The sequence below is a fragment of the Ictidomys tridecemlineatus genome, chromosome 4 (assembly GCF_052094955.1).
Source record: "Ictidomys tridecemlineatus isolate mIctTri1 chromosome 4, mIctTri1.hap1, whole genome shotgun sequence".
NCBI lineage: Eukaryota > Metazoa > Chordata > Mammalia > Rodentia > Sciuridae > Ictidomys > Ictidomys tridecemlineatus.
The window spans coordinates 109,774,689-110,928,121 of record NC_135480.1 but is presented as its reverse complement, the minus strand read 5'-3'; the positions used below and the strand labels follow the sequence as shown (position 1 = coordinate 110,928,121).

General features: G+C 42.3%; 2 protein-coding genes, 5 long non-coding RNA genes and 1 other non-coding gene across 28 annotated transcripts; 4 read left to right on the top strand and 4 right to left on the bottom strand.

The window, feature by feature from the left end:
* The first annotated feature begins 284,803 nt into the window (after positions 1 to 284,803).
* On the top strand, positions 284,804 to 295,068 carry LOC120890021 (uncharacterized). The gene is made up of 3 exons (XR_005734285.2): positions 284,804 to 285,087; positions 289,831 to 289,866; positions 294,161 to 295,068. It is a non-coding gene; the product is annotated as an uncharacterized LOC120890021 (long non-coding RNA).
* A 236,731-nt stretch (positions 295,069 to 531,799) lies between these two features.
* Positions 531,800 to 1,092,122, top strand: Kirrel3 (kirre like nephrin family adhesion molecule 3). 5 transcript variants are annotated; one of them, XM_078047301.1, is made up of 18 exons: positions 531,800 to 532,152; positions 534,634 to 535,057; positions 966,182 to 966,259; positions 996,584 to 996,733; positions 1,002,417 to 1,002,566; positions 1,049,342 to 1,049,499; positions 1,057,871 to 1,058,021; positions 1,064,355 to 1,064,460; positions 1,069,574 to 1,069,722; positions 1,070,568 to 1,070,695; positions 1,071,662 to 1,071,788; positions 1,075,607 to 1,075,707; positions 1,078,167 to 1,078,365; positions 1,079,629 to 1,079,664; positions 1,083,033 to 1,083,215; positions 1,084,556 to 1,084,665; positions 1,089,871 to 1,089,957; positions 1,090,637 to 1,092,122. In XM_078047301.1, exons 2-18 carry the CDS (start codon positions 535,003 to 535,005, stop codon positions 1,091,078 to 1,091,080), a joined length of 2,412 nt encoding a protein of 803 aa, XP_077903427.1. In that variant the 5' UTR covers positions 531,800 to 532,152; positions 534,634 to 535,002; the 3' UTR covers positions 1,091,081 to 1,092,122. The 5 variants fall into 5 exon arrangements, with proteins under 5 accessions (XP_077903427.1, XP_077903426.1, XP_077903428.1 ...); XM_078047300.1 differs by having other exon boundaries at positions 531,800 to 532,237; XM_078047303.1 differs by having other exon boundaries at positions 531,803 to 532,237; positions 1,083,033 to 1,083,140.
* Positions 635,197 to 635,270, top strand: Trnaa-agc (transfer RNA alanine (anticodon AGC)). Its single transcript has one exon. It is a non-coding gene; the product is annotated as a tRNA-Ala (tRNA).
* LOC144376868 (uncharacterized) lies at positions 948,013 to 950,742 on the bottom strand. The gene is made up of 2 exons (XR_013437238.1): positions 950,034 to 950,742; positions 948,013 to 949,266 (listed from the first exon to the last, which is right to left on the bottom strand). It is a non-coding gene; the product is annotated as an uncharacterized LOC144376868 (long non-coding RNA).
* On the bottom strand, positions 991,483 to 994,533 carry LOC120889750 (uncharacterized). The gene is made up of 2 exons (XR_013437992.1): positions 993,145 to 994,533; positions 991,483 to 992,821 (listed from the first exon to the last, which is right to left on the bottom strand). It is a non-coding gene; the product is annotated as an uncharacterized LOC120889750 (long non-coding RNA).
* LOC120889749 (uncharacterized) lies at positions 994,732 to 1,078,189 on the bottom strand. 5 transcript variants are annotated; one of them, XR_013437988.1, is made up of 6 exons: positions 1,075,846 to 1,078,189; positions 1,005,763 to 1,006,018; positions 1,000,502 to 1,000,683; positions 1,000,204 to 1,000,310; positions 996,488 to 999,424; positions 994,732 to 996,104 (listed from the first exon to the last, which is right to left on the bottom strand). It is a non-coding gene; the product is annotated as an uncharacterized LOC120889749 (long non-coding RNA). The 5 variants fall into 5 exon arrangements; XR_013437990.1 differs by having other exon boundaries at positions 994,732 to 995,845; XR_013437986.1 differs by lacking the exon at positions 994,732 to 996,104 and adding an exon at positions 1,002,113 to 1,002,194 and having other exon boundaries at positions 998,855 to 999,424.
* A 9,507-nt stretch (positions 1,092,123 to 1,101,629) lies between the features above and the next one.
* St3gal4 (ST3 beta-galactoside alpha-2,3-sialyltransferase 4) lies at positions 1,101,630 to 1,146,169 on the bottom strand. 12 transcript variants are annotated; one of them, XM_078047307.1, is made up of 12 exons: positions 1,146,030 to 1,146,169; positions 1,138,070 to 1,138,157; positions 1,109,252 to 1,109,327; positions 1,108,869 to 1,108,977; positions 1,108,573 to 1,108,689; positions 1,108,258 to 1,108,355; positions 1,107,978 to 1,108,038; positions 1,107,355 to 1,107,450; positions 1,107,049 to 1,107,238; positions 1,106,160 to 1,106,303; positions 1,102,600 to 1,102,743; positions 1,101,630 to 1,102,310 (listed from the first exon to the last, which is right to left on the bottom strand). In XM_078047307.1, exons 3-12 carry the CDS (start codon positions 1,109,265 to 1,109,267, stop codon positions 1,102,224 to 1,102,226), a joined length of 1,062 nt encoding a protein of 353 aa, XP_077903433.1. In that variant the 5' UTR covers positions 1,109,268 to 1,109,327; positions 1,138,070 to 1,138,157; positions 1,146,030 to 1,146,169; the 3' UTR covers positions 1,101,630 to 1,102,223. The 12 variants fall into 12 exon arrangements, with proteins under 12 accessions (XP_077903433.1, XP_077903438.1, XP_077903434.1 ...); XM_078047312.1 differs by having other exon boundaries at positions 1,108,869 to 1,108,953; XM_078047308.1 differs by lacking the exon at positions 1,138,070 to 1,138,157 and having other exon boundaries at positions 1,146,030 to 1,146,165.
* LOC120889748 (uncharacterized) lies at positions 1,145,323 to 1,152,691 on the top strand. Of its 2 annotated transcripts, none has more exons than XR_005733844.2 (2): positions 1,145,323 to 1,145,703; positions 1,146,874 to 1,152,691. It is a non-coding gene; the product is annotated as an uncharacterized LOC120889748 (long non-coding RNA). The 2 variants fall into 2 exon arrangements; XR_013437991.1 differs by lacking the exon at positions 1,145,323 to 1,145,703 and adding an exon at positions 1,146,242 to 1,146,687.
* The last annotated feature ends 742 nt before the right edge of the window (positions 1,152,692 to 1,153,433 follow it).

Genomic DNA, 1,153,433 nt, shown 5'->3' with positions numbered 1-1,153,433 from the left:
TGGCATGATTTTTGAAATAACAAGGGAGAGCAGGTGGGATAAGTGTTCCATAGACTTACAAATTGTAAATCACTTATTTGAAGGGCATGAGGAATCTATGAATTGTGTATCAATGATGAGATTTTTAATGATGGCATTTTTTAGATGCATAAAGTTAGGCAGTGTAGGCAGTGTGATAGAAATGAGAGTCTGAAACACTGAATGCTGTTTCTTGTCTCCTTACTTCCAATAACACATAAATGAAGTATGTGGTTTCTCTCTTTCACTTTAGCTTTTGTTTTATAACCATCATTTATATTATGATAAGCACTCTAATCAACTCAGTTCAGGGTCCAAAGGGAGTCCAGAGTGGTCAAATTCAATAATCACTGAATCAAGTTCATGAGGGAGATCAACTGTACAAGGGCTTCATAGGACAAAGGAAACAGCATTGTCAGAAACAAGGTGAAATAGATCCCAGGGAGGTAGGAGTGGTTGGTATAGACAAGAGTGATAGACAAGGGTTAGCTGGTAAGGAACCTTCTCCACCATGCAAAGGAGATGTCAATAAATGAAGTGGCAAAAATCTATGAATGACCTAAATATCCATCAATGAATGAGCACTAGAGAGACAGGAAAGAGAAGAATATTCTTTCCTCCATTTCCACAATGTCAAATAATTTTCTGATTGGGGGAAATGTATGGTAAATATATATTCATAAACACACATATAAAAGCAAGAGAATAAAAAAAATAGTAAAGTGATTATAGATAAGGAAGGATGGAAATGGCTGGAAACCAGGGGGTAGAAGAGTTTGAGAAGCATTGGTATTTTAGGCCAAATGGTAGGTATCATAATGTAAATGCTCTTTAAATACAATATTCTGTACATTATATAATATTTTCTTGTACCTATTGAAAATTTCTAAGAACAATAGAAATATATCTATCTGAAAGTTAATTATTCCACCCAAATAAGGGAAAAATGACTTATTATGAGTTCTAATTTTAATTATAATGAATATTTTAAATATTAAAACTTTTTTGATGCACAGAAAGTTAATCTGAAGGTTTAAGAGACTGTTGGAAATCTTTTTTTTAAGTTGAAATAAAGAAAGTAGAGTAAAAAATACTCAGGTGTCAAAGATAGCAAAGACTGGTTGGCTGAGAACTCTAAAGCTCTTGATTGTATTGTGGGTTCATAGCTTTGGCCACAGAGCAGACTTCACCTTTCCATTTAGTGGACAAAGCAAATGTAAATTTGTTCTTGATCACAATATACCCAGTATTAAATTTAGTAAGAGAAAATTGCACTAAGAGCTGAATTTGAGGCTTAACTCTGTGACACTCTCCTTTTTGTATGGAATTGATCAGCTCAAACCGAGAGCTCATAACTGGGAAAATGACACAGTCTGCTGTTGCCTTGTTTTAAATTTTAATGGTGCCAGGGCCCACTCTGACACTAATTTTATAGTCAATGTTCCTTCTGATTGTCTAGTGGGAACCAGCATTCTTCTATTGCTTCCCTGTGAGCAAGGCAGCTGTAAGACGGAGTCCATTTAGTACTTCTCATTTCAGTTTTCCAGCAGGCCTTGTGCATATGAAATAGACTATCCTCAGAATGAAAATTTTGAAAAAAAATAAAGAAAAGGATTTTGATGAAAATGTGAAACTTGGTCTTGATTTATCAGCTTTGGCAGATGCCTTTTTTGATGTTGGTGGCATATCTCCATCCCCTTCCTCTCTTCCTTGTCATGTTTTTAATATTACTATGCAAATAGGATAATGTGGATGGTCTTTTCCATTTCTCTAATCACTATATTTATCTTTCTCTTTTTGTTAAATGGTGTTTAAAAAATATATTTTCAATAGCAAAGTGAATACGATATGTTGAATCTTAAATTGATTCTTGGACTGAAATCAAGTTCATAATATGTGGTTATAAGAGTACTTAATTGTACTCACTGTATCATGGCTTGTATCATTGGCATGGAACTACCACTATCCAGCTTCTTCAATAATTTTCCCCTTAAAAATCTGTCATCAGATGGAAGCTGGCATATGCTAGACCCCTGGCAGCTACAGAGAACAAAGATGGCCATCTGAACTAGCATGGGCTGACTCCTCCCTTTGGCTCAGTTTGGAGTTATAGGGCAAAACCCACCAGTTTCCATTTCCTCTATGGAATGGAAAAGAGCTGGATCATGTATCTAGTGTCCTAAGATTTCTGAGTGCTGCTCGAGGGACTAGCTTTGGTATTGCCTAACCCAGAGCACTAACAGGACCTGGCATATGCTAGAGCCTTGGAGGTTATAGGGAACAAACTTGATAATTTGAACTAATGCATGGGTACTCATTGCAGCATCTTGACTCACCACAAAACAAGCAAGGTGAGGGGAATCACCTCTCTGGAATGGGGAAGGAAAGGTTGGATAATATATTGCACATAGCAGTTTTTCCAGGGCTGGTCAAGGGACTGTCTTCACTCTCACCTGAGTTCTGGTGAACCAAGCATTCACTAGTCTCTAGGGGGCCTTTAAGAGCAAATATATTGGTTTAGACTAGCATGTAGTTTTGAAAGGCTCACAGAATCTCTGGACAACTTAAGAGTAAGAGTCCACCCCTCACCCGACCCCACCCACATAAGGCCAATTCATGAAGACTGGGAGATATTTTTTGGTTTGTTTTGTTGTTTTCCAAATTAATAGACACCAATACAAAAAGTCAAGGAAGATGAAGGAAGAGGGAAATCTGAGCCAAACAAAGGAACAAGATAAAACTCCAGAAATCAAACCTTATGAGGTATGTTAATTACCTTCCAGAATATTCAAAATATCCATCATAAAAATGCTAAATGAGCTAGGAAAACAATGAATGAACAAAGTGAGAATTTCAGCATAGAGAAAAAATTAAGAACCATTTGGAAAACTTGCAACTGAAAAAAATATAATACCTAAACTGAATAACTCAAAAGAGAAATCAAACAATATCCTGCATCCGACAGAAGAAAGAATCAGCTCACTCAAAGGTACACATTTGAAATTTTTCAGTTATGGAGCAAAAAGAGAAAAGAATGAAAAAGAAAGAAAAAAGCTTAAGCATTTATGAGACATCATAAGGTAGACCAAAGATTGCAGTATGGGAATTCCAGAAAGAAAAGGGAGCAAGCGATTAAGCATTTTTCTTACAGAAACAATGTTGAAAACTTCCCAAATCTGGATAATAACATGGACATTCAGATTTAAGAACTCTCCCCAACACACACACACACACACACACACACACACACACACACACACACATTGCAAATAAGACAATTCCAGAGAAATCTATGCTGAGACAAGTTGTAATCAATAGAAAAAACTCAATATAATCAAAGAGTGAAAACTCAAACAGAGAGTTTTAAAAGAAGAAAAAGAAAAGTGACTTGTTACATACAAGGAAATATTCATAAGACTATCTGTAAATTTTTTATCAGAAGACTTGCAGGTCAAATAAAAGTGGGGTGATATATTCAAAGTACATAAAACAAAATCTTGACAATCCAGAATACAACACACCAAAAGAGTGTCCTTTAAAATAGGAGAGAAACATTCCATGAAATACGATATTAAGGTTGTTTATCACCATAAAACCTATCTTAAAAGAAATTCTAGATGGACTTCTTTAAGTTAGAACAAAAGGATACTGAAAAACAACATTATAGCCTATATAAATATACATTTTTTGGTATGGTGAGACCCAACCAAAAAAAGAAATCAAAGACCTCATTCCCAGGCCAGAACGTACAGATGGAGACTCTAGACCTTCCTTCGTGTCAGGTGGAGACTTGCATGTTAGTTACACAGACTTGAATTTTAGCCTGTGTCAGTGCCAGCTTTGGAATGGGCCAGTCTTCACCACTCACTTCCCATACCCCCCAACTTCAGGCAGTGCAACTTTCCTGAGACCAGTGCTCACAGATGGAATTTGCAGACATACCTTGGCATGAAGCAGACACCTGTGCCCTGGTGGGAAGGATTCATGTTTTAGCCTGAATCATTGCCAACTGTGGTGTGGCTCTGGGTACACACATGAGATTTTGCAGGCCCTTGTGGGTTAGATTCAAATGACCCCACTTGCATCAACCTTGGTGGCTAAGAGACTAGCCACCAGCCAACACTCTCAACTTCGACCATCTAAGTGTAGACTAAAACTCCATTTATTGGGGATGAGATAGGGTAGCTAGCACAGGACCTTGCATCAGAACACAGTGCCAAGCTGGTGAAATTTGATACCAGACAGATCCTAAAGATGTTCCTTCTCAGCCTAGAGCCCTGGGCTGCTTGCAAAGAGCTCCAGTGCCAAGGGAAGACATGGACCCATTTTGTGTCTGAGATATCAGCCTTCTCTTTTCCAACCTCTATCTGATTGTGGCAATCTTGGTCTATAAGTCCACTTCACAAACAGGTAGCCCATAGAAAGATAAGCCTTAGTCCTACCCTAATGTTGTGCTGTTCTTGGCAGACTGTCCACTCAGAGTATTCAGAGCATTAAACAGTTATGTTGCATCAGTGGACACAAATATGACATAGGAACTTGGGGTTGATCCCTTCACAGTGGTTTTGCTCAGAGCCAGAGAGAATCCCAGAATGTCTGACCATGGGTCAATGACTGTGCATGAAGCAACTGGGCTGAACCTCCACCCCAGGGAGAAACTTTGGGGTATGGATTGCCCCTTTTAGGTTTTCTCCCATTGCAAGCTGAACAGCACACCACCTGCAGATTTGGGACAAAACTGAGTTGAATTACACTCTAATACTAAAACAGTGACAATACACAAAAAGGAGACTCATGACAAACCTGGCCTCACGGTACCAGTTATTGCTGAAATAGAAGTGATTATAGACTCAAGAAAATAAGCAGCTTGCTTAGAATTTCTGCAAATATAGGCACAAAAGGCCAGATAATGAAGGCTAGAATAAATAGCTAATACTTTAATGTACAGGCAATGTCACACCAAGTATCAAGAGCTTTCAAAAAACCATAACATCACCTAATGGTAAAATAAGGTGCAAGAAACCAAAATGACAACAACGACACAGGTTAACTCTTGGGTGGAGAATTTAGAATGTATACTTTAGGAAAATAAAAAATTAAATTAGAGAAAACAAAGAATTGAATCCATATTCTAACAAACAACAGAAAGATGGAAGCAATTTTTAGAAAAATCAAACAGATTGATTTTAGTGTCAGATGGAGACTTGCATGCTAGTTACACAGACTTGAATTTTAGCCTTTTTTCATCCTTGAAATGAAAAAAAAAATATATATATATATATATAATGGAAGTCAACACTGTCAGGGTAAATCAAACAGGAAAAAAAGAATTAGTGAGCTCTAAGGCAGGTTATTTGAAAATATACAAAGGAAGGAGGAAAAGGAAAATAAATGAATAGGAAGGAAAAAAAGCCTACAGGAAGTTTGAAACAACATTAAAATAACAAATATTTGGTTTATTGGGGCTTAAGTGGGGCTCAAGGATGCCAAAAGGGTAGAAAAACTTATTCAAAGTGATAACAGAAAACTTCCAAACCTAGGAAAGTTAACTCACAATATATTATAATATCTCAATGACGTAAAAGAAGATTTTCAAGGCAATAAGAGAAAAGAAAAACTAATAAATAAGTGTATCTGAATTTTTCCAATATCAAACTTCTTAGGAAAACCTGTATAGCCCACAAGAGAGTCACATGACATTTTTGCAGTATTGAAGGAAACATTTCTGTCAACCAATAATACTCTACCCAGCAAAACTCCTTTAGAAATGAAAGAGAGAAAAAGACATTCTCAGACAAACAAAAGCTGAGAGAATATAGCTCCACAAGACGTTTCTTACAAGGAATGCTAAAGGGAGCTTCTTTCAACTGAAACAAAGAGATGTTAATTTGTAAAGAAGCAAACATCAGAAGTTATAAAGCTCAATGTTAAGTGTACAAATTCAGAATACTCTAATATTATAAATATGGTACATGAAACATTCATATCTTCATTATGAAAACTAAAAGCCAAAACAATTTAAAATGACTACATGTTTTAGTCAGCTTTTTTACTGCTGTGACTGAAGGACCCAACCATCACGATTGTACAGGTGGAAAAGCTTCTTTGGGGGCTCATCGTTTCAGAGGTCTAAGTCCACAGACAGCAGACTCCATTCATCGGGGGCGGGAGGTATGGCTGAACATCATGGTGGAAGAGTATGGCAGAGGGAAGCAGCTCACAAGATAATCAGAAAGCACAGACAGACTCTACTCAGCAGATACAAAATATATACCCTATAAGCACACCCCCATGAACAATTTTCTCCAGCCACACCCCACCTGCCTCCATTACCACTCAATCCCATTAGCGATCTACACACTGATTAGGTTCATCATCTCACGTGAGCTTTTGGGGGCCACCACAGCTAAACCATAAAACTACACTAAGAGATTTGCCAAACAAAAAGATGTAAAATGTGATATTAAAAATTCAAAATATGAGGAGAATGGAGACAAGTGTAGAGGGTTTTTAAAAACAATTTTTAGTGGAGCTTTTCCTTTCTTGCTTCTTTATGATCAGATTATGGTTCTATCTTTTAAAAATAGCTTACTACAATCAAAATAAGAGTTTTGTTTTGGTTTTTTTTTTTGAGCTCCATAATAACCACAGAACAAAAATCTGTAACAGAAAAATAAAAAATAATAAGCAAGGAATTAAAACACACTTCTATATTAAATCACTTAATCAAAATGGGAGATTATAAGAGAGTGAGAGAAAACCAAAAGAACTAAAATAAAATTAAAATATGTTATGAGATGGCTATTATAGGACCTTGCCTATTGATAATTACCTTAAGGTAAATGTAGATAAATTAATTTCCCTAATTAAAAGAAATAGAGTTACTAAATGGGTAAAAAATTAAAACCCACATATATGATGCTTACAAGAAACTCATTTTTTCTGTAAGGACATACCTTGATTGAAAGTGGAAATGTGATAAAAAAAAGATATTCTATTAAAATGGGATTCAAGAAAAGAAGGGACACCCATACTTAGATTAAAAAAATAAATAAAATAAAAGTAGTACAAATAAACAAGAAGGTCATCATATAATAATAGAGTGGCCAATTTGATAAGAGGAAATAATGTTTTAAATATATATGTACCCAATATTGGAGCACTCAAATATATAAAGCAAATACTAATAGATGTAAAGAGAGAGAGAGAGAGACTCTGTTAAACTAATAGTTGGGGACTTTAATACTTTACTTTCAACAATGGTAATTACAAATGGAAAGAAAATAAACAAGAAACGTCAAAGTTAAATTATGTATTAGATCAAATAAACCAAATAGACATCAGTAGAACATTCCTTCCAAAAATTAGAGAAAACACATTATTCTCAACAACATGGAAAATTCTCCAGGATAGACCATATGATAGATCACAGAACAAGTCTCAATACATTTTTAAAAACTGAAATCACATCAAATATCTTTTCTGATCAAAGTAAGTGAAAAGTGTAAATCAATAATATATAAAAAATAAAAATAAGAAGAAAAACTTTAAAATAGTTCTAAGATGGAAGTTTATAGCAATCTATCGATCTCGCCATCATAACTGCAGAAAGATCTCAAACAACCCATTGCTGCATCTCCAGGAGCTAGAGAAACTAGAAAAACAAACAAAAAAATCCTAAATTAGGTAAGGAAAAAAAATAAAGATTTGAACAGAAATAAATAAGATAAAGACTAAAAAAGTACAAAAGATCAATGAAATAAAAAACTGCGCCTTCAAAAAGAAAAAGTTGGCAAATCCTTAGCCAGACTAAGAAGAGAAAGAAGCTTCAAATAAATAAAATCAGAGATGAAAAGGGGGACATTACAAATTACACTACAGAAATAAAATTTTAAAAACTTAAGAGATTATTATGAAAAACTATATGCAAATAAATTTGGTAACCTAGGAAAATGCACAAATTTCTGGACACATACACCTTACCAATACAGAATCATGAAGACATAAACATCTGGACCAGCCAAATTGGTTCAGTGATAAGCTGGAATCAGTAATAAAAATTTTCCCATCAAAGAAAAGCCTGGGGCCAGAGGCCTTCACTACTGAGTTCTACCAAGCATTTAAAGAAAAAATAATACCAATTATTCTTAAATTATTCAAAAAAATGAAGAGGAAGAAATTATGTCAAGCACATTCAATGAGGCCATCAATATTCTGATATCAAGTTAAAAATGTACACAACTCAAAAACAATACTATGCCAATACCTTCGATGAACATAGCAAAAACTGTCCACTAAATACTAGCAAACAAACCCCAACAGCACATTTATTCTTCACCATCAGTCAATATGTACCCCAGGGATGCAAGGATGGGTCAACATATGCAAATCTCTATATGTGATGTGCAATATCGACAGATTGAAAGATAAAAATAATACATCCTCTCATACTTGGCAAAAAAAGTTTGATAAAAGTCAATATACATTTCATGAAAACAACAAAAACAAAATAAGTACAGAAGGGTCATACCTAAATGTAGTAAAGGCCATATATAATAAGTCAACAGCTAACATTACACTGAATGGAGGTAACTGATAGAGGACTCTAATTTCTGGAGCAAGAAAAGAATGCCAACTTTTTCAAATTGATGTAGCATTGGAAGTCCCAGTCAGAGAAAGAAATAAAGGATATCCAAACTGTAAACATGGAAGTCAAATTGACACTGTTTGCAGATAACATAATTTTATGCACTTCATATATAGGGGGGAAATTCCAAGAACTCCTGTAGGAATTCTGTGTTTGGGATTGGGTCTCTGATTCTCTTTGTAATTGTGGCTTGCTTGGTGGCTTAGGTAAGGAAAAAAAATAAAGATTTGAACAGAAATAAATAAGATAAAGACTAAAAAAGTACAAAAGATCAATGAAATAAAAAACTGTGCAAAGGTACCGAATTCCTGGCTGCTGGAAAGTTTCTGTGCAATTGTGCTGAATGCCTGGCTACTGGGAAACTCTCATGTCAAAGACATGGATGCCTGTCCACTGTAGCAATGCTCTTCACAAGGGTTTCAACCTTGATCTTAGGCACATAGCTTCTGGGAATAGAAGAACTTGTTTGATAGATAACTACAATGTTTCTTCAAGCTCCAGAGCTCCTGGAGCTGCCCACCTAATAGGAACTTCAGACAATGGACTTTCTTGAGAACTAGACAGAGCTCCTAACATTATGTATTGTAACTGTGAAATTTAACTGCAGCATAAGCAACTTTACTGATGCTCTAAGCAATATTGTGGTTATGGTACTAGTGACCTAATGTAACTACTGGTATTAATAAAGGTGGCCCTTTGGACAAAGAGCCACTCTGCCACCTTCCTTCCTCCTGCACATTGTCTGTGACTCCTCTTTATTATAATTCTTTACAGACTCCATAAAAAATTAAAATAAATGAATAAAATCTGTAAAGTTGTAGGATACAAAATCAGTATACAAAACTCAGTAGCTTTGCTATACACCAGTAGTGAATTATCTAAATTAAAACTCAAGAAGCCAACTCTATTTATAATAGTTACAAAAAAATAATACATACCTAAGAAGCAATTTAACAAAGAGGTGATCTTTACACTGAAAACAATAATAATAGAATAATGAAAGAAATTAAGAAGATTAAAAAAGAAGTAAAGAAAATTTCTGTGCTTTTGCACTAGAAGAATCAATACTGTGAAAATGTCCATACTATACAAAGCAATTTACAGATGCAAGGGAATCTCTATCAAAATATCAATGGCATTCTGCACAGACCTAGAAAAAAGAATCCTAAAATGTGTATGAATCCACAAAACCTCTAAGGACTCAAAGTAATGGCAAACAAAAGGTGTGTGTGTGTGGAGAGAGAGAGAGAGAGAGAGAGAGAGAGAGAGAGAGAGAGAGAAAGAGAGGAGTGGGGGAGGGAGGAAAGAAAGAAGGAAGAAAGGGAAAGAAGAGAAAGCAGGAGGTATTACATTGCCTGATTCAAAAGAGAATACAAAAAGATATTAATCAAAAAAGCATGGTATTAGAATAACACAAGAATGGAGAGAATGGAATGGACTAAAGGTTCTAAAAGCAAACCTACACCTACAGCCTTTTGATTTCCTGAGGACATGATAAAGAAAGAACATTCTTTTCATGAATAGTGCTGAGAACATAGGATATACACAGGCAGAAGAATGAAATTGGGCATATATCTCTCACCAATGACAAAAATCAACTCAAAATGAATTAAGGACTTAAGTGTAAGATATGAAGCTATGAGACTACTAGTAGAAAACATAGGTGAAATGCTTTAGGATATTGGAATAGGCAATGATTTATTTTTTGGACAAGATCCCCAAAGCAAAAATATATAAATGGGATTTAAACAAACTAAAAACTTCTACACAGTAAAGACAATGATTATCAGAATAAAGAGACAATTCACAGAATGGGAAAAAATATTTTCAAAGTATACATTTGACAAGGGATAAATATTGAGAATGTGTAAGGAATACAAAAAACTCAATTGTAAAATAATAATAACAATAACAACAAGTGTTTGGGCAATTTACCTAATAGACACTTTTAAAAAGAAGACAAACAGATGACCAACAAGATTAGGAAAAGATTCTCATAATCAGTAATTGCCAGGAAAATGTAAATCCAAATAACAATGAGATATCACTTAACCATATTAAGAATAGCTATTAATCAATAATAATAATAATAATAATAAAAGATATAGATATATCTGGTGAAGATATGGAAAACAAACACTTGTAACTCAATCGGTAGAAATGTAAATTAGCACAACTATTATGGAAAACTGAGTGACATTTCCTTAGAAAATTAAAAATAGGAATCCCCTATGATCCAACAAGCCCTCTGTGGATATACATCATGTTGATTGCTACACTATTCATAATAACAAGAAATGCAAACAATCTAAGTGCCCATCAGTTGGTGAATGGATAAAGAAAACGTGCTACCAGCCGGTGAGATGGTGCTTACCTATAATCCCAGTGGCTGGGTGCTGAGGGCCATTGTCAAGTAGGAATGACGCATCGAAATTTCCTTGCCAAGCGTACCCCATGCTGCTTAGAGGACATTCGATGGGACATTGCATGCATGCTTTAATAAGGTGACCTTGCTCAAGGACCAAGGCGGATCCGGGTTTAGAGCTGATCAGGTTTGAGGAAGTAACCGGCTCCTTGAGTTTAAGGCGTTGCCAGTTTAAGACAATGGGTTTTAGGGAAGTTGGAAGTTGAAGATTATTGCTGGGATTAGGGTGTTCCTGCTGCTTGTTCCCGTTGAGTTCTCGTGAGATTAAAATGGGATTTGGAGATAGCCTCGTGGAGTAGGTGAATTGTGCAGGCAGACGGCAGAACGCGATTGCCCCTGGACCTGTGTGGAGGCGGTGTGAGAGCGGGAATAAAGAATTGCTGTTTGAACCTACAAAGCTGTGTGGTGGCTCGTGATTCTGGTGCCAAGCCGAGACCTTGGCAGCTGGGAAGGCTGAGGCAGGAGAATCACAAGTTCAAAGCCAGCTTCAGCTACTTAGCAAGGCCCTAAGCAACTCAGCAAGACCCTGACTCTAAGTAAAATATGAAAAGGGCCGGGGATGTGGCTCAATGTTTAAATACCCCTGGGTTCAATCCTTAGTACTGAAGGAGGAGGAGGAGGAGGAGGAGGAGAAAGAAAGAAAACCTAAAACCTATACACAAGATAAAATTCTGTCATTTGCAACAATATGAATGGAACCGGGGGTCATTATGTTAAATGAAATAATCTAGACACAGAAAAACAAATGCCACATGATCTTATTATGTGGAGGATTTAGGGAACAGTTGATCAATTGGTACTAAGATACGGTTAAATAAGGAGTAATAAGTTCTGGTGTGCACAGTGTGTACAGTGTATAGAGTACAGTTAACAGCTTTGTACTACATACTTCAAACAGCAGTTTTCACCTTAAAGAAATGATAACCATTTGAGGAGGTAGATACATTTAACTTGATTAAAAATTGTAAAGGTTTCTTAGTACTATTTCTCTGTTCCATATACACTATAAATGCTAAGAAGGAGTATGATATGCCTTCCTCTCCTCTCATGAAGTACTTATCCAATTCCAGATTGTTAAGTTGAAGAGCTGACTAAAAACTAGGGAGGTAGCTTTTTAACAATCCCATGATATGAGCAGACTAGCATTTTGTACACAAATACCTCAGTGTCTTTTTAGGAGAAAACCATCCTTGTGGAAATTTGTGTTAGCATTTTAGAAGTATTCTCTCTGTGTTTTTTCCCCCTAAAATGGTTATCAGTTCATCAGGAAGTTTTCTTATATATATACACATATGCAAAATTGTCAAATCATAGTGCTCAAATTAGTTTCTGGATAGCTGTTAATTCACACAGACGTAGGAGTCAGGTTTCCTACAGCATATGTAATTGAGTTCAGTTCATCACTAGACCTCAAAGGTTACTTCAATATTTAACCCCCAAGCAACACTTTTCAGTGAAATCAACTTATATTGATTTACAAAAATCTAGAATGTCAAAGTTCTTGTTGAGTACTTTGAATCTGATTCTGTCTGGTATTTGATACCTGACATATTCTATAAAGATTGCTAGAAAGGTGATACAAAGTAAGTCTCCAGTGCAGCCTTTTCTTTAATAATGTTTTAGAGCTAGGTGGTTCAATGCACTTCTTATAACATGCTTATGTACATAATTTCACTAGATCCTTTAAAAATACCTTTGAGAATATAAGACAGTTTTTATTTTTCTCATTTATCAAATAGAAAATAGAGGCTCATAGGTATTAATTGACTTGTCCCATTATATCTGTTAAATATTTATTGAGCACATACTATGGGAAGACTATGAGTTAATACAGAGTTAATTACAGTCCCCCAGATGAAAGAGTTTGCCACTTCCTAGTAATGATATGATCATTATGCATATAGCTCCATTAGATGGCAGAAGAGGGGTAAATTTTATGAGAAGTTTAAGTGTCCCAAAATATTAATAGAAATGGACGACCTGAGGTTAAAAATCATAAAATTAATTTGTAAAAGTATTTTACATCTCCAAACCTCGCTTTCTTTATCTGTAAAATGGAACTCTGATGGGATGTCAATAAAATAAGTCTCAGAGTTTGAAAATCTTTGCAAACTGCCACAACCATCACAAGCTCTATAAATTTGTCCTTGTCACTGAATCTTTCTTTACTTTGGTTTTCTTTCTCAGCAAAAGGAATAGTAGTGTCATTTCACAGATATTTTATGGATATTAATAAGTTGAAGCTGCACAGTTCCCGTTACCTAGTAAATGTGCCATGTACATTAGATTAGTTACCTTCATTATTATAATACTATTAATAGTATGTTTGGAAGCTCAAAATAATCTTGATTGACAATGTGACATTGAATAGGTTTGAACAGTAGTTTGGATTATGACTGGTAGAGAGTGAAAAAAAATGGGCATAGCTTGCAATGAAGATATGCTTGAAGAGCACCAAGCTATTCCCTACACCGATATGTTCATATCAGGAGGGCAGTAGAGGGCTCTTGAATTGATATAGAGGCAAACACTTTTGAATTGTAGTTTAGAAGAGTGTAGTAAATTTGGTAGGCACTTAAAGACCCCTGGCAAATTCTCACCAACAGTTGATGTTATCAGACTTTTAAGTATTGGACAATCTAATTAATGTAAGATCATATCCTGTAGTTTTAATTTGGGTATTCTCAATTACAAATGGAACTAGGAATCTTTTAATATATGGATTGCTATATATGGATTGCTAGCACCTCTAAAACTTACCATAGTTCTTATGTCTATAATGGCCTAATAAGATTTATTGAATGAGCAAGTAAATAAATAAATGCATCAAGTGATCACTTGGTACCTTTCTTTTTCTACAAACACTACAGGCACTTTAAGAGACATGTACAGAGACAATGTCCTTGCTGTCTCAGTCAAAGTTTTAACCATCAAGATGACCCTCCCAGCCTTAGGGAGATGTTGTTATATAAGGTCTCCATCTCTTAAACTTTCAGTCACACTATGTTGGTGTGCATTTCTACTAGATAGGTGAAGCTTTGGCCCTTTCCAGAAATGAGCATTATGATCCTGGAAGCAATCATCCCATGATTGACAGAGAAGATTATTACTTAACTAACTCTTTCAGTGTGATATGACCATAGACTAGTGATGGCAGTCCTTGCTAAGACTTTGGCCTTGCAAATCAATTCCTCAGCTTTTTCTTTCCTTAGTGCCTACAATCAGGAGGCAATGTTGCATTGACTGTAAGCACCTTAGATGATGGAATCTATTTTCAAATATAGGATTTATTAGTATTCAAATATGGGGAGTCCAACAGATTAGGAAATGACTGCTATTGAACACATAGTTTTCCATACTCACAGATCCTTAGAGAGCACGCCGTGATCCTCATGGCCTAACAGGGAAACACTAAGGTTAGTAAGGAGGCAGGGAAGGAGAGGAAATGGGAGGCAAGAATCTTTATTGTGCTTTCTACAAGAAGCAATGGATGAGGCAGGGTTAGAGGTTTCAGATTGGCCAATTTGCTTAACTTCACTAGACCTGGGGGCATGGGGGTTGGTCCTAGTTTTCTGGCACTTCGTCTTAGGGAGTTGTCTTACTGGCAGAAAGACAAGTGGCCCCTGACCATGGAGGGTGAGAGCCCAACAGACAAGGTGATCTAGGATGTTTGCATTTCCGAATCATGCTCACAAGGGAGCTGTTCATTTTCTCTAGAAATTGGCTAAACCTGAGAGACACAGCTGGTGTAGTTGGTGAGGCCACAGGTGTCAAAGCATCAGAATATTAAAAATAAAAGACATAATTAGTACAGAACCTAACACAATTTTCCATCTCATAACCCTATTTACCCTTTTATATTAAAGGAAGACAGCAGAATAAAAATAGTTACTATTTGTGAAAATCTAATGCCCACAAGATTTTGAACTGGTTGCTAAAAATATTTTTTTTTCTAGAACCTAGATATTAGTATCATGAACAAATGGCCTAGATTGCCTCAAACATCTGCAATAGTGAGAGACAATAGAGCTAGCCTCTGACATTCAAAGGCAGAGCAAGTACCAATGGGTAAAAATTATGATGAGGCAGAACCCAGCCATACATATAAAACCATCATAACAAGTAGAATTTTCCAAAATTGGTAGCATGTCTTGTGTCATAAAGCAATTTTCTTCAGGGTATGTGCTAATTCCCTTGCCTGGCACTCACTTCAGAAAACTGATGCTTGAATGGAATTTTCAACCTAGTAACCTCTAGGGTCTCATATCCAAGACTTTTAGTTTCCCAACCAATTGCATGCTCATAATAGCTTTACAGATTAGAGGCAATCTGAATATAAAATTCGGCTGAATGTTGAATGGCCTAGAAGACTTAAGATCAACTTTTGGCATAAGTTTGTAACTGATGAACTTCTGAGCTGTTGGGGAAACTTGGTAATTCTATTCTTCTTTCCCCTCCCCAAAATGGATGATTCTAGGAAGAAATCCTGAAATTCAATACTGACAAAGCAATCTTCTCAAAATGGAGGAAAGCCTATGCCAGTTTAACTTTAAAATTTAAAGGGAAAATTTAGAGTTAGAATTATATTCAAGATTTAAGTGACAGCTAATGCTTCTGTAAACATTAAACATAATGATATACTCGTCTCATCCATTTTATCCAATGATTTTTTTTCCTGTTTTACAAGTTTGATTGACTGACTGCTGGAAAACATAGTGTGTTAGAAAGAAATATTCAATGATCAAATAAGTACAGGCATACTCTTGCTTGCATAAAACCCAAACCAAAGAAATGTCAAACTGTACAAAATGTTTTAATGATTCTAGAAACAGTTGCCAAACTAGCATTTTTATTTCTTGTTGCATTATTTTTAATTAAAGCACAAATTCATTTTCTTTCACAAATGTCCATACCTTAATAAGTTATTCAACTTCACCCCCAATTTATCTCAAAATCATAGTGAAAATGATGTTGTTTCTTTGCCCTGTATGCCTCAAACATTTCCATCAGACACAGCAAACTCCTAGCTTAACCCCCAAAGGAAAAGATGTTTCCTTAACCACCATCATTTTGCCTCAAAATCAGCTGTACGTGTACATTATATATGATATTCCATCACCTACACTTATGACCTTAATGTTCTGTATTGCCTAGCGAAATGTCTGATCCTTAGAAGATGTTCAATAAATATTTAATAAATGCCAGATAGCCACAATCTCTGTCTCCTTTGGCAGATTTCAAAGGCCAGTAAGATGGGGGAGAAAGAGCTTAAACCCAAAAGATATGGAAGTTTACTCTATTCATTTATTTCACTCTGTTCCCTGGCAGTAACATGTCCACATCATCAAACCACACAGGTCAAGAAAAGAGGCACTCAGGCAGAATTAAGGGATATGTCTGAGTCTTGGGCTAGCAGCAAACATCAGAAGGCAAGCCAGAATGCCGACAGGGACAGAAGCAACCTGGGGCCTCAGAACCCTCGGTGAGCTCTTACCCATGCAGAGTTTCCTCTACCTCTTTCAAGAGTTAGGTTAAATTAAACCAGGAAAAGACCAATATGCTATAAACACTGATGTGGCTGTGTCCCTGTAGTATGCTTTTTTAAAGTCCTTTGGGTATAGGCCAAGGAGAGGGATAGCTGGGTCAAATGGTCTTCCATTCCCAGATTTCCAAGGAATCTCCATACTGCTGTCCATATTGGCTGCACCAATTTGTAGTCCCACCAGCAATGTATGAGTGTGCCTTTTTCCCCACATCCTCACCAACACTTATTGTTATTTGTCTTCATAATAGCTGCCATTCTGACTGGAGTGAGATGGTATCTTAGAGTAGTTTTGATTTACATTTTTCTAATTACTAGCGATGATGAACATTTTTTCATATATCCGTTAACTGATTATGTATCCTCTTCTGAGAAATGTCTGTTCATGTCCTTAGCCCATTTATTGATTGGGTTATTCGTTTTTGTTTGTTTGTTTGTTTGTTTGTTTTTGGTGTTTAGCTTTTGAGTTCTTTATATACCCTAGAGATTAGTGCTCTATCTGATGTGTGAGGGGTAAAAATTTGCTCCCAGGGTGTAGGCTGTCTATTCACCTCACAGATTGTTTCTTTTGCTGAGAAGAAACTTTTTAGTTTGAGTCCATCCCATTTATTGATTCTTGGTTTAATTCTTGTGCTCTAGGAGCCTTATTAAGAAAGTTGGGGCCTAATTCCATATGATGGAGATTAGGGTCTACTTTTTCTTCTATTAGACGCAGGGTCTCTGGTTGTATTCCTAAGTCCTTGATCCATTTTGAATTGAGTTTTGTGCAAGGTGAAAGATAGGGCTTTAATTTCATTTTTTTTTTGCATATGAATTTCCAGTTTTCCCAGCACCATTTGTTGAAGAGGCTATCTTTTCTCCAATGCATTTTTTTGGCTCCTTTGTCTAATATAAGATAATTATAATTTTGTGTGTCCTCTATTCTGTATCATTGGTCTTCCAGTCTGTTTTGGAGCCAATACCACACTCACAATAGCTAAACTATGGAATGAACCTAAATGCCCTTCAGTAGATGAATGGCTTAAAAAAATGTGGCATATATACAAAATGGAATATTACTCAGCAATAAAAGAGAATAAAATCATGGCATTTGCAGGTAAATGATTCAGTTGGAGAAGATAATGTTAAGTGAAGTTAGCCAATCCCCCCCCCAAACAAATGGCAAATGTATTCTCTAATATAAGGTGAGTGACTCATAGTTGGATAGGGAGAGGGAGCATGGGAGGAATTGACAAACTCTAGATAGGGTAGAGGGGTGGGAGGGGATGGGAGGGCAAAGGGGATTTAGCAATGATGGAGGAATATGATGGACATCATTATCCAAAGTACATGTTTGAAGACATGAATTGGTGTGAACATACTTTATATACAGAGATATGAAAAATTGTTCTATATGTGTAATAAGAATTGTGATGCATTCTGCTGTCATGTATTTAAAAAAATAAAATCAATCAAAAAAAGACCAATCTGTCTTAAATAAGATGAACTTTTGTTTTTTCATATTATCTTCTCTGCCCATTTTGGAAATTCAGGTCAATGGATTTCTTCAACCTAAGCCTAAAATAAGAATTCTGAGTATGGCATATAATAATAAATTATTTCTACCATAATGTTTTATAATCACTTTCTAGTTCCCATTTTCAACATCATAATAGCCACATTATGTACTGAAGTAGAAACTCCCTTGATTAAGGAAGATAAGAATTTTTATTTTAAAGTCAGAAATGTTTATCTTCAAGTTTCCCAGCTGTCATCACCCTGTTGACTCTTAGAATCTGTGACTTTAAACCAGAAATACCGAAGTCATCAGGATATCAGTTCAGGATATCATTTCACTGGTGCTGTGGTTTGGGATCTCCATTAGATTAGTATAATTAATATACTACGCACATATTAAAATTACTTAAAATATTCAGAAGAACATTGAAGAGGAAATATTTTTACTAGGAAAATATCCTTGGATTAAACCTATAGAGAACTTTTGGTAATATTGCCATTTTGATGATGTTAGTTCTGCCTATCCATGAACAGGGTATATTTTTCCATCTTCTAAGATCTTCCTCTATTTCTCTCTTTAGGGTTCTGTAGTTTTCATTGTATAAGTCTTTCACCTCTTTTGTTAGGTTGATTCCCAAGTATTTTATTTTTTTGAGGATATTGTGAATGGAGTGGTTGTCCTCATTTCCATTTCAGAGGATTTGTTGCTGATATACAAAAATGCCTTTGATTTATGTGTGTTGATTTTATATCCTGCCACTTTGCTGAATTCATTTATTAGCTCTAATAGTTTCTTTGTAGACCCTTTTGGGTCTGCTAGGTATAGAATCATGTCATCTGCAAATAGTGATAATTTAAGTTCTTCTTTTCCTATTTTTATGCCTTTAATTTCTTTCATCTGTCTAATTGCTCTGGCCAGTGTTTCGAGAACTATGTTGAACAGAAATGGTGAGAGAAGGCATCCCTGTCTTGTTCCAGATTTTAGAGGGAATGCCTTCAATTTTTCTCCATTCAGAATGATGCTAGCCTGAGGCTTAGCATAGATTGCTTTTACAATATTGAGGTATGTTCCTGTTATCCCTAGTTTTTCTAGAGTCTCTATAGGTTTAATGTAATGCCAATCAAAATCCCAACGGCATTTCTTGTAGAAATAGATAAAGCAATTATGAAATTCATATGGAAAAATAAAAGACCCAGAATAGCAAAAACCACTCTAAGCAGGAAGTGTGAATCAGGCAGTATAGCGATACCAGATTTCAAACTATACTATAGAGCAATAGTAACAAAAACAGCATGGTACTGGTACCAAAACAGGCGGGTGAACCAATGGTACAGAATAGAGGACACAGAAACCAATCCACAAAACTACAACTATCTTATATTTGATAAAGGGGCTAAAAGCATGAAATGGAGGAAGGATAGCATCTTCAACAAATGGTGCTGGGAAAACTGGAAATCCATATGCAACAAAATGAAACTGAATCCCTTTCTCTCGCCATGCACAAAAGTTAACTCAAAATGGATCAAGGAGCTTGATATCAAATCAGGGACATGGCGTCTGATAGAAGAAAAAGTTGGCTACGATCTACATACTGTGGGGTCGGGCTCCAAATTCCTCAATAGGACACCCATAGCACAAGAGTTAATAACTAGAATCAACAAATGGGACTTACTCAAACTAAAAAGTTTTTTCTCAGCAAAAGAAACAATAAGAGAGGTAAATAGGGAGCCTACATCCTGGGAACAAATCTTTATTCCTCACACTTCAGATAGAGCCCTAATATCCAGAGTATACAAAGAAATCAAAAAAATAAACAATAAGAAAACGAATAACCCAATCAACAAATGGGCACCTGAACAGACACTTCTCAGAGGAGGACATACAATCAATCAATAAGTACAAGAAAAAATGCTCACCATATCTAGCAGTCAGAGAAATGCAAATCAAAACCACCCTAAGATACCATCTCACTCCAGTAAGATTGGCAGCTATTATAAAGTCAAACAACAACAAGTGCTGGCGAGGATGTGGGGAAAAGGGTACACTTGTACATTGCTGGTGGGACTGCAAATTGGTGCAGCTAATTTGGAAAGCAGTATGGAGATTTCTTGGAAAGCTGAGAATGGAACCACCATTTGACCCAGCTATTCCCCTTCTCGGTCTGTTCCCTAAAGACCTAAAAAGAGCATGCTACAGGGACATTGCTACATCGATGTTCATAGCAGCACAATTCACAATAGCAAGACTGTGGAACCAACCTAGCTGCCCTTCAATAGACGAATGGATAAAAAAATGTGGCATTTATACACAATGGATTATTACTCTGCATTAAAAAATGACAAAATCATAGAATTTTCAGGGAAATGGATGGCATTAGAGCATATTATGCTAAGTGAAGCTAGCCAATCCCTAAAAAACAAATGCCAAATGTTTTCTTTGATATAAGGAGAGTAACTAAGAACAGAGTTGGGAGGAAGAGCATGAGAAGAAGATTAACATTAAACAGGGGTGAGAGGTGGGAGGGAAAAGGAAAGAGAAGGGAAATTGCATGGAAATGGAAGGAGACCCTCATGGTTATACAAAATTACATACAAGAGGAAGTGAGGGGAAAGGGGAAAAAAACAAGGGGGAGAAATAAATTACAGTAGATGGGGTAGAGAGAGACAATGGGAGGGGAGGGGATGGGGGGATAGTAGAGATAGGAAAGGCAGCACAATATAGCAGACACTAGTATAGCAATATGTAAAACAGTGGATGTGTAACTGATGTGATGCTGCAATCTGTATACAGGGTAAAAATAGGAGTTCATAACCCACTTGAATCAAAGTGTGAAATATGATATGTCAAGAACTATGTAATGTTTTGAACAACCAACAATAAAAATTAAAGAAAAAATATGGCAAGATAAAAAAGAAAGAAAATATCCTTGGGATAGCTTTTGTTTATTTGATAAATAAATGCTAGAGTGTTGGGTAATATTTTCAAAGAAATAGTAACAAGAACATGTTTTTACTCCACACACCTGTTTTATAATTAAGAATCCTGTATTAGATCCTAAATGAAGTTCTAGAGAAGCATAATCAAATAAAAAGAAGGGAAAAAAAACAGGGTGAAAGAATTCTTAATGGTGAAAGCCAAAAGTATATAGTAGTTTATAGCAAGAGCTGCACATGATGAGGAGCCAAGAAGCAAGAAAACTGCCTTGAAATAGAAGATAGAACTTAAGTAGCAAAAGAACAGAAGGTGTTACCATGTGAACTACTTCTGTTTACAGGGACTTTCTTTTTTTATTATTATTATTACTTTACTTTCAGCACTTCCTCAATGTTAATGGGACCCTGACAGGTCAGTGTCCAGTCATCAAATATTTGATGGTAGAATGGATGATGATTATGATGATTATGATGATGATGAATATTAAAACAATGATGACCACTTTACAATATATGTTAATCACTGTAATGAACCATAATTTCCCTAGGCTTTCTGATCATGAGCTGAAAATTCTCCTCAAGGACAGCAGGGTTTCCCAGTTCTCTTGGTTGTATCTGATACCAGAGAACACAGTGCAGACTTCCAAATACACTCACTCACTCATAAAATACACTTGAATATCCATATATATGAACTGCGAGTATAAAAAATAAATATTGTCTACGTGTTCTGTCATCTAAGCTTAGGGAGACAAGGCAAGGCAATTTTAATCAACATTTTATGTGCAAAGAAACAAAGGCTCAGGGAGTGTTGTCCGATTTCCAAAAGGTGTAGAGGTAGCCAAGAGTAACAACAGAATCAAAACCAGTGTGTCTGGCTGCAAGTCCTCCTCCACCCGAAGGAAGAAGAAAGGGAGAATTGTATAGTTTGATTAAATGGGAAACTATTGTTGCCATCAGATTGCTTCAAAGAGGTCCTAGGGGAGGGGAACCTCCACTCAGGATGGTTCCTTCCCAAATATCATCAAAAACAGTTTCAAGATATATCAGATAGAGATACAGGAAGGGATTTATTTAGGAAAGCAAAGACAGTCAAGGGGAAACACAAGCTATTTCAAAACTGAGATATGCTCTTGGAGTCTCACGATCTTCTTTTAAAAACTACTTGGTGAGGGGAGAATACAGGAAGGTATGAGAGTGACATCAGTCTGGTTATCACAAGATGGTTTATAGGGCTTGGCAATTCTCAGGGTCCTTCTCCGTTATCTGATCAATAGATAATATTAGGAAGGCATCCTATATGTAATTATCATATCTCCCTTTGCTCAATCTATGCTAAAAAGAAAAAAAGTTTGTTGGGTAATTATTAGTGCACAGGACGATTTTTTATTAGTGATTGAATCTCCAGAAACTTTTAGATTGTGAGAGAAGATTTGTAAATTTTCTGGAAATTTGGGAGTGACAGGCCTGGGAAAAACTGTTTTTCAGAGGTGATAGGTCTGGGAGGAATATTGGCTTTGGGAGTGATTTTATGAAAAATTTTAGCCCAAGGCTTTCAGGTTCAGATTATAGTCTTCTTTCTACCTATCTGTTTTATTTTCTTCTATCTTTCTTCATGATCACTATTTGCTTCTCCCAGTTACACGGTCAATTTATAGCACTAGTTAAGAAATTATATCCATGTAGAGTTCTTGCAAGTACTTAGATCAGAGCTGAAACTAACCTGTCATTGTAAATCAACACTGTAACTTAGATAAGTGTCCCTCAAAGGTCCATGCGTTAAAGGCTTGGCTCTCTCTATGTGGTGGAAGCTTAAAGAGAAGTGGGGCCAAGTGAGAAGAAGCTGGGTCATTGAACTCTCAAAAGGATTGTGAGACTCTGGTTTCTTTTTTCCCCTGTCTTTTGCTTTCCACCTGCCATGAGGTGAACAGCTTGATCTACACATGCTCCTTGTCATGATACACTGTCTCCCACAGGCCATAAAACAACAGGGCTATCTGATCATGGAGTAAAGCCCCCAAATCTATGAGCCAAAATAAAGTGATTTTTCTCTGGTATTTGTTACAGTAAAGGAAAGCTGACTGACACAGCAAACACTGATTAAATGTGTGATCAAGTTAAGTCTCTTAATCTTAGTAAGGGTCAGTTTTCTCTTCTTTTCAGATAACACTGCCCTCCTAATAAATTCATAGTGAGAACAATATATACAATGACTGATATGATGATGTGGAATACAGCCAGCCCAGTATCGTACATGGCAAATAATTGTTAGCATTCAACTGCCATTGCTTTTATTATTGTTGGTGATATTTAAAGAATACATCTCATACGAACTCTGAAAAGAATTTGTGAATATTCCAGATTGGAAGAAAAATATATTTTTAATCTCTTAGTTTTAATATAGATGATAGGGAAAGAAAGTGGACACTAATTCTCAACTTGAGTGGCTATATGTCCAATAAGACAAGACATTGCAGTATGTGTTATAAGATTAGACATAATTCCAGATAGAAAAGTAGCACAGACCAAAAAAATAGAGACTGATTTAAAAAAAAAAAAAAAACAGGCAGGATAGAGGATCTAGAAGTAAAGAGAAATTGACACATTTATGGATGCTCTGTGACACAGGCTGTATTTAGCCCCTCTGCTGCCTTGTGCCAGTTGATTAAGACTGGGAACATTTTCCCAAGTTGTGTGAGAGAAGCACAGCTGTCGTGTTCAGGAACTTGAGCAAGAAACGTATGCTTCCTGCCAAGCTTTCACTGGGTACAAGCTCAAAGCTTCACAAAAACAGAACGGTTTGAAAAATGATTGGAAAGATTCATTCTCACTGACAGATGGAAAGTATCAGAGATTAGGGAAGAGTGTCTGTGTGTGCACGCACATATGTGTATGTGTGTGTGCACACCCACACTCACACACATGCATTTGGTGAGGAGGCTGTCAATAAAACTTGTAAACTTTATTAAGAGCATTGGGCTTCTCCATTACCAGGTTGTGATTGCTCACAAAACAATTCTCTTTAATGAATAATAATCACAATCACTTTCCTATTGACCAAAATGGTTTAGAAAAGGGGTTTCCCTGGCTGCTTTGCATATATATGTATGTATATATACATACTATATATACACACACACATATATAATATGTATATATGTATATATTATATGTACATATATATACATATCTATAAATACCTTTACATATGTAGATATATGCATATCTATATCTATATATATATAGATATCAATATAAAGGCATGTTTACATAGATAAATATAGATATTTTAGAATTCATTTCAAAACCTCCAATGCCCCCACGACAAAAATTTCACCATCCTGCCATAATAAACTCATAAAATAGTAAACCCACTCAGCTATTACCCCCCCCCAAAAAAAAATGGGCCTAGTTTTTAGTTCAAAGTGGTAGTAGGGAAATTCTCAGCAAAAAAAAAGTAGGAATGATTTTTTCCCAGATTTGCCTATTCTTTGGATAATTTCATCTTACCTTTCACATGGGAGAATTGGACCACTCGAGGTAACTATGGCAACAATCCCAGAGTTGATATGCTGCCTGAACTCCATTCAATAGCTGACTATATCATTGCCTCTTTGCCTATCAGCAACCATAGGAGCAATTGACAGAGGTTTCATGTTTGACTTGGCCAATGTGATTAATGACCATTTTGAGGGACAGTTTTCATTTCTCTGTAAACTTAAAACTAACGCAGAAAGTGAACTGTCAGTGTTACTAAAATAGAAAATTATAAATATGTGTGATTTCATCATCAGAAGGTCATTTTTGGAATAGTATTTCCTGGCCACCTGAGTAATATCAGGTTATTAGTGACTGTGTGCAATAAAAACATGAACTACTTTTTATTAGTCACAAAAATGTTGACAAAACTGGAATCCACGCTCAGTGATACTTAGAAGCATTTCTGCCATGACAACCATCCTGTTGCATATAAAGTAATAAATATCACTAGTGTAAGTGGAATTAGATTTGTCACTTTGGCTTTCAGAAAAACTAATGTGAGGAAGAGTAATTTATATAGCCTAGGGAAGAAGAAATATTTCAGATTCTAAAACTTGGACTTAGTACCATAACCTTAGGGCAAAGATACAAGCAAAGAGTCATAAGTAATTTATTGCCATCAAAAGAAGGAATATTCCTCTGTCTCTCTAAACAGTGCAATTGAAAGCTTTGGAAGGCTCAGGAGCAAAGTCTATCTTAAGTAGACAAAATATTGGTAAAGCTCAAATCAGCCTTGTGCAAGATTAGTCCCTCATTAAATGAAGATGCTCATCTTCTACATCTGTATGCCTAGCAGAGGAAAGTGAACTATCTATGCATGAAAGTAATATCTTTGGAGTCTCTACATTTTTAAGACAACAGATCCAACATTAAAATGAATGTATTAACCATATGGATAAATAAGACCAAATAATTGATAAATGAGAAAGAATAAAATGAGAAAATGAAGCTGGTTCACAAATAGCTAGATATTGAAGTTAGCAAAAAAAGATATTCCAGTAACTTTGAATAATCTTATTTAAGAAAATTAAAAAATGGTAGAATGAGTAGATGAACAGATAAATAATTTAGAATATTGGAACATATTAAAAAATTAAAACTTATTTAAAATTTAAAAATAAAACTAATATTAAAGTCAAGAGAACAATTCCTTTTTTATTTTGGTTCTGTGTGAGAGGATAGTAATTGTGTGAGGGTTACTAAAGTGTTGTCAAGGATGATATCATATATTTCCTTTGATGTGTCCCAGACATTAGATATGGTGGTGCTGTGAAAATACATTGAGCTTTACTCTTATTTTTTCTGTATATACAAAACAAAGCTATGATGATTAAGAAATAAAATAAATATAAATTTTAAAATGATATATAAAATATGTGAAAAGTGGGAGACAATTACACAGGAAATATGAATGTATTGCCAAATGATGATCAGCATTGTTCAGTGACTATCTAGCTGTAATATACCCTGTGTTTCTACAAAATTTCTAACTGTTGGATTACTAAATAACAGTAGTAACTGTTTTGTGAACGACTGATTAACATCAAGAAGTTAAAATTTAAAAAAAAGGAAAATCACTCCCCAAGAAACCACAGAAATTAGAAAATAAAATAAAGGTTAAGGAGAAATTAATAATACACAAAGAAAACACAAAAACAGAGGCTAAAATTTGTTCATCAAAAAAAAACTCATTAAATTGAAAACTTTCTTGCAAAATTATTCAGGAAAAAATAGAAAAGACACACAATAATATTAGAAATTAAAATAGAAGGCTAGGGCTGGGGTTTGGGTCAGTTTTAGAGTACTCGCCTAGCATGTATGAGGCACTGGGTTCAATCCTCAGCACCACATAAAAATATAAAATTAAATATATGCACATTATATTCATTAAACAACAGTATACTAAATATTACTAGAAATCTTTATATTTAAATATTTGGAAGTTGAAAAAATTCCTAGAAAAAAGATAATTTACCAAAAGTGATTTAAGAAGGAATATAAAATGTAAATAGTTTTGTGAACATTTTGGAAATTTAATCTACATGTAAATTTTCACTATAAAGATTTTCAGGCTCAAATACCTTTATCTCTGAGTTATAACCAATATTAAAAATAAGAAAAACTCCAAATTTCTATGAAATGTAAAATATCCCAAAGACTAGGAAAAGACAGAATAGTTTCTAATAGAAGGGTAGCATTATTCTTTCTGATGCCAAAACCCAATAAGCACAGTTAACAAAGAAAATAAAATATAGGTCAATCTTACTCATGAATACAGATGCAAAAATTCTAATGAAATAAATGTTAAATCAAATCCTGCTAGTACACCCTCTCTCTTTTGCCTCTTTCCCTCTTATTCTCTAAGAATATATAATTCCAAAACTTGATTTATTTCAGTAAAGTAAGTGTACTATATCACTGTGTGCTTAGAAAATACAATCCACAATTTGAATAAATCAATAGCCATCCAAGTTTTGTTCAAAGGGCTGTTATAATAAAAATTTGAGCTTTTGGAGACGACAGAGTCTCTGCCACAACTGCTCAGCTCTGCCACAGCAGCACGAAAGCAGTCATAGACCATGAATAGGTGAGTGGATACCCTGGTGCTCCAATAAAGCATTCTTTACAAAAGCAAGCAGTGGACCAGATTTGGCTTTTGCACTGTAATTTGTCAACTTCTAAAATAAGATAAAGAATATAAACCAAACCCTGACTGCTAAGAGCCATAGCCAAGTAGTAATGATGCATGGCATTTTGGGTTGAAAGGTGATGCCAGCAAGCCATTGGGATGATATGATTATGTTAAGATCTGCATTCAAATGGATATTAGACCCCTACTCTCCACCTGGGCCTGCTATTTGTTCCCATTAGTTGGGGAAGTGCGGTAGGAGGGAATTCCGGAGGAGGGATTTCCTGTTGGTGTGTGTGTCCGGGAGAAGCCGTGTGTGTGTGTGGGGGGGGGGGGAGCATATTTCCAGGGAGCATACAGGGCATTGGCGGGAGTTTCAAAAATAAAGTTTGTTCCTGTTTGAGTGGCTCGTGATTTTGTACCCAGCCAGACTGCAGCAATTGGTGGCCCATGTGGGGGATGCCTGAAGCTCAGAGGTAAATAAAATTGCTCGCCCCTGAGGGAAGGGGACAGAATGGGTGACCATTTCAAAAAACAATGTGTTCTTGTTTTGATTTATTTTGTTTTTGTTTCAAGCTGCCTATCCCTAGAACTTTCTCAGGCAAACTGGGGAAAATGGTTGGCTCAAGGTTTGAAGTTGTTCGGCCCTGAGAAAGAGAAAATTGATAACAACGATTATTTGTTCCATTTTTGTTTCATTCTGTTTCGGTTTTGTTTTATGTTATCTTATTGGGTTGCATTACCTTTATAGTAGATTAGAAATTAGTAAAAAACAAACCGAAAGACTGTTAATTGTTAGAGGTCCAGACTATGGTAGAAAACATGTTAGGTCAAGCAAAAGAGAAGGTCTCTCGATCTAGTCAGATAGAGGAAGAAAATTTAAAGGAAGAAAGCTTAGAGGAAAAACAACTATGGGGGGGGGAAGCTACAACAGGAGGCTGCTACTAACTCCATTCTATCACCAGAGGGTATAATTCAACCAACAGCTCCATCTATAGAGACAGCTGAGTGGCCCTCAACCCCAGGAGTTGATATCTTAATAGACACAAATAAGACATCTGGTAAAACTCAAGGGAAAACCCATTGGCAAGGGGCAAGAATTCCAGAACAGTAGTGCTAGAAATTCAACAGACCATCTTTGCAAGGGACAAAATTAGAAAATTATTGAACAATAAAAAAATGCAGATCAATTATTTAAAATCTCTACGATTTTACTAACAGTAGTATGTAGTGTTTAGAGGATACTTGTATATTTAGGAAATCTACTAACTCACTTCTCAAATAATCAGTTTGTTACAACTGAGTACCTGGTAGAACATGTGGCCAAAACAAAACAAAGCAAAGAAAGAAAGAAAAAAAAAGAAACTTCTTAAACTGTGAAAGCAGCCTATAAGTTACTAACACACGCATTCAGTGGTAGAAGGCAAACTCTCACACGCTGAGGAAGCTTGAACACACATTTTGAACAATAAGTGAAGCAGAGACAACCCCTTGGTAGTCAGACTAAAAGATTGAACAAAGGGGGAAAATCTGACTAAGGATCAGAAGCCGTATACTCTGGGTTGAATTAGAAGGGAATTAGAATTAAAAGACAAAGTTTAACTAAAGAGAAAAAGAAATGACCATAGGACCCAACAATAACTTATCCAAGGAGGCGGTGAGAGTTAGTACGGATATTTGTCACAATATGTTACAGCAACACAAGAAACACGCTAAGAAACCAGAATGTATGATGCATGCACAGGAAAAAGAGAGCAAGAAATAGAAACTACATCAGAATGACACATGATGAATTTCAGAGATAGATTTTAAACCAGCCATCATAAATGTGCTCAAAGAAATGAAGAAACTTATACACAGAATTAAGATGCATGGCAATAACAAATCATCAAATAAAGAATATCAACAAAAATGCAAAAATTATTTAAAAGATTCAAATGGAAATCCTGCAAATATATATATAAATAAAGGGAAGCAATTCCCTAGAGAGGTTCAAGAACAGATTACAGCTGATAGAAAAAAAGAATCAGTGGACTTAAAGATCGATCAATAGATGCTCTGCAGTTCGAAAAACCAGAAATGGAAAAGAATAAAGTAAAATGAACAGAGTTCTGTAAAAGAAATCAAATAATTGAATACTTGGAGTGAAAATCCATGTTTATTGATAGGAAGACATAGAATTGTCTATGCATCAGTTCTTTGCAACTTGATCTATATATTCAATACAATTCAGATAAAAAACCCCATCAAGTTATCACATGGACACTGACAAACTGATTTTAAAATATAGAGAGAGGCAAAAAACCAATGACCAACACACTGTTGAAAGAAGAGCAAAGTTGAGAGACTTAACTGTACCTGATTTCAAGACTGCTAAAATATTCAGTATGTATATTATTATTATTATTACTGCTAAAATATTCAGAATGTATGGTACTAGTGAAAGATTAGACAAATAGGCCAATAGAACAAAATAGAGCATTCAAAATAAACCTACACAAATACACTCACCTAATCCTTGATAATAGAGTAGAGGCAATTCCATGAATAGAGAATATTCTCAACAATCATTCTGAAATGACAGAACATCCGCATGCTCAGTCAATCATCCTATCAATCAATCTAGAAACAGATTTTATACCCTTCACAAAAATAACTAAAATAGATCATAGACTTAAATGTTAAGTTGAAATTATGTAACTACTAGAAGACAATATAGGAGAAAATCTAGGTGACCGCTGGTAAGTCAATCACCTACTTAGGCAGGATCCATGAAAGAAATAATGGATAAACTGGATTTCATTGTAAATAAAGATTGTCTGCTCTGCAAAAGACCCTGGCAAAAGGAGACAAGCCACAGACAAGGAGGAAATGTTGCCAAAGACCTATCTCATAAAGGACAGTCATCCAAAATATACAGTGAACTCTTAAAACTCAACAATAAGAAAACAAAAAACCCGACTTAAAAATGGGTAAAATGCCTGGACTTACTTCAAATATAACATATACACACCATGACAAATAAGTAAATGGAAAGATGCTTAACATAATGTGTCATTAAGAAATTACAAATTAAAATAACAATGAGAACCACTCCAAATCTTGCAAAGTGGCCCAAATCCAGAACACTGACAACACTAAATGTTGGAAAGAATGTGGAATAAGAGAAATTCTCATTCATTGCTAGTAAGAATGTAAAGTGAAACTGCCACTTAAGAAGTGAGTTTGACTTCTTGCAAAATTAAGCACATTGTTATCATGTGTCCCAGCAATTGTGCTCCCTAGAATCTACCAAAAGGAATTGAAGACTTGTATCCACACAAAAACCTACAGTTGGATATTTATAATAGCTTTAGACATTATTGCCCAAACTTGAAAGTAACCAAGATGTCTTCTGTATAAAGAAAATGTGGTGTATATATACACAATGGAATATTATTCAGTCATAAAGAATGAATTTATGGCATTTTCCAATAAATGGAATGTTCTGGAGATAATCATGCTAATCGAAATAAGTCAGTCTCCCAAATCCAAAAGTTGAATGTTCTCTCTGATATGTGGATGCTAACATACAACAAGAAAGAGGGGAAGAACAGAAGTTCAGTGGATTAGGAAAAAAAAAGAACAAAGAAAAGGAAGTGGGGTTGGGAATAGGAAAGACAGTAGAATGAATCTGACATAACTTTCCTAGGTATTTATATGAATGCACCTCAGTGACCCTTACCATTGTGTACATCCACAAAACTGGAATCAAAGATAGGATGTACTCCATGGCGGTATAAATATGTCAAAAAAGACTATACTGAAAAGATAAGACTTTTAAGACTTTACTAAAAAGAACAACAACAACAACAAAATTGGGAATCCAGAATGTGGACTCTTATTCAATACTGAGAAGTGAGCTATCAGACAATGGAAAGAGATGTAAGAAACTAACTGCATATTGCTAAATGAAAGAAGCTGATCAGAAAATATCACATATTGCTACATGAGGTCTTGAAAACACAAAAGAATGAAGATGTCAGAAAGATCAGTTGTTGCCAGATGTTAGTAGGGAATGAGAGATAGATCAATGGAACATGGAGTATTTTTAGGGCAGCAGAATTATTTTGTAAAACGTCATAACAGTAGATACATGCCATCATACCTTTGTTGAAACCCATAAAATGTGTGTCCTAATGTAAACTATGGACATTGTTGGTATTGATATGGCAAAGCTGGTTGATTCATATTATAACAAATGTACCATTCTGGTGCATGATACTGATGATGGGGGAGGATTTGAGTGGGGTGAGGGAGGAGCATGTGGAAAACTGCACTTTCTGAAGAATTTTAATATGAACTCAAAATTTCTCCAAAAAAATAAAGTTCATGTTTTATAGAGACGAAAAAGCCTTTATTGAAATGTGGGACAAAAGCACATCAACAAATATATAATAGAAGTGTCAGTAGTAAATGAGAAAAGGGAACAGAAAAAAAAATATTTGAAGAAATAATGGATCACAAACTACCCAGATTTGATGAAAAACATTAATCTACACATACAAGAAAATAAAAATATTCCTAGAAGGGATAGTTGCAAGAGATTCACACACCCACACACACATTATAGTCAAACTGATGAAAGCCAACGATAAAGATAACATCTTGAAAGCTGTAAAGAAAAAAAATGACTCATTGTATACAAGTGACACCAACAAGATTAACAGTTAACTTCTCACCGGAATTAAATAAATAAATAAATAAAAGTCAGGTCAGAAGGTATAGAGTTGACATATTCAAAATACTGAAAGTAAAAACCTGTCAACAAAGGATCTTATATTTGGCAGAACTATCTTTTTAAAATGAAGACAATTAATATAGACATTATGAAAAACAGCATGGAAATTTCTAAAACAATTAGAGGTAGAACTACCATACGTGAACCATCCAATCTCACTACTATGTATATGTCCAAAGAAAATTAAATGAATGTAATTAAGAGTCATCTGCACATCCATGCTCATTACCACACTATTCACAATAGCTAAGAAATGAAAAAAACCTAGATGCCCATCCACTGATAAATAGATAAAGAAATATGGGACAAATATACAAAAAATGGAACACGGGCACATCCATGAAAAGGATATAATCCTGTCATTTGCAATGATATAGATGGAGATAGAGACCATTATGTTAAATGAAATAAACCAGGCACAGAAAGACAATACCACATAATCTCACCTTGTTAAATATACAAAATTTGATCTCATAGAATGGTGGTTCCCAGAAGGTGGGGAGAATTGGGCAGAAGGCTGGATGAGGAGAGGTTGGTTGAGAGGTACTGGATTACAGTCAGATAAAACAATTTCTGGTCTTCTATTTTACACTAGAATGACTACAGATAAGGATATTATCCTATATATATCAAAAATCAATAAGAAAGGATATTTAAAGTTTTCACCATAGAGAAATAATCAATGATTGAGGGGACAAATACCAACCTGATTTAAACGTCACATAGTATATACATGTATTGAAATGTCGCATGATATAATCAAGATGTAAACTTTTTATGTCAACTTAAATATTGAATAAAAATCAAGATGCTCCCAGAGACATCAAAATTAAGCTAACTCCTTGATACCAGACCTACCTTACAAGAAACATGAAAGGAAGTTCTTCGTGTTGAAAGCAAAATGATGTCAGATAGTCATTCAAATGCACATAGTAAAACAAAAAGTTCCAATAAGTGTAATTATGCAGATAATTACTGGCAACAATATAATTGCTCTTTTCTTCTCCTCTCTACCATTGACTGATTTAAAAAGCAATTTATCATTCTGTATTTCCTGGCCTAGAATGCCTGGATTTGCAGTGTGAGTACCAACAGCACGGAGGTGAAAAGGAGCCACGTTGTGCTGGAGAAAGAAGAACACAGGAGAAACTGAAAAGGATCAGAAGAGATTCACAAAATAAAAGTTGATAGAACAAACTATATTAAAATTGTTCTCTTTCTTTTGTTCAACCTTTTTAAAAGGCATAAGATCATACAAAGTTATAATTATAGTAAAGTATTCTATTTAATAATATATATAATAGAACAAAAATGGAGCTATATAGAAGTATGATTTCTATATATTCCTGGAACTAAGTATAAATTTAAAATCAATTATGGTAATTTAAGATGCATGCTATATATATGAGATGAATCACTAACAAAATGACTCAAAATAATTTAAAAATCATTAAAAGAACTAAAGTGTTGCGCTAGAAAATATCCAATTAACAGAAAAGATGGTTACATGGATGATGAGAGGAACAAAAGAACATAAGACCTACAGAAATCAAAAAGTAAAATGGCAGATATATATCAGACTGTATAATTGGCTAAGTTAAATTGAAAAGACTAAACAAGTTATTCAAGAGACTTAAATTGTCTAATTATATTTAGAAAAAAAACAAGATTCAACTATATACAAGAGGCACACTTTGGATTCATAGACACAGAGTGAAAGTACAAGAATTGCAAAAAATACATCATGTCAAACACAGAAGATGCAGCACAATGACTAATAGGTGGAGTGTCTCATGTCAGGTAAAATAAACTGTGGACTAAAGGAGTTCAGACACAAATTGAACATTTTTATGATATAAGAGTCAATTCATCAGTGCTATCAATTTTATAAATATTAGCACTTACCAACAAAGCCCCCAAATGAATGAAGCAAAGACAGGTGCAATAGAAGGGAGAAACAGACAACATGGCATTATTAATTGAATATTTCAGTACTTCAGGCTCAATATAGAATAGATTCACCAGGCATGAGATGAGCAAGGAATTGGAAAAAGTGAACAACACAAGAAATAAGCTTTACTGAAGATACCTGCATATCACTTCATTTAGTACTAACAGAACAAACAATATTTTGAAATGCACATGGAACATTATCCAGTTTATACCATATTCTTGCTAAAAATAAATAAATAGATAAATAAATAGATGTAAAAAACTTAAAAGGTTTGAAACTTTGAAGTATTTCTCTGATCATAATGGAATGAAATGTTAAATTAGGAATGAGTACTTGATATCTGAAAAACACAAATATGTGGAAATAAACACACATTCTTAAATAACCAGTGGGTCAAGAATATTTCACAAATAAAATTATAAGAACTTTGAATTAAAGAAATCACAACATACCAAAAATGCATAGAATGAGTAGTGCTCACCAGCAAATGGAGAGCTGTAAATATCCGTTAAAGAAAAGATTTCAGTTGCCAGTAACATAAATTTATACCATCAGAAAGCAGAAGAAGAAGAGCAAATAAAACCAAAGTACAAACTAGGAAGGTAAAATCAAGATGAGAGTTGGAATAAATAAAATAAACAACAGAAAAACAACAAGGAAAATCAATGAAAGCCAAAGTTAATTTTTTTTGAAAGAAAAATTAAAAAGACAAATCTATTTAGACTGATCAAAAAAAGAGGGAAAAGAATTATTGTTAAGAATGGAAGATGGGGGCTGAGATATGGCTCAAATGGTAGTGCGCTTGCCTGGCATCCGTGCGGCCCGGGTTCGATCCTCAGCACCACATACAAATAAAGTTTGCGGAAGATGCAATAGGGAGCAAATTCCAAAATGTCTCTTGAGATCTATACTATCCTGATAGAGAAATCAAAGTCATCACAAGAATATTGCAAAATGATATTCCTTATGTGCATGACCAAGAAAATATTCAACAAAATATTTCTTGATCAAGAAAAAAAATATCAAGTCAAACTCAGCCACATATAAAAAGAAGTATGTATCTTATGTAAGTGATATTTTTCCCAGAATTGCAAGGTTGTTTTAACATCCAAACATCAGTATGGTATACCATAGTAATTAAACAATGAATGAAAACTCTGTAGTCATCTCAACAGATGCAGAAAAACACTTGAGAAATCCAACACTTATTATTAATTAAAATATCCAACAAATTAGGAATGGAAAATATTTTCTTCAAGTTGCTTGAGGGCATATCGGACTTTTCAAAGTTATTACCATACATAATGTTGAAAATATGTGTGTTTGCTGATTAAAATAAGCTAGTCTCAAAATTAGAAAAAAAATCATGTTATGTTTGCCATCTCTAATCAGAATCATACCAAAAGTTCTAACCAAGGCAATCATGCTAGAAAAACAAACAACATTCAGTTTCTATAAGAGAAAAATAAAAACATTTTTTAAATGATGTGATCTTACATAGAGAAATATATAAATAGATTCAGTGAAAAAATCTCTCAAAACTAAAAATGTGAATTATCTAAACTTAAGGAATCAGTATTAATAGACAAAAATAAACTATGTTGCTTGAAACTAGAAGTAAACATTCTGAAATTAAATTTAAAAAATAATCCATTTAAATAATGTCAAGCATTAAAATACATAAGTAAAACAAAAGAAGTGAAAACCATATACACTGAAAACAACAAATCATTGTTGAAAGAGTTTAAAGAACAGCTAATGAAATAGACATCCCATGTTCATAGATTAGAAGACACAATACTGTTAAAATGATGAAGACACAATACTGTTAAAATGATGAAGACACAATACTGTTAAAATGATGATAATCTCCATATTGATCAACAGATGCAACATGATCCCTATTAAATCCCAGCTGGTTTCTTTGCAGGAATAGTCAAACTGTTCCTAAAATATACATAAAATTGCAAAGAGCTCAAAACAATCTTGGAAAAGATACAAGTAAAAGATTCATACTTCTCAATTTCAGAATTTTGATAAAGTTGCAGTAATCAATGTAGCAACAACTAGCATGAGATTATACATACAGCTCAATGAAACAGAATGGAGAAAACAGAACTCTACCCTTACTTGTGTGGTCAATTGATTTTACACAATGGTGAAAAATAATTCGGTGGAGAAAGAATGGTCTCTTCAGTTATTGGTGCTGGAAAACTGGACATTCACACATACAAAATGAAGATGGACCCTTATTTCATAATATACATAAATATACACAAAAATTAACTCAAATGGATTTAAAAAAATAACCTTAGGACTTATTATATACTGAAAAGACCACTCAGAATTAGAGAAAATATTTGTAAGTTATATATCTAATAAGGGATTATATCCAAAATATGTAAATACTGGTTATAACTCAACAATACAAAGCCCAAATGGTCTAATTTTAAATTATGCAAATGATTTGCAAGCCATTTCTCAAAAAAAGATAAGCAAATGGACAAAAAGCACCTGAAACAAGGCTTAAAATGCAAATCAAAACCTCAAAGAGATTTCACTTCACACCCTTTTGGAGTGCTTATATAAAAAGGTAGGCAAAAAAGAAGGTTTGTAAGGAATATGGAAATATTAGAATCGTCATATATTGCTGGTGGGCGTGTAAAATGGCACAGTCATTTTGAAAACTTGTTTAGCATTTTTTCAAAATATTAAACATGGTAGAGTTACATTATGATCCAGATATTTCACTCCTAAGTACAAACTCAAGAAAAATAAAAGTACACATACCAAAAAAATATGCATGCAAATGTTTTCAGCTTAATTTTTTTCATAATTACCAAAAGTAGGGAAAATACATATGCTCATCAACCCATGAAATATATAACCCTAACATAATATATCAATACAACTGGGTAGTATTCAGTGAAAACAAAAGAAGTACTCTTACATTCTACAACATGGATGGACCTTGAAAACATTATGCTAATTGAAATAAGCAAGTCACAAAACACCACATACTCTATGATTCTATTTAGATAAGTCTTCATAGGCAAAGTTATAGAAGCAGAAAGCAGATTAGGGCTAGTCTAAGACTGAGGGCAGGTGGCAAAACATGTGCACTTACAAATGTTGGGGACAGGGTTTCTTTTGGAGGGGATGAAAATGTTCTATAATTAGATTGTAGTGATGGTTGCAAACTTTGTCAATATACTGAAATCATTGAAGTGTGCAGTTTAAAAAAATATGAACTGCATGCTATGTATATCATATCTCAATAAAGAGCAAAGGAGACTCACAATCATTTGTGTCCTAATTGTAGAACATGTATTCCATCAAATTTGCTTAATTATATTGGTTAGAAACAGGTCACTAGGTCCTGGCTACACTAAATGCCAGGAGGTTATATAAGGTCAGAATTCCAGGAGGTAGGGATCACTGCAATCATCTTAGAAATCTGCCATTACAAAAGCTTTCCCTTTGATGTCAGAAAAAGTTAATAATGATCACTATCACTATTTCTACTGGAGGTTTTACCATTCACAAATAAAGCTTGGCATCAAAATCATATAAGCACAGAGGAGAAAGAACACATCTCTTGTTTGTTGCAAATGAAATAAACGTACACATAGAAAACACATAAGCATCTTGGATCCAGAATTATAAGAAAACAAAAAAAAACCCTTCTAAATATAAATTCAGTGTGAAGAAATCCATTGCATTCTTACAAAAGAGTGAATTTGAAAATGAAATTTAAACATGCAATTTAAAAATACATTTTTACATATGATTTGAAGTAGGTAAGAATCTATGTGAATGAAATTATTGGAAAGTACCATGAACAAAAATATAAAACTTTATTAAGAAATTTTTAAGAAGGCACAAATAAATGGAAAATATTCCTTGTTCATAATTCAATAATTGAAAGAGGCCCGTGTTTTCACCCCTTTGGGTATCAATCCCTTTCTTTCTCCTGATATAGAACACATAGCTCTACCAGATATCAATGTTTATGTTAGTCATTGTAATTAAGATAGCTTGGTACTGGTGCAAAAGTCCACAAATGGACCAAAGGAACAAAACAGAATGCCCAGAATGTGACCTGGGTGTTTAAAGACAGCTACTTGCTAACATTACGGCATCTCTGGCATTTTAGATCAGTAGGAAAGGATACACTTATTAATCAATACTTGTAAAACAACTGGATATCCTCACAGTTGGAAGGAAAGAAGGAAAGAAGGAAGGGCAGAGAAGGAAATTAAAGTATTACCTCAAGAAATAGGCAAAAATTATTTGCAGGTAGATTCAAGAACTTCATTCAAAATTTAAGATTATTAAAATTTTAAATTATAGGAGAAATTCTTCATTATCTCAAGATGAGAAAGAATTTATTGATTAAAAAGATATAGCATCAATGAGAAATTACATTATATTAAAAACTACTCATCAAAAATAAAGGAAGTGAAAAAAGCAACGTAATGTATGAAATAGAATAATTTGTTTGTGACTTATACAACTGATATAGCACATACACAAAATAAGAAAAAGAAACAAAATATGAATTGAAATATACAAAAGATGCCCATTGGCACTTCCCAAAAGCAGGAATCCAGATGATTAATAAGATGAAAAAGGCTTAGTCTCATTAATCAGTGGGAAAATGCAAATTAAAACCATAATAAAATACCATTAAACCACACAATAAGATACCACCAGAATGCCACATGCACATACACACACACAATCTTAGAATACCATGAACTTCATAAAAGAAGCCAGGCTGAAAATAATACATATAAACATGCACATATTCCAATTATGTGATGTACAAAAGGAAGCCATTTATATATATATATATATATATATATATATATATATATATAGATATAGATATATAGATATATAGATATATAGATATATTTGTAAGGGGTGCATACATAGTTGAAAAAAGATTCTAAAAGAGAAGCAAGACAAACATCACTTAATTCAGGAGAATGGGGTTATGCTCATGGAGAAGCACAGAGGAAATACAGTAGCAATGTTCCATTTTTATTTATTTCTCTATCCAAGAAATAAATATAGAAATTTGTTTTATAAATATGTATTAAACTATATGAGCTTTATTTTTGCATGCATGTTATATTATATTATAAAAGAAACAAAATCACTTCAAAAAATAAAACTCCATCTTTCTGGAGAGAACACAACATGGAGAGAAGACCAGTGGCCACAAAAGCTTTTTTTAAACCCATTTTTGGTAACACATTTGTTCAGTTTAATATTGCAAGTCACATCTTTCATATACATTAAGTAGGTACTTTTATATGTAGGATTTATTTTATAATTAGTTTTCAATATTATAATCTAGAAAATATCAAATATGCAGCATGTTCTATGCTATATAAGAGCCACTCAAAAAATGAACTTTTATTATAATTTGGAAGCTAAAAATGATTTGAGCTAAAATAGAGGTCAAGTATGAATTTTATAGTTAAAATAGTTACAGAAAATTTTAAAAAATGATAATTCATTACAGATAAAAAATTTATACAACATCTACAAATAGTTTTATTCTAACATAGCCAAACCTATTCTCTCTAAAATGGGAGACTTGAGTGATCGTGAAAAAGACAGTATAGCCTACAAAGTTGAAAATATTTACTACCTGGTCTTGTACAGAAAACATGGGCCAACCCTGCACTTAAATACTTTACCTTCCCTCCTCAAGGCATGCTGCCTTCTGCATTCTGAAGCCAGCTGGGATGGTGGCTCCCTACAAGTCAGCTCTCTGAGGAAGAAGCCCTCAGAAGTTGGACAGCTCCTATGGAAATGAGCCATTATCATCTGCAGCAGAGGCTGTTCTGAGAATATTCTGCAGCCTGCATCTGTCTGTACCACTCTCTACTCACAGTCAGCACGTGAGCTTACAGGGAGCCGAGCCCTCTCTCTGAGAGTTCAGTGAACTTTAATTTCTTCTGTGGGCACTACTTTATGGAGTTGAAACTGAGGGAAGGGCAGAACTTCTAGGTTTGCATTCTCTGCAGCTTATCAGATATGCAATTATAGGGCATTTGTATTAATATTTATGGGGTTTGGTTTCTTTGTCCACAAAATGGGACTAATAAGACCTGCTTGAGAGAATTTTTATGAGAATTAGGATTACTATATGCAAAATTTCTGCAAATAATAGGCATTCAATTAAAATAAGCTATTAGTATTCATAACTACCAAGTCAGATTGTATCAGGGCAAAGGAAAAATCTTCCAAGCAGCTTCTGTGGTATTACTAGATTTCAGCTCTTAAAGACCTTAGGAGCCAAGAAGTAACACACGAGTATAATTAATTAATTCAGAAACACAGGGCCAGGAAGTCCCTGGTCAGCTCTTCTATCTTCCTAAGTGATTTTACAACCCCATATCCTTACTGGTCTGAATTCAGTTTTATAGAGAACCTCATAAGCATTAGGCACCTGTTACTCAAATACCTGGATTCACTTACAGTTTCAGAGGCTCCTCATTTTTTTTTTCAGGGCACAAAGGTCTAGAGCCACGGCCTCAGCAAATTACCAAGAAAATTAAAGATCTTATTTTTAAAAAATCACTGTGAAAAGGATTCCTCAGGCAGTCATTCACCTGTTAAGACCATTCAAGAAGAAAGTCCATTTCAACAGGAGGTGTGAAAGAACAGGAGAGTCCCTGGTATTACCTATTTATTCATAATAAAATTCTTGATTATTAGGATAAAACAGGAATATCTCAGAGTTAGAATTACTATAATTAAGGTGAAACTGAATTCAGTGTGCTCTCAATTTAACTAGGTATAAAATTAGATTATTAATGTATTGAAACATGACATAGCAAATTAGCCCTATTGCTAATTCTTGGTGTCTTACATTAGGAGCCCTGTTTGAAAAGAGTAGAAGTAAGTGAGGAAATCATTTTAACATTATGTCAAATAAACTAGGACATCGTGTAAGGAAAATGTAACGGTCCTCATTCCTGTGGAAGTGGTGGTGAGAAAGGTGGTGACTTTGAAGAGCTGGAAGAACCTTGCATTTCCTCCTCACCCATGTGGTTAAGCGTCTCCCATAGAATTACATTGGGGTCTGGCTGGCCTGTGCTAGGCACCTAGGAACTGAGTCTGGGGGCAAAGTCTGTGGAGATGTTTCTACATCTGATTTTCCTTGGAGAAACTTAGAAGAAACACAGGCTCTCATTGAACTTCACTAATCTCCATGAAGAGCTGATGGGCTTTACAGAACTTTCAAAGGTTTGTATCAGTGTCCATGCTGTTTGTCCCTGCATTATCCTATGCCCTCAGACTCTCCTCCTCCACTTCCCTGGCACACACTCACCTTCACTCTTATTGTACATCATGATTTTATTTGATAAATGCATCTCTTAACTCACAGTTGGATATCTTGAATTCAGGCTTGTTTTGTCTTGTTTCCATCCTCTGTATAATCTGTACCCACCAGTGTCTATACACTGACTATTTCTGAGTGAAGACAATAGAAGGTGTTTTTGGAACTTTCCTTCTATGTTATTTAGCATCATGTCACACACTAAGAGATTAATCAAAAATTTTTCTGTCCAGAAGGATGTGTCTGTGCTCCATTTAATACTCCCTCCACATTTTGGGGAGAAGAGAAGGATGGAGAATCTTCTCCTTGTCTAAGTGACATAGAGTGCCTGCCTCTTCTCCTGCTATTCCTCTGAGCTTGTAGAAACCAGATGGCTTTTAACTCACTGGGGAGATCTTCTGTACCAGAAATACCCATCCAAGTCACAGGAGCAGTTCGGGACTAGGACTTGGTTGTATAACCTTGATCAAGTTACCTAACCCACCCTAGTTTTGGCATGCTAATTTGTGAAACAATCCTCCTATTGGTGATTTCATGGTATGTTTTCCTGGTTCAGCCCAGACACGTTAGACCTCTCTTGTTGAGGAGGCCAATTTCTCTTCCTAGTGCTGATGGACCCATTTAGCCCTCGTCATAAGTTTTATCTTGTCTGAAGTTTAAGTCAAACACCCCAAATGAAGTGAAATGGAGAAAGAGGTGATTTCTGTGTCATGTCTGCCTCTTCAGAGGTGGCTCTCACCTCACCATTCCCAAAAATCCCAAAGGCAGAATGGCTGGAGGGGAACATGGTATATGTTTGGGAGGGGAAGGAGGATAAGTGTTAGTAGCATAAATTAAATATTTTAAAAATATTACTTCATTATATATTTTTTAAATTTAATAATCATAGTAATGCAATGAGATAAGTATTATCTTCCTTTCATAAAGAAACTAAAGCCCAAGGAGAAAATGTCTCTCGTCCAGCTGACACAGTAGTTAACCTCTGTTTTGTCTGACTACAATAACCTTTCTTCTTCCACTCCACGTCACCATCTCACACCACTGAAAATATTCAAGCAGAGGCCAAACACCCCTTATATGCCTTTTATTTAGGTGATTGAACCATGAGTTAGAAATTTGGAACTGGTGACCTCTGAAACCTTCCTAGGGCTCAAATTTAATGATTCTATATTTCTGCTTCTCTGTTATGTGGGTTTGCAGATTCTGGCAACCCTTTTTCCTTTTCCATCTCCCTTCAAAGATTGTCTGAAAAGCATTCAATACGTGAATTGAACCCCCTTTAAAACTCTCTGAAGGACCCTACAATTGCATCATAGCAGCCACAAAACAGTCCTAAGAGGAGTTTTTCTCCATAATTCACTCAGTGTGCTGGAGCTGGACAAGAGATACATAATTTATACAGGCAATTACACATCAATTGGTTATTAAAAGTGCCCTCATTGAGATGTACTGTATTGAGGACACAGAGATAAATCTGGTTCCCCAGGTAACCGCTCTAGCTCACAGACAGAAGGCAGATTTTCTGATTTTGGATCAGCCTAACTTCTTTTGACCCTGCTTTTCTCTTTGCCTATAGTGCAGTACTCTGCCCACGCATGGGTGGGTGAAGACAGGAGCAGTCCTGAGAAAGCTCCAATGTGACTTCCAGTCCTTTACTTTTCTTGAGCTCTTTCCTCCTGGGGAAAACAATTATTTTCCTAATTAATTAAACATTCACACAAGAACTCATTCATTCATCAGTCCTTCCACTTAAATAATAAGTATTGATCCTAACTAGCATGCTAGATGCTAGAGGTGACGTAAAAATGAAAATGATGCCGTCTCTCCCTCTGAAGAATAGTTTAGTGAAGAAAAACACAGGCAAACAAATAATTGCAAATATTTTGAAAAGTATATAAATGGTGAGAAATACCGTTGAAAATGTGGCAGAGAGAGTCATTTGTTCTCTCCAGGTCACTGGGAAGGGCTTCACATAAGAGATTAGAATCGAGCACAGATCTATGACAATAATGTGAGTTCTCCAGCTAGACTGTAAAAAGACATTCTGCACAGAGGGATAGAATGTGCACAGACACACAGTTTCCATCTGATTAAGGACATAACGTCCATCTGGAGGAAACAGATCTATGGGACACTCTGGTGCTTTAACAACCCTAGTTAACAATGGGTAGAGAACAAGTGAATGACTATTGTTAATGAACAGGATTGGCCAAATGGAAATATTTGGGGGATATTGTTGTTGTTTTGTTTTATTTTGGTTTTAATTGTTACATAATAATTGTACATACTGTGTTGTTTTTATCCATGTGTACATTGTGTAACAATCAAATGAGGGTGTTTAGCGTGTACAGTACCTCAAACAGCTATCATTTATTTTTGGTGAGAATATACCCACTATTTTCTTCTAGCATTTTTGAAATGTATTTTGAAATTGTTTTGTTTCATTTACAGAAATTTGATTCCAGAGCTGGATCTGTAAATCTGCATTTAAAGAGCTCTCTGGGTGATTCTTTTGAAAAAGGGACTCAAACAACACCCAGGAAAAACTGGGTTACAGTGAGGCTCTTCCCTTCCTGAGTTCTCTTTTTATGCCTGCACTGGATCCTTGAGGCCTCATTTAGTCATCAACTCCCAAGCAGTTTGCTTAATGTCATGTAGTCAATTGTATCCCCAGAAGAGCCTATGTTTTTCCAGTTGTGTTTAAGATTTGGGAAGATGCCCAGATAAACTGACAGTCCTTTGGCACCAGCTCCCACTGAGCTTCTCTAGAAATATGGCATCAGTAAGTCCAGAGAACAGGCATTGCAGAGGTGCAGAATAGCAGTCTCCCTCTGTACTTTGTAAAATGAACCCAGAATCCCCATGAAGGGGCCGGATATGAGGCTGATGGGCTGAATGACTTGAGATGAGATCTACCCTTTGTAGATCAGTGCATGAAAAGTTCAGCAAAAGGATAAAGAGTGTTCAATAAGCAACCCGTGAACAAAACACATTCAACATTGCTATGTGATACACACACAAAAAAGCTATGGAGATACAGGTAGCTTTTATAATCTAGTTGAAGGAAGGGATTCCATACACGATGCAAATAATTATCATAATCAAATAATTTTTAGTTGTTTCTGATAAGATAGGTTAATGGCCCGAAAAGTAATTCTTAGTGATAATATCATTTCCTAAGTATTCAGAAAAAAGAAACTGTCAGGAAATCACAAAAGAAATAATACTTATCCCCTAGGAGCTGTTGCTAAGAAAACACATTACTTTACAGCTTGTTCGCCCCTTGGTTTTATCGCTCATCAAAGTAAGAAGTGAGGAATTAACATTTGTTGAATTCTTATTTTGAGACAAACAGCAATCTTAGATGTTTGTTGCATATATTATTTTGTTTTAGTTTTTCAAAGACTCGGTGAAGCTAGTATTATTATGATGATTCATTAATGATGTAGAAACTTGAGTTTCTGGGGATATGTGCTCCTTTCCCAGGGGTACCACCCAGCTAATCAGGCAAAGAGCTGGCTCTTTCCCTGGTGTTCTATTGTGGCTGTTAGTCTCCTTGGACAGTTTCATCCAGAAGAGTTAATCTAGGTAAATAGAGGGACTTGAAGAATCCCTAAAATTCCATCTGTCCACTCTGCGATGACAGTAAGGTGTGGAAAAAGAGAAGGAGTTCTCAATATGAATAACCCATTCCCTCATCATTTTAATAATAAATAATTGCATTCCCCACCCTGTTCCAGAGGTGTGGGTGACAAGACTGAAGAAAATATTTTAAAATCCCCTGTCTTCATGGAGTTTTCAATCTATATTGAGGAGACCAACAGAATACTGTAAACACCATAAATAAGTAAATGCTATAATATGTTAGAAGCTCAAAGTGCTACAGAAAAGACAGTGACATCAAAGCCAATCACAACTCTCAATCAGCTTTGGATACCAGAATAGCCACATCAGCCTGATTTAATTCCAAGAGCAAGAAATGACATCTCCGTTAACCTGTTACTTTCATTCCCAAATATATTTTTCTGCTTAGAAATAGTAGATGTAGCTCACGGATTTATAATTATCTTTATGAATCTCAGATCTGGAAATCATTTGCCCGAAGGTTTCCTTTTCCTCTACCCAATTAGTCATCAAAACTTAGGTGAAAGAGAATCATAGATGGAAACACAAAAAAACAAATTATAACAATAAAAAAAAGGGAAAATACAGGAGTAGGTGTGGCTCAAATTCCTACACACACACACACACACACACACACACACACACACAAACAAAACAAAACAAAACAAAACAAAAAAAACCTCTACCCACTATTATTTCCTTGAACAACATGGGAAAATGAATAAGCTCTTACCCCATGTGCAAAAGATGGAAGGAGCCTATCATATCAGCACACACTCACCAATCCACGATATACATATAAGGTTGTCCATTTTCCAGAAATAGTTACCCCAGTAACCTCTGGTATTACAAAATCCCCACCCTTGAAAGCAAAGTTAGTTTAGTTACAGCATTATCACCAAAACACAGGAACAGGCTTAAAATTTCCCCCAATCCCCTCAGACAGGTTTTGCATAGAGTGTCTTTGTGGATGTACAGACCAGCAGCAACCCTCTTGGTAGAGAGAGAGACTCAGAAAAAGGATCAAGAAGAGAAAATGAATCTGCTGAGCCTTCTGAACCCGGGTTTTTTTCATAGGAGCCAGGGGTAAAAAGAAAAAAGAAAAAAAAAAAAAGACGAGATGTGTTTCTTTGTCAGGTCAGGAAAGAATTTGCTCCTTCATCTACCCCAGTACCTGGAGAACGCTGAGCCTCACCCCTTCCCGAAACGGCTCATATCTCTAGAGTATTTCTTTAAGGATACACAAGGAATAGAGAATGAGATCTCAAAGACTACACTCTGTCTGAAAGGCGAGAAAGAAGCTGATTTTTTTTTTTTCCCTCTGAAAGTCTCCTGTGGTTGCGAAGGAACCCGATTAACAGGAGAAGGTAGATCAGAATAATTCAGTCCTCTCTGTATTTCCCTGTGGCCATCCTCCTAAGACTGTTTGTCGCTAGATGTTTTTGAAGAGCAGGCTCCCCTTGGACTCAGATTCCTTTCATCCCTGCCCTTGCTAGGCTGGGTATGCTAAATGAATTGGGGAGATGACAGACACATGTCACAGGTGCTGTTAATGCAGGAGTTGCAAGGCACCTGCAGAGCTGGGCAGCAGGATTCACCATGGTCTCTATATCTCAGAACCATGGCTCTCTTTCTCATGATGCTTTTCACTTCAGCAATATTGATGGCACTTAATACAGCCATATTTTAAAAAAAGAGGGAAAAATGCTTTCTACATCTGAAATTGCTAGCCATTTCCTTTCCTGTCCTCCATGACTTTCATATTTTTCTTAGAGATCCTCTTCTTAATAGACCTGCCGGCCCACCTGACCCTGATCCTTCTTCTTACACTTTTCTTTTAATCTTGTATATGCATTTCCAATTCACTCCTTCCTGGTTTTTAATGAGCCCTAAACAGATGAGCAGCCTACATAAACAAAGGGAGATTGCTAAGAGCAGTAATTCAGGCATCACTGTTAAAATGTAAAGCACACGGAATTTTCTGCACAGAGAGGATGTGCATTATGGTTTAGATATGAAGTGTCCCCCAAAAGCTCAAGTGTGAGACAATATAAGGAGTTTCAGAGGTGAAATTATTGGGTGATGAAAATCTTGTCTTAAATAGTGCAATAATTTGGATTAACTGGGTTGCAACTGTAGGCAGATAGGGTGTGGCTGAAGGAAGTGTGTCATTGGGGGCATGCCTTTACAGATATGTATATATATAAATGTCCTTGGAGAGTGGAATTTTCTTTCAGCTTCCTGGTGCCTTGTCCTGAGCTACTTTCCCACATCACACTCTCATACCATGATGTCCTGCCTTACCTCTGGCCCTGAAGAGTGGACTGAGACTTCTGAAACTATGAGCTCCAAATAAACTTTTCCTCCTCTAAAATTGTTTCTGTTCATTTCTTTGTCACAGTAGGAAATATGCTGAGTAAAATAATGTGCATAATGGTTACTCTGTATGTATATGTAGGGGGCAGAATAATCATAAAAATTAAATGGTTCTCGCAAATGATCACGATTCAGAACATAGTTTTCAAACAAAACTTATAATATCTTTCTTTTCCTTATCACTGGTTTAATGTCAATCATCAGCATTGATGATAACAAATTCCCCTGATACCCTGTTTGGTAAAGTCTTCACTTCATTCTGACTGCCCTGCTGGTACTGAAATCTACAAGTAGAAGCTCTGCTTTGTCTTTCTGAAATAGACCTCTATCATTCATACCCCCTTTCCCATCGCAGTGCACACCTTATCTGAGCCGTTACACATTCTACCACCCACAGTGCCCAAGAGGCTGGCCTACAGTCTCCAGCATCATTGCTGTCCTATGAGGCTTCTCAGCCCAAGTACTCCTAATTGCTCATTCTCGCTTCTGAGCCATGGGACCCTACTGTTGTAGGAAAAGGAAAAAGAAAGAAGAGCCCCAAATATTCAAAATTAGCTTATTCACCTTCATCCTTTTCTGTCAAAGGCTACCTCTAACTCAAAATATGCTTGGGTAAATAAAAGCTATAGCCAGAGGTTTTGCTTTTTTGACCTTCATGCCTGAGCACCTAGCAGAAAAACTGCTATTAACTGCTGCCCTTAAATCACTCTGAATGTGGCCTTCTGCTGAAACCCTCACCCCTAAGTGTAATTATTTCTCAACATCTTAAAATTTCTTCTGACCATCACTGTCTTCTCTTACTCCTTTCCCCTTGAGAGCTGCATTTCTTGTAGGAAAAACAACCCTATATTTGGGGGTTCAGAGGTTCTGTATACGACAGCACAGAGTTAAATCAGGGATGACAGCACCTTGAGCAAAAGCATAAAAAAAAGCCCCATAAATTTCCAGGAAAAATACATGGACTATATTGCTATGTAAGATCCACTGTAGCTCAGGAAAGCCAATTCTTGTACCCTATATGTACACAGAATTTTGTACAAAGTGTTCCCTATGAATTACCCCTGCTTAATTATTCCATCTTGTATAAGCATAGTTATTTTTCATTGTACAGATGAAGAAAACTGAGACTTGGAAAGGTTGAATGATGTGCTTATGATTCCATCTTGATAGATGGGACTGGCTTCACGTTTCACAGGGTGGCCTGGAAATTAAAATTTCAAGGTCTCTGGTTACAAACGAAAAAAAAAAAAAAAAACAAAGAACAAACTAAAATTTTCAAGATGACAACAGCCAACATTGAACCAAGCGTGGAACTCTGAGCATGGAGCCCACGTTGTACTTGTGGAGCTGACTTTGCTGATAGATGAAAATGGAGCCTGGGTGCAATTCAGATGTGTGAAGTTCAAGTTCACTTTTCTATGACCCTCTGGCTGGGTTAGGATTCCATTCCCTGACCTTCCTGTAACATGGCATGTACACTGCTTAACCACAATGCACCTTAGTTTCTCCTACTATAAACCAAGATACTAGAGCAAATAATCAGTGTGGTTTCTTCAAAGTTTTATGACCTTTTCTTCTTAGATCCTTGAACTCTGGTGGACAATGATTCTGAGAACAAAGCGGGGGAAAAAAATCTGGATTAATTTCTCCATATTTTCAAATGTCAATGTGTCTTCCATTCTTTCAAAATCCCTTATCTTATACCCAGCTCTCTCTTTTACCCAAATTTAATCTGTTATTTATGTCAGATCATTTAAGAAGGTGGGGTAAGAATGGAAAAAAAAATTTTTAAGGGAGAAAGGAAGGAAGGAAAGGAAGGAAGGAAGGAAAGAAGGAAGGAAGGAAGGAAGGAAAGAAGGAAGGAAGGAAGGAAGGAAAGAAGGAAGGAAGGAAGGAATCCCTACCAGGCCCTTGCTGTGCAGATGGCTGCAGATCTCCACTTCTAGGCTATTATCAGCAGACTTCACTCCGGGGATGTTACACTCTGTAATTTGTATGGCAAAGACACATTTTTGAAACCAAACTGGTTATTATTGCAGAGGCTCCTGCCTCAAGCAACCGTCTGAATGTTTTTCTCCCTGAAATCTGAACATATTCATCAAACTGCGTTGCGCTCCTGGACTTGCAATTAATCACAGCTCGTTTCAAGCTTTGTTAATTAATACCAAGGCCAGGGACCCAGTGGAGGCCCTAAATTTAATCTACAGTGCTTTAAAATTATTATAATCTGTGAGAGGAAGAGCCATTGGATTTTAAGTGATTTTTTTTTAATTCCAACAGTGCATTGCCAAGAATTAAAAGAAATAATATGATATTCTTGGTGAGGGAGATACCCTGAAGTAGCCTCATTTTGTTGTGGTGAGGTGACATCTGGCCAGCAGAGGGAGCAGAACTGAACTACTGGAAGCACTGTGTTTTCAGAGAGAAACAGACTTAATAATTGAAAGAGGGAGAAAGAAAACCAAATGGATACCATCCGACAGCTTTGGAAAATAACAGAATCAATATATGAGAGGGGTTGATTCCCAGTACAGTCTGGTCTGGCAGAACTGGGGAAAAGAAGAAACATTATACATTTCTATTCCTCACCTTTAAGGTGCTAAAAGGGGAGAATTCCTGAGCATGATCTCCACCCAGAATGAGAGAAGGCATTGTTAAAGACAAAATGACTTCAGAGGAATAAGAAAATGGTTCATCCGAAATCATTCCTGTGCTTAGTGGTGAATCTCTCTGGACTGAAACTGCTATTGGCTTTCATGGTTTGTTTTCTGGGATTGCACTTCTCTCTAAACTGAAGCAAGGTAGGCACCTCTCTCTGTCTGATGATTATTTATTTTTCACATCTCAAACACTTACAGCATCACTACACAGCCATAATTTATATATACGTTGCTTCCTACCAGCACCTCACCTGTTAGCTCAATTGTTGAAAACTTTTGATTTTAAAACGAACCACAGGAGGATAAATGGTCTCAGGTTATTAATAGAACAACACCGAAATATTCCAGAGAAATAGAATAATGTGTGCATAAATAAATGTGGAAGTATAAAGACTTCTGAAGGGATGATTTTCTAAAGTGTTATGTGTGGTATACACAGTTCTATAACTCCTGTCCTCCGTGGAATCTGAAGTCCTGTTTTCCTACACCACCTGCACCACCTGAGCCATTCCAAACTTCTTTTGTCCCCAGACACCTTGTTGTGTGTGCCCCTGGGGCTTCACACATGATAGCTGAGACTTTGTACTTTAAGACCCACACAAGAATCACCTCTACTCTGAAGGTTTTCAGCTGTCTGTGAGTGTTCTTACTCAATGATTGTGAATATTTTTTGTGCTTATATATATGTGCCCTTACCACACTGATTTGTAAATAATGTGTATATATTTTTCATGATAATACATGTATAGCTACTTTGCAGCCATATTTCACATGATGAATGGGACAAGTTCTGAGATTAGGCGATTCCATCATTTTGTGAGCATCATAGTGTGCTCTCACACACACCTAGTAGTAAAAGTCAATCACTCCCATGTGGTCTCTTGACACAATCAAGGGATGAATTAAATATGACATGTATGAGGCTGCTGCTGGCATTAAATGGCATACGGTTTTACAGTAATTTATTTTTTTTATAAATAGGAGTATACTCTAAAGTAACAATTAAAAGTATAGCATCGTAAATACATAAGCCAGTAAAGTAGTTGTTTATCATTTTCAAGTATTATGTAAAGTATATAATTGCATGCACTATACTTTTATACCCTTGGGGTGCAGTTTGTTTCCTCCAGCCTCACCACAAACATGTGAGAGATGCCTTGTCCTACTATGTTGCAATGGCTAAAATGTCACTAGGTGGTAGAAATCCAATGTAATCTTGTGGGACTATTGTGGTATACAGAATCCATCTCAACTAAACATGATTATGTGGTGCATGACTGTATTAAATTATGATAGATAATAAACAGATAAATAGATACAAACATGTAAGTCTCTACCTCCAGACTTTAAGAGGCCCAAGAGTGGTGCTGTTGTCTCTCCATCTTTTATATAGTCAGCTCCTAGGGCAGTGTCGGTGACATGGTATGTTCCTGATACTTATTGCTTGAATGAATCACTTGAACGAATAAGTAGAGGTCACTCTGGGTCTAGTCTTATTTTATAAAAGGGAACTGAAGCACTAGCAGGGCAAATTACTTGTCTAAAGTCACACAATTAATTGTCAAACACATTTGGCAGAAGTCCAAGCCACAGAGTGCTCATTTCCTTAGGTAGACATCCCTTTAGAGCTTCAGAATTTGCATGAAACCACATAGATAAAAATGAGGCAAGAAATAAAGCCGGGACAGAGCATGACAAATTCTTAAGTCAGCTAGGAGTGAACAATACATAGAGCCACCAGTAGACCCCAAAGTCAATCAATATGAGGGGTGCTGGAAGATGCACATAGGTTGAAAGCTCCAGGTTATATGGTTCATGAATCCTATCTCTTCACTGCACTCCCATTTCTTACACTGAAGGAGAGCAATGTACAGATTTAGACAAAAGAAATCCTAAAGAAAAGTATTAAAGGGAGATATTATTTTCACAAGCAAATGCCCACAGAGATTTTACAGATGGTGAGATGGACCAGCCCATGTGGCCCATGACTATGCACTCTAATCCAATTCATGAAAGCAACATTTGCTGGAGGGCCAAAGGCAGATGCTCCTGCTCTATTACAAAATCACAATGTTTCCACGACCTTGAAGGTAATATGAAAAGGAAGATCTGAATGGGAGTCAGGAGAATAAAGATGTGCAGAGCATCATTCCAGTGGTAGTCGGCCCTCAGCACCACCTCTGTGTCAACAACGCAGTGAAGACTAAATGGGGCCCTGGAGGGCTGTCAGGTTGCAAGGGAGCGGCGTCTCATGATGTGGCTCTGTGTTGCCACATCTTCCTATTACACAGACAAAGCCAAACATGCAGAATGTATGTGTCCTTTTTTCTATTTTTTTAGTAGTCAACAACTATTTCTCTGCATGCAACCAACTCAGAAAGAAACATATTTGCAGGCTGTGAATCACAGAACTGCGACCCTTGCCTGAAATCTACATATCCCTGAAGGAATGCACTTTGCTATTGGGGGTGGGAGAAGAAAATCTCATTTACAAGCAATTTTTTGGGTAGCAGATGCTGTGGAGGATGGAATGGAAAATATGTGCATTTTCCCTTGAGCAGTTTAGGATTTTATACGATTTCTTCTTTATCCTGTTCTCAAATAACCTTTGCCTCAAGACAATAGGTCAAACCATAAATACTAGGTTTTTGAGAAGATTTTAATTTAAAATTTCCTTTATTGTAGTCAAATAAGGGAGCTCCCTTGAGGCTTCCGGTGCCTTTGTATATTGCAAGGTGGGTATTTCCCAGGTGGAGTAAATGACCAGGGATCAAGACAAGTCTCATAATGCAATCAGCAGCTGGATACTCACTGGGAGAGTCTCTGGTTACTGTTGATGGAAGTCTTCCCTTATCCTGGCAGGTGCTAAGAGGAGGTGGTGGCCAGCAGTGGTTCTGGGGCTGAGTAGTGTCTCTTCCTGCCTGTCTGATGGTCTTCAAACAATGACTCAACTCCTACCAGCCTCTGGACATTCAATTGACCCTGGATCCAGCTCAATGCTCTCCTCCTGGTCTCTCCTGAACTTTGCCATCTTTTATTCTATGTCTCTCTTCCCACCCACTACTCTAGGGATCTTTGTTTGTGGTATTGAGGAGATGCAGAAGGAACTCCTTCCTCTCTTAAATGATTCTTGATATTTCCCTCAGAGACATTCACTCAAAGGTAATATTTGTGTTTTCCAGGCACACATAATCTTCTTAAGTGCCTGGACATTTGAACACACCAAAGTCCAGTGATCACTGTTCCCTGCATCCACCTTGTCAAAATCTTCCAGAGGCATATCCATGCCTGATTATATGCCTAAAATTATCTGTTTCCATGGGAGGCAGGTATAAAGGAAAGAAAAGGATAAATGGAAAATAAAAATATGTATAATTGTACTTTTTAAATGTCAATCTGCTACACTACTTCTTGGAAGAAAAAAAAATACCCAATTTTCCTCTTAAAATAAAATAGACCCACACTTTGGGGCTGGAGCTGCAACAACGGATGCATAGATTCTAACCGGAAACCACAGTTCATCTGTCCCCTGGATCAAAGGTAAAATCCTATGTGCCCATGGACCCTGAGAGCCATCTGAGAGTTCCCCATTCTATTTCCTATCAGGCAAAGCCAAGCACTGCACCCATCATGCAAATAAAATAGGTCCCAAGGCTTCCAGAAATAACCTTTACAAACCTCCAAATAAAGCTTTGATTGGGTCTGTCCTGAATGACCAAAAAGAAGACTTGTTCAAAGCAGTGGGATGAAGGAGGTGAGGCGGGGGCAGGAGTGGGAGAAAGGCTGCTGTAAGCCCAGGTCCAGGCAAAGGGCCTCAACAGGGACAGCTGAGGAGGGTGGCCGTTTTCTCATCCTAACTGGCTCCCTCCTGATGTAAAGGCCTTGTACAAATCCCACCTCTCTTCTAAGCTCCTTTATTCCTGCAGCCTCATGCAGTGTCAGGAGAAAAAGCAACTGCTGCGTCAAGAAAGCAGCAAGTCAGAAGGGAAGAGAGCACAGGGCAGCAGGCTTTTGAGGATGTATTAAAGATTTCAGCAAACGCAGGGATGCAGCATCACTGGTCCAGCCCTTCTCAACGCCTCCATCCTCCCCACCTAAAGGGAAGGACAGACATGTGCTAGGTAAAGAGGCCTGAGGGTTCCAACATGCAGCGTGGTGGATAAATGAAGGGCCCCTCTCCTCATTGTAGTTGTCCTATTGTCCACCAGAGAGTATGACCCTCACAAGGGCATCATTCTGGGATGAGGTTTTTGTCTCTATGGATCTCACATTGCTGAGGGACAGACAGCCATCCAGGAGAGCCGCATAAACACACACACACACACGCTCACACATAAACATGCTCACACATACTATACATACACACACACATGCACTTACAAGTGTGTTGTGATAAGAAAAAAAAAAGAAGACAGACATTGCTTTTGCCTTCTAGGAGCCTGAAATCTTACTTAGAAGCAAAGTGCATTTTCATAAGTGATATGTATTTGTATTTATAAAGTACAGTCATTGTACTATAAGATCTTATTCATAGCATGCTAAAAAGAGGTCTGGGTTTAGAATTAAAAGACTCAAGTCTACATATCCATTTTGCCATTTAGTAATAGCTGGACAAACTTGGATAACTCTCTTAATCTTCCTGAACCTCTTAGAAGAGTCCCTTGCAGAGAGTAAGACTGTATGTTAGTTACTCTTGTTGTTTAATATTATTACTATAACTATTTTTTAAATTTATCCATTTTTATAATTAGCTTATGGTCACATTTAAAAGTCAATTTTGTTGTGTCTCTTTGTAAATTATTTAGTGTATGTTTCAGGTTTTACTCCCCACCCCTGATCATCTTATTTTTTTTCTTTTTTAAATAGAAATAGTGGCATGGTTCACACACAGCTGTGCCATTCCTCAGAGAATCCCACCACCTCTTGCTTCTCCTGGCATTTGCTAATTTGCACCACATGGGAATAGCTCCATGACTGGGTTCTGTTTCCAGTCTCTTCCTTCTTGTGTTGCACACTCGCTTCAAAGTTATAGTTACTAAATAGAGCTCTATTCAGAATGTCAATCCTCTCCTCAAAATCCTCCCAAACTCCCTTACACCTATAAAAGACATTCTAACCTCTGCAGAGGACTTTTTACTAAATACTTATGTAATCTTCAAGTGGGAGGAGGAGTAGAGGGAAGATAGAGTCTAAATTTAGTTTTTCACTTTTAAAAGTTTGAACTTTCATCATTAATACTCTGGAATAAAAGAAGACAATGAACTAATTATGCTCAAGAATATTTCCATTCAATTCCTTCAATGGTTGTTTAGGAAGTACCCAACTATGTGACAAATACTGGTGATACAACAATGAGAGTGGGGAAAGGTGTGCTCTCTTTATGGAACTTACTGAAAGGGAGACATCAACAGGAAAGTGAATTGCTAAGGGGATAGATAGTAAATGATCACAATCCAAAGTGAGGACTCAGAATCCTTCTGAAGGCAGGAGCCCAGGCTCTGCCAATGCATCTAGGCATTGATCTAAGTAGACACAAGCAATGGAATGCAATGGTATCTTGTCATCTTTTGTGTTCCTTCATCCTATGGATCAGTTCTAAGGTGCCCAAGTCGAATCTGATTTCCTTAGAACTGTACATTTGTGTGTGTGTGTGTGTGTGTGTGTGTGTGTTGGTGGAAATTTCTGAAAATGCAAACATTAGCTAAACCAGGCTCCCTAGGTCCTTAAGGGAGGGTCCTATGGAGACACCTGATCCCTGACTTTCTTTTTTTTTTTTTTTTAATTGTCAAAATGGTTTAGATTTATTCAAGCAGAGGCAATACAGTGGGGAACTACCCACCTTCCCATGGTGTGGCTGTGCCCTGGGCCTAGTACTTTTGGAAAACACCTAAACACACTCTTAATAAAAACATCACAATTGATCCCTGACTTTTTGAGCTAGAAAAATCTCTCTCCCCTTCTCTGTAAATGCCCTGGAGTTTCTGCTTCTAGTTATAGTTTTTTAAATCTGCCCTTCATCCAATTGTTCTAAAAACTCTTCTCAGCCTTCAGTAATGATTTTTATAACATCAAAGATTTTCAGTAATTCCTGCTTGCAAGGAGAATACTAGCAGCACTACACTAGCTTGGGTATGCAATTAATCCTGTCAACATAAACACTGGATTTATCATAATTTGAGTGTGCAGTGGCTGCATTTTACAAATTCTTTCCCCAGTCTTTTTCCTGGCCCTTTGCCCATTGAATGGGGTCATTAGTCTATACCATTAAACTGTTATCACTGAGTTCTGTGCCTGCATCTCTCCTTGTACACTGGGCAGGTGAGCTGATATAAAAGCAGCTAGGTTTTCCTGCATATACTCCTCCCTCAGGCCTGGACACAGCATTGCCTTCTTTGACTATTACCCAGTGACTTGTTGCAGCATTGCCATGAACTCACTAATTAACTGTGATCAAGTTGCAAGATTTGGGTATTTTTTACCACCTGGAATCTCAAAGTCATTTCTCATCTTACTTTTTGAATATTTATCTTGCTAGGCATTCTACACATATCATCAGTGTTAATATGCAAACTACCCCTACAAATTAACAACTATTACCATATCATAGATGGAGACACTGAGGCTCCATACAGTCTAATAATTCTTCCAAAAAGTCTCAAGCCAGTTATGTTGAGAAGACTGACATGACATAACCATGATGTCAGAGCTTTTGCTATTGAAAACTGCATATTTCAATGGTAGAAGATGGGATCTTCTCTCAATCTGCCTGGCTTTAGATCCCTTCTCTTCCACTTTCCTGTTGAATGAACTTGCAATTAATAAATGTAATTATTAAATAACCACTGTTACTTGACCACTTCAAATCTTGTTTTCTTTATCTTTAAAACAAAGTTAACACTACTACTTCATAAAGTTGACTTAAGAGGTTGTACAAAGTAACCCTAAGTAAAACACCTAGCACAGTGACTGGAACACAGCAAACAATACATCTTAAGTCTTCATAATGCCATGTTGGGTGTTATTTCTGTCATTCTAATTCTTCAAGTTATATTTTACTAAAAAAATGAGACCCCTTTTATGTTAATGTATCCTGACCCAAGTTTTGCTGAGGACCCAGCAGATCTCACTGAAGACTGGGAGAGCATGGCAACCTACACTGGCCTCAACTGAACATGCATATGACTTACCCAGACTTTAAAAAAGGCTCAACTAGAAAACTCTGTCCTTGCTCTCGTATCTTTCCAATTTGCTTATCACTACTTATTGTTGTATTTCTTCAAATCAGATCATAGCTAGCTCCTTCTTTAAAAAATTAAAATACCACAATTGCCTAAAATAAAAATTAATGCAAAATTCCACATCCTGCTATTTACATTTTCAAATTTTATTTCATATTCTCTATTTCATATTCTCAATTCATCTTTCTAGCTTTTTTCTTACTACTATATGCACACACCTATGTACAGATCCATTATTAACTATTTTGTGAATATGTTGGGAACCTTTCCAACCAATCATTTATTTTTAAATTTTTTTATTAGTGCATTATAGTTATATATAATATTGAGATTCATTTTGACATAATCATACATGCATATAATACAATTTGCTCCATTTTAGTCCCCATTATATTCTCTTTCTCTCTCTCCTTCTCCTGCTCCCTGTTCCTCTTCCTCTACTCTACTGGTCTTCCTTCATTATTTTGTTAATTGGTTCTTTAAAGATATATATAAAAGTAGAATTAACTGTGACATATTCATATATGTGCATGGCATATAATTTGGTCAATTTTATTCTGAAGTTCCTCCTTTTTACAATCCCTCTTCTCTCTTTCTCTGTCCCCTTTCTCTACTTCACTGATCATCCAGTCCTTTCCTGAAACTACCTTTCTCTGAATACCCTAAGTTACCTCTTTCCCGTATCTACCTGTCTACATCCACATCCACCTCCTTTAAGACCTCTTTAAATTTAAGTTCTTCTAAAAGAGCTAGTTCTTCCTATCAAGAGACATTATGTGAAGAGCATTATATGCAGAGAATGTGTCCTGAATCTGGGTCCAGACAACAAAGTTACCGTGACTCAGTTGAGTTACCTGGACTAAAGAGCATTACAGACTAGCAAGTACTTAATCTTTTGTTTCTTCCACTGCTTCCAGGTATTTCCAGGTGTATAACTTATATAATGAGCCAGGCTTATATTAGACACAGAAGTTGGAAGGAGTTACAGTTAAAAAGTCACTTAATGAAATGTGTTTCATTTTATAATACAAGAGGATATAAACCAAGAAAAAAAATAAACTTTGAGCAAATTCTTTCCACATTAAAGAACATTGGCACATACGTGTTTCATTAAGCTGGCAACTGGCATCTCCACATGCAATTCTGTCCTGTATAATCCTGAGAAAGACATTTGCAATGACATAGCCTAGATTTTCCTATGAATGAATACCACTGTGTGTGGTTTTTCTTGTCTCACCATTTATGCTGAACTTATCATGACCTTTATTTATTGCAGGCTTCTTACTCATGCCTAATTTTTTATATTTGATTTTAAGTTCATGAAAGTCAGGGCCCATGTCTTACTTATATTTATCAAATGTCAAAGGCCCACTAAAAGTCCTACACAAATTAGACATGCAGGCAATGTTTTTGAAAGACTGCTGTGAATTAAATGAATGTATCATGGATTTTGAAGTCAACGTACCTTAGGTTTGGCTTGACTATTATCTCTCCCAGTAAATAACTCTGCAATCCAATAATAGACACTGAATAGAATAGTTGAGAAGGCAAATAAGATGAGATTTGTAAAATACAATTTGGTGTATGCCACATAGTGGATGAACCATTGTAACAATGTACTTTTTAAAATTTTATGTGACAGAAAAAAACAAATTTACCATATTGCTGACATTTCCCTCCACTCTCCTCTAAAGAGAATTCTGGAATTGCCTCTCAATTCTTTTATTTCTCAGTCTTTCAAAAAGAGTTATGCTTTGTCACAATAACTCTTTGGGGCTCCTTCTAGTGAACAGGAGGAAAGGAGAAATGGAAGAAAAACAAATAGCACTTAAGAAAGACTGGGGGAAAGTTTAGATGTGGCAACAGGGATTGATGGAAGTTGGGAGGGAAGGAAAGGTAATGTGGGAATTATTTCTGTGGTCCTTGTTTCCCCTGGTACTTATAATTCTGGCCATGGGCTATATATTTTCTTCTAAAGGCCTTGAGTTATTTTGAAATGACTTCTTTGACTAGTTGGAGACTAGAACCTATAAGTCACAAATTTTTAAACAGTAACACATATGACTAAATGATAAATTCTACTAAATTTTTCAATATCTACAAAGTGATCAAGCATACACTTGGAATTGTATATAACTTTATTTTTCTTCAGGGTTGGGGATCAAACCCAGGCTATCTCACATGTGGTGTAAGCATCTACCATTTAGCTACATCCTCAGCCCCAAAAATGTACTTGAAAAGAAACAAACACAAGCAATGTTTATTCTCAGAAGATGAGTATTTTTCTGTGGGTATACATATCCACACAATTATGGGCAATGACCCTACCCATAGTTTCAAGGACTGATTTGTGGTCTTGATGACTTCCTGATGACTAGCATATAGGAAAAGTAGACATATACTAAAGGTCCCAGCATGTTGCAAGAGTTCTTCATTGGTCAGTTTTGATTTATATTTTGGCTCCAACATTTTAATCTTTAAAAGTGAAGCCTACTGACTCCTGGATTATCTAGTGTGGTCTTCAGGAGATAAAATATATATGTATATATAATAAGGAAGGAAAAGACAGACAACAAGATATGAAAAGTATATTTCCATTTTTTGAGAATGCAGGAGTTATTTATTTTTATTTCCAAAAATCAAAGGTATGCAAAAATCCCTGGACCCAATGTTATGTTTGTATCTCTGTTCATTAATTTAAAAAACATTACTGAAATCATTCTCTTAAAAGTTGGTAAATGAAGTGCTTTAGGTACATTGTTATGCTGTATTCTGCAAAGATGTACAATAAATTATCTGACCATCCTCATACTAAAGAGTAAGAAACTGAGGCTTCCAACAAATTAGGAATTCACCTTAAGTCAAGCAATTATTAAGTAATATGAGTGCGTGATTGTAGGGTTGGAATGCACACTGAATATAACCACAAATATTCTAAAGATTTCCTATTGGATTTCTTGCAGGAATGAGTATTTAATTTGCAGAACTGAGTGCAAAATGAAAATTCAGGGTCCTTTGTTTCCAAATTAAGAATTTCAAGATGGCAACAACAGAACATTAAACAAAGCACTGGCCCTTCCAAGAGAAGGGACCTGTGTAACAAAAGGGGTCACCTGTGCACTCAGCCAGCACTAGTTTTCTGATTCAGCCATCCAAAATTTTTCTTCTGTTCACTCCCTCAAGGACAAGTTCTTCCTGTTATTTGGTAAATCTCCCAAAGGCTCACATGGTAAGGCTTGGTTTCCAGCTTGGTGCTATTGGGAGGTGGTAGAAACTTTCAGTGCTGACAGCCTTCAGTTACTCTCCCATTCATTAGGGGAATTCCCTTGAAAAGGATTGTAGAACTTTGGTCTGTTCCTCATTCTCTTCCTGTCTTTTTGCTACTGCCTATAGGAGAGTGGTTTTGTTCTATCACACACTTTTTTCCAAGATGTGCTGCCTCACTACAGGCCCCCAGAAATGATACCAATCAATCATGGACTGGAACCTCTATAACTGTGACCCAAAATAAGGCTTTCTCTTTATAGATTGATTATATTGGGTACTTGATGGAAAGCTGATAACACAATTTCTACAAAATGAGTGGATTTTTTTAATTCAATCTCCTTATTTTTTTTTACTGACTTTATTTTATCCTTAAATTAGAGGAAGTATTATAAATGAGTTCAGCAAAGTAGCGGGATACAAGATCAATACCCATAAATAAATAGCTTTCCTATACTACCATAGTGATTCAAGGAAGAAATCAAGAAAACAATCCCATTCACAGTAACCTTAAAAAAATACAAAAAAAAAAGTCCTTGGGTATCAATCTGAACAAGGAGGTAAAAATAACTCTACAATAAAAACTATAAAACACTGAAGAAAGAAATGGAAGAAGAAGAAGAAGAAGAAGAAGAAGAAGAAGAAGAAGAACAACAACAACAACAACAACAACAACAACAACAACAACTTAGAAGGGGGAAAGACATCCCATGTTCTTGGATAGACAGAATCAATATTATCATGGTGGCTATACAGATTTAATGCAATCTCCATCAAAATACCAATGACATTTTTCACAGAATTAGAAAAAAATTTAAAATTTATTTGGAAGAATAAAAAACCCAGAATAGCCAAAGCAATACTAGGCAAGAAAAGCAAAGCAGGAGGAATCACACTACTTGATCTAAATTTATACTGTAGAGTTGTAGTAACAAAAACAGCATGGTATTGGCATCAAATTGAACATAAACACCAATGGAACAGAATAGAAAAAATTGAGACAAATCCACCTACCTATAGCCATCTTATATTTGAGAAAAGTGAGAAAAATATATCTTAGAGAAAAGACAACCTACTTAAAAAATGGCGCTGGGGAGACTGAATAGCTATATGTAGAAAAATGAAACTAAACCCTATCTCTTACCCTGCAGAAAGCTCAAATTGAAGTGGATGGAAGAGTTAGGAATTAGTCCAGAAACCTTTCAACTGCTAGAAGAAGTCAACACATCATTTTAGAGGTGCAAGTACCAATGTCCTTAACAAGACCCCCAAAGCACAAGAAATAAAACCAAGTACCAATAAGTTGGATACTATTAAATTTAAAAGCTTTTGCACAGATAAGGGAACTAGAGCATGAAGAGAGAGCCTACAAAATGGAATAAAATCTTGGCCAACTATCTCTCTGATAGGGGATTAATGTCCAGAATATACAAAGAACTCAAAAAACTGAATATCAAAATCAATCAATCAATCAATCCAACCAATAAATGGTCAGTGGTAAGAATACAAACAATTTGAGTTTTCTCCATCTTTCTTTTCACTAGAGTGGCTACAGGTTTGTCAATTTTATATATTTTTTCAAAAATCTAGCTTTTTGTTTTGTTAGTCAATTTTTTTGAATTTTGTTCCTTTAGTTTTAATTTCATTAAGTTCTGCCCTAATTTTAATTATTTCCTGTCTTCTACTACTTTTGGTGTTGGTTTCCTCTTCTTTTTCTAGGGCTTTGAACTGTAATGTCAGGTTGTTTATTTGGTGATATTTTTCTTCTTTTAACGAATGAACTCAGTGCAATGAGCTGTCCTTTTTTGCACTGCCTTCATAGTGTTCCAGAGATTTTGGTAAGTTGTATCAGAGTTCTCATTTACTTCTAAGAATTTCTTTTAGTCTCCTCCCTGATATCTTCTGTTATCCATGCATCATTCAATAGTGTATTGTTTTGTCTCCAGATGTTGGAGAATCTTCTCTTTTAAATTTTACCATTGATTTCTAATTTCATTCCATTATGATATGATAAAATGCAGAGTACTATCTCTATTTTTTGTATTTTCTAAGACTTGCTTTCTGGCATAACACATGGTCTATTTTAGAGAAGGATCCATGTGCTACTGTGAAGAAAGTGTATTCACTCATTGATGGATAGAATATACTATATGTGTCAGTTATACTTAGAGGATCCAAAAAACACCACCAGAAAACTCCTAGAATTAGTTAATGAATTCAGCAAAGTAGCAAGCTATAAAATCAATACCTATAAATCAAATGCATTTCTATACATCAGTGATAAATCCTCTGAAAAAAAGAAATTAGGAAAACTACCCCATTCACAATAGCCTCAAAAAAAAAAAATACTCGGTAATCAACTTAACAAAGGAGATGAAAGACTCTACAATAAAAACTACAGAACACTAAAGAAGAAAATTGAAGAAGACCTTAGAAGATGGAAAGATCTCCCATGATCTTAAATAGATCTAATATTGTCAAAATGGTCATACTACCCAAAGTGCTATACAGATTCCAAGCTATTCCAATTAAAATCCAAATGTCATTCTTTATACAAATGGAAAAAGTAATTGTGAAATTCATTTGGGAAAATAAGAGATTTAGAATAGCTAAAGCAATCCTTAACAAGAAGAGTTAAGCAGGAAGCATCACAGTACCAGACCTTAAAAAATACTACAAAGCTACAGTAACAAAAATGGCATGGTATTGGCACCAAAATACACATGTAGACCAATGGTACAGAATAGAAGACCCAAAGAAAAATCCACATAAATACAGTTATCTCATACTAGACAAGGGCACCAAAAACATACAATACAGAAAAGACAGCCTCTTCAACAAATGGTGCTGGGAAAACCAGAAATCAATATGTAGCAAAATAAAAATAAACCTCTTATCTCACACCATGCCCAAAACACAACTCAAAGTGGATCAAGAACCAAGGAATTAGTCCAGAGACCCTGTGCCTAATAGAGGAAAATGTAGTCCCAAATCTTCATCACATTGGATCAGGCCCCAACATCTTTAACAAGACTCCAAAAGCACAATAAATAAAATCAATAATTAATAAATGGGATGGACTCAAACTAAAAAGCTTCTTCTCAGCAAAAAAGCAATCAATGAGGTGAACAGAGAGCCTACATTTTGGGAGTAAATTTTTGCCACATACACATCAGAGCACTAATCTCCAGGGTTATAAAGAACTCAAAAAACTTAACAAAAAACCAAACAACCCAATCAATAAATGGGCTAAGGAGTTGAACAGACAATTCTCAGAAGAAGATATACATTCAATCAACAAATATATGAAAACTTGTTCGTTTGGCATATCTAGTAATTAGAGAAATACAAATCAAAACTACTTTAATATTTCATCTCATGCCAGTCAGAATGGCAGACAACAATAAGAGTTGGTAGGGATGTGAACAAAAAGGCACAGTCATACATTGCTGGTGGGACTGCAAATTCTTGCAACCAATCTGAAAAGCAGTATTGATTCCTTAGAATTGATTCCTACTATTGATTCCTTAGAAAACTGGGAATAGAACAACCATTTGCCCCAGCTGTTCCACTCCTCAGCCTATACCCAAAGGACTTAAAATCAGTATACTATATTAATGCAGCCACATCATTATTCATAGCAGCTCAATTCGCCATAGCTAAATTGTGGAAGCAACCTAGATGCCCTTCAATAGATTAATGGATAAAGAAACTGTGGTATATATATATGTACATATATATATGTACATATATATACACACACTCAATGAAGTATTACTCAGTGTTAAAGGCAAATAAAATTATGGCATTTTCAGGTAAATGCATGGAGTTGGAGAATATCATGCTAAACGAAGTAAACCAATCCCCAAAAACAAAGGCTGAATGTTCTCTCTGATAAGTGGATGCTGATCCATAACAGAGAGGGGGAGGCATGGGAAAATGGAGACATTTTGATTGGGCAAAAGGGAGGGTGCATGGGGGCAGAAAGATGGTGGAATGAGATGGACATCATTACTCATATGTATGACTGCACATATGGTGTGACACTACATTGTGTACAACCATAGAAATGTAAAGTTGTGCTGCAGTTATGCACAATGAATCAAAATGCTTTCTTCTGTCATATAAACCTAAACAGATAAATTTTAACAAATAATAATTTAAAAAAGAATATGAGCAACAATAAATGCTGGCAAGTTTGTTGGGAGAAAGGATCACTTGTACATTGTCTACTAGACTATAGACTAGTACAACCACTCTGGAAAGCAGTTCAGAGATTTCCTAATAACTAGGGGTAGAACCACCATATGACCCTGCTATCTCACTCATGAGTATTTTCACATACTACAACAACACAGTCACATCAGTGTTTATAGCAGCACTATTCATAGTAGCTAAATTATGGAATTATCCAAGATGCCTGTCATTAGAGTAATGGATTAAGAAATTGTGGTATACAATGGAGTTCAACTCAGTCACATAAAAGAATGAAATTATGGCATTTGCCAGTAAATGGATGGAAATGAATAAATTATGGTAAATGAAATTATCCAAATCAGAAACTTAAAGGTAGAATGTTTTCTCTCTAAAAATGTTTTCCCCCTTTCCTTTGTTTAATGGAGTTAAACAAAGGAAAAGGGGAAATAAGCATAGGATTACATAAAGAACCAATCAAATACAAACTAATAGCCAAGTGAAAGGAAGTCTAGTAGAGGAAAGACAGGACAGAAGGGAAAAGGGGGAGGGAAAGAGAGTACCATTAACCAAAATTGATTTCCACACATGTATGCATTTATTGAGAAGAACCCAACCACTGTGTATACCATAAAGCTCCTACAAAACAATATAGAGGAAGCAGTTTTTCCCAAATGGTAGGTAGAAAAAAAATTGGACTTGATCCTGTCAGACAGAGAAAGCCAGGCTTCCCAAGTAATGACAGTTACTTGAACTTTAGTATAACATTTCCTTTAACAAGCTTTTACTTAGGACTCTCAAAATGTAAAATAACAAAAACACAACAATACAAAAGACACTGAGATGGGGGGAAATACCACTCCTAACAAGGAGGATCAGCCACAGTGACCTGTGCAGAATTACAATCATGCTCTTGACTATCTGAGCTGGCCTGTGGCCTGTGCAATGGACAAGCACAGACATCTCACATCACACACTCCCTGCTGCTGACAGTCATTACCTTTGCTGAGATTTGAGCTTTAAGGATGCTGTGCATTATTACATAAGTAATATCTTTGATGCACAATAGTGCTATATTTCGAGCAGACCCATCCAGGCTGATAGAATATTGTGCCAATACTACACATTCTCTCCATTGTGTTTATTCATTTATTTTCCAGGATACATTCCCCGAGTGCCTCCTGCTGTGGCAGCTAGAAGCTTTTACAAAATTTAAGGGACACATATTTTATCTATAGCTGCCCACTGCTATTGGCATTAAAACTCTAGTTACTGCCACATCACCAGGCTTTTCTCCTACTGGATTTATCAGAAGTCAGATTATTTACTGAATCATTTCCTCCTGGCCTCCACTTTCCCAGAGCATTCCAGAGGCTGAGAATCTAGCCAGCCCTAGAAGTCCAAAGGAGCCATTAGGGCATAAATCTTAATATAGAAAGCATCACTAAAATCAATAGGTTTTGGCAGGTTCTATCATATATCAAAGAATGCAGAAAACAGAAAAGAAGTAACCATCACCCTCTGTGACTTTATACCATAGTTCATTCACTTGTCACTCAAGCTAGTGTAAGAGTCAGGAAATATTCTTGCCTTATTCCTGAAGTGACCATATATTATAGATTTTTCTGAACAGTCTCAATTTCAAATATTCTGTCCTGTTCTCCCTATACGTGTACTTAGAGTTTTCAAAATTGTGTCCTGATTTGGGGGTTGAGGAAATAATTTCTTTCTGATTTTTTTCCTCATCATATGCATAGTGAAATTGAGTTGTGTAAGTTTACATGACTTTCTTAAACTTACTAGGCCCTCAAAATGTCTTATTTGAAAAACATTGGAAATGCCAAGGATATGACTAAATCTGTTATACCTTTTAGTTTTCTTTTAGCAATAGAACTTATTTTTTAGATTTATTTTTTTATTTTTAATATTGTTTTTGAGTAAAAACTATAGTTGTATACATTTATGGGCTAAAATTTGATATGATATATGTGATGATTAAATCAAATAATTAACATTTCCATCATCTCATTTGCAATCCATTTTTTCTTGGTGAGACATTTAAAATTTATTCTATTAGTTAGTTTTAAATAGAGAATACATTATTATTGACTGCAGCCATACTACTTTGATCTTAAAACCTATTCCTTCTATCTAAAACTTCATATCTTTTGATCAACAATTCCCACTTCCCTTCCTCCCTCTCTGTCCCCAGCCTCAGGTAACCAACACTCTATTCTCTACTTCTATGAACTCAACTTCATTAGATTTCACACATAATTAATATCGTGTGCTGTCTTTCTGCACCCAGCTTATTTCATTTAGTGAAAGATCCTCCAGATTCATCCATGTGGTTGCAAATGAAAAGATACCCACCTCCTTTTAAAGGCTGAATTGTATTTCATTGTGTATATGATGTATACATTTTTCTTATCCATTCATCCATTGATGGACACTTTAGGTTTTCCATATTTTAGCTGTAGTGAATTACGTGACAATGAGCATTACAGCAGAGGTATCCCTTTGACATACTGATTTCAGTTCAGGAGTAAGAACACTGGGTCATTCAGTAGTTCTATCCTTAATTTTTTGAGGAATCTACATATTGTTTTCCATAATGTCTATACCGATCTACATCTCTACCAACTATTTACTTTTCATGTGCATCCTCTCCAATGCTTTCCTTTCATCTCTTGGTAAAAAGATGCATTTTATGCATTACACTTATGCATTTTAAAATAGAATCTTATATGTAGCCACAATTTGTAATACCAGCTAAAGTAAAGATGTTCTAGTTAAATTGTGTGAGTCACCCACTCAAGGACCTTAGTTAGATGTCTTCTAAAGCATTTCCTTTGAAATCTTAAATTCTGAAACATGCAGCTTGAAAACATTTGGACTGATGATTTCTGAGTCCCCTTCCAACTCTAACAATGCCGTAGGACTCTGAAAGGTGTACCAAATTCAAAGGAGTTGGGATTTCAGGTGTGGGCACAGTCAGAGGAAATACTGAGGGTAGCAGGTTAGCTTCTCTAAAGTGCCGTTGTACATATTTACCAATGATTCTAATATATAACTATTTCTGGTCCATTTCCTGGTGTGTTGGATAACTAAGAAAATGCCTTGTGATTTACTTGGAAATGAAAAAGCAACGTGAACTAGCGAGAAGTTCTTTGGGTATAAGGTCTGAGTTCTAGGCTTCGTTCTGCCATAAATTGTCTTGGCAAGTCATTTAATCTGTCTGGATTTCCACTTTTACAACTATAAAAATGTTCTTTTGTAATATATGATAGGAGTGGTCTCTTCTAACTCCAGCAAATTGTATGATTTCAGTAAGAGATGTACAAAATCTTATTAGGAGTTCAACCTCATTTCTAAACCTAAGGACAGGGAAAAAAACAATATGTGTGTTTCCTTTTTCTCATTTTCATCCCAACACAACTCTGAGCTCTGTTTCATTACTTTTTACATTCTGATCGCCCTTGCCCGAGGTTCAAGAGCTATAAACAGCAGTTTCACAGGGGAAAATAAGTAATTCTCTCACATTTGGTAGGAAGGTCAAGAGGAGAGAGAGCAGGTTTGTAGTCAGGTAAGCTGGAGGCTCACATATTCATCTGCCACGTGGCAAGCGGGACTTGGGTGGTACTGACATTCTCCAAGAACCATTCCTAATCCGTAATCCTATTTAAAATGTTCACATCTAAAAAAAACATAATTTAGTAATATAAAGACAATCTTCAAAAAGATTCAGTAGCATCACAGGTTCACAGTGAACACATCAGTGGAAAAGCTCCAGATATTTCAGTTTTAATTACCCTTTGCTTTAGTCAGACAATAGCAACAACAAAAAATCCACACCCTGCCCTACAATGCAGTCATCTCCCATCCATGCTCTTATTTTCTGTGGTTTCAGTTGTGGACAGTCAACCAAGGTCCAAAAACATTAAATGGAAAATCTCAGAAAAAAAAAACAATTCATAAGTTTTAAATAATTTTATTAGAGCATATTGGTATCATTGATATTTTACTATTAGTTATTATTATTTATCTCTAACTGTGCTTTATTTATAAATTAAAGTTTATCATAGGTATGTATGTGTAGTATGAAACAGTCCAGTCCTCTGAAGATTCAGGCATCCACTGAGGGGTCCTAGAATGTAGCTCCCATGGATAAGATGGGACAATTGTAGCTGTGGACAGACATGACTCTGTTCCCTCTTCCTTTTTAATACTATGAAGTACGTGTGCTTTTGGCATATATTCTTGGATAACAAACACTGTTGTTAGCGACATTCCTCAGGGATTCTCATTCTTGCTTATAAATGATAAAGTCCAAGGAACAAAAACGGAAACTCACAATTTGTGTAACTGAAGGCTATTTTCCCACACGGCCATCTGCTGACATGAGGTACTTTAGGTTCATTCATAAAATTGCTCATGCAGAAGTCTAACATTTTTAACACAAGAAACACAGCACTCATGTATGTATGGAACTTTTTTTTTAAAAAAGTCCTCCATATACTCCTGGGCCCTATGACATCTTCATGCAACTATGAGCTTGCACAGCTGAAGCAGACATAAAGCAGTGTTTCTCAAAAATCAATGTTCACATGAGTCATTTGGGAGACCTGGTAAAATGGAGATTATAGCTTGGTACGTCTGGGGAAAGATGGAGATGCTGTGTTTCTAACAAACTCTCAGGTGATACATATAGACATTGTGTTCTATAAACTACACTTGGAGGAGCAAGGCCTCAAAATTCAGCTGATTTTGAGACTGTGATTGTGTGGTTCATTCTAAGATATTTTGATTAGGTAGGCTCTGTACATAGACTGCCTTGGGTTCAAATCTACCATCTCTCACTTACAATGGAGATGACCTTGGGAAAGCTATGTGCTTCTCTGGGTCTTGCGTGTGTGTGTGTGTGTGTGTGTGTGTGTGTGTGTGTGTGTGTGTGTATGAAGCACCTTTAAATGTTAGTTGCTGGGACTAGGGCTGTAGCTCAGTGGCAGAGCACTTGTGTAGCATGCATGAGGCACTGGGTTTGATATTCAGCATCACATAAAAATAAACAAATAAAATACAGGCATTCTGTCCATCTACAACTAAAAAAAAAATAATAATGTTAGTTGCTACTATTCCAAGCATCGATTTTTTTTAAAGTAACATTGAGATAGAGTGAGGTATACGAGGTATCTGAAAACCCCAGTTGAGGAATGCATGCTTATTTATGCTGCTGTATTCAGGAAATGATTTAAGGCAGCTGGTTGCTAATTGCTTTTCTCAAGTATCCATATCCATAACAGCTGTCATGAATATAAATATATAAATAGACAGCAAAAGTAACGAGAGACATGTATATTCAGAAAGTTGGGTATACCCCAGGTAAAGATTGAACTGTTAATATTGTTGACTGGCTAATCTCTGAGTCAGATGGAATTGATTAAAGTGTAAACTTATTGTATTTAGCTCATTTTCTGAAATGTTTCATTCTTTGGATTCCAATTAGGGTTAGGATTTGAGATTGAGTTTCATTTCAGGATAAAGAGAGAAACACTGCATGTGTTTTTTTCTGTTCTAGTCACTTAATTTTCTTGTTATTGAGATTAGATGAGGGATGTTGGCAAGACTCCACCACACACTGAATTACAAAGAACCCCTATGGGGTAAAATTCCAAACAAAAGATCCAAAGGACTCTGAAAGTTACCACATTTGGGGACTGAAGAGGTGGGTGGCACAATCTAGGTTGTCTTTGGGAAGTTTGGGCTATGATCAACATTTCTATGTAAGTAAAATGTGGTGAATGTGGTTATCCCTGAACAAATATATAAGTTTATTTGAAGCAGCCTGGCCTGGAGGGGAAAGCATAAGTCTTAGAAGCACTAAATCCCTTTACCAGTCCTGAACACTGATCTAAGACATGGTTACTTTTAAATCATTTCACCTCTCCAGTTCCTCCTGTGAAAAGCAAGGATTAAAGACGCCCATCTCACCTCAGCAAAGCTCTGGTACAAATTAATTGTGGCTTATAAATGGCTGCAGAGGACTATCTCCCAGAAATGTATATGACAAAGGGATGTTTACATAACATGCATGCCCTGGTTGGAACACAAGTAAATGCCAGAGAAAATTGATGACAAACATCACAAGGCAAAGTATTTACTTTAGTACTGAGGGAGAGAAAGATGGCTATCCTATAGGCAAAGGATAGTTTAGCACACAGTTAATATAAATGTCTGATTTTAAAAAGTGGTATGTAGGTTCCAGGCGCAGGAGGGAGGGCTGTTGAGTAGGGTCTGTCATCTAAATTGACATAATTATATATAGTTGCCAAACATTTGTTCATTAATTCAGTTTCTCTGAAAAACATTATTGAGAAACAGCAATGGGCCAAGCAGTGTTCTGTATGCTAGAAACACCTCAAATGAGACATTTATTATCTTTTATTTCAAGAAAATCACATTCCAGGGGTGGAGACAAATATGTGAAATACTGATCCCGTTTGGGTATCCTAAGTGTTATGGCAGAATTATACACACAGGTGCTATAAGAACAAGGGAGATAGATACCTGCATCAATCTGACTCAGCTGAGAGCAAGGTTCTGGAGATGATGCTTCAGTATGAACCACAGTCTCCCTGATTGAGTGAGTTCAAGGTATGAAAATGCTGTCAGCCAGCCAAGTTCAGTGATAAAAAGGCTCCACCTCCATATGCATATAAACTCATGTGAGTTCTCTCTCCTGTAAGAGAGGTTGAGGTATGACTGGAAACTATTTGATACGGAACAGGGAAAGAGGTAACAGAGCATCAAGAGATCCTGGAGGTTTTTCAGTTTATGAATTATGCATGCAGACTATGCTCCCTTTGGGATTCCTGTACGGACATCCCTATTCTTCCCCAAATAGAGGGGATTCAACTTTTCCTTTTTTGCATATTGGTCATCTCTGTAAGAGTTCAATTCAAAAAGAATTGTGACTAAAGAAGGCTTAAGAACCACTGCCCAGTGAAAACTACTTTCCCTAACAAAGAAGGGGACCATCTGAGCAAAAATGCTCCTATTCTCCATTTCTGTGAGGTCCAGAGCCCTCCTGATTCTGCTAGACTGCCCAAGACCCTAAAGGTATATTACAGTGTTACCAAATGAGAACAATTTCATGCTTTATCCTCCAGGAGAGCACATGCTCTTTATTTTGCTGATTGTCAATTTTGCCTCAAAGAAGTAAAAACCTGACATTCTAACATATGGGAAGATTTGTTAGGAGGATGTTTTAAATGATGTTTGAAAGTAGCCATCTCCTCTGTCTATAAGAGGTGAGACCAGCTGTGGCTCCAAAGGCAGAGTGTTCTGATGCTTCTTTCCAGCTGTAGGTGCAAAACATGCTGGTCCTAAGGTAAGGAGCCCTTAGGTCCTCCAGGATACAGCTCCCAGTGAGGCTTTTGAGTCTTGAGTATCTGTCGGATCAGGAACTCATGTGCCATTCAGGGAGAAAGAGGAAAGGTTAGGTGGGGAGAGAGATGGAGAGAAAGCAAGAAACTCACCAAAAGAGGAACCACACCAGAGAAGAGAGACACTAAGGGAAGTTTTGAAGTTGTCTCAATACCTAGAAAGGTAAACTGAAACTACTATTTGTAATGCTAGAAAATGAATCCCTCTGGAATAATAGCTGTGATCGACAAGAGAAAGGGAGAGAGCAAAGAGGAAGAAAGGGAGGTGGCAAGAGAGAACGAGATAGAGAGGGGAGAAAGAGAGCGCGTGATTTCCCCCACCAAATTGCTTTTACTTAACAGTTTAGGTCAGTTTCAACTAGGTCACAAGGATGTGTGTATCTTCAGAATAAAGTCTTTAATCGGCTGATGGATATGAAAAAATAAATTACTGTGGCAAAATGTAATAAACGTTAAAGGGAAAATGATGAGAGTAATATAACTACATTGATTTAACTAGGATGATATAGAGGAATTGTCTGTTTTATAGGTTTCTAGATGTCTATTAGTGGCTCTGTATTAAGGAATGGGGCTGTTCTCTTGATATACTTAAGAGCTGTCAGTAATTCCTATTTCACAGTCCACTGCTTCAATTCAGAAAGTGTGTCCCAGCCCTTGGTGACCCCATCCGGGAGGCAGTGGAGGGTGACCAGCTGCCAAAGGTTTGCGTTCAGGCAGCTATGCGGTAAGCAGCTGTATTATTCAAAATTGGACTGTGTTTAAGAGGAGCCAATCACTTCAGCCACCTCCTTGCTGCCCTGCCACCTTGCTGGACTGCAGTGTCATTTGTTTTAATCACTTGGTGTTGGGCTCATTATGTCCTGATCTTTTCTGGAGAGAGTAGACTTCTTGGTGGGTGGAAATGGTAGTTGAGGACATTTAGGAAGCAGGCGCCATGCCAATCCCTGGGGGTATATGTCCCCCAGAGATAGGGCACCTTCCCCCGAGAAAGCAAGAGACATGAGCTTTAGGCAGAATGTCATTTTTCCACTATGATAATGTCACTGACCTATAAAAAGTATCCTACAGTTCCCCAATGGGCTACTGAATTATGCCCAAATTATTATCAGAAAAAGAAGGAGAAAACTCATTTCTGGTCACTTTCAAGGCACCGCACACTGTGCTGAACACTCTCCAGTGTCAACTCATTTAATACTCACATTAGTGCTTTTTAAACAGAATGTCATCTGTGACTCTCCTTATCAGAGCCCCAGCCTCGTGATATATCGTGCTTCTTCACACTAAGTCTCTTTAATAATCTGTTGCTTCCTCTTTCTGCTTCCTGTAGAGCCCACCTGGCTTCTTTTCCACTATTTAAGGGAAAATGCTACAAGGTCTAGGCCTCATTCAGCAGTAGCCGGCTGTTGTCCTGGGTCCAGAGACATGCTCACCTGAGCTCCAGGAATACTCTCAGCAAGAAATATTGTTGGACTAAGGCAGTGGTTCTCAACCAACAGTGATTTCCCCCTCTAGGGAGATATTTAGCATTGTCTGGTTAAATTTTTTTTCCTGTTATGACTGGTGAGGGATGGGTACAAGTGGCATCAGCTAGGTACAATACAGGATGCTGCTAAACATCAAACAATGCCCAGAACAGTTCCCCACAATGATGATTATTTAGCCTCAATTTTTGTAGCGTTGAGCTAAAGAAAACAAGACTCAGGTCATCACAAAAGGCTTTTCTTGATTTCTCCCGTGGTATCATCTATTTTCTCCTTATTTTCCATGCTCTAGCCAGTCTGAACTAATTTCTGGCCCTGATTCCATCCCCAAAGATGTGATCCTTTCCCACTACCCATCTCACTCCACTGCTGAGATCCTGGCCATTCTCCAAGCCCTGCCTCAAACAGGGCTTCCTCTACTGCTTATGAATTGGGTTCCTAGTGCCTCAGAGTCACAGCAAGTGAAACAAAGGTCTTTGTCCTTAAAAAAAGCCAGTTTTTCAATTTCTATCTGTTGTCTAAGTTCTTCTTTTACTATTAATGAGGGCTATCCTTTATTCAGTTCCCATTACTTCATGGCACTGTGTTTTGTGAGATTTTTTTTTAAAGTTTATCATTTAATCTTTACACAGCCCTGCAAGATAAGTACTATCTCCAGTGTAAAATCTCAGAACTGCTGCTCAGAGACACAGCATCACTTGTGTGGGGCAGCCTTTCACTCCTCGGATGAATTATTTAATCTTCAGGGGTAATAACTGGACAATCCCGGATTCAAAAAGATATGTCTGATTCCAAACCTACAAACCTTCTTTCTACTATGCAGCAGAAATTCGTAGTACCTGTATTTTAACAATGGATACTGCCTCTTTAAGCTGCTTAAAATAAGCCAAAATCCAAAGTGATCACTAGTGGCAATTTAGGGAAGCTCATTAGATAAGTAATCTGGGTATCTTATGCCAATCACCCCAATAGTTACAGGCCTGCAATGTGGATTTAGGGGCAGGGAAACCTCTCTTTTTTTTTTACCTCTTTCCTTGAGGGGAAGGTCATAAAACATTCTTCCATGATTACAACAAAGTGATCATAGGGATTGCCAGAGAGTTTCTAGTAAGAAAATAGTTGATGGTAGAGAATTCTCTCTGTATATTAGTCGCCTATTGCTCATAAATAATGACTTTAAGAATTGTGTGTCACAGTTTCTGAGCCTCAGGGAATAGGAAGCTGCTTGCCCAGGAGGCTGCAGTCACCCTTACTCTTCACTGGGGCCTCAGGGATTGTTTTCAAGGAGCTTCATCTGCTGGAGTGGCAAGTTGGTGCAAGGTATTGGATAGAGGTCTCAATTCCTCTGTTTCACGGGACCCCCCCAGGGCTGCTCTAGTGCCTTCATGACAGAGCAACAGACTGGCTCCAGAGTGAGTGATCCAAGAGAAAGCAAGGGAGAGCCAGCTATGTATATTATGTCCTCCTCTCCAAAGTTGCTCACACTAGTCTCCATGCTACACTACTGGGCAAAGAGGCCAGCTGTACTCAATGTGGGAGCAGAACACAAAAGGGCATAAATCCCAAGAAGCAAGCGTCATTGTGACCCCATGACAAAAAAACAGTTTTAAAACAGTGTATGACGAAGTTCACCCACAGGAAAAATCGCCTATGCTGCCGTGCCCACACCTGGACTTGAAGGTACACTGCTATGTGAGACTGATATAGGGGGAGTTCATACCTAGAGTATCTGAGTAAGATTCAGAGTAAGATACAAAGTTTAAATTCTATATATCACCAGTGTAACCCCATATCATGTTCAACCACAAAAATTGAAGTTATAGGCCATGTATATGTGATATGTCAAAATACATTCTATTGTCATATATAACTAAAAAGAACAAAATTTTTAAAAAAAATTAAACAGGTTTACAAATTCTACATCATTCTGGAATGTGGGGGTCTTGTTTCAAGAGGTTGAAAGATGGAGTAGTCATAAAGATCCCTGAAGCCCTCAAGATAAATGAGCAAGTAAAGGGATTACAAATAGGACACAGAAAATGGGATCTACCAGCAGCAGCAGAAAAAAATATATTGTTGTTTTTCTTCCAGAGACATCCAAGAGGATTTAGATAGTATGTGTGTCTCAACACAGAGACTACCTTGAACCCCAATACAAAGCAAGAGGATTATGGCCTGAGAAAGCAGAATAGAAAGGCAAATCCCAGCAGAGCATAGTGGTCCCATTGGATAGAGGAGGGGGGATCGCCCATTGAAATATTTAATCTACTTTGTGAGATCCCCCAAAAGTTGAGAAACCAAGGTCAAAAGTAACTGTGTCATCAGTTCCACATGTCCACTATGGAAAGGGAAGGAAGAGTGTCTCATCTCTGCATGAAGGGACCAAGAACCCAGCCGTCATCTGAGCAATAGGCACCAATATCCTGTAAACCCAGTATAAATATTTAACACATGGTTGTATTGTATTTTCTGTTAATTAATCTCGTTAAAATAACTTTGAATCCCAAGAATCTTTCCACATTTAAAATGTTCCAAGGATTCTTATAAAAGAATAAGATGATGCTTGAAAATCTTTTTAAATTTTTTTTAAATAAATGACACCAAAATGCATCACAATTCTTATTACACTGTAGAGCACAGTTTTTCATATATCTGTATATAAAGTATGTTCACACCAATTCATGTCTTTATACATGTACTTTGAATAATGATGTCCATCATATTCCACCATCATTGCTAACCCCCTGCTCCCTCCTTTCGTCTCCCACCCCTCTACCCAATCTAGAGTTCTTCAATTCCTCCCATGCTCCCCTTCCCTACCCCATTATGGGTCAGTCACCTTGTATCAGAGAAAACATTCACCATTTGATTTTGGGGATTGGCTAACTTCACTTAGCATTATTTTCTCCAATACCATCCATTTATCTGCTAATGCCAAGATTTTATTCTCTTTTATTGCTGAGTAATATTCCACTGTGTGTATATGTCACATTTTTTAACCCATTCATCTACTGAGGGGCATCTAGGTTGGATCCACACTTTAGCTATTGTGAATTGTGCCAGAATTTTATTGAGAATTTTTGCATCTATGTTTATTAAAGATATTGGTTTAAAGGTTTTTTTTTTTTTTTGTCCTTTGATGTGTCTTTGCCTGGTTTTGGGATCAGAGTGATATTGGCATCAGAGAATGAGTTTGGAAGTGCTGCCTCTTTTTCTATTTCCTGAAATAAATTGAAGAGCATTGGTATTAGTTCTTCTTTAAAGGTCTGGTGGAACTCAGCTGTGTATCCATCCGGTCCTGGGCTTTTCTTGTTTGGTAGACTTTTGATGGCATCTTCTATTTCATCACTTGATACTTGATATTGGTGTGTTTAAATTGTGTATATCTTCCTGATTCAATCTGGGTAAATTGTATGACTTTTTCAAAATAATTTCTAATTATCCTCTGTATTTCTGTAGTGTCTATTGTGATAATAACTTTTTCATCATGTATGCTGGTAACTTCAGTTTTCTCCCTGCTTCTCTTCATTAGCATAGCTAAGGGTCTGTCAATTTTATTTATTTTTTCAAAGAACCAACTTTTTGTTTTATCAATTTTTTTGAGTTGTTTCTTTTGTTTCAATTTCATTGATTTCAGCTCTAATTTTACTTATTTCTTGCCTGCTACTCCTTTTGCTGTTGATTTGTTTTTCTTTATCTAGGGCTTTGAGATGTAATGTGAGGTCATTTATTGTTGACTATTCTTTTAAGGAATAAACTCCATGCAATGAACTTTCCTCTTAGAACTGCTTTCATAGTGTCCCAGAGATTTTGATATGTTGTGTCTATGCTCTCTAAGAATTTTTTAATCTCCTCCTTATGTCTTCTGCAACCCATTGTTCATTTAGTAGCATATTGTTTAGTCTCCAGGTGTTGAAGTAATTTTTATTTTTTATTTTGTCGTTGATTTCCAATTTAATTCTATTATTATCTGATAAAATGCATGGTAGTATCTTTACTTTTTTGTATTTGCTAAGAATTGCTTTGTGGCATATTATATGGTCTATTTTAGAGAAGGATCCATGTGCTGCTGAGAAGCAAGTGTATCTGCTTGATGCAGGCTGAAATATTCTATATATGTGAGTTAAGTCTAAGTAATTGTATTATTAAGTTCTATAGTTTCTTCATTCAACTTTTGTTTGGAAGATGTATCCAGTGCTAAGAGAGATGTTTTAAAGTCGCACAAGATTATTATATTGTGGTCAATTTGACTCTTGAACTTGAGAATTTGTTTGATGAACATAGCTCTACCATTGTTTGAGGCATATCTATTTATGATTGTTATGTCTTGTTGGTGTATTTTTCCCTTGAGCAGAAGATAATGTCCATCTTTATCCCTTTTGATTAACTTTGGCTTGAAGTCTACTTTATTTGATACGAGAACAGAAATCCTTGCTTGCTTCCACAGTCCATGTGAGTGGTATGATTTGTCCTTTCACCTTCAGTCTGTGTAGGTCTTTTCCTATCAGATGAGTCTCCTGGAGGCAGCATATTGTTAGGTCTTTTTTTTTTATCCAATCTCCTAGCCTATGTCTTTTGATTGGTGAGTTTAAGCAATTAACATTCAGGGTTATTATTGATACTTGGTTTGTATTCCCAGCAATAATTGTTTATTTTTGTTATTTAACTTGACTTGATTTTCTTCTTTGATTAGTTTTTTCTTTAGGTTACTACCTCCCTCTGCTGATTTTTATTGTTGTTTTTTGTTTCCTCTTCATGAAATATTTTTCCAAGGATGTTTTTTGTGCCGGTTTTTTAGCTATAAATTCTTTTACCTCTTGTTTGTCATGGAAGATTTTTATTTCGTCTTCATATCTAAAGCTTAATTTTGCTGGATACAAGATTCTTGGTTTGCACCTCTTTTCTTTCAGAGCTTGATATAAGTTGTTCCATAATCTTATAGCTTTCAGTGTCTATATTGAAAAATCTGCCATTATCCTAATTGGCTTTCCCCTATATGTAATTTGATTTCTTTCTCTTGTGGCTTTTAAAATTCTCTCCTTATATTGTATGTTGGGCATTTTTATTATAATGTGCCTTGGTGTGGATCTGTTGTGATTTTGCACATTTGACGTCCTGTAGGCATCTTGAATTTGGATTTCCAATTAATTCTTCATGTTTGGAAATTTTTCTGATATTATTTCATTGAATAGATTGCTCATTCCTTTGGTTTGGATCTCTATGCCTTCCTCTATCCCAATAACTCTTAAATTTGGCCTTTATATGCTATCCCATATTTCTTGAATGTTCTGCTCATGGTTTCTTACCATTATCACTGTGTGGTCTATGTTCTTTTCAAGATTATATATTTTATCTTTGTTGTCTGATGTCCTATCTTCCAAATGGTCTACTCTGTTGGTGATGTTTTCATTTGAGCTTTTAATTTCATTTATTGTTTCTTTCATTTCAAGAATTTCTGTTTGTTTTTTTAGAGCCTCTATCTACCTGTTGAGGTGATCTTTCACTTCCTGTATTTATTTCTGTAGCTCTTTGTTGAAGTGATCTTTCACTGCCTGCATTTGCTCTCTTATATTTTCCTTGAGTTCACAGAACATTTTAACCATGTACATTCTGAACTTTTCTCTATAATTTCTTCTGTTGTGACTGCCAATGATTCTAATGATGTGGTGTGTTGATTTGTTTGGGGCAGTTTCTTCCCTTGTCTTTTAATGCTGCTCATGTGTCTGCCTTTCAAGCTCTGGGGGTCTGGAGTGTTATTGTTTTTTATCCTATATCTCAGGAAAAATATACTTCAGGTACTAGTTTGGACCACATTGAAGGTACCCACTCCCACTCCCTGTTAGCTGCATGGCTAAATTGCAGCTAACTGAAAGGGAAATAATCTTTGAGGTTGAAACTGAAAAAATAACCATAGGACAAGTCCTCTATATGAGTCTAAGTGGCCAATATCCAACCTGTAGGATTCTATGTGAAACAGAAAAATCAGAAGCATGATTTTCTAGGTTCTTTTAATGATAAAAAGAGATTGGAATTGAGCTTGTCAAATATTTTGATTGGCTTAGCTCATCTGTGTTCAGATCTATCTGGCTGTGCCTGCTGGAGCTCATCATCCAAAGCCTTTTCCAAAATAAACCAGTCTTCTATATCTGTCATTAACAGGGTTTTGGTGTCACTTGAAACATATCAAGAGAAGAGCTTTCCTAGTTTCTTTGCAATGTTTTTAGCAGATTGGGTTTCAATACTGAGAAAACAGAGCTATAATACCTCACTCACACAGTTTGTGATTATAGCCAGTCACAGGCCTCGATATTAATAGATTTTTCTACTCCAAGTGTTCTTACTTGAGTGACTGAACGTTAAACTGATGAAAGGAAAGTAGCAATTACTACTCACACATGTTCTTTTGGACAGCTATTGCTCTTCCATGCCATTTTTTTAGACTCTTAGTTATCTGTTATCTCTGTCTTGCTGTAGAGTGAGTACTGAATTAAGATGTTGACAACAAAAGGAAGAGCTCCTGAGGTCTGTAAAATTTCTTCCTCCATTGCCCAACTCACACCAAAACTCCATTCTTGAATGTACTCCTTTGACTAGCTCAGGACTACTTTTAAACCCTGAACCTGCTTTCCCAACCCAGGAAGCTGCAGCACCCAAATTTTACTTGACACCATCCAAACAGATAAACACAAGATATCCAGATTCAATTGTGATTATATAATGCTTTTGTTCACCCTGCTCTCCAAGGCAATGTTTTATAGACAATACGCAGATCAAAGTCACCTGAAATTTTGCAAATTCAGCATGCCTGAGACTCTGCTCCCCTCTCTCCAGAAACATACAAACTGAAATTCTAAGGGTGTGGCCCAGAATATGCATCTTATTAAAAGTCTCTAAGGTATTCTGATGTACAACCCTACCAACCATCTTGCTCTAGGCAAAATCTTTGTTTTCAGAGGATTGGAGCAGGCAGCATGGTTTTTCTGCTCCCCTCATGTGCCTATGCACAGTGCTGCGTACAGTTCTTCCTCAAAGAAGATGCAACCATACTTAATCCTTTCTCAGGCATTTCCTTGTTCCAATCATTCTTTTCATTCCCTACCAAGTCAATGTACTAGTCAGGCTATACTTATAAGACTGGGCCAGAATAGAACATCAGATAAATGTGTTAAAAATAAAAGACATAAATCAGGGGCTGGGATTATGGCTCAATGGCAGAGTATTTGCCTTGCATGTGTGAGGCACTGGGATCGATCCTCAGCACCCCATAGAAAAAGAAAACTAAGTAAATAAAATAAAGGTATTTAAAAAATATAAAAGATTCAGCAGTCAGCATCTTGAACAGCTGATATATCCACCGCCATTCTCCGACAGATCTCAACAACAAAACAGGTGTGTGGCACTCAGCCCATCCCCCATACATCGGGAACTCGCATAAATTCTCTCCTAGGCTTGCCGGGGGAGGGAGAATCAGAGTGAGCCTGCATAAAGACTAGGGGGGAACTAGAGGCACCTGACCTGCAACCCCCCCTACCCATCTGCAGCCAAAACGAAACCTGTCTAGCTAGAGCTGGGGGAGGGGCAAGCAGGAAAAATCCAAAGGACAGAGTGCCTGGGATCCCAATCGCCAACTGTGGGACCCCGGAGATCCAGGTCCACTGATTCGTGTGGCCTGCCCTGCGGCTACAGAAGGCTAGCAGGAGAAACCAGGAGGCTAGAGGCAAGGCCCTCGAGACTGGGCAGCTGGAAATTGCAGGCCCGCCGGCCACAGTTCACCCACTGCCCGCATAGCTGGGCGGTAGGAGAACACCCGGCCGCAGGTGACCGATCACCCGCCCTCGGCCTGTGATACTGGGCGGCTAGAGACCGCCTGCCTGCCGCGACTGGGAGCTGAAATCAAACAGAGACAGTCCAGTCACACCACCTCATCAGGATACCCAGGCAAGGAACTGGGGCTGGTCATAGCAAAGTAGTGTCGTCACTGGAGCTTGGACTTCGGATCTTCCTTCACAGTGGAATCCACGTCAGCAGGCATAGTTTAACAACACTAAGGAGAGGCATCAGAGTAATACAGAACCAAAACAAATCTATAGAAGAGAGTAGAAACACGACAATCAAATAGAGCTGGACAGCAACGGGGACAACATGAGAAAACAGGGGAAAAAAGGAGTACAAACAATGCAAGACAACTTAATTCTACAAGAGGACATAGAAACATCAGAAGCAGGGATAGGGAAAGAACTCAAGGCATACCTAACTCAAATGGAAAGGAATATTAGAGAAGACATGAGACAGCAAGTCCAAGCAATAAAAATATATTTTGAAAATGAATTAAACAAACAAATTCAAATGGCAAAGAACGAGCTCTACCAGGAGATAGAGATCTTAAAAAAGAATCAAAATATAATCCTAGAATTGCAGGAGACTATAAACCAAATTAAAAACTCAAACGAGAATATTACAAATAGACTTGATCAAGTAGAAGTCAGAACATCAGATAATGAAGACAAGGTTTATCAACTTGAAAAGAGTATAGTCAACACAGAAAAGATGCTTAAATCCCATGAGCAATCTATTCAAGAGATATGGGATGTCATTAAAAAACCAAATTTGAGAGTCATCGGGATAGAAGAAGGCACAGAGATTCAAACCAAAGGAATGGACAGCATATTAAATGAAATAATTGTAGAAAACTTCCCAGAGATGAAAGATGGAATGGATTGCCAAATCCTGGAAGCCTACAGGACCCCAAACATTCAAAACTATAATAGACCAACTCCAAGACACATAATTATGAAGATAGCCAACATACAGGACAAGGAGAGAATATTAAAAGCTACCAGAGAAAAGAGACAGATTACATTCAGGGGTAAACCAATTAGGTTAACGACTGATTTCTCAGCACAGACTTTGAAAGCGAGAAGATCCTGGAACAATGTATTTCAAACGCTGAAAAATAATGGATTTCAACCAAGAATACTGTATCCAGCAAAATTGAGCTTCAGATTTGACAACGAAATTAAAATCTTTCACGATAAACAAAAGCTAAAAGAATTTGCAGCAAGAAAACCAGCACTGCAAAGCATTCTGAGCAATATACTACAAGAAGAGGAATTGAAAAATAGTGCCCAAAACTAACAACAAGAGGTATCTCAGTAAAGGAGGAGGAAAATAACCAAAAAAGTAAAACTAGCCAAACTAAAATAAATAAATAAAGAAGCATGACTGGAAGTACAAATCATATCTCAATTGTAACTTTAAATGTTAATGGCCTAAACTCACCAATCAAGAGACATAGGCTAGCAACCTGGATCAAAAAAACAAATCCAACAATATGCTGCCTTCAGGAGACTCATATGATAGGAAAAGACATACACAGGCTGAAGGTAAAAGGTTGGGAAAAATCATACCACTCACATGGCCCTCGGAAGCAAGCAGGAGTGGCCATACTCATATCAAATAAAATCAACTTCAAACCTAAGTTAATTAAGAAGGATAAAGAAGGACACTATATACTGTTAAAAGGGACCATCCACCAACAAGACATAACAATTATCAATTTGTATGCACCAAACAATGGAGCTGCAATCTACATAAAACAAACGCTCCTCAAGTTCAAGAGTCAAATAGACCATAACACAATAATTACGGGTGACTTCAACACACCGCTCTCGCCATTAGACAGATCCTCTAGACAAAAGCTGAATAAAGAAACTATAGAACTCAACAGCACAATCAATAACCTAGACCTAACTGACATATATAGAATATACCAACCATCATCAAGTGGATACACGTTCTTCTCAGCAGCACATGGATCCTACTCAAAAATAGACCATATATTATGCCATAAGGCAAATCTTAGTAAATATAAAAGTGTGGAGATAATACCATGCACCATATCTGACCATAATGGAATGAAATTGGAAATCAATGATAAAAAAAGGAAGGAAAAATCCTACACCACATGGAAAATGAACAATATGTTATTGAATGATCAATGGGTTACAGAAGACATAAAGGAAGAGATAAAAAAATTCTTAGAGTCAAATGATAATACAGACACAACATACCGGAATCTATGGGACACAATGAAAGCAGTTTTAAGAGGGAAATTCATATCCTGGAGTTCTTTCATCAAAAAAAGAAAAAACCAACAAATAAATGAACTCACACTACACCTCAAAAACCTAGAAAAGGAAGAACAAAACAACAGCAATTGTAGTAGAAGACAAGAAATAATTAAAATTAGAGCAGAAATAAACGAAATTGAAACAAAAAAAACCATTGAAAAAATTGATAAAACTAAAAGTTGGTTCTTTGAAAAAATAAATAAGATAGACAAGCCCTTAGCTATGCTAACAAAAAGAAGAAGAGAGAGAACTCAAATTACTAATATACGGGATGAAAAAGGCAATATCACAACAGACACTACAGAAATACAGAAGATAATTAGAAAGTATTTTGAAACCCTATATTCTAATAAAATAGAAGATAGCGAGGATATCGATAAATTTCTTAAGGCATATGATTTGCCCAGATTGAGACAGGAAGACACACACAATTTAAACAGACCAATAACAAAGGAAGAAATAGAAGAAGCCATCCAAAGTCTACCAACCAAGAAAAGCCCTGGACCTGATGGGTATACAGCGGAGTTCTACAAAACCTTCAAAGAAGAACTAATACCAATACTTTTCAAACTATTTCAAGAAATAGAAAAAGAAGGAGCTCTTCCAAATTCATTCTATGAGGCCAACATCACCCTGATCCCAAAACCAGACAAAGACACTTCAAAGAAAGAAAACTACAGACCAATATCTCTAATGAACTTGGATGCAAAAATTCTCAATAAAATTCTGGCGAATCGAATACAAAAACATATCCGAAAACTTGTGCACCATGATCAAGTAGGATTCATCCCTGGGATGCAAGGCTGGTTCAATATACGGAAATCAATACATGCTATTCACCACATCAATAGGCTTAAAGACAAGAACCATATGATCATCTCGATAGATGCAGAAAAAGCATTTGACAAAATACAACATCCCTTTATGTTCAAAACATTAGAAAAACTAGGGATATCAGGAACTTACCTCAACATTGTAAAAGCTATATATGCTAAACCTCAGGCTAGCATCATCCTAAACGGAGAAAAACTGAAGGCATTCCCTCTAAAATCTGGAACAAGACAGGGATGTCCTCTATCACCACTTCTATTCAATTTAGTTCTCGAAGTACTAGCCAGAGCAATTAGACAGACAAAAGAAATTAAAGGCATAAAAATAGGAAAAGAAGAAATTAAATTATCGCTATTTGCAGATGACATGATAATTTACTTAACAGACCCAAAAGGATCTACAAAGAAGCTGCTAGAGTTAATAAATGAATTCAGCAAAGTGGCAGGATATAAAATCAACACGCACAAATCAAAGGCATTCCTGTATATCAGCAACAAAACCTCTGAAATGGAAATAAGGAAAACCACTCCATTCACAATATCCTCAAAGAAAATAAGATATTTGGGAATCAACCTAACAAAAGAGGTGAAAGATTTATACAATGAAAACTACAGAACCTTAAAGAGAGAGATAGAAGAAGATCTCAGAAGATGGAAAAATGTACCCTGTTCATGGATAGGCAGAACTAACATCATCAAAATGGCGATATTACCCAAAGTTCTCTACAGGTTTAATGCGATGCCAATCAGAATCCCAAAGACATTTCTTGTAGAAATAGATAAAGCAATCATGAAATTCATATGGAAAAACAAAAGACCCAGAATAGCAAAAGCAATTCTAAGCAGGAAGTGTGAATCTGGAGGTATAGCGATACCAGAGCTCAAACTGTACTACAAAGCAATAGTAACAAAAACAGCATGGTACTGGTACCAAAACAGGCAGGTGGACCAATGGTACAGAATAGAGGACACAGAGACTAATCCACAAAGTTACAACTATCTTATATTTGATAAAGGGGCTAAAAACATGCAATGGAGGAAGGATAGCATCTTCAACAAATGGTGCTGGGAAAATTGGAAATCCATATGCAACAAAATGAAATTGAATCCCTTTCTCTCGCCAGCCACAAAAGTTAACTCAAAATGGATCAAGGAGCTAGATATAAAAACAGAGACACTGCGTCTGATAGAAGGAAAAGTTGGCTACGATCTACATATTGTGGGGTCGGGCTCCAAATTCCTTAATAGAACGCCCGTAGCCCAAGAGTTAATGACAAGAATAAACAAATGGGACCTACTTAAACTAAAAAGTTTTTTCTCAGCAAGAGAAACAGTAAAAGAGGTAAATAGAGAGCCTACATCCTGGGAACAAATTTTTACCCCTCACACCTCAGACAGAGCCCTAATATCCAGAATGTACAAAGAACTCAAAAAATTAAACAATAAGATAACAAATAATCCAATCAACAAATGGGCCAAGGACCTGAACAGACACTTCTCAGAGGAGGACATACAATCAATCCACAAGCACATGAGAAAATGCTCAACATCTCTAGCAATCAGAGAAATGCAAATCAAAACCACCCTAAGATACCATTTCACTCCTGTAAGATTGGCAGCCATTATGAAGTCAAACAACAATAAGTGTTGGCGAGGATGTGGGGAAAAGGGCACACTTGTTCACTGCTGGTGGGACTGCAAAATGGTGAGGCCAATTTGGAAAGCAGTATGGAGATTCCTGGGAAAGCTGGGAATGGATCCACCATTTGACCCAGCTATTGCCCTTCTTGGACTATTCCCTGAGGACCTTAAAAGAGCACACTATACGGATACGGCCACATCAATGATTATAGCAGCACAATTCACAATAGCTAGACTGTGGAACCAACCTAGATGCCCTTCAATAGATGAGTGGATAAAAAAATTGTGGCAGCTATACACAATGGAGTATTATGCAGCACTAAGAAACGACAAAATCATAGAATTTGCAGGGAAATGGATGGCATTAGAGCAGATTATGCTAAGTGAAGCTAGCCAAGCCCTAAAAAACAAATGTCAAATGTCTTCTTTGATATAAAGAGAGCCACTAAGAATAGAACAGGAAGGAAGAACATGAGGAAAAGACTAACAGTAAACTAAGACGAATGGGGGGAGAGAAAGGAAGAGAGAAGGGAAAACATATGGAAATGGTAGGAGACCTTCAGTGATACACAAAATAATAAGAGGTTATGAGGGGCAAGGGGGTGGGGGGAAAAAAAGGGGAGAGAATTGAACAACAGCAGAGGAGGTAGAGAGGGATGTTGGGAGGGGAGGGGAGGGGAGGGGGGATAGTAGGGGATAGGAAAGGTAGCAGAATACAACAGTCACTAATATGCCATTATGTAAAAATGTGAGTATGTAACAGAAGTGAGTCTGTATTATGTATCTGGGGAGTTCAAAACCCAATTGAGTCGAATGTATGAAAGATGATATGTCTTGAGCTCTGTAATGTTTTGAACAACCAATAAAAAATAAATAAATAAATAAATAAATAGATAAATAAAAATAAAAAATATAAAAGACATAAATCAGAGATTAAAAAGAGAAACACTACAATGGATACTGCAGAAATATAAAAGATCATTAGAGATTATTATGAACAGCTATTTGCCCACATATTTGATAATCTAGAAGAAATTCCTAGACACATAATCTTACCAAGACTGAATTATGAAGAAATAGAAAACTTGAAAAGACCAATAATAAGTAATGAGATTGAATCAATAGCAACAAAACAAAACAAAAAACATCCATCAAGAAAAGCTCAGGACCAAATGATTTCACTGCTGGATTCTATCATACATTTAAAGAATCCATACCAATTCTCCTTAAGTCATTCCAAAACATAGAAAGGAAATAATTCTTCCTAACACATTCTATGAGGACAGTATTACTCTGATACCAGATAATGACTGAATAAAAAAAAACACAGGAAAATATCCTTTATGACCATATATGCCAAAATCCTCAACAAAATATTAGCAAACTGAATCCAATAGCACATTAAAAGATTATTCACCACAATCAAGTGGGATTCATCCCAGGTATTCAAGGATGGTTCAAAATACATAAATCAATAGACATAATATAGTACATCAATAGAATGAAGGGCAAAACTACATTGTCATCTCAATTGGCATTTAATAAAATTCAACATCTCTTCACGAATAAAATGCTGAATGAATTAGGAATACAAGGAATGTAACTTAACATAATAAAACCCATTTATAATAAGCCAAATAGCTTATAGTATATTGAATGAAGAAAAAGTGAAAGTTTTCTAGATCTGGATAATACAAGGAAGTCCACTTTCACCACTTTTATTCCATATGGTACTAGAAATCTTAGAACAATTGGGAAAGAGAAAGAAATAAAGGCATCTAAATTACAAAGCTGGAGATAGTATGTCACTTGACTTCAAAGCATCTTACAGAGCTGTGTAAAAATACTGCATTGGCATTAAAACAAAGATATACACAAGTGGAACGGAGCAGAGAGCACAGAGTAAACCAACACAACTGATTTTTGACAAAAGTGCTAAGAAGACACATTGAATAAAGGAAAGTTTATTCAATTAATGGTGTTGGGAAAACTGGGTATTCACATGCAAAAGAATGAAGTTAGATCCTATCTCCCCAGCTCAAAAGATCCCCTGGAAGTAGATTAAGGACTTAAGCATAAGATCTGAAACTATGCAACTACTAGAGGAAAACAGAGGAAATGCTTCAGGACATGGGAATGGACAAGGATTTTTTGAACAAGATTCCAAAAGCATAGAAAACAAAAGAAAAAATAGACAAATGGACTACATCAAACTAAAATGCTTCTGCACAGTAAAGATTCTCCACAGAATGAAGGGACAGCCTACAAATGAGAGAAAGGGTTTGTAGTGTATACACATCTGACAAGGGGTTTATATTCCAGAATATGTAAGGAACTCCAAAACCCCAACAATGGACTTCTGATTTGAAAATGGACTATAGCTATAAATAAACATTTCTCAAAAGAACACATACAAATACCCAACAGGTATGTAAAAAAAAATGTTCAATATCACTAATATCAGAGAAATGGAAATCAAAACCTTGAGACATTACTTCATCCCAGGAAGAATGGCTAATATAAAAAGAACCAAAAATAAGTGCTAGTGAAGATGGGCAGGAAAAGGAATCCTTAGACACTGTTGGAAGTGTGAATTAGTGCAGCTATATGGAGAAAAGTAGGGAGGTTCCTCAGAAAATTAAAAATAGAACTCCCATATGCTCCAGCAACTTCACTACTAGGTATATATCTAAAGGAAATAAAATAAGTATGTCAAAGAGACATCTGCTCTCCCATGTTCATTGCCACACTATGCACAAAAGCAAAGAAATGGAAACAACCTAAGTATCCATTAACTGATGAGTAGATACAGAGAAGATGACACATGCACACAATGAAACACTATTCAGTTATAAAAAGAAGGGAATTCTGGTTTTTGCAATAACATAGATGGAACTAAAGAGCATTATATAAAACAATATAGGGAAGTAGTACATGATGTCACTCATTTGTGGAGTCTATAAAAGTTGATCTCATAGTATTGAGACTAGGGAATATAAAGGGTGAGATTGGATCAAGAGGTATTAACTTATAGTTAGGAGTAAAAAGCTCTGGGGTACTATTATAACATATGGAGACTATAGATAACATTTACTGTATATTTCAAATACCTACAAGAAAGATTTTGGAAGTTTTCACAACAAAGAATTGATAAATGACAAGATAAACATATTTAACATGATTTAAACATTATGTAATATATACTTGTATCAAACATAACATGGAACCTCATTAATATTGCAACTTTTATGTTTCTTTGTATAATTTTTTAAAAAAATAAAATATTATATAAAACATGAATAAATTAAAATTACACAATGAGGTGATATATCTCTAGAATTATAGAGTAATTAGGTGAGACATTTGTTAAAATTACCTAATTGAAGTTTTCCAAGCCGAATTATACTATAGTAGCAATTCTCAAAATGTGATCCACAGAACCTGAGGGTCCCTGAGATTTTCATAAAACTGCTTAGATATTATTTGCCCCATTCATTGTGTTGACATTTACATCAATAGGTCAAAAGCAAGTTGGTGTGTTAACAAGAATTATGGCCTTGGTCTAAACTGCACCAGGAGTCCCTGATTCTTCAATACTATACTCTTTCAGAAAAACATGAAAAGCCGGTTTCACATAAGACTAAATTTAAAAGAAAGTAGAATTTATTAATTTTATTAAACATTTATCATTATTATATAAATGTCTTTTAAAAAAGCATTATATTTAAGAAAATGGGCAATATACACAAAGTACTTTCTTAGCATAACCAAAGTGTAATTTTTTTCCTCAAAGAAACATTTGGGCAACTGCTTGTGGTAAGGACTGAGCAAGGATATTTTTTCATAAAAACACCATTTTTCTTGAAAGAATGATGAATGGACAAACTATGGTTGTTCAAACTTGAATATTTGACCTTTAAAAAAAACAAAAACAAAAACAAATGGAGCAAGTCTGTCATCTCAAGGAAAATTGACAATATTTGCTACCAATGACAAAAGTATAGCATTCAAAAGAAAACAGAATTTTAGAAAAGTTTAATAGTTCACCAGTATCTTACTATACCCCAAATACGAATGAATCTGTCTATTGGATGTTTCACAATGAAATGTGGCAACATTTAGAATATCTAAATAAGTCAACAAATTGGTATTTAAATAAACAAGGTACAATGTCATAATATCATGCATGGGTAATATATTTCTTCAAAGTACAAAGTATATGACAGACCTATCAATTTTTTTAAAATTTTTAATTGACATGTAATATTTGGCATATATACGGGGAAAGCGTGTGATGTTTCCATACTTATATACAATGTGTAATAATCAAATATAAGTAATTAGCATATTCATCATCTCAAATATTTCCCATTTTTGTGGTGAGAACTTTCTGTTTTAAAATATGCAATATACTTTTGTTAGAGGCACCATAATGGACAAAGGAAATGTGATACCCATCACAATGGAATAATTCAGACACACACACACACACACACACACACACAAAAGAAATGCTGTCATTTGCAGCAACATGGATAAGCCTGGTGTTATGTTAACTAAAATAATCCAGGCTCAGAATGACAAACACTGCATGATCTTAACTCACATATGGAATCTAACAATGTTGATCTGATAGAAGAGAAGTAGAACTGTGATTACCAGAGTCTGGAGAGTATGTAGAGAAGAGGGAGATAAGGAGAGATTGGGTAATAACAATGGAGTTACAAAGAGTAGGGACAAAACCCATGGATTTTAATGTAACAGATTAAGGTAGATTCATTCATGGACAAGATTTGAGATTCTATATCTTAACTAACTTTTAAAAAACTATTTTTTTTGAAAATCTACAATTTCTAAAGCTATAAAAAATGTTTCATTTTTAACTACAGAGCTTGTGATTGAATGTAAAAGAAAATATGACTGTTGTCTTCTACAAAAAGTAGTATTAAAGAGATTTGCAAAAGAAAAAATGTGGTTTACTCTCTAAATGTCCTCTATTTACTGATGTATCATTTAAAACATGACCATCCAAAAGCAAACACGATGTTTCAGATATGATTTATCAACATGAAAGAGGATTGTCATCTTCTTTGTTTCTAAGATTCCTTTAAGTTGTGTTAGTTCCATCTAGAAATATGTTTCTGTTCATATTTCCCTTGTGACATCAGAGATCAACACCTTTCTGGGTGCTGCTCTTTTGAATTTATTCTTTTTAGTTACACATGATAATAGGGTATATTTTGACATATTTATACAAACATGGAATATATTTTATTCTAATTAGGATCGCCCCCCTGTCTTGTGGTTATACACGATATAGATATTCAACATGATGTATTCACATATGAACAAAGAAAAGTTATTTCAGATTCAGTCTACTGTCTTTCCTATTCCTATATCCCCTCCTTTCCCTTCATTTCCTTTGTCTAATCCACTGAACTTCTATTCTTCCCCTCTTCCCACCCCTTGTTGTGAGTTAGCATTCACATATCAGAGAGAATATTTAACCTTTGTTTGTTTGTTTGTTTTTTGGATTGGCTTATTTCAGTTAGCATGATAGTCTTCAGATCCATCCATGTCATAAAGTCATTCAATGACTAAGTAATATTTCATTATGTTTGCTTTATGTGTTTATCTATTGAAGGGCAACTAGGTTGTACTTATAGCTTAGCTATTAGGAAGTTGATGGACTAGAGGAGGTTGCTTTCTAAGATACTCCATGTGTGAGACCAGGACAGCAGACAAACAGCTTCTCTTAGAGGTAGGTGAAAAGAGGAGCCTTTATGGTGCTAGTCTTTTGGGTTTTTTTCCCCCCACAGGTCCCTAATTAAGCCTTATCTCACTAAGTGATGTTATATTTTTGTACTGTAAGGAACCTTAAGTTCACATCTGTTAAACCTTATCTTACTACAATTGACATGCTGATATCACTAATTTAAATCTCTTTGGATCTCAGTTCTATTTATGCACTGCATCTTCTAACTTTCTAATGTGTAGTAGCCACTAATTCAATGTTTATCCAAGTCACGAATAAAAATATTTCACAGGATAAAAATCTTTAATGCTCTATAAAAACCTATCTTCTATATGAGTTGAATTAAACCATGCAACAATTTCTGGATTTACTAAAAAAATTTCTTAGTTTGGAAAAATTAAATATACACACACTTATTGCCTGTGTTCCAGCATTTCCTACTGCTCTCCAGAATTCCTTAAAGATTTCTGATCATGTTTACTGAATTTGTGATCTCCTTTTCATAAATCACTGTTTTGCCTAAGATTCAAGGCAGCCAGGCACTCTTACAAATCTCTTTGTGGCTTTTGTTTCCCTCTTAAAATTAGTGAGTCTGCCACTTTCAGCATAGAGATCATTTTTGTTTTTAGAAAACAGGTAATCTGAGAATGAAGAGTTGTGAAGTTCTGCCTCTGTTGGATATGACAGCATTCTACTATGAGACCAAATGGGTCTGTTCCAAGAGATGCCACTGACGCCAGTTCATTTTGCAATTCAGCCTTTCTACATTTACGGATGCCAACTTTTTCTGCTCATCCCCAGTTATTTTCTTTATTTCCATGTTTGTTTGGAGAGCTCTCTGAGCAACAACACTGATTCCGAGGGCCTCTTTTTTTTTTTTTCCTTTTTGTCTTAACAGAATCCCTTGCAATTTTGCCTTGTGTATTCTGATATAAAATCATGTCTACTTTTAATGTGAATGCTTTGGTAGCTTCCTTCTACAAACTTAGAATTCTTCTCTGACTCACCCTAACTTTCTATTCTCTGGACATTAGGGATGCCAGAATGACATGCATTGTCACTTTCAACCAAATTCCTATCAATTCCATGTCACCAACAAATTATTGTAGGTCTGTGCTATACAGTAGCCATATCATGTGTTGGTATTTGTATTTTACAGAGAATTACCAGAACTGTAAATGGTTGTCTACATTTTCTATTGTCAGGAAGTCATGTTTGTTAGTTTAGTTCCTGGATTAAAAAAAAAAATGCTATCCACTGCGTGTGTCTGGCCAGGCAATTTATATTCTATTCTCAAAAATATATCCCTCGATTACTTTCTCTTCTTATTGTTCTTCTTAGAACTCACAGTCATGAAGTTTCCATCCTCAACTTCTTGCATTTCCAGGCGAGTGTATCTTCTTGGCATAAATAATCACCTCTGACATCCCCACACCCTGTGCCTTATGGGATTTTCTTTTTTCGTCATGGTTCTTCAGTCTTGCATCCCATATCACTACAATCTTTGGAAACATTTGATAACCTTGTATTTTGTCACCAAATACTGTCTATTCTCCTTGTTACTTACCCAATTCTCCACATCCATGTCTAGGTCCCTGAGGCCATGGGCAGTATTCTCAACCCCTCTTTTTCAAATGAAATGCTCCTTCCCCAGCACTGGCCCTCACTTATCTCTACCCTTCATGTCAACTGTTTGGTTTGGGAATATCTGTTAGTACTGGAAGTTTAAACATTCGGTCAGAAAGCAAGGGCCCTTTTCCAGTCTTATTATGACTTTCATCAGATTTGAGGATCTTTTACCAGAATTTCTAGTTTAGAAATGAGAGCTAGCATGGAGGTCGGGAGGACAGGCAGTATCTACATAAATGGCACAGGGGCTCCCAGGGGATGGGTAGACCCATGAGGGCTTTTGCTAATCATCACAAATGTGTCTTTAAATATTGAGATCTAGGTGGCTCTGTTGAAATAGCCCTCCTATCATTAGTGCTGCAATGTCAGTGCCAGAAGAGAACATTTCTTAGCATTTCATTAACATGAATCGGGCCTCTGTGGCTGGGAATTGTAGGTGAACAACCCAGCATATGAAACCCTTTCTCTAAAATGACCCATTCTTCCAGGACTGTAGAGGGGCACAGCTGGCCCGTTATTGCAGCACTCTTATTACTGTTGTCATCACCATCAGCATCTCAAATTGACTAATTATTCGCAGGGTGTGAGGCATAAGTGATGTTCCTGTCTGGAAGATTGTGATAAAACAGTGTCACCAGCAAGAGCATGTTTTCAGGGCTGCCGTTGCTGGATGATAGAAATATCTCATGAAGTCCTGCGAGTGTGCTGTAATTATTAAGTGGGTTCCTAGTAATTTATCTCCCAATGGCCCCCAGTGACTTGTGAGCCCCTGATATTTTTGCAGATCAGCAGCTGTGGCCTTTTCTGACAAGCACCCAGCATGGTTTCCATACAGTCAGGATGCGGTGCATTTGCCACATGGATCAACACTACAGATTCCATGAAGCGGTGCTTGCCATCCTCTTTTCTACCTATGTTTGGTGTCCTCCTTTCCCTGTTTTCATTTTCAGACTTCTCCAGGCATTTTGCAAGGAACCTACTAAGTGGCCCAAAGTAGGGAGGATTTATGCAAGTCTTTGGCCTCTCTCCCTACTGTGAGCTTGGAAGTCAGAGTAAATAACCCTGTGGGCTCAGAGAAACATGTACACATAAGGTATTATTCTCTTTAATAAGGAGAACCAGTTAAGGATAGTAATTTGATCGTATAGTTCAGGGACTGATTTCAAACTAGACCCCTTCATAATTCATTCTTGGTGACAAATTTGTACCTCTGTCACTTTCTCTTTTCTCCTGGAAAAATAGTTCCTAGTCTTCCTTTCCTTTTTGCTTCCCTCCTTCTTTCCTTCTTCATTTACTACCTTCTTTCCTTTCTTCTTTCTTTTCCACTCTAGTTCTTGCCATTCTATACAGTAAGGGTAATTTTTGATCCTCCACTTAGAACCATGAGACACTTTCCCAGAAAAATTTATTTTTATGCCTATGCAAACATTTTCATGAAAGAATGCTTCATTTAAAATTCCCTCCTTTCTGTTCAGGGACTCCCTTAGGATTCAATGGGCCAGGTATTCTAAGGACACCTCTGTGGATCCTCAACATCTGACACGGAGGGAAAGTCATATATTTCTAGATGAAAGGAAAGAGGAAAAAAAAAAACCAGATACTTGCCAATTTTTTTTAACAAAAATCATGTTTATTGAGGTATAATTTACATACAGAAAATCCACCCCTTTAAGTGTGCATTCAAAGTGTAACTGGTATCACAAAGAAGATACAATTTCCAAACCTGTGTGCCCTTTGTTGGCTGGTTCCCTCTCCTTACACCCTATTCCTCACAGCTATTGATCTCAGTTTTTGTCTCCAAAGTTTTGTCTTTTCTAGAATGTCATGTAAATTAATCCATCAAGTACATAGCCTTCTGTGGTGGGTTTAATTCATTTCAACTCACTAATCATGATCCTTTTATATCTTTTCCTTTAGAAGAGGAAAAGCTGATTATTATAAAGAATGACACCCTTTGCCTGTTCTCTTATGGATTAATAGTTCATTTCTTTTAACTACTGAGAAGCATTCCTTTGTCAGGATGTTTCACAATGAGTTAACTTTTTAACTTAAGAATGCACTTAATGTTTATACCTATTATTCCTTTTTGCATCTAAATACAGGCACAAATAGAAGTAGGAAGTCCTTTAGCATTCTTCAGAAAGACTTCCTCACCTCCCCTGAACAGATGGAGTATAACTGGCTTTGATTCAAATAACATTTATCAGGAACCTATTATGTGCTGGAAGTAACACTAAGCTTCTTTTTAGTTAGCCTTGGAAACTTCCTATGGAGTAGAAATTATCTTCCCCATTTTATTAGTTGAGGAAACAGAGAGATTAGCTAAAGCTTAAGGCACAAACAAGTGGAAGAACCCAAGTTCTCCAACTCAGTCCAATTTATTTTTTCTGAAATATTCAGAATCCCTCAACCAACTCTGACCATTGTCTTAAGATGGGCAAGAGATGGAAGGGACAAAATCAGAAGCATAATAAGATAGACACAGTGAGTGACCTATAGTCCATGTACAGTCCCTCTCCAATCCATCCACACCACCCAACTCCCTACCCCACCAGCCAGCACTTAACCATAGCCTGAGCTGGATAAGGTGAGCGATCCCTAGACACCACCAGAAACAAGTTCAGATATTTCACAGAAAGCCAGGAAGAGAAGAAAAAAAAAAAGTCTTTTCCTTTAAATTTCGTGGGGAGCATCTTCTTGGGCCTTCTCTAGTTCAAACAGGATAATCTTGAGTCAATTATTCAGCTCATTTAAGTCCTCGATGGGGCACAATAGATTCCCACTCTTCCTATTTCCCAAAACAGTCAGAGGTGTTGGGATGCAGGCAGGATTATGTGTCTGAGAAGCAGTGGAGCTCAGGATAAAATATACTCCTTCCCCCCTCACTCCTATGGCCTGAAGGTTAACATTCAACAATCCCAGGGTCTAAGAAATTGCCTCCTTTGCCTGAATTAAATGAAATCTAATGAAACAGAAATCCAGGTCAGTGTAGTTCACCATCAAACCTTCAGCCCCTGCATTGCTGGCAGCTCTCCTTGTAATAATTAAACAGAAAGTCGTAGGCAGGCAACAGTGAAATCCATTGCTAATCTTGCCCCTCATCAGCCTATCTTCCTAAATGTTCCTTAATTAAGGTTTCTAAATGCTCTGCATTCCCTCAGCACCCAGGGTACCAGAATGAAGCCGACTGCTTCAGGGATGCCTGGCAACCAGAGGTGGAAGGTCTTCTAGGAGTATTTCTCATCCAGGACATTTAAAATCAAAGATGAAATTCAATAAGTGGAAACGCATGTGAGGAATGAGCAGGGATGTAGGGACAGAGAAGGTTGGGAGGAGAATTTATTTATTTCTTTTCCTGTGGTATTTCACTTTAAGGATTCTGAAGGCATATCGCTGGCTTTATCACGGCTTCTCCAACACACCAGGGAGTGAATGAAACAGCTGTCACATTTAAACACACACAGCGGTAATCCTCCACTGAGCACCATGCCAGGACAGAACAGAAAATCTATCAACACTTACAATGCATTCTATTTATTTAGCAACTCGTCCCCTTTTACCAAAAGTTCCATCTGCGAGGTTGAATCTGGGGCCACATGCCACTGGTGGCTTTTGATGGTTTGGCAGCTACTGAGGGAGGGAACGTGGGAAGTGGTCAGATTCCACTAAGGAGGAGGCGAAGATGTTAAAAGCACAGGGTTTGGATTTTAGGTGTACAGCGGAGTACAGCTACAAATCTTTCGCATCCAGAGGCAAAAGGCAGGTGACAAAATTTCCCGAGAGCCCCTATTTCCACTTCCTTCTCTTGCCCAGTGGAGATCAAGAGCTCCATTTCTCTGTCCGTTGGCCCATTTTGGTGATGCATGCCCATCAGCAGGGGCCTATGAGGAAAAGAAAGTCGCTCCCATGGGACATAAAGCAAATGCCTGGCCAGATAATATTTTGGTAGAACATTCTGGTGAGAACCTCTGAAATGCTTCTATGTCAAATAGTATCTACATTTTAACTTACTAAAGCAAGTCAGTGTTTACTTATTGATCATGGCACATTAAACAATGAGGGATTTTTGAAATCATGTATGTTGTTCTCTAAGGAAATCAAGGCCCAGAGATGTTGTGATTGTTCAAAAGAACCCCCTGCCTCCAAGGGCTCTGCTCATGTCCCATGAATAAACTCTGGGCACTGAAATGGCTGTCCATAAGGGAATCTCAAGTTGTAAAATGAGACAGGTAGGGAGAATATCAAGAAAAAGTTAAAAGATGCAGGTAATGGAATCTGCCATCATTGGTCTTGAAAATCCTCTCCATCTGGCACAATGCTGGGTCCTGGGAGTATGCATGGAAGCCAGGAGAGACACAAAAGGATTATTAAAGGGCCACCAAACAGAGCCTGCAGATTGAAATCTACCCAGGAGGCTACTGAAAGATCAGTTAATTAATACCCGTATAAAAGCATGCTCAACTTAATTCAATTATATTCAAAGAAATTTATTTCACATAGTATTTTAACAACTAGTTTACATGAAGTTTCATGGCAGCCACTGGAGGGGCACAAAGATGAACAGACACAGGTTTCTTCCAGCCACTGCCCGTGTGAAATCGGGGATTGGATTCACAATCAGCCCTGGGTTCTGGGAGAAAGAGCATTATATTTGGAACCAGAGAGATAAGATCCAAATTTTGGTTCTGGCACATCCTAGCACCTCATAGAAGGCAATCAGTGTCCCCTCACCTCACACACCATAGCATTGTTAAGAAATCTGTAGAGGAGAGAGTAAAGTGGTGCAAAGTGCTGACTATTAGTAAAACTCAATCAATACTAGCTTCCTTCCTTCCAAAATATCACCCTATGGGCAAAAAAAAAAAAAAAAAAATAGGGCAGGGTGTATAGGGAGAGTCATTCTGACTGGAATGGGGTCAACAGAGTAGAGGGAGATTAGACATCAAGAAATAGACTAAGATAATACATGTCGGGCCAGGCTAAGAGGTTGCAACTTGACCATGTGGGCAATGGGGAGGCTGTAAGACTTTGCTGTGGTCAGTGATGCTATCAGAGTTTCAGATGGGGAAGGGAAATCTCAGTAGAGACCATTGTCAGTTCAAGTTAGATTGGTGAGCTCCTTAGTAACTGATTCCCCTTACCCTGCTCTACGTTTCCCCTTTTCCTTGGTATTTAGTACCTTCTACCATGTTCTCTTATTTACACATTCATGAAATTAAGCTCTATGGGGTAAGAATCTTTGTTTCAACTACTAATATAATCCAAGACATAGAATAATGCTAGGCCTGTGGTAGGCACACGTTAACAAATACTCCTTGGAATAGGAAAAATACTGGCCAATCCAGTAAGGCAGGCCTATGATTCTAAGCCTGTGGAGCTAGGAGAATGGTGTTTGCAGAGAATTACAGAGGGAAGTCAGGTGAATGAGTTTGGACAGAAAGCTGACCAGCTTGTTTTCTGTTCCCTCTGAACAAAAGTGGACTTAAATGCTACTTATGGTAGATTGGGGTCAAAAATTTTCCAGATAGACTTTGGTTTCTGTTGTTTGTTGGAATGGAGGGACCACAGCCAGAGCCTTTCTATTGTTCAGATCTCTGACGCCTGAAACCTAGAGGCTTTTTGACATGTCTGGGGAAACAGAAGGACAACATGATTGAGCTTCGGTCCAGGTGCATCCCTCCAATGTCCAACTCCCCTGTTGAGCATCTCTGCTTGCCTTCCCTTCCCTCAGGTGCTCCACACTGAGAACAGCTAGACTCAGGACTTGTGCGCAGGAGTGATGTGCCAGTCTTTGTCCCTGTATCTTAGGCTCTTCTCAGCACCACCTCCATGAGCAGCTTTGGAAACGTGGAACACATTGTAAACCTAACTCTCCTGTTTTGAAATGTCCCTTCAATGGCTATAATAATCATCTTACAAACAACCTAGAACAAGCTCTAATTGCTTCTAATGTTGTATTATGGCTGGGATGTGGGGAGAGCAGAGACAGGCTCACTGTCACATCCCTGCTCTGATTATACAGTACCTTCCAGAGTGTTTTTAAAAGGGAACATGAGCAAAAGGGAACATGCCTTTCCCACCCTGCTTCTTTTCTGTGAGCCTGGCTTGGTGGAGCCCTCCCCACACCCAGACAGTTACACAGAGAGCATCCTGAGCCAGCAGAGGAACATGAAACTTTCAGTACTCGGTGAGCAATAAAGAATCATTTGATATACAGTCCAAGGTGCTGTAATGTATTCCCACTTCTCTCATCTGCTGCCGGTGATGATGTTTATAAGCCAACTCTTTTTACCACTGAAAAAGCCCTTAACTGGTAATGACTCCTGGGTGAAGGCATCAACCCAAGACTGGGAGACGTTCAGAATCACTGAGGGAATAAATGAATGAATAAGTGGATCACTGCTGGAGCCAACCACTACTGAAAGCCTAAAGTGCAGGAGGGTTTCACACAAACCTTGGTAGACGTTCTTTCCTACAACTCCAACAGGCAGGTCCTAAAATCACCCTTATTCTACAGATAAGGAAGCTAGTGCTCAGTAAAGTAAGTGAACCTACCCAAGGAAAACCAAAAAAATTAATTTCACAAGCCAGAGAATCAGGACTTGGACATTAAACTGTGTGTTGTTTCTGGTATCCCACAACCTTTCCTTAAACCTCTGGTTTGGGGAGATTGGTTCAGATTTGGCCATCACTGGTCCAGTCATGAGATTGGCACTCAACTTGACTTCCCAAGTCTCTTCTGCCTCCTCAGATCCTAATGTTGCCATCTACACTTCTGCCCTTTGGTCCCCTGACTCCTCTATGGGACACCCTCTCATCCCATTGATGCTGTGGCAAGTGAGCATCCATCCTTACCTTCAGATCCTCTCAGATTTGTCTCACCAGTTCTTCTCATGATTATCCAAAGTCACAGAATCACAGCTCTTAGAAACTGCATGTTCTATCTGCATCTTGTTCACACATTTCAGAGAGCTTTCATGATTATTATTTCATTTCATTTTCACAATGGGTGACCCCTGTGTGGGTCAGAAAGGCAGCTGTCGGCATTCATCACTTTATGGCCAAGCAAAGCGAGGCCTAAGAAGAATCTCCCGTGGGAGTCACAAAGTAAGGTGGTGGCAGCCTCAGGGCCTGCATGCATCTGCATGCCTATGGGGACCAAGGCACTCTCACAAGAGCACAGAACCAACCTGGATCAAACCCAACCCCAATCTCAGCCCCAGTATAGAAGGCTATTTGAGCAAGAGAGCTTGAACATGGCCTCACTTGGAGAAGTTAGAAACAAAAGTAAGAGAACCCAGCAGACCAGGCTGTATATATTGGTTAGATTCTAGATGCTCCCATATATTCCTACACTAGGCATTTGCTTATTCCTGGAAAAAATAAAATCACAAATCTAGAACCATATGTATACCTCCTATGCAAAGAAATGTTTACTGAAGTTCTTTGCCCATTTTTAAATTGTATTCTTTTATTGTTATTGAGTTGTAAGTTCCCTTATATATTTTAGATATTAACCTCTTATTAGAAATACGGGTTGCAAATATCTTCTCCCATTCCATAGGTGAATCATTCATCTTGTTGACTTTTTCCCATTTGCTGCACAAAAAAAATTTAGTGTGATACAATTCCACTTTTTGTTTTCATGTTGATTGTCCATCCTTTTTGTGTCATATTCAAAAAATCATTGCTAAGACAAACATCAAGTAGGTTTTTCTCTAGGCTTTCTTCTAGAAGTTTTATATTTTCAGACCTTATATTTAAGTATTTAGTCATTTTGAATTTATTATTAACATGGTATACAAAAAGGGTCCAATTTTAATTTTTGCAGTTTTCTCAAACCATTTCTTGAAGAGATTGCCCTTTTTCCATTGTATATCCTCGACACCGCTGTCAAGGTTTAGTTAACCATATATTCATGGATTCATTATGGGCTCTCTCTTCTGTTCTACTGGTCTATTTTATGCCATTACCATATTATACATTACCATATATTCCAAATTGTATAATATAGTGTGAAATCAGGAAATGCAGTGCCTCAATGGGTATGTGAAAATGTACTCAACATTATCATTAGGAAAAAATGTAAATCAAAACCAGAATGATACATCACTTCAGAGCTGTTCAGATGGTTATTATTATTAGGGGAAAAAAAGAGATAATAAATGTTGGCAAGGATGTAGAGAAAAAGGAAAACCTTGTATACTGTTGGTAAAAATGTAAAATGGTATAGCCACTTTGAAAACTGTATGCAGGTTCCTCAAATAATTAAAAATAGAACTACCATCTGATTTAAAAATCCCAACTTCTTGGTATGCATCCAAAAAAAAAAAATAAAATCAGTATCTTGAAGTTATATCTGCACTTCGTGGTCCTTGTAGCATTATTCACAATAACAAAGATAATGAAATGATCTAATTGCACACCCATGAATGAATGATAAAGAAAATGTGGTACATATACACAATTGAATACAACTCAATCTTTAAAAAGAAAGAGATCTTGCTATTTTTCACCACATGGATGAATTTGGAGAGCATCATGGCTATGTGAAATAATACCATACACAAAGAAAGATGATCACTGCATGATCTCACTTATAAAAGTTCAAATTCAAAGAAGCAGAGAGTAGAATGTTGGGAACCATGGGTCAAGGGTAGAAGAAATAGGAACACATTGATCAAAGGCTATAAACTCTCAACTATAAACTGAATATGTTGTCGGGAGCTAACATGCAGCATGGTAATTATCATTAATGAAACTACATTGTTTGTTTGAAATTTGCAAAGAGTAGATTCTAAGAGTCCTCATTACACACACACACACACACACACACACACATACACACACAAATGGTAACTAATTGGGGTGATGGATGTGTTAATTAATTTGATTGTGGTAATCATTTCAGAATATACATCGAATCATCATGTCATACATACTGAATATATATGATCTTAGTTTGTCAATCATACCTCAATAAAGTTGGAAAACATCCAAAAAGTTCTAAAGATAAAAACCAGAGCACCAGAGTCTTGCCTCCTGCTTGTATGTATAAGTGTGTGAGCATAAACTTTGTGGGCAGGTAAAAGAATTTAGCTCTCACAGTTTCCAATCCAGGTTACCTCTGCAGAGCCATTTCTCCAGCTGTACCTGGGTCCTCTGGGACATGGTCCTGCATGTGTGCCACGAGGCCATGTCATGGGCTGCTGCCACCTGCCCAAGGAACAATTCCTTAGCCCTCAGTGACTGCACCAAGCTCCTTCTCCCTCTTATGTCCAAAAACAAAGCAGTTATTCTTCACCCTGCCATCCCCACAATATTAGCCATTTACCTCTATTCTCCAAGAACTCTACAGACATTAACCCTTTCAGGTCCTGATGCAAAACAAGGTGGTGAAGCACTGGTTAAACCCACATTCCATTGAAAGTGTCACCATGTCTGCCTCGAAGACTGACAATCTGGTGCACTGAAGTATAAAAGTAACTTTACTGTAACAGTTTTGATAGGTTGGGGGAACCACAAGAGTACATGAAAGATACCTGGTTCCAGACACACGTTTCATTCATTTATTCAATAAATTCATTGTCTGCCTCCTATGTGCTAGGCTCATGTTTATTTAAGGTTTGAATAAGGGTTGACTCCCAAGTAAGACAGACTACTACAATTTCCTCATATAATTTACTATCTACCTATTAGAATCTTGAAAGTCAGTGGAAAGCCCAGAAAAAAGGTTGGAAATCAGATTGATAAAACAAACACAACATTTGGAAGAAAGACCTTGTCTATAGCTGACATGCAAAATCTCAGCCTTGCTGCAAAAACATGTCTAAATAAATAAATAAAAATAAGAACAAACAGTAACAAAAAAATTCTAACACACCCGTATCAGTTGACACTTCCCACAGTGCACTGCAAAGTCAATTTGTGTAGACACGCACAAAGGAGCTGGCTTCCTTCACCATGGCGGATAGCAGCAAACCCGGCATTTCATTCATGTTCATCAAGCTCACGTGTCAAAACAATCACATCCTATAGACAGTGACTTGCAATGTACTTATTTCCTTTTTTAAGTTTCCTTTGAGCAGAGAGAGCAAGAAAGTTGTCTGCAGAATGTGGGGATCTCATTTCAATTCCTCTTTCCCTGTGAAAGGCCACCACCCCACTCCACACCTGGGGACCTCAATATCTGCAGTCCTGCCCCACTGATAAGGCGTGAGGTGAGGACTGGTGTCAGGGATGTGTGTGATGCCAGGTGTATGAGCTAGAGGAGGGCAATTTGGCAAACAATTCAGGGTAGCATAAGCAAAAGCCCTTTTGTAAATGAATATATGCTGTTGGTGGATGGAACGTGAAGGCATCTTGTGAGAGTACTCAAACTCAAAGAGCTGCCAAGTCAGGCTGAGGCGTTTTGACACTGAGCTATGAATGCTACAACAATCTATTACCATAGGAAGCATCCTCCACTTTGGGTGTGTATTTGTTATAAATCACTCCACCTCCTTTCTTTTCCCCTGCAGTTAATATATTTTCCTTCAGCAAATATTATTTGCTGCACATTACCAGCTATGTTCAGCTGTTAACATTTGTGTCTATAGTTAGCATTTTTATTCAGCTAATATTTTCATTCAGTAACACTCACCAAGCATCAGTTTCATTCTCATCATATTTGCTAGGAATATTTTCTTCGGTTAACATTTGTTTCTCCCTTTAAGATGTTTTATTTGCTAGGTATTTTTATTCTGCAAGGACTGTCAGTTTCAGCTAGCATTTCAGGAAATTCTGATCATGTATTGAAAAGTGTTCTGGGTTACTGGCTGCTTCCTGGAAGAAATATCTATCCAGGCCTCAGTATTTGGCATCTTTAAAATGGGAATAATTAAAGTATTTACTATGAAAGTAGGTGAGCCAAATACAGAATTTACCTGCAGCAGTTGGATTAAAGTATAAGTATTTAAATTATTCAAATAAAAAAGGAGGGATGAACTAGGAACAATAGGGTGGAAATCCCAGAGAGGCAGATGTCATTTAGCATGTTACAAGGAGAAAAAATATATATTCCAAAGAGCTATCCAAAGATAAAAAAAATCTGTTACCATTACAAATGGTGAGCTTATGTTCACCAGCAGCATTAGAGAAGCCATTCCCCAACTTTGTGGTAGGCCCTAACCCAGAAGTGTAGGCTCATGTACCAGGGCCAAGCCTGAAAATGTGCATTTCTCTCAAATTCTCAGGTGAGCTGCTGGTGTGAGGCCCTGCTTGGGAATAACTGATTTGAGGTATAAAATGGATGGGCAAAGAGATGTCTCTCCTCTCTTCCTGCCTTCCTTGTTTTTTTTTTTTTTTTTTTTTTTGCTCCTCCCTTTGATGGCTTTTGTCTTTTCAATACCCCACTCTAAAACTAGAGTCCCAAGCAGTTGACCTTGACATCCATTCCAGAATTGGGTGGGAAGAGAATTAGTCTGACTGAAATCCTCAGTAAAGTAAAAAGGGTGGTCAGGATACAGGAGAAAAGTTTGCAGCAATACGCAAGTAGAGAGATAGTTCCAGTTTCCTTATATGCTCTGCAATCCCAACATTTTAAAAAATATGACCACCTAAGATTTATAAACAAATGACAATGCCTGCTCCTTATCTCTAATATCTAAGTCATATCTCCATATTTTTAAAATTTTTTATTGACACATATGAGTGTACTTATTTTTGGTTTACAGTGTGAGAGCTTGATACCTGTATATAGTGTATACTGATCAAATCAGGGTAATTAGTACTTCATCTCTTTAAATGTTGATCATTTCTTTGTGTTGGCAAGCTTCAAAATCCTCCCTTCTGTTTCTCTATAAAATATGCAGTAATCATTGTAAATTGTACTCAGCCTATTGTGCTGTAGAACACTAGAATTTATTCACCCTACCTGTAATCTGGTACTCATTATCCAACCTCTGTCCTCCACCCCTACTATTCCTATCTTCTAGTGCCCATTACTCTATTCTCCTTTTCTATGAGATCAACTGTTTTAGCTTCTGCCTAGGAGTGAATAAAAAGCTGGAAGCAGCTCTTGCCCTGCTGCTGGTGCTGTCTTTATCATGACGCTGTCCAGCATTGCTCGAGACCTCTTATATTACAGACATTCCTGCTCAAGATGGACATTTTATTGTGAGCTTTGTAGAAGGGTTTCTTGGATTAGATGAGAGGTAGTTTCTTAGGGCCTTTCCATTTTGAAGATCATTTACTTCCATGCCAGGAAAAAAAAAAGTAGAGTATCCTGTAGACTTTCAGTGGGAACCCAGTAAGGTGACTAATATATCCACACACATTTATAGAGTGGCCACGGCAGCCACATTGGATTGACACAGTCAGAATCTTCAAAATAACTTCTAATATTAAAGAGTTCACATCCAGTCCCACTCTGCAGTTTGTATTGTGCATAGTTGCTTTTTGGAGTGTGGTCCTGGGACTACTGGAACAAGAAGTGATCCCCAAAGCCAAGCTGGGATTCTGCCAAACCCAATCCATGGAAAGCAACATGGTACCAGATGGGAGTAGAGAAAAGTGCAGCTATTCTCCAAACATAAGGCCTGAGAGAGGCCCTTGTGCTGAATCCAGAGAGAGAGAGAGATTGAGAGAGAGAGACAGAGAGAGAGAAGAAGAAGAACACAACTAGTGGCCGGCTGCCTTTCTGAAGGGCGCATTCTGGCATTCTGGCAAGTACAATTACAGAGTTGACCCTGGGCTCAAGATGACATTCGAAAGCTGTCAGCTTCCAATTAGGTTCTGGCAGACACTGCTTGGGTTTGGACTTGTCAGGAGAAAGTCCACACTCCGCATCCCCACTTGCTTATCAGTGTCTACAGTCTCCAACTCCATCCCCCCCACCAACCTCAGCAGCATGCATCCATTGCAGTTCTGCAGCTCTCTAGCTAAAAGTCCCCCAAATGGGACTTAAGGGCGCTTTATCTTCTTTTTACTCCTGAGCATCTATTGTCCAGAAGAGAATGGTGATGGGCCATGTGGGAGGAGCACCAAGAGTTACTTGGATATAGGCCCCATGCCCATCATCCTGAAAACTTGCTGTGTTTAATAAAACCCGTGTGAAGCTTCAGGCACAGCATCCCTTGGGTGTTTTCTCTGTGTTCTATTTTGCATTTCGCAGTTGGTTGACATCACTCAGCTGTCAAAATCATTTCCTTGAGACTGTTAGGAAATCTGAGCAGGAAGCCTCCAAGTATGTGAATTTTGTTTGTCAGGAAGGAGTGTATGCTGCAGCAGGTATCAGGGAAAGAGTAGTTTCCAGCAAGAACTTGGAGGGAGGAGGAAGAATAGAAAAATGGTTCTGAAAACAGCAATACTAGCTGAGAAAAACTTGCTTCTGCTAAGGCTGTTGCAGATCCACAACTTTATAAAATTTATTGGGGAAAGGTGACTGTCCCATGTGTGCTGGAGATGAGAGAGTCCTCTCGTTTCTCCCTTCTGACAGAGGTAGTCACTCAGGTTCAGACCTATCAATGATCCCATTCATTCACCTCTGTTAGATTCAGGCATTTATTCTGATGCAGTAGGAGAAGCATGTTTTGTTCACAGGCTTTAACATCACTTAATTCTTAATTCTGCTTCTGCCTATATCACTTACTAGTTGTGTGATTCTAAGCAAGTTTTACAGCCTCACTTTCCTCATGTGTAGAAGGGAGAAAATTATACCTAACATCACAGGGTTGTTGAGGAATAAATGAACCCACAATGGTAAAATGACTATATGTCTACCCAACACTTAAAAACTTGGATTCCTCCTGCCCATCCTCTGCCTGTTCATTTACAAAAAGGAATTCAGCCTCAATACGTATTTTCCCAACTCACTGACTCCACTCCTGAGAAATGTATCATCTATGTCTGCATCCATTAGGAGTGCATTCGGCTGCAGATAACAGAAACTCTGACTTAGTGTTTTTAAGCAAATAGAAATGTGGAATTCTCACATAATAATCCAGATGTATTGGTTTAAAAGCTTCAACAGCCTGTTTGTTGTCTCTGTTTCCCTTGTTCTTTTCCCTAAGGATCAAGACATTTGTATCTTCAAAAACAGTATCTGCAATCAGAGGAAAACAGAGGGGTGGCAGCTGTGCCCCTCCCATTAATCAGGAGAACAACAACAACAAAAAAAAACTTTCTACTATCCCCAGGAACCTGACTTGTACCTCATTAGAACCAGGTTCAAGGACTAAACCACCTCTAGGTGCAAAATAGTCAGAGGAATATTTTATTTCATCTCTTCTATCTCTGTGGGGAGGACAAAAGGGAAAGGTGGTTAGAAATGTAGTATCAACCAATAACCAGAGTCTGTCACAATAACAGCAAAAATGAAGGAAAGTTAGGAAAAGGAGGGAAAGAGAGGCACAAAGGAATTAAATTGACCAAATTATGTTATGTGCATGTATGAAAATGTAACAACACATTCTGCTATTATGTATAATTATGATGAATTATGATGAACTAATAAAAATAATAAAATAAAAGTAAAAACCAAAGTTAAAAAGAAATAAAGAAAGGCTATTTACCTTTTTCTGGTACAGTTTTGTATACTAGTTGCTATTATTTGAATATATCTCCCTCAAAATTCAAGTGTTGAAAATTTAATCCCAAAAGTCATGTTGATGGTATCTGGAGGTTGTTTTAGTCAGATTTTTTTTTTTTTTTTTTTTTTGCTTTGCCGCTGTGACCAAAGGATCTGATCAGAACAATTTTAGGGAAGAAAAATTTATTTGAGAGCTTACAGTTTCAGAAGTCTCCACCAGTAGACAGCAGGCTCCATTGCTCAGGGCAAGAGGTGAGGCTGAATATGACAACTGAAGAGTATGGCGGAGGGAAGCAGCTCACATGGCGATCAGGAAGCAGCAAGAGAAGGAGAGAGAGACTCCACTCACCATATACAAAACATATACCCCATAATCACATCCCCAATGAACCATTCATTTAGGCATACCCCACCTGCCTCCAGTTACCACTCAGTTAATCCCATTAAGGATTAATCCACTGATCAGGATAAGGCTATAACCCAATAATTTCTCCTCTAAACCTTCTTGCATTGTCTCACACGTGAGCTTTTGGGGGACATTTCATATCCAAACCATAACAGAGGAGAAGCTTTAGGAGACAATTAGGACTAGATGAAGTCTGGAGGATGATTTTATAAGGAGCAGAAGGGAGACTTGGACTGGTCCACCTCCTCTTTCACCATGTGATCCCTTCCACCATGGGAGGATGTAGGGAGAAGGGCATCACCAGAGGTAGTCCCTCAGCTATGGACTTCCCAACCTCTAGAAATATAAGAAATCAATTTATTTTTTTTTTATAAATTTCCTTGTCTGTTGTATTCTGTGATAGCAACAACATCAAAAAAAGTGGACAAAGACCCTAGTATAGCATAGTGTAGCCACTTAGTGTAGCTCAGTAAGTAGCCACAATATAGGAGACTATGTAGCTTTTGGGATCTAAATGTAATGAATATGATTATTGGTCATGGAAGGACCTGGTATTTCCCTCCCACTAGAGGGTCACTTCAATTGCAACAGTGGTATAGGGTAAATGTTTATGTCCTCCCCCATTCATATGTTGAAATCCTAGCTTCACAGGGATGGAATTAGGAGGTCCCTTTGGCAGGTAATTCAGGTTATGAGGCTAGAGCCCATATGAATGGGATGAGTATCTACACAAAAGAAACCCCAATTGGTTCTCCATCATTCTTTCTGCCTTGTGAGAACACAAGAAAAAGATGCCATTTGTGGATCAGGAATGCATTCAGCTGCAAATAACAGACATCATTATTTAGTGTCTGAAATCATCCACCAAAAAATTTGCTGGCTTCTGACCTTGAATTGTGAAAATTAAATTTCCTTTCCTTCAGCCATCCACTCTATAGTATTTGGTTATAGCTAACTGTCTTAGTTCATTTTCTGATGCTATAACCATATATGAGGCTGGATATCTTAAAAATAGATTAATTTAGCTAACAATTCTGGGTTCTAGAGCATTTTGCTGGCCTTTAATTGACTTATGGTGAGAACTCTATGGTGCATCAGCATAGCAGAGGAGCATAAGTACAAGTGGATACATGCAAGAGGAACACTGCATGAGAAAGGAAGCAAAAGAGTGAGCTGAAGAAGCCAAACTCACTTCATAGAGGTTAGAGTTACACCAAAAGTGTCATCTGTCAACTCATTCTCATGGCAGCCAATCTAATCCTGCAGAAGCTACATTGATCCCTTCATGAGAATGGGGCCCCCATGACCTAATTACCTCTTTTTTTAACTTAATTTAATTCTTTTTTATTTATATATGACAGCAGAATTCATTACAATTCTTATTACACATATAGAACACACGTTTTCATGTCTCTGGTTGTATACACAGTATATTCACACCAATTCATGTCTTAATGGTCCTGCCTCCTCTCAATAGCATTACATGAGGGACTATTACAGTTTGGTCATGAGTTGTCTCCAAAAAGACATACTAGACACTGATCATATATGAGTTTATGCAGAATTGTTCAGAGGTGATATGATCAGATTACGAAAGCTACAAACCTAATCAGTGGATAGACCCATTTGATGGATTAATAATTTAAATAATTATGGTACTGGGAGGGATGGGTTGGGGCTGGAGAAAATAGGTCACTGGAAAAACAAACTCTTCCTGCCCTCAGTTATTCTTCTTAGGTATATTGGTCACAGTGACACAAAGCTAACTGCATAGGGACAAGGCTTCTAACCCACAAAATTTGGGAGGGCAAACAAAATCGAAATCATAGCACAGAGTAAGCTGACTAAAACAAATAGCCATTAATTTTGCATTTGGCTATATGCAGATACTGTGCTTAGTTTTTAAATATAAAATTTGACTTATTTCCTCAAAACTAGGCATAGGCATCCACCTGAAGGAATTAAAACACAGCCTTGCAGAGCAGAAATTTAAGAGAAAACCCAGAGCATATATTAGAAAGACAGGCAGAGCATATTAAAGCAAACAAGTCTTGTAAATAATTAAGTGATAAAGAGTTGGGGTGGGGAAGGGGGAGGGACAACAGAGAACAACAAGGGAGTAGGAACATGTATTGAATTTGGAGCCAGACAGATCTGGGTTGTAATTTAAAATCTGTCATGTTTGTGGGCAAGGCACTTATTACTTATCCTCTCTGAGCTTCCATGCCCTCATCAATAGAACAGGAATAATTACTCCACCTATGTCATAGGCTTCAAGAAACATAAGTAATAATAGCAAATATTTGTATAGTACATCTTACAGGTTAGACACTATTCTAAACCTCTTTTTTTTTCCCTCTGTGTGTCTCTTTCTTGCCTCCATTTTACAAACAAGAAGGCTGGTAAAGATTTTAATATCTAAAGAGTTGAGATCCATGTCTTATTATATGCAACTATTACACTTACACTGATAATATAAAATTGCATCTTGAGAAAAGTTACATATAAAACACTGGCCTACACAGTGCTCTATCAGTTTTAGAATACTCTTGCTTAATGTCACCCATTTTCATTCCCTTTGAGTGATCTTTGTGTAAATATATTTAATCAGTCGTTCTCAAACAGGGACAATGCCCTCTTCCCCAAGGAGTATTTGCAAGTGCATAGAGACTTGTTTTATGTCAAAACTGGGAAGAGAAAGAAGAACATGTTCCTGACATTTAGCAAGAAGAGACCAAGATTTATAGGATACTGCCTAACATCCTACGATGGTACAAGAAAGTCCCCACAGCAAAGAATTATCCCATCCAAAATATCAGTAGTGGTGAGGCTAAGAAACTGCCATAAACTAAGAATAATCTGCAGTTAGTGAGAGGGGATGGAAGTAGTACAAGAAGTCTGTATGAATGATCTCAAAGAAACCAACTCCAGAGGGACTAAACAAAAATTTTTATAAAACCCTCTGAGAAACCTATGCTTTATGGTATAGGGTTATATCTAAATCAAAAATATTATAGAATGTGCATTGTTCTGAGGCTCAGTGCTGATTCACATAGTCTTATAAAATGCCTGCGTTTATATTTAGAAGGGTCTAGGCAGTTTTAATGGTAATCCTGTGAAATGGGTTGATTTGATCTGACTCTTAATTTTTTTTTTTTTTTTGGTCTAGACAGGACAAACCAGGTGAATGGCACTATAGAGCCTGCATTAGTAAAGTGTTTTCAGGGTTTTCTATGTATACATATAAGACTCAGAGTATTCTCAATCAAACAGGTAGTGATTGTGGCAGGTATGCTCAGAACTAGTGCAGGGTACCAGCATCCCACCAGGGTAGATTCTGCGCAGGTAGTCCATGCCACCGGAGAAATACGAAGTCTGAAATAATTAGTAAGAAATACAGACAGAGCCAGAAATTAGACAAAAGAAAGTGGAGCATCTGATAGGTCTTCCAGTCCTGATAGGAGTGGGAACTGGACAACTAAAAAATGTCTCTGTTCTTTATTTAAGGGAAGTATACCCAAGGCAGGAATAAGATTTCAGCGGGAGGAATCTTGGTTGGTGCTTGCTCCTCAGTGTGTCAGGGGTCTTGCAGTTGACAGGATGATTGGCATTTTGGCAAGCCACACCCATCTCCAAGAGTTTTGTCTGGCTGTGTGTCTCCAGAGGGTCACCCACTCTCCAATGCAATGCTGAACTTAGATGGAGCTAGGTAGGAAATCACATGTATTGGGCATCTCAAACCAGCAGGTTGTTGCTGGGAGTTCCTAATACCAGATTCTTCTACCTAATGGCTTCCGCATTATTTGGGTTCATGCACAGTTTATGGATGTTTCCCAGCAGGGAACTTTTTTTGGAGGTGAGTATCACTGAATATCTTTGTCTCTAGCCTCACCCTGACTTCTAGCACCTGAACCCATTTAAATTATAACAAGCACAATAACATCAACTGACAACATTACTGGAATGCTCATTTACAAACTAGAAACTGTGACAGACTTTGCATGAGATAGTTCATTTACTCTTCATAACAAATCTCTATGATAAGTATTATTGTTTTCCTTGTTCTACATTTTTGGAAACTGAAGCAGAAAGGTCAGACAACTGGTCCAAGATAATGCTTATAATCAGAGTCAGAGCCTTGATAGGAACTAAGCAATCAGATTCTAGAATCCATATTCTTATGTATGATTCTAGTGACCTCCTTCTGAGAATATATAGTGACAGTCCCAGGTATCATGTAGGAATTTGTGGGGATGCGCACCCCTCCAAGACTGGACCTGGATCAGCCCTGGGAGCCACTGTCTGTGTTCCATCTTGCAGGTGCTGCATTGCATGATTAAAATAAACCCTTTAAACCTCATTTGCCTCCAAACCAATCAGTGAGTATCTGTCATCATTGCTGAACTTCCAACGTTTTAACATGTTCCACCTTTCCCGGGAATGAATTCTACAAATTTGCTTCCCACTGTGCACTAAATTTCCTTTGTACTACTAAATTGCCTCTTCATTGCTTTAGAGGGGGCCCTGGTACTTCTACAGGAAAGAAGCTCTGTCAACAGTTCCCATATACCTGTTTCTGTGCTCTTCGTGTGTAACAAGTTTCTTCTCATTGTTAATCTTTCTACCTCCTTGATCACTCAAGTGGCCCTTCCCTGATTGTACTCAGTTCTGTTGTAGAAAATGCCTGAAGACCCAGAGGAAATATGGAGCACTCAGTCAGCGAGTGAGCGCCCTAAGCATCGGCTGCCTCTATTTAATCAAACCCACCCCTCTTCAGAATGCTTTTACTAACACCTGGCATGGCAAGCATGGAATCAGAAGCACTTGGAAAAAAATTGCATTCACTCTGATATCTATTTCTATAATAATTAAATAAAAGAAGGAGGCAGACGATTGCCTATACGCGGGCGCTTTACCATTAGTCCTACATACTTAATGTGACTGTTACAACTCCTAAAATAGGCAAAATTAATCTCACTTGATAGAGAAAAAAAAAAGACGATTCAGAAAGATGAGCTGATGCTTGAAAGGATACACAGTTAGTGTTGGTTTAGGGCTTAAACTGGGCCCTGACTTACTCTTCTAATCCCCATCGGCCCAGTCGTGACCACTGAGGAACAGAAAGGGGGGAAATACATTTATACTTCTGTCCTGTGTTAACCAACATTGAGAGTGGTTGGAGGGGATAGAATTACACTTGCAGAATCAGAAGCTTGGGTTACCCACAGAGGTCTACCCATTTTCTACCCATCCTCTACCCATTTTCCATGTTTTTGTGTTCAGCCTCCTTCAAAGAAGCAGGATGTTATCTGCCTGAAAATGTAACATAGTATGGTCAAGTTTGCCTGATTAAGAAAAATTGTGAGAAGCAGAAAACCACCTAAAGGAAGTAAAGAGAATCCAGGGAAGAGAGACTGTTGAAGAGGTCAGTGGTTAATATAGAATGTTTGCAAACAATCACCCTCATTTTCATCAAAGCCTCCTTGAAGAGCTTTGCATTTGTACTGTAAACATCCTCAAACAGAAAACTCTGATGATTAATGATGTTGAGTCCTTTTTCATATGTACCTGGTGGCCATTTGTGTGTCTGCTATTGAGAAATGTCTGTTCAGGTTACATTTTGCCGCATCCCATAAGTATGTACAATTATTATGTGCCAATGTGAAATAAAATTAAACTTGACACCAAAAACAATCGCTCTTCCTCTTTTGTCATATTTGTTAGGTAACACATTTCACAGGCTTTAACTATGTTAAACCATTTAATACTCAAACAAATAAAGCATAAGCCACATTATTATGCCTATTTCACAAATGGCATAATAATGAATGGGCTAGAGAGGTTGAGTAGCTTCCTGAAGCAACCTAGAGTGAATTGCAGAGTTGCAAGCCAAGCCCCAAACCCTGAACCCAGAGTCTGACCTCAACCACTACAGAATATTGTCAAACCACCCAGATGTGTGGGACTCAGGCCTTGGTGAAGGCTCTTCACATGTCTCATGACCAGTCCTGGAGCTGAGATAGGGGGAGTGAAGCTTGGGGAAACACATGGATGTCAGTGGTTGGTTCTGGACAAATGGGATTGTACCTCATTTTCAAACCCAAAGCCGTCCACCCTGACACTGCAACTTGCATGTAAGATAAAGGCTGTTACCTTTTGGACACTGTACCTGCTTCAGTAGTATCATAACCTCCCTAATTCCTTTCTCTCTGGTGTGTGACTCCTTCCTCACCTTCTGTTATTTCCATATCCTTTTGAGGGGAACTGAATTCTTCCTCCAAACCACTGACAAAGATTTTCTGGTTGGCCACACTTCAGTCAGTTTCCTGGACCTTTTTGCTAGGCTCACATGTGCACTTCTTAATAAAATCCAGTTTCAGCAAAGAACCCTGCTGAGGCAGTTTGGCAAGAACACCTGTCTCAACATCTGAGGACCCTCAGTCTCTGCTCAGATTCCTCATCCTCCACCATCCTCCAAGTGATGTCTGCTCTGCCTCAATTGCCTTTCACAACAAGCCTGTTAGGCTGATTTAGTCAGAATCCCTGTCTTACCTGATGCTTCTGTCCTCTTAGCAATTTCAGATTGACTCTGACCCTGCTTCTTTGTTACAAATTCCCCCTTGCCCATGCTGTATTTGGAATTGGGCCCAATCTCTCTATCCATTGCAAAATCCCACTGCAGTGATCCTTATACCTTCAGTGATGGTCCTGGATAAAGTCTTCCTTACTGTGCTTTAACAACTCTTATTTTTTTTTTCTCTCAATACCAGGTGCAGCTGCTGAAGAGACAGAGTAGGTTGCACCTGATAATGGCTATTGATGGCCTTGTTTCTGAGTGCTGCCCAGCCCAGGATTTTTGTTTTGTTGGTTGAGGCACACCGTTAATCAGCCCTGAGCCTGTGCTGGGCTTGTCACTGTGACTTGGGCCAGAACACTGCTCTGCTCTGGTCTTACCTTAGGGTGGTCTGTTGAGCCAACCTTCTTCCCACAACAGATGTCTCACCAAGTGGGCAGATTTGGCCTTAGGTCTCCAAACATCTGCTAACTGTTCCCCAAATGAGATGAATTTCCGTCATGTCCTAAGATTAGGTAAAAATAAAGGAACTAGAAATTCTTTAGTAGCAAGAGGGGTAAAGATAATTTTGGAGGTTTTAAAGAGCCCTTGGATTCTGTTAGGGGTTTTCGGCTACCTTTTTTAGCCTGTGATTTAAAGGCTTCTGTCAAATCTACTTTTATTTTTTGTGTCTGTAGCTGAATTCTTTCAGCTTCAGAAGTAACTTTATTTTTAGTCTAGAAGGCCCAGGATTGGGCATAGAAGATAAAAAGTGAAGCCTAGGATGTTCAAAGGATCCACCCTAGATTCAAGGGTGATTCATTATTAGTATGATAGTTATTCAGTGTATTTGTTATTACTGTTTAAATCTTGAAGAAAGGCAAAACTTTGGAGCCATCTCACTCTATTCTCCAACAATTTTATTAGAAAGTTCACTTTGAATTATTTGACATTAGCTTTTATATCATTTCTGCTCATTGCTCTTAGGTTTCTGGTTGAAATAACACAGAACAAGAATACGACTGAGTCTCCATGACAAGTCTTCAAGTACTGGAAGATAAATTTCTGATATCCTTAACGTGACCCCCCCCCCCATTTTTGAAAGAGTATTTTTTCCTTGCCATATTCTAGTCATTAACACCATACAATTAAAACCTCAGGGGTGAATATGAAATGGTATCCATTGTCTTGTGGGAAAACATCCCCTCGATTTTTTTTTTTCCATGCTGTGAGCTGACATAATGAGGCCAGCAGAATAGACGAAGATGCTGAATGTAGGTAGAGAACAGCTTCTGAGGATGAAGGGAAATGCCAGGTGGCCCTTCCGTAGATGACAAGCTCAAGCCCTCTGTACAATGCTGCAATAGGAATGAAACTGGAGAGCAGCCATATTTAATGTCCAATATGGCAGGAAGGCTACCTAATGGACAGGCAGTTCCAACTGGCATTGGATGGAGGGAGTTTGGGAGGCAATGAGTCATACACACACACTTACACACACACACACACACACACACACACACACACACGCACACGCACACAGATCTGGTTTCCAGGATCTGATCAACCCCAGAGAAAGACATCTGGCAGAATCTAGGGTTAATAACAATAATAACAATGAAGACAAGAAAATGTTGTTTTGGGTCGTTAGGATGCTGTGAGCACTAAACCAGGTTGTTTACATGCCTTCACTCCTCTACGACTCAGAGCCCTATGATGATTCATATTTTATGAAAAAAATGAAATGAACACTAGATTAGTAAATGGAATGAGTGGGATTCCGTCCTAAATTGCATGACTTTCAAAACCTTTAATGATAACATCTGCACCATAACAGTTTAGTCACTTTCTGGAAGTTAGGATATAAACCTGATTATAAAAAGACTGAAGTATTAGCTCAGCCAACCAGACATATTTTAAAAGAAGGAAATCAAGGCAGAAACTCAATTCAAAAGAGCAGGCAAGCTCAGGCAAAAGTGAGGCATGGATCTATCTACATTTGCGACCTCTGCAGGTGCCCAGTGCTCACCTGTGGCACTTCAGACTTCAGGATTATGAACAGCACAGAAACTGGAAGCAGTACCTAGAAGACTGGCAGTGGTGGCAAGCCCTCTCACCTACCCACCCAGGCACAGCATGCTTTTGGTTTAAGACTGAGAAATCTTGGGAGTGTAATTTGCATCTCCACCCAGATCAGAATTGAATCAGGAGCCCAAACAGAAAGTCAGCAGCTAGAGCACATCAACAAGTTGAGCTGCAGGAGCTGGCCAAGAGCAAGCACGACGGAACAGAGCAGGGGCTGATGTGCACTGGAATATAGACATCCAGGGCCAGAGCATCTTGATCTGCTGCCCTCTTATTTTCTCTGGAAAATAACACAAGAGAGGCTGCCTCATGATGGCTTCTCTCTGTGTCATTGTTATCCTCAGGGGCATCCAGTTTGGCAGTTTTATCTGGGCATTTTTTACTTTCTTCCACAAATTTCATTTTTAAAATCTTTGGTCACGTCAGCAACTCTCCTCCCACATTCCCTATGATATGAACGCCATCTCCTGCCAGGAACTCTTTGTTCTGGAAAGCCTTGAACCAGGAAAACAAATCCTGTGCTAACACCATCTATATAGCCAGCTATTGCCCAGTCATATATGACTTTTTCTGCCAAACTTACAGCCTCCAGTTGGAAACAGAGTTGAAAAGAAACATTTATTATTCCTGATTTCCTTTTAAAAATAATCTTACATTCAGAACTTCAAAATCATTAAAGATGCACATAATCAGTTTTTCTTTGATTACCTCTATTAAATGATGTAATGTTAACAAGGAGAAAAATTAAAATTGGTGGGTTTGATATGTTTTGGAAAACTTTTTATGTCTGTTACCTGTTGGATATTGTTTTGGTCAGCTTTTTCACTGCTGCAACTAAAGGATCCAACCAGAACAACTTTAGAGGAGGGAAGTTTTATTTGAGGGCTCACAGTTTCAGAGATCTCAATCCACAGACAGCAGCTCCATTCCTCAGGGCATCATGGTGGAGGGAGGTGGCAGAGGGAAGCCGCTCATGTAAAGATCAGGAAGCAGAGATAGAGCCTGCACTCTCCAGATACAAATATATACAATAAACCCACACCCTAACTCTCACCTGCTCTAGCCACACCCCACCACTTCAGTTACTACTCAGTTAATATCGATCAGGGCATCAATTTACTGATTGGGTTAAGACTCTTAAAACCCAACCATTTCTTTTCTGAATCTTCTTGCATTGTTTCACTTGTGAGCTTTTGCGGGAAACCTCACATCCAAATTATAACATTCCACCCCTGGCCCCCAAAAGGGCCATAATCATCTCACAATGCAAAATACATTTTGTCCATTTCCAAGAGTCCCCATAGTCAACAGTTCCAAGATTACTCAAAGTTCAAATTCAGAGTCTTCTCTGTGGCTCAAGGCAATCTCATATCGTGAGCTCCTAAAAAATCAAAAGTAATTTACAAATAACCAACATAATAAGGAACCCAGTTAACATTTCCATTTACAAAAATAGGGGCACAGAAATAAGGGATGAAAACAAAGCAAGACCGAAATCCAGTTGCGCAAATAGGTCTTGTAGCTCCATGTCCAGCATCTGGGGCACTTGGCATTGTGATGCTTTCTCCAAAAGGCTTGTTTAGCTCTGCCCATGTGGACTGTTGGTTGTAGTCCAAGTGGCCTTTCTGTTGCCTGTCTCTGTTAGATTCCTGTAGCTTTCCTGGAATGATGTTCCACATTATTGGCAATTTTTTTCATGTTGGGGATCTCCACAGCAGCTTCAGCTTCCTCCTCACATCTCTATAGTTTGACTTTTAAGGTGGTGCCCACAGGGAATCCCATTCTGCTGCACATTGCCTGGCCTCCCAGGCCTTTCTTTGAAATCTTGGCAGAAGTATTCATGAACCCCTAACTCCAGCATCCTACATTCCTTAGAATCAGTACCACATGGTTGATGCCCAGTTTTGCCTCCATCTTGAGAAGTAGCCAAGTCCCAAGGGACCCTTATTATAGTAGACTCTGAGTATCTGGGAGTCTGAGAACATTGAAAAAACCTTCCTAGGACCCATTGTGCAAGAAGGGTGCCCCACTGTTCCCAAGAGGATTTTCACCTTACTGTCTTGAACTTGAGATGAGTATGCTCATGCCAGCTCCTGAGATGCCCTCAAGTCATCTTTCTTATTGTCCTATGCAAAGTCTTTAGCATTTCTGTAATGGCTATACTGTCTTTACCAACTGCAACTTCCCTAGCCCTATGCCCAACCTTTCAAGTTCAATTTTTTCAAAAATTTCTGCTCTGCTTTCTGATCCTGATTGTCACAATAAATTGGCTAAAAGCTACCAGCAACATCCATGCCACCACCTGAAGGCTATGTTGCCTAGACATTGCTTCCACCAAATTAAGATCTCCATCCCTTCTAAAATCAACCTCACAGGAAGTTTCTAGACACAGGTAAAATGCAGACATCTTCTCAGTCAGAACATTTCATGAATGGCTTCTACTCCAATTTCTAATACAGTCATCCTCTGAACCCTCTTGAGCCCTGTATTCATTGACTCTAGTCCTGTTGGCATACTGGTCTTCTGACCTTCTATCAGAATCAGCTTCACTTACAACAATCTAAAGCATTTCTAGCTTGCAACGCTAAACATCTCAAAATTCCTCTCACCAATTCCAAAAAGCTCAAAAACCTTCTGAACTATATAGTTAGGTTGGGCAAAGCAATGACCCCACTATCATTACCAATTTCTGTTTTAGTCAGCTTTTTCACTGCTGCTACTAAAGGACTCAACCAGAACAACTATAGAGAAGGGAAGTTTTATGAGGGCTCATGGTTTTGGAGATCTCAATCCTAGGCATCAGGCTCCATTCCTCAAGGCTCAAAATGAGACAGAACACCATGGTGAGGCAAGCAGTAAAGGGAAGTAGCTCATATCATAATAAGAAAGCAGATATACTCCGCTTTCCAGATACAAATACATATAACAATGCCACACCCTAACTCTCACCCCTCCAGCCATACCCTACCACTTCACTTACCCCTCAGTTAATACCTATTGGGGGATTCATTCACTGATTGGGTTAAGACTCTTACTACCCATATATTTCTCTTCTGAACCTTCTTGAATTGTCTTACATGTGAGTTTTGGGGGATACCCAACATCCAAACCATAACAGATATTTACTCCTGAAATCATGCAAAGCCTTCCACACCATAATTACTTCTAGTCATCAATATTTTCTGAAGGATTAAGCAATTGACTGTTTTAGTTCTTCTTTTCCTTTTGGTTGGTAACAAAGAATACCATCTTGTGCTAGTATTTGTATATAAATTATCCTTAGAAGCACAGGACATTTCTTCCCAAAGACCTTACATTACCAACTTTGAAAATATCATCATTCGTGCTATTAGAAATGAGACATGGCTTGGTGTAGCTCAGATGTACAGTGCTTGCCTGTCATGTACAAGGGCCTGGAACTGATCCTCAGCACTGCATAAAAAATAAAATGAGAGAGATCCAAGGTCTATTTCTTATTATGAGAACCAAGCTGGATGGAAAGACAGGACAGGAGAAGGGAGTCTAATTTCATAATCCTAAATAATAGATAAAATATTAAAATATAAAATAATGACTACTAATTATGTATAATTGCATACTTTTGTATGTGTGGAAAGAGAGAGACACAGAGTAACAGTCTGGTATGCTTGGGAGGCAATTGAAAAATATAGCCTTATCTGAAAACTTTACCTTAAATAATGATCAGAAGTGATATTGGTTTTAATGTATGTTCATAGATTATTTTTTTCAAGCTTGTATGGTTAAATAAATTTTTTTTCAAGTTTGTATGTCAGTTGGTGTGTCTAAACTTTGCAAATAACTGAAGAATGGTTGCTTAATAGCTTATGAATAGTAGGAGACTTGCTTCTTTGAAGTGATATTTCTGAAAGACTTTCTCAGAGATTATCTTAGTCCATTCAAGCAAATATAACAAAATATCATAGACTTTGTAGCTGATACTTGTTTCTTACAAATCTGGGAGCAACCTATATCCATCTTTGCATGTCAGCCCACCTTACAATGAAAGTTGGCTCTAAACCATCCTATCTGATGAGAATGATCTACCATCTTCCTGGTGTGCTAAGGGATGATTACAAGATCTCAGAAAGTGTGGTGTCTATTGAGGGCTTGCTTCTCAATGTAACCTCACATGGTGCAGGGTGGAAGGATCTCTCTGGTGTGTCTTTCAGAAGGGCATTAATCCCACTCAGAATGGCTCCAAACTCATGACCTAATTACTTCCCAAGAATCCACTTCCTAACACAATCACCACCTATAGGGGTTGGGGTAGAGCTTCAACCTCCAAATTTGTGTGGAGGGACATAAACATTCAGACCATTGTGATGATCAAATAGAGGTAAGGTACAATTCTGATAAATAAACAGAGAGAAAAGAAAGGAGAAAAATTATTGCCTCAGTATAATTTTGCAGCTAGAACAGAACATACATCATAAAAAATATGAGCTGATAAAGGTGGATTTGTGGCCACTATCTTTCAGAACTCAAATGAAGACAGACAAAGGGTGTAGGAGGTGCTTCTGTTTTTACCTTGGAGCATTCCCTCCATTTTCTCATTGGGAACACAAAGACACATTGAGAATAGTTTTTGTAGACTCTAAGATGATAAGAATATCATCTGCTTCTTGAGGCTGTGTTAATCACAGGCTATAGTCAAACAAACCCTTTACAAATATTTTATGGCAATGAAAAGTTGTAATCATTCTGGAGTGAGCCTCCAGTCAGTGTTCCACTGATATGGTGACTCAGGAGAGCTTCAGGTGCTTTGTGCTTCCCCAGAAAAGAGGCATCCTGAGCACACAGTTGTGTCTGACCACTGTACAATGGGTGTTTGCTGTAAGTCGTCATATCTGATGGGAGTGATCCAGCATCTTAGTGGGATGTTTAATTCCCAAAAGATGATTCCAAGTACTGACTTCCCACTCTGGTTTATTAGTCCACACCACATCAGAGCTAAACAAATGGACCAAAATCTTCCAGGGTTTAGTAGGATTTATAAGCAATTACCAGAGTTTCGAAGACAGACCACGCTATTACAGAGCATCTTACTGAAGAACCCAGAGCTGTTGTAGGAGTTCCTGGATGACTGTGCTCTTCCTGCACGGGTCCTCAAAGTTCATGGGAGAGGGACAAAAAGAAGCATCATTCACCTGATCATTCTCTCACTTCTGGCTTCTCCAAACCATAGTCTAAAAATTGGATATTTATTGTGTAACTTTTTGACACTTCAGCATACACCAGAAGATTCCTGGAAAGTACAAAATAAAATTGCTTAGAAATTGATTTCTTTCCTACAGGCTGAACGGTATGTTTTGTTTTTGTTTTGTTTGTAAGTAGGAAGTAGCCCTTTCCTGAGGAAAGAAGTGGTGCAAATGGTTAAAGGCACAAGTTTTATAATCAGTTCAATCCAAGTCTCAATCCTCTCTTGGTAAATTTTCTAACTGGGAATCACTGGGCAAACAAATAAGCAGCTTAATCTCAAGATGCTCATCTGTCCAATGGGGACAATTACTCAGAAACTTTTCAAGCATTAAATGAAGTGATGTATGTAAATCACCTTGTGCATTTGAACATAAAATTTGTCAGATTCACCCTCATAAAATTTTTCCAGCTGCTGGAAAATTTGGGGCTTCTTTAGTTAAGAAGACACCCTTGAAAAACTTTTAGAAGTAGGAAAAAAAAACAGAATGTGGGTTCTCTGAGCCAAAAAGATGTGAAAATAGAAAGATGGAAGAACTTGAGTGTGCGAACTCATCCATCTGTCAAATCTCTCATTTTAAGGAGTGGAATGCAGAAGAGAGAAGACAATGGCCAGAAGTGACATTAGCAGAGGTGTTTCTCATTTCCCACCAGGAAGAAAATGCACCAGTGAAGAATAAATGCCTACCCCAAACAATAACGCATAAGTTGTCAGATGATTTTTCACTTAGCATCCTCCATATTTTTCAAGTCATTATGCCTCTTGTAAACACTATTTCTAATGGATTTGAACATTCCAAATTGTGCATGATTGATTTTCCCATTCCCCTACTATTGGACATTTCATTTATTTTCAGCGTTTTGCTATGATAAATAGCACTTTGGTAAATATCTTTACATATAAATCTTTGTCTGAATATCTGATAATTTCCTTAGGATAAATGTATATGAGTGAAAATACTAGATCAAAAAATGATTTTAGGATGCTCATTACATTTTGCCACATGTGGAGAAAAAGAAAGCACAAGTTATGTTCTTAACAGCAGTAAATATAGCTGATAGTCTTCCAAGCTCCTTCCTGAAATAAAATATTATTTTTAAAGAAGTCCTATGATTTTATTTGAAATAAGAAGGTGACTTATTGCCATTTAAATCTTTATTTGATTCAATAATTTTTTTATGTTTACTAGCTGTTGAGTAATTTATCTTATATGAATGTCTGTTCATGTCCTTTGCCCAAATATTTGAGTGCTAGGGATTTGTTTGTTTCTTAACACATTGCAAGAATTCTGAATCTATTAACTAAGATTTTGACAAGTAGGGAAATCAGGATAGGGCAGTGATATCAGGCATAGTATAATTGCAAACTTTAGATAATGGAAATATTATGAGCAGAAATGTGCTTCTAGGAAATCTCACCTAATGTGTGAGTTGAGCAGGTAACTATCCATGTGAGCATGTACTGAGAATTAACATTTTAAGTGTTTGAAACCATAGTATGGGGCTTCTGAAATACCAGATGAAGAAATTGGGTCTTTATTCACCGACTGGTGAGAAACATCACAGCTTCTCATGTGGGATAAATCAGGATTTTTAAAACTCTAGCTGCATATTAAAGTTGAAAATACCAAGACTCACGTGAGTCTGGACTGATTAAATCAGAAACATAGAGACGGAGACTTGCATTGGTAAACAATGACTGAGAACAAACCCTTTGAGAGATATTGTAACCTAACAAGAATGACTAGAAAGGGAGAAAAAGGAAGGAGAAAGAAAGGAAAGAAGATTAAAGAAGAAGAAGAAGCTATTAGAACATTGCTGTAGTTAAGGGATGTAATACCAAGGGCCTGATTTAGGACTATATGGAGGATGAATGCAATAAATAATGTACACAATGTACACATTTAGCCATAAACTCCCAAGAGATGAAGGTAGGAGTAAAGGTTTGAGGGAGAGTAAACATAACAATGAACAGTTAGAAGGACCTTCCTGGAGGAAGTTAACAAGAAATTAATATAATGTTTCTTTTTACGAAAATTAAAATTTAGAGGCAAAGAAGGAAAATCTAAGCTGACACATAGTGCCCTATATACAAAGTACCTAGCACAGTGTCAAATACACAGAAGGTGCTTAATACTACTTGTTTAAGAATAAAGAAAAGAGCAGCTGAGGACAGAATTTCTCCCAGACTTCACTTTCAGAGGGTAGAAGGAAGAAGGTATTGAACTAGGGATGGAAATGGAATGATCAGAAGATAAAAATATATCATTTTAAGTTTCATAAAGACTGTGGGGTATAGAGTATCCAATAAAGGAGGTTGAAGAGACAGATTTATATTTTGCCAGGATAGTAATTCCACTACAAAAGTAGGCTAAAAGTTGGCCAATTATGAAGGAACAGTGAGGAAACTGAAAGAAAAAAAAAGTTTAGACTATTCCTGGAAAAGAATGAAAGAAGAACTTTTGGAAATGTTGTGTTTTTTCAAGAGTCTTTTCCTCAAGGGCTGCTGGTCAAAAGTCCTCTATCCTTCTCTGGATGCTGCTCAGTTCCTTATCCTGTGGGTTTTGCTAGCATGACAGCTTGATTCATCAAAGTGTACAATCCAAAAAGACAATAGAGTCAGTGGGCTGGCAATACAAGTTGATAGCCTTTTGCTACTTAACTATGGAGGTGACAATCCATCAAATGTACCTTATTTTCTTGGTTTGGAGTCACTAGGTCCAGCCTACACTGAAAGGCAGGGGATTGCACAAGGCTCTTAATGCCAGGAGCAAGGATCACAGGGGACATTCTTAGTGGCTGCCTATTAGACTAGAATTATATGAGATATAAGATAATGTGTATCCTAAAAAAGTGTCTGAGTTTATTTCTTTAAAAATCTTTCTCATTTTTTTTTTCAAATTGTGTTCTACTTAAAAATCTTTTAAAAGGTGAACTCTGGGTACTAAAAATAAGTTATTTATCTTAGAAAGCAGGATGATACAGGTATAAATATCAGGAAGAAAGGAACATGGATAAATAAAAAGGAAAGAATAAAAGGAAGAAAGGAAAAAAAGGAAGGGGAAAGAAAAGAAAGAGTTTAACTAACCTGCCCAACGTCTCAAAGCCAGGAAGAGGCAGAGTAAAGATAGTAATCTGGATCTTGTTTTTTTTTTTTTTAATGAAACCCATTCATGCTTACAATAACCTTGCTGTTTTTCCCCAGTTGTTGGGATGAGGTAGGAAGCCTAAAACGAGTAAACAAGCAAGGGTGTGTGCCTAGAAGTCAGAGTATAAATTGAGAGGATAGGGAGAAATTAGCTCATTGTGGAAGGTAAAGAGAGAAAAATCTCAGGTGGTATGATGAAAGATGGTTTTAAAAAGAAAGGGAAGAAAAGAAAAAGTGAATATATTTAACTCAGTGTTAGCAGGTTAGGAAAGATTAGGAAATACAAGTTTTTGGCTGGGCACAGAGGTGCATGCCTGTAATCTCAGAGACTGAAGCAGGAGAATCATGAGTTCAAAGCCAGCCTCAGCAAAAGCAAAGCACTAAGCAACTCAGTGAGATCTTGTCTCTAAAGAAAATACAAAAATAGAGCTGCGGATGTGCCTCAGTGGAAGAGTATCCATGAGTTCAATCCCTGGTACCTCTTCTCAAAGAAAAGGAAACACAAGTTTCCATAGGAAGAGAGGAAAAGAAATCTCATATGTTACAATAAAATAGAGATGGAGATACAGTGTTATAATGTTCTAGAAGGATTCTTTTTAGGTTTTTGATAGTAATAATTTATTTATAGGTTAATGAAATAATTAAGAGTAATTTCTTCTGGAACTTGAGATACATCGGAATAATTAAAGAAAAAAAACTTTAGCTATGCTGCTCTCATGATACTTATAATGTAAAGGGAAGGGAGGACTGTAATTTATTGTCCAAATTTGAACATTTTAAGAGTGAAAGGAAGCACCATTAATAATCTGCTGAAACAGCCGGCATAGACTAAGACTGTTCCCAGCAAACTAAAATTTATGCTCATCCTCCTAATGGACAATAAGTAAATAAATGCATATGCAATAGGCAATAAATAAGTAAATGGACAAATACATATACAATTATAAGTTTATGAGTTCTTTAAATGAAACAAATTTATTCAAATAAGATAATCAGGGAGGGACCCTATGCAAAGGTGACATTAAACCAATTTCTAAAAAATAAAAAGAAAAGATTCATGTGAAGAGGGAATAAAAGGGCAGTGTAAAAATATCTACACTACTAGGTAGCAGGAGTATAGTATAATAACCCAATCCAAGGAACAGAATGAAGCATAGTTTAGCTGGGGCACCCCAAGGAAGGAGAATAGCAAGAGAGGAGGCTGGGAAAAGGAATATGTGAGGATTCCACATAGGATTTTGTTCTAAGTGCAAAAGGAAGTCATTGAATGTGTTTAAGTTGCTTACAAAAATATCCCTAGTTGTTAAAAATGTGGAGCTGTATGGCTGCTGTATGTAAAATATTTTTCAGGAGATAAGAATATTGGTGAAGATTGAGGCTGAGGAATGGAGTCTATATGTAATCTGGAGGCAAAGTGAACAGACCTGCTGATAGCTAAAGGTAGGAGTGGATGGAGAAAAGAATGGCTTCTAGCTTTCCAATGTGAGTCAGTGGGTGGATTGAGGTAGCAATTTCTGAATCAGAGAAGACTTCAGGCAGAAACTCATCCAAGCAGCAAAGAGGAGAGCACTGATTTCCAGTTGTAGGTCTTAACTTTGTTTAATTTGAAAGTAGGAGTTAAATCACTCCATTATCAGAGTTCTTTCTTTGGTTGAAGGTAACAGAAATGTACTCAGGCTTGCTTAGGCAAAGGGGCTGTCAGGAAAAACTCTTGGGAAGTCAGAGAATCAAAGGTAAGTTGGAAGCCCAGGCATGGAAACAGACAGAAACCAAGACACTCCTAAAGGCAAGAACTACACGTAAGTGACTAGAGCCAATTTCTGGAACAAAGCAGAGTAAAAATCACTTTTTGATCTTTTTATTCATTCACTCATTTATTTTAAGTTAAATTTACTTTAATTGATACATAAAAGCATAAAATCATGTGATGTTTCAATGTATAATGTCTAAATCAGGACTGATATATATATATATATATAAATGAAATAATTTATAATTTATATATATATATCAAACATTTATTATTTCTTTATGGTGAACATATCCAAAATCCTTTCTTCTAGCATTTTGGAATATAACATACATTATCATTACCTGTAGCATAATTTAATAACTGGTTCATCATCCCCCATATTCAGAGTTTTAAAATCTATGCTCAGGAGATTGCATTTGGGGAAAGGAATATCTGACCAGCTTAGTTTGTGTTATGTGTCCATCCCTTCACCAGACTATAGCCAAGGAAGAAAAGTGAATTTCTTCTAACAAGTGTGGACAATGCCATTGGGCAGCCAAAATCAACATCTGACTTGTGCACAAGGAGCTCAGAAAGCAGAAAAACTGAAAAATCTGGAAATGACTGTGCACCAATAACCATGGATCCACCTTGCCACTTGGGACTGAGAGGGGGTGGGAGAGGAGGGATATGACTCTCCTGAGTTGTACTCTAGAGGGTAAGGCACACAAGGACAAGCTCCTGCTTTCCTGGAAGCAGGGAAAACACTAGTTTTCCACAATTCATCTTATTCCATCCTGATATAAAAATAGCATTTTTATCAGACAGATTTCATTTTCTTTTTGGTCTGCATTTGGTGATAATTCACAGGAATTATTGAACTTGGGTCCTCTTCACTACACTGGGCTGATTTAGCTAATGATCTGTTAATGAGTTGTTAATCACTTATTCAAATTGGGAGGGTTGGGTGACAGAGCAGGTGCTGAACCTGGAGGAAGAATCTGCTGCAATAAAACCTCCCAATTTCCATTTCTCTTCAAGCAGGCTCTTCCTGCTCATTCTTCACTGATTTTACCCTTTCACTTTTTAGCAGGATTTTGAACAAACTTGGCTGCTGATGTCACCTAAGTGCTGACAAGCCTGGTCAACCAGACTTGAATATTTTGTCTTAGTTTCCAATACAGACAGGAATCACAATATAGCAGCACTTTGGCTATTGCAATTGGAAAACCATCATACTTCAGAAAAGTAATGATGAATCCATCAATAAGTCTGGCAACAAGAGTAAAATTCGAAGTAACTGTATTCTAAACAACTGTGTATAGTATACAAAAATATTTTGACAGGCACTATCTCATTTGATCTGATCCAGCAACCAAATGAGATAGAAAGATGAATTATTTCCCTGATGATGTGATAGGGGCTAGAAAGTTTAAGAAACTTTCTCAAGGCCACTTAATGTGAAAGTCACATAGTAGATTTCAATCCCAGTATGACTGACTCCAAATTCTACATATTTTTCCTGGCTCACGTGGCCTCTCCTGGAATCTAAAGTAAACATTTTAAAAGATAGGGAATTGCTGTCATCAAACCTCATGAACAAAGCATGTATTTTGTTTCTAGATGAGTGAAGAAACCTCCTTTAGAAATACAAGGGATGTTGGTGAAAATGCACATTGCTGAGCTGCATTCCAGACCTACCAAATCCAAATCTCTGACAGTGCAGCCCATGAATTTGCATTTTATACACTCCTCAAGTCATGTTTATCTACACTAAAGTTTGGGAATTTCAGTATGTTGCTGCTTTGCTCTACTATTTCTATGGCCAACACATTTAATAAGATTAATGACCTAGTCTCTCTGCCTAGAGTACATTAGAAGCATAACATTAGAAGATGAAATGGGAAAGAAAAAGAAAGGCTCTTTGAGGCTAGCTCGTGCATCAGAAGTGAGATCTAGTAACAGGAAATAAACACTGAAAAGTAGATAGAAGCTTATGTTTATTATAGAAAAATACAACAATAGAAATTAATTATGTCTATCCTGACTCAGAGGAAAAGGAGTTTATGTGATATTCAATATTTTTTATTCTGTGAATTCCTAGAAAGACATAATAAATGTTTAAAATATATTTGTAAAACAACCTTAAACTAATACTAATTTTGGCACTTGTACCAATCATTTTTATCTTTAATACTGCTTTTGAACATTCCATCATAAGTTAAAACGTTAAAACGCCAAGGTCCAAGTCCTCCCCCAAATGACAAAAAATTCTGTAAATATGGGCAAGTGTATTAAGGTTAATTTTCTTATAGTTGTGCAATGACCTAGGTTGTGAGAATGAAATGAAATAATGGAGATGAGAGTCTGATGCAGATGGAAAAACATCATATGAGTGCCGGGGATTAGGATTATTTGGAAAAATCCTTTATGGCATTTTATCTCCAGAACCACTGGGGATAACTAGCACAGAGATGCAGGAATTACCTATTAAATATAATTATGAATCCACTGAAACAATTGACCTGAATAGTCATGTCTCTGGACACTGCTCCAAGCCAAAATGAGTGACCTTGAACCAAAATCCCTTCACATATTTTAAATTTTTTCTTACCTTTAGAAAGGCCTGAAGTTCCTATCAAACATCTATCAGAGGCATGTCAGAATAATGGAGATTGTCTTGGAAAACAGAATTCTTTATGTATTCCTGCTTTCTAGATAGAAAATAGTATTATAAGGCATAGGAAATTAATGTCATGTGAGTGGCTGATCATCAGAGTTGGCAAGTGACCTCAGAGTACTCATATAATTACTTTTTTAAAAATTGAGTATCATAATTGTGAAATAATCATTCCATTAACAAGTTTCATGGAAGACTTTGAGAGTGGGGTTAACTTGGGGAAGCTATAAGGCTATGTACTTGTTGTTTGCTTTATTTCTTTGTGGGGTATCTCTTTATATTGACTCAATTATTCTTCAACTCATCTGCCTGAAAGGAATCTAACAAAGGCAGAATTTTTAAGAAAGAAACAATATTTTTAAAACCTATTTTTCTTTTGATTCCTGATTTTTCTCATTTTCTACAGGAAGAAGCATGAGTTTTGTTAAAAACTACAAAAATTAAAATTTCAGAATCAAAGAAAAAAATGAGGAAGCCTTTCAGTTTTAACAATATGTGCTGGTTTGTTCTTTTCTTAACATCTTGTTGACAAAGGAAATTTAAGGGAACCAGAGATCTACATTCTCTAATACAAAATTTGGCTTCACAAATGCTTGTCTGACACATTTGCCAGATTTATTTACCATATAGTTTTAAGATACCAACTGGCTACACTTTGTTTTTTTCTGCAGAACCAAAGGGAAAAATTTATTTCATTCTTTAATTATATCATCCATTAACACTCACATGAAATCATCTTGATAGATACTTGAATACCACAAGTACAAACATTTTTATCCCAGTCAAGGAGTTAAAATTGGCTTTAATTTTTCTTTTCAGGATCATTGATTCTTATTAGATAAATAAGAAACCCAATTCTAAGTGGTTAACCAAAATTTCCAAACAAATGACATTCATAAATATGTGAAGGGACTTGGTTATGGGGATTGTTTTCATCTGTGTCAGAAAATGTTACTAACCCCTATTCTTCAAAGATAAATGCATTTATTACATCAGTTGGAGAAGGAGATGCAAAAATAAATCAAAGGTATTAAAGAAAGGAAGATAGTGAACTGAGGATATAGCTCAGTGGCAGAGTGCTTGCCTAGCATGCATGAGGCCCATGGTTCAATACCCAGCACCGTAACAAGTTTAAAAAGATAAAGGGTGATTTGAGGCAACTATTTGTTTTTGCCACCACCAAATTCATTTCCAGAGAAAAGCTCTATCGATTTCTAGGGAATGGTTTGTTCTGCCATGGTAGATGCAGTGTTAATGTTCTTTATGGCTCTCTGGGATCTGGTGCAGTGACACCAATCTAAATAAGGGAGAAGGGAACGCTCAATCACACCCGTCACTGACCAGTTATTAACACTTTCCAACAAGGGCATTAGAGGAGAAATTCTGAGAGGTCAATTTGTATTTCAAGATTGGAGCCAAAGGACAGAAAACTTACTTGAAAACAATGTGCTTATGGCAAGAGCAGGTGTGCAAAGTCCACTTACTTGGCAAGCCTTTATTAAGCACAGCATATGTTAGAGACCTTTCTAGGTCCTCAGTCATTCAAGGAGTTCAATGTCTAATGGGAAAAATTGTTCAGGAAGAAAATGTATGCAACAAACATTTATCAAAGGAATTTCAATGGACCTACATACAAGATACAAAAGAGGTTTTAATTGATTCTTCCTGGAAAACTTAAAACAAGAAAGGGTTTGAGTCAGCTACTTGATTGTCGGTAAAACTGTCTGACAGAAGAGGTGGAAGGGAAGCTTCAGGCATACAACATGCCTGGGAAAAAGCTGGGATGTGTAAAATAGCACAAAAAATTCTGCAATGCATGGTCCTATATTAATGAAGCATAACACTCTTGAGGAAGGAAAGAAGAGATTTGAAAACAAGCAGCATCTCTATGAAGCAGAATGTAAGGTTGAGAAGCTACTAATAGGTATTTTGATTATATGGTCAAACTACATTATAAAAAGATTGTTCAGAAAGCTTTGGAACAAAGGGATTGAAAGGGATCAGAAGTGAAGACATGAGGTGGTTAGGAGAAGATGTTAAGATAAAAAAGTGAGATAGTGATGTTCTAAATTAAGATAGTAGAGATAAAAGCAAAGATAGAAGTGATGATAAAAGTTGGAAATTATTTGAATTTCTAGGTTTTGTTATTGTTTTAATATAGGATAGGTGACTTATTGGATATAGGTCCAATTTCAAAGTGACCACTGGGTCCACATCTCCTATGCTGCCTAATCCTGTGTAATTCCTTACTACTTATGCAATCTGCCATTTATAGAACAACATTCTGCTTTACCCTGTAGAACTGTCAGTGCTGTGATACATGTGACATATTTATATATTTACCACGTCCTGTCTTGGTTGTCATACCATCTCCCTTGAGGCCATTTTAAGCAATAAATAATTGTTTTCTCTCATCTCTAGATAAAGAAGTATGAGTTCTGTCTTTCTGGGTCCCTGTGGCTTCTTACTGTTGTTCCTGATAAAATTAAATTGTTTTCTTTGAAGTTCTGCCCTTCAACTAGACAACCCTCTAAATGCTATTATCTATTGACCTCCAATTTATTCCTTTTCATTCATCAAGTAGCCTGTTCCATGAATTTTCAGTCACTAAATATCCCATTCTACTCTCTTTACAACCAACACAAACTTTGCCAAGATTCAGGCATCAACTCACGTTCCCTCAAATTATCCCCAGGATGATTTATTGAACACATTGCTTCACTTCCTTAGCCTCTTCATCTATGACTGACCCTTTCTAACCCACTCAAGTGTTCAAGTATAATCTTTGAACCGCAGGTGGAAGATTCCACCTTCCAAAATCCTTAAACATGCACTTCTTTGAACAAAACGTTCTCATTTCCATCTTTCTTATTAATTACTCCTACTTTAACCTCACTGTTACCATCAAATTTCTTGCCCCTTTTTTTATCTTAGGGATCCAGAATGAATAGCATTGCCTATAAAACACAAACTTGTTTTTTATTCCCCTAATGCTTAGCCTCATCTCTATTTCAAACCTCAACACTTAGTGAACCCCCAGGAAGGATTTTCTCCATACCTACACCTGGGTTGCCGAGCACAGAGAGAAAGAGACAGTCACGGTAGAGACAGAAGATGGGAGGGGAGGGGAGGGGGGATAGTAGAGGATAGGAAAAGTAGCAGAATACAACAGTTACTAATAGGGCATTGTGTAAAAATGTGGATGTGTAACCAATGTGATTCTGCAATCTGTATTTGGGGTAAAATTGGGAGTTCATAACCCACTTGAACCTAATGTATGAAATATGATATGTCATATTTCATACATTAGAAACATTGGTTGTTCAAAAAATTTGCAATGTTTTGAACAACCAATAAAAAAAAACACATTATAACCACATGTTCTCCAAATTATGAAGAGTTCTCAATACGAACTGGCAATACTGTTTCTCCATTCAGTTCCTGCTCTTATGCTCCAGCTTTCTGTTTCTAAGAGAACATAGACACATTTAGACAGGAACTCTTTCATATTCCCCTTCGTAGACACAGAGAGCTTCCGTCCTCTACATCCTCCCTCCCTTCCTCATCTGTTATAGTAGAGGGCTTGTCCAGGCTCCTGCCACATGTGCTTTTAATCCCATCCCTTCTAATCTTCTGAAAAGGTCAGCACTATTTTTAACCCTTTTCTCAGTAACAGTTGACATCTCCTTTATTAGATTCTGATACCAACAAACAATGAATCTAAATGTATTCCAGTCAAAACAACAAACTAGAACTAAAACAAAGCACAGCAAATCCTGGCATGACCCCCCACTTTCATTTCCAACTGAAGCACTATCTTTGTGCTCCTCTTGACAAACAGGTCAAAGTGTGTATGGCTTGTACATGACTCATTCAGTTCTCAGGCCCTTCCACCCTACAAGAATTCTAACACTTCTCCACTGGAACAGCTTTCATGAAGAAAACCAGTGATCTTCAAGGTGCCAAACCCAAAAAAGAGTTCAAGATTAAAATTTACATCTCTCTTGTAACATCTGTGAGGTCCATGCTGGTTTTTCCTTTACTTTTGTGGCTGCTTGATTTCTTTTTCCTGTGCACACTCAGCTTACTGTTCCTGAGGCAGTAAGTCATCAATATCCATCAGTATCCATCCATGACCTCTCTCCTAAGATCCAAGCTGATATTTGGCATTTCTGTTGCAATAATTAATAGAAACCTAAAATTCAGCAAAGGTTTTGATGACTACAACTGAAGTCCTCACAATATCCCACAAGTTAGAAGGGCTCACAAGGCCCTCTATGGTATGCACACCCCCTCATTAACTTCAGACAGGATTCTACTATCTCCTCTAACCTCCACTGTCTATTCTATTCACTCAGCTTCCTTTCTGCTCCATAGACATAAACATCCCAAGCAGGGCTTTTGCTTAGGCTTTTTCCTCTACCTCAATTCTCTGCTTCCATATAACTACATAACTAGCTAATTCATCTCTTCAAGTTGTTGCCCAAATGTTACTGTGTCCATGAAAAATACTGAAACTACTTTATTTAATATTGTATTCTCTGTATCTTGACAGGCTCATCACCTTATCTATCTCTATTCCTGTTCCAAGGACTTTACTCTTTTACTTTAATAAATAACTATGATTTACTTATTTATTGTACTTAATTTTTATTACCTATCTCTTTCCACAAGAATATAAGTTCCAAGAGAGCAATGATGGTTTCTCTATTTTATTTTTGGATATATACCAAGAGCCTAGATATCCCAATTGCCTGACACTTGATCTGACTCAATAAATATAAAGAGAATGTATGAAAAAAAAGCCAAATTCCTAATGCTCCCTCTTTCTGTCTCCCTTGTAACAAATAAAAACAAAAACAAAACAAAGCAACAAAAAAATCTAGTCTTCTTCCATGTTACTCCATCCTCTCCTTCATACCTCACAACCAGTCTTTTCTAATATCTTTTCTATTTTATACAAACATTTCTTGGAACTCATTTACATCTTTTTCTTATTTTCTGAATTTGCATTGTCCACTCTAAGTAGCCATCACTTGTTGCCTGAACAACAAAACAGACTTTTAACTGGTCCTCACATTTACATTAATCCTCCAAAACCTTTATCCATTCAACATACAAATGTTTAATTAGCATACTCTCTTCATATCACTCTTACTAAAAACTTGCCCTTAGGAAAAGAGCAAAATCCTAACTTCTCCTCATGGTTCTAGTTGCTTCTAGAACTCTCCCTATTCTTGCTACAATTGACCATTTTATTCAGCTCCTGGGCTGTGCTGTGCTCCCTTGATCCCTAAGGCCTTTATATATACTTGGAAAGACATTCTGTTTACCTAGCTATCTCCCCTCTCTTTGGTCCAAATCAATCATCAGTTTTTTAACAAAACCTTCCTTGACTTTTCTAAGGCAGTTATCAACATTAAATGTTTTTACAGTACACATTTATCTTTGTGATTTCTATAGATCTGTATGTTTTCTCCACAGCAGCCACAAACTCCATGAAAACAAAAATGAAACCCTTTCTTGCTCTCTTTCCCATACACACCAATTTAATCTGAGCAATCGACATAGTGGTTGGCATATATTGGGCATTCATAATATGAGGAAAGGAGGAGAGGAAAAAAATATTCCTGTTTTGCTCTTGAATAAGATGATTGGTGTTATCTTCAATCACAATAAAAGAAAATAGACATGATAAAGAGAAGATAGCACTTATGAGTTTTAATTTGTCAAGTTAGAGATGCTCAGATATGCAATGGTTATTTAGCTGTACAGGTGTGGCACTTGGGGGAGGTCAAGGCCATGACTGGAGGTTTTAGAATCCTCATGACATTGGATAAGATTCCCTACAAAGAGTGGAGTGCATAATAGCAATGTCACAAGGTAGGATTCTGATGAGCCCTTTATTTTGGGCTGGCAGAAATGGATTCCTTTAGTCAAAAGGAAGTGGGAAGAAGTGGTTAGAAAAAAAGGAGAAGTGTCAGAGAATGTTAGCAACGGGAGACCATAAAAGGAAATGATATTAGGTTAAAGAATGTGGGCAATATTGTCAAATGCTACAAGAGAAATTTTATAAAGCCATAAAAAGTGTAGAAGACATTATGTTAAAGTGTAAGATTAGAAGCCAGAATGCAATAGGAAGCAAAGTGAATAGAGAAGGAAAGAGGGGGTGCTACCTACACTAACATTGTATGGGGCTTGACTGAAATAAAAACAAGGAGAGACTGGGAATGTAACATAGTGGTAGAATAAGTGCTTAGCTCATGCAAAGCCCTGGGTTCCAAATGTTGCACCCCCAACCCCCATACACACAAAGATAGGGGAGTTGGAATTGTTTAATTTATTTTACTGTCCTTCCTAAAAGTATTTATATTTTTTTAAAATGGTAAAACTAAAAATGACTATGTTCATCAGTTTTTTCATCATTGTGACCAAATTACCTGACAAGTACAACTTAGAGAAAGAAAGATCCATTTGGTCTTATGGTTTCTTAGGTCTCAGTCCACAAATGGCTGACTCTATTGCAAAAACATCATGGCACAAGGACGTGGCAGAGGAAATCTGATCAGGTCATACCAGCTGAGAAACAAAGAGACGGAAAGACAGTGAGGAGAGGGGAAGTGCAGAAGAGGCAGGAGAGAACATAAACCTTGCAGGGCATGTCCAATGACCGACTTCCTCTATGTTCCACCTGCCAGTAGTTGAATCAGCTACCAATATATTAACCCAGCAAATGGATTAATCCACTAATGGATTAAGCATTGCCTAAATGCCTCACCTCTGAACCTTGCTGTATTGGGGAACCATACTTGAAAGACATGAGATTTAGGGGAAATTCCATATCCAAGCCATAACACTGTTCATTTATTGGAATGTTATCATGTATCATGTACTAAGCATGTTGTCCTCACTCTTGTGAGGAAGGTATTGTTACCTCAACTTTTGGATGAGGATAAGAAGAGATTGAAAGATTAGGTTACTGCCACCAAAATCACACAGCTAATCATTAGTGTGCCAAGAGTTCAAATTCAGATTTGCTCAACACCAACAGGTACATTCTAAACCCTTAAAGCAGGTTTTTCCAAAATATTAGTTATCTTCATATCCTCTTCACTATTTTGGCCTTAAATTCTTAATCACCTGCTATATCATTATTTAAAATAAGTTTTAAAGATCTATTATTTTCACTGTCGATTAGGTTCAAGGAATTTATTTTACATAATGAAAAACATAATAGCAATTGTACTTTGTTAAACCTTCAGTCTATTATATACATACTAATAATTTAATAAACCTTAAAAAAGTTTAATTAGACATAGATGGACATTTATCATTAGCAAAAGTTTATTTGAAAAGTTGAAGCCATATTTACAAATTTAAAATGGTTGATTCTTTAAAATCCTTCCAGTACCTTAAGTGGCAGGTAAAATATACAGAAATACAGTTATTATCTAAACCATTTAGAAAATTGCTATGCTCCTTTTAAAACCTGTTCTAAATTATAGGTACTATTGGATTCATCCATTGTTTCACTATCTATGCACTTGTTTTTACGCTTAGCTATAGTTATACTTATTGTGATACCTTTCTTAGATTGTTCTTAAAATTCATTTAGATATGTCTCCAATGTTCTGGCAATGTTACCAGGTAAAATGAAAAAAAAAATGATACGATTTCAAGAAGAGTACCTGAGTTATTAATTAAGAGATTCTTGAACAAGTTGATCTTTTCAAATATGACTCAACTTTGAGCCACATAACATCACACAGAGCTTCCTTTCCATGTCTTAACTTTACAACTTGCAACAAGAAAGCTTTTGGAATTTAGTTAGATGTATTTTGCCACTTGGGACCTTTTCCCAGAGTATTCTATTTCAGTCTTGCTTACCTGGGCTTGTCTTGCTGTTCTGCCATTAGATTATGTTTATTTGGTGTTTCTTTGATATAATTATATTCACTCATTTTACCATATTAAAGTGTTTTCCTTACTAGCATCTCATTCTAATTATAGGTGTCAATTAAAGATGGTAGGTCACAGATGATGTGGAATCTATTATTCTTCTTTCTAGGACACAGGGCATTTGACATATGTGTTATCTTGAAACAAACTAAACTTTGGTAGAAAGTGATAATGTGTGCTGATTAACCAGCAGACCCTTTTCTAACTGATGATCTACCAACACATGTCGATCAGTTTTACAGATGAGTTCTTTAATAAGTCCTTGGTACAGTTCCCAATTTGTCTAGGACTATCTGACTTACTCCAAGTTTTCTGTCTTTATCAGTATCTATTTACAGAGATGAAAGTTAGCATATAAACATACTTTGCAATTATATACTTAAGAGAATAAATAAAATACTCTCATGTAACATGTATATACTAATAAAACAAAAATTAAACTTATTGTATTTTTATACTTCTTTTGTATGACAATATTTTAGTTTTTCAAAACTTTGATAATGGGGGCTGAGGATGTGGCTCAAGCAGTAGCGCACTCACCTGGCATGTGCGGGGCACTGGGTTCGTTCCTGAGCACCACATAAAAATAAAATAAAGATGTTGTGTCCACCAAAAACTAAAAAAATAAATATTAAAAAATTCTCTCTCTCTCTTTAAAAAAAAACTTTGATAATAAACCATAACTATTATCCCCTTTAATATTCAAGTGATCATAACTTTCCCAATAGACCTCTACTAAATCAGCTTTTTTTAAATTAACGCCCAGGATACTCTTAAAAATCTTCTCGTTTTCTGTCAATAATAGTCTTTTTTCATAATGTTATAGTTTGGATTTTGAATGATCCCCAAAGACCCGTATGTTTAAAAGCTTGGTCCCAGGGTGCAGCTATTGAAAGGTGATAGAACCTTTAGAAGGTGGGACCTTATGGGAGGTCCTTAGGTTACTGACACTGAAAAAGGATTGTGAGATCCTGCTTTCTCAGTCTCTATCTATTCTAGTTTAAGGTGTGAGTTTTCTATACAACACCTGCTTCCAAGCCTTCCATGCTATGAAATGATATAGTGAAGGGGCAGCCCTCACCAAGCCTGCACTACATATTTGGATTTTGAATCTTTAAAACTGTAAGCTAAATAAAGCTCTTTTGTTTGTAATAATAATTTCCCCAGATATCCATTATAGTAATGTGTAACTGACTGATACATACACCTATAATGCTTTTTTGTTTTCTTGCTTCAAATTGCTTTCCTATGAATTCTGGTGATTTTGTTGTTGTTGTTGTTGTTGTTGTCATTTCTTTGTTTAGTGGGGAACTTTAGAGATATTTTGGAAGTGGGCATGAATGTTAGTTGTGATCAAAAGAGCTATGACTGCTATTAGTTCATGTTTACATTCAGAGATGAAAAGATATTTCCTTTTAGGGTCATTTGTTTACTTTCCTTTTTTTTCTCCCCAATTTAACATGGTTCATGTTCTCTGCTTTGGTTAAGGCTATGATTTTCATTATACTAAACCTATTTCATATACATATACTCTAAATTAATTTATCTGAAAAGGAAACTTTAAGCCAGTACTGTAAATTACCACCAGTATCATTTACCATTTACCATAAATTAAACAATACTATAAAAATAAATATAGAGTCTAATAGTGTGCCCTGCGATACATAAGCTTGTGCGCGTGTATATAGCTTGTGCACGTGTATATGTGCGCGCATGCGCACACGTGTACACACACACACACACACACACACACACACACACACAATCCAAAATATAATGTCTAGAATATGCTGAAAGAAGCTTTGTAGGACCCCTCCCCGTAAATGACCATAATTGCTAAAAATTATTTTTCAAATGACCATTTAAAATCTCTGGAAGTTATCAAAGGTCATACAGCAGATGAAGAAACACTTATTCAAGACTATGGACTAATTCTCATACACCAGTGGGAAGGGTGGGACTTGAGCAGCGACATGTTCACTCTTTCCTCCTGGTTTATTGCCTCAAATCTGCTTAGCCTATCTGATAACTCTTTAAGACTGAGGCAAGATTTGTAGCATCTATTTTCAAACCCCTGGAGTGGAATTTAGATATCCTCAGTCCTTGCCTTACACCTTTCAGGGACACTGGGAGACAAGCACATCACTCCAGGATGGCACTGACACCCTGGACAGAAGCAATCATCTTCCCTCTTCAGGATCACAGGTCTGATAGATAAGCACCCTGCACCCTACCAAACAAATGGAATTGCCCCCTCAAGCAATAAGAACTTCTCAGGAGCCACCTCACAGGATCAGAACTGAAGGAAACATCAACCAAGCCACACTGTGACCAAGACTGCTTAATCATGCATAACTCTCACCCATTACCCCAACTCTTTCTCTATTTAAACTTAAAGCTCCTATCCGCATCCTGAAGACAAGGCTGAGAAGCTGGATCTCACTTTGCCTTTCCATATGGCCACACTGATTAAAGTTCTTTTCCAGCTTTTCATCATTGCCTTTTCTATTTGTTTTTTGGAGAAAGTACCCAGACTTTATTGGGATCCATGGAGTCAGATTTCTGACCTAGAATATTGGTAATAGCTCTGACTCACAGAAAAGAGGCTATGACCAGGCAAGAATACTAGACCTGATTGTCCACCCCTCCCTTGCTTGCAGGGAAGAGGTTCAATGCAAGGGGAGAAAGGCTAGAAAGACAAGAGGCAACATCTGCACCCAGAACCCTAACTACAAAGCAAGGTATCACTTGGGGACAGGCAGGGCCCTGTGACTATCCCCAGCTGCAGTGGCTTAAAGACTTTTCGTAGAGGAAGAGAAGGATCATAAAAAGAACTCCTCTGAAACTCTTCCCAAAGGAAAAAGCTTTATTTGAAGAATGAAGGAAAGTTCAAGCCTTGAACACAATGGTAATTTTGTTGGTAAAGCGATTAAGAAGAGGTTGGTAGCTCCAAGGGGACAATAAGATCAACTATGGTACCCATATTTTACCAGAGAGAGCCTCGGGAAGAAAACAACTAAGAGCTTTCTCAGATCAAGACTATCCTCAAAGCTTGACTTCACAGACTATCCCTGGACAGGATCTCAGATTAATTGGGTACAACTGTGATGCCCCAGCATGGTTGATTTATGCCCTTGAGTGTTGTCAAAAACAATAGAACAATTAACCAGCAATTAGTGGAGCCAGAGGCAGATACTTGAATGTGAATCGAGAGATGGTTGAAGGGAGCCTGGATGAAACCACCCTGGTCCTAGAGACACTGCTTTTCTCAGGAAGTCACAGTAGAGGCTTGGCTTTGCATGTGGGAAAAACAGAGTTCCAGAAAACAGGTCAGCCAAACACTAAGAAGATAAACAGGCAGAGGAAAACAACTGGAAGCCCTGGAAAGGGACAGAAGTATATGGAATTGGTAGATTACCTAAAATGCCCAGTTTTCAGCAAAATAACTATGAGATGAGACATGCAAACAAAGAGCAAATTATGACTCATAGGATACATTTCTAAAAAGCAAGCAATAAAATAGCCTTTGAAGATGCTCATATGTTAGCAAAGACTTACAAACAGGACACATACATACACACACACACACACACATACACACACACACACACACAGTACAAAGAGCTAAAGAAAATAATGCTTAAAGACCAAAAAAGGAAATATGGTGATAATAAATCATCAAATAGTATAAATAAAGTGATAGAAATTATTTTAAAAGAATCAAGTGGAGCTAGGCATGGTGGCGCATGCTTGCAATCCCAGTGGCTCTGGAGACTGGGGCGGGCAATTGACCTCGAGTTCAAAGCCAGCCTAAGCAAAAGCAAGGTGCTAAGCAACTCAGTGAGATCTTGTCTCTAAATAAAATACAAAATAGGGTTGAGTATGTGGCTCAGTGGCGGCCAAGTGCCCTGAGTTCATTCCCTGATATCCCCGCCCCGCCCCCACTCCCCCCCAAATCAAATGGAAATTCTGGATTTAAAATTATAAATTCTGAAATGAAAAATTCACTAGTGAGGTTCAAAATTATATTTGAACTAATAGAATAATCAGAAAATATGAAGATAAATACATAACATTGTCTGAAAAAACAGAAGAGGAAAAAATGAAGAAAAAAATTAAAAAGAACCTCAGAGAAATGCACGTTGCTACTAAATGAACTAAGATATTTAGAAGGAGATGGGCAAAAGTGGACAAGAAAACATGGAACAGAAAAAATATGCCAAAAACCATTGAAAACATCCCAAATTTGACTCAAAACATTATCTGTACACCCAGGAAGTCCAAGAAACTCCAAGTAAATTAAGTGTAAAGAGACCTTTCCCCAAATGCAGAATAGTGAAAATGCCATTCATCAGAAAAGATGGAAGCCAGGAGGCAGCAGATGACATATTCTAACTGCTGAAAGAAAAGAACTGTCAACAAGAATTTTATCTTTAGAAAAACAATATGAAAAAAAATTAACTGCTACAGACTCACCTTAAGATAAATACTAAAGGAAGTTGTTCAAATTAAAGTCACATTTTTTTCCATTAAAGTCCAACTCCAGTAGGTAATTTGAACCCACATGAAAAAACAAAGTTAATCATGTAATTATAAAAGATGAGATAGATACATTTTCTTCTGCTTTTTCCTCATCTTATAACTGTAAACATCTCTATTTCATAAGAATAAAAATACCTCAAACCAACAAACGTAATTTTGAAATATTTCCATATTTTTCTGGAACAAGAAGAGCGAGCAAAACCAAAAGGAGAGGAATGAAATAATAAATGTTAATAATGAAATAAAACAGTGAAAATCAACAAAATAAGTTTATTCTCTGAAATCTCAATAAAATTGGCAAACTTTAACTAGCCTGACAATAATAATAATAATAATAATATAAAATGATATATATTCAAATTAATGTAAACAAGAATGTGAGATACACTAGCTATCTTACAGAAATAACAACAAGCATTTATGAGAGAATAATACAAACTGTATAGGAAAATATTAGATAATCTAGATAAAATGGACAAATTTCTAGAAAAATGCAAACTACCATAACTGATTGAAAATAAAAAAGAAAATCTAAATGGTTCAATATCAAGATTCTTTAGAGAAGTCAGGGAATGTAGCCTAAGAAACAATTATTGGAAGTAATGATTTAAAATTCTTTCTCATGTAGATTCTACAGGTGAAAATAAATTAATATTATATCTCATATCAATAGAAAGAGGGAGAACCACCATGTAAAAATTGAAAACAAGATCATTTGACAAAATTCAAAATGTCTTCATTATAAAAGCACTTAACAAACTGATTAGAAGGAAATTTCCTCAAACTGATAAAGGATATTTACAAAAAAATTAAAACAATTTAAAAATTTTTTAAAAAACATAGTTAACATCATATTTAATGATGAAAAGACAGAATACGTTCACCATTTCAGGAATAAGATAAGGATGCCTGCCATTGCTATTTCTGTTCAACACTGTATTGGGGGTTCTAGCCAAGACAATTAAGCAAGAGAAAAAATATATATATATATCCATATTTTAAAGGAAAACATAGGATCTCTTTATATGCATATGACATTATTTTCTGTATAGAAAAAAATTCTATGGAGTCCACTTAAAAAATGGAACTAGTAAACAAGCACAATGCTGATATAAGATAAAAGATCAATATGCAAAAATCAATTGAATTTCTAAACTTTCAATGAACAAGTAAAATTCAGAAAAGAATGCTATTTACAAAAGTATCAAAAATAACAAAACATTTAAAAATTAATTTTATAAAGGAAGTGAAAAAATATATAATCTGAAACCATAAAGTTTTGAAATAATTAAAAAATAATTAAAAAGTTTTGAAATAATTAAAAATGTAAAGATATTCCATTTTTTAATGTATGGGAAGACTTAATTGTGAAGATTGCAATACTTCCAAAATTCATCTGCAAATTTAATGCCTTTAACAAAATTTCAAAGGAGTCTTTACAGATATTGATAAGATAACTTTAAAATTTTTATAGAATTGCAAGGTACTCAGAATAACCAAAATAATTTTTAAAAAGAACAAAGTTGGAGTGATCCACTTTCCAAATTTAAAACTTACATCAAAGCCATAATTATCAAAACAATGTAGTACTAACATATGGATTAATATAAAGATCAATGAAAAGAACTGAACACTCTAGAAATAAAATCTCACATTCAAAATCAATTAATTTTCAATGAAGTTGTCAAAACATTTTAGGGGAGAGAAAATAGTCATCTTTCTAATCAATGATGCTGGGCAACTCATTTATCCCCTTATGAAGCAATTAAATTGAAACTCTGCTTGAGACATTACATAAAATTGAAATTGAAATGGATAGAAAGAAGTCCTAATTTTAGGATACAAGATTATAAAGTTCTTAAAATGGACATTTGGATGAATGTTTGTGATCATAGATTAGGCAATGGTTTCTTAGATATGACACCAAAAGCACAGCAACAGAAGAAATCCAATTAGATAAATTGGACTTCATCCCAATTAAAAGGAACTCTAAAAGATGCCATCAAAAGTGGAAAAGTCAAATCACAGAAAGAGACAAAGTATTTGCAAATCCTAAGTTTAAAAGGAGTCTATAATTAAGAATAAATAATTCTTACAATTCAACATTAAGAAGACAAATGCAATGAAATACAGGCAGGAGAAATAGATGAATTCTAGATAGGGCAAAAGGGAGGGAGAGTAAGAGAGGGGGCCTTGGGGGTAGGAAAGGCAGTGGAATGAGATGGACATCAATACTCTAAGTACATATATGAAGACATGAATGGTGTGACTCTACGTTTTGAACAACCAGAGACATGAAAAATTATGCTACATATGTGCAATATGAATTGAAATGCATTCTGAAATCATATATAATAACTAGGAATAAATTTTTAAATTTTTTTAAAAACGGGCAAAGATATTTCTACAAAACCACATACAAATAGTTAATAAGTACATGAAAAGATGAGCAACATTATTAGACATCAGGGAAATGCAAGTCAAAACCACATGGGATACTACTTTATCACTTTTTTATAATAAAAATGACAGATAATAAGAAGTGATGTCAGAGGGTGGAAAATTTGGAATTTACATACACTGCTGGTGAGAATGTCAGATGGTGCAGATGCTTTAGAAACTTGCCTGGAAATTCCAAAAAGATCAAACATAAATTGCCATAGAATCTGCTAATTCTACTTTTATGTATATTCCTTAGGAGAAGTAAAACTATGCCCACATAGAAACTTGTATGCCAGTGCTCCCAGAAGTATTATTCATAGCCAAAATTAAAAACAACCTAAATAGCCATCAACTAATGACTAGATAAATCAACTATGACATCCATTCAGTGTAATAGTATTTTAAATGATACTTGGTTAATAGAAATGGGAAAATGACATGGGACAGCATGACTAAACCTTGAAAACCTTATGCTTAGAAACAGAAGTCAGTCATGAAAGACCATGTGACCCCATGTATAGAACAAGTCCAGAACAGTTCAATTCATTCATACAGGAAGTAGAATAACAAGAAGTTATCTAGAAAAGGAGGCCTTATGGGAAATGGAAGTGACCCTCAATGTTAAAGGGTTTCTTTTTGGGCTAATGAAAAATGTTCTAAAATTGATTGTGGTGATGGTTGTACAACTCTGTATAAATAAGAATTTTCAAATAGCATCCTTTGAATAGGTGGATTATATGGTATGAACTGATTCTCAATGAAGCAGGTTTGTTAAAACAATGTGAGGGGAACAACTTCTATGAGAATGTAATTTTATGAGAGCATAAATAAGGAATCTCCACTCAGTCTGGAGATATGGGGAATCAGGCAACCATTCTTGAATTTTAAGTGTGTGTGTGTAGGGGGTGTGAGAGAGAGAATTAAGGAGACGGAGAGATACAATGTCATAGTGTAGCACTGCATAGAAAAATGACATATAATTCAAACAGTAGCAAAAATCAAATGAAGCTGGAAACATAAGCCAGAGCCATAATACAGAGGGCATTCAAATGCCAAGTTAAGGTTTTCAGACTTAATCCTGTGCCCACAGTAACTGGTGATGGCATTTTGGTAAAAGACAAATTCACTCTTATGTCTGAGTCGTGATGGATGGATTCTTTGGCAAGAGGAAAAGCAGAGTGAGAAGGGTAAGCTAAAAGGCAGTGAAACCTACAAAGAGATCTTCACAATAATATAGGTAAGAAATCTGAAGGATTTAAAATAGACCAAGAGTGTTGAGGTGAACAATGGAAGAGGAGCCAATCCAAGAAATAAGGAAATGGCTAACAGAAGGTGTTTGCAGACAGCTGGTTGGCTTGCAATTTTGCAAAGGGAGGGTGAGGAGAGAGAGGAAGAAAGATCAGGCCTAGATTTCCAGCAGAACAAGTCGATAGTATCTGAACCAACAAGTGAACGAAAGATTGAAGGAAGAAGGCAGAGTTTAGGAAAAACTGCAAAATTTTTGTTCTTGAAGATCAGGTATACATCTTTTGCATCCAGTAGTTCTAACGCAATAGTACAGTGCAAATCAAATAGGTAACTAGACAAGTTAACAAAAGTGTAAGACTCAGATCCAATATTCAGAGGCTCTGCAGAGCCAATTCCCCAAAAGCAAAAAAAAAAAAAAAAAAAATTCAGTTTTGGGGGGAAATATGGGAAGTAATAGCCAAGCATTTTACTAGTTTCTAGGCCTGCCTGTTATTCTATAAAATGAGATGCTTGCCAAAGTTCCCAGTGACACAATTGTAGAGGAGAGAAAGATGCTATTGGAGTGGAAAAACAGGAATGCTTTGCAGAATTTTGATTTAGAGCCTCCCCTGTAAATGCCAGTTGTTCCACTAACTTCATTTTGCTAATGCAAGAACAGCTTTTGCAGTAATAACATATTTCAGTGTGAATGTCTTTTTAATAATCCTTAATTTGAATCCTAATTCCCTTGATAGCCACTTTGAGGAGACAACTGCATTCTAAAAGTAACACTGCATGAGCACATTTGAGAAAGACCAATCGTACACACACACACTCATACACACATACACACACACACACACACACACAGAGAGAACAGAAAAGTGGAGAAAGATGTTTCAAATATTTTAACACATTATCATATTTCTTAAATCCAGTGTCATCAAAGGAATGCTCTGAACCTTTTAATAAGCAATCACTCCAAATTTTATAGACATTAGCGATTAACAGCACATTCCTTATCCTCAGTCACGATCTGAGCAAGAAGAGATGGAAGATGAAGAGGTAGTGATAACAAGAGCAGAAACAGAAAAAAGACAAAAGAGATAAATAGAGACAAAAGCACAACTCATAACCACCGAAACCAGGGAAAGCTCACAGCAATGAGGATAACTGAGTCTATTTTATCATGGGATCCAATATAATTTAGCTACATTTTTTTTTATCCAGTGAAAAGAGCCAACAAGGTAAGTTGGGATCAATGATGTGACATTGATGGGTCCAAAGTAACAAAGCTGCCAAGAAAACATAAATGCCAGCCAAGAAATATGTGTGTGCCCTCACCCTTCCCCTCCTGAGCCCTTGGCAGAACAAATTTATTTTTGTGCTATAGAAAATTGCTCACACTAGCACCCCTGCACTTTTCATCCAATCCCAACTGTCCTGCAATCTTCGCACCTGCGGTAATTCTTAACTCTTGCCTTGAAAATAGTTTCATGAGACCAACCTTGCAATTTGGGTCAGGAGGTGCAGAGAGGCTCGGGGACCATAAGAGAAGCATCAGCAACACCATGTGTTTTCACAACAGACTTTACCTGGCCTCTCAAAGTGAGAAAGGAAGCCCATGGGTTAATAAACAGCAGTCAGAGGATACATATGTCAGTCTGTGTTCATTGTTCTTTCACCTTTTACCTTCCTGGCCTGTCGGATCTCTCTGTTTTTAGGTTTTTTTGTTCTGTTTTGTTTTGCTTTGCTTATTATCCTGGAATAGGGACCGTGTTTGTTGTAATTCACTGACCTCTTCCCAGAATCTCAGAACATGTCACAAATATGTTTTTAAGTGTGGAAAAAGAAAAATAAGAATAAAAGGAAAGACAAAGGAATAAGAAAGAAAGGAAATAAGGGGAAGGAAAGAGGCAAATTAGAGTTACTATTGTGATTGCGTGGTTGACATTTCTCAGGAATTTAGATTCTATAAATTTCACACACACCCTGCAGAGTTTTTACTCATATATAAAATAAATTACAATGTATTATCTTGACTTCACTTGCCAGTTCTGCATTATGGTGGCCAAATGAAGAAAATCAGCTCTATGTTCTATGGGGTTTCATGCTCAAGGATCAACAAGAGAACATTAAACAAAAAGAAAAGCACCTCAGAAGCTATCTGAAAAGATTGTAGTATTACAGTCTTATTTGGCCACTGTTCTCTACCCCATTCATTCACTTATGTTATTTATACACTAGTTTGAAAGTTGTCCCATTCACAAGAAGATATTCAAACATCATGAAAAATCTTCCAGCACAAATTGTAAAGCAATTATTTTTCCAGGATTGCTACAGATGCTAGATGGTGGTCTCCTGAAGGTAGCCTTTGTTTCAAATTTTCCAAGTATATAAGTTCTACAGCACTCGCCAATAGCACTTCCTACAGGGATGGAAATTAATTTGACCTGTGTTTTGTCCAGTATGGTAGCCACAAGTACACAGGGTCATTTAGTACTTGATATATGAACTGACAAATGTAATTTTTCATTTTATTTAATTTTATTCATTTATATTTAAATCACCACATATGGCTAGTGGTACTAGGTTAGATAGTTAATGATAACACTGGAACAACTTGATTAATGAGAAAGACTGGCCTCTGCTTCATGTTCTTTGACTTTCAGATTTAAAAAAAAATAGCAGGTATACCTGGCAATATCTGACAATACTTCAATTAATAAACCAATAACTGCAGATATATTAAACAAGTACAAGTAAACCTTAATGCCTTTTATCACTACCTGGATTGACAAGGGCATCTGTAGAGTTGTTTCTTGGGTTTTACCAAGTAAAGAATAGAAACATTTTCTCTAAAGTATTACTTTTAGAATTCACAAGTCTTATGTGGAAGAAGATATATAAGTATATGCCTTGGAGATCACACTGGTGCCAAATGAAAAGATGGTTCTTGAGAAGGATGAATCAACAGAAATTTGGGAAGTTCAATTAAGAGAACTGTGGTAGTTAGTATATACATTGTGAACCTTGCAAAATCAGGAGAGGAAAGTTTATATATAATATATACCAGATTTCCACCAATCAAAGTCTGAATGAATGAAACTCTAGGCTATTGACTGTTATCTTTGATTATTGGGTGTATAGGCATAAATTTGTACCAGATAACTTGTTACAATAATGCAAAGAGTGATGCATGCCTGTTATCCCAGAGCCTTGGGAGGCTGAGTTAAGAGGATGGCAGGTTCCAAGCCAGCCTCAGCAACTTAGAGAGGCCTCAAAAAACTCAGTGAGATTCTGTCTCAAAATGAAAAACAATGATAATAATAGTGGGCTGAGGATGTGGCTCAGTGGTAAAGTATGTGTGGGTTCAATTCCCAGTACAAAAAAAAAAAAAGAATGCAATAAAACTTCAGGAAATATTAGAAGATTTTAGTTATTAATATTTCCTTTCTCTTTGTCTCTCTTTTCTTTTGCTTTCTTTTACATTATCAATAAGCATTTTTTGGCTCTCTGTCATACCCAAGAGACTATATGGAGCATTATTCCTATATAGTCCTAGACCTTAGTCTTAAGAAAGTCATTGGGGGGCTGGGAATGTGGCTCAAGCAGTAGCGCGCTTGCCTGGCATGCGTGCGGCCCGGGTTCGATCCTCAGCACCACATACCAACAAAGATGTTGTGTCCGCCGAGAAGTAAAAAATAAATATTAAAAAAATAAAAAATAAGGACATTATCTTAAAAAAAAAAAAAAAGAAAGAAAGAAAGTCATTGGGCTGGGGATGTGGCTCAAGCGGTAGCGCGCTCGCCTGGCATGCGTGCAGCCTGGGTTCGATCCTCAGCACCACATACAAACAAAGATGTTGTGTCCGCCGAAAAAACTAAAAAATAAATATTAAAAAACTCTCTCTAAAAAAAGTCATATTTTGTTGAGAAAGCAGTATTAAATTGCTACATGAAAATCAGTTAAAAACTAATTTTCAAAAATCATAATTATTTTTCTAAATAAGAAATTGAATAAACACATGGTATTGATGCACACTGTCCCAGAGGTCACTGCTACCAAGCTCACTGTCCCTCCTTCTAATATGCTCCCAAAGGTAGCCCCACACACAAACATGCACACACTCATGCCACAATAGCTTTTCTGTGCTCTAGTGAAAAAGAACAAGAAAAAAATACACAGTAGGTTTCTTTATGTTTCTTTGGTCTAATTTTATCCACATGATTATTTCCCCTACCTTCTTAATTTACCATACCACTCTTCACAATTTTTAGGGCTCTTTATTAATTCATTTTGGGTTTGCTTCAGATTTTACATTACCAAGGATCCTAGCATTAGTCAACAGGAGGAAATGGTGCCATTGAGGCTGGCAAGCTGTGCAGCCACACACATTTGATAAAAGCATGAGCTTGGGCATTGGTACTGGATTGTTGACACTAATTTGGAGAAGGGGGACGTGGTCCTGACACACTTCTATTGCAGAGAGGTCTGTTGATTTTATAATTGAGTTGAGTTTAAAATGTGAAACAGATTGGCTTTGCTGGCAAGCTAAGAGCACAGGTGTGTTGAGTTCTTCATGAAACAATGGTATCCTATACAAAGCCCCAGGACCCCAGATGGATCCCCTATGTCTCTCCACACAGCCCTTTCACCTGAATCACAGATGGGAACCATTTAACTCACTCCTTACTCCTCCTACTCCTCTCTGAGATTCGCCTAATTACCCTTGAATATATCTGAGTTATTTTTCAAGGACATATTTTTTATAACACCTCTTAGTTTGCAAAAGGGCATACAGGCTTTGTTTTTTTGTTTTTATAATTTGAAGCCAAATGTGGATGAATAGTCCCCCTCCAGTAGTGGAAGTCCCACCAGTTCCTAAGAATTTCACTTTATTGAAAATACTAACTTTAATTTGGCTAACCTTGATTTTGAACACCACATTATTCTTACCTAATATTCCTTTCCAATACAGCATCCTAGTACCCAACAAAATCATTTCACTTTGTCCAATTTTCCAATCCTAAAATAAACAACCAGAGTTTAGAGTTGTCTCCTACTTGTGACTCAGGACCCAGTACCTGATTCCTGTCATAAAGAAGAATATTACAAAGAATGCACTATATATTTTAAAAATGCACTAGAAATAGAGCTAACACTTAAATAATTATGATGCATAGTGGTACATGTAATAATATAAACATAATAACAAAACTGGTATACAGATCTGACTCAGTTAGGAATCCCAAGGAAATTTCATACATCTTTCTTTGTAGGGCCAGATAGATATATAGCCCTAATCATAAACAAAAACAAAAGGAATTATTAGATGTTGAAAAAAATACAAAATTTCATGCTTAGAGGAAACTAAATATTTACAAACTAACTACTATGTAATAAACATTGTACCAATTTTTATACATTATTTTATTTATTCTTATTGCAATGTAATACAGAAGAAAATGTTTTTTTCATTCTACCTGGTAGAGATCTGAGCCTTGGAAAGTGTCAGTCATTTACCTAAAGCTACACAATAAGAAGTAGGATCAGAATTTGAAACCATGTCCAAAGTCTATCCATCTAATCTTCCTTTGTCATTTATTTTGTAGGGTTTTCTTGGCTGGTCCTGCTTGGTGGAAGAATGATTTCATAGGCAAATATTTTCCTTTGCTTCCCGTGCCTCTCACAACACATACACACACACACACACACACACACACACACACACACACTCACACACACACACACACACACACACACACACACACACTTCTTTCCTTGACATCAGATCAGAGAACACTACATCCAATTTCATTTAAGGAGTGATTACTCTGGAGCACCATAGATCACCTTTGGGTGTTCAGAATGCCTAAACTCCTTTCTGGTGGGATGTCATCTCCCATGGAGGTCTTCATGCCCTTGACCACTACCCTTAACCTTTAGGGAAACTGCTAGCAAAGTTATGCTGAGGATAAAGTTAAACTCTGCCTGACTTTCTTCAGACTCTAGGCTCTGGAAGTCAGTCCAAAGTCAAGGAAGCCAATGATGCTTTTCCTGGTCATTAGGTTTATCAACTCTCTGCATATGGTACACGCTCCATTAAGGGAGCTGTGTGATATCTATAAGAGAAACAAAACAACACTCAGGATGATGGTAGCAGCAGCTCTGGAAATAATAGAACCACTTCCTTAGGGGGAAATAATACAAAAGTCTTAAAAGTTAGGTCACTTTCTCATTTTGTTCTCTCCACTCATTATTCATACCAAAGTACGCTTAGCAAGGGGAACACAAGACAGCCTTTCATTGTGGTAGATGGATTCTAACTTGACACGTGATGCCAATTATCTGTCCTCTGTGGTGTTGTTCTTGGAGCCTAGATTTTTTGCAGGCTGGGAATTAGACTGATGCCTTTTGGCTGTGGAAGCTTAGCTCTGACAAAAAGGCCAGGCTGGTGGATTTTATGCCAGTGATGCCCTTTCCATTCATTCTATGGTTATATATTGAATATATACTAGGTGCCAGATCAAGTGTAAGGAAGTAAAAAAAAAAAAAAAAGATAAGGGACCTGTTCTTACTGTGAAGGGAGACACAGCAAAGAAAAGAGCAACAGAGACAGAATGAGGCATCAGTAGATGAACAATCAAAGTTGTGTGGGACAGGCTCACCCAGGAGCACTCGCAAAGCCTTTGCTGCATTGGGAATGGGAACATCCTCAGAGAATGAATTAACTGTGTAGCAAAGACATGACAAGCCTCACCAACCTGCTGGATGCTCTGAATTTATGCACATTTACACAGAGATACATGTTGTTGAATATGATGTTGTCTTGTGAGAGTACTACACACATCCTAAAGAGCTGTGGCAAATACCCCGACCCCTCAAGGTTACAGCCAGGGATTCTCACTAAAATTAATCCCAAGTAAGTATGTTGCAGCATCTTGAGTAAAAAATCCTGAGATAGACTGCAGCCTGTGCCCCCAACTCCTTTCCTAAAGAGCCATTAGGGTTAGTGAGGACCCTGAAGACCACAGAATGAGACAGTCAGCATCTGTCTGCCAATGTCTGTGAAATGAGCCAGTGTGAACGGATCAATGCAAATCGACCACTCCTGCAAAAAAGCCACTCAAACACTCTCTCTCTCTCTCTTTCTCTCTCTCTCTCTCTCTCTCTCTGCTCACTCATATTGTATATCATACTAATATTAGATACACAGTGCTCTGCAATAATATGGCATTAATCTAACTATAATGCTTTGGCCAAATTACCCTGCTAAATTAATATTTGGAATAAGGGTGTTCTTCACATTTAACTAGTAAGGGCACTGAGTCATGCAGCATAGAAATATTCTATAAGGCAGGCTCTGTTACAGTTCAGAAGTAAAGGCAGAAATATTTCCAGTGGCCCCAAAGAAAGGAAACACGGTTCTGTCCTTAGCAGTTGGTGATCTCTTTGGAATGGGAGGGTGGGGAATCCTGGAATCTGGATCTAAGACTAGCTCTGCCACTTGACTGTGCAACTTAATTCAAGTTTACTAAATGTCATGGCTTGCCATGGCTCTTTATTTGGAAAATAATTACTAATTCTATAACCCCAGGATGATTATGAGGGTTAAAAAAGAGACTGGTTATGAATAAGTATCCCATATGGCACAGAAAAATAAGAATATACCATCAGTCTTCCCTCATTTCATTTTCACCTAAAAATATGTAAATATTTATTCTTCAGATCTGTAAAGATTTGGGGTCTTGCATGCTAGGGCTTCTAGAAATCTAACACAATCATTTGGACCCTCATTTCTGGTATTTGGAAGATCTCTTTAGGGCAGCCCCCAACAGATGATGTGGAATATCATTAAAGACTTGGATTGCCTTAGTCTTTTTTATCGGGGGCGGGGGAGGGCGCATACCAGGGATTGAACTCAGAAGCACTCCACCACTGAGCCACATTCCCAGCCCTATTTTGTATTTATTTAGAGTCAGGATCTCACTGAGCTGCTTAGTGTCTTGCTTTTGCTGAGGCTGGCTTTGGACTCAAAATCCTCCTGCCTCAGCCTCCCCAGCTGTTGGGATTACAGGCCTGCATCACCACACCTGTCTGAATTGCCTTACTCTTGCTAACCTCCAGGACTTCAAAATCCAGGTTGGTCAAGAGAACTGATATAGGATCCTTTATACAGACAGGCAATTCACATGCAGGCTGAAGATTAAACTAAACCTGCCTATGGCTAAGCCTTGTTTACAACCCTGCATGTTAACTTTGCCATTCAGCAAGCCTGGTGCTGTAATTATTACCTGAAGCAAATAATATAGTTAGCACTTTATAAGAAATGCAAACGCCTCACCCATTTTTTTGGTTCTCAGAGCAATACCATTAATTATGATAAATTCTTCTGATATTTGTGTGACTGTAGTAGGTAATTTCTTAGGTATTCCTATGCAATTTGACATCAATCATTGTCCATTTAGCATAAATTAGGGCTAAGCCTCCATGGCTGAATTTCACCATTTATTGTGCTTCATTCAGGGAAACTAATTTCTTTCTAAAATATATATTAAATTGTTTTTAAGAGATTTTCTTTTTAGAAGTGGATATTTTCAGGGCTTTAGTTCTGTTGCTCTCAATACTAGGAACTCTTGTGGAGATTTTTAGCCATTCTTTATTTTAGCACCATTTGAAGGATAAACTTCCTGGAAGATCCCTGGAATTTTTATGCAATGCTCAACAGACATATCCCACAACTTGGTCTAAGTATCTATATCCTTTTTCTTATTCACAACTCATTTGATAAACAATACATTATTTATTCTCATTATAGTGGCCCTTATCTGTGGCTTGGCTTCCTCAGTTTCAATTACTCAAAGTAAACTCTGGTCCAAAAATATTAAATGACATTTTGAGAAATAAATTCATAAGTTTTAAGTTGTGTACCATTCTGAGCAATGTAGTGAATTCTCATGTGTCCTGCTTCACCCTGCCCAGGGCATATGTGATTATGCCTTTTTTAGCACATGTGTACTATACATACTACCTACCTGTTGTCACACTTATTAGCTCTCTTGATTTTCATATCACCCATTGTGGTAGTTTTTATTTTATTTTTTATTTGGAGACGGTGGCTAGGCAGGCAGTGGACATGCCGTCCTCCTATTTCAGCCTCCTGATTCACCGGGATTGCGGGTGTGCGTCACTACACTCGGCTTCACCTGTTATGGTATTGCAGTGTCTGTGTTCAAGCAAGAAGATCAATAGTAGCCTATTGTTACAACACAATACCGACATCATTCACCTCACTTCATCTCATCACATAGCCATTGTCACAAGAAAGAGGCGAGCACAGCACTATAAGACATTTTGATAGAGAGAGACCACATTCACAAAAGTTTTATTCAAGCAACTGCTATATCTGTTCTTTTATTAGTTATTTTAACCTCTAACTTTGCCTAATTTAGTTTCTAAATTAAATTTTATCCTGGGCATATGCAAACAATATAAACATAGTATATGCAACATAAGCATTGGTACCATCTATGATTTAGGTATTCAGAGGGGGAATTTAAACATATCCCCTGTAAATAAGAGGGGACTGCTGAATTGAAAATCTGCAGAGGTTCTCAAATGTTGGTTGCTTCTTTTGGGTGGACTGATATTATTAGGACAGGTGCATTTCAAGAAGGAGCAGAGTGGTAGCCTTGCCAGACAGCTGTCACATGACCTGAGGACACCAGGAAGAACATGCTGAGGAAATGTGTCTGGTCCCTTCTTTTCGTCTTCCTCTCCTGGTGATTAATTTGTGTGTGTGTGTGTGAGTGTGTGTGTGTGTGTGTGTGTGTGTGTGTGTGTGTGTATTCAAATGGTCCCTGGAAAAATGGCTGACAGCCCTCCAGAGTAACATGACCATGTATAGGGATCTTCTTCATATCCTAATTTGAACTTAGAGTTGAGCATATGTGTACTATACAAACTACCTCCCTGTTGTCACACTTATTAGCCCTCTTGATTTTCATATCACCCATTGTGGTAGTTTTTATTTTAGCACATGTGTACTATACATAGTACCTACCTATTGTCACACTTATTAGCCCTCTTGATTTTCATATCACCCATTGTGGTAGTTTTTATTTTAGCATATGTGTACTATACATGGTACCTACCTATTGTCACACTTATTAGCCCTCTTGATTTTCATAGCATTGTTTCATATGATACAATGGTGTATCAGCTAACAGTCATACAGCAACATTCCAGTTCTAAATAAGGTGCCGCTGACACTGAGCAAGTGTGGCCTGTGACCCTTGAAGGGGCCTGCAGATTGTTGTGCTGTTGAGATTTGCACTCCTGAAAGAAAATACAAATGACAATCTCCACAAGCCATAAGTCTGTAGTTGAAAATAGGTTTTTTACTTGATCAGAGATGGAAAATATCATGAATCTAGAGAAATAAGTAATGAGTCATAAAGAAGACGAAATATGACCTGTAGCTTGAAGAATGTTCATCAAAGAAGGTGCAGGAAACAGTGGCCCTGGAAACACTTCATGGACCCCTGAGGTTGGCCCACATTCTGGAACACCCTCTTTCTGGAGAGCTTCATTCCAGATGGTTTTGCTGAAGGCAGCTTAGAGTGATCACGTTCCTTTGAATCAAGGACCTTAAAAGAAGACAAATGGTAGAATTTGAAGAAGTGATCCCACTATTAATAAGTGTGAAAAATGACAAAGTAAAACCCTTTAATTTTTATAATTAATATGTTAATAATTATAATAATAATGATTTAAAAATATATTACAAATAAAAAAACCCACAAAGATACCTGCTTAATAAGAGAAAGGAAAAAGATCATTAGACTTTAGGTTATGCTACACAACATTTCCATTTCATAGACGAATCTGGGCCCTACACCTTCCTTGGCTTATTAAGTTCACATAGTCTGCTGGTGGCTGAGAACTGTTCCCTAATTCTCTGTATGAGGCTCTTTATTTTTTCTCTGCTCCTTACCCTATACTCACTCCAAACTACTTTTCTTTGCTTTAAGAAGGACATCCTTCCTAAATGTCATTTACCAAGGCTGTCCCTTGTCCTAAGTCTCTTCCCTTTCAGTTTGAGATCTGACCATGCCCTAAGCTCTAGGGACAGTGTTCCCTCCTTTCACAGGCTTTGCCACTTCTGGGAACCAGTTGTGAGTCTCCCCTCTTTTAAGCCACAGAGCCACTATCTGCAGCTCTGTGGCTATTGTAGCTGAGTGTTCTCAGTTATTTGGGGGCCCTTATCTCAACTTCTTGCTTATACACCTCTCCAAGATAAAAACCCTGTGTTGTTCATGCTGGTGATGTTCAGCATCACTTCTCTGCTCAGTTCAATGTCCTCACATAATAGGGTTCCTAAGTACCTAATGAATTTGTTGAAGCATTTTTCCAAGTGTACCAATATCTATTAAGCCCAAGGTGCCTGAGCCACAAGTCAAAAGGAAAAATGTAAAACAGAGCTCAGGATGACGGCTCTGAAATGCATTTTGGAGCATTTCTTCGGACAGGGAGCCCCCAAATATAGCAAAACTATGGTCACTGTTATCATCTACAGTGTGCTAGGCCTTCATTGTGACTGAACCTTACAGACGTGTGGGTATTCTACCTAGAAAGAACTGACCAGTTGAGACAAGATATCCTCCCCCCTAAACTCACTCTGTGAAATGCTGGCAGGTCTGATAGATTTGCCAAGCTAAGCTGGCTTTGGTGGGAACTGAAACAATTTGTCAAACGCCAAGGGGTTGTGAGCAGGAACATGTCTGGGAAAGGAAGTTTAATGCTGCCTGGAATGTGAGTCCAGGTCTTTTAGCCAAAACCAGACTAACCAGAAAGGAAATAGCCCGAGGACACTGAAGTGGGCAACACAAATCCCTGTGCAGTTGGCTCTGGTTAAAGGTTGATAGCAGGGAAGATTGACATCCTTGATTCATAAGCAGTGAGAGAGCCAGGTTCCCATAGAAATGGGCCCCAGCCTCAATTAAAACAGCTCTTTGTAAGAATGAAAGAGGATTGAATCCTCAAACCACCATTCTAGCCCTCGGCCTCTCTTCTGAAGCTGAAAGTGTTTTTGGAGAAATGTTTGCTGAGTCAACAAGGATAGTGAGCAGAATTACATGCAATAGCAACATACCTACCGGGAAACACTCATGTTCCTAGAGTCACTGTCTTCAAAGAGACTATTCTCTAAAACAGGGACTGAGTCCAGGAATAGGATAAAATCCAAACAAGTGTAGACATTCCCCAGGAGTTAAGAGCAAACTGGAATCAATCTATATTGAAATGGAGAAGGACTTGAGGGCAAAGGCAGGCTGAGAGTAACACAGGAGGTGGGGAGGTGGGGTGGCCTGGAATAGCTACGGCCACTGTCTGCCTATTCTAAGCACCTGGGCTATTCCAAGACTGAAGTCTAATACCCCAGAATAGTGATGCTCATTCATCAATATTTCTACCTAATTCTGCTTAGGTTATTACTGCGGTTATTACTGTGGTTATTACTGTGCTAGGATGGCTTATTAATTAACATGCCTCCCATTTCACTAATGAGAAAACTGAAGCACAGAGAGGTTAGATAACCTGGTTGAGGCCACAGAGCAGTGAAGGGAGAAGCTAGTGTCTTAATCTAGGTGATGTATTCCATGGCCTAAGCTCTTAATATACAGTAAGAACCAGGACTATTGCCAAAGGCTGCCATGTTCCCTGAGAAGGATGTGTCTGGGAACAGAGACTGGTCCACTTATTCTGAGATATATAACCCAGTATGGCAGCCAGCACTTTAATCTGCATGTACACGTCAGAGTCCTCTCTTCTCCTCCCACTGTCTGTGGCAGGTGACCTTCCTGCTATCTGGGAAGGAAGGATAACCCACTGCTTCTGTGCTTTGGCTCCTAGCCCCACTCACTACTATTGTTTTTGACTCAGTGTGGGATCAGGAAGGGAACAGGGAGAAGAGAAAAGTTAACTAGAAAACCTGGAAAAGTCTTTCTCACACTGAACAGTCGTAAGGTGGCAGAGGGGTCAACTTACTGAATCATCTGTGGATGTTGTCCTGGGTTCTGAGGGTTTCCCCTGCTAGGCCCTTCCATGCAATTCCCATGAGGTGAGCCAGGTATCCTACTCCTCCCTACCCCAAGTATATTCATCAGTCCAGTCCCCCATGACTTTCTTTATTGGAATCTAAACTCCTTCAGGAACTACCAGGAAAGGATTTTCAATGATTCCAGGCTGACTATTTGTGGAGCCTAAAGTCAGGTTGGTGATCTCAATGTAGCAGCTGTAGCTCTTCTTAATCAAAGCAACTCACTTGTACCCTTCCCTTGCCCACTGATTTTCTTACTGTCAATTGTTTTATAGTCTAACACATCCCCGTAGCTGCAAATGATATACTAGAACTTTCTGCAGCAGGCCTCTAAATAGGCCTCCCATAGCTCTCTCAGTAATTCTTTATGCAAAAATCTTCCCAGTATTTGGTTCCTTTCTAATAGTTCTGTAGGTTTGGGAAATTCAAGAATTTTCAAATGCCATAGGATGAACTAGCATCTCACTTTAAAATTTCATTATTGATTGTATCTTGGTGCTTTGGTCAAAAGTTCTAATTCAACATTTCAAATTTATTGAGCACATATTATGGGCCAGACACAATTATAAATGTTCTACCTATATTATTTAAAGTAAGCCTCAAGATAACTCTATGAAGTAGATAAACACTGATATTCAGATTAAAAGACAAGGAGATGAGATCTCCATTCACTACAAAGTTGAACGCATAGCCATTTCAAGGAAAGGACCTGGGCATCTACCTACATATGTTATCTACATTGTTATTGGCACCATTTTACTCTGAAATCCCTTCTATCTTGCTTTATGCTTCTCAACTCCACTGAAATAACTTTAAAAGTCATCCAATGGCTCCTTGTCACTAGTCTATGACCCAGTTGAGCACTCCCGTCTTTTGAACCACCTTCCTCTCTTGAAGTCCATGATAATACATTCATGCTAGTTGGCTTTCCATATCTCTGGCTGCACCTTCCAATTGCCCTTTTGCTACTTCTCCAAGTGGCCTCTAAACAAAATGTCCCAGAGCTCAGTCTTGGACCCTGTTCCTTTTTTTATTTCTCTTCTCTCCCAAAGCACTTTTATTCAATGTGATGCCTTTTAAAAGCATCTCTATGATGATGATTCCCACATCTAAATCTCCCTCCCTGACTCTGCTAAGGATAAGACTTGCACATTTTCACTTGGAAACCTTAATACATATATCAAACAGAATCTGTCCAATGTGGAGCTTTTGATCATCTTCCGCTCTCCAAATAGCCTTTTCTGCCCTCTCGTAATTTTATAAGTTTGTTTAAAAAATGGCCTCGTAGCAACATCAAGCCAAATACCATTGGTACACCACTTATAAACAAACTCCCATTCTCCGATTCTCCTCCATCATTAAATCTCATCAGTTTTGGTTTTAATTTAAAATACACAAATGTACCTTTATAAACTATATCTCAGCCAGTCCTCTCCAACTTCATGGTCATCACGCTAGTTCAAACCACCATCTTTTGTTCTTGCAATTCCTATGACCAACTCTAAGGAATCTCCCTGTGCTGGTCTTGGGTTATTTCATTTATTCACTTGCAGCTAAAGTGATCTTATTTAAGTGCAAATCAGATTGTACCACTACCCACAATAATGCTTCTCAACACTCTCCTATCACACTAGGAATAAAATCTACACTGGGCTCCACAGACTACTTCTTCTTTCTCATCTCGAATTTCTTCTCTTCACTACCTGTGCTTCGAGTCCATTGCCTTGTCTTTATTTCTGAGTATTTCTGGAAATTTATTTTTGCTGCACATTGTTCTCAAACACACTTCTTCTAGCTTTATGCAGCGTTAGTAACTTTTTCAAATATTGATTCCAGATAGAACCCTCTCCAAAAGGCCATTGATGCCCATTTTATTTGAAATGGTTTTATCCAGTTATACTCTATCTCACTGGTCTCTTTATAGCCTTCGTGATATCATTTCTCATACACACCCACCACACACACACCTATTGATTCATGTGTTTATTTAATCATTGGTCTCCCCATCACCTTAGGGAAATAGAAATCTTGTCTATCTTTTCCATTATTATATTCACATAACTTCTCATACAGTAAGTACTCAGTACTTTTTATTGAGTAGTCAGATGGATAATGATATTGAAAGAGACAGAACCCACGATAAACTAGGCTACGTATTAAATCCCCCAAGAGAATCTATAAAAATTAACATATTACAAAATATTAAATGGGAAGGTTAACTCTGCTTTCAACTGACTCTCAAGATTTCTACAGATAGCTGAGCATCTTTTGGCAGCCAAAACCGAAATATTCTCTTCCTAGCTAGAGTTCAGGATAGAGGCACAGAGCAAGGGCCCCAGGCTGGATGGGGTTGAGGCAGCTGTCCACTGGGGGAAAGATCTCCTTCAATCGGAACACAAGTCTCCGGTAAGCTTCCAGGATCCTGAGCGATCACAGCATTGAAGGCTGCACTTGGAAGATTTTAATCCAAGAAAAATGGTTTTAATACATAACATGCTGTGGGGATATTTGTTTTGGAGCAGATCGAGCTTAAGTCAAATACTCTGCATTTACAATCCAAGTGATTAATAAACAGCCACAGAATTTTGTTCTTTCTCTACAATACACTCAGGAAAATGGATGGATTTTATTATTCTACTTATTATTTTTTATCAGCAGAAGTAAAAAAAAAAAGTGATTTCTTCCATCCCTACCAAGCTCTAAAATGAGAGAGGCAGTATGATTATATATTGCTGGAAAGAGATGCAATTGTAGAGAATTATAAATCATATTCTTTTGTTTGGTTGGCATTTTTTGTTTATTTGTTTCTAATGCAAAGAGCAGGAGATTTACCATAATTTGCGTTCTACAACCTACAATACCTGTGACAGGAGGGAAAAAAAAATCTATTAGCAAAAATGTGTTTTGCCTTTCTGGGCTGAAAGCAAAATAGCACCAGGTTGAAATATTCATCTGTTTTTCCTGCCAAGGTTTATTTCTTTTAATGACAGTCCTTCACCTTTATAAAACAAACAAACAACTCTTAGGGATTTTCTCAAAAAGGAATTGGTCAAAATACAAAGCTTTTCTTCTGGCCTATTACTTGCAAATCATTAATAACTGTAGTGATATACTTCTTTCTAAGGAGGAAAAAGATTATTTGTCTTAGGTTTGGTTTGCAAAACAAAACAGAAAATAAGTGAATTTGTGGAGATTCTGAGACTGGAAAGATATGACTGAAAAATATATCTGCCATGTTATCTGCACCCGAGGTAGGAGCACTGCCTAAGAGAGGATTCTTTGAATCGGTTTACGTACACGCTGCATTCCAATGCCATATTTTATGGCAATATTCAAACATATAAAGGGATAATGCATGAGCGGGTAAGCAGGTTTGTGATCATTTCCTCTGTATCTACTCAGGCAAGTCAAGAGGATGTATTTTTAAGTTTTAGTGTAAAACCTTTAAGCTAGACAATTGGAAAGTCTTCTAAACTCTAAGCATTATAAGATTTAGACTGTCTTACTAAGAGAGTCGGGATATTCTAATCCACTACAAAGAATTTTAGTTTTGTATTATGCACCCAATGCAATATTCAAAGGCAAGTCAAGCCACATGTCTCTGTGTGTGACTTATACATCTGCACACATTCAAAGAGGCTCTGAGATATAAACACACAAGCGACCTTAAAAATTATTCTTAATAAAAGAATGATCAAAATGGGATACAGAACTTGAATCTTTTTGGAAGAATGTGTTTCAGTCATGTGTAATAGAATACAGAAATATGACAGGAAAAAAGTCAGGGAAACAGGAGGTGTTTGCTAACCTCTTGGTTAACTGTAGTTAAGCATGATGTCTAATGTGAGATGTAAGATCAGTGGTGGAGAGGAGATAGTAGGAAAGGAAGCAATTACTGAGAGATCCCAGGAAATTACATCAATAGATTAGAAGATCTTTGGATGCAAAAAGAAGCTAAGGGAAAATTACTAGGAAAGTCCAAAAAGGCACAGCAGAGATGACTTGTCCTATAGAGGGACAGGAAATGATTCTTTGGAGCAGTCCAACATTATCTGCCCGAATTGGATTATCCATCCCAGAGTTGTGCGCATCTTGGTATTGTCAAGGCATCACCCACACCTTGAAAGTTTTGAAGGGCAGGTTGATATGAGTTTGGTTATACCAGGAGGGTGTTAGTGAACACATTCACACACACTTACAAAAAAAATTAACTCTAATAATTTTATTGCTGCGTTGTTCTTCAGGCAATCTTTGGCTGTATCACAAACCCATTGAATGTTGCTTTTTATTACACTAATAGAATCTATACATGAGGACTTTGGACAGGACACAGCAGAGATGACTTGTCCTGGCAGAGGCTGAGAACAACCTAGAGATGCCTTCAATCAAAGGTCTGGCAGCCGATGCTGCCTACTAGCTGGGGCATCAGTTGAACTATCAGCAAGGATACCTACACATGACCCCGTGTGTGGTCCCTTCACATGGGCTAGTTTGGGCTCCCTCAGAGCTTGGAGGCTGGTTTTAAAAGCAAATATTTTAATAGAACAAGGGAAAAGTGCACAGCATTTTTTTTTTGATCCAACTTAAAAAAATAATAGTGTGACTCCTCATGGATTCTATTGGTTGTGGCAGTCAGAAAGGTGTGCTAAGCTTCAGAGGAAGAGAAAGAGAAACCACCATCTAATGGTAGGAACAAACATCAAGTTCTTACTACAAAATAAGCTATGAGATAGGAGAAGCTTTGACCATCCTGGAAAGTATAAACTGCCTTATCAGTTAATTCGTAGGAAAAAATATGAACAATTCCTTAAGAGTACAGTGGTATAAGAGAATCTTGAATTATTAATTAATGGTCAGTAGTAAGTGAATAATGATGCAGATTTACAGAACAGTTCAGTTAATTAGCATGAGCACCTCTCTGTCTCCTTACGCTGTGAAGCTCAACCTTACTATATTGATGGGCCATGGTTAAGAGCCAAATTGTTCAAAAACAAGGGTGGTTCTAAAGCCGGTTGCTTAAAAACACTTAAACATTCCTATGTATACTGGGGAGATCATGGAAGCAAAAAGATGGGGTTTGCAGCATTCAAAGTGTTTGGAGCTGTGAGGAAGCTGGATGGAGAAAGTTTTAGGTAATCAGATCTCTCAAAGAGAAACTAGGTACATTACTACAGGGTGCACTTGCTAGTCATCCTTCACTCAAAGTTATTAAAGTGTTAAACACCTTCCTAACAGTCTCCATATCTACTTAGGGTGCTCCCAGTATCCTGCTAGACATCAATGTCCATTTGGCCCTTCTTCAGTTAACAGGGCCTGTCAGTCTCCTAAACTCCTTGTTTCCAGTGACACTTTCCACCTCATCAAGGCTACCCCTCCCATAGCTCCAATCCTGTCTCCATTACTCAGGTCTCCTCCACCTGAAAGCCTCCTGGTTCTCTCTTACTATTCATATTCCTCAGACTTTCAGTCTATCAACCATCTATTTTTTACCAAACCCACCATCCTTCTCTCTCTCTCTTTTTTTGTGTGTGCATTCTTATTATCTATCTCAGATTACATTGCTTAAAAAAGTCCATAAACTCTCTTGTCCCCTCTTGTGACCATTCACTCTCTAATAGTCTTTTGGAAACCCATACCAGGAAGACTCTTTATGTCTACTGCCATATGCTTCCTGAAACAGTGCTTAAATGAAGAAAAGAAAGAAATCTGCCTACACAGGAAAAAATAATTTGGCTACTATTTTTTGGGGAAAAAAATCTGGTCACATCAACTATCTCAACCAATATTAAGAAAATACATTTGCTAATCATTGGAAAGGAGAAGTTCCATGTGCTATCAAAGCAGGCGACACTGATCCTGACTCTTTCCTCAACAAAAGCACAAAGAATTGACCAAGGGCTTCTAGTGGCACATACAATGATTATGTCCACCCCTCTTCTTGACATCTACGCTTCAGGTTGGGAAACCTGACCCCCATCACCAAGAGAATACAGATGACTCAGCAGTCACACCTTGTATAAACTTTGGCTATGGCTGACTTTCACTTTGAGGACTTCCTTAGCTTGTTGTTTATCTTTCTTTAAATTTGTATGAAAAGGAATGACAGGATTTGTGCACTTGTGAGGATGAGATAAAGTGTGAGAGAGAAACAGAAAATTTCCTCAAACCCAGCCTCCCCTTAGGATGAACACTGGCCCTGCATTCCCACTCTGGTACCTCCCCGCAGCCACAGCCACAGCCATTAGAAATGACCATGATGCAAGTGATGGTGCTGAATAAACCTGACACTCATTCTTTGTTGGGCTTTAAGGAAGAACATGAATTTCCAAGTATAAGTAGGCTTCTCTGGAAGTTTATAAAAGACAATTATTGTCTCCCAAGATGGAAAAAGAAATGACAGCAAAATCCCAAATTACCATTAAGAATCAGCAGCAAATCCCAAGTCCTGATTTCAAATCCCCTTTTGCTTTTCTACCAGATGAGGTAATCCACGCCTACTTGCTGATCACAAGTTGCAATCACCTGTTGCAAAGTTAATATACACCAGAACCTTGTTCCCTCATCTCAGCACTTCAGGAAAATCTACAACCTCCCCGCTTTCAAAATCTGCTCTCTTCCTCATTTATCTCCCTGCACCAAATCTGCCAGTTTCCAGGGGCTGGGAGGAGCAAGATAACTACAAGTCCCCATCATTGTGTACGGTCTGTCAGTTGCCAACACAGGCCGGCCATGGTGACTGGCCCTTCTATCTGTATTAGAAATCATAGCGATTCATTTAGGCACGGCAGTTGCTTCCAGGCGAATGTGAGATAACGCAGTTGGCCCATTAACATTGCAGCTGCATAGCCATTAGACACATTGTGCTGTGCCGCCTGGGTAAAGCATCCACAAGCCACTTATGGAATTAGAGGCTGGCATTGCTGCAATGAGCTAGTGTACTATTTACAATCATTCCCCCACACAGACAACACAATCTTGAGTTTCTGTGTAGTCTGGGTGGCTGAAAATATCTCCTGCTGTGTTGGAAGATATTCAGCTATTCTATATAGTTCTAGAATTTAAAAATAAATAAATAAAGCCTAGATGTAGGAAGCTTCTCCTTTGAATTAAAAAGTGATGGCCTTCATCAACCCTCCTAAGTGGGGAAAAAAAAAAAAAACAGTAACTTTCTCATGTAAAGTATGCAGAGTTTTTGCTTGGTTACAGTGTATCATGAAATCACAGGAGAATCTCACAAAGTTCTTCATTCTTTAAATTTATTTATTTTATGCAGTGCATAAAAATAAATAAATAAATTTAGAGAATGAAGAACTTTGTGAGATTCTCCTGTGTAGCATTTAATATCCTCATATGTTATTAGGCTGTTTGATTTTAATTGATCCTCCCTTTATGCAAATATCTCATACATATCTATGTATAAGTGTCTTAATTTTAGGATAAGTAAAAGCTACTTGCATTTTTACTGCACATCTTAAATGTGAAAAAAAAATGCTCTTGGGCTAGAGGTGCAGCTCAGTGTTAGCGTGCTTGCCTAGCACATGTGAGGCACTGGAATTGACCCTCAGCACTGCATAAAAATAAATAAATAAAATAAAGGTATATTAAAAAAGACTATTAATAAAAAGAAACGCTCTTGTCACAAAGAGCATGTTTCCGAGCCCTCACCAGGGTTGGAGTCTTTGGTCCACTCTTGGATGTGCAAGGCCTGAAATGGAGAAGCTTCAAGTGCAAACACAAGTAATAGTATCTGAGTTAGGATGAAGATGTCAAGTGCTTTGTCCCAGGTTTGAGGCTGAAAGTTAATCACACTTATCATGTTCCTAAGTTTTGAACAGAATGCAATATAGCATCAGAGTCAGTGAGATGGAGAGAAAAAGGCAGCTTTATTACCGGTAAAAACACATTTAAAAACTCTTCTCAAAGGTGTCACTACACTTGGGTTTGTTAATCCTTCCACAAAATGACATACTTATTCATCCATCTTGTCTCAGAACCTCACAGACTGCTACTATGGGGTGTGGGGAGGGAGTATCACCCTGGGGACAGGTTAGCTCCTGGATCCTCATTACTGACTGCAAACTAGAACCAGTCAGGGAACTTTCAAAGCAATCTCTGCTCAGAGCTCCTTGCCTGATGAGGAGAGGCCCAAATTTGAGCATCATTTAAAAGCTCACTAGGCAATGATGGTATATGTTCAGAACTGACCTCATGAGATTCACCCAGAGGAGACAGAAAGGAAGTTGCTTAGGGGTTCAACCACAGTGCCTCCCCCAGGATCACCAATCCCAGGAGCTGCTACTCTTCTCTAGGGGTTGAATGAGTAGAGGGAGAGATCTGCCACTTTGGATCACATAGACTAGCTCAGCAGAAACACATCCACCATACCTGGTTGGTGCTGAAGCACCTGTCTCCTCAAGTACTCTTGACATCTGGAAGGGAGTACATGGATAGCAGCTGGACTCCAACAATCAGCATCTCAGGATACAGGCACAAACTTCTCAAACCTTCATTTCACACCATCTCACTGGGGAGGCAGGTTGTCCTACCCTGTCTCTGCACAAACATTTATGGGCCACAGAGAGCTGAGATTGAATTATTCATTCTCTACACTCCCCCCACCCCCCAGCAAGTGCCTCTCAATTCTGGGCGGCTGGTCAACACTTCAGGAATCCACGAAAGAGAATTGTGTTGCTTCTCCATAGCAGGATGACCAGTAACCAACAAGAGTTCATTTCTGGTCTAGTTTGTTTAGACTCACCAGGAACAGAGAGTACTGTGAACTATTTGGAGATACCTCTTTTCCCATAAATTAATTTCAAACTATGCTTCAAATCAATAGGCCAGCTACAAGAGTTGCCTTTTCCTTCTTTCTTCTTCTTCTTTGTATAAGTAGATATAAAAGCAGATGTGCTTTTAAAGAGCATTGCCAGTTGGAAGCAAAATGCTGAAGATAATTTTTTAATTTAGGTAAGTCAAATCCCATTTTACATTTTTGAACTTATTTACAAAGCTATTCAACATCCCTTCTGTTTAACTTCCAGTGAACAATGTCATCTATCTTTTTGCCTTTAAACATGTTGATCCTCCTTTTGGGATCTATGGATTATTTATAATCTGTAAGGAGACACTTGACTAATCAAAGAAAATGACTAAAGGAGTTTGCAGGAAGCATTTAAGAATTCAAGGAAAATCACTTTTTCAAGTATTAACATAGTGACAATGTTGACTGTCCTGTTTCCTTTTGTCCTGTGCACATTAATCAAGTAGTATCTATGCAAGTTCATTTAGCATTGAGTTCAAGCAATAATATCACAATGATGCCTGACCCTGCACCCAAACACAAACCCAAACCAAGTTTAATATGTTGGCACAGGAGGGAGACTAAGGGAACTGAAAATTGAGAAAATGAAGAATTGCATTATTCATTCAAGGGGAGACTTCTGAAAGAACAGGAATTACAAATCAGTATGTTTCTATATCTTCTTAGTGGAAGCAATAAATAATAAAATGTTCAGCTATGTCCTGCAGACCAGAAAAGTTTAAGGAGGCTCTAGAAACAAATTGACAGTTTGATGAATTGATAGAAACTTAGCTGAAATCTCAGTGCAAATGATGAAAATAGAGATGTAACAAAAGCTTTCTGCTGAATGATGACCTTGTTACATGATCAGCTGCACAAGTCAGAGGTGAGAAGGGGCTAATCAATGGAGATAAAAGCAGGAGATTTTTTTTATCTTTCTTTCTCTTTCTTGCTCATAAAGTTTTAATTCTAGTCCTGTTCCTATGATTCTCTAATTTTAATTAGAATGATTTTAATCTTTCCACTTTGCTTCTAAACCTTGAAAATATTCCTCATGACAAAAAGGACACTCTAAAATGTCCTCACTTATCTAACACACTATTTCTACTGGACTGACTATGCCCCTGAACATGACTCTAGGACCACAGGGATTTGCAGTGATAAATGGATTTTTCTTTCCAATCATTTCCCTGCTTCTTGAAATGAAAGTAAACTTACTATTTACATCAAAATGCAGTTGTAACAGATCAGATATTTTAAAATATCCACTCAACAAATGGCTACTGTAGCTACTGAATTTCAATAATTGTGTGTTCACTAGGTGCCACTTCCACCCCTAAAACACCCATGGCACAAAGACAATATTAAGTCAATGTGTTCCATTGTGAATTAGTCCTTTCAGGAGCAACTGATATTGTATTAATCTCTTCATCCCTTATGCAGGGACTGGCACACAATATCTGCTTAGTAAATAAGTACATACCTTAGCTATATAGTTCTAGGACTGCAGGAAACTGGGTTTCAACACCACTATTTATGTGAAATTTGGAAAAGCCATTGTATAGTAAGGATTATCCAGAAAATGAGATCCAATCGGTAGGTAGGCAGGAAAGTAGATAGATGATAGCTAGGTAGGTAGGTAGATAGGCAGGCAGGTAGGCAGGCAGAGATTTAATAGAGGAATAACCTACATAATTATGGAGTCTGAGAAATCCTATGATATGCCATCTGCAAGATGGAGAAGTCTGGAAGCCAGTGATGTGGCTCAATCCAATCCAAGGGCATGAGAACCTGGGGACCAAGACTGCAAGTCTTAAAGTTCAAAGATGAGAGAACCCAGAGTTGCAATGTATAAGGACAGGAAAAAGAGGTAACCCAGTTCCAGGACAGAGAAAATTTTCCTTTCCTCTTTCTATCTGAGCTGAGTGAGTTGGATGGTGCTCGCCCACATATGCACAATGGATCTTTCTTATTCAGTCCACTGATTCAAATGCCAATTTCTTCCAGATACACCCTTACAGACGCCAAGAATTAATGCTTTACCATAGATCTAGGTTTCCCTTAATCTGCCAAGTTGACACCTAAAGTCATTCTAAAAGGATAGAAATATTAAACAGGGCATAAGGTATAGAAATTGCTACATGAATGATGGCAAAGAAGACAGAAAACAGATACCAAATGTTTTTCATTCAATCTAATTAATTAAAGTGTCACGGATCACATCCAATTGGCCAGAGAATGTGTTCCCACACAAAGATAAGATACAAAGATAACCCAAGACCCTGCCAGGAAGAAGTTCCCTGTTAAACACAGACTTTGATCAGCAAGCATTCACAATCCAGAAATTAAGGATACTTGCAAATGGTAGCAGTTATAAGGATGTCATTGTTAATTTCTTTAAAAGAACCAACTATTAGGGTGCTGACTTTATGTACTTAGCTTTTTCTTTGGGAGGGGGGTAGAATTTAATAACCACTCTTTTCCCCAGAGACAATACAACCAGCAACAAAGGTAAAAAAGTAAAACAGAAGCCCAATCTAAACAAACAGTATCAATATTTAATCACAGCACGCGAAGGATTGCTGGAGCTGGGGGTATTAAATGTAATTGAAACAAAATATCCTGATTCCCAGTGTGAGGTGAGAGGTGGAAGAAAGGTCTGTTCTCCAGGGGTCTGCATTCCACAACTGCTGGAATAGTCCCTAAATGGATAGTGCCCATTACAAATAGCAAATCAGCATCCTAGAGAGGAAGGTCTGATATGTGCAGGGTAGAAAGATACCTTAGGTAATTTCACTTCAAGTAACAAATCAGTCTCTTGGTCATATAGTACAGAAGCATTTTCTTTCTACAAAATGGATTGCACAGAAGAATAATCTAGCCAGCATACTAATAAAGAGAACTAAAAGTGTCTGGGAAAACTCTCTGAAACCCTCAATGGCTAATTTGGGAATTCCAGACTTTGTGTACTAGAGACATGGTAAAGATATTATTAAACAACTCTAATACATGAGATGTATTACATTGAGGGTGAACTCTTATTTTTATAATTGCTACTTATCTCAGACCTTTTATTCATGATCTCAGAGGACGTTCCCAAAAGCTTATACTGTCGCTATGTTTTGAATAGTGTTAATGGGAGGCTTTCCTGTTCTTATGGAAGAATTACCTTCATGATGCCCTTTCCCCAACACCCCAGCTTAATAACCATGCCTATTCTGGATGTTGTTATTAAGCTGGGGTTTATGTTCCTCTTTCCTGAACATCAAATTAATAATTCTGCCTACCTTATGAGCTGGGGAAAATGGCATCTACATTCTTTATTATTTCCCTTTCTGGGTGCCAACCTTGCTTATAGCCCTAACTATGTTTGTATATGTATGCATAGGTAATAGAAGACGGATGGATGGACGGATGGATGGACGGATGGATGGATGGATGGATGGATGGATGGATGGATGGATGGATGGATACATGCATAGATACAAAGATAGATACATGAAATAGGGGAAGGATGGACAGACAGCCAGAATAATGTCTGAAATTTATAATGGTCGGTTTTCTACACTAGTGTTTAAAGGTCAACAGCCATGATCATGTTCTTGGCACATAATCAGAAGCTGACCTCACCAGGTACAAACTGTTTATGCATCTGCAAGCCACAGTCTCTACTTTCTCAAGACCTAACACAGAACCAATGGACACATACCATTCACAAGCACAACTGGTGGCAGATGGCCCCTTCATGAGACTCAGATACTGTCAAACAGAGACAATGACACTTGTAGGCGATCACAAGATCCCCTGACAACTCAAGTCATGTCAAGTGAATTAAGAGCAGAATTTTATTTCCCCATAACTTTTCCCTGTTCCAGAATTGTTCTTCAGTATGATACTCAAATTTTGTGGCCAAAAACATGTTTTGCAATCTGCTGGACCAAAGTTATTTAAGGATTGTTTTTCCTGAGCAAAAAAAAAAAAAAAAAAACTAAGGAAAGAATACATGCCCATTAACACAGTTCACTTCAATAAATTGCAATGCTCTTATTTCCTTCATAACAAACACTGAGACACTTGGCAAGACATAAAACTTTTTCTGTTTCGCTGTTTCCCCATCTGTAAAAACTTTCCCCATCTGTAAAAATCAAGGGAAAGGTGATCTATGTATCATCCACATTACATATAGAGGCAAACAAATTGAGTATTGAGTTGAGAATATGTTGTTTTTAAAAAGTATTTTTAAGTAAAAAATTGAACATTTCAAAATATGAAGTTCCATATTTCCCTTCTTTTAACTATGTAAGGGAATCAAATCTTGTTGCAATATCCACAAGGATCCTCTGAGGAATTAACAAATAAGATTCTCCTGGCAGAGAGGGAGAGAGAGAGATGGAGAGAAAGAATGGGAGTCTTCAAGTGTTCATACTGAGAACCAGCTATCTCCAGAGCATTCAGAGTATTGATACTGACTGCAGATCATAGATCTCATGTCCACACCTTCTGGGGCCCCTACTGTTTCAGGGCATCACAGGACAGGTGCTGTCTTCTCCACCAATAAACAGCTTACTTGGAACCCAGAGATGTCTAGGACACATTGGCCAAGTGGAGAGAAAAGTACTCTGGGGTTGTCAGAAAAGATATAAGCAATGTCTTCGAAGGTAAGGCGATGCAAAACTCTGTAGTTTGAAGAAAAGATTGAAGTAGAAATTTACAGAAGATAACTGGCAGTTTCTGGACAAATAATTCAATCATCTGATTTTATTGAGACTTTGAGTATGATGTAATCCAACCTTATACTTTTAAGGCACAGAAAACTCATTTATCAAGTCACATTGTGAATAAATGAAAAAGTAAGAAATTTTATTTATTTATTTGTTTGTTTGTTTATTTACTTATTTATTGGTTGAGACAGAGTGGCACTATGTGGCCCAGGTTAGCCCTGATCTCAAGCAATCCTCCTACCTCAGACTCCCAAGTATCTGGGGCTACAGATGTGGGCCACCATGCCTGCCTCCTATTTAGACCTGGCTCAAAACTCCATATCTTTCCTCCCCATATTATGCAGTCTGTTAGGGACACTGATTCTCTGCCTGGGTCATCCCAGCTATAGAGCTCTCTACTCAGTCAGCTGCAGCCTCTCAAGGTACTGATTGCAAAAGCATCCCAAAGAAAGTATACACATATCCTCCCACTGCATCATTACATCAGATTCCAGATGGAATTGAAAGCTATTTAATCAGATGAATCACCATGAAAGAGAGGAAGTCAGTCTCAGAAGTGCCCTCAAGGATTCCAGCAGGCCTGCTAGGAACATGACAACTGGTAGAGGAGACTGAGACAGAGCAACCAGAGAAAGGAGGAATGTAAGGACACTGTAGTGTCACAGGAGGTAAGAAAAAGACAGGGGCTAGTCTTAAGTCTGTGCAAGAGTCTCATGAGATGAGAGCTGACCACTTCCATTGGCTCTTTCAGTATGGAGCATATGGGCAGTGTTAAACAGGGCACTTTGGATGCTGTAGTGGAGGCCAAATTGCAGGGGGCAGAAGAGTGAATGGGGAGTTGCTTCTTTTTGAATACATTGGATGTTGGCATGAAATAACCTACAAGCTACACTCCACCCCACAGTCATAGAAATTATGAAATGATGTATTTAAAAATATTTATTTTTAAAAAGTACAATAGTACTGGAAAAATGACAAGGGGTATACTATCAATGTACCAGAAATTATGAATAGTTTCTCAAAAGTGGAATACAGATGGGATTAGACCAAGCAAGACCACCAAGACCAGCTCACACCAGAGAGGGCTGATATGTGCAGTGAGAGTGGACCCAGAGTAGCGCCATGCTCCACGAGGGTGGATGTGAAAAGCAGAGGCAAGGAGACTAGAGGGCGTCTGGATACTCAGCTTGGCCTCTCCTACCTCCCCTACTGCCCACCAAGATACCACCGAGGGCTGGTTCTGAAGGAAAGAAGCAGTACCCTGTGTCTGGTGATACAAAACAGAAAGGAACATTAACTCTCCACAGAGTAGCTGCTAGAACATCTTCCCAGCAACACTAGCTTCCCATCTTCATCTGAAAACAGGCAATAAATTTGTAATCAAACATTAGTATCTGAGGGAGAGCAACACCAAAAAGACAGACATTTCAACAGAAATCAGCAGATGGAGATATGTTTAAAATATCAACAGGAAAAGACAAGATTTGCAGTGCAAGGTAGTAGTACTGATAAGATCACTCAAATATAAAGTCAGCACTAAAGAAGTAAACAGAGAGAACACACCTATGGAGCCAAGGAGTGATCTGGGACTTCCAGCTGAGGAATATATCCCAAATGCAGGAACAATTAGGAGACATGGGGGATAGATTCAGAGATTTTAACACATATTTAATAGCAAATTCAGATGAAGAAAACCAAAACAAACAAAAAAAAAAAAAGAAGAAAAGAACACCAAGGGATAAAGAAAAGCATAATAGCTTACAGAGATTTTTTAAAAGATTACCTACAAAGGAATGAGAAAGAAATAAAATTCATCACTAGTCCCTCTTATTTCAAGGAAAGAATGGAGATTATCTCTAAAGTAATAAGAAAAATAATTTTTGAACAAAAAATGCTATTTTCTGTCATATTATTATTCAAGTATGAGAACTGAGCAGAGATAGCTTTGAAATAAAGGCTCTAAAATTTTGCTGCTCTGAGTGTGTATTACTAATTCAAGTGAATAAAAGCAAAGAGGATTACTTAAAGATGGCAGATTGGACACCTACAGCTACTTGTGTTTCCTCCTAAAATCTCACTAAAAGAATAATAAAGGTACTTTAAGAGCAAAACCCTCCAGAGATAGAGGAGAGGAGAGAGGAATAAACAATAACTAAAGTTTGAATGGTGCAAATCTGAGGGTCAACAAGTAAAATATTGTTCAAGCTTGAGAAAATTGAATTCCAAACAAGCAGGAAGCAAATCCAACAGCAAACACAAACGACTCAATAATTGGGGAAATCACGCATGCTAGGAGCCAGTGTGAAGGGAAAGATCTAAATTAATGGAAATTAGTTGAAAATCTATTTAAGAAGTCATCAGATCCTCTCACCAATTTTCAGGTTAGCTCTGTCTTTCCTGCTTCCTAGTAAAGAACTAGAGATCTGCATTTTGAGAAAATGTAATGGCAGCTCTCTGCACTGGTGGATACCAGGTGCAGTTAGGAGAGGAGTCAGTATGCTTAAAGTGGGGACTTGAGCTCATGCATGGGCATTGAATACTGGTATGTGTTATATTCCATGCAGAGCTACTGACATTTATTTTAATTGTACAAATCTATGACTACTGTGCAATAATTTGATTCATAGATACAATGTATAAGAATCAAATTAGGGTAAGTAGCACATACCTGTACTTACACATTTTAAATGTTTTGATTAACACATAGTAATTGTACATATTTGTGGAGTGAAGTGTGATATCACAGTATATGTATACAATATGCATTGAGTAATCAAACATTTTCATATCCTTAAACACTTTACAAAATGTTTTGATACACAGTTATTGCATATACTTATGGGATCAGGGTTTATAGTTTAGATATAAGGTGTCCTCCAAAAGCTCATGTATGGGACAATGAAAGAAAATGTAGAAGTGAAATGATTGGGTTATGAGAGCTTTAACCTAATCAGTGTATTCATCCACTTGAATGGGTTAATTGGATTGTAACTGTAGGCAAATAGGGTATTGGCTGGAGGAGGTACTTCACTGGGGGTGTGCCTTTGGGGTATATATTTTGTCCCAGGTGAACAGAGCTCTTTTTGTTTCCTGATTGCTATGTCCTGAGCTGGATTTCTCCACACCTTTCCACCATGGTTTTCAACCTCATCTCAAATCCAGAGCAATGGAGTCAGCCATTTATGGACTGAGACCTCTGAAACTATGAGCAATAAATAATTTTTTTCTTCCTCTAAAATTGTTCTTATTAGGTCTTTTGGTCACAGCAGAGAAAATGCTGATCATAGCAAGTGCAGTATTGCAATAGGTATATGTAATACATAATGAACAAATCAGAGTAATTAATATTTCTATCTTCATAACATCAGTTTGTAGTCTTCAAGATCCTCTCTTCTAGTGATTCATAAAATAAATAACAGGTTATTGTGAACTATAGTCCCCCAGTGTGCTGTAGAACACTAGGACTTATTCCTTCTATCTCTGAGAACCAATCATGTAAGCTCCCACCATCCTCCTCCACACTCTTCCAGTCCCTAATATACCACACATCCTAATTGACTTTTGACAGCCACACGTGAGAGAAAATATGCAGAATTTTTCTTTCTGCATCTGACTTATTTCACTGAACATAATGGCCTCCTGTTCCATTCATTCTCCATAAAGATAGGATATCATTCTTTATTCTGGGCTGGATGCTATCCTGTTGTATACATACACTATCCCATTTTCTTTATTCATTAATCTTCTGATGGGCATCTAAGTTGATTATATAACTTAGCTATTGTGAACAGTGCAGCAACAAATATGTCTGCAGGTGTTTATATTTGTAATGTGTTAATATCATTTCCTTTGGATACACACCCAGAAGTGGAATAACTTGATCTATTTTTAGATTTTCAAGGAAATGCCATGCTATTTTCCATAGTGTCTTTACTAATTTATGTTCCCACAATAGTATATGAGAATTCTCCACATCCTCACCAGAATTTGTTATTTTTTATCTTTTTGATAAATGATATTCTAACCAATAATGAGAACATAGCTGATTATCATCTTACTTAACCATATGGGATGGATGTTCCTTATGGTTGTAACTTGAATCTCCCCTGTAGATTATGAAGTTAAGCAATTTTTCATAAATTGTTAGTCATATGAATTTCTTCTTTTGAGAAGTGTCTACTCATATTCTTTGTCCATTTTTTTAGAGTAGAACAATTTGTTTGAAAATTTTAGGTAAAAAAAAAGTGGACTTTTCCTGAAGCATATTTGGCAAGCAATTCTTTAAACTTTCAATTTCTTCAGAATTCACAAAAAATTCTAAATATAAGATGCAGTGAATTATCTTAACCAGAATATTTGTGTAACCAATATTCTACTTACCTAAATTCTTATATTATTTGAGAATTCTTTTGACAAATTATGAAAAACTGATGATATAAATAAATAATCAAATGTTTTGAAACACTCCACCATACTTAGATGGTCTTGATTATGAGTTGTAGCTTCCTTTATTCAGTGTTAGATAAGTAAGTGGTAATGTCTGGAAAAACACTTCATCCAATCAATACTTTTGAAGGTCCCAAATTTTCTAATCACCAAACTATCATGAAGCTTTTAAAAACTAAAAATTCATGTACCCCCATAATCAAATTTATAATTAAAAAGTTTGGCATGGGCTAAATCTAAACCTTTGACTTTTTCTAAATTCACTCAGCTTATTATCTTATTCAATAAGCTCAGGAATTACAACTGTCTCTTGATATGTAGACTTAGAGTTATGATGATTTCATATGCTATGTGTCACCAATAGCCTGAAAAGAGACTGATATTTTAGATAACATCTTTCTCTTGAATGACTATATACATTGGAACTTCATTTACCCCAATTTTCCCTGTTTTCCAGATGTATTAACATGAGTTATATGGGGGAGAATAGGAAATTTTTTTTTTTTTAGTTTTCTATAATTACATTAAGCAAAAACTTTAGGCTCATCTGAAAGTATGGAAGTGATCCATTCCCTGCCATGTACATCTCATGATGGTTCTCGACATTGTTTCACTGTTTCTACTGGCATTATCCCTCTGGCTCACCTTTGCCAGTGGCTCCTGCTCCTTTGATAAATTTTTAAGATCAACCCTCATGGTCATTTTCACTAGCATCTCCTTAAGAAAGGATACTCTTTGACCATTTTAATTGTATTATTTGTTTTTTGTTATTGAGCATTTTAAGTTTTTATGTATTCTAGATATTAACGTTATGTCAGATGAACAACTTACAAAAAGATTTCCCATTATGTAGGCTGTCTCTTCACTCTGTTGATTGCTTTTGCCATGCAGAAGCTTTTTAGTTTGATCCAACCTCTTTTGCAAGTGGATATCTAACTATCCCAGCACCATTTTTTGAAGACACTATCTTTCTCCAATGTATGTTTTTGATATCTTTGTTGAGAATCAGTTGCCATTAAATGGATGATGTTACTTCTGGACACTATTCTATTCCATTGTCTGTGTGTCTCTACTGCTATGCCAACACCATGCTGTTTAAATGACTGTGGCTTTGTATTATATTTTGAAGCCAGGTAATGTGATACCTCCAGCTCTGTTCTTTTTGATCAAGATTGTTTTGATTTGGGGGAGTCTTCAGTGCTTCCATATGAATTTTAAAATTGTTTTTCTAGTTCTGTGAAGAATGATATCTGCATTTTTATGGGAGTTGCATTGAATCCGAAAATAACTTTGAGTTTCCAATTCAGCTCCAAGATTGATGACAATCATCTCTTCACTCACAAATTAACAAAAGGTTCAAGGCTTCTCAGGATAATCTCACTGTGCCACGAAGAATTATCTAAAGAAATCAATGAAAGCCTGGTGCTGTGGTACATGCCTACAGTCCCAGCGATGCTGGAGGCTGAGTCAGGAGGAGCCAAGTTTGAGGCCAGCCTTAACAACTTAGTGAGTCCTTGTCTCAAAACAAAAAGTAAAAAGGGCTGAGAATGTAGTACACTGAAAGAGTGTCTCCTGAGTTTCATAAAAATGGAAAAAAAAAGAAAGAAATAAAGAGGATAAATGAAAAGAAAACAAAACAGATTTTCCAACTAACTGGTTTATCCAGACTCCCAAAGTCTGTACCTACAGCAACACACTCAGAACATCCAATAAATTTTTTAACAGCAACTCTAAAGTCAGAGCTAAAAATCAAGGACTTTCAAATATCTGAGGATAGTTTATAATATGAAAAATGGAGACCAAAACAAACATAAATAGACACAGTTTAGGGGAAACAGTGATTCTGCAGATAGAAAAGAAATTTATCTCTGCTTTCTAATAAAACATTGTAACTATGACACTGGAACAAGATGCTAAGTAAAGAAATACTTAGAACTCCAAAAGAAGGTCCTAGGAATTATAAAATAAATATATCAGGAAAAAAAATGAGGAGTTCAGAAGAAAGTATTGAGAAACTCTGCCAAAACATGTAGCAAAATGCAAAAAAGAGGTGGAAAACAGGAAAGCAGAAATAAGGGAATAAAAAGACCAGTCAGAAGATACAAAGATAGATGAACACAGTCAGGTTACTGGATTGGAGATGTTTGTGAAGTCCAAGAGTTGTAGTGTGTTGGGGTGTGGGGGGGAGTATGTCTACTTGAACAAAGGAGTCAAAAAGAGTGTGAAAGAAAAAACTAGCCAAAAGTGGCACCAGAAAAGTAAGCAAAGAGAAGAACTTCACTTTTATGGTCTTGGATGCAGCAGTGAGGATTTACACAATAAAGATGGGGAAGCAATCAGTGTTAGCAACTAATAGGTCATTGTTCATTAGGACCTTGGCAAGCAAACTTCCATAGTAGTTAGAAGGGCAGAATCCAGATGGTGCTGGGCTGAGCAGAGGTCACTAAATTAGAAAGTGAGAAAGGGACTGTTGGCTCCTTTCTAGACTTTTCACTAGTAGTGAACAGCAGTATGCAGTGCAGATGATGATCCCAGGTGACTTCATTGTCCTTGTCCCTCATAATGCATTGTCTACCAGGAAGGGTTAGCAGTCGGGAAAGTCACTTCCCATGCAATATGCCTAAGGTGAACCAAACTTTTATTAAAACCAAATAATGGTGATGATGATGATGATAAGTAACTAGACAAGGATACAGGCAGCCATATTCCTTTGGGAGTCTTGGTCACATCAGCAATGCCTCAGTCTTCCTCCTCATAGAAACCAGAAATACTCCTGTACTCTGAGTATGCTTGGCTTTTGGAATATTTCAAGAATCCTCCCAGTAAAATTCCTGTTGAGCTCTCTCTTCAATTGAATATCGCATTCTTTTAGCCTTCAGCCTGGATCTTCTTCTCAGTCACCTTGTCATTTCACAGCGCCCCCTGGCATCTTGGCTCACCTTCATTCACCAGCATGGTCCGTCCTCAGCAGCCTGTGTTTCAGTGCCTACCTCCCTGAAAGCCACCTCCACACACAACTCTGGCACAGAGAAACCAGACTTAGAGAAAAGTTCTGACCCTCATAGTATCTAGGAAAGGAGGGCAGTGATAAGAATGGGGACAGAGGGAGCTAATAGAAAGGGTAGATTGCCTAAGAGGAGGGCTGCTGTGACACCCCACACCAGGCATCCTGGGAGACGAGCAGAACATGAGAAGGCGATGCAATTTGTGCTTGATGCCTGGCATACATTAAGCATACGAGAAAAGTCAGTGTTGTTTGGGTGGTTTATGATGCTGTTCTTCATACAGAACGAAAAGCTCACCTAACATCAATAACAGTAAAATGATGGATTATGAAGAGTTGAGGACAGGGGTCTGAGTCCCACCCCCACCATGCCAGTCTCTTTGCCTGCACTTATTATATCACCTGATCTTCATAATAGGTCTATGAAGATTATTTTCTTCATAATAATGTTGCAAAGCACCTCTTCCCCCAAATTTTATGGCTGATGAAGCTCAGGAAAGGAAGAAAGTTACACAATCAGGTACAGGGCACACCAGGTGGAAGCATTTTGCAATTCATACAGCACCTCATTCTTAAGGCCTTGGTTTTTCCCAGAATGGAACCTTCCAGAACCAGAGGCACCAGGCACAATAGGAAATAAAACAAGCTCACTAAATCTCAGGAGCTGAGTGAGCAAAAGGTATTTCAGGGGCTTTTTGTTCTCTGCTGCCTCCTACTAAGGGACTATCAGATTACAGATTTGGGCCCGGAGGCATTGGTACACCTCCCCTTTTCCATTTCTCCCTAAATTCGTTTTCATTTCCCTAACAGTCATTAGCTGAGCTCTGGGAACGAAGTGTAAAAATTTCCCTTCACCTCGGAGCCCTCACTAGCAGCAGTTCCTTGAAACTCCTGCAATCAGCGCTCCATTTAAGCATCAAAACCTCATCAATTAGGCCTCAATGTACAGCGATCACGTGGCCGGCTGGTCACGCTGAGCCGGCTGCCCGAGGACCAGAGGCCTCATTACCAGCCTTGAGCTTTTGTAAAATTCCTGAATAAGCAGCCCATGGAGTGTCTGCAGAAGGGCTGCATTAAAAAAAAAAAAAAAAAAAAAAAATCCCCCTGGCTTTAACAACTGCTTTTAGGGACAATTTAACACTGTGGGTTGCCAGCTGTGTTAATGCCTGACCCCCTTCCTTCATGATGTCGCGCCTTGTGAAATGGCCGTCAGATGTCAAGTCCAGCCCCCACTGCTCCCCAGAAAACTATGCCTTTCTTAACACCCGGGTCCCAGGGTTTCCAAGCCAAGGACAAAGAGGCTGGGAGCACACACGCCCACGCACGTACTGCTACCTGCTAATTCTGGGGTTGTAGCAACTAAGTGAATGAAGTCTGTATTCTCAGCCCTGGAAAAATAGTTAGAAAGAGAAGTGGGCGGGGGGCGGGGTGATGCGTGGAGTCTAGCTGCTCTGGTGGTGGAGGAAACAGGAGCCCAGTTTGGGTTGCTAATTCTGCCTGGATCTACTGCACTGCAGGGGCTGTTTCAGCATATTTTGCTCTTGGGTCCTTGCCTTGTATATTGTCTGCTGCTCAGAATGAGCCTCATGTAACCAGATCAATTCAGATCCAAGACTTGCTTTTTCTGGTTGAAGATTCAGGAACTGACTTTGATCAATTTGCTCAGTGTCTAATTAGGTTCTAGGAGCACCTAATACACTGACCAAGTTCTTGTTGCGCTTACTGATAAACCAGACTGTCTGTTTGCAATTTTACAGTGGAAAAAATTAGTCACGTACCACAGTCTCTTTTGACTTCTCCATACTCTCCCTCCAAATAAAATATCAGGGAAGCGAGGGGGGAGGGAGGGAAAAAACAAGGAGGATTAAAATCTATTTAAAAGTCATTAGAATACTCAGAAAATTTGAAACTGAAATTCTTCTAAAGAAAGTGGAACTAAGGAATCAGTAGAATGTTATACAAGCATTTAGTCATAGAAGGATTGTTTATATATATATATATATATATATATATATAATTATTTATATATATATATAAATTTTAAGGGGGAGAAAGAACTAAACTTTATAAGCAGAGGACTGTCTTTAAAAATTGTGAATTAGTAATGCACATGCATCTTAATCATTAAATTAATATTCTAGCTGCAGAAATATAGTATGGCCCTCCAGTGAGGCAGTAAGCAATAGACTATTTTTCTGCAATAATGTAATAGATATAATATTCTGGATAATCCTTCTGCAGAAAATAAGTTTTGGACATATTAAATATCTTGTGAAGGCCTGTAAACAATGAGTGATCAAATAAAATGAGCATCGATGTTGCTTAGACCTTGGTTTTTAACTTCCCATTAAAGAAAAACAGGATTTGTGGGGTAGGACCTACACAAAAGGAACCTGGAGCTTCTGAAGTCCTTTGGAAGGAGCTTTGGGGACAAGTTGAAAAGAAGCTTGAAGACCAAAGATGGAGCCATTTTTTATTCAGTAAGGGTAATATTTCCAATCAATTTCAATGTACCAAATACATTTACCACTATATATTTCCTTAATATACACACTGTTTTGTGCATTTGTATGTGTATTTATTTGTGTGCGTATACACCAATCACCTTCAATGACTATGACAATTCATTACAGCAAAACCTAGTGTGTAAACAAACAAGAGTTTGTTATCCATCTCCTGTGTGAACTGTTTCACTAGATAACCCTTTAATTGATGAGGAGAAACATTGCTTTATAAAACTGTTGCAAGTAACACATGCAAAGACATAAGAAAATAAAAATATTACTATTTATAACCCCCAGTCAATGAAAGGATCAATGCATTGAGCATAAACAGAAGCTCGGTTCACTTGAAGACAGACAAACAAACCTTCTGTGGTCCATGATGAAAGTACTCATCACTCTCTGCAGACCTACCAAAGAATGAAGCCTGCAACCTCTGGGCCAGCCAACAACCTGCAGGGCACATAGAACAAAGTCATGCTGCTCATCACCATGAACAGGCAATCAGTAAAATCCATTCTGTAGATTTTTGTTTTCAATAGATAAATGTAAGTAAAAGGAAAAGTTGAGGGGGGTCTATAAATGTTTAGTCTTTACTAAAAAGACAATCAAATTACAAAATGGACACAACTAAATTTTAACAACTCTAAACATACCTGTACTTGATGAAACTACACAGAAAACTAAGATAGTGATTAGTGTAAGGATGGATATAATGGTTATTGATAGAAGGGAAAGAAAGATCTGTGGCTGATACAAAGCAGATGGATGTGGTGGTAAGGTACTATTGCTTATCCTAAGTGTTTGTATAAGTGACTGTATGTTAAGCTATATTTTTTTGTGTGGTACTTGGTATCTTTTTTCACTTTACAATGGAAGATTAAAATATATTAAATGCATCATTGAGTTGGCAATAAGGCAAAGAAAATACCAAAAGTCCAAAATTGGAGTTAAAAGGAGACTACATAGCAGTGGCTGAGGACTGATGCCCACTTCCAGCCTGGGAGCTAATGCCAAATCTTGATGTCTTTAAGCCTCTCTCTTTTGAGGGCAATTGTGGGCTCTGTGTCTTGGAGGAAAAAATGGGTGGGTTAGGTGGTCTCCCAGAGTCCCCCTTAGAAGCAATTAAAATCCTCTCTGAAAGAGAACAATTTTAACTTGAGCATCAAAAAGTTCCCACAGATAAAGTTCCAGAGAGCATGAGCTGATAGTAAAAATGCAAAACTCACAAGAAAAAGAGAACCCTGAGGAGGACAGCAGAAGCAGGCCTGTAAAGGATTCAGACACCGGAGTTCAAAGAACATCACAGATAATAAGTACGCTTAGTATGGTTAAAGAAAAAGAAATATTGAAAATCTGACAAGTACATTTTTAAAAGAATCTAATATGATTTCAGAAATGAAAAATAAATAAAACCAAAATTTGTGACATGATAAAGGAACATATAGTTTATTGCAAGCACGATGAAACAGCTCGAGGCAGAGCAATGACCATGCTGAAAACAATTGGAAAACTGGAATAAAATATGTACTAAAGGTAATCATCCAGCAGTAGTGACGCACACCTGTAGTCCCAGCAGCTGGGGAGGCTGAAGTAGGAAGATCACTAGTTCAAAGTCAGTCTCAGCAAAAGCGAGACACTAAGCAACTCAGTGAGACCCTGTCTCTAAAAAAAAATACAAAATAGGGTTGGAGATTGAACTCAGGGCAGAGTGCCCCTGAGTTCAGTCCCTGGTACCCAAAGAATTAAGGTAATAGTGTTTTAAGAGGAAGAGTTTTCGGAAAAGGGCAAATTTCAGGAAGAGTTGAACCAGCAACATTCTGTAACAGATTTTTACCTGACTGCATTGTATTAAATTTGATGTCCGCCAACGAGCTTAGGCAGAGGGAAACTACCAGTAGGTGGAGAAGACAGGGCTTTTGACACTCTGGAAAGCTACAGAAAGAAACATTTCAGGCCTGAGGGGCCTGATGCTTAAATGAGAAGGAAGAGGTGAAGATCTGTACCTAATCCTCCCATCTTTTCCTCCATGACATAACAAACTCTGAAACTGCTTGGGGCAGAGGGCTAAGAGGCCAAGCAAAAAGCCACTGTCAACGCAGAGAGCATTTTTGGTTCTCTTACATTGCTGAAGGGTAAAGGGTTAGATTTTTAGGACTTGACAGTGGGGAGAGTCCCTGGTGGACATCCCAGGCTATCATTTAAAAGGCTGGAGCAGGGAGAAGTCAGAGTTAAGTGGAGTTGATGGTACAAAACAATAACAAAGCATTTTTTTGAGCAGTTTAAACATACATACAGATTTAAAACACTAAGTAATAATAATAATAATAAAAGACAGAAGGGGTTTAATGGAGCTCAAGTATTGTAGGTTTTATGCACTGCTAAATGATTTTTAAATTCTGTTAAACTGCAGGGAAGCTGGTTGCAGTCTCTGTATTTAACATTGAAAATAAAATCAAATATATACATAATCAAACAGAGGAAAACATAAAGTAAATAAAATATCAAATTAATCAAAAGCAGAGAAAACAAAAGTAACATGTAGCAAAAATAAAATAATAGTAAAATGGTGGATATTCACTAAACTATGTTAGCAGTTTCATTAAATATAAATTAGACTAAATCTTATTAAAAGCCTAAGATATACTTAGAATATCCATTCTTTCCAATATCATGAAAAATTTTCCCTTAAATTGTCTAAATACTGGATTATAATATGTCTCAATAAATTTCAAAACAATTAAGTATCATTTCAAATTCATTGTCTGACTGCAGGGAATTTACACTAAATGTAGCTAAAGAAACATAGTTGGAAAATTTCTATTATGATATTACACAGTATACTTTTTAATAAACTATAGGTCAAAGTAAAATTACAAAGTAAATTAAAACTGTTACGAACTGAATGACAATAAAAATATTACATCTCCAAACTTATGAGATGACCTAAAGCTATTCTTGGTAGGATATTTATATCTGAAAATCAATTCTGTAAAAGCCTATCTCAAGATTTTAGAAAAAGAATGCTAAGTTAAACCCAGGGAAAATAATAAGAATAAATATATAAATTAATGAAATTTTAAAGGACACAAAGAAAATAAAATTAAAAGTTGATACTTTGAAAAGAATAATAAAATTGATATACCTCTTGCAGAGAGAAAAGGAAAAAAGGAGGGGAAACAATTGATCTTAAATAGCTAATAATATATGTAATGATAATAAACATGATATTTTTGATGAAATAATTTCTTGGTTGTAAGTAGTTAATTCCCTTCCCACTCTTGACATCATTTATCCCCTTATGTGTGCATCCAACACTTGAATTTTGGCCTTGGTTTTGTGCCTTGATTTGGCCACAAGACATGATACGTCCAAAGAGCAGAAGTGCTCAGTGTATTTGCAGGTCTGGCTCTGCTGCTGATCTTTTCCCCATCCAGCAGAAGGAGGACAGGCTCTCTGCAGACTTGGAATGAGGCTCATGGAGCTGACCTGAACTTAAACCACAACCCAAAGCCAAGCCCAACTGAGTTCAGCAGAGTCATATCTGGCCTACAGAACTGTGCAAAACAACCAGGAAATGGCTTGCAAGCAAGGCACTCTGTATTAGGGTTATTTAACATTAGTGCAGCAATAATGGTCTACCCTTGGAGGTGAGAATAATTCACCACATTGAAGCAAAAAGAAATAGAAAATTTAAATATCCTTCCATCTAGTAAAGAGGTGTGTGATTTAAGTATAAAATAATTACTTAAATATGAATTTCCTCTGACCTTGTTGACTTCATCAGTAACTTCTAAATTATGCAAGGAAAAAACATCAATATTGCAAAATTTCTTCCAGCGAGCAAAGAAAGTGACTATGCCATAACTCATTTCAGAGTCATCATTTCCTGGATTGCAAATCCTGAAAGAGGCATTAAAAGAGAAATCAAGGCTAATCTCTCTCATAGATGAAAAATTGTTTAAATATATTTAATACTGATATATTAAAAAGATAATAAATTATGGACCACATACACTTTATTGTAAGTATACAGGGTTTGGTAAATTTCAAAATAAAACATTATAATTCACCACTTGGATTAAAAGCAAAATTATAATATTAATAAAATTATAACTATAATAGAGGGAAAAGGGTACTTGACAAAACTTAATGCCCCTTTATGATTTAAAAAACAGCAAATTAATAAAAGAAAATTTCCACATTCTGGTAAATGGTATTTTTTTAAATGCTAAAGAAAAATATAATTTGATTTGTGAATATGGAAAGCATCCAACCCTGAATGTGAGAGGAAATGACTGTGCTTACTACTCCCAGTTCTATTCAGGACTGATCTACTTAGTGCATGCAATAGCAAGGAAAAGAAACAAAAAAAGTACAGAAATTAGAATAAAGAGATGAAATTGTAATGATTCAGTTATGCTCTGGCTATATGTGTGTGTATATATATATATATATATATATATATATATATATACACATACACACACACACCGCAGTCTGCTGGCTGGGCACAATTCAGGAGCCACTTGTCAAAAGAAACGAACTTTATTTTTAGCACACACACACCAAACCACACAGCTCCTCAGGAAAAACCTTTAGAGCCCAACTGCCACCACCAGCTTCCCACAAGCCTCTCAACCTCCCCCACTCCTCCTGCTCTTGAGGCTGATTGGCTGGGTCACATGGGCAGAGCCAAAAAAAGTCCCCCAATGAGCAGCTCCTTGGTCTGAAAGGGTGGGGAACAGCCCAATGAGCATCACTGCAGAGGAGCCAATCAGTTGGCAGCTAGAGGTTTGCTGAGGCTGCTGTGAGCCAATCATCAGCTGGCAGCTGGAAGTTTGCTGGGGCCCCTTCGGCTGTGGCTCTCAACATCATATATATATATATATATATATATATATATATATATATATATATATATATCTGTATAAAATCAACAAGCAAAAATCAATTTCCCAGGACAAGTACAAACAAATGTAAATGAAAATGTAAAATAGACTAAACAATTTATAATGACATAAAAATTCAAACATGTCTAATGAAAGATGGGCAAGGCTGTATAATAAAAACTGCTAAACATTACTGAGAACGAAACCTTGAATAATACATACAATCACCAACCAGAAAGAGTATAATTGGCACAATATATTACATTACAACTAGGAAATTTTACTCATCAAGAGCATGCAAAAGTAAGCCATAGAATGGGAGAAGGCATTTTTAATGTTCAATGAAGGATTTTTATCCATGATATTTAAAATAATTCTACATGTCATTATGAAAATGTAGATAATTCAAAAGAAGATGGGCTCAAGTATTAAATAGATTTTTCCCTAAAGAAGATATCCAGATAGCCAATGAAAATATGAAAATGGGTTTAAGGTCATTGGTCAAATAAACTCAAATTAAAAGCACAATATGACTACCTAATTTTCACAATAGCTAAAATATAAAATGCCAGTGTTGGAGGATGTGAAACAACTAGAACACTGGAATCTGATGATCAAAGTACAAATTGGTCGATGTTTTAGTCAGCTTTGCATCACTGTGACCAATATATCTGACCAGAGCAACTTATAGAAGGGAAAGTGTATTTGGGCCTTACAGTTTTCAGGATCTCAGTTTGTAGATGGCCAAATCTGTTGCTTGAGACCCAAGTGAGGTGAAGCCTCATGGCAGAAGGATCCAGCAGAGCAAAGCTGCTCAGCTAATGGTGGGGTAGGGAACAGAGGGGGGCGGGGGAGCCTCAGGGAAGATGAACTCTTCCAGAGTTTGCCCCCAGTGACCCACCTCCTCCAGCCATGCCTCCTCTGCCTACAGTTACCACCCAGTCAATTCATCCAAGGTAGGATGAATAGATTATTACTCTCATAATCTAACCATTTCACATCTGAACATTCTTGCATTAACAAGAGTTTTGGGGGGACATCATATATCCAAAGCAATAACAGCACAAATACTTTGGGAAAATGTTTGCAGTGTCTAGTAAAGCTGAATACATGAATATCTATGATCAGCCAGCAATAAATTATGTTTGATTGCAATTAAGCACATACATATGTACATTAAAGGCACATACACGAATGTTCAATAGCAATGATATTCATAATAAACAAATGCTGAAATCAATTAAAATGTCCATTGAGTGTCAAATAGACAAAAATAATGGAATATTCCACCCCCATGAAAATAAAAACAAATTAAATTTACATACAACAACATGATGATATCACAAACATATATATTTAGATTAAAGAAGTCAGACATAAAAATATTATGTGCTATAGAGTTTTATTGTATGAAGTTCTGAAAAAGGCAAAGCTAGTCTGTGGTTTTATGAAAGTGGTTAACTTTGAGAGGGGTTAGTTTAGATGAGGGGAGTTCTAGGGTGCTGTAATGTCCTACTTTATTGATTTAGGTTACATAGGTGTGGTCCCTATGTAAATTTTTTCAAAGTTGGCATTTCTGATTTCTGCATTTTCATGTGCATATGGTATACTACAGTAAAAAAATGAAAAATAACTTTAAAGTGAAAGTATTTTCATATAAACCAAACAGAGAACATTACACTGACAGACAACCTATAAAGGGTGTTGATTTGGAATACATAAAATTTATTTTATTTATTTAATAAAATTTTTATTTAATAAAATTCAAAGAGAAGATTGAAATATTATCAAAGGAATTAGAAAATAGGTACTTAAAACTAATATTGATTACATTAAATTAATATTGATTAAATTAAAACAAACATTGATTAAATGAGAAAGTATTAATAAGGACTAATGAATTTTGGACTTAAAAACATTGAGAGAATAAATTATTGGATTAAAATGTCAGCTTAAATAAGAGTAATCAAAGAATATTCAAAGTTCTTTATATTGATCAGAGAGTTGTATAGTAAATTTTTATATTTCAACTATTATATGTGATATGATTTTTTGAATAAGGATGAAAAGAGCAGCAATGATTTATATAGTTTCTGAATAGTAGATAATGGGGTTAAAAAAACTTGAAATAAAAAGAAAAAATATATTTGTATTTTTACATACCTACATATACCCACTGTATGGGTTATCTATTTTATAACAAATTTCCCCCAACACTCAGCTAAAAACAAACAATATTTAGCATCTTACACTTTCTGTGGGTCAGGAATTCATGAGTGGTTTTGTTGTGTGGTTCTCACTCAGCATATCTAGGTGACTGCAGTTAACAAGTGTTTTAGGATTATAGTCATCTGACAGCTAATTCTCACTGATGAACAGGGACCTTAATTCCTTGCCACATGGGCCTGGCCATGGGACTGCTCACAACATGGCTGCTGGCATCCCAGAGCAGAAGTGTTGAAGGAGATGGAATAATTTTTTACATGAGTCAAGTATCCAAATTAGGAAAAAAAATACCTTAACAAAAAAAGTAAATAAAGAATAAAGAAAAGAAACTGATAAAGTAGGGAAAAAAACTATAAAGGCCCAAAATGAGCTTATTTAAAAGACTGAAAAAAGTAAGCAATAACTAGACTGATGAAACACACACACAAATAAAAACATTAATACTAATAAAGGGAAACAAACAACTGTCAGACACAGTGAAAGTTGAAAATAGAATATGTAATCACCATCTTTATGTTAAAAAATTTGAAAATTGAGATGAAATGGATGATTACTTTGAAAAGAAAGTCTGTATAATTCGCTCAATAAAAAGACAACTCTGAATGATTCTCAAATGATTTATTGCATCATTAGAAATCCTCACCTTAAAAAATATCAAGTCTACCTGGTTTTACAAGTGCATTCTATCAAAATGTCAGAAACTAGTGATTTTGATTCAATTTAATGTGTTCCAGAGACAAGAAAAATGAACAGCCAGATGTGGTGGTACATGACTCTAATCCTATTGATTCTAGAGGCTGAAGCAGGAGGATTCCAAGTTCAAAGTCAGCCTCAGTAATTTATTGAGGCCCTAAGCAGCTTAGCAAGACCCTGTTTCAAAAATAAAAAATAAGGGGGGCAAGGGTTGGGGGATGTGGCTCAATGATTAAGCGTAACTGTATTAGATAAATAAATAAATAAATAAAACTAAAGTGGACAGCACCTCAAATGGTTTTCTGACAACATCTGTAATATGGCATTAAAAAGGGACAAAGAAAATTATCTGGCAATTTCACAATTGAAATTGTGAAAAGAAACACAGAACCAAAAAACCCTAATTAAAAACATAGGCAATCCAAAAAAGTTGTTTAATGAAGGTTAATGACTTTATTGGCTTTTCACAGAAATTCAAGGATAGTTTATAATCAGAAAGCCAATTATGTCATTTGTAACATTAATGAACAAGGGTAGAAAAATCATATGATCCCCTTAATACAGGAAAAAAATAATTCAATAAAATAACCAGCATCTTGGTAGACATTAGGTAAAGAGAAATACCTTTTAGTCTTTCTGGTACCATTGACAATAACAACATAAAAACAAAAACAAAAACAAATACCATGTTCAGTGGTATAACTTGGAAATCATGTACTTTAAAATCAAATCCCCCCTCTATCTTTTTTTTTTTTTTTTTTTTTTTTTTGCTTGTTAGCACTGAAGGTTCAGGAAAAATAAGAGATAAACATTGTGAAGAAGGCAATCAAACTGCCACCAGTGATGGCTTTGTAGTCAAAGAAATCTCCAAGTAATATAAAAAAAAATTTTCAGAAAAACCAATGCAATTTTAAATAATGTGGTTTTACAAGATTTCTGCTTCTCATTCACAGCTCAATTACAGTTAATATGCTGATCTAAGATGCCAGGTGTGGTGATGTAGGCCTATAATCACAGCCACTCAGGAAGCTGAGGTAGGAGAATCACAATATAAAATAAAAAGGAGACAAAGCATACATTGGGGGAAAGGCTAGCCTCTTCAACAAATGGTGCTGGGAAAACTGGAAATCCATATGTAGCAAAATGAAATTAAACTTCTCTCTCTCACTATGCACAAAACTCAACTCGTAGTGGATCAAGGACCTAGGAATTAGAGCAGAGACCCTGCTCCTAATAGAAGAAAAAGTAGGCCCAAGTCTTCATCATGTCAGATTAGGCCCCTACTTCCTTAACAAGATACCTAAAGCCCAAGAAATAAAATCAAGAATCAATAAATGGGATGGATTAAAACTAAAAAGCTTCTACTCAGCAAAAGAATCAATAAGGTGAAGAGAGAACCTACAGAATGGGAGCAAATTTTTACCACATGCACGTCAGATAGAGCACTAAACTCCATGATATATAAAGAACTCAAAAAACTTAATACCAAAAAAAAAAAACACAACCCAATCAATAAATGGGCTAAGGAACTGAACAAACACTTCTCAGAAGATGATATACATACGATCAACAAATATATGAAAAAACGTTCACCATCTTTAGTAATTATAGAAATGCAAACCAAAACTACCCAGTCAGAATGACAGCCATCAAGAATATAAGCAATAATAAGTGTTGAAAAGGAAATGGGGAAAAAGTACACTCATACATTTCTGGCAGGACTGCAAATTGGTGCAACCATTCTGGAAAGCAATATGGAGATTGATCAGAAAACTTTGAATGGAACCACCATTTGACCCAGCTATTCAACTCCTCAGTTTATACTCAAAGGACTTAAAGGCAGCAAACTACAGTGACACAACCACATCACTGTTTATAGCAGCTGAATTCACAAAGGCTAAATTGTGGAACTAAGCTAGATGCCCATCAATAGACAAATGGTTAAAGAGAAACTGTGGTATATATACACAATGGAATGTTACTCAGCATTAAAAGAGAATAAAATTGTGGCATTTGCAGGTACATGGATGGAGTTGGAGAATATTATGCTAAGCCAAGTAAGCCAATCCCAAAAAACTAAAGGCTGAATGTTTTCTCTAATTACTGAATGCTGATCTTTGATAGGGTATGGAGGGTGCATGGGAAGAATGAAAGATCTTTGGATTGGACAAAGGGGTTATGAGGGTAGGAAAGATCATAGAATGAGATGGACATCATTACCCTAGGTACACATTTGATGACTGCACGAATGTTACAACTCTACACTGTATACAACCAGAGAATCGAAATGTTGTGCTTCATTTGTGTACGATGAATTAAGTGCCATTCTACTGTCATTTACAACTAAGAACAAATAAAAATAAATAAACATAGTAAAAAATAAAATTAAAAGAGTTGGGGATTTAGCTCAGTGGTAAAGAACTTACCTAGCATGTGTGAGGCCTTGAGTTCAAAGCCCCAGTACCACCAAAAAAAAAAAAAAGTCATAACTGAAACACACAAAATTACTCCTGACATAAAATTAATGAAATATATATAAATATTTTCAGAGAATATCATACATACAGATTGAAAGAGATTAAATAAAGCTTAAATAAATGTAAGGATAGTCTTACATATTTATTTATTTTTGTAGAATAGCAAACTTACTATTGCAAACTGTCAGTTCTTCCTACATTAACCTATGGAACAATTTAATTCAGATCAAAATATCATTAGATTTTTTCTTTTTGACTAAAGTTGCTTCTATTTTTTTTTTCTTTTCTGGTAGAGCAAAGGATAAAAAAGACACTATTCAGTTAATCAAACAATGTAAGAGGACTTTTCCTGGATATCATATTTGTAAACTATGATAACGCGGCACAGTGATGGATCAGAAAAAGAGCCCAGATAGTCAACTACATATAATTGGAAAATTGATATATTCCAGAACTGGCATTGCTAATTAATAAAGAAAGGACAGATCTTTAAATCAATAATTTTAGAACAATTAAGTTTTCATTTGAGGGAAATGAAATTGATTCCTTGTGTCTCATGGTACACAAATTTTTAACCTAATTAGATTAAATGTACTATTTTAGAAACATATTTCTATAAAGAAAATGAATACATATGCTAGAAATGAGGAGATATTTGCAGATGTTTTCAATATTAAAAATTAGGGAAGAGAATATGTTTTTAAAAGACTATAAATCAATGAAAAAAGGACAAACAAATTAGAACTACCAAAGGACTTAAATTAGCATTTTACAGAATAGAAAAAGTATTGGCCACAAACATAAGAAAACATGTTCAACATTGTTAAAAAGAAAGTTAAAATGCAAGTTAAGGCCACAGTGTAATGTCATCTTGCAATCACCAAATAGGCAAAAGTTAGAAAAGGACAATTTTAAATGCTTAGGAAATTATTAGGTTTGGATCTTGAATATCCCCCCTCCCAAAAGCTCATGTGCTAGACAATGCAACAATGTTCAGAGGTGAAATGATTGGATCATGAGGATTCTGATCTCATCAGTGGATCAATCCACTTGATGGATTAACAATTCAAATGGGCTTACTGATACGTAGTGAAAGCTATAGAAGAGTAGCCCATGGTTGGAGGAAGTAAGTCACTAGGGACATGGCCTTGTGGACGATTATGTTTCTCTGTCCCTTCTCCCAACACACTGCTTCCTAGCTGCAACTAGGAAGAAAATCTCCTCTGTTCTGTCTTTCCACCATGATGCTCTACTTCACCTCAGGCCCAAAACAATGGAACCAGTTGACCATGAACTGTTTCTTCTGAAACTGTAAGTCAAAATAACCTTTTTCTCCTCTAAGTTATTCTTGTCAGGTGTTTTGGTGACAGTGATAAAAAGCTGAATAGCAAAAAAATAATAATACACTGCTGACTTGATAAGTTGATCATTTTGGAAAACAATTTGACTTTGTCTAGGATCCAGGAATTCCTAATTCTAGGCATATTCTGGTATGTGAGTACCAAAATACAGCTGATGATAGAAATCTTTAAGGAACTTTATAAATGAAGGCAGTACATTCATATAATTGAATCCTTTATAAAAATATAAGTATGAATAAAGTACAATTATATATCAAATCTCAGCTACAAAAACCAACATTTAATTTTTTAAAAGTCAGTTAAAAATACATTTAGTATAATCTCACTTTTATAAAGGTCAAATGCACGAAAATATAGTGAATCATAAAGAAAATCAAAGAAATATAAAGCAAATTCCAGGATTGTAATATTGTAATTGGTTGGTAAAAGGAGAATGCAAATGAATAAAGAAATACATTCAGATCTTCAAAGTCTTGGTACTTGATTTTTATATATGGATAGTTATTTTATTTCATTATTGCTTTTTAACTCGAATATATATCAAAAGTATTTTTGTATAATTATTTCAGAAAGTTATGTTTAAAATCAAGTTATAAAAGTGAAATATGATTATATAAAAATACAAGTAAAGGAAGAAAAGGAGGAAAGGAACAGCCAGGGAAGGAGGGAGGAAGTAAATTTTGAGGATTATAAAAAACAAAAAAAAATGAATATATTAACAAACATTTATTGAGTAACATGTGCCTTAAAAAACAACTTACTATTAGTTAATGAGTATGCCTGTGTTATATTTAATAAATTTGAGGCTCAGAGAGATGATTTTCCTTGGTTTGCTTAATTGCTAAATGGTAAACCAATATTTTAAACTAACTTATTTGATTTATGATTTTGTTCTTTATTTGGTATTATTCTGAAATAATATTTTAGAAAAATGAAATTTCAAAATTTAAAAAGTTTTGGAAGTCTCTAATGTAAATATTCTTCATTTAAATATGTCTCAAATCAGGGGTAGGCTTTTCAAAATTATTAGGTGATTTATGGGCATTATAAATTTTTTCATTTTACAACTTAACATCCTATAGGGATCTATGGAACAACAAAATTATTTTCTAAGAATAATATAAAACACAAAGATTGTAATTTAAAATTTTGATTGTAAAACTATCTTTCTAGCTTTTAAATTTCTATGTTTAAAAAAAATCACCTGAGATAGATTTGAACTGGAAAATGGAAGTTTGAAATACAAAATGGTTATGCTAAACAAAAATGTTAGACTCCCGATTTTTTTTTTTTTTTTTTTTTTTTTTTTTTGCTGAGAGGGAAAAAAAAAAAGACAACAGGAAATAAACTCTCTTCAAACACACAAAAAAGAAACAGAAGATACAAAGGTGCAACATATCAGATAATACATGCTATTAAGCCAAAAACATGAGTCAATCAAAGAAACACAGATAAGGAGGAGTTGTTTTTTCCCCAATCTGTCAGTTTGCCAAAGATAGAAAAGATTTTGAGTATTATGCTTTTAATTATTAGGGGTTGGCTGTACACCAATTTCTGTGTTCCATTTTTAATAAGGTAACTTGATTTAACTTTTTAAGAACATATTTGACATTTGACAAACACATTCAAAGTCAAAAGGGTGCATATAATTTGACTAAGAAAGTATACTTCTACCAATGTTTCCTTTAAAAAAAATCAATAAATAAGAGACACCTTTCAAAAGCACATATGTTGTAGGGACAAATGAGGCAAGGCAACAAAGATAGCAGGATACAGTTTTATTTGGCTGCAGCCAGGTTCAGAGGGCACAGCTTTTGCTGTAATCAATTAATTCTCTGCACCCTGAATTCAGATAGTTTCAGAGTTTTATACCCAGCATGTAAGGAGAGGGGCTCAGAAGTTCACAGTCCACAGAAATTCACATAAAAGCAGCTTTTTCTTTCACTATTTTGGGCAAGTTAAATCCTTCAAGGACAACACCTGTGAAGGGGAGAGCTTCTCCCCTTTCTTTTCTCCCCCTGCCAGCTGTTACCATGGAGCCCAATTGGTAACTTATCTTAAAAATATAGACATCAAAGCACAGCTCAAGGCCAGAGGCCTTGTTTGCACATTTTTACAAACTACTATACTGGATATGTTTGTGAAAAACTAGTAAGGGGTGCCCAGCACCTGGAGTGCTGGTATCTTCTCGGCCAGTGGCCAAGTAAAACAGGGCGACGGGAAAATAGGAAGTTTATCTACATTAAACTCTTTTTCAGAAACTCTTTTGCTGACAGTCCTAAAATCAATTATGGTGAAGATTTCTGGAGAAGCCCAGTTTAAGACTTTTCTGTGGAGAAAGGGGGGTGCCACTTCATATATACTAAGTGGTTTATCACAGCATCACTTAAAATAACTAAAATATGAAAACAACACATATCAGTATGAGACTGGTTTCATAAATTATAGAATTATTTAAATAGAACATTATATGAACAGTTAAATGATAGAAACCAATATTATTGATGCAGAAAATAGCTGTTGATAGGAAACAGATTAGACAACATGCACTGGTTTCCTTCTGGATAGTATTTTGAACCTATGAATTCACCAATCTATGCTATTGCATAAAACATAGCCTCTTACCTCCAAGCATATACCAGAAAAAAAATAGACAAGTTTCAAAGAATCTGGGAACCTGGTGAAATTGCAAGCAAAATTCCACTTATATGTGAATTCTTCTGGATAAGCATCTATACTTTTTATTGTAACATTCTTTCATTCAGTCCAACAAGATTAAGGACTCCCAACATGAAGTGAATAAGTATTCACAGACAACCATAAACCCCGCTCTGTGTTCACTGCTTGCCATCTATAGAAGATGATATATTTCTCCCACTTCTGGTTGTCTTCTCCTGCCATGCCCAGCCCCTTGCCTTCATGAGTTTTGGGAAATTTGTTTGGGAATGAATGGAAATCTTCCTTGTGAATTGAGTTTTCCTGACCTGTGCTGGCCTGCAACTTCCTGTGTATATAGGAGAGGGCAGGCTTGGCTACTTCAGAGTACTTCAATATATACCTATGTGAGCAGAGGCTCATCCTTGGTGGGGGACACCAAATAATGCCAACATTACCTTCTTACTATTGCTCTGATACTAAGTGGCCACCCACTTCTGTACTATAATTCAATTTTAGCACTAAACACCTAAAACTGGTACAGATACCGCAAGTTAAGGGGCACTATTCCTAATGTGACTACTATTGTTTCAGATGCCAGCTATACTTTTTGAGGTTCTCTGCCCACCTACCGTTCTGAACAAATGGATTCACAGGCCAGGGTTCCCATTACCTCCTCAGGTAGTTTGGTAGAATAACTCAAACAACTCAAGAGAGTGCTAAACTTAAAATCACATCATTATTACAAAGGATGCAACTCAAAACTACCTCATGAAGAAACACAAAAGGCAATGTCTGGGCAGGTCCCAGATACAGAATTTCCATGTTTTCTCCTAGTGGAATCAAGATGAACCACCTACTTATCACATCAGTGTGTTCACATAGTCAGAAAGTTCCACTGTGCTTCAGTGTCCATAGTTTTTATTGGAGTTTCACTATATAGGTATGATTTATTAAGTCACTGGCCATAATATTAACCTAATCCTAATCCTGCTCTTTTCCTGTAGGTTAATCTAGTTCAAAGCCTGAACCCTCAATCAACTGCCGCCTGCACCGCTACCACCATCACTGCTGCCTCTGATTCTGCTGCTGCAAGCCTGAGATTTCCTGAAGGTCTTATTTCTGGGGGCTGCTGCCACAGAAGTAGCCATTGCCCCTGATGCAACTGAAGCCAACACTGCTGCTGACCCCCAGAGATCCCCTAGTGACACTGCCCTCACAGCTGGAGTTGCAGCTTCTGCTGCAGCCACCACTGCCACAGTCTGGCTGGGCAAACTAACTGGGGGATGACGAGCAACTTGTGAAGGTTGATACAGCAGGAGTGGGAGCCACTTTATTAAGGGACAGAGAGGTATATATAGATAACTGAATACACAGCTTAACTTAATTAACATAAACCAGATACAGCAGTCAACCAATAGGGAATCATCATCTTAATGATTACACACAGCTTAACCCAATTGACATAATCTAGACACAGCAGTCAGTCATTAAGGAATCTCTAACATCTTAATGGCTCGCTGGCATTACTTCTCAAACCACTCCTCTTGGCAAAGTGCCAGGCGCCATCTTGACTTGTCTGTGGCTCTCAACACACCACTACTGCTGAACCTCTGTCTCCTGCAAACAACCACTGCCAGTACTGCTGCTACCACAACGTACAGGACTGCATCAGGGTAGACGCCAGGTTTGATTGCATGTGGCTGAACCCATTTGGGGACACCAGTCAGGGCCTGGTGACAGCAGGTTTACCTCCACAAAAGCCTCTGTCTGGAGACCCCAACTAGGACCTGCAGGTCCAGTGTGGAGGTGCCTGTGGGTTTGGAGGAGCCTCAGATCTTCCTGCTGAGAAGATCTGAAGGCCCTCATATTGCTGTTGCATCTCAGGGTTGCTCCTTTGTATGAGTGTATCCCCTGATGCTCTCTCTGCAAGTAGGAGAAGCATTGAGATCTCGGGACTGCAGCGTAGCCAAGTCTAAGGTACCTGAAGCTCAGATCAGTGGGATAGAGACTGGATTTGTGAGGGTTGACCTGGTTTTGGTGATCCCAGGAGACGTCAGAGACAGGGCTGAGAACTGTTGAACACTGATGGAGCCAGTTTGTTCGGCTTTCCAGCAAGATTTATTTTATTTTATTTTATTTTATTTTTTGATTCACTAATCTCTCTACCATATTTGGAACAGGATGTTTTTTTTATGCATCAGTGTGTACAGGACAATGATATATGAATGGTGTTTTGCATTTTTGTTGTATTTTTATGTTTTAATTTTTTCTCTTTGTTTTAATTCTTTCTCTCTCATCTATTTTCTTGGATTTTCTTTCCAACTTTTCTCTAGCCAACAGCTAATCTCTACTGGCTCTTCTACTCTTCCTGTGAGTTATTACTTCTAGATTCTTTCTTCCTCCCTCTTGAATATTGCGTACTGCACTACCTCTGTTCTCTCATCCACCATTTGAAATTGCAAATTGTTTTAACAAATATTCTGTTTGTACTATTCATAGTTACTGAACTCATCATTTTGGTTTAATGTGAGAAAGCAATAAAAACTTTAGTGAGAACTATTAGGTTTAAGGCTATATATTGTGTACACTAGGTGCTGTTGATATTGGTCTCACCAGCAAAGGTAAAACACTGGAGACCTTCAGGGACACTATAGATCTACAGGGTAGAATTTATCCTGCCTTAGATCCATACTTTTAGATGAGAAAACACACTAATAACATGAAAACACAAGGGTATAAAGCATCCCAAACAATCCAAGATGCTTCAATAACAGAAGCCACTGATAACACAGTAGAAGAAATGTCCAAGAAGGAGTTCAGATTGTATATAGTTAAATTAATATGTGAAGTAAAGGATATTATAAGGAGTGAAATCAAAGAAAAAAATACAGGAAGTGAAAGACCACTTCAATAAAGAGTTTGAGATCATGAGGAAAAAAAACAACCAGAAATCCTCAAAATGAAGGAATCATTAACCAAATTATTAATTCAATAGAAAGCATCACCAACAGACTAGACCACCTGGAATACAGAACCTCAGACAATGAAGACAAAATATATAATCTTGAAAGTAGAGTTGAACACGTGGAGAAGATGGTAAGAAACCATAAGCAGAACATTCAAGAATTATGAGATAACATGAAAAGACTAAATTTAAAAGTTATAGGAATAGATGAAGGAGCATACATACAAACCAAAGGAAAGCACAATCTTTTCAATTATATAATAGCAGAAAATTTCCCAAATCTAAAGAATGGAATGGAAAATCAAAATACAAGAGGCTTACAGGACCCCAAATGTACAAAATTATAGGAGACCCACACCAAGGCACATTATAAAGAGAATGACTAACACAGAGAATAAAGATAAAATCTTAAAGGCTGTGAGGGAAAAAAAATCAAATTACATATAGGGAGAAATCAATTTGGATCTCAACTGATTTCTCAACCCAGACCCTCAAAGCTAAGAGGTCCTGGAATAATATATTTCAGGCTCTGAAAGAAAATGGATGACAACCAAGAATTTTATATCTAGCAAAATTAAATTTCAGATTTGAACATGAAATTAAGTTATTCCATGACAAACAAAAATTAAAAGCACAACTAGAAAACATACACTACCAAGCATTCTCAATAAAATATTCCATGAAGATGAAATGAAAAAAAAAAAGTGAAATCCAGCAAAAGGGGCATCTACACTAAAGAGAAACTAAGATAAATCAAAAACCAGAAATAAATCAAAATGACAAGGAATACAAATCATATCTCAATAATAACCTTGAATGTTAATGGCCTAAACTCATCAACCAAAAGACATAGACTTGCAGACTGGATTAAAAAGCCACACCCAACAATAGGCTCTCCTCAAGAGACTCACCTCATGGTCAAAAACAACCACAGGCTGAAGGTGAAAGGATGAGAAAAAATGTATCACTCCTATGCTTTGTGTAAACAAGCAGGGGTTTTCATTCTCATTTCAGATAAAGTAGACTACAACCCAAAGTTAACCCAAAGAGACAAAGAAGGACATTTCATACTTCTCAAGAGAACTATATATAAGCATGACATAAAAATTGTAAATATATATGCCCCAAACAATGCAGCATCTATGAACATCAAACAAACCCTTCTCAATTTCAAGAGTCAAATAGACCAGAGTACAATAATACTGGGTGACTTTAATACACCTCTTTCACTGCTGAACGTATCTTCCAAACAAAAACAAAACAAGGAAATTATAGAACTAAATAATACAATCAATAGTTTAGACTTAACAGACATATAAAGAATATTTTATCCGTCAACAAAGAAATATACTTTCTTCTCAGCAGTACATGGCTCTTTCTCTAAAATAGACTGTATCTTTATATCTTGTGCCACACAGCAACTCTTAGTAAATACAAAAAAAAAAAAAAAAGACTAGCATCTGACTTCCTTAACAAGACTCCTAAAGCCCAAGAATAAAATCAACAATCAATAAATGAGATTGTTTCAGATTAAAAAGGTTCTTCTCAGCAAAGGAAAAATTAATAACGTGAGGAGAGAGCCTAGAGACTGGGAGAAAATCTTTACCACATGCACCTCCAATAAGTCATTAATCTCTAGGATACATGAAAAATTCAAAAAACCTAACAGCAAAAATCCAAATAACCCAATCAATAAATTGGCTAAGGAACTGAACAGACACTCACAGAGGAAGAAATAAAATTGATTAATAAATATATGGAAAAGTGTTCAACAACTCTAGCAATTAGAGAAATGCAAATCAAAACTATTCTAAGATTTCATGTCAATCCTGTCAGAATGGTAATCATCAAGAATACAGGCAACAATAAATGTTGGCCAGGATGTTTTGAAAAAGATATACATTGCTGGTGGGACTTCAAACTGGTAGAACCACTATGAAAAGCAGTATGGAGATTTCTCAGAAAACCGGGAATGGAAACACCATTTGACTTAGCTGTCCCATTCCTTGGTTTATACCCAAAGGACTTAAAATCAGCATACTATAGTGATGGAGCCACATCAGTGTTTATAGCAGCTCAATTCACAAGAGCTAGATTATGGAACCAACCTAAGTGTCCCTCAATAGATGGATAAAGAAAATGTGGTATATATACTCAATGGAATATTACTCACCTTTAAAGAAGAATGAAATTATGGCACTTGCCATTAAATTTTTGGAGTTTGAGAATATCACTTTAGTGAAATAAACTAATTCCACAAAACCAAAGGCCGAATGTTTTCTCTAATATGCGGATGCTAATTCACAATAAGGCAGGAGGCACTAGGGAAGAATAGCATTACCTTAGAGGGTAGAGGGAAGTAATGGAAGGGGAGGGGATGGGAAGGGGATGTGGGGATAGGAAGACAGTAGAATGAAACAGACTTTATTACTGTATGTATATGTGTGACTAAATGGCCAATATGATTCTGCAACATGTACACTCAGAAAAATGAGAAATTATATCCCATCTATGTATGATATATCAAAGTGCATAAATGCATTCTACTGTCATGTATAACTAATTAAAACAACAGCAACAAAAAACCCCTGAACCCTCTAATCACATGATTGATCTTTGGGTTATCAGACTCTATTCCAAATTTATCACTGGATACATCTTTATCATAAACTCAGGTGTGATCCAACTGGTTCATGAATAACAAAGACGCTCTCATTATTCAGGAAATTCCAGAATAATCAGAACCCAAGGAACCCAAGATAAAGACCAGACAAGTTCTTTATTATAAAATAACCTTTACCTTTCAGGATTTTTTTAATGTCCTGTTTTGCTTTCTTTCATTAATTCCCTCTCATATTTTCCATTAGTTCTCAGTTCAACTACTCCTCTGCTTCATTCTCTTACTTGAATTTTGAACTGCACATGTTGCCAGCTTTTTGTCTCATGAAAGAGAAACATGTAAGAGGACCACATACGCTTGTCAGATACTCATTCACAAAACAACAATTGAGATTATCTGCAAAGAGAATTGGCTGCAGTATGGATTGTCCACCAAAAGCCCATGTGGTTAAAGACTTATTCCCAGATAGGTGCCACTTGAAGGTGGTGGAAACTTTAAGAGTCAGAACTTAGGAGGAGTTCTTCTGGCCTTTTGGGACATGTCATTTAAGAGGACTATGGGACCCTGGCCCTGCCTTTCACCTCCCAACCATAAGGCAAACAGCTTTGCTTCACATATAAACCCCACCCTGATGTGCTTTCCACCACCAGAGGCCTAAGTTGCAGGTGGAATTTTTCAAAATTATAAGCCAAACTAAAGTTTTTCTTTTATTAAACTGATTTGTCTCGGGTTTTTGTTTCAGTAACACAGTCATGAAAATAAACCCTCTGCTAATTCAAAAGCAGGAACAATGAATGATGAAACATGTGCATAAAACATATGATGTAAGAAAAAAACAAGCTGCTTATTAAAATTTCTTTATGGTAGAAAATGTTTCTTAAATTTGAGAGAACACATGAATCCCCTGAGAATCTTGTTAACGTGTAGATTCTCATCCAATAGCTCTAGGGTGAAAGCCAAGAGTCTACACAGTAACAACTATATGAGGTATGAAATCTAGTGCAAAATGAAGCTTTAGACATCCTTGTTCAAAAATTAGGAATTTCTACATGGCAGCGACTGTGCACTCAAACAAGCACAGTCCTTCTGAGAATAGAAATCCATGTGACTGATTCACCTCACATTGATGGTGCCTCACAGTGAACCTGTAACAAGCACTCAGGTGAGGTTGATGCCAGTGAGCCCTAGGTTATAATTTGAGTAGAAAGGGTCTAAAAATATTTTAAGTCACCTGCCCTTCATGTTGGATTTATACTTTAGTTTGTTCATTCATTTAATTTTCCTTTAAATAAGATATTTATTTGAGAAACTAACAAAGACAGTTGGGCACTACAATTGTCCCAGTGACCAATATTCATTTTTGTTGTTGCTCTATAATTCTCAATAAATATGTGTCAAGTTAATAAATAATATGGTATTTGAATACAGGAGTTTTGTTCTTAATTTCTGTCTTTCCTTCACTCTTCCTTCCCATCATATCCTTTTTATCCCAAATTCTGTATTTTGAATCTCTGAATAAAAATCATATTCTTTCCCTTTTTTCCTTTATATTTACATTAATTTATACCAAGAGGTTCCTACCATTATCGGATATCTTTGCATGCTTATATGTAATTATGGCTCTTAAGCAGATTGTTTCTGATACCAGAAATGTGTGAGTGATATGCCTCATTTCTAGAGAGCACAGGGTTTAACTTTTAAGTGTAATTAATATTTTCAACCATTTTGTTATAGAACTATTTTAAAAATACATCACACACATTCATTGCCTTTCAAACGAAGGTGAACTTGATCTGATCATGGAATTCACTTAATATTTTATGGAATACTATGACATAGTACAATTAGAGTCTTTGTGATTTGTGAGACTATTTACTCCTATGCAAAATAATACAAGCTACTACAGTTCTGACTTCTTGATTTCATTATTTTAAAAATGTTTTTAAAAATTCTCCCAAAATTATTATGTATATATATCTTATTGTTGTTTGTTTGCCCATGGAACTTTGTATTTTTAATGTAGTTTTGAAAAATCAGTTGGTCAAGCTTAATAAGATAGATCCATAGGAAATTAATAGTCATTTATATAGACTGACAGTAGATATAAGAAATTTGCTTATGAATAAAGAACCAAACCTTAAGTTTTATACATCAATTTTGGATAGCCAGGGAACTTAAACACACACACACACACACACACACATAAATGTATACATATATGTGCTACACACACACACACACACACACACGTATATGTACTTCTGATTCTTAGTGAAACTGTAATGAGAGATCCAGCTAATTATAGACTTTTCATGATTTTCCTGATAATGAAGTCCCCAATTTTAATTTACACTTGGGTTCCATTAGTTCCCTGAATGTTTTTGAATTGACTGGTCTGCAATTTCCAAGTTTTTAGATACCTTGTTCCTAAAATATAATATAGCTTTAGTCTCTGTCCAAAAATGTGTCAAAATAAATCACTGTGATACACAACTGTTCAGGAGTTGGTCATTTGGCATATAGATATTTGGTCCCATTTTACCTTCACTCTATCTTTCCTGTTGTCTCATAATCTGTCTTGTTTTATTTCTTACAGAGAAATGGCTGCTGCATTAATTCTTAAAACAATACACTGATTTTTAAGCACCTAGATGATTTTTAAGACAATTCTCAAATTGGCTTAACTTGGACAACAATCATGAGACATACAATGAGAGGAGAAAGCGAAGCAGGGATGCCCACACTTTTGCTACCAAATCTTCACATTCTGTAGTAAACACCTTTTCTAATGACTTTCTGCCTGAAGGAGACACAGTGGGGAGGTATAGTTAAACATCTTTAAGGAACAGTCACTCTGAAGACAAATAGACTTTTTCTCCTTATTTATCCAGGAATTTAATTTTAATAAAGACAATGTAAAATACACCTATAGGTGTATTATATACAGAAATACACCCACATGTAGATGTACCTATATACGTATTGTATTAAAGAGAGATTGGAAAAGAGAAAAGGAGCTCTTAAGGTGAGCAATTTGAGAAAGAGAGGCGAGATGCCAACAGTGGTGAAATAAAAACACAGCACAGATCTGTGTTCCTCACAAGCTTATGTTCCCATCAGGATTACTGAAACAGCTAGTGCTCATTTTGACATTTTCAACTAGAATACTAAAAATTCCAGAGAACAGAAAAACTCTTCATATTTGTTTAGTGGGGGGAAATAACCCATGAAACAACAAGAATACGGTTAGGAGCCAAGGCAAGAGAAGGGAGGGAAGTAAAGGGTTGGGCAGGAAGGAGTTTGACTTGGAAGTCATTCTCTTTCAATGACCCCAAAACATGGAATTATCAAAGAAAAAAAAATATGTTACTTGTACCAAGGAGACTAAAAGCTCTAAAAATTACCCAAGCAGAGGAAGACATGATATAGCCATATTCAGATCAGATGCATCTCAGTAGTACCATTTTCTTTACAATTCTTAGAGTTTCTTATCAGAATCCCTGTTGCTTTCCAAATCTTTCTGCTTTTTTTTTTTTTTCTTGACCTCAGATACCTTGGGGCATGTACATCCAGGAAGACCGAAACAGTTTTGGCAGAGACCTGAAATGGTGCACAAATTTGTCATAAGTTCATCCTAAATCAACTGAAAGCAGCAGAAGAAATGGCTTACAAAAAAAACTAGAAAAGAGGGAGTCTTTTTTGTGTGTTTTTGGTTTTTTTCTCATGTATGTGGTTCTGGAGCCACCAGATGGCGATGTTGCAGACCAGCTCTCAGAGCCTCAGGGTGCAGAGGAAGTGTGAGAATAGAAGTACTCAAGTGAACCCTGCAGAGTGTTGTCAAGAGTCCCTGGCTGAAATGCAGTGGGAGGAACAACAGCAACTAAAAGGCAGGGATGACTTTCCTTCCAAAGTTCATTCTGAAACAGCAGGAAGCTACAAAGCATGTTTCATGGAGTTACCTCAGTTTAAACTCACCAGTCAGATCACCAATGAAAGGAAAGATGTTTTCAGAAAGCCAGAATTTATAGAAGGACTGAAGCAAGAGACAGAAGCCAAAGAAAGCAGGAAAATCAGTCAAAAAAAAAAAAAAATCCTCTGTCATCCCTCTGTTATTTTTTTTTTCCTTCTCTCCATTGGTTTGTTTCCCTGGGTGCCTCTTATTACAACCCAACACCCATAATAGCAACATGCCCTAGCATTTTAAGATGCAAATGTTACAGAATTACCAATAACCATACTGGCCAACCAAAGAAAGCCTCCGTTGATTTCCTGTGTTGTAAATTGATCCAAATAATTTCTGTGGCTTCAGGTATCTGTGGCTCATTAACTCACTAATTTGAAATAATCTGAACATAAAGCAAGTTAAAGTTTTCTCTTGCCCTATGTCTAGACTCATTTAGCTCAATTTCTTAGACTACAGTGCTAAGGAATCCGAAGCTCAATGTTTAATACCCACTGATTTGACCCTGTTCCACTGGCAAACTTCTTGGTCACAACCCTGGCTAAAGGTTTAGGATTAAGATCAGAAAAGGAACCCAAGGATAAGCAATGGGAAAATACGAATATACCTCAATCACCAAGGGATAAGAAACCCAAATTCCAGTCTCTGGTTTTGGTTTACTGTAACACATTTAAGCAAAATCCACATTGACTTTCTTATTGAGTGTAGTTATAACAACTACACAGAAAATACAGAGACCCATAGAGCATCTCTTTGAAGAGTTTAAATAGCACATAAATAACAGAAGTGTTGAAGAAGAAAGTACCAGCAAGTTGACAGAGCTCCACGTTGTTCCTCCTCTCTCTCCCCCATTATAGACACTCCGAAGAATCAAACCAGCAACTGAGCAGTGACCTTGGGTAGAGAGCACATGAAGAGAAAAGGGGAAATAAATAAAACCACCCCTAAGAGGAGTAAAGGAAAAGGATCAGGAAAAGGAAGGGGGGAAAGGGAAAGCAGAAGCACCATCACATACAGTCACAGACCAATAAAAACATAAAAACTCCATTCCTATCCACAAAGGGCGTGATCCACAGGGAGAAGAGAATCCGAACAAATCTATAAATGTGCTCTTAGAAGTCAGGACATTTAGCAAAGTCAACACACAAAAATTAATCCTATTTCTATATAATGGCAAAGAATAATTTGAAACAATTTTTTTTAAAAAACTATGTAAAATAGATTTTTAAAACCCACAAAATACTATATATGAAACAATATCTGTGCTGTATCTCTACGCTGAAAACCATAAAACACTGGTAATAAACAAAGAGCTAAATAAATGGAGAGACATGCAGTGCTAATAAATTAGAAGGCTAAATATGGTAAGGATGTTAATTCTCAAATTGATATATAGGTAACACAATTTCAACAGTAAAAAATGGACATTCCAATTTAAAATGGGTTAAAATTTTTGAACAGGCACTTCACATAAGAGGTGGTTTGTACAGTAATAGAGAAATAAATAGACACATGAAAAGATGATGAACCTCACCAGCCACTGGGAAAATGCAAAGTAAAACCATGAGACAACTTTACGTACCTAAAAGAATGGTCAAAATAAAATGTTATGATAATGTCAAGTGCCAATAAGGACACAGGGCAGCTGGAACCCTGCTACCTTACTAGTGGGAATGCAAAATAATACAGCCATGCTATGTGTCAGTTTTTATAAAGCTAACCATCTCTTTGCCTTATGACTCAGAAATCCTCAATCTTGATACCTTACCTTAGAGATATGAGAATTTGTATTCACACAAAACCCATGCATCAAATGTTTATCACAGATTTGTTTATTGTCCGCACATCTGGAAGTAAGCCAATGTCTTTCAATGAATAAATGGATAAATAGTGAGGCATTTGCACAATAAGATGTCATTCAACAATAGAAAGGAAGAAACTATTGATGCAGCTTGGAACAATCTCAAAGGTGTTATGTGGAGTGAAAGAGGCTGGTCTCAAGTTCATATAGTGCAAATCCATTTACATGACATTGTCAGAAACTTGAACCCACAGTGATAGAGAATATATGACTATTTGGCAAGAATCAGGGGCAAGGGGGAATACAAAGAAATGGTGCAGGGCTTTTTGGGGGGAGATGTAATTGTTCTGCATCCCATGACTATGCAAATCTACAAAAGCAGCAATATTCATAGCTATGAACTCCAAAAAGATTCAGTCTTACTGTATGTTAATTTAAAAATGAAATTTTAAAAACCCAATTTCTGCTGACAAGAGATCAATAATATTCACTTGACAAGTCTGAAGCAAAACACATTCTGTCTTGTAGGGGAAAAGTGCAAAGAAAATGAATTGTACACACCCTTATGGGACAGACATTTTACGTGCATTATCTCATTTAATCTGTACACCTCTCCAGTTCATTGGATCTTACTGTTCTCAGCTTAAAGAAGAGAAATGGGCATTTAGAACATCTAAGTAAAATGTTCAAAATTAGATATCTAGTAAATCCTGGACTATACATGTGAAAAGACATCCATCTGCTTTCAAAGCCTACATGCCAACCTGCTAACCCTATAGCTTCCCCAAAACTTACTTAAAGGAGGCATGAAAAAGATACTTAGAATGTAAACATTCTAATGACTATTAAAACTATGTTTATAACATAAAACTTATCTACTAATTAAACTTGCCCCTGTAAGGCTTCTACTTGGAAATCTTATTAGCAATGTGTTCATTTTCCTATTCAGTTCTATCAGAAATGTCCTTCCTAAAATCCTATAATTCACATGTCAGTCCAATTCTGATTGATGTTACCTTTGCTCAGCACTCATGGGTAACACTTTACTTTATGACATACCTTTCAGAGATGAAAGGATCCATTTCAGAGCTTGTTCTGTCTCAAAGCTGAAGTCTTACTCAGTCCCTAATTAAATATGGCATTGCTATTTAAACTCTGTGATTTAAGAACAAGATGTAAAAGTGGTTTGACCCCTTAAACAAAGCACTACTCTATATGCATAAAATAGAAAGTAGATCATCTGTGTCTATGTGTTGGACCCAGGGACACAACTCAGGAACGACTGTCCTCATACTTTCCTCTATGGGAAAGGAATGGTACATACTAAATTTCACCATCACCCTGTCAGATATAATTTATTACCACCACCACCACCACCCCCCAAAAAAACCCCTAAAATACAGACCCTAATGCAAGTAACTTTAGCATCTTCTCCAACAGGCATGCTCATTTTGCCATTCATCACACTTACCAAGCCCTGGATCTGCATCCCACATCTAGAAATGGAAGTGTCTAAAGACAGAAGGCATCCAGCTTCTGGCCAGGAAATCCCAGATGCTGCCCTAGCTGTCAAAGGCTTAGTGCAGCTGTAATTCACCTGTAAGGTGAGAGAGCCATAAACAAGCACATGAGAATACTGGCACATTTCTGACAGAGGCATCTAGGTCAAAGGATTGTTTAAAATGTGGAAATTGTTCCAGACACACAATTCAAGTAGAAAAACAGGTACCAGGGCTGCGTGAGATGAGCTTCCAAATATTTTAGTTTTCTTTGTGGTAGGGGACATAAATGGATATCTGTAATGGCAGCAGTTTGATATGTACTATCCCTTTCCTATGCATTTAATTCCTTTCTCTCTACAACTTTCCCTGTGTTTAAACATGTGTGAACAAAGTCAACTGCAGTTGACTCTTATAAGCCCTAAGTCTAGATCATAGGCCAAGTGGCTCCTTTGCTGCCCTTCTCATGGAGACACAGAGAAGATATCTGTTATCTAATCATCTGTTCCCCAGTACCTGCTGTGATTCAAGTCTTGACCACTCTTGCTTAAACTGTTAACAGCATTATAAACTAGTTTTCCCATCTCTAATTTCTCCTCACAGCCAAAATGCCCAGGACATGTTTCTAAATCATTTATACCTACATGACTTCACTACTTAAAATTTTCAATGAAAAATAGAGGCCAGATGTTTAGGTCTTTATTCAAGACCCTTAAAAATCAAAACTCAATCTATATTTCCAACTTCACATCCTAGTCTTCCTTCTGTATGCCCCATGATTTAACAAACCTATTTCTTGTTCTCTGAGCCAGCTCTCTTTCACCCCGTCTTTGCTTATACTATTACTTCTACCAACAAGGACCTTTCTTCATTCCACCATTTGGTGAAACACATCTTGGTCTGCAACACCTGCCTCAAATACAATCATGTGCTCCTTAACAATGGGAATGCTTTCTGAGAAATATGTTGCTAGTTTATTTTGTTGCTGTGCAAATATGGTAGAGGTGCTTACACAAACCCAGATAGTCTATGTCAATCACTCTATGTGGCCTCCTGATGAATCCAAAGACTCAGGAAATGTGAGTGTATGAGGTTGGTGTTGGCATAACACCACATACTCTTTAAATGGTGAACATTTTTTATAAATAGAAGTACACTCTAAAGTAGCAATAAAAATAGAGTAGCATGTAGTAATATATATGTATATTAAATAAATATACATCTGCATCCCAGAATTATTTATACTTATAAATCAATTTATTTATATATTAAATTAATTAAAGGTATATTACTATATATACTAATATAGTAAGTCCATAAACCAGTAGCATAGTCATGTATTATCACTATCAGTACTAGGTACTATACATACTTGTATATGCTCTAATTTTTTACAGCTGGCTGCACAGTAGGATTGTTTACACCCGGCATCAGCAAACCACGCATGTATGAGCACTGTGCTGTGATGTGATATTCTTTTGATGGCTCTGACATCACTAGACAAAGGGATTTTTTTCAGCTCCATTAAAATCTTATGTGATCACTGTTGTATCTGCAGCCTGCCCATCATTGACCAAAACATTGTTATGAGGCACATAATTGTATTACTCCCTTGGCGAGACTTGCCCATCGCCTACTGTTTGAATCAATTAAATAACATGAATAGATAAAGTACCATCCCAGTGTGTAGCTATTATAGGTGCTCGATATGTATTTCTCATCATCTAACCTCCTCTCATTCTCTCATGGTGTTTCCTCCCATTCTCTCACAGATCACATCCCGTACAAGCTCATACATGTATCTGTTTCCTTTCTATAAAGAGATATTTTTAAGAGCAGAAATTAAGCATTATTCATTTTGCTACTACTGATTGTAGAGCTTAGCAAAGAGTAAACTCTCAATAAATATTAAGGGAAGAAAAAGTAAGAGAAGAAGGACAAGAAGGAAAGAAGAAGGGACGAAAGACTGATGGCCAGGAGGTGAGCTGATTCTCATCTATTCAGAACAATCGAGCCCCAAAGATACAAAAGATACTGCCAGTGTCTATAAGTGACTCTTCATCTTTTCACTTTACCAAATGTCAGGGAACACATCAAGGGAATCCTCTGAGATCACAAGGAGTTATGAGGCACTGATCGAGATTTCAGCTCCTATTCTCTAGCAGGAATCTAAGTAAAACTTAATCTGTGTCCACTGCACAGCCTCTCTTCTTTCTTGGTCAGCTCTGAAAGCCACTTGTTGAATTAGAGAACCCCTATGGAAACTTTCACCATTTCCTTTTCCTTATGCCAAACATTACTAATGATAATAATAACATTTAGGACTAATGATGGTATTAATATTGTAATAGCACTAACCACAGACTAGCAAGTGGTAGGTGTTTTCCCCCAGTTTTATCAGACACCATGGAAACCCGGACACAAATTTCTGTTATGTGAATAAGGGGCCATTTGTTTTTTTTTTTCACTAGTGAGCAAAAATATACAAATAACTTCAAGGTTCAAGAGAGGCAGTGTTTGGAGGAAGAGTGGTGTTTGAGGGAAAAGTGGAGTAAAAGGTTCTGATTTATTATTATATGGCATGAATCAATAATTCTCCAGATCAGAGTCATGGTTTTCAAAATACACAATAAGGGATTTGAGCTAGAATAGTGTTTCTCAAACTTCAGTGCACTAAATCACTCCTGGATCCTGTTAAAAAGGCATGATTAGATTCAGCAGGTCTGGGCTGGAGAGACCACATTACTAACCAGTCCCCCGGGAGATGGATGGCAAGGTGCCCATTCCTTGAGCCACATTTTTAAAAGCATGGATCTAGAAAATCTATAAAGTTCTAAACTAAGGAAGAGATTGTCTGGAGGTCATATGAAGGTCCCTGGATTCCAATTTCATAAACTCTCCACACATGAAGAGCTTCTGGGATCCATGAGCCAATGGGTAATAGATCTGCCCTCATCCAACCCTTAAGAAAAGCCATCAGGGAGAAAGCAGGCATGTGAATGTCATGGGACCTGCACTGGTTCCAGAGATTTCCAATGACACATTCCGTGTCATGAAAATTCGAAATCAATTTCAAAAGTCTTATTTTATTCTAAAATCCTCCTTTTCCTCCCTGCCTCCCACCCATGTTGCCACACACCCAATTTCTTTAAAACATCCCTGGGAGGCAAAATGGAGCTCAGAGCAGAGGTGGGGGTAGGGGACTGTCAAGATGTGAATAGCTGAAGCTCATTTTTACCCCAAGCCTGCAAATCTTAACCTGCTTTAACACTTTATAGACTGTAGCTCATTAAGAAAAAAAAAGAAGAGTTCTACCCTCTTGCAGTTCTGAAAGCAGGCCTTCCAGAAAGCAACTACTCAGGTTGCATAATACCAACTCCACAAGAAGTAGGGACCTGAGTGATAAAATAACAACAGCAACAAAACTGGCTTAAAAAAGATTCCTGAATTATAAAACCAGTCATGCTAGCTTATTATACATCCTAGGAAGTAATTAGAAACCAGTAATCTCTAATCTAAGAAAATAATATAGCATATCTTCTTTTAATATGTTTGAGCTCTGACTGACATTTCATTTGTTCAGGAAGATTTTTTTTCTCTCTCTCTTTCCTGTCAAGAGATGTTGGCAAAGCTGTGTGTAATCAACTTTTTCGTTCTGTCTGGCAAGGACTATTAGGTATTAAGACGGGAGAGGTACAGAGCATCTGTCATGGATTTGGATACGTGTACCATACGCCGTATGGATATACAGCAGTAAAACAGAAAGTTTTAATGAGACACCTCAGCCCCGAAATGTGACCTGTTTGAGTAGTATTCAAACTCTGTCTAACTCATCCAGAGCTTGCTGATGGCGTTGGCAAAAGAAGGGAATTAAGCAAGGGCCAATTGTCTTCCAGAGTGGGAAACGCACGCGCATGCGCAGTGCCTCCATGTCCCCTTGGAACATGGCCCTGGAAATGGCCTGCCTTGCTTAATCAGTGTTTATAACACTTGATTAGCCCCTCAGGCGAAAGCCACTAGGTGTAGCTAAGAATGGAAAGCTTTCTATGTGGGGCTTCCACCTCCCCAGCTTCTGGGCGAGAGATGCAATGTGCTCCTGCGCAGCTGGCAATGGTAAATTGACTTTCACTCCCACCCAACCTGAGCGCATGGAAAATCCTGAGTATGAGAGGGAGTTTAAAATGAACCACCGTTCAGCTGACCTCCCAGGAGAGTGTAAAATGGAAAATGGGCCAAACAAAATAATGTATATTTTTAACTCACAAATAGGCCAGCAAAATTATATTCAGTCTTTATAAAGTGTTCTGGTACAAATCCGGCCACTAATAGCCTCCTTTGCCTGGCTATCCCTACATTTCTTAATGCATCTTATTTTACTATATAAGGAACATAATAGGAGGCTTTGTTGGCAATAACTCTACATTCTAAAGGAATTGAATTTCCTAAGTAATTATTCTGATTGTTTAAATCATTACAGACCTCTAATGCTAATCACACCAGCATTTCAGGGCATGTTTTATGTACCACTTTGCCTTATTCCCTAATAAAAAAATTGTCTGGGTAACTATTGCTAGAGCCCTAAACACTTGGTTCTAGAGATAAATTGAGTCCTCAGCTTCCTCCCTTGGAAATCAAGTATTAAATCTTTGAAGCATTTAGATCTGTGCAGCTGAATTGATACCATCAGCTACTGGTTACCTTGAGCGTCCTGCGCTTAAGTGTAACACCAGAGAAGCACATGGAGCAAGCCTAGAGTAGAAAGTAAGAAGCTTTATTGAAAAGATAGTAGAACAGACTTCTCCCCAAGGGCTGAATCCGTGGGATGAGGAAGTCCCACCCCTTTTATACATCTAAAGTTTTCTTTGTTCTTTTACATTCTTTCCCCTTATCTTGCTCATCTCCCCTCAACCCCTATATGTGATTGGGCAAAGCCAAAAGGTGGGAAACAGGTGGCTGGAGGGGCCAAGGTTGAGTTATCCAGCCAGGAAAGGGGCTCAGGGCGGAATTAATTAGCCATGCCTTGTCTGCTCAGCACTTGCTTCATTAACAATTCTTTAGGAAGGGCAGTACCCACTGGGCTCTTGGGGACATTAACATTTCAATCTCCCAAGGAGGTTGGGTCTGTTTTTCTCAATCTGGCCCGATTTATCTATCTATGCTGACTACCTATTTTTAATTCTGGCTTCAGAATCATAAATCACAACATTTGCCTTTAGAAATTTACAATTCAAAAATTCATTCCTTCATTCACTTTTTTAAGATATATTTTTGAGCCTTAATTATTTTCCAGGCATTGTACTATAAATAGGACACACAAGGGTGACCAACACAAAGTAGCTCCCGGTCCTAGAATTTATGCTCTGGTGGGCAAAACAAAGTTAAATAATCATAAAAATAAATCCTAATTAGAAACTGTATTAAGAACCAGTTCCATAAGAGTTTAAATTTGAAGCTCTTAATCCATTTTGTGAAAGTAATAACTGATCTGAGAACTGAAGAAGCAACCAGGTGAAGGGTATAGAGGGATATTGTAAGGAACAGAAAGTTCAAATACCCTGTGGTCTGAGATTATTATAAAAAGCATAAACAGACAAGAATTTATTAGCATATAGCACTAACTTGTGCAAACAAGTACTATAGAACTTTAGAGAAGTATCTCCATTCAGGAGACGTAGTTGGGGAATACTTTCTCATAAAAATAAGATTTTGGAGCTCAACTTTAAAGAAAGCAAAGATTTTAGAAAGTAAAGTATTAAGTTCTAAGTGCTAAGTATTTCTAATACCTTATATAACAAACAGACGAAGAAGTAAAAAATTATAAAATATGTTCTTATTTTTACCTTTATGTACATATGAACTTTTAATTTGAAAATCAAAGATATATGTTGATATGTTTTCAAACTGAATTTAGAGAGAGACCTTAAATTGAAAAGAATAGTACTTCTCTCATTTAAAAAATATAATTCAAAATGTGACTTAAATGTTACATATAAAACCATAAAATTTTAGAGAAAAAAACCATGGAGGAAAATCATAATGATCTGGAGCTAGACAAAGAGTTTTCTGTCTTGTCACCAAAAGCACAATTTGTAAATAGAAAAAAAAAATGTATTGAAACTTATAAAAATTAACACTTTTGTTTTGCAAAAGCCCAAGTGAAAAGTACAAAAAAAAATAGATATTGGGAGAAATGTCTTCAATTCAAATATCAAAGGAGTAATATTTAGAATATACAAAGAATTCTTGGCTAGGCATGGTTGCACATCTAAAATCACAGATACTTGGGAGACTGAGGCAGGAATTTGGTGAGTTCAAAGCTAATGTAGGTAAAAATAGCAAGACTTAGTCTCAAAAATATATAAGAAAGAAAGAACTAAGGAAAAAAAAAAAAAGCTCTAATGAGACAGTAGATGAAAGAAGACACTTTTGGTCCAGGAGGCTATAGAGAGGGCAAATGAACAGGTGATCTACATCTTAGTCACTGTGGAGACAAATTGAAACCACAATGAGTTATTACTACACACCTATCAGAGTGGCTAAAAGAAAAAAGTGACAACACCAAGTGCTGACAAGGATATGGAGAAACAAAATCATTCATGCATTGCTAGTGAGAATATAAAATATTCTCCTCTAGAGCCATTCTAGAAAAAACAGTTGGGTGGCTTCTTATGAAATTAAACATTTAATTACTATAAGATTCAACAATTGCCATCTGCTTACAGAATTTATCCCAGAGAAATTAGAAAAAAATTTACACAAAAACCTGTTTATACCAGCTTTATTTATAATAGGCAAAAACTGGAAATACCCCAGATGTCCTTCAGTGACTGAGTGGTTAAACAAACTGTGACATATACCCACCAGAGAATACTCTTTTATAAAATAAAAAGTTAACAACTATTGATACACATTACAATTTAGAGGTCTTAGAGAATTATATTAATGTAAAAAAAATCCAATTTCTGTTATATATGATTCCATTTAAATGGTATTTTTAAAATAAAATTTTATTATTTATTTGGGTGTGTGTGCATGTGTGTGTGCATGAGTGCATGGCTGGGGATTAACCCAGAACTTTGGACATGTTATTAGAACTCTACTCTGAGCTGTATCCCAAGATAAATAGAATTTAGACATAGAAAATAAATTAGTGGTTGCCCAAAGTGAGGGATACAGATGGGAATGGTTATAAAAGAGTGATTAGAAAGTTCCTTTTGTTAATAGAGAAGTTTTGTATCTTGACTGTTGTTATGGACTGCGTATTTTGTCCCTCCAAAACTCAGCATGTTGAAACCCTAACACTCAAAGTGGTCATTGGAGGTAAAGCCTGTGTTATGTGCATGTGTGTCTGCATGTGTGCATTGTTGGGGATTAAACCCAGAGCTCTGCACATGCTATTAGAACTCTACTACTGAGCTATATCCCAAGATAAATAGAATTTAAACTTAGATGAGGTGTTGGTGCTGGAACCACCATGATGTGATTAGTGGCCTTATAAGAAGAGTTAGAGACCAGAGCTCAGCTCACTGCTTTTACTATGTGAGGATACAGCAAGAAGATGGCCACTTACAAATCAGGGAGATGCTCCTCACCAGACACTGAATCTGCTGGCACCTTGATCTTTGGCTTCCTAGCCTTCAAAACTGTGAGAAGTAGATGTTAACTATTTAAGGCACTCAGGTTTATGGCTGACCGTGTGCTAGATGACCCTACATATGTGATAAAATTGTATTGAATTAAGTGTACACACAAAAATGAGTGAAAGAAAAGTGAGAAATCTGAAATAAGATCAATGAGGTGTGTCATGTGTCACTGTCAATATCATGGCTATGATACTAAAATATGGTTTCTCAGGATGTTCTTATTAGGAGAAACTGGACAATGGGGACATGGATTTCTCTGTATTATTTTTTACAACTATAAGTGAATCTACAGTTACATTAATACAAATTTCAAAAGAAAGATATTACCTTTAAAAAAGTGAAGCTTTCTCTTTGGTCAAAAAAAAAAATGAAAACTAAAGATAAAAACATCAGAATACCATGGGCTTACCCTGCTCTCAGTGCCAGGTGGGCCATTGAAACATTTAAAAAACCCAACACAGAATGACCAGTACTCTGGGGGAGAACACTATTGAAGAAGCAAATACAGGTGCACCCTGAACCCCCTGAGAGAACAGTGGGTCTGGACCTCAACTTGAAATCCAATGCATTTTTTCAGAGCACTGAAATAGCAGGAGAAAACTGCTTCCAGGAACCATAATTTTAATAATGATTTCAAATCTCATAGAAACCTCTTCAATAAGTATCTGACGTAAAGATTCAGTCCATCCATGAGATCATCAGTCTCCATGGACATGGACGGACTACCTTTGTTTTCCAAATTAAAAACATGTGTGTTTCATTAAAAAAAAAAAAAGAAGAAAAACAAAAACAAATTTCTCTATTGTTATGAAATATTCCTATTTATCTCTAGAGATATTTTTGCCTTAAATGATATCCTGTCTTCTTGTTATGTTTTACGCCAAGTTTTACTGGTTACTGTTGGATATGACATATCTGTTTTTACATCTTTTACTTTCAATGTTTCTGTGCCCTTATAGTTTAGTTATATCTCTTGCAATGGTTGATGTTGTTTAAATTCTTAATCCAATATAACAGTTAATTCTGATAAGTATTACTTGGTGTTTTTAAATCAAGTGTAATAATCACCTTCTTTTAATTGAAGAAAATTTTCTCTTTATTCTTGATGTAAATAACATGTGGGAGCTTAAATATGCCATGGTATTGGGTATTTGAAAAATTTGCCTCCCTGTTCTGTTCTACTTCCTCTTCTTTATTTTTATACATTATTTCTTTTTAAGATATATTACCTATGTTTGTAAAGTATTAAGATTATTTCTTTTCTAGATTAATTATTTTTCAGTGTTTCATTTTCTTCCTTCACATCATTTTAGTATTCTTTCCGTGACTATATTAGAGAATACAACAAGTGACCATAATATCAAAGCACTAATATGAATTAATAATTTTACCTATTCCTGTATAGTTTAAATTTCTTAGAGCACCTAACAACCTCCTAAATCCCTCCTAACATTTGTTTTATGACTTGTCATTATAAATGTTTGTGACTTGGTTATAAATTAATGTATTACATATTATTGTTTTCATCAATAAAGATTTATTTGGATGTACATTTACCCATTTAAATTTCCAATATCGTTATCTTCCCAACAGACACAAATATTGAGAACTTTAAAGCATATTAGATACAGTTGAAGAAATAATGAGTAAACTAGAAGACAGATCCCAACTAAATATCAAAACTAAAACACATGAGGGGAAAAGATAAAAAATACAGACAAGAAAGTAAGAGATACAAGGCTATGATTAAAAGAAAAAAAAAAAAGCCTATTATGCATGCAGTTGGAGTGCCAGAAAAAGGAAATTCAGAGCATGGGACAGACTAAGAAAATTTAGTTGAATTAAATGTACTTCAAAATTTACATCCATTGAGTTTCAGTTATTGATTATTCAGTTCTGGGGCTTTGATTTAATTCATTTTTATATATTTCACTCTTCAGACTGGAATTTCAATTTCACATTTCACTTCCTTTAACATATTAAATCTTCGTATTTTCAAGTCTGTGTCTGATAATTCCATGATCTTAATTCATTGTGTGATTCTTTCTATTGTTCATTGTTTCCCTTGGTTTTCAATTATGTCCTTAAATTCCTGGTTATATATGATGACCTACTGAACATTGTATATGAGAGTTCAAGGAGGTGTTTTCATTCTAGATTCATATTCATTTCCCTCAAAACATTTTCTTCTGTCAGATAACTAGGGAAATTACAATTCCAAATCACCTTACTCCAATATAGGGTTTAGATTAAAAGGGAGACATCATACCATGCCAGAGTTCGTTCAATTAGATTCACCCTTAAAAACTATCACGTCACCCTCTATTTTTCAGCCCAAAGCCTAAGAGTTCAACAAGACCTAGTACTTGTGGGCTGTGAACACCAATATTTGCTCCCAAGTCTGCCCAGCTAGGCTTCTTCAATCGTAGATGTTTCTGTGGTTAAAAGCTTATCACTGAATTTTCTTCTTAGGAAGTTTTGGTCCATATTTTGTGGCTGTCTTGTTAACTCTCAATGCTTCAAGCAGGTTTTTCTCCCCAGATTTTCTGGTGTATCTCAGCCAGGGGGTTGGTCTAAGTAACCAGCCTGCATAAGCAAAAGGGAAAGTCTCAGTTGCCTTTTTATGCTGCTGTTTATATAATTTTCCCATTTTTCCTCTGGAGACTTTTGCCCAGAGACATCAATCCTTCTATTCCAGTCTGAAATGTTTGTTTCTTAAACCTGCCCTTGTGGAAAATAAAACAATCTCGCTCCGCTCCCCAAATATCTAAAAGAAAAATAGTTTGTCCCCTTTCATTTGAACTTTTTTATTAGTGTATTTTAACTATAGGAAATACTGGGCTTTGTTATGTCACGCTTATGCATGTATATGGCATATTGATCATCATCGCCTCTATCATCCATGCTTACCCTCCTCTCCTTCCTCCCCCAATTTACCTTCTTATTAACAATCTTCCCTTCTTTTTTCACCTGGATTTCATATATGAGAGGAAAGATGCAATAACTGTCTTTCTGAGTTTGGCTTATTTGTTTAACATGATGATCTTTAGTTCCAACAATTTTCCTGCAAATGACATGATTCATTCTACTTAATTGCTGAATAATACTTCATTGTGTACATACACCATTATCCACTCATCTGTTGACAGGCACCTAGACTGATTCAAGAAACTGGCCATTGTGCATTGTGTCTGGATACACACAGGCATGCAGGCATCTCTGTAGCAAACCAATTTAATTCTTTAAGATATACTAAGGAGTGGTAGAGCTAAATCGTACAATAGTTCTATTTTTCATCTTTTGAGGAGCTTTATCTGGTTAGCATAGTTTTGTTTGGCTCTGGTTTTGACTGGGATTTTGGAAGTTATTTGTCATATGATTCTCTGGTACTCAGGCTTGCTGATGAGAACTGGCTTCTTTAGATCTGGGAAATTCCTTATCTCCCTTTACTTCTTCTGCTTCTCCTTTTCTGGCTTTTATGATCTTATTCCCCCCTTTCACTCCTTCTGCTCCATTTCCTTTTCTTGGTTGATAACTCATATTTTCTCTTTTTTTTACGTTACATTTCCTATTAGTGGATGTTGGCTCTTCACTATTGATTCCATTCTTATTCTTTGCTTTCCACATTTTCATCTTTATTGATTTTCATAATAAATTCTGGGAAACTTTCCCAATTTTGTTTTATCTTTTCTATTAGATTTGTGAGTATATATTTCAGCAATCATATTAATGATTTTCCCCTTCATTTTAAGAGTTTTTTCTTGTTTTATGACTATTTCATTCCTATAATATTCTATGCTTATTTTAGAAATGAAGCATCTTCTTTTACATAAGCATATTGATTTCTGTAAATATCTGTATGCAGTGGTTTTAAGATACATCCACATTTTTTAAATATTCTTCCCTTTAAAAGATGGAGACTAAGTCCCCTCCTCTGGAGTGTGGGCTGAATTTAATGACTCACTTTTAATGAATAGAATATGGCAGAGTTGTTACCAATAAAATTGCAAATTAAACAGTTTAAAATAAAGAAGTACCAAGTTATGTGGGCTCAAATCTCATCTATCTGCACTCCTAAGTTTGCAGAATAACTTATCTGTGACAATGCCTAAGGAAGTGCTCAATTTAAATACAAATTTGAATATTCTAGATAGATAATGTGGCATTTAAAAATGGAGAAACAGTCTGTCTTCAGAGTGAGTTTGAATTCCACAAGCTATGAAAGGGAGTTTTTATACAATTAGGTAAATCAAACATTTATTTACCAGTGAAGAAAGGATTGTCATAAAGGCCAAGGCAAATAAATTAATAAATAAAAAGATAACATATTCAATTAGTGAGAATAGGTGATTCCATATAGAACAAATAGCTAGATGGATGGCTGAAACTGGAACAACCCAGACATAATGGCAAAAGCATGCCAGTGAGAATAAAAGGAACCGATTCCTAATCCATCACGAAGCTTGATACATAATGGGATTTCTTGCTAATGTCATGGCATGGATTGTGTATATATATACACACACACACACAATTTTATTTTAGTACTTGCATGTGTCAGGAGCTAGGCACTTGAGATACAAAGAGTAAGCGAGCAACAGGCATGGTCCCTGTTTGGAAACCTCTTTTCTTAAGAGAGATGGAAATATTATTCCAATAGGCACACAAATAATGATTTGATGAAGTCAGCATTCCCCAAACTTTCTAACACAGAATTTATTAAAAATTAAAATGTATTGATGTAACTCCAGCAAGACATCATAAGATAAAATGTACAAATGAATGAAAGTAGACATTAAGAGAGGGTATCACAGATTACTTGATTATTGCAAGGAGTGATAAAAATTTGATTCATGTTGGTTTTTTATTCTATGGCACAAAAACCCAAATCAAAGAGAGAAAAAAATTATTAAAAAGAAGAATAAACAAGATAATAAAATATCACAATATATGTTAAAAAACAAGACAAGATATATAAGATAGACCATCAAAGACAAAATAGACCACATACATCAATATGATAGTTAGTTTGTAAATGCTGCCTATGCATCAATGCACAAACTGAATGTCATTTATTCACACATCAGGTGATCGATCATGCAACATCTTGACATTATTCATGATAGCACTTCATTTCTTAAAAAGGCAGACTATTGCACAGTAAAACAAATAAGGATCTAAACATTATTAATATTTTAACACATTAGGCATGTATTTTGTGTATATATATGTGTACACACACACACACATATAATGCACTTTGTAAGAAACTTACACATTCATCACTTTTTCATTTCATGGACATTCCTCCTTCTCCAAGAATATCTTCAAACACTTAGTATAAGCACCAATGAGGGACTCACTGGGGGAACATATTTTTAACTCTTTTAACAAGCTAGGAGAATGTTAATAGAACTATTCTTTTAGGGGTCCTTTCAGATAAAAATCATAATATCATAAAGGAAATACAAAATGTTTAGAAAATTTTAATACTTGAGAGATGAAAAATTCTTTAAAGAATGTCTAACTAGCCCTCCCAGTTGAAATCATGGCACTGCATAAAATTCTTACCAGGCAATATGTAACATCTGTCTGGAAGTGAATGAATTTCTCTAATAATTTATTTAGTAAATATCAATGGACTGCTTTTGTTATGCCAGAGAATTTGAGGATACCAAACTTCACAAAGCATGGTCTTTTAAGTCCTCAAACAGTGTACAATTTAAAAGTGAATCATAATATTAGCAGTGAAATAAAGGTCATATTTGACATGTGCTTAAAAGAAAAAATAAAATAGTATGGAACTTCAACTAAATTAAAAACGACAGTTTCAACATTTGATCTCAACATGGTAAAAATAGCTTTCCATGTATAATGACTGGGTACAGATGGCAATCATTCTAGGTAAAAGAACTAGCATTAACAGTAGCATATAAACATAGGACTAAGGAGCATAGTCACAACTATTGTGTTGCTCAGTTTGGCTGATGCTGGTATGTAATATCTTCGTTACTAAATTTTATAGCTCTTCATTCAACCTAGATAATAAGTATATTCATCAATTCCAAACATTTTCTCATGTAATTCTTCCCTCTCCTCCCACCTTTCCACCAATCCTATACAGTGATCTATTTTCAGTCACCATCTTAGTTTTCTGAAAGTTTATGTAAATGGAAGAATATACCATGTAATTTTGTCTTGGCTTGATTCTTTCACTCAGGATAACTGTTTTCAGATTTATTCACACAGTTTCATAATCACCAGTTCATTCCTTTTTATTGCTCAGTAGCATTCCATTGCATGATATACTATAATTTATTTATCTATTCACCTATTGATAGGCATTTAGATTGTTTTCAGTTTGAATCAATTACAAAAAAAGACTGCTATGAGCATTTGTGCTCCAGTTTTTGTTCATTTAAGATTTGTGTTTTTATTTTTGTTGCATATCTCAATAGTAGGAGTAGAAAGACTGGATTGAATGATAGGTGTATGGTTACCTTTATAAAAATGCTGTCAAGTGCTTTTACAAAGTATTAATGTACATAATACTCCTGCTAACTGTGTTTTAGTATTCTGGTTGTTTCATATGCTTGCCAGTATTTGATGTTGGCAATATTTAATTTTAGATATTTTAATAGATGTGTAATGTTATCTTAAAGTTTTAATTTGCATTTTTCTAATGAATAATGATTTAATCATATTTTCATGTGCTTATTTGCCATTTGTATATCTTTTATCTATTCTATTACTGAATTTTTCTTTAGTTTTCTTATTATTGAATTTGAGAGCTCTTTGCAAATTATGGTTGTAATCTCTACCAAATACACAGTTTGCCCCAGTTTGTGGTTTGTCTACTCATTACCCTACCTGTATCATTTAAAGAGCATAATTTCTTAATTAATTCAAGTTATCAGATTGCTTTTTTAAATTAACTTGGCTTTATTTGTCAAGGGCTGGTCTATGACCTAGAGAAGAGGTCAATAAACTTCTATAAAAGTTCAGGTATCCTCTGTTACAAAATTTCAACTCTGTGATGATGGCACAAAAGCATCCATAGACAATACAGAACAAATGGGCATAACTTTATTTACTTTATTTATTTCCTTATAAAACTTGATTCACAAAAATAGATAGCAAGCCAGCATCAGCCTCTAAAAGCCTTACTTTGCTAACTCCCATCCTGGAAGAATAAACCTATCTCAGTAAATGCTCTGGGTCTAAAAGGATGAATATTCTTTCTTTCTTTCTTTCTTTCTTTTTTTATTTTTGGTAACCAGGGATTGAACTCAGGCACTTGACCCCTGAGCTATATCCTCAGCCCTATTTTGTATGTTGTTTAGAGACAAGATCTCACTGAGTTGCTTAGCACCTCCCTGTTGCTGAGGTTGACTTTGAACTCCCAACCCTCCTGTCTCAGCCTCCAAGCCACTGGGATTGCAGGTGTGCACCACCAAGCCCAGCTGAACATTCTTTCTTGAGAAGCTCTATTCTATAAACATCAATCAAGCCAAGCCGGTAGTGTGGTTAAAGCCTTCCCTAAGCAGGCATTCTCTCTTTCTTATTTGCTTGCTCATTCTGTCAGTCATTGAGAGAGGAGTGTTAAAATCCCTAAGTATAACAGTTGATTTTTCTATTTCTCTTATTAGTTTTGATTAACCTACTTCATAGTTATTATTAAGTAAAAAATATTTAGTATTATCTTTGATAAATTATAGTTGCATTAAACAATTATCTTTTAAAGAGTCTTAAATAGTAAGAAACATGGCTTTATATTTAATCACATAATTAATTTTCAGTATCATTTTTTTTCTTTTTTATGTAGCTTTCTGTGTCCACCCAATATCATTTTTTCTTTCCTTTAACATATATTATTGTTGTATTTGTTTGTTTCTGCCTTTTGTACAAGGAATTGAACTCAGGGGTGCTTAACCACTGAACAACATCCCCACCCCTTTTTCATTTTTATTTTGAGACAGAGTCTCACTAAGTTGCTTAGGACCTTGGTAAGTTGCTAAGGCTGGCTTTGAGCTTGCAATCCTCCTGCTACAGCCTCCTAAACTGCTGGAATTACAGGTGTGTGCCACCATGCCAAGCATCCTCTAACATTTATCATAATACAGGTTCAATGGTGATGACTATAATGCAGGTCTATTTCTTTAAGCTTTTACATGTTTGAAAATAAGTTTATTTCATTATAATTCTTGAAAGATGATGCCACTGTGCAAAGAACTCTAATTGACCAGGCTTTGTTTGTGGTTTGCTTAGTTGGTTGGCTTTGGTTTTATTTCTCATACTTAAGGATGTTCTTCCACTGTCTGGCTTGAATTGCTTCATGAGAAATGTGCAGTTTTCCTCTTTGTTCTTCTTTATATAATGTGTACTTTTTTTTCCCTCTTGCTACTTTTAAAGTTTTCTCTTTATCAGTGATTTTAAGTATACTGATTTCTGCATACCTTGCTTGGTACTTCTTATGGTTGGGATTCATTGACCTTCTTGGATCTGTGCATATACAGTTTTCATCAAATTGGGATGAATGCAAGCTTCCTTGGCCTCTCTGGACTTCTAAATCTATCTCTTCAGCTCACAAAGACTCTTATATCCCATTCTGAAAACTCATTTCAGAGAGTGGTTTGGACAGTCATGGAACTCACATCAAATGTTTTCCATCTCTGAAGGATTGTCCTTTGTCATTTGATATTTAATGTATTGAGAAGCATCTGCTAAATATCTTGACTATTTCCAGTTATTTCAGGTGGAAGAGTAAGTTTAATTCCTGATACTATAGTTTACCTAGAAAGGGAAGTCCAAACTAATGGCTTTTAAAGCTCCTTCTTACTTTTAATTTTATTGCCTTCTTGTTGGAGATGATACTCACTGTGCATTAGGAGCATTTAGAATTCCCAGGACTTCTTTAAAGCTTCCTTCATAATCTATTTTTATGAATATTATATATGTATTTGAAAAAAAATATCCTTCTGTTCATCAGGTATAAGAGTCCATATATAGCTGCTTGAGAATTAGTAAATTTATTGGTTTTGTGTGTAAAGTACCGCCTATGTTTTGTCTATTTGTTCTAAGAGTTTTTGAAAGGGATATGTTCAAAAATTTTAATTCATCTATTTATCACTCAGTTACAGTAGCTATTTATTTTTTAATACACACAGGGTTTATGTGAAAAGGTCCAAATGTGTTTATGATTAACATTTTTTTTACCTTCCCATAATTAGATTAACACATATGTGATGAAATGCTGGGCTTTCAATGATATATTACCCTTAAATTTAAGTTTTTAAAGATTTGGGTCCTCTGGCTATTTTTTTCTCATATTAATTTGCTATATCTTTTCAATTCCATTTATTTTTAATATTTATTAGTTTATATATTGTAATGTTCTTTTAACAGATAATACAGTACCATAGCATGAGAAAACATAGCAATGCATACAACAAAATATATTCAATACTCCCCTTCAAAGAAAAATATAAAATTTTATAGAAAAAAATTAAAAGTACATAAATACAGATATATATATATATATACATAGATGTGTTAAAAATCCATGTATTTATAATATTTATATAAAAATACATAACTACACACACACACACACACACACACACACACACACACACACACATATATATATATAGAGAGAGAGACAGAGTTTTGATAGACTCAATATTGTAAAGATATTATTTATGATCTATGCATCAAACTCAATCTAATGAAAATCTTCAGAGGTTAACTGGTAAAAATTCTTAAGCCAATTTTACACTTTTGGAATTTCAAAGCAGTAAAAATCACTGTTAATCACTGTTAATCTTTTTTTTTTTTTTTTTTTTTTTTAGTTGTAGATGGACACAATATCTTGATTTATTTATTTATTTATTTTACTGAGGATCAAACCCAGAGTCTCACACCTGTGAGGCAGGGCTCTACCACTAAACTACTGCCCAAGCTCTACTAAGTTAATCTTGAATCCAAAAAAGGAGCAACATTTACTCTACCAGATATTAAGACCACGGTAATTTTAAAATTATGATGTTGGCTAAGGTTTAAAATTTTAGATAAACATAAAGTGTCTAACTTCAGACTCTCACCTAATTCATGACAAAGTTATACCATTGGAAAGGATCTGACTCTTTAGGAAAAGGTGTTCTTCTGTCAGGTATCTACATGTAAAACATAAAAATTGACTCTAAATTCCATTTTATTTGCAAAAATAAATTCCAAATGGATTATAAGTACATGCTTTCAATAAATTAATATAGAACTTAACAGAATTTTTAGTACACAAAATCACTAGTCACAAATGAAAAGTTCATAAATAATAATTATCTAATTATAGCACACTAATTAGAACTAATGTCACCAGCTTAGTGGGTCCGTTAGCTCTTGCAGGATAAAGATCAAACACAGCTTAAAAAGAGAGAGTTAGTAAGAACTAATTATTGCAGAGATTCACATAGCAAAGTGTCTATCACATGGGTACAGTAGGAAAGAATACAAGTGGCTATCCCATCGGCAGAGTAGCAAGGATAGGTGGCTACCACATAAGGCAGAGTAACAAGGAAATCAAGGTTTGCACAACATACATTTGGGGGCTAGAAATTAATATATTCATAAGCTATTTTCGAGCTCTTATTGTACCCTCATGAATCTGAAAACTGTCAAAAAAATGTGCGTAAAACTGTTAAGTTTTCCCACTGGGTGTATCTTTTAAGCATATAGATGCATTTGAATGAGAATCTTTGGTTACTTTAGGGCAAGCAACTGTAGTCAGATCTGTCTGCACCAATTGCATTTTCTCCTGTTATTTGAACAATGAATGCAGCTGAGGGAAGTCCACCTGCCATTTATCTCAAGCATAGAGTGCTCAGCTCTTTTCTTCCAACTTAAACTTCATCCTATATTTCTGCCTCACTAAGAAGTTCTGTTTTTGCAAAAACAGCATTGAATGAGTGGATAATAATAAAGTCAAAGACTATATTCACAATAGCTCATCTTCTGTAAATAAAAACTCATATATATCATCAACAAAAAGAAAAAAATATATACAATAGAAAAAGGTGAAGGATAATTCACAGAACAGATAATCGAACTGACCAATATAAATATGTAAAAGTGTGTGGCTTCTTTAAAAATCAGAGTAATGTGAATTAAAGCAATCAGATGTTACTAACAGAATCCTGGTAAAGAATAAAATTAGAAAAAAACACAATGTATTACCAGTACCAAGCCATAAGAACTCCCATCTCCCTGATAGGAATATAAATTGGCATGATTACTTTTAGCACCAATTTAATATTATCTGCTACTATGGTGTAAACTGAGTATTATGTTCTCCTCAATTTAGATTTTGAAAATTTATCCCAAATGTGACAATACTTGGAGGTGGGGCTCTTGGAAAGTGATTAAGTCATTAGGGTTGATATGGTTTAGGTATGAGATGTCCCCCAAAAGTCATGTGTGAGATAATGCAAGATAGTTTAGAGGTGAAATAACTGGGATATGAGAGCCTGAAACTAATCAGCATGTTAATCCAGTTGAATGGATTAACTGAGTGGTAACCACAGGCAGATAGAGTGTCGCTAGAGGAGGTAGGTCATTGGGATGTACCTTTGGGGTATATATTTTGTCCTTGTTGAGAATTCTTTTTCTCTCTGATTCCTGGTGCCATGTCTCCAGTTGCTCTCCTCAGCTTCTCTCTTCCACCAAGATATTCTGCCTCACTTCTAGCCCCAAGGAATAGAATTTGCTATCTATCAATCAGCTGAGATCTCTGAAACAGTGTGCTCCCAAATAAACTTTTCCTTCTCTAAATTTGTTCTTATCAGGCCTTTGGATCACAATGACAAAAAAGTGGACTAACACAAGGGTATAGCCCTTAGGTACAGGATTAGTGCCCTTATAAAAGATAGCCCAGAGAATTCCCTCACTCCTTCCACCATGTGAGGTTACTTGATAAGATGGTTATCTGCAAACCAGGAAGTGGACACTCTCTAGACACTGAATTTTCTAATATGCCTAGGTTAGATACCATATGATTCTATTTACACAAAATTTTACAATTATGTGTGTGTGTGTATAAACAGGGCTAAATATATTATATTTACATAATATCTTAAAATATAAACAGGGCTAAAATATAAGACTTAGGAATGCATTCTCTGATGGTAAACCTATAAACAATGTAATTGTTGGAAATCACAACAATTCTTTCTGGGAGAAAAGAAAGAACCAATGATTGGAGGGGGATATGGGATTTCTCAGTGCTAGCAGGCTTTATTGCTGGATCTGGGTGGATAATTACAAGTATGCTTTCATTTTTCACAAAGCATAGCCTTGGTCTTTGTATATTTTTCTTAATTTATATCATATTTTTGTCAAAAATTTTCAAATAGAATTATCTCTATTTATGCAAAGATAAGACAAAGCATTTGGCACAAGGAGTATTGACATAATAAAAGATGTTTCTTAAGAAGATGAGTCTGAAAGAAAGTTCAGGTTAGAGTGGAAAGGGTAGAGAGAACTCTGAATGAATCCAGATAAATTAATTTTTTAAAATGAGACCCAATGCATCCGTACTCTAAGCACAGATGTGGATTGGCACATTGTGATATTGAAGGGAATGATTGTATGCTAACTACGTTTTGAGAAAAGTCATTTCATTTGTGGTACTCTTAAGTTATACATAAAATTATGAGGAAAAAAAAACCAATAAGATTTTCTAGATAATGAACTAAAATGTGTTCTCCTGGAGTTCCAGTAAATTCTGCTTCTATCCTTTTGTCTACATAACATAAACTTTACTCTCAATTTACAAAATGTCCCGTGAAGTGTTTAAATAAACATAATCCATGTACATAGCTATTTAAGTAAGAGAATAGCAGTGTTGAATGTGACACTGGGGTTTGTTCTGTTCAACTGTCCATCCATACCATGAATCGGTTTCAAAATGTCTCCTCCAGAGTCATCCACCAAAAACATGGATGCTTCAAAAAGCGAGAAACTCATACATTTCTCAAACAATGACAACACTATGGCAGAGAAAAAACTAGAGTCTTGTGATAATAGTAATATGATATTTTCAATTACAGTCATGGCTCTCTCACTACACCACACTTGGTAACGGTCTGTACTGCTCCATAGATACTAGCAATTATGATTAATTCACTGACTTCCAACAGTCTTCTTTGGAAAAGTGCATCTTTAGAAAAAGTTTGGTTTAAGTTTATTAAGAAGACACTACAGGAAACATATTTCATGGAGCATCTTTCCAACCACAAATTTCAACCTCTCAATTTACTTGTGTTAGCTTCTTGTTGCTGCCACTGAAATACCCAACAAAAACTACTTAGAGGAGGACAAGTTTATTTTGGCCCACAATTCCAGAGGTTTAGTTCATAGTCAGTTGACTCCATTGTTCTGGACCAAAGGTGAGGTAGAACATCATTGCAGGAAGTCATGACAGAGGAATGCTGTTCCATTGATGACAGCCAGAAAGTAGAAGGAGTGGGGGGAAAGCGGCCACAGAGAACATAAACCCTTCCAGGTTCACACCCCCCGTGACCCATCTCCTCTAGCCATGCCCCACCTGCCTATAATTACACCCAGTTAGTCCATTCAAACGAGGAGGTACTGATTAGGTCACAGCTCTCTCAGACCAATATTCCTGCATTACACGGGAGCTTCTGGAAGACACCTTGTACTCAAACCATAACACCTCCCAAGTAATACTTTTTTATAGTGAGAATTTTTTTTTCCAGTGACTTAAATACAAGGTATGGTTATTTGGGTGTGAAAGCATCAGTGGATATCTTCCAAAATAGAGAAGGAACAGGGTTGAACATCCTTTAATTAAGTAAGTCTTGTATTATAATTAATCAATTGGGGTATCCTAGTCAAAACCTTTTTTCTTATTATGCTTTCTGCCTATTGCTACAGAGAATAATTTAGAAGTTTTTCTGAGTATTTACAAAAATAAGGTCATTCATGACTCATTATTACCAATTTAAGGACCTAAATTCTTGGTTTGAGTCTCCAGATAATTCCACTCAATTACTTAAGTGAGAAAAGCTACAGTTCCTCATACATTTTGCAATTTGATATGTTAGTATTTTGTTACATACCACTTGTTTTGTAAGCAGCTAGAATACTTCCAGCTTGGAAGGTAATTGCTTTCAAGACCTTTTTAAAGGGTGGCATGCTAAAAGGAAAATTGTGAGGCAGTATGCAGAAAGGAAATGGTAAATTGAGTCTTGGAAAATGCACCAAGTCATCTGGTATCAGGGGGATATTTCCAGTCCTTCCTTATACCTCTATTCAGAAGGCATCATCCAGATTAACTTTTCACAGCTCTGTTAAGCTAACTAAATTCTTCTGAGGAAATATAAATGTTTAGTCTTTTCCAAGATGTCTCCAATCAACACTCCAGAAAATTTACTTCTTTCTCTTTTGCTTGCTTTTTTTAAAAATTTAAGTCAATTCATTTATGAGATTTGGGGATGGGTTGTTTGCTTATAAACTGGTCTACAGGTGTACTAAATATCTAGCTCTGATGAAATGTTCAGCCCTATCCACAGTATGTTCATACATGTCTAAGCTACTTTATAGATGAGTCCCAGTTTTGGTGAATAGAGAGCAGACACACCCCATCCTCTCTCTTCCACTATATGCAACTTGAATTCCTAGATAGAATAACGATCTAAAGATTCTGAAAAGTTAATGACAGTACACGTATTAGAAGACAAAGAAACCAGAACTTGAAGTCCAATTGATTTGGCAGTGAGTTTTCAGGTCTGTCTCTCCCAACCTAGATTCAAAGGCATCACAAACTCCAGAGTTGTGTACTATGTATGGTCAGAATAAAGCACTATAGGTTATCACAAAAGTATGCATCCCAAAATTCCATAATAGTGTTTATATATTGAATTTATATAATCAAATAAATTTACATGAGTTGTGCACCATGTGTGGTTAGAAAACTCACTAAGACTACTCATTCTGATCCTTGTAGGGGGAAGCCACCCTATAGAGGAAGTAGGATAAATACCCTGTGATTTTCTTATCTTTTTCCTCCATACCTTCCTTCAGGCAACTTCATTCCCTAAGCTGCCAGCATTCTGTGGCCATGAAACTCTTTGGCCTAATATGTCCCTGAAACTGTAAAGGAAGAGAATCATTCTCTGGGGCCAGAGGAATTAAAATCCAAAGACTGTATAGGAAATTCATGTTTCTCCTTTTTCCACTCACTATCATCCTGCCATGTAACCCTGGAGTGTGACCCAGGGAAAGTGGCCAGTAAAGTACAGAGATTTAAGTCTCATTTTGTGGTATCTCTTGGTACCAGTGTCAGTGAGAGAGCGAGGAGAACAGAGTTGGAGGAAGAGAACCTCTCAGACTCATCTCAACTTGCTCATGCTCATGCTTCATGTGCCCTTAACGTGCTGAATAGAGTCTCAAGAAAGCTCAGCTGCCCCGCTTGCCAATTTCTCACGGAAGACACTGATGCTGAGCAAATGCAAGAGAGCTCCAAGGCCTTTCAAGAGAGAACTGACACTGGAACCATAGTTCATGGAATATGAGTCAGAATTGTGATCTGAACCTAACCAGACTGACAGATGAAAAAATAAATAAATAAAAACTAAAACCCCAATTCTCTATAAAATTTAAAAGACTCAGAGTTTCATTTGCAAATACCTAGTATCCAATAAAAAATACACAACATATAAAGAAACAGAAAAAAATCTGACAATTCACAAGAGAAAAAAAAATGACAAAAAGCAACCCTGAGGTGACCCAGATGTTGTGATTACCAGTCACGTTTCAGATCAGTTATGATAATGATGACAAATTAAAGATGAATACTCTGATAACTTTTCTATGTTCATATATGAATACTCAACCAGTGAAACTCCACATCATGTACAACCATAAGACTGGAATCCTAATTAGAATAAGTAATACTCCATGAATGTATAATATGTCAAAATACTCTCTACTGTCATGTATACATAAAAACAACAAATAAAAAAGATGAATATTCTGGAAATAAATTAAAACTACTTTAATAAGTATGTTTATTGAGTCATTACCTATGCTAGTCAGAGAAAGTACCAGTTCCTAGGACAAGTGTTCATAACTGCTAACAGCAAAGCTAGAGAAAAGTAGGAAAGATGTACACTAGACCTAGGGCTAGGAATTTTTTTTATAATGAAAGTTTGGGGAAGAAAAACAAATTGTTTATATTAAACCTCCATTGGCTATAGATAAGGGTGTGATTGTGCAAAGAGAGGAAAGCTTTGGGACAGGAGGGCCATCCATTGGAGTAACTGCTACTTCTTGACTGGTTGAGGTTAACAGTCCAGGATGCTTATATGTTAACAAGGCAAAGTGGGCCTGATTATTGGCCTTGATGGGATTTAAGTCAAGGATTCACCATGCTTTTACGAATGTGAAAAGTTCTGTTATTGATGAACCTTTCTTATTTCTTTCTCACTCTATTCTCTAACTCATCCAATTAAATGTAAGAATATATATAATTATAAAGAGATTTTTTTTCTTTTATCTCACAGAAGTCAGAAAATAATAGAACAACATTTCTAAGTGCTAAAAATGAAGAACTGTTAATACAGGATTCTATATTCAGTATCCTGTATTCTATGGTTTTATGGGAAAAAAAATCAGTTTCTTCTACTATACACTCACAACATGCTTGTAAGCCCAAAACGTGTGGGAGTGTTCCACATACCCCAATAAATTAATTATTCAGTGGATACCGGTTGGATGTCCTCTAATTCAATTTGATTCTGACATTATATGGAAGCATGTCAAATCCGACAGGCGGAGGGCTCAGTTCCTGAAGACTAATCCCCAGTCAAGGTCTGGGCCTCTGGAACTTCTGACCTACTGGCTCTAAATTAGAGTTCCCACGCCTTCATTCTTGGGTTTGATTAATTTGTTAAAACAAATTAACAACCAGGGAAACACATTTACCAGCTTACATAAAAAATTTAGGAAAGGTACAGATGTAGAGAGGCACTAGGAAAGGCATAAATGAAGGGTATAAAGGTTACATGCCCTCTCCATGTGCTTCAACCTCCAGAATCCTCCATGTGCTCAGCTATCCAGAAATTCATCTGAATTCTGCCTTACTGGGGCTTTAGAGAGGCTTCATCATATAGGCATGTTTGAATAAATTGATGACCACTGATGATAAATTTAACCTCCCAGAAAGTTGGTGGTAGAGATGGAAAGTCCCTCAAATCTTGCTTTGATCTTTGCTGTGACCAGCCCACATTCTGAAGCTACTCAAGAGCTATCAGACATTGGTCAACTCATTAGCATACAAAAAGATACTTGACTAGAGATGCCAAGGATTTTAGGAATTTATATGCCAGGAAAGAAGAGGGAAACCAAATGCATATTGCACAATATCACATATATCTATTTAGAAATAAGGGGGAAGTCAAGGAATTCCAATATGAAAGGCATCCAAGGGTGTTCATTGTCAATTGACAAGCTTTGAAGAAAATGCCAAAGAAAATTCAGTAGAAGGCAAATGCTATCAGAGAACTCTTGGCACTTCAGGAGTAGGAAAGAACAATTAGAATTTGAAATATTTAAATTTGTAAAACAGACTATCTCCTTTTGCATCTTTAAAATATATGTTAGAGTTAATATAATAGCCAAAAATGAATAAAGGGTTTTGATCAGTGATAAAAGTCTCCTTTCAAAGAATAGCATAGGATCTGAGGGCTTCATTGCTGACTTCTATCAAACATTTAAAAAAAACCTATTATAAGTCCTTCTTAAACTCTTCCAAAAACTGAAGGACAGGAAACCTTTAACACCCATTTCATGAAGCTGGTATTACCCAGATACCAAAGTCAGACAAGGACTCTACCAAAAAGAAAGAAAGAAATAAAAAAAGAAAATTATAGGCTAATAACCCTGATGAACATAGACGCAAACATCTTTTTGACAAAATATTTAAAAAGCTGAATTTACCATGAGTTTGAAAGGATCATTCACCATGACAAAGAGGGATTTATCCCAAGAATGAAAGGTGGTTCAACACTTGCAAATCTAACAGTGATACCAACAGAATGAAAGAAAAATTCATATGATCAACTCAATAGATACAGAAAAAGCATTTGACAAAATTGAACCTCCTTTCAGAATAAAAATTTAACAAAATTAGATATAGGAGGAATATACCTCAACACAATAAAGGTCGTATACAATAAACTCAAACATGGCAAAGTACTTTATGATAAAAAGCTGAGAATTTTTACTATGATATCAGGAACCATTTCTATTTAATATAATGCTGAAAGTCCTAGCCAGAGCAAACAGTCAAAAGAAAGAAATTAAAGACATCCAAAATAAAAGGAAGAAGTTAAAATGCCTCTTATTATACATGACATTGTCTTTTACATAAAAAAACCCTAAAGACTCCACCATAAAACTACTAAAGTAGATGAATTCAACAAAGTTGCAGTATATCATATCAATAGTCAAGAATCAGTAGCAGTATCATTTCTAAATACTACTAATGAACTATATGAGAAAACAAATGAAGAATATCCCATGTATAATAGCTACAAAAATACTTAGGAATAATTTAATCAAGGAAGTAAAAAAACCTGTAGACTAAAAAGTATAAAATATTGAAAAAAAGAAATTGAAAAGACAAATAAATAGAAAGATATCCTATGTTTATAGGCTACAATAATTAATATTGTTTAAATGTTCACATTACCTGTTTTAGTCAGCTTTTTGTCACTGTGATAACAATTCCTGACAAGAAAAATTTAGAGAGGAAAAAGCTTATTTTGGATCACGGTTCAGAGGGTCAGTCTATGGTTGGCCAACTCCATTACGCTGGCGCCAAGATAAGGCACAACATTATGGCAGAAGATTGTAGGGGAGGAAAATAGTTCAGAACATGGCAACCTGGAAGCAGAGAGAGTTCCAAATACCAGGGACAAAATATAAATCCAAAAGTCACATACCGCATGACCTACATCCTCTAGCCACAACTTACCTGCCCATAGTTAACACCAAGTTAATCCATAAATGGTTTAAGCCAGAGGTTACAACTAACATACTCTAATCATTTCATCTCTGAAAAAATTTTCTTTGTCTCACACATCAGCTTTTTGGAGACACCTCTTATCTAAACCATAATACTACCCAAAGTAATATCCATATTTAATAAATAGCTATGAAGATTCCAATGTCATTTTTCAAAAAAAAGAAGAAAGAAATTCTAAATTTCATATTGAATCATAAAAGATCCAGAACAATCAAAGCACTCTCAAGCAAAAATCACAATGCTAAAGATATAATGATATTTGACTTCAAATATACCACAAAGTTATAGAAATCAATATAGCATGGTACTGACATAAAAGCACACACATAGATCAATGGAACAGAAGAAAGAGCTCAGAAATAAATGCACTCACTTATGGTCAACAAATTTTCAATAACAGTACCAAGCACACACAATGGGGAAAGAACAGTTTCTTCAATCAATTATACTGGAACAACTGAATATTCATACACTGCAGGGTAAAATTAAACTTTTATCACATAACAATACAAAAACTAACTCAAGTTGAGTTAAATACTTCAATGTAAGATCTGACACTATCAAATACTAAAAGAAAACACAGTGGGAGAGTGCCATAAAATTGTCTGTACAATGATTGCTTTTTTTTCTTTGGATATGAACCTAAAAAGCCAGGCAGCAAAACCCAAAGTAGACCAGGGAAATTTTATCAAACTAAAAATCTTCTGTACAGCCAGAGAAAAAACAATACAGTCAAGAGACAACCTATGAAATGAAACTAAATATTTACAAACCCTATATCTTAAAAGGAGTTAAAAATAAGAAATGTATAAGAAACACTAAATACTCAATAGCAAGAAAACAAATAATTTGATTTAAAAATGGGCCAATGATTTTAATAGACTTGTTGCCAAAGAAGACATACAAATGGCAAATTAGTATATGAAAAAATTCTCAACACCTCTAATTATCAGAAAAATGCTAATTAAAACCGCAATGGAATGTCATCTCACATCTGTTACAACGGGTATCAGCAGAAAGGCAAAAGTATTGGAAAAGATGTGGAGAAGGGGGAACCCATCCGAATTGTTGGTGGAAATGTAAATATGTGTAGACATTATGGAAAAGAGAATGAAGGGGCCTCCCTCAGCAACTCCATTACTAGGTATACAATCAAAGGAAGAGAAAAATTAATGTGGCAGAGATATTTGCATTCCCGTATTCATTGTAACATGACTCACTATAGTCAACATATGGAATCAACCTAAATATCAATCAAAGGCTGAATGGATAAATAAAATGATATACACATTGAACACTATTCTGCAATAAAAACATGAAGGAAATCTCATTTGCAACAAAATGGATGAACCTGGAAGACAGTAAGCTAAGTGAAATAAGCCAGGGACAGAAAATATCACATGACCTCACTTATAGTTATAATCTAAAAATGTTCAAATCATAAAATTATAGAGTAGAATGGTGGTTACCAGGGGCAGGTAGAAGGGAGTGAGGCGGGTTAGAACGTTGTTGGTCAAAAGATACAAAGCTTCTGATAGACAAGAGGAATATATTAAAGAGATCTATTGTACATTCTATGGAGTATATTAAAGAGACCTCTTTGTGCCTCCTGGTTGCCATGTTCTGAACTGTTTTCCTCTCCCATATATACACAGTGACTAGAATTCATAGCAATGTACTGAGTTCCTAAAACTAAGAAATCAGTTTCATTTTTAAAACTAAAACTAAAATTGCTAAGAAAGTACATTTTAAGTGTTATCACCACACACACAAAAATGGTAAGTATGTGAGATAATACATACATGAATTAGCTGTATTTAGCTTTTCCACCACATACACATATTTCTAAACAATATGTGCATATTGTTTACATATGCATATATATGTAATTTTGTCAAATAAAAATAAAATAAAATAGCTATATGTATTCACATTATAATTTAAAACAAAAATTATAACATTTTCTGGCAGAATTTTTTATTTATATTGACAACTAAAACATAAAAAAGGAGAAAGTGAAGAGAACAATGTGGTGGCAAGATTTCTATGTTCCATTTAAAGTGGTCAAATATTAATTCTAAGAAGGATGTGAAAAGATAAATATGAACATTGTGCCCCTGGAGCAATCCCTGGGAAAAAATGTAGAGATAATGTCAAAAACTCAGTGAATGAAAGAGGTAAACAAATGGTAAGTCCTACAATATTCACTGATCAGAAAACTCAATATAGTAAGGATGTCTGGTCTACCCACACTGACATATAGATTACAATCAAAACATTACCATATTTGTGTTCTGTGGAGAAAAATATGCCTTAAGTTCACATAAAATGGCAAATAAACAAATAGCCAATTTTTTTTTCAAAAAGAATGAAGGGAAAAATAGTACTGATCTTTACGACTAATTATAAAGCTGCAGTCATCAAGACTGTTAGAATTGGTGAAAGGATAGAGACAGACAAATGTCAATTGAATAGACTGGTAAGTCCAGATATATACTAATATGGAAATTACAAACTAATATTTGAGAATGGTACAAAGACAATTCACTGGGGGAAAAGGAGAGTCAATTCATCAAATGTTGTTCAATTAGAAATCCATGTCTTTATTTAAAAAGATATTTAAATCCAGACTTTATAACCCTTCTCAAAATTAACTTAAATGGATCATAGTTGATTTTAAAATAATGAACTATAAAATTTTAAAACAAAGAGAGAATCTTTATGTTATTCTTTATTAGGCCAAGAATTCTAAAATGTACTATCAAATACACAATTCATAAATGAAAAAATAGTATGGCTCAAACTTTAGGAAGATAAAAATGTTAACTCAACAAAAGACACTATATTTTATTTTTTTATATTGAAAATTTAATTGAGGGGCTGGGGATGTGGCTCAAGCGGTAGCCCGCTCGCCTGGCAGCCCGGGTTCCATCCTCAGCACCACATACAAACAAAGATGTTGTGTCCGCCGAAAACTAAAAAAAATAAATATTAAAAAATTCTCTCTCTCTCTCTCTCTCTCTCTCTCTCTCTCTCTCTCTCTCTCTCCCTCTCTCTCTTAAAAAAAGAAAATTTAATTGAGGGGCACTTTACTTTTGAACTTTCTGGGGTTGTTTGTTTGTTTGTTGTTTGTTGTTTGGAGACAGGGTCTTACTAAGTTGCTGAGATTGGTTGTGAACATTCGATCCTCCTGTCTTAGCCCCCTGAGCTATTAGAATTACAGGTATGTGCCACTGCACCCAGCAAAAGACACTATTAAGAAAATAAAATGATAAGAATTATTTGAAAATCACATATTTGACAAAGTACTTTTATCCAAAATATATAAAGAATTCTTGAGCTGCAACAGTAAGGAAACAACCAAGTTAAAAAAAAAAAATGGGCAAAACATTTGATTCACACTTCACCAAAGAAGATATATGAATGTGTGGATAGTCTATAAAAGGGGCATGAATAGTGCTCAACACTATCACACTTTAGAGAAATTCAAATTAAAACTATCATGAGAAACTAATGTATATTTATTAGAAGAGATACAAGTGCATAATATTAATAAATGCATTACAAGTATTTGTGACGATGCAGAGCAAGTAGAATTTCACTCTGAAAAACAAGTTTAACAGTTTCTTACAGAGTTCAATGTACAATTACCATATGACCTGGTAATCAAATTCCTAAAAATTAAAATATATGTTGACACATGAAATCTACATATGAGTGTTTACAGCAGCTTACTTATGAATGCTGGAAACTAGAAAAACTTAAATGTCTTCAATGGGTAAATAAACATGCTGAAATCCATTTATAATACTACTGAGAAATGAAAAGGAAATGAGCAATACACACACAATTTGACCAATTGATGTGAGAGAGTCCACACTCAACGTTGGATACTTCATGGTTTTATTAGAGGGCACTCTGGTACAAGTAAAATTCCTGGAACTGAATACAGACACATGCTTTCCAAGGGTAAAAGGTGGGAGAAAGATTTAACTCCAAAAAAGCAGTACAATGACCTGATTGTTGAGGTAGCTATTTAAATATATATATGTGTTAAAATTCATAGAACTGCCCCCCCCAAAATTAACAGTACAGTACATTTTTTAAAGAATATTACAATCTTTAATTATTGCACTGCTTATTTATTATACCTCTGATAAAACCAACAATAGTGAAGATCATGCTAAGCAAATTTCATGTTTCTTCTTAAGTTCTGAGTAGACTATTATGTGAAAATTAAGACAACTAAATACACATAAATATTTTAGCATTGTAATCAAGAAAGTCATATCAAGTAAAATTTACAACAAAGTTAATCTAATATGCATTAATTTTATGAATCATTTCTATTGGATTCCATGGTATTCTGTCCATTTAAATGACTGTAATTAGTATTGCTTTATAGTTAACACATTTAAAAATTTTTCTCCTATATCTGTAATCACTATCAATGTTCTTAACACTGATGCATATTGTGCACAAATATCTAATACTTAAAGTTGTCTTGAAACATATATATGTGTGTATCTATCTATATAGATAGATACACACACACATATACATATACATTTGGCTCATAAAAGTTAGACATATCTCATAGTCTGGGCATGAATAATCAAAAAAAATTTTTTTTGGAATTGGTATAAATAATTGAAGCATAGAACTATAGGGAAGAAATGTAGAATTCTGTAGGAAAAAAATTAAAACTTAAGACATCTATTTATCCACAGTAATTTATCATATATCTACCTCATACCTGGTAGGATGTTAAAAACTTTAGGGAATACAATTGTAAATGATCCAATATCTCTGACCCTCAAAGAGATGCACAGAAAAGTGAGAACAACAGAGTTCATGAAATAGCAGATGGAAAAATTTTAAAATTCTAAAGTGCTATGTGAAATAAAAAATAATTTATAGAGTAGGTTGTGTTGTTTCTGTCACTGTGACAAAATACCTGAGAAAATCAGCTTAAAGGAGGAATGATTTATTTTGGCTCATGATTTCAGAGGTTTAAGTCCAAGGTCAGCTGGCTCCATTGTTTTGGGTCCATTGTTTTGGGTGAGCCAAACATCATGGCACCAGGAGAATGTGGTGGAGAAGATCACTAACCTTAGGCAGACAGGAACCAGGAAGAGAGATATAGGGAGAAAGAGAGGAATGGACAAGATAAACTCTTCAAGGATATGCCCCTAGTGACCCACTTGCTCCAACCAGGTCATACTTCCCAATAGTACCACCAGCTGGACACCAGTCCTTAAATACATGAGCCTTTGAGGAACACCCTAGATCCAAACTGTAACACAGGTTTTGATATAATTTCAAAACTTTAGAGGTTTTTATAGAAAGAAGAGATTACTTCTGTCTGAAAAGTTCTAGGGACTTTTTTCGGAATATAGTTATCCAGTTGAAAAACAATTAAGAGACAAGGGCAGGGGACTTTAGGCAGAGACAACAGCAAAGAAGTTCAGAAAGACAGAATATGTTTGTGAAGAAGTAAATAGTCTAAGATAGCTGCAGGCAAAGAATGAGGTGAAAGTCATCAGTGCAGGTCTGATGTGAATGACAGGCAATGAGAAGTTTGATGTTTCATATGTGTGTAGCTACGAGACAGCAAAGGCTTAGCATAGGCAAATAACATGCTTAGAACATCATTTTCCCAGTGAATTGTATGGCAGTGTTGACAACTCATGAGACCAGAGGACTAAGATTAAAATAGAGACCTGTTGGAAATTATCTAAAGAGTTTAGATGAGACTGAGTAAATCCTAATTAGGCAAGCATCTTTGAGAGTGGATGGAAGGGCATGTTTTAGCATTTTGAAGGTGGAATTGTGAGACTTTGTTTTTTTTTTTGTTTTTGTTTGTTTATTTTGGAGGGGGGGTAACCAGGAATTGAAGTCGGGGGCACTCTACCATTGAGCCACACTCACCAGCCCTATTTTGTATTTTATTTGAGACAGGGTCTCACTGAGTTGATTAGCGCCTAGCTTTTTACAGAGGCTGGCTTTGGACTCACAATCCTCCTGCCTCAGCCTCCTAAGCTGCTAATATTATAGGCATGCGCCACTGCACCCTGCAGAATTGACATACTTTGTGTCTTTTTATTGCTTGATGAGAAGAGGAAGGGTGTAAGATATTTTTAGGATATTAAGGCTGAGCAATGGAGACTTGTGATGTCACCAACTGCTCGGTGACATTAGAAGAGACATTGAAACAAGATGAGTTTGGTTGGGACAGATTGAGTTTAAGGCTTGGATTAGAAGGAAATGCCACTCAGAAGCCCAAAACCGATGAGAGGGGGGAAAGACCAAATGTTTAAAGCTAAACATAAAAAGGAAATAAATGAGATCATCTGTTGAGAGCCACAGCCCAAGGGGCCCTAGCAAACTTCCAGCTGCCAGCTGATGATTGGCTCACAGCGGCCCCAGCAAACTTCTAGCTGCCAACTGATTAGCTCCTCTGAGGTGATGCTCATTGGGCTGTTTCCCCACCCTTTCAGACCATAGAGCTGCTTGCTCATTGGGGGACTTTTTTTGGCTCTGCCCACAGGACCCAGCCAATCAAGAGCAGGAGGGGTGGGGGAGGTTGAGAGGCTTGTGGGAAGCCAGTGGTGGCAGTTGGGCTCTGAGGGGATTCCTGAAGAGCTGTGTGGTGCCGGGTGTGTGTGTTCCAAAAATAAAGTTCGGTTCTTTTGACAAGTGGCTCCTGAATTATGCCCAGCACAACAAAATGGATAGAATAAGAAAAATGATGTGGAACAAAGACCTAAATCATTTGGGTTTTAACAGAAGGGACAGGTTGGGCAATGGTTAGAGGAGTAAGGTGAGCCTGGTGAATTCAACAGAAAGCTAAGGGAGAAAACCATATTGAAACCTGCGGCAAGCTGGTGACTCAGTTTGCACAGGTTGGTCTCAATAGAAACCAAATTCATGGTAGATGAAGACAGAATGAGAGACAGAAAAAGCAAAAACAGAGTTCAGGAGCTTTAAACATAAAGTGTGAAAACACAGATTTAAACATAAAGTGTGAAAAGCCTTACTCGGTCTCAGAAGGATAACATGACCTCTACTGACAGCTGAATTACATGAGGAATTGCCCCATTTCTTCTTAAAACAGAATATCTGTCCATGATTTTCCACCAGTGCCAAACCATTAAACTTATGCCAATAGATGCAGTTATACCACATCAGGGCCTAGGAAGTCATTGAAAGAGCTCCTGTTTATCTGATGATCTGCAATCTTGTAGGAAGAAGTAATGGAAAGAGAAGTGTAAATAGGAGTTGAGTTCAGTTTAACCAATTTCTCTCACACTGCATTAAGGTAAATCAGCTTTGGGACCAGTAAACTGAGATTTGAGCTCCCAATATATCTCATCATCCAGCTGTGAAGAAATAAACAAGTATCACCTCTTTCTCAGGTGATGATTTTCCTTTTGTCCTTTGAGAAACATTATCACACCATCCATCACTAGTTCCTTGGAATGCATGTCAACAAAATTATGTGGAGCATTCTCAAAGTCCTGTATGATGGACATAGGATTGGGGTACTTCTTATCTGCTATGACCTCTCTCTTTCTACTGGATTTAGAGTGCCATTTCTCAGTGAAACACATGTGCGCAATATAGACTGAAGAAATTGGAATAGAAATCAATGGAGGCTTTTGTTTCTGTTTTTTCAGTGGTTATACATGATGGTGGCTCCATGGGTACAGAGAGACATTTCAGAGAGAGAGAGAGAGAGAGGGAGGGAGAGGGAGAGGGAGAGGGAGAGGGAGAGGGAGAGGGAGAGGGAGAGGGAGAGGGAGAGGGAGAGAGGGAGAGAGGGAGAGAGGGAGAGGGGGAGGGGGAGAGGGAGAGGGAGAGGGAGAGGGAGAGAGAGAGAAGAGAGAAGAGAGAAGAGAGAGAGAGAGAGAGAGAGAGAGAGAGAGAGAGAGAGAGAGAGAATAACAACAACAAAAAAAATGGTGCCTCTCTTGTGCTGTGACAGCCTTCTCCTCCAGGATTTGAGGATTCCAAGACAATAAAATATCCTCGTGGAAACAGGCTAAGTGGGTTGTTCAGATCTGTGTTTTTGTTTCATTTTAGTGCAGTTTTATTCCACTGCTGTACAGATCTGGCTTGAGGGTATTGGATAAATGCTAAATAATAATCAGGCTGAGAAAAAGAAATGGATTTCCCAGCATAGTAGGTATAAAGAGAACAGGCTTAATTATTGATTCTCACTCCTGCCTTGTTCACACCTCGGCTCACATTCAAATAACTTAAGGGAGAAAAGAGTTCAGAATCTAGAAAAGCAGAAACTATTCTAAAGCTGTTAGGGTGTCAGTTCCACCTTTCCATTAATTTGGAAATGTAGTTCTATGCTGTTATACTAGATCAATAAAGAAAATACAGGAAGCAAGTTTACCAATATATGGCCTAGCTGCTGATGTTGGAGGTAGCCAAACGGAAGCAGGGAGGAATCAGAGGGTCTGACCCATGGGAAGCTCTAAAGCCACTTTTTTATTGGATTTTACCTGATTTCAGTTCAGAAATTGCTTTAACTACCAATAAGAAGCCTCAAGAAATCGTTTGGGGTAGTAGCATGGATCTTGCTTTGGCTTTTTGTAAAGTGAGTTTTGAATCACTCTAGCTCTTCACTAATGGTACCATATTAAAAATTAAAGTATTTCCAATTTATGAAACTAGTGGCAAACAATCTCATGGTGTGCAAGGGTCAAATCCAATGACTTGATTTGGATAGACTGGCACATATTACCTTCTCTACTTTCAACAGAAAATAGGGGCTATGGGATTTTCAGTAAAAAAGAAAGAAAATAAATAAAAAAAGTCTGAGTGAGCCATCAGAATAATGGAGACATGTTTGTAATTGTTCCACAAACTTGACTTTCAAGATGTTTCTACAGAAGCATAGTGAAAAAGAGATTTGAAGCAATTATATATTCAATCTAGATGTCAGCTGAAGTCATCCTGTCCTTTGAGACTTACATAAAATTAACTTCATCCACTACTCTCATTTTTAATAAGAAGTCCAATATCCTCTTCAAGATTTTTTCACACATCTGAAATGCACCTCCTCGTGATTATCTGTATTTTTTAATTAACTATTGACATTGAACATGCATCTCCTCTTCCATGACTATTCTCACTTCTTGCCCAGTGACAACTCACTCAACAGCACAGCCCCTAGCCCTTTCATTCCTAAAAGTGTTCTCATAAGTCAGTCCTGTAGCACAAATAACTATTACCCTGCAGCAAAATAAAGAAATAATTCTAAAAGAGCATTAGACATATATGTTCCTAACATTCCTTCCATCAAACCATCAAAACTTCTCCTGTCTGACAGTTCCTCATGGAATGCTTCCCATATATACTTAAAGTTCTATTAAGTTTTATAACTAGTCTTCCCTACTCTTTACCTTGTTTTCTTGAATATTACCTTTTATGCAAAGCAGCTTTATGTCTCTTCATTTCATCATCTTGAAGATGCAGAGGGTGATCAAGGTATTTTGGTAAACAAAAAGTGATCCAATCCTCTTAGGAAAGAATTATGCCATACCCCTAGGAGGTGAAATGACAGTTGCCTATTATTGTGGCTGGCAATAAGATGTCCCCACAAAGCTCCTGTTTTAATACAGAAATATTGAAAGGCAAACTATTAGATTACAAAAACTATAACGTTAGTAGTCCATCCTAGATTGAGCAGACTAACTGGGTGGTCACTGTGGTCAGGAAGGACATAATGAAGAGGTGGGTAATTGGGGGCATGTCCTGGAAGGATGCATCTTACCTGTGGCCCCTATGCTCCCTGGGCTTTCCTGCTGCTATTAGCTGAGCTACTTTCCTCCACCATGCCTTTCCCCCATGATGTTCTACTTCACTTTGGGCCCAAAGCCATAGAGTTGGCCATCCATGCCATGAACCTCTGAAAATGTGCCAAAATGAACTTTTCCTCCTATAAGTTGCTCTTGATGGTATTTTGGTTGTAGTGTTGAAAAGCTAACACAACTAAGGAGATTTTTTTAAAAAAATCTTTTTGTTTTTTTCCTGTTATACATAAATAAAGCAGACCATAAACTCAAGGATACTTCATTGTCTGGATATTTTAGTCCACAGATTAAGATAGTCTGAATAAACAGAAGATGCTCAGAGTCTTAATTGCTTATTTCATGTTATACACAGTCCCAAGCATTTAACTGTGGTGGTAACTTAGCCCATAAGAAAGATAGTTAAGTTAATGTGAGCTCCTTTTAAACACTAAATGTGATCCTTTCTCAAAAGATAAGCAGATAAATTTTTATTTACATAATATATAATAGGGTGCATTGCTTCCATTTGCTACTGAAAAGAATATATTTCATTCCAGTTTGTTCTTTATGATTATGGTCATATTGTTTAAGAAGACTTGAAAGATATTCCAGCGCATGCCCCAGCATCATTCCCTAATGTATCACTGCCAGCTAACACATCATAAACTCTTAGTATTTGAGGAGTCATCGAGAATATCAAATCTTATCTTCCATGGAATTCTTACAAAATATGTTATAGGATTTCTATCAAATCTTATCTTCCATGGAATTTCTTACAAAATATGGTATAGGATTTAATATAATGACAAGAGTGTATTCAGAGAACATGAACTACTAGAAATTAAAGTGTACATGAATATTCAGACAATACAATGTCTTGCATATATTAAAAACTCAACCAACATCAATTCCTTCCTACCCTTCCCCTAATCTCTTAACTGAGATAAATATTTATCTTCTGAACTTCCATTTACTGGGCATGATCTTACCTTCTGAAGTGAGGGGACATATCTATTTTCTCTTCCACATGAAATTATTTCAGATACATGAAGATAACTATGTTTCTTTTTCTTTAAGATTTCCTTCCTTTTATAGTTACTAGAGTTCCTTATTTTCTGAGTTTAACTCTTCTCTAACTCTGGTTGTTTTCCTGATTCCTTAAAACTTACCATAAAAAAGCTCTAAATTTTGTCTAGAACACACATAATACAATGCAGATCATTTGTACTTTGATTCCACAACTGAACAATTGGTGTTGACCTTTTCAGTAGCCACATCACACTATCAGCCTCATCCCACAACTGAAGTCAGCCAAATGCTTAGACTTGTGTTTGTGTCCCTGATGCCTTATTGTCAGGCCACATTTTCCCTCGGTCTGCATTTTATGCTGTATTTTGTTTGTTTAGGTACAGAATTGTTTTTAGTCCCTTTTTTGTTTGCTGTGACATAATTCCTGAGGAAAAAAAATGATTTATACAAGTAAGAGATTTATTTTGTCTTGTGGTTCTGAAAATGGAAAAGTCCAAGATCAGGCAGCAGCATCCGCTGAGGGTCATGTGTTGCTACCACTTACAGCAGAAGACGGTGGGGCAAGCAGGAAGCTGCGGAGGGAACAAAACACCAGGACAGCTTCCCTCTGTCACAAACCTCTCCTACCATGGTTAATTCAGTCCCGCAAGAAAGAGAACTTACTTCTTCCAAAAAGGCATAATCCCTTTAATAACTGAGTCAGTAACCTCATAGAGACCCCACCTGAATACCACCATAATCAAATTTTAGCGTGAATTTTACGGGGAACAAATCATAGCAAGAAAATCACATAGCTTTTAATTATCTTCTCCAGAACTTGATTATTCTAGCTCTGATTTATTTAAATCTGTGAGTTTATTTAAAACATTTTATGATTTTTAATAATAATAGTGACTAAGATAGGCAGAATATTTGACCAGACACTAAGATGTTCCAAGTTGAGAACTGAAAACAGCCACTCAGTAGTTTCTGTGAGTTCATTGTGAGCTTCACTATTTTCATGGAAAATAACTATCCCCAGTGACAAAGGAGAAGACTGAAGTTTGGTTGCAACACTTTTACTTGTCCAAGGTCCACATGGTAAATCAGGCCCAGGGGATCCCCAAACTACAATTTCTTTTGCACTCACTCCATCATGCATAACCTGCTTCAGATACAGTTTCTCAGCAAACACAAACCCTATAATCCCTAGCCCACCAAAAGAATATCCAAAATATTGTTTTATATAATATTACATATTAGTATATTTTATGTGTTACGTATTATTATCTTGATATCTAAAAGAATCAAAAGTAATTTTTCTAAAATAGTCACAAATGAAAAAGCACTAAATCTACAGCATTACTTTATCAACTACCCTGTTAATCCTATATATTTTTTAAAAAATATTACTTAAATTGAATATAACTCAATTTCTTGAACTAAAAACTCATAAATCTTTTAAAATTAAAATTCAACTCATATCATTTATGCTAGGTACACAGATCACTAATCATTAAATTTCTGGAGACTATTGTCAGTAATTCTAACCTGTAGTTTGAAAATCATTCTCTCTCCCGTGTGACATAGTATGACAGCATTTATTTACCTCAAGCAGCCTCTGGCATGGCTCAGTTCCTCAAAGGACATCATGATTTGTTCTCCAATTGATTCTGTTATTTTTTCCCCACACCCTAGAATGTATTAGTTTATGCTAAGTACCTTGGATATAGTTTAAACTGTGATTCTTTTGAAAGCTGTATTGGTATTACTATTTTCTCTCTTTGCTTCTCTTCCCTCCTCTTTATTTCATTTCTGATTATAAAAAAGTTTTAAAATAAGCACTAAAGACAGTAGACCTGAGTCTTTTTTCCGTGGGCTCCTCTAGTATTTTACCATTAAGTAGGCTAGATGTTGATTTCCAATTGTTCCTTTCACAATTGAAGACTTGAGCATCTACGCCTAGTTTCCTCAATGTACTTGTGCTCTTATGAAAGAGAAAGAGAGAAATTAGAAAACATATTGATTGTTATCAAACATTTTACAGCATCTTTTCAGATTATGATTTTTTTTTATTAGACTTAGCTATAGATATGGCATATTATAATGATACGTCCCCTGACAATGAATCAGCTTTTAATCTTAGCACAAATCCATCTTGGTCATGGTGGCTGATTATTTGAAGATAGCATTGAATTTGATTTGCTAATAGTTTAAAGAGATTTGCATCAATATTTCTCAGAGAACTCATTTTTACCCCCCTACCCCTCGCCTGTTAGGTAGGGTCTTTTTTGTTGAATTCAAGCTTACAACAATGAAGTGGATAGCAGTCTGTCATTTTCAATGCTTTAGAAAAGTTTGTGGAGAATGAGAATTATCTGCTCTTTGAAATTCTAAGAGTAAAATGATTTGATCACAGACCTGTTATTGAAGATTTTTTTGATCCTGTATTTTCTATTATTGGCCAAATCAAATTTTCTGCCTTTTCTTAACTTAATTTCAGGCATTGATTTTTTTTTCTCCTTGGAAAATCATCTATTAAATGTAGTTTTTTTAGCATAATAGGTGAGTCATATTTCTTGACTTAAAAAGTCTGCTATTATGTACTCATTTAAAAAAATATTTTTGTTTCCTTTCTTTTATCTTGATTGGATCTGCCTTTTGCCCTTTTCACTGGTATTTCTTTATTGTATTTAAAGAAATAGCTCTTGAATTTACTGAGAAGTTTCATTCTTTTGTTTCTGAATTCATTTACAAAAATCTCTCTGACTTATCACATGATCTCTTCTGTTTCTGTAGGTTTATTCTGTGGTTGCTTTTCCAGCTTATTCGGTTGATTGCTGTTTTCCTTCATTTTATTATTATTTTAATAATGAAAGCATTTAAGATTATTGCCTCTGAGAATAACTTTGGCTGCTTCACACTATAATAATAAGTAATGTTTTTTTAAATTTCTATTATTTTCTAAATAGCCTATCATTATAATTTTGATTTCTTTCTTTCTTTTTTGTCCTAATAGAAATTTTAAATTACCAAATTGCTGGGTTTTACTTCTGTTTGTTATATGATCTTTGGTTATTAATTTACAGTTAATTATATTGTGACTGGACAACATTTTCCTGCTCAATTTCTGATTTAAGAATTTTGTGAGCTAGAATATAATCAATTTTTATAATTATTCATTGAAATTTGAAAATAAGATCTGTGCTCTGGGTATAGCGTACAATGATCAATATACCCATGACTTAAAACTTATTATATTAAGATTGTCAGTGTCTCTAAGTTGTAGTTTTAATGTGGTTCTGTAATAATTCTGTCTCATTTTCTTCTTTATCTCCTTTGATATTAAGCACCTTGTCTGTGCCAGGCTCATTTCTGGGTGTCTGGGACAGAGTAGTGAACTTGACGTGGAGGATACTGAAGATAGGGAAGGAGACCTAAGAAACTTTTCCAAGCTCACCGTCAGAGGTAGCTAGGTTGGGTATAAACACCTTTAAATTTCTTCCTCTTTTAAGTGTAAATGAAAGACCTTCTATAAATAGTGTGTCTTCTGTACACACTGTTTCAGATTTTGCTGGTTATCAATTTTCTTTTAATTTTAGTTTTTAGTGACTTGTGCTCTTTTGCCTACATGAGGATTCCAGTGAAAGAAGTTGGCATCACTAGCCAGATGTTTTTAAATGGGCACATTTCTCCCTAAATCATGGCTTACCCATTACCATAGAAGCTATCCTTGAGCTCTTTGGCTTTCCCTCTGTTCTTTCAGTAGAAGTTACAAAACCCTCAAGCAGGAACTGCTCTTCTTTATCACGTGGCTCTTGGAACAAACTTCAGGTCCTCTAGCCAGTTCCAAGGAAGCTTCAGCCAACCTATACCATCTCACCCCTATGTCATGTCCCCCTCCTTTCTGCCCAACATCTGCTCTGACAGGATAGCCGTCTTGCTTCTCACCCAGGCACAATCATGAAAGGCAGGTGAGTGACAATGAGACACCATGCCCGGCCACTGAAGAATGGGAATGAATAGATGAAACAACCAGCTTTCATTTCTAGGTTAGCCAGACATGGCACTCCCCTCCAAAGGCTCTTCAGAAGGTACCATAGGGTCTCTCTTCCCAATGACCAAATCTATAATACATCCTCCTGTGGCTTTCCCTCCTTCCCCTTTTCACTCTTGGTCTGGTGCCTGCTTCTTGGGATGACTTTCAGATATGTCATCTTCAAGCAAGACTTTTCTCAGACTCTATTTTCTGAGATACCAAGCTAAGACATCTCTCTTGCTTAACATCTTGCTCTGTATCTAGCTTTCCAATGTCTTTATGTTTGTTTTTTTTTTAATCATCTTTCTCAAGTCCCTATCTTAACATTTAGGCTACTGAACATTATTCCTACAGCCTGGTGCTGCTCTTATATATTTCGTCTTGATGTTTATTCTTCACCTTCAACATTTAATATATGTCCTTTAAAAACAGAAACTCAACTTTCAGCTTCACAGTTCATTAAGATTTACATCTCTTTTCATGATCATAATTTCTGATTATTCATCATTTCCCCCTGAGCTTTCTTGCCATTCTCTCTCTCTCTTAAGTTTCATAATCTTTTATATCTGTTTCCTTAAGGTTATACATCCACATGCTCATTCTGATTAATTTTAATTGTTGCTGTTCTGGAATCAGCTCTGTGTCTCTCCAGGCTCCCAGGAACATCACAAGACTACTTTCTCCAAGGTCCCTGCTGCTCTCGTGACAATGACCAGTTCTGCCTCGACAAAATTAAATTAGTACCACAATTTCCTCCTTGTGATTCTTTTCCATTTAAAATACAAAATAAGGGCAAGTCATGGCATGGCTTTAACAAGATGCTCCACTTTTAGAAGATTCAGACTCTCAGGTGCTGCCCAGGCAGTAAAAATATCCCCCATGTTATATTATCTTTCTCCTAAAAGTTTTGTGCTATGTTTCAGGTACATCTCTAAACTCAGTTTAGAGGATCAGTAATATCCTCCACCGTTATTACACTTCTGTTCATTCCTGCTGTGCCATCAAGCTCCAACTGTATACCAACAGATTTCTACTGGTACAGGTAGCTAATACATGGTGATATCCATTTGCCCTTTCTATTACTTACTTTTACTTAAACCGGGCATTTGTTCCGTCTAGTACTATATTGCAAACATGTTCAAAACCCATCAAATTTCAGTGATAGTTTAATAAGATTATATACTTATGTGTTTATGTGTATGTGTGTTTATATTTTGTTTATTGAGAATGCTTAGTGTCTGGCATGTAGGAATCTTGAGCCCTATTAATGTTGTTTCTATTATAGCCATTATTTGCTTATTACTTATTTTACCCACAAGGCACACATTTTGCTTTCCATTGTGTTAATCTTGCCATTTTATCTGACCCCTCCTTCATCTTTTCTTAAAATGCTTGTTTATTCTGATCACATTGGTGAGTGTGCTTCTATATTCTTCCAGGTGTTTGAATGATATCTTTCCCATTTCTCAGAGATCATCATTCTTTTATAATGAGCCATGATCCAGAAAACCAATTTTTTTCCTTATTATCAGTGTAGTCAACAGATTATTTCTCATATCCTCCTCCTAGTAATAATAAAAATAACAATAGTTGGAAGTAATTGAGTTTCTTCTATGCATCAGCCATAACATCTTTTACATACAAACATCCAATCCTCAGGCATCCATGATAGATGAGGACTCCTGGGTCCTTTCTCTGGTTAAGAAGACCAAATTCTCATAATTATAAGTGGTGAATCCACCATTCACCTTAAATTTGTCAAATTCCAATTCTTTTTTTTTTCATTGCTGCAACATATTTGCTGACTATGCTTCAAAACTTGTTTTACTGTCCCTCTGTTGTCATTATCCTAGGGAAGATAGGAAAGAAATACAGTTTTTAAAAACTTAGCCAAGTTGCTTGTCAGGTATTCAGATGCAGTGAAGGCATTTGCACACTGTCTTTTGACTAGACTTTTTCCTCATGAAGTAAGTAATGTTCTGAGTGTTTGGTGACATAGGTACACAAGGAAGGCAGCATGCTGTGCAGTCTGCCATGGTATGTGTGCATTGGCCATTTCTATGTTGTTCACCAGTGGCAGTATGTTGTGGATTCATATTGTCCTCTTGAGCCCATGTGGGATCCCTTACACTTGCATTATTGCTCTATGTATTATGGGTTGCTACTTCTTCTGCAAATATCCTGGCTTGGTCATCTATTTGATGACAACCAATCTCTTGGGTAGCCCTTTTGTAACTATTATATTTACAGAGATACACGTATAAACAGAAATATGCACCACTAGAGTTAATTGATGTTAAAATAGTTGAGCATTGTAACGTGATGTCCAAATAGACCTTGGAGTTAGAGCCCTCCTTGCCATTTGCAAGTACTTGAAAAGATAATTAATAATTACATTCTCTCCTTAAATGAATGCCATTATTACTTAAAAATTCACTTAACTCATTCTCCCAGGGGTTCAGAGTCTGAAACTAATGTCCACTCTGTCAAACTGAGACTTTGCAGAGCCAAATCAATACCCAAAGGCAAACAACCCTGACATTTTTCCTGGGGGTAATTCATATCAAAGAGATCTGCACATGATTCAAGGCTTCAGTCCTTTCGAGTTATCTGTTCTTCAGAAACTTACTTAGCCTCTTTGTAAGTCAAGTCCTCATCTTCTACAGAGCTGTTCCTTAATGTTTCTAACTGCCATCTAAACCCATAGTCCCTGGGATCTCAAATGCCAATGAATTGTGCAGCTTGAAAAATTGGAGAGGATTCCTACAGATGCTCTAAAAGATTCCATAAACTTCCTGTCTCATTGCAAGGGACCTGATGACCCAGTGATTAACCTACCAGTTTGCTCAATGTAGCAATTACTCTTTTGGAAAAGTACCCGTATGGCCTCGCGGCTCAGTTTCTTTGCCTCTGAATGGTTTCTTATTTTCTCTCACAGGACCTGCCTTCTTGTTCTTGGCAGAACACATTCTTAATAGCCTGTAAACAAGTCATTGGTTTACTTTCCTTTCCAAAGAAAAGTGAGGCTATACTTTTGTTTTCTATAGGAAATGAAAAGAAATCTAAAAGGGACTGAATAAACTTCCTCAAATCACTGGGCCAACAGGAAAGAAAGTCAGAACCTACATGTCTTCTGGACACTAAATCCTGATTTTTTTAATCTCCACACTATTTTACCTGTGGGAAACCCCTTTGAAGGTATATTAACTGGAAAACATTTCAATGCAACCACAAGGCAGACAGACTTTAAGAGACAAGTTAGGGGTTAGGACACTGCTGGACTAAGGTGTGGTGCTTTCCACATGGAATTGTACATGGATGAGTGAGGAATGTGATGTGGATACTGAGAACACTGGGAAGAAGAAAGTCACAACAGCTGAGCAGCAGCAGCAAAGGGGTAGACCCTTTTGAGAACAAGACTAATCAACCTTCCAAATTTGTCTTAGGGTGATGGTATATACTCTTGAGGTTGTTCTTGGGTCAATATCCAAAACATTATCCAGGAGAGACTTCCCTCTGTTGCTTATATAATTAAGCTATAATCTTCCTTCGTAGAAAACAAAATATGTGAGGTACCCAGCAACTGCAATTCTTAATAAATATTAATGGATGAGGAGGAGAGAGAGAAATAGAGATAGCAATGGTGTTTGGCCTTGGGACATCATGCAGAACCTACCTCTTTAGTTTCAATATCCCCAGTGGACTAGATACTAGTTTTGCTGCATTGATTGCTGTTTCATAATATAAAATTTAATTATCTCTATTATTTTACAATAAGCTTTTCTGCCTTGGGGCCTCTGGCACAGGGTACAGTTAGTAACAAATCTAATAAATAAAGAAATAAAACACTTCATTTCCTTTTCAGAAGGAAGTTGTGTTTTGCTCTGTATGCTTTGAGCTTAGGGGAATTCACTGTAGTTTTCCTGAATACACTTGTTCTTTGGCTCAGATAACGCAAAGGCATCTTCCAGAAGGAGGATTTCAGAAAAGCGACCATCCTGGGCTCTGGGACTTTAAGCCACAGGAACCATTGTGTTTCTTCTTAGCAGGGGCATAAGGAAGTGCCAGTGCATCTCCACACACTCTCAAGGGCTGTTTCTCACTCTCCATGCTTTTATTACTGGATTCCCCCTCAATACATTTGTTCAGTCCAAGCCGCATAGAATTAAGGGCCCTGACTCTGATTAATTCTTCACCCATTTGCACTTTATTTACCCAATTGTTTTCTTCTGAGCAAAGATTTCAGCATTAGACATTTACAGGTTAGCAGATACAAAACATAGCTGTTGAGTGATGAAAAAAGCTATTGAGAGTGTAATTGAAGTCAAATGCTAAGCCGATCTTTCACAATGGCCTAGTGAGATGAGAAATAGATGAGATGTATTTATTATTGAGCCATCTAGACTTTGGGGAATGTATAATAAAGGGTCACTATCCAAATATATACTGTAATTCTCAAGATTATGCATTTAATAAACATTTTATAAGCATAAATTATGCATAATCTCTCTGTCTGGTGTTTCTGAAGACAAAGAGATCTGAGAAAAACACCCTGTCTTTAAAGCATCAATAAGCCAGGAATTCATATAAGTGAACATGCAAAATTATATTACAAGGTGGAATGTAGAAATCTCTGGAAAATAAGGAAAAATAAAATGTTCTGTCAATGAGCACATGAGATCTGGTAGAGAAATGAGGAAGACATCTTAAGATAGGAGGCTTAAAGTTGACCTGAAAAATCAATGATCTATAAATACATGTATCAACAGAAATCCATAGAGAATACCATTGGGCAAAGAAGAGATTTCAAAGAATAACTCTTTTTCTGTAAATTTTAAAGTTTTAAAAGTTAAAATATGCTGTTTGGAAAATATACAGAATTAGAAAAGTAAAGTGATAATTATTACACAAATCAAGAAAAGCTATTTTAACTCTGGAGAGGCAATAGTATGTCACTGGGTTTAGGTACACAGAAGTGGCCTCCAGGGAACTGGCAATGGTATATTCTTAACCAGATTGGTGGTTAATGAGTTTTGCTTTATATATACTCCTCAAGTTATATATAACTGTATAATTATGTGCTTATGTATGTTCTTCTGTATGTATTATGTATTCAAAATAAAACATTTAAAATATACATTTACTATAACTGAATTTTTAAAATAATATGGTAAAAAGGAAAATAGTTGGTCATTGTGAAGATCAAGCTATTTGGAACAAGGAGATTATATTTATAATCCTATTAGGCTTTATATGACTAAAATAAGATTGAATTGGAAATAATAAGTAAACTATTGTATTTCATAATGGGGGGACCATTAAAACCTGAACTAATTTCATATCAATAGAGATTTAAAAATAATAATGGGAGGATGATTCTAAGGCGTTGAGGATAGGCCAAGAATGTTGGTTAAACTTTTTTAAGCCACTAAATATCAATTATCCTAATAAAAACATATACTATAAAGTTAGAAGGATGTATCATGGAGTAAAAACTATAAATACAGTCAGTTCTTAAAAGATGACCTACACAATATTTTTTCACTATTGTAGCTTTTCTCTGAATGTCTTCTTTATTATACTCTCTTTTGCTGAATCTCAGAATCTACAGTGAGATTGAAGTTGTCTTGGTCAAAGCTCTAAATCTTTGGGAATAGTTTCTTGATATGTGTGTGTATGTGTTTTTCATATTCTGACCCATAAATGATGTTATAAATATGGTATACTAATGTTACTTCCACTTATGAAATTCATATTGCCCATTTCTCATAAATCCTAATTTCTCAGCTACTCCACTTTGTCCTTTTGAGTGATTTTCATCTCTACTCTGCTTCAACTCTCCACAGCATGATCACCTACTGCCTTTATCACTTTAAGTTATTAAACTTCAATATTTCGAATTTAATGGATTCCTTCTTAAAACTAAATCTTCTATATTTCCATTTCTCCCAAAGCTTCTTCATCAGTTGTCTGCTGCTATGTGACTGAATACTATCATATAACACTGAATAATTTTGCATGTTCTCGTGTATTTACTCTTGGCTTATTGGTCCTTTAAAGGCAAAGCCTTTGTCTCAGAATTCTTTATTTTCAGACCTAGAGAATATGCATACTCTATGCTTACAAAATGTTTATTAAATGCATAATAATGAGAACTACAATGTATGTATGAGTAGTTTATTAAAAGGTACAATTTCTTTAGCTCTCTTGAGCTAAAGAAATTGTACCTTTATATAAACTATGATATTAGTTCAATATCATGGATCTGGCTTATGGTGAGGGCCTTCTTCCTGCTCCATAATAGGGGAGAAGACATCAAATACTGAGATTGCGCAAGAATGCAAGTTCTGGTCTCTCTTCCCCTTATAAAGCCATTGGTAAAACATCTACAAAACTCTTGTGGATCTCCCATGTATGTAATGGAGCTGCACGCCATTAGACAAAAACAGGCTTCACAGATGTTTGTATAACCCCTATCTCTATTCCTTGGTTTTGTTGATATGGTTGAGTAGACCTTTCTGTTACACACCTAATCTCTTCAGTAAATATTGTTAGCTATAACTTTAACCTTCTCTCATACTTTTCTAATAGTGAATCTCTACTTTTAGAACGTATTTCAATCTAGATAAGATTGGAATTTTTGCAAATTATCAAGGTCTTATTCTTTTTGTTTAACATTTCTTTCCTCAAGTCATTTCTCTCTCTCTTCTCATATTTTACTGTAGGCAACAAAAAGAAATCAGGCCACACCTTCAAAATTTTGGTTGGAATGTCCTCAGCTAAATAGCAAAGTTCTCCACATATGATTTCTGCTTTTCTCACAACTACAACATGTAATTCAACCATATTTTCTGTTGCTGTTTACCGAGGATCACCTTTCTTTCAATTTCAAATCCTGTGTTCTTCATTTCCTTCTAATGCCTCATCAGAATGCTTTTAATGTTCACATTTATTCCAACATTACACACACACACACACACACACACACACACACACATACACACACACACTTTAAGATTGTGGAAACTTTTTCTACATTCTTCCTAACTTTTTTTTGAACTCTTACCTAAGATAACCATATTTCTACCAATAGTCTCTTCAGGGAAAACTAGGCTTTATTTATTATACATTGTAATATTCTTTCAACCTTTCATTATTATCTAATTCTAGAGTTACTTTGACATTCATTAGCATTTTTTACATCAGCACCCCACTTCCTAGTACCAAAATTTGTATTAGATTTATAGAGCTGCTATAGAAAATTCTTACTAAGTGGATAGCTTAAAACAGAAATTGATGTCTATTTTAGAGTTCTGGGGGGGCAAAAGTCTGAATTGAGGTGTTGAGCCACACTTCTTCCAGATGTCCTGGAGGAGAATCTGTTCCATGCGTCTTTCCTAGCATTTGGTAGTTGCCAGCAATCTTGATATTCCTAGGCAGGTGGCTCCATCAACTCAAATCTCTGTCTGCACTTTGCATTCTCTTATCCTCTGTGTATGCATGTGCATGTTTTTCTCCATCTGTGTGTTTATCTAAATACTCACTTTATTCTCTATTATAAGGATTAATGTGGTTGCATTTAGGCCCTACTCAAATAACTCAAGTCAAGTCCTCCTCTCATAATTACCAACTAAATCACAACTTATGCTATATGAGGTAATAGTATAGTTTAAGACATAGGATATAGACATATATTTTGGGACACCATTATTCAGCCCACTACAGACAGATGTTAAACATTTTTGAAGACAGTAATACATCCATGCATATCATTTCCCTTTATATATTTGCATATTTTAAAATCAAACTTTAACCCTTAACGATAGTAATATTTGTTATTTCCTCTTGGAGGATTCCCTACCTACTTTCTCAGAGATAGTTTCTACATCTTTTAAAATATGAATTCCTCAACCATCTTCTTTACTTTCAATAGATAAATTTGCCTTATATTTTACCAGGATATTAAATTCACCAAGTACAAGTGCCCTGGGATTCTCTATCATCCACTCATCTAATTCATTCAACGAGATAGCTAAACTCTTCTGTTTGAGATATATCTGTAAATTAAAATTTTTGAAATGACAAAGTTGCATACCCAGAAGGTACTTACATTCTGACAAGGGAATAAAAATTAGATATAATAAATTATGAACATATAATATGCTATATGATGATAAATACTGAGGTAGAGAATAAAGGGAACAGGGAGTTCCTGGGGGCAGGAAAGAGCAGATATTAAAATGAGCATTAGGATGAGCTTTATACACAAGATGAAACTTAAGGAGATTATAGAATTAGCCAAGTAAATATCTAAGGTAAGAGCATTCATATAAAGCAAAGGCCCTGCTATTGAAGTTTGCCTGCTGTCTTTAAGAATCAACATGGAAGTGTGACTGGAGCACAGTGTAAGAAAAGCAGAGAGTGGTAGTAGATGAAGTCAGAAAGACAAAGGGGGTACGGAGAAGGCGGATTAGTGTAGAGTCTGTCAGCAATTAGAGGACTTGAGTTTTTACTCTGAAAGAAATCAGAAGTCATTCCAGAGTTTTGAGCAGAGGAGTGACATGATTTGACATTGATTTTTAAGGCTTCACTCTGGTTGTTGAGTTAGAGTAGACTTTGGGGAATGGGGAGCAGGTAAATGTAGAAGCAGGGAGACTGGTTGGGAGCCAATCACACTGAATCAGACGAGAAAGATGCTGGCTCAGGCAGTAGCTATAAAGTGTTAAGGAAGTAGCTGGATTCCAGATCTATTTTCAAAGTGGAATCAATAGGAGTTGTTGGTAAGGTGTTAGAAAATAGAAGAATTAAGGATGCCTTGAGCAACTGGGAAGGTGGATAAGGAAGACTGAGGGTAAAGCAAATATCAGGGTGGGTGGAGAAGGTCAGTACTTCAGTTCTGACACAATGAGTTTGAGAAGTGTATTATACAATCAAGTGGATATGTTGAGGAGGCAATTATATATAAATCTAGATAGATAAGTCCCAAAGTTGAAGAAGAATTCTGGACTATAGATACAACTTCCACATTTCTGTAAATTTCCATGACTTGAGTCCTTTTTTCCTTTGGGAACCAAGAGAAGTGGTGCCTTTCACAAATCTTACATCTAATCTAAGGCGATTCCATCTTTTGTTCTAATTTGTTCCTTTATCTTTTTTTTTTTATCACAAAGTCTCTGATTCTAGCTTGGCTTTGTTCCCTTTTGCCCAAAGTCAACTGTAGAGCCTTTTATATCCAAATTGACACCTGTCAACCTATGTTAAGTAGCAAGTCTTAAATCTCTCCTCTCCCTGATTCATCTTTAGCCCTCGCTGTGTCTGGCTTCCATCTTGCAGTTTCAAAATTGTGAAAGAGCTCTCTACGTTTGTGTCTCTAATTTCCACGATTGAATAGCAAAACAGTGCACCCCTGAAGGGCTTCCAGTAGTCCAAGATCTCAACTTCTTACTAATTTTTTGACTAACACCAAATTATCAATAATAAAAATCCTCCTACATTAGGATGAAGTCTAGGCACAGTGAAAAGGTTAAAAGCTACCATTTGATGCTTTAGAATCATCCAGAACAATCTAATACCTATTGGCTCGCTGTGCTCTGGGCACATTCCCCAAGATTAGCCTCAGTGCCTATGAATGTGCTGTCCATTGGATCTGGTGCTCACCTTCCCACATTCACATAGTTTACTCCCTCACTATGCTCAGATCTCATTGCTCACATCCGAGAGGCCCATCAACTATTCTGTCTACACCAGCAAATTTATCACTTCTCATTCCCTTACCTCCTTCCCCTCTTCATTGCCATTTCTAATACCTGACATTTTATACATTCGTTTGTTTTGTTATCTGACTCCACACACTAAAATGCAAACTCCATGCAAGAAGGGACATTGTTTCCTCTGTTTGCTGCTCTGTCCCTAGCATTTGAAATGAGGCTTGGCATACAACAGGCCTTTATAATTATTTGCTACATGAATGTGTTTATGGTTGAGGGATCTTGATAGATTCAACAGCTCTTGTGCCCAAAGAGCTGGCAGCAAACCTGGCAACCAAATGCCATGAATTTCCTCCTTCCTTGCTCCCCATTAGGACAATATATTGGATGTGAACTTGAATAAAAAATTGAAGAGAATATCAGAGTTAAAAAAAAAATCTTCCTTTTCACTTCAAGTAAATCTTACAAAGGATCCAGAATTCCTAGAGTGTCTGAGAACAGCACCAAAGTTAAGAGGGCCCATCCTTCCTTTGAGGCCCAAAGAAACAATAAAAAAAAGGGCAGGGGGGGGCTTGCAAAGCAGACACAGTTTCAGGATTAGTTCCTTCCCAGCCACCTTCCTGCTCTGTCTCCCTTCCAGCCACAAGATTATCTCTCCAATAGAGAAATAATGCAGGAGCTACCACCATGGAAAATATAAGTAAGGGTCATTTTCATTCTGTTGAGCATAGGGAAGCAGTTTCAGGGCTCCCATATAATGGAAAGGAGCTCAAGGGGAGAGGTGGAGAGGTTCTACTGAATTTCACTAGAAGAAAGGGAATTGGCAAGGGTGGAGTGAAGATGAAGGGGATAAGAAGAGGGAAGGAGGAAAATTCAAGGGGTGTCTAAGAACCAAGATTATGAGGAGTGCGTGAAGAAGTCTCCTATTTATGAATGCTGTTTTCAATCTTCAGCTCTATATAGAATAAAGACTCTCTAGGAGGCTGCCCCCGTGCCCCCATGCCAATCTGCTACTTCATTTCCTACCAGCATCATATACGAGCAACTGATGCATGTAGCTCATTTTCTTTGAGCTTTTATGAGTTTTTTTGTTGGTGAGACCATCCCACTGTGTTCACATTCTGTTTACCTACAATACCACTATATGGTATTCACTGGAAGCACATTTGAAAAGTGGGATGAAAGGAAACGAAAGCTCATACTCACCTTGCATCACATATCAGGAGCTGAAATTAGATCCCACCTACTGGGAAAGGAGAGAGCCTGTGTCACCCAACAAAGCTCAGCTCCCTCGGCACATCCAAAGTCTCATGTCCCTACCCCCTGGGCTTTGGCACCAGGGGTTCCATGGCTGTGCCCAGGATAAAAGCACTGTCCCCAGCTTGCTCTGAGGCATAGACAGACTGCTTTTAATTAGGTGCAGAAACCGTTGTTAGATTTGTATTTTTCTATCATTTTTTTTTAAATGCTTGATGGCATGATGTGTGTTACATATTTAATTAAAGAGGATCTAATGAGTACTTCTAACAGCCCTGGGGTCAGAAGAGCCACTGCAGAGATTCATGCAAATGAGCTGGGCTTTATTGCTTCCCTAGTGAGCAGAAGTGATGTTGTCCAAAATGGCAGAGTCGGTGGGAGCCCATCAGTCTTCCAACTTCTACAGCAAAAACCCAAAGGGAGGCAAACAAAGAGATAGGGAGTACAATTTTCAGGCCTTGTGTCTGGGCCCAGAAATAAGTTTAAATTGAGTAAGCCTAAACTTTATGAAATAAACTGAGCAAACAAGCCAAGAGAGCACCCAAGAGAACCAAGACTCGAGACCCAAGAACACAATTTATAGCCAAAGAAGATGAATCAGAAAAACAGAGTGAAGGAAAGAGAGATGAAACAAAATGTGCTAACATACTTGGATTTTATTTTATGGGAAATGGGTCATTAAATATTTTTATATGTGCTTTTTTCACCATGCTCTATTCTTACACCTGGCATTTATTGCTTTATAGAGCATAACCTGTGATTTGCCTACAGACATATCTATATCCCCATTAGACTCTGAACTGAACCCTCAAGATTGAGGACCTGTGTCTCTGCTCCCATCACTATTATTAAGCTTCCTCTTTTATATCAGGTATTTCACTATTTTGTAATTGGCTTTTGAGTTTGAGTTTCTGTCTACCCAGACTGATTGAGAATTGATTGACTATAAGGATTTTGTTTCTTTGATTTTTGTTTTGTTTTTTTCATCAATTTTTTTCTTATTTATGTTTATATGCCTAGTGCCTAGCAAAATTTCTGGAATATAATATTCTGTCAGGAATTTATTATTGAGTGGATGGATAACCCAAATGTAATCTGTCTTATTTGAGGCTAGTCTTGGTATACTCCTTGCTCCAAAATAAAGACAGACTGGAAAATTGTCCCTGAAAGCCATAAAATGTTGTTCTGTTTTTTACTGCAAGTCAGCTAGTTAGGAAAATGGAGAATGTCGTTATATTGCATATTATACCACAAAATGTATTTAAAACATTCCCTAAACTAAGAGATAGAGTAAGATATTTAATGCATTTTCCTTGACAGAAATATATCTTTGAAAATAAATTCAACTATTAAGGACGTGTTTTAACATAATGGGGAAATTAATGGTATTGGGTTATATTTAAAAATTATTTTTGTTGATATAATAGCATTGTGTTATATAGGATATTGCCTGTATTGTGCTTTTTTTAAAAAGTAGCTACAAATTACTTGACACTTGTCACATGGAGAGGAAGAGATCTCTTCCTTTTCCCACGAATATTTGTGGGTTTTCCTCTGCATTGGTCAATTGAGTTCAGTGCATCTGAAACCAAAAGGATTCTAAGACTAAAACAGAAAAGTCAGATTACACCTTGATCTTTTGCACCATCAATCTCTGAAAGCTCCTTTCTTGAGATGCTTCTTCTCAGAACCCAAATGCCAAGCTAAGTGCTTCCTCTCAGAACCCAAATGTCCAACCCACAAGGATGGGCCAATATGTGGATGCTCCAAGCCACAGGCACAAATAAAACTTGACTTTGAATAATTTTTTATCTTATTTGCAGAAGCCTCCAGATAATTCTAGCTCCTAGCTATTTGAATATTCCCAGCTGAAACCCCAGCTATTGTGGAGCAGGGGCAAGTCATCTCTGTACATTCCTGACAGATGGAATCTGTGAGTGAAATTACACAACAGTTGCTATTTTGTGCCACTAAGTTTGGAGTGGTTTATTAAATAAACAAACAAAAAGTATATTGAAATTGTCCTGGATAATTTTTGGAGAGGCATGCTAAGGAAGTTAGGGATGATGTACTACCTTTTAAATGATTGAAATAAATACAGACAAACAAAGCCAGATAGAAAGATTGAACAAATTCTGAAAATCACTGTCAATTGTCAAATCTAAATGGTGAATATGTTGTTATTCATTAAACTATTTTTCAACCTTCCTTTGTAGTCTTTAAATTTTTATAACAATTTTTAAACAGTGCTTTTAAATCTCTCCTTTCCTACAGTTCTGTTTGTCAGGGAAACCTAATTTATCACTCACACATGATGGGGTCACTCATAAATCCCTCTGTAGAACCACCTCTGAGTGGATCCTGAGCCTTTTCCTTGGTTGGGTATTTCTCTCCCATTGAATAGCAGGCAAACCATGTCTCTTCTTTGTGATATGTTATTTTACAAAGCAGAGGAAACATTTGGATTATAACTAACACTTTCATATGTTTTCCTTCAAATTATTGACTTTTTAAAAAAGGCTTAGCAACGACTAAGGTTAGTGAAACAGAACAAAAGACCCACATTAAATTTAATATTTATTGGTAAAACTTGGACAAAAGACTCTTGCATTCAAATCTTAAAATTTTCCAAAGCAAATTTATGGATTATAATTTTCATTAAAAAGCTTTTTATTTTTTAGTTTAGATAGATACAATACCTTTATTTTATTTATTTATTTTTATGTGGTACTGAGTATCAAACCCAGGGCCTCACACGTGCTAGGCAAGTGCTCTACCACTAACCTACAACCACAGCCCTCAAGAAAAAGCCTTTTCTAGAATTCAACCAAGTGAGAAACTAAGACAAATCAAAAATCAGAAATAAATCAAAATGACAGGGAATACAAATTATATCTCAATTATAATCTTGAATGTTAACAGCCTAAACTCATTAATCAAAAGACATAGACTTGCAGGTTGGATTAAAAAGCAAGACCCAACAATAGGCTCTCCTCAAGAGACTCATCTCATGGGCAAAGACATCCACAGGCTGAAGGTGAAAGTATGGGAAAAAACTTATCACCCATATGGATTGTGTAAACAAGCAGGGATTTCCATTCTCATTTCAGATAAAGTAGACTTCAAACTAAAGTTAATCAGAAGAGACAAAGAGGGACATTTCATCTTCTTAAGGGAAGTATATATAACCAGGACATAACAAAATTATAAATATTTATGTCCCAAACAATGGAGCATCTATGTACATCAAACAAATGCTTCTTAATTTCAAGAGACAAATAGACAAATAATAATACTGGATGACTTTTACACACCTCTCTCACCACTGGACACATCTTCCAAATAAAAACGAAATAAGGAAACTATAGAACTAATAACAGAGTCAATAATTTAGACTTAACAGACATATATAGGGTATTTCATCCATCAGCAAGCAAATATACTCTTCTCAGTAGCACATGACTTCTTCTTTAAAAGAGGCCATATCTTATGCTACAAAGCCACTCTTAGTAAATACAAAAAAACAGAGATAATACCCTGCATTCTATCAGACCACAGTGGAATGAAATTAGAAATCAACAAGAAAATAAAAAATGGAAGCTACTATAACAAATGGAGAACAATTGAATGATAAGTGGATAATAAAAGAAATCAAAGATGAAATTAAAAAAAATCTTAGAGGTAAATGAGAACATTGATACAACATATCAAAATTTCTGGGACACTCTGAAGGCAGCACTAAGAGGAAAGTTTATTGCATTGAGTGCATTCATTGAAAGAACAAAAAGTCAACAAATAAATTACCTAACACTACATCTCAAAACCCTAGAAAAAAAGAACAATCAACACAAAAGCTGTATAACACAGGAAATAATTAAAATCACAGCTGAAATTAATGAAATAGAAACAAAAGAAATTGTAAGAATTCATTGGACAAAAAGTTGGTTCTTTGTTAAAATAGGTAAAATTATGGCCATGCTAAAGAAGAGAAAAAAATTCAAATTACTAAAATGCAAGATGAAGAAGAAAATATCACAACAGACACATCTGAAATACAGAAGATAATTAGAAACTATTTTGAAAGTTTATACTCTAATAAAACAGAAAATATTGAAGACATCAACAAATCTCTAGAGACATATGACCTACCCAAACTGAATGAGGAGGTCATACATGATTTAAACAAATCAATTTCAAGTAATAGAAAACACCAGCAAAAGCCTATCAACCAAGAAAAGCCCAGGACCAAATGGATTCTTAGCCGAAATCTACAAGACTTTCAAAGAAGAATTAACGCCAATACTCCTCAAAGTATTCCATGAAATAGAAAAGGAGAGTTCCCTCCTTTCAAACATATTCTATGAGACTAATATCACCCTGATACTAAAACCAGACAAAGACACATCAAGGAAAGAAAGCTTCAGACCCTGATAAACATGATGCAAAACTTCTCAATAAGACTCTGGCAAATCACACATAAAAACATATTAAAAAGATAGTGCACCATAATTAAGTGGGATTCCTCCCAGGGATGCAGGGTTAGTTCAACATATAGAAATTAATAAACATAATTCATCATATTAATATACTTAAAAGCAAGAACCATATGATCATCTGAAGAGATACAGAAAAAGCATTTGACAAAATACAGTACAACTTCATGTTCAAAACATTAGAAAAACTAGAGAAAGTAGGAATATACCTCAACATTGTAAAAGCTATATATGCTAAACCCAAGGCCAGCATCATTCTAAATGGAGAAAAATAGAAAGCATTCCCGCTAAAAACTGGAACAAGACAAAGATGTCCTCTTCCACTACTTCTATTCAACGTCATCCTTGAAACTAGCCAGAGTAATTAGACAAATGAAGGAAATTAAAAGTATACAAATATGTAAAGAAGAACTCAAACTATCACAATAGTTTGAATTCAATCATATGATGATATGATTCTATATCTAAAAGATCCAAAAAATTCCACCAGAAAACTTCTAGAATTCATAAATGAATTCATCAAAATATAAGGATATAAAATCAATACCCATAAATCAAACACATTGTTCTACATCAGCGATGAATCCACTGAAAGAGAAATTTAAAAAATTACTCCACTCATAATAGCCTCAAAAAAAAAATACCTGGGAATCTAACAAAAGAGATGAAAGATTTGTACAATGAAAACTACAGAACACTAAAGAAAGAAATTGAAGAAAAACCTCAGAAGATGGAAAAACCTCCCATGCTCCTGGATAGATAAAATTAATATTGTCACAAAAGCCATGCTACCAAAACTGTTATATAGATTTAATGCAATTTCTATTAAAAGCCCAATGACATAAATCATAGAAATAGAAAAAAGCAACCATGAAATTTACTTGGAAAAATAAGGGACCCAGAAGAGCTAAATCTATCCTTAGCAAGAAAAGTAAAGCAGGAGTCATCACAATACCAGACCTTAAACTAAACTAAAGAGCTACAGTAACAAAATCGGCATAGTATTGGCACCAAAATTGACTTGTAGACCAACGGCACACAATAGAGGACACAGAGACAAACCCCACATAAATACAGTTATCTCATACTAGAAAAGGGCACCAAAAACATTCACTGGAGAAAAGATAGCCTATTCAACAAATGGTGCTGACAAAACTGGAAATCCATATGTAGCAAAACGAAATTAAACCCTTGTCTCTCACCCTGCACAAAATTCAACTCAAAGTGGATCAAAGACTTAAGCACTAGAACGGAGACCCTGCACCTAATAGAAAAAAAAGTAGGCCCAAATCTTCACCACATTGGCCTAGGATCTGAGTTACTTAACAAGACTCCTAAAGCCCAAGAGGTAAAATCAAGAATCTATAAATGAGATTGCTTCAAATTAAAAAGCTTCTTCTTAGCAAAGGAAACAATAACGTGAGGAGAAAGCCTACAGATTGGAAGAAAATCTTTACCACATACACTTCTGATCAAGCATTAATGTCTAGGCTATATAGAGAACTCAAAAAACTTAACACCAAAAAAACAAATAATTCAATCAATAAATGGCTAAGGAACTGAACAGATGCTTCACAGAAGAAAAATACAATTGATCAACAAATATATGAAAAAGTGTTTGACATCTCTAACAATTAGATAAACAGATAAACGCAAATCAAAATTAGTCTAACATTTCATTTCGATCCTTTCAGAATGGCAATCATCAAGAATACAGGCAACAACAAATGTTGGCCAGGATGTGGGGGAAAAGGTACACTCATGCATTGCTGGTGGTACTGCAAATTGGTGTGACCACTATGGAAAGAAGTATGGAGATTCCTCAGAAAACCACCATTTTAAACAGCTATCCTATACCTTGGTTTATACCCCAAAGACTTAAAATCAACACACTATAGTGATGCAGTCCCATCAATGTTTATAGCAGCTCAATTTATAATAGCTACACTATGGAACCAACCTAAGTGTCCCTCAATAGATGAATGGATAAGGAAAATGTGATATATACAAATGTTCAATGGGATGTTACTCAGCTTTAAAGAAGAGTGAAATTATGGCACTTGCCATTAAATGGTTGGAGTTGGAGAATATCATGCTAAGCAAAATAAGCCAATCCCACAAAACTGAAGACCAAATGCTTTCTCTAATATGCAGATGCAAATTCACAATAAGGTGGAGGGCAAATGCTTTCTCTAATATGCAGATGCCAATTCACAATAAGGTGGAGGGCACTCGGGAAGAATAGCATTACCTTAGATTAGGTAGAGGGAAGTGTTGGGAGTGGAGTGGAGGGGATGTGGGGACAGGAAAGATAGTAGAATGAAACACACATCATTACTGGATGTATATGTGTGACTGCATGACCAATATGATTCTGCAACAGGTACACTCAGAAAAATAAGAAGTTATATCCATCTATATATGATATATCAAAGTGCATAAATTCATTCTACTGTCATTTATAACTAATTAAAGCAAATAAAAATAATTTTAAGGTTTTTCTAACTCATTGTATGGCAAATCAAGCAAAAAAGTAGGGGAAGGGTTCTCCTGGTGAGTTGTCTCTTCCTCCGTCCTCTCAATCTCAGACTTCCTTTAATAGCCCAACATGAACCCCTTCCTCCTTTCCCAGTCTGTGGTTATCTCCTCACTCAGTGCTCCTCTGTTCCTGAAGGGCCCAGCTTCTCCGAAGAGAACCAGGAAGCACTTTGTAAACCAACTCTCTTGTAGATACAATCCACATTTTTGATCCTTTATTTTGTTTGTTTGGTTTGGTATGGGAATTGAGCCCAATGGCCCTAAACCACTGAGCCACATCCGCAGCCATTTTTATTTTTTTAAATTTGAGACAGGGTCTTGCTCAGTTGCTTATGACTTTGCTAAATTGAGACTGACTTTGAATTTGCATCTTCCTGCCTCATCCTCTTGGGCTGATGGGATTACAGGCATGTGATACTGCCCTTGGTGATACTTTCTTTAAGTACTCCTTCTCATGTGGTCATAGGAATTGAAACCTAGTTTTAAAATTTCTTTCCTGATAATACCACTACTTTTATACACTTTCAGTAACAGTAACCATAATAATAATGAAGGAGGAGAAGAGTAATTTTTATTGTTTTCTATAGGGTGGGTTTCATGCTACTCACGTTTATTAATTATTGCAATTAATCCTCATAGCAATTGTGTGTAGTTATCATCATCATCAAAGTGTTGAGAAGGCCAAGTCCTAGGGTGATTAAGTAACTCATTCAAGACCACCCACCTAGAAAATGATAGATAGAAATCAGGTAGTCTCTGGACTATGTTGTTTTTAGGTCCTTTGGGTATAGTCCGAGAAGAGGAATAGCTGGGTCAAATGATGGTTCCATTCCCAGCTTACCAAGGAATCTCCATACTGCTTTCCAAATTGGCTGCACTAATTTGCAGTCCCACCAGCAGTATATGAGTGTACATTTTTCTCTGCATCCTCACCAACACCTGTTGTTGTTTGTCTTCATAATGGTTGCCATTCTTACTGGGGTGAGATGGTATCTTAGAGTAGTTTTGATTTGCATTTTTCTAATTGCTAGTGATGAGCTTTTTCTCGTATATTTGATGATTGCTTGTATATCCTCTTCTGAGAAGTGTCTGTTCAGATCCTTGGCCCATTTTTGATTGGATTATTTGGATTTTTTTGATGTTATCTTGTTGAGCTCTGTATATACCCTAGAGATTAGAGCTCTATCATCAATGTTTATAGCATTTCACAATAGCTAAACTGTAGAGCCAACATAGACGTCCTTCAGTGGATGAATGGATTAAAAAAATGTGGTGTTTATACACAACGGAATATAAATGCCGAATGTTTTATTTGATATAAGGGGGGTGACTCAAAGTGGAGTAGGGAGGGAGATCATTGGTGGAAAATTACCTTTAGATAGGGAATAGGGGTGGGAGGGAAAAGGAGGGAGAAGGGGAATAGCAAGGATAGTGGAAGGAGATGGTCATCATTATACAAAATTCATGTATGGAGATGTGAATTTGGTGTCAACATACCGTATATACAAACAGAGAGTTGATAAATTGTGGTACAAAGGTATATTAAGAATTGTAATGTAAAAAAATTATGAATTTAATGCACTCCACTATTGTAATATATGTAAGAAATAATAATAATAAAAAAAGAAATCAGGTAGTCTGACCAAGAACCTGTGATTGCAACCAAATGCATTATTCTCTTCCCCAGAAACTTCTCAACAAATGTTATTTATATATCCCACAACCAATTCTTGACACCCAGAACTGAAAGAAAGGGTCACCTGTGCACCCTGCAGCTCCAAAACTGTGTGCCTCAACATCCTCAGGCTTCTGCTAATCTTTGAAGCCCATACCATCCTGTCCTCATTATCTGCTAGCTCCAGGACACTGCTGAATTTTTCCTTCACAGCAACCTTTGAATGCCATTATACCTCTGCGATGGGTTCCTAATCCCACATGCCAATATTGATGCTAATGCTGCTATAACTCTCTGACACCTTCAGAGAATAACTAACCTGTTTACTATATGTTTACTACATCACTACCACTTAGAAAGGACTCTCTAACTCCAAGGCCTTGAACTTGCAATAGTTCTTTTCTGATTTTACCCTTCTTATGCTGTCCTCCCTTTTGTCTTCACATCTATTGAATTGCTTCTTTGTTCCAACCTCAGTCCCAGTAATTGTGCCATTCCTTATTCTCTTTTACTCAATACCTCTATTCTTAGCTTACTCCCCTCCCTACTCACCTGAAGGTATGCTGACTCATTTCTCCACCTTCACATGCCTCACTTTTCTTGCCAATTTTTTCCTTGATTGTTCTCAAATTGGGAAAACTACCCTTTGCTTTTTCTATTCACCCTCCAAGGCTATAAAACACAGGCTAGGGGCGTGGCTCAGGGGTAGAACACATGCTTGGCATGTGTGTGGCCCTCGATTCAATCTCCAACTCCAAAAAAAAAAAAGAAAAAAAAAAGAAAAGAAAGAAAAGAAAAAGAAAAAGAAAGAAAAGTGTTTAGAATATCATCACGTACAAATGCAATTGCAGAATTTCACAAAAGCACATTGAATTTTTCTTAACCATTTTATTTTAATTGAACTCAGATGGCATTTTCATTTGACCAAAAAAGTCTTTTTGTCCACATTAACACATTTCATTTCCCATGGAAGTTGCTTGAACTCTTATTTCCTCACCCATCCAACCTATCCATGTTCTAGCAGATGATCCTGAGAATGTGTGTGTAATCTTTCCTGAGCTGAGAAGCCTTTCTTTGGTCAATTTCAAATCTCCCAAACAGAAGCAACATGTTTCTTCTTAAGACCACAGTACCACCGGTGTCACTGAGCTTTTTGTCACTGTGATCCAAACACCTGACAAGAACAACCTAGAGGAGGAAAAGTTTATTTTGTGCTCACAGTTTCAGAGGTTCAGTCCATGGGCAGCCAGCTCCATTGCTCCAGTGAGGCAGAGCATGATGGCAGAAGGGCATGGCCGAGGAAAGGATCTTAGTTCACGGCAGCCAGGAAATAGAGCAAGAACCAGAGACAGAAATAGAAATCCAAAGGTGTGCCCCAGTTATCCAGCCACACTCCACCTGCCTACTGTTACCACCCAGTACAGTAAGACCTTGAAAATACTCATCCATCCAGCGGATAAACCCACGGATCAGGTCACAGCTCTCAATCTAATCGTGAGCTTTTAGGGGACACCTCACATCCAAGCCATAGCACCATGTAGGTTCTTTGCCCCACTCCTTTCTCCTTTGTCAAAGATCTTGTTTTACCTACAGTTCTCCCACCTGTTGTCTTATAGCTTCAATCCTTTCTCTGATTGTTTTTGCTCCCCTCACATACATATTTCTGTCTCTCCTCACCTATAGAATAAAATGTCCTCCGCTCTCTTGCTAACCTACCTCTTGCTATCCTTGAGCTGTGTACTGCCCCCTCAACAGTGCTGTGTCCTGCCTTCAGGGAACAGAACTGCATTCGTAGTTCATGTCCTCACCATCCACTAGCTCACTAGCCCCCTGTAGGATGGCTGCCCCACACCATTCTCAGAATGGTTCTAAGATGACAGTGATCTCCAAATCACTAAATCCAACAATTGTTTCTTTGTCCTCAAATCTCTGACTTTTCCAAAGGATCTGAAACCTTTGATTATCCTCTTTTTCAAGAAATTCTATGAATCTTTTTTTTTTACTTTCCTCTCTCTTTTCAATTCCTCCTTCTCTGAAGTAGAACCCCACTATTATGTCTTTTATCCCCTGGTTCCATAAGATTCTTACTCCTTCCTAGGTTCCTTTAAATAGTCACGTCTATGTAAATGTACATAAAAATGCATATTTTTGTTGCCTACCTATTTTCTCCTGATCTCTAGTCTGGAACTGTCAGAGATTCCTACAAATAGTTTATATTAATGACCCAGTATTTAAACCTGAACCTCCAAAACAAGCCACTTACAATAAATCCTGTTTATAGTACTACTTGCTACTCAATGCAGTAAGTCATACATCCACCATCTTTGTCTAAGCGTGCCCACTCTGAGTAATTTCACTAGCCCTCTAGTTGGACATCAATAGCACACACAATGCAGGCTCATCATAATGCCCTCTGCTCAAGAGCCTTCAGACCAAACCCAACCTCTTTGAACTGGTAGCCAAGATCTACCAGGCTTTATAGATTTTAATTTTTCAGCATTACCTCTTCTATCACATGTTTATTCACTTATCCAACAAGCTAATGTTTGAGGAGTATAGTTGTTTTGAAAATGGTGTGCCATCAGTACATTTATAAGACAACGGTGCCTATCTCAAGGTGCTTCCAAATACTCAACCGAAGACTATGGTGATTAGTGCCACAACCCAATGATCAAGTTGGAGCAACTTGGAATCCCAGTCCTGCCCATTTGGGAGTTTTAAACCCTGAGGAAATTGCATAATCATCTCTAAGTTTCATTTATACAATGGATGTTTTAAAAATCAATTGAGATGATGCAAGCTAAGGGCTGCCACAGTCGTTAGCACCATTAAACATTTTGAATATTTACAGATTGTACCTTGTCAAAATGTTTTATAATTGCAGGTATTTGCTACTTTAACATGGACTACACCCAAAGAATCTTTATTCCAAGGTGAATTAATAAGCAAACAATAGATTTCTACCATAAAGAACTAGGACCAAAAATCACTGGGCAGCCTTTGGATGTCCTGGGTTTAGAAGAACCCTGTGACTTATAGAATCTCACTTTCCTCAAGGTCACTTATTTTGATAAGTAAAACTGTCCAAATTCAGCTAAATCTAAACCGTAGTACAGGATTAGGCCAAGGAAGGGACTTGTATCTGTTTCTAGAATCAGAAAATGTGGGTTTTGTATTTATTTTACCATTTAATTTTAATTTAATTTTACTTTTGCAGTACTGCACATGGAATCCAAGGGCACTCTACAAATGAGCCATACCCTTTTGCCTTTTTTGAATTTTATTTTGAAACAGGATCTCCTGAGTTACCCAGGCTGGCCTTGAACTTGTGATCTTCCTGCTTCAGCCTCCTGAGTCCCTGGAATTACAGGTGTGCACCACCAGGCTTGGCTACACCTGGGTTTTCTTAGTGTTCAATTAGAAGTCCACTGTAGCTCACTTATTCATTGCAGGTTTCTCTTTATTTTCTCGAATCTGACCCTGACTCACAGCCAACCAATCAGTTTCCTTCTGAATGTGGAATCGGGAATCAGAATTCCAATTCTACCAGGAGATTCTTAATGTGACTCTTTCCAGAGTCCTACTCCAGAAACCTGACACTTGGAAATTGAACTGAGCAGGTTCAGCCACTCAACCTCAAAACCAAATGGAAAAAGTAATAGTGAAAATGAGGAAAGGAACCTTAATTGATATAGACATATTGGAAATGCCAAGTGAGATCAAGGGTCTCAGTTCTGTCTTTTGAGTACTGACATGAGCTTTATACAGAGGTTTATATAGAAGAAGAACATGGGCAAGGGGTGAGAGGTATGCATAACTAAGTAGTCCTGGTCAAACTGTGGACGGGTGGATCATTACCTCAATTCTAGTTTTATACTGTGGTTCTGGAGGGGTCCTTATTGCTTGAGGGGGCAATCTCCTTTTGCTGCTCAGGATGTTGGCCTATCAGACCTGTAATCCTTGAAGGGGGCAATCCAGTTCCCAACAAAGGATAGCTCCTGCTTAGGGGGACAGTCTCACCATGAAGTGATATGCCTGCCAGGCTCCCTTGTTCCTGGAAGGTGTGGCAATGACTGGGGACCTCTAGGTGCTACACCAGGAGTCTGAAACAGGATGCAAATCTTGCCTCAATCTTGAAGAGGAATGAGTTAAGTTCAATAAATTTCGAGCTAATAAACCCTGCATAACCAGTTTTTAGATGAAAAGTCCGTAAATGATTAACCTGCCTATGTGCAGAGTTGAGCAGGGATGTGACCCAAGGTTTAAAATAATAAAAGGAGACAGATGTGAAGGCAATAATGCCATGCTTTATCCTGTTTTTAGTTACCCATCAGGCATCTGTAGGCCCAAATAAACAGTCAGTGCTTTTAGCAAAGGCAGCTTCTAGTTCTATTATGTGACCAGGAAGAAGCAAATACGTTTTCTGGGCTTCATTTTCTCATCTATAATATAAAGAAAGTAAGAATTTCCTCTACTCTCACCTAAAAGCCCAGGGAACAGCACATATTAGGTGCTCAACGAATAATGTGCTAAGTGGAGAAATAAGTGCTGTGCAGCCAAATGAGCGATTAGGAGCAATCACACTTTGAAAAATGCAGCAATAATTTAAATTTACACAACGCATTTTTAAATAGAGGATGGCAAGTACAACAGCTCCCTAGGTTCAAAGGATTAAAACATCTCACCGGTATTCCTCTGCTTCCCAAAGACTTTAACCTCTTGTAAAAATGCTCCTGAAACACTTTGTACTGGTGGTGTGCAGAAGAAAGAGGATGGCAGCCATCCTACTGAACAGCTCTCTGTGTATTGCCAGCTCTCAGGAATCTAACTAAATATCAATAATTTCTCCAGGATGCCTGTTACCACTTCCTTTTAGCATTAGATGAGGCCAGAGAGTTAGGGAGGCTCGTGGGTGCAGTACTAGCTCCTGGCTCCTGTCACCTGGTCTGTCTGCTCTTCATGTGACCCCAGCCTGCAAGCAGCCCCCAGAGGTGCCTCCCTTGCACGCGAGCCCCTGAGCTCACTCTGATTGGCTCCCAGAGTCTCGGCCTCTCGGCTGGGAGGCAATGACTGAGGTAAACCTTGGCACCACAAACCCCACAGCCATAAATTTCACTTACATCTAGTAAAACACAGGCATCCAATTAAACCCATAATCCTATAAACTTGCCAGCAATCAAGCTCTTGGTTTAAAATGAAGACGGACAGGTGCACTCAATCAATACCATTGAGGTTACAGCCTGTGTTTTGTAGGCTGTTCCTACATTGAATCTTCTGTTGTTCTTGCTGCTGTTTGTTTTCTGCCTGGGTAGAAATAACAAATGCTCTTGCTTACTCTTCCATCACATTGTCCTGTGCAGTGGCTTGTGGCTGAACCTGGAGTCCGGTCGGATGGAAGCCATGCAGGACAGTTCCTTCCTGCAGCTCACCCATACCCCCAGTTTGATGGTCATTGTCCAGCAACACTACAAATTTAGATTCTGGTGCCTCTGGTATACTGGTGACTTTTTCATCCCAGGGTGGGGACCTCTGCCTTAAGTTTCTCATCTGAATTTTCCATTGATTTCTTTGGCCCTTGGATACCACCAGGAGCTGCAGCCCACCCAAAATGATTTTCATTGGGAGCTGTGGTTATCTAACTTACAGATGACATTATTTAAGGATTAATGAACTTGAAGATTATTTTTAAAAATAGCTCATCTGTTAACATTTTGACAGGCAATATCCCTCTGAAACTACAACTGTGTAGGACTTCTACAATCTTCCTCAAATTCTAGGGTCTCTGGGCATCTTCTTCCTCTCTTTAGAAAGGTCATGCTACCTCTTTTTATTCCTCTTCTCTTCCTTCCCTGGATCCATGATTTTTCCTCCAACCCTCTACCTATTTGACCAACACCTAGCCAAGGTCTATTATGCGTAAGACTTGATTTTCATGTTCCTTTCCTTTTCTCAAAACTGCCCCCAAATAAACCAACTTACCATATCATTATATGAAAGTAAAGTTGTAGTTTTGTCTTCTCCATACTCTAATTTTTCCAAGAATAAAATGTCTATATATGCCTCTCAGTAAACTTCCTTGACTATGACTTAGTATCTCCCAGAGCTTTTCTCACTTCCCTTACTAACTGAAATAAATATTCTCGATGGGAAATTCAAATACATCTGAGAAACACATCTGTCATTTGCTAGAATCAAAAGAGATTTCAGTAGCTAATGACTTGTTTTTGCAAATTATAAATGGAATTTCAAGTTGGGCCTTTTGAGGATATTGGCTTCCCTAATGTGAATGTCCTCTGTTGGCTCAGGGATCAGGGCACGGCATTTGCCAAGACTTGTTCATTATCCTGGGAGCATGAATCATTGCAACATATAGAAGAAATGTTCCTGGCAGCATGCAAGTTTCATCCCTGCAAATAACAACATCAGAGATCTAAGAAGGCTGTGGAAGACATTCATGCCTATTTTCCATATAAGCAATCTGTATTTCTCTTGTCCAGGGATGCAGGCTTGAAGTTGAGGGAAGGAAATGTGTAGGTGACAACAAGAGAAGCTTGAAAAATATCCAACCACATAATGTTACCAAGATCCTGGTCAGAAACCTGATTCTAGATTTCCCCATGTGACCAGGTCTGGCTACCGGCCCCCAAACAACAAGCAGAAATGGTCACAGGAAAAAGCAGGAAAGAAAAGTTTAATCAATTGGTCATATTGGGAAGGCAAAGGGACACCAAGCATCTTAGCCCCTGTCTTTGGGGTGCTGGCAGGAGGTTTGGATTTAAAAAGAGGAAGAATTGGGGCCAGGAGAGAGAGAGAGAGAGAGAGAGAGAGAGAGAGAGAGAGAGAGAGAGAGAGATATGCATAATTTAATCATTCTTGGTCAAACTGTTATCTGAAGGCTAATTCTCTCAGTTCTGGTTTAGTGAGATGACTCCAGAGAATTCCTTATCACTTGAGGAGGCAATTTTCACTTTGGGCTCATGACGTTTGTCTATCGCACCTGTGATCCTGAAAGTATGTGCTACTCCAGGGATCTGAAAGAGGATGCTGCAAATCCTGTCTCAGACTTGAAGGGGTATGAGATGAGTTAGGTAAATTTAAGGCAAATAAAACTTGTATTGCTGTTTTTAAAGATGAACACTCCTTCAATGTCTAACATGCTTACGTGTAGAAATGAGCAGGAACATGACCGAAAGTTGAAGGTAATAAAGGAGACAGGTACAAAATTAAAGAAGAGAGAACAAGCTCTACCCTGCTTTCAATTACCCAAAAGGTACCCATGGGTCTAGGTAGAGAGTCACTGCTTTTGGCAAAGGCAGCATCTCAAAGTTCCTGTTACAATAGCAATATTCTTTCCTTAAAAATCACACAACTCATTTCCACACAAAAATATATGTGTATTCGCATACAAACATGGTAATGCTGAACAGTAGATTCGCTCCACGATCTTTATTGGCTGGATACCTAAGTTGGAAGACAACACAAGAGCAAATTTGCTTTTATACCGTCCACGGCTCAGAAAGCTGCACGTGGACCAGGAAATAAACCCCACCTGATTCCAGTCAAGCACTGACTTGACAAAAACGGCTATCAAACAGGCATCCAGACTAGCACCAATAGCATTCAGAACCGATAGTCAGGCTTTAAGTAGTCTTGTTTAATTTTCAAGACAACCTCACAATGTGAACATTATTTGTTCTCCTTATTAGTGAAATGTTAAGAAAAATAGCTGGAATCAAGACACAAACTTGCATCTTCTGACTCTGTGGTTTGACTCTGGCCACTGCACTGTCCTGCCCCCACAGGCCTAGATGCCAAAGAGAACTCGTTTACACACCACAAAAGTGGGCAAATGAGGACATTACCTGGAAGCCTCAGCTCTGGAATAGTAGCTAAGCAGCTATTTTCCCTCCTGCTTCTCCAAACCTGGCGACAGGGATAAGTCCCAGAAAGAGGGTAGACTTCAGCTAGTGTGGATAATCTCCTTCAGACGCCAGTGGATGGGAAATATATAGATATATATACTCTGTCATTAAAATAACCCCATTTTTCTAAGCTGCTAATAGGATTATTCAAAATGTTTAAAGCAAAATCCCAAAGCCTGTTATTGGTTTGCCAAAGAACTAAGTCCTTTTTTTTATTTTAATCTTTCTATGAATGTCATTCTGAGACAGGCAAACAAATGGGCACCAGTTTCTCAGTTCTGCTGGTCATTCAGCATCCAATGATTTCCAGATTCTAGTATGTTTCACTTGCACCAAGTCCCTGGATATGGGTGCTTCCCTTAGTCATCCCCCTCTGGCTCTTCCTCTATCACGTTGCTCCTTCCTTGCTCTATGAGGAAAACACTGAATGCATCTAAAGGTAGCTCAGGGAGCTTTCCTAAGGGGCTCTGCAGGTACAGATTGCCATTTTATCCATCCTCTTAGCACTTAGCTTGGGTAGGAGGAACTGTTTTTCAGTTACTTCAGGTTAGTGTGTTTCCCCCAATTGATCAGATTTTAAGGACTTTGAAGACTGAGACAGATTTCTGCTTCTTTGTTCTGGATTATTGTAGCCCTCTTTCTCAGATTCTCCCTCCCCACCACACCTCACAAAGCACCTATGAGTTGGCATATGCACACTGCATAGTGCTGATTCCTCAGGAGAGGAGTGTCAGGCCCAGAGGTAGGCTTTGGCAGGGAAAACTGCCCTGCAACGTGTAACCTTAAGTCCAATTAAACATTATGGGGCATCCTTTTGGAAGAATATGCCCAAGCAGAGTGAGAAGAGTGAGATGCTTAAAGATATAGTGAAACGTTTGCAAATGGGGGTTTACACACTGGTTACAGAAGGCATTTATGAAAATTGAAGCAAAGAACCTGTCCAGATCCATAAATCACTTTTGCATGTTTCTTCTGCTTCATCTTCATTAATAGTTTCTTTCTTCCCATTCTCCTTCCTCTTCCTCACCTGTGTCACCTTTCATGGGGCCACATAACATCACTGAGATTATGGTTTAAAGATCACTTCCTCTGTGAATGCCTCCCCTGGTCATCACCTGTACTGCCCACTCTTCCTGCAGGCCCCTGGCAGCTGGACAGCTGTCCTTTCCAAGTCCCAGTTCCCACCACACTTTGAGTTTAGCTCTACTTACTCTTCTGCTATAATTAGTTTCTAGTCATTTAAAAATTTTCCAGTTCTAAGAACCTGAGAGAGGTGATTGAGTACATTCTAAATGCTCATCGAGTGTTTAGGCTATACAAGAATTGATGAGTGATGGAAGGATGAAGCAGGGTAAATCTTGTTGCTCCTCAACCAGATTATGTCTCCATGTCTCATTCTTTCATGTTTCTACTCTGAACACAAACTTCTAAAACTGGAGTTCCACCATCCTTTTACCTGATAGGGCTCAGAATTTATAAATACGAGCATGAAATTACAGGGGGATAATATATTTGTTTTTTTAGACTATTAACATCTTTCCATAGCTTTTTAACATAGCACAAACCCTAGCATGATACAGAGACCATCCACCTGGGTGCATGTTGAAGCCCTTCCAGACTGTTTGGAAGGTTAGGTCATTTGTCTGACATATGAGAGGAAGAGTTGATAATCATGGTGAAAGAGGTGATTAGTATAATAGGGCCATTCAATTGGCAATGGAAGGAAGAACTGTTCCATGTTCCCCCAGAGCAATCAGGGTGCCATGAAGTGGGAGACAAGTAGAGATACTAAAAGAATAGAAGATACTCTACCTTATTTTATAGTGCCTTTGGGTTTGGCTTTCTGTAGAATCTGTACCTGGGGAGAACTTTGAGTATATGTGCCACACTCAGATGTCTGCTTTCTTGGAGCAAAGTAACACAAAGTGTGGGAAGAGATGGCACAAGTGCTGAGAGGGGAAGCAGAGAGGTAAAAATACTAAGAGGAGAACATTGGGAAACTGGCTACTCAATGACAATTTGCAAGTCAAAAAATATTGGGGGGAGGGAGTTTGAGAAGAAGCTAATGATTTTTTTTAAAGATTTTTTTAACAATAAAACATTTGATCAGAGATTTCATCTTTTATTGAAAAAACAAACCATCACACATCACGTTCCTCTTCCTCTGAATATCAAATAATCGAACTTGTTTCCCCTATTCTGTCTTTTTCCCTCCCTTCACAGTGGGCATTCCATCCTCACTTCTACTCAAGTGAAAATAAATAGTTATCTTCGATTCCACTTGTTCTTTCATCACATCAGCTGATAGAAGAACAGATTCAAACACCCCTGAATCTGTTCCCTACATGCCCCTTCTCCAAGGTCATTGCCTTCTCCAGATCAACCCTGTTCTCATGACTGGCAAAAATGCAGCTAATCCTTGAGCATCCCTAAGCCTTCCCTGGCCACTGTATCTAATACAGAGCGCTCCAGGATTCTCTGCCTTACTGTTGCCTTAGCATCTTTTAAAGCTTGCAATTATTTAATTTACATGTTTTATTTTTCTTTTACCTGCTCTTGGATCATCCACTAAAATGTAAGCTCCCTGTGGGCACATGCCATATGGAACTATTTTGCTCCCTGTGTTATCTCCAGAGATCACTGCTCTACCTTGAACATAATAGGCTTTTGTTTAGTTGAGTAAATTTCCGCAATTCAGGTGAATTTAGAAATAAAATGCAAAAGTGATGTAATTATAAAGAAATTCAGGACATATAACATATTCCTGACAAGACCTAATTTATTGAACGGATACAACTCATTTATAGCTGGCAGCATCTATTTGTACCCATCTGCATCCCAGTAATTAAAGCCAAGTTCTTAGAAGCAGCTTGCTCCCTTAAGAAGGCAGAATCTGTGTTTAAATTTAATAGACGTGGACTGGATAATAGGAAGACTTGACTGTATTTTTTTAATAGTTCTCTAGTTTTCTCACATGTGAAAGTCTTTGCAAACCAACTATAGGATCCTCAATAGAGAGGATCCTATAGTTTCTCTTTATTAAAACTCTAAAAGCTGAAAGCTTTTCTTTCAGCTAATTCTAAACAAAGAGCATGCCCTTCACATATGAGATAAAGGTTTTATGAGTGTGTATGGGCTTTTGTGTGTTTGTGTGTGACACCCCATCATTGTTCCAGTTATGCCTATGAATAATGTGTTAGAATCTCATATCTGTTAATCCAGGCAAAGGTTCCACTTCTTCTGTGCCTCCCTGGTGTTTCCTGTTGCTATTCAGAATGTAGCTGAAAAGAAAATGTGGTTTAATTTCATATAAATAGAATAAAGCATTAATTCCATGACAGCAGGAGACAATGTCTGTTTGGTTCATTGTTGATTTACCTGTCAGCACAGGGCACAATGTTTGGTGCATTGTAGGTGCTCTGTGATAACTAAGTTTGCACAATTTCCACGAGATGTTGCCTCTTCTTTCCGGTCCAGTCCCACTGGGACTCTCAGGAGGTGTTTGCAAAACAAGCACCTGTTGGTTTTCCTGGACAGCTTAGGATCTGTAATTAGTATTTTTCTAGGAGTTCTGTTCCTTCAGGTAAGCTCTTTCTGGGAAATAACAACTTCCAGCAGTTTGAGTGTCTCCATGCTTTATCAGTAGGCAGTTCTCCAGAATAGCCCAAACAAACAAGGGTCCCAAGGACCTCAAAGGATCATTTGGTAACTCTCCAGCTCACAGGAGCATCTCACAGGTCTGAAGTCTTCAGTGACCTCAAGGAAGGAAACTTCCCATCTGGACTTCTTCTGGCACTTACAGAGTTAACACTTTAAGCATTTATCCCTGTACCTTTTCTGCTCTCGGATAACTCAGAAATGGTTGGATTAAGAATGTCAGACTTGGCCTTTAGGTAATCCTCAGTGCAGAAGGCAGCAGAGTTAAATTTGAAGGGAAAATGGTTAAAAGATAAAGAGGTTCTGAAGCAGGATGAGGAGCTGGCATTCCTCCTTGCAGGGGAACATGCACACATTTTCAAAATCCTTTTCAATTAGGTGGCTTGGTATTTTCTGCACATTTGTCATGGCCCCTCTGGTGTGGGCTGCAGGATGAGGAATGCACAGGGAAACCTGGAAGATTCTCCCCATTTGGAATCTTGCAGCTGGGGAAACATTCCATATTTTCCGCTCTGGCTCTTTGTCCGGCTCAGATTGTGTTCCTGCCACTTACAAACTGTGGGATCACGGACAAATCACTTAACCTCTTGGAATTCATTTCTCCCTTCAAAGAGGAGCTGCTAACAGTATCTATCTTACAGAGCTGTTGCCACCAGTTTACATGGAGTGATACTTCCACGGAGTGATACTTCCTGCAGGGGTTGGTGCATAGCAACTGCTTGGTGAACGCTATGCACACTGTCATCATCATCATCAGTCTTAACAGTCCTCATCCCTTTCCTCTCCTTCTCCCAGCACTACAGTGTGGCAAATTAGCACCATAAGATGGGTACTTACTGCCATTGCTCCTTGCTCCCCACCTTGGGCAGACTCTTGCCAGCTACTCCCTAGATGAGCACTTGCTGGAGGCTAGCCCTTGGCTTCCAGACCAGCCCACCCCAAACTCCTCATATTCATACTTTCACTTCCTCCCTCACTTAGTCTTCTACTACTTTAGTAAAGGAGAATCCTTACTGTGTGGCCAGTGTGGACATCCTGCTGTCCACTTAACACCATCCTTGTGTCCTTGCCTAGCCAATTCACTCATCCTCCCTCAGATTTGGGGTCCTTCTTTAATGGCATTTTCTGCATGAAGTTGACTCTTCTAGTTCACATGTTCAACTCTAAATTTCTCTAACCCATATATAGCCCATTTCTTTGTCAGTGATTCAGTTATCAGACACCACCTTATTCATGACTAATATAGAATGTGTTGTGTGTGACTGTGTGGAAGTTATTTAACCCTCTGGGATCTGATGTACCATATACAAAGTGGAACTAATTACATACACTTTGATATGAATGAACGAATATAAGAAAAGTCATATAGCACAGGGGCCAGGTTCATTTAGGGATTTAATAAACCATGGTTTGATGTTCCTATGTTTACGTATGTCCTCAAGAGCAAGGTTTTTAGCCAGACTTGCTATGTGCCCTTACTTTATGGTGAATATCTATTTGTGGAACAAATGCAAGGATAAGCCATTCTTCTACAAACAAACCTTTTCTTGTCTCAAATAGAGTTCTTACTGCTATTCTGCTGTTTTCTCCATATGTATGTGAGTGCATGTGTATGTGTTTGTGTGTGTGTGCGTGCATGTGTGTGCGTGCATGTGTGTGCGTGGGATTGTTTAGCAGTTCATCTAATAGACTTATCCCTATATGTAAAATAATTAGAACTCTCTAGGGATATTAAAATTGACTTCTAATGTCACAATGACAGAAATTCTATCATTAGAGATACTCTTATGTGGGTTAACATTGGACTCACCCAGCACTCTTTTTTAAATGCCAAAACCTTGAATAGAGGTCACTTATGTCTTAATGTGAATTCAGTTTTCAGATACCTTTTCCTTCCTGTAAAGAGACAGTAGGTTGGTACAGAGTAGGTTTTTCTATGTGGGGAAATGACAGGCTGGGTACTGCAGACAAACTTCCCCTAGGGCCTCTTGAGTACAAATTCCTCATTGCGAAAGCATTGTCCTTGTCCAAAGGTATCGTGCTATCACTATAAATTTGCCAGAGCAGCTCATGCCCCCACCCTCAGAGCTGTGGGAAGGGAGGCTGGGTGTGGGCCTTTCACATTTATTCTTATGACCCCGGTACTTCCATTAAACCTTGGCCTTCCCGCCACTGCTGGGAGATACAGGTCACTTCTCTAGAACTAAAGCAGCATAATTATTTGCATGCAACTGTCTTTATCCTCAATGGGACAATGTAAAGATCTAAAGCCACAAGGCCTACCATCTGCTCCAAATGCAGCACAGAGATCTCTGAAAGGAAAAGAATATTCACAAGGAAGGAAAACAGAGGTGAGTATCCAAATCTCAGTCTGTGTGAGCATTTGCAGGTCATTGCTAGCCCAATGTTGCTGTGCCCTTGCAGCTATAAATTGTTATTGTTTGTTTTCCGGATACTTTGGGGGGTAATTACTGGGGATTGAACCCAGGGATGCTTTACCACCAAGCTATATCTGCAGGTCTTTTTGTTTTTTATTTTGAGACAGGGTCTTGCTAAGTTGCTTAGGGTCTCACTAAGTTGCTGAGGCTGGCCTTGAAAATGTGATCTTCCTGCCTCAGCCTTTCAAGTTACTGGGATTGCAGATATGTATCTCTGTGCCCAGATCTCTATAAAGGCTTTTAAACTGCAGTTCTCCCACCACCCTTGTGTGTGTTGTTTTTTCATTGTAAGGGTGATTTGAAGGGCCTCAGTGAATGGTTCTGTAGAAAGTTCCTTGTTGCAGTTTCCTATTGTTGCAAAACAAATCACCCCAAACTTATCAGTTTAAAATAGCACCATGTCTTATGTCCCAGTTCCAAGGTTTTAGTTGTCTGGGTCCCAGTCCACTGGGTCCTCCTCTCAGGGTTTCACAAGGCTGAAATCAAGGTGTCAGTAGGGGCTGCCTTGTCATTTGAGGCTCAGGCCCTCTTCCCAGCCCATTGGTTGCTAGAACTTACTTCCTTGCAGCTATAGGTCTGAGGTCCTCACTTTTAAAAGTCACCCACTATTCCATGCCACTTGGCCCTCTCCATGACAGAGCAGTTTGCTCCTTCATAGCTAATAGTAGAATATCTGCAGCTGCTTCTTCTCCCAGGGAAAGGGCTAAGCCTTTATCTAAGGTCTGCCTGCTAACTGAGGCAGATTCTCCCAGGAGAATCTCCCTTCCAACTAATTATACCATAATCTGATTGGAGATTTTACTTACATCCACAAAACCCTCTCACTTTTGTCATATATTCTAGGACACTCAGAACAGACTGTCCCATCAATCTCAGACTCTGCCACCCCCAAGGGAAGAGGATTACACAGGGACCTCAGAGTTTATGTAGTCTACCTATCGCATCCTCCATTCTCGATTTGTCTGATTGACTTCATCTATTTCCTTAGGATCAAATTAAACCTTTTTGATAAGGCTGCTAATGAGGTGTTTCAAGCAGCTTTTCTTGTTTCCAACATTTCTTGTTTTCCTCCACCCACTTCTATTCACAAACATGTTCTACTCATTCTTTCAGAGCCCCCAGGGTCCCATCCCGCTCCCCCTAAGAACAATACAAGAGAGGGGATTTCCCATGGAAGCTGCTTCTCATTTTTTCAGTGGTTCAAATCCCTTCCCAGTATTCACTGAATTGAATGGATGTCTCCTCGAGTGATTCTCCGCCTTTGTCCATTTGGGTTACTATAAAAAGATACCTCACATCTGATAATATGCAAACAACAAAAACGTATTGCTTGTAGTCCAGGGGCTGCGGAGCCCAAGAGCACAGCACCAGCAGATTTAGTGACTAGTGCAGTCTGCTCTCTGCTTCTAGGATGGCACCATCTTACTGTGCTCTCAGATGATGGAAGAAGTGGACATGAGGGTGGAGCCCTTGTGACTTAATCACTTCTCAAAAGAGCCCCTTTAACTCTATCCCAATGGGTGTTATGCTCCAAAATGTGAATTTGGGGGATTCCAATATTTAAATCATAGCCACACAATAAGAGGAAGTATCAGGAACTGGTTGAGAACATAGAACCCAGAATAGGACTTCCTGAATTTGATTTCTGACTTAGACATTTACCCATAAGTGACTAAACCCTTCATATTCCCATGTGTGAAATGTAGATATTAGTATTTCCACATCAAATCTACCTTGAGCATGTTTAGGGCCTAGAAGTACTGAAAAGAGTAAAAGTGGCAGCCTCTGTGTAACCATAAAAGTTAAGCAAACAAAGCATTAAGGGGGGAAAATGTTCTACCCTCTCACCATGACAAATGTGGTTTTATGACCTGGAAGCACAAGGCTTTAGAATTCTTGGACTCCAGGGAGTTATCTCCAAATGGGGTGGTACATGGGAAGCATGTTCCAGACTTTGGTTCATGGCTCACTCTCCTCCCTTTTTTTTCCACTCATGGCTCTGTCCTTGCTTGCATGCTCACAGCCAAGACCACATGAAACTCTGTGTCCACAGCCAAAGGGTGGCCACCTGTGGCCTGGAGATCTAAGATCATGCTACACACATGCCATGTGGACAGACCTGGCAAGAGGCCCACTCAGAATCTGGATTGTGCTTAGAGATGTTGAGAAAGGGACCCCCAGGATCCCAGGTGATGGCTGGTGTGTCTTCTTCACCTCGTGAAGAAGCTTCTTACTGTCTAGTTGGGAGCAACACGAGTAAAGAGGGCCAGAATAGGCCACTCAAACAGAGTCCAAATAGAGGCCTCTGTTGTCTAAGGACAACTGACCCATTTCACAAGGTGGCAGTGAGAAGTAATTCAGAAACTATGTGTTGAGTACATAAACCAGGGTTTGGTACGTGACAAGATTTTAATACAGGTTAAAATTCTTTTATTTTCTGATCTCTTATGAATTGAAAGATGGAGACATGGATGGGAATATTCCCAGTTCCATCAGCCTCTGGCACTGAATCCTTCTTTTGCACTCCTGCGTTTCTAGCATCCTCTCAAACCTGAAATCAAACAGTGAAGGAAATCTACAGGCAAGTTGTTGTTTCAAATCATCTTCTGCAGGCAGGGATGACGTATTCTAAACCATGCAAGTCAAATTAAAATCCCTACATATTCCCTTACTTCAAATAGAGCCTGCCTGATCAAACCGCTGATCACAGATAGGGACAAAACACACATCTCACTGTGTTTGACATCCAGATTCCTTCTTCATTTGGCCTGCATTTATTCTGTCTCTCTGAATCCCTCATTCTGTTTGTGAGTTACCGTTAATTACAGAATAAATCAAGAGTACATGCTAATCTGAGGGATCTTGTCTTTGAAATGCGTCTTTCTGCCTTCCCAGTTTGTGGAGAGCTGTGTTGGGAAGGCAAACGCATCCTCGGCTGGCAGACTTTGTCTTCCTTAGAATTTAGGTGTGATCTATATTCAAATGACAGTTTAATGAGCCTTTTCCTATTTCCAGAAACCTTATCACATCATTAAAGCGTAGAAATGAATAATACATCTAGCAGTTGGATTAAGCTGAACTTGAGACCTGATGCATCTTCAAAGGGGGGAAAATGGAGCAGGGGCAAAATTGAGGGATGTTGAGCTAAAGAGAAGGGGTTAAATGAGGAGGGCAGGAGGGGCTATTTTTATTCCTATGTATCAACATAGGTAAATGTCATCAGTGTTTTTCAAAATCTTAAAGTGGTATTCCTATTTCTCTGGGCTCAAGCTGGAAGAGAATTTTGGAAAATCATCTGCTGCCAGGCATCAGGCTGAGAATAAAGAGTTTGCCTGACATGACTTCATCAGGAGAAGGCCCCAAGCTGCCCACCTCAGTGCCCCTACCAATTCCAACTGCTTTCTCAGGATAGAGGAGTCTCACTGACTAGTGCCTGGGACCTAGTGTCAGAATCTCTGATCTGTTTCTATCTCCTAGGAGCTGTGTCCTTGGGTTAATTAGCTAGGCTGCTTTGAGTCTCTGTTTTTCCATCTATAAAATGAAGATAATAAGTGTTCTGGCCTTGCTGGATTGTGGGCAAGATCCAAGGAGTAAGCCTGACTTAGTCCTTAGCAAATGCTTGGCACACGGTATGAACAATGCCTGTTGCCTATTATCTTGCATCCCTTGGTATCTACGAGTGCTGTTTCTTCTGCTGGGAATGAACTTCCTCCTTCCTTGCCTTCACCTACAGTCACTCTCCAGGCTCAATTCCCCAGGCCTTTCTCCTTCTAAGAACTTCTGCTCATCCTTCAAAACCCAGCTAAAATGTTCTCCACCATCATCTTCCCTGACACCCCAGCACTTTGATCAAGTGTTTCCTTCTCCCAACCTCCCTATTTCCCTTGACGTGTGTCATTAATCAAATTAACAACTTGCTGAGACTTTGTGGGTTAATAAACATTTTTATTAAATACTGAATGAGTTCAGATTCAATTTTCTCTTCTTTTTTTACATTTAAGAATACAGTGATGAAAACACATTTGTAGGTGGCTTCAGGAGTCTGTTCAATGCAGCCAGAGGCACATGTTCATAACACAGAGCTACCCATTGCCCCACAATGAAAGTCTTTGGTAGGTGTAGCCAGGACTGCAGACATTACAACATCTACCAGGCTACATGCAGAACATGGGTATGAGAATGGCAGGTTGAGTCTATGTCACTGTCTCACTGCCCCCAGACAACTTAGGGACACTCAACCACTGAGCCACATCTCCAGCCATCTTTTGTATTTTATTTAAAGACAGGGTCTCACTGAGTTGCCTAGTGCCTCACTGTTGCTGAGACTGGCTTTGAACTCATGATCCTCCTGCCCCAGGCTCTAGAGCTGCTGGGATTACAGGCGTTGTGCCACTGCGCCCAGCCAAAGTATTCTTTACTAAAAGGTACCAATCAATCTTCCATCCCTTCTACACAGCACACTGGGAGAGATGCCAGGATCTGTGTGTGTGCTCCACTAAGTGACATTCCTCCCATCTTCCCATCTGATTCTGTATCCTCTCATGACAATCATGGGATCACCCCCCTCAAGGTCTAATTTCCTCTTCTAACAGGTTTTCATCCATCTTCTGGAAGGATGAATATAATAATGCCATTCTCTGACATTTTTTCTTGTAGTGTTGAGGATGGAACCCAGGGCCTCATGCATCCTAGGTAAGTGTTCTACCACTAGCTACCCCACCAGCCCCATTCTCTTACTTTTAAAAATGTCTCTTTCTTCCTAACAAAAGGAGACCACAATTATAGGCTGCAAGTTAGGAAACACTGTCCACTCTGATGGCAGCTTTCTTTCAACTTTGCTTCCTACTAATTTCCTTTGTGAATATTATGTTGAAGCTAAATCTCTGTGCCATTGTATCCCTGCAGCCAGTGACTTTTTAAATGCATTAATTAATCTCCTGTGTTTAAAACCGTCCAATGTCTTGTATAACTACATCGCAAAACTGATTGGCAATTCTACTAAACAGACCATGCGTATTCTCAGTGCCTTTGCAGTTTCTCTCCTGGATGTGTTTCCCACATAAATTCATGAACAAGCTGGCCTTTTAAAAATGTGCAAAGATATTCAGAGCCGCATTGTTTGTAATAACACCAAACTCAAAACTACATAAATGGCCCTAACACTATGATGGATAAACTATGTAATTTTCACCCAAGGAAATACTATATAGCAATGATAATAAATTTTAGAGCTATGTGCAAAAATAAAATGAATCTCACAATATAATTTTGAGGAAAAAAAAGGTCACACATGAAATAGTACAAGTTATAGTCTTCTATTTGTGTGAAGTTGAAAAGCAGGTGAAATAGAACATCATTAGCCTGGAGGAGGGTGGTGATTAGGAGACTGTAATGGATTAAATTGTGCCCCCCACCCCCCTGCCACACCATAGATACTTTTTAAAGGTGAGCTATTTGGAAATAAGGTTTTTAAAAAATGATGTAAGTAAGTTAAGGGTTGCTATAATTTGGATCTTAAGTGTCTACAGAGGCCCTATGTTAAAGGCATGGTAGACAGCCTGTGGTACTACTGGGAGGTGGTAAAACCTTTAGAAGGTAGTGCCCAATAGAAGGAAGTGAGGTCACTGGGGTCATGCCCTGGAAGAGGATGTTAAAACTTCAGCCCACTTTTTGTCCCTTTTTCTTTCACTTCCTGGCTTCTGTGGGATGAGCAGCCTCCTCTACCATGTGCTTCTGTCAGGATATGCAGCCTTTCCACAGGCCCAAAAGCAATGAGTCAAACAAAGCAAGGACTAAAAATTTCAAAACTGTGAGCCAAAGCCTATCCTGCCTCTCAATTGATTATCTCAGGTGTTTTGTCAAAGCTACGGGAAGCTGATGAACACATGGCTTTCAAGATGAGATGGTCCTAGATTTCAGGTGGGCCCAAATGCTGACTTCTGTTCTTATAAAACAAAGGAGAGAGAGATTTTTGAGACCCACAGAGGAAAGGACCATGTGAAGATGGAGGCAGAAATTGGAGCAATGTATTGATAAGCTAAGTTGCCAAAATCTATCAAAAGCTAAGAGGGAGGCACGGAAGTGTCCCTCAAACTAGGCAGAAGGAGCTTACCCTACTAATGTGTTGATTTCAGACATCTTGCCTTCAGAACTATAAAGTGAGTAAATTTCTGTTGTTTTAAGTGCATGAGACTACCAAGATGCAGATAAAATTCTAGATTTCTATTGTTGTAATTGTTCTATGTGAGTACACTAAGCTTATAAAAACTATTGTGCTACACAATCTTCTATGTCTGTGTGTTTATTTAACTTCAAAAGGTAAAAATATATAATTACCCTTTACCACACTTTGAAAGAAGCTCGGTTATCATGGTATAGCAGTCAGGATAATATAGGTCATTGTGAGTAACAAATGATCCCCCCAAATCCAAAGCAATAATAGTCTATACTTCACCCATGAAACATGTCTTAAAGGATCAGCTGTGACTCTGCTTCACATCATCTTTGTGAACTAGATCAAACTTTAATTCCTATATGAAGTCTTTCCAAAATTCTCTAGGCAGATAAGTGATACAACAGAAGTGTCTTTCTCCAATTATATTATTTTTATTTTGGCTACTTGCTTGCACATTTATTTCTGGTACTAGGTGTGAATGCACAGATTGTAAGACTATCATCTATATGGAGCATAGCTTAATGACTGGAAGCACATATTTTATACCAAACTTGATGTCAGACAGATTTTGGTTTAAAATCCATTTCTAGTGACCTTGGGTAACTTAATTAATGCCACTTATTCTCAATTTTCTCTATGTAAAATAAAGATAGAAGTATTACTAACTTTAGAGTATAGTGAGTATTAGAGATGAAAAGCTTTAAAAATAATCTAAAGCATCTATAAGGTACTCAATAAATATTACCTATTTAACATTATTGCATACCTACTGTATGCCAGGCTCTGATCTCAGGTTCTAGAGTTAGCAGTAACAAGACAAATTCAAGATCCTTAGTGGGATTGGCTGTCATTGAAACTATCACTAGCTGGTATTTGTATACCCAGTAGCTAGCATAATGCTCAATATACAGTAGGCCCATAATAAATGCTGTGGAACCATTGGTACCCATTCTCAGTGGTACCCTGAAGTATCATGCTTACTCCTATTCTACTCTTAACTTGTCTTTATCAGATTTTCCTTTTCACTTTTCTCCATTGATTCTTGTTCTTATTTTTCCATGAGTCATTCCCTTTAAAAAAAATTAGTTTTTTTGGGTGAGTGTTTGAACCTCATTACGTTAGTATTGCATACATAATAATCCATGCTAACAGATGCCCTATTTATGAGGAAATGTAAAGCCATGATGTGGGGAAATTATTCATCTCATGTTTTTGTTGAAGAAGCAAAACACACAGTAAATTAAGTCTGGTCTTCTTGAAATTCTGCATTTAAAGAAATTGTGATAGGAGCTGGGGAGCACACTTTGTACAATGTGGCATTAATTATTCAGTCATTCTGAATAGGCTTCAATTGCATTACATGGGAAAACGGAAGAGCCCTCCAGTGGCCAAATAATCCTCTCAAATCCCAAGGGTTATTTGCTGCAGACAGCATCTCCAACTGAATGAAATGTCTGCTTCATCTTCTGTGGGGAAAGAAAGAGGGCAAGACCTATTAAAGTCTCGTTTTCTCATTTTAAAAAGGAATTTTGTCTGATTTTACACAGACAAGTTTTGAAGCACATTACTTAATGTGTTAAAGGAGAGATCATCCCTCTTTTTCAAAAGCTAAGCATTGAAATCTGACACATTTTTTAATTGAGCATCTATCGTAGGTCCAACTCTATGATGGGTTTTGTGAAAGGAGATACCGTTTGGGGGAGGAAGAGAGGAGAAAACATAGTTTCTATCTTCAAGGGACTTGCAGACTGCTGAGAAAACAAGATTAATTCATTTGGACAATACAGTGATCATTTATAGTGCTAACCTTGCTCTTTCTTATGAGAAACGATGTTTGATTTTCTCTTCAGAGTAAGGGAAATAATGTGTCTCCGGAATAAATAAAATTCTGTTTGCTATTTACTGAGGGCAGGCACTTTCCTAGGTATAAGAATGGGGAAGAGCAATATAAATATGGTCCCTGCCTTCTGGGTACTTACAGTCTGTAGGAGGAGACTAACAATGAATAAGCAATTGTAAAACGTTGGGAGGAAATGCTTGGATAGATCAAGTACAGCTAGGAGGGCACTGGGAGGAAGCATTTAGCCAAAACTGAGGAGGGAAAGGTGGTCAGTGATGGTTTTCTAGAGAAAGTGAGCCATGCCTAAAATAAAGAAGTGATGAGACTGGGATTAAAATGTTCTAGAAAGAGAGATTGTGGAAAAGGAAGTGCTGACAGTGAGGCTGGCAATTGAGAGGCTGAAAGAAATTGAGTGCAACTGGGTGAAGGGGTGTGAGGAGAGAAGAGGTAGGGGCCCTGCCACATGATAGCTGTTATGGCTAAATCCTGCTGCCTGTTAGACTGATGCCTGGATACCACATAGACACGTCCTTTGGTTATCAACCATCAAATCATGCTGTTTCATGAGAACTTATTTTGGTTCCAGTTTCTGAGAAGAATACACATTGCTATTTTTGACCCTATTTTATTATCCAAATTCACACCTATGCTCAGGTCAACTCCTTGATGCCAACCCAGTTTGGGTTCTGATTTTCACTTTCGCTTCCCATCAAGAAACTTCAATCCTCCTTTGGCATGACCATTTCTCCATCACTGTTTTTAATATTATATCTTCCACCTGTCCCTTCTGGATACCAAGTCCACCCTCTGGATTAGACCCCTCTGCTGGGCACAACTAGATCCTAGAAGGGGTGATCAGTGAGGCCTGAATCAGGCAGGAAGGATACAATTTACCAATGGGAAAAGGCTATCAGCTTTGATACCTTGGCCATTCAAAGGGAACACCTGACTGCTTTATTTTTCACCTGCAGGAATCACCAAAGGAAGACATTGGCAGAGAGCGATCCAACATCAAAATCTACACAGACGAAAATCAGGGCTGATTTGAATGTGCAAATTGTCAGAAAGCTGAACATCTGTCCTGAGCTTTGAACTTCGCCATGAAATAATATGGCCATCGAATATCAACATGCATAAGCCCCTCAAAATGAATTCCTCCATAAGAACAAGAAGAGAGGGCAACACCCTCTTCCAGATCTGACAAGGTGACATGTGAAATCTTTCCCAGTATCCAGGCAGACCTCATCCCAGTGCCTATTAAGCCTTCCCATGCTTCACTGACATCCAGAAAATGACCCCTGGCCTTCAATATGGAGAGAAAAAAACTGGTTCTTCAAGGGAAATAAATATGCTTTCTTTTTCATCACAGAAAAATACACTTTGCCAGAGTGATAAGGAAGGTTAGACCTTTGAGTGACATTGGCCTGAGGGGTCAGAATGACAGGGTTACTCATTCAGACTTGTGCAGAAAGTAATTTGGGCCCAATAGCATTTTGCTCAGTAGACAGCAGCCATCAGCCCAAACTGCACGTTACCTGCTGCTGGGTGACTTGCTGTGTCATCACAGATCACAGGGATGCAGACTCCAAAGATGCACCAGACACTTTTAATTGAGAAGGCTTTTTAAAACATAAACAGTACCCCCAGAACTTGCAGAGCCTCACAGTGATGGCTTAGAGCTAAATGCAAAATTGTGCTATTAACTTTCTGTGCTTGAAACTTGGGATTTCCTTCAGGATAAATTTTTCAATGCTGGGTCTGAGTCAATCTTCAGTAAAAAGATTGGGAAGGGTAAAGGGTATACAGATTCTCACCAAACAGTACTAGATTTTACCTGCTTGTCCAAAAACCCTGGAAAATAAATGCAATATTAATTCAATCCTCCAATTGTTCTCATCTTCCTGGAAGTTTTTGTTGCTGTTTTTTGTTTGTTTGTTTTAATTGTAAGAACACTTTACTTGAGACCTATCTCCTTAACAAAATTTTGAGTGCACAATCCAGTATTGTTAAGTATAGACACAATGTTGTACAGCAGATGTCTGGAAATTATTTATCTAATAGAACTAAAACTTAATACCTGTTAACATCCCTGAAATCCAACATTCTACACTCCATTTTGATGACTATATAGGAATTTCTACAACTCAACAGCAAAACCAAACAAAATTGGAACAAAACAAAACAAAAATACCTACAAATAACCCAATTAGAAAATAGGCAAGAGAATTGAACAGATATTTCTCCAGGGAAGACCTACAATGGGCAATGGGTGTATGAAAGGTGCTCAACATTATTAAATGTCAGGGAAAGTTCTTCCCCCCTTGGATTCTAAGCCATCTTGAGGCCAGAGGAGGAGAGGGAAGAGAAATGTACCAGTGTATCTCCAGATCCAGTGATGCCAATGGTATGTGTGTGTGTGTGTGTGTGTGTGTGTGTGTGTGTGTGTGTGTAAGAGGGTAAAGTGAGAGAGACATTGGGAAATTGGGGTGAAGGGGAAGTGACAGTAGGTTCCCAGAGACTATATCTAATGTATGGGAAGAAAGTAAATGCTTTGTAGTCCACCAGTCAGGGTTTTCCCTGCCTCTGATGCTAATCAGTCTGGCCCACCCCAGCCACATCACTATTCTCTCTCAGTCTCAGTTTCTTCAACTGAGGAAGCTGGAAGAATAGCACCTGCCCACTATAGTTGTTGTATGGATTCACAAATGAAGTAAAGGAGTCAAACAGCTCAAAGAATAACAAGGCCCAGGCAACAAGATGAAAGTTAAACTCAGCTGGGTGTAATATAATAGGGAAGTCAGGCACAGAGAAAAAGGAGAAAGTGCATGCTCCGTAGAAAGCACTTCAAATTCAATTTTTTATAAAAACCAGTCAATGCATATCCGGTAGTCAAATATGGTCAGGGCTCATCCATTTTTATTTCTTAAGACATACCTGGCCCTAAAATGAAGCAGCATTTGTTTTGTTATTGTTATTTCCTCCAAGTGAAGCCCCAGGTTGGCCATCCCAGACTCCTCCAAAGACTCCAAATACCTGAGTGGAAGCTTGCCCTAGAACCTGGCTGTTTTCTGTTTCTCACAAAGCTACAGGATGTCCCTCACCAGCCGGGAAGAACTGCTGATTCACAGTTGAAGCCTGACCGTGGCTGCACGCAATCTCTATCTTCAAATGCCTCCATGGCTTCCTCCTACAGCAAGCCTCTTCCACCTCCCTCTTCCCTCTACCCCTCCTGCCAGGTCGCATCCAAGGACTGAGAATCACTGGCAAGGATGCCCAGACGAGAATGAACACCGAAGTCATCCACCAGCCAAATGTCTGCTTGGAGTCACATCTGGTCATCTCTCTTCCCCAGGCTTTTGCAGGTCAGAGCCTGGCCACACCGTATGATTAGATGTTCAGAAGAGAAGTCTGCCCACTCCCAGCTGTTCAGGAGCCAGACTCGAGTCTCAGAATAGCAGCCTATCGACCCAAGGACAAGATCAGGAGCAAATTAGGTGGAATTTCATCTTTCTCTATGGGAAATCCTTCAATTCTAGAGGCTAGAAGTCAAAAACAGCCTTCAACTCATGTTGACCAGCCCTGCAGCCAAGGGCTCCCTTCCAACTTAGGTATAGCTTCTAATGTGAGGCCAAGAACAAAAAATAGAAAAGAAAGGAGGATGCTTTAGGTTTTTGCTCTTTAACATGGATCACACCACTATACCACATTGTTTTAGAGATACTCAAGCATCTTGCTATTGATTTATTTTTTCTTCTGGAAGCCCTGAGATCCAAGGGATGGGACAGGAGAATTTTCAACTAGGTTTATGGTTCCACTCCCAATATTATTATTTTACTCTTTTTTATGCTATGGCAGAATAACACCAACTGGATAATTTATAAAGAAAAGAATCCAAGTGTGATAGTGCATGCTTATAATCCCAGCTACTTGGAAGACTGAGGCAGGAGGACCACAAGTTCAAGTCCAGCCTGGGTGACTTAATGTGAACATGTCCGAGTGAAATTTTTAAAAAGGGCTGGTGATAAGGTTGGTGATAAAGCCCTTGCCTAGCATGTGCAAAGTCCTGGCTTCAATCCCCAATACTGGAGGAGAGAAAAGAGAAAAAGAGAGTGGAGGGAAGGAAAATCAGATACATTTTTCCAAGTTCTGGAGGCTGGCAAGTACCATATCAAGGTGCCAATGGTTGGCAAGGGTCTTCATGCTGTGTCATCCTGTGACAGAAGGCAGGAATAAGGGTAGGTGAGGGAATAGGGTTGTAGCTCAGTGGTAGAACACTTGCCTAGCATTCATGAGACCCTGGATTCCAACCTCAGCACTGCTAAATATTAATAAATACATAAATAAAACAAGAAGGGACTGAACTTGTTTTTATGGCAAATCTACTTTTTCAATAACTAACCAACTCCCATGATAATTACATTGGTCGATCAAATCACCTCTTATTGGGCCCCACTTATCACTTTTGTTACAGTAGAGATGGTTTCCAACACACAAACTTTGGGAACACATTAAAACCATATTATTCTATCCCTAGCCCCCCAAGTTCATGACCTTCTAACAATACAAAATGTATTAATTCTATCCCAATAGTCCTCCCAATCTTCATTTCATCCAGTATTGACTGAAAAGTCCAAAGTCCAGGATCTTGTATAAATCAAATAAGGGTGAGACTCCCAGCATGACTCATTCTGAGACAAACTCCTCTCCAGCTTAGAGTTGTGAAATCAAAACAAGTCACATGCTTTCAAAGCACAGTGGTGGGCCAGGCATAGGATTGGCATTCTCATCCAAAAGGAAAAATAGGCAGGATGCGGGTAACTGGACTTCAGTCAGTCTAAAACCAAACAGATAGAATAAGTTAGAGTTTTAACCTAAAAAAACAATCTCTTCAACTCCACATCCTGCCTCCTGGACACTCTGGGGTGGGGCTTAGACTTCCAAAGCCTCAGGCAATCCTACTCCTGTGGCATTGGTGGACTCAGACCACACTTCAGCTCTCTTGATTTGGAGCCTGGTGCCCACAGCTCTCCCAGGCATCTGGTGCATGCTGGTGGTCTTACAGCTCTGTGGTCCTGGGGACTGTCCTACTGTCACTACTTCACCAGGCATTGCCCCAGTGGGGGTTCTCTACTGTGGATATGCCCCTGCAGCAAGCTTCTTCAGGCTGACTGGTAACATCCTTCAAAACCTAGGTGGAGGTCCCTCACCCCCAGCCCTAGTATTCTTCACATCTACAGAGTGTGCAGCATAGGAACATCACCAATTCTCACTGCTAATTCTTCAGAATGATGGCATGAGCTACCCTCAGGCCTATTTTGAGTCACAATTGTGGCAGCTACACTGGAATTCAGGAAGGAAAGACCTGCTTTGGCTCTAGGTGTTAGCATGTAAAAGTTGCCATGGGTACATGCCCTGAAATCACTTTAGAGGTCTGGATGTGTGATGGGAGGAGTACCCCAAAGATCTTTGCAATGTCTGGGGTAATTTTTCCATTGTCTTGATGATCCCTTCTATGTGGAAGGTCTCCTGGCCACACCCCTGGCTTGTACTTCGGAGCATACCTTTTCACTTTTTCATGTAGCCAGTCTGCAAACTTTTCATGCCTTTCCATTCTACTTCTTTTTTTAATATAGATTCTATCTTGAAGTTATTTTTTTCTCTTACATCTTATTCCATGTGGTTAAAAGTACATGAAGTCCCTTATATATATTTTTTAGAAATTTCTCCCACCAGGTATCCTAGCTATTAATGTAATACTACCTAATACCACCTACCTCTTAAATTCTGCCTTTATAAAGCCAATGGGCATGAGCACAACTCATCCAAGTTCTTTGCCACCTTGTAACAGGGATAGCTTTTACCCTACTTTCCAATATCTTGTACTTTATTTCCATCTGAGACCTCATCAAAAAGCCCTTTAAGATTCATATTCCTACAACATACTATTCACAACCACAAAAGTTATTTCTAAGAAGTTCCAGGCATTCTCCACATGACCTCTCTTCTTCTGAATACTCACAAAAATCACCCTTAACACTCCACTTACAACAATCTAGTTTTTTTCTAGACTGCACCTCCAAATTCTTGCAGCATCTACCCATTACCCATTTCCAATGATGCCTACACATTCCCAGTTATCTGTTAGAGCAATAGCCACACTTCTTGGTTCTAATCTTCTATTTTACTCCATTTTGTGTAGCTATAACATAATGACACAGACTAGGAAATGTATAAAGAAAATAAATTTATTTGTCAAGGTATTATAGACTAGAATGCCCAATATCAAGATGTTGGTATCTTGCCAGGGCCTTCAGACTGCATCATCTCATGTGGAAGATGTCAGGGCAAGTGAGCATGTAAGAGATAGGGGGTGGGGAGAACACAATTGGAGGCCCAATCTTCTAGTAACTGACCCACTCTTTTGATAATAATGTCAATCCACTTACGAGGGTACAGCCCCCATGACTCAATTACTTCTTAGCCTCCACCTCCCAGCCATTATTGCACTGGTAATTAAGTTTCCAAGATCTGAATTTCAGGAAACACACTCAAGCCATAGAAATCATCTTGAAGAATGAGTTCTGCTGTCTTCGAAATTTCCTCTTCACCACCAATAGAAACTCACTCTACATGCAGGCTTCATTCCTTCATATGATCGTCATTGTCAACCATGGGAAAATACTACACATGCAATTATATTAATAATGACATTTTTCAAAGTCCCCAGTAGAGATTGTGCAAAATGCACATGTCTTAAACTCCCCACAGAAATTACTATTCTATCATGAGGATGCACCTTATAGAAAGGTCCTCTGGTGATTGGAAGGGGAGGTCTTGGCTAAGGGTTGCTCCTTTAGAGAGTGGAGGAAAGTAAGGGTGTGGCCTTCACATTCTGAGCTCCAGAAGTCAAGGACCATGTCTTCCCATGTGTCACAGTTGATAGAATCTGGTGCAATCTGTTTTGCTGGATCGGTATTTGCATAGCAATTGCCTAATACATGCATAACCCAAATAACCAAATAAGCTGATTAAATCCTCCTATCTCATGTGTAAATCATGAATAGAGGGAGGGGGAAGCAGGAGCACTTGAACTAGACAGGCGCTTGAACTCTTTTCTACTCTTAGTTTCTTCACAGTAATAAGATGGGATTGAAATAAATGATCAATAAAAAGTTCCCTTCCAACAGCAAAATTATGTGATTAAATAATTATGTAATGGACATTTAATGAATTTAATTTTTCTTCCTTCTGGAGTATCAATCCTTGGTTTCATGGTCTAGTAGTAGAATCATGACATGAGGCTAATTTAACTCTGTCATCAGATCCCAATGCAGTCTTGGCTCAGTCTCTTCTTGTTGCTTATGGGGGGGTGATATTAAGGGAAGGAGTGAGTGCTAGCAAAGGACCAGAGTTCCCCTAAGTAAGCAGGGGACAGCTGGCTCTAGAGTTCATGCTCTAGCATCATGGGCAACACTCCAGCTCCAGGAGCATAAAGAAAAATTTTGTTGAAACTCCTGACCAAACAAAGGTCCTTGCACCTGAAAATATTTTGTCAAAAAAAAAACAAAAAAACTCAAATGAAACAAATATGAGAGGAGGGTAGAAAATGGCTGTATTTGAAGCAGAATCATGAATCCACACAGAATGTTTCTGAAGATTTCTATGATGCACCAGCATCTCCTTAAAGTAATAGCAAACAGTTTAGATCCATTATTTAGTTTCCGTGGAAAATAAACAACAGGTTCGAGTAGAATAGTAATAGTGGATTTAGCTCTCAGTCCCCATTCATCTTCTGTGCCCATGCATTTTTAAGACAGGAAAGCATTTTCCCAATTATAGCTGGAACAGGAAGGAAAGAAGGAGGTGAGCTGGTTTGCCAGGCGCCTTGGTGCACCCGCAAGACCTGGGATCAGAATGGATGTGTCCCTGGTGTGACAGTAGCTGAGTATCACCTTCAGGGTCAAAGGAGGGAGTACTTGGTCCTGTCCAGGTATGATCAGTCCCTAGGTGAGGCCAGGAGGCTGTGGATGTTTAGGGGTTCACCTTGTCTATGTGGGTGTAGATATGTCTTATATCTGAGTTCCGGGGATCTCAGACTGGAGCACCCGCACTGCTCACGCAGTCCCCAGTGTTCCTCCTATCACAGAACAAGAGACTGGAGGTATCTGGGTGTGCTAATTCAGTGACTCTGCTAAGTAGCCTCTGCCTCCCCTTCGAGGTCACCTCTGGGCAATCGGGTCAGTTACCTCCTGGAAAGCAAACTGGGGAGACTGGATCTAGCTTTGTGTGTCTCATTTGCTGGGGGAGATGCTGGAACTCCTGACTGTGGCCTCTCACTGTCTGACCACACTTCCTTACTTAAGAATAGAAATGACTTCACAAATCCAAAATAGCAGTAGCCGTGAAGCAAAACAGCGAGGTTCAGGCACATAGGAGCCAAATTGAGAAATGAAAACAAAAATTAAGATGAAAATTTAAAACCCATCTGGTATCCAACTTGAGATTAGGGTCTTCTTGTGGGGCTCTGCCAGGATGAACCTCTGACATTCTGGGACTGGAACTTTCAGAATGGCTCTGTTCTAATGAGGCAGCTGTGAAACTGATCTATTTTTTTCTAATGTCCTGTTTTGGTCATTTTGTAAAAGCATTTGAATATTTCAGATTTTGGTATTGGATAGAGTTGTTTGCCATTTTTAATATAGTCGAGGGCATAGTGCACATAGAATTCCAAACTCCATCCCCTCCTCCAGGTCCAAAGGGATTCACTCTCCTCTGTCTGCAGACATTAACCCTGGGAGAGGGAACCAAAGCGCGCTGGCTCCAATCGCTCTCATCTCACCTTTCAGTCTAAATTCCTGTCTAGTAATTACTGCCTGTGATTCCGAGTGGTAATACATAGTTATCAGCAAGCACTCGTCAGAGGGGTTAGCAGAGCAGGGCTTCCACCGTAGCCTCAGAGGAGAATCTTCATTATATTTTTGCTGAGTTACTTCACCCCATGGCTGTTTGTAGAGAGTTATCTCCTCTCTGCAGGGCTAGTTTGCTATGCTCGGTCTTGATTATGGACCATTCTTCCCCTCCCTGCACACCCACCCCCCATAAAAGCAGAGAAGAATTCAGCAGACCAGATTCTCCTAGGAAGAAGTAAGACTCAGGCCTGTTGTAAGCCTTTGGAACAAGTCTTTCACTCTTGGCTTTCTCCTCCCAAACCCACCACCTTGCAGTCTGAACCCTCACTCATTATCAGGTGAGGGTAAGCCATGTAATCATTCTGTGTCTCGGTTTCCTCCTCTGAAAAATGGGGTACAGTGGTACCTACCACCTGCCATATAAGGCATTTGTGAAGATGAAACCAAAATTGTCACTTAGCTCAATTTAATTTTTAAACTCAAAATTAAATTGAGTTTCTTGTGTATTGTCAAAGCTCAGATAATAAGGGTTGATGCTATTATTATTATTATTATTATTATTACTGTTATTTCTATTGAAGTTTTGCTATGAAATTTGAAACTAACTGATATCCCACCAAAACAATGCTTACCAGTTCCTTAGCTGTGCTTCTCCCTTAGGTGGACCATTTGCTCCTTAACAGCAGGCACTCCAACCTGGGGCAGGGCCTCTGAACATGCACATTGCTTCAATTCCACCTCTGATAGCATCTCTTTTTCTCTGATCTCAGGGTCATTATTCTGCATATGTATGATTTTTTTTTTTTTTGAGTATTGAGGAAAATTGTCCTCTTTCCTCAGCTTCTGTCTGCTCAACTCTCATAAGATGGACCTTCAGGAAGAGCTGCCAATGGGCCAGAACCCACACAGTTCATATACAAGGTCCCAATTTAGCAGCCAGTGGGATTCCCACATTGACAGAAACAGAAAGCTCTTGTGCTTCTGTGCTTCTTCACCTTTATGCCAGCCTTGCAAAAAAGGTATCATTAGGCCATTTTACTATGTGCCTTGGTCTGTTTTATGCTGCTATAAGAGAATACCTAATGCTGGGGATGCATAAAGCAAAGAGTTTTGTTTGGCTTATGATTCTGGTGTCTGAAGGATCCAAATAACATAGTGCCAGCATCCGAATGAGAACCCCAGAGCTGTGTCAACACAAGGTGGGGAAGTGGAAAGGGAATCGGCCACATAAAGAAGAAAGGGCATCATCTGTGTGAGCAGCAAAGCAAGAGACTATGAAGAGGAGGTCTGGCTCTTTCTTCCAATGGCAACTTGAGGGAACTAAATAACCCACTCCTTTTAGACCTGACCCAGTGCAGTAAGACAGTAGGAATCCACTCATGAGGGCAGATTCCTAATGGCCTAATCTGATCTTTCTAGGCCCAGCCTCTTAAAGCCTCCACCACCTCAACACCACTATATTGGCAAATGGAGCCTCAACATAGTTTTGATGGGGTAAAAATCGCGTTCAAACCAGACCACTGTGGTTTATAAAAGCTTGGTGTTTTCAGCAACTTGTCTTTGGCAGTGTAACCTCTGACGATGGAGAAGGGACTGATCCCTGCACATCAAAGAGGACCTGAGGACACGACCTAGGAGCAATGCCTAGAAGGATGTAAGAAGACGTAACAATTCTGACTTTGCCCTTCCCTTTCTCAATTCTCAGAGTGCACCGTGGTATGAGCGTGGTCCTGTCAAAAGTCTGACCTGCCCCATGGCCCACCTCTTCACCTCTGCTTCAGCCACCAGGATCTTCCTCCCAGTTTTATTCTTTGTCCCTTTACATTTTCATATTTGGTGGGGTAATCCTCTCCTCCCTCCAGTGACCCGACCCACCTCCATTTTTAAAATGGCCTCTGATTAAAAAAAAAAAAAATGCCCTATATCCCAAGGAATTGTTGGTCTGTATTCTTCTGCTGCACTTCAGCTTCAGGTCCCTATTCCATTGCTCTGAGATAATTTCTTTTTTTTTGGATTCTCTCTCCTAGTAGTCTCTTAGAAGACTACTCCTATTAGAATCTTGAATGCCAGAGTTTAAGGTTTATCTATTTTTATAGTCATGGCCTGTAGCAGATGGACTGACACACAGTAGGTGTTTAATGCATATGTGTTGAATAAATTGAGGTTGTTAAATGAAACCCATGGGTTCCCATTATTTACTGAGTCCCCGCTGACTCTCTTCAACACAGATAACGAAGGCTGAATTGTTAGAATAATAGAAATCGAGAATCTGGAAAGAAACTCAAGTGAAATTAAAGGACTCCTTCAAGAGTTATCAGTTTAATACACCCTCCCTCCATGAGCGGGAGGAATTTCAGTGGTGTACAGCTCCCTGAAAAGTCTGGCCACCCTTCTATAGCTAAAAAGAATGGCATGTTAACTCTGTGTATGGCACACAGAGCAGAGGCTGGGGTCTTCCAGGGCCTCCATGTTGGCAGTCAGCCTGAAGACTCACAGAGCACACGTCCAGCATGAAGCCCACCAGGCCTGACACTGACCCACTACCCTGCAGGAGCCTTGGGAGGCACTTACCGGGGTAATCCTGGCTAGGTCTGAGTTCAGCTCCATGATGGTACACTGACATAAAAGTGCTGATTTTCTATTTTTCTTCTCTCTGTGTGTATTCCATGACAGACCTAGGATGCTCTCAAATGCCCAGAAGTACCCAAGAAATGGAGATCAATGCAGTGAGAATCCTAAATTACCAGAAGAGATAAACAACAAATAAATGCATTGGGAATGTAAGGACAAGACAAAAGAAGGGTTGGATATAAAGACAAAAAGAGTGATCCAAACCAGAAGGCTGAAAGATGGTGATCCTATAGATGTGGTTCACTTCCTCTGAATGAACACCAACTTACCACATATCCATATCTATTAAGCCAGAAGAGTAGCATGTGGTAGTCATAACATAAGAAGGAGCTTTAGCAATTCATTAGACTGAAATGCCATTTTAAGGATGAAGAGACAAAAAGCTCAGAGAAGTAAAGCAATTTGCAGAAGCTCGCACAGCCAGTTTGTAACCAAGCCAGGATGAGAACCCAAATCTTCCTCTCCACCTTTCAATCACCAGGTCTCTTCTGAGCAGTATTTCGGATGCTTAGAAGACAACAACTCTCCCTGCCAAATAAACAAACTGTCTTGTTCTGTGTTGAACCTGGTGTCTGGAAGGAGTTAAGCACCAGGTCTGGAAGGCCAAGGGCTGCTGAGATCATTTGTCTAAGGTTTGTGCCTATGAATTTGTGTCTGTGGCCAGATGCCACATTGAACATTAAAGTCAGGTAGTCTAAGGGAAATACAACAATCAGCTATTTCTTTCCTTGTTCATGCTCTCTAACCCCTAACTTGATGAGGTCCCGAGGGATTTTTTTTTCACCATGCTTTCATTCCTGAAGCCTCTGCAATTTGACTTCCCATCAGCTCCTGCCCCGACTGCCCTGATTTTGCACACTCGCATGCTCACCCACACTTACCAAACAGAAATAATTTTATCAAGTGGCCATGTTGACGATAGCTTCTAAACAGCTGGGCTCAGGAAAAAGCTCTGGGGATGGGTTCAGATCAGGAGTTATCTTCCCTAACATGCTGTTGCTGGATTTGCATACTCGTGGGCTGGATGTTTTAATTAGTGCTGTCTGCTGATTCGGTCACAGCTCCCCATGGACTGCTTTGCTTCTCCAGTGAGTGGTCGAAGAAGACTACTCTTCAGAGGTTGAGTGCTCTGATTGTTAGAGAAAGAAAAACAGCACCTGGGTGACTGCCTTGTATTCATTCTTTCATGTTCAACAACTATTTATTGAGACTCCGTTAAGTGTTCAGCATTGGGCTAGAGTGTGGGATTTCTAAGAAAAATGAATGGCTTCTCCTGCTCCTAAGAGGACAGATGATGGACAGCATAATAGCTGTGGTATAAGCAGATGGTGAGTGTGGATGTGTGATGTGTTACAGAAGACCAGAGGGGGACCATTTGGTTCATCCCTGGGTATGTGGGGTGGGGGGAAGGGGTAGTTTCCAGTGCTGAGAATCAGGAAAGTGTTCCCAAAGGAAGAGATGTTCCAACCAAGTCCCAAAGGATATGAGGATGCTAATAAGGTACGGGTTGGTTTGGCAAGTCTTTCTAGGCAGAAGAAACAGCATGAAGAAGTAATTGAAGAAGACCAGCAGTATGACTGGTGGCAGATGAACAGTATAGATGGCTACATTTTGAAAAGAGTCAGTAGCTAGGAGTGTGTAAGAAGTGGAAAATGGGAAGGAGAAATAAATGTACGTGGAAAACTCATATGTGACATTTGTCTAGCATTTCAGTCTATTGTTTTCCTGCACATTGTCCCATCAACCCTGAGAGCAACCTCATAAAGTTTACATGGAAGGTTCTGGTCCTTTCTAAGCCCACCAAGGATGCCCCAATTGCTAGCCCAGTGAGTCAATTTCTATCTCTATCCTGCTCTGCAACATCGACTGCTGTGCCCACTGCCCATTCCTTTTCCGCCAGGATCTTAGTCATTGCTGGTGTCTCTCATGGCTGTTTGGTTTTCCTAATCAATCTTTCCAACAGCTAATATGACCATAGTAACATACATACCTTCATGATTATCAAATCCAAACCTCCAGGTCCTACCCTTCTCTTGAGAGCTGTTCACAAACCTTTACCTCAGCATGTGGACATGTCCTCTTGAGTATCTGATAGGTGCCTTATTGAATATGTCCAGATGTGAGTTAATGATATCTCCATCAGAAGTTCTCTTCCAGCTGCAGTTTTGTCTTTGGAAAACTAGTCTTTCAAGATGGAAACCTATAAAAGACTTCTGAGACTACCTTTCATCCTCCAAACTCATCAATCTATCAATTGTCTCTTCTAACTCAGAAACAATTTCTTGTTCTGCTCTTCTAATTCTACCACACCCCTCCTGCCTCCATTGCAATATCTTCCGTATGAATGTTTATCAACCTGTGCCTTCTCCCAGCGCTATTACACGAACCACTAACTCTACTGTATCCATAGGCCATATATTCCAAGCCCCCAGTGGATGCCTGAAACTATAGTTAGGGGTCAGTAGGCCCCTACATATACTATTTTTCCCAAAACATACTTAATTATGATAAAATTTATGTTATAAATTAGACATAGTAATAAATTAACAATAATGACTAATAATAAAATTATACAATTATAACACTATACTGTAACAATGTAATTGTGCAGGAAAACAATAGACTGAATGTAAATGTGGTCTCTCTCTCTTTCTCTCTCTCTCTCTCCAGACTTCTCTCTCAATATCTTATTATACTTATTCATCCTTCTTCTTGTGATTATGTGAGAGGACATTCAAAGGAAGCATATTGCTGCTCTTTGGCGTAACCAAATTGCCAGCATCACTACTCCTGTGCTTTTGGACCATTATTAAGTAAATTAAAGGTTACCAGAACATAAATAGTACAATGCCATTACAGTCTATCTGATAAGCAAGATGGCTACTAAGCAACTAAGTGACTAACAGGTGGGTAGCATATACAGTATGGATACACTGGACAAAGGGATGATTTGCATCTTGGGCAGGATGGAGAGGAATGGTGAGAGAATTTATCATTTTACACAGTGTGCAATTTAAAACTCTTGCATTGATTATTTCTGGAATTTCCCACTTAATATATCTGGACCAAAGTTGACTGCAGGAAACTGAAACTGCAGAAAACAAAAAAGAGAATAAGGGAAGACTACTGTACTTATAACTTCAGAAGAAATCCCTCTATTCCTTTATCTCTCCCTTCCTCCAAAAAAAACAAAAATATTTTTAGCTCAGTGGTATACCACTTGCCCAGCCCATATGAGGCACTGGATTTGATTCTCTGCACCACATATAAATAAATAAAAGCCCATCAACAACTAAAAAATATATTTTTAAAAAAGTCTCATTTGATCTGTTTTCCTGAGTAAAGTCCTCCATTACCTTTAGATTAAAATCCAAAGTTTTAACTAGGCATGTGTGACCCTTTATAGTCTTCCCCTTAAATCATTTCCCAGCCCAACCATCTACATTTCTACCTATAAAAACTGTGCTGGGGCATGCTGTGCCCTTTCATGATTTATCATCTTGACACAACCTGTTCTCTCTGCTTGAAATTCTCCCCTTGCCCCAGATTGAGTTGGAGGCCCTCCTGTGTGTGCTCATGGTGCTTTTTAATGTTGCATGTTGTAAATTATCTCCTTCCCAATCAGACTAAGAATTTTAGGAATAGAATCTTAGAATCCTTGTCTTATTCACAAGTATATACTGAAAGCCTAACATAGTAACTGGTACATAGTGCGTGTGTGCGTGCATACACACAAACACACATCAGTAAAATTGAATTTATTTGTAGATCTTCAAGACCTGATTTGAAAGTTGCCTCTTTTTTGAGGCCTTCTTTGATTTCTCCAGTTCTTTATTACCCCATTTGTTATTCTGAGTTATTACCTTTTATATTCTTTTACCACTGAATTGAGCTCCTAAGTGATGAAGAATACCACCCCAAACTGTAGATAATTCAAGGTTAGGATTCAAAACATTCCCTGATAAACAAATGAATCATCAATATACAGAAAAAGAAATGAATATTTGGAGAAGTTGAGAATCTTGTTGGTTGAAAAAATCAACCATTGATATAGTTGAGGCAAAAATCCTCTTGCTCTGGGTTCACAGATTTTTCTTTTACAGCACAACTAGAAGGTCTGATTCCCCTATACAGGACCACCTCTGTAAAAATTCTCTATGAGGCATGGTGCATTTTCTTGGGCAATGAAGACTTTCAGTGGGTCAGAGGCCACTGCACATAAGGCAGCCATCTCTCTCCTAAGGTGACACACAGTCTTCCCAATTGGGCAGCAAGTTATGCTCCTTAAATTACTCTTAGGAACAATAGAGCCTCCTAACAAATGCTGAGGCACAGCCTGTGCTTCTTATGGTGAATGGAACCTGCATTAGACTCCAGCCATTTAGCAGCTCTGTGACCTTGAACAAGTCACCGGTCTTGACTGAGCTGTGTTTTCTTAACGGAAAGAAAGTTAACTCCTCTTCATGAGTCTTGAGAAAGGGGAGAAAAAAAAACAGATAACACAACAACAGCAATAATATATACATTTTTCATGTATCTTGTTATTGAATCTCTGTAAATATATTGGCATAGCAGGAGCCAAATAAATGCTAACCATGAGTGGCGTCAAGCTATTCTTGGTCTGTACAACAATCTGTTCTCTTTTCAACAATTTCTCAGAGCCTTGAATCCTCTTTAGCTTCTTTGTTAGCTTCTTAGCCCTTCAAAGTGCAAGGAAAGAATAATTTTAAATATACTTCTTATTGAATTAGAAAACCAAGATTTAGAATTCTCTTATATGGCACCACCTCTCATGAACCCCTCTGGATCCAAAATGGACATGTCTTATTGTATATGGCTTGTACAATCCATATCATGGCCATTTAGCAAAATACTTTGATACCTTCAGGGGAAAAAAAGGATACACAAAAGAAATCCAAGAGTTATGAGAAATAAAAGAAAATCTAGGGAAGGACTTGCCTATGGGTTCAAGGCACTTTCTCAGATGCACTATGTGGATATTCCAGATTTTATGCTTCTCTACAGAAAGGACAAGGCACCCCTGGCATTAGAAACTCAGCCAAGTGATCCAAGCATCTGGGAATGTGTTAAATCTATTTCAAGGAATCCTCACAGTCTTAGTCACCTCAACTTTTATATGTCTTACATTATGAACGAAAGAATTTCAACATAGGAGCCAAGAGCCCTTGAAGAATATGGACTTATTATAAGAGGTTTCAAATTTGAGTGCACATTCAGTGTCATCTCTCTCCCAGAAAAAAAAAATAGTGATTTGCGCATACAGCTACACTTATTTCATTTTCAAATGTATTATATATTGTTATAAATAAAATGTATTCTATATGAAATCATTACTGAATTTATAATAGCTGTTTGCCATTACACATTTCCCTACAAAGTCAGAATTAGAAAGACTAATAATAACATAAAATTTTATTGTAGAGGAATTGACAAGGGGTGTGTTCTGCAAAATATTTGATGTGAAAGATAGTGCTAATATTGAAAAAGTTTGAAAATCACTTTTGTAAGACAGAACCCAGGGTATCTGCAAGTGGACGTGGGAGAAGGTTTCCAAGAGAAACTCAGAAACATGTGCGTATTGCAGGGTGACCTTGAGAAAGAGTCTCCTGTTCCTGAAGATGAAGCTATTCAGGCCTCTCTGCCAGCCTAATCCACCGCACAGCCCTGGCATGAGATGCAAGGAGAGCTAATCTTTCCTCCTTCCCATCTGGGGGACCCAGGGGAGGGGTCGGGGAGCACAGCAGCAGCTGCCAACCGAGAGCCAACAGGAGGATGAGCAGGAAAGGGCAAGGGCAGCACCACCCAGGCAGACGTGAGCATCTCTCCTCTGTTCCTCCCAGATCGCTCTCCATCAACCCCAGATGACAAGGCACCAGCAGAAAGTAAGTCTGGCGAGCACGCGGCCAGGAGAACACAGCGGTGCAGAGCAAGGTGACTAACCTCATCAAGCCATCACAAATTAAATACTGTCTGTGCAAGGGAGTTCATCCCAGCTTGCTTCAGGAACAGGAAGCCCGGATTTTTCATGCTCGGGCCAGATAAGAGGCTGCAAGCCAGCCAGTCTGCATAGGTGAGAAAGAGATGCATGAACCACAAGCACAGCAGGCTTTGTGTTAGGTTGGCAACTAATTGCCAACAGAACACACGGGTTGCTCAGGCAGGTCAGTGCCCGCTACTTTGGGGACACAAACAGGGACCCTGGTGAACTGATTGAAGGGTCCTTTCTTCCCCACTGAGTGGCAATTGCTGAATAACAAGTCACTGGGCAAGCCACTGATTCCCACCATGCCTTTGTGTCTGTGCTAGAAAAAGGGTGCTATTAATACTTGCGTGCTTAGATGGGGGGCAGGTGGCTTCATTAAGTGTGGTTTGCAGAGTGCTCTGAGGTCACCTCGTGAAAGCTGAGCCCCAAGTGCAAACTGTTATTGTTAATTAATTATTGTCAATGGAATATTGACTCTGTGTTTTCAGGTTTGGGAGCCCTTGTTTACAGGTAAAAGAATGCCTTTGTTCTATATTTTCCATCCTCTCCCCCTACCCACAGATATGGCATTCTCAGTCTTTTTCCTAGTCCCATTTTTCCTCTTCACCTTTCTCATGTCAGTAACTGGAGAGCAAAGTATTTAGCCTCCCCTCTCACCCCAGATACATGCTTTCATATAGAGAAGAGAAATCCTTATTAATGTAAATGTAAGCTGGAAAGTAAGAGAGGGATCTGAAACACGGTATCTGTAGCTTTGGCTAGGAATAGGAAATGCAAAGTCCCTTTGGGAAAAATATGCAATTAATCTTAGGTAGAATATGGAGCTGAAATATGGAAGTCTTTCTGCTAAGATGGTTTCTGCCGATGCATGATTATGACCTCTGAAGAGCAATTATATGCACGGTCACAAGAAGGTATCGGGAATTCTCTGAGCCAGAAAGCCTATCGACAGGACCAGGAGCACTTCTTTTCACAACCTTCCCCCCCACCTTAGAGAAGAAAAAGCCGGTTGAACTTTAATTTGTCTCTTCAATTAGTTAGGATAACAATCATATAGAATTCCTAGAATAAAGTGAGCCTCTGAGATTAAAAAGAGGGAGACCACAGGCATTAAGGGAACAAAGCAACCAGAAGTAACAATGCAGGTCTTCCCATCTTGGCTGCCACCTGGCGCTCACCATGCTGGCATCTGAATCAAGGGCATTGTGGATGCAAAACAAGAGAATCCCCATCGAACTGTAGCTTTTATGAATAAATTGTACTTGCCAAAATTGGTTGGTTGTTTGTGGACATTGATTTATTTTCTCTGATTCTTTCTGATTGTTAGATTTTGGATGGTGCTTACTGATGTGAAAAAGCCATCTAGTATGGCTGATAAATCTAGAGATAACAACAGAGGTCAAAAAAGTGGGAAGGAAGAAAAGGAAGGTGCACCTGCCATACAATGGTAAAACTTTTCATATACAGGGCAATTCTCCATGCCCATTTCAATGCCATTTCAGCTTATTCGACAATTGTGAAATTAGCAGAGTCATTTGCTTGTGTTTATGTTTCCTGCTGGAATTATAGATAGGATGGAGAGCAGAGTGGAAGAGCTTTGTTTTCAACATTCAGACATTCCTGCTGGATTTCCTGGTCACTCCTTTTCCTTCTCCAATCTTGACTCACTGCATGTGTGTGGTGTGTGTGTGAGAGAGAAAGAGAGAGAGGTGATGGAGAGCAGTGAAAGAGGGAGATTGGGAGCTTTCAGGGTAGTGAGGGAGAACGGGACATTGTTCTTCACTGCTCTGAGTATGCACATCTAATATCTTCAAGGTCGTGTGGATGGGAGCATTCCAGTACCTTTCAAGGTCAACCAGAATCTCTCTGATTCACTGGGTCTCAGTTCTCCCTTTCACTAGGGTCCAGCTCCAAGCTTAAAACTGAGTTCATTGCTAAAAAAAGCAATGAACTCAGTTTAACTTCCAGGTGGAACAGTCAGGCCACGAAGGAGGAGATTTGGGGAGGGAAGCAAAGACTGAGAGGGCGGCAGAATGCGGCTGATCGACTCTGGCTGTTTCCACCTTTGGATCACAACTCTTGGAACATTACACCTAAAATAGGTCAACAGGGATTTGGGATAAAGTGGGATAAGCTTTAGTTAATTATCCCAATGAGCAGAATGCCTGCTTTTAAATCCTGAGTTGGATTTAATCACAGAAGCTGAGGATATCTTCCAACATCCAAATCCATTTGAAAATTGACCGGAGGGGCACTCTATCCAAAGAGATAGCTTGTTCAATAATCGGGTAGAAAATGCAACAATTGCACAGAGACAGGAACTTACAAGGGCTCATCCACATGCTGGCTCCTGGTGTCATTTTAGGTAGCAACCCAGCAGACAGAATTAAAGGAGCAAGTGCTGGCTCTGATCATTTTTCCACATCCTCCCTGTCAGGCTAGGTCTCCTCAGCAGAACAAACCTCAAATTCAATACAGCAGAGACACAAGAAGAGACGAGGAACATCTACAATCAATCTGTAGGGAGACATAAATAGTAGAAATGCTGGACATGGGGGAAGAGAGATATTTTAAAGTCTTACTTTAAGGACACAATTGGTATCTGGAGTTATCTTTCCTCTTCGATAAACTTGCATGAATGAGGATATGGCAAAGCCCACTCATTAAAAAAAAAAAAAAAGAAGAAGAATATGAGCCCTCCTCAGGTGAATTTCTGCTAAAAGGACTAACTTTCACTGTAGGTCAATAGCAAATTGATTTACTTTGAGAACAATTTGAAAACCCACTAGAGAAAACAGTTCAGATTAACCTCTACTGATAGCTTTTTTAAAGAAAGCTTTCTATTACCTTAAGGAAGCAAAGATTTCCAGAAGCAAACTTCCCATAGATTCTTTCCCCAACCATTTAGCATCTCAGTGACGCACATATCCCATCCCCCACTCCAAAGGCCTTGTCTATAGCAGGTCTGGAGTTGAAACTATACCACCAGGTCCCATATTGATCTGCTGGCCTTCTATTTTAAATATGGGTTTCTTCATTGTCTGCATCCTGGCTACACATTACATGTTAGAAGACGGTAAGAATAATATCCATTTAGGTATTTTTATTTTACTATTACCTTAAAGAGTGTTAGGCATATACCAAACATTTAATAAATGGTATTCATGAAATGGATTGGTCTAACAAACATTTACTGAGTACCTTTTTTTTGCACAAGATATTATAATGTTTGCAAAATTTCAAGAGTCTTTTCTCTCAAGGAACCTGCAAGCTAATGGAAGGGGGGGGGCATAAGCAGAAGACCTAGAAATAAGTAGCAAATTGGAGGGAGAATCAAATGAGTGTGACATTAGTGGTCCAAATGATACACAGTCAGGATAATGAGGAAGAAGGGATTTGACTGGGATAACCAGTGAGAAGCTTCATAGAGATGGTGGCATACAAACTGGATTTTAAAGCAAGATTAGAGCTTTGGTAGAATCATCAGGAAAGTGGCTTCGGGCTGGATATGGAATAAATAGCACAAAGAAGTAAAAGGGATGGTGAAGCCAGACTGGAGCCATAGACTAGTGTCTACTCCAGCCCAGAGTGTCTACCCAGACATGGTGAGAATCAAATCCAAGCTTTCACTGTAGAATTCTTTCATTTACCTGCTTCCATATTAATTCAGTCTCACTCAAGAATCAATCAGGTGACTTGCAAAATCACATGGTCACTCCAGGGCAGAGCTCGCAAAGTGGTCATGGGATTTCCACTCCCCAAAACCATTCAGATGGAGACCCTACCTCACTCCTCTGAAAGCCTCACCCCCACCTCCTGCCACATGGGCCATTTGAGAGGACTTACACAGTCACAGATGCAGAGCTTTCTGCCAGACTTTCAAAGCAGGAATTTCACTTCTAAGGTGAGAACGGATATGAGAACATTTCAGCCTAAAGAGTGATTTTCCCCCAAGGCTGTCATGAGCACCTGAGAACAGGGGTTTATAATGGAAGTGCCATCGCAACTGCAACTACATTGCCATGACAGTGTGACACTGTCCTCAAGTACAAGCACTATAATAAGAAGCAGCATTTAAATGATGCTTGGAAGGACACCCAGGATATGTAGTCATCTTTTTCTAGATCATCACCTCTCCCAATCTATTCCATTTCCAGCTAAAAAGACACACAAGTTTCATGAGGAAAAACTTAGTGCAAGAACAGGAAGTTTTGTAACTGGCAAAAATCAATTATGAAGGACGCTGGTCTCTGTCTTGAGGCAACTGTCACAAGGAGACTCTAATAACCTCAGGGCTCTTGGAGAGTTCACCAGGGTTCAATTCCCTCCTGGCCAACCCCTGAGCCTGGGAGCAGTGCTCAGGTATTGTCCCAGAGCCAGCTATCTTAACATTCCACTGACATTTAGAATCAATGGGACAGGACGGGGCTCTTCTGTTAGACAGCACAACATAAACTGCAACTCTTTGCAACAAAGCTGTAACCACTGTTAACAGAAAAGGGGGTTCTTTCTCCACCAGTCATATAAACTATTTTATTGAACTGCTTCCATATACCAAGATCATACAGAGCTTCAGCAAATTAGTAAAAATGTCCCAAATTATAAGAAAAAAAATGAAATTCACATGGGACATCATCTAGAAAACAGCAGAAAATAAAAATCATCACTTCACCACCAGGAAACTCTGTGTGTCTGTGTATACACACGTATATGCAAGTGTATATGCTTATGTACACAAAGGGGTCATATATATTTAATTTGAAATTATAAGCAAGTCTTTCCATTCATAGATTTCCATCCTCTTTGAATGGCTTACCAACATAAGGAATAATAAAACCTTTCCTTCCACATTGTGCTTTATACAACATTTACCAAGGAATGTTTGATGTCCCAGGAAAACAGGCATATCTATTTGGGAAAGTCTGTGTGGTAAACACAACACCCCTCCAGCCCTTATAGTGCATATCTGTACAGTATTGGCTCTGAGGAATTCTGCACAAAGAAAACACAAACTTTCCCCAACTTTTTCTACCAGTCTTTCCCACCTCGATTTTAATTATTTTCCTAACATTACAATTCCTCATAGCAGCACATGTAGAAAATGCTAGTGTAAAGTCAGAATGAACAGGGAACAGAAGCATCACACAGGGTTAGGAGTCAAGGTGACCAGGTGAGCCTGAGGTACCAAGAGAATCTACTCTACTTCCTTGCTTTTGTGTTTCCATGCAGCAGGCTAGAAAAATGCATCCTGTTTCTTTCCCTATTCCTCACTAGGTCTACTCTCCTTCATGTCCTGGTGGAGCAGCTGGGACAGTGACAAGGGCTGAGGTGACATTAATCTGTCTGGCACTTGGGTAATATTTCACAAATATCCTTGGGCAGTAAGTCTAAAGCTACAGTGTCTAAACAGTGTCTTCTCCAAATGGATGAAGTTTTTGAGTTTCATCTCTGACTTCTGTCTCTACCCCTCAAATGGTCCCAAACTTGGAAGAACAAAAAGGATAGCTATTAATTCTCTAAATTTAACTAAACTCACAGCAAAAAAAAAAAAATTATTTTTCCTCCAAATCCAGTAACATTGATGACAAAATATGGAGCTCTCTTCATAGGGGTACAATTCAGCATGGCTTTTATCCATAACCACAGAATTATCTCAGGACCACCATGGTGAGAACACATGGAAAGATCTCTAAGGCAATACTGGTAAAGAAATATGTAGCTCACTGGCCTACCAGTGATTAAAGTAAATTCTGTGACTTAAAGTCCTTTTAAAAATTTCAAATGCACCCGTGAAAAGTGCACAATAGCTTCCATAGACGTTCTTGCTCTGACATGAAGAAGCTGATGGTATTCTTTCTTAGAATCAGGTCTGGAGGAAGAGGAAAAAGTAACAAAGCCCCAGCAGGATATGGGGAGGCAAGATAGTGGTGGAGGAGACAATGCTTCTCAGCAGAAGGGCAGAAACAAAGAAAGGGAGGCCATAGCCCTCAAACAGGACAGCTTGACTTAGGCAAGCCATGAGCCGAGGAAGATTTCTGACCACATGCCTGTAAGTGACTGAGAAAAACTCTGACCCTTTTTCTGTTTTTTTTTTAATAGATAAATCATTCTCTAATTACATAAGAATACGGATGGTCCTTGATTTACAAAGGGGTTCCATCTTGTTGTCAGTTCTTTGTCACTGTAACAAAAATATGGGACAAGAACAAGTTAGAGAAAGAAAAGTTTATTTTGACTCCCAGTTCCAGAGGTTCAGTCATAATCAACTGACTCCATCACTCTGGTCCCAGGATGAGGAAGAACATATGGTGGAAGGACATGGCAGAGAAAATCTGCTCAGCTCATGGTGACTGGGAAACAGGGGTGAGGGGCTATAGGGACGATGAACCCTTCCAGGCAGCCATGTCCCCAGAAACCCACCTCCTCTAGTTAGCAAATTCAATCTAGGACAGACAGATTAGATTACAGCTCTATGGTCTGATCATTTCACCTCTGAATATTCCTACATTAACACAGGAGTCTTGGGAGAACACCTCTTTTCCAAACTACAACACATTCTGATAAATCTATTGCAATTTGAAAATATCATAAATTGAAAATTTATATAATACATCTACCCTGCCAAACTGCATAACTCAGCCTCACCTACCTTAAACCTGCACAAAACACTTACATTGGCCTGCAATTGGGCAAAATCATCTAATACATGGATAAATTATATGGATATCTCATGTAATTTATTGAGTACCTGTATGAAAATTTAAAAAGACTCTGGAATTACAGTACACTGTAAATTATCAGGTGCTTATTCTTGTGATCATGTGGCTACCTGGAAGCACTGCCCAGCATCTCAAGAGAGAATCATACCCCATATCACTAACACGGGAAATGACCAAAATGGGTATTGCTTTCAGAGTAGCATAAAGCAAAAAAAAAAAAAAAAAATCACAAGTTAGGGTGCCGCAGCCCTGCTGGCTGGGCAAAATAACCAGGGTGTGACGAACAACTTGTGTACGTTGATACAGCTGGAGTGGGAGCCCTTTATTGTAGGATCAGAGCGATATTTATACATTCCACACAGCTTATCTTAATTAGCAGTCAATCAATAAGGAATCTCCACACTTAATGGTTTGCTTTTGTTACTTCTCAAACCACTCCCTCTGGCATTTTGCCAGGCACCATCCAGACTTGTTTACGAACTCTAACATTTCTCTGGCAAAATGCCAGGTGCCATCCTGACTTGTTTACAGACCCTAACATTAGGGTCCATCTCTAGGACCTAAAGTCAAGATTTATTTTAAAGATGATGAATGAAGGATGCACATACATACAAAATAAGAAGCTATTCCAGAGTTACAAGTACACAGCCCTTGTTGAAATGCTTGAGAAACCAGGTTAAGAGGTGGGATGCAGATGCTAGGATCCTAGGGCTTCAAATTCCAGCTCCACTGCTTTGGATGTGTATGATTTGGGACACGAATTTTCTTCTCTAGGCCTTGATTTCTTCATCTGGAAAATTATTAGTGGTACTTATCTTGTACAATCGTTCTGTACAGCTAATAAAAACTATAACCCATTCAAAAGGCTGTGAATTTTGCAAATAGTAGACTCAGTTAATGTTAGTTGTTATCATTAGTACTAGTAACAACAGTTGTTGTATCATTAGCAGCTACTGCAACAGCACCATTATTTCTTAACTAAACACTTGGAGTAAATATCCTATGAATGGTGATTCAGTGGGATCATCTTCATATTCAAAAGAACTGCTAAGTTTATTATATTACCAGTCCATATATGAGGAGTTCAGGGAGTTAAAGCAATGTATGTAAGGTCCCTGATAATTGATGGGAGAGAATGTTTTTTGAATCTTCATCTCTCTGATTGGCATCACCCAGCTTTTCACTCTGCTTTCCTTATCTCCACTCTCCAAAACCCATTTGCACTGCAAGGGGTACCAACCTAGGACCCTGGAAGACTGTTCATGTCTTAGAACACATTCCCAGTGTATTTCTATGAACACAATAGGCTCACCTGCCTGCCACATATCTTGACAATTTAAGAATTTGTTCAGTGTTATATTTCTACTTTGTTATTGTACTGTTTTCTTTAATCACCTAATTTCTCAGTCATTTGAACATTTTTTTTATGGCCAGGTAAGTTTTTAACTTGCTTTTCTTTATTTCTGCTGAGACACTATTTTCTTCCACCTACACTTTGGGCCAGATTTTATTCATCACTAGAAATTTTACTTGCCAGCTTTCCTAGTTCTTATTTGGACAACAGCCTTACTTTTGACGGGTTGCTGTGACTTCTCTCTGAATACACTGCACATCCATACCTCCTTCCACTGACCTTTCAACATAGTGGTGATCCTATTACACATGAGTGAACCCATAGTTGATATTCAACAAATTACAGTGTACATGCATCTATTCAGTCCATGATTTCTTTCCTTAACTGAAAGACTTAACCTGCTCAGAAGGAAAATGGGGACTAGAAATCCAATCTTCCAAAATACCACCATCTATTTATTAATAACTTCCAGGATGGGGAAGCTACATTATATTATCATAGTGTTTCTTAACTGGAAACAATTTGACCCTTAAGGGAACATTTTACAATGTCTGGAGATATTTGGGGTTGTCACGGCTGAGGGTGCTACCAGAGTCTACTGGGTGAAGATTAGGGTTGTGATTCCAAATTCTATAATGCACAGTACCACTCTCCTTCCCTGAACAGAATTATCTGGCCCAAGATATCAATAGGTTAAGAAATGCTATATTAATATGACATTTCAGAAACCATGGATATTTGTAAAGCACTTTAAAATTTACAGAAGGCTTTTGAATATGTTATTTCATTTGATCTTACAACATTTCTCTGAAGTAAGAAGAACAGATTTCACAATATCCATTTCCCTGGTGAAGAATTGGCTCACATGGTAGCAACTTATCTGAGATGACACAGGTGTAATGCAGACACTAGAATCCCTGGATCCAGAGCCCCGTCTCTAAGGTGATCTGCACTGTAACATAGCTGTGTTTTTCCTGCTGTATAGATATATAAACACCTCCTTCCAGAAATGTTCATGTGGTTACAAACTCTTCCAATAGGTTATGAAAGTAACAGCGACCAAGTATTTATTTCCTTCTCAATAATAAAACAGAACTTAAGAATTTGAAGTTTGGAGGCACATCTTACATAAATAAAAGTTCTACAATTTATACTTTAAATCAATGAACACAACCTTACTACCAAGCACACACAATTTACTGGTTGACCCTTTTCCTTTCATAGCACTCATTACTGGCATGTGGGAGGAATGAGGTTGGTCCATTTATTAGATTTTTTTTTTTAATTCCCACCTGCAGAAGGACCTTCAGTTTCACAGGAAGCCCCAGTATGTGGCTTTTGTGAGTCCAGCCCACTCCCTGGATTTTAGTTTACTTTAACCAGCCTGCATACACATTTCCTGCCTATTTTGGTGAGATCATGGAGAGAATCATAATACTTTTTTTTCTTTTTCATTTCCCACTGTAGAACTAAGACTTTTCCTAGATACTTCTGCAAAATGTTTTAGTTGTCACGGAGAAGGGGAATACAGAAAGCCACGCTTCTAAGTAAAAGTACTGTTTGTGATGTAACTTGAGGATTATCACCAGGAGAATCACCAAAGATAACTCTAGCTCTTCAAAATTCAGGTTACACCATTTAAATTCACCTGTGTCATCTCAGTTTTTCACTGAAGTTCTAGAGCTTTGCCTTGCAATATTGTGCCTCTAGTGAACCACACTATATTGTACACTGGTTAAAAGAGTAAATATTAAACATTGGTTAAAAGAGTAAATCTCATGTTAAGTGTTCCTACTCAATTTAATTTTTTAATCTCCTGAAAATTGTTTCTATCCTTAAGGAAAAGGATTACAAATTTAGTTTTTAACATAACTTAACTCTAGCATTAGACTTTATTAGACAATGTGTGGCCTTTGTAAGAAAATGGGGACTCGATTCAAATCTTGTGTCTCCCTCTTGGGGTGAGATTCAAAATACATAAATTACACATGACTTGAAACTTGTATAGATCAAGTGGTATGACCCTTGTGACAACAAGTGACACCCTACTCCATACATCCTTTTGCCATGAAATCAATGATGTCAGGGACCCCACCCATCCCCCCACCCCAGGCATTAAAGAAACATCATACAGTCCTCCCTGGAAGAAGTGGGTTCAGAATAGAACCACAGCCAAGCCAGCAGAACCAGGTGGAGCCCTCCTCAGGGTGAATGGGAGCAAGCCCCTGGTAGGAGCCTCCTTACTGAGCACAGGCTCAGTTTGTCTCCTCCACAACTCTGCCTGAACTAATTCTGGCTGAATAAATCTCCAGGCTCTAATCATCTAGCAGTAGATCATGTCTTAGGACACCAAGACGGCTGTAGAAGGTACAAGGACCAGATTCAAAACGTTCTGATCTGAGACCTGACTAAATTGGGCTCCTGCTCAGCCCCTTAACAAGCCAGGCAGGCTCAGGGCCTCTCTGCGACCCTCACTCCACAGGACCCTCACTCTAGGGAAGGGTAGCAGCAGCCCTGACTGTTACAGGGAAGCACTTCTTGCAGTGTATGTCATTTTAAGTCTGCACCATCTGCTCTGGGCCCTCATTATGAATACATACTAAACATATGTAACAATTACATCTGCAAAAAGAAAATAAAATAGAATGTTTATGTTCTAATTGTAAGTAAATACCCTTTGTAAAAACCAGCATAAATTAGTTTTTCTTTTTTTTTCAATTTTTATTTTGCTTTTCTCCTAATACTTGAGAAACTACTTGCCACCTTAAGGTATGTTTTCATGCTAGCTTTACCATTAGCATAGAGCAACCAAAAGTGAGATGTTGGGGCTCCCTGCTCAAGAATAAGAAATAAAGCAAAATTTAAAAAAAAAAAAATAGGCTGCTAAGAATTGCAGTGGAGTCATAATGGAGTAAATAATTGTGCAAACAGCACAATGAGCCTTGGAGTCTGACACCTAGGATTTGAACATTGGCCCATCCTCTTCCCAGTTGTGTGAACCACAGACTGTATTGTTCTTCTCCTCAGGAGAAAAATAACAGTAGCCACTCTATAATAGCCTCATGAGGAGCAGGAGGAGCCACACAAGTAATCAGCATGGCCCCAGGCAACAGGCCAGACACAGACCAAATCACTGGTAACACTGGTTCTCAGTTCTACAAATGTTAAGGAGGAGTAAGGTTGACATTTTATAGCTAAGCAGTTGGAAAAACATCTGTCTTTCAAGTTCCAGAGGTCTAGAATCCTAACATGATGAACCTAGCTTTGAAACCTAGACCGGTTTTTGTGTGTTTGTGTGAATGTGTGTAGGCAAATTGGTCTTCTTTTTATCGCTATGACCAAAGTAATTGACAAGAATGACTTAGAGGAGGACACATTTATTTTGGGCTCATGTTTTCAGAAGTTCAGTTCATGGTGAGCCAACTTCATTGTTCTGGGCCCAAAGTGAACCAGAGCATCATGACAAAGGGCATAGTGGAGGAAAGTGCTCACTTAATGGCAGCCCGGAAGCAGAGAGAAAAGGGCCCAGGACAAAATATAATCCCCAAGGGCTGGGATATAGCTCAGTTGGTAGAGTGCTTGCATCACAGGCACAAGGCCTTGGATTCAATCCCTAGCGCCACAAAAAATATAAATAATTTTATAATATATAATTTATATATAATATCATATATTTATAACATATAAATATATAATTATATTATATATAGATAATTTTATTATATATGTAATTTTATTATTATATATGTAATCCCCAAGAACACACCTCCAGGGACATATTTGCTCCAGCTATACCTTGCCTGCCCACAGTTACCACCCCATAGTCCATTCAGATATTTTTTTTTTCAGTTATATATGACAGTAAAATGTATTTTGGTAGAAAATACAAACATAAAATATAACTTATTCTATTAGGTTCCTTCTTTTGTTCGTGCATAGTATGGAGCTACCCTAGTGGTGTATACAAATACAAGGCTAGGAAAGTTATGACCAATTAATTCTACTGTCCTTCCTGTTGTCCCTCCCTCTCCTCCCTCCATTATCCCCTGTCCAGTCCAATCTATTTCTGTTATTCCCCTCCCCAACCTCCCTGTTTTGGGTTAACATCCACAAATCAGGGAGAATATTTGTCCTTTGGTTTTTTGGGCATTGGTGTATTTCACTTAGCATGATATTCTCCTATTCCATCCACCAGCAAATGCCATAATTTCATTTTTCTTTATGGATGACTAATATTTCATTGTGTATATATATACACCACATTTTCTTTATCCATTCATCCACTGAAGGACACCTACATTGTTTCCATAGCTTGGCTATTATGAGTTGAGCTCCTATAAATATGGATGTGGCTGCATCACTATAGTATGCTGTTTTAAAGTCCTTTGGGTATCAAATGTATTTATCCACTAATGAGGTTGCAGCCCCTGTGATCTAATGAGTCCACATTAAATATCATGTTTCCAACACAGGAGTCTTTCTGAGCACACTTTATATCCAAACTATAACAGTAGATATATAGACAGAAATAAGGAGATGATGAAAAGAAATTATAGAATATGAATTGGTAGGTAGAAGATCCATAGATTCAGAGATGTGTTTTCACACACACAAAAAAATGTGGGAACCATATTTACCATTTTAATAATGAATATCTCTGATAAAATAATTGGAAAGACAGGGGAAGGAGAAAGTTTAAAAAACCAAAACAACAAAAACAAAAAAAATCAACCTAAATAATAGTTATAGGAAGGTCTTAGAAATCTGTGTCCTGAGGAGTCTGGGGTTTGCTGTGTGGATGAATGTAACTGAGAGGGGAACTCTGCTCCTGGCTGTCAACATGGAAAAGAATTACAGAATACTCCAGATTTATTTGCATTTATATAAGATGCAGTAGAAGACAAGGTAACAATTTTAAAGTGTAGAAAACAGGATTCACCACCTCACTCATGCACCCCTCAGGACAGTTTGCTAATTTTGAAAAGCACAAGTTAATTCCCTCAGTCACAGGGTGCCATATGCATGACTGGGAAACTGACCACATTGCCCCTGCCAGCAACGGGAATCAGGATGTGCTAGTCCAGGACAACACCTGTGTAGAGTCTCAGAGCTGGCAAATCTCAACTGAGCACTACTGGGGGTGGGGGAGGGAGATGCTTACCTCCTGGTAAAAGGTAGAAAAAGATCCATGACATACACCTGTGCCACATGGGGTAGATTTAATGAGCTTAACACTTCAGCTAGTTGCTTTTACCCCTAAAAGCAAAGAAAAAGCTTAGGGCCACCTGGTGAATGATAATTGCTATTTCTCCATCCGGGAGCAGATCAGGCACAGCAATAATAGATTTTTTTTTCCCCAAGAATAGGTAGTAGTGGATAGCTAGCAATGCTCAGCCAATCCGAGCTCTGCAGCACCTGTCAGAACAGACTAGTACCAATGGCAAGAAACAGGGGATTAGGCAAACCTTTGGGTTGTCTATGTACCAGAACACTGCATAGAGAGTTTAGAGGTTTAATCAGTCCAGGGTGGTTAGCAAGAGTACTTGACAGATGGGAATTTGGAGATGGCATTTATCCAAGTGGATGAGCTATTGGCAATGACATGTGATAGGACTTTAATGTCTCCTATTCCTATATTTTACCTCTTTCCTTCTACAGACCTGACCAATAAAGACACATAGAAATGGCTACCAAGTTGAGAACCAAGTAACCTCTTTAGTAATCTGGGCAATTACCTCCTACATCCATGGCACAGGGCTTTGGTCAATTCTTGTGCAATACAGTTTCATTGTGGTTATTACTGAGGTCAAAATGAAGTATCCTACCTCCTACATTATATCCAATACCTTGTCCATATGTGCCTGTTGTGAAGAGATAGGAAATCAAAATGCCCACTGTACCTATACCCAGAAAAAGCCCAGTCAGGAGAAAGGATGCTGTTGGACGGATTCCTAGTTTTCAGGTCCATAACTCCACCTGCCAGCAAGTAGATCCTGGTTGACCTCCATCCCCAACCATCTGGCTTGGTTGCTTCTCCTCCTGTTGGGAGACAGGGAAGAGACAGAAGGATGGGAAGTGATTTATCCAATATTTCTCTGGTGGAGGACAGGCAGCAAATATTCTCTCCTTTCTAGAAAAGGAAGTCAGGGACAATGTATGCCCCTTTCCATCACGGTCACTCTAAGGAGTTGGCCATTAGGAAGACAGGAATCTTCCCTCTCTTCCCGAGGTCTTCTCCCAAGTGCTAGAGGTCTTTTTTGCTTGCAGAGCTACTTCAGGGCTCTCAGTGTCTTCTGACCTCTGTCATTTAGATTTCTCACTTTCTTCTAAAAAGCTTTCTCTGTGCAGCCTAAAAGAGGCATACCAGGGGAGACAAACCACAGCATGCTATAGCTCAGAAGACTCTGAAATTCAAAATTAGCTCTGCTTTAGTTGGGAACCAATTCAAAGGTTAATTTTTAGGAAGACCTTTATGATATGCACATGGGCTTATGCTCAAATACCACACCATCTTTTATTGTTTTGACTGGAACTGGGATAATAGTGCTGCAGGTACATCTTAAAGATCCTCTGGTTCAATCCTCTTCTCCCATTTCATAGATAAGAGAAATGAAACTTATTGACAGTTAGCAGCAGAGTCAAACCAGAACGCCAGCTTTCTAAACCCTGGGGAGTGGTCTTGGTGCCTCCACGAATCAATTTTTCTCATTTCTCTCTCTCATTACCTCGTGGTTTGCAGTTTCCCATTGTTGAAGGATTAAGTCCTGCTCTGCAAGTGGCCTAGAGAGTTCTCAGCCCCCAACTCCCTCCTTCCTTATCTGCAGCATTGCTCTGCTGGTGGTAGAAAAGGCATGAAGGGTGCAGCCTGATCAATTTGAGAAGGGTTGGAAGGGAGAACATGAGGTTTTGCTATTTTCCTTCATCACATTTTAAAATGATAGCTGAGATGCACTTGAACTAGCCCTGGATCGGAAGCTTATCCACTTGGGTCCTGTGCCTCCCTGCCTAGGTCCCCTGCCCATTGACCTTTATATGCTTTCCACTTGGATTCAGGCACCTGACACATGAGAGTCCTCAGAAATAATCATTTTTAGGATTTTTTTTTAAATGTATGTTTTTATTTCTCATGACATAAAAATCAACAGAAGCATAGTCTGGGTCATCAGGATGGCCACCTTATAAGAGAATTCTGCCAGGCAATTACAGGGCTGTGTTTGTGTTTGTGTTTACAACAGTGATGGTGACAAGTTGTACTCCTTTAATACTGGAAGCTAATGAGAAAAGAACAGAGGCTGACTAAATACATAAATTATGCCTTCTTTCAAAGTGAAGGTCAAATGACCTCAGTGTTCGAAGTATGAATGACGATTTCCCAGTTGTTGGAACAGAGATAGGGTAGAAGAATTGAGTCATCGCATTGCACAGGGCAACAGAAGTGAGTGCCCCAAACACAAAGGAACCCACACCATGGCAGCTGCAATTCAGTTTAGGTAAATAACCTAAGGCACCATATGAAAGCATGTTGCTAATTTATATTTAATTGGTTTTAGTTTCCTGTGTACTTAGTATTGCATTTCTTTTGATTTTACAGTGTTACTAGGACCACAAGGATGGCATTCTCTTCTACGTTTGCACACAAAAAGCTGTATTATAATAAAATATGTCATTGATATCGGAGGTCTGCGAGCTTATCTATCAGCGTCCCCACAAGAAACAGAGGGTACATATGGTACATATCGAAGGATTTATCTGAAAGGAATTTAATGTAGGGGCAACTCATGGAGATGTGAGCAAGATTAAGGGAACCAGCTAAAGTTGGTGAAGCATCCAGGAGCTGACGACAGTGAGAAGCCATTTAGCACCCTGGGTCTGAAGGTCAAAGGGAGGTCCCCTGGAGAGTAGAGAGCCCCAGGGGCTGCCTTCCGGGGACAAACAGAACCACATCCAGAATACAGCACTGAAGCAGCAGGGAGCATTCAGGCTTCTGTAACAACACTTCAAACACCACATCCTGCTTTTCTTTAGCACAAGAGTCTAAGTTTCCAGTGACAAAGGGAGGGAGGAAGAAAGGAAAGGAAAGAAAGATGAGAGGGAGAGAGGAAGGGAGAAGGTAAATGAGGCCATATGCATATCGCAGGTTTTTCAGGACATGGGCTTGCACTTCTTTATAGCTTCTCTGGGTATCAACATCCTTACAATGAAATAAACAGAATAACATCCAGGTTCTCATGGACCCTCAAATACTAAAGGAGAAAAGAAAGTATAAGCTTCCAACACAGTAACTGACTTATTGAAGTCCAATGCTCATTGGCCTACTTATCCAGTCTCCATACATTCACTGTTTTTTCAGGAACTGAAAAGATTTGGAATGCCAATTCATTCAGATGTTAGATTTACTCCTGAGCCTAATAAAACAATTGTAGATTTGTCAGTGGGTGCTTGTGTTTCCTCTGAAAATGCTGCTTCCTTCTTGGCTGAGGAGGAAGACAGAAAGATCTTAAAGATATGTGGATAGAACCATGTGGTTTTCCTGCTGAAGAAAGAGCAAACACCCAGGAAATATTTTTTTTTATTCAGATGACTAACTAAATGAATGAACGAATTCATTCAAATGAATAAATGAATGGATTTTCTCCAGTGAATAAAAATTCCACTTGCATGAGTGGTACCCTGATAACCTGGTTAATTTTGTCCATAGAAGAAAAATTGAAATTTTAGATCAGCTCAACCCCACCTTCCTGCCACCAAAAAAACAAAAACAAACAAACAAACCAAAAACCCTCTAACTATATGGGAAGCAATAGAAAGATGTCAATATCTCCTGTCTAAAAAATCAAGTCAAATCAACTTGCCCATGAAGTTCTTGCTGTAAAGTCATTTACCATTCCAAAAAGTTCCCCAACAGCAACCTCAAAGAGGACTAAAATAAATTCAAAACAAGATGTACTATAAGAGACTCTAAACTCTTGCATGAGTTTTGACTTTCAGTATAAATTCCCAGATGTACAATGTACCTTTTTTCACTGATGCATTTTGACCAAAAAAATCCTAAACAAATGTCAAATGCCAGTGCATTTGATAGAAAGGGATTTGCTTCCAGTCTCATTCTATTGGAAATACTGAACTAATGTTGTGAGTCTCTGTTATAATGAAACAATTCTAGAAATACCAATGTTATATTTTAGTGGACTCACATATTACATCTCAAACTATGCATTTGGCAAAGAAGGAAACTTACTAGCTCAGACATGTGTACTTTACAGAAGAGCCAACAAGTTTAACAGTGGCTCCTGTTGTACAGATATCTTACTGCAGCTCTGTTTTATGTAATGTTGTAAATGACAAGAAGAGGGAAATAAACCAACAGGAAAACAGGGGAAAACTGAGTACTCTCCAGAGATGGTAGGATGTTGTTGCTTTTTAAGTCTTCCCTAATTTTTCCATATTTCCTTTAAAATGCTTTACATAAACCCTAACAACATATATCAAACTCTACTGGAAGCAGAGTATTTTTGTTCTTTTATTTCCATCCCACTGTAATATGGTATTGCTGATTCACCTGTAGCTTGTGATTTGGTATAGCTGTCAGGTCTTTCCTTCCATTCTTCCCAGTCTTAGTATACTTTATAGTTGTATTTTGGTTTTGTGGCTTTGAATATAGTACTTTGTAACTGTTTCTTTTGAATTTTACCACAGTTTTAATTTGTGAAATGTATTTATTGTTCTCTTTCTCTTTTTTTTATCTTTGCAACCAGGTGTATGTTAGGATTACATTCATATTTTCTCATTCTGTACTTCGGACCTGCAATGACTAGACTATTCTCCATTCTCTAAAATGCCATTTGAAATGTTTCTCTGCTTTGTTTACAAGGTGACAGGAACTAACTTTTGGGAATAGGGGTCTTGAAAAGGATGGTCTGCCCAACAGTCGAGATCATAACCTCCTAAACCTATAGTTAAAATATCATATTTAAGAACCTTATTGAAATTAGCAGGATTTTTCTACAGCATCTAATAGTCATAACAGGAAACTATACTTGTCTAGAAGCCTAATTTCTCAAAGTATGGTCCAGGGACCAATAGCATCAGCATTGTCAGGATATATCTTGTGAATGCAAAATCTTTAGCAGCACCTCAGACTGAGTAAAGATTAACTACTGAATAAGGATCTGCATTTAACAAGATCCATGTGACTCAAAAGCACATTCAAGTTTGAGAAACATGGCTGTAATTGTTTTTTTATATAGCATCCCATGCTTTCCTGAGAGATTGTAAATTGAAAGGTTAATGATTTGCCTTATGATTGCCCAGATATTGGTACTTTTCAGGGTAATCATTTCACAAGGACAGCACCATGTTTGCCTTCTAAGTAAGTCTTGATTTTCTGGACCTAGAGGACCTCTCTATGGAGATATTTAGAAGTTCTGCATTACCAAATCATTTAGTCCCCCAGACCTTAAAGAACACTGAACAGCAGATTATTTAAGGAAAAAAAAAATAAGATGATTGATTCAGCATAGATAACAAGGGCAAAATTTCAAACTGATTAAAAAGAGTAATATTTAAATGATATACATTTTCACATTTACATAAATGCTCCATTCAGAAGACCCTGACTCTTGTAATAAACTGTTCTATGATCTCATGGGCAAGCATCCCACTTCCCTGGACTGCCAAAACTTTACTGTGCAATGTTGAATGATGTTTTGGAATAAGATCTGGGTTATGATGCTAACTCTGTTATTAATTATGTGATCTTTGGCAGGTTGCTTAATCTTCTTGAGCTTCTGATTTACCATCTGTAAAAGAGAAATAATAATAGTACCTAAGCTGGACATGGAGGAGGTGCACTCATGTACCAGCAACTTGGGAGGTTGAGGCTGGAGGATCACAAGTTCAAAGTCATCCTCAGCAACTTACTGAGGTACTGTCCCAAAATAAAAAATAAAAAAACATGGCTGGGGATGTAGCTCAATGGTTAAGAGGTTGATCCCCAGTACAAAACAACAACAATAAAAATATAATAACTAACCTTGAATATATTTATGATTATCAAATAAAATAAAGCATTAAAAGCACCCCTCTGGATTATACTGAGTACTCAAAAATGGTTATTATAGTTGTTGAAATTAATCAAATATCAAGTTAAAGATGTATCAGGTCAATGGTATGGTATCTGCCTAGCATGTGCAAGAACCTGAGTTCAGTCCTCAGCCATAAACACACACACACACACACACACACACACACACACACACACACACACACCTCAGTACCTCAGGAAAAAAAATCAAATATCCTCAGGTTCTCTGAGAATTGAGAAACCCTATCTTGTTCAATATTTTATCCCATTGTTTGGCATATAGCAGGAGCTCACTGATTATAGGTGAAATTAATGATTAAATAATGAAAGGACACATAGATGGATGGAGAGATGAGTCTAGGATTCCTAACCTGAAAAACAAGAGGGTTGAACCAAATGATTGCCAAATTTTCTCCTGATTCTGAAATTTTGATCTGCATTTTACTTAATCTCAGGATTTGGGGTTAGTACTAATGTCTAGAGATGTACCAACCTCAAAACACAAGAACACAGGCATGTTTAGAAAAATGATGGCTTGGGCCAGTGTTAACACTGCTAATCATTCTAGGGGAAGCCAAGGGACAAAACTGTGATAGAACCAGGGGATGCATTCAGCCCATCCTTCTGGCTAAGAATGTCATCCATTGTTGCTTTCAGCAAACCAGGGATCCAGAAAATAGGTAAGTGCTAATGACCTCAAGGAAAAAGCAGCCTATCTATTTTCATACGCACACCTAGAAGAAATTACACCTTCCTGACAACTTGATTTAGATGAAATGTCATGGGAAAAAGAATGTGCTCAATTTTTCAACAGGGAAGGAAAAAATATCCAGTAAGGAACTCTGTCAGGTCTTGAGGGTGAGATTTTCTTGATATTAAGTTAATGATGTCCTGTGTATAATAGCAGCCCTTTGACTTTTATTTGTATAAAAATAGTTTTCTTCACAGGATTTATCATTATAGTCATTGTGCATGCCTTATTCTGGTCAGAGAAAGAGCTTGGAAAATATTTCTTAAATGGAATTATCTCATTTAAGCCTCATATTCAGATTCTGGATAGTAGATATAACAGGTTTAAATGTTTTTATTTTGCTGAGCAATGAAGAATCTAAGAGACTAATAAGATCCCCAGCACATATGACGAACAGTAATAAAACCAAGTCAGAACCTACTGACTTTATCCTAAAGTCAGTGTACTCACCACTGTACCACAATGCCTTCCAGGATGACTAAAGCTGGATAAGCCCTGAAATCACTAATGCTATTAATATTTATTGAGTAGAATCTAGACCATTAAATCAAATATATAATGACAAAAAACATAATTGCTGCCCCAGGTAAAATTGTTAACAAACTACAAACTGGAAAAGGACGAAGAAATATCACACATTTTCCATTAAGGTTGTCCTTGACAATCAGATAATCTATTTAAGCAGCTCAAAACAAATCTATAACCCCCTCAAAGAACCCAGGAATAGACTTCTAAGTTGAATGGCTCATGTTCTGTCATCAGGAAGATTTCCATGTGCATCTGCCCTGTGCCACTGGTAGGCTAAAAAAGACCTTGGGAAAATTTCATCATCTGGAGAGAGAGAGAGAGAGAGAGAGAGAGAGAGAGAGAGAGAGAGAGAGAGAGAGAGAGAGAGACAGAGAGAGACAGAGACAGAGAGAGAGACAGAGAGAGAGAGACAGAGAGAGACAGAGACAGAGAAGGGGGGGAGGAAGAAAGGAAGGAAGAGGAAAAAAGGTACATAATGTACATTTGAAGGACTGAAAATTAAGTGAACTTGAATACAAGAAAGCCTGTGTGGTAGGGTATGTCACATACCAGAAATTCAATAAACTTTATTTCCCTTCCCTTTATCACTTTCCATCATAATGGTCAAAGGAAGCACCCTGACCTTCTTCACAGGGTCCTATAAAAAGTAAACAAAAAAGGAATGAAAAAGAGAAGCAGGGATTGCCTACTCCTGAACAGGTGCCTAAGAAATCTAAGGCTTCTCCTCCCCTGGGGGGCATTAGCGTGGGGTGGGGCCAGCCATGATCTCACATTTAAGGGCTTTAGGGAGGGCTCTCCCTAGAAACCGGAGACTGGAGTGAACAGTGGCCAGGGGTCTCTGGCACCAAGCCTTCCAAATGCCTCTGTAGAATACCAAGGACCTTTGACAAGAATATGTTTATTAAAAAAAAAAAGTCATTATGGTGTTTCTGTGACTTGATCCCAATCTCCTCTCTATTCTATCACAGTATTCATTCCTCCTTTTTTTTTAAAGAGAGAGTAAGAGAGGAGAGAGAGAATTTTTTTAATATTTATTTTTTAGTTCTCAGAGGACACAACATCTTTGTTTGTATGTGGTGCTGAGGATCGAACCCGGGCCGCACGCATGCCAGGCGAGCGCGCTACCGCTTGAGCCACATCCCCAGCCCCTTCATTCCTCCTTAATCCATCTATATTCAATCCAAACCAAATTATTTTATTTTCTCTCAATTTGCTCTGAGTTTCCATGGCTTGAATCATGCTGTTTTCTCCCCATAGAGTAACTTTTCCCAGTGGCTACTTCAAACCCTATTTACCCACTAAGACCCTCCGCTTCCCTCAAACTTTCCTTGAAACTCTCACCTCTTATCCTGCTGCCAGCTGAAATGAAACCTTTCTTGCTTTGGTCTCTCATTGCACGTCGTATCTATTCTTGCTGCACTCTCATTCTCTATCTCATATTAGTGTTATTTCTGTATGAGTTTTATCATTCTTTTCAGATCAGAAATTCCCTGACTGTGGGAACCACACCAGAACCCTTTTTATGTCCTGATGAAACCATGAACACTACACAGAGAAGGCGGCTAAACAAATATTCATGAAGTGAATAGAAATGACAGCAGCAATGTTGGTGATAATGATGGTGGTGATGAAGAGCAATTAGCCTTTGTTGAAGTTTTATTCTATGTCAGTCACTGTAACCAAAAGACCTGACAAGAAAAACAGAGGATGCAGCTTATTTCAACTCATGGTGTCGGAGGTTCAGTTCATGGTTGGCTTGTCCAATTCCATTGCTTTGGGTCCCAGATGAGGAGGAACATCATGGCAGAGGGGCATGGTGAAGAAAAGCAGCTCAGGACTTGATAATCAAGAAGCAGAGAGCTCTGCTTACAAAGAAATATATACATATATATATTTATAGATATAGATATAGATGATATAGATATAGATATATAATTTGTGTATATTCCCTTGTAAGCAGAGCTTCTCTACATCCTGATATATATATATTTCATCTCCCAATGGCATGCTCCCAGTGACTACCTCCTCCTCCAGCCTCACAATTCCTTCCTGTACTCCATACAGGTGGATTATCCTACTATTATGTTATGGCTATCATAATCTAGTCATTTCACCTCTGAACATTCTTGCATTGTCTCACACATGAGCTTTTGGGGGACATCTCATAACCAAGCCATAACATTGCCCTTTTGTCTTTCTATGGCTATTTCATTGAATCCAACAAGTAAACGTTTGCAATAACTACAGTTGTAATCCTTGCTTAATAGATTACACAGAGATGTCCAATTACCCAAAGTTAGATAGCTAGGAACAGGAAGAACAATGATTTCAACAAAGTTATATTTCTTCAGAGACTATTTAGAATTATAATAATAATTACCTGGATCAACCCCTTTCTTGTCTATGCATTCTCATAATTTTAGGAAAGCGCTCCCTTAATTTTAGAATCATGTAGCCTCTGAAGACAACTTTAGGACTCCTTTATTTCCTTTCTTCTTCATCTCCTTTGTTTCCCCTATCTCTTTCAAAAATGAGGCTTTTAACAACCACTTAATGAAAGGACATTTGCGGTTAATTCTGACCAGAGCAGGACTAAGAGGACAGCTCCTGCTGAGCAGACACATGCCTTTGATCCTGGCTCAGTTAAGTGCTTTCAACTTCCCTTTAAAATGAGTTATTCCCACAGGATTCTATTTAAAGCCCTGCAGATATGCACAAAAGCAGACAGCATGGAGCAGCACTATATCCCTAGAGAGAAACAGGAAAGGAGGGATCCCCATGTTTCTCCCTGACCCCACAAGTCAACACAGAAAGCCTCATTGCAGAATGTGGATGTCCAGAAGAAATGGGTCTGTTTCCACCACTTGATGGTTAAGTGGTTACATGTGAGCCCGAGCCAAAATGGGTGGTCCCAATAAGCCATAGGTAGATTAACCAGGGAAAGGCAAAGAAAATAGCAAAAAATAGTCTAAGTCTGGCAGAAGTGAGGGAATGTGATGGAGATGGGCAAAGTGACAAGAGTCCAGATTCTCTCAACACTCTACAGCTCAGCTGCCACATCTGGAACCGTCCTCGGAGGTGCAGAAGCAAGAGGAAAGAGTCCAACTTGTGTTTGTTGAAATGGTGTGGGATAAATTTTCCTTTTAGTTCTTAATGCCTAGAAAGAGGTTAAGGATTTCAGTATTTCTTGTCATCCCGTGATCTTTCTTGTCCTGCCATAGCCCAGAGCCTCACTTTTCACTGGGTTCACTGTTTAATCTATTGGTACCATTTTCCCTATATTCTGATTTCCTCAGTCTTTTCACTTTATACTCTCCATTTTGAACACAGCACATGGCCTCACACTTTGATGGGTGCTCAAGAAACATTTATGGGGGTGATTTGGCAAAGACATCTAGTCTTTGTATCCCTGGCACATAGTTCATGAACAATAAATGATGATTGGAATAGAATGAGGAGCGTGTGGCCAAAGAAGGGTCTTTTGAAGCTCAATGAGCTCAATTGCTTGATTTCAGAGAGCTGTTGTGCCTTGGCAAGAAGGTAGCCATTTCCAAATTTGAAACATAAATTCCATTTAATTAGTGGCATGAACTAGATGGCCACAGCTGCTGTTTCTTGCAGTGGCCAAGGACCTAGAGGGAAATGGCAGTGAGGAGCACAGAATGAATCAAACAGGCAGGGAGTGGAAAGTGGTGGGCACACACAGGCCTGCAGACCTCTCTCTGCTCTACTGATTCTGGCCCCAGTGGAAGAGATGTCAGAGATGCAGGACACATAGCTCCTGGCACATTAGGCTTGTTCTCTCAAAGAGTCTTGGATGCCCAGTAAATTTCCATTTTTTAATTCCTCAAAAGAAGGTACACATATGCAAAGAGAATCTATGAAGCAGTATGGTTTATTGAACTAAATACAGAATTTGGTTAAAAAAAACTTGAAATTAACATTTGACTTCATTTGCAGGCATTAGCTTAATGCCTGGAGCAACCCTGATCCCACCTACCTTCATGATTGTGTGATTATCAAGTGAGTTTATAATATAGATAAATGTCTGATAAAAAAAATGTGTAGCTATATACACAAATTAACAAGCAATTAGCAAATAAAAGGACTCTATTTGAAACTTTCTTATGCAATGATCTCATCCACTTGTTCCAAAACCTCTGTGCAGTTAGTATTGCCCCGATGTACATGGGAAGAGATTTAAGTAGTTATTATTTACTGATTTTCACACAGTTCACACATTTGGATTTAAAAAAATTATTTTTCAACCCTTTTCATTATTATTTTTGTATTTACTTTATTATAAACAAAAACCTTTGGCCCTGCCTACATAATCCTCCCTGTGGTAGAGCTTTTAAACCATAGGCTAATCACACTAGCTCAACTGAAATTCAGACATAATCCATGCAGCCCTTCAGGCCCCAGATAAGTAAGGCAGATTTTAGGCTCTGCATAGATTTTAAAATGTATTAGTTCCAATATTTCCCTTCAAGGAGCTTGCATTCTAGGAAGGAAAACAAACAGAAAAATTATTCACAGCATCTCATAGAACAGACAACCACCACCACCCCTCATGGTATTGGGTGTCTGCTGTGTGCCAAATTGTCTTCTGAGCTTTGTACATCTTCTAATATCAGAAACAATGAAGACCACTCAAATGACAACAAGCAAGATCTTCAGAGCTTGCCATGGCAAGGGAGTCAACCACCATCACTTGTGTTAGGCAGACACTCAAAATGTAGACAGAAGAAAGCTTTGCAGAGAAAAGGGGGAAGTCTTCAAATGTGCCTCCATAGAAGGTCATTAGTGTGCACAAGCTGGATGAGGCTAACAGGAAGCAGGGTACCTATGGGATAGGTTAGGGCAGCATATTCACCTTTTTCTGGTTATAAGTAGGGACAAAAATTAGGGAAGCTAAAAGTTATTGATTAAATCTTGACCACCAGGGACTCATTGTAACTGTGGTTATGATTTGGCTTCCTGGCTTTATCACAATAGATCATGGGTCAGAGTTCCATTTTTATATATGATCTGGCCATTGCTATTTGTATATTCAATCTCTCATAATTCATTCCATCCTTTCAACAACTATATGACATAAATACTATATTATCTAAAGGAAACTGAGGCACAGAAGGATTAGTTAATTTGTCCAGGCTCATACAGCTAGTAAGAAGCAGGACTACAATTTTAAATAGTCTCGCCCAGAGCCCTTTCTGTCCTCACTAAACTAATATAAGCAAATAGAAAAATGTCAACAACATGAAAGGAAATGGGCCAAAAAACCTAAGCATAGAATTTACACAAAAAGAAATGCAATAAATTTTAACATAAAAAATGATGCTCGAACTCAGTCAAATTAAGGGAAATAGAAAATAAAATTACCACCAGATACCATTATTTATGCATCTGGTTGACACATATCAAAAAAGCTGATGATGTATATTGTGGGTGAACTTGTAAATTAAAAAAGATTCTGTGAAGGAGAATTTGATGCTATCTATCAAAATTAAAGGTACCCCTCCTTGACCGAAAAACTTTATTCCCAGATATACTTTATACAGACAGTCTCAGCTGAGAGCTACGACTGCATTGGGTTATATACGAGGATGTATAAGAATTAGCACTGAAAATGACTGAAATGAAGAGTGAGTGGACCAGTAACTTACTGCATGTCCATACCAGGCTTATCCACGCCACCTGTGCCACGTGCTGTCCAAGCTGTGTCATGTGAATTCACTCATTTCAACCCCCTAACAATTTCATAGGGACACTCTTAGTGTACCCATTCACTAGATGACTCAGTCAAGGTACAGAGGGGTCCCGTTGCCCAAGTCCTACAAAACAGAATTTAAACTCAAGTGATCTGCCTCTAGAATCTAGGTTCCTGCCCACTATGCCAAGTTGACACCTCAGTAGTCATTAGAAAAAAAATGACATAGTTCCATGTGTACCAATATATAATAGACCTCAAAAATATATGAAAGTGAGAGAAAAAGCAGGTGGGTAGGCTACAGAGTGGTATACAGACATTAATTATATATATCCATACATGTGTGCAGATCCTCCCCGCCCCACAGTCATGTGTTGCTGAATAACAGGGATATGTTCTAATAAATGTGTCCTTAGGTAATTTCACCATTGTGTGAACATCATAGGGTATACTTACCCATAAGATGGCTACAATGTCATTAGGCAATATAGTCTCATGGTACCACCATCCTATGTGGTCCATAATTGACCAAAATGTCATGATATAGCACATGACTATACATATGAAATATATTCAGAAGAATACACACCAATCTGGTAAAGGAACTGGGTGACAGGCAAGAATAAAGAGATGCTTTCACCATAAAAACTTTTATTTCATAACTTTTGGGCTAAAGATATATTTTTTCTATAAAAACAATTATGAAACACATTGCTTTCCTGCTCTAAATCATTCGTTTTCCACTACTCGTCTTTCTAACATTTAGCTCCAAACCACATAGCAAGGTCAACGAGACCCCTCCTAATCTGCTTCCTTTCCCTCTCAAGTATACAAGGCTGAGAACTCAAGAGCCATACTACTCTCCCTCTGGTTCTCTCAGCCCCAGCTGCATGATCCTTCTTTCATAGCTTAAATATGACGAGCTCTTTCCTATCTCAGGGCCCTTGCACTTGATGCTTCTTCTACCAAGCATTTCTTCTCTCCTGATTTGTAACTGCTTGGCTGTTTCTCAGCCTGCAGACCTTGACAGTCCCCTGAGCATTCAATTTAAACATGTTTCCCTGCTCCTGTTATTATGTATCACAAAATTCTGTTTCACTTCACTTTTTTTAAGTAGCACTATTCATAAGCTATAATTATTTTATTTTGATTCTACTTTTTTAATGCCTTTTGAAATTTGTTATTTCCTTTCCCAGAATAGCATTTTACTTGTCTTCTTTTACATGATAGAAACAGCATCTAGCAACATGTATGGCAATTAGTAGGTAATCAACAATATTTGTTTAATTAATTAACCCTGTCATTCATGAAGGAAAAAAACGCAGCATGTAGGGAAATTTAAAAGAAAGGATACCCTTTCTCAGCCTTCCAGAACAATATGTAGGAAAAAGGATGGTCTTAACAGAAACCTTTCATTTACTTATTTAAAGTGCTTGAATTGTGTCAACTGCAAAATTAGGATGAAGGAAATACTGTGAGGTTTAAGTAAAATGAAATTGGTAAGTCCTGCCTCATGGTAGCCCCTCAGTTAACACTAATTAAAAGTACCTCATCTTCCATCTCTTCCCTAAATGTGTAGATACTTTCAGAGGCCAAGAGCAGCAACTACTGACTGCAAAGCCTGTGCAAGAGGGTCCTGCCTCAGGGTTGCTACTGCTGTTGCTGTGGGCCCATGGTGATGATGGGGCAGTGAAAGCCCCTAGGCACAATGATCCTGCCCATCCGCAGGCCCCACTGAATTCTCCCTGCAGCTGCAGAGCTGCATTTCTATACATAGTTCATTGTGCTCCTATAGATTTCAATTTCATAGCATTATCCAGGTTTTGTTGTAGTGATGAATTTGGAGCACAATCCATGTCGGGTCTTTCCAAATGCTTTGATTAAGGAGAATCTGGATGTCTTCTTTTTATTATTATTATTCCATTTCTTCTTGGAGTGTGGAATCCAAGAGGGCTAGATCCTAGAAGGCAATTGGTTACCACTGATCCACCTTTCCCTCTGTCTCTGAAGATCAGGGGAGTTGAGTCCATCCACAGAGCAAACTCCAGGACAACAGGGCCAGCTGTGCATGAGGTGGGCTTGAACCACTAGCACACAAATCATACTTCTCCCGACTTTGCCTGTCATGACTCAGTGGCTTTGTCAGGACAAAGCACTGTCTGTAGCTGTGCCCTTGGGATAGCGTCCTTCAGCCTATCTGCAAGGTGTAATAGAGACTAAGAGGAGAAGAAGAAAGCTGAGATTTCCCAGTGAATTCCCTCAACGCCCAAAGGAGATGAACCGTAGGTGTGCTGTTTTCCTAAGTCAAATTTCCAGGCCCTCTCAGACTTCTTCCTGCCATTCCAGGAGGAAAAACTAAGTCAGACAGCTAGCCAAAGAAAGGAAGAAAGACTCCTGCCAGCAAGCTCATCAGTCTGTCTTCAGGCTCTGAGAGCATGAAATGGAAATGGATGGGATCCAGTGAACCTGCTCTGATTTCATTATTTCAAAATGTTCTGGACATAGATTAACTCTCTTTGTCTGGTATTTAGCTCTTTTCAAAAATATTTGTTTCCCTTCTCTTTCTTCTTCTAGGGAATGGGAGGAAGATGCCTAGTGATAAATTCTTTGGACACACTATTTCTCCACTGCAGCTCTTCAACATGCCTCTGTCGTCCCTTCTGCATGGCAATGCTCCATCTCTGAGCCATGCCCCTCATTGAATCAACACAGACACACTCCCTCAATGCGGCCCCAAACAGCCAACTACACTTGTCAGGGAGCAGGGAGGAGGGAGGGACAGCAGGGTGGCCATTCCTCTCCATGCAGGGTGGACGGTGCCCATCAATCTCCCATCAGTCTGTTTCTCATCCTATTAGGGTTTCCATCCACTTCACAGTGATGCCCACGGTCTTTCCCTGCAATGTTTAGCTGCTTTGCTTCCAGGACCTAGAGGAGCCTTGGCAGGAGGTGGGACACCTAGAATGAATGATGACGTTGGACTTTTCCAAACTGTAGCTGAGGGAAGTCATACTAAACACACCAGACACCATCTGTGCAGGACACAGACATCCAGAAAGCACACTGATCATCCTGCAAAGCAAAACAGAGGTTCCACGCCAAGGGGTAATTAGAAGGCAGCGGAGCTGGACATTAAATAACCCGACTTCTCCTCTTTTAGTAACAAGTTCCCTTAAGTTATTCAAAATTTTTGTCACTCTCAGTTTCTCCATCTATTAAGTGGGAACTGACTTCAAACATAAAAAAAAAATTACCACTTCTCATTCACTATTTTGAATCCTTTGGTACAGTACCTTTGCATCCAAGTCTGTGTGGTAGTAAAAACACACATAAGTCAAAAGAACACTAGCCGAGCTATTCTTTGTATGGTCTTAAAAAAATTACTGACCTCTTGGTGCCTCGGTTTTCTCATTTATCAAACGGGAATTCAGGTTATCAATCTTTGACAGAACAAGAAGATCATCTGAAATAGCCTAATATAGGCATTCCATAGTAGTAGCTGAAAGGAAAAGTGACCACGACACTCCGACCAAGAGATCTTTATTGCGCTGGTGTCTAACAGGGAAGGGAGAGAAAAAGAGAGAGAAAGAAAGAATGTGAGAGAGAGAGAGCAGGGAAAGAGAGAAGAAAGAGAGAGAGAGGGAGAGAGCAAAGTGAGAGAGAGAAAGAGAGAGAGAGAGAGAGAGAGAGAGAGAGAGAGAGAGAGAGAGAAGGGGTGGGAAGAGCAAAGCGCTAGAGAGAGAGAGAGGGTGTGAGAGAGAAGAAAGAGAAAGAGAGAGAGGGAGAGTGAGAGGCAGAGGGAGAGGGGGCAAAGCGAGAGGGAGAAAGAGCAAGAGAGAGGGGCCTGGCAGGAGGGAGTTTTTATAGCCAAAATCTAATGGGGTCTTTGGGTCTGTAAGCTGCCTCGTTGGCATGCAATGATTGGATCGCACAGTAGTTGCTAAGGGTGTCATCTTCTGCCTTCAAGCAGACGGGGTCAGATGTGGGTTTACATTGCACCAGATAGGTGGGAGTCCAGTGTTCAACCTTGAGTGGGGTTGAGTGTTCAGACTTGAGGCAAACAAGCAATAAGGAACCATATGGATGAGGGTGGAGTGTCCAGCCCACCCTGCAGCCAACATTTGTTCAGCCTGTTCTGCAACTAACAGTAACTACTACAGTTTGTTACTAACTTCTACATAAATTTCCACCTCCTTTCATGCCTAGCCCAACTTTGGCATATAGTAGACACTCAGTAAATATTTGTTAATTGATATACTTTCAAGTTTCAAAGCAAAGCAGAACTGTATTCGCTAATGGTGTCATTCTTGCAGAATGATTTTATAACCCCATTAGTTTGAGAGAGCTAAATGGAACTAAAAATGTTCACGTCAAGAGTTGTAGTATCCAGGCCACTAAAACATTTGATTTTCTTCTCTTCTCCGTCAAGTGCCAACATGTGAGTGAATTCCTTTCTGCTCTCCATTTTGATGTCTGTCTCCATGCGAAACCCATTCTGGGAAAAAGCTGATGACACCCAAACCATATCCTATTAACACATCTTCCTTTCAGAAGCTGCTGCTATTTTACAAAATGCCTTTGGGTGTGTTGCAGAGAAAATGCTTGTGACAAAGGAATCCAGGCTTTGATCAGGACTGTTTTCCTTGGTGCTTCTCTTTAAGCACTGCAGGAAGTTTGCTCTCACAACAGATTGACACAGTTATCAGTGATTCTCGTAAAAATCATCTTTTGGTAGTATTGCTTCTGTGTTTCTAACCTAAACGCTGCTCCTGAAATGTGCACTTTCTAGCTCTGATCCCTTTTCCCCTGAGACTTTGGCAGTTGCATAGGGTTGGCTTATCTCCAGGGCCCTAAGCATCCCTAACCTGTGAAGCTGGAGCCACTCGGCCACCAGCTGCAGGTTCAGCTCTGACCCAGGCTCTCAGATTGATTCAGTTTCTAGGGAGGAGGAATGTAAATGACCCAATTCAGCAGCTAATAACATGTATTGCATCAGATAGCTTGGAAACAAGTGATCTGCATTATCTCAGTGATTCTTCTCAATACCTTGTTGGGGTAGGTAATGCTATCATTCTGTTTTACTTATAAAATGATTGAAGCTCAGACAGGTAAATACCTTGCCAAGGTCCTGTGAACTGGTGCCCCTCAGTCACTGGAGCCTTGGTCTTCAACTCTTTGCACATTGCTGCTTCCTAGACCCACCTGTGGCTATTCTGCAGTTTCTGCCTCATACTGTAGCCTTGAGAATGCACTTCTTTGTTTGCAAATTAGCATGACTTTTTAAACTTTATTTACTTGTTAATTTATTTTCTTGACACATAACAGTTGTATACCTTTTTGAGAAACAGTCTGCTAATTTAATACATGTATACATTATACAACAATCAAATCAGTGTAATGAGCATATCCAGCCACTCAAACTCATCCTTTCTTTGTGATGAGATCATTCAAAAGCCTGCCTTCTGGCTGTTTTGAAATATGCATTGCATTATTGTTAACTATGGTCACTGTACTGTATAATAGAATGTTGGAATTTATTCCTCTGACTATTAAGAGATGAAGGAAGAGATGGAGACAGGGCCTGAGAACCAACACTTCAAGACACACAAGAGCAAGCCAGAGATTACCTAAGAGCCATAACACAGTGAAAAAGTGCAAAGACTCATCTCAAAGTGAAAAGAATGGGTTGAATGTAAGATCTGTTATTTAAAGTTTCAAAGTGAATTCGACATCCCACATGTCTTTTCCAGCCAGGATGGGCCAAGAAAGAAAGTACAGGGAACACAAAGCTCCTGGTAGGGAGGCTATTCTTGGGAGAGACAGTAGTAACCAGTATTGGTGTCCAGCCCTGCATTCAATGAATTTTTGCTATTTGAAACTTGGTCTGTGATACAATATCACCTCTCTAATATCCCCGCCAACAGTACATACCTGATTCTAATTGGGAGGAAACAGCAGACATTCTGAAATAGAGAGACATTCTACAAAATAATTAGACTCTACTATTCAAAATTGTCAAGGTCAAGAAAGACAAAAACAGTTAAACAATTGCTCCATATTATGGGAGATTCAAGAGACAGAACAATACGAAAAAGCAATACATGATTTTGGCCTGGATTCTAGATCAAGGGAGAAGATTTGCTATAAGGGGAATTATTGGAACAATTAGCAACATTTAAATATGGCCTGTGGAATAAATAATAGTATTGTATCAATGTTAAATGCCCTGATCATGATAAATGTAAAAGACAATCCATGTTCTTAGAAAATACACAATGAAGAATTCAGGAATAGAGACATACAATGGCATCAATTTACTTCCAAATAGTTCAGAAGAAAATAATATAAATATGTAGAGAAAGAATGAAAAACAAAATAAGGTAAAAAACTAAATAATTGGTGGACTTGAATTTGGGTAAAAGTACACAATTGTTTCTTGTGCTATTCTTGCAATATTTTTCTTCAAGTTTAGAAAGGGTATCAATATTTTTTAGTTATTAAAAAAAGAGACTTTAGAGACATGTGAGAAAAATAATGTTTTTAAATCAGCAGTTTATTAGATAGATACTCTCAATCCTGATTGCAGACTGAGAGAATCAGAATCTACATTATAACCAGAACTCCAAATGATTCAGTCATATGCTTATCAAAGTTTGCAAATATCTGCTGTATTAGATTCAGGGTGTACACTTGGTCCTGGCTATCAGGCACCTTGATCAGAATCACCTGAACTCCTATTCACCCCCAAAACACACAATTTAGAATCATCTTCTCTATGAAAATGTTTCCTGCCCCCTGCCCGCAGCTGCATTCCAGAATATCACACTGGATTTAGTGCTTCCCACAGACACTTTCACATTATATCGAAATTTGATTTCACTTTCCTGTTAGACTCAGAAATAGTTAATATTTGTTGTATCCACAGCAGTGAGGATGCAAATGTTAGAGCGAGCGTGATAAACTTTTAAATAAATGAATAAAGGAATGAATGGATGGATGGATGAATGGATGGATGGATATTTGAATGTATAAATTCAACTCCGTGTATTTTAGCTCCCATATTATATTCATGGTGCCAGAAAGATCCGCTGGAGTCTCAAAAAGGACAAGAGGTAATTTCGATTTGAGCAGACACCAGCAGGGAACCAAGGAGCTGGTGGGAAGGGAAGTTTCCGCACACTGATACCCAGCCTCTAATCCAACACTGCTCCCATGCACTACAAAGACAGCTAGTTTCAGATTTTCTCACAGGTCTTAGCAGTTGTATAAATTTCCACTGGCTTTATGACCCAGTAAAGCGGTGCTATAACAACAATCCATTGGCAAGATCCACTTGCCAAGAGATGTGTGGATGTTACGAAGATACAATAAATAACAAAAGATCAACTTAGCCAATACTGTGGTCAAATCAGGGTTCCTAGAGAAAAAGGCAGAAAGGACAGAGCGGCAGATAGGAGGGCCTACCTGTTGGGAAGCTAGTCATTGTTATCCTAGAGAAGACCGCTTCTCTCAGCTCTGGCAGGTTCAGGTGGAAACACAGGGCAGAACATCAGAAAGTTCAAATGACTGAAGAAAGGAGCAGCTTTGGTTTGGAAGAATGGTCGCTTCTTCTTGCCTTCAAATGCACGGTAAGGAATGGATTTATAATGAGCTGCTTCTGTCCAAGAAGCAAAGCAAATTTAAAAGAACCTACTAGTTACAACCCAGCCTCCCCAGTGTTTTCAGTCAGAGGATAATTTCAGATATCAAACGGAAGCATCCATGGGCTACGTAAGGCTGTATGGACTCCGGGCCTTTCAACACACATGAGGTCTGCTACCATAGTACTTGCAGAAGAAATATTTCATTTTAACTCAATGTGGGACTTTTTAAGAATTCCCCCAGGAACAGGGTTTTGCAAAAAAAAAAAATGGAGCTTAATTTAATGAGGGTGAAAAGTTTAAGAAAGAAATATAAAAGGAAAGTCCTGAAAGGACGGAAGAGACTTGGAGCAGGAACCTGTGCTCAACTAGTAGAAAAATATCAGTGATGGCAGTGAGCAGATTCAGGCCATTAGGAGGTATTGAGCCCCTCAGGGGATTTTCAAGGAGATTATCTTCCACCTGCTAGGGCAGGAAGCTTCTTACTACTCTTGAAGGACCAGTTAGAATCCCTTGGGGTATTGAATTTATTTATTTTAACACCTACTATGTGACAGATAACTTAAGTCGAGTCTATCACATAGGCAACATGACCTTTGTTAACCAGCTACAAAGTGAGAGACCAAATGACTTGCCAAGGACAAACAGGTTGTCTTCAGAAACATCTCTCTTCCAGAGGGAGGCCACCTGTAAAAGGCTGTATTTTTGTTGATAGGGCAATCAATTCACATTCCCTGATACCTCTTCCTGTTGCCTCTCTGAACCTCCTTATCCTGTCTAGCTTGAAGATATGTGCTGTGCATCTTCATGTTGGACCCCTCTGCCTCTCTGTCTGGCCTCTTACGGGTTTATCGCTTCAGTATCTTCCTTTGATTCAAAGGCTGCCTTCACTCATGTTGTGCCCTCAATTCACTCACCATGTGTCTTTTAGTGCCTATGACAGCAGCCAAGAGCCCTTGCAACTGGCTTTGTTGCCCAGTGCTGGCTCCCCAAGTGACAGCTGAAAAAATGAGGGTCCCTGGTCCTTAGTGAACTAGATTTGAATGCAGATGTCTAAGTCAAGGCCCAGGCCCTATCTCCTGTGCCAAGAGGATTTGGCACATATGGGAGTTTTGTTTTCAAACATAGAATAAGAAGAGACTCAAGGATGTAAATCATACAGGATACCAATTTGAATGAAGTATTGAGACCTTCAATTTGGACTCCACTGATTAAGGATGTGTGATTATTTCAATGTTGGCAGGCCTGAAAATTACCTTTGTACCACCTATGAAGAAAAAGAAAATGTGTTAAGCAAATGAGTAATAGAAACTCAATCAAAAGGGAGGAGAAAAGAAGAGCTCTTGGGAAGTGTTCATCTGTTTTTCTGGGTGAATTGTAAATCAGAAGTGTCCAGAATAGAATTGGTTGAATGAAAGGACCCACACTGGAGTCTGAAAAGGGAAATGAGAAGGGAAAAATCAGGAACCACTCCACAGAAGGCTTCAGAGCAAGAAAACAAAATAAGGTTTTCAAATATTATATATAGTTAATTATTCAAACAATCTTTTATTTGTCTTCACATCTAAGCAGATAACCAAAGATTTTGATTCTCATGGTGTTAAGGTCTAAATGTTTGTATCCCTTCCCAAAAATTGTATGTTGAAATCCTAACCCTTAATAGGATGGTATTTGATGCTATGTAGAGGCCTTTGGGGAGGTGATAAGGTTGTGAGGGTTGAACCCACATAAAGGAATTAGAGCCCTAATAAAAGAAGCCAGAAGTAACTCGTTTGCTCTTTTCACCAAGTGAAGGAACAGCAACAGGACACCATCAATGAACCAGGAAATAGGAACTTATCAAACGCCTCAATGTCCTGTGCCTTAATCTCAGATTTCCAGCCTTCAGAACTGAGAGAAGTAAACATCTGTTGTTTATAAGCCTTCCAGTCTACGGCATTTTGTTACAGCAACTCAAATGGACTAATACACACAATTGTCCTCCTGTTTCAAAACATGTAATGGGCCCCTGAATGCCTGTGGTGCCTGCTGGACTGAGAGTCCTGGTTGAGTGTGCTCATAATATCACACCATGCCTGGTACATAAATATCACCCATGAAGGTGCATATAAAAATACTTGATTTAAATGATGTGTTAGTTAATTATATTATTTGTTTAATTACTTTCCTCTATATAGACATCACTAGCTTATAAGGTTCATGAGGGGAGTGCTCTGTCCTGTTGTGTTTCTCACTTTCTGAGAGCCAGCCAGAGTTACTACATTAACAAAAGCTATTTTTGTCATTCAAATAAAAATTTGAATGTATATATACAATCATATGTATATATATGCATATATATGGATATTTATAAATATATGTATACATACACATTGTGAAAGGATTATGACTATCAAGCTATTAACATATTCATCACCTCACCTTGTTACTTTTCTGGGTTGTTAAAGCTTCTTATAACAAGTTTTGAAGATATAATAAAATGTTAACTATAGACACCAAGCTGTACAACAAATCCCCAGAACTTACTTGTCTTGTAACTGAAAGTTTGAACATTTACCAACATCTCCCCATTGCTCCCACTCTCCGCCCCATGGTAACCACCATCCATATTCTGCTTCTCCATATTTGACACTATTAAACTCCTCATGTGAAATTATGCAGTACTTTTCTGTGTCTGGCTTATTTCACCTAACATAATATCCTCCAGGTTCGTCTGTGTTGTTGAAAATGGCAGGATCTCCTTCTTTTTTAAGGCAGAACAATATTCCATTGTGTACATGTACCACTGTAACTTTATCCATTCACTTGTAAACAAACACTTAGGGTTTTTTGTTTGTTTGTTTGTTTTCATACCTTAGCTGTTGCACTTGGGCTGCAATGAACATGGGAGTGAAATGCTTCTTCAAAGCACTGATTTCATTTCCTTGGGTTCTAAACTCAGAAGACAGATTGTTGGATCATGTGATAGTTTCAATGTGACATATTGTATATAATCTGACAATCTTATGCCCCAGTATCCCCTTTGTCTTCCTTCTTCCTGCCCAAGTATTCCTTCCTCTATTCTACTGGTTTCTCATCTACTAATTTTTAAATAGCACATTACAATTATATATAAAAGTGGGGTTCTTTGTGGTGTATTGATACATAGACATAGCATAATTGGTCAATTTCACTCCCCAGTACTTCCTTCCCTAAGCTCTCGTTCTTGATCCCCTTCCTCTACTCTGTTGGTCTATTTTCTATTTTCTTGAGATCCTTATTTTACCCCTTTTTTCCCTCTCTAACTTAAACACATGAGAGAAAACATTCAACATTTGAAGAGAAAGCCTACAGAATAAGATAAAATGTTTGCCAGCTATTCTTTTGATAAGAGATTAATATCCAGAATATAAAAAGAACTCAAAAAATTCAACATCAGAGAAACAATAACCTCATCAATAAATGGGCAAAAGAACTAAGTAGACATCTCTCAAAAGAAGAAATACAAATGGCCCAATATCCTTAGCAATCAGAAAATGCAAATCAAAATTACATTGCATTTTTTTTATCTCACTGTGGTTTAAATGGCAGTCATCAAGCACACAAATAACAATAAATGCTGGTGAGGATGCAAGGAAAAAGGTACCTTTATACATTGTTAGTGGGACTGTAAATTAGTACAACCACTTTGGAAGTCAGTGTGGAGATTCCTCAAAAGACTAGAAATGGAACCATCATTTGACCCAGCTATCCCACTCCTTGGTATTTATCCAAAGGAACAAAATAATTATGCCTATTTCTTTAATTGGTTATGTAGGAGTTTTGTTTTGGTTTGTTGGTATTGAGTTGTGTAAATTTGTTATATATTTTGGATATTAACCTCTTATAACGTATATATATATATATATATATATATATATATATATATATATATATATGGTTTGTAAATAGCTTCTCCCAATCTGTGGGCTGCCTTTGAGTTTGTTCTCTCCATTGCTGTGCAAAAGCTTCTAAGTTTTATGTTGTCCTGTTTGTTTCTGTCTGCTGTTGTGGCTGTTTCAGCTATTTAGCTTCTGTGACTAAAGGACCAAATCTTCAGAATTGTAAAGGAAGAAAGGTTTATTTAGGGGCTCACAGTTCCATAGGTCTCAATCCACAGACAGCAGGCTCCATTCCTCAGGGCTCAAGGTGAGGCAAAACATCATGGCAGAAGAGTGTAGTGGAGTAAGCAGCTCCCATGATGATCAGAAAGCAGAGAGAGACTCCACTCTGCAGATACAAAATATATACCCCACAGCCACACCCCACACCCCACCAGCCTCCAGTTACCAGTCAGTTAATCTCACCAGGGATTAATGCACTGATTAGGTTAAGCTTATAACCCAAGCAATTCTCCTCCAGACCCCCTTGCATTTTCTCACATGTGAGCTTTGGGGGACACCACATATAAACTGGAACAGTGGCCTAAGTGTTTTATGTCATATCCAAAAAATATCAAGGCCTCAGTCAATCTCAAGAAGCTTTTTTTCTGTGTTTTCTTATAAAACTTTGTTGTCTCAGTTGATTTGGGGGTATGGCATAAGATAAGGATCCAATTTTATTTTTTTGTACATGAAAATCCAGTATTCCTAGCACTATTTGTTGAAGGAATTATCTTGTCCCACACACATTCTTTGTAACCCTGTCAAAAATTAGATGAACATACACACTTGGGTTTTTTTTCCTCTGGCATATCTATTCTGTTCCATTGGTCTATATTTATGTTTTTAAGCCTGTGTCATACTGTTCTGATTACTATAGCTTTGTGATATAATTTGAAACCAAGATGTGTCATGCCTTCAACTTCATTGTTCTTTCTCAAGATTATTGGCTATTTGTGCTCTTTTGCCATCTCACATGAATTTTAAAATTGTATTTTCTATTTCTATTAAATATGAAATTGAAATGTTGGCAAACATTCTTTTGAATCTATGTATTATCCAGAGAAGTGTAAACATTGAGCCATATCAATTATTCCAATCCATGAACACAGAAAATCTTTCCATTAAATGTGTTTTCTTCTATCACTTCATCAAAGTTCTACATGTACAAATCTCACCCCTGCTGCAGTCTGGCTTGGCACAAAATCACGAGCCACTCAATCAGGAACAAACTTTATTTTTGAAACTCCCTGCCAATGCCCCATGTGCTCCTGGGAAAAAACTGCCAACCAACACACGCTGTGTTCTCCCGGACCCCCAACAGGAAATCCCTCCTCCGGAATTCCCTCCTATGGCACTACCCAACCAATGGGAACTCTCCCAGGCTGAGGTGGTCAGCAGGGGTCTAATAGCCATTTGAATGCAGATCTTAACATAATCCTATCATCATAATGACTTGCTGGCGTCACCTTTCAACCAAAAATGCCATGCATCATTACTACTTGGCTATGGCTCTTAGCACACCCCCTCTTGGTTAAAGTTATTTTTAAGTGCACTTTTTCATGTTATTATAAATGAAATTGTTTTCTTTATTTCTTTTTAGAATAGATTGTTACTGGTGTGAAAAATCTAAACTTACAAGTTTATTAAGATTTTTACTTACTTATACCTACATATAGGGTTATTAAATTTCCAAACAGGGAAAATTGCAATCCTCCTTTCTGACTTGCATGTCTTCCTTTTCCTCTGTTTGGTTGCTCTTACTAGTACTCCAAGTCTATGGAGAACAGAAGTGATAAAGTGAGCATTCTCGCATTGCAACTGATGTTAAAGAAAAAGGTTTTATTTTCCCCCAATTATGATGCTATCTGTGGGCTTTTCATAAATGGCCTTTATGATATTCAGGAAATTTCTTTCTATACCCATAGTCTTAAAAGTCTTTTTCATGAAAGGAGGAAATTGGTCAAATGCTTTTTCTGCATTGATACAGATGATCATGTGGTTCTTTTCTTTCATGCTGACAATACAGTATATCACATTGATTGATTTGCCTATGTTAAACCAATCTTGCATCCCAGGGATAAATCCTCCTTGGTCCTTGTATATACTATTTGTTATGTGACATTAAATTTGGTTTGCTAATATTTTATTGAAGTTTTTCATCTCTGTTTCTTATAGATATTGGCCTGTAGTTTTCTCTTGTTTTGTCTTTGTATAGCTTTGATAAAAGGATGATGGTGGCCTCAATGAATTAGTTTTAATGTATTCCCTTTGCTACTATTTTTGGAAGAATTTAACAAGAACTAGTATTAATTATTCCTTGAATGCCTGGTAAAATTCAGCCACACAGCCATCTGGTCCTGGGCTTCTCTTTGTTGGAAAATTTTTTGATTTCTATTTCAATATCATTATTTTTTTAACTCTTCTGTTTCTATTCCTTCTTGATTCATTCTTGGTCAATTGTATGTTCCTAGGAATTTATCTGTTTCCTCCAGTTATCCGACTTGTTGGCACATACGTATTTATAACAAGCCCATACAATGCTTTTTATTTCTGAGGCATCCATTGTAATGCCACTTATTTAATTTCTGATTTCATTTGAGCTCCTTTTATACTTACTCTAGCTAAGTATTTGTCAATTTTATTTATTTTATTAAAAACCAATTGTCCTTTAGCAATCCAAGGCTATGGTGCCCTATTCCCCTCCCACCTGTTGTTTACGATATAAACACTATCTGTCTCCTCTTTGGGGGTGGCTGAATTAAGTTTCTATGGAAATGTTCAAAAGTCAGATTGCTTATGAAGCTTTATCTAATTTTCCCTAGCAGGATAAATCACTTCTTCTGAGCCACAAAGGGAAACTTGCATAATTCTATTTAGCCCTGTTTATTCTGTGGTTGTTTGCATCATGACTGATCTTTCACTGGATGGGGAGTAACTTGCATAGAAGGATCCTTTCCTTTTCTTCCTTTCCTTTTTATTCCCTATTCATGTATTTGAGGAAAATCTTCTACTGTATTCTGGTGCTAGACTTGGCCTCAGGAGTAAAGATATAATAGGATCCTAGTTGAAGGAGCTCAACTGTCATGGAGAAGAGAGTCTGGTGCATAGGAAATTATAAGGCAACAAGATGGGCTGTGGTAACTATTGATATGAGTTTTATCATCTATTAAAGCAAAGTGGCTTTGTCTCTGTATTGAGGCTAACATGGGAAAAGGAAAGAATTCACTATTGTAAAGCTTTTTTCCTTATTTATTTCTTTCATCTTAACCTAAAAATATTGTGGATTAAACAAACATTCTCCTTCATGTGAGTAGTAGAGGACAATTGATTTTTCTGCGTGGTTTGCCTTGCCTCTCTTAGAGAACTGTTGTGATATACCTCCCACGGGCTACTGTGCTCTTGAATTCTTCTGGTTACAGGGCTCTTCATGTGACTCAAGCCAAGCCAATCAGAGTCTTTCTCTGGCAACTTCTTTTTAAATGAATCTAAGGAAAGAGCCTATCTTAAATTCTGGCAGTGAAAACAAGAAGGTGGGAGTCCTGGAAGTGTCAGTGGCCATGGGTCCAGCCAGCATCAGAGAGAAAGCTAGTATGAAAAATTGAAGGTGGCATTCATAAAGAAACATGATAAGAGCAAAAGCCCAGTCAGGACCGAGTCTCAGCACATTATGTCTGTAGTCTCATAATGAGCCAATAACTTTCTCATACTGCTTAGGCTTATTTTAATTGAATTCCTTGGAAAACAAAAGAATTTAACTCATACAAGATCTTTTTTATGCCCATCCTGTCATTTCTCACTTTCTAAGAGCTTACTGTATACCTTGAGCGTCGAGGACTTGCACATTTTTAAAAAATTGAATGCATGGTAGGGATGGTATTTCATTTCTTCTTTTCCTATCGGCATTAATTACATCAGGACTTACAAAGAATAATACAGGGTCTGTGATCAAGCATTATCATTCGATCCTAAATAGTATATAGAACAATAAAATACGAGCAAGAAAGTTCTTGGATTTGATTTGTAAATCTTGAAAAAATGGCTTGTAGGCTTAGGAGATACATTTCTGACAGCAGAGAAGTTTGATTACCCAGTCACAGAGAAGAGAAAGCATAGGATTTCCGCAGTTGACACTGAGGTAAGGGGAAAAGGGAAGTGTGGAACTTAAAAAAAAATCCTAACAAAATAGTATATTTAAACAATTATATAGCAGCATTCCCAGTTAATTTCTCTAGTTTACCTGCTATCCCTTCTTCAGAATTCTGGAGTTATTTACAATAATTCAAGTGTGCTAATTTGGATTTAAGATGCAACATATTCTGAATTTATGATAACATACATATAGTTTATTATTATTATCTTCTAACCCCACAAAATTATTGAATTCTTACTGTTTCTTAGTTCTATTTCTGGTATGGTCCTGGATAAAGAAATATAATACATGGATGTTGCTGCCATATTTCCTCCAATAGCATTGAAAAAAATAAACATGCATACACTAAAAGGAGAGAGAGAGAGAGAGAGAGAGAGAGAGAGAGAGAGAGAGAGAGAGAGAGAGAGAGAGAAAGGAATTTTTTGAGGCCAGTTACACTAAATGTTGAAGAGATTTTATCTGCAAAAGTGTGGAGAGGAGTGGTCCATGATGACTAATGGAGGTTAAACTTGAAGAGCGGGGTTGTGCTAGTCAGAATGCAAGTGAAACATGGGGTCAAATAGGAAGTCAGACAGGAATTTAAAAACATCTTCTGACAAACAAAAATAGAAACATACCTGAAGGAAAAAGTAATAGCATCCCTTTTTAAACTACAGGAAAGATTTCACCATTGTAAAGACTATTCAGAGAAGAAAAAATTGTAAAAGCCTATCTCCATGGCTCAAAGAAGTGATTTATTCTGCTGGAGAAAATTAGACAAAGCATTATAAGGAATCTAAATTTTTTTAATTCATAAGAGCTATTAGTTCAGAAGAAAGAAAAAAATATGAAGAGAAGACTTTACAATAGTGAATTCTTTCATTTTCCCATGTTAGCCCCAATACAGAGATAAAGCACTTTGCTTTAATAGATGATAAAGCTCAAGTCAGTAGCTACCACAGCCCATCATGTTGCATTATAATTTCCTATGCACCAGACTCTCTTCTCCATGACAGTTGAGCTCCTTCAACTAGGATCCTATTATATCTTTACTCCTGAGGCCAAGTCCAGCATCAGAATACAGTAGAAGATTTTCCCCAAATACATGAATAGGGAATAAAATTGGAGGGAAGAAAGGGAAAGGATCCCTCTTTGCAAGTTGCTCCCTATCCAGTGGAAGATTAGTCAGTCAGGGTGTAAACAACTACAGGTCCAGACAGAATAATCAGGGCTAAATAGAATTATGCAAGGTTTCCTTTGTGGCTCGGAAGAAGTGATTTATTCTGCTGGGGAAAATTAAATAAAGCTTCATAAGCAATCTGACTTTAGAACATAGAAACTTAATTCAACCACCCCGAAAAAGGAGATAGTGTTCAGATTATAAACAACAGGTGAGAGGAGAACAGGACACCCCAGCCTCAGATTGCTACAGGACTTACACATATAGGATGATTTCAGTAATCAAAGAAAAATCTTCTTTCCCCTTACCTCCATAAAAAACATCACCCTCACTTATGCCTGGGATTTCATTGTAAGGAACAAAGTGTTCCAATCCACAATTTAGGATAAGATGTACAATGCAAATATTCCTGGGAATAGAAATAAAGCAGTTTCTAGTAAAAAGTAAAGGATACCTTGGCCTTACCTAGAAGTTTGATGGTAGAAGAAAAGGGAGGAGTAAAAAGGAAGCATTGGATGGTGAAGATCAGAAAGAGACCCCAAGGAGAGCTCTGCTGAGCATAAGGAAAACTGGACCAATCCTGGGCCAGTAGTTCCTGCATTATCAACTGGGCTGAGAGCATACAGTGACAATCCTCCAGATGCCAGGGCCTTCTGCTAGAAAGTTAAATAAACAAATATTAGCTAGCACCCTGCTTCATTCTTAGCATGACTGATATTAGGAGATACAATGGTAGGCAGGTGGGTTGTGGCTAGAGGAGGTTGTTCACAGGGAGACATGCCCTGGAAAAGTTATCTTCCCTGTGGCCCCTTCTCCTTGCTCTCTCTTTGCTTCCTGACGCTATGAATGGAGCAGTGCTCTTCTACCATGATGTTAGGGACACAGCCTGACACTAGGCCCTAAGCCCTACCATGCCAGTGAGGAACTGCCTTTTAATGAGAATCAAATTAGCTCATAAAAATTAAAAGAGTGTTTTACCTTAGTATATCTTTTATTATAATTATGCTATATAGCAAATTCAAGAACCTAAAAATATACTCATCATTGTTCACAGGCACATGGTGCATGGTTAATTCTATGCTCCATATTGGTTAGGCTATGATGCCTGATCGTTTAGTCCAACTCCAATCTAGATGTTATTATGAAAGGTAATTTTGCAGATATAATTAACATTTATAACCAGTAGACTCTAACTGAAGCAGATTACCCTCCATAATGTGGATCAGCTTCATTCCATTTGTTGAAGGTCCTAAGAACAAAGACTGAGATTTTCTGAAGAAGGAATTCTACTTTGAGGCTACAACATATAAAGCTTGCCTGAGTTTTCCACCTGCTAACCCAGCAAGCACATGTCAAACTTGCCAGCCCCCACAATTATGTGAGACAATTCCTTAAAATTTCCCTTTGTCTTTGTGTGTGTGTACACATTTGTGCCATAAATTTTATATATATATATATATATATATATATATATATATATATATATATATAGAGAGAGAGAGAGAGAGAGAGAGAGAGAGAGAGTCTTGTTTTATAGAACCTAATACACAGTATTGGGTAGGTACATCTCTGGACCTTGGCTAAGCTCTGGTGATAGTCAATTTTTCATTGTGAGATCAAAATATCTTCAAAGGACAATTTAGGGGAGAAAAAAAATTGTTTTGGCTCATGGTTTCAGAGGCTCAGTTCATGGTTGGCCACTCCATTGCTTTGGACCCAGTGGGTCAGAACATCATGGTAGAAGAGCACTGCTCCATTCATAGCATCAGGAAGCAAAGAGAGAGCAAGGAGAAGGGGCCACAGGGAAGATAACTTTTCCAGGGCATGCCTCCCTGTGAACAACCTCCTCTAGCCACAACCCACCTGCCTACCATTACCACCCATGGTAATGTTTGGGTAGTTTGAATGGACTAGGTGGACTCCTTAGATTATAGCTCTCATAATCTGATCGATTCACCTCTGAATATTCCTGCATTAATATGGGAAGCTTTTGAGGACACCTCATATCTGAACTGTAACACTCTGCATACACCTGAACCTGTGGTTCTCTTCATCTGCATTGGATTCTGTCACCTGCCTGGGTGCCAGATGCTGAGTGCTGGTGTCTCCTGTTCTAGCAAGCTAGCCTAGGCTTGTTCTCTGAGTAGTGCAGGCACATCTCACAGTGAAGATGAAGAAGCAAGAGGGGGAACGGAAGACCTCCTGAGGCCTAGACTCAAAACTAACACAGCAGCATTTCCACCGTATTCACAAAGGCCTGTTTAGCCTCTAATGGTGGCAAAAAAGACTCTGCCCCTTAATAGAAAAAATAACAAAGTCACATTGCAAAAGGTGTGGATACAGAGAGGACATTAATTGGGGCAATTAATGAAGTCAATCCAACACCTTTACAAACAGGCCAGCTAGGTCTTAATAATGTTGCAGTTATGATCAATGCAACCTGACTGGATGACTACTAACCCTCTGGTGACGAGGGGCATGTGACTGCCTTCTGAGTCTGCCTTAAGTAGAATTTCCACTCAAGCTATTAAAAAGAACAAGTGCTATTAGACTAAAATTCCTCAATATAACAATATGTTGATTGTATAGTTCTGTGTATTGAAACAGCACTCTGCAGTTTACAAAGGATTTTTACATCCATTACCAGCTTTGATATATAAGACCAGGGAAATGCTAAGTATGTAAGTGGGACTAAACAAAAGGAGCAGAAGGGTCAAGAATGCAGGGAGTTGAGCTCCAAAGCATTTTGGCCTAAAGACAAATGCTAGGATGAGTATTTCTGTGGCAAGTTCTGTGAACCTAGGGGACAAATCTGAATTGGATTTGGAGATGGATGGAGAGTAGATGAAGATGATGGATGATACGAGAAGGAATATATGGCACCTACTCCTAGAGCAAGAGAGCAAAACAATATCTTTAGAAGATGAATGTGGGGAAGAAAGTCTTTGTAGGTGTAAGCAAAAGTATATTAAATGTGGATATATTTTTATTTGTTTGCAATATGTTTCTTTCTAGCTCTCTCCTCTCTCTCTCTCTCTCTCTCTCTCTCTCTCTCTCTCTCTCTCTCTCTCTCTCTCTCTCTCTCTCTCTTCATAGTAAAAGGGAGCAATGACCAAAGAATAATAGAAGACATGATGGAGAAGAGAGGAGAGGAGAGGAGGGGAAAGGAGAGAAGAAGGGAGGAGAAGGGAGGAGAGAAGGGAAAAGAGGTAAGAGAAGCCACAAAAGGGCTCCTCTGCAAATTGCTCCATAGAGTCCACCAGGAAGGCTAGGTGTGAGGTCAGAGGGGTGTGATGTTCTGAACCATGAGGGTGGAGAACTACAGTAGTGGAGTTCTCATCATCCTGTGAGCTTGCTGTGGCATGCAACTAGGAAAACAAAGGCTGCCCTGAGATAGTCATAGCCAAGATTCCCTCTGAAATGACAGGAAATTCTGTGTGGAGACTTTGAACATCACCGCTCTAGTTGGCATGATGATGGAACTCCCTAACAGCTGTCCCCAGAATAAGGTCAAGAGTTACAAATGTACCCAGGATGGGACTGTCTGGTCACAGCATGCAGACTCTTCCAATTGCTCAGGGCAGCGGTTTGATATTTATTAAACATCAGCGGGGTCTCTAACAGAGTCCCAATCCCTGTGAAAGCTCAGGTCCCAGCCCTGAGGAACCTTAAAGGAAGAAAGCAAAAAGGGAGGCAGCCACATAAAGTAGGGCTGAACTTTTATGGTCACTGTGAGTAAGGAAGGAGTCTGCTTTTAGAATGAGAAGCTTTATTAACCATTTCCCTCCTAAAAACTTTTTATAGTCAGCTGTCAGAGAGAACCAAGAAAAAAAAAAAGATGATTTTTCTAGAGTGAGAGTATGAAGAGAGATTGGAAATCAATGATGTAAGAGGGTGGTAACAGCCTCAATCTACTTATTCCGGCATCTTTGCAAGTTGTATGCATTAGTGAAAGCTGGGCTAAGGGAGGGAGTCTCACAAGGGGCAGATGGAAGAATATTTAGTCTAAGTGAAGCCAGAGAAGGAAGTCCATATAAGAATTTCCAAGAAATGACAAGTGATTTGTAAAAGTATATCCACCACTCAGACCAAACAACAACCACAAAATTAAAAACAAAACTGGGTGTTGCAGCAATAAGCCAGAACGTTTGCTCTGCAACTTATTAATTAACATTTAGTCTCCCTGAGTCTCAGGTTTCCCATAGTAAATGGAATAATAATCCTCATGCACACGACTGGTTTGAGCATCAAAGGAAAGAAGACCTATGGATGTGCCCAGTAAGCTATAAGTATAGCTTATTCAAATGTTAATGTCTGTAATTGGTATTATCATCATGTTTGATAAAATGGTGATTCTGGCACATATATTTGCATACTCATTAAAAGCTACAAAAATGCTGATGTTATAACTGTAGTCACTACTGAGGAACCTGAAGCAGTCTAGATCTGTCAAAAAGAAAATTACAGAAACATGACTCAAGTAGACCTGCCCTCCCGCTAAAGCTGATAAGAAAATGAAAAACGAACTGTATTCTTAGCAAGGAACGTTCCTTTTACTGTCTTCAAACTAAATATGCATTCTTGCCAACTCTCAAAGCTATTCTGAGACAAAGCAGAGATCACAGTTTATCTCCTGGGCTTTTAATATCCCCCATTTGTATGGACTGAAAAATTGAGGTGCGTGGAAATATAAAGAGACTTGCACCAAATCCGTGTCTGCTGCAAACAACCGGGCCTTTTCTACCCGAGAGAATGCCCTTTCCAAAAGCCCAAGCTCAGAAAACACAGAAAAGATGTAAAATATTAAGCAAATAAAGACCAAGCAGGCAAAGGAGAAAGACTATATTCCAAGACATATTTTCAAAATAAGGGAGATAAATTCTGAGAATGAAACATGTTGGGAGAACAAGACAAATGTTGAAATAAATATGAAAAGAAGATAAATTTCCTCTTATAGAAATATAGAAAGTCAAACTCTAAAATGTTAGACCACGGTTGAAGGAAAGGTAAAACTGGAAGAGTAAGATAAACACCAAAGGGCAATAAATCATAGGAATAACACTTCTGAGAATTATTGTGAATAAAACACATCCCACAAAGTAAGCTTGCAAGAATAAGACAAATGCAATATGACTAACAAGTACAGATACGGTGACAAGGATGGAAACCACTGTTAGGAAGACAAATGCCCCAAGTAACACTGACCGCCCTGGCCTTCCTCAGGGAATTCAATTTACATGCATTTCCCTAAACTCTTCCGCTTGGGCCATTCTCTAGTCTCTTTTGATTCAGTACAGGAGTGGAGGTCACCTCTCCCTTACCTGATAGTGGCTCTCCTGTACTTCATAAGTGACAGCTGGCACAATCCCCTCAGAGGAGACACTGCTCTCCTCCTGTCACTGATAACTTCTCCCTCCATGAAAAACCAGAACCTTCCTCTCTTACTCCCAATCCAGGTTTGTGTCATAGAGGTGAGCAACTCCAAATATGGCACATATTGTCACATAACCGGCCAACCTTTCCCCAAGCACTCTCCCAGTGCCTTACCATAAGATGGTCAGAATCAAGGCTGCTCATTAAAGTCCTTCGCCAGAATGCCACTGTGACAATCCTAGGGCAAGAAAGAAAGGCAACAGCTTTTCATAATAACATCAAAGCAAGCTTTGAAGTGAGATGTCATGAGACTTTCTGTAGCAAAGTAGTTCAACTGTGTGACCTTGAACCAATGATGTAAAATCCCATCCTTGAAATGTGAGAAATACTTAATATGATAGACAATTAGAAATACACCTGTTGGAAACAACTAATGGTTCTCAAGACTCGAAAGTGATAGTTTGGGCAATAACAATGACACAATCATAGTCCTCTCCTAAATGCAGGAGCTGAGTCCTGATGGACTGGGCCTCAGAAAGGGTCAGACCCTGCAATTAAGGAAGCCTGCAAGCATTTCAGAGTACAGTGATGGCCATCACACCTAACCCTCTCTAATACTAATCACAAATTTATCCAGCTGTTACTTACATTCATGAGAAACTTAGACTGTGGATACCGGGCATAAATAAAGGGATGGTAAGGTTACTGTCTTCATACAACCCAGTTTTACTTTGCTAAGTATTTTCACATCTGTCATCTAATGTGATCATTACCACTCTGTAAAGTAAATAGAGCTTGAATTATTCATCTCATTTTCATATGCAAGGGAACTTAAGTCCAGAGGGGGTATGACCTGTTCAAGGTCATTCAAGGTCATGCAACCAGTAGGTGGCAACTCCTAAATGGCTCTGCATCTGCAACAGAGGATGTGATCCTTCACAGTCAATGCTATTCCTCTGGAAAAAAAGAAATATTCCTACTTGTGCTTCATCAAGAGGACCCTTGAAGCTAAAAATATCACAGGTAAATGAATTCTCCTTGAGAGAAGATAATATACAACCAAACAATCAATGGGGTTTAGCACAACAATGGAGAGCTAGACAATTGCCTCTCCTCTAGCCCCTCAGAGTGTGGTCCTCAAACCAGAAGCACCATGGTCACCTGTGTACTTATAAAAATACAGCATCTTAAAGTCTATTCCAAACCCACTGAATCAGAATCTGCATTTTAACAAAATCCCCAGGTGACTCATATGAAGATTAATATTTGAGAAGCACCGGCCTAGAATAATTCAGAGAGGAAACTATTTTGCCATTGATATAGTTTTGAATTCACCTTTGTCAGAGAAGTTGTACTTTACACTACTCAACCAAAATGACTTTCAGGATCTTCCTGCCCAGTCACCCATGCTCACTGCCTTCCCCAAGCACATCCATCCAATCACCTAAATTGATTTGTCCACCTCAATACCAGTTGGCTCTTAGAGAACAAAGCTTGGGAAAACTTTGCTTCAGGAACAGACTCCAAAGAGATAAAAGGAGCATACATCAGACCTAACCTAGATCATCTTAAATGTCTTACATACCTAAAACCCCGAGTCTTGTGTTTTTATTTTGTATTCTTGGTTTAAAATTCTCATTCTGTCACTTTCAAAAGCAACTTTGCTTGCCCTGGTTTCTGGTATTTCGTGCCCCGGTAACCTGTTTACCTGGGTATATACCTACATGCACAACTGAGTACTTTCCTTACTTAACCTTTATTATGTGGAGAGCCACCCACAAGCACTTCTCTCTTCAGGGTCACTCTTATTCAAACTGCTATATCTATGGTCCAGAGAAATTATTATTTCAGGATATTCTTGGGAGAGATATACTCAGTCGGTGACCCAGTTTCATTTGTTTAGCAAAAATAAGGCAGCTATACCTGGCTTATTCCCCTAGTGATGTGGGACCACATTGCCTCATGCATGGGAAGGGCTCCAAGGGTCTCACATAAAGACACACCATTATTCCACAGTATTATTATCCTATTGCCCCTCAATTAAAATAAGTGCCTCTTTAAAATGCAGTCACAGCTGCTCCCAGCAACATCTCCTTCCAATGCATTTGTTCTCAGTGTTCCCTTTTCCCTACAGCCTTTGCATCTTTCTTTTCGCTATGCTTCACACTTAACATTGTGAAACCCATAGGAACCTCCAATACAAAATGCCCAATTCAATCTGGGCCAAAAGAAGAAAAAAAGCTCAAGGACCAAGCAATTCTCATATCCAGACCTTGAAGGCTCTTTGCCTAAGAGTATTTTGCAGAAGTTGCTTCATGGTACCTTCTTGCAATGCAATCAAACCCACAGGCTTCACACTTGGGCCCCATAAGAAGCCAATGGCATGCAGTGAAAGGCAACACAATATGTCAACTACATATGCTTACGGTTGGGGAAAAATCCAAGTGCGTCTGACTAAAAAGAGAAGATCATCATGCTTATTTTTCATGGTATATTTTGTGCCATAGTTTAATTAGTGTTTATGATATTGTGATTTATTATAAGAAATGCATATTTTGGTATTTATCTCTTTTCCTAGCACACATTTCCTAAAACCTATGGAATCTCTGAAGTGATATGTGTCTTTTTGTTTGCTAGTGAAAGAAATGATGGCTGGAGGCTTGATATGGCTTGGGATCAGTCATGTCCCCTTGGGTGTGTTGAAGGCTTAGTCCTCAGCCCAGCAATGTTCAGAGGTGGGGCTTTTGGGAAATCATTCAATCATAAGGGCTGTAATATCAACAAAGGATTAACCCATAATGGATTAACAATTTGGGAGGGCATATAAACTGTAGGAGGTGTGGTTGGTTCTAGGAAGTAGGTCACTCGGGGGTCATGCCTTGGAAGGTCACATCTTGTCCCTGTCTCTCTCTCTCTGCTTCCCAACTACCATGAGATCAGAAGTTTTGCTCTGCCATGCCCCTCTGCCAGGATGTTTCTGCCTTACCACAGGCCCAGAATCAATGGAACCAGGTGACTGTAGGCTAAAACCATAAGCCAAAATACATATTTCCTTCTCTAAGTTGATCTTCCAGTTACTTTGTCACAGTGATGAGGAACTGACTAATACAGGGCTTATGGACAGCCTTGGGATGGAAACTGGCTTCTAGGGGAACCACACATATGATTGGAGGGTTGCAAACTTCAGCTCTACTATCCTAGAGAAGAGAGAGGCTAAAAGTTGAGCTGCTCACCTGTAACCAATTATTTAATCAATCATACTCGTGTAAGAAATCCTCCATTCAATAAAATAGAAAGGAGCAGGGATTGGAAAGCTCTCTGGTTGCAGAACATTTGGAATTGTTTAGAGGGATGTGTACCTAGAGAGGGCATTGAAACACCAGGTCCTTCCCCGCATACCTTTCCCTATACATTGCTTCTAATTTGATGTTCATTCATATCCTTTGTAACATCCTTTGCAATCAACCATAAATGTAAGTGAAACTCTTTCCTAAGTGTTTTTGATCCATTTTAGCAAATGATCGTGTAATCCAGAGGGGAATCATGGGAAATACAAAATGTGTAACCAACCGGTCTGGAGTTCAGAGAGGCCCAGAATACTGATAAGCATCTGATGTAGGGGGCAGTGTTGGGGGGACTTAGCTCCTAACCTGTGGGATCTAACTCTGACTCAGGTAGACAGTAACATAATTGAAATGAATTGAATTGGATACCCTGTTGGTATCTGCTAGAGAATTGTTTGGCAGGTGGGGAAAAATTACTGATGATGTTGGGGTGACAGCACAGTAGAAGAAAACATTCAGTTTGTTGCAGTTTTCCTATTATACAGTTTATCCTTTTAAACAAAAAGATAATCAAATGGAATAAGTTCAGCCTTCATAGTTTCTGTTCTCTTCTCAAAGCAAGAATTCCTTCCTCTTCTTACTCTTTGTTGATAATGTTGCTTCCTATTTCTGAAAGCAGAGAACTTTCATAAACCTGGGTCCACTCAGATCCAAGCCTGTATCCTCCTCCCTTATGTTCCCCATTGAGGAACAATGTGTATAACTAGCCCAAACCAGCCCCTCACCCTTGGGCACCAGGTTTCATCACCTCTTACTTCTCAATGATATTGCATGGAGATTCCCTCCAATCTTATGACTCAGTCCTTGTTCCCTCTCTACTCCTGGCCCATTTCATTCACACCCAAACACTTTAACCATTCACATTTTTAAAAAAGTCTTTAGATTATACCCACAACTCCCCTAAATGACTTGTCTTTTTATATACACCCATTTACAACAAAATTCCCTGGAGGTATTGTCTATATTTACTGCCTCCAGTTTCTCTTCTGCTATCCCATCTTGAACATTTTTCAATCAGGCTTTTATATCCTCCACCTACCTCTAACAAAACTGCTCTTGTCAAGGTGAACAGTGATCATAATGGGATGAAATCCAACTTTTTAATTTTCAGCACATATTTTATTTGATCTATTGACAGCATTTGATGGGGTTGATCACTTCTTCCCAACTTGAATATACTTTCCTTACTGGCTATAAGGACTATAAGGCTAGGGGTTTCTTCTTGATCTTCTTTTCTGTTTTCTCCCCAGTTTCCTAACTTCTAAACATCTAAGCCCCAGGAGGTGAGGTTTAGTCTCCTCTATTCTCCATCTATATGCATTACTTTGGTGATTAACTCCAATATCAGGGTCTTAGATATTATGTTCAAGTGAATGATCCCAAATTTAAATAGCCAGCCCAGACACCTGCACTTAACTTCACATCCTGGATATTCCAAAGGCATCTCAATATGTGCAACATTGAAATCCTTATTTATCTCCCTCCTCAAAGTTGCTTTTCTCATAGTTATCCCCTTTTCAGTTATTGGAAGATTGTCCTTTATTTGCTCAGGCCAGGGTTTTTGTCCATGACTTCCTGTTTTCTCTTACCCCATAGCCAATCTATCAGAACTTTTGTTTTATTTGCCACAAACTATTGAGAATGCAAGGACTTTTCATTGACTACGCTATTCCCCACCTTGGTTGAAGCATCTTCATTTCTTATCTCCTAAATGATCTGTGGGTTTCTGTTCTCACCCCTATAGTCCAGATAGTAGCCAACGTGATCTTTTAAAAATATCTTCCATCATGTCACTTATTCTTCTCATAACCTCCCAATGGTTTCCAATATTGCTTAGTAGCTGGGTCAAGTTACTATTTCCATGATGTCGTTGCTGCATTTATTAAATTATGGTAAGAATGGTGTACACCTCATAGGACCACAGTGAAAAATAAATACAATGTCTGCAACTTGATTAAGAAAGTTGCTGGGATGTTCTAAGAGCTGAGAAATGTAACCTATCATCATGAACATAATCATCATACATACATTGATAATATTTTAAAACAATGGGATTAATAATAGTACTCTAAGTTACAGTATCTAAAAACAAAAAAGTAATCTGCTCTACTCTCTATTTCTGGAGGGCCAGACTTCATTATCAGACAGAGCACATAGCCCTCTTGGGCATGGGGCTTTCTTTTTGTGTCTGCTCTGTGTATGTATATGTGTATGTGTGTGTGTGTGTGTGTGTGTGTGTGTGTAAGTGTGTGTGTGTGTATGTGTGTGTGTCCGTGTGTGTGGCATTAGGGTTTGAACCCAAGGTCTGGAGCAGGCAATGGACATCTTGACAGGTGCATAAGCTGAAGGTCTCCATGGCCCCTCTTCTGCCTGCCTGTGGCAGCTCTGCCCCATGGGGAGGAGGAGGCACTGGGACATTCTCAACCCTTGGCAATTGGACCTCTCCAAGCCCAGAGGCTGCCTTGCCGCCTCCCCTACCTCTGATCCCCCACTTCTGCCCCTTCTCTAGACCTCCCCACTGGGACCCTGTCCTGCTGCACTAGTGCCTGCTCCTTGGGATCGCTGTGTCAGCTTCAGGCCAGCTGGCAGAGAGACCTACGAGAAAAGCGAATGGGTCTTTGTGCTGGCGTCTGGTGATTTTCTTCCCTGTGTGTGTGGTTTCTTTTCTCCCCTAAATTGACTATTACCATTTTCCTTTTTATATATTTTTTTCTTTCTCATTTGAATGGTGCCACTAATGCAGTGAGAGAGAAAGAAAAAGAGCCAAAGTCCATTAAAATATAACAACAAAATAACCCATGGCTCAGAATGCTGAGGCGGCTTAAAGGAGTCTTCCTCCTCTTTCTCATTATCTCTCTTTTCCAGCCACCAGCCCAGTCCCCAAATTGGTTTCTTCCTTCTGTCACTTCCTCAGTGTTTTTATCCCCATCATTTGTTGGCCTGGGCTCCCACCCCTTTGCCCTCCTCCCGTTGGCCCATCCTTCTTTTCTTTCCTCCTTCCCTGAGAGCTTTCCCATCATGGCCTCAATCTGTGTTCCCTTTGGTCATTTCATAGGTTAACCTTAGAGGGTCTCCAGTACTGGGAATTCTCAAAAGGAACAACATCCGGAGGGCCCACTGAGGACAGTGGTAAACAGAGACCAAAGGACGTAGAGAGCAAGTCATCCCCCACCCCCCCAGAGCAGCTGAACACAAAGGGCAAGTAAAAGTAGGGATGAGGATAAGGAGCCCATCAGGAGGAGGTTCCTTGGCACAGGGCTCTGAACAGCAAGGTGCTCAAAACAAAACTGAGCTAGGAGAGAGAACCCGGCTTCTGCCACTGAGTCCCTTAGTAGCTAATTGCAGGTCCTTAAACTTCAGGAGCCTCATCTATAAATGAACATCATAAACTCTACCTACCTCTTAGCATTTGTGAAGACAGAATGAATGGCGTGTAGCTAAAGTTGGGATGACCACAAACTGCTGTACCAAATAAGGTGGCTGCTATTATCACTTGTGGAATCCTTTTTGAGGACAAGGTATGTGTTTACTGATCCTGTGGCTCCAACAGATGATTCAACAGGTGACCATAGTAGGCAATTACTACAAGGAGCTGAATTCCCATTTTTCTTCTCACACATCCTGAATCCTCTCCACAATAGTCATTTCATCTAACTCTCAAAATTGCCAGGATCAAATGAAATATGTTACTACCCTTTAATAAAATATCGCCTATTCAACTACTTTGCTAAATAACCTGACAAAATATTCTTGCTGTGTTATTGTCTTAAGAAGTACAAGATATTAAATTATATTTATAGTCTGGGTCCAAATATTTGTGCCATACATGTTTATGCTGAAAAAAACTAAAATTAATATCCAAAATATTATTACTTTAAAATATTAATATTTTTCTAGATTGTGAAGTTATGATTGATTATAATATGGTTTTCTTCTAGGGATTTTCAATAAGGATTAAGTAACACATTCACCATTAAAGAAAGCATAGATCACTATTTTAAACAAACACCACAATGACCAGGAATAATTATATGAACACCTCTCCAGTCCTACCTTGTAGTACTAAGTTCAATAATACTGAGTTCTTCGAAGTTGATACATCTTCTAAAATAATACATGAACCTGTAAGAGATGAATGAATATAAGATTTATTTTATTTCTAGGAATATCATACCTATATCATAATGCCTTCATCTTCTCAAATACTGATAGCTCTCTCTCTGTCTCTCTATGTAGATAATCTAGTCTTGGATTTCATGTTAGTGACATAAATACCGGTTACCACATAGTCAAAGGCAGAGGAAGAGGGAGGTGTCCACGTTCATAATTCACATGAACTTCCTAATCCCTTCTCTCAGCCATCCAACAGCTACATGCAATTCATTTCTTCTTGTCCTTGAAGGAAACAAGCTTAGTGACCTGTAAGGGAGCCACTTGCTGTTGTTTTAACCATTGTGCTATCAAAAGAGTTAACATATCAAGGCCTTGATGAAATATGCAAAAGAAATACAACCTAGGTAGAACATGGCACCTGGTAGTGGACAAGGAGGACATGAGATTTATGAATGACAACCCCTTTCTGTGCAAAACAGGTACCTTGATGTTCTCATTGCTCTTCTAAAACATACAACTTTAACCCAAACATTGATTCATTCATTATCAAACTCCCTTAAAGAATAGGGAAAGCTCCCACCTACTTATTCTTATTTTTGCATGTACAAGCTGGTAATCCTCAGAGTTCAACTATCCTGTCCCATTATTTGCTGGAGAAGACTTCCATCTGCTTATCTGGGACCACTGCTATGTGAGGTGAGGTGTACTGAGGGTTCCTGTTTCAACAATAGTAAATAAAGATACCCTCCTAAAGAGAAAGGTTAAGTATTTAAAATCTTTCAGACAATCTGAGCTGAATCAGAAGGAACTGTGATATAAATCCATGGTCATAAAGTAGGTCCCCTATGAAGTTAGAACTTAAAATTTATTTCAGCTTCTTCATGGGAAGCAAGCTATTGGCAAAATTAGGCAAAGACTCTGAGGATAAAGAAAAATCCCTTGGACTCCAGGATTTATCCTGTTCACCAGAGATAGGATCTTTAAAGAGAAAATTCTATTCCTGGGTCTGCCTTTTCTTGAACTCTATCCCTGGGAGATATTTTTTCGAAGCATTTGAACCAAAACTATGCTTCTATTTAAGGGACCATTTTAGCACCAACCCATGTTTTGTTTTGGTTTTGTCTTTTATTTTACCAGAACGTTTCCAACCAAGAAAATCTTACTTGATAAACCTTTGTATCTGTTGGATTTTACATTTGTTAATTTTCTGAAAGACCTTTGAAAAGAGAACACTGGTTTATTATATGTATTCTTCTAAGCCCCCATCTTGGAACTTTACTTGCTTGTTATACAGACTTAAGATCGATTCTAGAACTTCTTTCTGTTCGGGTCATGTTTTTGTTTGGCCTGGTAGCATGTATGGTGCATTCCACTGGGCATCCCATCTCACCCCAACTTCTTCTAACAGTGAATTAATGTAACAAAATTCAAATGGAATTCCAGCCCCGATAATGATAACGGGTATGGTGAATATTTTCCCTGAGGCCATCATATATATATGATACCAAGAGTGGTATATACTTGGTGTGCTATTTTTATTTCAAACTTTTACTTTTACCTGGCTCTCACTAATATTTGAGCCATTTATCTTCACTTGCACTCCAAAAAGAATATTTTTAAGCTTGTAAGCTTTCAAAGTTTGGTTCAATATTGCTCCTTGGACATATCTCAACCTTCAAAATAAATCTTCTTGATATTGGGTCACTGGTGCTTCATACCTTCCTGTGATGCCATTTATCTTAGCCAAAATATTTTTCTCATTGGCTGTAAATACACATATGTTTTCTTGTTTTATTCACCTTGTGGTAGTGGGGGAGAAATGAACTCTGACAATGGAACTTAGTTATTCCTGCCATAGTCACAGGAAGGATAAAGTAACATAAAGAACGTCAAAACTCAGAGAATACCTAAGGTGAAAAGTCTTTTGTGACTAGACTTTACAACGTAAGCCACTTTGAGAAGCATCCAGAATGGCAGGCACAATAGTAAATTGACAATGCCATCTGCCAGATGGCCTGGAGATGCAGAGAACCATTGGGCTCATTAATTATTGATGACAATCAGAGTCCATTTGACTTCATTATAGGCCAAGAAGAGGAAATCACTGAGGAGCTTATTCTTAATGGACCTAAGTGTAATGGGGTTGTTACGGCAGTGAGAGAGTCCATCTCCCCACCTCCTCTCTTCTGTCTTTTTGATAGCACCATTGTGACCAGAACTATATAAGGTGTGTGAATAATTTAGGCAAAAGTCAGTTGGTAGGAGACCCTGAATTTCAAATACCTAATATCTGTGAATGTGGCTCAAGGTTCATCAGATAATTGTACTCTCCTCTCTTGAAAGGAGGGTGATTGTTTAATCCCAAATTGGATTTCTTCAAGAACATTTACCCATTTCACCCCCTTTTCAGGAGATGATGCAAGCCACCTCCCTCAAGATAATGAGAACCTGAGACAGGCCAGTGCAGGTGGGGAAAAGAGGGAACTGCAGGCTCCTCTGTTATTCAGCTTCCCGGGCCTTTCCCCCAGTCCTTGCATGCAGCCTCTATTTATCACAGCACAGGCATTAGAAAAGAAATGAAGCTGAGTACCATATCTGATTGGAACTGCGGGGGGCTTTCGGTAGACAGGATGCAATTACTCAACTTGGACTACAGCCAGAGCCAACACTCCTGTGATCACTTCGTTTCCTTTGTATTTCTCTAGCACCTTCTCTAGCCTAGCTCATTGCGGTTCTCCTGTTTGAGCTTAAGAAGAGTGTCTGGTTTCCTAGCAGCTTTTCTTTTAAGCAACTCACTTCAACTGAACAGCACTGAGCCTATGATAGTCCCAAAGTTGTGCAAGGCATTTGGGCTGTTATAATCAAAATACAGAACATAATCTACAGGATCAGAAAATTTAGGCTATTAGTGTGAACAAAATCTAGATGAAAGAAAAAATCAGAGAGCAATGGAAAGCATAAGAAAAAAAATTGAAGGGGGGGTGGGGCACAAGCTAATGTTATTGTTATTTTTAGCTAGGAACAAATGATATAAAAATTGATCTTTACACAAGTTAATTTACTTTGGGTCATATCTATGCATTGAGAAATTAATTGATAGAGTTGTGGTTTGATCACCTATGCTCTTCCAATTAATTCTTCACTGTGCAGAATCAGTCTTTCCATTATAGTACAATTCTTTTTTTAAAAAAATCATTCTTACTTTTAAAATGGCTTGGTCAATGTCATATCCCTTAGAGCTCACTTATCTTTACTCAAAATTAGTGTGTTTTGAGCTTCTAAGCAATTTGCATTCCCTTTGGTCCTGAGCAGGGTGGCAATTCCCTCTTCAGCATGACATATTCTTAAGTTCCTTTATCATTAGGAACGATAAGAAATTAAGTCACAACAATCTCTTCTGCTCATTTTTTTAAAATTTCCTATGGACTTCATTTATATTTATTCTTTGAAATCATTATTTTAAATTTTAAATAGATATAAAATTAACTGGACATTATTGCTGTTGAGAGCCACAGCCAAAGGGACCCCAGGAAACTTCCAGCTGCTGGCTGATGATTGGCTCACAGCGGCCCCAGCAAACTTCCACTGCTGGCTGATGATTGGCTCACAGTGGCCCCAGCAACATCTAGCTGATTGGCTCCTCTGCGGTGATGTTCATTGGGCTGTTTCCCTGCCCTTCAGACTGCCAGCTGATGATTGGCTCACAGCGGCCCCAGCAACATCTAGCTGATTGGCTCCTCCAAGGAGCTGCTTATTGGGGGACTTCTTTGGCTCCACCCATGCAACCCAGCCAATCGGCCTCAGGAGCAGGAGGATTGTGGGAAGTGGAGAGGCTGGAGTGTGGGTGAGAGGCTTGTGGAAGCCGGTGGTGGCAGTTGGGCTCTGAGGGTTTTTTCCTGAGGAGCCTTTTTGTTTGGTGTTTGTAGTTCTAAAAATAAAGTTAGTTTCTTTTGACAAGTGGCTCCTGAATTATGCCCCGCCAGACTGTGGCAATTGCTAAATTTACTAGGAAGCAAATCAAATGACAATAATTAGAAATGTCCAGATTCATTAGTGCCCACTATGCAGCTACTGTGGTCTTTCTAAAAAATCTACACTAGAAAGAGCATGATCCTTGGAAGGGTATGTTAGGAATACAACTGTTTTTTGATATAAAAGTATTTATATTAATATCCAAAATACTTGTATATGCATTATCATGTTTGCTTTTCTTACAGAAACACTCTGAGGCAGGGAAGTATGATGTATTATTCCCACATTTATAACAAAGAAATGAAAATTTAGTAAGCCCATGTGACTTGTCCAAGGTCACACTGCTAGGCAGTATCACAGCCACTGAAGCTGATTCTTAGCCCAGTGCCCTCTCTGCTGTAATCTCTCACGATCTCGCATGATACTGTGTATAAAGAACTGAGAAATTAAGTGAAGCAGGCTTTAACCTACAAGTTAGCCATCCGTGATCTCAGGAATGCTGTCAGAAAACATGAAAGTCTTGGGTCAGAAGGACAATTACCCACAGCAGTAGCTACAGACAGAGAAACACCATTTTGTCCCCTAGTTTGTGTAACTTCAATTCCCTGAGAATGACTCTTGAACATGTAATAAGTTATAAGAGATTAACCCTAAGAATAGGAACTCCAGGATTTTTATAAGGGGTTTTAAGCGTGCATGCAGTTTTCTCTCAATGGAGACGTTACCATTTTTATTTTGGACAGTAAGAAACCTGTCTGTCTTTCTGGAGAGACTTTCTACACACATATATATTTTTAGAAGGGCTTAGAATTAAGGCAGTCAATATCCCTGTTTGCAACATATGCAGAAATATCATGCAAAATTCTTTGGTTGCACATGTATAATGTTCAAGTGACAAAAACTAGTAAGTGGCGAGGTTAGGATTTAGATCAGTGACTTTTCACTCTAAATCCCATATTCTGTTATTCTGTGCTGCCTCTCCGATATTGAGTCAACATCTGAAGGTACTGTGTGTTCCTACCTCGGTTAAATCGTATTTCTGGTCAACCAGCTCTCATTCATGTCTAGTGTGGTAGGAATACCAAACATCAACTTCCCAAACACACACGCAACAACCATAAATGCTTGGAAACGTCACCTTTAAAGAGTGGGTCTTAATCACAGATGGATTTTGATGTAGTGACAGATGTACCTATCAATGTGAATCCAAGTTTTGGAACCAGGAGAAATTAGATTGAACTGAATGAAAGATCATGTGGACCCTGTAACACAGGGGAAGAAACCCAGCAGGTGAAGGAATGCCTTGCAGAGTCTAGGGGCTGGATGATGTCCGCGCAGGGTCTTCAGAGAACAAAGGTTATATCGTATTTCTTTTTATCTTATACTCTGATGCTTTCGTGGAAGTAGATTCTTTGGAAGAAGAACTGGAAGAAATGCTGAGGTTCATTTCTGAGTCTCCCTGACTTAGTAATGGAGCAGGGATTTTGAGGCAAGAGGGAAGAAAATCAAGAGATTATAAATATCTTAAAACTCACTGAAGTGTCAAAAAGGTTTAGGATGTTTCCTGAGATCCCTCAGGCTGCCAAAGGTCAGCTTTTCTGACTCACATCAGTAGCTTCCTTCCTCTCCACCTTCCAGTTGGGTTCAGCCAATGGGGAGAGCTGACAAAGGGTTCAAAGGGCAGGAGGAGACTGTAGTCTGAGTTTTTCTCTCTCCCCTCACTCCTCCAATGGACTGCTTCCCTCTACCTAAGGTCACAATTCTTGACAGCCAGTCTTCACTAGTCATTTATTCTCTCTGGCTTCATGCCTTGAGTGTATGCTGCCAACAGGATAGCTCAACATGCCAGCTCCTGGGTTCTTAATTAGGCTTTACCTTTTGCTAGCTGTGTGACCTTTGGTGACCTGTGAAGTTCTCTGTGCCTCAAAGTCTTCAGGTGTAAAATTGGACTAATAATAGTACCTATAGGAGAGGACGTGTGAGGGTTGAAGAAGAAAATCCTTAACGCAGTGCCCAGCAGGTGGTAGAGTTGATAAGCATTCAATAATTTTTATTATCATCCGTGTTGTTGCTATTGTTATCTTTCGATGTAAACCATGTATAAAGAAGGAAGTTTTGTTCTCAAAGGTCCATTAACTTTTAAAACTAAAAGACCTAGCTGGAGACCCAGTAAATGTCAGTGAACATACGACCCTCCTAAACTAGACAAATGTCTAAACGTATCTTCCAAGCATATTCAGAGCGTACGTTGCAAATGTTTCAACGGGCATGTCAAATATTAATAATCTATGTTTGAATATGTTCACTCAGTTCTAGAAAAGATGTCATCTCCATATCAAGGGATTAATATCATTGCTTGAATGTTTCCTCTAAGCTGAGGTTTCTTTCACATTATAGGATTTTTTTTATTATTAATCATTTTCTTTAATATCTTAATAATGTAATGGGAAAAATCAAATTAGCCTAGTAGAAATTTCCCATCAAACTGTATTAACTTCGCCTAGTAAAGACTTCAGTAGTCTTCCTAATGAGAATGCTAACAGCCATCTTAGCCTGCACACTGCATAGATCAGACACACTCCCAGTCTCTCTTTCTTGGAGAATACATCAGTATCATATTGGACTCTTCCCCTTCATTACCATTTTATCACTCTATTTATTTATTTATTTATTGGTACCATAGATTGAACTCAGGGGCACTTGACCATTGAGCCACATCCCCAGACTTATACTATATTTTATTTAGAGTCTCACTGAGTTGCTTAGCACCTCACTATTGCCGAGGCTGGCTTTGAACTCGAAATCCTCCTGTCTCAGCCTCTGAAGCCGCTGGGATTACAGGTGTATGCTACTGCACCTGGAACCCTTTATTACTATTTAAAACCAATCAATTTTCAAAGCTTGTCAATTCTGCCTTTAAATCCATTTCCTATTTTCTGTTCCCCAAATCACTGTATCGTCTCCACCAACTCTTGTCTAGCTTGCTATCGCAGATTCCAACAATGGTTCCTACCAGATCTCTTAAGACTCTATTCCATCCTTCATGATGTTGCCCTATTAATCTACAAAGGCATGCCTATGAGTTTTAGTCAACTTTTTTCACTACTATGACCAAAATACCTAATAAGAACAATTAGAGGAGGAAAAGTGTATTTGTAGGCTCATAGTTTCAGAGGTCTCAGTCCATAGATGGCGAACTTTGTTCCTTGGGGCCTCTGTATTGGCAGAACATCAAGGTGGAAGGGTGTGGTGGAGGAAAGCTGCTTAGGCAAAGCAGGGTTAGCTCTGATCAACAAGGACAAAATATAAACCCCAAAGACCCACCCCCAGTGACCTACCTCCTCCAGCCACACACTATGGTGCCTATAGTCACTCCTTGGTTAATCCCTATCAGAGGATTAATGCACTGATGGGTTAAGACTCTCATAACCCAATCAGTTCTCCTCTGGACTTCTGGTGTTTCTCACATGAGCTTTTGGGGGACACCTAATAACCATACACTATGATTATGCCATTTCAAAAGATTTCAGTATTTATGGCTATCGGTGGAAGAAGTCCCCTAAAAATTTATGTGATGAAAATGTAATCCCCCAAATCTTATGTTAATGGAATTTAGAGGTGGGGCCTCTGGAAGAGAATGGAGATTTAATGAGGCCATGAGGGTCAGATTTCCCTGATGATATTGGTGGCTTTACAAGAAGAGGAAGAGAGAAACAAGCTACCATGCTTGCTCTGTCTCTCCACATGATGGCCTCTACCAGGTTATGATGCAGAGGGAAAGCCATCCCCAGATCCTGAGCAGATGCCAGCACCATGTTCTTGGACTTCCCAGCCTCCAGAACCTTAAACCAAATAAAACCTCATTCATTATAAGGTCTCAGTCTTAGCTATTTTGTTAAATCAAGTGAAAACACACTAACACAATCCATTATCTACCAGAGGTGGGTGTTGGGAACACAGGTTCTTGGCATTTAAATCACCCTGTGTGTTGATCTAAAATTACTTTTTCAAACTAATCTTTCACTACTCTCTTCTCTAAATTTCTTTGATAGTCAAACTGGAAGCCTCAGCTATGCTGAATATTTACTTTCCCTGTGCATATTTGTGCAATATTTCTAAATGCATTTTCTGCTCTGCCCCTCTGTACACCAGGAAACTAACCTGTTGGAGATGTCTTGTTTGTTGGTTCTAACTATTGGGTAACATACAACATGGGTAAGAAATCTGGAGAAAATTTAGGGTAGGGTCACATATGTCACTTCACTAAAAGCCACCTGTCAGGCATCCTTCCCCATGCAACCTTCTCTGTGTTCTTTCTACTTATGTTTCAGTAACTATTCCATCTCCTTCTCCTTCAAACAAGATGCAAGACAGGAGACTATCACTTGTAGGTTTTGCCTGACCACATTTTAGTAGAAAATCCCTTTATTTTTTTTCTACTTCAGAGTTTGAATAATTTGTACCAATCTGGTCCTGCTAGTTCCCTGACTGACAGAGTATCACATGCCAGGAGTGACTTCAAGAAACTAATCTCCCACTGTGATTCAGGGAATGGATTTGATAGGAGGAGGCCAAACTTTCAAGAGGGAAATGAGACACTGGTTATCTGACTTGCAATGGCATAAAGATGACTCAAATTAACGCTCATAGGGTGGCATAGGACAGGTAGCAATCAAGCATCTGTGGTACTCTAATGACAACAGTGATTCTAAAAGTGTGAGAGAAGATGGCATTCCTCTTGACAGCCATAGAGAGAATATACAGGAAAAAAAAGGTTATATTGAAGCTCTCAACTTCCACTTAGTCCTTGGGTAGAAAACTCAAAAAGCCTCCATGACAGCTCTGAAGGAGTCGCCCACCTCAGAACTGCTGGGCAGAGAGAGCTGAGCAAAGTCACAGTGGCAATTAAACATCAACACCTGCCAGGGTCTATGTGGAGATAAGTGCACTGGTGGGAAAGGAGCAGAGTCCTGTGATGGGATGTAGGGCACGTCACATCAGAGAAATAGAAACCTATGATGGAGAAAGGAAACCTAACTGGCAGACTGATGCTCACTTCTTGGTCTTGGGGCCGCACATGGCTAAGATGGCGCCCGTCGATCAGCCAGAAGGCGTTACCATGGGTTGTGACAAAATATCAGACCACCTCTAGGATAGGCTCAGAACCCTTTTGCCTTCATAGACAGCTCCCCTTACTGCCTGTAGAATGGGTGTACACGTGAACTCCCCTCACCCTGCTGATCTTTATCCTGATTGGCTCCTGTGCCTTATATTAGCTGTGTGTGCTTCCTCAATAAACGAGCTCCAGCCTTGACTGATCTCCCTGACGTGCCTGATTGTCCTCCAGCGAGGGAGGGCTGGGTGCTGGCGGCCAGTCGGCCCTCTCCTTTCTTGGCTTGTCCTGGCCAGGGCGTGTTCTCCCCATCTCTCCCGAAGGTTGGGAGGGAACGAGGACTAAAAACCCTGACAATGGGAGAGGAGACCTTTGGGAGGATAGATCCAAAGAAACTGAAAACTCTGAATCTGCTGATTCTCATGAACCTCCACTGTCTATAGAAACAGTTACCCCTCCTTGGAACACTTATCACATAGAATCTGCCTTCCCTTGCATAAAATATTTCAGCAACTTAAATGACAATTATAAGGCAATACAATTCTCCTGAGAAGCCTCGACCGGCTACCACCACCTCCACTCTGCTTTGCCTCCAAGACCCTGGGAAGAGTTAGGTCTCAGAGACAGAGAAGGCCCAATCCTGGAATGCCTGGCTGTGCATTGAAATAGCTGAGAGCATCACCTGTTTGTATTGCAGAGATATAAAGAATATAGGAGAGCAGATTCTAGATCCAGGGTGCCAATGAGAGCACCACCCAGTCCAGCGTGGCCATCTCCCTGTAGCTCCTTTCTCTGGAGCTACAGTCACTGCTCCTTCCCCAGCCTGCTCAAGCTCAGAGGTGATGATGACCACTGCTGTTACTAGTCCCAAGGCACTGACTTCCCTTACCCCTGCCCATAGCTCCCCAGCATTGAACTTCCCCTAATTATCCTGCCTAGATGCGCCAATTCCTGCCAGTACCCTGATTCATCCACTACCCATTTCATGCTTCTTGCGAGAGTCCTTTTTACTCATGCCATTCATATAACTACAAAAATCAACTATTTTCCCTCTGCATTCACACTTAACTCAGAATACTTCACGGCGGTCACCAAAATATGTTCAAAGTTTTTCTCACATTGACCACTTCTCTGGCAGACGCAACTGGGTGTGCTATAATCCAATTCACTTTTCACACTGTGTGCTTGCAAACAGCATGAGATCCCACAGGTTAAGGGCATGGTCCCACACACTGCCCCACTTTAGATGCCGTCACAAGTAGTAGGTTATCACCTTGACTTCAGAATAACCAGTTTTAAATTGGAGTTTCCACAGTTTCCTCCTTGAATTTGATTAATTTTTCAGGAAAATTCACAGAATGTGCGGATATGCTTAAATGTACAGGTTTATTATAAATGACATTGTAAAACATACAGATGAAGAGCCAGATGAAGAGGTATATAGGGGCAAGGAAAGCAGAGAGGTGTGGCATTTCCATACCCTCTCCAGGCACACCCCTCCAAGGAGCTTCTACCTGTACAGATATCCAGAAGTTCTCTGATCTATCTCTGTCCTTTTGGATCGTTAAGGCATCTTCATTGTCTTAGGTATGATCAATCACATCACTGACCACTGGTGATCAAATCCACCTCTGGTCCCCCTTCTGTCCCTGGAGATTAGAGGTAGGAGAGGGAGGGAAAGTTCGAAACTTTTAATCACATCGTCGACTCTTCTGGATACCAGCCCCCATCCTGATGTTTTTCTGGAACCCACCACGATTCCCCACATTAGAACAAAAGATACCTCTAGCACCCAGGAAATTTCAAGGGGCTTAGAAGCTCTATGTTAGGAACAAAATCAAAGATCAAAAAAATTGCAACAAAATATTCTCCTTGTGCCCCCAACTACAAGGGTATCAGGAGCTCAATGTCAGAAATTAGAAACTGGAGAAAAACAAATAAGATATATTTCTTTTTTTCTACACATTTCCTCTGCTCAGAATTCTTTTCCTACTGGTTCCTCAATAGAAGCTCAAAACTCAGGTTTTGAATGAAACTCCACTATTCTTGAAAGCAGTAGGGATTTCTCTGTCCCTAAAATCTTACTGTCCTTCCTAGGCACATGATTTCATTTTCCTAGTGGTTTCTTTGCTTTGCTGCTATTTTTAAACACAATGTATTTTCTTTGTCATCCTCTAAGCTTCCTGAGGGCAGAATTCATGTTTAATTCTTATTTTTATGGACCTTGTCAAGCTTCTTGATAAGTAATAATAACAAGATTAGGTTTTTTTTCTTTTCATTATATATATATATATATATATATATATATATATATATATAATGCAATCAATAAACTTTAGAAGTTACTGCTATTGTAATAATACTTATTTTACAGGACCCAAGTAATTTGCTCAAGGTCATATGGCTAAATGACAGAATAGATTTCAAGCCCAGCATTCTGACCCTAAGCATATGCACTTGACCATAGTAATACACAGTCTCTGTTAAATGGGCAGAAACAAACTGAAGGAAATTCTGACACAAGCTGTAATGTGGATGAGCCTTGAAGACACTATGCCAGGGAAATAAGCCAGTCACGAAAGGACAAATGTTGTGTGACTCCATTTATGTGGGGCAAATTCACACAGTAAGTAGAATGGTGGTGCCCAAGGCCTGGGAGGATGCAGGGATTAGGAGTCTGTGTTCACAGAATGCAGAGTTTCGGCTCTGGAAGATAAAGAAGTTCTGGAAGTGGATGATGGTGAGGAATGCACAACTCTGTGGATGTGCTTGTCACCACCGAACTGTGTTTAAAAATGGGTAAGATGGCAGATTGCATGTCACATACAGCTCATTGCAATAAAAAATAAGTAGAAATGAACAGAAAGAATACATGAACAAATTGATTAATGAGGGATTTTCAAGTTAACAGGACCATCTCTTTACATCCAGTTTCATTGCATAATTCAGGTTGATATTGCCTGTGTAGTTTTGACCATTGATTTTGATATACAGACCCTGGTCTTCCCAATTTCGGGGCCTCTGACATCACCTACAGCCAGCTACATAGATCCTGAGGGAGAACCCCAGCTACCACCCCAACCAGTGAAGTAAGTGGTTAATTGTCCAAAACTGTTAAAACAGAAAAAATCCAAATATATCCTATTTTTCTAAGAGAATGGAGTTATTTCTATGGCCATGGTGAATGTGAATAGGATTTTGTGGCTTTTTATGAATAGGCTCCCTTGAGAAAAGGGGAAAGCCCCCAACTGTACATGATGGAAGGACAGGCTCCAACTCACGCCCCTTCTCTTCTATCATCTGCCTGCTCTCCCTGATCCTGTGCAGAGTGTTGAATACTCTCAACCAGTGATTCTCAAGTCTTTATCTCCAACCACGACCTCTCTCCACAAGTCCAGATGTGCATTCAGAACACTACCTAATGGAACACTCCATACAGATGTCTAATAGTTACTTGAAACACAGGTGACTGCAAAGACTTGATTCTGCCCTGGTCATCCTTTCCCTTACAGAAATCTGCTTCTTGCAGCAATTCTCTCTGTCAAAATAATTGATGCTGCTCTCCACCAGTTGTTCAATTCTTAAAGGTGAATCTACCAGTCCCCATATTGTGAGATGCAAGTTTCCCTCCTCCCCTCTGAAACATACCTGAAATTCTATTATGATCACATTTATCATGCCCAACCTCATTTTCCCCAACTGGTGTTAACTCCTAACACGTCTTCTTGTTTCCACTCTTTCTTCCAAGAGTCCATGCTTTATACATATAGTCCAGAGACAAAATGTTTAACCTAAAAAATGTGATGGAACCCTCCTGCCTAAAAAAATTCCCCAATGTTTCTCCTTTTGAATTTAGAGTGTAACCAAATTTCTAATGCTGCCTGACAAAATTGGGGACTGATCTGAGTCTCAAAACTCACTTTTTTTTTTTTTGTAACAGGGATTGAACCCAGGGGTACTTAACCACTGAGCCACATCCACAGCCCTTTTTTTGTATTTTGTTTAGAGACAGGGTCTGGCTGAATTGCTAAGTGCCTTGCTAAGTTGCTAAGGCTGGCTTTGAATTTGAGATCTACCTGCCTCTTGAGCCGCTGGGATTACAGACATGCTACACCATTCCTGGCTTCAAAACTCACCTCTTCCCCCTCTTCCCCTTGCCTTTCACACTGTTGCCTAACTATTCTTCCAACATGCTGAGCTCTTTCTTCTGCCCAGCACTTGACCCTAACTGTTCCTCTGCCCATCTTGCCCTTTCCCCCGACTATTCCCTGCTGCCTTCTGTTATTCAGACTCTAGCCCGATATGACCTCTTCAGAAAGGCTTTCCTCCACCACCCAACCAACACCAGCCACCTACTAATCCATTGTTTTTTATAATTTCATCATCTCCCTAACACTTGGCACTACTTTTTTCTTCATTTCTTTTTTCCTCCTTTCTTCTTTCTCTTTCTTTCTTTGCTTTTTATCTGTCTCTCCCAAATTGGACAGAAGCCCTGTATGAATAATCACCATCTCTATGTTAAGTTTATTATCCACAATATCAAATAGTGCCTTATACATAGCAGGTAGGTACTCAGTATGTGTGTCGAATGTTGCTTATAGAAGGTATTTTCATTGCTGAGAAACCGCTTGTCTAATGGAGTACATGTTCCCTTGCTTTTATTTGAATTTAAATATATATTACAGTCTGAGAATCAAAATAGCAAGTTAAACTCCAGGGTAAGAAATTATGCATAATAATTGAGCCAAATCTGAAACACCTCAAATATCTATCAACTGGTAAAAGGATACATAAAATGTGGTTTATCCATAGTGTGGAAAGTTATGCAGCAATGAAAAGGAGTGGGATACTGGTACATGCTGCAATATGGGTGAACCCCAAAATAATGGTGCTAATAAAAGAAAATAGATACAAAAGATGACAAAGTTAATGATTCCATTTATATGAAAAATTCAGGATAGATGAATCTATAGCAAGAGAAAGTAGATTAGTGGTTGCCTGGGGCTGGGATAACAATGCAAATTGACTATAAATGTGCATGAGGGGTCCCATTAGGGTCACAAAACTATCCTAACATTGGGATATGTTGCTAGAAGCACAAGTGGGCAAATGTACAAAAATCATTGAAATGTAAATTTACAGTGAATTTCACAATATATCAATTATTCCTCAGTAAATTTTTAAAGAAAAAAAAGCACTATTTACCTCCTCCAAGAAAAGTCTAAAAACTAAAAGCACTTGAGAACCACTCCCAAGTAATGCCTGTTTTGGTGTACCTTCTCCATCCCCCTTCTAAGTAACTAAATAAGAAAACATTGTTTTCCTTCGGTCAGTAATCTATAGTTTTTCCATTTCCAGTAACATCATGCTTAGCTCATCAACTTTCCAGCTTCTCCCTTTCACTGACACTTGGCACCTCTCTTGCTGCAACATAAACACAGAGTAAATGAGTTGCACTTGCAATTCATTGGGCCCACAGGAAGAGCAAGAGATTCCAAGAAACAGATTTTGAAGCAAAAACATTTTAAAAAATCTTATTCTGATAAATGGCATTTTAAAAATATTTAACAAATGATTAAAGGGCTGTTTTATCACCTATTGACCTTAAAAGACCCACTTTGGAGTAGGTGCACACCATGTTAACAGGTGACAACACAATCCCTGTCCCTGATCAAATTCTACGCAACTAGTGAGTTTCTTCAGTGCAGCTTCCTCAGTGTGTGAGCTGACCAAGAGGGGATAAGGAAGCACAGAGAATCAGGCCATCCTGAGGCCTCGGAATCATCCTCCAGGACTATGGACAAGCAGATGGAAGAGCAAAGGCAACCAGGGTACAAGGAACAAAAGAGCCCAGAGGCTAGAAATTCCTTCAAAATGCCAAGAAGCAAGAGTTGGCAATGGTAGATAATCCAAGGTTCTCAATGGGCACCATTGCTATACGGCATCCTCCTCTTTGAAATCATGAGAATGAATTTTTTCTTACCAAAAAAAAATTCATCTGTGTCCATTGTTCATTCATGCAACAAATATGCACTGTGGACCTACTATGTGTCCAATGATATACAATGATTTATATATATGTATATATGTACATATATATAAACTGTATATATTATATAATATATACACATCCATATGTACCATAATAGCAAACCCCAGGGACACAGCATGTTCCCTGAGGTTGTTTCCTTAACATCCCTAAGTCTGTTTCCTCTTCTCTACCAGGTGAATTAAAAAATGATGGACCTCACAGGAGTATTTGAAACATGAGATAATGTTTGCGAAATTCTTAGCACAGTGCATGGTAAATAAGCATCCAAAGAAAGTTCTCTTTTATTTCCTTGAAAAGTTTGTGAACACAGGTATTATACTTTTTTCCATAAATGTCAAAAGAAATTATCAGTGAAGCAATTTGTATGCAGAGTTTTCTCTGTGGGATAAAAAAAATTAATTTCTTTAATGGTTATAGGGCTATTATGATTTTCTATTTCATCTCGTATCAGCATTGACGATAACTACATTTTTCAAAATATTTATATCAACTGAGTGGTCATATTTCATGACATTAAGTTGCTTGTGTTTTCTCCTTCGTATATACATGTATGAACCATGGTCTCACTCTTATTACTAATGTTTACAGATTTGTGTTTTTTCTCTTTTCTTCAAGACATGTTCTGATTAGAAGTTTATTAACTTTCTGTTCGTCAGTTTTATTTTTATCAATTTCTTTATTATTCCCTTCCTTCTACTTATTTTGGGTTTACTTTACTATTATTTCTCTAGTTTCTTAAAAATTTTCAGATAGGTTCTTTCTAAGTTGCTTAGAGCCTCACTAGGTGGCTAAGGCTGGTCTCGAACTTGCAGTCCTCCTGCTTCAGCTCTCTGAATCACTGTGATTGTAGGCCAGCACCACCATTTTTTCTAGTTCTTAAGGCAACTACTATTTTGATTTTCTTCCTTTCTAACAGAGGCATTTTAATGTCAAGAATTTCCTTCTAAGCACTGCTGTATCTGAAAATAATTTAACATATTGCATTGTCATTATCAGTTAGTTATAGTTTCTAATGTTCTCTGTGATTTCTTCTTTTGCCATAGATTATTTAGAAATATGTTGATTAACTTCCAAATATTCAAGTCTTCTAGATGTTTTAGTTTATTCACAATTTAATTCCATTGTAATCAGAGACTATGCTCTATGATTTCAATCCTTTTAAATCACCGAGACTTGATTTATGGCCCAACATATGGTCTGTGTTGGGGAAGACATCATGCGCATTTATAAAGAATGTTATCCACAGTTGTTGGGCATAGTGGTCTGTGAATATTAACTAGTTCAAGGTGGTTGATTGTAGTGTACAGATACCCTATATCTAGGAATTTTATTTTAGTTTAGTTTTTGGTCAAGTAGTTCCATTAATGACTGAAAGAAGGAGGTTAAAATTATGATCTAAAAGTAAATTTTTCTATATCTCCTTTAATTCATCAATCTTGCATTCAGACTTTTTCTCTAGCATTAGGTACACAGCCCATTATGATAGTTATGTGTTGTGTTTTTGGTGGATTGGCTCCTTTGTCATTGCGAAATGTGCTGTTTTCTCTCTGGTAGGACTTTGTCTGGAAGATCCTTTATTTGATGTTAGCATACTACCGCAGTCTGCCTATGACTACCCTTTGTATGCTGCATTTTCTCCCACCTCGTCTCTATCTTTACTTATAAAGTACATCTCTGTAGATAGCATAATTTTTCATTTATTATGATCATCTTTGCAATTTATTTATTAAAGACTATTTACACTTAATGTAAATATTAATAAATTGGAATTATCTATCATTTGATTATTCTCTTCCCTGTTCATACTCTGTCTTTGTTTCATTGTCCTTTCTAGACATTTTTTTTTTCAGTTCTGGGTGTTAAACACAGGGCCTCATACATGCTAGAAACACATTCTACTGCTGAACTGCACCCCCAGAACTTCTCTAAGAGTTCTTACAGCTATCTGCCTTTTCATTTTTTCCTAGTTGCTGGGGATTAGAATTTGTATTCTTAATTCTCCATAGTATACTGTCAATATTAGACCATATCATATAGTATGAAAGAAACATGTGATTATCAGAATCAATTTATAGCCTTCTGGTCTTTTTATTTCCCTCCCTCTGATTACCTACATTACATACAAATGTTACAACCTTCACAAGGCAATATTATATTTTTTGCTTAGTGATACATATTTTTTATTTGAATAAATATCAAACATCTCTATTTACATATATATTTACCATTTCTAATGCTTTTCAATTTTTCCCGAAAATCCAAATTTCTATTGAATATAATTTTCTTTCAGCCTGAAGAATTTTATTTATTATTTCTTGTCATGCAGATGTGTTGATAATAAATTCTGATTTTATTCATCTGAAAATGATCTTTACTGTGTTTTCATCTTAGAAGCATATTTTTAGCACAGAATTCTGGCGGGCAGGTTGTGTCTCCAGATCCTGAAAGGTGGTATTCCTCCATCTTCTGGCTTCTGCTTTTTCTAGTGGCAAGTTCATCTTAACCTTGTCATTGTCCCCTTACTGTGTCACTTTTACTAATCACTTTCAAAATTCTCTTAATCTGTTGTTTTCAATAGTTTGACCTGTTAGGTGTAATTTCCTGGGTCTTTATTCTCATTAGTGTTTTCAGAGCTTCTTAAATATATAAGTTTATTACTGAACTAGAAAAATTTTCAGTGTTTATCTATTTATTTATTTGTGGCCTTCTGCTTGCGAGGCAAGCACTCTACCAACTGAGCTATATCCCTAGCCCAGTGTTTGCTATTTATTTATTCATTCTTTAATATTTATTTTTTAGTTGTAGTTAGACACAATACCTTTTATTTATTTATTTATATGTGGTGCTGAGAATCGAACCCAGGGCCTTGCACGTGCAAGGCAAGTACTTTACCACAGAGCCACAACCCCAGCCCCAGTATTTGTCTATTTAAATAGCATCGCTGCCACATTCACATTCTCTTCTCCTTTTGAGACTCTAACTACATGTATTTTCAAATTTTCCCATTGTTGCATGATCTCTGAGGCTTTTTTTCCTGATTTGAAAGTATTTGGTTTTTTGTTTGTTCTTCAAATGATAATTTTTTACTGATGCATCTTTGAATGCACTAATTTTATCTTTTGTCTTTTTTTTGTCATAGACAATATACTATTGAGCTTATGTGGAGAATATTTTTATCGTAGGATTTTAGTTGTGTTTTTTAGTTCTAGATTTTCCATTTTATTCTTTTTTAAAATTTCTATTTCTCTGATGAAATTCCCTACTTGTTCTTCTGCTCAGAGGTTATTTTTGTTCGCATTCCTTATTACCGTCACAATGGCTGCTTTCCATTCTTTGTATGCTAAATCCAATCTCTGAGTCAGTTTTCACTGACTGCCTTTTCCTTGAACACAGGCCGTCACACTTTTCAATTTTGTCTGATCAACTGAGTTTAACTTATTTTCTAAATAATATTATTGATACAATGCAGAGATTCTGGATCTAGTGATATTGCTATGAAGAGTTTTGTTTTGTTTTGTTTTAGTAAATGGTGGCTGTAAACCGACATGGATTCAAAGTCAATCTATTTTTTTGGGCAGAAAGCAGCTGATATCTATTTGTTTCTTCACATGAAAATGGGGACACTTGGGGTATGCCCTGTGTGTTCATTTCCAGGGTCAGGTACAATCTTGGGCAGAGTTTATTTGTATGGATTGTGGAAGTTCCCTTCTGTGTCACTCTTTTCCTCACAGTTCAGCTGCTATAAATGCCCTAACCTTGTCCTCTGGTTCTTCAAGACACAATGATCGTGGTTATCTATCCAGTTCATCCTTCCTTACCTGGAATGTGTTGGGATCTGGGCCCAAAGCAGGGGAACATGACAGCACAACAATAAAGCCAGAAATTTGATAATAGGTTGATAATCATTACAGAAATGGCGTTGACAAACCTAGAACCTGATTAGTCATACAGCAAAGTCAAGGATACACACAGTGTCACCCTTATCTGAAGAGCCCTTCTCCTTCTGCACACTGACAGCCAGTTCACTCCTCCAGGCACAGCTTAATCTCCCTCAGCCCCTCCACTGTTTCTCATTTCCACAAAACATCAAGCAGGCACTGCCTTGGGTAGTGTGGGTCTTTGTAGAGTGCACACCTTGCATTATGCAAGCTGATTTCAACCTCTCCGAAATTAGGAATCTTGTTTTATGCATCTTTGTCAATCACAGGGCCTGTGATACAGCAGGTTTCCCCAAACATACTTTCGATGCATCGATTCTCTCCATCATCTTATTTTGCAACACCTCTGGTAATACAACAACAACTCTGAAGCATGTCTCAGCCTCACCTGCTTTCTCACTGTTTGCTGAACCTCCTCTCAGAAGGCATTACTACTCTTGCCTATCAAGTTTGCTAATTAAAGTATCAGGTTTTGTTCCAGTTGCTCATTTTAAAGGAACAAAATAAATGCTTCACTGAGAAGAGGGCACCATTCTTTTTGAGTATATTAAGACCTGAGAAAATACACTGGATTGGTAAGTGCATTCTATACCAGGACTCTAGCAATACTCTCCCTGTCTCAGATAGGGAAGAAGGAAAAAGAAAAAGATTTTTCAATAGCCATAGGGTTCTTAAGCACTTACCTGTTGATATTGGTGTAAAAAAAAATGCTGTGCAGTTCTTAAAAATATGGATACACTACATTGTAGGCATAATGAATGTTAATCTGCAGCTGCTCATGCCCCAAGGCTTCTTAGTATAAATAACAAAATGCAAAATTATAATAAATGGAGGCACTGTGCCTCTGGAAAGTTCCCATAAGGCAGCAAATTGAAACAGTACAAAACCCCAAGGCAACAGTAACAGAAAGGAAAGTCAAGGTGCCTTGGATGGCAGAGCCCTCAAGAACTCCCAGTGAAGCCAATGGAGAGAGCAGCTAGAATCCCCCATAGGAAAAGCCCAAGACTAGCTGGCAATGGGACAGAGCTTGTTTTAAAGCTACACATACACATTCCAGCCCCTTCTGCAAGGATTGGAAAGAGGCAAGTCTTAAGACACAGAGGTTTCTGATACTCCTTGCCCTCGCCTCTTCATATTTCCACAGTAGATCTGATTTGACTGAAGGTAAAAAAAAAAAAATGTTTTAAAACACCTGTAAATTAAGGAGAGCATATGGAGCCAAAGCAGAGGCAAGGATGGGACAAGAGCAGGAGGAGAACAAAGAGGCTAATCACCCCACCATACCACCCCCACCACTCCACCCGACACTTTTCTCCTGGAAACTCAGGTGACTGTGCAGTTGAGTTGCCCCTTTAGCCTCTCCTGGATCTGGCCCAGTGAGCCTGTGTGCATTCCTTCTTGAAAGGCACCTGATTGGAGAGCAGGTGCATTTGGGATCCCCGAAGCCTCCATGACCCTGGGTGGGATCAGTTCCATTTAGGCATATGGAACTCACACTCCGTTACCTAAATGATGAGTCCCACAAGGACAAGGGCTCACCTAAGTCATCTTGGTAACCATCATGACCAGCAGTACAGAGCCTGGAACACAGTGAGTGGGCAGAGGCTCAGTGGTGAAGCTCTTGCCAACCAAGCAAGAGGCCCTGGGCTCAATTCCTAATACTGCAGGGGGGAAGAAAAAAAAAAAAGAAAAAAAGGGAAGAGTTTGGCACATAGTCAGTACACAATACATGACTCTTACTAGCTTTGTGCCTCAGTTTCCTCATCTTTAAACAGGGATCATTGAAGTATTTAACTTATAGGATCTCATTATTTCAATTGACTAAAGAAATCTAAACATTTAAAGCATTAAAACAATGCTAGGCAATAGCCACTGTTGTTATTCACTATTCTAATAGTTGATACTAATATTACTAAATTGGGACATCAAAACTGTTTTATATGAAAAATAAGATTGTTATTTTCAGAAAACCTATAAAAGACCCTTTGTTTAAGTGTATCTCCCTCATTGAAATAAAAATTCCATATAAATATTAAATATCTTTTTCAAATAATTTTTCCTTTACTTACTTATCTTTTCTGAATACAGAAACACTATAAGTCTTCAAAACTTTGTGTTTTTTTCCCCTAGCTTTTCCCTAAATAGAATGGAAGCACTGAGAATCTTGAAGGGAGAAAGATAGGCCGCCCCCCCCCTAAAAAAAAAACTAGTAAAGAAGGTGAGAAAAAGAGAGATAAAAACAAAATTTCTGGGTTTCAGTTTTTAAACTCATAAAACAAGTGGCTGGACTAGATGATTTTTAGTGTGCTTTCATTTCTATTAAGCCATACACTACTGAATATAACTTGGTTGAATTTAAAATTTTATTTAAGCTCAGTCTTGCCAGTTGTTAGGATAAAATCCAATTTTCCTAATTTACTTTGGAAACTAGCCTTCTAATTATCTGGGCTTCCATTCTCTTCTCCATTGAACAGTTTGAGCAGAAAGATGCAATATCTCTCACACAATGTGGCTCACAATGAAGAAGGACAGAACTGTCCCAGTTTCTGAGTGAGAGTCCATCGTGGGTCCCATGCCAGGAATTCAGGACGAAACTGCTACTGCTGGAGTCAGCAGCCGTGTGGCCTACAGGCTTCTGCCCAGCTACACTTTCTTACTTCTCTGTACCTCAGCATTATATGCAGGCAAGTTCTTCAGTGCAAAATTACTTTGTTACTGCCCTAGTTTTGTGTACTTGTGTGTGAGGGTGTACCTGAGCAAGCATGGCATATACGGAACAAGGCTATCCTAGAATATTTTTACAAATATCAATTTATAAAGACACAAAATATCATGCCCACTTTATAGGTAAACTACCTACAGACTCCTACCCAAAATTTTCCCCACAAAACAATTTGGAGCACTCTGCCTCTGAGCTATACACATGTGGATGGGTCCTTACACTCTCATGAATGAGCTTTCCCCAAGCATACAATTACATGTAGAGACTAACATGTTTTCAAGGAGCAGAGATTATAGAACATAAAGTTATTCAGATTCTACTTTCCCATCAATGCCACCTCAAATATTACATATTCTCTCCAAAAAGAAATTTAATAAGAATGGCCAGAGATCCTCAAAATAGTAAATACCATAACCAAAAAAAGAAAGAAAAGAAAATCTGGTGTTACATCCAATGCTGGAAATGAGACCTCATGTAGAACATGGCACCCAGCTTCACCAATAGGACCCAGACCCCTTCTTGGTTCTTCCCAGGCTGTTTAGGACCAGCAGCGCTACTCAGGCTGCACAGTCCTCCTCCTCTTTGTGTCTCTGCTGTTAGATGAAGGTGCGCAGTGAGTATTTTCAATCATTCACCCTCCTCACCTCCAAAACTAAGAAAAAGGAGTGGGGTGGGGGGAAGGTTAAAATGTCAACCTTTTCCTCTCGCCTCTTTTAACTTTTCAAATGGAAAGCAAGGTGAAAAGTGAGATGTTTGGCTGGTTTCCAAACCAGGAAAAGAAAGATCTGAGGCCTGCCAGGGAGAGTAAAGAAAAGGGCCTCTTATATCCAGAGTTGAATAATGAGGCATTTCAGCTTGCCTGTAGAATCTGAAGAAAATATTTATTTACTGAGAAGCTACCCATGTCTTCACCGTGCTTAGATGGGAGAAACCAGCCCATTGACTTACCGTTGGCTATTCCGTGAAGTACAAAGAATTTAAACAAGGAAGTGTTGCAAGGAGCAGCCAATCTCCCCCCTGCCTGTGATTTTTTAGCCTCTGTAAGAAAAATGGCAGGAAGAAGGATGGCTCCTCAGTACTGGGGCTACGGGATCCTGGGCCCTCATCATGGAGAATATGAACAGCCACTAACAAGGAGAAAACCAGAGAAGCCTTAGAGAGCTCTGGATCTTGTTGCAGTCCTGGAGGAGTGGCAGAGCCTTGGCTCTGACAGTCAAAGTGAGTCCATGTTGGAGTGGGTTTATTGCTCCCCGTCTGGAATGTAAGGTGGATGGTGTTGCTACTAAGTTCCCAAGAAGATGTGCAGGGCTCAGCTAGAAAGGCAGACATTAGTTGAGAAAGGGATAGCATCAGTGAATGGAAACTAAACCATTGTCACTGGAGAATGAGGGAGGAAAAGAAGACAGAAGGAAAACTTGGTTTATAAGGCAATAAATAGCTGGCCATTCGGGCTGCTATGGGAAAAAGGAGCCACAGGCTGAGGCTTCTGGGTAAGAGCTTGAACCAGGTTCTTAGATGACTTGAGCACCCAAATGCCTATTCAGGATGAGTGTCCAGCAACTGACTCTCACCTAGGACCTTCCTCTGGGTCATTTGGCCAGGGAATGGAGTATTTGGACCGTAGAATGACTTTCCTAGGGGTAGCTACTACAGGGCAGTTTTCTGAAACCCATAAACTCTGATTCTGATCACTAGGTTATTTTCAGCAACATGGCAACAAACCATGCCTTGTTACATTTAGAAGAATCTGATACATATCTCATGATTGAAGACTAGAGACAACAGGGAAACTTCAAATGTGTGTCAAATACATTTAGTCCAAGGGTTGTAAATTAGGTTCAGGTTAAACTGACCTGAAAATATATTAAAATATATATTAAAATATATTCAATTATATGTGAATGTCTTCAGAAGAGGCAAGTACTTTCCAATCTCCCAACTCTGTAAAATCCCCACCATTCCTGATTGCAATGGATCTTATCTGTTGAATGTTGCAGGTATCTGAACCTGCTATCCACTGTGATTTTTCACTCCAATTTCCTTTTCATTGATGAGGACACTAAGACCCAGAAGTTAGTGGTTTTTATGTTAGAGAGCCGTCCACCATGACACATCCCTTTTTCCATGGTATATAAATAGCTGTTTTATTTCCTCTAGTGCCCCAAGGTTTTAGCTCTGCACTAATAACTGAGTCATTTTCTGCCTAGAAATTCTGACAGCATCATTCCCTCCTGCACATTGGCCTTGGGATGGCATTGTTTCTTTGTAGACTAAGCCTACAGTAAATGCTCTGGACCTTAGTGAACTTTTCCATCTGGGTCCTCCTGACCTTTCCTGCATTCATCAAATTCTGCCAGGTTGTAAGAAAGGTAATAATGCTTTTTCCTCTCTTCTGTTCTCACAATTCATCACCTGATCCTCAATTCAAGTCTATTACCTTTGAAAAGATTATGAAGAATTGTTTTTCCTTTGTCCAGTCTCAGTTGAGCCAGATGCCCTTATTCAAGTATGGGCCAGAGACTTTACTGGCATCCTCTCTAGTATCACCTTTGAGATTCCTACTTGGTAACTAAGTTACTTGAAATTTGTTGAGAATTCAGGTTTTCTTGTTTGATTTTTTGTTTTTGTTAATGAGACACTCTTTACTTTAGTTCTTTCTATTACCCCAAATTAAAGGGTAATTACACCAAATATTACAGAGATAAGTCTTACTTAAAGTCTATAGGATACATATCTATCAGATCTAAGACGTACTCTTAAAGCAACTTCCAAAAAGGACAAAAATTTGCCTAAGTTTCTGATCTTACAACATTTCTTCTATAAGTTCCTCTATTATTTGCTCCAAAAGTATATATTCAAAGTCTTTGATGCAAAAATGAATGAATAATTGAATGAATAAGCACATAAGTGAATGGATAAATAAACAAAAATAGTGAGCTGAGTGGGATAGACTACCATTAACAAGAATCACTTCTATACTCCTAGAGTGTAGAGAAGACTGAAAGTTGCTTAGGATGGTCAAAATTTTTAGTGCAATGAGAAACTTAGAATTCAATAACTTTTCCCATTTATTATGATATCACTTTGTTTCACATATTCTAAATCAAAGTCACCCTAAAGGGAAGAGATGGAGAAAGAACCCAGATTTCTGGTTCATAGGTCAAGTTACTCTTCTCTACCCCAGCCCTCTCCTCCCATTTGGAATGTTGTCAGGAAATTTTTGAGTATATCAATGCATGCATCCCAATAGCTACCTACAGCTCTGTTATTAACATAGTTGTTCTTTCTGTTTCCAAATGTGGATGCCAATCTATGAGGGATAATGCACCTTTTAAATAAAAATTTTGCTTGATACTCTATTCTCAGAGAATGGTCAATAAATACACATTTCCCTGAAACACATATAAATGGCAGAAAAATGATTATCTATCAAGCTGGCTCAGCACCAACAAGAAAGGTTTACATTATGCCTAATGGTCAATAGCTGGGGTCATTTAAAAAATCTAAAACCTTGACTGAAAAACTATGGTCGTCCTCAAGGAAAAAAATACTATTAAAACCCAAGGACAGGATAAAGGGCAGAGGAAACTGATGTGACTTGAGCCACAAGTGTCCCCCCAGATGTGGGGAGGGTGGGTAGGGTTAAACAGAGGAATGCAATGGGCCATTCCCCAGGTCAGGAAGGAAAGCTGAAGTTATCAAGGTCATCTGCTACATAATTGCTGTGGGCAAATCCTCTCCACTGCCCACCAACTCCAGAAAGGCCACTGTGCACAGCGGCCTTCGATCCAGTCCAGGCGGCTCCAGCAGAAACTTCATAAGGGCTGACAGCTTGACAGACAGATGGCCTGCATATTGACAGCACAGACACCCAGCCCTGCCGCCTCACTGGTCAACTGTCAGTACTTTTAGAAAGGACACCAAATATCTCATAGAGGAAATACAGGAAGGAAGAGAAGGAGGCACACCTTTCTCTGCAAACAATCAGAGAATTTGCTCCAGAATTTGCTCTGTCCTTGCTTGCTTGTTTCTCTTTAATGCCAGTTAGATTTAGACTCTCCTGCTGGAATGACCTTGGCCTAGAGGTGTCTTACAACCTGCAGACTGTTAGGGGTTGCTGATAATCTGGCCAGTCATCCTGTGGACAGTCAGGCCTTGGTCTCTTTCTGCCTTCTCCTGGCTAATGCAGATATGCCCAAGAAACATGAATTTCACCATGAACTTCTGGCCCACATTAATGAGCTGTGTTCTTCCAGTCTCATTCTTAACCTATCTCCCTGAGCAAGGAACCCTCAAAATCCTAAGAAGCAATCTATATCTGACTTGTTCAGTTATAACCAGTGGCTAGGATACTGCAGACACGGACTAGGCAATCAAATGTTTGTTGAAAGGATGAATGAGTGAGCAAATGAATGAACAAAGGGATATTCCTGTGACATTCAACTGTAAATCACCCCAGGAGTCTTGAATTTTCTATCTCACAATAACCAGAGCTAGACGGAATATCATCCCCTTGAACTTGGGCTTTGTCTATACTTTTTATGGCATTTGCCACTCGGATTTATTATAGTTATTTTTAACTTAGTAATGAGCTCTTCAGAGCAGAACCTGTGCTTGCTTCACTTTTATATCACTCATTCGACACATGTTTATTGAATGCTAAATGTTCTAAGAGTTTTATAGAATAAAGAAATAAATCAGCTCCGTGCTGTTTCATCCCCTGTGCATGCTGGTAGGAGGTGGGGAAGGAGAGAAAGTGTGCCTGGATTGAAAGATGTGGGAATGAGTAAAAGTGGATGAGAAGTAGATAATCCTAAGAGTAGCTCATGTTCATTAAATGTTCACTGTGTCATCGATATCTCAGTAAATATCTTATAAGCATTATCTCAATCCTTACAAGACCTCTAGGAAATAGGCACTAACTAGCATTACGCTCATTTCACAGATGAAGAAACAAAGACAGGCTCAGGATGGTTAAGTGATTAGCATGACAAGGGGGACTTTCATAATTGTAATTGGTAAAATACAACCAAAAGTGCAAAAGACTTCTTGGACAATCCCAGGTCAACTGTCAGTACTTTTAGAAAATCATTCTGGATTGGTCTTCCCTGGGATAAAATCTCAGGGAAGCCTCCATCTATTCAAGCTCCTTTTAGTGACAAGGACAGTCTCAGTTTAGTAATGAAAACGTCCAGCCCACTGTAATCATCAAAACCTCAAACTTCTTCCAACTGAAGGAGTCTTGATAATTCTTCTAACTTGGATAATTCTTCTAACTTTCCCTGCCTGCACTCCTTGCCCAATGTTAGAAAGATAGAGAAGAAACCATTTTTCACAGAAGGGACAGTGGTACCTGGACCAGGACATGGAAATACACAACCGCTAGACTTTTCACTGTATTCATTTGGTTTTGTTTCACTTTTTTAAACCTCCTGCTGAGACCACTGAAGCCATCTCCCTTGATAGGAGTAAAGTCCCTGCTCTCAAGACTGCGCAGGACTCCCAGAAACCCAGCCACCTGGCTCTCTCTGTAGGGGTTTTGCCCTTTCCCAGAAAAATCTCCTGTAAATACCCCCCAGCCCACCTTCCCTGTGGAGCTCACATTTGGGCTTTGAGAAAACACTCCTTTTATATCATGAGAAGGGAGGTCACTCCCAAGAGCCTTTTTTTGTCTATTAGTCTTCCTCAGGCAGAAATAAAACACCAGCCCTTGGGTTTTTTTCCAGGCTCTAGGGTGGTCCTGAGGCTCTCTGAGAAGCCCCATGCAAGATTTCTCATCTGCTTTGAGAGGAGGAAGAAATGTCTTGGACCTTGCTCCCAGTCTCTTCACTCATAATTGCTCCTAAAAAAAAGCTGGTTCAGAATCCTCTTAGCAGGTCCTGCTTAGGTGGTTAGCACTCTCCACTGAGGCAGAGTTGCTCGGCTTCTGTCGTGCTGTTCTTAGCCTATCAGGCCTCAGGAGAACTTTGTGAATGGCAGACCTGTATGTGAGACCCCCGTACATATTTAACCATTACTAACAGAACTGCCTCTCTCCTATGAGGGTGTACCAGGGAAGCCATGAACCTTTCCATTTCGAGGTCTGGATTCTCAGCATTTGCTCTTCACCCAGTGTCCACAGGTTGCAATCAGCACCCTGATTCCGCTCCTTCACTTAGTAACATGTCAGGCATGACTGAAAAATCTGCTCTTGGACATCAGCCCAGGTTGGTGAAGTAGGGATTACCAATTTATGGTTCTAGATTCAAGAAGGTGGAGAGAAGTGAACACCATGAGCACAACTGTTAAGGAAGAAGGTCAACAGGGACACAGTAATGCAATATGACCTTAACAGCTATCTTTCATGAATCATTTGCTTGCCAGACATTACTCAAAGTGTGTAACATGTGACAACACACCCGGAAGGTGTGGTTATAATTTATATCTGGAATATCCTCCAAGGTCTTATGTGTTGAAGGCTTGATCCCAATGCAGCAACGTTCTGAGTTAGGGCTTTTAGGAAATGATTGGATCATGGAGGTTCTGACCTCATCAGTGGATTGATCTACTGACAGATTCATAATGTGAATGAACTCTTTGGAGATGGTGGAAATTGTAAGAGAATCCTAGTTTAAAATATAGTCCCCCAGGGGAGTGCCCCTGGGGACTATATCTCTCTTTGAACCCTTCCTCTCTACCTGCCTACTTCCCTACTGCCATGCTTACTGCAGGCCCAAAGTAGTGGAGTTAGCTGTCCATAGACAGAAAACCTCTTAAACCATGAGCCGAGATAAATCTTTCCTCCTCTAGTTGTTTTACTCTTGTATTTTGTTAACAAAAAGCTGATTAATGTATATTTCCATCATTAGCTCCAATTTGCTGATGAGAACACTGGCAAGTTTGCTTTCCCATGGCTTTCCCCATAGTTCTCATGGTATCATTCTGGGTTACTGGAATCTATAAGGATCTCAGAAACCATCAAAAAGGTAGTGGAGGGTCAGCTACAGTGGCACACTCTTGTAATCTCAGCAGCTCAAGAGGCTGAGACAGAAGTATCACAAGTTTAAAGATAGCCTCAGCAACTTAGCAAGATCCTGTCTCAAAATAAAAAATGAAAAACAGGGTGGGAAATATGGTACAGTGGTTAAGCACCACTGGGCTCAAATCTCCAGAACCAAATAATAATAATAATAATAATAATACAGCAAAGGGCTCAAGTATAGCTCAGAGGTAGAGTACGTGCTTAGTGTGTGCAAGGCCCTGAGCCCAACCCCCAGCAAAAAATAAAACAAATTAAATTAAATTAAATTAAAAAGGGGCAATATAGAGTGCCAAGAATTTCCCTGGTTTTCCTTCCCCAAATCCCATAAACAGAACACTTCTGCATTCTTAAATTTTATTTGGGCTCTACATTAATATTTTGCTTTAGATGATTCTACCACACACACACATACAAAAAAAAAAAAGACCAAAAATCTGTAGTATGTATTATGAGAAGCAATCATAGTCCCATAATTAGAGAACTGGTTTACAGAGCCAAGATAAATAGAGGCTGGTGGGTGTTCAGGACCAATCAGAGAAAGAGAACCTCCAAAAGATGGGGAGAAACAGTTAGTAGATCTTTGAATCATCCTCCATGAAGCCCCAAGGGAGAGGATAAGAGTGGTGAGGAAGTAGAGGTGGATGATGGGTAGACATCACCCAGGAAGAAGCTTGAGGGACCTTCATAAGTGACTACACCCGGAAAAATGGGAATCTCAGGAATAATGCAAAGGTTTCACATGGAAGTGTTTGAAGAAAAAAGAATTCTGTTAATGGAATAAATTGACAGAATTTAATATGGATAATATCAGAAGAAAGAATTCGTTTGGATGAAAAGATGTTGAGCCAAATTTTATAGGTGCAGTTCTTTCTTGTAGACTCTAGTAGAAGAGCTTAAGTGTTGTCCTTGCTGTACCCCAACCTGAGTATCCAAGGACAACCAGGGCATTCACTTTAGCCATTCGAAACCCAGTTACCTTGGCAGAATTAGCTGATATTGCACTCCCAAGATGGCGGGCTGTAATTGTTTCCCTCTCTTTCACTTTTTGAGGAGGAAAGCCTGGGGTATGGGCTTTGCGGTTTTCCTTCATCTCTTTTTTCTGTTTCAAGAGATATTTTATCAACAGATAGTAGCAGCAATGACAAGGCCATCCGCTGTTTAATCTGCATGACCAGAATCATGTTCCCTATGTTTTCATCTGTTTTCTCTTTCCCCAAGACAAGGAACCTCAGAACTTGGTCTTTGTTTAAGAGACAGTCACGAGCAGCAACTGGTTCCTGGTCCTGGATTCCACTTCTAGGAAAGAATACAAACCTGCAGCCAGAAGACTTTAATTCTCTCCCATTCCTTTGAGATCCCTGCCTGTGTCAGCAGGGTGCTTTATTACAACAGGGGACTTTATTACATCTTATCCAACAGTTGGCAAGTTCTGAATCTTAAAGAATACTGTTTTGTAGTACAAAGATTAGAGTGCTCCATAGAATACTAAAAAGGGAAAAGGGAAAAAAAAAGTCATCAAGAAAAGTTTCTCTGTGTATGCTTATTTGAAAAGCCTGTGTTATGCACTTGGAATTTACTTTAATTATTAACATTGAAAGAAAATGTACCTTTTAAGCATAGCAACTTCAAAAGGTAAATAGTCAGTAGGGTTCAGGTACCTTTTCCTTAAAGTGCTGTCATAATAGCAGTTGCAGTCATGCAGCTATTTTGGCAACTTAGTGATCGTAGTAGTTGTTCATTCGTTCTGTTTTGTTTTCATTCAATAAATCACAGAAAGCTTTATAAGACAAAAATAATAATAATCAATAAAGCTTTTACCTGATCAGTGAAAACGGAGACACAAACTATGGCTTGTCCAAAGGTCATTCTGTCAATCTTCAGAGAGGCTTCTATTCTCTACAGTCACCAATGAGTGAGGATCTGGCTTCCAAGGAACAGCTGTAAGAAGAAATGTGTGTGTGGTGTGTGTGTGTGTGTGTGTGTGTGTGTGTGTGTGTGTGTGTGTGTGTCTGTGTGTGTGATCTTGTTAAATGACTAATATCTGAGACATGCCAAGGATACCAGTGCCAGGAACAAAAGGAGTAATTAGTGAGATTTAATAGAAGGAGAATGCAAAGAACAGGAAGAAACTGTGAAGAATCTATTGGCTATAACATACATGCTTGGATGTCCAGTAAATGACCTGTCTTTCCCCAAAGCAGTCTCCATCACCAGAGTGATTTAAAACCTAAACTGAAGCACACCCCAGCTCTCTTCCTCAGAGACAATGGGATGACACACTAGTTATTTGCCATTTTCGTCTCACATCTGCAGCACTGGGTAGATGGAGGTACATTTCTGGTTGTGAAACAATGGCTCAGAGTTCAGAGAAGCACAATCAGTGAACACTGACCTCTCCAAAGAGGTCATCATCCATTTCAAGATATGGGGTAATTTTTTTTCCCCATCCAGCTTATATTTATCCAGGTTTCCTTGCACTTCTTAAACATTCATTTTCACCTTGACTGTCCTTCACCTTATTACCCTTAGCTGAAGAATTTCTTTTCAACCCTAGTCTCATGACCTTGTCTCTGCCAATTAGATTCTATCTGTATTTTCAAGGGTAACTTACACAGGAGAATGTTAACAGGTACACTCTAATATTTCTGCAGGTTACCAAGAGACTTGTTACTAGGAAATCACCTTTTAGGTTCTGTTTGGAGGTAAACACTTTATAGGACAAGACATACTCAGTGTATTTTGGTGTTTTTTTTTTCTTTCTGTGATTGGATTGTTGATGAATTACTTTGAAAATGGCAAAGAAGAGAGAAGAAAACATGAAATATGGACAACACTGGCTATTTTATTTTGAGGGGAGATATCAGGAATTGAACTCAGATGTACATGACCACTGAGCCACATCCCAAGCCCTATTTTGTATTTTATTTAGAGACGGGAGTTCACTGACTTACTTAGCACCTCACTTTTGCTGAGGCTGGCTTTGAACTCCCAGTCCTCCTGCTTCAACCTCCTGAGCTGCTGGGATTATAGGCATACACCACTGCGCCCGGCAACACTGAATATTTGTTCACTAATTAATTCACAAAATATTTGTTGAAGTTGTATGCTCAAAATGCTTGTTCAGTTTTACTCCCCAGTGAGGTTGATTCTTCAAAAAGTTCAGCAGAAGCAGTTATCCAAGGAATTTGGGCCTCATCAATTGACAATTTCAGTTAAGCAAACCTTATATGGTCTCTTTCTTGCCTTAATTTTTAGACAAATGCATCAAAGAATCCTAGGCCCAGCATCCCTTCCAATATCATATACACAGCTTAACTTCAGCCTTATCATTCTTAATAATGCCATTTAATTAATGTTATCACTATTACAGTCATTGTCAATAAATATTCATGGTGGAACCACCACAGTGTATCTTGTACTGAATCTAGATCCTTGAGGACTTTGTAATCCCAGAGATGTGCAGTCCCTTCTCACCTAGAAGTTTAAAGAGGTAGGTGTTAAGAAACTACAGAGCAGACCAAATGTGGAAAACAGTGTTCTTCTGTATAATCAGTTATTTTTGATTATGGAAAATATACTCTCTTCCCCTCTAATAACAAGCAGGGAAATAGCTATTTTCTGTTTCGCCCATAGGGATCTCTGCATACAAATAATTCAAACAAAACTAAACTTTCAAACTTCACGCTTTCCCAAGGGAATCATCTTTTATTAGAAATAGTCACTTCAAAGGTTTGAATAAATGTGAGGGTTTTTTTTAAACACTGGAAGCAATTTACATTTTTGTGTGTACATTCGCTAAATGATTCTGATCAGATTCAGGGAATTCATCCTGCCAGAAATGTTATGAAAGTGTGAAACTTCATAGCATAGTGATATCAACCAATTAGTGACAGAAATTGGCTGGGTGTTCAAAACCCCCAAATAAATTTTGGATCAGATAAATTTCTGACCCAAACTAACTGAAAGTAGGAGTTTGTGTTTATTTGGAACCTCTCATCCAGCAATATCAAAGTCTTTTAAAATATCCTAGTCAGACAAGTATGACAAATGTCATTTACAACAATAATAACCTGACATTTTCTTTAGCGCCTTACCAAAGTTTACAAAATACTTTCTCACCCCAGTATATTTTATTTATGTCCTCTTTAAACAATTCTATGAGTTTGATCTTGTTATTTTTCTCATTTTAAGATCAGAAAACTATAGATCAGATTCAATGAGAATTGTATAGCTAAAACATGGAAAAAATAGGATCTTGAAGCCAGATTTTATTTTAATGTATTGGAATCTATTCTAAGCTGTTTGGGCCTGGAATTCTCAGACGGTTTTATATCAAGCAGTACGCAGTACGGGGACAGTAATAGTGACGGTAAAGGAAACCTAAATTATCCAGAATGACAGCATATGCATTACAAATATTCTAGATTAATAGTGACTTTTATACGTCCCTTGATACTAAGCTGAACTACATCCATAAAAAACTTAAATAATTGCTAACTAGTCCTGTCTTAGTGACCATTAAAACCATGTAATGTAAATGAACTATTAAAGACCTGAGGCTGAGTTAGTATCCAGGGATGATTATCATGGTTGTATCTGGTACTGCTACATGGTTGTTAATTACTAGTATCTTTTCTGATAGATAAATATTTGAAATGAAATATTAAGTAATGTTTTCTATATGTCTGACTCTAAACTAGACAGTTTCTGATACTTTAGCTAATAAAATACTTGCAACAATCCTTAGGTATGATAAGCATCAGCTAGCTTATTTTTTTGATAAGTCTTCTTTAAAAAATTATAAAATTTGTGATGGTGAAGTTCAATAACACACAGGCTCTAGCTATAGGGACACTACTAGAAAAAGCAAAGCTAGCTATATCTAGATGGAGGAGAGTAGCAGTAGGTAATTCATACTTGGGGCAGTTTTAATCTATTATGTAGCCATTGTAAAAGAGTTTTTATTTTTTAATCTGCTTATCTTCCATTTGGACTTCATTTGCCTTTGCGGAGACCTCTTTCTTAGCATAGTCTTGCATGACACACAACAGATGCCGATGAAACAGGATAGCTCCCCGGTCCTAGAAATCCTTAGGAAATCATCAATTCCCCATAGGGACTGGAGTCATTGATTCCCTCCTGGGAACTGCCTTTGGAAAGAATGATCTCAGAGGAATTTAGAAGCATTAGTTCTGTCAGTAAGCCCTGAGGGGAAAAGTAGACACAAATTCTACTCTCAATTCAATTCAATTCAGCAAGTATTTATTGAGCCTAACACAGTCTTCATCATAGGAAAGTAGAAGACAGCCCTGGTCCTCAAGGAGTTTGTTGTCTCAGAGTAGAGGAAAGGTAGGCTGCTTCCTGAAATCTCTCTACCTCTTTGAGTCTGTTTCCCTTTGGGTGGACAAATAATACCTTGCTCTAATTGCTGTCAGGATCAAATAATACAATTCCACGTGAGTTACCTAGAGACTCTGAGAACACAAGTGAAGGTGGTCATCCTCATTTAGCCATCAGATATTGTTGCTTTACTGACTTGCTGAATTCCACCATATTTACTTGGACCTGAGTAGTTTGTGGTAACTCTAACATGCTTCCTAGCTTAATTTTTGGTGATGAGCTAAGGAAGAAATTTATTTAAATGGGTCACAGGTAGATCTGTGCACCAAGGATGAACATGATATATTCTCAAGTGTTGGGGAGACTCAACCTGGTCCACTGAAATTTTCCTGCTGTGATCTGTCTAGTCTTTCCTCAGCCCTGTCCATAATAGTTTGTCAGCTCATTTTTGCTTGTTATGCGTACTCTCTTAGCATTGCAAACACACATACACAAAAAAAAAACAAAGCACAGTGGTCTTTTCACACTATTCTCCATTTCCCAACACCTTACCAGCTCGTTCTTGCTCTCTCACTCACTAACACAAACTCTCTCTCTCTCACTCTCTCTCATTCTCACACATACACATGCACGTGTGTGCACGCACACACATATACACTCCCTAGAAAGGACAGAAAGATCTGTATTTATGCTTCTCTTTGAAGTTCTTTTAATGGATTATGTGGATAAGAGACTTGAAGACCAACAAGTTTAACACTTTAATAAATTATTAATTAAAATTTGGTTATTTCTCCTACCTTAAAAAATATAACTCAAAGTGACCTGAAGGGTCAGATTTGATTTTAGTATTATGGTGTTCTTCTGAGTTCTTTTGTGTTGCAACACAGCAGTAAAGAAAGAACTGGCACCTAGCCCATACCTCTTCTCTTCCCATCTCTGGCTCTGATCCACAGTGCAAGCACCTCTGACACAAGTCTGTGAACCCCAGTCTGGCACACTCAAGCTCTACTCATGCCCACTGCCAACAGCCATCCCGGTCATCCACAGGCCCAGTGGTGTGCACAGCAGTGGCAGGATACATTCCCCAAAGACAAATCAGAGAAGAGGCCCTTTCAGGTGCCACAAGTAAGCTAAGAGATATATGGGTGAAAAAATTGGGGATTCAGGGTACCCACAGAATGACCTAAAAAAGGATGCAGGCTCAGGGTGTGCTCTATTCCTTAGCCCCACAGACCATTACCTCCATGGTGATAAGTAGCATTTCTATAATCCTTAAAAAGTAGTTCATGGATGAGCATCAACTACATCACATGAGTGATTCAGAATCTGCATTTTAACAAGATTCCCTGGTGAACTGAACACACAGCGATGATCAAGGGCTACACTAAAATGCAAAGCCAAGAGAGGCCTGTCTTGTGGGGTCTAAGGGCAATACTGACCACAGCAACATATTTTCCTGCTGCACAGAATATGAGATTCTTCTGGGATTCCTCCCTTGTTGCCTGACCATCCTCTTGAAATTAGTTGGTAGTAAGTGATCCCTCTTACTTCAGTTGTGAGTCATTCAGCCCCAGTGAGGCTACTGTGTTATTTCAAGTCCACTTTCTGCCTGTTGAATGGATGTGGGAGAGCTTCAGAGATGAGCACAATAAACACTATTTCAATATCAAAGAGCGAGCTCTCCTTGCTAGGATTTCTGTGAGCCCAATACAAAGTAGGTCAAGAAACTCAAAGATAACTAAATGTATTTTAAATTGGGAATCACTTCCCAGTTACCCCATAATGGTTTGCAAATGTAGGCTTATCTCTTCTCTATTTAATTTCTTTTAGTAGGTGAAGGTAGAGAGGGGCCTTTATTCCTATATATACTGAGTCATAGCCCCTGCTCTGACTCCAGTTCCTGAAAACATAGCAACATTCATCAGGGCTATGATTCTGATCTAAAAGGGTGTCTATTATTTGAGGACCCTGCTGCTAGGCAACATTAAGAGTACTGGAGAGAATTTAAGAGGATATTAAGAGGTTCTAAGATATGAAACAGCTCCTCTGGCTGCCATTATTTGGATGCACAGATCCCTGGATGAGGAACGGTATTGAAGGCCAAAACCCTGTGGAAAGAAGAAGATGGGATTTATAAGACTCCATATTCTAGACAGGTTTCTTGCCACCTATTGAATATTTGATGCTGAGGTTTAGGGAAGGATCAAAAGGAACTGACCTCAGGTCTTTGAACATTATCTTCTCCAGGGTTATCTTTTCAGCCGTGGTAAAGTGGATAGGCTCTTTTGGGAGCATTTCAACAGCAGCATCTTTTATAAGAGCTTCATGTACACATGCTCCCAAAAGTACAGAATTTGTCGTCTTCATTTTCTAATTCATAACCAAATAGAGACATTTGGAAGGTTGAGCCTTTGTTTTGATATTTAGAGTGGGAAGATATGTACCAGAAGGTCCATTTTTAGGAAAGTGACTAATTATTTGCTTAGAGTCATTACTAATAGAATAGGTTGACATAAAGTGGAAAGCAAAGAATTTTGCAAGATAATTTATAATTCAGTCCAAATGTTCATAATAACTGATGCCTTAAAATCCTAATATATCAGTGGTTCTCAAAACAGGACCCCAGACTGGCAGCAACATCACTCAGATCCCACTCTGTACCTGGTCAACATCCCTGGGAGCAGGGCATAGCAATCAAATGATTCTGATGCACAATAAATTGGGGGTTTCTCTAAATCATTGGTTCTCAGTCCTAGATGCTCATTAGAATTACTTGGGGTGCAGTTAACAAATACCAATGCTGGACTTCACTCAGACCAATTGAAACAATTTGTGCAGGGTGAGGCTCAAGTTTCTCAGTAATTTTTAAAGCTCCCCAGGGGATTCTACTCTGCAGATAGTGGTTGGAAATCCTTATTCTGGATAATTTGAGTTTGATAGACCCAGTTCTCATGGACATGTAAGTGAACTTTCATCTATGATTTGGTAGACCATTTACAAACAGGAGCATGTTGTCAAAGGCCTCTGCCACCAAGATGTGGTCACAAAGGCAATCTGGGCTATAGGAATAACCTAACTCAAAACCCCTATGTTCCAAGCTACCAAGCATCATTTGCACAGCTACAATTATTTCAACTATGGTTAAAAATGAGAAGGGAATTAAATTAGCTTGCAATCTTTTTACATGTTTCTAGAGAACATGTCACCTGTCACTCGGAATGAGATGTGCTTCTCCCTCTCTCAGGATGTGGTATAATGAGGTCTCTCTCTCTGAGCTCTGAATGCAGAAATGTATTTATGGCACAAAAAGAGATTTATGTATTTTCTAAAAATCCTGGCAGCCAATAATAGCCTTGACTGACTCTCTAGGGCTCCAAATGCAACTAGATTGTATTTGGATATAAATCTGGATGCATTGTAATCTTAGCCCTGTTTCCCTCCATTAAAGGCCAGATGGGGCAAAGGGGTTTGGCGGCAAAAAGTAATAAAATTATTGATAAAATACATAAAAATAAAATACTAAGCCAGGGAAGACCATTTCAGTATATTCTGTGCAAATTCACAGAGATACGTGTAAAGTCCCATCCTGGCGACTATGCTAATGAATTCTGAGATAACAAGGAGTCTATACAATTGCAGTTTGGTGGTAAGCTATTTTTTTCTCTTTAATGTCCTAGAAAGTTGTAAAGAAAATATATTCAGTAAACGATTTGTCTCAGGGTAAGGAGGAGATTCCGAAATTGTTTAACATCTGCCACTTGATATATCTATCCCCTCACCTCCGTCATAGCATCACTCAAAGAAGTATTTAAAAAGGAGAATAAAAAGTTGGATCTAACGTGCTTCCTACCTGGTTCTGTACTAGAACGGATGACCCTAGTTCTACAGAGGCTTTGAGTGAAGCAGGGGGGCAAACATAGATGGGTCTATGTTCTGGTCATAGCATAGATTTCTACAGTTAGTTAGGTGTTATAAGTACTGAATAAGAACTTAACAAGAGTCAATACAAGGCAAAATATGTGAAAATGCACTAAATAAGTAGAACAATTAATTTAGGAACTTAGATGAGGGAGACACATTAGGAATGAGTGGAATTGAACAAAATGAATCAGAAAGTCTCCGTCTAGTGAAGCCCCTACTCCAGACCAAAGATTTCTGGGAAATAATCTGTTTTTAAAACTTAGCATCTCACACTGTTTTATCTCAATACATTATATTCATCACTTATTAGTTGACCTGTTGTAGATTTGTGTGTGTGTGTGTGGTGCTGGGGATTGAACCTATAGCCTTGTACATGCAAGGCAAGCACTCTACCAACTGAGCTTTATCTCCAACCCAAACCAGAAACCAGACCATAGAAAGTCAAGTGCCATTGTAAATGCCCTGGCAGATCAGCATTCCTGAAAATTCCTATCCTCTTGGATGATAGTGACCTATATTAGTTTTGGTCACTGTCATTTGGGACTCAATTCTTTTAAAAAAAAATGTCTTATAGAGCAAAATCAAGAGTAGTTCAAATGCCCTAAAGACATTTTTTTCCTACTAAATTATATGCATTTATTTTTCACCATGGGGGTCAGAATCGAAAAGCTAACAGGCTCCAGAGGGACAGTGCATGCTAATTCCACTCTTGGTAAAGGTCCCTTAAAATGCCACTCATGCCTGAAGCACTGATGAGTTTGCGAGTTTCCAGGCACGAGGTGCTCTGCACACACTCCCATTGGAACCCATTAGACGGCCTATAGATAGATGGGCGCTGAACAGCCACACACGCATACACGCCATTCAAAAGTTTAAAAAAATTACTAAGCAATTACACAGATTTCCCAGCTCTAACAACAAGGCTAATGGCAGCCCATTTGCAATCAAGTACAGTAGATTAGTATGGCACAAAGAGAGCTAAACTGTTTAGCATCGGGCTCAAAGCTCCCATAGAAATTATATTCAACTGCAATTTATAGAAAATGACGGGGAGGGGTTGTGTTTTATGCTGCACACACTGGGTATCACACACATCCATGTGAGTACAGGCCATATTCAACCCCCACCCAATGTGCATAAACCAAAAACTGCATCAATGTGCTCCCACCAGTCCATGGAATACCCAAACTAAACACCGTCTTGGGGTACTCATAAGGAAGCAGACATTTATGCTGGAATGGAACTTAGTTTTCCCATTCCCAATTTCACGGATAAGGAAACTGAGGCTTCACAAACCATGCCTTAACACATACACATGTACATAAGGGCACATGTGTTTGTACATGCACACACACCATTCTAAGATTACCAACTATCTCAGTATGCCCAGGACCATCTCAGTTTTGCACTGAAAGTTCCATGTCCTGGAAATCCCTCAGATCTGGCAAACCAGGACATTTGGTCACCAGAAGACACACAACTGCAATGAAAACTGTCGAAAAAATACTAAAACAAACAAACAAAACAACAACAACAAAAAAAAAAACGAGTATCATTAATGCTTTTTGCAGGGAAGTATTATCTAACAAAGTTCTTTTTGTGGGAAAACTAATCCAATTACCCATGTTAGATTTCTCTTGGAACCAAAAACACAAAATATAGACACTATCTGGGTTTCTACCTGTTTTTGCATGAATAATAGCACCACAGCACTTACCACAGTTGTAATTAATGATCTATCTTCACAATTGCTTGTTTAGTACCTGTCACTTGCTGTTGTAACCTTTTCAGGAGACCACAGCTTTGCTTACTATTTCATGCCTGGATCAGAGCCTGACCAATAGCAGACATTCCATAAATATTTGTTGAAGTGAAGGAATAAATTAAGAAGAAAAGCCTGTGGGTGTTGTGGTATGGTGTGGTGGAATATTTAAATAGAACCATCCTAGTGAAGTGGTCTTTCTCTCTACAAATAGAAAACCCAGAGCATACATAGTTGCTGCTTCACAGGCAAAGACTGACCAGCATTGCACAATTCAATCCTAACCCAATCTTTGTTTACTGTGTGTATTAGTCTATCATTGCTACAGCAAGGTACCTAAGGCTAGGTAATGTATTTTAAAAGAAGATTCATTTAACTGTGGGTTTTGGAGGCTTAAGGACATGGCACTGGCATTGGCTTGGTTCTGGTGAGGGCCCCTCAGTTGCACATTGCATCACAGCAGAAGGTACCATGGTGGAAGTGCATGCAACAGAGAAAGAGATCCCATGGCAATACAGGAAGAAAGGGTTCAGGGAAGGGCCAGGTTCATTCTTTCATAACAACTTGTTATCCCAAGAACCAATTCAGAATCCCACAAAAACTACTTTAAAGGTTCTACCACTTCCCACATGGAAGACCAAGTCCCCAGCTCACAAACTTGAAGGAGACCAAACCATATCCAAGCCATAGCACCACAAATGCCAATACTGCTTCAAATAATGATAATAATAGTTACAGAAAGACATGACAAAAAAAAATCTAAGGCAGCCTCAGCCCAAACTCACCATTCTTGTAACACAGGGTATCTGAGGCTTGTCACCTCTCCACTATGCCACCAGTCTCTGGTAGGAACAGACTGGACCTAAGTCAAGTCCATCACTACTCTGCTTGAAAGTGTGTGACCTACAAGAGCAGGCCTGTGCCTCACTCTAGAGGCTGATGTCTTTTCAGGTAATGCTTTCTATAACCAACATCCCCAAAGCCTAGAAGAGTAACCAGCACTGAATACGAATTCAAGAAATGTCTTGGTGGGAAGGGGTTATAAAAGATGATGATTGGAGAAAGAAAATAAATGAATGGTGACAAAGATTATGTCTTGCTTACTTTGTGTCCCCAGTCTTTGCATAGAAAATGAACATGATAAGTGTACAGTGATGGAAATATTGGTGATTTCCATTCTAAACTTAGCCACAACTTCCTGAAGTCTGAAGGGAAGAATCAAAAGTAATTATTGCTATTTCTTTGCATCAATGAACAAAAATTCCCTGACCCTATTAGTTTAGAGCAAAGCAATCCAAAGTCTCATGATCTGACACAAATTTCACTTTTGACACAATCCCTTCCTCCATTCCCTCTCCAGGAAACCTCGGCATCCACTAGCAGCCTCTCCATATTATTTCTCCCCTCGTCTGTTTAATTTCCTCCTGCAAGACCAGCTGCAGCTCAATTGTGGACTATGTAATTCAATAGATTTGCAGATATGTCTTGAGTCAATTTTAATTCTATTTAAAGGACAGTCGATAGAGTCATCTCTGGGGCTTTCTGAGATGAATTTCATATTCCATCCACTGTACAAAGTGGAAGGGAGAAATGTACTTCTCTTTAAAGATATAACGAGTTAGGTTTCTAAAATGTTCCATGTCTGTCGCACTTCTCTATTTCAACAAGATTTGGGCTCAAACCTGGGAGATTATTTAGGAAATCTGAATGGCAAAGAAGATTAACATTGTATAGAAAAACGTAGAGACCGACCAGGGTCTCTTGAGTTTGCCAAAATGGAACTGACAGTAACAATCTTTCTCAAGGGTTCTCGTCCCTGTGACTTTCCTTTTTTATATACTCCCCCCCTTCACCCAGAAGCCATTCCTTGCCTTTCCATATGCTTCCATCCCTCTGTGAGAACCAAGACCATGGAGCTTCATGATCAAGCTTAAATGTCATATGCACTGTGAAGCTTCTGCTCCTCCCTCCTGCTTATCCCACACCCACATTGGTAGGAGTCCCCCTCAATATTACTTCCCTGGGGGGCTTTGATCATGTTTTATCTCTTAGTTTTGCTAATAAACTTATTTTCCTAGCTTGTCTCCAAGTTTCTTGGAGACAGACTTTTCTATCTGATTTATTTTAGGGTCCCATATTTTGGTTGTTGTGTTGGTTTGGCATTCTAATGATGCTCAAGGTTTCACTGGCTCACAATAACAGTGATTTTCCTCTTCTGTGAGACTGGTAGTGAGCAGGAGCAGATGTTCACATGGAACCCAGGCTGAAGAAGCAGCAGCTACCTGGTGCAAGCTCTTCCTTTGGTGAATAGCAGAGGAGCAAGAGGCCAAGCCATGCCAGAATATTTAAATTTCCGGCCATGTCACATCCTATGCCTTTGGGCATGTCACTTGACCAAGTCTATAGTCATAGGACGATTGGTAACTCTGCACTGCACAGTCACATTCAAGCAAACTGTATTCCATTTACTATGTCCCTGTAGCCAGCCAGCTGCCTGGGGTGCTCAAACTTCTAGGAAGGCAGGTGGAAGCCCCAACTACTCTCAAGAAGCTAAAGCATGCTGCCCACTGCCTGTCCCTGGCCCAGCACAATCCTGGAAGTTGTTTAAGAGTTTGCCATGTAAGCAAACAGGCAGGGTCAAGTAAGTCACCATGTGTGGAGCACAGTCTAGCTTGTGGTATTTCTCTAGGTTGGTGTGCATGCACACATGGAGGAGAAAGCAGATAGCCATTGCTGAAGCCTAGTTGAAAAGTTTTTGAGGAAAGTAATTCATTTCAAGACATCAGTACTAACAAGAGAATTGCCACTGGCCTTTATTACCAGAGTTCTGGAGATGAAAACAAGATCTTTGCTACTTAAGATTTTCATCCGCCCCTGCTGCTTTTTCCCACCTGAAGTGCTAATCCTCTGCTGGCCACGTCATAACTGCCTCTGTGGCAGGATGCACTGCCGTGTGCAAATACCCACTTGTGGGTTCAGGTGGTGAATGGCCAGCAGGTGTGTCTGAATCAGACAAACAACTATAATCCTGATTTCTCGGGGACTATAGAAAATAAAAACAGAGAAAGGAAAACAGATGCTGTAAAGATGGGCCTCTTGCTTGTACTTGACTTAGCCAAGTTCAAAGTGCTCTCTCTACCTTAATACACAAACACAAATATTGTGATGGAAGTAGGGTGGGAAGAGGGTTTGCCCACACCTGCTCTCCCTCAGAGGATGAAAATGAGTAGCCCAGGACCGTCAAGTCATTGTGGAACGGTCAACAGGGATCAATGACTAGGCAAAGTCTGGCATGCTCTGAGGTTCCTTCCCCAAGGCACCGGGCTTGTCATGAGACCTCACTCTGGAAAGTGTTATTATTAAAGTACTTATTCCGCTATTGGATTTCATTCCAGTCAGTGTTCAAGTAGGTTTTTAATTGTACAATAAAGTCCATTTGTTTGATGCACGATCCCAGCTTTCTAAATTGTGTTTGCTCCCGTACACTCTAATCCACACTGCTCACAGTTCAGTAATTAGTCAAGTCAATCCCAGCTCTTAGTGCAAATTAACGAGGTTCTACCAGAATGGGCTTCAGAGGTTTTGATGAGGCATGAGAATGTTTCTCTTTCCCCTCCTCCACTCCCATGATGTATGACCAATTTATTTAACTCAAATTGCATTTTCAATAGTCCTCTCTTTCCAGAGTCAGCATGTCTGCGTAACTTATACTTGGGAAAGGCAGTTGGTGCCAGGGTGGTGTGGCTGGAGGAAAACTGTGTAGGCATGGAAGTGTTTGCTTGTGTGCTGCCTTGGATAAGCACAGGGACATTTTTTGAGCAAGGACAACAATGTCAGTAGTAGCCACTGTCCTCCTCAGCCAGCAACAAGTATCAAAGGGACTGTGGCTTTCTTGAAGTTCTCTTGATGTGATGCTATTGGAATAATTAATGTATATCAAAGTGGAACCTACTCCAAGAAGATATTTAAACAGGATACAGTGTTCCCTCATCAGATGGCTTATTTTTAACTTCGCAGAAAATCCAAGTGAACATTTATTTCCCTATTACGCTTTGGAAATGAACTTCGATGGGACTAATAATAGCATCACTTTAAAACATAAAGTCTGAGAACATAATCTCCAGTGTCACCAGTGTGGCATATTTGTCTTCTGTTTAATTTGCCCTCACTGTGTATTATTAGGAGTTAACATTGTAGTTTTGTTTAATAACTGGCTTCACCACCCATGGCTGACTCCAAACTGATCACTCAGGCCTGCTGATGAAGGTCCTAATTCATCCTTGTTAGAGCAATTAGGGGGAAATTGGATAACCGCGCCACTTCTTGCAAAGGTCTATGTGTAGCTGTAGCCTATCCCCCAAGAGGTTAAGCAAACGCTCACTTTAGCTGCAAGTGAAATAGATACTTTCCCTGTAAGTGAGATAGGACCAAATTAATTTAGACTTCAAGAAGTTTTTAAGTGGGAGCTGGAACTCGACTTCTTTTCTCCTCCTCATTCCGTTCCTCTCTGCGCCGGGCCAGGTTAAATGTTCTCTGCCATTAGAAATCAATTATGATTCTCTGCTGTATTGCATGCACTGTGGTGGCATGAGCTGTACCCAGCACGCAGGCTTCAGATGCCTTTTCCTCTTACCCTTGACATCTGAGTGGTAATTTGAAAATGGAAAACTTCTTAGAGGATTGTAATACATCCTGTCTCAGACTGGTTATATTTTCCTGATGAGTAAGTAGCCATAGATAGTCTGGCTTATGACTGGGAAGGTGGTGTTTCTTCTGTAGGTAGATTTTTTTTTTACCCAGACTTAAAAAGCTCGGGGGTGATAGAGGGGGTTATAATGGGATGGGAGATTAGGGACCAGAGGAAAAATGCAAAAATCAGCTGAAATATGGAGAGAGGTCTGTTATGGCAATGGTTTAGACTCAGAATAAAGAAGGAAAGAGAAGTGCCATGAAAGAATCACAAGACTTGTAATCCCTATACCAGTACTTCTGCTAATTTTTCTGTGTCTTGGGAATGTCCTTTAACTTCTTGGGTCTCGATTTTCTTACCTGTTCAACAAAGACCTTGTGATCTCCAAAGTTTCTGCCAACTCTATGCCAGGAATTCTTTTTTTTTAATGCAGTACAATAAAATTCTTTATGTCATATCACAAGAAATCTAGAGATAAGTGGCTATTGACCTTGATTCAGCAGTTTGAGATTACCAAGGTCAGCATCTCTGCAATTGGACCTTTTCTCATCTATCCTTAGATGATCACGAAGGTACATATTGTCTTTAAAGTGTGATGTGTGAGGGGTTCCTTTCAACATGTTTCCAAACTGTACAAAAGGACAAGCAAGGTAGCTTCTCTTCCTGAAGCTTTGCCTTTCTTGAGAAAGACAAGCAGGAGAAGCTGGGAAGTCCAGTTTGGTTTTTTCAGACCCTAGAAAAGGAGGTAAAGCAGAAGGGTATTTAGATCAGGTGCTAAATCTGCAAGATCTGCCACAGGCTTTAAAGCTTGAAGTATAGAACCACCTCCTCTTGTCTACCTCAGACGTATGGAATAAAGGAACCAGTAAGCATTACTACTGCTAATCAATATTTACAATTCTTCTCCCCTTTGGGCCATAATGGAGAGACTACCTCCCCATCACGCAAAGCCAGGGGCAGAGAGGTAACTTGCTCTGGCCAATAACATGCCTGCAGAAGTGACATGTGTCAGTTGCTAATGAAAGTCTTAATGAGCCAGGGTGCAACTCATGCTGTTTTCTCATCTTCCTTTTGCTTCATTTAGAAATGTTCCAAACAGTGGGCCTCCATCAGTCCAGATCTGAGGATAAAGATGAAATGGATCAGAGCCCCTGATGGCACTGTTTTAGTCAGTATTTTTTTTTCACTACTGTGACAAAAAGACCTGACCAGAACAATTATAGAGGAGGAAAAGTTTATTTAAGCTCTTATGGTTTCAGAGGTCTCAGTCATATAGAGCCAGCTCCATTCCTTGGGGCTTGAGGTGAGGCTGAACCTCATGGCAGGAGAGTGTGGTCAAGGAAAGCAGCTCATCCAAAGATGGGAAAGCAGAGAGAGACACCATTCACCAGATTCAAGTATATACCCCATAGCCACACCCGCAATGAACCACTTCCTCCAGCCACACCCCACCTGCCTCCAGTTACAACTCAGCTAATGCCACTAGGGATCAATTCACTGATTAGGTTAAGGCTACAATCCAACCATTGTTCTTGCAAATTTTGCATTGTCTCACACTTGAACTTTTGGGGGACACCTCACATCCAAACCATAACAGACACACTGTATGGACACATGCTATGAATGTGATTTGGGGAGTTGCTTGTTAAGGCTGTATAACATAATGCACTCTAATCACACAGGTGATTATTGTTGAAAATCTCACAACTATTGTCAGGTGCCAGTCTAAAGTCCAGCATCTCCAGCTTTTCCTGAATCTGGCCATCCCAACTCTGCTTCTTCCTTCATTTCTGCCCTACAGTCTTAAGAGCCTCTCAAGTGACCAAGTGCTATCCTGGCCTTGGAGACACGATGACAGTGAAAATTTGCTGAGATGAGTGGCTTTTCAGGCTCTGCAGCTCTGCGTTGTGATGTGCGACCACCTGGAGGAGTTCCTTTCAACATCTCTTTGTTAGATTTCTCTCTGGCTCCTCAAAGTGAGAAGAGAATTGGGATCTTTTCTGAGCTGCAGCACTTTAAATCATTTTTTGTGCTGCAGCAAATACAATAATAATAATGGCGATGGTTTTGTAACAAAGTTCTGGAGGCCCCATTATGACCATCATCATTATCACCACCACCACCACCGACATTATTGTTATTGTCACCTCTAATAGCATTTAACATCTAGGGAGCTCTACCATGGGGCTGGGGACCTGCAGCATATAATCTCTTCCTATTGAACATATATCTTTGAAAAGCCACTGGGATAAGGAAGTCATAGAAACCCCAGGAAAGATGGAAAATTCTTACCTTTAAGTGCAAGGAATGGTGGGTTAGGGGTTGATTAAGCAGTCAGGAAATTCATTTCTTGTTTGTGCACTCCCTCTGTGACCCCACACAAGCCAGTAGGGTTGTCTTTTTAGGGTTCCAATTTCTCCAATACATTATGAAATATAAAGAACATAATGTCATCAAATCCTTTCTGTATTTTAGTAAACTCAGGGAGACAACCATTGATCTTAGGAAATGATCAACTTGTCAAAGCCAAGTCTAGGGGTGTGGCCAAGAGTTTCGAGGCACCAGTTTCTCTAAATAGAAGGGGATCTCAGGCTGCCTTTCCTGTCCTGGAGGGCGGGCCATGTGCTTGTTTAAAGAAGACAAATGAACAGGCAAATAAAACCAGCAAACTGACAATAGAGTATTTAAATGCAAATGTATCTGCCCTACAGTGGTGGGTATATATGCAGGAAGATATTGGATCAGAAGGGGTGGGGCTGGTCTTAGCAGTTCATTGGCCAGATGCCTCATTTTTGGCTACACTTCCTCTTGCCACTCAGACACATTAAAGCTTCTGTTCTTCCCTGCATTGATTGGTAACAGTCTGAGCATGACTCGCAGGAATTGTCCTACACCTGTATGAGGCAGACTCAGAGGTCCCCTGGGTATTTTGAGGAGCAGTGTGTCTCTTCCCCATTTCTCTTCCAAGGGCAGGCATATTCCACAGTCAATGGAACTCGGGGAGGGTCAGTCGCCTAACAACTTGCAAGCATCATTTGAAGGTCTGTGTCCCTTTGAAAGGAAATCGGAGTATTATAACTCTTAACCTAAGATGCTTCTCTTTCTTGGATCTTTTTGGAGTTTTTTTTTTTCCTTCTGCTATTAACTAACAATGAGTTTTGTCCAAATGTCACTAGTTTCTCCATTCACTCTTTTTCTGTTTGAAGGTGCCACGCTGCATTCAGTGGTCATGCCTCCTCAGTCTCCTCCAATCTGTAAGTTTCTTAGTCTGTCCTTGGTTTTTGTGACCTTGAAAATTTTAAAGAGTACTATCCAGGTATTTTATACAATGTGCTTCAATTTGAATTTATCTGCTGTTTTTCCCATGATAGACGAAGCTGTGTTTGGATTGAATGACAAAAGGGAACTGGCCTTGTCATCAAGTGTGGGGGATACATGGTGTCAGCGTGACTTAGTCCTGGAGCTGTTGACACTGATTACCTACTTGGGTCAGGTTTGCCCTCCTGCTTTCTTGGTTGTAAAGTTAATAAGTGTTCTTTTTGCATGAAAGAGAGTTTCTAGGTCCAGCCCACCTTCAGGGGAGGTGCCTGTATTATTGGAAATTATTTTGTAAAGGAGACTTGCCCCTATACCAGAGTTTATTTATTTTTATCAGCAAAGAGTTATGTGCATTCTTTTTGAACTTGAGTTTATCATTTAATATTATGTCGCTTATTCACTTGCTCAATATGTTCCAGCTTTGGCCACTGGGGCTCTTTCAAGTTGATTCCTGTGTCCTTTTGGTATGTCTCCATTTTGCTCCCTCTTCCTCCTTTCATCCCCCCACCCTTTCTTTCATTTTAAATTGTTTGTCACTCCCAAGCTCCCTGACACTACAGTAGCTCCAGACTCATCTTCTGTTTACTCTGCCCCAACCCTATCTGCAGATATTTCTCCAAAGAGTCCTGACACTCATTATTGAAGAATGACATATTGAAACCAAGACCTAGGTGAGTAGTGTGCTCCTTGCTACCGAGTGTTATTGCTTCTAGGCCACATGAACAAACTTTTTTAAAAAATCATTTTAAAAAACTGTTCTTTTCCCATCACTAAAACAAATATCTGGGATGATCAACTTATAAAAAGGAAAAGTTTCCTGTGGCTCACATTTTTAGAGACTTCAGTCCATGCATGATCAGTTGATCTCATGCTTTGGGCTTTGGAGAGGTGGCACAGCATGGCAGAAACCTGTGGTAGAGGAAAGCAGTTCACCTCATAGCCAGGATGCAACACAGAGAAAGAAGAAGGGATCAGGATCCCACTGTGGCCTTCAACGGCACACCTCCCAGTGACCTGCAAACTTTTCACTAAGCCTCATCTCTTAAAAGTTTTCACCACAATCCAATAGCACCAAGATGGGGACCATGCTTTTAATACATGGGCCTCTGGGGGACATCCCAGATCCTAACTACAGCAAACTACATCCATACACATACTCGTATCTGTCTGTCTACTTGTATGTGTGTGTGTGGTGTGTGTGTGTATATGTATGCATGTGTGCATACATGTGTCTATATACGCACATGGATTAATGCCAGTCTCTCTTGTCTCTGCATGAATCCAGCACCACACAGTTTCGCCTGGGTTTTTTTCTGTCCCTTCTCACACATTGGTAACTTCTTTCTCTGACAGTAAGAAATCTGGCTCCTATTATCTAAAATCCATTTACTTATTTGTTCAACTCTTAACCTCATTGGACATCTCCTCCATCTTTTTTTTGTCTCAACTGGGTTTCTGGGTGACAATCTCTTAGCCTATCATTCACATCTCATAATATTTGAAGTGTTCAAACAACTTTTTATTTAACGGCTGCCCACCCTGCCATATTGAAAGTTATCCCTTGCCGCCTTGTTCACTGCTGTGAGCACTGTGCAAGTGTTCATTCAATAAATGAACATCAGAAGTAAGAAAATCAGCTAAAACCATTGCTGATTTGACACAAGTTCTCCCATAGTCTCATTCATGCACCTATTATACAGATGGCTGTTTCTGCTGGCTCCTCCTCCATGCTCAACTGCATGATCCTGTCTTATCATCTTCAAAGCCCTCACTGTTGTTTGACGTCGTTTTGGTTGATTATTTTGTTTCCTCCACTAGACAGAAAGCACCAAGTGATGGAGACCTGAGTTTTAAATTATTTCCTGATGTATTCCAAGAACAATAAGCAATCCACAGATGCTTGATAAAAATTGACTGCATGTTAGCAGTAAGCAGGAATGTTATTAAGATTGTTCATTTATTAATATAGACATTAAGAATGCTTAATGACATTAATAATGAATAGTGTTATTTTTCACATGTTTCAGTGACCTTTATTTATAGGTAAAAACAGAGCTTAAAAAGGAAGAAAAGAGGGAAGAAAGAAACGAAAGGAAGAAGAAGAAAGGAGTGGGGGAGGGAAAGAAATGAAAGAGAAGAAAAGGAGAAAAAAGAATGAAAGTCCTAACTAGTCAGTGTTAGATTCTAGAAAGGAAACAGCTTTTAACAGATGTGGGTTTAGAAACACAGAGAAACCACAGATCTAGTCATTTTCAGTCTGCTGAGGTTTCCCAGCATTTTCCTATGGTGCTTCTCCAATTTATTTGTATCCCATTGTCTGCACAAGCCACAGTTATATGCCCTTTCCTGTTTTTTCTCTATCATCCATCTTTCCCTCCCACAAAACTTACGAAACTTATGAAAAAATATAAATCATCCAAAACACTACTAACTAGAGACGTGTTTGCTAAAGGAAAACATGAAAAGATCCATCAAAGGGGAGAGAATGTAGGCAGGTTTTCGGAATCTCCCTGCAGTCCTGTCCTGAGCCACAGTTCTTCCTGGGTTTTTCTTCATTTAGCTCTAAGTGGCATCACTTTGAGAGTTGAAGCTTATTAATTTGGACATTCTTAAATCAAAAAGGCTAACACCTTTACTTTACTGCCACGTGCTAGCCACCTACTACCCAGGCAAGTGTCACGGCCACCTGAAGTTCTAGTACTTCAGATACACTTTCTCAGAGATCACCCTAGACCTACTGAGCCTTAGAATATGAGCTTTAAATAAATCCCCTAGGTGATTCATATGCCAGCAACCCAGCACTGGGCTGGGCCAAGTACATAAAATAACAGTGTAAACAAGTTTGTAATGTCACTGTTTAAATGGTAAAATCCAATCTGTTCTTAAGTATTGGGAGTTTGTTTTTTTTTTTCAAACCACTAGTAAATTAATTTTAAGCATTCTGTTAAATAAAGGAAGTCAAATGTTTTCCCATGGCCCACAGTAAGAAATCCTGTATATTTTACATTGCATTTCAGCATACAGACGGCACGCACATCCATGTGTGAGCAGGTATGTATGTAAATCAATAAAAATTCACAAAGTGATGCAAACTTGTATAGCATATAATAAAGTAAAAACAAAATCAATATCAAAACTGATGTTTGTATGATTAAATATCAAATAAAACATGGAAATAGATCTACTTCAAAATGCAAAAACATTCTCATCCAACCCATACATATTGATCTCATGACCTGCTAATGAGATGCAGTCTGGGTTTTGAAAATCTCTGTGCTTGTCACTGCCCAAATAGCTCTGCTTGTTACTCCAGAGAACACAAGCAATTTAAAATAACAAAACTGAATATAAAAAAATCCAAAATTTAGAAAATGTGCCCAAATGATGAGGTGTTAGTGAATTTATGAAACCATTTCAAGTGCTTTGGATAAAAAGAAAACACGCCATTATGATGTTTGCAGTTTGGAGTGCCATTAACTTTGAAAGCTCACTGACAATTTTCTCATTCCCCACCACCATTTTCTTGCTACTGACTATATTTCCTCCTTCAGTTTGAACTCAAGGTTATCAGGTGTTATTTCCTCTGTAAAGACCAGAGTCAAACAGATTCCAACCATAAATGGTGACATAAGCTATAATCTACTATTCACGTTCCCTATTGGTTGTCCTTTGCCTTTTCTCATTTCTGAGTCCTTTCTGGAAAAAAAAAAAGGGTGACAATACTTTTCTCCTGTCTCTTTGAAACTCTAGAATCCTATTTAATTTTCAACGAAACCAACTCTATCCAAACCAATTACCACACAGCCTCTTCTTTTTGCTTCCTATCCAAATGCTCCCTGAGCTCCTGGGTCTGCCCCTCACATTTGACCCCTCCATGCTGTAAAGTTCCAGGGGGTCACAAACAATAACTTCACCTTGCTAAATAATAATACAATATCAGAAATGCCAACAATGATGACAATACATTGCATTTATTCCAATCCTTTCTGCAACACCTCTAGGATGTTCCGAGCTTACAAAAATACAATATGCTGGAAACTTATTATTTTAGACTGAAAAAAAAATGAGGAGGTAATTGTGCATTCTTTAAAATCGAATGAGTTAAAGTGTCTTTAAAATATGGACCCTTATAATAAAGAAGCTTCATTTGATTTCTTTTGAATACAATTAACAATGAAATCCAGGTTTAATAATTGTGTTGAATAGAGCTTTTAGGGGAGCTTGCTTTAACATAAATAAATTCTATATACCTAGCATTTCATTGTTGATCCTAAACCAATTTTAAATGCTAGTTTTTTATTTAAAAATATGGAAATAGCTAACTTTTATCACATGCTTATTACAGACTGTCACATTTGAGCCTAACAACAGTGCATTATAATTATCCTCACTTGCAAACTGGGGACTGAGACTGAGAGATCACCTGCCCAGAGGAGCACAGCGAATAAATCCTAGGACACAACTCTAAGTTCTGAAGCCCTGTCCTTAACCCCACTTCACCAAATATTATTTATTTTATTAATTTGCTTTGAAATCCCTATAAGACTAAGCTTAATTCCAAACTCTAATGCAAATCATTAGGAATGAGGAAGGAGAATGGTCAGAGTTGGGAAAATACCACCATGACTGCCTTGGGATGCTGGAAATAAAGGAATGAATTGCTAGAAACGGCTCCATCAGTTTACGTTTGAAAACAATTCCCCTCCAGACCTTTCTTCTCAACCCTTATAAATATTAGCAGAGCAATTCTCTGGGGATACCCTTTGCTCACACCTCGCTTTGATTCAGAGGAGGGTCATTTTGAAAGTTTCAGCCAAAGCGGAGGTGCCCTTTGTGAGTCACAGTCCTGAGAAAAATGAACGTGTTTTGGTTTGCTTGGGTATTTTGTTTTGTTTTGTTTTTAAAAAGTCAAGACCTTTTTTTCCCCCAGCTCCCCCATAAGTCACAAATAGCTTTTCTTTCAAAGTTCAACCTTGTCAGGCCGTTAATCCTCCACAAGGAAAAAGCACACCGTGATAGGTTTAGAAAGGTTTAGCTTTCAAATAAGGAAGTTATTAACTTTTACATTCCTGTTTGGCCGCCTTCTCGGTGAATCTGGAAATCTCCTGGGAATTTGACACCTGAGGCCTTCCCATCACGGAACCCATAAACCTTTCATGGCCTCTGTGATCCTCCGCTCATAGTCCTGCAGTCTCCCCAGGAAAAAGACATCCTGGGTGGGAGAAGTCACCACAGACAGTGGGACAGGACAGGGCAAGCGTCAGAGGGGACACTCAAGGCTAACCAGAATCCTGGGAGGGTGGCACTCTGGCCTGAGGATCCTGGGGATCTTAGAAGATTCTCAAGAACATACTCTTCACGTGGCCTAAGAACATAGTTGTGGCCTCAAATGTTCCTTCAGAATCATTATCCATTAACAAGCATACTGCCCAAACTAGATTTTGCCAGGTAGTTTTGTAAAGAGAATGGAAAAAAAGAAGAGATTTTCAGTCAGAAGATCTAGTGTGGAATCTTCATGGAAACTAATCCACACTTCTTAAGATTTTTATGAAAATAAAAATAGATGACATTTATTGAACATCTACTATATGACAAATACTCTGCTGTCATTTATCCCAATAATCTGGGCTGAGGGTATAATTTAGTGGTAGAGCACTTGCTTAGCTTGCTTAAGGCTCTAGGTTCAATCCCCAGCACCACAAAAACAATATTAGGAATCCCAGGAATCCTAGCAGACACATGCTGTTATTAATCTCTTTTTCTTTCAAAAGAATGAATTTATTTTCTAGTTAGTACAGTTTAGAAGCACCCCATTCTCTTAGCCTGCCTCAAATCAGGTAAGGGGTGGGAAAGCCTCTTGCAAATTCTAAGGGACCCTGCACAAAAGTTGTCACTTGTATTGTCTTTCTCAATAAGTGGCATCCTGTGTACAATTCCAGATTCTTAAAATGTGACCTCAGTAACAACTCAGCTGAGGACGAGGAGCCATCAGCCACTGACAGGAGACATGCTTAGCACTGTTTCTTCAACCTCAGCACCCTTCAGGCTAACCTGGTAGGATTCCTGAAACCGCGATGACCCAAAGTTTCTGATTCAGTGCATCTTTGGTGTCAAAGACTCCGCACTAGGAGGGGCTGCGGTGTGGCTCAGCGACAGAGTGCTGGCCTAGCATGTGCGAAGCCCTGAGTTCCATCCTCAGCACCACATAGAAATAAAGGTATTGTGTCCAAGACAACCATATATATGTGTGTGTATGTATATATATATATATATATATATATTTTTTTTTTTTGAGAACTTCTACATAATGGTTAATAGCACCATCTTGAACTCAGAAGTCAGGTCTGCCCCTTGCTGCGTTCACAAGCTTATTTATGTCTCAATGCTCTCATCTGTTAAGTATAGATACTAGTAAGGTCTACTTTGAAAGCTTCCTGTGGAGAGAAAATAAAATTAGTCTAATACACCTAAAGCCCTTAGATTCCCATCTGGGACACAGGAAGCTCAGCAGGGGCTGCTGGACACCCTGTTCCCTATGGACTCAGCTTTGAGTCCAGATTTTGCTTTGCTTGTCAAATCCTGTGAGCATCAAATAGACAATCTTAATTTTGTGTCCTTTTAAAACCGCGATTTCATTTTTCTTTGAAAAGGTGATGAAGTAACACTGGCATCTTGTGATATATATCCGTCAGGGTCCCCACAGGAAACAGATGTTACACTCAAAAAGAGGAACTTTCTAGGTGGGTTTATTGACAAAGGGACATTTATGTTGTGTGGCAGTTGGGGGACCACAAGGGATAGCACAGTAACCCAGGGCTTAATAATAGGTAAGCTGACCCTGGGTCAGGAGAAGGACCAGGTATTACAGTCCAGTGAGAAAGAATTCTTTAGTCTGAAGCCTTGAAAGCAGCAGTAATCTCTGATCAAAGGACACGACCAGCTCAAGGCTTTCTGACAGGAAGAGAGCCCCAGGAACTAATGTCCTGAACTTGCTCTCCTCCCTCCCTCTGTCACCTGCCAGAGCTCTCAGTGGCTGAACCTGCAAGACAGAGAACCTGGGAACCAGGCACACGTGTGTCGACATGTATTATTTACAGATGACGAAACAGAGTCAAACAAAATTTAAGGAGCTTATCCTATGCTTCCCTGCTTGCAAGTGGGTAGGTAAGCCCAGGCTGTCTCATTCCAGAGCCTATCCACTGAGCAGAGAACCGCCAAGGAAGCCTCCAGAGAGAAATAAAAGAAAATGAGATGCATAGTCTTGGTTAGTATAAAAATAAGTACCGTGAGTGGTGGATATTACATAGTTTGGGGATTTAGGGCCTCAGTGACCTCATCTGTCTTGTTAAGTTTAAAAACAAAAATAAAAGGAAACAACCTTATCTGTTTACTACAATTACAAGTTTGTAAAATATGCATATGGTAATTGATTACGTTGGCTATAAAAGGGCATTAAGATGATGAATGATTTTATTTTTATATTCTCCATTTTCTAAAGTTCCATAATATGGTCAGATTGAACTTACATCTTTTTAGCATAAAAGCAATCAAATAAAATTTTTAAAAATAAAGTAATATGAAGGTGAACCAGACAATCTCCAAGTTCCCTTGAATGTTTTATGAGCCTACAATCTCCATGTCAATCTCCTCTCTCTCCTCTTTTAATATTAAAGCAATCCTACAAATATGAATAAAGATCCACAGAATACACGTCAAGCCTATGGGACTCAAACTTTAGGAAAACTTTGGTGGTGGAAGTGAAATGAGCCAAGTGCAGCGAAATTGCAGAGGAGCCCTCCAGTTTGCACCCTCTGGTTGCATCTGATCCATCTTCTGTAACATTTTCATGGCGTTCAGGAAGGTCATGAGAAGGTTTAGAAAGGGAACTGGATAAATTCAGCATGGGAGACTTCCTTCTTTGGAGGCATCCCTGGTAGAAGTTTCCCCTGGAGCATCCTTGAAATGAAAGTTGCAATGTCCCCAAATGGGCATCTTGCTCACTAATTGGACATCAATGTAAAAGTCTTGGGAGGAAAATCCTGAGAGGTCAGAGATGCCCCCTAAATTAGCCACTGAGCCACTATAGGCATTAGGTCATCTTCTACAAGTGTTTTTCTCCAGGTAAGTCCAGAAAGCCAAACCCAATGCCTCTGCCATGAAATAGCCAATTGCTCAGGAAGGACTGGATAAGGTCAAGTCTCTGTATTTCTAACTGTGATAATTATAAGTGTCAGAACTATGAATACGGAGGCTAACATAAGGCTATCTGTTCTTGATATGAGTATGACACCTTCTCCCTTGTGTTCTCGCTAGGACAAGTGACATCCATGTGAAAAGGGACTGAGTTCTATTCTTAGCAATGGTGATCTAATCTGGCACATGACCCAGTTTTTCCTCAGCGTCTCTGCAAGGCAACAAATCAGTGGTCACTCACCATGTGCTTTGTAGCTCCTCTCAAGCCATGTTTACAGAAGAAGAGTGAGTTCACTCCAGACAGGCAAAGTGTCATCTACTTTTCAAAACTCTACAAGGTCCTCAATGCTAGCCTTTATATTTGGGACAGACAGACGTGAATGTGCTGGGAAACCATTAAAATCTTCAATGTCAGGGCCTCTCACTTAGAAGAATACATGCCTAGGCCCTCTAACTGATTTTTATGTTCTGATTTTGCATTCTCTTTGTTGTTGTTTTTAGAAAGTCCCCCAGATTGTATACCTTTCAGACATCACAAAGCCTTCATCCATTTTGTGCATAAATGTAAGGATTTTAGACTATTCCAGGGATCTATAATTCAACCATGTTTAATTGACCAAACGCCAGGATGTGGGCCATCTTGGTCCACACCAGTTGTTATAACAAAGTATCATAGATAGACCCACAAATAGCAAAAATTTATTTCTCATACCTCTTGATTCTGTAAGTGAAAGAACAGATTCAGTGTCTGGCAAGAGTCCATTTCCTGGTTCAAAGTCCGAACTTAACTCATGTGCTTCCCCACATGATGGAAGGAGGGGTCTCTTTTGGCCTTTTATATAAGGCTACTAATCCCATTCATAAAGGCCCCACTTTCTCGACCATCACTTCCCGAAGACCTACATCCTGACTCCATCCAATTGGGGGTTAGATTTTAATATGTGAATTGGGGGACACCGGCATCCAATCCATGGGCTTCTCCCCTGCTCAATGTGTTCTTCTTAATGTTTCCCACTAGTTCCCCAAGTAGTGTTAAGTACGTTGAGAAGAGGAATGTCGGTCACCCATAGAGTTTAAAGCTGCACTCCAACAATCACAGAGAAAGTAACTGGACTACACAACCCTGACAGGGAAGAAAGCAGGAAGCTGAGATCCCCCAGGCCCCATGTTTAGCACAGGGAGCAAGTCCAGCATGGTCTTTAAGAAACTGGGCTTGGGACTGTGTTACTCAAGCCTCAGTCTCTTCATTTATGGAATAAAAACAGTCATGCTTACCTCCTAGGATTTTATGAAGACAAAGTAAGACAGTGTGTGCAAAATGTTCAGTGTCTGGCACACCCTGACTGCTCAGAAAAGGGCAACTTCGGCCATCATCATGCAATAAGATAAAAATTCAGGTCATCTCAGCGTGACAGGCAGTGATGCTCTTCTTAGCATCTCCTGTTACTCCTTTGCCCCAACCCATGTTACTATCTTCCATCAGTACCCCACTGCAACTACTAAAACCTCCTAATTCTATGAATTGGAAAATATGCCCTAGAATTAAGAACAAAACTTTAAAATGACTTGTTCAAGTTGACACAACAAAAGAATTACACAGCCAGGATTAAGAATTCCTTTCAGAGGGAGCCCAAATAGTTTATTATGCCAGAAACAATTATTTCAGCATACATTTATTGGGCACCTATTATATACAGGCATTGTCCTTTGATACTATGGGAGAGTGAAAGATATGAAAGATTCCCTACTCTCAAAGACTTGGAAATACACAAATCTCTCAAAATGAGTCCTTTCTGTGGAATATTAGTTAATAGGTGTGACATGAAAAAGGTGTTCTGCAAACGAATAAATTTCAGAAGCATCGAGTTAAACAAAAGCACACAGATTTCTTCACTATACAGCTTCTCTGAATCTTTACAATGCTAAGCATGCCTTATAAAACTCTGCCAGGAGAAAAATATTTGCAGCATTTTCCCAATGTATTTAACTTACAAAACTCTTCACTAGTGCGTTATCTCATGGGTCTAGTGTTCCAGGAAGACCCTTTGGAAACACTGGATTAGGGAACTACAACAAATACACAAAGGAGTCTCAGAAAGAAGAAGTGAAGTCAATATGTCATCAAAGCAGGATCAGATAGAGAGAGCAAGTATTCAAGTTAGTAAGATTTTGGAAAGGCACCAGGGGGAGGGGTGATTTAAAACAGACATTCAAGGATGGATCAGAAGCTGGATGATTGATGCACCAACAAGAGGATTCCATGTGGCATGTCTAGCATAAAGGAACAAGGCCAGGAATGTGAGACAGTGGGTTGGCTCCATTGGATTGGCTTATAAATGTTTGCGGATAATGCAAGGAGAGTCAGGAAGAGAGAAAGGGTAGAGCCACGATATGACGCAGCACAAAAGTACAGCAAAGAGCTATTGGAGGTGACTGGGCAGGGGCTGACGTGCACTTCAGAAAGAAAATTCTAAGAAAAATGTGAAGCCTGGATGGGAGCCGGGAAAGTTAGGAGGTGGGAAGACCAGGCAAAGGTTATCTCATTAATCTCTACAAGAAGTAATCTGTCCTGAACTGAGGCGTGCCAACTGGGAAGCTGAGACTGAAGCATTCTAGAGAGAAATATTTTAGAGATAAAATCTAGGTGATTTGACAGCTTGCGTATGTTTGATCATATTGAGTGACATCTTTTTATAGTCATAAGTGGTCAAGTCGTGCATGTTGTGTTTAAGAGACTGAACTTAGCTTATGTTATTCTCTGCTAGCGTGGCGTGGACTAAGGGGAAGATGACAAAATTGCTAATGGAGAGGAATATAAATTCTCACCACAAAAGACTTCTCTGGGAGGAACCAAAGGACAAGACAATGATACCATCCTCTGATGTTCCGAAAGGCGATTCTTGGGTAAAACTGACCAGGAGATGGAGCTGAGATCCAAAAAGGGTTTCTCTTCCTTGACACTTTTGACTTGTCAGAGGACCCCCTGAAACACCACTCACTTAACATTCAAGGTTCTGCCATCCAAAAACCATATTTAAAATCGTTCCCCACTCTGAACCCAAACAGGACCTTTAGGCAATTAAAGCCTCAGGCCTCTGCTGTCTTGCAGACTAATTGGACAAGGTACAGCATGTGCTGCTGGGAGTCTAATTGTTCAGAGGGGCAGCAAGCTCTCTCAGGTCTCCTGACCTGGATTCCACAGCCCAGAGACAGCTCACCCACTGCTGTCTCTGGTGAGCAAAGCTGAACTGAGAAGCCCTGTACTTCATCCGTCACATGGAGACCTTGCTGCCCCATACTGTGGGTGGCAGATGTTTTCCTCCTTAATTGTTGAAGATTAAGATTTGCAAAACAGAACGTAAAAACACTTCCCCCAGGCAATTATGGCCAATCAAATCACAAGCCTTGGGAAGAAAGATGATAACTATGACATCCTCCCTTCTTGTGAGTAAATAGCCCTCCCCTGAGTTTATTTGGTCCCATATGGATTTGACTTGCCTTCTGAGCCCATTTTTCTCTCCAGTTATCTATGCCAGGAACTGTGGTATATGCCGGAGTAAGGAGGCTAGATGCTTTTGTCCTTGGAGAGACTAGATTGTCATGCACTCATTTATTGAAAACTGTATCTATTTATCTCTCTACCTATCTACTCATCCATCTACAGTTTCAACATCCCAGTGCAAAGCACTATGCTAGATGCTGTGAGAAATAAAAGTGGAAATACAAGTGTTCAAAAGATCACATCTAAATGACAGAAGTCATCTTTGAACTGTACTTGCAGCCTAGAAAGGATTTTAACAGTCAAACATGAAAGAGAGAGAGAGAAAAATAGTATAAGAAAATAGTACACGAGTAATTAAAAGTCATATTTGGGATCCGGTAGAGTAAATCAGATTGAAGGCATCAAACGAGTAATTATATGCAGTTTATGCCTGAATTATATGAACAGATGAATAGATGGATCTCGGATTATTTGCATGACTGATAAAACAGTAATAACTCTATTTATAGTTTATGAAAAATTTGCATCCTCTAAAAAGGTTGCAAGGAATTAACTTGGTTGCAGAACAATGTGCAAAATCAAATTAGAATTTAAAACACACCCACATATACATACAAACTCTAATTGTCCTATAAAAAGAAAGAATTGATTTATCGGCAATTGTTCTTAATTAGACAAGTCCACTCTGCTGTCTGGCTACCCAGCTGGCAGACACAACAATCTTCACACATCCACACTTGGCAAAAAGTAACTGCAGTTCATTTTAAACCTCCGTTTGTTTTGGAAGCATGTACATACACCCCTTTGGATATAACAAAATATGTTCTGGATGATAAATATTAGTTGATTAATGTATGCAGGACTGATTATAATAACTGTTTAACAAAAAAAAATTATTTGACTATTGTTAAATCTTAATAAATGTTTTAAATAATAAATTGGCCCATATTAAAGGCTCGCTATTAGCTCTCTTACTTGTTATTAGCCACTAACATAATTCCCTGGATTTAATATGATATTTATCATTGCTTATTTTCACAATGGTTTCTTAGACCTAGTACTGTATCTTTATTCTTCCACATTGTCTGAGTTCGTTTCTAATATTAACTATGACTTCTTTTTCTACAACTTTCATGACCTCTACCCAAATACGGCTGCACAATTGGGCTCCTTCAAAGAATACCTCCTTAAATGAAGAATCTGCTTCCAGATTCTCCCCAGGCTCTCGTCTTTCTAGGACATGGCTTTGACTTGGTCTCCATTTCAATGATACTTCAGACAGTACTGAAACCTGTGACTCCCCAGAGTGATGGACACATGTTGAAGGGACTTCCTGCATGGGACTCATCATCAAGGTGAACTTCTCCTCAGTCTCATTTTAATGAGGAGATGGAAGGCGCACTTGACAAGAAAGAATCTGAGGTACCCCAGCACAGCAAGGGGTGGATGGTACATGTGTCCCACAGTGCTAGATCCCAGCACCCCATTGGAGCATCTTTTCCACTTGAACCCTCAGAACAGGGCTTGGCTCCTTTAAGAACCTCCTGGGAGAATTCAATAATTGTCTCTGTGGAAAGTACGAGTTCCCCCTAGTGCAGCGTGATAAATCATGGATAATAATAGCTCTTTCCAAAATAATCCTTAGGCAGAAGCAAAATCCAACCGAGAAGGTGGTTCTGAGTCAAAACGTGGGACCTGGATCTGTCGTTTATTTAGCTCTATAAATACATTGAGTTCTTCCTTTGTCACTGCTGTTGACATAATGTGTTATTATTATTATTCAACTATTATTGCCTTAATGTCTGTATTTTGATATCTTTATAACCTGACAGGGCTTCACCCAATGGGCCGATTGTCCACATTTAACCCTTAGTCTTCTGCTGATCATAGTATGGCTTCAAATCTCTCCACTTTTAACACAGAGGATCAGAACCATACTTTAGAGAGGATTCTAGAAAAAACATCTTAGTGTGAGTAGAGTAGATTCTAAATTTCCCTGATTTCTCCTCCGTGATGGCAGGAATTATTAGAAGTAGGATCTTTTTTTTCCCGACATAATTCCCATAATATTTGCTACATCATTTTCATAGTGTAAGAACAAATTGAACTTTTTATGCCAATACACAGGAACCCTGGGAATGATTTCCACCACTGTTTTGTAATTATAACTCATCATCCTGTATTGGCCAGGACTGTGATTTAATTGGCAGAGATCTGGAATTTCTACCAGGACAGTGTGTAGACTGAGTGATTCATCACTCTGTTTGCAGGAGTGATTCTTAATGGAAGCCACAGCACTCTTCAGATGGCCTGCACCCTACCCTGAAGGCACCCATGATTCTACATTTCTGCTTACAAAATTCTACCTATTCTCTTGGGAATAGATAATTCATGTCCAAGCACAGAGCACTTTAATCATTAAACCTATGTTTCCAAGACCCCAGGTTATTACCTTATCCACAAGTTTGTGCCTTACTTTTGATTTATGGAACAAACCAAAATCATAATTCTATTTTAAAAGATCATAAGGCAGATTGCTTCGTTTTCTTCCCTTAGAGTGTAATTATTCCTAATTCCACAATTACTTTGCAAAGTGACAGTGTAGTGATTAAGATCGCTCGCTTTTAGCAAATTTTTCTTATCACCAAACTCTATAAAAATTTAACTTCCTCCAAAATTATGACGTTTTGGGGTAGCTTTTATTAGACAATTTTGGGACTTGAAAATTCTTTGTGACTGGTTCCCCCATACTCTCGCACATATATAATTATAATTAATTGCTTCTCTGCACATTTCCCTTTTCTCTGGAAGCAAAGAAATAGTTTTGGGAAAAATAAGAACAGAGGGGAAAGTGGGGAGGGGCCACTTTCTTTGTTAATCGTGCAGGGCTGACTGCCTGTCTAGTGTACAGTCAGCATTTCAATCAGCCCATCTTTTCAAGTTGTGGCTCTGAACAGCTGGAATGTGTTATGAGACATAGGCCAAGATGAAAAGCCATGACATTGCGTGGTGGCTTCAAAACTAGCAATCAGTCACATGGGCACGCGCACGCGCGCGCGCACACACACACACACACACACACACACACACACACACTAGAACTAGGAATTAAACTCTCCCAAGGGCTGTCATTATGCTGAAGGATATGTGTTTTATAAACTTGTGAGTTGGTAAACCTATGCTCTTGACCTTCTCTAAATCCCAAACCAGGTCTATACCCCAAGTCACGAAAACCAATTGCTTGATCCATCAGGTATATGTCTCCTGGTGACCCCATCATTGATCTTGCACACTTATGGTTTAAAAAAAATCAAGCTACAAGTCCCAGAAGCCTCACCCCACTGTAAACCTGTGATTGAGGCTAAGAAATAGGTTGAGCTCTCCAGGCATGTGTCCAGAGCTTGTAGCTATCAGAGAAATAGATTCACATGGTCATTAGCTTTCTCCCATTACCACAACAGCATCAGTCTCTGTTTTGGGACAGTTGTGGCAGATTAAGACGAGAACCATACTTGCTAAGCCAATTACAATGGAAGACTTGCAGGAAAATATACAGCTTAGCATTTGATGGCAATCAGTGAGATGAATAATTCCTCTTACTGGGGTCTCTTAATTATCTGAGATTCAACAGAGTCTGGTTAACCTTCCCTTCATTATTTTTGACCCCTGCTTTCTGACTTTGGACAATGGAATTTGAAGCTAAAAGCTGGATGAAGGGCAAGGAACATATCTTCAGACTATTTCCAGGAGGAAGTACAGAGAGCTTGGGAAACTTGTGTTTTAGCAAGCCAGAGAGGTAGATAATAATAGCCTACTGATGTGTGTGTGTGTGTGTGTGCGCGCGCGTGCACTCGCTCATGTGTATATATCTTAAATGCGCTAAGTGCTTTCTAGACATTAGCTCATGCAGCCTCTCAGTCCTCTGGTGAGGCAAGTGGAAAGTTTTAATACCTATTTCACATGCATTAAACATCAACAACAGAAGTATATGGTGTAAAACCTTAGAGAAAGTCACAGTGCTGAGGCATTTACCTTGACAAGCTGACACCTACTGTGTGCGTCAAGTCATCCTCCATGAAATAAACATACTGGGGAAATGGGAGATAGGCTCCTTCTTCCTATCAAATGCTTTTAGAGCAAGAAATACAGCAATATATGGACATAAAACAATTAGAGGACAAAATAGGACCACATACCACCTGTTGTGACAGTTAGGAGATGGAAATCCTCATGCTGTGGGTCCCAAGACCACACCTTGGTAGGAGACTATTGCACCTTTTTTTTTCCTTTTTTTTTTTTTAGTGTGACCATGAAAGCCACTTGGGATGTGCTGCTCCTCTATAGATAGGTTTGATGCTGTGACTTCTATTTGATCAGGAAGACTTTGGCGGTTTTCTTTTTGAGACCTGCTCTCAAGACTTGATCCCCTTTGGAGTGCGCCAGCCCAAGCATCACAAGGACAAACGTATGTCCTGGGAGCGGCTAATGACCTAGCAGAGATGCAGTTGGCACCCCTTGATGTTCTGGAGTGGGCAGCCGATGGCCTCCAGATGGGAGGGCGTACTTCCTCCCGTGACCTTGCCTGCCGCGGTTCTTCCATTAATGGGCCCGTGGGTCAAACCAAGAGACAAAGGTGGCCGGGCGCCTCCTTGCTGCCCTCGGCCTTCCACCTCAAGGTTGCGGAGGGGGAGCCCCAAGGGCCCAGCGGGGCTGGGAGAGGCGTTTCCCCCTGTCTCTCTGTCAAAAAATAAAATAATAATAATAATAATAAAGTCGATGATGAGAAGCCCATTATGGCTGGAGGGTGAAAATAACATTTTCATGCTAAAGTCCAGATGAGGCCTCAAGACATCTTCCAATAGAAAATGATGAACTTGCACATCAGGAAGTGCAAAGACTATTTAATCAAAGCCTTTAAGAAGATCAAACCTAATCATAAGATGTTAAAAAAATATATAAAAGCAGATAAGAGGAGGTTTGGGCTGCATGACTAGAATCTGAAAATCAGAAAAGAGCCTTTTAGGTCCTTTCACGACAAGAGAAATATGTCATTTTTTTTTTCTCGCTCAGCAATCCAATTTATTCACCACAGTGGGTACGAGATGGGACTTAAACAGCCATGGCCAGTCAGACAGCCCAGAGGACCAGAGTGCTCTCTCCCGTCCTCACTCTCCAGAGGGTTTGTTATTGACTGTCCCTGTTTCCCTATTTTGATTCGTTTTATATATGAATTTTAAAAGAGAGGGAGAACAGAGAAAGAAAAAACAAGAAATGCAGGGGGCCCTGTGCTCCACAGCCTCCAGGTTCAGACCTTGACTCTTATGTTGACGCTGAGATCAGCTTCACAGAGGACCCTCTGTGGACAGAGTGATGCTGGAACACCAGGGAAACTCTTAGAGAAGACGGGTGGAAACAGCACCATGAGGACATGATCCAGGACTTCAGGTAGATTGAGGTTGTAATGCCAGGGACGCTGGCATTTCTTGTTATCACTAAAAGTTTGCCAGTGTGGTCTTTGGTACCAGAGCAGCCTACCTGGAAGTGATTAACACCAATGGCTTCCACTCAGAATTCGCCATGGACCACCTATAAGCTAAGCACTGTAATGAGTTAGACCTAATTATCTCAATAACCCATCAAGATAGGCTTTACTTTACCTCACTTGGTCCAGAACATTTAAGCAATTCAATCTCAATCGTAAAACTGAGGGAAAACAAGAATCTACCTCAAAGAAGTATGATTACAAAGTCTTTGCCTTTTTACTTACCGAGCAATCGATTCTCAACTCTTTTCAAATATGAGAACCCTTTTCAACATGTGAAAGAAAAAGAAAAACAATTCTAGAATTTTTACAGAAAAGTGGTTGTGTTTTCATGTATGCCGCCTACAGGCAGAAACTTGGTACATACCTGCATTCATAAGCCCTTAGCAATCTCTCCATAGCCCTAGAGACTGCCATCGCTCATCACAATGGATCTACTCTCCAAATCATTTTGAGGAAAGCAAGTATGTTATGGCGGAAGCTGAGAACCTTCTAGCTCTCCTGGTGCTCACCAGGAAAAACTGGGATGCAGTCAACTGGCGAGCAGAGCAAAGCTGTAGCAGCTACCCCATTTTCTTGGTAGCCCTTCAAGGTCCTTGCCCTTTTGTCTTGTCTTCTTCCTCCAACATGTGGCCAGAAGAATTTTTTCTACCACTTACTCTACAGGCTCCCTCGATTAAGGCAGCTGCTGTTGTTGAATCAGATTTCAACCATAAGAAAAGCATGCAGTAATTTCCCAGGCCTCTCGTGCCTATAAGAAATGACTCTGTACAGTTGGATGCATGTGAAAATACACAAAATAGAACAAGGCATATATAAGTGTATCAGTCAGTGTTTCATTGCTGTGACCATGATACCCAACAAGAACAACTTAGAGGAGGAAAAGTCTATTCTGAGCTCACAGTTTCAGAAGTTCAGCCCATGGACATCCAACTCCATTGTTCTGTGCCCAAGCTGAGGCAGAGCATTATGGCAGAAGGGCATGGTGGATAAAGCTGCTCAGCTCATGGCAGCCAGGAAACACAGAGCAAGGGGAAGGAACCAGGGAAAAAAAATATATACTCCCCAGGAGCACAACCTCCAATGTCCTATTTCATCCAGCCATGCCCTACCTGCCTACAGTCACCAACCAGTTAATCCATTCAAACTACTAATACATCAACTGTATCAAACCAATGATTAGGTCAGAGTTTTCATTATCTAATCATTTCCCCTATTATACTAACTCAGGAGTTTTAGGGGGATATCTCATATCCAAACCACAATAATAAATAATATATATTACCCACATACACAAAATTCATATTAATAGTACTAATTACCATAGCCCAAAATGTAAAGATGTGTTCAGGGGGTTGGACAAAATAGGAATGGCAGCCGTATGAAGTTATTTGAAGAAATTTTACTGATGAAAGCAAATGAGTTATAAGTTGATTTTGCAAAGCAGACAGACAAAAAAAAAAAACATTCATCCGATGAGAAATAATCAAGTAGTAGTGAATCAGGAAAAATAAAGGACATGAGTTTTGATATGTTTACATTTAATTGAAGACAAATAAATAATTCATTTTTTCAAAAGGAAAAAATCCCTAAAGCACACAATGTAAGGCCTTCTATAAAATGCATTGCTGAGTTTTATGCTTTGCATGACCTTTTTCTTTCTTATCACCTCCCCAGGGAAAGGACTATTCCACAGTGAAAGGAAAAAGACCGAGGACAAATGCTGGGCTCCTGCCCTCCCTTGGCTTCCGCTTCAGCTTCTAAGCCCAGGTGAGACCAGCAGAAGAACCAACTTGGGCGCCCATTTGTACCCCAAGGTTGCTTTGAAAGATGCAGGTATACCACCTCATACCTGGAAAAGGAAGAGGTGGACATAAAAATGGTGTACCATCTGCCTGTGCCTCTCTGTCTCTCTCTTGCTCCAACCTGTGGGTGAGAGCAGATGGTGAGTCACCTTTGGAAGGGAAGCAGTCTGGACTGGCTCTGCACTTCAAGAGCAGGGTAGTTTGTCCCAGTACCTGGGCTACAGAGAGGATAGGGACCTCTGCAACTTTGGGGTAGTTATTCTCACTCTCCTAGGAAAATGTAACAACTCACTTTTATGATCAGCAAATATACCTGAGTGCTCCCAGCACTTTAAGACTTTCAGCAAGAAGCCCTCACTACTTTCAGGAAGTTGCCTTTCATCTTCTCATATCACATATACCTCATTGGACTCACTCAGCGATTATAGATCCAAATCCTAAGGGGAAGCCATTAGCACAATGGTGACCAGAGTGGGGACTGGTGGATACCAACACACTCAGGCACAGTTCTTCACAGCACTTCTTTCTACTTCCTTATCTCATCAGCTAGATCTGACTTGGGGAGAGAATGCTTCCCAGGTTTTCTGAGTGACCTCTCTGCATTAAACCCTCCCACATTCATGATCTCCTTAAATCCTTACCACAAGCCTTCAGGGAAGATAGCATTATTATTCTCCTTACTTTATCAAGGAGGAAATTACCTTTGCCTAAAATCCAACAGCCAAGAGGGGTTTGATTCCAGGGCAGCTCTGTGTGATCCAAGCCCCAGACTCTCTACCACTGCATGTTCTGAAGACCAGAGCACTGATCCCAGAACAGAGTTGGCATTAAGAAAAGTGTGCGAGGTGCCTGGCAGAAAACACTGTTGAGAACAGAGTGCCTAAGAAGTGTCAGTTTTATGTGAAGCATTCAGCATAGGCGGATCCAGATCATGAAGGCAGAACTGGCCCCTGAGCTGAAAAGATGAAGCCCAGAATAGTGAGACCATCTCCAGCAGTGTCCTAGGAACATTGTGATGTCCTGTTGGGTCACGATGACACCCTTCTGGCTAATGTCCTTTTGCTGTGAGCCAGAGAGCTAGAGAAGCAGTAAAGTTTGACCTTGGGTTGCCCCTGCACCTATCTCACTATCTGTCTTTCCCTGCAACTCCTTCTCGCTGCCATTGTTTTAAAGATACAGGCCCAGGAATATCTTTTTCTATGTGTTTGTTGCCAACCATTTAATTTGATTAGAGGTTCTTGGTCTTTTTTTTTTTTGTTCTTCTCCTAACCTTGGCTCTCCTTTTCATCCTTCTCAACATTGCCCCTTTTGCTTTCTGTAATATTCCCCAAATTCTTGCTCTAATTTCCTATCTACTTTTCTCTCCTGAGATAGAAAGAGAACAAAAGAATGAAAATGGGAGCCATCCTTTGCATATCCCTGAATGATTCATTTATTTGATTTTTTTTCATTACATTCTTTGAATGAACTTCATAAGATCTATGGTAACTAGATACCCCATTTGTGTCAAATGTTCTTTTGATATGTTAGCACTGTCTAAATAAGCATTTCAGAGCATCTTCGTCCCTCTTTCTCTGGTTCACAAATCTGGTGGTTGGGTTTCCAGCTGCAAAGAAGAGAAGAAAGAGAAAAGAATATTTGCAGTAAGGCCAGACACACAGAGAACAAGTCCTCGTCCATTTCCTGGGTTATTCAGGCCTTTGTACTCTATTGGGAGAGAGGGAAGTAGACAGCAATTTGCATCTTGTGTAGACACACACACACACACACACACACACACACTTCACAGACTCTGGGAATGTGAGAGTTGGAAAGGTTGGAAAATGTGTAAACCAGATCATTCACATTAGAGATGCAGAAACTAAGATGAGAGAAGCAAAGTAATTTGTTAAGATCATAAAACCAGTCAATGGTTAACCTAGGACCAGAAGGCATCTGCATTCTTCCTATGACCCATCGAAAGATGGAGCTCTGAATCTTTCTGACTTCTACTTTAGTAACCATTTTTTGGTTCTATTATCCATGAGCTCATCTGAAGTCTTCTTGAAGCTATTTCTGTTTTCAGTGTCATGCTCCTGAGCAGAGTCTGAAGCTGCAGGGATGGAGGGAAGTGGGAATATGAAGGGGTTTATTTTTGTGCTCCTCAGATCCCTGACCTCTTTCCTGCAGAGGGAGTCAGAGGCCTTACAACACAGGAGAGAGATTTTGAGATGAATGGTTTTGTTTTGGGAGGGGCCTCAGGGCAAGGTGTTCACTAGAATTTCCCAGGAAATGAACTATCATTTCCCCCAGAAGTGAGTTTGCAGCGGACCCATAGTAAATCTATTCTGATCCTGGACACCTGTCTAGTTCTCACATCATAAACCTAGATGTGTCAGTTGGGAACTCAACATACCTCAAAATTCTCACTGGCGCATGTGAGGCCAAACTGCCCAACTAACTCTAAATATCGAGGAGGAAATCGCTAGCTATTTTTTCTCCAGGGCAAGTTCATGAGAGAGTCAAGAACACAGCACAAGGGTCCAGATTTTTGAACAATGAGCAAGTTCTGGCATGGCTCAAGAACAGATCTCTCTGCCTTGGTCGGCGTTTCAAAATGGAGACACTTTCAAATGTCTCTTAAAAAATCAAAAGTAGGGAAAAGTCCTCTTTTTAATCATCTCAGCCCCCTCCTGTTAATTTCCCAGTCATGGTGGGCCTTTCATCTTACCCTCCTGTTTGATATAAAAGGGCCTGGATCTTGTGGAGAGAGGATAGGAGGAAGCAGATAATCACAAGCCTTTGGACTGGATTCTTTCCATTTAAACTACAAGATACTAGCTGCTGGCAGGATTAGCATAACTAAAGGAGCCTATGATGCAAAAACTGGGGTGACTGGGGATGAGAAAGGCCATCTAAATGTGGTGGGGGGAGATGCTACCATAAAGAGAAAATGACAGCTGGTGCCTTGGGGAAATGAACAAAACTGTTCCCTTTCTTCTTAAGGAAATTATCATTTCAACTTTGCTCTGTCTTCTCCGTGACCACTTAGAGGAAGGAAGGCTCCCAATCTGCATTTAAATGGAAAGATTTCAGGAAGCATAGAATAGAGCATAGGCTTTTCAGCACTCTCCCCCCTCAAGGAGAAGGCCTTAGATGCATTAAAATTGACAGCTGCTCTCTGCAAACGCTGAGGGCTACACTCACCCATTTCCAGCGGCTCTGATAGGCCAGGGGCTTTTGCGGGTTGGTTTCTCAGAGGAGAAGGTCCTTTGCTCTAAGGAAAGTATCACATGCTGCTGTCTGGAAATCTACCATTCATTTTAATGGAACTTCTCCCGGTGTTGTTTTGATCTGTTTTTGAAGTACAGATGTCCCAGGGGAAGTGATAAAGCTCTAAACTGCTATCAGTCATCTCTATCTAGGTAGGCCTGGAAGCTTTGAGAAGAGAGTTCCACTCCTTTGGCAAATATTTTAAAAGCAGGAACTGCCAAATACACTGGAATAATGTTAGGGAACGTGATGGTGAACAAGAAAGTTTCCCAGCCTAAAGATGTTCACATCCCATGGGTTTCCCTGCTTAGGAAAAGGGAAGAGAGCAGGAAGTGGAAAGAGAGGGAGACAGAGAGAGAGAAAGAGGCGAACTCTGTGGAAGGATGGGAGGATCTGAAGCTGGGGACATGGGCCTTAATGACATTTTTATTATTTTCCTTTGTAGTGGGAGGGTCCTGTCTGATCAATGGCTTCCTGTTTAACTTCTGGGGATATACCATACCTCTCTGTTCATTCCGCTGTCAGAGAGAGAGCAAGGAAGAAGGGAAAAGAAACCATTAACCTACAACAGGATTTTTTAAAATTCCGAATCTCTCCTCCACAACCCCCGCCCCCGTCCCAGGACTGCTTTGCTGCTAAAAGCAGAGTCCCATCCTCTTATTCAAATCTCCCCTCCATTTTGCTTGGTCAGCATGAAAAAGACTGAGGGATGTGCTTTTTCATTAAGATGTTTCTATTTCTGACAGGCCCCCGGGTAGGTCACAGGACAGAAGTCTCTGTCCAATGCTGAATGATGGTCCTCCCCACAGGGTCTGTCCTAGTAATGACTTCTGGAGCTGGCACTTGACAACCAGCACGGTCTGGGGGCCAGGGCCGTCTGATATACCCCTCTAAAGGTCTGTTGGAAGCCTTGAAGGTGCAAGTGCACGGACAGAAGGGGTGTTTTGGTTTGAATCTGAGGTATCCCTCAGAAGCTCCTGTGTTAATCCAGGAACATTCAGAGGCAAAATGGTTGGATTATGAGAGCTGTAACCTAATCAGTCCATGCTGGTTTGAATAGACTCTTGGTAATGAGGCAGGTGGGTGTGGCTGGAGGTGTGTCCCAGAAAGGTTCATCTTCCCTTGCAGCCCCTTCCCCTCTCTCTGTTTTACTGTTGCCATGAATGAAGTCATGCTTCTCCACACACCCTTCTGCCATGATGTTCTGTCTCACCTTGAACCCAGAGCAATGGAGCTGGCCCACCATGAGCAGAACCTCTGGAACTGTGAGCCAAAATAAACTTCCTCCTCTAAGTTGTTCTGGTTGGATATTTTGGTCACAGCGACAAAAAGCTGAGTAACCCAGGTGGGCTGTGAACAAAGCAGGTTTGTGTGAAAGAATCCTGGTAAATACTCCACTTCCAGAAGAGATGAATCGGGGTTCCCTGAGGAAGGAGAGATGCTGTTTCCAACCACGTGGAAAATCCACCAAAACAACAGACCCATCATAACAAGGCAGGCTTCTCATATCACCGCCTTTGTCCCATAGGAAAGGTCTTTATTCCATTCCTTTCTTCTCAGAAGTTAACTCTGAGCTCTGGCTTTGCTATGTGGGATGTAGAAACTTTTAGAAGTGTTACAGAGTCCCATGGTAGAGAAGGCTCACTATTGGTGGAGTGTTGCAGGCAGGATGTCCCAGAAAGGTTGCTATCCTGTCCCCTGACCATTGCAAGAACTGAGCATTTCCCAAGTAGATTCATGGAATTTGGAGGAAAGGTGCTAAGGGTCAGTCACATGAATCAGTAGTTAGGCTGATATAGTTCTACATTCAGTTCACAATTGATTGGACCTTCAAGTCTCACTGATGTGCAAGAAAGATTTTTAAGGTAATTATTTTTTAATTTTATGATTCAGGAAAATAAGATGCCAAAGCCTCTCAGAGATAGAAGGTGCTAGAACCCTGATCTCCTGCCTCCTTAAACACAGATTCACTTAGCCCTCATCTCCCTAAGTAAGGTTTAGATGACCAAGAGGCCATTCAGGACCAGGATGCCACACCTGCCAAGAAGCCGTGTACCCTCTCTAGGAGGAAGAAGCTGACAAGGTATCTCTCATAGACTGCTTTCAGTCCCCTGCTTACCCTCAGGACCCAGGGCAGGTGAAAGCTCTCCACAGTGCTGAGTGGGGACAGAATGAGGAAAATGAGGGCAGGATGCCTGTAAGGGACAATGGAGTTTCTGAATTAGCTGTCCTTGGTGAGCCAAAAAGGTGTTTTCCAGAAATGCTTCTCCTACAAGTATATCTTGAGAAGGTAGCAGAAGTCCATGTGGTCAAGCCAAGTGTGTTGACTCATTTATGCACTCACTGTTGAAGTCAAGCGCAGCTGTCTGCGAGAGGCCTGTGGGAGATGCAGGGATAAACAGGATGAAGACCTTACTTACCACCTCACCTGGGCCATGACATCACCTCTCCTCTCCCGGAGCCACCTTTATAAACTTTATAAACTCTTTATAAAGCAAGTTCTGGCACCTCCTCTTTTCCAGTATTCCAGTATTATGTCCTGACACGGAGCAACCCCACAAGGTAGTACCAAGTGGCCCAAGGTCACAGAGCTTGCCAAAGCTAAGACTTGAAGCTGACTTTCTGCCAGCAGAGTGCTTTTCCTTGGCCAGCCTCTGAACCCAGATAAGCAAACTGGGAGGTGAAGGTGGCATCAGGGCATTGCATTGAGATTGCTGCAGCAGTTTGGAGAAAGGGATTGTCCTTTCTGCTGATGCAGCCTTTTTCAGGTGACTCTCTAGTCCTGCTTCTGGATATCCCACCAAAAAGAAAAAAAAAAAAAAAGCCTGGCAGGTTTCCTGGGCCGCCTTACAGACAGGGCCAAAAAGACTTTGCAGGTAGATTGTGGCACCTAGGACCAAGAACAGGGATTCTTTCTCACTCCATGGCTCTTCAGCAACTCCAGGCTCTCTGCCTCCTAGAGGTCAGATAAACTTTTAAATTGGGAAGGATGGTAAGAGATACACTAGTGAAGCAGCCCATCCCTACCCCCAGTTTATAGGGCAGAAAAGTGAAGTTCAGGTCAGCCTGAGTCAAGGCTTCCCTGGTCCCCTACATTCAAACCCTCCATTGTTCTGCAGCTGGGCTCCCCAGACAAGTACCAAGTCCTGCTTCAGGGAGGAGAGTGACTGGCTTTAGCGTGCACAGTCTATTAGGTCAAACTGAGGATAAAAAGAGAAGCCCTGATTTGAGGGTCTTAGCTTCTGTCAATCTCACCTCTTTCTCAAGCTTGACATTCACTAAACACCAGATTCTGAAAACTTCCATTTAAAGGAAATCTCTTGACTGATTAGCTCTCTGCTTTATCCTAACCAACTGCCTCTACTGAACACACCCCAGAAAGCGAAAGGTCTCTGGAGAATTGATCTTAGAGTCCTTGCTCTCCTATTCAGGGGCCTGAGTCTCTGAGAACACCTGGACTGGAATTCCTCTAAATGACCTGGTTTCCACATGGACTGTTCTCAGACCCTCCATGAATGTTCAACCACGAGCAACTTATGGGTTTATTGAGGCCAGTCGGATCTGGCAATCTGCAATGTGTGCATTTCATATGAACACTCTCCTGCCACACGTGTTTTGAATGGGGACCCAGGACCAGGCTGGGTTCTCAGTTTGGAAAGGATATGCTACCGAGGGGTATCTCCTTAGTAGCTGGGATTGTGGAAATAGCAGGAAAGAGAGGGCCGTGGTGAAGATACCATCTCCAACCCGAAGAACCAAGGGGGATGATTTACAGGCCTGAGAGTCTAGCACCTGATTCATCAGAAGTCCTTTGCTTTATTGCTCCCTGTGAAACTCAATCATTCTGGGGGAGGGCCTTTGTCCAGGGAGGGGGACATTACAGGCTCTGGTTAGGTTAGGATTAAATTGCTGATTTCAGCAAATGGAAACTAATAACCATTGCTGGTCTCCCATTTGCACAGACACCTGCAGAGGCAACTCAGCCTCCCCAGTGAGGGGGGCTTGAAGAGGATGGGGTTTGGGATAAGCTACCTAGGACGGGCTGTGCTATTCAAATGCTTTTGGGCAAGTGGCCCTTACCTCTAAGACCTTGACATTTCAAAGAGCTAGTTTCTTGCTGGTCCTTATTTTCTTTACTATGGGCACAGGATAGGAGACAAGGGGTACAAATGAGAAAGCTCAGGTTTCTCAGGAACTCTTACTCTAGTTATCTTATAGGTTTCTGCTCAGGGGGAAAATCACTTAACACTGGCCCTGTGCGTGGCTGGCAATTTTCTGAGATTTGTTTTGGCATAACTTAAAAGTATCTGTACCTCCCTGCGGCTGGCCTGCCACAAAGTTTTGTCTAATCTTTCTTTATTCCCTCCTAGGGAAGGGAGGAAGATGGGTGCTCTTCTAAAGACAGTGTAAATTTTTATCTTCAAGTGTCTCCATCTAAAATGCAAATACAACTTAGGCCAATGCCTCATCAGGCAACACATTAGCCTGGCTTAATAACAATCAACTGAGACCAAAAAATGAGGCTTAGCATCCACAATAATGATATTATCTATCATCTATTGAATAATTACTATGTAGCAGGCACTATGCTAAGCTTTCCACAAAGAAAATGTCTGTCTTTCTTTTTTTTAATCCTCACATAGTTCTGAGGCTGGTATTTCATGTTAAATTCAGAAAAACTCAGCTATGTATCCGGTGTTACACCCTAAAGCAGTGCAGAGCCAGGAGTGCACCCCAGGTAGTGGGGCCAACGCACCCTTTGCTACAGGTGCTTAGGGTTCACACAAAAATTGGAGATAGGGAGCACTAGAGATAGGGGTATTTTGCTTCCCAGGGGAGATGGGGAGAGACAATAGAAAGAATGGCATTGTGAGACAATTCAAGTCCTTAGAGTCACACAGACCCTGATTTAAATCTCAATGCCCACAAAACCTCCCCAGCTATGTGGGTCTTGGCAACTCACTTGTCTCTGACTGTCGGTTTCCTCATCTGGTAAAGAGGGATCTTGATACCCCTTTTTCATTCACTTGTTCTCAGGCCTCTGCTTGGGGTTGTCTCCCCCTTGCAAACCTCCCAGAGATCTCACCTCCTGCCTATTTTACCCTCTTCTGAAAAGCTCATTGTACTTACCTGCTGTGCTTTAGCAGTCATCTGGCTCTCCTCCTTAAAAGCAGGGAATGTGTCCTCTCCACCACAGTCCCTGAAGGAACAAATGAGTAGACAAAAAAACGTTGAGGACTAAAACAACATGGAGAACACAGAAGACAGTCTAGAGAACAGCTCCGTGTACCCCTTTACCTCAGGGTAAGGCCCTGTATCACTTTTGGAAGAAAGAGAGCTATCTAGGACACAGAGATTCAAAAGAGAAATTATGTGTGTATGTGTGAGTGTGTGTGAGTGTATGTGTAGGACACACACACACACACACACACACATATTCTATTGGTTCTCTTTCTCTGGAGAACCCTATTACACAAATTTCTCCTCTCCAACTTCTTTTCTCTTTTTCAAATCGCCCCTCCTATCCCCCTAATTATTTCACCTCCACATCATGTACATTCCCTCAACTATTCTACAAATTAATATGTAGTAGCAATATAATATTTCAGATATTGTTGCCATGTGCCACCCACTGATCCAAACTCTCACGATAACCCTGGGAAGCAAGTACTATGATTCTCCCCATTTTACAGATGGGGAAATTGAGGGACAAAGAGGTTAAGTAACTCTCCCAGGGTTTCCCAGGTGGAGAAGCCTAGAATCAAAACCAGATTTGAGAATGTTCATGAAAGACTGAGGGGGTGAGGGTAGAGAGAGGTAAAGGGGATGTTGTATGAAGAGAAAAATAAGAATGGACTCCTTTGGTAGATACCCTTTATTCTCATTCTCTCATATATACGCATCTGTTTCTGCCACTCACCACCTAGTGTCAAAATTGTTGGGGACCCAGACATTAGGGATGTTCTCTTTACCAAAAAGCAGATTATTACTCTATTTTTCAGGTAAATATCAAGTCTATTCCCTCACCTGGCCAGACCTGTGAGTAGAGATGCCCATCTGCCAGCCTATACATGGGTTATGCAAAGCATCCTGGAAATAAGTGCAGATATTGAACCTTCTAACACCTGTCTCATCTCTACAAATACATACCCACACACAAACACATACACACTCCACCTTAGGCCCTGCCACAAACCTCTGTTCTCACCCTCACCATGGAATGGCACAGATCACCCTGTGCCACAGATACCTTCTTCCTGGGCACCTTCCTTAGCTGAACCGGCTTTTGACAACCAGGCAGATATTTTTCAAACCATTTTTGTGTTTTACCGAGCAAAGAAAAAAGATGTTCCTGTCATTGTTTCACTGTGCTGTTCCTTCCTCCTATTAGCTCTGCTAAGATGCACCCAAAGAAAAGAAAATACAATTGCATACAATTAGCAATGGAAATTATTAATAGGAGCAAGAGATCCAATCCATTCTACAAGTAATTCTGTAGTGATTTTAGTAATTGATAGTAATTAAACACTAATTAATTCATTTCCTAAGTAATGTATTTACTTTATTTATGGGTATTCGCTTTAATTACACTTGTTTGCATTCCTTGGGTTAAGTAATACAAATTTGCTCTCTTTTCTGAAAATGTTTATTTGGGCTTCTTTAAGTCATTGTTTGAGAACATGTGGGAACAAAGACTAATTGCTTTGAATTGCAGCTGAGCACATTGATTTCTCACTTTGGGATGGGAGTTAACAGAAGGTGAGGCTGCTGCCTTCCTCATTTGGGCCTTATCTCCTTACCCTTCAGTTTTGGTCCAGCTGTCTGGCAAACAGTTTATCTGAGTTCATCTCAGAAAAGATCAGAATCTTGGCTATGGGAATAAGTTTCATGTGGACCTCAAATGTCAGGGAATGAAAAAATCCTATCTTTGGGCCTCGTTTTGGAAGGAGTAAGATGATTCTGGAGGGACACAGCAGGTGTGTGTCTGTTCTTTGGACTGAGTGGTTGTTGCTATTTTAGTTAGACTCCCAGGACAAGAAGTAAAGTGTTAGGGCCACCTGCTCCAGCCTTCCATTGGTGCTCACTGATCTCTATGGATGGCTCCTGCAGCCTGTCTTCAGAAACCACCCTGGGGGGCACACTCCCCAGTATTCCACCTCAGGGCACTTCCAACTCTTAGAAAGTCTTCCTTGTACTAAATCTACATCTACTCCTTCAAGAACATCTTCTCCCTGACTCCAACTTTCCCCAACAGCTGGCCAAATAGAGTGTGTCCTGTCTCTTGTCCACTGGTCAGTCTATTTGTTATTTTACAATTAACATGGTGGCACCAGACACTCCACTTTATTCAGCCATTCCCATGCACAATAGTTTTAGATCTCTTCAGCATCCATTTGCTCAAGGAGATTTAATCTACTTTCATCTTCCCTAAAAGATGTGAATGGCTGTGGTCTGACCATCTCAACTAAAAAATGGAAATGACCTCTCTTAGTTAATATTCTACACTTCTATTAGTGAGTCAATAAACTTAGGTTGTCCATTAAAAATAATGACTTATTTTGAGTTGTTGGCCTCTGCTAGGAGCAACAGGCAGCATGCTTAGTGTCTCGGAGATCTGTTATGAATAATGGGTAGGTCAAAAATATGAAAGAGACTCAAGGACATGGAGACAATTTGAAAATCCCAGCCAGGCATCAACTCCACAGCAAGAGAAGTTTCTCAGTCTTACTCATTATGCCCCCCCTTTATTTTTTAATCTCAAAATGTTTAATTGACAAAGTTTGAATATACTCAATGTATACAACATGATTTGGCAGATGTATGCATTGTATAATAATTACCACAATCAAATTAATTAACAACTTCATCAGCACCCATACTCTACATTAGATCCTCTAGACTTGTTTAACTTTTAACTAAAAGGTATTACTCTTAGACAAACATCACCCCAATTCTACTATGATCCAACACCTGGAACCCACCATTTTGCTGGGTTTGACAGTTTTCCATTCCACAATATTATGGTTAAGACACAAAAAAAGGGTCCCCCACCGACTCGTGTTGAGGGCTGGGTCTGCAAGGCAGCAATGTTCAGAGATGGGGGTTTGCGGAAGTGATTGGATCAAGAGGCCCCTGACCTCATTAGTAGGTAAATCTGTTGAGGGATTCATAATTGTTGGCATTATCGGAGGTGGTGAAAACTGTAGGCAGTGGAGCATAGCTGGAGGAAATAGATCACTGTGGGTGTTTCCTGGAAGGACATATATTTTTCCTGGCCTCTTCCACTCCCTTTCTCTGCTTCCAGGCTGCCATGAGGTGAGCAGCTTTCTTCCATCATGCCCTTCCACCATGATATTCTGCTTCACCTCAGGCCCAAAGCAAGAGAGCCAGTCAACCATGGACTGAAACCTCTAAGAAATATAGCCAAAATAAATCTTCCTTCCTCCAAGCTGCTTTTCTCAGGTATTTGTCACAGTATCAAAAAGCTGGCTAACACACAGAGATAGGTGAGATCATATGATATGTGTCTTCCTATGCCTGGCTGATTTCATTTGGCATAATATCTTCCAGCTTCATCAATGTTCTCAGAAATGGCAGGATTCCCTTCATTTTTATATCCAACTGTATATATGTACCATGATTTCTTTACTTATTCATCCAGTAATGAACACTTAAGGTGTTTCCATATCTTGGTTACTGTGAAAATGGTACAATGAACCTTTACTACTCTAAGATACTGATTTCATTTACTTCAGATATATACCCAGGAGGGGGATGGATGGGTCCTATGATAATTATAATTTTAATTTTTTGAGGAACCTCAATACTGTTTTCCATGATGGTTGCAGCAATTTATGTGCAAGCATTCCCTTTTCTCTACACCCTTGCCAGCTGGTCTTGTCTCCCACCCCCTGTTTTTTTTTTTCTTATAAAGCCACTCTAGCAGATGTGAGATGAAATTCCAATATGGTTGTATTTATATTTCCCAATGATAAATGATATTGAGCACCTTTTCATGCAAAAAAAATGTTTTACCCCAAACTTCTCAGGAGCAAAATTGGTCAGGGATCAATGACAGATCAAACACGTGCAGAATTAGGATAGAAAACAGATTATGTTAAAGATAAGTTATTTTGACAGCATTGTAATCCTGTATGTCTCCATTGTTCCTGAGTACAGTCCTCCCCTTCATCTCAGGAAGAGAAAAACAAGAGAACAGTGATTAGAGCAATAAGGGACCGGAGAGTTGTGGAAGATACTCTCCTCTGAGAAGTTCCAAGACAAATGTCTGCAAGAAGTAAATGGCAATGATAAAAGATGAAATCTCATATATATTCAATTCCTACTTAGGGATTTCCAATAATGCATGATCAGAAGTGTCACTTTTGTCATCATGAAGCAAGAGAAGAGCCAACTGCTGTGAATGAACACAAAATGAGAAGCTGAGACTCTGCAGAAGTCTCTTTGCTCACTTACTGACATTTGCAGCCATCAGGGCCCTGACCCCGAGGCTGCAGCCCCACAGAGGAAAGGAGGGAAAGCACAGAAAGGTGAGGTCAGAGGCGTCCACCCAGAGCTGTCCAGCAGTGAAAGTGCTGAATCAGCCCTCACCTCTTGCATAGAGGGTCCATTGAAACTACCTACTGCCAGGGCCTGTCTTCTGGAAATTCACCTTTGCAAGGAGGGCAGGAGGTTGTGTAAACAGCCACACAACCTAATTATTACGGAATCATAACTGGAATTTGTGCTGCTAAAAGAGCTCTGTTGGGGAATGGGGTGGGTAAAAGTCACAGAAGAATGCCCCAGGCTGATCCTAGAGGAACATGAACTTGATAGAGACAGCTGGACACCTAAAGGAGAAGAATGGCAGGAATGACCATCATTCTCTCCCGTGGTTGATGGAACCTCTCCTCTATTGGAAGACAACACTTGACTTTAAATTCCCCTGTTAGTACTTGATCCCTTTGAAACTCCTTTTATTCTATTAAATAATTCCTGCCCGAATGTCTTTTGAAACGGCAAAATAAAAAATGTCCAACTATCTAGAAGTGAATGTAGCAGTAATATGAATGTGCATCCATTTTAATGAAAATGGTGTGTGTATGTGACTCTGTGCCTGTGTATACTGTCTAGAGATACATGGGCATGGATGGTTCAGTTTCACCAGCCTGCAGTATAGGATTTGCATCTGTTAATCAGTTCAGGATTCAGAAAAGGAGACTCTGGTAGAAGAATCCCATTACTAACCAGCAGGCTGTGAAATATTGTACCTGTTACATGCTTGTAAAAGTAAAATCTATTTCATTTCCTACGAATGTGCATACACATGTGAGTGCGTACACACACACACACACACACACACACAGCCCATGTGACCCAGGTATACTATGAGGGAAATTAGCTGAAAATTCCTGACATGGTCCCTAAAGGGTGGAGGGGGTAGGGAAGGAGAACCAAGGTTCTTTGAATTTGGTTTTTGTATAAACTGAAATGAGATTTTAAAACCAGAATGTTGGACATGTTTGGGAATTAAGGAAGGAAAGAAAGGAGAGAGGAAGAGAGGGAGAGAGGGAAGAAAGGAGGAAGAGAGGACTCTGGCAGATGCAGACAAGTGTGAGCTTAGTAAATAGTTATTAGGTGAAAAATAACAATGATGGGAATAAAGTGCACATGACAAATATATAAGTCAAGTCATCTCATCCTCTTCCCTTATCTCATGGAGGAGCAGCATTTAAGTGCTGACTGGAGTTCCATCCCCTGAGCCCTCCCCTCACTGGGATTTCGTTCAGATTATGCTTCTATCTAAACTGTAAGAAAATAAAGGTCTGAAGGAGAAATGAAATCAAATGGAATATAAGGGAGGAAAAATGATGGTATATTGTTGAGAATTAACTTTATCATCTTATTTATTGCTAATCATGATCCTTTGCCTTGATTTCCTGTCCTCAAATAGATCCTCTTGACATTCAATGTGACTTGAGTATTGGACTAACTTTAGGTAAGGTGATTCCTAATCCAGAAAAGTAAGTAGAATATAGTCTCTCCTATTTAAAGCAAATAATTCAAATTGGTGATCAAGTACCGTGTCCATCATTCAATGTATATATGATATTCTGGAACAAGCTAAAAGTTCTGACCAGCTTTCTGTTCAAAGCGAATTTCATAGTCAAGAGCCTAATTACCGAAAGGCTCTCATTGACATAAGAGAGATCTGGGCCAAAGTAAGTGACCAATAATTTCACACCGAATGAAAGACTAGGATCCTAAAATGAAGTCAAATTAGCTGAGCACACCACACAGAATCAAGTAAAGGCTCAGAGCCCAAGTTAAGGATTTAAAGAATCAACATAACAATCAAGAAAATATTCAGTTTAATGTATATCTGCTCCGATTTATCACAAGTCTCTCCCATAAATGACTTTATCCCATTTCTTCCCTACTCCCTGCTCCTACAGTTCTTCTCCAAATACTTGAACGTGCATCCAAAGGCATGTGTGTATGAACACCTATGTGTACATACCCCATGCTCTTGCTTGTACCCTGTGAGCATCCCACCTGCACACCAAAACCAGCTAGCTGTTTTGTGTATGCCTGAGTCTTCTCCTTGTATTTGATGTCACTGATTATCCTTTTTCTCCTGGTCACTGAAGAACTACCACCTTCCTGTTGTCTTCCAACTATGTGGAATCAAATGTACTGCTTATCTGTATATGTGCACATTTCAATCTAAACAGTGTGTGCACGCTTGTTCTAACTGGGAAAAATACACAAATGTGTGTCTCTTTCCTTATTCTCTTTTTTTTTGTTATTGTTGTTGTTGTTCTTCTTCTTCTTCTTCTTTCTAAATGCAGATAGTTACACCATTTAGTTCTTTTGTGTGTGTTCTCCCCTAACAACCCATTCACTTGGAAGGCTTTAACTATCTCTCTATAAACACAATGATCAAATTTAACTTCAATCCTGAAATCATTCCCAAGTGCCACTTCTAAATATCCAAAGGCTTGCTGAACTTCTCCATCTAGATGTTTCTACCACTATCTTAAACTTGGTATATACAAACTGAACTCATCATTCATCCTATACCCCATCAGAAAAATCAATGAGCTACCCCACCTGCACTCCCTGTGTGTTAGGACACTTCCATCACCTCAGGCTCCAAACCTTCCTCCTCCTCCTCCTTCTCCACTACAATAGATTCTCTTCAAATATTGTCAATATAGGCTTCATGACACCTTCTTTATCTACTACTGCCACCTCCATACAGCAGACCCTCATTATATTAGTCAGCTTCCCATTCCTGTTACAAAATACCTGAGGTAAATAATTTAAAAGAGGAAAAATTTATCTCAGATCACAGTTTTAGAGGTTTCTGTCTGTGTTTGTGTGGCCCTGTTGTTTTGGACTTGTGGGAAGGCAGAAAAGCATGGTGAAAATGCATGGCAGAAAAGAAAGCAAAGAGGCAGTATAAGGGGCTGCAGTCCCAAGATCCCCTCAAGGGCATGTCCCCAAAGACTAGACTTCCTTCCAATTAAGCACCATCTCCAAAACATTCCACCAGCTCCCAATAATATGGCCTGTTGGAGACATAGCTCTCCACACATCAGCCTTTTGGGGACATTCAAGCTCCAAACAATAGCACTCATTTTTCATCTTTGGGAGGGCTATAATATCCTCTTTACTGCTCTTGAGGCCTCTAGTCTTCTCCATCTCTAATTCACTTTAAAAATCCCTACCAGTGCCACCTTCCTAAAGCAATGCTCTGACCTTCTACTTACCTATCTCAAAAACTCATTTCTCCTTTTCACCAGTTCCAAAATTTACATTCCTTAATCTGCAACCAGAGTCCCCACGATCTAACATGAGCTGACCACATCTCCCATGGATCCCTTCATCAGCCTTGGGTGCATCAGCCCCACTGAACCATGGCCACTCCTCACCACCAGCACTCCTAGCTCACCTTTGTTCCCAGGGCTCACTCAGCCAGAGTGTTCCTTTCCATTTCCACCTGTATAAATGCTCATAGCTTCTCACTAATAGGCAGCCTTTCGTAGTGACAATGAGCACTGCGTTCAATACACATCTCTTGTTCAAATCTCTTCCTAGAAGTCATACCTGATCTCCAGAGGAAAGCAATGTTGTATTTCTCTGATCTCATTTTATCTGTTTCTTTCCTGACCCTTGTTACTTAGAAATTGGGATTAAAGTTACATGGTAGTATCTCATCTCTTCCTGAAAACTGTAAAATTCCTTACAAGCAAAGCCTCTATCTAGGTCTTAAATGACACAGCCTAGTTCCTTCATCACAGAAAGCGATTAATATGTTTGAATTAATAAGTACACATTAATGCTTGCAGACATGTGCTTATACACTTATATAAATGCTCATACCTGCTCACTAAATATGCAGCCATTCAGGGTGACAAAAATATGGATCAATCACTTATAAATCAATCACTTAGTCACACATTTATATTGTAACGTGCTCATGGTGAGAACAGTGCATTTAAAAGTGCAGGCCCACATGCACTTAGGCTGAAAACCAAGAAGAACTCTGTGCAAATGGGCAGTGACTTCCTGTGTGTATTGCAAGTCATTCTAAGCATATACACCTGTGTGAAAGGAAATGAAAACACTGGTGTGGCTCTGAAAATACCAGGCCAGATGAAGGAACTGGAAGGACTGGAAGAGATCCACATGCATTGAATAGATACAAGAGCAAGGATCCAGGCCAACCCAGGCTGCCACTGATGGGGCAAAGACACCAGACCCAAGGATGTGCTCAGAGGGATGAGAACTAAACTGTAGACAATCCCAGAATGGCCCTGTATGAAAAACAGCCACCGAATACACAGCACACAATGTTGCCATGGCTGACATGTAGAAGGATCTGTGTGTGTGTGTGTGTGTGTGTGTGTGTGTGTGTGTGTGTGTGAGAGAGTGCGTGCGCAAGCACGCATGGGTACAGAGTGGGGAGGAATACAAGAATGAATGAATGAATGAATTCAGGGCACCCTGATAAATTCCCCCAGGGATAAAATCCAAAGCATCTGCTTCTAAGAGATAAACAGAAAGCTCTTCTCCTCAGAGGCATGGCCAGTGGCTGAACACCACGCTAATCTCCTCTGCACCAGGTCCCAAGCACCACGGCAAATGTGTGTCGGAAAAAGAAAGAAAAAGGAAAAAAAAAAATGGAGGCAAAGGATAGGGAATCTCACTAAAGGCAATAATATGAATTCAAATGCTCTTTGCAGTTTGGATGAAAGCAACCAAAATTGATGTTGTTTCAAAGAAGGTATAGGCGCAAGAGCGAGAAATAGATTAATTTGGCTGGGTAGATGAAGAGGACTCCATGGCTAACGGGGTGGGGCCAGGCCAGCTGCCAATGAGCATGAAAATGCCACACATTTCCTAAGTGCTGTGGGCCTCGAGCCTCGCAGAGCACTTTCCCGTTTATTGTGTCATTCCATCTCCCAAGCACCGTGGTGAGTTAAGCGGGGGAGAAGCTATTATTCCACCTCCACAGAAGAAGTTAACTGGGACCCAAGAGATTCCCCAGACTAGCGTCCATCTCCTTTACACCATATCCAGGGCTCTGGGCCAGTGTTTCCCAGGCTTCAAGGTAAACATCACCTGGAGAATGTATCGAAATTCAGATTTCAGCTCCATAAATGTGGATTCTGGTCTGGGCTTCTGCATTTTAAAAAACTCCCAGTTGGACTGGACACTGTCAGGCTGGGCATTGCACAGCTTGGCACACCATATCCCTGGGGTGCTGTGTTTGAAAGACTTGTCTCCATAAAAGCCAGACTGTAACTTTTTTTTTTGACAGAACATGGTTTAAACAACTAAATGCTAGACCAGAAGTCAGAAATGAATCCTAGTGAGGACTGAATAGTCTTCAGCTCCAAGACACATGAGGAAGAACCAGAGGATGTCACCCTGTGTTCTATTCAGTGACCCTGGAAGGCCCCGGTCCCTCTCTAGGTCTCTGGTTTTCCATTTATGCAAAATCAATACACATTTCTCTCCTGGCCCCCAGCTCTTCCCCAAATGAAGAAGCCTAGGGAGAAGTTTTGTTTGGATTTATTTAGCTCTGGTAAAGCCCCCGCAACACTGAGACTACAAAAGGAGCCGTTGGGATCATCACACGTGGAAAACTCGAGTCCTTGTTTTCCTTCAAGAATCCTAACACACCTATTCACCCTCTTCATCCCCTTTCTAGGCTAAGAACTCAAGCAAGTGTTATTGCTCCAGTCCATACTGAGAATGAAGGGGTGACCAAGGAGAAGTGCATCTCACCCAGCATCCTGCCGCAAGGCAGAGACCAGACGCTAATGCCCGGCTTCTGCTCCCACAATTTAGTATTCAGAGTACAGCAAAGAACCTGGTTCCCAGGCCTTCCTCCCTGATCAATCACCACACCTGCGTTCCATCATTTAAGGCATATTCCTTTGGGATTATAAGTCCTTTTTAGCTTTAAAAATGTCTTTCAACAGCTGTATACATTCCTGGGAGGGCTGCTTAAAACCTTTGAACTCCAGTCATTTCACCACATTCAGGGAATTTAAATGTTAGATTCTTGGTGACAACCAGCTGGCATGAAGACACTGCTGGAATGTGGAGAGGAAAGGGCACCTGGGAAAAGAGATGTCCCCTCAAAGCAGTAATGAGACATTGCCCAAAATGGCCTTTGGCTGCTTCCCAACGTTGCTGAAAGTCAGGCCCGTGTCCATGTTTCCACTGGTACCACCCACAGCCTGCTCTGAGTCCTGAGACTGACCTCAGAACTCAAGTGCCCGCCAAAGCCTCCTCCTTCCATTTGCTCCACCCATACCTGGGCTGAGCTGTTTCAGCTATGGCGAAACTGTGTGCTGTCTTGAAGGATGTGGCTTTGGTCTCAGGGGACTCAGTTCTCTGATTTTGCAGCATGTCAGCCTTGGCCAAGGTCCCTTCATACAGCCTGTCCTCAGTGTGCTTCATTACGATGATGATGATGATGAAGAAGAAGAAGAAGAAGAAGAAGGAGAGGTCCCATCTCCTGACTCCACTCTCCAGGGCCTGCCACTTCAGCCTCAGAGCCAGCCCTAGATGCCCTTCAGAGACTGTAGACCTCCAGGAAAAATTAAATCCTCACCAAACACCCTTTAATTTTATCCACTTGTCTTAATGAAGGTTCCGGTATTAATGACCTCAGAGGCTTTTTGTCTGACAGTTCTGCTGGTAACTAAATCCTGTGCTGTCCCCCCCACTCCACCTACTCAGCCTGAAATCTCAAGCGTCGCCTCTAATCTTATTTTCTATTTCTGGGCGATATTGCATTAGCACCTTTTTATTTCTCCTGGCATGTTTGACAGTGAGTTCAGGCTAGTGAGAATCATCTCTTTGTGCTGGCAAATGGGGATTGCATCGGTTGTTTTAGAATAATGACTTATACTTAAAATTACCCCCAGGATGTCATAATTACATGGTTATAGCTTTCTTCTTTGACAAGGTGGAGAGGCAGAGCTGAGGTGGCCTATGGGAAGTTGCTTGGGATGCAGGAGAGAGAGGAATAAACAGATGTGTACCCAACGCCTCCCCACCCCCAGGAAGCACAAGGACCCGGAACAGAGGCCCAAACTGAAGATTTGCTGTGATCAGGTGAGAAAGAGCCCATCAATACACATCAGCAAGCCCCCACTTGCTCCCGCCTGATCATGCACAGTAGAAATGGGAGAATGCTACCTCCCCAAGGGTGGCACCATTTTTAGGATCCCACAAAATCCCCCAAACCATGAATATCACACTTTCTGAGACTCACTACAGTATCTGGAATTCACAAATGAAACTTGCCTTTGACCCAACTCATTAAACAAAAGGTCTCTGCTAAAAGACAAGCGTTATTGGGGAGGGGTTCATCGTTAACATTAATTGTATGAGCTGAGTTAATTTGTGGGTGCTCAACTGCAATTTTTAAAGTATTTTCTTTTAGCAGTGAAATAAACATTCTCATTATCACAGTAAGCTGTGGGTATATGGTGCTGTAAATGGAATTCTGCCTTGGAGCCCTCCACCCTGCACCACCCAAGGTGCTTCCAACGAGGAGCATGCTGAAACTTTGCTCTGACAGCCATCATTCTGTCTCATCTTCTAGCAGAAGCCTGAGGGGGAGAACTATGGAATTATGAGCTTTGATATCTAAAGGGCTACAAAATCTAAAAGGTTTTAAAGGTTTAAAATGCTGTTTCCTGCCAAGGTCAAAGGGGAAGGGCCTGCCACCTGCTGAGATGATGAAGATGCTGATCCAAGAGGGAAATGATGTAAGCCAGAAACGGAGCAGAAATAGGACAGGAGATGAGATAAGCACACTTGAGGAGGGGGCACATCACACTGAGGGGTCCACAGAACTAAGTGGATGTGAACATGAATTTGGAGTCGGACCTGGGATCCAATCCCAATGCCATCGCCACCATCATGTTTCCTGGGGCAGATTATTCAGCTTTTCTGTGACTCAGTTTCCTGATTTCCAAAATAAGAAAAATAACAGTATCCAGGCTATAGAGTCTGCAACAACTAAATGTTAGGTGCAGGGGAAGTGCTTAGAACAGTGCATGGCATGGGGTTTGCCTTTTAATAAGCAAATGCAATTAATATTGCTATTTTCAGATAGATTTTGTGGTTTGAACTGATCTGCCCTCCCACCTCTCCAGCCTCCAGATTGCTGTTATCTTGTTCTTCTCCTCTGGAAGATTCTAAAATGCTACATTGAGTCCCTGGGAAGAGGGTCCTGAAAATTCCCAGGGAAGTATGGAAGCTGAATCTTTGAGTCCCAAGCAGCTGCTGTGAGGTGTGGCTGGGGTAAGTCTGGGCAGGACCTCAACCTGTATTATTTGTCTGAAAGGTGAACAGGACCCCAGGGGGCACTGGGAAGTGAGGTGGGAGTACATGGGAAAGATAATTTTTAAACACGTCTACTTATCTATGTAATTACTGCTACTGGGCCAAGGCTCAGGGGAGGAGGAACCTTGTAGACCATCTTCTCTTTATGTTTTCCTCTCTGTGGGAAAGACCAGAGACCTCCCCAAGCCTTTTGAAACAAAATTACTTTCTTTTCCTGCAACAGGGCAGACTCAGCCTGCAGGAAGGAGACTGCATCAGGGCCTGCAAGGATTGCTATTCAGGCTTCAGCAGAAGCAAGTGTACAGCAGGCCATTTTTGAAAGTGACACTAATTAAGATGAGGATTATCAGAAAAGCAAATCTCCTTCAACTCCTTGGTTAAAACATTGTATACTCCCTCAGTGACCTCTGTATGTGTACATGGGCTTTGGCAGCCACTTGTGCTGTGGCAGCACCCCCCATGATCCCCTGCCCCCATCCTAGGTCTGTCACTCCAGCTAATCTGTCACCTGGGGGCCGGACTCAGGTTTCACCTGGTCACATATCTGGCAGAGCGATTGCAGTCAGCACCAGGGAGGGAGGCAGAAAGGCTGTGTGATCTCAGGCAAGGACCTGGAAAACACAAAGTTAAGCCTGGCTTTATTATCTGCAAGTCAGGCCCCCTAACCTCATTGTCCTTGACTGCTGTAACAACCATGATACTGACCTTACAAGCTGGTAATGGATAGAAGAATTATGGTAGTGGATACAAGAAAACCTTTAACCCCAAAGCATTGCACAGATGTAATTACAAGAAGACACAGGAGACTCAGGAGGGGAAAGTCCATCCATCCAGGAACACCATCATGCCCAGTGAAAGTCCTGGTACAGGTGTTGCTGGGGGCAGGGAGGCAGGGGGGGCTTGTATCTAACATGGAGGTCAAGGTCACTCTGACCTCTAGTGACAGCTATGCAACTGTGATACTCAAGAGAACACCAGATCAGGCCCTTCAGTCCGTCCCATTTTTTTTTCATTATTGTAGTTGACACATAAAAATCGTAGTTATTTATGAGGCACCGCATGGTGTCCCAGTGCATGTACACATTGGGTAGCATCCCAATGGGGATGAGCATATCTGGGTCTCAAACATTCATCATTTCTTTCTGTTGAATACATTCAAGATCCTTTCTTCTGGCTTTTTTGAAACTCATAATACCTTATCATGATCTCTCTTCCCCTTATTGTGTGATAGCACACCAGAACTTATTTCTCCTGTTATTGTAGCTTAGTTCCCGTTGACCAACCTTCCCCATATCCCCCTCACTCTACTTTCCCCGGCTTTCTAGAAACTACCATTCTATTCTCAACTTCTGTGAGATCAGCTTTGTGAGCTCCCACATGCGGTCATGTGGTACTTGTCTTTCTCTGCCTGGTTTATTTCATGAAACATAATGACCACGAGGACAGTGTCCCTGCAGAGAGTCTCCTAAGCCCTGTTCCTATGTGACAATGCCCTGCTGACTCCAGTCCACAGGAAGCCCTACCTTCCTCCCCAAAGTGTGTCACTAGCATACGGTTACTTTCCTTTCTCACATGTAGCTGTGTTGTCCCTTGTTGTACACAGAAAAATCTTGGGGACTCTCTGCTGGACCTACCTCATATACTTATGTGTGGATGAGCACCTTTGCAGCCCCTAGCCAATGGCCTGGTGTACATAATAGGCTAAAATGCAGATACTAGCCCCCTTGCTTAAACTGTGTTGACCCTCTTTGTCTCCACACCTATATGTGAGGACTTCCTGGCTTCTTCTCTCCTGTGATCTTTCTCTCACCTTTCCTCACCCATTCACAACCACTGGAGAAGGGACCAGGATCAAGTTTTGCAGCATAAACTTTTGAAGGGGTCATCCTAAAAACACACATCAGCGGGTCATTAAAACTGGGTTGTCATGCTCTTTGAGTCTCATTCTCTTTGTCTCTCTAGGCTTTAGCTTCTTCACCTATAAATAGAAGGCACTGGACCAGGGGATCCCTGAAGATCCCCACTCCTCACCTCAAGTACAGCCCACACCAAGGGGACAGCAGAGCAGCTGGGAACTACACAAAGGAAGACTAAGACCAGACAGTTCTGCAGAACCCTCCATCCCATTCCTTCCTGTGGGCCAGAATAGCTTGGGTAGCAGTGAAGGTGTGCCTCTAACCCAGCAGTTAGAACTGAATTTTTTAAGCCCCTACTCTGGGAGGAGGAGGAACCCCTGCCCTGGTGCCCCGGTCAACAAAAAGACCAGACCAATCAGTGTTTTGCTCACTGCTTTACACACACACCCTTGGTTGTGTGTCAGTTACACCTCAGTAACACTGATAAACTTTGAAAAAAACAGGGTTTCTAAAGTTGTGCTAAACAGAGCGTCTACTTAGCCCCTGTCATTTTGCAATATCATTTTGCTCTTATACTCGGGCCAGAGAAAGAAGGGGATTATGCAAGAGGATTTGTCTGTGCCCTATTATCTCGCCTTTTTATAGTTGTGAAATAAATTCTATGTTATTCTCAAAAATAAAAAAAAAGAATTATTTTAAAGGGGTAAGTCCTTTCAGGGTAGCAGCTAGTGTTCAAATCCAGGCTTTGCCTCTTTCAAACTGTATGATTTGGGACAGGTAATAATTACCCTGATCCTCAATTTACTCATTTGTAAAATGGAGGACATTTATACCTGTCAAATACCATCATTGTGAAGACTAAGCAATACTCTTGGCCACTGGCATATTTTTAAGTGCTCAATAAATGGTAGTTTCAGGATAAACAGAGGGAGCAAATTACATATGGAAGTCAGATCAGGGCCACTTTAAGTTTTAAACTACTGAGGTCCAGTTGGCCCTTGTGAAAAATTTTAGATCTTTTCTTTTTTAATGGAAGACATCTCAGAAATTATCCTTTAGGATCCAAAATTGTGAGGGATTCCATGTTAGTTTCCAAAGCTAGCTAAACTGGCTCTTCATCTAATATCCCAGAACTTCCTAGGGTTCCTTTCTTCCCCCTCATATTAGCTCTTGCCCCATTTTTTAAAAGTAGGTAGGACCTTACACCCTGCTTCTCTCCCAGACCCCAGCTCCAGGTTGAGAACCCTTATTTCCGGAGAATACGTACAGTCTGTTTCTTGGCATCTTAGAGCTGTGTCATGCCACTCTCTTGAGACGGCAATTTCTTTTCTGTTGTTCTGTTGAATACATTTTTAAAGAAGATTCCCTTGGCCGCCGCCGCCTCGCTTTTCTTTGTGGTTAGATGCAATGACTAGAATCTTGTACGTCCTTACAAGTCAATTTTCCTTTAATGATGATTTCACCTGCTCTGAAGCTTATCAGAAGGAAGGTTCACGCACCCAGGGTCTCGGCTTGAAGCTTTCAGTGGGCTGAGGCAGCTGTGCTATAGGCAGTTGCACCTGTTTTGAATGTCATCAATGTAATGCTAATATGCAAAGCCATTTGTGATGCAGGAAACTGGAACCAACAGTGAAAGAAACTGTGTTTAGGATTATAAATCACTTCCCCATCAGCCCCGGAGCTTTCTTTGGGATTCTGTTGAAGAGTTTCTGCAGGCAATGGGACCCTGCCATTTTCCCTTTACTGACATCTGTTTCCTGGAAGAAAGGTCCAGAGATACATAGTTAAGTCTGAGCAAGAAGAAAATGGAGGGGGTGAAAGTGAAATAGAAGTTGTAGGTAGAAGGGGAAGAGAGGACACGCATCAGGCTAAAGGTCCCAGAGAAACTTGCAAAGATCTGCTCCTAAGTCCATAGTTGACAGCATCGGCAGGGGGTTTGATGGAGAGTTCAGGAAGGGCTACTCCACATCTGACCAAGAAGGGCTCCAGTAGGGCTTATCAGAAACTACAGTCTATAATCCTCACCCAACGTGTCAAAACAGTGTTTTTGTCACTTTCAATCAATCTACTTCCATTAGCAAAATATGAAGTGTAAAAGATCAGGGTCCTAAAGGAATAGGGAAAGCTGTCTAGTTCAGAAACTGAGTTTCTTGATTTCTGTGGTCCTTCTGAAATGCAGGCAGGACAGGCCTGGCTGTCTTAGCTACCACATCTTTAAAATGGATCCAAACTACTATATGAAGTTCTAATCTCTCGGATGAGAGATTTACTATTTTTTAATACAGGGTCCACCTCCTCACTTTTTCTCAAAGTGCATGTAGCTGGACACAGCAAGAAACAATATATAACCATGGGACAAAGCTCTAAGACAGCCATCCTCTAATGTCATTTAGGCCACATGCTTGCCACAATTTGAAATAAGTTTGCAACTAGGCTGGAATCCTTCAGGCCAATGCAGAGAGTTCACACTGGGTTTGGCAGAGCTGGGAACTCAGGACAACATGGTAGGAGGTAGGCATGAAGAAAGGTCACCCCGCATCCAAGCTGCTCCTATGGCAAGGGTTAAAGTGCAGGTTGCTGCAGATTATCAGCTCCAAGGGATAGAGAAGTTGGACCATCTGCCACAAGCAAAACATCCGTTGCCATCTCATCCGTGGAGATCTTTTGTGGCCATAAAAAGCTAAATAATAGCACAGGTGGCGCATCTCTAATACAAGTCACTGGTACCTTGAGGGCAGCAGAATTTGAAGGCAAGGAGAACTAATTCTAGGGTTGGGCACAGAGAAGATGACGCTTGATCCAAAACAAGAGGAATTGGAGTGGAAATAGAAGAGAGAATGGATTGAACATGTGTGATGAGGAGCGTCAAGGCACAGGGGCAGGTTGCCAAACGTGTAGCCGAGTTTCCATGGAACACAAAATCAAGAAACTCCAGACAGGAATCTCATCCCTGTGTACCTGAAACACAGAGAGTGGGGGTAGACAGGGCGATCCACTCAAAGCTTGTCCACCTAAACCTGCAGGGTCTATTCTTCCAGCAACAAATAATTTTATTATTATTGTTGTTACTATTATTATTATTACAGGGATAAAACCCAGGGCCTTGTGCATGGTAGGCAAGCATTCTACCAGTCAGCTAAATCCCCAGCACCACCCCCATTTTTTTGTTTGTTTGTTTTTTTCCTTTTTTGGTGCTGGGGAATCAAACCTTCAAGTAAACTTTTTAAATCAACACTAGAGGGGGTTAGTTGCCAGCATGTGAACCCACAGGTGTCTGGGGTAGGGTAGTCCTAGCCCTGTGAACTCTCACACTGACTTGTGAATGTGTTTGGTGACAGCTGAGTCCATTCTGTTCTAAGAATAACAATAAGAATCACCCAGAGGGCTGGGGATGTGGCTCAAGCGGTAGTGCGCTCACCTGGCATGCGTGCGGCCCGGGTTCGATCCTCAGCACCACATACCAACAAAGATGTTGTGTCCGCCGAGAACTAAAAAATAAATATTAAAAATTCTCTCTCTCTCTCCTCTCTCACTCTCTCTAAAAAAAAATAAATAAATAAAAAAATAAAAAAAATAAAAATTTCCAAAAAAAAAAAAAAAAAAAGAATCACCCAGAACGGTTCAGTGGCACAACTCTATAATCCCAGCTGGTTGAGAGGTGAAGGCAGGAGGACTGCAAGTTCAAGTTCAAGCCTCAGCAGCAACTTAGCAAGAGCCCATCTTAAACAATACAAATGAACCACCCAGAAAGTCTGTGTGTGAATATTTCCTACTCTTATTCCAAGTATAACCATTTTTAAAGCTGCAATAGAACTCTAGTCCCTCTAGATTTCCTGGGGAGAAATTACAGTTATTTACTTATTGGCTTTATTAAAAATGCACCCATTACCTGAATGCCTCTAGGCAACAGCACAAAAAATATATTTTTAAAAAGATGAGAATTCAATTAGGCAGAGATGCAGATGCACCTCCAGCAATAGGCCAACTGAGCTGTCCCCTGAAAGATGGATGGGAGCCCAGACACGAGGTACCCTTGCCTGCAGGTCCATAGATTTAGGCTCCCTGAGTCAGGAGGGAAAGTACTGTGGCTATGTAGGTATCCATCACCTGGCTTCCCATCCCACCTGTTCTGTCCCATTCCAGAATGGAGCTTCTGCAATGGCACTCAGACTGAGCCTTGGGTCTATGATGAGGCCAGGAAGGGGTGCACTATCTCAGGTAGCTGAAGCAGAATCATTCAGGTAGGATGTTGGAAACACTATTAATGAGCTGCCTTGTGTACTATTTTGGATTCATGCATAACCACCATCTGAAACAGTTTTGTGATTAGGTTGTGACTATTCTAGCAGAAGCCTTGGGTGGTGGTAGTGATCTTTCTGAAACTCAAATCCGATGATGTCACTCCCTACTAAGAATATTCATGGGCCCGCAATGCTTCAGGATCCAGATCATCCCTCCTTAACGTGGGCTAGGTAGCACACCGAAATCAGACTTTGAGCCAACTTTCTTTGTATCCCCACCCCATCCCCACTCGGGTTGCACATGATAATCTGTAATTCCTCAAACTGTGCTGACCTAGTCCACATTGCCAGGTCTTTAAAACATGTCTTCTACCTGGAATGTCTGGAACATCCACAACTGTATCCTACCTTCTGCAACAGGGTTATTTCTGTTCATCCTCCAAATTAGTACAAGTGACATCTGTCCTGGAAGATGTATCCGGTCTTCCATTCTGGGACAAGTGCTCCCCAAATCCTGAAGAGCCTGATCACATACTAGATTGCAAACCTTTGTTGACACGTCTGTCTCTCTAGCCAGATGAGAGTCACTGAACCACTTTGTCATTCCAGGCAGGATTCTCCCTGCCTAGCAAGAGAGCATCAAAGCAGACAAAAGCCAAGTGTCCAACCAGGCTCTGAACCTTAAGTTCTTGAAACCTTGGACTTTCCTATACAACAAATACTATAGTAGTACCAATTTCATTAAAATTGTTTTTAATCATGAGGATGAAATAAAGCACACAGACAGCCCAGCTCAGTGTGTCTTATACATGTTCATGGTTAACCAAACCAAGGGAACAGGGAACAGAGAGGCAATGTATGTCACTAACGTTTTCTAAAGAGACTGAAGTCATAAAAGTGGACTCCCTTGTCCAGAGTTACCCAACAGGTAAGGAAGTAGAACTGGAATACATGCCTGAGCTTGACTGGCTCCAAAGCCCCCTGATCTTCTGTGCCATCAAGAGCTCTAGAAAAAAGAGACCCCATTTCATGGCTGGTCTCCTCCCAGATGGCGAATTCAAAGGAAAGTGATTTCCCTACAGAACAATGCAGACTTCTGGGTTTTTCTTGGCTGAAGCATTCAGCAAACCTTCTTCACCCTGATCGTCTCAAGGGCAGTGATTCCAAAAAAATTGGTAGAGATGTGTTTGTTTATGTTCAAGAAACAAAGTAGTTTACTGGAATGAGCAGTGGACTGGAAGTCCACTACTAGATGAAAAGTGTCATCAAACCAATTCCTTCCTAACTCTCCCTTTTCTCCTTCATAAAACATAGATTCAGAAATAAATCGTTTCTGTGGTCCATCTGTAAACCTTCGTGCTACACATGGAACAAATGAACTAATGCACCCCAAGGCCAAATTGGTCTTGAATTGCCCACTGTTTTACAGGACACACCTCTGCTTCCCTCCATGTTTGTGGATAAACAAGAGACAGGAGTACATTGCTGCTCTCCACCAAGGTGAGGTCAGCCACAGGGACACTACATTTGTGTCTAACAAAGATGGTTCAAGCCTTCCCATGCTCCACCACTCTCCTAGGGAGAGAGAGGGAAGCAGTGCAGGATACAGAGCCTGCACCCTGCTCAGAAGCCAGCCCACTCTGCCCTCAGGCCCAGGGAGAAGCTTATGGGGAGGAGGAAATACATGAAAGAGTGGGGATCTGCTCATCAGACACTGCAAGAGACTGATTTGCCTGCAATCCTAGCAATTGCTACTAAGAGACCATTCTCCACCCGGGATAGCAGCTGTGTTTGCATTAACTGTCTAGGGTGTTCTGCCCTCCCCAGAGGCTCCTGTGCACGCTTGGCCCCATGGCTCAGCACAGAGAGGGCTTTGCTTTCAAGGAAAGGAGCGTGTTTACCATCGATATGATCACGCTACTGGGAGACTGAGACTTGCCCAGCTTTGCAGCAGCTGCCTGTCAAAAACTTTTCTCTATCTGAACCAGATCCCTGAGAGCCATTAGATAATCCTCCCCAGTTATCATGTGGCTAGAGTCAGGATGCAACCATGAAGATGTTATCTTCACCATAAGTTGCTTTTTATTTACCCAAGAGAGTGCCCAAGAGGTAGCCAGCACGATCGTAGCTAGGGTTCAGATGATGCTCAGCCTGCTTCATGGTAACACCTATCCCATAGGTTTGCTGTGGAGAGTTAAGTGACTTAATACCAGCAAAGCCCAGAAAACAGTGTCTGGCACATAGCAAACTGGATACAAGCATTAGTTGTTAATTTGATTCATTCAACTCTTCCAGCATTTAGGGAACAGCTACTAAATGCCAGGAACCACACCAGACCCCGAAGACAGACAGAACAGTAGATAAGGTGGGCCCACTTTCCCGCTGCCCTCAAGGAGCTTAGAGTGTGTGCAGAATGCAGGGGCACTCCTGGGGACTTTCTCCAAGGCATGGATATGTGTCCAACGATCAGCAGTCCTTCAAATCTCCACTTGCCAAGGAGGTGGGTGAGGAAGTCAGCTTTCACTGTCCTGCCACCTGAGAGGCAGGGGAGAGCCCTGCCCTCTGAACCTCCCTCTGAACCTCCCCTGGGAGGTGTCAAAGCTTGTCCCTGAGACGGAAAGTCTGTCCCATTTTTATTTAATGTCAATTCCATATTTATCTACTGAAGAACTTGCCTTTTTGCCTGGGCCGCCTGATTCCATTTCCTAGCAAGGCCTTTCCAAATAGATTAAACCTCAATAAAGTCACACTGAGATAAGGCCACCATGGTCACCCTCAATCACCCTTGGCACCCCACAAGACCTTGTTGTTAGGTGGTTACTAAATGCTACACAGCTAGTCTCCTCTGGCGGCTAAAACAGCTCACCCTATTCTTCTCATCAGATGCGGAGCAGAGCCACTCGACACTCACAGGTGACTGACCCCAACAGGAGCACCCAATTCTGAAATGGTCTAAAGAAAACCTAAATTTCCCTCAGGAATTGATTTTAATTGATCTATCATTCAACAGATATTGAGCACATGGTATATGCTAGGCACTAGGGGTAAAAAAAATAATAAGAAACATCTCTTCATTGAAGGAGTTCACAATCCTTTAGGGAAGACAAATATAGATAGCTTGCAATACAGTTGGATGAGTTTGATAATAGAAATATGCATCCAGTGGCTTCTTACCACGGGGTAATTTGTTTAAAATGTTATTCCATTGCTGGCAGGCTTTTTATCCTCAACAATTGCTACTCCCCTCTTCTCATCAATTCTCTGGCAGTTCCCTGGGTATACCATGTTGATTAATTTCTCTACCTGACAGGCCCTCCCCTCCTGCTCTGTGTCCGTCTTCATCTGGTAAACTCCTATTCATCCTTTAAAACCTTTTCAAATTGTCCCAATTCTTTTAAGCATTTCCTTTTCTATACCATTGCCCTAATTTTTCCTGTTTCTATTTTTATGCATATTTTCTATCATCCAATAAATTATTTGTGTATCCATATCCTTTGCTAGACCTCATGTTTCTTTAGGGCACAACATAATGCCTCACCTATACTAGGTTCTCTTAGTAAATGAACTGAACCATATATAAGATTCAATAGTTGGTGGAGGGGGTTATCTCAGTGGTTGAATGCTTGCCTAGCATATATGAATCCCTGGATTCAATCCTAGTGCTGATAAATAAATAAATAAGAAAGATTTGATAGTACAATCAATAGACGACCATTAATAATAACTACTGTTTTTTGAGAATTCTTAGACGCAAGGCATTAGGATGAGTTCTTCACATATATTTCCTCAATTTTTCCCTCAAAGCAACTTTGAACACAGGAACTATCATAGAAGACTACATTGGTATAAATTATTACTTTTCTCCCTCTGTATGTGTCTGTGTCTTTATGTATCTCTCTGTCTCTCATACACACATGTGTGCGCACACACACACACACACACACACACACACAATTCTATGAGCCATCTTAGAACTTCATTTGCTATTTTTAGGGGTTGGTAATCTGACTTAGAGATCTCATTTCTATATTCCCACCGTGCCCTGTATATGTCCACATAAGTGCACACCAATCTAGCATAACTATTGATTTGGTTGTTTGCTTCCTTCTTTAGAACTGTAAATTCCTTGAAGTCAGGCGTGCCTCACCCAGTTTTTTTTTTATTCCAAATAACTATGTTGCCTAGAGAGCAGTAAATGTTCAATGAATATTTATGGGGGAAAAATGGAAGGGGGGGAGGGAAGGAAGAAAGAGGGTAGGGAGGAAGGGAGGGGAGGAAGGCTATATCCACCGTAGACCAGGTGGGTTATTTAGATAGACGATATCATTCCTCTTAAAACCCCAATACCCTTCAGTCAAGCAAAGCAGAAACAAGAAGATCAGGGAGTATTCCGGCATCTTTGGAATTACTGAATTAGCTAATCAACTGCTACATGTCGAGCATCCTAGAGAGAAAATAAAGGGATATTGGGGAAGTAAATGGCCTGCAGATTCTCAATTGACTTTATTGCTAGTGTGCTACTTTAACCCTTGGACCCAACCCTTGCCAAAGACACCTCACACATTCTCTCTTTCTCCATGCATGCAAAAGTGGGCAGGGCCTATGGAAATTGTGTGAGCATTTCTTTAGCTATATCTCTTGCCAGCAATCTTGAGTCAGGTTTTCTATCTAGAATAGCTTTCTACATAGAGCCCTGTCCTTTAGGAGCTCATAGTTTACAGCAAGCAATTGTACCACTGTCTTTATGCAGCCTACAACCCAGACAGTCCAAAGTCAGCACATCAGTGGTGCTAACTCTGTGGGCTCAACTAGCCTAAATAGCTTCTAAATCTACTTAAGGAGCAAGGAAAGGGAAAGAATAAACACCTGAAATTGAATTGGCCTGTGACTTTTGCCTATGAATTGAAGTGACTTTGAGAGGGAAAAAAAAACCGTTATGCATAGAAAATAAATGCAAAATGTGCTCACGTTATTTTTTTCCTGCAACTTATTTAACGAGCATTTATCTGTGGCAAATGCCTTTCCAAAGAAAATCTCCAGACTTATTAGAAGCTACCTATGGCCCAAAGTGACACCCTGCAGTCCCTCCTACCCAAAATTTGCTTTCTGACTTGTAGCCAGTCTCCTGCAGATTCCATGGTAGAAGGAAGTGGCCACAGGACAGGACCCATCTTTCTCCTAAGATAGAGCGAATGGTGAGTGGTGCTCAGAAGTCCCCATAGATGAGGATACTCAAAGGGCTGTCAGTCTTCCCTAGCTCTTTCCCCATTTTCCCCAGTGCAATGGGTACATCACTCTCCTCCCAGTTCCCATGTTCCCTGAGAGACGGTTACTTAAGGTCAGTCTTGTCACCAAAGGGTCACCCTGCTGACTCTGCTGGCAGTGGTTTAATAGGATGAGCCAGAGACTCCCAGTCAGCAGAAGAAAATCCAGCCCCTTGCGGGTAGAAGCAGTCACTCCCCCCAGCCAGAGCCTGCAGCTTCCTTTATCCTTCACCCCTCCTCACCCCCTGACTTCCCACACACCTGTGGCTGCAAGGCCCCAGGCAGGCATTAGGTTGTCACATCAGAGCATGATGCCCAAAGTGAGCCCCGCCCACCAAGGCTCTCAGACAGCGGGAAGGCGATTATAACCTGTAATTTCTCATCTCGGTTAGCAGGTGACAGGCTCCCATAACATGGCATCCATATGGCGTCACCCCTTCTGTTGAGCACAATTTTAGGGCAAGATTCATACCGCTTCTCTCTGTACTCAAAATAGATGCCCAAAATTGGGATAGAATTTACATAAGTTGGCTGAAGAGACTGTGTTCAATTAAAAAGCTTTTGTTGCCAAGGAATTTTTTTAGTTGATACATATGCTCCTTTATTGCGGTCCTAAGCGGGGAAAGATTTTGGTTCTTCTATTTCTTTCTCTCTCACCCCCCTGCCCTTTCTTTCTCCTTCTTTACTTCCTACCCTTAATAGATAAGAATGGGGATGGGTGTCTGTCCTGAAGGACAAATGAGAAACAATGGGAAAGTACACCAGATGGAAATAACAGGGACTCTGGCCCACGAGATCCAGAAACCAGTAGTGCCCTCTCGCCTAGCCCAGGGCAGGGCAAGCCAAAAATGAGCTTTTCCATGTGTATTCTTGGCTCTGCCCCAGAGAGAATGGCTTGTCCCACTTTGCAGTTATCATAAATTCAGTTTCCAGTTGTACTGAAGCATGCATTTAAAAATACAAAACATGTTTTGTTTAAATCATGAAATAATACTGTTCCTGAGCAAAAATTGGGGAAACAGAAAAGTATAAAGGAAGGGGAAAATTCACGGGTAATTTTACCATTCAGAGAACTCTTCACATCTAAGTATTTTCTTCCAGCCTTTACTATAGCTATGTATATTCACACAAATTTGGGATTATAACATATAAATACTTCTGCATCTTAACATTTTTTTGTATCATAATTCCCTGAGCATTTTTCTCTATCCAATACATTTCAGGAATATCATTTTTAATGGCCATGCTATAAGGTATTTAACCATTTCTCTATATTAGATATTTGCTATTTCCAACTATGTTGCCATTCTATATAAATATCACTGCAATTAACAGCCTTGAATCCTTGCATGCACCTTGGATTACCTCTTCAGGAACAATTTGCATGTGTTGTGATTCCAAGTGTATATTCCCTAGCAAAGACAAGTCACCCTCAGCTTTTCACATGCTTTGGGAACGGTTTATCTTATGATTATTGCATGCATTTTTTTACAATGCGTTTAGCACCAGAAATGAAATCAGTGTTAAAGAACATAATTTGGTAGTTGAGTATTTTCCTGTGGAAACTTAAATAACCCTGGATTGGGCAGCTGCTATTTTTTTCCTGCTCAGCATCCATCCCCCTCCATTCCCCTTCTTTCCTGCATAAGAGTATACACCTGCTCCCACTCTCGATTCTTGGGGTTCAAGTTGGTGGGCAGAGTTTATGACCTTTGGATTCAAGAGTAGCCAATCAGGTTCAAAGTGGAAGGCAGTTCTGGAATTTCTGTCCGAATTACTAGGAAAGAGGTTGTCTCTTTCCTCTGAGATGACTGAGCAAGTAGAACATAAGTCTAAGAATGTTGGAAATAATCTCTTTTCCCACATGGGAAGAGTCGACCCAAGAATCCAATCGACATGGAAAGAAAGCCAAGCTAAGACAATGGATTCCTGACAACATTTATAAACTCTGTTCTCCTGAACCCGAAACTAGCAAAACTACCCCCCATAGAGTCTGCGGTTATGTGAACTATCAAATCCCCTTTATTAGTTAAAATTATTGGAATTAGATTTTCATTTGGTACAACCTAAAACTGCCAGCTAACGTAGTCCACACCAAGGGTCAGAGTATGGGTTCATAGCATCTATGTCCTCTATAAACAATCTGGTGATGAACTATATGATTATAAAACCTCTGCTGTGGGTTGGGTTCTCTGCTAAAATCTACTGGTGAAATCCAGCAAGACCAGCTCCAGGCATCTAGAGGTTGAGAGTGTGGTAAGGTTATAGGGAAAGAAGACAATATGAGCTGGGGAGAGAATGCAGAGCCATGAGCAAGGAATCACTGGATGATTCAAAGGATATGCCCATCACATCTAAAAGAAAAGAGTAAGAATCACTTTGTTATAGTGGAATTTAATTTGAGCTTGAAACCTTGACAGAATTGTCATGAGTGGAGATAGAGAAAGAGAATCCTTGCCAACTAAACACAGCAGGAGCAAAAGGGCAGAACGTAGAAAGCTCTAGTGTAGGTTAGGGTGCGTATGGAGACTCACAGGGGATCCTCTCCCATGCAAAGTGTCAGAAGCCATTAACTGAAGAGGGAGCTAACCACTGCCTGTAGCACGGTAATTATAGGATTATAATTGTCTTGAATTACATCTTACAATGTTGTATTGAAACTATTGTCTCACCTACTTAACTGAAGGCTCCTTGAGTCTGGACATAGCCTTTACTGCATACCCCAAGCTCTTGGCATATTGCCCTGTATTCTTTAGATGGTCCCAAAATCTCATTGGCCAAAAATAGCTTAAAGCTAATTGCAATGTTAGACTGAACAAAGTCTAACAGTCAGAGATAACATCCTCTCCTGGTGTCAGTGCGTTTCCTTGGAAGTAGGGCAGGAAAGCAAGCATATAAGTTGTCTGAAACCACCAAATGCTCTGCAGCTCTGATAACTGGCTGCCTTTTATTTTCCTATATGACATTCTTGACACACCACGCAAGACTCAACAGCCACTTTGCTTGTAAATAAGGACCCAGCACCTATTTGGTGAATTGCATTAATAAGCTGTGGACTTTGTTGCTTTATTCCTTCAAGCTAGCGACACTCTCCCCACCCCTGCTCAGATGTTCCCAGTGCGGATGGTTTAGTATATGACCGAGTGCAAAGCTGACTGGTGAGTTTTCCTAGCAGAATCATCTAGCCCAGGGTTTCCCAACTATTCCTGAACATAAGAGTCATCTGGGGTGCTTGGTATACAATTAGATTACTAGTCTCTCCTTTGGAAATCTTGATTCAGCGGGCTCAGATTGGAGCCTAGAAACCAGAGTTCTAAAGGAAGCACCTGAGATGATGCCCTGGGTAAGTTTAGAAGAACCTGTGACTCCCCAGAGCGACCCTCACTGCAATGTGTTAATTAAGCAGCATCATAAGCAACTATTTAACATGTAGAAAAGTAGTTTTGTAAAGTAGAAAGGACGCTGTCAAGGGAATTAGCTATCATAGACTCAGATCCTGCCTCAAACACTTGCCAGCTGAGTGACTTTGAACAAATTATGTAACCTCCTTGAACTTGTACTTCTGCCTTAGTAAAATAAGGAAGGTACTACTTGCCCCTTTCCCTCCAAGGAACCTAATTAGATGGTGTGTGTTAAAGTGTGCCATCTATGGAAGAGATTTCTTGGCTGTGAGCAAAAGCCATTTGATGATCTGCTTGATGGAGGAGAAAGGCCTTGTGACAGTGGCCATTGATTTGTAAATATCAGCTCTACAAAACTGCTCATTGCTCGCTTATCCTATTGGTGCCAACACACCAGAGCTGGAAGGTCATCTCAATGAAAAACAATTAGCATTTATAGAACACTTGTTCATCTGCATCAGGCCTAACTCAAGATTAATTATTCAGACCCATCAATTTGATCTTCACAACAACTCGATGAGGTGAGTACGCTTTTATTGCCATTTTGTGGTTGGGGAAAATTGAGATATAAGGAAGGTCTAGCTAAGTGACCTACCCAAGTTATAACAGAGGCCTGGTTAAAGGAGCTACAAAAGGTCACACAGATGTAAAGGAGCAGAGTTCAGCTTTGAACCCTGACAATGGGCACCAGAGCCCCGATTTCTGATCCACAAATCACATGATTTCTCAAAGTGCTAAGCAGTCCCCACAATGACAGGCAGAACATCCAAGGTGTCCAGTTGTTTATTTCATTCCTCTTATATGAAAATACAAAACCTGGTAGCTTCCTTTAGACCATAGATTGATAGTCATTTACCTTCTTTGGAGTTCAGCGCTATCCCAAGTGCCTCTTCATAGTCATTATGGAATATTGGAGCCTGATGGAGTGTTGGCAAATATTCTGCCTATGAGCCTCAAGCTAGAAGCCCATAAAAATGTGCCCCACAAACTTGAAGTGCAAATGAGAGCACCTGCATTTAAGAAAGGCACATGCTAGGAGCTTTGGCATGGTCTACACCTGGTCATTTGATATAATCCCCAAGACACTTGGGTTTGCTTCTTCAATCCAATCCCATTCCTCTCAAGACAAAACGAACAGCCCAAACCAATGAAACAGATCACCCAAGTTCAAAGCAAACTAAGGACAGAGTCTGTTCTAGATCCCATCTTTCAGACCAGTACTGTTGGGAGCCACAATGTGGAGGCACCTCAGTAGCATCCTGGCAGTCCCGCACAACACAATGCAAAACACAGAAGCACAGCTAGGACAGTGCAAGCCAGGCACGGTGGCGCACGTGTATAATCCCAGCAACTCCAGAGGCCGAGACAGGAGCATCTTCGCACTATGTAGCTCTGTAGTAAAGAGCCCTTGGGTACAATCCCCAGGATTGCAAAAATCAAACCAACAAAAGGGACAGTGTAAGGAGAGTTGGAGACAGGGGGCACTTCACAACCCCTCCAAGTACACTTTCCCTATGCTCAGAGCCTAGAGGGAAACTCCTCTGCCTGAACATTACCCACTAGCTACAGCGGCACAGCCACCATGTCACCACTGTTTGTCACAGTACCTGGAAAGTGGGAGCACATGGGAAAGGCCACCACTCTCCCAACAAGGCAGGACAGGCCAGGCTGCCAATGCAATTGTGGCATTTTAATTGAAGTCAGCAGAGAAGAATAGAGGAGACTGGCTGCTTTCTTTCTGGCCCTGGGAAGAAAGGGATGGGGGAGGAGAGCCACACAAAGCCGCCTCTGCCACGGCTGCATTCAGGTTGCCGCCTCGGAGCGCCTTGTAGCTCTGGAGAACTTTTAATAGAAATCTGCAGAATGAAATGGGCTACAGCTGTTTGCCTTGATAAATATATTTTATGCTACATGCCTCAGCCGCCATCTGTTTGCTGATACGAGCACTTCTTCGTGGCAACTAAGGAGAAGTCATCAAAAGGCACAGCAGGAGGTAGATGTGGGAGCAGGTAGAGTGGGTGAGAAGGGCAGGGCAGTGGGACTGTCTTCAGGCTGGAAGTGGGAGGTACAAGGAGGATGGGAGCAGGTGCATAACAGGGAGGTGCCCCAAGCAAGTCAGATGCCCGGCTGTCCACGCGCTCCTCCACCAGGCACTTTCAGCATCTGTCCCCATCCTCCTTGGATCCCCAGTCTCTCCTCCCTCCACTTTCTTTGTCCTAAAGGTTTTTTTTTTTTTTTGGGGGGGGGTTGCCAAGGATTGAACTCAGAAGCACTCGACCACTGAGCCACATCCTCCGCCCTATTTTTAACCATAATGATGACCCACCTCTCAGCCAGCACTGTCCTGTGCAAGCATGCCCATTGGCCCCCAGCAGGAGCCTGCTGACCATAGGTGGCAACCTGAGAGGGGTTTCACCTCCCCACCCCTGGTTCCACTGTTCACTGAGCCCACCTCCCAACTCTTATCAGGACTGAGCGCCCAACTGATGTGGCAACTAGCAGCAGTCAATGCCCCTACAGGGGACATGACCTAGTCTGGAGTCAAAGCAAGTCAGGGAGTGGTCTCAGAGACCTTCTTCCAAGCCTTGTGACCACACAGCTACCCAGCCCTGTTGCCAGTTGTTACAGAAACAGCAAACTTGACTCCTGAATCCCTCTGGCTTCCTGCATCATGTGTGAACGTTCCCTCTTGTATTCACTCCCACCTTGACACCATCAGCCATGTTGTGATGCAGCCAGAAAGTCCTCACCAGAGGCTAGCACATGCCAGCACCAGGCTCTTGAATCTCAAACTGGGAGGTAAAAAAAAATAAAAAATAAAAAACTGTTTTCTTTATAAAGTATCTGGTATCAGGTATTTTATTATAGCAATAGAAAATGGGCTAAGATGCCCATTCTGGGACTACAATATTTTCATGAAAGGCAACAGATTTGCTGAATCTTGACCAATGACAGCAAGAGAACATATTGCTTGCCTTTTTGAGGAACAAGTGTTCACAGGAGTGACTAAGATACTTGAAGATTTCTTGTTTGTTTGGTTTTTTTTCCTTTCCTGTTTTTCGTTTCATTGTTTTGTTGGTTTTGCAGTATTGAACTCAGAAGCACTCTACCTCCAAGTTATATCCCCAGCCTCTTTTATTTTATTGTGTTTTGAGACAGGGTCTCACTAAGATGCTGAGGCTAGGCTAGAACTCATGATCTTCCTGTCTCAGCCTCCTGAGCACCTGAGATCGCAGGCATGCATCACTGTGCCTGCTGATTTCTGCTGAGTACACGGCTTACATGAATATCTTTCTTTCTTCCTTCCTTGGGGAAAAATGTGAGAGGCCAATATGACTCACTGCTGTCCTGAGCAGCTCCTATTTCTGGCATCCCATTGACATTACCTACTTCTTGTTTTCCCACCTACCGGCTCTTCGGCCACTCTGGTAAGAGGAATCCAGCCTGCCTGGAGATGGGTAAACACGCATCCATCCCAGGAGGCGCCACACGGAATAAACAGCCTCCAGTGCATCTCCCTGTCCTCCTTCATCTCTACCCTACCTGATCCACGTGTCCATCGGAGAGGAAGGCTGCTGCTCTGATGGCTCCCTAGGCCACCTGAGGGCCACAACTGGCCAGTGTCACGACTGGCTAGAACCACAGACTTCTCTCCTTATCCTATCAGAGCTCGTGAGCCTCGAAAACAAGAGGGCAGGAAGCAAGTTTTGATATTGGGGGGCAGGGAGAAGCTATTTTTTCTGGCCATGAAGAGCAGATGGGCAGCCCAGAGACATGTCAAAGCCAAAGAACTACTAGCTGTCTGAGAGAAGGCTGGGGAGCTGGAAAAGGGACACGGGCTTCCAGAAACATATTAGTCAAAAACAAACTGGACTGAGCACCCACTGCTCAGTGCCACCTCCACCCAAGGACGTGGGCAGGGTGACTGCGGGTAACATGCTTTGAGATGCTCTGACAGAAGGCACGAAATCATTGTGTACTGAGTACTGTGATTTTGGGTCCAAGAAACCAAGTGCTTTGGACGAGCTTCAGAACTGCTGGCTGTTACTCAGAGCCAGAGCGAGCGCCGGTTCCATCAGAGCCCCAGTCCCTGGTATTAATAAGTGTTTCCATGGCACTTGATACTTTGCAATTATCTTTTCTAACGCGTCTGCTTTAGCAGAATTAGCAGGCCAAATGTAAATCCTCCTGCCCTCCCTTCTGCCTGCAGGCTTTTGAGGAAGGAGGCCTGGCTCCCCGTAAACCATGTGAGGAGATGGGAAGCACCACTGGAAAGGACCCCAAGTTCCCAGCCTCCTCCATCCCCACTCACCTGCTGGCTTCACACTCACCGCTCCTTCTGTTGCAAGGCCTTTTTTTTTATTGGTTCACTTATTCAGCAATCACATGTTGAGCACGGACTATGTGCTGGCCAGTGACTTAGGCACCAAGATTCAGCAATGACTAAAACAAAATAATCCTTGTCCTCATGAGAATTGTATTTAACTAGGAAGTCGATAACCAAATTAATATTTAAGGCTATAAATAAAAAAGTAAAGTGGGATAAACGGTAGGGAGCAAGTAGGAGGGATTTGATAGTAGATACCAGTGATCAGAGGGCCCAATGAACAAATGAAATGAAGAAACACATTAAGCATCATGGGAAGACATGGAAGGAAGGAGGATCAACACATGCAAAGGCCCCGAGGTAAGTACACCATGCATGTAGAAGAATAGCTAGGAGGCCAGCTGGATGGACTGCAGCCAGCATGGGAGTGTGTTATTGTGGTATAATGTGTGATCAAAGAGATATCAAGGGCTCTGATCAGAAGCCCTTTCCTCTCCGGCCAGCCCAGCCCAACTGGACCCCCCTCTCTTTTGAACTCCTGTAGTGGACCAGTCGGAAGTGGTTCCCTTAGCCCTTATCTGACACCTCTTTTGTAGCTTCACCATTTCGTATTTGTGTTTCCTTTTACCCAAAGCAGTCACAGGCTCCCCAGAGTTCCTCTCAGATCTCTGCACCGTCCCAAGCCCCAGAGTCATCCCACTTACCCTTCCTTTCTGACACCCTAGCTTCTTTCCATTGCCTCCTTGAAGATGATTGGAGCAGATGAACCGCGCCCCGTCAGTAAGATGGCCCCATGACTCCACCCAAGTCCCCAGCCTCACCTGTGTTTCTAGCTTTAATTTCAACCGGACAATACTTCCACTATTCCAATTAGTCTTCATCAGTAATCCACCTTTTGAGAAGGCATTTATTCACTCAGCAGTTATTGATTTATTCATGTAACTTTTTAATTTTAATTTGCTACATGCTAGACACTGTCCTGGGTGCTGGGAATAAGAAAATGTACAAGGCAGCAGCAAGTCTACTGGGCCAATGAATTATAATTGCAGAAGTAAATGCTAAAGCAAAAGTTAAAATGAAATGTCATGAGAACACAGAGGACCCAGAAGTTAACGTTTTATTTTTTTCTGGAGAGACCAAGGAAGGATTTACAGTCGGACTGACATGGCATATGGGCATTGAAGGATGTGTAGGAGTTTACCAGAGAAAGAAGGGAGAGTAAGACACTATAATAGTGGTTCTCACCTGGGGGAAATCATGTCCCCAAGGGACATTTGGTAATGTGTGGAGATATTTTTGGTTGTCATGACTGTGGGCAGGAGAGTGCTACTGACCTCTAGCAGGTAGAAGCTAAAGATGGTGCTAAACATCTCAAAAGCACAGAACAGTTCCCCAGCAAAAATCTTCCTGCCCCCAAATGCTGGTAGCAGCAAGGCTAAGAGACCCCATGTAGGAAGTAAAAGGCACAACATGGGAAAAGGGTCTGGCAGGTCTAGAGAACAGCAGGAGTCCAGGTGTGAAGGGGAAATGAGGAGTAGATGAAAGTCTAGGGTGGGAGAGGAAGCTGGAAATGTAGTTTTGAGTCCCAAAGAGAAAGGTCCCGCCCCTTACATGTGAAGCTTTGCTCCAGAGATAACAAAGAGCCAATTAAAGAGAAGGCTGGAGGAGAGGAAAATAACAGCTGTCAACTACTGAGCCTCGTCTCGGGACCAGGTGCTTTACATTACCTCTAATGAGAGAAGGGGGAGGAGGGGAGAAGGCAGGAATTATTATTCTACTTTACCCACCAGGACACAGGGAAATCAAAGCTCAGAAAAAGGAAGCTGTTTGCCCAAGGTCAGCCACAGGGGTGATTACAGCAAAGGATCTGGATTCAAATGTAGCTCCATCTAGCCTCTGAGCCAGTCACCCGGAGTGCAGCAGCCTCCTCCAGGCTGGCCTCCTTGTGGCAGTGACTCCACATGGCTTCATGGCAGCTATGGGGCAAACCCTCCTGGGAGAAAGGAGGACCAGGTAACAGGTAAATCACTCTGGAATCCATGGCATTGGATCCAGACTCGTTGGTGTCATTGGGTCTCAGGAAACATGCTTTCATTGCCTCTAGAAAACAAGAGAGCATTTACTGATCTTCTTTATTTATTCTTTCCTCCCTCCCTTCTTCCTTTTCTTTCTTTCCCCTCCCTCTCCTCTTCTTTTTCTTGTTTCCCTTTCTCTCGTTCCTTCGCTCCTTCTTTGAATGTGTTTGGTAAACACTGACATAGTCACCAAAACTCACTTCCTTGCCCTTCTGAGCATGTTACCACACTGCACCTCCTCGCTCCCTCTGTGGCCCTGTCACTGAATTCTAGCGCAGTGTACCTCATCAGGGGCTGGCCCATCCAAAAGCGCCCATGTGCTTGCTCTTCTTGCTCAATGCTCCCTCCGCTACCTGCAGAAAAAGACTGTGGAGGACATATAGTTCAGGGGAGAAGGACAGAAGGGAATAAGGGCCCCCTGGGTCCCAGAAAGTTGCAGCCAACCCATTACTTCTCCATCACTATTGGTGCAAGTGACTGACATCTACTGGGTCGTGCTACCACGATTTAAAAGTTGTTTGCTAGAGCAAATAGACTTCCTTGGCCAACCTAATGCTAGCAGCATGGATGAAAAGGTAGACCACTTAGAAGAGCTCCCTGCAAGTACAGAAAATTCAAACAAGTGGCATGTGAGGCAGAAGTTCCAAAATAGGCAGAGTAGTCATCTATCTAGTGTTCTCCCAAATGGCTGCTTTATTATCTCAAGCATGTCATTCTGTCACCACATTTGCCTCAAAATACAAGTAGATGTGTACAGATTCAGCAGAAAGAAGGAGAAAGAGCCCAGGGGACGCACTCCAAGGCTGAGTTGTCTGTTGAAGGGCCTGCCTGCGAGCCCTGCCTGCGAGCCCTGCCTGATGACCTCTATTCTCATCCCACTGGCCACAGTCACTTGCCAGGGAGGCCAGCAATCTGCATCTTTTGACTTGGCACCTTGCCCCTCAGGATAAAAGTCAGCGCTCTGTTAGCAAAGAAGAAGGCAGATTGAATATTGGGTGGGAAACCTAGAGTCTTTATCCAAAGAATCAAGGGAAGAAGGTTTTGAATGAGAAGATACAGCCAGACTGTGTATGTAATTGCCTCCTGTCCCTTACGTGCTGGACTGTTTCTGGCTTTGGTGGTCCATGGGATGAAGGCCCAGGTGTCCAACATGGCTCCACCCTAGGAGGCAGGGCTGGCGGGCTGGAGCGCTGGAGCGCTGGCCACCCCATCCTCCCACTCCCATGCACTCAGCCCAACCCTGCTCACACTCTCTCTGCCAAGAGCCATCACCCCACTAAAGCAAAGCATCCTTCCTTTCCCTGCTGGCACCCCTTCCAGCACAATCTCCACAACGGGAAGCAGCCAGGAGCCACCCTGTGGCAGCTCCAGCTTTCCAGGGCTCCTGGGAAGGAGTCGCGTTGGCACTCCTGAGCCCTGGCTGCTTTTCGCTCCTTCACAGTTAACACCATAAAAACACACATTCTCCTACCACAACGCTAAGCCAATTTCCATGTGGAGTTAACGCTGCTCTCTCTGCCTCTCCTGCTTGGTGTTGCTAAATGCTGTTCCCTGTGGCACTCAGCACAGGCCTGCAGGGAGAAAATAACACAGAATTAACCTCGAACATAGGTGTGGGGGTGAACAAAACAGCTTTACCAAAACGAGGATAATCACCCCCTTAATGTCAGCTCTTTGGGTTGCCACATGAGGGAAAAAAAAAAAACTGCATGGATTTCCCATTTGATAATAGGACTTATTGCAGAGGCTCCATCCCCCTCCTTCTCACTAGCAAGCCCAGGCAGTATAGGCAAGGAAGCAAGCTGAACAAATGGAAATCAGCTGCCCTGCTGTCTGTCCCCCGCATAACCAGGCATAGGAGGAGAGGGACAGTCTAACTGAACAATGCACTGGTCAGGAGCCAAGGCCGGCTCCCACAGCCTGTGCTCTGGGCACCTGGATGCTGGGATTTCAGGAATAGACTTCACCTGGCTTGGCACAATCCAGTCATTCCCAAGCAGGTCAGACTGCTATCTCATCAAGTCCGATTCCCTTCTATCCCTTTGACAGAGGAACTATCTGGCTCCCTAGTCGATAATGATCCAAGGCAGTGGTTCCCAGATGGGGATCTTTCTGAAGTATACCTCCTGATTCAGTAGGATGGGGGTGGATCCATGATTCTGAATCCTAACAAGCTTCCAGGTGAAGTCACTGCTGCTGGTCCCTGATCCATACCTTTGCCTGATGTCCTTGACCAATAAAATGTATTGAGTTAAGGAACTGAGAGTTGGAGGTATGTTTGCTAGAGCATGAATAGGAAAGTGTCCAGGACTTTTAGTAAAATAACTTGTGATTTATGGAAGTACTTATCCCTGCACCTCAAAAAGCTACGAGTTTAAGACAGAGGAGCATTGGAAGAGTACTCTGGCAAAGGAACCAACCGGCACCATAAAGGTGAGCAGGAGAATGAATTTATCATTACCAAGAGGCAACACTGACACTTCACGCTGGCAAACCAGTCTAGACTTCTTTGTCAGTGGCTTCTCTAGAAGAGGGGCCAAAGAATCTTGCACTGCCTTCCTTCCCTCTTTGATATCACCAACTGACTTTGTCAACAGCATCCCAAAGCTTGATGATCTTGGGAAACCAAGGCTGGGCACAAGGTGCTCACTAGAGCCCAAATATGAAGGCCTTCTCCTTTAAGCTAGCTCTACAAGGACTACCTGAGAGTGCTCAGCCCAGCACTTCTTTTCAAAGGGCCATGACCTCTTTCAAGCATGCATCAGACATCACGTGACAGGACCTCTTGAGGCCAGAGCTTCCTCTAGGGCAATGCACTCAACCCCCAAATTTATTTATCCCTTGCCTAATCTTCTCCTCCTCCTGGGCACTTAACTAGCTCTTTCTCTTCTAGATGGTGCCTCTTGTTCCTCGTTTTGTCCTTGCTTCGCACTTTGGATTCGATACACTCCATTGCCTTCCCAATTACCACTGTGGAACTTCAGTTTCTCCGGTGTCTATTTCTGGCTCTGGAATGAGCAATATGTCCTCAGCCACCTCAGATGAAACTCTTCCCACATTAGACTCTCTCCCAGGTGATCTTAACCACTCCACGGTATCATTGAACATCTGTGGGCTGATCGATCCCAAATCTGTATCTTCAATGTTCCACACTCAAATATCCACAAACATCAATTCCAAGGCGCTCTGAACCTCACTGATCAGCAAACCTGAAAGAATAAGGAGAACAAAGGAAAGAAAGAAGTACCTAACCTGCTTTTTAACCCCCTCGTCTCATTAAATGACACAGTTGCCCACTCAGCTGCTCCAGTCAGACTCCTGGGAAGCCTCCCGGTCTGTCTCTTCCCTCCCTCCCATCATCCGGCAGCTCTGTCAAGTTTGAAGCCTGGTAACTTCTGTATTCTACTTTGCTGTAGAAGGTAGAACTTGCCATGGGCTTGAATGATGACTTTCAGATCTTCACGTAACTTCTTCCTCTTTTAAAATGACGAACTGTTATCCACCTGTAGGGTTATATCCCGATCTTCCTTGACTCCCATGCAGTTTATTACTCTTGGTGGCTGCATGAGTGGCCTGAGAAAGTAATAAATGAGTGGTGAAATCTGTTAGGAGAGACTTCAGTAAGTTAGGATTTTAATCGGAGCTATGTGATGTGGCATTCATGCCATTTAGATAACACTGTTGGGGACACTGATGTTTCCCCCCCCCCCAAAGAATGATGATTCCCCATTATTCCCAGAAAGAAGAACCACCCCCATGACTCAGCATAGAACAGCAAACTCTGTCTGCTGAGATCATGTCCCTGCAGGTGTAAGTTTACCACACAAATTCCCCTCTGACTTAATTCTGCTGGGCAGGGACAGAGGAGAGAAGAGAGATTGTTTGGAAGAAGCTAATGAGCCCATGCTCTGGTGGTTCCAGGAGCACCGTCTTCCTCCCTTTCTTTTGGCCTCCCCTCCTAACACCTAGAAACGCTTCTCAGGCAAGTCTCTCTCATCCAGGAAATGAGCCCAGTTTTCAGTAGCACCTTATAGACATGACTCGACATGCTTCTCAACATGCTTTGCAGGAGCTGATAATCAATGCACACAAGTTGCATGATTTTGTGTGCGTTAGAATCTGAGATTTCTAAGCACTGGCCCATGGGTTGGAAATAGTTAAATTTCTTAGCATTAGTGTCTTCATTTTTTATTAAACTGCCCCCTACCCATTTATTACATTATCATCAGTAGTGATATCAGCATGTCATAAACCCTAAATCATATTGCAAAAACAAAGATTGTCACTACCAGTAATAGTAATAGGTTATAAACAGATTTTGCAGGGGAGCTGGTAGCAATTGACCAAAATTGTCAAACATGGTCAAAGAAGAAAATGAGGTGGAAGATAGGTAACAATGAATTGTGAGAAGAGAACAAAGATCCCCAAATGAGAAAGCTTGGTGGTGGGAAGAGAATGACATTCAGAGTCAACAGGCAGGGGTCCCAAAACCTAAGTGTGGAGAAATAAGCAGCCCCAGTTCATGCAGACTTTGGAGGACATGACAGGTATGTTGGGTGTTTTTTTCCTAAAGATCATGGAAGTGAATAAAGTGTTTAAAGCAAAAGAGCATCACCATGAAGTTTTTTGTTGTTGTCTATTTGTTTTGGTACCAGGGATTGAACTTGAGCCACATCTCCAGCCCTATTTTGTATTTTATTTAGAGACAGGGTCTCACAGAGTTGCTTTGTGCCTCACTTTTGCTGAGGCTGGCTTTGAACTCTCAATCCTCCTGCCTTAGCCTCCTGAGCCGTGGGGATTATAGGCCTGTGCCACCGCACCTGGCCCATCATAAAGTTCTATTAAAGAAAATCATTTATGCTGCAATGTGGAGATTAGACCCAAGTGGGACAAGACCAGAAGAAAGGAAACTTTTAAGTCCATGTGGCCATAAGGATATAGCTTGACATGACTACAATCATCTTGGTCATAACCACCATCAGGCTTGCCAGGTGACCCTAGCATGCATTCCAAACCCTCAGTGATCAACAAAATTATCAAGATAATCAGCTGAACATTCAGCACCAGCCAAAAGACACCCAAACCATCCCTTAACTGATGTTCCACAGTTAATCATTTCTGAGAAAGTCCAGGTTCATTCTGGAGGGCTGTGGGCCACATTTCTCCAGCTTAGCATGTAAACTTCATCCTCCTGCCCTGAGAGGCAGGGATCCTCCTCCAAACTTTCTGAAACCCAAGACACACTTCTGTCCATAAGTCCTCAATAAATTCCACTCTGTGCAATACTAGATTTGTCTCCCTCTTTCTCTGGTCTCTCATTACCTTCTGCCTTTGGGGTTCCAGTTCTCATTTACTGGGTTTTCCCAAGATAGTGGCAGTGATCCAGCTGGCAATGGCTGGGTGGGGCAGGTGGTGGCAGCAGAGATTGAGGAACTCAAGAACTAAATGCATAATAGAATCACATGCCACAATCTCATCCCAGAAACCAAAACTCAGCAACTCTGAAGTACTGCCTCTAGATTAGCAGGAAGACACGGGACTTCTAATCACAAGATACATACTCAATTCCTACCTTGAACATAATTAATTCTGTAAATAATTATTTAATTATCCTAGTTTCATGGGTTGGGCAAGCTGCTTAACCTCTACAAACTTGTTTCCTCCTCTGTACAATGGGATGATAATAATTGCCCTGCCTCACTTACTAGGTATTGTGAGGCTCAAATCAAATACAGTACATTTATATTTTGTAAATTGTCAAACACTGCATAATTGTTGAGCAGTTGCAGCATTCTCCAGAGATCCAGTCACATCAGACACAAACATAAGAGCTGAAGAACATTCAGCTTCTCATCTGGGCCTCCTGCCTGACGCTTACTGGGCCTACCTTAATTTGTAATAGGCCAGGGCTTATTTCCATGGTTCCTTAAATTGTGTAAAGCCTCTCGTAGTGAGAAAACTTTGCAAGAATCTTATTAGACACAGCAAAGACCAAAATCAGCACAAAGCTCACATATAAAAGCTTTAGCAAAAAAATAAGGATTTCTCTAGAGGCTCTATATGTGCTTAAATGGCGCAGAGAGCTAAATTGTGAAATTACAAATGAGATGTGGAATGGCATATTTGATTATACAGAGTCATCTGCAATGCCTCATAACATGTAAGGAATTTGAGGGTCTGTTTATCTGGCACCAAACTCCAGGAGAAATCTGCAATAGAGTTCAGTGAGTCTAATAGGCATTCAGAAGACAAGGGGTGGGCTTCTGGGAGGACTTTGTGGACTCTCCTTCACACCCACAGCCTTGGTCCCACTTTCTTTCCCTAAATTCTAAAAGCTCACATAGACATAATTTGATTTGACTTATTTGAGAAGAAATGGAAAGATCAGCCCTGGTTAACGGTTAAGGAGACTGTGTTATATAACAACTAAAAGACATGATCTCCATTTTCAGCTTATGAGGAATGGGGTCCACAGTTCTGGATTTTGATAGAAAGAAGTACCCCCATAGCCCAGAGCTGATGGGGCTCCACATCTGGTGGGAAAGAGCACCTGCAGGTCACCCTACAATTAGATCCTGACTTCACTGCTCACTGGGGTTTAGGCCTAGGATTTCCTCAGCTGTAAAGCAAGATAGCAATGGCTGTTTTGGAGTGCTGGTGTCATTAAAGGAAGCAATGCATGTGCCCAGTAACCCCACTTGGCAGTGCTCAGTTACAGCTAGTAACACTCCTATGTTTTGCAGATGGTGATACGTCTAAATGGGGAGTGGAAAGTTACTCAGTGAGCCAGGGGCTGAAGAGAGCACTTGTGCTGCTTCACTTCTATACATGACACCTGAATACTCACCACAGTATCCCAAGATGTCAATGATACAATAGCACCTTAATGACCTCAGAGTTCTGCATTTTTCAAAGCAAAAGCCAAGAGGATGCAATAAAAGCAGTCACTCTCTTCCGACACCAAAATTCTACTGGAGCCTCCAGCACCAGTCTTTCACCCCACTTTCACCTCTGTCCTTGACTTTTCACCCTCTGCCTCTCACCTTGGGACCCACAGGCATAGGCAGAGCTGAAGCTGCTGTGGGCAGACATTTGCAGAAACTCAGCCTCTGGAGGTGCTGATGTTGCAACAGCGCCCAGCAGGCAGGTGCTCGGGAGGCGCGCACAGAAGAGAACAGATTGAGAAGAGCATTGGGAAGTCTCTGGCACAGATGCAAAAGCATAAGGGAAACTTTACTCTGTGCTCCATCTTCCCACTCCTTGCAGCAATTCAAGGATAGGGGCAAAGAATTTGAGATCGGAACTGTTCATTTGAATCCAGCAATGTCCTGTGTCCTTGTGTCTAGGCATTAGATGCTGTGCTTCCAGAGGTCAACATGCAACATATTTATTACATGTTTAAAGGTCCCTACCATCCCTGACTACAGGATTTTATTATCTATAATACTATAGAGAGTGCAGGTGAATTCAGCACAGAGGACAAAAAACCACATAATAAGTTTGTGTGCACGTGCTCACGCTGGAATAGAAGAGATGGAATGCAGGACACTTACATATTTTAACTGGATTTTACTTTTTTATTTTTATTTTTTGGTACTAGGGATTGAACCCAGGGGTGCTTTACCACTGAGCCACATCACCAGCCCTTTTTTTCTTTTGAGACAGAGTTTTGCAAAGTTGCTTAGGGCCTTGCTAAATTGCTGAGGCTGGCTTTGAACTTTCGATCCTCCTGCTTAAGTCTCCCAAGCTGCTCAGATTGCAGGCATGTGCCACCACACCTGGCTGATTTTACTTCTTAATCATTCTTAAATGAATAAGGATGGAGCTTGGTTATAATGATAAATTAGTGTCAAGGCATCAAGGAAAAGCTTTCTCCAGGGGACCTCCTTATTTCCTTCATGTCATAAATACCTCCCAAGAAGAATCTACAACAGTATTTCCTTAAAATTTGTTCCATTTTATAATTCTTACACACACATGACTTAAGTAACATCTTTCATTTTGGGGAGACATTGTTTGTCTAACTTCTTATCTTAGAGCTTGTCATAGAAAAACACTTTAGAAAACTCTGGTTCAAGATTCCTTGGACTGTGAGATCAGAATCTTTATAGATCCTGAATAACGTCTTACCTAACTTAAAAGACAAATGTTTCTGAGCACAGTGGCACAGGCCTGTAATCCCAGCTGCTCCAGAGGCTGAGGCTGTGGGATCACAAGGTTGAGGCCAGCCTGAGCAACACAGTGAGACCCTGGGTTCAATCCCCAGTTCTGGAAAAAAAAAAAAAAGATACATGTCAAATGTCCTCCATGTGTAGTATAATTGTACAATACTTCTCAGAAGACACACAAAGACATAAGATTGTTTTCTCTGCACCTACAGTCAATCTTAAAGCCTTGCTAATGGGCTCTACTAAATTTATCTCTAATGCACCAGTCCTTTGTTGTTCCCCTTGTCATCGTCCACCTTTCTCCAGACCTCCAACTGGTCAGCCAGGTGTTGTGTCCTCCAGGGGCCTGACACAGCTCTCAGCTATCATCAAGATTGCTCATCTGCATCCTCAGAAACCCTGGGTTTACATTTATAGCACTTATCCTATGATATTAAAATCATGTGTTTTGGATCTTCCTCAGACACTAAAATGAGTATTACCTCTTAAAGGACTTTGTAGCCCATTAGTATACAGCATGGTATCGGCCACTCTTATAGGCAGATGCTCCTATGACGTCTGCTGACCAGCACGTAGCCTCCATCATGCACATTTGACCATGGGTTATAGTTGCGCATGGCAGGCAGGCGTTCCTTAAGAACAGAGCCCAATTCATTTTGGAGTGTCCAATGTCTAGCAAAGTGCTTAGCACCTAGTTATGAACAAATGAAAGAATCAATCAACCAACCTTTAAATTCCCTTTGTGTTTTGTAAATTCCAATACTAAAATCATTCTAATTGTGATTCTTCTTACCTGTGTACCCCTTGAGTGCATAGACAATAAGTGCTATTGCATTTCACTGAGGGAAGATGACTTTCAGCTAGAACAGGGGGGGAAATATTCTAAAGAGAAAATGTGATTTCAATTGGGCCTGAAGAGTGACAGAATTTGGGGGTACTAACGGAGAGGGGAGACCAACCAGGAGGAAGACAGAGTAGCAGTGAGGGTCAGCGGCAGGAAAGGACAGCCCTTCTGGCCACTGCACTGTTTTCTGGGTCTCATCTTTAAAGAAAATTTTAAAACGAGCTTGGCTCTTTTTCTCCTTTTCTTTTCTCTGCATCCCTTTCAAAATTCTCAGAGATTATATGTCACTGAACTTGCTTTCCAGGTAGGATCCTTCATAACTAAAGATACTGGTGTAAGACTCAGGGGGCCACAGGGTGACTATCCAATTCACCCAGGACTATGGGCTTTCAAGGACTCATTATCTTCAATGCTAAAATCAGAAAAATCCCAATACACACAAGGATGTGATGGTCATCCCAACCTTATTGAAGAGCTAAGGGGGGAAATTGAATGTAGCCTAATAAAACTTTCAACAAATGTTCTACCCTCCATCCTTCCATTATTGTGGACCCTAGCTCCCGATTTATTTTCAATTTGCAGGATAAAATGAAATAGTTTTAAAACTGTAAAAAAAAATGTTTTGCCTAATCTATGAAGTTTCCTTTCATATATATGATTCCTTAGTTAGGTTAGGTGCACCACAGCTCAATTCTACAATATGAGAATTGCTATCATTCATTTACCAATTATTGTGTGGCAGGAGTCTGTATTCCCCAAATACATGATATACTCTTTTCTGACAAGGGTCATGCCTTAAATTTATCTGTGAAACTCAAATATATTGCACAAAGCAAGCAACCCAATGCACGCGTTGAATGAGTGAAAGCGTCTCCTTTTTGTTTGATTTATTGGCTGGTTAGACACTTGAGGCTCATTATTTGAATATTCTGGTTATAACAGACCCATCTACAGGTGTAGACCCTCCTTGAAACCATCGACTCTATTTGCAGTCCTCCATTTTGTAAGAAAGACTGGGGCAGCTCTTGCTATGGAACAGAAATCTTCCATGTTACACCAGTTTGCAGTCTCAGGCATCAGCTCTCTCAACAGAAGGGTTCAGTAAGACTTAGGCCACAGAGGCCTAGATGCTCCCCAGACATTCTCTTGGGTTCAGTGATGAGCCAAGCAGCTTCCACTAATGGTTCCACCTGGTGTGGCAGTGTAGCCCAGAGGTGGCAGGAGGTGGCAAGCCCTCTCTGCTGTTGCTGGAGGCCCTGGCCCCACTGGAACATAAGGCCCTGTGTTAGATTTCCATGACTATAATTTCCATTACTATACTATCTCAGATAATCAATTTATAAAGAGAAAGAGTACATTTTGGCTCACAATTTTGGAGTTTTCAGTCCATGATCAATCGGCCCCATTGCTTTGGGCCCATGGTAAGGCAAGAGCATGTGGCAAAGCAAACCCCCACCCCATAGCCAGGAGGTGAATGAGAGAGACATAGGAAGGGACCAGAGTCTCATAATCACCTTCAAGGGCATGCTCCCAGTGACCTAAGGACCTCCCACTAGGTCTCACCCCATAAAGGCTCCACCTTCCACTGGCACCACCCTGGGGACCAAGTTTTTAATACATGACCTTTGGGGGAAGCTTATCCAAATCATGGCAGGTCCCAAGCAGCTGAGCTTTGGGTGAGGGGGTGAGTTGAAAGAAGATGAATTCCAATTTGAATACAGGAAAAGATATCATACACAAATGAATTAATATTAATTTATTGTACTTTTCCCAAGTTTTCATTTTGAAAATTCTCAAACCATATAAAGCTAAAATATTATTTGGTAGAAATTCATAAGCCTTTCTTTTCCTTGGATTGCTAAAGTTCTGCTCTATTTGCATGAGTTCTTTCTCTCTCCCCTCCCTCATCTATGCATTTTTCTATTGAATATTTTTGCTAAATCATTTGAAAATGAGATACAGATATCTTGACCACTTCAACCCCTGAAATAGTTAGCAAGTAGTTTCTCAAAGTTATCCCATTATCCTACACAAGCACAATATTTCCTGAACTCTCAAGAGAAAAGGGTTCAAGATATCATCAATTCAACCGTCCGTATAAACATCTTTCCAGTTATCTGAATAATGTTCTTTACAACATTTTTTTCTGATCAAGATTTCAATAAAAATAATTATATTTCATGTAATTGCCATTCTCTGTAGTTGTTTTAATAAAAAACAGTCCACTTTTTTGTCCATTTTGATCTTTCATGGAGTTTTGGAATTTAGGCTAGTTTTCTTGTAGAGTCTTCTGTAATCTAAATTTGTGTGTTTGTTTCCTCATTACTGTCTTCAGATTAGGTCTTTTTGGTAGAAGTGCTACCTAGAACGTGTGGCACATTTTTCGTCCCAACCTATCAGGAAACTCCAAATGCCATCTTGTTCCAGTACTAATAATGGCTCTACATGGTGTTGAAGTTTCAGGAGTCAGAACTTGTGAGGCAGTCATTTCCTTTGGTTGTTTGGCTAAGGTGATGCCTGCTCGATGTCTTCCCTAGGAAGGCTCCTTTAATCCTTTACCAGTGAGACGTAGTTTATGGGGTAAGACCAGGTGAGTATCCTATTCTCTGATAACTTTCACCTGTTGGCTTTATCATCCCTTGCTTATCTTTGCCTGAATCAATTATTGCACTGATGGTTGCAAATGGTGGCTTTTCTAATTTAATTATTTCTTTCATACATATAAGTGGACATTCTTCTGTTTAAAAATACCACACTGTCTTCCTCTTTTATTATTATTTTTATCTTATAATATCAATAGACCCACAAGAAGTTGCAAAAATATCACAAAGGCCCAGTGTTCCCCAAATGTACCTTTCCCCACTGATAACACCATACATAGTAGATTATCAAAACCATGAAATTGACACCGGCACTGTGTGATTAACTAGACTACAGAACTTATGTGGATTTTACCACTTTTCAACATCTTTAATTTTTAAATAACACTTTGGACTCTATTTCTTTTCATTGTGTTATAACCTACTGCCATCATTATTCTTTTTGATGTTCACATTGTCTCAAATTTGGCTAGTGGGAACCCCTTCAACCAGCTCATGTCTCCTTTTAACAAGTGATCATCCGTCTTTGAGCTATTCTTTGCTTTCTGGTGCAACAAAAATGTTCCAAGCTCCATTCCTGTAATTAGTCATTTTCCCAAGGAGCCTGGGTTTTTTTTTTTAATGGGAAATGATATTTAGAAAGTAAGACCAAGTGGTTAGGTGAGCTGATTGTTACTGGCATTACTGCTTCCAGGCCATTTTGATGGGTAAATCTGAATACAGACTGACTCCTCTAATTCAAATCCTAATTCACAGGCGTCTTCCTCACCTTTCTTATCCTATATTTGCATATGCTTTTGGTTCCTAACACCATTGATTTGACTTATGTGCTCATCTTCAACATATTCAAAATAGTTCTAGAATCATCATTCCCATACTATTTCCAAGAGGAAATCTACAGGTAAATTTGAGATAACTGTAAGGACCCCCTTTTTTTCCCTACAGCTATCACTTATTAAAGATTCAAAGGAAGAACACCGTGTTCAAAAGTTTTTGAATTAGTTATTTATTTTCTGTATGGTTGTCAATTTGATATGTGGTTGGCTTCCTTTGTTTCATTTTGTATTCAGCTTTAAGATTTGCTTTATGTTCTCCCTTACTGATTTGATTTAATTATATTTTAACATACATGAAACATTTATATGATTTATAAGTCAAAATTATATTAAAAGCTATACTCAGAGAAGTGTCACCGCCATCCCTATCCCTGTCACCCTATTCCCACACACCCTAACAGGCAACAACTTTCTTTAGATACCAATTCATACTTCCTGCCTTTCTTTTAGGAAAAAAATAAGCAAATAAATACATGGGGTTTTCTTTCATTTGATTCTTTATTTCTTACACAAAAGGCAATGTACTATACATGTTCTTTCACACTTTGCTTTTTGCTTTTAATAACCATTCCTTGAAATCATTCAATATCAATTGATGAGGAGCTTCTTCACTGTTTTTCACAGTGTTTGTGCCCTATTTTGTGAATGTAACAAAAGCTATTCAACATACCTACTATAAATAGGCATTTAAGTTGGTCTCAATGTTTTCATACAATAAATAGCATCTCAATACATAACGTTATCAAAAGTAGTTCATATTTGTGGAAATGTATTGCATGGTAAATAACAAGAGTTGTGAAGGTCAAAGGGTAAATGCATAACTTTTCTACATATGTCACATTCTCTCCATGAAGACTGATAATTCTACTCTCATTGGTGATATACAAAAGAATCTGCTTCTCTGCAGTCTCATTGAACTATGTTGTCAACCTTCTGAATTTTGCCAACCTGAGAGGCAATAAATAGTATTTTGAGAATAGTTTTATTTTGCAATTCTTTAATTGTAAACAAGTTTCAGTGAAGTTTATGTGTTAAGCTCACTGGCATATACTTCTCTGGGAAATGTCTGCTTCTTCTGCTCATGTTTAAGGTTTTCGGGTCTTACTGATTTCAAATGTTTTTAGGTGGTAGAGAGACAAGATTTTATCTTTGAAGTATATTACATATACTTCTAGTTTGTTACTTTTCTCAGCTTTGTAATTGTCTCATCATGCAAAATGTTGGTTTTTAATATAGTCAAATTTATTAATCTTTTTTCTTATTAAGTCTGGATTTTGAGTCATGATTAGAAACGTTTTTTTTCTAGACCCTAAAAATAAAATAATTCACCCATGTTTCCAGTAGTTGTATGGTTTCATTTTTTTACATTGAATTCTCTGATCCATTTGGAGTTTATTTTGGGAGAGGGTGTGAGATGTGAATCCATTTTTACCTTTTCCCAAATGGCTACCCAGTTGTCCAACTCTTTAATATTTAAAGTCCATTTCCCAGAGTTTCTTGAACTGGAGGCCTTCTACACTAAACACGTCCCACAGTCAGTATTAGGCTTGTCAAAACAGAAACCAACACATGCAGAGTTTTCTTTCTTTCAAAATGACACTGTCAAACCCTGAAAGGAAGAGAGGACACCAAAAAAAAAAAAAAATCTAAGAGTAAAGGACCCCAAATTTCTAAATATGCATGTTTTGGATAATATTTATCAGTAGTCTATGCTAATGGCAAAATTTTTAGTATGAAAGATGGTATGGTGAAAAGTAAATTCATGTTTCTATATCATCTTCCATCCCCTCCAGAGCAATCTATGGTGTTGGTCTCTTAGGTACCTACCACAGATGATATATGCCCTTGCAAAGAAAGGGAGAGGGCGGGGGGGGGGGGCGAAGAAAAAGAGGGAGGAGGAGAAGAGGAAAGAGAATCTCCACCCTTTAAAAGACCTTTGAATGCAAGCAAGCACACACATTTTCACAATTTTATCACCCAATGTCCTATGGGTTCCATATTTTTTTATTCTATCTGCTTAGCAAACACTAGAGGTTCAGAGTTCCAGTGACTGGTCCAAAGATCTCAGCTGGGAAATAGAGGATCTTGAATCTACCCTGTCCCCTCTGTACTATGATCAGGACATGCAGGGAGTGGATGTTTGAAATTCTTGGAGGCACTCTAAGAGTAGAGTCGATGTCCCCACAACATCATTTGACAGCAGGAACAAAGGGGTATCCAAGCTCTGCCAAGAAGTTAGCAAATCCTGTCATATTTGTGTTCTTCTTTGACAGGAAGCTTGGGGGATGCTAAAGGTAATTCATGTGAATCAGGACAAAATCTACCATTTCCAAATACTCAAATATTCCCAAATTCTCCAATAAGACTTGCTAGTAAGAGGAAAAAAAAATCAAAAGAAAAACTGGATTGTGTCAAGAAATGTTAGCAGCTATGACTCAAAGATACATGGTGGAGGCAGGTCTGTTGACTCAGAAGGGTCCATTTCTTAGTCACTTAGCAGTTTTTACCACACTTTAATCTTCTAGAGAAAGAAAGATTTACAAAGTGGGGGGAGGTAAAAATAAAGGATTGCAACAGAAGGATTTGCTTCACAACAGCAGTTCGTGGCAGCATGCAAGGAAAATATAGAAGAGAAAGCATCGTTATGCTGTTCCAGAGAGAGGGCTTTTGAATAGGGAAGTAGATGGGTGTCAATTTCTGTGTATTAAAACATTCAAAACACAGCTCCCTTCTCATAGAAGTTCCTCTATTGTAGTGGAAATGTATTTTTTTTTCTCTCTCTCATCTTCACAGATTACAGACTCTGTAGAGAAGTACACATGTTAAACCAGAGAATGGGGGGTGCGGCTTCCCTGGAAAGTCCACAGGCTGTTTTTGTCTCCCGAGGGATTTTACTGCTTCTGGACTAAGGTCCTTGAACTGCTCCATTTCTGGAGGTCCTGGGAATCTCCAAGAGGCATTTTATCAGGAAACAGCAGAGATCTAGTTCATTATCAACCTATCTATTCCCATCCCAGTCCCTTTCCACTAACCTCTAATCATCACTACCACAAAAGATTTTGGAAGCTCTAGAGTTCCAGATTCTGTACCTGAGCTTGACATGCGGGCATTCTATGTGCTCTGTTCTCCAACTTCCCTCTGTAATTCTCTTGCCTCGTATGGATGCCCATCCAGGCATGGATGCATAGCCTTTCACAGATGTCCATGTGAACATGAATACCCCCCATGGCATGCACTCCCATCTTTGCATGAATGCCCCTCCTTTCATGTATAGATCCCTCTTCGCATCCATGCCTATCTTGGCACAGATGGATGGATGCCTGTGCAATCAGCTATTTGCTGAAAAGAAATCTCCACCCCAGCACTTAAACTCTAACCTATTGGCCTTCCATTAATCTTCCTTTTCCTTATTTGCTTCAACTTCTACTCTACTATGATTCCAGCTAAGAAAATATGTATTTCCCCTCATATGTTCTCTTATCTACAGTCTGCTCTTCCTACCATGACTCTGTCCCCTACCATTTAAAAATTCCATTAAAAATCCATGATTTAGGGGCTGGGGGTGTGGCTCAAGCGGTAGCACACTCGCCTGGCATGTACAGGGCACTGGGTTCGATCCTCAGCACCACATAAAAAAATAAAATAAAATAAAGATGTTGTCCACCGAAAACAAAAAAATAAATATTAAAAAAATTCATGATTTATAGCAAATCTTCTTGAATTTTCCTAATGATTCAAAGGATTCTATTCTTACTGTTTAGAATCTGTCTACCAGTCCATCAAAGAGTTTATCTATTAGTTGCTTGCTCTGTGCTAGATGCTGTGCTAATATCAGGATAAGTGACATTTGCAGAGTGCTTTCCTGTTTGGAAGGCATTTTCACGTTGCTTTTCCTACTTGATCCCCACAACAACCCCCTGAGGTAAAAGGGAAGAAATAATTACTAGTCCCACATTGCAGATTTAGAATAGAGACTCAGAAAGTCAAGTTTCTGCCAAGAAGTGGCAAAGCTAAAAATTTACGTATATTATCTCATTTGAGAGCTTGACATGTCTGCATTCTATGTGCTCTATTTACCAACTGCCATTCTGCATTTCTCTTGCCTTGTGTGGATGCCCATCTATACATGGATGCATATCCTTTCACTGATGTCCATGTGTACATGAATGCCCTTTGTTGCATGGATGCCCATATTGGCATGGATGCTCATCTGTTGATTTACCATAAAGCTCTATGCATGTTTATATGCATATTCTCCTCTCCAAACCCCCTCCCCCCATCTGTTTGGCTGTAATTAGCTGTATGCATGTTTTTCTGTTGTGTTTTTTTTTTCTAAAGTGTTTGCTCTACCTTCACTTTAGTAGATAAGGTCCCCATAGGCTGGAGCCCAGAGTGGCCCTGTGAGCTCAGTGCCGCAAGGAGTAAGAAAAATCAAATAAATCCACAAATTTACAGAAAAAGCCGGATATAGGTTTTAACATGCATAGATGCAGCCCCATCTGAGACAGGAGCATGAGTCATTGGGAGCAGATGCAGGTGGGCTCCCTGATGCTTTATCCATTTAATAAGTATTAGTGTTTTTTGGAGCAATTTCCATTCCGTCAACACAGCCCTGAATGAATCGGCTCTGCAGTCTCCAATCCAGTCACACTCCCTCCCCTCCACAGAACAGCCAGCGCACATGAAAAGCCCCCATAGTGGGCATATAATTATCATCAAACTGCAAACCCATTTCTCAAGGATCCTTCCCCATTGCTAGAGAGCTGGATTAATCAGCACGGCTGGCAGTGGTTTTTGCATCTCTTAATTTACTACCAAACACTCCTTCTCTCCTGAGAGGAGATGTTTTGTTACGTGTAATTAGACCATGTACGCAATCCTATGTGGGACTTGTTATTTTTGCACAGGAGGATTGCTGAGCTGTCTCCAGGTGGGAAATGGTGACATGCTGCATGAACAAAGGTATGCTGCGCGTTCATTTGCAAACCTCCACCGGCGCGGTACAGGCTCAGTTGGGGAGATGTTAGGGCTGGAGGCACACACAGTGGGCTCAGCTCCTCCGCCTAATTGTCTGGGGCCCTGAGCTTCAGAAGATAATGGCTGAAGCATATGCTCTCTGCTGCTTCTAAGGTTTTCTGCCTCCTGAGAGCAAGGCCTGGCAGCATCCACCACAGGGCTGAAGGGCCTGGCAAGTGACTTCAGACCCTATCTTCTTGGGTTGCAGTCTGGGACCGGGAGCTCTACATGGGGCTGGTTCTCAGTTCAAGAAACCAAGTGGTGGCTCATCTTTGGCAAAGGGGTATCCCTGAGGGTCTTGAGTCCTAATCCTGGAGCTTTTACCCAACACTCTCCTAGCATTCAGCCCCACCTGAAATGAAGCTCTCGGAGCTCTCTCTTACACCAGAAGCAGAATGAAAAGAGCCAACTGAAGCACCACCTGGCCTCTTTCAAACGCTCTTCACCAACTTTCTTAGAACTTCCACTCAGGACTCAAATTATACTAGCAAAAGCTATTTAGAATTAGTATCAATTGGAGGAAAACATACCACATTTACATTTTTCTTCAGCTGTCTTGATTTTTCTTAATAATGATAAAGAAGCCAGGTCTCTCAGGATGACTTTGAAACAAGTGTTTCACAGACACCAGAAACATGCTGGCAAGAAAGGAGGAGAAAGGCGCTTGATACCATCCACCAGAACACCTAGTTAGGAGGCGCTGGGGCTAGACATGCTTTGGATCAGAGGTCCCCGGTTCCTGCTTTCTCACTCACTAGCTGTGTGACCTTGGGCAAGTCACTTAGCTCTCTGAGCCTCCATCCCTTCATCCATGGGAGGATGATAATAGCAATAGCATCCGACCTACCTCCTGGGGTCTTGGTGAGGAGCAAATGAGATAATGGCAGTGAAAGAGCTTTGTAAACCATATTCCTCTGTACAAAGGACAGTCCTTGTTATTAATAATAATGACTCTTCCCACTGATAATGGCTCCAACCTGGGAGTTGGGGTGGTGATGCTTTTCTAGCACAGCCTGTCTCCCTGACGGCAGAGCCCTTTGTGAAGGAACAGCGACGAGGAGCAGCCAGCGTGTGCCCTGTCACTCACCGGGTGACATCTCAGGAGACAGCAATTGAAGGTGCTGGAGGAGAGGCGCTGTGGCATCCTGTCCCTCAGATTTGACACAGCATAATTGTTTTGACATATGATGGAATTTGTCCTCGCATGGGTCAGAAAAAAGCCCAATACCGATGCTTTTCATCTAATTTCAATTACAGTCATTAAAACCCTTACTCCTGAGTCAAACCTTTCCAAAAAGCCATCAATGACAGCCCATTACAGATGAGTTATTTATAGCGGCGCATGTTAATTTTACAGTACCACAGACCAATGATTCATGGCTTGGCATTAGTGAGAGACATCATTCACTGGGCTGAGTGATCCCTGACATAACAAGCATCACTCTGTATCTTTGTGAGGACGATTCAAGGCCTCAGACTCAGAGGCCAGACCCCAGCCACAGCTGAAAACCTGGCTCACCTGACCCAAGGACACAAACTGCCCTAAATGAGGAAGAATGGTACCGCGTACTTTAGAATTGGGGTGTAACACCCAGAGGGTTTCTAAATGACATGACATTCAACCTGAGCCAGAGGTTCAGCATTTATTCTCATGCCTATAGCTATTAGTATGAGCATTCAGTAGACCTCACATTATTTGATGCTGCTGCTGCTCAATAACTCTGAGGGGATGTCTGATACTCACCTGGACTTGATGGAAAAAGATGTCTCTGGAGCCAAAGAAAGCCCAGCATCCTTTTATCCAAACGGCTTCAACCTCAAGTTCATAAGTGCCACTTTGAACGATCAATATTGGGCCTCTTGGTTCTCAGTCTATTTGTAGCTGAAATTCTCCCCCTTGATTAAAAATTCACCAAGAGGCAGCCTGATGTGACATTTATGAGTTCCTGGAAGTGCATAAATGTTGAATGTTAGAAATTAGCACCGAGTTATTTAGATGATAGAACACAATAAGCAAGCAAGAGGGCTAATATTCAACACTCTGATATTTTTTATTGTCTCTCTATGCTGCCTCATGACAAAGTGGAACTAAAACTTCATACAAAAGCATCTGAAGATTGGACTTAACCATGGCCCCAATCCCTCCTTCCAAATGAAACTCCTCCCTTCCAAAAGAAACTGAATTTGATCCAATGAAACTGTTTGACTCCCCTATTTCCTTCCAAGTTTGCAGCATTTTGTCGATTGGTAGCTTGCCCAAATCCCTTGTAATACAGGCCATGATAACAAACATTTAAATAGATTACTTTTTTTTTTCATATAATAGTGGCTCTGCAATCACTGAGAGGATAGGTTGTTGGTAGAAGTAAAGGTCTGACCTCATTATTTAGGAGTTTTCAATCATAGGAATGCTTCACATTCTACCAATAAATATATATTTTTAATTTTTTCCCTGCCCACATTCTGGCCCTTTCCTGAGCTTCTGTTCTATTCTTTTACTGATTTTTTGGGACATTTTTGTAATACTCTCTCTATAGATCTTATGGACAATTGATCATAGTCCTGGGAGTTTAGCTTACTTCCTGGGAGATTTTTGTCTAGTCTAAGCTGAGGTCAATGAAGAAACATAGAAGGTTAAATGACTAAAACTCCAATCAACTAGCCCAGTACCATTCTGTGCCCTTTACTTATTGTCCACCCAGAGAGTTGTTTATACCTGGAACTTCAAGTCTGTCAGGTTGCTGGTACCTTTTGAAGAATACAATAAAACATTTTCTTGACTTTTATGAGGGGAAATCTAGAAATATCTTATGCATGGGTGAAGGAAGTCATTTGTGTTGACTCCAAGTTCAACCATTAACTAGGCTTGTGACCTTGCTCTTTGACCTCTTTACCTACTAATTTTGTTTCCTGTGAAATTAAGGTAATGATAGCACCTGCTTCACAGAGATGTTATGAGAGTAAAAGAGCCACTATTTGGGGGCATTGCCTAGCACACAGTAACTACTGTATAAGTGTTTGTTAAATAAAGATTTTTTTAAATTTAAGAAATATTTATGAAACACCCACTGCCCACGGTAAGATGTAGTGTTAGAGACTGTAGGAATAAAGAAAATTAACAAAATACTATGTCAACCTTTAAGCACAGTTTCTAGAAGGGGATAAAAGTATACAAAGATAACCAGCTAGGTCCTGGGTGCAGGTCAATTCATGCAAATGCAATGGAAATACAGAGGAGGGAGAAATCACTTCGGCTGAGAGGGGACTAAGGAGATCACACGGAGAAGATGGCACTGGAGATGTTCCTTAAAAGATGAAGATTTTCAAGGGCAGGAAGATAATAGGGATGAGGCACAAGATTATCCGAGGTGTGCCAAGCACATGCATAAGGCCAAATTGCCACCTCCATGATCATCAATCCCACATTTGTCTCCTCCATCCATCACCATCTCCGCTTCTCCTATCTTCCCGCCTTTTTTCCTCTCTCTTTCCCTTCCTCCACTTGCAAAACTCTGCACTGATCTCTCCATTTCTCTAAATTTTTTTCTTTTGTTTCATCTCTCTTATAATCCCAAAAGCAACATGGGCAATTTTTAAATAAATCTAGTAGTACAGAAGGATGTAAAATGAAAAGCAAGATCTTCTTCCTCCGCTTCTTATTCCCTAGAGGTAAAGATGGCATGATGGTTATAAAACATGGCCACAAGTTCTTCACACTCCTGTCTTTGAAAGGCAGAGTTTACATCCCTCCCTTTGAATCTAAGTTGGCTTATGACTACTTCAAACCAATGGAGTAGTGCAGAAGTCACACTGCATCTTTCAAGGCTAAGTCTTAAAAGGCCATGAAGCAGCTACCTTCTTCATCCAATGCTCTCTCTGGAGCCCTGAGCTGCCATCTAAGAAACCCAACTTCTCTGAGGCATCCTTACCATTCTGGAACTCTGGGTTCGTCCTTTCAGCTTTCTCCAATACTTACTATATTCAAGTACATAAATATACCACAATTTATTTAACAGTTATTCCAATGATAAATGTTATAGTAGCTCCCAGTGTTTGGAGCATTATAAGTACACCCATGCACATTATTTTTCACTTATCTTTTTGTATTATATAGGTATTTCTATAGGATAAGCTTCTAGAAATAAAATTGCCAAACCAAAGAGTAGATGATTTAAAAACAAAACAAAACAAAACAACAACAACAACAAAATCATGCTTCCAATTGGCTATGCTATTTAAGATTTCTGGTTATACATAAGAGTAGCTGTTTCCCTGTAACCTCACCAACACTGAATATTATCAAAATTTTTAATTCTTATCGTGCTGATGTTGTCTCTGCCTTTATTATGTTAAGCATCATATGTATGCAATATAAGTAAGATATCCCAAGCATGACTTGTCCCTCCCTCAAACACGCTGAGCTAAGGGGAATGTGGAAGTGAGGAAGGGGTGCTTGGCATGGTAAAAGACAAAAAATAATTCGAAAGGACAAGCTATTAATAGCTTAGGCAGATGAGAACTCATTTAACATAAAGACAAGCCACAGAACATCTCGGACCTGCCAAGAAAATGTGTCAAGACATGATGAAATTCAGCTCAGTGACATTCTGCTAATGGCAGGTGTTATCTGAAGTCCAGAACAAACTTGTTGGAAGAAGATGGTTGAAGGCATAAGGAATGAGGGAGGGAGGGAGGGAGGAAAAAGAAAGTTCTCTTGCTAACTGGACAGTTGGCTAAAAATATAACATTTTGCAATGATTGATTTCAATCTGAATGATTTCGGAGACACTTAACAATAGCAGTTCTTTAACCAAGATTCCTAGGAATATTACGTAGAATGGGATATTTTTTTTTTAGAAAAATGTAGCCTGCCCACATTACCCCCCAAAATGCACACATAGAGCCATCAAAAATGCTGATTCATTTGGTCTGCATTTGCAATCCATCAAGTGGTTCTGAGGCAAAACAAGGTTAACAAAATTTTTCTAGAACAAAAATAGTCACCCTGGGGACTTACCAAAATGGGTTGCTGGGTCCCACCACCAGCACTAGGGTTTCCATACATTTGGGATGGGGTCTGAAAATTTACATTTCGAGAAAGCTCCCAGGTGATGCTGGTCCAGAGTCATACCTGGAGAACCATTTCCATAGCAACAGCAACACATGAGAGCTTGCTGGAAGCCCAGAATGGCAAGTCCTACCTCAGAACTAGTGAATCAGAATCTGCATTTAATAAGATCCGTAATGACCTGCATGCCCATTTAAGTTCCAGAAGAGATGCCCTACAAATCTGTCTCCTTTCCATTGCATTCTGTTCAGAGGGAGGTGCTTGCTGGAGTGAAAAGCTATGGGAAGTCCTGGGCTCCAGTTCCAACACTGTCACTGTGAGTCTTTGTGATAAAATAATTCCAGTTCCTTCTGGTTTCAACTTTTTCATGAATAAAGTCAAGAGACTGGGCTGAATAATCTTTTAGATTCCATCTCTTCTTCCCTATAATTCCAATTTGGCAATTTAAACATTGTTAAAATCCATACATTGAAATTCTAACTCAGTATCTCAGAGTATGATTGTATTTGGAAATATGACCTTTAAAGAGGTGATCAAGTTTAAACAAAATCCTGCAGGCAGACCCTAATCCAGTCTGACTGGTATTCTCAGAGGACATTAGGCCAAATTATCCTATGTGCAGGTTTAGATATATTACAATGAAGTTAGATATATTAATTAAGCGTAATATATCTAATAGATATATTACGCTTAATTATAATCCACCAATAAAAATAGTTTCAAAAAAGACATTAGGACACAGACACCCACACACAGAGAATTGGCTTGTGAGGACAGAGTGAGAAGACAGCCATCTGTAAGTCAAGGAGAAAGGACTCAGAAGAGATCAACACTGCCAACACTTTGATCTTGGGCTTCTTACTTCCGAAACTGGAAGAAACTGGAAGAAAATAAATGTGTTTAAGAAAATCAGTCTGTGCTATGGCAGCCCAAGCAGCCTCCTTCATACCTTGAGCTTTATAACTAAACCAGATTAGAGTCTAAATGCAGAAATCTACCTTCTTGTTACAACTCACCTCATTATCAGACTAACTAGCCTTTCTAGCAAAGTTCTCCAAGAACATTGGTCCTTCCATCTGGTCATTCCTCATGATCTCTAGGCAATACTCAATGCTGGGGGACATTCGTTTCCCTGGATTCCATATCCAAAGGCCTTGGAGTCTTTTTTTTAACCACTCGACACTGTTCCCATTTTCCTCTCTCTGATTGCCACCAATCCCTTATCCCCACTCCCACCAACACTTCCCATTCTACCTGGATTTAGCTTTAAATATTAATCTTTGGCCTCTGACCTCTTTGACCCCCTCTTTCTACAATCAAGCTAGTCACATTTCTACGCCTTGTCCTGGTTGTACCATAATCTCTCCACTCAAGAACAGATTTATGTTTATTGTATTTACATTCAGATTTTTTGGGGGAGGGGGTCTTGGCTAACCGAGGGTACCCTTATAGTACTGGAGAGGGTTATGATGGATGGTCCCTCCAGTATAGGTGTATGCAGCTTCTCTGCAGTGTGAGTATAACTAGAAATAAAGATTTGAGAATTCTCCTAGCCAAATGCAAAGACTCAGGCATCTAAACATCAACTCAAGGATTTTCACTGTTTCGAAAGCCCTAAAAGTGAGCTTATTTTTTACAAGCAATAGGACTTAGATATCTTGGGGCATTTTTTTCAGCAGAGACACAAAGTAGTTAAAGTCCCCACAAACAGCAAAAGATTTTTAGACTTTTTAGACTTTTTCCTGAACAACAAAGAAAATGTCAGAACTTGATTTTTCTAAGGTAACTTAGAAACTTGATTTGGTCTAAGGCAGTACTTCTCAGCATGAAGGTGCACTCATGCCACCCGAGGTCTTCTCACAGGGTTGACTCTGATTCACTAGGTCTGGAATGAGGTCTTAGAGTCTGCATTTCCAAGAAGCCCCATATAAGTTTACAATGTTAGTCCATCAATTACACCTTGGATGGCAAATATTTAATAGCCATAAGAACTTCTCTATGGTTTCTAAAGATTAACCCATAATTGAAGGTTAAATTTTAAGGTCTGCTCTGCATGGAGGTGAGCGTTTGAGAGACAAAACTCTGAGTTCATTCACTCACCATCTACCTTCACCTGACCTTTAAAGAGGCCAATGCAAACAAGCAAAGACCTCCAATTTATTGGTTATTACAATTATCAGTCTATCCCAGCTCACTCTTCTGCCACAACATGAATAAAGGGAAGCAGATGAACTAAGGAAACCAGGAGTTTAAATTTTAGAGCTTAAAAGACATCCATTCTCTACCTTTTCATGTCTATGGAGATATACCCTAAACCAGGGCAGAAAATCTCAAGAAGTGCCTTGCCTGGTCCTAGTGTTTGCAAGGAGTTACCCATAGTAGCCACCAGAAGAGGCAATTATGATACCAGGTATATTTCATTAAGTTTCTGAGTAAACCTATGGAGCAGCACTTTGCCAAGTTGTCTGTATTTTGGGGTCACCTGGCTTCAAACACAGCCAATGTCTATTCCCCCAAATATTGTGACTTATTTGGTCTGGAGCATATCTTGAGCTTTAGATCTTCTTTTAAAATACCCTTATAGTATTCTGATGTACAAATAAATCTGGAGTCACTGTTTTAGGGTATATTGATTGAATGAATCCAGTAAAGAGAGGAAGAAACTATAGTATTCTGAAGGACAAGATAGCTGTCTCTAATTGTTAGTTTTTGATTTATTCATTCATGCATGAAACAATTAACAAGTGAGGACAGACTCTGTGCCAGTGCTGTACTGGGTCCTTAAATTCGAACAGGAAAGACAGCCCCTGTCCTCATTGGGTTTCTAGTCTAGCGGAGGAGATACAGATGAGCAAATAGCTAAGGAAAGCATTGTGTGAATGTGTGGCTCTTTTTTGACCTTGGAAATTAAGTGTGATGCATCAATAATAGGGATGTGTTCTGAGGCATGTGTTGTTGGTTCATCTTGTCACTGTGCAAACATCCTAGATTATACTTAGACCAACTAAGGTGACCACTTTAATATCACTAGGTGATGTAATCTTATAGGACCATGGTCATATAAAATATATGGTTCATCATTCACCAAAAAAATCGTTATGTACCACATGACCTAGTCCTAAGAAAATGATGTGGAACATATGAGAGATGGACACAGCCATAGGACCCAGGGACAGTTACATCTCTCAGCTTCAGGAAGTCTGGTAGCAGTTCTGACAGAAAGAATATATTGTATTCATGCATTCATTTTTCCATTCACTCATTCAGCAAATATTTAGTGAGTAAGAATTATGTTCCTATTACTGAGCAAGCCACTGAGTAGACAGCAGTAGATTCAATAAACATAGAATCTCCTGCTCCTCTCAGAATTTTTGAATTTCCTAATAGAGCAGATATTTCCTGTCTTTACCTGCTTGTCATTCATTCTCTTTTGGCACCAGTAGTTGGAATTTCTTTTGATAAATGATTTCCTCACTCCTAGTTTATATTGTCTGGGGAAATCTTCTTTACTTTCTCTGGAATACCAAAACTGTCTGGGTCTTTTTTGACCTTGGAAAATAAACCCAGGTTTGTGGATAGGAACATCATGATTGGCTACCATCTTGGGACCAATAGATGAATGGTAAGGATGTAACCAACCTGGAGAAGAGAGCCAGGAAATAGGTACTGTGTCTGATGACACTGTTTGCCTGGAAGAAGCCACGCTTTTTATCTCTGCCATTCATACTAATAAATTCCTTTTAGGGCCTCATCTGGTTTGAGTTAGTGTTTCTATTATTTGCAATCCAAAGAGTCCTGACTTCTCTATCTAAAATGGATTTTTCAGAAGTATTTTCTTTGCAATTAAAAAATAAGTAAGCCCATTAATGTACATTTGTGAATTGCTCATTTTTCTGTCTTGTTAAAAAATATGTTTTTAGATCCCATATTTTAATATGTCTTTAGGTACACAAATGGAATTTTGCAAGGTAAGTCAAATCATGCACTCAAGATGTTCCAAAGAAAAATATTTAAATGATGCTATACCTAGTTAGCAGCTCCCTGTTAAAGGCTCAAAGAGCAGATGGAGGGAAATATTCCAGGTTCTTCTATTTGCCTTCTAACAAGTGCTTTAGAAACCTTCTAGGTTTGAAAAGACTGCTTGGGAGTTTTGACTTTCTGGGTAGTACTGCTGCATGATTATAGATGAAGAGAAGCCAACTAAATATTGTGAAAGCGTGAGGTGAGCTGAAGTATAGGCTATTGACAACAATATTTTGCAGGGAGGTAGCTTATATTTCAGCCACCTCCTCGAAAAATATTGTTGTCAATTTTTCTAAATGCCTTTCATATTGTCCTCTCATTTCCAAGTGTCCACATTCTCATCATTGCTAGCCTAAACTCACGTAACCACCCCTTAATGATTATTCCAACCTTCCTCAAGGGCATAGCATCCCTATCTCTAGGCACACACCCAGTCCTCCCTTCACAGTGGGGCCAGAGAGATTCCACCATACTGTCTACTTAGAAACCTCCACCTGCAGGATAATGCCCAAGGTTTCTTCCCAGGCATATTTTTGTCTCAACCTATCAAGCCTCTACCCTCTGTTCCTAGAATGTGCTAATCTGTTTCAAGTGTTTGTGCCACATTCACTGCACTCTTTCCGACTATACGCATACTAGGTAAACTTATCTTCATCCTTCAAAACCAAATTCAGTCATTGTCTTTTTCAGGAAAACCTTCCTAGGAATTCCCACCTCTAAAGCCAATTCCTCTCTTCTCTGTACTTTGTTTATAATTCCTACGTATTTTTATCCCCGAACATTCATTATTATATCTTTGGCCTTCTGTGTCAATATGAACTCCTTTAAGATAGGGCAGTTTTTTATTCATTCCCCTATCTGTAGTACCAAGCATAGTGCCTGATGCATAGTAAGCTCTCAGTAAGTGTTCCATGAATGGAACAGATTGCCTTTGTCTCCAAGTCAGCGTTGAAGGTGATTTAGAAAGGAACATTGTGACCATCGAGGACAGGATCAAAATTAGGTTTAAGATGTAAAGATGAGTAGCTAAGAATTAGTGATAAAATTTATTTCTGTGTTTTCTTCTCCAAAAGATTTTTCTGATTCAACATGTAAGGCTTACCATGTGTACCTTTAGTATCACATATAGTATATTGTTGGCTAATATCTAAAAGTCATATATTTATAAAGTGTGTAGGTTTAAGTTGAAATCTCCATAGAAATTTCAAAACCAGGTTTTTAGTTTATTCTGGAAGAAGTATGGGATTTTAATTCCCTGCCCTAAATTAAATAAAACTATCTGAGATATCAATTCTTTAAAAAAAAAAAAGACATTGCCTAAATCCTAAATTTGGAAACTAAAATCAACTCATTGAGACCATAGGCTGAGTTCAGAAGGGTCAGGGTGGACAAAGGAAGATAACAAACCCTCCTTGCCATCCTGACAGGCTTCTTCAGGTGAACGGCTTCCTGAGCAAGGATTTCCAAACAACCCTGCTCAGACAGGGACAGGACCATGTGGCCCTTCAGTATCTCATCTGTGTCTACACTCATCCTTGTTGGAGAAGCCCTACTGGATCTGGGTTGTGTTCATGCCTAGCAACAGTTAGAGACACAACATCACTTTAAACTGACTGCAGAGGGAAAAAAGAGAAAAAAGCGGGGGGGGGGGGAGATGTGTGGGGAGAGAGGGAGGGAGAGGGAGATTGCCTTGTAAAATTGGCAAGGGCTTTTGCTTGCTTTTTTCCTGGTGCTTTTATATTCAAGGCTGGTTTTAATGTTCCAGAAGCCCTTATTTTGCTACTAGCTGACACTCAGTGGAAAAGGTAAGGAGTAAAGGGGCAGTTCCTCCCATTTTACCTCTTTGTTTAGCATTGCAATTTCCTTGTTAACATAACAAGATTAGCTGCAGTGAGAGTACGGCCTTCCCCATGCCAAGACCACCAGAATGTAAATAACCTCAATAAATACATTTTTTTTTTAAATCTAGCAATCAAGAGACAGATATAACAACCTGGAATTTCTGGATTCTCCACCAATCTAATTACAATGGCAGTGAAAGGACATGTACCTAATTAAACTGCCAATCACTCCAAAATGATATGCATCCTATTTATACAAATATTTACTCCTGCAGCTGGAACCAGCCATTTTGGCAGAGCAGGAAGCAACTGGCAGTTATAAAGTAAGTGGGATCCCGTGTCTGCACAAACCAGGTAAGCCCATTTTACCTATAGGCTCAAATACATTTTATTCTTTCTTTTTTTTCCTTCAATTTGATTTTACCTTTTTAACAGAAATGCACATCATCTGTGGGGCTTAATTTTCCCAATTCAGATGCACAAATTTATCCACCAACCCCAACTCTAACCCGGTCTAGGAACGCATCCTTCTCCCATGGGTAACAGTTATCCTAACTTCTCTCAGGAGCTATCCTAACTTCTCTCTGTTTTTGTCCTTTATATACATGGAATAATGCAGAATGTACTCTGTGTCTGCCAACATATGTTGTGAGGTTCATCCATGTAATTTACAGTGTTCATTCTTATTGTGGTGTAGTAACATTATATGACATGTACTATAACTCATTTAACCATTCAATGGTGGTTGTTTCTTGTTAGGACTATTTGTAAGTCCTAAACAGGACTATTTATATGTTCATTGGTCTATAAACACATAGGTGCAATAGTTTGGATTTTGAATGTCCCCCAAAGGCTCGTGTGTTGAAGGCTTGATTCCCAACTCATGGTACTACAGAGAAGTGGTAGAACCATTAAGGGGTGGAGCCTTAAGGAAGAAGTTAAGTCTTTGGATGTGGGCTCTTGGAGGGAATATTGAGACCCTAGCTCATCTTCTCTCTTTTTTTGCTTCCCATCTTCCATAAGAAGAACAGTCTTCCCCAACCAAGCAGTTCTACCATGATATACTGTGCCTTCAGGGGCCCAAATAACATGGCCAAATGGGCATGGACCAAAACTTGTTCAGAAAACATGAACCCAAATTAAACTTTCTTCTTCTTAAGTTGATTATCTCAGGCATTTTGTCACAGTGATAGAAAGCTGACTAACACAGGAGAGATGTAATCACAGGTCCTATATTAGACATCTGTTAAGCTCTTATCTAACTGGATGCTGCCAGTTTTCCAAAGTGGCTGAAGCAATTCATACTCCTACCAGTGTGGTGACTCTCCAGCTTCAACTTGAATGTTACCCACATGATCTGCACTAGGCAATATGTTATGTAATTTTCAGAGAAGACCCATTTTCAGATAAGGAAACTGAGGTCAAGAGACTTGGCAATATGATCCAAGGTAACAGCTGGAGCTATTTGTCCCTTGAAAGCTGAAACTCTTTGTCCCTGTGTTTGTGGCCTCTCAGTTGTTTTGATGTGGTGCAAAGTACTGATGTACTTTATTCTGGAAAAGTTCCTTTCTCTCCCCTTTCTGCTTTGTTTCATTTGGTAGAGTTTCATGACTTTGCTTACCTCTACCCATTTGTTTCTTTCTCTGAAATTTCTGAGTCCAAATGATGAAAGCTTCACTGGAATTTCAGCAAACTAAAAGCTCATTTTCCTTCTTGTCTCCTTACTAGCTCCTCTCTCCCCCTGGACTTCTGAATGTACAAGTGTAAGGCTCATCCTTTAGCCACCCTGCCTTCTCCCTTGGTGACCATTACTGCTCAGGATTCCAAATATGGCTACTCTCTGGCTTTTGGGAACATGGTAGGATCTAGTTTCCTCCTTGTACTTCCTAATGCCTTAGACTTATCTGATTCCATATGGCTAGTTCTGGCCAGTGATTTGTAAGCGAGAATGGAGTGTCTTTTCTGAACAGGAACATTTCACTGCCAATGCAGACGCTTCCAGAGCTCTCTTTTCTCTCTGCCTGCTTTATCAGCCTGGCTCCTGGAGTGAAAAAGTGTGGATCAGAGGTGGTCAGTCCACATGAATATGCAGCCTAAATCAGAAAGAAAAATTTGAAGGCATGAGCCACTAAGATTTGGGGGTGTATTTGTTATATAGCATTACCAAGTTTATTCTAATACAAAAAAAAAAAAAACATTTAGTTTTGTGAAGTTAATTATAGTGATCTCTATTTTGAAGTTCCCAAATTCTCTATTCCTGAACCACACACTTCAGGTTTATTTAGCCTACCATCCTCTCTAAATCTTCTCACAGAAAACTAATATACATCTCAAACTCAACATGTTCAAACTGGAATTTTTAATCTCCCCATCCACTCTCAAATTTGGGCCATCTAGAATATTCCATAATTCAGTTAATAATAGCTATAATATTCCCAGTGCTTAGACCCCAAACATGAGGGCATTCTTCTCTCTTCTCTTTTGCTTACATCCCACATTGAATCCAGTAGCAAATCACACAGAATATATCCAGAATCTGACCCACCTTACCAGTGTTTGGTTGTTTGTTTCTTCATATCATGGCTTTTTCAAAATTCTTCTAGATAATGGCACCTTTTTAACATCCTTTATTGAAATTTTCACACAACCACGCTTTCGCTCTATCCTCAACCTATTGGCCTGACGTTACACTACCCTGGTTCTCCCACACTCATTTCTTTGTAGTTCTTTGGCCACATTTCCCACCTCACTTTAGCTTTCTGATCTTTTTGTTATTCTGTTTTGAGGAGAAAAATCAATGTTTTTTGTGGCTTTAATTTTCATTTTTATTCCTGTTTCACAAAAATATATGTATAACAATGATGGTACTGGGAATGATTTTAGGAGGTATATGGATGAATATTTCTATTTAAACCGTTATGATTTTATTTTAATGTGTATTAGACAAACTGTAACTGGCATATAAAGTCTGAGATTTCACAGATAATACTGCTTAGGGGAAGCCAAATAAATCAGTTTAAGTCAAATTGAAGTAAAATATTTCATAAACAATACCACAGGGAGGAAATGTAAGAAGTATACAAATGAAATTTAGGGCATACAGGATTGCCCCTCAAATAATCAATGCAGTCAGTTCTCCCTCGTCAGCCCAGGGTTCGTATGGCCACCTGGAGAGATCCATTGAGATGGCCCACCATACCCTCAACACTAATTAATAAATCCCAGGTGGGTACTTCCTTAAAACCTGTTTCTCCATTTATTCAATGATGCTTCTGTCCGAGTAGGCTGAGTCCAAGAACTAGAAGTCATTTTTGACACATATATCTTTTTTTGTCCTCTTTACTCATGAAATTTTTAAATCCTGAAATGTCTGTCCCTTTTACCCTTTCCCTTCTTATTCTCATTAACATCATCCCAAGCCATGACCCAATTACCTCATACCCAGATCATCATAATGACCTCCAAACCATCCTCCTGCTTCTATTTAAATCCAATTGCATTCTGCTGGTACCCTAAAATCAACATATTCAAAATCTTCACCAGTTTCCTCTGACGGCAATGTCCATGTTCCCTAGTCCTATGTCAGTAGTAACTAACTTTTATTGATAATTTAATGCTAAAAGAGGAATTTTTTTAAAGAACATATATTGGATGTTGGAGGCTAAAAGACAAAGGGATCTTCTCGTTTAATCTTCATAACAATTCTATGAAGTAGATACTATAGATGAGGAAACTAAAGTTCAGGTGTTAAATGATCTGTTAAAAGCTGGTATATGAAAGAGCCAGAATCCCATTCAAGGAGCCTAATGCCAATATCTTTATTCTTAAACTGACATTGTGTATGATAGAGTGACAAACATCATTTCTCATTATAGACCATCCTCCTGTTATCTTTTTCTTCATTCAGGTGAGACTCATTCCAGCATTTATTTGGCCTTTATCAAGACCCACTTAGGTCTTAGTACTCTACCTCGCCCACACACACACACACCACCTTCTGCTACAATGTAAAGACTGTTCCTCTCCTTTAGGATGCACTCAAGTTCAACCCCTACAGTCTCACTAAAGCCAGAATTACCACTGAAGTAAAGAGATACCCATCCTTCCATTTTTAAAAAAAAAAAATGTATTTTTCCCCAGACCCTGAATTATCCAACTTCAGTCCTGATATCAACTTGGCACCATGGACAAATGACTAGAAGGAAAGGAACTGATACCCCAGTTTTATGACGGGAGATCCCTTCATCTCTGAATTAAGAGTATTTCAAAGTATCATATGTGACACAGCTTAAGGTATTGCTTTTCAACTGTTTAATGTGCATGAAGCCTTTTATAGCTCTCGAGTCATTGTGTTTAATACACGTTCAGTAATTGTAATAACAGAGGCTGATCGACAAATGCACCAGTATTTCAGAAAACAGCCAGCCAGCTAGGAGGCCTGCCCAAAGAAATCATGACTCTATTGAGCGTTTGGTTGACCAGGACATTTGGTGTTAACTGATCATTTTTCAGTTGGTCAACTTTTCTTTGAATTGTTGACCACAAAAAATTATGGAAAAAAAAATACGATGTTAAAGTTAAGCTGTGTCTTCTGTTCTTTTTGTATAATAAAATTGCCACAGAATGGAGCTTAGAATTAGGAAGAAGTTGAACATCATCTAACCTCACCCCTTCATTTCAGGAATAAAAAACAAAGGCAGGTAAAGTGATCCAAACAGGATCACATAAGTCATGATTAATAGATCCAGAACTGTAATCCAGGATGTTACACTGAGACCCAGTGCAGTGAGTCATTTATGCTTTCTAAGATTCAGTTTTCTAAATTCTGTGATGGGGAAAATATTAACGGCTACACCCATATTAGACAATTACTATAAGAATCCAATAAAATCAAATGAAATAAGAAGTGAGCAAATATCTGACATGTATTGGCCACTAAGTAAATATGCATTTATTCACTCAGTGGTTGGTCAGCTGTCAAGAATTTAAAAAAGACAGATTTTAGGAAGATGAGTAAAATGTACTCAACATGTGATACTCAATCACATCACACAACTGTTTCTGAAAATCCTAGAGATCCTAGAAACCAGGGTAGGGAGAAGGTAGGCAGGGATGAAGGGGGAAATGTTGAATGGCAAAGATGTCCCCAGTTGTTTTTCAAAGGAAAAGTTGTGTGTCACCTGGGTGACTGATGAAAAACACTAATTAATTTTTTATTCTTTTATCCCCATAAAATAAACCACTTTTAGCAATATCAAGCTTTCTGGAGACTCAAGAAAATAATTGCCTGAGTCTCACACTGTAATTGCTTTTAAAAATTAGTTTGAAGTTTGAAGTTTGGAGTCTGTTTTTTTGAGATGTTAAGTGAATGTTAGAGCCAAATCGTAAGTCATGGAGCAAATTCTAGTCTATGTGGAGAGAGACAGCATCTTCCCTGCTCAATCTGTTTAGCACAGAGTGGGCAAGGTGCTTGATCCTGCTTCCCACCTAGAATTTATACCCCTGAATGCCCTCAGCTTTCTGGGGCCCCTAGAAGGCAATGTCTGTGGTTGCCTCTTTCTGTACTAGTGAGGGGAGCTAGGGTAGGGTGAGAGTGCTAATATTAAATATTAAATGGTCAGGATGGCACCCATCTTGCAAAGTGTCTTGAGATTTTAAATAATGAAAAATTTAGATACATATAAAAGCACAGAGGCAGGATGCATTGAGTGACACACACCTGTAATCCCAGATACATGGGAGGCTGCAGCAGGAGGATCATAAATTTGAGGCCATCCTATCTCAAAAATTAGCAGTAACTGTTTTTAAAATAAAAAAATTAAAATGGCTGGGGGTGTAGCTCAGTGGTCAAGCACCCCTGGGTTCAACCCTCTGTAGTACTAAATCAATAAATAAGCACAGAGAATGATTTAACATATGCCCATGTACCAACCATTTGACATATTAAGTGCCTTTTTTCTACCCATTTTAGAAAGAATTTTAAAGTAAGAATACATGTAATTGAACCCTCATCTACACCATTCATTTTCCTTCCTCCTAGAAGTAATCACCATCTTGAAGGGAGATTTTGATTACATCTTGTGTTACTCGGCTTTTATCCCAAATACCTGACAAGAACAATTTAGAGGAGGAAGGATCTACTTTGACTCACCACTTCAGATAGTTTAGTCTATGATCCACCAGGTACATTGCTTCGGGCTTGAGGAGAGGCAAAACAGCATGGCAGGAGGGAATGGTGGAGGAAAGCTGCTCAGGTCATGGCAGCTCGGAAACAGAGAGAGGAAGGGGCCGCAGGACAAGGTAACCTTCCAGGGAAAACTGCCAGTGGTCGATTCTCCCAACTACTCCCACCTCCCAGTAGTCCATTCAGTCCTCAATGAATCAATCCATTGACAAGGTCAGAGCTCTCATGATCCAATCATATGATCCCCAAAGCCCCACTTCTGGAAACATGAGTATCTGGGGGACTCTCCAGATCCAAACCATAACCTTGGTATTTTCACTACTTATATATTTATAACTCATATGTAATGTTTTGTTCTTGAATTTTATATAAATGATATCTGCGCACATATTTTTAACTTGCTTTTTTCATTCAACATCAAGTTTTTGAAATGTATCTTTATTGAATGTATGTAAATCTAGCTCATTTTCACTGCTAGAGAATATATCTTTATAGTAATGGACTACAATTTATCCATTACTCTATTGATGAACATTTAACTGTGTACAACTTTTCTCGTGATCACTAATAAAACTATAATGAATGTCTTTGATCATATCTGCTTGTATACAGGTACAAGACTTTCTTTAGAATGGATATTTAAAAGTTAGATAAACACACACTGGAATGTAGTCGTGTTTATCTTCAACTTTACTAGATATTGATGAATTATTCTCCAACGAGCCTGCACTAATTTATGCTTGTATCCCCAGTTTATGACTGTTCCTGTTTCCTCTCCAATGTTTGATACTACAAGAATTTTACACTTTGTTTCTAACTAGATAGTAAGAAATATGACCTCTCTTTGTTTTAACATGTATTATTTTATTTTTTACTAACAAATTTTTACATTTAAAATTTTGGGGGGCTCTTTGAATTTTCTCTTTTGTAGATTTCTTCATGTCCTCATCAATTTTTGTTTTGTTTTTTAAGTGTATTTGGTGTTTTTTTAAATTTAGCCACTAAAATATTTATTTTTTCTTCATTTTTTATTAACTTTTTTAATTTACATAGGACAGTGGAATGCATTACAATTCATATTACACATATAGAGCATGATTTTTCATATCTCTGTTTGTATACAATGTATATTCACACCAATTCATGTCTTCATATATGTACTTCGGATAATGATGACCATCAAATTCCACCATCATTTATAACCCCATGTCCCCTCCCTTACTCTCCCACCCCTCTGCCCTATCTAGAGTTTATCTATTCTTCCCATGCTCCCCCTCCTACCCCTCTATGAATCAGCCTCCTTATATCAGAGAAAACATTCAGCATTTGATTTTGGGGGATTGGCTAACTTCACTTAGCATTAACTCCTCCAACTCCATCCAACCCCTCACACATCTTTAATCTCTAGGGTATATAAAGAACTCAAAAAATTAACACCAAAAAAAAAACAAACAAATAACCCAATCAATAAATGGACCACGGGCCTGAACAGACACTTCTTAGAAGATGATATACAATCAATCAACCAATATATGAAAAATGTTCATCATCTCTAGCAATTAGAGAAATGCAATCAAAACTACTCTAAGATTTCATCTCACTCCAGTCAGAATGGCAGCTAGTATGAATACAAACAACAGTAAATCTTGGTGAGGATGTGGAAGAAAAGGTACACTCATACAATGCTGGTGAGACTGCAAATAGTTGCAGCCAATATGGAAAGCAGTATGGAGATTCCTTGGAAAATTGGGAATGGAACTATCATTTGATACAGCTATCCCTCTCCTTTGTCTATACCCAAAGGACTTAAAAAAAGCTTACTACAGGGACACAGCCACATCAATGTTATATAGCAGCACAATTCACAGGAGCTAAATTATGGAACCAACCTAGATGCCCTTCAGTAGATGAATGGATTTTTAAAAATGTGCCATTTATACACAATGGAATATTACTCAGCCATAAAAGGGAATAAAATCATGGCATTTGCAAGTAAATGTTTTAAAAGTGTATTTGTAGGATTATATTCTTTAATGTTCTGGAAACAAATTCTTTGTTAACTTTGTGATACTGATTTGCACATTCTTGATCCCTCAGTTATTTCTGTTGCACATATCCAAGTGTGAGAACAGCCAGGAATAAGCCCTCATGTCCAGAGTTGCCAGACTCAGTCTGTTCTGGACAGTCACAGACATTCAAAACAATATATTGGAGTGGCCAGAGAACAGGCCTGGGGTTCAGAGCCCTGAGTTCTAGTCTCACTGTGACCCCAGATTATTTAAGCATTCTCAGCTCTCTATTTCTTCATCTCTAAAAATGATAATATTAATAGCAACTTCAAAGGCTTTTGTGAGAAGCAAACAAGATACATTCAAATCACCTGGCAAAATGCTATACAAATGGTGGCCATTATTAGTAGCAATGACCCAAATACAAGTTTACTATATTAGTCTGTTCAAGCTACCATAACAAAATGCCATAAACTGGGTGGCAGTAAACAACGTCAATTTATTTCCTTGCAGTTCTAGAGGCCAAAAGTCAGATATGAGTGTGCCAGCATGACTAGTTTCTGATGAGGGCTGTCTTACTGGGTCAGTACACCCTCTGTCTTGTTGCTGGGCACTCAACAATCATGTGACATCTTTGTGTTCAAGGGCAGAGGGAGGAGAGAGAGAGAGAGAGAGAGAGAGAGAGAGAGAGAGAGAGAGAGAGAGAGAGAGAGAGAGAACGCTCTGTGTCTCCTCCTTTTCTTATAAAGGCATTGGTCATATTTGATAAGGATCCCATTCTTATGACCTCATTTTACCTTTCTCACCCTCTCAAAGACCTGTCTCCAAAGACAGTGACACTGGGGATTAGAGTTTAGACACAGAAATTTGGGGGAAAGACACAATTCTGCCCATCACAACCATGGTCAACTGATGCCCAATCATTTATTTCCAAATACAGTAAAGTTCCTTCATCTTTCATTAGGACTTGGAGACATAGATAGGAACACTATTAATTTTTTCATCTGTGGATTACACCACTCAAGGGTATTATTGTTAGAAAAACAAGATTTGACCATTTCTGTGACTTTCATTCATAAGGGACAAACTCTGATTGAAGGTCTTTATCCCTACAGCACCAGCTTAAATCTGATTGTGCAAAGAAACTAGACCAATTCTATCCCATAGAATTTTCTGTACTGATAGAAATAATGGTCTCTAAAAATCTACAGTATCCAGTACAGTCACCACTAGCCAACATGTGGCTCTTAGGGACTTGACAAGTGACTGGTTTGAGTATTGTTAATTTTATCTCATTTTAATTGATTTAAACATAAACCGCCACACGAGGGTAGTAGCTACTGTGTTGGGCAGTGCAGGTCTACCCTATGCATGCTCCCTAGTCATGAAGTGACTGTTCTAGCAGCTGATTTCTCCCCATCTACTGTAGGGTCTTTGTTCCCAGACTCTGCAAGTTGGAGCCTAGTGTCTCCCTCTAATATAACGGGGACATGTGATAATAAACAAGAAAAAGAATGGAAGTTTGGAAGACAAGTGGGAATCCTGAGCCAATGTATGGGGGGAAAAGGACTGAGGCTTGGGAAGTCAGAGTGGCAGAATGAAGGAGTACTGGGGAGTAGGAAGGAAAGTGTCTTGCCAGAAATATTCCTACAGAAATTATAGCACTGGCATGTGCCTCAAAAGTCAAGCATTTGGAAAACATCAAGTTTTCACTCTTCCTATTTTCCTTTTACTTTCAGGAAATCTGTAAAATAATCCTTAAGTATAGAGGGTTTCCAGACTTATGATGGAGAGGTCCCTTAGCAACCTCTCTGAACTAAAACTCAGCATGGCTGAAATGAGAAGAGAAAAAAGTGGCCACTTGTTACTTCAAAAGGTTTCAGCTTTTAAAATGATTTTCCCTGGGTCCCAAATAGAAGCAGCTCATTGTGGGAGATCACAGAACACTCAATCACCAGTCAGCCTCTAAGACTTACCACAGCTGGTCCCTCTCAGGCAACTGTGCTACACCCAGCTCCCATTAGAATACCCCAAGGAAGGTGGAGGTATATAAGTCCCAGAGCATCTGAAACCAAGAACAACCAGTTCAGACGAGCACGGCCCCCCAAGCTCTTATGAGAGAGGTGTTTGTGGAAGCCATGATTCTGGATTATTGGTTGAAGTAGAAGAGAGTGGCCCAAATCTGCTCTGAAAAAGATAACTTGAAAATACAAGCTTTTTGATAAGGTTACATAATCTTTTTTTAAAAAAAAAAACATACTCTTTAATGGGTGAATATTCATAATATAAAGCAATCTTTTAGCTCAATTATGTTGAAGACTGTACATAGGAAAATATTAGAACATAGCAAATTTCAAGTAGTTATCTTATTTTTAATAATCTTAGTGAATCTCTTTTTGAATTTTCAGCTTTTCCAACATATGCATATATTTATATGATGATGACAAAAATATTACAGAAAAGCACAGAATAATTACATTGTTTATATTTTTCAAAAAAAGGTTGTTTTCCATTGTGAGATTTTTTTCTTTTGTCATGACATTTTTATAAAAATAGCACTTTTTAGATAACTGATTCGAATAAAGGGAATAGTGGGACTTTTCTCCCTTTTTTAATTGACAAAAGTTGTATGTATTTTTGGTACACAACATTATGTTTCAAAATATATATACATTGTGAAAAGACTGAATTAAGCAAATTTAACATATGCATTGTTTCACATACTCCCCCCCCCCATTTTTTTTGTAGTGGAAATGGTTAAAGTCAATTCTCTTGGCAAATTTTAAATTAAAAATGCATTGCTATTAGCTAGAGTCATAAGGTGTTTGGAATCTTGAGAGCTCCTTCATCCAAACTCTGAACTTCAGTTTCCACCCACTGTCCCTTCTCTTGGCTCACCCCTGCCACTCACACACTCCCAAATTGTATTTACTGCACTTGTGATGGAGCAAATGGCTTTGTGTGTCTGACAACATAGGCGTCAAATTATGAAAACTGTCTATTGTGCTGGGATCAATAGGCCAAACCCACACTTACTTTTCAGCTCAGAAAAAGCTTTCTATTCCCCCTTCCCCAATGGCCTTTAACTTCTGTGCCAGTAACCATCAAACCAGGACTAAATGTCCCAATGTTTGAGCAGGGAGGTGAGACAGGAGCCAGGGATGTAGGTACACCTCCATCCAGCTCCTCAGAGTCTTGAACGCTCAGTTTCCGAAGGAAACCTCCTTCTCCACTCCTTGGAGAAGCCACTTAGCCCCTCCCTCCTTCCCCTTGCAGACACCTCTGAGGGCCACCCTAGGCCCTGGCCCCCTGTCTCCCATGTCGCTCATCACCATGGCTTGCCAATGCAGTATCAGGATTCAGATTAACACAGTGACATAATCTGGGCACATACCACAGAGGAACAAAGGCCACAGGAATGCAGGGGACTTTTCCAAAGTCTTTTATTCACTCAGCCAACCTAATTGTCATTGTTATTCCTCACCACACGTCCTGGCTTCCAATCTGAGAATAACAAGAAGAAGCAAAGTTTGCACAGCAGTTTACAATTAATCATGCACTTTCCTGAGAACGGATTTTAGTAGCTGCCAATCCCCCATCCCTCCCACTTTACCACTTGGCCATGGGAAAATCACTTAACCTCTCACTGCCTCTGTTTCTCATTCATTCCACAGAGATTGTAATAGAAACAGCCCACATGTACTGGGATATTTGATAGAGATAATAAATATATTATGTCCTTAAAGGGGCCATCACAGTCCCAGGCATTTGCTGAACTGGATTCGCTGTCTCAGTTCAGGCTTACAGCTAGGGGTGAGGAAGAACTGTTTTCTCACCACCTCACCTCTCACCTCGTCTCAGGAACAACAAATCATAACAGGCTTAACACTATCCGTGGTGGCATTTGGGCATGTCTTGCACTTATAAATTTGAAGAAAAGAAAAGAAAGTGTCATTTGGGCTGCAATACAGAAAGACCAGAGAAGATCTAGCTCCAGGGTGTGTCATGACTCAATTCAACCCAACTCAGGAGCCTTCTACAAGTTCTCCCTTCCTCCATTGCTTCCCCTAGGAAATCTCTTTATAAACTCACTTGCTGACAATGTAGGTCCCTCAGAATGCCCATCTGGGGGACCCAGTGCCTCGTGCAAGGACTTCAAGGACTCTTTGATCTTTCCCTAAAATCCATCCCCAAAGACACAGACCTACAAGCACCTCCAGGTTCTGTCATCTCGCCCTTGCCAATCCCATAGCAACAAGCAAAGACAGCTCCAGAAGATAAAAATGACTAGATGTTGCTTTTAAAATCATGTCACCCATGCAGGTGAGAAGCTAAACCATTTTTCCCATTGGCATGATATGGCATTTTGTCCTTCCCCTTATCTTATCTTCACAAAATTTGGGAGTGACCAACCAAGCACTCACTTGTTAATTCTTTATGGAGTTTCCTAAGTCTAGGCAAGGTTCTCTGGTCAAAAGGCTAGCAATCTTGGATATGTGCTGAACAGGACTGTGTCCACCTACTGGCGAAAAACAGGAAGAGACCCTTGGAAGAAGTCCAGCTGGGGAAGGCTTGCTTCAAGCAGTCATGTAAACCAGGACACTATCATCAGAAGAAAAGGATAACAGACAAGGGAAGATGCTTTTCAAATAAAAGATACTATATTTGGGGGTAGAGTTTAAATTATCATTGACATGGAAAATTTAGAAGGAATTTCTTCCCCAAAAGGTCTGAATTTAAAATATCAAATTCAGATGTATTAAAAACAAAAATAGGGAGGGGGAGATAGGAAAATCAAGTAGCACAAATAATCATGGGCTGTAGAAAAACTGATCTCAGTATGTCCTTAGATGTTTTTTTAATGGACAAAATCAGATGCCTCTTTGTTTGTAATGGAAGTCAGGTCACCAACAGTGATTTACAGCTCAGTCAAAAAGACCTAGAGCTCAGTCCCTTGTGTATATTTACCCTCAATTGCTACCTACCTACCGTGTGTAGGCAAAGCCCATTCCCAATTGCAGAGCTGCAAGGGGGAGAGAGCTATTTTTCCCTATGCATATGTTGATATGCAGAAAAGAGGACAGCACTACTCTGCAAGCTGTCCTATTGAAGCCTCGTTTCCTGTCAATCTTCCTTTTTTTTTCCCCTTCCATGAAGCTTTAATTTTTTGCCACAGCGCTTTCTACATTTTAGTTTCCTGCAAACCTCAGGAAATAGACTGAAATTAATATCGTCAGATGCTTCTGAAAGTGCTGGCTTGGCGGCATTGCAGAGCGCTTTCAGATGCCATTTTGGGATTAAAATATACCAGTTATGCCCCATTGTTTATAAGAGAGATCTGGGAAGGGAATTGTGTATGAGATTTGACCAAACTGAAATGTAGGTTAAAAAAAAAATTAGAAATAGAGACCTGAACTTTCAGAATAGACAGAATCAGCAGGTAAGGAAATGAAGAGCAAGTTAAGGCAAGAACTCCTCCAGGGATCCCAAGCAGCAACTCAGCACCCCATCGGTGCAGGAAACTGAGGCAGAGATGCCCTGCTTTTATTTTCCATGTAGAACTATAAAGCTGTTGGTAGGACTTGCACATCTAGATCTGACACAAGAAATAAAATGAGGCAAAGAGATCATTTATTAACTCATGCATTGTGTAGTCACTAGTATGTTGAGTGGGGAGAATCCAGAGCCCAGGTTTTCTCATATCTTGCAGGGCCAGAAGAGCCCCAGTGGCTTAATCTCTGCTCTGCTCTGTCTCTGGCTGGCCTTGGCACTCTAGGCAGATCCCTGCTTCTTCAGACAACATTTCTAGTCAATCTAGTAGGGAGAGATAGCATGCTCCTGGCTTCTTCCCTGTGCAAGGGCGTTGCAATGATAAGCTTGCAACAACTATATAAACATGCATTGGGTTCTTGAGGGGGAAAGTGTGACATGAATCAAAGTTATTTTTATTATTGTTGGCTTCTGCATCTATGACTTCCTAAGAGTGAGATAAGGCCACACACTATTTCTGCATCTCCAAAAATCTATTCAAAATTTTTGTAATATTGAAGAATACTTGTTCCTTTTACATTCTTTGTGTTTTAGTCACCTTTCAGATTAATCCACTACGACTTCTCTGTTCAGCACAGCCTCCATCCAAGTGATCTGAGAGACCCATTGATTTTACAACCAACTCCTTTTCCTGCCTCTTTATACCCTTGGTTCAATTTCTTACTATTTTCTACCTTTCCAAGTGTAATAACCACACACTGAGTCTCTTTTATCACCAGCTTTCTCTCTCTGGACTCTCACTTCTGCTGCCAGCCTCTACATCTCCACCTGCCATCTTGGTCAACTTAATAGGTTGGTCAAGTTCAAGCCATGAACCTGGATGAAACATCAGGGACCTCCTAAAATCCATACCTTTAAAATGATGATGCTGTTCCCAGAAAACTAAGTGAGTCACCCTGAGTCACCTGGCTGGTCAGGGATAAAGATGGACTTCATGCCAGCTCTGGAAATTCATTTTCATGTTCAGAGGTGAAGTTCCCTCATGGCAAGTCTACCCTATCATTTAACAGGATTCATTGATCCCAATATCCTATGCCATAAACTCCAGCAACAGGCATAGACTGGTCTATTCAGCTACATGTAGTGAAATGATAACTGTGGAGGCTTCTTTCCATGTGTGAGAAGAAGTGAGGAGGTAGGCACTCAAGACAGATGCTGCTGCTCCAGGAAATCATCATGGACCCTCGTTCTTTTGCATTCCTTTTCTGCCCTTCTAAGCATGGGCATTTGCCTCAAGGTCCCCAGATGTCTGTTCTACCTCTAGGCCTTGGATTCACATTCTGGACATGGAGATAGAGAGAGGAGCAGAAGACAAAAGGTGTGGGCCAACTGAGTCCCTTTTATCAGACGTGCAATAGCTTTCCCAGAACCTGACCCAGTAGATGGCTGCTGGCCCACTGTAGGTAAGAACTAGCCAGGGGATGCCCCTCCACCTGAGAAGGCACTTGAGGAGGTTCATGGTTTTGAATGAGCATATACCACTCCAAAAAATTTTTTAAAAGGGTGTTGTTAGTAAGTATGCTAGTCAGCTCTTCATCACTACAACAGAAATGATAATCAATTTATTTTTAAAAGATTCATTTTTAGCTCATAATTTTTGAGGTTCCAGTCCATGACCATTTGACTCCTTTGCTTTGGGTCTATGGCAAGGCAGCACATAACGGGGGGAATGTGTGAGAAAGCAATATCACTCACCTCGTGATCCAGGAAGCAAAGAGAAAGAGGAAGGGGCAGGAATCTCACAATCCCCTTCAAGGACACACCCTATGTGTGACCTAAGGATACCCCAGAAAGCTTCATCTCTCAAAGGTTCCACTACCTCCCAAAGGTGCCATCCTAGAGACCACGTCTTTAACATGGACTTTTAAGAAACTCTTCTCCAACCTGAAGCAGTAAGGATAAAGAGGAGAAAGTATTGAACAGGCAACCGCCAGCCTTAGCCCCACTACTTTGTGATCCAGCCCTAAGAGTCTTTTCTAGTGCCATTTCTTACAGCCTTCAACCTCCCTCTGCATAGTTCAACCATTCCAGAGCTCTCCACATCCTTCTGAGCATGAGCTGTGCTCCTCTGCTGCTCTCCACCTCATTGTATTCCTCTTCTTTGAGACCTAACTGAAATACCTCTCTGCTTTCCTTAATATGCAGAATCAAACTAACCTCCAATTTTGTTCTTAATTTCATAATATGTGATACTTACCTCTTCTAGAGCACTGATCCCCTCTCACCTTGAACTATAATCTTCTAGCATTTATCTGCTTCATTCATCAGGAAAAGCTTCTGAAAAGAAAACAAAAACAATATCCTGCCCATCTCTGTATCCAGTACAAGTCTAAAATTCTGTGTGTCCCTGTTTTAGTCATCTATTTCGCTGTTGTGACTAAAAAAGATCTGACCAGCCCAATTATAGAGGAGGAAAAGTTTATTCAAGGGCTCACAGTTTTAGAGGTCTTAGTTCATAGAAAGCTGCCTCCATTCCTCGGGGCTCCAGGCAAGGCAGGGTATCATGGCAGAAGAGCGTGACAGAGGGAAACAGCTCATGTTTTGATCAGGAAGCAGAGCGAGAGGTCTCCACTTGCCAGATACAAATATATACCCAAATCCACGCCCCAATTCCCACCTCCTCCAGCCACACCCTACCACTCCAGTTACCACTCAGTTAATCCCTATCAGGGAATTAAAACACTAATTGGGTTAAGACTGTTATAACTCAATCATTTCTCCTCTGAATCTTCTTGCATTGTCTCACACATGAACTTCACACCTCACATTCAAACCTTAACAGTCCCTTAGTAAATGCTCAAGTGTTTATAACTGAAATTACTTTTTCTAGGTTCCTTTGGATGGCTGATGATGAATCAGAATGCATTTCTCATCACAGTATGTAAGTAAAGAGTTCCACACCTCCCATCTCCCTGGAAGAGTCTAGCATTATCCTCCTTAGAGGCGGAAGAATGGCCTCCCAAATTCTTTTCTAGCCTGTGGAAGATCAGTGACAAGTGGTTTACTCTGCATCCTTCCAGCTCTAAGAACACTGGAGTAAAATGAACAACACTATTTGCCCTTTTGATTTGATCCTGAGCCTCATGAAACTCTGCCAAGTTTCCCTGCCCTGACCTCTCGGTCTCCAATCTGAATCTCCATTAGTTTAAAACCATGATTATTCTCTATGTTTGGCCTATCATCACCACCACCAGGATTCATTCTCTGACCTTCTTCATTTCACTCTGTGCCCTGAGGTGCTGACTCTATGGATTTCATCTCCAGATTCCTTTTTCATCTGGCTCCAGTTGGATTCAGCCATCAGGAGGCACCTTGGAGAGGTGGGAGTGAGGCAAGAGGTGTACCGGAGTATTTCTTCCCAGTTCCCTCTCTACTTCAGGGCTGGGTTCTGGTATTGGCAGTGTCCTGCCCTCTAGGTGGCCTCAGTTCTCACCAGGTTCTGATAACACTCTTCACTCTCCTTCTTAGTTCATGGCAAGACTAGTAATGGCTCACATTACTTTTTCTTTTTTCCTCTTTTCTTGACTACCATTACTAGTCACCCTGCATACCTCCACACCACCCTCATTGGTTCCCTTAGCCCTGCCCACACCCTGCAGGTAATCACTTCATGAAATCTCATTCAAAATCCCATCTAAGTGTACCTTATTCTCTGCCAGGAACTGGTCCCCAAGCATACCCTAGCTTCCCTAGAATCCCTGGGTGGTATTTTTCTTATGTTCTTCCTGGACTGAGTGAGGCTTCATCAAAGGTTCAGATGTCCTGTTTATTTCTACAACTGCACTAGCATACCTTGTACATTCAAGAATTAATCTTCTCTGATACAAAAACCAATGCTTCTCCTTTATAATTTGATTGCTTGAGTTTTGAGAGATGAGAAAAGAATAGGAGATAAGGGCCCACGGATAGCAAGGTCTCAGGTTAATTGGGTCTAAAACTAAATACATTAAAGACTGCTTCCCCAAAGACTCATCCTACTCCAGAGGGGAAAGGTTTGAATATGGAGTCCAGATCTAATAAACACCAGATAAACACAGAGTAAACTCAGAATAAACCCTTTTCTGCCATGTTTGTGTTCCTGGAGGGATGAGAAAACAAGAGCCTCCAGTCTCTCCACAAGAGAGACACCATAGGAATTCAACTATAAGCCTGCAGAGGGCAGAGACCAGATACGAGATTTTCTGTCCTCTGTCTTCCCTTTCTACTTCCCTCTCTCTGTCCCCTCTCTCCCTCTACTCCCAGACTCCCTCTTCTCCCCTCCTTTCTTTTCATCTCTCCCTTCCTCTTTTTTCTTTTTCTTATTTCCTCTTTTCTTCCTGCAGTACAGGGAAGATAGCGGAAGGAACATCACTAAAGCTCTTGCACATTTTTTCACATGCAGATCAATAAATATGGATTTGATAGTGATCAGTTTGAGGTCAGTACTATCTTACTCCCTGAGGTCAGCTGATCAAAGTTTGCCTGAAAGTTTCAAGAATTACTTTTTGATCTGGTTTCCATTCCTGTATTTGGGCCAAATTTAAAAACCTGGGAACTCACTGTGGCTCATATTAACTCTGATACCTTTACCCTTTCCTTTCTGCCCCATTTCCCTGACCTGGACAGCAATTATTGCTTCATTGGAAGGCTGGATCAGATATGGATGAAAGAAGCTGGTCTTCCCTTGGAAAGCAGAACACAAAAGGAAATGAATGATTCAATTTCTGTTTCCTTCAGGCATATTAAAGTAGACTATCATTGGAAAAATCTATGAGATATGTTGTTAAATTCAAAAAAGATGTAATTGCAGAATAATACACATGGCAGGCGACTCCATTTATGTATGTATATACAGGTACTTATTCTTATATGTGCATATAATTATGTAATAAGAGACTAAGAAGGTCAGTAATGGTTACCTCCAGGAGTAGATTTGGGGTGAGAGTGGATATAAAAAGACATTTTTCATTTTACTCAATATTCTTCTATAATATTTGATTTTCTAAAAAAGTGTCTTTTTGGATTTTGCTTACATAAGTAATATATGGATTCTATCACTAGTAGTGAATTCCTTAACAATTTTTTTAGGTCTTTTCTTGTCTGTATGTTCTCCAAAGAAAAACAAAATTATTCAAAAAGAAAGTTTAAAAATTAAGATTTCTTCGCTTGAAATACATTCTCTGTCATTTTGGGGTGTCATTGTGCTTCCTGATCTTGATTTAAAATAGATAGTAATGAATCATCTTCCACAGCAAGTTTGACTCAGTCAAGTAAAAATGGTTCAAAAAAAATCAAAATTGGGAATTAATCTTCTCTATTACCACATGATGCCTTTCCTATTAGGTTTTATTGCTTGTGTTTGGGAAGGTGAAACATGAGGTGGAGAATAAGAGGGCAAAGTGTTTCAGGGTCTCAAATTTAGCTGGAACAAAGATTAGACTTGACTCCTGTTCCTTCCTGCTCCAGAGGCCAGGATGAGGCCTGTCCTCAAGCTGTTCTGTCCAACTGGCCCACAGCAAATTGTTCCCTTTTCAGAATATCTGCATCTCTGAATCACTCTCAGCTTCCCTCGAAAGCTGATACTGCTGTCCTCTGCATGTCCCAAGACCACAACAGTTCCCTTGAGGACAGAATGTGTTTCTTTTTCATTTTTGTGTTGCCAGTACCTACATATAATGCCTGGCACAAACCAGGTGCTCAATAATAGGATGAACACTGGAATGAATGCATAACTGTCTGACTGAATCAAACAACGCCTCCATTCTGTGTCTTCAACTGGATTAAAAGGGACGTGAGGATGGGACCTATGTGTGTAAAACTCCTGCATCTCTGCACTATAGGGGTACAGTGCCTTAAGAAAGCAAACATTTAACAAATGCATATTGAGCAATTTCACCCATGTGAACAGATGATTAAAAATGTTCACAGAGATTTGGATCTTGATTTGTTTACCAGCCTAATGACGAGCAAGTCAAGGAAGGGTATGTTCTTTTCCTCATTTTGCAGATATTTCCAAAGAGGCTCAGAAAAGTAAGAAGTTTGACAGCACAGGAAAATGACAGTTCTCCTGATCATTTCTGGCTCCTTCTCAGCAACTTTTCAGCCCCCTCAAAAGCCAGTATTTCCTTACTGTGTCCTTTTTTCCTTCCTTCGGGGGCAAGCCAAAGCTCAGTGGGAGAGTCACTGCTAGGTGATCTCTGAATTTCAGGTAGTTAAAGTATAAAGTGGCACTTCTTAATTAGATAGTAATAGCATAATTATTTGAAGGTGCCTTGTAATTATATCCTTCCTCCCCAAGCTCCTTTTGCTGTTTCGCCTGGGATCCCCAGTTCTCGTCCCCTTCCTGTCCTGTGTCAGCCCAATGACATTGGGCCAATGTTAAGCATTTATCAGTGATGGTTGTTTCTTAACAAGCCCACCAATGGATTCTCTCCCAAAATCTCAGAACTTGTAGCTGATTGTTGCTACAACATGGCAAACTTTACTTTAAGTCATTTTGACCATGGTGCCTGACGCATGAGATGGGAAATTGAGAGGTCACTGTGGAGCCACTTAAACTGGGAGCCTCTTGAATGTTTATCTCAAAGGGACTCTGTGACCTCAGTAGACCATTCTGAGGATTCCCCTTACTGCCATATGCAATTATTCTTTATTTTCTACTTTCAATCCCTTGTAAAAACAGGCTTCCTACTGGTTCATAGAAGGAAAGAAAAATCACTACCCACCCCCAGCACCACACAAAAACTCTGTACATTTTTTCCTTCTTTGAAGTGTAATATATCTCTAAACTGACAGCAAGCAACACACCCCAATATAAGGGCAGATGGTGAAAGAAATTGGCTCAGGTGGGAATAACATGGGAGCTTTCAGTCAATAGCATACATACCCCTCTTTGAAAAACAGCTGGTTGAATGAATGCCCCGTCTCAAGGAAGGAAGGGCCAAGGGAGTCATTAATGAAAGCAAGAAACTCAGTTTTACATCTCATTCAAAAGATGGATTCACTATATTCCTCCTGATCCAGGTGGGTGAGTTAGTTTAGTGTGGAATTTGTCTGCCCTCACTGAAAACTCCAGTTAGGCAATGAATTATTCCAAGTAAATTAAGTGTATTGATCCCCTCCCCTTTCTGACACTTTGCAGATATTGCTATCAAATCATGCTCCATGCAAGTGTCAGCTTTTGCCACAGACATCAGAAGAGGAGAACAAATATTCACTTGAGTTTCTCAGCATCTAATAAGTATTCGTGGGGTATAAGAAGGACTTGGGGAGACCAGGCAACAGCAGAATCCTATGCTGAGACAGTCTACCTTAGAGACTTTAGCACAATCAGCTGATGAAAACAGGGTGGTGGGTTGAATCCTATATTCTTCAGGAAATATCAGATCAAGGCCATGATGTGGGGTCTTAATTTCAGCCAATATTCATACAAATGCAAATAGATCGGAACAAAGATGAGGCAGAGGATTATGGATATAAACTGTAAATCTATCACAATTCCAGAAAACAACCATATTGCATACCCTATGAATAGGAGGTAGCACAATACCTTTCTTAACGGTAAGGAGTTAGTCTCTTTTAAGGAGAATCATTTCATCAGGTCCTCGGTTGGGACTTACTTCTTTGATTTGCATTTACTCCTTGCCCAACTGACAAAATTCCTCTGTTGAAATCCTAAACCCCAGTGGATAGTATTATGAGGTAGGACCTTTCCTTTGGGAGGCGATTAGATCATGAAGGTGTCCTGGAGTGGATTAGTACCCTCATAAGAAAATAAAAGAGAGCTTCCTCTTTGTTCTTTGTCATGTAAGGATACTATGAGAAGGTGTTCATCTGAAAACTAGGAAGTGGGCCCTCACCAGACACCAGATCTGCCAGGACCTTGATTTTGGACTTCCCAGCCTCCAGAACTATAAGAAATAAACTTCTCTTGTTTAAGCATCCAATCTATAGCATTCTGTTATAGCAGCCCAAACTGACTGAGATATGTATCATAATGACCAGACTCATCCATTTCTAAATATTAAATTCTTATCCTCAAGAAAAAAGACTCTATCTAGGTGAGTTCTTTTCAGATCAAAAGCTATCCTATTAAGGCTCTTGCATATATTCTAAGAATGAATTGTCTGAGGATGAAGGGTCCAAAGATGAACGGCCTGGCCCAGATATTTAACAAATGTATGCTATAAAGTATTATTTTGTTCTTATTAAAAGCCCTTAGCACATATGAAAATACTTATGGATAAAAGAGAAGATATCTGAATTTGCTTCAAAATGATCCAGTGAGATGGGAGGAAGCAAGGAAGATAAATGAAAGTCTTAGCCATAGTGTGAGAGTTGGGTGTTGATGTAGCAGGGTTCTAACAGTGGTTCTGAAACACGAGCATGCATCAAAATTACCTGGAAGGTTTGATAAAACACAGGTAGCAGGGCCACACCTCAGAGATTCTGATACAAGAGGCCTGGGGGAGGCATTGTAACAAGTTCTTAGGCAATACTGCTGCTGCTGGCCGAGGGTTTCATGTTGAGAACCACTGTATTATATTTACCCTTTCCACTTACATGATCAAGGGTTGGGGATGTAGCTCAGTGGTAGAGCACTTGCCTGGCATATGCAAGGCCCTAGGTTCAATCCTCAGTAATGCAAAAACAAAATAAAAATATTTTTATATGCTCAAAAAAATAAAAATAAAGTGGAGCTGTACTCAGCTGGCACAACACAACAAGATATAAGAGGAAGAGTCTCTGTTTCTGCCTACTTCTAATCTCAGACATTTGGCAGCTGAAAAAGATGAAGACACACAGACCCCAGAAAAACAATGAGCCATCAACTCAGTTCAAATTGGACCTAGCATGGGAAAAATTAATGTTGGTTTTCCTCATTTACTTTGAACCTATGTCTGCATAATTGTTATAGAGTGTGATAGCTTCTCAGCTGGTTTGGGACTGTGCAGTTAAACAATATGAATAACTGGGATTTTCACTTTTTTTTTTTTGATGCAAGAGCTAGACTTCGGTGGTGATTTATACAGATTGATGGCACCACCTCCCACATTTGCCTGCAATTCTGGTTGGATTCAAAATGTATAGTGTATAGTCAGAAATCTTTCTCTCTATCTCTTCAGATGCATCTGTTTCAAGAAAATCAACATGAAGTTTCCTGGATCTAGTTGGGTCAAAAGGCATCAGATGATGAAGAAAAAAACTTTTGAGCTTGAGACTAGATGGGTACAGGAAGGGTACTAGGAGTTTTTTACTTCCTTCAAATACTACTTAGCAAACAATTACTATGTTCTAGGCATTGAGTTTTATAAACTCTGAGATATGCAAATTTAAATTCCAAAAAGATGGACCTTGGCCTTGAAGCTCTCACATCTAGATTAGATGGGAGACAGGTAAATTGTTATAATATTAACAAGTAAATAACAAGAGATTATAAGAATGCTGTGAAACCCTAGATGAGTAAATTATTCATTTTAAACTGAGTGGAAGAAGAATGATGCAAACTCCTCCTGGATGGCATTGGCTATGTTTTGGATAAGTGTCTTCCACTTGCTCATGTGTTAAAGGTTTGGTCCAGGTCCATGGTGCTATGGGGAAGTGGAAGAACCTTTGAGAAGTAAGTTCTCGTGGGAGGATCTCAGGGCATTGGGGATATAGTTTTGAAGGGAATTGTGAGCACCCGCCTCTTCCTCTTTGCTCCCTGACACACGAGGCGACTATGTTTGCTCTGCCCGTGTTTCTGTGATGGTGTGCTGCCTCACCACAGGCAGCACAATAATAGGGTCAATTGATTACAGACTGAAACCTCCAAAACTGTGAGCTAAAATAAACCTTTTTCCTTTATAAGTTGATCTCAGGAATTAGTTACAGTAAAAGAAAGCTGACTAACTGGACTTTCTAACTGATTCTTGAAATAGGCACCCATTTGTTAGACAAACAGATAGCGAAGTATTGAACATATGCTAGGAAGAAGAAATGGAATAAGAAAGAAATGGAAAAGTAAACTTGACTGCTGTTTCTAATTAGTAGAGTCATTTGATAAGACTAAGAATTTGGACTTTGAAGGAGACAGCTGCCAATATAGGAAAGGAATGTTGGTTTGACCAACCCCTATATCAGGATAAAAGAATACCCTCTATCTTGGGAATGGCTATGGACTGAACTATATCCCCCTCAAATGTATATGCTAAATCCTAATGCCTTATGTGACTGAATATGGAGACCAAGCATTTAGGAAGTAATTTAGGTTAAATGGGGTCATTACAGATGAGATCCAAGTCCAATAGGGTTGGGGGCCTTAGAAGAGAGTGATGTCCCACACCCAAGGAAAGGCCATGTGAGTACTTAAGAGAAGTGACTATCTACAGTCCAGGAAGGAAACCATCACCAGAACATGATGTGCTGGCACCATGATCTTGGACTTGTAGCCTCCAGAAATATGAGAAAACAGTGTTCTATTATACAAGCCCTCAGTATATGGTATTTTGTTATGACAGCCCAAGCAGACTAACACAGAGATCATCTGCATTTTTAAGTATGGGAAAGATATTACAGAACTGAATTTCAAACAGATCTATCTGGCAGAACAGTTAGGCTAGACAGTGGAAGGGGCCTTATTAGCCTGGATACCAGGCAAAGAGTTGAGGATGCATGAGTTCAAGCAGACATAATTAAAAAACCTGGTCTAGGATCAAAGAGTTTGGAATATTTGAGTAGGAGACAGATTTGCTAGCTTACTAATGAAAAGTTTTATGTATATGTGTAAAATGTTTTGTGTATATATAAATTTATAGAACTTCATATGTTATAACTTTGCGTCTATTTAGGTGAATATATATTTTATATGAAAAGAATATTTTGTATAATATACAGAAAAGAGAAAGGGAAATTTGTCATCAAGGAAGAATACTTACAGGGACTTCAAGTGAGATGCACCTGTTCCTTTGGATGCTATAAAATTTTACTAATTTATAACACAGGAGTAATGTGTGGGAGAGGCAGTGGGGAGGACATGGAAAAGAATAATAGAGGAAAAAATAAATGTCATATAATTCTCTTACTTTGAATACTACAAATGAGTCATATAACTGGAATTTCAATTTGTCTTCCAATATTTTCCACAGAATTAGCCTGTTCATAAACACAAAAAGAGCACATGGTGCCTTCCAAAATGACAGTAGACTGTTCCAAACACTGAAGAGGGATCCTGAGGCTTGTTTTCAGTGCCAATCCTGAAGTTTGAATGCAGGTTCTGGCCTGTGCACTTGGCCACCAATGAAAAAAGGCACAGGGGCACTGCTACCTCCTTTCACATCGTTTCTCAGGTCTTTTATTCCCTGTAAAGTGTATGCTCTTTAGGTCTTTCCCAAGTGAGATAATGCCACTCCCATATGAACTGAATACCCAGTGCCCTGCACATATGATTATGTTAAGGCTAAACAGGGGTATTGTTCTTAAAGAGTACTGCCAGAGAATCGTATCCTTGTGCAGAATGATGCTGAGAGATAAAAATATCTTTCATTTCTATAATGCCATGCATCTTAAAGTGTGTTCCACATTTTGCAAACTATATATAGTCTCAATTCATTACGCATCCCCATAAAATACAGCCAGAGCAGTGGCAAGCACATGCCAGATGTTTGACAATGGTTTAATAACAGTGCGAAGAATAAGTTAAATTGGATTCAGAAAACAGGAAGTGGGATATGGGGCACTAGGTAAAGCTTTGGTATTTTTTCAACAGTATGTGTTGGTGGTCTTCTGTCAACCAGAGTGAGATCTGGGGACACAGGTGAACTAGGGAGACACTCTTCCTGTCCTCATGGAGCTGCCGGGGTATTATAGAAGATACATGACTGTATTACAGTAAAATGTGATTCACACCAAGATGGAGAAAGTACCAAGTACCTCGATATTCACCTCCTTTAATAGAAGCCCTTTCTAATTAGCCACACTGGCTTCACCATTTCTGCCCACTAATAGAAGTTTTCATCCAACACTATGAGAGCATGTAAATTGAAGAAAATCTATTCTGGAACCCAGACCCCAGGTTGAATATGAGTATGATGCTAAGAAAAATAAAAAGAGAAGGGAAACACACAAGTTGCATAAGTTAGGGAAAGGTTTAGGACATCCAGAGAAGAAAGAAGATGAAAAACAGCTTGGAGAGAAGTTGGAACCCAGAAGAGCACAGAGGCCCATACAAATATCAGCATCATTACTTGTTTTCTTGGAGGTAGGAACTGATCAATCAAAATAATCTGCCTGTAACACGGATGGCATTGGAGAAGCTCTTCCAAATCTGATTGTGCTGAAAGCTGTGGACTCTGGAAAAGGCATAATAGGATTTTAGGGTTGAGAGAGATTGCAAAGATCCACTGACTCAAAACAGTCATTTTATAGATAAAGAAAGATGGGCCTAGGTTCATTAAATGAATATCACAGTCTTGGCCAGGCCAGAGCCAGGTCCAAAGGCTCACTGTGATCCCCTCAGTCAGGCCTAGTCTTGCATGAGTCAGTGAGGTGGACGTCTTGCTCTTTGGAGGATGCTTCTAAAAAGCTGAATACCTGGTTCTTTGGGCCCTTTCCGCTGGCAATAGAGAGAGACCAACCACGGTGAACAGGGGTTAAGGTCTTGTAATCCACCTACACGGATGTGAGCAAGAAATTTGGTTCAGAGAAATGAAAAAGAAATAGGCTGGAAGATTGTGACTGCCCAGGTCAGGTAGCTGCCACCCAGAGAGGACCTCTAAAGACCATTTGGTCTTTGGATGTGTATGTAGCTTCAAGCCTTTATTAACTTACCCAGGACTAGAGAGGCAGGTTACCCTGAATTCCCACTAGGGGCCTGTTCAAAATGTGTTAAATCTCTGGGCAAGAAGGTTTTATCCAGTACAGGCAGGATGTATAAAAAACAAAAAGAGAATGTGGTTTATAATGTATCTGTGCAACAAATATTGCAAAGAAGCATTAAGCAGGAAATTCTCTGCCTGTCTCACAAAAGAACCACTCCCTCTCCTTGTCTGTGGTGTTAGTACACATGAATACTTCGAGACAGTTAAAGGGAGCTAGGCCCAACATGAGCAGTAGAGAAAGAGCAGACATACTGGGCTAATGGTCAGGGCCCTGGACTGGCATCTGAGCCCTGCAGCTTCCTGAAAAGCCTCAGGAAAGTCCACCCAGAAGGAGCCATCTAGAAAGAAAGGGTCCTGACAGATGACCTTTAGGGCAATTTCTGTCTTATTAAAAAGCCAATAATATGCCTTATATTCCCCCCCCCACACACACACACACATCTGTAGCTTTGTATCCTCCCCAAGTAAAGAACAAACTTTTCAAGAACAGGAATTTATGCATTCATCCCACGCATCTTTAAGTACTCTAAACAGGGCTTTGCCCAAATCAACGGAATAGTAAATGTTATTGATATTGAACTGACAGCCCCCAAGGTCACCGAAGGTGAACATGAGCTGCGTCTTCATAGAGTTTGAACGTTAGACAGTTTAAGGCACTGAACAACAGTACCCATCAATCCTGCAGCAGGATCCAGGACTTCATGCTTCACTCTTTCCCAGATCTCAGACACATGAGGCTGGGGGTGGGGGCACACTTGCTGCTAGGAGAGCAGGACTTGGAAGCTGTCCCAGCCTTGCCCTTCTGTAACTTCTTGGCCAGCTAGTAGCAGAATTTGGAGCCACCCTGCATTCTCTGTGGGCTCCGACTTCCTCACTGCTTTCCGCAATCCCACTCCTGCTGGTCCCCTGGGACAGGAGGCAGCGGGTGCAGACGGGGCTTGGGGGCGGGTCAAAGAACACAGCACTTGGAACTGAAGTCCTGGAGGGGTTTTGGCGACGGATGAAGTCGACCTCCTGGGCTACAAGCCTGTAGAAGAAACGCTGGAGAGGATGCCACCTGCTGGTGAGGGACCCTGGCTTGCATGGTGGGCTCAACAGAGACCTGGAGCCTGGATGCACAGAAAATCAGAATTGGGGCGGCTTTCCAAGTTGATGGTTTTCGGCTGTCTCTTTGGGCTGTTAGCTCCACCGACTGTACGCAGAGACCCGGTCCCCCGCGCGCCATCCCACATACGCGGAGGTTTCCAGCGGAGACCGTGGTCTTCCTCCTTGCTTCCCCTCGCAGCGCACTCAAGGTCTAAGGACTCTCCACGCTTCTCCATCAGGTGGAGCCGTCCGCTCCTCGCCGCCTCCCCCCTCCCTCCTCGAGAGCGAACTGCGCGCAGGCCACCTTGCAGCGCCAGGAGGTTAACCGAGCCCCCGGAGGAGGTGAGGCCACGAGCTGGCCCGAGAGGAGATGGCGGGGCCGCCGTCGGGGCTGGCGCCAGAGCCCGGCCGGCTGTGGGTCCTGCAGGTACCGCTCCCGTTCTCTGCCCCCACGTGGTGGCCACTGAAGATTGCCGGGGGTTTTCCGGCACTCAGGGTTGAAACGCCTCCTGGTCCTTTTAGAGGCGGGCAGCTCATCACTTAATCCAAGCTTTTTCCCTTTCTGCCTGAGACCGGAGGCTGCGGGGATGGGGCGGAGGGGGCGCGGAAAAGGGAACAGGCCCAGGTGGCTGTTGGGGTGGGGGGGTCCGGAACCAGTTTGGGAATCACGAGGCTAGGCTCGGGACCAGTGGGAGAGCTAAACAAAATCCTTCCAACCTCGGACTCCCACTCCCCACTCTTCTCCTTTCCAAGAGAGGATATGATGTGCGAGTGTGGTGCGCATATGCCTGTTGGTGTGCCTGATTACCAGACATTGCACAGTTCACCAGCCTCCTGACCCTGGGTTTGCAGTATTTCCCTTGGGGGTTGAATTAAAGCAAATCTGGGCCCCGGGCCATTTAGGAATTAGCAACCAAAATTAAACAACAGCTTAAAGGATAAATCTTTAGTTAAAACAACAATTGTTGCTCAAGCAGGTACCATCTACATTCTGATACTAGTTGTACTCACTGTAAGATTTAGCCTTAGGAGTTGTTCCCAGACCTTTATTCCCCCCAAACCCTCACAGATTTAGTAGAAAGCTACTATTTACCATTACCTGCCATATTTTCATATTTCCAGTCTTAATATGTTATTTGTCATATGTTGTTTGAAATTATTATTCATCTTTTGTGTGTTTCTGATTTGCCTCTTGTGTTTCATTGCATTATCTGTCATACCAAGCTAATGGGCTAAGGCTGTGCTGACACGGTTACTTCTGTACCTTGTTTGTTAATTTAGCTGATGGGTTGCCTCTTTTGTGTCCTCTTAGTTTCTGCTGCTCAGCATCCACCTCCACCACACACACCCCCACCCCAAAGCTTGCTTACAAATTCCCCTTTGATATGTTTAACAGGCTCTAAGGAATACAGTTTAATAAACTATTAAGTTGAAAAGTCAACAAAGCTGACACTTACTAATTGGTAGATCTTGGATATCAACTACCAGGTGTCAGCTCCTACCAACATACCCTTTTACCTGTGCCCATGCTTTTTTTTTTTCCCTTGTTCATAAATACCAAGGGATAATTTTTTGAAGTTAAGATCAGCATGAAAACTCCAAGTCGTAATGTACTTTGCAGTTAGTAAAGACCCTCAATTTGTGATACTGATGGAGAAAAGGCTAAGAGGCTCCCAAAAGACCTTCCTAAGGTCCAAGGACTGAAGAAAGTAATGATTGTTTTATAATTGAATGTTGAATAGTATACTTCCAGAGAGCATATTTCAGTTTTCTCTCATCTCTCTTTACCCCCCTTGGTCTACTTCATATAATGCTGCATATTTTTAAACATTGCTTTGTAATATCCTTATAGTTTGTGTCTAGTGTGTATACTCTGCTTGCACTCTATAGATTATGGGCTCCTGAAGGCATGGTCTGTGCTTACTATTTTATTTCCCCCTGTGGCCTGCTTATTCCAGGCATGCCTAAATGTCTATCAAATAAATGGACCTAGATAAATTCATGTTGATATCCTGGAGGAAATCGAGTTTGATTTGAGTGTGAATTTCATGACAGGTAAAAACCTGAAGGTTCTTAGGAGGTGGTTGCCTATGACCTTGGCCTCTCCTTCGAAATCAGACTCACAGCACCTTTTGGAGAAAAGATGCTCAGAGTGACGGAGTGCTCATTAGTGCAGAAGCTCCAAATACAAAGACAGCCTACTCTCCTGTTCTTGTTAGGAAATGCACAGACCAGGATAATAATAATAAATGGGTATGTGTCATAAACCTACTTGTTTTCTCTCCCATTCCAGCATTTGGTTTTCTCAGAGCAATGCAAAGCAAACTAATATCCAAACCTTCAGGTTTTATTACCTACCCCTGTTGGAAAGTCTCAAAAATGCAAAGCATGCTTATCCTCTTCAACTCCCTAGCCTCCTACTGCTCACATTGGCCAAGTCCTTGCTGGAGAAAGATCCCCCCCACCCCACCCTGTGCCCCTGTTCCCCTCCCAAGCTCCTTCTCAGCCCAGTTTCTAGTTTCTTATGCAAAGGCAAGGCATGCAGATTTTAATACGTTTGCATGCATATAGTCATCTTTAACTTCACTTCCCTTAAACAACATTACATCGTGTGGACAAAAAGTCACAGCTCTGCTCCGCGTTCACGATTTTTAAAAAAAAAAAAAATCAATAATGGTGACAAAAGCTGAATATCCTCCTATTTAGGGAAAAGAAGGAAAGAACACAGCCTTTCCCCTAGCCTCCGTTTTGCAAAGATCTCCTTTTTCCAAGTATTTCCTCTTTAATTATGACCTGTTTCCCCTCCCTCTCCCCCCGCCACAGCTTCTGTGAAAGGAGCCCTTCTGTCACTCGTCACTCGTTCGCTCGCTCGCTGTGGGAGGAGCCCGCCGGAGGAAGCCGTGTGCCTGGGATGCCAAGAGCCAGAGAATGGATCTGCTCCGAGTGGGGACATTGCTGAGGATCCCGGCTTCCCGAGGCGGTTAAAAACAGGCAATTTGTCTCAGCTGGCTGCAGAAACCCGGAGACACAAAGAGACCGAAACCACCCGAAGGGACCGACGGGCGGACAGACAGATGGTCGGCAAGAATCGGAGAGGACCGGCGTTGGAGGCTGAGCACCGCGAGCCGCCGAGGAAGAGAAACTAACTACACCCCCAAGTTACCCGCCGGCTCTCCCTTGCTGTGCTGAGGAATGAAACCTTTCCAGCTCGATTTGCTCTTCCTCTGCTTCTTCCTTTTCAGTCAAGGTAGGACCGGCGCGCTGCTGGAGTTGGAGCAAAGTCGGCGGGGTTGTTAGGGCGCGGGAGGCAGAGGGTAGGAATGTGGGCAGACCTCGGAAACTCGCACTGATTGATGGTTCCCTCGGTGCCGGACCGAGATGCTCTGGAGTTGCCTTTTTGCCTTTGCAAACGCAACAGAATGGTACTGTTTATTTTCCTTTGGAAGGAAGGGACTGAGAGGGTGATGGTGGGGGAGCGACTTTCTGCTCTCACTTGTCAACATCCAACTCAAACTCTCCGATCCAAATGAGTTCTTTATTCTCCTGGTGTGTTAATTGGGTAGTATGTATGTGGCCATGCCTTTTGGAACTTCAGGGCGCCTTCTCTCCACACCCAGGTTGGGGAAAGAGAGGGGCAGAAAAGGAAGCCTTTCTTAAATGGATATTTCAGTTCCAAAAAGGTCTATCTTGCATGAGTGTATTCAAAAGCCAACGTGTGCAGTTTGCAAGGGTTGTAGAAGGGGTTGCAATTACAGAATGTACTGTGGGGGTAATATGCAGTGGCTGGGGAAAGCTTGTAAAGAGTTTCATTGAATGTCGAGTTTCCTAAATAAGACTGAATTCTAAATCCTACACAGCCCTGGATTCAGGGCATAAAATGGAATTTCACCCCTGGTGCTGATTGTTTGCTTTCTGCAGCTTGGCAGGGGCAGAGAAGCTGGTGGACTCTCGGGAAAGAACTTTGCCGCCCCTGGGCTCCCTGCCACTAGGAGCCATGGGGCTGAGGGTGGTAAAGGGAGAAGAGAGAAATTCCTGAGAGGGATTGTGAGTGCTTACTTAGCTATTGGCATCAAAAGTCACCTGTGGAATTGAGTTTGAAGGGGACAAGTAAATGGGTTCCTTCCCACTCTTTTGGAATGCCAGTGCCGCCTCTGCCATCTGAGGCAGCATTTGTGCCAGCCAGCACAGCTCTTACAGGGACAGGACTCTCAGAAAAATCCACAACAGAGCACGTCCATCTGTTGATTAAATGAAGGGTAAAAGTTTTTGAGAAAGCAGAGCATCACCATGGGTGACTGCTTCTGCAAGCAAACAGCATGCATTCGTTGCTTCCTCTCTCAGGAAGAAGCAAAATATAAGCAAAAACCTGCCTCCGTTCTCCGCTTTTTTACTGTCCTTGTGGTCCCTGCAGATTTGCTCCTTATCTGTGCAGTTCAAACTTTGCTATTGACCTTACTGATTAAACTTGAACCACACCCCCCCCACGAGAGTATGTATAGACCCATTTTCGTGCATAATTATAATGTGTACACACACACACACTCATGTATTCATATGGTTGTATGCATCTCACCAGGACTCCCTACAGCAGCAGGAAGATAAATTGCCTTCTCCAGAGTTTTCAGGCTGAATGAATAAGAACTATCCCAGAACAGTGTTACAGAAACAGATTCAGTTATTTTACCATTTTGTGAGATTACCCTCTTCCTTGGAAGTGCATGTGCTTGCTTATGGGTGCGTGCACATACACACGCGCACACACACATATATGCACCCTGACTTCCATTCTTCTCTGACTCTTACCAGTTCACTCAGGAAGTTGCATTTGAATCCCTGAGAGGAAGAGGGAATCTTCCAACCATTCCCCTCACCTCTGCCTCATACACACATTTGCATGGGACTAGTGCAAATTTTAACCAGTCTTTTGTATTTTTAGAGGCTTGATCTGCTATTCTCTAGATTGGCATAAGAAGCCTATAGGTGTTTAAATGCCTCTCTTCCTGTCTGAATCATTACAGTGTGCATCCTCTACTTTGCTTCCTCCTTTCTCAATACCAAGCTATTCCTTGACTGCCTCATATGATGAACCTTTAAATATTTACCTATAGAGGTGTAATGCTCTACTTCATCTACCCTTAGCCCTGAGGAAACTGGGAAGAAACCACAGCATCATACAGTTCAAAATGCCTTTTATTCCTGAGTGTTCTGAGCTTGGCTAGCACTACCCATCCCTCCAAGTGGTAGATACACAAGAAACTAAAACAGGTCTCAAGAAAGATTCAGAGATTAAAATGGACATAGCCAGTCAGAATGGCCTCACTCACTGAACACTTTAGGGATCTTGAATGGAGAACATCTGACTAATAGCAATTAAGGGTAATGAGAAAAGATGTTTGATGGACTTCATTGGTATGTTGGGGATACCTTTGATTTGATCCACGGACATTTTGAAAAACATGGATGTTGTTTGGAATACTGTGAATTCTTCAAAGGATTCTGTGACCCTCTTTGCATAACTCATATAGGGTACCCCACCCACAGAGTACCCTACATTCATCCAGTTATGGGAAAGGGTATATCCACAAGAAGACTAGCCCAAGTGAATATAGATAGTCCCCACTATTATCTCCCTGACTGAGGAATGAGGGTGCAACCCCACCTGACCACCCCTACTTCATACATGCACACAAAATCACTTGCCTGCCTCCACGCTGTTCCCGTACGGATGCATTTGCAAGGAAATATGCAGAGACTCAGGATGTCCCTCTCCACTCAGAGAGAACAAGCGTCCAGGGTTATATTTAGGGCCTTATCTGGCACTCTGGTGATATGGCCATCTGCTGCCCAACACCTCTCACAGTGGAATCCTGCAAGTCATTTTGGAGTTTCTGGGAACATAGTCCAAGACCTCTGCTCCCAAGGTCTTCATTCCTAAGCAAAGCAAGAGTTCCAACAATGCTCTGAAGACTTTAAGACAAAAGTGCAAGTGAATTTTTAAAGTTTATTTCAACCATCCTTTCCCTCCTAATTTGTTGAATATATTTATTCACCTTTACTTTCTTCCATTCCTCCCTTTAGAGAGGGAGCAGAAATTAATGTATAATTAATGTCACTAGTATGCTGCATCTTTGCTCTTTTAAAGTTTGAGTTTTTCATGTAGATACGATTCTTTCTTTATCTTTCTTAAAGTGGCTGTAGAAAGGCTAAATTACATTCCTCCATTCCGGCCCCTGCCAATGTCCCTGAGTTTGGCTCCCAACAAGAAAATGGAGAGCTGCCAGTGTGTGCTGTTTGTGGGTTTCTCTCTTGCTGGGGATGCCTCTTCCCTCAGCTGTCAGAATGGTCGTGCTTTGTACAGAGAGGGATAATGTCACAGCACAATTTGCCTCCTGTGGAGAAACGGCATGTTCTGCCCCTGGGTGAAGAAGAATCGATTCTCTTGTCATCCATAAACTTAGAACTTGCTATATTTTTTTCCCCTTATCATTTCAGCTCGCTCCCAACTATTTTCATCTATGTCCTCCTTAATCTTCAAGCATCATCCCAACCAGCCTGTGCATGCACATCTAGGTAGATTTGGAAAAATAATGCCTCAGTAGGACTGATGGCTCCCTGCTTCCATCACATCACAAGTTCTAAGATAGTTTGGGGGATGCGCAGTGGTGCAGACTTGGTAGACTTTACTTCAGTCACTCTAAGAACCATTATTTCCCCAGTCTCTGACAGATTTTTCTGGCATTGCCAGAGCCTCCTGTCCTGCCCAGTGACTTTGAGGTTTAGAAAGTTCTATTTCTGCTGAACCCAGATGTCTGATTGGCTTTCCACATGCACCTTGCTACTCTAAACATCTGATGGTGAAAGTAAAAACTTGCATTTGCCTGTTAATGGCATATCTGAGCTGAGAATTAATTTGGGACACCATATCCCTGTTGGGAAAACTCTAAGCAGCCCACTTGCTCTCTCAATTGGCAGGAAACATCAAAAGGGAAGTCAGGATGGCAGAGGTTTAGGGCATCCTGAATCTCCAAGAGAATAAAAGATCATCGAGTAGACAAAAGGGTAAGTCAGAGTGGGTGAAGAGAACCAGCCAGGGTGAGGGGAGCCACTGGGTGACAAGAAGCATGGAAGGAGAAGACACTGCAAGAAGCTTTAACTTGCCAGGAGCTCCCTTGGGGAGAGAAAAGAAGGGGACAGAGCATCAGAAGACAGCAAAAGCGCATCAGAGACGGCCCAGAAGATGAAAGGGAGGGGAGGAGGATCGGGAGGAAAGGATCAGAACAGGAAACTTGGAATGAGCAGCAACCTTGGAAGCACTTAACCTACCCAGAAATGCCAAATAACAAAGGATGAGGCAAGGGATCAGTGTGATTTTCCCCACCACTGGCACTGGCACCCCAAGCGCTATGACATCTTGTCTCGGGGAGGAAGAAGCACTTCCTTTATCCTGGAAGGTCAGCACGCAACTGCCAAGGGTGTGGGAACACTTCTTTAACAAATCTTCCGGGTGGAGAACCAGAACATGCTGTTTGTTGGGTGTGGGGGCAGTCACAGTGTCTGCTGCCCAACAGGGAGCACTCTGTTGTCACCAGACCTATTGAGGATGGAAAAGAAACTCCCCAGGGGGATCAGAGGGTGTGGGCGTGGTCAACGCCTTCCCATTGCTCAGAGTGGATACCATGGCCCCCCTTGGGTGTACGAAGGAGGATCTGGCTTGGAACATGGCAGCAGTGAGCTAGGCATGGTACCAAGGATCAGCCCCGCTGGTGTGTGCCTGTGTTGGTACAAGCCAGGGCCAGCAGGAGACGGGTGGAGCAGGGGATTAGGCCTGAAGATACAATTTTTCTTTTTTGTTCAACCCAGTGGGGGTGACTTAGGCGGTATTATATTGCAGACCCAAAAAAAGCACATGAATAATCCAGAGTGAATTCAAGAGATTTCAATAGAGAAATAATAACAATACTAATGATACCTTTGATTTGCAGAGTACTTTTCTTCCAAGGAGATAAAAAGATAAACTGTTTTGGAAACATGAATGAGGAAAAGAAAATTGCCTGTGATAGAGGAGTGGGGAGAAGGGTCCAGAGCCCTTGTTTTAGGGTCTTGATGCAGATGGGATTGTGGGGGAGATGGGTATAGACGTTATTTTTCAACTACTGAGTCTTTATTCTTGTCAGACGTCAAAATGACTTTCATGTGAATAAAAACAGGGCAAGCATTTTTATAGGGGTCATTCAAGCAACTGAGAGGCCCCGAACTGAATGCATCCTCAGCCTGGGAACAAGGATATTCTAGCAGAACAGGAGACAGGTAGATGTGAGCATGCTGGAACCCACACTTGGACTGTCACCACCCATGGGATCCTGACTTTTATTGTGGTTCTTGCAGCTAAGCAATTGGAGCCCCAGTTTTCCCTCAAAGCCAGTGGACACCCCAGAATTCATGAAGCAGGAGCAGTATTCAGCCAGAGCTGCCACTCTGAGAGCTGTCCGTTCCCTGGGGTGTCACATCCTATCACTGTTAGCCACAAAGGTGTGAGGAACACAGTCAGCCAGGATTCTGTGCCCTCATTGTCATAGCTTCTCCCTGTGTTTCAAGCAGAGTGGGACTTTATTTCCAGTTAGGGAAAAGAGGCAAGAATCGTCTGCATTGAGACACAGTGCTGTTCCATTTGTCATCAGGTGTCATTTTGTTCTCCCAGGGGAAAGCCAGAATTTACCCAGTTAGATGTGCATGTCAAGTGAGAATATAGATACCTTCTAGATCATTGAATATCCTCACCCAGGCAAGCAAAGAATGTTCTGCCCTGCTTTATTATTATGCAGGAGAGGGCTTCAACCTCCACCCTGTCTAACACCCACTGTGTGCCATTGAGTTAAGGATCTCAGGGAGACCGTGGGCCTTTGCTGTACCTCTGATTCATTTAATGTCAAATTTTATCCATTTTCTGCTTTTAACTCACTGATGGATCTAAGTATCAAACACTAGGCTTCCCCCCACCCCTTCTTCTTCTCCTAATGGTAAAAATGAGTATTCTGGCTACATACTTATGGAAGTCAGTAAATGTCAATATTAGATAAGTGTTTCCTTTATATCACTGCAATTTAGCATAAGCTGCTTGGAAACAAATGTCTTCCATAAGCATACAGTGTTTCAGTGAGTACACAGTCAACACCACTATGAGGATTAAATAAATGTCAGCTTTCCCTGGGTACACTTGGTAACAAGCAAAGTCCTTGGAAATAGTGGCCAGCATGGGTGTATCCTGCTTCTTGCAGAGTTCTTCTGTTGCAGCCCCCGATGGGCTGTGGGGTGTGGGAAGTGGACAATCATTCATCTCCTTCCCGGGAACAACCGCCAAGCAAGTGTCTCAACACAGACACACCGCCTGCGTCGTCTAGGGAGGTTCTTATGGCAGCCTAGAAGCCTTTCCACACCCTCCTTATCCCCACTGCATACACACACACATGCACACACCACTTGCTGTTAAAGCGCAGTGATATCTTCAGGACCGAGAGTAAGTCAACAAGGTCCCTCAAATGGGAAGAATATACTCACCCTCATCTCCTTATTTCTCTGTGTCCTTAAATAAGGCAAAACCAATCAGATTTACCTGAGGCTGGTCTTTGGATCATTGAAACTAAAACTCTCAGGCTCACATGCATGCCAGTGTGAGAAAAGATGTGCTCACATAGAGCTGACATGCTCGCATGATTCCCTGGGCCTGCATGCACTGGATGGTGGTTGCAATTTCGGACTCTTTCCAACTTCTGCCTGCAAGTCAGAAATTTGAAATCTGATGCTGAGAGACTTGATACTTCAACTAAGGTTACAATGTGATGGGCTCTGAGGTGTCACAGTGCCCTAGTAACAGCTGGAACAGCCCAGAGCATCAGAAAGGCTGCACAGCGGAGGTGACATTGACACTTGGTTTTAAGGGATGCCTAGGATTTCTCCAGATGATGCATGAAAGTAGTGTCCCAGGCTTTACCTGAGAGTGAATGCAAACTCAAGAAGGCAGAAGGGAGTGTGAGTTGCTCAGAAGCAGTGGAAACTGTGGGTGGCTGGAGTGTTGGTGTGTTAAGGAGGCGGAGAGGAAACTTGGGAAGGGTAGGGTCAGCTTACGAATGATCGTGAATACCATGATACATCTTTTGAGGATGGGTTGACAGAATTAAGTCAATACTTTAAAAAAATATTACTAGTAACTCAGGGGATTGTGTTTTTCTCAGTGTCATGGGGTTTGGGTATGTGCATGTTAGTTATTCTTCTTAATATTTTCTGTTTCACATAGGCTGAAAAAAATGTAGAATTGATTGGAAATATACTTATCTTTTCTAGCATATCTTCCTCCATCACATGTATATAAAGGGACGGAGAAGTGAGTAAGAGAATAATAATAGGGAACTGACCTTCACTGTTGCTCTGCACTCCAGAGGGGAAGCAGTGAAAGAGAATAGGTAGATGAATGTTGGAGTGGTCCCTTAGATAAAGAATGTGGACTTGGATGCAGAGCACAGGGAAGCAGGGATTTCTGAGAACAAACTAGAGCATAGGAGAGGGGAGAGCATGCAGAAATGGGATTTGTTTCCGGGGCCCCTGGAAGGCTACAGAGATGGAGCAGCCTGAGGATAAGTGGTAAAACAGAAAGGGAGACAAGGACAGCAAAGAGGAAAGCAAGAAAATACCTAGGGACATTTTGCTGATGATGTCTTTCTTGTTCTCCAGAGAAAACTAAGCTGTAGTGGCTTTGGGGAAAGCAAAGTTACAAGTTAAATGATTCTATGCAGAAGATGTTAGAAATGCTTTACAAGTCTCCGGTGCCAAGTAACCTTTCATTCAAGGGGAGACAGTGTCAGCAGATCTAACCTGTGTGTTCTGAGCTGTGGCCTATTTTCTTCATCAATTGTGGGGGGGTGGGGGCGGCAGGACAAACTCAATGGGGAAACAAAAACCCCAGTGACATTTCAAAGTCTAGATATCTAAAACTCACGTCTAAAGCTGGCCCATTGAGCAATCTCCCATTGCTGAACGTGTTCTAAGAGTAGATTTGGGTCATCAGAAATGTAAGTCAATGCCTGAGAAGTAGGTTGAGGTGGGCCAGAGGACATCCAGACTCTCCAGTTGTGCAATTCCCTGAGTGTTATCTCTTAGCAACAACATATTTATTTTGGATAACACATTCCTAGAAGGTCTTGGAACTCTTTGCCAGCACATTTTCTTGTAGGTTCCTGGCAAATGTCTTTGGTTGTTCGTGGTGGCAGTGGTAACAATTGTGTTTTCATCATGATGACTATGATGATAATTAACATTTGTAAAATGCTTCACAAGTTGCAGAGTGAAATTTCCACAAGCAAATATTTTATTTTGTCACTGTAATAGCAGGGAGATGCAAGCATGATGCTATCACACCCCTAAAAGTTACCTTGCTTAACCAAAGTCCTTCCAATCTGTTTCACTTTGGCATGTGCCTTGATGCTTCTCAGGGTACTGGTAACTCATGCTGCTCCAAACCATCCATACTAACAGTACACAAGAGAATGCTAGGCTGTGGCCTAAGACAAGCCATATTCTTATAATCTGTGGTAATCTTCAGTGTCCAGGCACATAAGAGTATTTTAGGGATTCCCTATGAAGATTGGGGAGCTGAATCCCAGAGCTAACTTTCAAACAGTAACCCAGCATGGTAGCTCTGTTTTTTAATTTCAGTCTCTGAGTTCATAATTATGGCATCTGGTTTCATCTGTAATTCTTTGTAGGGAAGTGAAAGGCCAGCTTTTTGGGATGATAAGTAACCAAGAAAATGGTTCTTGGGTAGCTCTTTTTGTACCTCCTCTCTACCCCACACCCCACATGCACAAAAAGGTAGGAAGGAAGCAAGGGACTTTTCTTCTCCTAATTGATTGATTAAAATATCTGTCATTTATTATGGCCAGAGCCTAGCACACTACTGGACACATAGAATGGTATGAATAAATGTTGAGATATTGGAAAAAAGTGTGAGGGATAATGAAAGAAAGAGAGGAAAAGAGAACATGTATTATCAGCAGAGATGTTGAGAGGGCCCCAGCCAGTGGCAGAGCAAAGAACCCAACTATTTAAAGTTCAGCCTTTCCCTGTAGGAAGTTGTTCCTCTCTGCAGAAAGCCTTGAATGCCCATCAGGTCACCAGGGACACTGCCAAGAGAAACATCCTCTGGCAAGCAACCTACTCCTGGGCTTCAGTAAGAAACCATTGCGCCCTTCTGTTCTTTAATGCATGTCAGTGCCCATTTCTGTCAGTCACCTGCAAATGTCACAGGTGACTCCATTCTGGTGCAGCGTGACAGTCCACCTGTCACCCTTGGCAATGCTGGAAGCTATGTACAGCTTCGAAGTCACATCGGGGCCCAGTTGGCTCATTGTGCAGGCGTTCAGGGGACAGAACATTAGAGCATGCATCCGGGTGCTGTTCAAGAACAGAATTCCATCCTTTTCTGCCTCATTGCCCTGGTGGCTAAGAAAGAGAAAGTGCCAATTAATCTAGTGGCTTTGTTCCCATATTCTGGGACCTGCACTTGTCTGTGCATCATTTGTGGACAATGTGGTCCACTACACATTCACAGGGAGTTGCATTTGTTCAGGAACCTGGCTCCTGAAAGCTTTTCTTTCAAAGGATACTGCACCTGTGTGAAGGACAACTGCAGGGGAAAGGACCAGCTTTTTTCTTGTGACTGGGAAATGTTTGGGAATCAGATGCCCTGTGAAGACTGCAGTTCCCAAGTCAGCCTGATGGTGGCAGCAGCAGCGCTTGCAACACCCAGGAGTGAGCCCAGAGCTGGCTGCCAGGGGAGGCCCAATAGTATTTATGTGGAGCAGGGCTGCCAGGAACTGAGACAGGAGAAGCCTGGAGGAGGCAGGGGGTGTGGACCCAGGGGAGACATGGATGGGCTCTTGTTATCTGCGTCTGTGTGGTGAAGGGGCTGTTTCAGATGGCAGCAGCTCTCCTGGAAGGCTAGGTTCCTCCCTCTTGATTCTGCTTGGGGGTGAGGGCCAAGTGTTAAGGGGAATCCCTATAAAGAATGGCAAGAGCTAGGTGTGTACAATTAAAAATGATCAAAGGGGCTTGAGAAAGCTACAAATAAAGGGAGTGAGTGAGAAACTTCAGCTCACTGTGTCGGTTTCCCTGCCGTGAAGGGTGATGTTTCTCCTGTGTGTGCTGAGTATCATCCTCCCCAGGATGGGGCTGGCAGCCAGGAGCCCCACCTCTCCACAGCCAGAAGCCCCCACACCTGCACCCACTGCCCCTCTCCCTGGTGTCTGCCCTCTTCACCATCTGGGAGCCAGTACTGCTGCTGTTGCCATGTCCCTCACATCCTGAAAAAGCAAAAGAACCTCAATGGGGCTTCATGGTTCCTGATCTCTCAAGCAGGCTGTTGATGTGCTACTCTGTTCTCACCTCTGGACAGAATCACTCTTTCTAATGGCACCATTAGGAAAAAATCTCCATGAAACACAGCCGTTTAAAAGTGCATCCTTCCACATAAGGTAAGGTAACCAGATCCTGGTGGCAGGTGCAGGGAGCTATTGTCTTGTATTCTGCCGGAGGGATAGTGGAAGAGTCCTAGGTCTCAAGAACTCCTTGCCACTGTGCTTCCCTTAATCTTTAAGGACATGGCAGTTAGACATTTTTTTTAACCTTTTAGGAATTACAATTGAGATGTATCTTAGACCCCAGAGTTGACCCATACACAGCATCAACTAAAGCCATGGAGATTGAATGAGGGAAGGATGAGGTCACCATTGGAGTGGTCCATTCCCTTGCCTGGTCTACGTGGCCTGAGTTGCTAGCACTGGTCACTTATCTTGCCTGCAGTCATCAGACGTCATCTGACCTTTCTGTAGTTGGGTGGCCAGTGGGTTGTTCTGTGAGGTTTGCCTAGACCCAAGAAGCACCCTTCACCTGACACCATGAGCGGACCATGCTGCTTTCTTTGAAGCAAGGTGAGCTGCTGTCTGCCTGATTTGTCCTCTCGCTATTTGTTTTGGTGGCGGTGGGGGGAGATCAACTTGAGAGGAAGGAAGGATTGCTCTCTTCATTTCACTGATAGTTCTACTGGCAAGTGCCAAGGGACCTCTGAGCATCTCATGTCAGAGAAGAAAACTTTTTCATAAGGTTTGCAAAACCTTATTACAAACTGCAGATTTGATGCTATGTGGGTCAGAGAGGAATTGTAGAGCTGCATAGTTTGGGAACTTGATGAAAAGAATGGGAACTGAGTTCCTTCTTGAATTAAATGATGCTGTACCAACGAGGTCTTTGACCTTGATCTGCTGTGCTCCTGGCCCCTTGACTTAGCTGCCTACTCTCCTTTCTCCTTCACACATGAGACTTCACATAGTGCTTTGGGATCCTTTAACGGCATTCTGAATTAGGGATGCAGGGGAGTGTTGAGAAAAAAAAAATCATAACCTGCGCTGGCCTCAAAACTCTGGGTTGTTCGTGTTTGTTTCTCAACTCTGAAGCCTGTGATTGCTGAATTGGGACTAGCTGTGTGGAGATGTCACTGAGGGCTACCTATGAATGTGTCCCCTGCTGAGCTTTGTGTGCATTCTCTTACTCTTTTTAGAAACCAAATAAAGCAGATATCGTTATACCCATTTGCCATGAAAACTACTGAGGTTTAGTTTCCATTCCTTGCCAAAAGGTCACAAAACTGGTAAGTGACAAAATCACCCATCAAGCATGTGTGTTCAGATCCCAGAGCTCTTGCTTCGAGTCCCTTTGTGAAGAATTCTAGTCACAATGGTACCTTGGCAGTTGTGTGACTCAGTGAGCCACAGAAGCCCTCTGGCCTGGTCTGAGTTTCTCCTCCATAGCTTGTAGGTGTTGTGAAGAAGAGCTGGTAAAAATGGGAGACACACATCCCCACCCCACTCCAATGCAAAAGGCCAAATAAGAATTTGATATTTCCTGCGTGGCTAGTGACTACTCTTTACTACCACACCCAGCTCCAGTTTAACTGAATATTTTGAAAGCCAAAACCTAATTTTTTTTTAAAACAAACAAAAAAATCCATTTCTACTTCACTGCCCTTCAGTGGATTTTTTTTTTTAAATTAAACACCATTCTGTTTAGGGAGAGGGTAGTTTCATGGTAGCTGTGTGTTGTAAGACTGAAGCTATTTTACATAAAAAGTCTTTCAAGAACCTCAAAACCCCCCTTTTTCTTCAGTCTAGAATAGTAAAAATGTCAGGATAGTCCATGGTTTTGAAATGATTAATAATGGTCGTTAGAAAGGAATAAAAAAGACTCCTGGGATTCAGGAGAGCCTGCATATCGTTCAGCCTGTGATTCTCCTCACTTTGGCTTCGGCAGGTATGACTTACCTTGTGTCAGAAATCATTTCAGAAGATGGCACATATCTGCCTAGGCCATGCTTGAAATCACAGTATTTGCTTAAGATAGACACTTATGATAAGCTAGCAAAACATGAAAGTTCTTTGAAATCTTAAAAGCCCCTTTTGATGGAATCAGAGAAATACAGAGGAAGAATGCAAGGCAGATCTTGGCGTGGAAGACATCAAATTTCTTCCTTTTACTCCACAACCTGAGCCCTTTTGTGGACCCCACACATAATGGCAATGGTGTACTGTCAGCTCGTGCCAGGGCTCCAAATCCATATGGATACCCTTTTCTCCAGGCACAAGCTTTGCTTTGGGTTTTCTCTTTATCCAACTAAGGCAGATAGAAATTCATGCTTTATAGGCAAAAATAACTGAATGCTGAAGCTGGTCAGAATCAAGAAATACCATCTAAAAATGTATTACTATCCTCCCCTTTTATTCTGCTAAAATAATAAGAAACCTGTGTTTCTCATATCACTGAACACACACACACACACACACACACACACACACACACACAGAAACACACACACACCCCATAAACTTTCTTAGTTTAATTGTCTTAGTCTTCTTATGTTGTTAATTTTAGACATAATATAAAAATCTACTCATTACTGTGGGGAAAGAATCTTAGGGCATCAATATATCTCCCTACTTGTAAGTGTGGACTTCATTTGTGTGTTCTTGACAGGTAAAACTGGCATATCAAGGAAAGGTTGGGGCCTTACTATGGTTCTTGGATCCTCAAGAACAGTAGTCCTCCAGGTTTAATCTGTAGGTCACCCAGTTCAGCAGCACCAACATCACACAGGAAGCTGTTAGAAGTCTGTTTTCTTCGGTCCCAGCCCAGACCTGCTGCGACACGGAGACTCTGGGACTCATCCCAGAAACCTGTGCATTTTAACAAACTTCCAGCTGATTTTGAGGCACGCTGAACTTTGAGAGTGCTGCTCTCTCTCACATGGGCCTCGTTGCTGCCCCTTTCCCCTTCATCCCGTGAACTCTGCTGACATGAAGCCTACAGGGTCTGAGAGGACTTTCCAACCAGGTAACGGGAGGTGACTCCCAGGAGCTGTCCCTCATGGTTTTCGTGTTACATTGTTTGGGATGACTCGCACCAACAATGAGAATGAAATCAGGGCTCAAGCTCCATCTTGATACAGGAAACCAAAGGTTGGATAAGATCAAGAATAGAGGATTTGGCACATGATGGTTTTTGCCAATCTGTCACTGATGGTTGCCTTCCTCACAACTGGGAAGAAGCCAAGAGCCCTTCCTTTCAGTGACTTGTGGCCCTGTCCCACCTCAGTGGAACCCAGAGAGCAGCGTGAGGATCTCTGTTGACAGGGAAGAATGCAGCTCTGCATGGTCAGAGATTTCCTTCCACCTGCTCTTTAGAATGATTGGGAAGTTGACATGGCACATCAGAGGTGCTCATGTTCACAAAGGATAGCTTTTCTGCATTGTACAGTGAAGTGGTTCTGAATGTCTATCCTAGAGCACCCTGGGAATTATTGTTCTGTTTCTTTTTTTTAATCTTCAAGGTCAATACAACCATAGACATTGATAATCACTTCATTGTGAACTGGGATCTTCTAGCTGCTTACCATCATTTTCTTTTTCAATTCATAAAACAAGATGTTCTCATCACTAGGCCTCTAGGGCTCTTTCTAATCACCAAAGGGAAACCAAATGCACAAGGTGATGAATACATCCACCAAGAAGAGGGAGAGGGAAGCCAGCAGCAGACTTAAAGGCACCCCTACCCTCAGACTGTAATTGGGACCTTAAGTGCCCCTCTACAGTTCAGGTGTTAAATTCTGGTCCCCAAGGTGGCACTATTAGGAGGTGGTGAGCCCTTTCAGAAGTGAAGAGTAGTGTCCTCTCACTATTTGTTTCGGTGGCGGTGGGGGGAGATCAATGGGAGTCTTTATGTCATTAGGAGTGTGCCCTTGAGGGGGATTGTGGAGCCATGGCCCCTTCCTCACTCTCTTTCCCTCCCTGGTCACAAGATGAGCAGTTTGGCTCTGTCATGCACTCCCCATCATGATGTGTGGCCTCACCCCAGTCTCAAAAGCAATTGGTCCACCCAACCGTGGGTCAAAATCTCCACAACCATGATCTGAAATGCACCTTTGCACCTTTTCCCTTTATAAGTTGATTTTCTCAGGTTATAGTGATGGAAAGCACATTGACAACCCACAGTGACCCCTGTGCCTTCCCAGTGCACGTTCCAGATGTCTGAGGGGTGTAGGGAAGGTAGGAAGGCACTTGTGGTGGGTTGTGTTGCTAGGGAGGAGACACAGGTGGACAGAGAGAAAAGTGAGCTGACTTTTGTGAGAGACACACAGTAGGGTCTCAAGATGACTGGGGTCATGACTTGACCTCTCTCGACTCCAGACAGGGACCATGAAAGGACACTCCTTCTATTCAAGAAAGTTTCAAAGTTTCCATTCATCAATGGGATAGTTCAGCAGCTCAGCCATGGCACCGCCAGATGTGCGGGACGTGGAGGCACAGAGGTCTCTACTGGAGGTCTCTTTGACAGCACCAAACACCTTCCCCACTCGACCATCTTATGCCCCCTCCACTCTAGCCACACTGAGTGATTAAAGTCCTCAACCCCCTCATGCCTTCTGTCCTTCTTCCCCTCTGGAATGACTGGGCCCTCTCTCCATATTGGTCCAACTAACTCTCTTGCCCCAGGGACCCAGTTCTTTCTGCCTCCAGGTGGAAGTTTCCTTCACCTCCCTCTCCTTAAGCTCATGGAAGTGTCTCTCCTCCTCCTCTCACAGCCCTCTGTGAAACCCCCTTGGGATTCTTGCTAGAATATATTGAAGCTATGTCGAAGTGACTTGTTTCCTGTTTGCCTTCTCTGGGCGGCCAGGGCTATGTCCCCTTGATCTTCTTAGGCAGCGTCTTTCATGAACTTGGGTACACAGTGGACACTGACCCAGTATTTCTTAAGCAGGGCAGGAATATCATTATGTGTCACTGATTCAGGATAACTTCTTCCTTTCTGTCCCGGTGTTTTACTTGCCAACCCGTAGAAGAGCTTTATCAGAGACTCTGCTCTATTTATCATTATTATTGCCTTTTACACCAGGAGTACCTGTGAGCACTAAGCACTCCTTGGGGAAAAGGTGATAATAATTTAATTTCTCCTTGCATTTATGTAGTCCTTTACAGTTTCCAGAACGCTTTCACATTTACTAGGATCTTCCTCCCAAAATCGACTTGCACCCTTGCTTTAAAAATAGGGAAAATGACCAAGTTATATTAACTGGCATCTCTAAAGTCACACAGGTAGTAAGTGTGACAGTTAATGAGAAAACCCAGGGGTACCAGATCCAAGATATGTGATCCCTCTGACCCCCCTCCTCCAGGTCCTCTTCCTGGGTTCCTGCTCCAGGCAGGAGTGCTCACTTGAAGGTGCTTGAGCAGAGTTTCCTGGATGTTTCCAGCTGAGTGCTTTGCTGAGAGGTAGGACAGCAACTCATTCCTGGTGCTTGGGCAAGGTTCTTGGTTCTATAATGATGTCTGATGCACAGTGGTCTCTGCACAGAGGCTGGGGAAACCCATTCTTGACCGATGCTGCCTTGTATATGAGTCATAAAAACATAATAGTTTCACTGTAGTAAGGACTTAATGGCAGTACCAAGTGAGAATGGCCTGGTGGGCCATGGTCCCTCTCACTTGCACCTGCCTTGAAGTGTCACCCTGTCACTTGAGGAAGAACTTGATGAGGGTCCAGAACAGCCACCACAACTCCAAACACGTGACACAGGCGGCCTGGTGCATGGCTCTAGCCATAGCCCTCATACGTAAACGGAAACATGTTTTCTCTTTTACTTGCCTCATCAAGTTGTTGCGGATCTCCTGAGAGAATACTTCTTGGGGAGTGCTTTGAAACACTGTGAAGAGCACTTTTCAGAGCCAAGGTGTTTACCATCCTCTGGTTCTGTGTTCCCAGATGTGTTGAGCTAGTGCGCAAGGTCAGAATAGATCTGCTCAGCATCCTTATTCTCTTTTCAAGGCAAGATACCATGTGGCTTTCCATGGGAGCAAGGCCTTAAGAGAAAGGTGAAGCCTTGCAACCTTTCTCAGTGGGGTTTGTCAGGGGAATTAACTCCTAATGACCTGAAAGGTTTCCATGGTTATGTAATGAATGAGGTTATTTCCTGTGCATCTAAATGGCACTAATTATATATGATCCTCAGGAGAAGTGAAAAAATAATATTGAGTACCAGGGGTCCCTGCTTCAAAAAGGAACCCCAGCAGAGAAAGACTATGTAGGGACTAGGTTATATTTCTGTTACTTGCTGCTATAACAAATTACCACAAACTTACTGACTTAAAACAATATGTGTTTTATCTTATAGTTCTGAAGCATGGAAGTCTGCATGGGGTCTCATAGGACTGGTGTCTAGGTGTTAACAAAGCTGGAACTTTCTGGAGACTTTAGGGAAAATCCTTCCTTTGACTTTTCTGATTCCAGAAGCAGACTGCCTGCATTCCTTGGATGGTAACCCTTCCTCCCATCTTCCACCCTCCTGCTTCCAGCCTCACATAACTAATTCCCAGCTGCTCTTCCTGCCACCTTGTATTAGGAGCCTTAAGATTATATCAGGCCCAAGAGGATAGTTCAGGATATCCCCCCCATCTCAAAATCCTTAATCAATCCACAAAATCCTTTTTGCCAGGTAAAGGAACTGGTTCAGGAGTTAAAACATGGGCATTTTTGAGGGATGTTATTCTGTCTCCTACAGAGACCAAAGCAAAGCTAAAGGTTTCTTTCCTTCCAGGAAAAATGTAAGCTTTCCTATCCAACCTGTCTTTGTGAGAATTCCATGCCTCATTCTCCCTATCTGTAGTTAGAGAAAATGACCCCCCCCCATACCACCATTTATATCTATAAAATACTTAGGGATTATTAAATAAAGAATGCTTAGTATGACATAGTAATTATACGATTATTCTATGACTTGGCATGAGTCTCTGGAGCTGCTAGTAGATACAGCTATCATTGAGTTCTGTAAGGGAGAGATTAGGGGGCGCATCTATTAGATTCTGTAGTTAAATCTCACTAAATGATTCTTAATAGCAATTTACTTTGGCTTCATTAGCATAGAGTATGAGAACTCTCCTTTAAAATACCATGCACCCAGGCCTCCTCCTGTCTTTGGAGTAATTGAAAAGAAATAGAGATCAACAACTATAACAAGCGCGTGGAAGAAAGGACAAATGGGCACTGTGTTTTTCTATATTTGATTTGTTGCAGGGCAGGAGGTTTAGTGCCTGCACTTAGGTTTTTCTCTCCTTGCCAACATTCATGGTTGAACTTCTGGCTTTTGACTGAGGATCTGGGAAGGAGAGAGTCCTGTTGGTCCTGAGGATGGGGGCAGCAGAAGTGGGGGAGTGAGTGGGCGGGCACTGGGTGCATGGAAGTGAGGGCGGACTGTTGGAGGATGAGCTTTTTGCCAAAACAAAGCAGATTGTATACCCACTGGAGTTTTAGACATTACTTTGGATCATTTAGGCCTTCGGATTCAGTTAACATACTTTAAAGCTTTTGTGGTGTCTCCTGCACATTAGAGACTTTTTTTTTTTTTAAATGTGAGAGTTTAGCTCCTCCCCACCCACATAACCACCAGGTACATTAAGACTCCACAAGTTTGGGGCTGTGAGATGCCTTCCCTGAAGGCCAGTGCTGCACGGCCCAGGACCCAGATAGGACCCTGAGTCTGCCCCCAACCCCATACCCACCTACAGTCTGCCACTCTCCAGAAGAACCAGGGAGAGAAACAATCAGGGCATAATGATAATATCTTTAAATAGGTTTATAAAATGTTCAGCCCTCAAGAACCTTTGTCCAGGAGAGGTTTATATTATTGCCAAACAGTCCCAGGAAGCAGTATCAAGACTGACTCCAGGCCTCGGGGCTCTGAGGAATTAAAAGAGAGGGAGAGAGAGGCCCTGAGAATGATTATAATCCCATTATGCAGAGCTCCCCCTATTTATTTCTTCATATGGATGAATTTGTATATATTTGCATTTTGTTCTATCTGATAATATGCATAGAATTCAAATTGAAATGACTTGAATAGATTTGAATATTAATGAGGCGTTTAAAGGCTGCCATCCCTGGCAGAGTCCCCCAGCAAGGGAGTTTGCTGTGCAGCAGCTCAGATCTCTCCTCCGGGCACTGCCATCGGAGGCCCAGCGGGTGCAGAGCTAGGGGGCACCCTGGAGGAGAGCTGCCCTCTGAGATAGAGCTGGAGGCCATCCCCCAGCTCCCAAGCCCAGGGGCCCACTGCACTGAGGTGCATTGAGATCTCCTGAGCATGCATGACTTGAGGCCTCCTTAGACCTTCAGACACATGGGTTTAGCAATGCTATCCAAGGTGACATGTTTATTCTGATTAAGAAAAGCCTCATTGCCTTTCTCTCCTAGAGTCGAGTGGTAGGGGCAGGGTCTGTTTCAGGAAGATAGGGACAAATGTATTTAGCTCTTCCTCAGTGACCCAGGAAGGTGCTTCTCTCTTTTGCTTGAAATCCCACAACCAGAACACATTTAATATCTCCTAGTCATTTCCCTGCAGAATAATGGCAATTGGGCAGTGCTCTGTGTGTGTCTGAAGGCTGGCAGCCTCCTCTTGGAAGCTTTCATAGGAAGTCACATGATCCGTGTGCTGTCACTGTAGCACATTAGCATTAACATCGGTAGACTGCGTAGGCCCTGGGCTAAACCATAAGAATAAGAAAGATAGACTAGCAAGTAAAACTAAGAAGGCCTCCTGAGGTTCAGCTGGCCATCTTTTCCTTCCTTTGTCTAGACATCTGGGTAACAGCTGTCCTAAGAGGTAGCCTGTGGGACCAGGCTTCAAGTATTTAAAATTCAGCATTGAAATATTTAGGCCATTCATGAGAGAATTGTACTGCATAGCAATTTACATAGGATTAATGGTGGTCCACTGTATAAAGATCTGACTATATGGTCAGTCATTGCTAAAGTACCAGGAAATCAAAACTTCTGTGATCCCCAAATGATTTATTTTTTCCTATCTAAATTTAGTTAGTCTCAAGTTTGTACTTTTAGCACCATTCTGGTGGCTAATTGTAAGAGTGGTAGTGGAAAATCTGCCTGTAGGCTATTTAGTTTACTACCCACTATGATCTCGTGTGTGTGTGTGTGTGTGTGTGTGTGTGTATGTATGTGTGTGTGTGTGTATGTGTATAGATAGATAGATAGATAGATAAAGAGAGATAGATAGATGGATAGATATCCCATGATCTCTTTCATTACAACATTCTAAAAACTACATTCATGACTTCATTCCCCACTGTGGTCCTATCATGGTGAAGGGCATCACGTATTCCAGTACTTTGTTCTGGAATCTGAGTCACCTGCCCCCTCTCATCTCTCCTATCCAGTTAGTTCTCTTGTTATGGCGAGTTCTTATCTATACCACCTTTTCATTTTCTCTTCCCTACCTGTCCTCCTCATTTTCTCCCAAACTATTACAGTGTTCTATCAACCTCCTCACTTTTCCCCAAAAGCATGTATCCTCATCACTCTCCTTCACTACTTGTGTCTTCATAGGATGCAGCTCACATTTGCTTTCCCTCCTCAGCAAGTCCACTGCTTCCCTTTGCCTACCAAGCACAGCACACACCTGGAGTCCAGGATGACCCCTTCACCCCACACTGAAGTCCTCCCCATCTGCCACCAACTCTTTCCAGCACTATCTTCTTCCTCCCCACCCTCTTTGCTCTCCAAGCTCCAGCAAAAATAAATAAATAAATAAATAAATAAATAATTCAATATTCCCTAGCTATAGCATGCCTTCGTGTCTTTGCTTATACAGTTCCCACAGTCTAAAATACCTTTTCCCTCATCATTTATTGAAGTACTGTTCATATTTCAAGGCTTGGTTCAACTGTCACCTTTTTCCATGAAGTTATTTCCTGTTTTCCACTCAGGTTTGCCATTCTTTCTTCTTCCTCACCATGATGCGTATATTCTCTCACATCATGTGTTCAGTCCTGTCCTGCTTATTTACCTGATGTCCCTCCAACTCGACTGCCAGTGAAACTGTCTTTTAACCCTTTCATTTTGTATCATCCCACCGTCTCTGACAGTGATCAACAAAGTTTTAATGAGTGACTAGAGGGTCAGGGAAGAAATACAGTGCTGTGCACGGCTCCTCCCGTTCTGCGGCATCCTTCCTGTTCCACCCCGGCCCCCTCTAGCAGCTCGCTGCCATGAAAAGACACTGGCATTTCTTAAACCCCTGCTATACGTGCCAGGTACCTTCCCATGATCTCATTTAATGCCTCACGGAAGCACTGGGATGAAAATATTTTTATTTCCATTTTACGGTGGAGGAAACTGAGTCTCAGTGAGTTTAAGAAATTTGCCCCAGCTTTGAATAATAGAGACAAAATTAAAGCGTGAGCCTTCAGTCTCCAAGCCTAGATCTCTCCCGAGCTGCTGTGAGCCAGCCAAAGAACAGCCAGAGTCTCCCTTCCCCAGACTCCGTGTCAGGCTTCAGTGCTCCAGGAGAATGAACTTCCTGCAAATCAATCCTGGATACAGTTATTATTTTATAGGGATGTTGTAAGTTGATAAGGTAGCTGTTATATGCTAATAGCTATTGTAATGTTGTTCTTAAGGCCTATTACTTGTGCTGGTTTGTATTTTAATGTGTGCAAAGGTGATTACAACTTTAATATGAATGTTAAACAGATTAGCTGATTTATATGTAAAATAAATAAATAAAGCGAAACTCATACTCTCATTTCTATTCATTTTTCTCTGCCTTTCTCTCTTCCCCCTCTGTCCATAGGCAGATGTGGTCTGTGGGGCACTGACAATGGAACAGAAAGAGAGTGTCTGCTGGGTGATAAATAATGGTTAGAGACAGGTCTTTTGTTCTCCTTGAATTCAGACTCTGGGTCCTTAATTGCTGCTTGTCTGGGTTTGTGCTTTTGACTGTATTGGGGAGTTTGGTTTTGTATGAGCTTCTGTGTTCCCCACTCCCCCTCCTTTGAAATCCTGCCTGCCACCTCTTGTAATATTCTGTTGTATTCCTAAGCACACCTTGGAAAGTTTGCCAAACTTCCAGAAAGGCAAGTATACCATGATGTGTCCAGAAGCGTGGGGCATAGAAGAGAATCCAGATAAGAAAACAAGCAATTAAAGGCAGATGGGGACTAAGGGGAGCTGTGTATAGAGTTGATTCTGCTGGACTAGACAGTAGGGATGCCTGGCCTGCCTTGGGGGGAGAACGCTCAGGGAAAGCCTTTTCACTAGGCAAGGCTCCAAAGATAAACTGAAGTTGGCTAAGAAAGTGGGCACGGAGTGGGGCTGGCTGGGGGTGTGGGAGCAGAGGGAATCGCCTGTGCTCAAGCCTGGAAGCAGGGGAGAAGAGGGAGAGAGTGTAGCCCATTCCCACTGCATGGGCCTGGTGGGGCCTGAACCCAGGGGTCCTGAGGGCACTGGGATCACCAGAGGTTTAATGTGTTGTACACAGAACCAGAAGTCAGGAAGCTTCCTGGTCAAGCAACATAAGTATTATATTGAATAGAAAAAGAAATAATCCATGTAAAGGTGCCAGAGTGCTTCTCTTTAGGGTATGGTTGCTGCAAAGGCCCCAGGGGAAGGAAAGAAAGAATGCAGGCTGGTTACAGAGATTATGTGCAGAAGGGTGGAGGAAGCCTCACTGGTGGTACTTTCACCTGGAGTTTGAACAGGAGGTTGAAAAAACACGCCCACCTTAGGGGACAACAGCTATGACACAGTGCAAATTTTAGTGGAGAACAAGAAACTTAGTAAACTTTCAAAGAAAGGGACAGGAGGGGGTCAGAAGCAAGACTGAAAGAACTGCATAATTTTTTAAAATTTACTTTTAAATAGGGTTCTTGAGGATCCAACCCAGCACCTTGCACATGCTAGGCGAGCATTCTACTGCTGAGAACGGCATGATTTTTTTAACCTACACATCTTTAATAAGAAATTAAGTAGTATGAAAATCTAACTCCCTAATATGTTTGCAGAGGTCCCCAGGATTGATATCACAGGCTCAAGAGGAGGTGCTTTTGGGGACCACAGTGTTGGCAAAGATGCTGGTCCATAGAGTGGATCTCAGGGAAGCATCTTCATGGTGCAGAAACTCGTGCTCAGAGGCAGGTGCATCGTGGACAGAGGCTGAGTGGGAAGACAAAGGAAAAAAGAAAGGAAAGTGATTTCTCTGTGATGGTCTCTCAGATAGGTTATGGTCCCTCTCTTCTAATCCAAAGCTTAAGCTGGGCACGGAAATCAGTCACAGCCAGGGAGAAGGACATCAGCTCTTTCTGACTGGAAGGCTTGTTCTGCTAACATAGGGTTCTTGACATATTTTTTAATTGCCTTACAGGCAGCTTGATGGCTTAGAAAGTTGGGGGCAGGGGAATCAATGAGAGACTCTGCTACTCTGGGCTCAAATCTAACTGATTTTCACTTTTTCAACAAATATTTATCGAACACGCAACATGTGCCAGGCATGGTGCCAACAAGGCATAAACCTGTCAGTGGAGTCGACAGGCTCACAATAGGCCTTCCCTGAATGTTTGTTGAAAGGATGCAGGAATGAATGAGTGAATATAAGGGATCCTTGAAAGAAAAGTGGGCAGTAATCTTAGGAATTTGTAATGAAAACAAGATACCAGGCATGATCAGCTACCTGTCCTGGGGCTTGGGACTACCACTGAATCCATGGAAAAGAACAATATATAAAAAGATGGGCAACTAAAAAGAAAAGGTGCCTCAAGCAATATGGCAGCTTCAGAAAATAAAACGCTTTTACGACAAATTACAAATTAGCCCAGTGCAGAAGGGAAGGGCAGTGGCCACTAAAGAAACCACCCTGGCTGCACAAGCAACTCTCCCAGGAGCTCAGGTTTAAAAAGACACACACAAAGGATGGAAGGCAACGGAAGGTGAGGCAGCCTAGCAAAGGATGAGGACAAAAGAGAAGCCTGGACCTGCAACAAAGGTACCTGGTGACATAAAGACCCAGTGTGAGCCAAGGCCAGCGGAACCAGAAAAAAAAATGGAAAGGAAAACCTTAAGAACAATGAAGTGGAGATTTTTAGGTTCCAAGAAGGAAAGGGGAAAGAGGACAGTTCTCCTTGGAAATGCAGCATGATACTAATCAGTTACAAAGGACTTCTCAACTTGTGTTTTGGTATTATCTTTTCTATCATGCTTTTCATATTGGAAGGAGAATAAGCTTGATTGGGGAAGAATTAAAACCTGAGATAGGGGATGTGATGGTAGGAGATTATAGAAGGGAGTGGTTTGGGGTCGCCCAGGCCAAGGATTAAGTGGGAGCTCTGCCATGCAGTAATCATCTTATGTTGGTAGGAACCTCGCCTGGATCTGTTTATCCTTCTGTAAAATAGAGATAACAAGAGTATATGTATGTCATAGATTTGTCGTGTGGATTAAAAGATACATTGCAGGTAAAATGCTTAATATCTGACATGTAGAGACATTCAATAAATATTAACTATCATCATCAATGTTGATGTGTTTAAAACAATTCTGATTTCTAGGTCCCCTGGAATCAACCTCACAAGACACTGAAGTAATTTGAATATATGATCCTGAAACCATTCTAAGTGAACAATTGTCAAACAATATTGGGACAGAGGAGAGTCTGGAAAAATACTATGCTTTTTTTTTTTTCAGGTAGAGAAATAAATGACAGTAGATTCTGAAAATAGTAAGCAGGCATACTTCATATAGATCTTCAGGAAAAAAAAGTGTGTAAAAGAGTAACTTGATGGTTCTTAAACAGTCAGAAAATCAGCCATGGTGGCAGGAAGCTCTGGAGCTAAAAGCAAATACCTCACTGAAGGGAAAAAAAAATCATAATGTTATAATCTACCTCTCGTTTGTGGTGTGCTATTCACAAATTTGATAAACAAATCTGTGGGATGTATTCCAGAGTCCTAATTGAATCAGTATTATTCTGTTGCAGTCTCAACCGGAGCCAACAGTGTGGCATGGTTACGAATAATGCTTTCATACTGAACATGCTAGCAAGGCGTGGTACCCTCTGCAGAGGTAACCACACCTAGAATGGGTGTGCTCCACTCTGAGAGTCACATCTTAGAGAGTCATTTACAAACTAGGGCTTTGGAGAATGTGGAAAAGTAGGAATTATATAATATGAGGAAGGGTGGAGGGATTTAGCCTTGTGTAGGAAGGGAAGACAAGCCTTGAAGGCTTTTCAACTTAGTGCATGAGAATCACTTGGGTCCTTGTTCAAATTGCAGATCCAGTGATTGCAATCCATAGGTCTGTAGGGTCTGACTCATGAATCCCAGGGAAAGCCCAGGAAATTGTAATTAAAGAAATAATCACAGGTGATTCTCACTCCACTGGTCCGAGGACTATACTTTAAGAAACATTGGGTTGGTAATGAACAACTTATTGGTCCTTGGATGTAAGTGGTTAGATCTCCCATATGTTTGAGAGGACAAAATTGTAAGCTACAAGTCCTCAACTTAACTGTCAGCTACTGGAAGGTGGGAACCCTGCATTCTGACTTCTCTGTCCCTGGTTGTGAATATGGTATATGGCCCACAGTAGGTGATCAGCCATTACATGTCCAATGAAATTACAAGAAGGAAGGAGAAGGGACCTTGAATAAATGAAAGTTCCCTAAAAATGAAGCAGGTGGCCTTGCTATGTAGCCAACCTCCCCTCTATGTCATGCATCTTCATGGGCTGATTGGGTAATGCGGTGTTGGAGATGGCAGAAAGGAAACTGATGAACCAGAAGACAGGTTCAAGGAAGGTGACCTCCAGGACTTTCTGTGTTCTTAAAACTCAATAGCAGGGCTGGGCATGTGGCTCAAGCGGTAGCGCGCTCGCCTGGCATGTGTGCAGCCCGGGTTCGATTCTCAGCACCACATACCAACAAAGATGTTGCATCCGCCGAGAACTAAAAAATAAATATTAAAAATTCTCTCTCTCTCTCTCTCTACTCTCTCTTTTTTTTAAAAAAACTCAATAGCAGACATAATATATTGGGAAAAAAATTCAATTTTATCATGGAGGTAATAGAATCAGAGAGGTATAGATAAAGAAGGAAAGATGGTGGGAAGTACCACAGAGAGGAGAAAGAAGCAATTATTTGAAACAGGAAAAGATAATCAAATGTGAAGAAGCACTTAGCATAAAGCACTTTATATTCCTTTACCTGTGGATATAGGATCTGTAGGGTTTTACCTCATGTGTAATTGATCCAGTCACACACACATGCATTGCACACAAATTGGAAGCAAGTCAGACATGGTCACTGTCCCCAAGTAACTCACAGGATGACTGAAAAGATCATGAGCCCTAGTTTCTCCTCCAGAAGCACAGAACATGAGTCTCACTCTTCTAGTGGAGAGAGAAAATATGAGAGTCCCACAAGCAAAGAACATTATCTGACAAGTATTTCTGTATTCTCAACACTATGTATGGAACTAGGCACAGTAGGAGCATTAATAAACATTTGATGAATTAATTAATTAATTAATGGGTAAGTGAAACTAGCATTCATTGAGTCATGCATTGCATACTTTGTGCATATCATTCCTCTAATTCTAAATTCTATGCAAAATATTATCATCCTTGTTTTACACATGCCAAAATAGAAGTGCTATTGAGTTACTTGGCCAAAGTCATAAGCAATAGAGCTAAAGTTCTTGAACTTGAATTATGTAGCTCCTACATTAAAGCTGTTTCTACCACACCATGCCAGGGTAATAGCTTGGTTTTCAGACAAGTAAATTCCCATCAGAGAAGTGAAATGACTTCCCAAGGGTCACCGTGACAGTTTGTAACAGAACTGGGTCTAGACCCAAGCCTTGAATGGTGATTTAAACAGCAGCCAGGACTTTTCTTCACATTGAAATAGATGACCTTGTCCATCTACTGACTTGTTTCTGCTGACCCCTGCAAACTCTTTGCCCTCACATAGAGAAGAGCATATGCCCTCGCCAGCTCTCTGGGCAACTGAGCGGCAACCTCTGAGGCTAAGTAAACTTTGGTTAGGTCAGGTTGAACTTGGCGATGTAAGGCTTATAATCTTAATGACACAGAAGCCCTGAGAAGACCCCTCCACCATAAAAATGAGCAGAATTGTATGCCAGGATACATTGGGGCTGTTATTCAAAAGCCCGTGACTAACATACTCATGCAGATTGGCCTCAGGATTCAATTTCTCTCCTCTCCTCTTTTTAAAAAAAAACCAGTATTGGCAGTGGAATCAGTTGTATGCTAAATTGTTCTCCAGTCTCTCTGGGTTCAGCAATGCCCTTCGTTATACAAATATAATTCCCATTGACTTTGGCTAGCATCCTGCTTGAGGGAAAGGGCAAGTGGAATTTAAGGCTATCAACTCAATCAGAGAAGCGTATTGTTTCTTCTTTTCTGTCACTTTTTATATGGATGATGGAGGAAAATGAAAAGAGGAGAGTTTTTTTTTCACTCCCCTGCAGTATTCTTTAGCTAGTTGCAACATAACATTGTTCAATGTAAGAAAATACAGATATGACATATGAGAAGAGAAGGTGTGTGCCCATGCATGTGGCATTCCTTCGTACACATGTGGCACAGTGTCAGTCAGGGTCCTTAGTGGCAAGCGACAGAAGCCATCTGGCTGATATAAATGGAAAAGAATATTGGGCAAGTCACAGAATTGCCAGAAGAGCTGAGGAGCCAGCCTCTGAGGTGGTCTAACTAATATCCCAAACAATCATCAGAATGACTTCTCCTGCCAGCAAACACAGCTGACCCCTACATCGATCTTGTCACAGCTGCTGGCCCTGCTAGAAGGGATGCTCTGCTTACCCTCTCTTCTCAGCATTACTAATTCCCATGGCTGGGTCTGGGAAGTGGGTCAGATTAACAGTGACTGGGTCACGGGTCTATGCTCTAGCTGCAAGGGAGGCTAGGAAAACCAGGATCTGGAGTTTTTCAGCTTCTATATAGAATGGGAGAGATCTTATTTTCTACCAAGATTCATAGAGGGAAGAATTTTCCACAAATGTAGGAAAGGTTTCTGCAGTGGGGCCACCAAGAGGAATAACAAGTATCCACCCCCAGTACCCCCAGAGGTCTTTAACTCTTATTCTTAGAGATTTCAGGTGTGCAGGAATAGACATTCTCCCTCTGTACAACTCCCAGGTCTAGCGATAATGTACAAATTGATTATAGCCTGGGATAATTTTTAGTGACAAAGTCATGTCTACCAACACAGCTAGAGTTCTTAACTTTCCAAATGAGATAACAGAGAAGCTTCTGTGTCACTTCCGCAGCAGTGGGTAGTAGTCTTGAGCTGCAAGAAGGGCCATGTAAATTCACTACCTTAAACCTGTCCATCCTGAACTGATCAGATCTTCAGATGGTGGGTGCTCTTCCCTTGTTGAGTTCAGTGGCTGGTTATCTTGTGTGTACTGTGTCCTGATCCCAAGTCACTTAGAAAAGGCATATTTGGAAAGTTGCTGCAAGTGAATCATTAGAGTCCTTTGAAAGAAACGGTAAGACTTTACTGCCTCTTCCCTGCAAGCTTTGAAGGATGAACTATAGGAAGATACAGAGGACTATCTTGCTAACTTTTGTATTTTCTGGTTAGGAGTGTTGATTTGTGACAAGTGTCTTTCCTTACGAGACCACAGGTCAAGCTCAAAGCACAGAATCAGACTGAAGAAATGTTTACATTTCCATGCTTTCTTTTCTAAGTTCTTATTATAGCATGACTCCTCATGCTTGGACTACTGAATTAAAGCAATGGAGTCTTATTTTTATAAGAAAGACATGGTAAAGGTCAAAAGACATTGTGGGAAGACAGCACCTGGAACAGAACACAAAGTCCTGTCCGGCTCCCTGCAGTTTCTACATCTTTCACACCTAGTTGTTACCACTTGAGAATTTCCAAGCAATTTGTAATGATTGCAATCTGTTAGGTAATGATCATTATTCTGAGGTTGTAGCTGGGAAAACAGGGACACTGAATGAGTTACCTGTGCACCACCTTTCCATTCAAAAATCAGATGCGTTCCTTGATGGTTTTCCAATAACAGCTTAAGTGCCAAAACATTGCACTTTTCCCGATGTTTACTCAGTTCTGTTTCTGTTATGTCATTAGAAATGTGGATAACAGTTTCTACTCATAAATAGTCAAAAAAATCAAATGAAAATCTGCTTCTTAGAGGGAGATGGCAGTAAGGGGATCTTGAGGAAAACAAAAGCTGTTTTGTTGGGTGGGGTTGACAATAAATAAAAGGAAAATTGAAAAGCAATATTCACTTAATATATCAGATCCTGACACTACCTGATCCCCTCACAGCCACTGTGAGGGAGACAAGTTGACTGGAAGCCAGGGCAAAGACCACACAGCTCTGTGGTTCCACTGCCACGTAAGCAGGGGCAAGGGGGCCTCATCAGACGCTAACTTGCAAATGTTTCTGCAGTTTCTTACATGTCACTTATTTGTAACTCAGAAAGCTTTGTTTTCACAGAAGCAATGTTCTCAATTAAACTGGGTTCAGAGAATTTTATATAACTAGGGATTTGGTTGAAATGTTTTAAGATTATCATTTTACGTATAATAGAAGACAATTCTGTCACAGTATCAGTAAACTCATTAGAAATTCAATAATTGAATGAACCAAGGAAAAATCAAAACTGTTCTTTAGTTAGATACTTGATAAAAATCATATTTCTTCAGATGACAATATGTGGGTACTCTATCAAACTTTCTGGACCCTCTGAGGGGTTGACCCGGTCCTTTCTTTTTTTTTTTTTTTTTTTTTGACAGCACTGGGTATTGAACCCAGGGGCACTCTATCACTGAGCTACATCCCCAGCTCTTTTTATTTATAGTCGAGACAGGATATTGCTAAGTTGCAAGGTCGGGCCTGTTCCTCCTGCCTCAGCCTCCTGAGTTGCTGGAATTATAGGTGTGTGCCACCAAACCTGGCAACTTTTAGGGGTTTAAGGACTGCTGGTGCTGGTTGCTTTATGTCTGATTTTTCTTTAGTCTATGGTTTTCTGTTTACTTATTATAGCTGTTTACTTAGTTTCATACTTAGCTATCTGTGGTCATTAGAGTACTATTTAATAAAGATAATGTGAGAGAATTGGAGAAAACTCAATTAAGAAAAGTAAAAAGAGAGTCAAAGGAAATGGACACAATCATAGAAAACAATGTGTTTTCAGTGACATTGACTAAGATGTTGAATAGAGAAAAAACAGGAGCCAAAATGATTTTGCAAATGGATAAGACCTCCTAAAAGGGGGCAGCAGAGAGACTGCTTTTCCTGATTCCACCTCTAGGCGGCAGTGTCAACTGCCACCCTGAGGGCAGCTTGGCTGTTCTGTGACTCAAGTAAAAGGATAATTTCATCCAAGTTTTCATTTGTATTATGTTGTCTTAACTCAGGTAGAGTCTTACATTAATCGCATTAACATGAAACTTTCTTTAGTGTTCGCACAGTATAGAGAAGAAAGTAGAAGAGAAGACATTACTGAAAGATTTTACTTCTCTCTCTCTTCTCCACCCAACAAGATAATTCTGGAAGGCACCCATCTTCAGCTTTAGGAGATCCTCAGAAGCGAGCCATCAACAGAGACCACAGGTCCTACAGCTAAGTTACTGAAATTAGCCTTGTGCCGTCTGTGCATGAAAGAGCATCATGGCTTCCATCACAATTCATGGAGCCTCTTTTACTACTTAAAGGTCTTTCCTGCCTTGGATCACTTGGGTAGAAAGTGCACATGTCTTGTGATCTGCTTTTGCTCAACCTGCCCTGAGCACACATGGCCCCCTCATCCTCTGCCCACAGCCCTCACCCCCACCCCTGACAGGACCTTCTCACTCCCTCTTTCCCCGGCCACAGTGCTCATTCTTCCAGACTCTTGCTGGCTGCCACCTCCTCATCAGCCTCCTTTCGCTCTCTAGGCATTCTCACAACACCTGGTGTTTACCTCTCCCTTGGTATGTGCACAGAATTGCCCATTGTCCCCAGTAGACAGCCACTTCTCCCTGGAAGACATGTACCCCCAAACAACAAAAATCTGTCTTCTCTCTTCATTCCCTGTGGTCATAGGAGGCACTCAGTAAGTGTTGGGTACATGTGTGAAACATACCTTTACCACAATGGTACCTCAGACCCTTTTGATCTAGTCTTACCTCTCGGTGTAGAAGGGGCTCAGTTGGCACCTAAGCAACCCCTTCTGTCTGAGTAGAAGATGACTTATGTAGTAAGCCTGGTTCTCTGATATGGGGACCACAGACACCACAGCCTGACCTATTTCTCCCTTCTGAGACCTATTCAAGAGTAAGCAGGATTTGTATATCTGACGAGAATGTCAGAAACACCTCTAAGCATAACCTGTAAGAGCTGGAGGGGAATTAGAGATTGTGTGCTCTTTACAGATGGATCGTGACTCAGAGAGGTGTAGTCCCTTTCCTAGAGTCACACAGTAAACCTGACAGCAGATCTGGGACTGGAACTTTCATCTTTCACCCCTGCCCCATTTCTACTGCAAAGTCCCTGTTGTGTACAAGTCCTGATTTAAGGGCTCCTCAGAGAGCCCATTGCTGGAATAAGTGACAAAAAGGGGTGCAGTCTTATAAATGGTCCAAATAAATAAATAGTGCTGTTTACCCATCTTAGAGCAGATTTCTTCAGGAGGAGCTTTGCACATTTAATAGGGTGCTTGTAAACAGGAGCAATTTGAATAGTTTCTCTGGCACACTGTTAACATTTATATGTGCCCCATTTCATCTGTAATCTGCTTTTACAAGGCGCTGGTGAGCTTTTGATGGCAGCGATGAATGACCCAAACAGCTTCATCCCAAATGTTCAAACTGAGCTGAAAATTTGGGAGAATCCAAGGTATTCATCTCCATTAAAATAAAAAAAAAAAAGAAAGAAATCCAAACACATTGACTAAAATTGCTATTCTCCATCCAGATATGTTAACTTTTCCTTCTTCTTCTTTCCCCTTTCTCTCCTTTGCATTTGCCATTACCATGTTCTGGTTATTGCCCACATCTGGAGCACGGCAGCTGTCCTTGTAATGCGCAAGCTGCGGTATGTAATTTGGAGAACTTGAATACAAATATCTGTTAATTAAAAAAAAATACAGAAGCATGTTTGTCAGCTTGTAATTATGGAAAGAAGAACACCAACTCCCAAACTAATTTAAAAAGCAAAATGAAAATAACTTTACCAGCAGCTTTATAAAAATCCAGCAACTCTACATTTAGCTATTAACTTTCTTCAGACTATCCCAAAGTCCTTTGAAAATGCCTGCAAAGTTTCTATGGGGGGAAAACAGGTTGGCCAGGAGGATAGACAAGAAAACAGATGGGGATGACAGTCAGGTGGCTGTAGTCTCTTCTTGCTCCCCCTTTGATAGTTTTAACACAGGTTTTCTCACCCCTAGCACTGTGGATATTTTGGGCAGGACAGTTCTTTGTCATAAAGGGCTGTCTTGTCCATGGTAGGATTTTAGCAGCATCTTTGGCCTCTACCCACTGGATGCCGGTAGCAAATACCCCCTCCCCATTGTAACTAACAAAAATGTTGTGACTAACAAAAATGTCCCCTGACAGGACATGGGGCTAAATTGCCTCCAGATGAAAAGCCCTGTCATTTTCATTCACTGTGTAATATGCGCAAAAGAGCTCAAGGCTTGGCCTCTGAAGACTTGGGTTTAAGTGGACATTTCTTCACTCGAGATTCGTGATCACCGATGAATCCCGGTCTGTCTCTATGCCTGCCTCCACATTGCTGGGATGGATGTAAAAGTCCAACCATGGTATTTCACAGGGTTGCTGCAAAGATCAAACGTGGTGAGGAAGGTTTTCAAGTGCAGGAATAGGCATTAGAAAGGTTAGGTTTTTATCATGGTTGTGACTATTGCAAGATGGTTCCTGAAGTGAAAGGTTGTAGGTTGGTGGTCAGAGAGTAGTTCTAACTCATGGTAAGCCACTCCCCCATGGGAAGCAGGCTGTTGACTTTGACCTTGTTTACACAGCGCCCTCTTTCCCTTTTAAGGTTTGAGGGGCCAGTAGAACTTGCCCTTTCAGAAATTTGGGGGTGCATGGTGAAAGAGCACCAAGGAAAGGAAAATCGCTAAGGAAAGGCTAATAGAGAAGGAATAGTTTTACATGCACAAGAGAGAACCCAGGAGGAGGGCTCCAGGCCCCGGGCATTGAAGGGACCTCATCTACTCACACTGCTGCTGAGTGTGTAAAGTCTGAACTCCAGGTCAGAGAAAGCTTTATAATATGTTCTAACCTTTTAGTTGTAGCGACATATTATATTACACCTCATAAATATATACAATTATTTTTTGAACTAAAAATAAAACTTAAAGAAGAGTAAAGAGATTGTTAACTATCTGGGGTCTTTAAGGGAAGGTATGTGGATGGATGAGATAAACCCTCAAGGGCCTTCCATCCCAAGATTTTTGGGATACTGGGTGCAAGGCCAAAGACTCTGCATTCTAGAGCCTAACCTTAATTAATCCCTGGATTTCTGTGCATGGCCTTCATTAATAATAGCAGCTGTCCCCATCAAGGACAACTCTGGACCAGAAGGTGTGCTGGTTTTATTAGGCTTATTATCTCATTTAATCTTTCTGACTGTTCTGTAAAGTAGGTGTTATTCCCATTTTACAGATGAGAAAAATGAGGCACATATCAGCTAAGTAACTTGCCACAGAGCAAGTTTGTCAGTGTCTCAGCAAAATGAATAAAGAGAAGTGACTGTGGGCTTCCTCTAAGACTCAAAGCTCCCTGGCATGTGGGGAACCAGCCCATGTGTGTGCCCTGGAGAATCATCGCTGTGCTGCCATTCGCAGGCAGAGTTGCCTGTCGGCACACCCCTGGGGTCTCCTCCTCCTGTGGCCTAAAGTGTGAAGGCCAAGTGTTATGTGAAGGTTTAGGAGGATGCCATGCTGTCGAAAATAAAAAATAAAATAAAGACAGGAGGGAAAAGCTGACAGCTTGAGTGGTACACACACAATCAATACACCCAAGATAACAATTTCTGCAGAACAGCGCCTCGCTTACTCGAGTCCCCAGGAGACGCCTGCCACTCTGACAATCGGCAAAAATCCTGACTTGATACAGATCTTTTCATCTCCAGCCTGCTTTTGCTGACTTTTTCATTTGACGTGATTAAATATTAAATCCTGTAAACACTTTCATTTGTCTGTATCATATTGTCAGTCAAATTACCCTGCATAACTGTATCAAGTCAAATCGGCATCACTTACTTCCCTGGGCAACAACCGCAATTCCAAAATCCTACCACAAGATAAAGCAAGATGGTACCTAGGCAGCTTGGGGTCAGCACTCCTAAATTCTTTTTCTCAGATCCTGATATCCACTGCTCTGCACTTATCTCTCTTCAAGTCAAATTGTTTCCTTTGTAAGTGAACTGAACTGTCATGTTATTAAGATGCTTCTCCTTCCCTCCATCAGATTTAAAGTAGATTGAAATAACTTTGAAAATTTAAAATTGTTAAAGTTGAGCCCTGTCCACTCTAGTTCCTGTCTGTGGATTTCATAGGGCGCCCATCAAGGGTCCTGCCTTGTTGCCCAGCATGCATTAAATTCTATCGCCTCTTTCTCTCCCTCTCTCCCCGACTCTCATTTGCTGGTTCTTTTGGAATTGCTCGTTATTTCCTAATGTTAAATATGTAGAGAAAAACATAATGAGGCCAGCATGATACATGGGAAAATAATGTATTCCAAAGTCAGAAAGAAATAAGATCATTGAGTTGGCTGATGTTTTGATTATCCGTGGCTCTATCCTCTCCATTAGCAAAGATAACCAAAACTTTATAATACTTAAAATTCAGTTTTGAGGTAATACAAAAGAAAATATAATTGGATTCATGCAGTCAAATGGGAATTACTTATATGTTAGGACTTTATGGTGTTCCTCTGTATCAGTATCCTAGGTACCCACTGTGAAAGCCAGGGGATTCCTGAGATTGGAATCTGAAGCCAAACTATTGTATAAGCAGAATAACTAACTTGTTCCCTCCTGGTGACCACTAATGTATTCACTTCTTTAGAGTTTGGTAACAGGATTCAAACGTAAAACTTTTGTGTGAATACCCCCAAATCATCCCTGTAAATAAGCAAGACAATTGACTAGTCCATGCAGGTTTGTCAATAGCGGGAGATACATGAGCTAAATCAAAGTAATTCAATCAAGTAGGACTATAATTTTACCAGGAACTTTAATTAAGGCACTGTCCTGTGATCTTTGTTAGCTTCCCAGAGCTCTCAACTCACCCTTATTCCAAATTCATGTTTCTGTCTTTGTGCTGCTTTTTTTCTGTGGCCTAGGTAAAATTACTTAACCTTTTCTTAGCTTTCATGACCCATCTGTTGAGTTGGGACATACTTTTACACATCTGGCAGAGGGTGGGTGCACTTTAATGAATGTTTGGAAAGTACTCGGAACATGAAGTGTTTATTTTAATATTGCTTTCCAATGCCCTAGACAACATAACGAAATGGTATCTTAATCCATGTCGCAGCTAATTCATTTTGGAACTGAGTCTACTATATACACAGATTTCAGTTCAGGGGGTCACTGGGAAGATTTATTTGTCTTGGGGCAAATATTGACCTCATGAGCCTCCATCAATATTTACCTCTTGGGTCAATAAATCTCAGTGTTGACCTTGATGAAAAGTCAACATCTCTACACAAGATCAGAGTCTCCTTCATCTGTGCAGCCTCAGTTTTGCGTCTGTCACTTGACTTTGTTCTAATAAATCCTTATTTGCAGGAGTTTATAACACAGCTGTTGGCATGCCTTCAGGGGTGAAGTTGCTGGGTGCATTGCTAGGAATTTGTGTAGAAATGCTGAAGTGAGATTATCACAGTGCTTCCAGGAGAATTCCTTATCATATGTTCTCATGCAGGTAGGGGCTGTCTAAAAGGATCTACCCAACACGGAATAAAGTACATACCATGCCAACTCTTAATAGAATCTGTCAATCTGGACCATTACATTCACTAAAGAACTGGAAAATATCTATTTGGGAGAAGGGAATGTTGCCTACATACTTGCTAGTCCATGTCCATAGACATTGGACATTTGACCCAAATCTGGCCATGCTAACTGCGATTGACAATAAGTTTCAGTGACAAAGCCAACCATGTAGCTTTCACTCCAAACCAAGAATGTGCTTTGAATCATCTTATCAGCCAGATGGGTTCTATGCTTGAGAGGTGAAGATTTAGTTTTTCAGTAGTTATCTGTTAATTATTGACTATTTGTTAAGAAACTATTTGTGTATCCCTTTGCACAAATGATGTGTTTTCATTCTCTCCCCCCCTCCATCCCATAATCACCCACCACTTGCTAGGGGTTGAGAAGGCAAAAGAACCAATAGACAGGGTACTTGCCCTGAGGGAACATTCAGTCAAATATGAACACAGTTGAGTGACTTCCTTATCTCTCCTGTATCTCTCATCACTCAAATCCTCAGACACATGCCGTTTCCATTAGGCACAAGTACAGACTGGGAGATGGCACATCTGTACATACTTAGCATTGGAATCATAGCCTGACCTCCATACTGAAGGTCACTTGCTCCAGGGACAGTTTTTCTAACCCCCTTCACACTTGTTATCAGTAGTACATCATTTGTAGTCTTCAGGGAATCGTCAGAGAATTTGTGTTGGTTGAAGACATGAGAAATGTGTTTCATGAGAGTGGGAGGTGTCTGCCTTTGGGGGTGTATGGAGAAGCTGATATCCAGAAGGGAGAAGGTTGGCTGTGAAATGCCAGATCAATAACATGGCTGCTGTGTTCATCACGCTTTGTCTTTGGGGTTTGAATTTAATTGCTTTCCAGATAGATTCAAGTAGAAAGAATGGTTCATCACAAAGCATTTTGCTCAGAAATGTTGCACAGATAAACAGATTTCTAGAATAAATGTATGTAAAACTCAAAACCCTGTCCAACACGTCTGATGATAAATGAGACTTTTTTATGCATTTCCCATTGATTTATCTGCTTTTAATGGGCCCATTTGCAAGCAGCAGTGCTTCCAAACTTTCAAGAATGTTGTGTGTGTGCGCACGCGCGTGTGTTTCTGTTTGGTGAAGGATGATGAGAGGGAAGGCTAGCACTTTATTATTTCAGAAAGCTAAGTGTTAGAAGGCTGGGTCTGTCCTACAACTGCTCTCTTCCCCATTATTTTATCAGCTCTACAAGCAATTTAATCTATAAAAGCCTACTTTTCATTTGCCCAGAGTTTTCCAAGCAGTTCAGAAAAACACATTAATAAGTGATGAAAGGGAGGGAGGGAGAGGCTTTGGAGTTCTTTGCAGTTGGGTCCATGTAGACTGAACTTTTAGCTTAATTGTCAGTTTTCTGTCCTGTGTTTTGCTGGATATTCTGGGCCATGTTGTTTCCAACCAGCAACTAGTTCAGAAGTCTGGCCTCTGGACTGTTAGCAGCTGCTTGGAACCACAATTCAAATCATATCCCTCTTGATGAGTTAGATTAATTGAGCTTCAGGAGTTTTGCTCTGTGCTGGTTGTTTGAATCAAAGCCTTAAGATCCCAAGCAGTGACCAGGCCATGAATGTTGGAGAACTTTAAATACACACTAGGGCCTCCTTAGGAAGATTGGGTTGGTCTAGATTTCTGTAAATGGCGAATAAAACCAAAACCAACCAAATAAACAAACAAGAACCTCTCATGGCGGAGGTTTGTCCTAGCCCACAGGGGGCACTTAGGATGTTAGCTACCCTGCTCTTAAGATAACTGCTTGTTTCTGTTTTTCTCATTTCAAATTTAATCAAGGAGAATTTGCATTGTATTTATTTCTGGCAAACACATTAACTTCCCTTTCTGTTTCTTGTCTCCCCAGTCAGGCCAAGATTTTAGCATATGCTCTGCTTTGTTCCCAATGTCCCATGGTCTTACAGGGGAAGTCATTCATTCATTAAATCATTTATTCAGAAAGCAGGCATTTATGAAATATCAGCTATTTGCCAAATGCATCGCTAGGAACTGAGGGATTTTAAAAAATGGATCAGGGGCTGGAGATGTAGCTCAGTGGTAGAGTGCTTGTGTAGCATACATGAGACCCCAAGTTCAGTCTCCAGTGCTAAAAAAAAATGGATCAGTCAGGATTTATGTTCAGACACAGAATCTAGCATAGAAAGACATGAGCAATAAACATTTACAAGAGACCGTGAAGAATGACCTACATCAGTGCTAGTGGACATAAAGTGGGAGGTTAAGATATGAAAGAAGTCAGAGAGGTAGAGTCAATCGTCCTGGAGCCCCTTGGAGTGCAGGAGGTACTGTCCCAAGACTGAGTGTAAGGCGGAGCATTCTCTCCCCAGTGAAGAGAAGGCAGGGGCATGGATGGTGCTACTAACTTCTTTGGACAGGCTGAGTGTGGAAGACATGGGAGAAGTCCCATCAGGGATAGCAAGACGATGGTTAACTGTATGAAATTGGAGCTTGGCACTCAGGAGGGATTTGGATTCATGAGAAAGTTTTGGGATTTTATGACATTAATGTAGTGTCATAGGAATAGGTGAGATTAATTTAAGGGCAACATGCAGAGGGAGAGCAAATTCCAAGACAAAGTCCTGGTAAAAACTAACATTTATGGGTATATCAGGACTCTCTGGAGAAATTGAACCAATATAATGTGTATGTAATGTGTGTGTGTGTGTGTGTGTGTGTGTGTGTGTGTGTGTGTGTGTGAGAGAGACAGAGAGAGAGAGAGAGAGAGAGAGAGAGAGAGAGAGAGAGAGAGAGAGAGACCAGGTAGATAGTAGATAGTACATAACTACAGAGCCCATAGACAGATAGCTAGGGATTGTTTCACTGACTATGGAAGCTGAAAAGTCCCCAGATCTACAGGTGGCCAGCTTGAGACCCAGGAGAGCCCATGTTTCAGTTTTAGCCCAATGGCAGGGTTCAAAGGTAGAGCTAGCTTCCCTGCTCAAGGCAGTTAGACACGAGGAGTTCCCTCTGATCCAACACAGGCAGCCTGTTTATTTCATTCAGATCTTAAGTTGATTGGATGAGGTCCCCCCAACACTGGGTAGGGCAGTCTTCTTCACTCAGTCTGCTGATTCAAATATTAACCTCATCCAAAATAAATCATCATCATCATCATCATCATCATCATCATCATCATCATCATCCTTCCAGACACAGTAAGAATACATTTGCCCAGATATCTGTGTCTTAGTCAAGTTGATACATAAAATCAACCATCACAGAGAACATGAAGAAGAGAAAGAAGGAGCACAGGAGTGTGAGAAGGGGAAATAAAAGACAGGACAAAAGAAAAGAGAAATGCTATCATTTGTATGACTAATCCCCCAAACTGTCTTAATCACCCTTTGCTAAGGAAGTTTTGCACAAGTATATTTGTGTGCACTTGTTGACGTGATTGATCATAAAAACTACATGTGAAGGCATTGTACAAGACAATGTAGGTGAGTTCACAGAAAAAACCAATTCCTGTTATCAAATTTAGGGAAAGAGGTAGCATGCCCATGGATGAAGAGGAAGAGCTTGTGAACATGCCCATAGAGTAGGGATGGGGACCCATGCAAGTCTGAGTGTCACTAAATATCAGACTGGCAAGCCTCAGGATCCTAAATGTGGGTCCCTAATAAATGCTATAATTACTGTGGCCAATGGGAGAGAAGTTCCAGGAGCAGAGGATGCAGGGTGGGCTCATGTGGAGGAACCTCTTGCAGACGCTTGCTTGGAGTCAGATGGAGGCTATTTCCATGCAGCACCGGCCATGTAAACTCATTTAGGATCTGGGCTCCTCTGGGGATATCCCCATGTTTTCAGCATTCTGTCTTTGTGCTTGGTGAATGGTCACAATCACACAATTATTCTGTCATAGTCACACTCCCAGATGTCCTTTTATTTCATTATTTTTTAAATTCTAAGCTGCAGTTACTGGAAGGAGTAAGTTAATTTGTTGAGTGCTAGGCATTGTGCTCTATAGACATTATCTCCTTTAACTCTTGCATTAGTTCTTTGAGATGGTTCAACAAAGCCAAAGTGTCAGTCCACATGACATTGTAAGAAGCTGCAAGGCTTTGGAAACTATAGAGGATTCCCATTCTTCATTGTGCCTTGTGACCTGCAAAGCAGCATACAATTGGACAGGCTTATTATGGAATGATGTGGCAGCCTTTGAGATAGATGGTTCCCTCCCCATTTGGCAGAGAAGGAAACCTAAGTTCCTTGTGATGATTTACTGGATGGTGATAGTGCCATTGCCAGACCCAGGTCTCCACACATCCTGGTCTCTTGGTATCTACTTACCCGTACCTGCCTGTGAAGGCAGAGGTCATACTGATTAAGCAGGCAACCTCTTACCTATAACAGGGCCAACTCTATTCCCTGCTCTTTAGAGAACACTAGACTGTGGTGGTCCAACCTTTCTTTGCAACCTGTGCTCTGATCTTTAGACGCAGCAATTTCAGTCTGGCTGGGCTAAAGGCTCTTTTCTTAAATTTACTGAAAATCAGGTAAGATGGGTCTAAGCGCTCACCTTCCCCTGGCAACCTTTGACAAGCGTTTGCAATAAAAAAATTAAATATTAATACTTGACAATTAATCTCTGACTTGAAAGAGCCATATATACCATATGTGTAACCCTGGACATTTTCATTTCCAATCTGTGCAAAATGAAATGCAATCATCAATTAGCAATGTTCTTTGGGACAGATGGATCTGCAGTAGTGAGCAGTTTTCACAACCTGAGCATTGGATGATTCTAAGGGAGCAGCGGGACCATCAGAGGGAGAAGAAAGATGAGCCTTCATGCCTGGTGATAAGTAGCAGAGGATGGAAGTTGGAGGCCAACTTCTATGAAGCCCAAGTGAGCTCTGTCCTCATGGGACTCAGCTCTGTTGATTCCTCAGTCTGCAGCAGCCATAGGCTTGAGGACATTGGGGTCAACTGAGGCACAGAGGGAAGAGGACACAGAAACAGACACTGGCTCCTCCACTGAAGTCTTTGAGATCGTGTGGCACCATCAGATCACAGGCATGTGAAGTGGTTACAACCCTCGCCCCTCCCCCCGCCAAGAGGCGCACACACAATGTTACCAACGAATACAGGGCTATGTGGTCCTGGACCTGCTCCCCTGTCTCTGTGTCACCAAGGGTGGCAACTAGAACTGCTTGGCAGCAATTGCAAAAAAAGTGCTTGTAGATCCTTGGCAAGGAGTCATCAGACCAGAACAGTGCTTTGTGATTTCTTATTATATTTAATGGAAAATTGAAGCACTTGGATATTTCCAAAGTGTAATTTGTTCTGATGGGTAGGCCGACAGTAGATCGGGCTGCTTCACTAGGGAAGAGGCAAAAAAATAAATTAAACAAATTAATGACTGTGACGCATTCCAGGGGAAAGAAAAATGCAGTTGCTAAATCCACCCCCCACTCCCATCCCTAACAAACAAACAACAAAAAAAAATCTTCATTTTTATTGCAGTCACATCTCCTTGGGCTGCTGCTTCTTGTGGGTATTTTTAAAGAAAACTTCCCCTCCAGTCGTTTTCTTTAGCCCAGTAAGCACAGTTGCTAATTTTCTCTCATTTGGAGATTTCCCCCCTGGAACCATATGCCATTAAAATGCTTAGACATGTGGAAATGGACTGATGGAGATATGAGGAGACAGGGAGTTTCAGACGAGGAGAGAGTGTGTCAGATGGAATGACTCTGACATCAGATTCCCTAACCAAAAGAGAAAGATTCTGCCACAGGAAGAGTGAAGATGAGAGCTGTGCCCAGGCTCCAGGCAACAGAAAAGGGAGGGAGGGGGGCTTTGTTCCTGGGCACAGCTCAGTGCCTGGCCTTTAGCAGGTGCTCATGGATTGAATGAGTGAATAAATGAATGAATGAGTGAGTGAACAAGATGGACGAGAGACGGAAACAGAGAGGCTGACAGAATTGGAAAGCTGGTAGCAACAGGACACCAGACTTGCAAGCAGGTGGGTGTATGCAGCTCTCCCAACAGAACACAAACCTGAGGGCACCGCAAGTGGACTTTGGCACCTGTCCCTAGTGACAGTATGGCCCCATAGTTCCATGTCATTTTCTTTATGGGCCATTTTATAATTTCATTTATTTGTGCAATTATTTAATTCATGCTTCCATGGTGATATTCAAAATATTTCATTATTTTCATTATTTCATCAGTGGTTCTGACTAATCAGAACAGATATGATCAGAATGGAGTCTAGTGGAAAAATCCTAGTGTCCCTGTTCAGAATATCATCACTGAATGCATCTCTTTCAGTAGAGCTAAGTGTTCTGAGGATGCAAATCATCTTTGTTTTTACACTCCATTAAAGCACTTAGCTCAAAGTTTTTGGTTTAAATATAGTTTCTCAGTTTAGACACTGTGCCTGATATCTATGTCTGGTAGCCACTCAGTAAATAAGTCAGTGGATTCTGTGGATTCACATGGATTCAACCATCCACAGATAGAAAATATTCGGGGTAAAAAAGCTGCATCTGAGCAGGCACAATGGTACATGTCTATAATTCCAGCTACATAGGAGGCTGAGGCAGGAGGATACCAAGTTTGAAGATAGCCTTGGCAACATTAGCTCAAAATAAAAAATAAAAAAGTTTTTGAGATGCTGGGTTCAATTTCCAGTAAAACACACACACACACACACAAAAAAAAAAAAACACACACAAAAACCCCACATACATTGCATCTGTACTTCACATATATAGATATTTTTTGTCATTATTCCCTAAACACCACAGTATGACAACTACTTTTTAGAATTTTTATTGTATTGCATTATAAGTAATCTAGAGCCAATTTAAAGTATGTTGGAAGATGTACATATATAACATGCAAATATTATGCCATTTTTTATAAGGCCCTTAAATTAAACATCCTCAGATTTTGATACTTGCGGTGGAGTGGTGGATCCTACAGCAAATCTCCTTTGGGTACCTAGGGATAACTTTAGGTATGAATGAATGACATCAGGAAGGAGTTGATTTGAGTGGAGTGGAATGAAATGTATCAGGGAAATCTCTCTGGCCCAACCCAACTGTGGGATAATGCATCCTCTCCCTGGGACCCGCAGGGGTCTCCCCTATGGCCTTGACATGCAAGGAAGGCGAGGCCAACACAGACACAGGCCCACAAGGCAGCCAGGACATTTCCTCCAGAGTGCTCTCCTGGGCTCGGGTAAGTAAATCTGTTAATGCTCTCCAACTTCTTCCCTTTGTTAGAGAGCCCAGTGTATTAATTAAAAACTGCGGGCAGCTGTAAGTATCTCCAGAACAAGGATTAAGCCAGCTTTCTGTCAATTGCTTTCAAAGCTATTGCTATTTGCTAGAGAAATGCTTTCTTTAGGGGTTAAAGCAACTTGCTTTTCACTTTTCCATCTCTTCCATTACCCTGCTGGCCCCGTCCCCTAATTCATGCTTTCAAACCAACTATGATAGAAAGACCATGTGGAAATAGCGCGTGCCTACAGCAGCACAAGCCTCAGACAGACATGGGTCTTTGAAAATTCACTAGAGCAAAGCCAGCATAGGAGAGGACCAAACCCTCTGTTTTTACTGACCTCACAGCTTCACTTCATTAAGGCACAAGTAACATTTTGATGTTAATCACTGCTGAGGTGTGCCAGTGAGAGGGAAAGCAAGCCAGAGCTATTGCCTACATAACGTTTCAATGCTCTTCTTTTTGCCTCTGTGACTTAAGAGTTTCTTGCTCTAAGACAGTAAGTGAGCAATTCCAGAAGAGAAATGTGTGCCTGACATGAGAAGAAACTTTCCAATAGAGTTGTTCAAGGCTAAGTTGGACCGTCTGCGAAGATGAAATCTATGGTGGTTGGCACTCAATAGATGACTACTGTTAAGACAAACTGCCTCTGGGATCCAACTGGGTGACCTTTAAGGGCCTTCCTAGGCTGAAATGCAGTGTTGTGAATCAAACCATCCTGCAAGGTTTGGGGAAACTGGCTTGCCTCCCTCGCCGAGGGGCAGGGATGGGCCTTTTCTTCTTTTCCTTGCCTGTCTAAAGAGCTAGAGAAGTACAGGTTAGGGGAGGGGGACAGAGAGACAGAATACAAGAAAGGCAGGGCATAATTAAGCACTTCTGAGCCCCCAGACAATTTGTAATTTACAGATCTTTCATATTATCAGCAATGAATATTAAGTAAATCAATAAATTCTCCATTGAAATGATAAACAATCAATCAGCTATAATAGCACAAAGTAAGTCTGAACTCAACTTTAATGTGTCTATAAAATAAAATGTCAAATTGGGGCAGCCCTTTTTTCTTTCTTTCTTTCTCTTTTTTTTTTTTTAAGAGGCCTGATGTGAATTACCCAGAATTCCCCTCTAATCCTAACTTGGGTCCAGGCAGCGGCTGACTCTGTATCCTCCAGTGCTTAGAGCAATGCCCTCAGTATCTCAAAACAGCATCACTGGGAAACCTCAAGGAAGTACATGGACATTAGATGTTCACAGTCCTCTGATAAATCAAATTCTACATGTCCACAGCATGCATACTCATGTGCTCTCTCGCGCACACACACACACATGTGCACATCTCCACAGGCATGCATCTTGTTGGTATGCCACTCGGCAGATTGCACTGTGAAACCCAGCCTCAGCAAAGAAGTAAAAGGGAAAAGAAAAGATCTAAATCAGGATAACATAAATAAGCCTGTGGCAGGCAGAGAAAAACCCAAACAACTAATAGCACTGGGGAAAAGTCGCTGCAGAATTTATATAAAAACAGTATATCAGAAAAGCTGTTTGAGAGACCTCAGAGAGGCAGAAATCATGAAAAAAACTCTTGCTTGCTAGTCTATGGCTTAAACATGTAAGAATTACTCTTTTGTGAAAAATTGGAGACCGATTTGATTATTTCTGGCAGCAATCAGCTCTTTTGTCTTGCCATGATACTTTGATGTTTCTCTCTCTCTTTCAATATGAGTGTGCATATGGTATATTTGACCCCCACTTACATCTTTAATCTTCTTTTTTCAGGCTTTTCTCTTTGGACTATCAACATGCTTAAGTCATAAAAAAGGCTTATTTATTCTTAAATCAATTTTCCTTTATCTCCTATCTTTTTTTCAGCCTTTGCCAGGACAGATACATAGGATAAACAGATATATGTTTGTCCTCAGTCCTCACTAATTTTGATACTTTTGTTTTGAGGCATGATTTCAATTCTTCCTTCCCTTTTCCTTAGTCAATTACTTATTTCCTCGTGATGAGCTCATTACTCCAGATTCAATATTCATGTGGCGAGGATGTCCGGGGAGCATTTGGTCAATTCCCCTGCCTCTTTGCAAGACTGGTTGGATCAATAGATTTGTGCTTCTGCCTTTCCTTCCATTCCTCAGTGGCTTGCTTCTCTTTCTGGTTGCTTTGGCTCCAGTGCCTCTTGTGCCAACAAAATGATGGGCACAGCTGTCTTCACATAAAGCCTGACTCTTGAAGGCAACAGTCATCCTCTGATGATGGGGAGGACATAGGCATGCCTTGTTCATTGGGCCCTCTGCTTCACATTCCAGTCCCCCTGACAAGATGAAATCTTGTTCCAGATTGTCTGCTACTCTGTCTCATTCCTAAGCAGAATCTACTAACCAGTAGCATTTGCCACTATAACTTGCTCCTGATGTCCGGCACTCATATTGATCAGTAAGACATCCCTGAGCATCTATTCTGAGTCCTTCAATGAGCCAGATGCAACGGACAATAAACTGAAAAATGTAAAACATGGTTTCTGCCCTTCTGAAGCTTATGTTCTAATTAGAGAAAATTCAAAAATATGAAAGCCTATTATCAAACAACCAGAGCTTCTCTGTTGATGTACCCATCTTTCTTTTCAATCTCAGATCTCTTCTCTAGATTGTAAGATATTTTCTATTCCTTCTGTTTTGTCTTAAAGCAAAAGGTGCGAATGGTTCCTCCCCTCCAAAGCAATCCTCACCTTGTGCTTTTTACCTCTTGCAATAGGCAGCCCACCAATGGCTCCAAAAGATGTCCATATCTTAATCTGCAGAGTCTGTGAATATATTTCTTTTTTTTTGCAGGGGCAGAGGGTTACCAGAAGTGAACTCAGGGGCACTCAAACACTGAGCCACATCCCCAACTCTATTTTGTACTTTATTTAGAGATACAGTCTCACTGAGTTGCTTAGCACTTCGCTTTTGCTGAAGCTAGCTTTGAACTCATGGTCCTCCTGCCTCAGCTTTGCGAGTCACTGTGATTACAAGCGTGCACCACATGCTTGGCTGTGAATATGCTTCTTTCCATGATGTGATAGTTTGGATCCCAAATGTCTCCCAAAGGCCCATGTATTAAAATTTCAGTCCTTGGGAAATGCATGTTTGTTAGATGACAGAACCTTTAAGAGGTGGGGCCTAGTGGGAGGTCTTTAGTTCCTTGGAGATGTGCCTTTGGGGGAAATTGTGGTACCCTCAACCCCCTTCCCACTCTTTTTTGATTCCTATCCGTGTAATGTTATGTGGTCCCTGTCATTGCTACCCAGCATCCCTATCAGAGTCCTAAAAGCATTGGGTCCATTCATGAACTGGAACTTCTAAAACTGTTTCAAAATAAACATTTTCTTTTTTTTCAGTTACTTATTTCAGGTATTTTGTTATAGCAATGGAAAGCTGACTAACACACAAAAAAAGGAACTTTGCCATTATGATTAGGTTCAGAACTTGGGACCATTTTATGTCATCCACATTCAGAAACTCTTTTCTGAACAGAACACATATCTTTGAACTTTCTTCTACCTCTCAGTAAGTGCTCTGCTCTTGAGGAGCAAGAATCAGCTGGGCTGATCTTGGCAACTCCCCTTTGTTTGGTAGGGCCCATCTTTGTCCCCCAGGAGACCTGACTTTCAGTCTAGATCTGTTCCATGACTTTTTCTACTGAGGAGTTTAAATGCAAATGGGACTCCTCCAATGCCACCCCAACAGTCTCAGAATTCCTTCCTAAGAGAAGCATGCAGAACAGACTGGTGGTTCTCTACACCCATCCTCATCTCTATAATATGAGACGGAAGAAAAGAGTGAGCAGCCCAGAACAGGGCTAACTGACCAACGCACCCCAACTGTACCTTAGAAAATGAAACATCTTTTTACATGGAGGGGAAAAAGTATGTCTTTTGAAATATCAAGCACGAACAAGGACCTGATGGAAGAAACAAGAATGAGTTATGAGAAAAAGGTGGTCAGATACAGGAGCCTTCCCACCCACCAACAGGATGAAAGCCTACTGACTGAGCTGGAATTAGGTAAGTGGGGCCAGATTCCAAAAGATCTTAACCACCAGCCAATAGAGATGAGCTTGGTGTTGTGGGCATTGGGCATCCTTGTATACTTTAAAGCTGGAAAGTGATCTAACAGGAGAAGAAAAAAGTGGCCAAATGTCTTAGATTACTCTCGGGCCCATTGCCTGATTTATCTTGGACCCCAAACACACTGACATGTGCAGATTTTCTTAAGATTATTTATTTCAGTTTTAATGTACACAGTGGAGAACTTGATGTGAGCTTGGCTGGATGCTTTAGAGGAAAGGGCTGTGTTGTGTATGCATCTGTTGATGCAACTGGTATCCAGACCATCTGTGGGTGGTTCCTGCCATTCTTAGCAACCCTCCTCTCTTGGAGAATGAAGGCTCCTGCACTGAGTCACTTGGTGGCTACTGAATTTTATTTTAGGGATGTGTCCTAGATACAGGAGGCTTCCCACCCACCAGGCAGAAGAGAGTGCTCCTCTAGAAGAGGATCCCTATTTGTCGAATGATAGCATGCTGCTCAGGCAGTCTCTCTCCTTTGTCAGAGGCTGGATGAAGAGATGCTCAGCCTTTGATCTCCACCAGCGAGAGCATCCAGAGAGAAAGCTAAGCAGGCCGTTAAGCTTCCAGTCTGAAATGCACCTTCATGTCACTCCATGGAAGGATGCACGTGCAGATTGTTTCAGTGTTTCAGAAGAATCAGAATCGTAAAATTTAAGAACTAGAAGGGATCTGAGACTCTAACTGCCTACAAATCACATAAATTCCCTTTACAGCTGTTCCAATAAAAGGTCATTCTGCTGCTTCTTGCTAGTGTCCCCTGGCAGAAGACTCTACCTCACAAGGATTTCTAATTCATGGTACCCAGTGAGCTCATATACTGCTATGTGCAGTACTTCTAGAGAGATCGAGTTGTAAATCTAAAACCTTGACAAAAATTGTACCTGTAGATCCAGCAAATTCATGTCTACGAGTGCATCTAGGAGAATCAATGGATGAATAAACAAATTTATTAGTCTTCTTTTCTGTATCCAGTAGTAAGGGAATTTATATACGTGTTGTAAGAATGATAAATATTAATATAAAAACAATAATAGCTAACATTTGCAACACTTACTGTGTGCTGGGCTCTTTCATGAGAGATTTACATATATTATTTCATGTATTCTCCCCTCAGCCCTGTGGGTTTTGTGATAGGCCGGTATATCTGAGTGTGTTTTGGAGGCAGAGAGAGTTGGGGGTGGTGTGAACACTTCGATGATTGGAGGACCAGCTAGAAGCATCTCCTCCCACATCTGTCTGGCTTCTGTATTACTCTTCCTCGCCAGCTGTCTGCCTCCCTGGAGTTGAACAAACCTTGCTCACCCTATCCATGAGCACTATTACTTTTACTCCCTTCCTGTCAAAGTAGACTCCTGAGGAGGTGGGGATTTGAGGAGGCCTTGGAGGAAAAGGTGAAGGAGCACTGAGAAGAGTTCTGAAGAGGAAAACTGAGTCCTGTGGGTCTTGCAAATGCATAGTCATGTTTAAGTTTATCATGTTCCTTGGAAGCTGTAAACCCACTGGGTTTCTTGTTCTGTCCAGCCTGGAGAAAAGCCATACCATTTCTCAGGACCTTGCACTGTGAACCTCACGATGTCTCTAGTTCTGTTCTACTGTCTTTCTAGATTTGAGCATAATAGCATTTGGCTTTCCTGGGCCTTGGTTAATTTCTGATGGTTGGAACAGGATTGGAGCACTAAGTTCTCAGTTACACTGAGATCCCTCTGTAAAAGAGGACAGGTTCACAACCAAAGGGGTTTCATTTATTTTTTTTCCTTTTAATGCAACTCTTAAAACTTGATCATTTTTTATTATCAAGTGTAATTTCAATAATATTGAATTGGGTTCTTATTAAATCAAAGGAGAAAGATATCAACTGTGGTAGGTATTGTACTTTAAGTTGATTACAAAAAGCATTTATTGAGGACTAATCACTAGGAGTGGATGGAAAATCAATTACACAGTAGTTAAACATCCAATAATATGTGTTTTAGTGAACAATTCATATTAAACACCTCTTATGAAATAATCTGCTAGTTTTCAGGTAGCCACGCTGCATTGGGAGATCTGAGTTAACTCTTAAGGAGCCTGCTGTCCTGTTTTATCAAATAGAATCTGTGGGCCTCATGGGGCTGCTATCCAAGGGTTGGTTCGCTTCTCATGCCAGTACCACGCCTCATGACAGCATAAACACCCACACAGCTTCTCAGCGCTACCCATCTAGACTGAGGTCAAAGGCTGTACTGATGTCAGATTAGTCCAAAAGAGCAATTCAGACCAACTGAAGAACTCAGATGATGATGTGCATTATGATGTTAAAACCTCCAGGCATCCTAGCTACATGAAAAACCATGGGATAGTTTTTAATTCAATTCCAGTCTGTAACAGCAAGAGAGGCCCATCTCTCTTGGCTATATCATCTCCCACATGATACATGAGAAGCAAACACAGAGCTCTTATTTTGAAGCTCTGTTTGTACATACTATGTGCATGTGAAACTCAGCTCAGCTACTGTTCAGACTTTTCCTTTCAGAGACACTGTCAAATCAAATGTAATTTCAAGGCTGGGAGTATAGCTCAATGGTGGAGCCATAGCCTATCATCACCCAAGGCCCTGGGTTTCATTCCCAGTACAGTAAAAAGATTGTCAAGATGTAAATGAATAAATAAACAAACAAATAAATAAAATAAAGGTCTATCAACAACTAAAGAAAAATAAACTAGTCTTAAAAAAGAAAAAGAAAAAAGGAAGGAGTCGCCAGTTTAAAAAACCTGCAAAGACACCCCCATTTCCAACTTCATTAAAAGTTGATCTTAAATTTCCCAACTTTACTTTTGTTCCGGGCTCCATAATGTATAGCTAATATTTTCCCAGGGGTTCAGTCTACTCCTCTAAAATTAAGCCATGTTAGAGTCCTTCAGTTTAGCCAATTTGCAGATATTTTGCAGTGTTACAGGAGAGGTGAAGGAGAGAGCGGAGAGTGGAAGACAAGAAGAAAATAGCAGTGTTCTGATGGCAATTGAAAATGAGGACCGGTGAAACACAGAGAATACAAAATGGCTATTTTGGAGGTAAAGAGACCTCTGTGGGGAAGGTCAGCCCACAATTGGGAGAAGCTGGGTGGGAAAAAGAGACCAGAAGTGAGTGAGTTATTGTTTCAGAAGATGAGTGCTTTGGCTGCCTTCATGAAGATCATGGAACCAAGCCTGGTAGGAATGAGAATTAGCAGATAGAAATTTGGAATCTAGTCCTGGAAGACTAGATTTCTGGTTCTTTCTGCCATGTGCCAGCTGTGTGTTTAGGAAGCTCTTTAACCCCTCTTCACCCAGAGATGTGATGTCTTAGTACCTATACCAAGCTCCTAGGACAGAGCCCGCCCCACCCTCATTACATAATCAAAATGTATTGAACAAAGTATGTAAGTATGACGGCATTTACCTTGCATGGTCGTTGTGTCAGGATATATTGCAAAAACCCATGTAGAACATTTAATGTGTTGCCTAGTACATAATCAGTACAGAATTAATAATTGCCGTCATTATTATTACTACTATTATTAGGATAGCCAATCATTTGATTTTCTGTAGCCATTTAATCTTATTATCTAGGTAATGTCCTTTCCGTTATGGATATTGGCACATATTTTATGATCTTTTATCACAGTAACTGACATAAAACATGTTCTCAAGGTGTGTTAAATAAATGAATCAATTAATTTATAGAATTTTAGAGTGGAGAGTAGCCTTACTGAACATCTAAGTCTGGTCTAGATTTTATGAGCAAAGTCTATCAATCCTTTTTGATCATGAACAACTAAATAAAGTACAAAAACATTTTATTAATAGGAAAGGTGAGGCCAGACAGGTTTGAGTGAGATGATTCAGTGCATCTCAGTGCATGAGGGTCGAACCAGAATGATAGCCCAGGTCTTGCAATTCCCAGTATGGTGGCACGTCCTATCACCCAAGTCTTCCTCTCCTGGGGAAAGCATGAATGGCTACTGGCAAAGCCCCAAGAACACAGTCTTGGGCATAACCACTCATTCTGCAGATTTGGAAGTTTCAAGGTCATTTCTTGAGTTCACATATCTAACCTTTGGGTCCTTGTTCTCATAGGAGTTGAGAGCTCTTTCTAGAATGCTGGGTTCTAATTTGGCAATCTCTGTCATTCTGCTTGGGGATTGAGACTATCTGAATTTCCCAATACCCAGCTCAGTGTCTGGGATACTGAGAGGCCCCAGCTCACAGCAGTCACCACAGGCTGTGGCGAGGGCTCGTGAACAGGGCCAGGTGGACGGTGGAGGAGGGCAGTGCGTTTGGGGAGGAAAGCAGTGGCTCCTCCATTGCTTGGGCAGTACCTTGGCTCACATGTTGGATTGGCCAAAGGAAGTATAGAAAGAGGAACCAGAGCAGAGGCAATATGGTGACTGTGGGGGCCACTAGAAACTAGTAAGGTGCCTGGGGACCTGTATCCAGGAAAAACTGGGCATCCTTTCCCTTCCATCCTCCTTTACTACAGGTTCACCCCTTCAGGACATCAGGGAACTCTTCCAAAAGGTCTCGACACAGTGATGGATACTCAATGTGTATATTTGATGAATGGATTAACAAACCCATGTAATGAACAGAATTTTACAACTAAAAGGGACCCTAATGGACCTCAAGTAATGAATACAACCAATATCATTTCAGTCTTTAATTAAAACAAAGCAACTCATCAAGCACTGAGAGAAGCTTGGAAACAGAAAGTATCATCATCAACATGATTATTATTATCACCACCATCATGGTGGCCTACCTGGGATTTTGCACCCCCTTCTTTTCTAGCTGTCCCACAGAAACCAGAAGGCTTAAATATAGGAGGCTGTGTGGAGGAGGAACAACTGTAGTGAGTCTAACAAGGCAATTAGGGTGGAGGTAGGTTAGCAGCTTCCCCTGAAGGCACCAAGAACCAGAGTTCTGTTGGCCCACTGCCTGAGGGGACATTTCTAAAGATTTGCTAAATTGCAAGTACAGATTAAAATGGTACTGGAATGGCCCCAGGCCACATTCTTCTAGGGACCTTGTGGAGAAAAGGGAAGGGAAGAATGGTTTCTGTGAAAAGAAGTAGACGTGCAGGGCCTGAAAAAGGGTAAGGAAAGGAACTCAGAAAACACTCCACAGTCTCTCCAGGAAGGAAGGTATTTTCCCTCCTCCCCCTGACAGAGCCGTCAGAGCAACTCTTGTGGTTCCGCGTTGCTGATATGCAGCTGAGAAGCTACAGGTACCGGGACACCTGAGCAGGATTGAAATGGTTTTGTCATTACAAAAATCACACTGGACAGCAGAGAGGTTTGGGGGTTGGGGGTTCCCCTGAGAACATGGGCCGAGAATCTGCAAACGTGTCAAAGCAGTTTTGTCACTGCCAAAGCAAACCCAAAGCGAAGCGTAATGGAGAACTCGAGGCAGATAGAGTCTGTCAGTGAGATTTAATTTGTTTCAGAACAGAGAGAGTTGCGAGGGCCCTGGCTCTTGATTGGAGTGGACAGCAGAGAGGTAGAATCGCGCAGGGCTGGAGCGATTCATTCCAGATAGTACTCTGGTAAACCAATCAGATAAACCTCTTCATTAGGGTCTTGAATAAAAGGCAAGTGGAAAGAGGGCAGAGCACAGCCTGTAGATTAAATTTGGTCAGAGCCAATATCTGACAATCCCCCATGCTGTTATCCAAATGAAAGCTAATGCAACTATGAATTAGCAGCCCCAGGAGCAATGGAGGAGGGAATTCAATTCTCTCCGACTCAGCTCCAGCCCAGACTGAGAGAGGAGTAGGAGTCAAGGGAGACTGGTGTGGCTGTCTCTCCAGGCAGGCAGGTGTTGTGCAGGGGTGATGGGAAAACGGGCGCCCCAAGTGGGCACGTCTTAGACTGTGGACTACATGCAGCCTTGCCTGTCCTGGATTGGCCAGCTAAAACAGAAAGGCAGATTTTTTTACCTGATGGTGACTGGAAGGTCCATGCTGAGTTCTAGAAGGTGTCAGTGACCAAGGACCTCCTCCCCGCAATCCTCTCACCTTCCTCCTGCCAAACTTGAGGATTATTCTTTCCTCACAGAGAGCCCTGAACAGTTTCTTGCCCTGCTGTTTGACATCTGACCTGAATCAAATGATAGTGTGTGTCTCCCAAACCTTGAGATTGGCCACTTGATTATTTTGTTTCCATTTATTCAAATGGGATGTGACCAAAAGGAAGAGGACAAAGGGGAGTGTAGGTGTCATTCCCTCACTCATGGAGATCGCCCTCTAATGCCTCCCTTGGAGGAAATGCCTGCCCTTTACCCCTAGCATCAGTCATTTTGGTACCAGTGATCCTGTAGCCCTGCCCTTTCCCCTGCCCTCCACTCCAGGTGACACTGACGCTGCAATCTATTCGATTTGAATGCATTACTCTTCATTTATCTTTCTGTCTGCTGATTTAATCTTGTCCTGGCTCGCCCTTCACCCAGGCTCCGTGGCATGGTGTAAAGGTACTCACTACACTCCTGGGCAATTCTATTTGTACAACACAATATATAAAGGGGGCCTTCTTTGGATGATGTTAGTGATAACGATATCAGATTGTACCAAGGAGGGCAGAGAAAAGCTGTGATTCTTTCAGGAGTGAGGCATTGTGGAGGAGATGGAATCTCCCTCACTTGTCCGTGGGACAGGGCTTTAACTGTAAGTAGGCGGGTGAGAGGAGAGAACAGATGAAGATGAATGTTTTACGGTGGGAGTAACTTGAGGCCCAGAGGCACCAAAGACCAATCCTGAGACCCCAAAGAGAAGGGCCCAGCAAAGAAACCCCTGATGAGGACATTGGTCAGAGGTTGGTGCAAGTGAGTGTGCTGAAGCAGAGGCTTGTCCGGAGCAACTCTGCAGTGGGTGGGGATTGGAAGGGCTATTTCGGGTTAAAAGCTTATAATGGTTCTATTCACAGCAACATAGCATCCTTAGTGTAACAAATTGGAACTCCTGCCTTACTGCCCACTTGTCAACAAGCAGTGCCTTAGATCCCTGTATGCGTGTGGGGGAAAGGGGGAATCACCAAACAACTTGGCTCTGAGACACTGAGAGAAAATGAGAGAGAAGGAATTATGAGATTGTGAGACTTCACGGACAGCAGCAACCCTGAAGGTGGAGGCTGCCCCTGCCAACCCCAGGCTTCAAGGGGAGCCCCCAGGGGAAGTGTCTGTGGAGTGGCCTTACAGAGAGAGCAGGGGAGAGGGCAAGTGCATTTAGATCTCTGAGATTGTGTTACACTGAAGGACTTCATTCATTCAAATAATATACAAAACACCCTCCAGCACACACCACATGACTCCCAGGATGAATGCAAGTTGTAGTCTCAGGCTGCCTCTCCATGATGCTCCAGTAATGAGTGACTGTCTCCAGCTGGGAGAGGAGGTGAGGGCATGGACATGGCCTGGGGGCAGGGGTTTCTACAGAATGGGTGGAATCTGGGCTTAGGTTCATGCCTGGATCCTTTGTTACCAGGTTACTGAGATCACATCATTGCCTTGCCAGAGTGATACGGTGGCCAGTATGAATGGTGCCCTTTGCAACACTGGAGATCATACTTTTGCTGATGATGGTGATGAGAACAATGACATTACTAATATTGCGTCAAATGTATCCAGTGCCTACTATGTGCCAGCCATCTTATTAGGGGTCTAAGATGAATTTATCATTTAATCTTTACTCATCTGCATGATTGAGAATGCTATTATTCCAAATTATTAAAGAGAAAACTAAGACTCAGAGATTAATAACTTGATCACAGTTATAAAGTTGCTTAGTGATGTGCACTGCAAAAATATTAATCATTGGGAGAACATGTTCAGGACTCCACTAGAGTATGCTAAGTTCCAGGATACTTGAACCAGAAGAGTATTTAGATATCATCTTCCCCCAGTCTTTCTTAAAAATTGAAACTCAGAGAACTGAAAATTTTTCTACAAGATTATGCCACTAGAAAATGAAAAAGCTGGTATTAAAGTCTAACCCTTCTGAATTCTTATCATCTGTTCTTTTCCCCTTGACACATGCCTATAATCCCAGCTAATTTGGGAAGTCGAGGCAGGAGGATTGCCAGTTTGAAGACAGCCTTGGCAGCTTAGTGGGATCCTGTCTCGAAATAAAAAATAAAAAGGGTTGGGGATGTAGCTCAGTGTGACAGTGCCCTTCAATTTAATCCTCAGTGCCAGAAGAAAATTTTTCAAAAAAAGGCTGGGATATTTTGTTCTGTCCCGGCAATCTTTGCTCATTCAGGTTCATGCCTAAAGTTTGAGAAAGGTTGGCAAGGAAAGAGTGGTAAAATGACCCCATAGGCCTTCGTCATTCACCTGAGTAACCAATGTCCAGGCAGGAATAAAGTCAGGGCCAGTTGGTGTGCCATGCAGGCTGTCTGCCTAAGAAATATCTGGGGAGTGATTTTTAAAATGCTGATTTTTAAGCCCCACGCCCCAAAATTATGATCTGTAAGTTTGGATTAGGCTTCATTTATATATAGTTTTACATCACTTCCCAGGTGATTCTGATTATTGGCCCGGCTTGAAGCCACTCCTGAAGGCTCTAATGTCATCAGGCAAACACAGTGAAGCTGAAGAGATCAGGAGGCACTGTGGGCAGCTAAATGAAAGATGGTGTGGGGGCTGTTTGCTTACTTGCTTGACTCTAACTCCTGGACCACTGCCCCAAAGGAGGCTAAGGATGAATCCAACAGCAAGGGACAAGAGAAAGTGGACAAGAAAAAGAAAAGAGGGTGGGGTGGGCAAGAGAAAGTAGAATGTGTCGGACCCATGATTTTCATGCAGGTGAAATTTTTAGTAATTGCAACTTCTGCACAAGCAAAGGTTCAATTGAAATAGAATCTTGAACAATGTCTGAATAATCCAGATCAATTCCCCATGTAGGCATTGTTCCTTGGGATCAATGTCCTTGGGATCAAGCTTCCTTCAATCCAGGTAATTTTCTGGATAAGTGAGGCCACTCGTATTAGCCAAAACCAATGAAAGGTAACCTAGTCATAAGTGAATTCACTGGGACAACTCAAGGTGATATATCTGAAAGAGATGAGGGAACCAGAGAACAATGTCCAAATAGCTTCCTGACAGCCCTGGCCTCATCTGGTCCTGTTGCCAGGCTCCTAAAGGGAACCAGGATGAGATCCATGGTTGGAAGGAATATGGCAAGTTCAATACTAAGAACATGGTCTTAGAATTTATAAGGAATGTCTGGTCACTTTCTGGAATGGCAGAGGAAGGAGAATGAAACACACACTCACACACACACACACACACACACACACACACACACACCATAGAAATGGAGAAAAGTTACTTCTCTCTGTTGTAAATTTAAATGAAGTCCAGAGTAGTGAAGGCCATTTGTAAGGTCTGCTGAGCTAATGGATTCATAATGACTTTTAAAGCTTCACTCGGGTAAGAAATACTGTTCATTTTTTAATTGCATATAATTATACTTTTTCATAATCTAGGGCAGCATAGCAAAAGTAAATCTACTAGCTTAATTATAAATCTTTTTATTATCTGGAACCCTGCTGAAATAAAAGGAACAAGAAACAACTATTGTTTTTCTAATCTAGGGGAAAAGATTTAAACAGTATAGACCCTCGATGTTAAATGAATTACGACGCTTTTGATGGGAGAACACTGGTCTGCCTCCCATTCTTCACTCCTCTGGGAAAGGCTGACTGGGGTACTCAGATCTGCCTGTGGGGCACACTGCCTCTTATCCTGGAGCATCTGTCTGTTCAGTAAGCTAAAACAGTCCATTTTCACCCCATCGGTGGACTGTGGGTAAAGTTTAAGGCTTGAATGGGATGGAGGTTGGCAAGGGAGGGTGGGGGAGCGAAAGCTCCCTGGGGCCTAATCAGATTTTTCTTTTTAGTGCGTTTCTCCTAATTATTTCCCCCAGGCCCTTGTATGACACTATGGCTCTCTCACGTCACCAGGGGTGACTCTGGGGAAGGAGACTTGTCTCTGAGGGGTGCAGGATGATAAGATTCGTTGCTCTCAAGGTGATAAGATTTGCTGAAACCTCAGTTTCTTATAAGGTAAATGCTGACTCAATCATACATGCAGAACTAGTACCATCTGGGAGGAGCAAGGACAAGTTTGGGGCTACACGGTAGTGACTGTGGGGGGAGAGTGATACATTTCTTATAAAGGTACCAGTGTGGACCCTCGAAGTCCAACTCTCCATTTTGTCTCCTCATCTCACAAAAGGGAGAGATTCTTGGGGCCTTCCAGAGGAGTCTGTCTCTAGGAGGAGCAGCTGGGGTTGTCAGGAGAGGCTCTGTTGGAACCTGGGAAAATAAGTTAGCCCCTAGGTGGCACCATCCAGAACCCTTGCGGAGAGCCACTGAGGTCTGTTTTCCTAGCTCAGAAATCCATGATCCCTTGCAAGGCTCCTCCATCAGTTCTGGATGCCCCTCGTTTAAGTGAATCAATTATTCAGTCATTGTTTGGTGGGGGGAGCCCAGAAAGAAAAACCAATTAAGCTCTTAAAGGTTGAACAACTCATTTGGGTCCAATGGAGATGAATGATGTTGCTGCCCATCTCAGAAGGGGGAGATGCGAAGCGACAGCAGTTTGCAATTAACATCTCCAAATCCCTCTGCGCAGCTTTTTACCACCTTTCTGTAAGTCCAACCCAACAGGCACAGACTCCCGTGACAGCTCAAGTATGCTACACACTGCCAGTCCCGTCTGTAGATTAGCAGCAGCAGCCACCACTGGTTGCACTTATGTGTGCTCCTGGTGCTAAGTGCATTCTTCTCTCACTGAGGCCTTTGCCCCTGCAACCAGCTCTGCTGGTCTTTACTGGAGACATCTTTGTCCTCTTGCTTGTTCTGGGCCCGACTGTTTGGCCTGATGCTACTGTAAAGTGGTGTTTTAATATTTAACTTCTTCTCTAGAGAGAGGTAGATTCTCTCATCTTCAGTAGAAAGCTCCCCTAAGTTCCCCTACCAACTGTAGTCAGTGTGTGCTTCCTGGAAGAGGTAGACTTGGAGATACAAAAGTGTCAAAAGCGTCAAAACTTTCTTCCCACTGCAGTTTAAAGTATAATGATCGCAGAGCACACACACAAACATTGGCTTGGTAGCCCAAATCCTACTAATGATCACCAAGGTCCATTTCCTAGTCTATGAGGGCTTTAATCAGTGGAGACAGACAGCTCATCACTTAATCCTAGAAAGCATGTTTTATCCCTTTAAACTTCCCCTCACAGCAGACAAGACACATATTATTGGCTTACTACCTATGCGATCTTGAGCCATTTACTTGACCTTTCTTAGTCTCAGTATACTCATCCGTAAAATAGGGATAGCAATGCTTTACCTGCAGGGTTGCAAGAATTTAAGAACATAGGAAAGTCAAATACCTAGTAAGGCCAGAGGCCTGGCACCTACTCAGTGCTCAGGAAGTAGTTTTTGTTTTGTTTTTTGCTACTATGATTTGATTCAGAAAATCTGCTCTTCTTGCCGGCAGTTTGACCTTGGATGGGTTGTAGTTTTTCCAAGACCTAGTTTTTGCATCTATGAAGTGTAACTGACAATTTCTGCCTTGTTCAACAGGAAAGAATGCATTTGTCTCACTTAGCTCAACTTCCAGGGAGATGCTGCTAGAGTCAATTCCCCAGCGTTAACTGCATCAGGTCCAGCATCTCTGTGACTCTCTTGGGCCTGCTTGGCCTTTCCTACCCTGCTCTTCCCTCACCATACCAATGGGACCCCTGTTCTTTCAAAGCACATCCTGGTTCCAGGCATAGAGAAGTGGGGAGAGGAAGAGACTGGATATCTGCCTCTTTGTATCTGAAAAGCAAATGCTTTCCCCAAAGCTCCCCTCCCCACCCCAGCAAATTTATGCTCATGCCTCCTTGACTGGAACTTGGACAGCTACTAAGCCTGTCAGCCAGTGTCTGCCACTTCTAATGATGGAGTCACTATAAGAATAGACGTGCTAGTGTTATGTTAAAACACTATGTAAGTGCTCTACAAAAGTAAGTTGTTATCCCTGCCCAAGGCCTGGTACCAAGGAGAGGCCAGTCAAGTGGTAAGTGATAACTATATTGTTCAGGCCTTTTAACCCACACTGAGATAAATGGAAGGTAGTGGAAAGGCGATGGTTGTTTTAGTCCTAGCTGACAGGTCATATCCTCTTTCTGGCTAAGCCGGAGGTTATCCTGTTTCATTCTGCCAGTGAGATGATGCTTGGATTGGACCTGTGGCTTCAATCGTTTCTGCTTGATATAAGCATGAGGCTATGTCCTAGATAAATACAGCGAATTTCTAGGAACAGCAGGAGGTATTCCTGAAAGACTCATTCACCAGTAATGGGATTATGTTAAATTAATGATAGGAAGTGTCCTTAATGTGTGCCTCCCCAGTCATGTAGCCTCCTAACATCCTTAATAAACATCTGCTATTTTTTAACAGCTATATTGAGGTATAATTTATGTAACATAAAATGCACTGTTTTAAGTTTGCAATTGATTGGATCTTAGTAAATTTACACAATTGTGCAACTATCACTACAATGCAGTTTTAGAACAGTCCCATCTCCCTGGAAAGAACCTTCTTGCCAATTTGCAGACAGTCCACATTCCCACCCCGGCTGCAGACATTGATGATTCTACTCTCTATCACTAAAGATTGTTTTTTTTCTAGACATTTCATATCATTGAAGTTGTACAATACATGGTCTTTTGCATCTGACTTCTTTCACATAGCATGTTTTTGAGGCATATCTATGTGGTAGAGCAGTAATGTGTTGTTTTTGATTGCAGAACTATTCTGCTATATAGGTATTCCACATTTTGCTTATTCTTTCACAAGCTGATAAGCATTCAGATTTTTTCCACTTATGGCTATTATAGATAATGCAGCTGTGACATCTATGTATGTGTCTTTGTATGGACATACGTTTTCATATCTCTTGAATAGATATGTAGGAGTACAATTTCTCAGTGGTAAATTTATGTTAAATTTTTTGGAGGTAGGGGAACTGAACATTGAACCCAGGGATGCTTTACCACTGAGCTACAACCCCCCATCCATTTATTTATTTATTTATTTATTTGTTTGTTTGTTTGTTTGTTTTGAGATAGGATTTTGTTAAGTTGCCCTGGGTGGCCTTGAACTTGGGATTCTCCTTCTTCATCTTCCAAAGTTACTGGGATTACAGGTGTATACTATGCACCCAGCTGTGTTTAACATTTTAAGAACCTGCTTGACAATTTTCCAAAGTGGCTACAATATTTTACCTTCCTGCCAACAGTAGATGAATGAGGGTTCCAGTTCCTTCACATTGTCACCAACATCTGTTATTATTTGTCTTTTCCCACATTTTTATTTGTTTCTTTTAGATGTACATGACAGTAGAGTGTATTTTGACATATTAAATATACATGGAATATACCTTCCCATTCTTGTGGTTGTACATGATGTGGAGTTACACTGGGCATGTTTTCATATATGAACATAGGAAAGCTATGTCTGATTCATTCTACTGTCTTTTCTATTCCCATGGCCCCTCCCTTCCCTTCATTCCTCTTTGCCTAATCCAGTGAACTTCTATTCCTCCCCCCTTATTATGTGTTAGAATCTGCATATCAGAGAAAACATTCATCCTTTGGTTTGGGGGATTGGTTTACTTCACTTAGCATGATAGTTTCCAGTTCTATCCATTTACTGGCAAATGCCATAATTTCATTCTTCTTTATGGATGAGTAATACTCCATTGTGTGTGTGTGTGTGTGTGTGTGTGTGTGTGTGTGTGTGTCACGTTTTCTTTTTCCATTCATTTGTTGAAGGGTACCTAGTCTTTTTGATTACAGCCATTGTAGTGAGTATGAAGTAGTAACTCGTTGTAGTTTTAATTTTATCTCCCTAATGACTAATGATGTTAAGCATTTTTCCATGTACTTATTAGCTGTTGGCATATCTTATATGGTGAAATGTCTCTTTAAGATTGGTGTCCATCTTAAAAGTAGATTTTACTTTTTAGTGCAGCTTTAGATTCACACCAAAATTGAACAGAAAGCACAAAGTTGCCATATGTGCTCTACCCCCATACAGACACAGCCTTCCCCACTAGCAGTATCCCCTGCCCCCACCCCAGAATGGTACATTTGTTACAAATGTTGAAACTGCATTGACAATTGTTATCATCACATTGGGGTTCACTCTTGCTGCTGTACATTTTCTGGGTTTGTAAAACCATTATGACAGGTATCCACCATTCCAGCACTACTATGGTATTTTCACCACCTTAAAAATCTTACTATTCCCTCCCCACCAACCCCTACAACCACTGATTTTTTTTTTACTCTTTCCATAGTTTTGCCTTTTCTAGAATTTCATGGAGTTAGAATCATATAACATGTAGCCTTTTCAGATTGCCTTCTGTCACTCACTAACATACATGTAAATTTCCTCCATGTAGTGTTCATAGTTTGATGGCTCACTTCTTTTAGCACTGAATGATATTCCATTGTCTAGGTGTATTGCAGTTGGTTATCATCCACCTACTACAAGACATCTAAGTTGTTTCCAAGTGTTGGCAATCACGAACAAAATTGCTATGAACATCCATGTGTAGGTTTTGTATTTGGGTAAACACCAAGGAAGTTAATTACTTGTTTAATTTTGTTTAAAGAATATGTTTGTCAGAAACTGACCAACTGCCTTCGAAATGACAGGATCATTGAATATCCAACAGCAATGAATGAGAGTTCATTCATTGAACTCTCATGTGCTTGCCCGTATTTACCATTGTCAGTGTCAGACTTTGGCCATTTTAATAAATGTGTAGTGGTATCTCCTTGTTCAATATGAAATTCCTTCTTGACATCTGAGGCTGAGCATCTTTTCATTGTTTATATGCCACCTATTAATCTTCTTTAGTGAGGTCTCATATTAAGACTCGTGGCTCTTTTTTTATTACTAGGTTGTTGGTGTTCTTATTGTCAAGTACTCAGAATTCTTTATATATTTTGGCAACAGTTCTTTATCAGATAGAACTTTGGCAAATATTTTCTGTCAGTCTGTGACTTCTCATTCTCTTGACTTTGTCTCTTTTTGAATTATGTTGTTAGTTTTCTTATTATCGAGCTTTAAGAGTTCTTTATAAGCTCTGAATACAAGTTATTCATCAAGTATATAATTTACAAAATGATCCCCCAGTGTGTGGCTTCTCTCTTCATTTTCTTAATAGTGTCTTTTGGAGAATGTGCAAAAGTTTTTAATTTTGATGAAGTCCAAATTTTGAATATTTTTCTATGACTTGTACTTTGTGTGTGTATTGAAACACCTAAGGTCACAAGGGTTCTCTATTATGTTTTCATCTAATTGTTTTATTCTTTAGCTCTTCCATTTATATTAATATCAATTTTTGGTGTAGTTTGTATGTATGCTTTGAGACTAGGGTCTAGATTCATATTTTTCTATGTGAGTAGCTGGTTGCCAGAACAATAATAGTCCTTGCTGAGAAAACTGTTCTCCCTTTGAATTAATTGTTTTGGTGCCTTCTTTAAAAAGATTAGTTGACCATAGGTGTAAGAATTTATTTCTGAACTTCATTTCTGCTCTCTTGACCTGTATGATTGTCATTATGTAAATACCACACCATGAGGATTGCTATAACTTTATAATGTGACTGAAAAACAGAAAGTATGAATCTTCCCACTTTCTTTTCTCCCAGTGATTTTTCTATTCTGGTCCTCTCTGTATTTTCATATAAATTTTGGGTTGGATTGTCAGTTTCTGAGGGAAAAAATAAAACTTGGTGAAATTTTGAAAGGACTTGTGTAGAATCCAAAGCTGATTTGAGAACAATTGCCATCTTAACATTTTTGAATTTTCCTAACCATTAGGAAAATGTCTTCCCATGTTAGAACTTTAATTTCTCTCAGCAATGATTTTTCAAGTAAAAAGTATGTAAATGTTTCACTTTGTTCAATTTATTTCTATTATTTTATTTTTCATGTTATTGTGAGTAGACTTTTTTCTTAATTTCATTTTTGGATCATTGCCTATATACAGAAATGAAATTAATTATTGCATATTGATCTTGTGTCTTACGACCTTGTTGAACTCATTTATTAATTTTAATATTTTTTCTTTTTGGTAGATTTCTTTTTTTTTTTTTACATATAGGAACATCTATAAATAGAGACAATTTTCCTTCTTCCTTCCTCTCATCCTGGTTGCCATGAATCTGTTATTGAACTTGAGATTTATTTTATAAACCACTCTGAAAGAGTACAAAGGAGGTCCCCAGGGCAGGTAATGTGATGATTGGGGCGGGTGGGGGGCGGTGATGGTGACAGAGGGGTGGTGGTGATGGAGGCAGGGTGTTTCAAATTGGGCTGGGATGGTAGAAGGGACCAGAAAATCCCAACCAGGCTGCAATGAGATCAGGCTCACTTGGTTTTCTCCAAAGATCCATGATAAAAGAACTGACACAGGAAAGACATGCTAAGGTTAGACCACATGCCAAGGTTAGACCGTAGGAGTTCGAAGATGAGACAGAAAACATGTGCTCATTGAGTCCATTTCAGAGAAGTTGTATTTTCACTCTGTTTTGTGAAGAAATGCTTTGCTCCCTTCCCACTAATTTGGATAACCCTTTTACTTAATCAGAAACTGGCTACCCCTTTCAAAAGCAAACAGTGCAGTCATGACACAAGGTAGCCAATTGAAGAACCAAGAAGACCTTGTGTATTTGAGCTCATTTACCATCACACTAGCAAAATTCCTAGCACTAACAGCCACACCTTCTCTCGGCAAAGCGCCTTTTAAGTAATCCCTCATTATTTAACAGGCAACAGCTATTATGGCTATGTGAGCTGTTATCTGTTTATGTTGACTATTAATAAATTATTAGACCATATTGTGTGGGTTTTAATAACTCCATAGGAAGAGGAGTGTGGCCAGGAGGTGAAATCTCAAGCAATTACACATTTGTAAGTTTGAGTTTATTTTGTTCTAACACATAGAAGCTGTTCACTTACAAGAAAATTAAATACATAGGCCTTTTGCCCTCACTTAGGATTCTGGCCATGCGTGGGGGAAGGAACTGAGAGCAGATGCACAATTCCTGGTGGGAATAGCCTGCTGGGGGTAGCCGTAGCCAGGACTGCCCAAGGCATGAGCGCGATGCTTGTGAGGTTGAATGCATTGAGTCTTGCCTTTTCTGCATGGGCAGAAAACCTCTATAAGGACAGAATTGTTGACGGTCATATTGGTGCACAGCTAAGCGAGGCTTTAAAATGCATCATTCTCAATCAGCCTTGAAATAGCCCCCCCACACACAATTGGACCGCTTGACTGCTTCCCAGATGAGACACAGGAAGCCACGCTACACCCCTCACACACACGTCCTTGCTTGTTGGAGACAAACAGGGGAGATGCTGTTTAGAAACCAGGATGAGAGTGTCAGTGGGGGGAATTCTTGATGAACTCTGCTCTGGGAGGTCAGGCACAGGCAGAGAATACACCAGGCTTCAGCGGCAAAATGGAAATGGACTCAAATCATTTTTGTGTCAGCCAGGATTTTAAAATCAATACTGAGCCTCCTTGATACATTCTTATTCGTTTTCTTCTTTTCTTGCTGTCTACTGAGGGTGATGATGAATTTCCTTCTCCAGGTAGCTGTGGAAATAAAATCCTTATCCTCTCCTTGGTGCAAGTACACCTCCTCCATGCTCTCCCATCTAGGTGAGGATGCTCCTCATTCGTGGTGCACGCAGGGTGTCAAGGTGCCTTGCTTCTCTGCATCACTTGTCACCTTTCTTTTCCCATTGCTAGAGGGGGGACAGATCTACTGTCCTTGCCTCATTGCTGCCATCTCGAAACAGGTGACCGTCTTTCCTAGGATGTTATAAGGGGGAATGGATACAGCTATCTGACTGCCTCTATTCTACTGAATTCTATTGAATTATTTAGACAATACTACCCCTAAGGATCCTCATTCTTATACTTGCAGCTAGAAATCTAGAGTTGGACATAAAACAGCTTCTTTCTCTATTGTAGCAATCCCAGAGGGTTGACTTAGGGCAGCGTTCAGAAAATAGTATTTAAGATTGTCCCAAAGTCGGAGTTCCACAAAATGTGTTCCTGGAGAATAAGGAAATCCTTCTTGGAATTTTTTTTCTCTTTCACATAACCAACAGTGAATGCTTGTGAAGTGACAGACAGGAAGGGAAGGAAGTGTGAGAACGGAAAGGAAGAGATGAAGGAAAGAAGAAAGGAAGGAGGGAGGGAGGCAGGGAAAATGGAGGGAGAGAGGAAAGGTTAGTTCCTGATTCCTGTCTATTCATTCATTCATCCATTCACTTGATCAGTCAGTCAGTCTTGCTTTCAACACATGTTCTGTGTCTGCAGTCTATAATGGGTGGGCCCTGTGCTGGGTCCCAGCAATGCCCATGAAACAGGCCTTTCCCTTGATGAGCTTGTTGATGAGCTGGGGATGCAGACATGAGTGGACAGACAGATGGGAACTGTAAGCTGTATGCTGGGGGAAACGCAGAGGGCAATGGGAGCTTAACCCTCCAAAGCTGCCTTAGAGCTGTCTATACTCACCTTGTATAAGAGTGGGAGATGGGTGAGGGATTCAGGCAGAGAGAACAATTGTGCCAGGCCTGGAGAGAAACCACTATCTGGCGAGCCTCAGATGTCAGGATAGCTAGGAAGGAGCATGTGCAGAGAAGGCTGGTGGGCAATGAGGTGAAGGTGCTGCCCTGCCTGTGGCTCTTCAGAGCCTTCTAAACTCTGCAAAGGCACAATCCTGAGTGCAAGGAGGAGTGCTGAGGGCAATGATGTAGGGAAGCAAAATGAGCAGATACGTAGAGCTTTAAGACCCCTGTGACTGCAATGGGCATGGAATGGGTTGTGGGGGGTGGGGCAGAATGCAGGGAAGCCATTGTGAAGAAGACAGTGGCCTGGACTATGGTGGAGGACTAGGGATGAAGAGAATCCTGTGGCCCACCCCTCCTCCATAGTGGGCTTCCTTAGCTCAGGGTCCAAGATTGATGGCAGGGAAGGGTGGAAGATTTTAATCAAGAGAATATGTGTGTGATAGAAAAGGTTTTAAGTTTGGAGAAGACTTGAGGAGGGAAAGGAGCCCTCCTGCCACAGAGTCTTGGGGGCTTAGGAAAGGTGAGGAGGGATCAGCAGCCAACTCTGTGTTAGGGCAGGGGGGTAAGGGCATGAAGCAGGGACTTGAACCCTCCTGGAGCAGCCCCATTCCAATGCACTGAACACAGGGCTCGAGGGGCAAGGGCGAGGCAAACATCATAAAGAATGGTGGAAGAGAGGGCTTTGGAGAGCACAATGAGGTTCATTCATGAACTTACCAAGTTGCTCCTGTTGCCACAGTAACACGTCAAGGGTTTTGCAGATCTGGGAGAGAGAGAGAAGGGGGAAAAAAAAACCCAAACCAAAACAAAAAAACCCTGAGTTACAGTACTCAAAGCAAATTAGGTCACTGTTACGAGTTATTAATTTTAATGCATTAAGAAAAGTGTGCAGAGGGGAGTGAAGGATTTTTTTTTTAACACAGCAAATGGGAAACAGCAAAAAGTACAACAATAATTATGCTGAAAGCAAAGTGAAGTGTTCCATAAAATGTAAGAAATGAACAAATTACATGCCCCTCCTTCCTCTTCCCTCAAGTGTAGTTAGGAGTTGGTGAGGTGGGGGTGGGGTGGCTCCCCCACCGCCCCCTGATGCAATTACAAGCTCTCATCTCTCTTCTTTGTGTATGTCGCGTGGTGTTACTTAAGCCAGGCTGGAATTCAGCAATGGAAAGAAAGCACAGAGGGCCATTTTTCTGGGCTGAGTTATGTTTAGCACAGAATTGCTCTTAGGCAAATGTGCAGCCTGATGAGGGGAAATTGGAAGCCATGAATAGATTCTCCAGGAACTTTGGTACCCAAGGGGACTCCAACAGCCTGGTGTTTTGGTTTCTGGGCCCGTTGACTCACTGCAGCAGCCTACTTCCCCGATGGAGCGCTGGGTCTCCCTGCTGCAAAACTGGGTCATGTGTCGCTCTGACTTGGAGAGGCTTTGTTTGGTGTCATTCAGTCTCATTTTATTTAATTCTTTTGTTGTCTCATTTTTATTTGTTGGCTTTCTGTTTGGTTTTGCTTTGCATCTTTTTTTGAGGGGGGACAAGTCAGAATATTTTGCATTCTACGTGGCATCCTGTGTGGAATTGACCTCCTTTATCCCATACGTCTGCCTCCCATCCAGACGCCATGTCCATCTTCCTGTGCACACCCTCATTTCCAATGACCACATCTCACTCTTTGACTCCCTGTCTGGGTAGTATTCAGCCATTGGGTGCATTTTGGATGGAGGAAGAGGTGCTGGTACTTAACCCCATGCTGTGGTCACATCACGTCCTTGACTTTCTGGAGTATTAACCACCCTGTGGTCTTTAGAACCCCTTCTTTGGCTTCTAAAGTAATTTTTTTTTTATCTTGTGCCTTTCTTCTCTTGCTGTCCACAGTACTCAGCCTCAAAAACAGTTGGCTTTTAAACCCTTTCCCACTCTCTGAACCTAGACCCTTGTCCACATTTTTTGTTTTTTCTATTTTCTTTTCTCCCCCGCCCCATACCAGGGATGAAACCCAGGACTTTGCACGTGTTAGGCAAGTGCTCTACCACTGAGCTGCATCCCCAGCTCCTCCTTGTCCACATTCTTAAAAGTTCCCATGGGACATGTACATTTGAACTTGACCTCTTTCTCTCTTTTTTCTTTCTTTCTTCTCTCTCTCTCCATTCTTCCCTCTTTTTTCTCTTCTCTTGTTCACTCCCATTCCCTCTTCATGCCAACTTATTTATTTCATTTATTGTCATAGTTTACAATTATAGATTTGCACATGAATCCCAAGTTCAAACTTTGCCCATAACCTTTTTTTTTATTTTTATTTTTTATTTGTTCTAATTAGTTATACATGATGGTAGAATGTATTTTGACATAGTGTACATATATGGAGTGTAATTTCTTATTTTTCTTGTTGTACATGATATAGAATTGCATTGGTTGTGTAATCATATATGCACATAGGATAGTAATGTCTGATTCATTCTACTATTTTTCCTATTCACATTCCTCCTCCCTTTCCTTTATTCCCCTTTGTCTAATCCAAAGTACTTCTGTTCTTCCCGACCCCCATCACTTATTGTCAGTTAGCATCCACATATCAGAGAAAGCATTTGGCCTTTGGTTTTTTGGGTTTGGCTTATTTCACTTAACATTATATACCTAAGTTCAGAGAAACCTACTAGATATCACCAAACATGTAGCTTATAAGCACCCATTTGTTTAAAAACTAAACTTAACCTCTCCCTCTCCTCAGTGATCTCTTCTACTACCAACACAACAACAAAACAAACCACCATTAGAAAGAAAATTTTTTAAAAAACTTGATTTCTCTGTTCCTATTGCCATTAAAACATAGCCTCTTCCAGCCAGTTGTATAGTTGAAGGCGCTTGAGTTGTGCAGACCTTGCCTTCCCCTGAGCATGGAGAGCACTTCTGAAGGAAGCCCTTGCTCCCTCTCTCCCTCACCATGCTGCTGGGCCCCCAGTCTTCCATCCTCTCACAGGAAGAGTGTCTGTCTGCAATACTTCCCTTCTCTAATTCATTCTCAGTTTCAGAGCTGTCTTTCCAAAATCCAGACCTTATCAGAGCATCCCCAGCCTATGGACCTTTGCTCTGGGAATAGAGTTCCATTGCCTAAAGGATAAAGTAGGAAACATTTCAAGGTCCCATGAAATCTGACCTCCAGTCAACTTTCCCACCTCCCTTTCTGACCTTTCCTCCCCACCCCGTGATCTGCTCACACAGCTTCCCTTCTCTAAATGTTCTGTGAGTGGCCATAGGTCTGAGCTGTGGCTCCTGGTCTCCTCTCTGCTGGGAACCATCCCATCTCTTCTTTGCCTAACAAACTCCTGTACCTTATCAAGGTCACTGATGCCCCCATGAAAGCAAAGCTCCCTTCTCTGGCTCTTTTGAAAACTACCTCTCCTGTAGCACACATCGCAGTGTTCAGCTGTGCTCATTAGAATCCAAACCCCTTGAGAGGCACCATCTTTGAACTCCCATCCACCAAAAGGAAGTACAGGGGCTTTCCACAAATAGTTGTTTTATTCATTTCCTCACCTCAATTCCCCACTTAAAAATGGAAAAGCTCTAAGGCTTCATTATAACCCATTTAAAATTTTAGATCCCAAAGTGGCAACTCCTAAGTGAATTGTGAGGTTGAAGTGCTAGAAATCTTGCCTGGGCAGTCTTCTTGGATAATGCTTTCTCTTTCCAAGGTCATACATCCTCAAATGGCTACTCGATATTTCTAGAACACAGGAGAGCCCCAGCTCGATGACAATGCAAACTTGGCTCTTATGTGAATGTCACCGGAGGTTTGGGAGGTGGGATCAGGGAGAAGGTGGAAAATACATTTGAAATCCTGGTTTGTTTTCTATTCTGTTGTTAGGGGCTGTAGTAAAGGTCATGTCCATCTTTTCCTGTAAAAGTAGTTCAAAGGGGGAATGACTAAAGAAGACCTTTTTTATTTATTAAAATAATGTATTATTTTTATGATAGGAGAGAAAGAAAAAATGGAAGTCTGATACAACCTCATCACAGTCTGACAGATTTTGTGCATAGCATTGCAAAGTAGGAAAGAATATGAAATGGTGTGTAGGAAACTGGGTAGCACATATAAATGTATGAGTGTGTACATATGCAATCATAAATTGAATCAACATTTATTAAGTCATCACTGTGTATCAAGAATGCAGTGTGTGTGCGTGTGTGTGTATGTGTGCGTGCACAATGTAGTGGGAGCTTTTCATGTCCGTCCTTTGGGTGACCCACCTCAGCTGTCTTTAGAACATTCCAGACACTGGAGGGAAAGGCAGGTATTATTTTCCAGAAGCTAGTTTACCTGGTGAACAGAAAGCTCCATTCTAATTGATTTCTATCTTTCAAGATCCAAGAAACCTATAATCTCAGCTCAATTGTCAATATTTTGCCTGCATCATCCCTCAGCCTTTAGCATGCAGATGGGGCAGGCAGAGAACTGCTGTCATGGTGCAGGATGAAAAAGAAGAGCAGCTCAGGGTAATAATCCGCTTTTGATTTTTTTTTCCCCTTCCTTTACCTACACCTTCTCTCAAATCCACTAAAACGGGGGGAAAATCCATAGCGATTAGAAAAACTTCTGACTGAGACATCTTTCTCCCTTTTCTTTTCATTTTCTCCCCACCCTCCTTAGTATTCAGAAGCCAACTGAATATCAGAGGTTTCCATGATGCTTGGCTGTGCACAGCATCCCAACCACAGACTGGGAAAAGAAAATGCTCATTGGAGATTTTGCAGTTCTTTTCAGACTGATGCCAGGTGGCAGAATTCTGGCAGAAGTCACTGGTGTGGTGCTGGCACAGTGGAGGGGCTTCTGTAACAGCAAAGAGCATGTACGTATGAATTAAGCATGTCCCAGCTATTCAAATGACTCTTGCCGTTGTCCCTCAGAGCCATTTCACCTCAGCAGAAGCCCCAAGAGGAAAGTGCAGAGAAGACTGGCGTGTCTCAAAAGACATCCATACTGATCCACCTGACATCCACCTGACCATATTCACCGGCAATATAGGGTATTGCATAAGGAATATTCACTCTTAACCTCCTTAACTTTCATTCTTACAACTCAGAGGACCCCCACCCACCCCGGCCCTTATGGAAGAAGAAACTGAATTACTTAGTGGAGGTCACACACCTCATAGGTTCAAGGCAGGGTGCACCTCTGATGCTCTGTTTACCAATAATCTCTTTTGCACCTGGTACGTTGGGCAATGGGACAGTGTGGCTGAGGAATTCAAGGCATGGGTGCAAGCAGGCAAGCTTAGGGTCTTCAGAGGAAGAGATGTAGAGTGTCTCCATCCTTCCCTGAGTCACTACTGTCCATACAACAGTTTGTGAACCCACAGTTTATTGATGTTCCACATCCAGGTATGTCTGTTAGTGTCACTTTGAACCTGGCGAAGAGCCCCCATTCTCTTGACTGTCAGAGATGAAGGAAGGAGGAAGGAGTGTCTAGAGACATGTTAAGTCAGGATGGGAGAAGGGGACAGGTGTCTGCACTCATGGGGAAGCTGCTGCAGCCCAGCCACACTGCCTGGGGCCTCATTCATAGAGGAGTGCAAGAGATGGGAGGTTGGAGGAGGCAGCTCTCACCTCACCCCAGTCCCTGGGGCAGGGGACCACCTGGGATGCTGGTGGTTCTGGGCCCAGTGGAGAATGAAGCTGAATGACCAGCAGCCATAGACAGCAGGAAGTCACAATGCAAAGGAAGAGGAGGCAGGACTCTGTAAGCTCCCAGGCCCTGACATCTGCTCTCCCACTCAGCCCACTCAGGTACTAAGCTCAGCTGGAGCCTGACAGCCTCTTCCATTTAATCCGTAAATCCCCCCAATCTGCTGCAGGCAGCCTGTGTGACTCCTTGCCTGTATCACAGGGCAGACACTCCACCCCTTCTCCATTCCCAGACTGTCCTCACTCCTGTATCCTGGGCTGCTGGCCCAGGATATGCCCTTCTCATCCTGTCAGGACACTTGCAGGTTAGATGCCAGAGCCATCAGCAGCCTGGGGAAAGGCAAGGGAAACCTTTCGGCTACCAATGGACTGCAGTAGTGTGTGGCAGGTGGAGATATGGCAGAGGAGGTACATCTGCCAAACCTTTGCAAAGGCTTGCAGGATTCTGTAACCCACTTCCTCCTCTTTGTTATGGAGAGGAGGGAGCTGTGGAAAAGTGTGCATCTCTCCCTAGGATAAGACTATGTGTTCCTCCTTTCCCTTTGGCCTAAGGACATAGCTCTTTTCTGAATGTTGAATTCTTTCCCTCCTCCTCCTCCATAGTGCAAGTGCGCGCGCGCACACACACACACACACACACACACACACACACACACACACAAACATACTGGATATCCATGCTGTTGGGAAATGAATCAAGCTAATGACAACTTCCATTCTCAACATCAGAAAAGCTAACCTGGAGGGTTGGGGAACTGGGGGGAGGGTGTTAATGGAACTGGATGAGCACACAGCAGGCATCTAGTTAATCAGCATAGTTAAGCAATGACAGTGGCAAGGGTGAGCATGGGAGCCACCATGTTTGCCTGGAAAGGCAGGGATTTAAACTCTGGCACTGGTTCTGGGAAAAAGTCAGCAGAGGCTGGAGAGTGGTCTGTGGGTCTGATGTGTGAAGTCAAATATGTCCTAATTGCAAATGAGCAAACACAATAATGGCACAGAGTTAATGAACATTAGACTTTCTGTGTGCTTAGAAATCCTCTTTATTTTAGATCCCAATCATTTTTTTTTTCATTGAACAAATATTTTTTGAGTACTTAAGTGTCTCATACTGTGATAGGGACTGGGAGAAAGCTCTCCAAAAGATGTAAGCAGGAAAAAGAGAAGACCTCATTTGTGTTTTGAAAGACCACTCTCTGTCAGTGTGGCAAGTGGGTGAGCTAGAAGAGGAGACTGGGGGCAGGACAACCAAGTAGATGGGCTCATCCAGGTGAGAGATGGTAGTGGCTTGAAATAGGAAAGGGAAGGAGTGGAGAGGATAGAGTCAAGAGGTGTGTAATCTACCAGCCATAATGTACCTGTTTATTTTTTATCAACCTACAAGGCACTATAATACATTTCTGAGAAAAGAGTGAGTACCCACCTTTAGGAGTTAAAAAAAAATCTTAGTGATTGGTCACAGAGGTCAAAGGCAAGGGAGGAGCCATGGATGACGTTGTTTGAGCAAGTGGGTAGATGGAGGAGTTACAATAAGTAGGATCATGTGAAGAGGAGGTTTGGGGGGAAACCCACTGGGTTTCATTCTGGACATACTGAGCTGGAATTGCTTACGGAGCTTCTAAATGAAAATGTCCAGAAAAATTTGAGAATATACATCTGAAACCAAGAGACTCTTGTTCAGGAGTCAAGGAAAGAATCTGGATAGATCTCTCAAGAAATACCAACATTGAAGAAACGGGCAAAAGAAGAGGTATCTGCAAAACAAATGTGCAGAAACCTCCAGAAAAGTGGAAAGAAAACCAGGAGAGCCCGCTGTCGTGGAAACCTGGGTAAGAAGGGCAGTGAGAGGGAGCTGACTCCGGAGATGTGTCTTGAGGGAGAGCTTACTACAGTGACCAAGCACTAGCCAGGAGCATTGGAACTTAGAGCAGTAAGGTCACTACTGACCTCCGAGAATGTCATTGAGGAGGAAGGGCAGACATGGACACCAGAATGCTAGGGTTGGTGGGAGGAGTTGAAAGTAAGAAGTAAATATAGTAAATATAAACAGCTGTTTCAGAAATTTGAGTAATCAATACAGAAAATAGGGAATTAGTCACAGAGTAGTGTGGACTGAAGGAAAAATTTACTGTTATTGCTTTTGCCAAGGCTGTCTTTTTATATTTTTAGTATAGGGGAGAATTTCACTTAGTTTAATCCTGTTAGGAAGAAGACAGGGGACAAAATGGACAGAACAAGGTCCCTAAAAGTGAGAGAAAAGGGTATCCACAGTGCATCCAGAGAGATGACCTCTGCTACGGTTTGACATAGTTTGAGTGTGTTCTCCAGAGGTTTATGTATTGAAACTTACTGCCATTATGAGGTGTTCCAAGGATGGAAACTTACTCAGCCATGTTTAGAGATAAGGCCTTTGGGAGATGATGAGGATTAGAAAAGGTCGTTAAGGTGGGGCTCCCATGATTGAATCCTTTATAAGAAAAGAGCGAGACCAGAACACACACACACACACACATGCTCCCTGTCTCTTGCTATGTGATAGCCTGTAGCAACATAGGACTCTGCCATCAAGGCTATCACTAGATGCAACTCCTCAACCTTGGACCAGAATCTTAAGCAAAGTAAACCTCTTTTCTTTATAAGTACCCAGCCTCATGCTATTTTGTGATAGTAATGAAAAATGGACCGATACCCTCTCATATGGGCAGAGGTATTACACTCTTCTTATGTCTCAGGAGGAAAAGTAGAAAGGATGAGTTCAGAAAAAGTATAAGATGATGAGTTCAGAGATGGGACACTGAGGAAATACTTACCTGTTGGCTTCTATTTTCTCTGAGAAATAAGAAGAGATCATCTGCTGAAGGTGTGAGCAGGGAAGACAGTGTTAAGGTTTAAGAAGAGACAAGAAGATTCCATTTGGTCTTTGTAGACAATGGAAGATGATCTGACCACAGAAGCACAGAGGGATTGGGGTGCCATGAGGATGCTGATTGAGGTGGGAGATCATACAAGACAAATGGGGCTATATTCATCAGGGGCCTCCAGAGAAATAGAACTAATATGCTATATGGATATAAATATATGAGAGGGGATTTATTAGTGGAATCGGCTCACATAATTATGGAGGCTAAGAAGTCCCATGGTATGCCATCTGCAAACTAGAGAACCAGGGAGGTCACTATCCACTATCATGGGTCAGTCCAAGCCCAAGGGCTTCAGAGCCAGAGTTACCAATAGTGTCATTCCCAGCCTGAGACCAAAGGTCTCAGAACCTGGGGGGCGATGGTACAAGTCCCAGAGACTAACATCTGGAGACTAACATCTGGGCAGCCACAGAAGGATCTTTCCATTCCAGGGAGAAAGAATTGGCTTTCCTCTGACTGTTCCCTCTATCTGGGCCCCAGCAGATGTGATGGTGCCCACTGACACCAAAGCAGATATTCCTTATTCAGTCTATTCTCATAGTCACACCCAGAAAAAATGCTTTATTAACTATCTGGGCATCCCTTACCCCAATCAAGTTGATACCTACAATTAACCATCACTAGGGCCAATGAAGTATGGGGGTGGTTTTGCCCAGCACATCTTCATATCCCAAAATTAGGGACAGAGGAGGCAAATCATGAAGTGACCTGGTCTTGAGGTATTTTAGTAAGATAGGGGAAAAAACTGAAATTGAAGTGATGGACCATGACTCTGAACTGATTAGGGAAGAAAGTGCACATACAGGGGTCTGAAGATCAGGGAGAAAGTGAAGGGTCCAAAGAGGGGAGACTTCAGTGAAGTCAAAGAACATATCTGTCCTAAACACATTCTGAGAAATAGTCAAGTACAGCCTGAGAGGTTAGGAAGCATGGCCATAAAATAAAACACTTGAATTCATCCTTTCAAAGAAAAGGGCACCTCCAGAAAAAGAAAATGAGCAATAGCAGTATCCCTTCACAGGAAGGCTTTAGCTGGAATCCCAAGTCAGGATCAAATGGATTAAAGTCCAAGTACCATGAGGATCTTCTTTGCATTTAGGGAGACTTAGCTTTATTTTTTTGTTCATTCCTGCAACAATTTGATAGCTTCATTAGAGTGCTGTGTATTAGCTTTGTCTAATCAATAGGTCTCTTGGGATCTACAGATGCATCTTATGATGATGAAAAACCAGGACACCTTACAGATGGGGGACAGATCAGACTGTAGTTAGCAACATGAGTTTTGGGGTCAGATCCCTAACAAAGCCATTCATTGTCTGTTTGACTCTAGAAAAGTTATTTAATCTGTCAAAGCTTTGAGCCCTGTAAGAGAGAGAATAAGGACTTCATGGGATTGATATGACTATTAAATGACATAATTAAATGATAACATTAAATGGTATCGTTATAAACACATTTAGCATCATGTCAGGCATGAAGTTATTGCTCAATAAGGACATGATCAGTGACAGTAGTATTGTTACTGCATCAGTGGGAAGGTTAAGTTAGCCTGGAGGATCTCACTAGGTATCAGCATCACGCCTGCACTTGCTGTTGCCAGCCTGAGCCAGCCCCACACATATTCAACCTGATCCCAACCCTGCTCCAGCAGCAGCAGCTCCTGCCTGTCCTCTTTTGAACATTTCAAATCTGAAATGTGCTTGCATCTAATCTGAATGTCATGCCTGCCTGTGCAGCCCTATGTTCATGCACATATCAGGGAAGGGGCTCTTTTTCAGACCACAAGGACCTCAACTGGCTGGGAGTTCAAAACAACTTCTGTGCAACTGGCAGCACTAGAAGGAAGCATGTTCTCCAGCATGGTGGCTTGAGCAACGAGAAGAGCCCAATTCCAGCTCTGTGATCTATTCCAGCCAGAGAATCAGGCTTTCTGCAGATGTGGTACAGGCCTTGGGTGGTGACTCCACATCAAGGACTCAGTTATCAATTATTCTAATTGTTATTCCTCTCCACGGCCAGAACTGCCAAGCTTTAAAGTAGTTTCCATCCTCTAGATCCATAAACTTGCCCTTGGCTTATTGAGCCAACCACGCTCGTTTAACAGAAGTGATTTTAATTACTCAACAGGAACTACAGAAAAGTGGAAGTGAGGAGAGTATGTGGCTGTGATCAGTGTTTAACTGAGAGGCCCAGCCTTCTCCTATCTTAGCAGCAAAGGCTTTAATGAAGGCTCCACCTACCACAGGGTTCTCTCCCACCCCACCCAGGAGCATAGACACCGAGAAATCAGACTGTGTGAGGACCGCAAAAGGTCTGTGCCTTGATTCTGCAGATAACAAGTGCATTTGCTGCTCAGAAGCCATGAGAACCTAAGTTGATGGTGTAAATTTCCCTTTGGTCTGCAACAGTGCACTTTTTTCCCCCATGTGGGTGTCAGAGGAGTGTCCAGTGTGTATAGCGAGGGTCTTGCACACACTGTAGTCAATTGGTAGAGGCTGCCCGCCGCAGATACAGGAAAAGATTCTGAAAAAGGTCACAATTCTCTGCTAGTAATGTCTGCCATCGCAAAGGGATGAAGAATGAAATACCTTTGTGTATATCTGCAATTTTTATCTTAGATTATAAACTTCCAGGAGGTAGGGAATGTATCATTTTAGTTTTCTGTGTAAATGTACCTAACATATGTTGTGAGTGGTTGATGGAGAAGAATACTTATGCAGAAATCAAATAGTTTAACCACTTAACTAAAATCTGACCATTGCTCTCTGCCCCAGAAGCTGGCTCATCACCTTGACAGAGAATAAGCAGCTCAGTTTACAGAGACTTCCTTACACTAAAACTACTTGAATAGTCTACAACAGTGCCGTAAATATTAGACACCAAATTGTCAACATAAATGAAGGGGGAAGTTTTGTGGTGTGGCAAGTTCTTCTCTTCTACTATTAAATCATGTTTATTTGCTTACTTGCAATGCACTGGATCTCCCCAGCATCAGGGGATGTTCTTGAAACCCAACTGGTCATGCATGGGGGTGGGGGGGAGGGAACAGTGTTATGAATAAGGGAATGATAAACTTTTCTTTTGCCTTTTCAACATCCATTCACTGACTCAAGCCCAGTGTCCTTCAACTGCTGCACCAAGAGTCCCCGTCCTCCCTCTGAGCTGCGTGTATATCATTATATGCTCACCTCATAATTCTGAGAATGCACAAAACCAGTTTCCAGGCAGCAATAAACATGCCAGCCATCAGTGTGGAGTTGTGGAAGCCCAGCTTAGAGAGATGAGTCACAGAATCTAAATCCTGCCCTGTCACCCTAAGAGCTATGATCACATACCAAGTAAAATAGGAGCTCAGCATTTTCCAGATGCACAGCCAGGTACCTGGGCTAGGCATAGCTGGGTTGTAGGAAAGGACAAAAACCTGACTTCCCTACTACTCCATTCTCTGGAACCTTCTGAAGCTTACCCCTAAGGTTAGGAAGGATAGAGGCACAAAAGGAAGTGTCTGTTGCCACCAGAAATCATGGCAGCCACCAAAAATCTCATACTGGGAACCAGATTGCACCAATTCATCAGTACTCATGAACCATAAACTTACAAGTGAACAATGTTGTGTGGGAGTCAGATCAGGGATTGAGGTGCTAAGAAGTTTGGAAAGATTTTTTTATTTGTAGGTTTTTCATATTTTTTTTTGCATTTTTATTGTGGTGAATATATATGGAACACAAATTTTTACAATGTAACCATTTTAAGTGTACAATTCAATGACATTAACTGCATTCACAATATTATACAACCTTTACCACTATTTCCAGAACTTTTTCATCACTGCAAACAGAAACTCTGTCCCCACTAAGTAATAACTGCCTAACAGCTCTAGGTAACTGCTCATTCATTATCTGTTGTTATGCATTTGAATGTTCTAGATATCGCATAGAAATGGCATCATACATTATTAGTCCTTTTTTATCTGGATGATTTGATTTAGCATAATATTCATTCTTATTGAAGTCTGTATCAGAGCTTCATTCCTTCTTATGGCTGAATAATATTCCATTGTATGGATGGACCATATTTTGTTTATCTAATCATTTTTTGTTTATTTAATCAACTTCAACACTTGAGTTATTTCCACCTTTTAGCTATTGTGAATAATGTTGCAATGAACATTGGCATACAAGTTAAAAATGAAAATTTACATCCATAGGTGTCCCTGCAGGAGCAGAGGGAGAAGCAGACTGGGAGAACATCCTTCCTCCCTTTGATTTTGTCCTGAAGCTGGAGAATCAGGCTTATGGATAACATGGGATGCTGGGTTAGGCATATCACCTCTTTAATCTTTCATCTTCTTTTTACAAGTATGAGAAGGTTGGACTAGGTTGCTTCTAATGTCCTTTGCAACTCTAAAATATCTATTTGTACTTAGAAAAATACAGCTGATGTTCACTCTAAGTTGGAATATCACTAAATTGGAACATCCCATTATATGATCTACATTAGAAGCATTTTCTGTTTGTTTTACTTCATAATGAAGAACAAAGTCTTCTGCAACTGAGCCTCACAGCCTGGCTTTCTATGCTGATGAGTTGAGTCTGAAGCTCTAGTCACTGTCTCAGAGAATAAAAGGTCTCTCTCTCCCTCCCCAACCCCCCCCCCTCTCTCTTCCTTGCCTTTGCATGTTATATCTTTAATGAATGGCTCTCAAAGTGTGCCCCAAGACCAGCAAGCAATGCCAGCATTACCAGGGAACTTGTTAGAATGCATATTCCAGACTCTAGATGTATTGAATTGACACTCTGGGAGTGACAGCAATTTGTGTTCTAGTAAATCCTCCAGCTAATCTATTGTATACTAAACCTTTAGAAACACTAATCTATATGAAAATAGCATATGCTAGGATCAGGTGATCCAAAATCTCCAGTTTCACCATTGATGAGCCACAAAGTCTTAAATTAATGTACTTAATCTCCAGGCCTCACCTGCTTTAAAAGTAAGATAAGGATCACTCCTCCTGTGTGGTACTCCGAGTGTCATTAGAGTACTATTCATCAGTGGGTGTGAAAGTGCTGTGAAAATGTGAATGTATTTTACAAATGACTAGATTTTTTTTTTACTTATTCATTCATTCAACAAATGTTCATCATCTCCTGTGTGCCCAGCCCTGCCCAGGTCTGGGGATAGAGCAGGAAGAGTCTAGATATAGCACCTGCTGTTAGGCAGCCTATATCTAGCCTTTGTAAAGCATTTTCTTTGTGTATTTGCGAATGGTTATATGATCCATTTCAAGATTAGGTTCAGATCTGTCAAGAGACTGAGAAAATGTGAAATGCTCTTACCTGAGAGAAAGATCAGCCTATGTCAGACATAACAAAGAATGGGTTGACTGCCGTGTGACAAAAACAATATCAGCTACCAGGAGAGAATTTATGGAGAGATTTAAGCAGGGCCTTGCTTGATGAGGGCAGGAGACGTGGATGAGTGGTACCTATGTCTCATCCAGCTTATAATGCTGCAGTTCTATCCTCTTCATGTAAGTCAACAATTCTGGCTTCCTTAGACAAGACTGTATACTACAAAGAGTCAAGTAAAACATTTAACTCCTGAGCTTTTTTTCTGAAACATGATTGGACAAATCTCTGCCATCGGAGATACGGGTCTAATGACAACAGACACTTCTCTGATTGATGGACTCCAAAACAAACTTTTAGAATGAGGATTTTGATCAGCCACTATCATTGAGAAGTAACTGCCTTTTTTTTTTCCTTTTGAATCCAGAGCTAAAAATTCAATTTCCTAATTTTTATGAAGAGAAATGAAAAACATGCTGGGGGGGAAAAGAGTGGCTCAGGAGAGTTATTGGACTTCAGAAAACCCTCAAAAATCTTTTAATGATTTAAGTGTAATGGAATCAGAAACATACTGATGAAATTCCCCTTGATATCCACATGGTGCTTACAGATTCTGGAAGGAAGGTTTCAGCAAATGAAATCTGCTGTGTTTTTTAAAAAAATTTTTTATTTTATTTTATTTTATTTTTATCAAACCCAAACCATTTGAGATGCCTGGTGAACTTCAATATGGTGTAATCACATCTTTTCATAACAATCTCTTTTCCCCAAAGGCAGAAGAGGAAGCGAAGGCATCGGTTTTTAAGCTCAGACTTTGGGGGTGTCAATTTATAATACGCCTAGTTATTTGTGATGTTTATGCTGACCCACAGATGTGCTGTGAATGCACAAAATTAAAATATTAATTGTCTGATCTCGAGCTACTTTTCAACATACATTTGGCAAGACTTGTTGCACGTTCACTTCGAAAACAGTAAATTTCCAAGCTGTCATAATATTGAGGTCTCATATGTATTACTTACTCTGCATAATTAATTGTAAAGTGATAATTTGTATACTAAGATATTTTCATTCAAACGTGAAAGTGAGTGTTTCAGCATCTTTGCCTCCGTTAGGCAGAAGAAAAAGTGAAATGGCATGTGCTACCAGGCACTTTCAAGGTCTCTCCTTCCTTGAGGCCATGTGACAAACCAGGTGAGGAATCTTCATCAGTCTTGGCCTACCTGTCGTTACCCTACCTACCACCTTCCAAGGCTCATCTGTTCTTGAGGTTCCTCCTGGCTGTTGGCCTCCTTCCCTCTAAATTCCAGTGGCCCCCACAGTTTCCCTGAGTTCTGCAATCTCTGTAATCCTTTCTGGTGCTTACTGTGACTGTAAACTCTCTGAGAACACGGACCATGCTTCATCCTTCTGAATTTTCCAAGTCCTCGTGTAGAGTCCTAGGAATGTAACAGGGCTTGGTAGGTATTAGAATCCCAGTGGTCTACAGCAAGAATTATTTCTCTCATTCGTGTCACAAATAGGCCACAGGTCAACTGTGACTCTACTCCACATGCCTGTTCAATTAAGGGGTCTGATCACAGGAATAATACCTACTCTCACACATTTCCTTTCTCACAATGGCAGAAATTGGCCAAACCAAATCAGACTCAAAGTACCTGCTCAAATGTTGTCTATGTCACGTTCTCTTATATTCCACTGGCCAAAGCAGATCAAAGGTCAATGCCAGCCTGAAAAAAAATAGTTCGGAACAAACTATAGTCAATTAAAGTACTGCTGATCCAGTGTACTACAGGAGAACTCTTCCTCATTAGCATGCTGCCTAGCAAGGAACTGCCTCCAAAATACTACATGAGGTGTCAGTCACAAGAGGGCCCCTCTGCTTTGCTGGCCTCCTGGTCCATAGGCACTCTGCTCTGCTAGGGACTTCTAATATTCCTGTTTGTCCTCTTCCCAACCAGACTTGAGAGGAGCTGTTTTGTTTTGTTTTCTTTCAAAAAAACATACTTTGAGGTTCCAATAACAAAAAACAGACTCCAGTTGGTTAAAGCAATAGGGATTTTGCTGGTTGATGTAAGCAGACATAAGCAGAAGTCTAGAGATTGACCCTATTCAGTGAAGGCAACCCTCCCCCCCCATTTGTCCTTGTCTTGGTCCCTTCCTTTTTCATGGGTTGTCTTTTTCCCAGGCTAGTCTCCTTGTGACCAACAGCAACCTAGATGAGACACTTCTGCATTTAGATCTAGTGGGATAGAGCATATGACTTTCCATCCTTTCTCTTAAGAGCAAGAAGTTCCCACACACCCTTCAGCATCTCATTGGTCTAAATGAGTCACTAGGTCCATTCTGAATCAATCATCAAGGGGGATTGGCTAGTCCTTAAGCCAATCAGGCTTATCAAATAAGCTGATTTTCCTAAAGACTGTTGCTTCTATTCAATGAGGGGAGAGATGGAATGGATTTAAAGGAATGGACCACACTCCCCAGCCATGTTCGGAAAACATGGTATCACTTGCAGTAAATAGTGATCCCAACTACTTCATGGAGAAAGGACATCAGACATTGGGAAAGGTGAACCCATCTGTCCAGCCTCTGGTACAGGCATAGGAGAAGAGCAGCTTTGTAATCTTTGGGTAGTTAAAGCTAGAGGTCCATTCTAAATATCACCTGCCTAAAAGTATAACTTTTGTTGACTACATGTGCTTGGCTGAGAGTCTCTTCAAGGGAGCTGGGGTTTGTTAAGGCACTATTATCACGGCTGATTTGAGTGACTGGTGCACCCCATATGTCACCAGTCAGCACCCATCCTGTGTCATCACCATCAAATAGCATTACCATTTATGATAATGAATGGCTAGAGTGACCAAGGAAACTCATTGCTGGGTTTCATTATCACAACAAGTACCTATTGGCTATGCTTCACCTGCCAGGCTGGTGGGAATGGAGGGAGAAGCTGGTAATTAGGTGGATGCAGCAGGCAGCTTTGTGGTGCCTCAGATTGGAAACTAAGGCCCCAGAAATGTAATGAATGGCTCAGGCAGGAGCCCCACGGCTACCCAGCATGGTATCTTGAAGGAAGGCGAAGCTCTTCTCCCTTTCCCTGTTCATCAGGTTCTTATTTCAGACTAATAGACAAGATGAGTTATTTCTATCTCAGAGCTCATGGTGAGTTGCTTGTTTTGTATGTGTGTATGATGTATTCTTGTTTGATGCCTAGTGCGAGAGGCACTCAGGACTGGGGCCCTAAGAAGTGCTGAAATCTTTACCTGAATCTGCTGGAGGAGTGTGAGCTGGCAAGGGGTGATCAGTGTGGAGCGAAGTGAAGGTCACAGATATTTGGAGGAAAAGGGATGAGAGTGGGGAGCCAGGACTAGCTCAGGGCACATATGGGCAATACCTACAGCTACCCAGAGCTACTCTGGGCCAGGATAGCTTGCTCAGAGGTAGGGAATATCTGCATATTTCCAGGGAACGTGGCCGTGCTCCTCCTGTTTGAGCTTTCTCCTGTCTTTCTGAAAGGACTTCCTGTGACCTTTTCAGGGTCTCAATTCACTTCCTCTAGGCCTCTGGAGTTGGCCTAGATCTTGCCCAAATCATCATTTGGATCTCTTTGTGTGAGTGACCAAGGAAACTCATTTCTGGGTTTCATTATCAAAACAAGTACCTACTGGCTATGCTTCACCTGTCAGGCTGGTGGGAATGGGAATGTGAGGTTGGCAGCAGTTCTTCAGAGCTTTTTCCCCAGTCTCTACTGAGCTGCCCCAGATGTTCTTATTAACACATCCCACCAGTCTCTGGGATCCAGAAGAGCACTGTCCTTCCCAATAGAATCTCCTCTTTCCTCCTCTCCCTTCCTACTCCAACACTTCCTGGGGGCTTGTCCACATGTCAGATCCTTACTCTTGCGAAGAGGAAGAAGGGGCACAACAGAAATCTGTGCCAAGCCTTGCCTTCTCTCACAGCCAGTGGCCAGCAGGACCATGGAGGTAATTTAATGGCTGGGCAGTTTTAATAGTAGAGTCCCTGCTCCCTCTCTGCAACAGAGCACACATTGCATTGGGCCATATGGAGACTTCACCAGCAGATGCACTGGCGGCTTCCCTCTGTCTGCAAAATCTCTATTAGGTTTTTTAATTAGACAAATGTCAGTGTTTTATTCGGGGTGGGAAACTGTGTTCTGAGTTTGACAACAATGCCATTTTCAAAGAGTCTCGGCATGGTGACTGCCTTTTCTTTGCTTGCCTCTTTCCCACCTTGTTCCTCCTACTTGGGGAAACCATATCTGAAAATATGTCACAAGCCCTGGCATTACCATCTCCACCCTCTCTCCCTCTGTCATCCCTTGGAGCTTCATGTTTCTTGTTGCTCCTCCGTCTCTATCCCCTTCTGCCTCATCTCCTCCTATTTAGGAGGAACCCGCTTCCCCATGGAAGATAAAGATGCAGGAAGAGTCACTGGCCCAGGACAGCTGCAGAGGGCTGTTACAAAGCTTACCCCCCTTTCCTGCTGGCAGTGGGAACATGCATCTTTATGTCTTGTTCATTGCTAAGCCCAAGGACCTAGTCCAGGGTCACTCTTGGGTTTTTCTGCTATTGACATCATCCACCAGGAAGGATACTTAGCAGTGTGACCTCTACCAGATGCATGGGGCCTAAAGTATTGGGGGTTCACTGCATCCATCAGAATAAATATGCAGATTCCTGGAAGATGGCATGTTATGGCTTATACATTAGAATACATAGTTTTGTTGGGGTTTTGACCTTAGCCTAGCTGTCTTATTAGCTATGTGATTTTGAGTCGTGGAGTGACTGAAAAAAAGTGCCCAATCTCCTTATCTATAAAATGGGGATATTACGATTTATTTCATGGAATCATCATAAGAGTTAATGAGTTACTTTATGAAAATGCCAACATGGAGCCTGGGCCTTAGACAGCTCTTTGTAAATAGTAGCCAGACTTTTCATTAGAACTACTCACTAACTCATGAGTCTGACCATAAACCTTTCCAAATCCTTGTTATGCCCTTTGTTGCCCATACAGACAAACCACAAAGCTCTAATCAGGGACTTAGTAGTCTTTTTTCCCTGCCAGTTCCCAACACCAGAAAGGCCTTATGATTCCCCAGGTAGGTTCTTCTCTGCAGCCAGCCAAAGTGCTCCTTGGCTGAGCCCTGCCTCTTGTACATTAAAGCCTTCCTTCTCCAAGGGGCTGGGTATCTATCCCATAGCTGCCCCTTTCCCTCTCAAGTACTCCAAGTCACCTCCTCCAGGAAGGTCTGGGATTGGTCTTTCCAAAGCCCTGGTGCCCCTGGGAGTGCAAGATTGAGTCATCTGTCAAGCCTAGGAGAGGTGAAGCACTGTAAAGAAATACACGTCTAGTGATAGACTTGGAGCTGAGTTAGGTTTGTTGCTTTGAGTTCAGATAGACAATTTAGGCAGATTTTAATGACTCTGAAATGTTTTATCTTTTACAACCCCTGGAACTGCTGCTCTGCAACCTTAACAAATTGCCAGCTCTCTATCCCTCGCTCCTTGTCATCTTCAGTTAATACAGGGTCCATTAGGAGTTGAGAAACTTATTATTGCAATAAAAAAATATACCCTATCCATATCACAGACCATATATCTGAATCTTGCATAACTCCCTCCCAGGGATTAATCCATATTTTAACCAAGTATTTTATAATGGCAATGCTTTGGCTCCATGCACAGCCACTTCTGTGAACGCTGAGGCCATAATGGTGAAAGGTCACCCATGAGGTCAAGGTCCTGTGTCTCCTGGGTTTACGGAGAACAGAGGGAATTTCCCCCTCCTCTGTCAGGATTCCCAAGAGACCCCTGGCCTGCTGAAAGAGTCAATGACTTCAGAGACTGGTGCCATTGTGACTACATTCACAGGAGCTTGTTCTCCATTGCTCATTACCCCTGGGGTGCACTGTGGGGGTGCATTTCTAAACTTGGAACACCAAATTATCATCAGAATCATACCCTGTGAGTTGGAACTGAAAGAACAGGTTGTTGCCTTCATTCTGTGGGCACTCTGGGTGCTGGACATTATGCCAGGGGCAGAGATCAAGAGATAGATGATCTCTTCCACGAGTCCTGGCTCTCTTGCCTTGGGAAATCCCAGGCTAGTGAAGAAGTTCCTACTCAATCCCACAGCTTCACAGCTATGATGTGAAAAGCCCTAGGCTGGAACCTGGGTTTTAGTGTACACCTCCCACGGATTCTTTCCATCCCCACCCCATCCCTGGATACTTTCTACTCAGGTCTTCACATGCATGCCATTTCTTCAAAGATGCCGACTTGTTTCCCCTCATCCCCCTGACATACAAATTAAGTCCCTGATTCTTTATGGCCAGAGTGTTCTACATCTTCATAGTGCTCCTCCAGACTGCAGTTGGGTAGTTGTGAGACTTCTTGTTCAGCTTTCATCTCCCTGTGTAGATTAAAGATTCAGTAAAAGCTGGAACTATTCTGTTTCACCTGTTCTGGAATCCTTGATTTCTGGTATAGAGGAAGCACTTAAGTACTTGTTGAATGAATTAATGAAAGTGTGATTTTTGAGCAAGTCTCTTATCTCTTCATCATATCTTCAGTTTTCTTAATAGCAATAATAGCAGCCAATGCTTCAAGAAAAATTTGCACTGTACCATAAAGTACTTTAAATAATGATTATAATTAGCCTTTGCAACAACCTTATAGGAGAGTCATTATTTTCTCCTTATAGTATGCATGAGAAAACTGAGGCTCAGAAAAGTTAAGTGATTTTCCCAAGGTCACGTATCTGGTAAGTGATAGACCCCAGGTTTGAACCCAAGGGTTGGCTCCAGAGCCTTTACTTTGGTCAGACAAAATGGTCATAAGGATCACTTTAGCTCTTGGTTTCTATGAAATTAGAAGCTACTAGTTGGAATGTCTACCTAATGTCTACACATTTACCAAATGCATTTTATGTGCACTGGTGATACAGGAGGATATTAAAAAAAAATCACAAAGATCATCCTTTCATGGAATTGATATTTGGAGAGGGGAAGCAGAATCACGAATAGCATATTTTGTCTGTTAGATTCTGATGGAGTATAAGGTGGGGACAAGGCAGGGAAGAGGTCTGGGGAGTCTTGCTGGTGGTAGTGCAGTCTCATCTGAGGTGGTCAAGGAGGGCTCCATTAAAACGGGCCTGATGAGAGCTGGAAGCCTGCCTCCATATGCTAGAAGAAAAGCAGCCCACAAAGAGAACAAGCCAGGCCCTCAGAAGGAGAGGATGGAGAAACCGAGTTCGATGTGGCTGAAGCAAATGCCAAGAGAGAACCTGCTGGTTTTGCGTGCATGCAGCTCCATCCCCCATTCCCATTTCCCATGAATGAGACTTGTGCGTCTTCCCACTAGACCAAGAAAGGGATGCACTCACCTTTGTATCTCCAGGCTCTAGCTCTGAGCCTTGCCATAGTTGGTAGCCAGAATACTTTTTGAACAAATCATAGAAGAGCTCCACTATTTTTTTTAATTTTTTATTTCTTTAGTTCTCTGCTTTCCCACCTGCCCTTCCAGTGAAATGTTCCTTGCCTGGCCTCTCATCTGTGGGTCATCTTTTTCTTATAGTACCCCGTGTTATGTGCCATTGGAAATGATCTTGCCATTCAATTTCCTCTCTATCACAGCCATCATAAAGTGTGGAAGAAACTATGAGATTCTTTGATGAAAATAATCATAACTGTATTTGACACAGATAATGATTTGATAAACTTCAGACCTCTGCCTCTACTAGGGGTTTGATGGGTGTCCTCACTGTGGACTTGGGAGACATCTGGAGCTCAAACATACTGACCGTAATTGATCAGTGAGGGCTTCTGGGGGAGAGTTAAGGAACATTTCCAACCAGCAGAGAGGTTGCTTTACTCTCTGATAAACTCTCAATTAGAAATCCAAATAGTCCGACAACGACAGCGATCCTGATACCATCTATTGATAGACATATTATTATGTATCACAAGGAGCAGATTAGTGTGTGTGACCATCTGGCAGGTAAGGCTGAAAATCAGGTAGTTCAGGACTCCTTACTGAATGTGATTCCCTCTTCTCTTTGCATGTCCAAAATGACCAACAGTTTTTCATGATTTTCCTCTATCACATAGAAATAATCACCAAGCAGAAAATACAGGATTCAGCCAAACCATTCTGATTTCCCTTTGTGGGCCTCAGAGGGCAGAACAATCCATGATGAACAAAGCAGACATCCCAGATGTCTCACCCTTCCTGCTGCAGAGGAGAGCTTTAAGCGTCTAAAACTCTCAGGACCTAGTTTGTTTCATAATGTGTGCAAATTCACATCTTTTGATTTTTGGTTTTTTTATTTGTTTGTTTGTTTTTCTTCTGAGATAGGGTCGCACTAAGTTGGTTGGGGCCTTGCTAAGTTGCTGAGGCTAGCCTCAAACTTGTGATCCTCCTGCCTCAGCCTCCTGAGTTCCTAGGATTCCAGGTATACGCCACCACATCTGGCACATCTTGTTTTTAATACTATTCCTGATTCTTAGTGAGCATAATGCTTCCATACCTGCTGAAAAACAGTGAAAGGAAAGGAAGTGTAAGACAAAAATGCTGCTTTTCTTGGCAGGAGAATCCCCATCCTCTTATCTGATGGGAGATAGTGAAAGTTAGTGGGCAGTGGCAACTGGGCAGTAATTTTTAAAGTCCTTACCATCTGCCAGGGGCTGTAATGTGCTTCTTCTGGAGTCATCTTGCCATTGATGCAGATGGTCCCCGTCTTACGATGTTATGACTTAAAACTTTTCTGCTTTACAGTGGCGCAGAAGTGATGTGCAGTCAGGAAAAAAAAACCTACTTGAAATTTTCAATTTGGTTCTCTTCCCACGCTGAGAATAAGATAAGATCCTCTCTTCAGATGGCAGGCAATGCCACCGACACCACAGTGCACTGTTGCTAAACTAGGATGTCCAGTGAGTTAGGTGTGTATGAGGCATTTTCAACTTACTGTATTTTAAATGCATAATCGATGTCACCCATAGTGAGTCAAGGAGTATTTGTGCTTCCTTCCCCTGAACCTATTTCCCTCTCTTCAGAAATGACTAAAGATCCTGGTTCCTCCCGATCCCTGCCTGCCCCCCTTTTAATGCTTCATTTTAACAAAACAAACAACAGCAGAAAGTAGCTTTGCGACCATGCCAAATAGAATGATTTTGATTTCAGTGACTGGGAGCCACATCTTTGAACATCCTGCCTCTTGAGTGGTCAGCAGGCAAAAAGGGGGGCCCATCAGAAAGTCTTCAAAGGCAGTAGGGAGCATGGAGAGAAAAGAGAGCCTGTGTTTGAGGGAAGGATTCAGAGAAGAGCTGGACAGGCTGGCCCCTGCTGCCTTGTGATGGCAGCCCGGGGCTCCGCACACCTCCCAGCCTTGAAGTCAGCCTTCCATTTTGTTCTACAAAGCATCTGCTTTGGCAGATAAAGTGATTTTTGACCTGGAGACCTGAACTGACAACTCTGTAGACAAACCCCTAGCACAGTGGCTCTGCCTCTCAGCCCGTTTCATCTCCTGTGTGTGCTCTCGCTTTGCTCTACAGCACCAGGGATTTTGCACAGCTGGCTGTGGACCAGGTGACCCCAGGAGCACTTTGAGGGGCCACATCCCCACTGCAGCCTCTCCCTGTGAGCTCCTTAGCCATCGGCACCTATCGACAGTCCGAAGACAGGGCTCTGTGTTGTCAGGCTGTGGTGGTGGGCGATAAGTCTGGTGTTTTTAAAGGTTCTTGGCCAGGCAGATTAAACAAAGGTGAGATGCTTTTAATGCCATTCAGCGTGTGGGATGAGGCTTGTGATGTGCATGCAAACCTCACATGGGACTGGTCTGATAAGACCTGCGAAGAAAAAGCTCCTCTTCCCACTCTCTGATCTGTGAATAGCAAATGGTACGAATTGCTTCAGAGGCTTCAAATCTCAATGAGAAGGACATCAAGGAAAGGCCTACCTGTTGGGTGTCCCTCTGCCAGGTTGATGCATTGCAGATCCTTAGGGATGTTTACCTCACAGTGTTGTTTTGCAAATGAGAAAACAGGTCAGCTGAAAGTTTGGGACTTCCCATCACCTCCTAGGAAAACTTTATCAGTATTTGTAGCCTCTCAGCTTGTAGCCCCCTCTAAGGAACATCTCCTTCACTAAGAAACATGAACCCTCATCCGATCCAGTCCCCTCTGTAAGCAGAGTCACGTCCTCAGAGCCCGCCATTGATGGTATGCAGATGACTTCACCATACTTCACATACACTAAGCACAGAGCTGCTCTTGGTGCTAGGGACAACCCTGCCTCCCCCAAATGGCTTTGTCCTCTAAACCATTGCCACAAATTCCCATCTCAAGATGGGCTTTTATACTGTTCACCATTTCTCCATCATTACCATCACCATCACCATCATCATCTGTAGTAAATTATTATATTTTTGACTATTCTTGGAGCTGTCCTAGATACCTTCAAAGAACGTGTTTACAGTATCTATTCTCTGGGGTCTTAATGTCTCAGAGGAATAATAGCATTGATGTTTGTAGACACAAAGAGAATGCTACAAGTATTTAGGAAGCATGGAATAAAAATAGATAAGACAAGATTAAATATGTGCATTATGCATACCTTCTAGCTTGACCCCTGGCCCCAAGCTGAAGCTGTGCTAAGCTGTAGCAGGAGGCAGGTTTTTCTTGGTATAAATAAGAATAGTCTTATAAGACAGATTATCTCTTTTCCTGCTGTCAAAAACATACACTTAAAATCATCAGTAGGAAGCCATCAGTGGCTGAGCTAAGAAGTGTGGCTAAGAAGTTTTAAGGAAATGCTATTAGTAATGACCTCTTATTCATAAAAGATGTTGTGACTGAGTGTCTGCTGTGCTAGTGCTGCTTTAGAGCAAGTCCCTTTTACCAGCTGCACTATGACTACTAGTAGTTGAACTGATTGGAGTCAGAGATGAAATAAACATCAAGATATGATTTCACCAGCCATAGTAAAATAGCAAGTAATCGTGAGTTTGGGGGCCTTTGGCCATAAAAATGTAGACATGTACCTTGCATGCCAATTTAAACCATCTAGGTTTTGTGCCAAATGAAGCTTGAAATGGATCGTCTGAGGTACAGCATCCAAAAGATAAAAATAGTCCTAAAAACTTTACCTTTGTGTTAAAGAGAAACTTCAAAGGGAGCAGTTCTCTTAGAACAAGGCAGTTTGCTCTATGCTATCTTTATAAAATCATAGTATTTTCGAGTGGGAAAGGACCTTCAGGGTCTTGGATCCTAGCCTTCCCTTAATGCAGAATTCCCTGCTTGAGACTCACCTCCAGGCTGGGTTTGAAATGTGCTATCCACCAAAGGCACATTTATTACAGGTCACCCTCTGAAGGGTTAGTTCTGTTCTAGGGTGAACCAAGGGATCGCTTTCATTGCTGTGCATCTGAAAAGCTAATGCAAGTCTACCAAGCAAGGTTCCCAAATAATCCAGTTTCCCCAGAGGAAGGAACAATAAGACTATTAATGTATTAAGTTTTCTTTGATTTAGGATCATCTTCTTATTTTTCCAGCCAAGAGCATCCATTGTTATGGTGACCTATTAAGGTGATTACAGAAAGCATTGGTGGCCCAACATATCTCATTTTCATCATTGTCAGCTTCCTGCAATTGCAACCTTCTGAACATGTCATAAATCCAATAGACCGAGTATCTCCAGAAGCTCAGCAAAGAGGCAACAGCTTTTTTTTTCTTTTTTTTTATACTTAGGCCAGGGATATGAGTAGTAATAAACTCAGCAGTCAAGGCCAGAAATGTGATAATAGTTGGAAATGAGAAGAGGGTTAAAGGAAGAAAAGCAAAGCCAGAAAAATGCTCTGCTCTCCTTGCTTTGCTGAGTTTTCAAATTCATTAGCAACCTCAATTATTCAATTCCTCAGTTTTAATCTCTAATTAAACACTGCCACAGACACTGTATCTATGGAGGGTTGAATTTAAGTGGCCTCTTTTTAATAATTGTGCAACTATGATCCCTGCATTGTTAACCTAGAGGGAAAAAGGAGGAAAAAAATTATAAAAAGAAAAGAAAGAAAAATGTGAATGCCTAAACTTCATACCAAATGGTAATTGCAGTGGGATATTATTTTCCCTCTAAATATAGCAAAGATGACTACAAGGCTTCCAGCATTTTTCTATAATAATTTCCTAAATCAAAAGCATATTTGCTGACAAGAGAGTGCCTTACCACAGCTATTCTTTTTGGAATAATTAGACAAGCAAGAAAACAACAGGCAGGTACAATCTGTTGCTGAGTGAATGATACTGTTTTTTTGCTTATTTCACAAGGTTGTTGGACCCTGGGCTTCCTTTTTAAAAAATATTGTTTTGATGAAGTAATGCAATAAATATAGACAAAAACATTGGATGGTAGCATTTGGGAAACCAGATTTCTGTTTATTTAACAAAAAGGCATTTCTGAAAGATGAAGGCGTCTCCACATAGCCTCAGAAGGAGATATGACTAAGACAGTAAGAGGAAAAGAGAATACAAAATTGTACATCTTCCATGATCATTTCATCCCAAATATTGGAAGGGAGCTGTGTGCCCTACTGCTTACCCAGCATTCTGTACACTTCCTGATACCCTGCTTTATAGTTGTTGTTTTTGCTGTTTATCTGCCTCAATGGATTGTGGACTCAGGAGCAAAAGGAGTATGCCTTCTCTTGAACCTGTAGGAATTAGCACCTTGCTGCAGAGAGCAAGTACCAAACAAATGTTTGGGAAGCAAGTTTGCTACATGAAGATGGTATAATTATGAGTGCATTCTTTTAAATTTCTTTACATACAGCCTTAAATGAATTTCATAAGAAGCATACATTTTCAAGTCATGAATAAATATATATGGCATAAATATGAGTATACATGTGTGGGCAGACACATATTTCCAATAGTCATATTAATTTGCTCCAAAGAATCAGACTGTGTGGAAGCCAAAAGTTGTAAGCAATGGGAACCTCTTTCTATATAACCAAGACACAAAAGTATGTCCCATCTGACCAGGAACTAGGTCTCTTTTCTGAATTATCTAGACTCCTCATCACAATGTTTTTTTTCCTGCCAGTGCCAAGGATAGTATCTTTAGGTGAGCCAAATGATGGACCAAGTGATCCCAAAGTTCTGTGCATGCTCTAGGTAAGTGACACCATTGCACCAAGACTCTGGGAGTCTTTCTGACTAAAGGGCAACACATAGGAATTAGAGTGTGCTTTGCAGATGCCAGAGAAATAGACACTGGGGGATATTTGTCATTGTCCCATGGAAGAGAAGAAAGCAGCAGCAAGGCCTGACCCACTGCTCCTGATATGTCCTATACTGCAGGGGGAGTGCAGGTGTCTCCAACGCTACTAATTGATGTCACTTAAGCTGCAAACTTTAGGATGACATCAGTTGTGAGCAACTTTCTTGTTTCAAAGAGGAAAAACAGCTCTTGAAGGAAATTGTATTGAGCACTCTCCAGAGACATGAATTTGAGACTCTCAACTAACAGTTTTCAATCTCTGCCCTTAAGAAGGTTACAACCATGTAGCAGAGATGAATTAGAATTTACAAACCCACATTCAGTGTTAGTCATAAGTATGTCAGCATCATGCTTGATGGCTTTAGACATCCAAGTCATGACCGAAATAAGGTAATGATTCAGATGCTTGGATGAGGTGTCAAGAGCTTTTGGCTCCTCCAAGAGGTTTCCAACAGGGCCACCCAAGCCATCACCCAGGTCACCCAAGCTCCATCCTCCTTCCTTGCTTATCTAGTGTCCATGAGCTCCTTCTGGCTCTTTGAGTCGCCCTCCTGAGAGAAGGAGATGGATTTGCTAAGATTGTGCAGATTTTTCAGACTAGCAACTAACTATCTGTACTTCAAATAGCCTCCTGTTCCCCAAGGGACAGGGCATATCTTTTTGACACAAGAGTGAAGAGGACTCTCTGTCAGCTCTTCCCACAGAAAAGAAAAGGCATGAGAGCTAAACAGTAAAAAGACTCTTCAACTTGAAGTAGATGCAGGAGCTGATCAGCCTGGTTGTTCATGCTGAAGTTTGGTATTTGTCATTGATTTCTACCTTGAGTTTTTACCAGGTTTCTATATTCCCTCTCCTTCTTCTTTTCCAACTTGCCCTTTTTCCTATAGTTTTTTTTTTTTTAAAAAAACAGTTACTTGAGTTAACTTGCAACTGTTTTGAAAGTGTATTTAAATAAGTGCAATGCTTTCCCTCAAATACAATGCCTTGAAAGGGCCCAGCAGCCCTGAAGATATACAATCAATACTTTGCCTGAACCATTGATACCCTTGCCCATCACTTAAATATCATTACAGGAAAGATTTCAGCAAGATCACGGCACATTATACTTTAAAGTTTGACTTTAAAGGATGCCTGGGCTTTGCTGAAAGGCATTAGTAATGGAATTCTTTATCTCTGAGCTTAATTTATTCTGAGGAGAATAGGGCCATTATCTTAAATCTATTTTTTTTTCCAACAGAGAAAACAGGCCTCAGAAGTCCAGCACTTATAAAGAAATCATTGTTTAATTACCTTTATGTTTAACCCTTTGCAGAAAGACAGGGAATGAAAGTGTTTTCTTAAAAATGAATATGCCTTCCTCTCAGGCTGCCATGGATAAGCTTGCTGTTTCTTTTCCTTTTGTGTGGAGGGCAGGGGGGTGGGGGACAGGCAGCAGGGGTCATTGCTTTTCCTACGCTTCTTGCATTTTCACATGCATCAAGGAAATCTTTGAGTAGTTCTGAACCTCAATTGAATTCACTTTCCCCTTGACCATGAGTGAGGAAGGGGTTTGGGGTTTGAAGAATGCAGGAGACCCATTACTGAAGGGGTTCCAATATTCGGCTACTTGCTGTATAGTAGACACATGAGAGCTGCACATTTATACATGTGGGAATCGACACACTCACACACTCACACAGTTAGCTTCCTGACCCAAACAGTATATTTCCTCTGTGCAAAACAACTGGTTTGAAGAGTAGAGAAAGTGATCTTGAACTGACTTTTTTTTTTTTTTTTTTACAAAATACCAACCACCTAGCCCTTTATAGACTATCTGTCACCTCCACCTATCAGCTTGTTTGCTAATCTGAAGAACGATGCTGGTTTTGTATATTTGGGCACTGGATGAATCTCTAAGAAGATGCCTTAAGTCTGGGACTGCTCCTGGTCTCCCCTTGCTTGCTTCTTCTGTTCTAATATGTGAAACTCAACTCCTAGTTTTGGCCAGGCTTGGGGATCCCTTGTGAACTAAATGGTACATTGAATTGTTGTAGAACTTCAGGGGCAGCTGCTTTGCCAACCCTGGTCTCTGTCAACCTCCCTCTTACCTTTGTCACCAGAGAGCACTTGTCACTAGTATTGCTTCCAGAACCTCAGTTCTAGGACTCATCTGGCTGCATATTCCAGCTGATGACAATTGGTGAGAATGGCCTGACTCCAGAGGTTGGGGGACCCAGCTGCAAGGAAGTTTTATCTTCCACTGCATTGTCTCAAACCAGTTAGCCAGAAGAGGAAAAGTAGGCACCATTATAATTCCAGGGATGCAAAGCCAATCTGCCTTCCTAATCGGCTGTGGGCTCTGTGGGCTCTTTCCTTTCCTTTGTCAGGTAAGATAGGTGACAGGCTTTATTTTTTTTTTTTTAACTGCTATTATCAGAGATTTTCTGTTTAGTGGTTACTGGGTCACATTTTACAAGTGCAAATGACTTTGATGACTTTCATTCACTGCTTCTCAGCCACCTTCATGTCTACAAGGAGTGAAAGTCTATAAAGAATTTAGGCTGGAACAGGGGTTGTAGCTCAATTGGTAGAGCACTGGCCTAGCATGTGTGAGGCACTGGGTTCGATCCTCAGCACCACATTAAAATAAAATAAAGGCATTGTGTTCATCTACTATAAAAATATTTTTTAAAAAAGAATTCAGGAAAGCTCCTGTTTTGATCAGCCTCTCTGCATGATCATTATCCCCAAGTCAAAAAGTCTATGCATATCCCAAATTAGTAACACACACACACACACACACACACACACACTTCACAGGAAATCTCCATTTTACATGATTGGAGTTTATCTACTGGTTCTTTTTTTTTCCATCCTTGTGGGTCAGTTAGTCTGTAATCTACTTTAATTGGCCTTTCACCTTCCCTATGACTTTATTATCTGCACTCACAAGGACATCAGGAATAGGAGAGAATTTTTCCCCCTTTTAAATTTCTTCACCTTACAGCATTCCCACTGATTATACAAGAAGGTTCAGAGGACTGCTGAGAAAGGGAGCCTGGATTGTAACCATCAAAATCACCACTTGTCATTTACTCCATGTTCTGAGTTATGTGATAGTTTTTAAAAATTGAATATAAACTTCAAAGACTTGGATTAGTCATATTTCTCAGTTTATGGCACATCATCACCCATCTAAGAACTCTTTTATATATATATATATATATATATATATATATATATTTCCACCTTTATCCTTGGTCCTAATTCCTATATCCCTTCCTTTACCCACAGGTAACCATTGTAATATTTTATATATGTTTTGAATAGATAGATAGATATAATATGCAATATTATATATACACATAATATATGTTATATGTACTACACATATAAAATATATATTTAAAGACATATGGGTAAAGGAAGAGAAACACACACACACATACATTGTATATATAATATGTGTATGTGAATAATTTTAATTTACCCACAGAGTATTGTGTTGCAGATATAACTCTTCTCTATCCAATACTGTTTTTAAGAATTGTTCATGTTAAAAAAAAAAGAATTGTTGGTGTTAGATATCTGCCTGTTCATTGTTTCTAATTTTTGCACTCAGAGTTTTATTCATCCATTCCCTTTTGGTAGATCTCTAAATTGCTTCTAAACCCCCATTCCTGTGGAACTGTGAGAGAGTCCTAGCATTCACACTGCCTGACCAAATTTCTGCATCTTAAAATATTTGCACAGATAATTTCATTAAACAGCACCAGATATTTACACTGACCAGTTTACATTCTGAACACCGGTTTGTGGGACTTCCAGTTTTCCCACATGCTCAACAATCCTTGGTATTCCCCACTTTTCTAATTCTTATTAACCCAATTGGCAAAAAAGTAATGTTTCATTGTTATTTTCATTTTCCTCATCACTAATAAGTCTGCTCCTGAGTGCCACAGTCCGGCTGCAGCAAAATAACCAGGGGGTGACGAGCAACTTGTGTAGATTGATACAGCAGGAGTAGGAGCCAGGAGCCGTTTATTGTAGGACCAGAGCGATATTTATACATTCCACACAGCTTATCTTAATTAGCATAAACTAGATACAGCAGTCAACCAATAAGGAATCTCCACACTTAATGGCTCGCTTTTGTTACTTCATAAACCACTCCCCCTGGCATTTTGCCAGGCGCCATCCAGAATTGTTTACAGACTCTAATACCTGAGTCTTTACTCTCAACCCTCTACAAAATAGGAAGTAGTGGCATCAGAGACTAGAACCAGGGCCAATACAATCTGAGACTTCCCAACATTAAATACTTGATTCTACAAGGCAGTTGTCCACCCCTCCTAACCCACATGAGCTGTGGCCATGCCATGCCTGGTAAGAGCCGAAGGAATTCAGTGACTCCATGTGTTGGATCAGTAGTGACAACCCAAGCAACTACCCCATTCCCAAGCAGTGGCAAAACTGCAAGTCCTTCGCAGGCCCAGCTGCAACTGAAGGTGCTGCCCATCAGGGAAGCTGTGCAGACTCACTGCTTTAACACTTCTGTCAAAGAAGCCCACAAGTGCCATCTTATCAGAGGATCAATTTTATATCAGAGGGTCATTAAATTCTTTTTTATGAGAATCAAATGGGCTTTTGCTGCTGCATGTTGTACGGCCGCTCGTCCGAAACTGGAGATGAAATCAAAGTGGAAGAGATTTAACCAAATTATCCATCTTCAGAAAATAAGCTCCACTGCAAATGTATTTTTGATGTGGTATTGTGCAACACAGAGAGAGGAGAAATAAAAATACTCTAATGGTCCTGTTATATACAAACAGGAGAATGCTGTGAATTTAACCCTCTGTGGGAGCAGTTTCTCTCTTTCCCATTGAGAATGAGGGGCTTTAGGAGTTGGAGAGTTGAATGATCAAGGTACAAAGCTCCTGATGGACTGCACTGAAGCTACTTGAATTGCATATTATCCCCACACACACACACAAGGTAAGAGAACATTTGAGAATAGCCTTTAATTTTCTATAAAAATTTGAATACTTGACATGGAAGCCTCTCCCAAAGTGTGTCTTGCACCCTCACCTTGCAAGACTGACTTTTCCATCATAAAACTTCCCACCAGCCTAGAAAGAAAGGTCAGCAGGCTCCCAGGGTAGTCCTGCAGCCAGATCAAGTCTCTTCTCAATGTGCTCATCCCTTCCAGTGCAGCCAGAGGGTTTGCTTTTTTGTGGAGTTATTTGCAATACATATTCATGAATTTTTTCAAATTTTGATATCTTGGATAATAGGAATAACAGGAAAGAAGAAGTTCAGGAAGTATGCTTGAGATTACTCAGAAACTTGAAGGTACTTAGAGAACATTATTTGCTCCTGCTATGTCCCTGGCCTCTTCTTCTTCTTTTTTTATTGGTTGTTCAAAACATTACAAAGCTCTTGACATATCATATTTCATATTTTAGATTCAAGTGGGTTATGAACTCCCATTTTTACCCCAAATACAGATTGCAGAATCACATCGGGCCTGGCCTCTTCTTAGAATCCTTTGACCTACAAAATCTTTGAGGAGCAAAAGAAAGGAGTCAAAATTGTCAAAAGAAAAAAATGGCAGTGCTTATTAAATTAGACACTGTGTAGAGCTTATGATTATGTGATTGGGGCTACAGAGGAACACAATAATTAAGAAGGAGGAAATGTGTTTGGATGAGACCTAAGTAGATCATTCTAGGGATGAAATGCATGATGAGAGTGATTGCTACCCATATGCAGAGATCACCAGAGTGCATGCTGTGACCATGATATGTCTCACCTGTGCAGAGCCAAGATAATGGGCAGAATTAAAGTCATAGCCATCTCACTCAGTCTCCTGTGCCCTGAATGGTGGACATTGGACCCATGAATAGGTCCCACATATGGCTTTTCAGGGCATCCATACTATCATTCCACTCTCTAGAATACCCTTAGTTTCTGCTTCTCAGATTTTGATGTTTTCCCCATTCTGAGTAAGGATGAGTAGTCTTTAAAAGCATGCCTTCCAGTGGTTCTGCAAAGAACACTGATACCTCAGGAGGATGCCGAGGAGAGCCATGAAGCACATCTCAGGGCCAAAGTCTAATACTGGGAGTACTCAAGAGGCCCTTCTGCCTGGTTCTGTTTTGCTCTCTGGCTCCTCTGCCCGGTTCTGGTTTGCTCTCTGATGCCATCTCTCAGAGATCATTTTTTTTCCATGCAGACCAGCAAATATGCAGCTCTGCATTGGATGATATAGGGTTAGTTTCGTAGGTGTCCCACTGCCTAGCAGTGGATTAGAAGACTCACTGGGTCCTGGGGAGGGTGACTTCTCTCTGACTAATGGAGCCCTTGCCTCTCAAAGGTCCAGCTATGTTTTATATTTGCCATAAGCCATGCATATGCTCTTCAGGGTAAAAAGAATAAAAAGAAAACTATTTGCAAGATAAGTAAAGAGAAATGTAATCCCTGAGTGGGATGAAGGGTGCTTTGAAATGAATGGGGGATAATCCTTTTGTTGTCTATTACAAATGTACTTTATTTCTGCATTATCTGACTATAAGAATATGCCATTCGCTTTAGTGACAAAGCCATTGCAGTTTCTTCTCTTTCTGTTATCTTAAGTGTGGCTACAAGGAGGTTTATTGACTGGGGTCTGAGGCAGCCAGCCCAGTGGGGGCAGCTGGGTCTCCTGTGGCCACTGTGGCTTCTGACAGATTGAGTTTTGTACCAGGCTCAGGATAGCAGTAAAAGGAGGTTAGGGAAGTGACTACATCAGGGTCCAACCCCTACCGGCTTCAGAGGCTGCAGAACCCAGTGCTCTGTGCACAGGGATTTTCAATAACCCGAAAAGTCATAACTCTGTCCCTTGCTCTGTCTGAGACCTGGACTAAAGTCTTTCTTTCATGTTCTGGCATTTGGTTCCCTTAAAGGTATGACAGGAAAATTCTGAGGGCTCGTCAGCCAGCATTACTTTAAATGTTCCATTCTTCTTTCTGCTTCTCCCCTCAAGCCCTCTCTGCTTTCCTTCTTCCATTTTCTTCCTTCTTTTGCAAGAAGGAAGCTCCCTGGGGGAGGCAAATATGTTAGTCAGCTTTTTGTCACTATGACAAAACACCTGAGAAAAACAACTAATGGGAAGGAAGATTTATATTGGCTCATGGTTTGAGTAATTTCAGTCCCTAGTCATCTGGCTTCGTTGCTGGGCCTGAGATGAAGCAGAGTATCACTGTGGAAGGTTGTGGTGGAAGAAGGCTGCTTGCCTCATGGTGTCCAGGAAGCAAAGAGAATGAGGAAGGGGCAAGGGACAACAAACACCCTTCCAAGGCACACCCCTAGTGACCTACTTTCTCCAACTAGGCCTCACCTCCTCCAGTTTCCACCCCTCCTGATAGTCCATTTCAATAATAAACCTATAATCCATTGAAGAGATCAGAGCCCTCATGCTCCAATCACTTTCCCACTTCTGAATATTGTTGCATGGGAGCCAAGCCTTCAACACATGAGCCTTTGGAGGACAATTCATATCTAAACCATAACCTCGGGTATTATGGAAGCACTAGGACTGGTCACAGGCTGCAACCTTTGGGAATGGAGAATCATTTTTCCTTGGAGGTACTTACTTTTAAAGCTCAGTCTTAGGTGTGGGTTTGTAGTTCAGTGGTAGAGCACATGCCTAGCATGCACGAGACCCTGGGTTCAATCCCCAGCAACAACAACAGCAACAAAAAGAAAAAAGCTTCATCTTTTAGCTGTTAATCTATCAATTATCCAAGAGGGCTTTGGAGTTGCACACCCTCCTGAGACAATGGGGAAACATAACGAATGATCTTGATATTCACCCGGTGTCAGTAGCTACAATTACTCCCAGCTTAGTACCTAGAAAACTTAAAAGTATTTCTCTGACCATTGATCAAGAAAATATATACAATGGAGGGACATAGGTAATCATGTCACTGTATTGCTTAAAAGACTCCAGTAACTTCCCATGGTCAAGGATATAAATGGCACTCTGTGACATGACCTGCAGAGTCCAGCCCCAGTCTGGCTGGCCAGCTTCGTCCAGCACTACCCTCTCCTGGTCTCTTAGCTCTTTGCTGTCTTTGCCTTGGGAACTTCTGTATGCTACTGTCTGTCTAGAATGTCCTTCCCTCTCCCTCCCCACACCCCGACTGTCTAGCCACCCTCATCAGAGCTCAGCTGATATATCACTGCCTCAGGGAATCCCCTGGGCCCCACTGAATAAATAGGACCAACCATTCACTCATAATACCCTGAATATCTTTATTATGCTTAACGGGTTTAAAATAAGAACCAGCAGGAGAATTAAGTGCTTGTTAGGGTGCTCCAAACTGGAAGGTAAGCTCAAGAGACGGGGATAATGCCAGCCTTGTTCAGTATGATAGTCCTACACCTAACACTGAGCTGGCTCATAGCTCAGAGGGCATAGACATTTGCAGAGCAAAGAAATGAAATTAAGATAACTCCTGCTTTCTCTTGCTCGCATATTTATTTCCTCCTTCATCACCTCCCTTTACTCCCTTAGAAGGGAAGCAGGAAGCCTGAATCCCAATAGACCTCTGAAAACACATCATCCTATAAGGCCACCCAGACATCATGATATAGACATGTCAGCCATCAAAATATATTTTGTCAAGTTTTCTAGCTGCACTGGGAATAATTCTTCTTGGGCTGCTTGAACCTCAGCGTTGCCATGCCCCTCATCTCATTATCTGCAGTTCATGTAAGAGCCCCCAGAAAATACTGAGTCACACAAGGTCCTGGGGTAGACATTTTTGAGAGAGCTCATTGTAAAGGTTTGTAGTGTGCCTCCCGAGAGCTTACTGTTTCAGAGATAGAAAACTGATTCCAGCAAAAATAACCAGAATATGCTGTTGGCAAGATTAAAACATGGAACTATGAATGCTAAAGTTATTTGTAACATACATAGTTTAATAATTGTCTGAGTTCATTTGCTGTTGCTAAAACTGAATAGACCAGGTAATTTAGGAAGAGTGTGAATTTATTTAGTTCAAAGTTCTAGAGGCTGGGAGATCTCCAACAGCTTGTCACTGGTGTCGGGTGAGGGCCTTCTGGCCACATGGTAACATACTTATAGCAAGTTGCTAACTCATAACTCTCTTCCTCTTCTTAGAAAGCCAGTAATGCCATTGTGAGGGCCCCACAATTATGCTCTCATCTAATCCTAATTTCCACCCAAAGCCTTCCCCCCGCAAATACCATTTATATATCAATTTGATGATTAGATGTCCAGCACATGAACTTGGGGGGAATATATTCAAACCATAGCAATAACTTTTTTTTTAAGTGGGAAGGAACATGTATAAGTACATTCAGAAGTGGGAAATGGAGATTAGCCAGTTAAGAAGATTTGACAATAAGAATGTGAACCTTCTAAATTTCTGGGGGAAAACAAATTATCTCACGATGATCTGGATAGCTAGACCTTAGGTGGGATTGATTGCACTCAAGTCTAAAACTTCTAGGCTTTCATGTGGCTAGTTCCATTTAGGACATGAGCTCAGCAACAAATTCAGTAAAGTGTCCCCAATAAATGCTAATAAGTCCCAAGAGGAAACAGGGGCATCCCCATGCATACCAAATGCACTCATTAACATCCCTGCTATTATGAAGAATAGCAAAATGACCTTGCAATCATTAGAAGCTTAAAAATGCTATGACTTAAGTTTAGAGGGACACAAAATACATTGTAAAACCTAATTAGTGTTACCTTTGCTAATTGCTGCCTAGCACTGAGTTGGATAAAATAAATGCATGATGGACATTCCAGGGCATCAGATGTAACCCCATCACTATTTTTAAAGGAAGTGAAATTACAGGAGAAGAACTATTTAGAAAGGTGTTTTTTTGAGTTGCCGTGAGTGGATTGAGGGAAGGGGTGGGGAGCATGAGCAATAGGTGTGTTTATTTGCATGAATCCTAAATGCTGAAATTTTCTCCTGAGAACACTGTTCTTCTCCTATCCCTCTCGAATGTGAATGCAGGGATACCAGACAATGGGGGAAAATTACTATAGCGCCAAAATCCAACCCCAGCATGAAAACAGCTGTGCGGCGGGGGTGGGGGGTGGCAAAATCATATCCCACAGGCAATTAGAATCTCCGGCATTATCCCTGCCTGAATCTGCAGTGAGGATGGCAGACACCAGTCTGTCCATGTGCAGATTTGTCCACTAGATAAACGCTACCTGTGTCTGCCTCTTGTTCACTCTTGAAGGGGGCCCAGTGAGCTGCATGCACTGCCATGGAGACGTGAGAAAAGTTTCCCATCTGGGGATGTCCTGGCCATAGTGCCAGGGCACTGAGCAGTTTCCCTTTATCTACTCCACTACTGCAGATGAAACCAACAACAGAAAAAAGGTTGAACCTCTAACCACACCCAGCAAGCAGCACGTGTGCACACACACACACCCACACCCACACACAGAGCTGGGCCTTACTCCCAGCTGTGCTCAGCATTTGTAATAAGGTTGTAAAAGTGAAATCATTTTCTCAGGCTTGTCATTTTTTTCCCTCCTTAAAGATAAATGATAGCTGATTCTTCCAGGAAAAAAAGCCTGCCACTTATACCTCTCTCAGGGCCCCTCCCGAGTAGATCCTAAATGGTACAGATTAAAATCAAGTCATAAAATACAGCTAGCAGTCATAAAGATTGTTGAGAGCTTTGTTTTCCTGCTGGGTTCTGAGAGGAGTCGGGGTCCTGTGAGGTCCCTTGACTTCGGCCTGGGCAGGAGGTGAGAAGGAGACAAGGAAAGCAGAGCAGGCAGATACCGCCCTCAGTCAGGGCAGCCCTTTTTTACCAACTTTAAATATTGAAGTTCCATGTAGAATTTCATTTGGGAAAAAGAAGAAGTGTCCTCTGCCAGAAATTGTTGGAAGATCACCAAGAGGCCATGGAGGACAAGGGAGGCCATGTGACTTCCCTCCAGCTGCACTGAGACACTGGGAGAGCCAGGACCAGAATCCAGACCTCTTGCGTGCAGGTGGAACATGGAAGGAAAGGGGATGTAGGCCAGCTGTTCATAAAGTTAGTAATGGCATAGAATTCATGACAATAGATGTTAAACTCTGACCTTATTTTTGCAGAGATTCTTAGGTATTTTTAGATAAGATTCATTTCCTTGGGCTAGATTTCTCAGGGACCATGCTCCTCTGAAATAGTCAAGGATAACAGGGAACTCACTGGGCCAGGGAGCAGGGGGCTTAGATGGTGCTTCTGCTGCTGCTGCCCCAACATGACCTCCAACACTGCCCATGCTCTAGGGATAGCAGATCCTCATAGCCATTCTTCTTTCACTCAGCCAGCCAGGACTGGATTCTAGAAGCTGAATTGTTTCTATGCAGTTACTGGAGACTGTTCATTTGTCTTGATTGCTAGACCACTTGGCTTCTCTGGGTTAGGTTTCTGCTACCCAACAGTGGCAGGACTAGCAAGATAGACCTACAGCTAGAACACCCCATGTCACCAGCCAAGCAGTCCCTTGCTTGGGACTCAGGCAGTGGGACTCTGTCAAAGATAGCAGCTGCTGTGCAGGACTTTGGTAGGATTGCTAGTTCACTTCTTTCCTCCTCTTCCTTTTCTGCCCTCCTTCCATCTCCTCTGCCCTTTACAATAGCTGAAGATTTTTTTTAAAAAAGCAAAAAAGGAACTGCTGATAATTAAAGTTAAATCTTTGTTGCCCCAATGTCTGAAACTCTGGGAAGTCATTATCAGAGTCAGACAGTGATATTTTGATATCCCAGAATCTTTTTGATATAAGGAATAAAGTTCTAAGGCATAAGAAGATAGAGAGCCATGCTATTTCCTAATCACCCTTTATAATTTGCAGTGTCTTGGGATGCTTCTCAGATGTTTCCACTGTGGCTTATGTATACTTCAAACCCATGTGCCGCTAAATGCAGAAGCTAGGTACTGAATTAATGAAGGAAACTTCAAAAGCCCACCTCTTTGGCAGGCTGAAGATCTAAGGGCGAACTCAAAGAGGGTGATGGGCCTTTGAAAATTACTAAGCACAAACAATAAACCTCATTAAATAAAGTCAGCAGAGTGGCTCAGAAATGCAGGAAGACAAGGGCGGGACAGAAGGGACCAGAACCAGTCTGAGAATTGACACTTGTCAGGGAGCTCGGGTAAGGGTTGAAGGAGTGGATTGTATTGGGGAGTATTGTGTGACGTGAAGAGAAGCAATGCTAAGAAAAGTAGTCAGGGGGCTGGGGTTGTGGCTTAGCGGTAGAACGCTCGCCTAGCACGTGCGAGGCCCTGGGTTGGATCCTCAGCACCACATATAAATAAATAAATTAAATTAAGATGCTGTGTCAAACTACAACTAAAAAAATAGATATTTAAAAGAAAGAAAGAAAAGTAGTCAGGAGAATGCCAAGGGGCCCTGGGCAGGCTGCTGAGGGATCAGGGCTGTCCTCGTGACATGAGAGGGTGCCCCGGGCTAGCAGGTGTTCCATTTGACCATCAGGATCACTGAGCATCTTTTATTATTTGCAGCTCTGCAGAAGGCAGAGCTTTTGAGCAGAGTGTGTGAAAGAAGAGAGAAACAGAAGCTGCATGGTCATCAAAATACCCCCCTTCCTGGAGCCCTTGGGAAGGATGTGCTGTCATTATGTCCCACAGAGGCTGGCTGGGGACTCCCATGGTACTTTGTCCAGGCACCTCCATCCACAGCCAGGGGGTGTGGGGAAGTTAGGGATTTGGTTGCTTTTAAATGGCAAAGTTCTTGATGAGATCCGGTTGAAAACTGACCAGCAGATTGGAAAATCATTGTGCCAGACCAGCATGTGTAGTTTCCAGAAATAGATTGGGGTTGCTGGATGCCATCTGGAGAGATCACATTAGGCCACAGCAGGACATGGAAAGGAATGCTCAGCTCTGGGGCCCATGTTCTCCTTCTTCTCGAGGATGGCCAGTGAAGCCCTTCCTGTCTCCTGTCTCCGGTCAGGGCTGTCTATCATAGATATGCAGCACTCTCTAAAGACTGCAGTGACGACACCAGTTCTCTTACCTGTAAAGAGCCACAAGTCAGTCTCCTCTCACTCCTATCCTCACCTCTCTTGACCTCTAATAATCATATCTTCATTTTAATTCAAGGATTTAACTACTGAGATTACACTGACCCTTTCCCCTAAAATGAAAGGATGCAGGATCCTCCACCAGATTGTAACTTTTTGTGTGTGTGATTGTGGCTGGGGGTTTATTTAAACTAATTTTATTATTCATGACACCAACAATTTATGCAGTGAATGCAATTAGAGGCTATGATTGGCTGCCACAGCTAAGGGCTAGAAGTGCCACTTCTTTGGATATGCAGGGAAGAAAGGCGAAGAATATTAGAAAAATAATCAGTTGTAGCAATATTTTTTTATGAAGTGATCCCACAAACCTTCATTTAAAAGAAAAAAAAGCTAATTTAATTTCCCAAACACCCTGCAAAAGATATCTAATTATCCACTCTTAAATTGCTCTCATAATTTTTGCAAAGTTCTCTATTGTTTATGCCTTTGTGAGTCCTCCTTCTCTACAAGCAGAGAAGCTGCCACCTTGTTATGCAGGTCCCAATAAAACCTCCTTGAGACGATTCCTCCCCACACTGTGCACGCAGAAACTCTGATGCAACCTGTAATGTGTTTGTCCATTTCATCAGGAAATATTTGATAAACGAGACTTGAGTTGTAATCATTGACAGTCGTGAGCAAAGAAGAGGGAATTGACCTCCCCACCCCCCTTTTCCTTTTTCTTCTTCTTCTTCTTCTTCTTCTTCTTCTTCTTTTTTTTTAAGAGGAGCAGTTTAAAAACAGAATCATTGGACATCAAATCAAAACAAATCACAGCACATCCACACAATGGGCTATTCCTCAGCAACAGTAGAAGGGAATGAGCTACTGATACTGTGCAGTAATGCGATGCCTCTCAAGATAATTATGCTAAGTGAAAGAAGCCAGACAAAAAGGAGTTTATACTTTGTTATTCCACTTATGGAAAGTACTAGAAAAAGCAAATTAATCTCTAGAGACAGAAAGCAAATCTCTGGGTACTGGCTGGGGATTGCAGGGAGAGAAAGTGGGTGAGCCAAAGGGAGGGATCCCAAAGGGTCTTTGGGGGTGATGAACGTGCTCACTGTCATTGTAGTCATTGTTTTGAGAGGGTACATATGTCAAAACTTGTCTTATTGCAGACTACTTTAAATATGTGTGGTTCCTTGAGTGCCAGTTATGCTTCAGTAAATTTGTTAAAAGCCAACGCAGGTTTTGGCTCTACCATTTACCTAGATATGGGACCTCAGTCTCTCTGGACTTCAGTTTACTCACCTGTAAAATGGGAATGATGAGGCCTTCTCTGCGTACCTGCTATGGTTCAGATATGAACTGTACCCCAAAATCTCATGCATGTGACAATGCAAGAAAGTTTTGAGGAGAAATGATGAGTTTATATGAACCTTAACCTAACCAGTACATTAATCCACTTGAATGGATTAATTGAATAGCAACTGTATGCAGTAGGATATGGCTGGAGGAAGTGGGTCACTGGGGGTATGCCTGCTTGGAGTATATATTTTGTTCTTGTTGAGCACTCTCTCTGCTTCCTGGTGGCCATGTCCTAAATTGCTTTCCTCCACCACACCCTTCTTCCATGATGTTCTGCCTCACTTTGGGCCCAGAGCAGGAGAATCAGCTGTCAATGGACAGAGACCTCTGAAACCATGAGCCAATTAAATCTTTTTTCTCCTCTGAATTGTTTTTGTCAGGTCTCTTGGACACATGGGTGTGAAGGCTGACTACACAGGGCATGTGTTATAAACATAAGCACACACAAAAATGTCCAACAATATAGGACCCTACATACACTGATAAATTCACCAGTGAACTTCATTCACTCGAACCACTGTGTATGTGAAAGGAATGGGTGCTGTTTTTCAAGAGCCTAGTCTGTTGCCTGGGAAGCCAGTGCTCAATGCTGTGCACTTGAGCTGAGGAAGGTCACTTTGTGAGCCTCAGTAGGTACCCCACAGTCTCATTTTCATCTATTTATTGAACTTCTGATTGGGAACCACAGAATTCTGAAATGGCATTTCTTGGGGTGGGAGTCCCTGGAGAAAGCCTCAACCTCACATCCTGTCTTCGGGTAAACAAGACAGATGGAGTCTAGCACCTGACTCAGGCCTCTGGCCTAGCCTCTGGAAAGAATGGTTAGTGAAGGAGAGAAGAGGGCACAGTGATCAAGACAGAAGTCCCAGAGCTCTGAGTGAGCTCTCCTGCACTCTTCCCTATCGCAGAAGGATCTGGAAAGGGCCCTCGAAATTCACAGCACAGCAGAGTGGGATTGAGGTGGAAGAGCCCAAAGGAGCTCCCTCACTTCAAAGACTCTCTCAGGCCCTGAGAGCTCCGCATTGTGAACCGTCTGATGTCAGTCTTTGTGGCTGCTGACTAGCCTCCGGAACTCTTCAGAACTTTTCCCCTAGCTTCCTGACAATCAGTTCAGGCCACTTAATGACACACCTGCCTCACTCCAGAATGCACTGTGTGTTTGTTTTTATCTCCCTTTGTAGATTCCAAGTAGTTTCACCTAGTTCTTACCTGTAATTCTCACCTGGGTACTGGGCAATGTATGGATGTGTCCTCCTATGATTCTTATTTATGATGAAAGGAATCAATATCCACATCAAATCGAGATTTTCCCAGCATCTCCTGAACAAAGTGTCAAGGTAGAGACCAAGCCTCTTTGTTCTAACCATTGTTTCTGTCCTACTCTTCCCCCTGAACCACACTCTCTCATTCTATCCCCAGGGAAAGGGTGACCTCACCTCTGGTTGATTGATGGGAGTATGGCTTACAGAAAGTCACACTGTGGTCGAGTAGAGATTAGATCTTGCAAATGCAGCCTTCTTCTTACTGTACGGATTTCATCCTCTGTGTTTGGTTGATTTCAAACATAATTTCAGCCACATGTGCCATTCTGTTGTTTTGACATTCCTGGGCATGGTAGGGGACCCCTAGAGGAGTGGGGAGGAGGAGTTGAGAAGTGAAAACTCACTTAGTGAGTGAGCACAGGTCCCTCCCCGCAGTGATGGATGGGTAACAGAATTGCGTGCCTCACTGCTTAAGGAGAAAAGCGCAGTGACCCATCTGACTTCCTGAATTTGGAAAAAGAAGAGCATGGAAGGTATACCTGGGCAGAAAGGAGAATCCTCCTTGAAAAGCGCACTGACCGTGACCATAATCAGTAATGCTCCTTGCTCCCTAGTCTCCAGTCCCGAAAGCATCTCCCTACCGTTCCACTGACAAGACACGCTTGTCTTTTAGTCTTAAAGTGATGAATGCATGCTTGCTGTAATCCTCTTGAGCTACATTCAGAATGGAACCTGGGCAGTTATCAGGAGTTTTGGACATTCAGGCTCAGACCTTGCAGATGACATGATACCTCAATTATTCAGGAGCTATCATTTCCAAATTGCCTCCTATAATTCTGTGTGCAGTTCCCCTTGCATGGATCCCTACATGCACCCTCCATCTGGAAGGGCAGTCAAGGTGAAGCAGTGAGGGACAGGGAAACCAATCCCTAACTCATGTCTTAACCTTAGATTTTAACTTTCCTCAGTCCACTCAGAACCATTGTCCTTTTTTTTTCTTGAACATTGACGCTTTCTTTTTTCCCCTAAGGAGACATTTCTAAAAGTGATCACCACTGGAATGTGAATTTTTCTGTCAAGGATGGGACAGAATAAGGAATGTGGCCATTATTCTCTGCCCATAAAAGAGGCCTCCCTCCAGCTGTTATTCAAAAGATAATCTAACCCCTCCTGGCACTGGGTCACCCTGCACACTGGCACTCCCTAGTCAAGGACCAGCCTGATGCTTAGGCCATGGGACCAAGCTGTCGACTGATTGTAGAGCTTGGCTCTCCAGCCCAACTCTTCAATAATGCTCTAATTAACTACTGCAAACTTCAGAGGACTCAGCTAAATATAATTGAGAGATCAACAGAGGCTGCATGGAGTTAGATATGCATACTAATTACTGAATTATCCAACACCTGTTTTGGAATGTAGCGCTGAAACATGGCTGTACTTTCCGGCAGAAGACCTTCAGTTTAAGAAAAAAGTTTCTGTCTTTAGTGAACAAAATGAAACCCACTTCTTATCTGATGAGCTGTCCTCTTTTATTGGCACTGGTAGGAGATAGAGTGGGGGCGAGGCAGGACAGACGAAGCCAGTAAATGAAATATCCATGCACTTAGATCTGGGGTGAGATTCTGAAGAGGCAATATCAGGCTGCTGGAAATAGACATTAATGAGTACATTATCATCATGGAGGGAGCAGGGCTCAGAATTTATACATTTAGGGCTCTATCTGGACATGGCCACGTTTCTACATTGTTTGCATCTGGCTCCCTCCCTCAGAACTGGATTGGCACCACCATCTAAAAGCTATCAATGGGGCAAAACCACTTAGCCATCATCACTAAAAGTAGCATGAGAGTGATGCAGGCGGGAGCATCAAAGGACAGCAAAAAGGAAAAGAGTGTAACAGAGTCAGGATGTTGAGCCAGAAAAGGGCAGGAGAGCAAGAGAGCACAAAATTAAAGTGGGAAACAGATTGGACATGGAAAGTAAAGAAACTTCCTTAGTCTCATTACTCATTTATACTAATGTGGTTCAATAACCCATAATCAGTGGGTTCAGACCATGGTAAAATCATGCCTACCTGTGAGCCTCACAATTTTTTAGATGAAGCATTTGTCACCAGATAGAAAAAAATGAGACCTTTTTTCAAAGTGCCCTAGAATTAGACAGCACAATGGGGCATGCCCGAGGCATACAACCCGAGATAGCTTGGCAGCCAGCTGGCTGCCCTAAGCTCTGTCCTCCAGCTAACTAATGCCGCATTATAAGAAACAAAGAGACTCCGTCACCCTGAAAGAATTACCTGCGAGGAAATAATAAGGCAGATTCAGTATTGCTGGCTTTTTCTCAGTTGGAAAAAGGATTTTGATGATAATAATGAAAATGAGGTTGGCAATAATGGTGGTCGTGATTAATATGATCATTGATAATCACAAACAATGAAAACAAAACTTAAGTAGATCTGAGGTGTGCTGAGATTCCAGGATGTTCTCTACTTAAGCTGTCTTTCCTAGAAATTCAACACATTTGTCAATGAATTTGACAGGAAAATTTCTCAGCATATCCATGTCAAGAAGACATTTTATGATTTCCTGTTGCCACTCTCCTCTCTCTGGGAAGTCTGTACTGATCATGAACCCCACATGTACACTGTAGATATCCCCATACTGAGATTCCTTTTCTTGCCGCCCCCCCCCCCCCCCCCCCGGTATTCTTACTTTGGGATCCAGTTTATACCTGAAAGTGAATCTTTTCAGATTTGACATGCTTCTGCATTTGGAATCTCTCTCATTGTTGAAATGTCAAAATGAAAAAGTGAAAAGGTAGTCCAAGAATGAAGAATATAGAACCCACAGCCCTTCCTTGGCATCAGATTCCTCTCCCATGTACAAGGCCTCACCATTCTTTGAAATAACCCTATTTGCTGTCACTGTCAAATCCAAATCTCTGGGCATTTTGTATAAACATCAAATTTGTGGAACTTCACAATTGTTTTGCATGTGCAGACAATACAGGAACATCTTCACATGTTGCCCTTTCACCCGACATTGTAGTCACCATGTGTTGGGTTAAATTCTGAACTCCAAATGATGTGCAACTTTGTGAACACTGTCATGTGTTAACTGTCTAATTTGAAGATGCCCCACTGCCAAGCAACCTTCTGAGTATTGCTCAAATACCTGGCCACCACCCCTTCTCTGTGCTGAAATAGGACTGCTGTGCCTTTCCAGAGACCTTGACCTTTTCCACTTCATTAGCCTCTCTTGAGAGGTGACATCATTACCTTCAAGCTCTCCTCCCACAGTCTTGGCAAAGCTCCTTGTCTCATTTCTCGAGGAAGATGCCTCAGAACCTGTCATCCAGTGGGTCGATTGATGAGTTTCCTGGGTCATGGTCCTGGCTTGCTTTCACATTTTCTATTTAACCCCCTGGGGGCTGTTTCTTCTTTGACTTCAGAGATACAAGTCTTGCATCATTGTTGAGCATGTATCTGTCATGAACCTGCCCAGCCATTCTCAGAACTATCCAAGTGTTTTTCCTGGTAATCAGCCTTTCTCAATTTGAAGTTTTCCCTGTGCTTAGACTTAGGGCCCAAATTATAACCTTATAACTTATTCACACCCATGTATTGGGAGATACCTGCAGGTTGGGTCATCTTTATGTCAAGATAAACAAAGATATGTTGAATAACAGAGCTTCAGGGCTCATTGATTGATATGCACTAGAACAACATGTCTTCCATGAACGTCCTAGAGCTACTTCCAACAGAATCATCTGGAGGGTTGTTTAAAATGCAGATTCCTTGACAATACTAAATAGATTCTCTAGGGTGGAGCTAAAGATTTCTAAGAAGTTCCACAAGTGAATTCTATACATGCTGAGAACTATGGTACTAGAATTTTTTTCTGATAAATTTAAGTATTTTTATTAATCCATAAAAGCTGAACACTTCACATTCTTAAAGTGGAAAAGTATCGCAAGGATCATTGAGGTCATTTATGCATCTCCCCAGGTGATACTGCCATCTTCTTCTTTAATTCCTACAGTGATAGGGCATGCCTGGCTTCAAGAGACTTCCATTACTGAATTGCTCCAATGATCAGACAGTTTTTTGTGTTTATTCAAAACCTGTGGCTTCACTCCTCCCTTCTAATTTTGACTCTTTTTTTTTTTTACCTTGAGGTATCATACATTTGAATCAGATGGGATATAATTTCTCATTTTTCTGAGTGTACAGGTTGCAGAATCATATTGGTCATGCAATCACATAGGTACACATAGTAATAATAATGTCTGTTTCATTCTACTATCCTTCCTATCCTCCCATCCCCTCCCTTCCCCTCCCATCACTTCTCTCTACCTAATCTAAGGTAACACTATTCTTTTTTTTCTCACATCTTCATACATGTATTTTGTATAACAATGAGGGTCTCCTTCCACCATCCATGCAATTCCCCTTCTCCCTCCCTTTCTCTCCCATTCCTCTTCCCTATCTTCTTCTCATGCTCTTCCTCCCTACCCCATTTTGAGTCACCCTCCTTATATCAGAGAGGACATTCGGCATTTTTTTGGTGGGGGGGATTGGCTAACTTCACTTAGCATAATCTGCTCTAATGCCATCCATTTCCCTGCAAATGCCATGAACTTGTTATTTTTTAATGCTGAATAATACTCCATTGTGTATAAATGCCACATTTTTAAAATCCATTCATCCATTGAAGGGCATCTAGGTTGGCTCCACAGTCTAGCTATTGTGAATTGTGCTACTATAAACATTGATGTGGCTGTGTCCCTGTAGTATGCTGTTTTTAGGTCCTTTAGATATAGTCTGAGAAGAGGAATAGCTGAGTCAAATGGTGGTTCCATTCCTAGCTTTCCAAGGAATCTCCATACTGCTTTCCACCAATTTGCAGTCCCACCAGCAATGTACAAGTGTACCCTTTTCCCCACATCCTCGCCAGCACTTGTTGTTGTTTGACTTCATAATGGCTGCCATTCTTAGTGGAGTGAGATGGTATCTTAGAGTAGTTTTAATTTGCATTTCTCTGATTGCTAGAGATAATGAGCATTTTTTTCATGTATATGTTGATTGATTGTATATGCTCTTCTGAGAAGTTTCTGGTGTTTAGTTTTGTTTTGGTTTTTTTTTTTTGTTTGTTTGTTTGTTTTGGTGTTTAGCTTTTTGAGTTCTTTGTATACCCTAGAGATTAGAGCTATATCTGATTTGTGAGGGGTAAAAATTTGTCCCCAGGATGTAGTCTCCTTATTCACCTCACATATTATTTCTCTTGCTGAGAAAAAAATTTTTTAGTTTGAATTCATCCCATTTGTTGATTCTTGGTTTTCATTCTTATGCTATAGGTGTCTTATTAAGGAAGTTGGGGCCTAACCCCATGTGATAGAGATTAGGGCCAACTTTTTCTTCTACTAGATGCAGAGTCTCTAGTTTGACAGCATACTTTCTAATATCGTATCTTTAATTCAAATCCACAAGCATTTTTGATCACCTTTCATGAACTCATCATCTAACCTGTTAGACCCATGAATTTCAAACTAAAGCTTTGGGCCTATGCTTGTCCATGAGATTCTCATGGTATAATATGGAGAACAGAAAAGTATATGTGTAAGGAGGCAGATGCTAAAAGTAGAAGTATTATAGAAGTGCTAAGGAGAATGAGTAAGTTCTTTCTGGAACATGCCCCAGAAAAAGTAAACTTTCCAAAAATTGTAAAGTGTCAGGTTTTTTTTTTTCCAGGAGAACTATTAGAGGACATTCCAGAAGTATGGCATGAGGGGAGCCATTGAAATTATCACAATGACCAAGTCCTACGTTTGTGTAGAACATAAGTAGATAGAGGTGCAGGACAGGGAGTTGGCAGGAAGTTAGATGAGAAGATGAGACTTGGGGATCAGGCTGGAAATGGCTGTACACGCTGTGCTGTTGGGAGAGCTCTCTCTTACCCGCTCTGATGACTGCTCTGCATTCCCAAATTGTCTCACTTTCCCCTTAACTGCATCTCATTATCATAGAGGACTCTGCGTTCATTCCAGAGTGCCTAGTCACTGTGATCCTTTCCATGACCCTATGTATACTAACACCTCTGCTTGGAATGTCCTCTACTCATTTCTCCACCTGGAAGTGGACTCTCAAAAGCATGTGATGGTTTTCCCATCTCTTGCTCAATTTGTAAGGAATTAGGCCCCAGCTTCTCCCTTTGCAGAGAAGGACAAAGTAAATGAAAACAGCAAATCCTACCCACTGTCACTTAAATAAGAGGAGGAATATTAATTTTTACTGCAATGATATTGGCTACAACAGGAGAACCATGCAGATCCATTGAACTCAGGGTACTATCAGATGGGTTCAGCAGACAGATCTTCAGGGTCGATTGCCTCTACTCCACAGTCATTCACAGTCCAATAGGTTGTATTCAAGAAGGTCAGAGTCTCTGAATTCTGGTCTCTATACCAGAAACTTTAAAGTTTCCTGTGTTTGAGTGAATTTTTACAGTTTCTACAGAACTGAGAGTCTGCCATTCAACATGCACTCATTCATCAGTCTGAGGGTGGGATAGAAAGAATTCCTCCACTCATTGCTGTCACCCAAAAAAGATGAAATCAGCTCTTCACTAAGGTTCAGGCAGCCAGGAATGTCAAAGACTATTGCCTTTGCAAAATTGGCTGGCATCACCAGAAAGCATGAAAAATAATGGAAATAAAATTGCTGAAGAGCAGTGGACTTGGGGGCCTGATGTTTCCCTACCCTCTGCTTTTCACTAGGATTCTTTCCCACTCTCTTTGTACCAAGAACAAGGGCATTTCCCCTGGCAATGAATGCCTTATGGAAAGGGCAGGATGGACAAGCCATCCCAGCATCTGGTAACAACAAAGTACAAATATGTAGGTATGATTTGCATTGTGAGTTCAGTTAACCAAGTAAGTGAATTAGAGAAAGTGGAGATTCGGCAATGGACTTAATCCTGTCCAGCAGCCCCATTTACACAAACAAGGTGAAATTCCAAAATGGACCACATATTAAAAAGAAGGTCTGTAATTACAATCTAAAGGAGATGGTGATATATACACCTGCTCACACTTTAACAAGCGGTTGGCAATTTTTAGACGCATCTGAAAGGATCCTTCAGTGAAAAGTGTCCTCAGAGAAAGTCAAGAAGGCATGAGTCAGGGCAAACACAGAGTTTCCAGAACCAAAGTGTTTATTTCCTTGATGGTCCACAATACAAGGAAATGATCATGGAAAATGACATTATCAGGGCCCCATTTAGGACATGACCTACCCTCACATTCCAGGAAGGCTGCAGGGCCTTGTATTCTCCAAGCACTGACTTATTAATCCTGATTCTCTTGTGGATGGGCACTTGTTCTTCAAAACCAGGTACCTGGGGGTTTGGGGTTTTTTGTTTGTTTGTTTGTTTTTTAAATTGCAGGAAGAGCTTTAAGCAAAACCCACTCAGCCAATTGTTGCAATAATCCTAGCCTAGAACTTATTATGTGCAGGACCACAGTAAGGAAAGCATAGCAGGGTTTTCTTCTAACCGATCGAACCAAGTCAGCTGGCTGAGAAGCCTGATCTGAATCGAATATTCATAATGCCAGCCCATTTGTGGGCTCTGCAGCTTTCCTCAAGGGCACTGTTCCTAAGGAGTGTGGATAAAGGAAGCAGGATGGGGTCGGCTGGCCCCCAAGAGAGAGGCCCCATTAGCAGAACACAAAGTGGGGAGGGGAACCACACATAAAGTTCAGCCCATTTATGCCACTTGGTTCCATTCCAGCTAATAAAAGATATACTCCTCCTATTAGGTACATTACAGTGACACTGTGATTGGTGGAGGGGAGCGGAGGACTTGTCAGCTGAGTGAGTATTGGCTGTCACTCCTGTTCTCAAGCTGCCTGCTTATTTGCGATTTTATTTTCAGATGTGATTGACAGCTGGATGGCTCTGACATTCTCGGTGCAAACATACAGCCTGTTATTATGCTTGCATTAACATTTTGATAAACACACGGTGCAGCATTGGAAAAGTAATTACATGTCATCACTTCAGTGCTTCATCAAAGAAAAGTTTACTGTGTAATTGCTCTGTGATTTACCTAGGTAGAATGTGTTACACTCCACAAAGGCTCTCTCTATTTAATAGTTTACATTTACTCTTTAAAATACACAATATCCCTTCCCAGGGGCTTCTTTGGTCTAAAATAAACTTGGCAATATAATTTAGCTTTCCATAAATATACTTAGATATTACGGTGGAGTACTTTTTGCATAATAGTTATTTAATGCTAAGCGTAAATATGCAGTGCATTATATTGGCTGAGCTATCAAAAAAAAAAAAAGTAAAGAACTTTTTGACGACAAAGAAAAATAGGATATTGTTACCTTGGTTTCCGCATTAAGAAAAGGGCCTTTTGCTCTTATATTTATATCCATGCTTTTCACAATGACATCTAATTTTACAATAAAGTGACTTGAGCTGAATCGCCTAGCAGTAGAATCTAAAATATTGGTTCTTGTTAGCGTTTAAAGAGCTCTTCTGATGTGGCACTGAAAGAGGTTTCTGGAGAAAAGCACAAATGATTGCAGGGTACTTGGGAATCAGAGACGAAGGGATGATTTGACTGATGTTCACTCAGTGGGATCCGTCTGAACAGTTGGATATCTAGGAAGTAAAAGGTGGGGAGAAGGGGGCGAAGCCTGCAGTCGCTGAAGAGCCCCCAGCAGAATCTCACACGAGAAACTGCTTTTATGACTGATATTGGGTGGGCACTTTCAATTGCCATGTGCTTTGCGATTCTTAGTGAGCAAACCCTTACAGCAGCAGCCAAGACAGTAGACAAAGTCTTCCCAGCATACTTAGTGATGATTTGCATATCTGGATTAGCTTCCATCCAAGAAAGGAGAGACACAAGAGAAGAGATAGAGAGGAATAAGGTGGCCAGATTGTTTTCACAATGTAGCTCAAACCTTTAGCTGTTCTAACTCAAGGAATGTCCATAAATACAACATTTCTCAACAATTACCATAGCTTCCTCCTTGAATGATACAGATTGTGGAGCAGGAGGATGGGAGGAGCAATGTCCATTACAGAGTGTGCCAGCTACTCAGTAAGGGGGCGTAGTGGTATAAGATTTTGGAAATAGAAGCTCTGGGTCAGGAGATCTGTTGTGTCCTTGAGATGTCCTTTACCATTCCTCTAAGTGATCACTTTGCCAAAGGGCTTGTCTCCCGATGACTCAGTCGGTACTGCACAAAGGTTAAATGACTGACCCACAGAAGTGGAGGTGAAATCCAAAGCCTTCTGATTCTTCCGTTCCTATAAAGAATGGAAATGGCTGCATGGAAAATGTCTTGACTGTGGGAGGATGGGGACGAATGGAGGAGACTGTAGCCAGATCCTGAAAATGAAGGTGAGAAACTCACACACAGGCAAAGATAAAGAGGAGGAGTGAAAGGACCCATGGGGGCAAGGACCATGGTCTTCATCAGAAAGGCTTATGGTCATCTCAATAGCACCATATCTATTCAGCTAAGCCTAGAGAGTAATAGTAACCCCATCAGCTGCTTCTCCGGTGCAGCTGGCAGCCACAAAAAAGAAATGGTTAAAAACGTGCGTTTCCAGATGTGTGCAACAGTTCAATAATTCCACGTTAGTGTATATTAATCCTCTCTGGAAATTGGCATTAACTCAGCTTTAGCACTAGTCTAAATAAACACATCAGCTCTGAGAACAGGAGCTTCTTTGCATAACAGCTGCATATAGCATCTGCATCCTGGTTGTAGGTTCCCTGTACATTACCTCTGGAATGCGCTCCGGTTTCCCTCTTTATGTGTGGCTGGACTCAGAATATTTCCTCCTTTTGCTGTCAGTGATGAGAAGAAAGATGCCATTGTAATTGCCAGTTGGCCTGCAGAGTAATGCCCTGTAATTGACAAAGATTGCTTAGCTGCAAGGAAGAAAGATACACTGATTAGGAGAGATCGTCTTTAATATTGCATTTAACCTGTACTCTTTTTTCCCCTTTTCTTTTCACCTGAGCCCTGCAAGGGATGGCTCACATCCTTTGCCATGCCATTTCTCTTGGAGAGAGAAAAAAAGAAGGGCAGCAAGGTCCACATGGGGACACTTGGTTCCTCCACAGTAATTCTACTGAGTTGGGAGATTTAAAAGCTTCAATATGAATATAAGCTGAACTATCCAAAAACAGAATTTGTTCCCCATCACATTTAATGTACCCTTTGACCTGCCAGTCTCAGAGGTGGCCAAGGCTGATACCATTTTTCATCTGTGCTTCAAGTTACTAGGTCGGAGCTTTAGATCTTCATTATTCTTGTTTTTTGCCCCCCTCTTTGCTCCCAAATTCAGGGTTATGTTGCATTTTTTTCCTTGTGAATCACATTGACTCTTTTGTTAAGAGAGATCTAAAAAAGTGCACTGTTAGAAAAAAAAATATATGGGTTAAAATGCATTTTTCATGTCCTTTCATGCTCTATTGATTTTTTTTTCCTCTCGTTTTTCTTATAAAAGAAGTTTTAATGCAGTTTTGGGGAAAAAATAGTCAGCAGTTGTTCCCTCCCCCAGGAATAAAAAGGCCAGACATCTTGCTTATAAATGCAATGTTGTCTAAGTATCTATCTACATATCTATTTAATATATCTATATATAATGGGGGTAAGAGGTGACAAAACCCCATTAGTCACCTGTGTCCCAACTCTTCTCACTACCTATTATTTTAATAGCCATAGGGGACTTTTAACTGTCCTCAGTTCCTGTAGGACATTCAAACTTTAAACATTTTAAAGTTTAAATGTCCTACAGGAAATTTTTGATGTACCTATGAGATATTCAATCTGAAGATAAACAACCATACCTAAAAACTTAACACTGTCTAGAGAAGATGTATTTGTTTGTCTATATCCCTTCTACCTATCTACTTGTTTGTTTCTATGAATGAAATGTTGTATGGTGGAATGGAAAAGCACTGTGTCAGAAGTCGGAGTACCCAGGTTTTAATTTCAGCTTTAAGACCTTAGACAAGTCACTTCTAACTCTTTGAGTTTAAGTCCCTTCATCTGTGAAATGAGAAGCTTGGATGATATTCTAAGGATAAATCCAACTGGTGCTTTGCACTGTTTTGTACCTCTTATATCAATGTGATATTTTCCTATGCATAAAAAAATGTGAATGATAGACTCAATATCTCTATATGTTGCTTCTTCTGTGTTATTGTTTCAGTCACTCCTGTGTTTTTATGCACCATCCTGTACTCAGAGATATTTTAGTAACAATTCAAACAAGTTCTCTCCCTGTTCAAAGTTTTACTTGCACCACGGACAACTATGCTACCCCATGATAAATGGGGATCATTCTCTAAACAGCCCAAGTCAAAAATGCTTACATCTAAATCAATTGAGGCTGAAACCATTTTATCTCTAAATATAACTTACTTGATTTTAGGAGTAGACCCTGTGTGCATGTGGGTATGTCTGGGATATTGGGGAGGGCAGTGAATGAAGGAGAGACAGATATGATCATTCACTGCATAATAATGTTTTGGTCAGTTGCATATACCACAGTGGTCCCATAAGAGTTTGATACCTAGTGACATCATAGCTATCTTAGATTGATATCTAGTGACATCATAGCCATCTTGTACACTCTATGATGTTTGTGCAGCAACAAAACCACCTACTAACACATTTTTCAGACTGTGTCTCCATCGTTAGGAGGCACCCGACTGTACTTTCCAATGCAGGATCACAAACATTGGCTATGGACTGGGTTTCAGAAATCAGATGATCTTCCCTGGCCTCTTTACTGATGAAACCCAGTCCATTCACACTCATATTTGACTTGAACATGTAGAAGCCACAGGGAGATAAATACATGTACAGATGCAAACCAATTTTCCTGCTTGAACCTATTTCCAGGAATCATTCAGCTCTTTGCTGACTGTTCAGGAAAAGGACTTTTCTCACCAGTGGATCCATGCCTTTTGCTGTCAGCTAAGAAGCATGACGGGGCTCCTGCTCAATCAATGATCTCTTAGAGCTGGACATCTGCTCTACTTCCCTTCTTCCCATTCAGAACATCTGCCAGGCCTCCTAGCTGCCCGGCAAGGAGTCCCCAGCCCTGCCTTGGCTGAGTGCCACAACTAACTTCTGTGCTTATGCAAACCCAAGGAAATTTCCCACTACTTCCTTTTTCTCTTTTTTCTTTTGGTTGGTCCCTGTTAATAAAACTCTTTTTTCAGTTATCTGTTGTTGTTTTTTTTTAACTTACCTATCAAATGGGTATTATTTGGGCCAGGCGGTTCTGAAAGGTAGAGAGAAAAACAAATGCACTTTGAAGTGGTTACTTTCATCCTGAGGTCACCTCTCCTGCCCCCTTTGTGCCCCTTCTGTCACCAAAGTCAGGCAATGCCCTGCTGTGCTCACTATCTCCAGGGAATCCAGGATTTAATTTGTTTCCTCTCTAAGTCTTTGCCTGTTTCTAACATCTTAGGATACAGGGACAAGTTCTCCCATGGGATGGCATGTTTTCTCTCAAAGTATTCATTTCATTAATGATCACACTGTGTTGTTATGTTTTCCCACTACTGTTCTATAGATCATCTTTATTATGTAGATACAAACTCTTTGATATTGTAATTGTGAAGTACATATTATGAAGACAAATGCATTGGGCATAATGAGAATGGATTGCCAATAAAAGTTGGAAAAACAATGGACCATTTTTAAAAGCGAACCCTTATCCAGAGCACTGTCACTTTGAATGCTCTGTAGAAAGGCCCTTGGATGGAAGTAGCTTATTTTTAGTCTAATGTTGATAAAGGTTTGACTTTGGTAGCATCTTAATTATCTGATAAAAGCCAGAGTCTTCTGCCTTGCTCACCTCTAATGTCGAATGCCTTCTGCTGGCATTAAAATTATTGCTATGACTCCAGAGAGAGAAACGAGAGATAGCAGCATTGTATTTCCAAGATGTGAATTAGAGTTTAAAGAGTCACTTGGTTTTGTTTAAACAAATTACAAAAATAATGGGTTGCCCTTAAAAGGTCTGTTTCATATATTGTTATCCTTCACTTGTGACACTCATGACAGTGCCTTTCCCCATATTATATCTTCCATTAGTTGCTAGAGGAGAAGAGGGATTCCTGAGGGTCCCATTGGTGCCTTTCCATTTTGTCCTTGAATGACGAACAGAGAAAAGATGAGGGAAAAAGTGGTCCAATGGACCTGTACTCTGGACTCTGGTGATAATAGAGGGTGTGCTGAAGAATATACTGGCTGATTGATTGATCAGTCAATTGGTTGACATAAAACCATTATCTCTGAATTCATATGGGGTTGGGGAATGTGAAAAAGGACCAGAAATTGAGATGTTGGTCCCCTAGAGGGCAGTGGGTATTCCTAAACACCGGGAGGAAATGAAAAGAGCAGATGCAGACCTTCTGCCTGTGTAGGGGCAGGAGACACAGGGAAGCATGACACAGACTCTGTGGTTGACTGGGCCACCTTGCTCAGGTCACTTCACCTCACTGGGCTTCTGTGTCCTGCTATAAGATGAGGAGGCTGGGCCAAGTGACCTCTGGGGTAGCTTTGTTTTTAAACATTTCCTGAGCCTCTGGAGGTGGGAAACTCCACAGCTATGATTCCAAGCACAGCCAACTGCGACTCTTGATTCTGCAAACCTCTCTTCTCACAAAGAAAATGTGCCAGTTTAAGTATTTGAGGAAACATTTTGTAGGGCTGACCCAGTTCCCACATTAAGAAAATAATGCCCAAGCCCATATGGCTAATTCCTTCCCAAACTGTTTGTTTGCCATCATGCAGACCTACCCTGAAAATAAAGCGTCTAGTCAAGATTCAGAATCCAAATGGAGCAGAATGCAAATGAGTGAGATAATAGTGAAAAGCACATTTACTTTGAAAATTCTTCCGGGTGCCGTCACCAGCCACAGAGATGCCAATAGTGTTGAGTTTAAAGCTATGCTGCTTTGTGATTCTAGCTTGCAATGTTTGCCATGAATAAGGTGTACCTTTTGTCATGAGCCTTTCCTGCTCCATGTTTGCACTCTTTTGCTTTGGCAGCACCTATCCTTGCCACAAGCATGGTCCCAGAGCGGAAGTACCAGGATTTTCTAATGCATCCCAGGGGAAAGAACATTTGACCTCACTCTATACCATGACCTCTAAAACATGACCAAAAACAAGGTCAGGAGAGTTCAGGAAGCCAGATTGCTACTTTATCTTAATATCCTATCTGAAATTGATGCCATTTGGGAAAAAGAAAATGAGACAAAATGAAAGATTGACAGATGCTATCAAGACAGAGGGTTTAATGAGTGATGGTTGGGGATAGTTACTCTTGTTCACTTTGGTATATCAGATCTACACCAGAAGGGAAGATGTGGGCATTATTGAGTTAATCTTGATAGTGAAAGCCACCAGGTCGGAGAAATAGGATTCCTAGGGAAATTTGTTTTGTTTTTAATCTGAGGAGGTGAAGATGGGAAGTGACCTGGAGGTTCCCATCTGTAACCTTGCTGATTGGATTAATATTATGATTTTATACCATGTTGTCTTTTATACTAGGTTGATGGCTAGTGCTTCTTTGCTTGAAAAAGCTTCCCTATCCCAGCACCCAGGTAGCTAAGTAAGGGATGTCATATTTGAGCATATGGATGAAGTGGACAGATGCTTTGATTCTTGCTCATCTGGAGGCAGCTGGTCTTTGAGTGTGTGGCGGAGGAGTCCCAGAGGCCTTTGTGCTGGGGTGTGACTCACTCACCCCTCTTGTGTAGCTTTTAGTAGGTTGAAAAATAATTTTCCACGAGCTGGTAATTATATAAAAATTGCTTTTGCTTTAAACAAGAATTATGTTTGAACCTTTTGAGCAAAAAGAAAAATGTACAGAGGGAATCATTAATTTTGAATAAAAACAGGTACTTTCCTGTAGCCAACGAGGGAGGGAAATGTGAAATTGGTGTTTTCTATAAACAGCACAGCATCGCTCCCTAATCTGTTTGCTTGATCTATTATCCATCACCTGCAAAGTTGAATGTCTTGTTTGGCCTGAATCTGACTTTTATTCTTTTCCCTCTACCTATTTTTTAAGGACTGTGTTATATGCATACCTCAGCCTTCATTTGCATCACATTAAAGTAAAACATTTTAAATTTCTTCACAGCAGAAGTAAATCTGACAGACTTTATGAAGCTATTATACCTGCAGGTATTTTATACTTTTAAAATACATTCTTGTCAAGCTATCTTAATTATATTATTATATGTACTTTTGAACTTGTATCCGCTATTCTATGATATATTACACTTTTGACAGAGACGTCCTAAAAAGCTACAATTTATACCCAAGTTAGTTGGCTGAACAAAGATGTATCTGTTATAGATTCTGGGGGGATCTGTTAATTTACACACTGGAATGCATAACCACTGTTGGAGCAGGCTGCTTTAATTTTCCATCCGGGTGATTATGGAAAGAGGATATGACCTCTGGGCTCCTTAAGAACTTGATACCAGCCAATGAATGCTGGCCCTCACTTGGACATGGGAGGCCTCCATGGAGTCAGGCTAACTTTCGAACAACTTCAGTTGTTGTTCAGGTATTATTCAGCACACCAAGAAAATGGAGAGCAGGCCAGTATCAAATTGACTTCCTCATTCATATTCAGCACCATTCAGGCAGTGCTGAGCAAGAAAGTGCCCACATACGGAGAGATGGAAACCAGGCGTGGCCAGGGCGGGATGGAAGAGGAGGGAGACTGAGCAAGAATCCTGAGCACTAAACAACTTTTCTTAAGGTATCAAGATCTCAGAGGGGGTTGATGTTGCTCCTCTCTGCATAAAAATGCAAAGTGAGGGAACTATGGTCTGGGCAGCCCAATCAAATGGGAGAATTCCCTGAATGACTCCAGAGCTTGCTCCCTGATGGCAAGGTGTTCAAGTGGTGCCAGCTCCATGGAGGTGGGCCCTGGAGGGTTCTTTGTCCACTGATGTCTCCAGTGTCCATGCCCTGGATGAGACCTGTGCAATGAAGGCAGAGCTAGTTTCTGTTCTAGGCACCCAGGGCTCTCTGTGCTGGGCGCATTTATAAATGATGTGACAAGGGGATTGCCTGATTTGTTCTTTCTTCCTTCCTAATATATGGCCTGAACCCAGGAATAGAGCAGACAGAAGATGATCTGCATGCCATGATTGGCAACACACAACTATTTGTGGAATAGGTTATTCCTGAAGGGTCCATTTGGACTGTTTTAGGCATCACCTGCTTCTTTTATCAAAGAGGTTCCATGCATGTTCTTGATGTTTGCTTCTTGCTCCAGAACCCACTCCAGGCCAGTTTTCAGGGCCTGGGCAGCTCTGCTCATCTGGAAAAATAGGCTTCATACAGCTTAAGGTCAAGTGGAACAGTTTTGGTCTGAGATATGGTGGTGGGGGGATTAATCCCCATTGCCTAAGCAGAGAACATACATCCCAGTTCCCACCACACACATGGTATGGCCTATGCCCTACCATGCCTGCAAGCCCCTTTATTCCCTACAGAGCTTCACATTTGGTGGGCAGCAAGCCAAGGCCTCAACTGAGCATCTACTTTGGAGGTAGGTGGTGGCCGATGATGTGTGCCAGCATGTGCTCTGGGCAGCTCTCCTCCTTTATCACAGCAGGAGGTGGACTGCCTCAAGGCCTCCTAGAGTTCCTGCTCATATGCTTGCTGCTACCTTCCTAGATGATCTGTGCAAATAGATGCAGACTGTGAGCAAAATTGGAAGAGAGGTCAAAGGGAGCATCTGTCCACCCAATTTGGCGCCTGCCAAGCCTGGCAGCTGAAGGGCATGGTGAAGCCAGGAGGTCCTGCTGTTGGGTTGGTGGCATGGGCTGGCCAGGAGCCTACATTCTACCAAGTCATTTGCCTCTTACAGTGTGCCCTCTGATTTATCCCTAGAGGTTATCTCAGCTTGCATCTCTAAAGGCCAGAGATGGAAGCCTCATGGAGAGCTTTCCAGCTTCAGTTTAGCATTTTGGTTCTGCTCCAGGCATGTTGGGGTGTTGATTCATTTGACAGGATGAGGCCTCTAGCTGCCTTCAGTATGGAAAACCAGTCTGGCTCAGGTTCCACCTTTGATAATTATATCCTTAGCAGTAGTCTACTGTCTTCTGGATCAACTGTGAAGCAGGTGTTGCAAGCTGCTCTAGTATCACAAGGAGGGTGTTCAATATGGGTCATACCTCTACAGAATGGAGAAGGACAAAAGTGATAGAATATGAGGCTGGAGTAGAGAGAATGCATGCTGTAACTTTGGACTATGGACAGGAGCCCTTCTGAGATATAACCATCTGTGCCACACACTATCCCACACTTCTTCTAATTATCAAGTGTCTTTATTCCCAGTTTCAAAGGAGTTACCAGTCTTCCCATGGACCCAATGAGCTTTACTCAAGATCAGAGGACTCTTTAGGGACATTTGCAATGGATTTCAGCAAGTATGCTCATAAGACTATTTGAAAGGTCACTTAGGGCAAGTGCAACAGGATAAATAAAATAACAAATCCATTACAAGGCCCTAGTGAACTCTATCTTTGGGATTGATCATCATCTTGGAGGGCAGAGAAAGGTACAGGGATAAGCTTGCCTTTGGACACAAGGCTTTTTGCTTAGTAATCTAATGGAAATATAATTCATTGAGCACCATTCTGTGCAAGGACTTATGATAAAGACTCAGTGTAACATAGCCCCTGCTTTCAAGGACTTTATGATCCTAGTTGGGAGTGGCACAAAGAAGGGGGCGGATCAGCCAGAATGAGTGTTCCATGGGGAGAAAAGAACCTGTAGGCTGTGCCGAATCTAGATGTTGGGAGTGAGTTGACCTGGTTTACTATATCTGAGCAGGGGCCATTTGGACAATTTGCGGAATCTATTCTCAAATATGCATATGTCTACAATTAGTAAAGACAACAATGTCTTACTTTAGTTCCTTCCAGAAATTAACTCCATAATTCCAGTGCCAGTGATTCATGTGGGAGGTGATCCCTGGAGACACCGCAGGAGACTGAGGAGGAAAACAGGGAGGGGAGACAACCAGCAAAAGTTCATTACTGGCAAGTCACCACTGTAGCAGCCAGACTTCATTCTACACAGAACAGACTTCAGAATCATCCCAAACAAGGGGCAAAGAAGCGGAGTGTTTATCTATCACTCCCATCATAATTGGTTGAAAGCCACTTTTCAGGTATTAACTCCCAAGCCTACTACTTTGTCCTCCTAAAAATAGATACCCATATTCATCATAAGCAGATTTCCAGATGTAGATGCAATAGAAAGAATGTTTACATATACTTCCATTCGTATGTTGAAATCTAACCCTAAAGGTGGTGGTATTAGGTAGGAGCAAGGTTTTTGAATGTCATGAGGATGGAGCCCTCAAGAAAGGGATTAATGACCTTGTAGAAGAAACCTCCTGTAGCTCCCTCCCACTTCCTCTGTGCAAATACAGAGTGAGGAGAGAGAGAGTTCCGCATGGACCAGGAAGTAGACCCTCATCCATCTGCCTCAGTCTTGGACATTCCAGCCTCCAGAGCTATAAGAAATAAATTTCTATTGTTTATAAGCCATCCAGTCTATGCTATTCCATTTTAGCAGCCCACATAGGCCAAGACAGTAGAGCTGAATCCTGTTCTAACTAAAGCTAGGCACCAATGGCATCAAAGACAATGGATGATCAAATCATACATATGATAACATGTGCGTAGAACTTCCACTGTGCACTCTACTTTATCAGACTTTACCCTCCTGACCAACCTATAAGAAAGACTGAGCAAGTGCCAGCTCAGGAGCCATCAAGAATAGTGGCAAAGATTTATTAGATACTAATCCCACCATGACATAGTCACTACAGAGCGAGAGTCATTCTCTTTCTCATGACTTTGAGCCTCATCTTCTCTCCACCTAGTCCAATGTCACCCATCCTCAAAGCTCCACTGGACCCACCTTCTCCTGAAGCTGTCTTCAAGCCATGCTATGGAGCTGCGTCGACCTGCAGGGCCCTATAATCATCTCCCTTTCTCATGCTCTGTTCTCACCCAGGCCTTCTTGCTTTACTCTCTGTTGAATCTTTCTCCAGTTGGAACTTTGCCATCTTGCTAACAAGAAGGTTTTCAATTCTCCCCATCTTCTCTATGCGTAGTATGCAGTAGTACGTGCTTAATGCTCATCTGATTGATTTATTCGAAATAGTCCAATATGAGACTCTCTTGATGAGAGACTGGTTATACTCATCCACCCTACCCTCAGCCTTCCCTGAGAGCTGTCTTAGGCCTTTCCATAATGAGGAGAGAAAGAGAAGTGCCAGAGTCTGGGAACTGTCCGACCAATCAATGAATGGTCAAGTTTATATTGAATGCCTATTGCATATCTAGCTCTGAGATTATGTGCTGTAGGGGATACAGATATATAAGACTTGCGTGGCATCCTTGGGGAGTCCATGGTTTTATTGCGGAACTAAACTAAAACCTAAAAATCAATTACCTTAGAAGTAATACTGGACTGAGAGGCAGTAAAAAATAGTGGTTAAAGGCTCATAAAAAAAAAAGGCAGAAAGTCTGAGTTCAGATTCTGGCCAAGTTACTTGCATCCTAGCTGAATATAGCTTTAAATAATTACCCAAGACAGGCTGAGCCTCCATTTCCCCCATCTGGAAACACTAACGGCATATCCTGGTAAGTTTACTATGCGAACAGAAAGAGGTATTGTGCATAAACCACACGGCACTCAGCAGTCATTCCTTGAAATGTATTAGTATCATAATGTAATATTATTATTATTATCTTTTATCTAGTTCAAGTCATTGCTGGCTCAAAGCACCATGGAAGTTTGGGGATATGAATAAGTAGGCATGTCTGGCTTGGTCACAGTGGGAGTCAGGTTGGTCTTGGAAAGAATTTTATCAGTGGGAGAGAAGGGAAAGAGTAGCCCAGGCTGAAGAACAGCAACATGGGCAGCTTGGTGACTAATGCATGCTGGATATGGCACCGTGAGTAACCTGGACCCCCAGGAGAGTTTAGGTTTAGTGTGAAGAGAGTCAGAAATATAGATCCTGAGGTCCAGGCGTGGCTGGAAAGGAATGACTCAATTTCCCTTGGGAAAGGTTTTTGGTACTTACGCGGGAAATAACATGACAATGGTAAAGATTCAAGAAGACAAATCTTATCAGGGTCCAGGATGGATCCAATTGCAAGGATCTGCAAAGGAGGAGACCACACAGGCTGTGGGGATGGAGCTCCTCTGCCTGTCCAGGACAGATAGAAAGGGAAGTCATATCTCTTTGTGAGACACAAACCGCTGTCCTCTCATTCTCTTTCTTTTTTAATACTGGGCAGCCTTCGACTTCTTCTTAGCATTTAGACAAGAAATAAAACCCAGCCCACCTCCTTCCCTCCATGTCTCTCCTAGGATCCCAGTCCTGTTACACAACGGAAGCATGCATATTTCTCTTTCTTCTCTTTTTGTACTCCAAAGACAGGCTGACATTGGTAAATCACTGTAGCAGGCTTTAAATGATGTATGAAATGAAAAATCTCTTCTCTGTGTATTGGGAGCCTCCTACCTAGCCATGGGCAGTCTCTGTTGGGCTGGCTACTGTATTATTCAGCTCCAAGGAGGTAGCTGGAAACTCCATGGAAGTGAGAATCCTGGAATCACAAAGAAAAACAAAGTTAAAATTTAAAAAAAAGAAGAAGAAAAATATCTACTGAAACATAGACAAGTCTCTCTCTGGCTCTTGCCTTTTTTTTAAATTTCTGTTGAAATGTTTTAGAAAGGAAAACTTTTTCTGTTCTATGTGCATTTTTTTCCCAGCCAAATCCATGTTCTCATTAATTTTATCATTCACAGCAAAGACTTTGCCAAACCTTTTAGGGTCCTGTACAATTGGGAGTATTTTTGAACATTTCTCAATGACCCTCTTTAGTTTGGCCCCCTCCTTGTGAGGAGGAATGTCCATTGTGGTCAAGGTCTGCCTGACATCAGTGATGTGTCAGTCTACATCCGCTCCCCATTCCAGGGAATCCTACAGTGGGGTCCCGCAGGGCTCACAGGCACAGAAGATAACCTGGGTCAGCTTTAAGAAACCCATCAGACCTATTCCACAGTATCTGCTGATCGCAGACTAAACACATCAATGACCCACTCTGCAAACACTGTCGGTACAGAAAGCAGCAGGCAGCCTTGACTCAGAGCGGCTGCCTCTTGCACATCAGGCTGCGCTACAAATAGACTGAGAGCCTCCTTAGTCTGCAGGGAAGGCAAGCTTGATCAATTTGCTTTTAGCCGATGAAATAATCATTGACGTTTAGACAGACTTCTAATCTTGGCTCAGAGGAGTCAAGAGGCATTTTAGCTGCAGATGGTAAACGGTTTATACAGGGATATATTTAGCAAAGTGGCCTGGGGGTAGAAAGGGAAGAGGCCTTGGGATCCAGGAAACTGGCGGGACCTGGAGCTGTGTCAGTGCCTGGAGGCATGTCACATAATTCCCTGACCCTTATCTCAGGTGTGTGTCCTGGGTTTGTTCACACATGTGCACAGGAAGGGGCTCTATGCTAGGGGTGTGGAATCATAAACACAATGTGCACATTCTCTGTGCCTGACCAGGAAAGTGAATAAAAGAATGTGCATAAGAAGCTTGGGAAGGACTTTGTGGTTGGTACTTGCAGTAATGGAGAAGAAGGGCCCAGGATGGCCCAGTATGCCTGGATTTGAATCCCAGCTTCATGAGTTTCAGTGGCCTGCGCTCGAGGAAATTCATTTCCGCTCTTCTTCCTCCTCTGTAAATCAAGGAAAATTCTATACCAAATCCCTAGATAAATACATGATGAGAGACAAATACATGTAAAGCACATTCTTCAATTCAGTATTGGTTACTATGTCTTGCAGGAGAAGCTGTGGCAGATTGATACCTAAGTCAGTGAAGTAAGTAGAAATAGAGTCTGCTCAAGATCACATCACACATAGTCAGCTCCAGTCTCATGTTTGCTTCCAAAAGGAAAGGCACAATTTACCTTCCCGGGCAGTAAGAATCATGGAACTCAGTGGATGACCTCTCAGTGGATGCTCTCACCTCCAATTATGTGGTAATCACATGTCACTGTGGCCAGGCAGACCATAAGCCCTTCTGACCTCACACCTGCCTTTTTCCAGATTGCACAGAGGAAAGGGGAAAGAAGATGCACCATTACTAGCATTCTTAGGATCATGTTGGAAGCCTCTATCCCTTATGCAGAAGATAGAGATCCTGAGATGGAGGAAGAGACTGGGTTTGAATGAGTACATCTCTGGGATTCAGTTTCTTCATCCATTAAATGGAATAATAACTTTACTTTATAGACTTCACTTCTCATGAAAAGTTGATCAGGTAAGGGCTTTTATACACTTCAATGAGCCCTAACTTTGTAACATGTATTGTCTTGTCAGACCCTCTCTTCAGCCAAGTCAACTTCAGCCAGGAAGCCCAGAGAAGAGGGAGGAAGAGAGAAAGAGCATCCACTTTATTACCTGTCATCTGAACCAACCTGACTGTCAGGGGGTTAACAATGTGCAGCCAGGTTACAAGTCCATGAAGAACTTGCTCCTCCCCTCCCCCAACCCCTACTTTGCAGCTTCCCTTTGTTATGGGAGTTTTGGCAAGGAGAGAGGCAGGGTAGAGAAACAGCAGACACTTAGGGTTTCCCAGAAACTAATAAATCCAACTTTATATAATTTCACTGACTTAACTTGTCTTCCTCTCCTCTCTCTACATTACTACACATATCCACCTGCATGTACACATACGTGAGCATGCATACATGGGGCGCACACACACACACACACACAAACACACACACACACACACACACATACACACTTCTGGAACCCTGACATGGGTCTCACTGTCTTTTTTCTAAGGCAGTCAGGAGGAAGAGACTGGGATCTCAGTGAACAACAGCAGCTGAGCAGTCTTCTGTCTTCCCCGCAGGTAGCAGGTTCCAAACCAGCAGCCCAGGTGCTGCAGAAACACCTCCATACTTTGTTCCACACCTCCACATAGGGGAAGAAGGAGAGGAGGCTGCAGCAGCCAGCCATCAGCAAAAGCTGCTGACAGCCTTTCAGAGGGGAGGGAGAGAACAGGAAGGGGTGGGCTGGTCCCTAACCATCACACTTCCTAAGCCTTGAATTAACGCCTTGTCACTCACAGCTCAGATCTCCCTGTGCTGGCTGTCATGGCTGTGGAGCAGGTGTGATGCTCAGGCTCTCCATGGTCAGAGAGCTACAGCGAGCGACTGCCAGCAAAGCTCCCACTCTCTCTGCTTCTTGAGTACCTGGCAGTGCAGATGGACAGCACCTCAAGGGTCTGCCCTGTCAAATGTATCACTCTCTGGCAGAGAGATCTGTACCTGTTTTGTCTCTCAGAATCATAGAAAGTCAGAACTGGAAGGGAACGTCAGTGTTACCAAAGGAATGAGACCCAAATCGAGTCATGGTGGGAGGAGCCCATAGTAACTAGGGAAGCCAGATGTCCTGTCTCCTGGTGCAGGGCTTGCTCTGTTACCTCCCCATGGAAAGCACTGAACCTCTTCTTTGTTCAGGGCTGCAAACTGTCAAGGAGGGACTGAGTCCCTTCCCAAGCCTGCTGCTCATGTGCCCATGCATGTTAAACTAGCACACTGGGTATCAGCTCAGATGGGTTCTGATTTACCCAGTGGAAGAAAAGCAGTTCCTGGGAGGAATGGAGTTTTTGTCAATACCCACAGCAGAGGGCTGGCTTGATTTCCAGTAAGAGTCGGTGAAGCTGGGAAAATTACTCATTACAATTTTATTGATATTCACTTCACTCTGCAAGTGACGTGGGATGGTTCTGACAGGATGTCTTAATGGGACTGGCTAAGAATCCATCTGGGTGGATGTGGGTTAATGGGGCTGAAGAGTAAAAAGGGCTCAACAGCATCAGCCCCATTACCCAAGCATCCCTTGTGTTGTCAGAGGCATACAACACGTGAAGAGTGACCAGCGTGATGCTGGCGGCAGAGCTGCCACTCAGGACCTTCACAGGTGTCTTTTCTGTTCCCTTCCCCTGTCACCTGGACAGCTTTGAACTTCTTCACTCAACAGTGGCTTCATAGATCAGGACTACTCACTGCCAAGAAGGGCAGGAGCTAGATATGCCCCTGTCCAAGACATGTGACCGTGAGCCGCACCCACGTGCAGGAAGCTAGTCTGATACTGAAGGTCTAGAAACAGACACTAGAGCTCATTGTATTATCACCTGATACAGTCCAGACATCTATGACAGCCTGTTGGATGGACATGCCCCGAGCACTAGACCCAGAGAAACAGTCCACACTCAACTCCAGACTCAGGCAGAGAATGCATGACTGAACAGTTTGATGTGGATTTTTTTGACTGACAGACAAGACTCCAATATACAAGCACACATTTCAGGAAATCTCTGTGATTTGCAAAGGGCTCTCCCATACACAGTTCCATTTGATTCTCATTGATAGCCTGAGAAGTAGAGTCAGAGACATTTTTGTGAATGCCCTGTGTTGGTCAGTTGCTGGTTTGAGTCCATTCCTTGCACTTCTCTTGCAAACGACACTGCCCCAAATTCCTTGCCAACTGGATTCTGTGTAGATTCAGCCAATGGTAGGTACCATCAGGGTTTAGAGGGTAGAGAACTAGAGAGGTGTGGTGAAGTAACCAGTTAATCCTCTGTGTCTACTCTGGGTGGCCTCTCAGAGAGTCATTGTGTCTCCTAGGTGGTCTCAGTTCCCACAGGGCAGTTTTTGCTCCTGAGTTCAGAAAATGCCACTTCCTTTATTGGTGCCTCTAGCCCCTGACAGGCTGCTCCCTGTTGCCAGCCTCTCCCCTGATTCTCAACCCTGGTTCTCATTCTCCCTGTTAGACTAACTACATGGCTCTGTATTCCTGACAGCAGCCTCAGTGGTACATTCCCCCAAAATGATAAACCCAGGCCTCAAAGGAGGTAAATTGATTTGCCCAGGGAAATGCAACTACTGAGTCCTGTGTCTTTAGCACAAGTTTTCAAACTTCCAAAACTCTGCGCTTTGTGCTACCCATGTGAGGGCATAGAAAATGAATATCTCAATTAATATAGACTCAGAAACCCAAGGAGGAAAACACAGCCACAGAGCAACGGAGCACAGTAGAAGAATTCCTTTTCCATTGGGAGCACAATGAAGGCTTTGCAGAAGAGATGGAATGTGAGCTGGGTGGGAGGTGAATGATCTAATGTTGATTAGAGTAAAGGAGGTGGCATTGCTTAAGCTACAGAGAAGGATGAATAGTCCTACGCTTCATCCTTCTCTACACTTCCTAAGCTTTGCATTCTCTTTCCCTTGGACCACAGCAGTAAGCTCCTCTCTGGCCTGCCTGTTCATTCTCCTCCCCATTGTTAGAAAGAGTCTCTAAAGCAAGCCATCCTTCTGCCTTTGACAATTCCCCAGGGTCAGCTCATGGACCCTGAATCCTAGGGCCCTGACTATCTGGCTCCTCTGCCATCACGCAGCATTCTGTCTAGCCATATCTGGTCATGCACTTCTTTCTTTGCTCATGCTCTTCCCCCTGCCTGGAACACCTTTCCTCCTTTCTTCATTCAGCAAATTCTCTCCCATCATCTCTTAAATCATATCTCTTCTGTAACTTTTCATAGCTCCTTTGAAACATAAATAGAGGCACCATTCTGTGTGTTCCCAGACCCATTGCCCAGCCTTCTACTGAATTGTATCAGATTATCCAATCATTATGCAGCCACACATTAGTTCCGACACTCCAGGAATTCCCAGTTTGGTTAGCGTTAACTAGTCTTCCATATTCCTGGCACCAAGCACCAGGCAACTGGCACATCATGCATGCTTGTTAAACGTATGTTGTTTTGAAATGAATTCCAATGACATTCCCCCTCGTCATCTCCTTCCTCTCTTTGATCCCTTTCCTGAAATCCCTCTACTTAAACTGTCAGTCAGAAATGCCTGTCCCATTTCATAATGTGCTGGGCTTTTTCAGAAGCATCTGTACAGCTGGATGATAAAAATGATAGGAATGCAGAGTAACAAGTAACATAGGTTGTGTTTCTCACACAACAATACATTGTCACAGAGTTAGCATAGCTATCAAGGTGAATAATAGCAGAGAAGAACTCAATCAGAAAGGATTTCCAAGGGAAAAAAAGTCTATATTCTACTGAGATCTAAAGAGAGGGTAAACAGGGGTGGCAAAAACAAAAAAAAAACAGCAAGACTCAGGTGAAGGTTGATGCTGTTAACAAGCAATCTAATTTCTATAACCTCTTGATTCATCCTCTTTTGTCTTCTCCAGCTTGGTTCATTTGATTGTTGCTTTCTCTCTCAAGGAGCTGGACTCCCCCTTAGGGAGAAACATATTTCTACAACTGTTCCTCCTCTAGATCCAGTTACAGTTTACTCTTTAATGGCAATTAGATTTATATGTTTTGGTCAACATTTCATGTCTTTTTTTATGTGTACTTATGTGGGATTTCTCTCATTCAGTTGTTATTGAGCTCCTCAAGCTCAGATGCCCTTGGGGTCACCCTTTCCTTCTCTTCCTCTTTAGCATGGCTTCCGCCTATCCTTTGGGATTGCTGTCCACTATCTAGTCCAAATGCCTCTTCATCTTCAGAAAGCATTGTATAGCACAATGGTTAAAAGTATAGACTGGAGGTGAGCGTGGTGGCACACACCTCTACCCTCAGCCACTTGAGACTCTAAGGGAAGAAGATTGCAAGTTTGAGATCAATCTAAACAACTTAATGAGTCCCTTTTCCAAAATTAAATATATACGTTTTTTCACACATACATATATATCTACACAAAGATGTATAGATATGTGTGTGTGTGTGTGTGTGTGTGTGTGTGTGTGTGTGGAGAGAGAGAGAGAGAGAGTGCTAGTGCTTACCTAGCATATGCAAGGCAATGGATTCCATCCCCAGTACTTAAAAAAAAAAAAAAAAAGTGTAGACCAGAACCAGATTGCCTGGGTTCTAATCTATTTGCAATTGTTATCATGATTTTCACCTACAGACAGCCTATGCTCCTCTCCCCTTCAATTCTGAGGGCCAGGGGCAGGACTCCTATTTCTATGATGTGTTGGAAAATCTCCTTTATAAGGCTCTATCTATAAAGGAAGCTCAGCAATGATCTACTGTCATCCTTGCAGAACTTCTTTAGGAAGGTGTTTGTGCCTTGGCAGCTCATTGGGTAATTTGAGGGAAATCAGAAGCCCCGGTGTAGCTTGGGTCCTCCTTCAGTGACTGACAGCTCCTCATCGGGGCCCCAGCCAGGAGCTGTGAGGCAGCCTTGTTTAAACTGTGCTTGCCTCTGTAAGTATTCTTTTCCCCAGGAAAAACCCCAGTCCCTTCTAGCAGCCAGACATCTAGCTAAACAATGTCCTGCCATTCTAGCCATAAATAGAACTCCAACTGAGATGGCTGTGAGGACCGTCTTCCCCTTGGTGTCATTTTGCAGAAGACCCTGCCTGTCAGCTCTCTCTTTGCAGAGCTGTTTGCATGTCCTCCAACACAACCAGGTCTGTCCCCGCTCCTCCTTCTCAGATTCTCACAGTCCAAGCAAAAAATAACACACACACACACACACACACACACACACACACACACACACAGAGTGAGTGTGTGTGTCAGTGCTGTTGCCAAAGTATGAGTCTGCCTTATGGATGACAGATGAAGACTCACATTGGGTGTGTGTGTGTGTGTGTGTGTGTGTGTGTGTGTGTGTGTGTATGAGAGAGATTGAAAACCTCTTAGGAGGTCAGACTGAGTATTAATCTCCTTCACCAATGACAAACAGCACCCAGTGGCAAGCAATATGCACCTTGCCACGTCATCCCACCCTTTCTACCCCTCCCGCACACCCGCTTCTCAGCCCTTATGATAGGTCTGTAGTATATTAAGAGAAAAGACACATTTGGCAGTACTAATGTCTGCTGTTTAAGCCCTATGGCTTCATCGAACCTGGCCTCTTGTAATCACAGACTGAAGCTGCCATCAACACGATGGGCATCCTCCTTCAAGGTTAATGAGTGAAAAGCGCCTCTGGATGAAACTAGCCCATGTTTATGTATTTCTCTGCCATGACATGAGAGCTGAGATGGACCCAATTTCTTCCCAGCAGGAGCCCACAGTTGTATTTCTCTGGCTTCCACACATGAGCCTCCTGGCTTGTTCAGCTGGGGTGGTTTGTGTGGAAAGTGGATCCCTGGCTGGGATCCAGTGCATTAGAGTTTTGTGTCTATTGTGTCTTTCATCTTCAGCATGAGCACGTACCCTTTTGCTCTCTGGCCCACCGATGCAAGTTAATTTTTCTGGGATGTGTGTGAGAGGGGCAGTGAGGGCATCCTTTGAGTCCTTCTGGAAGCCTTCCACAGCCTCCAGTCCCTTCCTGTCCTTGTCCTAGTCACGTCCCAGGCAGCTGGTGAACCCAGCCTCATTCTGAAGCCCTGAGACTCTCCTCCCACTTACACCTGCTACCTCCCTTGGAATCAGGCAAGGGAAAAGGATGGAAACCTGTTAACTCTGCTTCTGAGAGAAGTGATCATCCAGAAAATGCCTGTCTAAGGTCACATTCCCAAAGGCAGACCCTGAGCAAGGATTGCTGGGAGAAACAGGAAGGAGAAAGGGAAGCAGAATAGAGATGACTGGGAAGAAGCCAAGCAAGAATGTGATTTTAAATTGTGCCCCATTCTCAGCTTGATCCTGCAGGGAAGCTCTGCAATGCAAATTACACACTGGAGTTGATCTGGCTCTCAGCAAACACTCATCCTCCCATGCTAGTCATTGGCTAAATAAACTCTCAAGCAGTTCCCATTCTGTGCAAGTCAGAGCAGAAGTGGTGCAAAGCTGCGCGTAGGGCTACTGGGCAATAGCTTAGAGTCCCGGGTGTAGGCCATTAGAAGCAGAGCAGGGGATGAGGCAGGGGGTGACAGTAGGACCAATGGAAGAGATGCATGAGGTTGCATGGAGCAATTGTATTCCCTCTACCCAATGGCCTCACAGAACTTCAGGTCCCTCAGTGTAACTGGAGGGTGCCAATATGTATACCATGATGCCACTGTGAGAACAAAAGGCCATCACAAAGGATAAATGATCCACCACCCTGCAGGTGCACATAAATGTTGATCTCTTCTTTTCCATATTCCTGTCAGCTTTCCTGCCTCCCATGAACAGTTCCACTCAGTTAAAAACCCAAATTCTCATGCTATGCAAAATGAAGGGAAATCAAAATTTTATTAAAACAGAATATAGATGCACTGAATCTGAGTGTATATGTATATGTCCAGTTAGAAAAAAATATTGCTAGTAGTGATTATCTCTGGGTACTGGGATTATGGGTGATTTTTCACTTTATCTTAAGATTTTTCTGAGTTTCCTACCATAGCAAGTGTAATTTTTATGTTGAAAAGTTACTTTAAAACACCAAGGCTTAGAAAGATCAAGTAGTTTAATTAAATACTGTGAGAAAGAACTTAAAGGCCATCTTGTCTTCACTTGTTCCCAATTCCTACATTTAGATACAGAGGCAAAGTTTTCAGGTAGCTAGATGTTATCTTTGGTTCATAATTCCTATCCTAGTTTTATTTTGCATTTTAACAGAGATCGTGGTGAATAGTACGACTGAAATAAAATTAAATGGCTTTCAGACTACAGAATTTTCAAGCACTCATACTATATTAACTTTGTTATGATTTTTCTAGAGAGAGATAACCCACAAAGTGCTAGGCATAGGGACCCTTTCCATGGAGCTACCTGAGGAACTTTTATCCCAGGAACCAACTTTGGAAAATACCAGCCTTAAGACATAGAGAACCCTGAATAGCACTTGGCATAAGGCATTAAATAAATTTAGCTGAAATTTAAAAAAAGACAAAAGGAAGAAGGGGGGCTCCCAGGTGCTCATTCAGGGGATATTTAGAGAAAGGGACATGGTTTTGGTGTCTCTGATTCTCCCCATGTGAGACCTGCTGGGCCCACAAACCCTTTCTCCCCTTACAACCTACACCAGGTTTAGGAAAGTCCAGCCCTGATGGATGAGCCTAGAGATGGTGCTAGGAGGAAAGATAGCCCAGGCCACCCTTCACAAATATGGGCTGATGCAGCCATGTCCAACATTAGTTTTCACCAAGGGTGGCCAGAGACACTCTGGAGATGGATCCTGAGGACTGGAAAGGCTGGTAGTAAGGCTTATCGGAGAGCCTGCCACCCTTGGCAGTCAGCCTTGGCCTTCAGCAGCTCCACCACAAATGGTGGGCCTAAGGCTATTCATCATAAACTAGTTCTGAGATGTAAAATATCAAATTTGGAAAATAAGGTTGCAAATGGGCCTCCTTGAGAGCCATTTCCTAGAGACATTCTATAACACCCGGATGAAGTGTCCAAGCTCTGAAGCAGATCGCCCCTAGGATAAAGCCTGTTCCATTCTGCTCCAGACTCTCCCCTGGGGCTGACCAGTGCCTCAGACTCCTCTGTAACATGGGCATTGCTTGGAGACCATGAAGAATCTACTCCTATGGAGGATTGTTTAAATGAGGGCTGTCCATAGTTACAAATGAAGAGAAAGCTCGAAATGGACTGAAGAGGAGAAATGGGAACTTTTGTGCAATGTTGGTGGAAATGGAAAGAGGTGTAGCCATTATAAAACAGTATGGCTGTTCCTCAAGAAATTAAACCTTGAATTATCACATGGTCCAGCAATTCTACATATTTACCCCCAAAAATTGAAAGAAGGGATTCCTGCAGATATTTAAATACCCATGTTTATAGCATCATTATTCACAAGAGCTAAAAGGTGGAAGCAAACCAAGTGTCCAGGGATGGATGAGTGGATAAACAAATATTTCATACCATGTAATATTATTTGGCCTTAAAAGGAAAGGAAATTATGATACATGCTCCAACAGAGATGAACCTAGAGGAGATTATGCCAGACCCAAAACAACAAACACTGTTTGATTGCACTTATAAGAGGTGCCTAGAGTAGCCAGATTCAGACACAGAAAATAGAAGAGTGGTTGCCGGAGCCAGGGGAGGGGAGATGGGCAGCCACTGTTTAACGAGTACAGGGTTTCAACTAGGAGGGTGAAAGACAGATGTTGGTGATGGGTGCACAGAGGTGCATATTTACTTAATGCCACTGAACTGTACAATTAAGAAATGATTAAAATGATAAATTTTATGTTGATATATTTTGACACACACACAAAAATGTATCAACCATTAAAAACAAAAATAGAATTTTTTAAAATGAAAAATAGAAACGGATGACAAGAATTGAGGCCGTGTGTTAGGAGGGACTTTAATACTAGGAAAAGGTTCACAGTCAAGGCTGGAAAGGCTTTTTCCTTGAATATTTTAAAAGGAGACTTCTGTGAGACGATTCATGTGCGTTTTTTGTTGATGTAGAGGGTTGGTGATTAACCTTGAGATCGGTCACCGTGTATTTATTTTCTGCTTCACTATGAGTATCGTTAAGAAAGATTGAGAAATACATTCTTCACCTCTGAAACATGAAGTTCCTGTCATATATTTAGGATGAAATATAGAGAAAAGTTTACTGCAAAATGGGTCCAGAGATTTTGAAAGGCATTCAAGTAACTTTCAAGCTTGAGTAAAAATTATTTTGAAAATTATTTTTACAGAATTGTTGCAACTCCTTAAAACCATATGCATAGTGACAAAACTTGCCTGAAGCTTAGGTAGATGTGAAGAGCTGTCTTAGTCTGGTGAGGCCGTGGGTGGATGTTTCTTGAATTTCAATTTCTTTTGTGGCATCAAATATTGTTTTAATAATAAGAAAAATTGACAAAATTGTAAAAATAAGATTTGAAAAACTAAACCCATGAAAAACATATTCAGACTGACATCACTTCTTTTACCCATTGAAAAAACCCAGATATGAGGGTGGAGTTACATAGAAGCAGAATGCACTGCTTATTACAAATGAAAACATTCTCCTCCTATTAAAAAGAGACTCAAATTAAGGCCACAAGATAACTCCATGAGATGGCAGCTCACAGAATCAATAAAACTCCAGTTTGTTTGGGAAGCTAAGTTGCCTATATGCCAAAATACATATTTTGTAAATTGCTTAATTTACATTTGAAAGGGCCAGATCTTAATTCTTCAAGAAGCTGAGTGGAAGTATTGAGAGGAATTGAAGGAAACACATGTGCATACACACACACGCACACAGAATAACTGAAGCGTCTGTTTTTGGTCCTGCAATTTACATACTTTGATTGAAATTGATAGCATTTGAAAAAAGGAAATATTTTTCCCATTAAAGAAATAAAAGGTAGCAACCAACAACAACAACAAAATGCAGGACACACACAAAAGAAATCTTGAGCTACATGATGTCCTTGTTGTCAATGAATTTTCACTGACTCTGGAGGAATAAAATTCTCAGCCCCACCCATGTGCCTGCCTCTGTTCACATATGCACTTGGCAGAAGATGCATATGGAGCTTGATTTTCTTAGACCTTCTCTGAAGGCCTTTTGGTTCCAATCTAGCCCAGGGCAGCAAGGCTTTCACCCAGGGCATCCATTGCCTTCCAGAACTCAGCAAGGAGAAGGGCAATGAGACCAGGGTATATAGGGAATCTTCGGAGAAGATCACCCATGCCTCAGTTTCCTCTTTGAAAATTAGTTTGATGAAGGAACAACATTATTTTTTGAGCTCTGATGTAGTGTCTTAAATCTAGATTGGGATTTATAACTCGTAAATTGCTTTCTCTGCTGTAACTTGGTCATGATGCTTCCAACTCACATCGTATTCAAATGGAGAAAGATCAGGCTTTGGAGTCACAAAGCTGAGTGATGATTCCTAAAGGACTTCCTATCTCAAGACATAAGTTGCCAGTTGTGGCAAGAAGTGGGAAAATACACGTGTACAAATATGTGACATCACATACAGAGTAGACACTCAGGGATGGCCAGTGATCCTCTTTCTTACCATGCATATTGGTTTAAAGAGCATTTTATTCTGCAGATGCATTTAAGAGAGATGAGATAATTTGTCTCAGGCTAGATAGATAATAAAATAGCAGAGATGAGATTAAAACCATGATTTTCTGAATCCAACCAAGCCCAGGGGTTCTTCCTCTCATTTTCTCTCCTCCCTTTTCTCTATAATTTCTGAAAAGCTGTGCTGCATGGAGCAAATGGAAAGCTGCTGGGGTCAGGCAGGGAGGTGGGAGGCAATGGCCTCTGTGCATGACCCCTGCCGGTGCCACCCTTCCCACAGCGAGAGGCTGTGGCCTGCCTTACAGCAGCTAGTGAGTCCCCGGCCTGTTTATTGAAGTCACCTGCCCATGTGGACTTTGATGGCCCCGAGGGAGCTCAGAGAAACGATCCAGCTTTATGCTGTCCCATCAAAACTGAGCAAATAAAGAGCTTGCCTCCCTGCCAGGATGTCTTAATCACTCTCACTGGGGGCCTGAATCCACAGTTCACATCCTGCAGTCCAGAAAAGAGAGAGAACCACACTGGAGAGACAGGACAGGCGACCTAAATAAAGGGACCTCGGGTTTGGTCAGAGCTAAGGAGGCTGTTCCAGGGTCAAGCAGACAGGGTGTTCTGGATGTTGTGTCTGAAACATGCTGTGCAGCTGAGGACTGGGGACGGGAGCTGACATTTCCCAGAGGGACTCCCACAGCCCTCCCCTCAGAGGATCACGTCCTCTCATTTCAACATGACTATCTGAGTGTGTAGCACTTAGTGGCATTGCTGAGAGAGTTTCCAGGCAGCCATTTAAGGAGCTCCCTCCGCTGTGTGGACTCAGTCTCCTATGCAGCCCAAATGCCTGAACAGCCTTTTCGGGGCCAGCAGTTTTTAAGTGATGTTCTAACTTCTAATCCAGGACTTTTTCCAGTGAACCACCAGCACTTCATCTAAGGCACTACAACCCAGGGACCCACAGGCTCACGTATCTCAAACATGGCTCTTTCCTTCAGTAAGTCACCTTCAAACACAATATGCACATACACACTGGTAGTCTTGACCTGTGTGTAGCTGGACATTAGCAAAATGATTTGGGATCAAAGGCACCTCTATACACAGTCCTTCTCCTACTCAACCCTTGGAACTCCAAAGGCTGTCCAAGGCCCTGTCATCTCCAGAGGATGGCCAGGCAGACCTATGTGGGCTGACCATCCTAATTATCTCCACTTCCAACAGCTAGAACTGCTCTGCATTTGGCCCCATTAGAGGTAAGGCTTTCCTTTGCAGTCTTTCTGTGGCCTGGGATCTATTCTATCTGTTTGTGTGCTGGTTAGACTGCCCCTTTGGCCTGGCTTTGGACCAAATGAACCCAGATGAAGCTTTCTCACAGGCAGAAACTTCCAGGATCCCAGTCTGTTATCCTCAGCTCCCCTGCATAGCTGAGGCCCCCTACAAGTTAGATTGCCAGGTGTAACTTTCAACCAGTTGAGTCCTTCCTATGATTTTAGTGATGAAAATTGTTTAAAACACCATCTTCTGAAGTTCCTGGATGAAGTTGACAGCAGAGAGGACAACCAAGGGCAACCAAGAAGTCCATTCACTTTCACCCCTTGACCCTTACTAGTTTCATGATTTAGCTCGTGGTCACTATGGAAGGTGTAGGGAGCAATGAGATATAAAGGGAAGGTTTGGGAACATTCGTGAGGTTGAGGCTAGATTAGCTTTGCCTCCAACACCACCTCCAGACCTAGATCCACCAATCAAAGGACCTCCCCCAAGAGGGCTCACTGCAACCCACCTGGAGGGAGATGGCTAAGGGCATGCTCTTCAGCTGCACACCATTCCCGGAAAACCAGTGGCCACATATGCAGAGCACAAGCACATCCTCCCACCTCCATTTCCTCTTCAGAAAGCTGGAGATAATAAAATCCACCTGACAGGGTGCTTGTGCAGCTCAGATGAGATAATGTGGGTGAAATCTCTTTGGAGATTCCAGTGGCTCTGCTGATGGTGACTGCGGTAACTTTTCTTTGCTGTTTGACTTCTAACACACCAGGGCCGGGCTGTACCGGATTCCAGGGGCCTCCCCTTTGACTGGTGGCTAAAGAAAGATGTTCCGTTGTTACCTGACAAAAATGGATTGTTTGTGATTGCTATTCACTTCTTATTTCAGAAAGTGAAATGAATAAAACGTATGCGGGTCATGGACACTAAAGAGCTTTTTCATATCCATTTGGGAAGAGTTGTCAGCTTTGATTTATTGAGTAAAGTTCGGAGACAGGCTGTGGGTGTGTTGTCATTCTCCTGATAATAGATGGACCTCACATCTTGTAGCACCATGAGGATTGCGCATCCAGGCCCCTCCATCTCCAATAGAGACTTCCATTGGGAAAGCAGCACATGCGTAAGATGGCCTCACCTCCAGGGCCTGCCCACTTCCCATCAGCCTTCCATCTTTGGTCTCTTTCCTTCTCACTAGTGCCCACCACTACCAACACATGCCAGCTCTTTTCCCTCACACACTTCTCTTTAGTCAAGAGACTGGGCAACATCTCTGGGTTTTCTAGGCCTGCACTCCTGATTGCTTACCTGTCAGGAGGGGAGGAGCCAATCTGAGCAAGCTGTCCTTGCAATACCGTTTGGTTGCCAGGCTACACGTTCTTGCTCACTAGACCTCTGCACTCCGGTTATCAATTTGACACAGTTGTGTTGATCATACAACTGACTGGGCTGTGAAGCCCTTATGGGATGAGACTGGGCAGATCAAACCTGAGTGTAGGACTTTGGGGTTGGGGTTTCTACCTGTTAGGATGAATGGTAGACTGAATGAGCTCACTGCAACACCTGCCATGAAATCTTTCTCATTGTAAGCATTTCACAAGCACCTTTACACTTGGACATCTTCTAAATTCCCTTTAACTTTGACGCAAGATCAAAGCCTATCTCTAGGCCTGCTTGCTTGCCTTTCATACTGATGGGGACGCAGTTTGAACTGCACCAGTGAGTTTTCCATTAGTGTTTTTTCTTGTTTTTGTCTTGCTCAGAGACCATATCTTCCTCCCGAGAGCTACTCTGTGTCATCTCTTGCTGCTCTGATCATGCAGGATATTGTCCTAAAGGGCAGGGAGAGCAAGGACACTGTTATACAGAAATGTGGACCAGCTCCTCGGTTTGTTTTTGGATTGTTTGCAGTTAGGCAGGGAGTCCAGGCATCAGATGAACTTCAAACTCTCCAATTCTTCATAGCACCAAGCAGAGGCCCTGCATTCACAGGAAAAAAAAAATGATGCTTTGACTCTCTGAACTTGAGCCATTCTCTCTAGATTAAGAAGTTAACTCTCAATCTGAGAGGATGTCCTATTAAACCAAACTGTGGTCTACCAAGTGTTCTATTTTAGGACCAAAGGGACATGGAGCCCATTTCTGAGAATAAATATGAGTCCTCATCATCTATTACAATCATTTGTTCATCGTGGTCCTTACACGTGGCTCATCTTTGGGGCTGGTTGAGAGAATCTCAGGAAGACCTTTGTCAACAAGAACACAGAAGGATGACTAGACGTGGAGCTCTGAGGGACAGGATGATACCGTAGGGACACTGGAGCCAATGAAGCCCAGTTTTATTTCCACAATTAATTGCATGGTAATGGATATAACTTTGTTTCCTTCAATAAGCAAACACTGATCAAATGCTTACAGCATTTGGTACTGGGAATACAAGATCAATAAGATAGGACCTCTGCTTTTGACATATAGCAAGCCAAGGTAACATGTAAACAAATAATTAATTACAGTTGTTCCTCCTTATCTACGAAGGATACATCCCAAGATGTTCTACAAAGGCCTGAAACCATGAGTAGTACTAAACCTTATAAATACCTTTTTTCCTATGTATACATATCTATAATAAAGCTTAATTTAGAAATTAGGCACAGTAAGGTATTAACAATAATAGCTAATAATAAAATAGAACAATCATAAACAACATTCCATAATGAAAGTCATTTAAAAGTATGAATTGCTTATTTATAGAATTTTCCACTTAATATTTTTGGACTGTGGTTGGCTGCATATAAGTGAAATTGTAAACGTGAAGCCGCGGATAAGGGGGTCTACTGTGCGGCAGTCTCATAAGTGCCATAGAGAGTTTGACTTGATAAGCAGCAGACACCAGAGGAAAGATTCAGTTTTGAATGCATCCTGCATGTGGCATTGTGCTAGAGGCTGGGGAGACCTGGTGAAGAAGGGGGACACAAGGCCTTGTCTGCTGGGGCTTCCAAGCAGGTGACCACAGCTCACTCTGCCCAGGGAGCTTGAATGAGTCAGTGTGAAAGAGTAGACCCAAGACTTGAAGGAAGAGGGTTTTATCCCACTGACAAAGAGAATGAGAAAGGCTCTCTAGACAGAAGGAACAGAGTACACAAAATTACCCAGGCACGGAATCCTGGGCTTTGGGGGGAAAGTTTGAAAAACTTAACTGTTTGTTATTATTCAGAACCCAAATCACCCCTTTCCCTTTCAAATCAAATTCTTGGATTCTATGGGTAAGAGAAAATAAGATGTTGCAGCGATGAGATCTGAAAACATGAACTGAGTTCTACCAGGCTTGACCCTGGGAGCCAGTGTTCTTGAAAACTTAGATGAGGATGAGCCGATCCTTTGGTCCCGGAGATTCCTATAGAAACTTTATGCTATAATTTGGATCATAAGTATCCCTCGAAGGCCCAAGTGTTCAAGGCTTGGTCCCCAGCGTGACACTGTTGGGAATGTGGGAACATTTAAGAGAGGAGCCTAGTGAGAGGCCTTGGGTCACTGGGGACATGCCCTTGAAGGGGATACTGGGATCCTAGCCCCTTCCTCTTCCTCTCCTTCCTCTCCTGGCCATGACGTTCCACTCCAACACTTTTTCCCACCATGATGTGCTGCCTCGCCACAGGCCTAAAAGCAATGCAGCCAATCAATCATGATGGAAACCTCCAAACTCTGAGCCAAAATAAACCTTTCAGCTTCAAAAGTTGATTATTGCTGGTATTTGTTATAATGACGAAGCTGACTAACACACCATATGTAAACTGATAAGAAGCTAGTCTGGATTTCAGGAAGTTCTAGAGTTTCAATTTATATGAGATGCCTCTTCCCACTCAAAGATAAAAATGATCGCTCTCCCTTGAAACTCTGAGTATCCAAAATTGAGTGAAAAGGCAGCGATTACCAGTGTCTGTAGACACCCGTATAATTTCATCTCCATAATGTATCTTTTTTAGATGTATCACTTTTGAAGGCCAAATTTCTTAATAGTATGTCCCTAGTGAGGAATCAATTTTGTTTCTCTAGTCTTTGTGCACTATCCTTCCTGAAAAATTAAAAATATAGAATGATTCTGTAAGAAACAGCAGGAAGAGGATTCATCCTTGTCTGCTTAAATATTCATGACAGCTTGCATTTCAGTTCAAAAAGACACTTGTTTATTTAGATAAGATTTAATTTATTCATAATTTACCTAAATTTGCAGGAGCATGCATGTACTTTTTAGCGTATAAGTAGCATAATACATAAAACATTACCAAAGCATGCAAATTGTACAGTGGCAGCAGTGGGAACAGCCTGGATGTTTTAGGGAGATAACACATTTCCACCAGAGCAGAGACCTTAGCACACTGGCCTGGCATTTCTTGCTGACTCATCATTATCTTTATACCCTAGGCAAACTTCTCATTAAAATCAAAATGTATATAATAATATAAAGTGATGCTGAAGAATAGCTTTATGGAACCAATGTTGTATTTCCTCCTCTTCTGTCTACAGGAGTCACTTCCTTCATTGTTACACATCCAACCCCTTGAGTCTCCCAAACAAAACAAAATCATCCATGCCTTCCACATTCCCAGAGTGAATTAAGGGCAACCCTACATGACATTGGTAGTTCACTCAACTGCTAGACATTTTCATTCATTGCATGGAAAGACTATTCAAGGCTATTTCATCTCACTTCTGTTTCATTTCTTGCAGTACTGGGCATTGATCACAGGGCCTCCTACGTGCTAGGCAAGCACTCTACCACTGAGCTACATCCCGAGCCCTTTCTAGACTTTTTTCACAGGCATGGATGGTGCCTTATCTAAAAGAGACTGAGCACCCTTCGGGTACCATGTCTTATTCACCTCTACATTTGCAGCACCCAACACTGACCCTGGCATTTCTTATATGATCAATATATGTTGATAATACTGATCATTATTTTTCAGCAGCATATGGACATTTTTATAAATAGAGATTAAAAAGTAACTCTCCATGAAACTTGTTTTCATGAAAAACTTTCTTACAACTTAGAGCCAGCTAGGAGTCTGACATGTTCTTCACCTTGACCCCTATGAAAGAGGAAAAGCCCAAGTTGGCCTATAGAGTCAGCTGAGGGCATGAAGGCCTTCTCTTTCTTCATATTCAGGGTCTCTTCCACCAGGAGCACCACCGTTTATAGGTTTTGGAGCCGGAATGTGAGAGGCACATCTGAAGAGAGAGTAAGATTTAAAGGAAGGGGATTTGTTTGGAGTCTTTGCTACCTAAAGGCATTAAAACTTTATAATGCCAAACAAGTCCCGTTTTTCTTTATTTATGGATCATATATTTCCCCCTTTATTACAACTATACATTTTTCCAGCCTGACAGCTGATAACACCAAAAATTCACTGCTAGCAAAAAATTCCATTTGCGACTCTCCAAGATAATAATTTTGGAATTAAAAAGAAAAATATGTATACATGTATATGCAAAAATATCCACGTTTATTTTTAGCCCCCGAACTTAAGCTCCACACTGAATATGGATTCGGGGTTTGACATCACACATTTTGATCAGAGTTCAGGGGTTTGTTTAAAAAATATATATAGCCCTCCGGCTTCTTCTTTTACCTGTTAACTCTTAACAGGGAAGAAATATCAAAGCAAGTCATCTTGGATTCTCCAAAGTTGGTGCAATTTAATTTCAATTTGTCAGGCGTAGCATGATGGCAGAGATTTGGGGGGTTTTCCTCCCCCCTTGATTTATTAAAAATATTCTAAAAAGAACCCTCTGTTACTCGGGTTTTTCAGCCATTTTCTTGAAGTTTCTTTTCCTTTGTCTTTCTATTGAAATCCACAGGAAGTAGGAAAACAACCTGAGAAACATCAACCACAAGGGGGAAGAGAAAGAGAGAGATCAATGTGTTTTAAACATGATGACAGGATGGGTTGTTTAAATTGCTTCTGCACATTGATTTAAAGCATGCCCAGTAGAAACCTCTATTATATTAACAATCTTTTCCCTTCATTTCAATCATTGTAGTTGCTGTATCTTATTACCTTTCAGACAGATGATGTCTAAATATAATGTTGAGTAATATTTTTTATTATTATTTGTTAGAGGGATGATAGGCGATGACTTACAGGTCTGGGGACAATATTAGTAACATAAGTAATGTGAATTCCAAATAGCCCAAGATAATGGTAAATCCACTATGTGCAGATTATATCCTAAACATATTTCTGTAAAAGTGGAGTTCTCTCCAGCTTCAGTAGTGTCAGGAGATAAAGTGGATTCTTGGCCATAGTCTGCATATTTTGAAATGGAAAGCAAGTTGTTGTCCCATGTGAAATAAAGAAAGTTTCCAGCGTGAAAAGTGTTGACAAAATCATCTTTAATTGCAACAGTTTCTCATGGAGATACCATGGCCACACCACTGTCACCTTTTGTAACATTCCTTCTAGTTAGACCACCTGTACTTTGGTTCTGAGGAAAAGGAGCCATCATCCTCCTGTTGCAGTTTTCACAGCAGAGCACATCCCCCAGTGCTCACAAGACATTTCTAGGCCCACAGAATCTAGAAGCATCCTTAACTAATAGGTTCATAATTTTTAACTTGCTGTTTTGAAATACAACCTGAGCTATGTTTGAAAATTCTCATAGTTTATACTTAAGGCAAAAGGAAAAAGAATGAATATTCGTTGAGTGTCAGACCCTGAGCAAATGTTTTCACATGTGTTGCCTCCCTGATTTATAAGACTGGTTATATTGAACTCATTTCATTGTTGAATAAACTGGATTTTAGACAAAGTTGTCATTCATCCAAGGTCACACACCTGCTTAAAAAAAAAAAAATCACTTGGTTTGGGTTTGAACCCAAATGACTTTTTTTTTTTTTAACTTGAAAACTTTTTTGTCTTTACACCACACTACTCCAAAGCTATTGTTTTGTTAATTCATTCAAACAAAGAGACTCACAGAGTGCTTTCTATGGTTCAGATACATCAATGTCCCAAACACTGAGAATACCGAAGCAAGGACCACACTTACCCCTAACACTGCCTCAGAGGTTGTCAGGGGCAGCACGGAGGGAAGTCTGCTGTTCTGTTAGAAGAACTGCTGCAGAGGTGAGCACAGGGCACCTTGAGAACCCAGATGCAGTCTTCACGACCATCAGTTTCAAGGAGAGCGTCCTGGAGAAGGCAGCCTCACATTGAGCATTATCATGAAACACTTGTGTGCTTCATCCTCTGCACCGTGTTCATCTGTGCACGGGGAGGTTATTGCCCTTTTTATTGACTCATTCTGCAATGAGGAGGTCAAGGGAAAAAAATCTCTGAACACGTTCTCTTCTTTCCATAAGTCATACACACAAAGAGAAGAAGGTGGCCTTCTAGCTACCAGATCCTTTCTTTTTTTTTATGGGTTGTTCAAAACATTACAAAGTTCATGACATATCATCTTTCATACATTTGACACAATTGGGTTATGAACTCCCATTTTTACCCCAAATACAAATTGTAGAATCACATTGGTTACACACTCACGTTTTTACATGATGGCATATTAGTGACTGTTGTATTCTGCTACCTTTCCTATCCCCTACTATCCCCCCTCCCCTCCCCTCCCATCTTCCCTCTCTACCTCATCTGCTGTTGTTCAATTCTCTCCCTTGTTCCCCCCCCTTCCCCTCACAACCTCGTCTATGTAATTTTGTGTAACATTGAGGGTCTCCTACCATTTCCATATGCTTTCCCTTCTCTCTCCCTTTCTCTCCCCCCACTCATCTTTATTTAATGTTAATCTTTTCCTCATGCTCTTCCTCCCTGTTCTGTTCTCAGTTGCTCTCTTTATATCAAAGAAGACATTTGGTATTTGATTTTTAAGGATTGGCTAGCTTCACTTAGCATAATCTGCTCTAATGTCATCCATTTCCCTGCAAATTCTATTTTTTAGTGCTGCATAGTACTCCATTATATATAGATGCCACATTTTTTTTTATCCATTCATCTGTTGAAGGGCATCTAGGTTGCTTCCACAGTCTAGCTATTGTGAATTATGCCGCTATGATCATTGATGTGGCAGTATCCCTATAGTACTCTCTTTTAAGATCCTCAGGAAATAGTCTGAGGAGGGCGATAGCTGGGTCAAATGGTGGATCCATTCCCAGCTTTCCCAGGAATCTCCATACTGCTTTCCAAATTGGCCTCACCAATTTGCAGTCCCACCAGCAGTGTACAAGTGTACCCTTTTCCCCACATCCTTGCCAACACTTATTGTTGTTTGACTTCCTAATGGTTGCCAATCTTACTGGAGTGAGATGGTATCTTAGGGTGGTTTTGATTTGCATTTCTCTGACTGCTAGAGATGGTGAGCATTTTTACATGTACTTGTTGATTGATTGTATGTCCTCCTCTGTGAAGTGTCTGTTCAGGTCCTTGGCCTATTTGTTGATTGGGTTATTTGTTATCTTATTGTTTAATTTTTTGAGTTCTTTGTATATTCTGGATATTAGGGCTCTATCTGAAGTGTGAGGGGTAAAAAATTGTTCCCAGGATGTAGGCTCTCTATTTACCTCTTTTACTGTTTCTCTTATTGTTTCTCTTGCTGAGAAAAAAAAACTTTTTAGTTTAAGTAAGACCCATTTATTTATTCTTGTTATTAACTCTTGGGCTATGGGCGTCCTATTAAGGAATTTGGAGCCCAACCCCACAGTATGTAGATCGTAGCCAACTTTTTCTTCTATCAGATGCAGTGACTCTGATTTGATATCTTGCTCCTTGATCCATTTTGAGTTAACATTTGTGCATGGCGAGAGAAAGGGATTCAGTTTCATTTTGTTGCATATGGATTTCCAATTTTCCCAGCACCATTTGTTAAAGATGCTGTCCTTCCTCCATTGAATGCTTTTAGCCCCTTTATCAAATATAAGAAAGTTGTAATTTTGTGGATTGGTTTCTGTGTCCTCTATTCTGTACCATTGGTCCACCTGCCTGTTTTGGTACCAGTACCATGCTGTTTTTGTCACTATTGCTCTGTAATATAGTTTGAAATCTGGTATCGCTGTACCGCCTGATTCACACTTCCTGCTTAAAATTGCTTTTGCTATTCTGGGTCTTTTATTATTCCATATGAATTTCATTTTTGCTTTATCTATTTCTACAAGAAATGCCGTTGGGATTTTAATTGGCATCGCATTAAACCTGTAGAGAACTTTGGGTAATATTGCCATTTTGATGATGTTAGTTCTGCCTATCCATGAACAGGGTACATTTTTCCATCTTCTAAGATCTTCTTCTATCTCTCTCTTTAGGGTTCTGTAGTTTTCATTGTATAAATCTTTCACCTCTTTTGTTAGGTTGATTCCCAAGTATTTTATTTTCTTTGAGGATATTGTGAATGGAGTGGTTTTCCTCATTTCCATTTCAGAAGTTTTGTTGCTGATATACAGGAATGCCTTTGATTTATGCGTGTTGATTTTATATCCTGCCACTTTGCTGAATTCATTTATTAACTCTAGCAGTTTCTTTGTAGACCCTTTTGGGTCTGTTAAATATATTATCATGTCATCCGCAAATAGCGATAATTTAAGTTCTTCTTTTCCTATTTTTATGCCTTTAATTTCTTTTGTCTGTCTAATTGCTCTGGCTAGTATTTCAAGAACTAAATTGAATAGAAGTGGTGATAGAGGGCATCCTTGTCTTGTTCCAGATTTTAGAGTGAATGCCTTCAGTTTTTCTCCATTTAGGATGATGCTAGCCTGAGGTTTAGCATATATAGCTTTTACAATGTTGAGGTAAGTTCCTGTTATCCCTAGTTTTTCTAGTGTTTTGAACATAAAGGGATGCTGTACTTTGTCAAATGCTTTTTCTGCATTTATCGAGATGATCATATGGTTCTTATCTTTAAGTCTATTGATGTGGTGAATAGCATTTATTGATTTCCATATATTGAACCAGCCTTGCATCCCAGGGATGAATCCTACTTGATCATGGTGCACAATTTTTTTTATATGCTTTTGTATTTGATTCACCAGGATTTTATTGAGAATTTTTGCATCCAAGTTCATTAGAGATATTGGTCTGTAATTTTCTTTCTTTGAAGTGTCTTTGTCTGGTTTCGGGATCAGGGTGATGTTGGACTCATAGAATGAATTTGGAAGAGCTCCTTCTTTTTCTATTTCTTGAAATAGCTTGAAAAGTATTGGTATTAATTCTTCTTTGAAGGTTTTGTAAAACTCTGCTGTATACTCATTTGGTCCAGGGCTTTTTTTGGTTGGTAGTCTTTTGATGGCTTTTTCAATTTCTTCCTTTGTTATTGGTCTGTTTAAATTGTGTGTGTCTTCCTGACTCAATCTGGGCAGATCGTATGACTTAAGAAATTTATCGATATCTTCACTATCTTCTATTTTATTGGAATATAGGTTTTCAAAATAATTTCTAATTATCTTCTGTATTTCTGTAGTGTCTGTTGTGATATTGCCTTTTTCATCCCGTATGTTAGTAATTTGAGTTCTCTCTCTTCTTCTCTTCGTTAGCATGGCTAAGAGCCTGTTGATCTTATTCATTTTTTCAAAGAACCAACTTGTAGTTTTTTCAATTTTTTCAATGGTTTTTTTGTTTCAATTTCATTGATTTCTACTCTAATTTTAATTATTTCTTGTCTTCTACTACATTTGCTGTTGTTTTGCTCTTCCTTTTCTAGGTTTTTGAGGTGTAGTAAGAGTTCATTTATTTGTTGGTTTTTTCTTTTTTTGAGGAAAGAACTCCAAGAAATGAATTTCCCTCTTAAAACTGCTTTCATTGTGTCCCATAGATTCTGGTATGTTGTGTCTGTATTGTCTTTTGTCTCTAAGAATTTTTTTATCTCCTCCTTTATGTCTTCTGTAACCCATTGATCATTCAGTAACATATTGTTCATTTTCCAGGTGATGCAGGATTTTTTTCTTCCTTCTTTTATCATTGATTTCCAGTTTCATTCCATTATAATCAGATAAGATGCATGGTATTATCTCCACACCTTTATATTTACTAAGAGTTGCCCTATGGCATAATATATGGTCTATCTTTGAGTAGGATCCATGTGCTGCTGAGAAGAACGTGTATCCACTTGATGATGGTTGATATATTCTGTATATGTCAGTTAAGTCTAGGTTATTGATTATGCTATTGAGTTCTATAGTTTCTTTATTCAGCTTTTGTCTAGAGGATCTGTCTAATGGTGAGAGCGGTGTGTTGAAGTCACCCATAATTATTGTGTTGTAATCTATTTGATTCTTGAACTTGAGGAGAGTTTGTTTTATAAACGTTGCAGCTCCATTGATTGGTGCATACAAATTGATAATTGTTATGTCTTGTTGGTGAATAGTTCCTTTTAACAGTATATAGTGTCCTTCTTTATCCCTGTTGATTAACTTAGGTTTGAAGTTGATTTTATTTGATATGAGTATGGCCACTCCTGCTTGCTTCCGAGGGCCATGTGAGTGGTATGATTTTTCCCAACCTTTCACCTTCAGCCTGTGTATGTCTTTTCCTATCATATGAGTCTCCTGAAGGCAGCATATTGTTGGATTTGTTTTTTTGATCCAGGTTACTAGCCTATGTCTCTTGATTGGTGAGTTTAGGCCATTAACATTTAAGGTTACAATTGAAATATGATTTGTACTTCCAGTCATGTTTATTTAATATTTATTTATTTTAGTTTGGCTAGTTTTTACTTTTTGGTTATTTTCCTCCCCCTTTACTGAGATACCTCCTGCTGTTAGTTTTGGGCACTATTTTTCAATTCCTCTTCTTGTAGTATTTTGCTCAAAATGCTTTGCAGTGCTGATTTTCTGGCTGCGAATTCTTTTAGCTTTTGTTTATTGTGAAAGATTTTAATTTCATTGTCAAATCTGAAGCTTAATTTTGCTGGATACAGTATTCTTGGTTGGAATCCATTATTTTTCAGCATTTGAAATACATTGTTCCAGGATCTTCTCACTTTCAAAGTCTGTGATGAAAAAATCAGTCGTTAACCTAATTGGTTTACCCCTGAATGTAATCTGCCTCCTTTCTCTCGTAGTTTTTAATATTCTCTCCTTGTTCTGTATGTTGGCTATCTTCATAATTATTTGTCTTGGAGTTGGTCTATTACGGTTTTGAATGTTTGGGGTCCTGTAGGCTTCCAGGATTTGGCAGTCCGTTCCATCTTTCATCTCTGGGAAGTTTTCTAGAATTATTTCATTTAATAGGTTGTCCATTCCTTTGGTTTGAACCTCTGTACCTTCTTCTATCCCAATGACTCTCAAGTTTGGTTTTTTATGACATCCCATATCTCTTGAATAAATTGCTCATGACATTTAAGCATCCTTTCTGTGTTGACTATATTCTTTTCAAGTTGATAAACTTTGTCTTCATTATCTGATGTTCTGACTTCTACTTGATCTAGTCTATTTGTAATATTCTCGTTTGAGTTTTTAATTTGGTTTATAGTTTCCTGCATTTCTAGGATTACTGTTTGATTTTTTTTAGATCTCTATCTCCTGGTAAAGCTCATTCTTTGCCATTTGAATTTGTTTGTTTAATTCATTCTCAAAATATACTTTTATTGCTTGGACTTGGTGCCTCATATCTTCTCTAATATTCCTTTCCATCTCCGTTAGGTATGCCTTGAGTTCTTTCCCTATCCATGTTTCTGATGCTTCTAGGTCCTCCTGTAGATTTAAGTTGTCCTGCATTGTTTATACTCCTTTTTTCCCTTGTTTTTTCATGATGTTCAGGTTACTTTCCAGCTCTATTTGATTGCTGTGTTTCTGCTCTCTTCTATAAATTTGTTTTGGTTTTTTATATCTCTGTTGTCTCTCCTTTGTGTTGGTAGACTATGCCTGCTAAAGTGGGTTCCCCTGGGAAGGAATTCCGACAGCTGAGCTCCAGTGACGTCACCGCTCTGCTATGGCGGGCCCCAGGCTCCTTGCTGGGGTGTCCAAATGGGGGTGGGGTGGTGGGACTGGACTGTCTCTGGTTGTTTTCAGCTCTCGGACGCCGGCAGCCAGGCGGTCTCCAGTCGCCCAGTCGCATGGACAGCAGGTGGGCTGTCGCCGGCCGGCGGGTGATCTCTAGCCGTTCAGTCGCGGAGTCGGTCACCAGCGGGCAGGCCGTCTCCAGCCGCCCAGTCAGGCAGGCAGCGGGCAGATGATCAGTTGCCAGTGGGCGTGCAGTCTTCAGCCGCCTAGTCGCACAGGCAGCGGGCTGGCTGTCACCGGCGGGCGGGCAATCTCTAGACACCCAGTGGCATGGTCGGTCGCCTGCAGGTGGGTGGTCTCCAGCCGCTCAGTCATAGAGGCAATGGGCTGGCTGTCGCTGGTGGGCGGGCAATCTCTAGCCGCCCAGTAGCGCAGTCAGTCACTGGGGGGGGGGGGGCGGACTCCAGCCGTCCCTGGCCTCTAGTCCCCTGGTTTCTCCTGCTAGTCCTGGTTTCTCCTGCTAGACCAGATTTCCCCTAAGTGATGCCTCTCGGCAGTTCAAACTGTACTCTGGGCCTGCTGTTTGTTGGGCGTGGAGGGTGGCTATTGAGAACCACCACCCCCACTCTATTGTTTTTTTTTTCCACTTGCCCCTCCCCCCACGCTGGCATACAGGTTTCGTTTTCCCCGCTGATTGGAGGGGGAGTTGAAGGTTGGGTGTCTCTAGTTTTCCCCTAGTCTTTATGCAGGCTCACTCTGATAATCCCTCCCCCGGAGAGCCTAGGAGAGATTTTATGCGAATTTCCTGCTGTATGGGGGATGAGCTGAGTAACACGCACCTGTTTTATTGTTGCAATCTGTTGGAGAGTGGTGGTGGTTACTTCAGCTCTCCACGATGGTGGCCACTGGTTTCCTTGGTGGAGTTTCCGTTGTGGGGGATAGAACTGTCCCCCGCTTCCTTCCCCGTCTGAAATCCCGAACTCAGCCCGGGGCTCCGTGAGTGCTCAGGTGGCAGGATTCCACCGAATCTGCAGCAACGTTTCTCCCTGCTTGATGGTCGCTTCTCGGCAGCTCCCCACCGTCTGTAGCTGTGGGGTGGGCCATGCGGATCAGTCAGCCCGGATCTCCGGTCGCACAGTTGGCTCGTGTATGAGACTCAATTACCAGACTTCGGTGCTGGAAATCCTTCCTCTAGGTTTCGGTGCACCCCCATTTTTGCTGTAAGTTCCTAACAAGATAGATTTTTGTCGTTCTAACGCGTTATTCACCCGCACAGTGGCACGGTACACGGGGTGTGATGCACTCTATTCGTGGCCATCTTGGGAATCGCTACCATATCCTTTCATTCAGTCAAAAGGGAAAACAACTCCACCCTCAGGGAGTCTCAAACACAGAGTAGGTGTTTGATAGGCATCTTTCATTGAATTGTCAATATAGTAAAGCCTGTTTGAACTGTTCAACTGAACTTCATTCAGGCAGTCTGTTCATTGGCCTCATATCTGCTTGGCTCAGATTCTTACCATATGCCCTAGAATCTTGGTAGGAAAAACAAGGGCTATTTATCACGACTTTGTTGGTCTTGGGATTTATACAGGCAAGAACTTTAAAGATAGTTAGACTTAACAGTTATCTCGTAGCACATTATTATCTCCCTGGGAAACTCCCATTCATCCTTGAGTGAGTCAGACTAACAGTATGCCCCCCACTCCCCCAAGAGATCACCTCACTTCTAACATTAGCTGCGAATTCAGGAGGGGGTCCAAAGCCACCTTAGGTTTGATAAGTTTCTGGAAGGACTCTCAGAACTCACCGAAAGCTCTTATCCTCACAATTAAGGTTTATTACAGGGAAAAAATTAAAGTGAACCAAAGTGGGGAGAAAACACAAGGCAAAGTCTGGAGAGGTACAAAACATGGAGCTTTCTATTGTTCTCTTCCCATAGAGTTGGGGCAGGTTGCTTTCCTGGCATCAAGGCATAATAATGTGCACAGTATTGCCCACCACTCTCTTGAGCCTCGGTATTTAGTTTTAATTGGGATTCCACTACAGAGACATGATTGATTGATTGGCCTACTGCCTACATGGTTGGTCTCAGACTCCAGTCCACTGATGCTACATGACCTAAACCCTCACCTTAGATCACTTTGTTGAACTATAGAAGTGTGAATCTAAGATCCTAGGCAGATGAAGTCACTGGAGACACTAACAAAGACACTGGGGAAAGCCAGACCACTTTGGGACAAGGTAAAATCCTTTTCAATGCTATCCATCAATACCCAGCTCATTTCTATGCCTCACTATGCAGAATCTGTGCCTGCCCCCTGGCTCCCATAGCACTTTGTCCATGCCCATTTTTTTTTGTCTTGATTATAATGTCAGTTGGGGCGGAGGGGGTGGGGGTGATGACTACATCTGAATACTCATTCTGCTTTCCAACACTGAGCATTTATAGGGTCAAGCACACAGTAGGTGTTTAATAAGTTTTAGTTGAACTAAATTTTTTATTTAATGGGGAAATCCATCTTTGTTTCAGTTTGTAAGGAGTTTGGGTCTTCCTGGCTGCTTTTCCTCTCCAACTGACACTTCGTTTATTTTACTGTAATTCTTCCCTTACCTTGAGTCCAGGATATCATATATATTTCTTTTTAATTTTCTACCACCCTATAAACCCTTGTCTGCCTCTTAGCTTCTAGGAAGTTAAAGAAACTTCCTGGGTATGCCAATGATGTTTACAGGAGAAAATTATTTTTAAACCTGGGAGGTATAGGCCCAAAGCAGTCATTTTTTTGCTTTGCATTTTTTTCTCCATTGATGACATTATTAAAGATAAGTTTGCAGGAGAATTCAACCCACGGAGGATTAGTCACAGGACTCTGGCTGGGAAACTCCACTATGGCAGAAACAGAAAATTTCAAACAAAATTATGGAAAAGAGGAAAGTGGCTTCCACCAGTGTGAAATGCACAACTGGGTGCACCTGCTTTCCCCCCTGATATCTGTTGTCCTGTGTTTGTTGTCATGGGGGTGGAGCTGCTATGCTCTGAGCATGATCAGTAGGAGGAACAGTCACAAAAAAGCCATGATTTGCTTGCTCTGAGCTTCTAATTATGTGCCAGCTGTGGAGTGTTTCTTGCGTGTCTGGAATGGAGGCCTAGACTCGTGGCCACTCTGCCAGCTGTGCATGGGAGAGTGTGACTACCAGGGGCTCCTGAGCACTCTGGAGTGGTGTACATCAGTGGTGGAGGACTCCAAGGAAGTGGTTCCTGAGACTTGTATCAGCCAAATTCTTCTCCTTTACAAATTGAGATGGGGCAAGACTCTTAGATGGCAGGATTTCACACCAACACCATCTCAGGATAATACTTAGTAATGACATTCTTAATGCTCCAGAGTGGTCTGATTTCTAATTTTTCCTCAATAGTGAGCAGGTGAGATAATCCATACTGTCACTGTGTTCCCTTCCCTGCCAAGAAGCCAGTGTCTGATAGGATTCTGGGGGCTTTCGAAAAGGAAAATAAATTCCACATTGCCCATATGACTTGAGATGGTATCTTTGCCCCACATTGGTAAAGGTGTTAATCATTATCCTCATTAGTAGTTTCACCCTAGCGTTGACCCATTCTGGTGGCATTAATCTTCTGAAAGGTGAAAGCTTGAGAGAATCAAATGCTGACCCGAATCCTGGGTCACTTGAGCTATGGCAACCTTAATTCCCAGCTTGCAAAAGTGGGGGTCATGTGCTGGGATCACAAGGTCCTGCAACCTGGCTCCAGAAATATAGGGGAGCTGTCCTCAAACCACAATCTAAAATTCTGAATTTATTGCAGTAGATTCAAATGTGGCATTTCGTCTATTTCTGGCATATAATTATAAAAAAAGGAAAGAATTCTTCAAGGAACATGAAACAAATTCCCAAACTCTTGTATATTTAGGTGAATGCATTTGAAGGCTCAGGCACTGAGAGCAATAGAGTTCACAGGGGAAATGGTGGACCCCAAAGGCTGAAACAAAAAGGAGACGTTGGCATAAAGGCTCGGGAAGCAGCAGGGTGTTAATTCTTCCTCACAAGTCTGGAGTCTGATCTAGGCTGAACCTCATTTTCAAACATGTAAGACCTAATGAGACCTGCAAGAACAATGAGCAAAGAGAAATATGAACCTCAGGAAGACGGGGCTGTGTGTGTATGATTTCAAATCAGAGTGTCGAACAATGGCAGGAAGCCCCAGGTGTCAGCAGCCTGTCCATCTGCCTGGAGACATGCTGGGCTCTGGGACTAAAGGTGCGAGGATGTACATTCCTCGTATGTGTTAGCATGTCACTGCTGTCTTCACAAAGCAATTCCAATTTGCATGTTTGCGTGGGAGGAAATGCTTTTCATGACTCCCATTCCAGGACCCTCCAAGTGGGATGCTGCTGATATCCAAAGGGTGCTGATTAAGTGGGAGCCACCCATGAGCAGATAACGAGACATGCATTTAACTAATACAGCAAATGCTGGGCAGGTAGAAGCAATCAAATGCATTCCTCTGTCAATGGGGATGTCCGTGCCGACTCTCAGTGGGCAAACTGGTTTGGGAACTAGCAGTGAACCCAGTTTGCCATAAACTGTTTTAAGTTGCACTTGGGTGTAATTTTTGGTAATGTGCGGGTATGCCTATTCCACGCTTCTAAAGGCTCATTACCTCTGTAAATAAAGTACTTGACTGAAGAAAGGGAGGCCTGGGTCCCTATTAAGCAAGCTGGCTTCATCCTTGTGCCATTTGTGGCAGGAAGGGGGCTGCTGTGTGACAAATCACTTCTGTTTGAAATAGTTGGAACAGAGCATCTAGGAGACCAGATAAGAGAACTTGAATGATCCTATTATGAGGATAACAGCTAGTGAGAAGAGTCTATGGACAGCCGCACACGGGCACATTCAGTTGATTTAGAGGTGGCGTGACAGCCTGAAACTCTGAATTCTCTGCTTTGGATTGCTTCAATGCAGACCTTTAACATTATTTTAACATAGCTGGTTTTGTGCACCACAGTGAAGTCTACTTGAACAAATCCATGTTAAAAGAAATATGCGTTCTGTGCACCAAACAGAAACACAAAATCAAGGACTGTTAGATTCTTGAAGAATACGAGTGCAGGGAAGGAGTCCGGACCAAAAAGGAATAGATTTTCTATTTAGGTGATTGCTGTATCCTGGGCCATGCTGACCCTTTTGGAATCCACATCTGCTCATTAAGACATTTCCACTGAGCAATCCCAGGGCCACCTCTGAGAGTACAGGCCTTTGAAAGAAAGACCATTTGGGAGCATACAATTTGCAAGAGCAATGCTGTGGCACCGCAAGTCTGTCTCTCAGTCTGGTTCTTCCATAATGAAAGATAGAGCTTTAACGCTAAGTAGTGTTGAATGTACAGGGAACCTGCTATCATGACATATCGAGACATCCTGCCTCAAACTTTGCTCAGGATAATCTCAGCTAGTGGGAGGAAGAGGAGGTTGTGGGTGCATCCATTTCTAGGTATCTCCTTACAGGAGCAAGTTTATCTTAAATCAATTATAATTTTCCCATCTTTGTCTATCATATTTAACTCCCAAGCTTTCAATCATGGTGAAAGCTTAAATTTCTTTTTTTTAATACTTTTTAGATGTTGATGGACCTTTATCTTGCTCATTTATTTATATGAGGTGCTGAAAATTGAACCCAGCGCCTCACACATGCTAGGCAAGTACTCTACCACTGAGCCACAACCCCGGCTCCAAGAGCTTCCCTTTCAAAACTAACATACATTGACCCCTCGGCTTCACAATAGGAGGTATTATTGTTCATGCACATTTAATATAGCACTAAGCTAAAGGAAGATTCATCTATTCTCAGCATCCTCATTTATGATGATTCTAACATGCCTTCCAGGGTGACAATAACTTGACCCAAGTGTCCTATTGTCTCATTTGGACTCCCGCTTGTTGTAGAATCTGGGACAAGAGGCTCCCTTTTCTCATCTTTAAACTAAGTGCAGAAACACCCGATAAGCAAATAATGTTTAATTTTTCAGAGTATCCAAGGTATATATAGTATAAAACCCATGAAATACAAAGACTTAAGGAGAAATTACTTCAACTGTTTAGATAGATCTGTAGGTACAATAATATCTGTATGTCAACCAGTTACATGCCATAGAGGCAATTTTGAAACAATGTTTTACAAATAATAAGACATTTCAAAAGCTCAGCCAATTGTATGAATTCATCATTAGTACGTTAGTCACCTCCTATGTCTAACTATTCCCTCAAACTCTTTCTCTAAACTTAGAACTTCAAATCAGTGTTTTAATAGGAAGGTATTGAAATTCCCTCAGAAAGCATCACAAATCCAAAAACATTTAAAATATATATATGTATATATATATATATATATATATATATATATATATATATATATTCTGTTATTATATAAACCCTTCTCAACCTACAAATTCAGGGGTAAAACTCATTCAGGGACACAGTCCATAATGGCTGAGTCAGTCAAGGATGGTTGCAGGTGTTGCTTCTCAGAATTACATATACTTATTTGCTTGAGGAAAATGATTTCAAATGCTTTCAGGCTGTGTTGAAATCACCTGCCAGGCTAGGTGGCCATTCAGAACAGGAGAGGATGAATGGAGAGAGAGAAAAAAAAAGAGGAGGGGGGACTGAGATGTAATGAATAGTGATCATACCCCACAAGAAGGCTGCATCCTGGATTAATTCATGGAGTGCACCATTTTTTCTGGCCATCTCTCTCCTCCTGGAACATACCCTTGGTGAAGGGGATCTTGTGCCATGGCATAGACAGAATAATGTTGAATCCAAAATAAGAGCTGTCAGTAAATATCATGCCAAGTGTTTTTTTATTCTTACCCCAAAACCTGAAAATAAATGTCATTGTCCCTATTTTCCAGATTTAGTGAGGCCCCTACAGATTAAACCATTTCCTTAAGACCAGCGAGCTAATAAGAGCACTGCCGGGATTCAACCCATCCACAGTCTATGCTCTTAACCACTATGCTGAGGCTTAGCATTAGTAACATCCAGGTTATAATAATAGCCAGGATAGTATTACACATAAAAGTGAGCTCTTTACCCATAAGGCAACATTCTGGTGACCTTTCCTCAAATGCTCTAATAGAGAGCCAGCGGTGACAAAATGTGTGGAGGCCCAAGATCTAGTCATTAGAGTCATAAACAATGATGCCACTCCTTGGCACAGAGACTCCACTGTTGGAGAAGAAATCATTTTGAGAGCTCTCACACTCAGCTGCTCTGCTAAGTTAGTTTTGCATCCAGGCAGCTAAACCATGAATGCTTCAGGCACTAACGCCTCTGTAAATGCCTGCCTATCCAATCCCTGCTTAGCTGGCTCTTAACAGCCACACTAAAATCGAAACACTAAGAGATGACTGTCACCAAGCCACCTGTAGAATCCAGGGATGCAAAGGATAAGTCCCTCATTTAATTGTAAATGTGAGCTCCTTGCTGTCCAATTCAGAGGCCTGTCACTTATAAATGTTAATGCTATTTATTGTAGCATGCACGGGATAATGGCATCTCTCAACATCTGTTTTCATTTAAAATTTCCAAGTTGCCTTTGTGTTCTGTTCTGTGGGCACCTTTTTGGTTATGTTGCTGTTCATACTCATGAAGGAGGAGGGTGGAAAGTGGCAAGTGGGAACCCAAACAAAATATTATTAATGAATATTTGCAGCTGCTGGTGGGACTTGGTGAGAAGCTGCCAGCACTGGTGACAGAATTCATCTTGTAAAATGTACCTATGATAAATATCAACGAGGAGTGATTAGCAGAGATTGTTAATTCATGAAGGGCTTTGAAACAAGCCAGCAATCTGAGTTCCACCAGTCACGGGTTGATTTTTTTTTCTTTCCCTTTTACAAGGCCACCAAAGGGTTAGGATTGTAATGTGCCTGTCATTGCCACGCTCTTGGCTTTCTTTTGGTACCTTGAAAGGTTTTTGTCTCAAATCTTTTTTAAAAGAAGGGGCAGAAGTGTCCACATGTTTCGGGAAATGAACTGTGGAAAGATGACACACATCTTTCAGCACTCAAGTCAAATTGTGTCTTCCTAGCAGCCTCTCCAGCAATCCCAGACTTCTGCAACCCTCTCTGAGTTCCCACTCAACTTGCCTGACTCTGTTAACTCTCGTTTAGCATTCAATCATAGCTTTCGCTCTTATGGGTAAAACCTTTCAAATGTGTATTTCCTATCTTCCTCGATCTACTGCAAGTTCTTCAGGGCATCCATTCCTACCTATTTCATCCCTGTTTTGACCCCATCTTAGCCCCATGTGCAGTCCCAGGCACCTAGTAGATTTCCATTCACAGTTTCTTAGTGAATGACTATGTGACTGACAGGTAGCCTTCCCAATGCCAGGCGCTAATGCACAAAGCCTAGAATTTTAAGTAACTCCAGAGCAAATTGGAAAGGCCTATGGGACCACCCTGAAGACCTTGAAGTCACATGTGGGAGGCAAATAACTTTACCCTACCTCTGTGCTAGATTCTTCAAGCCTATGGAATCTAATGGATGAATCTTGGTCAAAAAGATTAACCTAGCTCTTTTTTTATTGTTTCTTTTTTAGTTTATATGACAGTAGAATTCATTTTGACATAACTATAAAAGCATGGAATATTTCTTGTTCTAATTCAGTCCCCAGGACCTCTCCTTCCCCTCCCCACTCCCAAACTAGGAGTGATTAGCAAAAGCTGTTAATTCATGGGTGTTGATACTCAAATTCCCTTCACATCTGTTTGTTGGGTCTTGTGACTTTTACTCGTTTATCTTTTATGAGATGCAGAAAAGTCCTCTTGGCTCTGCAGTTAGTGCTCTGTGAAATACCCATTGATCCACCTCTGATGTTAGCCTGACCGGGCAGGACAGTTCCCTGGGAGCTCAGACTCTTCTTGTCCACTGTACAACTTTCCACCTTAGAGGCTTTGCCAGTGCTATGGAAGTCTCCTCTGCCACCAGCAAGCATGCCCTGAAAGTGTCAGGAAGCTGCCACTACTGGGGGTGTCCTCAACCAATGGGGTACAGAAACAAACCCTCCAGGGATAAACCTCCAGCCTCTGTCCTTTGGGGTAAATCTGGGAGGCATTCCACACCCTTCCCTAGAGAGGAATCACAGCAGCAGCCTCAATAGCATTTTTCCTCCTGGTCTTTCCTCTCCCCCACCTCTATCTTCCCCGTCCTTCACATCTGCTTCCTGGAACAATCATCCCAGTCAACCACCTATACTGAAGTCCTGGTCCCAGCCTGACTTTCAGAGGAACCAAACTGCTCAATCTGGCTAAGCTCTGATCCGAAGGAAGGAAGGAAGGAAGGAAGGAAGGAAGGAAGGAAGGAAGGAAGGAAGGAAGGAGGGAGGGAGGGAGGGAGGGAGGGAGGGAGGGAGGGAGGAAGGAAGGAAGGAAGGAAGGAAATTCTCAGAATATAAACATCTAAATGGGGATCCCTTCATAGTTGCCCTTTCTAAAGGCTGTGCACTCATTCCAGAAGGGGCCTTGACCCCAGCCCTCTTCAGAGTCCCTGCAGAGCCCGCCTGTTTGCTGAGGCATGGATGCAGAATACAAGGTGACTCCACTCTCAGGGCTGGGCAAGAGCAGGTGGGCACCTGAGAGTCTCGCTTCTTTCAAGGTTGCTGCCTCGGCGCCCACTTGCCTTCCCCTATTCCTGCTGCTGCTGTTTATAAATCACATCAGACAACGACTCTCATTTTCAGAATCCCATTTTATTTTATACTGCCACACTCTAAGAAATGCAGATCTCTTATGCAATGACATCCAAGACGCCTTCATAGGTGAGAGCAAGGCTCCCGGCAGGGAAAGCCACCCCAGCTGAAGCCAGGAGAACTGCCTTGCATGACCCGCCTCCCAGCCACCTACTACCTCCTGCATGTCTCACTAGCATGTCCTAGACTCAGAACGGGAAAAAATGCCCATGCTATGGAGGGGATGTTGGGATTAATTGAAGGTTAACATGCAATGTAAGTAGTAAACCAGACTACGTGATCAAGCATTAGATGAATTATACCTTTTTTTTTTTAATTAGCAACACTTAATGAATGTTTACCAAGTTTCATCCACTATACTAAAGGCTTTGCATCCTTTGATTCATTTAATGCCCATGACAATCCTTTGAGGAAAGTAATATTATCCCCATTTTACAGACAAGAAACTGTGTCAGAGAAGATAAGGACTACCACCCGCAAAGTCACAAATCAGCTAAGACCAAACCCACCGATTTAATTCTAAAACCCAAAGCTCTTACCATTGTATAATCCACTGGAACTTTACCCAGTAGGGAGAATGTGACAAGGTAACACAGGCTCCTGTTTCAGAGAAGTTTAAGTAAAGATGGGAAGAAAATAGCTACCCTCTCTCTACTCCTTGCAATTTGAGGAGCTTCTTTCCATGCCTGGAAAAAAAATGATACATTCCTAAACTTTTTGCACCAATAAGTGTTAACAACTTTAAAGCAGTTACTTTGGAATATGCCCTCCATTTAATAGCACAGCCATACACTTATATGATTTTATATATCCTTTAGAATTATTTTCAAAACTGGTTCAAATGAATATCCCCCAAAGTGCATTGCTGTTTTCCTCACCCCCAGGAAGAAGCAACACTATCATTCTCTAAAGTAACACAAATTGCCCAAAGCAAGAAATTTAATAAAACATCCGAATCCAGAAAGACCTCCCTATAGGTTCTTAATATTTGAGGGCACAGAGGGGTGGGTGACATTTGGTTCTTCTGCATTATTGATCTAAATAACAAGTAATAATGCAAAAAAAAATACAGACTGAATGAAAAGCAGTGTAGGTAGCACCCCAAAAAACAGACTGAAGAAATCCGCTGTCCCCACCCAAACCCCAATAGCTGAGAAGAGAGTGAATGCCACTTAGCAGCTTCATTTTCAACCTAGCAACAAAGAAGCTGAAGCAGGAATTCATTCTTGTGCAGAAGGAAAGGGTCAGAAATTAAATGTCCTTGTGAAAACCTGTTATTTGGGGGAAAACACTTCAGGCATCATGATAGATACCCGTTTGTCACCAGCATACACTTTTATTGCCAGACTTAACAGCTCATTCCTAAGGCGAGTAGAAATGGTGGGATGGGGTGGAAACCCCATAGGCTTCCACCTTTCAGCAGACTAGACACATGACTTGGAAGACAGCCAGCCTCTGTACTGAGTGCTGTCTCCCAACACATCCAACTGATATTTCCCAGAACATTTGAGTCCTAGAAGTTCAAAGCAGAAATAACGTTTGAAAACATTGGAGGAGATTCAGAGGAGAGAAAGAATGATGATCCAAAGGCCAGGGAGACAAAGGGGCCCATTTAATAAACAGCAATGAAATAATTTAGCTAATGATAAGAGGGTAGCATGGGGTGCAGGGGGATTGAGTCAGTCAGTCATCATAATGAGGGAGTAGGTTGTATCTCTAGAATTATAATGCATTTATTCTACATTCATTCATTCTACAGATACTGAGTCAGACATCTAGATGGTGGGCATATAAAGGTGATCAACATCAGGCAGAGTTCTGCTATATGCACTCACTCATAAGGTGCCAATGATCCCATAGATATTATATTTTATTGCATAGTCATCACAGATATTATGCCCAATTACTTTGCAAAAAAATGAGGTGCTTCCACTACATGAAGCCTTTTTTAAAATTGTGCCAGTATTACTTAAAAATCATTTATTACTAAACAATCTTTTGTGCAAGATCAGGATGCATGAAACACTCATGGACATACGTCAGTGTGGTGGCAACAACTATCAGTGCAATACTATAGAAGCTCAAGTGACTATGAGGAACAGGAACCTAGAGCTATGGGCCAGTGTACTGGGTGGGGTCTATTCAGGAGGCAACTGATGGGTGACCAGGAGTTTGTAGAAGAGAGGGACCAAAAGTTAAATCAAACAAAAGTGCAAGATAAAGGTAACTCATACTGTGAAAAATCCCAAATGAAGATTCTCCTTGAAATGTAACTCCCCAAAGGGCTGCAGGATCTCTACTTGGAGACAGGAAGTAAAACTGACTAACCATATCAACTCAATGACCTTGCATCACCTTGGGCAGGTTACTTAAACTCTCTGTGCCAGATTTTCATCTGTGAAATGGGAATAGTGAATGAAAACATCCACTTCACTGGTTTGGGGGTTAGTTATGCAAAAATATATAAAATGCTTAAGCTAAGAATTCTAAAAAGCCCAGGAACTTGGATAGAAGGGGGAGGGGTCACATTTTATTTTCATTAGATTCTAACAAAAATTGGTATTTCCTTTAATTATAAATAAACATAACAGATCCGGTGCTAACAGCAGTTTTGTGACTTTGCTTCCAATTAAAATCTCAGATATTTTTATATCGCATTGCTGTTTTTGCAGAAATCCCAAAATATTATTTATGCTTGTCACCACTTGAATTACAGTAGTTAGACCTTTGCTAGATCTTGTTGCTTGTGGATTAATAAAGAAGCATATACATGACTATACCACTAATTTGTTTTTTAATGTTTTTATAATTGCATTCCAGTGTGATTCCTTCCACTTGTGATACTGTGTATTCTTGTTTTCTATTTTAAAACATTCTGAGATGCGATCCTTAGAGTCACCTGATTGCCAAAGTTAAAAAATTCCCATAATTCTACATTATGTTAATCAAAATAAACCAAACTCGGAAGATAAGGGTCGTATGCTTTGTCTCATGTGGAAGCTAGAGAGGAAAAAGGAAAAGAAAGGTGAGAAACAGATCTCATGAAAATTGAAGGGAGATCAGTAGAGAAAAGGAATAGAGAAGAGGGACGAGGAGGGGAGGGAAAGGGAAAATAATGGGGAATGATATTGGCTTAATTATATTGTTATATTGTATACATGTACCAATATGTAACAAGAAACCCTACTGTATGTACAACTATAATGCACTAATAAAAAATATAAAAAAAGAACTGCTGTTCTAGCTCAAGTGTCCAGACTCTAAGCATAATTTAGAGAGGCATTTTGTACCAAAGAGTCCTATTTTTATTGTTCTAACTAGCACATTAAGTGTAGGTACTCAAATAAGAGATAGAAGACTCAGACTTAAACCTGGAAACTGATGCTCATAGCTACCTGTGTGACTTTAGACAGGTCATTAACCCTCTCTGAACTCCAGTATGTTGTAACAAATCTTAGGTAACTTAATATCCCAGGATTGCTTATGAAATGAGACCATTGACTGAAAGCACCTGGGACAGGTAGGCCCTCAGTGAACCTTTTTTGAATCCATTGAAAGCTGCAGGCTTTTCAGCCCACTTGCATTTGCAGACAGGAGCTTGTAGGATGAGAAGGCTTTTTTGTCTCCCTCCTGCTGAGATGCTTTGGGGACTGCTTTGACAGCTAGGTGCCAAGAGGAAACCTGGACTTCCATTTCCAGTCTTGTCCCCATGGGCGAGCCAGACTGAGCCAAAGAGTTCACAAGGATCGGCATGAAAAGGGAAAACAATTTGTTCTGGGGCCCTAGAGTCAGATACTCAGCATGCTGGGCTTGTGGGGGTTTTTTTCAGCTTTAATCAGCATCAATTTGATCTTATTTTGAGAGATGCTAATGAATCCAGAAAAATCTACAGGTAGCTCCAAGCCAGATACCCCCATCCCCCAGCTCTGCATCTGGTCCCTACCCTCCTGGAGCCTGCTTGGCACCAGGGTGCCTGGACTACCAACTACCAGTGTATGTCCCTATGTGTCATCTGGGGTCCAAACTGGCAATAGAAATGTTTGCCTTTCAGCCTTGTCAGATTGGCTATGTCCTCCCACCCCCCACCCCACCCGACCCCTGCTGCTACCTTCTTTTTTTCTGTTGAGTTCCATTTTTTCTGAAAATTAATTGATTATGGCTAAAAAGATAGCAGACAGAGAAACCCAAAGACTGATTGTCCCCTATTTATCCAAGACACCAGCCTTTTGCCAGCAGTGACAATACATGCTCCCGGTTGCAGAGACCCACCAAGGAGACCAGCCAGGCTCCAGAGTTCAATAGCTTAACTCTCTGAGGAGCTCAGAGCTCTTTAGAAACATGAGCTCATTTCAGGTCCATTCTGACCTGGATTCAAAATACCCCAGGTTCCTCCCAGGACACAGATGCCTAAGAGAGTCTGCATTCCTGCAGAGGCCATCCTGAATGCCTGGAGTCAGAAAAATGGAAGCACAAAGCCCACTATTCCTTAAGACTGTTGTGAAAAGCAAATGCCCTGAGGTTAGATGAGCAGCATTCAATCGCCCTGTGTCTCCAGGCTTTGGTTTATCTCTTGGCTGAAGCATGGTGCTTTCTTTTCAAAGAATCCAAATTAATCATGAATATGAAGGCATCTAGCACTGCTCCTTCTAAATAGTAGATACTCTAAAACAGGTTAGCTGACCCCAGAATGATGCAAGGGAGGCTGGCCAGTGGACTCAGGGTTTGTTGTATTACCTTGGAGGGACAATTGAATCTCTCAGGTTTAGTCTGTTTCTCAATCCCCAAGTTCTCTCCAGTGCACACACTCACAAATTCTTTGACACTCCTCTCATGAAGAGATGGGGTCATTGGACCCCACTGAGTCTGACTGGTTTGACCTATAAGATGCAGTGGGTGTGAGTCGGTGTGTTTCCTGGCTCAACATTTCATGCAATACCTCTGGAAACATTTTCCAGGACCTTGTTTTGAAAAAGGCCCAGGTAGCTATCTGGAGAAGCCATAGAAAGAGAGTGATGCTGGCTAGACCTTGCCTCCTCTGGCCAGCCAACCCAGGCATCAGGCACATGAGGGAAGCTGACACGGACCCTTCACCTCAGATCAATGGAGTAGGTCTGAGTGACCTCAGCTGACGCCATGTGCAACCAAGCCCTGCCTGAATTCCTAGCCCATGCACCACTAGCTGTGATAAAATGGTGATTATTTGGAGTCACTAAATGCTACAGCTGTTTGTTGTACAACAACAGACCTCAATATAGTTTGAGTTACAAAGAGTAACCAGGCTCAGTCCACCTTCCTTGAGAAGTCATATAAGTTCTTATTAAAACAGAAACTAGGCACAACATGCAAAGGCAAGTTCCCCTGGAATATGGGATATATGCTTGGATTGGAATCAGGTCTACCAAGATTAGGGGAAGACCCAGAGCAGTATCCAAAGCACCTTCTCCCTTCTCCTTTACCTATAACAAAAAATAATCATAGTTATTATGTTTGAGAACATGCTACATGGCCACGCTAATTGCTGCACCTTACAGTAATGCCAAGAGCCAACACTTACATGGCCCTTAGCACATATCAGCATTCGAATATTTGATGCATAGTATCCATTTAAGTCTGAAGGAAATCCCATAAAATAGCTATCGGTATCATCCCCATTTTATAGTTAAGAAACTGAGGGACAAAGAAGTTATGTATTGCCCAGGGTTACAAAATCTAAAAGTATATTATAATATCTCACTCATTAATTCTATGTATTAGATTCTGGTTATTGATATAACCATTTACCACACACTTGGTGGCTCAAAATAACAGATGTATTATCTTATAGCTCTTGAGGTCAGAAGTCCACAGTGGATCTCACTGGGTTAAAACCAAAGTGTTGGCAGGACTATGTTCTGTTTGGGGCTTCTAGAGAGAATGTGTTTCCTTCTCCAGCTTCCAGAGGCTGCCCATGTTCCTTCTCATATGGAACCGTTACTCCACTTTCAAAGCCAAAAATGGCCCACAGAGTTTTTCTCACACTTCATCATTCTGACATTTCCGTCTTCCATTTACAAGGACCCCGTGATTAAATTTGGCCATTCAGACTACCCAGGATGCTCTTCCCACCTCCAGATCAATGATGAGTGACCTTAACTCTATTTGCAACCTTCACCCCCACCCCTTGCAATGTGGCATAACACATTCACATGCTCATCTTTTGGGGAGGGGAACGGTTACATTTTTCTGCTTACTAGAGCTTACAAGATGAAAATAATTGTCTTCCCTTTTAACAATGGGATAACTGAAGACCATGGTAGTTAGTAATTTTTCCATGGTCACACATAGAAAATGCCACTTTTGAAAACTATAGGGTCTCAGGTTAAAAAGCAGGAATATCCTGTAAGGAGTTCTGTTAATCCCTTCCCAAAGCCAGGAATATTGTTTGGAAGTGAACTTTAAAAAAAAAAAAAGAAAAAGGAAGAAGAAGGATGACCATTGTGCCCTCACACCAATCCATAAAAATGATACTTTCTATCAGCTTTATGGAGGCTAAAAGCATTATTGGGGTTTTCCCCCAGTCACCTTCTCCAGCCCTAACAAAACGGAGAATAAAAATTATATCCAGGAAAACTTTCCTGTGGCTCACTTATCTGTCCCCAGGATTTGAAGAAGCAACATTTTTCATATCCACTAAAGCCTTCTGATAGTGAACTCGCTGATAAGGAGACTCCATTCACAGTGAAGCCAACAAATCGTTCCAGTGCATCAACCCTTCAGTCCCAAAAGAGATAAAGAGAGAAGGTTTTGGAGTTCTTTGAAAACATTTGTGAGCTTATGGAATCTCAGACCTGGAAAGCTGGAAACATCCCACATAGCACTTCACTTGCCTGCCCCAGGTGCAAGGCTCCCTCCTTACTCCACTGCATCACCATAGAAATGGCAGCTGTGTATTGAGCCCTGTGGCTAGAGACAAAGGACCTCTGATTCCCCTCAAAATACCTGTTAACCCCCCTTTACCTTTACTTTTCACATCTGAACATGAACCGATCCCTAGAAGAAACCTGTCCACAGTTATCACAGCCAGCAAGGGACAAAGTAGGATGCAAGCCCAGCCCCAGGCTCAGGCATTCTGCCTCCAACCTTCTTGCTCTGTGCCCAGTCCCTGCTCATACTTGTCTTCCCAGGTGGTCCTCACCACATCTCCCATCTGTCCAGAACATCTCTTCCTTCCAGTCCTGGATCAAACCCCCCCAAGCCCTCCCACCATGAAGCTTGCCCCTGCTGCTCCAACTTTTCTCCCTCCTTTGACAAAATCATAGGCCTCTTACAATGCATTTTATTCTTCTCTATTCTTGGTTTTTATTCATTATCCTAGGACAGATGATAAAATTCTCTGACTCCAAATCCCCACACTTGGGACCACCATGGAGCCTACCATCACATGAGCTGCACAAGGGTTCCATAGAGGAGTATGTCCCTCTGCAGATTGACTTACTTCATCTTCAGACCTTTTTGATTATTTTTTTTAAAAAAAAAGATCACCGTGAAGCTTTGTTCAGAAAATCAAGGAACTTGTTTCCATTCATGGCTGGTTCATTGCCAGATTACACCTGAAACTCAAGTCCCCTGACTCCCTCTGTGATGTTCTCTCCAAACTGTGGGCTAATCCATCTCATTATTTATATATATATATATATATATATAATGAGTAGGGCAGAGATTTTGTCTCTTTTGTTCATTGATGTACCTCCAGCACCTAGAACAGTGCTTGGCAATGGCAGGTGTTCTAAGAATGTTGTATGAATGAATGAATGAGAGAATGAATGAGAAATGTTGAAAGCATTTCAATTATGAATTCCAGATAACTAATGAGCTATGGATTAGACGACTAACTTAATTATCCAGGGTCAGGTGGAATCCAGGTGTTCTGGGCCCCAATCAACAGCAGAGTGCAGCTCTGAGTGAAGTGGGTCTAGAGAGTGATACTCCACACACCCTCCTTGCATTGTTCAGATGCTTCCAAAGTTCAAGAGCCACCGCCTAAGAGAATTTCTGGTTGATGGTAAACTCCTTTTGACAGGCTCAGGGGCTGGCCCTTCACCCTCTTCATCCAGAGGGTCGGAGAGTCCCTGCCTCCTTTAGCCAATCTTCCAAAGCCTGATGTGAGCCCCATCCAGATGCCCCTATACCATTGCCAACGTAGGAGCAGGTCCTCTGAAGTGCTCTTCGTTGTGGCAGCTGCACACATGTAATTGGGAAGCCTCCTGGAAGAATCATCTATCAGTTCTGCCAGTGACAAATGGCAGGAAGGAACAGCCTCCTGCACAATGGGACTGCCCGCTCCTGCTCTTCCACACCTCATTATGCCCTACAAATTAATATTCATGTTATTTTCTCTTGATCGGTAGGGCGGAGTGAGGTCAGGTAGTTGCCTCCTGTTTATTTGTCCTTTCTCTGCATGTTCTCCTGAGTGGCATATGAGCCTGCACCTCTACTCAGAAAGCTTTAGCACCTTTCAGCTTGAGAGAGAACTGTGTTGCTGAGAGACACCCTTCAGGGCTGGGCTCGTGCTGGAGAACTGGCTGCCTAGGATGCTAGGGACCCCTGGTTTCCTTGCCACCCCTCTGCTGATGTCAGTCCCTGGGAACCTGCCTCTTTCTATTTACCATCTTTCCCTGAGGATGGTGGGGAGTCTAGGCACATCTTCACTATTTACTCCACTGCCATCTTCCTCCCCTACTTTCATACCCCTAGAATCCTGGTCCATCCACTAGGTTCAGTTCAGTTCAACCAAATCCATGGAGTATTTAGGTCTAGGCGTGGACCAGGGTGGGAGTGTAGGAGATACCACCTAATAAAATCTCACCGCTAAGGAAGCTGAATGGTTGTAAAAATCCCTAAGAACTTGTAAAACAAACACCAAGCAATGGACTCCATGTTGACACAGACCTGGAATCAACAATGCCAATAACTTTGTAGAGTGATGGGCAAAAGACAGAGTGTTTTAAGGGGAATACCATCCAACCAACAAAGACCTATTTCTCTGTGGTATTTCCTAAGCTTTCAGATGAGCTTAAAGCATCCTGCTCTCAACACCAGAAAAACACTACTGCATAATTTCTACTTTAAACAACCTACATAGTAAAGTGACGTGGTTAACGTTTTATTGAAACTCAATAATATTCTAGGTGTTTTACACCACGTGCTTTTATTTAATATATGTGGCAGCTCTGTGAAAGAGATGTCATCACAATTAATCAAGTAAACTGAGACTCAGACAAGATAAGAAATTGCCCCAAAACACACACCTAGCAGATGGCAGGCGCAGGATTTAGGTTTTTTTCTGCATTGCTCCAAAGCCTATGCAGCTTCTTATACGGTGCCACCCTGCCTTCCTAAAAACATACACTTTCTTCTCCATTCCCTTTCCTAAGTCATCTTTTGGCCTTTTTGATGAACCAGAAGCAATTGCAAAGAGCTGGTCTATAATCTGTGCCTTTCCTTCGCCCGACTGTGAAAACACTTCATCTGGCACACGGCTGACGGCTCCCCTGGATGTGCGGTGTCCCTGGCCCTCGACATTTATGCTCGCCTCACAGGCTGATCTTTGACAGATGCTCCTGCGCACCTGAGAGAGCTGGCGTGCCAGCCGTCTGCTGAGAGGAGGCATCCTCGAAAGGCTCCTAATACTCTAATCAAAATTGATCCACACTTCTGTGGAGCACAGTGACTGTCCTTAATCAGTGTGTGGGCTCTTTTGAGCCTCTCCTCCCACTGAAGGCTCTGATTTAAGAGCCAGCTGCTTTGGTGGAGGCATTTGTGAAGGGATTCACCCTAGAGCCAGGCAGAAGGGGTGCCAAGACCTGGAGTCAGGACTCTGGACCACTAGAGACAAGGGATCACAGTTTCCTACCTATGGGTTACAGTGGCTTCCCATTGTGACCCCTGCAGTCCTCAGATCAGGGGTGAGGTGGAATAGCCAGAGCCCCAGAGTCACCTCCAGATGTGGGTCCTATACCTGTTTGCTCCAGCTGTCCTATGAATGTTACCATTTTCTACATGTGTCAGGGCATTAAACAAGGTAGGGAACCCAGTGGAGCATCCTGACCTGTCTGAGACCTAGCACTGGGTCTGATCGATCTTCCATGTATCATTTTGCTGCCACTTAGGCTAGAAGGATGAAAAAGAAATGCCTCACCTTTGGGAGCAGACACTCTGAGCAGGGATTCACTGGCCAGAGGGTTGAACAGGCACCGAACCTGCCAGCAGCTTCGCTGCCCTTGGAAGCCACAAGTTCCCGATCACCTGCAATCATCCGCCAATGGGTCAGCTAAGTCACCATCATCTTTTGTTGACTGGCTCAGCCAGCACCACCACCCTTGGCATGCTGTGACCTCCCTCCTTGGAAACCCATTCTGACTCAGGCAGAGATCCTCATTTCCTTCCTCTTCAGTTGACAGATACAAAAGTAAACATCCTCAACACAGTGTGAGCTGTTTATCCCTCTGCTTCCTCTGGTCCTGGATGGGCTGTTTCATACACTTGGCTTATTTTTTGTTTGTTTTGTTTTGGGGGTTTTGTTTTGTTTTGGGGTCCCCCCCTCATATCCATGGTCCAGCTTCATTTTTTTCTTTTTTTCTGTTAATTTCAGTAGAGTTGACTTTCCCCTGTTTGGTCTCTCCCCTACACTTTTCTATAACTACATGCTATTTACCTTAGCCCTATTTTCCAATGCAGCAGGTTTTCCCTTTCATCAAATAACATGTTCCCTTTAAATGCATTTGATTGTGCCCAGGATATCCACATTTACTTAACGAAGCTCTGCTCAGCTGCTCCCCTTAGGTGCTCTGCTTATGATTAGAAGGAATGCCTTGCTTGTGCCATTTCTGGGTGCCTTTTCTGTGAACCACTTATTTCTCTTTCCTGAGTTTGTTTCCTGGACAATTATTGATTACAGTGAGCCTCCCACAGCTCCCAGAGTGGCTTCAGCCTAAACAGCATGGCAAGTGGGCTTCGGGTCAATAGATAGCCTTAGATTTTGCTTTCTTGTGACCACTGACCTCTCTACGGGGGTGGGAGGAGGTTGACAAGCATCCCTGGAACTTTGCGAGCCCTTGAAAGATTCCTGATGTAGAAATTTGTTCTCAAGTCTCACCTTAAAATTCCTCTGGAAGGATTATAAAAAAGAACTTTTAAGTGGCTACATTATAAAACAGCCAGGTCTCTACTTTTCCCGCAGTGGAAAAATAAGCTGTTCTAACACAATTCAGTGCTGAGGCAGTGAATCCAGAGCACAGAGAGATACAACATGTGTCAACCCTTCCTAAGTAACAGTGCTAGTTGTGACACTGCTAGTGTGCCACACAATAGACTCCTCACTCAAGCTCAGGAACCGTAAACTAAGAAGGGAGTCTTCCCCAAAAGGGAAGAAAACAATTTGCCTATTGTCTGTGCAGTTTTAGGATAATTAAGCTAACATGCATTTGAATTATAATGAATAAATGCTGTTCTTATTTGTTATTTACCTACTTTCTAATTTTAACATGTAGCACGAGTGATAATGACCACATTCTATATTTATAGAACACCGACTCTTTCTTAAGAATCCAGTGAGGCAATTATCTCCAATACAGTGTGTGCTGTTTTTCTATAAGTGTTGAAAATTCAATAATTACCACAAGAATGAGCTGTGTGACATTTTGAATACAGATATGTAACAAGGAGAGAGGTCATTTATTTATTAATATTCAAAACACACGCTAATTCCTCCCCTTTTGTGATGGTTGAACTCAGCTTTGGGTTTTGGAAGAATTCTACTTAAGCCGGTTAAAAACTCCTTTGTTGTGTTGTTTTGGTTTAATAATAATCAGTGAGAGCTGTCTCAAAGAGAAAAGAGAACAAGAAGTGTACCTCGTGATAAAAACAATAGCTCTCATTTATGGAAGTCTTCTTATGTGTCAGGTATGGTGTAACTTCAAAACTGTCCTATTCCTTCCCTCAACAACCTTACAAAGCACTTCCTATGCTTCCCATGTCACAGAGAAGTTGAGAGCTTGAAGAAGTTAGTTGTGTGGCTGAGGTCCCACAGTGAGAGAAGGGAGAACTGAAAACTGAGGCCACATTGACCGGGTTCTCTGGCTTTGTCCCTCCTAGAACCTAGAGTAGCTCTAGGAAACCTAGAGTAGCTCAGGCCATCTCAGTGGCTGAGCTGGCACTCACGGACCCACCCCTGACTCAAGCCAGAAACACGGTGTGCCAAAGATCATGTGGCAGTAAACTCTTAAGAGCTCCTTGCTTCTAATGGTCCTAGGCAATGATGATAAATCTGCAAGCCAAGAGATGCTTTTTAACTATTTTTAAAAACTCTGAGACCATGAGTGTAGACTTCTTATTTCTTAAGGCTTTAGAGCTGAAAGAGTGGATCAACAAGTTTAGGTACCTTCATGTCAGAGATGAACCCTCAAATTTAGTGTGCAAAGGCAGGGGGGGGGGGGATCTAACCAAGCTCTTCTCTCTCTTTGCTTCATTACTTTGTAGATTCTGAAAGAGAAGAGGTAAGGGCCCCATTTTCTTACTCATGTTTGAGACCTCCTTGTCTGAAATTTGTCATATATATGAACCTTAACATCAGTTGTCTCTGCTCATGGTTCCTGAGGGTGAAAGGGTTAATGTTAATTGAGATACTGACAATATGAAGCTCTCAGTAAGCAAAGGAATTCTTTCTTCAGTAATTCTTTAGGAAAAAATACTCCATTCCTTCAGTGAAAGTCAGGTAGGGAAAATCTCAAGGTAATATTTTTGTCCAAAATATTTATAAATTTTTAACCAAAAATTATCATCCTGGCAGAGTAAATGTGTGATGAGGTAAATAAGGGACTACCCCAGAAGCACCAAGCTACAGGGATCAGAGGTTCCACCACTTAATTTGCTTCATACACAGGTGGTGAGAGGTGCTTTGGACTAATGAACATGTTTTTAATGATTTTGAAGTGAATCCCAAAGCCTTGTTAATGCTCTAGTCACAAAGGAAAACAAGGTTGCAAATGCCTTTATCTTCGTGAGTCCCGGGTATCTGAAAGCGCAGTCCTTGAATCAAGTTATTTTCAGCTCAAATGAGTTGCTGAATTATTTTCACTCAATTTCTACACCTCCCTAAAGTCTTGCAGTTATTACAAGGAGAGGTGAGTCCTATTTCAATGATGGAAATACATTTCTGAGTCTGAACTGGAGAAAACAGGACCTGACACAGGGTGAGCTGTAGCTAATGAAATGGAGAAACAGGCATTATTGCCTTGACCTGCTCATTATGTTCTGCAGTTTGACCCCATCTGCACTCTGAACCAAAGCCTAAGATCCTCCAGTTGGAGCAGAGGTGATGAACTTCCCTAGGCCTTTTTCTTTAGACAGAGCCATGTTTCTAGCAAGTGAATAGGAAATGGAGAGACAGTGCCCAGACCAGAATCTGGATCATTGTGGAGCTTCACTGAAACCCATTGATTACCAGAATCTGTGTCTCAGCACCACAGTGACATAGCTGCTCAGACAGTGCTACACAGACAGAGGCCGAAGGTCAAGGCAGACTAAGAAAATGTAATTACTAACCATTACCTTGCATCTGAAATCCACAGATGGGAATCTGGGCCTCAACTCATTGTAGCATTTGTCAAGTGTCTAGTCGTGCCAGGCAGTGTGCAGAATTGACATGTCACCTTACCTTTAGATGGCAAGGATTCTTAGCATGCATCATCCTCTTCTCTGGACATTTCATTGTGAAGTGGTGTCAGAGTTTATCAAGAAACACTGTCATAGAGACTGAATAAATTCTGAAAGGAGCTTTGTCTGTCCAAAGCAGAAATGGTCAGCCTGTATAGTATGCTTCATCCCCGTCCGCCCCCATCCCCACCTTCCTTCCCATTATCAAATCAGCCTCATCTACAAAACAATATTGAATGCCTGCTTTATATACAGAGCTATCATAAAGGCCCTCAAGTTCCATAGTAGGGAGAGTAAAGATCTTTGGCCCTCTGTTTCTTAGGATCATCATAGAAAGAATAGGTTAAATGGTAGCAAATGGCAAATGGTTTGCTTAATGGACTGCTTCTATTAGAGCTGGGCATCGGGATAAATGGTTTTACGTAAATTGAGTTTGGAAATTCTCTAATCCTGAAAAGTGCCTTAACCTCCTCATATTTACTACTGATAATAGAAGATGTGTAGTCTATCAGTAGCCATGCCAGGGTAGTGGGAGGGCTGGATTCAGGCATAATCTCTTGACTGCAAACTAACATTTTGAAGTCTTTGTCTGATTTCTTTTGGAAGTGCATCATTAATGTTGCATGTAGTAAAAGATTTAGCTGTAGCTGGCACTGGCCCTATTCAAAACACACTCATCCCTGTTACTTTACTCATCCATCCATCCCTCCAGTTCATCAGCAACTGCTTATTGAGAATTTTCTGTGTGCCAGGCACTTTGTAAGATTCTAAGGGATAAACAATTCAGGTGCAGTTCCCTACCCTCTAGAATTTTCAGGCCTCAACCACATGCATATTTCAGACAAGGAGCTCGTGGCTCCTCATAAAGTCATTTGGTGACTGGATCAAACTTCTCTCAGAGAAAGGGGAGGATGGAAGGAAAAGCAAGAGAGTGCCAAGCTCCTTCTGGAGAAGAAGCAGATTTCTCAGAGCAGGAGAAAAGAGGCAATTGTGAGCTCCTGGGTAGGGCAACAACCCATGGAGCTGTTTGCCGGCTGCTGAAGAGCCTGGCTGCAGCAGGAGCTTAGAATGGGGGATTTAAACACTCCTGTTCGGCCTTAGGCAGGGACCACCAGGTGCCTAGGGGCACAGACAGGGCAGGCAGAGAGCCTGGGTGGCCAATAGAATGAAGCAGATGGGGTTGTCTGACAGGCTGCATGGCTCATTAATGTGTTACCTCTTCGCTGCACACACTCCAATATGCACATGAACGCCCACAGCTGTCGGGGAGAGAGTAAGGGGTTTGGGGGGCTTAAGACAACCTTCAGAACAGCCATCATATTCTCAGAGTTGCAGCCAGGGCTTCAACCAAAGGTGGAAACTGCTCTCTGTTGCTGGGCCTCCTGGATTCATTTGGTGTTTTAGACTCAGTAGCCCATGAGGTCTCATCTCTTTCAGTTACTCCTTCAAACAGATGTCCGTTTTATGAGCCCTTCCTGAGCCTTTCCTTGGGAGCCAATTTCCCTTCCTCAACATAAACGCCTCTGGTTTCAGCAGCCTCTAAAATACTAGTGATGCCCAGGTGTAGGATCTGAGCTGAGAAGATCTCTGAGCTTTTGGTTTTTCCTTGTGGCTTCGTATCCCCCATTTTGGGGATGTTTGCAAGCTATTTACCATGACCAGAGGTAACAAGTTACAGATTGGAAGCCTATGGAAATCAGAGATTCTGTAGGGGCCCAAAAGGACCTGGGGGTTTACAGAAAAAATATTTAAAGCACTGTCCAGAAAGAAGGCCTCCCAGAAAGTCCCCCTTGGTCTGCAGAAAGCTAATATATGGTAATCAACACAGTGTGGAGCTGCTGTAAGTTTCAACGACATAACAAGAAACTTATCGCTGTTTTCCGCTGTTGCTGCATATTCCTGGATTCCTTGCTTGCTGGAGAGGCGTGAATGGAAGATTTATTTTGTATTGTTAGACTGTCAAGGCACTCTAGAGCAACAACTTTCAAATGATAACTTCCCAAGCTTACAGAAGTTGTGAATTACATGCTTTTAGTCTGGTGTGAGCGAGGGGCTGACAGCTCCCCTCCTCCCATCAGCCTTCACTTCGATGCTTCAGTGCCCCGTGTGGTCAGCAGCTCAGCATGCTGCCCTTCCCAAACCAAATGGGGCCATTATTAAGAATGACAGAAATCTATTTCTAGCCATGAAACAAGCTGAGGCGACCGACATGGCACCAGGGAAGGAGAACTTTTCATGCCTAAGTCCCCAAAGCTCCAGGAAAACTTCATTTGCCAAAAATCAGACCATCTCAAGTTAACTGGATTTAAGAAAGGATTCCAGAGGTTGGTGGGGGAGGAGAGGAGGGATGTAAAAGAGGTTGGTGTCCCAGTGTTTTGTCTCTCATCCACTTTTGCTGGCCACGTGGATCTTATTTCCTAGAGGTGGGGAGGAGAGTAAAGCCTTGCACTGGGAAGAACCCCAGGTTTTTGTCCTTACCCTCTTAGCAACAGATGACCTCTAATGAACCTTCTAACCTCTGCAGTTAGCATAGAGGGATTGAATTAAATAATTAGTTAATGAACAGACCTCCTAAGTAAGATTGTCAACAGATCATTGGTCTAAAGACAAGGGATGGGGGCCTTTCATTTTTACTTGTTCTGTTCCCTTATTAGTATACGCGTATTTCTCGTAACCCTCATTATTCCAACCAGCAACACAGTTACTATGTTTCAGTCTTCCCTATCTGCCCACTTGATTGTAGGCTCTTTGGGGACATGCTCAGGGCCTTATTGGTCTGTCTTCTGTGTTACCCAACATACATCGAATTTAGTGTGCACCTAAATAAATGGTTATCATACTGGATTAGGGACCCTCCTGATAATAAGCTCTTTGACTTTAAAAATGCCTCTCCTGGAGCACAGAGGAGCACATATTCCATTTTCTTTTCAGATTCCCACCCAATTTCATTTGCTCGTAGGGCATGTGAGTCAGGCCTTGTTTTCTAGACCTTGTGAACCCCCTGTCCTCCACCACCCCTTAATGAAAGTTCTGCTGAAGCCAAAGGCTCCAGGTCGTGAGACTCTGTTATTGTAGGTTGCATATGACTGCTGAATAACTGGCCATGCATTGGAGTTTATTATTAGAGGCCTGTACACAAGGGTTGGCTCTCTGCCTCTTTTTTCCCCCCCCTTTCTGTCCTAAGGCAGAGAAAACAGAATAGATGCATTTGTTTTTTTGGAGGGAAGAAAAGAACAAGAGATTTTGCAAACAGTTATGAATAAAGCAGAATTGGTCCATTTTGGAACCTCCCGACCTTGACAGTGTCCCTCTAATGCTATATAAACATTTGTTTTGGGTATTTAATAAGCTGCCAGCTGACAAATTGCGGAACTTTTTGCAAGAGCTCCTTATCTTTTCTAGAACCACTGAGATGGCAAAATATATTCTCCGTCTCAACAATTCACTCTATATTTGCATGTGGAAATTGGAAAGCAAGTTGTTTTTCTTCGTTTGCATGACAAAACTCAGACCCCAAAATACAATTCAGCATTTAATTTGAGCTAGTTAGAGAGTGCAGGAAAGGGCCCCAGCCCATTTGGCTATATTTTGCTGCTGATGTTTCTTTTGTTACAATTAAAATTGATTTATAAGACTAAGGACATAAAATACCTCCAGGTACAGCACTGCAGTGAGCCTATGGGTCTGCTCCCTCAGGAGGTCACTGGGTAAAAAACACTCCATGAAGAATTTGATCCAATGGGCTTAATGAGTGTTACACCTTAGCAGAGCCCCTGAACCCCCACTCATAGCATTAGAAGGGGGACAGTCAGGCCTGGGGCAAGGATGAAGTTGCTGGAGGAATCTGTGAAGCCTTCTCCCTCAATCACAACTTACCAAAAAACAGGTTGTGAAGCCTCCTGAGAAAGAAATTAAGACAGTTAGTATTTAAGAAATATTCTTTCCTGATGACTTCTCTGCAGGGACATCTTATGACACAAATGTGCCTTTCCAGCCTCCAAGCTGCACGCAATTGTTCTTCATCCCCAAGGTCAGTATCTGCGCCCATGCTGCTTGCTGGGGAGCATCTGCAGTTTGCTGTGAATCCTCTTTGCTCACCTTTCTTCTGATCCACATCAATTTGGACATTAATCCATTCCATATTTATATTTATTTGCCAACCACAAGCCATGAACTATGCCCAGCACTCAGGGAACAAGCTCAAAAACTGTCTAAAAATGTGTTAAAAGACAATTTTGTAAAACTCATGTTTGAAGGGTGAGGGGGAAAAGATGTTCCAGGCACAAGAAGGGGCAAGTTGAAAGATAGGAGGATGAGAATAAACAGACCGAAACTGGGGACCTGCAAGTAGTCCCACGAGTATGAGTGGGTGAAACGTAGGCTCTGTACCATGGTGCACAAAGCACTTGGGGATTCCAGGTGACTGTTTACATTCTTACATTAAGGGGGTAACTGGGGATTGAACTCAGGGGCACTCGCCCACTGAGCCACAACCCCAGCCCTATTTTGTATTTTATTTAGAGATAGGGTCTCACTGAGTTGCTTAGAGCCTTGATTTTGCTGAGGCTGGCTTTGAACTCTCAATCCTCCTGCCTCAGCTTCCCAAGCTGCTGGGGTTATAGGCATGTGCCACCACACCCAGCCATTGAGACATATTTTTTAATGTTAATATTTTTATATATATCAATAGTTGTATATGTTCTATATAAATGTTATATATGTAACATTTTTAAATGTTAATAGTTATATATATATTCAAATATGTAAACATATAATGAATGCAAAGGTCTCAATCACTGGAAGCTGAGGGACTGGTTAGAACATTGGTGCACTCAGGAACTTTTTTTCCTAATATCTTTTTTAAATATCATAACATTTTAAAATATCCTTTTTCCTAATGTCTTTCCCACTGCATGAAAATGGGAACCTGATTCACCCTAATAATCCGACAGGACCCTGTACTAAAATCTAACATTTCAGTGCATTAAAGTGTCTATTGCATGAGAAGTGTAGGATGATATCAATGGCGATCAGTGTGGTCAGAAGAAATAATGTCTGATGGGGGGGGCAGTCTGGAGCAGTCAACCCATCTGCTTACTGGGCCACATCCTGCTTACAAATGTGCTTGGGACTTGCAAAAGGAGAAAGTTACCCTCTGCATGTCTCAGATTCATCCCCTTTTCAAGGAAATTGATCCTTACCTAAGAATCCTCTTGTTTTCCCCAATTGATAGGTATGGAGTTGAAGACAGAGTGAGATACAGGATACAACTAGAAGTTCAACTAAGCACTCAGTGGCCCATGAAGAGCAGCTGGTACCCCAAGCTGCCATGTCTGGCTCAATAAAAGACTTCTACAATTACTAAAATTTTGTTGGGCTCCCTGTTATGGAATTGTAGACTTTTAGGGCTAGAAAGGACTAATTCTCCTGCCAACCCATCCAGTTTCCAGACAGAGATATGCAGGAAGAAGTGGCTGCTAGCCCAGGGTCCCAAGGCTACTTTTGGGGCTATGCTAGGCAAAGGATGGTATTTGAAGGCAATATATCCCTTTTATTACCATCACTATTAGTACTCATATTGTTGTGAGTACATGAGGGAGAATATTATTCATGTTTTTATTATCTCCATGAGGCTCATCAAGGCTACAAAATCAAGACAATAGCTGTCCCTGAAGATCTTAGCTGGGCTTTCATCTTATTGATTCCCCAGCCTTTTTTTTTTTTTTTTTTCCTATCTTGTTGCAGTTTGAACTCAAATTGGGATTCAAGGTCTGAATGTTTGTACAACTGTCAGGCTGGTGACTCTTCAGGCATTTAACTGACACAGGCTTGGTGTGGCCTTTTCCAATGTGCTGGTATTGGAAGGAGTCGGGGCACAGACACATTCAGAGAAGCAGGCAGCACCAGGATGGTGAAGAGGATGGCTAGATGCCGTCTAGACTGCCCGGTGGGTTGGGTGGAGAAGGGGCTTGGATAGAGAAGCTGAGGGGTAAGACCAATAATTCCTCCCTTCTCTTCCTTCTCTTCCTCCCCTTCCTCTCTTCGTTTAGTCCTCCCTTGGTTTTTCTTCCTTTCTTCTTTCCCTCCCTCCTTTCTTCCTCCCCTCTGTTTTTTATTACTTATATAGATATAGTAAATAAATATTTAAGATCTATTACATTCTCTATACTGTGGAGATTCGCAATCACCCTGAAAATAAAAGCTCTTCAGGTGACAAGATGACAGAGTGAGGAAGTACTGTTTAATTTATTCATTAATGAATGAATGGCAACTCAGAGGCAGCATGCAATCAGATCAAGGTTTCTTTCTTCTTTCGGGACACTGCACCTCACTGCACATTTGAGTTCAAAGCCAACCGGATGAGATGGGGTGAAACCGCTGGGGAACGGCCCAACCACGTGCACTAGGATCTCTGAGGAGGATGAGAAGAGACTTTGAGTCACTGAAGCACTGCCACCCATCCAGGAGAGCTTGGAACAGGATCATGGTCTTTCCCCCTCCAAATAGATGCCTGTAGGTGAGCGGGAGTCCTTCTCCCAACATTCAGTATGAGACCTAATTTTATGAACAAGTTCCAAACACATGTCATCACTGCATTGTTTTATGCTCATTTAGGAGAAAACTGATCTGATACAAAGATGGCATTTTAATGCATGAATACAAAAATACCTGCATGCACACAAATGTGACTCTTTCATTACAGGTTAAGAGCCAGCTATTAAAATACCTCAGACCTTATGAACTGTGATCCTTAAAAAACAAGCAACTGTTTTGAGTCATAGTCACCTTATCACCTCTTACAACCAAATGTCCATTCAAACTCATCGCCCTCTGATCTTCATCCCCAGCCAAGTTGAAAATCTAGTTACATCTGAGAACCCAGAACTCAGCCTTCAGCTTCAGGAAGTCCATCCACTCTTAGGGATTGGGGTGCTCTGGGGTTGTGAGCCCCTGACTGTGCAGAAAGAGTGGGGCTAGGAGTCTTCTATAGCAATGACGTTTCCATTTCTGTTAGTAAATGTTGTTGAAGATGTGATCCATCTATTACTGTTAGTTTCTTTAAGCCTACAATGCCCAAGAAGGCTTTAAGCAAAGAGAAGTGACAAATTAAAACAGGGTGGTATATTTCATTGATTCTTGCTCCTTCACTAAAACACTCTTGTCAAGACATATTTACCCATATGCCACCTCCTTCTTCTACTCCCTAACCAAAACCCTCCTTCAGAAATATATTCCAAGGTGAGGTTCAGCAGAGAATCTGCACCGGCTTCCTCTGACATCTCACCATAAATCCCTAACTGGATTGTCATCCTTTCCCTTCCACAAATAAGAGGAGATTGGCCATAGGAGAGCATCTTTCAGTTTATAGACATTTCCCTTCCACCCTTATGTATTTAAGGAAGAAAATTGCCACTTATCTGTACAAAGTAAATTGGCTTATGCTTCATAATAGGCTTCTCCACTCTCGCTTCTGCCAGGAAAAGGTCATCTTCAGACTTTTGCTCTCCACAGAACTCAGAGATTCTTGACAGCAAGTAGAGAAATCGCATGCTCCTAAACTGTAATTTCCTTCTCCGATTAAGACCTCAATGGTCACAGGTTTTTGGTTTTATCAGGTTTATTTCCTAGCATGTTGCTGGCTCTTGACATGGGCCCTTATTGAAATATTATTGAAATACAGCCAGAGTGTGTGGAACACCACACACACACACACACACACACACACAGGCAGATGTGCATGCATGTATACTTATAAACACAGACACATATACATGCACACAGACATAGACACGCAAGACCACACACCACTTCCTCCCTCTTCAGTTTGGATAACTCTTCAGTGTACCACTCTGCTATATCCTACCTCAAAGCGTCCTGTTCCAATATGGTGTTATTACCATTTCCTTGGCAGCAGATATAGTTACATTAGGTCCCTGTGGAGCTCTTACCCTGGAGTATATCTAGTTGGTGGCTGAAACACAGTGCACATGAAACAAGAAGGTCAGAAAAGAGGTAAAGACTATGTTCTATCCAGGGGATGCTTCAGTTGACAGCCAGCAATTGCCCCAGTGTGTTTGGAAAGTTAGCTCAGTCATTCCGAGTGAAAGGGCCCTTTTCTCTGTGAGGTCATCTGTCTCATCTAGTCCCAGTCTGCTGATTGAGTACTTTACAGGTGAATACTATGATTTTTATACTTTATAAATCCCAGAGTTAGTGAGATTTATAATATATATTCTCCCAAATTTTAGGAAAAGACAAGAGTTTCCTAACTTCAATCCTTCCTTAATGCTCACAGAACTAGGGACTTCTCTAAGAGCAGATTGGGTATTTGTATAAGTTGTTTCATTTATCTTTATTTTATCTTATTTTATGTTAATTAATTTAGTTTAGTTTAGCTTTTTGTACAGATATTGAACCCAAGGGCACTTTACCACTGAACTACATCCTCAGTCATTTTTATTTTTTGAGACACATCTCATTCTAAAGTGTTGAGAGTCTTACAGAGTTGCTGAGGATGGCCTCAAACTTACATCCTCCTGCTTTAGCCTCCCGAATCACTAGGATTACATGTGTCACCACCTTGCTTGGCTGTTCCCTCTATTGTTGATGCTGTTCCTTTATTACTGTGCTTGGTGATCTCTGTTTCTCATGTTGAGGACCCAGCTGGTTTATGTTCAGCTCTGTGAAGGCTATACACATGTATCTAAACAGATCTGATGAAAGCCATTTTCTTTAAGAGATCTTTAAGAGATCCCACTGCCTGATGAGCATGTCACAGCTAGAGCATATGTGACATTTAAGCAGTTGAAACTGGACTCCTTGGACTAGGTGCTTCAGAGTGCCACATGTGCCCACCGGTCTCCTTCTGTTTCTCAGAACACCTGGTGACATGTTTGGGCTGGCACTTTATTTTCACATACTCTGTGTCTCTGAATTTATGAATGAAGGAGACAATTAGGTAAGTCTGTAATACCCATTTAGGGAGCACCCAAGGGACACAGTCCCCTCCTGTAGAGAGGGCTATCGTGATGAGCTGCCTGGTGCAAATGCCATCTCTCTAGGCTGCTCTGGCCTTGTGTCTGCTCCCCCTGAACCATAGCCATCCACATACAGGACATGGGACTCCTCTCCGGTTGAGGTAGGGCTGAGGCAGAGAGAGCAAAAACTGCTAGCCGATGATTAAGATGCTGGGACTCAGGAGTAGTGATCTGTGACATTGTAACAATGTCCAAACATCTATTGTCTCCACTCTTCTCCTCTCTCACATCCACAAACAACCGATGTGCCACATCATTCATCTATGGAGTAGCAATTAATCAGATTGTTACCAACTGACTCAGGATTTGTGGAATTTGGAGGCAGTGAGATGGAAATTTGTTTTATTTTTGCTTTTCTTATATTCTGGGGAAATGATCTGATGATTTTATTTATGTATTTATTTATGTGTGTATTTATTTTTTATTTACTTTGTGGGCTAAAGATGGAACCCAGGGTCTTGTGCTTGCCTGGCAAGCACTCTTAACACTGAGCTACATCCCCAGCCTTCAACTTCTTTACTTTAAAAAAATATTAACAAAGAATTTGTTCCAAAACAGTTGCCACACTGGGCTTTTGTGGGTTTGTTCCCTGTTTGTAGGTAGGTGTTATGATTCTATCTTACAGAGGAGGAATCAGATCAAGGAGATAGAGTACCAGGTCCCACTGCTAATGAATGGCAGAGTGAGGGTTTGAACTTGGAGCCTCTTGCTCTGAATCGTGTTCTCTTTGCACTTGAACTGCACTCCCATGCTAACAGGACTCATTTGGGTGGAATTTTCCTCTCATCTGACTTCCACCTGTTGGAGACTTGGGGATGGTTACACAGCATTGAAATTCTGCATGAATCAGGGCATTCGTCTTGGGACCTGTGCTCAGGTGCTATATCAGCCACAACCATGACTGTCCCCACAGCAGTACTATTCTAGCAGCTTGCAGGGTACTCGATTTAAAGTGGAAATTCAAGAAATGCCTGAGTTAAATGAGTCCACAAAAAAATGATCTATCTGTCTGATGTCCCCGAAGACTCTGAAATCATCAATTAACTATAATTCTTAGGATAGAAAAGAGAGCTAGTGCATTTAAGGACTATTTTCTATAAAAATTGAAATGTTAGAGGGGTGGAGTTTCTAGTTAATCCTCAATTATGCAGAGTACACTTAGTTAACCATAAATCTACATCTTTTTCAAGCACTCAAGTTAATCAAGGTTTTCCTAAAAATCAGAAAGCCCAATGGAATTGAATTTTTTTTTTTTTTTTTTTTTTGCAAATATCAGGTCTGTGGGCATGCATGCACCAGAGATATTAGCTACTAAAGCAGTGTGCCCAATGCTCTCCTTAACAGCCCCCACCATCAGCAGACATCCTATTAACTGGTGCTTCCTAAAATGGACTTAGATCCAGTCAGTCTGCTCTGCCATCCCATTATCCCCATCACAGCTGCATCCACCGTCTAATGATACCTGAGCTTCCTGTTCGCTCCCTCATTGTCCAGGGGTTGAATAGTCCTGTTCAGTCAGAAAGCCTAAAGTCCCCTCCTGGCCTCAGAAGTGTCCTGTTTGTATGCTGGGGACAGATCATTGCATCTTTCTTACTAATGGGGCTGCAGAGGTGCCTGGAGCTCATTATTCCTGAAGTAATCCTGAAGGTCGAACAACCACAAATGCTGTTTGCAGGTAGAAAAGTGAGGAGAGAAGCGTATTTGAGAATCCTAGCACTGTTTTACATACAAGAGGTATAAGGTTGCTGATGTTCCTCTGCAGCTGAATCTTAATCTAGGGGAAAACCTCGCAGGGAGATCTGAGCAGCCTCTGTTTGCACCATTTGTGCAAATGCCCTAGTGGGGTTTTGTCTTTCTAGCCCACAGCTTCTGTCACCCAGTACATCACAGTAAACGCCCCTGATGGATTATGAAAATCTACCTTTCCCCAGATTAGAAAGTGGAGCAGGACCTCAGGCAGGTAGCCAAGAGTTCGAATGAGAACCCGGGGATACACGAAGGTTCTGGCGGGAGGAGATAGAGGCTCTTGGTCCCACTGGTCAGATTCTAAATGGCCTAACTTTATTAGTTTTCAGTTGGTGTAGGCTACTTCCTTGAGATCTCCCAGGGAATTTGAGAAATGCCAAACCCAGTGTCTTAATGGATATGCCCCAGATGCAGTTGAGACCCTGACCCTTTGAGATCTGGTTCCAGTGGCCAGTAACAGCATAAGGAGTGGTATTCAACCTTGGTTCACTTTGGGGTCTCACTTGGAACTTCAAAGTAATTCCGATGCGTGGAGCCTCACCTACAGAGATTCTGATTAATTGGGCTCATTATTTGTTATTTATTCTAACTCAGATGATTCTAAAGAAAAGCCAGAGTTGAGACCAATCATTGAAGCCTTCCTCTATATGCAGCCACTCACTCTCTGTGCTGGGCCTCTATGCTCTTAGGAGCTATCTTTCTGGGGCTTTAACATTTCCACACACAAAAAACATGCAGCCAGCCTCCACCCTTTTATTAAAAGAAGTTAATAAAAGTTGGGGAATTGGGAATTGAGAGGTTTTCAGGGAGGGAAACAGGTTCTGTCAACCAACTCTCTGGCTATCCCCCTTCATCCTGCCCAATCCCTTTCCTTTTTTCTGGCTCCCCACTCTTTCCAGAACAATGCTGGATCTGGCCCTAGTTTTGTGTATAGCAGTTAGTTCTATCTAGGCTCAAGTTCCAAGGGTCTCATCTTTTCCCCAAGTCTTTCTTTATAATCTTGTTTTTTCCAACAAATACTCAGGAAAAAGTGCATATTCAAGAAATTTAGGGGGCAGCAGTTAATGTAATAGTTTTTCAAACTCCTCTCTCTCTCTCTCTCTCTCTCTCTCTCTCTCTCTCTCTTTCTCTCTCTCTCTCCTCTCAGTACTGGGGATTGAACCCAGGGGTATTTTACCACTGAGCCACACCACCAACCCTTTTTATTTTTTATTCTGAGACAAGATCTCACTAAGTTGCTTAGGGCCTCATTCAGTTGCTGAGGCTGGCCTCAAACTTGTGATCCTCTCTTGCCTCAGTCTCCTGAGTTCCTGGGATTTCAGGTGTGGGTCACTGTGCCTGGCTCAAACTTCTTTTATACACACACACACACACACACACACACACACACACACACACGTGCACTTTGCTGTTCAGAAATCATTTTCATATAAATCCTTTCCCATGCTCCTCTGTGGAAGACCCTATTGTGACCTTCATTTTACACATGAAGAAACTGAGGCACAGCATAATCAAAATCACAGAACCACTAAGGACTTGAACCCAGCCTTAGACCCTATACTATACTCTTGTCTTTTATAGCATGTTGCCTCCTCAATCAAAAAGTGTTGTTTAGGCTGATGCTCCTAAAGAGATGGACAATGCTAAACCTGAATATGTGTCCACCCATCAGAACTATAGAAACCAGAACGACCTGGAAAAATCTGGAAGGGCAGAGTCATGAGGCAAACTTAGAGACTACATGTGTTTAAAAGATCATATGAAGCCCCTCCACATTCCCCTTGAACCCAAGGCCATTATGAGCTTATAAATAGTGATAATCCATAAGTCAGCAGAAGAAAACCTACTCACTTTTCCTAATGACAATATCTTCAGTTTTTTAATGAAATATCAAATACCAAATTCTTTCCAAAACATGTTTTCCCAATTCTTTGGTTACCTCTGCTTTTCTTGGACCCACTACATTTATCTCTACCACCAGGTAGACTCCTGAACCTCGAACAAGCCTTAGAGGAGGTACCTGAACATCGGGGAGCAGGTGAGGAATCCCTGGGGCCTGGCAAAGGAGAAGGCCAGGAGAGAAAGGGGAGAATTGGCATGTGTTAAAGAGAATGAAGTAGTGCACCTAGGAGCTTAGAGGGGTTACATCTTGCATCTCTCCAGGGTACCCTTGGGGGCTCATGAGTCAGAGGAGCAGAGAGGGACCACACAGATGCCTACCCAGGGCCCCCCAGCACAGGCCAGGTTTTCCCCTCCACCTGGCTGTGGTGGCTGCAATGAGCCATTGCTTCCACAGTCATCAGATTCTCAGAGTCAGGGAGAATTCCACCTGACTCCAAAATATTAGCCTTCCTTCTCCTTTCCAGGCACTCTGGAGAGTTGGAAGAAACAGCCCCAGGCATTACTTTGCAGTGTCCATAGGCCTCAGGATTGGCATGTACATGCAGATGAATTGTTTGGAGCGAGTCAGAATGCAATTATTTCATTTTCCTTCCAATTCCGAATTGTTGATGTTTAGAAATAAATTGCTCCCGGTGCTTCTGATTTACAAGGACAAAATGCGAATACAGAAAACAGGTTCAGTGGAGTGATTTGAATTTCCATTACAATTACAGTTCTTTTCAACCATATGATTCTGTGCTTTCCTCATATACATCAACCCAATGCTGATTGTGCTTGGATGCTGAGTTTCACGCTGCCAGGGCCCCATCAGCATCCCCATCACACAACCCCAGCTGCCACAGGCCACTGGGTAGATTAGGACTAAGCTCCATGGTAAGCCACTAATGAAACCAGAGTGCCCATCAGGGCTTGCTTCTGGAGCTCAGCAGGGAAGGAGGGTGTGGTGAAGTCAGCCACAGAGGGAACAGATGAGTGGGTGTGGGGAGGACACTGCAGGAAGAAGTTGGAGGGACCCAGACACTGACCAGCACATTCTTTCTGACTAATAACAGATGCACCACTAAAGCTGTATCGGGTACATCTCTATGCCAGATGCTACGCTAAAAACTTGGTGTGTTTGATTCTTCTAATAGCCCTATGAAATAAGGTTATTATTATTAGTCTGCTTCATAGTTGAAAAGCTGAGTCTCAGTTCAATAAGTGACAGAGGCAGGGGCTAAATCTGAATGGATTCTGTATTCAGAGGCCTACACCCTGCACAATATCTCAGCTCCCAAATTCAGCGACATAAGGTTCAGAAAGCTTACAACATCTTCAAGGTTCTGGTTTGCTAATTCCAGGTGGTCCTGAATATGCACTTCAGGGAGACTGAATGATGGTTTTCCCTCCCTCCCTTGAAATACCCACCTTGCCCTGCAATATTGTGCAGAAAATTCTGCACAGCTCATGCCCACAAATATTCTCTTTGGTATCTTTCTCACTTTCCTGCTCCATGCTAATTCACCCCACTAACAGGCTAGGGTCTCCTGAAGTCCAGAGCTCTGCTGATAAGTCACAGATACTCCTGGGCTCTAAGTGCAGCCCTGCTAAGAGCATCAGTATTTAAAAAGAGCAGACAAGGGCAATGCTTAACATGGAGGGAGCCAGCCCCAGCATCTATAGCCCTCTTGCCTATCGAGTACCTGCTGAGGTCATCACTCAGGAAGGAGAATTTCAGGTCTCAGCAGCAGAGACCCCAGGGGCTTTTCAGATGGCACCACTTCAACAGCCTGCTGTGTTGAAGGTGAAGACCTGCTCTACGACCCACAGCTGTGAAATCGCCTCCTTTGGCTGTTCTCATCAGACTCTACTCTTGACCTTCCCTCTGGGCTCTGCCAATGTCCACTCCCTATGCATCAGGATAGGCCCTGCAGAGATGGATAATCTCCAACCCTGATATATAGGCTCAGCACAGGCTGGGGTCAGGAAGCCAGGGAATCAACATGATGGACTGCATCCCTGTTTGGTATCCCACTGACCAGTCTTTTGGGGTTTGGGGGGTTTTTTTCACCCGTAATATTTAGTCCAATCTAATTCTGGGTCTGGCCAGCCACCTCCTCACCCTTGCTGTTCCCCTGAAAACTGAAGAATGTCTTTAGAATTCCAACTTTATTGCATTAGTTAAAACTAAAATAAAATCTACCCTCCCACACGTGAATACAAAAGGGCCCCAATGAAAGGTTAGTCTAAATAATAAATTAAATGAAGACAAGATAGCAGAGTGCCTTGTGATTGGCAGTATGAATAGGAAAATAATTAGACAAGGTAATAGTTCAGCATGAAAAATGTGCTGTCATTTTTGATTCATGGTTTTCCTAATACCCATGTGAGCCTTTACCCAGGGTGGCAATGAGCCTGGCAATCCAGAGGCCAGACCGACGTGGGATAACTGACAGGCTTCCTCCTAAGAGTCGATTCTCTTGGCATACATGGTGGGAAAGAAGGGCCAGTGGTTCAGGAAGCTCTGTAATTAAATTTCTTTTAATTAATAACTTTATTTTTTTAGAGCAGTTTTAGATTTACAGAAAAATTGAACAGAAATTGCAGATAATTCCTACACATACCCTCTCCCTCTCTGCCTTTTCCCTGCCCATTGCCCCTTGCATTACTGTGGTACATTGATACATTGTTATTCATTAAAGTCCTTAGTTTACATTAGGGTTCACTCTTATTATAATATTTTTAGCTGCAGATGGACACAATATCTTTGTTTTGTTTTATTTTGTTTTGTGGTGCTGAGAATTGAACCCAGTACCTCACACATGCTAGGCAAGTGCCCTACCACTGAGCCACAACCCCAGGTTCACTCTTCATATAGTAATTCCATGAGTCTGAAGAAAAGTATGGTGACAGGTATCCACTCTTACAGAATCATACAGAATTACTTTCAGTGCCCTAAAAATCCCTGTGTTCCAATATTCATCTCTCCTATTTTCCTCCTCCTGCCCAACCCCCAGCAACTACAAATCATCTCACTGTCTCTGTAGCTTTGCATTTTCCGGGATGTAAGACCATTTGGAATCATTCAGTACTTATTTAGCTTATTTTGTTTTGACTGACTTCCTTCTTTTAGCAATGAGCACTTAAGTTTTCTCCATATCTTTTTGTGGCTGGGGGCTCCTTTCTTTTTATTGCTGAATAATATCCCACTGCATGGATGCTCCACAATTTGTTTATCTCTTCATCTACTGAAGGACATCTTGAATGCATCCAAGTTTTTGGCAATTTTAAGTAAAGCTGCTATAAACATTCATATGCAGGTATTTAGGTGGATGTAAGTTTTCAACTTCTTTGCATAAACACCAAGGAGAGTGATTGCTGGATCCTATGAGACTATGTTTAGTTTTATAAGAAGCTACCCATTTTGTAAGAAATGCCTACTTTAAAATATTTTTACAATCATATAAACCAACATTATTTGACATTTTCACATCTATTGTCTCATTTGATCTTTGTGACCATCTTATGAGGAAGCTTTTGTTATCCCCATTTTATTGATGAAGAAACTGAGGCTCAGGGTAATTATATGAAAACCCAAGGTTAGGCGGAAAGTGCAGAGAATAGGGGCTGGAACCTAATCTTCTGACTACAAAGTCCCTGCTCACTGAATCTGTCCCATAATGCCAACCCTCACAGATGAAGAGTAGACAATACTGAGGAGGGAGAGATTGTTCATGCTGTCAGGACTTGCTAAGGCTAAATTACTCAGTAGATCAACTATGTCTAAAGACATCTAAAATATATTTTGGAGAAAACCTAGTATTTCATGTTAAATTAATCTCAGCCATCATGAGAGATACCAGGACTCTGTTAGATTCCCTTAACATTATCTTACACCTTAGGATTATTTTTTTTAAATAATGTAGGACAATATACTGAAGCATTTTCAGTATACCTCTTCAGTGTTTTAATCCAGACCTGCTCTCACCCCATCCAAGGTATCTGTCAGCCTATTGCCAGCACCAGAGATTTGACCAATAGAAATGCATTGCGTTAGGCCTTGCCATAGCTCTCTGGATTTTTCAACAGGCACTTATTAAAATGCAGGTCCTAGGAAACAGAGGAGAGAAGCAACATGTGTATTTAGATTGCTAATCGATTCACTGTGGAGTTGAGATATGCAGAGGAACTAGAGTTATTCATATCTGTCTGTTCCTTATCCAAGCTTCTCATGAGCATGAGCAGGCTTTTGGTCCACTCCAGTAAACTCCATCCAATGCAGTAATTTACACATCCCCTCAATTCTCAGTCTCCTTGGGTGAAATTGTTTAGCCTTTCAAATTCCAGCCTCCTCTCCTGAGGCAGGATGTACCTGGCCTTCCATTGGCTCCTCTGTGGAAGTTGCTGCTGGAAATTTGTCATCCGCCTTGTGCAAGCCCTGGCCATGAAGCTAGACTACCCTGGTGACATCAGGGCTGTGTTCCCACTGTCGTCTGTCACTCTTTCTCTTTCTCCTTCACTCTCTGCTCGCTCATCAGACCCTTGATTCAACATTACTGTCCAAGGGTAGTAAGAGGGATTCAAAAGGGAAAATTAGCCCTTCCTCAGCCCCCCACTTACCCCTCCCAGAGATTGTCTGCACTGTGGTTTTCTCCCAGAGCCTAAAGGAATTTTGAGAGATGCCTACGTGCTCTGGTCTGCTGTGTCACTAGAAAAGTCAATTCATTTTTTGCCTTCTGTTGCTTTGGGGCAATAAACCATATAAGTTTTTATTGGAGTGGACAGGAATGAGGAGCTAAAATATGACCAGTTTGTACATGCAAAATATTAAATGCTTTAATTCATCATGTAATATTTGGAATTTTGAAAGCAATACACACAGCAAGGGTATAAGTTTCATAATGACATGGTCCCGGTGAAGCACCCCCCCAGGTGAGAAAGAGAACTTGCCCATTGCACCCCGTTCCTATGTGATCCTCCATCTTCACAAGAAAAAAGCTTTACTATTTCTCTTTTGCTGTGTTTCCCCCAGTGGTTTTATCTCCTATGTTTATCCCTAAATAATATATTTTAGTTCTGCTTGTTCTTGAGCTTTATAAAAATGGATTCAGACTTTATATGGTATTTTGCAACTTGGCTTTTTTCCATTCAACATTGTATTCTAAGATTTATCGGTCTTGTTGCTGGTAACTGTCATTCATAGCATTGTGTGCATATACCATAATTTATTTATCTCTTCTGCTATTAGTAGACAATTGGGTTGAGTCCAGTTTGGAGGGTGTTAATAAACAATGCTGTTGTGAACTGCCTTGCATGAGTGTTCTGAGGCACTTAAATTTGTGCCTAGAAGAACTGCTGGGCTATTAAGAAGATCCAACCAAGTTCACAACCTAGAGGAGTGGAGTGGCTAAGTATGTGGGTTTTAGCACTAACCTGCCTGGCTTCAGTCCAAGCTTTATCATCAATCCGGCTGTGTGACTTGGGACGAATTACTTTATTTCTCTGCATCTCCATCTTCCTAACTGTAGAATGAGGATGATAATAATAGTACTGATCTCATAGAGTTGCTTCAAGGATTAAATGAGTTCATATACCCATGTCATTCATGAGCTTTTCTAATAATAGATACTTCATGAAGTGGTGATAATCATTCCCATTTTACAGATATTGGAAAGCACTAGGGTTCAATGACTCAAAATGGTCAGCTAGCAGATAACTGACAGAGCAGTATCTGACTATTGGCTCACCTACCTTAGAACCAGGTTTTATGTATATCATGTCACACATACCCCCACCCCTGACATTTTCAAGACTAGCTTGATTCCTTCACTAGCCAGCTAAGAACAAGTTTCTCACAAAGGGGAAGGTAGAGTTACAAGGAGTAACAGGAGTACCAGGAATTAAGGAAGGGTAGCCTGGAGAGAGGAGGAGGACACCATACATGAACTCAGCCTGCTCTCCTCTGAGAGCAGCCCCTCCCTCCATCTTGGGTCCCTTCTGTTGCCTCCAGACTGTTTTGAAAGCAGAAATCAAGTGTGAATTGGTGACATAACCCCATTTCCACATCTCACACTCTGAGAGCCCTTTGCCACAGACCTCACCTATCTGTCCATTTTCTAAGAAGCTTCTAGAAAGAAAGGGAGACTTCTGTAGACAAAGGAAAGCAAGGCTGGTCACCCCTCCATCTCCTGCCCCTCCCCCAGGTTTGAATTCACTGACACATGGCCTAGGTCTAGGAATCTGAGCCCTTGGACCCTGGGTGACAGGGCCCAGGAAAATTGAGACCCATTGAGCCAGGGCCACAGCCCTGCCCACCGGCTCAGAAACTGCTCCCAGACCCCTTTATCTCTAAAAGTCTTTGCTCCAGCCTCCTTTCATGAGCCACTCATTTTCATAAGCAGCCAATGAATTCATTCGTTTCCAAAGAAAGGTATAAAAGGCAAAAGAGCTGCATGATATACCACAAAGGTCTAGAATGGCCAGGTTTTATTTTCCCATAAGCAAAGGCTAAGATGAAGGACCTGTGAGCTGAAGCCTGGTGATTCGGTAGCTGGGTGCTTTAGGCTGGAGCCAGGGGTCTTAGTATGCCCTCCCTTCAGGATTTAATACCTCAACTCTTTCCCACCTCATCAGGTCCAAAATATCAGTCAAACCTTCAATACAGGTCCCCCAAAATGTACTCTTTCCTCAATAAGAGATTTCCTCAACACATAAATTTTTTCTAAATAGACAAGCAGTGCTCAGGAAGCAATTTTAGATCTTTTGTGAGCAAAGATGGTTTTCCCTTACTACCCAACAGAAGGCAAAGAACATTTCAGGGACCACTTGATTTTTTTTTCTTCCTAAACCTAAGAAGTGACCTCATTCTCATTTGCATTCTCATTTGCAAATCCGCCTCACCACCCAATTTAGTCAGTATATTATTTTATTCATAATTTTTAAAAGAACACAGCCGATTTCTAAGCAGAGCACAATAGGCATTGTTCTGGTTTATGATGTTTCCATCCATCATGTGCCTCCTGGGAGCCGGAACAGGAGACAGTAGCAAAGACGGGGCCCAGGGTGGATACAGGGACAGAGGTGCTGGACCAGGGCCCCCACCCTCGCCTGACATGGATACTCTGCAGTGCTGAGCTCCAGTACTCCAGGGCTTGCCCCACATCTGGTATTAGGGTTGAATAAACTTTTCTCTCTCACTCATAGGTAATGTTCCGTGCTCATTTATTTATGTGTTCACGAGCTGTTTAGCTGGGGGTGACACAGACCAAAAGTAGGGAAAAACAATCATTAAAAGGGTGGGTTGTCTTACAGGTATTTTTTTCCTCAAATTAAGCATGAACCGAGAACTAACTAGATGCTAGGTATTAAAGCCTTACACTAACTCTAGACATCAGGTGTTACTGGTCTCATTTTATTGATCAAGAAATAGAGTGCTAGAAAGATTCACTTCTATGACTAATGTTACCAAACTAATCAGGGCACAGCCTTTTTTTCTTGAGGACCAGGAGGAGATACACACACACACACACACACACACACACACACACATATATATATATATATATATACACACATATATATAAAGAATGATATTTATAAATATGTATTCTTAATATATCTAATTGTTATATATGATAATATATAATAAACATAATATATAATAATTATATAATATATAATTGTGTATATATATATCCTCCTTAATTATATATATAATTAGAAGTATGACACTCTGGGCCTTTCCTTTTATTATTACCCAGTCTTTTTTTCATTTATTCATCTGATAGATATTTCCCATGAATGTGAATCGAGTCTGTTCAATTAATGAGTGTGCACCTAGGACCCAGTTGCAATGCTCAGCTGCTAAGATTGGGGAGGAGAGACAAGTGAATAAATCCATGGCTTGGTGACATCATCCCACTGGAGCTGGCAAGAGGAGGAGGGATGATGCTCAGATTCCCAGCTTGAGCAGCAGCTGGACAGAAGCTAGTTATTAAGGTGAGGAGCATGAGAAGACATGATCTGGGGGTGAGGGCAATGAAAACTCGGGAACCTGTGGGGAATCTGATCTCTGAGGTCCTGTGAGACAGCCAAGAAAACATGTCAAGTGGGCAGCTGGATGTAATGGAAAGGTTTGAGCGGGAGACATAAATCAACATAGGAATTTTCAACTGCATAGGATGAAATTGATGAGATAATGTATGAGAGAGTACAGGATGAGAAAGGTCAAGAGCAGAGTTCTCTATCTAAGGAGTGGGAAAGAAGACAGAGGAGACTGGAAAGAAGCTGAAACAGAGATGGAAAACATCCAAGTACATAGTACACTGTCTTCAAAGCTGAGAAGTGTATTTGGAGAAGCTGGCAGTGGGCAATCATATGGAATCCTTCCTCGAACTCAGATAAGGCAGAGACAGAAGGAACCCAAGACTTGGCAGCTTAAAATGTTGACAATGGGCTTGACCAGAACAAATTGTTTTTGGAACCATAGAGTACAAATAAGAAAGAATGGGCTCAAAAAATGGGAGAATGTGGACTCTGTGTGGGAACAACTTTTTCAAGAAGTTTCCTAAGAAGAGATGCTGAACAATAGAATAATAGCTAGGGGAGATTTCAAGAGCTGGAGATAATTGAGTATGGGGCTGCTTTTTTTTTTTTTTTCTTTTTTTTTTGCCATATGGGAAAGATCCAGGGAAAAGAGAAAGAGCTTTGGTATATGTGTTAGCTTTCTGTTACGGTAACAAATAAGCCTGAGATAATCAGCTTATAGAGAGAAAAGGTTTATTTTGGCACACAGTTTTGAAGGCTTCAATTTAGAGTGAGCTGGCCACATTGCTTTGGGGCCAAAGAAAGACAGTAAATCATGGCAGGGAACACATGGTAGAGAAAACTGTTTATCCATGGTGGTTGGGAAGCAAAAAAAAAAAAAAAAAACAGAGAAGAAGGAACCTTCTGGATCTACTATCCCCATCAAAGGCATGCCCTCAGTGACCTGAAAACCTCCCATTAGTCACCTCCCCTAATGTTTCCACCATCTCCCAAAAGCTGCAAACTGGAGGTCAAGCCTTTAGCACATGAGCCTTACCGGGAAATTTGAGGTCCAAGCTACAGAAGTATGCAGGAAAGAGAGAAATGGCTGAGCGGAGGGAGTTCTTGAGAAGGTGGCAGGAGATGGAGCACATGGTGAGGGTTGGCTTTGACCATGAGCAACACTAGATATAAGAGAACAAAAGAAGGAAAAGGAATGCAAATGCAGAAGGGTCCTAGATTGGGTAGTGGAAATATGAGTCATCGATATTTAACAAATCTGTTTTAAGTACCTACTGTGTACCTGGGTTTCTGGGCACTGATGATGCTGATGAAGGCTAGTCCCCATCCCAGCTGCCCCTAAGGAGCTCATGATCACACAGGGGAGACAGACACCTCCTGCTACATCATCATCACAGGCAGCGGTAGAGCTGTTCACGTGATGCCATGGGAGTGAGGCACACACAGGGGCTCAACTGAGCTGATATCAGATGAAAGAAAGCTCAACAAGGATTGGCTTAACAGGATGCCCAGTCTCACCTCACCCTCCAATAGGGACGTAATAGATGGAACTGTTTGTTGCTAATGATTATTTGGAATGCTAATTTCCTGTAAACAGAGATCATGATTTGGAAACTGAGATCTACAGAGGAGTCCCTTATTTCTTTTTGCCTTATGATGCAGATAACGTGCAGCTGCCTGAATGACTTCAGGCTGAACCCTGGCTGTCTCTGAGGATGGTGATTGTAAGGACTTTGTGGTCAGTTCTGCAGAGAACTGGTGATAACGGGTCTGGTGAGGCCAAGCTGGTTTTTAACCCAAACAACACAGAAGCTACCATGCAGCCTGGAAGTACCCAGCCCCCCCTCCATCCTGAAGACAGACCTGGCAGAGACGAGCTTGCTGCTAGAGGTTTCTTACCCAGGGGACTCCCCAGGAAGCATCTATACTGTTTCCCTGAACTTCTTTGGCAGGAGTTTTTGTCACCGTGCAGAGCTTCTATTAGGAGACGGACTGGGAGGTGAGAAGAGGAGCACAGCCCTGTCTCAGGTTCAAAGCTGAGGGCTGCCCACCCTCTTGAGTAGACTAGTGAGAGAAACCTGATGCCACAGGTGGAAGCCAAAGTCCAGTGAGAACAAGACAAATGCAAAGGAATGGGACCCAGAGAGCAGCCTGGCGGGCAGCACCCATAGGAATGGAAAAAGGAGAGTTAGAAACAATTTTCTTCCAGAGCCTGCATTTGTCATCTTTGTCCCAACCCCAGCTCCATCCCTACTCCCCGCCCCCACACAGTGCCTAGCAGGTGTTAGGTGCTATGGGAGGCAGAATATTGTCATGAATGAGCCTGTGGCCAAGCTTCTCATGCATCAGTGGCTAAGTTACTTGACCTCTCTGTGCTTCGATTTCCCCATCTGTAAAATGGGGGTGATGATAGCAATAATATCTATTGTGCAGGGTCATTGTGAGGATTAGCTAGAATAGCGCCTGCTGCACTGTAGATATTTAATAAATAAAAACTTGACAAATGCCAAGAAGAAACACAGCGAAGAGTAGGCGTGTCAGGGTAGACCCACTTCTGTTGTTAGAAGACAATCCAGTGAGGCCAACTCATCAGGAATGTTCCCTTCTAAGACAAGCTGTCTCTGCTGGCTCAGGGTATGGCAAGCTCAGAAACAAAGGCATAAGCACAGAACATCTGTGCTTCAGTGGGTAATGAAAAGGAATCGAAATAACAAGAAGCAAGGCAATTGTGTTCCTAAGACTGGCTGTCCAAGATGTACCGTCCCTTCCGCCAAACTCAGGAGCTGAAAGAACATTTACATTCATTAAAAATTTATCTTTCCAGGAAAAAAAAAAAAAAAAGAACTAGTCTTCTTTTGCTTGAGTGAAAAATGTGAAAAGAAGACGCCAGAAGTTCTCATGAAAACTTGGGTCCCCCGTCTTTAGCTTTGGCAAGAGAAACCATATTGAGAAATTTCTGTTGGGTGTTTGGGATGTGTTTATGTTGGTCTGGGGTGAGGCGGATTCTACTGTTTCTAGTGTTTGGCGAGAATTGAAATTATGTGAAAAGTAAATGCCACCAGGTTACTGGCCCTAGTGATGTCACTAATTGTGCAATCTCCCCACATGTAAATCAGGCTGTTTCCTTGTGGCTAACATATTGCAAATCGGAGAGAGTCCTATAAACATATACAGCCGAGGATGATGAAGCCTATCCAACTGGAGGTTGATTGGCTCCATCATCCCGTCCTCCTTCCATTTATTCCATCAGCTGTTCTTTCCTGCAAGTGGCCCCCTGGCTCAGCTAAAATTATTTTCAGCCCACACTCCTACTGATAACATAACTAGCCCCCTGTGCCAGCCCTTTCTTCACTATTAATGCAGGCAAAAGTCCAAAGCCCACCATGGTCCATCAGCTAAGATTTTCTCTAATTTAGATAAAGGAATGCAGAGCCACTGCGTGTCCCTTCAGACCCCCTCTTGCAGGCATAGCAACTACTGATTGCTCATTAGGAAAAACCAGCTCCTTTTCCTGTCCCACTTTCCTACTGGGCTTCCTTTCCTTTGCAACAGACTGCCTGTCCAGCAGCTCTGGCCCAATTAGGAATCAAATGAGGGCTTCGTCCAAAGGGCCTTCTAAACCAGACCAGCCAAGAAGCCCAGACCAGCCCAACTAGCACTCTATAGTGTCAGCAGCAGGAGCCTGGTGTGGGGAACACTGGCAGAGGGTTCAGCAGGGCATTTGCTACTTGGCTGCCAATCTGTGAGCAGCATGCAAGCTTAGAGCTGTCCTGCTTTCCTAATCAGCTGAAGTTGACAAGCTCCAATCACTTTGATAATAAAAGGCCCTAAACCTGATCCTGGAGGAAGTCAGCACCTCAGTGTTAGGAAATCATTGCCCCATTCTTTCTTGGTTTGTGTTTTTTCTAAAGTTATTAATTTTTATTAAGGTTATTTTATTATTGATGACCATTATTACATTTTTCTAACAAAGACAGTGGAATTCTGTTCTACTATTCATATGCATTTGGGGACAGGACTTGACACATTTTAAAAATATTTTTTTCCATTATAAGGCAATATTACCACATCATAGAAAATTTGGAAACTAGTGGGGGAAAAAAAAATCTTCTCGAATCCCACCAGTCTAATGCAAACACTGTTAGTGTTTTGGTGAATTTCCTTTGAGTCTTTTTCTTATGCATATTTTAACATGGTAGTAATTGTCTTTACTTATATTTTTTATCTTCTCCTTTTTTTCACTTAGCGTACTTATCATATGCAATTTCCCTATAATTCTCATAAATGATCATTTTAAGGACTCTATAATATTCCATCAAGTCTATGAGCCTTAATTTATTTAACCATTTCTCAACTGTTGAATATTTAGGCTGCTTTTGAATGAAAGCAGCCTAAATATTCAACAGTTGAGAATTTTTTGAAATTAATGAAATTTTTTTTGAGTTTAGAATTGTTTTCTTAGATTGACAAAAGTAGCATTCCAGAGTCAAAGGATATGAATGTATTTTTTAGCTGTAGATACGTATCAACTTGTTTTCCAGCCTGAACATATTCTGTAGGCCTTCCCCTACCACCCTTCCCTGACGGGGGAATTGAACCCAGGTGCACTTTACCACAGAGTTACATCCTCAGCATTTTTCATTCTTTATTTTAAGACAGCGTTTGGGGGCTGGGTTTGTGGCTCAGCGGTAGAGCACTAGCCTAGCACGTGTGAGGCTCTGGGTTCTATCCTCAGTACCACATATAAATCAATAAAATAAAGGTATTGTGTCCAACTACAACTAAAAATTAAATATTAAAAAAAAAGACAAGGTCTCACTAAGTTGCTGAGGGTCTCACCACATTGATGAGGCTGGCCTCAAACTTGCAATCCTCCTGTCTCAGCTTCCTGAGTCTGTGGGGTTTTTAATCAGAGCCGTTGATGTTGTATATGAGGGACCTGATACGACAACTGCATTGTATCACATGGTAACACTCTGGTCTCTGTTGCTTCTCAGAAAGCTCCTAGAGAAGCCTCTCCCACTCCTGGGAGCTCTTGTGATCTCAGGGCACTTGATGAACAAGTAAGGGACAAATGAGGCTTCCGAACCTGCTGGAGGTGGATGCACCCTCGGGAAGAAACATATCAATGCATTAATATCAGATTTGTCATGCATAACCCAAAATGGTTATTTCTGCTGTATTAAGAGATTTCCATACTGAGAGATGCCTGGCTCACTGTCACTGGGCCCCGTGTAAATAATGAAGCACAATCCTCTAAGGGGAAGTGCACGACAAGTCTTAGGTCAAATAGTGATAAAGGGGAAGTCTGACTTCAAGACTGCCACACGGGTTGTTCATTGCCCAGGGAGGGACCTGGCCGAGGAGGTGCGTGGAGACTGACACCCAGTACATGAATCACTAGCCATGCCACATGCCCCATTATGAGGCTAGGTCCACTTGTTTTTATCATTCTAAGAGTACCAATTTTAAATATTTTTATTTTAAAGTAGTTTTATATTTGTAGAAAAATTGCAAAACAGTAAAGAGTTCTTATGTACCCCACAGCCAGCTCCCCTGTTGTTATTATCTTATATTGGCAGGCTACATTTGTTCCAATGAATGAACCAATATTGATGTATTATTATTCAAGTCTGTACTTTATTCATATTCCCTTAGTTTTTACTCAATGTCTTCTTCTCTGCCTCAGGAGCAGTGTACCAAGTTTCATTTAGTAGTCTTGTCTCCTTAAGCTTCAGTTGGCCATATCTCAGATTTTGTTTTGAAGACCTTCATTGTTTCCAAGAGGACTGGTGGGCATCTGTAAGACATCCCCTGACTAGCAGTTGTCTGGTGTTTTTTCTCATGATTAGACTGGGATCCTGGGTTTGCTGGAGGCGAACGAGGCTCACTAAGGTGAAGTGCTACTTTCAAAACATCCACTGAGGGTGGTGTGCTATGACCATGACATCACCACTGATGGTGACCTTGATCTCCTGGCTGAGGTCGTGTTCAGGAGGTTTCCCCACTGCAGTTATATTTCCCTACACTTATCACACCACATTCCTTGGAAGGAAGCCATTGTGTGCACCCCACATTTAAGGAATGAGGAGTTACGCTTCACCTCCTTAAGGGCAGAAAATCTACACAAATTGGAAAATCTACACTATTTGAAATTCTTCTGCACTGTGGCTTTGTCCATCCTCCTACATCTTTTACTTATTTATTGATCCAATCATTTACTTAGATCAGTAAGAGCTGGTGCTTTGGGTTGTAATTTAATACTTGTTCACTTTGTTGCTCAAAGTGTCTTTGAGGGCTCTTTCCATTGGCTTCTGGGTCACTTTGTCATACCCTCATCATTATGGCTTTTTTCCCTTTTTGAAAGGATGTTAAGGGTTGAATTGTATCCCCCCAAATAAAATACATTAAAGTGTTAGCCCCAGTACCTCAAAATATGACCTTATTTTAAGAAGGGCTATTTCAGATATAACTGGTTAAGATGAAGTCATATTGGGGTAAGGGTTGACTTACCTGGTGTTCTTAGAAGAACAGAAGTAACACCGAATGAGGGAGATCCTGTGATAGCAGAGTCAGAGATGCAGTTATTCATTTAGAAGCCAAGGAATGCCAAGGATAGCCTGGGTAAACACCAAAACCCAGGAAGAGACGAGGAAGACTCTCCCCTCCAGGGTCCCAAGGAAGTTGGTCTTGCAGAGCTTAACTTTAAGCTCCTAGCCTCAAAAAATGTGAGTGGATAGATTTTTGTTGTTTTAAAACATGTGGTTGTAGTAATTTGTTATGGCAGCCCTGGGAAAATAACACAGAGCACTTCCTTATTTTCTAGCACAATAAGATGTTCGGGGCTCATCCCATGTTATTTCCTGCCCTAGTCCTAGAATTAACCATGGTTTTTCTTTTATTAGAGATGACATTAGAAACCCAAATCTGGGTGTTAGGTGTGCTTATTGCTCTAAGAGTGTCATTGCTTCCAGGCCCTGTCAGAGACAGAACAAGGAAGGGCATGTGTGTGTGTCCTAGTCCTCACATATATGCACTTGTATAAATATTTCCATGGGTAGCCATCTGTATCTACATTACACTAAATCCAAATTAATACTGATGTCTCCAACTCTCATCCATTACCACATGGATCCTTGCAGCCTCACCTTTTGTTTCTCTGTAACCTCCCACCCCAACTCCTTCTGCAAGGGAGAAACCTGCCTCCTACCATCTGCCTTGCCTTCACTTAACTGTATGGACAGCATACAGAGTCATTAATTTGGGGATTCCTTTTAGAAATTCCACAAAATGTGTTATTCTAACTGGAGTATCCCCATGCCCTCTCCAAACTAAATGTCCACCCAATCAACTTTAAGAGCCAGTACTTTCTCTCTCCCCTTACCTAACACCCAAACCTGGTCTCACAAAAGGATCTGTTATCAGTTATTGATATCTCTGTATTAGTCTGAATAAGCTAGTGTAAGCTGCCAAAACAAATAGACCCCAAAATTGTAGTTAGCTTAATGCAGCAAAGCTTTATTTCTCATTCATATCAGATTTTGAGGCAACTTGGGCAAACTTACTCTACTTTTAACTCTATTATCTTGAACTTGTGGCCCCCCAAGGTGGGGACAGAGGGGGAAGAGAGGACTGTAATTAATGCAGGATTGGTTTTTAGGGCAAGCTCTAGAAGTCACTTATATTCCCTCTACCTACATGCCTGTGGCCAGAATTCAGTTCACGACTTAAACCCAGTTTCTATGAAGGCTAAGCAGTGGTCGTTCTGTGATCCCAGGAGAAAAATACATGATAAACATGTACCATGCTCCATGCCTGTAACCTTAAAGTGAACATTAGTCCTTGTGTTAACTTTCTCAAAATTAATTCTATTTTAAATTGTATCTTAACTTCGTAACAAGAAGCCTTATTTATGATAAAGGCATTTGAACATTCACAGCCAGGGGGGAAGGGAAAGGGAAAGGGGAAATTTAGGAAAATTTTTAGTAACTCTACTCTTGAAATTCTATTTGTAGGTAGCCCCCTCTTCTGCCAATGTGTAAGGTCATCCTCGATGATGTTTGATTTTTTTTAAGCATCATCCCTGTCGACGGTTCTTCCAGGGCAGCTCTGCATTCCCCTTTATTCTCAAGAGCTAACATGCTAAATCAATGTGGGGAAGCCAGGTGGTCCAAGGAGCCCTTTGGTGTCCTTGCATGATACATCGGCCAAAGGGAATTGAGAGCCACCATCCAAGGGCACCTTCCTCCATATGATGTCTGCTGCTGTAGGAGAACAAATGTTTTTTAATGACAAAGGAGATGAGCCCCATTCTTCATAGAATTTCAGTGTCAGAAGGAACCTTAAAAATGAGGTCCAGATAATTCCTTAATGACATGGGGAGACTACTTAGGATAATTTCACATTGGCAGGGGGAAGTGTGATACAAAATTGTAAACACAGTATGATTTTCCTCTCTAATATACTATGCTCAGGGAAAGCAGAACACACCAAAATATGAGCAGTGGTTTTCCTCTGAGCGGTGAGATAATGGGTGGCCTTAATTATCTTGTGTGTATTTTCCAAGATTTCTGTGGTGCGTATCCATGACTTTAATAATCAGAAAAGAAATGCTAAAAAAAAAAAAATTTTAAAGCATCCAATTCGACTCACCTCCCCATTGCAGAGATGAAGAAACCAATACACAGGGAGATCAAACGATTTGTTCAACATCATGCCAATATTAACTTGAAAGGTAAGAGCCAAAGTCCTAGCATAGAGCATGTTCTTCCTCGTAGCTCCAGTTAGAAAATCTGGCAGATAGATGCAGGCTAAGCCCCAGGGACAAGTCACCCCTGCTGACACCCACACCACATGCCCATCCACACCACCCTTTCATCTTGATCCAAAATTCCCAGAGTTAGAAACGCTTGTCAGCCCTTCCTTCCGTTTCAGCCCGGAGGCTTGAAGCTCTCTTAAAACCTCTAGGTTTCTATCCTGGAAGGGAGAGGATCTTTCATTTAGTGTCTCTCATAGGCCAGGCATTGTGCTAGAACTTAATAACTCACTGAAACCCAGTAGTGAGAATGAGAACATTCATTCTCAAACATTTCATTCTCAAAGCCAGAACAGAGAGAGGATGACAGGCATTTGAACTCACAGCAAATGAAGTCATGAGGCTGTGCCATCCCATTTTGCAGGTGAAGAAACTGAGGCACACTCAGGGCTGCCAGTGGAAGAACTCAGAAGTAGACTCAGCCCAGGTTTTCTGACCCAAGGTGCACACCTCACTTTACACAGACACTGTCCCCATTAAGTATCCTCGCCAAATCACGTTTCTGATACGTACTAAAAGCTCAATGTATATTAGCTGAGGCCGTGTCAAGTCCACACTTGTTTTCTATCCCTGAGATTGCAGCAGGCTCTCAAGCCAGCCCTGGATACACCTGTCAACCAGCACAGGTGGCTTGGCCTGTGTCCCAAGGTGATGGATCTGTTGCCAGATGTAGACATCTGGGCACTTTCGGATACCTGCTTACCTGCGCACAGGACATCCCCCACACTCACCGCCCTGTCATGAGGCTGCTAGGGGAAGATATATACTGATGAGAAATCTCAACCCCCAAATTCATTTTTCAAAGAAGCCAAGCAAATCTGGTGATTTATTCTCTGTCATTCTGATCCCAGCATATGTTCCACATCAGGTAAGTGAGATAGAAGGGATGGTTCAGCAAACATTAAGTTAAAAGAAACCCTGTCAGGCTTCTCTGCAAATAGCTGGTTTTTATTTAAAGCCACAAAGTAATTAATTACATTGGGTAAAAAGCTAAGCCTGTCTCCTTCACAATACTTCTCCAGGACTCTTCTCACACAATCGGGGTGCACACACCCATGCTAACTTGGGCTTATGTTTCTTCCTCGTTTCTCCCTTCTTAACTGCAGTCTCTCCCTGTTTTCCTTTGGTGAACTCGGAATCCCTGGACTTCTAGGTCCATCTCCCCTCTCCTAAGTCGCATTCTTTCTCTTTGCCCTATGTCTTCTGTCTCTGGTCCCCAAAGCACAGTCCTACCTTCCACATGGAGCATGGTGCTTCCCGTCCATTCCAGGAAGCTAATGTAGCCAGTTCCCCTCCAGGTGCTCACATTTGATGAGCCTCTGAAGGACCCACCGAGCCCTTGTTCCCTCCATCCCCTGCCAACTGGGTCTCCTCTTAAAGATACAGATGATGGCAAAGCATTTGGTGGGGTTAATTTTCCCGAGCCTAGGAAAAGAGTGTTATGGTGTGTCATCAATCACTCCCTGAAACCTGGAACACCATTTGAATAAGAGAAAGTGTTGCAATGACTCTAGTATGTTACCAAGAGTGATGTTGTGGACAGAGTCCTGCAGATGGATGGACAGATGAAAGGAAGGAAGAAGGAAGGAAGGAAGGAAGGAAGGAAGGAAGGAAGGAAGGAAGGAAGGAAGGAAGGAAGGGAGGGAGGGAGGGAGGGAGGGAGGGAGGGAGGGAGGGAGGGAGGGAGGGAGAAAAGGAGGGAGAGAGGACGAGAGAGAGATAGAGAGGACATTATCATTTTATTCATGCATGCAGGAAGTATTTATTAATCATCAACTATGCGCTTAGCTTGCTGATGGTGTTGAGAATACAGACATAAGTAAAACAAGGTTCTGATTCTAAACAGTCTGGCTAGGAAGATGCATGTGAGAACAATAATTATGATGCAATGAAAGACTCTTTAAACAGCCATTGGGCAAGATTTTCTGGCAGTATAGGAGAGGATAGTACTGCTTGGGTGGTAGGTGGAAAAGGCTGTCAACACAGGTTTCCCTGGAGACAATTCTACAGACAAACAAGGTAGGAAAGAAGATAAATGTGTTTCCAGGAGAGATTGTAGCCTCATGCCAAATCACAAGGGAATAAAAGATAGAATCCTCTGGAAGACCCATGGCTCAGATGGCTGGGACACGGGCAAGTGTGGGAAAGTAGAGATCTCTGGGAGATAAACCTTTGAGGTTTGGGGGCAAGTCATGGAACCTGATGAGCATTACCAACAGGTTCAGACCTTAGTATATGGAAAGTGGATACAACTGAGCTTAAACTATGTTTAAACTAGGAAGTGACATACTCCACCTTGAATTCCAGATAAATCACTCTGGCACGTGTTGTAGATTGGCTTGTTGGTTTCCAAGACAGGAGTCAAGAGACAGCATCCAGATAAGGCAGGAAAAGGGCTATAAGCACAGCAGCAGTTACAGGGGCATTTGCTGACTCCCTGCTATGTACCCGGCACTGTGCTAGGTACTTTTATATGTATTTCCACATGGGTATGTTCAGAAGCATGGCCACAACTACATGATTCATCATGCCAAAACTAAGCACAGGCATCTGTTAGGCTGTAAAATAGCAAGATGGCTGTTCTTGCATGCTGAGAAAATAGAGAAGGGGCCTTAAATGAATGGAAATAGTTTGCCTGGATGTTTCCACAGGTCCCACGCAATAGCTTTTGTTCCGAAAGAGCTAACATGGCACTCTCCATACAGCACTGATGGGGATGTTTGTTGACAAAACCTTTGTGGAGAGTCACGTGGTCATACTTTTCAAAAGCTGTAAAATATGCATTTTTTTGTGCCAGCAATTTCTACTCTACAAATTCAAACTAAGGAAAAATTAGGGATATGAGCAAAGATTTCACTAAAAGGATATTTATCACAGCACTGTTGTCATAGTAAAAATATAAAAGTAATACAGATTCCAACAATCGAAGACTGACTTAACACATTATAGCACAACTGTACAGTTGCCTAGTTTGCGCCATTAAATGCTATGGCGCAGAATTATATTTATGGATATGGAAAGACGTTCACATCATTTGAGTCCCTCTTCAAAGATGCAGTTTAAATAAAATAGGTGATTGCTATGCAAACACAACTTCAAAACAAGTCTCCCAGCCTACCACCGCACTAGTTTCCAATATATTTTTAAGTGAAGAAGCAGGATACAGAACAATATGTATATATGATCCCATTTTAATTAGAAAGAAAAATATGTTCCTGTGAATCTCATGAATACACAGTCTTAGGAGGGGTGGCAGGATACCCACTGAATTGTTAAACATTTTTATCATGGGGTGGGAAGATCCTCAAGGTGGCTTTTTATTTTATTCTTTTGGGTTATTTTATTACACGGAGCATATATTGCTTATATACCAGAGGAAAGACAGCAGAGTTCAGCTCACCCTGTTCTTTACAACTCTGCAGCCGGTTGGACTGCCTCCTCTCATTTCTTCATTTATCCAGCCATTGTACCTGCTGTGCCCATCATTTCTAGTCCTCAGGGTGCCAGGGCTGTGAGCATGATTAAGACTCAATTCCTGTCCTCAAGGAGCTCACATTCTAACAGGAAGGTCAATTAATCCTAACATGGTGTGGAAGGTTAACCAGTGTGTGGACTTTTGGGTTCACAGAGGGGTCTGATTTAATCCTGAAGGTTATAAAAACTGCCTGGATTTTGGCAGGCTTTGGCTGTACTTCTGTTCTCCATGACTCTATTTTTGCCAAACCAAGTGGTGGGTAAAGAGGCAGCGTGGCAAGATGGGCAGTTCACTGTGCTTAGTGTCACTCTGGTTGGCCCTTCACTAAGCCCGGGAGCCTTTGCTGTTGGTGGAACTAAGCTTTGTTATCTAGCATACAACCCTGCCCCCACGGGCTCCAGCCCACTTTTCCTTCCTCATCACTGCCTCAACTCCACATTCCCAGTTCACACCTGAACTCTCTCTGTTCCACAGACCTGCCAGACCCTCCGTATTAGTCCATTCTGTTGCTAAAAACACAATCCCACAGGTTAAGTGATTTAGAAAAGAGGTTTATAAGGGCTTATAATTCTGGTTCAGCTTCAAGGGGCTACATCTGGCATGTCTTCCTGCAGGCAGGCTCCTGAGGCAGTGCAGGGCACCGCATGACAAGAGGCAGGGAGTGTGCCTCTGTGTCCTCTGGTCTCTCTTCTTACAAAGCCACCAGTATTCAATCATGGAGGCTCCACCCTGATGACCTTATCTAATCTAATCATCTTCCAATGACCCCACCTCTGACCACCATAGTCAGGATAAGTTTCTACTAGTTTAATATCTCACAATGGGGATTAAATTAAACTCCAGCATAAGTTTCAGGGTGGACAAGCCATACTCAAACCACAACACTCTCACGCAACCTGATGCCTTGATCCATGCTCACCCAGAGTTTCTTCACCTCAGTGCTGTTGACCTTTGGAGTCAGATAATTATCAGTTGTGGGGAATGTACCTTGCATTATGGAGTGTTTCAGCATCCCTGGTCTCTACTCAGGAGGTACAATAGATCCCTCCAGTCATGATAATCCAGCATCTCCGGACATTCCCAATGTCCCCCAAAGGACAAAATTGCCCCAGGTGGAGAACCACAGCAATTACTGACCATGTAAAATACAAAGGTCACTAAACATCTCTGTGCCTAAGTCCTGATCCAGAAAGTTGGGAATTAGAAACAGATTCGAAGCAATGTCCCTGTGGTTCTGACTGCCCAGGGCTGCTGCTGGAGCAGTGTTTACTGAATTCCTCTGTCTGCTCAGCCTTGTGCTATGTGCTAATGGGGTGCTGAAAAGCAACCAGTTCCTGCTCCTAGTTGCTAAGGAAATGAAACCTGTCCGTTTCAAACAATTAGCAAGCAATATACAACATGGATGCATGGGGTCCAGTTCTGTGGCACAGAACATTCCTATACTGCAATCTAACCAGGACCCTATGGGAAGGAGACAGTGTCTCTCCTAACATTTTAGGATTAGGACAGTTCACAGATGGCAGCACTATCATCTCTCAAGAAGCCACATGGGGCATCTGTGATTACAAATCCAAGTTCCTGAGACCTTTCAGAGGCCCCCTTGGGACATTGCTGCCCTGAACTTCAACTGTGCTGCCCCAGGCAGGGTTCAGGGAAGCTGGGATGATGCTGGCTAAGTGTGAGCCCCATCAGCAGGGCTGTCTGGAAATGCTTCCCGTGGAGAGGCAGGGACAGGTCTCTGAAAGGAATGAGAGTTTGCCATAAGCATGAGGTTTGAACAGTTGACCCCAAATCTTTGGTGTGCCTCAGAGACTTGTTTGTTCTGCCCTGGCTTTGGAAATAAACCCTTGCATTGGATCATACTAAGGCTTATTGCTAGAAAATGACTCAGTTTTTCTTAAAGGTCCTGAAATAACCTTAGCATTGACCTATCAAACCCTGAAACCCAGTATAGATCTGGCCTTGCAGCCAGTGCCCTGTGGCAATGCCACATCTCTGCTAAGACATATTTTTTTATGGCACTGAACATCATCTCATTCGACTCACACATCCTTGGGCAGGTGTCAGTGACTTTGTTCTATCAGCAGGAAACCAGGATCTAACAAGGGTTCATCACTTGGTTAAGGCAAACCCAAAGCCCTGAGTCTGCAGCTCCCCCATAGCCCCTCAGTAGACACTATCTGAAACACACTCCTATTTCTTCCCCGTGCAGAGGGCATGGAGGAGGCCTTGGGAAACAGCAGAGCTGCCTCTGTGGTGGCCATAAGAGCGAAGTAACCTGTGGACAAACCCAGACCAGCTTTTACATGCCAGAGCCTGATAGAGCTGGCAGAGATTGTGGGAGCTCCCCAAATGAAGGTCACCCCACCATCCCCCAAGCCAGGCCTGACTTCCCTCTGGGATAACTACCCCTGGATCCCTGGTGCTGCCTCAGGAGCCTGGTTCCTGGTCCACAGCATTGGCCAACAGGAAGGGCTATTGTCTCAGCCATCTCACCTTCCCTGAGCCAGGAGAATCGGGGATCTGCACTACCACTTTCTCAGAGCTTTCAGGCAAAAAGAGGAAGGACATTGCCAGTGTGATATGGGAACAAATCCCACGCTTGGCTTGAGAAAATATGAAATCAAATCCCAGCTCCACTCCCCCAGCTCTGTTCTCTCCTCTATTGTATACAAGTATCAAAATATCACACTGCATCCCCAATAACACAAAGTTATCATGTAAAAACAAAATTTTTAAAAATGCAAATAACAGCACTTCCACCTCTGAGATCGGTGTTGGGTTAAAAAATAAAAAGTAATACGGTGTATGGATACCTAAGCCAGTTTCTGATACCTGGTACATCCAAGGGGTTCTTTTATTAGGGTGTATTTTTTGAACACCTACTATGCACCAGGAATGCTAATGGGGCCTGAGGACCCAGCAGTGAGTGAGCTGGGCTAGTCTTGAATTGGGCTGTGCATATGCATTAGGAAGGATGAATTAGGCAAGTTGGGGAGGAGCAGGTAAATAAAGCCAAGGCTGATACAGGAATAGGAGAGGCCGTGACACTGCCCCAAGACTCATATTTATCTCATGGGTATCAGGATGGTCACCCCCATCAAGGAGTTGCTAGGCTGCATCCCCTATACAAAGTTTACTGTATTGGAAGTGCCCATGCTGGCAGAAAAGATATGTGACTTGGTGCTTAACTCAGTGGGACTGGGGAGAATTCCATTTTGCTCTCGGGAACCCACTTCCAACACATCTATCTGAATTTTTTAAATCAATTGACTCTTTAAGTGAGCACATCTGGCACACAGCTCCTTGTGCCGGCCTCCCATGGCTTGAATATTCTTTTGCAGAAAAAAATGCTGGGAGGCAAATGCAATGATGTCTAAGAATGAAGACCCAGACTGGGGCTGGGGAGTAGGTATTTGTTGAGGATTTTCCCCAACGGCTTAGGAACACTGAAGTCTAATGGACAACCGGTCACCCACAGCATCTTGGGAAACTTGTTATTTTATCACTACAAAACACATTTAGGATTTCTGGGGTGTTGTAGGGGTCTATCCTGGGGTACTGTTGGATGGAACAGTTTATAGGCAGTGGCCAGGACAAGAAACAGACAGGGGCAGGAGCAGCAATTTTAAAAATAGAAGCTTAAGGGAGTGTGAAGCTGGGCTCAGCAGGAGCCAGGCTGTCAGCTTGGTTTCCACTTAGCATGCAGATCCAGTTGGTTCAGAAGATGGGTCTCTGTCTGCAACAGCCCTGCCCTGGACAAAGCAACCAGCCCAAGGGCTCAGCTGTCCACAGGAGAGATTTTCCAGCAGGAGCTGAAAGAACTTGACAGGAGCCCCATTCCTCCCCTGTGCTGAGGGAGACATGGGTCATATAAATATAGTATTGAGGTGCTGGGTGTTGCACCTCCAATCCACTCACAGCCTCACTATCTGCATACTGCACACAACACCAAACTAGGTTTGGGTAGGGCATGCCGGTGTCCCCAGCACAGGTGGCTCAGAGTTCTACAACCAAAGCAAATTTCTGCAATGGAATTCAAGCCAGACCACTTCTAAGGCCTCTTTTATCTGTATATGTAAGAATAAAGCCCATCCCAAGGGCCACGGAGGTTCTGCTCTGCTACCAGAGGGGACCCTGCTAAAGGTGATGGCAGTAGCCACTAGCACAGACCTGAGTTCTTTCTCCCTTCTCTTGTACATGAAATCTTCTTCTAGAAACTGTTTTCCTGCTGGATTAAGGTTAGGTTTTAAGACCATCCCTAACTCCCATCTGAATTTCCTATCCCTTCTTCATTTATTTTAAAAAAATACTATATAGGGATTCTTCATATTGACAAGAATATTAATTAATTACAAGTGCCTAAACACAAATACCTAGCAGAGTGGTAGCCACCAAGAGGAGTTCTCTGTCCCTTAATCAGCTTCTTCCTCCAATCAGCAGCTCTACATCTTCTCCCCTGGCCCTTGTTCCTATTTGACAACATATTCATTGGGGATGGGGAAACCAAGGGAAGACAAGCTCCTCACCTCCTCAGGATGTGTTCTGCTGCCTAGAGCTTTGGAAAGGCCCCAGAATATTGGAGTAGCTTAGAGCCACAGAATTTTTCATTTTCATTCATTCATCCATCACCCACTCAACAGTGACTATCTGTAAAGTTCAGAATCAGGAGCTGGGACTATAGAGAGGAATAGGATGTGTGGGCCCCAGCCTCCAAGGAGCTCACGGGAACATACGCACATGCACATGCAGCGTGATGCCCTTCCTGTGGCAGGAGCTGGAGCCCTCCCTGTAGGGAGAACTAAACTGAACCCACTAATTCCACATCTCTGTAGTGAGTTGGGATCTGGATCCAGCTTTAGCACCTTTGCACCTTGAATTAGCCAGAATTATTCAACAGGTCGTATGCTATGGTGTGGATCTTAAATGACCCCAAAAGTCCATCTGTTAGAGGCTTGGTCCCCAGCTTGGTGCTAGTGGGGGTAGCAGAACCTTTGAGAGGTGGGGCCTCGTAGGAATGTTCCATTGAAGGGAGTTTGGGGACCTCCATCCCTTCTTCTCTTTCTCTTTGCTCCCTAACTTGTGATGCAAGAAGTTTTTCTCTGCCACATGCTTCTATGACAATGTGCTATCTTGCCACATCAATGGATCATGAACGGAATCTCCAAAACTATGAGCCAAAATAAACCTTTTCTCTTCATATGTTAATTAACTGAGGTGTTTTGCTATAGTGATGGAAAACTAATTATCACAATGTTTTATGTATAGATAGGTATAGATTTTATATAGAGTTATAGATTATATATAGGAGGATACATTTTCAGGAACTTGCTCATTCAATGATGGTGGCAGCTAAATCCAAACTGTACAACCAGGCTGTAGACTGGAGACCCAGGAAGGAGCAAGATAAGTCCAAAGACTGTCTGATGGCAGAATTCTCTCTTGATCTGGTGAAGGCAGTTTTTTGTTTTCTTCTGGCCTCAACTGATGGGATGAGATCCACCCATATTAGAGAGGGCAATCAGCTTTACTCCAGCTATTCATTCAGATGTTAATCTCACCCCAAAACGCCTTCACAGAAACTACAGAATGTTTGACCAAATATCTGGATATCATGGCCCTACTAAATAGACACATGAAAGTGAACCATCACTGCCTATAAAATCAAGAGATTAAAGTCTAAGGAGTTCAGAGATTCCCACGTTTCCAGTATTTTAGGAGTCGAACAACTTGATACATGAGACAGAGACAGTCCTTTCCTTTTTGAAAATTTTTAGAGAACTGTGATGCCCTTCGAGTTCTGCCCAACATCAGCATTGTTAAATGTCCCCACTGCATGCTGCCTCTACTGGACTTCAGGTGATGGAATCTCAGGACCTGAGTCCTCATGCCCGTAAGAATCAGCTGGGGATAGCAGATTCCCAGTCCGACTATGAGGATGGAGATCTATTAGGCATAGTGTGGGCATTAGGGACAGGGGCTTTAAAGTCTAACAAGCAAAGAAATAACTACTTGGAATCTGGGAAGAAATCCCTAAGGGCAGGTAGAGCTGAAAATACCAGAACCACAGCCCAGGAGACTGTGGGCCACACTCAAAAAGGCAGGCATCGCCTCTAAGGCTTCCAACCCCGAGGTAGTGAGAGAGCAGGAGGAGAAGGAAGGAGGTGGATACCTCTTGGAAAATGCCAGCTAGCCACCTGCGGCGTACCTTTGCTCTTTCTACCCACTCTGTCTGCTCGCTAGCCCTCCTGCCCTGTGAGCCCCACTGAGTGACTCAGGAGGTGAGGCAGGCCATTTCACGTCCTCCGAATAGCACAGGTGTCAAAAGCATGCTAAGAAAAGAGCAACCAAAACTCCCCTCTCCTAAACATCTTCCTCAAATTGCAAGCTCTCCTTGCCTTCAGGGTGCCCCTGAGCTCGGTCACTCCCCTAAGTGTCTGCTGCTTGCTGTTCTGTATCCCAGAATCCATCTTAGCAGCCTCCAGTTTCAGTCTGGTCTTAAAAAAATTGACCAGGATGGAATTGGCATTCTTCTCGAGCCCTCCTACCCCCCATCTTACCAATGTTGTTTTGATGTAGTGCATTTTTCATCCCAACTAACACTTGAAGACTTCATTAAAATCATCTCAACCAGCTCAGGTGTAGGAGTCTAAAGTTGACAAGAGTTCAGCCATTGATGACAGTCTGTTCCAGTGCTGCCTGCCAAGAGAGTCAGCTGGCAGCTCCCTTTTCTTAGGCAAGATGGAAAGGCCATGGTTTTCTTAGAGTGCCTGTTCCTCTGTACCCTAGGATGCAGGAGAAAAGGAAGAGCTTCAGGGAAGCTGGGCTGCATTTGAGGATAATAGTATATAGCTAAGGAAAGGTATTGATTTCTATTGGTGCATGCTCAGCCTGTGAAGAGGCATTACAGAGATGGACTTCATCTGTTTCAGAGGAAGATTCCTGCAAGACAAAATTCATGACTACCAATCAAGACTTCATGGTGTGACATGTGACAAGTCTATCGCTTCATGTGAAAGTGTTGTGGGGTCTTATGGTTTGGTTTGGTTTGGTTTTTGCAGGCCTGGGGATTGAACCCAGGGTTACTCTACTGCTGAGCTATATCCCTAGACCTTTTTATTTTTTATTTTGAGACAGGGTCCCATGAAGTTGCTGAGGCTAGCTTCAAGCTTGTGATCCCCCTGCCTCAGCCTCCTGAGTCAATGGGATTATAGGTGTGCCCCATAACCCCACTTGTTTATTTGTTTAAGTTTTTTTTTTCATTTTTTCATTTTAATTTGTTATATATAACAGCAGAATGCATTACAATTCATATTACATATATAGAGCACAATTTTTCATATCTCTGGTTGTACACAAAGTAGAGTCACACCATTCATGTCTTTATACATGTACTTAGGGTAATGATGTCCATCACATTCCACTGTCTTTCCTACCCCCGTGCCCCCTCCCTTTCCCCCCTCCCCTTTTACCTTTTGCCCTATCTTAATAAAGATATTGCTTGTTCATCAGATGGCCTTATATTGTTCACTTCCAAGATTTATGTCAGACAGGAAAGCTAGTCATTCATTCAGCAAATGAATGGACTATCAGTGGGATAGTCACTGACTATACAGTGCCAAATGCAGAAGACACTGTCTCCCTGCCCTGGCAAACCCTATATCAAAGACAGGGAAGGAGGCTAATAATCAGATAGGTGGATAATTAATAACAGTTTAAATATCTAATGGAGAAGTATAGGAATATTGTCTAGTAGAAAAGGTTACAGCCCCCATAAACACATTCTGCAAAGCTAAATCTCATTTCTGCTAACTGGCCTCCAGCAAGTCATTTAACCTCTCAAAACCTCAGTTTCCTCATCTATTTTTTAAAAAGTGAGGGAATAAAACTTCCTTGCTAGGCTGTTTAAGGATGGATTGAGATATGGAGAGTAAAAGCTGCTAACAAAAGACTTGCTGTATAATAAATGTGAGTTCTTCATTCTTCTCCTTCTGTCTTCAAATGGTGGTGATTTTCATTTCTCTTTCCTACCCTGGGATATAATGTGGAGCCAAGGAGAGGGTTTCATAAATGAGTCTTCCTCAAATGCCATCTGTTGTGATTTGAATATGAGGTGTCCCCTAAAGCTCCAGTGCTAATACAGGAATATTCAAAGGTGAAATTATTGGATTGTGAGAGCTATAACCTCATCAGCCCATCCTCGTTTGAATAGACTGACTGGGTGGTAACTGTGGGTAGGTAAGCATGGTTAGAGGAGTGGGTCACTGGGGACATGCCCTGGAAAGGTTCATCCTCCCTGTGGCCCTGTCCCCTCTCTCTGCATCCTGGTCACCTTGAGCAAAGTCAGCGCTCTTCCACCAGGCCCTTCTGCCATGACAATCTACCTCACCACCTTGGACCTGAAGCAATGGACTTGGTTAACCATGCACTGAACCTCTGAAACTATGATCCAAAATAAACTTTTCCTCCTCTAAGTGGTTCTTGTCAGGTATTTTGGTCACAGCAATGAAAAGCTGTGAGAAAAAGGGTCGTAGACTAAAAGTGGAGGGAACTTGTATCTTTCAGAGTGACGGGGTGGAAATATCAGGTCATTCAAAACCTGGGCATAACATACTGCCTCTGTAATTACAAGAGGCATGGTGTGCTTTGCCTTCCATTTTATAACCATCGAGACATTTTTTTTTTAAAGATTCTGTTAATTGCCATTTGCAGATGATTATTATCTATTCAGAATCTCCTGGTGCAAATGAATCATACCATACACCATGTCTGAGCTCTCTCAACCCACTCCCTGACCCCCAACGGTGGTTGTGACCATAGTGACAGGAAAAGAGAAGTGAATGACTGGCAGAGAAGGGACAGAAGTCTTGGGAGCCACCCTGAAGACTCTTCCTGGTATCTGTAGGTCAGGGGAAAATCAATTTATGATCTTTCTGGGGCATATTTAAGGAAAGAGAAGAAAAAGGAAGGAAGTAGGTAGATTCTGCTTAGAATTGAAGAGCCAGCCAAGGTGAACCTTTGACAAATACAAAGCAGGAGGCTCTCCATGGCCCCTCCCCACCCAACTCAGCATTCCCACCATTGTCCCAAGTTAATGCTGCAGTTGATTTGGGTTCTGAAGGCTTGGAATTTGGAAAGAAACAAATTTGGACACAAACTAGAATTTTTTTCCTGGTACTGAGAATTCAACCCAAGAGTGCTCCACCACTGAGCTACAGAGCTACATTCCCCAGAACTTTTTATTTTTTAATTTCAAAACAGCATCTTGTTAAGTTGCCCAGGCTGGCCTCAAATTCGTGATCCTCCTGCCTCAGACTCTTGAGGTGCTGGGACTACAGGCATGTGCCATTGTGCCTAGCCTGGCACAATGAATCTGTAATGAATCTGTAAATCCTCCCATAGATGCATCCTAGAGAAATAATAAATAAATAGCTAATATTCACAGAGATCTATCTACATGCCCAGCACTCTGACAAGCCATCCTATTAGGTAGGCACAGTAGACACCCCCACCCACAATTTTGTTTTTCATAGTTTCAGTTTCTCAAGGTCACCTGCAGTCTGAAAATATTAAATGGAATAGTCAAGAAAAAAATTAATTTTTAAACTATATGCCTTTTTGAGTAGCATGCTAAAGTTCTAAACCATGCTGTTTGATCTTGCACAAGATGTGAATCACCTCTTGGGCAACTGGTTTAGCCTCTCTGAGTCTTGATTTTCTCATTTATGAAATAAGGGTAATAACAAATAAGTTTCCTCTTATCCATACAGGATATAATTCAAGACACCCAAATAGATGCCTGAAATCACAGATAGTACAACTCATTAGAGACACTATTCACACTCAACATGATCTCATTTCAGAATTGGAAACCATGTCCTCTTTCAGTTGTCCCCTGTATACTGTTACATATGAACTCACGAAAACCAAATTTCTACTTGCCTCTCCATCACAGGGCCCATCATCATGCATGATACTCAAGAGACATTTAATTAAAAGTTGTTAAATGAAGGAAAGAAGGAAGGAGGGGATTGAGAAGTCTGTCCATGCATTTCAATGGTAAATGAAAATATGCAGAATGCATGAATATCATATGCAAAGCATCATCTATCATTCTCATTAACTGCCTGTGTTCCTGTTGGGCTGAAAAAAAAAAGAGCAGGTCTTGTGGTTTTCACTGGGGGTGGGCTACTTTTCTCCATAACAATATCTTTCCAATCATGTCTCACATCGACTTAAGCAGATGTTGCAGGATTTGTGTGATTCTGACCTCTCTTTATCATCTATCAAAATTCTACTCATCCTTCAAAATGTGCCTCCATGAAGCCTACCCTGACTACTGGCCCTTATCAAATCTTATTAAGCTCCTACCATGTTCTAGCTCCTTCACTAGGGGAGACACATGCAAGCAGGTAATGGTGATATATTCAATTATATGCATTATTCGAGGTGTATTGGAAGCATGGGAGCAAGGAAAAGGAGTGACTGGCAGGGGTGGAGCCTGCAGAAAAGACAGGGAAGGCTTCAGTGAGGAAAATGTGCCTGAGATAAGAGTTCAACGATGAGAAGAGTCAGACAGGTAAATAAGGTCCCAGGGGACTGCTATGCAAAAGCATGGAAATATGTATTTTGGAAACTACAAGTTGTGATCATTTAAAAATAAGACATGAAGCAGATTGTGTGACTTCTTTGCTGAAAGTACTCACTGGCTGGCACACATTGTGCAGGAAGCAATCTCAACTTCCTGCCCTGACTCACATGGATGGTCCTCTACATCTGGTCCTGTTTCCTGTTCCGATATCATGTCATATCACCTGTTCTCCAAGTACCTGCATATTCCCTCCATAGAAGCCTTCCTTTTGTTCCTGAAGGACCCCCCAAACCATTCCCACCCCAGAAACTGCACTAGCAGCTCTATCAACCTGGGACTCTCTTGGCTTAACTACCCACTTAGTTAGGGACAGGAGTTCATATTCAGTTCTCAGCCCAGATGTCACATTCCCCAAAGGTCCAACCTGACCACCCCATTTAGAGAAGGGTTTCAAACCATCTCCATATACTCTCCTTCTCATTGGCCTGTTTGATATTCTCCCTTGTACTTCTCACTATTTGGGTCTATCTTATTTATGTCATTATATGGTTTGTCTCTTTACACACACTAAACCATAGGTTCATTAGATTCTCAGCCTGCCTGACTGATATATTGGCATTCCCAGAGACTGGGACACTCAGTGCCTACACATAATAGGCAATTGGTGTTTGTAGAATAAGCAGGTGGATGGATGGATGGATGAATGGAATGAAGGATGGGTGAAATGAATGAATGATAGTATAGTTCTAGACAAAGCTGCTATGAGGAACAAACTTTGAGGATGAGAGACATTCCAGGAACTGATGACAAAAGCTGTTGTGTTTATTTGGACTTCATCCTGTAGCTTATGAAGACTCTAGAGAATTTATCATTCTCACCAGACAATATAGCTTGTCATTATCTTTTGCTTCGATTGGCGTCGAATGACAGTTTCTTGTGCCTGAACCTTATCTTACCAAATCATTAGTCATATAGCATTAACTGATTTTTACAGAGAACTCTGTATAGTTTTTCAACATTCTATATAGTTTTTCATTCCATCCTGATGGTATGTTTCCTCAATCAAACTTCTCTAACACCAGGTTGAACACATAATAGGTTTTCAATGAGATATCAGTCGACTGACTGAATGTCTGAGGTGGTCCCTTAAAGGAGTAAAAAGAGGGTTGGGGACGTAGCTCAGTGGTAGAATGTTTGCCTAGCATAGGACAGGTCCTGGGTTCCACCCTCAGCATCTCATTACACATGCATGCACATAAGCATGTGCACACGCCCATGCGGACACACACACAGAGTAAAAGGAAGGAAACTAACACCCATCCAACATTACAACGCTCTGGGCCCTGTGTTGTTTGTATCATTATCCCCATTCATGGGCAAACTAAGGCATAGAGAGGATAAACAACCTGCTCCAGGTCACACAGAAGAAATCAGGATTCAAACCTGAGGCTCAGGACTTCTTTCTTGTTCTTGCTGCTCTAGTATCCCTTATGCATCTGCATTCCTGGCCTTTGCAGTCCCTGGGAAGCAGATCCAATGGTCACAGCTAAGGCAAGAGTTCAGGGGCCTTCCTCTGTGTAGCCTGATCATCAGTGGTATGCATAGGCTCTACCTGGTGCCCAAGAATGTCACCACTGCTCCCTATCAGATTAGGTAGAAAATACACTCAATTTTTACAAGTCCTTTGGTTGAAAATCATTGACAGCGAAGCTGATTCTGAGGCTTGCTGTCTCTTTGTGAGCACTTTGTCTCCCCATTTGAACCTGGCAGCTCCTGGAAAACCCAGCACCTCCACTGATATATACTTCCAGCTAAACAGCCACACTCAGCAGGCGCTCAGGATATCCTGGGCCAGGCCAACTCTTTGTTGCCTCAAACAGGTCCTGTTCATCTCATGTTAAATGCACCTTTACCCACAAAACAGCCACTCCAGCACCACCTAGTCTAGACAGAGTCTCCAGTCTATGTGCCTAGACCTGTCTCTTGAGGGCAAACCAGGATTAGTGCTTGGTCCCAGCTCTCTGTGCCTCAGTTGGCCTATATGCAAAACAGAGAAATCTCTTTATCTTACCTCCTCGAGGGAGTCCTAGGGACTAATTACTGTAAGCAAATCACTTTAATTATCATAATTGCCAACAGTCCTTTATGATCCCCAGTCAGAAAGATGATCATTACATTTTGCAACCCCCCATGTCCCTTAGCCCAAGGCAGAAAGTTAATTCTGTCAGCGCCTATTGAGATTATCCAGGCCCCAGTAAAGAGCTTCTGTGTTCACAGGCCCCATTTGGGGAGATGACAATGGAGCGACACTCCTTCCTCCACCATGAGGCACAATAATCTCTTTCAGATGGTCCCCCAAGACCCAAGTGATTCCATCACCTTCCCTGAAAACTCGTTTGTTGAGTTAGGGGTTTATGATAGCATGCTTGCTTATCTCTTTAACAGAACAAAAGAAAGAGAAAAAAGAAGAATGCCACATCATAGGAGGAAGGAAAAAGAAAGACAGCAAGATGGCATAAGATTCCAACCCTGCCCCCTCTTTCTCCATCTTTTCCCCTTGCCGATGTAGGAGTGAGTGTTCTAATTCTGCAGCGCTGTCGTTACTGTAATGGGTTTGGCAGGCCCATATTACAGCACCGAGGCTGTCAAGAATGGATGACATGCTGTCTGTTATGAGCTCCTACTGTTCTCAGCCAACCGAGGGCCAGGAACACAAGGGAAGAGGGAAATTTTGAGAGACTCCAGTTAGTTCAGGCATCCATGGTCATTAATCCACTCACAACATTAGACATCCAACCGTACCAGATGCCATCCCAGGAGGACTGACAATAGCGATGGGTGGTGGCACATGAGCAGCAAAGAGTAAAACAAAGAGGTGAACCGCTGGACTAAGAGCATCCTCCCAGCATGGCCAACCTCGGGTTGCTGATGGTGGGTTCTGTAAAAGTCAGTTGCAATGGAAATTGTACAGCTCTGGATTATAGGGCTAGAGGACCAGATTGCCTCCCTACCCAGGTAGCAAATTGAGAATAAAAATGACTAACTAGGAAAAGAAATGGTGAACTTGAACCTAGTTGGAGTACTTGGAGATAATCACTTCCTCACCTTTCAACCAGGCTTCAGTAGCCAGAAGCAATTAATCCCCCTGAGGAGTGAGTTATGTTAAACTCTTCTGGCCGAGGTCAGCTGGATTGCTGGGTCACTTCTAAAACTGTCCAACTTCCTTTGCCTGACCTTTGGCCTCATTAAAGGGAAACAGTGAAGAAAATTACAGTATTGCCCTCTTGTTGGAACCCAGGGGAAAGGGCTTTCTTAAGTAAAAATAACTATAGAAGTAAATAACGGTGACCTGGCAATTTTCAGAATTGCATTTATTCCACAGCTAAATGCAAGAGCCACAAAACCTTTGAGATGTAGCATTATGAATACCCATGATAAGGAAGATTAAAAAGCCAGGTGCTCTGTGAGGGTGGGTTGAGTAGGTGTGGCAATGGGGTTGCTAGTTTTGTTTTAAATGCCCCTCCTGGTCTTTAGGAGGACTTGGCCCGTGTTGAAACCTTAACAGTGGTCTTTTCTTTGTCTCAACCACCTGGGCAATGTCTGCACGCAGGAGCTGTGCTGGGTAGGTGTTGATGTGGTAAGAGAATGGGAAAGAACACAGGGGCTTAACTCTCTGGGATTTTAGTGAAGGCTAAAATAAGGATAAGTATTTCTCCTCTGCAGATATACTTGAAAACAACTCTGGTAAGATTTTCTTTCATCCCTCGATGGTTGTCCATGATCATAGTCTCCATTTTACAGATGGGGAAACTGATAGCAAGTCCTTAAAAAGAGTTTGCAGAACCATGGGATATGGTTGGGCCGGGGTCTCTGGTGACCAACAGGAGCTTGCTTCTCCATTTCTATTCTGTAATCATAGCTGCTTTAAAGATTCCAGAGACTTCTTAGTACCCGCAGATCTCTGAGGATCGGTCTCTTTTGCTGCATCTCTTAGAACATCATTGTCCCCTTTTCCTGATACCTTGTACTGTTTTACTCGTGTGATTTTTGTTTCCCAGAATTCCTCAAACTATAGCAATGAACTTGTCTCTGAAAAAAGAACTAAAGTACCAACATGACTCACACTTAGTTGATTGAAGGGGGTCCAAGCCAGGAGACTGAGACTATTGGCCTAAGACCCAGTTGAAATCGGACCACAAAAATAGTTGTGTTTGAGGGGCACAAGAGGCTGAGAGCACAGGCTCTCTGGAGCTGGATACTGCAGTCCACTCATGTGAAATAGCACAAAACCAGCATGTGGAGCCAAACTTAAAGAGAGATGGGTGTACACCTTACTGTCTGTATGAGCACTTGCTGATGAAAAATCACCTAAATGAAGACTCAAGGGATCAGCAGGGAATTGTTTGGGGAATAAGGTGCAGTTGTCATTGGCTTACAGAGAGCTGGCAAGGGTCTCATGAGGCAGTAGGGGCGGCATTGGTTGTTTTTCAGCCAAGAAGTGCGTGGGCCCCAGAGACTGATGTTAAAGAAGATCCTTAATACCTGGCCTAACCCTGCTCAGCTTCCAAGGTCAGACAAGATGGGACACTTTCCTGGTGATAGACTGGAAAATTTCTCTGCAGTCCACCAGTGGTCACACAGCCTGGAATCTACACTGCCACCTGTTTGTAGAACAGAATATGTAGCTTCCATCTGAGGCAAGGATTCAGCAAAATGCAGTCATTTTCGTCTATCTACATCTAGCTAACAAAAAGGTGGCGAGAGAGAGGACACATGACAGAATTGACATTTGCCAAGACCGTAGGTGCCACGGCTGTCAGCTGGTTGACCAGAATGACCTGCCTTTCCTGGAGAAACTGAGTTATATATCATTTTGCCCCAGGGTATGCAGGTGAGTGGGTTAGACAGGGGAGAAGTTAGCATTTTATTCATTCTGAGCTGAATCCCTTTTAAAACTCAAATGGCATGCATAATCTTCCCTTAATTAGAGCTTCTGAAATATCACTGGGCATCTGTATAACCCCACCTTTCCCTGCCCTCTGTAAAGAAGGAACAGGAACGATGGTGGGGGAACTCTGCCGCAGATGGGGAGAGGGATACAGAGCTATAAGAGATGCAGGAAAAGAGAGGGAAATCCCAGGGGACAGAGGGCAGAAAGTTCATGTGGCAGCTGGAAATAAGTAGGAGCCCTGATCAGGCAGTCTGTTCTTGTCAGGAGTCGGGAGGAGAGTAGGAGCCCGGAAGCTAGAATGGAGTCAGTACCCACTTGTCAGGTACTTTACAAACAGACCTATCCATTTTCTCTGTTTCATGTCAGAGGAAACTGAGGCTCGGCAACTCATTCAAGGAGCTTCCAAAACTGTGCTGGTCCCTCCCCTCTTTCCTACCTTCCCTTGCGCTTTGGTCCCATACCAAGGGCACATTTTATCAGTAACTATGAATTCTCACAGATTTCATATGTGTGCATGTGTGTGTGCATGTACACACAATCCACATGGCCCCAGAGAGACTAGACTCTCCAGTAGAAGATCTCTGTCACTTGACACCTTTGCAGTACCTTCCACCTCCTCTGTCCTCATGTCCTCTCCCCTCCTCCCTACATCAGGACCCCTTTCTCTGTTCAGTGAGCCAATGATCAGTTGGTAGAACTGCTCTATTCAGCCCTTAGTATAGATATGGGCCTCCGATTCATGCATTGAAGATGACACTGGAGCCACAAGGCTGGTCATGGAATTGTCCCACTATAGAATGCTAACATTGGAAGACATTCTAAAAATCATCTAATCTAACTCCCTCATTTGGCTCAGGGAGAGGAGTTGCTCAAGATTAAACATCTGGTGAGTGACAGAGCCAGGATCGATTCCCAAACCCAGCACAGTACTCTTTCCTCTACGCCAGGCAATGGTAGGAATTTATTCAGAATTGGAACACTGCTCCTCCTGGCCATAGCCCCTCTCTTCCTACCTTGTCATGCTCTCAAACTTGAATCCCAAGAGCTCTGAGCATGAGTGGCCTCTGAGGGTGTAACTCCAAGGATGTCGGTCATAATCAAAGGAAAATGAAGAAATGAAAGAGTATCCAGGGCCAAGTATGAGCTAGAGAGTCTATTGCACAAGATGGCCCCAGATTCCGTGGAGTTTCCTCTGTCTCCCACTTAGCTTTTAACCAGGTAGAGCTTGCAACACAGATTGATGAAGAAGAGTCAGAATCCGTACTCTCAGATCCCCCACTGAAGGTGATCTCTATAGCAAAGGTCTCTATTAAAAGTCATGTGACAAAAACTTAAACCAAAAATAATTCTCTATCATAGTCATTCAGGAGGTGGGTAGTAGAGCATGATGACTTCCATCTCTGATCCACAAATGTGCTCTAGCTCCCAGGTTCCTGTAAGTGGGAAGGTGAGAAAGCAACTGGGAAGGGCATCATCCAGAAGTTGTATAGAGCCCTGCTGTCCACATGGCCAAAATTTGACCAAACAGCTTCAAGGGATCCAGAAGTGGAGCCATATTTGCTATGACTATTTAGGATATCCTTTACTAGTAGATAAAGAAGCATAGAATAATGGGTATTAGAGATAGTAATTTTTATCTCAGTAAATACTATTTACTTTTATTCTTACTTTTTGCTGAAGTCCTAGTAAGCTGCCCAGGCTAGAACTCCTGGGCTCAACTGTTCCTCCTGCCTCAGTCTCCTGACCACAAGCATGCACCACTGCAGCCGGTTCAGTGATCATTATTTCTAATGAATATTATGTTTCTTCTGCAGCAACCCATCCCAGTTCCCTAGCTAAGTGGTCCTGCCACAGAATGTAGCACTCACCAAGGTGTTTGCATAAGAAAACTCAGTAAGCTAGGATGAACAGCCAGGAGACGGTATTCAGTTACAGAAAATTCAGAACCAGGTATCAGAAAATTGCAAACAGGGTACAACTTCCTCCCCCTCAAGAGACTTTATAGGAATGAATGTAAAACCAAGACGAAATAGTACCAATCATAACACTGCTGTAGTCCCTAGGGGCTGAGTAGGGCCCACTGATCTACCTCATAAGATCTGGTGATATAAAGAAACTACACAGTAATTACATTTCTACAAATGAGCTAGCATTAAGAGTAACTATGAACCAAAGTAATGACAGTGTAACCACATCATCTGCTCCACCAGTGAGGCATACATGGACTTCCTAAATCCTCTTCCCATTTACTACTACCCTTGACACCTCAAGGCATTTACATTGAACTATCAACTGTTAACCACACACTGAAGGAGAAGAGCAGGGGGGTGGAACTGGGGTAGTCTTTCTCCAGGGAGATAAAACTTTCCCATGGTCCCTTCCTGAGGAATTGCTGGAGATGTCTAGCAAAAGCTCTTCCCTTGGCAGAACACAGCAGCCTGCCAACTTGGTTTCCATCCTTCTTCCTCTAAGCCTTACATGGTCCCAAAGCCCTGTCAATTCTATTTCTGCCTAGTGTTTCCGTTTTACTCAGATGGGTCTTAGGTATCCTAAGTCTTAGCAGATTCTTCAGAAGAAGAGGTGTGTTAAAGGAGTGGGCCACCTCCATGCCCATCCCCATGGTCCAGCGTCACAGAATCCGTAGAGGAACTGGCCTTTGGCTTCCCACTTCTATTCATGTTTAACAGTCCCTGTCCTGGAAAGTACAAATGAACAACAGAATAAAGCCTTCCCTGGTCACTCCAGTCAGAATGATCACCTTCCATTGGCATTAATTCCTAAACTGTGCTTAGAATTTTCTAGGTTATAAAGCATTTTCATATCCAATGTTCCATTTAATCCTCAAAACAATTCTATCAATAGGCATTATCATTCTCATTCTAAGGAAATGGATACCTAAAGATAGATAGAAGTGGTTTGCTTGGAGTCATAAAGCTAATAAGAGATAGAGCTAAGATCCAGATCCTTAACGTCTGATTTCAAATTCTAGACCAAGTCCGACTCTTAGCAGACACCGACTAGAAGAGCTCTTCAACTCCCCCGTGTCCTGCTCTGGGATAGTGCTTCTTTGTAGTCTGGGTTTGTAATTAATTCCGTATCTCCTGTGCAAGCTCAGGACAAACAGGGCTGACTCGTAGGTGCTTCAAACCCAAGATGGAACATAAAAGAAGTTCTCAAAAATGAATGGAATATTTGTTGATGGTCCCTAGAAATGCAAAATGAAAGGGCACACCAGCACTAGCCTGAAATTCTGAAGCGGGGACAGTGCAGGCAGGCTGAGCCTAGAAGGCTCCATTCTCAGTGAGAGTTCTCAGTTTTACTCCTCCTGTTACAGCTTGGCCTGAAATATATTTGATGATCTAGGTTTCTCAGTAGGGGAGCAATGAACAATAAATAGGAGTCACGAGTTGGCAGCCTCTCAAAACTCCTGCCCAGAGACCTATGAGTGACCCCCAGACAGAGAGTAAGGAGGAATAGAAAAAATCTCAAAATTGCCAGAACCACATCTGGCAGACCTTAAATGCCTAATAAATATTCGTGGTTGAATGAATGGGGAGCAAGAGCAGAAGGCTAATGGGGATAAGGAGAGAAAGGGATAGATAAAAATGAGTTGCATGGGAAATGTCAGAAGTTTTGTCTCTGTAGGGAGGCCTGGACTTGGGCTGGGATTGGCCGTGTAGTGCTTTTGTTAACATAGTATGTTTCAACTACTTCTCTATGCTGACTATTCTGCTCCAAAAATACTCCCTCCTATTTAGTTTGTTAGATTTCCAACGCTGTGGCAAAATACCTGAGATAAACAATTTAAAGGATGAAAGGATTATTTTCAGTCCATGGTTTCCTGGCCCCATCACTTGGGGCCTATGCAAAGGCAGCACATCATGGTGCAAGCTCATGAAAGAAGAGGCTGCCCATGTCCTGGTGGATATCAAGCAAAGAGAGAGTCCAATATGCCCTTCAGGCAGACCCCCAATGACCTAATTTCCTTCTAGTGGGGCCTCCTCCTCAAGGTTCCCCCATCTCTCAATAGCACCACCCTGGGTACCAAGACTGTAGGCTAAGGGCCTTTGGGGGACATTCCAGATCCATACCATAGCACTGTTCCAGATTTATTTTCTTCTCCCAAGTAGAACTGAATCTGTGATTCTTTACTTTGAGAGTCTCCATTGATAACTGCATAGTTTTTCAGAGCAGTTTATTTCTTTACTGTCTGAATAGAAGGGTTTATAAAATGTTAGATGTATTCATGTTCAACACTTATAGCCAGGCTTTTTTATGTCATAGAAGTACTTTCTCTAACAATATATTTGTAGATACAGCCAATGAGTTTATTCCTATAGAAAATTCTCTTTAGAAACACACCATCTCTATGGCTGGGGTTGTAGCTCAGTGGTAGAGCACTTGCCTAGTATGCTTTAGACACTATATTGTGTCCATCTACAACTAAAAAAAAGCCCCAAAAAATTAAAAAGAAAAAGAAAAACACCATCTTCCTGGCCAACATAAAAATATGTATTGTCTACTAGTGGTGTTCAAAGATTTTTTCTTTTATCACTAACCTCCATTGGAAAAAAATAGCATATACCTAGAGTGTATACATTTTTCTGTAAATTATATACATATACTCCAATTCTAATATACTATATGCATTTTTAATTAGTTTTTCTTGCTAATGGGATTCAAGGATCTAACTGGAATAAATGTGGAGGAGGAGAAGTTTATTTAAGGACTCATGGTTTAAGAAGTCTCAGTCCATAGACAGCCAGCTCTATTCCTTGGGGCTCAGGGTGAGGCTGAACATCATGGTGGAAGAATGTAACAGAGGGAAGCACCTCACATGATGATTAGAAAGCAGAGAGACATACTTCACTTGTCAGATACAAATATATACCCAAGCCATGCTCTCAATGCCCCACCTCCTCCAGCCACATTCCACCTGGCTTTACTTACCACTCAATTAATCCCATCTGGTGATTAATTCACTGATTGGGTTAACACTCTTAACACAATCATTTCTCCTCCAAACCTTCTTGCATTGTCTCACACAGCAGTTTTTGGGGGTTACCTCACATCCAAACCATAACAGCATTAAAAAAATTTGCAAAACAGATATTACAGAATTAAGAGATAAAATTGATTCTTTCTGCACCCCAAAGGGTCAAATGACCCACTCTGGAGGCCACCAGCTTATACAAGATAGCATCTAATATACCCAAAGGAAACTGTATCAAAACAAGCACTCTAAATTGTTTTCTTGGGTAGTTCCTGTTTTCCAAATCAGTGCTCAAACATCTAATTTCAAGAGGTTCCATTTCATTTTGTAAGGGTTAAAAAAGTAACAACATGCCACACTTCATATCGGTCAAAGCTTTTTCTGCTACAGAAGCAGTTTTGAGGAAGAAATTGTAATCTAGCCTCACAGTTATGCAAATGGGCTAGTTATTTTTGACACTGGTAAGTAATAGTTCTGTATGTACCGCACCATTTTCCTACCTTATCATGCAAGGTCTCAAGTCATAATTTAGATGTTCTTAGGTGATTAGTATTTGGGGGCTATGGCAAGCAATTTGTACAGTGTTTCCCATCTATCTTCTATCTCAAAAAGGTGATTAGCAACTTTGGTGGGGAGCGGGGAGGGAATGTCTCACAAATTGCTTCTTTGATCAAGGCAAATCAAGAAGTGTGATGAGATGATTGGCTGACGTGTATACCAGCCCTACCCTGGGTTGTCCCATCTTCAGATTGAAATTAATAAGGACTGCCTTTATCAGAAATGCATCCGACTTCTCTTCAAATGGTTTGAAAGTAACTACCCTCCAGAATAGTATTACAACAAATCATTTTTCTGCAGAACAAAAATAGAATGAAAAATATACATGTGACATGGGTAATACAACAAACATAGCACTGTTATAAAAATCTTTAAAGGATGCAAGACAACCTTCCAGCCCACTCTAAAAATAGTTAATTGAGGAAGATTCTTTTATGCTAATGTTCTTAATTGCCTGGGCAGCTTTATAGAAAAGTCAGTTAGTTGCTGGCTAGTATTTTGAGAATGCAATAGCCAAAGCCAGGGGCTGGGTAAAATAATGTCACAGCGGGAAAGCTGGTGTCTTCCTGTATGGCTGTATGGAAGTCTTTCTGGCTAATTAGTGAATCAGTCATTATGCAAATGAGCACCTCCTGATTGGCAACAGCTTGTGTCTCTTCCCCACCACCTTTGCAAATGAGGCCAACTGAATGGTTGTTTGTAGTTTAATGCAGAATTAGAGAGTGATAACATTTTAGGGATAGCCCCCTTTGGAGAACACAGGATCTAACATATGAGGAAACTGAGTCCTCAGAGGTTGGGATTCTTGTCTAGAGTTTTTTAATCACCTAGTGGTAAAGATGACCTTAATTCTAGGGTTTTGGCTTCAAATAGGCTCTTTTCCTCCTCCACCCTTAATTTTGATTTCAGTCTATGAATTTTGGCATTGTTCATGCAGAAATGCATGGGACCCTGTTGTAACCACAGGGAAACGGGGTCACCAGATCAAAAACGCAAAAGACCTATACTTTGCAGTGATTAAACCACGGGGTTCACTGCCCCAGCATCCTGTGGCTCTTGGGCCCTTCTTTTCCCAGGGGAAAATTCCTGTGTCTTCTGACACCATCAGGAAAGAAAAGTGGCATGACTTTCATGAGCCCTTGAACACCTTTCCCACATTACTTAGTAAATACTCAAGGTTTTGGTTTTATCCCCAGAGGTCTGAGCTGAGGCCAATGGTTTCGGTCATAGCAAATTTGCATTATGAAACCTCTGCACTTCTGAACTGTTGGGGCTGGGTTTTTCTTTTGTTTTCTTTTCTCTTCTTTCCTTCTTTTTTTTTTCCTTCTTCTTCTTTTTCCAATTCCCTTTGTAATCATCTCAAAGCCAAGTGCTCATTTCCACCAGAACTTTAAACATTGTGCCTTTATGTAGCACAGCTTTTAATTTTCTTCCCTAACAGAAGTGATTGTTTATGTTGTAAATGCCACATTAGTCTCCATGAAATGGAGATGGAATTGATTTTCATTTCAGAGATTTCACAGCTTGCCCCAGAACTTTATGCTTGATTGCCAATGCTCAGAAATGCATGGGCTTCTGAGAGGTTCAGAAATGATGTGTGTAACATGGCATATAAAAATGTGAGAATTGGAGCCGCATTTGTTGCAAGGCGGACCCTTGAGTCTCGATGGATGTGCCTGGCCAGGCAGTCAAGGAAACCAGTGTCCTGAGTACAGGTGGTGACAACTTTAAGAAAAGGACTTGAGTCCTGTGTCAGCTCACCCACAACAGCACCAGTTTTCCCCACCAGAAATTCTGGAAGGCTTATCCACTGATCCCCTCTTTCAGCAAGTTTTCCTGAGCACCTGCCCAGAACTGCTTAGGCATTGTGGGAGTAAAGAGAGGGGTAGCTTGTGGCTTAAGAAGCTTATCATCTAACTGATGGGGAGAAAACACAGGATGCCACCAGTGAATTTGGCAGGGAAGTGGGGATATAGTCTAAACTGAATTTGGAATATATGCTGCTCAAAAGCCAAGGAAGGGGAAAGCTACATTGGCACCTTGGGCGTGGAGGTAGGATGAAGGGCAGATGCCAGATTGACCAGAAAGAAAGGTTTTATTTATTGCTTTGGCTCCCCTGATGCCTTGGGAGCTGTAGTCTCCTCCTCCTCGGGGAACCTGTTGCATGTGACTACTGAAGCCAAGATGAGCAGATGGCTCCACTCTCTTCCAGGGATGTGAGATAATGCCACTGGCATTCCACAGACTTGGATGATAATACCTCTGTCCTGGTCCTGGTCAGCTCTTGGTCGGATCATTCAGAGGCCACGCCTTCCAACAGACCTGCTGTACTCTCACGTTCACCCGTCCTCCAGCCCTCCAGAATCCCCTTCACCTACAAGAAGTCCACCATAGCTGAAGGTTTAGAACACAGCTGACATTCCATACAGCACAATCAAGACACTCATTATCTTTCTATTTACCTAACATCTGACAGACCATTTTAAAGGGTTTAGATTTAAATAAGGGGTGGGCAGAACGACATCTCAGCTGCACACAATCTCCATGGCAGTGTTGGGGTGGATTCCACTGCTGGAAGACATCAGGGAAATCTCATTTTTGAATGATTATCATCATTGTTAATTTGAACGTTTCTACTTAATTATGTCTAGCTCCATTGAGTTATAAATATGTATATATTAATGTTAACAATATGAGCTTTTATTGGCCAAATACATAATTGGTGATTAAAACAGAAATCTCCTAAAACTGCCACCCTAAATGAATGATAAGGAATTAAAGAGCCACAGTTCCATTGCTAGTCAGTTGATGACACCTTTCCTTCTACCAAGGTAATGACAGAATGAATGTGCTTGAGTAGTCCTGAGCAAGGCTCTCTCTCCCCAACCCACCCCTTCCCCCCCCCCCCCCCCCCCGCTCTGCCTGAATGGCAGATGGCAAGCACACGTGCAAAGTAGGGATGAGGAAGTAGGAAAAAAATGTAGCTGCACAGCACAAGGAAGAGCTATGTGGCACTGACAGGGAGACACTTCTTGACAAAGAGGGTTGGAATTAGGTTTTTGCCAGGGGAAAGTGGCTTTCAGCAGGAACTAGGGGAGGCTGCCAGGGCACACAGGGAGGTTGGGGCTGTGAGCACTTGCCCATCTTTTCTATTACAGGTCTTCTTCTTCTCCACTTCATTCATTCCTTCATTTTTATGTTTCTTTTAAACTTTCTGGTGCATTGCTTTTTTTTTTAAGAGAACACAGGGAGGAGGTAGCCTTATCTAGTCGAGGTCTCATTTTGTATCACAGGGGAGTATTGATTTTCCACCCATGACTGCTGAAAATTAGAATTTCTTCATGAAGCTGGGTTCTTTTCTTGTCCTGTTGCTTATCTTTTTAAATATGATTACCTGCACTTCAGAGCTTCATGGCTAAAATAGTAATGAACTTCCCCACCCACTCTAGGGCAAGGGATCAAGAGGGAACTGCCTGCAGGCCTGTGTTTGTGGCTGGAGGAGGGCAGGCAGGGACCTTGGACTGGAATAAATTTTTCCTTCCCTCTGCTTACTTAATGCCCTATCTTTGGGCCACAGACTTATTGACTTACTACTAATTTTCTTGTCAGGATAATTCTTCCAATCAAGATTTAAAATAAACTAGAAGGTTACTAAAGTGCTGAAGATTAAAGCCTAATGCTTTTTTAAAAAATTTGATTAAGATACTCTTATCTGTTTGGACCCAATTTAAACTTGCACAAACCTTCCTTAAAGGGCCAGTTTTGTTTGTTTCAAGCAAACACCTTCCCTTCACATCTGCCTCTCCCGCTGTGTATTTGCTCACCAGGAAAGAGATTATTCCCACTGTATCAACTTACAGGCAGCTGCTCCATGCGGTTTTCTTCAATGTCTTGCCATGGAAGTAGACCAGCCATTTCCTAAGTGGTGATTTGGAGTGACCTATATTTTAAGACACTGTAGGATGCGCCACCAGCGCCTCTCTTCCACCTATAGACCCAAAGCCTGAACAGGGAACTGTGTTCAGAGGAGAGATGGTTGAGGGCAAGACAGCTCAGGAAGAATAGCACAGCTGCTGGCCCCACTAAATGCACACAGACTCCCTGGTGTCTTTAAATGTGATCTTTTAATCTCTTATTTCCATTCCAGGGGCTTTCTTGGCCTGCCGAATGATGTCGATCTCCTTCGCCAATATCTGTTGAACATATTATCCAACGTACAGGCTTTACATCAAGTAGACTTGGCTCATTTTTCTCTGCTATTTTCTGTATGTTAATTGGCGTTGTCAAAAAGAAAGTTCTCCAACCAAACATCCCGCTTAGCTGCATGGTGAAAGTTGAAGACCAGAGACAGAAAGAGAAAATAAAGTTTTTGAAGTAGGTTCTGGGGAATGTTGTTTTCAGCATTGAATATCTTCATTTTCCATCAAGTTTTCTTTTAATCTCGCTTTCTATTAAAAGTCTTCTCAAAGCTAATGCAATAAATTTAGATCTGTAGCCAGATGCAAAGCAAAACTTTTGGCAGGGAATACTCCATCAAAAGACATTGCAAATGAAATATGCTCTCCCTTGGGGATTATTCTACAGTTTAATTTAATTTGAAATATCAAATTAAATTAATTCAAATGGTTATGCAGTTTCCAGGGAAAACAGACTTCATTTATGATGTTCTGCCACCAAACTGTTTAACAGCCATCATACATCTAACATTGTTAACTTGGAATGATAAATAGTGACAAGGTAATCTCTTGCCCTCATTTCCCAGTCCCTGTCTTAAATAGACTGCATACAAACTCTTCCAATGCCACACACTCCTTTATTGGGCAGCATAAATATTTATTAAGATTGTTGTAGTTGGAAGACTCATACTAGCTCTGGACCCTTCTATTGAATCTTTTCTATGCCTGTAATGAAGATGCATGGAGCATCACGAGGGAACAGATGTGATGATTCCCATTTTATAGATGAGGAGACAGGTGGTGATGGAATTACCCAGCAGGCTCCATACAGGGGACCTGGGATGGGAGGCAGAAGCTCAGAGCAAGTGCCCAGGTAAAGATACTGCTTTATCCAGCAGCGTTCCCAGTGTGTAGCCCCTCTCTAGATCTTAATATAATCTGAACTAGGTCTACACTGTCCAAGAAATTTGAAAACCAAGTTGTCACTGAGTAAATGAATCAGCACAGACATGCCATCTGGGGAGTTGGGAAGAAGACTCCCATCCCCCACAACTGTCTTAGTTAATTTTATTTTTATTTAAAAATCTTCATGCAGTTAAAAAAAATGTCCTTTTTTGCTTGTTTTTTTTCCCCCCACTCTCTTTAAAGAGTCTAGGGGAAGGGACTGTGGACACCGCTATGGTGCAGGATTGAGGGCTGAGGCTCCTTGAGATAACCAAAGGACCCTCTGCTTGGTTCTGCAGAGCCTGACTGATTGTAAGTCCTAGAGAAAACCACAAAGCACCTCCAAGGCAGCTAAAGATGCACTGGCTGCTCTGAGCTAGGTCCCTTTGATTTGAGAGGCCTTCTCTGGTGTAGGCAAACAAACATTTATCAATACTTTATGTCCTGGGGAAACTTTTTGCCTGCTTTTCTCCCTTCTTGTATAGAGCAGGTTTATTGAATGTATGCTGTCCCTTGAGTCCATTCACATGTCCCTTAATGTTGACTTGGGGAAGGCAGGACCATCTGTGGAGGGCTTGCCTCTGTTATCATCTTTGTACTCGCTGGCCACGTGAAGAGCCCAAGGCTTTTCGGCTAAAACATAAGTTAATATTATCACAGGAAACTCCAGAAAAGCTCTGGAAATGCTGGATTTGTAGCAATCTGCTACTATTTCTCTCAGCAAAGGACTCATGTTTTAGAGAATGAAGAGGGCTTGTTGCCATCCACACTCACCACCTCCAGCACCACCCATCCCAGCTCCATTTCCCCCTGAAATCTTCAAGGAAACATGCAAACCAATTATTCTTTCTTATGCTCTTCACTTTGGGAGAATTTTCTTTCAGGGATACAGCTAGTCAAACCTATGAATTTAGATTTCTTGGTCAGGAGAAATGGAATCTGCATTCCTATTCCACCCCACGTCAATCTTTTGGGAGGAAAAGAGTAGATATTAAATGCCAATAATATGCAATTCAAAAGATGCATGCCAATTGTATCCAAACTTGAGTTAAGTATTCTCTATCCCTGAATCAGTTTCCAGGTACAACACCCTGTGGTCTTCTTGAGCTGTAGGGACAATGCTATTATGCAATCATTATTATTAACACAGTAATGATAATGTTAATTCCACAGCTACATAATTAACTCTTCAGCCAGTTAGCATCTAGGATCCCTTGAACTCATAAATTAGTTAGGCAACTAATTCTGGCATTTAAAAAAAAAAAAGCCATCATTTCAGTTCCTGGGAAGAGGAATCTACAAAATCCAAAAGCAAGGGGGCTTCTAAAGATGGTCTCCAAAGCCTAGACCCATAGGTAACTGCTTGGTTTCAGAGAATAAGACCTGTGATGTCTTGAGAACTTCCCATGAGCTTGGAAAACCTTTAAACATAGCATCTTAATCCACCCTCAAAACCCAGTGATAGATATCCTCATCATACCTGTTTTGCAAAGAAGAAACAGAAACACAAGGAAGAAGAATAACTGGGTCAAGGTCACACACCATGGCAGGGTTGGAATTTGGAGTCTGGTCTTTCCTACCCTAAGCCCCCATTCTAGTGATGGTAGATTTCTATTCTAGTTTACAGATAAATGCAAACTGAGGAGTATGGACTTTACCCTTTTTGTTATTCATCCTCTTTCACCTGCCCTTTCATTTGTTTCCTCTCTAGCTTTCTTCTTCCCATATGGACACTTGCAGATAGACACTAGAATCTACCAGAAGTCTCACTCTTTTCTGATTTTCACACACATACACACACACACACACACACACACACACACACACACACACACACTGATATGTAGTGAGAATCTGCTCGCAGCCGACTTTGTAATAATTACTTAGCACAGCTGCTTTTTCAGTGACGGTCACTCTTGCCCCTAAGATTCCACATTTCAAAATCACTGTGACTGTCTTAGTAAATGGCTAGATGTGCAGAGGCTTGTCTCCCTGTGCGACAAATGCTAAAAGAATCAAGTTCATTTGGCCAGTGGAAGGGAAATTGCAGCAGTGTTTTTAAAACAGCTTTCAAGTTCATAACAGCTATCGAAACCTTCCCAGCTGCTCTCCGTTGCCAGCAAGAATGGAACAGAAGGAGAAGTGATTCACTCAAAGCAATAGACATTCTGATTATGTATAGGAACTTTTCTGGCTGTGAAGAATTGTGAGAAAAGGAGACAGTGTACTGAGTCAGGTTGTCCTTGAAGGTCTTTCAGAATAAGAGTTTGCTTCCTGGGGCCTTCTAAACTTAGGGGAGTGGGTGGAGTGAACCCAGAAGAAGGTTCATTCAGTGTGAGTCCCAGGGTGCTACCAGGTCCAAGCATCTATACTATGGACACAAAGAGCCAGTTTTATCAATTTTGGGATAAATTCTATAACATACACATAAGATAAAATATAATCAGTCTGAATGATCCAAATTGATTTCCCTGTCCAAGTCAAATGTGTACTCATCCATATGGAGAAATTAGACAAGATCATATTAAGATAACTAACTTAATTGGATTTATAAAAATCTATAAATGTGTTTAGCTCCTTAGATAGGTGCTCTGTAAATCCAAGGCCTCTCCAGAGTGATTACCACCTTGTGTTTTATTAGCATACTCATATGACAGTAGAGAATATGAACATCTGTCATTTTCTAAGAAACTGGGTTCAGATGTCCACTCTGCCATTGGCCCATTCATAATGATGCACAGGACATATTTGAGTCTCAGCTTCCTTATCTATTAAAAAAAAAAATCCACCTGCTACCTAATATGGGAAGGGACATGTTAAATTAGACAACGTTTGTAAATCACCCAGAAGCATGCTTGACAATACAGGTTGGCACTTCGCTGATAAAAAAGTTCCATGGAGCGTTCTTGATTCCAGCTTCAACTGGGCCCCTGAAAGGCCTTGCTGACACACCCTGACATGCTCATGCCTTTCTACACCTCTACTAACGGCCTGCTACTCAGAACATTTTCATGGCGCCTTCAGGCATGGGAACATAGTCAATGGGGTAAATACTGAAGGGGAATTACTACATGGAAGGGAAATAGAGGCCCCAAGTTCTGGCTCCAGGGTTACCAAAGGGCTTTGGACAGATACCACATTGTCTGGCCTTAGTTATAATGATTATTTATTCTGTACCTACTATATGACAGGTATCGATTTATTTAATTCATTATTTTCAATACCCATGATAGTCCCTCAGGTAGATAGTGAAAGCTGCGTTTTACAGAACTATTAGGTTCAGTAAAGTTGAGAATCTTAATCAAAAACCACCAATGGCTGCTAGTCAGCAAATAAACAGACATCGGAACTCAGGATTTGTGACATCAAAATGGGTACTTGTTCCCCTACCTGCCCTGACTTGGTTTCCTCATGTAGAAAATGAGGTTAGATTCTGGTCTCTAGAGGCTTCTCAGGCCCCTTGGTGAACATAATTCTGGACTCCTTCCCAGCTCCAGAAGCCCCCTGAACACATTGAAGGCAGAGTTATGGAAATGTGATTTCACAAAAATTGATTCCCGTCTCTCTCATCCCCTTCCTTTAATATTTGCTTCTTTGTAAACATGGGAGGCATGTTTTTTTTATTTTTTTTTCCTTCTTGGAAATATAATTGACTCTAAAGAAAAAAGGGAGCTTTCCGTGGGGTGGGGGGAGAGAATTCAACAGAGTACTTTGGTAAGGAAGTCACTTGAAAAATGATCCTATTTCCTTTAGAGATGCTCTTGTGATATAATTATGAGCCATCTGTTAACCTCCTCTCCCCTTGCATGATCTTCCTGATTCTCAGAAGCTGAAGTCCCCAGGAGAAAACCGACAAGAACCACGAGACGGATTTTAGTTTCCTGGTACTGAAGAACAGGGCAACTTGAGCAGTACTAGTCAGTGCAATTTAGTAGAGGTGCAGAAAATCCAAGCAAAACATAAATACCAACAAATGTTCTAGGGATTAGCAGATAAGTCGTATCAGGTGAGAGCAAGAGAACCAAATTTATATAGTTGGGAAAGGATCCGGCTCAGAGGGAACACAATCACAGCCTATAAATACCTCTACAATAACAATATAAATGAAGGAAGGGAATTATCAGTGTCTCCAAAGCCAGGGGGGATAAGGTGCAACAGCCCTCAGCTTGGAGCAGGGAGGTGGAAAGCGCAAGAGTGGAAAGTTCAGAGCTGAGACATGCAATGAGCAAAGGGACAGACTCTCCCAGGAAAGGGGCCCCGACTCCACTGCTGCCTGCAGACAGGGGCAGGAGGACATTGAATGCTAATAGGAACACTATCCAGGGAGGCCCTGGAAGGCTAGATGGAGGTCAAATAAGAGGACCTAAGTGGTTCTCCCACCTATGAGTCAATGAACTGAGGAGTAATTACTTGCTCTTGCAAATTGCTTGGTAAATATGCTGAGTAAATCAAAGAGGCCCATTTCAAAAGCTTGCTAGCCAGGGCCAGAGTAGATGGAAGGCTGCAGATTCCCCAAAAGATCCATCCCATGCAGGGATGTGTGTGTCAGTGAGATTCCTTATCCTCACATTGGATGGCACGCTCGCCGGGGTTTAATCCACATTTACTGACATGCAACACAGCTTCCTCTGTCAGACCAAAGGCTGAGTGGGCCTGGCCTCCGGCCCCGGGCCCCCTTCCTGAGTCCTCAGCCTCCTTCCCCCCTACAATACACACTCCAGCGCCCTTCCTGCCCCGCCCTCCCCCTTCAACAATATTAATGGTTCCTGCCTAAGTACTTGAGTGGAGCCGAGGCCTCTCCTCCGCAGAGCCTGTTTAGAGATGGCCTGAAATGCCTGCTGGGAATAATTCTCGCCGTAGGCAAGCTCAAGAATTATTGATGAAATAACCTTTTGGGTCCTGAGTCTGGGGTTTTGCAGATGCAATGGCAAGATTATTGTTTAAGTGGGGACTTGATCAGGCGGTGACCTAGAAAACATTTAGTTCTTTTATTGCTTTCACAGCTTCCTGGGGCGAACACCATCTTCTGCTGCGGAAACAGTAAGCTTGTCTGCTCGCCCAGAAGGCCAGAAAGCATAGAGGCGGGATGAGAGGGCCCCCAGCCCCTTTAGAGTTCCTGGAACTGGAATGGGGTTTAAACAACAACAACAACAAAATCAGTTTTTCAGGGATGAGCTATTTTCACCTTAAAGGTCAATCACTCCAGACTCATGGACCCAATAAAACCATCTGTGGGAGATCATTACTAATGGGACAGACCTCTTTAGGAGCCACTGGGCTTAGTTCAGATGGAGACTGAGGAAGAATAGAATAGAAAGCCACTGGAGGAGGCCACATCCAGGCTAAGTGATAGGAAAAGAGAGTAAAGCTATTCTGAAGATGTGAGTCAATAAGGGGCAAGAGCCACTGAGCATCCCATCTGTAAAGGTCAGCTCTGCAAAGCAGAGGAAGGGACAAGGGCTTCTTTTATGATTGTCTGTACATAGGCCTTGCCCCACTCCATTCCTCCATTCGCTAAATTTTTACTAAGTGCTTACTCTGTGCCAGGCACTTGGGTAGGTTTAGAGATTCCAAAATAAATTCCCAAATATATAAAACAGTCTCTAGTCCCAAAGAGCTCAAAGGATATACATTCCCAATCATAACAGGTCCTTAATACCATAAGGGAAGGAGATGCAAATCCTTCTCTGTGAACACAGCAGGAACTGCAGAGAGCACTGCTGTGCAGGAAGGTAACATAGGAAAAGGCCCTCGAAGGATGAATAGGAGTCTGCTGTTTAGAAAAAGGCAATCAATGTGGCCATGAGACTGTGTGGCTTAATTCGGGAATGGCAAATGGTCCAGGATAATCACCAAGAGCTTGAGATGATAACACCGACTTTCTGTATTTGACCTTTGTTTTATTTAATCCTCATAAAACAGCCCTCTCAAGTATAATCATTGTGTAACTTGCTGAGGGTCAGAGCTCATCTGGGCAGAGCATGGATGTGAAGCTTTCCGGCCTGGGATGAAGCCAGGCACTAAGCTCTATGCTACAAATGAAGGCAACTAGGGAAAGCAGGAGGAGATTTAAGAATTAGAATCCAATACACCAGACCCAAAATTTGTGAAGCCAACTTGCTCATTTGATGGAGAAGGAAAAAGAGTTAGTTACACAGCTCAGAGAACTCAGTTATTTTACAAAAGGTTTTCAATGCCCACGCAAAGGAGTCCAGAATCATTGCCATGAAATGACCTGAACAAGTCTGTTTTCAGAATGTAGAATGGAGGCAGCGAGAACTAGTGACAGCAGGTGGATTAAATCAGGGAGGTGCTCCTTCATCACCACTTGGTACACAAACCACCAACCTTGGGGCCACCAGACCTGAGCCAGAATCTCTAGGGAAGGGGATGAAGAATGAATGCTTGTAACAAACTCTCCAAGGGATTGGCAAGCTCTCTGGGGTTGGAGACAGATGAGTTGGGAAGTGATGGTAATACTCATGATACTCTAGATTAATGACTTATACAGAATCGTGGTGGTATGTAAGGAGGTAGAACTTGCGTACAGATGTGATCATCAGGATGTGGTAGGGTGAGGGAGGGAGAGAGGGGTCTGAGATCATTCTGGGATTTTCAGCTTGGGCAACCAGGTAGCTGATGGTGTTAATGGAAGAAGTTTGGGGTGACATGGGAAGGGGTTTGGTTTTGAAAATCTTCAGTTTGGTGCATCTGAAAAACATGCCAGTGGAGATGTATGCCATTTGAAAGTCAAATGTGGAAACCAGAAGACAGGAGCAGGTCATAGCTAGGGATGTGAATTTGGGAGTCTGGGCTTACTGCCACATTCTGTGTAAAGTAGATCTTGAAGCACCAGGCAGAGTTAGTCCCATTTTCCTCTGCACTTCCAGAACACATTGTGCAACCCATACCACATGGTGCTGTATCTATTTGTTTTATGCACCTGCTCCATTACTAAACCACAGGCTGATTAAGGGCAAGAACCCATCATTCATGTTCATATCCCAAATGCCTAATACCACGTCTGGAACATATAAGGTTCTTTTTTAAATTTTGTTTAATAACTGAAGGAGAATAGGGAATGTAGCCAACATTAAAAAGAGTTCTGTGAACCCAGTTTCAGCGATCATCAACATGAAAAGGGTGGGTAGAAGAAAATAAATCTGCGAAGAAACCTAACAAAGAGTGGATAGAATAGAAGAAGGAAAAGCAAAAGAAAATAGTGATATGGAGGAGAAGAAAGGGGGAAAAAATCCTCAGGAATGGTAGGGTGACCTCCAACATCAGTTACTACATGGAGGCCAAACAGAGCTCTGGCTCACTGCAGTGACCATTGGTACTGTCCCTTCAGGAGTAAGGCTGGGACTTGTACAAAGACATAACCAACAGCAAGCCTGGCCTCTAGAATTTTCCAATGATTCTCTCCTTGCAAGTCCAAGCAGCCCTTGCCTCAGAGGATGTGTTATAAAGTTATGGAAACCCAGATGGTACTGAGCAGTGAGGTGATCAGAGGAATCCAAAGAATCATTGGAGGACAAGCTCTGGCTTTAGATTTCCAAGGAATGGAATTGTCTGTTATTAGTCCATTTATTGTTATTATAATAAAATACTTGAGAATAAATGTTTTATGAAGACAAGAGGTTTATTTAGCTCACAGTTCTGGAGACAATGTCCAAACAACATGGTTCTGGCTTTTCTGAGGGCCTCTCTTGGCTATATCCCATCATGGTGGATGTCATGGTGGGAGCACATACAAGAGGGAGTGATCACATGGAGAGACAGGAAGCCAGAGTTGTAGGGATGAACCAGTCTAGCTCTTTTAATAACAACCCTCTCTCAAGAACTAACTCAGGGGTCTCACAGAAACTGCTTAATCCCTTCCCAGGGCAGTACTGTCAGCAACCTAAGGACTTTCCACTTGATCTTTCTACTTTACGCCTTTTAAATATACCACCACCTCTTAAAACCACCACACTGGGGACCAAGCCTCCAACACATGTCCTTGGGGGACAAACCACAGCCAAACCAGTAGCTGGAGGGATGCTCAGTGGTTAGACCACCTGCACCTACCTGGATACACTTTTTTCTTACTTCCTTCACCTCTGATTTTGTCCCCATCAGCTTGTTTTCACGTAGGTGTTTGGGAATTTGTGGGGGAAACAACAAGCCACTGGAAATGGTCAGACCGAGTGTTCACAGTAATGCAGCCAGTTATCAGGGTTCTTTCTTTCCAGTTTCATCTTCTTTGTTCATTTTTATTTTTTCTTTCATCTTTTCCCCTCACCTTCTTGATCTTTCTTCATTAGTTTCAGCTCACGGGCCACATTGCCAAATTCCATTTTTTTTTTGTCTTTTTTCTCAGAAGTAAAAATGTGAATAAGATGCTGTTTTCAATATCCCAGGAAATTGTTTAGCCTTCATTTTTTCCCTTTTGAGCTGCTATAAGGTATACTGCAAAACTTCCTTTGGAAGTCTGCAAATTTCTTTAGGCAAAGGAGGCTATTCTGCATCAGAGGAATATTAACACTGTTCAAAGTCAAGAGTCGCTGGTGGAGAAACCAGAACATGGGACCTGGAGAGTGGAGGCTGATTTGGAGGGAAATTCTATGTGATCCTCTCAATGGTAGGAGCAGAGGTACGGTGAATGCCTGGAATGAAAGAGGGTCCAACTGGGGACCAAGGTCTCTCCCCTAGAACTGCACCACTCACCCAGAATGCACAGCTACACGATGGATACTTCTGCCAAGACTTCCCCATCTCCTCCAAGCTGAAGTGAGTGCCTCAAACCAGGTGAACTACTCCCTCAGTCCCCAGTCATTCTTTCAACCTCTTCTTAGCATCTACTCTGTGGCAGATACAATTTTAGATATCAGGAACCTGGCAGACACAGTCCCTGCCTCGCAAAGTCTACACTTTAGCAGGGAAAGTGGCACTCAAACCGTTACTGACATTGTCATGAGCGTTATGAATAATAATATAGCCATTCCCTTTTATCTATGGATCTACTTTCCAAAGTTTCAATCACCCACAGTCAATTGTGGTCTGAAAAATACAACATGGAAAACTCGAGAAATAAACAATTCATAAAATGACTTTGGTTACAGTATGTTGTTATAATTGTCCTATTTTATTCTTAGCTATCATTGTTAATATCTTAGTTTCCTAATTTATAAATCATACTTTATCTTCGGTATGTATTCATAGAGGAAAACACAGTATTATGGGGTTCAGTAGTAGCCGTGGGTTTAAGCATCTGCCAGGGACCTTGGAGCACATTCCAAGTGTCCCAGTGGATAAGTGAGGACTGCTGTGATAAACATAGCTAACGCTCTTCAGGGACTTGCTGTCAGCCAGGCAATATCACAGGACATAGAGCAGGGAGCCTAGACTAGACAGGAAGGCTGGAAAAGCTCTGAGTCCTTTCCCTTAGCTCTACTGATTGGCCCCATGGGCTCTAATATTCTTCCAGATACGCACTTTGAAAACCAAGGTCTTGGCCTCTTCTTTCCATCTCTCTCCCTCTGATCAGTCACCAAGGCTTGTCTTGGCTTCCATGGAAACAGGTCCTGTACCTGCCCTCCCTTCACACCTCCTGGACTCCTCTCTAGTCCAGCCACCTATAACTCACACCTGGGATACTCCAACAGTCCTGATCCCCCTGCCTCCAGCTACCTTCCATCCTCTTTGGTCTGTACACCACCCCCAGAACTTTCTAGAAAGACTGATCTTCTGTTCAACCTCTTAGTCATTTATTCAACAGACTCTTGCCAGCAGTTTTGCCTTCCCCCCAAAGTCAGCTTGTATGTTTCAAAAGAGAAACTGAAGTCAATCATGTCCCTTGACTAAAGATAAAGTCCAGGCTCCTTAGCCTGACATTCAAGGTCCTTCTCCCAAAGGCCAGCTGTCCAGAGTCATCTCCACAATGACCTGTTAATTTACTGCATCCCCAAATACACTGCTGCCTTCCTGGGTCCTCTGTCCTTTGGCTTATACCCCACTTTCTGGAACACTTCTGCCTTTCTCCATTTCTATCATTTTATCAAAATGCTACCCATTGCCAAGATCCCAATCTGATGTCACCTCTTCCATGAGTGAAGCCAGGGGACGTGCTGAAGTAGGCCCTCCCATCACTGTGTATGCTGCTCACACGTACATGCTTGTGCATCATCACACACTGTCACATGCAAAACACACACCCTCTAAGATCCCCCACCTGTCTGTGTGTACATCTGCCATTGAAGAGACTTAGCTGTACTCCAGGGGACAGTGCTATGCAACTCAGCCAGATTATCTTGTGTGATCATCACAATCATCTTATGAAGGAGGCACCATAATGAAGCTCCATACAAAGGATGAGATTAAAGAAGTTAGGTGAGTCACATGCATAAGGTCACACAGCTAGGAAGTGGCCAAGTAAAGAATTCAAATCCAGTTTTGGCCACATTCCATGCATGTAACATTACACTACCATTCCTAAGGCAAGCATTCTTTTTTAAATAAGTACACACCCCAGTTGCTCCACATTGCTCTTTGCATGCAGGGTGCATTTACAATTATATTCCCAGCACCCCCTCCAGAGTCCAAAACATCCCCTAGATGTGCAGCAAATACTTCTGAATGAATGAACGGAATTATTATTGGGTACTATGCCAAAGCTTCTAAATCAGAATTGCTGAAATTAGGGCCTAAAAGTCTCTAAGTTAATAATCGTCCAAGGTGATTCTTTTACAGCCAGCTGGAACCTGATGTTATAGACTAATGTTATAAAACTAGTGTAACGCCACCATTCTATGAAGGGATAAACTGAGGCCCACAGTAGTCAAGAGACTCATCCAAGGTTAGCAGCACCCACCTCCCATCCCCAAGTCATCTTGCTGGCTGGGGTTTTTTAGCTTACTCCTGATTTTTAGCCTAGCTGCAAGATAAGATACAGTACTAACATTGGGCAGAAAACAAGCCCATATCTCCATCTGCACTGGCTAAGGGGATCTTAAATTGGTTTTCCTGAGTCTTCTCTCCGAGGAGGTCTTTACTGATGGCCTCATCTCAGATAAGCTGAGCAGGGGACAGCCTCTGGGCAGCTGACCTAGAAACTCAAAACCACAGAAAACCATGTCTTTGACCTGAAAGTGCTTTGTTATTGGGTTTTGCTTAATGCAAATCCATCATCTTTGGGATCTCCTTCTTGCCTCTTCAGAAAGGAGCCACGTTGCCCAGCAACCAGCATGTCAGTGATGTGCCAAAGCTGTTGATCAATAAAACTGTAGCTGCCAACCTCTCCCTAAAGCTGTGCTTGCCTGCCTGATTCTAAGAACCACTGCCTACTGATTTCTTAGTATCTGGGTAATATATTAGAAAGAAAGTAAGATTTGAAGTTAGAAATACCAGTTAGACATACTGGCTGAGTGACCTTGAAAGTTATTTGCCCTCTCTGAACCTCAGTTTCCTCATCCCTATGATGAAAAGAGTCTTATGGAAAAATCTCTTGGTTGACTTCCATTTCTGACATCTATGTTCTGTGTCCTGTGCCCTGGGGTGTGAGCAGCTCCTTGTAACCTAAGTTCGGCCCCATAAAGAAGACTTGAGTTCTATTTCATGTTGGCCAGTCCAAATTATCAATCCAACTCACTGAGGCATGAAAATAAATCAGAACCACTGAGAGGTTAGGATATGTTATCTTCCCATGAATACTGCTCTCCTCCAACCCCCTGGTTTTGCTTTGATAATAAACCTCCCCTGCATACAGATAGACAGCAAGACTCTCTGGGAAATCCTCAAGAAATGCTGTCCATATGTTTTTGAGTCATTTACACTGAACCCATCATAATATTGTTCTTTGAAGATCCATTTACATTTGTTCTAAAGGCTTATTTTAAAGCTTATGCAAATGAACTAGATTAAGGTTGCATTCTGGAAGCTGAAGTTGGAAAATGGGAAGTTCAATTTAAAGCTTGGTGTAAATAGAGTTTCACATGTGTTCTAAATCGCTCTCCCTTCTTAGCCAAGTGTCCTCCATTCAACCCCCTGATACCCTCAGACCCACAGAGATTCTCTACCAGCGAAACACTAATGGATGGCAGTTAGGGTAATGGAAAGAGCAATGAAATTGGAGTCTAATCTCTCCCTCTCAACTAGCCGTATGGCATTAGATGGCACTTCATTTTCCCAGGCATTAGTTTCTTTATTTGGGACCCACCCAGGACCTCAGAGTTTCCCAAATGTCAGCTAGAGTTCCCTAAGAAGCAGATTCTAGATGGCCCTGCCTAATAACTCATAATCCAAGAGTAAAGCCCAGAATCTGAGTTATCCACATGTTCCCCACCATCAGGCTCTCTCTCTCTCTCTGCCTCCCAAAATTCAATGATTTATTCCTGAATACTCTTTTTAATTGTATTTCTCTACATGCATCCTAAACTCTACTAGGTGCTACAAGTTCCCACTTTCCTAAAGCCCCATTTGTGGACTCTTGGATATCTGAGGACTCACCATGAATTTGTTGATGTCTGGTTTGATGAAAAGAAAATTCTTTCATCAACCTCAACACACTAGGATGAGTTGCTGCAATGCAGAGCTCAGCATCTGGCTTCTTGTGAATTGCAGAATCCCTGGAAGGGTCATTGTGCTTGCCCCATGGAAGCTAACAGATGAATCGGAACAGACACAAAAACATTAAGGAACAGAATGTAAAGACCATAAAGATATATCATAAAAATTAAATGCATATTAACATTTCAGTGCATGCCTAGGTAATAGGTCAGTATCATTGTTAAGGATTTGACTTAGAACTTGGATGTGTTTTCCAAAGAGCTGGGAAATGTAGAAATGTGGAGGAGAAGGTACTGCTCAAACAAAGAAACTATGAAAGAGACAAGAGACCTATGCACAGGAGAGGATGCTCCGTCTCTGACCTGAGTTGCCTCTTCCTACTGTTAAGAAGAAGTGTTGGCCTGCATTATGTAATACTTGGAGATAGTTTTCTATTTAAATCCTTTGGAAATGAGCATCTTGTGGTAGAAACTCTTCCTTGGCCTGCCACTTTTCCAAGTGTGTTAGTCAGATTTTGGTCACTGTGTTCAAAGTATCTGATAGGAACAACATAGAGAAGGAAAAGATTGATTGGGACTTAGGATTTCAGAGGTCTCAGTCCATGGTTGGCTGACTCCATCTGGGCCTAAGATGAAGCAGAACATCATGGCGGAAGGACATGGTAAAGGAAAGCAGCTCAGTTCATGGCAGACAATAAGCAGAGAGACAGAAAGAGAGAAAGGAGTCAGGGACAAGATATATCATACCCAGAGCACACCTTCCCTATAACCTACTTCCTCCAACCATGCCCCTCCTTCTTACAGTCACCAACCAGTAGTCCATTCAGATTACAAATGCATAAAATGAATTAATCTGCTGATTAGGTTACAGCTCCCATAACCTAATCATTTCACCTCTGAACATTCCTGCATTAAACACATGAGCTTTCTGGGAACACTTCATACCCAAACCATAACAGTCTCACCCAAGCACTATCTGATGGTATTTCCAAGAGCCTTGTCACTTATTGTACCTTGGGGGAATTCATGGAACAATGTACATCTTCTGCTTGGCAAGTCTTCTTTTTCCAAGAAGCATGACCTCATTTTAATGCAAATCTAGCCACAGTTACCTTCCCTGCTTCCGACAAGAACAGGACACACCAGAGCCTAGCTATACAAAACTAAGAATTTATCTGTGTCTTTCAATCCATTTTGTGCTCCAAGCTCCTAGCCCCTGCCCTTGTCCTTTACTCCATCAAGACACCAGGCACTTTCCTACCAGCTTCTCCTTCACAGCCTCAGTCAAGAGAAGGGAATCTTGCCTTGCTAGTTTTCCCTCCAAAGATAAAAGAGAATGTTGGGAGAGAGCAAAGCTTTACCCATTGTGAAAAATCACAAATAGAAGCAACATGCTTCCTGGGTAGCCCCCTGTGAGGTAGCCCCCTGTGAGTTGGGGGCTTTCATGTCACCCCCAAGTGAGAGCACAGAGTAGGCACTGAAGGCTGAAGTGGTTGGTATACAGAGGGACTTTTCTCTAGACAAATTCCAGACCACTACTGCAGCACCAAAAGAGAATGAATACCATCTCCACCGAATTTAGCAAGAGAGGACTTTAATTTCTTTCAACCCTATTTATAAAGCCATATTTTGCACTGTTGCTTCAATTCAGCCCCATCTGCATTTTCTTCCATTAATCACAGTAGAACTCCCCACTGTAGCCTTCATTACCTGCTCAAAATGAATGTGGAGAGAAAACATAATTAGATGCCACTTTAAAAAAATAATATCTTAAAAATAGAGCAATGACTTAAATAAAAAGGGAGGGAAGGGGGAAACACACACACACAATTTGAACTAATGGGCCAAATTATCTCAGGTGAAGCTGCATTTTCAATCAGCATTGACTTGCTTGCTTTCTCTGCCCCCTACCCCCCACCCATCTAGTGAATCACGACAAATCTAGAGTTCAGCCGGATGGATGATTAGATTTCCTCGTCTCTGCTGGAAGAATGAAATATTTCTATAATATTAAACCCGTCAAACTGATCAAAGTGCAGTGTCAAAATTCTAAGTGCTCCTTCTTGTCCAATCCCCTCAGCTCTGGCAAAACGGAGCACGTTTTATTTGCTGGCCCAAAAGTCCCCAAGGTTTTTAAAATCTGATGCACGTTACCTGAGTCTCAGCGTGGTTGCATTTCTGCTATAGGTATCTGCATCCATGTGGGTGGCAGGAGTATTCATTGTGAGTGGCTTGCCTGCCAAGCACCCACACACTCACAGCTTTTCATCTCATTGCTTCTCCTCACCCCTTCCCAAAACACAGATGTTGTTAATATGCTATCAAACAAAGCAGCCGAGCCAGGTGAGAAGCGGGAAGAGGAGGAACAGGGACCAGTCAGCGTGCTCCACCAACACAGGGACAAACACACTCGATACAACTCTAGAGCTGTTTGATTTACCCAAGTCTAAATGTCGCAGAGCCTCAGTTTCTCTGTCTGTAAAATAAGAGTCATTCACAAATTCATGCCCTGCCTACCACACAAGGTTATCTAGATGACGAGACAGCAATTTATGGAGAAGCCCCGGGACCTACCAAAATGAGGTCAAATGCATGTCTTTATCCATTTCATCTAATGTAGTGTGGGGCAGTCATACACAGAAGTTCCACATTTCATAAGGAGGCTATTCGTGTTTCAAATGAAAACAGTGGAAAAGTTGTTTGGGAGCCAGCCCAGTCTGAATTTCATTGAACTTTCATTTTGCCATTTTTTAGCTACATAGCCTCAAACACACTACTTGGTGTTTGTGAATCCTGATTTTCATTTGTACAATAGAGATAATATGTACCTGCCTTTTAAGATTGTTGCAATGTTATGAGAATTCAATGAAATACATATTTGAACACCTGGACAGAGTAGGCACTTAATAAATAATGACTTAATCATCAAAGGCACTTTGTTTACAACATTGTCTGGAAGAAAAGGAAGCAAAAGACCCCTCAGCCTAGTAGGAGGCTGACACCGATCTGGCCTGGGGATGGGGTAAGAGTCTGTTTCTTTTCTTTCTTCATAAACCTCTTTTCAGTTAATGGCTTCACTAATGCACCCATGAACCTCTCTCCGTGCTTTGGCTTTCTGTTCCTAAGACTTGCTAGTGCTGAAATAGGGACGGACATTTCTGGGAAAGAAAAAGGAGAAAAGGAGCCAAAAATGGGGTGGCTGTGTTAACTTCATTTCTTAACAAATGAGAAACAAGCTCCAGATTTACAGATTAAGTGCTATTAATTACCACCCAGCAAATATTGAACCACAATGTTGCACTCTTAGGAAAAGAAAAAGTTGGAAACTCAGCCTGAATATTAAAGGACTACATTAGTTCTCTATGTAGATTCTGCATCAGATACTGTCCTTTGACACTGAGCATCCCAGTAAGGAACAGCCAGGGCACAGCAAGTGAGACCCAGCCGGGGATCCTCCATGAAGCCCACTTGCATCTGCAGCCCAAGTCTGGGAGCCTGGAGATAATGAGAGCCAGATAAGGCAGGGTGGAATGGAAGTGGGGCTAAAGGAGGCTTCTGTCCTATAAGTGAAAGATACCTTGAGTTTTGTTCCTGAGCTAAGCTGCAGGTTTTGCATGCTTCAATACATAGAAAGATTTAGGAATATAGTCAGCTCTTGATATCTATGAGAGATTAGTTCTAGGACCCTCTGCAAATACATTAAGGTACAGATACTCAAGTCTCTTATATAAATGACATAGTATTTAAATAAGACCCTGGGCACATCCTCCTACATACTTTAAAGCATTCCTAGGTTCTCTATAATACCCAGTACAATGTAAACACTATATAGTAGTTGTCATAGTATAGTATTTAAGGAATAATAACAAGAAAAAAATTTGCATATGTTCAGTACAGAGACAATCTTCTTTTTCAAATATGTTTTGATCTGCAGTTGCTTGAATCCATGGATGTGGAGCCTGCAGAGATGGAGGGCCAAGTGTACTACATATTTAAAGTTCCCCACCTTAAACAACACTTTGTGTACAAAAGCTTCCTCTACCTCCCCTCACTCAAAAATACCCTCCCACACAGGAGGGTTCTGAGGTAGAGAGGAAACTAGAATGTATGGATGAGTTCTATCTGTTGGCACCAGGCCATGTAATCCCCCCCACCTGGTGTTATTGTCAGCATGGCACCAGCAAGGAAATTGAGACCCAAAGCCTGCCAACCAGAATCTACCTGTGACCCAGAAGGCTCTGTTCTTTCCCCTCCAGCCCTGCCCTAGACCCTCAGGGACTGTGGAGGCTGCCCCCAGAGTCATGCGGGTGCTGGGGTGATGAGGGAGCTGGAGGGCCAGCCTCCCACTGTTTGCCCTCGGTGGCCAGGGCCCTCTCTGTCCTTTGGAGTTAGAAGCTCACAGTTTACACTCTACTCTGAAGGTGAGTTCCTGCCCGCCCCTTCCCTCAGGTCTGGGCCCCAGTCCAGTGTGCTGGCAGCCACCATTATCTGTAAGGCCCGCACCACCAGGAGGACACTCATTTTCCCCTTGGCGAGTTCACTATAGAAATGCCAAAGGGAGAAAATTGGGAAACTAAATATTTGAGAAATTTTAGCCTCCCCCACCCCCATGAAATCTATATCAGGATGCCTCTCCTGAGGATAATGTTTTCTGATGTAACAAATTTTGCCGGCTCCCAGGCTGAGTAGGTCCTGCCTCTCTACCCTGCTTGCTGACAGCCAGGCGAGAACACACCCTTTGAATTCTCTCTCCTGATAGCTTCTTTCTCCTAGTAGCAGCAGAGGGTGCTGGAAATACTGAAAGTAGAGGGAGCAGAGTACAGTGATCCCAACAGCTTCCATCCTAAAGAAATAACCATGAGCTTTAAACCTACCCTGCTTTAGTTTTCTCCTCTGTAAAATAAGGTGATAAGTCCAGACCAAGATTTCTCAACCTTAGCACTTTTAATATTAGTTTGAGGACTGTCCTGTGTATCGTATGATGTTTAGCAGCATCCCTAGCCTCTTCCTACAAGATGCTAGTAGCAAGTGCTTCCCATTCCTCCCAGCTGTCCCAACCAAAATATCTTCTGACATTGTCACATGACCCCAAGAAGGCAAATTACACCCACTTGAGGTCCCTGAAGATCTTCCCAGCTCTTGTTCTGTGGCTGGAAAGTGGCATGTACGTTCAAAACAGCTTAGGTCGAGATGTCACATGTATATCAATGTCACTCAAATCTCAATTTCAGTATTTACATTTTAACTTTTTATAATTGGTCGAATTACTTCACCTTTCTGAGCCTCAGTTTGCTTATCTGCAAAACGGAGATTATACAGCCTATTTTGTAGGGTTGATTGGAGAATTAAATGAGGAAATGTGTGTAAAACTTCTGGCACATGGTATATTGTCCCATATATGGTGCTCTTAATGCTATCACTAGGATTGAAAGTAAACCAGACCATCTGCTCTCTCTAGACAATCTCTCTTGAGACCAAATGCACATAAATGCAAGGAGCCAGCAGCAATAACTATGCAAAGAAAGAAAACAATAAATGTATGAAACATCTACTTTGTGCTGGGTGCTGTGCTGGGCAGTTTCACAAAAATTCTCAAGCTAAATCAGGGCTGGTTGAGGACTGATAATTGCAGCCATAACTGATGGACAAATTCAGAACCCTGCTAGACTGCCACGGCCAAGTTCAGGATCTGCAAATACTTGGGTATTTATTTTGCACCTTCAGTATCAGGAATTGTTCCCCTAATTTTTGCCATTAAATTAAGACCATCTATTCATCTGTTACCTGTGATAAATGACATCTATCAGAAGTGGGGCAGCAGGAAAGTAATTTTTAGCTAGATTTGTTCCCTTGCAATGAGTTCATGTCTTCCCTTTGGTTGGATTCTGCCTAAAGGGCAATTGACTTCAGTTCATACAGAAAGAGACAAGGAAATAATATCTGTCCTTAAACCTGAGTTACAGGTTTCGATTTCCGCTTCTGTCTTTTTCCATTTTCCGGGGTCTGACAGCTGCCTGTTACCTCCAAAACTACCTTCCTCCAATAAGCCCCAATTCCCCAATGCACATTACTTAGATCACATCTCTGCTCTGGCCTGCCCCAAGAGAGGTTTTATTCTTCACTGAAGGTATTGATCTGTCGCCAGTTACAGGCCTAGTTTCTATATTAAGTGTCAACAAAGAGTAGGTGGAAGGAGGCTGGAAAAGGGACCAACACATACTTTCTTTTTTTCTTCCTGGTTGGCCATCCCTCAGGACTCTAGTGCTGGGTTCTCAGGGATACTTACAAGGGTTTGGCCTTCCCCTTGTCTTTGCCATTATTCCCCTCCTGCTCAGCAACATTCAGACACAGCAAAAGTTATGGCTACCATTTTTTTTTTTTTTGTATTTTATCTCAGATAGCCTTCACAGGAATACCTTGTACAGCTTTTACAGAGAGGATTACTAAAGACCACACCTAGCAATGGGTGGAACTGTTTGCAAACCCCTTTCAGCTACACATTCCAGTGTGTGTTCCTCGGTCCTGCAGGAGCCAACATAACATGATCCTGTAGGGAAATCTTTTTTTTGCAAGGGTAATAAATGTCCCATTAGGAGCCTCTCTGCTGCAGACACTATAATTACTACAGGCAATGCACATTGGCCCTGCCCTTGTCCAGAGCCACACAGAAGTAGACGAGAAGACGATGTCACTCCAGCCACAGACACCGTCCTGCCTCAGTTAACATTGTCCAGCCCAGCCACCCTTTCTCTTCCACCTGGTGAACTCCTTCCTATTCATCATCCAAAAATCAATTCAAAAATTGCCTCTTCAATGCAAAGTTCTCTCACTTGCCCGTTCGTCTCTGCTGCTGTGTATCTTTAGCACTTTGACACATCTCTGCTATTGCATATATTATCTGACTTATTACTTTTCATAATTCCCAGCACACAGTCCCAAAAATATCTTAAATGAATGACTAGATTAATGAAAACATGGGGCAAGGGGATCTCAAGGTAGATAATGAACACAATATTTAAAGCATTTATTTAGAAATGGTCTTAAGAATTTACTATAGATCCTGAAACAAGAACTTTTTTCTTTCTTTTTTTCCATGAAAGGTTGGGAATTCAGGGAAAGAGACAGACCAGAGCCCATTTTCTTCACACCTACTAATTGATTTTCTTTAGTGCAGTGCTTCTCAAACTCCAGTGGCCAGAGAAATCAGGTGTGGCTTAGGTTCAAATTCGGATGCTAACTCAGCAGTTCCAGGGTGGGGCTCCCAGGTAACACCCATGCTGCCTGGGCCACACTTTGAGAAGCTGACTCTGATTTCTTCTGCGCTGCATCCTACCTCATCTGAAGTCACTGGCCTGTCACTCTGAGCAGGGCTAGAACGCACTGGCATCCCTGTGCCAGCTTGGCAAAGCAGATGTCTGCTGGTTTATTTATTCCTTCCCATTATCACCGGGGGAAGAGAATCCGGAGACATGCCACATCTTGTTTACAGCAAGCGTCGGAAAAGTTAAAAGTGCAAGTTTAAAAAAAAAAAATGTATCAGCAGCCCCTTAGAATCACACATATCAGGGAAAAAAGGGCTAAGGGAAATTCATAAAATATTAAATGACACTGTGTCAAGACACAGATAGGGGCAGAACAGTAATTAAAGTAAACAGCACATCAAAACCCTGGCTAAAACCGTTATTTAAATTGAAAGTAAATGCAGGAACTGATCATGTAGCCTTGTATAAATGTGTTTCCAAGAGCCTTTTAAGAATATTAATGATTATGGAACTATAATGGCTGAATATCAATGATTGTTTTTACAGGGAGTGACAGCTCAGAGGGAGAAGAAAAGAATCCAGATAATTCCAAAGATGCAAACTGGTTTGATCTTCCCAGCACATTGCATCCCTTCAGGGGACAGAGGGAGGACTGGGGAAGATGACTAAGGTGGCCTCAGCTTAGGATGCAGCGTTCTTATAGTTCTAAGGGACAAGGGGCTATTCGGAGAAGGTGCCTTAGCCATGACTGTGTTCTTCCTCCTCATCTGACACTTACTGAGCTCCAACTGTGTTCATGGCCCTGTGCATCAGAGAGCCTACTGTATGCGTGGCTCCAGTGAGTTGTCACCATCTCCAAAAATACTTTCCCACCTTGCTTTAAAGCTTCTGAAAAGTTCAGCCCAAAGTGAAACTGTAAAGTGCCATAACTGACTTTTCAACAAAGATATTAGAAATTACATATCAGAATTGTAAGGTTGTACTCTTCAGAGGCGAAATGCTCAAAATAGCTCAAGATAGCTTCAGAGCCTGGGGCTCATTTCTTCAATAGCCACAATGGGAGCCTGTCTTCCTCCTTTGACATTGTATTGAAAAGTCTTGCAGTATGTGTGAGTGCAATGGGTGAGTACCCTATTTGGGGTCCAAAAAAGAAACACTGAAGCACTGCTGTTTAATGTAGGGCCCACTCCTGCTGCCTTCTGGTATGCTTGGGTTTCTGGTGAGATAAGTGACTCCCATTTTTCCCTTTCCACCTTATAGCTCTGTGAGGTCAGTTCTCAAGACTCACCTTGGGCAAAATCTTTATCCCAGCGACTAAAAGTTCACCTTCCTGCAAGTGTCTCTTTACTCTCTCCTCTCTGTGTCCTTCCAGATGGCACCAGCTCAGAGATTGTTCTAATTCAGGGCTGGGCAGCCCAGGTCCACCTAGACCCAGAATTCCAAAGAAATATATTTATTATCTCATTGTCTCTGTCTTGCACAGCCTTCCTGAGGCTGCCAGGTGTATTGGATTGTCCATTGTTAGCAAAGTGTTTAGTCCTAACATGTTTAGTAGAAAACACAACCTTGTACAACTATCCAGAGAGCTCTAGATATCAGAGCACAAGCCCAACTAACCATAAAGCATCACTTTGCTTTCCTTTGTAGGATCCTGTTTTCTCAGGGACACTTCATGAGGAGGGGTTTTGAGCTCTCATGCATTCATACATTTATTAAATATTACATTTTTATAAACTATGGAATTGTTGCATTGCTAATAATTTCCTACTAATTTCTCTATTATTCTAGCCATTAAGTATAATCCCCCTTCTCAAATCTCAGGCTCAGTTTGCCACTCCAGTAGGAATCCTTAGTTTCCTAATGGAACAGATTGTAAAGGCCCAAGGCAAGGCGGCAAGGAGGGGAGATTAATGAGGCTCCCCACCCCTGTTGCTGGCTTTCACTGGGAACCATCAGAGCAGCTCCCGAGGCCCCTCCCTTCCTTCCTTGGGTGATTTTATTCACCTTCTGGCAGCTCCCTCTCCTCACGGCTGGGGGCAGTCCTCAGTTGCTTCCTCAAAGAGTTGCCTGCATTAAAGTAGCTACTGTTTCCAGCTTCTTTCTTTCGCAGTCCTTTTTGTTCTTTGCTTTTGATCCAGCATATGCTGGGGGGCCGTGCTCTTGTCTTTTAGTTTGTGAATAAATGGAAGCACTTAGAGAGGCAGCAACAGCCACGCATGACTAGTTTCTTGTTCTCCTCCAACAGGGAGCCTGGATGGGGAAGTAGCTCAGGACCCTGAGCCTGGCCTCCATGGAGCCCTCAGGGCTGGGGAGGAGGGCACAGCTTGAAAGTCCAAAGACTTAGCTAAATCCCCATCCTGGTCCTTCCAGCAGCCAAGAGTGCCAACTTTGCCAAAGCCCCCCCTTTCTCTATCTATTCTTTTACCAGGCATTGGGTCTGGTCTGCACAGATAAATAAAATCACATCTGTGACCTCAAGAAGATGGCAAAAATGTGACAGGAAGATGTACAAGTTGTACTGTAAGCACAGCAAAGGGAAGGCTTTGCACAGGAGGTAAATTTGGGGCAGAGTCTTGAAGGATTAAATAAGCTCTAGCCAGATGCTACCCATGAATGTAGTGGGGTGGACACTGGGATAGCATGATTTTTGACATGGGAATAAGACCAAAAGGAATGGAAGAGCATGATTCAATCAGAGAACAGCAAATTATCTGGTCTTGCAGGAGCATGGAGTTGGGGGAGAAATGGAAGTGGGGCTGGAGAAAGGCAAAGGCTTCAAATGGGAACTTTGCAAACTGTGCTGAGAAGTACACTGATTTGTTTGTAAGGTAAGAATTCTCTTAGGAGGCAATGAAGAGAGTGGCTTGCAGGGAAACCTGATGTCTGAGAGACCTTGGGAAAATATTGCATATCATAAGCCAGAGTTTCTTTATCTCAGCACTCACGACAATTTGGACTCTGATTCATTGTGGAGGGGCCTCTCCTGTGCATTGTGGGATGTTCCGCCGCATCCCTGGCCTCTACTCACTTGATGCCAGCAGCAAAGACTCTGTTGTGACAATCAAAAATGGTCTCTGGACATTGCCAAATATCCCCTAGGGGCAAAATCACTCCTGGTTGAAATCACTGATCTAAGCAAATCTAGGAAGCCTAGAGTGAGCACAGAGATGCACAGGTGAGGACAGATTAAAGACACGCTTAGGAATCAGGCTGAGAGGAACTCAAGACTAGGCAATAGGTGGGTGGGAGAGGGCAGCAGTCAGAACATTCCCTGACTCCTAGTGGACATCTAAGGAATGTTGATGGTACATGGATGCAGGAAGATGGAATAGACCAGACTCAGAGGAGAAGGAGGTTCATAGATTATACAGTCCCAGAGGAAGGGTCTACAGTTCCCACACAGAGAGATCCAGTAAGCAGTGGGCTCCACAGGCCTGTGGGTCCAAGCCAAGGGCTGGGTAGAGACATAGATGGAAAAGTCTCTGGGAACCAAGGGCCCACCCACAGGAAGGCTGTTCTGAATGGGAAGAAGGCTGAGGATAGGACATCAACATTTCAGATGCTGGGGAAAAGAAGCAGGGTCTGCACAGGTACCTGATGGGGAATGAAAATCAGGAGTGTGTCCCTGAAAGAAGACAAGGAAAGACAGTTTCCAGAAGAATCAAGTCAAGTGTTGCATAATGTCAAGGAAAGGAAGGGCAGGAAATTTGGCTGTGGAATTCCTGAAGGATTAGTTTGGAGGCAGCCAAGCTTAGAAATCTGAAATATTTGGAAATGGTCAAAAACACTGGACAAACGTGCCATGCTGAAGTGATTATTAGTGATGGCTAATGATTACTAAGTCTCCTTTCCTTGAGTTTCTGACCACAGTGACCTTCCAAGCTCATAAAATAGCAAGAGTGTGCTCTGAGATCTGAGCTGCTGGCATTTCCCTTGCCCCAGGGAGTGAGTGTCCTGAACCTCACAAATGTCCACACAGGACTCCCAGGTTCACACCCACCTGTAGGCTCCTGTGACCCTTTTCTATGCCCTGGAACTCACTTCTGTGTCACCTGTCAGCTTCATTGTTTACAGGGGCATATTACCTGGCATATTAAGGCTCATCATTCCCCCTACAGTGGAGGAGACTGAACCTGTTGACCCACTGATTCCCTTCTGAGGCTGTGGCTGATCTAGTGAAAAGGCCCACCTTCAACTCCTGTTTCTCTCCTGCATCATATTCTCAAAAAGGACCCTTGATCAAACTCATCTTAAATTTTTGCTGAGGATCAAACCCTGGGGCCTTGCACAGGCTAGGCAAGCACTCTACCACTGAGACACCTCCAGCCCATGCTGATGCTTTTTATTCTTCTCCAGGCGCTACTTTCTCATTCTTCTCTCTCTTTCCACACATGATCTATGCATTACCTCTCTTCCCAAAAAGAATTAGATTTATTACTGAAGCAGAACTCTTGTGTTTCTGGAAGTTTATTTCCCAAGGAAGATTTAGCCATACTCTGATAGGTTCTTCCTTTCTCATTCCCTCTATGATCTGCTTGGCATCTTACCTACCCATTCCATCAGGGCTCAGTCTGGACTAAGGAGGCAACCATTCTGCTAAAGATGATAGGTGAGGACCCAGCTCATACTTCCTGGCTTAAGACATGCTGCCTATGATTTTGAAGCTATATAATCAGGCATGTTCCCCAAAGCCATCTCCCTCAATGTCTCTCCAAAACTGGGCAGCACACTGCTCACCCAGCCCCATCTCTCCTCCCACCCCTCAAGCTTTAGCGCCTAACTTCTGCTTCCTGAATAGACAACACTCTGAGAAAAGGGCATCAGCTGAAAGGTGCAAGGAATTCTGGGAGTCATCTGCAGCCCTGCAGTGTTTGAATTGGGGCAGGATGGATGAGAAGCCATGAAGTCAACACAGGGAGCAGAAGAGACTTAGGGGTCCAGAATCTTTATCTCATGACCAAGTTACATACTGAACTCAGTCTGCTTCCCCTTGAATCCTACCAGCCCCACTCCACTGCTAAGCACTCCTGGCTTCTCCTGCCTTTCCCTCTCCCTATATAAAGTCAAGGTTGTACATGTCCCTGTGGGTCCCACCCTGGCATCTCTGCAGCCTGCAAAACAGTAAGTGTGCAGCAAATGGCAAGCAATCTAGTATTCACCATCTCAGCTCATGTCAGCAGACACCACTGAGCTCCATGGGGAACAGGCAGACTGCTTAGAACTGGGAAGAAAGCAATGAATGATACCTATCCTTGTTCCTCTAGAAGCCTACGTTCTATTGGGACATATATACAAGGACGATTGTCTTTAACATAGTGGGTAAGTGTACTTGCATGAGCCATAGAGGCACACATAGCATGCTACAAAAGAACTTTGATCTATGTAATATCAGTGAGGTAGGTATCCCTCTTCTCCATTCTGCAGATGGGAAAACGGAGGCTCCACAGCTTCAAGTGACTCCTCCAAGCCTACATGGTTTTTTAGAGGTCCTCTGACCTTACATCTTGAGCTGTAGTTCTGATCATTCCTTGAGGCTGGTGATCACTGCTCTGCCAGTCACATTTTGTCCACTTGTAGCATGCATGGCCTTACCACATCATCACTTTGGTATACCTAGCTCCTCTGTCACTCTGATCTGCCCAGTGGCACAATGATTGCCTTTGATCCCCCATCCCACAGGATGTGCTGGGAGATGCTGGGCAGTGCTGTCCTGCTTCTCTCAGAGCTCCTAGGAGTGGCAAATGGAAAGTAATGCTCATGCCCTACTTTGCATGCTTCCCTGTGGTCTCCTCATCACTAGACTCTGGGGCCCCAGGGCTTCAGACCCACATCATTCTGCCTGCAGCTGTCTCCAGCTAGATCTGTATCAGATTGGTCATCTGGGCACTGTTGCATCCTAGGTCCACCTCTGCACTGGGAGTTTCTAGTTTGGCCCTTTGTCCTCACAGAGACAGTGTTTCTGCAGCACCTGGGTAAATGGATGAAGCTAAGTCAAATCTGATTGTCTTGGGGAAGAAAATCAAATTCTCTACTTGGTGAGGCAGACAGAGATTAGAAAAAGGAGGACCAGAAAAACAGAACACTCAGCATGGGATGGCCAGTGCCCTGAGGGGCAAAGGAAGGGGACCAGCATAGTAGAGAATATGCCAGTCAAATGGGATCCAGCACTCTGCAGAGAGCTGAGCACCATACAGGGCAGCCTCTCAGCCTGCAGACTTCCTGACCTACCATGGATGCCAATTCCTCCAAATTTAGACCCAAGCCCTGAGGCCAGAGACTAATGTACATTTACTTATTCATTTTAATTTTTAGTTCTGTAAGTTCTGTTGTCTTTCTTCTCAGATTAAGGGCACAAAAAAAATCATTTCTGGTTAGGAACACTTTACCTGATAGGATGGAAGGGAGGTGGGGACAGGAGCCTGTGGTGATGTAGAACAGGGAATGAGCGTCCACTCTGGCCTCCAGGAGGAGCTGCCCAGGCAGTCGCCTCTTCTAGAAAATACCCAAATGTACATGAGCCTTTGTTGTTTTGCTATTAATTTCACAATCATGTGTAGAGTTGTTTCTATGCATCAAGGTCTGTGCAAGGCCCTGGGAATTTAGAGCTAAGTCCTTGCTTCTAAGGAGCTCTTCATATAGAGGAGAAGATGGCATGTTCAAATCACCCATGGTTGACTTTTCTGAGCTATGTGACAACTGTGTGTCCCAGAGGCCAAGGTCACAGGGACTGCCTATGTGAGTGAGAAGTGAAACCTTTCAAGAAACGGAGCATTTGAATCAGGTCTTGAAGGATGAGTAGGAGGTTTCCGGGAAGAAAGTAGACAGGGAATATCACAGGGAATAGCATAAGGAAAGGCACAGAGGCACAGGAATACGTAACATGTTCAGAAGTGGTGTGTGGCCCAAGACACTTTGATTGGGAGACAGGAAATGATAGGAATAGAGACGACAGGTAAGGTAGGTTGAAGTCGCTCACAAAGAAGTATCTTGAGAAATTTAGACTTTTTCCTAAAGCCAAAGGATAACCCCAGAGAAGTTCCAAGAGAAACTCAGAGAAATTTCCAAGAGAAAATTCTAGAACATATAACAGTGATCTTTCTTAGATTGATGAAGGATTGAAAACAATGGTTCCCCTAAAGCACTGAATGTCAAAACTTTAAGAAACTCAAGCAAGTCTATAATGTAGTTGTCAAAGTGGGTGCAGTGGAGCCCAAGGGTTCCACAGAAGGGCCTTAGAGACCCACTCCAGGGCACTGGGGTTTAGAATGGGAGGGAGGGCGCTGGGGTGAGAGTGGTTCTCCGGGGTCCTGCCCACTGTAGTCAGAGCATTTCCATTCTTATGTTATAGATTTGCTTTGATCCATTCATCCAGTTGTTTACTGGATACCTACTACCTGGATTTATGATTTGATTTGAAAACATTTTGCTGCCAGAGAAGGCAAGGGGGAAAATTTCTGTCATTAGACCTGTCTGGTTTTGCAGAACAGGACACTGAGACTCAGTGAGGTGAAGCAACTTGACCAAGGTTCTGCAGTGAGTTGGTGGCCAGCTTCTGCCTCCTCACCCTTAGCAGTCCCTGGCCCTGCCTTTGCACAGGCTGGACCAGGGCATTGAGAGCCTCCACCCTGTACTCCAGAAGCCCTTCAGCAAGGTCAGGGCACGAGTGCTGTGCACAGTGCAGCAGCGGTGTGCTCTATTACACTCTCCCCTCCACATGAGGGTAGCCTCCCCAAGACGATAACCCAAGGCAAGCAGAAAAGCTACCGAGCACATGTCGGCATGCTCAGAAGAAAGTGGGAAGCCTAGCTTGTGGATGAGCAGGGACAAACTGACAGATGTGAAAGAATTCTTGCTTATAGACAGACAGCAATGAGATGTAAGGAGATGTCAAAAAAAATAAATAAAAATAAGGTGCAGGTGGGTATTAGCCCAGTTTCCAAAATGTGACAGCTCCCTTTGTGCCCAGCATCAGCCAGGCCACTAATGCACAGGGCACTGAAATGAACCCTTTTGTTTTGCTTTGATCCCTTCTGATAACGCACTCTGCCAGAGATATCATATCTTTGATCTCTCGGCACTGATGTTAAGTCTCTGGAGCTCAATAGCATCTCCTTGAGATTAATTCTTCCTGGCATACCCGGCACCATGCTGTCCTCTCCCATACATCACACTGAGTCACATGTCCTTCTGGCCTGCTGCCTCAGTGGTTACCCACGGGCTTAGGAAATAACCCCTGTGTCCTCCCCTCTTCTGGCCTCTTCCTCACCTGATACCCACATTGGCTAAAGTCTGGGTGATGCAGAAAGCCCATTAAGCAGCACCAGAAGACAAGCCTTTGATTGCAGACCCAGCCACCTTCTAGAGCAAGTGACCTTAAGCCAATCCCTCTTCTCTCTGAACCTCCTTCTTTTCATCTGAAAAACAGAAATGAAAATGCCTCCTTTGGCATCAAGCACATTGCCTGACACAAAAGAAATGCACAAAACCTATTTCTTAAATGAGGATTAATTGACCCATTGACATATGAGAAAGAGAAATGCCACAAAGTTGTTATGATGATTACTCGAAGTATAATAAGTATATTCCATCTTGGCACTTACGCCATCTCTGTCTTGCTTCCCAATCTCAACATTCAAGTGATGTCTCGCTAGAATTCGAAAGGGACAGGGAAGACTCAAGGCAGCTAAAATATACACCTGGATTCCATCTCAGCATGATGCATCTACAGAGCAGCTAAAGAGGCTTCTCCATGCCCCAGAGGGAGAAAGGTTTCACTCCAGCTGGAAATGCATAGAGCCCACCCATCTCATCAGCAGCCCCTCCCAGATCCTGCTGGGATCTTTGGAGAGGGCTGATAGGGAGTGACATGGCTCAGAACCTCCAGGGTGTCCATCTGCTAGCTCACTCACTCTGCATCTTGTCTGTAAGAGGAATGAAATATGACAATAAGTCAGTTTGTGCATGTGCGTGGGTGTGCATGAGTTTGTATGTGTGCTGGACTAGGGCCCTGATTCTTGATTAGGATTAGTGTATTACTGCACCAGTATTTAAAATATAGAGAAAATTAACCCACCTCAAGGAGACAGGAGGAATATTACATAGGAACCAGTCTTCCCCTTGTGGTGGCAGAAGCCAGAGGGCCAGTTGAGACAGGGTCTGGTCTCCATGTCTATCCCCAGACGAAGACCTGGTGTTGATGAAGAGCCAGGCAAGACACAAAGGCTGAAAAGAGAAAGCCTCATCTATTCTCTTTCCATCATGTGTGGCCGCAGATCTGCCTACACCTCCCTTGATTATCATAGAGTTTCATGGAAGCAATCAGATCATCAGTCTAATTTTCTGTGATTGTGTTCTTGACTAGAAGAAAATTCCCAGGAGCCCTAGAGAGGGAGAAAACAACAATGATTTTTACCCTCTTGAAGTACTTTGAGTATTTTGTTGATTGTTGAGCTTGTTTCTCAAGTTTCAAGTCCCAACAAGCACTTGTACAACTCTTGTTTTCTTCTCTTCCTTCTTTCCCTCCTCCCTTCCTTTTTCAGATACTATCATTTATGAAACTCAAAAATTTAATTAAGCATCTATAATATAATTATGGTCTAGATACTAAAAACATAAATGAGTGAGACATAGTCACTACTCTCAAAAAATTCACAACATAGAGGAGTAGAAAATGCTTGTTTTAGTTGAAATCCACCTGGACGTTTAATCTTAAAAGCAAGGTGGGGAGGGGTCCAGGAAATGCTTTCTTCTTACTAAGGATGTATGAGGTAAATGTAGGCTTCAGCTGCTTAATGATGCCACAGGGCATGTGCATCAGAGGCCAAGGGGAGCCAGATTGGGGTGAAATAGAATATATCCTCTTCATCCTATGCTTATTTACTTCTGGATTCCTCTTCATAGCCTCCCCCAATGCAGTGTTCTCGGCATCAGCCCTTCCTCTTGCCTTCCATTCTATTCCACAAGCATAGCTTAGCCACAGCTCAATATGCACCTGCCTCTGCTGAGATTTCAATGGGGAGGCCTGGCTCTGTTCTCAGAGTACCTACTATGTGCCAGTGCTGCAGGCTTCTAGCTAGATTCCAGTGACAAGGATGACTGAGCAATAATCTGTATCCTACTACAATACCCTGTGCTATGTGCAGCCATAGGAGACCCACAAAAGGAACAGATGGGATAGGCGCAGCTCTGCCTTGGGAGGCAAAGGATAATTTCATGATAGAAGTGACACCTGGAGCTTGCCATCTAGTGGGAGAAATGATATTTTGTGTAGAAAGCACTGTGTCACAAAGGAAATGAAAGCATTACAGGAGCAAACAGGAAGGAGGATACATCTAGCTAGAAGATCAAGGAGTGCTTCATTAAAAGGTGATATTTGACCTTGACCTTGACCTTGACAATGGGTAGAGTTTTCAACACTCATTTGTGCTGTAGGTATTTTCTGAGTCACTATTACATTATCCTGGGTAAAGAGCAATGCAATAATTTAGAAGATGGATTCAAATCCTTGCCCTCATAAAACCTATGTTCATTCTAGTGGGAATACAGAAAATTAACAATATAAATAAGCTAGAGCATGAGTCAGTAAACTTTTCCTGCAAAGGGCCAGTTAGTAAATACTCTAGTCTTTATGGGCCATATGGTCTCAGTGGCAACTACTTTGCCATTGCAGTACAATTACATAAGTGAATACATATGTCTGCATGCCAGTAAAATCTTATTTACAAAAACAAGGGATGGGCTGGATTGGGCCCACAGGCCACAGTTAGACAGTAGTGTCAGTTAGGTAGTGAGAAGTCATCCCAATCTGGCACAAAAGGTAACCATTTTTTGAAATCTACTCCCCTTGGCCTCTGATGCACATGCCCCGTGGCATCATTAAGCAGCCGAGGCTGACATTTACCTCATACATCCTTGGTAAGAAGAAAGCATTTCCCGGACCCTTCCCCACCTTGCTTTTTAGATTAAAGGTCCTGGTGGATTTCAATTAAAACAAATTTCTTTCTAAATCAGGAAAGGGAAGCTAAATGCAAAAAAAAATAAAAGTTAAGAGAAAGAGCTTGAAATCTTAATAGGGAGAAGATACCTGCAAAGGTGACACTCCCACAGTCAGGTGAGTGAGTGCCAGGACTAAGTCAAATTTCCTTCAAATCACCTTGATAGTTTCATTCATTCTGTACCAGAAACACTTTGTCTCCCAACCAAAGTTGTTTCACAGTGCCCTCCCTCATCAGCTGGTGCCCAGACTAGATTTCCTGTAGGAAGTAAGGAAGTGAGCCATTCGGGGGCCCAGGAGAAGAGCCATCTGGACAGAGGGAAGAGCAAGTCCAAAGCCATAGAGGTTGGAATGAGTCTGCCATGTTCAAGATCAAGCAAGGAGGTCACAACTGAGAAGCTGTTTCCAGGCAGATTTGGCATGGCAGACAGAGTGACAGCAGATGACTCATTAGGAACAATAAAATCACCAATGGAGTGATATGACAGGAGCATGAGGTATATAACATAGCATTACACACAGAAGGTAAGTCTGGAAATGGAAACCACATCAGAAGCCTTGACCTTCATGTGAAGGAGTATTGACTTTGCTCATAGGGGAAGACTTTCCTAGGAATCTTTCTCTTCTGACCAAAGCATGCACAAATGGTTCAGGACTGCAAACAATCCTTTTGACTCTGTGATGCCATCCTAGTTTCAACCATATGTAGCTGTCATAAGTCAGGGTCAGTGATGGTGACCCAGATGGCTTGTCACATGAACTGCAGGCATCCCTTCAAAGAACCCAGTTACCATCCCTGCTTTGATGTGCAGGGCTCCTTGCCTGAGGCTGATGGAAAGTGCAGTAACAGGGCCTGAGAATCCCCTAACTTCTCTCTGCAAGTCCAAAATAAAACCCCATTCTTCAATCCTATCTTTGTCCCCTTGAGAAGCAGTTGTCTTCTGTTGCCAGAAAAAAAGCACCTACTATGTAAGTGCAGTGTTAGATGCCTTACATGTGTCATTGTTTTTTAAGGAAGGTGGTATTACCCTCATTTTGTAGACATGGAAACTGAGGCTGAGCACCATCAGTGACATCCCCACAGTCAAGTTAATGAGTGCCAGGATTCAAGATGAAGTCAATCTGGACTCAAAGTTCCTTCCAAATCTCCATGATAGTCTCATTCAGTCAGTCCCAGAAAGCACTTTGGCCCCCAGCCAAAGCTGTGCTCATTTCATGGCCCCCATCCCTCACCAGCTCAGCTGGTACCCACTTAGCTTCTTCCTTGGAAATCCTAGTCTTTCTCGCTCTTCTCTCTCAGGCATGTGGAACAGATCCTTCTCCCAGACTGCTCCCAGCCCCGTCTTCCTAACATGATACTGAATATCCCAGCACTTTTCTCCCTTTCCTGGTGGCCCCTCCTGATATAGTAACAATTACTCTGAGAATTAAAGGTTCATTTTTGGACAAAAAAAAAAAAAAGATAAAATCCCTCCTCTCAAGAATTTATATTCAAGTGGGAGGAGACAGAAAATCCACAGGACCCAACTTTATTGTATTAGGAAGGCTCTGGCCACTGAGTTGAAAAGAGACTGTATGTAGGTGGATAACAAGAATACAAGAATATAAGCTGCATTTCCAGCCCACAGGGCACTTCTTAGGAGCAAATATTGTCATCCAGGTACATAAAGATTCTGTTTGGGACCAAGGTGGCAGCAGCAGAAATGGTAAAAAGCAGGAATGAGAATTGTTAGAGGAAGCAAGACATCAGGATATCGTCTAAGGTTGTAGCCTGAGCAAAAGGAAGAACATGTTCCCATTGGCTGACGGGGATGATTTTGATAGGATCCGACAGGAGAGTTATGTGAAGAGGGAAGCCTGAGATTCGGAGCTGGTTTTGGATAAGTTACATGTCAGATGTCCACGAGACATCCAAACAGAGATGTCAAGGAAGAAGGTAGATGGCACTGAAAGCCATGGGATTAAATAAGATAACCTAGAGAGTGAATGGAGACAGACCAGAGGATCCCTGAGGATCTTCAGCTTTTGAGAGTAATTGGAGATGGAGAAGAATCACTAACAGAGTTGCAGAAGGAGCAGCCACTCCTTCTTGGTGGGACCAAGAGAGAGCTCTTCAAGGCTAAGAGAAGAATGCATTCAAATAAGCAGAGCGGGCGGTCATGTCAAGAAGTCAACCCCTGGATTTGTCCTCGTAGAGTCATTGGTTGGAAACCTGCAGCCCTCAACCTTGGAAAGAATGACTTCAGTGGAAAGCTGAGACAAAACCTGAGCAAGGCGGTTCAAGAGAGAGCTGTGAAGGGGAATTCATCCTGCAGGGGGAGCAGCCAGGGATAGAGACAGCTCTTGTGAGTTCTGTGGAAGACAACACAGAAAAGGAGCTAGAGCAGGACGAAGATAAGGGTCAAGGGAAGTTTCTTCATTTTCTTTTAAAAATATATAGTTCAGAATACTTGTAAAGAAAATGATTAAATAAAGGGGGACAGTGATGGCACTGGAGAGAAAGGGGACAAATATTTGGATCGATGTCCTTGGGTGGGACAGAGGGACTGGGACTGAGCCTCAAAGAGGAGAGCTTGGCCTCCTTGGGGTTAGAGGATTCAGGGATAGGGTGCCTGTCCAGTGTGGTGTTACCCAGAGCCCAGGAAGATAAGTAAGATGCCCAGCAACTCAATGTATGGCTTGCCTGCCCCTGGTGAACTTGGAAAATTACTTATTGTCTAATTCTCAGTTTCTTTGTCATAACTATCATCTTCCCATGGTCACCTCAAATAATCATGGTGAAGAGGAAATCAAATCCTGTGTACAAAGCCCAGTGCTTATCTCATAGAAGGGGTGAGCTGAACTGAAGGCTGGCTCCCTCCTACACTTCCTCCCCTTGCCCTGTAGGTTTTCTCTGGGGACCTCTGATTCCTTTTGAAACACTGGATAGACCTTCTGCTTCTAATGCTGCTCAAAAGCCAGCGGGGCTGAAAGCAGGGACAGTCATGTACTGCCAGTGTCCCTAAACACCCCCTTCCTCAATTTGCCTCTGTAGCTTTTGCCTGTGAGTTTGATGAGTCATCTTTCCATGACAATTTTTCATTTCTGTGCAGCCTCTTGGAGATGGAGTCTATAACCCGCACCTGTGTGCGGCTAAGATCTTCAAAGAGCTGCTTCCCATGGAATGGAGTCCAGCCAGGAAGCCCGCCTTTCCCTCAGAGCCACTGAGCAGGAGGCAGAAAGGTAGAGATGGAAATCTCTCTCCTGACACAGCCTCAGGGCAGGCAGGGAAGGAGACAGTTCCTCCCCAGGATGCAATTCTTCCTTTTAGCCAAGCTGCTGTGATCCACCTTACCCAGGTAGGAGATCACTGAATCCCTGACCCAGAAAGACAGGGCTCTTGTCATGAGGAAAGGGATGCTTTAACTTCCATCCACAAACCTCCTGAGGAAAAAATTTAAAGTTCTGTCAAAACAGGTTAGCATATTAGCAATCACGGCTCACTACCATCTGTATTTGTTCCATTTGTGGCGTTTATGATGGTTATCCACATTAATTATTTCGCTGCTAAAGTCCCTTCTAATTTCTGAACACTGTTATTTCTAAGAAAGATGGATATTAGATATGCCACACATCAGCACAGGGTGGCATTACAGCGTGCTATTAAGTTCAGATGCTGAGGCTCAGCAGAAATAACTTTGCTGTTTGTAATCGCAATAAAGTGTTTTATGTTGTGACTCAAAATGAAGGATAGCATTGATGGAAACTGACTTTTTAGTTTGGCAATGACTCTGAATTCACCAAGAGAGACAGGAATCACTGGGCTGGGGTGGTGAGAAGCCCAAGGAAAGCCATGAGTACAGAGGAGGAGATGTGTGACAGTAGTCAATCCTGAGTCCAAGGAGACTTTACAAGAACCTGTTCCCAACAAGAACTTGCAGAAATTCAATAGGTCTAGGGTGAGGCACAGTCAACATTCTTTCATTGCTGGTTCACACAGTCACTAGAAGAACAGTGGCACATGGAGGATAGTGACTTACAACATGCATTAGCTTACAAAGGACAATCACATGTCCACTGTCTCACTAAATATTATGACAGCCTCAGAAGTGAGCCTTTATTATTATCAGTCCCAGGACACAACAGGATAATAAATCTTCCTCCCAATGCCCTGCCTCAGCCCTAGCAAAGGACCATAGTGGGTTAAAACAGCTAAAGACCAAGAAGGATGATCTCAAATGAGATGGCAGTCAATATGAAGGTCTAAGGAAAGCAACTCTTTGTGGAGTTCTTTTTTAAAAGATGACATTTGAGATTCTGATGTAAGCAAGGTTAGATGGATCAAATGCTTCTCCGAGATCCCTTCCTGCTTAAGCATGTCTTCATCCTTTCCTTTGCTCATTCATTTGTCAAAAACACTCAGACCATCTGTGATATGCCCAGTACTATGATGGCCCCAGGCCCACTGGTGTGAGTGAACGTTCCCTGCCTTTCAAGAAACAACAAATCAAAGCAAGAAAGTCTGTGGCCACAAGCTGGAAAAAGAAGCAGCAAAGATATCCCCTGCAAACAATGAGTGGATCCCATTTAGATGAAGTCCAGGACAAAATGAAAACCAGCTATTTTAGCCAGCTCTTTTGCCACTGTGACCAAAAGACCTGACAAGAACAATTAGAGAGGGAAAAGTTTATCTGGAGGCTTACAGTTTTAGAGGGCTCAGTCCATAGATTGCCAACTCCATTACTCAGGGGCTGAGGTGAGGCAGGACATCATGGTGGAAAAGTGTGGTAGAAGAAAGTGGCTCAGGACATGTCACCAGGAAGCAGAGAGAACTCCACTCAACAACAACAAAATATATTCCCCAAAGTCACTCCCCCACACAGGGACCTACTCCTCCAGCTATACCCTACCTGCCTACAGCTACCACTCAGTTAATCCCTATCAGGGGATTAATTCACTGTCTCTCATAACTCAATCATTTCACTCTAAGCTGTCTTTCTTGCATACAATGTATCACACAAGCTTTTGTTGGACACCTAATATCTAAACCATAACACCAGTCAATAGGAATCTTTCTCTCTTGTTGCCCTCCACTGTTGATTACCAACCAATGTTCTTCAAGTTCAAGTTATTAAATAACTTCTTCTCTGAAGTGGCTAGTTCTTAGATGAACTGGGTTTCTGTTTCTGCTGGGGAGATGGCTCCCCCTGGTGGCTGGAGGCCTAAGATTTTTTTTTTTTTTTTTTTTTTTTTTTTTTTACTGTCTACAGTATCCCAAGAATCCTGAAATTTGATAGGTATCACTTAAATAGGTATTACTTAAATGGGGTCCTGGAACCATGGAAGCAAATGCCTGCCTGTTTTCTTGGGAAGAGGGGGCAGATCTTGACTCATCTGAAGTCTCCTGTATTCCTGCATCTGAATCCCTTTCCTACTTCCTCAATGTTGTGATTCAAAAGCTATTGAGATACACAGAATCCCATTTCAGGGCAATAGCACGAGGCACTGGTGTGAAGAGTGCAAAGCACCTACCAGGTCCTCCAAAAACCTTAGCTGATTTGCTCTTCTTAGCATTAGAGTTTCACAATCTTTCTTGCCCGTCTCACCCTCCCCACTCCCTGCTTCTCTATCCCAAATCCTCAACCCATTCTTTCTCATAACTCTGTCCCTCCTTTCCTCTCTCTTGTCCCCCTCCCCTGCTCCCCATATCCTTTCTTCTTTCCCCTTCTTTCTCACCTCCTCCCACATCCCTCTGCCCCTCCTCCTCTGCCTCTTTTCCCCACACCTCTTCCTCCACGTTTCTCACACCCACCTCTTGCCAGAGCATCTAAGCACGAGCATCGGGCATATCAAGGGTACTCTGTGAAGATAAATTGCATCCCGTGCTAAGTCAAAGAGAAGCCATTTTTCCATCAGTCAATAACATTGCAGCTTGTGCTTGTATTCTTCAGAGTGCACCAGGAGCTCGTCTGCATACTTCACGTTAGAACGCTGGTCCCTCTGTCCCTGCCTTCATCTGTGGTGATGTTTGAACACATTCTGTCTTCCCTCTCCTCTTTTGAATTCTCTCTAATGTTTGCATCCCCTCACTTTCCCGTCCCTTGCTTTGCCTGCCTGCCCTCTCCCTCTTTCTCGTCTCATCTTGCTTTTTTCTTTTGTATCATTTCACGTGCTAGAATTCCTTCCCTCTTGTTTTTGATTTGCACAGTGGCCCATGTGCCCCTCTATTCCCAAACTACATTTTCTCAAGCTGCCTGCAATATCTCTTCCCTGTCATTGTAAAAGCTTTTTCATCTCCATTTGGAGCCATTTGCCCTGATCATTTCTCTCTCTGAGATCACACTGATGAGCCCACGTGGTCCTGGGCTGCCAACAATCCCCAGGAAAGACAAGCATGTACTTAAAACTTGCATTTTAATTTGAAGACCCTTTAGGGGCTGGTGGGTATGGGCAGAAGCCCACTGATGGCCCAGTCTGGCCCCAATAGTGTACCTGAGCTCTTTAGGAAGGAAACTCAGAAATACTAAATAGTGATGTTTTCTACCCTCACAAAACAGATGGAAATGGGGTAAGTAGGCCAAGGCTGTTTTTCTCAACTGATTTCTTTCTCTGCACAGTTCTCTGTACCGAGGAAAGAAACAGACAAAACAGAGACTACCTCCGTTGTCTGGGCATTGTTCCTGGAACTAAAGGGTAATAGGCTTGCACAGGACCCAATTGTTAGGAGTATAGAGTCCCCAACCAAGCAGTCGTATAGAAAGGCAGGTGTGAGTTTGGAATCTGAGAAAAGGATTAAGTCCCAGTCATCACCCTGTGGCTTGAGACTGGGGACAGGTGGGAGAGTTCATACCAACCAAACTCTGCTAATCTAGAAAGGAACCTGCCTCCCTCTCAATAGTGGGAGCCCTCACCTTGCCCTGGGAAGCTTGTGGATATCCCACTGCCTTGTTTGAGCCCCTTAAAGCATATTCTGAGACAAGGATTCAAATGCAAGTAGTTTATTTCAGGTTGTGATCAGGGAAATCCTCAGTAGGGGAATAAGGCAGTGAGCAGGAAAGGGAGGGAAGGAAGACAATAAAGAATCCATCATAGGGCCAGGTACCACTGCTTGTGACTGGTCCTTAGCCCCACTGGGGAAGTTCAGATGTCACACCTCCCCCTGAGAAGTAAGGAAATGGGGATCTTTGTCCCCCACTGCTTCCCTGGGTCAGTAACTCTCTATCACACTGGCACTGCCCTGTGTTCAGATGGAGCACAGTCCTCAGGCTAGAAATTGTCCCCCTCCAGCATGCCCCCCTTTACCCAGATAATCACAGGTGGGACTGCAGGTGACTCCTACCTGTCTGGTTGAATACTGAGAGATGTGGGCAGTGGTGCAAACATCTCTGGACTTGGCAAGGGGCCATGTGCCCTCCACTCATGCTGTTGTAGCCCAGGAGTGAGTTTTCTACAAAGAGCCAGAAAGTAAATATTGAAATCTATATGGCTGGAAGGTTTCTGTTGTGACTCCTCCATTCTGCTGTTACAGTATGGCCAGGGACCATAGAAGGCAAGTCAAGTGTCCAGTGTACAAAACTGAGGAAGGCACTGGCTATCAGGACTGTGGACTGTAAATCCTCTGTGGGTTGGGGCCCCCTTGAATGCCACACCTGGGTACAACTCTTCCCTCCCACTAGAACTCACCCTATACAGAAGTTGCCATTCCTAGTAAGTACACAAAAATGGGTGTGGCTATGTGCCAGTAAAACTCCATTTATTAAAAACCAACAGAAAACTTCATTGACCCTAAGACCATAATTAGGCCACCCATGCTCCACCCAGACTGGTCTTTGGGGCCTTCAAAGCACCCTGATCTTCCTACACCCACCTTTGCAGGTGCTGTTGCCTGCTCCCCCGTCATCTCCTCACCTGGATTTTCCCTACTCATCTGTCTTCGGGACTTCAGTCAAAATCACCTCCTCAAGGGAGCCTCACCCACTCCCTAGCCAGGTCAGAGGCCCCTAACATGTCTTCACCTCTCCACTCTCCTTGATATCACGAATCACAGGGCAATTGCATAATTAATTGTGTAATTAGTGCTTTAATGTCTGTCTCCCTCTGCAGCAGGCCTGCTCCCTTCAGTTACCAAGGCCCATTGAGTGCATTTGCTAATATCCCTCAAGTCTTTCCAATCCTCATCATCCCAACCAGTCCATCCCTGGTCCAGATCCATCGGTTTCTTACCTGAGCCTCTACAGGGTTCCCAACTGATCTTCCTGGACACCTCACTCCTCAGCTTAAAAGCATCCAGTGGGTCTCCTTTGCCTTCAAGAGAACAGATGGACTTCCAAGAATTGCATAAAAGGCCCTTCACAGTTGGGCCCCTGACCACCAACCCAGCAGTCATTCCTCTCCCACCTTAGCCAACTCCCTTCATTTCCATGATGTGGCCCAACTAGGTGTCCCTTACTTTCCAAATGCAGGATGCTCTCTTGGACCTCCAGGTCTTTACACGCACCATATCTTCTGCCTACGATGCATTTCCTCCCTTTCTGCTCTTCTGGGAATCAGTCCAGGCTCTCGGCTTCCCTGAGAGCATTTCCCAGACCATTTGTTATCATGCTCCCAACTTCCCTAGTCTCGCTTAGGAATCAGCACTGTGGATATCCATGGCCTCCTGGGCTTACCAGATTTCATGTTTTTCACACTGCATTACAACTATTTACCTGCCTGTTGCTCCGCTCAGACTGTGAGCCCCTGAGACCAGGAGTGTAGCACCCAGCACCCAGCACTGAGCACACAGCCTGTAGAATCTAGATCTTAGCACCATGGCACAACATAGGAGGCAATCAGTAACCATCTAATGAATGAACAGAACTCCCTGGACCATCCAAAGTGTGATCTCTCTTTGACAACTGGCAGAGGAGTTTCAGAAGCCTCCGGACTATCTTTCATTTTGGGGGAGGAGCAAGGATGGGAAAAGGAGGTCTTGATTGAAAAGCACTATCTCCAGCTGCACCTCTTCCCTCCTCTCACCAATCTCAGAAAGCCACTGTCCTAAATTCTGTCCTAAATTCAAAGTCCTCTTCTCCTTTCACTCCTTTCCACAAGCCTCACATCATGATGGATAAAAGCTCTGACTCTTGCTAACAGCAGTCCAGGGCATGATGCCAGGGTCCTTTCCTGCGTCCTGCCTCCTCCTCCAGAGGCAGAGATACCCACACCAGGAGAATAAGGGTAGTGGCCACAGGTCTCCATTTTTTCTTCTCCTTCCACACCCCTAGCAAGCAGGGAATAAGATGAGATTAAACTTCAACCCAAGGACTGGAAAGTTGGGGCAGGCTGCAGGAGGGGCTCTGGGGCCTGAAGATATGCTGGCCTTCTGGCATCAGAGAATCATCTAGTGGAGGCGGGTGAGGGACTGGTCCCTCCTAGCCTCTGCCTCATTCAGAAAAGCCCTCTTAGGGATTGCTTGGGTAAGTGAGGACAGCTTTGCCTCCACCCGATACACACAGGCATGCTCACAACACACACACCTCCTTCCTTATCTGCAATACACGTTTTCTCCAGGCTCCCAGCAGCCAGCTGTACTGTCACTTTTATGATTACAGATAATTCACATTCAAACAAACTCTGACTCACCAGAGACACAGGAAGAAAAAGCTACCAGAGTGGGAAACGCTGCAGCTTGCTGGTTTGCTCTTGCTTTTCCTGGCATCCTTCTGGTCCAAAGAGGACTGGTAGGAGAGGAGCTGATGGCAGAAGCCCAGGTATCACTGCAACTAAGAAACCACAGGTCAGTGTCACTGCAAGTGGCCTTCCTGGACTCCAAAGAGGCATTTCCACTGGAGTGTTAGCTTGTTCATGTCCCTGCAATGTCACCATGTTCTCAGAGATTGTATTGCTCTTCATAAGGAAGTGACTCCCATAGTTGATGGTGCATCAGCATCACCTGGAGAGGTGGCCGATGACTTGCAGAAGCCCTGTCCTTTGATTGGCACAGCATCATCACACAGAGAAACTGTGTGGAAGATACAGGTTCCTGAGCCTACTGAATTCCACCTTACTAAATCAGAACCCTAATCCCATACCTACTCAAGCAGAATTTCTAGATGACAGGACAGAATTTAGTGAATTGTATCAAGAATACTTCTTAAACTCATGTGGTTATTTGTTCACACATCAGACAGATTGAAGATCACTATTTTGTAGTAACTGTATCCCTTCTGCCAGCCACTTGATTCACATAAAGAGAGGACAGAAACTTTAAGGATGCCAAAGCACTTTATAGTCTCTTGGGGTTGGGGTTGCCAACCTGAATGTTTGGAGTAATTGACAATTCAGTTTTTAATTTGATTAGCATATGCTATAGATTTTTCTTGGGGAAAGGTGAATTTGGCTGACCCCTCCCCCACTGAGCTGAGACAACTGCATCTCTCCTTGCCCCAGGGACAGGGCACCTGGGACCTAGTACTTCCGTCCTCCATTCTCTGATATAAACCTTCCTGGACATCTCCAGCCCCATCACAACTTATGCATTATAAAGAGATCTATCAGGTTCAGACTGTTGCCATGCATCAATTAAAGTTTGATTAATTATTAAAATGGTATTTATTAAGGTTTAGCAACTCTGAAATAAGATTCGTGTTTCTGCCTGTTGTTGAACTTTAGTAATTCTATTCTTAATAATCAATTGTGATCTGTTTGACTTGGAATCATTTTTTTTCTTATTAAATGTAAACCAAATCTTTATTTGAGACACATAATTATAAATGAGACTAATTTGCTTCCCCTCAGGGCACCAAGGGACTCTCAGTCCAAATGGGATAAGGAAATCCCACATCTGAGGACAGAGAAGGGGTGCCCTCCCTAGTAGATAGGAAGGGTGATGGTTATTCATGTTCAGCACCATTTAGAGGAACAGTCCCCCAAGCTCCCATCTGCACACACGTTAACAGGAGCTTTGAAACTTGCGTTTTCATCTCATTAGGAATATCAGCACGCCATGAAGAGTTCCTTCAATGATATTGAATTGTCTCAGGAAACTAAAACTGGCTCCCCACTCAGGAACTTCTGGGACCACACAGCTGGTCCTTTTCCTGTTTCCTAAAGTCCTGTGTTTCTGACCACAGGCATCCAGTGACCATGTCCTCCTGGGCACTGCTCTTAGATCCCACCTGGTATTTAGGGCTCTGCTGCTAGGGACAGGCCTGGGGTCAATTGGCCCCAGGCTGATGGACACAACATAACATAGTAGAATGAGCACAAGCTTAGCAAAGAGGATGCTGGACTTCAAATCCCAGACCTGAGGCTCATTATCAGTAACTCTTGGGGAAATGTACTGCTGCTCTGAGCTTTAGGTCCTAAAATGGTATCTCTAAAATGGTTGTGACAATAACTACTTATAAAAATCCTGCAGGGTTTTTAAAAATCAGAGATAACAAATGTGAAGTGCATACACAGGAGCATGGTGCTTGATGTACAGAAGATGCTCGGTAAAGGTGGCAATTATCAGTACCCACCCTGGTGACCCAATGCCCAGCTTCCCGACTTCTTCAGACAACACCTGTTTGGCCTCTATAATGGTCTGCTAGGCCTGGCATAGACGAGCACCATGGACTGGTGGCCTAAACAACAGAAATTCATTTTCTCACAATTCTGGAAGTTAGAAATCCAATATCATGATGTCCACAGGGCTGTCTCCTGAGGCCTCTCTCCTTGGTTTATAGACGATTGTCTTCCCTGGTTCTTCCTTGAATACCTCTTTCTGTCCTAATTTTCTACTTGTCCAAGGACACTAGTCATGTAGAGCCCATCCTAATGATCTCATTGGAACTTAGTACCTCTTTGAAGACACTGTCTCTAAATTCAGTCACATTCTAGGATACTGAGGTTAGGACTCTAGCATCTGCACTTGGGGGGACACAAGTCAATCACTTACAGCCCCCTATCACCACCACCACCATCACTGTTGGTCTGGGTGGTAGCCAGTTAGGTGTGAACTCCCCGTGTTTCCTGTTTGACTGCACCTCCTGCCCAGAGTGTCTTCCCCTCCAGCCCCCCCCCCTCAGGAGAGAGTCCTAAACAGATTCAGCAGTTCAACTTGGGATGGAGTGTGTGATAAGGACAAGTAATCACATCAGAGTCGCAATTTGAGGAAAGTTTTGATTGCCAGGAAGAGGACTTGGAGTTGATGTGATAATTTCTTTGTCCTTTTGCTAGGGGATCATCAAACCTACCTCCTATGGTTGTTGCAAGTGTTAAATAAAATAGCACAGAGCACAACACAGTGGCCCAGGGCAAAGTGAGCCTTGCTTGCCTTTTGTTTTGTTCAGAAGGGATGAGCTGAGCACATGTTGTAGAAAGAACCATCTGGTCATGATAACATGGGTCATCCTGCGGAAGGGGCAGAAACTGCTGGATTAACACAGATCAGGACAGCAACAGTGGGACAGAGTAGAGACAGGTTGAAGGAACACCCTGAAGAAAGGTGCACTGAATTTAGTGGTAGTTTGGTTATGAGGAGGGAATAGTGGAAATGAGAGTCATGAGAGTCAGAGATCATAGATCAGGGTCTTAGACCCAGCTTAGTGGAGAAAGGCACATTTGGCAGTAATGGGAGCTAGAGAATGGATGGAGGGAGGCAGTTGGGTCTCATACATGGAGGTCATGTTGAAAGAAAGGTGAGGCCCCTGCAGGCAATGGAGAAATGGCAGGGGAGGTCTGGCACCAGCAGCCCACAGCAAGATCGCTGCTCTTGGCTCTCTATTTACCTAATGCCTCTCCTGGATGTTGGACCTCCCTTCCCACCAATAGAAACCCAGTGGGAACAGCAGCTTGTTAATTATGCTGTTGTTACTGATAGTGGTGACTCCTAGTTCTTGTGTGCCTTGGGCCAGGGTTTGAGGTCTGAGATAAAGGACTCTATTTCCTGTCTTTCCCTGCAGCGATTTTCTTTAAAACAAAAATAGGGTATCACAGCTAAATTTCTGAAACTGCTTTCCCATTTTCCAAGAGAAAAACATTTTCCTAAGAAGGAGCACTTTTCTGGCTAAAGGCCCTTGTTGAGTAGGACATTGTTATTCTGATATTGTTTATTTCAGACATTCTGGGCCTTCTCTGATGGTTGGCTTCACATACTCACTTGGCTACTTTAGTCGAAGAATAACATTATAAACTGCAGGGAGGAAAGGGAAGCAGCTCAGCCAGATGAATGTTTTCTGACTCTCTGATCAGGTATTCTTTTCACATGTGGGAAAAAAGTGAAAGAGGGAGACTCATCTTGTTACTTGGTGATCAGATAGCACATGGGGGTCTGAACATCCAGAGAGGTCCTCAATCTTCACTCCCTCGACCAAACTACTCCATGTAGTATTGCAGATGAGGGAACAGGCAAGAGAATGAGTAAACACAGTGGTCCACAAAAACAGAACTCCATCCCAGAGCAGTCAAGAGGAGCGAAGCTTTGGCCCACAATAGAAGGGTTCCTGGAAAAGAAAATCACAAGGACTAAGAGAAAAAGCTTAGGAGCTATGATTGGAAATAATTTTTTCTACTCAAGGAGAAATGACCCAGAGAATGGAAACTTTCTATGAAAGAGTTAAGAGAAAGGGGAAACTATTGGGAAAGAATGGGTTGGATTAGAATTGGAATGGAGCCATTGTATTAGGATTGGAAACAAGGGCTGAGTAACTTGGTCCCTGACTCACAGAGGAAATGTAGATTGGAAGAAGCAGACTTTAGGTATTGTTATATGAATAGAGAGAGCAATGGAACAAAATAGAGTACAGAAATAGACCCAAACACATATATGGGGAAATAGTATATGATAGTATTTCTAAACAGTAGTCTATAGACCAATAAATGCTGTTAAGCAACTCATTAGAACATTTGGAGAGAAAAATTAAACAGATCCCATCCTCATTCCTTGTAGCAAAACAAGTTCTACCCGAATAAAAGATAAACAAAATGAGGGGGAAAAAAGATAAAAATGTGTCATGACTATGTGCCTATGTGTGAGAATATATGCACAAAGTCAAAAGTCAAAAATTAATCTACAAAAAAATATTTACAATACAAATGACAGATAACAAGCTAATCTGTATCATTTGACATCTGAGAGTTTTTATAATTCAAAAGAGAAAAATAATTTTTAAAATTCAATAAAGAAAAATGTTTTTATGTACCAGTAGAAAAGCAGGCAGAGGATATTCACAGAAAAAGAAAAAAGAATGCTTATAAACACATCAAAAGATGAACCACTACTTCAATCATCATTAGAAAAAAGCAAAGTAAATGATAGATTGTAATCTATTAGACCCCTTGCACTCCCCCCAAAAAGATGAAAAGTTTGTTAGATCCTCATGCTGCATAAGCAAGGGCATAATAAGCTGGGCACATTCATTTACTTTCGGTGGACTGGCAAAATGTGGTACAGTGCAGTGGGGGGGATAATTTGGCAATATCTATCAAGTACTTAAATTTGCATATCACTTATTTCTAGGAATGTAACCTAGAAATATATATTTACACATGAGAACAGTTACACAGAGTGTCTGTCCATTCCCTTATCCTCACAAAGAACTAGATAGAACAAAAATGTTCTTTAACATAGTATTAGTTTTAAAAAGACATTATGAGACAGCCAGTCAACGAATTACTAAATTGAATAAGGCAAATAGACAAGTTTCAGTTCTCTATTTCAATATAATAAACCACCCCCCAAAATGTAGTAGTTTAAAGCATAAACCAGCGTTCACCATCTTTCTCGGGGCTGCGCTTGGATAGGCTCAGCTGAATGGCTCCTCTGTTCTGCACTGTGCCCTGGTGCTGCCGCCATCCTGACACTAGAGGGCGCTAAACAGTTCCCTCGGAAGGTGTCATCCCGGCGGGCTGACTGCTAACAATTTGTGCTGTTGGCCAGTGCCTTTTCAATTCCTGTGTTTCTCTCCATGTGGTGTAGGCTTCTTACAGCATAGCTACTGGATTTAAAAAGAATCATTCCAAGTGCCTGAAAGCAAAAACTGCAAATCTCTTAAGGGTTGTTTTTTTTTTCATTCTCACAAGTTACTCAGCATCACTTCCTCCCTGTTCTAATAGGCAAAGCAGGTGTCAAAGCCATCCGGGGTCTAAAAGAGGAGGAAAATGAGAGAAGTGGCAAAGATTTTGTGGCCATCTGCAATCCACCAGCATGTACTTTCCACTGATACTCGTACATATAGATGCACATATACATGCATATCTATTCTACATGCATAGACATATGCAAAAATAATAATCCTTGGGAAACTGTTCATAATTTTGGCACCAATAGAAAAGGACTAACATCTTTGTACTTTTTATATTCTTACTATGAATATATGCTTTTAAATTAAATAACACTTTTTAAAAAGAAAACCAAGCCCATTTATTGAACTATAGTGTGCTGTATTCAGTGGATAAAGTATAAATTTACCACCCACACACAGAATGAGTTACAATGGTTCAACTTAGAACGGTTTGACTTTACAATGTTGCCAAATCAATAGGCATCCAATAGAAATTGTACTTCAAAATTTGAATCTTGATTGTTTGCCATGGTGGCCACACACAATGTGATCCTCTCTCTTCAATACTGGGCAATGGCAGCCAGCTTCAGGTTCTGTCACAAAGGTTAATGACCCATGACATGCAGTGCACTTTGTTGCTAAGCCGTGGTGTTCTGTAGGTTAAGTGGATTCAATGCATTTACAGCTTTTTTATTTTTTATTTTTTGTACTGGGGGTGGAACCCACAGCAGCTCTACCACAAGGTTGCATCTCCACTCCTTTTTATTTTACATTTTGAGACAGGTTCTCACTAAATATCTTAGGACCTTACTAAGTCCTAAGGGCACATGGCATGGATAAGATGATCTCCCAATGGAAAACTGCAGAATTGTGCCCCTGAAGTTGCCCTCTGCCAAGATCTCTCAGCCAGACCTTCAAAGTGAGAAGAGAGTCAGTGGGAGCTAGTTGCTGCAATCTTTTGAAAGCCTTCTTTCTGAAGGTATTTACTTCTTCCTGTTCCACCTCCTCTACCCTCCACCCCATGCACATGCACACACACACACACACACACACACACACACACACACACGTCCACAGGGTCTCTTACATCACAGAGCTATTGCTCTGTGATGCTGTGCTCATTTGGTTCTGCAATCAAATAGGACCAATTGTACCCCTGCATGCATGAGACCATATGTGTGCAGTATGTGAACAGATATGGTGAACACTTTTTGCTCAGATATATTGGTATGTGAGGATATGCAAGCATGAGTTATGTGATAGCTTTCCAAGCCTGCGGATCAAAAGCAGGTGCTAAGATCAATTGGTGAAGTGTGTAAATGTCTAAATGTAGAAGTATATCTAATTGTGTTTCCGTCTATGTGTATGAGTAAGAGAGAGAAAAGGAGTGAGAGGGAGTGAAAGCAAGCAAGTAAGAAATGGGAGGGAGGGAGGGAGGGAGGGAGAGAGAAAGAAGAAGGGAGGGAAAGCGAGAAAAATGAATAATTCCAATAGCAATATCTCTGGAAAGATTGGCATGACAATTCTGGAAAGTTGGTCCAGACAATCTGACAGCACTACTTCTTCTTCCTATTTGAGGAAATGAAGCAAGGAACATACATGTCTCCATCATAGCTGCTGTGACACTGCCCCCTGAGTGAGAGTCACAGTCTTCATTATGGGAGAAACCCCAAGACAAGGGTGTCAGAGCCCAATGAGAAGAATCCTGCCCTCTTAGAGACAGGACTTCTAGCACAGGAGCTTTGGCCCTGTCAATCAAAGGGCCAGAGGTTCTGCCTCTGCTGCCCATTGATCTCAGGGAAATCAACATCTCTTGTGCATAGTGAATGAAGATCTAGAGCTTGAATTTTTGTGTCAGCCAGACTTGCATTCAGATTACAGCCCCATCACTCCCTATTTGATTGACATTTGAAAAATTAATTGATGGCCTCAGTTTTTACATCTGTAAAATAGAGTAAGATAATAATAGTACCTATCTTTTAGGATGTAGGAGAGGATAAATTTGAAGTGCTTAGCACAGAACCTGACCCATATCAGGCAATCCATAATTGGAAAAATGCTACTTCTGCTACTGCTTCTGCTATTAATGATGATGACAGTGATTCTATTTGCTTATCACAAGATCCACATGAACAAAACTGCTGCATAGTGTAGCTCCAAGGAGCACCACTCACTCACAGTCTATGCAAATGGAATTTGTGCCATGTACAACCTCCTATGAAGGAGGCCAAACAGAATAGACAGGATGAAAGTGGCACAGCTGCTATGAATCCAGGTCCCCCAGCATACTACAGTGTCTCTGGCCCCAGCCCAGCCATCACTGATCTGACTAGTTTTCACAATTTGGAGAATATCCCATCCACTCACCCTCTCCTCATTTTGGTCCACACTCACCATAAACTGTCCTCCCTGACACCCTGAAAATAATTGCAACTGGCACGACCCTTTAGTGAATGAGACAGAACTGGGGCTTGTCCCCTGGTGTAGGCTTGTCCATCCTGGGACAGCTTAGACAGAGGATGTCAGGGTCCTGCCTGGCCTTCCTCAGGGGACAACATGATCCCTTGTCAGATTGGACACATACACGCTCTTCCGAGTGCCCACCTCCTAAGGCGCATGCAGGCAGCATGATCAGAGTGGCGGATGCTGGGCAGTGAGGGCCAGGGTAGGTAGCAGGGCAGAGCAAAGCAGGGAGTCTGCCAGCCTTTGGAGAGTACAAGTGCTTTGTATCTGGCAGCTGAGGTGCTATTCTGCTGTGCATTGTTCTGAAAGGGTCAGTGTAACTAGAGGAGACCCTGGGGCTCTGCTGGGAGAGGAAGCTGATGGTAGGAAAGAACTGAGCTCTGCCTCCCTTTAGCATTCCTGATGTCAGCCTCACAGAGGAGGCCCCTGTCCGCAGTGCCTCTGGCTGGGCCTGAGCAATACAGCTAACGCCCACAGCACTCAGCTTTGTGTGAAGATGTAACATTCACAATGATGATCATAATAATCATGATGTTATAGATTTGTGAATTCTTGTGCTGTTTTCTTGGAGATTTTGCTCTCTTTAATTTGTTTTTCAATACAACTTTGTGCTTCACATCAACAGGGTATGTTGTATGTGACAGGCCCATGCTGAGCATTTTACATGCATTATCATTTAAATCTCAAAACAAACCTAAGGCAAGTATTATTCATCCACATGTAGAGGTGGGGGTTGGGAGGGGAAGCAGTAAACTTAGGAGATTTCCAAGATGATATATCAATGACCCAGAATCCAAGTCTGGTGTGTTTGGCTATAAGCCCACACTCTTAACTTTACTTATAACTTACATGGGGTAACTTTCCTTATAAAGAAAGAATGGAGCTCTAACAAATGTCAAATGACCTGCCAAAGGCTAGATAGCATCTTAATGGTAAGCCTAGAGCCTAGGGTCGACTGCACTGACTGGTCTAAGGGTCTTATATGAGAAATTTTTAGGACCCTCCCTACGAAGCCTTTTATAGCAACTTCATAAGATGTTTGTCTTCCATCTATAAAGTGGGAAGACATCCCTGCCTGCTGCTCCTCTTAGATGTCCATTTGCATCAGCATGAACACAGTCCTCACTCCCAGGACTGAGAGAATCCAGGGGGCCCAGTGTTACTCAGCATGTCCTATGGCTGCCTGGGACTTAGGTTGAGAGATGGACACACAGACCAATCACCTGTGACATTGACACATCTAAGAATTCACCATGAAGGAGGATGGCACACAGATGCACATGCGCACACGCACACCTATCGTGTAATTCATTTATTATCAAAGGGCTTGTGTTACTGAGAAATAAGCCTTGATGTTTCCAGGTGATTGAAATGCATTGAGATAATTTCACTTGGAGACCGTGTTCAAATGGTCCTTTCATGACAATGCAGTGTGGTTTCTGCAAAGGGACACTGACGTATACCCAGGCTTTCAGAGGCTATTTTGGGATGAATGGGCTGCTGAGATGGCTTTGTGGGTTCTCCTGAAATGAAATGAAGCTGGGGGACTTAATTTGGGGCTTTGTCTTCATGGCCAGACACAAAGCCTGGAGGTGCTGGATGGGCAGAGACAGGATCTGAGTTTGAAAGGACTGAGCTCATTAGCCTAGCACTGCTGAGGTCCGAGGATGCGGGGAACAAATGCCATGCCTGAAAAGAAGCTCCCAGAGAGAGATTCGCCCACCACACATTCAGGCCTGTTGGATGCTGTGGGGGAGGGAGGGCATTGCAGGAGAGATTTGCTGAAATGAATAATGGGATGAATCTTGCAGAAGAGATAATGCCTGGGCACCAGAGCTCCTGGCTGCTTCCTGAGGGACTCCCCACGCCTCTGAGAATGGTGTCCACCAGGTCATCTTGGAGACAGAAGACCAGCCAGGGAAGGAAACTCAGCAGATCTGGAGATAGCTACAGAAGTTAATAAAGGGAGCTGAGGGTATGTGTAGGACAACCTCCAACAGTTTCCTGCCCTGCTGCTTCAAGGTCCTTAAGAAGAAAGAGGCTGTAATGAAGGTTAAAATGAGCCAAATGGAAAACTTCCAGTAGCTTAGGATGCAAGGCCACTTGTTAGATGACATCACACAGCCCAACATGAATAGTAGGAAGGTGTTTGCCTCCTCCCACCAGACTCTTTCAAGGACATAGGATTTTCAAGCTCATGTGACAGGCTCCACTGATCTCCTGAGCTGGATGAGGAGGCTAGAAGGGATCGTGGCTAGAGTCCATATTCCTTAGTTATAACCACAGAATGGTCGCCAGTGGGAGTTTGGGTGGGAAAACAATAGGACACTGATTCAAGACATCAAGTTTGGGCTCTGTCCCCAAGGAACTTTGCTTTGGGATATGGTTCCTTGTACCTCTCTTTCATTTATTCTGGAAACATTTCCTGTATATGACCATGTGCTGGGCACATTGTTAGGAGCTGGATGCAAAAATAAATAAGACATTTCCCTTAAAGAGCTCATAGTCTAGGGACAGATAAGGATTGTACATTATTAGGATACCATCAAGGACTATAATAATTATAATAAAAGAAAGAAGGTGCTGTGAGAGTGACTAACTTTTGGGTGGTGGAGAATCTAAAAAGTCTGCAAAGAATTGACTTTGGAGGAATAGAGGAAGGAAAGGGAAGAGATTCCTGAAGAAGGAATCTCTGGAAGTAAGAAAGAGCAATGCCCTAGTAAGAAGTTGGGAGCAACGGTAACAGCAGCATTCTTTCCTAGCACAGATTATCTACTGGGAAGGAAATGCAGCAGACGACAAGCCACAAGCCACTTTAGATAACGTTCTTGAGTTTGCAAAGGCTCTCACATACAGGATTTCATTTGATTCTTAAAATAGCCCTGTGGGCGTTAGACCCATTCTACAGATGAGTCATGAGCTTGGGTTAGACCCAACTCATCGGTTGCAGTTCTAATGAGGCAGACGGAGGAGAGGGAGGGAGATGCCAAGAATCCATAGTCCTTACTCCAGCCAAGGTTGGCCTGCAAAGTAAGGAAGGGTAGGGAGAAGAAGGGAAGAGAGTTAACTAAGACATCCTTTTCATTATCCTAAAAGGAATAAACTCCACCTCATCAAGATAGATGACTTCCAATTATCATCAAGTAAAATGGCATAAACTATTTTCTCTTAGACCATAGAAACTATAGGCTGGAAAGGGAATACTAAGACATCACTGTACCCATCCTGCACCCTCTTCCTCTCCTGGAGAACCCTCGAGGGAAGTTTGTTAACAGCTCGGCAATCACCCCTGCTGGGACTACCCCAATTCTGTACATGGAAGCCCTATCCTTCCTGTCTTCCTAGCTCAAAACCATGGAAGTCCTATCTGGCCTCTCCTTTCTTCCTGCATCCTACAGTTACAATGACTATACATACCTTTTCCATCTACCCATTCCTTCCCAGGTTCACCCTACCATGCTTCCCTAAGCCTACTTCATGAAGGCGCTTCTCTGCTTCCCCCCTCACCCTAGTCTCCCATCACAATCCACTCAGTCCACTCCAGGTGTCACCTTGAGACACTTTGTCTAAGGCAAAGCTCTGGCCACTCCACTCCCCCCATACAAAATCATTGTTACCCATCATGAGTGCTCAATAAGTGTTTGATGCATGGAATAGTTGTCAATAAGTCTACATCAACTGCTCAATGAGGCCCAAATCCCTCCATCTGCATTCAGAGCTTTCCATAACCAGGTCCCGAGTTCCCTTTTCAGCCTCATCTTCAACTCCCCCTCACACTTGGCCAGCTCTGCAGATAATTGGCCTAATGCTCTTCTCCATTTGGAGTGATGCTCTTCTCCACATGGAGCTTTGGTCTTAGAAGTTCCTCAAAGGATAAATCTCCTCCCACCCTCTCCTTCTCTGTGTGACAAATGGAATTTGTATTAGAATGCCACATCCTCCAATGAGCTATCCTGGGCCATTTCAAAAAGATGTGTGTCCATGTGTTTAACAAAGATAGAAAAAGGATGTTAAGTTGCTTCTCTGAGGTCCCAAATCACTTCAGTGCTCTGAATCTCATTTTTATTTAATCTCATAAATATTTTACATTGTTTTTGCAGTACTGGGGATTGAATCCAGGGTCTTGTACATACTAGGCAAACACTCTACCACTGAACTACATCCCCAGCCCTTTGTTTTATTTATAATAAAAAAATAGCAATAACTGTCATTTCACAAAATACTGAGATTCAATAAAATACTGTATGTGAACATTATGTGGAGTTTAACTACAATAACTAGTATATGCACATAAGAACATTGCACACATACACACTTTTTTTTCTCCTTAATTAATTCTTGATCTATACTTTCTAATAGAGTAACCACTGGTCACATGTGGCCAGTAAGCGCTAGAAATGTGGCTAGTCCAAACTGAGGTGTGCTGTAAATGTAAATATACACCAGCTTTTGAAGACCTGCTACCTAGGAAAAAGGAAAGTAGCTAATAAATAATTTTATAGAGATTATATGTTGACTTAATAATATTTTAGATATACTAAGTAGAAATTATTAGTAAAGAAAATTGCTTTTTACTCATTGAATACTACCAAAAATTTAAAATTGCAGCTAGGGTTTGCATTACATTTATATTGGGCAGCACTACCCTAGAGAATTGAAAACAGGCTGTCTTCATCTTTCACAGCACCTTGTGGGAACACTATCAATATTTGTCGAATGCACTGTGACATGAGTCCACGCTTCTCCACCCACTGGGCAGTTGTGGGGGAAGTTTGATTCTGCTATTAGACTATGAGAACAGGAGCAGGGTGGAGGGGCTCGGGCTCAGGCCCAGTCCACATCTGGAAATAAGCCACATCCCACAGTGCCACCACTTCGGTACCTCTCAGCCTTCAGTAGCCACTTGGGGGACTGCTTCCATGCCCCCTTTTCACATGCCCCACCCCCCTTCCAGCATCCCCCTCCCCAGTAACTAGTTAGAAACCGTTTACTGGGAGAGGAGAGATGAATGAGGACGTGGATTTTCCACATGAAAACAAAGTTTGAGTATGAATAACCGGCAGGCACTTCCAAGCACCCCAAGATCACATCCTAAGAGTGCAGCTTCTCCCCCCATGGGGCAAGGAAATGGAACACACTGTGCCACTTGCACAGGGTGGGCAGTGATGTGGGTCAGACACATGGAGCCTTTCCTACTGGGCTATGTGCACCAGGTCACCTGTCTTCTCTGGGATTCACTGCCAGAGCAGGGAGATGAGCTGAAAGCAGTTGGAACCATGCAAAGCACTGGACGGAACACTGGGTAGCCCTCCCAGGCCAGCCGGGCTGAGCTTACACTCGGGCCACGGACACTCCCTCACCCCTGCCACTCAGCTTCTCTTCCATTAGGCTTCCTCCTCCTCCTCCCACAGCAGAACCCTGCCTTCCACACCTGAGAAACACTCAAGCGACAGCTGTTCTCAGAGCCTGCCACCTGGGAACACACAGGCCAGGGTCCACCAGCCTCCCCCTAGCTGCAGCCAGTGACCAGTCATCTTTCCAGGGAGGGTCCACCATGATTGAGTGATGAGCACCCCCAAACTGGGGGACTGTGTGGCCCTGCCACCGTTTGACTCCATAATAGTGTTTGAAGAGATTATATGACTTTTAAAACGGAGTCTTAGCAGGCCTCGGAGAGGGATTTGTCTCTCCTGAGTGTCTTTTCTTCAGGATGTGTGTCAGAAGGATTCTTAAGTCTTCAGAAACCCCTCATCTCTCCACAAGCATGAGAAGGCGGTAGCAGTAAGGCACAGTAAAAAACCTGCTGATAGACAGATGGAATGGTGTAATTATACGCAGGAGGGAGAGAGGGAGCGTTTGCTGAAATTATTAGTGTGGGCAGACAATTAGAGGCTTTTCCAGAAGATTACACTTTTCCCTCCCATCTGCGCTCCATTTAGGAGTTTTTACATTCACAATGCTATTTCCTCCTCAGCTGTGCCATTTGCCATTTTGCCCAAATTATTATTGTGCTTGACTTTGCGTTTGTTCAGATTTCACCAGCATTGCCATCTTCTCTTCTTGGCAGTTGTGTTTCTCTCTCTCTCTCTCTCTCTCTCTCTCTCTCTCTCTCTCCCTCTCTCTCTCTCCCCCCCTCCCCTCCCTGAGTCTCTCCCTTATTGCCACTTTTCACCCCTTCAGACTCCCTTCCTACCACTTTCCTGATCCCCAGCAAAGATGCTCAGATGCCAGTCAGGAGCAGGGCTGCTTATCTGCAGCCTGAGTGGGACACGATCTATTGTGGGAAAAAGAGAAGGGACCAAAACACCCAGAAGCCCTGGCTTCTGACCCAGGTCCTCTCAGAAGTTATAGGAGAAGTGGAAGAAAAGTTTGGTTATTTTTTTTTTAACTATGTCACAATTTTTATAACTTTTGATTTGGGGGTTAGCATGTATATATTGGTGGGGGACAGTGTGACATTCCAACACATGACTAAAGTGTGTACCGATTAAAACAGAGTAACTTGCATTACCATCTCCTTATCTTTGCTTTATATTGGGGAGCATTCAAGCTCCTCTAAAGCATTTAGCAGGTTATTGTAAGCTATAGTCACCCCTCTATGCAGTGGAATACTAGAACTGATTTCTTTTACCTACCTGTATTTGGACATCCACTTGGAATCCTTGGTTTGGAGTGGGAGGAGAGAGCCAATATTCTGTTTTCATCCAGTTTTACCTGGATTCAGGTTAGCAGGGGTTTTCCAAATCTTGGGACTTATGTGGGCCTAAAGCTCTATACTCATTCCTAAGCACTATTCACATATTCATTCAGTAAAGAGTCATTGAGCATCTCCTATGTCCCAGTCATAGTACTTAACACTGGAAAGGTACAGGGAACCAGAAGTCATTGAATATCTGCCTGAATTAGGGTCTCAGTTGGTGCTTTGGCAAGTAGCAATTAGTGTCTTCATGTTTTAAATAAAAGGGGAAAAATACCAAAATTAGGTGTGGTGGTTCATTCCTGTAATCCCAGCTACTCAGGAGGCTAAGGTTCAACCATCACAAATTAGAGGCATGATAGCAACTTAGCTAGACCCTGTCTCAAAATAAATATATAAAAAGAGCTGGATATGTAGCTCAAGTGTAGAAAGCCTCTGGGTTCAATCCCTAGTACTGGAAAAAAGAATTCTGAGAGGTTGAGTTGCTTCCCCAGATCAGAGACATAATGGAGTGCTTGACTGGCCTGTGAAGCTGGTGCTGTTTGCAGTATTCCCTAGAGCCTAGAAAAACAAATGGATAGCACCCTCTTAAAGTCCTGTCATCTTCTGGATAAATAAGCACATGAAGAGTTACAGTAGGAACTAAGAAGAACCATAAGCCAGGTGAAGTCAGAAGGAGCCAGAGGAGGAAATGACTGTTTAGTCCATTTTCTTTTGCTATAACAAAATACTTGAGATTGGGTAGTTTATAAAGAGTAAAGTTTTGTTCGGCTTATGAATTTAGCGGCTGGAAAGTCTAAGAGCACAGCACCACAATCAACTTAGCTTCTGGTGAGGGCCTTTTCACCACATCATAACATGGTGGTGGAGGACATCACGTGGTGAGATAGAGCAAGGTGCTAGCTTAGGTCTCTCTTCCTCTTCTTATAAAGCCACTGATGCCATCCTGCAGGCCCCACCCTCATGACCTCATCTAATTCTAGTTACCTCCCAAATCCCTTACCTCCAAATACCACTCATAAATGATGTTAGAGATTAAGTTTCCAATACAGAAACTTTGTGAAAAGCATATTCAAAGCACAGTAGCTCTATGCACACATTCTCAAGTCGTCTGCAGAGGACATCCTTAAACAGCAGCCTAAAGAAGAAATAAGAGTATACCCAGGAGAGAGAGCAGGGAAGGACATCTGATAAAAGGGAACAGCAGGTGTGTAAAAGCAGGAGTTTGAAGAAGGAGCTGGCACTTATTGAACACAATTTCTTTTTGTCCAGTCCTCTACATACACCAGAACATTTAATCCTCGGGGTGGCCCTTAGGTAGTCTCCTTCAATACAGATGAAGAAAATTGAGGCTCAGAAGGTGAAGTAATTTGCCTGGAGAGCAGGTGGTATAGTAGAGCCAGCATCTGAACCCTGGTCAGCCTCATCCTCATTCCATAGTCTATCCTGTGTCCTTGATCTGGAGAGAGCCACAGTATATCTGGACTCTGAGGGACATTTGGTGTGACCAGCATGTGGTGTGTGCAGGTGTTTGGTGTGAGAGAGAGCCTAATGTCACCTTCCAAGGCCTTAGGACCATGCAAGGTAGTGTGGCATCACTGCAGATTTTAGGTTGTGGAGTGATGACGGATGTTTGGCAATGTTTTGCACTCATGAGGAAGATGGTGGGAGGAGAACTAGCTTGGAGGATGGGAGACAGGTTGGAAGGCAAAGGTGAGGTGCCTCATCTAAAGCCAGGGAAGTTTAGCGGCAAATTTGATACCTGATTGGAAGTTGCAGATGAGGGAATAGCAGGAACTAAGGATGACTCAGAAGTTGTAGCCTAAAAATTGGAATGGTGTTGCCTTTAGCCACACTAGAGATTCAAGGAGGAGGAGACAGTGCAGAAGGAAAGAGAGAAGGATAAATTCAGACTTCACCAGGGCTTCTTGAACAAAGGGATCTTGGGAAACAATAGTGCCAGGACATTGGGGATGCTGCATGAATTAGGGGTTACCTCATTCCTTCCCCCACCAAAACTAAATTATAAAATAAAGTCTTCCAGAGATGTGACTGTTACCTGCTGGCATGTCTCCAAGGGGGAAAGATCCTCCAGGAATTGAAGCTCTCTCTCCATGTCTTTCCCCACCCACTCTTGGATCTCTGTCCAGCACCCCTTTTCAAAGTGGCAGAGCCCCAGAGACACAAGAGCCCAAAGACCGGCAGACACACAGAGAGGCAGGCCCCATGCTGAAGAGCTGGCTTGACCCTTGTCAACCTGGAACAGTGGCCAACACAGCTGGCTCGTAAACACTCATGGCAAGGAGATGCTGGCCTCTAAACATGTTTGCTGAGCCTGTAGACATAGGGGTGTAGTGGAGGAGAGCCTTGGAAAAAGCAAGAGGGACCAATGCCAACTTCACCAGCTAAGTGGAACTCAGGTGCCACGTGACTTACTGACTTTTTTTTTTCTTTTGAAAGCTAATCCCAATGGCTTTGGAATCTCTGTGAAATGGTGCATTAAAATAATGGGGAAACACTGGGCCAGAAATCAGGAAATCGAATCGCCATTCTAACTCAGACACTAACTTTGCAATCTTTTTCACTGAGGCTTAGATCACTTCCTGCCCTAACGTCATATAGACAGCGATTCCTGTGATCACAGAGATCCCTAGAAATACCAATGAGTTAGAACAGGGTTGGCAAAGTTTTTCGGGAAAGGGCCAGATAGTAAATATTTTGGGCTTTGTGGCCCCAAGATCTCTTTCACCATGGCTTAGCTCTCACTCTTGCACAAAGGCAGCCACAGATGGTGTACAAACAAGTGGACATGGCTGTGTTCCAGGAAAGCTTTACTTTCAGGAATGGAGGCCAGATCTGGACATTGTTTGCTAAGCCCTAATGACGTGAGCATTCTGCACAGTGAACCTTGTGTCTGATCTTCCAGTCAAGGCAAAGAATGTAATGGACTTTCATCCTTTCAAGAGTCAATGGGCTTGGGTTAAGAAAATGAGGATGGGGTATGTGTCAGCTTTTGTTCCTTTGACCAACTTGGAGGAGGAAAGATCTATTTGGGCTCATGGTTTCAGAGGTCTCAGTCCACGGTCAGCCAGCTCCACTGCTCTGGGCCTGAAGTGAAGCAGAACTTCATGGTGGAAGGGTGTGGCAAAGGAAAGCTGCTCAGCTCATGGCAGCTGGAAAACAGAAAGAAACAGAGAGAGGAGGGGACCAGGGACAAGATACAATCCCCAAAAGCACGCCTCCATGACCCACTTTTTCCAACCATGCCCCACCTGCCTACGTGCCTACAGTCACCACCCAGTAGTCCATTCAAATTATTAATCCACCCATCGGATTTATCCACTGCTAAGGTTACATCCCTCTTGATCCAATTATTTCCTAAAAGCTCCACCTCTGGACTTTGCAGGATTGACTTCAACACATGTGCTTTTGGGGGGACATTCCAGTCAAATTATCACAGAGTATTTCCCTACTTCTTCCAACCCCTATTCCAGCTGCCCTTGGAAGGATATTTTGTATTTAGTCAGTACATTTCCTGAACTAAGTAAGTACTTTCACATATATAATAAATCTCCACAATCATGAACCATCATTATTATTAACAATAGCCCTGTATTAATAACCTCTTTTATAGATTTTTTTTTAATGTGGCTCATGGAGTTTAGATAACTGCCATAAGATCCCATTGCTTAGAGTAGAACCAGATTAAAACTTCAAAGACCTCAAAAGGTACACAGTCCTCCATTAATCCCAAAATGCAGATTCCTCTTTGTGTGAAGGCATGGTCAGCACCCCCAAATCCACACTCTCCCTGCACCCACCCAGAGCTGACGGAGGCCTGAGCAATCACTCTGCACACTTTCCTTGCTTCCTCTGCAGTATTTTTCCTTCCCCACTTTTAAATGTCATGGAGCGTGATGCTGACACAATCAGACAGAATCCCCAGTCCAGACAGCCCCCCAGCCAGGGGAGACACAACTCCGGCACATGCTCGCTAGGATACAATGGAAAAGTGCAATTCACTTTAAATAGATTCCCATAAATAAGCAATAAAACAGGAGCAGCCATTTGCAGTGAGCATTTCCAAGGTTTGATGAGCTAGGAGTTCGGACTGGGGGGAAAACAAAGAGCCTTTTTCATTATTTCCCCATCCCTGCAATTTTCTTTTACTGCCTGACGACTTTGAAAGGGAAAAAAGCGAATGTGGCTCCTTAGGGATGGAGCCTGTGTTCCCAGTGCCTGCTGCAACTTGCCAAATGCAACTTTCAAATTGTCCAAGTGTTACTTTGTGAGCTGAGCATCTTTCCTCTACCTTTGAACTGCGGCTACCTCTGCCCTGCCCTCTCCCCCCACAGACCCGCCCAGGATTCTGTCCTAAGTTTTGAGCATCCAGGGAGATGAGGTGGGCAGACAGGAGCAGCATCTAGGGAAGGGCCAAGGATGAGGAAATTGAACCCGAAACATCCTGAATTTCATAAAGGTGTGTGTAGATGTTGAGTGGAGTGGGCTGCAACCCAGTCCAGAGCATGGTTGGAAGTGTCTCCCTTTCTTCTCGCTTTTTCTCTGAAGTCAGATGTGACTTGATCACTAAAAGGTAGCCTATTTCAAATTTACATTAACATGGAAAGCTGCAGAGGCTGTCCTTGGGGACTAATGAAATTTCCACTTTGGAAACTTGACCTGATTTGAGGCTCCTTCTGTGTGTGTGTGTGTGTGTGTGTGTGTGTGTGTGTGTGTGTGTGTGTGTGAGCACGTATGTGCATGAACGCGCACTCACAGCATTTGCACATGTGCACATATGGATGCAAGTGTGTGACACAGCACAGACTTCCATGTTCCTCTGCCATAACTTACATGCTTCTATGGCATGCCAGCACAGTCTCGGTTTTTCCTTAATTTTTAAATGCATCTTTCACCTCCCAATGGGACATTTTCCACATTAGGACTAAAACCCAACAAAATCACCTATCTTCTGGTCTTAGCCTACAGTCAGCCTCCTCCTCTGGTCCTCTGGCCTGGTTTCATTAAGTCCTCACCATGCTTGAAACCAAAACAAGCTGCCTGCCACCAAGATCTGCCTTTTCTAATAATATTAAACCATTTTTTCCCTGACCCTAAACTTCCTGCCTTCCTTAGGACTATGTTGTGAAGCTCAGTCCCAGCAAAGCTGCCACACAAGGTCATGTTGCAGGCCCAGGTTACAGGGTCACACAATTTAACATTTGATTTTACAATCTCATTTACTATTCTCAAAGTATTTCTTGTATGTTAGTTTAGTACATTCTCTGAAGACAAAAAAACTAACTCCTATACACAGACTTTTCTCAATCTTACAGGAGCAGTTAGCTATTGCTGTGTAAGAAGTAGTACCACACTCAGTGACTTAACAACAATAAGCATTCCTATTGCTTATCTCTCCAGGTGTCAGCTGAGCAATTTTGCTAGTCTAGTCAAGCTCAGTGGAACTTAGCTGAACTCTCAACTGTCACTAGTCACCTGAGGGACAGCCAGGGGAAGGCTGGTCTATGGTCTAGGTTCACCTCATTTACACATTTGACAATTAGTAATGACAGAGATAGCTGGGCTGCATGGCTGTCGTCAACCACATTAGCATAGTCTTGTTCACACAGAGGCATGTTTCCCAGGGAGCAAGCAGAAGTACTCAATCTCTTGAGGCCCAGGCTCTGAGCTCACACACCCTCACTTCCATCACATTCTATTGGCCAAAGCAGGTCTCCAAGCCAGCCTCTATCCAAGGGAAGGGCAAATGGCCTCCACAACTTGATGGAGACAGCTGGACAGTCACATTACATAGGGGTGGATCCCAGGAGAGGTGGAGAATTGCAGTCAATCTGCCATACCCATTAATGAATGGATATATAAACTAGCACAAAATGGAAAAACTAATTCTTTTGTAATTATGTTCATTTCTATATCCTCTTTGGTACTTAGCTTTTATCTCTTCCCAGTTTGGTCAGGACATAGTCATCCCAGCTGCTGATGAGGGGAAGAAAGCCTTTGTCACAGTCAAATAAGTAATCTAATTAAATGGGATCAAGGGATCAATTCTATCTATCATTAGATGAGCCAACCTGTGAGTTCATAAGACGATAGTAAATCAAATGTGAATCCAATAGGTTTTATTACTTCCATTAATAAGCAATCAAGGCGCATTCAAATCTTTTTCAATCAAAAATGCTGGCCTGTCCATTTCCCAGAGAGCAGTCTTTGGGTGGTGGAGACTAAAAAGGATCTGTAGCTTTGGCCTTCTGGCCAGGCCCCCTCCTCCCTGGTAAGATTCAATATTCATGCTACTTTGAGGTTTTTACCTCAGTCCTGATCAGAACTTTCAGGATGCTTCTATTTGTGGCCTTAACTTCATTTTAGAGTAACAACAATCCAGGGTGCAACACAGCAGGATTAAATAGAGCAAAACCACACATTCCTACTTTTAGTCCCTGAATGGCTCTCATTATTTGTTTTTTAATTGATACATTTGTTCATTTATGTTTCTTATTGTTATGTTGATCGTTATGTTATGTTGGCTGTTATGTTGGAATTTGGGGAGTTGAGTGTGATTTTCTCCTTTAGTGCCTAACTTCACCGAGATTCCTTTCAGCAGTGATAAAGTAAATGCCTACAGTATAGTTCCTACCTTTTTAAGTGTATTTTAAACTGTGATTTTAAAAAAAATACATAACATAAAACTTACTATCTTAACTATTCTAAATGTAAATTCAGAAATATTAAGTATATTCACCTTTTGTGAAACAAATCTCCAGGCTTTTTTATCTTGTGTGTTAGTCAGCTTTTCATTATGTGACAAAACACCTGAGATAAACAATTTAAAAGAAAAAAGGTTTATTTTGGCTCATGGTTTCAGAGGTTGAAGTCCAAGGTCAGCTGGCTCCATTGCTTTGAGCCTGAGGCAAAGTAGAATATCACAGCAGCAGGAGCATGTGACAGAGGAAAGCTGCTGAGCTTATGGCAGCTAGGAAACAAAGAAAGAGGAAGGCTACTGGGACAAAGTACACCATTCAAAGTTACACCCCCAGGGACCTGCTTCCTTCAACTAAGCCCTGTCACCACCTCCAATAGTGCTACCAGCTAGGGGCCAAGTCTTCAACACACAAGGCTTAAAAACATGGGGAACACTCTTGATCCGAACTGTAACATCTTACAATCCTGAAACTCTGCCCTTATGAAAAGACAAGTCTCCATCCCCTTGTCTCCCAGTCCCTACTTTTCATTTCTATTAATCTCACTACTCTAAATCCTTATCTAAGTGAAAAGGCTCATGCAGTATTTTTCTATTTGTGAGTGACTTGTTTTACTTTGCATAATGTCCTCAAATTTTATCCATATTGTAATATGTGACAGGATTTCCTTTTAGAAAAAAAACTGAGTAAAGTTCCATTGTGTGTATACACCACAATTTGTTTATCTAGTCATCCTTGAAGGCTATTTTTAATAATGTTGCAGAGAACAGGGTCATACAAATATATCCTCAGTACCCTGCTTTTGATTTTTTTTTTTTTGCATATATACCCAGAAGTAGAATTGCTGTTATATGGTTATTCTATTTTTAATTTTGAGGAAATTCCATATTGTTTTCCATAATGGTTGCATCATTTAATAACCTACTAACAGTGCACACAAGGTTTCCAATTTCTCAACATTCTCAACAGCATTTATTATTTTCTGTTTTTTTTTTTTTTGATAGTGGCTATCTTAATGGGTATGAGGCAATGTCTCATTCTGGGTTTGATTTACACTTCTGTGATTACTAGCGATGTTGAGCATCTTTTCATGTGCTTTTTGACCATTTGTATATCACCTTTGGAAAAATATCTATTTGTGTTCTTGTCCATTTTTTGATCTAATTATTTGATTTTTGTTGGCACATTTATGTATTTCTATTTATGCAGTAATAAATGTTTACTAAATCACCAAATAACAAGAAAACTAGAGCATCCATATCAATCTGTGTCATATCTCATCTTCCTCTGCCCAAAGTAACCAAGCACTATCTTGAAGCTTATGTCCATCAACTTGTTTTCCTTTTCTTTAGCTGCAGTCTTCAGCTTTCAGGGGTTTGGGTTTTTTCCCCCAGCTATATATATATTCTTTTACCAAGGAATATTTTGGTTTGTATTGATTTTAACTTTATACAAAGGATATCATGCAATATGCATTCTTCTTGGATTTGCTTTTTCACTCAAATTCTATTACTAAGAGTAATCCATATTGTTGCACGTGGGCTATTATTCATTCATTTTGGCTGAGGTTTGTTATTCCGTTATATACACACACCACAATATATTTATCCATTCTCCTGTCAGAGTACATTTGTTTTGTTTCTAGGTTTTGCTTTTTCCAGGTAATGCCAATGTGAGCATTCTCATACATGTCTGCCAGTGTGCATATGCAAGAGTTGCCTTTGCAGGCTATGTTAGTCAGGGTTTTGTCTCTGTGATGACAGAGACAGCTTGGAGGAGGAAAATTTATTCTGAGCTCACAGTTTCCGAGGGTCTGTCCATGGGGTAGACGGGCTCCAGAGCTCTGGGCCCAAGGTAAGGCAAAACATCATGGCAGAAGGATGGGGTGAAGGAGCACTGCTCCATGCATGGCAGCCAAGAAGCACAGAGAGAAAGGAGAACGTGTCTCATGAAAGATGAACCCTACCAGAGCTCACCCTCTGTGACCATCCTCCTCCAGACATGACCCACCTGCCTCCAGTTACCACCCAGTTAGTCCATCCAAGCCAGGAGGAGCTGATTAGGTTACAGTGGAAGCACTTCACCTCTGAATATCCCAGCACTAACCCAGGAGCTTTTGAGGAATGCCTCGTATCCCAACCCATAACATGTACGCAAGGGGTAGAATGGCTCCTCACTAGTGAAGTGGCTGGCTTAGGAAGCATTCGAGTATTCAATTTTACAAGAAAATACCAAAGTGGTTGCACAATTTCACACTCCCACCAGTAATATACAAAAGGTCTTAGAGATCCTCTTTCTCTCTGAGACTTGATATTGCCACACTTCTTCATTCAAATGAGTGAAGACAGTATCTCATTTGCCCTTGTTATGCGTTTCCCTAAATATTAACAAGTTTCAACATCTTGTCACGTGTTTTTTGACCATATGTGTTTCTTTAATCAAATTAAGAACTTCTGCTCATCAAGACACTGCAAAGAACGTGAAAAACAAGTTAGAGACCAAGACAGGTTTTTCTTTTTCTTTTTTTTTTTTTTAAAACCACACACATAAGCTGACAAAGAATGAGTGTGAAGAATATATACAAGTACAGGGGCAGCTCACTTAAAATGAAATGGGAAAAAGAAATAACAAACATTTCACAGAAAAATCCCCCAGTTATTACTGTCAGCCCTAAAGATGCATTTGTATTCGTGACAGCAGCTGGTCATGGAGTCACGTTTCCTCAACACTAAATGGAAGCTTCTTTTATGGAGACACAAGTATCTGAAACCTTGTCCTTAGCTAGTTCAGAGATGAGTCAGAAGAGCCCGCTGCTCCTTCCTTTACCAACCGGAGAATTTGTATGAGTTCAGACAAGGTGTTCGCAGGGATGTGAAGACATGCTCCCAGATGGTAGACAAGGGGCTCTCACACTGAGAAAACTCTAAAACTGAAGCAATTATTCTGACATGAAGCAATTCTTCTTCTCAAAGACAACCAGGTAACATTTTCCAAGCCAGAGCCCTTCCAGGTAATCCCAGAGGACGTGGGGACACCTTTCATCACTGGCCATCCACCAAGAAAAAAGCAACCATTTTTCTTGCCCAGAAAACTTCTCAGATGAATGAAAAGAAGAAAAAAAAAAACCTACTCAGAACTAATTTCTCTCAAATATTCCTTGGAGCCAAAGGCATGGTTCAGTATTTAGACTTCAAAGAATTTCCCCCCCTGAGGTATGGTTTTTCTGGTGGTGAGTGAAGAAACAGGTGAAAGTTATCCCTGCCAATATGTGAATTAAGGAGTGTGGACCAATCAGCTCCAATGACTTTAAACATAGCCTGCGCTGCAGATAAAGCCAGCGTAAGGTCCGTTCTGAAGTAGCACGACTAAAACAGGGAAAACATCTTAGTCACACAAAAGGATCAAGGCTCCTTTTTGGAACTTCTTCCAGTGGCTTGGGAAGACTACAAGAGAGGGTATTCAAGCTAGGGACAGACAGGCCGTGAGAGGCACAGGAATAAACTCAAACAAGTGTCCCCTGTCCCACTCCTGTCTCTGTGTCACTAATAGCTTTCTAAGGTGTTGCTTGCCATTTGCAGGTAATAGCAAGTGTCCAAGTGTCTTCCCGTATTTAGTCACTCCCCTGTCAAGGGTACCTGTTCCCTGTGCAGCAGTGTGAAATCTGACTAGCAGATTATGCCTTCACTGCTAACCTGTCAGTCCTGGGAGAGCTTCTGCTGACACCCAGGGGGCCATAGAGAAGTGACAGGCAGACAGGTTACTAGGTGCAATGACTTGAAGGGGGAAAAAGCAAAAGATGGACCCTTGCAATCGAAGCTACCCGAGCAACTGGCTAACAGGACATCTCTTCCAATCTCCCAGCTGGGTTTGTGTAGAATAATCAGATATGTCTCCCGGGGAAGTGTCAAGGTACAACAGAGCTGAGTGACAGAGGCAGCTGAAAGTATGAAGCCTCCTCTTCCTCCAGAGCAGAGGAAGCTCCTTTGGTGGCCCTGATATCTCCTGTGCACACATTGGACAAAGATGTTAAATGACAGGTCATGAGATACCTGAGTTCCTGGGGGAACATGTGACTCTGTGACCTGGTTCGGGCTCATCCTCAGGAGTGATTCATTCTCCCCCAAGGTTTAATGGATAAAATTCCTAAACCATGTCTTTTTTTTAAGCTCTATTTGGTTTTGGTTCTTTTAAATATTTATTTATGTATTGTTAAGTGGTGCTGAGGATTGAACTCAGTGCCTCACACATGACAGGCGAGTGCTCTACCACTGAGCCCCCGCCCCAGCCCTCCTATACCACATCTTAATCTCAGGGGCCACTGGGAGAGCATTTTGGTTCACTGAAAAATCATCTTTCTTGACTATTTCCAAGATTCTTTCTCGTCGCTGAAACAGCACTCCTTAGGCAGTTCATGTTTCCTGTAAGATCATAGAGGCTCGGTTTATCACCTGGTGAAGACGAGACAGCTCATGGTCAATACATGATTCCCTCTCTCTCTCTCTCTCTCTCTCTCTCTCTCACACACACACACACACACACAAACACACACACACGCACGCGCGCACACACACACGCATGCGCACACACACACACACGCACGCGCACACACACACACACTTCTACAGAAATCCTCCTGTCCAACCATTTTCTTGCTTTTATCTCCTCCCTCATCATCTTCCCACTCCTCTGGGGGGCCTAGGGAACCTCCGGGTGGTTAGCATTCAATGTTATTGAGCAAAAATTCTTTGTGACAGCTATCATGTCACCTCTGAATCTTTCAGCATTGACAGAGACAAGAGCAGAGCTTATAAAATACACACATTTCCTTCCTTACAGAAAACTGGAGCAGCATCCGAGTTTATAAAATACGCTGTGCCCCCTCCATACAGAAAACTCACACACACACACACACCACACACACACACACACACACACACACACACACATGTATATATATTCAAAGCAAGTAGCAATCCCTTCCTTTATTGTTTAATTATGAGCTGATGCACTCAAGATAAAGGCCCGACCAATCCAGGGCTCAAAAGTGCCAATCATTCTCTGCAGAGAGCCAAGGCTTACCTCTCTCCTTTTATTATATTTGTGATGATTTTAGTTTGTTCAGCAGTAAATGCAATATTGACATTTAGAACCTCAAGAAACAAAACCAAAAAAAACGAAAGGAAGGAAGAAAAGAAATAGGCAACGAAAACATCATTAGCTTCAAATATGTGAGCAGTTTCTAACTGGGGGCTGTGGGTGTTTTTTCACTCTCTTTTTAATTTTATTTCCTCTCCTCCCCCCGCTCCTAACATGTCCACAGAGGCATGTCTTCCAGTCAGAAACGTATTCACAATCAATATCTCTTATGTACAGCATGCATGCTATCATGTTCCAAATGGAAGCAATCATCTGACTGCGGCCAGAGCCAGGTGAGGAGGTAGCCAGGGAGCAGACACGGGACAGGTGGGAGGAAGATGCTCTCGGCCCACTGATTTACGATGCTGGCAATAATGCCAAGCTCTCCAGCTCCATCCATCTTCAAGCCCAAATTATTTTAGGCTTCTTGTTATTGACATACGAGCAGAGGAAGGAGTTATTCTCAAAAAAGTTATGCATCTCCTTCCCTTGACATTTTCATAAATAAAATTATTTATCTCTCGAATTTAACTAGTGCTCTGGATACCTTTTATGGGCATTAAGCCTTCATTTTCTTTTGCTAGATGGTTCTTTTGTCCCCTTGGTGGGTGGGAGGGGTTTCTCCTTGGGAGCAGTGCAGCCTGTTCCTCACTCGTGTGCTTCTTTAAGACCTTGTCACATTGCCTCCCTCTGCCTGTCCTTAGCTATCGACTTGCCTAGCTTTCTCCCTAGATGGGGAGTGCTTTGGTCAAGGGCCCTTGTGGCATTCATCTTTGCATCCCAACATCCACAACAATGCTTAGCACAAGGAGGAGTGAGCACAATGTAGATTTATTAAGTGAAGAAAGGGGGAAATGCATTCATGAATGGATCAATATCAATTAACCAAGGATGTGAGAGGTGGTAGCAGGAGTATTTCTCAGGAAATAGTAACACCTCCTTGGAGCTAATAAAATACCCTGCAATTTCCCCCCATCATGGCTCCAGAACTAGCAGCTCTGAAGGGCCAGGGGAACTCCCAGAGGCTTTGGTGTATCCTTTTGTAGATTCTCTACAGGAGAGCTTCCAGCTGGGTGAGATTGCCTTGTTTCCAAGGCTTAATCGTTTAGAATGAAAATATTTTAAAATAACTCTGGGCTAGGTAAATTTGGGGATGTTATGTTAGGAGTGTGTGTGTGTGTGTGTGTGTGTGTGTGTGTGTGTGTGTTTGCATTCGCACATTTATTTTCCCTCTCTGTGCTAAACTAAAAGAGATTTTGTAATGCAAATGACTCAAATTAGGGCAACTTTGTTAATTAGCTTTGGCATGGAAGCTAGAAGGGAAAATAAGGACTAGTTCACTGCCTTGGTACCAAGCAGGACTCAGTACATTTGATGGTAGCTTCATATCAATTAATTTGCTCTTTGATGCACCTGCTCATGAACTTGAGCCTTCTTAGATGTGCCTTCAACATGCTTCATGGTCTTGGCTCTAACCGCATCTGCAGACTCCCCTTCTTCTTCTCCCCTGTTGAATGCCACCCAATAGCCATCCTCCCTACTTGTAGATCCTGAAATGCTGGGCTCCTTTGGGCATTCTTGCTTCTGATGCTGCTCAGTGTGAACTTCGCCCTGGAATCACCTGAATAATGCCTTATTTTAGTGTTCAGCACAGGGTCACATGTTCAGGAAACTCCCTCTCCTGCCTTTCCCCAGTCTGAGGCAGCCCCACCCTACTGTTCATACCAGCAAAGACTCCATCAGAACACTCACACCTGGAATCACTTTATCCATGTAGTTTCTGTTCTGTTTTATGGACCGATAAGGTTCACAAGAACAAGAGGGTATCTTATGCCTCTTTAGCCCAGCACCAAGCATAAATCGTCCTAAATGTTTACTAATAAGTGCAAATACATAGCTGAATCAGTGAGTGCTAAATACTATAAAAAGGCCATTGATCTGGAGATGGCTTTGGGAGAGCCATACATACTTGGAAACCTGTCTCTAGACAGGAGCCATGAGACAGTGTTGTGGTTTGGATGTGAGGTGTCCTCCAAAAGCTCATGCAGGAGACAGTGCAAGAAGTTTTAGAGGAGAAATGACTGGGTTATGAGAGCCTCGACCCAATCAGTGAATTAATCACCTGATGGGATTAATTGAGTGGTATTTGAAAGCAGGTAGGTGTAGCTGGAGGAGGTGTGGCTTTGGGTATATATTTGTATCTGGAAAGTGGAGTCTCTCTGCTTCCTGATCATCACGAGAGTCACTTCCCTCCACACACTCGGAGGAATGGAGCCTGCAGTGGGTGGACTTAGACCTCTGAGACAGTGAGCCCCCACATAAACGTTTCCTCCTCTACATGTGTTCTGGTCAGATCTTTTTGTCACAGCAGCAAAAAAGCTAAGACAGACAGTAAGTATCTGCAGATGAGTACACTGTGCAGGAAAAGCTCAAAGTGAGGGCAGAAAGCCGAGATTCCAGCCAGTAACTGAGACGGAAGGGAAGAGCCCCTGACCGAGTCAGCCCTTGCTTAAACCTTAGGAATGGTGCTCAGGGAGCCAGAACCCAGAATGCTTTCCTTGGATCCACAATGGCCTGAGAACAAGCGCAGAGAAGGAAGATGGAGGCAGGCTGGGGCCAGGAAAAGGGTGGCTTCATGCGGGGAAATTATGCTCAACATTTACCAGGCGTGAGAAAGGGAGAGCCGGAGAGGTCCCTGGTCCAGGGGGTTTGCTAGCTGACCCCAAGGGGTGTGAGGGAGTCTCCAGCAGACACCACTGAGAGATGTGTGGGCCACTGCTCTGAACTGCCAAGTTGCTGCCAGCAGTGGGGAGACATTCATCGTCATCGGCGAGAGCTCAAAATGAGATGAGAACGACATGTCACAGCATTTTAATTCAGCCATTGTATTTTGGAATGTTTTAATTAAGGTTTATCTGTTACCATTATGACTGTAATCCTGAGAAGCGCCAAGTCTGCCCTGGCAGGGGAAAGAGAGGAGGGAAACATGTCATAATTAAAATAATTATTAATTTAATCTCATTAAGTATAAATTATTAATTATCATTGCTATTCTTATGTGCAGGGGGCAGACCTCTTTCTCAAATGGGTCTCATCAGCCTGTGTGGGGATGGGAAGCATAACTCTGCCCGGGGAACCCCGTTCCCTCTCTCAAGGCAGCTATCTCTTGTCCTTCCCATAAACTTTCTGCCTCTAGGTCACTATCCAAAAATCCCCCTCCACAAAATATGCTTAGTGGAGCTGGGGAAGTAGCCCATAGCTCAGTGGTTCAGTGCTTGCCTAGCACACACTTGCCTGGCGTGCACGAAGCCCTAGGTTCAATCCCCAGCACACTCCCCCCCACCACCACCACCAAATCTGCCTATTTCCGGCGAGAGAGAAGCTTTGTGTGTTCACATAACTCCAAGCCCCACCAACTGGCCCTGTATTGCCCCAGTTGGAGTTAGTTCCCTCCTCTATTCTCAGGACCACCTCGCCTCCGCCTCCACCCACAAGCAACTTCTGCATCTCTCCACTTTTTCTATGTGTAAGATGACTAATGAACACCAAAGCAAAGTGATTAGGTGGCCTTTACAAGCTTCAGTGCCTACCAGGATAACTATAAGTCACATTGACATCATAAATGCCTTCTCAGAAAACACAAACAAAAGAAAAGACCTACCCAAAGAAATGAACTTGATTCTAAAAAGTGTTCCCTCCTATTTGGTCATCAGTGGGTCGAATCAGGCTTTCCTGGTAGGGGATATTCATCAGAACCATGCAGTGACACAATCAGTCAGATGAACTCAGAATGACCGACAGACACAGTGAACGCTGATGGTTTGCCCAACATCCCTCAGAGCTCTGGGGATCTGTGCAGGTGACTCGAGACCACTTTGGGGGTGAGGGAAAGCCAGTTTAACCAGAAAGTTCTACTTTGGTGTGTTTTTATCACTGCTTTGTTTAGATTCAATTTGTGAAAAGGTTTCTGCTGTTTGAAACAATAACAACTTCAGCAGCCCTTGATCTAGTCTGACCCCCTCTGTTAGAGTGGAGGAAACAGGTCCGGTGAGGTTGGGACTTCCCACAGTCCCACAGCTGCCTGGTGGCAGGGCGGGGCATAGATGCTGTGTCTGCACACTCTGGCCTGGCTCTTTCCACATCACTTACTACCCCCTTGGCCCTGCACAGGGAGCCTCCTGTTCCAGGGCTCTGAGCAGCTGTCCCAAGCTGGTATTTCTCGGACGAGGTGTCAGGCTCAGCTTGGACCACGGCTGTCAGCGAGTGAGGCCACACCACTGAGCCGCCTTCAAAATGAAGCTGGAGAGGCCCAGAGGCCCAGAGCCAAATCCTGGGCTCCAGTTCCCACCCGCTGTGAAGGAGCTCTGAGGCCACAGCCCAGGAAAGTCCCTGCAAGGGTCCAGGTGGGAATGATACCCTGAGCAGACTCATGATAGGTGGACCCACACTTGTCTGGGGCCTGGCTGCATGTGTCCAGTCTGCGTCTTGTTTGTACTCTAAGCGAGGTTGCCTCCTGAGAGAGGAGCTGGCCAGGCCTGCAGAAGCCGCCTAATTGGAGACTTTTGCTCCTTGTACACAAAATGGAAAGGGTTTGAGATGAGCTCACTTATTTTCAGCTCCTGTACTTTAGGTCCCCATCCCATTGGTCCCTAGGTCTTGAAACTGTATTCTGGCTGTCACTAACATTGACTTCTGCTATGTGTCAGGCAGTGTACCAAGAGTGCTGCAAGCCAAATCTTGTTCCCCTCTATTATTCTCCTTAAAGAGATTGCCATCCCTCTTCCCATTTTACAGATAAGAAATAGAGGCTTGGGAGGTCTGGTCACTTGCTTAAAGCCATAGGAGACTCTAGGTAAAGACCAATGGATCCTCAGACCCACTACTGAGTTACATGGGGAAGCACTGTTCTCTGGAGGACTGTCTAGATGCCACACAGTCTATCCCTGGACTATCCAGACATTCCAATACCTCGGAATCCCCACCTCACCTCCCAGCTTCAGTTCATGCTTTTGGAAGTAGCTCCAGAGATTCCGGTGGTGCCAAACACTGTATGTCCCACTTTAGGAGCTAGAAAATATAGATCATGGTTACCCATACGATAAGGATCAAAGGGCTCAACACTGAGTCATATTTCTAAAAAACATTATCATCTATGGAAAGAAGATACCTAAAATTCTATCATGAACTCCATTCCAGTTTCCTTTATAAGATATTAACCTCTCCCTGTTGCATTTTCCTGAGATCCCAATATTCTTCAAGGGTAACTTCATAACATCTTAGGGTGTTTACCAAGTTCCCTGTCCTCTTAGGAGTCTGAGGAAGGAACTCAGCCCTTAGATATCACTATTCATTTGTAGAAAATCAGCCTCTAAGGGAAAAAAATGAGTATTGTCCAAATTTCTCTTCTATATCACCAGATGCTTTATACCCATTTCTCTGAATTCTGACTGCATCCCTGGAAGGAGATATCATTATCCTCATTTTACAGATGAAGAAACTGTGGTTCAGAGAGGACAGGTTGCTTACTCAAATCACCCAGTCCAAGCTAGAATAAGAGTGTGTGGCTGTGGGGATGGAGAAGAGGGAGCACATTCAAGAGTTGTTTCAGAAAGAGGAGCAAATGCTTTTGAGTCCTGGAGCCCCAGGGATCTGGTGCACAGGACTTGGGCAGGCACTGCCTAGCAGCTCTGACACCCTCTGCCTTTCCTCAAGTACTAAGTATGACCTCTCTTTTCCACAGCAAGGGGAAGGACGAATATTTTATTGCTTTACATCAAATAATGGATAACATATAACTTTAAGTCAGGAAACAGCTGTAAGGATGTAGTCCGATCTTGACATCTGGTCTCTTGATTCCCAAACTAATATGTTCTTTCTTCCTCCTAGGTTGTGTGACTTTTCAAAATTGAATGTATTTTTAAAAAATGGAAAAACCTTTCTGTGGCATGATTTCATTTTTTTAAAAGTACATTTGATTTGCTTGCCAAATATTTCTTGTCTCTCAGGACCTGGGATTCTAAAAAGCAGATTCTGCAGGAATACTGATATAACATTATTATCCTAAAAGTATACTGAAACAGAAGAGAATAGAAGTGAAATGAAGACTGTGGGAAATGCAGTCAAATGAGTACTGACTGAGCACCTACTATGTGCAAGGCATACACCAAGTCCAATGACAATAGTTTGTAAATCTGAAGACTCAACTGCTAAATTATATCATTGATCCAATGTGTGTGTGGGGGGGGGGTGGGTGTGGGTGTGTGTGGGTGGGTGTGGGTATGCATATGCCAATGCTTACAGTCCCAAGAGCACACAAGCAGGCAAGTTATTGCCCCCTCAACCTTCCATGTTTCCCATAGTGAGCTGAAATGAATAAATCCCCTATAAACTGCCTTTCTCATGCACAACCTTGGGAATAAGTCCTATTTACAAATATTTTATCAGCCCACCTACACTAAGCCCCGTGTTCCCTTGGTGACGGTAGGCAATAACATGAATAAAACTCGGAATGATTTCTTTCTATTGGGCATCAATCATCACTTTTCCTGGACAGATAGGCAAGTGGTCCAGTGAGAGGCCACGCTGGAGGAGTTAGGGAGATCTGCAAAATCTGGACATGAAATCCTGTGACTCCTGATCTTGGACCCCAATCCAGTGAAAGGTGGGCTGTATTCAGGCAGGGGACAAGGGGTGTCTTCCGGAAGCTCCTGATATTATTTCTCTCCTTTTGCCACTTGGGAGGGAGCTACAGGTCCCTTTAGTCATTGCTGTAGGAAAACGTTTTGACATAAACTCTCATACATCATGACGGAGGTTAGTTACCAAAATGCACACATTTGCCTTAGCCAGTTTCATTTACTACCCTTTAAATTATTTCTCAGCCTTGCAAATCTTGCAATGACAGACAGAGCAGGGGAGGGGGGAACCACTAAGTGTTCATTTTTCATATAATATATTCCAATCCTGTTAGGTCATGCTGCTGAAGGTAATATTTCTGGCATTCATTTAATGAAATTGACATTGATGAATGGTTAATTATACAAATTACATTCTTATTAAATCCCCTAGAATCAGTGCCTTAAAATTTCCTAGCTATGGGCTTCTTACAGTTGATACCTTTTTTTTTCCCTCTAAGGATCTCCTCTGTTGGCTGCTATAGGACTCACTCTGCATATTTTTCCTCCTCTAAGAAACTTGGAAAAGCATTAAAAATCCCCTAGTTAAGGCAATTACTGAAGATAAGTTAATCTTCATGGGATGTTTAAGCCCCACTTCTTGCATATGTTTATTCTTATTTTTTTCCCCCTCTCTAGATGGCTCCTGCCCTGGAGGGGAGGCAGGGAGGGGAAGACTCCCCTGCTGAATAATGGTCTGATGGGTTGTGGCCAAGTCCCTCGGTGGATGGCTGGAGAGTTGATGAGCCCTGGGCTGATGGGAAAGTATCAATAAGTGGCCCCTCGCATGCTAAGTATCATCAGCTGGCAGACCTCCAAGAGAGCATGTTTTTTACCTTTCACTAGAGAATAGAAGGATGGATCATATTCATTTTTTTTTATTACCCTGGCTGGTCACAAAGGCAACAGATATTTACTGAACACCTATTATGTGATCAGCGCTCACTAAGTACCTCCAAGAATTGGAAACAGACTCAAGTAGTTAAGTTTGGGGGGTGGGGTTCAAGTAAAAGAACAATTGCATACTTGGACTATCTTCTCCAACTAAGGAGAAGCAACCAAAGTGTTGCTGAGAGAACCAGACACAGTTTTCAAAACTCTCCTACTCTAATTTCTTAGAGTTTTTCAGTACCATGGGTGAGATGCCACCTTTTCTGTATTCAAAAGCTACACATTGGGCTCTGATGGGATCCACGGATTCTCAGGTCAGGGGTCTTTTAACTCGAATGCTCTCCCTGGGAACTTTTCTCCTCATAACCGGGTCACCCTTTGGCCATCTACTAGGCTGGGGTGGGTGAGATTAGCTTGACTCATTTTGACCTGTCAATGCCTGTGTCATATTCGGGCCATTTGTAGAGGGTTGAAGGGGGGAAGGAGCAGTCTATGCCCAGTCACCAGTTAGACTGAATCATGTCTTTTCATCGAGTCCCTTGGATACACCTGATAGATGCTGAGTCCTCGGAAGTCAACTAGACTCTAAGCGACATTCACCCCAGGGTTCCATGCTGAAGGGTCCCATTGGTAAAGTCATAGACTATAATGATTCATTGTAATCACACTCTACAGTCAGAAAAACCCAGACTCAAATCTTAGCTCTGCTATTTCTTGATCATGACCTTATGTGGTTAAACCCATGTCCTCATTTACAAAATAGAGGTGGTAGTAGTAGTACCTTCAAAAGGAACATGCTGTGATGATTCAAAGTGAACACAAAGCACTTAACAAAAATGTTCATGAAGTTTAATAAAGGGGAGCTATTTATATTACCACAGTGCCCTTCTAACTGTGCTTAACCATAAAGCCATATATTTGCTTAACAAAATGTCCAGAGGAAGATGACATTGGAGTTAGTCAGCCAGCCAGGTAATGCAATCAACAATCCAGGCTTTTTCAGTTTTAATGTTCCTACCTATAGCATGTTACCTTTCCATTCTCAAACTCACAAAATAGCTGCCAAAGCTTCAGGCATTGTACCCACATTCAGGAAGGAAGGAGCAAAAGGCAGCACCAGGCAGTCCTCCTAGTGTGCCTTGCCATTTTTGCAAAAAAAAAAAAAACATCTTTCCCAGAAACAACTTAGAAGTTTTCTCTTGACAACCATTCATTGATGAGAATGTGGCTGCATAACCAGCTCTCTGGTAACAGGCATGTGAGAGAGCAGGAAGTTGCCACTCGCCCTTCTGTGGCTACATCTTTATTTTCTAATTCAGCCTCATGCCTTCTTATTTTAGTGAGTGAGATTACGTCCAGCATCTTTCTTTTTTGCTAAAGGGTATGTACCCATCTGCTCTGCTACCTTTTCTGTGTATAGGCCTTGCTGTGCTCCTGCCTGAAGCTAGGGAATGGGTAAGGCCAGGCATGGGCGGCAGAAGGGGCCTCTTCTCAAGTTTATTGAATTTTCCAAGGTCGCTCCATTAGACGCAGTTCTTATTTAACCTGCCAGGGATCTGATTCCACTCTCATGACCAGGAAGAAAAGTCCTTCTCCACTCCTCATCTCGGGCTCCACTCCACACCCATCTGTGCTGTGGACGGCTTATACAATCAGATATTACTAGTTTTAATTGTCTGGCAAGGGGGGAGATGAGCAATATTAATCAGATGCCGTTAGCTCAGAGAGTGAATGTAATAAATAGACTATTAAGTTAACCAGGTTTTCAGCTCCACCAGTGAAAGCTGCCATCTATCTTGTGTGGTTTTCTGCATGCTTCATTACCGCGTATAACCAGACTGAGAAAGCTCCTTTATAATGAGATGATAAGTTCCCTGTGGCGGATGTCCTGGAGCCCCTGTTCTGAAGCTCCACAAAGCTGGAGCCTAGAGAAGGGGCATCTCTCTGTGTCCCAGAGCCTAATGATATGGCAGGGCTTGATGGTGAGGACAGCCTTAATCATGTGGTTCCAGAACATTCCCAGAGCACCAAGTGCCTGGGGGCTCAGACTAATAGAGAAGCAGCAAAAGAGGGAAGTTCACCCCAACCACGGGGCAACGTGTGGTTGTTCCTGAAATCGGCCCACACTATTGTGGGCCTGCAGGTTCCGTGGGACTCATTCTTGGAGGCTAGATATCTTGTCTTCCCTCGCTAGATATCTTGTCTTCCCTCATTCAGCACTTAGCACAACAGCAACTCAGTGGGTTTGCAGTCAGCCAGAGCTAAACGCCCACCCCAGTGCCTTAGACAAGCTCTTTAACCTCTCTGACCTTGGCTCTCTCATCTGTAGAATGGGATGAATGAGGCTGGCCTTCCAAGGAATTGGGGAGATTTATAAGAGATAAGAGGTAGAAAAACACCCAGCACTCTGCACACTGCCAACATCCTCGCCCCAGAGTTAAGATGAAATAATCAGATAGGACAGTGAAAGTTTTAAAAGCTATAGCAAACCATTTGTGTTATAGGACTTCATTTAAATGAAATGTCCAGAATAGGAAAATGTATAGACAGAAAGTAGATTAGTGGTTGCCTAGGGCTAGGGAAGCTGAGTCCATTTTTTCCTGTCTCCTCTTACTTGAGATTGAGCAATTCATTTAAAAAAAGATTTTTATTTGCCTTATGATTCTATAGGTTGAAAATCTAAGAGCATGCACCAGAGAGGGCCTCGCACTGCTTCAACTCATGGCAGAGAATGGGAAGACCATGTGCAAAAGGGAAATCAAGAGTGTCTGGGCTCAGTATAACGACCCACTCTGGCAATAACTAACCCACTACTGCAAAAAAGGCTATTAGTCCCTTTTAATGACCTAATTACCACATAAAAGCCCCACCTGTCAATACTGCAAGAAAGGCAGCCAAATTTCAACATGAGTTTTCATGGGAACACACCATATTTGTACCACAGCAGAGGCTAAGGGTAGGGGGATAGCTAGAGGGTACAGGGCTTCTTTGACATGATGATGTTCTAAAATTGACTGTGGTCGTGTTTCACATGTCTGTGAATATACTGAAAATCATTGAATCGTACCCTTTAAATGGAATGTATTGAAATCCATTTATGAAAATCCTATCTCAAGCAGGTGTTAAAAAATGAAGGCCATCAACTCTATCAGCTCTTCATAAAAATTAAAATGTACAGAGGAAAAAAATGGAACCACTTGGTAGCAGGATGAGTTACGAATGACCCCACATATACCTCTGGTCTAGGCAGGCCAAGGCAGTTCCCTCAAGTTCAGGTGAGCAGAATCCAATGCCACCTCAGAGTTTTTTGGACTTGAGAACCCAACACCGTGTACTCCCCACTCTGTGAAGGGAATTCTCAGCACCTCTCTCCCAAACGAAGCAATACAGATATAAGTTTGAGAAACACCACAGCCTTGCTGCAACCATTCTCTAGAACCAGCCTTTGTGGCTCCAGAAGACTGAAAGGCCCCAGAATGGGAAAGAACTCACCCTTGAGTGAGACAGCCCGTGTGTGTCAGAGCTCACTCCAGGACACCAACCGCATCCTTCCCCTTCAGAAGTTCTCTGCCTCTGCCTGCCCCTTAATGATACGCTCCTGATGGTTCTGTGCTTTCTTTTGTGGAAGATCTCATCTCTATGCTGAACATAACCCCTATTTGTCATCTCTAGTAAGAACTCCCTCCAGAGCACTAGACCTACAGGGACAAACTATCTCCTGAACAACTCCACCTGAATGTCCCCAAACCATCTCAGGGCAGAAGGTCCTAAACCAAATCTGTCACCCTCTCTCTCCCTTTCTCAAACATCTTCCTCCTACTGGGTTTCTTACTCTGGCTGTTAACATTATCATTCATCCAGTTTCTTAAACCAAAAGCACGGCATCGTCAACGCTCCTCCCTCTTTTTATCTCTCGGTCAACAAGTCCATTGGGTTCTGCCTACTAAATAACTTCCTCTTCTTTGCTTGGATTACCACTGTGGCCTCCTGAGTGGTCCCTAAGCTTCCAATCTCTCCTCATTAATCCATTACCCATACCACTGCGGAAGGGATCATTTCCCTGCTTCAAATGGCTTCCCATTGCTTACAGAATAAAGTTCAAACTCCTAGGCTTGGCTTACAAAACCTTTCATGAGCTGACCCTGTTAGCTCATCTCTTTTTACTTCCCAACTCCACCATGGTCAGGCCCCAGTCATCCAGGAAGCAGGCTTTTGTTCTTGGGAGTGACAAAGACAGACAGTGACATTGGGAAGTCCCCCCATGACTTGCTGATTGACCCTTTCACCCCCCACCACTCCCAGGTCCCTTGCTGGAGAGAGAAATTGTCTAATCCTGATGCTGGCGGTCTTCAATCCTATCATGCCAACTTTGCTCCCTACTGTCCTACTCCCTCCCTCTTCCCATGTGAAAGCAGATGTGTGCTGATGCTAAATGTTTTTGTTGTAACCTCAGTCCAAAATCATGGGCTTTTAAAATATAAAGTAGAGCCGTAATTAATAACATTCCCAATGCATAATCACAGAGCAAAGCAAGGAAGGTCCAGCCCATTAGATCAAACAAACTGAGTGCTCTGAACAGCAGAATCCATTTCTAAAGACATGAATACTAGCTCTAGGAAGCATAAAAGGTCAGATCATTGGCTCAGTTGGACTTGATTATATGAGACTAGCATGCAGATAAAGGCCCCCAGAGCTGGATGGTATGTTTAAGAGATAAATGAAACCAGCAGGGAGTTGGGGGCTGACGTCATCCCCCCTGAAGTTGTAAGAGGTCACAGAATGGGGCCAGCAGACAGCTACCCCAAGGTGAGGGTTTTCTTTGAACACTGAACTGGGATTTGACCCAGAAGAGCCAGGTACACCATCCTCCTCTTTACACAAGATAAAACCCTTCTTGTGGTCACTGGTCAACATGAACTGCACCCCTGCAGTTTGTTCCCCACTTTTCAGTTTGAAATAAAACTCTCTGTTGTTGTCTCTTCTAGCCATCCAAATGATAGAGACAAGACTAACGTGTTTTCCTTACTGGCCCAGCCTGCGAGACTGGACGTAGTGTACAGAGAAGACACATCAACTCTTGGAATCTACTGACTGTGGCCATCTCTTAAGAAGTTAAAATTCTTAGCCCCCAAGCAAAGGGGACATCTCAGAGAGCCTGCCATCATTCCTCACTAACTCCTTCAAATGCCCGTACTGTGAAATTCAGAAGAGAAACAAGCAGGATGTCCTTGTGCACGTCCCCAAGCAGTGACCATGGCAGGGTCATTATCAGTATTGGAGGATGATTTCTTGCTTGGGATTAGGAAAGAGGATGGGCCCCGAGGCCACCGTATCAGGATTCTGAAAGTACCTGGACAGGTGTTGGAAGCTCTGTCTCAGGAAGTGGGCTCCTTATTTTACTGTTGACCTCTTGGGAAGGTTTAATCCCTTTCTTGTGCCACCTCTTAGAACTCTTATCTTAGCATGGAATTGGGACTTACTGACACAAGTTTGGGCTTGTGGTAGGTGCTCAATAAATTCTTGTAAAGATTAGGAAAACCTACAGAGAGATTACTTCTTATGTATTTGAAGTCTCATCCCCTTGAAGTGCACCTTGGGGATTGCTTTGGTCTGAGTATTTGCACCCCCCAATTTATATGTTGAAACCTAATTCCCCAGCAATGTCACAGTATTAAGCATAGTCTTTGGGAAGTTTACAGGTCATGAGGACTCTGCTGTCATTAATGGAATTAGTGCCCTTATGAAAGAGGCCCGAGGGAGCTTATTTGTCCCTTCTGCCATTAGAGGATACATCAGAGGCAGCATCTATAAGACACTAAATCTGCTGGCACCTCGATCTTGGCCTTTCTAATCTTCAGAACTGTGAGCAATAAATTTCTATTGTTTATGAATTACACAGTTTAAGGTATTCGTTATATCAGCCCAACAGACCAAGACAGGGATAAATCTGACCTTGACGTAGGAGATAGAGTTTTTGAAGTCTTTTTCAAGCTACAGAATTCCTAAGCCATTCCTCAGAAAAGAGCTGCCCTTGCCCTCTTTCTGGAGCATTCGAGCAGGGCCAGGCGATTTCCAGGGCAGATCCTAGGAGAACTGAAGCTTGGAGCTGGAAGCTCTCCTGCCAACCTCTCGTGGATGGCTGAGGATGCGGTGGCCCCGGGAGGGTTCAGGGGTCCACCCAGCATCCCACAGGAGTTAGTGGCAGAGCCGTCATCAGAAGTAACTGCATTCTCAAGAAGCCTTCACATAGTCAGGCCGTCCTAGAGTCTGCTGAGCTCTGTTCTCTCTCTCTCCTCTCCCAGCAGTTAGTTAACTCACAAAGAAACCTGAACAGGGAGGGATGGAAATCTGTCTTGGCATTTAGTGTTTCTTTAAATGTTTCTGTGAGCCGAGAAAGAATTAATAAATTCCCCACTGGAGGAAGATCTTGCAAATCCAACCCAGAATTGCTCCTGGATTGGGGGATATTCCAAAACCCTCTTGCTGTTCTGCTGCAGGACACGTCACAGAAGGCATGTGTGTGATGAGTGGGGCCCTGGGCTCCCATTTATTTTCCCTTCCCCAGTCTCCGTGCCAGCCCCAACTGTGGTGATGAGTGAAAACACAGATGAATTTTGGAAACATATTAAGAAGCAATTATGGATTCCTTGCCTTTAGATGCTCCTCCTTCCCCCTTGGGTCCCAAGAATTAGCATAAATTCCTTGGTCAGGAGAAGCTATCAAAATACTATCCATCTGGATCTCATTTCCAGAGCTGTTGGGCTCCAAAGTGACCAGAGTTAAAGGTCTATTCATAAATTTTCCTCTCGGTGCCGCCCGCTGGAGCCCAAACTCTGCCTGCAAGCCGCCTGTCCTGGACAGATAACAGATGGGACCAGCTCAGATTCTGCGCACGCAGCACAACTCTCCACACTGACCAGTCGACCTCTCTGCCCTTCCCAGCCGACTGTGGACTTGTTTCCTTGAACTTCATTTGTCTGGGTCATCTGCTTTTCTGCATCCTGGCAGGTGTGGCAGTCTGAGTTAGCAGAGTACGACCAACTGCCCTCCTCCCAATAGGCTTCTGGTTGAGTAACCCAAGTCCACAGCCGTAGTCCCCCTCCCTGGTCCCCATGGTACACAGGCGAGGTTTCTATCTCGACTCCTTTCCCCAGTGACAGCCAAGAGAGGGAAATGCAAGCTTGATTATCATGCTACTTTCTATAATGTGATGAAGGGAAGATTAATAAAAATCAACTTAAAGAACATGAGACTTAAAAAAAGGTTGATCCAAAGCAATTGAGACACTGATTCAAATTGGAATGAAGGAAATATTTAACAAGTTAGTTAGCTTAGATAAGTAACAAGGAAGGAATATCACTATACATAGAAGAAAAGAAATACTTTATCAGGTATCTGACTAGATAATAAATTCCCTAGGTATTCTTGGGCTGTTTTTCTTATTCTTTGTATTCTCTCACCTCTATGCCAGGAACCGAGGACAAATACCAAATACCTCTTTTTTTTAATTATACACCACTGCCTCAAAAATTCCCCTGTGCTTCATCTATTCCACCCTCTCCCTAGCCCACACCCCTGGCAACTACTATTTACACATTTTTGCTTTTTCCTGTATCACATAAATGTAACCATACAGTATGTAGTTTCTTCCAGACTGGCTTCTTTATCTTAGCAAAGAATTTATCCATGTTGTGGCCTGATAGGTCGTTCTTTTTTATGGCTGGATAGTATTTCATTGTATGTATTTACCCAAGTTTATTTATACATTGACCTATTGAAGGACCTCTTGATTGCTTTCAGATTTTGGTTAATACAAATAAAGTTGCTATGAGCCTTCACATGCACATAAGTTTTCGAATCACTTGTGTATATATCTAGGAGGGTGATTATTTAATCACCTATGTTCAGCTTTGTAAGGAACTCCCAAACTCTCTTGTGAAGGGGCTGTCCCACTCTGTGTTCCCACCAGCAATGAATGAGAGTTCCTGTTGCTCGGTGGGCTTTCCAGTACTCAGCTCTTTGGATTATAACTATCCTAAAAGATTCATAGAGAAATCTCATTATAGTTTTAATTTGCATTTCCCTATGACAAATAATATTGAGCATCTTTTGATATGCTTATTTGCCATCTTTATATATTCTTTGATGAAAAATAAGTTCAGATCTTTCACTGTTGTTTTTTTTTAAATTGGACTGTTTTCTTACTGTTGAGTCTTAAGATTTCCTTTTATATTTTGGATGCAAGTTCTTTTTCTGATATGTGATTTGCAAATATTTTCTCTTACTAACTTGTTTTTTCAATCTCTCAAGAGTGTCTTTAGCAGAGCAGAGGTTTTTAAATTTAATAATGCCTAAATTATCAAATCTTAGTTTTATGGATTGTGGTTTTGATACTAAATTAAAAACTCATCACCAAACCCAAGGTCATACAGATTCTCTCCTACATTTTCTTCTGCAAATGTTATAATTTTCTATTTCACATTTCAGTCTGTAATTTATTTTGAGTTCAGTATTATGTAGGGTTCAAAATCTGCTTCATTTTGTTGCATATATGTGGCAATTGTTTTGTTGAAAACATTGTAATTTCTACATTGAACTGCTTTTATGTCTTTATAAAAAATTAGTTGGGCTGGGGATGTGGCTCAAGTGGTAGTGCGCTCGCCTGGCATGCATACGGCCCGGGTTTGATCCTCAGCACCACATACAAACAAAGATGTTGTGTCCACCAAAAACTAAAAAATAAATATTAAAAATTCTCTCTCTCTCTCTCTCTCTCTCTCTCTCTCTCTCTCTCTCTCTCTAAAAAAAAAATTAGTTGACTTATTGCTGGGCAGGTGCACACTTATATTCCTGCCAGTTTGGGAGACTGAGGCAGGAGGATTGTGAGTTCAAAGCCAGCCTCAGTAACTAAGGCCCTAAGCAACTTAGTGAGACCCTGTCTCAAAATTTAAAAAAAAAATTAAAAAGTAAAAAATGGGCTGGGGATATATACACAGTGGTTAAGCACCACTGGTTCAATCTCTGGTACCAAAAAATTAGTTCACTTTACTTTTGTTGGTGTATTTCTGGGTTCTGCATTCTATTCCACACATCTATTTGACTATCATTACTCCAATACCATACTGTATTGATTACTATAGCTCTATATTAAGTCTTAAAATCAGGTAGTATGAGTTTTCCAATATGTGTGTGTGTGTGTGTGTGTGTGTGTGTGTTATGTCTGTGTGTTGTTCAGGGCTTTGCATATGCTAAGCAAATACTCTATCACTGAGCTACATCCCCAGTCTTTTTTATTTTATTTTGAGAATGGGTCTCTCTAAGTTCCCCAGGCTGGACTCAAACTTATGATCCTCTTGCCTCAGCCTCCAGAGGTGCTGAGATTACAAGTGTGCACCACCACACCCCAGCCTGACTTTGTTCTATTTTAGTATTGTAAACATTCTAAGTCCGTTGCCTTTTCATGTAAAATTTATATTCACTTCATTGATATCACAAAATAATTTTCTGAAATTTTGATTGAGATCACATTGGTTCTATCAACTGAAAAGAACTGACACCTTCATAATATTGAGTCTTCCTATTCATGAACATGAAATGTCTCTTCCATTTATTTAGATCTGTTTTGATTTCTTCCATCAGTGTTTTTAGTTTCTCACTTTAGGTGCTGTACATATTTTATTAGGTTTATACTTAAGTACTTAATTTGGTTTTTTTTGGTGGGAAGGGAGAGTACTCTTACAAATGGTACTGTTTTCTTAATTTTGAACTCCATGTGGTCACTGTTGGTACAAGTAAAATAGTTAACTTCTTTTTTCATTCAAGACACCAATTTTTATTTCTTTCCATTAAACCATTTATCCCTATTCATAAAAGCAAAATGTAGTCTGCAAAGATAGAACAAGGCAAACACCTTGCCATGACTCTTTCCATTAAAAATCGTTAATTTGTATATTCATCTTGTATCCTGAAACCTTGCTACACTGGTTTATTAGTTCTAGAAATTTTGTTTTGTTTTCTTTGTAGATTCTTTGGAATATTCTACATGGGTAATCATATCATCTGTGAATAAAAACAGTTTATTTTCTTTCTTCTCAGTCCACATGGTTTTCATCTCTGTTACTTGTCTTATTCTACTTGCTAGGACTTTCAGGACAATGTTGAACACGAGCAGTGAGAACAGACATCCTTGACTCCCTCCAATTTTAGCACAAAACCATTCAGCCTTCTACCAATAAGTGCAATGTTATCTCTTGGTTTTTCTTATGCTCTTCCTATTGTTAATCATGTCCCCTATTCCTAATTATTTGATAACTTTTATGATGAATGGATATTGAATTTTGTGGCAAATGTTGATTTTTTTTTTACATGATCACACTGCCAGTTATGTGGAGCATGGATTTTTAGGGTGCAAGAAAAGTAACAAGAGACCCTACAAGGGGAGTCTAAAACAAAAGCCGAGACAAGGGTTGTGCTACAATGACTGCAGTGGAGACGTATGAACAGATTCTGGATGTAGGTTGGAAAAAGAGTCAACAGGATTTTCTGGCATGTTGAATGTACTGAGAGAAGGAAAGACAGAAATCAAGGAGAGTTTTTTCTATGGTGGGGCGGGGGTGGGTAAGCAGCTGGGTGGATGGCATTCAAATGTATTGGCATGTCGAAGACTGGGAGAGGAAGACTGGCAGGTCCAGGGCTGCACATCAATTTTGGACATATTATAGTCAATAGCTACTAAACCTCCAAAATATATTAAGGAAAGCATTTGAATCCACAAATCTAGAGCTCATGGGATAAGTCAGGGCTGATTTTATAATTTTAAAAATTGTCTGTATCTCAATGGTATTTAAAACCTTGGAATCTCATGCAATTATCTTGGGAGAAAAATGTAAATGGAGAAGAGAGGAAAGCCCACGACGAAGCCCAGGAGTCCTCCAACATTTGCTGGCTGACTGGGTAATCTGACTCCTGGGAGGGCTTGAATGAGTCAACCACGGAGTTAACAATTTTCAGTGTGTGCTGCTGAGATCCGTAGCTGTGTGCTAGAAAAGATGTATTGGTTCCAAACCAGGAGTTAAAATTCTAACTGCCCCACAATTAACAAAGAAACCTTTAGATACACAGATACTGTAAGAATTAACTAAAGAGATGGGAAGATTGAGGACTATGAATCGGTTAAAAATCAACAGTTAAGAGGGGACTGTTTTCTGGAGGAGGACAGGAAGGTGTCCTAGGGAAGGAGAAAGACCAGGTAAGCATTTGAAATAATCTGGGCTCAAGACCAGGACCCTAGACCTCAAGGTCCCCTTATTGTCATCTCTACAATGGACCTAGCAATTCCCTGCACTAGTCAAAAAGAGAGAGAGAGAGAGAGAGAGAGAGAGAGAGAGAGAGAGAGAATTCCTGCCAAAAGACACAAGAGGTAGGTTCACATCCCAAAGAAGCAAGAAAACAAAAAGCCAACAAGTTGGGAAGTAGAAATTCCTTGATTGGCTTCCTATGGGAACACCTCTTGACATTGGTTGGGCTGGGAAGTCCTGGACAGATGAGTGAGACTTGGGGATGTCACACATCTCAGCACTACACATCACCTCGACATGAACAGGAAAGGTGGGCTGAAATTTTCCTTAGATGTAGAATAACCAAAAAACTCAGAAATAGATTCTTAGCTGCACACTCAGGGCTAGGAGTTTAAAATGGAGCTGAAAGTTATTAAAAACCAAGGTGAGCCACCTAGGGGAATTACATTTAAAAAAAAAAAAAGAATGACCTGCCAACAGCTCTTTATAGATTTGAGGCAGAAAATGGCACGTTATCTGCCAACTCCCAGCCATCATGAAAAGTGAGAGGAGGCCCTTTTTGTCATCCTGGGGGATTGGGAAGAAACTAATGAAAAAGAAGCAAGAAGAGAAGCCATCACATCTCCCTGGGTCCAGTTGACAGGGTCTTTCTACCACAGGGGACACGCCCCAAACTTGGACAGCAGTCAGACTGTGGAGAAAGGGAAACAGTCCGGGGAGATCAAGTACCGTGTCCCTCTGAGGCCAGCATGCTATGATCTGAGTGGTATGAGGACATTGGCATTCAGGAGGTGATTGGTGCCTGTATTAGTTAACTTTTCAATATCTTCGACGAAATACCTGAGGCAAACTACTTCTGAAGACAAAAAAAAAGAAGCTGATTTAGCTCACAGTTTGGGAAGTTAAGGAAATGACCACTCAGCTCTTGTGAGGCTTTTTTGGCTATGTCCCATCATGGTGGATGGAGGGACAGAAGCACATGGGAACCAGCAATCGCATCTTGATACAAGGAGCCAGAGAAAGTTAGGTGGGACCTGGCTCTGGTCTTTATAACAGTGCTGTCTTGAGAACTACCAAATAGTCACATGAGAACTACCTTAATCTCTTCCATGGACAGGGTCCCAGTGACCCAAGGACCTCCCATGATTTGCTGCACCATCACTTCCCAGTACTACCTCCTTGAGCATGAAGCCTCCAACACGCAAACTCCTGAGGGAAAAACCAAATCCAAATCATGGTAATGCCCTGATAAAAGAGACCTAAGAGACATCCCTCCCCCCTTCCATCTGGTAGTGACAGAGCTAAAAGTCACCATCTGTAAGAACATGCCCCTTCCCAGTCCTTGAACCCCTTGGCTCCTTGATGTTGCACTTCCCAGCATCCACAATTGTGAAAAATAAATTTCAGTTCTTTATAAGCCACCCGGCCTTATGGCACTTTGTCATAGCAAGCTCAAATGGAATAAGTCACAGGGATTCAACTATCAATTGCCCAGGAAATACTGAAGTGGCTCAGAGACATAAGATTCATTATAACCACAAATCACCAACCAGTGAGAATAACCAGCCCCAACCCAGGAGTTAGCTGTAGGATTTTTCTCAGAGGTCCCAGGATTTAAATTGCTTTGTCTCAAGATGAGGGAACAAACCTCCCCACACCAGCCAAATCCAGGATCTTAACTCTTTTGTGCAGTACTCAAAGGGTCTCCCCACTCCTGCCCAAAGTAAGGTTTCACCAATCATCACTATCCTTGTTATTTCTCTAAAATTGTACCTGCCACAGACACACATCTACACACTTACACACTTCTCAGTAATGGGAGTTGTAAATATCTCAGATGAGGTCCCGAGATGGGCCTTAGAATCCAGGTGGATGACCATTCAGCTGCGCCAAGGAGTTGAGATTGTGTCTGGAAGAGAAGTCTGGGCTAAATTGTTCGTTGAGTCCATCACAGCAAAGTAGAAGTCATTACAGGCATGGCTCTCCAGAGAAAACAGCTCTGCAGAGGCTGTCTGTCTCTCTGTAGTCTCCCCCAAACTCCCCTCCACCCATATTGGGGGTCAAAAGTGCATCCTTAAAAACCCACTGTTTTCCAGGCAATTCCCTTCTGCAAAACTCCATTAAACTCAGAGGCTACACCTATGTGCAAACAGCCAGTTCTTTCTAAAGCCACATTATTGTTGCTCCAGCAGCCATTTCTAGGCAGGCAGTTTTGATCCGAAATGTTTGCCAAGCAACTTAATATCCAACCGTGTGTGTACAGTGCTTCTGAAAGATATTTGCAACTGGAAATTGTTTGTGTAGAATTCAAGGGAATAGAAATGGACTTTTGTTATGATTGAATTCATTAGCCTCTTATTTTATTTTTCCCCTCTAGCCTCCCCACTTTCAAAGTTACTTTCTTGAGATGCTTTGTCCTCCATCATGAATAAGCCCAGAGCTTCCCCCACCTTTTTTTTTTTTTTGAAACCCAAAGTGGTATCTATCCCTTAGAGAACTTGGATGAAATGATCCAGAACTATTGGCAAATGAAAGCACCTTGTTCAAAGAGTTTCCAGATCACCCCAGAATTTCCTGAGACAGATATCAGGGATCTGAATTTTGTAGGACTGGGAATGTTGACCCTCATCCAAGCCCTCTTCCTCCCGAGGAGTCTTTCAACAGGTATTAACCCATTCCAGACCCAAAGTCAGCAACCCACACCAGCAGGGTGGATGGATCTAGAATAATGGTCTCTTATCCTTCTGATGAAAGACCTCATCATCAATATAAATAAAAAACCATAAAAGCGGAACCTTCACCAGAGGAAAAACAGAGCTGTTCTCACCCCTGAGTGTTAATATTGTGCAGCAAGAAAATGAGCCAAGTTGGTAAAGAAGCCCAAAAACTGGGCAGCACAAATCACTGATATTGTTTTCCTCATGCCATGGAAGTGAGAAAAATGTCTCTTCATTGTTTCTAAGTGAAGGAAATGGGTTATTGTTCAATAAACTTTGCAGTAACTTTCTTATCATTAGATTTGTCCCATCTTGGTTAGAAACCCTCAGGCAGCTCAGAGCCCCTGGGGAGCTCTGACCGTGGACAGCCGTCCATCATCCAGGAGCTGGCGCCGGTTGGTGCACCACCCCCACTCTTGAATTCTTCCCTTTCCTGGCTCTCAGGCACTCCCTCGCCCACTTGCATGCAGGCAGGAGGAAGAGCTGGTACCTCGGCAGGAAGTGAAACCCAAGGCTGTCTGTTTTAGATTCAGCAAGGAGGAGGATGGCAAGATCCCTTGAAATCATTTGCCAAATGAGAATTGGATGCTAGGATTCCAAGAGCTTCCTACTTAACCAACATCCCACTGCACTTATTTATTATTAATTAATGTTTCCTCAACTTCTGTCATGTAAACAATCCAATGAGTGAGTGGTTCTGAAGCAAGGGCACAACTCAGAATCTCCTAAACTGTACTCTCCACATAAAGATGCCCAACTCAGACCTCCATGGTTTCTGATTTGGTAATAACAGCAACAACTTAGACTTACACTGTATAAGTGTCAACTACGTTAAGCCCTCTATATAAATTCCCTCCTGAAGCAGCAGTTGTATACAAGAGGTTCTATTATGATTGCCAATTTACAGATGGAGAACTGGACACACACAGAAGTCAATAAACTTTCCAAAGTCACGCAGCTAAGTTAGAGGCAGGTGGCAAACCCAAATTGCATTTTCCAAGTCCATTCCCTTAGCCACAGGACTCAAGTATATGCCTTAAACTATGTGGGCTGCCATCACAAAATCCCTTAGATTGGTGGATCTGTTGATCAGCTTGATTTAATCACTCCACATTGCACCCCATAAATGTATGCAAGTATGATTTGTGGATCAAAAATAATATTAATAATAAAGAGTAATAAAGAAGAAGAAATCAAGACTTGGGGAGATAATTAACCTGCCAAAAATCAAATAGCTAATAAGTAAGGGAAAGTGAATTTTAACAAAGAAGGGAGATTGGAGACTCAAGATGACTACAAATCTTTCACACTCAAAAAATCATGTCTTAACTGGGTGTAGTACACATGTCTGTAATTCCAGCAGCTCTGGAGACTGAGGAAGAAGGACCGCAAGTTCAAAGCCTGCCTCAGCAACATAGCCAGGCCCTAAGCAACTTAGCAACACCCTGTCTCAAAGTAAAAATAAAAAGGGCTGGGGATGGGGCTCAGTGGTTAATAGCTCCTGTATCCAATCCCCGGTACCAAAAGAAAGAAAGAAAAAGAAAGAAATCATATCTTTTCCACCAGGTTACCTTTCCTATCTTCCAAATAAGTAACACCCAGTCTTACAAAAAAGCACCTGAAATTGGGTAATTTTGTAAACAATAGAAATTTATTTCTCATAGTTCTGGAGGTTGGCAAGTTCAAGGTCAAAGCACCAGCAGCCTTGGTGTCTGGTGAGGACCCACTTTCTAGTTCAGGGATAGCAACTTCTCGCTGGGTCCTCACATGGTGAAAGGGGCACAGCAGCTCTCTGGGGTCTCTTTTATAAGGGCACTTCTCCTGCTCGTGATAGATTCACCCTCATGACCTAATCACCACCCAGAGGCCCCACCTCTTAATAGTATAGTGTTAGGGGTTAGGATTTCCACCTATGAATTGAGGGGGGAGATTGTTCAGACCATAACAGCCAATTTCTACTGAAATATATCCTCAAACGCATATCTGGCAAAGAGCCACTGCACTAAATCTTACTCTAAATGTTCTCATAGTCGAGTTTTCTCCTCGGAGCTGGCAGTCTCATGTGGCAAACACAGGTGTAGCACAAACAGAATGTGTCAACCGCATCATCCCACAGACACCAGTTGCAGCGTGTATTGGCTGTGTTTGGATTTTCTTTTTAATGGGATCTGTTTTTCTGCATATGAATTGTTTTCTTGGTAACAGCAATGAGGCTCACTTCAAACAAGCGGAAGGAAGTTTATAATTTTAAAAAAATTTTACATGTGATTTGCCCTACACTTCACATAGAGGGTACCAACTGAATAATTTAGGGTGTGTAGAGATAATAATGTAGTATGATGGGAAAAAGAGACATGGTCCCAAGTAATACTAATATTATAAGTAGTATGTTGAAGGATGCAGAAGCTTAGAATAAGATCACTGTTAATTCTACCTGAAGGGAACAGGATAATGGCTTTCAAGCTGGTCATTGAAGGATGAGCACAGGTTACCTGTGGATAAACATGAGGACATTCCTATCTGTCTTAGTTGTTTTCTATTGCTATAACAAAATACCTGAAGTCAGGTAATTTATAAAGAATAGAAGCCTATTTGACTCATACTTCTGGGGATTAGAGGTCTAATATCAAGGTGCCAACATCTGGTGAGGTTATTCTTGCTGCTTCATTACATGTCAGAGGGCATCACATGGTGAGACTGCAGGTGTGCTGGCTCAGGTCTCTCTTCCTTTTATAAAGCCACTAATGCCATCATGGTGGGCCCCCTCTCATGGTCTCATCTGATTCTAATTACCTCTCAAAAGCCCTGCCTCCAAGTAGCATTAATACATGACGTTGGAGATTAAGTCTCCAACACATGAAGTGTGGGGAGACACATGTCTAAGGGCTCAGGATGTCTATGGACTAGGGAACAGTGTCATGTGGCTACACCTAATGATGGAAAGTGAGTGACATTAAGCCAGTCTCCAGGGTCTCTGAAACAAGCACACCAGTTCTGAGGCATCCCACACTCAGGGAACAGTAGTGGGCATCTCCAAATGGAATTGGCCTTGGCTGTGTAGAAAGAGCATAACAGAGCTGGTAGGGACAGTGAAGGCCCATCCAGGTGGCTCTGCTCTGAAAATGTCCCCAAGGGGTGAGACCCAAATTCAAGATCCCCATCCCCAATAGAAGACCTGATGCCTGCCCTCACTGGGACTGTTCCAGCCAGTGTTAGCAGAGCAGTCTCATTTCAAGGAAGTAGATGGTAAAAGGTAGATGCTCCTCCATGATGAAGAGGTCAAGTCCACATCCAGGAGGTCTCATTGTACTTCACTTCTACCTCCGCCTGCCTCCTCTACCACTTTCGCCCTTCCTGCAACATAGGACAAGACAGGTACTGTGTGATCCTTTTTGGACTGTGCCTGCTCTGTATAATAGGTGCTGAGGATGAAGATAATCACTATGGGACAGATGCTAATGGCCCCAGCAAACGTGCATGACCTCTCTCTGATCTTCAAACCGGTAATGGGGGACGGAAGGTGCATTACAGATATTCCCACTCAACTTGATCTTAACAGCTTCAGTATTAATGGAAATTTTAATGAAAAACTAAGCCTTGATTAGGTTTCCATGCAGAATTCCCACAACATGCAGAGTCTGGTTAATTTCCCCTGTGCCGGGGGCATGGGCTCAAAATGACAGACACATATACTCTCAGGCAAATTCCCTCCAATCTCTAGATCTTGCGCTTTCCTCTGCCTGTCCAGCTCTTGAGGTCTACAGGATTGGGTGGCTCCCAGGCTCTGAGGCACTTTGGGAAAAGATGATTCTACCATTCCCCATTTCTTGCTCAGAGATCAGGAATTGCCAGGGAATTCTAGAAAGAGCATCCAAGTCTCTTATCTCCCTCTTCTGCTCAGATGGAATCTGGAACTGACTCCGGGGAGCAATAGGCTCAGAGCTTAGAAATCTAAGGGCCTGGGTGCTGTGTTTCCTTGCTGCCTAGCCCTAGAATGTCATATGCTACTTCCCTGGGAACCTGCCATGCTTAGCTGCTTGTGCATCTTCCAGAGAAACACAGAAGTGTCCACTCCCATGAGGTGTCTTAATCATGACAGGCAGATCTATCTAACCCCATGTAGTAGAACACAGCTCCACACTAGGGAATGCAGGGGGTGCAGGAGAGCAGCAGACAATGGCTTTGTCTTGTTAAATCCCAACACAACACAGAGACTTCCTCCTGCCAGCACAGCCCTCTGCTCATACTCCTTGGTCCCCTCCTCATGAATCCTGTGGGTGACACTGTACTCTCTCTGCCTATAGTTCTTGCCCTGCCAGGGGCAGTCCCACGGACATCTGCTCTGCCACAGAATTTCTGTCAGAGAGGATGGTGAGTAGGGACTATGGATTCCTGGCTTCTATTCCAAGTAGAAATATGTAAGTAAGGAGAGGAGAGATGGAGCAAAGAAAGAGAAAAGAAATAACTTTGGAAGGAGTAAGATCCTACGTGCTTAAGGTCATGTTGAGACCCCATTTGAAGCTGAGGTGACTCACTGGGTCTCTTAGTTCTCTGTTCACAGGTCATTTCTGTATCAGGCCACACGCTGCTTTTCTTCTCTCCTACTACCTGTGCCCAGCTTTCAAATGCCTTGCCATGGTTCCAGTCAGTGTCCCCAAAGGCCCAGGGTTGAAAGCTTAGTGGCCAGTCTGTGATGCTGTTAAAAATGGGGGAACCTTTAAAGGGGGTTCCCCCTGGGAGGAAGTTGGGTCACTGGGGAGTGCTCCTGGGACCCTGGCCCCTTTCTCTCTTTCTCATTGCTTCCCAGCTACCAGGCCTCTCCTCCTCGTGTGCCTGCCATGATGTACTATGACACCACAGGTCCAGAACAACAGGACCGAGTGACCATGGACCTAAGCCTCTGAAACTAAGTAACCTTTCCTCTTTATAAGTTGATTTATCTCGGGTACTTTGATACAAAATAGGAAGCCTTTAGTATTCTCCAAGGGGCCTCTACCCAAACCATTTTCTGGTTTCTTTCATAGTCAAGAGATAGATTCCCAAAGTCAATTACAGTTGTTATGGTAATGGTCAGAGTGATGCATTTTGCCTTCTTTGAGCCCCTAATATTGCTATCCACCAGTCACCTGACTCTTCTGTGATCACAGATAGAAATACTGGATTTTCCCAGGTGACATAATTTTCACCAGGTAGAATAAACACATCCTTCACATTTTATACCCTGGCTGAAAAAAAAAAAAAAAAAAAAACCTATTTGGAGAAAACCCATATTATTTCTCCCCTCTCAATAAACTATCTGGCTCTCTCCCTTTTTTCCTCCCCTCTCCTCCTCTTTTGCCTTCCTATTTGCACCCCATCCCCCATGGCCATTTAGTTCCAGGAATCTTTGAAAGATAAGGAATGCTGTTTCCAAAGCCAGGCTTGATCCTCACTTCTTCGAGTTGAAGTAGAGCCTCCTGTTGTTCCTCCCACCACCAAGAAGGCTTTTGCTTGGACCTCCTCCGCTCTGCTTGCATGTAAAATCTCCTTGGTGCTTTTTAAATTCACTCGTGGTGGGGCCCCACCCCAGACGAACTAAATCAGAATCTCTGGCAGAGGAGCTTGTTCTGTTTTGTGCTTTATTTGCCTAGGATATTCCAATGTGCAGCCAGTGATGAAAACTACCATGTCTAGCTCCTGTCCCAAACCATAGGCAGCTGCCCTCAGAACGCTGTCATGTAATAACTGTATGTTCATGTCCTCCAGCTCCGATTAGGAGGTAAGGGACAGGGGTTGACCAGGCCCAAGTGAAGTCAGCAGATCTTGTGCTTCATAGAGGACACATAAAAAAAAAAAACCCTGAGCACAGTGAAACCCTTGACAGAGGTTCTGTAACCCTCCTGAGTGATGTTCCTCTGCCTTCAATTACCCTTTAGCCCAGGTGATTCATGTCTCATTATTATTTGGGACAGAACACAGAATTGTAAAAGTTGTAAGGGGACTTCTCTCATTCTTCTTGCAAAAGGAAGCTGCTCCTGAGCCTGTCTGACAATAGTATCTGTCCTCTTTGTGATAAACAGCATACAACCAAACAATACTTATCAGAAACCCACATGAGGCATGACCCTCTGCTAGTTGCTATTTATTCTAAGAGACAGCGTCCATGCCATCTGGGAGCTTATGTCATAAGAAAAATGACACCATCCAAAACATGGTTACCCAGAAAGCAGTTACAACTTTGTGTGTTTTTTTTTAAGTATGTTTTGGTTTTGAGATCTATTTGGGGTATTTTTCCATGATGTTATATGACAGAAGACTATGGCTGAGACACATAAACATCAGTGGTGTCTGTAAAGACTGGGTTGCTGTGGAGGCGTATTCCTCCCAAGTCTTTCATTCAGCCCCAGGTGATTTCCCCACTGGCCTGTATCTCATTCTCACTATGCAAAAGTCAAAGCAAAGCACTTATTTGCCAAGCCTCTGTCCCCTGTAGCCTCCAGGATGGTGTTAATCTACAGCCCAGGGAAAACCATATTGCATCTTTTATTGGTCCTGGGATGGCTTCATCCTTTACTAACCAAGCCTCATTTTTCTCAGAGTCAGTGCATGTTCTAGCTGGGGGACAGTTTTATGGTTTACTGACTTGGCAATCAATGTGACATTCTGAACAAGATTGCTTCTCCAGCCTGGGAATGGGCAGGTCATCCTTAAAAAAGTTTGCTCCTCCTCCAATGAGCACTCAACCGAATGTCTCCAGCCATTGATTTGGCTCTCTTGGGGAGTCCATAACATCCAGGAAAGAGTTCCCTGCTTGGAAATGGTCCAAAACACACAGTCAGTTCTCAATTAGCCATGCTAATGGAGGGGAGCAGCAGTGCAGACGATACAAACCAGCAGATTATCTGAAAATCACTTTTATTGGCTTCAGAACAAAGGCAATGATGCGACGCGTGTAAGTGTGCATATTCTCGTGTGTGTGCGTCCAGCAGGATCATGATTTCTGGGGGTTATCTGTGGTTTATGTGCCTCAGTGTCTGCATTCGCTGAGGTAACAGTATTTGGAAGTGGGAATAGGTGTCCCAACTGTGTTATGAGTGAGAGAGAAAAGCCAGGATGGAGTAGGAATGCTCCCCAAGGTATTTACAGAGCAATGAAGAGGGGCAGGGAGCTCTGTTTCAGCAGTTCTGTGGGTGGCTCTGGCTTCACACTACCCCTTCCCTTAGGGGACACATTTTTCTCTGCACATTCTCTGAGGTTGGGGGGCCCACTCTCTGCCCCCAGATCCCAGCAGGGCTGTTGGGAGATATCCAAGCCACTCTCTACAGACTGTATATATGCCCCCAGTTGGTAGTGACCCCAAATTTTTATTGCCCCTTTCACTACCAGAATGCCATATAGGAGGTGGAGCTTGCCAGATGCTCTACAGAATCAACTCGAGCACTCACCTTGCAAATTTCTCTGAAAACTAAGCAACTTCTAGACTTTCTTGTAAGCTTATTGCAAGTTTTAGGGTTTTCTTTAAAGAGACCACTTGGTGGGCTAAAATTCTCAAATTCATTGAACTTAAGAATCACTGTGGAAATTGTTTTATTTGCGAATGCCTGGACCCTACTTAAAGAAATTCCAGCTCATTTGTCTGAGGCACAACCTTTAATTTGCAGTGCCATCCAATGTACCATCCTTTGCAAGACACTCTCCAGGAAGATCTGTGTAGAGGATCTGATTTTGAGCTGCAGCTTGAAGATCACTTTTCTTTCAGGGCCTTTTTCATTCCACAATCCATGAGCCTTGCTCCAAGACTAATGTTTGATGGGCCAGTAAATAGTTAAGGATGCCAGGAAGCAGGGTGGCATGGTCAGGTGAGCTAGGCAGAGAACCCAGGTACTTGGGCCAGTGCATCTTCTTCCCAGCCTGACCATATCCAAAAATCCACCGGCAGCACACAAGCCACAGAGTCATCTTAGATGATACAATGATAATAGCTCCTGCTTATTGAGCACTTACTAGGTGGTAAGCATTATGGTAAGTGTTCCACATGAATTTTCTGATTGAATTCTTTTAATCCTATGAGGTGTTATTCTCATTTTTGGGAGAACCCGTGGAGAATCTATCTCAGCCTTTGTAGAGCCAATTTTAAAATAAGAGAAACAAAATAAACAAACCCAGCATGTTTGAGATTCTTGAAGGAAAGACAGCATGTAAATCAACTAATTATTATTAACATTCATGACTACATCCTTGCAGGCAAGAGGAAAAGGGTCTGATTTTCTATAGTTTTCTAAGAGATAATTTAAAGCACAGTGATTAGCTAATTGGCCAGTCCAAATGAGGTTTCTCTTGATGGATGCCCACTGGCCTATTCTCCTTGCAAGACATAAGGGTTAGGTCAATCCAACAGCTGTGACCACTGTCTAAATAGAGTTATCACTTCGAAGAAATTCTGTGCTTCAAAGATCAGGACGGACTAAGTAACGAGTTTTATTGTTTATGTGATTGCTGACTTTCTAAAATAAGCAGTTAGATTCATGTTCCCATAAAGGACACTGTTTCCTATAGATTAACTGGATGTCAGTCTCCAGGCAGAATCATGCAGATCTAGTGGAGGAGCAGGGAGTGGAATGAAGGCCTAAGGCTACAGGAAGAGAAAGCTGGTGACAGAGGCCCCTAAAGACAAAGAAAAGAGCTTAACAAGATGCAAATCCCATTCAGGAAAGCTCTCCAAGTCAATAATTAAAGTATGTCCAGGAATGCAGGGCTGGTGAGGTATAAAAGATCAATAGGTTAAATACTTTATGTTGTTTAATCAGATACTTAGCACAAATCAAATATTACCTTCCTGAGGTTATTAGGCTAAATGAGGGCACTGCGGTGGTGAACATTCATTACTGACACACCAATGGATCATGAAAATAGCAAGGTACATTCCTGAGTCACCTCCAGCCTAAGATGAGAAAGAAGGAGACCAGAAAGCCTTGAGTCCCTGCACGGGACTGAAGTGGCATTTGTGCTTTTTCATAAGAATAGCTTAGGAAGTTGGGGTTACGTGTTTCCCTGGAGAATTAAAGGTACCAATCTTGAAATAAAATTAAAATAATGATCTCCTTGAAGCTGAGAATACACACCACTGTACAAAAATGAGAAGAAATCCATATTATTCAGGACCATGGAAAGCCCCCTCATTCTTGCTTAACAATGACTTCTTTATTTTGTCCATTACCATTGCAGACATGGCAGTTTTGGGGTATTAAAGCTGTGCATCTTGAAGGGTCTTTTCTTGAAAAGCAATCCAAGGAATCTGTGGCCATGACCGAGCCATGACAGTGCCCGTCTTTCTCTGCTAAGCGAATGGACATTCCCGAGGAGAACCTTGTGGATTGATCAGTCACTGGGCTCTGCCAACTTTAGCCTTCCTCTGGTCAGATTACTTCCCTGTCTTTTCCAATGGTTTGTAGTGAAACCAGATTGGAATTCCTCTGAAAACAAAGAGGATGAAAAAGGCAATGGAAATGCAAAAAACATCACAATGACTAGCTGAAGCACAGTTCTCTGCATGGACACATCCACCTGATCCCACCTGCAGAAACCCCAATAGGATCCTCCCAAGCTTATTCATCTTACTGTCTCCATGTGTTTCTCTGTCACTGTCTCCATCCCCTTAGGCCCCCTCACCCCAACCCATCCCCACAATTCCTGGCCCCCTCTGGATGAGAAAAGAAAACAAACACTGCCCTTGCTTTTCCAAAGTGCATGCTCCATTCTGCCATCAGTTCTGCAAGCACTCACCTTGCAAATCTGTTCCCTGCCATACTGAAAGTTTCTCCTGAGCTACTTCTTTCTGGGTTGGTTTTCTTAATCCACTAAAACATGTCAGCCAGCAGGGTTGGTTAGGCAGGGTTCTACCTTTTTGGAAATGATTTACTGATTCCCTAACATTCTAACCCAATAGTTTTCTAACTGGGTTCCTCAGAACTTTGAGGTTCCTGCAAGGTCCCCCCTCTACAATCAGCGCAGAGGCTGAGCAGGCAATGCCCGTGGCCCTTCCACTGCTTGTCACCCACTCCCTTGTATCAGTTTTGTGTGCTCAGATTCTATGTTAAACCTCATTTTTTTAAAAAAATCTATTTAATATAAAAATTTCAGAAGTCATTATTACTATCTGTCTTAGGGTGCGTCATGCTGCTGTAACAAAATGCAACTCATTGGGTAATTTATTAAAAGTAAAATTTATTTCTCTCTGTCTGGAGAAGTCCAAGATCACCGTGTAAAGTGACACCAGGGTTGTCTGGTTAGGGCTGCTCTCTTCTTCCAAGATAGCACCTCATTGCTGCCTGCAGAGCAGGGATGCTGTGTCCCCACATAGAGGGACATCAAAGGGCAAAAAAAGTAAATAAATAAAAGACAAATTTCCTCATCAACATTTTTAATAAGGACACCTAAGACCTCATAGCCTAATCACCTCTAAAGGCTCCTCCTGAACTTTAGAGGGGACACACCTAATTTTCTATTGCTATAATTTATTGTATTTTCTTCCACAACAAACATGATAACAACCCCAATGATAACTAACAATTTTTTCGAGTTAATTCTTTGTCAAGAGTTTCCAACATATTGTCTTACATAACCCATTTTGCAAAAGAAAAAAAAAACTGAGAAACTAGCCTGAAACCTTACAGGTACCTTAGTCACTGCAAACAGTGTCAGAAACAAAAAGAATAAGAGAAAATCACACTGTCCTCAAAATATAAAGAACTAGTGTTTGTTGCGGTGGTCACTGCTATGGCCTCCCCACGCACGCACAACTTAGTAGAGTAGATGGGACTTTTATCATGTTACTATCACATAGAAACCCAAGCCAGGACACATCTAAGGAATCCAAGCCACCAGGACTGCCCTGTTTCCCAGCCTGGGATTTTCCCCCAGTACTGCAGCCCCCTGCCATGATCTGATGTAGCTTTCCTAAGACTCTCTTAGGGCAGATTGGCACACCCTGCTCCAGGACAAGAATTGTGTCATGAAAATTGCAGATCCACACCCTCCTTAAAGTGGTTTCTAGTCTCCAAGGTGATAGCACAGTGGCTTCCTTCGTGCCCTGGATAAGGAGGGAAACAACTTCAGAGGGGAAGACAGAGCTTTGGAGTTGACAAATAAAGAGATTTTTTTTACCCTTCCAAATTCAGTTGTTCATAGGGAGAGCAAAAAGGTGAAGGAGAGAAGAGCAGGTGTGAATGCTTCAGCAAGTCAGACTTTTCAGAGAAACAAAAGCAGCATTTGTCAGAGCAGAGAGCTGCGTAAACCCACCGAGAATTCAAGCAGTTAGCACCCTGGCAAGCCCCTGCCTCTGCCAGCTCTGACCCAGTTTTGAGAGATACCACTCATATTGTTTTCCAGATAAAAGCAAGCTGTAGCAAAAGCTCTCCACCCCTCCGTGAGGCTTTGACATCAGGGAAAATGATCTCGACTCAAGTGACTCTTCTCCTTTCTTACCCTTCCCTCTGCTCCAGCCCTTTGCCCTTCCCTCTCCTTCTCATACATCTTCCTCAGAGCTGTCAAATCACAAGCCTCAGCATGGAGACAGACAGCTCCACCACCACCTGCCTGCAGCTGGAGTGTCTCTCCATGCCTCCTTTCCTTCTGCTTAAAACTGAGCAGCTAAAGCTGTCTTTTGAAGGCCAAGACAGAGCAAGGAGATAGCTCTGGGTTGAAAGAATGAATGACCCTCTGCAGACTCCTGGCCTATCACCCAGTAGGTTAGTGGTAATGTATAAGTCATATGGAAGATGAGGAAGTGAAACCTTTAAAGAAGCAAACTCTTAAAACACCCAAACTTTTGTTGTTGTTGTTGTCTATTTTCAACTGAGAGACATCAAGGGAGCATGGAAGGGGAAGGGGGTGGAGGCTTAGATATGCAGGATCCATATATTATGGTTTAGATGTGATGTCCCCCAACAGCTCGTGTGTGAGACAATGCAAAAAAGTTTGGAGGAGAAATGATTGGACTATAGCCTTAACCTAATCAGTGAATTGATCCCTGATGGGATTAAATGAATGGTGACAGGAGGCAGGTGGGATGTGGCTGGAGGAAGTGGTTCACTGGGGGTGTAGCTATGGGGTGTATATTTGTATCTGGCAAGTAGAGACCTCTCTCTCTCTGCTTTCTGAACATCATGTGAGCTGCTTCCCTCCATCACACTGTTCCCCCATGATGTCTTGCCTCACCTTGAGCCCAGAGGAATGAAGCCTGATTCTATGGACTAAGATCTCTGAAACCATGAGCCTGCAAATAAACTCTTCCTCCTCCACAGTTGTGCTGGTCGGGTCTTTTAGTTGCAGTAGGGAAAGAGCTGACTACAACACCATGGGAGGCCAGGAGACAGAACCGCTCAGATCTTCTTCCATGTCAGCCATGAGGTTGCCTGGCAGGAAAGGGCTCAGGATGTGGCCAGGCTAACGCCCCCTCCAGACAGATGCAGGAGGATGGTTTTAGGGTCATTGTGGTTTTAGCGTGGGCGAGGGGAGGAGATAACTGAAGCTGCCTACTGACACAGGGAGGGGCTCCGTTTTCTGATGGGATCCAGCTGGTGGCCCTGCTGCCATCCTGTCCCTGCCCATCCTCACTGAGCAATTCACACCCGACTTGCTCTGCAGAGCTTTCCTAGACTGTAGAAGGCCCCAGTGTTGTCTCCTCCATTTTCCTGTATCAAGCTTACTATCTGCACCTCTCAGATGCCTGGTTATTCAATCACTCTCTTGTTTACTTAACTTTTCAGCTGTGTACATATATTCTTCACAAGAAAATTATAAACAAGGTGTCTGCATACGCTTTATTATAACCTGCTCTCTTTCCCTCCTCCTCCCCGCTCCTCTACAAAACCCAATTAAGAGTGGAGGAGACATTTAACAAATACCGGCTGCTGAATGCATGAATGAATGACTTTTTTAATCAAATATAAATTAAACTGGTGTCTCATCCAAAAAAAAAAAAGCTTTTGTGCATTAACCCCCATAGAGCTTTTCTTAATGATAAATGGTAATAGGGGATCAGTGAAGTGGCTGGTCCTTCGGCTGGGGACTTCAAGAGGTGAAATCAAAGGGCCTCTGTTCTAGTGATCACCTGAAAGTCTGAGATTAAGATTTCAAAAAAAGAGTAACTCTTCAGAGTTCCCCATTTGGTTAGTAATATTAAGGTAGTAATGATGGGGTTATAATATCAGCACTCTCTGGGTAATAGCAGGACCTATGGGAGGCCATGTACACGGGGTTCAAGGGCCAGGCTCCAGAATCAGACATTCCAGGAGCCTCAATTCCACTAGGGATTGAATGGATGACCTTGGGCAAATTCCTTGACCTCTTGTCTACAGTCCCCCAGAGTAGAGATAATAACAGACCTATTATGAGGATGAAATGATGTGTATATAAAATACCTGGCATGTGTTTGTTGTTTTTGCAATACTGGGAATGTAACTCAGAGCCTCATACATGCTAAGCACATGCTCTACCACTGAGCTACAGCCCCAGCTCTGCCCAACATTTGGAACGTGCCCAAAGTGTAGTAGCTCTTGCTCTTATTACCATAGATTCTCTGGGTGAGCTGGGCCAGCAGCCCCTCCTGCCTTGGTTCTTCCTCATGCCCTAAGGAGACAGCTGAGATTCACCATCCACAGAGACTCCAGCTTCTGGCTCCTGGCCAAGAGGGTACCAGTTCCACCCAAAGAACAACAGGGGCTAACAGATGCTGAGGCCCAATCCAAAGAAGCCCCTCCTTTTCTTCCAAGGAGCTGAAACCCCAGCCTTCCAGGGACCCTCAGAACCTTGGGTTCTTCTTAAAGGAATCGTCCAGACAGACCAGAGATCATGAGTGCCCATCTTCCTCCTGGCCCAGAATTAACAAGCCCTCACTGCTTCATTTATTCTTTGCTTAGCACAAGGTCGAAATCCCATTTTTGCCTCATTTTCCAGTTGGCACAATGACTTCTCCCACCTTCTTTTAAATATCTGAATTCAGAAACGTTAATTAGGGACTTCCCACGACTTTATGGAGGTGTCATGATTAGACCTATTATTACCGCCCCAAATGGGAAAATTGAACATCTACTGCTTTATGAACCCTTTATCACAATTAATGCTGTCTCTAAAGCTTTCCATTTATTGGGTTCTCTAGTATAATCATTCCTTATATGTGTTTCAAGACCTTGTACAAGTACAAATAATTTAAACTAATTAGCTTATTATAAAAAAGGAATGAAAACAAATGGCACATGAATGAATTGTGAGGTTTCATATGGAATTAATATCTCCCTAATACCCACAAATTTGGTAAATTCATAATGCATCTATAATCAAACCTGATGAATCCCCTAGATAATTCAGAAGTAATTATGCATGAACTGCTGCCACTTATTTTAAAGTGCTACCAAAATAAGAGATTTATCCCCAAGATCCAGTCAGGCTCCAGGATAACTAGCTCTAACCTGACATCTCCTGACAAGATCATCCAGGAGAAATTACACCAACTTTTCATCTCCCAAATGCTTTTCCCTGACATCTGTAAAGAGCAGCCACAACCCTCAGCAATAGTCTGCTTGGGGCACAGAGTTGACTTGTCACTGGGATTTTTTTTTTTTTTTTTTTTTTTTGTCCATGAAGTTTGGGGAGGACGGAGAGGAATGCAGGTTGGAATATCCACCAAAGCCCTCAGAACACCATACATCACACAAAGTCACCAATTCCCAAGAGCCTTTTTTGGTCTAGTTGACTAAATCTGTAGCAAGGAGCCTTTTTCTCCCCCTTGTGATGGTTTAGATATGAGGTGTTCCCCAAAACCTCTTGTGCAAGACAATGCAGGAAAGTTTAGAGGCGAAATGGTTGGGTTGTGAGAGTATTAACCTAATCAGTGCATTGATCTCCTGATGGGGATTAACTGGGTGGAAACTGAAGGTAGACAGGGTGTGGCCGGAGGAGGTGGGTCACTGCAGTGTGCCTTTGGGTTATATATTTTGTCCGTTATTGGGCAGCATTCTCTCTACCTCCTGGTGCTTTCCTCTACCACACCCTTCCACCATGATGTTCTGCCATATCTTGGGGATAGAGCAATGGACCTGGCTGTCTATGGACTGAGAACTCTATGAGGCCCAAATAAACGTTTTCCCCTGTAAAATTGTTCCTGTTGGGTCTTGTGGTCACAGCAGCAAAAAAAAAAAAAAAGCTGATTAAAATGCCCCTCCATAGGGGTTGCAGTTATTTTCCGATATGACCCACCTGTAGTTGTAGGGCCCTGACTTTAGGAGGCAGATCCCAATCAGGCAAAATTAATTCTCCTTTAAACCACGATTGACTTTAATTCTTAGCTTTCCTTAAGAAAGGAAAAAAAAAAAACTCCTAGCTATTTTTAGATATATCTCCTATTTGACTATATGTTCCTTGAAGACTATGATAGTGCTGTTTATTACATATATTCATTATATACAAAATATTCAACAAATATTTCTAAATACCTGTATGCTAGGCCTTAATTTTTATTACATCAGTAAATAAAACAGACAACTCTCTAAGCCTTCATGGAAGATATTCTAGTGGGGGAAACATAAAATAAACAAGTAAGATAAATAATGTGTCAACTGGGGATAAGCACTCTGGGGACCAATAAAGAAGGGTGAGCGATTCCTATCGATGTACAGGGGAGGTGCGCATTTTAAACAGAGTGGTCAGCCCAGAAAAGTTAGCAACTGGGCCATGTCCTGAGGAGGTGAGGAGCTGAGACTCAGATGACTGAGGTCAGAACATCTCAAACAGAGAGGACTGTGAGGCAGGAGCATGCTTGGTGTGTCAGAGGGACAGCAAAGAGGCCAGAGTGACTGGAGCAGAATGAGCAAAGGACAATGAGGCAAAGACCATGGCAGACTCTGGACAACACAGAAAGGGTTTTGGCTTTTCCTCTGAGTAAGATAAGAAGCCTTTGAAATGTTTTGAACAGAGAAATGATTCTACCTGACTTATGTTTTAAAAAGCATCATTTTTCTCTGATGAGAATAGACAGTGGATGGCAAGGACAGAAGCAGGCTGTATTAGAAGGCTAGTATTAGAAGGCTCTGACCATCATCTAAGGTCGCTGTGACTCAGCCCACGGTGCAGCCATGGAAGGATGAGAAGTGGCCATATTCCCAATTTATTTTAAAGGAAGAGCCAATGGAATTTGCTAATGGATTCCATTTTCCTTATAAATGTCTCAGCTCTACAAGTGCATCTTCCACCTAGAAGGTGCCTGATGAATGTTTGCTGAATGAATGGAGCAAACACATGCATAAAGGAAGAATTCAAATAATTTGGACCCCACCCGGGGGCATGGGATTGAATTTGATTAGTGGGGAAAAGAACATACCTCATACATCTCAGCCTCTCTCCCGGGGCTGCGCTTCCTTACCTAGTAGAAACTCATTAAATATTTGTTGAATAGGTGAATAAACGAGTTAATTAAAATGAGTGTGCTAGACCTGGGCTTCCAACTGAAACACAGCAGGGAGCCATTGGGTCTGAGGGGTTCCCTTTCTTTAGCCCCTGGCAGGGTAGCAGGGGAACCCAGAGCTTCCTAAATACTGCAAAATGGTATATTGATGCTGAGGTCCAGAAAAGTGCCTCAGATGATTGTCTGGCCTTGTGTTTGTCAGTGGTTGGAAGATGAGAAATACTTTTTAAGGACTTAAGTGCCATCATCATTACTAAATTGCTGTAGGACTAAAAATTCAGTTTATACTATTGAGGATCATTAAACTCTCTTCTGAATCTGATGCCAAAATTGAAATAATTGGCTCATCGGCGGTACAACATGGAATATAACTACCACATCGGCTTGCAGGGAAAGTGTTGTCTCAACAAGAAGAATGGAACGGGAACTTGGGTGGGTAGATTGGTTTTGTTGGCAAAGTGTTGCTATGTTGCAATTACAGCTGACAGCATAGATCCTGATTAAAAATACTTGGAGCACAAATTTAGAGTTGCAGGAAAATAAATGGATTTTGCAATCAGACCAGAGTTTCTAATCCATTGGATTTTCCAAGGCCTGGTTAAATTCTGTTTCGAGAGGTCAACTACAGATCAGACTTACTGATACCCAGTGCAGGGGAGGCCCTAAACAAGAACAAAATAAATAACGATAATAATAGATTGAGCTACAGTCCAAGTACAAAGATGTGTTTTAAATGAAAATCATTACTCACAGATGCTGGAGCAAAACCCCAGACTGATTCAGTGCCCACACTAAGGTAGGGGGGTGGTGCACAAGGCGATCAGATCACTAACCTGCAGCCGCTAATGCTGACCTGTGGTGGGGGGCGGGGTGGGTTAATTAGCTGCCGGTTGTAAAGCATTATTGCCTTGCTGAGTATTATTATTTTAATAAAAGAGGCTCATGAAAACGTCTCTGGTGGTAACTCATGAAGAATCATTTTGAGGACAAGAGTACTCGTACATCATTCTGAGTGCCGCCTATGTATTTGAGTATCAACAAAAAATTTACTGTTTAAACATAAATCTCTGGAAGAAGTTGAAGTTAATTAAAAAGGTTTAACAGCATATGCATTAGTATTAGCCCTGGCCCTCTTTAGCATGGAAGGAAGGGAAGGAAATAAAACAAGGTATGTGAGGAAGCAGTCAATGTAGGCATTTAATTAAATGTGGTCCAAAGCACAGGTAAAGATGCCACCTTATCTGCCATTCAGTGCAAGGAGAGAGAATGGGAGGTAGAGAACGTTTCCCTGAGGAGCTGTGCATGTTTTTAATTAACAACGGCTTTGAGAGTCCTTCCTACAGTTTTTTTTTCTTTAGAAATTTAGGATTTCACCATGTGCCATGAGGTTTTCTGTTCAAATGCGGAAGACTCTGGCCAAATGCTGGAGACCAGTTCCCGGGCATATTCTCTGATTTATGCCCTGCCATTACTCATTGATTGGTCCATTCATGCTGCAGATATCTATAGAGCCCTCACTCTGCACCCTGCATCACACCCTGTTGCCTGAGGGGGTGCCAAGGTGATCTGGTCTCTGCCCTTGACTGACTCCCAGCAGAGTGAGGAAGACTGGCATAACCACCAGGACCATTCGCTATGCCACGAGAGGGTTGTGTCCTCAGCATGTGGGGACTGCAGATCAGGATGTTGGAGGTTCATGTACAAATTAAAATACTGCGATTGGCCCAAGCCTGTGCCTGCAGGAGAATCAAGTGGGGATGGATCATTGGCTTTTACAGTTTCATGATGTCAGTCTTCATGCCTGAATTTTTGGGCCCCACTCTGTATTCCCCCCACTTTCTCCTTTATAATGTCCAGCTTGCATCCATCCTACACTAGCTTGGGAATACACCAAGTTTATTCCTCCTCTGTTCATTTATTCACTGTCCTAATGCTTAAAATCTCCCCTCCCAATTCCTCCCCGTCTTTCTTTTTTAAAAAGTATTTATTTTTCAGCTTTAGGTGGACACAATATCTTTATTTTATTTTTATGTGGTGCTGAGGATGGAACCCAGTGCCCCACACATGACAGGCGAGCGCACTACTACTTGAGCCATATCAAGCCCATCCCCTCCTCCCCCTCTTTCAAGGTTCACTGCAAATCCACCTCTTCCAGGACAGGCGTCTTAATTCTCCTGGGCTGTGGTAGTGTCTCATGGGACTTGGAACGCTCACCATTTGTCAAAAGTCAAATGGTTGTCAAAGGCTGTCCAAAGTCAGTGGCTGGTGAAAGGCGCCACTCTCGAGTTACTGTGTGACCGTACCATACACTTTAGCACTTAGAATATTTGCTAGCTTTATAACCTATTGATTATTCTTTGTTTCATGGGTAATCTTTGTCCCATCAACTTAAGATGTTAACTCATGGAGGCATTTAGTAGGAAATCAATCAGTTGATTCTTCAGAGTGCTTTCTCCAGACCCACTTCAAAATTCACAAATTCCTCCCACTGTACCAATTTTTTACTCTTCTCACCTCATCTGCAGGTTTTCAGTACATGACCCCATCCCCTTGAGGATTTTAGCTCCAGGATCTCGGTTTCCTCACCCAACCTAACCCATCACCCATTTCATCCTTGATAACTTCAGACCCTTCCAAGCCTCCGACCTCTTCAGTTCCCAGCTGTCTTGGCTCTAGTAGTCTTTACCTGTAGCTCTGCATCTTGAAACTCATGACTCAAAACTGCTGAATATTCAGGTCCAATCGTCAAACTCCCGCTCTCTCCACACCTTTTTTCTCACTCCCTCTTGACCTGGTTTTCTGGTTTTCTCTTGGCCTTTGGTCCTTTCATCTTTTCCTCTTTTCCCACTTCCCTCCCCAGCTTCAGTCACTCTGAACTCTATGGCCACAGGCTTCACCTCCACTCTTGCTAACACTCTAGAATTCCCTCTTTGTTGTCCTTCCACCAACTTGATTTTTTCAGCCACTACTCAGTCCACTACTCACTGGATCCATTTCCATCTAGCGTGCTAATCCCATAATCCAGGGGTTATTTGAGTCCTTCCCAACCATATCCGTCTCACACTTACAGTGGTAGATACCAGGAACATGACTGTCCATCCAGATCTCCAGCATTAGACTGGGACCTGGGCTGACTGCAGGCACACTGTTCTCACTGTATTGAGCTACCATACTGAAAACTTTCCTGAAAAGTCCCTAATGCACCGTCTACAGAACAATTTACCCTCCTCCAAAAACTCTTGCATTCTTTGTGTTCCACACACTACAGTCAACATCAGGGTCTTCTCAATTTTCTCCCTAAACACCAGAGTTACCCTTGACCCTCCCTCTCTCTCACTCTCCATATCCCTTTGGTCTGCAACTCACATTGACTCTGTTCCCCTTCTCTTAGTCTCTATTGTCACCAATTTTGTTAAGATCCTTATTTGATCTCTCTGAGATCATTATTGCCCCCAAACTCCTCTACCTCCAACTCATCTCCAGTATGATCCAACCCATTTAATTGCCACATTGGTATTCCAAAACTCAGTCAGACCTTCCCTGAAATCTCTGATGATTCACATTTGCCCCAGGTTCAAGTCTTTGTCTTAGCATGGCAATCAAGACTTGTCATGATATAGCCTCATCCTTCATATTCCATCCCATTTCCTGCTGCTCACCTCTCCTGGAAGTACAGTCTCCGCTCTCTCACTTCAGTACTTAAGCCGTTTCCTCTGTCTGAAATAGCTTTCATCTGTACATGTCAAAATCCTCTGTGTCCTTCCAAACCATCTCAAATATTGTCCCTTCTATAAATTCCAGTCCAATCTCTCCCAACTATTGATGAGCTCTCCTCTGTGTCTCCCTAATGTTTTTTTTTTCCTTTGGCAATTCATTCATTCAACTAATATTTATTAAGCATCTACTATGTGCCAAGAACTTTAATATACATTACCCTGTTTAACCCTCATGTTATCCCTATGAAATAGGTATCATTAATATTCTTGTTACAGAAATGAGAAAATGGAAGCTGTGTGAGTTGGAATTTTCTATTCAATATTACAGTTAGTAGGTGGTAGAGTCAGTTTCTAAATCTGATTCCAACATTCTTCGCATCAGCCCAGAGTTGCCTGTCCTTAACTACATAATACACTTTGCATTGGATGGAAAGAGAAGGAGAAAAGAAAAGGAAGGAGGAAAGGGAGGAAGTGAGGGAAAGGAGAATAGCAGGAAGGAAGGAAGACCCAACTGCCTTTTTGGCCCTTCTAGATTGAACTCAGGAACATGCCTGGTTCACCACTGAATTCTTCACTTTGAGCTTTATGCAGAGGAAATGCTTAATAAATGTTGACTTTATTTAATAAAATACACAGTTTAGAATTTTGCACATATAAAATCATAAACCTGGAAGAGGCATAAACCTATCCCCTGTCTGCATAAGATTATCCTTATAGCCCTTTCTGGTTCCAGCCCACCTCTTGGGTTGTCACCTCCTCCAACTCCTATCTGTCTCTAAGACCATCCTTTCCTACAAGATGCTCTTGGCTTTCTTGAGGCATCTTGCTTGTTCATAGTTACTCTTAGGCTGTTCTCTTGGAGATGGTGGTCAATGTAGGAAATTGAAATTGATCTTTTTACATTGAGAGTTTGCTAGGAAAAGGTAAAGGAAAGGGAGGGAGTAGAAAGAGGAGGGCAGAGTTAGCATTTCCGGTGAGTTGAGTTTGTAATGCTCTTTCACAGAGAGGCAATTTCATCCCCCTCCTGTTCCCTCCAGGAGTCTAGAGCAAATGCAATGTTATCTCCCAGGAATGTATTGCCTAGTGTGGGCATAACCAAGATATGTGCCGGGAGACTTGGCACAGACAGAGCCTCTTGCTGGTCTCAGAAGTGGGAACAGTGAGAACTAATCACTAATCCCAGTGAGACCGGCGCAGAGAGGATTCTGAAGATGGAGCTAGAAGGCAGGGAGGCATCTATCAAAAATCCATTATTTGATGTGCTAACAAGATCGTTGGAGCCCCCTGTCCTCCTGTGGGTTCTGGAGACCTACCCTTTCTTTCCAAAGGGGACTTTGATTCTCCAGCAGCTGCCTATTGAGATCTGGGCTCTATCCCAAAGCATCCAAAGATATTCTCACGTTTCTGAGCATTTCAGAGGAAGACCCCTTCCAACTGGACATCTGCCTTTTGTAAGATGGAGAGAGGGTCTTTTCGTAGCTGCCACTTAGCACCATAAGCCGTTCTTTCCCAAAGTAAGAAAAGAAGTTGGGAATATGCCAATCCACGAAAGAGTTCTGTCATGGGGGTTTCATCAAGTAACATGGGTTTTCTATGTGGAAGTGGATTCACTCTGAATTCTTGAGTACACTATTAGTTGTTACATAAATGAATGACAGTATTTAAGTATAGTGGAGTCTCTGGATACAAAGAGAGGATTTTCTTGCACAGTAGAGAAAGAGCTAGTTTCAAGGATGGGGTGGGACATCGTGCTTACCCAGTGTCCTCATAAGAAGCTGAGAGGTCTGTGTTGAATATAGCCTACAGAGGCCTTGGTGGGACATTTCTCACTCATAGGAACTTTCTTTGCTTACCATCTAGAGGGGAGGTGCAATTTTCTCCTTTCTTGTTACTAATTCCAAAGTTATCCCTTTAGCTCAGATCTTTGTAACCAGAGCTATATACTTCCACACGACATCCTGAACCCTGAAATGAAAAAGTGGCAAATAGCTTAGTGAACACCAGGAGATTCCTCTGAGACCAGGCCTGGAGTGAACTTCCTGCTAAACTCAGAACCTGGAAGGGGCCATAGCAACCATCAGGAGAGCCAGTGATGACAGTTTGGACCAGGGTGACAGCAGAGGAAGTGGAGAAAGGTGGCGGCTTGTGGATATATTTTGAGACAACATGATAGGTTGACAGACTGGATATGGGTGCAAAAGAAAGAAAGTCTAGGAACACTCCAGGGTTTGTGGCCTGAGTAGCTAGAAGGATAAAACTTCTATTTACAAAGATGAGGAAGACTGTGAAAGGAGAAGGTCTATGGGAGAAGGTGGGAGCTCTCTTGGGACTTGTGATGCCTGTCAGACTTCCAAGAAGAGAAGAGTAGACAGTTAGTGTGTGATCTGGAGTTAAGGGTAGTGACCCAGGCTGTGAAGAGAAATTCGAGAGACATCAGAGTAGAGTGGGGATTTTAAAGTTCTAAGATTAATGGGGCTCAAGAATTGATGCACAGGATGCTGCTATGAAGGTCAAGGAGAGAAGGAAAAGAGGTCAGTGACCTAGGAGGAAAATGGTCAGTAGAGAAAACCCAGGGACATTCTCTCCCATGTGCCTTTACCATGATCTACTCCTCACAGAGTTGTGCATGAGGCCCTGTTGTTCACCCCAGAGGTTCAGAAAGAACCTATGTGAAGCAGCAGCAAGCAATCTGAGAGGGTATATCTTTAAGACCAAATTGTGGGGTTCCGACAAGAGCTGTGGGGAGTATTAATCTGACTACTAGGGCTTCTTAGCCACACTTTTCAGGTACAGGCAGCCAGGAGGAAAAAGCTGACTTTAATTCAGAGGCCAAATTCTTCCCTCAGATCTATGCATGTAATGTATGCAGGAAGCAGATTGGAGTGCTTTTGATGTTGCTAATCTGAATTGACAGTCTGTTTGCTAGTTCCAGATGAGGACACCTTTCAATTCCGTGTGTGTGTGTGTGTGTGTGTGTGTGTGTGTGTGTGTGTGTGTTTCCGTCAGTATTGACAGTCTCCTTTCCCAAACCAAATTGAGACCCTCAGATCCCCTCCTCTGCACCATCCACAGCTATTCCTCAGAGTGGCTTAAGCCAGTCTCCATCCTATAAATAACAGGAGCTCTTGGGGACCACTCAGCAGCTGCAGGAAAGTGAAGTGATGGACTCAGAAAATCAAAGCTTCCAGGCCTTATTTTTTTTAGTCAATGCAGGAGAAAATAAAACAGTAATGGCTTGGGAAGGTGGGAGATTAATTGTCTTCTCTGGGCACGTTCATTTCATATTCATTGTCACAGTGCTGATCATAATGAAGTTATTTAGTATTCATGCAGATGTCACATCAAGTTCCTCCATAGATGTTTTACTGTAATTTAGCATAAGTTAATGGATATCTATATTAAAGTGTTCCCAATTAAGCAAGTGGCCTTTCTATTCTACAGGCCAGATTGGATTGGATGGCCATGAAGTGTAAGCAAACGAAGCCTTCTCAGATCCCAGCCGCAGAGGTCAAACCTGAAATGAGTTTAGCTCCTTCTTGTGTCTATTTCACAAGAATCCTAGTGGCTCAAAAATAACTTGGTAATTGACTGATTCAGACAGATGAGTTGGAAAGTGGTTGATTGATGGGCCCAATATATTTGAACAAAATCAACACCAGGGAGAATACTAATTGCACAGTTGGGCCAGCTAGCAGAGCTGACACAAGAACAGAGTCAGAATTAGCTGATCACATCTCCAGCTTGCAGAACCCTGAGACTTTCCAGCAACTGTCCTGGGATGCAATTGGTGGTTGTTTAGCATCTGTCTTCTGAACTTTCCTGGATTAGAAGCTGCCACATTGGAAATGGTTTATTGAGCTCAGTGGAGGTTACTTTTAAAGGCTTAAGGGATTGGGTTCCATTAAAAAAAAAATACAAACAATTTTTAAATGAGGTTTGGTCAAGCAAAAGAACTTTTTTTCCTTTATGCTTACCCAGAAGTGGAAAAAGAAAAAAAGCAAGAAATTCAAATAGAAGTACAAATAGCTGCTTAGACCTTCATTGGAGATAGGACTGATTCAGTCAATACATAGGTTTCTTTTTTTAAATGTTACCAAAAGGTCAGAGCTAGTGGCCTTTGAAGGCAAATCTCATCTGACAGGTGGCCCTCCAGAGCTTAAGTCTCCAGATCCATTAGCACTGAAGTGTTTCTCTTGATGGGCTTTAGGATGACTGGGGGCTGGCCAAGTCACAAAAAGCCTGCAAACTTTGGCAGCCCAGCCCAGGGCTGAGAGACGGCAGCAGGACAAATGGACATTTCTCTCATATTACTTGTAAATCTCAATTCATCCAACCAAAAGTCATTAAACTGCACTGTCCCAAGCCCTGGGGATACAGAGGTAAGCAAAATAAAGCTTACTCAGTATAGAAAAGGAGCTAGGTAATTAAACAATATCTAAACACTATGCTTTCTGTCACTGGGCTGGGGGGGGCACTGGGTGATGCCTCAGTCACCACCTGACTCTTAAGTCCTTCCACATAGTGGTCCCCTCTGCCACAGCAGTAACCTTCTTACCAAGGTTCCTACGCTAAGTGAATTTTATGTCCTTAGTCTGAATCCCGGCTCACCAAAGTTGATCTATGACCACAACTCATCACAAATGATTGCAGTGGTGGGAAAGTGTAGGATAAGCAAAGGAAAGATAAGAAGAGGTTGTATCAATATGCCACCCCATGGTACACATCCTCCCTTGGCCATCTAAGGCAAGATGGCTACCCTTCATCACTTCAGTTGTTTGTTAACATTGTTCCAACTTCATGGAGCCATGGTTTCTAAGTCTTGTGTAGATTCTGTGAGCCCAGGAAGACACAGGATAGAATATGGAATAATTTTCATAGTCTTGGACTTATTTAAACCAGGGATAGTGAGAGTCCCTGGATCACCTACACAGACTGACTTCCATCACAGCCAGAAGACAGACAAGAGTTTTCCCAACAGGTCATGGAACAAAAAGAAACATCATGGAGCTTTGGTTCTTTAAGAATAACAAGGTATTTCTATTCCAATCTCTAGAGCATGGAAAATCTCATCAAGAGGAAGTCGGATTTCATAAATGTTCTGTATTCTTGGATTCTGAGAAGTCAGCACTAAACCCGAAAGCAAAGTCTGTTATTTTCCTATTCTGAGCTCTCTATTCCCAAAACATTATAATTCTTCTCAAAATTTGAGAAGGTAAAGACATTATAAGATTACACAGATTATTGTCTTTGGTACCATATACAAACCAAGAAAAGCAAACTGTAAAGCTAAATTCTCCTTGTTCTTCAATCTTTCATGCAAGTGTTCTTCCTAAGATAAGTGGTCCCATTCTTCCCACTGACCTAGTTATTTTTCCTTATGCTTCCACTGTGCTGTTAGCATGTTTCACACCACACAGTGATCATCAGTTTATTTGCCAATCTTCCCAACCATAGGCATATCCCCAAAGCCTCATACTAGGCTCAGCACTTTGTGAACATGGATGGATGGATGGATGGATGGATGATGGATGAATGAATGATTAATGCATAGATGAAATCACTTAGTATTTTTTTTCCTGAGGAAAACCCTCCTTTTTAAAGTGACAAATCAGAGCTGGGTGTGGTGACACATGCCTGTAATCCCAGAGACTCAGAAGGCTGAGGCAGAAGGATTGTGAATTCAAAACCAGCCTCAGTGATTTAGCAAGGCCCCAAGCAATTTAGTGATACCCTGTCTCAAAATTAAAAATATAAAAGGCTAGGATGTGGCTCAGTGGTTAATTGCCTCTGGGTTAAATCCTCATTTCCACAACCCCCACCCCAAAAAAGTGACCAATATGCAGAGGCATCCAGCCTAAAAGAAAAAAAAAATAGGTCCCCCACTCTTCAAGCAGGATTTCATCAGCCCTGATGAAAAATAACATCAGCAGTCTGTTATTTAGACATGATTCACTTTTTTCTTTGAATTGAAAAAAAACTCGTGTGTGTGTAATTTTCAAGAGGACAAGCTAGTTAAGTTTGCCTGCTGGAGTTATGGATAATCAAATGGGAAGAGGCTTGGATAGGAGATAGGAGAGTATCCAGAGGCTGACCCATAGTGCTGTGGAGGAAGTATGACATCTACAGCAGGAAGAGTGGGAGCATGAAGCCAAGGGCCAGGGGAGGGTCAGGCAGTGCTAACAATGGTGTTTAGAGCATGCAGACGGAGAAGAGAAAAGAGAGTGATTGCAACGTGAATTCACTAATGCAGCTAAATCACTAAATTTTCCCAGTTACTCTGAAATCAGTCCAGATGGAAATCAAAACTCAGCATACCAGCAAGGATAGTCTGTTCCTTGCCCTTCAAAATAGGTCCAGCTAAGAAATCTACTTTAGTGTGGGTTTTCCAGAGTATAATGAAGAGATAAGGGTGAATGGGGAATAGGGGCTCTGTCATTTGAAGAAGGAGCAACTCACCACCCTGCCCTGCCCTGTTTCTAAGTAGTGTTGAAGACCAGGGGAAGGAGAAGAAAAATATCCTAGTGCTGTGTAAGTCCTTGCCTTCCTAGGTACTTTCACGTGTTTCTCTTTTATCTCTCAGTAATACCATGATGTAGGTGCCAATGTCATTTATTGATGTATCAGTGAGACCCAATGACATTAAACCTCTTGCCTAAAGTTATACAACAAGCAGGTAAACCAGAATTCAAGTTCAAGGCTAGGTCATCTGGACTCCCAATTGGTGTTATTTTTGTACCCTCCACAGATCTGAGGAGGCACAAAGGGATTAGTTCAGCCCATCAGACTAAGGCCATGAGCAGCAAATCAAGGGCCCAGACAGATACCAAGGAAGGCCCAGCCAGGTAACTGGTGCTGGGAGAAGAGCAGACAGTGTGCTACGATAGCAGAACAAAGACAGTAAGTAAGATCTAGGAGGCAAGATGAGTTTTGTACTGTGAAGGCAGAGCTCCCACATAGCCTGTGGCTTTATGCCCTTTTCTCATGGGGTTAATTCCAATATCTGGGCATCACTGAGCTCTCAAAAGAACAAGCTCCAAAAGGTAGAAAAAGAAAGACGAGTACTTATAGGGCATTATTTATCTGCCAGATGCTGCTTACCTGTCTCCTCATTTTATCCCCCTAATTCTTTGAAATGGGCATTTTGTCATAGGAAACAAAGATAATTAATCCAAAAATACAAATAATAACAACACTGGCCCACTTTATTGGGTAGATGCCCTGGGAATATCCTGAGCATCTAAAAACAGTGCTATGCTGTTACTACTTCTGTGTTTCACAAACTGAAATTCAGAGTTTTATGTGGTTTTTTTTTTCAAAATTCTAAAAATAATAATTGACAGAGTTGAGACATGTCCCCATGTCTGTCACACTAACAGGGCCTGCTTTGGGGAGCAGTCTTTGACCTGGGGACATTGGAGTCTTAGAGGAATTCTATTGCTTCCTTCCCTGATCCCGCCCACCACCTGAAGGCCTTCTGTGATTTACAAATAACCAGTTATTCCTTATTGTTTTCATCTTGGGAATGAGAAACAAAGGTGGACACCTTGGAGGAGAAGGATGAGGCACCCACCTAGCCCCCACTCTGCTCTTTACCAGGTATTTTCATACCCACCACCTCTTCAGATAAAACCACCCCCTGGGGTAGGTAGAGCAGGAATTTCATCCCCATTTTACAGATAAGATATCTGGAGACTTAACCAAATATCCTATTTGTGACAAAGCCACATTTTGGACCTAGATCTGTCCAGCAACTGACCCAAGATCTCTGGTCACTCCAATCTGAATTGCTCATCTCTGTGGGTATATACCCAACCTTGACCATTTCCCACCCCTCCAGTACCCTCTCCAGGCCATCAGCCACTGTTCAGCCTCCCAGCTTCCCATATCTCAGGAGCCAGAGAGACACCTAATCAGCCCAGCCTTTTTAATGAGGAAGCATCTCTGCTCCCCCTAAGCCAAAATGAAATCCCCATTCACTTACATGTGACAAGGGAGGAAAAAACTAAAGACAATGATTTGCTCTGGACCCAGTAGGGCTATGCCTCTCTGCCTTTGAGGGAGGCACTGAACTATCCAATGAAGGGCTTTAGAGCAGAAGCCCTTCTGCAGCAGATGACATATGCATTTGCTATACCTGCCTAGAGGCAGAGATGTTCTGCCTGGCCTCCTACAGACCCTCTTGTTGGGAACGAAGTTTAAGATTCAATCCTGCTTGCTGAGCAGAGATGCAAAAGGTCAGGTCTTTAAAAGTGTTCTTTGTGCTCATCCACTCAAACAAGCATGATTCCTGATCTAGGAGAAAGTTAGGGTTAAGTTAGAAGTTAGAACAATTCTGAGTGGGCTAGCTATGGCTGAGGGCAAATGAGGTAATAAATGGACTTTTTCCCCTAAGCTTCTCCTGGCTCACCCTTGTGAAACAAGCCCTGTTGGAGACCAGGAAGGTGGCAATGCATAGTGGGGAGAGCACCAGCAAAGGCTGCCAAGAGGGCCCAGACCCATAGTCTAGGGCCAGAAGTGTTGTTTTTTCGAAAATATGATATTTTATGAACAAGGTGCAAACTGTGCAGGCAGGATGGAAATTGGGTGTGAGGAAGGCTTGATGAGGGGGTGGACTGTGTTCTACCCAATATACTCTTTGCAGTGTACCCAGGGCAATGCTACCAAAATACTTGAATCCCTTTAATGTTTTTTGAGAAAGAAAAGGCAAACCTCCAACTTGGAGAACACTAGTCAAACCTCATTTCCTCCACAAAGTCCTGGTAGCCTCTCAAGCTCAGATGGTCTTCCTCTAGATGCCACAGAGACTTAATCTGCCCCCTCCCCAGTTTGGGCTCTATCTTCTAAGCACATTAGCTTAATGAGGTACCCAGATGAGAAGGTAGAGGTGCACCCAGGGGCACTGGAAACTATGATATTGTGATGGTACTGGATTTACAGTGAAGACTTCTGGCTCTGTCACTGGTCAGCTGTATAAGGCAGGAAACAATGGCACCTCCTGTACTCAGTTATTATGAAAGACTGCATGAAATAATCCACATAAAAGGCACATCACAGAATCTGGTACAAAGCAGATGCTCAACTGGTAGCTCCTGCTGCTCTCACCACTCAGGGAAGCTAAAGTATGATCTGGTTCCACCCTACCCAGAGCCTTAAGTAAACAGAGCAAGATGGACAACACACTCCGTCCACATGCAAATTGACCTTTAATGCTGTATTGCCTCCAAAAAAAGAGAATTTTTTTCCCTTCAAGCTGGAGCTTTGGAAGGAGTTAAACCACATCCCCAGGCCAGAGCTCAGAAGAAGAGGGAAAAATTCCCCCAAAGCGCAGTTCTGATTCATGTGAAGTAGACAGTACTTTCCAAGGAGGTGGAAGAAGGCAAGAAATGGTGTCTGAACAGGGACTTTGCAGCAGAAATATGACTAAACCATGTGAAATGAAATCCCTGCTGGATACATCCTTCCTATCTTTTTTATGTCTATGTGGTAGCTAAGTTGTCAGCACCCAGGTTCTGCCTAACTAAACATATATGCTGGTACAAAAATATACACTGATGGATGATGGAAAGGAAGACAAGATAATATTTAAACTGGATTTTAGCAGCTAAAGGGTGATTTAAAAAATTTAGACTCCAAGTGGCTGGGCATAGGGAGATAAGTACTGATGGGGCGTCGTCAGCATATTCCTCACCCCTGCAGCCAACATGAGACTGAGGATGCTCATGGGAAAATAAATAGCTGTGGAGCTGTCCGGTGCTGACGGCAGCCCTTTTCAGCCTCACTGCCCAGAATGCCTAGGGACAGAAACCAGGGGCTCAAATGAGTAAGACTTCCCCAGAATTGAATAGCTGGAGGCAGAAGATGGGTTCAGGATTGAAAAGGGATTAGAAAATAAGGAAATTCCTACCTAGGAGCAGAATGCATGGACCCTGCCACACACAGAAACAGCAACTCCAAGGTCAACTCATGAAATGGAGAGCTGAGTGGTAGGTTCCCTGCTCCTGACGGGGCATATCAGGGACTTGGAATAAATGGGATATGAATGAGAAGGGTTCCCACCAAGTTCTGGCCATGCTACTCACAGTCCCTCACTCCACTGCCCCTCCTCAGGGCTGCTCTGAGGCAGGACAGAAAAGAAACTGCACAAGGAAAGGGGGTTGGTGGCAGGGAGAAGGGTGAGCAAGAAAAAAGCAGAGACAAGAAAGTATATGCTCAGTGCCGAGAGTAGGGAGAAGGGAGGGTAGGAAGGTAATCTGTGTTATTGCCAATGTGTCAGTCACAATTACTCACTAGCAAGAAAAGTAATAAAGTTACATTATTCACACATTACGTGGAACAAGCTATTCAATGCTGCCTTCCTCCGAGTCAAATATTGTGATAATTTTAGAGATCATAACTTAATTGAACAACGAATTAATAATCACATGTGTGGACATTTTCTTTTTGTATGTATGAACCAAAAAGCCTGAGGTTTTCTTAACGTTCTCTGGGCCACACATCCCTCAGTCAGTGAAGTAAGGCACACACAAATTGCTCACCTCAGGGAGACACACACAAAGAGCAATTCTCTCTATGTCTGGAGTTTCTCTAGCCCAGAATATAAGCCTGAGTAAGAAAAAAATCCAGCTAAATATCCATAAGGCATTATTCTACATCCGGGGTTCTCAAAATGTGTGTCCCTGGACCAACAGCACCAACATCATCTGGGAACTTAGTAAAAATGCAGATTCATGGCTCCACTTAGAACTCCTGAATCAGAAACTGTAGGAGTGGGACCCAGAAATCTTTTGTGATAGTCTTCCAGCTGATTCTGGTACCAAATTAAATTTGAGAATCACTGCTCTATATAATCTTAGTGACCTGGAATCCAAGAGTAATTGATTTGAGGGAGTTTAGAAAGCCATTTTTTCCCTTCAAATGGCTTGAAATTAGAATGTGGTGCAAGAAAAAGTGGGACACAGCACACATACCATAGAGCAAGAGTCAGGAATCCAGGTTCTCATCCAGGCTCCATGACTTGGGACAAATCACATAGCCTCCAAGCCTGTTCATCTGCAAAACAAGGGTAACAATTGCTGCCTCTTTGCAAGATTGTTGTGGGGATAAAACGAGCTAATGGATTTGAAAGTGCTTTGAAAACTACAAAGTGCTAACAAAAGTAAGGGATTGTTATTATGTCAGTACAGGGAAAGGCTGTGACAACAGTGACATGCACTCCCTTCTGCTACAGATGCAAATCATCTCAGGGTGAACTGGTTCCACCTACATCCACCCCACTCTTCTCTCTTGGAGTTTTCTCCCCTTGTCTCTTCCCATTTCTCTATTTCCTACACACATAGTTGTACCTGTTCTGAGCAGAGCCAATAGACACGTGGTTTGCAGGGAGGAGAGACAGAATCTGCTCAGGACCTTCTAATCCTACATATGAAAAATTTCAAATTGTGACTAGCACTGAGTTGGAGTTTGAGTGTTCACATGCTAATGCTTCAATCCCTGGATCCAACATTTACCAGCTGCCTGAACTGTGACTCTCAGCAAGCCACTTAGTCACTTTGACTCAGTTTCTTTGCATGTAACATGGCCAAAATCATGAAACACATTGTTTTTTTGTTGTTGTTGTTGTTGTTTTATTGGTTGTTCACAACATTACAAAGCTCTTGACATATCATATTTCATACATTAGATTGAAGTGGGTTATGAACTCCCCAATTTTACTCCAAATGCAGATTGCAGAATCACGTCGGTTACACATCCACAATTTTGTAAGAATGAAAGGAGTTGATATTTGCAAATTCTGGCACCTAAGGGTTACTAAGTAAATAGCGGAATGAATGAATGAGCAAATGAATGAAAATTGACTGATTGCAACAGACAAGTGAATGGAGAGTGAAAACAAAGAAACGACTGGATCATTATGAGATAAACTTCAGTTAATATTTTGGTGTGGGGAATCCTGGGCAAGGGTGAAACCTGACACTTTAGGCAAAATGTATTAGGAGAAAGTATCTTTCTCAGTTTGGGGTAGTGTGGAAAGGAAGAGGACATAGTGGAGCAATACAAATACAGAGCAGCTGGCCACAGTGTCACTCAAGAGAGCACAGCTCACCTTGTGGAGTCACTGTGGGTGGTAGTGCTCACTGAAATCTGTTACTATGTGGGGTCTGGAGCAGCAAGTAAAAATATCAGACAAGAAGGCCAATGAGGAGTTAAAAGACAAGTTCTTTGGCTGGAAGGGAGCATTCTTCTAAAAGCTTAGCTCCTTGGAATGAAGCAAAAACAGGAGACAACTAATCTGCTAAGTCAAGCTAATTGGCTCAAGGGTCCACACCAGGTAGAGGCAGGAAAATATACCACCATTGGAAAAGAAAGTCTGAGAGCTTGACAGGCAGGCTGTACCTCAGTGGAGTCCTTCCCAGCTCAAAGTCAAGGACCTACTCACTTCCCCACCCATATACCTGAAATTCAGGATCTCATAGCAAATAGGGCCAATAACAAAAGGAACAATGAACAATAGAGGGAGATTCCCATCACTTGTTCTAGAATATCCACTTTAATTCTTTGCTGAATATTAGTTGGAGAAAGCATGCCTCATTAAATCCTGGTCAAATCACTCAACTATAGTGGCCTTATTCATAAAATAAAAATAGCATCATAGACACACTGAAAACATTTGAAGAAACAATGAACCCCACTCCCACCTCACCCCTACTCTACTCACTTAGAAGACTTCTATTCCACCCAGCACAAATCTCTAGATAAGTATTATCATTGGTTCCTGGGAAGCAAACTCACTAGCACTTTTGCAAACCCAACTCATCTATATGGGAAAAGGAAGTTTCATCACTCATAAGACTGTTCTGCATCAAAGCTGGGATCCTGGGAATAATCTGAAGTCTACAAGATGCCTCCTCTGACCTTGTGTCTGGTGCAAAGGAGTAGCCTGAAGATGATGATGATAAGGATCCTGGCAGAAAACAGAAGTCACTCTTGAACTGGGTCATCTGGAGAGAGTAATAGAGGGACTATTTACTAGGTAGTGCCCAGGGGGTCGGGGGAGGATAACACATGGAATAGAGCAGCATCCTAGTGCTCAAAAGAATGGCAGCTTCCACCCCACCCCCAGTGGTGAGGGGCAAGAGTAGTGAACACAACCAGAAAGGAGAACATCTTGTGCAGAAGCCACACCAACAAGGTACTATGTGCTTCCAACAAAAGACACAGCCAATCCTGAGATGTCCCTCAGACAAAGAGCCAGGTGAAGATAGTACAACCTCATCTTCCTACTTCCTCCCATGTCCTGCCATGGCCTCCTCATTGGTCAGACCCAATCAGAAGCCTGTGGTAAGGACATCCCCTGATGACATCACATGGCTCAGACTCCAGGATGCAGGGCAGGGTGGACATGGATCTGGAGAAGCAAATGGAAGGCATCCAGTGAGTAGTCACCCCACCCCAGGGACAATAGTGCAAAGCCCTCTCACAGCTGCTTTGGCTCTCCACTCCATTTAGCCATTTGGAAAGAGAAGTATCATGAAAGGCCCAAGAAACACCCCTTTGGCCCAGAAGTCCCTCAGCTGGTTCCTCATCCCTCACCCCAGAGTTTCACCACAGGAAGCTCGTGAGGCTGGCAGCTGCCACTCATTCATGAGCACTCTTGGATCCCTGCTGTGCTTCCTGGGGTATGGACATCTGCTTGGCTTGAGCAACAGAGTCCTGATCCGCCTCCACCCATGTGTGTACATTCACTGTGAAACCAAGCCTTCACCATGTACCCATGCCAAAGAAGAGCACCAAATCCCCCCACACTCAAGAGAAGTAGAAATATGAGACGCCCACTTTTTGCACAGGCCTGGTCCAGAAGTAAGACATGTGCATCTTAGGGGGTGGAGGGGAGTAGGCAGAGGAGAACTAAAAACACAGAAGCATTTTAATTAAAATCTTCAGCCTGCATTTCATGGACAGTCATTCTGGTTCCCTTCATTAGAATGTGCCCTTTAAACATTCATTATCAAAGATTTACAAACTGTGTGGGTTTGGTGCTTCTGCTGGGCCCGGAAAGTCGGCCTCCCTGCTGCTGCCAGATGCTTTCACAACATCTCAGTTGCTCAGACTTCACTCAGGACAGACCCAGTACAGGGGCAGCACTTCTGGAGAGGGCAATAGAGATGAGGTTTTGGCTCCAGGAAGCAGGCTGGTGTCCAAGAAATCTGATTATTAAAGAAATACAGGAAAAGATGAGATAGAGAGGCTCAGTATATCACCTTGCAATATAGGTGGAAAGACCAACAAGTTTCTGGTCTCTTCTTGAGACAAAGAGGTAACAAATCTGCCCTGTCCCAAGGAAGGCATGAGTTAGTTCCCAGAAGACCATAGAAAGATTGGCAATGCAATAATCCTTGAAAGAAACCGTGAGTTCACCCACCACTATCATGAAGCTGCGAGAAGAGGTCGCATTGCACTGCTCAGCAGACATTTATCCACTGCCTTCTTTGTGCTCTGTGGATTCCAAGTTGAAATATGTGCTCAAAACCCCATGGGACAGTGGACTAAGGCAGGTCTACACCATCTGTGAGATGAGGCACTGCTCGTCCTTCCTGCCAGGGTGATTCTCCAGCAGCCAGAGGAAGGAGAGCATTTCCTGCTGGATGTTCTCATTTTCCTTCTTGTGGAGTAAGTGAGGCTGGGCTGGGCCTCCAAGGAGGGAGTGAGTTGGGGCCATATTGCAGGATGCTTGATGAGTGAGCAGACAACATGGGTAGGAAGCAGGTAGGAAGATCTGGAAGGGTAGGGAGGCGTGTTCACAAGACCAGTCCTGCCTGAGCAAAGAATGCTCCCTGACACCCCAAAGCAGACATGCCCTGGCCTTATTTCTGTTGTTTTTATGAGTTTTATTCCTAAGAATAATTTAGGCCATTGTTTCATTAGACCCACTCCACAAACCTCAGAGGTCGGTTGAGCCAGGATCATTCCCATTCCTCAAGTGAGGCCGCTGAACCTTGTTAGATGATGGGAAAGACAGAATGAGGAGGCAGGCTTCCAGTTTCTGGACTGTCTTTCTGACCACACTGCCATCCACCCTATCTTCAAGGAGAAAAAAAACCCAACAAGGCCCAAACCTCCACTGGACCCTGTGTGTTCTCTCTGTGCATCTGATATCCTGCCAACACCCCCCATAGAGCATTCCTCTCCCTCCCCCTGCCACCAATGCCATCTCCCTTCTCTCGAGCTAATGAGGCAGCAGGCCCCATGCAGGGTCCCAGTGACAGCTGCTCAGAGCATGTTTACTGAAGCCGACCGCTGGACCTGACAAGACATGTTAATTAGGAGATGATGTACCATGGTAGGGCACATGGGCCACGTGGCAGCTGGATGGGCAACGTCAGTCATCAGGAGCCAGGGAGCCACCATGACATTCTTAATTAAGGAGAAGCTTGTTCCCATCTCCTAGTGACAGCCTCAGATTTGGTGAAGACAGAGTCACTGGTTGTCCAAGCAAGGGCCACCCTGAAGCTTGCCCAAGCAATAAGTTTTGCCTAGAGGGCTGCCTGTGGCATCACAGACAAGATGACAACACCACCACGCAGCTTCCAGAGCTCTTCATAACTGGACTTTGGCTACTTCTCCTTCTTCATCTCTCCCAGGAATCCCAAAGCACCGTACCATCACCTCTCCCACACAGGGCCATGCATACCTCTGGGTTCCTTCAGTTCCTCGCCTGAGATTCCCTCGCCTCTACCTCCTTCTCTTAATATTGAAATACGACTAAAAATGAAAAGCTCTGTCTTCTTAGAAAAGTTTTGCCTCATTCCTCCCCCTCCCTCCACACACACACACACACACAACTTCCTCTATGGGTTAAAAACTGTGGCTGCCCCTTAATGACTGGCATGTACCAGTACAGCAGTACCAGGGCTGGTTGGAAAAACCCTGAAATATTTTCACATTGGCTAATCAGTAACCACTCTTCTAAGCCCCCTCACCCGAACTGCTTCTTTTCCTCCTCCCAGACCCTCTTCCAAGATACCCTCTACTGTCCAGCAACTGGAGAGTTAACACCTGGCACAAGGGGCACTTCCATAACTCTGCTGTAACCCTACAGCCTGTGCCCATTCTGACTGGTCATATAGCCTAACAGTTATTGAAAACCAGAAAATCCATGTTGCTCACCAGCCTGACGCTTGTCAAAGTTAGCATGCTCCTTCCTCTGTTAGAGTGTCAGATTCTGTTCCACAGGAGGCAGGTTGTTGTTCAGGGTCTCTATTTTCGAGGGACATAATGGTCAAAGAGCCCACTTAGCCCCACCAAACCTCTCCAAAGGCCCCAACATGCTTCTGAGTTAAGACACTGTCTTTCTTCCCACGGGTCTCAGTCACCTGGGGTAGCTCCTACACCTTGAACGACAGAAACACCAATTTTTTAGGTTTTTTGTTACAGAACCCATTTATCCATTCAGTGAATAAGCAATATAGGCACCTACTGTGTGACAAAAAGAGGAATATACAAGATAATATAAGATATATATGTACACATATATATATATGTACATATATATGTGTGTATGTATTTTATCTATATCTATATGAGGCACATTCCTTGACCACAGAAATTCAAATTCCAAAGGAAAAAGACAAGAAAACAAATACAGCATCATAGGAAAGTTGTCAGGATAAGATGCAATACAGAGATAGTGATGTTCTATGGGATCTCAGCAGAGAAACTGTTCATAACTTCCCAGAAGAGGCAGGGGCGGTTCCCAAAGACAGGGCAGAAGAGAACTGGCTCTTGAAGGATGGATAGGAAATTCCTGGACAGTAGGTAATGAAGAAATATTCCAGACACAGAATTCCATGTATGAAGTGTCAAGAGGATGAAAGGGCATAAAGCGGTCAGCAGTATTCAGAGTGCTGGAAACAGGACTGCAGAGTGGGGGCAGAGAATGTACCGGTCGAGGAGTTTATCCTGCCAGCAGAGAGAGGCTGATGGAGGTCTTCATGCTAAGAAGTGACAAGATCAGATTTGTCTTGTAGCAAGATAATGTGAGCAGCATTATAGAGAATGAACTGGAGTGTAGGAAAGATGGGGCAGCCTGCAGAATTTGACTGAAATGGGATTTGTTTGAGAGTAATTGATTCCTGACAATTACCAACCCTGAGATTCTCACAGAGACTCTTTTTTTTGGAAGGAAATATCACTTATTTCTAGCCATAAATTCAAATGGTTTCCAGAAATCTTACCAAAAGGTCATTAGGAATGGAACTGAGTAGCTGGGCGCAGTGATGCACACCTGTAATCCCAGCAGTTAGAGAGGCTGAGGCAGGAGGATCGAAAGTTCAAAGCCAACCTCAACAACTTAAGGAGGCCTTAAGAAACTTAATGAGACTCTGTCTCAAAATAAAAATCAAAAAAAAAAATTTAAAGGGCTGGGGATGTGACTCAATAGTAAAGCACCCTGAGTTCAAACCCCAATAAAAATTTTTTTAAAAATAGACCTGGGTAAGAAATCCTGAGACCTGGATTCTAGCCTAGTCTGTGACCAACTTGCTATGTGACCTTGAGCAAGTCACTTAAATTCTCTGAAGACAGTAACTAGAATCATGCACTGAAGTGGTCACCTGCTCTAGTCAAGCTGGACACAGGGTAGAAGCTGTTAGAATTACAGTAGTTCTGCTGCATTATTATCAGGAATAAATACCAGGGATATTTAACTTCTGGCTAAATAGGAGAGGAAACGCACTCTGTATTCTGAATCAGGGAAGAGTCTGACCTCCCAGTACCCATGGGATTACAGAAATTACAGAAAGAATTAATCATGTGTCTAAGATGATACAGCTGAAACTCACCAATGGGATGGTTTCTTCCTCTCTTCAACACACCTACATGGGTGGAAGATCCAGCAACATGTCCCGAGGAAGGAAAGTCAGAGGCATCTCTGCATAAAGACTGGCTGTTTCACCAGAGAATCTGTCCCCTCCCATGGGTACCGGGAGATCATGTTGAAAGTTAGGGATGCCCATGCCTTCCAGTGATCAGTGACCTTTGTGATAAGTGAATAGAAAAGGCTGTCCACGGATCACCTCTACTTCCAGCACCAGTCTTCACCATCCTGACCTTGGTAGGCCTTGAGAAAGTGCGGGCTCCTTCCCCAAACCCTGGGTCAATGCCCCGAGACCCTTCCCACAGCCTCACCCTCCATGGGTGGCTTCAAGTCAAACATCTTGAGGTCGCCCTGCATTACATCATGACAGATGTTATTGATGCTTGGGAATTACTCAGCCCTTTGAAAAATCACAGCCACAATATTTGTCTCCATTAACATCCATGGCAGCACTTCAGTGAATCAATAGGATACTTAATGCTGAATTACACGACATGCCCAGGCAGCCTGTCTCTGCTGAGCTTAATCTGTCAGGTGAATAGCACTAGAGAGTGTTCTGAACCCACTCTGAAGGCACCCAGAATGGGAAAGGGAGACTAAGGTTTTTACACCCAAACATGCGTGTGTTTATCTGCTAGAAATGAACCACTAATTCTTGCTCATTCAATTAGCATTGCGTTTTAAGCTTTCCTCATCTTCCTGGTGTAAGTGATTCATGCTTCTTATTCTGGTAGAGACCTTGGGTTTTGTTTTCCTCCTAGTGGAAATCAGGAGAGAAGAGAAGAGAATAATCTGTTTAGGGAGAATAACAGATGACCCCAGCAGTAAACTTCCCACCACTCTCCGACCCAACCATCGTTCACTCTGGCTTCCCCTCCTTCGTGTCCTACTTCTTCATTCCTATTGATTTGACCCAAAATACCATTTGCCTCACTGGTTGCTTGATCTGTCCTCCTGGGATCTCAAAGCACTAAATCTGCATCCATCACCAGTGAGGATGGTCCCTCCCAGAACACAGACAGAGAAGCAGCTGTGGCTGATGAAGAGACACGCTTCTCCACTCTCCTTGTCTGAGTTGCTCTGTCTCCCACTCTAACCAGGACAAGTACTACCTAATGAATTCAGGAACTGATCACAATAAATTTCTCAATGGGCTAACATATCTATCTATTGCTGGGTTCAATGGAAGGTTCAACATCTCCCATTGGGAGAATAGACTACTACTTTCTACATAGTAGAAAGGGACTACTATGTTTGATTTGTTCACCTTTTTGAGGACCTTCAATGTATGTCTGTGTTTTCTATCTTAATGTTTATCCAGTGGCTTTCTCTTCACCTCTGTTGACTGGCCTGTTGTTTAAGTTTAAGAAAGCAAGAGGGCATGCCCTGCACACCGCCTGGCCATGACCACAGAGACCCTTTCTCCTTCCTCGCAGGCCCATAAACTATGGCCCCTTGTGCTTTCCCACTTGCTCGCTCTGATCTGGCTTCCTCCTCTGCCATTCAGGAGTCATAGAGATGCTTTGCTGATTGTTCCAGTGGCTAAAAACCTCATCAGCACATCAAGCAGTGAGCATGGTAGAATACTGACACACTGACATAGCTCTTCCTTCAAAAGACTTGGAATGATAGTGAAGGGGCATCGAGCAGAGAAGGCATGTTGGACATGATGCCCAGAGATGTCAGAGGATCAAGAAGTTCCCTACGTGCATTTGCACTTAATCCAGACAGAGTATTTGCTGCTCTGAACATTGACCCCAGGGGCTTGTCTCCACACCATCAGAGAGGGGACAGATTATCTGTGCAAACAGCCAGTCTTTATGCAGAGATGCCTTTGACTTCCCTTCCTTGGGGCATGTTGCTAGATCTTCCACCCACATAGGTGTGTAGAAGAGAGGAAGAAACCATCCCATTGGTGAGTTTCAGCTGTATCACCTTCGACATATGATGAGTTTTTTCTGTAATCTCTAAAATGGGACCAAAGGTTGTTGGGAAAATCAAACTAGACAGTGTGTGATTCTCTGTTAATTACCAATATGATATGTCTGTTCATTAATTAAGCAGCTAGACTCTAAGTCAGATTGGCTGGATGCATATTCTGGGACCAATCCTCACTACAGCTGTGTGACCTTGGGCAAAAGACTTCCCATATTGGTGATTCAGTTTCTTCATCATCAGTTGGAGCACATAATAGTATCTGCCTTAGGAAATCCAGTGGAAGGATGGAAAGAAAGGATGGGTGAAGCACTTGGAGCAGAGTGGTGAGCACTACAGAAAGTATAGCTGTGTGATTATTTTCCCCTTTAGGAATCTGAGCCTTCTGAATAGCCAAGAATCTAGTCCCCTCTAAAGTATAATGAAAGTGCCAAGTCACTTGTGCCAAGACCTAATGAGAGTGTGTGGGATCTCACTGTGGTCTCAGGTGTCCCTCAGTCCCTCAGTTACATAAAAATGCCTTTCCTCCAGCGGGTTGAGAGACTTGAGACAGAACTGGCTCCTCTTCCCCCACCTGCACCCTGAATCTCTTCCTGCAGACCCCAACACTTTTATTTTAAGAATGGGGATGCCAGGTTCCACCTGAGATGAGATGTGTCACCATTTTTAACAATGTTTAGGTGACACCTTGGAAAAAGGTACTAAAACAGTACTCAAAGATTCCAGATAACTTTTTTAAGAACATCAAGTTTTCCGCAGGCTGGTTTAGCAAATGAGCAATTACTGTATGCAAAGTATCTTGTAGATGCAGTGTGAGTCACAAACCCCAAGGGAGAGTGGCAAAATCGTGAGGCAAATGCAATCCCAAATTCCTCCTCTAATCTGGGAAGAAAACAATGACCACACCCATCAGCATCCACACAGCACATGGACAGCACCTTAACAGCACAGAAATAAACAACCATCAGTCCCAGAGACCACAGTGTACCGTCTCAACCTCAGATCCCCACCTCTGTCAGCATCCAGAAATGAGCATTTTTCATCCATGTTGGACAAGATCATTATCTTCAGAAGGTTTGAGAAACATGATGATATATCTCATTTTATATAGCACATTAAGGCTCAAGTTTAATGCAAGGCAGTAAAACAAATCTAAAAATATAAGGTAATATAATAAAATCAATAGGGATTATTAGGAGCAAAGTGTTATATCTGAAGCAATAAAGCTTTGGAAATCCAAGAAAACAATGTTCTTGTAAAACTATAACAAATGACTATGATTTAATCACTTGGTAAATAACTTGGTGTTTCAATGGGTTTTATAGTTTCATAGTATTAAAAAAAAGGCACATTAGGGATTCATCCAAGACGTGTCTTACAAAAAGCATATTCAAGACTAGTATCATTTTGACAATTTGTGCTTTTAAATAATAGCAAATTATTTTCTCCATGGATCTAGTTTTTAAGCCTCTGGCATGCTTTTAAGATATCACTGACTATTAGACTATCATACAATCTCAAGTCTTTTGAGCACATGAAATTGTTATTCAGAATCTTCTTAAACTATGCTTATGTACATGTGTGGATACGTCACAGTGAACTCCACTTTTACGTATAACTATAATGTACCAAGTAAAAAATTAATTAATAAAAGGAAGGCCAATGGAGTCAAGGAAGGAGATCAGGATTCAGGAGGTGGGGAGGGAAGCAGGTAGTATTGAGGAGTGAAATAGAGCAAATTATGTTATGTGCATTTATAAATATGTCAAAATAAACCCACAATTTTGTATAACTATAATGCACTAAAAATTTTTTTTAAAAAAACTCCCAACTTCATAGAAAAGGCAAAGACTTGGAAATTCCTAGAGGAACTTGGTTTTCCTAACTATTTTTCCTTCAGCTGGGTACTAATTGCAAGGCATCCAGACGCTGGTTTAGAAAATAGGAAGCCATTTTGTTTGAAGTTCTCATCACCTATTTAAATAACCCAAATCAAAAGGGGCTCTCCCCATCCCCCCGCTCAGAGCTGTTCTGAATAGTCAAATGAAGATTAAACTCTTGATTTAAGTAGCTACATCTTAGCAGTAATTAACACGTACATCAAATACTTTTTTCCTTTGATATGATATGGTACTAGAATTTAAACCCTGATGAAGGTGCCAAAATTAACTGCAATGGGAAATGAATAATAAATCTTGTAAGATGACTTTGCCCTTTGCATTAGCTTACATTCAAGGTCTTTACCAGGTTCTGTGTCCTGCTCTTTGGGAGTCTGCAAGTGAGGAATACAGGTCAGTTCTGAAGAGCTGAGTCCAGAAAAGAAAAAGAAAAACAAAAGAAACTAACCAAAAAAAAAAAAAACCCTCTGGCCCTGGACTCATTTCTCTAAATGTTCTCATCCTGCTAGTTGGGTACAGCCTTCCTCACCAGCGCCTGCTCTAAGAAAGCAGAAGCTGACTTCTTTGGGTTTGGAGAATGTTTAAGGAGCTAGGGAAGGAATTTAAAGTGGGGTATGAGGCAGGAAGAGGAGATCAAAAGATCTGTAAAGGCATTTGAAGCAGACAGGAAAAGAGTAAATGTGGGACCAGAGAGAGACTAATTTGTAGCTTTTGCTTAGTATAGAAATCCCTTAATTTAACTTCCTAGGGCAGTGAATCTCAAGGGTGAGGGTCTGTTTGAGACTTCCGTGAGGGCTGTGCAGACACAACCTACACATATACCACTGTATACAGGGTGTGTGGATGGACCCGTCCATGGGCCAGAAGACCCAGATTAAGAAGCCTCCCCTCTAAAGACAGTCTGATACTCTTCATTACTGGGCATCCTCGAAGAGTCCTTCAGAATTCTGGGCTAGTCCAAAGTGGGTGCCACATTTTAACATGGGCAAATAAGAGATAAGCCAATGAAGAATGACCAAGATGGTAGGTGTGGAATCCCAGGACCAACTGAAGAACAAAGGACATTTAGAAAGAACTACAGGGAAATATGATGGTTGGTTAGGGGGAAAACAAAATGGAAGAGGGAAGTAAGTAGCCTTTGGTTTGGTTGGTTTGGGCTGTAAGACCCATCACTAAAAGAACCACATTTGACCGGCAGGAAAGAGAGCAGTCTTGCCAACAATCTGAATTACCTCCTACAATTCAATCTCTACCCAGAATCTTTTTTAAGATCAGAATCACATTATGTCACTTTTCCATTCAGACCCATCTGATGGCATCTCACCACACTTAGGATGAAATCCAAAGCCCTCACAATAGCAGGTGGGCTGTGCACCATCTGGCTTCCACCTCCCTCCCTGAGCTCATCTTCTCCCGTCCTCCCCCAGTTGCATTCTCTGGGCTGTTGGCCTTGTTTAATGTGCCAAACTCAGCCTTGCCTCAAAGCTTTGGTATCTCCTATTTCCTTTGCCTCAAATGACCTCCCTCCCAGATCTTTGGATGGTGTCTCCTTCCTGTCATTCAGGTCTGGGCCAAGTTGTCAGCTCTTGAGCAGAATCTTTCCTAAGTATTCAATCCAAAGTGGTCCCCATGCCCAGGCTCACTAGACCACTCTGGTTTCTTGTCTCCATTGCATTTATCTCCACCTGAAACCCTTGTTGATTTGTTGCTATGCTTTCTAGTGCTTGCTTCCCCAAACAGAAATCAAGATCCAAGAGAACCAGGCCTTTGTCTGGCTTGCCAGATTCTAGAATAGTGCCTGACAGAGAGTGGAAATTTATTAAATATTCCTTGGATGAACAAACAGAGGATCCAACAGTGGAACTGCTGCCTTGTAGAGTAATCACTGACTTTTTCATTAGCAGAGGTGGGTTAATCAAGGCACAGCCCTATCAGGGAGGCTGGGAAAGTTTCCTTGCATTAAATAGGTAAGTTGAGACGCACTCCAGCTTCATAGTCACATGTTCATAGCCCCATGTTCACAGAGAGGAAAGAGCACCTGCTGCTATGGATGGGTATGGTTAGAGCTTACTCCCCAAGCTCCCACATGGGAGCTTGGTTCTTAGTGTAGAGATTTTGAGAGGGAGTAAAATCTTTGGAAGTGGGGCCTGGTTGAAGGTTTTTAGTTCTCAGTAGGATTCTGAGTCAGTTCTTGTTAGAACCAATTATTATAAGAGTGAACTGGGTTGGTTTCCTGTCACATGATGTGATCTCTCATTCCCACATATGTTCCAGTCATGACCACTCACTCTTAGGTCCTCACCAGAGGCCACATCCATGGGACTGCCAGATCTTAGACTTTCAGCCTCCAAAACTATAACCTAAATAAATCTCTTTTCTTTGTAACGTCACCCAGACTCAGGTATTTCATTGTCAGTAATAGAAAATGGACTAATACAGCTACCTTTGAAGTCAGACACACCTGGTTTCAAATCTTAGTTTCACTATGTATATATGGCAGAACTCTAGGAAAGTCAGTTAATCTCCTTCAACCTCAATTTTTACATCTGAAAAAAATGAGAATAGAAATGCCTATCTTGCTGAGTTGTGGGAAATATTTATGAAGACAATATGTGCAGTGTGCCTAACACGATGTTAAATATCTACTAGGGATTTAATGAATGGCAGTTGCAGTTATGTATTCATAATTTGTTCTACAACCCATCAATGATTGATAAGAAGGATGATTTGCTGGTAATATTCAAGCAAGAATAGCTATTAAGAGGGTGTCTTTTATTTTCCTGAGAAAATAGTTTGCCTCTTCAAATTCGTTTTGTGAGTAGATAAGTGTAAATTTTGAAAAACAGAAATAAAAATGAATATCCAGCCTCGAAGTTCTGTACTGCATATCCTATTCCCTAGATAAAGCCCCAGATTTTTAGTGATCCCCTCTTCCCTCCTCTCAGAGTTACCTTGGAGAGTGATCATCCTTCTTCATAGCCTGCCATTTAGTTCTATGGGGAGGCCCTCTGTCCACATCTGTGTTGACAACTCCCTTCCTCTTTGCAAGTAGGAGCATCTCGAGCTCTGTGGGTTGAGTCTGCAGCTTCAGTCTAGCAGGACACTAGGACCTGTGGCCTTCCCCTCAAAACTCACTGAGCTCTGTCTGCTGGTGACAGCATCCTTCCTAAACCCCCAACTTCAGCGCAACCTGCCCTCGTGGAAGACCTGAAGATGGCTTGAGAGAGTGAAATGAGTACAAGTCTTTGAGTCATATTTAGGTAAGCCTTGCTCATTCTAGTTTCGAAATTGAGTCTTGGAAGCACCTGTGAGTCTCAGTTTCCTCATCTGTAAAACAAGAATCCAATCACCTCCTGTCTGTATTGTTTATGAGCCACAAATGGGATGAGGCACAGTATTTCCAGAGCCCATCTCTCCACTGTTGCTCCCTCTTCCTCACTCCCACCACCCGGCCACTCCAGAGTTTTCTACAACACATCTATGTCAACCAGAAGGCTTACCTTGGACTCTGACTTAATGCCCTCTTTCTAGGTAAGCCTTGATGTAGACTGTATTTAGGAGATGTGCCACTTTAAAGGACTCACCACCTCACCATTCCCATCCCTGTTTGCTCCCCATCCCGCATTTCCTTGTCCTGTGGCTCCATGGCCAGTCCAGCCCCTCTCCCATCCATTCTCCCAAACCTCCCTTTCACAGGTCCCCTTGCAGCCACCCACTAACTGGCAATGCCATCTCAGTAATACGACTTTGGTGCCTGCAGCTATGCCAGCACTTTGATGAAAGATTTCCTTGGAGTGCCCACTCCCGGCCCTCTGCCATGCACTCTGAGCTGTGCGGTAATGCAATCACTGTCTGTGTGAAATGAAGGGAGATGCTAACACGATGTTTCATGGCCAGAGCAGTCATGCATCTGCCCACCCCACACAAACAGACACCCAGCACGTCTCTCTCCATCCTATCCTGTCGCCAGGGGCATACAAAAGAGTGCGCTCCCCAGACATGTCACCATGGGACTTAATGAGAAATGCAGGCAGGTGGCCAAGAAGGCCACATACCTATTACCTACAGATGACCGTCCCTGTCAAGAAAGCAATGTCATCCCAGAGCTGTGCAGCCACAAGCCAGGCCCTTGCTGGTGGAGCCTGGGGTACAGGGCTGATAGAAACAGTAACCAGGTGACCTGGCTTTAAAAATCTGCTCAGCCTCTGGCTTTATCATCATGAGGGACTGTTCTAACTCAGTCCACACTCACTGCCGTGGCACAAGCAAATCACCAAATATGCTTCAACTGGATTTCCTGTGAAGCTGGAGAGCTCTCTGTCTCCCCAGACAGCCCACCCAGGTCCTGGCGGGCAAGGTAGCACAATGGTCAGGAGCATGGGTTTTCAGCCAGGCAGGCCTGAGCTCACATCCAACCTCTGCTGCCTACTGGCTTTGACTTTTACTCTTTTTTTGCAACCTCCCTAAGCTCCAGTTTCCTTCACCATAGAGGGTTAACAAATGTACAGACCTTAGAAAGCTTTAGAAGGGTTAAGAGATGAAGCAAGGAAAGTGATTTGCATAGTGGGCATTAATGAGAGCAATTAAGAATCACAGAAATTATAATAAACATTTATTAAAGACTGTGTCAGGAACTGGATTAGGTGCTGAGAATACAGAGATGAGAACAATACAGTCTCAATGTAGAAAAGACGGTCATAAAAGCAGACCCTAAGACAGAGGTATGCACAGGGAATACAGGAGCACAGTTCAACATTCCAATTCTTCCTTATAATGCACTAAAATCTGCTCCCCTGACTTTACCCACTGGCCTGGGTTCGTTCATCCCTAGAGCATCTGAAATCACTCTGATCCCTCTACCTCTTGACAGTCCTTCTGCCTCTTGAAGACCACAAATCACGTCCCCCTAAGTCCCCTGGTTTCTAGGCTAAACATCCCTCATTCCAGTCTGAAAATAATAAGGCTGCCTTATCTCTCCACCTGCCTTTCTCCAAGGAACAAAAGCTATTTTACCAGCCCCAGCTCATCCATCTTCTCAGCACCATGGGGCCACAAAGAAAGGAAGATTTACCTGATCCAACCCAGGTCTGGGACCAAGAGAAATTCAATTCCATCCAGGTTATCCCTAAAGTCCCCCATGGGGGCACCTCAACCCCCAGCACAGATCGCAACCCTGTGACTGTGGCTTCACTTGTCTGCAGACATATCTCACCAACCTCAGCTGGTGAGACACCCTCCAGACAAACAGAAATCTGGAGGAACGGATGAGATTATCTGGACCAGGTGCTCAGCCCTGGATTCAAGAGAATCATCGAGGTGTCTCAGATCAAGACACCAACACCCACCCCCAAAGAAATTCTGATTTAAAAGATCTAAGGGCCTGAGCCTCAGTATAGTTTTCACAGCTCTCTGGGGCGTTCTGATAATGCAGCCAGGATGAAAACCCATCTATCCTCACTTAGTATTTCCTTTTGCACTTGAGAAAACAGCCCCCAAAATGGAAGTGATTTGTCCAAGGTCACAAAGTTACTTAGAGTAGAGAACAGGATTAGGACTCCTGGCTTCTGGTTTTCAATCTAGTGTCTTTGGCACTACCTGGAAATTAACATTCTGACTTGGAATTGAAATCTTAAGCATGCGTCACTAGACGTCACAGAGAAGTAGATAATAGAGATAATTCTTCCAAACCCTAAAACTCACCATGCTAATTCTCCTAAATTGAATTTAGTTTATTCCTTTAATTGGTGTTGGGGATCAAAACTGAGGCCCTTTCAGCACATGCTCTACCACAGAGTTACACTCCCAGCCCTGTAACCCTCCTTCTAGTCTTCTCTGTTTCCCTCTCACCAGCTATATTCTGTCTTAAAATGTGGTGTCAAAATGCCATCCACATAAGGGAGACCTCTATTCGGTTTTCAGCCAAGAGAATTACACAGAAAGGAACCTCATCGTAAATCAAGAGCCAAAAGCAATTCTTAAAACCAAATTAAGGCCCTGAGCATTCAGCGCCGCGATGCCTCTTTAGAAATCAACCCGTCAGGTTCACCCCCTGCTAGATAAAGGCTACAGGAGGGGGAGAAAAAGCAACAATATTAAAATTCCAGAAATGTAATCTGAAATAAATAAGTGATATTTTTCTGGCCAAGGTAATGCAAGGGTTTTAGTTCCCAATGTGACGGAGCTACTTTACATTTTAATAAATGCACATTGAGAAAATAATATTATTGCTCTGATATTGGGAGATTATTTGTGAACATAAAATATTAGAACTTGTCAGGAAGGCATTTATTTTCTTTTTCCTTCTTTCTCTACTGCAATATTCTTTCACCTAATAGAAGATGATTGCAAAAATAATTATATCAAGCAATGGCCAACACACACAAAATAAATGGGAAAAAATGAAGGTTATCTGGCGTCAGATGGGAAACATGAGAAGGGGAAGTGTGTGTCAGATCAGGGGGAGGTAATTGCACATCAATCAGGTGATTACAGAGTGGGTGGAAAAAATTAAAGCGACTGATTGGTTGCTGAATGTTCCGATCCCAAATGAAAATCAGAACATGGATCAGAACTCATTAACCAAATTATCCATTTCCCATATCCATGTACAAAAGCCAAAAAAAATGCAAATGGAGTTTTATGTTTAGGAAAATAATCTAACTTTAAAATGCATCCATGTGTGAGGCTGTAATCACAGAAGATGGGAACCCATCATCAATTTCAGATGGTTCTTGAACCCCTGAAATCATGCATATTCACAAACATGCTTTTATATGGCAAGAGGTTCCCTGGGTTTTAGTGTGTTTCTAAAGGGGTTCTTTATCAAAATTTAATAAAAATAAAAAATTAAGAACCGCTAAACCAGCCCACCCCTTCATGTAGAAATAAGGGCTGCAGGTGGTACTCAGTATTAGTGCACTTGCCTAGCACACATGGGTTCTATACCCAGGACCGCAAAAAATAAAAACTAATTAATTAATTAATTAAAAGGAAAACTGTCTTTAGAAAGCAGTTTGGGAGTTCACAAAAAAGTTAAACATAGCGTTATGGTTTGGATGTGAGGTGTCCCCCAAAAGCTCGCATGTGAGACACTGCAAGAAGGTTCAGAGGAGAATGATTGGGTTGTGAGAGTCTTAACCCAATCAGTGAATTAATCCCTGGTGGGATTAATTGAAGTGGGGAATTAGGGCGTGGCTTGAGGGATATATTTGTAGCTGGAAAGTGGAGTTTCTCTCTCTGCTTCTTTGAGCTGCTTCCCTCTGCCACACTCTCCCGCCATGATGTTCAGCCTTACCTCGAGCCCTGAGGAATGGAGCTGGTCTTCTATGAACTAAGACCTCTGAATTCATGAGCCCTCAAATAAAAATTTCTTCTTCTGTAATTATTCTGGTCGAGTCCTTTAGTCACAGCAGCAAAAAAGCTGATTAAAACACACAGAGTTATCTATCACAGAACCCAGCCATTGTATTTATATATACATATATAGAGATGAATAACCAAGAGAGCAAAAACATTCACACAAAAACTTACACCTGTGTTCCTAGCAGCACTAGTCAAAAGAGCCAAAAAGTAGAAATAATCCAAATGTCCATCAACTGATGAGTGGATTTTTTAAATGTGATGTGGCCACACAGTGGAATACTATTTGTCTATAAAAAATAATTAAGTACTAAAGCTTGCTATAACATATATAGAGCTTAAAAACATTATGCTTACTTAGTGAAAGAAGACAGCCACAAGAGGCCACATATTGTATTATTCCATTTAAATAAAATGTCCAAAATAAACAAAACCATAGAGACAGAGAGCAGATTAATGGTTGGTAGCAAGTGGAGAGGAATGGAGATTGGTTGCTAATGAGGATGGGGTTTATTTTCGGGGTGATGAAATTGTTCTGAAATCAGATAGAGGTCTTACTTGTACATGTTATAAATATGCTTTAAAACTACTAAACTATATACTTTAAAAGGGCAAATTTTATGTTTCCTGAACAATATCTCTTTTTTAAATGAGTGTGATAAAGAAAATACTGTCCCTGGTAACTTACAGCTTCACCAGTTAGTAGCACAGCCAGATAACAGAAACATAATAACCACAGGTATGAGACGGAGAAAATTAATCCCAATGGATGTCACCTGAACTTATTTGCTCCAGTGCTGATAGAGCGCTATTGTAAGCCGGGGTGCTCAGGCCCTGAGGTGCCCCAGTGAACAAGGGGACGTGCTCCTGGCTCTCGGAGTTGTTACTCTGGTTGGGGGAGACAGTGCACCACACACACCTAACTATGCAGGTGCAGCCGTGGTGAGACCAGTGAAGGAGGGGCCCAGGGGACGTGGGAAGAGCGAGGATGTGTAACGGGCCTGCCAGGCCTGGGTCAGGAGGCTTCCTAGAGGAGGTGGTCTCTTCGGGGAACCAAGAGCAGCTTTAAGAAACTGAAGAAGATCCAAGTGGCAAGGGCAGGGGTGACGAGGGTTCTAGAAGGACAGCAGGGTCCTGCAGGTCAGGTGAAGTGCTAGATGTTCAGCCTAAGCTTGACCAAGCTGAGACGTGATCTGCTCAGCCACTGGAGAAATGATGGAAAGAGAGGCCGCTTGGACATCCAGAGGGTGTGGAGACTTCCATGGTCTCAGCTGGTACTGGGGTCAGAACTTGGCCATGTATGGCCTGGAGAGCTGCCAACGGTAGGATGCTTATGGGAAGGGCACGGAAAGTAAAGCTGGACAAATTATGTTACAACTGCATCTGGACTCTGCCTGCCACACCTCCAGAAAGAGAAACCAAGTGAAAAGGAAGGCCAGGAGATGGGAAAGGGGTCCTCAAAACCCAAGGGGACGCCTAGGCAGAACGGAGCATAGATTCTCCTCAATGGACGTGGATGACCTCCCAATAATCCCCTCCTGAGCTGAAATATCCCCAGTCCAAGATGCACTGGACACATCTACCCTGCCGCACACTCTGCCTTAGCAACACAAGGCACCGTAGTGTTGGGGTTTCCCTTTGTTGATGGCAGAAGCGATGGAGAGCTGAGATTCACTGCTCTGTCCAGCATGGTGAGAGGATCATCCTGCAGATCACTGACCCAGGAAATGATCAAGATTCAAAATCTGAAGAAGAGTTTGCACTGAATGTGCATCCACTTTTGCAGAGCTAAAGTACCTTAACTTGGAGGATTGTAAGTCAAAGACCATCTTATAGCTTAAACCAAGGATGTGAGCAAGGTGGATAAAGACTGTTAAAGGGAACCCTAAAGTTTGAAAGAAGCCTAATTTTATAAAAGGCGTTGTCCCTCCATAATAGTCTGCTTTCTGCTACTGTAACTGAATACCACAGACCAGCCTATTTATGAAGGACAGAAGTTTATTTGACTCACGGTTCTGGAAGCTAGGAGGTCTAAGAGCATAGCACCTGCATCTAAGAAGCATCTGGGGAGGGCCTAGTCCATGCATCGTCACATGGCAGGACAGAGCAAATGTGCAGCTCAGGTCCCTTTTCCTCTTCTTATAAAGCAACTAATCCCATTATGGTGACTCCACACTCATGAGCTCGCCCAATCCTAATAACCTGCCCAAAGCCCCCCTTCAAATACCAATTGATATGTGAATTCAGAAATTAGGTTTTCAACAGGTGAATGTTGAAACCATAGCACCCTAAAGGTATTAAAAGCTAAAAATGCAAATAAGATATAAAAGGAAAATAATGAGAGGGTAGACAGTGGTGGTAACCATAACAGTAATGACAGCACAGAGCATTGTGAGCCAAGAACTGGGCTAAGTTCATTACAACCGTTATCTCTTAATTTTCCCTTTTTCCCTTTCATACGGTGAGGTGCTTCTTCTTCTTCTCCTTCTCCTTCTCCTTCTCCTTCTCCTTCTCCTTCTCCTTCTCCTTCTTCTTCTTCTTCTCTCCCATTTTTTTTTTTGATGGTGGTGGTGGTGCTAGGGATTGAACCCAGAGGCATTTACCACTGAGCTACATCCCTAGTCCATAGATTATATATATATATAAAATTTGTTTATTGAGACAGGGTCTCCCTAGATTGCTGAGGGTCTTTTATTTGCTGAGGCTGATCTCAAACTTGCAATATTCCTGCCTAGGACTCCTGATTCCCTGATATAACAGGCGTGCACCTCCATGCCCAGGCAAGGCAGGTGCCATTATTTTCCTTACCTCTCAGACCTTTCAGCTTCCATTAAGAACTTTCCCAAGGTCACACAACTAAGAAGCAGTGGAGGTAGATTTTAACTTGGCAGTCACTTCCTATATCTGTTTTCCTAGCCCCTAAGATACCCTGCCTCTTTCTGCAAAAGCCTCCATCACAGGTTGTCCAGAGGCCTCCAGATACATCTCGTTTCCTCCTGCATCCAGGAGGTGTGTTTCTAAAACCTGCAGCCTCCAAAGCCCTGGCTGTGTCAAGCTGAGGAGGCCCAGAGCATCTTGGGCTAAGTTCTACCTTAGCCATCTGCAAGGAACAGATATTCTCAGCTCTGTGAGCAGGATGCTTCTGTCCAGATCTGCACAGACCTGGGGAGGCTTCTGAGACTGCTTCAAAAGTCCAGGCAGGAAACTGCCCTAAGGGAGATGGCCAGCCTTCTAAGGGACAAAGGGAAGGATGGATCTCTTCAGCAAGTTCCCACTGTTCCTAACCCTATAGTCCTGGCTCCTGAGGGGAAGAGAATGACCCCTGCAGACTCTCACTGTTGGCTCCCTTTCATGATAGTAGCAGAGCCTCATATTTGTAGATTGCTCTGCAGCCCATAGGCCTCCTTCCTGAATCCTCTCTCATAGTGAGTAGATGGAAGTCATTATCCCCCAGTACCATAAGGTCACAGGCCAGGCCAGGTTAGCCTGTCATCCAAGGTATGTCCTCTTAGTCCTCATGCCCAACATGCTCATTTATTGATAAGTTTTATTGCTTGGGAAGCTGTTCAATAAAATCCTCTTGCAGATGACAGTTCAAAATTCCCCCACTCTCTTGGCATTGTTCTCATATTTTGAAGCTCAATGAAGTACAATGATTAACAGCACAGGTTTTAGAGTCAGGTCAGGTCTAACATTGCGACTGAACTAATATGAGACCTTGGACTAGTTTCTTTAACCTCCTTGAGCCTCAGTTTCTTCATCTGTAAAGTAGAAATAATAATAGTATCATCCAACAACATTGGGTTGTTCTGAGGATTTGTTGAAGCTACGTACATGAGTCTTATCTCTATGCCTATCACATAGTAAGAGTTCAATTAATATTAGCTGCTAGTTTGTTAATAATTAACAAGAAAATATTCACAATAAGAATGAGTTGGAGGTATGAGTGATTCTCAGCTTTTGTTGCATATTAGAATCACAGGGAAAATTAAAACCTCAGAGTTCCTCCCCTGTAACTATTAAATCAGCATTTCTGGTAAAGAACTAGTTGTACTTTTTAAAGCTTTCTCGGGTGGATCCAAACTGCAGCCAAAATGGAGAACCATTGGAACCAGATGAACCAAGATCCCAGTTCTTTCAAAAGTCCTCCCAGCTCAATTTCCCACAAGTAAGCATGCATCTCAGGTCCCCCAGCAAGGAGCAAGAGCAAAGCTGTCGCCTAATTCTGGCTTCAAACACATTTGCATGCCTCTGCACTTGCCTTTCCTGAAGTCACTCGTGGCCTCAAAGACAGGTTGAGAAAGAGACCTTCCTTACACATGTCCCAAGGCAGGAATAACTCTGGTCAGTTATCCACCATTGTCACACTCAGGATAGACAAAAGGAAATCATAAATAATAAATGCCACATAAACAATGTCCAATTAACCCAGCCACCAGCCCCTGGAGGAAGGCATGCATTAGTTCTCCTGGCAAGAGGCTAAGCGGAGACATTAAGGGAGCTGCTTAAGGCCACACAGTTGTGCTCTCAAGCCTGCCCAGTCTTCCACAAGCTGCCCCTTCCCGCCAGCAGGAGTGACACAAACCCAAGTCACATGGATGGCCAGCTCTCCCTGAAGCGCTCCACAGTTTAGCACAATTTTGCATGGAGTTATCTCCAAGCTAGGTTTTCCCCCCATTCTCCTATAATACTAATTGCATTACATTTCTTTTTCGAAACAAATACCCCTCTGGCCTGAATGTTTCTGCTACCTCCCCTGACCCACAGTGATTCATTTGTTTATCAGGGCTCAGAATGAACTGCCTGAACTGTGTGCTTCTTCAGCTGGACTCCAGGGCTCCTCTGTGTCCCTGCTCCTCCTGCCAGGGCATGCTTTTCTCCTGGGCCTCCTTATTGCCCATCTCTGTACCAGAAGCACACTGCTGGCAAGTAAGCCCCAGGAAATGCCAGTCATGTGTGCTAGTTCTCAGTTTGGGAGTGGGCCCAGTGCTCTGATGGCCCCTGCCTCACTCCTCATTGAATTCCTAGCACCCAGGGACCACCATCCCCTTAACCAGGGAGGGTGAGGAGGGGTGGCTTCTACTGCAGCCACAGAGCTTTGTGGATGGATTAGTTCAGGGTGATTACTGAGCTCAGAAGAAAGGAACTTAGTGATTAAGGGAGCCATTCCGGAAGGAGAGGAGAAGGATCCTAAAAACACCTGCTTGGGAACACTGGAGTAGCGCCAGGCAGGCGCCTCCCACAGACAAGAGGAAGGGCACCAGAGGCTAAATGTAGCGGAAAAGCAAGGTTAGTGAATTTAATGAGGTGATCTTAGGCAGCTTAATTCAGCTCGATAGCCTGGGGCTAGAAGAGGAGCCCTGTGTAGGAAGTCAGAAGTTAGGTCTGCACTAATTAGATTGCACAATCGCCTTCGTTATTCAGCACCTTGTTCTCCAGCCTACCAGGTAGACGGGAGGCTCCTCAGAGGAGCTCCTCCAAGGGGCTTCTGGAACTGTCCCCTTCAACTACCTCCTGCCTTTTTCTCCCACTTGATCGGACCCAGCCCCACCCCTTACCCCAACCCCTTCCCCCCCCCAGTGTCCCGGAAATTGGCACCTAACTCAGACTCCACTGGGACCACACTTCCCTCCTCAGCACAACAAGGGTTGGCCAGAGAGCCACAGTGGACTCAGCATGGCCCTGGCTGCTACAATGGGCTCGACAGTGGCCCTGGTGCCTGGGTGATCCCTTTCTCCCAGCCTTGCCGCTGTGGAGCTTACCCAGGAGTGGTGTTTGTCCCTGGGGAGAGTGAGGATTCTGTCTTATCACCCTGTTGGTTGCAAGCTCTCAGCGACCCTCTCTGTTCATCTATGCACACTGCAGGGCTAAGACCCTGAAGGGGAAGGAGATGGAGTCTGTCCTTATAAAGTCATTGAGGACTCCGTTTCTCCATCTGTAAAATGACCAATTGCAGAAGGCTAACATAGGAGGGTCACAGAGCAAACCCTTGCAGAAGTGAAGCCTCATTTTGACCTTGCTAGAAACGGCTCTCAGGGTTAAGACTCTAAGGGCAGGGGCAGCCACTTAACGCCTACACGATAGTAACCGCCAGCAATTAATAATGGCAATAATAGTTCTTTGAACACGGAGAGCTGCTTATCATGGGCAAGGGAGCTGAGCTCCTGCTCCCGAGGGACAGCCCCACCTGTGGAGAGGCTGCTCCCCCCAGTGGAAGGAGGTGGTCATGGCCGGCGAGAGCCAGGCAGGGAATCCTGCTCTTCCTGCCTGCTTGTTCCAAAGGTCCTTCCTCTCCCAGCTAGATTGCAAGTCCACACCGGAAAACAGTCCCAGCCACATCAAACGGGACTGGTCTGTCCAGAACCACACCAATGTGTCAGCAAACTCTTCATATTGCCACTTGGGCCTCAGTTATTTTTTCTTTTTTTGGGGGGGTGGAGGGGGTAGATTCTGGGAATTGAACCCAGGGGCATTTTGCCACTGAATTCCACCCATAGCCTTTTAGAATTTTATTTTGAGACAGGGTCTCACTGAGTTGTTCAGGCTGGCCTTGAATCTGTGATCCTCCTCCTTCGGCCTCCCGAGGATTACAGGTGTGCACCATTACACCCGGCTCAGTTTATTTTCCTATAAAAGCTAGAGGTGGGCCATCCCAGCCCTGCTGCTCCTTCCGTGTCCCTGGGTTTAGGGAATGGGAGGCCCCACCATCCCCACCGCTGAGCACTCCCACCCACTGTATGGCCCTCCTGGGGGAGCCCTGGCTACTCAAAATCCCACAACAAAACATGCTGCCAGAGGGAGCCCCCTCAGAAGTGAGTGGCTGCTTAATGAAGTAAACGTGCAGATTATAAAACCCTGGACCAGCAGGCTGCAGGCAGGCAGGTTCCAAAGCTGCTTACTTCAGCTAGAAATTGCCTGCTGGCTGCCTTGGCCCCTCCCCATTATCCTCTGAGCTTCTGCCTCCCCACATCCAGGGCCTTCCCCCACCCCACAGATCCATTCCCGTGTTTGATCAGCCTAAGCTTTTAGAAAAAGTGGACGAGGGTAGGAGCGCAGAGGAAAGCAAGCGTGTCGATGCGAGCAGCAGTTCAGGAAGTTTGAAGGCCTCCGCAGAGTTCAGGGGGAATGTCCCCAGAATGTTAAACATGCTCCACCACCCCTCCCCTCACCGCCAACCTTGAACTAAGTTGCTCGGTTTGGAAACTTGGACTGGAGTCCTTCCCCTGCTCTGCTGCAGCACACCCCAGGTCCAGGGTCTCTGCCTCCCATCAGTCCCTGGGGTGTGCAGGGCCACCCCGGATGCGGCCCAGTGACTACCTGACTGTGGTGAAATGGAGAAGGCAGTTCCCACAGAGTCTGGGCTCCCTTCCCCATGGCCCTGTGAAGTCATCAATGATACTAATACCCCCAATGTTCATTGAGTCATTACTATGTCCCTTTCTAAAGGATTTGCACATCTTAATTTGTTCAACCCCCCCCCCCATGACAACCCTATAAGTACCCTATAAGTGCCATTACTCTCCCATATTTTACAGATTAGGAAACTGAGACACAAAAAAAATTAAACAATTTGTCCAGTATCACACAGCTAGTGATAGACGGAAAATCCAAACCCAGGCAACGTGGCTCCGGAGCCCCTGTTCATAAACACTCACGAAACGACTTCTTAATAAAAACAGTATTTTAAGACCACTGGCTCCAATCTGAGTGCTTTGTTTCCTCAGCGCTGCGTAAGAGCTGTGCATGCCTTATAGCATAGAAGGCTCACGAGGCGAATGCCATTATTATCTCCATTTTATAAATGAAAGAGTGGAGACTCAGAGAGATGAAATAACTCGTCCAAAGTCACACAGCTAGTAGCCAACGGGAATTCCTTCCCAAGTTGGGCTGAATCCATAGCCTGAGTCCTCTGGGCAGCAATACTACTCACAGCTTTCCTCCAAAAGCTACTATCTCACCTGGCTCAGTGGTGCACACCTACAACCCCAGCAACTTGGGAGGCTGAGGCAGGAGGATCAACAAGTTCATGGCCAGACTGGGCAATCTAGTGAGGCCCTGTCTCAAAATTTAAATGGACTGGCTATGTAGTTTAGGGGTAAAGTGCCCCTGGGTTCGACCCCAGTACCACAAAAAACACAGGGTAAAATCTCAGTGCCCTCCCTTCCCTTCTGCCCTGATTTGACCCCAGAGAAAAGGTGCAATGCAAGGAGCCTCCCTGCTTCACTCCAGGGACCAGGTTCCCGGTCCTCCCAGACCTCAGCTCTCCAGTGATGGGCCACGTGTTCCCCCCTTCCCCTGCTCATCAGGCCGGGATGCACAGCTCCAGGCCCAGTGTGACAGATATGCATAGCCAAGAATGGCGATGTATTTATTAAGTGAAACCGACAACTTTCATTAACCCAAGTAGACATTATTAAAACACACTGGTTGTCTCTGGAAAATGAAGTGTCTAGCGCAGTCTATGAGCAGAGACCTGCCTGCATGCGCCAAGCTACTCAGTGTGGGTGGGGCCTCTGTCCCAGCATCCTGCCTCCCATCCATCATTCTCCATGAAATAGGCCCCATTTGAGCCCCTACACCATTCTCCTTACAGCAGTGATTACATCCCTGTGAGTCATGAATCTCAACCCAGGTGGTCCAAGGCCTGGAGACCAAGGGTGCTCCATTATCCCCAGGCATCCACCTGGAGACGGAGCTGCCTGGTGGGGCCCTGATTGAAAACATTAAATGCAGCCCACGAACCCCCCACCAGAATCCTGGCAGTGATGGAGGAGGTGCCAACTGCACACGTGGCTTGGTGGGATTCCAGCTTTCAGCCCACCAGAGTCAATTACTAGAGAGAGTTATCTCCAGGGACCCCAGCCAGGGCCGCAGGAGAACACAGAATGCAGAATAAACGGCAAGAGGAGGGGAGGAACCAAAAAGAAGGAGCAGGACCGAGAAGGGCTGGCAGGGCTGGGGCCACTTGGTCATGCATTGTCTGTGGCCATGGGTCTTTGCCAAGGTGCAAGAAGCAGTAATAACAATCACATCTGCCGCTTCACAATTTGTAACACGCTTTCATACATGCCCTGCCGCTGGCTCCTCCCGAGTCCTGCTGCGAGGGTCATCACCTGGGCCTGATTCCCTTTTGCACCAATGTTGGGAGGAGGCTCAGGGGGTTCAGTGCAGAATTGAGGCTGCCAAGGGAGCAAGTTGCAGCTGCAGGACAAGCCCAGCATTGCTTCTCCACTTCACCTCGTCGCCAAGACTTCTTGCTTTTCTACGTTCCAAATGGCAGTGGCTGGCAGAGTCCTGATGGTCCAGGTTAGAAGGATGCTGTGTCACACAGCCCAGACACACCATCATGGGCACTGTGGTTTTGGACAGGGTGCTGTGTGCGTCCATCTTCCTCTTGTGGCCCAGCATGTCTGTGCAGTGGACATGAAACCTCTTGCCATGGACGTAACACAGGTGTTAGGGCTGGCCAACAAAGACTGCACTACCAACTCACTGTGTACCACCCGATCCTCCACTTCCTTATCTGTACAATGGGCTATGGTAGAGACTCAATGAGATACTATACGTGCTACCCTGGCACATAGTACCTGTTCAATTAATGATGGCTCTTCTTGTCCTTATTAAAGAATAGAACAAAGTTGCCAGCCAAGAATGTAGCGCAGCCAGGGTGGATTGACTAGACTGGCTTCTTCCTGGGACAGAAGGTCTCAGATCTTCAAAATGGTCTCCATACCTGTCCCTATGTGGGCACTCATTCACTCTTGTCAGCTGGGTGTCCTTACCATGGGCTCAGAAATACAGTGGTCATGATGCTGAGGAGAGAGCACAGGGACAGGGGCCGTTGCTTATTCACCTATTCATTTCCACAGTTTGGCTTCGTCCCTTCTAAGAAGGAGCATCAATAAATACTAATGGATAGATAGAAGTGAGAGGGGAAAGAAGGGGCAGAGGAAGAAAGGAAGAAGTCAAATTAAAAATAGTTTCATGACAGCTGGGAAAAGTGGCGCACACCTATAATCCCAGTGGTTCAGGAGGCTGAGGCAGGAGGATCGCAAGTGCAAAGCTAGCTTCAGCAAAAGTGAGACACTAAGCAACTCAGGAGACCCTGTCTCTAAATAAAATACAAAATAGGGCTGAGGGTGTGGCTCGGTGGTCGAGTGCCCCTGAGTTCAATTCCTGGTACCAAAAAAAAAAAATTAGCTGTATGATAAAAATAATGACATCCTTTGGTGGACTGCTCCATCCAAAACAGACTTGGTTTCCTCTTAAAGACTCTGGAGTTGATCCTCAGTCTTGGGGCTAGTGGAAGGAGGGATCTGTCCTACAGAACACAGGTAAAGCCCCTGTAGCAGGGAGGTGTAGGTCCTCTCTCCTCCCTGGCCTCTGCCTTATGTCTCTTCCCATCAGCAGCCTGGACAAGCAGAGCTGCCCATCCCTCAGGGCCAAGAAAGGTGACAGCCCCAGCACACCCGCTAGCCAGGTGGCTGCTAGGCGTTTGGCTCTGCAACCCAGAGAGTCATGCAAATGCCACCAGTGTTAGGGACCTGCCACATGGCTCTGATAGCTGCTCAGAAGGCTGACAGCCATCCATGTTTCTGCCAGGCCAGCAGGTCTGTGGCAGGTCAGAGGCGGGGAGCACATGGGAGCCGCTCACTAAGATCTCCCTGCTGTTCTTCTCTGCCGCCCTGTTCCTCCCAGGCTGGTCAAGGCCCCACATCCTCAGTGCCCAGGAGCACTAGCCCCCAGCCACGTTGCCCTCCTTCCTCAGGCTCCAGGATGGCGTGGCTCCTGTATCTATCAGGAGCCAGGGCTCTCACAGGAAGGGAGAGAGGGAGATACCTCTTTTCAAACCAGCTGCTGTGACATGATGCCAGGAGGAGCCAGAGCTGGCATGCCCCCCTGCCTGCCCATCCGTGTTCAATGTGAATTTATTGTTTTAATCAAAGCACTGAGCTAAACAGGGGCCCCAGTCTCCTCACCCTGGCACAAGGCACAGCAGTTCAGAGCGTGCATAGGGGGTTTTCAAAATGACAGTCCACCACTGCAAAATGAATTCCCTTCTAGGGTGTGCAAGCCCCTCCCCTGCAGGGTGGCCAGGTGGGCACAAGGATGCCTGTCCTAAGGTCCCTCAGAGTCTAAGCTAGTACAGAAAACGACTCATAATGTCCTCTATGCCTTAGAAAGCCAGACTTCAATGATGGTTTCTTGAGACCCCCGTAAGTGTGGCTGAGGAGGAGAGGCCTGCCCTTGCTTGGCCCCTTGGGCTGACCCTGACCATGGCCCTAGACTTTGCCAAGGCAGTTCTTAGAAAGCTCACCCCTCTCACTGGTCCCTCCAGCCAGCCAGAACAGCGAGTTCAAGGCAAGCAAGTTTATCAAGGCCATGGTTTCAAGGTCAAAGTAAGAATTACGGATTAGAAGCCTCGCCCAAGTGACCCGGGTCCAAAGAGAGAGTCAGGCTTCCGTGTTGACCTCAGAGCCACATGCCATCCTTTCTGTAATGGAGCTATGACAAAATGACGAGATTGGAGGCTTTGAAGTTCAAGTGTTCAGATGCAGGTCCTAGTTCTGCCACTTACTGGCTGTGTGACCTCAGACAAAAAGCTTGACCTCGGGCTGAGGTTGTGGCTCCATGGTACAGCGCGCGCCTAGCACATGTGAGGCACTGGGTTCGATCCTCAGCACCACATAAAAATAAATGAATAAAATAAAGGTATCTACAACTTTTAAAAAAGATTTTAAAAAGCTTGACCTCTCTGGGCCTCTCCCTCATCTGTCAAGTGAGGATGATACTGTAGAATGGTTGTGAGGATCAAATAAGTTAACGCCTATAGGAGCTTGTAAGCCAGGAGGCGCTTTTGAGTTACTATTATTAGGACTTCTCCCGCCCAGGTCAGAAGTGCAGAAGGCCAGAGGCCAGGCCTGTGAGAAAGGAGTTGGAAAGCCAGGTTCCTCCAGATCAAGCCCCTCGCCACGGGCTCAGTGACCTCCAGATCTGGAAAGCTCCCAAAGCCAAGGTCTCCCTGCTGGCGCCACCTCTGACAGCGCACACACAATAAGCTCTTCCTCAGAGTCACCAGATCCAGCCGCCATCAAAAGGCAAACAAAAATGCTGTGGGCTTGACCTCCTTGCCACGGCTCCCAGGGAAAGCCTTTGTTTTGCAAGGAAGGAGGGGAGCTGCTGTTCCCCTCTCGGTAAACAAACTCAGCCATTCAATTAGCTCCTGCGAGGTGTTGGTGTTGATCACTCCATGTGAAAAGGCTGCAGCCCTCACCAAGCATGGGTCCCCTTTCACCGCAAAGGGGTTGAATCAAAGAGGCAGCCTCCAGTAACCTTGTTTCATCTCAGCGGCTCACAGGATCCCTTGTCCCCTAAAACTCATGCTGTCCCACATCCTGCTTACGCAGCCCCAGGGATGCGATGGCCTCTTTTAGTACGGAGTCCCTGGGAGATGGTACCTGGGGATGTCATTCTGGAAAATGAGCACAGCCAGAGGTTATGGTTTGGGGGTTAGCAGGAGACAGAATTCAAGGGGCCAAACTCCAAAGAACAAGCATCTAGGAACACAGATGGGAAGACGGACAGGGGGCAGCGCAGACCAGGTGCAGAAGGCAGCCCTGGCCTGGGCCTCCTTTCTCTGGTTCTGTTAGGTGCCTGGGGAGAAGGCTGGCTGAGGATTGAAGGAGAAGTCTTCTGTTTACAGCCATCTATCTCCCATAATTAGCCATTTAGGAAGAAAATAGCCTTCAAATTCAAAGGTAAATTGACTTACATTGGTATAATAACGTTTGATTGAGCACGGGAAGTTCATCTTTAGAGTATGAGAGCAAACAAATTGCTTTTCTTCCCTAGCGCTTGGAAAGAAACAAAATGAGATTGCAGGTGCTCCCAGGGCTGGGTTCCCACCGCCTCGGGGCATTAGCGGCCCGGCCTCCGCTGCAACACCAGAGGTGCCCACCGCAGCTCCGTCTCCCTGCCAGTTGTTTTCTGATCCTTGTTCTAGAGGGTTTTAAAATTATATTGCATCACATTGATGCAGCAATCAGTTATTATTGTCAACAAGAGCATGAAGAGACATAAATTCCCTCCCTTAGATAGAGGCTGGTTCGTAAATACATTTCTTTATTGCTTCCTAGATTGGAGAGATGGCTCCACTCTGGCTTCCTGGAACATCGGGGAGCTGGGGAGGGAGGAGAGACTAAGGGTTGGAAATTTTGCTTCTAACTAAAGTTGTGAAGGGGTGATTTCCTGTAGATGTCACTGCATGCTGAGCTTCTTGAGATTGGGGATATGTAACGGTGGGTGGACGGGTGGTGAGCAGGGGGAGGAGAGGTCCGGCAAATCATGAAAACAGACAGTGTGCACCACACTCTGAAAGGCGAGCCCTGTGCCTGAATTATCAGAAGTCCATAAGGACCCCCAAGCCTTATCAATCAAGCCCCTTCGAGCACTTCAGATTCTGGCAAAAACTCAAATTTTATATATGATCCTAATAGGAAGCAGGAATCAACTCAGTGAGGCTTTGGTTTTGTGATTTCTTCCTTTTTCTTTTCTTTCATTCTTTCATATATATATATATATATTTGATCATGCATTATTGTAATAGGGGCAAAGGGACTCAGCAACCCATTGATTTCAGAGCATGTGGGAGGAGGGGGCACATGTGAGGGGGAGGGGGCACCTGCACCCCCTAGTAACCTACTAGTGGATATGCATGGCATAAGAACCTTGAGTGTAGCCTGGTGTGGTGGCACAAGCCTGTAATCCCAGTGGCTCAGGAAGCTGAGGCAAGAGGATCACGCGTTCAAAGCCAGCCTCAGCAACAGCAAAGAGCTAAGCAACTCCGTGAGACTCTGTCTCTAAATAAAATACAAAATAGGGCTGGGGATGTGGCTCAGTGGTCGAGTGCCCCTGAATTCAGTCCCCGATACCCACCCACCCCCCCAAAAAAATAGAACCTTGAGTCCAAATATAGAGAAACAAAGAAACCTTTTCTCTTTTGCTAGTGAGGACCTGTATTATTCATCTATTGCCGTATTAACATTAACCGCCTAATAGAATGCATTTTCATTATCTCCAAATTTATGTGGGTCGAAAATCTGGACATGGCTTCTGGGTTCCCTGCTTTGGCCTCTCCTCAGGCTGGAACCAAGGCGTTGGCCAGGCCTGTGGCCATCTCAAGGCTTCCCTGGAGCAGGGTTTGCTTCCAGGCTCACAGGGTTGTGGGCTGGATTCAGCTTCTTGGGCTGGAGGGTTGAGGGCTCCATAGCTCACGAGATACAGGCCAAGGCCCACCCTTCGTTCCTGCCTCTGGGCTTCTCCTGGGGAGCAGCTGTCCTCCCCAGGTGGGAAAGACAGATGGACAACAAAGGGGAGTAAATCAACAAGGCAGAGCACACAGGTCAGTCCTTTACATCCCAGTTGCAGAAGTGATCCCTCCACTCCCACTGTATTTCCTGGTGAGAGGCAAGTCACTCTAGGTCCAGCGCACACCCAGAGAGTTTGAATCTGGAACATGAGTCACGTCTATGAGTCGAGGTCCACGTGTGTGTTAGAGGCTGCAAGGGTTGAGAGGTGGCAGAAACTTAAGGGTCGATGGGGAGGTCTTCAGGCCATTGGAGATGTGCGCTCCAAAGGGACTAGAGGACCCCCAATCTCCTCCTCTTTCTCTCTCTGTCACTTCCTGGCCATAACATGAGTACTTTTGCTCCACCATGCACTCCAGCTATGATGTGCCCCCACGGGCCCAAAGCAACAGGGTTAAGCAATTATGGACGAAAAGCTTTAAAACTCTGAGTAAAAATCAACCTCTTCTTTGTGCAAGTCGATTGTCACAGGTATTTGTTATAGTGCTGGAAAACTAACACCCAAGCTTGCAAGGGCTTGAAGACCCACAGACAGGACTTATCCAGAAAGTCAAGCCCCTGATTTTAGACTAAAAAAATGGTCACCAGCAGTGGGTGGAGACAGGACTAGAGCCCTCGGTGTCTGGCTCGCTCTCCTTTGCAGAGAAGCTTCCACAGCTGAGGGTGGTTGATAGGTGGACTGGAGTCAGGTGTTCCCTGGGGAAGCCAGCTTCTCTGTCCAGTGGCTGTACGCTGCAGCAGCCCGTGGGGATCCCAGGAAGAGGTGTGCGTTGCAAGCAAAGGCAGTGGGGTGCCAATTTCCCATGCAGACCCGTGCCCCACCCGGATCCAGCCAAATGCCAAGAGAGGAAAGAGGTGAAGAAGACACACAGGGAGTTACGGGAACAAACAGCCCAAGAAGAACCGGTCACCTTTTCATTTTAAGAGTTAAAGGGAACAGAGAAGAAGAAGAAGAAAGGAGCCAGGAAATGAAATCGCGGGCACAGCCAAAAGCCAGCCTGCCTCAGAGAGAGTCCATTAGGGGCCACGACACCGAGGAGGACAATGCGGCCAAGACAATGGAGGCCGCTGAAAAGCCTGGAATAGGGTGCGAGCTGCCGGCTCCTGGGACATCTCAGCAGATTAATAAGGCTTTTGAGCATCTCCAGAAACGTCTCTATGAGTCAGAGCCTGACGGGGCCAACGTGGGGCTCTTTGAAGCCTCCTTTTTAGCAGCTTGAAACAGCAGACTGTCTTGGCCCAGCTGGGAGGGTGAGGCCTAGGCGAGGCGGGAAAAGCTATTGTGTCTCTGGAAAATGGGAACCCACGAGGGGGCTTGATAACAGCCTGAGCTGGCGATTGAAGCTGGAAGGCAGGCACATTCCCTGCATCAGGAACAATTATCTGGCTCAACAATGGGAGGGAGGCAGCACTGCCAGCCTAGGAAAGCCATGTGATCTTCAGAACACGTCCAGAACCTTCTGGGGAGCCTGAGAGAGGGCCTTGCAAGTCAGGAGTAACATTTACAAGGCAAAATGAGAGTACTGTTCCCACTAGAGGAGCTGGGAACCTGAAGCTCAAAGTCATTAATGACCTACCCAAATCCCTCAGGAGTAAATGACAGCATTGGCAATCCATCTGTGTCACTTTGATATGCAACTTTTTGAAACAGATATTCAAAGTAATATTTAGTGGCATAAGAAAACCAAGGGTTAACTTTATCTCACTTTACATGAAATCTTTAAGGGAAGGTAGCCAGCTCATCCTTAGCACTGGTTTCCATTCTCAGGGCATAATCTCAGGTCATATAATAGCTGCTGAAACTCCAGCCATCAACTCCACATTTCACGCAGGGAGAAGAAAGTAAGAAGTGTACCTTCCAGGTGAATCAGCTGTCTTTAAAAAAAAATCCTCCCAGTGATTTTTTTTTTATATATATCTCATTAAGCAGCCCTAACTTCTCAAGGGAGGCTATGAAATTCATATTTCATTAATTGAAGCACATTGTCATGTCAACAATGTAAGTATTCTGATGGTGAATAACTGGGAGAATGTATATTAAATAGGCAAACAACATTCTTTGACGCAAGACCCAAATTTCCTGAGTGTAAATCTGAAGTCCTTCCTTTCCACTTTCTATTCTGCCTGGTGACCATGGAAAACAAAGTAACCCAGACTTCCCTGACTACACTGAACTATTCACCATCAAGAATGTCCTGCTGTCCCCCACATTGGTGCCAGCCAAGGGGCTCCAGGAAAATACATCCATGTGACCAAACCTTGAGCTTCCAGCTAGTGGCCAGGCCACATCCCTCCCCTAGGGGGCGCTGTCCACTCTGCTCAGGCTCACTCATGTCTATGGCTCTTGGGCCCCCCTAGGACCAGGCACAGGTCTTTATGTTCACTGTGGGATCATTATGGGATAGGGGAGTTGATTCCGTGGCTGTGTGCTTACTTTAGAGGTAGAGTATCCGTCCAGGTCTGTAGAGAAGTCTGGAAGGAACGGGCGCAGGAGGAGGATGCCAATTGCATATATTTGAATTAATTCCTGGGATGGGGCAAGCTGCCATATTCTGCCATTGACACCAACTTTTATTCCACACCGGGAACACCAGGGCCCTGTTTTTCACTGGCAAAGCAAACAAGGAGCCCCACAGGCAGCTGTGGGGGAGGCGTCCCAGAGAGCAGAGTGGGGCCCTTTTCCCTTTGAGACCAAAATAGTCTGGAGCTCCAAGTGGAAACCGTAAAGCCGATGGCAGGACAATGTGACAGCGTTGTCCTTCCCACCAGCTTCCTCTTCCCCCATTTCCAAATTTCTTCCTGTGACATTTCGAGTTACAAGGCTCCCATCTCAGAACTTTGACTTTGAATGTCTTTTCATATTGGCCTTAAAGAACATGGTGTCATCAGTGACCTTTTTAAAGGACCACGGGGGCTTAATTAAAAACTAAACTTAGCCACTTAATTCAGACAGTCCTGTCGACGCCTCAGCACTGATGTGTGCGCGCTCAGCCTTGTCAGCAGCTGGCACTGCCCTTTAGTGTCCCCACATTGAGGAGCCCCAGGGTGACAGACAGGCTCGGGTCTAGGCACCAAGGAGAGCACTCCATAAGAGAGGGCACTGGCCACTGAAAATTGCCAGGCTCTGATAGTAGGGCAGTTCCCGGATCATGCGTGCTGGGAACGGCCCTCTGAGGAACAGAGGGCCACGCGGGCTCCTAGCGATGTCTGGTCTAAAGCAGGGTTCCTCAGAGGTGGGACCAGATGCCACTCCCCAAATCCTCCCACACCCTGGCTTTCCTGAATAATTTACTGGAGGGTCTAGAATACACACGATGCTCCATCCTGCTCCCTCTCCCTGCTTTGAAGAGATTATAGGACAGGGCTTGGGAACCTGGGCTCAAGCTGTGTCTCCCAGAGCCCTAGCAGCAGAGGGACCTTGGGAACTTCTAACTTGACGAGTACAGCCAGGCGGGCAGTTTCTGGATAGGCGCGAGGTCTGGGAAATGCATCACGAGGTGCTTTCCTCACTGTGTGAGCAGCACTGAGTACACTACTCAGCCCTGGAAGGTACAGCCTACATCACACCTAGACTAGGTGGTGTACCGAGAACGGCCTGCTCCCAGGCTGCCATCAACCACATGTGGTTCAGCCACGCACGAGGAAAAAATGGTGCTCCAGAGACCTGGTGAACACGTGGGCTACAAGACTGGTGCCTGGGGCAACAACTGTCCTTCAGTAAATTTTTCTTTTATACGTAGAAGGAACACATGGTGAAATAACTATTAAAAAGTTAGAATATCATTTAGTGTCATCATCAAGCATTATTTACTGTCCAGTTACAACTGAGCCCTGCTTCTGTCCCGCAGTGTGGTGCATGCCAACATCACCCCAAACGTCTGAGCGAGGCTTATACTATGATGTTATAGCGGTGATGACGTCACTAGGCTGTGGGAACATTTTAGCTCCATCATAATCCTACGTTTCAGGGCATGTGGCTCATCATTGACCAAAACGTCCTCTTGAAGTGCTTGGCTATAGTGGCTTCATGGCTTCTTTCTGGGAGGGGAAATCTGGGCTCCAAGTGGATAAGGGAGCCGAGGCACTGAAGAGACACACCTCCTCCCTGCTCCCATGTTCCCAAGGCACTGATGAACCATCTCTTTTTACCAAGCCTCATCCGCTAATCATAGACTCAATGCAGCTAACAAACGAGGACAGAACTTGTCAGAAGTGGAATCAGCTGCTTGACCAGAGGTCAAGAGGCATCACATTCCTACCTTCTCCTTTCAGAAGGAAGAGAGGAAAGTGAAATGAGACCTAAATTCTGGCACTTCCCTCACCACTAACTGGCTTTATCACTTTGGGCATGTTACTTGACCTCTCTGGGCCTCAAATGTCCCTCCTATAAAATATGGTTTATCTGCAGATGATGGCCTTCTGGGTTTCCTTTCACTTAATTAATTCATTTGACAATTTACTGAGCATCTACTATGTGCTGGGTACTACATATGTCTGAGTCTAAAGCAGTGAGTAGAGCAGTCTTGCTAGGTGGCTTCATGGGCATGGACACTGGGACTTCATGACAGGTGCTTCTGGAGACTGGTGAACAGACTCTGAAGAAAGCGGCTCACACAGCCAGGATTCTCAACCTTGGCTTCTCTGGCTTTCCCTGGGGTTCATCCTGGAGTCTTTCCCCCCAGGAGCCAAGAGCTCTCCTAAAGGTAGAAAGAGTGCCAGCCTGTGACTCCAGCCCTTAAGTCACAATTTATTCCAAAGAAGACCCTTGAAAAGCAGACCATGCCCATGCCAGCAAAGCTGGAGGAGGCCCCAGGGAAGGGTGTCCTGGCTGGCTTCGGTCCCTGGTGGTACTTTGGAGGCTCTATGTGCCATCAGAGCTCATCAATTCTAGCAGTCCCTCTTACTCCAAAGGGATGAAGGCCCTAGAGGGTGGACAATTGACTGGACCCCCCTTGGGAAAGGAGACCTCATTTTGGTCCTGTCTTTGCCACTGACCTGCTATGTGGCCTTGGGCAAAGCACTCAGTCTCTCCGAGTCACAGTAACATCATCTTCCAGATATACTTTGTAAATTAAAGAGGCTCAAATTAAAGCCCAGGTTTCTGATTTGGGAGGAAAGAAGCCAAATCACAAGTCATCAACAGAACAGGGCCTCCCAAGGCCTCCCCTCCCCAAAATGGCTTATTCTCACCCTGCCTCCCCGCTGGGACCACCAGCCTTGCCAGAGGTGCTCTGCCCCCTGTCCCCGACCCTGTCCCCGCCTCTGGATCTGCAGAGCCAGGCTGAAGAGGAGGCTGACTGGTGCTCCCTTGTCGGCCCAAATGAGCGCACACCCCCTTCAGACCCTCCCACACTCCAGTGGGTTAAGAGGCTTGGAAAGAGAAGAGAAGGTCGATGAAGTGGCTCTCGAGTGCTCTCCAGCCGGGCTGACAGCCCACAGACCTTGTCCCTGTCCCCACAGCTGCATGGAAACAGTGCCACGGGCAGCTGAGGGACTCTGCATCCATATTCAGGGCATGCTTAGGAAGAGATGCTGCGCAAGTTGCCACCAGAAAGGCCCCTATGGGTCTGAGGGCCAGGCCAGCTGCAGGGTGGCTTTGCCAGGAAACACTGCCCCTCCTCCCAGAGGCTGGGCTACTGGCGCCGAGGGCTGAGAAACGCAAGGGGGACGTGGCAGAGAACAGCAAGCCACTCCTGCGCACGGATTCCTTCTCTGAGGCTCCCGAATTTGGGTGATCTTTAGGACAATGACTTCCTCTATTTTCTGTTCCAGTCTCTGGCTGTCTGTGAGGACCAGAGACAGCCAGGAGTAGACATTAAGGAACTGCAGAGCTGACCCTAGAGACAGCTCCGGCAGGGCCTCATTGCACTTTCAAAGGTAGCACCCGTGAGAGGGAAAAGGACAGGTACAGCCGCTCCAGCAGGAGAAGGCTGTGGTGTGTGGGGAGGAAGGACTGTCCTCACCCTAGAGCCATGCCTGCCCTTCAGCTTTGTTATGGTTTGGCTCTGAAAGTGTCACAAGAGCGCCTGTGTCAGGCAGCAGAGCGCCTGTGTTAGGTGAGAGACTGGCTTCTGAGAACTGTAACCTCATGAGTAGATTTGTCCATTTGGTGGATTAACAATTTGAATGAACTACTGAGTAGTAACTATAGGCAGGCGGGGCGGGGCTAGAGGAAGTAGGTCATTGGGAGAATGTCACTGAGGATTGTAACCTGTCCCGTGCTCCTCATCCGCCCCCCACCCCACCCCACACTGCCATGAACTGAGCAGCTCTCCTCCACCTTGACCTTCTTCCCTGATGCTCTACCTCACCTCAGGCCCAGAGTGACAGAGGCACCCAACATGGACTGAATCTCCGAAACTTTGACCCCCAAAATAAACTTTTTTTCCTCCTCTAAGTTGTTCTTGTCAGGTATTTTGATCACAGCAGCAAGAAGCTAACTCAACCTTGCTCCTTAGTTTGCACCCACCTCTCCATCTTTCCCCGCCCACCTCTTCTGCCCCCATTCTTCTCTCACTAAACCAGTCCCACATCCTACCTCCCACAACACAGGGCCTGTGACCAGTGGGGACACGCAGGGACGGGAAGCAGATGCACTTGGCCAACGTGCAGAGGAAAGGGAGCCATGGGACATTTCTTTTTTTTTTTTTTTTATTGGTTGTTCACAACATTACAAAGCTCTTGACATATCATATTTCATACATTAGATTGAAGTGGGTTATGAACTCCCAATTTTACCCCAAATGCAGATTGCAGAATCACGTCGGTTACACATCCACAATTTTACATAATGCCCAATTAGTAATTGTTGTATTCTGCTCATGGGACATTTCTTTGCCCCAATAAGGCAGGACTCCTGCAGACGCCCAGTCCCTTCTGTCCCTCTGTGATTTGTCAATCAGCAAGCAGCCACTTGCACCCCCAGACGAGCAGACTGTGGACCCAGTTCTTCGTGGAGAAGTGATCTGAAACCCATGACTCAGAACTGGGCTTCCCAGCTCTCTGGAGGTCACAGCCCCTCTTGAGAGTCTACTGAAAGCTATGGGAGCTATAAAAGTGCTCCCTCCCTAAAAGCTTATAGTCACATTCACTCAAAATTAAGGAATTGAACAAGTTCTGCAAGTCACCCTACTTTGTGTACCCAAGACTCCCGTTGAGGACCCTGTTCTAGATTGGCTCCTGCAGATAAGGTGATGCAGCCACCGGGAGATGATTGGGAGGCAGGCAGGTCGTGCTGGACAGGCAGCAGGGAGCAGGGCCAGGTGGATAATCCCGCCCGCCCAGTACCCAGAGGGGCTGCTGCAGCCAGGCACGTGCTGGCCTTCCTGCCGCGCCCACATAGCACGCTGCCCCATCCCCACAGGGAGCAGGGAGGGCGGCAGCTTGGAACTATGGAGTGTGCGACAAGTCCGCTTGCTGCCGTCACCAGAGAGAACTAGTGGAGTGGAAATGCCGGCACCCCTGCAGCCTCCCGATAACGGTGCTAAATAAAGGTAATTTTCAAGTCACCAGTTAACAATGGCTGAGCACGCAAGCGGTGACCGATGAGTCAGTCAATTATGGGGCGAGCTGTGGGGAAACGACTGTGAAGAGCGGCCTGGCCCTTGGTCCGCATCCACACAAGGGTGACCTGCAGGAGACAGTGCCCTTGGCTCCATAGGAAGAAGCCAGGCCCACAACATTTGTTCCTCCAAAGCCCTGGCATTTTTCCTATTGGAGGACAAATCAGACAAGACACTCGTCTGCAAAAGAGGTTGGCTCTGAGGCTTTGGCAAGCCAAGAAGCCCTTTATGCAAGCTTCCTGATGTGATGAGACCCTGTGCCTCCTCCCCTCTGCCCCCTGGGTCCCAGCCTGCTCCCAGTCCCCTCACAGAAAAGGCATGAGGTGCCCGTCCCTCTGTTGTGGGCTGCGGCCTGTTTGCAGCTAAGCTGAGAGTCTTTTGCTCCAGGCTCCTTCCTGCTCTGGCCATGCCCACCTCCGTGCGGCAGCTTTTATATCCCAGAGCACTTAGAACAGAGCCTCACCTCTGACTGCTGCCAAACTCACATCCACCCCACGACCTCCTGGAGGGGCCTCCTGGACCTACCACCCTGGCACTCCCGGCCTCTACCCAAACTAAAGGGCTCGTTGGCACCAGGTACACTGCCTGGTGCCCCGAGCTACTGACAGCAGGGGCAGGGCCAAGTAGGTGACCACTGTCCACCCTGGACCCAGAGAGGCTGCCATGGTCCTTCCCATCCTGTGCATTCTGTTTCCCCAACCCAGTCAGCAGCTCCAGGAGGATTGTGCCTCCTCCCTCCCCAGCCTCCCTTAGAATGTTACATGGTACAAGAGGAAGAGCATGAGTTTGGAATCACTTGAAACCACCCAATCTTGACTCCCCCACTTCTTAGCTCTGTGACTTTGTGCTTCCTCTTGCCTTGATTTCTCATCCATGTAAGGGGAAGGATGATACCTACTTCACTGCGTTGTTGTTATGATTAAAATAAAAACTGTTTGGAAAATATCTAGAACAGGGCCTGGGACATCAGAGGCACCCAATACATGGAGGTCCCCAGCCAAGGGGCACTATAGGTTCTAGAATCTGATTTCATGGTCCACCCAGGGCAGTGAGCAAGCCCTCAGCTCCCTCATGGACTCCTCTCTGGAGAGACCACAGGCGAGCAGCGCCCTACCTACCCTTGCAGACCCCTACACAGCAGTCAGTGCCCCAAAGAGATGGAATAGGGTGGGACTATTGACCCTGCAAGAGGCTTGGGGCTGGGGCTGGGACTGTTAGGACTCCAGGAACAGTGAGTAGGCCAGATGCTGACTTTGAGGGCTATGTAGAAGTGACGTGACCTTTCTGATCTTCCGTTTCCTTACTGGCCAAAGAGAACATGGTACTATAACTTACAAATTGATCTGCGTATTTGAAGATCCTGAAATAGTGTTAAGGCATAGCAAGGGATCAAGAAATTGTAGTGATAGTTATAGTTCTCCTGCCCCTCTCTCCTGGAGGACAGAGTTTTCTCTGACCATATCGGATCCTTCTAATAGCACTACACACCTGATGGGACCTGTGTTAATCAACTTTCCACTGCTGTGACAAAATACTGAGATAATCAACTTAAAAAGAGGAAAAGTTTATTTTGGCTCCCAGTTTCAGAGGTTTCAGTCCATTGGCACTTGGCCCTGTTGCTTTGGGCCTGTGATGACTCAGTGTGTCATGGCAGGAGCATGTGGTGGAGGACAGTAGCCAGGGAGTGAAAGAGACAGGAAGGGACCAGGTCCCAAGATTGCCTTCAAGGGCACACCTCCAGTGACCTAACTTCCTTCCACTAGGCCCCACCTCTGAAAAGCTCCACCACTTCCCAATAGCACCACAGGCTGGCCACCAAGCCTTGAGCACATGTCTTCAGGTGACATTCAAGATCTAAACTACAGCAGGACCCCAAAGTTAGCCTTAGGTTCGAGTGAAACGCAGGATGTGGTTTGGATGCCTTAGGAGACACAGGAAGAGCTCATCACTCAAAGTAACCCAGCTGGGCTCCCATCCCTGCCCTGCCACCCACTAGCAATGGGACCCTGGGAAAGACACACATCCCGGGGAGCTTCCATTTCTCGTCTTCGTGCAGTGCACGGTAATGCCCTCCCACGTGATAACCACTTGGGGCTGACACTACACAGACTGCCTTTCTTCCAGAACGTGTGGAATTTCATCCTGAGGGATACATGCCTTTAGGTGAAGGAATCCTCCTGTTCAAGATCTGCACCCTTGGGATACGGCTGACTACAAACATCAAAACCAATTGTTAGACTTTCACATCTTAATGCCACATTAGTGCCTTAGATCACTCGCTAATAAGACAAGTCCTCAAGGGAATGGGGTGAAATGAGACACACAGGACAAATAAATTCTGATGAGAGAAGAAGTGGGGAGAAGAGTGAAGGAAGGCCTGGGTCCCAGGGCCCTTGAGGCAGCTGTCCCCAGCAGCCTGGGCTCCCGATCCCAAGGTATCTCCGAGGACAGAGACTACTGCCTGTGTCCCCAGCCTCCTTGAGCCAGCCCAGCAGCCCTACAGGCGCTGCTCAGGCCCTAATTACACCCTCCATCACTTTCCCACTGAGGCTGAAATGGGGACAGATCGCTCACTGAGAAACGGCAGTGACCTTCACAGACTGTTTTGCCTCTACCCAGCCCCCGACTGGCCCAAGATGAGGTTCTTTCCTCTGCTGTGTCTGCTGTGAGCCACGGTGGAGCCACACGAAGACACGACCTGCCGGGGGGAGCATGGTTGGGGGCCTCAGACCTCAGCCACCCAGTGGCTTTCCCACGGGGGCCCACTTCTGGAAGCCCTGGGGAGTCAGGCAGAGCCCCATAGACAGAGGGCTAACTGAGCATTGGAAGAGGAGCCCACCTGGGACGAAGAACCCAGGAAAGGGAGTGCCACCTGAGACAGAATCAATCGCAAAGCAATTGGGCTTTGTTTGGTCAGACCACGTCTGCATCTTTTTCTAGATTTGAAGGGGGATACTAATGAAACAGACTCCTTGAGGTGGTTAAGGTGAAAGACCATGTCAAATGAGGAAAAGACAGGACAGTATGATGACGAAGAACACAACCTCAGACCTCCAGTTCCTGGGTTCAAAAAAGTGTTCAACAGGGGTGGGAGTGTGGCTCAGTGGTAGAGCACATGCCTAGCATGTATGAGGCACTGGGTTCAATCCTCAGCACCACATACAACTAAATAAATAAAATTTTAAAATTTCATCAACAATTAATAAAAAATTTTTAAAGAAGAAATGTTCAACATTCTAAGCCAGGTTGCTATTAACTGGCGTTCTAAACTCAGTGTCCCAGGGATTTCAGTGCGCTTCTGCTATTGGCCTTGACTGGTATTCAAGAGGGAGCCCCGCTCCTAAGGATGGGGCCAACACCTGGCAAGTGAAACAGGGCCTCAGCCAGCAGCTCAGGTCCCAGGACAGGTCCTGCCCAAGGTTAGGCAAGGTTAAGCAAGGTGAGGTGGAAGGCAAGGTTAGGCAAGGTGGCAGGATAAGGTGAGGTTGAAGTTAAGGGCTCATCACCTAGGCATCAATAGCTGGTACAACAGTGGGGAAACTGAGGTTGGGGAGTAAGGGGATGCACTTAACCCCTACAGGGAATGTCTACCCCACAGAGGATCCTGGGTGGAATGGAGAGTGGAGGCACTTGGGGTTTGGAAACATGGAAGTTCTTGCCCCAACAATACCAATTAACAAGTTGCATTACAGTACACACACACACACACACACACACACACACACACACACACACACACATCCTGCCCCCCGTGCCAGTGTCTGAAGAGATTAGTTTCAGATCCTCCGAGGACACCAAAATCCATGGATGTTCAAGTCCCGTATATAAAATGGTGTAGTATTTGCATAGAACCTGTGTAACACCTCCCACAAACTTTCGATCATCTCTGGATTACTTATACCACCCAAGTCAATATAAAATCAACATAAATACTTATTATGCTATATGGTTGAAGGGATATGACAAGAAAAAAAGTCTGTTCATCTTCAGGTCTGATGCCACTATTTTTTTTTTTTTTTATGGTTTCGATCTGTGATTGGTTCAACCCATGCATGTGGAATCTGCGGATATGGAGAGCTGACTGTTTTTAACTTCTCTGAGTTTCCCTTTCCTCATTTAAACACAGCAGCTATTTTACAGGGTTTTCAAGTGGAGGGAAAAGCGCTTAGCAAGACACCTGAGGCAGGTGGCCCCTGATGGCATGCCAGCTCCTGCAGGGTGGTGCCTTGCACTTTCCCAAGAGCATCAGGGACTCTAAGCACCTGCCTGCAGGTGGGAGAGTGGGCTCAGTGGCCACAGCCCTGCCTGCCTTGGCCAGGAGCAGCACAAGTCACTGGCACAGCCAGCCCCAAGTCCAAGAGCCATAACGCTGTCCCCCCACATGCCAATACTGCCACAAGCCCAGGCTCCCCCAGCTCTGGAGGGTTTGGAGGGGCCTTCATCTGCTGTACTGTCTTTTGTTGTCCCTGTTGACATGATGAACAGAAAAGAAATATAGTCTCCAGCAGGTACTACAGGAGGCAGCCACCTCAAGAGTCAGCAGCTCCAGGACAGCAATAGTTACTCTGATGGGAAGGCATTTTGTCAGGTTGCTAGGAGGGGACAGGGAGATCATCAAGGTTGTGGGTGCTTCCAGGGCTCAGAGAAAATTCCAGGGACTTGTGGCTCCCTTGAAGAGCGGGTGCCAGGTTCCATGCTCCAAACTGCAGCTCTTTCTCCCTGCAGCAAGATCCTTACCAGAGTGACGGATGCGCTCCGTTTACCCTGGTTCCCCAGCCTCCGCTCGTCATTCCCAGGAGATGGAGGTTCAGCCTCACTCATAAATCCATTCACTTGACATATCTTTCCTGGGCTCCTCCTAACTGGCCAGGCTGTGCTCTGGGTGTTTGAGAAACATCACACTAAGAAACAGCTCCCTGCCCTTTGAACCAGGCAGGCTGACTTTAAACATGAACATAATACATAAATACTTCATACCCACTGTTACAATGAGTTCAATACTACTTAGGAAATACCGAGCAGGAGAAGGAAGATTGGGAGTGCCCGGGGCAGATGCAAGGCTTGGAACTCCAAAGGGGACTTTCTCTTGGGGCTCCTCTCTTCCCTCCCCACTCCCAGGGCCCCCAGCAAAGCTCTACCTCACCATGCCTGGTTGCTGTTCCCAGGAAGGAGATGCCCCCAGACTCCTGTTCCTACCCTTATCAGCCACATAGCCCTCCCAGGTGGCTTACATGATGCAAAGCACTTTTAACATGGAAAAATCCGATTTAAGCTTCTTTCCAAGGATACCCATGGTCACCTGCACTTATTCCCATTTTGTGGATTAGGCAACTTGAGCTCTGAGAGGCTGAGTAACAAAGGTCAAGGTCACACAGCTCCAGTAAGTGGTAGACCCAGAACTGGACAGGGACTTTCACCTCCCCACCCAAGCCTTTGGTCCATCTACAATATTGCTCTAACATATCTGACTTCATTCCATCCCTGCAACAATCCCATGAACCAGAAATTTTAATAACCCATTTTGCTAAGGGGAAACTAAGACTCAGAGAATTTATGTAACTTGCCTAAGGTCACACAGCTAGCAAATGGCAGATCCATTGGGACTTGCCTCCCAACTGCCCAGGGCTTCTCCCTGCATACCAGAACCTGAGGCTTCCTGTCAGCCTCTCCCTTCCCCTGAAAGCCCTCCCAAGACAGACCTCAAACCCTCCCTGCCCCAGCCCCAGCTCTCCTAGGAGTCATTCATTCCTTGTATTCAATCACTCCCAGGAACACTAAAAGGAAGAGAAAAGATAGATGGCAATAAGAATTGTGTTCAACTATTTTACTTAAGTCATAATCATTCCTAATCTAAATTTGCTGGAATGTATTACACAACCTAATCATTCACATATATTGTGCTGCGGTTTCAATTTAGTGAAAAGTAAAAGCCATTCAGAAGGCAGAAATATGTTAAATGAACATCTCGCAGATTACAGTCCTTCAGTTAGATAAAGCACAGCCGGATCCTTTTGATTCTGGACTTGGTGCTGCCTGCTCTGGTTAGGGTGCATTTCCAGCTCTTCTTTCCTGCACAACTGAAGGCTAACGACATTCAGAGCAAAATGGAAACTTTCCAGGCTATGGGGTTGAGGCAGGGAAGCACTAAGGGCTTGGGGGACATGCTGGCTCCATGACTCTCTGCTACTGATTGGAAAGATGCCCAACCAGGTCTGCTAACTGCTTCTGCCATCTGACCACGGGCCTTTGCAAGTGCTGCATCTTCAGCGTGGAATATCTGAAGCCCCATCGTTATCTGCCCATCTCCCATCTGTCCTTCTGGCTTCAGCAGAGATGTCATGTCCCCCATGAGTATTTTCTAAGAACTGCCATGTCTGATGAAGGGCTCCCCTGGGCATGGCCACGGTGCCCTGGCTCTCTCTTGTGAGAGCATTCATCTTATTGTACAGGTTGCACATCCCTTATCCAAAATGCTTGGGACCAGAAAGTGTTACAAATTCTTCATCTCTTTGGATTTGAGGTATTTGCATGTACATAATGAGATATCTAATGGATGGTTTCTCTATAAACACAATATTCACTTATGTTTCATGTTCCCCTTTACATTTAGCCAGAAGGTAATTTTATACAATATTTTTAGTGTGCCTACGTTTTGACTGTGACAGGTCACATGAGGCCAGGTGTAGAATTTTCCACTTGTGGCATCAAATAGGCATTCAGAAATTTTCAGATTTTGGATTTTTAGATTAGAGATGCTCAAGCTGAATTATAATGGTCTGTTGACTTGCCTCTTTCACCAGACTATGAACTTCTATCAGGAACTCTCTTGTTTACAATTGTGTCCCTGAGCTTGGCCATAGTAGGTGCCCAATAAATGTTGACTGACTGAATCAATAATGCTGAGACTTGGCCCACTGCACACTGCTCTGCCCTTCTCCCAGGATTCCTGGAGGCATACCAGCTTCAAGGCCTCCCTGTAAGCCCAGCCAGTATTGTCCTCATCAGTCTGAGTGGCTGCCAGTGAGTCCTCAGCAGATCTGAGACCAACAGAGGAAAAGCTGTGTCCTTGCTCCCAACCTAGTACCTTCACTCTGCCACCCTGTAATAGCTGCTTCAACATGAGCAAATGGCATGTCAAAGTCCTCACAGCCCAGAAATCATAACGAGACCTGATGTAATGTCATAAAAATAGGATTTGAAGTCAAAAGACTCAATGGGCTTCTACTTCTGCTCTGTGTATTTTGTTGTTTTGAAAAAGTTCTCTGATGAATCTCTTTGAGCCTGTTTTCAGGTTTCTAAGAGAGAGGGTAACTGTATTAGCTTTCTGTCACTGTGACAAAATACCTGAGATAAACAACTTAAAAGAGGAAAGGTCTATTTTGGCTCAGAGTCTCAGAGGTTTCAGTCCATGGTCAATTGGCTCCGTCATTGTGGGGACTGGGGTGAAACAGATCATCATGGTGAGGAGCTTATTGTGGAGCAAACTTGCTCAATTTATGGTTGCCAGAAAGCAGAGGAGGAAGAAGCCAGTGTCCTAATATCCCCTCCAAGAACACACCCCCAAAGACCTAACTTCCTCCCACTAGGCTCCACCTCCCAATGGTTCCACCACTTCCTAGTAGCACCAAGCCTTTAACACATGGCCTGTAGTGGGTATTTAAGATCCAAAGCATAATGGTAATAATACCTGCTACCTCTATCAAAGTGTTGTAATAAGGAACTGATGACAACCAAAGATGGCAGCAGGTTATATACCTCAAGGTGGCAGTGGCCAGGTGAGCAGAGAAGAATCATTCTCCAGCACCCTGCCCCCACAGCCAGGCATGGAGAGACGGCTCAGCAATACCTCCTGGTGAATGTCTAGCTCAAGTCGATTACCTAGTTACCCAGTTACTCCATAATGATGCAGACAGGGGAAATGGCTGCACTAAGCAATGTGATTCTTATTGACTTTGGCTCTGCCTCCCTCATGAACAAGGACACGTGAAGAGCAGCCGCTGTCATCCGAGGTCCTCAGGTGCCTTTTCCAGGCCAAATGTCTCACTGTGTTTTCCCAAATGTGCACTGTAATCTGAGCTCATCGCTCACATCCCGTCGTCAGAAAGCAGCCACGTCTTGGGAGGGATCCTGCAGCTGAGTAATGCTCTCCAATAGAGAGTTTGTTTTTAAAGAGAGGAAGTAAAGAATAATGTTCCTGTTCCGAGCTGCTGAGGGAATTAGGAAGGCAGACGGCCATTACTCAGGTTGGAATCCTGCCAGAGCTTATGATATCATATTTATTTGCCAAGAAAAACACCTCCCTCATATCACTCAGGCAGGGAAGGGAGCAGAAACCCAACGCCAATCACGTTCTGTTCGGTGGGTTTAAGGCACACAGACGGAGTTTAATGATAACAACGGTCATTTATGTTTATAGAGTACCTTTTAGTGAGATGGACCCCCAGAGTTTGCCAAACATTCTGGACAGATGAACAGACAGGCATGAAGGGCTAGGCACCGATCCCTTCCTCCCACAGTTCTTAGACGGGGCCTCCCTTGGGCCCTCTTTGATGTTTGGTATAAAGATGGAAATCAGGCAATTTTCCTATCCAGTCCTCTGCTTCCAAACACAGTTAAGAAAATAGCGGATGGAAACACATCCTGCTGGTAAAATTCCATAAACCATCTTGGAAATGGTTAATTCCTTTATGATACACCCTAGCAAGCTCTACCAATGAATTCCTAGTTGTCTGATATTTTATTAGATTGTGTTAAATGCCCATTACTGGGACTCTAGCTATTGATCGTGATCCATGTGTGGTAGAGATGTCTGACCTGCAACTTTGAAGGGTGTCATGGTGGAGAATCTCTCCCCAAAATCTAAATAAAACTCTCCTCCTGCTTCACTGCAGCCCTATGGGTCTGAGGGAGAGGGATGGAGAGCACCAACATCTCTTATCCTGAGCACCCTGGCATAGGAGGAGTAGAGATGAGCCCATGTGGAAAGTTTGGAAAGGCCAGCTATGCCACACACCACCTACCTTGACAGCCAGGTTGGGTACCACCCATAGAATTGGGCTGAGCCACAGAAACATACACAAGATGAGTTTTGAGACCACCAGGGTCACATATCCAAAAAAGAGGAAGGTGATTATCTGAGAATCCAGAAAAAAAAGAGGAGCAGCTCTCAGAAAGAGTGAACTTTGACAAATTCCAGGGACAGGCAAGAAAAGAAAGATAGGAATTGGCCACACCGTGTAGAGCTGTGCAGAATCTAGATCTGGCAGCAAAGAGACGAGAGCCCCAATCCCTTACTTCCAGAACCCCAACCTCCACACACCCTCCTAATAGCTGAATTGTGCTACCAGGTTCATGTTTATTGTCTGTTTTCCTTGCTCAAGCACACAGCCCAAGCCTGCAAGCATGCACCGGTACCCTGACCGCCGCCACCGTGTTGAATTTCTTAAATTTCACTCACGAGGACGGCTTTGTGGCAGATACATCATCTCATTTTCTTGGAGGTCCTGAGGGGCAGCCACCAGATTGTACACGCTGAATGTCAGCTACATTAAGCTAACACATTCACATCCTTGAAAAACCCTATTTACACATAATAAACATGGGGATAGATGCTGTGGAGGAAATAATATAGTATTGATTAAAACAATGTCCTGTAATGCCTTGTGAAAGGCGGCAGCCACCAGCGGCTTCATGGCGGCTCCAGACAGGCAGCCTCTCTACCTGGCAGCCTGAGGCCTGCCGTCAGCTGTCACTCTCCAAATTGAGAAGACAGGTGGTGATTCCACAGGCCACAGGAGCCTCTGTTGATGGAGCCCTCTCTGCGTGCCAGGCACTGTGCTTGTTCAGTTTGGTCCCATAGCAACGTCTTGAGGTGAGTGGCATTACTGTTTCCATTTCACAAAGAAGGAAGTAGGCTTAGTGAGGACTCAGATGTCTTGCCCAGGGTGACACAATTAGTAAGTCCTGGAGCTGGGATAAACTTAGGTCTGTCTAACTCCAGAGCACATACAATACTGTAATCATCATGCTAGACACCTTTGTGTATTCAGTTTCTATCTAAATATGTAAATAGATGAAGAGGAAGAGAAGCTCTATGAGCTACACTGTGTATGTGGTGCTGGGGTCCGGGATGGGTTGTCATCTCTGGTTTGGTGGAGTTAGCCAAGAGGGGAATCTAAGCAGTTCAACCTTGGGTATAATCCCAGGCATCCTGAACCAGGAAGGACTGCAGTTTGGCAGACATGGAGTTTCCAGAGTCTCTAAAATGGAAAACCTCATTTTAGAAAGATAGCTTATTGCCCTAGAGCTGCAGGCAAGCCTAGAGCCAGGGCACCTTTTTCCTGGTAACTGTCTGATCTCTTCAGTTGGGAAGGAGACCAAACAGTCCACTGAGGACAGCAGGAGGGACCACAGATCGGGTGTATCAGATGGAGGAGGCTCCAGAAGCACACAAGAGTGTGGGCCCCCGGCAGCAGGCTGACCACATCCGGGTAATTTTCCACGATGCCAGGTAACTAGTATGAGCTAGGGGACACAGAGGAGAGCCTGGCTGTCAAGGATAGATAGTGGTGTCCCCTGTCAGCCTTAAGCAGCTCTGTTCTGCTCTGCCATTGACTGATTGTGTGACTTTGGGCAAGTCGTTTAGGCTGAGCCTCACACCAAAATTAAGGATGATCCTCCTTCTTGTGTCCATGGTGTGAGGACTCAATAGGAAAACGTGCAGAGCTGCGACAAGCGCTGGTTTGCTGCGCAATCCACTTTCCATTAAAGTCAAATCGCCGTCTTCCAATCTTTTGTGAAGACTGCGCGACCTTCCTCTTTCTTCTTACTGGGGCTTTAGACCTGCAGAGACCCCAGTCCTCTGCACTCAGCTCTCGCCCCTTCCCCACCTGACCCGGAGCTGCCTTCCCTGCCACGCGCCTGGATTTCGAAGGTAAATGGGCAGATTTTGCATCTGCTGAAATCCTTGCTTCGCTGGGTTTCGCTTTCTTCCGCTATAGCGGAGGATTTCCACTAAACCCCCGAACCGTGTCTGGATTATTGCTTCCGGCAGCATCAGGGGAGTGCGTTCTGATACCAACTCGCAGAGGCAAAACACCAAAGGCAACAGCACAAACCCGGGCTTAGCGAGGCGGCTGCCGCACCACCAGGCTGCCGCTGGCAAAATGCGAAACGAGGGCTGCCTAGCAAATAGCACGTCCTGGCAGCCGGCAGCTGCAGGCAGGGAGCGAGGGAGCCGGCTCTGCTCTGACCCTGGCCAGCCAGGAGGACTGGCCCTATGCAGGACCCAATGAGACAGCAAAGAGACGCCCAGAGAGGTTCAAGGATTTGCTCAAGATCACTGAGTAAAGCCAGACCATTCCCACAGGCAGAATCAGGGTTAAGTCAAGGGGAGGAGCCTGATTGGGGTTGGTGGGCCTGGTTTCCAACCCCTTGGTCATTTAACTGTGTGACCTTGGGCAGTCTGCTTAAGTCCCAGGAGTCTCTGTTTATCCTCTGTGAAGTGGAACTATAAATACCTGCCTCATAGGAACAGGGATGCATAAGGCCAGATCTGGTCTCTTATGGGGACTCAGCAGGTGGACAATTCCTTTCCAGCACCCTCCTCTCGGCCCCTGAGGTTCTTTTCTCTCAGTCACTGGGACCCCAAGGCTCTCCGTGCCAGGAACTTAGTCTCCCACTCTCTGCTTATACCTGATCCTTGCTCAAGAGGAGTCTCGTGCCTACTGTACAACAGCCTGATTGTAGATAAGTAATAACCATGGATTATATCATTGAAAATTGCTAGGAGAGTAGATTTGTTCTCCACATCCCCCCCAAAAAATGTATATGTGAGTATGTGAGGTAATGGAGACATTGATTTAGTTGTCCCTCAATGTATACATCTTTTAAATATATACAACTTCTGGCTAATAATTTTAAAAAATAAATGAAAGCCTTCAAAAACAAATATAACATGACCAGCTCTAAACCCTCAAACCATAGCAAAATTATTTTGATAACCTAATTAGTGAGTGGATGACCCAGCATTATCACTGAGCCTTGTCTCTAAGGTCATTGTCCTTCCTGTGCAAACTGTAAACTCTCATTGGAGTCACAGTCTGAGAAAGACTCTCAGACCTATTCAGGAGCTAGTATGGTGTATATATTAATATCTACCTAAAAAAAGGAAGCAGATCTTCCCAGATTTATTTATTAGGAACATGCAAAGATTGATAGGAGAGACCACTGAAGGATAAGTGAAACTAAGTAACTATAAGGAAGAAGGAAGGGAGGGAGAGAGGAAAAGAAGGAGGGAGGGAGGAAAAGAAGGAGGGAGGAAGGAAGAGGAAGGAAGAAAGGATTGATTCTCCTGGTATAGACAGGGGCAGGCAGAGGTTCCCTCAGAAGAGTCCACACCTGGTACTCCCTTCTTGGGCTCAGAAGGGAAGAACAGTCCTGGGCCACACATGACCAAGTTTGTCCTGGGTACACAAAAATCATGCCACCTACCACAGGATACTCATGGGGAGGGCAATGAAGGAATGTCCCTGACACGGGGTTTGGCCTAGGTAAGCTGGAGACTCTCCATCATGAAGGAGGAGAAATTCCAGGCTCTACCCTCTGCAACAAAGTCCTCCACAGTGTGCCTGAACCTGCCTTTTTTTTCCCTAGAGACAAAGTGCCTGCCTTCCTGCCACATGCAGTACCTCCCTTTGCCCATTTCTACGCAAACCCTAGCTCAATCCATTCCTCCTGGCTGCAGTGCCACCTCCTCTGTAGCTGACATTCTAGGTGGCCCAGTCTATTCCCACCTTCTCCATGAAGACTTCCTGGCCAGACCATCTCTGGTGGTTTGGGTTGCCCCTTGAATATGCATCATGTCTCCCCAACTAGGGTGGGGGACTCTGGAGAGGCTGAGATGGAATCCAGCGCATTTTTATTCTTTCAGTTTTTCTCTGCAACTGGCCCGTTTCAGCAAATAGATATTAAACTCCTATTGTGAACCAGGCACTGTGACAAGTATAGAAAGACAACTTGGCTTCTGCTCTTAAATATGTTACAACCCAAGGAGACAGACACACAAACAGATAAATGTAGCACAGTACTGGAGAGAGGCAGGGTGATTAAGGGGGCAGTGAGGAGGTTTGAGGACAATGGTGACCAGCAGTGGTAACTTGTAAGAACTGTCCAGATTCCAGGTACAAATCTGAATGTGGAGAATGACATAAATGCCACCCCACTCAGCAAGCTGCCCCTTTGGTCCAGAGCTGCTTCCACCTCCCGTGAGCCTGTCCTGTGCGTTCCTCCCCTCCTTTCTCATTCTCTGTCTCCCAGTTCTCCTGTTCCACGGGATTCCTGCTTGATCCCGGGCCCCGTCTTGTTCATGAAAGAAGTTATTGGTTAAATTAGAGAGTGGTTTCTGGAGACACTGAGTGTTCAGCTGAGGAAAGGCCTAGTAGAAATCTAATAAGTAAATCAGAGGGATAAAAGCTCAAACAACAAGCAGGAGGATTTGGGGAAATGAGGAGCTGTAGTCCCAGGTACCTGAGCAAGTCAAAATTGACAGAGCAGCTTGAGCTCCTCTGGCCCTGAATGGAATTTAAGAAATTGGATTTTATACTCACCTGTGTTTGGGGTGGAACTACCCTCCCAAGTGCTGAGTCTTAAAGCTCTTGGTGGAAGCCCCTGGAACCTGCACTGCCATCATGGGGTTTGAAGTGTCTGCTCAAACCTCAGGGTCATGGATGACTGGCAGGAAGGGAGAACCTTACAGAGACCCTGGCAAGCTCTGGCACAGAGACTCCCTTGGTCACTGCTTTGTGGATGTGGCACATGTTGGTAGACAGTGCATGGGCTTTGAGTTTGATCTAGATCCAGTCCTACCTCTCTCTAACTGTGTGCCTCAGACAATTATGCCACCTCTCTGACCCTCGGGGTCTTTTTCGGTTCAACAGAGATAAATTCCCATCTTTGGGAGTGCTGAGGATAAAATGAAAAGCATCCTGCCGTGTAGACACCTCACAGACTGTCCTCAATACACGGAGGTCCCTTTCCATCTCAGAGTTGGCAAACTCAGATGGGTACAACATGGGAGGCTGGAGTTTTTCCATCTCCAAGGACACACCTGGCCCTTGAGAAAAAATGAGTGGGATTTGTGCTTAGGTGGAGGTCCAGGTGCTGTTGGCCACACACATTCCAAGGCCTGTGCCGGCAGTGTGTACACACACATGTGCTTACCCACACACCCCACATGCTCTAACGTGTCCACAGACAGGGACATGTCATACTCTTATTCTCACTTTATCTTCATATGTGAGCCCATATACACTACCACTTGGACTAATGTGTGACACACCACCCATGTGACAGTCCACACCAAGATCAGGATCATCCCCTTTCTGTTCCTAGACCCTTAAGTCAACAAATTCCCATTTCTGACAGCAAATTCCCATTTTTCCCTCCTTGTTCTTCATGAGATTCTGAAAAAAAGACCAGTAAAGGAAGCTGAGGCCTCAGATGAGCAGAAGATCCAGGGTCTCCTCCTGGGCTGCAAAAATCCCAAGCCCCAAATATCCCAGGAATGTTTCTCTTGGAGAAAAGAAGACATATGCTAAACTTCTGGGTAGCTGAATGGAAGGATTGGTCTCTTTCTGCATGGCCCTGCAGTGCAGATTTGGGACTAATTAGTTCAATTTGTGGGCCAAGAGAGGATCTATTTAAGCTCAATATAGAATAAATTTAAAATTATTTTAGCTCTCCAAGAATGAAAAGCACATATTGGAAGGTAATGAGCTCCCTGTCTTTAGAAGGATCCCAGGGAAAACACATGACTATATCTCATAGCTGCCATAGAGGGACTCCTGCACTGGGTGTGAGGGTAGGACTGAGTGACCTTGAGGCCCCCTTATGTGTGAAGAACTTAGAACTAGAAAGTTGTCACTCAATCCCTCTCCCTGAAATGCCCCCTGACAAGGATTGCCAGAACAATTTCTTGGATACCAGTTGCCAGCTAGGACCCGGATCCCACCAGGTTAATGGACTCTCACAGGTCCAACAGGTGTCCCCGACCTACTTCCCAAGTAGGCATTCCCCAGGTTCTGCCTGCATCCTCGGCCATCGACCTGACCTACGTGCAGAAGCCCAGAGACTAAATTTGCTTCAGGTGACATTTTGATGAATTTAGATCCAAACTCACTCGGCTTATTGATCCCAGAGAAAATGTTCATCCTTTAAAGACCACCCAACTGCATACTTAATCCATGTGCCACACACCAGGTCGATATGAAACACTGCCAAGACAAACATGTTGCTGAGACCTTTATTGAAAGAGGGCTGGTGACATTCTGTTTCTCTCTTCTTTCCATGCGATTGGGAGCCCCCACTGACATGTGGAAAAGTGTCCCACAGAGACTGGCTGGCCACCACTCCTTTGCTTACTAACTGTGGGACTTGCACACCTCGTAAAACTCAGCTTCTCTGCACCTTCACTTTCTCATCGGAGAAGTAGGGAGATGACTTGCCTGCCTCTCCAGTTACAGGGTAGTGTAAGGCACCACCAAAAGTGTGTAATGGCCCCAAGCACTTGGCAGCTGCCCAGTGATGCTGGTCCCCTGTCCCTTCTGCATTCCAGCACAGAGAACTTCACTGCTGCTCAGGAATCCTTTGTTCCTCAGAAGATTAAAAAGGGTCTTTTCAATATACCTCCAAAAACAAAGCACCAGGAAGACAAGAAACAAATGAATTAGCTCTCACATGTTTTACATCCAAACCAACTGACATTACCAAGTCCCAGTCACAGGCCAAGGCATGGAGAGTGACACACACCATCATTTGAAGCAAGCATTAATGAGAGCATTTTGCAGATGGAGATACTGCAGCCCGAGCACATTAGAAACTTGTCCAAGCTCACAGGAAACTTCTCACCAGAAAGTTATATGCATGAGGATAGATGCTGTCTAAAAGGGAAGCTCAGGAAAGCAAAAATTGTTGCCCATCCTGTTTGCCACCCATATCCATAGCCACTGACACAGTGAGCTCTCAACAAATGGTGAACATAGGGATGGATGGGAAAAGCTCAAGGACCAAAACCAGAATTGCCTGGAAGGTTAAGGCCAACCCATGCCTGCGGCTGACTTGTGGCATATTTCTATGAAAAGGCAAGTAATGATAGAGAAGGTGCAAGGTCAAAGAACCCTGCTCAGAATCCTGTTCTCAAACTACCAGAGAAGCTGCCAGATCTGAGCTCTTGCCCTGATTCCCATGATTTTGAAGGGACATGAGATACCAAATCAAATGGTCACCTGATGAATATCAAGGCAGATTGTCTCTTGAGTCACCCACCCCATATGAGTATTCACAGTCCACTAGGTGCCAGGCTCTGTGCTAGGTATCAGAGATGCAAGGGCTAATCAAGATGGCCCCACCTCTCAGTCAGAAGGATGGAGCAAAAGGTAAGAAACCAGTGGGGCACAGTAGTGATACCTGTAATCCCAGCCACTCAGGAGGCTGAGGTGGGAGGATTGCAAGTTCAAGATCAGCCCAGGCAACTTAGGAAGACCCTGTATCAAAATAAAACAAACAAAGAAGTAAGAGATAGAGGTGCAGCCGACAGGTAGAATGCTCTTGTGTTTAATTCCCAGTATAGGAATGGAGGGAAGGAGGGACAGAGGGACAGAGGGAGGGAGGGAGGGAGGGAGGCCTTAGCCACATCTGTGGAGTCTCATAGCAAAGGTTTATCCAGTTAGTCCTCTGTATCTTTGGGTTCTGCATCGACAACCAACTGCAGATCAAAACAATTGTGTCTGTACTGAACATGTACAGTCCTTTTTATTATCATTATTCTCCCAATGGTACAGTATAACAACTGTATACATTGCGCTTACCTTGTGTTAGGCATTACAAGTCATCTAGGATGATTTAAAGTATCATGGATATGATGGATATGCAAATATTACACCATTTTAAGGGACTTGAGCATTTGAGGATGTGGGCTTGCAGGAGGAGTCCTGGAACCCATTCTCCCAATGATGCCAAGGGATGATGGTGCAAGGTGGAGGGGTAGGAAGGTGTTGCCAGAGGAGAGAGTGTCCACCCATCTGGATGGATGAGAGAGACCACACCACGTATCTTGTTAGGTCTTGAAATATGGGTGGGATGAGAAGACTACAGTATCTCTGGTGGAAGGAACATGTCAAAGGCACAGAACTGGAATTGTTGGGACATGTTCTCGAACAACTCATGCAACTAGCCCTGTGGGGTGGGGGGAGAAAAGGGAGGGTCAGGAGCGAGACTGGGGAGGTAGACAGGCAGGGGTGCTCATTCTTACCATTCAGGGTGCTCGCAGGCTAGAAAAGACAGAGCTCTGCCCTGGGTGACTCTGGACAATCCATTCCCTTCTCTGAGCTTTCGGTTGCTCCTCTGTGCAAGATTGGATAAGATGACTGCTGAGGTTCCTTTCAGCTTCTAACATTGCATGACATTTCAGACTAATGCCCAAAATCAAATATGTACACAAGACCAGAGGCATAAGAAAACACACAAAGAAACATGGGTTAATCTAGTGCAAACTGTGGAAGACCTGTAAGGACTAGCTATACTGGTAAGTCTCAGAAATATCTGCAGAGTCATCCCCTGGCTTCCAGAACCCCATAGTTCCTCCCTCAGCCCTCAAGGAAGGAGGGATCCCAGTTGTCACCTGCAGCAGTCTCTCCCTGCAAGATCTCAGTGCCCCTAGCAGGAATTACAGGAAGCAGCAGACAGGAGGGCTGCCTTCTTGCCTCAGTGCTGGTCCAAGGGCTCAAGCAGAAATTCACTTCACTCCCCAGATCCCAGCGCTCAGGGAAAAGGTACTTTGGTAAAAAGTCCTAGGAATCCTCCCCCATGGCCCTCAGTTCCTAAGAATGACTTTATTGTCAACCTGCACTCATCAAGGAAGGGGAGGACTTAGAACCCAACAAATCCTAAAACTGGAAGGATTTTAGGAAGGTTCTTAGTTTGAGGGCTGCTGTGGTATGAATGTTCATGTCGCCTCCATTCATATACTGCCCCAGGTGATGGCATTAAGATGAGATGTTTGCTTCCACAGAGTAGAGCCCTCATGAATGGGACTTGTGTCTTATAAAAAAGCTCCAAGGAAGCCTGTCCCTTGTACCATAGAGGGACACAGTGAAAAGACACTTAGAGTCAGGGAATTGGCTTCACCAGATGTCAAATCTGCCTTGATCTTAGTCTCTCCAGCCTACAGAACTGTGAGAAATATAGTTCCATTGTTTGTAAGCCGTTCAGGCTATGGTATTCTAACAATCCAAATGGATTAAGACTTCATCCTTTTGAGAATCATAAAGGTCACCTGAGCTTTCTGTAGAAAGACACAAACATATTTGGTTTGTATACAAGTTCAGAAGTGTCAAAACCCCCTTTGCAGAACATAGAGGTCCTCAGACATGGGGTTCAGGGTTTAAGGTTCTCCTGCCCTAGTTTAATCTATTTAGCTCAATGAGGAAATTGAAGCTGAGAAGGATTAAGTGACTTCTCCAGTGTCACACAGCTAATTAGAACAGAGCCAGGTCTCAGAAAATCAGGCCAGCATCAGCCCTGAGCAGGGAGAGTCCTGGGAGGTACCACCACTGTGTCTGACCCAGAGCTAGGCCTCTGGCAGATGGCGTGACTCAGCTCTGGCAGGGGGCACAGACAGGGCGAGGGGACAACCAAGCTGGACTGCCAGGTGCTCAGCCTTGATCATCAGCCATCCCCAAGTTTCTCTCTGCTGCTTCATTCACTCTTTGTGACAGCTGACCTTTCCCATGGCCCCAGCCAGAAGGGACTTGGATAATGGTTCCCTGACTTAGCACCCTCTGAACAGCCCCTGGGATCCATCCCACTCACCACATAGAACACTCCTCTTAAGGAAAACCAGAGGACCAGCTCTCCTCACTGGAGTTCTTCTGGCTTCCCACATTCTTGTCCTCATAATGTGAGCAGATTAGGATCTGTGCAGGGCAAAGTCTACACCTGGGATGAGGAGTAGGATTTAATAGAACTCAAGCTCTGAAGTCAGACAGGCTCAGATTCAAATATTGACTCAGCTACTTTGTAAATGAGCTGACATTTAACCTTTACAAGCCTCTGTTTTTCCATCTAAACAATCAGGACCATCCTAGTATCGCTTCATAGAGTTGGTGTCAGGATTAAATGAGATAATGTATCTAAAATGCTTAGCACCATGCCTGGCAATATATTGTAGCTGTTTTATCATGCTGCCCAGTGGTTCCCAGCAGAGTAGATCCTCTTCAGGATCCCAAATCTAGCTACGTATTGTCTCTCTAAACAATGGAGTAAAAGGAAGACATCTTCCATACTTTCTAAAATTTGCAGAGTACAAAAGACTCCAGAGAAGACTTGGAAGAGCTTGATGCCATTATCAGCTGCTGCCCTTGAGATGTTATAAGTTTGCTCTTCTGGACACTTTAAAGGCAAGTTGTCACCTTTATGGAATAGTTAAATAGTAATCCAACAAGGAAACAAGGGAACTAGTCACATGAGCTCTCATGGCCACCCACCTACAAGTTTATATAGCAGGAGCTTCACCTCAGAAAACACAGGATGAGGCAAAAAGGGCAGGCACTCACCTGAAAGGAGGCAGAAACCATAGGTGAGGTCCTCAGTCACACTTACCTAGAATCCAGGGCTTGGCATTCTCTCTTCAAATATTGAAGCTCAGCCAATGCTGTGCTAATAGACAAGCTCCAGAAGGGAAGGCAAGGGAAGGAAAGGGAAGAGAATGGGAGAGAAGGGAGGGGTGAGGAAAGGAAGGGAGAGAATCCTGACTCTAGCTCTGCCAATTCTCTTAGTGTAAACACTCCTGCCTTGCTGGATTTGGAGATACCACTGTGCCATTGCTGAAAGCAGAGTTGGGAAGAGATGCACACCATCGGCTCTTCCAAGCTGGTCCTAGGTGGCCACTGCACTGATGGTAACCTCCAAGCCCAGCAGGACAGGACAGGGAACTTCCATCCCCACCATCTGGTCCTGACACTTTCCCTAAGGACATGGTCTCTCTCTCCTTCCTGCAGTTCCCTCACTTGTGGCTCTCATGGCCAGGCTTTGTGTCCCCAGCTTTATCCATGTGCTTCTTAAAGCCTGGCTGACAGAGCTAGCAGTACCTACCTCATGATCTGAACTGTGCCCCATAGAAACTTTCAGCAACTGCTTGGACTGGATATGTCATGAGAGAGGTTTTTTTAGGTCTTTCTGCCTGTTTGTAGTGCCCAGACGTGACTTGGGTTCACTGTGCGGTTACTCAATAGCTTCTGGTGAGGTTGACAATAACCATTTCCAATAATCTGTTGCTCCTCGGCTCCTGCAGAACACCAGCCTGGGACCCACATGACCATGCAAGCCAGGGGTGGCAGGACCAGCAGGACACCCAGTGCCAGTCTCTCCTAGAGAGTGACAGTGTGAGTTAGGTCAACTTCAATAGGATGGAAAGGAGCCTCTCCTCAAACTACAGAAGTAGAGCTCTGAGGCCCACCTTCGAGTACATACTGTTTGTCCTGACTTTTAGCACATCCCTTTCTTCATAAGTACATATGATATAGTTATTCTTACAACTATCTGCCACTTACACTGCACTTACAATGTGTCCAGACTTGGTTCTGTACCTTTGGACAGATGACAAGAATGCCCCTCTCCTCACCTTTACCTCCTAGTATTTGACATGCATTATCTCAGGAACTCTCCATTCTGCATTTTTGAGGACACCGAAGGTGGACACCTGAGATCAGGAGCCAAGCGTCAGTTGGAGGGACTGCTCTGCTGTGTGGGATGTCTCAAGGGCTTGCAGGGGGAGGGGTTACGGTTTAGATCTGGAATGTCCAAAAAGTTCATGTGTCAGACAATGATGCAAAATGCAGAGGTGAAAAGATTGGCTCTTGAGGGCTCAGGAGAAGATTAATCCATTTGTTGGATTAATGATCTGAATAGAATTCTGGGTGGTAACTGTAGGCAGGCAGGCATGGCTGGAGGATGTAGGTCACTGCAGCCTTGGGGACGATATCCAGCCCTGACCCTTTCCCTCTCTCCTCTTCTTTCCCTTCCATTCCCTTTTCTGCGCCCCCGCCCCCCACTCCTCCCTTCCCTTCTCTCCTCTAGTCTCCTCTCCTCCTCCTCCTCCTCCTTCTTCTCCCTCTCCTCCCTCTCCTCTTTCTCTCTCCCCCCTCCCACTCCCCCCCCCTTCTCAGCTGCCATGAGCTGAGCATCTTCCCTCCTCCACACCCTTCCAACATGATGTTCTGCCTTACTTCAGGCCCAGAGGAATGGACTTGACTGACCGTGGACTGATACCTCTGAAACTGTGAACCAAAATAAATTCTTCCTCCTCTAAGTTGTTCTTGTCTTGTGATAAAAAGCTGACAAGATAACACAGGGGATCAATGGCACAAGCATCCTGAGCTGGCTTTTTGTGGACTCAGGAGCTAGGAGAAGACCTAACCTGTAAGAAGGAGGGGCTTTAAACGACCCTCCCTTTCAATGACCCTTTCTCTCAGACCAGCCTCCCTCGTTGGCCTCTCTGGCCAGAGAACTTTCTCAGGATGAATAAGAACTATGAATCTTCCTGAAGTTCTGGGTCTGGACCACCAAACTCCTTTTCATTGCTATGACCCCTCTGTGGATCAACGAGAGCCTCAAACAATGTCCCTGATGGTTTTCCATGGTCAATCACATCACCAGAACACACTGATGCCCACCTCCCATCCCTCCTAAAACCTTGTAAACTCAATTATTTCTGAACAAACAGGAAATGGCTAGTGTGCCCAGGGCTTTTCCGGTACTACTCATTCCTATTCCTAGTATGAAACAGCTCCTGAGTGGCCCAGTGAATAGGTTGGTGGGAGTAGTTAAGCAAGGGTAAAAGTGGTGAATAAATACTATTTATCTTCAGAAGGAGTTAAGTCTAAAGTCTCAGCTCTCGTCTGGAATTCCTTCCCATTCTCCCACTATGGCATGTGAGCGGGCACGTATGTGTGTGCTCTCACACCTTCCCAGCCACCCTCATCCTCTGCTCTGACAGGGCTGCTAGGTGGGATGGCCCCAAATCGGGTCACCTCTCTGGGGCCCAGCTATTGATGTGCAAGGTTTGTGCAATCCCTGGTATGCCTATTAGCAATCAGCCTCCCACTGGGCCAGCCTCTTGGAAAGTAAACTTTCATGTTCGAATTAAGTGATGGCTGGTGGTTCAGAATCACTCCCCTGGATCTGTTTGAAGCTGAGTCCTTAATCAAAGCTAGCAGGCTCTCCCTTCGCCCCCTCATCACTGAAAGGTTATCATTAAAGGGAAGAAAGGAACTTTGGTTTCTGTGATTGGGCTGCCTTGCTTGGATGTGGGACTCTGAGAGAAGTAGGGGAGCTTGGTTTTACCCACAAACCTTGTGTTCAAATCCTAGCTCTGCCATTAGCAGCTGGGTGACTTTGGGCAAGTTGCGGGGCCTCTCTGATCCTCAGTGAATGTTCCCAGGTGCTGTGAGGGTTGAAGGAAAATATATGTTTGGTGACTGCTTATTCAACTGCCAAGCCCTACAGGTGTGTTTGTTGCTAATAATCCCTATTCACAGCCTGGTTTCCACCTTCTCTGACCTGTGTTCTAGTCCCTCAGGCTCTTGGCTCCAAAAGCCTTCCAAAGAACTTTCTAGAAATAGTGGACTTCATTGGCCTCTCTGGCCAGAGAACTTTCTCAGGATGCATAAGAAGTCCAGAGCAAGAAAAGGGGTGGTAGAATCAAAAGCAGGATCCGAGTTGTAGCTGGCAGCAGAGCTCCTGGCCTGTAACCTTCACCTAAACCATTTCAGGGACAGATTTGCACTTCAGACTGGCGGCTACCCAGCTATCCCCATCTCCTCCCTCCTCTCCCTGAAAGTGACACGGGAGAGACTCTATTTGAGCTTTCTTGTTTTTGAAGGCAAAAGAAATATTGGTCTAGGGCCTCCATCTAGCTATATAGATAGCTGGATAAATAATTGTTAAATAAATAAATAAGTGGAAATAAACAAAGAAAGCCTCCAATGAGCCTGAATTGCTGCCGTGCTGAGAGGTAACTGGCAGATTCCATTTAATTATAAGATACAGAGTTGTAATGGAGCGTGTGGCGCTCGAGGAGGATCTCCGTAATAGAGGGCAGCAGGGTTCCTGCCTGTTCCACTGGGTCTACCCCTCACCCCTTGCTGGGGGCTGGGGCTGGTTGCAGGAGCAGCAACTGCCTGGGCCTTGCTCTTCCAGGTGAATAAGGTCTCACCAAACCCAGGCTCTATGATCCTTGGTGGCCTCAGCTCCCAAGGTAGCCTGGATTAGGACACCCTAGAGAACTGTCACAGCTCAGGGCATGAGCACTGCATATTTAGACCCCACCCTCCTTCCACGCCAGTGGAGGTGCACAGTGTGGATGGACAGGGCTCACCCACAAGGTCAGTCCTGGCCATTAGAAGGCAAATGGAGGCAACTCTGGCTGTGTGGTGGCTAGGGACAAGAGCCTACCATCAACACTTGACCTCCCTCCTGTGCTGCTTTTCTGCCCAGAAAGTGCAATGGGCATTCCCAGCCCACTGGAACCCAGCTTACCCTCTTCCACCCAAGGTCTCTAAACACCCTACACTCTCCCATTCTCAAGAGAATTTTTCCTTCTGTCTGTCGTCCTCCCTGTACCATGTGAAAGCAGACATCTCCCTCCACCCCCACCCAGGGGTCTCAAGAGCAAAGGTTGGCCACTCCTGATGACTCCAATGGTGAACTCTTAGGGACTCTCAGTCAATCCCCCACATTCCCAATTTTATTTAGGCCTTAAGTGGTGGCGAGGTGATTTGTAAGCACATCACTCAACATCAGTCTTGCCCTACTGCCAGCCCACCCTGAGCAGGCAGGCGCCTATCATGCTTCCCAACGTCTCCCCAGGAGGTAGTTCACCCTGACCCATCCCCTGGGATCCCAGGAGGGTTTCCAGTGCTCCTGACCACTGGGCCACAATGCCCATGACCATTGGCCAGCACCTTCTAATGGTCCTCTCTTCCTGGGACTCTCCTGGTCCCTGAGCAATGCTGAATCCTGGGAGAATCCAGGGACTGGGGCTGTTCTCTGGAACCAAGCAGGCCTGGGTTTTTATCCTGGATCCTTTACTTCCCCATTGTGCAAGCGCAGTGAGGCAGAAATTCTATGTCTTCATTAATCTGTGTGAAGACTGAATCCTCAAGTCAAGTTTATATTCACAGGTTCTTATTGGGCCTCTGCCTTTGCAAAGATCTGGACCTCAAGAAAATGGCCATGGACAGTACGGGAGCACTTGGCAGCAGAGTGGGACCCCTCATTGTCCTTGTGCTGAGTCTTTTGGGGACTCTGTTGGTCTTATAAGAAAAAAAGAAAAATAAGAGCTGCCCTCTCTCTGCCTGACCTGCTAGCCATGATTGACTGAACGTCCCAGGTGGAGCTCCCCAGGGGCAGGGCACACAGCTGCTGTGCATCTGGCCCCATTCAAACATCACTCACTGCCTTCCAACTTCCTCTAACAAGAAGTCTTAAAGGCTTCCAGGCATATGGCCCTCAGCAGCTCCTGCTCCTCACAGGGTACATAGTCTGATGACAGGCCAGGAGGCCAGAATGACCTTCATGATCCTATGTTTCCCCACTGAGCAATTGACCCACTGGGGTTAGACATCTTAAATAGAGATGGCCTGAGCTATTCCTGTCCAATTTCTCATAGATTTCTTTAATCAACATTATTACCACCACCCTCCTCCACCAATCCTCCTCACAAAGAGATTTCATTGAATTAATTTTACTGTGCTCAACACGTACGTACTAGCTATAGGGCCCTAAGAACATTACTTAACCTTTTGGAGCCTCAGTTTCCTCTTCTGTCCAATGGGAATACCTTGTAGTTTTTCTGAGGATTAACAAAGATAATACATGCAAAATTCTTAGCTCAGAGAATGATTATTCACAAGTAAATGAAGTAGGCTTTGCCCCAGGTGGGTAAGCCCTTAGTGACTGCTAACCATGGAAAGGGACAAGGCTTGGCTGTGTTCAGCCCCCAAGAGGGATAGCCAGTGCCCCAATTCCAGTATGCAGAGGGAAGTAGTGGACTCTGCCAACCTGGGGGCCCTTCCTGATGGCTAAGCATCCTGAGGAAGGCCACATTGTGCATCGGCTGGTGGCCAGTTGGAATTCTAGGCAGTTCATCAGTTGAGGGAAAGAGCCCAGGCAGTGTCTGAGGGGAGGGGAGAAGCCCAGCCCTCCAGGAAAGAAAGGTGACAAGAGTCAGCCAAGGGATTGAGACTCAGAATGGGTGAGGGGTTGTGTCTCGCAGAGAATGGAGTCAGAGCGTGGTAGGATGTACCGAGCAGTGGGCCGGCCGACAGATGGGGCTATTCCAAGCTTCACCACTTGACAGCTGTGGGCACTGGGCAAACTCCTGGCCCCTCTAAAATGTCAGTTTCTGGGCTGCAGATGTAGCTCAGTGGAAGAGTACATGACTAGCAGGTGCGAGGCCCTGTGTTCAATCCCTAGCACAGGAAAAAAAAATCGAAACTCAGTTTCTTTATAAATAAATGGGGAAAATAGTATCTATTTTCAAGAGGTTGTTGTGCAGGTGAAACAAGAGAAGAATGTTCAGTGCCACTCGGTCAATGTGGTCATTCCTCCCACCCCAGGATGTACAGACTCAGGCCAGCAGAGCAGAGATGTGGAGAAACCAAAGGATTCATGACCACATGGGCACCCAGATTTCCTGCAGGCACTTGGGATCTGGAGCCAATGGCAACACAGACCATTCTAGACCCCACAGCTGGTGGTGAAGAGTTGCTAATAATGCTCCTGCCTTGGCCAGACAGTGATTAGGGCTGTGCCAGCCAGAAAATGGCACAGCTGAGGCAGGCCGAGGAGGGCAGGGCTGGCAATCAGCTGCCCCAGTGTCAGTCATTGCTCCTGCTGCACAAAGCCACAAGCAGGTGCCTGAAGGAGCGTTGTCCCCACCAGAGTAAGGAAGGATGGGCTGGTGGTCACAGAGCCTTTTTGGAATGACCACAAATGATTGTCAACTCTTCCTTAAAAAACAATATCTCAATATGAGCTTTCTGTGTAATTCATTATTTTAAAAACTTAATTTAAGACTACAGCTGTTTCAAGTTTCTCTTATAAGAATTTAATTGGTATGTAATAGCATAGTTAATTAAATACAAATCAATAGTTTAAAACAACTAATTGATACTTAATATGAATGGGGGGAAACTTAGTTCTAATATAATTAACTCATATTAAGTAAGCTATGAAATAGCAATTATGTCTTTACAACAATGTAAAGTTTATAGTTCTTTAATAAACTTAGATTAGCAAGCAGTGAGACTCAAAAATTATGAAACAGGTATTATTGGGCTATCAAACACTTATTATTTGTCCTAGAGGGCCACATCCAGGCACTAGTCAAAATTAATAAACTACCTAATCCTCTTCCTTAGGTCTCTTTACTATAGAAGTTGATCAGAAAACGGTGATCTTTGCATGATTTATGGACATCATTATTGCCTGGGATGTGAGTAATTATGCTGAAAATAGAAGTAGGCAGAATGGAGGCAGAAAACAGGAGTTTAGCAGAATCAAGGTGGAAGCTTCCCCAACACAATACTCCAGTGTCCTGCAATCAGGAAGAAATTGCAGGGCAGAATGGCTACTGATGGCTATTGATAGACGATCGCCTATGAGAGACAGGTGACGGGCACCCAACAAAGACCAACCCAGGACAATCTCCAGCCCTGCGGCCCTGTGTGGGGCACCCCTCAGCAGCCTGTGGCTCTGCTTCCCCGTCAGGGCTCCAGCAGCAAGGATGACCACTACTCGAGTGGAAATAACTTGTGTGCTGCTCATGACGCTTTCTCTGCTGAACTGTTACTTGTCTTGACTTTCATTTACCTTCTCACAAGTGCAGGTTGAGCACTCATAATCCAAAAATCCAAACTCCAAAAGGTTTCCAAAGCTGAAATTTTGTACCCCAAAAGTTTTGAATTTCAGAGCATTTTGGATTTTGGACTTTTGTATGAGGGATGTTCAAAGAGTAAAATCTATGTAAATATTCAAAAGTCAAAAACTCCAAAATTGAAACACTTCTAGTCCCAAGCATTTGGATAAGGGCTACTCAACCTGTCTGTGCCTTTGGGACAGGAATATGGCCTTATGTGGTGAGATGGTAGAAATTTTAGGAGGTAGTAGTTGATGGACTAGTTGAAGTCAGTAAGTCACTGGGGGCATGTTCTTGATTGATGTATCACACAGTCAATCAACCCCTCCCTTTCTTTCTCTCTCCCCACCCCCTACCCTCACTTGCTGGCCATTGTTAGGTGAGCAGATCTGTGTTATCATGTGCTCCTCACAGTGCTAGGGCTAAGTAACTATGGACTGAAACCTCTGAAATTGTGAGCCAAAATTAACCTTTTCTCCTTTAAGTTGATTCTCTCTGGTTTTTGTCATAGCAATGGAAAACTTACTAACACATGCATAGCAGCCTGTCAATGAGTGTTTGTGGGGTGGATTTTATCCCACTCAATTTTATCATTAAGTGCTGATTGTGGAGGGTGCATGAATGCTTACAGCAAAGGCTACCCATAGTGCCCCACTGTTGTTTCTCCAGAACAAGCCATTCATGCTCTGAGTTCAAGGCAGCTGGTTAAATATGTATTCCCTCAGACTGAAAATTCTTCTCACATTATCAGCTGAGTCCTCTTCGTTGGGGACCTCATCATCTCAAACACAGGAAGTTTCCTTTGTCAGCACCCTGCTTTGATTTTGTGCTGATCTTTCCTGTGAAAGACGTTGGTCATCTTTCCCCACTTTCTCTGATTGACCCACTCAGGCACTTAGCCTCAAAATCTCTCCTTAGACTGTCTCTCAGACTCACCATTTCTTCTCTGTTCCAGCACCTCTAGTCCCTTAGCCTCCTCTGCTTCTGCCCATTAGCTTATCTTCCTGACACCCTTCATTTTTTCAGTCCATCTGACTTAAAGCTACTGAACAAAGACCACCTAATAGTTCATTGCATGACCTTGGCAAAGTCATTCTAAGTCTCTGTGTCTCTACTTTCACATTTGTTTAGGAAAAAAAAAAAAGATGTGAGGATGGTCCTTGCTGATCTCTAGACCCCACTCTGATATTTTGTTTCTGGTTACTGAACTCAACCTTCTTAGGTACTTCATGCCCAGCACTTTCCACTACATGTTGGCTCATTTGATCTCCATAGTCATCGTGCAGGCAGGGTCTCAGTATCTGCAATTTATAGATGAGAAAACTAAAGTTCAGGGAAGCACTGGGGACTGCTCACTGTTAAGTGCGCAGCACGGCATCAGAAAGCTCTATTAGTTCAGCAGCATCCGTGGCCTCCCGGTGACTCCAACCAGGTCCAGCTGGCATCTTCTCCATATGGCCTCAGGCACCATCTGGGGAATTGAAGCTATTTTCAGCCCCTCTGCTGCTCTCTGTGTTGAGGTGGCGGGGATCTGGAGGCTCTGAGTGTCCCCCTGAGAAAACTCAGAGTCCTTTCACTTGCTTTCTGATCTCTGTCTTCAGAGAGCAGGAAGGGGGAGCAGCTGGAAAGCCATCATCTTTCACCTGGAGTATGGCAATAGTCTCCCAGCTGGCTCCCTCCTTGGGCTGTTCTCCTTCATCATCTGCACTCGTGCTAACGTGATCTTTATTCAATGCAAGGCTAGCCTCTCCATCCCCGGCTCAGCCTTCCTCTAGGCTTCCCACCCCCTGTAGGAGAAAGTTGAGACTTCTAAGGAGGCTCTCAGCTGCTCCAGGATCTGGTCTCTGCCTATGTTTCTTTCATCTCTTTTCCTTTCCTCCCCAATTCTCGGCCATAATCACACCAAACTGCACACCAATAATATTCGATTTCTTGTTTGGTGGATCTCTAGAGACATGCTCAACTCAAATAGCTCCAAGTGGAAAAGATGAGTTTTCAGCAACTGAATGAGATTGTGAATTTGATGGCTTCCCAAAAATAAATAAATAAATAAATAAATAGCCCACACAACTGTGAAATTTCCATAATATCTGAACTATTGTAAGTGGACAATCTGGGGACAGGATAGGAAGTCTTCCTACAAGCAGACATCCCAATGCACTGGTCAGCTTCAGAGATGGGGAAGGAGCAGGGGCTGGCTCCTGTCTTAGCCACAGTTACTTGACAGCTCATTAACCTCTGGATGGGGTGATAAGCAAGCACTGTGCTGCCCAGCATGGTCCTCACAGAGGAAGCAGGAATTCCAGAGACACCCTGGGCTGCCAATGGGTGCTCTGTCAAGTCCCTATCTACAAATGAGATCCCATTCCGAAGTATTGGTATTAGGATTTTAACACATGAATGTGAGGGTCCCATTTGACCTTTAATACTGCCCTTTCCCAGACCACTGATGTCTATTCTTTGGTCTGTCTTGATTTGTAGCAACTGCAGCCCTATGATCCCACATCTTTCTCTAAGAATTAAGCCAGAAATCAGCCCTGAATTGTGGGATGAGCGAGAGCTTTGGCCTTGAATTGTCATTTCACTTCTCTGAGTCTTGGTTTCTAAAACCAAAATGGAGGAAATAATTTCTGCCTAGCCTGCTTCACAGAGCTGCTGAGAGCATCTAATGAGACAGTGAATGTGACAATACGGTGAAAAAAATAAGTATCTCACAAATGTGAAGTAGTATCACTGCATCATTATTATTACTAAGATTAAAGGAATTCTATAGCTAGAAAAAGCCCCATCTACACCCTCTGAAACTGAAGAAACCCATTGCATTTATAAAGCCGTCCCTTTTTATTCTTCCCAAGAGGAAATCCCACAATGTTCCCCGGTTGCGGAACTCTTCTGTGTCCCAATGAATTACAAGTTTCATTCACTCTACGACCATCCTCACCTCCCTAAATGCATTGTGCTACATCTAAGCCCACCTGTTTTCATTGTGACCTGGACTGGGGAGTAATGATCACTCCTCGATATTTTTAGTCAGCCCTTTCTTTAAGCCAGCAGATTTTCCCCAAACATTTGCCATGTAAGGAACATTGAGCTCGGTACTGAGACTGAGAGCTCAAAAAGGCACAATCCTGACCCTTCTTTTGCTCACAATCTATAAGCCAAGAGTTCCCAGAGGTGCAAGCTTCCTTTCTCCCTAAAAAAGCATACCTTGTCCTGATAACTGTTTCCTTGAATAGGCAATATTGCCTAAACTTTGTTCTCCCAAATACTGCCCTCCACACCCTATTTGCAGATGACCCTAAACTTCTTTGCTATAAATTTCCCTTTTAAGTTAGGACTTCATTCAATCACTTTCCATGAATGCCTTCAGTGTATCTGGGTGGTTCTGCTACTGATTGAGCCAAAGATGTCAGCCCAGAGCCTTCTTGGAGAAGACCCCATCATCTTGCTGTTCCAAAATGGGCATCTGTGATCTGACTCAACCATCTCAGTGCCATATGGCAAGGAAGGTGACCATCTGGTGGCTGATCTACCTCACAAAGTGAGAGATTCCTGTTCTTTCTGCCATATTCTTCATCTCTCTATTCAGTTCTGTTCATTTACAGAAGTCAATACCCTAGTTATATTGACTTTGTGGAATTACCCCCAAGTCAAAGTGGTTACTTCCTGTTCCTTCCCACTTCTCTCTGCAGTCTGTCTTTAACAATGGCCCAATTCCCCAACTTGTTTCCAGATTCTCCTCCCCTCCGAGCCTTCTGTCGCTGCATCATGCCTCCACATGTGGACTCAGTGACCTCTAATTTAGCTCCACATTCCTCTCCAAGGAGCATCTCAAATTTCCCTGTACAGAAAACTAGCTAATTCTCGCCTGACGAATCCTCCAACCTGCTTGTTCTTGCAGAGATTCCAGTGGTTTTTTTCCCACTTCTCAGCAAAGACTCTATCAGAGAGCCCTCTCACTTCATAAATATCTGCAGTGTGCTTATTAGCGTCGTGTAATGTAGCCTCCTAAATAATTAAGACTAACCCACACGTGTCAAATTAAATGAGCCAAATACATTGAGAAATTACCTCGTCCTCAATTTCTTTTATTAATCAGGGCTTTTTTAAAACTTCTTTTCCTGCTCATTTACAAAAATCAAACATGGTTAGGGAGACTCTTGCTCATAATAACTATGCACATGAAACATCTCCTTAGGCAATAACCCCGAGGGGACATTTTAGCATGTGACAAAGGAAAAGTTGAGTTGGACTGGGAGAGACAGCCAACATAGATAATCAAATAGAACAAGTTGCTTAGACTTTAAGTTTTTAGGAGGATTATTCCCCCTTCCACTTTCCTGTACGTTCAGGAGACTATTCCGAAGACCAGTTGGAGCACTGGCCAAGTCCATCCAGCACCTCTGCCCTCCTTCCTCACAACTCCCCTGGGCTCAGTCCAGGATCTCAGACTCTCTTTCTCATTAGCAACCACTGCCAAGGTTCCTATTTGCTTTAAATGGGTATAAGAAGTCAATGGCAAATATAATAGGAATCGTCAGCAATTGTATCCTTCCAATGATGGGCAACGCCTAGAATTCTAATGCCTGTCTTCGGCTTGCTGAGGTTTCAATACCATCTCCAGCAAGAAGCTATTGTTGGATGAAGCTCAGCGCCTCCTCCTCACAGCTTGTATTTCCGCTGGCCCCCTCCTGGCCTGCTGCATTCCTGCCTCTTGGAGGTGGTTGTTAGAAAGAATCCACAAATATAGTAAGTAAACATCAAAGGGGCTTTGATCCACACGGCCCTCGACAGAGCAGGAGCCCCTGAAGAAAGGGCCAAGGCCTTGGATGGAAGAACTTAACATCGTCAATTTGGGTGCCTGAGATGTGATGCTGTTTGAAGTGAGGGCGGTTTGGCTGCGCCTTCAGATCAGTGAGCGAGTGTGCAGGGGAAGGAAGAGAAGTGAGTGCCTTTGGAAACAGCACCCTCAGATCTGCCTCTCTGCTCTTTACTGATAGTCAATAAACCCCTTTAAAGAATCAGGAGATCAAAGCAGGCGACCTCCCTGGGCCGTGGCATTCTGCCACCGCCTGCCACACTTTGTTTTTCTCTAGGGCAGGAGCCCCCAAGCTTGACTTATCTGTCTCTCATGGGCCCTACACTCCCTTTTATCTTGCTACCTTGGAGGGGGGACCTGAACAGCAGAAAGTGGATGGAGAGGCAGGAGGAGGAATGAATCCACTCTGTCTGTCCCTAACAGCCCAGGCAAGGACTGGCTGGAGCTCAGACACATGCAGAGTCTCCTGGAGAATTTGCATGACACCCCACTCACTGTCCTCTGAGAAGGGAGGAAGCAGCTAGGTGCCTGGGAATCCTGGCAAGAACTCGGGGAAACAGGAGTCACTTTCCCTCTTCCAGAAATCACACTCCCCATTTTCCCAGTTTATGGCAGCTGTCACATTTGTATGATATGTACACAAAGAGGTGGAGATGAGGAGTCTAAAATAATCAAGGGTAGTCATTTAACGTTGTTGAAACTCAATTTTCCCATCTGTGTCACATGAATAGCATTAGCCCATCTGCTTACCTCCAGGGGCTGTTGTGAGCATTAAATGGGAAATTGGGTATGGAATTGCTTAAGAACCCTGATTTGCTTAAGACAAATCAGGATCAAAGGATAAATACCAGAGAGGAAAGCTTGCTGTCTCATCTCATGAGGCAGATGTACTCTACTCTAATGCTCCACACAATAGGCACTGATTTACAAAATACTGTGAAACAAATAAATAAATGTCTCTTGCATTTGTTACCTGGGTCAAAGCTCTGTGGGTTCTTGTGTCTCTCAGCTCTCCAACCCCTGAACTCTTAGTCTACACTTCTTAAATGCTGGACAACAGTGCTAAATTGGTGTCTCAAAATAGGGAAGTCCCAGAAACTCACCCATTCCAAAAAATAGAGAGTCCTTCTGCCTATACTTCAACCCCTACATCTTCCTTTGAACTCACCCAATCATCTTCACCCTGGGGTACCCACTATGTCTGATTGTACTCTCATCTAAGATACCAGAAACTAGTCCTGCCTCTCCTCTAGCAGGTCTGACCACAATTCCAAGGTGATCTTGTCACTTTCCCTAAGCTTGGGTAATAAAGGTCCTCAAGAGCCCAGAGTAATGGTTATGATCATGGATTCCAGAGCCACACGGTGTAGGTTCAAAATTCTGTCTCTGCCATCTGCTAGCTCATTCATCTAAGGTTACTTACTTCATATATTCGTAAATGGGATGATATCAAATGGGAAATGATCTTGCATGATGTTGTGAGACACGAATAAGAACTACTGACTTGAAATTATGCCTGGAATATAGTAAATGCTATATAAATGTTTGTTAAATAAATAAGAAACCCTGTTTATAAGAGCAACAAACTTCACAGCCTCTTACAGAGGGGCTTCCCCTGATATCAGACTCATTCTCAACTCACCCACCTATGCTTTCCTTCCAGAGCTGGGCCTCCAGAAGAGAGGATGCTGTCTAGTGCTGGGCTATATGGCCAAGGACAAGTTTCGGAGAATGAATGAAGGTCAGTGAGAACCTCTCTGTCTCAGGGGTGATGTGAGGGAAGGAACTATGTCTTATGGCTATGATACAGAGGAACCTGAGACATCTCAGAGAGTGGATGGATTATCAGGAACCTGTCTGCATAGTAACATGGGGAAGAGCAGCTAATGCCAGAGACACAGGATGCTGACCCATAACCTTTTCTTTTTGCTATCAACCCTCTTCCCTTTGGGTCCTCTACTTCTCTTCCTATCTCTTCCCTAGCTTTGTCCCTCATCCACCTACCCAGCCATTTAAATCTGCTTTTCTCATCTTTCTAATCCAAACATCTCTGTCCTTCTCTTCAATCATTCACATTTCTTGAATGCCTGTTGAATAAATAGCACCTTGCAGAGCACTTAGGAGAATCCTAAAGAATAAGGCAGTGCCTGGACTATAGTAAGTGCTATGTGAGTGTTTTATTCTCAAAGAGCTTGCACTTGGAAATCTGTCCTTTTCCAACTCCACTGACCTGCCTCTCCCTCCTACTCACAAGCCATTCTGCTTTCCTCTTGTACCCGGTCTTTCCTCTGAGGCTTGCCTGAGTCACAGAAGACTTGGAGAAAGTATTAACATTGACGCAGAGGCTTGGATGGAAGAGAAGTGCCGTCACTTATGGGCCTGCTGTAATAAAGAACCAATCCTCTCTATCCCCAGCCATCTGTCTTCGTGCAGCTAATAACCCTCTTCATCAGATGCCACAGACTGTTTGTCAGGATTCAAAAGTAGATAAACAATGGCCAGGGATGCCATTTATTCATTAAAGTCAGACAAATGAAGCCTTGGCTTCCCATCAACCCCATTTGCCACGAGCTGGGCCCCTTCCTCCCAAGGCTCAGAGCCTCCGTAGCCTCATCCCCACTCCAGGAAAGGAGGAGGAAGCTCACCTCCATCCCCTATGTCCCCCAGAGGCCAACCACAGCAGAGTTCTAGTGTCCTCTTCCTATGACTTTCATCTGACTCTGCTTCCAGCCCACCATTTATAACACCAACGACCCCATGTGCTCCAGACCTGAGCACTTACCAGCTATGGTTCTGCCACAAGCACCCATCATGGTGACAGTCTGATAGGAATTAAGTCAGCACAGTTAAGCCCAGGAAGCGTTCACCTCCCCCATTTGCCACCTCTCTATGTAAGAAGGCTCTGGAAGCCACTTCTCAGTTAGGGGAGTCCCATGGCTGAGCACAGTTAGTATGGGGTCTAAATATTCTATGTCCTGCCCATCAATCTCTTTCACTGACTTTCTTTCTCTCTTCCTTTCTTTCTCAACGGACCCCTCCCAACACTGCCACCTTGACAAGAGTGCTAGGCTGTAATTTCTCATTTGCAGGAATGGGTAGTGTGCCCCTGTCCGTGGTGCTGAACAGACATGTTCTCTTGCTGTTCGTACTCGCTAGAAAAGCAGCACCAAGGTTCCTAGGGATTGGGGAAGCCAAAAAGTCAGGAGACGGGTTGGATTTGAAACTCCAAGCTCCAGGGTTCTGACCCCCGCTTCTAGGTGACCATGGAGATGAGGGGTGGTGAGCAAGCTGAGCCAACATGTGTGATGAGTTACAAGTCTCAACCAATAAAACGGAGACAGGGTGAAAGGAGGGTGTGAGTGGAGTAGGAGAGGCACAGTAGGTAGGTCAGCTTGGACTCTGGAGAGGTGGAAAACATGGAGGTGAGGAAGAGGGAGGACTTCCTCTACTCCGGATATCCTTGCTACCCCCAGTGCTACATTATACATGTTTCTCTCTAAAGCTCACGTGCCCAACCTCCAACACATCTTCAGATAAGAAAAGGCATCCACAAGCATGGGGAGCTGTTTTATGGTTTATAATTATCTCATGCTAATATCCAAAAATAATTATAATTCACACATATTAATAATTGAACTGGGATAGCAGTCATGATATTAATCAAGAAACAGAAATCTCTGTTCATGTCACACAACATACCTTGGTATAAATTGAACAATTGGCAAAATAGTAAAAAATAATTATTTTTCTTCCAGTTGCTGGAATTAGTAAGATACCGGAACAATTAGCTGCTTCTTCTATTAAAGATAAGGTGGTGATCATTATACTTCCAATTCAGAAGAAATACAAAAGACCTGCTTGTGCTGTACGAAAGCATATTTGTTTTGTCTAACAGTATCTTAATAGGGCGTCTGTCACCCAGGGACAAGTGGTCCCCTATTTCACTTGTTTCCCTGTTAATTTGGTATCTTTTTATTTTCTTCTCATTCCACTTCCCCCTCCTCACTATATTCCAAAAAAAATAACAGCTTGAAAAGGAGCAAAAGGAAAATAATGAATGAACATGAGCTTTATAGATCTGGGATTTATCATAAGTTAGAGTAATCACAATTGGTGCTGTTAAACTACACAAAGCAATAAAAAAGAAAACGCAATTCAAAGATCATTTAAGGAGGCATGTGATAGTCAATGAGAGGTTTGCTCTATTTGGAAGTGCTTAATAGCTTCACAGAGAGAATCTGCAACATTCACAGGGATGGATGTGGTTGGTAATGCAGGGTGTGTGTGTGTGTGTGTGTGTGTGTGTGTGTGTGTGTGTGTGTGTGTTTTCTTTCCTGTTTGGACTCAACACATCTGAGGCATCCAATGGCGATATGAACAAAAATCAATGAGTGGCAGACAAGAAAGGAGGGAATAAAGACAGGCTGGCCATAAGAATATCAAATTTGTTTGCCATCACTGTCTTCCTGTGATTAAAAGCAGCACACTTTAAAGCAATTGCAGAGAGGAGATCATTTCTTTATTCATCAAACATTCATTGAGTATTATAAAAATTATGCCAATTTAAAAAAAAATAAGTGCCAGGCATTCTTGTAAGCACTGGAGATATAAAAATAAATAAGACATTATCCCTGCCCTCAAGGAGCTCACAATAAAAACACTGGGGCACATCGCAGTGTAAATGTCACCTCCACAGAGACCCTGCCATATGCCTTACCCAAGCTGAGCACCCCTTTTCCCCACCATACGCTCCATCATGGCAACCAGTCTATTCATTTTGTTGTGTTTAATACAATTTGCAATTACATGTTGGACCCAGAACTAGTAGCAGGAGGGAAAAATCTTTACTTTCTTCTTCTTCTCCCATCCCAGGTTTTGTGTCTTGCACACTCAAAGTTTATTTAAGCATTCATTTTATTTGAATGAGTGACCATAAAGGAATGTACCAAATCACCTGTAGGTATCAGGTGTGTCTTGAGAAGAAGCTCATCCAGCAGAGCAGACAGAGGTCGAGAGTTCCACCAAATGAGTCTCCACGTATTCAGCAACTCCCAGACTCTCACTTCAATCCCAGGACTAGAGCCCCTTCCTGGGAAGCCAGAGCAGAGGCAGGTGAGCAGAGCAGAAGGGCCAGGCCTTCCTCGGGGTGATCTTCCTACTCTCCACACACATTCCTGCCTCGCCCCACCTCCTGCTGGGCGTTCTTGGGTGTCTCTAGGCAGATATTACCCATCATCTCTGTTCTCACTGTTCTCTCACCCCTCATTCCAACACACACACACACACACACACACACACACACACACACACACACCCTTCACCTCCCTTTCTCAGATCTCCCCCTGATGACTCCTTCTGCCTGAAGCCTCCTTCTTACTGAACGTGGCTCACACAGAGCTGGTCTTCTTCCCAGGCAGAGAAGAAGGTTGTCACAAGGTTATCAGGTGAGGAGCTCTGCCTGCCTCAGAAAGCTCAGTGGCCCTGCATGTTGGAACCATGGACAACCTCAGAATTGACAGTGCAGCCTGCCAACTCGGGAACATTGAGCCACATACTAGGATCAGGAAGTGGTCTCTAGTCCTGGTCTCTGGACTCTCAGGGCTCTGGGAATTCTTAAAGATGAGGCTGAGATAATGAACAGAGCAGAAGCCCCCTAACTCCTTAACTTGGCTTGGTTTTTCAGGGTGGCTAGAAAGGCAGAGAAAGTGGTGGTGGCAAGGAGAAAGAAAGGGCAGAACGCAAGAGAGACTTAGAGCAAGGAAACAGGAAAGACAATTAATTCCTAAGGAACCAGAAAATTCCATGATAGAACTGCTGAGAAGAGGTAATGAGGAAGAGGATGCTTAAGGGGTGAGGAAGCATGAAGCTTTGACCTCCCCTTCCCACCAGCCCCTGAGGCCAAGGTGGGACTACACAGGAGGGCTCTCCTTCTTCATGTGGGTGCCATCCCCAGTTGCAGAGGGGGCAGGCAGCCGATTTCTAGGACATTCATTTAGTGACCAGCTGCTTCTCCCAGCTCAGTGAAGGGAAAGCCGAAATGCCTCCCAGCACTGTCCCATTCATCCCTCGTGAGTGATTAGTAAAGGAAGCTGTGCTCACTGCACACACAGGGCTTCCTGGGGAGGGGCTAGAGCACCTCGGAAGGAGAAAGCAGGCTCCACAGACAGCTGGCCCCCTACTGGCTCTTGCTTGGGCCACAACTCTTAGATGATGTCATGGTCCTAGTCCAGGCTCTGTGTGCAAACGCCCCTCGACTGTGGTGTCCATCTCCACCTGTCAGCCCTAGGAGGGATGCTGAGCCCTGGAGGGATGAAAATCTGGCATCTCCAACAGCCCTGAACTTATCTGTGATGGTGTGAGAGTCTGTTATTTCTTTCTACATCCCATCCCTAATCCATAAAACTGAGCTTAAAACTTCCACAGAAGAATTAGAATTCCCCAGAATTCATGGGGGCGAGTAGAGATGCCCCACAAGTCAGGGAGTAAGTGCCAACTGTGAATACTTACCCCTGGCAAGTCTCTGGACATCTGGATTTCAATATTCTCCTCCAAGAGATTGAATAATGTCAGATAAGATCACCTGTACGGTTCTAAATGTCATTATGCAAAACTCTTATTTGGCTCTCAATGCCCTGTCTGCACCTTGTTCTCATCTCCCATCACATAATTTTTTTTTTGTCTGTGTGGTACTGGGGATTCAACTCTACCACTGAGCTACATCTCCAGCTCCCATCTCATGATTTTTAAAATGCCTTGGTCACCAAAGGAACCAGTAAGAGGGAGTCAACTAATTTTTTCTTGGCAACCTCCTAAGAAAGATTTGTTTCTTTCTTCTGTCTATTCTCACAAGGCCAGATCAGACCACTGTCATCTCCACTCTTGGTGGCATAAAGGCAGTTTAGAAAGCCTGCAGATGAGCTGCATTTGTCTCAGGGCATAGGGGAAGCAGGAGTAAGGTAGCCTGGGGGACCTGACCCCAGGAAGAATGAGCCTCGCTGGTGCAGCGCTTCTCCCCCGAACTGTGGCAGCCACACTCCGGCTCATGCTAAGGGTGCACAATCATTTTCCTGAGACCGTTTCTCCACTGCCTGCCAGAGCCCCCGGGATGTTAGCTAATATTGTCATTTTGTTATTTGGGGCTTTTGGGTGCATTTTTTCTTATTTCATTTTTCTTACTGATGTGTTTTCTTCCACTGGGGCTGCAAAGCTGGTTATTTGTATAACGTCCCTGTTTATTATTTATAGCAAGACTCAGATTTCCAGGGCACTTTATGATTGTTATTTAATTCACTCAGCATCTTGGAACAAGAGACCCACAATTTCCATTCTCTTGCCATGATCCAATGGAGGATTCTAGAACTGTGTCCCAGGCTCATTCCTCTGGTCACCAGACATCTCTCCTACTGGAGAAATGTTTGTCTAAGGCAGGGGTGTCACCTAGGCTGCAGAGTCCACCAAGATCCTTTTCAAATTTCTTTTTCTCTCATGCCCATATCCAGTCCTCACCAGGTCCTAGGACATTGGTCTCCTGAGTGTCTCTAGAATCCACCCCGCCTCTCTCCATCCCCATCCATATGTCCAATACCCATCTCCGTCCCTAGTCAGTTCATTTTCCACACTTTATCCAGAGCCATGTTTCCAATACAAATCTGATGTCATGTTCCTCTGGAAATTATTTCAGTGGTTTTCCATTGCTTTTTGGAAAATGCCCAAATCCTTTGCATGATTTGTAAGTCTCTGCGTGATCTGGTTCTTGCCTACCTCCAGGGCCTCATTCTACTCCCTTAATATTCTGTACCCCATCACATGGTCCTTCTTCCTGCTCTTCAAGGACAGCATGCTCCTGCCTACATGGGGCCTTGGTTTTCCTAGTTCCTCCTCTTGGGATACATGTCACACTGGACATACCCTATCCCTAACCCCTGACATGTTAATTCTTGCTCATCCTAGAAATCTCAGTTCAAATATCTGCCCCACTGAAGCCTCCTCTGACCCAGCCTCCCCAGTCTAGGTCAAGCAACTGTACTATGTACACAAATAGAGCCCCATCCCTTCCATCTAAACTCGGTTTGCACATGAGTTCATATTGCAATTGTTTAATTGATAGCCATCTCCCTTGTCAGTAAGTCAGTTCTGTTTTGTCTCTTTTATGCCCCCAGAGCCTAGCAGAGTTTGCACAGAATGATCAGTAACAGCAAAGTGAGGATAGTGACCTTTTCTGCCCCTGGTCCGTATCTCCAAGATGCTAGAGCTGGACAATTTGAGAATCACAAACTCTTAGGAAAAAAAAAACTTAATAAATCCACCTGGAGAAGAGAAAATTGCAACTCAGGAAAGGCATGTGACTTGCTCAGCATAACACAGCCAGGGGACAGTCAAGCCAGGACTAGAACCTAATCTTCTGACCTATCTAGTTCTTTCTCTACTTCACTATGCTATTCTTAAAGTCTGAGGATGACATGGTTAAGTGGATCAATCAGGGACACCTGCCTGCCACAAGTTTCGAGCCATATTTTGAGACAAGCAGCACAGGTCCTGTGGGAATGGAAGGGAAATAGGTCCCTTGAATATTGACATGGGCAAATACACAGAGTAAAGTCATCCCCTCCTGTGGCCCAGCACTGAGCCAGGTACAGAAGCTCCCAAGATCATGGACATGATCTCTGTCCTCAGAAATTGTTGCCCTCCACTTGGAGACATGGGACACACTTCCCACCAGTTGTTTTGTGCTTGATTTTGGTTTTAGCTTTTCATTTTTGCATTGTGACTCGCACACTTAATGATCAAGCATTATGGCTTAGGAGTCGGAGAGATTCTAGGTTCCATCCCAGATATAGTCAGAGCTGGCTTAGCACCATATAACTAGAGATTCTTGAGGCCAGGAGAGATAAAATGCCATCTAATGAACAGTTCTTCTGCTGGTTCAATCTCCCTCCCCACCAGGCACCAGTATAGTAAAGACTCGATGAACACTGTGATACTGGGTGCTCACCTATTCACTAACCATATACCCAGTCCTTCTCAGTGCCTAGTCACGGGCTAGACCCTGGAATGTAAAGGCACAGTCTCTGCCCCCACGGATGTCAAGTATATAAGCAATTACAATATAATGTCCCAACTACAGTAATTGAGGATGAATAAAGAGCTATGGGAGAAGAGGAGTCTCATCAAACTGTAGGTGAGGAGCACCCAGGATGGCTTCCTGGAGAAAGTGATATCTAGCCGTTTTTAGTTATAAGAGGTCATTGCAATGGACTTTTCATTCAGCTGTAAAGATGAATGAAATTATGTCATTTGCAGGAAAATGGATGAAACTTGAGAGCATTATGTTAAATAAGCCAAGGTCATAAAAGTCAAGGGTTGGATGCTTTCTCTCATACATAAGCTAGAGAGAAAGAAAAGGAAAAGAAAGGTGGGGAATCTCATGAAATCAAAGGGAGATCAGTAGAGTACAGGAAGAGAGGGAAAAGGGAAAATATTGGGGAATGATATTGGCTAATATTGCCATATTGTGTGCATGTATGAATATGTAACAACGAATTGCACCATTATGTACAATTATAATATAACAATAAAACTATGAGGGAAATAAATAAAAAGAGGCCATTGCAATTTATGCTTGAATCCCTCCAGAGGCAGGAAACTCACTTCTAACCAAGTCACGGGAAACCCTCAGCCAGGCTCTCGTAAAGAAATTCCACATACAGTGTTCCTTCCATCCAAAGAGTCTTCATTTTAACATTCCAAATGCACTGTTGACAAAGGGACCGAGTGACTTGAGCAGCAGCCACTGGCAAGAGCCCGTGGTTTCCCCCAAACCGACCGTGTCCTGATGAGGTCTCCTTTTTCCTCTCTGCTTCATCCTCATCTAGTCTAGAAACTTCATCTATGAATTGATTGAATGCTGACCCTCCCCAGGGTCTGCAGGAAGTCACAGAGGAGTGGGAAAAAAAATGAGGGTGCTTAATGGCCTGCAGTGCCATAAAGTTTTTAGAGCTGTGTGCTGGAATGAGCAGGTTCGGGCTGAGATGAATTATCCAGGGCTTTCATCAAAGGAAAGTCAATAAAAACCCGAAGGAGCTCGCCCCACCTGCACAGAGCGGTCATGTCACAGCGCCAGGCCAGGGCCCCGGAGGCAGCAATCCCAAGGCCTTGTTTCCCCCCACCCACGCCACCTGCTTCTTCCCGGTGCCTTCCCTTCTGAAATGTATTCGTTTCTATGGAAACGGTGTTGTTACTTGTATGGGAGGAGTTTAATGACATTCAGAAGTACCCAATCTAGTCCATTTATATAATGGTTTGAAATACACATAATGGCCTATGGAATATAGGACACGGTGACAGTTTCAGTAACTGCATACCGAGGGTGGGATAAATAGAGCAATGTAATAGTCCCCAACTCTGAGTCAAATGGACTAGGAACAACCACCATTCTTAGTAGTAAAGAGAAGCACTTCTCAACCATTATTCATGAAAGGATCTTAGAACCCTACACCAAGCCATTCTCCTCTCATCCAAGATGGACACTGGACCATGGCTCCTCTGCACTTACTAAGGTTTGACCAAGAATCAGGCTGGACAGGTACAGAGGGGAGAGTGTGTCTGTGGATGATCCCTGATGTGGAAGGGAGCAGGCATTTTGTCCAGCCATCACTTTGGCCAGCCTACTGTCCTCATTGCACTGATTGAGAGGCCACTCTTGTGTCTGTTCTTACGTCTCATTTCTGTTTGACTTAGGATTTCTCAGGTTGCCAACTATGTGCCTGGGGGCGGGGGGCGGGGGCTAATCAGTGGTGGAAGATGGTCCCCTAGAAGCGGACCCTAAGCAAGGAATTAAATGTGATCATTCATCTGGAGGTGCAAAGGGGACCAGAAAGGCTGTAGGGAATTGCTTCAGGAAGTGGAAGGCCAACACAGGGGTGTCGTCCAGCTTGCTACCACTGTGGGTGGCTGAAGCCTGATCTCAGTGGGAACTCTGACAAGTGCTATAGAGTACATACCTCAAAGTTAGGACACACGAGGAGTGAGGTATTTAACAGCAGCTCCTGTAGGGAATGGGTCAAGGGCTGTTAGCTCCAGGTACCGCTGGCCTGCTCCATGTGGCCGTTGGAAGCTAGCCTGCAGGTTCTGAGGAGGTCCAGCCTACAGGATCCTGGCAGGGCTGCAATAGCCCTCTGAGTCCAATGGGGAGAGAGCATACAATGAAAACTGAAGGCAGGATGGTACAAGAGCCAAAGAGATGTACAGTGTACAGATGTCACACTCTTGGGACACAGAGGTGAAGAAAGCCATTTGTTCTGAATGGAGAGACAGTGGGGGACTTCTGAGAGCTCAGAGAAAGGAGCTAACCCATGAAGACATGGGACAAGGGAGGAACTTCACACACGTATATCATTTAATCCCCATCATATCCCAAGGTAGGGGTTTAATCCCATTTTATGGATGGAGAAACTGAGATCTAGAGAGACTGGGTCATTTATCTATCGACATGCAGCTGTTACAACATAAAGCAAAGAGGCAAACCCTGGTCTTCTTACCTCCACCCTGCTTCCAGAAGCTTTTGTTTGGCTGATGAGAGTAGGGTAACATCCCCCACTGCCATCAGGACAGACATGACTGAGACACGCTGTGTGTCCCTGTTCACTTCTTCTTGGCCCAGGACTACCTCCCCTGGTGCACTGCCCACAGACCCTGCCAGGACAGTCAGGTTGTCCCTCTGATCCAGACGTAGGTGTGGCTAACTGTGCCTAATATTAAATGCATCGTCTTGGCTTCACTGCCCAGGGGGTACAGGGAGAAAAGGAAGCAATCTGGGGAGGGAGCCCTTCAGCCCTGTGGTCCGCTAAAGCAGGCCTTCTCTCCATCCCTGACCCCTGTGCTCATCTCCCCCAGCCTTGTCTCCAGAAGCACAGGGGAGGAGGGACAGTGTGCACACACTTCCCTGGAGCAGCATTTCTATGGCACGTTAATAGGTTTTCTGTGAAACACAGCCTCCTCGGTCAGATAAGGCAGGGAAAGTCTAGGCGAGACCTAATTAAACAAGTCTCTCTCCTAAGGAACGTCTCGGAGACTTGAATACACCAAGAGGCATGATGAAGCATCAGAAGCAGGAGACGGTTCACAGAGTTTCCCAAACTCACTTGCCTACAGAATCATTTTGCCTATAGCATGCAGTAGGCCTGGTGTTCCTTAGAATCCACTTTGGGGAATAACGGTTTAAGGCCTGAATCTGCCACTAGCTAGTGTGAGAGCTTGGTCAAATGAGAATAAATTTTGCCTGCCTTGTGGGGACAGTAAAGTAACATGGATGAGCACTCTTTATAAAATACTACTCAAAAAATTACATTATTATTGCTTTGCATGGAGCTAATCCACTCCATTGCAGAGAACAGTTCATTAAGATTCAAAACAAACAAATAAAATATGTTTTTGAACATTAGTTCTGTTCCTGAGTAGGTATGTGACCTTGACCTTAATCTCTTTTAGCCTGTATTTTCTCATCTACAAAATGGGTGTACTCTAGATGCTAGCCCTCTTTCCTGCATGTATTCTCTGTAAGGATAAAATTTGCATAATGGCTGTGCAAGGTGCTTTGGGAAAGTATAAAGTGCCATCAAACGCAAGACATTGTTATTAGTGTTGCAGGTTAATACCCTCAATTCAGTCCCATTTTTGCTGAGATCAAAACAGAAGGTGTGTTGAGGGAGGGGGTGGGATAGTGAGAGAAATAACAATGACTAATAACCTTCATCCATATTTATAGTGTTAGGAGACTTGTATGAGCATGTCACCGAGGGGAGAAACATGAATATTTCATGAATAAATGGCTAAATGCATATTAAAATGAAATGGTCAGTTAAAAGCTCCACTTCCCTGTGCCTCCAGGCTGTGCTGGAGAGGTCAGTACAGGCTCTGGGCCTGGTCTCCAGAGAGTTGGGGCTGCTAGTCAGAAGGGATGAGCTCAGCCTCCCAGTGCAGAGGAGGATCTGTCCAGGGAGGACAGGTAAAAGGAATGCTGCCCCCAGGGGATAGGAGAACTAATGCCAGCTCCAGGTACTGGCTGAGTAGCCTTGGGCAACTTCCTATAACCATTTTGGGCCTGCATTTCTATCCTATAATGGATACGAGAAAAATCAGCCCAGACATTGTGAGATTCCAATCTACACTCAACTGTTTGGAAGAGGGTTTGTAATATATATATATATATAAGTGGGACATGTTATTTTTCATTTATCTGCTCAAAAGACACTTATTGAGCATCTACTATAGGCAAATCATTGCCACCACAGACACTGATTTATCATTTATCATTGCACCTGGTTTAACCACACCCACAATCCTGAGTGGTATCTTCTATTACTCCCATTTTCCAAATAAGAAAATAGAACTCGGAAAAGAAATAACTTTCCCAAAGCCATACGGCTTCTAAATTGCAGAGCCCAGAGCCCACCTTGCCTGCTCTTCCTTGATTTGTAAGTGCCTCACACTTCCTATCACCAGAACATCCTCCCAAGCCAAATGAGCTAGTCCTAGCATCCCCTCTTTAGCCCTGCCCCCATCCCTCTATTTGTTTTCCATCTCTGCCTCCCCCCTCTTCTAAGCCTCCTCCTGGCTATCTGTCCTCATAACATAGTCGTCCTAAGATTCTAATTTCCATCTCCATTCATCAAGGACTCAGCCTCCCAAGACCCTGGGCAATGCATATCACTTATCTGGGCCAGCCATCAGGTGGTGCAAAGATTGAGCACCTCCCACCCCTAAAAAGCCCTTAGAAGATGGAGCAAGGACAGATAGGGCAGTGCCAGGTTAAATACAGCCAAATCTCCCCTGCTCCTGATGGATGGCCCTGGAGCCTCCCCTTGGTGCCAACTTGATGCTCCTGGCTCTCTCTCGTCCACCACACAGCATGAAGACACAACCATCTCTGCAAATCTCTTCCCTATAGGGCAGTTTCATGTTATCTTGCCTCATTTCTTCTCCAGAGATGAGGAGATTGTTTTAAACCTGCCGCCCCACCAGTTCTGCTCCTAGCTTCCAATGCCATTAAGTTTCATTATAACAAATAAACACCACAATGACATTTATAAGTTACCACTGAGCACAGAAGCACAAATATGAAGCAGATAAACTGCATTTGATCCAAATAATTACTGCAGGCAATATTGGGCTTAGTCTGAGCTGGCAGCCGGCTACCGAGTAATTTATTAGATTGCGTAAGGCAATGTTGCACGTTGAGTTTTTCATTATTGTGTCTTTTCCCCTCTCCGTGGCCTAAATAGGTTAGAGGAGTTTAGACAGTGCATGGCCAAACAAAGACAGACTTTGCTCAAGCAGATTAGGGCCGGGAATGTCGGCCAACTGTCCAGGAATGGCTGCTTCCCAAGCAACACCCGTGCTTGGGAGAGAAGAGAGGACTTCAGTGATTATATTGATGCTGCCCTCCAAGAATGGTTCCCTGAACTCCCCACCCACTGGCCCAGATACAAAGAAGGGACCCCGTGGAGGAAATAAATAGCAGAGGCTGGATTAAGTCCCCAACCTGGATTTCTGTTGCAGACTCTCAGCCAAAGACCCTTTCTATCAACAGGCCCCTCCATAATGCCAGGTAGCCCTAGGCAGCCCCAGACCCCAATCCCAGACCTGTCCTCCTGCAACCAATAAAAGGAAGGAAGCAATCCACCAGCCAACTCTGCAAAACAAAGCAATGAGAGCTGGCTACAAGCAGCCGCCTCCCTGCCAAACCCAAACTCATAAAGTTTGATTCAAGGGGTTACAATACCTTCTATTCAGCGTCCCTCCTGCCCCATTCTCCCAGCCTTAGTAAATTACCCAATAAGCAGCAAGGACCTGTAGTTATTGTGCAGTTAAATGGTATTTGCCCAGTAAATCCTGAGCAGAGTACTAACGGTGATATACAGTAACTAATTACGGACATGAATTCTCTCCCCAAGACACCAAGTGTTACCAAATATTGCTGCGTTTAGGGGAGGAGGTTTGAAAGCTGTTCTGTTTTCTCCAGTGAAGCCATGAGTAACTCTCCTATTAGAGAAGCTGTCGACATCTCCAGGGGCACTCCAGCTACAAAATAGAGATGTCTTGGGAGACAGGCAGGGATGGAGCCACATCTTGCAAGATGGCGGCCATTCACTGCCCCGGATCCCATGCCCTAGCAGAAGGACCTAGCCAGGCACCAGCTGGTCCTCTTTGGGTCGTCTAACAACAAATAAGTGGCTCAGCACCACAATGACTGTTGCAAAGGCCCAAGGCTCCAGCAGTGCAGGGAATGGAAGTCATTATTCACTAAGCCCAGGATGGAGCTAAGAAAGCTATTGCAGGATCCACTTCTATATGGGGTTGTGTTGGGAAAAGTATAAACGGCAGCTGCACCCCAGAGAAAAACCCCAACATGGCGCCTAAGGACCTCTTCTTCCTACCTTCCTCTTTTCTGCAGTGTCGCGAAAAGTTCCCGCCCGTGTGAACTCTCCTGCCAGCGCCAATTTCAAATCTCGCTGGCGGGGAACCTTAGCCCCAATAAGAACTAATTCCTGGGCTCCGGAGCTGATATCTGGAAGAACTTGCCAATAAACGGGTGGCCTGCCATTTATCTAAGCCCTACCATCTCCCCCTTAGTTCTATATAAGCACACAGCCTTTTGCAAAAAAATTGGAATTCTCCTGGCAAAGTGTCTTTGTGTGGGGAATTCTTTCAGGTTGCACAGGGTAGGGTTAAAAATGGTAATCCATCAGCCTGAGTGCAGATGATTTTTGCCCTAAATTATTATTCACAGAGCTGATCTCAGCCCCAAAGGGCACCTCAGGAGTATTGAAGATTTCTATGGTCTACAGGTAGGACAGGGGCCGTACATGGAGGTCATGAAAGAGACGTCCCATCAGCTTCATATCCGTTTCTGGAGCACAGTGGGGTAGCCTTGGGCAACTTCCTATAACTTCTGTTAGGGGCACAGAAGTCAGTCTTCTTCTTTCTGAAGAGGAAGCACACTGATCAAACACCCTCTGCTGAGTACTCTTGTATAAATAAAGGCCAGAACTGGAATCCAGTGGTTGAAATCCTAGATCCAGTACACACTATGACCTTGATTAGGTTACTTAACATCTTTGAGCTTCCATTTTCTTATACATTAAATAGAAATGGTCCTGTTTTTAAGGATTGTGCTAAAAATGGCTAGCTGAAGTTGGGGCTACCCCTCCCTCCAAAAAGCTCTATCCCTGCCAATTTCATCCTCCCTATGGCCAATCTATCTTCTGAGATGCCTGGGCTCAGAGACCCAAGCTGAGCCTCCTAGAAAGGAAGAAAACCTCACCTCCTAGGCATTCCCCTGGAGACTGCATACCTCCTCTTCCTTTTCTCAACTGCTTCCAGCCCAAAATCTCTCCTTCATCAACATTTCCACTTCAAATGCTCAGGAGAGTGGACGGTCATTGCAAGTGAGCTTTGTTCTCTTTGCTGCTGCATTTTCAGGTTGCTACAAATAACTGAGCCTTTTCCAGGGCCCCTACTAGGTAGTGATAAAAGAGGCAGAGGGAGATGGAAGAGGGCTGAATCAGGAGGGTAGACTTATGGTGGGACATTAGGCTTTGAGCCTAAGCTTTTCAAGACTCCACATCGGGTTGATGATCGAAACTCTCCACAGGGTGCTGTGAGGGTGGATTAAGTAAAAGAATGTATGTGAAGTGCTTTGTGAGGTATAAAGTGAATACAAGAGTTAGTTGTGGTTAATATCCCAAACCAACCAGAAGACTGGGCCCAGGATCCCAGGGCAGCGAGAAGAAGAATCACTTTTTTAATTAGGACACATATATAGTCAGCTCTCAATTATCTGTTGGCAAATTGTCCCCATTCCTGGCAAATGCTATCACCAAGATTGCTTAATGAAGTCCTCTGTTAACATTTCACAGCTTCTTATTTTGCTCTTATTTGCATGAGGCCCAAAGGGAATGAAAGTCCTTTAAAGGAAAAAATCAGTTAAGATCCCCATCCCTTCCTAGGAAAGGTGTGAGCCAGAAAGGCATAAGCCTGCAGAGCTCTGGACCAGTATCAAAGGTGATGTTCTTCACCAGCTGAGTCGGAGACAGGGAGGGAGCTCCATCATTGGGGTGTGTGTGTGTGTGTGTGTGTGTGTGTGTGTGTGTGTGTGTGTTTTAAGTATTAAAATTTCCCAGAACATCAAACACATCCATATTCAAACATGAATAGCAAAATGCTTTTTAAAGTCAAAAATAAATGTTACTTAGGATTATTCATTATTTGGGGTTGTCCATCATTTGGATTATTCACACCCTTGCTCCTCTCCATTAGCAAAGATAATTAAGAGTTGATTGTATTTAGTCTCCAAGAGGGGAGAGATTCAGGACATTGCACAGAGATTATTTACTTCCAATTGGGAATAATTCCTACAGCCACAAGAAGACTCCTCTCTGAGCACCAGATTTAAGCTGTGATTCTCAATTTAGGTTTAGTGAGGGGGACCAAAATACCTTGTTCTTAAGTCCAGCCTGCCTCAGCCACACAGTGTCACAGGGTGCTGGGCTTACATTCATTCATGTTGATAAGACATAACCATCTTGCCCTTCATGGAGCACCTTCAGACCCTCAAAACCACACTGCACCTTCTGAACCTCTGAGCACTGCACAGAGAGACCTTGGTATACACTGCAGGGGGCCAGGGGCAGGATCAGTCCCTGGGGTCTACCTCAGCTCTGCCTTTACCCATTTTATACATTGGGGTTCCACGTGGGATTTCCATGACAAAAGAGTTGCATAAACTTAAAAGAAGGTGAAAACTGCTAACTTTGGTCCAGAGCCTTCACTGAGCAGATGGAAAAACCAAGCACACTCAGGAAGAGAGAGCAGCTTGATCAAGGCCACAAGGTTCTCAAGGTCAAGAACCAAAGCAAGAAAGAACCCAGCTCCTGAGTCCCATGCTGTTTGCATACAAGGATGCTTCTCAGATGTGATTCAGAAACCATCTGCAGTGTGATTTCAGAAGGAAGCTGTTAAATAGATTCCTCAACCCAGCACAGACCCACTATCTCAGAACCTCTGAGCTGGAGTCCAGGAAGGTGTATTTTTAGCCATTTCTATCAGTGATTTTACATATGGGGAAGTTTTAGAACCACTCTGACTGACAACAGCACAAAATGATTATTTTAAAATATTTGCTTTTAAAAAATAATATTTAGGAAATGAATTTTACCCTAAAAAGCCAAGAGTCCTTGAGACTTTTTCTTTTTTTTTTTTCTTTCTTTTTTTTTTTTTGCTTTTATTATTTTTCCCTCCAATAAGACTTTGGGTAAGTTAGAATGCAGAGCATTCAGGTTGGGAGGAAGGGGTCTGACAGATTAACTAATAGTCTAGACCCTAAATTTTATGAAAATGGAATCTGTGCCTCAGGGAGGGGTAGAATCAGGCCCAAGGACACACAACTAAGTGACAGCAGAGGCTGCATCACACTGGTGCCTTCTGGGTCTGGGTACTCATGGCAAGGACCTGGTTTTGCATATCTGTACTGTAGCCTTTAGAAAAGGGAGCAAGAGAGGCATCATGGGATCAGCCAATCCACAACCCAGTCTCCAGCCTGTCTCCGTGGTGCCCAAGCTTATGTCCTCCAAGAGGCTACTGTGGGCGTGCTTTCTGCGCACAGTCAAGCCTTCACTGCCCTCTGGGATGAATGACACACAGTTCTATCACTGATCCTTAGTCCCACTTCCTCCCCTGCTTCTCCCTAGCCTTCCTCTGGGGATGGTTCCCATAAGTGCATATTCCAAACCAGAAATCACAAGGACCTGAGATGCAAAGACAGGAACATGGCCTGAGTCCCTTGACCACGCAGCAACAGGCCTGAGATACAACCAGGGCCCCTGCTTCGTGGGCTGCAGAGTGTCTCCCTTCTGCACCCTCCTGCCCCCACCGTGTATACTTACTGCTCTACCTGTCCCTGTCCACCGCTGGGTGACCTCAGGCAAGGATGGATGGATGGGCTCCCTTACAAGCACCAAAGAGTCGGTATTTCCAGCAGCACTTATCAGTGTCTTCTTGGCATCCAGACCTTGGCTGGATCGATAGAGGAGCCCCTCTCCATGCCACTAATGAGCACAGGGCAGGCACTGGCTGGGGCTGCAAGGCTGATAATCAGTAGGCAAAGGATTTATAGTGACTTTGGACTCACCCTGCCTTAGCCAGCCCGATTGCTCTTCATTAAAGACCCAGGCTGTCCAGGATGACCTTGGTGGATTGTATATGCTGAGAGAAGAGTGAGACTGGAAGAATCACAAGCTACCTGGGCTGTCCCAGCTCAGGCAAGGAAGAAGGGTAAAAGAATGGGCCCCTTGCACATTCTGCCCCTCGTCCAGACCTGGGAAGAGGGGTCCAACTCTCCTATATAAGCCCAAACAAAATTTTAGTCATTTTTGGAACATTTGTGATATTGGCAAGCTTCTCCTCACTTGGGCATCAATCAAGTCACCAGTAGGGTTGAAGGTATTCCCAAGTCAACAAAGGGCTAAGAAGACTATGGTGAGAAGGTTCCATTTTCTACTCTTGCTTGGTTCTTCTGGCTGTTCTATTTATAATTCCCATCCCAGACCTAAGGATTAAGCTAGATGACCTCCTAACATCCCAACAGAGTTCAAACCCAGTGCCAATTTTGACAAGAGTTAGATGTTCCACCACAGGCAGCTGATTCTAACAACCCAAGCCTAATGTAATAAATGTGGCCCTCTTAGATAGTCACATAAATGTCTATAACTTTGGTGTTTTGAAATGAAGTTTCAGATAAATACCAGATGAGAAGCCGTAGAAACACTTCTCCTATGCCTGGTCCTGGGTGAGTACTCAGTAAGTGGGAGGTATTCACACCTTTTCCCGGCTGCAGACCCAGAGCCCCAGCTACATCCAGGGTGTTCCCAGCTACAACCAGTCACTTAAGTGACTCCAAGCTCCCCTCCAATGACACACCAAGAACTGAGCTCACTGTCTCACCTGAAACCAGCTTTCCTTTTCTGTGTGATGGGCAAGGCAGGGGGTAAGCAGGGATTGAATCCAGGGGTGCTCTACCATTCAGTTACATCTCCAGCCCTTTTTATAATTTTATTTTGAGACAGGGTCTCACTTAATCTTAAAATTCCAATCCTCCTGCCTCAGCCTCCTGAGTTGCTGGGATTACAGGTGTGTGCCACCGTGCCCAAGTGAAGCCAACTTTCCTTCTAAGAGCACATGGCTCCCCCATCATCCCACACTGAAAGCCAGGACCTAGAAACCCATAAGTGTCTGTCTCCCTCATCCCCTATAGAGTATTATCAATTCTGTCTCCAAATGGCTCCAAATGGTCCTAAGCCCATTTTCTTCTTTCCACTGATGTGCCCTTATGACAGGCTAAAGCTGCTGATCAGTCTTCCTGTCTTCAGACCTACCCGCCGTCCATCCTCCTCACTGTCACTATTCTGATCTTCTGAAAATTCAGGTCTGAGCATGTTGGTCCAAAACCTTTGATGACTTCTCATTAAATTCAAGCTTCTTAGCATGCACGTGAGGGACCATGCAGTCAAATCCCCCATGCCCACCTAGATTACACCCTATTAAATACGTCCCCACACACAGCCCATGCACCAGTCACACCACGTTTGTAATAATAGTGACAGTTGCATGGAAGGCAGTAAGGGCTTTGTGCTCTTTACAACAAATGTCCTATTCCATTTTAACAAACAACCCAACAAATAGTGTCTGCCACCCCAGTGGGGAAATTGAAGCTTAGAGGGACTAAGCAGCTTTCCCAGGGGTGGACAGCTATAATGACAGTACCAGAGGTCAACCTGAGACAGTGTAGCATGGGTGATTTCACTCCTTCAACACACTCTGACCCCCACACTTTGCTTAAGTTGCTCTCCATTCCGGCGAACATTCCTTGCCTCCTCCATCCTGCTTACCCTGCAGCCCACTTAAGAAGCCAGCCCACTGTGACTCCTCCCTGAGGACTGTGTTTACCTTGCTTTTGCCTTTGATCCCAGCTCGTTGTGCTTATATCTGCTTTTTCCAGGTTCTAAGCCCTGATCAGCAGAAAACATAGCTATCTCTCTTCTGCACCCTGTACCCAGGCCAGGGTCTCAGAGTTGGCCCCCACTCCTGCCTGAGGCCACTAGAGCATGCCTAGAGTTGGCACAATCCCTGGAATCCCTTAGACCATCCATAAAAATCAGATTTATTAATTATATGTCAATCAGTGGGCTAGTGCATTCCCATCACTACCAATCCTGTGCCCCTGTGTTACAACGGCATTCTGGAAATCTAAAGCTCACTTCCCTACATCAAGAGCTGGCCCAGTGCTGAGCAGCAGAAAAAAAGCAAAAGTCAAGACTTGGGCTAACAGGAAGGATCTGAGCCATCCTGCCGAGTCCCTCCCTGCCCCACCTAGCAGCATTCTGATATCCTCAGGGCTGCTGAGCTGGCTCTTTCTTTTACCCTTCCTTCCATTTGCCTGCTCCTCTGGACAAAGATGGTTTTCTTTAAGCTCATAAGAGGCAATTTGCTGCATGCTCAGGCTGGGAGAAAGCTGGTGATAAATATCCCCAGTATGAGTATAAGCCTTCCCCAATTGGTCACTAATAAGAGAGCAGACAGTGATATCTTAGCCCTTTCTGCATGGCTGATCTGCCTCTGCAGGAGACAGAGGCCAACTGGGACAGGCTACGGTGGAGCCACAGAGGCCCCACACTCAGATCTCTCACCTGCACCACTGGATAGGAAGAAGTAGATGTCTGATTGGTCCTATTTCTGATTTGCAAAGACTCCATTCTCAGCTGGATCCAGGACCCCTCATGACAGGTGCTGCTCTGGTCCCAGTTTTAACATTCCCAGGCTCAGAAGAAACTCATGGATTATTATGCAAGAACAACCCTTCACTAGGCTCATTCCACCTGCCAGGATCAATTACACACAAAGCCTGTCAACCTCACAGCAGATTTGCCAAGTAGGTGTGCCATCCTTATTTTGCAGATGAGGAAACTTAAGGCTTAGAGAGGGTAAAGAGCTTTCCCCAGTTCACACTGCTAGTGACAGGGTCAGAGTTTCTTCCCAGGCAAGACTGGCCCTGTGTTTTTTCCTACTCTCCAGGACTCAGACCCTGGCAGGTGACCCATTGGTCAGGTACTCCAAGTGGGCAGCTAAGGGTGGGTATTCATCACTCATACTTCTACCTGCACCACAGTGACATTACTCCTCCATCCCCTTCCCCATATCATGATTCCTCCTCCACAGAGCTTCTCTGCCACCCCCTTCCCAAATTTCCACACTTGAAGTAAGCCCCTCTTAAACACCAAAATATCTTGATATGATATCTTCATCAAACTGATCATTTGATCCCTTTTAGTCCAGTGACCTGGGATCAAGTGTGACCATCCAAAGACTCTAAGTTTCACTGGATGTCCTGAGAGTTGAGACCAGAGTAGCAGGATTTCAGCTGGGCTGCCCCAGCTCATAGCCAGGAGGGTGGGCATGCACATGTGCTGGCAAAAGACAGGCTCCTTAGAAGCAAAGGCACACATCCTGTGACTCAGACATTCTGTCCACGTCTAACTAAGGACATCGATCATCTCCCTGCTTCTGAGACAAAGTCCAGGCCTAAGTGGCCAGTCTGAGAAGGGGTAGAGTGGATACACCCTTGCACCAGCCCCCATGGCCTCCAAGCTGACCTCCAAGCATGGATCAAAAGAGGGAGATTGTAATGGAACAGAGGGGCATGCAGCACCCCTCCTCCCCCATCAGACTCAGTGCAGAGCGTGTTCCAAGGCTCTAGCTCCTCTGTCACACAAACCACCCCATGCTTTTACACTCATCTGTACTGAGCTTGCCCCACCACTGTGCAGCCATAATACAAAGACGTTTGCCTATGGAGTGACAACAGACTTGGAACACTGGAGGACCAGAACACACCCTCAGAAACCTGGGGACTGACAGTTGTGGGTGGCAGGGATGAGTGAGTACCAGGAGTCCAGATCGAGAAGACCCCAATCACCACGGACTTAGTGATGCTGGCTGTTTTCCTACATGCTCTGCACACACAGAGACCATAGCACCATGAACTCTAGGGTCTTAAAGACCACACAGACCACTGTCCCTTCAGAGCTCCCAGGTGGCCCTCTTGGCACAGTGAGGCCTAGCCTGTGCAGAGAGAGAGGGTTTCAGGGAGGTAGAAAGGTTCAATAGAGCTGGGAGTGAGGCCAGGAGAACAAGAGGAAGTGGGGAGGGAAGAGCCAAGATCCACAAAGGCTTGGGCACAGTCACCTTGCTTCCTCAGCTAGCATTTCTGCTCCAGGAAAAAAAAAAAAAAAAAATTCTCCCAGAAATTCTAAACCAGAGGCTTTCCTACATTCTATAAGAAAAAGTCTGGCTGGGAAAGGAGTGGAGCCCAGAAGCCCGTTCCATCAGTCTCTCAAACACACCTGGGTGCGCAGGCACCAGGGCAGCCGGGCCCCAGTGTGGGCTGGGAATCCATCTCTCTGCCTGAGCCGGCCTTCATAACCTCAGCCTCCCATGTCAACACAGCTCCTCCCTCCCCAGGAAATAATTGGGGATCTCAGGGGCTGGGGGCAGAGGTATGTGAGCTCTTCATGAGGTCTTCAGCTTTTTAAGTGTTCTGCTGCAAGACATCAGAGACCGCCGGAGCCAGAGTGGTGGTTTTTCCATGCTGTCTTGAGCTGTCAGTCCCCCAAAGAGGCCGGGGGGGGGTGCAGTCTAGGCCCGAAGCTTTGGGGGCTGATGGAGATGAAGGAAGCAGTGAGGAGGGAGATCTACGGGGACATGGAGAAAAGCATCTGGAGGAGTCCTGAGGAGGGAGAAGCTGTGATGTCCTGCTTCTGCTCTGCCCTGAGCAGAGGACAGAGGGCTGGGGAACATCTGCAGGACGAGGGGGATGGGGGTGGGGGAGAAGGGCAACAAGCTGTGCTGAGAGAGAGGCAGCAAGGACACCGACAGCCTGCCCCCAACCCTGCCCCAAGACCAGAGCCCCCTGAGGACCACCTGATGCCCAGCTCCCCTGTCCCTCTCCCTGGGCCAGTCTGCACCTGTCTCTTCCAATACCACCTGTCGCCACTGCTGCCCCACTTCCTCCCACTGGCTACTCACTAGCACCCCCTGCCACTAGCACCCACCAACTCAGCACCTCTGCATGGGTGCTCCCCCATCGAGATGCTCCTGACTGAGCGCACCCTACTTTTAAGCCTTCTTAGTCACACCTGTTAGTCCGGCCACCTCCTCCTGCTCCTGGTTCCTGCTAACCTGGGTTAGAAAGAACTGCACAGGAGGGGCCCTCAGACTCAGATTCCCAACTCTCCCACCCCTCCACCTCTCCTCTCAAGCCCGGCAGCCCTCCCCTCCTTACCATGGTGTTAGAAAAGTCCAGGGGGAGGCCTAGGGTTGTGGCTCAGTGGTAGAGTGCTCGCCTAGCATACACGAGGCACTGGGTTCGATCCTCAGCCCCACATAAATGTAAAATAAAGACATTGTGTCCATCTAAAACTTAAAGAATAAATATTTTTAAAAAAAAGAAAATAGAAAAGTCCAGGGGCCTCCTTGGTAAAAGGCTCCCTCGGCCTGCCCAGGCCACAGCAGCCTGAGCATGCAGGGGATGCACACAGGGTGAGGCAGTCACCTCGGGGTTCTGACATGGCTTCATCTCAGAGTCCCTGGGTCCCCTGTTTGGCAGGGCCACTCCCTTGTAGGAACAGGACCCCTCCTTGCAGTGAGCAGAACATTTTTCTGCAAAGACTAAACCCACCAAATGTGGAAGGGTTCAAGTGCGTTCCCATCCAGGCCCCTCCACCCCTGCACAGGACACACTCACACACAGCCTCTCTCGACAAATGGAAGCCAACGCAACACTGGCCAGACCAGGAACCAAGCTGGCCCTCCATGGCCCAGGGGATACCCCCAACTCTGCCAAGGCTAGCAGCCCTCTAGCAGCTACGTGGGCCTGTTGCCCACCCCTCCCCTCCCACCAACAAAGTTTGGCTCACAGCTGCCCACATGCCTCGACATCTGTGCTTGTCCACCCCAAATGCCAGCCTTGAGAGCCACCTGAAAACACCTGAGAACTAAACCATGGTCTGCCTGCAAACAGGAGCAGCTGTTTGCCTGAGTGAAACATCGGCTCCTCAAAGAGCCATTGATACTAATTAAAAGTCCCCTCTCATGTCAAAAGGGAGTCATCTATTGTCTGGTCACGCCTCCCACCCACACCCACTCTCCCGTGGAAGTCAGCAGCCCTGGCCTGGTGTTCAAGATGGAGGTCAGCTTTCTGAGAAGAAGAAGAGCATTCCTGATGAAAAAGGGCCATTTCCACTGAGCACTTATTGTGAGCCAGGCCCTGAGCCCAATGGCCCAGATGGGCACTCTTTCTTAATCTCCATAGTGACTTTCTGAGATGGGTGGTATTGTCCCCATTATGGATAGGAAAACTGAGGCTTGTGAAATCAGTGGACATTCCAGGTGTCAACCCCAGATCATTCTGGAATCCCTGGCCCCACTCATTACCATGACACTCCTCCTCCATCCCAAAAGGCTGCCCAGTCCACAGGGTGAAGGGACAGAAGGATTCTTTGGGCTGATGTGGTTGTGAGGGACAGGGTGATCAGAGCACCCAGAGGCCCACATTCACACTCTCGGGTGAAGCTTCCCTGGCTAGGCGGTCAGCTCTCACCCACCCAGAGAATCATGCCCATGGGACATTATGCCCAGGGAAGTCAGTCCACATCCTCCTCTAGCACTGGCCTAGGGCTTAAGGTGGTTCTGTGAGTTCCTGGAGGTCCGGGACTGCGTAGTAAAGTGTATAAGATCCAAATAAGGACCTTAGGACACGGCTCTGAAACAAGACTTCTGGGGCTGATGTCCTTTCTAAGAACAAATTGTGTGAATTTGCCATTCTGCCAGAAGGTGGGCCCCAGACAACCTCATCTTCACATGAGTCTAATTCAGTACTCACATCAGAGGACTTGAGAGAATTCAATAAAATAATCATGAAAAGCTCTTATTATGTGCTTGACCTTCAATAAAAGTTAGCTATTATAAATTTTATAACAATGGAAATATGACTTATAATATTTCCTGACTTGTGATGGGATTGTGTCTCAATAAACCCTTCATAAGTTAAAAATATCACAAGTTGAAAATGCACGTAATAATAGACCTAACACACCAACAATCATATCCTGCATCGCGGAAGGCTGCAGAGGGTGGTCTCTCCCTCAACCCACACTCGTGTGAGTGACAGGAGGCTGCTGCTGGCTGCTCTGCCTACCATCGCAAGAGACAAGAGTACCCTGTATTGCTCGCCTAGGAAAAGATCAAATCCCAAATTTGCTGTGTACTTTCACTTCCACACCCTCATGAAGTTATAACTTGTGAACTGTCTGTACATAATTATAGAATATGTATATTATGTATAGAATTATGTTTTATGATCATTATATAAGTAGTAGTTATTTGTACAATAATAAGTAACACCCATTACACATCCTTTCTTTTATACCTCCTGGTGGTGACCAGTTCTTTAATTCACCCTCAACCCCAGCTCGGTCTTATTGACCCCCAGCTGGGAGGCAGACCACATAAGAACCAGAAAAATATCTTCACTCGAGAGATCCTCCACCTCCCTTAGATGGTCTGGGAGGCTGCCTGGTTGGTGGGGTGAATACTAGCTTGAGAATCAAAATCCAGGTTTCGGGTCATTAATTCAATATCCAGTGGGTATGGATATGGGACAGTGGATAGTTTGGGATAGTGGATATGGACTCTTGGGATTGAGTTACACCCAGGTTACTCATATGACCTTGGGCAGGTCCTTCATTTCCATGAGCCTCATGTGTCAATCAGTTTTTCATCACTATGACAACTAGCTGAGATGATCAATTTACAAAAAGAAAAATTTTATAAAAAGAAGATATTTTGGCACACAAATTCATTTTTTAAAATTTATTTTGGCACACAATTTGGGGAGGTTCCAGGGCATGATCCAGAAGATCCAGTAGTTTTAGGCTGCTGGAGGGGCACTGGATGACAATGGCAGAGAGCATATAGCAGAGCGCATATGGCAGAGCAAAGCCGCTCACCCCCTAGCTGTGAAACCAAGACATGGGAAGAGATCAGGGTCCCACATTCCTTTCAAGGATGCACCATCAATGACCTAAAAACCTTCTCCCAGTCCTACCTCTTAAAATTCCCACTACCACCCAACACCTGGGCCTTTAACACCTAGGCTTTTGGGAAACACTTAAGGTCCAAACTCCAGCGCTCAGTTCATCTGTAAAATGTGGGTGACAATGGCCACCACACTTTGCAGGTGTAGTGTGTGCATGCGAACCCTGGACCTGGCCGCCAGTGGGTCACACATAAATAACTCAGTGGTTTTTTTGGTTTTGGTTTTGGTTTTGTTTTGCTGTAAAACCTAACTCCTCGAGACTCTGGCCCTTCCCCTTTATCTTTCACTTTTCTCACTCTGTGTGGTGTGCTCAGCACAATATATGCTTGGTCAGTAGTTGATAATGCAAAACCAATTTTCCCACAGTGATGACCGATCTCAGCGACAGACTAGGGCCGGTAAGCCGCAAGCACACAGGCATGTTCAACAGATAGGCATGCCATGTTCTCACGCGGGGCCAGGCTCTGGAGACAGAGGTGGAAAGATAGCTATGACCTCTGCCCTCAAGTGAAAAACACTGTTCCTTCATTTTGTTTCTTCAGCATCGGATATAATAAGTGCTCAACAAATGTCTGGAGAAATTGAAGGAGATGAAGGGGAGGGGAAAGGGGGAAGTGGGAAGGAAGGGAGAAAAGAGACAGCGATCCCTCTGGGTAACAGCAGTTTCCTGGGAACAGAACAGGGCCTTGGATGATGGGCAGGGCTGCTTAGGAAGGGCCAGGTGAGGAGGAGGTACATCCCAGGATGATGGAACAGAAAGGACATGAGCAGGTCGCATAAGTGAGCAACCGCATAGGGTGCTGTGGCCCACACAGAGGGAAGGGGAGTCAGTCTGTGGAGAAGCATGTGACCCAGGACGGGAGGTGACCTGTTGTCCCAGAGACAGTCATGACAGCCATGAGAGGTGGCAGAGAGAGTTGACTTAAGAAGGAAGATCCAGGGTGACACGTGCAATAGGGGGTGGGGGTGAGGAAGCCTCGAGGTGTGTGGAAAGAATCCAGGTGGTGGCAAAGAGGGCACGGGCCTTGGGTTGTAGCAGAGGAAATGGAGACGAAAGGATGAGCCCGAGAGAGCTGCGGAGGACATCTGGGCCAGACTCTGAAATGGTGACAGATGGAAAATGGTGCCGGAAGGCTGGCGATGCAGCTCAGGGGCGGAGAACTGACTAGCTCGCAAGGCCCTGGTCCCTTCCCCAGATCACGGAATTAAAAAGAGAGAGGCAGGACAACGGAGGCGGCACTGACTGCCAGGCTTCTCATCATTGTCATCGGGCAGAATGGGACCCTGAGGGGGCAACCTGGGGTGGAGGTGCTGGGCGTGTTGAGGCTACACCGAGGGCAGGAGCTCCGTGGCTCAGCGCCTGCTCCGCGCTCACTCACTCGGATGGCCCAGGTCCCATGACAAGGCTCCAGGCCCATCACCTATTTCCCACGAGAGGACAGGGCTCCTGCCTCGCAGCGGGTGTCAGTCAAGGTGCGCAGAATACACATGTGCTGGAGGAGTGGCCGTCCACTCAAGATCATTTCCAGGAGGTTAGAGAAAATGATTCCAGGCCCATCACATTTCACTGCATTGGAGTAGAAGATCCTATGGGAAAAAGAAAGCAGGGAGCAAGGGACAGGGAAAAGGCATTCTTTGGGCAATGACACCCATCCATGGCTTGAGACTATGCTCCCAGGAGCCCTCAGCAAGGAAGACCTCAAGATCTGTCACACAGGTGAAGAGAGTGGGCCCATCCCTCCACTCCTCTCCTCCACAGCACCCCAACTCTCATCTACTCCACATAATCAACAGCAACATAAGATTCATGAGGGGCTGTGGGTGTGGCTCATGGCAGGGTGCTTGCCTAGCCTGGGCACGGCCCTGGGTTTGGTGGCAATACTGTAAAAACAACCCCCCAAAATCTGAAAAAGCATCTCGGGTTTCAGAGAAAACAAAGGTATTTTTAGTGGCTTAACATACTGCACAAAAATTAAAATTGGACTGAAAAGGAAGACTATCAATTACAGTACTCATCACTAACCCCCCTAAGATAATAAAGAACTTTACATGTTTCCTCCGTGTTTTCTGAGATGATCCTGTGTCTCCATCTCCCCCAGGAACATTCTTTCCATAGAAAATTCCAACAGGTCCAAAGAGACAAAGTGTGAGCACTGAAGCCTTCAGGGGACTTTGGGGCTCGGTGCCCTAGAGCCCTCTCGGACCCTCTGGTGAGCCATTCAGGACCCTCTCTATACTCTGCACAACCCTGGGGAGTTCTTCAGAAGCATCTTGTGCCTGCCCTCAAATCCTGGTCCTGAGACACCTCCAGGGGACTTTGACCATGCAGAGTCCACCACCCGCCCCCACCCCCACCGCGTCCATTGAGCTAGAAGGCATTGAAGACAGCCCTGTGCTGAGCTCCAGAGCCCGGTCTCCATGGTGACAGTCCAGGACTCACCCTTGCTCTGGGGATCCCTCCTGCACCCCCAACTCCCCAGATGTCCTCACCCAACACCTCCTGCTCCCTCCAAACAGAAGCAGGCTGGAGGGGCGGAGGGCGAATGGGACAATTATCCATGTCTAATAAGAGACATTTGGGAGGACTCAGGCACCACTTCATTTAGGGACTTCTCATTACAGCCCCTTCAGCTCCAGGCTGACAACCTGATAATTCTCTCTGATAGCACAATATTTGGCGGCTACCTCCGCTGCCTTGACATTGTCCTTCTTCCAGGAAAGATTTTGAGATAAAAGAATGAGCTGTGAAATCACCATTACAGCAGGGAGAAAAGGGCCTGGGGGAAGGCGTTCTCCCCCCTCTCCTGCCCCTCCTCCCCTCCCTCCTGCTCCCCCTCCTCCCCTCCTTCTTCCCCTCCTCCCTCCTCCTCCCCCTCCTCCCCTCCCTCCTGCTCCTCCTCTCCCCCCTCTTCCCCTCCCTCCTCCTCCATCTTCCCTCCCTCCTCCTCCATCTTCCCTCCCTCCTCCCTCTCCTGCCCCTCACTCTCCTCCTGCCCCTCACTCCCCTCCTCAGCTCCTTCTCCAAACACTCCCTCCTCTTCCCCTTTCTCCTCTCTCATCTCTTCCCTCCTTTTCTGTTTTGGTGCCAAAAACAGTCTAATTACAACAGAAAACTTGAAGAGACAGAGAGAGAAATCCACCACACAGCTGATTAAAATGTCCTATGAAATCTAATTTGTAAAGCTCAAATCAGGATAAGAAGTGTTACTCCCACAATTCAAGGCCAATTTGATTTTTAATGAGACTCCTCAGAGACGTGCCAGGATCTCATCAGGCTGTGAACCCCACTACCTGCCTGCCTGCCACACGCTCTCTGGTGTGTAGCTGCACCTCTGCTCTGGGGCAGGGGCCTCCACCACACCCTCTGCTGCCACCACCAGCCTCCCTGAGGCCACCTGCTGCTGAGAGCTGAGCCCTATGTGTGGTCTGGGCCTGGGGCTAGGCCCTTCCAAGAGCAGCAGCTAGTGTCCAAGACCCCTGTGGTGCCAGGTGGGAGAGGAGAGGCTGCACCGGCTTCGGTTCCTCTTGGTCATTTATATCTGCAGGGTAGCGGGTAGAGGAAAAGTGAGGGCTCAGAACTCAGATGGACCCTAGCCCAACCACCATTCGTTAGCTGTGTGACCTTGGGCAGTCTGCCATGCCTCTCTGATCCCAGTTTCTTTGTCATAAATTGGGGATATTTCTGCCCTGAAATATATGAAATGAACCACAGGAGAAGGAGAAGGGGGTGTGTAAACATAGATCACACTGTGTGCCAGATGTTCAATGACTTGGTTTCATGTTGTGGTCAATTGTAAGTGCCCAGGGAACACAAACCATGTAAACTCCCTTCTTTAACAACTCATTCTAGGACCAGGCTTAGGGAGCTGCATCAGCATAGCTCAGTAGAAAAGAACGAGGTCTCTAGGGTCAGAAGACTTGCATTCACAACCTTCACCTGCAACTAGATGATTCCTAGGCACTCCAGTTAACCCCAAAGCCCTCCTCTGCCCACTCCCTGCAGAGTCGGGTGGGTGGTGCTCAGATGAGTGTGGCAGGCAGGGCAGGGACCAGTGTTGATGATGAGTGATCGAGCAGCACAGCTTCTGTTACTTCTCACCTCCCTCTCTCTAGCTTTCGCATCTGGAAAATGGGCATAAAAATAGTGCCTACTATTTTTAGTATTTACTGTTTCATTGTTGTAAGAATGAAAATATTAGTGAGCTAATATCTGAAAACCTCAGAACAGAGCCTGCATCTTGTACGCGTGGCCGTGTGTTTGTTTAGTAAAATATGAACTGAGAGCTGTGTTGGCTTTGGCCCCCTTGTTTTGAGGTGTGGATGGGAGACACCGGCTCCTCTGGTGATTTTTCCCTGAGCGGGAGGAAGGCTGGGCAGGTCCCTGCAGCACAGGAAGGGGCAAGAGAATGTGGTGAGCCCTGGCCACCAGCTCCCTCCAGTTCACCTCTGCCCACACCACACCACCACCTGCCCCTCTGGTTCACTAGAACCAGAGTAAGAGAATCAGAACCACAACCTGATTTATTGGACCCTCGGGTTGAACTAAAACCACATCATTCGCCAAGTTAAAGTGGGGACAGGTAGGAATTCAAACAAGAAAAAGGGGGAGTGGCCAGCCCCAGCATGTGGGAGTGGGTGGCCTCTTGGGGAGCTGGAGTGTGGCAGACCCCAATGCCAGGGATAGGCATTGATGAGCAGAAGGGCTCGAGTTTGGAGCCAGTTCCTGAAAGAAGGGGACAAAGCTAAGGGTAGGAAGGGAGGCACCTGGGGAGGCCTGGTCTCCGGGGCCAGCCTCAGCTCTGCTTCCAGCGCTGTAGGGGAACCCTCCAGGTCTGACCACAGTGCTTGTCTCCTTCCTAGGCCAAGTCTACTCCTTCAGCCAGCAACCCCAGGACCAGGTGGTGGTATCCGGACAGCCAGTGACGCTGCTGTGCGCCATCCCAGAATACGATGGCTTCGTTCTGTGGATCAAAGACGGCTTGGCCCTGGGTGTAGGCAGAGACCTCTCAAGTGAGTACCTTCAGACCTCTAGGCAGGCCCAGCCGGGCCACTTCCCCGCCCACCGTCCAATCCCCTAAGGAATATTCATCACAGGCATGGCGGCGTCAAACCTCCCACGGCCACTGTACTCCTGGGCAGAGCCAGGCTAGGTAAGGCCGGAGTCTAGACTCCCTAGGAGTTCCAGGGTCTCTGGCTGCCAGTGATGAACCACCCTCCATCCTCAGGCTCCTCCTGAGCCTAGCCCACTGTTGCCCTGGAGAATCTATTCCCAAGTCAAGCACATGAAGTCTGATTTCCAGAAATTAAGTGCTCTAGTTTCTTGGCCCGAGATACAGTCCCCATTTTTCAAAGCATAACCTGGCTTCCCACCCAGTGAAAGGAAGCCAAGTGAACTAAAAAGTCATAAAGAAACCTAAGTTGGTCTTAGAGATCATCTTACGATGGGGACAGAAAACAGGAAGGTTTTTGTTGTTGTCTTGGTACTGGGCATTCAACTCAGGTGGCAGACCTGAGTACCACTGAGCCACACCTCCAGCCCTTTTTATGTTTGATTTTGAGACAGGGTCAAGTTGCCCAGGCTGGCCTTAAATTTGTTAAATTTGTTATCTCAGCCTCCTAAATCACTGGGATTAAGAACACTGCACCACCACACCCAACTTAAGACAGGAAGGTTTTACAATGAATGCTAAACCTTGTTGGGCCCTGCAGGCTGGTGCCCCCATGCTGAGCTCCAGGGTTCCTGCAACTGCTGGCCCATGAACTCCCCCATCGATGTCTGTGCTGTGTCATTTGCTGACTATTGTGAGTGGCTACCTGTAAACCCATCCAAACCCCTTTCCAACCCACCTCTCCCCAGCAGAGAAAGAATGGAGTCATCCTCCCGCTCACTCCCTCCTTAGCCATTGTTATTCCGCCCCAGGGTGGATAGACACATGGTTGCTTGCTGAGCTTGACATAAACAGTAAAATTCACAAGGACAGATCTGGGTGTCATTCCCCTGTGATTTGGGAATGGCTGAGGGTGGGCGATGAGTGAAAAATCTGTATTCAACTGAGAAGTAGCTTTTGCCTTGTTCATGGTATACAGCTGCAGGAAAATAAAAAATCGAAGTGCACTCAGGAACCTGATGGCTGGGAAATTAATATTTTAAAATGTGAGTTATGTCTTGCCAAAAATGTATATTGAAACATTATAGCAATGGTCAATAGCAGTCACAGGGTTTGAATGCTGCAGCCCAGCTGAGCATGGATAAAATAACACAATAATATCTCCAAAATATACTGTGCTGCCATAAAGTTTAAGTAGTATGGGAACCAGCCAATTTCAGAGACTCTGAATTCCCTTACCCTAGAGAAACTGGGAGAATGATACAACCTTCCCAAACAAGAACGGCTCGTGTTCTGGGAGGCTCTGAGCTTGGCCCACAGAGGCCGTCTGGGTTCCTGGTCAGTGGTTTTTCAGCCTTTGGTCAGGGGCATGGGTTTTGCTAGGTCAGTGGCCAAGAAAAGGTCCCAGTGACCAGGAACGGTTCATAGAATGGTCCTCACAGCATGATGATTGCTCCTCTATGATCCAGTTCCACAAATGGCTTTCTGGGGTCAGGCTCCAGGCCTGCTTGGTGCTGAAGGACAATGGGTCTGAGGAACTGGGGTCGGCTTCCTCTCCAACTTGTCTCCAGTTATAGGAAGAAGCTGGACCCTCTTCTTACATAGCCCAAGTTCAAGCTCCTGATAAATACCTGTTCTGTATTTGATCACTTGTCCCCAAAACTGCATCCTGATAATAATGATCGATACTTATCCGTCTCAATAAACGCTCCTAGCCTGCCCAATGAGGAAAGGAGCATGGCAGAACCCACTCCCTTTCAGCAAGCACTTGAAGAACACTGAACACCTTGAAAGTTTTCCTGGAGGGAAACTGAGGCCCGGAGTTGGGCCCTTCCTGCTGGGGGTCTGCCCACTTTTACATGAACCATGTTGCCCCCCCTTTGTGTACCAGGCATGAGACCCTCACCGAAGACCTCAGTGTCTTTCTGGTCACCAGGGCTGGAAACACCAGTCAAAGAAAATGACTTATAAATATACTTCCTTGTCGCGACCCCTTGCCCGCAAGGAAGACGCAACTCGGGAATCTTCTTTCAGCGGTTTATTCAGGCCCTTGATATTTCTTCTAATAATCCCTCGGATGCCCCTCCCAGCCTTAATAAAGCATCTCAAGCCCCAATGCGAAGCTGCCACGTGGAACTTTCTCATAGGGTGCTGAAAAGCCATGCACCAACTCTCCCAAATAAGGAGTTGTTTGTCACATACCACAGCGGAGTCAGCGCCATCTTGTAATGGCGACCATAGTCTGCATAAACGGCAGAGGCGGCTCACCACACTTCCTCGTATGGATAGAACATTTTTCTTCTAAGAAATTCAAGTACTTCTCAGATATAATCTCAAAATCTACAGTTGTCCAGAGGGACAAGAGGATTTTCCCCTTTATTTAATAGATAAACAGAGTCACAGAAGAGAGAGAAATTGTGTCATTTATATAACCAATGCCAATGCACAGGACCCTGTCTGCTAGCCCCAAAGGGGGAGACCTCACCTCTAACTCACTGTGGTCTTTTATTTAAATTAACCTTTAATACACCAGGCACTTGACACTATTCTGCTTCATCTTCGCCTGTCTCGTCCTTGCATTGTCTTCATTTCACTGATAAATAAGGAAACAAAATCACAAATAAGTTAAAGAAACTCACCCAAGCCCTGCACAGTGGCACAGGCCTATAATCCCAGCAGCACGGGAGGCTGAGACAGGAGGATCACAAGTTCAAGGCCAGCCTCATCAATTTAGCAAGGCCCCAAGCAACTTATCAAGACCATCTCAAAATAAAAAATAAAAAAGGGCTGGGAATGTGGCTCAGTGGTTAAGCATCCCTGGGTTCAATCCCCAATGCCCCACCCCACCCCACCCCCAAAAAAAGGAAGAAGGAAGCTTGCCCAAGACAACAGTGAGGCCAGCATTTAAATACAGGCAGTTTGACTTTAGACTCTAAATAATTCTGCCTCCTTTAGGAGTAGACAGAGAGTAACGATGCTGTGGAAGGAGCTAGAACATCCTCAGAATCTATGCTTCTGAGTCTGTTTTCCGAAGATGCTGCCAGTCCTTGGGATAGCATCGCAGCTCGCCGCCTAATTAGGCAAATACAAACAAACCCATCACTGATGTTTTCAGCAGCTCATGAGAGTGAAATCCTGCTGGTGATAGCTTACGAGACAACAAAAACACCAGCTCCAGCCAAGACACCGGCAGGGGACCAGGGACTAATCACAGGACAGCGGGATCCAGAGGCTGGGCTGCAGGGGCTGGGGGCGGTGAGCCAGCTGCACTGAGGGCAGGCAGCTGCGAGAGGATCTGTCTGGACAGCTTCCAGCCCGGCCCCACTCGAAGCCCCCTGCCCAGGCCCCAGGGGCTGAGCCAGCTGCCCTTACCTGGGCTCCTTTGCCTGTCAAGGGCAGGTGAGTGGGCAGGAGGAGAGAGGGTGCCCTCGGGGGTGCAGCTGATTGCCTCCTGAGCATCTCTGGCCAGGACTGCACAGCTGTGGAGAGCAGAGCCCCTTAGTAGCATGATGGTGGCTATAAAGGGCCCCCCAGAGCATGCTCCCAGGCCTGGTGGAGAGTCACAGATACTCACCCCACTGACTAGCAATGGGCATTGTTGGCCCAGGGAACCCTGCCCCACCTCCGGACTATCCTTAACTTATGGAAGGGGATGGGTCTTAAAGCTCACCTAGTCCAGTCTTTCATCCAGTGTAGACATCACCCCAGCAGCATCCTGGAGAGGTGAGCCTCCAACCGTGGCTTGACTATAGCTGGGGATAGGGACTCACTTCCCTTCTTGGCAGCCTGGACTGAACCCTTGTTAGACTCCTCAGATATCTTGATGTGCTGCCTGTGAGTGTCACTGCTGTCCTGAAGAGCAAAAGAACACATCTGACCCACACCACGGGATTTGGGAATATTTGAAAAAAGTGTCTGCATGTCTCTCTCTATCCATTCTCTTTCTCTCTCCCCCTCTCTCTCTAGCCCTTGTCTCTTCTTTAAAAGGCCAAATGTGTCCAATCCTGAGATGTTCTGAGAATGCCCCATCCTGGGAAAGGTGCTACAGAAAGAACAGCCATGTGGGGCGGCTGGAGGGTGGGTGGAGGCAGGCAAGAACCAGGAGGGGGTGCGGGTGTCTGTGTGAAGACCAGGATACACAGGTTTCCTGGGGAAGGTAGAGTTCTGGTGAGGGGATGCCTGGAAGATGGATCCTGCTGGGATAGACTAAGGAGGTTGGGGGCCCCAGCTCCGGGAGAGAGGGGAATGGTCCAGCCTGGCCACCTATTACTAAGTTAGCATTTGTATTCAGCCCTACACAGCAGCAGGAAAGCTGATCAATGATTTATCATCCTCAAACTTTTATTTATCTATTATTCATTGCCAGTGGTAGAAGGGGCCCCAAATTCCTAAGTGTCCTGAGCGCCTCAAGTGCTTAATCAGGCCCTTGGGCTCTGGAGGTGGGTAGTAGGAAAGACTGGAAAAGGGCCACTTAGGGTTCAAAGTGCCCTGAGGTTCCCAGGTCCCGGTAGATTTCTGCTCCTGTCCATCCTGGAACAAAAGTTTTCCCCAAAATTCACCTTTGATCCTTTTCTAAATATTTCTCTCTCTTTTGTTTTTCCTCCCTTCACTCTCTCACTCCGTCTTTTCTCTGTGAGTCTGGCTTGCTTCTTTCTCTCTTGTACACCAGCCCCTCCGCCCCCGTGTCTCCTTATCAAAACACTGTCTTCTCAGTAGACCACAGTGCTGAGCATTTCACTTTCTAGAGCAATAACCCAGCTGTATCTGACCGCACTTAGCGTTTCCATTTCTTCTCTATCCTTTCCTCGTAGTGCTTTGCTCCAATTAAACATAAAACCCACAACATCTTTGCCCGCACGCATGCGCACACACATACACACGCTCATGCACACCCTGCCCCGACACCCTGGGAAACTCTGACTTTTTTTGCTCCTTACAGGAGATCGGGTCCCTGAGCAATAACCAACATTCCTCCCTCCCCACCCAGCTCCCCTGAGCTAATAGAAAAGTCTTCTTTTTCCTGAGGGTCTGATAATTTTAGCCTGTGACATAAACTGACAATAGACAGATTAACAGGGGGAGTAGACAAGCTTATTAATGTACCGAAACATGGGCGCCATGCTCAAAGTAGGAGACTCAAAGAAAGGGCCAGATAGTTGAAGCTGAAATAACATTTTGAGCTCCTGAAAGAAACAGATTGTTGAGGCTGCTGGGGGGAGGGGGCGATGAAAGTTCTGGAAGGGAGAAGGGAGGGAAATGCAGGGAGCAAAGGTGGCCTTACCCTGCAGATAAAGCCTGTCAGTCCCAGTCACCACAAGGCCATCTCTTTCTGGGCCAGGGAGCAGCTCCACAATCCCTTCTCCCTGTGAAAAGATCCTTCCTCAGCAGATAGTGGAGATCAGATGGAAGAGCTTCTATCTGCTTCCGCTGCCCACTAAGTGCCTTTCTGTTTGTAAGTGGACAACTTTTCAGAGTCGATCTCTCTGGTGCCTGTATCGCCTCCAAATAGCCATCAGGAAACAGGCTAAAGAAGTCTACTGGGGTGGGATGTTTTGATCTCCCTCATCTGCCCACTGTCTCCACAGGTTACCCCCAGTACCTGGTGGTGGGGAACCACCTGTCAGGGGAACACCACCTGAAGATCCTACGGGCAGAACTGCAAGATGATGCTGTGTACGAATGCCAGGCCATCCAGGCTGCCATCCGGTCCCGCCCCGCACGCCTCACCGTCCTAGGTAAGAGCCATCCACGTGAGGGGGCAAGGATTCTCTGGCCACCACCAGGCTCAGCTCCAGGAGGGGCCTTCTGGGCAGGTGGGGGACCCCCCACTGCATCATCACAGGACCCCAGCTGCCCCCATGGTGTCTGTGACCCCCCTCCCCTGTCCCTCCACCACAGGGGACAAGTAAAGGCTCCTGCCTTAAAATGTCAGAAGGCCAATGTCAACTAACTCTGCTGTGTTTGACCACACCTTAGGAGCTAATGAAGGCTCCTGGGTGCTCTGTACATGTGAACAAGACCAGGCCATAGGGCAGGCAGTGCACAATCTCAGTCCCTTCCTTCTGAGTTGTCCTCTGCCAGGGTGCCAACAAAGCCCTACCTGCCCACCTCGACTGCGAAATTAGTCTTAATCTCTATTCCCCCATAAATTCGGTGTTCATAGGGATGGCCAGTGACCCCTGTTCTTTCCCCACACCACACAGTTCCCCAAGAATCTTGGTTCTCAGGTTATTCCTAGAAAAATTTATTTAAGGCCCTTATTCCAAATCATACCTCTCCCCCTTGATCTTTCTTCACATGTCTCTGGGACAGCTCTCCTAAAGAGGTCTCCACTCCTTCATTCTGGCAGACTTGCATGAAGACAGGGATGGGCTCACTTGTTAACCCCTTAAACCACTTCTGATTGAGAGCCCAGTCCCCAGGAGTCTCCCTCCTCTGGCCGGATGTTCTGAGAATCAGTGTTGCAGGGAAACAGGTTTTGCTCCTAAGTAATAACAGCTCACATTTGCAGAGCAGTGCACAGTAGCTTTCAAAACCCTTGACACATCACCTCTTCCATTCCTGAGCCACTCGTAAGGTCAGGGATTGTTACCCCAGCTAAGAAACTGAGGCTCAGAGAAGCAGAGGGCCTGGCCCAGGTTCTGCTGGCCAGGGCTCCTTGCACCACCTCCCTGGCTCCTTGTGGTTGAGTCTTTGCCAAGCACATGGGGGATGGAGCACCAACGGGCAGAAGAGGGAAGCCCCGGTCTGCCCCAGTCTGCCCAAGCCACTTCTTGGCAGCTGCCACGGAGCAGTGACCGCAGGGTCAGCAGCTGGGATGCAGCCTCGATGTCTGGAAGATAAGGAGCACGGCTGCTCAGAGATGAAATATTTAAGAGCGTGTCAGGTTATCTTCAAATCTACACGGCCAAACACACTGGAGCAGATGATTCCAAGCACGGCAGCAGACAGGCCCCGGGGGATCACTTACAACCGGGAGCTGGGCTTATTGGGATGGGGAGAGGGAGTTGAGGCCAACCTCCCAACTTCCTCCAATCTCCTTCTGGCCGGTGAGGAAAGGATGTGAAACAAACTGTTCTGCAGGGTAAATAGGCTGGATAGTGGACCAGGAGGAGGGGGTTGAGAGGGGCAGCCAGGGAGGCTACAGAGCATCCCCAGACTTAGTGCCTAATGGTCATTCTGATTTGAAGGCTGCTAAATACCAAAATGGATTGGCTAAGTGATGTGGTAGGATCTCTATCTTCATAGATGATCCAGGCTCCATCCTGCAAAGAACCTGCAAAGAACCTCTCTTGTCTTGGGGGGCAGGGTGGGAGGGGGTGAGTGCCACAAAGAGCAGAACCTAAGTAAGCATTGTTCACTCCTCCGATTTCATGCAAGACCTAAATTAGATGGAGACATACCCAGTCCTTGAGGCATACGAGCCTCACCAACCAACCCTGGTCATTCATGCTTCCTATCCTCTACCATCTCAGTAAACCACAAAGACCAACATTCTAAATCTAAATTATTCCTGTGTTTTACAGATAAGGAAATGGAGAGACTCAGAGAGGCACAGGCACTCACAGGAGGTCACAGAGCTTAATTAACATCTAAAATCAACTCCATGCTTTCCAACTTCTAAACAATGCTCTTTGCCCAGTCTCCTCATTTCAAATGCCAGCAGACTTCATCTGTCCGGCTGGTTAAGAGCCAGACTTCTCAGAGCAGGGCCTTGGGATCCAATCTAGATACCTGATTTTGTCTTGAATCACATCTAAAAGGCATTTGCTCCCCACTTTCCAGTGACCTGACCTGACATTGTTTTCTGGGCACAGAGCTGGGCTTGTGCAGGGGAGGTGTCTATTCAAGTCTGGAAATCAGCCAAAGGAAGAGTAGTCATAAAGGGCCCCAGCAGGGTCCCCTCAGTACAATTTCTGAGAGTCACAAAGGGAACCCGGACAGGCATCTTGTCCATCAGCCTTTCATGCTCTGTAAAAACCATTCATCCAACGCAAATTAAGCCCTGGGTAAGAAAAAGCTACCTTGAGCTCTGCCTGGAGTCCTTCCTTATTCCTTAGAGTCTCCCCCATGCCCCCACCCCTCAGCTGTTCCTAATAGGTCCCCCCTTCCCTGCCCTAGCTGGTCCTAGAGGTCCCCCAGCCACCAGCTCTGCCTGGCTGTTTCTCCAGGTGGAGGGCTTCACCTGCTGCCCTGAAGGGAGGCCCCACAAGCAGAAGCTGACTCAGTTTGCTGGCAAGAAGGGAGCCCTGATCTGGGAAGGGTGGGTGGACACTCGGCTGTTCCATGGAAGGGAGAAAGGTGTTGGTGCCCCCTGGCCCAGCCGCCTTCCTTCCACCCAAGACCCCATCTGCTTTGCTGTGACATCTTAGCCTGGGAAAATGTCCCAGCCCGTCCCCCGAGGGGGGCTACCTTCCCTGTGTTCCAGGAATGAGAGAGCTTCCTAATTTAGTCTGTATTTGCCTGAGATAGATTTTTAATTAAATAAAGTAAGAGCCTGATTAGAACCTGCAGAAGACGTGAGAGCAGAATCAGATGGTATTCCTGCAAAATTGCAAAGCAAACACTTTGGCTGGAACAGAGAGAGGCCCCCGGGGGTCTTCCATCAAAGCACCAAGTGAGGAGGGCAAATACGAGAGATTATATGGCCAACAGATGTGCATTGTTAAAATATGCATCTGCCCGCAGCAGCGTGCTGGAAGAAGCCAGAGGGCCAGTTCGCAGAGCCTCCGGGCTCCAGGGAAGGGATGGGGACTGGGCCCGGCAGGCAAGCCTAGAGTCACAGACACATTAATTAGCATTGTGTTTCCAGCTCTCAGATGCAATCAGGCAAGGAGCAACTTTGAGCTGAACATTTGCTACCCCGAGAGGCAGAGGGAGGGAACTAGAAAATGAGGGGAAAACATGGGGGAAGGAATTGAGTTTGCTAACCTGAGAAAAGTTTAGACTGGGGAGCCACAGTCCAGGTCAGTGGTCAGGCTCCATTCCCTCTGTGATACACCCAGCTGCCAGGGACCAAGCCTTTACTCAGTCCATATAAAAACAGTCTTCGTTCTGCATGCAGAACAACTCGGGAATCTTGGTATCATAAAGAGACTCGGATTTAGAGGCAATGATCTTGATCCTACTCTTGGCCAGCTATGTGATTCTGGTGCTATTATTCAACCTCTCTGGTCTCTTTCTTCACCTGTAAAATAAGAGATGATGATTAAAAAAAAAAATGTCTAAGAACTGTCCAGCTCCCAAAAAGGCTATACTTCCAGAGTCAGGAGTCCAACATGCTACACCAACTATTTTAGGAAAATGGGCCATCCCCCACTGGAACCAAGATTCCTATGGTGCCTGAGGCCTAGAAAGTAACTGATTAGGATGGTTTAGATAGCATAGCACCTTAAGGCTAGAAGATGGATCTCTCAGAGTCCCATCCAGCCCTGGGATTCTGGGCGTGGCTAGGTATCTTAACTGCCAGGCTTCCCTCTGTATGGTCTTCCATGTTTACCCAACCTCCTGTGCAGAGACTCAGCTTAGGTGAGTATCACAGGGGCCCATGCACATGTGCAGAGCTGTGGTATAGGAAGAGGAGCCCCAGGCTGGGAAGTAGAATACTGTTCGCAGCTGACTGTGTGACCTTGTACAATGTCCTTGGGGCCAGAGCTGAGCCTGGCGTGTTCTTTATAACCAGCACTTACTACAGAGCAGGTATTCAATAATATTTGTTTGGTTTAATTTTTAAGTGAATATGAATGAATGACTGAATGAAATTTCTGGTACTTCATCTATAAATGAGGAAAATAAAAATATCACCCTCACAGAGTCTTTATGAACTTCAAATACACATGCTCTATAAAAAATAAAATGTCATCTACTCTAAAGCTATACCCACACTCACACACATCCACAATTTTCCCAAGTGTAGGAACCCCAGGGTTCTTGTTACAGGTCAGAACTATAAGGATGCCTTTGCACTTGCTCTTTCAAACTGCTTGAAGATGGGAAGTAAAAATTGGGGGATCCAGGATAAGGAGAAAATGGGTACTAGGAATTTGATCCACAAATATTTACTGAGCACCTATTATGCACCCAGCCCTGATCTAGGACTCATTAGTAAATGAAAATCAAGACCACCCTTGCCCTGGTAGAGCTTGCATTCTAGGACGGAGTGAGACAATCAATAAAATAATAAACAGATTAAATAAGGAAATCGCTATAGAGAAGAAAGAGTGCAGCAGGGTGAGGGGATTGGAAGTGGGGGTGTCGGATGTCTGATAAATTATTTTTTAAAGGGCATTTTTCCCAATCTTTCTCCCGACTTCCCTCTTCTTCTTGGGCTGTTCCAATATTAACTCTGCTGTCTTGTGACTCCTGGTAAGAATAAAGCTTTCAAATCAACATGAATTATTAAAGTTGGAAACCAAGTCGATTCAAATGAAGAGGGTGTCTTTTACAAGAACACCAAGCCCAGGAGGCAGAGGGGCCGAGATGAGGTCCGGTATGTGCTGTGTCCTTGACTTGCTCTCCTGGGCCCTCAGCATGGGCAGCATCTCCCAGTTCCCGATGCCCAAATCCTCTGGGCAGATGGGTCCAGAGAGGAGCCGAGAATAACGCAGGCACTTCCAGCCAGGGAATGCAGAGTTGAAACAGAGCCTGAGAACGTGGGCTTCTAATCGGTCTTTCCAGAAACTGTTTCCGAGAAACCCACCCACAGGCATCTCTACATAAAAAGGCAAGTCAGTAGGGAATAGTGGGAGCAGTTTTTTGGGGGTGAGAAAGTGTCTCTGAAGCACAAAGCCTGCCATGGCACATGGGGCCCTCCCAGCCTACCATCTGCCCTCTCTCCAGCCCCAGCTCTACCACCCACTCACTCAGATCACAACCAGCTTGTAGCTAGCTCCCTTCACTGACCACGCCTCCAGTTAGATGCTCTTCCCACCTTTTTTGGCTAACTTGCATCTACCTGTCAGGGATTCACTTTAGACATCTCCTCCAGGAAGCCCTCCCTGAAGTCCACACAGCCTGACTGTCCCCCCTTGATCACAGCACTCAACACGTTCTCATGAGAATAACTGTGCTCATGTCTGTTTCTCCCGCTGGGTCTGTTGGGGGCATCTGGCATTCTTCATGCCCAGCACAGTCTGTGAACACAAATTTGTTGATCAGCAAATTTCTGTCATTTAATTGAAGCAAAAAGAGCTTAGGGGGAAATCACGAGTAATTTATACTGAATCTCGCATAAAGAACAGTGCCTGGCAGATAGTAAGCCCAAAGACTCGTGAGTGTTAGGTTGGGTTGGGTTGGGGTGGGTTGTCTTGTGTTTAGGGAGATCTTTCTGCCACTGTGACAAAATAGTTGAGATAAAGCAACTTATAATGGGTTTTCAGCCCATTGTCCTTTGGCCCTATTTCCTTTGGGCCTGTGGCAAAGCAAACCATCATGGCAGGAGCACATGGTGGAGCAAAGTTGCTCAACTATTGTGGCCCAAAAGCAGAAAGAGAGGGGAAGAGGAAGGCCCTGGGGGTCCCAATACCTCCTTCAAGCACATCTCTCCATTGATCCAGCTTCTACTCAGTAGCCTCACCTCCTAAGAGTTTCACTCCCTCCCAACAGCCCCACAGGCTGGTGACCAAGCCTTTAACACATGGGTCTCTGGGGAACATTTCTGATCCAAACTACAGCAGAGAGGCAATACAGCTTGATGGTTTGGAGCCCAGCTCCAGGAGCCAGATTGCCTGTGCTTGGAACCTAGCTCTGTCATTTTACCAGTGGTGCCAACTTGGTCAAGTTACTTAACTCCTCTGTGCCTATTTTTTTGTGTATAAAATGGGAGATAAGATCCTAACTGCTTTCATAGGGTTACTGAAAAGATTTAATGAAACAACATAATGCAAAGCACATCTCAGAATAGTGCCTGATGTCCAGCAAGACAAATAAGCCCATGGCTGTTATTGTTTTATTAACTATTCTTTTTATTGTGCAATGTCAAGAGACACCATGGAGGGAGCCCTCCTTCCAGGGCATCAGACTCCATGTCCTACAACAGCAGCTTTCCCAAGCAGCCAGCAAGGCAGAAAGACCTGGTTCCTGCAGGCCCCTCCCAGGCGCATGTCTGGGAAGACAAGCAGAATTGATTTCCTTATCTTCTTATTAAGCGTGTTTTGCCTGGGCCCCGGCCTGGTCTTAGGTGCTCTATCTCATTTGTGCTGTGTGCTGTTTCCTGCCACATTCATTACCCTGCAATCACCCCCAAACAGGGGCAGCAAACAAGGCACAGATGGGAGAAAAGTGCAAGAAAACATCCTTATCTCCTGAAGGTCCATATGGAAGCCAGTCTGAGCTATTGTGCACCCCATTCCCACATACCCCACCCTACCACCAGCTCCTTCCCTCTCCCTCCTGGCTTCTCTGCCCTTCTTGATGGCCCTGGCCAACCCCGGAGTCCCCTCCCCTCTTCTCCCTCCCTTTAGCCACTGTACACCTCATTTCCCTCTGAGTTTAACTCTTAATTACCTGCCCTGGCCAGTAACAAGGGGAACATAGCATAGAACCGAGGAGCTTCCTCAACGGGACTAATAAAGTCTCCCTTCTAAATTAGAATTCCTTTGTGGGAGGGCTGATGATCTCTGAGGTCAACACAGAGGATTCCAGGCCATGTGCCACCCTGAGTGGCTGCCCACAGCAGCTGGTGGTGAGGGTCAGGGACAATTGAGGGCCTCCCTGGGGCTCTCTGTAGATGTTGGGTTGTGGCGAGCTGTCCTCCAGAGCTTGGTCTCCCTGGACCCTCCCTCCTACTGCACTATAAGATCACCCCCGTGACCATGGCCCTACCCCACTGGTTTGCATGTGGCCCCAGAAAGGAAGGGCCTCTGCCTTCTTCTCCCTACCTTTCTCACCATTCTTCATCTCAGCCTCTCTGGAATGTGAGTCCCCTCCCTAGCTGGGAACATCCATTAGATGGCTGAGAAATGAGGCGGGGAGCACAGATGCTAAACTCCTCCCAAGGCTCCACAGCCATCAGGGATGAAAGTGAACCTGGGACTTCCTTTTCCTGCCTACATGTGGTGGCAGTCACAGGCAGGTTACTGCACAAGAAGGGGAGACCAGATGCCAGGGATACACGTCCCCTACTTCTAGCCCACCCAGCATCACCAAGGGTGATTGAAACAGACTAGGCTGATTGACTCATCAGCCTTCTAGAGTGGCCTTGAAGTCCAACACTGCTGTCCCAGGGCCACTCGCCATTTAAAGCTGAAAGCAGCACCCCAAAAGACCACCTGAGAAGCAGCTCCTCCGGACGAGGCAGGGGGGTTCTTAGGAGTCTGCTCAGGGTCTGCAGGACACAGGTGCTCAGCTTCCTGCTCCCTTCCCAAGTGGTCCTAGTTCTGCCCATCTCTGAGTGTCCCCCATCCCCATCACCAGATGACTTAGGCTCTCCAGGGCAGTGCCGTGCAGTCCTGAAGTGTGACACCACCATACCCAAGCATTAGCAATTCTCCAGATCCAAGCCGGACAGAGGGCCCTCATCCGGGCCCTGGGAGATTTGCTTTGCTGTCCCGGTCCTGCCACTGTCCAGCTGTGAGCCATAGGATAATGATGCTTAACCTCTCAAGCCCTCTTTCTCCCTGGTAAAATCGGAACCTGGAAAGATGAAGTGGAAATCCACTCCACAGTTTGACAATGATTCTCCCACAATTGCTCGTGGTGGTTTGGGGGTCCAGCATGAGGTGCATTGTTCCCTGAGCCCCTCTTCTTTTGCTCCTGAGAGCAAGGATAATATGTCCTTCAGCTGCTTTAACCAAGCATGACCCTGGGAGATGCTGAGCAGGCTCAGCTACTCAAAAAAGAAGAGCGTGAGCTCAGACCACGGAGATTTGCAAAAAGCAGGACCTTGATCCTCTGGTGTCTGTCTTTGGCATAAAAGCAGAAGCTCCAGTGTTGCCTGAGAAATCCAACTCCCTTTTCTGCAATCTTTAGAGAGCAGCTCCTTGAGGAAGCCCTGTCTACCCTTCGTGGGCCTGGCTCCAATACCCCTGCAAGCCTCAAAAAGCACAGACAAGGGCCTACCTCTGACCTGGTACCCTACAGGGGTTCTCAATCAGGAAGTCCAGCTGGCCACTGTCCATTTACAAAGTTTGATTATGCATCATTCATGGTCCTACCCACACAGACACTTTAGCTTCAGGGAAAATGTGTATACACACACACACACACACACACACACACACACACACACACACACTGCAAGCATGGCTAAATCATCAGTATCCTCATGGCAGAAAGACACAAGAATGCTCAGTCAAGGGAATCAGTCGCTGTTGGGAAATGGGCAAGTTCTTGGTGACTTGACAAAAGTATCGACTCTCACCCTGTCAAGCCCAGAAAAGAATGGGGTAGTTGGAGCATGGTATATCATCGGCATGAGCCCCGCTTCTCTATCGATTTCCCCTAACGACAAATGAAATGCAAGAGAAAAGAGTCACTGCAGATGAGAGGGAGGACAGGTCCACCAGGCCACCCATGCCTGAACCCTCAGGACTGTCTGAAGCCAGCCCCAGGGTAGACCCAGGGAGGTTGGAGCTGCACAGGGAGCCCTCAGGATTAAAAATAGCTCCCTACTTCCCCACTCTGACCTCAGCCCGAGCCTGGGACGAAGCTTTCATGGCAAATTATGGATTTAAAACTGGCAATGAATCTCCATTACAGCATGAAATGAGAAAGGAAAATGCCACTAAATGGAAGCCTTCCCCCGGCAGCCAGTGGGGTAAGGGAGGGCGCAGTTTTCAGAGAGTTTGGAGACAAAGTCACACAACCCACATTACGCTGGAAGAAGCCAAGATCAAGGAGAGAAGGGACCAAGGAGAGTGGGCAGGGCTCAGGTCTAAGGGACACTCCTCTGCCCCAGATAGAGCAGAACACTACAGAGGAAGGGTATGTGGTGGCCACTAGCCAGGAGCCAGGACCTGGTTGTGGTCAGTTTTCTGCAAACATGCCGCACTTCAGAACTGAGAGTGTGACTCCTGTGCTGTGATGACACTTGCCGTAGATCCCCCTGGAGGATGTGGGAACCATGACCCACTGCCTTTCCAATCATCCCAGGGACCAGTGGAGCTCCTGAAACTGTCTTCCTTGTCATTCCATACCAGGGTGACATCCCTGCAGGCTCTAGAGATAAGGGACACAATTAAGAATTCTCTATTATGTGTATGTGTGCCACTCACATACACTTTCCCAACACTGACCATCTTCAGTGAGCCCAGTTGGCCCTCATGTGTCCCAAATCCCCAGCTCTCAGCCATTTACCCTCCCTATGTGTACTGGCTCTGGGAGGGAGAGGGTTGTCATAATTTGGCTCAGACCTTGGGAATAGACAGAGAGGAACAAGAGCGGAGAGAGCTAAGGGGTCAGCACACCCTGGCGGCACCAGACCCAATCCTTGGCCCAGTTCACCTGAGCTCAATTGGCACCATAGACAGCGCAACATCCCTGAAATCTGCCGGAGAACTTGGCACCTGGAAAAGATATGAGATGTGTACTGTGTACACAGTAAAAGAAGTGGGGAGGCTCAGCTTGCTAGAGAGAAGACTTGGGAGAATATGGTCCTTCTCAAATATTTAAAGAAGAAAAATAGATTTATTCTGTGGCGCTCCAGAGGGCAGAACCAGGGCCAGGGAGGAAATTCTTTTAATCTTGACAATTAAAACTAACAGTCAGAGCGTGGTAAAGTAATAAGCTCTCTGTCTCTGAGAGTATTCAAGCAGAAGCTGAGTTTTCCCATATGCCTGACGTTAGAGGGAGGAAATCAATTTATTCCCAGAGGTGAGATGATGGCAGCAACAATCCCAGTTCTGGAGCTGAGCAGGAGTCGGGTGGGCTGGCCCAAAAAAGGGGATGATGCAGAGAGAAAAGCAGAACCATTCCAGATGTCCTTGCCACACATTTGTCATGGATTCTGCAGAGAGAGTTCCAGCTTCAAGTGGGTTATTAACCCAGATCAAACGTTTTCATCAAGAGCACTGAAACTTGGTAGAACTGGCATAAAGGAAAAGTAACAGGTAGTTAAGTCACTGAATATCATTCAGCCCTGCTATACTGCAAACCTCCAAGTAAGATCTGGGTATGCCATGGGATTGTTACAGATATGAGCCTGAGCATAATGGCTGGGAGAAAAGAGGTGGAGACCCCCATATGTCCTTTCTTACGACATGCACACCAGCTACAATAATGTCTCAGAGTCTGGAAAAGGAAAGGAAAGCTCAAGGTCAATAGCAGTTAAACAGAGCCTCCTTCCTGGAGGAATTCCATGTGAAGCCAAGCTTGGAGAGCATCAGAGACGTGGTTTAGAATGAAGAAGGGGTGAGAGAATTCCCAGCCTGGGAATTTACCTCTAGGAAAGAGCAAGAATCAATCCAGTAGGAACAGGGCGACTGAGTCGGAGTTCCCACAGGAGCAAAAGGTATGAGTGAGAAATGATGGCAAGATGGCAGAGCAATGGCCAGGTCTTCTTCAGAAGACTGCCTTCATTCACAGGAAGATCTGACCAGTTGAACAGGGTACTAATAATGGCAGGGATGGGACACAGCTTCAGAACCCTGGCTCAGGGGTGCTGGTCTTTCTAGACCTCAGCCTGCAGCTCCCTGGGTGTGTGCCACTGAGCATGTCCTCTAACCACAGAAAGGGCAGCAAAACAGGTGGACTCAAATAGAGAGAAAAGAGAAGGAAACAGCAGTGAACTCCCACTGTACCCCAGCCACCACCCTGGGGAATCCATGCATGTGCCTTCACTCACCTCCTTGCCAACTCTGCCCGGCAGGTCCCAAGCCCATTTTTTGGATGAAGAAACTGACACACACTTAGACTCATTAGCTTGCCCAAGGTTTTCACACAACAAAGGTAAAGATTCCGAACTTGGGTTTTTCTGTCCTAAATTCTTTCTTTTCCACGTTCTGCTCTATCTCTCAGCTGCCTGCTTCCCCCCTCAAGGTAATGAACAATGATCGAGAGCTCTTTCCAGTAATGGGATCTCCAGGAGCCCCGTGCTTAGGGCCCACGGAGTCAGGGAGTGGCCTGAATAGTGAACCCAAGCCTTTCAAACACCCTTTCTGACAGTCTCTGTTCCCCAGGTGTGCCTTAGGATCCAGGACCCCGAGACGTACAGCACCCACTTTCCTGGGGACTCTGCCACTTCTTGCCCCATCACTCTGGACCTACATGACTCTGTCTGTGTGGAGGGGGCTCTTCTGAAAGGGAGGTTCACAGGCCCCCAGAAACCCCTAGTTGCCTCCATCTCACAAAAATAATTAGCTGAGCCCCGCAACCTGAGAAGGCTGGCTTCCAAGAAAGTGTCACATTTTCACAAGTTGATCAAGGTGTTTGTAAATGTTTATCTAAGGGAAGAACTTTTCCTGTGTAAATATGTCAGGAACAGTGTGAACAGCTGGGAAATCACCCAGGTGGCACCTTCAGGGTGGAGGCAAGAAAGGGAAGAGAAGGCTGATGGGCACGCAGTGGTCCCCTACAAGGACTGGCTCTGCTCTACCCGCAAACACACCCTCCTCCCACCTCTGATCACTCCTCCCCACGTGGAGTCACTAGGGTGCTCAAGAGAACCCATTTCACAGATAGGGTGCTGAGGTGAACAAGGAAAGGAAATGCCGTCAGCTTTCCTTATCTGAGAGTTCCGCAGCCTTGAAGACAAATGGCAAAATCGCTTCTGTACTGAACATAATCAGACCTTCGTTTTTTTCTTGTCATGATTTCCCTAAACAACTATCAACATAGCATTTACATTGTATTGGGTATTACAAGGAATCTAGAGATGATTTAAAGTATGCAGGAGGATGTGGATCCGTTATATGCAAATGCCATGCCATTTTATATAAGGGACTTTAGCACCGTGGATTTGGGTATCTCCAGGGGTCCTTAAGAGAATGCCTCATAGATACCCGGGTTGACTGCAGGCTTGAGGCTTCACAAGGCGTGGACAAGGGATAACAAGTCCTCTGACTCTTCCAGATGAAGCTGAGCCCTGAGCCAATGTCACTGGGGATTCCCTATCTCACCTCCAGGACCAGCCCCAAATATCAACTTGACCTGGGCAATACTTCTAACTAAAGACCACCAGAAGCCTCCAGAATCTAACTTTGATTAGAGCTTTATTAGAGAATTTGACAGATGGGAATGGATATGCTCCCATTAATGGCTCTCCATTCACTCTGTGTTCAATATGTATTCATATACCTCCCACACACCCAGTCCTGGCACTGGGAATGCCCATCAGTGATCCAAACAAACAAACCAACAAACAAAAAACTCCCGCTTGAATGAAACTGGTACTCTAGCAGAGGGAGCCGGACAATAATCATAACAAGAAAATTACATAGTTTATTAGAAGGAGATAAATGTTATTCAAAAACGCACAGCACAGTATGAGCATTAGGGTTTCCTAGGGGAAGGGCAGGCCTCATAGAGAATGTGGCCTTTTTTTTTTTTTTCTTCCCTTTATATTTTAACAGCTTTCCTGGGGTAAAAATGCAACATTCGATTAACCCATTTTAAGCATACAACACAATGATTTGTAGTAAAAGTAGAGAGTTGTATAATCATTACAATCCAGTATTAGAACATTTCCATAAATCTAAACAGCCCCTCATTAATTCCCCTCTCACTCCAGGCATCTGCCCGTCTGGTTTACTCTCTATGGATTTGCCTTTTCTGGATCTATCATATAAATAGTTTTCAGTTTTGTTGTTGTTGTTGTTTTGGGGGTTTTTCTGTTTTGTTTTGTATGTTTGGTTTGTCTTTTGTGCTGCTGGAGATCAAACCTAGGGCTTTGCACATGCTACGCAAGCACTTAAACACGGAGCTACAGCTACAGCCCTGTCATATAATAGAATCAGAGCATATGTGGCTTTTTGTATCTGATTCCTTTCACTTAACATAATGTTTTTTGAGATTCATCTATATTGAGGCACATATCAGGGATTTCTTTTCATTGCTGAATCCTATGCCATTGCATGGATATATCACCTTCTGTTTCTTCACTCACCAGTTGGTAAACATCTGGAAGGTCTCCAGTTTGGTGCTATTGTGAGTACAGTTGCTATGAACATTCACAAACAAGTCTATGTGTGGAGACCCATCTCATTTTTCATGGTTATATTTCTAGGAGAGGGATAGCTAGGTCACGTGGAAAGTTTATGCTTAGCTACTTATGACTGCCAAACTTGTTTTCCAAAGTGGTTGTATCATTTTAATTCATTTCCACCAGCAATAAATAAGCATTTCAGTTTCTTTACATCCCTGCCAGCACTTGCTGTTTATCTTTCTATTATGTCCATTCTAGTATTTTTGAAATAGCAATCTATCATGACTTTAATTTGCATTCCTCTAATGACTAATGGTGTTGAGCACCTTTAATGTGATAAACAAGGTGATATCTATCTGTGTGTCTATTAACATCTTTTGCCCATTTTTAAAATTGGATCTCTTGTCTTGTTATTGTGTTGTAAGAGTTCTTTATGTATTCTGCATACAAATCCTTCACCAGATACATGACGCACAAATATTTTCTCTTGGTTTGTGACTTGTGTTTTTGTTTTCTTAATGATGATTTTTGAAACACAAAAGCTTTTAATTTTAATCAAGTCCAATTTACTAGCTTTTTTCTTGTATGAATTATTCTTGCGATGCTGTATCTACCAAACTAAAAGTCACAAAAATTTACTCCTATATTTTCTTCTAGAAAATTTATAGTTTTAGCTCTTCATGGAGTCTATAATTCATTTTAAGTTAATTTCTGTGTAATTTGTGAAGTAAGGGCTTAAATTCATCATTTCTACAGATAAATATCTAGTTGTCACAGCACTATTTTTATAAATAAAATATTTTACCCAACTTAATTGTTTTCACATCTTTGTCAAAATTCAACTGACCAAAACCGTAAGGGTTCTCAATAGTGATATATTGATCTATATGTCTATTCTTTTTTGTCGGGGGGTACCAGGGATTAATCTCGGGGCATTATAGCACTGAGCCACATCCCCAGCCCTATTTTGAATTTTATTTAGAGACAGGGTCTCACTGAGTTGCTTAGTACCTCACCATTGCTGAGGTTGGCTTTGAATTCAATATCCTCCTGCCTCAGCCTCCAGAGCTGCTGGGATCACAGGTGTGCACCACTGCACCCAACTTATATGTCTGTTCTTAAACCAGAACCATGCTGTCATAATTAGTATAGCTTTATGGTTAGTTTTGAAATCAGGAAAGGAAAGGCCTCCAACTTTTTTTTCCAAAATAGTTTCATCTATTTTGGGTCCCTTGCATTTCCACTTAAATTTTAGGATAAGCTTAATCTCTGCAAAAATTCTACTAGAATGTTAGTAGGAATTGTATGGAAGCTATAAACCAATTTGGTGAAAATTGCCATCTTAATAATATTGAATCTTCCCATCCATAATCATGGAATGCCTTTCCATTTGTTTAGATCTTTACTTTTTCTCAGCTGTGGTTTGTACATCTTATACTTCTTTTGTCAGGTCTGGTTATAATTATTTTGTTCTTTCTTCAATTTCTACTTGAAGTGAAAAATGCAATACACCTATTTCCAGGTGAATGGAATTGTTTCCTTAATTGCATTTTCAGATTGTTCTTGCTACCATATAGAAGTACAATTGATTTTTATACAGGTGCTTCTCAAACTTACTATGGGGTTATGTCCTGATAAACCCCTTTGTAAATTGAAAATGCATTGAATACACCTAATCTACTCACATCCTTGCTGAACACTGCAGACTGTCAGTTTTTTACCCTTGAGATCCAGTGGTTGATGGGGAACTATGACTCAATGCTGGTGACTAGACAGCATCATGAGAAAGTATGATACCATGTATTGCCAGGTGAAAACAAAAAACTAAAAATTCAAAGAAAATTCAAAGAATGCATATTGCTTTCATTATATCATGAAATGAAAAAAAATAGTTGGAACTATTTTACATCAGGGACTGTCTGTATATCGACCTTGAATTCATAACCTTGCTGAACTAATTTTTTAGGCTGTGTGTGTGTGTGTGTATGCATGTGTGTATATAGGTGTGATTTCCTTAAGATTTTCTGCATATAGGATCATGTTGTCAGTAAACAAAGATTGTTTTTTACTTCTTTTTCAATCTGATGCCTTTTTGTCCTTACTGTACTGGACAGAACTTTCAGTATTGCAATGCTGAACAGAAAAGGTGAGGACAGACTTATGACCTTTGTTCCCAGGCTTAGGGGGAAGAATCTAGTCTTTCATCCCAAGTGTAATGTCAGTGGAAAGTTTTCCATAGGTGCCCTCTATAAGGTTGAGGAAGTTTCCAATTGTTCCTATTTTGTTGAGATTCCTTTTAAATTTTATTTTTTTTAGTTGACACATAATTTATATTTATGGGGTATTATGTAGCATTTCAATACATGTATACATTGTGCAGAAATCAAATCAGGATAATTAGCATATCCATTATCTCAAACATTCAACATTTCTTTATGGTGAGACCATTCGAAGTCCCCTCTTCTAACTATTTTGAAATATACATTACATTATTGTTAACTATGATGAGCTTACTGTGTAATAAAATATCACAACACATTCTTTTTAATTGTAACTTTGTACTCATTGACTACTCTGTTGAGAGTTTTTATCATGAATAGTGTCAGATATTGTGACATGATTTTTCTGTTTCCCTAAAGATAATCATGTGGGTTTTGTTCTTTATTCCTCTAATACAGTATATTGTATTAATTGATTTTCAGATATCAAACCAACCTTGAATTCCCAGGATTTAAAAAAAACTATTTGATCATAGGTATAATCTTTTTTATATGTTGCTGGAGTCAGTTTTTCATTTACATTCATGATGACTAATGGACTGTAATCCTCTTCCTGTGATGAGGTATAAGGGTAACACTAGTATTGTAGAATTAATTGCAAAGTGTTCCTTATTCCTCCATTTTCTGAAAGATTTTATGAAAGATCATATTATTTGATAGAATTAATCAGTGAAGTCATCTGGAACTGGTTGTGTTTATGGGAAGATTTATTTTTATTAATTTAATGTTCTACTTGACACAGGTCTATTCAGATTTTGATAAGGTGACTTTTGAACAAAGACTTATATAGGTGAGGGAGTTAGCTGTGGAACTTGAAGCCAAATTTCTACTTGAAGTGAAAAAGCAGTCATTGAAGGTTTCTAAGGAGAGGGATGACAGGATCTGACTTGTATTTTAAAAGAATCACCCTGGCTGCTGTTGAGAACATTCCATAAGAGGGAAGGGAAGAAGACAATAAAGAGGATCTTGCAGAATACATATGAGGGAGGAGAGGACTCATCAGCATAGCAGCAGTGGAGGTAGAAGACATCTGATAGGAGAGAGAGGGATCCAGGATGGTGCCAAGTTGTTTTTATGTGGGATCTTTTACTTCTACAAATTAGATGCGAAATTTTGAATCTATGTGTGCATTTCTAGGAAAAGGTTCTATATTCTCAAAGGAGTTGGTCAGCTCTAAAACGTTTAAGAATGACTAATATAGACCAATGTCTAGGTCAGCACAGGTTGCTATAACAAATACCAGAGACTGGATGACTTAAGTAACAAACATTTATTTCACACAGTTCTGAAGGCTGGAAGTCTGAAATCAGGGTGCCAGCATGGCCATGTTCTAGTGAGGGCCTACTTCCAGGTGATGTCCTCACATATCCTTTCCTGGTGCATGCATACAGAGAAGAATCTCCTGTCTCTTCCTCTGTTAATAAGGTACTAATGCCATCAGGAGGTCCCACACTCATGACTTAATCTAACCCTGATTACCTACCAAAGGCTTCACTCCAAATATCATCACATTGAGGGTGAGTTTGCAATATATTAATGGAGAAGACACAAACATTCAGTCCACAGCAACTCACCTCTTCAATTTTGAGAAACTAAGGCTCAGAAGGATCGAGTGACTTTCACATGACCAGCTAGCTAGCTATGAATCTAAGGCTACCTGAGTGCTTTTCTACTGTACCAGAGCTAGCCTAGTGGGATGCATAATCAGAGCCCCTCCACTCAGACCAATGAAACCATTTACCCACTCCTAGGAGCACCCAGGGAAGAGAGAAGTTGGACAGAGGTGGCTCCTCTGCCCCTTCCAGCTTCCAGTGCCCACCTTCCTCACAGGCCAGGATGCCCTCCTCCAGGCTTACAATGCCTGGACAGCTGCCCTACCTCCTTTCCTGTCACCTCTACTCCATTTGGGATCCACAGGCCCTGAACTATATCAGCAGCCCCACCCTGGGAAGATCTAAGGGAAAGTCTTTCTGCCGACTCAGCTCCCTTCACACACTGAACCTCAGAAAAGCAGCAGCTTATCTGCCCAGAGAATGAGAGCCCTTGTTTTTTATCAGTGCAGCAATCTTATCTAAACAGGTTAGGTGGAAAGAGTGAGGGAGAAAAATAATTAAAGGGGAGGTAGGTGAAACCTTGACATTATTATTACTTAAGTGCTGCAGAGCTTTCGGTTCATGTTTTTACACCAGTGACACCCAATGAAGGGGAAATCAGCGTGGCTGATTATCTGAGCCGCACGCTACCTCACGCCACCTGCCTACCACCTATAAATCTTATTGAACAGGTTTCATTGGCAAGACAGAAAAATAATTAAGGCAAAGGGAGGTGAAATGTTGATGTTATTACTGTAATACAATGGCCTGTTTAGTTTCTACACCAATGAAATGCAACCGAGGGAAATCAGTTTTAAAGATTACCTTTCAGAGATGCAAACCAGAGCTCCTAGAATCTGGGCCCAGAGAAGAAAACAGCCACAAACCACGGAACATTTCCAAGTCTGTGCCAGTCTCATAGGGACTTTTAAGTCCACAAGTTACTTTTTGACTGTGTTCTATTTTCTCACAAATCCTTTCTTTCCCACTTATTTATTGACTAGAGACACCGCACCAAAAAAAGGAAGAAAGAAAAGGAGAGTGATTCTCCAACCACTGGTCTCAAAAATCCATAGCAGAAAATGGTTCTCTGGAGGGAGGTTTTTAGCACTCACTAGGAGCCAGAACTTAATTGAATCGCTTTCCCTCGGAGGTGGGACAGCTTCTTCTGACTGTGTCAACAGAGGGATCTGCCCCATCTCATCTTACCAGGGGGAGTGGAGGGTTGGTGGGCAACACACCCAGGACAACCCCTAGGCTCACACCCATGAGGGGTCTAGAACTCTGTTCTTCCTTAGAGACGTGCTGGTCCAACGAGGTGAGTCAATGATACTCTGTGCTGAGCAGTAAGGGTTTGCTCAACGAGCCACCTGCCAGCACCCCCACTTTTAGAGTGAGCAGAGACCATGTGAATGGCCAAACCTAGATTTCCAAAAGTATCTGGCAACTGGCAAGCCGAAGCTAGCTCACAGACAGGTCCGACCAGTTCCCTGGGTGTCTCCAGAGTGTTCTACAATTGTTGTCAGCATTTAAGATGCTACAGGGTTTTTGATTAAAATTCAGATTTCTGATCATTGAAGTGGCACACACTTGTATTCCCAGCTACTCAGGAGGTTGAGGGAGGAGGATCACAAGTTTGAGACCAGACTGGGAAACCTAGAAAGATCCTTTCTCAAAAAAGATTTCTAATATTATTAAGGGCTCAGGATGTAATCCAATAGTAGAGTGCTTGCCTAGTATGTGCAAGATTCCGGGTTTTTCCTAGGCACCAAAAAAATTTTTTTTGGTTTTGTTTTTTAAAATTTCTGACTTCTCTTGCAAAGATTGGGCAACATGGCTCATTTGCCTGCTTGGCACCAATTGTGTAGTGGCTGCTCCTTGTGGGAGGATGTGGTCCTCCAGTCCCCAACTTGCCATGTCTCACCTTAGCTACTTCGTGTATACAAGTCACCATGTCACCAGCATTTAAATTGCAGCTGCCAACCTCACCCATCCCAGAGGGAGACCTCCCTTCAGGGGACTCACAGTTGGAGGAGGGTTACAGTAGAAATAGAAGCAGGAGAGGAAGGCCAGCAGAGGCAAGCAGCGCCCCGTTGTGCCAGGGGAGGCAGCTTTAAGGAGGGTGTGGGCCAGATGAGAGGCATGAGTGGAATTTGGACAGATGAATCGACTTGTCACAGATGAGTGGGCAGCATGTTACTTCTCTACTAACCGCTGTCCAAGTTTAAAGAGCCCAAAATTTGGAGTCTGGGTTTGCACCCTAGCTGGCCACTAAGTATGGTATGAAGATGCTCCCTTCCATCTGTGGCAACAGGTGATAGTGCAGTCTGTTCCACGTGTGGCCCTGCCTTCCTCTCCCTGGCACCCTTATTCCCCAAATGAGCCTTCTCAGCCCCTAAGACTGATGGAGAAACAGTCTCGGAGACCATTACTGGTAATCCAACCTGCGGCCAGAGCCGGGCAGGTTTGACTAACCAACCACTTCTCTCAGAGTCCTCAGACCAGAGAGAGAAGAGTGGCTGGGCCCTGCTGTCCGCCAGTAGCACCCTTGTGTTCAAAATACCCTGTCCCGGGGCATGAGGCTGTTCCCAAGGAAATGAAATCCAGAGGAGGCTAAAAAAAGGCAGATCTGGAGAGCTGGGAAGGGAGGTCTCTACAGCAGGTAGCAGGTGCCAGAAGAAAACAAGATGACAGTTGGGGTCTGTATGCAGATGCAAATAGGTTTACAAGTGCAAGAAACCAGCAGCCATCATGGGGAAGAGGGTTGTAAATAACTAAAATGATACTTTCTCTCCTGGCTTGGTCAGGGAGTAGCATTTCCCATTAGTCTGGGGTTCTGGTTAATAGCTGTCAGATCCACATGCTCACATCAGCAATGAAAAATAATTCAGATGCAGTACAAAACATCCTGTTTTTTGTTTTCAAAAGTAAGTTAATATGAGTCACCGTAATAACTTGTGGCCAGATTCATCTGGCCCCAAAAAGGTCTAGGCCCACCAGAATGGACTCTCCCAGGGCTCGCAGATGAGTAGCACCATCCAATACCCAGTACGGCTGCTGTGACCACCTGATCTGAAGGTCGCAGCAAAAGAACTCTGGACGGTACAAAGTGTGGGTCTGAAAAGTTCATTAGAACTGGGTTAACAGAAAGTAGGGCAGCCCAGAGTTTGCAGAAGTCCTTGGTAAAGACAGAAAAAAGTGGACAGTCCTAGACCAGGGGACATCATGTGGGGTTGGAGAGTTACTCACTAGAGGAGTCCTATGTCATACCTCTAGTGCCACTGAATTCAGCAACGATTCCAGCAGTAAATATCCCAGTCTTCCTAAGCAATTCAGTTTCTTTAATGATCCAGAAGTTTCCATGCCTCTGGGCCCTGAGCCATGGAATAATTGGCATTTGTTGAGGGCTCCGCAGATGTCTGTATGGTACGAGAGACCTCAACCTCAGGTCCACGTAAGGAAAGCACTCCTGATGGGAGCAGGCACACCACAATGCCAGAGCAGCTCTGTCCCCGAGGGCCGGACACCTCTGGGTCCCCAAGCCACACACTGCAGGCCCTGAGTCTCCTTTGCTCATGGACAGGGCAGGGACGTGAGGTCACCTGTTCCTTACAGGCCCCTTTGCTTGCCTCTGTGGCACTCAGCATGCCCCGGAGACCATTAGCACCTCTCTGGGAATATTTAACTGAAAACAATTTCTAGTCAGGATCTGTTATAATTACTAATTAGATCTGATTATAATTATCTCTCATTGCCATCCCTTACCTGACACCCAGGGTAGCGCCAATGCCTTGCAACAATTAGCGGTGAATCTTTCCCGATACACTGGCTGATTAGAAACACAATTGCGGGGTCGAAGGAAGAGCCTGGCTTATTAAAGGGGGCCCACTGTTTACCGAGGATTGTTGTGAGCAAATTAGATTAAATTAATGAGGGGGAAACTTGGAGTAAGGAAATGGGCATTTTTTTTTCCTTTTTGTTTAACCGGATGACATCACTTAGGGAAAGAAGCTGAATTCCCCCTTTGTGTTCCCCAACTCCGGCTTTCAGGCAATATTGACCACTCCGATTCTGCCCCCTTCAGTTCAATCAGCCCAGTCCAGAAGCTCTGGGAATATTAGGAAGGGACCGTGTTTGCACAACAGGGGCCCACAAGTTGCTGGGGACCAGAGACCACAGCTTAGGCATCTTGGAATCCCTGGGATCAGGTCTCAGGCTGAACACAGACAAGTGGTTGAAAATTTGAAGGAGGAACTACACTGAACTCCCATCTTGGACCAATAGCAGTCTGACCAGTTAAAGCCACATTTGGATTTGAGATCCTGGTCTAGGAGCCAGTATTTAATCCCTGGATCCCCAGGGCCCAATGGGGACAAAAAAAGAATCTGCTCCCAAATCCCCTCGGAGTCACTTCACACAGAGGGCAGGAGTGAGGCGCAGGGTAGGCCTGGATTCTGGCACAAGATACTGTGGCTGGTGGGGCCTACCAAGACAGGCTGTGCACCCGAGGGCAGGCAGGGGCTCCCACACTCAGGTGCCGATGGGGGTGGGGCAAATGGGCAGAGGCCAGGCTCCATCCTGCTTTGGAGGACAGCAGCTTCACTGAAATTTTTGTCTGCATGTTTGAGAGAAAACAAAACGCACACTGGCTTAAGCACCCTAGGGGAGACCGCACATGCACTTTGGAGTGCTAAGTAACCATAGGAGTCTAGCTACCCTGAAGTCATCTGTCCATCTCAACCACACAGCGGTGGGCGAGATCCAGCACACCATCCGCAGCTGTTTGCAATCTTCGCAGCCAGGCACCAAGCAGGAAAATACAGAGGGTTGGAGATGGCCCGGTCCCTCCTACATCTGATTGCAAAGAGATTTCCTCAGCCAGAACTTTCTAGCTGAGTTGTCTCAGCTTCTTGACCTGCAGAAACTCTGAGAGCTAAAAAATTGATTCCTGTTGTTTTAAACCACTGAGTTCAGGGGTAATCTGTTATGCAGCAATAGGCAACCAGACAGATATTACAGAAATGGCTAATCAATCCTCAAATGTACCTGTGCTCAGAACATGGAGAGGCACTGTGCAGTTTGGAAGGTACCTTCCTACACATATTCATCTTACTCTTTACTATGACGCTGAACGCCGCTGGGGCAGGTATACTTAATTCTCATTTTATAGATGGAGAAACTGAGGGTCAGAGAAGCTAAGTGAATTGGACAAGAGCCCAGGGCTGGCAAGTACAAGGGCCGGTACTACACCCTAGGAATTCTGAATCCAGGTTGCAGTATCCCCAATTCTCCCTGCCTGCCCTCAACAAGTCAGTCCATCTTTCTAAGCCTCAGTTTTCCCATCTGAAAAATGAACATAATAATAGTTGCCTGTACAAAAGGGTTGCCACGGAGATCAGGTGTGTGCTGAACGTAAAAGTGCTTTATAAAGTTCTGAAGGGAAGGTAGGGACTGTCACCCTTCCGTGGGATGCTTGAGCTGACTTGTTCGGGTCCATTAGATCAGGTGATACATTCTCTTCCCAACTCAGCATTGGTGACAACATGTTGGTGGCTTGAAAGTGGCCTTGATAGGAGCATTTACAGCATAGAAATTGGCAACACTGAGAGGACTGGGGCTGTAGCTCGGTGGTAGAGCACTTGCCTAGCATGTGTGAGGCCCTGGGTTAGATCCTCAGCACCACATAAAAATAAATAAATAGAATAAATGTATTGTGAAAAAAATCTTTAAAAAATAATAATAGTGATACCAATCACGAAGCCAGAACTCTGATCTCAAAAAAAATAATAATAATAATTAATTAATTAATTAAAAATTTAAAAAAAAGAAATTGGCAACACTACAAGTCAGAATTTTGTTTACTTTGTCTGGAGAACCAGTTTACCAGCACGACACTGCTCGAGCACCTCCCCTGACTCAATCTAAGACCTTAGACAGGTCTCTGTACCTTTCTGAGTCTCCAGTTTCCTAAGTATAAAGTATTCCTGCCTGTCTCCATTAACACACCGAGGTTATTTGGAGTGTATGAAAGTACCCCAGGGCTCTTTAACAGGGCCAGGGAGGAGACCATCATTCCCCCCAATTAAGGCTCTTTATTATAATCATCCTACATCATTAAATAAGCAAGAGCAGAAACTGGAAGTGACTGACAACAGAAACCCGGCGCAGACCAGAGACAACGGGGATTTGCCAGCTGTGTCCCCAGAGGCCAGCCTGGGCTTGGGCCCTAGCAGAGCAGGCACCATTCAGGCTATAGGGCCACCCAGCTGGGCTCCAGGAGCCCTGGGCTCTAGCCAGGATCTGCCTCTAACTTGAGTGTGGCACTGGGCATCTTACTTTACCACTGTGAGCCTCCAGGGATTGCCAAGAAGATGAAATAGGATCCTGGGCAGCAAAGCTATCGGAAAAGCATAAACTAAAAACAAAAGCTAACTTAATACACAGTGGAATCCGTGGGGTGCAGAGGGGGATTTCTACTAGAGCGTGAGATAAGACCCATCATTCATGTGCAGATGGGAGAACCAAACCAAGTTAGAGAAACTGGCAGTAACTAAGCTCTTCTTATTAAGCACTACTATAAACCATCACTATTCAAGGCACCAGAAATACAACAGAAAACAGAATAAAGTCCTGTTCTCAAGGAGCGTCTACCAAGAAAAGAGTTAGGCCATAAGCCAACTACAGTGTCATGAGTACCCAGAAAGTAGGACAAGGAGGAGGTATGGGAAGATACAGAGGAGCCATTTAACATGGTTAGGGAAGGTGTCTTTGAGTGAAAAATAATAATAATAATAATAACCAAAGACCTGATAAAAACAAGGGAGTAGGCCAAGCAAACATTTGGACTAAGAGCATTCCAGATAGGGGCTACAGGAAGTGCAAAAGTCCTGAGGCAGGAGTGGCTTGTCATTTTCCGTGTCAGCAAGGACACCTGTGTGGCTGACACAGAGTGAATAACAGAAAAAGTAACAGAAATGAGACCAAAGAGAGCAGGGCCAGATCTTGCAGAATCTCATAGCCCCAATAGCAACTTTGGAGTTAACTCTGCATGAGATAGGACACTACAAGCAGCTTTGAACCGAGAAGTAACAACATGAACAGAACTGGCCTGCCTGTTCTTTTAAGGAGTCCGCACAAGGTAAGGGTGAATGCAGGAAAGCCAGAAGCCCTGGAGGAGTATGGCGTGATTTGAACTGGGGCAGGAGCAGGTATGGAGAGGCAAAGAAACCTGTGTGTGCCCATATGTCTATATTTCTTTTTTCTTTCCCTTTCTTTCTTTTTTGGGGAGGGTCTGGTGATGCTGCCCAGGCTGGCCTCAAACCCCTGGATGTAAGTGATCCTCCTGCCTCAGCCTCCTGAGTAGTGAGGAATACAGGTTTGCGCAGGGCTTGAGATCTGTGTGTATTTCAAAAGTGGTGCTCATCGCAATCAGAGAACCAGCAAAGTCCAGGACGGCCCCCAAGGGATGTGGCCTGAGCTGCTGGAAGCAGGGAGCTGCCACTTACTGAGACGCAGGAACAAGAGCCCCAGCGTCGTGTCCTGCGCTCAGGCTGGCTCCCAGCTCTGTCTTCTGTGAGGAGAGCAGAGAGAAGCTCAGGAAGCATCCCCAAGAACTCAGAGAGGGCAGGGGTGATCTGAGTTCCCTCCTGCTCCAGGTTCCAACTGTGACACCAACGGAGCCCTGTCCCCAGGCAGTCACAGTCTGAGAGGACCAAACAGGGTCACTTCATCCCAAAGGCACTTGCTGCCCCTGGGGTCAAAGTTCTGAGGAGGTGTCCAAGGGCAGGCAGCAATCCAGGCGCCCCAAGAACTCAGGGCCTGCTCACCACCATGCAGGGCCACGTGTGGAAACTTGCCCTGAAAGAACAAGTGGGAGAGTCAGGAATGTGGATAGTCAGAGGAAGCTTCTAGAAGAAACAGAACCCAGGTCTCAAGGATGAACCACTCTGGGGTCAGCAGGGAGAGCAGAGGGCCCTGGGCATGGGAGCAGGGAGGAGGGTTCATGGGGAGACCTTAGGTGGGCACAGGACCAGAGAGGCTGGGGTCAGATGGCAGAAGTCCTGGTGGTCCCTGGGCACAGTGGCACACACCTGTAATTTCAGTGGCTCGGGAGGCTGAGACAGGAGAATCAGGAGTTCAAAGCCAGCCTCAGCAAAAGCGAGATGCTAAGCAACTTAGTAAGACCCTGTCTCTAAAAAGGGCTGGGGATGTGGCTCAGTGGTGGAGTACCCATGAGTTCAATCCCCAGTAACTGCCCCCCCCCAAAAAAAAAAAGAAAAAGAAAAGAAATCCTGTTGGTCATGCAAAGGGTTCAGACTCCATACTGTGGACAAGAGGAAGTCACTTGAAGTTTCTGGAAAGCATAGAAGAGCAAGTTTTCAGATCCTTCCCTAAGCAGTCCTCTTCCATTTGTTTCCACTTGGTACCCTCTCTAGCTAGTCTCTTCCAACCCCGAGTCTGACCTGGGGTGTGGCAGCAGGGTTTGGGGTCTGTCCGGAAGACAGGGGCTCAGAGGGGCCAGCTAAGTACACAGTGTCCCCTGGAATTGATCAGTGCACAGCCTGGCTGCCTGGCTAAACCTCATGCCTCTCTAGGCAACAGCTCGGACCCTGCTGGAGCTTCTGCTCAACTAGCTTCTCCACATCCCCCATCCTTCCTGGCCTGATTAAGGTGAGTGTCATCCCACGGGGGACTTGATGGATGAGCTCAGTAAAGGCTGCCTGTTTCTATCTGGAGGGCGTTGGGAGCCCATCCATCTTCCTTTGGCAGCCCATGCCAGCCCGGGAGCTCACCTCCCCTGGGGCAACCCCAAGCCTGAACATGCCTCAGGTGGGTCCAAGCATCCAAGGGTTTCTCTTGTGCTTTGTCCTCACCAAGGACAGGAGATAGGGACAAAAAAAAAAAAAAAAAAAAACAAGTTTGGGTTGAGGCACGCTTTCTTGGTCACAAAATTTCAGGGATATCAAGAACTCAGTAAGTTAGGTAATAATATTTTAATGCAATATCTTTGTGGGGGGGAGGGGGGCTGGGGATGGAACCCAGGTCCTCACACATGCCATCTACCATAGAGCTACATCCTCATGCCTTAATGCCAGTTCTTTAAAAATCAAAATGAATGCAAAAAAAAAATGATGAACAAAATATCAAACTATTAAAGAGGATCCGTAACAGCACTGAGCCAAGCCATAAGCAAGCCCAAGGCAAGAGGGAAAATGTGTTCCCCGTATGTGTATTTTTATGTACTTTTTTAATGGTTAATTTTTTTCTAGGACATTAAAGTAGTCGGGAAAATATTGAAACATTTAAAAGTAGGTATTTTAAAATGCATAACATTATTTTAAGCTTAAATATTTTGTTTACAGCAGAAACTGGGTATACTTAATTTCACTACCCTGGTTTTCATGGCAGTGAACTCGTTGGTGTCTATGATTCTCCACCTCTGGACTTATCTCATTTCCTATTGAGAGAGTGGCTGTGTTGGAGCATTTCCCTTGACCAAGTGGCCATTTTAAATAGCATCTCACTAACTGAAGTTTCTTCCTTTAAATCGTAGCATTTTGCATTTTCAGTCTTTTTTAAGTCTGCGTTGAGGTATTATTTATCTCCTTATGGAAGTCTGGGAACATCTGTAAATATGTACCTAAGATAACTGCCTCACTTGCCTCGCCCATTCCTGGCCCTGAGAAGGAGCAAAGGTGTTGGACTCCCGCCCTCGGCCTGAATCAGGAGGGGATGCTGGGGACAAACCAACTCTGAGTCCATGACTGACAGGTCACCATGCATTTGTCCAGGCAGGGCCAGCTGAAGAGGGTGAATGTAGGTGGCTATGGTGTATAGGGGTTGGAGGGGACACCACTGTGGACTACAGTTGAGGTTTCAGCTCAGATTCTTGCTGTGGGTGTTGGGCAAGTTCCTGGTTCTCATAAGTACATAACTGAACAGAAGCCCGTCTGCAGCATGCAGTTCAAATGCCCACCCCTCACTGGTTAGCCACAGCACCGAGGCTATACTACAAGTCTGGTCACTCAGGCCAGCCTCAGGAAGTTCTGCTGTGTGTCTCATTTCAGTCTTGCACCCTCATTCTCTGATCCGCCTTTTCTGGAACGCCAGCTCTGCTGTCTGGCTTGGAGGGTTCAGTTCAGTCCCCCCCTGTTACTCTCGAGCAAGATTCCCAAGTGTGGGGAAGATGGGAGGGCTCAGACCAGGTAAGCAGCCAGCCTCCCTCTGTCCAGCCCACCCCAAACCCCATCAGCATCTTGAGAGCTCACCATTAACAGTTATTGAGGCATAAGCGGCTGCTAAAGCCTTTTCAGAATCAATTTATCAAAGTTTGATAGGAAGCCATAAAAAAATGCCTGGTCTGTCTTTCCCTGCAACAGCTGAGTGGGTGAGCAGAGGCCGGCTGCCTGACAGGGGCAATTAGCAGCCATCTTCACGACCTCCTTTCTCCCCACTGCAACCCCATCCCTCCTGACCACCTCAGCCGCTACCGTCTTCTCCCTTCCTTTTCTGCAAATAGAAACAACTTTCAGAAAACTGGACAGGCAGAGGCTAATTGGGAGCAGGAAAGTAACTTCAGGAAAACTAATGAGCAAGTGGATAAGTGGACATGAGCTGAGAGGGACTCCGAGAAACCATCAAGTCCATCCCCCTGCCTCAGAGGCATGTCATCACATCACCTCCAACTCATTTCTGAAAAGGAAAAAAAAAAAAGTAAAAATAGAAACGGGCTTCTTTAAAGAAGCCTGGCCCTCTCCCCTCAGCTGTATCTCCAACAACAGTTCAACCTGATGTCTAACATCACTCCCTCATGCTGCATCTTGAGCCCATGCTCCCCCTTTCAGATTAAAAGAAAAAAAAATATATGTGTGTGTGTGTATATATATATATATATATATATATATATATATATATATATATATAGAGAGAGAGAGAGAGAGAGAGAGAGAGAGAGAGAGAGAGAGAGCATCCTCTCAAAGATCACTCAATCACTGAGTGTCCATCTATAAGTTACCCTTGCACTTTATAAGCCCTGAAGAAACAAGGTAACCAAAGATAGGGTCACTTAGAAGTCAGTAAAGAAAATAAAAGTCTGGATTCTGAAATCACCTTTTCAGTATCTCAGATCTGTGGGAACCCCAGAGAGATGACAATTTGCTGCGTTGCTTTGGACATTTCACTTAACTTCTCTGGGCCAGGTGTCTTATCCATCAAGCAGGGAAGGTATATGAGGTTGGATCAGCTGCAAGGGCTTCCCATGCCAACAGCCTGGGTCTGGTCCAAGCTGAAATACTTGCATCTTCTCTCTGGGACACATGTGGGCAGGTGCCCCTGATGTGGCCTCCTTACCTGCCACACACCTTGACTAGGGGGCACAGAATACAGGAGCACAAGGAACCATGAACAGGCATTAGCCAGAGTCTGGTGGCCCTGAGTTAATTCTCAGCCAGCCAGGCGGGAAGAGAAGTGAGAAGGCACCTACTCATCCACACAGAAGCCAGACCCATGCAGAGCCTTCACCTGTCATCCTGACACCAGTGCAAAGCTCCGTGGTCACCAGCCTGGCGGTCTTCATGACCCTCTGACAGTATTTACTGTTATGCCCACTTTACAGATGCAGACGCTGAGACTCAGAGAAGGGAAACCTGTCCAAGTTCACACAGCTAGAAATTGGTGGCCCTGAGCCTCGGGTCCCAACTGTGGAATCCACATTCAGGAACATCTGAAGCCCTCCCTCTCTCCACTCAGGACCCCTTTCCACCACTACATGGACATGAAATTCAAACAGCCCAACCTCCACTCTCCAAGGGGACCCAAGGCTCTCCTCCACCTGCTAATCCCTCTCTGGGCAGGTGGCCTGTGGATTCTTCAGCATTTATCCACCCACAGTTTCTTTAAGAAAAATTATCGCTTCTGCCCAAACTTGGGCTCCAGCAGAAAGCTGGGGTCTCTTCTTCTCTGGCCCCAAGAACTGTTGTTAGCTTTGCTTGGAGCCTCAGAACACCATGTGGAGGAGATGTCAGAGGTAGAACCACACTTTGGGAGATGAGGAAGGAGGAGACAGAAGAAAGGAAATGAGGATTAGCTGAGCCCTGGACCCTGAATTTGACCTACGCCATCTCACAGAGCCATCTCACAATGCTTCCCATTTTTGTTTTTAGTTGTGGTTTGTTTTGTTTTGTTTGTACCAGGGATTGACCCCAGGGGTGCTTAACCACTGAGCCACATCCCCGGCCCTTTTTATATTTTATTTAGAGACAAGGTCTCACTGAGTTGCTTAGGGCCTCTCTGAGTTGCTGAGGCTGCCTTTGAACTCACGATCCTCCTGCCTCAGCCTCCCCAGCCTCTGAGATTACAGTGCACCACCGTGCCTGGCACTTCCCACTAAGTTGGATTATCCTTCTTGTTTCATGAAGGCTTGGAGAGCTAATCAACTTATCCAGAGTCACAGAGCTGGTGACAGAGGAGGCCAGGCTTCCATCCCAGTTCTGGCAGCAAATGGAGCATTGCATCCTAGGTCCAAGGGCACGTTCTCAGAGGTAGTTGCTCAGCCTGTGGGAATTCTGAGCACCCGAGGAATACAGGCCTGGAGAGTATTTGCAATGACCAGCCTCATGGACAGCACCAGGCTGATGAATGCTTTCAACAGAGATATCCCTGCTCACCTCTCTCCTGGCCGCCCATGTCTAGTGAATGCAAATTAACACTAATGGGAGTCTAAAATAAACACTCAGAAAGTGAAGCTGCCTTGCTTCTCCTCTTCCCAAGCACTCATGTGCATGTATGCATGCTGCATTCCAAAGTCAAATGCAAATGATATTTTCAATTATATACCAGATTTGGATTATCCATGCCTCTGGCCACAAACATTAATGCCCATCATGGGAGCTGACTGTGACGTTAAGACACATCCAATTCATTTTTCCCTGTACCAGCGCTGAGAACCTCCCCCCATTCCCTCCTCAGAGCAGCTCATGCGCTGTTCCCAAGCTTCACGCTTTCATTTTGACCAATACATGCCGCACCTATACCCTAGAATCCAGCACACTGACCGTGATGTAGATCTGAGCTGAAACTCCTATGTCCTAACACAGACTGATCCCAAGGCACCCACACCAACTTGGTGCCATCCTGTCTCTTTTATAGAGTGTGTCACTTCATACAGAACACTTTCCAGAGCAAGTTGGTTGCTAATCAAAGGGAAAGGGAAGCCTTGGAGGGAGACAGATGAGAGAAGGGAGGCGATTAAGGATCCAGGCATCACTGGGACTGGCCAATGGGTCCCAGAGAAAGGGGTGTTGAAGGTAGAGAGAAGAGAACACTAAGGTCTCAGAAAGCCAAGGGACACCGACAGTCCTGGTTCCACACTCACAGTGATTCAAATGCATACAGATGCAGCCATCTCAGAACCAGCAATGCCCTTATGGAGCCCAAATACCAACATCTCCCAAAATTGACCTATGAATCCAACATGGATTGCCAGTAGGGCCAAGGGAATCTTCTGGAACATACTAGATAATCAATTCACAGGCATGTTCTCTGGCTCTGCCCTTCTCATAGTATCCACATCTGGAAGCTCTTGTTTTTCCTGCCTAACTCCCCATTTCAGGCAGGCATCTCTCCTCACTGTCGGGTCGTATTTTCAGTGTTCATCTGTTCAGCACCTACTCTGATCAGTCCCCAAGCTGGGTCAAGAGGTACTATGAGGAACCCAACAGGGCTGTTCCCTTGGGATGCTCACAGCTGAGCAAGGCACCTTGATCCAGCCACCGGTGACTCCCAGGCACCAGTTCTGCAGGTGAAGGAAGCTTCTATGCAGCTGGGCCATGGCTGAGGCACCATGCTGGGCTCTGGAACACACATGGATGACACTGGTCCCTGCCTCACAGGTGCTTCATCTAAGTCCAGTGGAGGTCAGAGGGGGAATTTGAGCAAAGCCTGAAAGTCACATAGGTGACCACAGTCAGAAGAGAGAAGGAAAGGCATTCTAGGAAGACAGAGTGGCAGTCTGGGCCCAAAGCCTGGGAGGCCATGGCTGCCAAGAGCCATATGGCCGCAGTCAAGAGCCATAAGGCCAGAGGCGGGCATGGGGTGAGGCTGCACAGGTGGGCCAAGCCCAGGTGTCGCAGAGCCTTGGGCCCCATAAGCAAAGGAGCAGTGTGATTGGCTTGTCATTCCAGGTGGTCACCTAGCAGGCTGTGGGAGCAGATGGGAGCCAGGAGAGGAAGAGGTCATCTTGCAGGCTCCTTCTGATCTCTCATGAGTGATGGAGGAGCATGGCATCTAGTCATGGAGCATCCATCTTCTGCTCTCCATGGGCCGCAGGTCAGGAAGCAGCTCCACGCTGGCTTGCACCACCTGCCCCTCCTGCTCTTGGGACCGGCTCCACTCATCTCCCATCCTGTCTGCCAGGCCACCCAGGTTCCAGGCACCTGCTCCCAAGGCCCAAGAGATGGTTGATGGAGAGTGCTCACTCTGCCCTCAACCCCCAGATGAGAACCAACTCCCCAAGACCAGTAAGAGGGTGGCCAAGCCAACGGAGAGCAGAGAGAAAAGCACCCCCTCCCTAACCTGGAATTTTAAAAAGAAACTTTAGTGTTGAGATCTGGAACACACACTGGTGTGAATTCACATTCTGGGGGAAGAATAGTAAGCCCAAAGATCCCATCAAGATCCCAGATGATAGAAGGGGCCAGACTGGAGTTCCAGGGTGTCAAGAGAGCAAGAGCACATGGGATCCAGACAGGAAGGAGAGCCAGAAGAGCAGAGCTTGAGATCCCTGCTTCAGAATAAGGAAGGTGGGCATCTTGCCTGTGAGGCCATCACTGGGGCAGGGGGTTCATCCTGTAGCCCTCTCATGTGCCCAGGCTGCCCAGCCCCTGCTGGGAAGAACCAAGTGGAAAGGGCCCTAGGCTTGAAATCAAGAAGGTGAAATTAAAATCCTCATTCTTCACCTGAAAAGATCTACTCAGATCCCAGTTTCAATTCCTGGATTCCTGATCACCAGAGCAGCCCCTCCATGCCTACTCCATGGGATGTGAGGTCACTAGACAGTGGCTGACTATGGGGCAGAATCTAGCACAGGAGTCTGTCCCAAGTAGGTTTGTAATCATTTCTGTCATAAAGTAGAAAGCTGGTATAAATGTTAGGAATGACTAGAGAGCATCCTTCTCCATCTGGCCAGACCCCCAACCCAGTGGCCACTCAGCTTACCTGCCCTATACGGCACTATAGGCCGATCTGATGAGGTCACCCATGGTCATTGCCACTATGAGACATTGTGGCTATTCCCATGTGGCTTCCATACTATTGCATATGTGCGTTTGAATTAGGATTCCCTAACATTGTTACCCAGGGAAGCACTCTAACATGAGCAAAGGTGGCAGGAGCATGGCAGCCCTCATCTCAGTCAGCCCAGCTGACTGCTTCCAGAGCACCAACCACATCCTAGAATCTCGTGAGGCACATCTTAGCTCCACTTTACAGAGGAGGACACTGAGACTCTGGAGGTGCAGAAGTTGTTCAAGGTTACCTTCTGGGGCTATGCCCTTTCCTCACCTCACCTGACCCGGCTCCACAGGGGTACCCAACACATGCACACACACACCCGCCTGCCAACACCAGCAAACACCAATTATAGAGATGATCAGAATCCAATGGAGAGTCCTTCCCTACTCCCAACAAATACAGCTTACTCTTCCTTACCTGATAAGCGAGTGCTTCTCATATAGGACTTATTCTTATGCAGAGCACTCTCTGCCCAAGCCACAACCCCATCCCATCTCAATATGATAGAGAAAAAGGAAAAAAAGCCATCATTCAACCCTAGTGGGCAATACCTTGTAGCAGATGTGGTGTGCCACCCAGGTTTCCAGCTTCAGGACAAAGGTCAAAAAGACATTGACCTTTGGCTCCAGCTGCTGGGGTGCTGGAGGCAAACAGTTCTCTGCTAAGTCGGACAATGGGGACTTCCTATGGCTAAAAAGAGGAAGCCTGTTTTAAAAAATGGTCTCCCACAGGGTGCAAAGGCCAGGTCCTCCTGCACCAAAAGGGGACCATTCTAAGGGCCCTTCAAGCTTCAAGCTCCCTGCAGTATCTGCTGAGAACTTTTTGCTGCCAGCATTGCCCTGGGTCCAGATGTGGTTCCTACACTCCCGTCAGGGACTGGTCCTGAGAGCCCTCCCTGCTAATCTTCTGCTATCTTCTGAGTGTCAGCTGGCAGGACCCAAATGTGGGACAACTCCCAGGCTGGGGCTCCTTGAATTTTTTTTCAGGGATGCCCTGGAGCCACGAAAGAGACAACAGCCTTTTATTTCTCCCATTGAAGCATCCTAAAAGACTGGAGCACAGGAATGTTTCCTATAAAATGTACCAGCTATATAAAATGAAATGCGATGCTCACCCACTTGTGTGGAGAAATGTGACTTCCCTTTGTGAAGAAAAATGAGGAAGATGGGAGGTTCCAAAAATATCTATAAGGCCAAACTCTAGATGAGAATTAAAACACCTTCCCATAATGAATTCTAAAAGCATTCGTTACCCTTTTTTAAATTTAGAGGCTTGTACTTTTGGGGGAAAAAAACAGGCTGGGGTCAGAAAAAAGAATTTGACTTTTTTCTATTAGGATTCTAGCACCTAGTGAAGCTGGTAAATTTGCATAAATTTGAAAGGTACATTTTAGTGGTTTTCTGGGATTCCCTGAAATGAATTTTTATAGCAAAAGGCTTGGAGAAAGTACTTGTTTCCTTCCTTGGCATGCTGCCATTTGGTTTTACTGTTCCCTGCTCCAAAGAACGGTGTGTCTTCTCTCTTCACATCTGATTTCTTCCTGAGCAGGTGACTCGAACCCCACCTGGCTCTGATTCTTCCTCTCTGCCCATCTCTACCGTTTGTGCCCTCCTCTCTCATGGTCACTTCTCCAGCTCCTTCTCCTGTCTTCCCTGCTATCCTTTAACCAAGGTGTTTCTAGTTTCTCATTCCAAAAGACAGTTGTTGGCATTTCCATGGTTTATATTTTAAACCCATTAATGAGGTGACCTTTTTTCCCATTCCCCTCCATTTTTTTTAAAGACCTCTGAGGCTCCAGGCTGTCTGTTGGTAGGGAAATTTCTCATTCTGGCCTCATTTTCCTCCTCACTGAAAGCCACAAAAATCCTTGAGAAGGTGGATGTGCCTAATGGGGAGCCCAGAGCAAAACCAACCAATCAGTTCTGCTTTCTATTTATGGGATGAGTAGGGACACTCAAGAGTCCCCACAGGCCTTTTGCTGGGTCAGCTGGACCGCCATGAAGTTGTTGAAGCAGCCAGAGTAAACAGAGGCCAGGTTCTTGTGGGTCCACCTCCTACAGCACTGCCCTTAGGAGTGGGCCAGATCCCCAGCTCCCACACATGCCAGTATGTGACTTGACCCAGGCGACTGGCCAGTCTAAGCCTCAGGTTCCCTATCTGCAAAATGAGTACCGGACCAGGAGATCCAGCAGTGTGGTGACTGTGAGGTTTAAACAAACACGAGACAGCCACCATGACAGGCTTCTCCCCGAGATCAGGCAAGGTTGAAGGGGAGAATTCCAAAATGAGTTCAAGGTCAGAGCTAGGAGAAATTCTTTGTGAGCCCTGGAAGGAAGCCCAAGGAGGCTTCTCCTGGGTCCTGTGGTCAGCACAGGAGCTGAGCTGCTCAAGGAGGCCGGCCCCTTTCTCTGCGGGCCTAGGAGGGCAGCTGGTACACACCTCCTAGCTGGCCCAAGGGAGCCACCACATCTTCGGCTGCTTTTCCTACCCATCCTGCCCCGGCCCCTCCTCTCTCCCACCCCACACCACGCTGTCCCTTCCCTGCTGGCACTGCCTCCGGGAGACTCTGTCAAGCCCTCCCACATTTGTTGTGTACCCAGCAGCCACGCACTGCCTTCCAGTGGGTGGAGTTGGACACGAGGTGGCCTCCCGCATATGCGCACACGCAGCGAGTTGGTTTGCTGCAAGAGCACCGCGATGGCGCTCCGGGTCCCCTGCTCTCCTCCAGCCCTCTGCTTTACATGCATCCTATGGTTTGTTTGCCTCCTTGGTATTAATGAAACATCCGTCTCCCTGCAAACAGTCCCTCCCTGATGAGACAGCTCAGATCCTCTTGCCGGTTTCATCGGAAATGTTCCCCGGTACTAATTTAACAGGGAAAACAAGGAGCCAGCACACGGTGGCATAGGACTGTAATCCAGCGTCGTGGGAGGCTGAGGCAGGAGAATCACACGTTCAAAGCCAGTCTGAGCAACTTAACAAGACCCTGTCTCTAAAAAGAGCTGGGAACATAGCTCAGTGGTACAGAATTTGCCTGGATTCCATCCCCAGGACTGCAGCAATAACGAGAAAAAGAGAAAACATGGGACTATTTGATTTTGTCACTCACAGTATCTGTCTCCTTTGTCCTCACCCACTCCCCTCATCTCTGCTAGGCCTTGGTGTATAACCTCCTCGGGTTTACTGTGGTGGTTTTGTAGGTGCTTAATCCAACAATCCATCTAGAGAGTCTGGGGCTGCAGCATAAAGCATGGTAACAGAAGAAGATATTGGAATAGCCCATTTCACACGACCAGGGATGGAACTACTCGTGGAATAGGCAACCATAACATGCAGAGCTAAAGTTGACTGAGTTCTTACCATGGTGCCAAACTCTGAGTTAAGGCATGTTTCTAACACTTGCATCAACTCATTTAACCAGCACAACATCCTATGAAATAAATCCCATAATATCTATGACATGGTCTAGCACAGACAGTTAGGGAGTCAGGCCACAAGACCAGTGAATGATAAAGCCAGGGGCCAAGTTAGGCATCTGGGTTTCAGAGCCTCCCTTCTTACCCACCACCATATGAGCTCCAAAGGAGAAGACTTTGGATGTCTGCTGGTCCAGGGTCCCTCCCAGGACAGGGGCAGAGCTGACAGCCTCCAACATACCTCCCTCTGAGCCATCACCCCAAGTCTGTGCAGTGCTCCTCCTTCCTCCCTCCCTCCCCGCCTTACTTCCCAGGTGGTGTCTGTGCTTTGTGCCAGAGTGTGTGAGGAGCAGTGCTCCTCAACTTTTCATCACTACAGCGAATACCTGAAATCATCACCTTATAGGAAAATGCTTATCTGGGCTCACAAATTTGGAGATTTGGGTCCATAATCTGTTGCCTTCTTCCTCTGTACCTATGGCAGCACATCTTAGCAGTACAGCGGGGCAGAGCAAAACCATTCACCTCATGCCCGAGGAGGGAAAAAGAAATGGAGGTCAGGGTCCCACAGTCCCCTCCAAGAGCATGCCACCAATGACCTGAAGACCTCCCACTTGTCCCCACCTCTCAGAGAGCCTCCCAAGTGCTGCTGACTACATTTTTAACACCTGGACCTTAGGAAGAAATTCCAGACCCAGCCTACAACAGACACCACATCCTTAAAAACCCCATTTGTACCCTGTTCTAAATGGAGAGAGAAGAGAATGAAAAGACCAGATTAATGAAATCACATATATGTAATTAACACATCTACAGGATTGCCAGATAAAATACAGGATGTCCCATTAAATGTGAATTTCGGATCAACATACTTACTCTAAAAATACTTTAGTTTTCTGAGGTACATATTTAACTGGGCATCCTATATTTTATGTGCTCAATCTGCCAACCCTACACATATCCCAATTCTACTACTTACTAGCCATGTGACATTGGGCCAATAACTTTGCTTTGTGCCTCCGTTTCCTCACTTCAAAGATGCCCATAATAAATGTATCTTCCTTTTATAGGGTTATTGTGAGGCTTAAATGACATTTGCATTGTACCCACAAGGAGTGTTTTCCCTATAATCCCTAAATCAACGTTAGCACTTATTCATGTTATTGTTATTTTCTTACAACTTTCCAAAGTAATGTGCTAAGTGGTGGGAGAAATGCAAAGCAGTGACAAGACAACACCCTGAAACTATAGGGAACCTAAAGCAAGTCCACAAGCAGATGGCATGCAGATGAGGTGAGGGGAAGGGGAACAAGCAAGGTGCTCAGGGGGGCAGGAGGGAGTTTGCTTCACATTCAGTGGAATCTGTCCAGGACCGCTCAAGGAACTCACAGGCTAGTGGAGCCAGCAGACGGAGAGAGCACCAAGTGGCACAGGTACCCAAGGAGGTGATGGCACCAATGCTCCACATACTGGTGGAGATACCCTCATGGTATCCTGGCTGGAGAGGGGAAGGGAAGGGGCTGGGATCAACAGGAGATTTCCTGCAAGAGGTGACAATAACTGGGTTTTAAAGAATGACCAAGAGTTAACAAGGCAATAATAGCCCTTGCACAGATTGAGAAGACAATGGCACTCCGATGAAGGTTTGGAGCAAGGACACTTAGCAGAGGGGACTTCACAAGGAGGGCAAGCTCCTTGAGAAAGGTGAACTGTCCAGGTCAGCTAAACATGGAGAAAATAGCTAGAGAAGTAAGTCCTCATTGCAGGAATCTTGATCACCCTCTGACCAGGAATGAGTTTTTATGCTGAAGCAGCAGGAGCCATTGAACATTGTCATCACAGAGAGTATGCTTCCAGAACAGCGCCTGGCCATAATGGAGGCAGGCTGGTTTGGAGTGGAATGGAGATAGACAGTGTGGGCCCAGTTGTGAGAGTCCTACAGGAGCTCAGAGCTTTGGGCAGTCATACAGGACTGAGAGTATCAATTAGCTTTGACTAACTGAAAAAGTGCAGTATCTTTTTCTCCCCCATTGAAAGCCTCATGGATGATACCCCTAAAACAAAAGACTGCTTTTAAAAAGAAAAGTATAACAGCTAGGGCATGATATTTGTACCCCCAATGCTTGAAGAGGGCCCAACATATAGTAAGTGCTCAGTACAAATTTTCCGAGTGATTATTCAGCCTGAATGATCCACTCTTGAAATGAGTTCCTTCTCCCTTGTGTCCTGATATCTTGCATTTCAAAACTTTGGCCATTAGGTGGCGCATTTGTGTAAATGAGGAAACGGATTTTGGGATTCCTCATGACCCAGAGCCTGAGATTTGGGCAGAACCACCGAAGTGAGCAATGAGTGGATATGAACTGCTAAAATCTGCATTCATTCCTTTAGCAGACATTATGAAAGCACCAACCATGAGCCAGGATCATGCTTCCTGTAGCAACAGAAATTCAGATTGGGGAAGGGCAGGGAAGAGTGTGGGTCTGAATGCCCAGAGGCTTAGACTGTCCCCAGGAACTGTAGGATCAAGATGAAGGTTGCTGGAAAGGGTTGGCAGGGAAGGTTGCTGAGGTGCAGGGACTGGTTTGTGAGCTTCTCTGACTCTAGCAGGATATATTATAGGGTTAAACAAACCTGAATCTAAATTCCAACTACACCACTTACAGCTATGTGATGTTAGCTAAGTAATTTGCTCTGTTAAGACTCAGTTTCCTAACCCTTGAAATAGAGGGGTATTTTTTGTTTGTTTGTTTGTTTGTTTGTTTGGGTTTTGATTTGGTTTGGTTTTTGCAGTATTGGGAGATTAAACTCAGGGGCGCTCTACCACTGAACTACATCCCAGTTCATTTTATTTTTATTTTGAGACAGGGTCTCTCTCAATTGCCCAGGCTGCCCTTGAACTTGTGATCCTCCTGCCTCAGCCTCCCAAGCCACTGGGATTACTGGTGCGCACCCTTGTGCCTGGGTAAAATGGAAATCTTTATAAATCCTGTGTCAAGGGATATTGAAAACAGATCAAGAGATCCTTAGCACAATGCCTCTCATATAACCCCTAAATGTTATTCTTCTTAAAAATTAAACATAGTAACCAAGATGTATGTAGCCCTTTGCAAAGTCCTTGCCAGATTCTTTATATCTTAAAGATGATTAAAATCTGCTTAATAATCCTGCTGGATAAGCATTTTTTATCCCACTTCTCAGATAAGAGAATTAAAGTTATGAGATTATATCACCTGTCCACAAACACTTGACTGGTAAAGTGATGGACTCCTGCCTAGTTAAGCCCAGCAAACATCATGCCGCCCCTGCATCCTGTGTGGCTGGTGCTCTACCAGGCAATGGGGATCAATGGATGAGATCATGGCCTAAGGGAGAGATAGCACATGCAGATATTTCCATGAGACATGTTAGATATTGAGATGGGAGCATGCCCAGAATGCCATGGGATAGAGTCAGAAGTCACCTAGTATCACTGGGAGATTCAGGAAATACTTCTTGGAGAGGGTGACCTCTTAGCAATGTCTTAAAGGCTGGGTACGGGCCACCCAGGAGAAGAGGGGAAAAAGAAAACCAGCATTTCAAGCTAAAGAAATGGCATTTGAAGAGGACCTATTCTGAAATAAGGACCTCTGACTTCAAAGCCAGGTTGCAAAGAGTCTGCATCTCTTCTCCAGGTTGAAAGCCAGATAGGACCAGAGCTAGCAGGAAGCCAATGAAGGAACCAGGGCAGTCATCAGTGCTCTCCTTGTCCAGTGAGCTTCTCCTAGAGTTCATCAGTTTGAAATTCCTCCTAGAACCACCGCCTTAGAGCAGCGCTTCTCAAACTCGAATATGCACACAAATTTTCTGGGATCTTTTTCAAAAACAGAATCTGACCAGGGCAGGGTGAAGCACACATGTAATCTCAGTGACTAGGGAGGCCAAGGTAGGAGGATCGCAAGTTGGAGGTCAGCTTCAGTAACTTTGCAAGACCCTCTCACAAAAATAAAATTAGGAAGGCCCAGGGGTGTAGCTCAGTGGTAGACTGCTAGTCTAGCATGTGAGAGACCCTGGTTTCAATCCCAGTACCAGGGGGAAAAAATGCAGATTCTGACTTGGGAATTCCAAGGTGGAACACAGGGAGTGCTTTCGAATGAGCTCCCAGAGGACGCCTATGCCACACACAGGTGCATCCAGGCACCAGCTTTGAGTTATCAGGGTCTCACCATTAGCTCAGAGAGGACAGTGCATGTGCTGTTACAATTTGTAACATGGAAGAGGCCCCTGAAAGAAAATGGAAGCAGCAATTTGGGGATGAAGGGAGGCAGGGCAGAAAGGAACTCTGGCTGGCTGCATGGAGTGGAAGCTGGGGACATTGGGACAAAGAAGATTCTCAGTGTGAGAATTGAGCCCAGGGGCCTTCTCCCATCTCTAGTCAACAATGGGACTCCTAGTACAGGCTCAGCCACTGAACCACCCCCTTTCCCAGAGCCTCTGGGGCCTGGGGCTGAACCCCAAAAGCAAAGAAATGCAAACTGCCAGCCACAAATCTCCTCACTCAGACAAGTATCTGATCTGTCACTATGCTTAGCCCACTGTCCTCCCTCTAGCCTGGGATCCAGGCAAATCAGAATGGGGTTCCTCTCCTTCCAAGAAGGCTGGTGCTACTGAGAACCAACCCCAGTCCCAGCACCAAGCGCTCCCCAGCCCTGGCTTCCCTCTCTCCAGAAAGGCCCTAGTGCCAAGCCAGATAGTTCCAGCAGAGCTGTCTCAGTCAAGCCTAGGAAGTGCCTCTTCTTTATCCACTACTTCCCCAACACTCCTTCCTCCCACCCCCATGTGTCCTCTACACTCACTCACACACACACACACACACACACACACACACTATAAAAAGTGCTTACCTCAGAAGCCAACATCTGTGCCCCCTTCCTGCTGAGGATATTTTATTTATTTGAAAATATTTATTGAGCCCCTACTAAGTGCCAGGTACTCATCTAGGCACAGCAATGCCACAATGACCAAAGCAGACAAGGTCTTTGTACTCCTCTCTACTAAGAGGTCATAGGTAATAAATAAAGCCAGTAATGGGAGAGATGAAGTGGGGTGATGTAATGAAGAGACATCAAGGGGCTGTAGCTTGGGGTGGTCAAGGAGGTCCTCTCTGAGGAGGTGACATTGGAGGTGCATCCTGATCAATAGGAAGAAGGCAGCAGGATGAAGGCAGAAAAGAGCATGCCAGATAGACAGAGAGCCAGGGCAACGCCCTGGGCAAAGGAGGCGATTGATTGTCCAGCAGACAGAACAGCTGATGGGGCCAGGACCTGGGAAGCGAGAAGCAGGTGGAACAAACTGATGTGCTGGGGGCAGCGAGGACCGTGGGTTTGGATTCTTGCAGGCAGCATCAAGAAGTTCAAGTGCAGTGGGGAGCCCTCGAAGCAGAGTAGGGCCCTACTAGATTCTGGTTTTGAATAGGCCACTCTGCACACGCTTTGTGGAGAATGCGCTGTTAGTTGTTGCAGACCCAGCCCTGCTCCACAAAGGGCTAAGCATCTGTAAGTTTCCCCACTGTGCTGTCTGAAGGCAGGAGGATGACCGAGCTGACCTCTTGTTGCCCTGTCGGTACCGCTGATTCAAGCCACAACTGTGCCCCAGAGGGGACTTCTGTGGACATGCAACATCTGGGGTGTCAGAGCATCTGGGGAATTTCTGGAAACCCAGGCAGGGCCCCCTTAAGTGACCAGGTGGACTCTGGGGAAACCTGTGGTGTTGTCCGCAAAGAGTCTTCCCAGGCTGCTCGGCCAAGGTTGGCCAACAGGTCAACGAGCTTGACCCTTGTGCAGTCACTGGGCACAGAGGCCCTGAGTGGACAGCAATTCCAGAATGGAGCAGAGGCCTCTGACCCCAGCCTTCTGTCTGGCCTCTGTTTTGTCCTATGGGAAGGACCCCCTCACCACATGCTGATGCCCCAGGTCTTCATGGGAGCGCTCCTTAGAGCTACAGGGCTGGGCGGTCGTTTCAGACATTTTTAGCTACAGAATCTTATTCAGGTAGAAAGGAAGTGAGAACCTGAGTTCACAAAACAGATGAAAGCTTGACCTCCCCACTTGGAGCCAGGATGCACCTCCCAAGCCCACTTCATCCTTCTTCGACCTCCCTCACCAGCAACTTTGGGACAGCCCCTTGTGCTCTCTGGCCTCAGTTTCCATCTCTGTCAGTGAAGAGCTGAGCTGTGTGGTGTCTCCTCACCCCACCCTTCCACAGGGACCCCCTTGTGCTTGGCAGCAGAGCTCATTAGAAAGCCTTCAGGAGCTCCCTGCACACACAGGGAGAGAGATCCATGGCCCACATTGCCCACCACAGCAGGTGTCAGGGAGAGGAAGAGCAGGGATGGGACCCTCAGCTACTGCCCAAATCCTAGATGTCAAGACAGTAAAATGCAAAGAGCTGCCACCTCCATTATGGCGGAATCTTCTCTGGAATGTTTGCTCCTTTCCTAAGTAGTGCCCCAGGAACTAGGTGGGTGCTGTCGTCTCCTCATGCCAGCCCGTCTGAGGCAGGGTGTGGCCTCCCTCAGGGCCAGTGTCCAGCTCCGGCACACGCACTCTGCCTGAGAGAAGATCAGGTCTCCCCCAGGCCTCCGTCCCCCAACAGTTAATGCAATTTTTCTTCCTGACTGACAATAGGCACAACACCAAAACAGTCAACTATTTTTATCTCCGGATTAATCACAAAAAGGCTAACGCTTCCACCTTCCTTGTGATTAAAAATTAGGAGACCAAACGCTATAGTGGTTCAGGATAATAACCAATCCTGGGAGGGGGATGTATGAATAATGCATCTCCAGGCTCGGGCTGCTCCACAACTTCCTCCCCTCCCAGCTGCCCCAGCCCTGGGCCCCAGTCTGAATGCAGAGGTAATGAGTCGCCCCCGCCCCCCATCTGAGCTACAGCTGCCAAGAGCGAGTGTTGATTTCTATTCAGCCGGCTGGTCCCTAAACATCCTCCTTCCTCACCCATCCCCACCCCCACCTGCCCCAGCCCCTACCCACACCCTCCTACCCCCATCTGGTGTGCAGCGAGGCGAAGGCCAATCAATAATGCATGGCTACATGAATAACCAGCATGATAACCACTTATTTGGGAAGATGTAATCAGGACCCATTCTGAGGGTGGATGTTTGTGTGTGTGAATGTGTGTGTGTTCTCCCGAGAACTCCCACAACAGCCCCCACTCCCTTCTCCCCTCATCCGCACTCCCTCTAATCCAATATCCCTGAAAGACAACACTAGGGAAGCAAGAAGAAATGGCTGAAGCCTCACTGTTGGGTTTTGGGGGAAGACCCCTCCCTCAAGCCTTTACACCTTGATCAGAGTAGTATAGTTCTATGCACCTGAGCAAAAAGCCCAGAGAAGATTGGCTCTCAAACAAGGTCACATATGGGGATCATGGGGACTGGCACCTGTAATCCCAGCAGCTCAGGAGGCTGAGGCAGGAGGATCCCGAGTTCAAAGCCAGACTCAGCAACTTAGCAAGGCACCGAGCAACTCAGTGAGACCCTTTTACTAATTAAAATATTAAAAAGGACTGAGCTGGGAATGGATCCACCATTTGACCCAGCTATTGCCCTTCTTGGACTATTCCCTGAGGACCTTAAAAGAGCGCACTATACGGATAAGGCCACATCAATGATTATAGCAGCACAATTCACAATAGCTAGACTGTGGAACCAACCTAGATGCCCTTCAATAGATGAGTGGATAAAAAAATTGTGGCAGCTATACACAATGGAGTATTATGCAGCACTAAGAAACGACAAAATCATAGAATTTGCAGGGAAATGGATGGCATTAGAGCAGATTATGCTAAGTGAAGCTAGCCAAGCCCTAAAAAACAAATGTCAAATGTCTTCTTTGATATAAAGAGAGCCACTAAGAATAGAACAGGAAGAAAGAGCATGAGGAAAAGACTAACAGTAAACTAAGACGAATGGGGGGAGAGAAAGGAAGAGAGAAGGGAAAACATATGGAAATGGTAGGAGACCTTCAGTGATACACAAAATTATAAGAGGTTATGAGGGGCAAGGGGGAGGGGGAAAAAAGGGGAGAGAATTGAACAACAGCAGAGGAGGTAGAGAGGGAAGATGGGAGGGGAGGGGAGGGGAGGGGGGATAGTAGGGGATAGGAAAGGTAGCAGAATACAACAGTCACTAATATGCCATTATGTAAAAATGTGAGTATGTAACAGAAGTGAGTCTGCATTATGTATTTGGGGAGTTCAAAACCCAATTGAGTCAAATGTATGAAAGATGATATATCATGAGCTCTGTAATGTTTTGAACAATCAATAAAAAAAATGGAAAAAAAATAAAAATATTACCAAGGAATAAGTTAAAAAAATAAAAAAATAAAAAAAAAATAAAAAGGACTGAGGATGTGGCTAAGTGGTTCAATTCCCAATCACTGCCTCCTCTACCAAAAAAAAAAAAAAAAAAAGTCCTAATGCTCAGGGTTCACCTGCAGAGACTGGGATCTAGTTGGTCAGAGTGCAGCCTGGCAGCAGGATTTTTGAATAGTCTAACAGGCAGCCAAGCCCTCAAACCCATCTCAGACCCAAAAGATGTCGATGCTGGAGAGAACTTCCCTCGTCCTCTGTTGAACCTTCACATTTTATACTTAAGGAAACCAGCACAGGGAGGAGCCAGCCTTCCTGACATCTTCCTGAAATCCATATCCCTTGGTTCCTCACTGGGGAGGCTGAGGAGACGAGGCTGGGCCAGTTCATTCTGTTCCAAAAGCTCCAAGTGGCTCTTCCCTGGTCCCCAGCAGCTCAGGTGTGACTCTTCCTTGAGGGTGCCCAGTGGAGGCAGGGTGCAGCCATCACAGAGAGAAAGGCCAGTGGCCCTGGCCTTGTGCAGGATGAGGGCTGGATTCTCCTCCAAATCCCAGCTCTCCCTGCTGGAAGGGCCCACCCCATTGCAGGCAGATGAAGTCCTTCTGCTGGGCAGCTAGTCCACAGCCATTGATGGAAAGCCCTTATTAGCCTCCTGGCTGCTCCGCGGCCACGCCCACACCAAGGAGTCCTTGGGGGCTAATGAGAGGTTTGGGGTGGGCGAACATGGGCTGTGTCCTGCCCAAACCCGCCTGCTTCCTCTGACCCTGGCAGCTCCAGGCTCCCCTGGGGAGATCTGGCTTAGAACCCAGGCCAGGCAGCGCTGGACTAGGCTGACTTCCTTCCCAGGCCAGGATCCCTGCAGTCCTGGGCTGGCTGCCAGGGGATCAGGGGTCCCATCTTGAGAGCCCTTGGGGGTTGGTTTCCTCAAGAAGTGGCACTGCTGGGTTGTTAATGCCAGGTCAGTCCTCTTCCAAAGCTGGGCAGGGAGCGGGTGAACAATGAGCCTGAAGGTTTGATGCTTTGGGTACTGATCTGGCCCCATGTGGAGCCCTCCCAGAGGTTTTAGAGAAGCCAGAGTAGACTAAAAGAAGGACCGATGGCTGGTGGCTGGCAGGGAGATGCCCCCAGAAGACACGGCAGGTGGGCAAACTCTGGGAGCCACCCTGAGGACTGATGCTGGAAAACACAGTCCCCCATGAAGAACTCCCAGACCCACAGCCACAAACACAGACTCTCTCAGACTCTAGGTGGAAGGATGGCCCTCCTCTAACAACTGAGCAGGAAGACCCTTTATGCCAGGTCCCCAAGCCTTAGTCATCCACTTACCCCTTCATTCACTGAGCACACACACAGCTCACACCTCTATTGTGTCAGGGGAGACCCTGAGCCCCTCCTACACTCCAGAGCCAACTGACCCAGTCCTCCAAGGGGAAGGGAGACAGGTTCCTCAAGAAACAGTGGCTTTAGGTGGTTTCCAATGAGCCCTTCCCTTTCTGTATCTTGTCCAGAGAGAAACAGAGTCCTGAGACCCTCAGTGTGTCCATGAGCACAGTGAAGGAGGTTCTGTGTCTTTAGACAAGTCACTTGACTTCTCTGGGCCTCTTCTCTAAATGATAAAATGGTCCACCATCAAAACTGCTCATCCTATAGCCCATGATGATCATGAGACCAAAGGTGTGACTCACCAGAGTTAGCAAATGTCAGTTGAGCACAGGGACTCTTCACAGTGGGGCAATGCAGTGCTCTTCTTCTCCTGGCATTCTGGGTCCCTTGGTGGGGACCTCCAGCCTCCAATCATGCTACCAATCCAGCCACCAATCACGAACAGTGGAAAATTCAGGGCAGGAGAGACTCATTCTGACTCTGGGGATGCTCAGCCAATGCCAGGGTTACATAGTGCTCTGGAGAGCTGTCCCCACCCTGAAGCATCACTTTGTCACCTGTCCCTTGCTAGGGAAGGAACCAGCCTGAACTCCAGGGGTACGGGCATAGCTTCCAGCCCTGGCTCTGCCAGGTATTGGCATTTGCTGTGTGATCTTGACCAAATCGCTTAATCCTACTGAGCCTTGGTTCCTGGATCTTTATAATTGGGATAATAGTGTTTGCTTTGAAAGACTGTTGTGAAGACTAAATCAGAGTCAGGTGGGATAGCACTCTGATTCTTTAAAAAAAAAGTTAAAAAGAAAGAAACCACAGATATCGTCTGGGCCACAGCATTTTGCTTCCAAATCTAAAAGACTAAGGAGGACACATGCCGCGTCCCTTCACGTGCTCATCATGGACCAGACGATAAACTGACATGTGCTCTGCAGATATGCATGTGTCAGGAACACTGCTGTTGGTGCAGCTATTGTCATGATCCATGGGGTTTTGTTGATGATTTGGTTAATCATTGCTTCTCCCCCAGGACTCACCCAACCAGCTACCCTGAGGGAAGGAGGAAGGGGCTGTCCCCAGCCTAACTTCTCTGCTCCTCTTTCCGCAGTGCCACCTGATGACCCCGTGATCCTAGGGGGGCCTGTGATCAGCCTGCGGGCAGGGGACCCCCTCAACCTCACCTGCCACGCAGACAACGCCAAGCCTGCCGCCTCCATCATCTGGCTGCGAAAGGGAGAAGTCATCAACGGGGCCACCTACTCCAAGGTGAGCCAGGACCGGGAAGGACAGGGAGGGCTCAGAGGCAGAGAGGACAGCTCTCCCTGTCTCTCTGCAGCTCTCTCTCTCTCTCTCTCTCTCTCTCTCTCTGTGTGTGTGTGTGTGTGTGTGTGTGTGTGTGTTTCTCTCCCTCCTTATCTCTCTCTGCATGTTTTCTGTCTTGCTCCGCCTCTTTCTCTCTTTCACATCATGTCCCCTCCATCCCCCCCACCACTAGTCTGACTCTCTGTCCCTCTCACTCTTTCCTAAAGCAATTGCTGGACAAGGTGAAAATGCTACAATAGGATATGATCAGAAGAGGAGACTCATGGACAGAAGTGACCAGGGTCTAGGGCTGCCAGGCTGGCCTTGGAAAGCCCATAGGTTTAAATTCTACCCCTAAGGGATGACTTAGGAAGGGGGACCTTGCAGAGGTGGCTAGGTCACAACAGTGGGGTCCTTTTGAATAGGATTGGTGCCCTCACAAGAAGCCCAAGGGGTACCTCTTGTCCTTTCCACCATGTGAGGTCAGAGCGAGAAAACTACCATACAGGAACCAGATGTCTGGCCCTCTCCCTACTCTGAATTACCTTGATCTTAGACTTCCCAGCCTACAGAACTGTCAGAAATAAGTTTCTGTGGTTTACAAGTCACCTAGTTTATGGTATTCAGCTACAGTAGCCTAAATGGACTCAGAAAAAAAAATGTCTAATTTAATTTCAATTTCAGAAAAACAATAAGTAAAATTTTAGTTATAATCATGTCCCAAATAAGTATTGCATGGAATGTATTAATGACTGATGATTATGCTGAAAAATAATGCACTGTTTATCTGAAATTCAAATTTAACTGGGCATCCTAGACAACTGGGCATCCTAGACTCGGGTTTGGCTGATCTGCATATCAAAGGAAGTTGTTAGTGAGTTAGCTCATCCTAGGGCCCCAAACTGTCAAAACATTGTCACACATGGCAGGATCATATCCCTATTCCAGGGCTGCCAGGTAATGCAGGTTCTGCCCTGTCCAAGATTCCTGACTCGGAAGCTATTTTTAAAAACCAGTGGGAGCTAGTTTTTATAAAGAACTCAAGATTTTATTTTGTTTGGGTATCAAGTGAAGCCCAGACCCACCGAAGTTATTCAAGTTGTCCAAACCTAAACCTGCTCAGCTGCCTGCCTAACCCTGCCCCACCCATTCCTTCCCACACAAGCCAAGACCAGGCTCAGCTCCTCTCCCTCCCTCTGCCCCTGACTGACCCTGGTTCTTCCCCCATGTGACCCTATCTGGCATGTTGTGGCATGACATGACCCCTCCTCTGGGGAACTGTGAGTAATAAACTTTCTATTCAATGGCAGTGACCTCCTCTTCTGTTGACCCCACTATAACTGAATAAATACAAAATCCTAAGTACTTTTCAAACAGCCCCAACCAAACTTCCCTCCAGGAGACTGCATAGATTCTCTGACAGGCATAATATACATGGAACCTTTCAGATGAAGAGGGCCTTAAAGGATGAGGATCTAAGCTTTTCTTTCTAGAGACAGAAAATTGCAAGGAATTGTGTCCTCTTCTCAACTGTACAGTGGCCAGCATCAGGATGAAGCCACTGTCTCCTGACACTCAGGCCTGTCTCTCTCCTGGGTTCTTCCCCGATAGCCTCCAACAGATGGGCAGCTACCCCACAAGCCCACCCAGAAGTTGTGTCAGGGTTCATGGCCTCTGAAGCTCTCGGAACCCCAGGGCTCTCCTCCACAGCCTCAGAGAGTGGGGAGGTGCTCGGCTTGCTCCCCAGCCCCAGCCCACCCCTGGCTCCTCTTCATGGATCCTGGAAAGAGAAGAAAGGCTTTTGCCATCAGCAGAGGATATGAGGCAAGGCTGTCCCTCCTCTGAGAATGTGTCCTTCCCATCCAAAACTGGCTACCCTGCCAAAGGTTCATGCCAGGGCTGCTGATCAAAGCTTGGCTGCCACTCAGAGCCGGCAGCCAGCTCCCAGGACCAATGCCTTCTCCCGGGCACAAGTCCATGGGGGGAAGCTGCCTCTTGGGAGATAAATCCTCTGTTCGCATCCTGGGCTGGAGCCACCCTATTATATTATGAAATACAGAAATATGACACGGAAAATAGATCATCCAGAGAAGGAGGGGGAGGGTTGGAAGGGGTGTTCCTTCCAGTGTGGATGCTGGTTCAGTCCCTCCCAGGGTTTGTGTCCTGCACAATCTCTTCATGTGGTCATGAAGCCCTGCCCCAGCCCACCTCTGTGCAGAATCCTAGGAAGGGAATGGCAGCAGGTGGCCACAGAAAGCCGCAGGAGGCAGCAGGGCCAGGTTCACTCCCTGCACTGCAACCTCAGGAAACTCACTCCCTGGGCTCCAGTTCCTCATCTACAAAACGAAGGGTTGGATCAGACGCCCTGGAAAGGTGCTCCAGTTCTGGCAAGCTGCAGATCTATAACTTAGAGCAAGCTGAGAGAGGCAGAGAGTACAGCAGGGGCCATGTGGTGTGGGCTTTAGGGACTATCAGAGTGCCCTCCCACTCTTCCCCGCAACACCTGGCCCTCTTCCCTCCCAGAGCCTTCCAGACTTCAAGGTCCATTATCATAGGCCAAACGCTGTGTCTGATTTCCAAAGGCAGAGCAGCTCCAGAGGAGGGGCTGGGGGATCAAAGGATGTGAGAGAGAGAGAGAGAGAGAGAGAGAGAGAGAGAGGAGAGAGAGAGGAGAGAGAGGAGAGAGAGGAGAAAGAGGAGAGAGAGAGAGAGAGAGAGAGAGAGAGAGAGAGAGAGGCACAAGTACACACAAAGAAAGCAGGCTCCGAGGTCCACAGAAAAGATCCCTAAGGCAACTGGCAGCTCTCCAGTCTGAAGCCCTTAGCTTTGTTGCATGGGCCATTGTAAAGCCCGTGGGCACAGGAGCTGGGTGGTCTGAACTTGAATCCAGGCTCTGTCACCTTCTATCCTCCCTGTGCCTCAGTGTCCTTGTTTGTACCATAGATGCAACACCACCACCTATCCCATGTCAAAGAATGGTTTTAAGGATTGAACAAGAATCACCTGGCAGAGTAAGCTAGCATTAAGCCCAGTTTGTGAGACTATCGCCAGTCCTTCACTGGATTCTCACAGGCCCTGGGATCCACCTGGACACCTGCATTCCCTAGATGCTGTGTCAGTGTCAGAGTGTCAGAGTACAGCGGGCCACAGGATCCTACAAACCCAGGTTCAAACCTGGGCTCCATCACATATTAAGCTTTCTGCCTCAGTTTCCTCAACTGAAAAATGGAATGATAATAATCGCAAACACATGTTAGTGTTGCCGAGGGATTTAAAATATGCATTGAGAAGACCTTGTAAAGAGCATGGCAAGGAGTAAGGGCCCTATAAATATTTGTATTATTATGGGCTCCCTTCCCCCAGAGCCTGCATGCCCCAACCTCAGCTCCCCAGCTCCAGAGGTCAGACAGCTGTAAAAATCATAGCTATCATATTGGCTTCGTTTTCATAAAAACCAGTCCTGGTTTCAAAGTCCCCAGATTGCTAGTCAATTCTGTTCTTCCACCATGTGACCAGCAGGGGAAGGAAGGGCCTCATCCCTGCAGGATACTAAGCCCTTTCCCAGGAGGAGGCCTGGGAAAAGAAGGTCCTCTAGCCCTCTAACCAACCCAGGCTGGTGATGCTTCTCCTGGTGGTCTGGGGATGGGACAGGCTGCATGTCTGGGCAGTGGCTTTGGCACCCTCCATGTCTCTTCTAAGACACCTAGTCCCAGGCATCTGGGACAGCCAGGCTCCTTCCTTTTTCCTCCTGCTTCTCAGGGCCTGATATGAGAATGGAGGTCACATGGCCTTCATGTGGAAAGCCAGCACATCGACAATCCTAGAGGAAGAACAGACGATGGAAAAGGAAGGAAGAGAATGGGCTAAGTCCAGAGGAAAACCTCCCCCATTGCCTGGGAGTTAGCTTCCCGCCCTACCTGCTATTCTCCAGGTAGAGGACTAGGCCTTGATCCTGGTGTAAGGACCAGCCAGGCTGGAGAGCCACTTGACCTGAGGTACCATCTTCTAGTGCTACCTCTGTTTCCTCCAGCTTCAAGCCTCCTGCTTGTTCCCAGAGGCCACTCACCTGCCCACCACTGGCCTCCATTGGCCCCAAGCTTAAGCTGCTCAGAAAAAGGGTGAAGACTTGCAGCCCCCAGGCCTCTCACTCTCCATTAAGCAACCCTCCCAATCTGTCACCCCATCATCTTTTTTCCCATCTGTCCAGCTTAGGGCCTAGAGCCTCTAACCCACCTGAGTCATGTGGCAGCCACTTATCCCAGCCTCCTCTGTGAAGAGCATCCCTTCTGGTTCTAGGGCACAAGGCTGGATGCAGGGTCTGGGGCAAATGGCCCTGTGCAGTGCTATACCTTACCCATACATACAGTCCAAGTGACAATAGGCCCACATGGATCCCCAAGCAGCCATAACCAGGGAAAGCAGAGAGGTGATTAAAAAAAAAAAAAAAAAAAGGGGGGACACAGCAGGTGGGGGAGGTGAGTGGGGAGGGAGAAGAGAGGAGGCCCTGTTGCCAGGCAATCAGGCCTGCTCAGGGCCTCTCCAGGCAGTTTGCATATCAATGAGCAGCCCAGATTTAGTACCAGGGTTGGGACACCCACACACTGCATTTCCTCCAGGCTGCCCATATCTGAGGGCTCAGCCTGCTCTCCACTGCCCACTGGGAGGCTTGGTGGCTTTGAAAGAAGCAAAGTAGCCACTGCCACCCACACTAGGCAACTGCCCCAAGGGTATTAATCTGCCCCCACAGTCCAGCCTCCCAGATCACTGCTGGGAAACCAGAGAGACAAATGTCTACTGGATGACCTCTGGGATCAGTGGGAGGGCGGGTGCACAGGTACACGTAGGCAGACAAGTGAAGGACAGAAACCCAGCCCTGGAGAAATATACCCTGGCATGCTTATTCCTGGGCACATGATATATGTTCTGCATGGTGTGCATGCTGCACATGCGTCAGCCAGGGTCCATATTTATGCATGCACATGGACCCCCCAGGAATTGCCATCACAGTCACATGAATCAGCCAGGACAGCTAGGAGGCTGGAGACTGGCAGCACATTAGCACCCATGGAGCTGGAGGGAGGCCTTGGAGGGAAGCCGTGGCCCCAGAAGCTAGTGACTTGCAATTAATAATTCGCCCCCACCCCCAGGTGATTTGCATGCTAGTGGAGGTTTCTGAAGTCCAAGGTGGGGGGCTCAGTGTCTGAGGTGTATCCCCAGAGCAAGTTCAGTGAGGGGAAGAGATGAAGGAGGGGGAGGCGAGGGGCACAGGGCTGGAAGGGGCGGGAGAGTGGGCTGTGAGGAGAATCAGCAAATGATAGAATGTTCCACCTGGAAGATACCTTCAAGGCCACCAAGTCCCAAGGCTTCATTTGCATATGAGAAAAGTGCCAATCAGGGGAGATTTATAAAAGAGAAACGAAGCAAAAGAAAAGGAAGAAGACAGGAGAGGTGAAAAGATCAAGAAGAAAAGAGGCAAGGAGAAAACCCGGGTACAGATCGGGTAGCCCGGGTGCTCGCCTTCTCCTTGCCTTCTCCTTTGTTTAATGAACACATCTCCCTTTTTCTCTAATTAGGTGAAACAAACAACTTGAACCAGAATTTGTATTTCCCAGAAAGCACACGCCCGGACACAGTAAATATGTCATTAATCATCATTCCCAGGCAGAGGAGCACGCTGGGCTGGAGAGGAGGGGAAGCAGTCAGAAGACCTAATTAGAGCCCAGCCTCCCTGCCCCCTCCCACTGGCACCCACACACAGGCTCCCTGCCACCACACCCAGAGTCCAGCAACTGGGGGGGGGTCCCCAGGCAGAGTCAAAGTTATATAAATATCCCTTGTTAGCACCTCAGAAGAAAGGAGGTGAGAAGAACAATGCAGTCCCCTCCTCCGCTCCTCCCCTCACCCCACCCCCAGGTCTTATTCTCATCCAGGAAATTGTTCTTATTATCACTTAGCTATTTATAGTCACAGTGAGGTTTGCTGAACAGCCCCAAGCCAGCGTGGTGCTGTGGTGCTGGCTCTAGCTGGGGGATAAATTATATGCCCTCCAGAAACTTTTTGGACCTCAGTCAAGCACCCTGGCTCAGAGGCCGACCTGAAGACTCTGGCCCTGTGGGCTATTTGGCCTGATCCCTTTGTCTGCTAGGACTGGCCACATCCTTCTCCTTTGGTCCCTGTGCCCAGGACCAGTGCCTCCCAGTAAAGAAAGTGCTGAGTCCTCAGGCCACCAAGGCCTAGCTGCTGTACAGTATAGGAGAAAGTCCAGAGCTACTGCCCTGTGGCTCTCCCTAGAATGTCAGAGTCTGGCTTGGTCCAAAGCGGGATGTGTTGTTTTGTTGTTGTTGCTTTTGTTGTTGTTGTTGTTTAATTTTGAAATCAGGGTCTCAATAGGTTAACCCAGGCTGGCCTCAAATTTGAGATCCTCCTGCCTCAGCCTCCCAAGTTGCTGGGATTGCAGGAATGCACCACTATACCCAGTGATGCATTGATCTAGGCTGAGGCTCAGGCAAGGTTCTCCTTGTCCCAGAAGTCCCAAGCTTTGCCCCGTGATGAGAAGGATCACCCCAAGCTGAGACTAGATTCCAGCAGCCCACAGATTTCTGCTGGTTACCTCAGTAACCATTCTCCTCCAGATTACTGAATCAGTAATTGTTTCCACCTGCAAGGCCCAGGTCATAGGAACTGACCTCTGGCATCTCAGGAGGCTGGACGGGGTCACTCATTCTGAAATACCAGTCTACACTCTGCCCAGTAAGTTCCTCTTGCTCAGTTTTCTCTTGCAAAATAAAGATAATGCTCTTGAGAATGAGAAACAACCCCGTTGTTATTTCTTGGGAGGTTTTGAGGAAGTAGAGTCATCTATTCCCTGGCCCCAACTGGGGCAAAGCACGGCTGCTTCCAGTACCTCTTCCAAAGTGAAGTCCCTCCCAGGATGGGACAGAAAGTCTTCAAAAGATGAACAGACTCCAGTTTCTACCCTTCCACCCAGACACCCTCCCCAGCATGTGACTCCCTTAATGGGCCCCAAACTGATGGGGAGGTAGCTAGAAAGGGGAACAGAGGAGGGCAGAAGGTAGCAGCCCTGATGAGAGAACTAGGGACAGAATGGCATTTTGATCCAGTAGGAAACAGCAATGGCCCCAGAAGAGAGGGGACCAATGGCTTTAGGACTTGCCTTGGTTTCCAAGAGCTTCCGTAACAAAGCACCACACTCTGGTGCTTAAAACAGCAGTGCTTTGTTCTCGACAGCTGTGGAGGCCAACAAGTCAGAAATCGAGGTGGCGGCAGGCTGTCCCGCCTTTCAAGTATCTAGAGAAGAAGGCTCTCTGTCTCATCCAGCCCTGGCGGCTCCTCTTACATGTGGCAGCATCATTCCAATCTCTGCCTGTCTTCACATGGTTGCCTCTAATTCTGTGTCATCTGCTCCTCTCAAAAGGACAGCCATTGGATTTAGGGAGGACCCTCCCTAAACCCAGGAGGATCTCATCTCCAAACCTTAGAGATTAATAAGTACTTAACTAATCTGCAAGGCCCTATTGCCACATGGGATCGTGTACGTTTCTGGGTAGACGTGAATTTGGGGATACAGTTCAACCCTCTGCACGACCCTAGTCTTTATGTCACTACCAACATAAAGTATGAGTTTAGTCAAGTCCTGTCTCCTCTGTTAATTTCACCTGTTTCCTCCCCAGTCAGATGGAAAATAATGATATCTGTCCTGCTATGATTTGGTGGAGGCTCTAATGAGACAGGGAAGGGAAATGGTTTGAAAAGACAAAAGGGAAATATGTAGGGAAATAATTAAAAGTGGATGTGCATTGCTTCTGCCTACATCCCTACCCTGCTCTGTCCTTACCTCCATGCCCACAGTCGCATCCCCTTCTGCAGACCGTAACCTTTCAGGGGCCACAAGTGGCCGCCCATTGCAAACTACCTCCTTGCTTTTCGCACAGACCTAAGACTCACCCTGACACCAGAGGCAAAATAGATGTCAGTTCATTTCTACATAAAACCTACTTGAAGCCTGATTTCCATTAGCCCCAGCCTGATTTCTTTTGTGCTTTTAGCTTACAAGTCCAGGCCGATTTTCATGCATGATAATAATATTTCTAGTTGCTTTTTCCTTCCACACCCCAGCACTCATGCCAGGGAACCAAGAGTAACCTCACCCCCAGCTCTGCAGAGAGACTGAACCCTGGTCTCCTGAGCTGACCTACACACCCACATACTCCATCACTGCTCTCTCTTCTCCTCTCTGAGCTGGGCCCTGAGCCACCCAGGCCAACACAGCCCAGTGACATGGGGCCTTCTGTCCCTTTTCCCCCTCCTCTTCCAGACCCTGCTTCGAGATGGCAAGCGTGAGAGCATCGTCAGCACCCTCTTCATCTCCCCCGGTGATGTAGAGAATGGACAGAGCATCGTGTGCCGTGCCACCAACAAGGCCATCCCTGGGGGGAAGGAGACTTCAGTCACCATCGACATCCAGCGTGAGTACTGACCAGCCCCACCTGGCCTGGCCAGGCCCAGATTGGGAAATGTCTTTTACCCCTGACCAGAGCTGGGGCCATCTGAAGGGAGAGGATGGGCCAAACAGCTCTGTGGATTGGCCAGTTTGTGTGAATGGGCACAAAGGACCATCTTGTTCTTATTGTCATATGAAGCACAGATGAGAGTCCTCTGCAGAGGGCATCTTCGAGTCACATTCACACTATATATCCACATCAACCAATAGTCAGCAGCTGGCCCCACTGGCCTGCGGGAAAGGGAGCCAAGGCAAAGATGCTGGGAGCTGACAGGCACTCAGGGTCCAGAATGGGTCATAGCCGTGTGCCCTGGAGAGGGTCTACAGAGCCGCTCTCATGCAAGGGTTGGTCAAGGGGATTAGAGGAAGAGGAAGAAGGATGGGTGTTCATTCAGCTCATACTTTGCATGCACTGTCTCCTTTAGTCCTTACAACAGCACTTGGAGGATATATGACTGTGGTCCCTAAATGGGGAGAATGAGGCATCAAAAGGTTGGTTAATTTTCCCAAGGCCACAGAGGGGGCCAGGCACCTGAGCTTTCCAGAGCCCACCCTGATAGCCCAACTTCTATACTCCGAGTTCAGCCTTCAGCAGGTATGGCTATTACCGTTGATATCAACAATCACATGCTGTTAAGATCCACCAGCATCACATCCCAAAAGCCACCTAAAGGAGATCCCTAAATGTCCCCTAAAAAAAATCCCCCTAAAGTGCCTGTAAGCCCCAGGAGCTTGACAAGGCCTTACTCACAGGACCAGTATTGGGTAGGTTTAAAGTATCATCCCTCAAAGGTGGACTTCTCCCCTCTCAGATGCCCTCCCTGCCGTGGAACATAATGCCACTACATGCTGGTGACCTAGCACATAGTTGGTCATAGACTCTGAGTGACATGGCTGCAGTTGTAGGCTGGCATTCATGGTCTCCTCAGCACTTCACTCGTTTTTGAAAAAATACTTTACAACACTTCCTAACAGCCCTGACTTGTCTAAGGGTTCTTGACTCTGGGCATCATATGGCTCCCCAGGGATGTGGAGTCCACAAGAGCTGTGCCTCAGGATTTCTAGAGCCTATCTTGGCATCCAGAAAGCCAGCATCCTGACCCCATTTAGATTCCAGAGGGAGAAAGAAATGGTTATAAACATCAGGAAGGTCCCAATGCCTGGAGAGAATGGTGGAGTTCTTGGGAAGGCTTATCTTCACTATCTTGCCAGCAACTAAAAATCCCCTTGACCCCACAATGCACACCCCAGGGCTACTTCTTCCAGTTACTCTTCATTAATGAGAGTAGAGAGCAGCAGAGCTCTTGCTGAGCCTAAGGCCAGGAAGCTAGAGGGAGGTGCCCAGGGCACAAAATTTAAGAAGGCCTCCCTTGATGGTGTAAGTACAGGGTGGGTCCTGAGAGGGAGGACCTCCTTCAATTTTGCACCTGAGGTTCCTCCATTTCTTGGCCCTAGACCTGCCCTGGCTCTCAGCACCACCTGCTTCTGTCCCAGTGAACTGGGGTTTGGAGCACAGGCCCAGCTCTGAGAGGAGGCAAGATGCTCTTGGGCTGGACATCGTAACAGCCAGAACAGCTCCACCACTCCCGAGCTTGGCAGGCCTGAGCTTGTCAATCTTCACATCCCACCCCCAACTCGGGTTTCTTGTCTTATCTGACCAATGATGTCTCTAGGATTGACCATGAAGAAGAGCTCGCTCTCTCTAGACAAAAGCCAGATCTGGGGGAGGCACAAAGTATCAAAGCCCCCGAATATCTGTGGCCACTGCATGGAGCCCCTGATCTCCTTCCCCCAATCCTGGGCAGGAGACCTATACCAGCTGCAGAATCCCATACAAAACAGACAACCTAGCTGGCTCTCCCAGGACAGCAGCCAGGACCCTGGCAGGGAAGGGGGGAAGTAGCAGTGTTTCTGCTCCAGGCCACTCTCCATCACCCAGAAGAACCTCTCCCAGCAACAGGAGAGTCATCATAGTAATAGCCCACCCGGCTATTCAAAGACATCCTCTAGAGGCACTCCAGCAAGAGGATCAATTTACCAGGCTGCACATGCTCTGGGGTCTGTATCAAGATGTCAAGGGCCTCTTCAGGTCTCTGGGCCCTGCCTGACTTTGCTTCCAAGGACATCTCAACTGTATCAGGAGGGAGGCATCATGACTGAGGTCAGGCTCAGAACCCAGGTCTCCAGTTTCCTGGAAAGGCCCATCCAAAGCAGCACAGGGTAGTCGTTAAGGCTTGGCATTCTTCCTGGTTTGAATACTGAATCTGCCACTTACTGAGTGACACTCACCTGGTTAGTTACTCACTCTGTGCCTCAGTTTCCCTATTCATACATGGTGATAATCAGACTTACCTCCTGAGGTTGCAGTGAGAATTTCATTAAATCACTTACGTCAGCCCCTAGCACCATGCCTAACTCCTTAGGAGCATTGTAGCCAATGCATTAGGACAAATAGCCACAGGTACACAGCAGCCACTCCCCAGGGAACCCACCCCCAGCCCTAACAGGGGACAGGCCTTTATCCATTTGCCACTGGACTCTATCTCCCATAACCAGAAGGTGTTTATAAGTGCCTGCCAAGCAAAAGCACAGCCTCTCCCTCAGCTCCCTCCGCCTCCTCCTTCCTCCTCCATTGATTCATTTGTTCATTCTGTAAGCGTCCAACTGTTTGCCGTGGACACCGTGGGCTGGATCAGAGCCGCCTGTGCAAACCTGCTCATTTTCTCAGTCAACCAAGAAGCATCCAGACTCAGCAAAAGCACATTTGTTGTTTGTTTCCCTTGGTCTTTATATGTTACCCAACGGAAGACAAAGCCCCCAGATTGAGTAATGGGAGAGAAAGCTTAACACCCCCAAAGCCTCGCCACATCTGGACTCCATGTCCAGCTGCCAAGTTTCAAATGGATGTGCTATAAAATCACTGAGTCATGAAGTTTCTCTTTCCCGCCCCCTCCTCCGTGTAATACTTTCCCTGAAAACACACACACACCCACATACACACACGCACGCAGGTTGCTGATAGAAACACTAACAGACTCTCAGCTGTAACATCTGTTCAATGTGATCTCAGTTCCACTAGCTACATCAAAGCTGCCCTCCTGCAAGTTATGCAGCCGACATCACAAGTGGGATTAAAATCATGTTTAATAGTTGGATATGACATAAACTATTTATACTTCGGGAGCTTGGCAGACTCCTGGAAATTCATATCCTGCACATCCAGAGGAGACGGGAGAGGAATGGAGAAGGGATGTAGGCATCTCTGAGTCTGGAGTGGAGCTGTGCAGGTAAAACTGGTGTGTGTGTGGAGCCCTCCTGGGACTGCTCTCCTGAGGCTCTTCAGGACAGGCTGGGGACTAAACATATTGCAGAAAGGAAGGAAGAAAGCAGAAGAGAGGCCTCCACGGGCTAAACTGATAATGGCAGGTGTGTGGTGGAGCATCAGGCAGAAAGAAGAGTCCTCCAACAGGTGGGCTCCATTCCCCTGCCTCCCAAGAGCCCAACACTTTGTAAAGGACACTTAGCTAAGGGATGGGCCTTCTATCCCTCAAATTTCTCCCCTAATTCTATGGTGGGTTCCTAGATTCTATTGAAATGACACCTTCACTTCCTCAAACAAAAGCTGGTTTCACAGTATTAGAATTCATCATGTGAGGACACGGGCCAGCTGCATATTGGGTCCAAATGACAATCACCAAACCCCTATGCCTCCAGACATGCTTCTCCACAGCAAGGGGCAACCTCCCCTCTGGGTCTCCACAGGTGATCAGCTTCGCCACCAGCCCTGCATGGAAAGAGGGTCAGCTGCCTGATTCAGCCTTGCTCTGGAAGCTGGTGGGCAGCAGCTGGGGAGAGGATGTAGGATTTTCTAGGTGGGTGGGTGAGGGTCCTGGGAGGTGGAAGGAGAGTTCTCATGGCTATTCCTTGCTAGATACATCTTTGTGACCATTTGCATTATTGGTTGAAATAGCCACCTGTGTTAGTCAGCTTTCCACCACTAAAAGAAATACCTGGGATAATCAACTTATAAAAAGGAAACGTTGATTTTGTATCAGAGTTTTGGAGGTTCCGGTCCATGGTTTATTGACCCTGTTGTTTTGGGTATGTGGCAAGGTAGCATATCATGGCAGGAGAGTCTGGTGGAGCAAGATGGCTCACCTCATAACCAGGAAGTGAAAGAGAGAAAGAGGAAGAGACCAGGATCCCACAGCATTCCCCACCCCTGCCCAAAGCACGTGCTCAATGACGGAAAGACCTCCCACTAGGGCCCGGTCTCAAGGTTTCCACTACCTCCCAACAGTACCTTGTAATTGCCCACAAAAAGGTAGCAGACCAGCTGCTCCTGCACCAGATGCTTCCCCGATATGTAGTTCCCATCCTGAACTAGGAGATAATATGAGAACAGGCTTCCAACATAGGTAACTACCCACTGCTCGGATCATGGAGTTCTCCCCAGCATCTGCAGATCCTAACAAGTCCAGTGGACACCTCGAAGGCCAACACCTATGTTCCCACACTGGCAGTGAAACATGGCACTAGCATGCATGGGAGTCAGTAGTCCTGACCTCACGTCCAGCCTTATTCCGCAGCTGCAGGGTCTCAGAACCCCACCTGCCTCAACTAGGTGCCCACACCCAGTGGCCACAGTCTTCTTCCCTGTGCTCCTTTTCACAGGGAATCAGAGTGATTGGTATTTTTCTTGATGGCCTCTACAGAACTGGCTTCCTTACTTCTTTTTCTGGGCTGAACCCCCTAGCAAACCCTCATGACCTTTCACAATTTGCTTTGCGTGCTGGTGGGGAGCAGCCCAGGGTGCTGGCTAGCACGTGGGAACTGAAGTGCCCTTTAAGTCGGCCTAAAGTTGAAAGCCAGCCTTGCTTCCAGGCCGTGACAAGGGAGAGGGTCGAGCACTGGATCATGGCCTCCTCTCCCCTGGGGTGCAGATGACGCCGGGCAGAGTCTGGAGCTATGGGATCCCAGCAGCAGGGTGACCCAGCCTGGAGGAGGTCGAGAGCAGCTGCCCCTGAGCAGGGCAGGGCCAGGCTGACATGAGGCCATTTGTGGGCTGATCTCCACCTCTCTTCCTCTCTGCTGAAGACCCCTCAAACTCTATTCCCATTTTTCCACCTCTCAAGTCTGTTTTTCCCTCTCCCTCTTCTCTATTTCTTGTTATTTTGTTTGGAGTTTCTCCTAACACCCTGTCATTTTCTGTCTCCGCCTGCTGGGTCTCCCTTTGTCTTTTCTGCTTTCAGCGAGAAATTTTCCTGTGATTATGCATCGCTGCAAATATGTCTGTCTCTGTCCATCTCTCTGCTTCTCTAGGTTTCTGTCTCCTTTTTTTACTCTTCTGCATTTCTCAATCCATGTCTGTCAGTCTGTTATCCACTCATGTCTCTGTCTCTCTCCCTCATCTTTGTACCTATCCCCTCTCTTTCCCCTCCCTCATCTCTGTACCTATCTCTCTGCCTCTCTCATCCCTCCTCTCTGTTTCTGTCTGTCTGTCCCTCTCTGTAGTCTCTCCCAGGTCTCTGTCACCCTCTGTGTGTCTGTCTCTCCAACATGTCCGTGCCACTCTGCTTGCCTCCCAAACCGTCTGTGCAGATCTCTCTGTGTCTTGCTGTCGCTGGTTCCTGTCTTCCTGTCTCTCTCCCTCTCTCTCTTACTTTCTGTCTCCTCCACCTCCCACCATTTAGCACTTCAGAGTTTGGCTTCTTATCATGTCAAATGAGAAAACTGTAGCCCCAGCCCTGGGAGCTGAGGGACTGGTGACACCAGTCAGGACTCAGTGGAGATGATCATGCTGATGAAAGGCTGTAAATGCCACTTTCAAGTTACCAGATGCCCCAGAACCTTCACACAGAGAGAAACAAACAGACAATTCAAAGACAGGAAGCTGGTATTGAAATGGAGCTGGGGGTCCACACTCCCCCAAACCCTGCACCTGCTTCTCCTCTGCTTCCTGAAGTGTTTTGTTCTGTCCAGAAGCTGGAGGCTGGACAGAATGCTCCTGGGACCCACACAATGGCAGCTCCCTGAGGGACATTCACTTCAATACCAGGCCTTGAATCCACAGAGGGGCCAAGGTCCCCCCAGGACCCTTGAGGTTTGCACCTCCAGGGAGCAGGAGCCTCCTGCTGAGCCCCTCTTTCTGAAGACCTCAAGCCTGGTGGCTATTCTGAGGGCCCCATATGGTGGCATCTCTGGCCTTAACCTCCTTGTGTTCCAGAGGGTCTTTCTGCCCTAAAATTCCATGCCCCCCCCTCCACCCCGACTACAAGAGGATCTCTTCTCCCTGCAGACCCCCCACTTGTCAACCTGTCAGTGGAACCGCAGCCGGTGCTGGAGGACAACGTCGTCACATTCCACTGCTCTGCAAAGGCCAACCCAGCTGTCACCCAGTACAGGTGAGCATCACTGCTGTGGAGGCACAGCCTGACCTCAGCCCCCCACCCCATGCCTGTCGCGTAGGATGTCACTTATCGTCCATGCATGGCTACCATGCGTGATTCACTGCAGGTGTCCAGATAGCCTTGTAATCAAATAACCCCCACACCCACCCACCTGCTGGCCAGGTGGACTCTTCCCTTCCTTCATGTGGCACGCATGCCTCTTCCACAGGAGGCAGGATGCTGTGCCCCTCTTGTTCAAACAGCTTGGTTACTCGGTATTTCTGAAAAGAGGGAAAGGCTCAGGACAAAAGTTAAAACACACCAGAAGAGTCAGGAGAGTCATTAGACTCTGTTTGACTTCTTAGGGTCCAGTGGGAGCCTCAGGATCCATGTGTTCTTGCCACAACATTGATAAAACCATCACTGTTTTTGTTGTTGTTGTTGTTGTTGTTGTTGTTTAGCATTAGGGATTGAACACAGGAACTTTTACCCCTAAGCTACATCCCCAGCCCTTTTTATTTTGAAACAGGATCTCACTCACTTGTATCTTTGCCTCTTAACAGAGCTTCTTAAAGGCAAGAACTGCAATTTAGTCACTTATGGCTCTCAGCATGTAGCCCAGCGCATGGCATCAAACTAGGGCTCCTTATGTGTATCTGATGGATGCAATCTCTGAAGGCCCAGAGCTGCGCCGCCCCACCTATGTGCATCGCCACACAGGATTCCAGAAACTAAGTGATCTGAGAGTTCCTCAAATGCAGGCTGAGGATACTTACCTCACCTCCTTTGGATGTTCCTTTGTGATACTCACCAACACCCTAACTCGGCCCTGTCCTTTCCCACCTGCCCGGGCTCCATGGCAGGGCCCAGGGCATCACCTCTGCCATGGATTCGGTCATTACGCTGCAGCCTCAGAAAATGCCAAGGAGGATAATGGTCTCTGTCTAGGAAAGCAGCCGGCCTTAGGAAGTGGAGGACTGGGAGACAGGAGGCAGCACTGCCCCAGCAGGCAGAAGGGAGGGAAATGGGTCAAAGAGGCAGCTGAGACTCAGGTTGCACATAAGGAACAGCTCCCTGCAGCGTGGATAATTAAGCAGCCTGGGAACAAGGAACCCAGGAAGGGCATGACCCTTTCCCTAAGGACATTTTAAAGGATGAAAACCCATCTGCCCTGCCTGATGTAACCCTTCCCTACCCTGGATGCAGTAAGATCGGGTGACCTTCAGGGTCCCTTCCAAGCCAAGGACCCCTGGCTCCTAGAAATTGTGCAACCCTCTCAGGTCCAGCAGGCAGGTCTGATATGGCTAGGGTCTGGCGTCTGTCCAGAAGTGACTTAAAGATCCAGAAGGAAAAACCAAGACTCCTTCTCTCTGAACTGTCACCCCAGGCCTGCTGGGCCTGGGCTGCTCTCCTCTGTCTGCTCCCATCCCTGAGTTCATGGTCCCCAAATACCAGGTGTGACATGCCCAGAAAACTCTGCTAATGCCAGTTTCCCAGGGCAGCCCCTGTCACCTAGAGAGCCCCCACCCAGGACCTACCCCTGCCCCATTCACTTTCACAACCAGACCCCAAATGCCTGCTGAATCCCAGAGACAGGGACAGACAGATTCCAATTTCCACTTCTTATCACTGCCAAGATCCTGGTCATCTGAGTACTTAGTGATCAGAGACTGGACACACAGCAGGACAAGACCCAGAAGATAGAGCCTCTGCCAGTAGGCCACCCCACACCGTGGCAGGTTATGCAAATGTGCAGGAAAGGAGGTGACTTTCCCTGACTGCCAGGGCCACCCACTTAAAAAAAACAGCAAGAAGACCAACGATAATAAGGACAAGGTCATCATAAAGCACACGTGGCCAATCGTGAAAACTGGTGAATCTAGGCAAAGAAAAGATGGCAGTTAACGGGGCTATATTGTAACTTTTCTCTCATTTTGAAAGTTGGGATTTTTTCAAATAAAAAGTTAATAAACACACAGAGAACATACAGGTTTCCCTAGACACTAGGATCCTGTGGGATTCCCTTCCTCTCTGTCCCACTCTGGAGCTCAGGAAACCCCAAGCGAGACCCTCGTGTATAGAGGAGCACTGAGGAGCAGGAGGGGCACTAGTTCTTATTCATCACTGTCCCTCATGATCAGCCAAGCGCCCTGAAAACATGTTAGTGCAGGCTTGGGCTCCCTCCAGGATTCCAGAGGCTTTGGGGGAGCCCTCTGGCACCCAGGAAAAGGCAAGAGAGTCCGGGTAGGCTGAGCTGCAAAACAAAGGAGGTGGAAGGGCTGTGGAGAGAGGAGGCTGCAGGCACCTGCAGGCACCCGAGCCCACCCACACCTGCTCAGCCCCTCCCCACCCCCACAAGACCTCACCAAATCTCCTTCTAGATGCAGCGTTGGAACCCAGAGGGAAAAGCCTTAAGCAAATCCCATCACATAAGTACATTGATTTTTCCCAACTGACTTTGACACGATTACAGGGATCTTTGTTTCTTTATTTTGATTCGTCTTGATTGCTTCCTCTCTGGTCTACCTAAAAGGCTGTAATCTCTGAAATTAGAGATTGGCCCTCCCCCATACCAACATCCCAAAAGGGGCATGGCTGGGCAGAGAGGCTGTTACTTCAGCTGCCCCCAGGGACCTGGGGCGAGAGGTGCTGTGGGCTTTTTCTTTGGAAGGTTTTTCTGTGTGTCTCCAGCAGACAGCAGGATGGGGGGCTGGCAGTGCCCAGACGAAGCACAGGGCTGTTCAGTGCTCCAGTGTGAGGGCTGTGACATGCCAGGCCTCCTGATTCTGTGATATAAATAATTAATCCTCTTACATTTGTTCAGACCAAATTAGACATTGATTGGGAAAGGCTTACGCTGACTCCATTTCAGAGGGGCTGGGAGAGGCGATGGAAGTAACAGCAGATGCACTAGAATGTTCCGACCCCCAAGAGGAAGAGGAGCCACAGACCAACAGGAGAAAAGGGAAGGGATGAGAGGAGGTGGGGGCTCTTTGGTTTCCAGCTCCATGCTGTGGCTGGAGTGCAGTGGTTAGAGCCTTTGGGCTTGTGAAAAGGCCCCTCAGAGGGCTGTTTAGTGTGGGAGGGAAGAAGAGGAGGAGGAAAGACTGGCTGGACAGGCTGAGCAAGATGGGAGCAGAGGTCTCTGGTGGAGTGGAGGGAGGGGTACCACCTCCAAAGGCCCTGGCCTTGGGTTCCTGAGGGTCCTACCCCCACAGCCAGCTCCTGCTACAACTCTGAGAGAGCCTCCTCCCTAAGGGCCCCGTCAAAAAAGGCCCAACTTCTCCGAGAGGCCCTAGGGAAGAAAAAACCTGGGCCTGCCCATCAGACCCAGTAATCCTGGCCCCAAGCCAGCCCCAGCCTCAGCCCCAGTCCCCTGGTGCTGAAAGCAGCCAGGAGCAGGGGCCTGACTTGGGTAGAGCAGAGCTTCTTCCTGCCCTCCCCACTGCTCCAACCCCCTCGCTTCAGCCGAGTAGAAGAAATAGGGTCTGGATACAGATCCCCGACTGTGTGTCTGAAACTGAATTAATCCACCTCAGGCCGGGGCCGTGCCTGACTATTAAGTCTGGTCATTAAATTAAACTTAGGAATTGAAACGATTCATGAATAACTCATAATGGTTTGTTGGGAAGCTCCTTAAGCTCTCAGGGAGCTATGCTTTGCTCTTGTTGTTAAACCATAATTGTTATTATTAATCGGGTTCTTAATAATTACCCGATATTAATTCAAGATAACCACCGCGTGGTGCCAGCCTAGGTGTTCCATGGGATGCACAGAAGTGGTGTCTTTCGGGACTAGACCAGACTGGGCCAAGAACTGATGGAGGGGAGGGAGGAGATGGGACTCAGTAGTACCAGGAAATATCCAAGAGCACAGGAAGGGGAAGAGAGCGGCCAGCAGCCACAGGGGAGCTGTGGCTGTAGGGCACCATGGTGGAGGTTGAGCAGCCTCTCCATCTTCAGAAAGACACAGCCCTAAAGCAGCCTTGAGCTACAATAGGAGAAACCTGGTTAGAAATTCTGTGATTTCAAAGAGAGGGACTGCTGTCTGTAATAGGATTGATTATACCAGGAAAGTGGTGAGCTCTCTCTCCTTGGAGATCTGCAAGGAAAGGTCCCACCTTCGCACATGTGCACACGCACACACATGTACATGCTCATACCCACGTGCAAAGGCTCACATGCACACACATTCTCGATGCATGCAAGCACCCTTGTGGGGCTGCAGCTCTGCAGACACATAGAAGGGACCTGGTGGCTGGTCCAATGCAGCAATTGCCATCCCAGGGTCAGTCAGAAACAAGCCAAGCCTAAGGCTTTTCAGTCTCTGCCACCTCCATTCTCTGTGGTACTGATTGGCATCTGAGAGAAACCTCCTGTCTGCCCCCCCACACTCTGAATCAAGGTTGATGGAGATGTGACCTTGTAATAATGAAGGCAGATGAGAGAGCAGAGGCTGAGGAAGAATTGGAGCAAGTGCCAACCCTGGGAGAGGTTGAATGGACTTCCAGGGAGAGCAGGAGCACCAGACGGGCTCCGCCCTGAGAGCAGGAGTCAGGACTGAGAGCTGAGAGAGGAGGACATGTGGGAAGAGAGGGACAGGCAGGCACCTCACACCCCTCCCACATCTCACTGTGCTTGAAAACCAAACTTCCTGGGGCCTCAGTTTTCTCTGTGTGTGTATGGACGTGTGTGTCCACATGCACACTGGTGCATAGGCATGTAATCGTTAGACCTTGAACTCCCAGGGCATAGATTCATACCCCTTGTCCAATGTTTCCCAGGGTAGGGCCTATGATAGAGCTCAGAGCAGGACAGCCAGGCTATTTGGTGTCCAACAGTTGGGTTGTCCATGGTCTAGCCAGGCAGATGGGCTGGCCAGCCCGATAACCAAGATACCTCCCTCCAGAATAACCCACTTGTCAAATGCCACTGACTATGGCCCCAAAGCCCACTGCCTGCATGACCTGTGGGAGGGTGCAAGTCCAACTCCTCCCTGAGCCTTTGAAATAACCCCTGTGCAGAGACAGCCCCTGAGAGAGCTGCTTTCTTGTGGGATGAGGGCATCCAGCTCCCTGAGGGATGGCCTTGCATTCGAGATGCACCCAGCACCCTGGCCTCTATTGCAGATGGGCCAAGCGAGGCCAGATCATCAAGGAGGCCTCTGGGGAGGTGTATAGAACCACCGTGGACTACACATACTTCTCAGAGCCTGTGTCCTGCGAGGTGACCAATGCTCTGGGCAGCACCAACCTCAGCCGCACAGTGGACGTCTATTGTGAGTACAGAAATTGGGAGCTTCTCTGCATGAGCAGAACTGGGTAGTCTCTGGCTGGAGGAACCATGGCTGGATTCATTGCATGCAACATAAACATCATGCTTCCCAAGCGTACAGTGCATTGTACTTTGCAAAAAGCTTCCTTGTCTAGGGTTTCATGCTGATTTTGATCTTCAGAATGACCCAGCTCAGACTGCTATAACAAATTACCGTCGTCTGGATGACTTAAACAACAGAAACCAGAGTGCCAGTGTGGTTGGTTCTGGTGAGGGCTCCCTTCCTGGCTTGCAAACAGCTGCCTTCTCACCTGTTATCACCTGGCACAGAGAAAGAAAGGAACCAAGCTCTCTTCTGTCCCTTCTTAGTTGTTGTTGTTTATTCGTTTTCTCAGTATTGAGGATTGAACTCAGGGGCACTCTACCTCTGAGCTACACCCCCAGACCTTTTTTTTTTTTTTTTTTTTTTGAGACACAGACTTACTAGGTTGCCAGGCTGACTTTAAGTCTGTGATCCTCCTGCCCCAGCCTCCTAAATAGCTGGGATTACAGGTGTGTGCCACAGCACATGGCTTCAAGCACATTTTCTAGGGATGGTACTGCCTACTCCTTGTGGACCTAAGAAAGGCTGAGTGTGGGGGACAGGGGTCTCCTTCTCAATTCCCAATCTCTCTCCCAGAACCCAGGTTCAGCCCAGGCAGAAGGGTAAAGGAATGGGCTGAGTGGATTGAGATGGCCCAATACCCTGCTCTTTCCTTTCCTCCTGTCACAATGAAGGGGGGCAGCAGGAGGGTCGCAGGAGCTCCCCAACCCACCTGAGGCCTCTCTTCTTCTTCCTCCCCATCACAGTTGGACCCAGGATGACCACAGAGCCCCAGTCCCTGCTCGTGGATCTGGGCTCTGATGCAGTCTTCAGCTGCGCCTGGATTGGCAACCCGTCCCTCACCATCGTATGGATGAAGCGGGGCTCTGGCGTGGTGAGTCCACCATGTTGACCCCAGGGGACCTCTGGCAGGATGGGGGCATGGTAGACAGGAGGACCCCTCTCATAGTTAGGTGAGGAGAGTCAGCCTCCAGAAGAGGATCCCATAAAGAAGAGAGGGAACCCAGGTGCCCACCTGTACCCATCTCACCCTGAACACATTCGGCTTTTGCAATTTTGCCCTATGGTGAACCTTATAAAAGCAGGTAATCAGTAATATGGAGTTGGGGGAAGTCACTTGAAAGACTTTTCGGTTCCATCCCAGCCCAAAATGTTACCCCTAACCTTGGAGTTACCCTGTGCTTTCTTCCTGGGGTCTTCTTTTGAAATGTATGTATTCTGTAGTGTTCATGAGTTTTCCAGACGACCCTCCACAGGGACAGCAGTGAGGGCCATGGGTCAGGAAGGAGAGGGAGACAGAAGGAACTGAGCCTCTGAGACGGCCAGTAACCGACCAGAGCCACACGGGTATTAGCTGCCAGAGCCAGGACTCAAACACTGACCTATCTAATGCCAAAATCTACTTTCCTGTCATCGCCCCAAACTGTGTCCCAAAGGGATACTGAACATGACTCAGACAACACAGGTCCAGGACCCTCTGCCATTCAGCCACAGGGTAATCTCATCCATGGCCAGCCTGGGAGAGGATGAGCCATTGAAGGTAGAGGATGGTCAGCATCCCCTCTCTCTGGGAAAGCTGGGGGTACCCAGCCAAGGAGTCCTCCCTCCGCACACTGCCCACAGGGCTGCACCTGGACGTACTGCAGCAGCGTCTCTGTGTAGGTGGGGGCTGCTCTCCACATCCACAGGGCCCAGTCTGCCTGCTGCCTTCCCACCCGGGCTTTTACCAGGACACTGTCACCTACTTAGTACCAGGCCTGCCTCTCAGCCATCAAGTTGAGAGACAAAAAGAGAGAATCCACCCCCCCTCTTTATGTCTGACCCTCCCCCATTTTTCCAGGTTCTAAGCAACGAGAAGACCCTGACACTCAAATCTGTCCGCCAGGAGGATGCTGGGAAGTACGTGTGCAGGGCCGTGGTGCCCCGGGTAGGAGCTGGGGAGCGTGAGGTGACCCTGACTGTCAATGGTAAGACCCCCAGGGGGGTGGGCTGGGGCAGAGGGTGTACCAGGCATTGCCCCAAAGGGACTGTCACTGGCTCTGGGCCTTGCTACCACCTCCAGCTATGGTCCTCAGTAGTTATGTCTGCCCCTTTTGGAGTCCTGGTCAGAGCCAAGTTTGGAGGTGAAGAAGAGCCTGGGGGGTTTTCTGATCACATCTCTCCTTTTTGTTATGTTTAAAGGGGTCTCATAGTAGCTGATGATTTTTTTATCCTGGACAGGAAAAGAGTCAGAGGTCACCTTGTGACCATATCCCTTGTCTGCCCTTTGATCTTGACCTGGCCCATGGGGATTTTAAAGGCACATCCCCCACTTTTATGGCTAGACTCTTCCCATCACACAGAGCCACTCAGCCATGGAGAGCTGTCACCACCCCAGGGATCAGGTGTGGAGGGGCCTCTTGAGGGCAAGGAACATGTCTCACTATACACAGCGACAATAATGACAGCAGGACAGTGTTGTAATAGTGGGAGTCAGTCAATAGCTAGGGTAGAGGGGCAGGATCTTCAGATCAGATCTGGCTGCCGATGTGGGTGGCCATGGAGAAGCTGGGACATAGCCCAGGCCAGACCCAAGAAGCTGTGGTGCCAAAACAGAAACCCCAACGTCCCCACTGTGATGTGTGCTTGGGCTGTGATAAAGCTACCCATTGGAGAGGGTGAGAGACACCAAGGCCATGTCCCTCAGCCACCTCCAAGGGTTTGACCCCATTTCTGGTATGTTCATGATCCTTTGGGAGCCCCCTGCTCCCACCAAAGGCTGCCTGGGATCAAAAACCTAAGCCACAGACCCAGCTGTGTAGGCCTCTAGATCTGGCTCCAGAGCAGGGGCCTGGGAGGGGACTTGCTGAGGGAAATCAGCCTGTTGGCTTCATCTCCACCCAGGGAGCTGCCCACTGACAGCCTCATCTAGTCTCCCCCTTTGCTAGAGAACTAAAACCAGCTTGGTGCCTCCTCAGCATCCCCCTCTGCGTTCCCATTAGCCAGCTTCCATTCCAGGTGTATTTCCTTTCCCCTGCCTCCCCGACAGGTATGGCAACCCCAGAGAGAGGGTGAATCTGCCCAGACACCAGAGCGTTCACAGACCACCTGTCCAGGGCAGAACCCCAGCTCCAGAGCGCTCCAGCCTTCCTGTGTGTCCCCAGGATGCCACCAATAAATTGGCACTGCAGGGCTAAAAATAACAGCATCTGATCGCGCCTCCGTATATCCATGGCAACACAGGCTGCAGCCTTTTCCTGCCGTGCCAGTGTCTGACACTCGGCTCAGTGCACCAGGCCACAGTGAACCAGCCATCTTCCCACTGCCCACTCTGGGGAGGGCGCTGGGGAGTCCGGCTGTCCACGCCTGCTGCCAGCTGCAGTCCACACGCCTGGGACCCTCAGACTCACAAGTGCCTTCCAGGGTCCTGGAGCCAGAAGCTATTAACTGAGCATCCTCGTTTCTGGGGAAAAGGGTGAATAAGGAGGGGCTGACATCTTTCTGTCACTTGTAGACAGAAAGCACTTTAATGGAAATTAAAAGAGGTTTTGTTTTGTTTTGTTTTGTTTTTAAAGAGTAGAAATCCCCACCCCAACCTGCACCCTGGGGAACTCAAGCTTTGGGCTGGACACAGCAGCCTGGGCCCTGGCATTCACCTGGGGTTTAATTTTTCCATCTCTCTCTCAACCTCCATGTCTTTCAGCCAGTGCCTCCCCTAGGTTGCCAGGCAGAGAAAGGCTGAAGGGACTGAAGTACGGAAACTGCTGTTTACTTCTGCCAGTCTAGGGCTGCCTGGCACTGGGGCAGGAGGCTGGATGAAGTGGCTCAAGGAGAGGAGCCTGCCAAGCCCCCTTTTGTCTCCAGCTTTGGAAAATAGGTGGACGGGTAGTGAAGCCCTCGGACAGGGGCCAGGCATGTGTCAAAGGCATGTGATGGCATAGAAGCATCCAGAATGAGCTGAGTTCCCATCACAATAAATCCCTGTTCCTGGGCACCTGCAGGCCAGAACCCTTTGGGGAATAAATTGGCACGGATCTCAACTGAGCTTGCTTAAACCAGGTAGCTGCAGGAAGGGGAAGATATTTGCCATTGGCTGACTCCCCCAATCCCATTTTTTTTTTTATCCTGGCTTTTGTTTTCACTTAAGGAGCCCATAAATGCATAGGCATTTGCTGATAGTTTCTAGAATCTTTCGAACCCCTCTGGGAATTCCTAGTTCCTGGGAAGTGAAAGGAAAAGATTTTATGGTATCATCACTGTTTAGCCCAGCAGCAAATCAAAGAACCATCCATGTTCCAAAAACATAGAGTCTCATCTCTTTGGACCAAAGGTCTCTTGGAGCTAAAGAGATTTAAAGGTGGAAGGCAGGGCTCAGCCCACTCTTACAGCCATCTGAAGGCGGAAGCCCCTGCCCTGAGGTTACCCACCTCTTCCCAAGCCCTTTGTACCTAACCTCAAGAGAAGCCTTGGGAGTGGCTCCCAATACCTTTTTTCCCTTGGCTGAGAGCCACTCATGGAAATGCAAATCTGTTTTAATTAAGGTGGCTAATAAACAGCAATTATGTTTGCAGCGATTTTTGTTTTGTTCCCAGCATAATTTTGCACATTCTCCCCATCATTACTTTTTCTGTCTTTCCTAGGACATCAACCCTGAGATGGGGAAGGGAGTTCAACCACACCCCATCCCCAACCACTTATCCCAGCTAGAAAATTAGCTGAGCAAATGGTTGTAGTAGCTGTTTCTCTTTCCCACTTTCAATGTCAGGTTGGGATCACACAGAAAAGACTTAGGTTAGATAACTGGCAGAACTGGAAAAGAAGCACTATAGACAAGTTCTGCTTCGGGTGGACTCTCCCTGTTGCCTTATGTGCTAAATGTGACAGGCACTCTCAGAACTTGCCACCCATAAACATGCCGTACCTGCATGCATATTGAATGGGATAATATTGAGGTCAGTTTTAGAGCTGTGGTCTCACTAGGGCCATCTACGTATGTGTGTGGAGACAACTACAGGATCTACTGAGACACACATTGGATTAAGATAGTGAACATGGGGCTGGGGACATGGCTCAAGCAATAGCACGCTCGCCTAGCATGTGCAAGGCACTGGGTTCGATCCTCAGCACCACATAAAAATAAAATAAAGATATTGTGTCCACCTAAAGCTAAAAATAAATATCAAAAAAAAAAAAGATTGTGAACATGGCCAACACATGTCACCTATCCTGGGTGATTTTGGCCCCTGGTAGAGGGACAGCACCCTTTTTCTTCCTCTGGAGGAACCTGGCCGAATACAGCCAGTTTGTTAGGCAAGAGCGCCCTCTACTGGAGAATTGAGAAATGGCTTGAACTCTAACAGCTGCCTAGGCCGGCGACATTCATTAGGGCTGTTTTCCTTCATCATGACACCTGCCCCCATTCTGGAGCTTCCCAGGTTCACCACCTCCTTCCTAAAGCTTTCCCAGAGCGCCAGATAGAATTATTCTCTCTCCCCTGAAGTCGGTTGGCAGTTTATCTGCACTGCTTCTGTGCTATGAACGCTCACCACCTTTTATTACAGTTATTTATGTCTTCTGGGGATTCTGACTTAGAAGCATTCACTCATGATCCCTTGAGAGGTTTACGACTTAATGCCTAATTTATCTTCAAGTCGCCTACCTTGCACTCTACCTTGCACATGTGAGCCTTCCGTAAATGTTTGCTGAATGCTTGGATTAATGAATACACTTTTGAACCCACCACAGAGGGTGCCAGCTGGAGACCTGCCCTTCCTGGATCCCTAATGTGTTGCTGTCTCCCCAACAGGACCCCCCATCATCTCCAGCACCCAGACCCAGCACGCCCTCCACGGTGAGAAAGGCCAGATCAAATGCTTCATCCGGAGCACACCGCCACCAGACAGAATAGTGAGTGCTCCAGGGAACAAGGCAGGCCTGGCGCCCCGACCCCCAGCAGCCCAGGGGTCACCTCTGCCAAGAGCCCAGCAGTCAGCCAGTGGGGATACACCTCCCAGACTCACTTTCCTCAAGGAAAATCATACCTACCTTCTCTCTCTTGAGAATCCATCCTGAGAACAATTACAGGCAACCTCCCTTCTTGGATCAGGAGTGTTCCCAGGATGTGTCTGCCATTTGGCTGAGCTCAGGGTTAATGATTCTAACCAAATCTGCATCCTGGGAAAGAGGGGAAAAGATGAATGATTTCTTCTCTTTCCTGGGTTCAAGGCCAGTCTGGCAAATTCATAAGCTGAGTGGAGTTTATAGTTGGCTACTGCTTTCTGTGCCTCCCAGAGCCCTTCTCTTAAAGAGTCTCTTCTGCCCTTAATGGCAACAGGGAACCCCTCGTCCTGCACCATAAGTGCACCCCTCTGAAATGACTGATCCATTCTTCCCTTCCTCCAGCTGTACCCTGCAAGACAGTCAAGGCACTCTGTGAAGTGTTGCCCACCCTTGCTCCCACTCCCAGGTGTTTGCATTTTTTTAAAGAGAGGGTCTTGCACCCAAATCCATCTGAAATTGGCAGAAGCTCAGGCATGAAAGTAATGAAAAGAGAGCACTCGGTAGCGCAATTGGGGAAAAGATATTATTTCAGCAATCCCCAATGCCTAAGAGAGTCCTGCTGTAAGACTGCCCAGGGTCAACTCCACAGGGAAGTCCCTCCTTTCCACAGGGCAGCAGTGCCTGGAGAGTGGTGTCGGGTGGGCCAGGTGCTGAGCTTGTGAGAGCCTGTGTATGCCTGAGACATCAGTCTGTGCAAATAGTAACTGTCATCTTAGTAAACTAAGATTTTATTAGAATGTTATTGCTCTTACACATTTTCTCAGGCATTCGGTTCATTCATTGTTTGAAAGATTCACCAAAAGATTGTAAAAACTCACACATTGAACTAATACCTATGCCTCTCCATTCACTTTACTTTTTAATTTTTAAAAAAATTATAAATGTAAGCCCACACATCTGTAATCCCAGTTATTCAAAAAGCTAAGGCAGGAGGATCACAAGTTTGAGGCCACTTACTGAGACCCTGGGGCAACTTACTGAGACCCTGTTTCAAAACAAAATATAAAAGTGCTGGGGGTGTAGCTTACCAGTAGATTCCCAGACTTACCTAGCACTTGAGAGGCCCTGGGTTCGATCCCCAGCACCACACACACATAATTCATAAATATAACACATGCCCCTTGTAAAACATCCCATCCAATCACCCTTGAGCATTTTCACACCATCGTTCTCTCACAGATACTTAACTGTAAGCTAGTGATTCTCAAGTGGCAATTTGTCCCCCAGGGGATATTTGGCGGCATCTGGAGACATTTTTGGTTGTCACAACTTTGAAGGTTGATGCTGGTGTCTTAGTGAGTAGAAGCCAGGGCAGCTGTGAACAGCCTGCTGAGCACAGGGCAGCCCCAGCACTAAGAAGGGGCTGGTCCAGAGTTTGAAAAGCCCTGCTCCAGCTCACCTGGATGGAGCCTCTGGGCACTAACTGGCACGACTGAGTTCCCATGAACACTGCGAGCCGTTGTGTGCAAGAGACACGTTGAGGTGTTTGCAATGTTCATGGAATGACTCTGAAAACAATTAAATTATCTTCCCTGTAAACTTTTGAAAAGGCCAATTCACAACACTAGATGAATCATTCTGGGCTACCTCAGGCTGAGTGAGTTAGCAGCATGGCACAGGGTGCCCTTGAGGAGGTCCACATGGGAGAAAGACACACACAGGGCTCAGCTTGTCACCATAAGAGTCCCTCTTTGCCAGAAAATGTTCCAAATGCAGTTGTGCATAAGGCCCTCCTTGGAAGGAAATGGCCTCTGAGATGGCCCTAACTTCTGTGTATACATGCGTATATGTGTTTGTGATGTGTATACATGTATGTGTATAGTGTGCTATATATGCACGTATATATGTGTGAATATATGCTGTGTGTGTAGTGTATATACATGTAGTACACATATATGTGTATAGTGCAGTGTGTATGCATGTGTTAGTAGTGTGTGGTATGATAGACACACACATGTACCTGTATATATACATATTGGTGATGTGCCTATATGTGTGTGTTGTGATGTTTATACATGTTTCAGTATGTGCAGGTGTGGATGCATGTTTGTGGTGTATGGTACATGTGTGTACCATGATGTGGGTGGTATGCTATGTGTATACATGCATGGTGATGTGTGATGGTGTGCACTGTTTTATGTATGTGATGTGTGTGCAAGTATTCATGTGTACACATATTGGTAGTGTGTGGCAGTAAGCATGAACTTGAGCCTGGCCGTGTCAGTGCCTGGGGTGGGGAGGTGACATTGAGGTCCTGGCATGGGCAGCCTATAGGGGTCTCCTACTAACTCTGGGCACCCTGGCAGGCCTGGTCCTGGAAGGAGAATGTGCTGGAGTCAGGGACGTCTGGGCGCTACACAGTGGAGACGGTCAGCACGGAGGAGGGTGTCATCTCCACCCTGACCATCAGCAACATTGTCCGGGCGGACTTCCAAACCATCTATAACTGCACCGCCTGGAACAGCTTTGGCTCTGACACCGAGATCATCCGGCTCAAGGAGCAAGGTGAGGGCCACCAGGGCCACCAGAGCAACTTGGGGACCAGCAGGGTGCAAGGCAGGTCCGAGAACCAGTCACAGCATTCTTTACCTGCCACACAGCCCCGACTGGCTCCTCTCTGAGGCAAGGGGCACCAGCCCCATCAGGAAGCCAGAAGGGGAAGAAATTTCTGGGAGTGGCAGAATACTTCAGGGAAAGGTGACCACAGAACGAGCTGGGCTGACTAGTCTTGTTGAGATGCCCAGAAGCTTCCAAAGGCCCTGGCCCCCACACCCTCTGCCCTTCCTTGTAGGCGCTGGTCTGATGCCAAAGTGCCCTTATGACAGGATAGAAGTCCAGCAGGGGGTGCCAAGCTAAAACTGGGGGGGTGCCTGAGGGTCCAGATCCCTGGTGTGGGGAGGCAGGACCCAGACCATCAGCAGTTCCAGGGCTAGACACGTGGACCACAGAGCTATAAAAGGAAAAAAGGGTGCAAAACAGCCAGGTTGGCATGAAGGGAGGAAAAAGAGTCCCCCACTGTGACCCCATGCATAGACTGTCCCAGCTCCTTGTCAGACAGGTGCTAAGAACTCCAGTCTCTCAAAGTTCCTGGGCACCAACTACCAGGTGGAGAACCTCAGAGGGCCACTGAGGGCTGGTTGCAGAGAAGCTCCACATGCAGCCAGCAGCGCCGCTGCTCCTGAAATGGGCCGTGGAACTTGCCCCTGGGCCAGTCAGAGCTCAGCCAGGGAGGTCCAGGGATGGTGTTCAGCCAGGTTGGGCCTCCCGAAAAAAGATTCAGGGCCAAGCAGTTGGTCCCAGCTGAGCCCCTGAGGCCTCTAGGGATCACATGGCGATCGCACCTAAGGGTCAAATCTCAGAGTGTCTCCTACCTCCTCTACCTTAATAGGAGCTGCTTTGCATAACGCTTTGCACATAATTTGCATAATATCATCCACCTGTCATCCTAACCCTCCTGGCCCCCTGTTGCCTACCCTCCTTGTCTTCCCCTCGGTGCCCCACCCCCGTGCCCTCACCTTGGTGTTTTCACCCACCCTCACACCCCCTCCCAGGCTTGACTTTTCTCTCTCCACCCCCCTCTGGAGTGTCCAAGTCAGTATGAATGAACTCCAAGTTCAGTTGGGCGAGCCTGGATCTCTGGGGCAGTCCAGGGATGTGATGGAGGAGGGAGCCCCCCTTGCCCCAGCCCCCTCCAGGTGGCCAATCCCCGCCCACCCCACCCTGGCCAGCCAGGCCCTGGCTATGGACGCTTGCTTTATTTCCAAACAGGTTCAGAAATGAAGTCGGGAGCCGGGCTGGAAGCAGGTACGGAAGGAGATGTTGAGAACTTCCCTGGGATGGGGGAGGGACTTCTTGGCTAGTGGGGGAGGGGACTGACATGGGGTAGGGAGGCCTTAGCAGGCCACTAACATCCCTGCCCTCCCTACATGGAGGGCTTAGTGCAGTCAGAACAGGGGGAGAGGGCCTCCCAGCCAACTGGGGTCTAGGGACCCCAGAGACCTGTCTCTGTCTGCTGCCATGGCCCCAGGGCTCCTTCCTCCCCAGGACACTGGCTCCGCTCCTGTCCCCTCCATTCCTTCTTTCCCTTCTCTTCACAAGCCCCAGCCCCTGGCCCCCCTGTATTTCCAAGCTTCCCCGACTTCTCCACATTGCCTCCTAGGAAGCCTGCCTCCCAATCCCTGCTGCAGCTTGCTTCACCCTGCTTGCTGGCATTCCGCCTCCTCCCCCATGAAGTGTCATTTCACCACCAGGCCGAGGCTGCTGGGCAATGCACACACCCAGCCCCCACACCCCCTGCATCTGCAGCAGAGTGGTCATCAGACTCCTTGGACCGAGTTGTTCTGTCTAGACACTTGTACATACATACACACACACACACACACACACACACACACACACACAACCAAGACAGGGTAAATCAGACTCCACAGGGCCAAATAAGTTCTCACCAAGGACTCAGGGGGTCTTCTATCTCAGTTTTCTGCCCATACTGGCCCCTGGCCCATGTTACCCCTCCAGGTGGGCCCACATACCTCTCCTCTCTGGGTACAGTCCAGGGCACGGTCAGCTCACAGCCAACCCATCCAGCCCACACAGAGCTGGCCCCTGCTCTACTATCTGGACTCCCTCACCTCTGGTAGCTCCGTCCTGTCTCCATTCCATGTCTGTCTGTTCGCACTCACCTGGAGTTTTCTGACACTGTCTTCCCACAGTGTCTGAGACTCCTCATGCCCAGTCTCCCTCCTTGGATGGAGTCGAGGCTGAGAGAGGGCAGCTGAGAGAGTGCAGCTTCTCCTCCCCACTCCTTGAGGAGGAAGAGGAACTGCCTGCCCAGGCTGCCTAGGCCAGACTCCGGAGGCCAGGCAAGGAAGAAACACCAGGAAGAGGAGGGATGCCACCCAGAGCCCTGCCCCACCCAGGCCCCCTCCTCCTCCACCCTTGCCCACCTGCTTGGAAACACTTCTCCAACCAAGATGGCAGCTCCCTCACCCTGGAGCAGCTGCTAACTACTCCAGGAAACACAGACTCAAGAATGCCACGAGGCAGAAAGGACCTTAGATACTACTGCCCCAGCTCTGTGGATTTACAGATGAGAATCCGAGTCCGGGGATGTGAGGACGAGTTATGACCTGGCTCTGAGTTCAGCTGAGACAAGCCCTGAGTTTTTCCAGGAAAATTTACTAGGAATCAGAGGTCAACCAAATCAAACCTCAATTTATAAATTTGAAAAGCAGAGAACCAATGAGTTGTCAAAGCAGTTTTCCTTTCCTAATGGAATTAAACCAAGAGACAGTAGCATTTGTTTGTCAAAGCAAACTCCCTGAGGTCATGTCCCTTTCCTCGTTCCTGACTGTTAAAAAGCAACCCAGATGCTTCCCTTTCCAACCTGAGTGTTTGCTGTCCCCACTTCCTGCTGGTCACGTCCTCTGTCACTTCTGCAGTGGTCTCGGCCACCCATAGGTAGATAACACATGGGTTAGTGTGCAGGTCCAGGGTGGCAAAAGAATGGACCAGCTTAATCACACGCTGCCAACAAAGAGGCACCAGCTCCTGCGGGTTAGTGTCCCCACCACCTTCCGCACCCTTCCAGCAGTGCCTTGGGGACCCAGGTGCAAGGGTTTGTTCATCTCATCCTATCAAGAAAACACCCAGGGATGAGGGTGGTAGAGTATTAACCGAGCATGCGTGCGCCCTGGGGTCCATCTCCAGCACCACGGAAGGTGGACCACAGTCCAGAGCAAACACCACACTGTCACAAAGTCCATCCACACTGATGAAGGTGGGGAGGGGGGCGACGAGGCTCAGTCTTTCAGAGGAGCGTGCTTCTCCTTAAGGTTGTGATCTGCTATAGTCAGCCCTTCCTGAACAACAACAGGAACAAACACTGGCATTAGGGCTGGGTGCCGGGCCCTGCTCCAAGGCCTTCCTACACGGTCCTTCGTCTCAGCCCCGCAATAACCTTCTGAGGCCAGCACTATTATTACCCCCCTTTTACAGACAAGAGAAGTAGAGTTAGCTTGGAAGAACTAATGGATCCAGGACTCCAGCAGCCAGCAGTCTGGGCTGGATAGTACATGTTAAGATTTGGAGGATGCCATGTGACACAGTGGACTGAGCTGGATGAGATGGGAGCAGTAGGAGGAGACCTGGATTTACCTTGGCTCTACTGCAGCTGTGTGTCTTTGACCAAATCACTTGACTTTTCTGGGGCTCAGTATCTCTGTCTTCAAATGGAAACCTTGGATTCAGTGAGCCCCAAGGTCACCGGCCCCAACATTCTCTAGTTCTATTCCTGATGTTCATTTGGGGGGTTCCAAATTGTGTTCAGGCCACATATCAGTCATAGAAGGGCCAGGGCTGTCTGGTAATGCAACCCCTCTTCACCCCCCAATCCCCACAGCTGGGCCAGGGGACAGACTGCAGGCAGGGACTGGGGGCTGGCCCAGCTGGGCTTCCCAAAATGCTCTCACACTGCAACAGGTGCCAGGTGCTCAGAGAGCTGGAGGAGCAGGCCGGTCAAGGGAAAAGGTCATTTCTCCTTAGAGAAGTGAGGTAGGGAACTCTGATCCTGCCCCCCTGGCTCCTGAGATATGGACACCTGGGGGCTCCAACCCAGGATGCCCCGCAGGCCCTGAGGGGAGGCTGCCTCCAACCTGAAAACTCACAGCTGGGTGTTCACACGTATCCTCCATGTACCTGGGGAAAGGAAGAGAAGGAAGGAACAAACTGGACAAACAAGGGCTGTGACCATAGTCATTTTTCAAAGAAAAACCAGGACTTTGACTCACCAGCCACCACATGACAAATTCCTTGTTTAATGCCAAAGAACAATAAATTACGCCAGCCTCACCCTGTATTTGCAGTGTTCCTCTCCCCCGCCCTCCCTTCTCTGTGTCTGCTCCAGCGTTTGTCCCTCCTTCCTGTTCCTCCACACTCTCCCCTCCACTTTGTGTCCTCCACCCCCATCTCCACAGTCCCACTCAGAGCTGACTCTGGGGGGACTCTGCCTGTGCCTTTCCAGGCCCCACCAAGGTATTACCCAGAAGGGCCCATGTGGCAGTGGTCTGGCCCCAGCTTGACAGGGGCTGCACGGAAGGGGACTGGGTGAGGTCCTGGGGGGACAGTGTCCTGTCCCCTGTCCCTCATCAGCCGTGCCTGCTTCTCTCCCACAGAGTCTGTGCCGATGGCCGTCATCATCGGGGTGGCCGTAGGAGCTGGTGTGGCCTTCCTCGTCCTAATGGCAACCATTGTGGCCTTCTGCTGTGCCCGTTCCCAGAGAAGTACGGGAGGGAGACCCGGGATCTCAGGGAGGGGGACAGAGAAAAAGGCCAGGCTTAGACTTCCCCGGAGAGCAAGTAAGCAGGAGTGCAATGAACCCGGGCCCTAACAGTGCTGTGAGCTCCTGGGGCAGGGATGGGTCTGACGTGGTCATTTCACTTGCAGTGCCTTGTGGGGTGTCTGCACTCAGTGGGCATGCAGATGAGGTTGAACTGCACTAGACTGACCTTCATCCAGCATGGGAAGGCAGCCAACAATTTGGGTTGGACAAATATGCCCCTCTCGTCACGGAGAGTATACAGATCCGGGGGAAAGAAGTGGCTTGCTCTGCCAGGGCTGCAAGTCTAACCTGAAAAGCCAGTCACCTACCCAGGGGGGAAAAAAAACATTCAAGGAATTGCTCTGAAGAATCCTCTGCACCCAGATCTCCATACTGGGCTTAGCTGACAGACAGGTGCAAGGGGAAGACAGAATGGCAGAAGTGAAGGCAGTAGAGGTGCAGGCCCCTAGTTCCACCTCTTCCTCCATGTGATTCAGGGAAAAACCACACCTATTCCTGGCCTCAGTTTCCTCATCTGTGATATTAAGGGGTTGGATGACTGAAGTTTTACGACCCTACTTGGCTCTAAACATCGATGAGCAGAAAGCACAAAGTGAATCACCAATATTATAAGTCTGCTCCTTCCACCACTCAGCCCTTACATGTTGGAAGGAATCCAGGGTTCCCCTTAACATTTTCTCCAGTCTAGCTAAGCAGCCCTGGTTCCCATGATTACCCCCAATTATGCTCTCTCAGGACCTCTCTTACTGCCTTCCAATAGAAATTATAGAAGAATATATTTTAGCAAGAATTTTCTCAGAAAGCTCTCCAGCTAGAAACAGGCTACCTCTTGTAGAAAGAGTAAAGTTTCCATCATGGAAGCTTCAACAGGAAAAACTGGACCCCTGTGTGTTTGTTTCTGCTCTGGGTGAGGGGTTGGCTATGAGATCTTAAGGTCCATTCTGACACTAAGTCATGGTTCTATGAATGGAGAGAATAGAGCCTGATAGAATAGGTCAGAGAAGCTTCTAGAAGGAAGTAAGGATCAGTAAGGTGGATGATGGATGAGGACCGCCTCTCCAGCCAAGGGGAAATGCCTAAGGTGCATGCATCAGGGAGCCAGGCGGCCCGTGTGTGGCTGGCCTCTCTGGAGGCCCACATAGTCCACAGCATATCCACCCAGATGTTCTATGGGCAGGGGGTTGGGGGGCGGCTGGTGAAGCTGCTGAGTTCAGGGGTTGAAGGGAGGGTAAATCCTGCAGGGTGGTGGGGTGAGGGGTGGCATCAGGCAATTATGGGGGAGCATGACATCTTGGGCCTTGATCCCTGAGGGTGAGAACTGAATTTGTCGCCTGCACTTTCCTATTTTATGTCCAGACCTGAAAGGGGTTGTGTCAGCCAAAAACGATATCCGAGTGGAGATTGTCCACAAGGAGCCTACCTCCGGTCGGGAGGCAGAAGAGCACTCCACCATCAAGCAGCTGATGGTAAGAATGCTGCCCATTCTCCACCATACCCTGTGACCATGTCCCCAGAAGGTCCTGGGATTGGAGGCTTCTCAATGTCCTTGACACTTCTGAGAAGCAGAGCATCAGTCGAGATGCTCTACAACAGATCAGGCACACAGTCTCAACCAACAGACATTTATTTGTGGGCCTGTTATACTGCACCTGGTGATCTGGGAGACTTGAAGACATCTAAAGTACAGTCCCTGCCCGCAGGAGAGTCCATAGGCTTAAATTGCCATAGTACGTTGCTATATATAATTCCACACACATAGATATAATAGACACTCAGTACATTCCTCTTCTCTCTCCTTCCCCCAAAACTTGTCCGTAAGAAGCATAGGTTCCTCTTTGGGAACTGGATTGCCCACCAGAAGTAAACTCAGAACCTCTCCAGTGATATAAAGCCTGCTGTACCTCTTCTTTTTTAAAAATTTTTTAATATTTATTTTTTAGTTTTGGGTGGACACAACATCTTTGTATGTGGTGCTGAGGATCGAACCTGGGCCACACACATGCCAGGCGAGCACGCTACCGCTTGAGCCACATCCCCAGCCCTGTACCTCTTCTTGATCCCTCTTCATGACTCAGAATCCACCTTACTGTCCAGGCAAAAGCCTAGACAACTGTGTTAGTCAGCTTTTCATTACTGTGACAAAATATCTGAGAAAAACAACTTGAAGGAGGAAAGATGTATTTTGGCTCATTATTTCAAATCCATGGTTAATGGCTCCAGTATTTCTGGGCCTGGGGTGAGACAGAGCATCATGGCAGAAGAACATGGCAAAGCAGCATGTGGAGCAAAACTGCTCACTTCAGGGCTGCTAGGAAGCAGAGAGAGAGCAAGGAAGTGGTCAGGGGTAAGATAGACCCTTCAAAGGCACACCTCCAATGGTACACTTCCTCCAAGGTGCCACCTTCTACAGTTTCTACCACCTCCCAGTAATGCCATCAAATTCTGAATCTATCATTGGATTAATCCACTGTTGAGGTTGGAACCCAAAACCCCACCGCTGAACATTGTTGCACTGAGGAGCAAGCCTTGGATACACGAACCTCATAGTAATGAGGGTTGTTACCTAGGTCAGGAGATGAAAGGAATGAGGGGATGAAGGTCTCCCCAAGGGGAAGCTAGCCACAGGGCCCTCAGAAAGTCCCTTCTGCCAAATACCCCACTACTCTTACCAAGATACCCAGTGAACCCCACTCTTTGCTGAGGGTGTAGAATTGTCTGAGACAGACAGAATATTTTAATCGGAGAGAACTCAAAGGCCCATTTGGGAAGAAGAATTCCAGATCCAAACTATAACAACTATGCTCGAAACTTGAGGTGCATATTGTCATGGTAGTAATGTGCTGGAGTAGCAACAGCAGAGCAAGGGGTAAAGAGCTTCAGGGTCCCCATCTATGAAATGAGCATAAGATACAGGGCCATGGTGAGGCCCTGAAGAGCTCAGAGCCCATGAATCAGTACAGTTGTTCCTTGGTATCTGTGGGGATTGGTTCCAGGACCCCCTAATGATACCAAAATCTTAAGATGCTCAAGTCTCTTACATAAAATTGTGTAGTGTTTGCATATAATGTGCCCAATCCTCCCATATACTTTATTTTCATTTATCTATTTATAAGTTTCTTGTTTTGCAATAGTGGGGATTGAACCCAGAGGCACTCTACTACTAAGCTACGTTGCCAGCATTTTTTTTTTTTTCAATTTTGAGTCAGTGTCTTACTGAGTTTCTGAGGCTGGACTTGAACTTTTGATCCTCTTGCCTCCCAAATTGCTGGGATTACAGGTGGAACCAGCCTCCTCCCATATACTTTAAGTCATCTCTGGATGAGTTAAATACCTAATACAATACAATGTAAATACTATGCAAATAGTTGTTACATAGTGTTGTTTAGGGAATAATGACAACAAAACAGTCTGTACACATAACTTTCTTCCCAAGTGGTTTTTGATCCTCAGTTTGTAGAATCCACAGAGCAGAACCTGGGGATATAGACAGCTTACAGTGAATGCTCAGTAAATGTTAGTTACTTGTGTTGCTCTAAAATTACCCACTAGATGGTGAGCAACTACTATCTTGTTCATCCCTGGCAGGGGCTCACAAATGTTTATTGAATTGAACCGACTTTTCCCTCTGCTACTCTTTCTCTATCCAATTGATTTTTAGGGACTGTCAATTCCACCTCAAAAATTGTCTCAAATGTGTATCCCGCCTCCCCTGAGCTGTCACTTCCTTATCTCAGGCCTCATCCTCACTCCTCTGCAGAAGCCTTTTAATTGATTTTAGCATTTGCCACTTTTCTCAACCTATCCTTCTGAGCCCTATCAAAGGGTTCTTCCAGAATGCAAATCTGATCTCCTGATTATCTTACTTCAATCCCTCATTGGCTCCATGTCTACTGGATAAAGTCCAGCTGTCCAGCATGTCATCAGACCCTTCCTGCAAGGCAGCTGCCAATCTTTCTAGTTCCATCTCCTGGCCAACCACATCTGGCTCTCCAGACACACCAAAGAGACACACCTGATCTTGGAGTCCTTTATACCTGGAAGGCCTATGCACAGCCCTGTCAACTTTTTTTTTCTTTGAAATTTTACATTCTCTTACAAGAATCAGCTCAAATGTCATCAACTCCATGATATTCTGTGCTTGCTGGCCCCCTGCCCCACTGACGGTGAGCTACACACCTTCTACTCTTCCCAAACACTCTGTGCGTGCCTCTTCCATAGTGCATTGTTCTAATTACACCTTACCCCACCACCAATTATCCCTGAGCTCCTCAAGGACAAAGGTCATGTTCTGAGTCTACACTTCTCTATTACCCCCAGGGGCTAACTTAGCACCTCACTTAATAGAGTGTTTTATTTACAAGGAAAGGAAACCACGGCCTAGACTTGAGCAGGAACCAATGTCTCTGTAGTTAAGCTTCATAGATCTATCCTTCCCGAATGGGCCATTGAATTCCCTCCATTGGAACATTCTGTCTCAGACAATTCCACATCCTCAGAAAACAGTAGGGGTTGCTCAGTATCCCAGTAACACCAAGCGGGTGTTTGGCAGAAGGGACTTGCTGAGCCTCTGCTGCTAGCTTCCCCTGGGGGAAATCTCATTCTTCCTTCCTTTCACCTCTTGACCTTGGAAACAGCCCCATCATCCAGGGGAGGTAGGTTTAGAAGTTGAGTGTGGTGGGAAACAACTCTAATCCAGATAGAGCTGGAGCATTTATTGCGAAATGGGGGGTAAAAAAAGTAGTAGTAGTAATAGTGAGGCAGTAACAAGATGGAACCACATTGGCTGGTTCTGTGGATTTCAAAAGGAGAGGAGGAAGTTCCTGCAAGAGAGAAGGAACTTCCTGCTGAGAGATTATGTGGGAACCTGGCCTAGACCATGGACTTAGCAGAAGTGATACTTGGGAGGTATCAGTTGTGTCACAAGTGAGGCATCACTGTGGTTATTCAGATTACTGCAAACACCCACTGTGTGCAAGTATGCTCTGTTTTTCATCTTATGTCTAGTGACTATTCTCAGTGATTGAGAACTAAGCTGCTTCACTCATTCAGTCATTCAACATAAATCATGATATTTGAAACAGCCCTACTGTTTATCTGGCACTGTGCTATGCCCTGTGAATCCAAGAATTAATATATCCCATTACAAAAGTCTTCTGGTCAATGACCACAATATGCAAGGAACTGGACCAGATGTGGATGGAACCCAAACAGAGCAAGAAGTGGTCCTCCATCTTAAGTGGTTTGATAACTGTTAAGGAAGATAACTTTCCAATGCATCTAAATCACTGCTATGAATAACAGATGTGGCCAGCTTTCTATTGCTATGACAAAATATCTGAGAAAATTGACTTAATGAGAGGAAAGGTTTATTTTGGTCCACAGTTTCAGTTTCAGAGGTATTACTCCATGGTTGCTTGGACCTGTTGCCTTTGAACTTGTGATGAGGCAGAAGAATATCATGGCAGATACACATGGCATAGGAAAGCAGCTCACCTCATGACAATCAGAAACAGAATGAAGAGAGAGGCCAGGTGCAGTGGTACATGCCTATAATCCCAGCTACTTGGGAAGCTAAGGCAGTATCATAGCAAGTTTGAGGACAGCTGGACAAGGTAGAAAGACCCTGTCTTGGGTTGCCGCTCAGTGGTAGAGTGCTTGGCTAACATATGTAAGGCACTGGATTCGATTCCCAGCACCACATATAAGTAAGTGAATAAAATACAGGTTCATTAGCATCCAAAAAATATTTTTAAAAGAAAGAAAGAAAGAAAGACCCTGTCTTAAAATTTAAGAGAGAGAGAGAGAGAGAGAGAGAGCAAAGAAAAATAGGGCTGGAGATGTCGCTCATTGATACAGTGTTTGGTTGGCATACATGAGGCCATGGGTTCAATCCCCAACACTAGGGAAGGAAGGAAGGAAAAAAGAAGAGAGGAGGGCCCAAGATCCTGACCTCCCTTCAAGCGCATGCCCCCAGTGGCCTTATTTCTTTCCACTAGGTTTCACCTCCTAAAGTTCCACCATCTCCCAACAGCAACACAGGCTGAGGACCAGCCTTCAACATGTGGCCTCTGGGGGACACTTCAGATCAAAACCATAACACCAACGTTGCCAACACCTCCCATGTAATTATTCTCTGTGGTTCCTCCTTAAGGCCTTCATTCAGCCCTAGCACTGGTTGATGAATTGCCCTAAAGAGAGGGAACTTTGCCCTGTACTTGATGTTCTATAATTATGTATTTCCAGATCCAACTCCCTGATGAACAGGGCCATATATTAACGTATCTTCATCAGTGTATCCCTGGACCTTAGCACAGTGTCTGGATAATAAATTGCTCAATGAATTAAATTGAATCAGACAAGGAAAATCCCTGAAGGAGATGATGACCTAGCCTAGCTGCAGACAGCGTGGCCTTAGGGGCCTGCCCCAGGCTTCACCTCCCCTACCCTTCCTGCCTCTCTGCCTCAAAGATGAGGATTCCAGGAGTAGGAATGAGGCATAGGATCTCATCCCCAACTCCTTCACCTGCCTTCTGTGGTCCACGCAGGGAGGGGCATAGAGGAGGTGAAGCATATGTGATAATCTTTGGAGTTCATTTCCCCATCTTTTCCTTGGAGGAGGTGGAGTTGAGCCCACCTCCTATGCACTGAGATGTCATTTTTTTGGATTATAGATGGAACGGGGTGAATTCCAACAAGACTCGGTACTGAAGCAGCTGGAAGTCCTCAAAGAAGAGGAAAAGGAGTTTCAGAACCTGAAGGTGAGAACAACCACAGGTTCTAAGAGGCAGCCATGGAATCTGTTCTTCAGCTTTGATGGCCCCAGCCCCAGTCCCTACAAAGAATGATAGCCAGGAGAAGGGAAGGGCCAGAAGCCAGCCTGGGGACAGGTCTGTAGCCGCCAATCCCTGCTGAAGGCACCCGCTCTATCCACCCCAACGTGGAAGAGACTGAGAGTTAAGACTCCTCTAATTCACCTCTCCCCCTGCTCCTCACAATTAGATTTTAAAATCCATTATCCCTGTTCTGGACAAACACAAACAACAATTAAAGTCTGATTTTCAAGTTTTCTTAAAACAGAAAAAAAAAATAAATGAATAAAAAGAAAAGAAAATGATCTTGCAGTGCCCTAACATAAACCCTGGAAGGTGGTGGCAGAGGTTATCAGAGGCCACTCAGGAGGTGTCCAGTTCTGGGGTCCTCAGCTCCTTCCCTTCAAGAACCTGCCAGCCCTCTCCTGGCATCCAGCTTCACTGACCCTTCCTGGGTCTCCGGTTGGGTGTCCTTCTGCCTGCCTCCAGGCCTCGCCAGTGTTTCCTTCCTCCTCCTCCTCACCCCTCCCTGGGCAAGGTAGGGCTGGCTGGTTCTAGATTCCCCCCACCGTGTCCAGCAAAGGCTTCCCCAATGATGCCCCTCTCACTCTCACTCTCACCCACTCAGGACCCCACTAATGGCTACTACAGTGTCAACACCTTCAAAGAGCACCACTCGACCCCGACCATCTCCCTGTCCAGCTGCCAGCCCGACCTGCGTCCCGCAGGCAAGCAGCGTGTGCCCACAGGCATGTCCTTCACCAACATCTACAGCACCCTGAGCGGCCAGAGCCGCCTCTACGACTACGGGCAAAGGTTCGTGTTGGGAATGGGCAGCTCCTCCATCGAGCTTTGTGAGCGGGAGTTCCAGAGGGGCTCCCTCAGCGATAGCAGTTCCTTCCTGGACACACAGTGTGACAGCAGCGTCAGCAGCAGCGGCAAGCAGGACGGCTACGTGCAGTTTGACAAGGCCAGCAAGGCCTCCGCCTCCTCTTCCCACCACTCCCAGTCCTCTTCCCAGAACTCCGACCCCAGTCGACCCCTGCAGCGGCGGATGCAGACTCACGTCTGAGGATCACACACCGTGGGCGGGGACAGGCCAGGGAAGAGGGCAGGGCATGCTCTGGCTCTCCAGGGACCAGGGCGACTTTGCAGAGGACCCCAGAACTGGACACCTCCAGGATGGCCTTTGAGCACCTCTGCCAACACCTTCCTGTGAAACTCTGATCAAGCACAAATCTGGGTCCCCAGCAGCAGCCTGCCAGAGGCAGCAGGTGGGGAAACGGATGGAGGATGCCGCTGATGTGCTTGGTGCTAGACACCTTTGTCCCCAGCCCTTTTCTGGAGGCCCCTCTACCATCTCCTCCCACAGGCACTAGTGGCAGCTATAAATTTGCTTTCATGAAACTGCCGTCCACTCTCTGGTGTCCCCTGGGATTTCCCCCTTGCTGCCCATAAGCCCTCCCTGTGCCTGTGCTCCTATACAGCCCTGGGGAGAAAAGGAGAGTTCTTCCCAGCACCAAGCTGCTCCAGAGACCGCAGCTCCCCACACTGCTCCCAGCCCACGCCTCAGAGACTTGAGAAGCCAGAAATGGCCCTGGCCAAAAGAGCACACCACCTGGGAACCTGGCTCCAATTTGTTTGGTGTTTTGTGTCCATACTCTTGCAATTCTGTCCTTGGACTTGATGCCTCTGAACTCGGAGGTGGGACTGGCCCAATCAGAGCCTGGTGTCCTGTGGGGAGGGAGACTGTGAAGCCTGGGGAATACCGTACCCCTCTCCAGACTGCGGGATTCAGAGCCTCCCCTGCCCCCTGCTTTATGTACTCCCCACCTCCCCACAGCACAATCAGAATTAATATAAGGAGTGAGAGTTGGTCTGGTCAGGGTTCTTTGAACAGTCAATGGAGAGTGTTTCCTGGGTGGTGTTGGTTTGAGGGGGCTGGAGATCAGGTCCCGAAGAGGATGAGACTCTACTTCTCTGCTAATGAACACCAGGAGCAAAGATCCTGTCTCCAGTAAGACTCCATGGGCAAGAGGGAAAGTTCATCTGCGCCTCTCCTCTTCCCCCATTCACCATCTGAAAATAAATGTTAGGGCCATTACCCCAGCAAATCCATTCTGTTCTTTTTTTTATCCTGCAGAGTTACAGAAAGATCCCAAGGGCTCGGAGTATGCTTTGGGAACCCTAGTTTCTTTACCCTTCTTTGATTCAATTTTCTCAGACTAGGAAGGCAATGGATGGGTCTGGTTGTGGTGGTAACAGAACCTATAGACATACTGTCCTGGTGGATGGGCCTCACCAATCCCAACTCTTTTCTAATACAACTGAGGCAACAAGGTCATACTGGACATTTGTCAGATCATTTTAGTCTTTTCTCTTGATATTTTTTGGCAGGGCAATCTCCTTCCATTCAAGTTCAGGGAAGGAACCCTCTTAAAAGAAGTTAGACCATCAATACCCTAATACTCAGATGTGAGACTCAAACAATGTTCTTAGAATGGTTTTGCTTGGATAGGAAGCTGGGTGATGTCATGGAGGTGGGATGGATAAACAGTGGCTGGTTAGAGTGCTAACACAAAGGTTGTGATTTAAATGGAACTTTGAAGAACACAAATTGCACCCCAAGGTTGTAGGTTCCTTATTGGCTTTATGGCCTATTTCTCCAACCTTCCCTCACAGCCCTTATCCAGCATAGAAGCCACCACCGTAGTCTGTGCTTTCTTCCTTTCACTGATTCCTGGGATGGCCCCAATCTGCAGATTCTATGCTTAGCCCTCACAGTTCCCCCATTCAGGGGAATTTTCTGCTTCAGTCATACTCCTAGTGCTTTAAAATCCCCCAGTTCCCTGGATAGCTTCCTTTGCATCTCTCAACCCTAAGGGAATAGAAACTGATCAAAAATGGAAGTATACATCCCAGTCCCACATCCTGCTCTGGGTGCCACTCTGGTGAAGGTGTTAGGATCGTTGACCTCTACCCTCTCTAGGTTAATCTCAGCATGCTTTCCCTCTTATATATGTTTTCCTTTTGCCAGCAGGGAACAAGGATCCAAATCATATGCAAAATGACTTGATGTGATAGAATAAGGACAAGATAACTTAAGAGAATTTGTCCATTCATTTCTCCTCACCTTGGAGACAGGTGGAGAATCTACAACTTAATCCTCACCAGAACTTCCATTGCCCCATAGCCCCCCCCCCCAACACACACAACTTGTAGGGTGAAAGTGCCCATTCTTTCCACAACCCAGGGATATGACAAAATAACCAGAACAGAGAAGATACCTGTTCTGTGAATGGAATGAGTCCATCTCCGTCCTATGCCATAGGCAATCCCACGGCAAGAAGATGAACTGTTCTAGAAGATGAACAGAGAGCACCACAGGGCCACAATCAAAGATGAAGCTATAGAATATCAATCCTTTGAGCTCTCTTCATGCACAAACACAAAAGAATGGCGAAGAGACAGTAGATTCTGAGAATGGTCTTTATGAGGGGGAACAGCAATGCAGGGAGAAAATTAGGGTGAATGGGAGTGGGGTGCTCTGGAGCACTAAGAAGGACCCCAGATTGAGCTATGTGCATCCCTTACTTGTGTCCAGCTCTACTGATGTCTCACAATGTGTGAGGGTACAGAGAAGCCAATAAAGGCAATTAGTATTTAAAAAAAAAAAAGGTAGTAGGAAGTCCTGAATTCCCTAGTAGGTGATTGTACATTTAATAAAAAGAGGGCTCAATACCTATAATCTTATTTAATCCTTACAATTCTACAAAGTACCACCTTTTCTTACAGAGGTGAAAATGAAGCTTAGAGAAGCCAAAGACTTGCCCAAGGTCACAGAGTTAAAGAGTGGCAAACCTGAGATTTAAATACACAGGATTTCCACTACAAGATGTTTCTATCCTGCAGTGCAAACTCAAAGCCACTCTCATCCTAGAATATGAATGGAAGTGACTGACAGTCAAGTCATCTGCTAGCCGGCGCTCTGGGGCAGGCTAGGCGAGGACAAGCCACAGCTCCATTAGGAAGGCAGCACTGGCATCCTCCACCTAAAGTCCCCAAATGACCTAGAAAGACCACAACTCCCTGGGAAACAAAGCTATTCCGTGTAACAATTCACTGCCACCCCTACTAAGGCCAGGATCCAGTTTTCTGATAGCTTTAACTTCCATTATTGGCACTGAGTCACTGGACGGGAGCCCAGTTTCTAATTCTCAGGCTCACTATCAGTCTGCAAAGGCCAGGGTTATTTCCACCACTTTAACTTTCATGGAGTAGGAAGTACTCTCACATGAAGAGCTAAAATGCCTCATCAAGTTCATTTCTTTTTTTTTTTTTTAACGAGAGAGTGAGAGAGGGGAGAGAGAGAGAGAGAGAGAGAGAGAGAGAGAGAGAATTTTTAATATTTATTTATTTTTTTAGTTCTCGGCGGACACAACATCTTTGTTGGTATGTGGTGCTGAGGATCGAACCCGGGCCGCACGCATGCCAGGCGAGCGCGCTACCGCTTGAGCCACATCCCCAGCCCTCAAGTTCATTTCTGATGAAGCCTATTTAAACAAATCCTATAAAGCAAAAGTCCTGAAAGCACTTTTGAGTTTCCAGAATGGAAAGGATCCAGAGAAATGAAAGCAAACACGATGCAGTCCTTGAGAGATTTCTTAGAAAAGCAAGAAAGGAGTCAACAGGAATTCCACTTCTCACTTCCTGGTTGGGGAAGGATATATGCTATTTATGGTATTTGCTTATGGAGTTGGAATTAAACTGCAAGATACGTAGCCACAAGTTTGATTAATTCTTCCCAGACATCATGTGTAGAGTTCGTGGTGGTACAAGAAAAAAAAAAAAAAGACAAAAGAGAGTCCTGTTATTAGTGTCTTCTCTTCCCCCTCCCCCTGCATGGTGCTTGTATCAAATCCAGGACCTCATGCATGCTAGGCAAGTACACTACCACTGAACCACATCTCCAGGCCCCAAACTCTTTATTAAAATAACAGTATAGTCAGGCACAGTGACGCATGCCTATAATTCACAATGACTTGGGAGACTGAGACAGGAGGATGGCAAGTCTGAAGCCAGTTTGGGCAACTTAGTGAAACCCAGACTCAAAATAAGATTAAAAGGTCTGGGGATATAACTCAGTGATAGAGTGCCCCTGGGAGCATTAAGAAGGACCCTAGATTGAGCTATGTGCATCCTTCACTGTGTCCAGCTCTACTGACTTCTCACAATGTGTGAGGGTACAGAAAAGCCAATAAAGGGAATTATTTAAATAAATAAAAAAAAGGTTATAGGAAACCCTGAATTCCCTAGTAGGTGATTGCACATTTAATAAAAAGTGGGTTCAATATCTGTAATCTTATTTAATCTTTACAATTCTACATTTTTTACAGATGTGGAAATGAGGCTTAGAGAAGCCAAAAAAGTTGCCCAAGGTCACAGAGTTAAAGAGTTACAGTTAATAACCTTATTATTCAATTCTTAGTACAGATAAGAAAAAAAAATAGACCAATGATATCACAACTAAAACATGAATTTTCCTTTCCCTTTAAAAAAGTCTTTTGAAAGCCCCATATCTAAGTTAGTTTTAGAAGCTGTGACTACATACTAGACATTTGCAGCTCTACCACTGAAACTGGCAGCAATCTCTGGTAGTAACTGGTAAAGAGTTTTCTGCTTATAATTGCTTATCATTTCCACTAGGGCTCCAACCATCCTTTCCCCAGCGCCCTGTGTTTCAATCTTCCTAACCAGGTCATAAAATGGGGAAATTTCAAGCTACTTTTCTTTCTACAAATACAGATTGTTTTCTTGAATGAAGACAAGTTTGTCATAAGACCATCAGTTCTTTCCCTCAATAATTATTATTCTTTCTTGAGCTACCTCCTCTCATCTCTAATGCTAGGTCTTTGACTTACTCGGAAAGCTTTCATTACTGTAAGTCCAGTAGTTTTATTACTACTACAATGCTCCTCTTTAAAAGGCTTTTTATAAAGGATTAAGGTATAGTTTAGTAGCAAAACATCTGTTTAGGATGGGCAAGGCCACTACCACAAAATAAATAAAAGATGTTTTGTGAACATACATCATTCACAAGATATGCCATTGAATTGTGGTCTGAATCCCTGAGTTTATTTTATTTTATTATACTGAGGATTAAACCAGCAGCACTTAACCACTAAGCTGGATCTCCAGCCCTTTTTAAGACAGAGTCTCTTTAAGTTACTTAGGGCCTTGCACTTGTGATCCTTCTGCCTCAGACTCTGGAGTCCCTGGGATCACAAGTGTGCACCACCATGCCCAGCTTCATCCCTGATTTTATAGTCACACACGCTTCCCCTACAGCTGGGGACTGAAACCAGGACTTGCTCTACCACTGAATTACAACCTCAGCCATTCCTGTTTATATTTATGCTTCTGCCACTATCTGCCTGCCACTCCATGTTGCCAGTGCTCTTCTCAGACAGTCCATTCAGCCCCAGGACTAGGACATCTTCAACTCTTGGGTCATGAGTGTCCGTTGAGCTCCCTGGCTAGGAAACACCAGACAAGCACAAGCATCTGCTTCAGCTGCTCCTGAACATTATGGCCCTTGACAATATCTCGGAATGCAAGGAGAACATGCAAAGAATGTTCTTTTATAATTGTGTTCTTTGTGGTAATTCTAAAGTATTAACATTCAAAAAGAAGGTAAGTGAAGTATTGGGAAACCAGATCTTCATTGGGAGAATTGGGGTCTATTCCTAATTATGCAAGAGGAAACATTGTACTCAGGATAGAAACTGAATATAGGAGGATATTTGTCTCACTAAAGGTCACCTCCACTTAGGCAAAGTCAAGATCAGGTGGACTAAGTTAAAGATACCATCTTTACCACTTTTGCATGGAAATTTAAGAGCCAGGGCTTTGCTGGCTGAGGACTAGACATTGCTTTTCTTTTTCTTTCTTTTTGCAGAACTCGGGGACTGAACCCAGGATCTTGTGCATACTAGGCAAGCTCTCTATCACTGAACTACATCCCCTAAATCCTTTTTATTTCTTTTTAAAAAAATATTTATAGCTGTAGATAGACACAATACCTTTATTTTATTTATATATTTTTGTGTGATGCTGAGGATTGAATTCAGTGCCTCACATGTGCTAGTAGTGCTCTACCACTGAGCCTCCTTTTTGTTCATTTTTTTATTTTTTGATTCTGGGAATTGAACTCAGGGACACTCAATCACTAAGCCACATCCCCAGGCCTATTTTGTATTAGAGACAGGGTCTTAGCGCCTCACTTCGCTGAGGCTGGCTTTGAACTCACAATCCTCCTATCTCAGCCTCCCAAGCTACTGGGATTACGGGCACGTGCTAACACACCTGGCCCCTCTTGTTATTCTTGAGACAGGGCCTCACTAAATTGCTAAAACTGGCCTCAAACTTTTAATCCTCCTGCCTCAGCCTCCTGAGTTGCTGGGATTACAGGTATGTGCTACCACTTCCTAGCTTAGAAATTGTATTTCTGATACTAATAGGCATTGTACTGTCAAGAAATATTGAAAGAAGACAAGAAAAGATAAAGTGATACAGATAAGGAAGAGAGACTTTTACAGCAGAATTTGAGATAACCTTGTTTAAAAGTTTCCTTAGCTTTCTCGCCATGCAAGAGCTACATTAAGTACAACATAAACCCATAAAGAAAAAGTGAGCACAGAACTGCAGTCTCTCTACCAGTCTCTAACTTGGACTTTCCTCCAGCAGAGTAGCTCTGTACTTTGTAAGGATAAAAACCCATTTTTAAGCAAGTGAAGACACCCTATACGTGTTAAAGTGGTGATGTATGTAAATAGTGTTTTAGAAAGCCTCAGGATAATAGATGGTTCTGAAATAGCTTAGTTCAGTAATTCCAACTTTGATCCCCTAGGGTTGTTTCAACGTCTGGACCTTCTCTCATTCTCTCCACCCAACTCCACCTTCCCAGTCCAGCAAAGCTCTAAATAAGAAGATAAGGCTCTGTTGACCAGGAGAGTATACTTGAAATTGTTAGTCTTCCCTAGGAATCTCATACAGGGCAAGAAAAAGCAGCCAACTAATCATCTCAACCCTGTAGGGTCTCCTAGCTGCCTCTCAAAGTCTGCTGTCCCTTTAAATGAAGGAGCAGAGCCTTCTAAGTCATCTGGACTTCTTCCAAAACTGTCATTTTGAGACTCAAGGTTCATCTCCCCATTTTATTTCTTGGGTACAGAATCCCGAAGGTCTCTAACAAGTGAAGTTCTTTTGTTGAGAAAGAACTGGACAGGAAAGCTGATTTAACCATAAACACACTCTCATATGGCCCTTGACCTCTGATGGGGTTATATACTTGCACACACCTTGTAAATATCTTACACTGAAAGGGCATTTATTACATCTGATTACAACACAGCAGCTGTCGAGTCTGTGGTTGCCCTTCCTGCTGGTGCGGTTTACTTGGAGCTCCAGTTCACTGCCACTGCCCAGCATCAAGAAAGACTATTGTACTCCTTAAGGTCTCTGACCTGACGTTAACTTTAACTTGAAAACTACTGCTAGAGAGCAGCTTGAACTCACAGCTCATTGATTATGCAAAACCTGTGTTCCAGTCATTCCACCCTCCTCTACCTAGCTTGTGGATGGTTTAAAGAGTTCTGTATCCAGCCATGTTATTCCGCACCTGGGCAAGTATTCTGTACCTCACCTGTTTCAAATGCTCCCCAAGTGTTTTCCATTTCACAGGCAGCTTTCCAATCCCATGTTTATATTATTTTCCAGTGTACAAAATATCTTAACGTGTTCCCATTAGATCCTTAAAATTTCACTGTGAGACAGGCATGCATAATCTGTATTTTCCAGATGGAAAAGCAGAGGTCTTCTTGACTAATTAAATGATAGAAGAGGGAGGGGAGCCAACCCTATTTTGCTCGGCGCTATATTTCATTGCCTCCCAGACAGTATTGTTTCTGAGCTCAAACTTTTTGTAAGCTAGACAGTCTCTGGAGGAAGGCATTTGAATGTATTAATGTCCTTGGGAAGTGCAAATAAAACCCCTAAGTGTCCAAAGTTAAGGCACAACGCCATGTGATGTGAATATAAAAATCATTTCCATGAGTTCCTGGGCTAGATAAAAGACCTAACTCTTGCCTCACCCAGGAAGGAGGTCCTGCGCCTGGAGTGGTTTCGCGTCGCTGGGCCTGTTTCTCTCTCTCTCTCTCTCTGTGAAGGGCTGCATTTATAGACTAAATTGGATGGTGCGGGTCCCTCCCGCTCCCTCGCCAGGTTTCACCCGGGTCTCGCTGAAGTCGGTAGGTCACATGACAACGCCCAGGCGGGAGCCCAGAAGCTCTCGAAAATGCCGGCACCTCGTGCAAAACCCGTGCGGAGCGACGCGGGCCCTGACCCGGTTGCCAGGGAGGCGCCGGCCTCTCTTGAGGCGGGGAGCCAGGGCCCGCGCCCCTAGGGGCCTGAGGGAGGCTACCAACCGTGCGGGAGCTCGCGTCTGTCCACCACCTAGAGGCACCGATGACGCATGCGCGGCTCCGCCCCGCTGACACACAAACACACACACCACCCCTCCCGCTGGCTGCCAAACCTGTGCGTGCGCCTCATTAACACAGTTCAAGGGCACTGGAGATTAGGATGGGCTTTACACGCAGACCGACCCGAGAGTGAAGCCATCCCTGGAGATCATCTACACTGCTGGAGCAGGTGTTCTGAGCAGTGGATTCTTGTTAGAATCCCAGATTTCTGGGCCCCACCCTCAGGAGTCTAGGACCCAGGCATTTCCATTCTTCAATCACCACAGGTAATTCTGAGATAAGTAGTTCTCATTAGCTGGACTTACCCTCCTATTTCAAGAAATGCAGTGATTGGGACAGAAGTCAAGAACCGATGGACTCAAGATTGAACAGAGGCAAATATGTGTCATGGCATAGCTTGTTTCGGAACCCAGTTTTCTTGACGCATTCTCATACTTCCAACTCCTTCCTCTTTCCCTCTTGCTGCATTTTCAGTGTCTAGTTTAATCAGCACCAGGCAGGGCTGGCAGGCAGTCCATTCACATTGGTTGGGCTAACTAAAGACTGGAAGTCTCTTTCCCAGAACACCAGACAACTCCAACAAACTCCTCTCCCAGCACTAATCCTCACTCAGCACTGCTTCAACCTGAACGGGGTTTGGGGTACCCTGAAGAAAGTTATGCTTACCCCCAGCAAACAATGGCCTGTGTGAGTGTACAAACACACACCCATACACTCTTCTCTGTGTGCAGTCATGAAGCACTGTCCCACACAACCTGACAAGAATGTTAAATACTCCCATGTCTGAGTGTGTGGAGTTTGGAAGGGTCTGCCCAGTCCCTATGTGTTGGATTCTGGCTCAAGTTTAGGCACGTTCAGTATCAGACAGTGGCCTCAGTCCAAGACGGCTGGATCTTGTGCACAGACAGCCACTTTCAATGGCCTTGGACAAGGAAACAAGACACTCCCTTGCATATCCTCATGAGAAGCATCTGAGAATAAACAGAACTGAGATCCCCCCACACACATTCACAACCCTGTTGGAGTCAGCAAGTTTCCTCCCCAGGACAAAACCTGGAAGACAATGCTTGCCTGTGGGGGTAGAGAGGAGGGGGTTGGGGTTGCAGAGCCCTATTTGTTTTCAGAATCCCCCATCCTTCTAGGGGGAGAGCAGCTAACAAGGTGGCCAGGCTTCTGAGAATGCGGGCAGTTCCACTCTCTGCAATAGTCCTCAGAAGTGTTCTGAAGAATGAAGTTGGTTGATCTCTAAGCCACTCCAACACACTGTCCAGAACTGTGTCATCTTCTGTCCCTCTCAAACCCCTGTCCCTCATTATCTTTCCCGTCCCAGCCTGGCTCATCTCAAAACCTCAAGGCTTTCCGAGAAAGCCAGGAACACAGCTGAGTTCCAATCCCCCCGGGGAGTTCCAATGCTCCCTCCTGGCTCCAGATGTAAAGGAACAGCTGTGGAGGTGGCAGGAGGCCCAGTTGGCAGTGGAGTAGGGACTGGGAAGATGGAGAACAAAAGCCAGAGATACAGGCAAACGGGAGGACTGTTAAAATTCTAGGGACTTGGGAAAGAAACTGTCTCATCCCCTGGCCAGGAGACTGGCTGCCAGGCCTTGCCAGATTCCTCTGGTGCTGCCCTCCAATTCTGGCAGCCTGTGCCACTGGCAGGGCCTTCCATAAACTCTGTTTCATGATTCCCACTTAATCTGAGAAGGGAAAATTGGCTTGCTTTGTCTGACCCCACCCCGTCCTTAAAACATGCACTTCCCAGCATGAGCTTTTGGTAATTGAAGAATGGTGAGGGAGAGAGGAGACAGGAAAAGATTCTACCCCTCTATCAGACATCCTCTTTCCCCCTCCTTCCCTCTTCCTGGGAAGTAAACCAGGATGCTGAGTGCAGGCTGGGTGTCCACAGCAAGGCCACTCCAGGTACCACTTGCTGTCCTGCTGTGCCTGGTGATACTGTGCAACTGGGCACCGGGCACAGTCTCAGTAATAATTATTCTTCAAATGGCAATGTCCTGCTCTGGGTGCACTGTCACACCCCCATCTGTGTCCTCCCCAATCTGAAAGGACACAGGGTCTCACACCTGCTTCCGTTTTAGGAAAAATATTTTAATGGTAGGTTTGAAACCTCTTTTTCTGAGGTCCTCTTCTTGGTAGAACCCCTTCACCCATGCTCTTCCCAGTCCGGCTGGGAAGTAACAGCTCCTCTCTGGAGGACACCCAACCACTCCTGGTGACTCGCCCTCCTGGGAGGCCAGCTCTGGGTCTAGGCTTTGGTGGGCCCATCACAAGTAAGTTTTTATAAAAAGTGGGCAGAACACTGTACTGTGCCCCTTTTCTGGATGCCATGGGACCAGCCCACAGCATTTTCCTACCCCTTAATTAAATAGCCCATTAAATAATCTCTTGGTGCTAGCAGAGGGGGTACTCAGCAACAAGTATCCTGGCTTGGCTGGGTTCCTGTGGTCCCCAATGCCTATACCATGACTGGATCTGGGACCCCTCAGGTAGCCAGGGGCATGGCCTCATCTCAGATTGGGCCAGTTCCAAGACCCCCCTCCCCAAACAGGAGAGAGTGAGTTCAAGGGGGTTGTGCTGGCACCAGGCATCCCTGCAACCATGGACAGGGGTCCCTCAGGCAGTGGAGTAGGCAACCCTCAAGGGTTACAGCTCTGGCCTAAGTCAGAAGTACGTGAGGTTCTTCACAGCTCCAATCTCCAGCATCCGCTTGATGGCCAGGGCCTCTTGGGACACGTTGTGGCCTGACCCCTGTAGAGACAGCCAAGGAAGTATATTGAGGGGCTCCCAGGGACCTCCCTGTCCTTCCCCATGGCCCCACACTTCTTGGGAGGTCTTTCCCTGTGTTGGCTCTTGGAAGGAAGGCAGATCCACATGGCCAAATACAGAAGATACCGGCCAGGGTTCAGAGCTCTGACTCTGACTGACTTCATAGTGAGGCACCTCTGGGTGCCTTCACCTCTCTCTCACCCAATGTCTCTCTAGTAGTCTGGTCCCCAGACCCATCTGAGCCATGGAACTCCCAAGCAGGGCCACTTACCGCCATGGACTTGAGTGTGATCTGCTCATAGTAGTGAATGGTCTGCTTCTTATTGTAGGCATCTGGGTAGCCAAAGCCTGCAATGTGCACTGAATCGCAGAGGTGAAGGGCCAGGGTGATGGCCAACAGACCTGTGGTTGGTTTCTGAGGGACAAGACGGGAGGCATCAGAAGGTGTCCTGCTCCTCCCCTGTCTTCTGTGTCAGTGCTCTGATGGAATTTTTGGAGTCATGGACATGTGCTTCTTCTGCACTAATAGAACAGCTCCTAGCCAGCTGAGCACCGGAGGGGGGCTAGTGCAGATAAAGAAGCAGATATTTTTTTCTATGAAATTTTAATTCATTTAAATTTTTTTGTGGTATTGGTACTGATGACTGAAACCAGGGGCACTTTACCAATGAGCTATATCTCTAGCCCTTTTATTTATTAAGACAAGATCTCACTAAGTGCTGAGACCGGCCTCCTGCCACAGCCTCTCAACTCTCTGAGATTACAAGTATGTGCTACCCCCTAGCTCATGCATTCGAGTTGAAGCACTCTACTGCGCTATACCCTTAGCCCAAGTTAATTAAACTTTAAATTTAAGCAGCCGCATGTGGCAAGTGGCTTCCATAATGGATCATACAGTTCCACATATCTGGGGGGAGGGTTTGATCCTTGAAGGAAGACAATGGGAATCAGGATGACAATAATGGCAATCATCATAATACTATTACTTTTTGAGTACTTACTATGTGCCAGACACTATGTTAAGTGTTAACATAGTATGTAATACATCATCTCAACTAGTCCTCCCCAAAACACTTGCTATTTTAGTATTAGCTCCATTTTATGAAAGAAAAACTAAGGCTTACAACTATTAAGCAACTCAGTGAAAAGGAGGAAGGGATCTGCTATGTGACCCTTCATGAGATGGGCTCTCCCCTTCTATAAAGTGAGGATATTAATACCTTTCCTATCCAACTTTTGGACCACTATAGGACCTCACTTCCTCTACCTCTAATTCATCCACAGGGATGGGCAACCTGATGTTCAGACTTCACACGACTTGCCTTCCTCAGCTCCAACAATCTGTTTTGCAGAACATCTCAGCTGCCCACTCCATTTGGGAACTACCTTCTGATGTGTCAGCCCTGAATGACAGTTTTCCCAGTTTTTTTCCTCCAGCATCCCTTTCAAGCTCTTGGTCTTCTCATTTCTGTCCCCTGCCTCGACTCTTTTTCACTCTTGTTGCTTTAACCACCACCACCACCCACCCCACCCCTTCAAGGTCTCTCATCCAGTTTGAGCCCTGCAGAGAACCATACTGCCATCTCCTAGTTAATTCTGCCTGGACATGGGTTCCTCAAACTCACCATGCTCTTCTTCTTTCCTGCATTCTCTGAACTAATTAAATATATTACCATCCATCCACTTGTCCAAATTGGAAACCAAGAACTGGTCATATACCTTTCAACCCCAGAATCCTAGGAGGATCCCTATTGAATCTCACTTTTATATAATCTACTCCCCTCAAAGGTAGATGAAAATTGCCTATGGGATAAATACATTATGCTTCATTATGTTACTTTACATGGCAGAGTTGGCCAGAAGAGAGGAGATAATCCTGATGGGATGACCTAATTATCTAAACCTTTAAATCTGGGTGTTGAGGTCAGAGATGAAAGAAGTCAGAGATCTGAAGCACAAGAAGGATTTATCCTGCTTGAAGTCACTGGCTTGATGATTCTTGCCATATGGATCCCTCACTTAGCTGACAGCCAGCAAGGACATGGGGACCTCAGTCCTGCAACCACTGGAACCCAATTCTCTCAACAGCAAGAATGAACTTGGAATGATTTTTCCCCAAAATCCTCCAGACAAGAACTCAGTTCTTGTGACCAGTCTTGTGACACCCTAAAAAGAGCCTACAGGAATATGAACTAAGATGTGAGTATTATTTTAGGCCACTAAGCTCATGGTAATCAGTTAGGCAGCAAGGAAAAAAACAAGACAATGTCAAGTCTGTGTCCAATCCTTCCTTTTCCTTTCCCACTGCTAGGAGCTGGATTCAGTTACTTACCTCCTTGTACCTCTCTCTCTAGCCTTCACTCTAGTCTATGTTCCCATGGCATACGGTGTTTCTTGCTGCCCCTCAATTCCACTTGCACTGAAACAACTTTGTGGCTGGAGGAGAAGTTTGGTATTGCCAAATGGAAGGATTTTCCCCAGTTCCCTGCTTGTTGGGCCCCATGATCCCTCCAGGCCAACCCCAGTACTACTTCTTGTGGGGAGTCCCCCAGACTTCCCGCAGAAGAAGTGTGCCCCTTTTCTGAGTCCCACTGCCTTTGCAACATTTTATCACTCATAGTGCAACCTGGAGGCCCATTCTGCTACAATGCGTCTCCTTAAGACAAGGAGCACATCTCTCTCACAAGCATACAGGCCTGGAGCCTGGCACTGAGAATCACACAAGTAGACATTCACCTCATGACACTGAGTAACAGTAGATATTCAGTCAAGAATAAAATGATTAGCCAGGCATGATGACACATGCCTGTAATTCCAGCAACTCAGGGGAAGTGAAGCAGGAGAATCACAGTTCGAGGTCAACCTGGGCAACTCAGCAGGACTCTGTCTCAAAATGAAGAGGGCTGGGGATGTAGCTCAGCAGTACAGCACTCTGGGTTCAATTCCTAATACCAGGAGGGGGGGGGGCATTTATTCAAAAGTTGGAAAATATTTACTGAGGAAGCACTGCATTCCAATTTCCATGATAGGCATTTTACGTAATTAATCATTTCTTAAATTCTCTAATGGTCTTAAAAGTCAGAATGAGTATTATCCCCATCATACAGACAAGAAAACTGAGGGACCAAGTGGTAGAACTGCCCAGTGCTATACAGTAAGAGGTACAGCTCAGAATCCTGTCTATGACAGTTGGTTTTGCTCCCTCCAACATCCTTCACAGCACCCTGAGGGGGTATAAGATATGTGGATAAGTTCTTGGGAAACTACAAAGTGGATTACAACCTACCAGCTAAAGACCTCAGGGCACTAAGAGCTGAAATCAAAACTGTGACTCACAAACCTATACCACGACTTCTATGACACAACATAGCAAACCATGACATGCAAGGCAGACTGCTAAAGCTCAGACTCTCTTAATTCAGTCAGACCAATATGTTCCAAGATAAGATTACAGACTAAGCATCTAACAACTCTACACAGGCTTAAGCTGTTCCAAAGATAGAACCAGAGACTCTTCCAGCAGCTCCCAGTTTACAAATTCTGACCAGCGCCTGCCAAAACCACTCTCTATCTCCAGCCCCCAAATCCAACACATACCTCTTGCTCATTTCCCCTGTGGAGATGCCCCACAATTCCCCAAGGCATGCACTCTCTCTGTCACGACAGGCTAATAAATCTACCTCTAATTACAGGTCTGTTCCTGAAGGTCAAGTGTAAGTTGCTCTCTCTTGTTATTCTCCCTGCTCCCGCATCCCTCTGTGTCACCTCCCCACCCCCTCCACAGGACCCCAACCCTCAGGCCTGGGCTTCTTGTCACCAGCCCATTGTCACCTGTTTAATCTTTCGCGGCTGTTGCATTGGCAGGCTCAACAGTTTGTCAGCTGCAATCTCCATGAAGAAGGGATTGAGAATCCGAATCTGTTTGGGGTTGACATCCCAGATGAGGGGGGGCTGTTTCCAGAAACCTTTTCGCACCTAGGGGGATGGGGTTGGAAGGGAGAGACATGAGAGTGGATGAACACCTGTTTTCTCCTTTCCAACTCAGTCTGTGGTCATCAGCGTGGGGTCCAAGTGTAGGCAGAAGGCCTTGGGAGTGCAGGTAAAAGGGAAGGGAGATGGCCTGTGCCAGAGACGGAGGGAGACCGGTGAAAAGCGGAGTACCACCTCAGGGAGGCCAGGTGACAAGGTATATAGAGTATTGGGTCCAACAACCTAAATATTCAAACAGGATATTTGAATATTTAGGGGCCTCCGCTTATGCTGTCGAAACACTTGGCAAAAATGCCAGATGGGATAGTTCAGGCTTCAACCAGATGGCAAGGTGAGGGAGTAGGCTCGTTCTGGGGACCATCTGGAAGGGCTCACAGCTTGTTGTTAAGGCCTGCTCCTCGCTGCCTGGAGGTGACTGCTGGAGGGCACCTCTGCCCCCATGTTTCACATAGGCAGACACATTCTGGTAGCTTTCCTGTACCAGACTCCTCAAGTGTCGGAGGGCCTTTGGCTGCCACTGCCTGACTCCTACAGGTTTTTGAGCCAGGCTACTGGGTAGTTTATCGGAAGCCCTGCAGGACACTGCCCTTGGCAGGAAGCCTAAGGCACTGACCTCTGAGAGCCTGGTTCATGCTGTCCAATCACCAGACCTTTAGGGCTGCAGGACAGGAATTGTGGAGCGTGAGATCCTTACTTGGACAGAGTCCCCATGGGCCCATCCCCCATTTACCCGCTTCTTATCACTCAGGATGGTCTCAATCCAGTGGAAATCCATCGCCTTGAAAGCTACTAGAACCAGGAGTGTGTCTGGGTTGTTCTCCACTTTGGGGTCGAAGTGGGCAGATTCAGGGTAAAAGAGACGCATGGTGGTCTTGGAGCCCACATCTCCCTCGTAGCCAGCCACTGGGGCGTTGTTCAATCTAGGGCAGGGGAAAGGAAGCCTGTTATTAGAGCCTCCCTTTCCCCACCTGTCTACAGTCCCCTGCTTGGGATACCCAGCATCCCAATAGAATTGGGAAGGGACAGTCATACACACCTGATGACCACATCATACTTGTTGATGGCATCTCCCAGGGAGCTGTTCCGTAGTCGATGCCCATTGCCCACCACGACACAGCGGCGGCACTTGAGACTGCATGGGAAGAGGAGTCATCAAACCCAGGAGTCCTTGCTCTACTTAACTCTCACAGCTCTGGATCTGTCTGGGGCTCATCTCAGGAGCACTTCCTCCACTCTCTGCAGCCCCTGGTCCCCATGGAGCAGGCATCACCAAGTAGCCCTGCTTATGATCATGATGACTTTGTAATTCTGGGCCTTAAAGGGAGAGGTAACTCCCTTGAGCAGAACATGGCAGAGAGGCAAGGAGGGAAGATGCAATGGGACCAGTGCAGAGCTCCCTTGCAGGGAGCCTAGTCCTGCCTATTGCCATGGAAATACGCTCAGCATCCTCTGGCACCTGGATGCCCAGGCTAGATTGCTGTGGGGGTTGGCATACCTATATCCCCGAGAGATAAGCAGGCTAGGAAGGAGGATCAAATTTGCCACAGGGAACCCTCAACAGGAGGCTCACTGGGATGGTGCTGAGCCATGACAATTTCACACTGAGGCAGGAAAGAGGAAGAGGCACCCAGTCTTGAATAGGAGGAGTTATCTTCTTACCTCTGGATGCTCTCAGGTATGGAGTAGCTGGTGATGGCTAGCACCCGGAGGAGCAGGTCCTCTACAAACAGAACAAATGGAAAGGAATGAGACAGCAGTCACCAGCATCCTGAGGCTGCCTGCCCTGCTCCATTCCTTAGAGCACTGATCCTTCTTCCACCTTGATCCTGATGCCTGGGCCCAGCTTAGAACTTAGGCACAGAGAGAGTGGTTGGCAAAGAACAGGCATCAGTGTGGCCAACATGATTCACCATATCTGCTAAGCTGGGCAGAAACTTACCACTTCCCTTGGTCCCATAGGGCAGCTCATAGGCAGATGGCGTCTTGACCCAGAAATAATCTTTAAGCTGCAGGAAGATGGGCTGATCTCGGGAGTGGCTGCATGGGGTAGGAATGAAAAGGGGATTAATTTAGATGCCAGGGCAGGGTCAGGTCTCTGACTAATATTACATGGTCTTTCCTTTACCCTCTGGCTTTGCCTAACTTGTGTCCACCAGCACAGCCCCCTCCCTCCAGCCAGCCAACACTGAGGCTGAAGCCCTCAATTTTGGCACTCCCCATACCTTGTCCTCTCCCCTCAGCCTCACGTACTTACTTGCCAAAGATCTTAGAGGCCTTCCTTTCTGCTTCACCCTGGAAGCACGGCTCCTTCTTCTCTGGGATGGGAAAATAAAAACTGGAGACAGAGAAGAGAAGGGAGCCCCAGTCAGATCTGGGGCCTCATGGTCAGGGTTCCAGGCAGCCCCTACCTCTCCCATGGCACACAAGTCTCAAAGCCCTGAGATGGGAAGAGTCATGACCTGGCTCTCAGAACCCTCCTGCCCTGATAACCCTGCCCTGAATGCCCCATCCCTGAGAAGAACCAATGAAAGGACATAAAGATATACTCACAGCTCAATGTACTTGTCTTCTCGGGAGATGGAATACCACACCATGACAACCAGGACCAGAGCCAACATGGCCAGGAGCTTCCAGCCTGCAGGGCACATGCACAGAGGAGCTAGAGGCAGAAACAGGCAGGTACAGCCCATTCTTCTTACCTGCCCCATTCTGGGCCCCTCCAACCCCCAGCTTGAGCAGACCCAGTCTCTGGCCCTCTCCTAGCCCTAGCTCAGGGCTGGGATCTGAATGTTTCTAGTGTTCTTTAGGATGAAGAGAGGGTCCCTGGTTCCCAGTCTGACCCTCCACCACCCCCAGGGGGTGCCAGGATGCTGCAGAGATTGGCTTCTGGAGGCCCATCCTTCAGTGAGGGGGAGCCCCTGGACAACACTCACGGGACTTGCTGATCATGTTTCTCAGCGGGTAGCAAGGTTCCTGGGGAGAACTGTCATCCCGGCTGCCTCGGGCCACCTAGGAGGTAGGAGTCCCAGGTGTCTGTCTAGTTGGCTCCACAAACACTCCTGCTTAGAGCAGGACACAGCCACAGCCCACCCCTTTTCTCCTCCTAAAAGCACAAAGCCACTCCCTGGGCAGCATCGCCAGAGCCACTGTCTCACTCTCAACATCCTCCTAACCCCTCCAAGGGCAGCATCAGGGATCCCAGGCTAGTCTTGAACTTGTCCTTCTGCCTTAGCCTCCCACATAGCTGGGATTACAGGCATGTGCCATGGCTCCTGGCTCCACCCACATTTGACACAAAAATTAAGCTAACTGTACCAGGGATAGATTCATATTTTATCTATTCTCCACCATCTAAGGCCCCTTGCTCTAGCCACCATCTCCCTCTCCTTATCTATCTCCCACAGCTCCTGCCAAGCAGGTGTGCTTGTGCCATAGACTGAGAATGAGGGTGGGGCTAGGAAGGACCCCATGGGCACCCCCCTTCTGGGCCTTCTCGACTCTGACCCAGGCAAACAGTGCCTGAGTCTCACCCCACATCCTATAGGGTGAACTCAGTGAGAAGGGGTGATGAAATGGGGAGACAGAAAATGGGGAGCCATGAGGGAGTAGTTAGTCCATGAGGAGTCTAGAGAGACTTCCAGCAAGGTAAGGGCAAAGGACTGGGTGAATCCAGAAGGGGGGAACTGCCTTGGACTCAAACTTAGCCAGGGTCATGCTGCTAAGTCACTACATAACAAATATCTATGCCTTCCATAGCCACAGGAAGAAGCACAGTGTCCGCCTCTTCCATCACGCACCCACACACACACATTCCAGGGCCCTGCCCTGCAGACCCACCCAGGTCAGCTTGGGTGGGGACTGGGACTGTGATTTTATAAGAGCTCAGGTAACTGAGAATGAACCAGGAAAGGGAAGAAAGGACTAGTGTGTGACAACTGAAAAGTCTTTGATTATTTCTTAGGGATAGGGAGGGACAAGGCCTGGTCTTTGTTACACATCACAGATAGATGATCCTGAATGCTGTTCTGTTATGGAGCAAATTCCCTGCTCCCCAACAGCGTGTTCCTCAGGCTATACTCTGAGTCCACAGTCACTGAAGAAAGAGTCTTCAGTGAAAGGGACAAAGCCAGGAAAGGACCACCACTAGACATCCTCAGTAGGGTTAGTAGCAACCATCGACAGATCCCAGAGGAATAGAGGATGGCCCTAGCTGGTTTTAAAAAGAAGAAGAAGTCGTCAAAGATTCCCCCATTCCTCGGCCTCTCACATTGTAGGCAAGCACTTTATCATCGAGCTATCCCTACAGTGCTGAAAAGTTAGAGATTTGTAATCAGAAGTTCCCAGTTAAAGTCATTATTCTAGAAACTCCCCAGATAGCTCTGCCCACCCACAGCAACCTCCAAGCCATTTCCCACCACATGGCCTCTTCATCTCCTTCACAGCCTTCTTTTGATCTGTAGTGAGCTTAGTTATTTGTTTGTTTTCTGTCTCCCCTATTGAAATATAAGCTCTGCAAGGTTCAGAATAGGTCTGTTCTATTCCCAACTCCAGCCTCCAGCATGATGCCTGGCACAGAGTAGAATATACCAGAAAGCACAGAATGAATGCCAAGTTTGTGGATGATCACATCTCCTTCACTGACCCTCAGTTGTCAGGCTGGAAAGTTAGCCTAATAGATCCCTGTTGCTCGAAATACATTTATCAGATCAACAACCTGGGTAACACAAAGACCCTTATTAGAAATGCAGAATTTTAGGCTTCCTGCAGACCTACAAAATATTTGATCATGATCCCACATTCAAGTCTGAGAACCACTGATTAGGGAGGATGTTTTCACAATGGCTGAACAGAATTTCCTCAAAAAAAAAAAAAAAAAGAAAAGAAAAGAAAAAGAAAGAAAGGTGTGTGTGGGGTGGGGCAGGTAATACAAATTCCATACCTAGAAATTCTCAGAGAGTTAGTCTGGTCTAGCCTGGAATTTGCTTACACACTAGGTGATTCTAATATACAGCCATGGTGGAGAACAACAGATTGGACAACCTTGAAAGCAGACTTTTCAAACTTTGATATGCACATTCTGATTCTTATTCAGAGAATATGGGTGAGGCCAGAGGATCTCTCCTCCGACCAGCTCCCTGGCCAGGCTCTGCTGCTTAGCTGGACTACACTAAGTTGCAAAGCTCTAGGTCAGAGTCCCTCCAGCTTTAAATGTTTTTCAACTTTATCAACTGTACCATTTCCTACACTTCTTGCTCTCCTGATCTTCGTTTTGTAACCTGGATTCACTCCCTCTCAGTGCATCTCTCTTTATATCAGTAAGCCACAACAATGGCTGCACAATGCAGTCAACGGAGGAGTTTTAAAATATCCAGATGCGGGCTGGGGATGTGGCTCAAGCAGTAGCGTGCTTGCCTGGCATGCGCGGGGCACTGGGTTCGATCCTCAGCACTACATAAAAATAAAATAAAGATGTTGTATCCACTGAAAACTAAAACATAAATATTAAAAAAATTCTCTCTCTCTCTCTCTCTCTCTCTCTCTCTCTCTCTCTCTCCCCCTCTCCCTCTCTCTCTCTCTCTCTCTCTCTCTCTCTCTCTCTGTCTCTTAAAAAAAAATCCAGATGCTCCACTCTCCAAGATTTTTATTTAATTAGTTAGGGGTCCAGGCATTAGTAGTAAAAAGCAAAATAAATAAACAAAAAGAAACACTGCCTCTATGGTTCTAATGTGCAGCCAGGATGAAAAACACTACACAGAGCATGTTCCAGGCTAACTAAAAGACAAATACTCAGCCTTGCTCTAAGCAACCTTGAGGGTAGAAACTGGGGATTGGAGACAAGTAGCCTGGACCAAACCCAAACAGCAAGGCAACTAGCCCTCCTTTGACCTCTTTCCCAATAAAGTTCTGCATCAGCATGTCTTGATTCAAAAATGGAGCCAGTGTTGTGCTAAGCAGACCAGCTACACTCAGGGTTGCACCACCCCCTCTCCTTGCTGGGCCAAGCCAAGAGGATTGCCCAGTGGCTTCAGGCATTCCAAGAAGCACAGCTTCTTAAGCACATTGCTGCCCAGGGAGACTTGTAGCTTTTTCCCACCCGCTGTCCCACATTGCTGACCCAGCTTCTCAAAAAGGCAGGAGAAAAGTCACAGTAGGATACCTGGGTAGAAAAGCTAGCATCTGATCCATCCATGTTCAAGGTACACCAGCCTCTAGGAATGAGCAGCTGCCAAGGAGACCAGCTCATCCAGTCTGCAAGGCAAAGCTGACCCAGGGCAGGAGGGCTATTTGCTCTCACGGCACTCTGCCAAGAACCAAGGTGTCTGTGGCTAAAGAGAACTAGGGGAACGGGGTGAAGAAATAAGGCCCACTGGGAGCAGGAACCATGGCTCATACTGCCCCCGGCACTGACTGTCTAATGCACAGCAGGTACCCAGTGAACCGAGAGGAGCACAACCCGATATCCCCCAGGGCAGAGCATAATGCCAGGGTCCTGAGCCCTCAGATCCACCACAGGGTCATGGTTTAATGTTCTAAAGAAGGGGGCTGGGGAAGACCAGTGGGGACAAAAGCCCAAGGTTTACTTAATGTTGCCGCTGAATCTCACTACCCCTCAGGGGTGGTGGTTGTAGTTTTTGGTACTGGGGATTGAACTAAGGGGTACTTTACCACTGAGCTGCAAAGCCCTTTTTAGTTTTTGTTTACCTATGTAGGTACAAGGGATGGAACTCAGAGGTGCTCCACCACTGCATTATATCCCCATCCCTTTTTATTTTATTTAAATATTTATTTTTGAATAGGGTATTGCTAAGTTGCTGAGGCAGAGCCTCCCAAGTTGCTGGAATTATAAGTGTGTCCCTCACACATGGCTCACTGACCCTCAGTGACCCTAAAACAAAACTTGGAATCACTTTCCTCCCTGCTCTTTCAATACTCTCCCACCACTTCTCTCTCCAAATCCCTTCCCTGATCCCTCCCCATCACCTTCCCAGAACTGTCCCAATCAGTGACTCCATCCCCCTTGGCCCTATATCTCCCACCTCTGCTTCCTCCTCTACTCTCTTTGACTTATAGACACATTCCAGACCCCTTCTTCCTAAAAAAGCAAAAGTCTGTCTCAGCCTCTAACCCCTCTTCCTGTTACCCCTGCTTCTCTCTCTCCCCTCTTCCCTCCGTCCTTCACTCCCTCCATCATTTTTATGCTAAAATTGTTCCTGATGAGAACATTTGGTGGCTTCCCTCCTCCTATTTGATCTAGGGCAGGAGGGCTATTTGCTCCTTCAGACCCACAAAATTAGAACCCTGCAAAGGGTTATTAAAAAATTAAAATATTAAAAATAAAAAAAAAAAACTCAACTCCAGGAAAGCGTTATTTTTCAATCTCATCATACTGTGACCTTGTTCACTGTTGACCATGCCTCCTTCATGGCTTTTAGGTCAAGGCCCTCTCCAGGTTTTCCTGCTACCCCATCCTCTGGAACATTTTTCCCTGGCTCTGCTTTCTTTGCCCACACTTTTTATTTTGCCTCTCTCCCTCCCTCTATGTGTCTGTCTGTCTGTCTGTCTCTCTATATCTCGCTCTCTCTCTTTCATACTGGTGATTGAACCCAGGGGTGCTTTATAACTAGGCTACATCCCCAGTCCTTTTTGTTTTTTTATTTTGAGACAGTGTCTCCCTAAGTAGCCCAGGATGACCTTGAACTTTTGACCCTCCTGCCTTAGCCTCCCAAGTAAATGGGATTACAGGTATGCACCACCAACAACTTACCCACATTTTTTTAAAGTATATCAGAACTTATAAGGAAAGAGAAAAGGAAGCACTCTCAAGAGGAAAAGTAGGTTGTCTCAGAGAAAAGATTGTTCTTGCTCACATTTTAAATGCTAGCATTCTCCAGGATTTGTCCTGGAGCCCTTTTACACATTTTCACAGGACAAGTTCATTCATTTTAGAGGTTTGCTATTATTTGTACACTGATGATTTGAGTTCTTTATCTTTAGCCCTAATTTCTCTCTCAGGTTCATCCTACTATTTTTTTTTCTTCTCTCCCCCACCTCTACTTCCCTCTCTTCCCTCCTTTTTGCAGTGCTGGGATTGAACCCAGTATCTCATACATACTAGGGAAGCTTGCCACCACTGATCTACACCTTGACCCCACCCCACTTTTTAAAATGAGTTTATTTTGAAACATCATCTCCTAAATTTCCCAGGTTGGCCTTGAATTTGCAATCCTCCTGCCTCAACCTCCCCAAGTAGTTGGGATTATAGGCATGCGCACCTGGCTTCCATCCCAATATTTCTAATTGTCTACCTGGATGATCTTAATTCTTCAAACTGAAGCAGACTGTCCCCAGCAGACTGATCTCAGCAGCTCCCCTAACCACCAACCACATCCTCATCAAGCCTCCCAACTCCTCCTCCTTCAATACCTCCCTAGCTGGTTACTAAATATTATGGGTTCTGTCCCTCCATAAGCTTACCCAGCCAATGATCGCTGAGCTACTTTCCTTATGCCTGGCACCGAGAAGGCACTAAGGATGTTGAGCTTTATAAACCTCAGCTCCAGAGGCTGGGGCTGTAGCTCAGTGGTAGAGCACCTGCCTCATATGTGTACAACTAAAAAAATATATTAAAAATATATTAAAAATAAAAAACTCGGGACTGGGGCTGTGGCTCAGTGGTAGAGCGCTTGCCTAGCATGCACGAGGCACTGGGTTCGATGCTCAGCACCACATAAATATAAAGATATTGTGACCTAAAACTTTAAAATTTTAAAATAAATAAATATAACTCAGTTCCAGTGCAAAGGCTACATAGACTTTCAAAAACATTTTAGAATGTAGCCCCTCCCTGTCCCGGTTTCCTGAGCCACAGCCTGATTCCAGACTGCACCCTAAGTTAGCTGCTTCCTAACTGGACTCTCTATAACTCTTTTAACTCAGATCTCTTCCTTAGAACTGCCAACATGGTATTTTTCTAAGAAATGATATGGATCAAACCACCTTCTTCCTTCATTTGCTCCCCATTCCTTGAATGGAAAGCCAGAGCTCCTTACCAAGCAGCCAGAGCCCTTCAAACTCAGGCCTTGAGCTCAGCAGATACACTGCCAACCCTCCCCCAAGCACATGAAAGGAGCCACAATTTCCTGCCCACCATTTCGTCTACCTTCCATAGTCCCCACTTCTGCCCAGCTTTAATGTGTTAGAATGCCTGCTTTTGATTCAATGTGGCCCCAAAGTTCAAGTGTTGCAAACTTGACTCCTTGGTGTTTGGAGATGGGACGGTAAGAGATGTTTAGAGCTGGGAACTACCTCAGTGATACAGCATTTGCCTAGTGAGCCTGTAGCTCTGGGTTCATCCCCTACTGGAAAAATGGGGTGGGAGGGTGTTATTAGGTCATGGGGGCAGAATCCTTGTGGATTAATGTTTTTATTACAAGAATGGATTCATTACTATGGGAATGAATATGAGCACAGTAATGTATAGTAATGTCCAACAGGACATGCTCAGCCAGCCATCTCTCCCTCTCCCTCTACTCCCTTTGCCTCCTGCCAGAAGATAAAGAGCAAGAAAGCCCTAATCAGCTAAGCTCCCTTGGTTGTAGGGAGCCAAGTACTAAATAAACTTTTATTCATTATAAAGTATCTAGTCCATGGCACTGTTACAATAGCACAAACAGACTTAAGACAGAAAATTAGTACTGAGACATAGGGACATTGCAATAACAAATGCCTGAAATTTGGAAGCAGCTTTAGAACTGGGATAGTGGATAGAGGCTGGAAGAATCTGGAGACACAAGCTACAAAAGGCCTAGATTGCTGAAAGCAGAAGATTATGAGTGATCCTGGTGAGGGTTCAGGAGAACTGTAGGGAAGGTTTAAAACTTCTTAGAGATAACTTCAATGATCTTTAATAGGATGTCAGGAGAAATATGGACGGTGTCATGGTTTATATATGAGATATCCATCAAAAGTTCTTGTGTGATACCATGCAAGAACATTCAAAGATGAATGTTATAATTTAATTAGCGGATTAATCCACTGATAAAAATTAACTAGGTGGTAGCTGTAGGCAGGTAGGGTATGGCTGGAGAGACAGGTCACTGCGGGTATGTCTTTGGGATTTAGTTTGTCTATGGTAAGAATTCTCTCCGATTCCTAGACCTTGAGCTTCTTCCCTCTGCCACACCATTCTACCATGATGTTCTGCCTTACCTCGGGCCCAGGGCTATGGAATGGGCCAACTATGGACTGAACCTCTGAAACTGTGAGCCAAAATAAGCTTGTCCTTCTCTACACTGTTTTTGTCAAGTTTTTTTGGTCACGAAGATGAAAAAGCTGATAAAAGAGATAGTAAAAGCCATTCTCATGAGGTCTCAAGTGGGAGGGAAGAACAGAGTGCTGGAAACTGGGATAGAGACCAACCTTACTATGTGGTGGCTATGAACTTGGCTGGTTTGTGTCTGTGTCCTAGAACTTTATGAAGAGCAGAAAATACATGAACAGCTAGGATATTTGGTAGAAGAAACATCTCAGTCACAAAGCACTCAGGTTACTGCATGGCTGCTGCTGCTTCTTTTTTTTTTTTTTTTTTTTTTTTTTTTGGCATCAGGGATTGAACCCGGGGTGCTTAACGACTGAGCTACATCCAATCTCTTTTTGATTTTTTGAGACAGGATCTCACTAAGTTGCTAAGGCTGGCTTTGAACTTGAGCTTCTCCTGCCTCAGCTTCCCAAGCCTCTGGGATTACAGATGTGTGCCACTGCCCCTGGCTTGCATGGCTTTTTTTTTTTTTAACTGTGTACAGTAAAACCTAAACCCCAGAGACATATTCCCAGAGACCTGTCACCTCCAGCCATACCCTATCTTCCTACAGCCTGGGGTCTAGGTGGATTTGTCACAGAGGCAGACACTATAGAGAATCCCTCATAGGGCAATGCCTGGTGGAACTGTAGGGTCAGAGCTGCAAGTCCCCATTTAGGCCTGAGGTAGGATGGAAAAAATTTTTTAAAAGGCAAAAAGAAGATAAGAGGAGGAATAAGGAAATATTATTCATCATTAAAAGACAATAAAATCATGGCATTTGCAGGTAAATGGATGGAGCTGGAGAATATAATGCTAAGTAAAGTTAGTCAACCCCCCAAAACCAAATGCTGAATGTTTTCTCTGATTTAAAGATGCTGATTCATGGGGGGGGGGCATTGGAGGATTAGATGAACTTTAGATAAGGCAAAGGGAAAAAGTTGAGGGAGGAAAAAGGAGGGGGCATGGGGGTGGGAAAGACGGTGGAATGAGATGAACATCATTACCCTAAGTACATGTATGAAGATACGAACGGTGTGACTCTACTTTATGTACAACCAGAGATATGAAAAATTGTGCTCTATATGTGTAACATGAATTGTAATGCACTCTGCTGTCATATATAACAAATTAAAATTTTAAAAAAGGGAAAAAAACCCAGTGTACTACAGTGACACAGCAACTTCAATGTTTATAGCTGCACATTTCACAATAGCTAAACTGTGAAACCAAACTAGATGCTCTTCAATAGATGAATGGATAAAGAAACTGTGGTATATATACACAGTGGAATATTACTCAGCATTAAAAGAGAATAAAATTATGGCATTTGTGGGTAAATGGATGGAGTTGGAGAATATTAAGCTAAGTGAAGTAAGTCAATCCCAAAAAACCAAAGGCCAAATGTTTTCTCATTAAGTGGATGCTGATCCAAAATGGGGGTGGTGGGGGAACATGAGAGGAATGGAGGAACTCTGGATAGGGCAAAGGAGAGGGAGGGGTAGGGAAGGGGCATGGGGGCAGGAAGGATGGTGGAATGAGATGGACATCATTATCCTAGGTACATGTATGAATGGTGTGACTCTAGTACAACCACAGAAATGAAAAATTGTGCTCCATTTGTGTACTATGAATTTAAATGCATTCTGCTGTCATATATAACAATTTAGAACAAATAAATAAATAAATTTTTAAAAAGGAGGAACAAGGAAACAGAATTTTAAATATAAAGTTCTGCAGATGCCTATAATCCCAGCTACTTGGGAAGCTGAGGCAGAAGGATCGCAACTTAGCAAGACCCTACTCAAAATCAAAATAAGGGATAGGGATATGTATAGCTCAGATGTAAAGTATGCCTGGGTTCCATTTCCGGTATCACAAGAAACTAAAAAAATAATTTAAAAAAAATCTATAGTTCCACATACCTTTCCAGGCCAATCATATTAGTTCTCGGCCTGTCTTGCCCAGATTTATGTGAAATCTGTAAATTTTAATATAAATTCACCCACTTAAAAAATAACCTTTTGCACTGTTAATTAGCCCATACAATAAATAGATTAAGGATGTGAGGGCAATCTGGCTGGACATCTGTCACCCTACTGATGGCCAGAATTGATTCAGCTGATCTGGTTGGCTAGGCAGGAGTCATCCTCCCTTACTGCTCCAAAAGCTTCTCTCTCAAAGATGCGCAGTCTGTTGAAGAGGACAAACTTCCCCAATAGAGGAGGACTGTTCTTCGGTCAAGGGTGTAGAGTAGCTTTGCTCCCTTTCCAGAATCCCCAAACAAGCTCTCAAAAAATAGATTAAGCAAAGAGAGATACATTTTGAGAAATCTATAACTTAGGGGATTTTCTAACATCATCAACTGATTAGATAATAACATCAATCTAAGGATCCTGAGAATAACCAGACCACTATAAACTGTCTTGTGATTGCCAGACTGATGACATTACCACATACTTTCCCAAACCCTCTCTCACCTCTCACTGTGTATCCTTTAAAAGAAGAGCCAGAGACCCCCATAGCATGTCTCTCTCTTGTAGTACCCCTCAATGTCCCTTAAATGTACATCTGCTTTCCTAAATCTCTTTAAGAACCTGAGTCTCAATGTAATGTGTGCTGAAATTCTTTTCCATCATGTATGTCAAGGACCCCATTTGTTCTGAGGTGAGGTCCCCTTCTGTGCGAAACTTGGACCTCCTCTGGTGACAGGCCCTGTGGAACAGGAAGTGTAGAGTGGCCAAGATGCAATGTTAACCTGACAGAGCTGTAGGAAGCTCTGACTTGTGAGCTCAGCAAAGCCATAAAGGTGGGTGGGACTGCCCTAGGCCCCACAGATGAATCAGCCCAGTGTGTCTGGATGGCAGAACACGGAATAAAGTCCTGGAGCTTTATTACTTTCTTTTCTCACCTACTTCACCCTTTAGGGGTGGGAAAGTACCTCCTATGCTGTCCCTCCTTTGTATCTCAGAAGTATGTGACTGGTGATTGCATTTTGATTTCACAGGCTCTGAGCTGGACAGGAATTTGCCTCAGGTTGAATCTTGCCTCAGTCTTACCTGTATCTGACTTAGATGAGACTGAACTTTTAAGTTGGTTTTGGAACCACGTTAAGACTTCAGGGCTTTTGAGGTACAATGAATGTAATTTTTTAAAATCAACATGAAATAATCAATAACTTTTAAAAATAACTTTATTTTAATTATTTATATGTGGTGCTGAGGCTTTAACCCAGTGCCTCACACACACTAGGCAAGTGCTCTACCACTGAGCTACAACCCCAGCCCCAGAATGAATGTCATATGCACGTGAGAAAGACATGAATTTAGAGAGGCAGGGGTAGAATGCTATGGCTTGCATGAGTCCCCCAAAGTCCAGATGTTGCAAACATATTCCCCAATCTGGTGGTGGTGTCGGGAGGTGGGACTTTTAAGTGATACTTAGGTCTTGGGGGTTCTGCCCTCATGAATGGATCAATGCCATTATCTTGGGAGTAGGCTCCTTTAAAAAGGCCAAGTCTGCCCCCACCCTTGCCCTTCTATCTTCTCTCTTTCACTATGAGAGGATGCAGCATACAGGCCCCTACCAGATGTGGTCCCCCAATCTTGGCCCAGTCTCCAGAACTGTGAGGCAAATAAACTATCCATTACAAATCACCCAGTCTGCAGTATTGTGTTATAGAAAACAGACTAAGACAATAATCTGACCCCTCCCCACTCTGTCAATAATCCCACTCCTATAGCATTGGCTCAAATGCCCCTCATCTATGAAGTCTGCTCAGATATTTCTATGAACAACTAATGTATTTGTTCCCATAAAATATTTTTTATACCTTGAATTCTTTACTTACCAGGTAAAATAATGTTGTATTGTTACTGGTTTTATGTCTTGTCCATTATCCTATGACCTTTAACTTATTTATACAAGAGCCTAGGAGAGAACCTGGATTATCCAAGATGCATTGTCACATAATGTAACTTTATATTTTATAAACATGTGCTTCCTTACTTCCTTCTCCCCCACCCCCAGTACCAGGAATTGAATCCAGAGGTATTCTACTACTGAGCCTCATCTTCAGATCCTTTAATGTTCTGAGAAAGGATCTCACTAGGTTGCCCAAGCTGTCTTTCAACTTATAATTCTCCTGCCTCAGCCTCCCAATTTGCTAGGATTGTAGAGTTATGCCACAATACCTGTCTGTTTTATAAATGTCTGCCAAATAAGTAACAACATGGAATTAAAAGATGTACTACATTTCTTAAAAATAATTGAAATGTAGTACACACTTATTATTTGCAAGACCAGGATATCTCAACCTCCACACCACTGATTTTGGGGGCCAGATAACTCATTGTTGTGTGGGGGGGCTCCTCTAACATGCACTATAGAATATTTAACAATAGCTTGGGCCTTTACCCACAAGGTGCCAGTAGAACATCCCACTCTCTAGTTCTGACAAGCAAAATGTCTCCAGCCATTACCAAATGTTGAGAACCACTGTACCAGACACTTTCAAGAGTTATTCAAGTATTATCTCAACCCTGCAGGTCAAACACTGTAGTTATCTCCACTGAAGAGAAAAGGCATGAAAGGGATGGGGGAGGTACCCAAATCATCCAGCTAATGAGGAGTGGAGCTCAGACTGAAACTTTAGTCCTTCCAGGACCCAACTCCTAATCTTTATTCCTTATTGCCTCTAATAAAACCATCTCATGAAGGATTGGCTCCCTACATTTCAAGTACCTTAAGTGACCCCACACTCCACCACTGCCCTTTGGAGCAACTAGAGACGTGGGGTCTCTAGTATATCAAAGTCCTTCAATCAGGCCACTTCTCGGGCAGGCTTTCTTAGGACACACTGTCACCAGCCTCTCGGCCCTGGTGCCCCTCTGCAGGCTCCCCAATATGCTTTTAATGTACGTGGCTGCATTCATGGGATCACTGACACCCTCCAGCTGGACACCAGACTTCCCCACATGCTGTCCTCTTCCTGCAGCCATGGCACACCACAGGCACAGGACTTAATCACTCTGCTCCTAAATCAGGTCTCCAGGGTCCTACTCTCAGTGGCAAGTGTTCCAGACATCAGTGTGGGATACGCCTGCACCTGCATCCACACATTTCCCCAAGCCTGTCAAGGTGTGTAAGTCTGGTCCTAGTGGCCACTGCCCATATCCCAGTGCGGTGCGTAGTCCAAACCGTACTGTGAATGCAATGCAATCAATGCAGCCGCAAGTGAAGTCAGGACGAGGGCAGAGGTACGGGAGCTCTCCCTTCACGTCATAATCGACCTTGATCAGCCATTCTTTGGTACAGATGACCAACTAATTGTGATTATCCTGGATAGACTGTCATTTTTATCACTTCTCTACTCAAAAACCTTCCATGGGTTCCTTATCTCACTTAGAAGAAGGGACACATCCTTGCTCCTCCCTATAGCTACCCATACGGCCAGCACCTCTCCTCCTTCTTTTCCAACTGCCCCCTTCTATTCCACATCACCCAGTCCGGCCTCAGCAGCCTCCTCATAACTACCCCCCTGGCTTTTTTTTTTTTTTTTTTTTTTTTTGATGGTGGTACTGGGCATTGAATCCAGCAGGGCTCTACCACTGAGCTATATCCTCAGTTCTCTTTTCAGTTTTGAGATAGGGTCTCATGAAGTTGCCTGGGCTGGCTTTGAACTTGCAATTCTCTTATTTCAGTTGCCCAAGTAGCTGGGATTACCTGAGTAGGTCACTGCAAATAGCCATTCACCATGTCTTGATGAGGCTAGCTGGAGAAACTCCCTCCTTGGGGCCTTTGCACTTGTTAAGCCCTTAGCCTAGAATGCTTGGGCTTGGGTATCTACTCCTCCAGCTCTTTCCTCAACTTCTCCACCTCCCAGCAGCAATTCCCCACACACCCAATATTGTAGATCCCTTCCCCTACTTGCAAAGACTTTGTTGTTTTGCTCACTGCTGCTGTTGTATAGCCAATGTCTAGAATAGTGCCTGACACACAGTTAGCTCTCATACAAGTTTACTGAATGAACAAATGGATCTATTCATTAGGATGTCATTGTCCCAGTGCAGGTGGAGGAATGGGGAAGCAGTAACAATAGGTCAGGTCCTCTCTAGCACTTCTGGTGCAGCCTGTGGCTAGACCCTGGCTGAAATTGGTGGCCTCACCCCATCATTGTACAGTGATGGCAATATGCCTGGGGGTGAGGGAGCTGTGCTTCCCCCAGGCTCCTTAGAGACAACAGAGGGCAGAGTAATTGACTACATCAAGGCCACCAGTGGGAGTGTCTCTCAAGTCATCCAAGCTCTGAGGAAAAGGAACCAGACAAGCTTTCCACTGCGACCACAATGCTTTCTCTGTTCCCCACCCTTGGGCTCCATAGGCGGCCAACAGCCTTCATAGCAGACTTTTGTACAGAAACACTGTATCATCCATTTGACCAGCTGCCAATCACAAGACACCACGGGGAGCCACCTGAAAATCATACTTCCCGTGTCTGCCTGGAGAGGCAGATGCTCTGAATTCTATTTTCAGGGTTAGAAAGCTAAAGCCCATGTGACAAGGTGGGAATCAGGAAGACAGGCCAGGCCGAGGATAAATATAAGAGAATTCACTGCCAACATGGACCCTCCCACCCAAGAGAAGCCATGAGCTCGTATTAAGGATCTCTGAACTTGGGGCTGGTACCCCACATGCCACCAGCATGTCTCCCTCCTTTGGCCCCCAGATGCCTCTTCTAGAAACAGTGGACTGCATCAGCCCTGCCCTTACCACACAATGGCTCCAATTCCCAGATGACTATCAAGTACTTGCAATGTGGCTGGTCTACCCTGGCTAGCACTTTAAATAGAAACATATGCTGAATTTCAAACGCTTAGTATACACACACACACACACACACAAAAAAAAATCACCTTATAATGGGTTAAAATATTTAAATTAATTTCACCTCTTTATTGTTGCTTTTTTGAAAATGTAGCTAAATTTAAAAATTTTTAAATGCATTTTAATTATGAACTATGAATGATGGCACACACTTGTAATCCCAGCAACTCAGGAGGACTGCAAGTTCAAGGCCAGCCCCAGCAACTTAGCAAGAGTCTACCTCAAAAATACAAAAGATCGGGGCTGGGGATGTGGCTCAAGCGGTAGCACGCTCGCCTGGCATGCGTGCGGCCTGGGTTCGATCCTCAGCACCACATACCAACAAAGATGTTGTGTCCGCCGAAAATTAAAAAATAAATATTAAAATTCTCTCTCTCTCCCTCTCTCTCTCTCTCAAAAAAAAAATACAAAAGATCTGGGGACACAGTTCAGTGGTGAAGTGCCCTGGGTTCAATCCCCAGTAACAAAAATAAATAAATAAATAAATAAAGAGAGTGGCTTGCATTTGTGGCTCCCTCCCAATTTCTATAGGATAGCATTGGGCTAGATAATCCTTCCTCACTCAAACTTTCTATTATCCAAGGGCAGTGGAATCCACCCCCAAGTGTCTACTGGAAACATCTAGAAAACTGCATCGCTTCCTATGTTCCACATTAAAAGGTCAGCCTTGGGGTCTGAGATGTCTGGGGGAGGGCCCCTGGTAATTCAGATGCACAGCCAAGGTAGCACTGAAGTCCTACAGTCTTAAACACATCCTAGTCCAGAAAACCTCCTTGCTGTGTCTTTGTCCCTCTCCTCCTGGATCATGAGTATGAAAGCAAAGTTTGAGATGCCATTGTCCTTGGCCCACAGGCTCAACCTCTACCCACAACCAACTTCTTCCTGACCCTTCTTGCCCGGATGCCTACAGGGGGTTACCCCTCACACATCTTCCCAGAGTCTACAAGAGTGAGCAGCTAAATTTGGGTATGCCAGATGATCAGATGGAACTGGTTCACCAGAACCTTCTCTCCTCTGTCCAAGAGCTGTGCCCTGGAGATGGGCCATCAGGACTGACCTCTGCTTCTGCCACCTGCAAGATATGTGACTTTGGATGACTTAGCTCTCCTAAGACTGAGCTTCCTAATCTCTAAAATGGAGGAAGACTCCTCCCATAGAGTTTCATCATGGTGGTGAAGAGATAACAAAAGTAAGGCACACCAGGATATTCTCAGTTTTTGGCAGTGCTCCATCTTCGTGTACAAAAACCACAACAGTGTAAAATGTGGGGTGAATAAAAATATTCTTTTTTTTAGTTATACACGGGCACAATATCTTTATTTTGTTTCTTTATTTTTATGTGGTGCTAAGGATCAAACCCAGTGCCCCACATATGTGAGGCAAGTACTCTGCCACTGAGCCACAACCCCAGCACCAAAAATATTCTTAATATTTTTTTATATACACGCCCACAATCGAAAGGACAAATAAAACTGTGAATCTTTACTATGCACAACTGACTATTCATTAAGAAAAGAAAGTCCCAGATGATTGCCCTAGGCCTTGCTAGTATTTCCTAAACATATCTTCCCTCCCCAGAGGTAAAAATTTTAGTTTGTATGTTTCATTTGCATGAGCATGCACACATGCACATGCATACACACACACACAATTTGATAATGGAGACTAGGAGTCAAAACCGAGTTTCACTTATGGGTCTTTATCCCAGCAGGGGTTTATGGTGTTATGAATATTGGGGAATCTGGAATCAGTAGTTGGGACCCAAGACCAGATTTCCCGCCCTATCCTCCCCTCCTTCTGCCACAGCTTCCTCTCTGGACTGCCCAATCACCAGAAGCCTCATCACTCTACCTGCCTTTGACACATCAGCCTGCTTCACTTCCATAAGTGACAATTACACCACAAAGTCTCTGGTGTATGCCCCAAGAATGCAAGGTTTTCATACATTCCATAGTCTCTCCAATACCAAATTGAATGACTGGTTCATAATAGGTAATCAGTAAATATTTAAATGTATGGACAGCTGAATTATTATGTGCATACTGAAGCAATAAGTAAAACAAGTGTGAACGGAAACTTTCACCAAGTTAAAACAACTCGGGCTCCTCTTTTACAAAGACCTGGGCATCCAAGGTGCTGAGAGCTTGCAAAAGCTCAGACTGGGAGTTCACAGAGCCAACAAGGGTCACCACTTTCTGCCAAGTGCACGTCACTATGCTCACAAGGACATCCTTATCAACAGCCAGATGTGGGTTTCTCAAGAACTAGCCGTTGCCAACTTTGACTCAGCTTAACCACTATCAGCTCCCAGGGTGCTAGATCACATCAGAGGCTGATGTCAGCAAACTCCAAGAGTCCAAGGAGAGTCGCATGCTTGAAGACATTCCATTTCCAAGGAAATCTCCTTCCTTACTTGCTTATTAAGATGGCCAGCTCACCAGGACCCAGCTTCCAGGGAATCAAAGCACTATTAGCAGTGGAAAGGGATATGGACTCAGAAAGTCTTTGATAATCCAGCCTCTACATCCACTGGCCTGGTGATTCTCACAGTCTCAAATTCCTTCTCTAAAAAATGGGGGTACCAAGAGCAAGTTCTCAGAGATGTCATGACCTTCAAGATATATCATGAGCTGGGCACAGTGGTGCACACTTCTAATCCCAGTGACTGGGAGGCTGAGACAGAAGGATCCAGGTTTGAGGCCAATCTGGGCAATTTAGCCAGACCCTGTCTCAAAATAAAATTAAAATGATCTAGGGGTCAGTGGTAGAGTGCCACTAGGTTCAATCCCTGGTACCAGAAAAAAAAAGACACGTCATGGTATTTAAAATCCGTTGCCTCCATATGAACCTGGCACACAGCAAGCATTCTGCACCTGTAAGATGACAGTGACATCTGGTCCTGGTGCTGCCCACCCTTCCTTCCACATGGCAGTCTCTCTTAACTCAAGATCTGTCCCATCCCAGCAAAGAGAGGAGTCCACAGCGACAGCTCCTACCTGCTCCACAACCACACTCACCTGTCATCCTGGCTCCACTCTATCCACTATACAAGACTGCAGCAACCAGGGAGAAAGTCAGACTGCCACCCAGACTCGGCCCTGCACTGAACACAGATCCACCTCCTGGCCCTGACTCAAGGGCATACTGGTGGGGTGGGTGGAGCACAGAGGAGGGAGACAGGGAGGAGACAGCACAGGGGAAGTCCCTTTTGCTCTGTCTTTCCAAGTACACCTTCTAGAATTTGTGCCCAACTTCCTGATCCAAGCCCTCTCCTGAAGTACCCCTTTCCAAAGCTGCTCCCCAATTCAGCAGGGATGCTGGTGCACATCACTCAAGAGTTCAGGCTTTAACTAAGTCACAGATGATGCATATGACCCACAAATGCTTAAATATATCAGCAATCCCACAAATAAGAAAACAAAACAAAACAAAAGCAAAGGGACATGATTTGATCTAGAAATTTCACTTATGGTTTATATTCCAAAGAATCGAAATCAGGAATTTGAAGAGATTTGTATGCCCACGTTCCTAGCTGCTTTAGTCACAAGAGTTTAAATGTGGAAGCAATTTGAGTGTCCTTTTAGGGATAAGTGAGTGCGAAAATATGATACACACATATAATTGAGTATTATTCAGCTGTAAAAAGGAAATTCTAACATTTGTTACAAAATGGATGAAACTTGAAGGCACTATGCTAAGTGAAATAAGCTAGTCACAGAAAGACAAATACCATGTGATTCCACATACAGGAGGTACTCAGAATCGTCAAAATCACAGACACAGAAAGTAGAATAGTGGTTGCCAAAAGATGGGGTGGGGTTTTCAATTTTACAAGATGAAAACAATTCTGGATATAGATGATAGTAAAGATAACATATTAAGAATATATGAATGTATATAATGCCACTGAACTGCACACTTAAAAATGATTAAGATGGTAATCATTTTTACCATAATAAAAAAATCAGGGGGTGTAGCTCAGTAGTGGAGCACATGCTTTGCATCTGCAAGGCCCTGTCTGAGCACTAGCATACTTTGAAAAAAAAAAAAAAAAGAATAAGAAAAACAAAAGACCCAGAAAAGGTAATTCACAGATTAAACCCAAACACTTTACAAACATATGAAATTATATTGGTGACCAGGGAGCTCAAATACAATTTCTCACACAGTGCTGATGGGAGTACAAATTGATATACTGTCTCAGAACAGCCCTTCACCATGTGGTGGCTCAAGCCTATTATCCCACATACTTAGGAGGCTGAGGGAGGAGGAGAATCATAAGTTCAAGGCCAGCCTCAGCAATTTAACAAAACCCATTCTCAACATAAAAAACAAAAAGGGCTGGGATGTAGCTCAGTGGTAGAGCGTCCTGGGTTCAATCCCCAGTACTATTAAAAAAAAAAAAAGGCACTTTACAATATCTAGTAAATCTAAAGATCTATACAGCTTTCAATCGGACAATGCCGTCTCTGGGTATAACCCAGAGTAATCCTCCCTTGCAACTCTTCACCCCATCATTCAATTTAATGCTGTTGTAATAGCAAAAAATGGAAACAACTTAAATGTCTATTAGTACAGAGATGGTCAAATAAACTGTGGTATATTCATACACTTGAATACTACAGATAGCCATTTAGACTGAAGAAACTTATCTATATTGATCAATTTGGATAAAACTGAATATATGATGTTTATTTTTTAAGTGTTATCAAAAGATAAATATAGTGTGAATAAAAAGATAAATATAATGTGTATGTGCACGTGTATAAATTGTATGTGTATTTATGTATACAATAAAAGAATAAAATTTAAGATACAACCAACTTTAAGAGAAGATTTATGCTGGGCATGGTAGTGCACATCTGTAATCCCAGTGGCTTGGGAGGCTGAGACAGGAGGATGGAGAGTTCAAAGCTAGCCTCAGCTAACTTAGCAAGGCACTAAGCAACTCAGTGAGAGCCTGTCTCTAAATAAAATATGAAATAGGGCTGGGGATGTGGCTCAATGGTTAAGTACCCCTGAGTTCAATTCCCAGTACCAAAAAAAAAAAAGAGAGAGAGAGAGAGAATTACATTCTGGGCAGATGGGAAAGAATAGAATAGGTTGTAAGAGCAAGTCCTTAGCTTTATACTTATAATATTTTATTTCTTTTTATTTATTTTATTTTTATATTTTGCCATGCTGGGGATCAAACCCAGGGCCTAGCACATGCTAGGCAAGGGCTCTACCACTAAGCTACACCCACAGTCCTTTTTATTTATTTTGAGATAGTGTCTCACTAAATGCCCACGCTGGTCTTGAACTTGTGATCCTCCTGCCTCCCCCTCCCAAGTAGCAGGATTATAGTTGTGTCCACCATGCTTAGCCCCCTTATTTCTTGAAAGAAAAAAATGAGGTGGGGGTGGGGTTGTGGCTCATTGGTAGAGCGCTTGCTTAGCATGTGTGAGGCCCTGGGTTCGATTCTCAGTACCGCATACAAATAAATAAAATAAAAGTCCACTGATAACTAAAAAAAAAAAAATTTTAAGTCTGACATATATTGGAGTTGACTGAAATAAATGGAAGAGTTATCCATTGTCTTTAATTTCATCATCCAAACTGAATATTTGTATCTCAAGCAGAAATAAAATGTGCATTCTTGACAGGCATAATGGCACACACCTAATCCCAATGATTTGGGAGACTGAGGCAAGAGGATCAGAAGTTCAAGACCAGCTTGGGCATCCCTGTTTCAAAAAATTAAAAGATCTGAGATGTAGCTCAATGGGAGAGTGCCTCTGGGTTCAATTCCCAATATCACACACTTGAATAAAAGAGGTGTAGTTAAAAAAAAAAAAAAAGTCTGACATAATGGGCTATGGGTCAGTGGTAGTGATTCCTTAGCATGTGTGAGGCACTGGGTTTGATCCTCAGAACCACATAAAAATAAATAAATAAAATAAAGGTCTATCAACAACTAAAAAAAAATTTTTAAAGAGTCTGACATAATATGAAAAATGTTCACATTTGATAACTTGTTTATTTGATAATATGGCTAATTATCAAATATAAATATTATGTTTGAAATATTTTTATATTAAAGAGAAGGAATAAAGATTTTGAAAAAATGAAAATTTAAAGGCAATACAAGAAAACAGGGACATATGTATCTACATTTTTAAATTTTAAGAGAGAGAGAGAGAGAGAGAGAGAGAGAGAATAATTAAAAGACAAATGACTAACTGGGAAAATATATCTACAACACATACACAGGATGATAGACTGGTTGATTTCTCCAGCCTGTAATGTGCTCATGCAAATTAAAAGGAAAAAAGCCCAAACACCAAATTTAAAAGTCGACCAAGGACATGAGTGTACAGTTTACAATAAAGATATATAAATGGCACATAGGAAAAGACACTTGTCTACACTTAGAAATTCCAGTGTGGTTGAGACACAGTTTCTCACTGATCTTAACAGCAGAACACAAGAGGCCTAAGATGCACAGTGCTGGGGGATGGGGGAAACGGTCCCTCTGACTTGTGTCGGGTGTGAAAACCAGGTCAACCTTGTGAGAGGGGATTTGGCAATATCTATCAACATCCCCTTTACCTGCTTTTACCTTGTGGATTTCCTTGCCAAAAGTTTTCTCTACAGAAAAGTCCCCTATAGTTGCACAGAAACTTGTCTATCAAGATCTTGGGGGCTGGAGTTGGGCTCAGTGGTAGAGCGCTCGCCTAGCATGTGTGAGACCCTGGGTACGATCCTCAGCATCACATAAAAACAAAGGTATTGTGTGCAACTACAACTAATAAATAAATAAATGTTTAAAAAAAAAAATCTTTACCAGGGCTGGGGATGTAGCTCAGTGCTGGAGGGCTTGAGTTCAATCCCAACTACTGCAAAAAAGAGAGAAAGAAAGAGAGAGGAAAAGAAGAAAGAAGGCAGGCAAGAAGGAAGGAAGGAGGGAAAGAAAGTCGGTTTGCTGGGTGTAGTGGCACATGCTTGTAATCCCAGCTACTCAGGAGGCTGAGGCAGGATTATAAATACAAAGCTAACCTGGGCAACTCTGAAAGACTGTTTCAAAACAAAATATAAATAAATAAAAAGGGCTGGGGAGGAATCTCAGTGGTAGAGTTGCCCTGAGTTCAGTTTCTAGTATAAAACACTCATATACACACACCCACATTCTTTATCACTTCCCTCCCTTCCTTCCTTTCTGGTATTGCTATGTTGCCCAGGCTGGTTTTGAACCCTTGGACTCAAGCAATCCTCTGTCTCAGTCTCCCATCTGGCACTATGGCATGCATGTACCACCACAACTGGCTCACAGCACTTTTCATTTAAAAAAAATTTTTTTTAAATACCAGGGATTGAACCCAAGGATAGCTTACCAATGAAGTATGCCCCCAGGACTTTTTTATTTTGAGATAAGAATATATATAAAATTATGGACCTTGGCCTTGAATTTTCAATCTTCCTGCCCCAGTCTCCCACATTCCCAGCTACTACTCCTGGCTCACAGCAGTTTTTATAACAACAAAATATGTTAACAATCTGAAAAATCTATCCAGAGACCTGTTTAAATGCATCAAAGCACAGACAATGAAACACTATGCAAAGAAAAAGACAGAATGCACATCTATGCATTCTAATATCAAGTGATTAGAAGCACAGTATTAAATTGTAAAAAAGAAGGGCTGGGGTTGTGGCTCAGTGGTAGAGTGCTTGCCTAACATGCTTGAGGCACTGAGTTCGATCCTCAGCACCACATAAATGTAAAATAAAGATATTGTGTCCACTTAAAACTAAAAAATAAATATTAAAAAAAAAATAAATTGTAAAAAAAGGCAGGCAGCGGCAGGGCTGAGGTTGTGGTTCAGCGGTAGAGTACTTGCCTAGCCCTGGGTTCGATCCTCAGCACCACATATAAATAAATGAACAAAATAAAGATATTTAAAAAAAAAAAAAGGCAGGCAGGGAAGCATTCTGTGTACCTCCAAATGTACTTTTGCCGAAAGTTCATACATACGTATGTTCTTATGAATAGATTACTCAGAAGATTACAAAAGAAACAAACGTGGTTGACTTAATAGGGCATACTGGGGGTATAGAAGTATGACCTAGAGGACATTTTCTTTTTATCATCTACCCTTTTATAACTTTTTTAAAAAGTTACAAAAGGTTTAACTTTTTAAAACTGATGTGTGCAATGCACTTTCAGCAAAAAAACTTGATAGAAAGAGAAGAAAAGGCAGGCACGGTACACACTAATAATCCCAGCAACACACGAGGCTGAGGAAGAAGGCTACAAGCTCAAGAGAGAGAAGTATCAGTACCTTAGCAAGACCCTGTCTCAAAATAAAAAATAAAAAGTGCTGGGGAGAAAAAAAAAAAACAAAAGCTGCCTGCGCTTGGGAGGTAGGTGAGTGGTAAAGCACCCCAGTGTTCTCTCCCCAGTAGGGAGGGAGAGAGCGAGGGAGGAAAGGAAGGAAGGAAATGTAAAGGTTGGAATCTCACACACCTGGACCTGAATTCCAAATTAACCGTCAATCGTTAGAATGTGGCTATGCTAACTCCCAGGTTTTAGGTTTTCATCTGGGTAAATGCAGATAAAAACATCACTATCTCTGAGGGTGTGTGAACATGACAGAAAACAGTGGCTCCAAGGATCATTATTGAAGTAGGAACAGCTGATCTCAGGACAAAGAACTGCATCACTAGCTGCTTTCACAGATTGGCCTTTCTTGTCCCTCTTTGTGTCCCACTCCAAGGACAGGGACCAGCATAGTATACGCACTGGGCAAATAGCTTAACCAGGGTGGCAAGTCGGGCCGAAGTCCAGCCCTCCCTCTGCTGCCAAAGCATATGGTCCGTTGCATGGCTGTGTCCAAATGGAGGGGTAACTTTTTCTAATTTACATAAAAGTTTGGTGTGGACTAGCAGCAATGCCATTTAGAGCACCTTCCTCCTTCCTCTTCTCTGCAAGTTAAAAACAACAAGGACCTGGGTGTGCAGACCAGGCTTTGCCAGAAGCACCCCTGGAGAAGCTGGTACAGCAAGCCCATCTGTATTTATTCTTCTACGCTTCCCTTCCTCTGTGCCCACAAGGATTCTCTTTTCATAAGCAGCTGTGGTTTCTGCAGAACTGACTCCTATTACCTTGAGTTCAGTCAGATTCACTTCCTAATTCAAAGCTCTAAAGTGAGGTCACCCAGAAGACTAACCATGTGTGGCCCCAGGAGAGCAATGGGCCAAACCTCCCTCTTCCTCTGTTCCTCAGAAAGGCTAGTCCAGAATAATATCCCCACTATAGTGCAGGTGGGAACCCCAGGTCCTCTGGGGTACAGTGAGGTTGGGCAAACAGTAGAAACAGAAGCCAGCATGGACTGAGGCCTACTGCATGCAGGGCAACGTCTTAGGTACTGCACTGAGTAGTAATCATGACAGGCCCAGGCTTGCAGAGTTTACACCTAAGTGGGGACAGCCTCATGACTGACATAAATGGTGATGGTTCTATAACAATGACTCAGACCATGAGGGCACTGGAGCACAGAGTGATCGGCCAGCCCCTTTGCAACAGGGTAGGTGGGACTATCTCCGTGCGGAGCTGGCTCTTGACCTGAAATCTACATGAAAAGGCAGCCATGCAAAGATGGGAATGAGCAGGGGCAGAAGAAGGTTCCAGACAGACAGAAGTGCAAAGACCCCACAATTGTCCGATGAAAGGAACAAGGAATAAGTCTGATGTGGTCACAGAGGATGAGGAAGGGCCCAAAGTGTACTGGGGAGGCCATGGGGACCAGGTGGTATAGGACATTGTGGCTCACCCCAAGGAGCTTGGATTTTATTCTAGGTGTCATGAAGTTATTGAAGGGTATTAATAGGAGTGACACAACTCTCCACCCTCCCTCCCACCACTATGCTAGGGATGAAATCCAGGGACTTTAAAATGCTAGGCGAGTGCTTTAACACTGAGCTAAAGGCCCAGTCCTGGATTAATTTTTTAACTTTTTAGTTGTTGATGTACCTTTGCTTTTTATTTATTTATATGTGGTGCTGAGGATCGAACCCAGTGCCTCACACATGCTAGGCAAGTGTTCTGCCATTGAAGGACAAGCCTAGCCCCCTGGATTAATTTTTAAAAGATCCTTGGGGAAGTTCTGCAGCTATTGTACATACTCTTATTTAATTTTTAAACTCCTTTATGTGACAGTTTACTTTTATTCCTATTTACAGATGAGGAGTGTCAGTTTCTTTCTGACTAGGAGGAGTTGACTTATCAGGGCTCCAGGACATTGTATAACTTGTACATCCCCACCCAAGAATTCAGCCAAGCCTCATCAGGTCCCCTGCCTTGCAGGTAACCAAGAGGCAAGGTGGCAGTGGGGAAGCCACTCTCATGTTTTCCCTTTCCCAATACAGCACCTTCCAGAGTTAGTGTCCAGGTCCCTGACACAGCCATCCCTTTCAGTCATACATGTGTCCCCTCTTCACCATGGTGCTAGCTACTCGCAGAGTTCCCTGTCACTGAATGGCCTCTTATTTCCAGAGGTATGTTCCCTTGGTGATTAATGTGCTTCTCCAGAGCAGATGGAGATGCACCTTGACTTATGATAGGGCTGTGTCCTGAGAAGCTGAAAATATTTCAAGTCAAAATGCATTTAATACACCTAATAGAATATCCCAGCTTAGCCCCAGTGCACCCTAGAGTATTGGTGGCTGCTGCTGCCCAGCATCACAAAACGATCATACTGCATATCACTAGCCCAGAAAAAGGGAAAAATTGAAACTTCCAAGTACAGTTTCTATGGAACACACATTGCTTTCACACCATCATAAAGTTAAACATCCTAAGTAAAAAAGAAAGAAAAAAATAAAACGATCTTACATTAAGGACCATCTGTACTCCTAAAGACTCCAAGCGGGAACGGTGTAGAGCACTGTTCAGAACTAGGATCCCACAGAGGTGGGTAAGATTCCAGCTTTGCCCTACAAATGCCTCTGGCTTTCAGCTCTATTTTGGAGTATGTGGGAGCAGCAAGGATCCCCAGAATCTACTCTTTCCTGCTCCCTAGTCACCTTTACAGAACTTTTATTCCCTTCTCTCCTCTCCAGAACACCTGGTCAGAACTGACATGAACTAATTAGTCCTTGCTGGCAATTCAGGAACAAATAAATTTCTGGACATCAGCAGAGGAGAGTTTACTCATGAATTTCTATTATGAACTCAATAAGGTTAAAAGGGCTGGGTTTGAGAGAAGTAGAAGGGGCTCAGGTGGAGGGTGCATGTTGGTGTGGGGCTAAAGGAATGTGTCCCCTACAAGAGAAATGAAGACTGTGGGTAAGGAAAATACAGCTTTCTGCATCAGCCTGTCAGCTGGGAACAGAGAAGGGGGTGAGTGAGTCCCTCTGGAGGTTATCAGCGTCAGTTAAGACTTGCTGATGAACCACTTGTACATACCCTTCTCCTCAAAGTAAAAGTAGAGAAGGAGGGAAGTGGAGGAATGGCTGACCTTCTAGGTGGTGCGGAAAACACCAGACTGCTCTTCTGAGCAACAGTCCCTCTGGGTGAAGCAGTGGGAATGCTGGGGAAGGGGCTGGCTGACATTCAGGTTATCAGAGGTAACATCGGGCCACCTCTCACCTGGGGCTCCCAAGCCCCCTGGGGGAATGTGGAAGTGAATCTAAGCACTCACAGCCCCATCATATCTCATGGCCAGAAGGCCCAGGTAACTCTTCTCAAGCCAATCTTTCCTGTCCCAGTAACACATACTCACACTCAGGCCCTGGGCTGTGATAGCCTGTACTCACTTCTCAGTGCACACTGGCCTACCTCAGAACACACAGGAACACAGCCCTCTCCCCCCATTTTTCCCCTCCCCCTACACATCCTGCCCCACAACATACAATTTCTGGGGCCTGTTGGGCCTCGGCCAGAGCATTCACTTCCTCCATTCCTTGGCGGTATTCTATGCGCTGGTTCCTTCACCTTCTGCTCTGGCGCCTACTGTTTGTTTGTCAGGTTGCAGGTCCCTGGAGCCATCAGCCAGGGAGCCTGGAGCTTCAGGAAGAGCAGGGAGTGGCTACACCAGCCCTCTGGGGACTCTGAAAGTTGGGTAAAGAGAAGCCCTGGGCTCACTGTCCTATGTCCTGATAAACCCAATTCATAGGAAGTGAGTCTGGCTCATGCTCAGGTACTAAGGAGATGGGCTGCAGCGGGAGGGCCTGCAGGAAAGCAAGGGAGAGAAACATGTACAGCAGAGGGCTGGGGTTGTGGCTCAGCGGCAGAGCACTCGCCTAGCACATCTGAGGCACTGGGTTCGATCCTCAGCACCACATAAAAATAAACAAATAAAATAAAGCTATTTTGTCCATCTACAACTAAAAAAAAAAAAAAAAGATACACAGCAGAGGCCCTGGACAGGCACCCCAGCCACACTGCTAGGCCCTGTGGGTGTATCCCCAGCAAGGCTGAGAGGGTTCTAGGGCAGCCTATAGCCATGGGCACACATACCACAGAGGCTGCTACCTATGGAAGGCTGTCCCTGCCCCAGCACCCACAGCACACACTTACCATCCTTCAGGCCTATCCCAGTCTCTGCATCTGTGACTAATTCCTGTGAGAGGAGCTGTCCTATCAGCCCTCAGAGCTCCCAAATCCAGAAAACTTCTGGGCCCTCCCCAATTGGCCCTCCCACCAGCTCAGACCTTCTCAGTTCTAGCCCTTAGGCTGTAGCGATTTCAGAATCATCCCAGCAACCAGACCTGGAAGAGGTAAAGGGAGGGCAAGACTCAGGCTAGACAGAGACTGAGGACTGGGGATTCTGGAATTGGCCTATTCAGTAGGACTCCACAGAGAGGCAGGCTCCTGGTCCTACAGGATAGCCTATAGGCAGAGACCCCCAAGTCAACCACACATAGTGCCAAGGGCCAAGCAGAGCACCAGAACCCACTATTAGGCCCAAAACCCATGCCCAGGGTAATCTGGCACGTTGGCCAGTAGCTCCTTCTCCTGGCCCTTGTAGGAATCATCTTTGTGCTCAAGTTGGAAGAACGTGGCCTATCCATTCCCTGCAGCATGGGGGCAAGCACCACCAACCCCCACCAATGCAAACCCAGAGGCTCTTTCCAGGGACTTCTGTTACCAGAAAAAGACTCAGAGAAACTGAGGACAGAGAAGCCACAGACTCTTGAGACAACCCAGGAGATGAGTCCCCACCAGGGCCCTGGCTCCCTCTGAGGGCAGGAGAGGCCAGAGTCCCACCAACCTGGCCTCTCTGTGTACTCATGCCTAGGAGAAGGTGAAGGGATCAGGCTCCAGACACAGTACCTACCCCCACTCCAAGACACACCCAAACCTGGCAAGCTCACCTAGCCTCCAGGAGCTGTTAGTCCAGCTGTTCCAGAAAGAGAACATTTTCTTTCCTGTCTATTCGGACAGCCGCAGAACACTGGGGGCAGGAGATGCAGACAGCAGGACTACAGGGTTTCTGATGGTGGACCAGGCCCCAAGCTGGGGCCCTGGGTAGGAGGCTGGCTGAGTGAGGTGGGGAAGGGCCTTGGACCTGGCAGGGCACAGGGAAGGGCTGCATTGGTCTACCTCCTGAACTCTGCCAAGAGGTATGTGTGAGTGGTGGGAAGGTGGTTCTGGTAGCAGGGCAGGCTGGGGAAAAGGGAACAAAAGCCCAAGGGCAAGGAAGGAAAACGATTCTCTGCTTCATGGAATCTGTTCAGTTAAAAGGTGGAGCCCAGGGCTAGCCTCTAATAATCCTACCTGACCTCACACCCAGACAGGTCCCACAGCCCCCTCCTTAGCTAGTGCAGGGCTGGTGGGGCCCCAGCATCAATAGGCAAAGGTCTGGACACCTGGAGTCCTACTTCAGGGGGCAGGAAGTAAACTACAAGGCCAAAACATATTTCTCCCCCTTCTCCCATTTCCCCTTCTTCAATGGTCTCTCACCCTCTCCCCTCTCTTCCTAGTCCTTGTCCCCTTCCAGCCATCCCACCCTGGTGTCTCCGTGTCTCCATCTCCACCTCCTCCTGCTGCCTCCCCTGCCCCACCCCCAGTTATGTAAGGGGCCTGAGAACACACAGAGGAGCTTTGTTGTCAAACCAAATCCATAAGGAACTGGAATCAGCCAACGCAGCTGTTCCCCATTCCCTCCGCCTTGGCAGGGTTGAGACTCCGGGCAGGAAGCCCCTACACGCCTCCATTTGGGGAGACAGGGTACAAACACTGGCCCCAGGGCCCCCAGACAGCTGAATGGGTGGCCAGGGATCAGTCACCACTGTGTGGGACCACAGCAGGGGACCAGCTGGCCCCTAAGGCAGAACAAAGCCACAGTACAAAGCCAGAGTCACAAAGACCACAGAGATGCAAGCTCTGGGCCAGAGGCAGGCAACTCAGTGCCAGGCCCCGGGGGAGGGGGTAAGGACCAGTGAAAGTGCACCCCATGTTCTGCCCATATACCGATGCAAGACCATATGCCCTCTCCCACATATAACGCATGTACAAATCCACACACTTACAAGGCACACATGTACATACAACCACATGCATCAGACCAAGCACAACAGGTGCGCTCACCTGGCAGGGGTCTGAGCAGAAACCTCCTCTCTGCTCTGGCCAGCTCCCTCCATCCTAGCAGGTAGCTCTTGGATAAAGAGCTGGAGCTCTAGAGAGAGGAAGGTGGAGGAAGTCAGAGGCCTGGGAAGCTCCATCTGACAACCCTTTGGTGGAGACCTGCTGCAGAAGGACAAGATCCTGCCCATGTGCCCAAGATGTCCAAGGATATGGATAGGGTCCAGGAAGCAGCAATGAAGATCACAGAATTGCATAGTCTTAGCAGGCACTGTCCTTCCCCCACCCACATGTTGAAAGAGCCATTTTTGCCCTAAAATTCCAAAGCTGCGAATACCTGGAGCTCTCTTTGGACTCTCAGTGAAGTCTCTCCTGAGTACCCCCCACTTCAGTGAACCCAACCACATCCCATGAGGACAACCCAAATGCTGAGGCCTGGGGATGCAGGAGCAGAGGGACAAAGGGAAGGAGAGAGAAGAGGTGGAAAGGAAGACAGAGGAACAGAGGAGAAGGAGAGGAATGCTGGGGATGTGTCTTAGTCTGAAGCACTTGCTTGGCATGCACATGGCCCTGGGTTCAATTCCCAGTATCGAAAAAAGAAAAAGAAGAAAGTGAGCAGGTGCTGTCTCTCTTGAAGGGGAAAGGAAGGAAGGCAGAAAAGGACAGAGGAAAAGGAGGAAAGGAACAAAATGGGGACAAGAAGGAAAAGGGGGCACTAAGTCTGGAAAGAAGGGCCCATGCTGTCCCCACCCCTCACTCCATCAACATACCCTCTGCTCCCAGCCCCTTGGATCTGACTCTCCCAGTTGGACACAGCCAGGCTAGGCCAGTGGAAAGGGCATTTCCAGACCAGATATCTTAGCCCATCCTGTCCAAAGGGTCCACTATATCCCAGGAGGGTTTAGCCTCAACAACCTCAGACCTTCAGGGTCTGGAGAACAGACAAGCTGAATGAAAAAGCATGAATGGGAGGACAGGGAGAGAGCCCAGTAGCACTCCTGGGGCTCAGCCCAACTGGGCAGTGTCCTGCCTCCTCCCTGCCTGGGGAGAGAGATGCTGTGACCCTGAACAATTAAGTGTCTTTTCTGAGCTTTCACTCTGTCATTTGCAAAAAGAAATACTTATGGAGCAGCTACTGAGTGCTAATGTGGTACCAGGTGCTGGGAATACAACAGTAAATGAGACAAGTAACCGGTCCTGCCCAATCGTCCAGTGACTATAAGCTCACCTCTGAGGGCTCTCTCAGGTAGAAAAATGTCATCCCATTTGTGTATCACCATCCTAAGCTGTAGATCAGACACCATTATCTGTACCCTAATGAGCAGACATGCTGATTGAAAACCAATCAAGTCCAAGACCTGCCTGAGGTCACAAAGCTGGACAGAGAGGGGACAAAAGCAACTCCTACCAGGCCACCTGCCCCTTTTCCCCTGGGGAAAATAAGTAGGCACCCTTTAATCTCAGTGTCCCACTCTGGAATAACAGAAACACCAGCCAGCATTTATACAGTACTAGGTTCCAAGCACTGATGGTATCTCTTAAGAAGTGCTAATTTGTTAGAGAAGTAAACAAAGGTAACAAAGGCAGGCAGGGAGCTCTGCTCAAAGTTAAGCAAGGAGGGAAGAGCTTAGAGTCTATAACCTGCCTCTCAAAATACAAAGCTCCTAGCTCCACATCACACCCGGAAGCCCAACCCCACGACTTTGATTTAGCCTGTGTGACACTGAGATGTACTCTGGACTCATCAGGCCCAAGATCACCTCCATGTCACAGGAGAGGAGAATGCAGGGGGGCTTCAGGGAAGCTTTACAGAACAGGGGCTTGAGTTGATGCTGAAGGACACTGGCCATTTAGAAAGGTCATTGTCAAAGATGCCTAAGCTGTGGGGGTGTGGGGCTGCTGGTGTAAGTAAAGATAAGGAAGTAAAAATACATGAGGCTTCTACAGAGAATATAAGAACACACTGGAGCCGGGGAACGGAGGGGAGGGGTGGTTAAAAAAAAAAATCTTTTAAGCCAAGAAACCCTCTGTCCCAGTTTCAAAAGAAATTTTAAATGGAAACTCAGTATGTAGAAGGAATGAAAGTGGAGCTGGTAGGATTGAAGCAAAAGAGGGTGACTCCCTTACTCCAAGGGAAGCTGCACCACCAAGATCCCTTTCTTAAGAGGGCCCCAAATAAGGAGAAGAGTGACATAAGGACGGGAAGTGACACAGGTCTGGTCTGTGTAGGGACGTGAAGGTTACTGAAGAGCGGTGACAGGTGCAGAAATGTGAGCAGCCAGACCTGGGGTGGGAAGAATGGAGCATGCCCTCCTCAGGGGACAACCTGCGACCCAGGACACCAAGGCTCCTGCCTGCCTTTCTTGTGTCTGAGCAGGGCCCCCAAGGTGATAGCACACACTGGGGTCAGGCCAATCTCTGACAAACAGCTCACCTGGCAAAGAGGGAAACTCTTTTTCCTTTGCTCTCAGAAGAAGAGGAAGCAGGGATGGGAGTACATAAAGACAATGGTAGAAAACCTGAGCTATGTTTTTCACTCATCCATCAAACACTCATTTATTGAGCACTTATTATTGTTAGTCATCATTGCAGGCATTAAGAACATAGCAGTAAATAAGACAGACAAATTTCTAGAGTTTACATTAAGTAAGCCACATTTGGTTTTGTACTAGAGATTGAACCCAGGGGTGCTTTACCACTGAGCTATGTCCCCAGCCCTTTTTATTTTTCATTTTTGAGGCAGGATTTCACTAAGTTGCTGAGGCTGGCCTCAAACTTGCAATCCTGCTACCTTAGCCTAGTTGTTGGGATTACAGTGCCAGAGAGCCCCGTGGAGCTTAGATCAAAATCCTAAAATAAAATACCTTCAAAGTGTTCAAACCCATTCTACACTACATACACACTCCAGCCAATGCCTGCATCTCCTCTATTCTGTCCCTGTCAAAGTCACAGGTCTATGCTCAAAGACCTCTATTAACAGGGAAATTGCCCCTTCCACAGGCAGAAGCATGCCTCTGAAACGCATAGGTGGCCATCCTGACAACCCTGCGACCTCTCCCTCCCCAGCCTCTTCAGATTCTTAGGCAAGTGAGTCAAAACCGAATATTAATGCACTATTAGGATGTGTGGATTTTGTATCCAGGCAATGTGAGGTTGTATCTCTGTTCTGTGTCGATTGTTTAGGGTCAATGAAACCAGTAGCTCCATTCTCACATGTCCAGAGCTCCCAGGATTCATTGGGCTCTGCACCAATACTCCTCCATTTGTCTTACTTCCCAGAGATTCCCATCAGTGGGAGTCCAGGGTGTGTCCCTACTCGTCTCTATTTCTCTCCGCCAGGCACCCCTTCATTGAAGGTGAGCAATCTCAAAAGAACAAGGAGGCCTATGGCTTCTGAGCCTGTCTGCAAAGTACAAGAGGAGGTTTCAATGGCTGGAGAATGGGGTGTTTAGGGAACCTCTCTGACCTTGAGCCAGCCCAGGTCAGGGAGGTCTATGCAGCAAAAAGTGCTCCTACCTGGCAGGAACACTGGAAGAGGCCACCTTGGATGGTTTGATTCCCCATGCCCCGACCCCAGTAGGGCCCCTCCCCTTCCCCACGCGTCGCTGTGGTTGCCGGATGAGGCCTTTCAGCCCTGTGGGCGGCCGAGGAAACGCATTTCCAAAGGAATAGGAGCGGGCAGGCAGGCCAGATGGAAGCAATTAGATGGAAAGCGGGCGTGGTGGGGGCTGGGAGGGGCCGGCAGGGGCCCGCAGGGAAGGAGGAAAGCCGGGAGGCGAGATGGAAGAAGGAAGGAGAACCCGGGTCTGCCCAACTGAGAGGGCAGACAAGCCCGACTCAGGAACTCAGGGGACTATGACTTAGACTCAGGACAGCAAGCAGAAGCCTGGGTTTGTGTCCCACCTTTGTCACTAAAACACTGTGGCATTCAGCAAATCCCTTTATACCTGAGTCCAGAGCCTCTTCCTTCTTCTTTTTTAAATTACAAGCCCAACAGGTAAGGAAAACCAGTTCAGGGGCACAGTTGAGAACTGGACTGAAAAGTTCAGGGTTTGGAAGCAGGCCTGAAACTGAGTCCCAGCTCAGCTGCTTATGAGCTCTGATCTTGGCCAAGTAGTTTAATCTTTCCCAGCCTCTGTTTCTTCACTTATAAAGGGGCTCAAGAATAGGGGGTTTGGGGATTGGGGGTACAGCTCAGTGGTAGGATGCTTGCCCAGCATGTGTGTTCAATCCCCAGCACTGAAAAAAAAATAGGATTTGGGGGTTTGAAGTGAGGTGGTAAGGTTTACATTAAGTGATGTGAATAAGTGCCTAGCATATTTTTTTTAATTGATCAGAACAGGTCTTTAATAAGTGCTTGGTTGATAAATAATGACTCCTTTTGTTATTTGCTAAGTCCCTTTTCATTATGACTTTGATTTTGCTTCAATGGGAGGAAGACACAGAGTAGATGGTGGGCACAGTAGCATTGCTGTAGCAACAGGAACCTGCAACCTGAAAGGGGGTTTGGGCCCAATGCAGAAACACAACCACACTCCCTGAAATTCTCCCTGGACTCTTCTAGCTGATTTTCCCCAAACAGGAAAGCAAGATTCTGGAGTCCCTCACTCCCAGCAAGGGACTGAACAAAGCAGCAAGTGAAAGAAGAGGTTATCCTACCACTCCGACTGCTCCTGGGCTTCTGCAGCCCAGCCTTCCTCACACTCAAGACCCACATTGAAAACTGAGGGCCTAGCCAACCTACACATCACCACAGTCTGAATAGCCGCACCCTCCTTCATACTGGGCCAAAAGCAGAACCCAGGGCTTCAGAGTGTAGACAATCACATCATCCTTCTGTGTGGCAGCATTTGGGGGTGGGGTGGGTAGAGATGGGGCTGTGGTCTAGCCCTGGCTATGTCTCCAAGACTTAAAAGAAGAGCCAAACCTCTAGATACCCACTCCCCTCATCCTGAAAAGCAACACCTTTTGGTGGAATTTAGCACCTGGCTGGGACCACAGTATCACTTGCTGCTGCTCCCACTTGAGGCTGCACTGGACCACCTCCTCCACCTGCATTGCATCATGTGAGCCTGAGCCTGCTCGTGTGCGTACACACACACACACACACACACACACACACACACACACACAACAGGAAATGGCGCTCCCTGAAATGCTCCCTGGACTTTTCTAGCTGACTTTCCCCAAACAGGAAAGAAAATCCTGGAATATGATAAGGTTTTGGGAGATTCTGAGGCCAGGGGTGGCTAGAAGCACATCCAGGGGTGCTCAGTATTTATACAGAAGCACTGAACACCCCTGAGAAGGGGTGAAAAAGGAGAGAAATATGCTAATGACTACAATCACCCAAAGTCCCCTACGCTAGCCATTTCCTCCTGGCAACCAAAAGCTTCTGGTCAAGACCCTAGGTCTTGAGAAGGAAGGAAAATCCTGAGGGCCAGGGAACAAGAAGCAGCAGCTACACTAGCATCGGCTTGCTGCAGAGAACTGTCTAACATATACAAGGTGAAATGAACAGTTAGGGGACGGGAGCAGGTGCTGAGAACTCAGGAGTTCCCACTCTTTACCACCTCTTCTGCCTTCCTATGTCCAAGGTCCATCTCCAGGGACAGCGAGCCCTGACTTGGCTTTCTGACCCTAGTGGAAGCCCAGGCTTCCCACACAACCTTGCTTTACCTTCTACCCTTTCCCTGTGTTCCCTCCTCTTCCCTCCCTGTAAGCCCAAGGACCAAACTCCATAGGTATCTTACAACTGTTTCATATTAGTCTGAGGTACAGTGATCCCTTCCTTACAATGAATGGTGCAAACCTTGAGACCCTCTGAGAGGAGTTTTTAGCTCCACTGAACAACCATGGAGCAGTCACTCTGAGATGACTCAGAGCCCAGAGGCAGGCTCCAGGGCAAAGACAGATGACAGGCCCAGACAAGGTTACTGCAGGGAGGCCACAGTTCAAGATAGTGCACAGAAAGGGAACTGGCCTCTCTGATCCTCCCTGTGAAGGGGAGGCCCTTTCTAGGACTTCTTGCAATTTCAGAAAGGAGTAGATTCTTGGTTCTACCCAGAAAACAAAATCCTAAGAGTGTAAAATGGCTGGGAGACTGGAGGGGCCAAGACAGTTTCTGAGGAGTGGGGAGTAAGTCACTGCTTCAGGGAAGGGAGGGATGGAGAGAGGGGGGAAAGTAGTCCAGAAGGCTCCATGGACTTCCTTGGTCCTTCATTCTTGGGGAAGGGGTGCCCTCCTATGTCTGAGAAGCAACCTATTCCCAAGCCAAAGATGCCCTCTCAGTACAAGGTCCAAGCAGGTGACTCTTACTTTTGTGTTAGGCAAGTGCTCTAACCATTGAGCTACACTTATGGCTCCTAATTTACATTTCTAGTTTATTACATTCACATCACCCTTCTAACCTACACTATCACCTTGAAGTCTGGGGAGCTGGCCCCAAGTCTGTGTTCTCCCTCAACTTCTTGGTGGAGCCCAGAGCCCACTGACATAGCCTATGATCTCCCACCCAGACCAATCAAGATACTGCATAAGGAGCACCCTGAGAATGGGGGCAGAAGCAGAGCAGGAAATAGGTAGAGGAAGCAGGGCCACCTCAGCTTAGGCAGAGGGTATCCCCAGACCAGCACCCAATATAAAAAAAAATAGCTTGATAGTCAATTTACAGGCCCCAAGCAATTGGCACCTCCCAGGTACCTCATTGAATTACATGGCAGTTTTGGAGAGTCAGTATAGGAGAAATAGTTCTAGTAGCAAACACTTACATAGTTCTTCCTCCCTGCAAACACTTTTCAAAGTACTTAATACAGATCAACTCATTTAAAACCTGTGGACAGATGCCAGGACCAGGGCTTGGAGAATGCAAGTGGGAGGGTGGGATCTGTAGCACTGGTCCTGCACAGTGTCATGGGTTTGTGCCTTTTGTGACAACCCAGCCTATATCAGGTCCTTTTCCAAGGTTCTACAGAAAGTAAGTCCACCTGAACGTGGCTTCCATTCCATACTTCCCACCAGTGGTGAAAAGCACAGGCTTCCTTGGGGGTGGGGGAAGCATGAACTCAGGGCATAGTTGGGCACCGAACTCGGCTTACACCCCCAGCCTTCTAGCAGCAGCCCCCTAAGCCGGGCCCTGGGGACCCAGACTGAGGAACAGAGGAAGCTACAGAAGATCTGGCCAAACACAGCCTGGACGAGCCTCCTCCAGGACTGGGAATGGAGGGGCAGTGCTGGCAGACATGTTGGCAACTCTGAGTTGGCCACAGGTCTCTGCCAGCAGGGGTCCCAGAGAGGCACCTAAAGCAGATAGCTGAGCGCAGGATCTCTGCCTCATCTCCTGCCCTGGAGCTCTAGCTCACCCTCCCTCAAAGCCATTCCACTCCACTGTCCACCACTCAGGCAACTTGGAAGCATAGTGGTCTAGGTCCGCCATAGACCGCCCACAACGTGGCCCTGGTGCTCTGGGAACCGCCAGTCTCCAGCTGGCAACCCCACCTTTGGGCTCTGCTCAGCGACCTTGCAACTCCTGCACACAGATAGACCCCGCCAAGCTTGTCACCTCCAGCAAAGCCAGACCACATGTACCAGACTTGATGGGGACAGCTGTGGGAGAAATCATCGCTCTAAGAACGCTGGAGGTGAGGGATGCCTCTTCACCAGGCACAGGGGTAGGAGGTAGAAACTTTCCAGAGAGGAGGGCTGTCCCGTTTGCTCACTCCGAGGAAGCCAGGAGAATCTAGAATCGGGCTTCCCGCGAAAATGTGGTCCAGGGAAAGGAACCCCGGGAAGCAGCTCCCCAGGGCTGTGGCCGCCCCACCCCAACCCCGAGCCACGCTGTGCGCACGTGCCGGGCCCGACCACCTCCCTTAGCCACGGCGCTGGGCTGGGGCCAGGCGACCCGGGCCCCTTCGCCTCTCCCAGCTCTCGGCCGTGGGCCCCCGGCTGTCGGCCGCCGCGTACTCACCCTGGCGGGTGGAGCGGGGCGGGGCAGGGCAGTTCCGCGCACAGCACCGATCCGCTAGTCGAAGCGACTGGCGGCGCAGCGCTGGCGCAGCGGCTCCGCTCCGCCCGGTCCCTGTCCCGGGCGCGGGGCCGGCCTGGGAGCAGGCAAGTCTGCCTGCAGGGGAGGCGGGGGCCCGGGCCCGGGCCGGGCGCGGGGCGGGGAAGGGGCCGGACACGCTTGCGCACACTGCCGGAGAGTCGACTCCGGAGCTGAGGGGAGGAGGAAAAGGGTGGGGTGGAGGAGGAGGAAGGGCGGGGGCGATACCGCGCGCTGGCGAGGCGGATGCCCGCGGCGGCTTGGGTTAGCTGGAAGGCTTCGAGGCCCGGAGAGAGGCAGGCAAGGGCCCGAGGTGCGGTGGGCGCGGAGGGGTGGAAGAGCAGACCGGATGGGGTGATGGCAGAGCCAGGGCAGGCGCTGACTGTGAGTGGCGCCTATCATGGGTATGCCCAGCTCAGCCTCCTCACACCCTCCCCGGAACAATGAGATCGAAGAAAGGGTTCTCTGCCCTCTCTTGGGGTGAACTGTGTCCTTCCCTCACTGGAGAAACTGAGACACAGAGGAGGAAGGACCTTGTTCCGGGAGCCCTGCCTCTAAAGCGCCGGGCACTGAAGGCAGACAGGTATTGTGGACCACTTTGTGGGCTCTACCCCACCCCAGTCTGGACCTGCCATCCCCAAACTGCTCCTTCTGCACCCTTCACTTGCACACCATATCTTGACCTAACAAAGCTTCCAGTCTTACTTAAAGCTCCAGGCATCCTGTCTTCAGGGGGAAATCCCAATAAACCCCTGACCTTGGTTCCTAGGGCCCTGGCATCTCTGGAGTAAATCTGGGAACCTCCAGGCTGAAGAACTGTGCAGAAATCACAGCGCAGGACCATCCTTCTAATGGTTTTTTCACCGAAGAGCATAGCATTTATTGAGCCCCTGGTGTGAAGCCCTTGGGTTTGATGGCACGAGTGATTCTAACAGAAGAAAAACAAAATACCAGAATGGCTTCTCTTCTGCCCTAAAGATAACTCGGACTCAGCCCCTGTCCTCCGAAGCTTACCATCCAGCTACAGAGAAAAGACTTGCATTGGGCTCTTTTAAAGAATAAGGCAGGATAGTCTGGCACTATGGGATAGTCTCTAATCCTAGCGACTCAAGAGGCTGAGAAAGGAAGATCACAATTTCCAGGCCAGCCTCAGCAACTTAGAGAGGCCCTAAGCAGAGACCCTGCCTCAAGATAAGAAATAAAAAGGGCTGGGATGTAACTCAGTGATAAAGTGTTCCTGGGTTCAATCCCCAGTACAAAAAAAAAAAAAAAAAAAAAGGCAGGACAGGATGTGACTAAGTGAAAAATGTAACTGACAGTTAGTACAAAGCATTTAGAGAAGTGGCAGCTCAAGGTGCTCTTCAGCTAAGCGGGAGGGCTCATCTCTCTAATGTAAGTTCTGTTCTGCAAGAATAAAGTGAAGCAAGTTCACTTCTAAGTTCTTCCACAGGCGACTGTTCCATCTTAAATCACACTTTGCATGAGCAGAAGCTGTTTGGCAGTTCACCAATGCCTAACTCAGTTTTATTTGAGTGTGCCTTTAGATTTGTCAGTCATTCAACACATATTTATTGCATATCATGTTCAGATCTGGAACTCGACTGGATAGAGAGAACACAATGACTAAATCTCTCCTTGGGCAGGTCAAGAGGAAGAGGGAAGAGCCCTGTTTTACAGAAAGAAAACTGGCCCAGACAGAAAAGACAAATACCCTAAGTGATGAGGTGTGTTTGGCAGTACTGGTCCAAGAATCAGCCTGCCCTTCAAAGTTGGCAAAGTCTTTGATGAATTAGATCTAAACAGTTTTCTTTTCTTGCTCAGAACCATATCAACTTTACTCTGCAAGAAAATCTAACTTAGGGCTGGAGTTGAAGCTCAATGGTAGAGCACTTGCCTAGTATGTGTGAGGCACTGGGTTTGATTCTCAGGACCGCATATAAAAAAATAAATACAATAAAGGTCCATCAACAACTAAAATAAAAAAATTAAGAATTAAGAAAAGAAAATCGAACTTAACCAGCTTTTACTCCTGGAGATGTGAGTTCCAATCCTGCCTCTGTCAATAAATAGCTATAGTTTTCTTACTAGAAAATAAATAAATAAATGGAAATAACTGAGCTTATTAAAGAGCTATTGTTGGTATCAAATGAGGCAATGGATGTGAATTTGTTCTGAAAGCATAATATGTTATATACAACTGTGCTATTATTATGCAGGTGAAATACCTATTTTAATATAAAAGGTTCCTCTACCCCCATGTATCCCAGGTCTGGTTGCTGGGAGAGAAGCTAACTATAATTCTGATCACCTCTCATACTCCCATTGTTCTTACTCATGACTTTTCCCCTCCAGTTTCTTAATGGCACAGTCAGAAGTTTAGCTTGCTCCCTCAAAGTCATATCTCTGAGGCAGGAGAAAAGCAATTCTGCTGTTTTCAGGCACTGAGTTCTGAAGCCCCTCCCAACTCCACTGCACTCCTTCAGTCAGTGTACAGGACATTACAATCTGCTTACCAAGAGCCAATGTGATCGGGCAATCAGGGCTTTGGCTCATGGAAACTGTTGTTCCTCTTGGAGGTCAGCTGTAGTGAGAGTAGGCCAAGACAAGCTATAGAACAAAAATCCCAGTCCACTTCCAAGCCGTGCCACTTCATTCCCACTTCTTCTGCCTTTCTTTTACCTCATCTGAGTTTCTCCTGTGGATATGGTAGGGCACCTCTCTGCTAGAGCAACCAGAGTTATCTCTAGAACAGAGGGAGGAGACAGAGGAGAAAGAGGTATGGGGGCAGGTGCATCTAGACCTAGGAAGGGCTGGCCCTGCAACAACTCCCTGGAAGACAGTGGGTGTGGGCAACAGACAAGGAGACGCTTAACAAATGTGCCTCCCAGGCTTCTGGCAGCTGTCCCTCTCATGTGCCACGTTAACATCCTGCCCACGAGGAGAAAGGAACAGCAAGATGCTGTCTGAAGAAGTAAGCTCAATCCAGCATCTCAGACGCTTTTAAAAATAGTAACTCCAGGATGGTATTTCAGCTCCTATTTTTATCAGATTTATATGGCTGGGCCATGGAACTGAGTTGTTCCCAGGCTTCTCAATAGCAGGGGATGTCACTGTTGCAATGTTAGAAACCTGCCAGTAGGCAAAGGCTAAAATGCATTCCAGGAACCTTTAGGCAGGAGGAGATCCCAAGACATCATTCATGCAGACTTTGCCTCTGTTTAGGCCACAATAAATTAACCACAGAAAGTTTATTTCTTGGGCTGGGGATGTGGCTCAAGCGGTAGCGTGCTCGCCTGGCATGCGTGCGGATCGGGTTCGATCCTCAGCACCACATGCCAGCAGAGATGTTGTGTCCGCCGAGAACTAAAGAATAATAAATATTGAAAAATTCTCTCTCTCTCTCTCTCTCTCCTCTTTTAAAAAAAAAAAGTTTATTGTTTTTTTTTTTTTTCCTTTAAAACCTCTGAAGCTGGACACAGTGGTGCACACCTATAATCCCAGCGACTCCAGAGGCAGAGGCAGGAGATCATAAATTCCAGGCCAGCCTCAGCAATTTAGCAAGATCCTCAGCAACTTAGAGAGACCCTGTCTCAAAATAAAATAAATAAAAAGGACTACGAATATAGCTCAGTAGTAAAATACCCCTTAGGCGTAATCCCCAGTACAAAAACTAAATCAAACCAAATCTCTGGTTTACATCATCATCTAGGATTTCATGGGCCTTCTAATCACTATGTTTTTTAATTTTATTTTTCCTTTGGGTACTGGGGCTTGAACTCAGGGACATTCAACCACTGAGCCACATCCTCAGTCCTACTTTGTATTTTATTTAGAGCCGTTTCCGAGGCTGGCTTTGAACCCTCCATCTTCCTGCCTCAGTTTCCTGAGCCACTGAGAAAACAGGCGTGGGCCACCATGCCCCACCATAGAGTTATTTTTAATATTATCTTAGTCCATTTGGTCTGCTATAACAAAATGCCATAGCCTAGGTGACTTATAAACAACAGAACTTTATTTCTCACAGTTCTGGAGGCTGGAAAGTCCAAGTTCAAGGTGCCAGATTTGGTGTCTGAGGGCCTGCTTCCTGGTATGGACTTTTCACTGTCACCTCACATGATTAAAAAGAGCAAGGGATTTCTTGGGGGTCTCTCTTTTTTTTTTTTTTTTTGATACCAGGGATTTGAACTCAGGGGTGCTTAACCCCTGAATCATATCCCTATACCTTTTTATCTTTTATTTTGGCAGTGTCTCACAAAGTTGCTGAGGCTAGCCTTGAACTTGCATTTCTCCTGCCTTTGCCTCTTGAACTGCTGGGATTATAGATGTGCATCACCACACCTGGATTTGGGGTCTCTTTTATAAGGCATTAATTTCATTCCTGAAGTCTCTGCTGTCATGACTTATCACCTCCCCAAAGTCCCATCTTTTAATACCATCATCTTGTGATGCAAATTTTAGGAGGGACACATTCAGGCCATACAAGTTAGCTAGTCAAAATATCTGATTATTAGGTTACTCACAGCAGAAAAATAGCTGCTCATACTTACTGAGTGATATTACTATTCTCCCAAATCTTCTTCTTTAATCCTCACAAACGCCTCTTAGATAGGATAGGCACTATATTTTTTTTTAAAAAAAATTTATTCTTAAGTTTTAGGTGGACACAATATCTTTATTTTACATTTATGTGGTGCTGAGGATGGAATCCAGTGTGCATGCTAGGCGAGCACTTTACCACTGAGCCACAACCCTAGCCCCAGGATAGGCACTATTGTCACACTTATTTTGAGGAGTTACGTAATTTGCCCAAGATCATACTTGGTTATGATGTAGAGTTTATGCTGGAGCCATGGGACCACTGTGCTTTCCAAGCAGAAGAGAAACAGAATGTTATGAAGTTTCCCCTTAGCCTTGGCTGTCTTGTCTTTCTTTTTTTTTTTTTTTTTCCTCCCAGTGCTGAAGACTGAATCCAGGGCATGCTAGGCAAGTACTCCACCTCTGAGCTACACCACAGCCCATCATTTCTTCAATATGATTCTGAAGCACTGGCCAGTGCTCTCACTGTATGTGTGCCCCAAGATGAGCTTGGTTCTGAGTCCTATTCATACGAGTCATGACTTGTGAAACTTTGCTTGTGCTTGTCATCTGGCTGATGATTATCAAATTTTAGTAAGAGCACAAAAAGACAAATAGTACATGATCTCACTTATAAGTAGAATCTAAAAATATTAAACTCAAGACAGTGGTGGTTTCCAGGGCCTGGATGGTATATGGTCAAAGGTTACAAACTTTCAGTTAAACAGGAGGCATAAATTTGGGAGATCTATTGTGCAACATGGTGACTCTTTTTAATAACAATGTATTATATAATTGAAAAAAGCTCAGAGAATTGTTCACCATAAAAAAATGATGCATAATGTGAGGTAATGCATGTGTTAGCTTGATTTAGCAATTCCACAGTGTATATAAAGGTATGCAAAGTGTATACAAAAGTACATCAAGTTGTACACCACAAATATATTTTTATCAATTAAAATAGAATTAGTTAAGAAATTACAGATTTAGCTCCTCTTTGGTTTAGGCTCCCATAGACTTCACTACTCCTTCAAGACAGTCATTTCTTTTGTCTGTCAGTTTTCATAATTAATGCCTGTGTTCCTTATGAAATTGTAAACTCCATATGAGCCCTACCTGAGTCCAAGTCCTTGCAAAAAAAAAAAAGCTGGATGCCAAAACCTGTTTATTATATTAAACTGGAATTGAAACACTTTAAGCTTTAAGCCAATTTAGTCCCTGCTAACAGTGTTTACTTGGTAACTTCAAGTTGATACATTTCAGAATCCAACATAATTTCATTAACAATAATAATGGAATAAACTTAGGGTTGTTGACATTTATAAGTAAGGATACTTAAAAAACAACTACCACTAATTATTACCATCTTCTTATTTTAAAAAAGGACATTTTAACACTATGTACACATTTGGAGAATAAAAAGAATCCTTTCTGGGCGAAGAGTTAGTAGACCTACATGGATAAAATAGACATATAGTCAGTTGTACCCATGGATAATCCTCATGGATATTATGAGTTCCACATCTGTGGATTCAACCAACCTCAGATTGAAAAATATTAGAGAAAGGGCTGGTAATTAGCTCAGTGGTAGAGTGTTTGCCTCACCTCCTTAAGGTCACAGGCTTGAGCCCCTGCACTGCATAAATAAATAAGTAAATTAATTAATTAAATATATGCATAAAAAACTGCATCCATACTGAACATAATCGTTTTCCTTGACACTATGCCCTAAACAATACAGTGTAACATAGCACTTACATTGTACTATATATTATTAGTAATCTAGATGTATAGATATTTTATATACAAGTCTACAACATTTTATGTAAGATACTTGAGCATCTGAGGGTTTTGGCATTTTGGGAGGGGGGCCAGTCCTGGAACCAAACTCCCCTGGATATCAAGAGAAGCCTGTGTTCAAATGTTTTGGATAAAAAAGTATACTTTGTAATTGTTTCTTGATTTGTTACTCAACTTGGGGATTTTTATTCAACAGGAACATGAAAAATGGAGCTTGGATGTTCTTTTTCTCAGTTTCATATTGACAAATGGCAATTTTGCTCTATTAGGAAACTCTGGGACAAATGGATAAAAGCCAAGGAACAATAGCAGTCATGCCTGTAACTACTTCTTTCCTTTCTTCTCGAACCAACCCAGGAAAGAAGTAGGCCATATGTTGGGGACTAAAAGCCACTCTAGGAAGGGCAACATCTGCCCTTGCTCTGGCAGAGCAGGGACACAGGATGCAGGTGAGGGCATTCTCTCCAGCTCAGAGGACCACCAGCATTTGCTATTTGGTCAAGATAAAGCTGAGGATGTTGTGTCTTGCTCTCTCAGAGGAGGTAAAAGCAGTGGGAAAGTGTGAGGCAGAGAGGAATGGCTGTTACTTTGCTCTCTCAGAGGAGGTAACAGTGTGAGGCAGAGAGGAATGGCTGTTACTTTGCATCCCTTGGTCTGAGAACCAGAAGGCCTGGATTCAGAGCCCAGTTTCCTTCTTCCACTCACCACGTGTTCATTGAACACTTACTATAGGCAAGGAAGACTAGATCCTGGATAAATGGTGAACAAAGAACCGGAAGTCTCTGCTTCCCGGAGCTAACATTCACCTCCATTACATTGGACAAAGCATCCTGAGTCTATTTCTAAAAGGAAACAAGGATGAGGGTCCCATGAAATAAATGTTGATTTATTTTAAACTCTGCTTTGCTGAGCCAGACAGTATCCTAGGTGTTGGGGAGACAGAAATAACTAAAA

Excerpts from the sequence above, each read along its gene's own strand:
- Kirrel3 (XM_078047301.1), top strand. The coding sequence starts at position 535,003 with ATGAAACCTTTCCAGCTCGATTTGCTCTTCCTCTGCTTCTTCCTTTTC. Across the intron at positions 1,071,789-1,075,606 it reads GGTGACCCTGACTGTCAATG|GACCCCCCATCATCTCCAGC; the intron begins GTAAGACCCCCA and ends TCTCCCCAACAG. Across the intron at positions 1,075,708-1,078,166 it reads CACCGCCACCAGACAGAATA|GCCTGGTCCTGGAAGGAGAA; the intron begins GTGAGTGCTCCA and ends GCACCCTGGCAG.
- St3gal4 (XM_078047305.1), bottom strand. The coding sequence starts at position 1,135,437 with ATGGAGGAAGTGAATGCTCTGGCCGAGGCCCAACAGGCCCCAGAAATT. Across the intron at positions 1,108,978-1,109,251 it reads AAACATGATCAGCAAGTCCC|CTCCTCTGTGCATGTGCCCT; the intron begins GTGAGTGTTGTC and ends TTCTGCCTCTAG. Across the intron at positions 1,102,744-1,106,159 it reads AGCCGCGAAAGATTAAACAG|AAACCAACCACAGGTCTGTT; the intron begins GTGACAATGGGC and ends CTTGTCCCTCAG.